General features: G+C 44.0%; 1 protein-coding gene, 1 long non-coding RNA gene and 1 pseudogene across 3 annotated transcripts; all 3 read right to left on the reverse strand.

Annotated features, from left to right (window-relative positions):
- Positions 1-186,793: 186,793 nt before the first annotated feature.
- Positions 186,794-202,822, reverse strand: LOC146785496 (lipase maturation factor 2-like; annotated as a pseudogene).
- A 42,929-nt stretch (positions 202,823-245,751) lies between these two features.
- Positions 245,752-816,919, reverse strand: PLEKHA2 (pleckstrin homology domain containing A2). 2 transcript variants are annotated; one of them, XM_085634580.1, is made up of 14 exons: positions 816,425-816,919; positions 708,633-708,855; positions 650,579-650,746; positions 536,620-536,783; positions 442,682-442,738; positions 404,691-404,739; positions 401,449-401,546; positions 391,546-391,671; positions 359,716-359,862; positions 338,987-339,055; positions 316,897-316,967; positions 277,095-277,158; positions 251,810-251,887; positions 245,752-246,521 (listed from the first exon to the last, which is right to left on the reverse strand). In XM_085634580.1, the coding sequence occupies exons 4-14, from the start codon at positions 536,758-536,760 to the stop codon at positions 246,159-246,161; spliced, it is 1,263 nt and encodes a 420-aa protein (XP_085490706.1). In that variant the 5' UTR covers positions 536,761-536,783; positions 650,579-650,746; positions 708,633-708,855; positions 816,425-816,919; the 3' UTR covers positions 245,752-246,158. The 2 variants fall into 2 exon arrangements, with proteins under 2 accessions (XP_085490706.1, XP_085490705.1); XM_085634579.1 differs by lacking the exon at positions 650,579-650,746.
- Positions 816,920-848,399: 31,480 nt separating this feature from the next.
- On the reverse strand, positions 848,400-998,933 carry LOC146785498 (uncharacterized). The gene is made up of 3 exons (XR_014970671.1): positions 998,690-998,933; positions 849,535-849,639; positions 848,400-848,480 (listed from the first exon to the last, which is right to left on the reverse strand). It is a non-coding gene; the product is annotated as an uncharacterized LOC146785498 (long non-coding RNA).
- Between the last annotated feature and the right edge of the window lie 154,500 nt (positions 998,934-1,153,433).

A 1,153,433-nucleotide genomic window follows, 5' to 3' on the forward strand; every position in this document is an offset into this window, starting at 1 on the left:
TTGACATTTAGACCACTGCTGGCTACACATGCCATGTTGGTATATGTGATTTAGTACATTGGCATGTACTCACTCACATGTCACTTGTGAGTTTGATGGACATGTACACAGAACAGAGTTGTGATAGACTTTCCAATGGGTACACATGTCAATGTGTGAAAGGGCAGATAAAATCCCAGTGATGTATGTGTTAATGAACAATGTGCATATTGGACTGTCTACTTTTCTTTGCTCAGGCACACACTTGTAGTTTACGCACAGACTGTGCTCATTGTGTTGTCGATGTGTGCCCTGTGCAACTTACAGCTGAAGGTGTGGTAGGTACAGCAGCTAGGTATGAGACAGTAGTGTTGCAGTTTCATACATATGCTGTTTGAAATACTCTCAGGGCTGATCATGCTAGATGTGGCCAAACTGGCCATATCCCTTTGTGCATTCTCATAGTCAGATATTGTTTTGTAGGTACTTGCTGTGTGAAATGGGACAAGTGTACGAGTAGTATAGCTGAAGGTGTCACTACATGTAAGGTGGTCTGCACTCGACTGTGATAACAGTCCTTGTTGGCGTTCTGTCAGTCAAAATGTAAGATGTAGTACACATCTCATGGTGTATTGCATTGACATGTGTCCCCTTTCATCTCAACTAGGAGGAGACCAAATCTGCATTGTCCCTACACAGTGCTGGCAGACATAGAGAATGAGAAGATCATCTGGAAATTCCGTCTGGATAGAGCCACCCTACAAACCCTATGTGCTATGTTGGAGCCCCACCTGCAGCCTCGCAGGACATATCTGGGTACTTTCACCACAACAATGATGGTGATGGCGGCCCTGCAGTTTTTTGCGACTCGATCAATCCAGAACACAGTGGCCAGCGCAGGTGGGGTGTCGCAACCGATTTTCAGCATGGTGCTACGGGATGTCCTGTCCGCCATGATGATATACAAGGACAGATATATACATTTCCTCAGGAGGCATGAGTTGGCGGATGTTAAGGGTGACTTTTATGCCCATGGGCACATCCCCCATGTTGTTGGTGCCATTGATTGCACACATGTTGGGCTGGTTCCACCACAGGCACGTGAGCACGTCTACAGGAATCGGAAACATTTCCATTCCATCATCTTGCAAGTGGTGTGCCAGGCGGATATGATCATCACGCACATGTGTGCCAAATTTCCAGGCTCGCCCACGACTCATCATGCAGAACAGCATCGTGCCCAGCTGATGGCTAATCTGCTTCCTGAGTGGACATGGATTGTGGGTGAGTATGCAGAGTCAATTAGTGTGCTGTGTGTGTGACATGCTGTCCTCTGCCACAGTTGTATTACAAAGTAGGTCTATTTATCTCACACCTAGGTGACTGCATATCCATTCCCAACTGTCCTTTGTTGCTGAGCCCACTGCGCAATCCCCAGACACCGGCTGAAGACCGCTACAACGATGCCCATGGGAGGACCCGTCGTGTGGTAGAGCGGACTTTTGGTCTCCTCAAGTCACGGTTTTGCTGCCTAGACAAGACCGGAGGTGCCCTCATGTACTCACCACAAAAGGTGTGCCAGATCGTTGTAGCATGCTGCATGCTCCACAACCTTGCCTTGCGCACGGAGATCCCCCTGCTCCTGGATGGTGATGAGCAGCTGAGGCCCCCGCCTGCTAACCAACCCATGTCCAGTGAGGAGGATAGTGGAGAGGAGGAAGGTGTTGACCTGCGGTGACAGCTCATCAACCGCTTCTTCACTCGAAGGTGAGTGACAATGAACAATGGATCTATTGTGTAATGATGTCGCTGTTGTTGGCAAGGTGTGTGTTAGCTTTGTGACTGCAGCCGGTTGTTGACTCAATGGTGGCTGACAATGTTTCTGGGACACGTGTGATCCAGTCTCTTGTACATTTTATGTGTTGTATTGTCTTCCCCCTCCCTATTGCTCCACCTCCAGAGTTGGCTAGCGCGGAGGTGTGTTAGCTGACTTATGATGAAGCATGACACAGCATGCTGTGTGTGAGGGCAGTTTTAGACACCTGGATATTTTCCCCCAGTGCCTATTAGATCACAGCGATCTGGTTTAGTAAGTCCCGCTTCCTTGTGTGAGTCTAGGTTGATATAGGAGGTCGAAGTGGGACATATACTCCTCCTACCCCCTTTTTTGTGTATGGTATGATTTAAATGCTGTCTGGTAGTGAGTTCCAGAGCTTGGCGACTTGCACTGAGAAAGCAGTGCATCCTACGGATTTCTTGCAGTAAGGTGATATGATAAGTGTTACAAGCCAGGAGCGACATGTCCTGATTTGTTTGTATTGTTTGAATTTATCTTATGGGTATATCAGTACTTTTACTTGGAGGCTCTGTGAACAATGCAAAGGGTCTTGAACATTGACTTTTTGCTATACGTTGCCAGTGACTGATTGTAAGACTGGAGTCATGTGTTCTCTTGGGTGAAGGCAGAGAAGAAATCGTACAGCAGTATTATTGTTGAGTTGTATTTTGTGTATTATGAATGCTGCTGCAAGGTATATACTGTTGGTATAGTCAAGCTTGGAGATTAGAACTATGAGGATGGCTTACACTTTCTGTTGGTATCCAAGGTATGGGAGGATGTAACATAGGGTTTTCACTGTGTAGAAGACACTCTGTTTTACGTTGTTAAAATGATGTATCAACTATAGGTCTGAATCCATGGTAACCCCTAGGTTTCCGACCTTTCTTTTTTTAAAATGTATTTTTATTTTCATTCTATGCAGGACATAAAGAAAAAGACAAACATGCGCAACAGGCGCTATTTTCAGCCACAGGTTTCTGACCTTTCTTGATCTTGTTAGAGGGACCTCAAATTCCTCCTGCCATATGGTGGCAGGCTGTTAATTTCTAGTCACTGTCCGTAGGTTAAAAGCTCTGTCTTTTGGGTATTTTTAGTTTTAGATGATGATGTGTTTATGGCCTGAAGGCAGTCATCAAAATGTTAAATTGTGGAAGTCTTTCAGACCATCTATTAAAACAAATTATTTGGGTTCCTTCTACATAGTTCTAACAGATGAGGTTAATTGATTTAGTCAGATTTGGTAAGGAGGTTAGGTAGATGTTGAATAGTAAAGGGGATATGATGGACCCCTGTGGGTTTCCAGTGTTGTGTGTGAGGGGCTGATATGGAAGGTTGTATCAATACCAGTTCGTTGTCATAGCTGAAAGGTCAATTTCACTAAACATTAGCTTACCTCCCTTCTCACTTTTCACATAGGGTGTGTCAAACACAAATTTGCTATGTGAAGATGTTGCACAACCTTACAGGATATTGAATCATGTTTTTCTTAAGCCAGCAACTTTCATGACATTTCCTATTCCTGATACATAAGTGGTTTCCACAACCCAAACCTACCAGTCATTCAGAAGCAATGTCCAAACAGGAAACTCTAGATTCCAGTATGGCGTGGTGCTTTGATTAGCCCATTGTGCTGGGGCAGATTTATCACAATTCAGGTATGACTTATATTTGACTGACATTGCTCTGGGCTATACTGGCCTGTTGTGAAGTATAGCCTAGTGAGATAATGTATCTGCTCTACGGATAGTTATTTTGTTTGCGGGAGCCAGATAGTATGTTAGGCTAATGTACCTGCTGCAGAGGAGAGCAAATAACCTAACTAGCATTAGTGTGAATCAGAAATGACCCACTGTAGCCAGCCATGTAACAAAGGGCTGCTGTATCAAATTAGTTTTCAAAATTGGCTTAATATCTAGATAATCCTGTCAGGGTCAACACACCGAGGATTTATCTCCTTGAACCAAATATTGTCGAAACCGTATACAGGACATCTGAGGCTGCAAGCATTTGTATGTAATTGACCTCTCTAGACTCCTTTGCACAACATCAAATAACATTTTCAGATTTGCATAAAGTGTAACTTAAGGTCTGTGTAATATGAATCTACTTTTTGAAATGTATTAACTCCTTTTAAATTCTGCTTTATCTAATTTATGGTAAAAACGGATACATTACTGTTATGAGGTCCTCTGTAAATAATTAACTAAGTGCATAATATTTGGTGAACATTTGGGGTAGTGTTTTTATTGGGAGAAGAGTGTGAACTCTGGGTAGTAGGAATTGTATTTAACTTCACATATTCCGGATTTGTCTTTCACAGAAATATGAGGAACATCTGTGATTTAGCCAAGGTTTGGTGCTTGCAGGACATTCTGGGTAAGAAAAATTGGGATCCACACAAACAACACCACCACAAACTTCCCTAGGTAACTTGTTTTCAGAAATGTCTGGACCTGAAAGGTTTCCCTGGGTGCCGACTGTGCCCTGGCCTAAATACCACATTGCTAGATTTTGTCTATTTGTAAGGCAAAATATTAATCTTTCCATGTGTCTTAGGGGTCTTGTGGAGCCTTTCCTTTCATTGGCGATAGCTCAGTCAAATAAGTGGGTTACTACTGTTATAGAGTGTAGGAATGCTGTGTGGTAGGACTCTTGTGGATTGCCGCACAATCCATTAGCTTGATCTGCTTTCACTCCTGTTTTGCTGTGTAAGATCAGTGCACACAATGTGCCACGCAATACATCAAAACAAAAAATCATACTTGGGACTTGTGGGAAGAATTTCCCTTGCATGCCAAATTTGATTTTGGAATACAAATGTTTGTGGTGTTTTTAGCAGAAACATTTTCTTTTCCGGTATAGTGGAAGACTGTTCAAATGCACTGTGAAAGTAGCGTGGTGGACACCAAAGGATTGTTGTCTGTCCTAAAGCAGTTAAAACCCACCAAAAGCATGAAGCCTGATGTTCTGACCAACAAGAATTGACCACAAGCTGCAGGGATATGATGGCCACATTGCATGAACCTGTTTGTTCTATGATCATAGATGACTTATATAGTTCCAGTGCACTCTCATCCAAGCAAGGTTATCCACATGTAGGGTGCCACATGTAGGGTCCTATGCAAGGAGTTAACTGCATGTGAAAGAGTAGCGAATGTCCATAATTCTAGAACTGGGGGTTTCTGTGGTACTCAAATGGAAAGTGCCATGCAAACACCATCAGAGAGGTTGTCACAGAGCAGCAACTCAGAGCATTAGAGTCAGTGCTGCTTTTAGTGTCCTCATCCAGACCACAGTCCTCAAATGGACCCATCCCAAGTTCACACAATCACCTACACTATACCATCCTACATGCTTTGCTGGTCGATGTCTAATGAAGGTCTCTTTATGTACAACAACTTTCGCACAACCTTCCTGTAACTATGAGGTGTGTATGTCAATTTCAGAGCCTGCTTCAAGTCTGTGAAGTTTTGATTGATGCTTCATATGAAATGTAATTGTACTATCCATCTCATGTCACAACCTTATAGTGAAATTCATTGCGGGACTTTTGCAACTTCCCCTGTAAAATGACATTTAAATTCACTTTAGTTTTCACCATTGTTGGATCCCTAAAATGTTTAAAACAAGTTCGTCACTGATTTACCAAAATAGTCTTGATGGATATGTTCCAAGCTCACTGTGAAGTTACTTTTAATTAGTGGTGAGTAAAATTAAAACTTCTCTTAGAAACTTGGTTGAAATTAGGAAACTCCCTACTTCATGAAGCAGAGCCTTCCAGATGTGATGATTTGCTGATGCAAAATGTCTGAGATAGGACATCACCCAGCAAAACATTTTTGAGTGTGGAGACTGTACATCTACCACCTCAGGTAAGAGGTGTGGGAGGGAGAGCTCTGAGCTGAGACTAGCTTATTTTTTTAAAAAAAGAACTTGCTAAGGTTTGCATGGTGCAACGCTCAAACAGTTTAGAAAAAACAAAAAGTTGGGAGTCCGCCTACTTTACAACTTTAAATCCTTCTTCTGTAAATCCCATTTAATTGATAGGGTTTAAAGTTAGATTGTACAAAGTTGATTGAGTGTGCTTTAATATGTACCTTAAAAAGTCCACATATCCCTTCACATAGAATCACACTGTGAGCAGTCTGCATATCGAAACCACAATATCGATGGCACTGAATATCGAGGACAGAATATCAATTCAAAAATATCTACAGGTAAGTATAGTTTTTCTATACCTTGCTCCACCTAAATGCACCTACGAAATGTATACATCTATAAAGTATGTAGATGTGGAGTTTCTCAGTCTTCGTTTAAAATTGATGGCATTTTCAACATGCGGCGCATTGGAATGCGCTAGGCTGTTGGGCTATTAGGCCTTTAGCCCCCTCTGAGCTACTGTGGGCTGGGTCTACAGGCCTGGAGGCCTGCCTCATCCTAAGGTTATCCGAGCTCTTCTGATAACATTGCTGTTTCGCACAAAGATTAGGAGAGAACTGTTAAAGATGGCCGCAGATAGGGAATTGTAATGGATAGGCCATGTAATGGGCCAACTAACTCTGCGGAGATCAAAGGGATCAAATTCAAACCGGAAGATGGCACAGAGAAAATATGGAGCTAGGTGAGCAAAGTAAACAAAAGAGAGAAATGTGAACAAAAGAAAGAGACAAATTGGAAGAGAGAGTTGGGCACGCATGCAGGGACAACCGGGAGAGAATGGGAAGTGGTGGATACAGTGAATGAAGCACAAAGATTGGTAAAACATGCAAAACAGGATGGGTGCCAAGAGACAGGGTGCACAGAGAGAGGAAGCACTGTAGAGGGAGTTCAGTGATACAGGCATAGAGAGGGGGGAGAGGTATTGCGGAGGGACGCAATCAAAAGGATACTGAGGGAGATGTGTACTATGGGACACAGACAGGGATATAGAAAAAGCGAACAAGCAGAACAAAAAATGTGGAGAACATCTCACAGAGAGAAGAGAATCTGGAAAATTGGACTCAGACAAGTATATATAATTGGAGAGACATGGGCAGCTAAAGACTTGAAAAAAGGGACGATGGGCAGGCAGAGATGGAAAAGAACTAGATGAACATAAAGATGGAGACTGGGTGAGATAGACACTGCCAGATGGAGAAATAAATGAGGGAGATGTGTACAGAGGGGCATGGGTTGAGACAGAAGACACATAATAGGTGAGTAGACACGAGACTCTGATAAATGGAGATAAACTGTGGAATTCAGTGAAGGGGGCTAGCCAGACTGGGCGGAGGCTCTGGAATGGGTAGAGGCTGGAAAGTCAGATGGGGCTAAACCTTTGTGGAGAGTAAAGGGATGGGTAGAGGCCTGGAAGTCATATGAAGGGACATCTCGCCGAAGAGTCGAGAATGGGTGGAGGCTGGGGAGTTAGATGAAGGAAGACCTCGGTGGAGAGTCGGGAATGGGTGGAGGCTGAGGAGACAGATGTGGCTAAATCTCGGCTGAGAGTCAAGGAGGTGGGTAGAGGCTGGGGAGTCAGATGCGGGAGACCTCAGCGGAGAGCTGGGAATGGGTGGAGGCTGGGGAGTCAGATGAGGGATACCTCGGCGGAGAGTTAAGAATGGGTAGAGCCTGGGTAGTCAGATGTAGCCAGACCTCGGCCGAAAGTTAAGGAGGTGGGTGGGGGTTGGGGAGTCAGATTAAGGGAGACCTTGGTAAAGAGTCGGATGAAGCAAGACCTCGGCAGAGAGGTAGAGGCTGAGGAATCAAATGAAGGAGTTGGGCATTTAGGTAGGGAGAGAGTCCAGGCTAACATTGCTAGTGGGAGTGAGAGGGCAAGGCATGTTGTGACTCATGGCACCACCAGAGGATGTAGTGTCAAGCAAAGGACGAGCTGCTGCAATGAAGATGTAGTCATAGGGAGAGGCTTGGGTAGAGGGAGAGCTTTGGGCGATATGAGAGAGGCAGTAAAGTAAGAAGATGTGATCAGTTTTGTGAGTGAGAAAAGAAATAGAGACTGTGGTGCCAGGGGAAGAATAATTGGAGGCTGGAGCAGAGGGCAAATGCAATAAGGAGAGGCAGGTGGCAAGATAGGCACAGACTGGATTTTCACTCAGTGCCAGCTTGGGTCCGTAACTGGCTTCACTGGCCACAGTGCTGGTTGTCATATTTGGGCCTGTGGTACAGGAAGGAAGAGCATGGTGGAGGAACCAGGTTTAAGCCCCCATACACAAGTACAAACACATACAGTGGGCGGACTCACTAGTGCAAAAGCCTTCCCATTGTGTGTGCTGCATGGCAGAAGTCTGATTTTCTCAACCCCTTTCCTGCCATCCTTTGTCTTCCCACCACATGTCTATCTACCATTCTTTTAATGCCCCAGCTTCTCGGTATTGGGTGCACAGCCCTGTGGTGTCTATGTGTCAGGAAGCAAACTGGTGAGTGGCTATGTAGGTGGCTTTCCAGAGACCGTGCTTTTGTACTATGTTCGCCTGTTTTGTGCACATGCCTGTGTGCTACTGTGTACCTGGTTGCTGGTGCTTGCTCAATGAAATTGCCTAAGCCTCTATATATGTGTGCATGTCTGTTACACTCACACTTCACCAATGTGCCAATGAATTGTGGTACATTGTGGTCAATATGTGCATTATTTTGGCATTGTGGAAACAGGGCAAATGAGTTCATCACCGTTAGATTGTGGGAAGTGTCAAATATGAGCAATGCTGAGTTAGTAGTGTATGCCAAAGGGCATTAGATGAGCAGCAAATGGTTAGTGTGTGTGGGTATTATGTTTTCTAAAGTACTGCCATTTGTCATGTTATATGTTCAATAAAGGCTTGTACCATTAGTATAGCATTGTAGTGCTTTCATAATATGTGTGCTCTTTCATACATTGTGAGATTTCCATCAATTTGTTATGACTATTTGGTTTGTGTTTGGTAGTGAGACCGGGTCAAATGGCTTAGTGATCTAATGAGTCCACTGTAGGGGTCTGTGTTTGACCTTATAGTCACAGTCCAAATCCCATCGGGTCCACTCAGCGTTTCATCCTTCTGTGGTCGATAAAATGAGTACCATTGAATTAGGTAGCAATAAAAATCTGTTACTCAGTTCTGGGTGAATGTTCGCTTTACAAATACATGTATTGTTGTGGTTAGTAGTGATTTCTTAAAGGTCTTGCATAGTAGAGTTTATTGTTAGTTATTGTGAAACTATAATTAGCTGATTCTACTAAAGTCCCTTCTAATGATCAGTGTCTGTGGTGGGCTGAAGGACTTTGGTGTTTTTCATTGAGCTGGTTGGCCAATTGTCTATTGGCCGGCCTAGGGAGATTGTTTTCTAGGCAGCGTCACTGGTCCTGGTATGATTTATGATGCAATGATGTGTGTGTGAAGGTGTTGTAAATTTAGGTTAAGATTACCTGAATGCATCTAAGACGTATGTTGGCGTGTTGCTTGGGTAGAGCTACTGAGCCGGCAGCACTTTAATAACTAGATGGCTGTGGTGTTCTGTAGTGCAGTCAGGGAGGATATATGTTGCTTTTGAGAAAAGCAGATAATTAGACTTATTTGTAGGGTGTTGTGTGGCGAGTATTGTTGGGAAAAATGAAATTTGTGTGTCATGGGAGGTAGGATCAAAGCAGGGGAGAGGGAGTAAAATAACTAAATTCAGTGTGTGTGCATGTGTATATGTGTAACCACACACTATCTCTGTGGAGACATGAACATCACTATAATCACACATTATCTCTGTGGGATTTATAATCACACACCATCTCTGTGGGGGCCTGTCCATTATTATTATCCCATGACTATAAACACATACTATCTTTGCAGGCATTTGAACATAACATAACAACACATTATCTCTACAGTGACATTAACATCACAAAAATCACACCTATCTCAGCAGGGACTATCATCACACACTAGCTCTGTGAGGAAGTGCACATACATATCAGTATCATTACATACTATCTCTATGGGGTCTTGAACATGACTCAAATCAAACACTGTCTCTTTAGTAATATGCCCATCACTTCAGTCACATACGATTTATTTTGCGGACTTGAACACGACTATAATGACACACTATCTTTGCACAGACCTGGGAATCACTATAATCATTTGCTATCTCTGTGGGAATTGAACATGACTGTCATCACACACTATGGGCCCGATTCACAGAACAAACTTAAGACTAAATCCTAAACTTAGTACCAATCTGGTATTCACAGAATGCACCTAGTACTTCTGGTATTCACAGAATGAACTTACTACTTTAGCGATTCACAAAATGAACTTAGGACTTTTGCTATTCACAGAATCCATTTACGACCACTAAACTTACGTCCGCACTCGGGCCGGAATTTCCGGACCCGGAGCGGAATTTCCGGACCCGGAGCGGGAAGTCCGCACGTGGGCCGGAAAGTCCGCTCCGAGGGCGGAATATCCGCTCCCGGGCCGGAAATCCCGCATCAGGGCCGGAAGTTCCGATTACGGGCCGGGAAATCCGGTTTGGTGGCCATTGATCATGTGAGCCAAGGGTGAACCTGTCCAAGTCCCTACCATCCCCCACCATGCATCAGCTGACACACTCCAGCCAATCCTAGCTCGGCAGCACGTATAACTGCAGAGCAGACACACACAAACCCTTTCAACATGTCACTGAATGTGTTTGTTGCACTGCCCCTTGCCATGCAGCAAAACCACTTGAGGAGGAGGAGGAGGAGAGCCAGAGCAGAGAGGATCTTCAGACAGAGGATCAACTTATTTGGAATGTCCAGTCAAGATATAAGGGCCAGGTACCGTTTCCCTCCAGAAATCATCTTGGATATGGTATGTGAGTGGGAGCAGGAACTTGACTCCGTGACCTGCTGCTCACATGCAATACCAGCATACCTCAAGATCCTATCAGCGCTCCATTTCTTCGCCACTGGCTCATTCCAAAGGGTCTCCAGTGACCATGTGGGCATATCCCAGGCGAGCCAGTCGCGGTGCCTGCATCAGGTACTGCGATGCATCACTGCAAGATCCCACCATCACATACATATGCCACCGACACTGGCCCTGAGACAAAGGGCAGCACGAGATTTCTTTCGCATTGCACAATTTCCACGTGTGCTGGGTGCAATTGACTGTACCCATGTGGCCCTTCAGCCACCCCGCCACATTGCACACATCTTCTGCAATAGACACCGATGGCATTCCATCAACGTGCAAGCTGTCTGTGATGCCAGAGGGAGGTTCATTGATGTGCATGCGGTGTTCCCCGGCAGTACCCATGACAGCTTCATATTCCGCATGTCACCTCTTGCCCGGCGGATAGCTGCGGAAGAATTTGGCAACATGTGGCTACTGGGTAAGTACCAAGCGTTAGAAAGGAATGTGTTTTTGAAATGTCTGAATGCCCCCCAAAATTAACCATAGTACTTTAAGAATCATAAAGCTAGATACAGGGCCCACCTGACAATGCATGTAATACAGTATAGATCATGTCCTGTGCAAGTCAAAGAGGGAAATCTAACCAACTGCCCTTTCCCCTCTACTCAGGTGACGCTGGGTATGCACTCACCCCACATCTCCTCACCCCTTACAGGCGTGCAGACACTGTACCACAGCGTAGGTACAATAGGGCACACATACGGACTCGAGCCATCATAGAGCGCACTTTTGGTCTGTTGAAGTCGCGATTCAGATGTCTCGACCGTACAGGGGGGGAGCTGCAGTACTCCCCAGAAGTAGTGTGCAAGATCATTTTAGCCTGTTGTGTCTTGCACAACATTGCCTTAACGCATGGCTTACAGATACCGCTGGAACCTCGGCTACCTATGAATCTGGGAAACCGGGCCATGGCACATAACCGAGGTCAGGGCATGCAAGTCCGTGAGCAGCTTGTTGCCACGTTCTTCACATGAGCAACCTGTAGTGGAATGGACCAAATGTGGATTGCTGTCTGTTGCCAATGATGAAACTTGGATATACACGACTGTGTCAATAAATTCCTTCCTGAGGCAACTTTGCAAGCCACACTAACTGCATGTTAATCACAGCTCTTGACAGTAGTCAAAACGTTGAGCCTGCATCAGCACATGTGCCCATGTCAGCGATCAGTGTAGTGGATGTCCCGAAAGAATCTATAGCCGCAGATGCAAGATGATACATGTACTGAGAGACACAGCCGGACCTCATGAGGATGGGTCTCTTAATCAGAAAAGGCCATAACCATAGCATTGTCGGCCCTGTGCCATCAACAGATGTGACTCCCCCACAAATGATGCGCCCACGACGTGAGTGATGCAATGGGTCAATCAGACACCATGGGGCAGATTAATGTGGGACTTGCGGCCCTTTCACGCTGCCGTTGCGTCACTTTTGTGACGCTGCGGTGGTGCAAAGCCAGCCCCATGCTGCGGGGAATGTACTATATGACGCATCTGAGAGATGCGTCATGTTGTAAAGGCCTGCGCCACATGTAGGCGTTCTGGCGCAGGGGGGGGCCTTCCGGGCGCAGAAACGCCTCCTAAAAATCTACAATATTTCACTCAGTCACTTTTAAGGCCATGCTGCGTCAAAACCCTGCGCCTGCTTGAAGCAGGCGTAAGGATTGACGCAGCATCATAGGGATAGGGCACCCCCGAGCCTTGCTGGAGCTGCGTTGTGCATGCGACGCAACTCCAGCAATGCGCCGCCATTCCAACGGGGGATGCGTCACGCATCTGCACATCCGAGCTGCACGGTGCACCGAAATGTCAATGCGGCGCATCTGTGTTGGCGCACGGGTGGGCAGATGCATCGCAACTCTTCTGACGCATCTCTGCTGATTAGCAGAGATGCGCCCGAAGCCGTAACTCTGCCCCCCTGTGTCTGTGATATATCCACACTTCTCAAACACAATGTTCCGGAACACATCACACAACTCTGCAAATGAGCACCTAATATGGACTACATGTACCATAATGCAAAGCATGAGAAACTGAAACAGAAACTGCAGACATGTCTTGAAATGGTCACTTCACCCTCTTGTCACATTTAAATAATTCTCACATGCACTGTCTTTTCTTTTTTATCCACAACAGAACAGCAGGATGGCAGTAGATGTGATTCCAGATTGTGGATGGATCTGGATGACTACAAAATGGCAGGCAACTACTTCCTGTGATGTATTTGCTGCCTCCCACTCCCTGTCAAACATTTCCTGTATGGAATTATATGTTCCGGGTCATTTTCGGAATTTGCGGCCAAAAAGCGGAAGCTCCGATTACGGAGCGTACGGCCCGTGTGCGGAAACGCCGATTACGGAGCGTACGGCCCGTGTGCGGACCTCCCGCTCCGGAACCGGAAACTGCGCTTACGGGCCGTAAACTCCGAAAATGACCCGGAACACATAATTTCATTCAGGAAATGTTTTACAGGAAGTGGGAGGCAGGAAATACATCACAGGAAATAGTTTGCAGCCATTTTGTGTTCATTCTGAGTCATCCTCTATCACAGACAGATCCTCTGACATCCTGCTGCTCTCATCCTACTTATTATCCCCATAATGGCTGACGGTTACGAAGACAAGGCACCCCCTTTCACTGAATGTGAGTTGGACATCTTGGCTGAGGGGGTGCTGGCCAAATTTTCTCAGCTATATGGGGACCCTGAACACCAGCTGAGCAATGCAGCCCGGGCCAGGCTGTGGGCCAACATCGCCGAGCGCTGCAGTGCAGTGGGAGTCCACACCAGGAGTGCGAGGGCATGCCGCAAGCGCTGGGAGGACCTAAAACGGTGGGCCCGGCACAAGGCTGAGGAGCTGGTGGGCCAGTCTTCCCAGCACCATGTGCATCGTCCTCGCCTATCCCCACTGTACAGGAGGGTCCTGCGATCAGCTTGGCCGACCCTCCATGCTCAGCTGGAGGAGCATGAGCAGCAGGGACATGGTAAGTGCATCATATGCTAAATGTGTCTGGGAGTATGATGTGAGTGAAACAGTGCTGTACCATTGTGTGTCCGATGCCTCCATTCACAGATTCCGTGTCCATGCAGCAGTAACCAAGCTTAAAAAGGCACACTGTGGCATATGGACTGTACAGGGCAGAGTGCATTTTGGGAGTTGGAGTCTCGCCATGACAAGTGGCTAAATGAGCCATATTTGTGCATTTGTACTGAAATCAGCTCTTCCCGCACCACTACAATTGGCACTAGGAAATCATGTGTGCATTGGATGAGCAATGGTACAGACACTGTCCTGTGTGCGCATGGCAGGCCAAAGGGTATTGGATGCTATGACTTGCATTGCATTTTTAGAGTGTGGGTTCCAATTGTGACAAAACATCATGTGCCATGGAGTCAAGACAGACTTTGACATCCTTTCATCACTCTTAAGCGCTTCTAAATTTACAAGGGGTGTTCACTGACAGACGTCTCAGCCTCAGTGGCCTGTTTCACATTTCACATGTACAGGTAGCTGTCACAAAATTCCCCCAGTGTTCAGCGGTGTACTGCATTACCATATCAGTCACCAAAGCCAATATGTGCCACTGGATTGTCAGTACATGTGTGGGGACAGCCAAAGGCTAGACTCACAATTTAGCTACAGAAATAGGCCAGAGCCTCAGTGCATGTGTGACCAACATTCGCCAATTGTCGTGTCCCATACAATGCTACAAAGCAGATGACACTTGTCCAGACCTTCAACAGCTGCGACTCCCTATGAATGGCCATAATCTGAGATTCGGGACTTCATGTTCTCCATTGGTGGACTGCTTGTGGAACCTGCACATGTAGCTGTGGCAGGACACACAGATCCCCAGAATGCCAGGTTGAGGGTTGGCCAATACAGTCGTGTAAGCCACACACATCCACGTGAGATGGCCATGTCAGACTCAATCCAGGAACTGACGGTGAACATACACGTAATGTCAGCTCATAGACACTGACAACTATTGAGTGTGATCAGAGGAAAATAAGTCTGACCTTGGCTCCTATGAATGTGTCTCGTCCTGCATGACACAAACATAACATTCGGATTTTGCTTACATTTCAGCAGGCACAGCTGGCGAAACAGAAGGGCAGCAGGACCTGGTCCGGAGCAAGAGGCCACCAGTGCGGCGGCGGCTACACCCACTTTCCACCAGCGAGGAAGAGGAGGATGAGGAGGGACCCTCAACATCAAGAGGCAAGGGGATTGCGCCCACCCGGACTGACAAGGGACACCCTGATGCTGGTGCCACATCCCGGGTGGAGGCTGCAGACATTGAATCGGGGGGGGGGGTGAACACGACACCTCGGACCATGAGGTGTTGGAGAGCTACTCTCCTCAGGAATCTTCACCTGTGGTCCCTGAAAAGGTGTCCTCGGGGCAGGCCAACAAACAATCTGGGCCTGCCATCAGCCCCTCCCTACCTCTAGAGTTCCCCATTCCATCGGGGGACCCAGCTGCATCCCCTGCAACGAGTCCCCCTCATCGTAGCCGCCAGCTCCCCAACATCATTGGCTCCGGACCTCAGGCACCACATCCCTCCATTTCCCCCAGGCCCCTCCGGTGTTGTTCCTCCTGTGGCTGTGCCAGTGGACTTGATGTGGATGTGTGAGGGTCAGCCAGACATGTCCGCTCGCATACAGCTACAAGTGTGTATGGAGGTACGCATGATGCGAGAGGACATGCTCCGATGTATGGCCACCCTCACCACCAGCATCAATTCACTGCCCGCAGCCATCTCGTCTGTTGTCTCCCCAATCCCTTCCCATACCACTGTCATTGTCTCCCCCTGTCCGTTGCCCCACACTGTTTCCCCCCGTACTCCTCGTGTGGCACGAACCCAAGTGGTGCCTGTTCCTGCACCCGCCAGACGTGTGCCTGCATCGGACTCAGAGGATCTGGACATTGTGGTCCTAGAGGATGACCAGAAGGACACTTGACTTTTGACGTGAACAACTATTTCATCTTCCCCTTGTAAATAGACTGTTTTCCCTGACACTCCCTGACGTGTTATATTTTTTTTGCCCCACCCCAATCCAGGTTCCCATCTCCCTCTGCATTAAGATCATCATTTGTTTTCCTTTCTCCCTTCCAAACGGACGGTTGTTCTTTTGTACCTTCTCAAAATACAATTCGGAATACTAATAACTTCCACTTGTTTTACTTAATTCTGAATGTCTGGTTCTGAATATGGACACATATTTGGTGGGTCATCTGCTATGCACATAATGGCTGGTTGCAACGATGGGTTACACTTGTAACTGTGTCACACACACACATACCTTCTCACATCTCCAGGCCACCTGCAACGTTACACAGGACATGATACACAACAGATTATTATTTTTGGTAGGTGTTTATTTGGTGCACACACAAACACGTGATCACATTGTCCCGGGTTCCTGTCACTGGTGAGTGCGACGCCGCAATTTGGGGGGGGGATGACCGCTCTGAGTGCTCAGGTCTGGCTCGCCGCCTACGTGGAGGTGGGTACTGTCCAAGGGACTGTCCAGGGTCATCCACATGTGCTGGGACAGATGGTGTATGCACACTTGATGGCTGTACAGGTGGTGGTGGTGGTTGTGCAGGTGGCGGGAGTGACTGTACAGGTGGTGGTGGTGGTGGTTGTGCAGGTGGCGGGAGTGACTGTACAGGTGGTGGTGGTTGTGCAGGTGGCGGGAGTGACTGTACAGGTGGTGGTGGTTGTGCAGGTGGCGGGAGTGACTGTACAGGTGGTGGTGGTTGTGCAGGTGGCGGGAGTGACTGTACAGGTGGTGGTTGGGCAGGTGGCGGGAGTGACTGTACAGGTGGTGGTGGTTGGGCAGGTGGCGGGAGTGACTGTACAGGTGGTGGTGGTTGGGCAGGTGGCGGGAGTGACTGTACAGGGGGTGGTGGTTGTGCAGGTGGCGGGAGTGACTGTACAGGTGGTGGTGGTTGTGCAGGTGGCAGGAGTGACTGTACAGGGGGTGGTGTTGGGAGTGCCAGTTCAGCCCGCTGGTGTGGATGTCTCCCTTTGCTGTGTTGGTGTGCAGTTGGTACAGGTGTGGGGATGTGCTGTCCTGTGGGCAGATATGATGGCTTCCCTCCCTGCGTTGACCGTGAAGGGAAAGGTTGGCTCACTCTCAATATGCCCTCCATCATCTTCATGGCCAAGGCATGGTGTCTTGCACTCTCTTCCCTCTGGATGGATAGCATGTCTCGCATATTTCTGGACATGTCCTGCCAAGTCCTATCCATCCTATCCAACACTTGGCTCAGCCTCTCCACCGCCTGAGGGAAGTGGACCATGTCCTGCAGGGAGTCCGACATGGTGGACAGGGTAGCCCCTATGGCACTAATGTCCTGCCTCACATCGCTCTGCTGTTGGAAGAAGTCCTGCTCCCACTGGTCATCACAGCCAGGTGCAGGCCCTCTCTGCAGCTGTCTGCCATGGATGGGATGTGCAGGTCCTACGGCAGGGGGCGGGGTGGGAGGTGGGAGCCTGTGGGCAGGTGAATGGTGCCCAGGGGATTCCAGCAGCACAACAGGGCTGGTACTACCCCCAGATGGTGGAGAGGATGGCAGGGATACACTGTCTAGGGAAGAGTGGGTAGGGGAACCACCATGTTGGTCCTGGACGTGAGGACTGTGAGGGAGTGATGTCTGTGTTGTGATGCGTGTGTGCTGTGGCTGGTTTGCTCGAGTCTGGGGACAGGCCATGGTATGCCTGGGAGGAGGCGGAGGGACGTTGCTTGGCAGAGGAGTTGATGCCCTGACCGATTTAGCCAGTCTGGCACGATATCGCGCATTGGCATCTTCATCGTCAGACATGTAGTCCTCATCATCCACCAAGCAGAGGTCCTCAGGATATTCTTCCTCCTCCTCCTGAGCAGTGCTTGCAGCCGACATCACAGCTTGGAGGATCAGGGGATTCTCCCCTCTGATTCCCCGTCGGCCCGCACTGGTCATAGGCCTGTCATCCTCGTCATCAGCATCCCCTGGAACAGAGGTTGCAACCGTATTAGGGATTGACCTGGTATGACATGTGGTGCAAAACAAGGGTTTGTATCAACTGTACTTTGCATCAACAGATGAGGATCATGTGACCTGTGTAGGGTACCACCACAAATGACAGCTCACACCATAGCACTGAGGTGTTACACAGATACAGCCAAACTCACCAGCTCCAGCCACAACTCTCTGTCCCTTGGTGTTCCCCCCTAGTGTCACCTGCTGGACCTGTCTCCTCACGGGCCTAGCTGTCCCTGAACCATCAGCTGTAGAGGGAAGTGACAACATTCTCAATTATCTGCATCACCAATTGTCAGACAGGCACATGACACTCCTGATTTGTATTTCACTTTGTACACAACTGCTGATTACATGCAGAGGGGAATCAGGATCTCTGACATGGCTTTGGAGTCGAAGCCAGTGACACACCTCATGCTAGAATTACCTGAAGGACGGCTGCGCGAGGGTTGGATGTCATACAGTCCCCGGGATGGTGCATGCTGCTGGGGTGTAATCCGGTCAGCAGCTGTGATGAGACATACAGGTCTATATTTTGCAACAAGAGATGGTAGCTCTGAGCCAACATGTCATTCTCAATGACCATTTGTGGGTAATCCAGAACTATGTGCAGCATGTTTAGCTCCTGATCTTTACATTTGGGCACCTGCTCACATGCAGCAGTTGCCAGCCGTTCCCTCCACACAGCAGTGACATCAATCAGATGACACATCAACAGACACCTCATGCTAGAATTACCTGAAGGACGGCTGCGCGAGGGTTGGATGTCATACAGTCCCCGGGATGGTGCATGCTGCTGGGGTGTAATCCGGTCAGCAGCTGTGATAAGACATACAGGTCTATATTTTGCAACAAGAGATGGTAGCTCTGAGCCAACATGTCATTCTCAATGACCATTTGTGGGTAATCCAGAACTATGTGCAGCATGTTTAGCTCCTGAACTTTACATTTGGGCACCTGCTCACATGCAGCAGTTGCCAGCCGTTCCCTCCACACAGCAGTGACATCAATCAGATGACACATCAACAGACACCTCATGCTAGAATTACCTGAAGGACGGCTGCGCGAGGGTTGGATGTCATACCGTCCCCGGGATGGTGCATGCTGCTGGGGTGTAATCCGGTCAGCAGCTGTGATGAGACATACAGGTCTATATTTTGCAACAAGAGATGGTAGCTCTGAGCCAACATGTCATTCTCAATGACCATTTGTGGGTAATCCAGAACTATGTGCAGCATGTTTAGCTCCTGATCTTAACATTTGGGCACCTGCTCACATGCAGCAGTTGCCAGCCGTTCCCTCCACACAGCAGTGACATCAATCAGATGACACATCAACAGACACCTCATGCTAGAATTACCTGAAGGACGGCTGCGCGAGGGGTGAACAGCTGCAGCCAGGATGTCATTGAGTGCCCGGGATGGTGCACGCTGCTGGGGTGTAATCCGGTCAGCATCTGTGATAAGACATACAGGTCTATATTTTGCTACAACAGATGGTAGTTCTGAGCCAACATGTCATTCTCAAAGACCATTTGTGGGTAATCCAGGACTATGTGCAGCATGTGTAGCTCCTGAACTTTCCATTTGGGCACCTGCTCACATCCAGCAGTTGCCAGCCGTTCCCTCCACACAGCAGTGACATCAATCAGATGACACATCAACAGACACACATGTATGAGAAGATTACTGATAGGAAGGGATAAATGACCCGGATTCCTCCCCATTACACTGCTATCACCTTTGCCATTCAGACTTACATATTTTCAGAGTCTCATGTTGTTTGTTGTCAAGTCAGAAAGGGTTTCATGTGTGAGATTTACAATAGTCAGGGACATGATGTTGCTCATTTGTGCTTCCCCACGCATGAAGTCACACATATTTGTATGAGAGAACACAGATGTCTTACGTCCATCCTTTGAGTGTCCTCTCTTTGCGTACTCTATTTCCCAGATCATGTTACTACTTAGCTGACGACGATTGGTGTCTTGTACAGCAGACATCCAAACCTCTTTTGTCAAACACTAACCTATACATGTGAATACAGTAGGAGAGGAGGCAAGCAGAATGTAACATTGCGGATAGGCTGAAAGGCTTTGATGCCTTCTGCCTGCACTGGATTAGCGTGTTGCTCTTCAGCCTAGTCATTTAGCAGGTGTAACTACATGAAGATTCACCTTAGCAGCCCCTACATTCATCTCAAAGGTACACTACTGGCATCAGTGTTGGCCTCAGCCATGCTATTTTCATCGTGGTGTTTCCTATCATTGAATTGCAAGCCGGTTGTGTTTTGGTCACTTCATATGACTCATGGTACTATTGAATGTCCATTCTGCACTCACTTGGCATACATTTTGTGTCATCCTTTCATTAGCCACCAGGGTATGATCTTGCATGGGTTCAAATGCCATATGTGAGCATATTGTGATGCAGGACAACAGTGTTGTAATACACATGCAACATACGGCGGACGTGAAAGGCACATTTCTTGAGCAGTCAGCCTGATATATTCTTGGGTTCCCCTCCCTTGGCCCAGCACCGGAACAGTGTGTGGGCCCTGAACAGATGTCACAGCCAACCTTTAGCAGAAGTCAGTGTGTGTCTTTGATTCTGGGAGGACCTCGTTGTACCTACAATGATAAGTGTGTTTTGCTACTTCACATTCCGGCAGCCACATGTGATGCACTCGATTTCTGGCACAAAGGATGAGCACAAGCAGTTGTGGGCACCAGCGTTGCATTAGTGTGTTATACGTAATATCATGATTGCTCCCACATTACTTCGAATGGGCCCACTACCTGGATGCAACCTATATCACAATGACATGTCTACGGATCCTGATGTGCGGTCCACTATCGTGTTTTGTTGATGGGCAACACAGAAGCCAGACAATGTAAGTGGTACATGACCAGCTGTGTGGACTGGGCATTTGATCTATATTGGAAACATTCAAAGTTGGACAGTGTATGCATTGTCAATACTAATGACCCTGGGATCTCACTTGTTCATCATTGCCATATTTCAGTCAATTACTTTGATTGATTACGTCTACAGACACCATTACAACATAGTGGGGACACCCTTTTGAGTAGTTGTGGCACTCGATAACAGGATTGGATTCCCAGGTCTGGGCCTGTTGCTGTAAAACATGTCATGTTCCGCAATTACGAAGGTTTGATGAGCCAAGACATGTAATATATTGTCTTCAGCTGTTCACAATTATAATTATCTAAAGGTGGATGTCCATTGACTACTCCAATAGTAATGCAGCTATTTGTACATCTCTGGTTGACTTTCATATGTGGGCACTACATGTCCCTCGGTCACTCCTGGCAATGTATGCATTTTGACCATCTCCTGGCCACTTTGACTTACCAGTCGGTGAGGGTGTACGGTGGCGATGCCTCCCAGTAGATGCAGGGACCTCCGCTACGGCAGTTGTCTGTGCTCTGGCTGAATGTGTCAATGGGTGAGAAGAGAGAAAACTAAACATCTGGAATATGTGCTTGTGGAACATTTCTGTGATTTCCCCATTTCTTCTGCATGCTAACAGTGTTTTGCAGTACTGCTGCTGACTGGGCAGGTAGGAGCAGTGGTGCATTGGGGTCGTAGTGGCGTGGCAGGGTGGGAAATGTACAACAGAATAGGTGTCTGACTTTTGGACCAGATGGTTCTCTCACCTTCTGCTTTGTGCTTTTAGCTTGCACGGGGTGATTTACTTCTTAGAGATTTAGTGGCATGTTTCCACGCCCCTTGTAATACATTAACACCGCAGTTGCGTCACTTCTGTGACACAGCGGTGGGGTAATACAGGTGACACATTTAGACTTATTCCCAATGTTATGCATCTATGGGGATGCCTCACGGTGTGCGGTCCTGCGCAACATTAAACATGCATCAGCTGTGATGTAGGCAGGGTGTGTGTTTATTTGGTTATGCCTCGTACAAGTGATGCATTGTAATCGCCGGCATTTCACGTAGTCACTTTTCATAGGGTGTTGCCATGCAAACTTAAACCAGCTTGAGGCACCTGTAATGAGTTGCCCTGAGCGTTAGGTGTAGGCGGCCATGGACATAGTTGGAGTTGCGTCACACTCGCAACACTACTCCAGCAAAGCATCCCCCTAATGCCATCAGTTGCGACACCCATCTGTCTATCCCAGCGCCACAGTGCACCGCATTGTCAATGTGACGCATCCGCGGTTGCACAAGAGTTGGATTGGGTGTGGCATTGTTACTGGCGCATCTCTGCTGTTATTTGTCAATTGCTACTTAGCGGGCTGGTGTATTAATGCAACTGGACAGTGGCCATGTTTTCAGAAGTAGAGGAGGGATTTGCCATTTCCATCCCTAAGGATTGTGGGACTTGTAGTGCTACATACAGAGGGTGACACAGGAGTCTCTGACTTACGGATTAATTAATACAATTTGGACTACTTCCTTATTCACACTGACAGTGCAACACAGACCTTCTATTCATGCACTTTAACTTTTCATCCCACTTACCTGGTACCACGTAGCGGACGTCACTGACAGGCAGCCCATGGACCAAGTGGGGGTGTATGGTCGTCAGGATGTCCTCCTCCTGTGTGGTGAGGCGGATGCGTGGTCCAGAGTGTGCGGCTGGGAGGATCCGTTGTAATTCCATCCTGGAGTATTTATCCTTTACCCTCGGCCGCTCATCCTGCCATTTTTTTTTAACGTCCTGGACAGTGCGCCTGTCCTCCCCCAATGCTGTGACAGCAGTGGCTAATTGCTGCCACAGGGCTGCCTTCTGGCTCCCACTGGTGCAGTAGGGTGAGAGTCCATAGAGGCGTTTGTGGTGCCTGACAATGAACTCCACACGCATGGTGGTCTCCTCTGCTGTAAAGTTCCTCTTTCTCTTCAGGAGCTCCATTTTCTTGGCCGGTCTCTGCTTGGAAATACAAACTGCGTGTGGCCAAACCGGTTCCTTCACTGTGTGCTGCTTTTAAATGTTTTTTGCTGCTGGTCAATCTGTGTTAATTGGCTTCAGCTGGATCATGGTGGGGGATGGTAGGCACTAGCAACATGATGGCTAACTGGAGCTGTTGGCTGGGATTGGCTGGAGTGCGTCAGCTGATGCATGGTGGGGGATGGTAGGGACTTGAACAGGTGTTTCCCCTTGGCTCAAATCATCATTGGCAACAGTAATGTAGTCTGGTCCCAATTCTGATGTTCCGGCCCGGAAGCGGGATTTCCGGCCCGAGGCCGGAGTTTCCGGCACGGGAGCGGGTATTCCGCCCTCAGAGCGGACTTTCCGGCCCGCATGCGGACTTCCCGCTCCGGGCCCGGAAACTCCGCTCCGGGGGCGGAAATTCCGGCCCGGGTGCGGACGTAAGTTTAGTGGTCGTAAATGGATTCTGTGAATAGCAAAAGTCCTAAGTTCATTTTGTGAATCGCTAAAGTAGTAAGTTCATTCTGTGAATACCAGAAGTACTAGGTGCATTCTGTGAATACCAGATTGGTACTAAGTTTAGGATTTAGTCTTAAGTTTGTTCTGTGAATCGGGCCCAAACACTGTGGGCACTTAAACAAATCTATTATCACACGCTATCTCTGAGGGGACCTGAGTTTTACTATAATCACAAACTATCCCTGCAAGGACTTGAACATGACTATCAGCAAGCACTTCCTCTGTGGGGGCTTGAACATGACTAATTGAACACTATTTCTGTGAAGACCTGCCAATGGACTCTGTATCTGTGAGTCCCTTTATGTGGACTTTCTTGCCTACATTTTTCTTGACACAGGACTGGAAAATAATCATGTAACCGTTCATTGGTTTTAAAAGTATTCAATTACAAATGACAATTTTGGAGTAAGTCCTCACAAGGTTAGTAACACATGTTCAGGTCCTCATAAGCATGGTTCTGTGCACATGATTAAATGAAGCTATATTTGCACATTTGAAGCAGCGGCTTGTTTCCGGGTTTTTTTCTAAACATTTTTCTGTTATTTTTATATTTTAAAAAGTTTGGAAAAGGTTAGTCCCCATAAGGCAGGTATCCACACATAGTCCCCACAAGGATGGTTACACATGTGCATGTGTGTGTCTATGTGTGGGTTTGTGTTATTGCCTGTGGGGACTTCATTGCTCGTTGGGGACCTGAACCCAAGTCCCCAAAAGGCCATGTCTTCTAAGAATTAAAACATGACTTTAGGAACATCTCTGTCAATTTTTACAACTTGCTTTGTGGGAATCTGTGATTCATATACTGTTTTTATATTTTTGCTCTGCTCTGCACCTGTAAGCAGGATATGCGTAGGTGCGGCCTAAATGGAACAATCGTGCTACAAAGCAGCGTGCTTGCGTGCAGACAGCCCGTGATGCAGAGCACGCATGCCCGCGGCATCCTCCCTGCTGCTCCATCTAGAAGGGATCCCTTGGAGAAGACGTGACCGCTGTGGAGCCCCGGTGTGGATCAAGATCACAGGGGACACAAACGCAAAGCACTATTTGAAGATGTATGCCTTGGAGCACTGCCTACAACGAGGTGAGAAGAGAGCGGTGAGTTGGCTGCCGGAGGTGGCGGAGAATGCCCTCGGCTGCACTGCATGCTGAGTATAGCCTAGAAAAAAGGCAGCTAGGGACATCACTAAAACCTGCTGGGACACTGCCTGCAATATTTGGGGGAGCCTCTATGCATCGGAAGGCAAATTGCCCAACGAGGGCCACGATCCAGAACACGGACATTGAGTGTAGGGAACGCCTGGCCTAGTGGGCGCAAACGAGACTTAGAACAGTGATGTGGAGGTGAAGCGTAAGGCAAGGACAGGACGCTGGCACTACATCATACTGCCCTCTGAAAACTGCCCCCCAATTGAGCTGCACTTGGCATGTGACCTCCGTTACCTGGCTGCTGTGACCGGCGGCACTGGTGGGTGATAAGCTGCAGCGTGGGCTGCACGCAGACACGCTTGTAGAGAGGCTGGTGGACACTGGGGCACTGTGTTGGTCGGGGCACTTCACCATCCCCACGGAGGGCTATAGTGGAGGGGGCCCATGCGGAGGGGCTGAGGGATATACTCGCAGGCCCCATAAGCAGCGAGGAGCCACCTGGCGCCCCCGCTTGCGTTGCTAGACCACGCTTGGCCAACCCCTACGACCAAGGTGCTGGAAAATTCGAATCCCCCTGTGGCCGCCCTGAGGACGCAACGAGCAACACGTGCTAGGAGAGAGAAACTGGGCAACATGGGCAAACCAGACCGCAATCAGCCCAAACTCCACTTTGAACAAACGAAAAAGCTGGTTGACACTGGTCCCAAGGACCAACAAGCTTCGCAACAAACAGAAGGAGGTGAGAGAGGAGTGGCGATGAGTGATGTGCAGGCCATGTTCTCGACCATACAGGCCGCACTTTCCAGCATTGATGGAAAAATATACTTTCTCACTTACAGGGTAGACCACATGTCTGAGCACCTAGACAAACACACGGAACGCATTGACATGGTGGAGCGCCGCATCTCAGACACAGAAGACGCTCACCAACAGTTGGAAGTGCACCAAGGGAAGGTGGAAAAGAGCTTGATAACACTACAAGCTAAAGCTGAAGATAGTGAAACGTGCTCCCGACGTGGTAACATTCGCTTCATGGGAATTGCAGAAACAACCAACACGGGGCCAATGGAACGCTATATTGAACAACTAGTCATATCTCTAATGGGTCGTGAGACATTCTCAGAGGTGTTTATTATAGAAAGAGCACATAGATCACTGGCTCCCCCGCCACCGACGGGGGCCAGGCCTCGCCCGATAATAGCCAAGTTACTAAATTACAGAAAGCGAGATGCGGTGCTCCGCAGGGCATGGGCACTGGGAAGCCTATCTCACGAGTATATGGACATAACTATTTACCCGGACTTCATACCTCTGGTTCAGGAGGGACGGAAGAAATTTGTGCCTGTAAAGAAAAAGCTCAGAGACCTAAATATACCATATGCAATGCTCTACCCAGCCCGCCTGTGAGTCACAAACGGCAGAAAAAACTCTATCTATAACGACCCAAAAGACGTGCTCAAGGTCCTGCAACAGAAAGTGCTCCAGGGCACACGCTGTAGATCACCGAGAGGCGGTACGGAAGAACAGTCTGCCACTTCAGATGTTAAATGAAGGGAGAAAAACGGAACACATGCCAGCCACAAAACTCCACTCCTTAAATTACAACCAGGAGATGCGAAAGATATGGCTACGGGGGCTCCGTGTCGTGGGCCCAGGGGTCAAAAAATGTGACAATGTACAAAGTTGCTATGTAGACAGAAGCACGGCTGTGACGAATACCCTGAATTGGGACTATGTACTGATGCTGATGTCACCATGATGGCAGGAAAAAATGGGTCCAACCACGGTCTACAGCTATATGCACCTACAGACTGCGTAGCGGTGCCAATTCAATATGTTTGAATATCTAGCGTATGCACTCTGATATAGTACTAATGGGCATGTTTGGTTTGTTTCTACGTAGTGTAAATTTGTTGCTCGGTATTGCCCTGCATGCTGCGGTGAGCAGTGGCCTAATAGATAAGATTGCGACTACCCATGTGATTTATATCATGGGCACTTGGACTGGTAGCTCCTGCCATACTGTGTGTACCACACCTAATTATTTTCTTGTTGGGGGGATGGGTGGGGGGGGAGTTGGGTTAGTTATAACCACACGGGACTTGGCTTCGCACACCAGGGTATAGCGAAGTGGGAAGAGGGAGTTGGGGAGATACTCAAAAAAGCCTGGTCGGCTATAGAATAGCAATTTCCGTTTACCTTGATATCGGCATGCACATAAATCGCTCTCGAACCCAGTTAAGACATGACATTGAGTACAGATAGTAGGAACAGACACACGAGACCCTTAACATTCATGACATGGAATGTCCGCGGCCTACACAACCCTCAGAAAATACCTGGATAGACAGTAGATTTCGCATGCCTTCAAGAGACACACCTAACAGACCTCACGGAGGGCAGAATAGGTGCAAGGTGGGCATCATACTGGATGGCATCATCATACCCCACATACGTTAGGGGAGTACTGATCCAAATTAGATGAGGGACACTCTTCCACCATATCCACTCTCTTAAAGATGATCAAGGGCATTATGTGATGGTTCACGGTAACTTTGGGGGCACTGCCTTAACAATTGTCTCAGCATACGGTCCTAACACTGACGACCCATCCTTTTTTATACAATTACTTGCCAAACTACGCACGTTTCCCCCCTCTCCTCTGGGGTGGGGACTTTAACACTTGCTTGGACCCGGCCCTGGATAGATCAACTGGGATTAAAAGATGCGGGATGCAAGCATCTAGGGCGCTGAAAGACGGTATGGAAGAGTGTGCTCTGCTAGATGTACGGAGACTACGACACCCTGCACATCCACTGCCCATAATTCGTGGTCCAGACTAGACTTCTGGCTGGCCAAGCAGGATGTTTGTACGTGGACAACCTCCATTGAACACAGGCCTAAAACGTTATCAGACAACGCACCGGTCAGGCTAGCACCAGACATCTCCACTCATACTACATGACAGTTCACATGGCGTCTTCAACAGAGCGCGCTACAAGACCAGGTGTTTAGATTTGACTTACGCCAAGCAATAGTGGAATACTTCGAGCACAATGCTGGTACTGTGGGAAGTGCGGAGACACTGTGGGAAGCATTCAAGGTAACTATCAGAGGCCACTGTATCGGGAAACAGGCAGGTATCCTAAAGGATATCCAACAGCAACTAACAAAGGTAGAAACAGAAATACGACAACTGGAGGTAGAATATGAGGCTACACAGGACACCCGACTACTGGCCAAAATTAGACAGAAAATAGATACTTACATGAATTCGCAAATGCTGAAATAAAATATCTATCGAGCAAGTACACAGCACGTAAATATGGAGAGGGTGGCAGACTGGGAAGGTCACTTTCACACAGGATTAGACCAATGCATGCTACAACCTAGATAACACAGCTCAGGAATAGGCAGGACCAGCCCGCATTCGATACCCCCTCCATACTGGATTGTTTTACAGAGTTTTATACCAGCCTGTAAACAGCGCAATCGACTGCCACGCCACCTGAAATTAATCAATATTTAGATGACATAGCGCTGGCATGGTTGTTGAACGAACATTGCAAATATTTCTGTCACCATATCACTGCAGAGATTAGGGAAGCTATAAACTCCCTCCCTAGTAACAAAGCGCCAGTTATGGACGGACTTCCCTGGAGATTTCTATAAAGAATTTAGAGACCTGTTGCTCCCGCATTTGGCAGAGATGTATGAGGAAGCCTATGAAAATGGTAAATTACCGGCCTCTGTACGGGAGGCGCTTTTGATTACACTCCTTAAGCCAGATAAGGATGTAGAGCGATGCAAATCTTACCGGCCATTATCACTGATAAACATAGATGCGAAAATTCTAGCTAAAATCGTTGCATCACGTATACAACTTCTGCTACGCAATTTAATATTGTCGGATCAGGAGGAGGAGCCTAGCGCGCAACCAAGATGGCCGCGTAGGCACAGGGCTCCCGAGGGCCTCCACAACTTCCCACATCTATCCTGAATTTATCCTGATTCTCTCGACGGGCTTCTACGGGCGAACCTACGTGGAGGTGATACCTGTGGTCCAAATTCGAATCGGACATCGGGAACCGGAATAGCATCGATTCCAAGTTGGCGGCCTACTCCGGACCTTGCCCCGGACTCGAGTTGGCATGGTGCCCGGGCAGAAAGTGAACAACAACGGCATGCGGGACTTGGACCAGTGCGCACCCCCTACTTTCACTTTCGGTTTCGGGTCTCCTCGCTGAAACTGAGGGGCCTTGGACTGTCAGCACAGATTTATAGTGGGACGACTGGGTATCCTGCCTGTTCTTGGACACTAGCCTGGACTACCTTTCGGGATCACCGAGGCTCCCTAGATTGGCTCTCCGGGGATTGCTAATCGTGTTGGTGGCCGACACCCTTGGTGACCCTCAGACAATGGCGGCTAGATTGGACGGAGGTAAGCAAAAATCCAAGACGACTAGGCGGGGAGCTCATACTCAAGCTAACAACATGGATCGCTATACCCAGTCGAGAGTTTCCCCTGGTGGCCCGCATAAGTCACTGGAGAGACTCCAGGATGGCCCGGGATCGTCGACGGAGTTAACATTGCAGGACGTCATGGGTGCCATCGATGGGATGAAAGTGGCGGTCGGCCAGCAATTCGATCCATTGGCCCATAAATTGGACGCGGTTTTGATCGACGTTAAACTAGTCAGAGCGGACCTTTCACAAACAAATGAAAAGGTCAAATCCTTGGGTCTGACGACATCGAGTCTGGTAACGGACGTGTCCGACCTGCAAGCCGAGGTCCGTAATCTGCGGACGTCCACTGCTTTGTCTGTCCGTCGACTGGAGGATTTTGAAAGTAGGGCTCGGTGGAATAATGTGCGCATAATTGGGGTGCCGGAGAAATCAGAGGTCCCTGCGGCTGACCTCTTCGTGGAAGACCTTGTGATCAACCATCTCGCACCCAAAGGCTTGAGCAAATTCTTTGCGGTTGAGCGGGCCCATAGTGTTCCGGGTGGTAAGCCCAAACCGGGCACTCCCCCACGGCCCATCATCGCCAGAATTTTTCATTTCAGAGACAGGGATGCTATACTGCAGGCCTCGAGGGTGAGTGAGCCGACGAAGTTCGAGAACACTCATATCAGTTTCTACCCGGACTTCACACAATTGGTCCAAAATCAGCGACAGGAGTTCATGGGTGTCAAACGGCGGCTGAGAGACATGGACCTGAAATATGCGATGCTCTTTCCGGCCAGGTTGCGTGTTGAATTTGAGGATCGGACGCACTTCTTTGATCGGCCGGAGGAGGTTGGAGATTGGCTTGATACCCTGCCTCAGCAACGACGTCGAGAGGGACAGACCGAAGGGAACGGAGTGGGCTTGGATGGACAGGAATAGACTTTTGGTTCCCGGTGACTGACTACTGTGATGACACTTCCATATTTTGGTTCGGTGTTTCTATTCAATGCCCGGGGATTTTGGGGTGCCCAGTGAGGCTCTTTCCTCCTCTAGGGTCTCTTTTTGTAGCGTAGTTAATGTTGGGGTGACAGGCACACTGCAAGTTGGGGGGGCTACATGGGCTCACGCAGGGGTGCAGGGTGGGGGGAGTTGTAACGGGAAGGTTGGGGGGGAGGGGGGGAGTTGGGGAATGTTTGAATGTTCTACAAGGCAACGTCACGCCATACGATTGGTGGTCGGGATCGTGTTCTTTGGGGGGGAGGGTTGTGCGCTGGGATGGGATGGGGGTAGGGGATTGAGAGTACTCTCGTGGATTGTGAATGGCTTGGGGGATAGGATTAAACGCGGAGTAGTGCTGCAGTTTTTGAAACGGCTGTCGCCAGATATTGTCTTTCTGCAGGAAACGCATCTAATTGGGAATTCTTGCCATGCTATGAATAGGAGGGGATATCGTCTCGTTGAGCACTCTGGTTTCACTTCTGGCTCACGCGGGGTGGGCATCCTGCTTAGAGCCTCTCTCCCGTTGGAGGTGGACGATGTGATCCATGATGATAGAGGGCGGTATGCTGCACTTGTAGGCCGATGGGAGGGCAGAACCATCTCGCTCGTTTCTGTTTATGTCCCACCAGGATTACAGACCGTAACTTTCGCTGATTTGGGGCGAATGGTCCTGGGACTCCCGGGGGGGGTTCTGGTGGTGGGGGGCGATTTTAACTCTGTCGTATCTGGCGGGGCGGATCGTCACCCTCCCAGGGATCTCCCGGGGGCACAGGCCTGGCTGAGTGAGTTTATAGATACCCTCGGACTGATAGACTGCTGGAGACTAATGCACCCGGGGCAGGCGCAATACACCTTTCACTCGGGAGCCCATGGGAGTTTGTCAAGACTTGATTATGTCCTTATGCCGGCGGCCCAAGCTGTGATGATTAGAGAAGTAAGACATCTGGCCCGGGGTATTTCCGATCACTCCCCACTACTGTTGCACATTGAGATCACCCACGGGGCTGAGGGGAGGGTGGCACCGATAAACCCCTGGTACCTGCGTGATCCTAAAATCCGGGCGGACCTGGTCAAGTCTATTGAGCGCTATTTCACTGAAAACGTGGGGTCAGTATCCTCTGCTGTCTCGTTATGGGAAGCCTTCAAAACAGTGCTCCGTGGGCAGGCTCTTTCTCTCATTTCCCACTCCAAGAAAAGCAAGACTGAAGAGGTGGTTCGCCTTGAAAACGACATAGCCAAGTTGGAGGGGGACGTGGAACTGGGTGTTACGAAAGATACGTTGCATGTTCTCAGGCATAAACAGCTTGACTATAGAGCGTTGGTTACTGACACAGCCAAAGCGATGAGTAGAGAGCAACAGGGGCGCTTATACGATGTAGGGGACAAGGCTGGTAAATTGATTGCATGGTTGGACAAGAAGGAGAGAGAGAGTCGAGTGGTGCCGGTTATTGAGAGAGCGGATGGCGTGCGTGTGACTGACCCTGTGGAAATTGTTGAATGTTTCGCGACTTATTTCCGTGACGTATATTCTCCAGTCTCGAATGGTCTTGAGGATGACTCTCAACTGTTGCTGAGAGATATAGTGTTGCCGTCTTTGTCAGAGGCGGATAGGGCACTGATGGATGCGACGTTGTTGCCTGACGAGATTGCTTTGGCCATTCGCTCGATCGCTTCTGGCAAGGCCATGGGTCCCAACGGCCTTCCCATTGAACTGTATAAACTGCGCCCAGACAAGATGGTGCCTCATCTCCGCGACATGTTTCTTGAGGCACGTGACGTGGGCTCCCTCCCCTATGATCAGCGTCTCGCTACCATAGTCGTGATTCACAAGGTGGGGAAGCCGCGGGATCAGTGTATTTCTTACAGGCCCATCTCTTTATTAAATGCTGAGCCTAAAATTCTTGCTAAGGTTTTAGCTAACCGTCTGGTTGGGGTCGTCGGCGACTTGATCCATCCGGACCAGTCCGGTTTCATACCCCACCATAATACGGCCCTGAACCTGAGGCGTCTTCATGGAGTGCTCGCAAGAGCGGAGTACATACGTGAACTGGCCGTTTTGGCGTCCTTGGATGCCACTCTGGCGTTCGATACCCTAGAATGGCCATATCTTTGGGCGGCGCTTGTGAAATTTGGTTTTGGCCCCGGGTTTATCGGTTGGGTGAGGTTGCTGTATGAGGTACCGTTGGCTCAGGTAGTCGTGAATGGCAGAGTGTCGGCGCCCTTCGGGTTGGGAAGAGGCACGCGGCAGGGTTGCCCGCTGTCACCCCTCCTTTTTGCACTTGCCTTGGAACCTCTGGCTGCCTGGTTACGATGGGAGCCCTCATTGCGCGGCATTAAGTGGACGCCTGAATTTGAGGACCGCATTTCTCTTTATGCGGACGACATTCTCCTGTACCTCACATCTCCCCGGCAGTCTTTGATAGTACTGGTAGATGTTCTGAACTCATTTGGTCGCAACTCCGGCTTGGTCATTAACTGGGCCAAGTCATGCGTCTATGTTCTCTCTGGGGACGCTCCTCTCCTTCCGCGTGGCTGCCCTATCCAGATTGCGCTGTCAGGGTTTAAATACCTGGGAGTGTTCATAACTTTGGACCCTGTGGCCCGCTATGAGCGGAACCTACTCCCCCCACTCCAACGACTGAGGGCCGACGTCTCGAGGTGGCAACGGCTTCTGCTTTCGCCGCTCGGGCGCGCGGCGTTGTTTAAAATGATGTCGCTGCCGCGATTCCTGTATGCACTGCAAAATACACTCGACGTCATACCGGCCCGCTATTTCCGTGAGGTGGAGAGCCTGCAGAGGCGGTTGTTCTGGGACGGGCGACCCCGAATCGCTCTCACAAAATTGACACTCCCTTGGTATGATGGAGGTATTGCACTCCCTGATATCAAGCGTTATTATTGGGCGTCCCAATTGGCGGCGGTGAACCACGGGATGTACAGGCCGGCCCTGAACCCGGCGTTCGAGATGGATAAAATGCTATTGCCTGGGGGGGACTATAATAGAGCACTCTATTCGAAGTCTCCTGGAGTGCAATTGACAGGCCCAACAAAGATAGCGGTACGGGTGTGGCATGCTGCTAATGCTGCGATGGGTTGGAAGGACCGCCTGACTCGAGCGACTCCACTGTATGCTTCGGAAAGGCTGGGCTGTTTGTGGAAAACCAAAGGGTTTGAGAAATGGGATATGATTGGCATATGTAAGGTGAGTGACCTCTGGGTGAAAGGGGAGTTTAAAACGTTTGAAATGCTGAAAGCGGAATATAAGCTAAACGATAGGGAGTATTTCCGATATGCCCAGGTCCGTCATGCGTTGTGCTCAGTTTTCCCTGATGCCACCGCTATCCCGGAACATTCCCCGCTGGAGGATAGGGTGCTCGATGGCTACGTGCCTGACAGCACAATCTCCTTGATCTATAAAAAGCTTATCAACGATCGGGCGGATCTGTTGACCCGCTTGAGGGAGATCTGGGTGGCTGACGGTTTGGAAATAGATGATGAGGACTGGGTCTCGGCAATAGCCTCCCCGCGGGAGGTGGCAATTCCGGCCCGCCTTCGGTTCGTACAACTAAAGATACTCCATCGAGTGTACGTCACTGGTCCCCGCCTGATGCGCATGGGTTTCTCCGTGGATGGGATGTGTAAGCGTGGCTGTGGTTCGCTGGGTACTTTCCTTCACGTTATATGGGAATGCCCTGAGGTGGCGCTCTTTTGGCGTCGGGTGCATGCGGTAATGGAGGAAGTCACTCACGCTGCGCTGCTTCCAGAGGCTAGGAGATGCCTGCTGAACGTGTGGGAGCCAAACGATTATAATGTGGCACAGACGCGGTGGGCGACTCTGGGAAATATGGTGGCCAAACGTAACATTGCCCAGTTATGGGGTTCCCAGAGGCTGCCCACGGTCTCGGTGTGGGAGGAGAATATGGATTGGTGCATGTTTAGGGAAAAGACGGTGTATGTAGCGAGAGGCAAGCCGCGGAAATGGACTGGGGTGTGGGGTCCGTGGAACGCTTATCGCGGAGACATCTGTGCCCCTTCACTGGCTGTTGTACTGGATGCCTGTAACGCCCTGAACGTCTCAGGATCGTTTAACAGACACGACAATGAGGACGCAACCACTTGTGAAGGGTTAGTTCTTTTAATGAAGGCAAATAACATACAAAGAACAAACAAAAGTTATAGTCACTGGAATCCTCCAGGCTAAGTACGTTACCAGCCCACAGCACGGATGGTCCTAACCGTCCTCTGCATATACGCCGATCCCGGCGTATGCCAACAGAGGGCAGAAATGAAATGGCCGACAATGCCAATCGGTAGGCTGTGAGGGGCACGAAGAGTGTTGGGGAGAATCGAGGAGTCAGGGAAACACCCAGCCGGGGTCTCTACCTGAAGGGAGCAGCCGCTCAACCTCTTCCTCAGACTGCACCGGGACGCGGAGTCACCTCCTGGTGATGCGTCACCGATACCCCAATCACAAGCAAGACGACTGAACCGAGAGCAGCCGCTCGATCGATCCTGTGGACTTCCGAGTCTGTAACGCGGCAAACACCTCCTGGTGTGCGTTACAGCTGGCAGTCCCTGTGTCTCTGGTCGGGCTGGGAGTTACGACTCCAACCAGCAAAAGCGCCACTGCGCTTGGACTCAGCCGAGTCAAAAAGCGAAGCTCAATGGTTGACCGGTAGAGCTTCCGGGTCCTTCACAGGTGACGATGGGGCAAGACACGGCCCAGGGAGTAACGACTCGACCTACCTCCGTTCTTGCCTTACTGGGGCACCACTCCGGAACACTGCTCTTCACAAAGCAGGTACGTCGGTGTAAACACAATATCCGACAGCCTTGTACCTCCCGGTTCCTCCCTTTATAGGGCGTGTTTTCCTTGAGTTATGTAACAGCTCTCCTGTTTACATAAGGGCGTGTTTCCCTTGAGTTATGTAACAGCTCTCCTGTTTACATAAGGGCGTGTTTCCCTTGAGTTATGTAACAGCTCTCCTGTTTACATAAGGGCGTGTTTCCCTTGAGTTATGTAACAGCTCTCCTGTTTACATAAGGGCGTGTTTCCCTTGAGTTATGTAACAGCTCTCCTGTTTACATAACCTCTCAACCGCTAAGCGTCCTGGGAGATGTAGTCCGTTTTCGCTGGTTACCGTTTTCCTCCCCTCGTATGACAGGAATTCTTGACAATGCCTCTTCGTCCCCCTAGCCGAGCATTCCTCGTCTGTTAAGTTACGAGTGTGTTACAGTTTGTTTTTTCCTCTGCTCCCGTGCCCCCCTCCCTTCTCTGCCGCTGATCATTGACTCCCTACCCCGGGGAGCGCGTCCTGCTATTTACAATGTCTATTGCCTTGTTTGTGTGTAATGTTTCTTGATTTTAAATTGAAAACTGAAACCGTATCTAGTATTGTCACTCAACTGTTGCTCCTGCCTTCATGGGGTGCGATGATGGACTGACGAGCTCCCCGGATTGACCAATTTGTATAACGGTGAATGATACGTCTCATGCTACTTAGCGGCCGGCCCAAAGGGTTGTAGGCCCATGTTTGTAACTCCTTGAAGTCCAATAAAGGTTTCTTTAAAAAAAATATATATATATTGTCGGATCAAGCCGGCTTTATCCCATCCAGATCCACCACACAAAACATACAAACCATATTCACAATGTATCATCACTTACACCCGGATCTGTCAGCTGCAGCGGCCTTGCTAGATGCTGCGAAGTCCTTTGATTCTGTTGAGTGGCCCTTTATGTTCACGGTGCTGCGTAGGATGGGCTTCCCTGAGCCATTTCTGCGTTGGATAGCGCTACTATACACCGAGCCCAGTGCGCGCATTAGAGTTAATAGCTACACTTCCGCCCCGATCATGATATACCGCGGAACGAGACAGGGATGCCCGCTGTCCCCGCTCCTTTTCACTATAGCTTTAGAACCCTTGGCGTGTAAAATCAGACAAAAACATGTAGAATCGGCTTTACAATTCCAGCTACGTCCAGTGACCATATCGCTATATGTGGACGACATGGTCCTTTATACGAGACACCCAGATCGTAACTTGAATCCATTAATAAGAGAATATATTAGATTTGAATGCTACTCAGGTCTTAGCATAAACTGGGATAAGTCTGTAGTCATACCGCTAACACCAAATACGCAGCTTCCGACCCTAGATTACCCTCTGCAGTGGCAGTCCGAGCTGGTGAAATATCTCGGTATATGGATACACCGGGACCCAGAGGTGGTTATACGGGAAAACTACGGCAAATTAAGGGACCAGATAGAGCGATGGATTAAACTACCACTTTCCATGGCGGACAGGATCGCTATACAAAAAATGGTGGTACTGCCACGGTTTTTATATCTGTCATGAATATACCGATTTGGCTCAAACAAACAGTATTTGCACAGTTGCGTACAGCCATGCTAAGACTGACATGGGCGGTGAAACAAGTGAGAGTGGGCTGGAAAGTCCTGACTAGACCATACCACCAAGGGGGTTTGGAGCATCAAATTTACAATTATACTTTTACTGCGCGCAGGCAAAACACACTCACTATTGGCTACACCCACAAGGTCATTTTCCATACATAGCAGTAGAGCATGAGAGTGTACTACCGACCCCCCGATCACTTTCGTCTCTGACCCAAGGAGGAACTCCCGAAAGGAGGCAATATACCCTGTACATTGCACATCGCAAGCATGGCATACACTGGCACAAAGAGCGCGGAAGCTTCCAACATACGCCCCAGCACTTCCAATCTCGTACCACCCACGAATATTGGTGGCACAGGAGAAGAAAATGTTGTCCCTACTTGGTGAGATGGGACTAACCACTATGGGCGCTATATTCCCACAAGGCCAATTCATAACACAAGACGATCCGTCACTTAGTGCGCACTGCTCGCCTTTGAAGATCTTTGCATACCTGAGATTGTGCATGGCGGTTAGGGAATTGTATCCCTCCTTTCCAGAAGAACCAAAAGCACTTAAAGCGCTACAAATCTTACTGACTGCACCCACACGTCAGTGATTGGTAACAAGGCTCTATGCTGCTGCCCAGACAGAACAATGGCAACCCCCAAATAGGTCACTTCAAAGATGGGAGGAGGCAGTGGGTAGCCCTCTGGCCTTAGAGGATTGGGATTATAGTTGCACTTTGTTGAGGTTGCTGACTCCAAACTGCAATTTGAGTATAATTCATTTTAAATTCACACATCAAATATACTAAACACCTGCGAAACTCCACAAATATGGCCTACGACCAGTCGACACCTGCCCCAGATGTGGCGCTCCCGGTGCGGACTTCTTGCACATGGCAAGGGCATGCCCACAGCTTCAGCCATACTGGTCAGACATAACCAACGCCCTTACACGTATGTACCCCACTAACATGCCTGCTGGGAACACACAGAATAAAATTGGTTAGAAAGCGGAACTTCCTAGCAGTGGCGTTACTGCTGGCCAAGCGCCGCATAGCGATACGTTGGGATAGTAAGCGCCCTCCACGATTCAAGGACTGTATTACAGATTTAGCATACTGCAAAGAGACACTGGAGGCATACGCAGAGGACCTGCCTCAGACCTCCAGACCTAAAGAATTCTGGGCACCCTGTGTACACTACCTTAGCTCTGAACAAGACACAGATTGAAAACTGTTGTCATGTTACAGGGGCGGGAATGGATGGGATCGCTTGTGATCTGTTGTGTAAATGGAACCAATGGAATGATATTGGAGAAATAAACTGTGGGAAACATGGCAGACAGTTTGGATCAATGACAGCAGGGTTGTGCTGCCCCGATGTATTTCTGTAACGAGTTGCCAAGATGTATGCCATACTGGACATTGAATGTTATGAAAGATGTACTCTACGGTTGCCGATTGCGATAGTCTGCTGATATTGTGTAACTATATGATTGTCTTATGCTGACCAAAATAAATTTAAAAAAAATAAAAAAACTGACTAATATCCACCACCCAAATTACTTTCATATTTCACCTTTCTAATTCACCACTAATCCTTTATGGGTTTCCAGAGTAACGTGCTACTTGCCCAAAGAAAAAAGCGCTGCAACACCCCATGAGGGGTAACAAGCGCTATATAAATACAAACCCTTTTTCCTCTTCTATCCTTCTGCTATTATTCCAAATCCAAATAACTGACTAACCTATCCACCACTTAAATTACTTTCAGATTTCACTATACTAATTCAACACTAATCCTTTATGGGTACCGGAGTAGGGTTCTACTCGCCAAAAAAGCGCTTCAACGCCTTGTCAGGGGTAGTAAGCGCTATATAAATGCAATTGCAAAGCAATGCAATTACGAGATGCTCGGGGATTGGATAAAAACGATGCTGCAGGAATGTTCTTAGTTACTTATACGAGCCATAGCTCGGAAATGTATTTTAATGTTTGTCTACTGCATAAATGGCAATAAAAAAATTTTGTCTTATCACAGTATATAAAGAAGTTGTCAGAGCCTCCTTGGCTTTATTCAATTGTAAAATGGTGCCTCAGATGTATATCAAGCTTAAGTGAAGAAGGTGCAGAGACACCAGGACCTATTTGATCCTAATTACTGGCTATTATTTCAAAGCCAAAACTGGGAAGGTGTGTAGGAGCCCACATTTGTATCTTGCATTGGGGCCCACAGTGCCCTTGCTACTATATTGGCATCCACACTTAGTACCATTGGGACTTTTTTTTTTTTATTTCTTTATTAAACAACCGTCAGCAGAGAACAAAGAATGCCATCATCAGGTACAGCAAATCACACTATTATCTTGCAAGGAATAGTACACATGAAGAAGCACAGCATATGAAGTGCGAAGACAACAACAGATCTACATGACACATATTAGGCATTTGATGACAATAAGGAAAACAGGCTATATCGCCCAGGGTATGATGGCATATGTAACAATACATTATCATGTTGCCCCCCCAGACATCACAAGAATAGCAAAAGTATCCCTGGATAATGTGTCAGGCATACAGGCTTAGGAATCAGCAGTGAGAGGATGTGCCAGCAGATATGACTTTAGCTGGCCCCAGAGATCCCGGGGTCGGGAAGAGCGAGGTAGTAAATCAGCATACGTGCTAATTTGTTCTTGCCAAAGGATCATATCGCCCAGCCATTCCTTAAATTTAGGCGCACGGCCACGGCCCAACCTGCAGGCCACGCGGCGTTTCGCCAGAACCAGGCTGAAGGAAATAAACTTTCTGTGTATGGTAGGGATGGGCGCAGTATAGCCTAGGAGTGCAGTGAGTGGGGATCTAGGAAGGGGTGCAGTGGTCATGGAATCAAGAGCATCGAACACCAGCTGCCAGTAGTCATGCACCCCAGGACACGCCCAGGCAAGGTGCAAAAAATCCGCCTGCCCCACCTGGCACATAGCGCAGCTGTTAGAGTCGCGTAACCCGTATCTGTGTAACCGCACAGGAGTGTGGTAGTAGCGTTGAAGATATCGGTAATGTATAATACGTAGCCTGCTGTTCGAGGAGACCTCCCCAATCTGTTTACAGCAATAGGTCCATTGCTCATCAGTGAGTTCTTGACCCAACTCCACTCCCCACTTGGCCCGGGAATCACAAGGCAAGTATTCATAATCAGAGTACAGAGAGTGGTAAAGGACAGACACCAAATGACTAGCATTCTTCGCCTGAAGCACCCGAAGCAGAGGCGGCAGGGTAGGAGGCTCGGAGGGGAACATGGAGAGGCACGCTCGTACTCCATGTCTCATTCGGGCATACAAAAATGTGTCCATGGTAGAGGGTGGAGGGTCATGACATAACTGCTGGAGAGTGCGAAATTTACCTTTAACAAAGAGGTCCCCCCAAGTGCGAATGTTCCGTGCACGTGTCATGTTTCTAAATATACCTTCTTGCAGCAGCGCCACATCGGGGTGATAAGTCAAAGGAAGTAGAGGGGAATAGAGATAGGGTGCAGACGTATGTGCTAGAATGTGAGCCCAGGCTGCATTTGTGCAATCAATGGAGTTAGGTTCTTTCTCATGAGGTGCCACTCTGGACAGTATAACACCATCCAACGGGATGGGATCTGATACCCAATGCTCAGTGGCTGCGTGAGGGGTGTATCGGGGGGTGGAACCAGTAGTGAGCATAGTGTGCCTGTGCACTAAGGTAGTACAGCTCAAAGTTTGGAATGTCCAAACCACCCTGATCGTACGGTCGGGCAAGCGTGTCCCATTGAATACGGGGTTGTTTGTCACCCCACACCAGTCTAGTCAGTTCCGACCGGAGGGTGCAGAAAAAATGGCGCCCAGGGTTATAAGGAATATTAAGGAATAAATAAAGAAATTTGGGTAATATGACCATTTTAATAAGGGATATGCGGCCCGCCATAGTTAGGGGCGGATTGCTATCCAACAGGTAATGCAACTAGCAATGTGGTCCATGGCGCATCCATAATTAAGGCGCATGAGTTCGTCATGGTTCAACGTTACCTTGATCCCAAGATATTTGACCTCGTCCTTGCACCACACTATTGGGTAGTCCATCTCAAAGGGGGTAGCAGCACTCGTCAAGGGAAAGAGTTGCGATTTGGACCAGTTTATGTTTATGCCGGAGAGGCCGCCGAATCGTACAAATTCACGCATAATCGGGTTCAAATTTTGACGGGGATCTTTTATATAAAGGGTGACGTCATCCGCATATAGGGATAAAAGGATAGGGCGTAACAGGCAACGAAGGCCTACATGTTGGTAGTGCTGTCTGATTCTCACCGCCAGCGGCTCCATAATAAGGGCAAAAAGGAGGGGGGAGAGGGGGCATCCCTGGCGGGTGCCACGGGATAGGGAAAAGGATGGTGAGGCTCGCCTGTTAATCAGTACTCTCGCTGTGGGTGATGTATACAGCAAGCGGATCCAGGAGAGGAAACCGACGGGTAGCCCCATACACTGAAGCACTGCGAATAAATAATCCCACTCCACAGAATCGAAGGCCTTGGAGGCATCTAAAAAAACTGCCGCCAGCTTGGGATCCACCGTCTGCAAGATGGAAAAGAGAGTACGGAGATTTAGGGACGTCGCCCTGCCTGGTATGAAACCCAACTGATCGAGAAGGACCAGTTTGTCTAGCAGGAGGCCCAAACGGTTCGCTAAGAGCTTAGCAAGAAACTTGGTGTCAGTGTTCAGCAACGACAGCGGTCTGTAGGACGCGCATTGGTCGGGAGGCTTACCTGGTTTTAACAACGAGGTGATGAGAGCTTTCCTCATGGAAGGCGGAAGGATTTGGGCCTCGCGGGCTTCAAGGAAGACTTCTTTCAACACGGGAAGCAGCTGTTCGAGATATACTTTATAAAAATCCACAGGTAGGCCGTCAGAGCCCGGGGCCTTGCCCGACTTCATCTGCATAATGGCCTCCCTGAACTCGTCGTCCTCAAAAGGCGCGGCCCGGAACTCACGTTGTGAGTCCCTCAACCATCCCAGAGCAATGTCTCCGAATAGAGGTGTGAAGTCTGGCGGAGAGGTGCGTTGCGTGGTATTTACGTTTTTGTAGAATGAGGTAAAAGTGTGTAGTATGTCTTGGCTATCCTTATGACGTACACCTTCCTCGTCCACCACCTCCAACACAAAGCTAGAGAAGCGAGGCTGTTTAATTTCTGAGGTTAGCACGCGGCCAGGCCGCTCCCTCTCCCCGCATTGGCGAGACGTGAAATATTTGCCACGGAATTTCACTTCTCGGTCCGCAGTGGCAACATAGTCAGACATTTTTTCTCTAAGTAGTGCTCTACGATCGCCGGAGCCCTCCCTCCAAATATCAGTCTCGAGCTGCCGGATCTCGACCTCCAGGCGTTGCAAGTTACGTCTAATGTCGCGGAGGACACCACAGCTCTTTGACATGCATATGTCGCAGGTGGTGACTTTAAAAGCCTCCCAAAGCATCGATAAAAGGTCCACGGAGCCCTTATTCCTGTCAAAAAAATCTTTGATTTCGTCCCCAAGTTCAGCCTGGAAGACAGTATCTAAAAGGAACTCCGTGAGGAGACGCCAGAAGCGGGGGGTGACTACCGCACTGGGCGGGACTATCTCAAGGCACACAGGGGCGTGATCAGTAATTGAGCCGAGACCACATAGTGTGACCAGAGGTGTAATATGTGCCCTCCCTCCCAGTGGGATGCATATACCTCCAGGCATCCACCAGCCCGTGTTCCTCTAGGATCCCCAACAACGTTTCACATGCCTTAGTGTTATGGTGAGGCTGAGGGCTGGAGCGATCCTCTGCTGGGTGTAGTGCTACGTTAAAATCCCCCCCCATATCACATGTGTGGATCCCATATCTAATATTCGGCCCCAGAGAGTAGAGAAATATTGTGGGTCATCATGGTTAGGGCTGTAGCTACATGCAAGGACAACTGACTGTGTGCATAAAGTACCCCACACTATACAACTGCGGCCAGAGACATCACAGTATGTGCCTCCTAGTATGAATGGGATATTCTTTTTGATCAGAATAACAGTACCTCTAGAGTAGGTGGAGTAAGAAGAGAAAGCCCGGGCAGAGGCCAATCGGGTGCCAAAACTTGAGGGCGAACGAGGGTCCATATGGGTCTCCTGAAGAAGTGCAATGTGCACCTGGTGCCGATCTAGATATGCCAAAATCTGTCGCCGCTTACGGGGATCACAGAGACCCCTAACATTCCAAGTAAGCAACTTTATGCCTAGGGCCTTAGGATGTATTGCCATAGGAAAGTGAGGAAAAGGGAAATGTCACATGAGCGACTGTAAAGCAATGTGATGCGTACCAGTGTGTTGGACAACATGACAAACTTGTACAATATGCATGACGGAAACAGTAAACAAAACCCCGCCCATCCCACCAACCCCCAACCCATAGCCACCCTCTCCCAACCCACCCAGCTGCAAAGAGAAGCGATGCAGGAGCAATAGAAAACAGTCATCAGCATTTGAACCCCAGCCCACCCACAACAGCACCCCAAACGTGCTGGTATACCACCACCCACCTGAAAAAAAAACCAAAAAAGGAAGAACTACATTGTCCCATGAAGACTGGCATGAAGCCATTGAACTGTAGTAAAAAAAAAACAAAAGAGCTAGCATGCAATGGGGAGCTCCCATAAGGGGGTGCGCCCGGTGGGCACGAACCCCCTCCATGTTCAACAACGCTATGTCACATACCTAAGAGGAAAGATGAGAAATGTGTCCTCTCACCAATGGGGAGACCATCGGCGTGGGAGGGAGGGGTGCCCGGTGAAAAGTAAGAGCACCTGCCCAATAAACATAAGTGTGGCTGCAGCATATACACCATTGAGAGTCATGTCAAACAGATCAACCCATAGCACTTATCTGAACAGGAACAGATGCCAGAAGCAGGAGAGTGATAAACATGGCATGCAAAGTGGCCCCATGCATGGTGACCACAAAACCACTGTGCACCTCGTAGGGTCAAAGCGCAAAAAAGAGCCAAGAGCGTCAGGTAAGCGAGAGGCCTCCAACATGTTGAAAGTTCAATTGCCGGCTGGTGAGGAGGGACGAGAGTCCTGATCGCGTCGAGGTGATCTTTTAGACAGCCTCTTCAAGAAGTCATCCGCTTGTTGTGGAGTTACACAAACGATGTATTTACTGTCATAGAAGATCCGGAGCTTTGCAGGGTAAAGGAGTGCATATTCAATATTCGCCTTCCGGAGCTTTTGCTTAGCGGGTAAAAATTTCCGACTCGCCTCCTGAACTGCGAGGGTGAAATCCGGGTAAACTGAAAAAGCATTGCCTTCAAATTGCAGGGGTTTCATTTTGCGAGCTTTTTGTAGTGCCACATCACGGTCTCTGTAATTCAACAGTCTGGCGATAATAGGGCGAGGAGGCGCACCCGGGGGTGGGCGCGGCCCCAAGGATCTGTGACCGCGCTCCACGACCAGATGGGGTGAGAAGGAGTCAGCGCCAAAGCAACCCTTCAGGAGGCGTTCAGCGTAGTCTTCCATACGGCGGGTATTGGTCGATTCGGGTATGCCAACGAGGCGGATGTTGTTGCGTCGGCCGCGCGCCTCAATGTCCTCGTTTTTAACCGCAATAACCTTCAGCAACTTATCCATAATCGTGACGTGGTCTTGAAGTTGAGTTGTGACGTCTTCCGTGTCGGAGATGCGACGTTTGGCCTCTTTGATTTGTCCGTCGTGCTTGTCAACTTTATGAACAAGAACATCAAGGCGATTATTCATGGAATCCATTTTCCCTAACAAGTCCGCCAAGCTGTTCTGCACAGCCAGGAGGAGCGACTTGACTTCGTCCCCGGAAGATTGCAAGGCGGTTGGACCAGAGGCCATATTGGATGGCTCAGAGTCGACAGAGGTCGAGCGTGTAGTAGTTTTCCTGTCAAATGTCAACCGAGGCTGACGGGTGTTAGTCTTCCCCATGTCCACGAGGCCAAAGTCGGGACCAAGGAGACCGCAGGATTTTGCTGGTCAGCCGCGCTACACGTCGCCCCCCTCGCACACCAAGCAAGACCCTGAAGGAAAGACGTCCAGCAGGTTGCACAGCACACCTCTCTGTGCCAAGCTGAGGTATGGGTGGCGTATATTCACGCAACTGCGCCTTCAGCAGTCAGCAGGGAGCCACGGTCAACATATTGTGTAAGATAAAGGCAAAGGCCAGAACAAAAACTGCACGCAGTGGAGCAACGGAGGCTGTGATGATGGCTGAGGGCCAGCGCAGTAGGATAGGCAGGTGAGATGATGGGGGGGCCCCCTGAACCAACAGTAGTGGGGATTCACAGTGGTATCCTAAGGGCTGGCAGCAGAATAATGCCCACAGGAATCAGAAGACACTGGAGGCCTTCCACCCGGTGAATACACCCCGCAAGACACGGCCCACCCTGCACCAACCAGCAGGAAGACACCATTAGAGTCCTGGTGCTAAGGCGCAGTCGAAGGAGCAATCACAAGCCGCCGGAGGCCCAAAAGAGTCCCAGCAGGGGAGGGGGGCCGATCCAGCCCCCCCCCCACCTCACAGCAGCAACAGGCGTAGAGTGCAGCAGCCGGCCCCCAGGTCGCGGTAATACAAGAAAAACGGTGCTGTGTGGGTATGACAGTCTATAGCGCCTCATGCAGCACAAATAAATCGTCAGCTGCAGTCTTCACAGGCGAGGAGGAGTGGAAGTAGTGTGCGCCGCATATGGAAATGGCGGGCTCCCGCTGCCGGAACAGCCAACACGTACCGCCAGAAGGGGATCGGAGCAGAGCCACCACACGCGCCGCTGCAAAGGGACACGCGGGGGGGGGTCAGAGCACTCCGCACGGCTCACCTCCATAATGCGGGAACAGTACAGCAAAGATGTAGGAGAAGGAGACGCAGGACGGTCCCGAGCTGCCCCCGCCAAAGCTCAATGCCCAGACGCCTCAGAGGCCGGAGTGGCCTAGCAACACGCGGAAGGCTGGGGAGTCGCGTAGCGCGGACAGCCCACCAGCAGCACCAGCACCAGTAAGGGCTCGAGGGCCTGAAGAATGGTCAGCGCCGCAGCTCACCAGGACACAAAGCAGAGGCATCGAAGTTGCACAAAGGAGCGTCGGAGGATCTCAGGCACCAGCAGCAGATTTCATCAGGGCATAAAGGGCAGGTATAAATACGGATTTATGCCGGATTTCTTTACCGGGCGTCCGGAGCCTCACAGGTGTGCGGCCATCTTGGCTGTACGCCACCTAGCGCCCCCTTAGTACCATTGGGACTTAGCTCTTCAGCTGAGGTGTGAAGTTTTGCTGTAAAACAACCAACCTAATGTTGGTGTCCACTTCAATATGCCCTTCCTGTGTATGTGAAACAGTTTATCTTTCTAGACTACACTAGTTGGACTTCAACATACTACAGTAGCATAGGCTGTGTTGAACCACCTGCCTTATGAGTGAGATCGTTTTCGAACTGGAAGTGTGGAGAGGATGTGGTGTTATGCCAGAGCTGTGGACTTGGAACTTGAGTCTTGACATTGGATCAATATCCTGTGATTCTGGGAAATCACTTAATCTCCCTTTGCCTAAAAATATGAACTTGACCTAACTAGTGCTCATTTAAGTGCTCCAAAGTGGAGCGAAACAGGCACAGCACTGGTGGGAATGAGGCATTAACAGATGTACCTGAGAAGTGGCATCTGTTGCCTTTCCATGAGATCGTTTGATCTGGTCAAGTCTACTAATGCTTCTGCTTGGTCTCAAGGTCTGTCAAGAGGTAACTGCAGCCTTGTCAAACATCAATACTACACCTACTGAGAAAATGAATTGCCTCTTTGTTCATATTTATCTTTTTTATTCTATAGAATAAAGAGAACACTGAGGCCCCATTGGATACGTTCAATCTGTTTGGGTTAAAAGGTGAAAAGGAAGAGCTATTTGTCTACTGCCCCACTGGTTTTATTTTTTTCACCACTCTGGATGACTGCAAATACCACAGCTGTAATAGGGCAATGTTTATTCTGTTGTGTAAACAACAAATCTGCCCGGAATGCAGGACTGGTAAATATTGCGTCAGCATAAATGAATAAGCAAGTGATTAAAGGCTGGTAATTGAAATATGTCCTGCTACAATCGATCTTCCATGATTTAATACTTTAGAGAGCAGCCCAAGACAACACATGAAGCTTTTACTTACTGTGCATGTACTGGTGCATGCAGAGATAAAGAAGGCTCATTCATAGGCATAGGCAGACACTAAACTTCCCAACTGGAAATTAATTCTATTTGCTCTTCTCTGAGAGTTTTCCAAAGGTAATCATGGCTGATTTTTTTTTTAAAACACTGTGACGTGGTCAACACTGTCCACATCAGAGAGCTTTTTTTATTGCAGGTGGGAGGGTGGTGTGGAGGCAACTTGGAGGGTCGCCATATGAGAGCAACAAAGACAACGGTACGGGTGCGGACAAAAAAGGACATAAAATGGCCATGTCATTGTGCTTTTTTAGGTCTCGCCTGAGCCAGTGCATGCGTTGCACTGGCGAGACATTTAGTGAGTGGGCTTTCAAAAGTCGACCGGGTGACATAGAGCATGCGGTTACGCGCACAATGATGAGCAGAGGCGCCATCTGGCTTTCCTCTCTCGTCATGGTGTGCGCACACCACTCGCCACAGCTGATTTCACTTTTGCCTCACTTTTGCCGTAGCACGCACCACTCGCGTGTTTTTTTAATTTACATTTTTGTTTAGCGCGCGTGTGCGCACACAACTCCCGGGCTTGTTTTTTTTTCTTACCAGCAGGCCATACATATTGTTGCAAAATCTGAAATGTCAGCCTGGCGATGACTGGTTTAGGCATAAATTGGACATCTGGCCCATTCCGTTTATCAACAACCCATTCCATTATCTTGTGCATTACATGACTGGCATTTTTTTCTCTCGAGTGAAATCATCACGTGCTTTCTCTTTTGGAATGTACCATTCTCTCAGCTTTTGTTCGCAGCTGCTGCCCGTCTGTCAGAGGTGGCGCAACTGCCATTCTTGTGGTTTGGGAGCGTGCAGGGCTTGTTTAGGCGAAATATGCAAAAAACAAGATCCTTAATCTAGGTATCCCGTTTAATGCAACGGAGAGAGGAATGGTTCGCATGCATGCGCGTCTTGGGATTGGACTCTATTGAGCTGCACAAGGTCACACATAACCTCCAGCTGATTTGGACAGGCCAGGGAAGTTGCTTGCACTTTTGCCTCACTTTTGCTGCAGCGCACGCGCGCACCACTCGCGTGTTTTGTAAAAAGAAATTCTGTTTAGAGTGCATGCATGCGCACACAACTCCCAGACTTGTTTGTTTTTCTTACCAGCAGGGCATACATATTGTTGCAAAAACTGAAAGGTCAGCATGGCGATGACTGGTTTATGCATAAATTGGACATCTGGTCCATTCCATTTATCAACAAGCCATTCCATTATCTCGTGCATTACATAACTGCCATGCATTCTCTCTCAAGTGAAATCATCGCGTGCTTTCGCTTTTGGAATGTACCATTCTCTCAGCTTTTGTTCACAGCTGCTGCCCGTCTGTCAGAGGTGGCGCAACCGCCATTCATGTGGTTTGGGAGCGTGCATGGCTTGTTTAGGCGAAATATGCACACAAAAAAACGAGATGTTTAATCTAGATATCCCGTTTAATGCAACGGAGAGAGGAAAGATCGCATGCGCGTGTGTCTTGGGATTGGACTCTATTGGGCTGCACAAGGTCACACATAACCTCCAGCTGATTCTTTGGACAGGCCAGGGAAGTCTGGGTGCTTTAACATTTCTTTTAAAGATGCGAAGGTTCTAGAAAGCCCTCTGTCAACATTTGCTATTTTCCAAATGGACGACAACTTTCCACTTCTGTTTATGTGAAAGCTGCTTTGGGAACTTGTATCGTCCAACGCTTTAAACTGAATTCAGCATTTTCAATGCATTACAAAATGTAATTACAACTATTACTAGCTCTGGTTTGACAGTACTGCCCAATTGTTACTAAAGGTTTAAAGTACAGATTAGAGAAGGTTTGGGGCGCCGCTCAGAGGAGTGTTTAATCTCACCTCAGGTGTATCATTCCATTTTCTTTAAAGTGATTCCATTAAAATGCTCAAGGGACTATTTTGCCAGTGAAAAGTACATTCTGTCATCACAGTATCATATTAATTTCTTTTTCTTGTATATGCAACCAATAAGAAACCAATCCTTTTTTGGCAAATTGTTTGGCTTTAATGTGCTAAACTGCATTTTTAAATGATTGTGCTTAGATGCATCATTACATCAATCCTTTTACTCATTCAACAATGCATGTATCCATCCATATTTTCAATCACCCGCAATCCACCATTTCACTCACACATCTATCCATCCATCCATCCATTTACATTTCACTCATTCATCCACCCTGTCACTCAGCCTTCCATGCATTCACTCATCCACCCGTCCACCCTTTCATCCAGCCTTCCATCTGTCCTCCCTTTTACTCATTCATTCAATCTTTCACTCATCCATCCTTACACCCATCCTTTCACTCACTCACTCACTCACTCACTCACTCACTCATCCATCCATCTATCATCCATTTATCAACCCATTCAACACATCCATCCATCCAGCCTTTCACCCATACTTCCAGCTACTCTTTCACTCATCATCCAACCTTTCATTCATTAATCCATCCATCTTTTTGCTCATCATCCATCCACCCTTTCACACATCCATCGACACTTTCACTCATCCATCCACCCTTTCACTCATCCGTCCTTACATCCATCCTTACACTCATTCATCCATGCATGTATCCATCCACCCCTTCAATAACCCACCCATCCACCATTTCACTCATCAATCCATCCTTTCACTCACTCACTTTCCAACCCTTTTAACCAGCTATGCAGAAATAAAAAATAACACAATTTTTTATTAAAAGCAACTTTACAGTTTTCATTAGGTGACAGTGAACACTTGGAAAATGCAGGCGTTGTCTAGAGTGAGGAGAATAAAAGAACTACTAGACCGAGGCAACCATTATGTCAATGGTGGGGAACAATTGCCTTTTCTTTTAATTAACATCCAAAAACACAGATTTAGAGCTTAGCTCCTACCTATTTATTTTTTATGTCACCAAAAAGGCAAAGCTAAACACACAGTTCCACGCCACAGAATTCAACTCCACACATTTCCAATCCACACCACATAATTCAACACATAACCACATAATTCAACTCAACACAATTACACTACACGCCACATACATCCATTCCACACCACAGAATTTCACATCATGCCACACAATTCAGAAGGACACCACATAATTGAGAGTCATCGTGCATAGCCAATAGGTCTCGCCTTTGGGACCTTTTAGGTGTTTAACCATGCAACAGTTGATGTTGTTGCACCAAGGATATTGTGCTGCATAACTAAATCCGTATAAGGTCCCAAAAGCGAGACCTATTGGCAATGCCAATGCTTGTTATGTTTACGATGGTAGGCTGGTGGGTCAGCAGGAAGCAATGTAGAAGGGAGAGGAGGTCAAGTGCAACATTACAATGGAGGATGTAGAGAGGCGCTGGAGGCAACATGTGCAACAGAGGGAGGTATTGAGGATGCGGAAGCATGCACAGGGACAATGGAGGGTGGGATAAAGGGGTTGGAGCACAGACACAATTGAAGGAGGGAGAAAGGGTAGGTAGGCACAAGCACTAACACAGTCATCAAGGGATGGAGAGAAGGTGGGGCCAAGCAACATGCAGGAGGAAGGGACTGGGAGGGAGAAAAAGTACATGAGGGATCCAACGGAAAAGGCCACACTCTACCAGTGTGCTTAAATCTAAATTTAAAAGCAGTGCCTAAGAGAATAAGCAGTGGAAGAACACAAGTAATGCGTTCATGCTCAGGTGCGGAACGCCACATGAAAAAGCAGAAATCCTACAGCAGCTGACCTAAAAGCAAGTGAGAGAAATAAGAAAGCCAACAATTGGTAAGTAGTAGACAGCCTACATCCCACTGATGTCTAAGAGGGACCTAAAAAAGGAGGGAGCACCAAAAGAGTTTTTCTAAAGTGACTGCAAGTGTAAATTGTGCTATTGCATAAAGTTCCCGTGTAAGGTAGTTTAAATTTCGACTGTTCTAAACCTTTGTTGCTTAAGGTGTATGGAAATGATGCATTGCAAAAGCATGGTGTTATTCATGAAACAGTCCTTCGTTGGTTAAATATGAAACAGTTGAGTTTTTGCTTCTCGTTCCCAATCCGGGTCCAAATGGCCCTAGCCTTCCCTAGCCACAATACCAACTCTAACATTGACATGATTTGCATCAAGAAACCCACATACAAATCCTCATGTCTGTCAAATATGTTTGGCCACAGTCTTCTTCATTCTGTGAAACATGCTGGCATTATTGGGCACCCAAACACATTGGCAACACGCATTGACAAAGCCACTTGTTTTTGCTGTCTTTATATTCATGGTTGTCATTAATGCACACATTAATGAGATCAAGGACATGCTTTGTGGTAGAACTAGTCCATAAGGTGGAGGCAGCCATTTATGAACTCTGCAAATCATTGTATACATAATATAAGTACTTTACCTTTAAGATGTTTTTCAGTGGTTTTCATCACATATTCAGTTCCACTTTGCAGATCAAATCTCCCATGTTTCACATTTTATTAAGTGACTCCTCTTTTCCGACTCAGGCTTAATTGTCTCCTTTGTCTGTGAGCATACTTCAAAGAATTCCATTTTGCTGTACACCAAAACTAGTTGTCTTTAATTAGCCATTATAAATAGAAATTAGGGTTTATTAACCATACTCCCAATTTGGTGGACTGGGCAAATATAATTAGTGTCAAGATCCCAAAATTGTTGCTTCTTATTTTTGTGCCCTTTGGAATAGCGCAATTTAGGCTTCATCGTTACACGTTAAAGAAATGCAATTATGTACTCACATTTGACATTATATTTACTGTGTGCCTTAACTTTATTAACATGTATCAACCATTTAAATGCATTAATGAAACGTCTTCATTGTAGAGACTAGAGACTTATTTACTTGTGCACTAAACTTTGGTTTAATACATGTGTGCATGTATAATCCCGTATTCAAAACAAATTTTAACTGCTAATTTATATTAGTCTGACTACAAGCTTCAGTTGAAATTGCATATTTTTCTTTATTTGCAGTGTGAAACTTTATGCTAAACACTTATTTCCTTTTCCCAAGGCTTCTACTGAAGTCTGATCATGCTCTCGAATTAGAGACCCTTAATAGATTACCCCATATTTGATTTATGTTTAGAAGAGAGAAGGGAAGTTTCTAGGACCGGTTTCTGGCATTTCAGCCGTCTTCAGCCAGGCTTGCTTGAATCCAGTGGCAAAGTGAGCAAGGGACTCACGTCTGAGCATACCCTGCCAACTTATGGCGAACAAAGCAAAAACCAAAGGAAATGATGGACGGAGTGTTGAACATTGCAAGCACTCACCCCCAGTCAACTGATCTGGGTTTAATCCATCACCGTTCTTTAGCCCACTCTGCCACCCCAGTTCAGACATGGCCATATGCAAATCAGTCTGACCCTGTACCTCATGGGAACAGTCCAGCCCGAACTGCCAAGCCATGTCTTCCCTGGACCGGAAACAAGCTTCCTAGGACCGGTTTCTGGCATTTCAGCCGTCTTCAGCCAGGCTTGCTTGAATCCAGTGGCAAAGTGAGCAAGGGACTCATGTCGGAGCATACCCTGCCAACTTATGGCGAACAAAGCAAAAACCAAAGGAAATGATGAACGGAGTGTTGAACATTGCAAGCACTCACCCCCAGTCAACTGATCTGGGTTTAATCCATCACCGTTCTTTAGCCCACTCTGCCACCCCAGTTCAGACATGGCCATATGCAAATCAGTCTGACCCTGTGCCTCATGGGAACAGTCCAGCCCGAACTTCCAAGCCATGTCTTCCCTGGACCGGAAACAAGCTTCCTAGGACCGGTTTCTGGCATTTCAGCCGTCTTCAGCCAGGCTTGCTTGAATACAGTGGCAAAGTGAGCAAGGGACTCACGTCTGAGCATACCCTGCTAACTTATGGCGAACAAAGCAAAAGCCAAAGGAAATGATGGACGGAGTGTTGAACATTGCAAGCACTCACCCCTTTGCCACTGGATTCAAGCAAGCCTGGCTGAAGACGGCTGAAATGCCAGAAACCGGCCCTAGGAAGCTTGTTTCTGGTCCAGGGAAGGCATGGCTTGGCAGTTTGGGCTGGACTGTTCCCATGAGGCACAGGCTCAGACTGATTTGCATATGGCCATGTCTGAACTGGGGTGGCAGAGTGGGCTAAAGAACGGTGATGGATTAAACCCAGATCAGTTGACTGGGGGTGAGTGCTTGCAATGTTCTAAATGGTAATTCTAATTTTTATAATCCTGAAGATGTCTTCTGGAGAATTCCAGAATTAGATATAAATCCGATAAAGAAATGGACGGATGTGGTGGTGCAAATGAACTCCCTTTGTATGGAAAAATGATTAAGGGCACTAAATGATAGAACCCAGTCTGATGGAGCTGGTGCATCAACTTTTAATAATGGTTTTAGTCAGAGTCGTATAGACTATATATTAATTAATTGCCAGTTTTGGAATGCGCTAAAGGACATGAAGGTTGTCCAACGTGCTGAGAGCGATCACAACCCATTGTCTGCAGTTTTTGAGATAGTGGTTGAAAAAGGGGTTTCTCAGCCCCCTAGGGAGCTGTCAATCTTAGACTTAGCCCCCACAAATGACATGAGGCGTCTAAAATGGGTAAACCTAGCAGCAAATCCGGAAACTTTAACCAGGATTTCATTAGATGTAGGCAAGGCGGCTTTAGAACTGGAAGAACTCTCATCAAATTTGGCACCCTCTGAGATGTTCATTGGATTACATGCTGATCTTTTTATTCTTCTTCGCTCTTACTTTTTAAAGTATGTAAAAACAAGGGTATCCATCAAACGAAGGGAAGTAAATGGTTTAATGGAGATTGTAGGGAGGCTCGTAGACTATTGGGACTAGCCATCAGGGAAGGTGACATCTTCAAGATCCGGCTCGCCAGGTCGAAATATAAGAAAGCCCTGGTTTGGGCAAAAAAATGTTGGGATGATAATAGGTGGCAGGACCTAAAAAGGGTTTGTGAAAATAATAATCAAAAAGTATTTTGGGATGTGGTAAAATGGGGTAGGGAGAGTTGCCCAAGAGAATTGGTAAATTATGTAAGCCAAGATCATTGGGTATTGCACTTCCAATCCCAATATGCAGGTGGCCCTGATGAGAGGGAGATACCCGAGCTTATCTACACTTATTATGATGAACCAGCTTTTAACGAAGATGATATTAATATCGCATTGGGTTCCCTGATGGGTGGTAAAGCGCCAGGTCCCGACGGGATCCCAGCTGATCTATTTCTCTCCAATAAAAGTATATGGATCCGTTATTTTCTGATTTTAATGAATGAAATAGCTAAAGGTTTGCCGATACCAGAGTCATGGAAGGGAGCTGAGATAATTCCAATATATAAAAAGGGTGACAAATCATTACCCGGGAATTATAGACCCATTAGTTTAATTGACACATCACAGAAGATCATGGGTCGGCTGGTCTTAAATAAAATCCAGGATTGGATCAGTACTAATGACATTTTATCTCCCTTCCAGGCCGGTTTTCGGGCATGTATTAGTACTATCGATCAAACCTTCCGTTTAACATTATTATACTGGAAGACGGTGGTCTTAGACAAAGGCAGCTTGTATGCTGCCTTTGTAGATTTAAAATCAGCTTTTGACCTTGTCTCTCGTAACAAATTATGGAGAGTTCTACAAGACCTAGGGATGCCCCATGCACTATTATCACTCATTGCCAGACTTCACCAGGATACATATGCAAAAATCAGATGGGGTGGTCAGGGCCAGGTTACCCCCCATTTGGCGTGGAAAGAGGAGTGAGACAAGGCTGTGTGATGGCCCCAACCTTGTTTTCCATCTTTATAAACGGGGTAGTAAAGTTCCTGGAAGACACTCCAACGGATGCACCAAAATTGGCGGGCGTAAGAATTCCAGTTCTTATGTTCGCCGATGATACGCTGTTATTAGCAAAAACACCGAGCGGCTTACAGCGTGCCCTATCTCTTTTTGAGGAATTTTGCCATCTCCGGAGCCTTGAAATAAATGTCTCTAAAACAAAATATATGACATTTAACGCTCATAGATCGTTCGGCGGAACAATGTTGCTAAACAAACGTCCGCTGGAGCAGGTAAAAGAATATACCTATCTTGGGGTTGTCATACAGAGGGACATGAAATGGGGCAAACAATAGGATATGGCTACACTAAAACATAGACAGTTAGCTGGAACACTATTAGCTGAGTTTTATGGCATCTTTTACGAAACCAGTTACTCCAGTTCTGACGATCTATAATATGAAAATCATTAGTGCTGTTCTTTATGGAGCAGAGCTCTGGGGCAATAAAAATCTGTCTAAATTGACCGTTGCAGAAAACTGTTTCTTACGAAAATGTATTAATCTCCCGCAAAGTACTCCCGTATTGCCCTTACTTAGCGATCTAGGAATGAAGGCATTGGCCGACAGTGCCAGATTGCGTCCTCTAATGTATTGGCGAAGAATTTGGACAACCCCGGAACTGTCCTCGTATGCTGAGGGTTTTATAGATTTAATTAGAGTTGACCAATTTAAAAAAATTAAATGGCTATCGAATCTTAGGTTGATGCTTGAAAACATTGGTATGGTCGATCTTTGGGAGAATCCAGAAAAAAAGCAGTTTCCTTCGAAAATGCAACTGAAGGAAAGGTATTGGGGTTGGGTAGAAGCCAGCACTTTCAGGAATAGTGATCCATCGACGTTGACAGGCCAATTTCTTATGGCCAAACCAAGTCGAAGGCTTGAAGCCTATTGGGACACAATCACAAAGCCTCTTGATAGAAAGCTTTTGTTTCAACTAAGAGCTGGCACACCACCCGTCAAGTCTTTCACAGCAAGCTGGGGGAATTCAGCTGAAATGTCTTGCCCACTTTGTTATGCACCTAGGGAGTGTCTGCCCCATTTATTATTTGTGTGTCCTGCTTACTCTATTCCTCGGCGTATTTGGCTGGTCCCTATATGCCGTCTTTTGGGCACTCGAAAAGTCGAGGTTGCTCTTAGACCGATATGCACTGAAACTTGGCTTCCTCTTCTTTTAGCTGTAGCCAAGTTTCTTGGTTGGGCACGGATAATACGATTGAAGGTGGTGGTGCCTCTCTAACCTATGCATGTTATTTTGATCTTGAATGCAAAATTGTTTTGCTCCCATTTTACACCCTGTCTTGTTGTTACCCTCCCCGCGAATGTAAATTGCCTTGCTATTACTTGCACTTTGTATTATAGACTGGTAATGAGCTTATGAATTTTATTCTTGTTGTTTTTATACTGTTTTACGGTCTTTTTAACAGAAGAATAATTACTTCCTATTAACTTTTCCTTATTGGCCTTTTATTGTGCTTTTATGACATATTGTCGAATAAAGCTTTTTATGATGATGAAAAAAAATAATGGTTCTTCTTTTTGTGAAAACAGGTGATTATTGTGGATCACGTTACAGGGGGATTTCCTTCCATTTTAAATGTACAAATTGGAAATGCGCTGGAATGATACCGCGCAAGATTCTCATCAGCAAAACATTGCTTAGTTAATGTTCAATGTTTTGTGTTTATCGAGATTAATGTTTGGATGAGCAGATCCAGCCAAGCAGTGAGTGGACCAACACACCCAGCTGCCCACACACATGATTTATTGTTGACAGACCACACACAAACCGAAAGTGCAACCATAGATTATCTGCTCAATCAGCACCCCCATCTTTCAGACACGATATACTGTCAGTAACGCAAAAGCAGAGTAAGCCAAAATGAAGCCCCCATCTCCTGCCAGAAAATGGTGAGAGGCCCTTTAGACTTCCATATTTTTTAGATATTCATAGACCTTAGGCGGAATGCCACCCCACCCCAGGGGACGGGAGCTCCCTGCACTGCGAGGGTCTGCATCACGCCCATGTGTCATGTATTAGCATCAGGTCCCATCATTGGACAGCCCACAAACATAAAAGAGGCAGATTTTAACAAGTGGCACAGAGCAACTACTTGGCCCACTGAACATCTCAGGTCTTTAGAATCTGCTAATCTATAGCAACACATCAAAGACTTAACATGGTGGCCCATCTCAAGCAACAACAAAAAAAAAGGTTCTACTCCACTCTCGGGTAGTTCCAGAGATGGCTTAAACATGGAACTCGGATGTCTGAGGTGCTTACTGGTGCCAAGATGGCTCATTGCAAAACACAAATGAGAGACTTCTACGAAGGTGTCAGTTGAGCCAACCACCCCCTTCAATAAAGCGCAACAATGGAGCACCCTATCCACTAATCACTCAGGAAAAATGATCACAGCAGGGTCAGGCACACTCCCAAAAATACACAAATTATTTTAAAATTCACATTTGACAGAAGAATGCAACATGCAGACATCAGCAAGTATGCAGATCACATATACCACAGGATGGAAAAAAACCTTCTTTGAATGGGTTCAAAGCAAAGACACTAGAGCAGAGGTGGGAAGGGGTCCAAAGACACTTCCATTCTAATGGTCTTCCAACCAGAGACTGCTGCAAGCAAGAGCTGAAAAAACAAATCCTGGAAATTCTACACAACTTACGAAATATCCTTCTGCCCCTCCAAAATGACATTCGGGCAGAGGTGATAAAGACCCAGAGGCATAGCAAGGATGCCAAGGGCTCAAATGGGAGCAAGGAAAATGGCTCTCAACTCCTCCAAATCTCCAGTTTGGAAATTTAAAGAAATACTACAGCTGGGGTTCAGTGGGCCCGTTATATCGCTTGGTCCCATGCTATTACACCTGCTGCACCACATATCCTACACTCCTGTAGGCCACCCCTGAACATGGCATGCAGGAATAACTTTATTGTCATTGAATTTGGGCTCAACCTAAAACTCAGTTACAAGCTACTTAAAACCAGACACCCTGAATGTGTGTGAACTTAAAAAAACACACCCATCTAAAGACAGCCCTAAAAGTGATCAGGTGACTACCGTTTCTCATGGCGAAGAGTGGCATTGTAACACATGCAAATAATGTTGTTTCTTTCTACAGTTGTGCATGCTATCTAATAAAGCCTCCACAATATTCCTAAAAGCCCTTCATGAAAACTGACAGTAACTCAAAACTTTTGATTATCAACTCCCCTTTCTTTAGAACAAATCTCTCCTTTTGCATCCTCTGCATGCTTCCTCTCTCTGAGTGCGGCCTGTTCTAAGCCACACGTCTGTTTTGCCTTAACCCGTATTATTGTATTGGTGCAGATTACCCACACCTCATTTTCAAACCACACCTCATTTTCAAGATCACAACCTCTCCTTTCGACTTGTGTTTTGGTAAATTTTGTTTTTTACGATGCTGCGCGTTGAAACGCCCTGATGACTGCTTCAGAGCGCTATAATACATGTGCATGGACACATTCATATCCTAACTTCTGCGGAATGTCAACACAAGATAACAAAGGCGGGCTGCTCCCTGCTCCGTCAGAAATCTAGACATCCCACAAGAGTCTGATGCCTGAGAAAGGCAGGTGGGGCTGGGCAGAGACACTCGTGTCAAACCCTGTCCGACATGGGACTGACTCGAACTTTCACCTGCTTAAAATGTATTTCAATCTGTATATGCGAGACATTTCCTAAATGTAACGCACGTTGCTTTTCAGGAAACCTATTCACAGCATGGCAGCAACATTTACAATAAATCATCAGAATTAAAGTGTTGCTCAGAATCCGTTGTTAATGATTCATTCTCTCTCCTACTTGCCCTAAAACTGAAGAAAACCTCACACACACCTCAGTGCACAAGAAAGTGTTACGCGTATAAATACATGTAACAAGTCATTACCTAACCATATTATCAGCTTGTTCTGACACAATGTACAGGCGTGCATAAAACTCCTACAAGCCAACAGTTTAACTACTCCAGTCACAGGTGCTTTAATAGGTCAAATTAAAATTTTAAAAAACAAACAGCAAGGAAAACAATCGCGAAAATGAACGTGATCGCGATAGGGAAAACAAAGAAGCCTGCAAGTGGTGCGCGCACGCGCGCCACAGCCAAGCATGTGATTTCAATTATCATGCCCGTGTATGGGCACGATAATTGAAATCACATGGCCTATTGGTGTCTATTACGCGCACCAAGCGCGTAATAGATACTAAAATGCCATGGGAGGAGCATTGCTCCTCCCGTGGCCTATTGGTGTCTATTACGCGCACCAAGCGCGTAATAGACACCAATAGGCCATGGGCGGAGCAATGCGCCTGCCTTTGGCCAATTGTGTGCGCAGTCTTTTATAAAAAGATGCACGAAAAGGCCAATGGGGTAGCACAAAAGGAATCGCACATGCACGAGCGTGTGCGATTCCTAGGTCAGTGCTGAATCCCTGTTTTTCACCTGCTAAATGTATTGCGCTGCGCAAGCACCGCTGCGCAGTGCAACGCTAGGCGCGAGACCTAAAAGGGGTCAGAATAGAGGGTTCTGGGTGGAAAAGGTGGCACCCCCCCCGATGTGGCCAACTCTGGGGTGAATTAGCCACTGGGGCCAGTAGCCCATTAGCTAATAGCACCCACACCCCTAACACCACAAAATAGAGGATTTAAAGGGGACCCCTGACACCAGATTCTCAGATCTGAATCGACTTGCAACCAAGGACAAAGAAGAGACCTGGGTCTGTGACTTCAGTGCCTGCACAAAGCAAAGGAACGATAACCTGCACCTGTGGCAACCTCCCTGGAACTGCATGACTGCAGCCCATCAGACCAGAGACCGTGTAGAGTCCTGCGGGACACGTTCTAGTGTTTGGCAGGCTACAATATTCCCAGCCACTTCCTTGAGGGCTGGGCACACTTGCACTTCCATCCATCCATTACGGGTGTCATGAGTGACGTGGCCCCGACAATAAAAGGGCCCCGGCGCATGTGCTCGTGGCCAGTTACTGCACCCAATCTCCTGGTGTTCGTGTCAGTCATTCACGTCATGTGGGCCTGAGGCCCGACACCACAGACCGGTTCCAAAGAAAAGAGGAACTCCTCTGAGACCCAATGGCAACTCCAGAACTCCCTTGGACTAGAGGTACTACTCCCCTTCAACCCGCAGGCACAGCAAATTCCTGGAACCAAAGAATTGCTGGTCATAGGGCCTGCCAAGGGATCGCCCAAAAGTAAATGGTCTAGTGCATTGTGGGAATAGTAGTCCTGGCCTCCAGCATGTTTCAGGCAACTATCGATTCCCCAGGACTCGGACGTCGAAGTAACCCAAGGCTGAGCGTGCTGCTGCTAAGGCTTGTTGGTGGCCAGTCCAGCTACCACTACCTCTGTTCTACACTGCACCTCGAGACAACATTGCAGCACTTTCAAACCGACAACTCAGTGGCCCCGTTAATCGAGATTGCGCACCTGTTTCCTCATCAACACAGTTCACGCCGTAAAATCAGCTAACTCGCAGCTCCTGCTTCAGCACTAGGGACAGCAAGAACAACTGTGCACTTGGGCCCTACAAGCCAGATAAAATTCAACTGACTAATGTGGCCCAGTCCTGGGACCCACATCATCTTGCCTCCCCCAGTGGGTGCCACTGGCCTCGACCTGCAAGTAACCAATTGTCACTAGTGTTTTTCCATTTTGACTGTAACGTTAAAGTTTTGCAGTAATAAAATGCACTGATTTATTTTTGCTTTAAAATTCCATACCTCTGGTTATACGCATCCGATTGTCTTCATTTTGGTGTTTACATTTATATAATTATCTGCTTTAATTTTATAACTTGGTGTTAGATTCCTTTCGAGTCATGTCAATTACTTATCACCCATGTTCGCACTCTGAAATGATTAACACATGTTCCTTTAGTAAAGCCTGAGTGTTCTGTGCCACTCTACCAGGACTGAACTAGGGATTTATTAATGTGAATCCAAAGGACATATTTGGAGTATTGTGAGAGTATTGTATAGTGAAGCCTAATTAGCCTCACTCCATAATACTCCACTTTCCAAATGTTGCCTGGTATTAGTCACCATGTTACCAATACTGACAATGAAACTAAGCTCCATCCAATGGCCTTGGTAAACTTAGAATGGGGATGTTTTACTGGCCCAAAGAAGGTGGTTGTGTCCCCTGCAATCCCAGTGGCGTGTCTGTTGGGAAATTATCTCAAGACTTATGCATGGGCAGAGGTTGAGAGGAAGGCTGGGTCTCCCTGAATGGGTGTGTGTTTCTGTCAGAGCACAGGCAGCACGTCATGGAAGTTATGGGAACTTGGATCCTGAAACAGTGGACCAAATTACGTAAAGCAAGAGAAAGAACAAGAAGTCTGCTAAGGCTAAGGCAGCTTCTAAGAAGTGCAAAAACAACAATTGATGGACAGAATGCAGAACAATGTCATACATTCACCCCAGTACAGAGATCTGGGCCTAAATCCATCGTTTTTTTGCTCACCATGCCATTCCAGTTTGAACCCAGCCATATGCAAATCAGTCTTGACCCTGTGCCCCATGGGAACAGTCCAGCCCGAACTGCCAAGCCAGGTCCTCCCTGGACTGGAAACAAGCATCTTAGGACCGGTTTCGGGCTTTCAGCCCTCGTCAGCCAGGATAGCTTGATTCCAGTGGCATGGAGAGCAAGGGACTCACGTCTGAGCATACCCTTCCCACTCGGGGTGACAAATGCAAAAACAACAATTGATGGACAGAATGCAGAACAATGTCATACATTCACCCCAGTACAGAGATCTGGGCCTAAATCCATCGTTTTTTTGCTCACCATGCCATTCCAGTTTGAACCCAGCCATATGCAAATCAGTCTTGACCCTGTGCCCCATGGGAACAGTCCAGCCCGAACTGCCAAGCCAGGTCCTCCCTGGACTGGAAACAAGCATCTTAGGACCGGTTTCGGGCTTTCAGCCCTCGTCAGCCAGGATAGCTTGATTCCAGTGGCATGGAGAGCAAGGGACTCACGTCTGAGCATACCCTTCCCACTCGGGGTGACAAATGCAAAAACAACAATTGATGGACAGAATGCAGAACAATGTCATACATTCACCCCAGTACAGAGATCTGGGCCTAAATCCATCGTTTTTTTGCTCACCATGCCATTCCAGTTTGAACCCAGCCATATGCAAATCAGTCTTGACCCTGTGCCCCATGGGAACAGTCCAGCCCGAACTGCCAAGCCAGGTCCTCCCTGGACTGGAAACAAGCATCTTAGGACCGGTTTCGGGCTTTCAGCCCTCGTCAGCCAGGATAGCTTGATTCCAGTGGCATGGAGAGCAAGGGACTCACGTCTGAGCATACCCTTCCCACTCGGGGTGACAAATGCAAAAACAACAATTGATGGACAGAATGCAGAACAATGTCATACATTCACCCCAGTACAGAGATCTGGGCCTAAATCCATCGTTTTTTTGCTCACCATGCCATTCCAGTTTGAACCCAGCCATATGCAAATCAGTCTTGACCCTGTGCCCCATGGGAACAGTCCAGCCCGAACTGCCAAGCCAGGTCCTCCCTGGACTGGAAACAAGCATCTTAGGACCGGTTTCGGGCTTTCAGCCCTCGTCAGCCAGGATAGCTTGATTCCAGTGGCATGGAGAGCAAGGGACTCACGTCTGAGCATACCCTTCCCACTCGGGGTGACAAATGCAAAAACAACAATTGATGGACAGAATGCAGAACAATGTCATACATTCACCCCAGTACAGAGATCTGGGCCTAAATCCATCGTTTTTTTGCTCACCATGCCATTCCAGTTTGAACCCAGCCATATGCAAATCAGTCTTGACCCTGTGCCCCATGGGAACAGTCCAGCCCGAACTGCCAAGCCAGGTCCTCCCTGGACTGGAAACAAGCATCTTAGGACCGGTTTCGGGCTTTCAGCCCTCGTCAGCCAGGATAGCTTGATTCCAGTGGCATGGAGAGCAAGGGACTCACGTCTGAGCATACCCTTCCCACTCGGGGTGACAAATGCAAAAACAACAAATGCCAGAAACCGGTCCTAGGAAGCTTGTTTCCGTTCCAGGGAAGACATGGCTTGGCAGTTCGGGCTGGACTGTTCCCATGAGGCACAGGGTCAGACTGATTTGCATATGGCCATGTCTGAACTGGGGTGGCAGAGTGGGCTAAAGAACAGTGATGGATTAAACCCAGATCAGTTGACTGGGGGTGAGTGTTTGCAATGTTCAACACTCCGTCCATCATTTCCTTTGGTTTTAGCTTCTAAGAAGTCACAGAACGAGGGAGAGGGTTCTCCTGAGGGAGATGCCCTGGTGCCTGAGGAGGTAACTGTAGCTGATAGAGTCCGGCCTGATCTGGCAGAGCTTTTAAGTGCAGGGGGACCCTCCAGAGAGGACCTATGCCAAGGGCAAAAGCAGTGCCCTACCCTTGAAGATCCTAGGCAGCAGGCTGCAAGGTAAGCATAGGGAGATGTCAGTGGAACCCACAGGGCCTACTAGGAGGGTAGGCTTCTGTACACTGAGACCAGGGACCACAAACCAGGGGCAGTCAGGAGAATGATGGTCCCCCCAAATGTACAGAGAGTTCATCCTTATCTTAATGCATGACATCACCCTAGCTGGACATCTGGACAAACATAAATCTGGGACAGTTTAGGTGCCCCTTTTTATTGGCCCCAGATGTCTAAAAAAGCGAATGAGTTTTGTTGCTCCTGTGTGACTTGTCAAGCCAGTGACAAGACAGACACACAAGCAAAGACTCCCTCAATTCCACTACCAGTGGTTGTGACTCCATTTGAGAGGGTAGTGATCGACATTGTTGATCCCCTTGACCCTCAAACCGCTTCTGGGAATAGATGTATCCTAGTGGTAGTGGCCCATGCCACTAGATGCTCAGAGGCAATTCCCCTGAGAACTGGTGTAAGGCAACCATAAATTAGGAGCCCAGGACTATAGAGATGTTAATTGAGGGCAGGGATCTAGTTGCCAGCTGACTTCCATAAATGACAGCTGAGAAGCGGATGCGCATATGAGTATGCACTGCATCACGCTGAATGCATTTTTATTGTTTTTACCTGCTTTTTTAATTGTTGTGTATTTAAATGTTTTAAACTGTAACATGTAAATTGTGGGTGAGCATTTTTAAGGGAGTCCTTTTCTTTTTTTTTTTTTTTAATTTTTTTTATTATTCATGACAGTTCATTTAAATTCATACATCACATACATATTTTGGCAGTGGAAAAGTAGCATTAATTGAAAGGATACAAAATTTTTAATACCTAAATAAATCCCGTATCTCCGACTTCAACCATTCTCTAAAAAATTTGTTAACGCTCCCCAAATTAATAAACCAATGCGTTTTTTCCTAGCTCCCCTCAATGCATATAAATTCCACTCAATTTCATAAATACGATACAGCTTGGATCTCCAAATTTCAAAAGTAGGAGCGTCTGGTGATAGCCATTCTGAAGCAATACATAAACGTGCCACAGTCATTGCAAGAAATAGAAAATACTTATGATCTAGTAAGTGACTATCCGTTTTATGACCAGTTCCCAGTAACATAAGTGTAGGCGAAATTTTAAAAGGACATGCTAGTAGCAACGATACAAATGATTCAATTCCCTTAAAAAAATAAGAGAGTTTTATACAATAAAAAAAAATATGCGCTATATCAGCGTCCGGATCCCCACAACGAAAACATTTTCCATCATATTTGTTTCCCCAACTTGCCATACGTTTAGGAGTATAATATAACCTAAAGAGCGTCTTATAGACTTGAGCTTTTAGATTAGCGGCAAGACAAATTTCTTTTGACAATTTTAAAGATTCAGATATATCAATTAGAGGGTCTCCCAAATGTTCTATCCAATACAAATTATATTTATGTAAATCATCATGTCTGTATTCCATCAAAGCCTGATAAAGTGAAGCAATCCTTTTTTGAAGGCGAATCCCTTCTAATATATTATTAGAAGATGCCGCTATCTGATTTTTAAAACAAAAGTCTCGAAGTTGGAGATATTTAAAAAATGAGGATTGAGAAAGCTGATATTTCTCTATCAGCTTAGCATATGTTAAAAATATTGCTTTATTGTCATATAGATCACCAATTTTGGAGATCCCCTTTTTGACCCAAATTTTCGCATTATTGTCCCAAAAAACTGAGGGGAGTATTTTATCCGCATCGAAAGGTGTGTAATATGAGATTCTACCAAAATTAATCAATTTCTTAATATTACACTCTAAACGCTGAGACCAATACCTTAAAGCGAGTATGCTTATAGTAGTGACCTTCCAGTTCCTTTAATAAGCACCCTTTAGCATGCTCTCCCAGCATTAAAAAAAAAATAGAAGGAGCTTCCGCATCATTTTTCGGTGGATCACCAGTCAAAATATAACTCATTTTCTGCAGAAAGCAGACATAATAGTAATATAAAAAATCAGGCAGGTTTCGTCCACCTCTTTCTTCTCGAAGTGTTAGCCATTTCATACCTCTTCGAACCTTACCAGGAGCCCAGAAGAATTTTGCACAAATAGTTTGTAATTGCTGTATCTGTTTATGAGAAAATTCAAGTGGAATACTACGAAATAGATATAATATCTTGGCAAGAACACTCATCTTAATGATATTTCCTCTACCAATTATTGATAGTTGAAGTCGGCTCCATCTATCTAATGATTGTTTGATTTGAAGTATAATTTCTTTCCAATTACTGTCAGTTATCTCTAACATTTGAGTTCTGATCTTAATGCCTAAATAAGTAACCTCTTCTGTTACACGCGGTTCGTTAAACTGTATGCTTTTTGTACATAGTATTTGGGTTTTAGCAGAGTTTAGTTTATACCCTGATATAGCTCCAAAAGTTCTAGCTAAAAGTTCAATCTCCACTATTGATTCCCTGGGATCAGTTGTCGTTATTGCAATGTCGTCTGCATATGCAAATACAGAATGAGGAATACCTGAAGCTACAAACGGTTTAATATGGAGCGAATTTTGTAAACTAATAATAAAAGGATGGATATACAGTGCAAAAAGTAAAGGTGACCAAGGGCACCCTTGTCGTGTCCCTCTGGTGATATTAATCTTATCGGATTTAAGACCCATAGCAGCAATTCTCGCATTAGGAGTTTTATATAAAACTTGAATTGCAGTTAGAATAGCTTTCCCAAATCCCATTCTTCGCATCACTTCCCATAAATAATCCCACTCTACCCGGTCAAAAGCTTTTTCCGCGTCGAGCAGTATCAATGCCAAGTCTCTCTTTTCAGCTTCTGCAATATCAAATAAGGTTATAACCTTATTAATATGAGAAACCGTTCCTCTTTTAGGTATGAAACCGTGTTGGGTAGTTGTGACTAATGACGAGATAACTTTGGATAAACGGTTCGAAATCATCTTTGAGTAAAGCTTACTGTCGCAATTAAGTAGGGATATTGGTCGATACGAGCCAGGTAGCTCTGGTGGTTTCCCCTTTTTACTAAACACTACTATGGATGCTTCATTCCATGTGTTTGGGGCAGTTCCCTTTTGTGCCATCCTAAATGTTTCTAGCATCACAGGCTTCATTGACTCAAAAAAGCATTTATAAACCTCCCCCGGGATGCAATCTGGACCGGCAGCTTTGCCATTCGGAATATTCTTAACTGCAATCTCTAGTTCTGCCATAGTAAAAGGGCTATCCAGGGCTTCTGCCTCTATTTCGGTTAATTGATTTATTATACAAACATCCGGAATTTGAACTACATTAGACTTTGATTGCTGAGTATAAAGGTCAGAGTAGAATTGATGAAAGATATCTAATATAGCCGTTGGTGATTCTTGTTCCATCCCGAATTGATCTTGTAGTTTGGGGATCAGTCGAGAAGTTGTTTTCATTTTTAATCTTAACGCTAATGAGCGACCTATAGATTCACCATATTCATGAATATGTCTTTTATTTATTAAGTATTTCCGAGCAATCTCTTCCGCCCAAACCCCAGTTATCATCGCCTTACATTGTGCAATTTTTGCTTCGGCTATAGTGATCTGTGATGCGTTGTCCGGTCTTTTTATTGCTTTAGCAAGCTCTACTTCTGCAGTCTTTAATGATTCATAAAGCTCCCCCATTTGAGACCGTAATTTATTTTGGTTATATAAACCAAAACTTATAGCTTCTCCTCTAAAACAAGCCTTGAAAGTGTCCCAAAGTATTGAAATGTGGGCGGTACCTAAATTAATTTTAAAAAATTCTGTCATCCATCCCCTCATATGAATTCTATATTGTTCGTCTAAGCACAGCTTCCTATCAAATGAGAAGCTCCTTATATCTCTATAGTCCCCTAAGATAGAGCATTCAAGTAATATGGGGGAATGATCCGAGGTGACTCTGGGGAAGGTTTGTATCTTAGTTTGATGTTGTATAGTTGAGGACGTAAAAAAGTAATCTAACCGAACAAATTTCTTATGAGGTGCAGAGTAGAAAGTGTATCCCGGGAGAGTAGAGTGCCATTTACTCCATATATCAATCAACCCATGATCAATTACTAAATCATATAGGGCCTTAAATACTCGTGGTTTGCGTCCATTATAGTGTTCTAGACCAGCCATTAGCTCGCAGGTGTTCAGATTAATATTGAGATCTCCACATAAAATTAACGGAGTTTTCCAATCGGCAAGTTCAATATTTAATTGTTGCAAAACTTCAGCCTCATCTAAATTGGAGCCGTAAATTGTACAAATGGTAAAAGCCATTCCAGATACTATAATTTCTGATAAAGCCCACCTACCCCATTTATCCGCTAATTTACGACTCACTGTGCAATATCCAGTTCAGAGGGCAAGATGGCGTCCGCAGAGGGCAAGATGGCGTCCGCACGACTGGTCGTGTAGGCAGGGTGAGCTGGTCTCTGCTGAAAACCACGGCTTAATGGTAGACAGCCTCGTTACCTGTCTGGATACTCGGAGAAGGCTGGCCCCGGTCTCGCTCACCTTTTGGTGAATGCAGCGAAGGCTACTTTCCCGTAGTTTTTTTTTTCTGAGGCATCGGTCTCAGGGGAGAGGATGTCCACGGCCGCGCTGGCAGAGCTGAACGACTGACCGGCTGTTGTTCCTCTTCTGTATCGCGGAGAGCTCCAGAGCACTGAGTACTGAGCCGAGCGGTTACACCTACACAGGTGCTGCGAATTGACGACTTGGCGCGTGGCCAGGGAGTACGGAGCAGACAGCCGGTGGAGAGCTGACGGCGTCCACCTCAGCGTTTGGTCGGGGAACAGAGAACAGACGACCGGAGGAGAGTTGTAATGGCCCCGAAACATACTCGGAAAGCCCGTTTGCAAGAACTTAAATCGGGACCCTCTATGGAGTTACAGTCTTCTAAGACAGGTGAGAAAGACCCTATAGTAAGCTCAAAATCCGGGGATGTGGTAAAACCCAAGCAGGCTATAGCTACTTTATTTTTAGCAGTGGAACAAAAAAAACGTAAAGATATGGAATCAAACGAGCTTCAAACAGGACTGACAATGCCTCAGAGTGAAGTTCTGACTGCCGCTAATGAGATAACCGAAGGTCTAATAGAGATTAACAACCCAATAACTCCATCTCGTGCTAGACTATCTTCAGAGGGTGAAAAAATTATTGAAATGATGATCCCAGCTGGTTCGTCTGAACTTGAATCCGGGGATTTTTATTCGGTTTCAGAGAATTCGATCTCCTCTTCTGAGCTGGCCATGCAGTGTGCAAAACAAATGACTTTTGAACATGAGTCTGAGTCCGATGCGGACGAAGTGAATGCTAGCGCCGAGTATGAGGAGGAGGATACTCCAGTTACAGTCAGGGATGCCTCTGAGGCATCTATGATGGAGGGTCCTATTGATACTCAAAATGCTCAGGATGTACAAGCCGGGGACATTACACTTGCTACAATTTATCAGACGATTCTGAGCCATATGGACAAAACGGCATTAGAGAGCCAAAAAATTCAAAATTCATGTCGTAAACTACAAGGGTCAATAAGAAGGCTGGTGAAAGTACAGTCAGATTTTGGAGAGCGCTTCACGGAGGCTGAAACTAGGATCTCTAATATTGAAGATGAACTGATTAAACAAAAATCGGTCACGGAGACTTTGAATAGCAATAAAGAGGATGTATTGTGGAAAATGGCCGAAATGGAAAATCGCTCTCTTCGGAATAATTTGAGATTAATGCAAATTCCGGAGGGTAATGAAGGGCAGGATCCGCGGAAATTCGTTATAGATCTTTTTCAGAAGGCGTTTCCAAAACTGAATAAATGGGACTGGGAGCGTGAAATCGAAAGGGCTCATAGATTTCCGTTCAAGATTCAATCACGCCCTGGGCAGAACCCACCCAGACCTAGGCCACTTCTTGTTGCTTTCAACAGCTTTCGAGCTAGAGAAGATATCTTTCAGCAAACTCGGCCTAATACTCAAGCGATGGCTGATGGATTCACTTTTTTCTTTACACCGGACTTTTCAAAGTACACAATGGACGTTCGATGGCAGCTGCGACAGTTAGTGGACTTATTTAAAAAAAAGGGCGCCCAGGCGTATGTTATGAACCCTGCCAAACTTAAAGTGATACATAAGGACAAATCAAGATTCTTTACTAATGTAAATTCAGCCAAGGAGTATTTACAAGCATTGAAGGATCCTTAATTTATGTATAATCATTGTAAATTTTTGTAACTCTCTGGTAATTCTAGTTGAACTAAAATGCCTAATATTTGGATAAGTGATCAGATAAGAAACCTATAGGGTACAGGGCAGGAAGGCCTTTGTAGCTTTTTCTTTTTCTTTTGGATTGCCGTGGGGTTTAGCAGCGATGGGATCACGCTCACATCCATCCATAGGACTGTGTCCTAAAGCCCGATTTCAGGGAAGGGAGGGTTGGCTCTTGCAGAGGTTGGGGGGTGGTTTGGGGTTTGGGAGGGGCAAGGGTCATTGGGTAAGGTGTAAGGTTTGGGAAGGGTTGGGGAGCAATGGTAAAAAAAAAACCAAGACAGTAACATGGGAGAGTGTTGGCGATGAAAAGGTTATGTTTGTTTCACTTGTTGATAGTCAAGGTGTAAAACTGTTCAATTACTGGCTCAGCAGTGTCAATGACTATCCTCTGATTTTGGGAAAAAAAAAAAAAAAAAAAAAAAGTCTGTATGAAACGTAGTATTAAGATCTGCTCATTTAATGTCTCAGGGCTTAACTGTAGCAATAAAAGACGCAGAATAGCTGCAGAAATACGATATATTCGTCCCGATATTGTATGTCTACAAGAGACACATTTATCTTGGGACAGAAGGACATTGGTAACAGATTTGGGCTATACGCTGATGGTTGCTTCTCAACAAACTAATAATACCAGAGGGGTCATGATTCTTTCTAAGGGAGTCCTTTTCAAGGGAATTATTTTACTCTCCTAGTGCGGGGGAACTTTTAAATAGAATAGCGTTTCCAAGGGAACGGAGAAGTGGTGTAAGCCAACCAGAGAGTAGGAGTCCAGGACCATAGAGACACTAATAGAGGGCAGCACTCTAGTTACTAGCTGACTTCCATAAATGTCCCCTGTGAAGCGGGCATACAGTGGCCGCACAAAAGGCAAGCCCGTCTGCGCCCATTTACACCCGTTTACGCAGGGCTAGGTCCCCTGGACCAATTCCCAAAAAGTTGTTGAGATACTCCGAAGATGGCCTACTCTCGTTCCGGCCCAAACCTCCCTCTAACTTTGCACCACACTAGTCTTTGAAGATGGGGTACCCCATTGTTCCCTCTGTAACCTTGCACTGGATGCGATGGAGGATAGCAGAAGCAATAATTGTAAAATCACGACATGGACCATTGGTTTTATCAATTGTAGATCCCTCCCATGTGACAAGTATGAGCTCTTTACACTAATAGAGGACAAACAGTTTGACGTTCTGTTTTTAACTGAGACTTGACTACATAACTGCTCCATCCCTGATATCAATCATGTGTTCCCCGAGGATACTACATCTGGAGGAGAGATCGCTCACAGAAAAAGGGTGGAGGCATTGCTATAATTCTCAAAGACATTTATGAATGCGTGTAGAGCCCTTTTGTCTCACCAGATTGTGAAAACTTGGACTTTACCATAAATCTCACCCTCTCACCCACCCTGCCCATGCACAATTTTTGAGAAATCCTACCGGATATAGCGGCAGGTTTCGCCATTGAAAAAGCTATTTTCACTTTGTTAGGGGACTTTAATATTCACTTTGAGGAAATTAACAACCCCCAAATTTATTTATTTTTTATAAGATCTAGAAAGTATGCTTTTAACAGTAAGGGTGGAAGGGCCTACTCCTGTTAAAGGCCACCTTTTAGACCCAGTGTTCAACAATGAGCCATATCTTACAGGTAAGAGAATCAGTCAAATGGTTTGGACCGATCATGCCCTTATATCAATAACTTCACAGGGTCCCCATTCAATGTTAGACACTGAGAACCCTCTGAGCAAAGGCAGAAGATGGTCTAAACTTAACAAAGAGACCTGGCTATCAGCACTTGCCAACACAAGACCTGTGTTAGCAAATGACCCTGCATCAGCAAATGCTACAGTAAATAATTAGATTAATCACTCCCCTGGATAATACTATCCCCATTTCTTCTCTAAAAAAGTCAGCAAAGATAAGTCTGCCCCATGGTTCAATGAGTATTTAGTCCTACTAAAAAAAGTGGGTCAAACGTTGGAGAGAAAATGGAGACTTTAATATGATAATGATGTAAAAGGTGCATTCACCCGGTTTTATCATCATGAGATAGAAAGGGCAGAAGCTGCATACTACGAACACATTGGTCAAGGCAGACAACATGCAGAGGGAGCTGTTTTGGATTGTAAAATCCCACAACAACCTCAAATCTGATTTTTTTGTCTAGACCCTCAGTGGAACGCTGCAATGAACTTGCAGCCTACTTTCATAACAACGTGTCTTCCATTCATAGTGAACTCCAAAAAGGCAGAGAAGTTCAAATCACTGAACCAGAGATACGGCATAAGGCAGAAGAAACAATCGGTCTCCATGGCTTCCCCCTAATTAACAAAGAAGCACTTTCGGCCCTGTTTGAGAAAGTGAAATCGGGTTCTCCTCTCAACCTAGCCCCATCCCACATTCTCTGGGAGGGTAGACAAGAAAGTTTTCCCTGCATCCATGAACTATTAAGCCTTTCATCACCACATGCCTAATCCCCCGGGAATGCAAACATGCTGCGGTCAAGCCGATTTCCTTGCAACCGGCCTTGGGAAAAGTTCTTGAAAAACATATCAATCAGGACCTAGACAAAAACTCACTCCTTGACCCTACCCAGAACAGATTTTGAACAGACATAGCATGGAATCGGCCCTACTGTTGGTAACGGAGGAGGTAAAACGAATTCTTGATATAGGTGGAACAGCAGCTATTATTCTCCTCAAACTAAGTGCGATGCTCAACACAGTCAGCCACGACACCTTAGACTCAAGTTGAGGAAAATAGGTGTATAGAATGATGCCCTAAAATGGCTCCAGTCCTTTTTAAAAGAAAGATCTTTCCAGATCTGGGATCCCCTGTGCTTTTTGGAAGTGCTCCCCTTAAATTGTGACATCCCGCAGGGGTCTGCAATCAGTCCCACACTCTTTAATATCTTTGTCCGACCACTAACCACTGACAGGGATCACTTTGTGTGTAGGGGATAGACATCACCAGCTAAATCATCCCGTTAAACTCCTTTTGCATAACAACCTCAATTGGATTTGTGACTGTCAATGGAAAGGATTCAGTTGCTGGCTTACTCCCATCTCCAATCTCCGTGTATGACAAGTGAACCCCGGCTGGGGTCCTTGAGTGTTAGAATCGAATATGGATGTTGATACTAGACAGGACACAGGTTGTGTGGACCTTACTACATCGTTTGAAGGCTGTCTCTAGGTTTGTTACCATTTTAGTCCTGAGGAAGACCCGTTACAATGCGTAGTTACTAACACATGATCATAGGGTCGAAACGTCGACGGCATAGTTTTATGTCCCATGTCAGCTAGCCTATGATACGTAATGAAGAAATAAGGATAACCTGAACTTTAAACTTTGGGCATCAGACACTATGGGCCCGATTCACATAGGTAAACTGAGATGAAAGTTTAACTTTACGACTTTTGGTATTCACAAAGTGCATTTACGAGAAGTAGTAAAGGTAAACTTTTGCCTCAGTTTAACCTAAGTTTTGATCTTAAGTTTAACTGAGACCAAAAATTAAGTTAAACTGAGACCAAAGTCTAACATTACTACTCACGAATGCCCACTGTGAATACTGAAAGTCTTAAAGTTAGATTTTCGTCTCAGTTTACCTTTGTGAATCGGCCCCCATAATTTTTTACTGTGTCAAGTTTTCTGTTTGTTACCACTGGGATTATTTCATTTTCACTGTGTATATGTTTTTGTGATTTTTTGTATATATTTGTTTTGTTATGCGCAACTTAATATAAACAACAAATGGAATGATGTGTATCATGCAAAGAAAGAGTTAGATATGTGACAAATAATATATTTAACAAAAAATTGCTTTTATGTTGTGTTGGTGGTTTCTTGGGTTCACCTTTCAGAAGTAAAGTATTATCTTTCCTCGAAGGGATCATTGTATGACCCTATGACATTGATGTTGAGTGGTTAACATTGTCCACAATTCTTGGTGAAGAATTGTGGCACCCGACAGAACTCTTTGTAGTTTATAATTGCAGACTGCAGGAGCAATGCAAACTGCTCGAGCTTGACTGTGCCCGCACCATGTATGACACAGTCAATGCACTATTTTTAATATATGTCAGGCACCCCTAAGGAAGGCCTCCTGAGACCATGAGGCAGGGTGCAATATATTAAAGATGATGACATATAAGTGCAAGCCTATATGTCCCTATAGTTGCGTTCCCCATTGGAAACTACCCTAAGTGTTAGTGGTCCACCATTGGCTAGCACCTGGGCATTCTCGAGATTGGCAGATCCATTATGATATTGCTAAAATTTGTCATGTTTGGTATCAAACAGCGTGCCTTTTCACCCCTGACACTGATCTTGTCTCCTGGGTTATGTGGCAGGCACCTAGGTGGCTACCTTTGAAGTTGCCCACCTGGTTGCCCCAGCTTCCCAGTGATTTGGCTAGCAAGCCTGTGCTTCCCGCATTTGCTTTCGCTAAGGCAGGATTCGAACAACCTACCAGGCAGTCTGATCACTCCCAGGAATCAGGAACAGAGGCTTGGACAGCATGGAGGTCACGCCCTCCTCTTCTCAAGCAGGTTAGTGAAGTGACACATCAAGGTGGTGAGCTTCAAAGGCTGTATCACCTCTGATATGTATCAGGGAAGACTCCCAGTAGAGGAAACAGATCTTCTCCTGCCCCAGGCACATTTTCACCCGGACAGGTGGAAAATTAGTTAGTCAAGGAGGTGTACACCCACAGAAGGCTAGCCACACCTCAAGGGTGAACAGCCAGGCCTATACACTAAAATTAGATTTCTGCCATCTTTAGAAGGGGCAGAATCAAGGGTTCTGGGTAGGAAAGGTGACCCACACCCCAGATGCGGTCACCTCAGGGGAGGACTAGCTGTAGGTACTAGCTTCCCAGTGACTACTTTCTCACACACCTCTAACTCCCTAAATCTAGAGTTTAGGCCCCCCCCCCCCTGACATCAGAACCTCAGTTCTGAACAACCTGCTTCAACGAGGACAGAAGAAGAGACCTGTGTCAGCAACAGCAAGACTTGCACAAAGCAAAAGAGGAATACCCTGCACCTGTGGCAATGCTCTTGGAACTGCCTGATTGAGACTTGTCCTAGGCTATATCTCGGTTCCCACAGACACAGGGATGCCTGTGGAAGCCTGAAGCACTCTAAGACTACACTGGACTAGTGGCACTGGTCCCCTGTAAACTGCAGGTAAAACAACGCTCTGGATCCGAAGAATCGCTGGCCATCGGACCCTCTGAGGAATTGCCCAAATCAAGATGGTTTAGTGCATTCTGGGAACTGTAGTCCTTCCTTTCACAAAGCTATAGGCAGCTACCACGTTCCCCTGGAGCACGGGTCGAAGTTACTTTCTGCTCTACATACCACTGCCCAGGCTTCTAGGTCGTCTGTTTGGCAACCAACTCCTTTAGTCGATGGTGCATCAAGAGGGAACTCCATTCAACCTTCCACCGACATTAGTTGGCCACGCCAATGTCTTTATGCATCTTTTTCCCCTATAGCACCATTTCCATGGGAAACGCAGCTCTCCCACGGTTCCTGTTCAGCACAAGTGACAGCCAGACCAATTCTGCAGCCGGGTTCCACAGGCCAGGTAAAATTGAACTGACTCGTGGCTTGGTCCTGGGACCCACATCTCCTTGACCCAGCAAGGGGACCACACAACTCAACCTACAAGTGACTGTCTGTCATTAGTTGTTTTTCTCATTGACCCCTATGGTAAAGTTTCATTGTATTATTCTGCACTGATTTTATATTGCTTCAAAAATCTATAACTCCGCTTATATATATGCCATTCTGTTCCATTGGTTGTCTGAATTAAGATAAAAATACGCTCATCTGATTGTCTTCATTTTAGTGTTTACATTTATATAATAATCTGCTTTCATTTTATAAATTGGTTTCAGATTTCTTTCGAGTCATGCAATTTCTTATCATCCATGTAGGTACTCTGAAATGTCTAACACATGTTCCTATAGTAAAGCCTGACTGCTCTTTGCTACACTACCAGGACAGAGCTAAGAATTTATTAGTGTGAATCCAAGGACCATCTTTGGGGGTTTGTGAAAGTATTACATGGTGAGGTCTAACTCCCACACCACATAATACTCCAGTTTCCTACAACCATGTTCTGCGGCATGCTCTCTTATATTAGGAGGAATGCAGGCTCATGTATGGCAGGGTTTTGTTTATTGCTTAAGACAATGCAGTCTCGTGCTTAGTTCGATTCAGTTTCATATTTAGAGGAATGATGCAGTCTCTTGTTTGGAGGGTCTAGAATGCATGCAGCCGCATGGTTAGAGGGTTGCAATCTAATGTTTGAAGGCATGTTGTCTCGTGGTTGAGAGAATGCTGTGCTGTGTTCTGGGGGACGCGGTTTATATTTTGCAGGATCCAGTCTCATGTCTGAAGCTTTGTTGTCTATTGCTGAAGACAATGAAGTTTCATGCTGGATCGATGCAGTCTCATATTTGGAAGGATGATGCAATCTCATGTTTGGAGGGTGCACAGTCCCATGTTTGAAGACATACAGTCTCATGTTTGAAGACATGCAGTCTCATGTTTGAAGACGTGCACTTTCATGTGTCTTGGCATGCTGCCTCATGGTTGTGGAAATATTGACTCATCTTTGGAGGGTTGCTGCCTCTTGATTGGGGGGGTCAGTCTCTAGCTTTGAAGGACAGAATTTTCCCATTGAAGATGTGCAGTCTCATGCTTGTAGTGATGCAGTCTCATGTCTGAAGATATGCAGTCTCATGCTTGAAGACATACCGTTGTGTTTGGAGAGGAGCATTCTCTTGCTTGTGGAGCAGGTTCATGCTTTGATAAATGCAGTCCTATGCTTAGATGGATTCACTCTCATGCTCGGATGGATGCACTGTCATGCCTGGATGGAAGCAGTTTCAAGCTTTGATGGAAGTAGGTTCATGTTTGGATGGACCATTATAGTAAATGGGGTAACCCAGTATAGTCAAAGGACCTGGGCATCAATCGATATAGAAAACAGTGGTCCTAGATAATCCTTACCTATACTCAACTCTATATAGTATAGTTCTGTACACAATTCATAGAGACTGTAGGCACATTAAGTAAAGAAGAAGATTTAAATCCTTAAAAAACTAATATAGTTTGAAACTATGTGGATGGGTAGGCCTAATACTGTAGGGACACCGATCCTGTTAGGTTGTCTTGCCGGATCCCTTCTGTACTAATATACTTGAATTGTTTTTTGATTCCCTTTGAATTCTACTTCCATTTTCTATTTTTACATGAGCACTTATTTTCACACTTTCCTTTCTTCTTTTGACAGTAACCGTGCATATCATTATATGTTGCATATTTTGCATATTATGCATATGTGGTTCAATTCTTTTGAATGAAATACCGAAAGTAAAATGAATAAATTGAATTTTACAAGTTAATCATTTGGAAGTGGCCCAGGTTTTTTAAGGATTTAAATCTTCTTTACTTAATGTGCCTACAGTCTCTATGAATTGTGTACAGAACTATACTATATAGAGTTGAGTATAGGTAAGGATTGTCTAGGACATGTTTGGATGGAAGCAGCCTCATGCTTGGATGGACGCAGTCTCATTCTTGGATGGATGCAGTCTCATGATTGAATGTTTGCAGTTTATGCTTGGATTGATGCAGTCTCATGCTTGGGTTTATGCGGTCTCATGCTTGGATGGATGCAGTTTCATGCTTGGATGTATGCAGGTACATGCTTGGATGGGTGCAGTCTCATGCTTAGATTTATGCAGTCTCATGCTTGGATGGATGCAGTCTCATGCTTGGATGGATGCAGTCTCATTCTTGTGGGGTGCAATCTACAGCATGGAGGGCTGAAATGTTGTAGAATAGATGTATTCTCCTGCTGGGAAGAATACAGTCTCTTGCTCGGAAGGATGAACTCTCTTGCTTTGGCCTTTCAAGCTCAAAGGGAGGTAGCCTCATGTTTTGAGACATGTCGTCTTGTAATGGAGATGTGCAGTCACTTGTTTGAAGGTATGCTATCTCATGCTTTAAAGGATGCTTTGAAGGATGCAGTCTCATGTTTGTTGGGATACAATCTCATGTTTGAATGAGAGCAGCGCAGTCTTAAGGTTAAAGGGAGGTAGTCTCATGTTTCAAGACATGGAGTTTCATATTTGAAAGCATGCTGTCTCGTTGTTAGGGGAATGCTGACTCATCTTTTGATAGTGTGCAATCTTATGGATGGAGGGAGTCTCTTGACTGGAAGTCTTGAATGGAGACAATGCAGTCTTATTCTTGGATGGATGAACTCTCTTGCTTTGGGTGTAGTCTCATGCTTGAAGGGGTGCAGTCTCGTGTTTGGAGGGATAGGTTTCTGTCTGTTGGGATGCAATCCGTTCTTTGAAGGGGCACCCTTTCAAGCTCAAAGGGAGGTAGCCTCATGTTTTGAGACATGTAGTCTTGTAATGGAGATGTGCAGTCACTTGTTTGAAGGTATGCTATCTCATGCTTTGAAGGATGCAGTCTCATGTTTGTTGGGATACAATCTCATGTTTGAATGAGAGCAGCGCAGTCTTAAGGTTAAAGGGAGGTAGTCTCATGTTTCAAGACATGGAGTTTCATATTTGAAAGCATGCTGTCTCGTTGTTAGGGGAATGCTGACTCATCTTTTGATAGTGTGCAATCTTATGGATGGAGGGAGTCTCTTGACTGGAAGTCTTGAATGGAGACAATGCAGTCTTATTCTTGGATGGATGCAGTCTCATGCTTGGGGGGTGCAATCTCGTGTTTGAATGGATGCAGACTCCAGCATAAAGGAATGCTGTCTCGTGTATGAAGACATGCAGTGTCCTGTTTAACGGTGCTCATGCTCGAAAGACTTCAGTCTCATGATTTGAGGGATGCAATTTCTTGCTTGAGAGGGTACAGTCTTCTGTTCGGAGGAGGCGAAGTCTCAAGCTTGAAGGGATACAGTCTTGAGTTTGGAGGTATGCTGTCTCATGTTGGATGGAGGTAGTCTCTTGCTAGAATGGGTGCAGTCCATTGTTTGGAGGGAAGCAGTCTCTTGTATGTAGGGAAGAAGTCTGTTGACTGCGGGGTATGGAGGGACTTAGTCGCGGAGGGCAACCAAAGGCCAGTCATGCACAGGCTTTAGGGATGACCATAGGGCATGTGGACATTGCATTCTGATCCGGTCGGCCCCTCCCCCCTTGATCCTTGCAGGCAGCAAAGATGGCGGATTCTTTCCTCCGTTCTTCATTCAAGGATTATAAATATAATGACGCAATAATAGTGTATAAAAAAGGACCATAAAAAGCATCAAATGGAAGTGGTTTCGTATTGAGTTTCCTAGTGGAGGAAACCAAGATTCATTCTAGAGCCCAAAAATGTTTACACTGGACCAGCACATATGTGCTCCTCACCACACCCTCTCACCCCTCAAAGAAATAAGGGAAAGGAAAGGGAAGGAAAGAAAGGGAGGGAGGGAAAGGAAAGGAAAGGAAAGGAAAGGAAAGGAAAGGAAAGGAAAGGAAAGGAAAGGAAAGGAAAGGAAAGGAAAGGAAAGAAAGGGGAAGGTGGAGGGAGAAAGGGAGGAGGAGGGGCAATAGAAGTGGGAGGGAAGGGAAATAGAAAGGATGGGAAGAGAAGAGAAGGGCAAAGGAGGGTGGGAAGTGATGGGATGGAAAGGGAAGGGAATGGAAGGGAAAGGGTGCAGTAGGGCGAGTGGGTGAATAGAAGGGGAGGGTGAGGAGATGGAAAAGGGAAGGGAAAATGTGGTGAAGGAAAAGGGAGAAGAATGAGGGATGGGGAAGGGAAGGAAAGGAAAGGGAAGGGGGAGGGAAAGGTAAGCATAGTGAAATGAAGTGAAGAAGAAGAGGTGGGCGAGTGGGAAGAAAACCAAGGGAACAAGAGGAAAGTGAAAGGAAGGGAAAGAGAGAAGGGTGAAGGCATGGGATGGGATGAAAAACAATGAGGGAAGGGGAGAGGAAAAGGGTAATACGGGAATGAAAGGGAAGGAAGGGAAGGATAGAAAGGGGAAAGCGAAGATGAGGGATAGGGAAGGGGATAGGGAAGGGGATGTGCAAGGGAAGGAAAGGAAAGGGTAGTGAATGTAATGGAAGGGAAGGGTGAGAGAAGGGAGGAAGAAAGAAGGGAATGGAAGGGTGAGAAGTGAAGGAGGAGGTGGGGTAGGATGTGAAGTGTAGGGGAGAGCAGGGGATTTGAAGGGACAGAAAGGGAAGAGTTGGTTGAAGGGAAGGGTCGGGGAAAGGGAAGGGAAGGAAAGGGAAGGGTCTGGAAGGTAAAGGGGAGGAAGAAAGAGGGAAGACGATGAGGGGTGGGGTGAGGTGGGGAAGGGAATGGAATGGGGTGGGATGGGGAAAAGAAGTGGATAGGGAAGGGAGAGGGAGAGGGAGTGAAGGGGAGGGTGAAGGAGAGAAGGCGAGGGTGAGGGGATGGAAAGGGGTAGGGAAGGGAAGGAATGGGGGAGGGAGAGGGGAAGGGGAAAGGGAAGGAGAAGGGAAGGAAAAGGAAAGGAAGGATGAAGGATGGAGAAGGGGAAGGGAAGCAAAGTGAAGGGAAGCGAAGAGGAAGAGGTGGGTGAGTGGGAGGAAAGCCAAGGGATCTAGAGTGAAGGGAAGGAGAGGAGGGGGAAGGGATGGGAAACAGTGAAAGGGAAAGGGAGATGGAAGGTAAAACCAGAGGATGAGAGATAGGTAAGGGTATAGTGAAGGGGATGGGCAAGGGAAGTGAATGTAATGTAAGGGAAGGATAAGAGAAGGGAGGAGGAAATAAGGGAATGTAAGGGTGTGAGGTGAAGGCTGGGGTGGGGTGGGGTTGGCAGTGGAGGGGAGATGAGAGGAGGGGATGGTAAGGGACTGTAGGCAAAGAGAAGGTTGAAGGGAAGGGTCAAGGAAGGGAAAGGAAGGGAAGGAAAGGAAAGATGGGAAAGGGAAAGAAAGGGGGAAGGTAGAAGGAAGGGAAGGAAAGGAAGGGTGAGGGATGGAGAGGGAAAAGTAAACAAATGGAAGGGAAGCAAAGAGGAAGAGGTGGGTGAGTGGGTGGAAAGCCAAAGGAACACAAGGGAAGGGAAAGGAAGGGAAGGAGAGGAGGGGGAAGGAAAGGGATGGGAAACAGTGAAGGGGAAGGGAGAGGGAAATGGAGAACAGAGGGTGAGGGATAGGTAAGGGGATAGGGAAGGTGATGGGCAAAGGAAGGAAAGGAAAGAGAAGTGAATGTAATAGCAGGGAAGGGAGGACAAAAGAAGGGAATGGAAGGGTGGGATGTGAAGGTGGGGGCGGGTGGGGTGGGGAGTAGAAGGGAGAGGAGGGGATGGGAAGGGAAGGGACAGAAAGGGAAGAGGAGGTTGAAGGGAAGGGTAAAGAAAGGGAAAGGAAGGGAAGGAAAGAAAATGTAAGAGGGAAGATGGTGAGGGGGTGGGGAAGGGAATGGGGTGGGGTGGGGAAGAGAAGAGAAGTGGATGGGGATGGAAAGGGAGATGGAGAGAAGGGGACGGGGAGGGAGAGAAGGGGAGGGTGAGGCGATGGGAAGGGGTAGGGAAGGGAAGTGCTGGGTAAGAAGAAGGGGAAGGGAAAGGGGAAGGGGAGAAGGGAAGGGATAGGGGAAGGGAAGGGAAGGAAAGAGAAGGGTGAGGGATGGGGATGGAAAGGGAAAGGGAAGCAAAGAGAAGGAGAGTAGGGGGAATGGAAGTGAAGGGATGGGAAACAGTGAAGTGGAAAAGGAAAGGGGAAACAGGGTAAGGAATAGGTAAGAGGGAAGGGAAGGGAAGGGGCTAGACAAGGGAAGGAAAGGGAACGGAATGTAATGGAAGGGAAGGTTGATAGAAAGGAAGAGAAAGAAGAGAATGGAAGGGTGGGAAGTGAAGGCAGGAGAGGGGTGGGGAGTGGATGTGAGAGGAGAGGAGGGGGGATTGGAAGGGAAGGGACAGAAAGGGAAGGAAAAGGGGTAGGAAGGGAAAGGGGGGGAAGGAGAGGGAAGAAGGTGATATGGTGGGGAAGGGAATGGGGTGGGTTTGAGTGGGGAAGAGAAGTGGAAGGGAGAGGGAGATGAGAACAGGAGGGTGAGGGAGAGAAGAGGAGGGTGAGGAGGTGGGAAAGGGGTAGGAAAGGGAAAGGATGCTGAAGGGGAAGGGAAAGGGGAGGGGGAAGGAAAGGGATGGGAAACAGTGAAGGGGAAAGGGAACGGGAAACATAGGCTGAGGTATGGGTAAGGGACAAGGGAAGTGAAGAAGAGATGGACAAAGAAAGAAAAGGAAAGGAAAGGGAAGGGAATGTAATGGAAGGGAAAGGTGAAAGAAGGGAAGGGGAAGCAAAGGGAAGGGGTGGGAAAACGGAGAAAGGAAAGGGAAAAAGGAAGACAAAGAGGAGGGAAAGGGGCAGTGGAAGGTAGAGGGAGAGGGGAGGGAAGGGGTAGGGAAGGGAAAGCATAGGAAGAGATAGAGAAGGGGAGGGTGAGGGGATGGGGAGGGAAGGGGTGAGAAAAAGGGAAGGGAAAGGGAAGGGGAAAGGGAAGGGAAGGGGAGGGGAGGGAGGGGAATAGAGGGGAGGGAAGGGGCTATAGGGGAGGGGGAGGGAAGGGAGGGGAACAGAAGGAAACAGAAGGGAAAGGGAGGGAATGGGACTGTAAATAAAGGGAAGGAGAGGAGAAGAGGGAATGGAAGGTGAAGGGGAGGAAGCGGAAGGAAGAAGGGACGAGGGGGAGTGGAGGGTAAGGGGATGGTGAAAGGAACATGATTGGGAAGGGGAAGGGGGAGGGATAGGGAGAGGCGAAGGGGAGGGGGCAAAGGGAAGGGTAGGGTGAGTGGAAGGGGAGGGGGATGGATGGGAAAAGGGGTAGGAAAGGAAAAGGAAGCAAGGGGAAGGGAAGGGAAAGGGGTGAAGGAGAAGGAGAGGGAAAGGGGAAGGCACGGGAAGGGAAGAAGGATTGACAGGTGGACGGAGAGGGAAAAGAGGAAGGGAAGGAAAGGAAAGGGAAGGAAGGGGAAGGAGGAGAAATGAGAAGGTAAGGGTAAAGCAGAAAGGAAAGGGTGAGGGGAAAGGAAAGGCAGGGAAGGGAAAGGACGGAGGGGATAAAGAGGGGTAATGGAAAGGGAGAGGGGAAGAAAAGGGAAGACAGGGAGAAAAGAGAAGACGGGGAGAGGTAGGGTTAGGAAGGGAAGGGGGTATGGGGAGGAAAAGGGAAAGGGTGAGAGGAAGGGTGAGGGGAAAGGTGATGCTGAGGGGGAGTGTGAGTAGAAATGGAAAGGGAGGGACAGAGTGGGGAAGGGAAGGGTAGAGTAAAATGGAAATGAGAGGACAACAGAAGGGAGAAAGAGGGGAAGGGAATGGAATGAAAGGGGAGGGAAGTGATGAGAAGGCAAGGATGAGGGATGGGAAAGGGAAGAGAACAGTGAAGGGAAGAGAGAAGGGGAGGGAGAGTGGAAGGGAAAGGAAGGGGAAGGGTAGAGAAGGGAAGAGAAAGGGAGAGAAGGAAAGGATGAGGGATGGGAGAGGGGAGGGGAAGGGAACAGTGAGGGGAAGAGGGAGGGGAAGGGAACAGTCAGGGGAAGAGTGAGGGGAAGAGTGAGGGGAGAGGATGGGAAGAGGATGGGATGGGGAGGAGAGAAGGGAGGGGAAGGGAAAGGATGGGAACAGAAGGGGAGAGGGATGGGAGGGGTAAGAGAAAGGTGATGACAGAAGGGAATGACTAGAAGAGGTAGGGAAGAAGGCAATAGAAGAAAAGGAAAATGGAAAGAAAGGAGGAGAAGGGGAGAGGAGAGATAGGAACATAAGAGAAGGAAAAACCAGAAAGGAATGGAAAGCAAGAGGGAAGGTAATAGAAAAGAAGAGAGAAGGGAAGTTGAGCTGAAGGAAAGGGAAGGGAATTGGAGTTTCAAGCCAGTTTCAAGTTTGTTTTCAGTTTGGTTTCAAGTTTGGATTTCAGCTCACTTTTCATTTGTTTTATTTACTCACCTAGTGCACTTACACCCACCCCTTCCCTTCCATTTTGTAGCCTGATAGGCCCCCTGTAGCTTTGTACTCTCACTGGCCTCTGAGCAGTGGTTCTCCCCATCCGGTATCCGTGAGTGCAATGCTGCAGCTGCCTGGTTACCAGTCTCTTAAACCAAGGACACGACACAATGGAGACTTTTCAATGCGTCATCATATGCCACCGGTTTATGGTTGATGCCATATGTTTAAGTATAATGGAAGGATAGGCACAGGGCTTTAAGTATGCCAGGTCACAACGGTACGGAGCACCTGCAGTTTTTTAAAGGAGGCCTCGAAACGGGTCTCTATCAGGCTCTGTTTAGTGCCCTGGCACAGGTGGTCCGTTTTCTCCAGACTGCAGTGACAGCAGGCACATCTGATGTGTGCGTGCTCACACTGCTCACTTCTCACTAGTGGAGAAGTTATGGCATGACGTCATGCAAGGTGAGCGTTGTAGGGGAAGGGAAATCCTATAAAGAGAGTCATTTTCTCTCTGGATTTCTCTTCCCTTTTTGAAACTCAGGAGCAACAACATTGTTGTGGTGTCACCAGGGCTTTAAGTGGAAGCTTTTTCAATATTATATACAAGCCATAGTTACTGCTTATTCATCTATGCAACTAACAACCATTGACAAAGCCAATAGTCCTGACTTGTAGGTAAGATGTTACTTGTATCATATATCTGGCTGCAATGACTGAAACAGCAAAATACAAGTCGGCAGCACACTATGCTAAGCACACACTTTTAGCTTACGTGTTTTTAAGCCACGCCCTTAATTACATTGACCACGCCCCTTTGAGAGACCCCCCAGTTTTTTCATCCCACTTAAAGCCCTTGATAGGCAAGACACGGGGTTGATTAAATTTCCAGAAGACAAACAACTGTTTAATCACGAAAAATGATTCCTCGAAGAACCTAAAAGGCGATCAGACCCTGCCTGACGTTCTTCCCCATCAGTGGCCTCTCCTTGTCTCTCTGCTGTGGCGGAGGCCTCCTCTCTGCACGTGCCCTTAACCTCGTGACCTCGTGACATCACATTGGCGGGCCTGTCATGTCATATGCGTTCCATTCACAGAATTCTGCTAATGGTGCTACTGGGAAGGCGTGGACCTTTTATATTTAATTAAAATGTGGAGTATTCTCAGTCTTCGTTTAAAATAAATAACATTTTCAACATTAGGCGCGTGGTGTGCGCAAGTCTGTTGGGCTAATAGGCCTTCAGCCCCCTTTGAGCTGCCGTGGGCTGGCTGGACTCACTAGCCAGAAGGCCTGCCTCATCATAAGTGTTCCGTTCTCTTCTCCTGAGCACATTGCTGTTTCACACAAAGATTAGGAGTGGACTATTAAAGGTGGCCGCAGATAGGGAAATGCAATGATAGGCATCGCAATGGGCCGTCTGACTGGGGAGATCAAAGGGGTACAATTGTACCCAGGAGATGGCACAGAGAAAATGTGAAGCTAGGTGAGCAAAGTAAGCAAAAGAGAGAAATGTGAACAAAAGAAAGAGACAAATTGGAAGAGAGAGTTGGGCACTCGTGGAGGTACAACCGGGAGAGAATGGGAAGTGTTGGATACAGTGAATGAAGCACAAAGATTGGTAAAACATACAAAACAGGATGGGTGCCAAGAGACAGGGGTGCACAGTAAGAGGAAGCACTGTAGAGGGAGTTCAGTGATACAGGCATAGAGTGGGGGAGAGGTATTGTGGAGGGGCGCAGTCTAAAGGAAACTGAGGGAGATGTGTACTGAGGGACACAGCGAGGGAGATGTGTACTAAGGGACACAGGCAGGGACATACAAAAAGTGAACAAGCACAAAAATGAAATGTGGAGAACATCTCACAGAGAGAACAGAATCTGGAAAATTGGAGTGACTTAGGAAGCTAAAACATGAAAAAGGGAAAGATGGAAGCAGGTAGAGATGGAAAAGAACTAGATGAACATAGAAATGGAGACCGGGTGAGAATAACAATGTCAGATGGAGAAATAAATGTGGAAGATGTGCACAGAGGGGCATGGTGGATACAGAAGCCGCAGAGAATAGGTGAGTGGACACGAGAATCTGATAAATGGGGATAACCTGTGGAATTCAGCAAACGGGTAGTCAGAGCCAGACTCAGCAGAGAGTCAAGGGGGTGGGTGGAAGCTGGACAGTCAGATGAAGGGAGACCTCGGCAGAGAGTCTGGAATGGGTGGAAGCTGGTTAGTCAGATGTTGTCAGACCTCAGCCAAGGGTCAAGGGGGTGGGTGGAGGCTAGGGATTCAGATGTGGTCAGACCTCTGTGGAGAGCAAGGGAGTGGGTAGAGGCTGGGGAGTCAAATAAAGGGAGACCTCGGTGAAGAGTTGGGATTGGGTGGAGGCTGGGAGTCGGATAAAGGGAGACTTCGGTGGAGAGTTGGGAGTGGGTGGAGGCTGGGGAGCGAGATGAAGGTAGACCTCGGTGGGAAGTTGGAATGGTTAGAGGCTTGAGAGTCAGATGAAGCATGACCTAGGCTGAGAGTCAAGGGGGTGGGTTGAGCCTGGGGAGTCAGATGAAGGGAGACCTCGGTGGAGAGTCAAGGGGGTGGGTGGAGGCAGGGGAGTCAGATGAAGCGAGACCTCGGCAAAGAGTCAAGGGGGTGGGTGGAGGCTGGGGAGTCAGATGAAGGGAGACCTTGGTGGGGAGCTGGAAATGGGTGGAGGCTGGAGATTCAGATGTGGCCAGACCTTGGCCAGACTTTGACCGAGAGTCAAGGGGATGGGTAGAGGTTGGGGAGTCAGATAAAGGGAGACCTCGGCGGAGAGCTGGGAATGGGTAGAGGCTGGGGAGTCAGATAAAGAGAGACCTCGGCGGAGAGGTAGAGGCTGTGGAATCAGATGAAGTAGTTGTGCGTTTAGGTAAGGAGAGAGTCCAGGCAGACATTGCTAGCAGGAGTGGGAGGGCAAGGCATGTTGACACTCATGGGACCGCCAGAGGCTGTAGTGTCAAGGTAAGGACGAGCTGTTGCGGTGAAGATGTGGTCATGGGGAGAGGCTGGGGTAGAGGGAAAGCTTTGGGTGGAATGAGAGATGCTGTAAAGTCAGAAGATATGATCAGTTTGGTGAGCGTGAAAGGAAATAGAGGCCATGGTGCCAGTGGGAGAATAATTAGAGGCTGGTGCAGAGGGAGAATGGAATGAGGAGAAGCAGGTGCCAAGAGTGGCACAGACTGGCTTTACACTCAGTGCTAGATTGATAGGCCAGCTCTGGTCAGTTCTAACTGGCTGCACTGGCCACAGTGCTGGCTGTCATATTTCGATCTGTAGTACATGAAGGAGGAGCACGGTGGAGGAATAAGGTTCAAACCCCCCATACACAAGTACAAACATATACAGTGGGCGGACTCACTAGTGCAAAAGCCTTCCCATTGTGTGTGCTGCATGGCAAAAGTCTGATTTTCTAAACCCTTTTCCCACCATCCTTTGTCTGCCCACCACATGTCTATCTACCCTTCTGTTAATCCCACAGCTTCTCGGTATTGGGTGCACTCCTCTGCCTGCACAGCCCTGGTTGTGCCTATGGGTCAGGAAACAAACTTGTGAGTGGCTAGGTAGGTGGCTTGCCAGAAACTGCGCATTTGTAGTATGTTTGCCAGTTTATGTGTACCTGCCAGTGTGTTACTGTGTACCTGTTTGCTGGTGTTTGCTCAATTAAATTGCCTGGCTGAAGAGGGGTGAAACCCTGAAACTTTCCTAGGATGTTTGTTTCCGGTCCAGGGAGGACCTGGCTTGGCAGTTCGGGCTGGACTGTTCCCATGAGGCGCAGGGTCAAGACTGATTTGCATATGGCCAGGTCTAAACTGGGGTGGCATGGTGAGAAAAAGAATGATGGATTTAACCCAGATCTCTTGAATGGGGGTGAATATTTTGATTTATTCTGCATTCCGTCCATCAATTGTGTGTCTTTTGCTTTCTCGCCCTAAGTGCGCCAGGTATGCACAGATGTGGGTCCTGGGCTCACTGTGCCACTGGAATCAAGCTATCCTGGCTGAAGAGTTGTGAAACCCCGAAACCGGTCCTAGGATGCTTGTTTCCGGTCCAGGGAGGACCTGGCTTGGCAGTTCGGCTGGACTGTTCCCATGAGGCACAGGGTCAATACTGATTTGCATATGGCTAGGTCTAAACTGGGGTGGCATGGTGAGCAAAAGAATAATGGATTTAACCCAGATCTCTTGACTGGGGGTGAATGTTTTGATTTGTTCTGCATTCCGTCCATCAATTGTGTGTCTTTTGCAATGAAATTGCCTAAGCCTGTGTATATGTGTGCATGTTTGATACACACACACACATCACTGATGTGTCAATGAATTGTGGTACATTGTGGTAAATATGTGCATTTTTTTGGCATTGTGGAAACGGGGTAAATTAGTTCATTACTGTTGGATTGTGGAAAGTGGGCAAATAAGTGCAATGCTGAGTTGGCAGGGTATGCCGGGGGCATTAGACTGAGCAGTAAAGGGTTATTGTGTGGGTATTATGTTTTCTAAAGTATTGTTATGTTGTCATGTTATCTGTTCTATATAGGCATGTACCACTAGTATGGTATTGTAGTGCGTTCATAATATATGTACCCTTTCGTATATTGATAGATTTCCTTCAATTGTTCATGGTTAATTGGTTCGTGTTTGGTAGTGAGACCAGGTTTAGTCACTTAGGGGCATATTATCAAGGACGGCGGTAAAATTATCACCGGTTTAGTGGCAGAAAACTGCCGCTAAAGCGGCAATAATGGGCTTGATAATATGCCTTGTAGAATTCCAATAGAAGTCCATGTTCTGGTGTGAACATGGGCTTCTATTGCAATTCTCCAGGGCATATTATCAAGCCCATTATCGCCGCTTTAGCTGCAGTTTTCTGCCGCTGAACCGGTGATAATTTTAACTCCCTCCTTGATAATATGCCCCTTAGTGATCTAATGCGTCATCTGTAGGGGTCAGTGTTTGACCTCATGGTCACAGGTTCATATTCCAGTGAGTCCACTCAGCCTTTCATTCTTCTGAGGTTGATAAAATGAGTACCATTGAGTTGGGTAACAATAAACATCAGTTACTGAGCGCCAAGAATACCCTTCTGGGTGATTGTGCGCTTTACAAATACACATGTTATGTTAAGTAAGGTTAGTAGTAATTTCTTAAAGGTCTTGTATAGTACAGTCTATTTTTCGTTAAAGTGAAAATAAAATGAGCTGATTCTACTAAAGTCCTGTCTGGTGCTCAGTGTCTGTGGTGTGCTGAAGGAGTATGGTGTTTCTCATTGAGCTGGGTGATCAGTTGCCCATTGGCCAGCCTAGGGAGATTGTTTTCTAGGCAGCGTCACTGGTCTGGTAAGAGTAATGATGCAATGATGTATGTGTGAGGGTGCTGAAAATGTAGGTTAAGATTATGTGACTGCCTCTAAGATGTCTGTTGGCGTTTTGCTTGGGTAGAGCTATTGAGCTGGCCGCACTTTGTTAACTAGATGGCTATGGTGTTCTGTTATGCAGTCAGGGAGGCTATCTGTGGTGTTTGAGAAAAGCAGCTAATTAGTCTAATGGTAAGGTGTTGTGTGGCGAGTATTGTTGGAAAAAATAAAAGTCATGTGGGATGGGAGGTAGGTTCAGAGAAGTAAAGCAGGCGAGAGAGAGAGTGAAAGAACTAAATTCAGTGTTTGTGCGTGTCTGTATGTGTAATCACACACTATCTCTGTGGGGACATGGACATTACTATAATCACACATTATCTCTGTCATGACTTGAACAGGACTATAATCACACACCATCTCTGTGGGGTCCTGTCATTACTATAATCGCATGACTATAATCACATACTATCTCTGCAGGCATTTGAACATGACTATAACAACACACTAACTCTATAGATACCTCAAAATCACGAAAATCACACCCTATCTTAGCTTGGACTATCCTCACACACAAGCTCTGTGAGGACATGAACATAAATATCAATTATCATCACATACCATCTGTATGGGGAACATGACTCTAAATCAAACACTGTCTCTTTAGGAACCTGAGCATCACTACAGTCACATACTATCTCTTTGGGGACTTGAACATGACTATAATGACACCAAACCAATGGACAAGCATTTAGGAAATTGGTAAAAACATGGCTCGGCTCTTTGTGTCAAAGCAATAGTTTTTCTCTAGCGCTAAGATGCCTCGGCATACATGCGCTTTACAAAACCTGCATTTTATTTCATTTAATTTCACTATCTCTGCATAGACCTACGTATCACTATAATCATTTGCTATCTCTGTGGGACTTGGACATGACAGTCATCACACACCATCACTGTGGGCACTTAAACACATTTTTTATCACACACTATCTCTCTGGGAACCTGAGCATCACTATAATCACACACTATCTCTGCAAGGACTTGAGCATGACTATCACCAGACCCTTCCTCTGTGGGGACTTGAACATAACTAATTAAACACTATTTCTGTGGCGACCTGAGCATGTGTATAATCTCACCCGATCTCTGTGGGGACTTAACATAACTTTGATCACACACTATCTCTGTGTTCTCGAGCATTAAGATAACCAAACGTCATCTTCAAGGGGACTTTCATTACACAGTCATAGGAAGCAGAAGCGCAGTGGTGCAGTTATAGAAAATAAAATCAGGAAATCTAACCATGGCTTTCCAATTATAGCTGCATTGCACGTTCTATGGATGGTCAATCAACTTGCCGATGTCTACTTTCCTTATATCTTAACATGTGTGAGCATTTGCAAATGGACTCTATCTGTGAGTCCCTTCATGTGGAAATTCTCGCCTACGTCTTTCTGATGAGAAATGCATTCTCATCAAAACCCATCAAAATTGTCTTTCTATATGAATATATATGAATAAACTATCATGCAATCTAGACACAGGACTGGAAAATAATCACTTTTTCTAAACATTTATCTGTAATTTTTATATTTTAAAAACTTTGGAAAAGGTTAGTCCCCATAAAGCAGGTATCTACGCATAGTCCACACAGGGATGTTCCCTCACAAGGATGGTAACATGTGTGTGTGTGTTTAGTATTGTACATGTATACAATAAAGTTTGAAAACATAAATAAAATGAGAAAATGTGTTACATATCTTTATTTTATAGAAACATTTAATTAATGATATTATTATAGACAAACATAAAGATAACACTTTTTAAAATTATATTTTTAAACACTAACAATATTAATAAAATAGCACTAACTATATCTACTACACATAACTGCAATTATTTACCACACCAGTCTAACCATACTGAGGAAAGATGTGGGACACTAAAGGGGGGACATTTACTATTCCAAAACCAGTCTAACCACATCAAGGAAGGTACTGGACACTAAAGGAGTGACTTTTACTATTCCCACTCCAGTCTAAGCATATTGAGGAAGGTGTTGGATACTAAAGGGGTGATATTTACTATTCCCACTCTAGTCTAGCCATATTGAGGAAAGGTGTTCCATACTAAAGGGTTGGAATTTACTGTTTCCACTCCAGTCTAACCATATAAGGAGAAGATGTTGGACAGTGAAGGGATGACAGTTACCATTCCCACTCCAGTTGAAACATGTTGAGGAAGGTGTTGGACACTAAAGAGGTGACTTTTACTATTCCTACTCCTATCTAACCATATTGATGAAGGTGTTGGACACTGAGGCCCCTATTTCGAGTCTGGCGGTCTCCCCTCTGCCCTATTATGAGATGTGTGGTGGGACCACTGCAGTCCTGCCAGACCCGCCGTTCCCTGGCAGTGTTGCAGCTGTGTAGAGGCATCCATAAACTTGGTGGGACCGCTGTGGGCTCACTTAGCATATTAGGAGTTTCCTCACCACCAGGCCGTTCCTCCTCCATGAAAACACTGGTGGAGAGGAAACAAAGGGGGTCCTACAGGGACTCCTGGTGCCTCTGTGCCTTGTGGATGCATACAGGAGGGAACAACATGTGCCTCCCTGTGTGCATGCACACCAGTTCCTGCACACATTGGACTTTTCAGTCAATGCCGTGCAGGAACTGTTTTTGACGTTCCCATTGCGATGCCCATTGTTAGAAGCACCTCCGTGGGAGCGCCCAAAAAACCCAGACAGGAGGAAACTCCTAATCTGGCCAGCGGTCTCACCAAGGGTTTGGTGGTGTGGAGGCAGGGCGGACCCAGCCCCGCACGGCCAAACTCGTAATTGGGCCCTAAAGTGGTATTGTTTACTATTGCCACTCTAGTCTAACTATATTGGGAAGGTGTTGGACACTAAAGGGGTGACATTTACTATTCCTGCTCCAGTTTAAACATATTGAGGGAGGTGTTGGACAGTAAAGGTGTCACATGTACTTTTCCCAATCCAGCCTAACCATATTGGGGGAAGGTGTTTGACACTAAAGGAGTCACATTTACTATTCCCACTCCAGTCTAACCATATTGGGGGAAGAGGTTAGACACTAAAGGGGTGACATTTATTATTCCCATTCTAGTCTGAACATATTGAATAATGTGGTGGACACTAAAGGGGTGACATGTACTATTCCCACCCCATTCTAACCATATTGGGGAAGGTGTTGGACACTAAAGGGGTGACATTTACCATTCCCACTTTAGTCTAACCACATCAGGGGAAGGTATTGGACACTAAGGGGGTGACATTTACTATTCCCACTCCAGTCTATCCACATCAGGGCAGGTGTTGGACACTTAAGGGGTGACATTTACTATTCCCAGGCAATCTAAACTGACTTGAATAAGGTGTTGGACAATAAAGGTGTGGCATTTACTATTCCCATTTTAATCTAAAACAACCGGAAGAAGGTGTGGGACACTAAAGGGGTGACATTTACTATTCCCATTCTAATATAAAGCAACTTGAAGAAGGTGTTGGACTGTAAAGGGTGGCATTTACTATTCCCAACGTCAGTCTAACCATATTAGCGGAAGATGTTGGACACTAAAAGGGTTACATTTACTATTCCCACTTCAGTCTAACCCTATTAGGGGAATAAGTTGGACATCAAAGGGGTGACATTTACTATTCCCAATCCAGTCTAACAATATTAAGGGATGATGTTAGACAATAAAGGAGTGACATTCACTATTCCCACTCCAGTCTACAAATATTGAGGAATGTGTTGGACAGCAAAGGGGTGACATTTACTATTCCCACTCCAGTCTAAACATATTGAGGAAGGTGTTGGACACTGAAGGGGTGCCATTCACTATTCTGACTCCAGTCTAACTATATTGGGGGAAGGTGTTGGATACTAAGTGGGTGACATTTATTATTCCCACTCCAGTCTAACCATATTGGGGAAGATTTTGGACACTAAAGGGGTGACATTTACTAGTCCCACCACAGTCTAACCATATTGGGGAAAGGTGTTGAGCAGAAAAGGGGTGACATTTACTATTCCCAGTCCAGCCTAACCATATTGGGGGAAGGTATTACACACCAAAGGGGTTGCTATTCCCACTTCAATTTAAGGCTACTTGAAGAAGATGTTAGACAGTAAAGAGTGAAAATTAACTATATACACTTTAATTAAAAAAAATTAAATTACGCAAATACGAAAATAAATTGTATATACACAATAAATACTCCATGCTCAAACACAATTCCTAGACTATAAAATACAATAATATTACATTTAAAACACACTATCAAAAACTACAGACTTGTATATACACATTTACATATCAAAATATTTAAAATATTTGATTAAAATTACTTATTAATATAAAATTAAAAAAATACTCATCCCTAAACTTTACACCATAAATATTGTAATAAAGCAACAATCCTAAATTAAAACACATACATTAAAAATATATTTTAAACCAATTTTGTATTATAAACATTAACACATATATACATTTAAAGGTGATTTTTCAGAAACAATGTACATTTAACAATTTTTTATATACAAATATTTTCCAAATTGTTAACTTTTTAAAAATATATTTTAAAAATTGTTATTTTGCAAAGTTTTTTAAAAAAATTACACATTTTTAAAAAAGTAGTCTACATTTTTATACCATTCATATATATTTATATTATTTTACTTATATTTTACTTTTAATATTAAATTAGATTATATTCCAGAAAAATATAACTTTTTCCACTTCTATAAAATATTCATTTCTACATGTTTTACTTTATTAAAATAATTGTATTATTACTTTGCAATTTATAGTAATATTTCTTATTTTTCGTTAAAAATTATGTTACACTTAATACCATTAATATATATATATATATTTTAATGTTAACTTTAAAAAAAGTAAACACATTAAATTATAATATTATATTATAAAAATATACAATATTGATTTGCATATCATTAACATTTTTGCCATACATTTTATTTTAAAATATATATTTTTTTATATTCCCCACACTTAACCCCTAAAAACTCAATAGAACTCAACTAAAAAAATACGAAACCATTATTTATATACATAAATCCAACTAAAATTGGAGATTCCAGCAGTTTCATAATGAATAAATGATACCTACTAAAAACGCAAATAAAAAAAATATCAAACATATATAACTAAGCACATTACAATAACTTCCATGGAAATGACCAATTACAAAGAATATTACATACGACATTTTCTACATCAATATTTTTTACAACGATATTAAAAATACTAAAAACGATATTATTACCTTTGGTATTTCTGTCGATGATATTTCTGTAATCCCAATGTTCTTGACACAATACTTTTGTTTCATGATGTTTGTTTTCCGATATTTTGTCTGAATACCGTTTAAAGAGGCTATGTATGTGGTTGCCACACTCCCGTTGACTGGTAGAATTTAATTTACAGGCACTGAGTACATGTAGTATGACTTTACTAGGGACTTACAAGTAAATTAAATGTACCAATTGAGTGTAAGCCCATTTGACCATGTTCAAAGGGCAAGGGAGAGAGCACAGGCACTTTGGCACTGATTAGCAGTGGTAAAGTGCACAGAGTACTAAAAGCCAACAAAAAAGGGCTGAGAAAACAGGAGATTGAAGGTCAAAAAGTTGGGGGAAAACCACACCAAGGATGTCAGGTCCAACACCACCACACACACACACGCGCACACACACAGGCGCACACACACACACATCATACAGTGTAGTGGCCATGTATTCTCTCATCTACACAGGTACATTCTGTTTCTTCTTCATTACATTTCCATCTTGAGTAGAGTCTACTGGCTGCTTGAGTTAGCATCCCATTTGTTCAATCCTTACATTTCTTGAAGTTCCAAAACACACCCTAGAACACAAACCACCTTGATCAAATTCCACATATTTCCTTTGTCAATTCAGTCATATCCTTGATTTCTTTCCTTTTCTTACAACTTGCAAAGGTTCTGAAAACCTCATAGCTATTTCTGTACAAAATACATCAACTCGACCCTCACCAATTTCTCCAAGTCGAATCAGTTAACCTTGCATTTCACAACTTGTTCCTCCACATCCTCTACTTCACCATTCCTTTACTCTTCTTTTCAGCTAGCATCCATGTCTGCCTTAGTTTGATGCACTCTTCCATGCTCCTCTTTAATTTGAAAGGACATGTATCAGTACTCTTATGAAATGTAGTGTGATAAGCCTATATACGATTTCCTATGATACTCTTTCACACATAGGTCAGCAAGCTATCCTTCAACGCCCTATTCATCCTTTTCATCTTTCTATTGCTTTGTAGATGGCATACATGAGATAACAACAACATGTGTCCTAAAGTCCAAACATAAAAGGTGATATTTTTCCACATCATTTCAGGACTTTTTACTGGGAGTATTCAGAATGAATTACAAAGACCACCAAGAAGTGGGTTATTGAGAAAGTTCACACTTTGGGCCAGATTAGGATGTCGGTCAGATCGCCACTGACAGGCAGTCAGTGGCAGTGCGATCAACCCTTTCGTCAAGCCTCCACTTTTCAATGCAGGCGGTTGGACCCACAGCAGGTGGAGTACAGACCGCCGCCTCCGACTGGATCAGTGATCCCGTTGGTGGTCGGAATCGCAAACCCTAATGGAGGCGGAGCCGAGGCAGGCACTGCCTTCGGGATTACGTTATCTCTTTCCGGTAGCCTTTTCATGTTGGATAGACCGCTATGAAAAGGCTGTCGGAAATGGATCTTGGGGGCCCCAAAAAGGGCATCCTTCCATCATGGCCACTATAAAGTGGCCCAAGGGACTCATGTGGTGCCCCCACGCACCTCAATGGTCCATGCGCCATGCACCACGTGGTGCATGGAGGTGCAGCAAGTGCTCTTTTACACACCAGCTTGCACTGCAGCCCTTTTCCTGGCCCACTGCACAAGCCACAGTGTAAAGGAGCACTTTACGACCACCAGCCCGGCGGTTGCATTGTGATTGGGTGGTTGGACCACCGCCTGCTTGTCGGCCGATCTCCTGACCGCCGTGATAGCGGGCAGCGATCTGCCTGCCCACTATCATAATCAGGGCTTTTGTGAAGTGCAACCAACTTCACCCAAGATTTGGTTTTGCTTTGTCCCCTTCAATTCATTTCCCGCATCCTGATGCTCCTTACAGTATGGGTGAGTCGTCAGCTGGGCCGTACTGTGAATCAAAACCGGCCCTGGCAAACTGCTCAGCCGGGCCTCCCTGGGATTGGGGGGGGGGGGGGTGCAGCCGAGCTGTTTGCTTGTGCCGGTTTCGGCTGATTTTGGTACAGGGGGCCGATATTGCCGACTCCCTGTAACAAAAACGGCCCACAGGGATCCAAAACTGGCCCCACCATGGCGGCCCACTGGGGAAACGCCCAGTGCCCGCTACGGCCAGTCTGGCCCTGGTCGTCAGCCTGCAGGGGATTGCGTTTCCTTACTTTTGCTTCATCACCTTTTTTCTCTGCTAGCAAAAGGGAAACACGAGGTACAAATGTACCGCAAGACAATAACAATAAATGACGGTTCATCTATGCACATTTGACCCTGTCGGGTAGGGCTTCTTTCCTTACCCAACCTTTTCTTAAAAACAGAAACTAGCTTTACGGATCACAGTCTGGAGGAGTTTAAAAACAATTTAGCAAAGTTGCAATGTGCAGTATTGTGCAATTTCGCCGTGCCCTACTTTCTACCTTTTGTTCAAGTTACACCACTGTTCTGTGCGATTTTCCGCTCATGAGCATGCAACACATTGTTAACTATGCCATCTATACATCGATGAAGACCTGGCCACCTGAAGTCTGCCCTCACTCTCCTTTTCAGAAGACTCATTCCTAAGTGTCCATTGGGCGTTAACTATGCAATCCTTTTGGAACAACACATGCCCTCACTCTTCTCATGGTGTTATAATCTGCCTACAACTTCAAAGCAACATCATAGTAAGGAAGTCATGTTCTTATTTGACCACCCAGACAGCACATGCCACACTACCTTACATTACATAGTATCTTTCTTCATGCAATTTTTGAATTCTTATTTTGATATGCACCCCTCTTGGGCATTCCCAACGATGTTCTCAAATTCTTGACCAGCTGAGAACAGCATTGGTGTCCTAGAAAGTCAGTTTTCCCATATTACTGTAGTGCCTGATAGATATTGCTTCTGGAATACATTTTCCTTTTTAATAAATTTCCATTTTTTTTAGTCTCTTTGGTTGTGAAGTTTAGTAAAGGGTCGTGATACATGCACACCACACACCCTGCATCCTACAGACTGCTGCAAATATGATACACCCGACCAATAGGCCACCTATTCTTTCTACACCAAGTAATTTAGCGTCACCATCTCTTAATACTGTCAATGAATGCAAATGCACCATTCACAGCTTTCTCCTATGTTTCCCTGCAAACACACAACCCTGACTCAACATCAGTTACAATATAGTTTTCTTGCATGGATCGAATGTTTTTATTGCTGAAGATTTTGCTATTTCTTCTTTCAGTTAGATAATTTCCTCGTAACAGCAACTCAATCATACAAATCCTTTAGATTTTTTCATGTTACAGAAACATTTGCCCTTGCCTACAAAAATCATGCAATATACCTGGCCTAGCAATCCTCCCAAAACAATAACAAATGCTATTCTAGTATATCTGCAGGATTTGGAGATTCTCTGGATCCTGTAGCCAAGCGATCCTTGGTATTATCGTTTCCTTAATATGATATGATGCCCAAGGTAATCACCCCCACACTCCTATCTCCACTTTCCCTCATTATTAAGCCACTGACCTTGAAGATATTCAATACTTCATGCATGGTTGCATTATGTTCATCCTCGTTTAAAAAGAACACTTGTGTATGTTTTCTTCAAAATAAATGCAATTTCTGACATGTTTGAATAGCTGGTGCCTCGCCCTCTGGAATCCTGCAGGAATGTGGGTATGACATGAATCTGAGTGCACCCGCTGGAGTCATGAAAGAGGTCAAGTGTTTCATCGAGCAGAGACATGTGGTGGTACCTTAATATTTCTATTGAACACAGCGGCCACGCTCACATTAACTGGCATCAGTTAATGTTGGGTAATAGATGCCAAGCTGTCCAAATGTAAGCATTCAGATCTCTGAAAACCACAGTCGTCTTAAGTTTTCAATTTGGTATCGTTCCAGAACACCAGAGCTATCCACTTAGATGCCTTCTCCTTTGTCTATGCCTTACTTGCATAACCGCCCCAATACTCACAACTTAACTGGTACATTGCACATGTTGTGTACATGTTGCCCTGCACTCTTCTCTAAAACAATCCTATGTACAAACCCATCCAGCACGCCCAACTGGATTTTCCTTGAGAATCTTGAAATACAATTCCTCTCTCAAGGTTTTTTTCTTTCCTCCATAAATTTGGCACATGACACTTACTCTGGATGGTCCAGATGCAATCTCATATTAAAATCTCGTTACTGTGAACAACACAATGGGGCATGGATGTTTACTGGCTACGTACACCATTCTCACTCGTTTCGAACCCTTGGACTTCAGAGTTGATTCAAAATATACCATCACCTTAGAAGCCTTATGCTCATAGACAATATATCAGCGTCCGACAACACCACATCCTGAAACTTACGAACCGTGGCGCCCCAAAAAGATCATAGCAGGAACCCGAATTGCAAACACGCACACATCCATGAATCTTATTTTCATATTGCAATAAGGGACATCTTGAACACCTGCCACCTCACACACCTGGCAAACTATTGGTTCATGTGTGCAATCCATTGGGTATGACACTGCTCCCTGGTAAGGAGAATGCCTCAATGCAGTCCAGGACAAAATAAGGAAATACATCTAATTATCACAGATTTCTTTGTTGATGACTACACCAATAGGAAGGCATGTGTTCTCACAGCCAGTTCTAGTCTCACAATTGTAATGAGTGAGCAATCACCTAATGTTTGTTCCTACTCATTGGTGGGTCTGGTGGGTCTCAGAGCCCATCATCTTTTGAGTTGGAGGCAGCCGCTCGGGGTGATTCTTCATCTTGGGCAATATTGATATGTTAATACGATTCATTCATATGTCGAGTTGCATTTGGAGACCGTCTTAATTTGGTTGTGTTTGGATCGCCTGAGCCTCGTGTTTTACTGAATAAACGTGGGCATTAGTCATATATTTGTAGGAACAATCCCTATGTTTGCCATCGTCTGACCTCCAAGCCAACTATCAGTAGGCTGGCAATTTGATTTGAACCATACTTTTGTGTTATACAGATATTTTAAACTTAAACGTCTCCATTGGAGCCACCTCAGAGGATTGTTGTTTCAAGAGCATTTCTAGTTGTCGCCTTGGCTGGCCTTGACCATCAAATCTGTTCTTTTGATATTTTGATCAGCACTACATTATCTTCTGCATTATTGTCCTGATGATGACTCTTAGTCATTGGGGTCGAAACACCGTTGACACTTGAAGCAGTGAATATGTGTCTTTTTGTACTAACTACATGAGTATATTAAATTCTACTAAGATCTCATAAAAGTCTTTATTTGTATGCTGCCTTTGTTTTTTAATGTATTTCACATGCTCTGTTCACGAGCACTGGTTCACGAGTGCCAAGTGTTCATTTTGTAATATTCACTGCACCCATCGTTGAATAATGCTGAGGCTGCTTTTACATTGCTTGGTACTTTGAGATATTCATATAAACTCAGTAATATATATGGTACTTCCTTTTTTTGTTCTTATTAAGTATGTTGAGACATTGTGGCAGATACCATTGATTACCCTAGTTTCAACTGGGTCAGAATCAGAATCAGAATAAATTTTTATTGTTTAGTTAATAAAAACCATAACAATATAACATTTATTAACAGTGCATAATACCAATAAAATCAGTTAAAAAGTATTATAAAACAAGTGCTTTATCATTAAGTTTTAAGCCGTTTCCTTGTACGAATAGTCGATATATCAGTGAATTTAGGCTGTTACCTGAAATTAGTTCTGAAGTGCCATCGTGCTAATAACTTAATGTTAAAACATACACGTTTGCAATTTGATTATGGGTAATGTAAATTATGTGCAAAAAAAAAAATTTAAGTTTAAAAGCATTTCTGAACAACAGCAGCAGGGTGAACGAACGCGTACATTGTTTGTTCAATGAGGCTTTCTTGTGGCTGAAAATAAGTCCTTAAGGTCTGATTAAGACGGATCAGTATCTCCTTCATGGTGTGGTGAAACGTTGGTGCTTTTTTGGACAGTTACCAAGTTTTTTAGCCGTTTATGTTCAGCAATCGTTAAAAATTTTGCTAGGCGGCAATTTAACTGAGTATTTTCTGAATTAAAACATGCTAGTACCGCTTGTCTCCTTGTTCGGATACCTATAGTGTTAAATACGTTTTTTAGGAGTTTCTGCCGGTCTTGGGCCATATTTTTGCATAGGCAGATTAAGTGTAAAATGTCACCTTGCTTGGCTTTGCACAGGCTACAGGAGTCTTGACCTATCCGCCGTTGCCATGGCGGAAGATGTTGGGCACAAGGCAGAACTCCCAGTCTGAACCTCATAAAGCTCAGTTTTGCTGCTTTAGAGTACCCCTGATTGAAATATGACTGTGGGGTCAGAGACTTATATGTGTTCAGAGTCATCCAGGCATGGGCTCTTTTAGAGAAGGTTGCCTTGTCTTCAATCAATGACGCTTGTTTAATGACCTTCCAGGCTAGTTTTTTAAAAGCGTAGTATCCAATTTGGGCGTCCCAGAGTTCCTGTAGTTTAGTGTATTCCAGGGCTGCCTGGAGATAAGCTCTTGCTTGGGACGTGTCTCTGTTTTGCAGTTCTTGCCACAGCAAATTGTTGAGCATGTGGGACCGAGAGCTTTTGATCTTAAACCAACAGATGATGTATGCTCCTTGTCTGGCAAGATCTTGTCGCAAAAGCCCGAACTCCAACCTAACCTGGGCTGGAGAGGTGTAGTTCGGAAGACAAAACATTTGTTTGTAGGCTTGAACCTGAAGGTTGTCTAATTGCTTAGCGTCTCTGCCCCGCATTGCTTCACTGCCATATGCAGTTGTGGGAAGAAGTTTCGCCTGGGCTACCCTTAGTAAGGGGGTCAGGAGCGGCCCCGTAAGTTTGTGCGCAAGATTTTTCAGAGTTATGGCCATTAGCAAGCCCTTTCTTTTTTCCTCCTTCATCTGGGATTTAAACAGGCCTCCTTTATCGATTATTACTCCTAAGTATCTATATTCGTCTGCCGCATCAATTTTTTTATTACCGAAGAACCAATTCCTCCGGCGTGTCATTTTGTTTTTTTGGATTGTTTCAACTGGGTCTACGGTTTCCCCTGTGGCCTTGTTTTGGTGGTACATCAATACGAAGGCATGAGTTCACACAGCCAGTTCTAGTCTCACAGGTGTAATGAGTGAGCAATCATGTAGTGTTTCGTCCTTCACACTGGTGGGTCTGGTGGATCTTAGAGCCCCTTCGCCCCAGAGGAATCCTCAAGTTAGTAACCCTCATAAAGATTACGGAGGAAGAGCATCTCCCGTGAACTCGCATCTCGAGCCAAAACTTGAGACGATTTCCTCTACAGGCAGACCTATTGGCAAAAGTCTTACATAAAGTAGTGGGTGCCTCTAAATTGCAACCTTTACTCATATAGTATACTTTTACATGTATCATAGCTTTGTTCACCCCTAAACCCAACAGCAAAAACAATGATGTTTTACTTAAACTTTCTAGTTGTTTACAATTAACGAAAAAGAATGTAAATGTTTCTCTGCAGGTGAATCTTCTGCAGAGCACTGAAGCAAAAGTTGTGTTCAAAGTTTGTATAACATTACTTCAACTAGAACCCAAGTGAAAACCAATTCACTTTCTGTGATTTCTTTTTGTTAAAAGAGTACTTTCAGCATCAACTAACTAGAAAGCAATAGTAACCATATGCAAGCCTCTAGCCGGCAGTGCCTCACCATGACCTTTGGGGCTACAGAAACTATTCAGACTCTCAATTTGTAATGCCTCCTGGTGGATTCTGTTTTTTAAAAAAAGGCAGATTCAATAAATGTGCTACTCGAGTCCGAAGGATTAATAAATTGTCATGGTTCCTGATGACATCTGGATTGTAGCAAAAACATCTGCTCTTCTATTTTTGAAACATTTCAAAAGCGAAGGACAGTTCAAACAAGTGAAAACTCGCACGGGAACAGTCGGAATTCCGACTTGGATGTGACTGTTCTTGGCTCAAGGCGCCTGCCAGCAATCCTGCTTCATAGCTTTAGGTATGTTTCAGCGTTTAGTCACAAGGGGAGTCCCAAAGGCCCAGTCAAAATGGGGTAAAAGGTGTTCTGTTTTCTCGAGGTTTTTGTGTGTGTGCTTGGGGGGAGGAGGGGCACGACCTCTTAAAACAAAGCAAATAAAGTCCCACTGCAGATCTATTTGCCGGCCATTTTTTTTAACAAGCATAAAGAAGTGCATAATCATATCCTGTAGACTCTGCATGGAAGTGTATAAGAACGGCATTGGATACGAGATGGTGTGTAGTTGCCAAGCTGATGGCCTTGTAACCTCTAAATCTAAGGTTAAATCTCGCCCTAGTCATATAAGCAAAAAATGCGCTGTTCCTGGCAAACAAGTTTATATACCTTTATCTAAATCTGGTAATATGTGCGATGGAAGCATGCCAAAACAAGTTGCATACAGTTTGCTGACTGTAGTGTCGCGAGTTAGTAATGACAGAACTCTTTTGGCTCCTGGTGGACTCCGTAGAGCTGTGACGTAAGTGTTTGAGCGGAATGCAATGAAGGCTGTTTAGAATGTTGAGTTTGCAGTTACAAGCAAATGAATAAAGACCTGTAATACTAAGCTCTGTGTGTGGCATAGTCATTGGTGGGCACCCAGGCTGGGGAGGACGCTACACTGACTAGTACCAGTCTGATACCTCTCCGTCAAATCTTTGATTTGGTCACTGGATCCTGTATACAATACTGTTCTATGTACATTGCCTCATGGCCAAGATGACCCTTCTTCAGTATCTTCCTAAAGCGCTCTGATGCTTTATAAACATCCATGCAGATCAAATGCTGTATATTAAAAATGCTGTTCAAATTTTTTGCAGAATTGAAGTCTGGATGCAGAATGATGGGAATAGGATTGGTGGCATGCAGAATAAGAGAGAATGATGGGAATTTTCGTTGGATAAAGGAAAGATGATGGGGTGCTACGGTTGTTCACACCCTATTGCTTGAATTTGGAGTTGTGGGTACTAGGATTGACCTAAAATATATTCATGTCCACGAACAGCATTTTTCATGAAAATACACCTACCATGCAGCCATGCTGTGTATTTAGTTCAGACGTAATAATGTGTAAGTAATAATAGTTCTAATATGTAAACTGCAGCTCAGCTAGAACATAGAACTCGATCAAACTGTGGTATTCAACCCATAAAAACGTTCTCTCTTCTCTATTACCATTATTCACCTTTTAATTAGGAGTGTGCAAAAATAAAATTCAACTGGAGGTGTTTTGTGAAGTTGACAACTCTGCAAATTAGAGAAGTTGCAAAGAATGACAAATTCTCTTGAAGTCAAAATTAGTTACAAAAAAACTATATGAAGGGGATTATTATTCTCCTCCTAAAAGTAGATTTTGATGAAGATAGCCACGTATTGGGATCTTATGCCGGTTCGCCTCCATTGAGGCAATCCGGGCAGGAGCCCTACCTGTTGGAGGGGTTGCAATAAGGAGGGAACATTGGTACATTTATTATGGGAATGCCCGATTTTATCTGCATACTGAACCAGAATCTCACATGAGATAGACCAGCTATTTAACACGCAGATACCTCGCTTCCCGGCGTATGTGGTTCTAGGCCTTCCTAATCCCATCACATATCCACTTAAAAGCATGAGGGGACGACAGATGGGGTTGGCTTTGGGGGCAGCACTCCAAAACATTCTGACGCACTGGGGTAACTCTACTGCTCCCACTCACGTGGGCTGGCTTCACAGGCTGTGGTATATTCTGGGCATGGAGCGTATCTCGGCGACTTTGAGCAACTCTGGGAACTTGTTTTGGGCGGTGTGGAAACCATTTCTAACACTACTAGCATCTGAGTTCAATGAAATTACCCAGCCTGAGTGTGTTACACTTGACTGACCTCGGAGGTGAAAGTCATCCTCCCGCAAACAATTGATTTTCCATCGAAACTATACCATGTATAACGATAGGACTAGCGGAGGGGGGGGGGGGGGGGGTGTTAATTATTATTTTTTAAATGTTAGTATTAAGATGCAAAAACGAGCTTCATTTTGTGAGAATGCCAAGAACTAAACCATTGACTGTAAGCAATTGAGTATATGAGCTGATGTTGATTGTGAAGCATTTATGAGCCACTGTCGATGATAATGTATTGCCTTCAATATGGATACTTCTAATAGACAGATTTAAACATAAAAGTAGATTTTGTGATGGTTTCTCCAGGAAAACATACTTTTTTTGCTGAACTTTTCAACTTTTGTTTTAAACTTCTTCAACATCATGACGTTGTCGAAAAGGGCATGGAATTGTCCTATCCATGTAAAGAATCTACATTGGGTAAAGGTAGACATGCATAATGTGGCCTACTTTTCTTATGCAATTGGGGCGATGGACACAATAAATATCTAATTGGGTTCTTGAACTCTCACCAAGCAGCTCTACAGTAACGTTGACGATTGGAACTTCATTCAGATGAAGAGCATTACTTACAGGCAAGTAATTAGATTGTGATGAAATGGCCTACCGTTTACGTGTTATGTGCCAGGCCACCGGCATCTCCTTTTTGAGAGTGAATGCTATGTGTATCTCTTGTTGGCTACTAAGTTACCCCTAGCAACAGGACGATTGAACAAGAGGCTACCTCTGCAGACCCAGATGTCAGTATGTATAACAAGTGACTGATAGTGGCCAAGTGTATGACTTGGTTTACTACAGTTTGGTTGGGGCAATCTCTATGGAGATTATTGAGAGATGCTGAGTTTTACATTTGGTGTTTCCAGTTTTCTTTCCCTCTGGAATCACTCCATGATAGATGTGTACCTCCATGACCAGTGAAGCTGAATAGAGACACTCTACTCTTCCCTGGACCACTGGAAAGCAATCTCATGTGGACTCCTTGCCTCCCAACACTTCAGAAAGACAGATGTGGCCTTATAGGCTAATGGCAACATGAAGCTGATTAATCCAAAAGAAGCACAAAAAAGGCAACAGTTGAACCACAAAATAGGAGTAGGGATCCTTAGTGTTTTGGGAGCTTCACCTGCAAGGCCCAGCAGTGATGACTGATAAGAGTGAAATAGAGAAACATCCTAGCTGCAACTAGGTACACATCACACATCGCCAAACCTGACTCTGCATCCAATAGGTTAGACTAACTTCTGTATAAAAGGCACTTCATCTCTAGGGACAGTTGGTGTAAAAATATGTATGTGAAGCACTGGCCGATTGCCACACCAGCTTCCATAAGGGTACTGTTTTCTTATTTCTGAATGAGATCATAAATGATTCAATTGTGGGATAAGCATTTCCTGTGTGCCATGTCTGAATGTGGATGATCCACCTGTTTTGAATCCCATGATAGTTAGTGGAAATGTCTTGTGTCTACTGGGTACTCAAAAAACTGTCTTGGTACTCTATGACTTGTGTCAGGTGGTTTTTGAGAAGTACAAATAAAATTATTCTCCAAAGACAAAGTGAAGATGTGGTAATTATCATGTTTCTTACAGACAGAAAAGAAACAAGGATCAAAAAGTATATACTGCATATATCCAATGCAAACTGTAAACATTTATTTGGTAAGTTTAACTTTATTTAATACATAAGATAGGTTCCTCTTTATCTACCTATGTAGGAGTGGAATTGTGTCTCTTTCTGTGGTCAGCAGTTTCACTTAGAGGGATAGGGAGGGAGGTGCATGCTTGCTGCGCCCACGATGGTCATCCTTCTGAAGGAGCTCCGGCTGTACTTGGAGAATCCACATTAGAATATGATCATATTCAGCCCTCCATGAAGGAAATGGCTCAGGGACCAGTGCCTTTCTGTGCAGCAGTAATGGAAGTCATTGAACTGAGGAGGTGGTGGATACTTCTTTTGGTGGAAGGATAAAGAGTCCATGCAGCTCTGGCGGCTGAGTTCGAGGCTCTTCATGATCAGGGCTGGACGTGCTCCTATTGTGTGAGGGTTGTAGGAAAAAGGAATCCAGTTGGTAAGTGTGTTATGGTGAAAGAAACACCAAGCAGGTTAGTTGAAAACTCAAATGGAGTTTATTAGAAATATGTAACATGCAGTAAAGAAGCCAATAATGTCCTCTCATCCGGATGCGCTACAACTGCCATATCCTGATTGAGCCTCAGGGGTGGAACCATAAGATTAACATTTTACACGTTCCACTACAACATTTTACATGCACCTTACATAGATGCAGGGCATAACAACATATCTCCCTTTTTCACAAAAAGAAACACAAATTCAACACAGCATCTAAAATAATAATAAAAGGAAAACAAACCCCCAAAAATTGAAACAGATAAACTATATATCACTTATGAACATGAACAAACCTGTCCTGAATCATTATGCACATGAACTTCATCATGTCTCAAACCCTATCTCAACTTCCATGGTACATATTTTTCATGAGTAGACCTACGTAGCCCCATGACAGCGGAAACCCTTTTGGGGACAGGTGATCTCACCTCAACCGCAAAAACGTGGCTTGATGACATGTCTATTTTCTCACCCAGCCCCTTCAGGGTATCACCCTGTACCTTCACAATTTTACCAACATTCCAACAATGTCCACCCTCCACCATTACAGCATTTCCATGCACGTTTTCACAATCAGCGGTTCTCCATAGCTGGCATCTCCTTTCTTCACAAAATAGCTTTCTTGACATGTAATACATCACCAGATTGAAATGTTAGCTGTTTGGTATACTTTTTGATGTCATACCTGTTTTTTATTTTATTCTATTCATTTCCTACCCTAATAACCATTGCTCTCCAATCCCCATTTTTCGTGAACTCATTTTGTACAAATTTAGATAAACAAGCAGGATAAAGTATCAAATTGGATTGATGTCTGCTAAGTAACTCAAATGGGAACATCTTGATGAAGGAATGTGACCTAGTATGATAAAACCACATTGATTTCATGGCTTCTTTTGTGTCATAACCATTGTTCTTGGCCCACTTTATACATTCAACCACAACTCTATTCATCCTTTCCACCAAACCATTCGTTTGTGGATAATTGAGCGAGCTCCTTAGATGTCTCACACCAGACTCTTTCAAGAACAAGTCCATGGCATGATTCACAAATTGAACTCCATTGCCGGAGATGATTGATTTTGGAGAACCTTACCTCATGAAAATATATTTTGAAAACCGCAACACATTACTAGCCGTGGGTGGAGAAAAAATGAACTTCAGGCCATTTGTTATGGTAGTCCATCAGCACTGCATAGAGCAAATGATAAGGCAGAAAATGTAAAGGTCCTACCATGTCAATTCCCACTTTCATCCAAGGCCTTTCATGAACAAGTATAGGTTATAAAGGAGGTGTCACAACCGTGAGCCATTTCTTGGCTCTGCTACACACCACACATTCTTTTACCACCATATCTACATCCCTGTCAGTAGAAGGACACCAGCAATGGGCCCTAACCCTTTTCTTTGTCATGGCTGACCCTAGATGTTCTTCGTGGGCATTGTTTGCCAACAAAGCACGAATAGTGTTGGGTGGCACACATTTTTCACATCTCATTTCCACACCATCTTCTATGGAAAGTTCTTCTGTAATCTTACAGAACGGTTGAATTTCAGAACACACGTTCCTTCCCTTAGGCCATCCATTTACAATGAACTCCTTGACCTTACCCAACACCGAACCTTCATCATTCGCCTTCTTTCAATCAACCTAAGCACATTCTTTAATTTCATCTGTATCCACTTGTGCTATAAAACAATCCTCTCTATTGTCTTCATGATCTACTATATCCTGATCACTGACAGGCAACCTCCACAGAAGATCTGCAATGCCATTCTCTTTACCCGAAATGTACTTAACATCAAAATCATACTCAAGTACATCATACACTCCAGAACATCCTGAATAAAACCCTCAAATCAATTTTCCTGCCTTTGTATGACACTGTAGATCGCTCTAGTGGAAGCAGCACCTGTCACCCCAAGTCTTGCAAAATAACTGAGACATAATCATTGTGATGCACTCTCCCAAATTGACCAAAGATGCAAGTTCTTGCCACCCACCACAACATTAATATATGGGTCTGTGCAATCATTCCAGTCTTTACTGACAATCTTGCCATCAGTGACAACCACAGTCATGTCCTGGAATTCCTTTACAATGTGTTGGTCTCCTGACTCATCATCATCCAAAACACTACTAACCTTCGACATTCTGTTTTGACCACTCTGGCACACCTTAGCAAAGTGCCCTACTTTGCCACACTTACAACATGACACCCTTTTCTTTCCCTGCAATGTGGGGGGTTACCGCACCTAAACATATGCTGGTACGCTTAAAAATACTTTTGTCTATGCTTTTGGTATCCCTACGTACAGAATGACTGTTGGGTACATCATTAACACTCTCTTTTTACAGTAGGCAGCACATTACGTTCTTTAAGGGATAACTGTGCTAATTCCACACTTTATTGACCTCTTTCAATGATGGATTGTCCATGGTTAGAAATTTTTGTTGAATCTGCTTATCTGAGCAGTGGCTAATAAACTGATCCTTAACCAATTGGTCATGGAATTCTCCAAATTGACATTGAGGACATAATTTCCTTAGTGCAGTAATGTAAGCATCTATGTTCTCATTCTGTATTTGTGATTGTTTGAAAAACGTATGGCGCAGGGCTAACAAACTGGGCTGGTTGTCAATTCTCAAAACTAATTTTTTTACCACCACTTGGTAATCATCTAACTCTTCTCCCTCGGTCTGCACTAGCTCTGATAGGTGCTTAAAAACTTCTCTAACTTCAAACCCCAGAGAATGTAGGAATAAGAATATCTTTTCTTTCTGGTCTAAAAGCGACGCCCAAATTGCCCCACGATACATTTCAAAAGCATCAAACCATTATTTCCCGGGAATACTAGGATAGCCAGGTGATTCTAAAAATGGAGTAGGAGGATTTACTGATTGCTTGACTCTATTTCCAGGATGCCTTTAATGATTTGTGCAAACTAGACTGTTGCAGGGATTCTGTGAATTCGTAGAGCTATGCTTGGGACCATAGAACCTTAGTAGGCAGGAACTGAGTTATCCTACCACCTTAGTACCTGTGAACCCTGAACCGACTAGCTATAGTGTCTCACTTGTCCTCCTACTCACTCACAGAGGAACAAGTGATTAGACACCCCAGAACATAACACTGCCGACCCTTTCAGGAATCGCAGTGACTGAGCACACCCATTCGCTCTCACACTCACACTTGTCCACAATAAGATCTGACAGACACAGGAGAAAAGTTTAAATATTTTATTTTAACTATTGTGGTCTAGTATGCGGTATATGTGCCACAATAAGTAAGAAGATGCCTAACACAAACACGGTCAGCATAGTAAGTAATCTATAAATCATAAAGGGAGCTGTCATTGTATAAGACAGTGCAAGCTAACCCCCTCCCCTTCTACAGAAGCAAAGTAATTATATATCAAAAGATCTCTGAGTGTTTGCAGCAGACCCTATACCTTAGCATGAACAGATGAAGGTTCTACATCTCAGGTGTAGTTGCGATCTCGTCTGTCTGTTTGCATCTCTGTGCATACCTATGTGGCCAGAGTATGTGTTCCCAAACAACAGCTGCATTTGTGTGTTTTGTCTATGCTAGAGCCTGACCAAACAGAATTACAAGGGGCAATGTTGTTTGACCTTGTCAACTGTGTTCAGACTAAATCCCAAGAAAGAACAGAAAGCAAAATCAACAGTAGGTTCTGTGAGAAAGTACGTTGTGGCACAAAGCAAAATACGTGTGCATATTAACATGTGCAAAGCAAAGTGAAGACTGCAGCGTGCTCATGCTAACTTAGGGAAAATGACAATGGACCTGCACAGGACATATGATGAGACACTGTGGACTTATGTTATACAGTTTCTGTATTTAACTTCACAGCGATCATACAAAGCAAAACATATAGACACTTAGAAGGTCTAATTTATTAGACTGATTAAAGATTAGTGTTAATGTGCCTATATATCTCTTTAATATTATCTCATGCATTATGATACAATATTAACCTGATGATTGACTTTTGGATTATGATAATTTTTTAAGCTTCCAATATTTTGCAGATTCCTAAAATGCATTTTAGATTATTAATGTATTTCATTTAATAGAAAAACAAGATGTTTCTTTTAATACGATGATGTATCATTATAACAGCATTGTATTATACTTCATGTGATTACTTTAAGGATTTTTAATCCGAAGAAATACTTTGATGATGATGATGACTGCACATGCAATATGCTATCTCAACCACCTAAATAAGAGTAGCACACTTAGTTACATAAGAGACAAGTGCCAATGACCAAAATTTGAAAAGATACCCCAGATAAATGCTCTGCATTAGACAACAAAGATGAATGTGTCACCGACGCAGGTTCCTGGTTGAACAACATTCTGCTGATAGATGGTAATGTCAAGTTATTCTCCCAATCCTACACATGTGTGGATATGTACACCAAATAAATTCCCATCATAGAACAAAATGCCAAATGCTGAAAGCATGCGGACCGCTGACTAGACTGCACAAGCATGATACAGATCAATTGGCAGATCTAAATGAGTCTAGAACAGCACTTTGTAGCATAGCCACAACCAAGATGGCAGCCTTGAGTCACTTAACCACTGGAGAGGAAACCTCTGCTGCTCTGTAGCTTGACTAAGATGGCGGCTTTACATTGTGTAACCAGTGGAGTGCAAACTATCATAGTGCTGGACTATCTAAAATGGCAGCATAATATACCAAAGAGCGTAAGGTTCTAAAAAGTGAATACTGGTGCGCACACCGCCACACCATAGACAGTATAGTAATCCAGATGGCAGCTTATGCGTAGCATAGCAACAATACTAGCATGTGTGCCCTAGAGTACATCTAACCCCCAAAAGATTGCGCAGTCTAGTGTTGAGAAAGGAGATCCCCTGCAACGAGTGTTCTGCAGCTGACCGAGGCCCCCGCAGGGGGCCACTAAAGAGGCCAGCCCTCTAGTATCATTGGGGCACCCCACACCCCCCTTAGGGGCAGGGACTCAGGGAGGAGTCCCGCCAGCATTGTCGCAGTGTGCTTGGGAGCGTCACTTCCTGGGTGCTAGGACTGGGGGAGGAGTATATAGGCCTCCCCCACCATCTTGGTGCTCTCTTTCGCGTGCCCGACACGCCATCTTGCCGTGCCCCCAGGATTCCAGGAGCTGTACTCTGGTGAGTGTGATCCCCCCCGAGGCCAAGCGGCAAATGCCCGGCCATTGCCGAGGTTGAGGCCGCCAGGGGAGGGAGGACAACTCCTAGGGGCAGCGGCACCTCTCCTCCAGTCGGGATCAGCACCCTGCAGTCCGGGAAGAGGGCAGGAGGGGGACGGAGGCCCAGAGCACCTCGCTGGCTCGGCGCGTGCTGGGTCCCCGCACAGCGTTGGCCCAGTGTGTCAGGATGGGGGAGCCCAGCAGATCACCTCCTTTCACTGCGCTCTGTCCGGGGAGCTGGCAACTAGGCCCCGGCCCGCTCTGGCCCTAGACTGCCGCCACTAGGCTCCGCCTCCCCTATGGAGAATGGTCTGGGCTTGGGGTCCGCGTGGGCCCCTCCCCCGCTGAGTCTGGACCCACCAGGCGGGTTCCTCGATGCATGGGTAGGGGTTTGCGTTGGGGCAGCGAATGTCGCAAGTCACGCCCCCCCTCTGCTGTGCTGTCCGTCAGGGGAGACCCAGCTTCATGGCGAAGGGGCGCGTAGGCATGTGGCTGCGTGGGGGGGCCGCTACGCTCCCTTTGTCTACAACCGGGAGTGCAGGCTCAGGGTCTCTCTGCGGGGGGGCTTGAGGCTGCATGCTTGGGGGGAGGACAGCGAAGCCCTGCTGCTCCCCCTGCGGGCTGCACTAGTCGCCGAGCCAGTGGCGGCCCTCCTCCCTTGTGGTCCCCCCCACAGGAGCTTACATCATGGCCAGGCTACACCGCCATTTCCGGCACAGGCATACGGGCATTGGGGCGGGCCCACCTGCACAGAGGCCGCGCGGCCCAAGCTGTCCGGTGAGTCAGCCACCGTGGCCCAATCTGTGCAACACCGGGGGCAGGTAGGCTCCGGCACAAGCATGCATCGACTCACTGGTTGCGGGAATTCTGTCGCCTGGGACAGGCACAGGCTTTTAATGCGGCGAGCCCTGGGTGTTCACTCGCGCTATTATAGGCACAGGGGTTGTTAGCTCCCCTGCATGTGGGGGGCAGTCATGCACAGCGGGAATGTGTAGGGGTGCGTCTGGCGGATGGTGATGCTGTGTTTGGGAGCTGCACTTTGCTGGCTGGCCGGCCGGCTCTGCTCGTGACCCACCTGCGGGTTGCGCTCCAACCTGGGAGCAGCGGCAGTAGTTCATGTTGGGGGTGTGCTGATTTGTGGCACCCCCCAGGGTCATGATTACGATCCTCACAGGGAAAAGGTAGGTGCAAGAGGCAGTGCTCAATGCTTAAGAGCGTTCGGTGTGTATTTTGAATGTGTTACCCTACTAGGCGCAGGGTCGGGAGCACGTCTCTTCCATGTCGCGCTGGGGAGATTGGCCAAGTGTCGGCCCACTGGTGCGCTGCATTCAGTACTGTTGTAGATAGGTTGGGTCACCCACGCTGGGTCCGATCCTGGTGGCATCTGTGCAGCCTGTACTATCCATAATCAGTAAGCTCAGGGCAAGGTTTCACTTCTGGAGGCCAGGTGCCATCACCCTAGGCTGGGGTGTTTTAGGAATACTGGCACGGTGACAGATCGGGGCCGGCCAAGGGTTTAGCGGGGACAGGTCTGTTTGCCAGAAGTTTAGTTAACCCAATTTAATGCCCCAGGGTGAGCAAGGGATTGCATCGGAACGTCACTTAGTGCAAGTTCCCAGAGTTATCAAACATGTTCATTTTCTTTTGGGTAGTAAACAACCGTTGCTTTTGACACCTAGAAGAGCAGAGACAGCGTGGGTCTTTAGAGGATCAGAGGCCAGCTGGTGCGGGGGTTGTTTGGTTTGCATTTCTGGTAATAGAGGGGTCTGGCAGCAGTTGATTGATATTTCGGCATGCGCTCGGGTTGAGGTACAATTCTGTGATTTCTGCCTCTTCTCCCCCCGGCTGCTGGTTTACTTATGGAGCAGTGTATTTGAGGTCGCAATGGAACATAGAGCCCTGTCTACACAAAAGGTAAACTCAGATCGACACGAAGCATCCTGTTAAGGCAATTGGTTGGGTACTTGCCAGGAAGGGGTCACGTTTAAATCTGTACAGCTGAACGACCTGGGGAACACTTCAGGTATACTAACCATGTGTCAGCTGGCAGTCAGGTTGCAGGCCAGCCTATCAATATGTGGTGTAACAGCATCAGGTGAGCCACCTTTATATTTGACTGGAATGTGCCTTTAAACTGCATATGGTGTGACTGTTTAGGATGGCGCTTCAAGTCGGGGGTATGGTGCTGAGGTATGTCACCCAGGGACTGTCAAGATGTGCTTCCATGGCCTACCAAGGCTAAATCCAGCATCAATTTTGCCTGTGCCAAATCTGACCAGGTGGTTTTGGGTGTGCGGCACCGTCACTTATTGTCTACACCGGTGTTGTGACAGTCTGCCACAAGTTGGCTCTGTCCGTCTAGTTTAGAGAAGACAACTACAACAGCTATTGATTAATTCCATACACACTGAAATCACTATTGCCTGCTGCTCAAGCCAACCTTATAGCTTTGGGGGCCAGGAATAGCTTGAAGTGTCACTCTTGCACAAGTGTCAGGATCAGTAGTTGTGAATTACTATGTTTGGCAGCACCGCAGGAGCAACATGGGTGCTGACTGAAGTGGCTGCAGGATGTGTGTCCTGGGATATAGTTGCACAACTGTCAGGGTTAGTAGTTGTGATTTTACTATGATTGGCAGGAGTAAGATGTGGCGCAAACTGAAGTGGCCGCCTGTCGTCAGTCTGGGCATACAGTTTTCCACCTATTAAGCACTCATGTTTGAATTCTCTGAGGTCATGGGGCACAGCTAGGTTGCTGTCAGGTCATCGGCAGAAGTACATACATCCTCCAGTTGCATATTGCCTGTCTTGTGTTCCTCAACTCCTCATCTCAGACATTTAAGGGTATGTCCATGGTTCATGGCGTGGCTAGTTATTGTTTTCATGACATAAAGACACCCATTGCCTACGGCCTCATGCTCCCAATTGCATTAGTCCTTGGGCAGGACGGACCATAGTGGGGACAGTCCCAACGTGTAACGATCATTGGGCTATGTTTAAAAAAATATTTAAACCTGGAACGCTGCCCACAGTCCAAAAGAGGTTTCCTCTAAGACTTCAACTCTTCCCCTCTAATGTGCATATGTTGGCCATTATCTGAGCACTAGTTTATGATGGGATTGCGACATAAAGGAGAAATTTACAGCCGGTTTGTCCTTTTGTTTGCACATGTTGGCTTATGGGTGGGGTCCATCAGCCGGGGGTGTGGAAGTCGCGCCGTCTGTGGGGTTACTATTAGCCAGGCCTACCAGTAACGGTCACTATGCTCCAACTAGTCAGAGCTATGAATTGTATGGCCTATAGAATACCGTACACAGATATGGTTGTGTAATTACTGATATCGATCAGCTCCTGCTCTCGGAAACCCATACACTAATGTGTTTGCACTCCGTTCTGCATTGGCTGATACACGCCTCCGGGTAGCTGCAGGAGACCACACCCCCCCACCGTAATGGCGACTCACCTCGGCAGTGCCGGCGTTCTCCTGCCCGCGCTCGTGAATGCCACGGTCTGCCGATTCGGAGCGCAACACGGGGTGAAAGTTGGGCAGCACACCTCGATAGTTCCAGTGCGCTGAGACCCGCGCTTACTACTGTCGCGGTTTGCCGATTTTGCCGATTTTCGAGCGCTGGACAAGCCAGAGGGAATCAATTGTGGAGGATATTGGAGCAGTTTTTTTTTTTTTTGCCTCTTTGCCTTGAGGAGCGGATCTGGATCTTGTGGCGATCGAAAAAACGGAGGTGAGGAAGAGATGTGAGTCGACCTGGTTTTATGCAGGCTGCTTAGGCTGGAGAGGCTGGAAGGATAACTTTCGACATACGGAGTGAGGGGGAGTGGAAGGGACTCTCTAAACCTTGTTGGGTAAAGAGAGGCTGCCCTCGCTGGGGCACGCTACCAAACTTTTCCGCTAGTGAAGAACATCCACAAGTTTGTGTCTTTCACCTATTTAATCGTGGTTTATGAATTTTTATCACCACTTTTGACTGTTGTTGCATTTTGCCCACCCGAACAATATTGATAAATTGGAAGAGTACTTTTCGAGCAAGAGCTCAATATTGATTTCCTTTACTCTCTGGGCATTTTACCTGTACACCCTTACCTGCGGACTTTGGGAGGTGAAGCTTGGCCGTCGGGTGCTTGTGGTCTTCCCTGCCACTCCCTTTCACCGCCGCTGCAGTTCCTGGTCGCAGCGCACGGGGAGCGGAGGCAGCTGACTACAGCCTTCAGAATTCCCAGCAGTGGCCCCGCCCCCAATCAAACACGCTTCCGCGCCCGGAGGTGCTAAAATCGGACAGGCTCCATCCGCGTCACGTGCGGGCGGGCAAAGGGTGGGCCGGGCAAAGGGTGGGCCGTCTGAGGCCGTCAGAGGCAGACTGTGGCAGGGCAGGGCCAGGACCCTATCGCTACTGTCCGGTAGAGGTACCCCTTGACTATTTGTGTTTATTAACTGGCTCCCCTTGAGTTGTCCATTCAAGCTGTGTTCGGTTGTTCAGAGGAAGCATTGACACTAGCCCATCACTGAGTAGTTATATTCTGTTTAATTGTTCGGTGAAGGTACTGTAGGGGGGGCCTTAATCAGGACTGATGGGGAAGAGGAAAGCCATGGGGGGGATGGTTGCCCACATTACTTCTACCTCTATCCAAAGTAAAAAAAAGAGGTTAAAGAAATCGACTAAATGTGCTGCAGCCAATCGTGTGTTGGACAGAATCGACACTGTTATCGAAGAGTGCGAGAGTATCTTAGAAAATGCCCCCAGTCCTAACACAGAGGAAGCCACCAAAAAAATTGCTGTTTCCCCTTCCAAGAGCCTAGTGATACCTGAGCTATTTCTTAAACATAAGAAAAGAGGGATAAAGCAGATAGTGGGGGACCCTTATGTGTCTGTAGATCTAAATGAAAGTAACAAGGGAGACGCTCTGGTCGAGGGCGAGAGCTGTTCTAAATTGATCCCAAATGTAATTTGCTCTAATAGATTTGCCCCTCTAGCCTCAATAAGTGTTAACCATGATGCTACCCCTTTTGTGCCCGGTCAGAACCATTCTAGCCCGGGTCATTGTTGTAGTTGTAATTCTTCCCTTACAATTGGAGACTTAGAAAGGGTCATTATGGAGCTTAGAGGGGAGGTCATGGGTATTAGGGGACTATTGAAGGACATCTTGGATCGCACCCAATATAAATATTCTGAAAATTTACATCATATAGTGGACGATCCTATATCTACTAACGAAAATGACCTTGCCCCTACTGGTGGGGGTCATTTGAACAACGCTCTAGCAGGTGTTGAGACTTGGAAACAGTTCCCTAGGGGGGACGTAACAGCTCCCAAGTCTATTTGCAAAGATTGTATTACCATCCCCAGCTGGAGAGGAGGTCACCAACAGGGCCCCAAGCCTGGAACATCGCATTCAGGGCTAATTGAGACCCCTAGACCCCCTGTAGACCGAGACCCAATGGCCCCTGGCCAGAGATCACCCAAAATTATTTTCATGACTAATGTTTCAAAGATTTCTTCCCTAGGCCCTTATGAGTCTAGCGACTCACTAACTAATAAATCAATCCATTGGATTCGTCATGTACGAGGGTGTCCTTCAATTATTAGGGAGGACATCGTGAAGGCTAAGAGATGTTCTATCCCAGATTCTAATTTTGATGCGATTGAGTGAACCTTGGTGGATGCCCTACTAGTTGAGAATCTGGCTGCATTGGAATATAGAACCTCTTCCCCTGACCATTCTAGAATCCAGTTCAGGCGACGGTTAGTGACTTCTCCTAATATCATCTCCTAAAACTTCTCCTAATATCATACCTAAAAGAGGAGTCCCACTCTTATCCTCCCTTGATAAAAATGATTGACTCCCTACGCTCCATCTAGACGAGAACACAATTAGTCTAAGTTCTACTGTCCAGGGCTCCTTCTCCTTACCTAATTTTAATCTTCCATCTTCCCAGACATTATCTGCCCAACCACCCATTCCACCCAATCCTGTTAGCTTATCTGCGACGAATGAACTAAAAATACTGTCCTGGAATATAGCAGGCCTTAAGAAGAATATGAATATTCCGGCTTGGGTTGAGTTTGTGAGTACGCATGACGTCTGTGTCTTCCAGGAGACATGGAGCATGGAAGTGCTCTCGATCCCAGGGTTTGCCACCTATTCCATCCCTGCAATTTCTAGTGGCAAGGGTAGACCCTCAGGTGGACTCCTAATATGGATTAACCTCGATCTGGGATGGTCTATTACTTCTAATGATAGTAATAATCATGATATCTTGTGGCTTTCTATCAAGGCCCCAAAAAAAGGTGAATTACTCAACCTCTTTAATGTCTACATCAGGGGAACAGTGAGTGGCAGGCCCTCGACCATCTTGAGTGAATTAGAACTCCTCTTAGCACACTGCCCTCCTTCCTCAAAAACCATCATAGCCGGGGACTTCAATTGTACATTTGAGCCCTTGGGTACTGAGGACCCCCTGAATTTAGATGAAGAAGACATAAGATGGGGAGTGCCTCCTCTTTCCTTGGCTCCAATCAAAAAATGGACTTGGATTGTCATGCAGGTTAACGCCCTCATACTGGAATATGGCTTAAGAGCCGTAAACGGAAGAATCTTGTCAGACCTCAAGGGGGCAAACACTTTTAACAAACTGTCATGTCCTTCCCGTATTGATTATATCTTGCTGGATCTATGTCTCTGGGAAAGCCTAGTCGATATGGAGGTTAGCTTTACAGTAGACAGCGATCACAATCCTTTGTCTCTAACCTTGCAGAACCGATGGGCCGCTTCGATAACTTCTGCATGTGACGCTGGCCACCTTTTTTCCAAAGAGGTAGTACCCTACAATTGTGGCAGGTGGCTAAGGTGGCCTAGAGTACTAGCTGACGAAAAGAAGATCTCCTCTATATCTTTAATATTGACCAAAAAAAACAGAGATCTTGAGGAAGCCATGGCCTCGATACAGACGAGAGACAAGATCCCTATAATTCACCAGGAAACTATTTCCAGGGTTGCGGAACAGTTTCTTGGCAGCATTAGCTCAGGAAAAAGGAGACCTGGAAAAAATACCGTTAACCCTTGGTTCACAGATCTCTGTAAAGAGAAAAGAAAAGCACTTATAGATGCGGTCAAGGATAAAAACAATAGCAGGGTCAAATTAGCAAGGAAGGATTATAACTCTTCCCTGACATTAGCTAAGCGTGCTTGGGAAGAGGATCATTGAAATGAGCTGAAAATAGTGGCTTTTAAGAGAAATTCTGCCTCCTTCTGGTCACTAATCAGCATTAAAAGTAGAGCAGGCACTGTCCCAATTCCAAACCACATTGACAGCCAGATTTGGTGGGACCACTTTGCAAACTTATATGCCGTTGACGCAGAGGGAGAGCGAGTGTCTAGTAGGGTTGTCCAGTATTTACTCAATCCGGACCATATAACTCCTTTTAGTAGGGAGGAGGTTTTAAGTGCTATCAATAGCATTGTCCCAGCTAAAGCCGCAGGACCTGATGGCTTCCCAGGTGATCTGTTCCGTTTGGAACCAGGTGGTTGGGCCAAATATATCCAACACCTGATTAATAGCTTGTTAGAAGGCGGCGAAGTTCCGCCATCCTGGAAACAAGCCGAAGTTATTCCCATTTTTAAGAAAGGTGACCGCCAAGTTCCTGCCAACTACAGGCCTATCAGCCTTGTAGATTGTATGCAAAAAGTGGTAGGACGTACTCTTCTTAACAGAATTCACCTTTGGATGGAGGAAGGGGAAATTTTATCCAAATGTCAAGCGGGTTTCAGGAAAGCTACTAGTACTATAGACCAAGTTTTCCGACTATTACTACTATATTGGAAAGTGGTTGTTATTGCAAAGGGGAGTTTATATCTCGCTTTTATCGACCTCAAGACGGCATTTGACCTAGTTCCACGCGCCAAGCTGTGGGCCATCTTGCAGGAATTGGGTTTACCCCCCTATATTTTATCCCTTTTAGTTCGCCTCCATGACGGTACCTCCGCAAGAATTAGATGGGGAGACCAATGTCAGACTGCTGAGAGTATCCCAGTGAAGAGAGGGGTCCGCCAGGGCTGTGTTCTGGCTCCCACACTTTTCTCGCTCTATGTGAATGGTGTGGTGGACTTTTTGAGCCACTTTCCAGCTGACGCACCAGCCCTGGCGGGGGAAAAAATAGCTACACTTCTCTTTGCTGGCGATACTCTCTTGATCTCCAAATCCCCCATGGGTCTCCAATTACTACTTACTCGTTTCCAGGAGTTTTGTACTCAAAGGGGCCTTATTATTAACATTACTAAAACAAAATGTATGGCCTTTAACCCTGGAAAACAGTTTAGACCGAAACTCATTCTTAATGGTTCTTATCTTGAGCAAGTTTATTGCTTTGATTACTTGGGGATGAGGCTATCGGACCAATTGTCATGGAGGCCACACTTGAATAAAATGCTACTAAGTCATAAAAGGGCAGCAGGGGCAATTGTAAGAGAACAACGTCTGTCTATTTCTAGATTAGTCTCCCTTGCACTGGTCGTTTACGAGGGCAAGGCAGTTAGTGCGGCAACTTATGGAGCAGAACTTTGGGGGTTCGAAAAAATAGATGAAATACAAAAGTCAGAGAATAAGTTTTTATGAGATATCCTCTCTGTCCCCCAATGTACTCCATTAACTCCCTTATTCCTCGATACAGGGAGGTGCAGGGTGAGCGATAATATTAGACTACGCCCCCTTTTATACTGGGCAAGATTAAGATCCACCCCAGAATTATCGCATTATGCGGCAGGTCTCAGTGAACTGATTTCTCTGGATATGGGTAAAAGGGTAAAATGGCTCACTGATCTGAAGGAACTCCTGGTCTCGTTGGGTTTAGCTGACGCATGGAGGAACCAAGCCCAGCCCTCCAAGGCAGAGTTAAAAAAGATCTACTGGAATTGGATACTCCAGCGTCACCTATCCTATCCGAGGCACGGGAAACTCACAGAAGAATTTTTATTGTTTAAACATGTTGGCCATCTGGAACCCTATCTTGATGTCATACGAGTCCCTATGGATAGAAAGCTGTATATACTTTTCCGGATTGGGTCACTGTATCTTAATGTTTCAGTTGCTCAGAGGGATCCAGCCAAAAATCTCTCCCCTAGTTGCCCGTGTTGCGAAGCTCCCCACGAAACAATAGCTCATTGCCTATTTGCATGCCCGGCCTATCAGCAGGCCAGGAAAAAATGGCTAAAACCTATTTGTGTTCAGCTAGGAACAAGGAATCATCTAGCTGCACTACGCATCTTGAGATCAGATGCGTCTAGGCCAGTAATTGTGTGCGGAGTTGCAAAATTCCTGGGTCGGGCTTGGATCATTCGCACGAAAGCCATTTCCAAAGCCACTAAATTAGCCAATGTTGCTATTGATTAAATTCTGAACCCACTTTTTAGTGTAAAGAGGTCTAAAGGAATAAATTGTGATTTTGAGACCCCTTGTTGATTGTAGTAAGTTGTTTTTAAAGGGAATTTTTATGAATTGCCATTTACTTTTATTGTTGTCATACCATGTACTCTTAAACATTTTATCTTTTTTAACGATTACAAAATTTGATGTATATAGTATTGACTGTACTGTATGAAAGCTTTTATGATAGGAATTATCAAACAAAGCGAACAAGAAAGAAAGAAAGATATCGATATGTCTCCCTCATCTTCATTGTTTGATTTTGCTCGCAAGAAAGTGTCAGTCATAGTCCTTTTAAATGTCACTCACAGTTACACTGATATGATGAAAATGGCACACATAGCAAGCTGAAACCTTGGCAGCTATGGATGGGGGCGACTAGCTCTTGGTTGGCTATGCAACTGAGCTAGAATTGTGGCTTATTTATCTGATGCAAATAGAAGCATTGACTAAGCCAAAAGATGGACTTGTTGTAGGGGTAGTGCTCCTTTTGTATTGAATATAGGGAGGCAATAACAGAGCGGCAAAATACCAGGGAAGGGCAAGGCACGGCCTTTTTCAGCGCGCTTGGGGGGTGCTGACGCATTTAGAACACTGCATCCTGAAGGCTTGAGGTCAGAAGTGCATTTACTTGTAATCAACAGCACATTCTGTAGTACTACCAGCCGCCCTGGGGCAAAAATTATTGGGAGCACCTATTTCGAACGGCTTTTAAGTGATACTGTTCAGTTCTTCCATGCCCACTTTGAGGACGGGCACAGACACACTAGTCCAACTTATGAACGTTTACATCCAATATGCGGGGACGGTGACGCGCTTTCAATACTGTAACACAGGAGCAGCTAGTTCTGCTGCCAATGGCACCTCCAGGAGCACAGGGTATGCCCACACCTCGATGCTGGGGTCTGTGCAGAGCATGTGGCGTGGTGCTGCTGGAAGGCGCGAGGGGCATGGGTGTGATGGATATGTAGAGCTAGGTTCGCCCAGGGACGCCGTGAGCGCTCCCACAGCGACTAGCAATGCACGCCCACTTGGGGCATCAGTTGGTCATTGTTTTTCTGCCACCACCCCCCTAGCACTCGTGCATGTTTGGGGGCTAAGGTGGGGTACTCCAGAGAGGCCCACCTTCTCTTTAGTTGGTCAGTTTCAAAGTACGCCCGAACTGTACTTCTCCCCTCAGTGGGCTTTAAACGGTGGATGGTTCTTCTTGGATGTGGCACGGCTGTGTTCGGCTGTCCTTTTGTTTGCCTATATTGATGTGCAGTTCTAACTTAGTATTATGCCCGGGTTGCAGGGATGGAATTAGCACGTTCTTTCAACTTCACCAGAGTCGCCGGTTTGCCCTCAGGGTGAATGTCTGGCTTGGAAGTGGCCCCATTGGCTAGTTCCTGTATGATGCCGATGTTGCCTGGCAATTTCTTAATTGGCACTAATGCTTTAGCCCTCGATTCCGTCCCATGAGTCCTCGTAGTGCCCCTACTAATTCGGACAATATTGATAAGTTTGAAATATGGCAGCTAGCACTGGGACGATCGCTGAACCTCTCGTGCGCCTTACAAATCGAGGTTCAGCATCATAGGTACTAGTGGAGAAATCCCGGCATACGGAATTTTGTGGACCACGTAGGCGAGAACTGGTTGATATGTCGCCGAGGTGCTGCGAAACGTTGAGACTGCATTGTGTAATTGGCTACACGGGCCGTTATGAGGAACATCTGCTGGCACCATATACAAACAGGTATCATGTACACTTGGTGGGCATTTCTAGCTTTGAAAGGAAGTTGAGACAACCCAGTAGAGTTTCAGTGCAAGGCCTCATTTGTGGGGTTTTCATTTGACCAGCCAGCCCTGGGAATTAGGCAGGCATACGATTCGCTATGATGTTGGTCAAACCTGGTAGAGCATATCTCCATAATTATTAGTGTAACGAGGAACAGCTTTACAAAGCAATGCAGTAGATTTCTTGTAGAAGTCTGGATGGACAGGCTTCAGGGAGAAGACCCTGTCCTTTCACCACTTGTGGGACAATCACTAATTCCGAGGAAGTAGGTGGGGAGCATACTAATCCCCCAGCGGGTGTAGCACAAGAGGATAGGTACACATGAATGTGTGATCTCATTACACCGTGTCTTAGCAGTCCAGGTCACACAACCGAGGGCAAAAGCAAGGTCTTGGCCCCTGATGGACTATGTTTAATTCTAGTGTGTGGAACTGGGGTCGCAATCTTATTGCGTCTGGCTATGTTGGGTCGATGCGGCTAAAATGTGCCCTCTGCAAACAAGGGCAGGTTACAGGCCACCTCGGTTAAGACATATTCATCCGCGCTTTAGCCAGGTGAGCAGGCGGGTTGTGGTAGTTGTCAGCGAATAAGTGGACTGCGGTGCAATAAAGTTTGGGAAACACGGCGGTAGAGCACAAATGACGACAAGGTGTTATAGACCATTGGGCATTCACAATATTTAGACATGGGCAGGTACTTTCACATATTGTCCCCCCCCCCCAGTTCCCACAGGCTCGCCTGCCCCTTGGGTTATCGTTTTATGGGCTAGAACCAGAGACTGGAAGGGACATCTTCTGCGACCTGGGTCCCAATCACGTTGATAGTCAAAGCTGGGATAGATGTATCATGAAGGGCATGGTTACTACTTAGGTTGTCCCAAAGTTGTGGGGTCAAACTAGGTTTGAGCAGTAAGTCTACAGTCCTTAGGAAGCTTTCAGCATTCTGTCAATCCAAGTAGGGCAGTTAGCGATACAGAATAGCGGCGAGTGGGTAACATACACCAGTTATTCAGCGACATCATGCCCTGGGGGCACGCACGCTTCACAAAAAACAGAGCTTCAACCAGAAGGGTGCCAAGTGGCAAAAAACAGTAAATAGGTTTAATATATGTGTGTCTCTGGCCTTACAGCTGAGTGGAGCCAGTCTCATTTAGAGGTGCGCCCAGGCGAAAATTGTGTACTTCGTAATGTTCGCATGACCAATGCAGTTTGTGGTATCTCCAAGCGGATCCACTGAAGGTTTACTGCAGCTAAACAGTAAACTGGGGATCTGGGATTCCGACACTTTTGGGGTTTGAAGCATCCAGGGTCAGAGAGGGACAATAGGTACTGTGCACCTGTGATCCGACGGCAGTTAAGAAAGCCTGGTGCGGTGCGTAAGTTGTCACTGCACAAATGGTTGAGGTGTCTCCAACAGGGGACACAAGACATATATTGTTTCAAACCAGATTTGACACCAGTAAGGTGTTCACCAGGGTTTACCAAACAAAGGGTTTGTGCAAGCGTCTGGTCAACGGGGCGAAGTAAGTGCACCCCAGAAACAAGGGTAGGTGACATGTTCCTGCAGTTCAGCTCAAATGCCCCGCCCGGTTAGCTAGATTAGCCTCGCTGGGTGGGGACGCTGCCAGCCATCATAGTGTGCTGTCGTCCCGTGAAATGGGGAAACAAGGTGTCAAGCACAAAAGGCTACTATGTAACAGAGCATTTGGCATGTCCATTGTTCAAAAAAAAATTTAAATTTAACGGAGCAGGTCATTTTCCACTGCTGGGGCTGCGCAGGGTGGGCAGTGTGAACCCCCCTGCCACCCCTTATCTGGGAGTATTCTAGGATGGGGGTAAAGTAGGATTTAGTCAATCCTTAATGTTAGGCACCATATTGTAGACAGTGCGCACTGCTTAAATCAGACAGATTCTCTAAGCTGGTATGCCTAGGGGGTCCCACCACAGAGGGAACTGAGCGGGCGAAATTCCCATAAGGAATAAAGGACACATGGCAAGGGCAGGAAGGCCCCCTTGCTCATTGTCACATACTTCTGGTTATGAACACTCCTGTCTAACTTGAGCTTGACCCTCCTGTGGAGCCTACCTGTTTTCTATATTCTTCCACGAGTGCTTGCTTTCTGTAAACAGGCTTTTAAATGTTGTTCTTATCTTGTTATATTTGATGTGCATTCAAAGACAGGGGTTAAATGCCAGGCTCTTTGTCCTGGGGGAGCTTGGTGTTTACTTTTCTTTCTCTGACTTCAATGTGAAAGGAAAGGCTTTTTTCTAGCACACAACAAAATGTAAATGTCTGTAAATGAACTGGGCAAATATTTCATAATATATCAGAATTAGAACAACACAAATGAAGCACCTTTTTGTAATTCTAAATTGTGCTGAAAACAAAAAATTTATATTTAATTTTTTCACATTTTTTGTTAATTTCGAGCATTAAACTTGTTGGGTATTTGTTTCCATTTTGATGCTTCATGGGGGCATGTGGTTTTAGTAATTTTATTACGGATTGGGTTGGCATGAGCTGGTGTTGGATGTTTTTGGGGACATGGAAGCACTTACTTAATCAGTTATTTGGTTGGTGATACCCTATTTTTCGGTCGAATGTGGGCAGCGCATGTGCTGCTCTGCGAGGCATTCTGTATTCCAGTATGGACTTGGAGCCCACCCACTACCCGTCCATATTTGTCATTGGCTTGTGCCATTGTCTTTCGTAAACTGCTGGTTTCTGATTCGTTAATAGGATTGTTAGTCTCTCCTTGATACCACCTTGTCTTCATTTGTAACCTACCATGAGGATTTCTGTTACACGGTATGTCTTTTTTAGTCTGTAAGCACTATTTTCTTTGATGAATTTTTCATACTGCAGGCACAACATGCTTTCCTGCAACCTTCAGCGTGCCATGCACGCTTTCAGTTTCCAAGCAGCCCACGACAACGGTGACTGATTCTTCAAAATGCAATAGGTCTTGCATTTACAAGCGTTTGAGCTATATGCATTGCAAATGACAATGCCTTCTATTTATGTTTTAATTATCAAAACAGATGAATAAAAGGCATTTTCATTTACAATGCCAACAACTTAAACTCTCGCAAATGCGAGACCTATTGCATTGCAAATGCTTGTTTAATATTTTTGGGGAGTTTTATATAACGCAAACTAATCCCAAAGGTATCAGAGTGCTTTACATGAGCACCAGTTGCGTTACAGACGGACATATTCATTTTATTAGACACGGGGAGATTAAGTGATTTGCCCAGATTCACAGGATGTTGAGCGTCCCTGCCAAGACTCACACCCAGTTCCCCAGCTCCGAGGTCCACCGCTCTAGCCGTGCTGCAAGCAATTTTGCTGCGCTGAGCTGCATCATTGTCTAAGTGCAGGAAAGCATTGTATTTACAAGAATATGGTGCTTTCCTGTACTCACCCCTGTTCCGACACACAAACAGCATCAGTGCACGCAAACACTCTTGCACCACGGTACACGGGTGCCTGTGTTGCAGGGATGATTGTAATTGTGCAGGAAAGGGCACCTTCCTGGACAAAATCAATCATTATTGGTATTTTGTTCTTTTTATTTGTGCTGCAGAATGCAGCACGTACAGAAATAGCAAAACACAAGGAGAAATACAAGTATTTCTCCTCTTTGTGCCACCCCTATGCCTCCCCTGGGGGATGCGTACGTTTTTGGGCTGCCTCCGATTTATGATTCCTTGTAAATCTGGGGCAGTGTCAAAACGCCATTGGTGTTGCTAGGAACGCCCACAGCAACACCCATTGCACGCCCCTTTAACACAAAAAACTCCCGCAAAGGGAACTCAAAGTGGCTTAGCGCTGCTTTGTAAATGTGGAACAGGACATAGTGCCATTGGAGCATCACAAAAAGTGACGATCCATTGGTGCAGGTGCCTTGTAAATGAGGCCCCTATTCTTTAACGCTAGAGCTTCACAAAGTAGCTGCTTTGTTGAGATAGGCATAGTATGGAACACATGGTGGCCATCATGGCCGACGGTCCTGCCTGGTGATCGAGTGCAATTTATTGCATGGTACTACATAAAAAAATCCACTGCCTTAGATATGTGCACAAGTCATGTTGAGGACTGCAATTAGAGTACTTGATCTTCCATCCACTGTATGCTTTTACCTTGACTAGGTGACTCACAGTAATATATGTGAAAATGGGTGGGAATCAGATGACTGTTATATTTTGTCACAGAGTGAAAGCATTCTTTGGACCCACTGCCACAAACTCAAAACTTGCCCCAGGCAAACTGCTCATGCTCTGTCACGAATCCTGGAGTTCGTGGTCTCTGGCTATCATGTCCAGTGTTGCTGGGACACAGTCACATTCCTCAGAGTCCACAATACAAGCTTGCTATGGCTGGCTTTGGAGTCTGTGCCAGAAGGTTCAGTGACAGCTGGTGAGGCAAAGGAGGGTGGAGTGACAAGATATTAACTATCAAGACCTCTGGAGCAAAGTAGAAAGAGTCAGAACATTCTAAAAGAGAAGGAACATTCTGTAAGGAGCTGAAAGGTTCCAAAAAACTGCCAGGTCTTTAAGCATCTCACAGTATTGCACTTAGCATGGCAAAAGCGGTTGGTGGGTTGATTGGTCACATTGTTCACACCATTTTGTTTGCCTACAGCTTTTTGATTTGCTCCTTCTGGTGCCTAAGTCCTATAGATTCTGAGCTCTGTTTGTTGTCATTCAGTAATCCCTTCTCCAATTTCAACATCTGTGGGTTGTCATGGCCTCTCCACTTTCAAACCCTGGTTAGCCATTCTACTGATACTCACAAGACATTGTATCCTATGGTATACAAGTATGTTTAGATTAAAGGTACCTTTTTTATAGGATTACAGGGATTACTAGTCAGTCCACTGCAGACAGAGGGTCCTTGCTTCACGCCTTCTACCAGACCAAGCTCCCTTATAGAGTTTTCCTTTTCTCTCTACCTCCCTTCCCCTCCCCCGTACAGTCACAGATTCTGGAGTTCATTGCAGATCTGATTTGCCTGAAAGGTGAAGGAGTGGGGTTACATTTAGAGTAACTGGCTTGAATTCTAGTTTAATCCTGAAAGGCTCATTCGATCAAGACATGGGCCTACTTAGTGAACACAGAGACAGATGCTGCAGAAAAGTGATAATGCTCCCGGAATTCATGGTGCACAGAAAGATTGCAATTAGATACTTTGATGAGGCTAAACTTTTTGGTAAGGTTTGACAACAATTGCTAAACCATTCCTTGAGTGGCAGAGTGAACAATGGCTTGTCTTTTGTCATCATCACTTCTAGATACATGTACGGGTACGCAGACATTTTGATGACAAATATAGTTCTCAGAAGCTGTAGCTCAAATAGCAAAACTGAGACATTCTTAGAACTCGGCTCATAAATCACCGTGGGTACTGTTATGTGATAACTAACATTAATCAATCCACCGTAGGCTAAGTCAAAGACAATACAACAGAAAACGCAGCAGAAGTGAAATCGTTCATATCAGATATGTGAATGTGCCAACCTAGACTTGATGCATAGGACAAAAGGTTTAGCAGAGAAAAGCCTGTTGAACCTCATAAGCAGAAGGCCCTATCTGGGATCCACAACCGTGGAGCACACAGAAGAAACTAGTGGACTCTGAAGACTGCATTCAATGAGACAATGTTCAATTTTTGGGAATGCCTGTAGGTGCTGAAGACTTAGATATGCTATTCTTCTTGTTACCACTGATTTCAGTTTAAATAATTTTCTAATATATAAAGTTTTAGATGATTCATTTTTAAGCTTCCGCTGTACTCCTGTGGATATGCTCCCTGCACCTTTTCTTGTCGGCCTAGGTTAGCAAACAACTTTCTGGCGAAACGTAACCAGATAGCATAAAAGTGGGAAACAGCCTTTACCACGAAGGCTTTTCTACGCGTTACGTTTACAACAGTACACTTACCTCGTAAACGTCTTCACAGCGCGTATTGCTTCCACGACCGTCTTTATCACGCAAGCAACGTCATCACGGAACGTCTTCTTCCTCATCCGAAAAAATGCGTCAGTCCTTTTTTAGTGTCGGCGAAGATGTGAGAAAAAGGCAAAAAAGAGAAGAAAGGGGGCTTGGGGGGGTCTCCCCCCAAAAAAGAAAAAGCGGGGTAAAGGAAATAACGAGGTAAAGGCAATGCGTAGAAAAAACATTCCGTTGTAACGCATGCGTGGTAAAGGCATGCGTTGCAACGGAATGCGTAGTAACGACATATATTCCATAAAAATGGCGTCTTATGCATGAACACCTTAAGAATTGCAACTTGTGGATATTATGGGTGTGTTGCATACAACGTAGGGCATGTGACTTTAAGAAAAGATATTTTATTTGGCAAAGCAAATGAATGTTCCATTTAGAATAGCTGTACTGTGTGCATAGTAACAGTTTCTACAGTGAGCGTATGAGTAAAATTGCCATGGATTATGAGCTGTTGCCAAAGGTTTCTGAAGCTACAATAGGATCTAAAACGACATGCTAAGTAGACTGGAGCACAAGGCACTGATGACATTCCTATCATAATAGATACGAGAAATCATGGATATTAGAGAAAAAATTGAAGGGATTATGTTTGATATTAGGATTATAGTCTGCATAATACTATTATTCCAGCTACTTGAAAAGGCAGTATAACGATACCCGTCAATAAAAAGGGACCCCATACAGCTACATCTGGTTTTGCAAATAACTTTAGCTCTCTTAGATAAATCTACACAAACTTTAAAAAAAAGAGGTGCTCTGTGTTTTAATTAAGGGGTTAAACATAGGTGTATGTGGACAGTTTATACCACGGGAGCTTCACTGTACAGAAACTATAAAAAATAGTGCCCTCTGTGTGGCTGAGATTCCTTTTTCTCCCATCGGCCCTTTTGGTATCGCGGAACCGGTACAACTCGATCTGATTGGTCAGGTGTAACTTGGAAGAAACTGTTGTGTGGCTTGGGAACTTGATCCTTGTGCCCCGACTTTTCTTTAACAATAGGATAACGGGGCAAGGTAGGGGTACACTGAACCCCAGGCACTTGTGGGGGGGACACAGAGGGACCTCAACTTGGGCCACTATACAGCAGGACTCCCACGTGTTGAAGAGCTTACATTTCGCCTACATTTTAGCTTCCCTTTTTTAACTTAGTATCTTAATCTAATGGTAGTTGGCATGTTGCCCCATAAAACAAGGAAGTGCCATGCACACATTTATTCCTGGTAGATACTGTCACCTGGTACTCTGCACAATTAGTTCTAGGGTCATACAATTAGAATGCGATGCCCTTGCTATATTTCTGTGCTCGTAGGAGACAACTCTTTCTCCCCAGACTAACTGAAGATGCTGTTCTGCAACTATGGCACAGTAAGATAAGGATGGTGTTATTATGTAAACAGCATCCATGCTGAATTCAGTGAGAGGACTTCGTGCCAAAGGTATCATGGACACTGCTGTGAGCTGTGAGTGAGATGCTGGCCCCGACCTTCATCCTGAGCAGGAAGATAGATGTGCAAAAGAAGTGTACAGGCCTGCACATTAGATGGGTTAATTCGCTAATGCACTGACGCCGGCTTCCAGACACATAATACCAAAGTATGGGGTTAGATCATTCCAACAGGTCTGGCAGAAGGGTACCACAGCTATGCTCTCTTTAGTCTAGAGGCACTAGTGAAAGATAGGAGTGACAATAGGAAAATTAACATGGACGCGCACAGCTACTCATGAGTGTCCCGGCGCGGTGCCTAGTGGGATGTGGAAAGTGAACTTCAAGAAAATAGATGTGTTTTCAGTTTCCTCTTAAAGGCCACTGGGTCCTGGATGGTACGCAGGGCAATAGGAAGGGCTTCCAGGCAACAGCCGCCTTCACCGCAAACGAGCTGCCCCCTAGCCTCTGAAACTTAAAGCAAGGGACCTGAGCAAAGCATAGAGACAAAGATTGCAGGGAACGCACAGGAACATTGAAAGAGAGATGTCTCTGCAGGTAAAGAGGGCCACAGCCGTGGAGAGCACGCTGGGCCAAAACTACTAATTTAAATTGAACTCTATCCACCATGGGGAGCCAGTGGAGAAAACGCAGCTGATGACGAACACTGTTCCTAGCTAAAATGCCCAATAGGAGTCTGGCTGCCGTATTTTGAACCACCTGTAACTTCTTCAACAGGTATCCCGGGATGCCAGCATAAAGGGCATTGGCATAATCCAGCCGTGACAAAATCAGTGCATACGTGACCGCTTTCCTCGCCACCTGAGGTAAAAGAGGGAAAAATCTTCTGAGAGTTTTAAGCAGGCCGAAACAGCAACCAGCCAGCTTCTTAATGTGTGTCGGAAAAGAGAGACATTCATCAAACCATACCCCCAAATTTTTAGCTGGCTTCCCTGACGAGGTAGGTAATGGGAACTCAGGAGGCCAGAGCTGCTCTCTAAAATTAGGGGGAAATTTACCAAATAGCAGGATCTCTGACTTTTCTTCATTGCACTTAAGCTGCGCTTCCGCCAGACATTCGAAGATAGAAGATAAGCACTGTTGAACCAATAGTACTGAGTCCGCATCTTTGTCCCAGGTAAAGAGCAGCTGGGTGTCCAGCGTAAGCCATCACCTTAGCCCCCAGCTCCTCCGCCAGATATATCAGAGGAGTGACATAGATATTGAAAAGAAGGGGGCTAAGGGAGGATCCCTAGGGGACTCCCGTTGTAACTGATTTAGGGGAGGAGGAGGATGGTGGGACCAAATCTGCTCCACCCGCCCCTCCAAAAAGGCCCAGAGCCAGCCCCACACGGCACCCGACAGACCAATCTTGGCCAAACGCGACAGGAGAAGCGAGTGCAGGACCGTATCGAACACCACCGAGAGTTCTAGCAAAATTAATGCAGCTCTCCCGTCGACGTCCAGACACTCACGGATGGCCTCCGACACCTCAACCAGCACTGATTCTGTACTGTGAGACGCCCGAAACCCTGATTGGGCTGTATGCAGGAGTGCCTCCCTTTCCGCGAAATCCATGAGCTGTTTATTAACCACCTTCTCACACACCTTAGCCAAAGCAGGAAGGAGGGAGATAGGCCAGTATTTCCCTGGACAAAGGGGGTCCAATGACAGCTTTTTTTTGGAGTGGCAGGATCTTAGCCTGCTTCCAAGCCTGTGGTACCACCGCTTTCTGGAGAGACATGTTAATGATGGTATTAACTTCTGTGTTTGCGACCCCTGCCACCGCTGCCAGTGACCTAGCAGGACAGGGGTCCGAGGGCGAACCAGACTTTAGACCCTTGAGAATTTTGAGGGATTCCAACGGGTCGACTGGCCTAAATACAGTCAAAGAATGAGCAGGGTCAGCAGATTGACAATCTAAAGATGCCTCAATTCTGATGTCACAGGGAGTGAATGCTGTCTGAATAGCCCGATCTTATCCCTAAAGCAGCAAGAGAGAGTGTTACATCAGGTAGGGGAAGATGACAACACACTAGCTTGGGCCAGAGGAGACGTGAAGCTCTGAACGATAACAAACATTTCTTTAGAGTTGTTGCTAGCTGATTCAATACAGGCTGAGTAGAATTGCCCTTTAGCCAGCGTAATAGCTGCATAGTATATTTTTTGCCTATCTCTGAGCTTCCGCTTGTCTGCCGGCCAGTAACCGCTCCTGCGCCAGGCCCGCTCAAGGGTCTTACAATCATGCTTCAAGGCTTTAAGGGCTGAGTTGAACCAAGGTTTGGACGGGTATTCCCTAGCCAACCTAGTGGGACGTTGTGGGACCACCGTTGCCACTGCGCACGAAACCCAACTAGTGAACCCAGCCAGGCGTTCCTCAAGCTCCCCTACCAAACTAGACCTTGAAGCTTCCAAGGCCATATTGAGTTCAAGTGGGTCAATTTTTCCAAAAGCTGGTATGTGGCATGAACGCGCTAAAGGCTCAGCGTTAGACACTTCCCACGAAAAGTAGGTTATTGAATGGTCCGACCAGGTGACAGGGCAAGGATCCCTTAATAAAATAGGGAAGTTGGTACAGATAGGGTCAAGTATATGTCCAGCTTGATGAGTGGGAAGGCTGTCATGCTGGTCAAGCTGAGCCAAATGTAAAGTACCCAGCAAGTCCTGTGCATCCTTAGTATCCGCTTGATTCAAATGAACATTAAGATCACCCAGGACCATATAGTGGACAAATCTGACCTCCCTGGTGATTACCGCATCTCCCCAAGCCTGGAGAAAAGGTCCCACTGGGCGGGGGGCCTGTAGATCAAAGAGCCTCCTAGGGTGAAATGGGCAGCGAGGTGAATACTGAAGTCAAGAGCCTCGCACCCACCCCACAAAGTGGCATCCCCCCTACGAAGATCCCACTTGTTTTTATAAATAATAGCAACACCACTCCCTCTCCCCTCCGGGTGATCAGCTCTAGAGATCTTGTAGCCCACTGGTGTGTCAAAAGTTACAATCGAGTCTGAAGAGGGATCCAGCCAGGTTTCAGTCAAGAACAGCAGATCGAGTGAGTTGTCCTCTAGAAGGTCGAAAACATCTGCATGATGTTTCCTAGAGAACGAGCATTAATCATAGCTGCCCGAATAGGAGGGACCCTAGACAACTGGCCAGGGGGATTACCATTGAAATCGAAACAAGTAGGCCCCAAGCGCATCTTAAACCCGCAGGATTTGCAGGCATGTTTTGGCACTTCAGCCACATCCCAGTTACTAAAATGGCAACGAGTAGTAGAATCAAGGTCCCATAAAGCGGCCGCAGTATAACTCCGTCTGGTCTCAGGAGACTCACGGACAGCATAGCTGGCGCTGGCCACTTCCGGGACGCTGACGGGCTTGCCTTCGGCGCGCCAGCGGCACACCAGCGGCACACCAGCGGCATGCGCGCATTGATCTCTCTAATAATAGCAGTTTATATTTTATTTACAAGGATAAAAGCTTTTCAATAAACAGTTGAAAATGCATTATTGTTTCTTTTCTTTGTAACACTTTGGGCATGCAAAAGTGAAAAATGAAAGAGTTACATGGGTTTCCACGACTTCCTTGGGAATTGGAGTAGTCATATTCAAGGTTACTGGCAACATCTAGTACTGTGGAAGGTTAGAAGTTTAGATGTGGTACTGTGAGCTAGCCAAAAAACAACATTCACTGATGATATTAGTAGACACAGTTTCAATATTGTGAAGTGATACAAAGACCTACTAATTTCATAGGAACAGTATAACAACAGAACTCAGCGCAGTCCTCTCCTTAAGTACCGCAGACAAGCATCTTTTCCATGGTGCCACAGTACCTTGCAAGTTTCACTGGTGAAGCTTGCACACTACTGCAGTATCATTGTGGCAAATCTCGACCACCAATATCGAAGAGTACTGTGGTGCAATGTTTAAAAAAAAGAACCAATATATGAAATGTAGGTTGTGGGTCTGTGGGTGGACGAAGGTCTGTGGAGGGTTGGGTGAAGGGTGGGGTTTGAGGCCAACCCCGCGGCCAATGCCCATGGCCTATGGCTGTGCACATCAGGGGAGTTGCCTGCTCATAGAGGGTTGGGCGCAGGGTTTGGCTAACAGCCTGACTACAAGACAAACTCCCTGCTGTGCACAGCCTTCCGCCATGTATAGCAAGGGTTTGGCCAGCCTCGAGGGGAGGTTGGATGAAGTGCCTGGCATTACCCATGACATACTTACCAAACCATCTGCATGGGGTCCATTACCCACCTCTCATCACCTTTTTTATCTTTTTTTTTTTTGTGTCTCGTCGTACTCATTAGCAATTTAAACAATGTTGTTCTTTAAATCTAATGAGTTACGTAATCAATGATGCCATATAACATGTCATGAGGGATGTAATATGCGTGGTCATAAGCAGTGCATGGTGGGGTGCAAGTTGTAGTTAGTTGACTAAACTATAACTGGTGAATTTCAGTGTTTTTTCATCTTGTCTCATTCCAACACCTAACTATAATGTCACTTTGATCTTTGTTTCTTCAGTGAACATCTAGCGTGATTTCAAAAGGTCCACAAACCTAGCTATAATGTCACTTTAATGTTTGATTGTTCCAGTAAATATCTGTTTTTTTTTAAATCATATTCTAAAGTGTGCCAGGGTTTAATCCTGTGTAGGCAACAAGCCCCTGCAGTGCACAAAGATTGTCTACCAAAATGTTGCTATTTTAGAATTATGGAGCTGTAAACCAAGTGAGAAGATGGGTACAATAAGTAAACAGGTGTGGAAAGGGATGCTGTACTTATGCAGATGTCTCTCTCTCGAACTATGTTTAGCCCCTTTCAAAATAAATTATGCCTCAAATTACTAAAACCCATACCTTTCCTCATATGTTTAACTTACTCTTTTCATACTTGAATTAACATCTCGGCTGATTTACTTGAGCCTGCTCCTTAGGAAAGGCTTTAGATTCAACAGCTTTCAACAAAATAGCATTCAGGAATGCCTTACTTTTGTTTTGAAAGCAAAATGTTAGCCATCTAGTTGTTTCTTAGAAGTATGTGGTGAAGCTGCAGTTGTGCACCAGGGAGTTAACTGACAAGCTGCTGCAGGTGTTGGAAGTAGGTTTCAGTCTGCATTTCAGAATGTTTTACAGACATGGATGAGGAAGATAATGGAGAACTCATAGAAAGTGGGTAATTATTTTAGCTTTCTAGAGCACATCCAAAAAGAACCCCCTCATTAATTTCCAAAGAAACTACTTTAAGTTTTACAGCTTTGATTCCATCAAGATGGCGTTCAGGTGTGCCACACCTTTGTCATAAATTCAGAATCTAATTGATCTAGTTGTTCACTAAATTCAGAATATTAGATTATTTTCACATATGCTTGTGGAAGATAGTGTCAACTTATAGAAAAGGTGCTGTCATTTTAGCTTCTGGAAAACTTTCCATAATCCCTATGAGAAAATCATGAGACAAAACAAGTTTGCTCTCAAACGTGCTTCATCACATCCCAGGAGAAGGCCAGCATTTTTCATTGGGTAAAATCACCTAAGAACTCACCAGATTTTCTAAAATGACTACAACACCACCAACAAGTGTTTTTATTGACACTGAAATATGTTATCAACCTTGATATGCATCCCTTTTTGTCACCCTCAAAAATAGGCTTTCACTACAATGAGCACGATTCACGAAGGCAATCTGAGACAAAAGTCTAACTTTACGACTTTTGGTATTCACAGAGGTAAATTACAAATCGTATCATTACTTCCGATGTCGGACCAGAATATCCCACCCGGGCTGTACTCTCTGCATCCGGCCATACACTCTGGCTCAAGCCGTACTTTCTGGCTCGGGCCGGACAAGTGTAATTATTGGGCCGGAGTACAATTGTTACAAAAAAGAGGTCATGAAAATCAGTGTGAGCATGAAAAAGGGGGTGGCCAGACACTACATCATATTCCGGAAAAGTTTGCTTCTTTGCATCATGGTACATGCAGTCCACAATTTGAGCTCCCCTCAGTGTTGATTGTGTCCAAATTGTGGACTGCATGTACCATGATGCAAAGGGGCAAACTTTTCTGGGATATGATGTAGTGTCCGGACACACCCTTTTCCCTGCCAAAGCTGATTTTCATGACCTCCTCTTCCATTTATCACACGTTCCTAATGTTCCTTTTTGTAAAACTTTTACTGTGGCCCATTGATTGCACTTCATCCGGCCCGAGCCAGAGAGTAAGGTCCGGGTGCGGGGATTCGGGCCTGACTGCATACGTAAAGATATGATTCATAAAAGACCTCTGTGAATACCAAAAGTCGTAAAGTTAGACCGTTGTCTCAGATTGCATTTGTGAATCGGGCCCAATGTATTTCCATGGGGACAATGTCCCCGAGTCCTGGAATGGCTGCCTCAATGCATTGTCTATGTTGTGACTAGTCAAAAATAGGGGGTCCCCTTGAGCCCCCCTTCAAGCCCCTGGGAATGAGGGATAGTTCATTTTCAGGACAAATGGACCATATCTCTGAGTCTGAGTCCTGTAATGTCTGCCACAACAAATTAATTATGTTGTGTCCAGCAATTCAGGATTGACTAGTTCCTCCTCTTCACTTGGCTTATCAGAGTATATCAGGACACCAATAGTACCAAAATGCCCCTTACTACGCCTTACCCTTCCTATCCCTACAGTCTAAAAGATTCTTACTAATCCTTACCACTATGCACCACTAAAGCCTAAACATTCCTTACACTAACTATTCCTAAACTCTGAAACTCCTTTACAACCCCTTACCCCTACCCAACCCTCAACCCCAAAAATACCTAACTACCCATTACCCCTACCCATCTGAAACTTAATACCACCATTTTGTAAGTGGCATAATTATGTGACTTACATATTACTATACTGAGAAATCAACACCAATAAGCAATAATCATTCTTGAATAGTTTCTTTATAATTTTCTTTATTCTTTTGGTGAGTCACTTTTTACAGCAATACAGCCAACGCGTGTTTCGTGCACATTCACGCTTCTTCTGGGTTCTCACAATTCTCTGCGTAGTTCAACGTAAGCAGACCCCAACAAGCATATGGTGCTTGCCCTGGGTGAACACAAGGGCACCCACCTTTAAATAATACAGGCCCTGAGGCCAATAGTGGCTCGAGAGGGGACCCCCCTCACATTAAAACAATACAAGGCCCTGGGGGATGGGGTCCCCAAAGCCTCTTTAAGTGTCAGTGATGGGGGCCATGCGGCCTCCCTCCCTTAGTTTTAAAAAATGGCCCTGAGGGATGGGGTCCGTAGGAACTAACAAGGTTTAGAGAGGGGTCCACACCAGTGTTTATTTCTCAATCCCCATGATGCGTTTCGGCCACAAAGGGCCTTGCTCACATTTATATATGTATATATTTATGTATCAAGGTCAAACTTCTTTACTATGAAAACTCTGCAACGCGTCTTCACCCACCTGGGATTTCCACACAAGGTCCAGGCTACTATCTCTCTTGTACTGTTTAAACGTAGGTGGTACATCTTTCTTTGTTCAAGCAGCAAAACTATGGAATTCAGTGTCCCCAAACATAAGATCCACGGATACCTATCTTATCTTCAGAAGAGTACTCAAGAGTTGGCTCCTTCCTACATAACCACCATACTCAAACACTAATGTACATCATATCCCGATGTATATAATCATTTATAATTTGATTATATTTATGTTTCTAGATATTGTACAAATATGTATAATAACTATGTTTTTTAAAATATATAGATATTCTTTAGGTTGCCTTAAAAATGTATATATTACTTATGGTTAAAAAAAATTATATATGCTGTGAAGTTCCTAAGGCTACTTCATGCAAAATCTAAACAAATTTATAAAAATAAAAGTAGTGACACTAGGGATAGAAAAATACAAAATTATTTATTACAATGTATATTTTTTAATAGGATTTTTTTTTAAACATATAGATCACAGAACCAAGGATGTAATACATTCTAACTATAATCATTCATCCAAACACTCATACTTCATTCTCTAATTATTATTGTTATGTGTATGATAGAATGTCAGCATCCTGAATTCATTAGATGTCTGACGCACATAAAAAGGGGAATGATTACAGCACTAAATCTCATGGATTTCTATATCTGAAGGGTGGTTTCCAAGATGTCTCAACGCGCGTTTCTGTGGTGAACTGCCTTCTTCAGGAGAGCCACCTCCAATGTACTTCTTCGAAATCAAAGATGATCAAAGATCTAACCAAGTTAGGCACTAGAATCACTGGTTGGCATATCTTGGATGTACAGTCCCCTGCAGTGTGCTCAATGCGATGATAAATACTCAAGGCAGGTCCCAAAGGAGTGTTAACTTTCAGGGATAAGGGTACGGATTATATCTTTTGAGTAGATGCAAAGAACATATATATAGAAGGACTGCTGATCCCTACGACCGCAGGACTAAAGAAAGATTTAAAAACAGGATGAATCTCGTAATAAATGTGAAGGGTACACCGGATGCGAGGTGATTTAAAAACGATGATATAGTCGTGTATTGCAAACGATGAAGGATCCGAGAGCGGACGTCCAAGCTTCTCCGCCCCTGTAGCCCGTCAAAGCGGACCTGCTAGTGCCGATATATATATATATATATATATATATATATATATATATATATATCTAACGTACTGGCAGTCGCCAGTAGTTATAGTTAGAACCTAGTTTCCATTGGAAAAGCGTTTTTTGATTTGCCAATAACTTTGGCGCAGTTTGAGGAATCTTCAGGAAATTTCAAAACTAATGGGGTGCTCCGGTCAGCTCCTGTCTTGAAAGGTTCGGGGTGATTCATCAAGTGGGGGCCGAGAAAAAAGGGGGGTCCGAAAACGTGTTTACCCCATGTTCATTTCCATAGGAAACTTTAGACACGGTTACAGCCTGAACTGCTGAACGGAATTACACCAAATTTGACAAAAGGGTAGCTCTTGGTTCAGAAAGCGCCTTTTTTTAAAAATGGTGTAAATCCATTCAGCAGTTTCTAAGAAATTCAAAAATAAAAAAATATCGATATCTGGGCGGAGCCTAACCACACATCTCATCGTGAGATCTGATTGGCTGTCAGCACTTCATCCTCGAATTGCTGGCAGCCATCTTGGGACCAATATACATGATAGCACCCTATTGAAATGCATTATAGTTAATAAAACATTTTGAGGGTCACCAAAAGGAGAACTATAAAGGGTGATAAAAGACTTTAGTTACATTAGAATTCATTTGTTGATGGTACCATACTAATTTTAGGAATTGTGGTGTGTTCTAAGGTGATTTTACCCTGTGAAAAACCTTCTGCTGGGATATCATGAATCATATTTGAGAGAAAACTATTTTCTCATGCTTGTCCCATAGAGGTCTGGAAGGTGCTCCAGAAGCTAAAATGAGAGCATATTTTCTGTAAATTCACATTATCTTTCTCAGTCATGTGAGAATGAAGTCTGACATTCTCAGTAAAACATGTACATCCGACAAGAGCAGAGACTGTCATTTGATTCCTTTGTGTTCTACTGCAGCGTCCCAGAGTGTTCTAAAGAACAACTAGAGTGCTAACAGCCTTACTTATGACAAAAGTATGGCACACCTGAAGCCATCTTGATTGGAATAAACTGTTAACACTTAAAACATGTAATTTAAAAAGGAACAAAATGATGGCGTTTATTTTGTCATAGAAATTATGGTTGGTGCTGTAGAAAGAAAAATTAGGACATGTTTCAAGTATGATCTCAAATATCTTCCTGTTATATTTCAACAGGAGCAGCCTGTCAGTTGATTCCTTTGTGTTCTACTGCAGCTTCCCAGAGTGTTCTAAAGAACAACTAGATCGCTAACAGTCTTACTTATGACACAATTATGGCACACCTGAATCCATCTTGATTGGAATAAACTGGTAACACTTAAAACATTTATTTAAAAAGGAACAAAATAATGGGGTTCATTTTGCCATAGAAATTATGGTTAGTGCTGCAGAAAGAAAAATTAGGGCATTTTTTAAGTGAGACTCAAATCCTCTTCTATTTAATTAAAAAATTCGGACATGCAGACTAAAACAATCACTTTCAATACCAGCAGTAGACTTCCAGTTAACTCCCTGGTGAGCAGTAGCTTTACTACAGTGATCTAATGAGCAACTAGAGTGATAACATTCTGAATCTATGGCAAATGTGTGACACATCTGAATTCCTTCATGATGGAATCAAAATAAAAAAGCTGAAAGCATTTCCTACTGAGGAGACTGCAGTAAATGAGGAAACTAGGAAACTTCATATCAAATAAGTCTCCTACGATGGCCACCAGAGAAAAAAGAGCCCAAATGTAGCACAAATATCAACCAGATGTAGTTCACGTATAGCCCAATGACAGAAGTGTGGAAAACACTTTTTATCCTTTCTTTTTTATTGCAGTTTTATATAGTGCAGGCTGGTCAGATATTGGAGTGCTTTACATGAGCATTGGTTACATCATACAAGGACAAACTCATTTTGGTTGTAGGCATGGAGAGATTTTGTGATTTGACCAGAATCACAGAATGTGGAGCTGAAGCAGAAACTCCAACTTGGTTCCCCAGTTGCAAAGTCTGCAGCTCTGGAAGTAACACCACATTCTCTCCCCCCTAAGCGTAACATTTAATCAAGTGGCCAACTGCATAAAAAAACATAAAGAGATTGTCGCTATTTGAGAACTCAGAAAATATTTCCTCATTTTAGTTTTTTAGAGCACCAGCCATAATTTCTATACAAATAAGACCCTCTCATTTCCATAATTTCTAAAGGAAATGCTTTAGGTATTACAATTTTGATTACATCAAGATGATGTCAGGCGTACCACACTTTTGTAATGGTGGTTAGTCAAAATATCGAATTTTAAATATCGACCAACATTAATATCGAGTTTTTAATATCGTAGGGACAGAATATCGAAGTCAAGAATATCGTTGACCAGAATATCGACCCCAAGGTAAGTAATATTGTTTTTTTTTATATCGAAGTAAGTAATATCGAAGTAAGTAATATTGTAAGCAAAAATATCGTTGTCAATAATATCGATTTTTTTTAGTGTTATGTATTTTAATATGAATTTTATATGTATGTTAAACATTTTTGTAATGTATTTTATTAAATTTAAAAATAAATGTTTAGAAATTAGTAATTTTGTTAAAGTAAATTTAGCGTTTTAGTATCAGAGCGGGTTGTGGCTTTATAGGGGAATAGGGTGGGAAGTAATTTAATTATAATGAATGAATTAATATGTTTTCTTTAATTGGTATTTATTATTAATTAATTGTTAATTAATTATTAATTGTTAATTATTTTTATTAATTAGTTAATTCTATTAGTTATAATTATTTTATTAATAATTTTAATTTATTGTCATTGTTAATTAATTTATTGTTAATTAATAATTAATTGGTGATTTATTTTTATTAAGTGATTAATTGATAATTAAATTATTATGTGATTTTTTATGTGTAGTGGGTTGTGGGTTTATAGGGGAATAGGGTGGGATGTAATTAAATTAAATTAATTAATGATATTGTTTTTTTATTGGTATTTATCATTAATTAATAGTTAATTAATTATTAATTGGTAATTAATTGTTATTACTTAGTTAAATATATTAAATATAATTAATTTATTAATTATTTTTATTTGTTGTTATTGCTAATTAATGTATTGTTAATAATTAATTGGTGAATAATTGTTATTTGGTAGTTAATATGTATTAACTAGTTAATTTATAACTATAATAATTATAAATAATGTATTATTAATTGTTATTAATTGATAGTTAAATTAATGGTGTTTTTTATGTATAGTGTGTTGTGTGTTAAAGGGGGAATAGTGTGGGATGTAATTTAATGTTATTTAGTTAAATATGTATTTTAATTTATTGGTATTTATTAATAATTATTTTGTAAATTAATTATTAATATGCTATTTTTTAATAACAAATTATTTAATTGATTATTATGTTCATTTAACCCCTACTCTCTCCAGCGCTTTCCCAACTGTTGCACTCTCTGGAGTTGGAATAGCAATTTTTATTTATTGTCATTGTTAATTAATTTATTGTTAATTAATAATTAATTGGTGATTTATTTTTATTAAGTGATTAATTGATAATTAAATTAATTATGTGCTTTTTTATGTGTAGTGGGTTGTGGGTTTGTAGGGGAATAGGGTGGGATGTAATTAAATTAAATTAATTAATGATATTGTTTTTTATTGGTATTTATTAATAATTATTTTGTAAATTAATTATTAATATGCTATTTTTTAATAACAAATTATTGAATTGATTATTATGTTCATTTAACCCCTACTCTATCCAGCGCTTTCCCAACTGTTGCACTCTCTGGAGTTGGAATAGCAATTTTTACCCCTACGCTATCGAACGCTTTCCCTACCGTTGCACTCACTGGAGTGGGAATAGTAATTTTTACCCCTACGCTATCCAGCGCTTTCCCTACTGTTGCACTCTCTGGAGTGGGAATAGTAATTTTTACCCCTACGCTATCCAGCGCTTTCCCTACTGTTTCACTTACTGGAGTGGGAATAGTAATTTTTACCCCTACGCTATCCAACACTTTCCCTACTGTTGCTCTCTCTGGAGTTGGAATGGTCATTTTTACCCCTACGCTATCCAACACTTTCCCTACTGTTACACTCCCTGGAGTGGAAATAGTAATTTTTAGCCCTACGCTATCCAACATTTTCCTTACTGTTGTTTTTGTTGGAGTAGTAGTTTTATTCTCTCTGATATTTAATATTTTTTGTATTATTTTAGCTAATGTAATATATAATTAATAATTAAAAATATTCAAATTAAATGTAATTTTTTTAATTTGTTATACGTAATTATTACATTTTTATTCATGTTATTGTTTTATGTGTATAGATGTATTGGTAATTTATAAAAAATGTTAATAATTTATAAGTTACTAAAATAATTATTAAAACTAATTATTAAGTAAGTATATATATTATATATTATATGTATATGTTTAATTAATGTTTTATTACATTATATATATTAATTATTAATTTTAAACATTATAAAATATATTTAATTATGTTTATTTTATTTATAAGTATTATTTGGTTTATTTTACATATTGTTTTAAACTAAAGAAAAAACAATATTAGTTAATAACGATATTTTTGACATCTATATTTTATTTTCGATATTTTTGTACTTACCATGTTGTAGATAGGATGTCGATATTCTTGACATCAATATTTTTGTCACGATATTTTTGTAGGTCGATTTTTTGACCTTCGATAATTTGTCAGTGATCCTTTTGTAATAAATATAGAATATTAGCAAGCTAGTTGTTCATTAGGATACTGTTGGGAGGCAGTGGTCAGGGGCATGGCCTCGGAAAATTGAAGGCAGGTAGGAGGGTGCAGAGGCAACAATTTGACCACACTGAGCAGGCAGGAAGGGCAATGGCAGCACAACATGGAGGGCAGTGGAAAGGGAGGGCATGGGCAACAAATCAACAATGCAGGACAGGCAAGAGAGGCTGTGGCAATATAATAGATCATTGAGGGCAGAAGGAAGAGGCAGTGGTAGTACAACCATACATGCCAACAGAAACGAATCAGGCAGGAAACGCCCAATGTTTTTAAGCCCTAAAGGGATTTATTTTATCTGTCTCTTATCTACAATCTCCTCCTTTTCTGTGCAAGTCAATGGGAAAAATCAATTCCACAGTTATTCTTTCAAAATCTCCCTCTTACCAAGTTTAAAATGTTGGCAAGCATGGTACATTGGATCATGGACGACAGGAAGAATTGGGGTAGGGACATGGACTTGGATAACAGAGGACAGGAGGGACATGGACAGGTGCACCTATCTGACCTTACAGGGCAAGCATCAGGGTTTGTAGCAGCACAATACACCACACAGCACTTGCGGGACGGCAGTGCAGCACAACCAACCATGGAAAGCAATAGGGAGGGGACAGGACCATGCACATGGACAACAGACAACAGAGGGGAAAGAGGCAATGGCAGCAAGCTGACCATACTTCACATACAGGAGTGAAAGCTGTAGCATAACGGACCATAGAGGGCAGGATGGAGGGATCAGGGGCATGACAATGGAACAGACAAGCCAGGAGGGAGGGAATAGGGGTCTGAACATGAAAAGGGAGGGCAGGGGGCAAGGGGGCAGGGCAGGGGCAGCAAGCTGACTATGGAGGTCAGGCAGGATGGGCACTTAAAGCACAGTACACCGTGGAGGGCAACAGTGAGACTACAATGGCATACACACAGACCATGGAGGGAAGGTGGGAGGGGGTCAGGGGCAGCTAGCTGATGACACAGGAGAGGTGGGAGGGGTCGTGGCAGCACAGAAGACCATGCATGGCAAGCAAGAGGGTTAGTCTGAGCACTATTTGGCCATGATAGGCAAGAAGGAGGGTGCGGGGGCATGAACAAAGGATCATGGAGTTTAGAAGGGAGGGGTAGGAGCTGGGCACAGACAAGAGAGTTCAGGGGAAGGAGCCTCACAACAGACCACGTGGGGCAGGCAAGAGGAGCAGTTGCAGCACAACAGACCAGGGAGGGCAGAAGGATGTGGCAGTAAAATGGACCATGAAGGACAGGAGGAAGGGGATAGGGGCATGGAACGTGGACAGGCAGGGTGGAGGTGGCAGGGAGAGGTTACAGTCATCTGACAATGCTAGGCAGGTAGGATGGAAGTGACAGCTCAACCGAAAACTCAAGAGTAGATAAGAGGGGCAGGTCCATGGAACATGGTGGGCAAAAAAGGTGGATCAGGGGCATGCACACAGATATCGGAGGGCAGGGGGAAGGAGAGTAGGGGCAGCAATCTCAGCACAGAGGCTAAGCAGGAGAGCAGTGATGGGCAGGAGGAGTAAACTGGGACATCATGCTTAATGGAGGACAGTGGCAGCACATCAGACCATGCATGACAGGAGGGAGGAGGCTAGTGCATGGATTAAGACAACAGAGGATAGTAGAAAGTGGATGGGGCAGCAAGCTCACTGTTCAGAGAAGGCAGGAAGGCCAGTGGCAGAACAACGCCACACATGGCTGTAATGAGGGAGCAGGGCCTTGGACTTGGACAATGGATAGCAAGGAGGAGGGGAGCCAGGAGCAGCAAGCTTGGGTGGGGGGCAGCACAATGCCAGGGCAGGCCCTGCTTCCAACCACCCACCATCCAGTGTGATAGGCATCTTACTTAACATAAAAAAAATAGAAATTTGCTACAAAAACAAAGCTTACAGGGACGTTATAATTAAACTCAGATTTCACTCATACAAAACCACTGAAATTCAGCAGTTATAGTTACCTGAGCTAACTATAACTTACGCCCCCACAATGCACTGCTTATGACCTCAGACATTACATCATTCATGACATGGTCAGTGACATCAATCAAGACATCACTTATGGCACCACAAATGAGTTGTGAATGGAATGAAAATATAATCACTAGAACTTTATTTAGGGATAGTATGTGTATGTTACCACCCCTTTTTATTTATTTTCTTTCGTGTAAGAACCTCTATAATATGCAACGTGCCTGGGTAAATATGGCCGATATCCTTTCACTTTAAAGTAATGTGTAGTCCATTGTTTATGTTGATGTTTGCAATCGTAGGTATGTTTATTATGAACAAGTCACGTTGGTGAACATACAGGTACGGTGGTCACGGGACAAGATATGCTGAAATTACATTGTGTGCATGTTAACACTTGATTTCTTTTCTTTATTGTATGAATTCCTGAATTTTCGCATTGTGGCCAGTCCAATATGGATGACAGCTTTTTGGTTTAATGTAATATGCAGTCCTTTGTTAATGTTGGCAACTGGAGCCATTTCTACATTTAAATAAGGAAGGTACAATGACATCTTGTATCATGATCAAGGTTCGGACTATCCGAAATGTGTGGATCACATCCTTTGTAGATTAAATACTTCCAAACTACAACCCAAGTGCTGATTTCCTTGTAAGAGTAAGAGGGGATTAAATATATAAATATATATATAGATACCGCTATTGCTTCTTTCTGTACCTCTCTTGCCTCTTTCTGACTTCTCTTGCCTCTCTCTGTACTTCTCTTGCCTCTTTCTGCACATCTCTTGCATCTTTCTGAACCTCTCTTGCCTCTTCCTGCAGCTCACTCTCTTCTTTCTGCACCTCTCTTGCCTCTTTTTGTACCTCTCTTACCTCCTTCTGCTCTTCTCTTGCCTCTTTCTGCACCTCTCTTGCCTCTTTCTGCACCTCTCTTGTCTCTTTCTGTACCTCTCTTGCCTCTTTCTGCACCTCTCTTGCCTCTTTCTGCAGGTCACTCTCTTCTTTCTGCACCTTTCTTGCCTCTTTCTGTCCCTCTCTTGCCTCTTTCTGTACCTTTCTTCTTCTTTCTGAACCTCTCTTCTCTCTTTCTGCACCTCTCTTGCCTCTTTCTGCTCTTCTCTTGCCTCTTGCTACACCTTACATGCCTCTTTCTGCTCCTTTCTCCCTCTTTCTTCACCTCTATTGCCTCTTTCTACACCTCTTACCTCTTTCTGCACTTCTCTTGCTTCTTTCTGCACTTGTCTTGTCTCTTTCTGTACCTATCTTGCCTCTTTCTGCACCTCTCTTGCCTCTTTCGGCACTTCTCTTGCTTTTTTCTGCATCTCACTCTCTTATTTCTGCACCTCTCTTGCCTCTTTCTTCACCTTGCTTGCCTCTTTCTGCACCTCTCTTCCTTCTTTCTGCAGCTCCCTCTCATCTTTATGCACTTATCTTTCTTTTTTCTGCACCTTTCTTCCTGTTTCTGCACCTCTCCTGCCTCTTTCTGCACCTTTATTCCTCTTTCTGTTCCTCTCTTGCCTCTTTCTGCACCTATCTTGCCTCCTTCTGCTCTTTCTTGACTCTTTCTGCACCTCACTTGCCTCTTTCTGCACCTTTCTTGCCTCTTTCTGCATGTCTCTTGCTTCTTTCCAAACCTTTCTTGCCTCTTTCTGCAGCCCACTCTCTTCTTTCTGCACCTCTCTTGCCTCTTTATGCACCTCTCTTCCCTCTTTCTGAAGCTCACTCTCTTCTATCAGCACCTCTCTTGCATCTTTATGCAGGTTTTTTCAGTGAATTTCTAAGGTTTTTTAAATGATAATTTCTAACTATGCCTACAGAGGTAGGACATGTGAAGAAAGAGGAAGAAAGGCACAGAAAGAAGCAAGAGAAATGCAGAAAGAGGCAACAGAAGTCCAGAAAGACAAAGAAAAGTGCAGGAAGAAGCAAGAGAAATGCAGAAAGAACCAACAGAGGTGCAGAAAAAGGCCTTGTTGCAAAGTCATCCTGTGCTCCCAACTTTTTACTGACTGCTACTGGTGGTAACTGACTCTGACTAACCAGGCCCGGAGCCAGTGCTATGCTGAAAGACACTTAGAATACAGTGAAAACGCCTACATACACTAGGGTACACTATGGGTTGGGGTACCCCTGTGATTGGCTTGACCACCCAACAAGGCTTTTTTGTTCAAATCTGCAGATTAGGGTGCAGATAATGAATTATGTGGTGTAGGAGAGTAGGATCTGCACTTATGTTGCCCCCACTTTTTTTTCTGATATTAACACTGGTTTCTGGCTATAGTCTGGCTGGGTCCCTGCTAATCAGGGCCCCAGTTTCTGTGTTCTCTCTAAACAACTTGGAGTGCATACTAGATGCACTAGTGATTGGATACTGTGGTACCTTATGAGCCCCTAGTATATGGTACTCTAGGTACAAAGGGCATAGGTACTTCACAGGCCTACCAGGGGCTGAAGCATGTATTATGCCACCCCTGGGAAGCAGACTAAATCTGATACCACAGGCCTGCTACTGCAGCCTGGGTGAGGTAGTGTTAGCACTCCTCACTGAGGTATAGGTTCCTATATCTCACCATACACACACATATAAACCTATCGGTCACCCCTAAGGCAGGCCCTATCAATCCTGAGGGCAGGGTGTTTGGTTTACAATGTGAGGGGGTGCCTCTGCATGAGCAGGATCCCTCTGCAGCTGGCAGAGTCTATTCTCTGTGGCTGTTTGTGGATGCGGTTAAACCATATACTCTTAAGTGCATTATAACCTACTGGTAAATGCTAACTTTGAAATGACTGCATCAAAACATGTCGTGTTTGGTGTCAAACAACTTGGAATCATACCCCCACACCAGTCACTGGTGTGGGAGTATGATCCCACCCTTCTAGAGGGGACGACATGTACCCACTGTGGAAACACGATAGAAATCTGAAAGAGCCCTGGCATCACAAAATGGATGCCACCAGCACAGACACTGGGCTGCCCTCCTGCTGCTGACTGAAACTCGCAGTGGAGGAGGCCCAACAATAGGCATCCTGTCACAGGGAGGTGTCACTACCTTCCAGACAGGATTTAGTGTATTGGGGCTGGGTGGGTGCACTCCTAGAGTGCTTTGAAGTCCTGCACTGGGGGAGCAGTAGGCTCCTCTGTGCATATGCCAGCTCAAACCAGTTCAGGGGCTACCTGTCCCTGCTCGTGCGCAAAACTGGACAAGAGGAAGTGGGTGTAACCACCCCCTACCCTGACCCTCCCAGAGGAGTGGTCATAAAGCTAGTCCCTCCCTTTCTTTTAGTATAAGATAGGGAACCCTTGCCATTGCATATCAGATATCCCTGGACAACGCTTTACAAGAAGAATCCTGGCCCTTCGACGTACGCTGCAGACATCATGGGACACTCCAAATCCAGCTTCTGGTCATCGTCGATGCCTCCTGGACCTCGTGGGCAAAGAGTCAAAACACCCTTGATCACCTGAAATCACCCGACTTCCGTGGGCATCCATCTTCCTGGCCCCGGGTCACTGGCAAGTGACTGTGAACATGGTCCCTTCTGCTTTCAGGTCATCTTCATCCTGAATCTCGCCTTGGATTCCACCGGACACTTCTTCAGTCTTCGCAAGCAGCAAATCTTCTTTGGCTTCCATAGAAAACAGCGACGCGACCCGACACAAAAAGACACCTATGCACCCGGCTTCCCTGGGTGAGGTAAGTCGTGAACTCCGGTGCACTAGTGTGTGTTGGCCCTCGAATTACTTACCTTGTAAGTGGCTTGCTTGTAGACTTCCTCGAAGTACCCTAAAACTTTAAAATTCCAACCGCGACTTGCTCCATTGAAATCAATAGGGAACCCGCGGCTGTGTTCTCACACTGCACGCGTCTCCCGTGGGTCTTTTACTTACCTGCCTTGGGTGGATTAGTGAAGCCCCAGCGATTCTACAGGCCCTAGGCCTTGTCCCTCTGCAAGTCGACATTCCTAAACCTCTTTTTTAGTATATGGTCTGGTACACCCCCAGGGCCCCAGCCATATTTGTGCTTAACTTATTGTGAAATGTTGATATTTGAACGTGTTCCTGACTTCTAATCTCATAAAGAGATTAGTAGAGTGTGTCTAGAAATAAATACATACATATTTGATATATATACCTGTGTGGTGTCCCTTCATTTGGTAATTGAAGAGATTATAAGGTAAAACAAGCTGCTTTCCTCAGAGACTTAGCCTAAAGGCTGTTCTCCACAGCTACCACTAGGATAGCTTTCTTTAAAAGTTTGTCTTTATCATAAGAGTCGAATTGGACTGGTGCAAGGTGGCCACTCTAACTAGTGACCAGCATATGCCAGGCCAACTTCTCACGTGTGGCTAATGCAGAAAATGCATAATTGTGCAAAAGTCGGTGCAGCTAAACAGTCACATCATTCCAGTGGCCCTGCTCATACCTCTGACTAGGTCCACAAGTGCTCCTCAGTGATTCCATCTTTTTTTGTGTCACTGAGTTCATAGTTGAGCTTCCATAGAAATGAGGAAGAAACCTGAGGTTACCACTCCACAACACAGACTACCATACCACATGATTACTCTCCATAACAAATAATCCCACTCTACATAATTTCTATACACTAAATACCACATACTTTCTATCCACATAATTTCACTGCAAATGCGAAACCTATTACATTGCAAACACTTCTTTAACTAGTAGTCACGTTTGCAGAGTGGTGGAGAAAGGGTGCTGGGCCTCCGACCAGCGCTCAGGAATTCCGCTGCTTAGGGCTTACAGGAGGTACCATTAGGGCTTCTTGGCCCCCAAAGTCCTGCAGGATTAAATTGAACTTCATCCCCTATCCCGTAGTCTGCCAGGAGGTGCATTTGCAGAGTGGTGGAGAAAGGGGGGCATGGCCTCCGAAGACGTCTTAGCAATCCCACTGTGTGTGACTTACTGGAGGTAACAAGAGGGGTATTTGGCCCCCAAGGACAACCTTGGGGGCCAACTACCCCTCCTATTACCTCCAGTAAGTCCCACACAGCAGAATTGCTAAATTCTCATAGCAGGCCACACCCCCTTTGCCCACCACTCTGCCAACACGCTCCCTGGTGCACTCATGGATGGGGATTGAAGTCCCCTTCACTGCTGGGGGTCCTTAGGGGCCAACTAGCCTACCTCTTACCTCCAGGAAGCCCCACACAGTGGGATTGCTGAGAGGTGGACAAAGGTCATGCCCCTTTTCCCCACCACTCTGCAAACGCGCCTCCTGGCGCGTTCTAAGTTGGGGTATTAAGTCCCCTTCATTCCTGAGGGTCCCTGGGGACCAACTAGCCCACCAGGTACCTCCAGTAAGCACCACACACCTGGATTGCTGAGAGTGGTCGGAGGCTATGCCCCCTTTTTACACCACTCCGCTCCTGGTGCGCTGCTGCTCGGGGGATGAAGTTTACTTGTGTCCCGAGGTCCTCAGGACACAAGAGGACCTCATCGCCCCACCACCAGTGCCCAAAGAGGCGCATTTGCAGAGTGATGTAAAAAGTGGCGCCTCTCTGCAATGCAGCTCTGTGCCACATACTGGAGGTACCTGGTGGGCTAGTTGGCCCCCAGGGACCCTCAGTATTCAAGGGGAATTAATTCCTCAACTTACAATGCGCCACGGGGTGCATTTGCAGAGTGGTGCAGGGAGGGGGCAGGGCCTTCGGCGAGATGCCTGCTTTGTTCTTCTTTTTTTTTTAAGAAGGGGACTGTGTGGTCCCCCTTCCTTTACCATTTTTGGGGCCGTGGGGACCCCATCCCACAGGGCCTGACCCCTATTTATAAAAATAAAACAAAATGGGAAGGGGGCCACGTCGCCCCCTCCCGAGGCCAATTTCGGCCCCAGGGACCCCATCCCTCGGGCCGGCCTTTCCTTTTTTTTTATTTTAGTTTTTTTTGCAGGGGAGGGGCTGCTTGGCCCCACTCCCAGGCCACTTCTGGCCCCGGGGACCCCATCCCCTGGGGTCTGGCCTCACCGTTGGGGACTGAGGGGGAGCCCCAATGCCCCCACGGTCCCACCGGCTCCCCGCTTCCTGCGGGAGCCGGCATTGCTTTTGCACAAGGGGAGCTGCTGACATGCAGCCCCCCTTGTGCATAGGCAATTCTGCTTTGGTTTTTGGTTTCCTGCTCTCGCTTCCAAAAACCAAAGCAGAGTTTGCTATGGCATGGTGAGAGGCGTGCTCCCGCCCTGCCATAGCAAACAGCAATGTCATTTGAGATGTCATCAGTGATGTCATCAGTGATGTCACTGACCATGTCATGAATGATGTAATATGTCACGTCATCAGCAGTGCATTGCGGGGGCGCGAGTTATAGTTAGCTGAACTGACTATGACGGGGGAATTTCTATGGTTTTGTACGAGTGAAATGTCCAACTAACTATAACGTCCCTGAAACCTATGGTTTTTTCAGTGAATTTCTAAAGTTTTTTAAATGCTAATTTATAACTATAACGTCGCCAGTAGGTAGTTATAGAGTTATAGTTATAGGAAAAGCGTTTTTTGATGTGCTCATAACTTTGGCGTTGTTTGACGAATCTTTATGAAATATTCCCCAAAAATTCATTTTTCAGATCAGCTCCTATCTTGAAAGTTTGGGGGTGATTCGTCAAGGAGGGGGGCTGAGAAAAAAGGGGGGTCCCAAGACGTGTTTTCTCCATGCAATTTCCATAGGAAACTTTAGACAAGGCTACAGGTCAAACCGCTGAACGGAATTATGCCAAATTTGGCAGGGAGAAAGGTCTTGGTCCAAAAAGCACGCTGGGGGACGGTGCCTACATACGGGGGCTGGGGGTACGCACCGTCCATACGGGGGTGGGGTCACACACCGTACCCCCAGCACCCCGTATGTACGCGCCGTACCCCCAGCCCCCCCATGTACGCGCCGTACCCTCGGTTCACGTATGTACAGCATGTACCCCCAGGTCCCTACACCCTGCCCGTGCCTGTACGCACCCTACCCGAGGCCCCTACACCAGCACCCTCACCTAGCCTTGTGCATGTACGAGTCGTACCAAGCCATAGCAAATGTGAGCACTGTTCAACAACATGGCCGATGTACGCAACTCACAGACGCAAAAAACACACGTACTGAACCAGGTCACTGCAAAACACCACAAGGAGAGTCAATTCGAATCGCACAACACCACAAAACACGTCCAACAAGCCCAAATACATCCAATACACTGACCTGCAACAGCCAAACAGGTAAACAGAGGCCCAAAACACAACCACTCCTTATAACACACCCACCCAAAGTTCAAACACAGCCACACCCACAAATGGACCAATAAAAAGGGCCCACACACACAAACCATGAGCCTTTGCAACAGACCCACTGCTGCCAGACCCCAAAGACAACCCACAGCACCATACTTGAACCTTTACTACACCTTACACTTGCACACCTTCACACAACCACCTTCACAAACACCCCTCATCACATTCACACACACATCTTCACAACCACACACACACACCCACAACCATCCACACCCACACCCCACACCATGCCCACAGACAGGAATCCAAAGTTCACAACAGCGGAGCTGGAGATCCTTGTCAACGAAATGATCAGAGTCGAGCCACAGCTCTTTGGAACATTGGTCAGACAGACCAGCATATCAGAAAAATCAGCCATGTGGCAGAGGATCGTCGACAGGGTGAATGCTGTTGCGTCCATCAGAAGGACCAGGCATGAATGCCAAGCCAGGTGGTACGATCTGCGGAGGACGGTCCGCCGCAAAATGACAGACGAATACAACCAGGGGAACATCACTGGAGCTGGCCCGCCCCGCAGACCGGTACACTACCATCCCTGGGAGGAGAAGGTGATGCGCTCGCTGCCGCCGGTGGGAGTAGGAGGAGTCGCCGAGCCTGGTGAGTACACAAACAACTCACCCCACATGGGGGGAACCGCATCAACAACCCAACTCACAATAATGCACGCAACTACCCCAAAGCCATCACCGGACACAACCACACTCCAAAAACATGCACATGCCACTAGCGGCTCCATGCCCCATGCACCAAGCAAGGCCATGCCAAGTCACAGGCCACATAAAACACCAACACAAGACAGGATGTCCGTGATGCCGGGAGGGGGGGCCTCCAAAATCACATTGTGCAACTCAGAAGCAGACACCAATGCCCTTAGCCCATATGGCCTAGGGCACAGCTATACAAACAGTGTGTCCCGACACTGTACTGTGTCGCCTGCAAATGGCAGCGGTGTTGCAGGATGACATGGGTATGAAGGCCCAATTTGCACATAACAGCAGCTAATGAAGAGGCATCACTGTGAAAGAGTGTCAGCACACACCGCCGCTGCAGCGCAGACTCACAGACACTCTGCCCAATGGGGTCCGGGAGATTCTAAACAAAGCCACATGAACAAGCCAATGGCCTTTGAAAGACCTGCAAAGTGTGTGTGCCCAGGAAGCTGGGCTGAGGTGACAGAGGGTGACAGACAGACGGAGGGAGAGGGAGAGAGAGGGAGGGAGACAGAGGGCGACAGAGGGAGACAGACAGAGGGAGGGAGAGGGAGAGAGAGGGAGGGAGACAGAGGGCGACAGAGGGCGACAGAGGGTGACAGACAGACGGAGGGAGAGGGAGAGAGAGGGAGGGAGACAGAGGGCGACAGAGGGAGACAGACAGAGGGAGGGAGAGGGAGAGAGAGGGAGGGAGACAGAGGGCGACAGAGGGAGACAGACAGAGGGAGGGAGAGGGAGAGAGAGGGAGGGAGACAGAGGGCGACAGAGGGAGACAGACAGAGGGAGGGAGAGGGAGAGGGAGAGAGAGGGAGGGAGACAGAGGGCGACAGAGGGAGGGAGAGGAAGAGAGAGGGAGGGAGACAGAGGGCGACAGAGGGAGACAGACAGAGGGAGGGAGAGGGAGAGGGAGAGAGAGGGAGGGAGACAGAGGGCGACAGAGGGAGACAGACAGAGGGAGGGAGAGGGAGAGAGAGGGAGGGAGACAGAGGGTGACAGAGGGAGACAGACAGTGGGAGGGAGAGGGAGAGAGAGGGAGGGAGACAGAGGGTGACAGAGGGAGACAGACAGAGGGAGGGAGAGGGAGAGAGAGGGAGGGAGACAGAGGGCGACAGAGGGCGACAAAGGGAGACAGACAGAGGGAGAGGGAGAGAGAAGGAGGGAGACAGAGGGCGACAGAGGGAGACAGACAGAGGGAGGGAGAGGGAGAGAGAAGGAGGGAGACAGAGGGCGACAGAGGGAGACAGACAGACGGAGGGAGAGGGAGAGAGAGGGAGGGAGACAGAGGGCGACAGAGGGAGACAGACAGAGGGAGGGAGAGGGAGAGAGAGGGAGGGAGACAGAGGGCGACAGAGGGAGACAGACAGAGGGAGGGAGAGGGAGAGAGAGGGAGGGAGACACAGGGCGACAGAGGGAGACAGACAGAGGGAGGGAGAGGGAGAGAGACAGAGGGAGACAGAGGGCGACAGACAGACAGAGGGAGAGGTAGAGAGAGGTAGGGAGACAGAGGGTGACAGAGGGAGACAGACAGAGGGAGGGAGAGGGAGAGAGAGGGAGGGAGACAGAGGGCGACAGAGGGAGACAGACAGACGGAGGGAGAGGGAGAGAGAGGGAGACAGACAGAGGGCAACAGAGGGAGACAGACAGACGGAGGAGGGTGACAGAGGGAGACAGACAGAGGGAGGAGGGTGACAGAGGGAGGGAGAGAGGGAGACAGAGGGAGACAAAATCACCCTTGGGTGGTGTGGGCATGTCCGCTCATCAGCAGGTGGACTGTGTGCATGTTGACAAGGTCTGGCAGTGTGTGAAACACCCCTCATTCGTTTGGAAAGCACTGGGCCATGTGTCAAACTGTGCACGAGTCGATCCTTGCTGCAGGCACAAACCTAACCTCACACCCAGTATACCCACTCACTGTGTTTGTTAGAACCCAGTCACAAATGCATAAGTTACCTACCTGCATTCTCCAATAGACATGACAAAGCACCATTTGGCCACGTACAGTGCAACACGTAAGTCGGTTCTGCAGCGCTCGCTACGCAAGCTTGCTACACTGCTCACTGCGTTCAAAACTGATGCAAAAACAAAGAGTGTGTCACACATAGGAAAAGTGTTGACAACTGTGGCCAAGGGACATACCCATGCACCATGCACAATGCACAGGGACTTGCCAAGTACAGACAAGGTAGATGACACTTGGCCCTGCTGTAGACAGCACAAGGCAAACCTGTGACCACTGTACACTCAAACACCAACTCCACATGCCACCTACCTACCACAGGAACTCACATTCACTGTCATGCCAGCAGGCACCATGAGGGGATAGACACATTACCTGGTAGACCCAATGACAAATCACAACACACCCAACAACATGCCCGGTCACACACACACCCCCCCTTACACAAGCACACACCCCCGGGGCAGCCAACGCAAATTGGCACTCCCACAATGGATATGTGACACAACAAGACCAATCCATAGCCAAATAAGCATCCCAACACTCATTAGACAGGCCAAATAACCAGGAGTACATATCAATCTGTCCCCCGCAACATACCCATCCACAAGTGCACTGTGAGAGGAATGCTAGACATATCCAACTACCCAGAGGAACTGTGCCAACTTGAATATGTATGAAACATGGATGACGCATGAAACACTATTAACATTGTCTCTCCCTCACACACAGGGCAACGTCATCGATCTCCCCCCAACACTGGGGGGGGAAGAATCACAGGACCAGGCTCGGCGTGACGATGATCCCACCGGCAGTGACGACTCTCACCACACCGTGGATGACCCCGACCAACCTGGCCCCTCTGGTGCCCAAGCACCTGCAGCACCTGCGTCAGGTACAACTGTGCCAACCACCACCCCTATCCTGCCACATCCCAGGATACACACAGGAGCCCTGCTCGCACACAACACAGCCAGTCTGACCAGGAGGGACAAGGTACCCCGGGCACCCAGGAGGAGGCAGGCGACCCCGCAAATGCCATCCCTCAGGGGTCCCGGAGACCCGATGTGCCCACAACGGCAGGCCAGGCTCAAGTGGGCAGGGGTGGTGGGAGTGGAGGACGGCGGAGGCGTGAACCTGACCAGACAGCTGAGGAACCGGTTATGACACACGTCCACAACATCCTGGACACATACCGGCGTGACACCAGGGGCATCAGCCAGGCCGTGGAGGCCCTCAATCAGATTAAGAACCTGCAGGCCAAGCAATATGCCAGTCAACAGCAACACCAAGGACGGATGGAGGCAAGACTGGCTGAGCTCGTGGCGGTGCAAACGGACATGACCTGTGTACTCCGTCAGATTGCCGAAAACATGGGCAACCCTCCCTGTGCCACCAGGCGTAGATCACCACCAGCCACAGGGAGGGATCAGGAGGAGGAGGATTCGTCCGACGGAGCATCCCAGACATCGTCACGGCCTGCTTCTGAGGGTCCCCGGAGGAAGGTGAGTCGTCCACGCAAAAGACCGTGAGAGTCAGCGGACCATCACCATCTCCCAGGTCACCTGGCCTGGCACCTGGACCTCTGGCGCAACAGCAGCACCTCATCCAATGACATTCTCTGCCACATGGACTTGCTGGTCACTGTCTGACCAATGTTGACAAAGACTGTGGCATGGACTCTGATGACTTCCAATGGCAAGGATCCCAACTCCCCCTGTGAACTTTGGATTACAGACACCCGGCGAGCACCACTTTACATCCCCCAAACACGTACCCCACCACTAATAAAAATCTTAGAAATCACGAGATGATTCCGTCATTTAGCATTATTCCATTACATGTGTGTGTTGGAAAGTCAAACCATGCCTGAGCTTTGTAGTAACTCCAACCATGCATACCCTGGGGTCTGAGTCTGGCACAGGACACACATGGGTCACAATGTATCATCCAATACAGACATGGAGCACCATACTCACCCGTGATGGGCCCAACCAGCTGAGGGGGTGCCTGCACAACTGTGCGGACAGACCTATTTCAAAGAGCAACAGTCATGTGCAGAGGTTAGGGATCAGGTGGAGTGTCCTGGGGTGGGAGTCCCAGGTATGTGTAGCCAGGTGGGAGAACTATGTCCTGCAAGCAGGAGTCAGGTGGATGTGGAGAATGGTGGCCAGGCCAAGGTTGGATGCATGGAGATGGCACAATGGGGTCTTGGATGACAGTGCCACGAGGTTGTGTTGGGGGCGTGGTCGTGGGCTGCATCCTGAGTGTGGGCGTGGATTGTGAAGGTCATCCTGCAGCTGACAGTGATCCATTGCAGCTATCTCTGTTGGACGGTGATGTGGCTGGGTCACCGGATGTTGAAGCAGAGCTGTGCAGATGCACCCTGGATGTGGACAAGTCTCATGGGAGTTGTAACGTACTTCTCCCTAGAGTGCAGGGTAGGATTAGACACGGATGTTGAAGTTGACCTGGGGGATGGTCTGTCTTGCCTTGAGGTGGATCGAACTGTGGATCTTGTGCATAATGCAGAGTGTGCTGAAGCCTGAGGTACAGATGCTGGTGATCAGCATAGCACATGTGAGCAAGCAATCCATGATGCACACCAGCTCGTGTGCGTGGACACTGTGTGCCTGTGCAGGGCCCTTGCGGGTGGGACACAAGCAGTTGACCCAGCTGTAAGGGGACAATCCGCAGATGAACACCTCAGTCGTGTACAAGTCCAGCATCAGGTGGCCAACGTGCAGCCATCTGCCAATGGATCCCATGCATTATTCAATGTGAGAACTGGCAAGGACTGCGTCTTTGGGGAGGGTGAGGAGCACCTGCCTGTCAATGGGACACCAGATGATGATGAGATGCAGTGCGCATGTCATAGTGTAGAGGGGGATCCTGGACACATTGTAGACTGATACGCTGAGACATGATACCTGTGCCATGTGTCCCACAACGACACCATACTACATGCAGAGGCCTGGAGAACCACTCACATGGCCATGTTGGGGTACAGAGCCGGTGGGGAGTAGGAGGGACATGACCTGGTTTGTGTGACAGAGCCTGGAAGGCGTGCCAGCGCTGTGTTGGAGTTGCACACTCATTATGCAAAGGTGTTGTGTGGGCGATGAGTGCATGCCTGAGTGCATGCAACAGATGTATTGGATGGACATTGCTTGGTGGGTGGCCTCAACACCATGGTGTAGCGTGACGTGGCACATGCAAGGACATGAAGCACGTGCAATGTGCACGTAGCATGTGCAGACAGTCCAGCCTTTCCCACCGCAACTGTGTCACACACAAGCAGATTACACCAAAATGAATGGGTGGAGGGAGGAAGGGGGGTGCGTCTTAGAGGCGTGTGTGTGAGGGCAAATATAGAAACTCTGTGTGCCCTTGCTGCAGGGCATGCAGCAGCAGGCGCCATGTCCTGAAAACCATGCCACAAGTTGCACAATAACACAAGCATGTCAGAAAGGACTACTGCAAAAGGTGTATGAGAAGGGAGGAGTGTCTGGTTCAACATGGCACACACACAGACAATGGATGCACATGCAGCAAAGTGGCCGTTGTGGGGACTGAGATGCCAAAATACCTACACAGCCATGTACATCATGCACAATTCATATCATAATCCCTGACAAACAGCTTGCATCTTGCTACTCTACACATAGACTCATATGCACAATCTGTGACAACTATGCCAGACATGCCGCATGCACAGTGGCAAGATACCTGTATTGACAGAGATGAGGGACACCTTTATTAGTCATGTTTGCCGGAAGGCAAATGCATCTATATTAACAGATGCACAGGTCATGTGGATGAACATGTGGAACCTACACTGGCACCCCCCTTTGCACCACAGATGCAGGAAACCCATAGAACTGGCACACAAGTGACGGGTTTGAGGCAAACACCCCCTGCTGCTCACGGAGAGGCTGCAATTCACCATTGAGCCACTAATGGGGATGTCCCACACTATGTCAACCCGGTGCATCCCGTATGTTTCCAAGGGCAGTGTTACACACATTGATGCCTTCATCACAATCCACAATCACAATACAGATGACTGTCACCAAGTGTGACTATCAAGTCAGGTGAATCCAGCTCCATGTCATGTGACCCATGGTGATTCTACATGTATGCTAAGTAACCAAACATGAACAGGAGCAGTGCACACACATTCCAAACAAATAGCACACCCAAAAAGCCGTGGTGCATCCCTTACCCTAAGGTGATTTTTCGACATGTCCGTGCATGTTGCGCTGATTCAGCACACATTGCTGTATTCATGAGAAATAGCAGGAGCACAACAATGCCACCAGCAGACAGCATGCGCAAATACCTGGGGATGAGAGACACACAAGAAGTGAGCCAAAAGAAGCACATCCGCATGCATGGGCATGTACTCGACACGTATAAGGTTGTCAACATGCTAGGTGAAAATAGTGTCTCAGGTAAGACATACTGTTATTACACCATCACTCGAGTGACACATCCAAACACACCTCTGACTCACTTGCCATACATGCAGATGGACCCACACATTGCAACACATGCCACACAAGGCTCAATGCGTGCACACTCAGACACTGCAACTCACCACTAAGCAAAGAAATTGCGTATGACCCGACTCCGGATGTCCTCTTCCTCCTCCTCCTCCTCAACATCACTTGCCCCATCACCAAGCCCCTCGTCCTCCACGGGTGGATGTTCCTGCTCATCCGGATCCAGGATGAGTGGCACAGCTTTCTCCACGGCCATGTTGTGCAGCATGCAGCACACGAAGAAGATTTTGCAGACCTTCACCGGTGCATATGGGAGTGCGCCGCCGGTCTTGTGGAGGCACCGGAATCGGTTCTTCAGGAGGCCAAAGGTCCTCTCTATCACTTGCCTGGTCTGCCCATGGGCGTTGTTGTACCGGTGATCGGCAGCCGTTCTGGGGTTGCGGAGAGGCGTGATCAGCCATGGCATGTTGGGATAGCCAGAGTCCCCTAAATGGAAATATCATGGACAGAAGTGGGTCAGGAGAAGCAGTGAGACGGAAAGATGACGCTAAATATAGGAGTAACAGAGTATACCCACCAACAAGACATGCTCGTTCGTTGCGCAGCTGCAGCATCATTTCAGGCACCCTGCTACGCCTCATGATGTAGGCATCGTGTGCTGATCCTGGAAAACGAGCACAGACATGGGAAATCACCATGTTAGCAAGACACACCAAAAGGGCAATAATCAAGTGGTAATGTTTCCTGTTTCTATAGGCTACCTCCTGTGCCTGTGGTGGTACCAAAGCCACATGTGTCCCATCAATAGACCCAATGACATGGGGCATCCCTCCCAGGGCATAGAAGTCACCCTTGACACCTGTCAACTGCTCAGGAGTTGGGAAATGAATGAACTCATCCAGGTGAACCAACATGGCCTCTAAAAAATCATGCAGGACACGGCTGAACATGGTCTAGGACATGCCACCAACATGAGCTATGGTCTCTTGAAACGTACCCGTGGCAAAGAAATGTAGGGCTGCCATCACCTTCATCTTGGGTGTCAGTGCAGTAGGATACCTGTGTAGCGGTTGGAGGTGTGGTGCCAGCCTTGCTGTCAAGTTCAGAATCAACCGTTGGGTGAAGCGGTAGCGGCGTATACAGTCACATTCCCTCAGGGCAGCCAAGTCTGGGATTGGTCGGGGAGAGGCGGAGCCCTGCAGTAATTTGGAAGGGACAACGAAGAGTGAGTACAGTACAACAACACTGTCAATGTACTGAGCACATGTTGAACAGCCAATACACATATGCTACATGCAGAGTCAGGTCTGTGCAATATATCCTGGACATGTATGCCAGGCAGGTGACACTCCTACCAAGAGCCAGCTACAAACGTGGATTCACAAGCTCACCATGGCATGAAACTAGCTGTGGGCCAGTGTAAGTGAACAGGCAAACGCATTACAGGAGTGACAGACATCCACATGTGTGCAGAAGAAGGATGTGTATCATACAGACAGGTTGCGGAACACTAGAGGCACAGGTCACATGTCCCTGAAAAAAGGACAGACCACACACCTTGCCATGAAGGGGTACATGTCAAAACTGATCACACATACATTGATACTACGCAGATATGTTCTTGTCTCGCAAGTCCATGTTTGATGCATACATACACACGTTACGTCTGATTCCACATGTGTCCTGGTGTGCATAATAGTGTGCCATGCCCATCCACACACATGCACATGTTGGATGCAGCAACTGCAGATGCATTTGACGGAACACCAACAGCAAGCTTATGGGAACACATGACACACACATGACATACTCACATCGTGCAACGCCGGTAGTCACATGTCAGGTGTCATTATCCGTGTACCTGGCATCAGGGGACAGTTGCAGGTGTTGGCGACTGTGCCATGCCAGTGACGCAGTGCTCAACAAGTCTGTACTACATGCACACATGTCAAAGGTGTGAAGGGGATGTGTGGCACATAGTGCACCTTGACACATGACATGTGTACACAGCTCATCACACATCTATTGGGTTCAAACATGAGGAGATTTGTGCCACATCACATCCTGACACACCTAGGCCCGAGACATGTAGGACTGCACTCACAATGACTTGATGTCCAGCCTCGGCCAAGTATGACAGCTCAATTCCTTTCTGTGTGCCACCTGTCCCAGTGTAAGGTGTGAAACGCACCATACACACGCTCTGAGGGCGTCTGTAGGGTCATTATCACTATGGTTGTGTTGCCGTACGTGTACGCCATAGTGATACGGTCCGTACACGCGTGTGTAGGGTCCGTACCACCATGGTTGTGTCGCCGTACGCGTACGCCATAGTGATACGGTTCGTACACGCGTGTGTAGGGTCTGTACCACTATGGTTGTGTCGCCGTACGCGTACGCCATAGTGATACGGTCCGTACAGGTGTGTGTAGGGTTCGTATCCCTATGGTAGTGCAGCCGTACGCGTACGCCCTAGGGATACGGTCTGTACACACGTGTGTAGGGGCCGTACCACTATGGCGTATGCGTACGGCAACACAACCATAGTGATACGGCCCCTACACACGCGTGTACGGACCGTATCCCTATGGCGTACGCCTACGGCGACACAAACATGGTGATACGGACCCTACAGACGCCTGTACGGACCGTATCCCTGGAGTAGTGGTACCCTAGGGGCGTGGAACGCACTGTACCTGTGTGTGTATAGTGAAATTACATAGGGGACACATGATGAACAATTATAAGGGCCTAAATGCATGCTGGTTGTCATGGAGACCCAGTTTCAAGTTCAAATTTTTTCATCAGGTGGCCAGCAGAAGTCGGTTGGAGACAATATACAGAGTTGCAAAGTGGTTGTTGACTTGACATCATGCTCATTTTTTAAACCATGCAAAGGCACCCACAGGGGTAGGTTTAAAGGGATTGGAGGAAACGTAGGATGCAAATGAGATTGACCAATCACTCTGTACTCCTGTAAATGAAACTGGCCAGCAAGGCAAATATAAGGCAGCCAGGCCCCATGAGAGAGCACTTGCCTGCACAACCTTTCATTCCACACCACTGCTGCTGCTCGTGATTCCTCTGGCACCATGTCCAGGTCTGTGGAGAGGGCCCAGCCATTCACCCAGGAGGAGAACCAGGCCATGCTGGATGTGATCCTCCCACAGTACCCTTGCCTGTATGGGAGACCAGGGGAGCAGGTGAGTGCTGACTCCATTAGCTTAGACTGTGCCCCTTTTTTGTGACTGTCACTTCTGCCATTGTGTTCAGGTGTGACAGACATGCAATGTTCTTTAGAGTGGATCCCAGGGGGGGGATGCCTCATGTCTCCCATGCAGAGCATGCTGTAGTGCATGTCTGCACTCCTCACTGGCATAGTGCTTACTGTGACAATCCCTGCATGGTGCATGCCACATTCAGCCTGGCTAATCCTCTTGGGAATGTTGTTTCTACAGTCCTGATGTGATTCTGTGGTCCCCCCAGTGTGACAGGTGACTGTACCCACAGATGTGTGTGAGTTGAGTGTACCTGTGGTGAGAGTGTCCAAATGATGTGTTCGTCCCCTGGACATTGGTGCTTGTGTAAGTCCCCTGTCATGTGGGTGAGTGTCTATGTGGAGTGTTGCACCCCAGCTGCATGAGGGATGCATATACCCTACCCATCTGATGTTTGCAGGGAGCAGTGCTGTATGTCTGACGTGCTGAGCCTGCCCCACACCTGTGACACCCCCCAGTCTAGTGGCACATGTTCAGAGTGATGTTTGTACCCGCAGTTGCCAATGGCAGGTGATTGTCCTGTGCCTGTGTGTGTCTGTGTACCCTGCTGAGGTTGCGTCAGTGGCCTGGGGCATGTGACTGCTTTGAGGTGCTGTACATAATCGTGGTGTAGCTTGTGATGCACAGTGTGAGCCGGGATCAGTGATTGTGTTGCACCCCTCATTCCACCTGTGTACTTTCAATGCCACGTAGTGCATTTGGCCGTCCCCAGAGGATGATGTCCCTATGACAAAGGTGCAATGAGTTTGCTGCATACTATGCCCTGTTCAAACCAGCCAAATTGTTCAAATGTGTGTCTCTGTGACATGGAGCAGGTGTATTGATGTTGTCTCACTTTGTCATCCTCACAGGTAGGTGTCTATGCCAAGGGGGAGATCTGGAAGCAAGCCGTCAGTGCCGTGAGGTCGGTGGAGGGTCGGAAGCGGCACCTGGCCCAGGTGAGGAAACGCTGGCAGGATATCCGGTGCTGGACCAGGAGGATCGCCCGGGTCCTGCTGGGGGACTCACTAGAGAGCCATAAGAACCGTGGGCGCCGGCGTCTGACCCACCAGATGAAGCGTGTCCTGGCGGTGGTCTTCCCTGACTTGGATAGGCGCTTAGCTGAGAAGCAGCAGCAGGAAGGGGGTAGGTACATGTGTGTTTGTTGTGTGTCACCAGCTATTGGAAGTGCGCAGTTGCATGGATACACTGCCAGGGTTCATATGTGCAGTACATATCCTGTTCCCCCAAGTCAACCGGTGCTGTTCTTCCTCCCTTCCCCTCCTTGACATGTGTTCCCTGATCTGTGTGTAGTCACTCTTGCACAAGGTTATCTAGGCTGCCAGTTAATCCAAGTGCCCAATGCTTGCAGCATCATGTGTGGGGGTGGTGTGTAACATGTGTTGGGTCCTTGCCTGTGCCCTGGCCAGTTCAGTCAATGTGGGGTCCATGTTAGTTGGCACTGATGCTGAGTCCCGACATAGGAATGTGTCTGAAAAGTGTACTGCCTTACAGCATGCATGACCAATGTTGTGCCCTCAGACATGATGTGCATGAGTGGGAGATATGCATAGTGCAGGGACGTTTGCTTCCGTTGCAGTCATATCCATCCAGGACCATGGAGGAGTGTGGCCACTACAGTCCCCTGGGGCACCTTTTCCTAGGTATCATGTGTGTCATCCAACAATGTGGACATTCTCTGTGTCTTCAGCATAGGTTGGGCTCTGTGGCATTGTACCCTGGCCTCATTTGTATTTACGTTAAGTGTGCTACATGTGTCCACTGTACAGGGTGACCCAATTTGGCTTGTGCATACTCACAGTGGCCGGTGCCTGTGTGTTTTGGTACAACTATCTGATGATGGTTGTTTGTCAATTATATGTGTGGAAAGGCGCACAAGGGTTAGTTCGTGTACATTCAGGATTCATTGAAGGGCATTTTAGTAATCCCCGAATAAGAGGTGTAAGTACTTCCTCTGTGTCACTCACATTGTCTCAGGTGGGGGGGGTTGTGCGGGCAAGGTCTACATGTCCAAACTGTATGTGTCCTTGCCAGGTCTGGCCTGTGTGTGATGATTGTCTGAACATACACTCAACATGCAGTGAGCTAGTCATGTTGGGCAGGGTTTAATGTATTTGCTAAGCAGCATGTGCCAAAAGTTAAAAGACATGGTTCCTGCTCATCCCTTTTTTGGCTACGGTGTGTGGTCCAGATGCAGTACTCGACTGTCCCCAGAGGCTAGCTCCTCTGTCTAATTTGATATCAGGTTCTTTTCTGTTGTGTCATGCTCTCCATTGTTTCTCAGTGGCATGGTGGGTCAACCAACTGTGTGGTGCAGGGCCTACATATGTGCGTAGTATTGTAGATGTTACTCATGTTGCTTTTCATGCTATGCACTCTGACCTATGTAGTTTTGACTTATGTGTCATATGTATACAGGTGTCTGATTATTTCCTGTCTCTTCACCTTGCCCACAGCATCGTCGGGGGAAACCGAGGGAGACACTGGCACGGACCTTGAGGAGTGATCCAGCAGCGGTGCCACCAGTGCTGGCGAGTCTGGCTCAGCGAGTGGCACGGAGGTGGAGGGGAGTGCGGCGGAAGACCTGTCCAGTCCCACCACCGACTATGACGCTGACGGGTCCGAGGCTGAGCTCCCAGAGGGGGCAGATGCTGCTCCCAGAGCTGAAAGCAGCACTCCATCTGTCGCCGCCCCCTCCATTCCCATCACCCGCCTCCCAGTTGCTCGGGTCCCTTCCCTCCGTGCTAGGCGCCAAGAGGTCTCCTTCGGGCCAGGCACCGCACCCCCTGCCCCTGCCTCCTCTGCTGCCGTCAATGCCGAGTCTGTGGACATTCTGCGGCAGTTGCAGGTTGGTCAGGAATCGATGCTTACTGTCCTCCATGGCCACACCACACTGCTGACACAGATGGTGTCGTACTTGGAGGGCATGTCAGCAGCGATGTCTGATCAACGGATGTTGCTGAGGTCCATAAACTCGTCACTGACTGCAGCAGTGGATCTCCAGCAGCGCTCCGTCCCCCCCTACCCCTGCACCATCCACACTTCCCACTCCCATGCCTGTCCCACGCACACCCAGACATCCCCATGCACGCACCCCACCAGACACAGGCAGCACACCACCAGGGAAGGCCAAGCGCACTCCTCCAGTCATGCACACACAGGGGGAAGTAGGCACACCCACTGGGTCTGGGGGCAAACGGCAGGCACGCAGCCACAGTGGGAGTCCGCAGTCCTCAAGACCCACTTCCTCCAAAACCACTCCCCTTAGCTCCCCTGCCCAACAGTCGGACAAGAAGTCCTTCATGGCCAGTCTGTCCCTCAGCCCCAGTGTGACACCACCCCGCAAGCGGTCGAGAGAGTCCCTGGGCAGGGGAGTTGAGTCCCCCCCCTGTCCACACCCTCCCCCAGTAGCGCTGCAACCCGTCCCTCTGAACCCCCCCCCCTCCTTGGGGCCTGTGGTTCATTCGGGTGCAGGGGAGACGCTGGGAGACCTTGCCACCGTATACAGCGCCTTCCTCACCACCACCTTTGGCGCTGCCCCACCCCCTGTGGTGGAGTCGTCCGTCCCTGCACCCACAACACCTACCCTTGCCCCTCCTGTCCCTGCGGTGCCTGGTCCTTCCCCCCCCCCATGATGCCCCCCCTTCTGTGGATGAAATGGAACAGTGACCTGTGCAGGCAAGCTAGGGGAGACACGTCCCTAAGTGCCCCCCACCAGGACTTTTCACATGGCCTGGCCTATGGGCCCTCTATATTCTGGACATTCATTTAGCAAATATTATTTCCTGCTGAATAAAGCATTTTGTTTTTCTTATGCACACTAATGCTTTCCTGGACTTGCTGTTGTTGGTGCTGCTCCATGATTTGGGGTGGTGATAATGTGTTAGGTGTCTGGGAAATGTTGTAGTGTGCTGCTCATGGGGTGGACCCTAGTATCTGTGTCCCATCACAAGGGCTCTGCAAATAATCCTTGGTCATGTGTGCTCTTACTGTATGGTGATTTTGTCCCAAGGTGTGTTTCTTCCTCTGTGGACCCTGACATCTTCCCTGCAGGCTGTTTCCCAATTGTTGTGCTGAGCTGTGTCTACATATCCTGGGTGTGTGATGGATCCCTTCAACTTTGGCCATGCATGCTCAGCAATGTCTCCACCTGCATCATTTGTGGCATCCTTGGTGGTCACTGTACTAGTGTATGGAGTATATTGACATGACTTCATGTGGACATGTTACCTTTTACGCCCTATGCATGTGTGTACTCCCAGCCTCGCACACATGTGTTACGTGTTCTGCAGGGTCTTTGGTCACCTGACTGACAATTGTGGGTATTGTATCTGTGGGTACTCCACCCTTTTCCTTCCATGGGAGGCAACAACTTGTTGGCTGCCCCAGCACCTGTACATTCCTATCAGTCCTGGAATGCGCGTGACAGTGTGTGTTCCCTTTGGGTCTCTTAGTTTAGTAGGGTGGCACATGAGTATACAGTCTTGTTGCATGCTCTCATTGTGTGTATTGTGCTGCCAGCACCAGGGGTGGGTATGCATGTGTCATTTGTCATCACACCCATATGTGGTGTGTCATGCAGTGGGGGATGGACATCCACACTCATGGGAGTGGGATACTGCTGTCAGTGATGTGTTGGCATGCCACTCTCAATATTGTCACACTTTGTGTATGCCTTCATGCACCCATGGTGTTTTGCTAATTGTAGGATGGTGTACACACCACCATGTCTCTGTCCACTGCTGGGGGGACTCTGCACCCACCCCTCCTATGTCTGGGCACTGCTGGGAGTGATAGGCACCCACCCCTCCTATGTCTGGGCACTGCTGGGAGTGATAGGCACCCACCCCTCCTATGTCTGGGCACTGCTGGGAGTGATAGGCACCCACCCCTCCTATGTCTGGGCACTGCTGGGAGGACTCTGCACCCACCCCTCCTATGTCTGGGTACTGCTGGGAGTGATAGGCACCCACCCCTCCTATGTCTGGGCACTGCTGGGAGTGATAGGCACCCACCCCTCCTATGTCTGGACACTGCTGGGAGGACTCTGCACCCACCCCTCCTATGTCTGGGCACTGCTGGGAGTGGTAGGCACCCACCCCTCCTATGTTTGGGCACTGCTGGGAGGACTCTGCACCCACCCCCTCCTATGTCTGGGCACTGCTGGGAGGACTCTGCACCCACCCCTCCTATGTCTGGGCACTGCTGGGAGGACTCTGCACCCACCCCTCCTATGTCTGGGCACTGCTGGGGGGACTCTGCACCCACCCCTCCTATGTCTGGGCACTGCTGGGAGGACTCTGCACCCACCCTCCTATGTCTGGGCACTGCTGGGAGTGATAGGCACCCACCCCTCCTATGTCTGGGCACTGCTGGGAGGACTCTGCACCCACCCCTCCTATGTCTGGGCACTGCTGGGAGTGATAGGCACCCACCCCTCCTATGTCTGGGCACTGCTGGGAGTGATAGGCACCCACCCCTCCTATGTCTGGGCACTGCTGGGAGGACTCTGCACCCACCCCTCCTATGTCTGGGCACTGCTGGGAGTGATAGGCACCCACCCCTCCTATGTCTGGGCACTGCTGGGAGTGATAGGCATCCACCCCTCCTATGTCTGGGCACTGCTGGGAGGACTCTGCACCCACCCCTCCTATGTCTGGGCACTGCTGGGAGTGATAGGCACCCACCCCTCCTATGTCTGGGCACTGCTGGGAGAACTCTGCACCCACCCCTCCTATGTCTGGGCACTGCTGGGGGGACTCTGCACCCACCCCTCCTATGTCTGGGCACTGCTGGGAGGACTCTGCACCCACCCCTCCTATGTCTGGGCACTGCTGGGAGTGATAGGCACTCACCCCTCCTATGTCTGGGCACTGCTGGGGGGGACTCTACACCCACCCCTCCTATGTCTGGGCTCTGCTGGGAGGACTCTGCACCCACCCCTCCTATGTCTGGGCACTGCTGGGAGTGATAGGCACCCACCCCTCCTATGTCTGGGAACTGCTGGGAGTGATAGGCACCCACCCCTCCTATGTCTGGGCACTGCTGGGAGGACTCTGCACCCACCCCTCCTATGTCTGGGCACTGCTGGGAGTGATAGGCACCCACCCCTCCTATGTCTGGGCACTGCTGGGAGTGATAGGCACCCACCCCTCCTATGTCTGGGCACTGCTGGGAGGACGCTGCACCCACCCCTCCTATGTCTGTGCACTGCTGGGAGGACTCTGCACCCACCCCTCCTATGTATGGGCACTGCTGGGGCTGATGGCCACACACCCCTATGTGTCTGTCCACTGGCGTGGTACGAGCCGTACCCACGTTCTACGGCCTGGGTATGGGCCCTACCCCTACGGCACCCCAACAATGGCGGGACGGCCCGTACCCATGCCTTTTGGACGTGGGTACGGGTCGTACCCCCATTGTTGGGGTGCCGTAGGGGTACGTTCCGTACCCATGCCTTTTGGATGTGGGTACGGGTCGTACCCCCATTGTTGGGGTGCCGTAGGGGTACGTACCGTACCCATGCCTTTAGGACGTGGGTACGGCTCGTACCAAGCGTACCCCTACATCACCACTGCAATGGTGGTACGGGCCGTGCCCATGCCTGTGGGACGTGGGTACGGGCCGTACCACCATTGTGGCGGTGACATAGAGGTACGGCCCATACCCAGGCCTTTAGGACGTGGGTACGAGTCGTACCCCCATTGTTGGGGTGCCGTAGGGGTACGTACCGTACCCATGCCTTTAGGACGTGGGTACGGCCCGTACCACGCGTACCCCTACATCACCACTGCAATGGTGGTACGGGCCGTACCCACGCTCTGGGGGCCTGGGTACGGGCCGTGCCACCATTGTGGCGGTGACATAGGGGTACGCGTGGTACGGGCCGTACCCACGCTCTTCAGGCGTGGGTACGGTTCGTACCCTTACGTCACCCCAACAATGGCGGTACGGCCCGTACCCACGCCTTAGGAGCGTGGGTACGGGTCATACCACGCCCACCCCTACGTCACCCCAACAATGGCGGTACGGCCCGTACCCACGCCTTAAGAGCGTGGGTACGGGTCGTACCACGCCCACCCCTACGTCACCCCAACAATGGCGGTACGGCCCGTACCCACGTCCCAAAGGCATGGGTACGAGCCGTATCGCCATTGTTGGGGTGACGTAGGGGTGGGCGTGGTACGACCTGTACCCACACTCTTAAGGCGTGGGTACGGTGCGTACCACAATTGTTGTGTTGCCGGTTCGCGTCCATGTCGACTTCTGTTGTGGCGGACGCAGGCCTTGGTGGAGACGCCCCCGCCCCCCGATGTAACCAGGCCCTGGGGTCAGGTATGTACAGGGCATGTATGATTTTTAACTTGGTTGGGGGTTATGTTTCCTGCCCCTGCCCCCCCGTTTGCCCATGGGTGTTGTTCTGACCTTCTGCGGCATCTGCGTCGGTTCCTGTACACCAGGTGGACTGCTATGTGGGCCGGGATGACACGTAGGTTGGGGTCCATGGCTGTCCGTCGCGTACAGGTGCTCCTTCTGCGCGTCGTCCTGATTTCCCGGCAGTTTTTGGCTGCCGTAAAATATTGTCCGTGCGGAGTGACGTGGGCACGAATCGTACTTGCTGGTTCGTGAAACGCTGCCTGACTCCGTCCGGACGTCACGTCCGCGGTGTCCCAGATCAGAATTGTGGGTATTTTTTGGTCGGTCGGTGGTTTTTACGATTCGTACGCAAATGGTGTTTGCGTACGAATCGTACTTGCATGTTTGTAAGGTAATTTTCCCGGGTACGAGTCGGACGGAGAAAACGCTCCATACGACGGTTCGTACCCGGGTTTTAACGGATCGGAATCGGCACCATAGTGTCAATATTATAATATACAAAGTCACACTATATGAGCTCAAAGGAGCCAGAAAAGGAACAGTGTTTCCTCTATTCTGTCTGATTCTGAATACAAGCTGCTGACATTACATATAAATGGCAAAAACAACCAATAACGCTTTTTCTAAATACAAATCTTTAAATATTCGCAAATAGCTAGGTATTATAAATATCTACTATGCCATAATCAAACAACTTACAACTTCGTGATATGTTTTGTTGTTGCAAAAGAAGAATCCACTGCTAGAAAACGGAACCTGCATCGCAGAATGGACACGCGTAAATAACTTGCAAAAACAAAACTAATGGATCAACAGGTGTGGTTTATATACTTTTTGGTTATTGAGTAGTCTATGGAAGGAACATGCGGCACCACCCATTTAGATGTCACATTTTACAGTTGACACATGCTCACGTTTTCACTGTTTAACTTGTGCATGTGTTGGGAAAAGTTAAAAAAAGTGAAGCGGTAAAGGTTTCGATTTTGATCCTCATACGTATAAGCTCCTTAATATGTACATACGTTGGAGAGCTTAAAAACTGTTACCCGGCAAACCGTGTCATTTCCTTTCTCGTGACTAAACACATCTATTAATTGCCATAATTCTAAATAGAAGACCATAAAAAAATATAATAGAAAAAAAAATACGTGCTAATATTTCTCATCACTATGGTTTTAAATTTAAAAAATGCTAGCATTTGTAAAGCGTACAGCTACCTCCAGAGAGGTGTCCCAGCACTCGGGGCGTTGGAAAGATTAAGCAAGGTATTGCCAACAGTGACATAGTGGTGGGCTAACGTGCCGCCAGAGCCGGGAATTGAACTGCCAATCACCACTGTGCACTGTCAAAGAAGAGCTGGCTGCTGGGCCTGGCGTCTGGCCAAGTCATGTGGCAAACCTGCTGCAGACACCAATCACCTGCACACTCTCACCCCACATTTTATGTATTAATTTGTTTTGAAAAGAATGTATGGTACTGCCATCCAATGAAGATTGCACAGTACTGCCATACAGTGGGGGTGTAGCTTGAGTGATACTGAAAGACCAACAGCAGTAAAATCACTCTCAGCCAATCAGAGGGCCCTGTTGTGTTTTTTACTGTATTGTGGGACTCCTGTAGGACCCCCACAGGGTCAAACTTCCAGATAAAGCACATTTTTAAGCCCTTCATGACTTCCTCTTTAAAGGCAAATTTCTCAAAAATGACAGAACAGATTTACACCAAATAATGAAAAGCACACTTTCTGAGTAAAGTTCTAACTTTTTACCAAATTGGATGTCATTTCATGCAGCCGTTATTTTTTCTGTATTGGTGAGCAAAGTTTCCATGGGAAATTACTGTCGGAAATCAGTTTTAGGGAGCCCCTGAAACTTTAAAACAGAGGACCTGATGTGGATGAACTTTTTTTGGAAAGTTTCTTGAACATTCATCAAATGTTGCCAAAGTTATTAGGAAAACAAAAACGCTCTTCCAATGTAAACTCTGATCTAATTAGAGCTACACAGTGGCAACTGTTAACGTATGTGTGTGTGTGTGTGTGTGTGATTGACAATTATGTATAATTATTATTTTCTTACTTTTTTAATTCTATAATAAAGTTAGTTTTAAGAAATACAATTGTAAACGTTTTTAAATTACTTTATTATTATTTAACACACATTTAATGTGCTGTAACATTTTAGTTTATCATTTCCAGGTCATAAAAATTAGTTTTTTATTAGTAAGTTTTATGTATGAATTACATCTACATTGCATCAAAGCAAATCTGGTTAATAAGAAATGTTTAACTTTTTAAAAATTATTTCACATTTATCTAATACATTAAAATATTGTATTTTTCTTTCATAGAATACACATAATTAAATTCCCCTATACTTTTCCATATGGAGATCACCACTGAGGGGAGTGGTGAAAAGTATGTCTACCAATAGGTATACATTTCCATTCAAAACTTGTGAATAGCAAAACAATGGAGAGTTAAACTAGTAATAAAGCTACATGGGGGTAAAAATGCACTTGTATTTTACCTATGCAAATTGGGCCCACAGTCTTTCTGTGAGCTTGATTCACTACCTGTGTCCCTCCTACATATACTATAAAGCAGTATATTTAATTGTGTGGAGATTTCTGCACAGAAAAGATGGGAGATAGAATTACTTTAGGCTCTTCAAAATGCAAATGTGTTAATTGGGCCCGAAGTGACAAGAAGAAATGTATGGTTTATGTGTATTTAGCGGTAAAAGCGGATTCTGCATTTGTTTTACAGTGAGCATGTGATATAATCTTGAACATCTGCAAAATGGTTTATTTAAAAAAAATACTCAGTTACGTGCTAGATTGACCAAGTTCTGGAAACGTATGATGGAGCATCTGGCACAATGCCCAGCGGTTTATGCCGAAATGTAGAATTATTTTGCACACTTTTATTGTATGCAAAATTATAAATAGGATTTGTGTGACTTAATTGAAATTTTTTATTGTAACCTTTAAAATATTAGTGGGAGGCCTAGAATAACATATTTTAGTTTCTGACACTGCTGTTACTGACTACGCATTTTAAACTGTCTCTTTCACAGCACTTTACAATTAAATCACTGCTCTGATATTCCACCTGTGTGAGTTTTCGAATTCCCACAGGGGGCAGTAAAACCTTCAACTTTGGGCTTTTGAGAAATTTGATTCGTGTTTAGGAGAAATAGTTCCCGTCAGGGCCTGGGCTGCTGTCCCCGCGCGCTCTTCCTGTCTTTACAAGCCGCATATCTCTCTCCGAGCTCTCTTTGCCGCGTGACTGCGCGGGTCTGTATGTTACCTCGAGTAATCCCGCGTCCATTTTCCGCAGCTCTGACTTGCAGGTGACTCGCAACCTGCGCATTCCTCTCTGTATTTATGAAGTGTGATATTACAACTCCTCTGTGCTTTGGGACATTTAGACACTTTGAATCAAGAATTTATCTGCATCTCAGGGCGCACTGAACCTACATTTACCTCATATTTTCATATTTTCACTGCACATGTGCTTCTAATTGAAACTTTTTTTTATCGTTAAGTCGTGGTGTGAAAGTAGTAAACGTGAATATATTTACCTGCCGCACACATTGCCTGCATTTAGGTTTGCCATCTTTCCACAAGAAAAATACTGGTCATTTGTAGTTTTATGAGTGTGCAAAGGCCTCGACCTGATACTAAGTAGGACTTTAAACAAAATGAAATGTAACATGACTTTTCTGTCTGTATTTACTTTATTCTTCACTTAGGGCAGGACACATTTAAAAATGTTTTCTGTTTATATTTGCTGATTGAAGTACTTACAGACAAGGGATAAAAATACTGGCTATAGGTGATTTTGAATATTTTTGTACCGGTGATGGCATTAGAAAACTGGCCAGGTGGCAACCCTACCTGCATTGCTTTTCTTTCCGCCACATGCCTCTTATACAGTATGTGGACTTAAGTCACCAGCTTCTGAATTATGTACTGAAAAACATGCAACAAAAAAATAGCACTAAGATGATAGACAGAATTTCAGAAATGCCCTCTCCTATTGCGCGTGCTACAGCCTGGGTTTGGATAGGATGTGCTGTTGTGCATCCAGGGGTAGGGGCTAGTGCAGGGCTATAAGTGCACTGCATATGTAATTAAGGGTGTGCTTTAAACTTATAAACTAAGGGGCTTATTTACTAGCCCCTTGTGCCGCCGGTGCGCCACTTTTTTTGATGCACCGGTGGCGCAGTGTGCTGGCCCATATTTACAAGGCCACACAAAGCCACCCTGTGTGGCTTTTCATAGCCTTGTAAATAAGGCCCCTTTTCACGCATCAATAGCTTTGCATGAAATGGATGTGCGATGGGTGTTGCTGTGGGTGTTCCATCACAACATCCGTGAATTCTGCTTCATTCACAGATTTACAACGTTTCATGAAACTGTGAATGCGTCAGAATCCTACACCTCCCCGGGGGAGGCGTAAGGAGGCACAAAACGAAGAAATACTTTTATATCTCCTTGAGTTTCCCTCTTTCCATGCGTGTTGCATTCTATAGCACGCGTAGGAAAGAGGAAAACGCCATCAATGATTGGTTTTGTGCACTCATCCCCACAACGTGGGCACCCTTGCACCACTGTGTAAGGATGCCTGCTTTGGAGCATGCCAGCCAAATTTGCGCCTGCACAGAGGAAAACACAGGTATGCATTGTAATGTTGCATGTACAACGCTTCCTTGTGCTTAAAATAACACACCTTAGCTCAGCAAAATGGTTTGTAGCTCCGTGCTGTGCCAGTTTGTTGTAAATGAGGCCCCAGATTTCTGTGATTCACATAGTGTGCCACCCCACTGGTTGTTTGGCGCCTCTCTGTGCTTTCCTTTATTGCATTCAAGGCCCAGATTTTTCAAGAAGTGATGCAGCGCAATGCAGCTTGACAAATTTCTGCGCTTCGTCAAATGGAGAGGACAGAAATGCACCATATTTACTAACATATGGTGCATTCCTGCTCTGTGTGCCGGTGACCTTCTGGCTGCCAAGCATCAACGCAGGCACCTTGCACAATAGTGCAAGAGTACCTGCGTTAAACCCAGCATTATTTTGGAGTAGGAAGGGGCACCTTCCTGCACAAAAACAATCCTTAGAGGTGTTTACATCTTTTTAAGTGTGATGCAAAATGCAGCACACTGAGAAAAAGGGGAAAACGAGGAGTTATAAAGAAAGGTCTCCTCATTGAGCCTTTATCAGAAACGCACACACTTTTGACCCATTTACTTTTCTTGGTAAATATGAAAATGCACCAAAATACATGTGTGAATGCGTAGGTCACCCACTCTCCACCAGTGTAATGCCTTCGTAGAGCAGAGTAAATGCAAAGCAGTGACTTGTGCTGCCTTGCATTACTCAAGATTTACGAAGCCACGCAGGGCCATGTAAGGTGGCCTTTCACGGCCTGGTAAATCTGACTTAAGGATTGTGTTGCCCTTGGTCGCCCTACATGACGCATGGGCAATGCACTCCTTTCATAAATCTGGGCCCTGATCTATAACACAACTGGCATAAACCTAAAACCAGCCAAGACTTCTGGCTTTATTAGGGGTTGTTAGCTGTTTTAAGATAAATGAATAACAATGATTTTGTTACAAATAACATTGAAAATGTTTCCATTCTGAAATTGTGAGTCTGTAAATTAAACATGACTAGGGCCTGTGAAAGGGATAGTGGTCAGTGTGTCTCAGTCACATGTTAGGCTCACTCTGTTAGACATGTACACCCTTTTTCTCGCCACATCTCATCCAACTGCATATCTTACACCTCATCTCTTACCTCTTCAGCAGCCTCTTTTCACTGTCTCCTGATAATGCTTCCTCGCATCTTTTTCACTGGACCCCCCCCAACCACAACACAGTCACGCGCCTGTAAGCTCTGCATTTTCTTTTACTTTTGCCTTGTCAATATTTTGAGAACTGTATTCCTCCTTTCTGCAGATTTGCACAGAATCACCATTGCAACTGGAATACATGATCATTGATGTGTAGAAAGGCCAAGGATTTGATGTCCATGTATTCTGAACACCTATTTGACCCATTGAGAGGCAATGCGAGAAACTCACACTGCCTGGAACTAAATTGCTGACATGGATTACCTTAAGGTTTTTTGCATTAATCGTTCAGCAATTGATCAGTGTTTTTGCCAGTAAATTTAAGGACATGAGTATAGGGCCCGAAAGGGACCCGTTTCAATGTCCGTTTTTAATTTCTATGGAGTCTGAGATCCAGGCATATCGGCCCAATTGAAGCCCTGGGATGGATCATGGGCAGTGAGAGGTCCCTCTCTATGCCAACCATTCAATATTAACAGCCATGGAGCCATATCATGATGAGCTTTTCTTGAGGGGCACAGAGCCAAGGGCGTATTTTATGTGCCTGTTGGGCGTAAAGTAAATTAGAACATTGGAATGTTGAGAGCTCCATTGAAAACAATGGACTGCGCCGGGCTCCTAATGGCCGGTAGAAGCCCGGAGCTTCGACTGTTAGAAATGGGGGTCTCTAGTTGGCAGAGGTAGTTAACTTTGTCCAAATATGGACCCTTGCTTCTAGTCAGGATAAGGGGGATACACATTTGAGATACCCCCTGCTCCCCCCCTGGGTAGCTTGGCACAAGCAGATAGACTTATCCCAAAGGCAATATGTAAAGTATTTGTACTCAAAATAATACAGTGATAATAACACCACAAAAGGACACTACTCCCTTTAGAAACATAAAGTATCTTTATCTAAACTCATCAATACCAAAACGACTAAAATCCAACATACAGGTAATAAGAATATGACTTTTCAAAGGTTTCAAGTAACTGGGTCCATAGAAAACTATGGATGCGTGATTCTACAGTAAGTACCTGTAGATGCTTCAAAATTCACAAGGCCAAACAGCCTCAGAGAGGGGAAGCATCGAAAACAAAGAGATGCGTCAGTTCCTAAGACCTAGGGGAAGCGATGCAACAGTTCTGTTGGACACAGGAGAAGTGATGCGTTGAATCCGGTCTGTAGAGGGAAGTGATACGTTGACTCCTAGACAATTCTGGTCAGTGGGTGATGCGTCTGGAAATTTTGCCGCACAGGTGCGATGAATGGAAATCCAGGATGCGTCAGCAATCGATGCAGCGGCATCAAGCGGCGGTGCATCAGTTTCTTTAGCTGCAATCCCTCTATGCATCGGTTCTTGCACCCACAACAGGCGCTGCGTCGGTTTTGGCAGCGACACGGCGATGCGTGGAGATTCTTCTTGCAAGGCGGTGCTGCGTCGGGAAAAACAACCGCAAGAAGAGTGAGGCATCGATTTCTTCAGTTCTTTTTTTCTTTCCGCTTCCAAACAGCAGGAACAAACTCCAGAGTCCCAGAACTGAAACAGGCACCCCCTGGCAGGTCAGAACACTCAGCAGCAGAGTTCAGGGGAGCTGGGGGTGAAGTCTTTGTGTCACTGAGACTTCAGAAAAGGAGGCCAGCACACACAGGCTCTTTGGGATTCTTCTTCAAGCAGGTTCAAGCAAAGTTACAGTCTTGTTCCTTTCCTTGGCAGAAACATCAACTGCAGGCCAACCCCACACAGCACACAGCAAAGGGGCAGCACTACTCCTTACAGTTCTTCAGTTATTCTCCTTGGCAAAGGTTCCTCTAGAATCCAGATGTTTCAGGTGTAATACTTATACCCCAAAATGTCTTTGTTCTCTTTGTGCAAGGTTCTCTGAGCCCAGTCCAAACCATTTCTGTCCTCACTGGTGCAGTATGACCACAGGCGGTGGAGACAGCATTGTACAAGGGAGACAAGCCATATTCAGGTGCAACGAAAACTCCTCCCACTACTCTAAATTCAGCCAAGGTCTATTCAGCTCAGCTCTGAGTCATCCAGGAAGGGCCAGGCACACCTCACCCCCCAGTGACTGTCTACATTGAATGCACATCCCCAGTCACTCCAAAACAAGACAGTCAATACACAAATAGGCAGAGGCACACAGAATGGTTAAAGAAGAAAATGCCTACTTTATAAAAGTGGCTTGTTCAAACACGCAATTTAAAAACCATCTATTAATGAATTCTGAGTTCAGAGAGCCTAAACTTTATTTCTCTATCTTGCCCCAATGGTAAGTTATACTAGTTAGAAGGTACAAAGTATTTCCTATTCTATCCTATGGGGCGGACAGCCTTTCAATAGTGAAAAAAAGAATTGGCAGTATCTGACGATCAGGACATGTCACACACACCAGTACATGTCCTACCTTTCACATACTCTGGACCCTGCCCAGGGGGATACCTTGGGCCTACCATATGAGTGCCTTACATGTAATAAAAAGGGAAGGTTAGGGCCTGGCAAGTGGGTGCTCTTGCCAAGTCGACTTGGCAGTTAACAAACTGCACACAGACACTGCAGTGGGAGGTCTGAGATACCTTTTCAGGGCTACTCAGGTGTGTGGCAAAATCAGTGCTGCAGGCGCACTAGTAGCATCTGATTTACAGGCCCTGGCACACTCAGTGCACTTTACTAGCGGCGTACCAGTTAATCAAATATGCCAATCAGGGAGAACCAATTGTAATAACAATTTACACAGGGAGCACTTGCACTTTGACACTGATCAGCAGTGGCAAAGTGCCCAAAGCATCTAAGCCAGCAAAAACGAAATCCATCACAGCATCAAAAATACAGGAGGTAGACACAAGAAGTTAGGGGAAATCACGGCAAAGATGCCAAGTCTAACACCGACATCCAAATGTTTTTTAACAGCTATTGCTGTGAACAAAAGGCCTCATTGAGCCAGGGGGAATTTCAATCCCCTCGGGCTCCGTGAGGCCTTTGTTTTACAAATTAGAACATTCTGCCCTCTAGGGGCGGAATGTTGGAATAGCCTTTGAGTCCTCCGTAAAGGGCTCTCCTGGCCATTAAAGGCCTGCTCCCTTATAACCCTTCAAAGCTGGAATGGGTTTTAAATGGCAGGCAGAGCCCTCTACGGCAGGCTCTAAGGCTATATTAAATTAACCCATTATTTCTCAGAGTTAGTGATTTATTTTTAAAGCTCCCTGTTTTCAGTTTTTGCAGATTTTTACAGATAAATACAGACAGAAACCCATTTATTTTCCTGTATGTAGTTATATGTAAATGTGGATAAAAACTGAAATTAGTCTCTGTTTTGAGTGATTCTAAATTCTGTCAGTCATGTCTGTTAGGTCATAAGCTGTGTAGATTTACAGGTAAGTGGTTAAAAAATAAAGAAAGTATTGTTATGAGGCTTTAACTCCAGTACATATGCAAAAGCTTGATACTTAAATGTTCATATTTTCATATATGTGCATTGATTTATCATCTGTCGGATTTCATATTATTGAAATCGGGCATACATTCAGATAAGAGTTTCCATTTATTGTTTAAATAAATGTGGAAATATACTATTTTTGCTTCATTTGTCTTACAAAACACGAAATAAAACTGTATAAATACAGATAAAGTTTGTAAAAAATACATATGTATAAATACAGACAAAAATTTCAAGAAAATAAATACCATAAAACCGGGAGCCCTATTTATTTTCATATAGTCTTGCTCAGAAACAGTGATCAAGGTTTGTCTCTTTCTGTTTATGAGCTGTACTGTCTAAAAATAAAGCACAAACTCTGAAAAATACTTGGTTAAAAATTAATTCACTTTACTCCCTCCAGGCACATAAAACCGGCTTTCAGCTCTGTGCTGCATCAGAAAAGCCCATCATAATACAGCCGCCGGCATCTCGCGCCAAGGCCTGATGGTGCGTCGGTATCGCGGGCTCCATTCATCATCAGTCTCAGTGGCCCTTTGACAGCTGGCACAATACCTGCATGAGGGAGCCCGTGACTCTGTGTTCATGACACAGGGAACCGGAGGAGACAGTGCGCATGTTAGTTTTAATTCTGCCTCCATCTGGAGATGAGATGGGCTATACTGATTTACCTAAAATAGTTTTTAATAAAAATAATACGGGCTGTGCCTGGTCATACTCCTCCTGTTTTATCTCTAGTACCCACTACTGATGTCAATTCTACTGCCTAATTTAAAATAGCATGTGATAAATATTAAGGAGCAGATTTACAAGCCCCTTGCGCCTCTTTGCGCCGCCAGGGCATCACTTTTTTTGACGCACCGGTGGTGCAAACAATGCGCCCTATTTACAACGTGACGCATCTAGGGAGATGCGTCACGTTGTAAAGCCCTGCGTCACATTATACATGCGTCAGGTATAATGTATGCAGCGGGGGTGTTCCCACGCAGGAAATCCTCGTAAAAGTGACGCAGTAAAATCTACAAGATTTCACCGTGTCACTTTTAGGACGCCACTGCATCAAAACCTTACGCCTGCTTCAAGCAGGCGTAAGGAGTGACGCAGAGTAGTGGGAATAGGCCACAAAATGCATTGCTGGGGTTGCGTCATGGTTGCGACACGACTCCAGCAATGCGTGACTTTTGCCCCAACAGATGCGTCAGAATTTCTGACACATCTATCAATCCTTCCGCCATGGTGCGCCGTATTCTAAATACGGCGCATCCAGGGTGGCGCAAGCATTTTTTAGTGTGGCGCAAGGAAAGTGACGCATCTCTATAGATGCGTCCCTTTCTTGTAAATCTGCCCCTAAAACTTTTGCAGTCCTCTATTCCCTTGAAGGTATTGAGTCTTTGATTTGAAAATAGGTTAAACAAGGTGACAGTATTAACGTTCTAACATGTTGGTGGGAGTACCCTGGATTGCCCTGCCCAACTACAAGAACAAGAATTTGGCAAAGCCACCAGTTTTGACATGTATGTGAATACAGGCAGGTACCCTAACACACAATATCCATGCACACCTTTGATACATTCATGCATATATTTTACAGTAGCACAGTCTTCTATGTAAATAAGCACTGCCATACAGTCAGTATGAGGAACCATATTTACTAACATTTTGCTCCAAGTTTGCGTCACAAAAGTGAAGTAAATCATAGCAAATAGTAATTAAAACTTGTTTTGCACTGGAAAATAGCTCTGAAGTAGCATAAAGTAGCACTATGTGCTACTTTGCATCAAAGGGGCATACCATGTTTTTTTCTGCAAATCTCAGTCTACTGAAAAAGGTAGATAGTGATTTGTGTAAATAATAACCTTCCTTGAAGCAGGCTTTAAAAGGCAAAATGTTTTCATTTCTCCTAACTTTTCCAACATTGCATGTGCTTTTTATTATAGGGCACCCATCCAATGTGGTAAAAGTTATTAACTATGTCTGAGCATAGATCATTTTGCTCTTGAAGGGTACACTTCCAGTACAAAACCTATACTAGATATGCAGACACACTTGCCTAATGGTGCAATGGTGTGTTCATGGCAGAAGGCAACCAAAAGGTGCACCAGCACAGCAGTGGAGGCTCCTTTATATGGGACACAAGGGCGGCGACCCCTCCCCCAAACCACCATATTACATCTTTCACATGAAAACAAACTCTACATATCATTACTATCATATTACAGCTTTTACGTGAAAACAAACAATATCACAGATCACTTGTTTACATATAAAAGCTGTAATATCACTTTACGTTCCCCTGGCTGTAGTGTGCATGTGTCAGGCTTGGGCTGTTACAGCCCGTCCTTTCACAGACGCAATACATATCTGACATGCTTCACTTACGTCAGGCAGTGCAGCGTATCAGATAGTGGTAATTTGGGACCTGTCTGTCATGTGCCCTTATATCCCATCAGAAGCTACCAAAATGGAAAAGGACAGCCTCCCCTCCTATCTGAGCTTCTGATTGGGCATAAGGTTATGAGCCTTGCTCTGGCAAACTGTTTGTGGAATCTGGGCAGTTAGTAATAGTGAAGTGCATGTCTAGGATTACCGCAGGTAAGTTTCACCTCGTGTATATGAATGAGGGCAGCCTATATTGTTTATTTGTTCCTGTGAGCCTGCACAGGTGTATGTGAGTGTTTGTATGCATGCCATTGTAAATAATTTTATTATTTTTATTAGCATACATAAAAAATTATTACCTTTGTGTCAATGCTACCCACGTCGCTATCACTCCCTTCTCCTTCACTCTGGCAGGGAAGTCCAGGTCCTAATGATCAGAACTTCCCAGGAAGTTAGAGAAAAGGTTTCAAACGTTCCACCTCCCTCCCACAACAATTTTCTCACAATGCATCACAGAGAACAGATAGTACCTGAGATAAGGGACCTCAGCGAAATCAGGGGCCGTAGTGGACTGTCGTGATAGGGGACGTGGCAATCCAGCTCAACATGAAAAGTCCAATTGCAGCCTCAACTATATTTAAAGATGTCCGATGGGAATGAGCTTTGAGTTTAAGAATGGTTCACTTAGCTTCTCCACAATGTTCTAGAAATAAAATAGAATATAATCTCAGTGTTGTTGGGGCATATATAGATAATTCGTGATGTGTGGCCCTGAATCCTTAGCTGCGACACCTTCATGATAAAGCATACATTGAGACAATAAAGCACATTGCGAGCCCGTGAGGCATGGATTAGAAATGGGCCCAGACAGAAAGGCTGACAAAAACAGTAGATCCGACTCAGGTCCCTAAAGTACAGGCTGGACATGGGTGGTAATATGATGTGAACATAAATACATGGAGTTCATTGTCCACCTCTAGGTGATAAGTCCTAGATGTAAAAGATGGCCAGGCAATAATGAAAGGGAAAACTAAATATAAGTCAAAGGGTAAGTATTTGGAGCTGGCCTAATGGCCTAATACTAATTAGATGCTGATGGAGAACTTGGTACAAAAGAAGCAAGTAGAAATGGCCAAACTGGGCTCATAATCAGCAGAAGCCTGTGACTATAGCACATAGCAGCACCTGGATACCCCCTGGGGTGATAGCCGGGCTATACAAATAATGATTGAGAAACATCTTTGCAGAAGAGGTTTTTCCACAGACAGCGTTTCAGTGTAAATCAATCAGATGCAAGCACTTGGCTCAGATTGCATAAATTCTGCCAGAATCCACTATATCCGCCAGAAGATAGCCACATTCAAGAAGATGGAAATAAAAGACAGTAAGACGGCATTCATATTTAACATAATGAAAATATTAGAATATGAAAAAATGTTGGGTAAGAATAATTCGGCGTAGACTGTGATTGATCAATCAGATACAGTGGTTCCTGAATGTTATGTTATGTTACTATAACTTATAGAGCACACATACACCAATCGGTTTCCTGACGCTTAGGTAACTATCCCAACGCGGCTTATGGTACTAGTACAAAATAAAGCAAAGGCAGCGGACCAAAGAAGCTGCACCTGACCCGTTGTTCCAAATAGTATCATTAAGCATACATAAGTACACATGTGTGCAAACACTACAAGCACCTGCTGCCTGGGTGCATAAACCAAGAGATGGTTACAAATTGCAAAATAAAACGTCGAGATGTACCTAAAATCAAAACTCTGATTCTTGTCTTCACTGTCTTTTTTCATTTTATTTTTTTATAAAGTTTCACGTATAAGCAGTAAAGACAGCCAACACATTTCATCCATGAGATGGACTTCTTTAGGGTGAATGTGAACACAGAAGAATCTCAGCCTATTAGACACATTGCGGTGCTAATTCAAATTAAACCCCTGCAGTGGTATACATCATAAGTATTCAAGATTTTAAGTCACAACAACTATTCAAATATTGTTGTTCACAATGCGGTCAAGTATTTGCTGCAGTGATAACAACCCAAGTGGAGTTGTACCAGCAAGGGAAAGAGAGAGGGGGCCAGTAAACTCTATAAGCCCTATATCAGGGTACTATTGATAGGATTGCTTGGGAGTGGTCCTGAGTTCCAAGGGCAGGGTGTTCCAGATGCGGGGGCAATGACTGAAAATCTGGCTCCATCTGTCCTTTTCCTATTGAATTGAGGGATTACTAGATAGTGTAAATGGGTCGATCTAAGATTTCTGATGGAAGAGTACTTGTGAATGTGAGATTTAATAAAAGCTGGACTTTTTATGTGAAAGGATTTAAATACTATACAACATGTTTTAAATGTGGATCTCTGGGCAAATGGGAGCCAGTGAAGATCTTTTGTCACTTGAGAAATGTGACAATGTCTGTGAAGTTGATGAATCAGCCGAGCTGCCTGGTTTTGAACCAGCTGGAGCCTCCGAGAGAGATAGTTGGGAAGGCCCAAATAGAGGGAATTGACATAGCCAGTTCTTGACATAGCCAAAGCTATTTTGACTTGGACCAAGGCATCAACAGTGAGAAATGTCTTTGTCTTCTTGATTCTACAGTGTTGGAAGAAGCAGAAGGATATCATTGAACCAGGTTGAGGTTTCAGGGAGTGATCCTCATCAATGATGAGACCAAGACTTTTTACCAACTTCTTTGGAGGGGGCAGAGTGTCCATCTTAGTAGGCCAAAAGGAAGGGCTCCAAAGACTGAGCTTATGTTTGGTGAGTACTATCTCTGTTCATATCAGAGTTTAGTTTCAAATTATTGCTGTCCAATCCCAGGTAAACAGCAGAGTGTCTTGGAAATGCAACTTGGAATTAGGGGTATTGTCAATTGTGCAGAGAAGTTGCATGTCGTCAGCATAATTATATATTTTAGCTTTCATGTTTTTGAGAGACTGAACCAAGGGGTGAATATATAAATTGAAAAGATGTGAGGAAAGAGAAAAGCCAAGAGATGATCCAGTTGATTGCCAAGCCCTGTAGTCCCACAACCCTGACAGTCAACTAAAAGGTTATGGTCAACCGTGTCAAAGGACGCTGAGAGATCGAGGAGTACAAGGGCTTGAGTGGTCTTTGAGTGGTCCTTGATCCTCCTCCAGCATAGTCATCCGCTTCTGAGAGGATAACTGCTTCTGTAGACTGAGGTGGGTGAAAGCCCGCTTGGCAGGGATCGAGGAAGTCTGAGACCCCAAGAAAGGAGCAAAGGTAACAAGCTATGCATGCCTCAAGTAGTTTTGCTATGTAGGGGAGTAGAGAAATCCGCCAGTAGTTTTTTTAAGTCGAGGGGATCCTCATCTACTTTCTTTTGTAAAGGAACTGCTATTTCCTATTTAAAGGAACTAGGAACTGTTCCTTGATTAAGGGACAGATTAAGGAGGATAGCGGTGGTTCAGGAAAAAGTGTAAATATTTTATTTTATTATATTTGGGGGAGACCAGTTAAACTTTTAGCAGTAGGTCCATTCGGCCCTCCTACTGATATCGGGTGAAGATGAAAAAGAGCATGTGTTTTGAGCACCAGGTAGCATAGTGTTGTGCAGGGAACTAAAAGGAATACTATTTTTAATAGTCTCAATCTTATTGATAAAAAAAGATTTGAGAGAGTCAAAGAGATATTGGGAGGGCGTGATAGGTAAGGTAATTCTATCAGGATTTGAAAGCTCTGAGGCGATTTTGAATAGATCTTTTGATTTGTTGGAGGAATTCAGAAATTTGCTAGAGAAAAGGGTAGCTTTAGCTTGCCTAATCAGCCGTTTGTACTCTTTAAGTTGTCTTACAAAGGTTTCCTTGACATCAGGAGAGTATTTATTTCACCATTTACGTTTGTATGCCGAAGCTCCACTTTGGCTGCTTTCAGCTCTTCTGAGAACCATTTGATGGTGTCATGGCGACTCATCAGTTTGGGTTTACGGAGGGGAGCATGAGTGTTGCTAGCCTCCACTAGCCAGTCTGTGATCGCTTCCTCATAATCGTCTATATCTCCTTAGGTGTTGAAATTTTGTTTTCCAACTGATTGCACAAAGCCTTCAGGTCTGCTCGTGACCAATTCCTGGATAGGGTACCAGGGCAGGTCGAGGGCTTATGAAAGGTAAGGTCTGACGATGAAAATGTAATCTGACCATACACAGGGAACAATTGTCAGGCTTCTCATGGGGACTTTGGTGGCCCAAATGTGGTCCACAGTATGGCCTTTAATATGTGTATGATTGAAATACCTGCTGTTCTAAGTTTAAACTGTTATGGGTATCAGTGAGGTTGGCTGCTTTTTGCCTGCCTTTGTCCTCATTTGCCCAATAATTAAAATCACCTATTAATAATATATTAGCTTGATCAATGATTAGAGAGGAGATAGACTCAGGTAGAGGTTAAAGAAAATGTTGCATAACATTTGGAAGTCTGTACAGAAGGGCACACGTCAAGGAGGAGGTGGAAGATTCAAGTTTGATCACAAGGATTCCTACTGAATGAAGATTTAGTGAAGTCAATTTAGTGAATGTAAAATGTTTCCTAATTACTGTGGCTGCGCCACCGCCCATTTTTCCTGCCACTCTGTTTGCTTGTAAGATATAATAATCAGTCACAAGAGCTGATAAAATAACTGGGTACGGCACATCTGTGATCCAGGTTTCGGTTAATAACAACATCTGGTGCTACTGTATCCAATAAATGGAATATTTCTATCTGGTGTTTGACCAGGGAATGTGTATTAAGGTAAATCACTGAAAGTTGGGTGGAGTTTGCATGGAGCCTAACCCTCTCCGTACCCCTCAACCCTAACATTGCCTTCTAATTGGCTCCCCCCTCTGGCCAAACGGGTTTCAGCTACCCTGCCAAGTGTCACAATGTGGTTTTCACTAAAGAGCAAATTCAGGGTACAATTACAACTGGTTACAATTTTAAAAAGAAGTGCAAAGTGCATTTTTTTTTTTAAAAAGCAGGAGGAGGAGGAGGAGTAGGTGTGCATAGACTAAAATGTTTCTGCGTTCTTCCTCATGACATTATTTGCACATCTCCTGCAGCTTGGGCAGCAGGCCTCAGCTTTGGTTCTAGTTTGTCCTCTGTTGTTTCCGATGTTGGCTCCTCTTTTTTCTGGCTTTTGAGTTTTTGTCTCCTAAGTTCTGTGCCATAGCTATGTTGGGTCGCTTTGGATTTTTTTGCTTGCTGAAATATGTCTGACCCATGATCGCTCTTAGAAGGCTGATTGTAGCCGCCATGAGGAGAAGCGACCACAGCACAGCAGGTGCAGTGTACTGGTGGACATAGTTCAGATAGCCTTAAGGGCAAATGACAAAGGTGCATCCATAGCTCACTTCAGACTCAGTCCCTTTAGCCATGAGACCATGTTAGACTAGCATTGCCTCAAGTTTGGCATCACCCAGGAACACAGTAAGATAGAATTCTTCCACATGCTGTCCCCTCCACCACAATCTGGGCAGCTCTCCTTTTTCGTTGGCTTCTGTGGACCAGTATTTGTAGAGCTGGGCTCTTATGTATGTAGGAGGTCGGCACCTGAAGGGATACATGGACTTCTCTGTCTGCAGCAGGTTTATCACATCTTTCGTCCCCTGCAGCAAGCGTTAGACAAAGTTGGTGATCTAGGGACTTTATGACCAGTGTCCCAAAGCAGCAAACCACATCTGTTAGGCTAGTCGATGCTGGTGAGGAGCCACAAATGGCAGCGGAGCACTAATGTTGCCCGATTTGTACATAAGTCTTCCAGTATTCATTGTCATAGCTTCCTTCTACTATGACCTCGGGATGGCCCCCTGTTCAAGGCGTTCTTCTGAAGAGCCCATAAGAGTTTGTCAACTGGTATTGGTCCCAGTGGCGGCTGCATCAATCAAAAAGTGGTGAGGCAGGGGGCGCTGGGGGAGCGCTGTAGAGGGTGCGGGGGCGGGGGCAGGAGGGTCTTTAAAATAATAGAAACATTTAATACAAGTTACACTTGCATGCTGCAGGCCGCCTCCCGCGTCGTGCCTCGGTGCTGGGTCTTCGGTGTCCCAGCAGACACTGGGACCACGTCACAGACTCCCTGTCCAATCCCCGCACTGCAGAGCAGAACGGGGATTAGCATGAGGGGGCTGAAAAGACGCTCTGCTCATGTCAGGGAGTCTGTGGGGTTTCTCTACCCTGGCTGTTCAATACAACCATGTTAGAGAAACCAAAATGTGCATGTGTGTTTTGGTCGGCCTTAGACGGCCGGCCAAACAGACATGTGCACTTAGAGAGTGCACATAGCACTCCTACTCTCCCCTTCCCCCTCCCATGCCCCGGCCTTGCCCCTCCTTGCACACGCAGGCTGAGCCAGCTGCTTAAAAATAAAACGATAATGAAATATTGTTTTTTTTGCTGCCAGCTCTTAGCCAGTGGGGCAACGCTCCTCCCCCATTGCGGAGGAGCTGCCCCAGATTGGTCCACCAAACTGTACATTTTGTGGATGCCAGGCCTTAGCTTCCCATTAGACTCAAACTCAATGTATGTAAAGAGAACCATCCAATGGTGAACACGCTCATAGCAGCTTCAGAAAGACAGTCTTCTGCAGATATATTCACAGCTTCCATAAGAAGAACCTGACACAGGCACACCTGTACGTAGCAGAGAGGATTTCCCAAAAAAGTGAGGGTGCCCCAATTCCCACGGAAGGCAGCATGACTGCATTTAGCCACTGCATAAACTCATGGTACATAAAGGCTAGCTTGGATTTGATGATCTGGTTTTCCCAGCTAGTATTCAGGCTAAAGTATTGAGCTCTCCCATGTAGCAATAAGCCATAGGCAGCAAGTTCCAGCAAAGCTTTTAAGAAAGACTGCAGGTTTGATGTCCATGAGCTGGAGGTTTTCTTCTGGCTGTGCCCCAACCGGAACCCCACATGGTCATTGTCCAGAAGTGAGAAGGAGAGGGCAATGGTTAGCACGTTAAAGAAGAAGTTGTTTCCTGTTATTATGATTAAGACCTGAAGCCAAACCTGGCAATAAAAGGAGAAGATCCTCAAGCAGTGGACAGGAGCAAAGAAGAGCAGAGGGATGGACATCTTCATCACATAGGTGGCAACAACTGAGAACTTCTGGAACCACAAAGAAAACTGATAAGCGCACCAGGCTGCCAGTGTTTGGATACGCTGTGTCTCATAGTGATAGGTCAGTAGTCCCATTCCCCACTAAGTGGGATAGTGACTTGTCAGTTTCACTACCCCTGGTACAAAAATGAGTTGAAAGAGAAGCCAGAGTGAGAGTCGAAAGGTTATGTTGTCGTGTGGCTGGGAACAGGTGGTGCGCCCCTTTACCAAGTGGAATGGTGTGATGAGTATTGCAAGGAAGCCAGTCTCAGACTGTCCTACTGGAAATACAGGATCACCTGCCCAACCTGGTTCAGTAATGAATGGAGCACCCACAGCAGCGGGAACACTCTTGCTCCATCAGCCTGGCACCCATAGAGAACAGCAACCATAGGAGGCAGATAAGCGCCATGCCCTGTTCCGTGTCCAGCCCCAAACTTGGGCACAGTAGCAGCAGAGTTGGATTCTCCTTCATCTGTTCCCTCAAGCTCTTGCCTGTGTACTTCAGCATCTTCCTGGTTGGCAGAATGCCTTCCAGCCCGTAAAGTTCATGGACCTGGACATAGACTGACCTGAAAACACACAAGAAGGTACCGTCTAGCATGGCTAAAAACATTCTCCAGGGAAGCTGCATGTTTACCATTGTATGGGTCGCTCTTCTGACACTGCAGGAGCCAGGGGCGCCAGGAAAGCAAGTTCTATGTTTGCTGGAAAGTCTATGCACCATGTGGGACCTGGGAAATCAAATAACTAGACAAATGTTTGCTCTTAGCCAGTGACTTAATGAGGGACAAAGCATAATGAAAGTGCAGGGTTACCACATGTTGTGTATATTGCTGCTGTCACATATGTAGCGAAGAAGTGTAGTTACCTATTGTGTGTCATAAATATACATTTAAATGTATTGCTGTTTCTGGGGGTAGCATCACAGGGGTATAACATTAATGGTAGCACAAAATAAGTGTTTACTAGCTGAAAAGCTGTTGGAGAGGCTAGTCTTGAGACAAAGAAGGATGATGATTTTGGTGTGTATATGGGTAGTTTAAGACAAAGCTGGAAATAATGTCTATGGGGGATACAATTTTTAAGGAGTAAAGGAGAGGACAAGTGGTAAATAGGATTGAATGAGAGAAAATGAATTGACGTACCTACTGCAAAGTTTTGTGTAGCATGCAGTCAATGGTTCTAATTCATGTGAATTCATTGGGTTGAAATGCAAATTGCAAAGATGTGTGGGTAGTGTGCTGCTCACAAGTTCTTATCTCATTCAAAAATGTAAGTGGGTCAATGCATCTCCTAAAAAATATTTGCAAAAACAGTACACATTTCCTCTGATCAACTCTTTTCTCATCTTTGTTGTTCCCTGTTCTCTTATTTCTTTCCTCGCCTTTATGTTGTTATTGCCCTTTTTCCATATTCTCTTCTCTTTCATGTTCCTTGTTGTGCCATTGTGCTCCCCTTTCCTCTAATTCCTTCTTGTTCTTTTCTTTCTCCTCTTCCCTTTCTTTCCACTCTCCCCCTTTACTTTTGTATTTCTTTTCTTCTCACCTCTCACCTTCCCATAGCTCATAACTTCTCTTGTTCCCTCTTTTACTTTTTCTCTCCTCTCCTCATCTTTCCCTCTTTTTTTACTCCCATCCTATTTCCATAGCCTCTCCTTGCTTTTGCTGGCCCTTTTCCCCTTTTGCTTTGCTCTTTCCTTTCTTCCCTTGTGCATTCTCCTTATGTTATTCTGTTCTCCTGTTGTTTGTTCTTTTCTCCTTTTTGCTGTCTTCACCTCTACCATTAAAACTCTCCACGTTTTGTTAATTTCCAATCTCACCGCTCTTCCTCTTTATTTGACCTTTATCTTTTTATCCATTCCTCTTCTTTCCTAATGCTTTCATTCTGCTGTCCACCTTCTCTATGTCATTTTTCTCTCCCCTTCCTTTACCATCTCTTCTTTCTATTTTTTCTTTTCTCTCCTAATTTATTCTTCCTCATTTTCTTTGTTTCCTTTCCTCTCTCACTTTTTCTCTTTTCTTTCCTGTTCATCTTTTTTCCCATTTCATTTCTCTCATCTTCTCTTTGTGCTCTCTTGCTTTCATCTCTTCTCTTTTCATGATTTCTTTCTTCATTTCTCCTTTCTTGCTCTCCTCTACAACTTCCTCTTGCCGCTACCTTTCTTTCTGCCTTCTTCCTTATTCTCTTATTCGCTCTCATGAATCCCTCTCCTCTGTTTTTTGCTTTCCTTTTTTCTCTCCTCACCACTGTCCTATCCTTGACCCTGCCCACTTTCCTCTTTACCTCTTGCTTACATACTCCATTGCTGTCTTACTTCCTCCAGTCACCTAATTTCTTAATTACTCCACTCCATTTTATTGTTTTTCCCCTTTCCGTACTTTCTTGCTCTCCTTCACTTTCTTGTTACCGCCACCCATTACTTACCATTTGCCTTTGGTGACTCCATACTCTTCCTTTCTTCTGGCTGCTTGAAAGCAAATCAAAACTCCTGAGCCATATAAACACTCACTGTACTCGATAGCGGCACATAACAGATAACCTCACTCCTTCCAACTCCTACTATGTCCACCAGTTTATCCCTACACTTCCCGATCTCTTCATACTTTCTAATCCTATCTCCTTGTTAGTTTCATCCCCTAAATTTGCTCCTAACACACTTCCCAGCTTTTTAATAAGGAGCCTCACAGCACATCCAGCCCCATACACCTGGATTCCTCGCATACCTGAAAATAATTAGTCCTCCAATCTTACTTTCCTGAAAGTGTGGATACATTGCAACATCTCAGACAGTTCCTGCTCAACATATAAAACCCTCTCTATTATACCACCCTCATGCTAGTCAGTCCATTACTCCTCTTCCTCATGCTGGCTCTTCTCATCCTCTCTCACATTTAACTATGCCCCTTACTCTCACCTCTTCACTCTTTTCTACTTTCACTCGGCTTATAACCCTCTTGTACCCTGTCTCTGCCCCCACACATCCCAATCCCCACACTACAAACTACCTATACATGGCTCAGAAGTTGGCATCAGAACTACCCATACAACAATATGCCCTACAGCATACCATTTTGTATAATCTCATCTCACATAACAATTTGATACTTCTGCATTTGGCTAATATACTCTCTACTGTGGATTCCAATCTTTCGCTTGCTCTCTTTTGCCTCTCCAACTCATACTGACTGTCGACACCTGCTCCCGACCACCACTTGTTCAACAACACACCACCACTTAAGATTAACCTCCAAATAAAACACATCAGCCTCTTCATCCGTGGTCCCTACTTTCCCTTCTCTTCTTAAATCACCACAATATTCCTCGGCATAAAACCCACAGCATATCATACAAACTCCACATTTAGAACACCACCTGCCTTTACACCTTGGCACATAACTCAACACTGCACAGACATGGTCAACAGCATTACTTGATACATCTCACCGTACACCACTAGGTCACTCTTGCCTTAGCTCACTTGAGCATACCACCAGCCCCAACACCATCAACCATCTTGTCACATGTGCTTAACTCATTTCAGTATACTAATCTACCACACCCTTTCAGTGGTCTTTTTACTGTTTATAGACCAATAGATAAAACACCTATGAAACAGAAGTTTTACATTGAGCAAATCTTGCCCAAGGACATAAGAGCACTGCACCAAAGACATGGACCGCGTTCCATTTTTTGGCACAGAGAGATTCTCTGAGATTTGAAACTACTTCCCCATGTTGCATGGTTGACAGCTTTCCTCATTAGGCAACCTGGCCATCAAGTTAGAAACATACATCTTCCCCATCTGAGGTCAATGAGATTAGTTAACTAAAACCGAAATCTGTTGTAATGACTATCCTATATGTGGACTAGAAAATTAGCTCATTCTCTTTGCTGTCTTGCTCATTTAAAATCAATAGCTTTACATAGGCCCAACCACTTTCTAAATTCATCAGCCACTACTGCAGAACGGGGGCAGAGTGAAACAGTGCTGTAGCACAATAAATATGGCTTTGTTCTGCTCTTCAACTTAGACCCAGCTTAGCAAATTTAATTGATGCTCTGTGTTGCATCAAGTCTTAATTAATTTGACCCATAAATGGTATTCATAGTACTGGTCAAAGCAGCAGAAAGAAGCCTGGTCACTGGCTGATATTGAATGTAGTACGGGAGCTAAAAAACTCCGCTCTTGTTGCGGGATTCTTTTCTTGCTTGCAACGAGATGCAGATTCCTTCACCATCTGTGTGCATGTATCCACCAGATATCATCAGGGTGAAGTTTATTGGAAAATAATTATGCATCTCTTATGCAAGACAGTCCTGCATGACTTGAACATGTTACCAATCCTAAACAATGATGCAGGGATTCTTCTAAAAAACGGAACTATACCTGGGACCATAGAACATCAGTATGTATGGACTAAGTCACCATACCATATCAGTACCTATGGGCCCACATCTGACTAGCTAATAGTGCCTCACTAGCTCTCCTAACTTTTCCAGAGAGACAAGTGATTTGGAACAAAGAACACAACACTCTAGACCAGTGTTTCCCAAACTGTGGTCCGCGGACCCCCAGGAGTCCGTGACACATTCCCAGGGCGTCCTCAGGCAGCAATTTTAAAAGCATAAGAAGGTTCCTTGTAGAATTAGCAGTTTTCCAGCAACAATAAAAGTGTCAAGATTACGTCAGTGATTAATGTACCTGCTGGAGAGAGATGAGAGTTTTGTCCAGTGGCAGCTTTGACTTATCTAATGTAGCACAGAGGGTTAATATGCCTACTGCAAAGAACATGTACCATGCATTTAAAAAAAGCATTTTATGTGCATAGGTTAGTGGGTACTGCTTTTGCCACAGAGATTGTGTTGTTACTGTGCCGTTCATAAGTGACAATCATAATCTAGCGCAGTGACCTATTAACTGTCATCAAAGACCTGCTTGCAAACTGCATGATACAAGTTAGAAACATCTGTGTTTTCTAAGTCTTTCATTATCCTGATGCTGCTAAAAAGGTTTATTTGGGTGGAAATACATTTTTATTGTTAAAGTCAATGCTAACCACTGCGTTATGTTCTGAATCCTGAGTTTGTGCTTCTCCATACCAAGCACTCTTTAAAAATGCCTACCAGTATGAATGACATGTGAATCCTACACCTTGTAGTCGCATTTGCCTTATGTAACATTTTCCATACACTGATTTACACATATGAATCATTGTGTCTATGGGGCAGATTTACAAGGAAAGTGACTCAGTGTGTGCGCAAGCCATTTGGCTGCGCCGCACTGAATCACTTTCAAAGCCCAGGGATGCAACATATTTACAAGAATATGTTGCATATCTGTGCTTCCCCCTGCGCTGGGGCGCAAACTGCTGCCATGCGCCTGCACAGGATCCCTTGCACCATGGTGCAAGGATGCATGCGTTGTGGGGAGATTGTTTATATGCAGGAAGGATTCCCTTCCTGCACATAAACAATCAGAAATTACGTCTCTCAACTTCTAAGTGTGCTGCATTAGCACATATAGAACTTGCAAAACGTCATTGTTTTACTGATTGTTTATGTGCAGGAAGGGACACCTTCCTGTACATAAACAATCACTAGAGGTGATTTCCTCTTTCTATGCGTGCTGCAGAATGCAACACGCATAGAAAGAGGAAGAAAAACGAGGAGAAATAAATACATTTCTCCCTGCTACGCCTCCCTATGCCTCCGGTGGGGAGGCGTAGCATTCAGACACATTTCCAGATTTACGATTTCTAGTAAATCTGGAAATGTGTCTGGTTTCATGGGTGTTGCGTGGAAACACCCACAGCAACCCCCATGCAACACCCCTTTCACGCAAAGTGCTGTGTGCAAATGGGCCTTATTTACAAGACCAGGAAAAGTCATGCAGGGTGGCTTTTACTGTCGTTGGAAATATGGGGCACTTTTTGTGACACACCCATGGCACAAGGGGCTTGTAAATCTGCCCCTATATGTGTGTGATGTAAAGTGCTCTGACATCCTACAATAGTATGATAGATGCTATAAAACAAATGAAATACATGTGACAGAGGGGCTATGGAGAGATGAGTGGCACTGTTGGAGGGTGATAATAATGGAATCATTGAAGAACCCCAACAAAGATTGTCATATCCTGGTGCACAGTAAGGTCATCATTTACTATTCTTTAAAAGCTGATACAATTCAATATATAATGATACATTTGTTGTAGAATGCACCATTGTTTCCTACATTTTCTTTGGGGGAGAGCCTCCCAAAGCCCCCTTTGTAGTGGTCAGGCTCACTCACTGCACTTGGTGTGCACTGTATGGGGACTGGTCTGAAAACATTTGCCAGGGCTGCTTTGGGTTTCCAGTCTGACCCTGGCAGGTGCCTTGTTCCGCGAAATAAAACAAACCATTTAAAAGTTAGTCACGGAGATGCAGCACTAACCTTCCCGTTTTTTGCAAATTCTTTCAATATAAAATGCTAAAATCCTTAGTAATTTGAGTATTTGTTTTGTGTGCACACATGGGTTTATTGTTTTCAAATTACTGTTTTAATGTTTGTAATTTAAATCATACAAATTGCTTGGGGGTCCCCGGCTTCCAGTGGTGACTCAATGGGGGCCCTCAGGAGTCAAAAGTTTGGGAACCACTGGTATAGTGGATGCACATTCTTTTCCACCTATTTTGCAACCGTTTTTACAAATGTTTATTCTTTATTTTACCTACAGCTAATAAACATTTGCACATTGCTGACATTTATAAATCTAGTAAATGCCAATGTGCATTAATTCTGTTTTGTTGTGAACCAGGCCTTATGCTTTTCCTGCTAGGATCCAGTATTTAAGTTTCTTAGATTACTAAAAGTCTTGGGGCCTGATGTACTGAAGCACAGGTCAGAAAAAGTGGTTGCAAATTGTGCACTGCTTTTTAGGTCGAGCCTTGCGGCCCGCATGTGCTGCTCTGTGAGGCATGCTGTATTCAATTCTATGGACTTTAGCCGCGCCTTCGCTGACAATTGGTTAAACTGTATGTCATTCCTAAAAGCTTTCTTCTCTATGGTTTCTTGTGGATATATGTCCCACCTTCTCATTTCTTACTCCTCCGCTGGAGTAATGGTCTATTACGGTATCCTTTCTCTGAAGGATTTTTACATAGTGTTTGTGTGCTTTTCACATCTTGTTCTGAACAGCTGAAGTGCTCTTCACATATGCGAACCCTTGCTCCTTCTCTTCGAGCTACAGCTGCGTCTTCCTCGCTCTTGCTTGTTGTTTTGTGCTTTATAACTACACAGTGCACCGCGCCTATGTCGAGGCATTTGTTCAGTTTCAGCTCCTGTCGCTGCTCACAGCTCATTTATTAAGGTATTTTGCACAGAGGCACGGGATATCGACCCGACGTCGAGACTTCTTTTTCCAATTCCCGAGTCAAGGCGCATTTCTTTGTTGCCAGTGTGTATCCCTTACTCAGCGTGTTGACCCCCTTTAGTTGCTTCATATGCAATTACTTTATTTTTTTGCTTTCCCTCAGCTTATGTATCAGCACGGCGCCCGCTTCATGGACACCGCACTTCATGCTTTGGACAAGCTGGAATGTTATATTTATTTGTATATGTTTGGTCACAATGCACGTCTTTGGTCCACTCTCAATAAATCCAACCGATTGCATGGATTTATCTGCCTCGCCTTACTGAGTTTGCCAGTGAAGCTCTACTTTTGTTTTTTCATCTTTCTATGAACACTGTTTTCCCTGGGTGGGGAATTGGACCATTACTGGGGGTACTGCAATACCTGGCTGATGCATGGAGTGGAAAATGTTTAATGCGATCCTTATCAGCTGTTTTCCTTTGCCATGAGTTTTAATGCACTACAACATCCTGCTAGCTTAATGTTCACTGCTCTTCTGCACATGCTTGAAGCTCTAAACTCCCTCATGCTGCATACAGGCGGTAATTCCCTCGCTTCTGAAACAAAAAGATGAGTTTTAAGCACTGCCTCAACAGTGTCGCAGAAATGAGGATGCATGCCCTCTGCCGCCCCACCCCACCTCACCTACAGAGTTTGATTTTTTTTTAAAGGAAGCATTTTGGTAACAAATGAAACGGGCGCTGTAACTGGTACAAAATGTACTTGGGACTCGTTCACAGAAAATAAGATGCAGAGAATTTAAAATCCACAAGCAAGAATGTTTTATTTATTTGTATATGTTTGGTCACAATGCACGTCTTTGGTCCACTAGCAATAAATCTAACCGATCGCATGGATTTCTCTGCCTCCCACTGTGTGGGCCTCCCTTCTAAAACTGATGAACCCCACAACCCACTCCTATCACCCTCATCACACTCAACTCACCCAGCCCACCTCCCTACAGTGTTCACTTCTCCTGTTCTGCTGCTGGCAACTGCCCCCCCTCTTCCTGTTATTCCCTCTCTTTCTGTCTTTGCATCGCTCCTCCTCACTTGCTGAAAACCGTGACTTCAAGAAATGTCTCTCACTCTTTCTTTCCTCTCCTTTCTGTTAATTGTACCTCTGTGAAATGGATCCAAAAAAGAAACATTTTTGCTGCAAATGTCTTTTTCTGCCATTTTCTATTCCAAAGTACATTCTCTGGCCTGGACGGAGCGGAAAAAAAAAGGTTCAAAATACGAAAAATAAATAAAAAAGTAAATAAAGCAAGACAGAGTGGTTGCAAAGTGGCCAGATTGGTTTTATTCATAAACACACACATTAGCACCACTTTACAGAGATTTCCAGTGAAGAGCTGCTTTTGTCTTTCATCTTTCTTTGAACAACAGTGTTTTCAACGTCTGGGGAAGTGCACCATTCCTGGACGTACTGCAATACCTGATTGATGTGAAGAGTGGAAAATGTTTAATGTGATACTCAGCTGTTTTCCTTATTTTTTTAGCTCATAAAATGTGTACCACGGCTCTGTGTTCAGGGATGTGGTATTTTTAACCCCTTCAGTGCCCATGACGAGCTGGACTCGTCATGGGCTGCGGTGGCGCTGTGCCCATGACGAGTCCAGCTCGTCATGAACTCCGCCCGCTAATGGAAGGCGCGGCACTGGGCGGGGAAAGGGGCGGGCATGCAAGGGGTTAAACCATATTGTTTACGTTTTGTTAGTATGTAAGCAGTGGTCATTGAAACGTGTCCCTTCCTGGCCCTGTAGTCATGCCCTTAAGCTTTCAGGCAATAATAATAATAAGTGTAAAAGTGTTAAGATAGCCATGTTGTTCCTGCTTACATTTCACATGCTTCAATTAATCTTGCATTCCCCATGAGTGTTTGCTTTTTCCAGGACGTTGTTACTTTTTTTTTTTTGGCAGCATTTTAATCTTGTCTCCTTTCACTCATAACCTGTTTCCCATTCTCTGGTTTGCCAGCGCCATGAAGCTATACGAATGGCAATAGCGCTATGCAAATATGATCATTTAACAGCAAATTACAAAAACAAAAGTAAAAAACATTGTCATTTTCAACGCAAAGAACTCTAACCTTCACAAATGTAAAACTGATTGCATTGCAAATGCTTGTTTGAGACCTGTTTCCGAATTTGTAATGCAAACTATGTACTAATATGTTATATCTCTAAATTTCCAGTTACCGTGAATCACAGAATGACCTTCGTAATAAACAATAATGAGGCAGCACCCTTGTGATTAGTTAGGAACTTTTTTTTTTTTAAAGCAGCTTTATAAAACAAAACGTTTTCCATTTGGAAAACCTTTGAGGGCAGCAGGCAGCAGTTATGAAATGTTTCTGTTTGGACACCTTTGAGCGGCGCAGGTAGCAAAATTCAAACAGCTGCCAGGGACCTACTTACTTCCTTGCACTAGTGCCCGTGCCTCACTGACTATGTAACCAGGGGCGGCTCCTCCGCTAAGGAGGAGGAGCATCTCCCGACTAATCTGAGAGCATAAGAAAGGAAAAATAAAATTATAATAACCCTGTTATTATCATTGTATTTTTCACTACAGGGCTAGGATAGGGCGGGGTGGGGCTTGGGTCACAAAGGGAGGAGTTGTTGCAATTTGCAGGTGACTCACCAGGCTGCATTACACAGCCTTGTGAGCAAGATGCCCAGGTTCCCATTCCCCGTTTGAGCGCCGAACCACAGTACTCAAACCAATCACAACACTGCATTACATCACCGTGATTGGATTAGGGGAGGGAGCCTGTGTGCTTCCTGCTTCTGCCAAAGCTGAGGCAAGGCGGCGTGGGAAGGGACCGAAGCGGAGGAGAGACGTAGGCCGGCAAAAGGTAAGTGTTTTTATTTTTATTTTTATCCCCAGGGACCACTGCCTGCTCTCCCAAGGTCACTTGACAACTTTCAAAGAAGAGGCAGGTGTCCAAACAATGTTCTCCCATGTACAGGTAATTGGTAGACTTCGTATGCTTTAATGGATCTTATCTTAGAGCTTTACGCTTTTAGTTGAGAAAAAGATTTGCCAGTGATATTCTTTGAATGGATCGGATAATGGAATGTCTTTTTAAGGAGAACCTCTAACGCTCTGCAACCTATTTAAGTTTAGGATAAATAGTTAACTTGCTACTTTTGTGTCACATATTTGCTAGTATTTACTGAGTTCGGACCATTTTATGTCACTGGGACAACACTCCGCCATAACCCCCGCATTTGCCCCACTCCCCACTTTCTATACCTGTATTCCTTGTCACAAATAAGCCAACGTCAACTTGTTCGTGTGGTGGTCATTGTTGGCCGCCGTTTATTAGGAATACATGCATATACATATTGCCTACTGTTGTACATCCTGCCATAAATCATTATTGCTGAGCTGTCATCTTGTGTCGTGCCTTGTTTGCATCTCGTTATACATTGCATTTGCGAAAATCATATGTACATTGCACAAATAGCAGATTAGACTGACAGGTCGTTACACAGGTCATTTGCCGGCTTGCATTGTCTCTTGGCCCTACTGGGTCGTTGCTTCGTTTGGTTTGATTTGCCCTCGCAGGGGTGTAGCTTCCGTCCCGGAGTTAGGCCACAAACCGCTACCTTGCCGATTCTTGTTGTGCCCTGCCATCCAGCGGGGGCTGGGCAGCGAGCGCCATCTCCGATAGCTACCCCCTTGTGGTAGGCCAACTCTCCCAGCCGTAAGGCAACCCAGAGTGAGTGATCCTATACACCGCACTTAGGCCAACTCACCCAGCCGTAAGGCATCCCAAGGTAAGTGGTCCTATTCCGGTGCACCGCCCTCCGGTGTGCCTCTGTACCAACCATTATCCCTGTACTTTCTCACCATCGTCCTGCTTGTTCCTCCTGACTGCGACATAGCTGCCCCTTAGGTGTGATTGGGTGGGACAACGGTTTTCCGGTGCTGCTCACCCGCTCCCCAACAGATAGGAGCATACCTGGGAGAGCAGTGCTTATATCCCCCCCAGTTTCTGGGCCGCCTTGTGCTTGGTCCCCCCCAATTGGGGGGTTTGTATTGCGCCTTGGCCCCCGTTGGCCGGGGGGGCCAGCGCCTCTCTGGCAGTCGCAGCAGCGGGGGGGCGAGAGCTCCCTGCTCCGTGGCGCAAAAAAACTGTTTTCGTCTGGGCGTTCAGCGTCTGTTATGGCGCCAGTCCTTTAGGCCCCCTTCGGCGGCCGCCTCTCCTCTAACCCCCGCATTTGCCCCACTCCCCGCTTTCCATACCTGTATTCCTTGTCATAAATAAGCCAACGTCAACTTGTTCTTGTGGTGGTCATTGTTGGCCGCAGTTTATTAGGAATACACGCATATACATATTGCCTACTGTTGTACATCCTGCCATAAATCCTTATTGCTGAGCTGTCATCCTGTGTCGTGCCTTGTTTGCATCTTGTTATACATTGCATTTGTGAAAATAATATGTACATTGCACAAATAGCAGATTAGACTGACAGTTCGTTACACAGGTCATTTGCAGGCTTGCATTGTCTCTTGGCCCTACTGGGTCGTTGCTTCGTTCGGTTGGATTTGCCCTTGCAGGGGTGTAGCTTCCGGCCCGGAGTTAGGCCACAACTCGCTACCTTGCCGATTCTTGTTATGTTCTGCCATCCAGCGGGGGCTGGGCAGCGAGCGCCGTCTCCGATAGCTACCCCCTTGTGGTAGGCCAACTCACCCAGCCGTAAGGCATCCCAGAGTGAGTGATCCTACACACTGCCCTTAGGCCAACTCACCCAGCCGTAAGGCATCCCAAGGTAAGTGGTCCTATTCCGGTGCACCGCCCTCCAGTGTGCCTCCGTACCAACCATTATCCCTGTAGTTTCTCGCCACACCGCCAGGGAGGCTTCAGTCTTCCTGCGGCTCCCCCCTCTGTCGGCTCTATCATTTGCAACCTGCCAATGCCATTGCGCCCCAAAGTTTGCTCCAGAATACACCCATGCCTTCTTTGGACAAGTGTACCCCATCTTTTGCGTAGAACTCCAGACGACCTGTGTGGATGAGGCCATACCTAACTGACTCAAACCCATTGGTTCTGTAGAATTTGCTCACGGTGAGGTTCAGTTTTTTCCTTGAGTTCTCAACTGCGCTCTGTGATTGAAACCCCACGCCATTCGTTCCTGCTGATCAGTGCTGACCATATGATGGTGGTGTCTCGAAACGCTCTGCCCGCCTCCGTCAGATCTCTTTGTATGTCTTGAAGCAGATCACGCCTCCCTCGTTTAGCCAGGTCGTTCCCCCCTAGGTGTATGACCAAGACGTCCAGGTGCCCGACTGCCTCTGTCCTCAGTTCAGCGAGCTTCGCCGGCAGCTGTTCCCATTTCCTTCCCGGTCGGCCACACCACCTTATGCAGGTGTCCGTCGGCCGTCTTTCTTGCCTGCACCCCTCCCGCCGCCACCAGGAGTGAATTCGAGTTATGAAAGAGTGGCCTACCACCCATGCCAAGCGTGGTCTCCGTCCTGCCGGAGAAATGATAACAAGTCACTAAATTGTTCGGCCGGGAGGGTGTTGTGACTTTCTTAAATCAGCTGGGGTCTTACGTATGTCCGGTAGGCCTTTGACCGCCATCTCCCTACCGCCCGTATCCCCGCCTCGGACATCCCATGCTGTGCGGCTGTCATGGCGGCCCCTATCCTGAATGAATGGGACCCGAACACTCATGGAGGCAGCCCTGCTTTGCTGAGTGTGAGGCGCATGATCGAGGTGAACTGGAATCTGCTGAGGTGAGTACCGTCCCTATGTTTGAACAGTGGACCTTCGCCGGCCGAGCGTATTGTCATGAAGGCGATCAAACAGCACACTGCACAGCACTTCCTGTCCTTGATGCACCGTAACCTTACCACTGCCCCTTTGCCGGCTTGGTCTGTCTTTGAACGCCTTAGTAGCAGCTCTATTTCCCCTGGTCTTGGTGTGACGTCCCCTGCCTGTAGGCAGCTTTCTGCCAGGCCTGCCCTTGTGGGTGCTACCAGTTTGCTCACGCAGAACGCCCCGAAGAATGTGGTGGAGAAGGCTGCCCTGAATAGTAGGTGCTTGAAACTGTCGTTTGTGATGCCTTGCAGTGCCCCCAACAAGGCCCTCCGTTTTGCGAAGTCTATCGGGCATCTGGTTTCCCTCCTTGCGCCCCCAGCTCGCCTCCACCCCTTCATCGCAGCCTTGGTGTAGTGTGTGGCCACGGGGTCCAACCCAGTCTCTAGCCTAGAGTAGTATGCCACGGCAGACAGGTGAGCTTGTGTTCATGACCTAGACTTCTGGGAGTTAAATGCCCACCGTATGAACTGTTCTGCTGCCCTGCGGGTGGCTCCTATTTCGCCCAGTGACTGGTTCCCCGCTACTCGCATCACAGTATTGATGTACATTCTGTATCTTCTAGCGGCTTCCGGGGTGAGGGCTTGGCTGACCAGTTCTGACAAGTCTATCCTGCCAGGTCCCACGGCAGGCCCGGGAAAGGGCCATTTCCTGCTCTGCGCCGGGCGCCAGTTACCTGAACTTCTCCATCCTTGCGCGGGACAGGGCATCTGTGACCTCGTTGTCCACCCCTGGCACGTGGCACGCCCGCAGGTCTATGTTGCCCTCCAGCTGTAACTTAACCAATCTGCGCATTATTCAGAGTGTATCCGGGCATCTGGCTGTGCCCCTATTAATTGCTTGCACCACCCCCTTGTTGTTGGACCATAGTGTTAGCTTCATGCTTTGCAGTTCACGTTTCCAGACCGTGAGTGCGACTATGATGGGAAATAGCTCCAGAAAGGTGATGTTTTTGGTCAAGCCTGCCTTGTGCCCGCTATCGGGCCACTCCCCTGCGCACCATTTCTTGCCCAGGATAGCCCCAAAACCTGTGCTGCCTGACACATCTGTGTAGAGCGCGATCTGTTTGCTGGTCACCCAGCCTTCCCTCCATATAAGTAAACGGTTGAAGTCTGCCAGGAACGTGTCCCACATTGCTAGTTCCTTCTTGACCTCTGCTCCTATCCTGATGTGGTGGTGCTTGTGGGTGAGCCCACCTGTCAGTTGGGTCAGCCGCCTGGTGAATGCCCTGCCAGCTGGGATTACCCTGGCCGCAAAGTTTAGTTTGCCAATCAGCCTCAATAGGTCCCTCAATGTTGCTTTGTCTCACCTGCGGAGGTTCCTGATTTCCCCCCTGAAATCCTCCACCTTCTCTGGAGGGAGCCTGGATGTGCCAGCGACAGAATCGAGCTCTATTCCCAGGAATGTGATGGTTGTCGCTGGGTCTATCGTTTTGTCGGCTGATTGTGGTACCCCTAGGTCCCCAGCCAACTTTACAAACGCTGCTAGGGTGTCGCCGCACTCGGGGAATGCTGCGGGGCCTGTGAGCAGAAAATCGTCCAGGTAGTGGAGTTCCCCCCCTAACGGGTGTCTTACGTGTAATGCCCATTCCAGAGAGGTGCTGAATAATTCAAAATAGGCACATGATACCGAGCACCCCATGGGCATAGCTTTGTCAAAGTAGAGTTTGCCCTCCCATTGGAACCCTAGTAGGTGAAAACTTGTGGGATGGACTGAGAGTAAGCGGAAGGCGGCCTCGGCGTCCGCCTTCGCTATGAGGGTCCCTGGGCCCGTTGCTTTGACTAAGTCAATGGCATCATCTATTGTGGAGTAAGACACTGAACACACCTCTGCGTTAATCCCGTCGTTGACGGAAGCTCCGTCAGGGAATGACAGGTGATGGATTAACCGATATTGCCCTTGTTCTTTCTTAGGGACTACCCCCACTGGGGAGAACACTAGTTCCTTGGCCATGTGATCCGGCAGGGGGCTCTCTATCCTACCCAGGGCCCTCTCTTTCTCTATTTTCTTTGTGATCACCCCCGGATGCAGCAACGCTGATTTCAGGTTCTTGCTGCTGCCTGGTGGGTGGTGGCCTGTAAATGGGATGGGAAAACCTTCTTTTAAACCGTGGACCAGGGTCTCGGCGTCGGTCCTGTTATGGTAACCGTTGGCTAGCTTGCGCAATAGGTGCGTATTAATGGGGGATCGTGCTAGCCTGTAGGTTTGTACACCCGTGGACCCCCCTGTGCCCCCTGTGCCTAGGTCACTGCTTCTGCTTCTCCTTCTTTATCCCACTTGTGGTCTCTCTTGCGCTTGCACCCAGCTGCTGGGTGCCCCCCCCCGCAGGATGAGCAGATGTGTTGGAACTTGCACGCTGCCCCATTAGTACATTCGTTGGCTTCGAACTTCCAGCAGATAGCTGGAGTTCCGCTACTGTGAGGTGCCTTCCACGAGCTAAATTGCTTGGTCTTATGAAATGGCCTCGCTTTTCCCTTGTGGATGGACCCTCGAAAGGACTGCTTGTTTCTACCCACCCATGCCTTGGCCTCCCTTGCCACCATCATCTTGTGTATGAAACCCGAAACATCCTCCTCGTTCCACTCTATCTCTGGGTGTGTCTGCATTTTTAGCCAGAACCCTCTATCATATTCCAGCCATGCCTCGCCTGGGAACTGCCTCTGCGCGTTGTGGATGTTGGACTCATATAGCCACAGGTCGGCTGCGCATAATCCGGAATGCGTCAAGCCAATTATCAAAGTTTCTCTCCTTACGCTCTTTTCTCCTTTCCCTTTTGTCTTCCTCCCTTTTATCGCTGGTGGTCAAGTCGAGCCCCTCTAACTGTATCTCCAGGAGTGAAAAAATATCAATGAACTCCTTCCTCCAAATCCTTTCCTTGACTGCCAGTGATATGAGGCTAGCTAGCCCTGTGGCCCTGGTAGTTAATGACGCCGGTCCCGGTGAGGGGTGTGTATATGCGTCGGGTGTCGCTGGCGTGGGAGATGGGATGGGTGCCGGCGGAGTACTCCCCCAAGCCACTGTGGGAGACCCAGTCTCGCTCTGCCCCCCCGTGACAATCCGATCCCCTAATCGCTGCCGGCACCCTATGAGGTGCCAAGGTAGCCCTGAGATTAAGGGTGGGCGTAGTGGGGCTATGTGAAGCAGCGCGTAGTGTGCGAGAAATGCACATGCGCAGGCGTCCCCGCATGCGCATTTGTCAGAAGAAGTTGGAAACCAGGAAGAGGGAGCCCCGGAGACGCCGCGCATCAGGTAAGTGTCTTTACTTTTATTTATTTTACATTCAGGGTATGTTTTAAAAGGAGGGCGGGCGGGAGGCGGGTGGTGGGCGGCAGGCAGCTACGCTTCGCCCTGGCATGTACGTAGCGCTGCCTGCTTCGCCTACTTCGAAAACTGCGTAGCAGGCAGCGCTACGTACACTACGTGGGCGAAGCGTAGTGTCACGCCCAGGGTTACCCGAGATCTCCTCCTCTGCCTGGGCCCCCAACCACTCTGGCCCTCCCATGTCACCTTGTGCCTGCGAGCCCGGTGACCCCGCCTGCATGCCTAACCCCTGCAGAAACATTGGTGCCATAGTCTTGAAACATTCATTGCACTGATATGCTCACCGCTAGTTGCCGTGTCTGTAGACTCCCTGCTCGGCCCCGCCACCGCTGTGCTGGCTACAGGTGGCTGGGTCTTCATTTGGGGGGCCTTCTTAGGTGCTGCTGCCTCTGCGAACTTGGCCGGTGCCCTCCTCTGTCGCTTGGCCACCGGTGCACTGGGCATGGTCTGATGCTGGTGACTTGGCCCCTCCCCTTCATCCTCCTGTAGGCGGGTGTGCAGCCAGTCGTGCCCGTGGACCTCCGAAGCCGCACGGATCCGCCGCAGCAGGTCGTCGAGGTCCTCCTGTTGCCTCTTGCCCCTTTTGCCATCCTTCTGTTCGTTGCAGCTGCTTATTCCTTGGCTTGCCTGTGTGCGGGGTGCTGCCGCAATTAAATGCACCAAAATCGCTGCTGTCTACCCCCTTGTGTGGGGCTGGACGTAGCTGGTTATTATGCGGGGTGCTGCCGCACCAAGACCCCCTGTTCACGCCTGGCTCCGTTCACAGCTGGGGTCAGTACTCTCCCGGTGCGCCGTCCTCGCGCAGTCTTTGCTGGGGGTTTCCCAGTGTGACTTGCCGTGTCCCTGCTTGAGGGCCTCCGGGTTCGCGCTTGCTTGTTGCACAGATCGTACACACTTGACCTCCGCTGTTGCCGTTAAATGCCCATTCCAGAGAGGTGCTGAATAATTCAAAATAGGCACATGATACCGCGCACCCCATGGGCATAGCTTTGTCAAAGTAGAGTTTGCCCTCCCATTGGAACCCTAGTAGGTGAAAACTTGTGGGATGGACTGAGAGTAAGCGGAAGGCGGCCTCGGCGTCCGCCTTCGCTATGAGGGTCCCTGGGCCTGTTGCTCTGACTAAGTCAATGGCATCATCTATTGTGGAGTAAGACACTGAACACACCTCTGCGTTAATCCCGTCGTTCACGGAAGCTCCGTCAGGGAATGACAGGTGATGGATTAACCGATATTGCTCTTTCTTAGGGACTACCCCCACTGGGGAGAAAACTAGTTCCTTGGCCATGTGATCCGGCAGGGGGCTCTCTATCCTACCCAGGGCCCTCTCTATCTCTATTTTCTTTGGGATCACCCCCGGATGCAGCAACGCTGATTTCAGGTTCTTGCTGCTGCCATGTGGGCGGTGGCCTGTAAATGGTATGGGAAAACCTTCTTTTAAACCGTGGACCAGGGTCTCGGCGTCGGGCCTGTTATGGTAACCGTTGGCTAGCTTGCGCAATAGGTGCGTATTAATGGGGGATCGTGCTAGCCTGTAGGTTTGTACACCCGTGGACCCCCCTGTGCCCCCTGTGCCTAGGTCACTGCTTCTGCTTCTCCTTCTTATCCCACTTGTGGTCTCTCTTGCGCTTGCACCCAGCTGCTGGGTGCCCCCCCCCCCCGCAGGATGAGCAGATGTGTTGGAACTTGCACGCTGCCCCATTAGTACATTCGTTGGCTTCGAACTTCCAGCCGATAGCTGGAGTTCCGCTACTGTGAGGTGCCTTCCACGAGCTAAATTGCTTGGTCTTATGAAATGGCCTCGCTTTTCCCTTGTGGATGGACCCTCGAAAGGACTGCTTGTTTCTACCCACCCATACCTTGGCCTCCCTTGCCACCATCATCTTGTGTATGAAACCCGAAACATCCTCCTCGTTCCACTCTATCTCTGGGTGTGTCTGCATTTTTAGCCAGAACCCTCTATCATGTTCCAGCCATGCCTCGCCTGGGAACTGCCTCTGCGCGTTGTGGATGTTGGACTCATATAGCCACAGGTCGGCTGCGCATGATCCGGAATGCGTCAAGCCAATTATCAAAGTTTCTCTCCTTACGCTCTTTTCTCCTTTCCCTTTTGTCTTCCTCCCTTTTATCGCAGGTGGTCAAGTCGAGCCCCTCTAACTGTATCTCCAAGAGTGAAAAAATATCAATGAACTCCTTCCTCCAAATCCTTTCCTTGACTGCCAGTGATATGAGGCTAGCTAGCCCTGTGGCCCTGGTAATTAATGACGCCGGGCCCGGTGAGGGGCGTGTATATGCGTCGGGTGTCGCTGGCGTGGGAGGTGGGATGGGTGCCGGCGGAGTACTCCCCCAAGCCACTGTGGGAGACCCAGTCTCGCTCTGCCCCCCCGTGACAATCCGATCCCCTAAGCGCTGCCGGCACCCGTGGCCTGGGTCTATGAGGTGCCAAGGTAGCCCCGAGATTAAGGGTGGGCATAGTGGGCGTAGTGGGGCTACATGAAGCAGTGCGTAGTGTGCCCAAATCTACGCACACTCCGCGCTCCACGTAGCCCCACTACGCGCCACCCGCCTCCCGCCCGCCCTCCTTTTAAAACATACCCGCCCTCCTTTTAAAACATACCCTGAATTTATAATAAATAAAAGTAAAGACACTTACCTGAAGCGCAGCATCTCCAGGGCTCCCTCTTCCTGGTTTCCAACTTCTTGCGAGAAATGCGCATGCGGGGACGCCCGCGCATGCGCATTTCTTGTGAGAAATGCGCATGCGTGGGCGTCCGCGCATGCGCATTTGTCAGAAGAAGTTGGAAACCAGGAAGAGAGAGCCCCGGAGACTCCGCGCATCAGGTAAGTGTCTTTACTTTTATTTATTTTACATTCAGGGTATGTTTTAAAAGGAGGGCGGGCGGGAGGCGGGTGGTGGGCGGCAGGCAGCTACGCTTCGCCCTGGCGTGTGCGTAGCGCTGCCTGCTACGCCTACTTTGAAAACTGCGAAGCAGGCAGCGCTACGTACACTACATGGGCGAAGCGTAGTGTCACGCCCAGGGTTACCCGAGATCTCTTCCTCTGCCTGGACCCCCAACCACTCTGGCCCTCCCATGTCACCTTGTGCCTGCGTGCCCGGTGACCCCGCCTGCATGCCTAACCCCTGCAGAAACATTGGTGCCATAGTCTTGAAACATTCATTGCACTGATATGTTCACCGCTAGTTGCCGTGTTTGTTGACTCCCTGCTCGGCCCCGCCACCGCTGTGCTGGCTACAGGTGGCTGGGTCTTCATTTGGGGGGCCTTTTTAGGTGCTGCTGCCTCTGCGAACTTGGCCGGCGCTCTCCTCTGTCGCTTGGCTGCTGGTGCACTGGGCATGTGCACTTCCCTTTAAGGAACCTCCAGGGGCACGCTCCATGCGCGCGCTCCCGGCGGAATTAGCGGAACTCGGCTTCCAGCGGGGTCTGCTAGCTAGTCGGCGAGGGGGAGAGCCAAGGTGAGCAGCCACCCCACACGCTTTGCCTGGTGAGTTGGAAAGGCTCGTAACAAAAACAGATCCCCACCGTGGCTTTTGTCCGGTTTCGGCCCAGTCGAGCTCCCGTTGAGGCCGCGAAGACCTCGAGGCCGGAGTTGGGTTCCCGGTATCGCGTTGCTGCAGCGTTGTTGGCGCCAGAGTTGGCTCCCGGTCTCTGGCTACCGTGTTGCAGATTGTCGTGGCGCTAAAGAGGCCGCGGAGGGCTCCCAGTCGTCCGCAGCCGCAGCGCTGGTTTCTTTTAGCGGCGAGGAGGCCAGGGTGAGCTCCCGGTCGTCCGCGGCGCTGTCCCGATTGCAGATGGCGGACACCTGGGGCTGGTGGCAGGCCCCTGTGGTTGGATGCTGCTCGTAGCAGCCCTTAATAGAGTCGGGGATGGTGCCGTTGCCTCGCTTGGTTGCCTTCCGGACCCCTGATTACCCTGCTCGCCGGCAGAGTTTCGCCGCTTCGTCCTTGTCCCCAACGATTTCCAACGGTTTTCCGGTGCTGCTCCCCCGCTCCCCAACAGATAAGAGCATACCTGGGGGAGCAGTGCTTATATCCCCCCCAGGTGCTTGGTCCCCCCAATTGGCCGGGGGGGGGCGGCGCCTCTCTGGCAGTCGCAGCGGGGGCGCTGGAGCTCCCTGCTCCGTGGCGCGAAAAAACTGGTGTCATCCGGGGGCTCAGCGTCGGTTATGGCGCCGGCCCTTTAGGCCCCCTTCGGCGGCGGCCTCTGCTCCTTCAGAGCACTGGAAAGCATGACGACAGGGCTGTCTTAAAAGCATTATAGTCCCCCTGGCAAAGCAGTGCACTGGGCCCTGCCTACACAACCACTCACAAGAATAAAATATTTAATGGAAAATGTATGTTAAATTCTGGTCTGCATGAGACCTCTATGCTTGTGGGGCCCCAGCAACTGTCTTGCATGCCCATGCGTTAAGACGGCACTGCATGACGATGGAAGGCATAGAGTAGAGGAGAGGCCACGGGAGGCTTAGGGTGAGCCTAGATGTGGCAGTCTTGATTCGCTGTAAGGTAGAGGTTGTACGTAACTGCCGGACTATTTGAAACAGTCATGTTTCAAGAGTCTCCAAACTAAATGTAAACAGGTCCCTATCGAATTTCACAGCTAAGGCTATTGAATTACTTAGAACCTTAAACCACCATGAATTTTCTGCCGAAATACATCTTTATGGATAGTTAATGAAACCATATCAATGTAAACGTATGTACATTTAAAACATCAAACAGTTAAAGTGTGCACATACTAGTTCCCTTTCAAAATCTATACATTCTTATGTAAATGGTACAGATTACTTGCACCATCTTTTAGTTTCATCACTATAACCTTTGTACATTTTACAATTCACTTATCAAGAGGTCATCATTGTAGCTGAAACAAAGAAGCATTGTGTCCATACAAGTTTTTAAGCCTAATCTCTACAAATAAATAGGTAGGTAAAGCTCAAATCCGATCACTAGTACAAGGACAGCAACATACGTTGGAAGCTACACTTTCACATTTGTAGCTGCAAAAACGGCATTTGCTAATAGGCAATCTTTTATACTTCCACATCGGTGTGTACTGAACAAGGTTGAAGAGCCCGAAATGTAGCCACATATATTCCAATTTTAGGGCCATATTTATGACAAGTCACCTATTTGTGCTGCAGTACAGGGAAAGAGCAAGAATGTGCTGTATTTAGAGAATACAGTACATTCCTGTATTTTCCCCTGCACTGGTGCCATTTTGCTTGCCTAGTACTAACGCAGGCACCCTTTCACCATGGTGCAACAGTGCATGTGTTGCATGCTGGATTGTTTTTGTGCAGTGTGGGGCACCTTCCTGGACAAAAACATTCCTGAGAGGCATATACAAAAATAATCCTGAAAGGCATATTCACAATACAGCACACATAGAAAGAGGAAGTAACAAGGACAAATAAAGACATTTCTCCTCGTTACGCCATTTCTGGGAAAGCGTTTTTTTGGCGCATTCACATGTTTACCAATTCTGGTAAATCAGGGTATACCCATGCAACACGCATGGAACGCCTCCCTTGTGCAGAGTAAGGCAACGCAGATATTTGCGCTAGGTTGCTTTACTCAAGATTTATGAAGCCACTCAGGGCCACGTAAGGTGGCCTTGAGTTGCTTCATAAATCTAATTTTCAGTTGCATGGTGCACGTGGCCCGGTTCAGTGACTAAGTATCGAGGGACATAATATAGAATGCACAAAATATCGACGCCAAAATATAGAAGGACAGAGTATCGACTCCCTATCTACAAACAGGTAAGTACTAAAATATTGATTCCAAAATATAGAATGTTAAATAAAATTTAGCTAAAATATCGAATTTTTTAAATGTATTAAAAATAATATTAAAGTAATTAAATATTAAAAACAATTAAATAAAACATACATAATATAAAAAAGCTTAAAATGTAAACATAATAAAAGTAATGTAAAAAAAGTAGAGCTTTTGTTGGATAGTGAGAGCGTAAAAATTACTATTCCCACTCCAGTGAATGCAACAGTAGGGAAAGCGTTGAATAGCGTAGGGGTAAAAATTACTATTCCCACTCCAGAGAGTGCAACAGTAGGGAAAGCGTTGGATAGCGGGAGGGTAAAAATTACTATTCCCACTCCAGTGAATGCTACAGTAGGGAAAACGCTGGATAGTGTAGGGGTAAAAATTAATATTCCCACTCCAAACAGTGTAATAGTATGGAAAGCGTTGGATAGCAGGAGGGTAAAAATTACTATTCCCACTCCAGTGAGTGCAACAGTAGGGAAAGAGTTGGATAGCGGGAGGGTAAAAAATACTATTCCCACTCCTGAGAGTGCAAAAGTAGGGAAAGTAATGATTGAATTTTAAAATAAGATTACCTTAATTATCAATACCAATAAAAAGTTAATTAAAAATAATTACCAATTAATAACAATTAATTACCATTGAAAAAAATCAATTAGCAATTAATAAAAATTAATTACCAATTAATACAAATTAATTACCAATTAATAAGTAATTATCAATACACATAAATAACAAAATTAATATTTACTTTATTACAATTAATTTACTTCCCACCTAATTCCCGTATAAACCCACAACCCACTCCCAATAATAAAAAATACAATTAACATTATTATCAATTAATCAATTAATAAAAATAATTTTGCAATAATAAAAATTAATTAGTAATTCATACAAATTATTTATCCATTAATACAAATTAATTACCAATTAATAATTAATTATCAATACACATAAATAAAAAAATAATTATTTACTTTATCACAATTAAATTACTTCCCACCCAATTCCCCTACAAACACACAACCACAACTAATAATAAAAAATACAATTAACATAATTATCAATTAATCAATTAATATAAATTAATTATCAATTAATAAAAATTAATTACCAATTAATAATTAATTATCAATCAATTAATTATCAAAACATATAAATATAATTAATATTTAATTAACCATAATTAAATTACTTCCCACCCTATTCCCCTATAATCTCACAACCTGCTACGGAATTAAATTACGCAAAAATTAAATTACATAACATTCATTAGTTTAAATAAATTAAACATACATTACAAAAATAATACATAATTTTAACACATATACTACCATACATAACACTAAAAAAAAATCGATATTATAGATATCTATATTTTAAAATTCGATATTAAGATAATCTATATTTTAAAATTCGATATTATGGAATTCTATATTTTTAAATTCTATATTATGGAAATCGATATTTCGTACCCCAATTTCGATATTCTGACCTATCTATATTTTGATAATTCGATATTCTGTCCACTCTATATTTTGACTTCGATATTCTGGGCAGTCGATATTTCTGAATCGATATTTAGGGTGTTCACCACGTACCACGTTACGTGGTGCAAACGCAATGCATCTGTGGTCATAAATATGGCCTTTAATTTCCATATCACTGGACTTAACAAAAAACCTTGAAGTGCCTCTTTATGCTTTTGCTTAACACAACTGCTGTGCTTGGGGGCGTGGCACAGCCGCGGCCTGTGCAGGTAAGAGTAGTGGGGCCGGGTTGGAGGGGAATTCGACAGACGCCAAGGAAGGAAAATTAAATAAATAATTAATTTTCCCCTGTCATTGTCTGTGAAATTCCCCCCGCACTTACCTGCACGGGTTGCGGCTGGCGTGGCCTACACGGTGAATATGGCAGCCGCAATTAGGTACAGCTTAGTGCGGCCATCGAATATCTGATATCATCCTCAGGCTACATTGCTGAGGAAGTGTCACCATTTAGGGGACTAGGGTCTGATAAGCATCACTACCACTGCAGGAAGTTTCATCGTCCCAAACACCTGTGGAGTTACTGAGTCAAGGGAGCATCCCCCAGGCTCTGTCAGGCGAGGCTCTGCGTGAGTGGGTTCCTGAAGATGTATGTGACGGTCGTAAGGAGGATTTGGCAGGGTGTGAATAAAGGGGTCCTGGGTCACGGGAAGCCCCGCTGACTTGGAGGTTTCCCTGCTGCTTTTCTGCCCGCTGGGAGATACACACGGGCCGACTGCAGAGGATGCAGGGCTGTACTGTCTATAGTGGTGAGGCTGGAGGAACAACTACATTGCACCTAGAACATGGGCCTGACAGACGCAAGTGAGGAGATCCATAAAAGTGCCAAGGACCGTCAGCACGATCAGTGGCAAAGAACCCTGCTGGGGCTCTGGGGATGATTATTGCGGGGCTGCGGTGGTGAAAATAACAGACTAGGCCCTATGAAAACCAAGACAACAGATTCAGTCATATAGGGGCGAGGGCCATAAGTGAGGATCTTGCCGATCCCCGGGGGAGCACAGTAGCAGCGACACGCCCCAACTTGGGTGGCGGCTACAGCATTGAGATAGGGAGGTGTCCCAGGGGTCCCCCTACCCGTATTGGTCCAGTAGAGGGAGAGCAAGATTCCATGGTGCGGTCTGACCTGGGCTACTAGCCTCGCTGACCCCCGTAGCGAAGCGAGTGAAAGAGGGGGTGGCATTTGAAATAGCGCCCTTTCTACATCATATGCATGGTTCTAACCTCCAGTTGGAGTAAACAGCTAGGTGTACTCTGTTGCACATAACACCAAGAGGGGAAAAGACATCCATGCAGGCCCCCTTGGGAACACATCAGCCATGGCTACAGAGCAGAACGCAAGTCTGGAATCCACAGCTTCATGATGTGGGGGGTGGCTGTCACCTACCCCTAGGTATAAGAACACAGCAACATAAAACTCTACTAGAACCCATTAGGGGGCTGCGCAGAGGGCAAGTGTGCCGGCAGTGGAAATGGCAGAACTAGCTTTTTTTTGGTTTGCGGTAGTGTGAGCCCTCCTCCATCCTGGTCTGCCCTCGTCTTGCCCGGTGTTCGCATCCTCAGTTGGAAGTTATGCAAGATTGAAGGTTCACTGAGCTGATGACCTGACTGCATGTGCAACCCCTCGGGAAAGTGGTAGAGGTTGGGCGGGTGAGTGACAGAGCTAAACGTGCGAGGAACCAAGATGCTCACCCAAGACCATCTGAGTTATATGACTAAAGACAAGGGACAGTCCAATGCCAAACAAAGCACCCTAGACAAGCATGCAAAACCTGGCAGGCCCTCGGTGCTGTCAAGAGCAGGTTACCATGAGCAACTGGTACCGGCCAACGCTGTCTTGTTGTTGGCTTTCACACAATCTTGAGATGTTCTTGATGCCAAGATAGGTGCTATGGGCTCGGAAGTCACATTGCACCATTAAGACCTACCCAGTGCATTGGAGCAGATCATCGAGGCCGATACCAGAGTTTTGGCAGTTAAAGATTCAGTCAAGATCCTACAGCATACAGTATCTAAGCTCACTTCTGTGACCAGGGAGCTGGCAGCACAAGTAGAAGATGCAGAGGGAAGGGCACGGTGCAACAATCTACGTTTCATTGGATTCCCTGAGGGGTGAGAGGGTGCCTTGATGGAGGGGTTCCTGGATCAATGGCTCCGAGAGTTACTGCGATTGGGAACACTCTCCCCCTGTTTTGAGCTCAAACTGGCCCATAGGGGACTGGTGCACCAACCCTCCCTCTCAGGTACCATGCCAAGACTAATTATTGCTAAACCCCTATATTGACAGGGACACCATCCTTAAACATGCCCGAGTCCATGAGAAAGTTTTGTACCAATCCCATACTGTTATGATTTTTCTGGCCTATACCAGGCTGGTCCAGCAACAGCATCAATCCTTTCAAGCCACCAATCAGCGCCTCCGGGAGTTAAATATCTGCTATATTCTTCATTACCCAGCAAAACTTAAAGTAATTATCAATCACAGACACTGTTCTTTGATTCCCCTAAGGAGGGGTTTCAGTGGGCAGATGTAAGGATTCATGTTAAACTTCACACCCCACCATGCCTGGACTCAGACTCCACCCAAGGCGACAGAAAGACCACAAGGACTCCGGCAAGTAGTCACCACAGATCCCGTTCATCCTGGAGGAGCTCTAGGAAGATGGCTGATGCTCCGGCGGCTGAGGTGGGGCCCTGACCTCTCAGACATAAGGCGCAGGCTCTCCTAAGTACTGGAATAACTGTACCCTCGTGAGGGCCTACCTCATACTTAACAGTGTATATTTCTACAGGCAGGAGGCCGCGCAGTAGGGCGAGTGGGTGTCCTCGCTCCCATAGATAGTTTGGTAATGTTGGGTAAGGGGATTCATTGGGACGGGCCGCAATGGGCTCCCAGTTGGGATCTATTGATGGCTCGACCCGAGAGAGATACTTCCAGTTCTCAAAGTATGGGGTGGGAAGTGTTTAATATTTGTTGTACTTGTGGTTATCATGTCAAGATGGTTTCATGGTTGTTCAAAGAATTATTGTTATTTTCATTATTATTTTTGCCTGTTTTTCTTTCTGTGTGCCGCCTGATGCTCACTTCCTCACACACCCAGCAGATAGACACCACAACACAACCCAAAAATGAGTGCCCCATTGCAGGTGAGCCAGACTGACCATCTCCAGATACTATCATGGAATGTTAATCGCCTGCTCGATAAGGTTAAGAGAGGAGAGGAGTGGTACTAAAACAGGCCAAACGGGTGGGGGCAGATATCCTACTCCTGCAGGAGACGCACCTCATTTGGGAACAAGGTCCTCTGCCTGACACACAGGTCTAACCCGTGGGTTCACACATGGTTCCAGGAGTGTCGGGGTTCAGATCAGGCAGCTGGTCTCCTTCCAGCTCAGTAAGACATGGACATACTAATATGGCAGATACACGGTGGTAGCGGGGACGCTTTATGGAGATTCTTCCACAGTACTGAGTGTGATGAAAGATGTATGAGGCCAAATCAAAACGACGCGGTCTTGATGTTAAACAACCTCGGCATTCAGTAGTACATAGGCTTCGGAGCACAATATTGGGCCCTGGCAGTTATTCTTTTACAAATTAAGCACTGGGAAGTAGTACCCTATTAGTAAAAGTGCAAATGTGGCACAGTTCTTTCTATATGTACTAACTGTATGACTAGAGCCATTTTATTTCCGTGTTAGAGGGTGTGGGGCCAATCATCAAATGTACGTAACAGTAGGTAAAAGATTACTATAGGAGTACTACTTTACATGCTCCAAAAGGCCTTTGTAAATGGGACCCTATGTTTAGGTTTTGGTTGACAGCATAGCTTTCGTCAAATCTTAAGTGGTCAACAAAAAAGAGCTTTCATATATACGACTGAGAGCGGTACTTAGGCTCTGCCCACATGTTGGCTACCTTAACTACAGCATTTGTGTGCTTCAACTCAAAAAGAGTGCTTGTGTTGCTCTGTGTGCTTTTTGAGAAAGCTTATGCCTAATGCAGCAGGACTGAGTTGGTTATGGTTGCAATCCAGTGATCAAGGCCATAGCCCTGATATGGTCATTATGAAACGTTACAATACAGACACTAGTCCAGTCGTATTGTAAAAAGCATATGTTAAAGTCAATACACATATAAGGGTGGATTGTTATGACTCTGTATTAAAGCCTACAGAGAAGAAATTTGTTAAGTGGAATCTTACCATTGCAGGTAATGGTTTTAGTGCTGCTTACTCCCTTCGACAAAATCCTTCTTGGGCCTGTTAGGAGAGACAATATTTTACTTTGCCATCTATAATTTTGTATACATTTTAAATGTTATGACTGTATTCCTGATGGTAGCCTTGCGAGAGAGGTGATGTTCTATATAGTAGGCCTGGGTTGCTTGTGGTGAAAAGCCAATAATTAAGGCTGTAGGCTTCATTGGTACACTTTGCAAAGTTATGGCCAATGCCATGGGTCTGATCTATTTATTATGAAATATTATTGCAAAGCAGTAGGTTTGGCTCATTCATTGTGAAAAACATGTATTAAAGCCAATTGGCCTTTAGCAGTGCATTATTATCAAACTGTGTTATAGTCTACATGAAATCTCGGAGATTACTATAGAATTCAAATATTTTGGTGTTGGTGACCCACTCAAGCAAACTGTGGGGACAAACGATCTGCACTGTGATAATTCTTGTTAGACCTTTTTGAGAGAGTTTTTATGCTGTTTTGCCAAATGTAATTTTGCATATATTTCTTATTTTAGAACTGTATGCAAGATGGTTGGCCATTTATGCACACTTCAGTAAGCATATGTTGGTTATGGTGGCAGGACAGTGGTAAAGGATGTAAGCCTTATTGGTTCATTCGGAAAAGTCATGTCAGATTTCATAAGCTTGATCTATTTATTATGATAAATTATGACAAAGTCAGTACATCTGACTTTTGTAGTGTGAAAAGTATGAATTAAAGGCAACAGTCTTTTAAGAGTGGATTATTTATTCCACTGTGCTAAAGCCTATAGGCAAGGGAAGTCTCTGAGCTGTGTTGGGTGAAAGGGAGAGAGCAGAAATTCACAATTTTTACAAAGATATTGCGCAGTCCTGCTCGCTCCTTGTGCTGTGCACTCTCTGCTGCCTTTCGCCAATGTATGTAGCCTTGCACCATGGCATCTCAGGATAGTTTTTGTGCAGGAAGGAGCAGAATGCAATACACATGCAAATAGAAAGCAAGGAGGAGAAATTAGGATATTCCTCTTCATTACGCCAGCCCCAGGTAGGCACATTATTTTGGCACACACCCATGTGTGCAAGTTTACACAAATATAAGTTTGTGTCAAAATGCATGGGTGGATGCACAGTAACAATGCTCCTTCCATGTAACACCTACCTGATCCACATTAATGCAAAGCAGAGCAAATGGGGTTTTGTGAGACTTTGTAAATCCAAAAAAGTAATTTGCCAGGGGGCTGTGCCAGAAAGTGATGAAGCCCTGACACAAGATCTTAGATAATCTGGGCCATCAATGGAATAAGAAGGGTGTACTAATGTTTTATACCTTTATCAGTATAATTCCTTTCAACCAAAAGTTATCACCCAATTTTAACTGTATCCAGGAATTGTGATATAACAATTGAATAATATAGGTGGAATGCCCATTTTCAATAAATTTGACCATTGTTGACTCTGGTCCCTACCATCAAAAAGAGTTATGAAGTTGCAAAGGCTGTATGTTATGACGGCAACCTTTAGAATGTCGACTACTTTAAGGCCAAGTTGAAATTATCAAGGTGATAAACTTGTGTCCTACATTATTACTAAGACAATTATGTGCTTTCATAATCTCTTAATACCCCATAACACTTCACATCACTGAATTCTTAAAATTCCAAACTACCTTTTAATGCTACTCTTCCCTGAACCCAAAAAACCCTTACTACCCCTTAATATTGCAATTCCTTGAATCCTAAAAGCCCCTAATTACCCCCTAATATTTCCAATCTCTGTACCCCGCCAATTCCTTGCTACCCCTTAACGCTCCCTTCCCTTAGCCCAAAAATCTCTTACTACCCGCACACATACCCTTCTTTGAACCCTAAAAAACACTTACTATCCCTTTAAGCTACCGTTCTTTGAAACCTAAGAACTCCTTATAATCCCTTAACTCTACCTTTCTCTGAATCCTAAAAATCCCATCATACCCCTTGATGCTGCCCTTCCATGGACCCTAAAATTCGCTCACTATCCTTTAACACTACACTTCCATGAACCTCAAAACCCCTTACTTCCTCACGACCCTGGACAGAGGAGACACTGCAGCCCTCATCCTTCTGGACCTCCCTGCAGCAATTGACATGGCCTGCTACCCCAGCCTCATCCTACGCCAACACAACATCAGAATCCACTCAAACTGATGAATCTGTTCCTTTAAAGGACCCAGTTTATACGCTTTGCATGGTACTCCTCTGACACCCAAAACGTCATCTGAGTAGTTCAGCAAGGATCCTCCTTGTGCCCGACCCTCTTTAACGTGTACATGATCCCTCTAGCCAGCATCATTCCCTCTCACCACATCAACATCCTCTCCTACGCCGATGACAAGCAACTTATTCTCTCCCCATGAACAAGACGCCCAGTTCCCAGATCACGTTCAATGCCTCCCACTCTGCGCTCACACCACACCACACTCAAAGGAGCTCTGCTGGCTCCACATACACAAACTAGCATAATTCAAACTCCTCACCTACAATTTTAATTCACTACATTACACAGGCCCTGCAGACCTTCACAATCACATCACAAACCTTACAGACACCTCTACTTGTCTGGTGGTCAAGCCTTCTCCTACATCACTCTTAAAGTGTGGGATGGCCAGCCACTACACATAAGAGCCTCCTCACTTCTAGAATTCTACCAGAAGCTGAAGACCTTTCTTACCTAGTAGTCCCACTAGGCCCTGGGTTTGTCTAGGCGCACATGTGCTCAGCATTAGGATACCCTCTCGGTGGATAGTGCGCTCTACAAATCTGCATACCATAACATGACATTTTTTCCATTATCTGAGCCCTAAATAGCCCTTATTACCCATTAGTACTAATCTTCACTGGACCCTAACAACCCCTTACTACCCTTTTATACTAGCCATCCCTGAAACATAAAAAATCCGAACTATCCCTTAATGCTACCCTTCACTGAATCCTCAAAACACTTACTAACCCTTATTGAAACCTTTCCTTAAACCCTAAAAATCCTTAGCTACCTCATAAAACTAGCAATCCCTGAACCCTACCAATCCCTTACTAACCTTAATGCTACCTTTCCCTGAATCCTACCATACCTTGGTGAGTCCCGTGCTCTCCATGCCACTGGAATCAAGCTATCCTGGCTGAAGAGGGGTGAAACCTCGAAACCGGTCCTAGGATGCTTGTTTCCAATCCAGGGAGGACCTGGCCTGGCAGTTCGGGCTGGACTGTTCCCATAGGGCACAGGGTCAAGACTGATTTGCATATGGCTGGGTCCAAACTGGAATGGCATGGTGAGCAAAAAAGTGATGGATTTAGGCCCAGATCTCTGTACTGGGGTGAATGTATGACATTTTTCTGCATTCTGTCCATCAATAGTTCTTTTTGCATTTGTCACCCCCTGTGGGACGGGTATGCTCAGACGTGAGTCCCGTGCTCTCCATGCCACTGAAATCATGCTATCCTGGCTGAAGAGGGGTGAAACCTCAAAACCGGTCCTAGGATGCTTGTTTCCAATCCAGGGAGGACCTGGCCTGGCAGTTCGGGCTGGACTGTTCCCATAGGGCACAGGGTCAAGACTGATTTGCATATGGCTGGGTCCAAACTGGTACGGCATGGTGAGCAAAAAAACGATGGATTTCGGCCCAGATCTCTGTACTGGGGTGAATGTATGACATTGTTCTGCATTCTGGCCATCAATAGTTCTTTTTGCATGATGGATCTGCAGCAACCAGCTAGGTTAGTATGTTACCAAGAGAACCACTGTCTGGTATAAAAGACATCTTGAACCAAGGTAAAACGTTGCTCTTTCTACCCAGGCTTGAAGTTCTTCTCTGATAGCGTATACGTAGCATTTTTATCTCAGCATTGAGGACGGCTGTTAGTCGATAGTTTGCCCTGTTAGTCTTGGTGCCTCTTTTATTGACTGGGTTTAATTTTGACACCTTAGGGGCATATCAGCAAGGGCCGGCGATAATTATCGCTCAGCGCGCTTATAGCGTGAGGATAATTATCGCCGGCTAACGCTGAATTTTATCGCTGAGATAGCGTGCTATCAGCAACGCTTATCTCAACAGCGATAAAATTCCAGACACAAGCTGCCAAATGTGCGATTATCACTGGAAAACCAGCGATAATCGCACAACATTTGGTGATAGCTTGTTGATAGGGCAGGGCAGACCATTGGATATCATGGCTAAGTCAGATGAAAAGCAGGCGTAAGGAAAGTAGTGATAACCGCGGTTAGCGCTACTTTTCTCATCGCTCTGCAGGTTAGCGTGAGGCTAGATAATAAGAGATATGTCGATTAGAGACATTTCTCACGTTCTTTTGGGAAGGAACACCCACTTTGCATCTCATTAGAGATGCAAAGCTGGGCGTTAAGGGAAAGGGCGCTAAGGCAAGGATTCATGCGATAGCGTGACCTTGATGATAAAGCGATAAAATTATCACCGCTTTTCAGCCGAAAACGGATGCAAAAGCGGCGATAATTTTATAGCGCCGCCCTGATGATATGCCTCTTAATGCGCAGCCCTCTAAAATATTTTTCTATATTGGCATATCTCTCTTAAACCGTGACAAAGAAAATATTCTCCAAACAAAGAGAAAACATGGTGCATAGTGCCATTTAGTTTTCACACAAGCTGCCTCTTTATTGATGAAGATGACAGGCGTGCCTTCAATAAATATATTCTCTAAATACATTTTGCTAAAGTGTGACCTTGGACATAGTAGGCCCTGTGACTTAATGCCCCCTCTGCACCCCCATCCTACCCTTTGTGAAGGCCCTACTTGCATTAGGGGATAGTAACAATGCAGCAGCATTCATTACACTGGACACATAAATAATGATACTGTTGGAATCATTCATAGGATGGGGTGCTGCCGTCATTGTTTTTTAAAAGTTTTTTACAATTCTCATTACATTTTTAAGTGTTACATCATGAGACTGCGTTATCAGATGAACAAACAACTACAAACCGTGCACAGTCTCACCTCAGCCCCTTTTCGCCCTTTGAGTCTGCCGCGACTCGGGTTACCACAGTATGTCTTCAGTCTCTACTGATAGCTTGATGAACACTAGCGGTTCCTCCCAGGCTGGCTCAGTCCTACTTTTTGCTGGTATTTGCCAACAATGCTCTTTTTCCCTTCCTGACTGGACTAGTCCTCCCCCATGTCCCAGCTGTCTCATATTTCCCCGAACCTTTTTGGGCAACCCCAGCCAATTTGGAAGGGTAACGGAAGGGCACAGGACCAATCTGCATATGGTGATTATCTGCCATTCTTGAACGTGCCTGGTCATGTTGTTCCCATATATTCAAATGGAGGGCAGGCAGAATTCTGCCACCAATTATGGTTCCCATTGAAGTCTTGAAGTGCAGAAACCAGTTCTAGGTGGGTGAAGCAAGGCTCAGAGGAGAAGTCATCCATCCATTGGGTTGATCCCAGAATATTGTGCACAAGAGCCAGTGGGATATACCCAAAACAATTCAGATAGAGGTGGACAGTAGATGATAGACTTGCTGGGGATCCTGAAGGAAGAAAGGGTACCCTCTAACTCTTATGGTCCTGACAGTGGGGGGAACTGGAAGGGCTTCTACAGGTGTTTGTGGGAAACAAAAGTACTGTGGTGGAAGGCCTTCACTGCTTAGGGGTGCAGGCAGAGTGACTTATAGATCTAGAAGATTGTGAATTGCTACTGCAAGAAGACCCTCATGTCTGGACACCCCAAAGGAGTGGTCGGGAAGGGATGTCCAGAGCCTCGAATCCAGTGCTGCTAACAGGAAGGAGCCGCAGTATCCACGCTATGGAAAATTGCTAAAAGACTGCACCCGAAAACTAATATGAAAAGAGCACACATGACCCATTCAAAACAGCCCACAAAGGCCAAAGATGTTCACTTCTGCAAGTCACTTCTGTGTGGTGCTGAAATTGACTGCAGAGGTGTCCCAGGGGTCAGGGCACTGCTGCATACAACAACATCCCAATTTGTCTCTCTCGATTTGCCCTGGGTTGCCCATGGCTTGTTGAGCCCCTCTGGGGAGAATGAGGAGGGGGGGGGAGGCAGCCAAAGTGAACCACATTAGGTGACATTAAAATCATCTTTGGAGTTGGAGTCACTGACATTGTTACCTTGGCTAGTAAGCTCCTAGGTCTGATCAACGCTGCAAGTGATCAGTGTAGAGTGAAGCTCGGGGGAGAAGTAAAGGCGTAAGGAAGAAAGCCAGCTCCCCATCATCACAAAAGGGAGAGTGATGCCATGGGCAACTGGATGAGACCACCTGGGCTGTGAGGGTCACACATGGTCCCAGGAGATTTCGCTGGCGCTCCTATTGGCCATCACCCACTTCTAAAAATAAATACCAGAAGGTTCTTTAAACCTCCCAAAAAATAAACGAAGAATGGAAATCTTGCCTTGCAGAAGTCCCATAAGAGAATGTTGCAGTGGACAGAAGTAGCCCCCGATACGACCATGGGGCTTTATGAATGTGCTTATTGTTTCGCGTGGTTATCCAGGAGCGACAGAAAATGGCCTAACAGTGTGTTGGTGCTGACAGGAGCCCCAAGGCCATTGGAAAACAAGTCTGAATCCATAAATCTCCTGGGGCCAAGAGGGAATGACCACTGAAGAAGTTTCTGTGTTTTGTAAGCACTCTCACTGCTGTGGCTTCAGTCCCCAGGTCTCTAGAGTGCACACATCTGTGTTTGTGGTGTCTCTGTGGTAGAAAAGTAGCTTTGTTCGAGACAGAAGTAGGACTCTCAAGGAAATATTGACTGTCTAGTGCTGCTTGTTGTTACAAAAAGTTAACATGGTAAGGATATTAAGAATGAATTGCGAATAGCGAAAGGCAAAATAAGCGCATGCTTCTGGTACCACCTTAAAATGTTTCAAATAACGTAAGTTATTATTGAAGGGCCTATGTTTTTGCCATTTTATTGTATGGTGGCATGCTCTCAAATACTGTAGGCCTGTCTTTGCCATTAATCCATCCCCCTTGTTTGTGTTAGGCACTTAGGGGTTATTGTGTTTCTAGGAGTTAGAGCCTTTTTGTGCACAAACCGCTAGATGTACCTCTGACATAGTGGGGTCTATTCTTCATTTAGAGGGTTATTAGGTAACTGTGAACCTTCCCTGTAGTTTGTGAGTCTGTTTTGAGGGGACCCCAACTGGGATTTGCACCAGCAATTTGTACGTTTTGCATTTATGGCGGGTCCACCTCTAAGGCGGAGGAGTGTGTAGTGTTTTGGGCCCTAGGCCCACATGCTACTAATGATGACACAGACACTGTGATTATGGTTAGTGAACTGGCCACGAGCACGGGCACCCGGCCCTTTTATTAATAGGGCACGTCACTCGTGACGCCTGTGATAGATGGGTGTCGGGTGCATGTGTGTCCAGCCCTCTAGGGAGTGGCTAGTAAGCTCAGTGCCTGCTGAGACACCAGAATGTGTCCAACAGGACACTATATTCCTCCCAAACTTTATTGAAAAACAAAACAAACACCAGTCCAACCTGTGGGGGTAAACAACAATCAAATAAACAACACAGGGTCCATCAACCTCTAGAATCGTGCAGCGGGAAGACAGCAGACCTGGGGCTGGTGACTTGGACTGCAGCAGGACTTCTTCGCTTGCACTCATAATTTAACCTAAGTGGCTCAGGACATGAATGCAGGCTTGGAGACATCAACCGCACTCTGGCAGCCTACCTGTGGAAACCTTTCCATTGATTTGAAGTCGCTCCACTTCACTGACTTTGAGGATGATGTGTGGTAGGTCATAACAGTTCATAAACAGGGTGCATCATGAGCGTGGTTGGAGTCAATAGTAAAAGTTGACAAATGTGTTGCCTGATCAACTGGAGCCTCCGTTTGATAACCTTGCTGCATCCTGGTGTCCATTAGTGGGGCAATGTCAAGTTCAACTCTCCTGTCATAGGGAGGCCCCTTGTCTGAGTTGCCACAGGACTGCGTGTAGGCTGCTCTGGGGCTGCGTGTGTGCCTATGTGAGGGCAGCGGCAAGACCACAGAGGAGCCAGTGCCTAGCTGCTCACACAACCTCAGGGGTAGATGGATCTTGGTTAAAGACATGCTGTCTCTGCCGTAATTCAGATGCAAGTCAGGGTAGTGGGTAGTCTCTGGTTCATCTTCCAGGTGCAGTAGCATGCACCTTCTTCCAAACAGGCCAACAGGGCCTATCAACCTCAATGGTCTTTGGACCATGCAGGCGAGACTTCCAGTCGTTCTTCTCTTTTCTCCCTTCTGGGTGCTGGGTGGCATCGAGCCACTTGTCTCATGTGTTTCCTCTTCAGGGAGCTTCTTGAAGCGCCTACTCCGGGTGTTCCCTCTTCTGGGAATGGCTTCCACAGGCAGTAGAGAGCTGGGGTGGTGGCAGCTTGCCACTTGGGGAGTGTGCAACTCTCCTTTCCTGTATTGGACCACTGTTGTCTCCATCTTGAGGCAGTGTGGGGGAGGACACTCTTCTCTTTCATGATGTGGCGTTGTGCTACATTCTCTTCTCCGTATTGCGGTGGACAATGCTGGTACAGTGTAGGTGTAGAGGCTCCCTCCTGCATTCGGGCCATGCTAGGCCTACCCGTTCCTCTCTTTTCTCCAGGGAGGGCTGGTGGCACTTGGAATTGTGCATAGACCTTAATGCAGGTGCCTGACAGGCAACCAGGTTTCTGTGTCTATGACAGTCTCTTGGAGGGTGCCCTCGCTCTTCTCACTTGTGGTGATGTTGGTACTTGCCACCAAGAGCGTACGATTATCTCCTTAACCTTTTTGGAGAAAGTCAGCCAGTTTGTCTTCTCTGCCCAGGTAGCTTGCAGATGCAGCAAGAGACCACTTGGCGTGTGCAGTGCTGAGTGTGTTGCAGGCTGACTGGCTGGTCCTTGCAGTGCTATCCCAGTAGTTAATTTCGCTGACTGAGGTGAGGTCACAGGACCATGAAGGCTCTTCATTGATCAGGGCAGCAGGGCATCTTTTACAGATCACTATTGTTCCATTGGTGCCGTTTATTTGAAGACCGCTGTGCTCCAATGCAGTTGCTTGGTTAGCCCATAGGTTGCACTACAGCTAATCTTCTCCAGGCACTGACTTGGTTCCACTATTTTGATTTTACCTGGACTCTCAGCAGTATCCTTGGGGGCTCCCTGCAGGGCACTGGAGGGGCTTGTACCATGCAATGGCTGGTTATGTGTGGTATTAGTCTCTGCCTCCTTGAAGTTGATTTTGTTCATGAGCGGTACCACCAAACGAACACTAGGTGGCACTGCAGCGTTTTTTGTCCACAGGCCCGGCCAGTCTTATTTCCGATTGCGGGCCTCAGCAGTTACAACAAAAGTCGCTGCTGGGTCCATCGCTGCTGGTACTTCCTTCCAGGGCATCTCCTCGCAGGAGCAAGATAGTAGGCTGCAGCTTACAAGTGGCTGTACAGGTATGGGAGCACAGACCTTTTCTCTGTGATGCTTCCTTTCTGTATAATCTTGTCTTGTGTCGCTCTGGCACATAGCGGTCTGCACATGACTCTTGGGAGCTAGTCTCGACAAGCCCATGTTATCTCTGGAGTCATCAGAGGGCCTCTACCTGAGCCGCGCCCCCTCGCTGTAGTCTTCTCAGGCCTCTGTGCGGCAGTAAACTGCCCGGTGGCCCGGTCGCTTAGAAGCCACTCTCCCATTGCTGTTCCCGCTCAGAGTTGGTGCCTCAAACCTTGAGGGCCCTTGGTGCTGGTTGCTGCAGCTTCCCTATTACCGCGGGTCATTCTCTCCTGCCAGGACCAGAAAGCATACGCGGGATGGTAATTTCCTGAAGGTGCGGCCTCTCTCTTTGGTCCTGCAGGCGGGGCCTCAACAGGCTAGCAGGGCATCAGCCACAGTCTGTAGATGTCTGTGGACAACTCTTACACCAGACGTGCACCTCCCAGGAGATGCCACTCTTGCCTAGGCTTTGCTGGGGGTCTACATGCACATTATGGGGAGGGCGCTGCTATCTCTTCACGCTCAATGTCAGATGGTGTGGGTACTCTGACCTGGTATCCATGGACTGAGCGCCTTGTTCTGCTTCGACATGTGCTGACCAGGCTGGTGGCAGGCTGCTTGCCTTCGCTGACACTCTAGGTGTGGGTGGGACACAGCCTGTATTTCTTTCTTTTGCTTTTTGGGGCAGGGTGCCTCTTCCCAACACACCTCGTGGTTCACTTCAGGCCAGGAGGGGAGCAGGGCCGCTAGCTTCTTCACTGCTCCATGAGGGGTGACCGGGCAATCCCTCCTCAAGCCCGTGACTGCCTCAGGCTCCATGCATCACACTCGCCGATGAATCTGCAGGGTCTCCAATCGCCAACAGACCATCTTGGCTGACCTCAGTGCCTTGCTGGAGATAAGCAGGCAGGTCTCACTTTCTTGAGAGAGTGGCATGCTGCTCCTTTCTCCACTTCACGCAGGGCAGACAGTGGCACATTGGGGTAGGTTATGGGTGCTTCACCAGGCGAAAGTTATGCGTGGGCCCTGCTGTACCTTGATGGGCCACGCCGCATTTGTCCTCGGCATCCAGCACGATGTTGGAGACTGTCCTCTCCTCCTGCTGGGCAAAGCTGGGTCACTCTCTTCTCGATTGTCGTGCTCACTTCATGCGTGTAGGCTGCAGTGGAGATCTCTGCCCCCTCAAACACAGGGTTCCCTTAGCAGGTGGCCCGGCATGGGGTCAGAACCAACGTCGCCAATGTAGTTGTGTGAGCCCTAGACCCACATGCTACTAATGATGACACAGACACTGTGAGTATGGTTAGTGAACTGGCTACGAGCAAGTGCACCCGGGCCCTTTTATTAACTGGGCCACGTCGCTCGTAATGCCTGGGATGGATGGGTGTCGGGTACATGTGTGTCCAGCCCTCTCGGGAGTGGCTAGTAAACTCAGTGCCTGTGCTGAGACACTGGAACATGTCCAGCAGGAGACTACAGCGCATTGCCCCATTGCTGCAACGCAGTGAAAGAAAGATCAAACTAAATAATAATAACTCGAGGTTATTATCATTATATGTGTTCCTTCTACGCAGCTTTGCAGGCGGGCTGCTCTGCTCTCAGAGCAGTGGAGGAGCGGTTTGCCCACTCCAAGTGCGCAATGGCTGTTTGGCAGGTCCTCTCAGGCCGGGCAAACAGTCAAGCGCACTTCGTATGTTCTCCATGCAGGCTGCATTACAGCCTGAGTGGACGAAAATGCCCAGGTCCCCATTCCCTGCCTGAGCACTGATCAACGGCGCTCAGACCAATCACAAAGCTGCATTGAAGCGTTGTGATTGGCTTAGGGGAGGGAGCCTGGCTGCTTCCAGTTTGGCTTTAGAAAGACTGAGATGACATGAGAGAGAGTGGGAGAGCAGCGAGGAGGTATGTTTTTTTCTCTCTTTTTTTTACAGTCCCCCCAATGCCACCCAAGGCCCGCCCTGCCACCTCCGATCCGTGCCGGCTTCTACTAGTTTGCACTTCAGTGAGTAGTTTGTATGTAAATACATAGTTTTCCTTTTTCAAAGTAAAATCATTGACTAGACATTACTTTATTAAATGCTGTTTGCTGAGTTCTGAGTCTCTAGCCCGTAGTCCACTCCCAGAGAAAGCCTTGGACTGCTCTGTCTCGCTACCCTGAGAGCCAAATGCCAATAGGTGTACTTAGTTCTTGACTTAGGGGGTCCACAGTATGGGGGCTCCTGGATACCAGAAGTGAAAGACCCCAGTAGTTACAATCAGAGATCATTATATTCTGACTGGACTGGAACTCTCACAATGCCATTTGTAAATATTACAGTAAGGGCATATTCAACTTCTCATGATCACACGGATGATAGATATAATTGCCTGAATAATAGTAAATGGTAAATTGCAGCAGTTAAAACCAAGATTAAATCCCATTTATAAAGTGCAGTATGAAAAATACTGACTTTTATTGTGCAGAAGGTTGAGACCACAGTGTCAAATGAAGCCCAAAGGGGCATTGCTTTGGAATGTATGTTCTTTTCAGCAGGGAGCGGTTTGGGGCACCAAAGGGAAATATTTTGAAGGATAATTAAGAGTGGGTCTGCAGGATGTACACATTTCACTTTGTATGCCTTGGGCTTATTCGACTCTGTTGTAACATTTCTATGATATGTACGTGATTCCTGGAGTCATCGTAAAAGACACGCAAATGAACTATGTTGAAATACATAATTTTCAGGAGATAAGTGGAAAAATTCTGAAGAGAAGATGTTTTGGAGAAAAAGTACAGGGACAAGCTTGGGCGAGTCTATGGAGAAAAACATGAGGGTATGAAAACAATGTATGCTGCACTATTTATTTATGTAAAGTTTTCTTTGAGGCATTCATATAACTTTTCAATCGCTCAAAAGCGCATTGTGGCAACAGAAATGCAATACATGAATGAGAACACTCAAGCGGTAGGACGTGGTACTGGAATCGTGTACCCTTTACTGATCTAGGACTATACTGCCTAAAACCCCACAAAATGCAGCGCAGAAACCAAAAGTAGTGCACTGCGTTGCGTGACAGGGAGAGAGTAGGAAATGACATTATCTACAGAGATATGACACTCTCCTCACTTTCTCAAGTACTACTGCAGAATCATGCTGCTTTGTGCCACACAAACTCCTTTGTACTATTTTGCAAGGGTGTCTGGATGAGTCTAGTATAGGTTTAGTATTGAAAGGAAACCGTTCCGCTACTCTATAGTATGCTTAGACCCAGATTTACCAAACTGTCACACAATGCATGACAGCAACCAGAGTTGCTGCGTTGTGTTGCGTGACAGGGAGAGAGCAGAAAAGAAGATTGATATCGACAGAGATATCGTACTATCCTGCTCTCTCCCTAGTGCTGGTGCACAATCAGCTGCCAAGCGCCACGCACAGAGGGTGCAAAACAGTGCAAAGGAGTCGATGTGAGTCCAACTTAGATTTTGTACTGGAAGGGGAGCCTTTCAGTAGCAAACGCCTAGACAAACTTTAAAACGTTTCCCTCTTCTAACATGTGCTGTACAGTGCAGCACACAATGACAATTGAAAAAGTTAGGAAAAATTATAATAGCATTTCTCCTGATTTTTTATTTTTAAATGTTGATGAAAAACCCTATCATACAAGGACATCAACCACTTAAACAACTGGATCAAGAACTGCACGGATTCCCCATCAAACCCAACAAGCATAGTAGGTCATACAAGCAGGTCAGCTGGAACACAGAAGACCTCTGAGATACCAAAAACCCACTGTAAACAGCTAGAAAGGAAATGAAGAGCCATCCACGACACCACAGAATGAACTATCTACATAGCTGCACTTAGATGCTATCACCAACTGCAAGGAGATCTTCTCGATCATTAAGGATTTCACCTCATCCTCAGCCACTGTCGCCAACATCGCTACCTCCCAGCAACTCTGCGACAACTTATACTTCTTCCACAGCAAAATCTCAAATATCTACAGAAGCTTCACACACCAACCCAACCCCAGAGAACTAGAGGCTAACCTTCCCACCACCAACCATGATGGCCACCTGCCCGAATGGACAACCCTCACCAGAAACACACTACAGCAGTCATGCCGACCATCCATTTGGGCCAAAATGGACCTAGGCCACCACCACATCTACAACCGAGGAGCATCTCCAATCAGCACCACCCTGACCCACATCATCAACACCGCCATCACATTTGCCACTTTCCCGGATGGATGAAACTTGCCAAACTGAACTCCCTCCTCAAGAAGCCCACAGCCGACCCAAATCAACTGAGCAACTTCAGACCCATTTCCCTGCTTCCCCATCCAGCCAAAGTGATTGAGAAGGCCATCAACAAGCAACTCACAACCCACCTCAAACTTCACCATCTTCTAGACAACACTCAATCAGGTTTCAGAAAGAGCCACAGCACCTGAAACAGCACTCATTGCAGCCACTGATGGTATTCTAATCATCCTGGACTGAGGAGAAACAGTAGCCCTCATCCTGCTTGACCTCTCTCTGACCTTCTACACTGTCTTTCATAACACTCTCATCAAAAGACTCCACGAGATTGGCATAAAAGGATCCACTCTCAAATAGATCTGTTCCTTCCTCACTGGAAGAACCCAAAGGGTCAGGCTGCCACCCTTCAAATCAGAGACCAACAAATTGATATGAGGAGTCCCACAGGGACTGCCCATCAGCCCCACCCTTTTCAATGTATACATGACACTGCTCTCTAACATCATCTGATTACAAGTCATCAGCGTTATCTCCTAAGCCGATGACACCCAACTCATCCTCTCCCTGATGGACAAAATAACCACTGCCAGAACCAACTTCACTAACTGCATGACCATAGTAGCAGACTGTATTCAAACCAACTACCTGCAGCTCAAGTCTTACAAGACGGAAGCACTGGTCTTCGGCAACAAAACCTCCCAATGGGACTCCATCTGGTGGCACTCAGAGCTAGGACCAACACCCACACCCACAGACCATGCAGGAAATCTAGGGATCATCTTAGACGACAATCTCAACATGACAGCTAATATTAACGCAGTGTGCACCTCCTGCTTCTACATCCTGAGTATGCTGTGAAAAATCTTCAAATGGTTGCTTCAGAACACCAGATGGACTGTAATGCATGCACTCATCACCAGCAGGCTAGACTATGGCAACACTCTATGACGAAATTTCCAAACAACTCCTACACCGACTCCATACCATCCATAACACCTCTGCAAGAGTCCCACTTAACCTCCCATGCTACACCCACATCACCCCCCACCAGACACCTACAATCTGCCTCACTCTCACATGCACACATGGCAAACATCCGCAAAAGTAGACCTTGAGGTCGCTCATTCTCCTACATTGCGCCCAAAACATGGAATGATCTCTCTTGATACATCAGAGCCTCCTCCTCACATTTTGAGTTCCACAAGAAGCAGAAGACCTGGCTCTTCATATAAGCACCTTCGGGGACCACAAACCTACACACCTGCCCAAGCGCCTGGATACCCTTTCGGGTGATTAGTGTGCTGCTTTCAAACATGAAGTAAAAACAATCCTAATTAACAATTTCCTGCCTTAAATGACCATTGGTCGTCTGTTTTCTACTTGTTTTTTTTTTATTTCTGGCCTAACAACTGTAATACCCAGTATGGTCTACCTTACCGTACCAAGTAATGTTTGTGCGCATCCTTGTACATTCTTATTAGCTCATTATGTTATCCTCTCTTACTCCCTCTACAATGTTCCAGTTTTACCTTGTTCTCCCCTTCCATTATTGTGAAGCGCTCGGATACCCTTCGGGGTCTTGTTCGTGCTATACAAAGCTTTTTAAATAAATAAATAAATAAATACACAAAGCAATGTACCATAACATAGCATTTTACTATCGTTAGTAGATAGGGTTTTGCCTCTAAAACCATGAGTGATTGCACGGGAACACCCATGTACCACCTGTGGAACACCAGCTTGATGCAGAGTAACGCAAAACACTGCTTTGGGCTGCTTTGCTTTACTCTGAGGGAACTTTCCAGGAGAAAAGAAGTTTGCATTTGATAGTAAATCCAATAAAAAATATTTTGTGCAGGTGACGCAAACCCAGCACAAAATGTCTGTAAAACTTTTCAAACAGTATTTGCTGTGTTCATGGTCGCAGTAAAGAACAATGTAATTTTTAGGACCCTCTGCTCCAGCAAAGATCCCTTTCCCCCCTTCCTGACTAATCTGTCCACAGCCTTTCACAATCATGCTTACCTACATGCACATTATAGAACATTTTCTGAAATCTTGACTAAGGGGGGGGGGGGGCAACATTAGCACGAGTCAAAACTAGACAAACTAATTTAGAGTCAAGCAGGGCTATATATTTTACAGCAGGTTTTGAATATTTTTAACCAACGGCCACCAGATTTCGAACAGGCTCCTGACATTCACATGTGCTTGCAGAAGTGGAGTTTGGCAAATAAGGGTCAAAGATTTCAAAGTTGAAAGCATATTATGTGTCATTTTGCAGCACACATACAAGGAGAAATACGCCTCTAAGGATTGTTTTTGTGTAGGAAGGTACCCCATCCTGTGCAACAATCCTTCCCACAAAGCAGGCATCCACACCATGGAGGAATGGTGCCTGCATTGGCATTAGGCATCCACAAGTGTGCCAGCACAGGGAGAGAGCTGAACAGTGCCATATCTTTATAAATATGGCACAGTTCAGCTCGATCCCCTCCAAACAATGCGAGGCAGCAACTTGCCTTGCTTCATTGCTTTGCAGTAAACATGAGTAAATCTGCTCCTGAGTATACATAAAATTGACCCCCCTGAACACATGAGATTTATTACTCTAAGGGGTATATTTACTAACATGTTGTGCCCAGTTTGCATCACAAAAGTGATGCAAATTGGCACAAAATGTTAATTTCAGATTTACTTTCCAGTGCAAAAAGTGCTTTGTACTGGAAAAAGTCAGCTGAAAGTAATGCAAAGCAGCACCTAGCGCAGCTTTTCATTAGTTTGCTTCAAGGATCATTCCTTCGATAGTACATGAGTGTTCCCTTGCAACCACTCATGGTTTTTGATGCTAAATTCTATCTACTACGAATAGTAGACAGGGTTTGCATAAAATATGAGGCCCTTTTGACATAGGTGCTATCATTGAGGAATGCTTTTATTTCTTCTTTCTTTTCCAATTTCGCATGTGTGCTGCACTGGTCAGCTGAAGACTGATTTGCATATAGCTGTGTCTGAACTGGGGTGGCTAAGTGAGCTAAAGAATGATGATGGATTCAACCCAGATCTGTGACTGAGGGTGAGTGTATGAAAAGTGTCAGCACTCCGGCCATCATCTCCTTGTGTTTACAGGTATCTACTCCCAGCACATTTTTCTCCTGGTTTAAAAGTGAAGATTCCATCACCGAGCCAGGCATAAAGCGTCAGGAATCTATTCCCTCAACATGTGGGAGAGCCAATCACTCTAATATGCCTAATTTGTGCTGCGTTTCTTATGTCTCGCTGCTCTTTGGGTCATTACTTTATTTACCTTGCAGATAGCTTGGTGTTCGACAATATGTCTTGACGATCAATTGCTTAAATCTTTTAGTTGTCCTTCTTGGTTGCTCACTCTTTATTGCACACCTCTGTCACTCTCTCCAGAGTTGTTATACGCCCTCCCACATTGTCCTGCTAGCTATCTAGCTTGGAAATATACTGTAAATCTGCATTAACTTTCTTTTGGCGCTAGCTAGAGTTGAAAGCACTGGATCCCTCGCATGTGAATGGGACTTTGAAGGAGCAGAATCCCTCTCTTTCGGCTTGAGTGTGATGGAACAAGGCTTGAATAAAGAGAAAATGTTAATTCTACCCTTTTCTTTCATGTTTAGTCTCATCCATAATAATACTCTGTCTGATTTCTACATAGTAGTGGCCTTTTCCTGTATGTATCTCTGTCTTTCAGATTAGGAATCAGTCCCACATCTTACATGTAATGTCTTTTTTGACTCTGCTAGCTGTGGATCTGGTGTTCTTCTCCACCAGAGATGTCTAGAGTTAGCATGAGCGCCATGCCTCACACTTCCATCCCATGAGCTGCTGTCCTACTCAGTGATGCTTCCTTCCTAATGAACAGGCCCCTTCCCTTCTATGTCCCACTTATGGCCTACCCCCAGTTACGTGCCATTCTTCTGCAGTCTCCAGTTACTGTCTTATTGTGTCAAACCCCCTCCGGCACAGTCGAGCTGTTAAGTCGCAGAGCCAGAGAGGTACCTCTCTCCAGCTTGGAGCTTGAGACAGCTGGTCTGCTATGCAATCTGTGGTCAGAACTACACCTGGTCTGCTGTCAGTTAAAGGACTTCTCTGCCCTTTCCAAAAATCACCCACTACTTCTAGAGTTAAATTTGATAAGGAAGAGGAGTGGGTCACCATGCCCAGGACGATGAGGCTCTTTAGAAGGACATCATAGATGGAACAAGGCCATGTGGGATTGCTCACTTATCCCACCGCATATTACTTGTTTTTTTCGCTTTATTGTTATTAAATTACATTTATTTCTCTACTCAAGGACATGGATATTTCCCATTTTTGATTGTAAGAATTGTGATACTATACCCATCCCAGTTGAATGGGACCTTTGTTACTTTAAAAAAAAGAGGTATTGCTTAGAACATACAAATGCTCCTTCAATGGATACATCTAGAAACAAAGTCACATTTAACAATTTGAGACTTGGGTCATTCCTTGAAGAGTTCAGGTGTGATGCAGTATTACTCGTGATGTCAATGACAATGTTATTTGTGATATCTTGTGTGATTATAATTTGTGTGCCCTTGAGTAGTTTAGAGGGTGTGTGGGCTGTGTAGCTCACATTCGCGGCTGGTGTCGGGGCAAAGTGGCAGGACCGAGGGATGTGGGGGGACAAAACAAAAAAACGTATCTGAATCCCGCTGCATTGCCGCTCTTCTGGCTGCACTGCAGGTACAGGCTTCCAGACTGCCCTGTGGTCAATCCTGATGCTGCTCTCACAGCATGAGAGCAGCGTCAAGATTTGCCTGAGCGCTGATGATTTGCACTCCCAGAGAGACTGGGAACATGTGCCTCCTCTCTCCAATATATTCAAGAAATAGAGAGAAAGGGTTATATTTCATAGGGAACACTCACAGTCCCCTTGAGATAAGTACAATAAACAAATGAAGGAGTATACCCCGAGGAGAAAAGAAATCAGCGGGATACGTAAAGGAGGAAAAAAAGGAAAAATTATTCATTTTTAAGAAGACCCCTCACTCACCAACCTATTTGGTGACATACTTCATCATTGGAGTCCCACCCAAGTAGCCGAATGCTACCCGGGTGTGCTTCAATGCCTGATTACAGCGGAGCAGGTTTTTTGCGCAACGATAGTGCAAGTAAGTGAGAAAGTGGGTTAAAAATGTCTTCCTAAAGTTTAATATGGAGCAATAAGACAAGATTAAAAACAAGGTGTGATACCTGAACAGGTTAAATTGACCTAAGGTATCTGTAAAAAGTGGTGGGCTACATGTTTCAACCTATCAAGGATATTACTAGGTTTTCTTCAGGACCTATGCAAGGCCCTGAGCGGTGTGCACATGCTAAGGTGCACACGTCCCTGGGTCACACATGAACCATACCGTGTACTTACGGTAAGACAACCTTTCAGCCTTCTGAAAGGTAAAAAGTTAGATACTAACTTCCGTCTCGCCCATGGAAACCGTGGGGGGGCGCTGGTTGTAGTCACACAGTCATCAAACCATACCGCTCGCCCTCCTACCTAGGGAGACACCCTGCACGAAAACCCAGCAATTTAGCCGGGGTGGAGAGAGCTTCAGTGCGCATGATAGTTTGGCCAGCCTGAGACGGCCGGCCAAGCCATCATGTGTACTGAGAACAGTGCACCTACCATTCACCCTGTGTCTGTCATTCCCCTGCCCCCAGGACTCCACGGCAAGGGGAAAAATAAAACAATAATAAACTTGATTTATTATTGTTTTATTGTTCAAGTTTTGCAGCTGAGCTGGCAGGGAGAGGGGGGGGGGCGCCGCTCCCCTGCCATAGCAGAGGAGCCGCTGCTGGTAGCACAACAGAACTGGTACATTTTAGTGGTTTTTAGTAAGCCTGGGCAAAGCACTACACTACGCTCGCGTAGTTTGCGTAGTGCTGCAGTCATTTTTTGATTGCTCGCGGTTCTCAACGTCAAGTTGGCGACCGCGAGCAAGCAAAATGACATCCCGGCGAGACTTTTTCCTTGTTCTCGATCAGCAACATCAAGTTGGCGATCGCGAGCATGGAAAATAAACCTCCCGGCGAGATTCCCAACGCGAGGAGGTCAGGTTTCTCATTGCGAGTGGTCGCGTATGCTCGCGACCGCTCGCGATGAGAAACTACCAGGTCGCGTTGAGAAAGCTGCCGCTCGAGTAAAAATCTACTCGAGCAGCAGAAAACTACAGCTCGCACTGTGCAAGATGCCATTTTCAATGATTGCACAGTGCCGGTTGCTTGTCCGCACTGTGCAATCATTGAAAACGACATCTGGCACAATGCAAACAAGGTACTACGCAGTTCGCGAAGTGCTACGCGTAGCTCGCGTAGTGCGAAGTGCACTTTGCGTAGCTTCGCGAAGTGCTACTTCGTGAACTACGCCCAAGTTTAGTTTTTAGCTTTTGGATTGTATCTGTTGTGTCCCTACAAAAGAAGTTTTTTGGGAGAATTTTAATGCATATTATGACTCATGCTATTTTGTGATGTGAGTAAGGAACCCTAACTTTCCCTTAACAGTTTTAGTCTTGAGTCAATTTATTTGGCTTGAGGATATGCCTAGTGGACACTGGTCATTGACCAAGAAATGTGCAGAATCTTCTTGCAAGCTGTGTCTGCATGGTATGTTCGCTGGCTATGCCCTACAAACCATTCTCCTGCCAGAAGAGCTGACAGGGCTTTGGACACACAGTGTAGTATTTCATCATCTTCTGCACTCATTCCTTATGCCCCGAAACCAACATTGTTGTGAACCCTCTGCCCTCAGATTACCCTCACGTTTCGAATGTAATGGAGCATTTGTCTGCTACTTGCAAATCATTTTTTTAATTCAGGAATCAGCATCCACAATCGAGATGAGTGCCTTCTAAATGTTTTAGAATCGTAACCCATCTTTTAGAATGACTAACCTTTGCGACCCACCTAGGTTTAATGGACATGAGGCAGGCGATTTTGTAATGTAGTTAAAGCCAGAAGCGGCCGGTGTCAAACCAAAATAGTGGGGTGGGGGGATGTGATGACATAACACACAGCAAAACACAAAAGCAAATAACTTACCTGCCGCATCGCTAATCTTCTGCTCCTCCCCGGCTACAGTCCACTTCAGGCACAGGCTCCCAGACTCCCCTGCAGTCAATCCAGATACTGCTCTCATGCGGCCGGCAGCATGAGAGAAGCATCAGGATTGGCCTGAGGGCACTCGATTTGTGCTCCCAAAGAGACTGGGAGCCTTTGCCTGCCGTCTCCAACCCGGCAACGCAGCTCGAGTTCGAGACAGCTCAGTGTGCATGTTGGTTTGGCCGTCCTAAGACGACCGGCCAAACTGACATGTGCACTGATAGCAGTGACCACCACTCCCCCTCTGTGACAGCCATCATGATGGCTTCGCCCCAAGACTCGGCCCTCAGAGGAAAAATAAAACAATAATAAACATGTTTTACTTTTCACGTTTTGAGGCTGCTGGCGGGGGGGGGGGCGATGCTCCTCGGCTGTAGCGGAGGGTACGCCGCTGGTTAAAGCATCATGTGGTAGCGAACTATAATTTACAAACAGCACAAAAGTGGGTTGTGGTTCTAAAAAATGTTGAAGTCATTGTCCTAGTTCAATCAGTGATGGATTCAGGAGTTTGAAATGTGACACGCGAGCCAAGCTGTGACATGTATCCATGACATTTCCATTTTTCTTTTTGTTGATTAAAAAATCAAAAAAAATAAACAATTTACTGCAACTCATGAAAGGTTCATAGAAGACAGTGGTCTTGGTCTTCAAGCAGGGTGTGACGGTACCTTTCAGCATTTCTTGGGCTACATATTGGCAAAACCCTTTTGGCTATTAATGACAACACAACTTTTGGGACTGTTTTATAACTTTGCCCCACTTAATTAATGTGCACAAAGCAAAATTCCATCTTATGTGCTTTTCCGTTTATTTGGAAAGGTTTTGTGAAAAACTCCTCCAGTGTATTGCACGTGTTTACTCACACACTATCGACAACACCACCGTTGAAAGCTTATGTTCTATCACCATTGACTTAATTAAGGATTTTTGGCCAGACTCTAAACTGAAGATAATTATCACAATTATCCCAGTGGGACCTGGCTGGATGCACTGCAACTAGCCCTTGCTCCAGTACTCCTGTGTTCTGTGTGAGCCAACAAAGCATTCACTTCAGAAGCGTCCGTGAGCATTGGGAAAAGTCTGTGTTGTGCTCTTACCAGTGGACACTTAGGGCCATATTTATCACTATATCACACAGCGCAGCAAGTGACCTTGCTGCACTGCGCTGCGTGATAGGGAAAGAATGCACTGTACTGAACATTGTACAGAGCATTCCTGCCTATTCCCTGTGCTGGTGCACAATGAGCTGCATAATGCCAACGCAGGCCCTCTTGCACAATGGTGCAAACGTATGCCTGCATTGTTAGCAGGATTGTTTTTGTGCAGGAAGGGACACTTTTCTGCACAGAAACAATCCTGTGAGGCATTTTTCTCTATTTGTGTGTGCTGCAGAATGCAGCACACATAGAAAGAGGAAACAACTAGGCAAAATAAAGATATTTCTCCTCGTTACGTCTCACCTGTAAGGCATAGCATTTTGATGCATTTCCAGGTCTACCACTTATAGTAAATCTGGGAATGTGCCACAATCCATGGGTGTTGCGTGAGAACACCCATGCATCACCCATGGAATGCCTCCCTGGAGCAAAGTAAAGCAACACAGCGATTAACGCTGCTCTGTGTTACTCTTGATTTATCAACCATGCAAGGGGGCCTTGCGTGGCTTGATAAATTGCATCTTAGGGGTTGCGTCGCTTTTGCACCACATTGCATGGTGCAAAAGTGACGCAACCCCTTGACAGATATGGCCCCTAGCATTTTGGCCGAGCTTTTCACAATGTGTTGCACTTAGCACCTCCTTTTCTGCTCTTTCAATATGCTCGTCTCCTGCCAAAGCCCAGCAGATTATGGATACAGGATCAGGCCGTCTGTCTCCGGCAGTAATTTCAGTAATTATATCACAGGTATGTGATGTTACCAGTCAAGACATAAATTATGTTATTTATTATTTCATCGGTGAGATAATGTGTGTTTGTCTTGAACACTACATTGGAGAAAATTACGGTGGTATTGTTCACCATAACTTGGGGAATTCAGTGTATTTTTCAATTTGGATCACACCCCTAGTGTCCCAATAACTGATGTTTTTTACACTGTCGTTGGACTTCCATAATGGACATTATTTTCTCATCTGAATAAAGGCCTATAACCTTCCTTCCAACATTCTGCTGCACATGACCTACGAAGAAGTCGCCATTTTAGGAAGTGTTTGCAAATATGTCAAGACTTGTGAATTTGATTTGATTTTGTAGAGTGTGACAATTACCGGAGGGCATAAAGGCGCTGGAGAAGTGTGGCTCAATGATTAGAGCGGCAGACCCTAATGCAGAGGTCTAGCCTGGGACCAGGGTTCAATTCCCCGCCTCGGCGGGTCTTGGGCTCAAAAATTCCACGGACCTGATAATTCTCACCTCGGTGCCTATTCCAATCATGGAGTCCCACTCTGCAACTCTGGGCAATAGCTTGCTTAATCTCCACAACGGCCCCCACAACGCTAAGGATGCCTGGCCTCCACCTTGGGGGTGCCCAGGACTGGATGCCTCACAGGGAAAGCCAGGATGGGTTCCACAGTGGTATTCGTACAAGCGCCTTGAGACCCTTGCGGGTGAGTAGTGCGCTATACAAGTATCAAATTTACATTTAGCCTGCCGTACAGAGCTTAACCCTATCTATAGACCCAGCAAAGGAAAAGAATGCTGCCTACAGAGCAAAGAGCCAGGTTTTGAGTGCTTTTCTGAAAGGCAACAGCTCAGGGATAGACCTCAGACTTTGCGGAAGAGAGTTCCAGAGTCTGCTTGCAGCAATCGAGAAAGCTCTATCTCCCCAGTTCTTCTCTCGGGTCTGAGGTTATAGTGTGCTCATTGAAGGTTTCTATGGGGAAATGCCAGGGAAACATATCTTAAATCCCAGCCGAATCATATGAAAACTCTCTAAAACCACCACACCAAAGAAAGCATTGGATGCGAGTAAAGTTTTGTCTTCATGCAAAAATGCATACCATTTTGTTCATACATTTTTGCTGTACTGTAAAGCAAACATTCCTACTGCATTTAAATGAGAAACTCTACTTTTTGATCGCCTTCAATAACTTTTCCTTCCCTTCAAAAATCTGAATGCGACTTGAACCAAAGAAACTAAGTTGACAGCACCTAAGTTACTTTTGAATTGATTTTGTCTTGCTGTTTAACATTTATAATGCAAAGGGCATTCATTTTAGTTAATCTATGTTCTACACCAGTCATGAAAAGAAATACCACCAAAGTTGGTAAAATAATAGGCAGGCGCCAGGAGTCCAATAAATTTAGACAATGTGAGTCATAATCAGTCAGAATATCAGTCCTACATCCAGTTCATGACTCCAAACCTTTCATAAGTTAGCTCAGAGGGCGAATGATGTGGAGAAGGATCAGTAAACTTCCAGGATGGGGGCTCCTTAAAAACTCCTTCTTGGGGTGGGCCAGACAGAAAGTGACACTTAAAGGCCAGCTAAGCTTGGACAGCATAGAGTGAGTTCCATGTCAAGTGCTTGTCTCTTGAGGGATACTGGGATGAGGGTGTGTGTACATATTGATATATGCACAGCTGCTATCTCACAATAGTGCACGAGGGATGATCAAGATAAATCCTCCTATAGCTCTGTGGCTGGCCTGAAGATCAGAGTAGGAAACTGGGTCCTTGACTGGACAATTCTATAAATCAGTCTGTTTCAGAAATGGTGCACCATCTTCCTTCTCATCATCACCATAATTGCACTACTGAACTACTGAATACCGAAGCTATGAATATTGTGCTATAAGAATAACATGGACATAATATTAAAGACCAAAATAACGAAAGGTAAGTCCAGATAGATGAAGTACAGATTTACCATTCCTAACTCCACATCTACATATCTTTAAGATATATATATATATATTCACTTTAAAAACCATAGGTTTCACACATGTTATAGTTAGCTGGACATTTCACTCGTAAAAAAACAATGAAATTCCCCCGTTATAGTTAGTTCAGATAACTATAACTCGCGCGCCCGCAATCCACTGCTGATGACGTCACATATTACATCACTCATGACATGGTCAGTGGCATCACTCATGACATCACTGATGACATCGTCCTTGTGATAGAGTGGCGGTCGCGCGAGTTATAGTTATCTGAACTAACTATAACGGGGGAATTTCATTGGTTTTTTTACGAGTGAAATGTCCAGCTAACTATAACATGTGTGAAACCTATGGTTTTTTAAGTGAATTTGCAAGGTTTTTTAAATGCTAATTCCTAACTATAACATGTGTGAAACTTATGGTTTTTTAAGTGAATTTGTACGTTTTTTTAACCCCTTGTGTGCCCATGACGAGCTGGACTCGTCATGGGCTGCGGTTGCGCTGTGCCCATGACGAGTCCAGCTCGTCATGAACCCCGCCCGCTAATGTAACGGCCGGCACAGGGCGGGGAAAGGGCGTGGCACACAAGGGGTTAAATGCTAAGTTATGTATTTATTAATTATTTTTTTTAAAGGTTTTTCACCGTGCGCGCATGGTGCGCGCACGGTGCGTTGCACGCGCCGTGCGCGCGCTTTGGGCACACGGTCCGCTGCGCGCACCGTGCACGCACTCCCCGAATTTTTTCAAAAATTATAAAATGTTTTTTCACCCTTGGGGGTCCTTCTGTGACCCCCTGACAAAGGCTAGGGGGTCAGGAACTCTCTTCCCTGCCCCCTTTTCACGTTTTCCACCTTTCCTTTTCAGTGCGACAGACAAAATTGTGGCCGACACTTCCTGATTTCGACCGATTCGAATGTTTACTGACATCTATCAACCAATCAGAATTTCGCTCGCGCATGGCACCGTGAACGCACAGTGCGCACACGGTGCGCGCGTATAGATATTTATATGGTTTTAAATGCTATTTCCTCAGGAAATACTGAACAGATTGACACCAGACCTGCAAAAGGCACTTCTCTGACCTGAGGACTACCTCTCTGCCAAATTTCAAGTAATTCTATTCAGCCGTTCGGGCTGTACCTTCGACTAAAGGTCCTATGGAAAATGCATGGGGAAAACGTGTTTTGGGATCCCCCTTTTTTCTCGGCCCCCCCTTGACGAATCACCCCGAGACTTTCAGGGTAGGAGCTGAGCGGAGCGCCCCATTAGTTTTGAAAATTTCGCGAGGATTCGTCAACCGGCGCCAAAGTTATTCAAAATAGAATTTTGAGATTTCCTATGGAAACACGATCCTAACTATAACTATCTACTGGCGACCGCCAGTAGATAATGTATATATTAAAATATTATATACAAACCAAAAATCGCTCTTTCTATGGAAAAGCAGACCTAACTATTACGACCTAGTGGCGATTGCCACTAGTTAATATATCTGTACATATACCTATATACCAATATAAAATAAATATATATATGTGTGTGTGTGTATCAAGGCACATACATGCGGTGCTAGGTATAGAAATTCTTTACTTACTTGCCTTTCGATATTTTGGATTCAATACTCCGTCCTGGATATTTATCTCCTTCGATATTCGAGCTTCAATATTCAGGGTGCACTGCATCACCATCAGAGTTATCACAATTGCTGCAGCCAGTGGTTTACCACCATTACATTTGTTATCAGTGTCTGTGCAACAACCACTATTACCATCATATTTACACCACCAGTAACACACTAGCTGCTTTCATCATATCTTGCAACTTTTTTCACCATTTATATATTCAAGAGTCCTAAACACTGCCACTGTGATAATTATTTCGACCATCACCACTCCCAATCATAAAAGCACTAGTCCCACAACTTTCACCATCACCATCAATACTAAATCATTGACCTTATAAAACAGCTCCATCCCCATTATCCAAACTAATGCAGTCACTATATAAACACCAGCTCCACATTATTTTTATATCACATCATCTCCACCATCCATTATAAACCAATCACTGTGATCATCATGTGCAACATCCTACAAATGTATACACTAATAAGTCAGCAGCGCCCCGATATTCACACCAGCCGTTATCATCATCACCCATGCCATGTTATTATCCACCATCAACATAAAGGCAACCCTTTATAAAATCATTGATACCATGAACTCTACCATCCAGGCTCATGCAGCCACTAGCCACATCATCAACTCCAAGAAAGACAGCATTTTCACTAACATGATCACTTTCAAATTGATTGCAGTCGATGCTTACTCACAAGAATGGTCATTTCAATGACTGTACACGTTGGGCCTAAATACCAGTGGCTCGATTAACTCTGACCCGCTCGTAAACCCCTGTTTATGCATAGGTCAGAATTAAGTGATTGTTTTTATTTAACGCATCGGACAGCCGCGGTCCGTGCAGGTAACAACGGTGGGGCGGTGGGCTGTGTAAGGGGGGATGTCAAGGGACGATGCAGAGGGAAAATTAAATAAATAATTAGTTTTCCCTCTGCATCGTCCCTTGGAATCTCCCCATACACGGCCCCACCGCCCCACGGCTCTTTCCTGGACCGACCGCGGCTGGCATCAGATAATTATCAGTTATTTTAAATAATACAACCTTCGTTAAATTTTGGCAGGTGAAATCTGCAGAAATGAAAGGGGGAAAAGCATGCAGTATTAGGTGATATTTATCGTACCCCATAAATAACGTATCCAGTGGGATCAATATTTATGAGTTGCGATAACTATATACTCGTAATCAGGCCTATAGAGTTTTCTCTGTTGAGTGCTGTTTATCTGGTAGCAAGCACACACAAAATGTAATCCCCTTCATTAGTATGGATTGTCTTCTAAAGTAGTATTTGATTTTATATTGGGTCCCATCATAGTTTTTGTCAGAAATATTTGAATACCAGGTGTGTGTGAGTAGAGTCCTTTAAACTTACCAGCCCCCAGACTCTGGGCCTACTTTAAAGTTTGACACATGAGGGACATCCACCAAAAAGCAGCTTATGTCACATTCACCCTATGTGGAGTACATAGACTGTAGACTTCTATACATTCTAATGTGGAGAGTGCCAAGGTACAGTGATTTCTCCAGAGGACCTGTGAGAAAGCATATCGTGTTAAAAAGGAAGTGGGGTGTATATGTACACATTGTAGGGTATTTTCTATTCAGATTTCTTTTGCTGCTTGCGGGTTGTAGCCCAAGGTAGAAAAACAGCACCACATTTAGAATACACAGACTTCAGGGGACCTAAGTATTCATATTATTAACACACGCGGCAGATGTATATATGGTATGCTTTGCGATTATCAAATAGAGAATCTTTTTAGATTTGACAGCCGCAAGCCCTCATGTAGAAATGTGTGTCTAACACAGTTTGCAATTCCCAGTGGGTCGCAAATAGACCTACCACATTAATATTCATGAGGTGGGTCTTGGTTAGCGACCCATTGAGAATCACAAAAATCACAGGGATGGTGGCCTGATGGGGTCAGCAGACCACCATGTCTATGATTGCTTTTCAATAAAGCAATGTTTTTTTTTTTTAAATGCTGCCCTTTTTTCCTAAAGAAAACAGGATGCGCTTCAAAAAGAAAAATGAAAAATTTTCTTTTCAATTTTTAGGAGTAGGCAGTGGTCTGTGGGACCACTACCTACTTTTAAAAAATGTTTTTACAAACATTCACAAAGGGGAAGGGGTCTCTTAGGGACCCCATCCCTTTTGGCGAATGGGTTACCACCTACTTGAAGTAGATGGTAAAATGCAAATGTTTTTAAGACCGCATTTCGGTCGCAAAACATTCACACATGCCACTGAAATTCGGTAATAGGTTACTGAATCGCAAATTGGGCCTTTGTACATTGAAAAAGGCCTTTTTTCGTTCGCAAGCGGACCAATTTTGCCAATTGGGCCTTTTGCGAACGAAAAAAAACCTTGTACATCTGGCCCATGATCGTAAATGCACTGGCTGCAGCTGGTAAGGCCACAAGAACTGAATGGTTTGTTCCATTTATTTGTAAACAGATTAAATACATAAGGCTTCAGCAAAAGAAAATAGGGAAGTGCAAAGGGGTCTGTACCGAAATATCTGATGCCACGTTCTTCAGATAAACTCAAACTGCAGGCTGGTAAAAACGTGTTTGCAATCTAAACAAAAAAGAAGGAAAGACAGCTCAAAGATTCAGCGCATTGCGATGTCAAGGCAGTGGCACAAGACATTCCGTTCTGTTGGGGTAGGCCAACACTGCCAAAGCGTTATTTCGCAGTCACTGAATGGCATGAATCTGGATTTTGCCCCTTTGGCAGTAACACCCCCGTCCTGAGGGTTCTGTCCTCTCCAGCCTGCAGATTCTACTGGGTTTAGAAAAGTCAATGCATTGGCTTTGGCTCCTAGCATGGGTCACACGTCAGAGGTCCGAATGTTTGTGTCATCCATACTGATCATGTAGGGTGTCTCTCTTCCACGCTGGGGCTCGGACACATGTCTCAGGCGTGTCCCCTGGGCTTTCACATCATCTGGGACTTTGGCCAGAGCCGCGGAGGCCCTTGAGTGCCCAGGACCGGCTTCCGCAGCCGGGTCCTTTTTATCTGCTTGAGGTACGGGTGTCCAAGGTTGCCAAGACATGGCCTCGGATGGGCCCTTGACAAAGCTCTTTTTTTCCTCCGGCTTTTTGGCAGTGGAGATTGATGGGTTTGAGGCACTTGGGCGATTTGAGTTTCCCCGTCTGTTCAAAGAGAGTGATCTGCTGAAGGGCGCAAACTCCTGCAAAGAAGCAGAGGAAACTAAGTACATTTGGAATGAACAGCAACATTTCCCTTCGACCCCTAGGAAACATGTGGAATCTTTAATGTTCATTTTTTCCATATAGTAAACATGGCATAATGTTATTACTCTAAGACACTTAGGGGGAGATTTACCAAGATTTTGCACCGTGTTTGCGTCATAAAAGTGACGCAAAACGGCGCAAAATCTTTTTTTCCTAATTTACTTTCCAGCGCTAAACTTCTTTAGCGCTGGAAATAACGTAACAGTAATGCGAAGCCGTGTATAACGCAGCTTCGCATTACTTTGTGCCATGCGGGAGGACCAAGGGTAGTGCATGGGCGTTCCCATGCAACCACCCAAGGTTTCCCACGCTAAACCCAATTTACTAAATACAGTAGATTGGGTTTAGCATGAGAAAACTGCACCCTTTTAAACTAGGCGCAAGAAAGAAATGCTTTAATTTCTCATGTGCAGCATACGTACAAAGTGGGAAAAGCTTTCCCTCGTGTCTCGGCATAGAATTTTGTACAGGAAGGATACTCTTCCTGTACCAAACCTATGCTAGACTCACACACACACCCTAGCACTATGGCACTAAGATGTGTGCGTGTGTAGTTTAAGTATGGTGTGTATGGAAAGAATAACTAAAGTCTTCCTAACTGCAACGTATCTGTAACCTTTGATTTTTTTCATGAAATTTATATGTTTTTTATGTTATTAATGAAAATGTGTTTCAAATTGTAGTACTGTGTATAATTTATTAAGGTATAGTTAATTGGAGTGTCGTACAGTAAAATGAAGGAGAGTGTCGTAGAGTCGAATGTCGTAGAGTTGAGTATTGTATAGTGGAATTGAGTGCAGTGTAGTAGAATGAAGTGGGGTAGAGTGGGAAACAGTGTAGTATAGTGGTGTAGAGTGGAGTTGTAAAGTGTACATTACTGTGTTGCACAGTGAAGCTGCATAGAGTGGAAGATTGAAAAGTGGCGTAAAGCAAGGTAAAATCTCATACAATGGAGTAGACTTCAGAAGAGTTACATAATGTAGTATAGAGTAAAGTATAATATAGTGTATTAGTGTTTCATAGAGTAGAGTGGCGTGGAGTGAATTATAGTGTAGTTGAGTAACGTATAATCACGTAAACTCTTATAAGTTGGAGTGGCAGCTTATACAGTAGAATGGAGGACTGTATTGTAGAGTATTGACAAGTGTTGTGTAGTGGAATAAAGTGTTGTACAATAGAGTGTACGGGCATTAATTGGACTGTAGAGTTAGACAGTGGAGTGTACATGAATAGAGTGAAGTAGAGTCTTGTTAAATGCCATAAAGTGCAGGATTGTATTATAGACTGCAGTTCTAGAGAGTGGAGCAGAGTGTCGTACCGTTGAGCAGCGTAGAGTGCAGCAGCATACACTATAGTGGCGTGAAGTAGATTGGCGTATAGTGGAGTAGCATATAATAGAATAGCGTACAGTGGAATACTGTACAGACTAATAGTGTAGAGTGGAGTGTAGTAGAGTGGATTGCCATAAAGTGGAATAGCAGACACTGGAGTGTCGTAGAGTAGAGGGCAATACACAGGAACAGCATACTGGGTAGTGAAGTACAGTGGAGTGGCGTACGCATAGAGTAGAGTGCCAAATACTGGAGTGGCATATAGTTGAACAGCATAGAGTGGAGTGACAAATAGTGGAATAGCTTATAGAGGAGTCGCGTACAGTGGAGCTCCATACAGTGGAGTGGTGTACTCTGCAGTGGTGTACACTGTAATAGCGTAGAGTTGAGTGGTGTATAATGCACTGCCGTACAGTGTAGTGAGTTCCAGATGTAGTTGAAATTTTGAAGGACTGGAGATAATGGTGAGTAGAGCAACGCAAGGAAGTGACATGCATTGCATTGCATTTCTGTACATGTACCAAGCAAAGCAGGACGATGTATGAATGCTTTGTGTAGTTTTCTAAATGTTACATAATTCTTGTGTTGCCTTTGCGACACTATGCGTAACACAAGGGTAACACAATAAAATCCCCAAATTGTCCCCTAGTTATATATTTTGCCGCGGTATACCTTGATAAGTTAGTGGTGTACTGGGGTACATACCGATAACAATGCATTGAATAATTGGCTAATGCCTGCCTTTACAAATTTAAAAGGAAGCCATAACTCTCTTAGTAGATTTATGGATTGTTGTGGCTTGGGGTCTTAAACATAGGTAAGTCGTCCGTTTTATTGTTGTTCCCCTCCTATAATTGGATTTAAAAAAAAAAAAAAATCTATATATTTTTGTAACCAGTTTACGCAGTACCACGGTAGTACCTAGCATGCACAGGGTTTATGGACACAAAATGTACCTTTGTTTTGTCATTCTTTTAAATACTGTGGTCATTTTTAGGTATTACTGCGGTAATGTGTAGACTTTTTTGACATTATTAAATATGTAAAATTGTGAAGACACTAGTACACTATATTCGTAAAAAAGTGTTTGTTACAGCGTTTTTTCAATTTTTTATGCACATTTTTATTCTAATATTTTTAAGGTACCGCAGAACTACATAGGTAGTACCTAGGGAGTGTCTCAGTACTCCATAATAGCAGTCTCTGGTGTGGTTGAGGAGGACAATTGGACCTTCCCTGACCTGCTGCAAGGGGAAGAGAATGATGTGTCAGTAAAGGCAGTCAAGTTTGCCTCTGACCTGAAACCTGCACAACTGGCTAAGTAAGTGTTTGCTCACTTTGCTAAGCTTTTCTCACTAATTTCATGACTGAAAACCACACTCTGTCCACAAAATAGACACTGTGATAATCTGCCTATGAAGAACAAGAAGTACAGAATGTCAGGAAAGATCCACAAATGTGTCAAGGCAGAGGTGACAGATGTGCTGGAGATTGGTGTTAATAGGCGCTCTTACAATTCATGGACCTGTCCAGTAGTACTGATCACGGTGTCCAATGTCCATTGTAACACCCAAGCTGATGAACAAGTTTAGGGCAGCAAAGTACCTTAGTAATTTTCATCTGATGAGTGACTACGGGTACTTTGCCTTGACACCCACTGAAATGCAATGTAGAATCTTCTCATCACTCATCAAAGAGGTTTTGTGGACCAATTCTGAATGGCGTACATGTTCAACAGCTCACAGTAAGACCATATGGATCAGTTGGAAACATTTGTGTTTAGTGTGCAGGGGAGCAAAGTGACCATGAAGGACAACAAGAGACAAGGCTGTCACCTCTCAGTTGCCTACCGTGGACATACGGTAGTTGATGGGTAGCCCTGCTGGTGCAATTCAAAGCAGTCTGGAACTACGCAGAGACCCATGTGAGATACTTCTAGGGATTCACATTGTTGAATCGTTGTGGTAACTATGGGAACCATAGACACCACTTTGACAGGCCTGATCACCAAGAAACAACTAAAAAAGTAATCTGGACTTTTTATGATCTGAAGGTTGCACTTTGCAATGCCCCTGTTCTAAAAGCTCCTATAATGCTACAATGCTGATGCATCTGGCTATATCCTCACACCTGGGTCTCTCTCTGCACTTGTGCTTCTCACCTGAGTTGCCTGCTATGTACAGCCTCCGAGATTAATGCTCAGAGGTCTTGCAACCGTCTTCATCCTGAGACTGCATCAACCTAGCTCTGCTTGCAAACCTATTCCTATTTTATGTGTGCTTTGAACATTCATTGTTACTTGAATTCCCTATACCTGTCTTGCTCCTGTAGCTTCTCTATACACTGATATGTGAAGGAATAGGTTCACTGTTCACGTTTCCTTATGCGTGTTGACATTTGTCCTATTTCCAGACTTCCTTGTTCTGCCTGCATGTGGTCAGTCCTATTCTAGTTAGCATTGTACGAACTGGCCGTAGTGGGCATCGCCATCGAGCATGTCCCCAGGAGGCTGGAAAGGTGAGGGCTAGTTTTGCAGCATTGGGGGCCGGTTTTGTAGCTGTGCTGCAATATCGCCCCCAATAACAAAAGCAGCAGCGCATCACATTTGTACCTCCCCCTTCCCTCCAGAGACGCTGGTCTGACAAAATTACAAGGGCTCCTTTGTGGTCCCAGTCCGGCCATGCTCTACCCTGTATTCCAAAGTTCCTTTTGTCTATTTGCATACTAATATTTTCTGCTCATCATTTTCTGACCTGCACCCACAGTTACTTAGCTTGGTTTGTTTGCTCTTTATATTTTCGGTCATGCCTTTTCAATTTCATACTTTTTAGAAGCCAGTCCTCCCTTCCTGAGTCCTGTTTCTATGTCGTTAATATTGCCCCATTCCCCATTTGTTAGAGATCAGTCCTACTTTTCTGTATTGCATTCCCCTTGTATTGTTTCCTATGTCCTCTCTGATGATCAAAACTTGTTACAACTAGAGGAGCCATTGTGTTGTGAGAGTTGGTGTTTCATGCACAGAGACTCACTTAGAACACTTCTCATATAAGGGCTTCTGGGTGTCTCCTAAAACTCAGTGAAAAATAAGTATTCCATGCCTTATTGTGATCTCTTTCTAGTTGCAGAAAACCCTTTATTCCTAGGAGCATGCAAAAATTATAATGTCTGTATGGTAGCTAGTCTATTGTTTTTCTGTTTTCTACTCTGCTACGTTTTATGCTATTGCCATTGCCAATGTATATGTACTGCATATGTGTTGCCTTCCTGTTTTTTTATTGTACAGGTGTTACCAGTTCTTATCCACCCTTTAGATCCCAATCCACACCATCCTCCTCCAATCTCCTGCCCTGTTCTTCTACTTCCAGGTCTCATTTACTCCCTTGTATATGCTGGACACCACCTGCGAAATAGAGTCGTACTCTTCTTCACCACAGTCCTACTTCTAGCTTTTCGTTGGTCCTGTTTGATGGTTTGATCATTCCTGGTAAAGTTTGGTAATCAACGAAAGAAGCACTACACGGGGACGTCCCTATTGAAGTCGTCTCTGAGATGGGGAGGCATTACAATATCTTTATAAAGAGATTTCTTTACGTGCATTTTAATCCTAAATCTTTTTATTCAGGTTGAGACAGGATGCCTGTCTACAGATATGAGACACCCTCATACAGTGGGCCAGCGATGTTAGGTGTCCCATGGCAAGGTGTGGTGCTCTAATCTCTTCTCCCCTTTTGGCAAATACAGTCATCTTTTCAACTGTTTATTGAGTGCCATTTGCAAAATAAGTTTGTATCACTCTGAAAGCTAATGAATATGATACATTGTAATTAGTCCACCAAGAGGCTATCAAAAACTGTCATTCTTAGATTTCATATGGCGAACGCTAATAAACATACTCTGTAACACATCTTCAGGGAGTGTACCGCCGCTGAGATTGCCTTTATCCAGCTGTGCATGTCTCCTGGGCTGTCTGCCTGCAAAATATGGAGAAGAACATCATTGTTAGACTTCTCTGAGATCCAGGTGTACATAACATCTCGCAAATTCTCACGCTTGGCACACTTTAATCCAGACCTGCTACAGGAGCTATTCCCTCACTTGATATAAGGCACACATACTATGTTTCCTCACTCCAAAGGTTCTCCAAGTGATGGGCACACATCATTATGCATTTGAATACTATTCTAGTACCACACAAGTCCAACCTTGTAGAAAGTACAGTGCATGAGGAATGAAAATACATGTTTGGCATGATTGTCTACACATCAGACAGTACCTATTCAAGCAATTTAAGGAAGGACTTTGCACACCAAAAACAAAGGGGCTGGCAGAAGTCATGAGTATGGAGCCATTCCCGCTGAACCCCTCCCATATGTTTAGGCTCATTGAAAGCATGTACAATCTCAGGATATTTTATTATTTTTATGGTCAGTGCCACTAAAAAGTAGAGGTGGGAAAAGATTTAAACTTCACTCACAAAGATGTAAACGTCAGGACACCTTAATTAATGTGAAGGTGGGCCTTGTTACACTTCACCTGAGGTGATGTGTAAGCAGACTGGCCAGACACAGGTCCATCTGGATGAGGCTACAGATGAACACCAGAAGATTTCCTGATGTCCAATCCAAACATGGCAGGACTTCCAAATGTAGGTAATTCCATAGAACAAGGCTGGGCTAGTAATAATGTTGTGAATTAGTTCTATTTTGGTGCCTGTGGTGGTTCCATTGTGTCATGATCCACACTTGGCTTTTCAACGGCATTGTGCATGTGAGTGCATGTCACGGAGGTACTGAACCCTCTGTGTCATTGTGTGCATTGAGTGCTGGGTGGGATGTGCTTTTCTGGTACTTTCAAATGGTTTCTTCCATGATTTTGTAGTGTAGTCTGTCCAGATTGAACTCGTAAATATTCATGGCTTTCGGTTCTATCATATACAAACTTTGCAACTTGCAACTGTGGTGAGAATTCTTGGCCTCTAAACATGTGCATGGGAATTCAAGAAAGAAAGAGGGTCTGATATGAAGTGGGAGGCCGTTCCACACTTTAGAAGGGATGTGAAAGAAAGCCCATCCTCTTGATCTGGCACTGTGTATGTGTGGAATGTGTGTGAGTAGGATCCTGCAGACTGGGGGTATCTGGGTGAATGGTGGAAGGAGATGCAACTGTTCAGGTAGGTGGGGCCTAAGTTGTGGAGCTGCGGTCCAGTTGCTTGCAGTGGCGTTTGATCCATCGGAGTTTCCTTGTGTACAAGCAGACCTGTGGCCGGTTGTATTTAAGGGGAACCAGGATGTTTGCGCATGCAATAATCCTGTTCAGGTTCTTGATGGCTGTCGGAAAATTGCTGGGGGGCTTTAGCCGGTGCGCGGAGAGGGCAAAAGCCCACTCCTTTTTTTTTTTTATGATTCTTTTTATTAAACATCATCGACATAACATACCACATCGACACATGTGCAGGAGACAATACATCTTCCAAGTTTCCGACTTGGGCCACAGAGAATCAAGTCACAATGAACAATATATGACCATTAGGAGCCCAGTCCTTTTTTTGTGATGCTTTACCAGCTGCAGCAGGCGGATCTAGTGATGGTAGGTCTGTGGTAGTGTAGGGAGTGTAAGCTGAAACCGATGAGAGGGTGGTCTGTCCAGGTCATAGTTGCTGGCCTGTAGACTGTGATGTTGCTGCTTGAGGAGAAAATTGGGTCTAATAGGCAAACAGTGTCTGGTGGTGTGGGTGGGTTCGGTTAATGTGGTGGGTGAGGCAGAGGTTTCTGAGGCTTTCTAGAAGAGCCATAGAGTTTGAGTCAGTGGCAGTCGCCTTGGTGAAAATTAAGATCTCTGAGGAGGATGAAGTTGCTTCCTTTGATGATGAAGGGTACGACAAAGTCTTGCTGGCAACATTGGTGCTACATACTGGTGGTCTGTATACGAGGGTTCCGTCTAGGGAGAAGATTTGATGCGTATCTTGAAAGTGAGATGTTCCATGTAGATTGGGGAGAGGATGTGGTCCATCGGCTAGACTGCTGACTTTGGTGCTGGGAACCAGGGTTCGAGCCTCAGGGTCACGTCCACATCCTGTGATTCTGGGCAAATCACGTAATCTCCCCGTGCCTGAATATGTCATGTAAATACGATGCTCATGTAAAGCGCTCCAATACCTTCGGGTCGAGTTCGCGCTATATAAATATACAAAAAAAAAAAAAAATAGGTGGTTGGGGTGTCCTTGGAGGTAGTGCAGCTGATGGTTTTGAATATGATGGCAACCCCACCTCCGGGCTCGTGCTGACGGCCCTTCAGGTGATCCTTTAGCCGTAGGGGATGGCTGTAGTGGTATCCAATGCAGAGGCTAAGTTTAGCAATGTTTCCATGAGGAAGAGTAGATCTAGAGTGTGGTTGTGCAGTAGATCCCATATCCCAGTAGCGTGTTTGGTGAGGAAGCAGGTTTTTAAGAAAATGCATGCAAGTGTCGCGTCTTATGTGGGTGGTGATTGGTCTATGTGAGCAGGTTTGTGCGAGCTAGAGGGGTGCTGGCTGCTGCTGGTGTGGGAGTGGTGGATGTAGGTTGTGAGAGAGTGCAGGAGAACTTCGCAGGAGGTGCATGTGAAAGTCTGTGTTGTGTGGTGAGACATGGCAGCAGGGCAATGAGATGCAGATCATCAGGTTTCCACAAGTGGTGTCCCAGTGGCTCTGATGTCAGAAGCCTGACACTGAAGGCCCAAAAGACTTGGGGCTGTCAGTGTATGTACCAACCGGCCTATTTAAAGTGCATGGTTTGATGTTGTTTCTTTCTCTTTGGGACAACCAGTAAAAGCGGTCCCAAATTGAAAAAAAGCAAAATTACCCCAACATCATGGAAGAAACTCCTAGGGTATTGGGGGGCTTTGTTGTACCTCAGAAGAGACCTTTGTCTTTTATGTGGTTGTCCACAACAGATGACCACTGCAGTTAGGTGGCCACACTGAACCCCTAATGTGTCCTTCAATGTTGGCTCTTTGGTGGATATTCTAAAGGCTCTCAGCATCTCTATTCTCCTGATCTACATAAGTCTCCCTTGATGTGGCCTCTCAGTGTTGTAGCAATCCCTAACAGATGAATCTATGCACATGCCTTCGAGCAGAGCCTCTACAGATTTGAAGACCTGTTTAATGCCCTTCGCCCTGGTAGTGATGGCAGAATGGAACACATTTATCAGTTGAGCAAAGCTCTTTCACCCTCTTGTCAGCTCCAGTTCCTCCTGTAATTGCTTCAGTGGACATTGTGTCTGGAGGCCTGGGGATGAAAGAAGTCTTTGCTCTTGTAGTTTGGCATTGCTGCACTACTTGATGTCACCATATTGGCACTCTGTTTGGATGGGTCCTCTTCAATGTGTGCCACATCATTCTAGATTGGGAAAGATTTCCTCCAATTCCATATAGCTCAAGCTTGTCTTTAATGATTCCAATCTGAGTGATGTAAACCAGGTGGAGCTCATTCTCTCCAGAACTTATTTGTGCAGGTTGCCCCAGACTCTCCTTGTGCCCAGCTGTGTCTTATGTCACTTCCGGTATCTAACTCATGTGCCCCATCATCACCTGGGCCAGATCCAATTTCCGTGCAACTGCAGGTCCAGTTATGCTACTTGTCACTCACTCTCTGTCCTTAGAACTGGTGCGTGGTTCTGCAAGTGCTGCTGTGCTCACCCTTCCTCTGAGGATCAAGGGGACATTGGGCTCCATTTTATCACCATCTGCATTGAAATATTGATGTCTGTAAAGGTAGCCTTGCGAGTGAGGGCTAAAAAACATATAGAATGGTAGATGGGTGACAGTGTAAAATGAGGATGTTTTTAACAGAGTGGTTTTGAATTACATCACATAAACAAACGAGCGAAACTCAATGTATCTATGATGTCAGTCGGAAACTCCCAGTTATTCACTTTTTATCCATCTGCTATGTTTTGTTATGTATGGCCTTTCCAAATTATCTGTCCATACTTTCAATAGCAGGGGCAAGGGAGTATTGGGTAAGTGATACATAACATGACAGCTCTTTCCCTCACAAATATTAAAAGATAATACCCGGTCTCATACCACCCACCTTTACCACTCTCTGCATTTACACCACCCACTGAAATTGAAAACTAACTTGGTCTCTTGCGACTCACCCACACCACCCACTCTTGTATCCTTCCTCTTATCTGCCCAAATATAAAAAATATAAATGACTTCCTGCCACCACGCCTCCACCCTCTTTGCCTTCCCTCAACCTCCATACGCAAAGCAGCATTCTCGTCTCTAACACTGGAAGAAGAGAGCTGGTGCTCAGCTGACAGCAGTTCTGTGAGAGCTAATGGGTAGCTTAATAATTTGTATCTTGCTAGCGCGACTCTGCAGAGACCTAAGCTGACAAAGGATTGTGGTGGTTGGTCCAGACAATATGAATCCTACCTCACATTCTTCCATCTGCTTTGGGTCTGTGGAGACCCGATGGGGGGGGGTGGGTGAAGGTGGGTGAGACCACCTGCTTCCATTATGCCTCCTTTCTCATGTCTCTAAAAACTAAGGCCCAGATGTACAAAGCCATTTAGCATTTCCTGATGGTTTAAATCGCTATTTCGGTGCTTTAACAGATGCTAAATCGCATTTTCAGATGTACAAAGGGCCAAAAACAGTCAGAATTTGTGATTTCTACACAGTAGAAATCGCAAATTGTGATCGTGATTTAGGAATCTCAAATAGGGATTACCTATTTGAGATTCCAAAAGCACATGCACAAGACATTTCCTAAATGCAAATTGGGCAATTAGAAAATGCAATTACCATCGACTTCAAGTCGATGGTAACCATGTGCAAAATAAAAAAGCATTAAAAATGCATTTTTTTATTGTGATATGAAGCACACAAATGCCCCTAGGCCATATGTGCACTGGGAAATGTAGGGTGCCTTCCAGGGGGGCTTTAAGTCCAGGGTCACCCTTGGCTTTTAATATTATTTTTCATTCTTATTATTATTTGTAAGGCGCAGCGAATGATCCCCAAGGGGATCTCTCGGCGCCTAGGTAGCAGGCAACATATTAAAGTGCTCATTAAAACAGCCAGGTTTTAAGCATTTCTTAAATTGCGATTTCCTATTAGGAAATCGCAATTTAGTAAATGCAAACCATTTCCTATTTCGCCCACAGGGGGGAATGTCTTGGCATTTGCTATTTGTGATTCCCTAATAGCGATTCCTAATCTGAAGGAATCGCTATTAGGGAATCGCAAATTTTCTACATATCCTTTTGCATTTCTTAAAAAGCAATTCCTACGGAGTCGCTGTTTAAGAAATGCAAACGGGAACCTTAGTACATCTGGACCTAAGGCCCATATGTAAGAAGCATTTTAGCATTTCTTAACAGACCAACGGCCACATGTATGAAACTCACAATTAGCGATTACCTATTAGCGATTTTTACCGAATCGGAAATAGGTAATCGCTAAATGTGATGTAACAAATCATATGGGAAATAGCGATGCTTAATAGCGATTTCTTAAAAATCGCAAGCACATTAGGGAATCGCTACTTGTAATTGCGACTCCATTCGTTCCTGCAAAAGGTCTTGCATTACCTAAATTGCCATTACCTATTTGGTAATCGCAAACTAGGTAATGCAAAGTCAAGGGTGCACGGGGACTTAAGGCCCCATGAAGTGCCCCCCAAAAAAACAGGTGCACATGTAAAGCATACACATATTCTGGTGCATGTGCAAGCCACATGGCATTTTGGAAAATGCTTTTTTTGCATTTTCCAAAATTGCACATGTTTACCATCAAAAGGAAATTGATAGTAATAGCGATTCCTAAATGCACAGTTTGCATTTAGGAAAGGCTTCTTACTTGTGCATTAGGGATTCGCAAATGGCGATTCCCTATTTTCATTCCCAATTTAGGTAATTGCTAAGTCTGATTACCTAAATTGCGAATCCCAAAGCCTTTCATACATTCAGAAAGGCCATTTTGCATTTGCAAACGGGCGATTTTGACGATTCGCACCATTTGCAAATGCAAAATACTTTGATACATGTGGCCCCAAACCGCAATTTCGAAACGCTATATAGGCTTTCCATATGTACAAAAGGTGAAATGGGTTTGCAAAATGCGATTTCTACCAAGTAGAAATTGCAATTTAGATTCCCAAAACAGGAAATTGCAAATATGGATTTCCTATTTGCGATTTCAAAAGCACATGTACAAAGCATTTCTTAAATGAGAAATGAGCATTTAGGAAATGCAATTACCACTGGATCCAATCTGATTATAACCATGTTCAATTTTTTTTAAAATGCACCCAAAATGCATTTTTTGCAGTGACATGTAGTGTGAACATGCCCAGAGGGCATGGGAGTGCTTTACATGAGCACCACTTACTTTTTAATGTTTTTAAGGGGAGCTAAGGGCCATAGGTATGAATGGTTTTGCATTTCTTAATTTGCAGTTTCCTATAAGGAAATTTTCTAATTAGGAAATGCAAAACAATTCGTATCTAAGGCCCTTAGGCCCATGCGAGGGAATGGGTTTGCATTTCCTAAATAGCGATTTCCTAATAGCAATTGCGACTCTGTAGGAATCGCTATTAGGAAATCGCTATTTTTGTGTATTTCATTTTGCATTTCCTAAATAGCGATTTCTTAGGATTCGCTATTTAGGAAATGCAAAATAGAAGTTTCATACATATGCACCCTGGTGAGGTGGCAGAAGGCAAGTGAAGAGGACAATTGCCCTGTGACATCACCATAGTGGGAAACATGTTTTGATACTTACTGCTGTTATTTTCTAACATTGAATAACTGGAATTAAGTCTAGTACTTCACACTAATTGCTCTTAACATTTAGAAGCAGCATTTTGGCAACCTTAGAGCTGTAAAACAATGACACACTATTTATGATACCATTCCAAGATGGCCATTCAGTAACCATCACACTAGGTGACCATCTTGGAATGGTATTATGGTGTGTCATTGTTATACCAATCCAAGTGGCAGACAAAATGCTTCTAAACATGCCAGTCATCTTGGAATGTTAAAGCAATGAAACACTACAGTTTTCACAATAAATATATGTCTTTTTCAAAACTTTTCATTGGAAACAGATTGGATTTATTATATATACGGTACCTTTTCCCAATGAACCAGTAAAGTGTGTATACTTATGCCGCCATCACTAACTCAGACCTAGTACAAAATTACAGTTGGCAAAACAAAATGCATCCCCTCATAAGAAGGTCTAAGAAGGATTAGCACAGTGTACCTTTTCTACCCTCACAGTTTGTTAGAGGGGGTAGAGGGTGACCTACTATGGGAATCTATGAGATTCCATGCAGGAAAAGACCTCTCTACAGCATTTAACACAGTGTAATAACAAACCAAACTTAAATGCTGAATAGATCCCCAATTTGTAAATTTTCCCTTGGGCGTTGTTTCTGAGATTCACAGACTTTATTGTCTAAATCAGGGGTACTCACAAACTTTCTCTTGGGGGCCAAATTTACAGTGTGGTTTGTGGCCGAGGGCCGCACCTTGGGGGCGGGGTCATTTGGGGAGGGGGCGGGGCTAGAGCAACAAAAATAAACTGTGACCATGAGGTGGAACACAGGTCCCTGCAGCGGACGCCTTCGTCCACTGAGCCACCGGACCCGGCATACACATATCTCTCTCTATCTCCCTCCCTCCCTCCTCCGTCTCCCTCCCTCCTCCGTCTCCCTCCCTCTCCCTCCGTCTCCCTCCCTCTCCCTCAGTATCCCTCCCTCTCCCTCCGTCTCCCTCCCTCCTCCATCTCCCTCCCTCCTTCATCTCCCTCCCTCCTCCGTCTCCCTTCCTCTCTCCTTCTATCCGTCTCTCTCCCTCTCCGTCTCCCTCCCCCCACTGTCTCCCTCCCCCTCTGTGTCCCTCCCTCCCTGTCTCCCCCCTCTCTCCCCCTCTGTCTCCCCCTCTCTGTCTCCCCCCTCTCTGTCTCCCCCTCTCTGTCTCCCCCTCTCTGTCTCCCCCCTCTGTCTCCCTCCATCACTGTCTCCCTCCCTCTATCTCCCCCTCTCTCTCTCCCTCCCTCTCCGTCTCCCTCTGTATCCCCCCTCTCTGTCTCCCCCCTCTGTCTCCCCCTCTCTGTCTCCCCCTCTCTGTCTCCCCCCTCTGTCTCCCTCCCTCCCTGTCTCCCTCTCTCCTTCCCTCTCTCTCTCCCTCCCTCTCTCCCCCTCTCTCTCTCTCCCTCTCCCTCTCCGTCTCCCTCCCTCCCTTCCCCTCTCCCCGTCTTCCCCTCTCTCCCTCCCTCTCCGTCTCCCTCCCTCTCCCCGTCTCCCTCCCTCTTAGTCATGGTTACCCTTTTCCTTTTACACTCATTATTCTGAAATTAGTGAGTGCTTTTGCATGAAAAGGTAAGGCCATGACTACAGGGCCCGGAAGGGACCTGTTTCAGTGCCCATTGCTTATATTCTTTCAAAACATAGGCAGTATGGTATAAAAAGACCACATTCGTAAACACACAGTTCACATTTGGAATGTTTTATTTCTCTCCACCCGGAGGCTGCACTTGTGTCAGAGAAAGACAACGTTTCCAGCAAAAATGTTATTCTTTTTTGGATCCATTTCACAGGAGAGCAAGTAAACGAAAGGAGGAAAGAGAGGGTAATACCCGTTTCTTGAAGTCTCGGTTTTCACTAACTGAGGAGCGAGACAGAATGAGAGGGAAGACTCGGAGGCTTAGATGCCGTCACCGTGGTGTGCGCGCACAGCTTAATTTATGGGGACTTGGGGAGGATGAAGAGGATTGCTTCCAGGCGCAGCCGTCTCCCTCGCTTAGAGTGAGGGGGCCCCTGGAGCGTGGGGGCCCCGCACCACGGGGGCTGTGTTATGCCCCTGGCAGCTGAAGCAGCTTCCCTTCCAGGGCACACACACAGCCCCACCCGAGCACTTCACAGGTCTTTAAGAGACCATTTGCATGATAACGAGGCTTTGTTGTATTTCACCTCTTAGCGCCCTAGCAGCTCCACTCTGACTATCACTTGAATCCCCGGGCCCCACAGAGCAGAGTCTGTGTTTGCTGACACTGTTAAACAAACACCGGTACGATGTCTGCAAGGTCCGCGGGCCGCCAAGAAAGGCTTGCCGGGCCGCTGGCGGCCTGCGGGCCGTACTATGAGTACCCCATGTCTAAATCCTTGTAAAGATCCATCTCTAGCCCTGACAATTAGGGCTCTGATGGTCTCTTTGACATCAGCACTTAAGAGAATGGATGTATGCAGGCACACACAAGAGTGCACCTGTAATACAAAGCATGCTTCACTATAGGGGGTGAGACCTCCCATTGGAAACAATGGTCCTCCTGCAGGATCAATATTATCAGTGTTGTATTCAAGGAAGCTCCCCTAAAACTCAGCAACGAATTCCATTTACCTCCAACTGAAGCCTAGAAATACACAGTTGTCACATTGCACTAGAGGTAGGGTTGGCACAGGTCTTTTTAAGCCTCTGGTTTCTCCTACAAACTAAAGGGTGGTGTTGGAAATCCACTACACCCTAGTTTCTGAACACTTTTTTGAGATTGTGGAGAAAGCAACAACGTTCTATAACTCAATTGACTATGACAAAGCAGAATGGACCTCTCTGCTGAATGGACAGATAACTGAGGTAGGACAGACTTAAGTTTTCCTATTTGTAGGCACTACATAACCGGTATTGGATGCCAGCAAAACTGAATAAAGCAGATCTCACTGTTAATGATTCTTGGTGGAAATGCAAGGCCCCAATCTGCGATTGGCGTATCTATACTTTGGTCTTGCCCCAACCTGACATACTATTGGTGGACTCTCCGCCGGTACTTATGTTTTTCATCCAACTGCCAAGCTTGCCCTGCTCCACAACACTTCAGACTTGTGAAGCCCATCATTGCACTAGTGAAGGTGGATGGCCGCAGAGCTCTCCACAGAAAGAATATGCATCCGCGGGCACTGGTGATCAGTTTTGGTGCCCACATATTTTGAATGGTACGTTGAGGTTCTTAGTCTGACCTGGCATTTATGCATAATTTGCAGACTGCATGAACAAGTCTGTATTGGATAGAGTGTGGGGCCCGTGCTTAGGGAGGACTACAATTAAGTAATAGGACCTATACAAACTGACATTGGTCTTATCCTACCGAATCTGAGGCGCTTCCACAACCCAATGCCCTTCCTCCTCATTTGGAAGCTTGCCTACACAGCCCCTTCCATATGCTTTAGTCCGGATGTCTCCGTGATTGCTATGCTTGTCTGTATGCCTGTCTGTGGATGGTTGCCATTCGGCGTGGACCATTGCCAATTGTAGGGGTTGAATATTTGTGTGAGACACCACTTTTTCCCTCCTCTTATAGTTAACTAATGCTCACAGGGTATTGATATGGGTGATGTATCATCACATTTTGCGAGAATGAATAAAGATATGTTAATAAAAAGTGCCTTTTGGCTTTTACATATGCTTTTCACAATAAATGTGTGAGCCCTACAGCTTTTTTTTTGTAGTTTGTCACAATGAACAGATCAAACCTACTTTTCCTGTAGATCTAATCTGTTATGTAGCCCTGATAAGTGGTTTGTCGCTTTAACTTACTCATCACTGCTCTATTGAACATAAACCCCACCCAAGGCAAGAAAGTGCAATGCAAGCATCTTTTTCTGCGGAAGCATACAACGCCTGCCCAATGAAAAGCTGTAGTTAAGGTTATCAACATGCGGTCGGAGCCAAAGCCCCTCTCTCAGCAGTGCTTGTTAAAGCTCTCCTTCTGTTCATCGCATAAGGTCGCTGACCCCGCTTTTGTGCCATATATAAGAAAAGGGGAACAACCTTTACAACGCAACTTTTACAACGCACTACCATTACAACGCATTTTTTACAACGCATAATCCATTACAACGCATGATATTACAACGCATGACACTACAACGCATTTTTAAAAACTACCTTTACAACGCATTCCATTACAACGCATACTACCATTACAACGCATACCATTACAACGCATAATATTACCCTATACTATCCAACACTTACCCTACTGATGCACCCCCTGGAGTTAGAATAGTAATTTTTACCCCTATACTATCCAACACTTACCCTACTGATGCACCCCCTGGAGTTAGAATAGTAATTTTTACCCCTATGCTATCCAACACTTACCCTACTGATGCACCCCCTGGAGTTAGAATAGTAATTTTTACCCCTATGCTATCCAACACTTACCCTACTGATGCACCCCCTGGAGTTAGAATAGTAATTTTTACCCCTATACTATCCAACACTTACCCTACTGATGCACCCCCTGGAGTTAGAATAGTAATTTGTACCCCTATACTATCCAACACTTACCCTACTGATGCACCCCCTGGAGTTAGAATAGTAATTTTTACCCCTATACTATCCAACACTTACCCTACTGATGCACCCCCTGGAGTTAGAATAGTAATTTTTACCCCTATACTATCCAACACTTACCCTACTGATGCACCCCCTGGAGTTAGAATAGTAATTTTTACCCCTATACTATCCAACACTTACCCTACTGATGCACCCCCTGGAGTTAGAATAGTAATTTTTGCCCCTATACTATCCAACACTTACCCTACTGTTGCACCCCCTGGAGTTAGAATAGTAATTTTTACCCCTATACTATCCAACACTTTCCCTACTGTTGCACCCCCTGGAGTTAGAATAGTAATTTTTACCCCTACACTATCCAACACTTACCCTACTGTTGCACCCCCTGGAGTTAGAATAGTAATTTTTACCCCTACACTATCCAACACTTACCCTACTGTTGCACCCCCTGGAGTTAGAATAGTAATTTTTACCCCTACACTATCCAACACTTACCCTACTGTTGCACCCCCTGGAGTTAGAATAGTAATTTTTACCCCTATACTATCTAATACTTACCTTAAATGTAATTTAATATTATGCGTTGTAATGGTATGCGTTGTAAAGGTAGTATGCGTTGTAATGGTAGTGCGTTGTAAAGGTATTTTTTAAAAATGCGTTGTAGTGTCATGCGTTGTAATGTCATGCGTTGTAATGGATTATGCGTTGTAAAAAATGCGTTGTAAGTGCATGCGTTGTAATAGTGTGCGTTGTAACGTCATACATCCATAAGAAAACACTGCAGTATAATATATTACCACCCTCTTCCAAGGTCAGAAATCGAGGCCCTTTCCATTAGGTAATAGTAACAGCACTAACTACAGGTCTCCGAAATATCACACGCTATATGAACCCCAAGTTGGAAATATATTATTATTTTAAGGGGTGCGAATATGCTTCCCTAAATATGTCTCCTGTTCAGCCCAAGCCTCTCTCTAGCATCTGTAGGTGCTGTGCTAGAATGGGTCTAATATTTTAGGGTCAGTTAGAAGAGGCATGGCAGATTCTGAAAAACAAGAGCGACGCTACCAGTGCCCCTCCGGATATTAGAAGCATCCACACCTGCCCTAATGGAATGTAATAAGCCATGAGAACATCTCGTAACCTGTGCAAAGCATCAGTAATTTGTGTAATAAAAGGCACTCGCCTGAGCAGCATGATGTGGGGGTGCCAATCTAGTGACAAAAGGCATCCTTATTGATTTTTGTGCTATTATGTTCATTTCTTTCATTATTTCCCATATTTTATTATTGAGCATAATTTATTAGTTACCATGTTTTAGAACGTGTGAACTCGGCCTAAGGGAGGCTGGGGGGGGGGGGGGGGTGCAAAAAGCTATAAAACATGTATGAGCAACGAATAATTAAAAGCATAAAATACGAGCAGTCTTGACATAGACATAACCTTGATGATATATTTAAATGTAAAGTTATTACAGATGCGTTTGGGTTAAAATTTGCAAGATACTGGAGAGAAGGATAAAAGCAGGCATTCGACAAGGCAGCATAGCATGCATTGGTACCGTAGAAGGGAAGTTAGGGGCTTCAAACATACCTTATGGGAAGGGCCACTGGAGGACCAAATTATGCGGCAGGGTTGAGTAAATTGCGCAGATACAAAACACAAATAAGGCTGCACTTTTTTTGACAGTATTACTTCTTTCTTTATCTGCACAGTATTAACACTGTTTGGGCAAAGGTTACAACTCATTAGCTCCAGATTAACACCCTAACACAGCAATATGCAATTTAAAAGTGACCAGTCAATATTTACGAAAGGATTTCCTATGCAGGTCAACACACATTGCTGCCTTTTTTAGTAACTATCCGTTTGAGCTACAAATAAAACAAATGTTAAAATCTGCAGACTATGGCCTTGATTTAGATCATGGCGGACAGGTTACTCAGTCACAAGGGTGACGGATATCCTGTCTGCCGAAATATAAATCCCATAGGACATAATAGGATTTATATTTCAGCGAACGGGATATCCGTCACGGTTGTGACGGCGCAATCCGTCCGCCATGATCTGAATCAGGCGTTTAGTAATAGATGATAGATTATGTGGCAAATGCTGCTAATCCATAATTATGCAGGAAAGCTGCGGCCAGCAGAATCACATATTTCAGTGGCCCTGCCTATAGGCCTGTGACCTGCTGCCCAATTGTCAGAAAAAAAACCATGGCTGTGGGGTGCAGCGCAACACAAACCATAACAGCAATTTACCACACATTTTAAAAGTCTGCGATCATGCTGCAGAAGCGCCCACACAGAAATCAGTACCTGTACCCCTAATTATGATTCTGCAGAAAATAGTACTGAAGAACCACTACTTGGCAGTGGGAGACAGCTTAAGAAATTTATTTTCATGTGAAAAATAGTTCTTATTCTAAAGTGTAATGTTCTTTTAGAAAAAGATATATTTACTAATGCATCTTTAATTACTTTTTTGGATTAAGACTGCAAATTGTTTTGTGAAAGAAGATGCTGTTACACCAATCTTAGGAAAGTATATTACTATGTTAAATTAATGTGAGCCGGAAAGTTTTTGCTATTTCTAGTTTTATGCGGGTGTGTAACTTGTATTTTTTTTGTAAACACATATTTATAAATACATCATTTGTACATCATCATTAACTCAAATATTCATTGGAAAAAGAAATTGAGGGACCTTGGGAGTTAGAAGAAGACTGCTTTCCTTTTTAGGTCTCGCCTGGCGACGCAGCGCGAAAGCGCTGTCGCCAGCGAGATCTATTGTTGCTGACTTGCCTCGGAAGGGAGAAAGGAGATGGGCACGCGCAGGGCGATTGGAGGTTGTGAACGCGCTTGTGAAAATGCACTAGCATCAAATGTATAAGATCTGCACGTGTACGGCTGGCACCTGGCGCCGCGTTAATTAGCCCCATGTGTGCTTCTTTAATTAACAAACACACGATAAATTCATGCTCGCTTTAGCTATGGGCTGTTGCAATATGCCTCCTCTGTATTTGTCTTTGTTGTTTTACTTACTTATGGTTGCTGCGTCCTGTTTGTTTGATCGACAAATTAAAAAATTTGCCAAATGCATACAAGAGTTTATGCACACGTTTTTTATTGCGCACGCGAGCTCCAAGAGCGGTGCGCCTTACATGTACAGCATGCCTCACCCCACTTACCAGCTCTTGTTGGGACTCTGCGCTGCTCCTCGGCTGGTCTCCGTCTTCAGCCGGTCACTGCAGCAACACGCGGTGCTCCCTTCTTGCTCACAGGAGCCCCGTCTGAAATCCTGCTTTGGCTGCACCATGCGGCATTCACGAAGGCGGGGTGGGCTCCGGCCGGACTTTCTCTACTGTCTACCTTCCTGGGCCGCACGAGCCGCGCAGCACTTATTCAAGTAAGTACGGCGAAGTCCGCAGGCGTCGCCACTGGGCACGAGCCCCAGGCCACGCCGATGTGCACGCTCACGGCGTGCATACAACACGCGCATGGTGCTCTTTCATTTTCCCTTGTTTGACAATAGCGATCGTGATGCAATCGCTTTCAGTGCCGCTTGTTTAGATTATCTCTTTGTCACACAATACACGTTGTGAGTACACCCTGTCATCTTTGCATGCTTCCGTGATAACAGTAAATTGCCATGCATGTATTTCGCCATTTATTCACAACGTTACTTTTGTCAAGTAGTCTAGGCCGTGAATATCAGTGAATTCCCAAATATTTTCTTGTTAGTTATCAGTCAGATGCCCTTTAGCGAATAACATTGGCTACACATAGTAACAGCGAAAAATGACTGAATTGCACTGCACGGGTCACTCCTGTGCAGTGAGATAATACAGTGCATCAGGGCGGTTACCGTGTGTGCAGTACTTCTGAGTACAGACTTGCATGAGGTGCTGAAGTACCGAGAGCTGCAGCTCACCCCTCCTGACCCCAGAACTGCACAGTAGAGAAGCCTGTGCCCTGGACAGTGGGTAGCGTTAATGTCCGGTCCGTGAGTGAGTCAGGAGATAATTTGGAGCTGGACGGGCGGGTCAGCCCGGAGCATCCATGAAGCTGAAACTACTGCCCTTGTGTCACGTGGTATTGTTAGCGCGCACTGTGTACAGCAGACATCTGAGACCCTGGTGATTTGACCCCTGAGGCACTGATGTTGCAGGTTGCAGCATTCCTTTCAGTTGCTGTTCTGCCGCCACCAGCAGCGGTCCGTGGAGGGAGTTCCGTGGGGCGGAAAGGCGGGGTGGGGGAGGGGGGGGTACTAAACACCGGAGTATGGATAATTGGAGGTAAGTAAACTAATTAAATAAATAAAACGAATTTCGTAGCGCGCGCTCCACCGCATTTTGTGATGCAGGGCGCGCTACGAAATTCGTTTTATTTATTTAATTGTTTACTTACCTCCAATTATCCATGTTCCGGTGTTTAGTACCCCCGACCCTGCCCCTCCTGCCTTTCTGCCCCACGGAACTCCCTCCACGGACCGCTGCTGGCCGCCACCCGGTCTCGAGACGGCAGGTCAGTATATGGGATCATTATTTGTGTCTGTTTATGGGCCTGTCGGTCTAGGTGGGTGTGCTAGGTTAAACTGATGTTTTTTTCCGCTAAAAAATAATTCCTGCAGCAAGCTTAATTGGACAGTGCGACATATGCAAAAATGTCTTCTTCAGCGCTGTGGTGCGGTTTTCACAGCAAGTCTATACTAAATGATGCAGCCGAGTTACTTACTGTTTTAATCAAGATGAACAATGGAGCCGCAACTGTTTTATATAATGGTCATCTTGGAAAGTGGTTTTGAGGAGTTTTGCATTCGTTTCAAGTAATTTTTAACCCTTCTCACTGCTCAATAGTTTGAAGTTTCTTCTTAATTTAGCTTTTTCGATGTCACTCTCAGTTTCACTCATTTGCAGTTGAATGCTACTCAGGAGTGCATTGAAACAATGGAAATATAAACATAACCAATCTGAAAACGTGATAGCGATGGTGCAAGTCAAGCTCTCGTACTGTTCCACGGACTCTTATCCTGTGTTAAAATGTGATTTTCCTGGCGCAGTCACGTTGCACGAATGGGTGTAATTCGTGATCATTTTTTAAATGTTTCCCTCGTCTTCATTGCTTGATTTTGCTCTGAAGAAAGTGTCACTCATAGGTGCTGAAATGCCACTCATAATTACACTCAAATGATGCAAATATCACACATAGCAATCTCAAACCTTGGCAGCTATGCATGATACATAGTCCTTTTCCCGCGCCCTCAAACCGTATCCTACTATAAATACAAGATTAGACTGATATAAGCAGGCAAACAATGAGCGTGCACGCGTTTCCCCAGGGCACAAGCCGGGACCTCCTTGAGGGCTCCCGTGCTCTTTGTGCACTCTCTGGTGCCCCCCCCGGTGCCAAACCATCACATGCATGTGCCTTGCTTCTTTTTCAAGCTTTGAACACACGCAGTAAGCAGAGAAGGGTGTGTTTTCTTGGGCAGCATCCCTTTCACACCTTGGACTGCAGTTCAGAAAGGCAATCAAGGCTGTGTATTACATTGGCTTTGAACTTCAGTGCTGCAAAGTAAGTGGGAAAGTGGATTTAGTACATTAAATCAGTGTGATCCCTGCCACTGACAGCTTCACGGGTGCTATTCCATGACAAATCAATACAGTCTCCTTATTTACACTCTCATCCGTTCCTGGTCGTACCGACAGCCAGTTTCAGTAGCTCTTTATTTTTCAATTTCTAACTTTTTTTTGTTTCTCTTGAGAATGGCATATAATGTATGCTGCAAACGGTCATTATTCATGATAATGTTTTTGTTCATGTGTATTGTGCAACTCTTTTCTTGGTTTTAAAGTCTCTGCTTGTTCAGTTTACTTCTTTCACTGGTGCCTGGTATATAAATTCCCCTGTTGAGGAAAAAAACGGTGTGTTCCATTCTGTAATGCAGAGGCCTCAACAATGCTGAAAATGGTACTGCCCTATTTTTTGGTACCAATAAAAAACAAGCATTTGCAATGCAATAGGTCTCGCATTTGTGAGAGTTTAAGCTATTGGCATTGTAAATAACAATGCATTTTATTTATGTTTTAAAAATCAACAAGTAAATAAAAGGCATTGTCATTTACAACGCCAATAGCTCAAACTCTAGTAAATGCGAGACCTATTGCATTGCAATGCTTGTTTCTTTAGTAAGTAAGGACTCTGTCTCTCTATATACAATTAAAGAACTCAATTAAAGATGCAAGTTTGGAATGTATGTAAGTTGTTCCTCCGCAACTTCCTCCACATTCCTTACATCTGTGATAGCAGCACCAATCATTGCTATGACTCATATCAAGTGAAAAACGTATTATTTCATCTTCAAGAGAATTTCTTTAAGAGAGAATTTCTCAGAGCCCACTTTGAAGTAACACTAACTCCTTACTCTTATCTGGTTGGTAAATATAGGAGGGTTAAAAAGAGAGAGGCAAAGTCTTTGCTTAACATGCTGAGGGCACCTTACCATATTTTTTATTTAAGCACACATCATCAGAAATCTTTTATTTGTTGAGTGCAAGTGACCAGGACAGACTTCTGTTCATGCTACATTTGATGTATGTGTTGCCTTAGGGGAAGAGTTATAGAATCTGCATACTCTAGTAGGAGCCAATTACATATGTGCTTCAGTGATGATTTTAATGTCAAAACCAAGGACTGTGGCTGTGCACCAGGAGATATTTGAAGGGAGGCATTCAATTTACATGCATTGTATTAGGTGTCATTATATGTTAGAAGATAATTGCACTCAGTTGATGTTTAGAATTAAAGACAGCTCAATCCTGAATGAACTAGTCTCGGGCTCTAGGAATGTCATTTTTTTTGTTCTTTTAACATGTTCACATGCAAATTCAGCAGTGAACTCCCTAAGGTTACTATCTTAACAGAATTAGCTGCATTTCAGGGTAGTACACGAGGGATACCAGAGTAAACCTAAAGGCACAACTTTCCCAGAGGATTCTTATAGTAAAAAGGGCATATTCATGAGAGGCTTGTGTCACGTTTGCACCATGCACAGTGGTAGGTGCATGACGCCAGCCTCTATGTCAGATTTATGAAGCCACGCAAAGCCACTTTGCGTGACTTTGAAAAGCGTAACAAATCTGGAGTATTGCAACGCTGTGTTGCATTACTCTGTGCAAGGGAGGCGTTCCAAGGGCATTGCGGTGGGTGTTCCCATGCAACTCCCATGGTTTTTTACGCATTCCCAGATTTACAAGGACTTGTAAACCTGGGAATGCACCAAAATTTTGCGTTTTCCCAGGTAAGGCGTAACAAGGAGAAATATCTTTATTTCTCCTAGTTTTTTCCTCTTTCTACGTGTGCTGCACATAGAAAGAGGTAAAAGCCTCTCGGGTTTGTTTTTATGAGGAAGACGCCCCTCCCAGCACAAAAACAATTCTGTATGCAACATAGGCAACCTTGCACCATGGCGCATGTGTGCCTACATTGGCACTAGGCTGCCAAAATGGCGCCAGCACAAGGAGAAAGGACAGGAATGCGCCGTGTTGGATAAATAACGCGCATTCCTGTCCTTTCCCAGTGACGCAGGGCAGCGCAGCAAAAGTGCCTGTGCCACTATTTTCCACAATATGCCCCTTAGTTTCCTGTAAATATTTTGCTACTAAATCAAGTACTGCCCCTGCTATGGAGTCGTACTTGTTACTTGCAGTCGCAAAGAGGGGAAGATGTCATATTTAGGATTGGTTTGTAAAAGATGGTAAAAGAAAAGAAAATACAGTAGGATGGCACATCGTAGATGAAGGAAATTTAGATGAGTTGAATGTTTACATGGAAGCAGAAGGCTGTGAAGCTTGAGGGAGAGTCGGTAGAGCAATTCAAAAGTCTGGATAACAGGGTCTGTTACGGCTCCGCAGGCTTCGCCAACAGGTGTGCTGGATCGGTTCCAAGTTATCACTTACGTTGTCCCTGCCCACATTGCTGTCGCAACCACCTGATGATCATTTTCGACTCAAAACATGGAGCCTGAGGGAGCATGTACATAAAAACTGCTGCATGTTTCTTCCTGTTTCAGCTCCACCTAGAAGGTGAGTGGTCCTGCCCATCGCTCTGGGGAACAGCTATCTTGATGAATGGCGGTCTGTCCTCTACTTATGATAAGATGTGAAGTTCTGATAGATGAAGTGAATGTGATGTGAACTGCCATTTTTTGTAGATGGACCTTTGAAATTAAAGTGATGTAGGGCGAGGATAGGCGGTTTCAAAGTTTGTCAAAGAGGGGCGGAATGTGGCATAGCGGCCAGAGCTGCCGACTTGGGAGCTGGGGATCCGGGTTCGAGTCTTGGTATCCACACAACATCCTGTGATTTTGGGCAAATCACTTAATCGCCCCGTGTACATGGACAGCACTCGGGTGATAAGCCGTGCTATATAAATCTACAAACAAACATGAGGTAAAGTACTTCCCGAGGCTTCTTATGCGATTGTGGTTTAGGACATTAGTGGACAAAAGGCATTCTCACCTCATGGTGCAATTATTAATCATGCTAGATTGTTTGGGTAATTTCAGACTGCTTTCAGTGCTTGGCAGGTTTTCATGTCACAAAAACAACCTTCCTATTGTTTTGATTATGTATGTTAATCCTCCCCTCCCTGTCCCAGTACACACAGAGTTAGGCAATTCCTGTCCTGCAGACAGGCAAAACCTTACTCACTTTCCAGTTTCTAGTACTTCCTCTGCCCTTTTTGCAATGTGTTGCCCCCTTGAGTGGGGGCCCTGAAGAAGGGCCATCCCTCCTTCCATCATGTAACATCTGAATCTGTGAGACTCAAGGCTGTTGTATTTCCACAAAAAAATCAAAGTGGGGGGAGAATGGACCACTTGTCCTGTGTAACCAGGGTCTTGTTCGTGTCGGTTCCATCATAAAAAACCCTCATATACGTACACAGGTAGGGATGGCGGTATATCTTGATTCTCCGCCTGAGCGTACTGTTACAGCATCATCATTGGGTTTTTGTTAGTATATATGCCGACCTCCACCTGGAAGAAGAACAACTGATTTGTCAGTAGCGTCCAGAAATAAAGCTAAAAAGAGGGTGTGACTGTGCTCAGGTGTGGTGAGGTTAAAATTCTCTACATCACTTTTTCACAAAACTTTTTATTGAAGAAGTAGTGATGTGGGAAATTAAAAATTGAGGGGTGCGTGTGTAGACCAAGTTACCAGTCTACCGCACTGTCATGGGTCAACATGTTTCAGCCTCCTGTTATAGTCTAGAGGCTTTCGTCAGGATTGGATTTAGTTGTAGGAACGCGTTGTGGCTCCTAATCTCGTGGTTATTTTACCACTCTTATTAAAGGAAGTCAGATCTGTAGTATCTGTACCTTATAATTACGCGATTTTCGCTTCCTCGGAGTACCGAATAGCACGTTCGGAAGCTTAATTAGATTCCAGCAAGTCACTGACTTGTTCTGGTTCTGTTCGCGGTACCCTGGGTGACATCATTGTATTTCCACCCCACATAATATAGGAGTGATGTAAGTAGGTACAAATGGAGAAGACATTAAATAATGCGAAAAAGCATACAAACTGCAGCATTACTCCTCATCTGTCCTACTGAATGTACTGTAATGAGGATATACTGAAGCTTCCAAATTAACTATAGCGAAGACATACACTGGTAATTCACTTCATGTTTCGTGCCTGAGCTTCACATGGCCTTTCAGACATTTACAGAACATACAAAGTAGATCCTTGCATGAGCCCACACCATTATCCTAAAATGCTAAACAAATCACACTACATAGGATGCCCAACCAGCTACCTTGAACATTCCATTCAATGGCACCCATCACTTCAGCTCAGAAAGCATTAACCTCCTTTGCTGGTTACCCAAAGATGACTTTCTTGCCCCCCTCACTTCCGAAGCCTTCCTCACTGCCATCCATATCCTTCCACTGAGGGCTTCTGTTGCTGATTCCGGAATCTTCTACACTGCAACAATTGCGACACAATGATCTTACCATGTGTGTAAAATTCTCAAACCTGACCATGCATTTCAACATGACCCGTCTGACATCCATATTATGATGTAACTCCCCTGGCGAGGATGTATGGGGATAAAACATTAGTAAGAGTATATCCTACTATGAATGAAACTTCTTGCACATAGTTTTAGAAACATTCTGTACTTGACTTGAGAAATAAGGCACCAAGAGGAACATGAAGCATAAGGGGTTTGCATTCTAAAGCACCAAATTCGCAAAGGTGACACATCAAAGACACCGTCAGAAGAATAAATACTTTGACGGAGCCAAGATTGCTTAAAATTAGCAGTGGATACCTACTCAGCCTGATTAGAATCTCAGATGCTATCATCAACCTCTTATACAGAGTCAAAAGGTCAAAAGCCTCCAGCAATGGTGTGATTGGCAGCTCCAACCTCTCAACATCTTCTCATGGCTGAGAACTACCCTGAGTCCAATTGATTGAACCTACAACGAAACCTTCCTTAAAGCAATCCAATAGAAAATCTAAAATCCCCAGAGAAGTCATCTGATAAGATGAAACTCTCTCTTGCCAAACACAAGGCCTAAAGGATGTGAAAATATTATCCTGACGAATGTCCAAGTCGGTGAATGCCATAGTGGAGAAACATAACAGGCTTTAAAAGTCCTGGATTCCAGCTTGAATGCTTGTGTGTGATGTGATCTTTTGGGTCAGTCACCAATTTCTCCAAACTTGAATCTCTTCCTTTAAACTCTTTGTGAATATGGTATTGTCACTGTCACCCTGTTCTCTACCACTGCCTCACACCAAACCTTTTGAAAGAAACTATGGGCCCTATTACGATGTTAGTCGGATGAGCGTCCGACTGACACCATAGCAGGATGGAATCTGCCCGACTATTAGTCGGCAGTTCCACCAGCATTATTAGAATGCGACGGCCCTATGGGCGGTTGGAAACATACATTTTTCTATTGCAGCTTGTGTGGAGGCCGTAAAAGTGCCGCAGCACAAGCTGCAATAGAAAAATGTATGTGTTTAAACATGCCTGCAACGTGTGGCAGCCACTGTGCCTGCCACACTGTGCAGGGATGTTTAGGGGGGCCCCATAGAAGATGGGCGGGGGGGCAAGGGGGCCCTGCTAGGGGCCCCCAAAGTCACTTTCTGCTTGCTTTTCATGGCGGGCGGACCGCCATGAAAGGACAGGCGGAAAGCAACATTGTAATCCCAGCAGCGGATTAAAATTCCGCCTGCTGCACTGCCGGGCTCCGTGAGCCTGTTGGAAGCCGAGCCGAATTCCCTTGCGGGTTTCCCTCCAACTGCCAGTATCATAATACGGCAGTTAGAAGGAAACCTGTGATGTCGGGAGGAAATCCTCCAACGAGCTGTCTGGTGGCTTTACCCCCATCATAATAAGGGCCTAAGACATCATCCTATAGATTACTGCACCAGATGCACTTAGTCAAAATAATCTAGTCGTCTGGGTATTCTTTCCTATTGGGATTTGAGGGCAACTCCTAGCCTGACTAGATGAGCTACTTTGTGCTGAAATCCCGCGGCTCTGTGAAGATCATCTTGCATTAGGTCTACAACTGGTATTTTACCATCTTCAATCAACAAGACGGATACTGACCCCTGTCTTGACATGACCTGCTATATTTATGATCTTGGAACACCATCTTAACTTTCTCATCAGGTTAGATCCCAAAATAGTTTTTTCTGCCAATAGTAAATCCAACAATTGCCTTTTGTGATGCAGTGCCTGTGCTTCCTTCCTGAACCTAGATGTGCCCACTTACTGTTTCCTCACTCATAAACGTTGAGTCTATTACTGAATCTAACTGCACGGCAGGCATCAGCCACATCTGTTGTCCCATCCTGCTCAAAATTTCAGTGCAGTTTTCTTCCACCTGCCCCTCCACAATCGGGACTTGGAAGTCTTTTGTTAAAGATCATTCCCAATATACAGCATTGACAACTGTGAACACTGTCAACATTATTCTCTATTGGCATAGATGTTAACCCTGCCAGATTGGGCAGCATGAAATCTACTTGGATCGACTCCAAAATACACGATTTGGCTTCTTCCACCTGTTACCTATTGGCTACAATATAATTGTTCTGCTCCTGGAAGAACACGGGCAGATCATATTTACTTTAATTATCTTCCTCCTCAACATCTTCTCCTGCTTCAGGCAAGTGGAGATCATAACTGACATTTGCCATGCTTTCCTTAAACCACTTTATAGTCTAGTAACAATGTTATCCGTTTGATTCCTCAACCTTTTACTAACGTTGCTGTCACCTCCTAGGTTTCTTTGAATCAGACACCATTGCCACAAGGCAGCTTTCAGCAGCAAATCATCAAATTCAGAAACATTTTTTGATAGTAGAGGAGAGCATCCTCTGTTCTTCTCTTCTCTTGAAGATGTCCTCCTGCTCTGGTCACCGAATGGCGAGACAAGAAGCGATGGGACATTGGACACTTCTCTCCTGGAATATCAGCCTTGGCTTGAATTACATGCATGGTTTCTTGCTGGCTTCACTTTCCTTCACTTATTAGCTTTATTTGTCTACTGCTTAGCAGATTTGTTGAGTCCACACCATCATCCCTATGTGTCTGAGAATTTGTTGCCTCCCCTGACTGTGATAGCCTGCCATCCTGATGCCCCCAGCCTCCCAGTCAGTAGCTACTGTTGGCCTTATCCTGCCTCATGCCTCTGCAAGTCATGCAGTGTTGCCAAACTCGATTGGACTGCCAACACAGCTGGCTATAAATCTTTGCTGTCCCGTGCTGACCAATGGTGAGTGTTCTTTAATTTCAATTGGACCCTATCAAATTGCGGGGTAATCAGATCTGCATGGACACACAGATGAAAACATGGTGGGCGCTTCCGCAAAATTCTCCTGGAAAGGGGCGTAGCTATGGAGGAGGAAAATGAAGGAGAAATTATATAATCTTTTATGACCGTGTCAGCACAGAGGAGTTGGAAGCAATGGGAATCCCAGCAAAACTCGCTCCACTAGAGGATAGAGAGGTACATTGGTGGAAAAATATACACTTTAGTGCCTGTGGTGTACCAGTCCTACTGATACCCACTTTACTCTGCTGGACAGAAAAATTGAAGAAAACCATTTTAAAATACTCACTGTTTAAAAACAATTATGGAAATACTCAAGCAAGAGAAAGCATGTGAATCGCAATTTATTTTTGGATGGTGTTTGTGGTATGACTTATTACCATACCGTACCCTAAACACTGGGCAGATCCCTGTAACATTGCTGGTCTGCTGTGAGAGTTAATTCATGCATAACATGATAGAAAAAAATAACTCTTAAATGAGTGATCTGATTTGCTTAGATGAGGTGTTTTGAACCTGTGTGCTCTGGGCTCTATCACCTCATTAACTACCTTCGTCAAGAAAGGATGGTAACCATTACTAAGTTCCAGTGGCATTCTTCCTCATTCGGTTTAACAATGTAAGTGACTCTGTTTTGGAGTATACACCAAGGTGCACTACCTTCCACCCTGTAAATACCACCCAAGGAAGCAAGCTACGTACCATCATGGTGGTCGTAGTAAGAACATACCCAATGATGAAGATTGACATTGGAACTGGGCGAAAGTTAATGACCTTTTTTAAGGAATTTCCTTAGCGAGGTGACAGAACCCAGAGGACATACACTTTACACAACTCATTCTCCAAAGTGGATCACTCATCTCACAATCTATCTAGGTGCCATGGTTGTAGTTAACAGCTTAGGAGGATGTCCCAGGGTCACTATAAAAAGAATAGAAAGAACCTCTCATCTTTACCTGTATGTAGAAGATCCTGGAACTTGTTATTATTTCGAATAGGTTGTCTCTCGTCAAAAGGTCCCTGTGGAAAGGGAAAAAGGGATCAATGAGAGAGTGAAACATCCACACAAAATCAGGTCATTTCAACCTATGACGGATTGTAGTGAAGGACTCCATATTTCAAAATGATTGTGCTATGTTTGCTGCCTGTTTGGCGAGGGCTAAAGAGAAATATTCAGCAAATGGGTAGGGATGCGGGGAAAATTCTATCTTTTATGTTCCCACTGAGGTGGAAAAAAAGTGAAACATGACACAAGACCTGATTTGCTTCACAAATCCCCAGTGCGGTTTTACCATAGTCCTGTCATTAACAACTATGAACATCTGTACGGTTTTCTGAAAAGCTTTAAATGTATAGGCACTGACAACTGTATAGGACAAATGACAGGATTTCACCCATGCATTACAGCAGTGGCAGCTGGTTATTTTAGGAGGGAGGGGGTGGATGGGACACACATGAACACATACACGCTCACACCCATGCAGGCTCATACACACACATCCATTCACAACACTCATTACCAAATATTCAAACATACATGCATGCACGCATAAGACATTTTTTTTTCTAAATCACATTTACCTGAAGCTCTTCCTCTGAGGTCCCAGGAGGGGTACTACTGCCTTCCCTCATTGGCTGACCTAAAGCAGCAGTCCCTACGTCAGCACAGAGTGGGATGGCCTGTGAGACTGCTGACCCCACCCCACTCTGTGACGAAGTGCCACTGATTGACACTCGACTCTGGCCACTTAAGGGCTTAAAACTGAAGCGCAAAGGTGTGAGGCAATGAATGACGCTACCCCTCATTACTGAGGGGGAGGGCCTCAAGCACCTTTGCTGAGCTGAGGAGGTCACGTCTACAGGAGCTGTGACATCCTCAGCCCAGCAAAGTTCAGCTCAGGCAGCCAGGAGCCTGCGCATTTTGCGCATGTCTAGCTCCTGGCTGCCTGACATGAAAGAAGAGTGTCTGTCAGGCTGAGCCTGACAGACACTCTTCTTGAGGGGCAAAAGGTGAGGGGCTATGGCACCTCAACTCCAATGGACCGGCTGCAGCTGCATTACAGTTTGGCCTACTCTTTTTGATGGATTCGATTTCTCCTGTACAACATTGTACAGACGACCACTAACTGATTGAAAACGTTCATGGCATGGCCTAATCCTGTTAATTTAGATTACTTGCCACAAACCTCTTTGCCAGTTCAAGCAGAGCTTAATTTGAGCCAGTGGTTGCCGGTGGGGGTCACCGGCACCCATTTTTGGGGACTGAAGTTATTTGCCCCTAACCTTATTTGACTCAGAGCAAGAGAGAGAAAAAATACAAAGGGGGGGGGAAATGAGGAAGATAAAAGCGTGGAAAAGCAGTGCCAAAGACAGAGAGGAAAAATAAAAACGAACCAGCAACGATTGAGATGAAGAGGCAGTGGGGGTCTGGTAGTGGTGTATTAAAGAGGAAGGAGGTGGAATCAAAAGTACGCAGCCTTGGTATTCGACACACACACCTTTGATAGCGCCTGCCATGGGCTTCTGAACAAAGGTTTGGGCCCTGGCACTTATAGTTGTACAAATTAAAGGCTGAGTTCAAGTAGTTACCTGATCAGGGGAGCTTTTTAGTGAACTGGCTAAGGGTGAACATAAGGGCTCATTTTCTGTTAATAAGAAATGGGTAAAATTGCCTGTCAGAGAACGAACAAGATATTTTGTCTTCCTCCTTTCGCATTCCATTTTCTTCTCTCTGGGCTATTCTTAAACAAGCATTTGTAATGCAACCGGTCTCGCCTTTGGGACCTTATATGATTTAGCTATGCAGCACATTAGCCGGGGTGCTGAAACATCTACTGTTCTTTAACATTAAGGGAAAGCAAGCCACAAACTGCGAGACACGCCAGATATGGGAAAACATGAAGAGAAATATTGCCTTTCAGCGGGAAAAGGTATAGTCCAAAGCTCTGTTTTTAATATAAAATCAGGGCTTTCGGTGGTCATATCACTGAAAATACAAGATTTGAAAAAAATATTATTGTATACGGGTGCTCGTGGAAGGCAATTTCTATAGAATGGAATCTAGAGAATGCTAAAGTGATTCTGGTATTTTACTGAACTCTGCTGGTTGTTTTCTATCAAGAAAGTTAAATAGAGGCAGTTGCCAGAAAAAGAAAAAAAGAAATTCCCTCAGCAGAAAGCAATTCTGGTATTTTACTGACCTCTGCTGGTCGTTTTCTATTAAGACAGTTAAATAGAGGCTGTTGAACAGAAAAAGAAAGTCCCTAAGCGGAAGCAAACAAGTCCTAGGGCTGATCTCCAGAGCCCACAAAGTACCTACACATATAAGTATATATTAAAGTATATAAGTATATACTAAAGTATATACAAGAGGTCTCGAATGCTCGACCTAAAAAGAGTTATAATTGATAGCTGCTTGATTAGTTACAGAATTACCTCTTTTAGGATTATCGAAATAAATACTATATATTTCAGAGAAACGAAATCTTTGACAAGTAGTTCAGTGCCTGGAATACTGCTGTAGAGATCAGGGGCGTAGCTTAAGGGGGGTGTTTGGGGTTTTACAACCCCCCCCCCCTTCATAAATGTATTCTCAAGAAAATAGTTGGGTACAGTTGCTTTAAGTCGGGTATGGTGAGGTGTTTGTCCTTGTGTGAAAGTTATTAAAATGTCTCAGTCTTGCTTAGATAGATTGGTAAGTTCAGACTGACTGGCACAGGGGAATCAAAGTTACCTACTGCTTTCACAAACCAATTAAAATATTTCTGGGCTTAATGAACTAGCTGTGGTGCTCCGGTGCGACTTAAATGTTACAGTTTTGAACCTGAACAGGGACCAGTCAACCGTTCATTCCTCTGAAATGCATAAAATGAGTACATTGGAGGGCAGTTAGATGGGCACCGACGATTAACCCGCAGTGGGACAAGTTACCGCTTGACAGAGAACTGTGGCTTCTAACCGGCGGCATGTTACTGCTCCCACATGATGCTACTCCTCTGAGTGAAGATAAGCTGACGTTTGAAATTTGGTGACGCCAAGAGCTGTAAATTAGTTTTATGAATTTAAAAAAAAAGTTGAGCTTCCCTGTTCCAATGCTGCAGACGTTATGTAAAGCTTTTTAATAAATACGTGAAAATATTGTCAATCAATTATTAGTAGTTTAAAAACCAGATAGAAATAGTTGACAGATACATATCATTTTTTATACTTTGAAAAATCTGTGTTGTTTGGTAAAAAGTTTATTTAGAACCTTTATACAACCAGTTAAAGCTTTTTATTTTTTTAAGTTGAAAAATGTATTGCGAGTTGTAAACTAGTTTAGATTCCATGCTATGTTAACTTTAGCAAATGTCATAGGGAGGCCAGCAACTACGCTCAGCGAGCTAAGTGCTTGCCAAAACCATCTGGTATGATCTGCAGGTCATGACTTTCAATACCAGCAAGGTCATCTCAGCCTTTCATCATTCTGAAGTCAATAAGTTCAGTATCCTTACATTACTAGTTACACCCCTTACAAACAGTGGAAGCTGTGGGAAAATATATTCTTAATGATATAATACTTAAGGATCACCCAAGATGGATGATGAGGGGAAATATTCAAAGGTGCCCCAAATAAAAGCTAAAAATGGAAAAGAAAGCGGCTATAGTGACTTTTTGTCACAAGGTGCCCTCCACAGAATTACACATAATCTACCAGACAATAAAACACACATTGGTCACCAGGGTAAACATCTGGGAGGCTGACATTTTCTGAATCACTTAAAAGACTTGGTCGTGTTTCTTTAAAGAAGAGGGTGACACCACACTGGAGGTTGAGGGTGCTGCAAAAGGTTGGTTTCAGATTCAAGGCATGTGTCTGACTAATATTTAACTCAAAAATGTCAATCAAAACGTTACAGAAAAGAAAGTTGGCAGCTTTAGCCGTGATGCCTGACATCACTGCAGGGGTATAAGTAACAAGGGAAGCCGGTAGAGGTAGCTAAGGACCATGGGTACAAACTTATTTTGTTAACAATAGTCCCTAGCTTATTTTAAGTTAGGAAGTCACAATTCTACATAGACTTCAATGAGACCTATGTGATTTCCTCCTGTGTCCAGCAGGACAGAGGAGCATTTAATCTTGAATATTCGAGAAAATACAAGCAAAAATTGAAAAGGCTGATGAAACAAGGGCACAGTCCTGTACCGAGTTTTCAACAGAGAGAAGAAAAAGAAGGGCCAAGAAGTTAGAGGCAATTAAAAATTGATAACAGGCAAACACATTTTGGAGCGATCATGGGGGCTTACAATACAATGAGCGACTTCAGGTAAGCTCTAACCAATAGTATCCACAGTACATTTAAACAATTGCCATAATGTGGAACTATTAAAACAAGTCGACGTAACGTTTCGATCCCAAGCTCCTATTATACAGGGATCATCATCAGGACTAAAGGATATGTCAACAGAGTAATGCCTGGTAGAATTATAACGCCTAGGTGGGAGGGGGGGGGAAATTTAGAAGCTGGCGAATCAAGGGAGTGATGCCCTTCTTGCTCCAGGTGAATACGGCTTAGTATGGGCAGTCACGTTGCGATATCGTTGGAATGGGAAGGCACGCTTAGGAGTCAGGGAAGCGCGTCTGGGTCTTGATGTAGGGTGACAGCTGGTTGTGCTGTCTGTGGTGTTCGTACCGCATCACGGGGAGACAAAAGGGGAAGACACGCTGTGGGATCAGGAAATGGAGGCGCGTCAAGGTCTTAAAGCAGGATATCAGCTGGTTACGATGTGCGTTATATTCGAACCGCGTGATCGGGAAGATAGAAGCGGCGCAAGTGTGTGAAACGGAGGACTGCTGAGATACGTCTAACTCCAGTAGGCAGCTGCGATGGCTGTCCGCGTTCTTGTTCGTGTCTTGCTGCCGCAATGGGGAGTCCAAGACAGTCGGCAATGCCGCAACGTGACTGCCCATACTAAGCCGTATTCACCTGGAGCAAGAAGGGCATCACTCCCTTGATTCACCAGCTTCTAAATTTCCCCCCCCCCCTCCCACCTAGGCGTTATAATTCTACCAGGCATTACTCTGTTGACATATCCTTTAGTCCTGATGATGATCCCTGTATAATAGGAGCTTGGGATCGAAACGTTACGTCGACTTGTTTTAATAGTTCCACATTATGGCAATTGTTTAAATGTACTGTGGATACTATTGGTTAGAGCTTACCTGAAGTCGCTCATTGTATTGTAAGCCCCCATGATCGCTCCAAAATGTGTTTGCCTGTTATCAATTTTTAATTGCCTCTAACTTCTTGGCCCTTCTTTTTCTTCTCTCTGTTGAAAACTCGGTACAGGACTGTGCCCTTGTTTCATCAGCCTTTTCAATTTTTGCTTGTATTTTCTCGAATATTCAAGATTAAATGCTCCTCTGTCCGGCTGGACACAGGAGGAAATCACATAGGTCTCATTGAAGTCTATGTAGAATTGTGACTTCCTAACTTAAAATAAGCTAGGGACTATTGTTAACAAAATGACATCACTGCAGGGGCATAACACAGGATCCTGTAGCCTCTGTGGCACAGGGGAGTCCCCAACCCTCCAGGAGGCCTCTAACCAGGGCCAGGCTGTCAGAATCTTCAGCGCACGCCGGTCCGGACTCGCGCAACGAAGGAAAACGCGCGAGGAACTACAATTCCCGATGGGCATTGCGGGAGGCGCGCTGCGTAACGCTCGCCACGCCCCTCACAGTGCGTCAAAAGGCGAAAGGTCGCCTCACACGGAGCCGATAATTCTTCGACCCCGGAGACGAGACGAGGTACCGCTGAGGAGACGAGACGTTAAATCAAGCTCAACACCCAGGTAGCGGCCCGTGTTATCCAGAGGTTCGCCGAGACCGAGGTAGGAGTACTGTGGCAGTGTTCCATTCGGGGCTCGACCCTTCCTAGTCGGAGACACGTTCTTCGAACAAACAGACATATCCTGAACCGCTCCTCTGTTGGAGAGACCGGTTGGTCTCATGCAGAGGAGCGAACGTGTAGGTTGCAAATTACGTGACTTACAGGGCGCGACTCGCTGTCAAAGTCCGACAGTGTACGAGCCCGAAATCGCACAGAGCTAGACGAGAGCGAGTGTGTGAAACGTGTTTATGAAAGCCATATCCGGAGCCTAGGAGTGCAGTAAAGCTTCTAGGAAAGTAGGCAAGGCGTGCTCCTGTCTCCCTGACTTCAGTGTCCTGGCAGTCGCTAGCGTTGTGCACCAGCACCACGCGGTAGCCAGGCTTCCTCTTTTGATTTCTTCTGCTTATCTCCTTAGACATATGAGAGAGTCTGGATAGAGGGGTGGTCACCACGCAGATGGCATGGAATGAGCTGGGATATGACAAGTGGGTATTGCGCAACAAAGAAGTTATATGGTGTATGTGCGTCTGTATGTCGATCCCTGTCATTTTCCCTACATGTGATTTTCCTTGTCGTTTATATTAGTGCCTGCAACTAAAAGACCACGGCCTGTAGCTCTCCCACATATGTCCGGGCCTACCTTATTTTCCTTTACAGGTGAGAGGGCAAGCTAGAGCTAACACACTCCGGTGAAAAAGGGTACTGCTTATGGTTCACGCTGAAAACGGAAACATAAAGTCCTATGCTGTGTTTTGTTGTCTCTTTTGCCTTCACAGATCTCCCTCCCTGCAGTCCCCACCCTTTCCTTCCCCCGCTCGATCACCCCAAAAGTCCGTGGTTTCACTAGCCGGACTTGGGGTCATCCAGAGGTGGGCCCCCATAGAGCATCAATACAACCCCGGGGACATCGGAACGAGGACTCTGACAGAATTATCGGCCTAAGAATTCTCTTATCCCCCTGGTTGTGTTGAACGCTGGCCATGACTACCTTAGACGACGTGATGGCTACGTTAGCGCAGATGCAGGTAGAATTAGCCGCCTCACGACAGGAAACAGCAGCATTGCACTCTCGTGTCGAGTATATGCAAAGAAACCCGTTTAGCATAGGCAGCCCGTCTTCCCCTACGTCTTTAGTGGTAGAAGTTCCGGCAGCCATTCCCTTGGCCCCCCCAGAGAGGTTCCATGGTGACAGGAAAAAGGTCCAGGTGTTCATGACTCAGGTATTGCTCCACTTTACTTGCAAACCCAAGATGTTTGTCACAAACCAAGCCAGGGTCGCGTTTCTCATATCCTATCTGGGGGGCGAAGCTGCCCAGTGGGCCGTCCCTATTGTAAGAAACGACGATCCCCTGCTCTACGACTGGGACGCGTTCCGCCTGGCCTTCGAGAAAACATTTGATCGACGAGCCGAGATGTTCTCGGCGGACAAAGACCTGTTGGTGCTGAAGCAAGGCTCTCTAGATCTGGTGAGCTACCTGAACAACTTTCGACGACTAGTGGCCGAAACAGATTGGCCGGAAGCCAAACAGTCTGTCATCTTTTACCATGGCCTCACTGAAGAACTGAAGGACGTCCTGGCACAAATTGAGCCTCAACCCAGCACTTGTGCGGCCCTCATCGAGTTAACACTGCGGTTGGACCATCGCTTGAGGGAGCGGAAAGGAGAGCAGACCCGCAAAGACAGGGGTACTCCATGGAGTGATCGTAACGTACCCCCGGAGAAGCCCCCTTCAAAAACCGAGCCTATGGAGATCGGAGCAGTGAGGGCCTCGCTAACCGTGAGCGAAAGAGATCATAGGCGCAAACAGGGATTGTGCCTATATTGTGGCAAGAAAGGCCACTTCATCAGAGAATGCCCCGTCAAAAGAGCATTTGGAAGGCCACGTCTCGGCCAGATGGCAGCAGTGGCAACGGATAAAGGGGAGGAAAACTGCCGTACCTGAAACCGGAAGGAGGGAAGGTTTCAGGGAAACATACCATCCCTTCAGTGGACTTTTCTTCCTTTAGGGAAAAAGAACATTTTTTTATAACCATGCAGATTGACATTAATAACGTGCTTCTACCGGTCCGAGCCATGGTTGATTCAGGAGCCACGGGCTGTTTTATGGATAAACAGGAGGCCAACAGACTAGGCGTACAGCTCCTTCTTAAAGCCTCCCCTGATCGGGTCTACGCGGTCGACGGAAAAGAATTGGAGTCCGGACCCATACGACATCACACCGCGGAGTACGAACTCACGTATGAGGGGTATCATCACGAATGGATATCGTTCAACGTCATCCACGCCCCGCAGTACGGGATCATCCTCGGACTCCCGTGGCTACAGAAACATGAACCCAGGATTCACTGGGCCTCGAAGACCCTCCAGCTGAGGTCAGCGTTTTGTCAATCACATTGTAACCGCGAACCGGTTCATCCGGCGGCGGTGCTAGCCGTCATGCATGGGATAGCCACTGCGGCCGAAAAGGAGACGACGCTACCGGAATGCTACCACTCCTTCCAAGAAGTCTTCAGCGACAGTAAGGTAGAAGAACTCCCTCCACACCGGGAATTTGACTGTCGGATCGATCTGGTACCCGGGGCGGTGATACCCTGCGGGCGAATATACGCTCTGACCATTCCTGAAAACCTGCACCTACGAGCATACCTTGACAAATACCTGGAACTCGGCTTTATTCGTCCGTCCAGATCCCCTGCGGCATCACCACTTTTCTTCATACCGAAGGCCAATGGGGAATTGAGGTGCTGCATCGACTTTCGAGCGATCAACGCTATCACGGTGAAAAACCGATACCCCCTCCCGTTGATTCCGGTTCTCTTGGAGCAGGTGAGAGCTGCAAGAATATACACCAAGTTGGATCTGAAAGGAGCGTATCACCTCGTGCGTATGCGCGAAGGTGACGAATGGAAGACGGCCTTCAAGACGCGGTATGGGCTGTTTGAGTACCTCGTTATGCCCTTTGGGCTCTGTAACGCCCCGGCCGCCTTTCAATTTTTCCTCAACGAGGTGTTGCGTGATTTTCTGGACATCTTCGTAGTCGTATACATTGACGACATTCTCATCTACTCCGGCACGGAAGAAGAACACATAACCCATGTACGAAGAGTACTACACGCATTGTCCGCAAACCGTTTGTTCTGTAAACTCACAAAATGTGAGTTTCATGTTACCACAGTAGAATTCCTGGGGGTAATGCTGACCCCTTCGGGACAAGTGATGGCCGAGAGGAAGGTGAAGGCAGTGAACGACTGGCCCCGTCCACATAACGTGAAAGACATACAAAGCCTAATAGGGTTTGCAAACTTTTACAGGCGATTTATACAACATTTTTCCAACACTGTCGCCCCCCTGACCAAGTTGACCCGTGTCAAGGTTCCCTTTGTTTGAACGACAGAAACACAGGAGGCATTCGACCGCTTGAAGCAAGCGTTTATCTCCGCTCCCATTCTGGTGCATGCCAAACCGGAGATGCCCTTTTTTGTTGAAGCTAACGCATCGGAAATAGCAGTGGGAGCGGTGCTGTCTCAGCGACATGAGAACACTGGATACCTGCACCCCATTGCCTTTATGTCCAGGAAGCTGAACTCCGCAGAGTTGAACTATACCATCGCGGAAAAAGAGCTCCTAGCGATCAAGGATGCCTTCATGGAATGGAGGCATTGGTTGATGGGGGCGGTACACCAGATAACGGTCTATACCGACCATCGTAACCTGCAATTCTTGAGAGCAGCTCGACATCTTACGCCGCGTCAGTTGCGCTGGACGTTGTTTTTCGCGGAGTTTAACTTCATCGTTACCTTCCGCCCGGGAGTGAATAATCGGAAGGCCGACGCCCTCACACGACAGGAAAACACACTTCAGAAAGAACAGGTAACGGAAGCATCCATCCTAGAACCGAGTCGAGTGGTGGGTATCGTGGCCACTGACGACTTTCTGAACAGCGTTCGGCGAGGGATCCGCACCTCAACTTGGAGAACCTGGTTGCGGTTCCACCCCGAATGGAGAATCCATCAGGGTCTCCCCATGAAAGGGAGACAGTTGCTTATACCCACAGGAACACTGAGGAAGATGGTCTTCGGGTGGTGTCACTCCTCTCCCTGTGCTGGCCATACAGGGCGCGCCAAGACTCTGGAAAAGGTGCTGAGGCAGTTCTGGTGGCCTTCGGTTCGGCCAAATATTCAGCAATGGGTACATGAATGTTCCGTCTGCGCCCAGATGAAATCGGATCACCGTCCAACACAGGGCCTGCTACATCCCCTGCCTACACCAGAGCGACCGTGGGAACGGATTTCGGTAGATTTCATCGTCGGTCTTCCTAAAGATCACGGAATGACAGCCATCATGGTGGTGGTCGACTATTACACAAAGATGGGGCACTTCGTAGCCTGCAAACAGGCACCTACAGCGGGGCAAACGGCCATTCTCCTGCTGACACACATCATTCGACTTCATGGACTTCCACAGGTCATAGTGTCGGACAGAGGGGCCCAATTTACCTCGGGATTTTGGAAAACGTGGTGTTCCAAACTCCAGGTCACCTCTTCCTTGTCAACAAGCTTCCACCCTCAGACGGATGGCCAAACCGAGAGACTAAATCAGACTCTAAAGCAATATCTCCGTTGTTATGTGAGCTCGGCTACAGATGCATGGGTGGAGTGGTTATGGGCAGCGGAGATAGCGTATAACAGTGCCACACACGCATCCACGAAATTCACTCCGTTCTTTAGTACTTATGGGTTCCATCCCAGGTTTACTCCCTTACTAATGCCCAACACTGACACACGACGCCCAGAACTGCGCGACAGGCTGAGGGTTATGCGAAGGGTGCTTGCGGTAGCTAGAGGAAATCTGTTGAAGGCAAAGGAACAGTACAAGCGGCAGGCGGATAAACGTCGGAGACCAGGGCCAGTGTATAGTCGGGGTGATTGGGTGTGGCTCTCAACACGCAACATCCGATTTAAGAGATATAGCGTGTTCAACCCCAGATACATAGGCCCTTATCGAGTGCTGGAACATGTGAACCCGGTGGCAGTAAAAGTGCACTTGCCTTCGCACTTTCGGATCCACCCTGTGTTCCATGTCTCCCTTCTGAAACCTGCCCGACAGCCTCAGTCCAGACATCCAGCCCCGGTCCAGGTCCTACATGAGCGTGAGTACGAGGTAAAGGCCGTTCTGGACGCAAAGACAGTGCGGGGCAAGTTGTGGTACTTGCTCTCATGGAAGGGGTACGGACCTGAAGACGACTCGTGGGAACCCGCCTCGGCGGTCCATGCACCCAGACTGATTGCACGGTTCCATAGGTTGCACCCAAGCAAGCCCAGCGGCCGGCGATGATCCTCGGAAGAGGGATGTGCTGTCAGAATCTTCAGCGCACGCCGGCCCGGACTTGCGCAACGAAGGAAAACGCGCGAGGAACTACAATTCCCGATGGGCATTGCGGGAGGCGCGCTGCGTAACGCTCGCCACGCCCCTCACAGTGCGTCAAAAGGCGAAAGGTCGCCTCACACGGAGTCGATAATTCTTCGACCCCGGAGACGAGACGAGGTACCGCTGAGGAGACGAGACGTTAAATCAAGCTCAACACCCAGGTAGCGGCCCGTGTTATCCAGAGGTTCACCGAGACCGAGGTAGGAGTACTGTGGCAGTGTTCCATTCGGGGCTCGGCCCTTCCTAGTCGGAGACACGTTCTTCGAACAAACAGACATATCCTGAACCGCCCCTCTGTTGGAGAGACCGGTTGGTCTCATGCAGAGGAGCGAACGTGTAGGTTGCAAATTACGTGACTTACAGGGCGCGACTCGCTGTCAAAGTCCGACAGTGTACGAGCCCGAAATCGCACAGAGCTAGACGAGAGCGAGTGTGTGAAACGTGTTTATGAAAGCCATATCCGGAAGCTAGGAGTGCAGTAAAGCTTCTAGGAAAGTAGGCAAGGCGTGCTCCTGCCTCCCTGACTTCAGTGTCCTGGCAGTCGCTAGCGTTGTGCACCAGCACCACGCGGTAGCCAGGCTTCCTCTTTTGATTTCTTCTGCTTATCTCCTTAGACATATGAGAGAGTCTGGATAGAGGGGTGGTCACCACGCAGATGGCATGGAATGAGCTGGGATATGACAAGTGGGTATTGCGCAACAAAGAAGTTATATGGTGTATGTGCGTCTGTATGTCGATCCCTGTCATTTTCCCTACGTGTGATTTTCCTTGTCGTTTATATTAGTGCCTGCAACTAAAAGACCACGGCCTGTAGCTCTCCCACATATGTCCGGGCCTACCTTATTTTCCTTTACAGGTGAGAGGGCAAGCTAGAGCTAACACACTCCGGTGAAAAAGGGTACTGCTTATGGTTCACGCTGAAAACGGAAACATAAAGTCTTATGCTGTGTTTTGTTGTCTCTTTTGCCTTCACAGATCTCCCTCCCTGCAGTCCCCACCCTTTCCTTCCCCCGCTCGATCACCCCAAAAGTCCGTGGTTTCACTAGCCGGACTTGGGGTCATCCAGAGGTGGGCCCCCATAGAGCATCAATACAACCCCGGGGACATCGGAACGAGGACTCTGACACAGACTGGCTGTAGCAGGCACCGGGCAGTTCCCTGTTAGGCCGAAGTGGTGGGGGCTTGTTGCTTGTCCCAGTCTGGCCCTTCCCCTAACCCTTCAAGGAGCCCCTTATTCAGCTGAAGATAAATTATTATGTCCAAGATATCAGAAACCCAGGGTCCCCTCCTTACATTCTGCAGGGGAGGGGCATCATTTCTTTTGTGTTACACCACTGCATCACTGTAACAAACTATTACCGTGTTAGTAGGAGGGAGGAGTAAAGGCATCTCCTTGCACTGTGCGGTGACGGCACAATGAATGCAGAGGTGCAGTCCCGGGGTTGGTCTTAGGAGGCATCCATAGATTGGCGTAGGGAAACACATTCACTTGAGTTGATTGACATGCTGCAATACAGGACGAGAGTCTGTCTTTCTTGGCAACAGCTCTTCCTTGTACATGAATAAAACATTAAGCCTAGCGTCAGCTTCTTTCCCTACCCTTTGACGCCAGATCACTCCAGACAAGCGGAACAAGTAAAGTAGACGCTAGTGAAGGCACAAGGGAAATCCTGGCTTATTCTCACTAGCTTGTGGTTGCATTTTCATGGCTGGTGGGGGTTACACATGTAAACAATAGATTGAAGTCCTCTATGTCTGCATAGGGAAGGCAACAGCCTGTAGGCTGTTAATGAGGCTAAAGGGTGAGGGCCAGGAGCACAGCACATCTATTTACAGCTCATTAGATGCAACCACAAAGTAGCTCCTTCTCCTGCCACGGATGGAGGGGATGGACAGCAGCCTCTCAGTGAGGTCCAAAATTATTTCAAATTCTCCCAGAATAATAACTTAGTAGGCAATGTGCAATACCAGTTTTGGTGATTTTAAGCCCCATGATATTAGTGGTTACTGATATCAAATTGAATGGTTCTCAATGTACCATCCTCATCAGGGTGAATAAATGACTTACCACTACTGAGATTCAGACCTTATGGGAATAAACATTTTCACCTGACCAGAGGAATTAAGACTCGCGCCGACCCATACCAAAGGAGAAGGTAACCTCAGAATATGCTTAAACGTAGATCTGTCATTTGGTAATAGTATCAAAGTGGCAATAAAAGATCAATTTTCATTTTATGCTGTTGCTAAGGATCCTCCCGTTGCTAAGCTGGTTCATCACATTGAGTTAACAGGAGCCTTGGAATTAATGACATTGGACTACTCAGGAGTGGCCCTTGCAGGTAAGAGCAGTGGGGCGGGGTGGAGGGACTCAACCGACAAAGACAAAGGGATAATTACTTATTTATTTAATTTCCCCCCATCGTAGTCTCTCAACTTTCCCCCCGCCCCGCTCCCCTGCTCTTACCTGTACGAGCCTCTCCTGGGACTACTGCTGTGCTGTCTATGCTAGAGTACTGAAGAAAGAGATATTGAAAATCCGAAGTCTGCAAAATCAAGCTGACAGACTCTATTTCAAATTAAAGAAACCATCTCACATCACACATAGACCCTTACAGAACTCCACTCTGCCAGTGGCTCAGCGAATTAAGTTGAACATTCTCTGCCCTGTCATCGAAGCTCAGAGGGGTCTTGGTAAAAAAATATCTTCAGTCGCTGTTCCTGAATTACATTCCTATCGCAAGCTCGGATCCAGCAATGCTAATCTGTTCATTCAGATTAGGTACCACCGAATGACACACAGTGGTAAATTGTAGGGAACCAAATTTGATCCATATCTGATTAACCCACCTAACCTAACAACTTTCAAACCCACTTGAAAACAAGCCTCTTCTAAGAAGCCTTCCCATCCATGTATGAAAACATCTGGACTTACGCCCTCAGTAAAGGGACAGGGACCCTCTGAAGACCCACAGAAGATCTAAATAGAAATGTGTCTTCATAATTTTAGTCCCTGTTTTCAGACCGGTTGGTAAAAATCAATCACCAAGATCTGCTGCAGACACTGCCATTAACGTCAAGAACTTGTACTCCTTCATAAACCAGTGTTTCATTAAACAATTCAAGAAATGTCGCTTTTGATCTACTGGTCACACACAATTGTCATCAGCCAGCGTGCAGCTTACTGAGGCGAGTTCATGGCAATCATATTTGGAAAGATAGTATTTCTGTAGTTTTATATTTTCTAATCCATTTATTGAAACTCTCTTTCAAAGCACAGGTCCCATATACCAGAGCCAAGGCACAGCGAAAAACTGTCTAATAAAAGAGTAAAAGGCATGTGTACTCAACCAACTCCACATAGCACTAGTAAAGTCGATTTTCCATCAGCAAATAATTCAGTTAAAAAACTAAATAAATAAATAACTACAAGGGCTCCCCCTGCAATAGGCAAATATGTCCATACATGGAAAGAGTGAAACAATGGAGAATAAATATAACTATTAAAATCTCTGTAAAAAGTGTCATCCTCCTATTCCAGCATCACGCCAGTCATCTAGCGGCCTTCTTATCCCGGGTCGCAGAGTAAAGCACCAAAATACAAGCTATGCCCACACCCTAAATCCTCCTGTTTAAACTCTGACTATCATCATTTGTAATTTGATTCAGGAAGGACAGGCAGCATCCACTCAAGAAAACATGTTCCCCTTGTGTTTGTGCACTGCTCTAAGTCTTGCAGGATGCCACAACACTGAGGCTGATCCCAGCTTCAGGTACTCCTTCCTCAGGTGGTGCAAGTCTCGTCCCCAGCCGTGGTCGGTAGTAGGAGTAACTGCAGGGCGGTGACGTGGGGAGGGGGAGGGGCAGGGTAAGTTAACATATAATTTAATAAAACGAATTTCATTGCGTGCACAGCATCCCCAAATGCGATGCTGTGGACGCAACTAAATTCGTTTTATTAATTTATATGTTAACTTACCTGTAAACCTCCGGAATCCATTGTTTACTACCCCCCACCCTGCCCCTCCCCCTGCCCACGTCACCGCCCTGCAGTTACTCCTTCTACCGACCGCGGCTGCTCGTCCCTACTTCCGTCTCTCCATATCATTAATGACTGTTCAACTCCTGTATGCAAGCGACTTTTTACTCTTCACTGTGATTATTACTACATCCATGTCTGCAATGCTGCCAGTTATGGCTATCATTGTTCCCTCCTTCATGGAAACCCCTTACAGCCCCAGAGTGGGTAGCTGGGATTCCTTGTGGATGCTCACTGGATTCTAATCACCACCACAATGAACCTAATTCTGCAGAAAGCCTTTAACCAGAGTCAGCAGAGTTTTACCTACCTGGGTAGTAGGGAATCCCACAATACGCAGGTTAACAAAGACAGGATTAAACTGATAACCGTTTAACAGAGCAGCAGTATTGGAATTAAAAACTTATCTGAAAGAACTAAGGGAGACAGACAAGCTCAAGCCATGAGAAGAGAGAATTGACTAAAAGTGATTGGAATTCAATTCTACAGCACTCTCAAGGGGTTTCAAAATGTCCTCTCCAAATGACAGCAAAGCAATGTCTTACACAGGACATACCTAATTCCTCAGAAATTGTCCAAAATGTACCCTAAAATTCCCTTAGTTTGCACTAATGAGGTATGTGCCATGCCAGAGGCTGATTTTTACCACGTGGTAGGGATGTGCCCAAGAATTGTTGGTTTTTTGGTAAAAGGAGTAAACTCACTGGGGTAGATCCTGGGCGGAACATCACCCTTAAAGCCAAAGAAATGCCTTCTGGGCCTCTCGCTTCGCTCCAAAAAGTAGCTGGAGAAGAGTTCCCTTAACCTGGCCCTAGTTGTGGCAAAGAGATATACAGCTCAAACCTGGAGGTCGTTTGGGGAGCCGGGGTACAACCAATGGCACGGAAGATTGGAGTACTGGGTGCACATAGAGGGAAAGTCGTGGACTCACGTGGGAGGAAATAATTGCGTCCTTTAGATTTGTCACCAATCACGAAATATGGCTCTGATTCTGAAAATCAGTGATGAACTGTAGGAGACCCACACCAATGGAATGCCCTAATCTCCCTTAAAAACTACTCACTGGCTTGCCACTGTGCTCAAAATCACATTTGTAAACTTTCTTATGCAGCAAGCCACAAAACCAAAATCACCCTATGCACCTATGAATCAGTACATGTATCTTATTTCAGCCCTCTGACTGGTTATAAGGATGTTATCTGTTAATTGATATGAGTGATAGGTTTTATGACTAAGAACTGTTAGTGAACTTGTTTGCTTTTGAAGGATGAAAACAGATCATGGAACAACTAAATTGGCTACGTAACTGACTGACCATTGATCTATCTCTTCTGTTTCAATGGTGCTAGTATGTACATTTACCACAGCTCTATAAAATATTGAAACTTAAATGTTTAGCCAATATTACGTCAAGAACGTCACTGGCACTCAAGATGAACTCGGCTTCTGGTTTTGGTGTGTTGGAAGGGAGGGATTCTTTGTTACTTAAACAAAGTTGGGATCAAAGAGTCTGATTTAGACTTAACAGGGGATCTCACATGTTCCCAGTACACAAGACTGTTTGTGTCCATCGCCTTAGGAACCTATAAAAAATCTTTCCTGGTTACATCCTGATTAGCGCTACCAAAGAGAGGATTTGGCCTAACTGCTATGGCGGTCGACCTCGAATCTGAGGAACCGGGTTCAAGTCTCGGCAATGATGCTGAACATCCTGTGATTCTGGGAAAAATCACTTAATCTCCCTGTGCCGAACAAAAATTAACTTGTCCTCATGTAACGCAACTGGTGCTCGTGTACAGAGCTCTTATATCCGATACCTTCGGGTCAAGTTCGCGCTATATAAAACTCCGTAAAAAAAAAAAAAATAGTCTAAGGAAAATGCACCCTGTCCTACAGATGGCATTGTTACCCAGGGGCACCATTGGAGACTACCAAGACTTCACAATAAGGGTGTTTCAATGGTATTTCTTTGTTAGCAAAGAATGATACTGACAAGGGAGTCCCTTCAACAAAACCATAGGCATAGAGGAACTGAAAGCACACACACTTTGACCTCGTGACATCACAGTAAGTGGCGACAGATGGCTTTTGTAAATGACAGCATGTCATTATCCGTTTTTTTAAGAATACTGAAAACATGAGATAGCTGCATGGCAATGAAAAGTGATTGAGAACAAGCTCAAATAAAAAGCTGCTATCAAATAACAAGTCTGTTCGATTAAATCAGAGTGGTTGCATAGAGGTCCGCAGGGGTGGAAAAACTCCTGCATGGGAGCCAAAGAGTAGGCTACACACATACACGCACAAACACACACACACACACAAAAGCAAAATGCAGCACACATAGAAAGAGCAGAACGCCATTAATGATTGTTTATATGCAGGAAGGTGTCCCTTCCGGCACATAAATATTCCTTAAATAATGGCGATTTGCTTCTTCTATGTGTGCTGCAGAATGCAGAAGTACCAAATGGCCTTTATTGATTGTTTGTATGCAGGAAGTGACACCTTCCTGCACATAAGCAATAATTCCCTGTAATGCAGACACCATTGCACTATGGCACATGGGTGTCTGTGTGGGCACTAGGCAGCTAGTTTTAGCGCCAGCACTAGGGAAAACACAGGGGTGAGCCGCATTGTTGTAAACACAGCACGTCCCTGGGATTTGGAAATGGTGGAGTTTGGTGCTGCACAGTTGGCCGCAGGTCCGCCCTCTGCCATTTCCTTGTAAATATGCCCCTTCACGTCTCCACCTCCTAAAAACGGGAGTTGCTGCCTGCTAGAACAGAATTTACATGTGTAAAGTTACTGCTAGTAACTCCAACACCGGGGCGGAGAGTTCCTAATGGTAAAGTATATGAAGAATATTAATCTTAAAATTATCAAAATATTTTAATAGAAAATAAAAATGTAAGTTTACTTTAAATAATTATTATTAACCGAACACTAAAAACAGCTCAATGTTACAGTGCCACAACACATCAAATTACATTTTAATTCATAATGAAATAAAACAAACGTTTGTTACATTTATAATTATTATTATGTAAAATATATATTTTTTTAAAACACCCTCGCTATCATTTTATATTTAATCATTATTTAGTAAATTTGAATAGAACTAATTTGCTAAATTGTAAACAAAAAATGTAATTATTCAAGCAATTTACATGTAATATAACTTTTAACACAAAAAAGCATATTAGCAATTTGTTGTACGGGAGCAGCATTAATGCAGTACTACTAAGCGTACTACAAAGTGCAGATTGTGAATAGATGAATAAGCCCCACAGAATGTTTTGCGCACACATACATACACACGTGTGCGCACACACACACACACACACACAGAGTTGTGGACATGCACACCTGCTGCTGCGCCTGCAGGAATGTCAATGGCTTCCCATTTGATAAGATAAGATAGACAGCACCAGGTCTCAACCTGCCCCTCTGCACTCACTGGATCCCGCATTTCAGAGTTGCCTCACAGCTATGCATGTCTTCTTTGTGTGGTTGACATGCTCTAATGATGGCAACAGGGAACATTCAGGGAACAGGCGTAGAAAATATTTCAGGTGTTTTTTTTATGATATTCAAATACATCACACTCCCATTCAAATCTATTGCTTGCTGGCTGCAGTTCGAAAAGGAATAGTCATTTTTGGAAGGGGTTCAGGTTTTCAATAAAAACGAACTAGAGGCCACCATGAAATTGCTGCAAGGGGATTTTTTCATTTATTGAAATGGGTTCAGTTGAAAACTCATGGAATTTTCACTTTCATGCTGAGGTTAGTGAGTAAGACTGATGGGTGATGAGAGATTGCTTTTGACTTCCGCACATTACCTTTAAAGATTTTGTGGAAAGAAGGAATATGTGGTGTGGCACTAAATTGGGGACTAAGAAATTCAAATAAAGTTAAGATCATCCTCGTCTCAACTACCACCTTCTTCACAGTCCCAGTACTGGATCTAATTCTAGCCTGGGCATGCTGGCAGGAAATTCTGACCGATCGGTGACCCTATATTTGCATCAACTGACTTGTACAAAATGCCCTGTCAGTACAGAGAGAGAACCAGGAGATTTAACTAGACTATCAAATGTGTTGGCATCCATGTACACCGCGACAAGGAACAGGTCCTGCGTCTTAACTACGTTCTGGTGATCAAACGCCTAACCACGCAGATTGAGAGTTGCAGCAGTCATCTGACCCTGTCCATGGCGGGCCACATCGCCATTGTCAAAATGGTGGTCGTCCCTCATTTTTTGTACTTATTTTTTAATATCCCTATCTCTATTACTAACTTGTTCTTTGCAATGTTGAAGAGCTTGTTGTTGAGGTTGATCTGGGCTGGCCGCAAACCAATAGTGGGGTGAGACACGCTCGTGCTTTTTTACGAGCGCAGTGGGTTGGAGTTCCCCATTTCTCTACTACATGGTGGCACAGTGTCACAATCCATACAACTGGTACCACAGAGATGCACAAATCTCCCATGACAGACCTAGCATACGACCAGGTTGGAGAGATCCCGCTGCATGGGCTAATGCCTCTTGCGGGCTCAATTTGGACCTTGTGTACATCCAAACTCACTTCACCACCTTCTGGGCATGGAAACAGCTCCTCAGACTCCTAGGGGAGAACCTCTTGCTCCCTCAATCCCTGCCTCTTGAGGATAATTGATGATTGTGCCCTACATTAGAAGCCCTTGTCAAAATTACACTTACAAAGCATGCACTGCGCACCCTTGGGGATCTGTTCCCAGACAGACATGTCCTCTCACATGATGATAGCACGCACTTTCCCGAGGCTACAACTAAGGACCACTTTGTTCTGTAGTGCTTACATAGCACACTGTGTGCTCAGCGAACCACTTATCCCCTCGCCCTGCTGAGTTCACTCCTCCAACCACATCGATAGAACAAGCAGATAGGGAACACTTAGTTTGTGCACTCTATCATGTCAGCTTGGCCTTGATCCCTATTAGAGATACCTAATTGAACCTAATTGATTTCTTTCAACCACAGACCTAAATTGATTCACTTTACATTCCTCAGACGCACCTCGACCACACCTAGGTTTTTGGCTAAACTGGATACCTCCAGGTCCTCCCACTGTCCTAGGTGCTGTACTACTGATGCTGACTTTGTCTACATGATGTGGACATGTACTCACATAGGTGAGTTCTGGATTGCTATCTTTGCCCAACTCTCCCTAATGGTGGGGTTTACGGTGACTCCAGATCCACTTCTTGCATATTGGGCTATGCGCATGATGTTTCCAAGGTGGCCAGTAGGTTTACTACAATGGCTCTTCTGCTAGTTAAACATGAGATAGCGTGCAGCTCCCCTCCTCTTTCCCACATGACTTTTGGCAACCACTCAGTGATTACTTAGAGGCCCGTGAACCACAGGGGACTGAATGATACAAATACCACATCGGCGTGGTGTGCCTCCCTGACATAAGTGCACCGACCGTTGTTGCCTGGTGAATACTCACATTCCTCCACCATGCTTATGGAGAGTTTTTCCTTTTTGCTTACCTGTTTTGTTTTTTTGTGATATGGGCTGTTCAGTACATGTTGCAGAGATGACAACATTATTGGGCAAGTGTTTCCGCAATTGTCAATTTTGTTTAAGTAAATACTTCTTTCCCACTCTGTGGGCTATGTATGTCATATGTTTATTAAAAATGATAAACAAAGCTTTAAAAAATAATAATAACCAGCCTGTCAGATGCCCTCTCTTAATCTAAAATGCAGTAATGCTGAGGTGGGGCAGTGTGGGGTGCTGTGGACTACATGTTCTTCATGTGTAGCAGGTATTCCACCTACACACTTTGTCCAGGGCCCTAGCCATTACAGAGATGCTAAAATCATCACCTTTGCAGTTTAACTGCTTCATCATGGAGGTCTCCTTCTAGCACTGGGCAACACCCGTGTATGACTGTGTGCCAACCTGTCATCCAAAATCTGGATTACCATACTAGGGACCATAACTGGATGGACCAAAGATGGTGTGCTGCTCCTGTTTTGCAAAGGGAAAGTCCAGAACTGGATACTGTGTTTAGAGTAGGAACAGAGGGTTAGTAATCCTACGTGTGTCATGATTAGTTAGAAATGAAGGAGTTGATTTGCAATGTGCTACAGATGTATGATTATACTAAAGGGCCTAAGGATGGAAGGGCATTCAGGGAGCACAGCACTGTTACCAGTATGTGATCATTCCAAAGATGGTAAATCTTGAAGAGCATATTTACTAAAAGTTCACACAACCCAGGGTAGCAAGCAAATTTGTGTGAACGGAAGAGAGCTGAGCAGCATCACATCTACTAAGATATGGCACTCTCCATCTCTCTACCTGTGCTGACACACTTGAGGCTGCCTAGCGCCAACCAAGGGCCCTTGCATCATGGCTTAAGGTTGCCTGAGCTACAGGCAGAATTTTTTTGTGGCAGGAAGGGATACCTTTCAGCACTTTAACAATCCAGAGAGACAAGTTCCTCTCTTTATGATTGATTCAGAATGCAGCACACGTAGAAAGAGAAAGTAACGAGGAGAAAAAAACATACTTCTCATTATTAAGCCTCTCTGTGATAGGCCCACCATTTTGGTGCATTCCCAGGATTATTAATTTGAGTAAATCTGTGTTTGTGTCAAATTTTATGAGTGGACGCATGGAAACACCCATGCCCAACCAAGGAACACCTTTCACAACAAAATGTAAAACAACAGAGCACAAGATTCTGCGTTGTGTTACATTTCTTTACAATGTCATGCAGGGTGGCGTAAATAGCCACTTGCGTGGCTTTGTAAATCCCATTTAAGTTCTCGCATTGCCTTGCGATGACTTGCGATATATCTGAGCCTGAATTTGCATGACCAGTGAGGTAATTAATTACCCAATAGAACTGATATTTCCAAGGAGAAACTAAAAATTGACCACCTTAACTTTACCTTAACATTAATTCAGTCAGCAATGGGTCTAAAGATAAGACCAGTAGACAAATGGAGAGAAAGAGGAAACCACCAGGGCACACCATCCTAGTTAACACAAATGTGCATAATTTAGCTTTCTGACGGACGCAGCTTACCTTGTTTAGCCTGATAAAGAGTGACAAAGAAAAGAGAGACTACAGCAGAATCTAAAAGAATTAGGAAAGTCAGCTCACCCACGATATATCATGGCATGCTTCATCATAGGTGACCTAATCACACCTGAGTAGGTAAATACCACTCTGGTGGACTCAACCTGTAGATGGAGGTCTTAGATAAGTGGTCTACTGGAATAGTGTAGAGATCCAGATAGCAATATCTCAAGGTTATACCCAAAAGATTTTTCCTTTACCATTCTGGCAACCTTCGATTTCATTAAAAACCAAACATCAGGGGTAAAAGCTAGAACTATTATTGTTTGGTTACACCTAAAACGTAGCCAACATGTTTCAGCCAGATTTACAGTCTGTTTGGTTTGAATAAACAATGTTACATCGCATGCGGTACAACGTATGCAATTACAAAGCGGTCGTTACAACGACCGCGCTGCTTCAACGCATACCATTACATTGCAAATCGTTTCTACGACTTGCTGTGGGAGGCACACTGGACTTAGGAATAGTATAATTTACTATTCCAACTCCAGCCTGCGCAACAGTAGGGAAGGTGTTGCTATAGTAAATTATACTATTCCTTAGTTTAGAGCGTCCCCTACAGCAAGTCGTAGAAACAACTTGCATTGTAATGGTTAGCGTTGTAACAACGTGCCCGTTGTAACGACCGTGTTGTAATTGCATGCGTTGTGATTGATTGATTGATTGATTGATTGGAGTACTTATAGAGCGCAACTATCACCCTACGGGCATCTTGGCGCTTGCATTGGGAACCCGTCCTGGTTTTTCCCTGTAAGATAACTCGTACTGGGCATCCCCAAGGTGAAAGCCAGGCATCCCGCCGCGGGGGGCCGTTGTGGAGATTAAGCAGGCTTGTTGCCCAGAGCTGCATAGTGTGAACTCGTGCTTAGAGTGGGCACCGAAACGAGAATTATCGAGTCCGTGGACAATTGGGTTCTGGACCCTGCCGCGTCGGGAATCGAACCCAGGTCCCGGGCCTGATCTCTGCTTCAGGGTATGCCTCCTCTAACCAGTGAGCTACACTTCTCCATGTTGTACCGCATGTGATGTAAACGCTGCTTCCCGTTCGGTTCTACCACCTTCTTCAAAGTTCTTATGTATTCATGTCTACTTAATCATACTTTCTGTGTACAACAATGAGGCTTAATGCTCTCATACCTGAAATGTTTTCCCCTTTGGGGACATCCTAATTAGGGTGGCTCAACATGTTTCGGCAGAGTGGGAGCAGTTCCTCTGTGGTCACACATTTGTCATAGGGAAAGCTGCTGCCACTGCGCCTATAACCATCCAGCTGCAGGCAGGGGAACAGCCCCTGCACTGTCAAGAGAAGCTTGAATCCATGAATAGCACAAGCACCAAAATGTGAAACTGTAAAATACCCCTGAAGTCTCTCTCTCTCTCTCTCTCTCTCTCTTTTTCCCACCTCCCTCCCTCTCTTTCTCTTGTTCTCTGTATTACCCCCAACAAGCAACCAAGCTATCCTTTTGTTTCTGGAATCTGTGAGGTTATGCACTGCTGCAGCAGGCACCCAGCCTTCAGATCAATCTCATTGTATCTGCAGGTGTCGCTCTAAGCTTCAGTGGTATGGGATCCATACGTCAAGCTATATATTGCCAACTTTCTAAAGCTTTTTAATGCCTGCCAAACTGTGTTCCTGTTAAGATGCACACTTGGGTGTTCGCACAGCCACTGTGTGAGTGCCACGCACATAGAGGCTGAGAGTGCATAGACACAAACCTACGAAAAATAAAGACAGCGATCAACCTCCTTGGGTTGATCTAGGCTTTAAACGTCTGTGGCTTATTGCCTAATGCCCATAGGACCTTACGTTAGAAGCACTGGACCCAGTCTCGTGTTGGTATTGGCAGCGCCAGGGCATGCCATCACATTTCTCATGAATGTACATCGAAAGATGGCGCCAGCCAGTCTGTTGATTGTACGCACAGAACGATCAAAGGATTGCTGACATGTTTTCAAAATGGTCTGATCTGTGATACGCTGGCTGGCTGTCACAACCTGGGAGCTTTAGTCTCGTGTGTGTTGCTTGATGCATTTATGACAGCAGAGCCCTTTCTCCCCACACCTCATCAGCACGTGACCCCGCAGCATGAGAGTACAATCTACGGTGTCCGTGCTTGGACAAATGTATCTCGTTAGCCATTACAGGTTTGCGTGAATACTATTATAAGAGCTTGCACCATGTGATATATTACTCTTCATCTTTGCGATCAAAAAAAGAAGAGGTTGGCAAATGGAGACCTAGACGAGGTATTTTACCATAGTATTTTGTAGGTGAGTTCTTTCTTGAGTTTATTTTTTTAATACAACCCCTATATATCCCCTGGGATGAACATTTGGAGTTTGTGCACTGTCAGAGCTGGCATAGTGCAGTCATTTGAAACCAATTTGCAGAGCTGCACAAGGGGCCTCATGCTTGAAGCATTCTAGGCCGCTCTGCTCAGAAGCTGTGCACCAAGGATGCCACTGGGCCTAGTGAAAGCAGGGGCTATAGGACCACTATCCTCTACCCTCTGGTCTGGGGGAGATAGACGGGCATTATTTGGCTGCATTGGCCCTGATGCCATTGTACCAGTTGCATCACTGATAGCTAAGACCCTACCTGTCCGCCTCTGCTGATGAAAGTCTGTTGTTTCGGGGAACAGCCATTACAACACGGTTTTTACCACGCAGTGCAGTCACATCGCATGCGTTACAACGCATGCGATGTTACAACGCTATGCCATTACAACGCAAGTCTTTACATCGACTTGCGCTAGATGGCGTGCTAACATTACAAATAGTGTAGTTTACTATCCCAACACCTTCCCTACTGTTAACGCATGCGATGTAACTGCACGCGTTGTAAAAACCCGCATTGTAATGTCATACATATGTTGTTTCTGTGCACAAAATAGAAGGGGAAATCTTTTTTCTTTTGCAGGAAAAGCAGCTCTTCTCATTTCCGCATGAATGTAAGAGAAACTTTACAGAGAAATATGACGGTGCTCATAATCGCTCTAGTGATATTTGCCATGCCTTTAGTCTCCTGGACTCATTTTCTTATCCAGACAGTTTACAATAAATTGGGTAAAATATGGAATGTTGCTCTGTGCAGAAAACTTGCACACAAGTACACACTTCATAGAATGAAAGGTGTGCTTCGTGTATTTAGTGTGCTTTTATGAGAAACATCTCGAATAAAGCTTGTACAACCGGTATTTAGTGTTGTGTAGATATTCTTTAAACTCCTTCAGTTTCAGATTTATAAATACGTGTTCGAGCTACAAGGGTCTGGAGGCCCATTTACCATCATGCGAAGGTGCTTCAGAACCATGAATAAAGATTTGTAGTACATTTCGTTTTTTTATGTCTGTGCCTAACTAGTAGGGAAATTAGAACTGAAGAAATTGGCTGTTCAAAAGAGATGACCATGCTTTGGATTCTTCTCGAAGGGGAATATTGCAGCCACACCCTGTGTCGCCAGCCTGATGCTATGTAGGGAAACAGGCATGGCTGTATGCTCTTCTTGCAATAAAATGCGTCTCAATTAATCAGTCTATCTTTGTTCTGCTTTAAAATGAATCTTCAATTTAAATTCTACGTGTGCACACACAACAGGACCTCTGGAAGGGCCTTGTTCCATTAACAAAAAGATCTGCGGGACAGTATGTCATGTTTAAAATAAATTATGTGTCTATCACTAGGAGTTATGTCAGGAGTAAAGTGTTTAACCTTAAAAAGTGATGAATTAACTTTCAGATTTTTCAGAATGGGGAATAATGCAACTCCTTTCTGTGTCACCATCTGCAGTCCTGCAGGAAATAGTGCAATCGAGACAGATGTCAAGTGAGCATATTTAATACTTTTAATAATGATGCTTAACTATTTGTTAAGTATACCTAGTTAAATAGCTGACTGTCAAGTGGGCTCCACTAGTGGGGCCTCCACTTACTACCAGTGCTCATTATATCTGTAAAACCTTTCTGCATATTTGCCCATCAACGCATACATTTAAATCGCGGTTTTGACAACGCAAGTCGTTACAACGACTTGCGCTAGATGGCGCTCTAGGACAAGGAATAGGACTTAGGAGTAGTATAATTTACTATTCCAACTCCAGTCTACGTACAGTAGGGAAGGTGTTGGATAGTAAATTATACTATTCCTTGCCCTAGAGCGCCATCTAGCGCAAGTCGTTGTAACGACTTGCGTTGTAAAAACCGCGATGTAATGGCATCGCGATGTAATCCCCGCGTTGTAAACGATGTTTCCCGAACTGGGCACAGTGCAAGTAAGCATGAACAGCTCACTCTTTCACGGTAAGATCATTTTGCTGAAATTAGGGTCCAAGTTGCACCAGTTGATCCCTATTGGAAGTAGCCCAGGACATATAAGCTTGTTATTTTACTAAGGGTATTGGTTGGACCTCTTCAGCCTTTTACCTCTGACACCTCTTACCTTCCGAATGTCACCAACACCGTACAGAGGTGCCAGCTCACTCTTATAGAGCAACACCACCAGCCTTGGTTGCGCACACAGGTGAGAAAAGTGTGCCCACATTCTTTTGCTGCGCACTGACAAAAATATTTCGAGGGCACATTGGGACTCATTTACAAGACCATTGCGCCGCCGGAGCGTGTGTTTTTGATGCACCGGCAGTGCGCCTGCCCACATCTACAAAGCCACGTAAAGCCACCCTGCATGACTTTTCATGGCCTTGTAAATATGGGCCCCTTTCACACATTACCCTGAGTGAAAGGGGTTTTCCAATGGTGTTGCTGTGGGTGTTCCCATGCAACATCCATGGAACCATTACCAGATTTACGAAGTTTTGCAAAGTTGGGAATGCGTCAGAATCATACGCCGAGGTGTAGGAGTGGCGCAGCAAGAAGAAATACTTTTATTTCTCCTAGTTTTTTACTCTTCTAATGCGTGCTGCATTCTGCAGCATGCATAGAAGGAGAAAAATGCCATCAATGTTTGTTTTTGTGCAGGAAGGTGTCCCTTTCCCGTATAGGTCATTTAATCATACATTTTATTTGTGCTTTACAGTTCTTGTCTACAGACAGCTTTCAGTTGTTTGTACAGTCTATTTTCAAAAATATTAATACACAAATACATACAAAACATACAGTGGTTATCATTGGTTGGCTTTCTTATAAATCTGCTTGCTTTGCATCCTTCTAATTCGATTTTTCCTTCCCCTTCTTGTCCTTGTCCCTCTCCAGGAGCATAGCTTTTTCACCATCCTTTTTATTTCAGCACTCCATGGGAGTGTATGTATTTTATTCCTCATTCGCTCGTTATATATCTCCCCTCAAATCCTCACCCCCTGCGCTTTCCACCCAGCTCATCTGTTGCTTTAATCAACCCTCCATGTAGATGTTTTTAAAATTCTATTCCCTCAACCCCCTTCAAGCTCCTCTGTTGTACCTCTGCTTTCCTACTCCTGAATGCAGGTTGCCCGGTCCCTCCACACACATTCCCCTCACCAGCTCCTTTATTTCTCCTCTTCCCCACACTTTTGTGCTGTTTAAAAAACAACTTTGTTTTGGAGGACTTTGTTTTGGAGGGTCTGGCAGCAGCAATTATCTCTTGGTCAGCTTCTTTCTAAAATGAAATTGCGCTAATATTTACGTTATTTGTATTAATTTATTGCTCTAAGATGGGACCCAATGTCTTGGAACAGTAAGTTAAAACAAAAACCTACAAAATGGCTGCTGCATCATTACGCATGCTCACACATGCAAGGTGACACTGGGGGTGCCATAGCATCATGGTATGTATGTGTGCATTCATGATGAATCTTGCACAAAAATGCGTCACTGCACATTATTATTAATGTATTTTCACAATTCTGATGAGATTCTGAAATATGGCATAAGCACGTTTTGCCATTTTTCTGATGCTGAACAGTCAAAAAATACTGTCAACACTAGCAAAAAAAGGGTACACCTATTGGCTTTGCCAGAGCATGTTTCTTTTTTTATATTGTCTAAGCCCCCACACCCTCCCTCAGCACTTTTTGCTGTTTCTGCTGATGCTGAATAGACAAATAGATATTGCCAAGGCATATAGGTCAGCACTGGCAAAGAAAGGTTAGACCTTTTGACTTTGCCCATGCATGTTTCTTTTCTGAGACTGTCTAACCCCCACCCCTTCCCCGCTTAGTTTTCATTGTGTGCTTTACAGTAAACCATTTCAGCAGCATTATGCGGAAGTGGCTTGCAGTCTCATGCGGGTCTACTGAGCACCGGAAGTTCATGAGCCACCCAACCATGGCCTGTGCAGGTAAGAGCCGTGGGGCGGTGTGGCCAGGTGAGGGCGGATTTCGACAGATGATGACGAGGGAAATTTAAATAAATACACCTGGCCCCACCGCTCTCACCTCCACAGGCCGCGACTGAAGACCTCTACTCTCTTCTGCTGTGTGGCTGCAGTGGGAGCCTGACACTGGGCAGTGCACCACTAGCCCAGGCAACCAAAGGATCCAGGCAGCCCCTGCTGCTCCCTGACACTGCCAGGGTCTGGGGAGGGTGGCATGGGCACACCACCCTGAAGGTGCCCGAGTTTACTTAAGGGAGCTCAGGGCAGGAATAGCATTTCAGTGTGTCCTGCAGACATCAGAGCTGCAGTCTTCTCCAGACTTGAGTCCAGAGAGAGGCGCAGAGTGATAGCCTGGGCTGTGGTTCCCTCCTGGGTGAAGGAGAGGGGTGATATTCTTGGAAAGACAACAGTTGAGCTTAGAAAGACCGCAGAAAATGACAGCACGTTCCAGTAAGGTGATGCTGACAGTCTTGTAAACATGCAATCCTGAATTAATTGGGACTGAAAGCCACAGCTTCAGTTTTCCATGATTGAGGGGAAGTAAAATATACACACTCATCTCCAAATTTAACAGGGCTCATCATGTCAGAGGAGAAATATTTAATTTGGCCATCTTTAATGCTTCGCCTCTTCGTTTTCCATAAGCAGAGTAATAATAAAAATAGAACATGTCTATGAATACAGTTTACAACCAATAGAAAATGTGACACAAGTATATACAGATGTAAATCCGGATGCAACCTGCTTGAAGCAAATAGGTCGTGTTGCCTTGCCACCAACACGACCTTTTTGCTTTTTTTCAGCAAGGAAACCAACCTCTCCAAATGAGTCTCCTTTCGATATTCATGTTTTCCAAAAGAACTGAAGAAAGACTTCCTATTGGGTGAGTTAGTCTTATCTTATTCAGCGCCTTGAAGCAGGCAGCGCTTTGAGAAAGTACTATGCAAATGCTCTCAACCCCAAAGAAGGATCATATTCTCTGAGGATTCCTAGACCGTCAACGCTCATCACATACAACCCATCAAATGTGGGGAGGAAGAGAGGCGTGAGCTGACGGGTGTGTTATTGAACCGGAGATGTTGTACCTAAAGATGGGCCTTACATAGTTATATTAACCTTTCAACCAATATGAAATATAAGGCCCTTGGTGGGTCACACAGTGAAGACATTGTACTTTCTGCACTGTGCCACAGCCTTAAAGCCCCTCCTTATGGGATTTGGAGAACACTCCGTGGTGGAACAAGAGAGGACAGGTTTAATTCTATTAATTCGATGCCAGTGAACACATGTGCGGCCCAATAAAACATGTTACTGGAAACACTTACACTACTGACCCTGGCATTCTCAAATCCACTGAATGTGCTATCTCTCCCCTAGGGGGAGAACTGTTGACCCTTGAACTTTGATCAAGACACTATGCCATAATTATTAGTTCCAGATTTTCCATCAACCAACTTGCAAAAGCATTTCTCACTTTCTTCCTCTCTTGCCCCCCTTTTCAATTTCTCCCAGGTCCTCACCCACGACCAGGATGTGGGCTAACGGGTAGAGCGGTCGACCTTGAAGCTGGCTAACCGGGTTTGTGTCTCGGCAGGGACACTCAACATCCTGTGATTCTGGGCAAATCACTTAATCTCCCCATGTCCGTCTGTAATGCAACTGGTACTCATGTAAAGCGCTCTGATACCTTCGCGTCGAGTTCATGCTATATACAACTCTGAGAAAAAAAAACTTGACTTAGCTACATGGGATGAGCAAACCTAGAGGAGAATGAGGAGGGTTTGACCTTGACATCCTCAGAGGGTCTCATAAACCTGGTCTTAGTAATACAGTGTTGAAGATCCATACATGAATGTCCAAGGTCCTTCACAAACTCCAGCAAAAACATAATTTGACCTTATCAACACTGGTGACTGCAGCACACAAATTTAGACTTTGCTCAGTGCCATGCTGTGGTGTTTTTTTTTGTCTCTCTGTCTCCCTGCATCACATTTCTAGACTCCAATATTGACTCACAACTGTTCTTTAGTGCCAATATATACCTTTCAAACCTGTAATAAACACCACCTTCACCCCTCTCAGAGTGGTAGTCTGTCCTGCTGATTGACATATCTATTTCCTCCAATAATTGGCGCATCATTCCCACCCTCGACATAGGCTCCAGATACGAGCTAATCATGCGAACGTCATCCGCTCCACTCTGTCCATACCATTAGGGGCTTACTATGAGCCCCCTGCGCCACCGGAGTGTCACTTTTTGTGACGCTCCGGCAGCTCAGATTACTAAGCCATATCTATGAGGCCACGCGAAGCCACTATGCGTTGCTTTGGATGGCCTCATAGATATGGAGTAAGGCAAAGCAGTGCAAAGTGATGCAGGTGAGAGGCGTTACATGGGCGTTGTGGTGGGTTTTCACGGATTTTAATGCTGCCCCCGATTTACAAGATCATGTAAACGTGAGGAAATGACAAATCCTTACGCCTCCTAAGGTGTAGCGTAACATGAGATTTCTGTATTTCTCCTCGTTTTTTCCTCTTTTCGATGTGTGCTGTATTCTACAACACACAAAGAAAGAGGAAAACACCTCTTAGGATTGGTTTTGTGCAGGAAGGTGCCCCTTTCTGCAAAAAAGACAATCCCGCTGACAACACAGGCATGTTTCCACCATGGTGCAAGGGTGCCTGCATTAGCACTAGGCAACCGAAACGGCACCAGCGAAGGGGAAGGGACAGGAATGCACCATTTGGCATAAATACGGTGCTTTCCGGCCATTTCACTTTGGCGTAGGGCAGCACAGCAAGATGACATGCTGCGCTGCCCTACACCAAATCTCCATAGATAAAGCCCTTCATTTACTTGCTATGTTCTATATAAAGCACCGCACAAATCAATTGTCTTTCTGTAAAATGCTTCCCTGCTTCCTGAACCTTGGACTGCGCTAAAAAAGTGTTATGCAAGATTTATCTGAGGGGCTGTGGGGCATTCAGGTCTCAATGTGAGGGGGATTCATGGCTCACACGGGGAGGGGTGCAAGATTTTCCTTGGAGAATATTCATGGCTTACTGAGGGGGGACCTAAAAACATGAAGGCTCAATAGAGAAAGACATAAAGAGTGATTTGGCATGGTTGAAAGAGGAATTGTGCATATGATGCAGGATGGGAAGAGTCTGCGGTGAGGCAGCATGGAGGGGGTGTACTGTGGTTGAAAATGGGACGAGCCACAGACAGTAAAAGACTTATGCGTATTATGAGCAAGGATATTTAAAGATGGAGCCTGGCCAGGATTAGGGCTGGTGAAGCCTGAGAGGGCTGGTATTTGTGCATTGTTTATTAAGGGGTTGGTCATTGTGCAGCATTAGAGGGACCTTAAATGGAGCAGCTTTAGGTGAATTGAGCAAGTGGCAGGATTGGAGTGATCTATGAGGTACAGCAGCAACGCTTAAGGCATCTAGGCTGCAAAGGCATGGGAGGACTATTGCTAGCAGTGACGGCTGACAGTCATGGACATGGGGGGGGGGAGGGAAAATGGGTAGTGGGTCAGTGCAAAATGTTATTACCTAAATTGATGCCGACATGCATTAGATTATCGTTTTAAAGGTAAAATGTTTAACTTTAAAATGATAATGTAATGCATGTCGGCGATTTAGGGAAAACATGCACAAACATAAAATACATGCAAGAAAACGGAAATAAAAGTCACTTACCTTGCTACACGTCCTTTCCAGTGCCAGTGTTCTTCTCTCCTCAGGCCCATCCAAGTCAGCTAACCAATCCTGGCGCTGGTCTCATGCTGTTAAACAGCATGAGAGAAACACCAGGATTGGATGGAGCACTCTCAAGAGCACTGGAGGCCTGCGCTTTCTCTAACCTAGTTGTAGACAGCTGGGTCATAGAGGTTTACAATATGCACGTCTGGCTGTCCATCGCAAGACAGCCGACCAAAGAGACATGCACACTTTAAACTAGTACACAGGCAGCCCACCTCTCCTCCCTGCTGCTGCTGGCACTCAGTAGGCCTCATCCCATCCTGTAACTTGGCTTGGGACGTGGGTTTGCAGAGTTATGAAAAAGAAAATGGGAATAATGTTTATTGCCTTTTTATTTTTCATCTAGGGGCTTTTTAATTAGTCGTGCGACACTCCTCTTCTTTAAAGGAGGAGCCGCCCCTGATTGACAGGGACAGTGCTGGGCAGATGTCAGATTGGGCTGTGTAGTAAGGGATTCTGAGGTATCAATGGGGTCCAGTAGAGTACAAAAAAGATCCATGGTTGCTTGCTGTTCATGTAATTATGATAATTTATAAATATAATGGTCTAATTTATTTTACAATGTTTCTTCTGAAATGACATAGATGTGCAAGAAATGGCAGAATGCAGTGCAAGGGCATTATCGAACATTAGTTCTTAAGGGTAGTCTTGACCAATGCTTAACTTGCAGACAAATAAATAAGTTCAAAAACCCCCAAACTCTTTTTAGGAGCCTGACGCTGGCACCGTCGAATGGCGGAGTTGCTGAATATTAATTAAGGCTGTCTAGTCTTGAGTCGGACCGGCCTACAGGACAATCAGTCAGTGCCTGATGACCTGATCTGACAGATCAGTGTGTGGGCATCATTGTAGCAGTTTGTGGGACTTTATTATGGCCAGGTGGCCAGTTTTTACTGTTGATTTATTAGATATTACCACAAACATTGCCTGCAGCAAATACATGCAGTATCCCATACCTTGCAAAATACCCATACAGTGTGTTTTTACAAGTTCAAAACTGAGCTGATTTGCTAATGTGGACCACTTTTTCAGCTATAGGATTTGCTTTTATTTTGATGCCCAGACCTACTTTTTATTCCAGTCCGACCATCCTTCTTCACCCACCCTACATTCCCTGTCTATTTATCTCACTCCTCCAGGTCATTTTCATCCTTGTTTCTCCCTTTGTCACTATTGTCCTTTCTCTTCCTCCTTCTTTCTCGATTTTCTTCCTTTCGTTTCCTTACTCCAAATCAAGATCTGACCATGAAAAATAAGCCCCAGTGCTGCCAAAAAGGAATGCTCTTGGCCATCTCTTAAAACAACCACCTGCACCTATTAAACTGCAAGATTTTTTCAAAGTATGTGTATTATCTGACTCAAGAGATGGCCAACATAGTTCTCGGAGACGACGGAGAGGCATCTGGAAGGACTCACAGACCAAGGTCTGTATTGGTGTAATACTAAAGAGATGCATAACGAATTCACTTCAGCAAATGACTGGTCATGCAGCGCCATCTAGCGTCAAGTCCTTTGAAGTTGTCAGTTTTTTGTTCTCCACTTGTCTCCATATGCTCGCTCTGTTTATGTAGTATCTATCGCTTCTACGTAGCTTATGTCATGAGGACATCAAACAAATCCATGCAGTATTCGTTTTATTTTGTTTAAACATGTAAAACACCGCAACCTTTTCTCTAAGAATGTATCTGAAAGTGGTCAAGTAGCTAGTAATTTTAATAATATAATATTGCACTATAACTTGGTAAGCTCAGTGACAGCAAGTGTCTGGTTTAGTACCTTTGGGCCAGATGTACGACCATGCCAATTTGTGACTCGCAAATTGCACTCAATTGCGAGTTGTATTTTGCGCTCGATTGCGAGTCGCAATTTTCGAGTCACAAAATGCCATGTACAACAGTGTCTGGGACTCTGTTTGCGATTCCCAAGCCCAATGGGGTCGCAAATTGCATGCATCATGAATGCAATTTGCGACCCCCTTGGGAATAGCTGGCCCTTCCAGGGATGGTGGCCTGCTGGGCTGAGCAGACCTCCATGTCTGGGACTGCTTTTAAATAAAGCAGTTTTTGTTTTTTAAATTCAGCCCGTTTTTCCTTAAAGGAAAGTGGGATGCATTTAAAAAAAAGAAAATGAAACGTTTTTGTTTAATTTTTTTAAGGGCAGGTAGAGGTCCCTGTACTGTCCATTAAAAAAGGAGTTTTACTGTCCACTAAAAAAGGAACTGGACCATTAGTGCCCTGGTGAATTGTATAGTCTTTGAAGCTTGCCAGCATCAACATGTTTCATGTTTGTAATTGTATAGATGTTTGTGTATTGTAAATATTGTCTAGATGTACATAAAGTATGTTTTCTTTGTCTACACCTTATGTACAAAATTAGACATGAAGGCAATTGTCTAGCTAGTCCTGCATAGGGTGAATGTGTTTTGGGAAAAGTAAACAAAAAACGTTTCTTATATTCAATTATAACCCAGGGATAAATAAAAAATCCAACTGGTGAAATTTTTTGGGGATCTATGATGTCAGAGGTAATTTGGTTTTTGCATATAGGATTCTGACCTCTGTACCCCTGAACCGAATCATTCCCCTGTCCTTTATCTATCTCTAGATATTAATCACCAAATGTGTAAATCTATATCTGGACAATACTGTAATAATATGTGATTTTATTAACAAGGTGAATCTGTTCTCATATTATACTTTCAGAACTCAGTTATAATGGAAAGAAGGCAGACTGATTTCAAATCATAAATGACTGAGCATCCCACTCTATGAAAAACAATCAATAAAACAACGTGAACGGGAGCTGCAGTCTTAAACTTTTTTCTTCCCAGCATACTTGGATAACAGAAAACACTGCTGAAAAATCTCTCATTCCCTCACCAGTCTCTCCCCTTCCAGCAATGAGTAGCACAAGGCTCCATTCCATCCCCGATCCTGTTCAACGCAAACATGGAGTCCCGCAGCTCTTTTCTGAAAAACTCTAACTTCTCCTACCATTGCACACTGATGACAGACAGCTGTCCGAAAGTCTCCTTCCATGAGGACTTTGCATTCCTGATGGTTTATTGAAAAAATGTAGTGATGGATGACGCGGCATCACCTCATCCACTGAAACCAGAATTGGTGCTGTTCTCGCTCCCCAAATGTGCAACACAAACATGGAGCTGGCTTAGCACACTAAACACTGGATAACTCTCATCCCTACTGAATGTATCAAATCATTCATCTTCATGTTGGACAAGAATCGCAATGTGCAAAGCTTATATCAATATACCAACTTAAGGTGCCCAGTTACCAATCAGGGTGTTTCCTTCAGTTTGAGCGGAAGAGCGTCAGCCCACTGGTTAAAATGCCCCAGAATTGAAAAATAAAATGGTAATAAAGTTGGTTTTATTTTTTCAATACAACCCCATCCTGACACTCGCATCAGGACATGGTCGGGCAGCTGCTGAGTGACAGTAGCATGGAGGAGGGTGGACTTCCTCTGCACTTTCCGAAGTGCGAATATCTTTTTGGCCGGCCGTCTTGCTACGACCAGCCAGACATGCACACTCTGAAACCTCTAACCCAGCAGTCTTAAGACAGATGGGTAAGTGCAGGGCTCCAGTGTCCTTGGGAGTGGCGCGTGAGGCTGCTCTCTCCAAACAGGGTGTACTCTCACAGCATGAGAGCAGCACCAGGATTGGTTAAGGTACTTCTCATGGGCTGGTGTGCAGGAGGAAGACATGCAGAGAGGAAGGGGTCAGAGTTGGACGCGTTACAGGTAACTGTTTTTTATTTTTGCCCGCCACACCAATCCCCGTAGATGCCAGCCGCCACTGCTTTCCTGATGTTTACGAACAAGTAGCTTGATCTCTAGTCTTGTGTAGATTAGTCTATAATGCCTTTCTTCCCAGAATAACCGAATTTTGATGTAACAATAACAACTAGAGCCAGCGCCTTGAGACCCTACGGGTATGTAGCGCGCTTTATAAGTGTCACTGATTGATTATTATTCACAAAACTCTCCAGTCAGGAACACCAAATTACCAAGCAGAGAAATTGATCCCCCCCAGACAGACAATGGGAACTGAGAAGCTCAGGCACCACATGCTTCGTACTAGCAGAAGAAAAAAAAACTCCTTCTCTGGAAGTGCACCTGGGTTAATGGCAGTGCTTAATTTGAGCCAGTGGTTGCTGGTGGGACTCACAGACACTCACAATGTGACATCGCCAGCTACAAACCATAGGAGTCGTGCACGTTTACAGTCCTGGGCTTTCCTTTAGCTAATCATTTTTTTAAGTGTGATAACCGAATGTTTTAGGTGCGTGGTTCAACTGTAAATGTTAAGATTAACATAATAGCTAAAAAAAAAACACAAGACAGGAAACTGATTTTGTAGTGGGTAAAAGCTAGCTCTTGTTATTTAGAATGAATTTAAGAATAGTCCTGGGTGAAACAAATTGCTAAATATCGAATTACAAAATATACCCTTTTCCCACAAATTCACTTGCAACAATTTGGGCAAAAGAAATGTGCCGTTATAAGTTTCTGCTTGGGAAGTACAGAAACATCAGTATTACGGTGAATCATGTGGTTCTTGGTTCTTCTTGACAGGAAATAGTGGGCCAATGGCGAACCATGAACCACACAAACTCCGTATGAAGCCCACTCTTTGTGGTTCGCTGCAGGATTGTGTAGTAATTCACTCAGGAGCAAGTTGTATTGAAGTAGATTTATTGATGTAGATAACTACACAGCTCTTGAACTGCCAACCACCTTCACCATCAGTCAGTCTCCTGCAGTTGAATTCACATTCCAACCATGACATCAGGAGCTGACATCACAAGCACACACTCAGCTGGGAGCAGGTGATGACTCAGACTTAACATTGAATATAACACATAACAGATTGCCAGTTGCCTTTGGTCTTTTTTTCATCTGCGGCAGAGGGAAGAGCGTATTAGTAAAAGTTTGTGGATGTATGCCATGAACCATCTCATACTTTTAGTACACACAATCATTATTAGGAAGGCAGAACTACAAAATGCTGTATTACATTATGATATCTAGGAATAAGCGATGACCAAGAATCAGTTTTGAGACTTTACTATGTGGCTTCTCATCTACTCTTATGGACTGTTTTTCAGACAATACGCAGAAGTTTTATCAGTTGGACAATGTCTGATATCTGCCAAAGACACCAAAACCATAAGGCGTCTGATATCGCTCTGTGGCATCTTTAAGCGCTTGTAGGCTGTAATATTATGTGAACAAATGCAGCAAGGACTTTCCTTCGAAACCTGCCACCAGTCACCAGGTCACCTGAACCTAAAATGGCGGCGGGAGCCCAACTAGCCCCACTACACACTTTGGGCTACAATGGGCTATAAATGTAGCCCAAAACAAAGAGGCAGTCCTGGACTGCGCCACCCTTCCAATCTGCCTGGGGGGCAAACCTCCCTGTGGTTGGCTACCCACCAAACCACCCATGCAATCGAGGAGTGCTGACATTTATTTTTCGTCCACTGAACAAAGAACATAATTCACTCAGTACAAGAATGGCCTTTTGACTTTGAAAATATTTTATACAAACCGGAAATGGCCAACATTTACTGTATACATAAGACAATAGAGCACTGCAGGAAACCATCATGTTTCAGTCCTTGGGCAAAGTGAAAGCTTAAATTTAGTTATAAAATCAAGTATAGTCCACGTGTGAAGTCTTTGGTAAATCTCATGGGGCAGGGAACCATAGATCTGGGCTCTGCCATAATTATAAATTCTGCAGTAACACCACGCTCTGTAATTTTCCCCCAATACTGTAGCTAATGGAATCCTAAAGGCTCAGCTGGCACTCCCCATTAGCTCGCCCCCTGGAGTTGCCAGTACCTCCAGTATCACTGACTGCAGGGATATGGAGTACAGGGCCTCACAACATGAACTTCATACAATAATGAGGCAACACTCCAAACAATAAGCCCTACAACTACCCACAGGTATGATTCCAATTGTAAACTTCACTCACTTATTCACAATTTTAATTATTCGCTTATTGTTCCTGCTTTTATAATTCCTGAACCATTAAAGTAATGTTTCTATTCATTGGATATACGAGATGATTTTCTACAAAAAGGGCACACTTAAAAAATCGCTTGAGTTTGCATACTTTAATGATCCATAATATCTTAATGTTGACAATGTATATCAGTCATTCTTAGTTTCAAGTAAACACGGTCATATGATCGAAGCTCATATTTCTGGGTTATTTTCATTATTCAACATTCTCACCCTCCCTTAGGCATGTCGGGATAAAGATCCCATCATCGGGGGAATATTGAAGAACTATATTGAACACTGTAAATTAGATAGTTGGATATAAATGCAATGTATACATTCTTCCTTTAGTTTACAGTGTTCAACAAGCTGGATGTCTACTCCCTTCATGGTGAGATGCAAGACAATAAAAATAAAGTGCGATTGGGGCATCTGCGTGAAGTTCTCGCACATGGTCCACAGAGCATGAAACAAACCACATTTTCCATTTCAAACAATTAGCAAGATGTGGGTTTGGTGAAAAACAAAATCTGGACCCATTCATAAACAAATGTGCACATCTTCGCAGGTAGGGCAGCGTTTATGACTTTTAGTGAGAACATAGTTTGACTTATGGAAAACCTTCTTCCCCTGCACTCCCATCAATTTTCCGGGTGCACTCTCCAGCTTTCCAGTTCCTACCCTTCACCAGGAGTAAATCTCCAACCATATCCAAGGTGGAAAGGCATCGAAGAGGACTTTGAGAATACCCACAAACTTATGGGTGTTCCTTAACGTTCCAGGGAAACCTCACCTTGGAACAACCGCTTCCCACCACCAGAGTAAGTTTTATCCATGCACAATAATACTCCAATGTGGGAGTAATAATTCACATGAGTAAAAGTATGTTATGTGTACACGGTCACCTTTTGTGAATCTCTTGTACTCCTAGGCTGAGCCATGTGTTTGCTTAAGCGGGACTTGCACGTCTAAAGTGATATTGGGCTCAGGTCCTCGGTGTCAAAGATAGGTCATTGACAGAGAAGAACACGGATAGGTAGTTAATGTGTATCCACATATGTGTTTATTCTTTCCTTACCCTTCTATTTGTCTAGAGTGCCTCTTTAGTTGACAACATGTTTGGAAGCATTTAAGAAACAACTTTGCAGTAAAACAGATTGTTACCCGGATTTCACCAGACATTCATGGGTCTTCTGTACATCTCTCAGCAGTATGGAACGCAAAGGTTCCCGGTCCTATGGAGTCAAAAAAGAAGACTGCTTAGTTACGTTTCTGCTAAAAATCACACTAAGGCAGAGTATGCCATGCTTCACAGAAGAAGACCACTAGTGGATGACTGGATTACTCACCGGTAATTTCAGTACTCTGATTCCCTCTTCCTCATCCTTTCTTTGCCAGGTGAAATGATTCTACAGCCTTTCTCACCCCAGTTACTTTAACTACAAAACATCCTCCACCTGTAGGCAATCCTCTACATCACTTGTTTTCTCTCTGAGCGGGACATAACTCGCCTGCTTACTGCCAATCCTCCTTTGAAAGTATTCAAGCATCCTCCAGAGTCTGTGAGCTAAGTTCTTTGGAAGAACTAAGATAAGTAAGACAGAACCAGATTGAAAGAAATACTTGTAAGCATTTGAGTCATTATCTCCTCAAACCTTAGCCTCATCACAGTCCTTGCTTTCACGTGAAGGTACACCAAAGCACCAACTTATTGGCTGACAGACAACGCATGTGTGACATCACTCTTGTTGAAGTAATGCCCCCTCCATCACCACACACTCAAAGCAAAAGACAAAACCTTAGATCCAAACTCAAGCAACCTTAGATTTACCCCTCCCCCCAGTTTGTAATGTTCCACAAGGGTTGAGAGAGGTTCACAAGTAACTACACTGAAGCTCTCTGCAGGTAGCCATTCATTGAGGAAGCTGTCCCTGAAAGTCACCCAGATGCTGGACCTTAGCCAAGTCATAGGCCAGCAGAATAATAATTGGAAGCCATCTAACCAAAGTGACAATTGAAGGCTTCAGACCATCCCTGGCAGAAGCAAAAACTCAAAAAAGGCTACCACATTCACAAAACTCTTCTACACAGTCAAAGTAAGAGATTATATCAGTGCTGATTTACAAGGAGTGCAAATGGATGCAGCCGGCCCATGTATGGAACAAAAAAGGCCAACACAATTTTGTTAAACTAGTATATTTTCAAGTATTGCCAAACACTGTTATACAAAAAATTTGAGATTGGCAATACGAAAAGCATGGGTTCTAGTGCTAGGTATAAAACCATCAGAGATATTGCTTGATGGGCCGATTATCAATGAGACTACAGATGAAAGCACACAGATGTGTACCCTGAGCACTCTGGCATTTCTGAAGAAGCAGAACACCTCATTCTCAAACCAACCATCAGACAGACAGTGGCCTCTAAGCATCCCTTTGACAAAAGCCCCCTGAATGTAGGGGACCACAGGCCTAAACACAATGACACTTTAGTGGATGATTTCAAAAGCACTCTGGAACATGCCATTCCAAATCCTATGCATTGAGAGAGTGATTGACTGTGATATGGGGATTTTAGAGATATTTACTGATAATGTAGCTAGTGGCACCAAAACATATAATCAATTGTTAGATCTAATCATTAAAAATGTATTTAAGGAAATTCCGTACTGACATACCAGCCATATACACATTCTAAAAAGTACAAAACCTGCAGGATTATGGGCTTGCGGGCATTGATAACTAAGGCACAGTTTGTGATACACAACTTATACCACCTGTTGAGAGTGACCATGACCTAATTTGTGGTACTCGAGAATTGTGGTTGACCAACTAGATAAGTGTCAAAATCTACACTCTGACAGTCCCAAACGATTTAATTTATTATCTTGCGTGGCATAGCTGTTGGGAATGCTAGGGGAAGCATACAACGAGAACCTTCAGACATTTTGGCTCGATATCCTTTATTAACTGGTGTTATTTTGCCATATTTTGTTGCAGTTGCAGAACTGGCTTCAAGGGAGCACAAAACCTGTTACTATCCAGCAGTCTTTCAGTGGAGGCTGGCATTTCCTGAGGATAGCTGGGGAAGGGGAGGGGGGGGGGGGCAAGTCATTTTTTTTAATAAAACATTAAATAAACTTACCTTCCTGCAACGAGGTGAAGTCCTCCATCGACTTCTCTCCTCAAGGCAGGCTCCCAAGCCAATCCTGGAGCTGCTCCCATGCGCGCCCAGATTGGAGGGAGCGACCTCAGTCGGCACTGCCGAGGGCACTGGATGCCTGCACTTACTCTCAACCCAGCTGTTTTAAGAAGTTTAAAGTACGCATGTCTGGCTGGCCGTTGCAAGTCAGCTGGCCAAAGAAACATGCGTACTTTAAACAAGTGCACATGGCAGCCCACCCTCATCCCTGCTGTCATTCAGCAGTCCTCGCCCTGTCCTGGCACTTTGTTCGGGATGGGGTGAAGTAAAATAAAATGGCCATTCATTAGCTTAATTTCAATTTTATTTTTCGTCCCTGAGGGCATTTCCGTGGGGCAACGTCCTCCGCTATACTGGAGGAGACGCCCCTGCAGTCTTTACAGGAGTGGTCAGCAGTGTGGCTGTATGGAAGTGAGAACACTGTTGCCTAGGGGGAGTAAAAGTTACTTGAGCTCTCCTGGGCAGCCACGGCCCATGCAGGTAAGAGCAGTGGGGCCGGATGTGGGCGGGGTTTCGACGGACGATGACGAGGGAAAATTAAATACATAATTAATTTTCCCTCGTCATTGTTCGTCGAAATCCCCCCCACCCGGCCCCACCGCTTTTACCTGCACGGGCCACGGTTGCTCTTCGAAATCCATATAAGCCAAGATGCCTGGTAAAATCATCCCTTTAGCGCTGTCTGGTAGAGAGGCTGGACCCAGGACTGAGGGCCATTTGGTGGAGGGGAGGAGTGTAGAGAAACTGGACAGCCTACTTCGATCTCAGTGGACTTTTTGGAAGCCCTGATTAGCCATATAAGAGACAAGGCCCTCTGACCGGATATGGTCCCCACAAACGTTCATAGTTTAGTTGTGGACCTAAGGCAGACCCTGCTGATGATACTCTTGAATAAAGTTTTTAGGAATGTGAGCTTAAAGCAGTGAGGGACTCTCTGCAACACCGACATAGAGCTTGTGTTTCAGTCCCTTTTTAAATTTCGGATTAATATGTGTTGTTGTTGACTGCTTTTACTTAATGTTATGTGAGACGTTGTATGAGTACATCTCAGGTGAAAATGAACCTTTAAGTATTCCCTCGGTATTTTGAGAGGCAGGTACAGACTTGCTCAGGTGTTGGAAGACAGGGAAAAAAAGATCAACAAAACCAGATTGTAGGGATGGTTCAGAGAAAATGTTATCAGAGCTGTTACACTTAATTCAATCATGTTTTAATCCCCTTTACTCATTGTGGAGTAAGCCAGAGTGCCACAGCATGTATTTTGCTGCTATCTATTTCAATTCTTCGTGGAAAGAAGTTTCAAAATTAGTCTCTTTGGCTGGTGACAACAGAAGAAAGCAAGATACGTCCTCCTTTACTTACAAAGGTGTTTGAGAGTATAAGAATAAACCAAGCTGTCCCTCAATAATAAACTTCTAATGGGTCGCGAAAAGCCTAATAAATCAGATGTTGCGATGAATCCAGAATATTGCAGAGCCCGAAGGACATCACTCACTAGGTATTCAAATGGCCGTAATCCATATTGGTTGTGCCATCTCAGTGATCACAATAACAAATTCACACGAGTTAGCATGTACCCCTCTCATACAATTCACAGAAAATGTTGGTGGTTTGTGGCTGTTAAATAAAAGTTACCATAAGTGGAAGAAGCTAAAAGATGTTTCTTGAAGTAGGATTAAGCTCTTTACAACAAAATTCATGATTGTAAAACTACATCCCCATATCACAGATACCTCCTTCCCTCAGAGCCCCTGTCTATATTTGCCTCACACTGTGTCCATTTCTAGAGGTGAAATGGACAGAGTGTATGTCTCTCCCTGCCTCTTTGCTTCTCTGTAAAATGGACCTGGTAACCTTGTTCTGGTGTTGAGTAGTATCTTTCTCGCAGGAGTATTCTCAGCGTGAGCATTATATTGCGTCATGGCTCTTGAGGGTTCTGTACGACGGAAGTCGCGAGTGCTCTGACGGCGGACAGCTACATTCTGTTGAGGAGACGGTCGTGAGCTGATGACGCTGGACTGTCTGTGGGATGATGTACTCCTTGTTTACACAATGATACACCCCAAGTTAACAACTATTCTTCGTGGTTACTATATGTTGGTATCTCCCTGAAACTGAGTCAGTCTCTCAGTCTCACTTTCGCATTCTGTTGTCTTACTTAGTGTCTGTTTTCCTCTGCTCATGTATTGTTTTGTCATTTTCCCCTGGGCCCAAGGCCTATTTCTCTCTGTCTTATGGTCTGTGTTTCCTGCAGCAGGGTTCACTACTTCCTATTTCAGTGGTTGTATCTTCTTGACCCAAGGCGTCTTTGCTGCACTGCTTCAATGTCCCAGAGTCTTTGTTGGTTTATCCATGCCCCTATGTCTATCTGTCCTTGTGCCTGTGTCTCCCTGTCTCAAGGTCTCTCTATTGCAAAGTCTATCTGACCCAGGATCACCCTGCCCTGTTCTCTCCCCTTACAATTGCCCCAGTATCTACTTTTACCATTAGATCCATATTACACCATCTGGGTCTTCCTGAAACAGTGTTTGCGCATCCCACTACCTTCCTGCTCCAGTGTCCTCCCATTCAAGTCACTTCCCAAAGTGGGCCCATGTTTACTAAGCCTTTGTGCCACTGAAAAGTGCTGTAAAATGACATAAAGGGATACACCGGTATTTTGAATTAGAGTCGTGGCCTTTTCTGAGGGCCAAAAGCCTATTTCGCTGCTTTTTGTAGCTTTGCATCAAGGAAGCAATACAAGGTTGGTGCTGGAAAACACCCATCGATTTTGACGCAAAGCCCAATCTACTAAAATAGCCAGACTGGGCTTTGAGTGAAAAGCTAACTCCTCCTTAATTCAGGTGCTAACAAGGAGAAATGAACATTTCTCAAAAAGCCCCACCCATTGCACATGGGCGACATGGCACAGCACACCTCAAATGAGGTTGACAGACATAGGAATTTGGACTGGAAGCATATGTTTTTAGTTATAATCCTCTGCAAGATGCCACACATTCATCTCTGCGAGGCTGTACTTCATGCATGGTAGCCTTTTAGAGCACCAGCGTAGGGGATAACAGCTGCAGCAGGTCAATCTTGGTAGATAGGGCCCTTGCACTTTGTCTTTCCCCTCACACAACACACTGAGTCATTCTCTGTCCCAGTGAATCTGTGTCCGAATCTCCATCTCCCAGTGTGTATGTCCCCCAGACAGTATAACTCTGTTGCTGTTCAAGTGCCAGTGTCTATCAGTGTCAGTGTGTATGGTTTTGTGTTGCTTGATCCCTGTCTAATTGTCCTAGGGTCTGTTTCTTCCTGTGTCCCCTTCTCAGCCTTTACCCGTGTAGTGAAACTCGGTTCTTTTGTCTCCAATGCTTATGGTGGCCAGATATCAGAGCCACCCTTTTTCTATGTCTCCTATCTCTGTGTCTCTGTGCAACTGTTTAAAAATGTTATGGAACAAGTGTATGTGTTTCCGTGTCCCAGTGTATCCCTGTTCAAGCATCTCCCTCTCCACAAGTCTTCCTAAGCCATTATCTCCCTGACCCTGCATATTTCTCTCCCCAAGTCTTCCTGTCCCAGTGTTGCTGTCCCAGCATCTACCTTTACTCATAACTTTCTATCCCAGTGTCTCCATGGTTCCATCATCTTGCGACATGTCTTCCTGTCCTAGCACCTCTCGGGTTTAGTGAGTCCCATTGGATGTACCACATAGGGCCGTATTTCAGAAAGTACCACGTGGGGCGCAACAGGTACGTCGACTGCATTTCAGAAGGGGCCACAGACGCTTGTGCGGCCCCTTCTGTAAAACTGAAAGTGCTGGCACACATGTAGCATCAGTGCTATCTCAAAAGGGTGATCCCTCATGTGCATGGGGGCATGGCCCTATGCAAATGAGTGATGCTAATGAGGGAATCTCTCTGCCTTATAGATGCAGGCGCAAAGGAAAAGAAGCTGTCAGGAGGTGCATTGAAAGTGTACCACAAAAAGGTGGCGCATTGTAAATGTGCCCCTTGAGGCAGTCCTCTCAAGGGCTAAAAGTGGGTACCATGGACCCCCCACACATCTTCTTGCAGGCAGGTGTAGTCACTTACTGCACCCACCTGCAAGGCGATCTCTAATCCCTTTTGAAAGTGCAGGCGGGTTGCTGCCTGCACTGTGAAACACTTGAATAAATCTTACTGAATTACATCCTTCCTGTGTGGACCTTCATCACTACACGGTTTTATAGCAGCCGCTCTGTATTTCACTTGAATGCGCAGCCCCAGGGCAGCACGAGTTTGCAGCTGCCCTGAGGGCAGCGCATTCAACATAACAGGGCACACTTTCCCTGTTTGTCGATGGGGCACCTGTTTGAAGGTGCGCTGTGGCACAACACAGGGAAAATGCACCCTTATCAAAATACCGGCCCTGATGCGCATGGACGTGTCTCACTCCCACAGTGTCGGTGCTTCCTTTTTCCATGACGGGTTATTCGCTGGCCATCATAATGTCTTTCACAAGGAAGTAAAATGAAAACTGTTCTGGAAAATAAAATCCAACATTTAACTAAATGTCTAAGAACAACATGTGCCCTCTGCAAATCTTTATTTTTCCATTTTGGCAGAAAAGCTGCGGGTCATTACTGCCGGCCAATGCCCTCATGTGAGAGTGGGTGGGTGATGAATGATTTAATACAAATCTCTCCTTGGATCCCCAGCAGTACAGGAAGCTGCCGATGTCCCCAGAGCTGTGCTGTTAAATCTGTTGACACTTTTAGATGTCATTTCTGAGGCGCCGCGGTGGCACAGCTGTACGCTGGTAAGGATCTTAGCCTGTCCAAGTAATGGCTCCCAGTCACTAACATTAGACGCTGGCAGAATTCCAAAATGCAGGGTAAGGGGGGCACAGGAATACAGCATGTGGAAATATAATTTCTGGACGGCATTCTCACCCCTGTACTAGGCATTTTTTAGGAAGCTACATATTAGATCGCAGAATTACTTGGTCCTATCCTTTGTGTCTTTCCCGACTTCCGGTCCCACTGTTGCTCACAGATACCACTTGTTTTCAGCAGAAGAAATTTGAGACAAGAAAAACAGCAGTATTTACCTGGTGCTAGTCTGCAACTCGTAAGATCATAAGGATGGGGGTGGGGTAAGTATGTACTGTGGAGAGTCCATTCTGAGGAACTTATAACCAGCCCTTAATGTTGGCCCCATTGGTTGAGTGTGAAAAGATGTGCAAGAAAAAATAATTTGGTCAAACTGAAATCATTGATGGCTCTAATGCCCTTTGATTACCTATTTTATTTCCCCCTGTCTGTGACAAACGTCACCAGTGTGCATTATATGATGTTTTCCTGGTTGTATGCGGTTTCTAGTGTGTATTCTGCTGTATTTGTTACATGTTGATATGAATATTGCTTTGTGTCATGTACCTATTGTTATTACTCGCAATTTTAATAATGCTGATTTAATGTTTGACAGTTTTTAAACATTCCCTCGGATATGCATACATTATATATCCCACTTACAACCCAAGACCGAGTGCATCTGAACTGGAGGGAATCTCAGGATATCGGTCACCATGGATGGAGGTCAGATGCTTGAGGCCTTGGAACAGAAAGGAGGAAAGGGGGCTAATGAAAAAGAAGCTTTGGTAAATAGTAGTGGCATAGGATAGTCAGGAGTAGAAGGTTATGACACTGGAGAAGAACCTCATGAGAGATAGAATGGAAGGGATGACTAAGTGCATGATGAGTGATCGGCTACTTTGTTCCCTTCAAGCCTGTAAATACTTTTGTGCGCTCGGCTGCTGGCTATAGGGCAGGCGGAGAGTTAGATCATTCACTTGCAAGGTTGGTAGTTCAGGGGTTTGAAACCTATTGGAAAATATGCTGTGGGGGAACTAAAATACACCTTTAAATAACTTTTTTACAGTACAATGTATGCTACAAGTATAAATCTTCTAGTATAGTGTGTGCCATGTTCTGTACTATACTAATGAAATGAATCCCTGAGAGTACATTGAAATAGAAATGACACTTACATTGGGATTTTCCTGACTGTACAGTATGGTAGTTGTCTCTGCACTGTGCACGTCTCACAGCCATTTCTAAAGAAATCTCTGCTCCAATTACTGATACCACATTTTGTGAAAACAGCAAAAATACAAGCCAACATGTATCGAAGTTCAAGACCATAATAAGGAATACCACAGGCCAGACATTTAGATATAACAGTAACTAGACCTGAACTTAGGGATTCAAAAATGTATACTGTGGTATATGCACATACAAGGAACTGCATTGATGCCAGTTCTAACCACAGTAAAGCACTCTTCACCGTTGTCAGAGAGTTCTCCAACCACTCAGCCATCAAAAACATCATCACCCCTTCCCAGGAACTTTGTGACACCCTGGGAGACTTCTTCCACCACAAGATCTCCACCATCTATGAAAACTTTGAACCCCAACCCAGCCCCTCTGACCTCCACAGCCTCCTCACGCCCACAGAAACAATCCCCAACCACTTACTCACTACCTGGGACCAGCTCACCATGCAGAACACTACAGCCATCATGAACTCTGTCCACTCAGGAGCACCCACGGATCCTTGTCCCCACCACATTTTCAAACTCTGGAACAAGAAGTTCAGCAACAAGCTCATTGCCTTTTTAATGAATCCATCACCATGGCCACCTTCCCCAAATATTGGAAACATGGAGAAGTCAAACCCCTACTCAAGACACCATCCGCAGCAACTCAAGAATGACCATCAAATCTCCCTGCTCCCCTTTCCGGGCAAAGTCCTCGTAAAAGCCATCAACCGCCACCTCAAGGAACACCTGTAGAACAACAATCTTCTTGTGGAAATGTGGATTTTCCTGATCAGTTATGTCCCCTATCTTGGACCCCAACGATTCTATGTGCATGTCACAAGTACATGTATGTTCCCTCCAGTTCCAGTTTCCAAGACGCAAACATATGTGTGTCTACCGTCGACATGTTCTCTGTCAGATCCGCCATCAATGGGCTGGATATTCAATTCCTAAGTATGAAAAGCCACCGACTTTATATGGCTAAGGTACTCCATTTTTACAGTTCAGGCAAGTAGGCCCGATTCTTTCCTCAAAGCCTTTCCCTGCTCTCTGTCTCTGACAGTTTCAGCTTGAGCTCGCATCTGTATCCATGAACTTTGTCCTACTCCCTGTGCAGCTAACGGTGCCTGCCTCGGCCAGTTTTCGCCTGCCTGCCAAGAAGCTGTATTTCACCTTCGAATTATCTAGTTTGCTCTTCAGCCGATGCATTCCTGTCTAGTGATTTAGGTAAACATTTCCTTTAGCTCACAGGCAAAGGACTCAGCCTTTCCGTCCTCCTGCAAGTGATTCATAGCCCTGTTGCCATGGAAAGTTTTCTGCCCCTCGCTTCTCATATAGACACTTAGACGCTTGTACACGCACATACAGTTAGTATAGAATAGATTCTGTCCGAGAGTCCTTCCTTGTGGATAACATAGTTCTCTAAACATAGGATGTTAGATATGATTTGGGATTAGGTTGACATGACCCCCTAGACTTCTCGTCTCCACATGTAGAGCTAAATGTCAAGTCCCCTTCACCCCCTAGTTGCACGTCAATCACACGTCATGCTGCTGCGCACGCATCCATGTTAAGTATTATCGTATAGATCCACCTATGTAAGATAATCAGAGCCAATCACGTTTCTTTTTGCTCCTTATTACGCCTAGTTTCAATTACGTATCACTATGTTAATTTATCTTATCAATTGTTACGCCTTTTTGCACTTGTTTCATTGTAAATGTATGACCTATAAAAGTTACTTCTTGTCAATAAAGTATTGTACTTCACTTCCTGAACCCTCGTGGTGACGGAACCTGAAGGCCGCGACTCGAGTCGGCCATTTTGGATGGAATAAAGCCCATTTAGAAAACCTCTTATACCACGGATTCTGCCTCTTGTTATTCTGAGCTATTTTACTTTATTTAAAGATTCCGTATGAAATTCAGTTTCGGTAAAAAGAATATTTACCACATAATGGCGCCCGAATAGGGACACTTTCTCATCTCACGCGCCGGCGGTGCGTTGCAGGCCCGGTCTCCTGCCACAGCTGGACGGACCATAAACGCGTACCAGCAGGATTTCCTGTAAGCTCCCTCCGGTCAAGCGGGGGCGACTGAGGCTGCGATCAACCCAGACGAGGCGGTGAGAAGTGCGAAGTATCCCGACCAGAGCCTAGCTGAGAGAGCAAGATCCGAGGTATACAGAAGCCCACCAGGTTTTTCGAAATCCCGATGTCCAGAGGGTCCGCTATCCGCAGTCATCGAGTCCTGTCCATTCTCTGAGGCCTTCCGTTTCAAGGAGCTACTCGGTGAGTACCATCGCCGAGGAGGCGTGTTGACGCGCACATAGGTTGTGCCGGTCAAGACGGATTTGGGTACACAAATCCGGTCTGCACTGTTTAGCAGTGTATATGTACTGTTTAGCAGTATATCAAGTATTCCGAAGTATTCAGTTATTGTCAAGAATTCAGCGTGGTGATTAGTTAGGCAGACTGTCATCATTGTCGGTTATTGTTAAAATGTTTAATGTTCAATGTTTAAAGTGTTCAAATGTCTTGCATATTGTGGTATGAATGATTGTTCTTTGTTCGCTGTTCATTATTGTGTTTTTCGTATTAAGTGAATTCAAGAGTAAGTATCAGATCAGTTGTCAATATGCCGCTCTTCTCGAAGTTAAGACAGATTACTACCAGAAAAGGGGTGCTTGAAGAAGCAGTTCCTATTCCTCCTAGGGACACTCCAGGGCATTTTATGTACCACAAGCATGGCTTAGATGCCATATTGTTTCTTGATCTATGGGTAGATTATACCAAGGGATTGCCAGAAAGTCAAAGGTGGCCCGCAGCGGGAACCTGGGATGCAGAGTGCATCATGAAAGTGGAGGAAGAGTTATGGAAAAGAAAGGTCAGACAGTCACAGAAAGACGCTGTTGAGTTATGGCGTAAAGAATCTCATAGACGTACAGAAAAAGCACGTAGACAAGAAGAGAGGAGTAAAGAAAGTTCAAATAAAGTTCAAGAAAATCTATTAATTGAGGAAGGTATCCGAGTGAAGTCAGAACAAGTAAATAGACAAAGAAATGCTCTTATGAATGGTATGTATCCCCTTCTAGCCGAAGGACTACCAAAGGCTGTTCCAGGGATGCCAAAAGACTTGCCACCCCCGTTATTTCCAATTAAGGTACATCAAAAAGGGCATCCCAGAACCGCAGAAGATGTTTTTCTTTCCTCATATCTAGACGACACAGCTCCCGAGTATGCTAACGCCACACTACATAGACCGTCTGGCGGAGGGGTTCAACGTCAGGATCAGGTATCCGACCCCGTGCAACAGCAAGTCCCGATACAAGCTTCGGCAAGCACATCTGTCCCCGCAGTCGATTCTACAGTGGTATCGACACCCATAGTTGCTGTATCACGTTCAACGAACCCATTCACACCCGACGCCCCAGATGGGGCCACGGGAGGTGCTAGCAATACCTTTACACCACCCAGAATAAATAAACTTGTCTTTCAAGAATCAGCGCATTCACGTACACCTAAATTCGTAAGTGAACGTACGCTTAAGGAACTCCTTGTAAATTGTAGATATGACCCGGTGGTTGGTAAAGAGGACGAAATGGTCCTGGCATCATTACGCATCAGGCGAGCCGCAGAGTATTTAGCAAGGTTACCAGGAATGACTACGCATCTAGATAACATATACCATTTTGTTCAAACAGGACGAGATCCAGGATGTATTAACAGAGCTATGGAATTCCAGAAAGTAGAGATACAGGGGGAACTGTTACGTTTCCTCATAAACAGTGTGATCAGAAATCAAGACCGTCCGGGGGTAGACCCGAATGCAATGCTTATTCTTACAAGATGGAGCCAGAATATATCAGAAGGGAGACACGATAAGCAAAATTGTATAATAGCCATGTGCCGAAAAATCCGTAGAGAAATAGAGCGTATTCATGAAGAAAGATAGGGGACATAACTGATCAGGAAAATCCACATTTCCACAAGATTGGGAACAGACGAGTTCGAGCAAGATGAAGTGTCCGAATCAGGGAATTCCGCAAGACAGTCAGAGACCATAGCCTATGTAGGCAGAGGAAGATCCTGTGATAATGCTAGATGTTTTTCTGATCCCATACACTCTGTATGCCCAAATAATAGCAGAACGTATCCGACGCCTGTAATAAATCTGAAGTCTCCTGAACATTTGTTTCAAGCCGCAGATAAAATACTACGAGAACGAAGGGGTTACCACCTCCTCGATTCCATGGATGAGCAAGAATTAGCCAGATCAGCTGTTCACTGGATTGACAGTCCTGAAAAATACGGTGATGAGACCGTAGCACACACGTTTTTTAATCTCAGTGCAGACGAACAACGTTTAGCTGGAATCTATATGATTCAGCAACTCCTTATATTATATAAGAGCCAACATGCTGACCCTGGTCCTTTACCTGATATATTAACGGAACTACTCACGAACAGATGGAGAGGTTCTAGTAACAAGCTAATTAAAGAGATATTAGTGTCACGTAAACAGTATGTCCTTTTTGTAAATCCGGATTCTCTCTCGCTGCCCCACAGAGAAAGAACGCCGTACTATATGGATAGACAAAATCCTTTACGAGAAGTGCACCCAATAAAAGGCGAAGACAATGAGTTTCACCGTGTATTTGTTTACACACCCATATCAAAAATGGAATTATTAGAAATGAAGAAAGTAGTACCTAGTCATGACAAAGACCCAGCGGGTTTCCACCGAGAAATTAAAGACATGTTACTAATGGGAGAGTACACCTTTCCTGATATTATGACGATATTAAAGGTGCTTTTGCCTGCTGGCATCTATGAAAAACTGAAAGAAAAAGAGTGGGAAGTGGGAGACCAAAAGATAGACTGGACAGCATTAGCAGAGGAAGAAAGGGCCCGAACTGCAGGTTCAGGGCTCGGGGATAAAGTTAAACTGTTACCAGGTTTACTAGTACAGGTACTGCCACGTCTATTAACTACAAAAAAGGAAGATTGGGGTGCAATCACAGCCTGCAAACAAAAGCAAGATGAAGACACAAGCGATTATTATGCTCGATTTGAAAAATGTTTTGGTATAAACAGTGGTATAAAAGCAAGTAGTGACTCATATCCACATTTATTTGTGACAAAATTAGTGGAAAATGCATTGCCTCCAGTGAAGAATAGAATATTGAAATTCGAGAGTACCTGGCAAAGTAACACTCCGTCACAAATGCTACAAATGTTACAGTATCATCACAATAGAATTAGGGATGAACAAGAACACGAGCATAGACGCATGAAGGATACAAAAATGAAAATGCTAGTTTCTCAGACAGTACCAGCAGAGGGTCACAAAAAGGGTGTGACACATTCTGGTGATTCTGCAGCTCCTGTAAAAGGAACCTGCAATTACTGTAAGCAACTAGGCCATTATGTACACGATTGTCCAGTCCTGAAACGTAATATAGCTACAGGTATTGCAAAAGAGAGACCACGATTAGTTAGACAAGATCAGAATGAACAAGGAGCTATGCAGCATGGACAGTCCATGCCAGTTCAGCAACAGTCCATGCCAGTTCAGCAACAGTCCATGCCAGCCTCACAACAGCCCATACAGTTTGTGCCAGCTGCACCACCGTTGCCTGCTACTGCCACACAAACCACAACACGACAAATGTATCAGACTGCACAATATGAATATCCTGAGTATCAGCGTTACGCATGAACAAGCCTAGAGAGGGAAGTTGACTTACCGCTCATCGAGATTCCTGTAGATCAAGAAGGACCGTATGTACATAGTGAATTGTTAGGTCAAGATAGAAAATTCTTACTCGATACAGGGGCAAGTCGAACAACTATAAAACGTAGTGAAGTTCCAGGGGCACCCCTCTCAGGCTCTCAAAATGTTTCCCTTGGTTTTTCAGGAAAACCTATTGTTAATGAAGTATCACAGCCTCTCCCACTTACGATAGGACCTTTGACACGAACTACAGATTTATTGCTTACTAAATCATGCCCAGAAAATCTGTTAGGAATTAAAACTCTGAAAGCACTAGGAGCCATAATATGTTGTTCTCCGGAAGGAGTAAGGTTGTTTCTACGTGATTTTAAAGGTCACTATGTGTCTAGGGACATGGATCCCCGACTACAGACTTTACCAGTACATCTATGGGCACAAGGCCCTACGGATGTTGGCTGCATGAACATTACACCATACCGAGTCACATTGAAAGCAGGAGTGGTACTACCACGAATGCGACAATACAAGTTACCGCATGATGCTGTAGTGGCTTTGCTGAAAATCATTGATGAGCTAATTGCCCAGGGAGTAGTTGTAGAAACAGACTCCAATGTATGTAATTCACCGATAATTCCGATTCTTAAACGAACTGATCCTACTGCCCCACCAGTATACCGATTGGTTATTGATTTGCGTGAACTAAACAAGTGCATTGTACCACAATTTCCTGTGGTCCCTGATATATCATCATTATTGACAGCAATTGATTCCGAAGCAACATTCTTTACTGTAATTGATCTCAAGAATGCCTTTTTCAGCGTCCCAATAGATCCGGAAAGCCAATATTTGTTCGGATTCAGTTTAAATGGGCGCAGCTTTAAATTCTCACGCGCTCCCCAAGGATTCACAGAAAGCCCCAGCATCTACAGCCAAGCACTGAAACGAGAACTTGACAGTATCCACATGCCAGTCAATACTGCACTGCTTCAATATGTCGATGATCTGCTGATCACTGCGAGAAGCGAACCTGAATGTGAAAAGGCTTCTCTGACAGTTTTACATTTTCTAGCCGACAAGGGGCACAAGGTGTCTCCTTCTAAGCTGCAATTCTGTGTCCAGCGAGTTATTTATCTTGGTCACTCGCTGTCCAAGGAGGGAAGGCAGCTTACACCAGATCGCATCCAGTTAATTGCTAACATGTCAATACCCCAGACACAAAAGGAAGTGCGGGCTTTTATAGGCCTCACTTCATATTGTAGGCAGTGGATCCCTCAGTACGCATTTCTAGCAAAACCACTCATTCAGTTAACCACACAGGAGGCAGCCACATCGACTGTTCTCCCTTGGACTCAGGAACATACACAAGCTTTTGAAAGCCTAAAGGAAGCTTTATGTCAAGCACCTGTTTTAGCAACACCATGTTATAGCAAACATTTTACACTCTTTGTTACAGAACGTGAAGGTACTGCCTTGTCAGTACTCACTCAGGATCAAGCAGGATCACGCAAGCCATGTGCTTATTTTTCCAGTACATTAGATCCCGTAGCTCAGGCTTTGCCTGCATGCCTGAAATCAGTGGCGGCGACAGCTTTAGCAATCAGACAAAGCGATGCCATAGTATTAGGACATCCATTGACAGTACAAGTACCACATGCAGTAGAGGTTCTTGTGAACCGAACACAAACACAACACTTGACCATAGCAAGACTTACCGGTTATGAACTGACATTGTTTCAACCACACATAGAGATCCGACGGTGTAATACATTGAATCCTGCTACACTATTACCTGTAATTGGAACAGACCCACTAGCTCATGATTGTGTTGAAATCATTGAAATAAAGACGAAACCTAGACAAGACTTGACAGACGTTCCATTGTTAGATCCAGACCTGACGTTGTATGTAGACGGATCGTGCATGAGAACAAGTACAGGAGATTTAGTGGCCGCGTATGCAGTCACAACAGACACTGAAGTTATTGAGACAAATTGTATAGATACTTTGTCAGCCCAAGCAGCAGAACTTATTGCTCTAACACAAGCCTGTATTCAAGCCACAAATAAGAAAGTTAATGTATACACTGACTCACGTTATGCATTCGGAGTTGTACACGACTTCGGCGTACTGTGGCGAGAGAGAGGTTATTTAACCTCCCATGGTGCCCACATTCAGCACGGACCCCTCATTCATGCCTTGTTAGACGCAATACATCTACCCACTGCTATATCGATTATGAAATGTAAAGCACACACGAAGGTTACTGATATCATTTCTCAAGGCAATGATTTAGCTGACAGAACAGCTAAACAGACTGCTCAGAATCGCACATTAGACATGACAAAGCCAATAGTTCAGACACCAACACAGTGTATGACAATTAAGGATCCCGCACTTGACGTAATTGACATACAGACACATGCTACTGCAGAAGAATTAAAGAAATGGACTGAACTAGGAGGGATCCAGACAGATCAGGGATGGATGACGAAGGAGAAATCTGTATGGTTTCTTCCTGACTCTATGGTCCAAGCCATTATAGCTACAATTCACAGCCCGGCGCATTTAGGAGAAAAAGCTATGCTAGATAGCATTCAACACATTTGGTTCAATAAACATTTACGAGCAGCAGCTAAACAAAAGGTCCGTACCTGTATGATATGTTGTCAGTTCAACCCGGGAAAAAGTGTTCCCGTAGAACAGGGTGGATTCCAGACTCCTGATCATCCTTTTGAAGTGCTCCAAATGGATTATATCCAGATGGAACGATGTCGAGGATTCAAATATGTTCTTGTAGTTGTCTGCGCTCTCTCCCGATGGACTGAGGCGTACCCAGTATCAGATTACACGGCCCCGACTACTGCCAAACAGTTAGTTCGAGAATTCTTCCCACGGTACGGGCTACCACGTGTTGTATATTCAGATAACGGCCAGCCTTTCTCATCCGAATTAATGAAACATGTCTCACTTTTGTTGGGATATCAGTGGAAGTTCCACTGTGTCCGACACCCCGAGGCAGCAGGTCTCGTGGAACGACATAATCAAATTTTGAAAATCAGATTGTCTAAAATATGTAAGGAGAAAGGTGTTGACTGGATAGTAGCCTTACCAGTTGCACTATTTTACATAAGAATGGTAGCACACTCTCGAACAGGGCTATCCCCGTATGAGGTGATCTTCGGAAGGCCACCAAATATGTGGGGGACGCCTGTACCACGTAAAATAACTGATGTTAATTGTAATATGCTGACAGATTACCTGGCTTCCTTGATGTCTGCACTACAATCTTGTCGTTCACAGGTAGCTGCAGCTTTTCCTGACAACACTGAGGTGAAACCCCATGACGTTGCTCCGGGGGATCTGGTGTTTGTGAGGAATTTCGATCGGAAAACCCAATTGGAGCCCAGGTGGAAAACACCGAAGCTAGTCCTGCTGACCACAAGAACAGCCGTGAAAGTGGAGGGCCGCAAAGGATGGATACATTCCAGCCATGTTAAGAAATTTCATGGACTATCCTCGGATATAGACACTGTGCCCTGCACTCCCTCACAGACTGATTCAAAACTTCCCTTTGTTGAAAGGAATGACTCTCAGAACTATAAATTAAAACTTAGGCCCAAACAGTCGAGCAATTTGATTGTTTAAGTCCTCTCCAAGGTGAAGCGGTTGAATTGTCTCTGACATGTATCCCTTGGACCTGAGTAGAGAAAATACCAGAGAAATGTTGAAACGACAGGCGTATTGTAAATCACTGCGTAGCTACTGTGTGAGGACATTATTAATTCTGTTTTTATTGAGTGTTTTAATAATCATTGCGAGTGTGATTTTGCACATATATCATCCTATTTCTAGACATGTTTATAATATTACTGCTGAACATTCTTTTAGTGACCTACCGCCACATGAATTATCTTATAGACTTGCGCTGCGCAATAACACCTTCATTAGTATGTTACATCATTCCCATCAGACTAGTAATGCCACCAATTGTTGGGTGTGTGGCCGACTCCCTCCCTATCAGAATAACAAAGGAGTTCTGCCTTTCTTTCCACATCCGTTCACACACAATGGCTCCTGTGGAGCATGGTTTAGTTTACTAAATTCCATAGACCCAGACACAGCAGTTTATCAACAACATTGGATATGGGGAAATCTGAATCTAATTTTATTCAAAGTCTGTCACCCTAATAAGGAGGGTCACCCCAGTAGAACAGGAACTGATTTAGAAAATGAAGTGTATAAATTAGGTAATTTTACGCCTAATCTCATGATTTTGAACGTCAAATCCGAAGTTGAATTAATTCTGCCCACTATGTCAGTATTTCCAGTTAAGGGTGAATTATGTGTGAGAAAAGTTGGTTCCATACACATGGGCCATAGCAAATGCGTTACTACAGTAGAATATAGTGATCAAGGGAAATCTTCATTTAGAGCTTCTCGCCATTCTTACTTTATATGTGGTCAGACGGCATATATGCGTCTGCCTCTAGATTGGGATGGTACCTGTTACATAGCATTCCTTTTGCCACCTGTTTTCCTAGCTCCCCCTGATTATTATCGAAATGTTCATTTAGTACACAAAAGAGAGCGTAGAGATCTCCCAGTTGTCGATTATACTGAGACGGCATGGGACAAGTATGTAGATTTCAATAAAGGTATCTTTCCCTATATAGGTACAATATCAAATAGTAAGCTGATACGCAGACTCACCAAGACTCTTGAAGCTGTAGTAAACGAGACTATAGCCGCCCTAGGCAATCTGACAGAGGAACAATCAGTGATGAGAATTGTTGTTCTCCAGAATCGTCTTGTCCTTGACGTCATCCTGGCCGATAGGGGCGGAGCTTGCAGGGTCATCGGATCCAGCTGCTGCATATTCATACCAGAAAATTTGCCATCTGTATATAAAGCTATAACACGCCTTCATAAGATTGTAAGCCAGATACACGAGAATCCAGGCACTTGGACGTGGTCCGGGTGGTTTTGGAGTGTGATATCAGCCTGGGGATGGAGAGTTCTATCTTTCCTAGGTATTGGCCTTTCTATGCTCTTCAGTTGTTGTTTATGCCTACAATGTGGACCAGCTATTTGTGGTCTGTGTGCCACATCATGCATTCCATATCAAAGTTCTCGTTCAAAATGCCGGAAAAGGAAGGAAGAAGAAATGATGCTCCATGAGCAAATCGATGGAATGATGAAGATTGATATCTCTTGAAGGGCAAGTAGGGGACAAGGAGGGAATGTGGAAATGTGGATTTTCCTGATCAGTTATGTCCCCTATCTTGGACCCCAACGATTCTATGTGCATGTCACAAGTACATGTATGTTCCCTCCAGTTCCAGTTTCCAAGACGCAAACATATGTGTGTCTACCGTCGACATGTTCTCTGTCAGATCCGCCATCAATGGGCTGGATATTCAATTCCTAAGTATGAAAAGCCACCGACTTTATATGGCTAAGGTACTCCATTTTTACAGTTCAGGCAAGTAGGCCCGATTCTTTCCTCAAAGCCTTTCCCTGCTCTCTGTCTCTGACAGTTTCAGCTTGAGCTCACATCTGTATCCATGAACTTTGTCCTACTCCCTGTGCAGCTAACGGTGCCTGCCTCGGCCAGTTTTCGCCTGCCTGCCAAGAAGCTGTATTTCACCTTCGAATTATCTAGTTTGCTCTTCAGCCGATGCATTCCTGTCTAGTGATTTAGGTAAACATTTCCTTTAGCTCACAGGCAAAGGACTCAGCCTTTCCGTCCTCCTGCAAGTGATTCATAGCCCTGTTGCCATGGAAAGTTTTCTGCCCCTCGCTTCTCATATAGACACTTAGACGCTTGTACACGCACATACAGTTAGTATAGAATAGATTCTGTCCGAGAGTCCTTCCTTGTGGATAACATAGTTCTCTAAACATAGGATGTTAGATATGATTTGGGATTAGGTTGACATGACCCCCTAGACTTCTCGTCTCCACATGTAGAGCTAAATGTCAAGTCCCCTTCACCCCCTAGTTGCACGTCAATCACACGTCATGCTGCTGCGCACGCATCCATGTTAAGTATTATCGTATAGATCCACCTATGTAAGATAATCAGAGCCAATCACGTTTCTTTTTGCTCCTTATTACGCCTAGTTTCAATTACGTATCACTATGTTAATTTATCTTATCAATTGTTACGCCTTTTTGCACTTGTTTCATTATAAATGTATGACCTATAAAAGTTACTTCTTGTCAATAAAGTATTGTACTTCACTTCCTGAACCCTCGTGGTGACGGAACCTGAAGGCCGCGACTCGAGTCGGCCATTTTGGATGGAATAAAGCCCATTTAGAAAACCTCTTATACCACGGATTCTGCCTCTTGTTATTCTGAGCTATTTTACTTTATTTAAAGATTCCGTATGAAATTCAGTTTCGGTAAAAAGAATATTTACCACATTACCAAATTTTTACCGAAATTCAGTTTCGGTAAAAAGAATATTTACCACATTACCACTCCCATTCTGGATTCCACACCATCCGCAGCACCAAAACCACCCTGATCGCTGAAATCAACGAAATCAGAAAACTACTTGACTGGCGAGAAACGGTGGCCTTGATCCTCCTCAACCTCTCAGCAGTGTTTGACACTGTATCCCTGATCAAGAGGCTTCATCAGATACGAATCCAAGGAGACATCCTTAAATGGATCACCGTATTCCTTACCAGAAGAGCCCAGAGAATCCCCCTACCACGTTCACCTTGGAACCCAAGAACACCATCTGATGCATCCGTCTAGTTTCGTCCCTCAGCCCCACACTGTTCGACAGCTGCATGACCGCCTTGGCCAACATCATCAGAACTCATGGTTTAAGCATCATACCCTACTCCGACGACACCCAGCTTATCCTCTGGCTATCAGAAGAACCCTAGACCACAAGGGCCAACTTCCGCAGCTGCATAAGCGTTCCTGACTGAATGAAAAGTAACTGCCTGAAACTCAACACAGACAAAACAAAAGTGCTGATTTTACAGAACAACAACCCCCCATGAAATGACTCCTGGTGGCCTCCCAAACTAGGGCCCTCACCCACTCCAGTAGACTATGCTTGCAACTGTGGCATTATCCAGGACAGCAAGCTCACCGGAAAAAGCCATCTCAACGCAGACTTATCCGCCTACTTCCTCACTCTTAGCATGCTCTATAAAATCTTCAAAGGCTCCCCGTCGAAACCAGACAAACTGTCACTCAAGCCCTAGTAACCAGCTGCCTGGACTACAGCGATGCACTCTACATAGAAATCACTAACCACCTTCTGAAGAGACTGCAGACCATACAGAACCTAGCTGCCAGACTCATCCTCGACCTCACCAAATGGACCCACATCACACCCCACCTTAAGCAGCTCGACTGGTTCTCTATTCAGAAGAGATGTAAATTCAAGATGCTTATCCACACCTTCAAACTCTTCACAATCAAGGAGCAGCTTACATCCACCACTACATGAACTTCCACCAATCCTCCAGATGCCTATGCTCCACCTCCCCCACATCTGCCGAAGCAATAGTGGAGGACACTTCTCCTACCTCACTGCTAAGTCCTCGATCGACCTCCCTCTTCACCTCCCCCTCACTTCTGGAATTAAAGAAAGGGCCCAAGACCTGGCTGTTCAACTGATCTCTCCTGAAGCAGCAAGGCCCTCAGCAGCTGGATACCCTTGCGTGTGATTAGCCATGCTAAATAAATCCTGTTTGATTAATTGATTGATACGTAGAGATTCTTGATGGTGATGAAACACACATTGGACCGCTGTAAATGTATCAGTCACAACAAAGTTGGCAGTGGTCCTGACAGTTCAAAAAAGGCAGTGATACCATCAAAGATAGAGATGTGGTCGCAAAAACTGTACTGCAGATGGATTGGCCATGTTGACAATGGCGACACAAGGTATATGAATAGAAATCTGATATGAAGCCAATGCTAAATACGCAAGCAGGAGAATGTAAGCAATGTATTATATTTATTTTGTTTTATTCATTTTTTATAGCATGAACATGACTCATGCGGGAATCAGAACGCTTTACAAATTTACAAAGAGCAGAACAATAATAACAATAATATCGTATTCAGCCAGTGAAATCATTTTACATTTTATATTGAGAACATGCCCGTCACAGTAAAGACCGCCCAACTACTATCCCTTTTTTAAACCTCCTTGTATCAGCTTAAGGATCAGGCCTTTGAAACAACCAGTAAGATTGTTGGAAGGTTAACTTAGAACTTACCTTTTCACATTTGAAGTAACTTATCGAATAGTCATCAAGGACAAAGTACCGACGTTTCCAATTCTTCCGCTGCCAATATAAAAATAAATTAATATTTTATGAATTAGCTACCTGCTCTTTGATTCACAACACATAGTTTTACTTTGAGGTGTCATGTTAGGCAAAGCTGCTTTTTCAATACATATTTACTCAAGTAATATTTTCAGGTCTATAGACCAAATCCTTATAATTTTTCAAAGTCCCTCCGCCCCTAACATATTGAACATGTTTCTCAATATATTGGGAGGTTTTTTACCAGAATGCAAAAGGACTTGGCTACTTAGTTTGAAGGAGAAGGTCAGTTCTATTGGGTGCTGACCCATGCTTAGTTACTCACTCAGAAGTAAAAGGCTGCTGACTGAAATTTAAAAAAAATGGTGAAACAAAGTTCTAATTCAGTGCCTATGTAGCTGTGACATTAGATGAGCACAGCTTGTTGGCAACATTCATGGACTGTGGTCTTAAAGGGTATATACACATATATTTTATAATAAAACATGCTACTTCTGTTTTTACATGTGCGGGATTTCACAACCATATTCTCCTACAATTATTTAGTTTTGGTTATTTAGATTGTCCTGCATTTTGGGAACTGATCAGGAAGTAACACCAGAAAATGACAGTAAGTGCTACCAGCAGATCATTTGCAGCAGCAAATGTGTCAACTAAAAGGTTGCAGTTTTCCTACTTTCCAACCACAACAAGTTTATAACCTAATATTTAAGCCTCCATCCATAGATTTACATAGTTGGTGATGGTGTAATCACTAACTCTTGACAAATATCTATCTATCTATCTATCTATCTATCTATCTATCTATCTATCTATCTATCTATCTATCTATCTATCTATCTATCTATCTATCTATCTATCTATCTATCTATCTATCGTTCTCTATCATCCGTCGGTCCACCCACCCAACTCTCCATCCATCCATCTGTCCGTCTGTCTATTAACATACACATGTGCTTAATGTCACATACATATTACTATCAACTACTAACCACAGTTATAGTAGCACACTGTACCATTGAATCGTCTTTAAGCGTGAATCATTTAACTTCTGCTGCTTAGAGTAGTAGGGACGTAAGTTATGGTTATGTTAAGGGCAGGGAATTCCATACCACATACTGTAAGGGACACCATTAGCAGAAACTGTTTGGTTCTCATAACAGTGTGAGAACCAGGCATGGCAGCATGAGGCCAATTAAATATGAAGGAAAAAATGTACTGACTCCTGTGAATGCATGATAACAAAATTCCTTTCCACAGCGAGCCAAAGGAGGAGCTTCCTCAGTCCACAAGGGAGATATGGCCTGCTGCATTTGAGGTGACTTACAAACTTTGCTTGTTATTCAAAAGGGAATTGATGAAGGTTGAGTGTGAGCTCATGAAGGTAGAAAAACACTTGCCACTGATCTCTAGTGAAAGGGCAATATTATTATCAAGGAGGAACCTGACATGTTTTGCTTTTTGAAAAGTCATTGGCGTGAAAATGAGTGGAGAACGGATATCTTAGCGGGCAGATTTTACTTTGATCCAAAAAACATGATTTATTTTGTTCAAATTACTAAATAGTTGTAGCAAGCTCTTTTGTATCAGTTTTTTGACTGCAATGAGACAAGAGCTGCAAGTCAGTAAAGATATTGGCATAGACGACATTTTGGTGAGAATTGCATGCCTTTCGCATACAATCATACAATTGTATATTAACCTTAATGTTCAATAATATGGAAAACAGAGGGTTCAAAGAACGAACCACTGAAAAGGACACAGTTACGCCCTGCCATACTTCGCAAGTAAGAAAAATCCCATCTGAAACATGCAGGCCCTGATCTGGTAAAACATCTATAGACCAATGTTCAGCTGCAGGAACAGCATCTGGAAGGGCCTGATCTCTCACAGTGATAAAAGCTGCAGAGAAACAAAGTTTGACTGAAAGTGCCCTTATCCACTCTTTTAAAGGCACTATTTTGGAAGGTAGACCAATACTTTGACACCGGCAGAATCCAGATTGTTTTGGTCGAAATACTGATTCAAGATGGAGAATGATTTTTTAGAGATTATGTGTAAGGTGTGAAAGGGTCAAAGGTTGGCAAGGATCAAGAGGTCCAGAGGCTTTTTTGATGTCTGGTTCTACTACACATTCTGTAAAGTTTTGCATTGTAGGGACAGAGAGGTCTGTATGAAACCATGCTGGAGATGGGTAGGAGGTAAGTTTGTGGTTGTTTGTTTCTCCAGTAGAAACATAGCTGTTTCAAAGGTCGGAGTTGGTTTTTAAAATGAATGAAGACTACTTTGCAAAGATTCATGAGTAGAAGAGGGAGCAAGCAAAAGGGCTATGACTGTGGTTTGGCAATCACCATCAATGACTGTTTTATTTACATGACTGTTTTCCTAAAATACTACTTTTTAACTTTGCACAAGGTTTGCCGAAGTAACTGCAACTACGACACCAGGAACTTGGAAAGGCATCACCCGAATGTGTGTGCAATGACACTAGGTCAGTCGGATTGATGAAGGAAAATTTGTTTAAGAGTGAACAGGATGGTTAATTGTCTTGTCTATGGTTTATTTAAATATACTTATACAGAGGCGGTGCCTTGTTTGCATCTGGATAGTACCAGCAAAACGTGTATCCACTGCAAAAAAAGTGTTACAGAATTTTTCACATTGTAATCGGCTGCAGTAGAGGAAGAACCTCCACCATTACACTATCTGGTTTGCCACTACTAGCTTTCTTTCTCTTCCTGGAGGTAACCTTTTCCCTTTCTGACACTCTCCTCTACCACTGCCTATTTAGCGTCCTCTTTATCCTCTCTTTCCGGTCCTTCTCTTGGTCATTACCTAACGTCTCGCTATCAGGCATGTCTCCATGCCCTATTGAGACATGCTTTTCTACACTCTCGTTTAACGCTTCTACTAATCTCTTTACCAGCAACATGGACCAACGCCATTCTTGAGGAGCTCATCCTCATCCCAGCATGGCTTTCAGGAATTTTGATCTGTATAAATTTGCCTTTGGGAAATATTTCCTGCAGTGGTCTTTGAGAAAGCAACCAGTTCAACTACATCTTTGTTCACTCCATCACTCTCCAAATTCGGAATCAGAAGTGATTGAAATAGTGGTAACAATGGGAACACAATAGAGGCGCTGGAATTTTTATTTTTAAAACCATGTCTGTAGAACCCTAGACATAACAGAAAGACTGCAATAGCTCGTCTGTTATTTGTGTTGCATTGCAGATGTAATAGGTCTACATTTGCGAACATAAAACTAGTCCTGCTATTAAAAATAACGTGATGCTTTCTATTAATTACTGCACACCATTATTTCAGCTCAAATGGTGATACACCTGAACATAATATACAACGTATTGCTTGAACCTATGCAACGACTTGGCTATAGCAGCTAATTTTCCTGGTTTTCTTCAGAGACAGCCCTATTTTATCCCAACTAAATTAGTCTCAATAAACAATTACAGTCAACATTAATAAAATCAACATTCAACGAATTACTACCTGGAAAAGAAGCCTTTGCTCAGTAAGCAACATTACCAGGAAGGGGTTTAGTTGATTCTTATGCACAAATGCACTTTGAGATAAACAAATTATATATTTGTTCAGTAAAAATTAAACAAACTAAAAAATAATTACAGGTTCTTCCATTTGCTATCATTCTTTCCCTTATTAAATCCTATAACTTTTACACAATATCCTTAACCCGTTCATATTGCAAATAAAGTAAAAGGTTCTATTGGCAATATAGTGGAATGGTGCACACCTGAAGAAAATGAACCCAGTCTCCTATAGTGCCCCTTTTAGGTGTAAACAGCTTTCCCTATACCAATATTTCTAATTATGTTAAACTAGTTTCAAGAAATGATACAGCGAAAATAATAAGAACATTTAGACACCATACTTTGAGCTAATCTGGGTAACCTAGTTAAAGTAGCATAATGAAGTAATCAATCAACTTCAGGTTTATGGAAAGAACTGCATGTTAATCTTGCAATCTAATATCCACAATTCCAAGTCAATGCAAAGTTCCCTTTTCACATTTCATTTTACTCTACCCTTCTGATTTAGGTCTTCCTTAGACAATATCATGTGGGAGTAATGCAGCTATGTGGACTTTTTCTTAGAATTTAATTTATAACCACATATTGGAGTACGTCATATTCCCAAGTCTCTTGACAGATCAAAGTCTTTTTTTTAAACTCTTGGCTTGCCATTCAACTTTAAAAGTCCAAACCCTGCAGTAAGATATGTGTCAAATGGAGTGAAATCATCTTTCATCAGAATATCACCTAGTGTTTGTGCGTGGTTGCACCCTGCCATAGTACCAGATATATTATGTAAAGCTTCCATTAAACTGGGGTTATTCCAGAATGGTAAAAAATCATAACGAGAATACATAAATGGCCATGTCACTCCCTTCATAGGAAACAGAGGACTACTGAAACCCCCATTAATATGGGCAAATATCTGATCCAAAAATAAAAGTTCAAAATACGAGTTACGCATAAAAATTATTGACCCTTGGGGGAATTAATATCAAATGTTTTAATGTGATATCTTTAGTGAATGCTTAGATAAGTATTACTATAATTTCCATTAAAGGCTGTCTTACTTGCACTAATAGACTTGCTATTCACAGATAACACTCTTCATTAATTTCTGTCATGTTTTATCTCTTATAAAAAAGTTTCAAACAGTTTGAGTCCTCACAATTCATATAACATCACATGCAATACAAAAATTAAACAACACTGAAAGTAAGCCTAATTTACCTCACAGAGGCAAACTGTATGTAATACATTTAATGTTTAAATGGTCCATAGCCGTTTATATGATTATATGCAAACCTGTTTAAGAATTAGGCATTGATACATTTTTTACGTTCCTGTTTGGCCCGGAGATCAGTTGTATGGATCCTCTGGCACCATGGACTTAATCAATATGCCAGCCTGAGACAGAGAACTTGATGGACTGCAACTACCCTACAATCCCTTGAGCATTACTTGAGTAAGAACATTTCTAGGTAACACTCAATTCCGTGAGATATCACAAGGCTAGTTAGTGAAACCCAAGCCCTCTTTCAGCATGGAAAGACACACTGAAGAACACTAAGAACCTTGAATATATTTTCAATATTAATTTAAAATCAAAATCCTATCCTAGTGCATACAATATGAATAGTAACTATTACAAACACAATCAAAATAGTGGCATTGGTACTTTTCAGGAAGTGAATAAGAAAAACTATTGTAACATTGTGATGATATCATAAAGCTTCTTTATAATGATATCTCCAACCCCACCTTACTCTTGGATAACTAAACTAAGCATCAAAAGTGGCTTACTTGCAAAGGTGTCTCACCCTGCAAACCTTTTCCAAACAATAGAACCAATGTTCAGTAAAGAATCTGCATCCACTTTTCTCTGGCCAGCCTTCGAATAGGCCTGCCGAGTGAAGGCTAGATGTGTCTTCCCTGGAGCCTTGCAAAGGAAGGTGACTACAGCTCTGTATGACGCTCATCCTTGAGTTGCTGGTAGAAAGTTCTACTCTATCTTTATCACACTCTGTTCTTAGTTTATACATTGTGTCTGAATATTGTTGAACATTTTCCAAATAAATGATTAGCAGTAAAGCCCTGGCAGCCATTCATTTAACTCTGTGAACTCTTGCCTATTGTTTAAAAACAATAATTGAGAAGTTAAGTTATCAGATTCTATGAAACCTTGTTCATGTTCATTATTTAAATAAATCACTGGAAAAGAAATTCACACCATACAGAAAACATAAACATATTCAAGGAGACAAAATCATCACATTGTATTGCATAACAGCATGAATAAATGTGCATGTATAAGTGAAACCTATGCCTAAATAAACAGTATATTTATTTTGAGACTGGAAATACTCAGAGAGATAATATATGATGATTATAACAAGGTAATATTTCATCCATGTTCAATCTCTTGGTCATGGAAGTAGTACTCATTTGCTGATTACAAAATAGTTATTTACTCATAATTCCTATTCATCATTATAACAAGTTTATGAATTTCACCATTTACACTATATAAAATCCTTCTTCAAGACAGCCAGGCCTAAAAAACTATATAAAAGATGCTCGCTGAGTGTGTGTTATGTATCCAATTCCAATTGAAAACAGTGATCACTAGTGTGCTTGGCCATTCACCAAAGTATAATTACCTCATGAAAATAGTATGTATGGCAATTTGAAAAACCTGCATTAAACATATGTATGATGAGTGGCTACAATTGTCCTAGTTGAGATTGATCAGAGATGGTCATCATGGACAGTGCTCTCCTCAATGAGTTGAATGAAGAGGCCTCATTACAGAATCATTCCCTCCATAGCTACGAAAACAAATTAAGCCATTAGAACACCTATTCAGTATGTATGCTACTAATTTCTTCTGCACCAGTGTCTTAGTATTCAAAACTCACTGCTTCCTGCCATTACAACCAATAAGTCATGACATGAACTATTATCTGGAGAGCATTTGTAAGACAACAAAAACTCACTAAGGATAAGCATGAGGAGACTGGCTGATCATAATCTGACCTCATGCACAGGTGCACCTCACTGGGTATTGTGGTTCAAATCTTAATGACTTGTGCTTGTTCTAGTATTCTAATGTATATAATTGTACAAAGGCATCTAATGCAGAATGCAGTGAGATAATATTTAAGATATGCAAGACATCACAGACATTTGCAAACTAAATATGTCTGGCTTTATTGTGCAACCACATGAAAAGACAGACATGCACCAATGTTATTTGCATGTGTTAGCATTTTAAATGCAAGAATTATTGGCTTTGACAATGCTAAATGTCACATGAGTGTGCAGTGCAAACCTGCAATGCCGCAGGCTATTACAGGATGTCCCAAGACTAAACAAGCATTAGTACAGTGAATAGGCCAAGCCTTTCAAAATCAAGCGCTGTCCTATTGGTGTTGCAAATGCGTGTTTGCATTGGCATTGGCACTCCCATGACCTTTAATTTTAATTTTCAACTTGCCAATCTAAAGTGCTATTGCCTACAGCAAACACAACATGTAAAGATGGTCACTGGTGCATCATGGCGCATGTGCGCAATATTATGTGTTTTCTAACATGGAGTACAACCATTTTAGTGCACAGAAAAGGGGACCCCTCTGCAATGGTGAAGGGTTCCTGAGGCAGTGAAGAAGACAACTATAATGTAAATACTCAGGCAACCATTCTGTAAACCTACTGACACATTATTCCATTATGAACAGAGCTCATCAACACATAAGTGTAAAACGTTATCAAAATATTTTACTGTCAATATATTTAAATTAGACAAACACATAACGTACATAAAATAACATACATTATGACTCTAAAACAATACACCCAATCGCCCACAACCATCATTACCTATACACATGCATGCAATACACTCACAAATCCAACAACTGGAATCCAATACACGTATAAATCAATATTGTCTTATTGTACAGATCCTAATAGATATAGAAGATAACCTCTAAAAAATATACTTTCATATCAATATAGAACACAAGATATAACACATGGCAACAAAATGTAGGAGCCAATTATCATATATAATTGATTTTTATGATACAGTTGGAGTGCTCAATGCATTTGGTGGAACATTTTCTATGAGCGTTTCGGCACAGTGGCCTTCATCAGGAGAGCCACGTTTAATTAGTTTGAAAAATACCTGCTTCCTGTTTATAGCGGTAAGTACATATGCAGGTCTATATGTCGAGGCTTGCAACTGTTTATCCTCAAATAATTGGATGGGGATGGTCCTGAAAAACAATTCACGTTTATAACACCTGGTCTTCGGGTACTTGTCGAGCAGAACTTGAAACAATGCCAGGTCGAAGGAAAAAAATTTGAATCGCCTATGATGTAGTGGGTCTGTGTCCCTGTCACCTGACAGCACTTAAAGGATCTTAAGTACTGCACGGCACACCTGGATGCAGCTATATGATACAAATGTGTGATGCTGCCGCATGTAATTCCGGTTGATCTCTTATCTTTCTGATCGAGAGATGCCCGTATGATAGAACGGAATTCTCCAAACGATCAGAAAAAATAAAATAATAATTTCAGAACAGCGTTTAAAAGCTGGGCCCTTAAAAAACATAAAGTAAGATTTATTTTTTAAATCAACCAGGGAGTAGGACAAGCAGGGGCAAAGGAGCACCAGTGAGCCTCAGATGAGTAGAAAGGGGGAGCAGGTAAAGAGAGCATAGGTGGGGATGAGTGTGCTCTTTAGTCACACAAACGCCCACCCCATCTGAGACACCATCTGACAAAAACAGGCACAGTATCTATTAAAGCAATGACAGGATTATTGCAAACGTCCTCGTCTCTGTTCCAACTGCACCCTTATATGCATATGAAATGGAGGTGTCACATACCTCATTCTATTTCGCTACAAATATGTCTTGTTTCTATGCAGGATAGGCCTGGCCTGGCATAGAACTTCAGCCATCTGCAGCAATACACTTAAAGCGTGTCAGACACATCAGAAAAATAATGATCACTACTTTGAGATCGTTTTTGAAAGACTTCAGTAAGACTAACAAAGGCAGTTTGTATCTGGTATGTGGCATTAAACCGTCTTTTGGCAACAATCTAAAAATTTAGACTGCCTAGCAGTCATTCCTATGTTCTCCACATGTCAGCACAGGTGCAGAAAACACTATTTGGCAAAATGGAGGAGAAATACACGCCCTTTTGTTGTTATTGCAAAGGGCCCTAAACCTAGCTAAGGTTCAAATAAGGCAAATGACGCATGAGGCCATGGTATACTGCAGAATCTGGTGGGCTGCCTTAGTGTATGTGCACATAATACAAACTTTATGTATGCATGTTGTGCATGGATAAAGCAAATTTATCATGTATGTACACACGCATAGATTTGCTCTGTCCCCAAAAACATTTGTATATTGAGCCCTGTTGGCATTATTAAATAAATACAGTGGTTAGAAAATGAAAGTACAACTAAGATTCTACCAAGCCCTAGTAGTAGATATATCTAACCTCGTGCAACAAACGTCACATACCAGTTTCACTTTGTCCTCATTTATTTTAGAAGAACATGCATTGTCTGTGCGCCAGGATCTGCAACAGCGCACGCCCAGATCTGTGATCACATATGTCTTTGTCTGTGAATGGCACACAATAGTTGTGTTAGCCAGTCAGTGTCTGTGTGCGCATGGGAGAATATAGTCATCACAAAAATGAACATGGAGTAGAATCAGTGTTATAACAATCCATTGTTTCCAGAGAGAGAACCACAATCTCAAACTGAAGTTGTTCTGAATATTGTGAAGTCATCTCAATTCATTAATTGAAACAAATCTCGAAGACACTTAACATTTCTAAAATCAACATGAAAAAATACAACACTAAATCCAGAATGTATAAGCAGATCCAAGATCTCGAAAATCGACTCAAGTCACTGTCCCAGGTCATTTGGGTGTACATCAAACCTCAAAATGACTATGTGTAGGGTAATTAACCTTATTTTCAGACATGATCAGTACCACCAGGGCCACAATCAAATTGTTTCTTAACCTTTATAGTGATGCTAACCTCCCAGCAATTACTAATAGAAACTGGTCAAAATTTACCCTTATTGACACAGTGGAGCTCACCAAAATAATACACAAATTAGACCCAGCCCCGTTTACAAGACAGGTATCCTCTCTTTTGCAATATTTGGAGCAATAATCTAAAATATTTTTTTTTGCATATGGTATGTTCCTGATGTGCCAAACTATGGCCATTCATAGGAAACCTCAGGTAGATGCTGAGGTCCCAGCAAACTTGTGATCAGTCAGTAACCTCTGATGGCAGAGTAAAACAATGATACGTAGGTTGATATTCAGCTGTCAATGTTAATCAAAGATAAAAGCCTTCTGCTCAATTATAAGTCAGGCTTGAGTCTCGGTTGGGACATTGAAATTGTTCTAATCAAGGTATTAGATGATGTGTACTACATACTGCCTTTTTATCATTCTTAATCCCTCCTATTTTGGCTCCAGTGGTCATGAAATACGGAGAAGGACCTTGGAATCAGACTAGCTTTTTGAGGAAAAGTATTTAAATAGCAATTATCCTTCCTGAACAAAATACACCAATTGGTAGTGAATGGTAAGGCCTCCTTAAAACAAATCAAAGTAGCATTGGGAACCAACAGGGTTCCATTCCTAGCCCCAAACTGTTCATTCGCTATAAGGAGCCGATGAGAACAATACCAGAGAATGTAGGCAGTTCACCAGCTTGCAGGATAACACTCAACTGGAGATTAGAACATAATTTACTGAAAATTGTAATTTCCTTCCTAATGCCTGGGCAAAATGCACATGTGGACAACCACACTTGTCCAAATACTCAACTGAATACTAAACCTGGGCAAAGCACTACGCTACGCTCGCGTAGTTTGGGCTACTTCGCACTACGCGAATTGCACGTAGCACAGTGCAAACAAGCGTAGCGTAGTGTTGCATAGTGCAGCGGTCATTTTTTGCTCGATCGCGGTCCTCAACGTCAAGTTGGCGACCACGAGCAAGCGAAATGACATCCCGGCGAGACTTTTTCCACGTTCGCGATCAGCAACATCAAGTTGCCGATCGCGAGCGTGGAAAATAAACCTCCCGGCGAGATTCTCAACGCGAGGAGATCATGTTTCTCATTGCGAGTGGTCGCATATGCTAGCGACCACTCGCGATGAGAAACTACCAGTCCGCGTTGAGAAAGCTGCTGCTCAAATAAAAATCTACTTGAGCAGCAGAAAACTACAGCTCGCACTGTGCAAGATGCCGTTTTCAATGATTGCACAGTGCCGGTTGCTTGTCCGCACTGTGCAATCATTGAAAATGACATCTTGCACAGTGCGAACAGGGTACTACGCAGTTCGCGAAGTGCTACGCATAGCTCGCGTAGTGCGAAGTGCACTTTGCGTAGCTTCGCGTAGTGCTACTTCGCGAACAACGCCCAGGGTTACTGAATACCTGTTTCTCACTCAAAAAATTAGGGTACACCTGACTTGGCCAAGAAAATTTACATGGAATTCTCTCCCGCTTAATCTACCAAGCCACAGTCTTCAATGTATGGTTTAAAGAAATTAAAAAACATCCTTTTGTACATCTTCCTCGTCTACAGTTACCTAATCTGTACTTAATTTGAACCTGGTGGATGCCGCTGGACTCCGCTGGCACTTACTTTAGGGGACCAGGAAATGTTATATTTTTCTCACATATTGCAGTCTAGATTGTCAAGGATAAAAAGTAAACAGTCCAATAACAAACATTGGCAATGTCAATAGATTTATAGATTTTGCTTTATTGTGCTGCACCCTGCATTCTCAAACACATAAGGTCAACCGTGTATTCACAGGGGCAGTGTCTCTTACCTCAGGTGTACTGAGAATACACAGATCAAAGAAAGAGCATCATCCTGCTCTGGCATGTGGGCGCATGAGCACAATCAAAAGTGCATGAGAAGAGGAACGAAGCCTTTAGGAGGGTTAAAGCTGAGAGCTAGGATACTCAGAGCAACTTCCAGCAAGTGCCTTGAGTACAATGCAAAGTGTCTAAAACTAAATCTGTTGTTAATTGGCATCCTCAGAGGATGACCAAGTTAGATTAGTCAGCAGTTTGCTAAAGTAAATTAAGTAACAGATGTTCCAACTGCATTTTGCACATCATGAAGATGACAGATGAGATATTTAGCTAAGTCAAGCAAGACTGCATTCTCATAATCTGAACAGGGTGACATAGCTACCTGGATCATCAAGCTTCTCCCAGCTACTAGGAGGCAAGGACAAATGTTCCTTGAAGCTTTTCAAAAGGAAGTAAAATGTACCAGCATTTCTGTTGGCACGTGGGTAGACGATAAGACAGCACTAACACCAACATTTTTGGTCAGGATAACACATGTAGGTGATGAGCCAAAAACCAGTGACTACCAAATAGAGATCCCCGTATAAAGACGATTTTGTAGAACCAATACATCAGTCTTATCTGCATGTAACTTCAAAAGGTTATTGGCCATCCCAAATGCAAGTCAAGGAATACATTTCAAAATGTTAAGGGGTAAGTCAAGAGTTACTGAGTTACTACTATTGTGTTGTATCAGGAATTATCAACAGCATACCTCATCCCCAGAGAACTCATAGCTACCCTACCCACCATCAACCAAGATGGCCACCTGACTGAATGGACAACCCTCACTAGAAATGACACAGCAGCAATCATGCAGACCATCCATTCAGAGGTCCCAATCAACCCATACCTCCACCACATCTACAACCTATGAGCATCACCAATCAGCCCCACCCAGATCCACATCATAAACACCTACATAATGTCTGTCACTTTCCCTTATGAATGGAAACTTGGAGAAATGAATTAAATTAAATGAAAATGAAAAAAGCATTTGTTAAGCACGTAGCTACCCTGGGGCATCCCAGCGCTATGGCAATAACTGAGAAAAACATCGCAGCACACTTAGGGAAAGAGCCAAGTTTTCAGTAGTTTCCAAAAGGCAAGATGGCTGGGTTCCCTCCGTAGACGGTGAGGGAGGCTGTTCAACAGCCTAGCGGCATTATAAGAGAATATGCGACCGCCACTTCTGGCCCTCTTAATCCTGGAAACAACGGCCAGAAGCAGATCGTCTGAGCGCAGCCGTCTATTCGCCGCATAAGGCTGGACCATGAAGTGGTTGATCACAGGTCCATTCCCTGTTAACATCTTGTGTGCAATGCACATGGCCTTAAAGTTAACTCTCTCCCGAACAGGGAGCCAGTGGAGTGACTTTAAGGCGGGTTTTGCAGATTGCCGATTCGAGGTCCACACAAGAATCCTCGCTGCACAGTTTTGCACCGTTTGGAATTTTGTGAAGGTCGAGGCCGGAGCTCCGAGGTAAATGGCGTTCCCGTAATCCAAGTGGGAAAGAATAAGTGCCGGTACCATAAGCTTTCTTGCTTGGATGGGGAGGAGTGGAAGCACTTTGCGAAGCATCCTTAGGATGCCGTAGCAGGAAGCTGCAACCTTCCGTGCCTGGACCACAAAGCTGAGGTCTTGGTCAAGCCAGATACCCAGACTCTTCATCTGGGTCTTAGGGGCAGGGACAGGTCCCATGCAGGTAGGCCACATAGCATCTGCCCTAAAGAGGGACGGATTACAAAAAAAGCATCAACTCGGTCTTGTCACCATTTAGTTTTAGGTATGAGTGATTCATCCACTTAGCTACCTCTTCTAGACAGGGACAAAGGCCGATAGAGGCAATATTCGAGTGGTTCAGAGCTATGAACAGTTGCGTGTCATCAGCAAAGGTCACTATATGAACCCCAAATGGGAGCACAATCTCTGCGAGCGGAGTCATACAAACATTAAAAAGGGACAGACTCAGGGACAACCCCTGAGGGACTCCGCAATGTAGAGGCATAGGTTTGAGGTGACATCACCCTAGAAAACCTGGAAGGATCTCTTTTCCAAGAATGATTGCAGCCATGTTAAGGCTACTCCAGTCACCCCCAAACGATGGACCAAAATTTGGTGGTTGACCGTGTCAAAGGCTGCGCTGAGGTCTAAGAGGATAATTGCTGTTGAACCTCCTGCGTCAAGAATCTTTTTAGACCCTTCGACAACTGCCAACAACACAGTTTCTGTTCCTTGACGCGGGCGAAAGCCGGTTTGGGAAGGATGGAGAAGGTTATGGGATTCCAGATATGTCGAAAGTTCAGCGTTGGCATGTGTCTCCTCTATCTTACTAATCCCTGGGAGGAGTGAGATGGGTTGAAAGATTCTCAGCAGATCCGGGTCAAGACTAGGTATTTTCAAAAGAGGCGTCACCATTTCTCTTTTCCACAGAGATGGGACCACTTCAGAGAAGATAGAGGCGTTGATCAAATCCAGGATGATCAGGGAAACTATTTCGAACACTTGTTTCAGGATACTAGGTGGAGCTGGGTCTACAGGGGACCCGTCTTCACGAGTGCCGAGATGGTTTGGATGACTCACAATCCATCATGGGAAATGCCTCCAAGGAGTATTCTCTGTAACGCAGATCAGTACTCTCTGAGTAGTGATTGTTGAGGATGTCCACAGGGGAGAATAATGAGTAGATTGCTTGAATCTTATTATGAAAGTAATCTGTGAGTTCCTTGCAACGTCGGCCAGTGGCATCAGGTCTATCTGTGGGCTTTAAATAATTTTATTCACTATGCGGAAAGTTTCGCGGGGAGTTGGGTGCAAAGGAAATTCTTTCCTCGTAATATGAGGCCTGGGCCAATTTAATCTCGCCTTTGTATGATTTTATGGCTTCCCTGTATTCTGATTTCTTGTTTAAAGAGAAATCCTTTCTCCAGGCTCTTTCGAGTCTCTTGCAGATCTGTTTTAGCGCCCAGAGCTTGGGGGAGTACCATGGCGTTCTGTTGGGTCCTACTTTCATTTGGGTCAATTTCTTTGGGAGAACCTGATCTAAAGTGCTTTCAATCCAGTTGTTAAATCTTTTGTTGGCAACAATTGTATCAATATCAGCGGACGGCTTCGTGTTTTCTAGCTCCAAAGCAGAATGCCCTCCCCAGGAAGCCCACAGCCGACTTGAATCAACTAAGAAAGTTCCAACCCATCTCTCTGCTCTCCTATACAGCAAAAGTTATTGAAAAGGCCATTAACAAGCAACCCACAACCCACTTTTAATTTCACTATCTTCTATACAACACACAATCAGGATTCTGAAAGAACCACAGCATGAAACAGCACTCATCGAGGCCACCAATGACATTCAAAACATCCTGGAATGAGGAGAAACAGCGGCCCTCTTCCTGCTCGACCTCTCATTGGACCTTGACACTGTCTCCCACAACACCCTTATCAGAAGACACCATGAAATTGGCATACAATGATCTGCTCTCAAATGGATCTGTTCCTTCCTCATGGGAAGAACCCAAAGGGTCAGACTCCCTCCCTTCACATCAGAGACCAACAAACTAATATGCGGTGTCCCAGAGGGATCACCCTACAGCACCACTCTTTAACCATTTATTTGACACCACTTGCTAACATCAACCGATCACAAGACATTACTGTCATCTGCAATGCTGATGACACCCAACTCATCCACTCCCTGATGGACTAGATTAACACCAGCAGAGCCAACTTCACTAACTGCATGACCATGGTAGCAGACTGGATGTGAACCAACTGCATGAAGCTAGACTCCAACATGACACAAGTACGCAACAAGAACTCCCCATGGCATTCCACCTGGTAGCTATCGATACTAGGACCAACCCCCACAGACCACGCAAGAAATATAGGGATCATCCTATGTGACAAGCTCAACATGACGGCTCAAGTCAACATATTGTGTACCTCCTGCTTCCACATCCTATGCATGTTGTGAAAGATCTTCAATTGGTTTCCTCCGAAAACCAGACAGGCTGTCATTCATAACCAGCAGGCTGGACTACGTCAACACTCAGAATCTCCAAACAACTCCTACACAGACTCTAGACCATCAAGAAGCAGCCACAAGGCTCATAAGCAAACTCCTACACCGCACCCACGACACACCCCTTCTCAGTAAGCTTCAGTGGCTCCCCAGTCACAAGCTCAGTAAATTTAAACTTTTTATGTGCACATACAAAGGCCTGCAAAACACAGGACCGTAATACCTGAACAGCCGCATACACTCACCAACCCACCAGACACTTACACTTTGCCTCACTCTCACTTGCACACACTGCCTGCATCCACAAAAGAAAAACTGGAGGTTGTTCATTCTCCTTCATCACAGCAAATACACAGAACAAACTCCCTCAACATATTAGAGCCTCCTCCGCTTTTCTTGAGTTCCACAAGAAGCTGAAGATCTGGTTCTTCATGTGAGCACCTTGGGACTACATACCTAAACACATTGCCCAAGCACCTGGATACCCTACCAGTGATTAGTGCACTATACAAATCAATACCACATAAGTTGAAATATAAAGATAAAAGAACAAACTAAGCTATTAAAGTAGTTAAATAAATGTTAAAGATTTTCACAAGTACACAGCAACTCTTAGTAAATCTGTGCTCAGATTTTTTTTTAATTACTTTATTCATGCCCAAATAAATACAAAACATAAAAAAATGTACACAATGAAAACATGTCCTCACTAGCACCACCGAACTAGAGATCTATGTCAGAAGGTCTCTTTGTGTTAAACGATATATACTCCTCCATATGGTTTTTGTTAATGAGTTCACATTGGGAAGTTGTTCCTATTGTTGTTGCACACGTTCTCAATGTAAAACATTTACCTCTTGCATTTCCCAGAGTTCACAATGTAAAACTTGACTCCCACGGAATTAAGGTGCAATAGTCCAAGGCTGACTTGTGAAGGTGTTATGTGCTAGAAACTCACCTCCGAGCAGCACACAAAAATATTTCACATTAAATAAATGTCCAACCAATACCTTTCTTTAACAAGCATTGAAAATGCAATAGGTCTTGCCTTTTATTAAGTTAAAGCTATTAAAGGCGAGACATCACAACAAACATAATAAGTATTAATTTATATTGTTCTAAACCAACTGCATGCTCTTGAACCGAAATAAGCACAAATAACGTTACCCCACTTCACATACGAGCTTACGGGGAATAAAATTAAGAGGCTTACTTCATTCTCCCGGGGCCAGTAGGTAATTGTTTCCGCGGGTCCATTTCTGCTCGGGTGCAAGCATAGGGCAACGCAATTAGGGTGATATTAAAAACTGTCGCCAGCCATGTGGGTGATCTTGAGATGGCGTCCATGGTGTTGCAGAAGCCGGTCTGAGTTCTGATGCTTCCCTGCCAATGTTGGTTGGAATACGTGGCTTTGAGGCAGGGAACTAGCCGGAGGAATCGGGCATGGGCTGCAGCCGCCGGTGCCAGCTGCTCGACCTCTGGTGCAGGCGGAACTCACCTTCTCCTCCGGCCGCCGCACAGATCTTGGTGTCCCTAGCTCCTCGCAGACCTAGATCGGCGCTCTCCGGTTCCACAGCGCCTCACACAGATGGAGGTCAGCTCTCTCCAGTGTGCCCCATACTCCCTGGATGGCCAGTCACAGTCCTGTGGCCACCACGCCTCCGCTGAGCTGTCCAGCATGGCGAGCATAAACAGAGGGGCTGGGAGAGCCTCTGGGGGGCCGACCCTCCCTGCGCTGCAGGGGCTGCTGCTGCTGTTGATGGGCTGTCACATTGTGCATGCACAAGAGGCGCTGCCTGTCCACATGGAGGCTGCAAACCTCCACTAACAATGGAAGGCAACACAAACGGCCGGGACGAGCGTGCCCTCAAATTCGTACCAATGTGCCCTGAAAGCGGGGGATCACCCCCCACATCGGGTTTTGCATCCGCCCAAGTTTTGTATCTTAAAAACGCATGTGGGTGGAATTGCAACAAAAGCTACTCTGCCAACGGCACTCCCTGCCCCAACTTACAAACTAGTATCGCGTAAAGGGGGAGCACTCCCTAGGAAAAAAATCACCCCACTGCGCTCGGGACGGTAGAGGGAGGGGGTAAAGTGACGGGTGGGGATATCAGAAAGGGAATGGGGGTGCAAACAGGAGGAGGGGAAGAGCCAGCGCAAGGCCCATCCGGACTGGGTCTAGCACTCATGAAATCACGGACATGCACACACGTGGGGTTGGCTTGTTTCAAGCTCAAACGGCTGAAACCAATATTTAGGGGATCAATGCATGAGACGCACTGGAGCCCTCGTAGGATGTAGTGTCTCCTTAGAAACTGGGACACACAGTCCTGGTGGGAACCTCTAGATCCCGACAGTAACTTCATGGCAGAGTCGAATCCCGGGTCCGCCTTGTGAATCATCCTGTGGCGGCCATGTTTATCCGACACAGGGGAGGTGAGGGACAGCGGGTGGGAAGATGTCATCGCAGGAGGGAGGTGCCACATTTCCAGTGGAGGCCCGTTGCCTACTTTGCATGCGCACAGCATGCGCGCGGTCTCGTCTGCTTCACGGCCGTATGAAGACTTTTCTTATCTGCTTGCTAAATAAACAAGCAGATAAGAAAAGTCTTCACGACAGCCGTGAATCAGGCTAGCCAGTCCGGGGGGGCCAGACCAAAAAGCCAAAGGGAGAGAACGAAAAACCCTCCTTTCCAATGGGAAGCCAGCTTTTACCATAAATGCTGATGCTACCCAATGGAAATGAGGGGCGGGGCTCGAGTCACCTTCTCGAAACTGACTTGTTGACTATAACTCTCGCAGGCGAGAAGTGCATGTGCGCTACAATGCGAGACGAGACCTAAAAACGACTTTAATGCTCACACAACTAAATACTATACACAAAATGACAAATCTTTACATGAGTTAAGACTGAATTATAAATTTGAACCCTTCCTTTAAGAGCCTCTTAGATTAACTAAAGTGCAAATCACGGACGTCAAAAAAATCCCACGGGCAGCTAAGATCACAACTATGGCATATGACATACATTTTCCCAAAGAACCAATCAGGCCTACGACCTTGATCATTGGCTTGTGACTGTAACTAATTTAGGCCTACTATTTTGAGCCTAATCTGTGCAATACAGGACTTATTTTTCAACGGAAGGATAAAATATCGGCTCCATGAAAATCTGTAGGGAGCAAGATTAGCAAGTGAGCAGAGTTAAAGACCCTCTCTCAGTTGTTCTTCTAAACGTTTGTTTGTGTTAATCATATACAGTGTGTTTGTTGACTAAACATGGTTCAGTTATTCCAACTGTTGGTCCTGAATTTTGCAGCATGAAAGAGACTTGTACCACCTTGTGGCAGAATTATAATCTACAGCTTACTAATTAGAAATATAATGCCAGATACTCTTAAAAATGCATAGGAAACTCCATACAGGAGGTCGTTGGTTGTATTAAGTGCCCTGATGTAAGCCACAACCTATGTACTCAGCAGGCTCACAATATATGGAGGTTGTATATTATCAGCCTGGCCCTCTGGCGAAGTGGGCACATGCTTCCTAGGAAAAATGTTGAGCACTGCCCCTTATTTTTACAAAATCAGCAATAGTTCTAATAACCATTCTCTAGCCATTCTAACAAATTCTGCAATTTATCTCTGATACGCTTTATTTCTAATTAATTGGGCCTTAACATAGGGAAGCAACTGCCCCCCTGACTGCTGTTAAAACTATAAAATACACTAGGAATCTGAGCCTCAGTGCAATTATACGTCCTGCAGTAGCAAAGGCTACACTCCAGACAACACTGGGAGGAGCCGCCCTGTAGAAAACAGATAGGTACAAAAATAAAATCAACACCTTGGCCCAATTCACATACTTCAGAATGGTTGCAGACGATAAGATCAGATGATCATAGAAAAAGTTAAATAATATTTTCATGACGTTATCGAATAACTTCAGAATGATTCTGGTTGCATCGAGTTGTATATAAAAAATAATGTCATTGGAAAACAAAGACCTGAGACATAATGACGAGTGCGATGTGAAGGAAGAAGAATTTACCGCACATTGAAAACACCAACACCCAGGTTTGAAGTATTTATCCGGTGTAGTATATTTCTTAGATTCCTCGGCCCTCATTGACGGGATTTTGACATAGGTGCATTCACGCCAAAGTGAAAGGGTGAGAATGCACTGTATTTATGCAATACAATGCAGTCCTCTTCTTTCTCCCTGCGCTGGCGCCATTTCGGCAGTATAGCACCTAAGTTTGGCACCCTTGAATCATCCTAAGAGGGGTTTTTCTCTTTCTACAGAAAGAAGAAAAATACAAGGAGAAATGAACATATTTCTCCTTGTTACGACTCACCTCGGGAGGCCTAAGGATTTGGCGCTTCCCCAGGTTTACATGATTTTGAAAATCTGGGGTAGCGTCAAAATCCATGGGTGTTGCTTGGAAGCACCCATTTCAATGCCTATGGAACACCTCCTGAGCGGATTTGCGCTGTGTCGCCTTACTTAATATTTATAGAGGCAACTCAAAGAATGCAAGGTGGCTTTGAATAGCTTCGTAGATCTGATTAAGATGCATGTACCACTTTACCTGGTGCAAAAGTGTCGCAAGGCTATCATAAATAACCCCCCAAGTTTTCACACTGAAAATGGTCAATTACATACAGAGTTCATGTTTATCGCTCTGATTGCCCCATGTATCACAATTTTTCACAGCGTATTTTACCGTCAAATTTTGAAAAACTGGACTTAGTAAAATATAGGAAGAAAATTGCAGGGGTGCATTTTTCATAGCAAAATTCAGCAATCCATGAATCCTCAAGCACCCATTTGTGCAGGATTCAGAATTTACCCTCCGGCTCCACATTTATAACCAGAGCTGAATCCTCTAGGAAAACTCAGCCTGTCAAAAAATTATAAATACATATGGGTGGACTGCTGTACAAATGTTTGTGACACAGCATAAGAAACACTCCCTAAATAAAATAAATATCTAAAGTTTATGTAAATAAACAATGAAAGTAGTACTTGATAATAGTCAGTCAAAAACATTGATTAACGCTGAGTGTTTTATGGATCAGCATGATTTTAAAATGTGTACTAATTTGATAACATCAGGGTAAGAACAATGTAATAACTAAAATAGTTTTAATGCTTGGTGTTTTAGCTCATTGTAACTTACCACATTGCCTTGCTTGACGCAGTATCCACTTTTGAGGATTGGGAGTCCCGCGACCGACCTATTGACTGGCATGGGAACATAACTCATAGAGCGTCTCAAGCTAGTATGAGGGACGGGATCGCTTCCTTCTTGGCCTTCCCCATCATTCTAAATAACAAAAAAAGAACAGACAGAAAACATAATTTATAGCTTTTCGAAGAAAATTAATTCTAATTGTTATTTATGTTTCTAATAGCATTTTTCTGCAAGCAACCGCTTTGTCTTTTACTAATGTGCTTTAAATTCGCGTCTGCCCTGGGGCAGTGCATAATCAGTAATAGGGCTCACTGTCCTAGTTCACACCTGGTACACTAATTCGAAGGTGAGCTGTGGCGCAAACAGGGACAGTGTGGTGCACTGCAGGATAAACAGGGACAGTGTCCCATATGGTTGTATGACAGAACCATGCATGCCTTTAAAACACATACATTTCCATGCAAATGCCTTTACCACACATGCCTCTACCACGCAAATCTTTTCCACATATGCCTTTACCACGCATGCTTTTACAACTAAAATGCAAGTATTTAGCAGGTAAGTTAAAAGCCTTATATATATATTCTTCAAACAGCTGTGGTGTACCAACCAGCACCAAAACGCTGGTGGTGCACAATACGGTGCTACCGCTAGCATCTTTTAAAATACAAAAAAACAACCTCCCCAGTAAGAGACAGCCTGCACGCAAAGATGGGAGAAGATTTCAGTTTTTATTGCATCAGGCAACTCCGGCCGTTCAAAAGAGACGCATTTCGGCATAAAATAAAACACAATATATTTAATGAACCCCATTCAGTACAGTTAACAAATTTAAAGGCGTAGAGAATGCTTAAAAAATACATATTTATCTATGTGCCCTTCCTACTATATACGGCACATGGTGGGGAAAAGGATGGAGCAGGGGCATGCACAAAGACATCGGAGGGCAGGGGGAAGGAGAATAGAGGCAGCAAGCTAAGCACAGAGGCTAAGCAGGAGGTCAATGATGGGGCATAGAATTGGGCAATGGAGGGCAGGAGGAGTGGACTGGTACACCCTGCTAAATGGAGGGCAGTGGCAGCACATCAAACCATGCATGGCAGGAGGGAGGAGGCTAGTCCATGGATTCAGACAACAGAGGATAGGGAGGAGGTAGATGGGGCAGCAAGCTAACTGTTCAGAGAAGGCAGGTATTAGGAACTTAATTGTTTTTAAAATGTGTGTCTGTGCCAACTACTTAAAATATGAACAAGTATGCAGCATAATCTCATTTTTATTCAGGAATAAGTGGACGTTTGTAACTGTGACTCCGGGCTCACTTGGCAGAAACACCCCCTGACCCTCCACCCCCATCGCAAAATATAATGCCAGTGAAAAGGGTAGGTGAACGCAGTGTTATATAGAATATAGCCCTGAGAGCACGATTGAAAATGAAAACTAGATATAGTGTATGGTATAAACTATGCACCAAAAAGTGTGATATAAGATGAACCGGGGCGTGAAATATAATATGCAATACATTGTGCTCAATGACAGATTCATTGGAGAGCGCGAGATAGCACAGGCAGTAGCGCGTGCTATGCGATATGCACCTTGGAGTGTAATATACACAGGGCAGTGTTGTGTAACCTAACTAGTCTCTAAAGTTGTAATATAAAATATTGCTGGGGAGTGTAACGTTGCATATGCACTGTGACAAAGATATGGGGCCATATGTAGGAAGCCTAATACCGGTCGGTAACGGCCGATTTTCGGTAAATATCCCGTTACCGACCGGTATTTAGGCTTTTGGTATGTAGGGGGCACATTTCAGGATTCGGTAATTTACCGAATCCTGAAATGAGATGTAGGGGGAGTGTGTCGTTGGTGTGGGGATTAGTTATTTACCACCAACTAAAAGTTGATGGTAAATGACGAATAGCTGTAAAAAAGCATTTTTGTGCACTTTGAAGTGTGCAATGTGGCAGACATACATGCCCTTAGGGCATGTATGTGCGCCACATGTGCACACATGGATGAATCAGGGGTGCAACAGGGTGTCAATGTGACACCCTGCCACCCATGATGATGCCTCCCCCATTACCGATTCGGTATTTACCGATTCGGTAATGGCAACTGGCTTCCCATTCATTCCTATGGGCCTCCAGGCCCATAGGAATGAATGGGAAGCCAGTTACCATTACCGAATCGGTAAATACCGATTCTAAAATACCGACATTTACCGATTCGGTAATATTTTACCTACATTACATTTACCGATTCATAAATACCGAATCGGTAAAATTCGGTATTTAAGAATCGGTAAATGTAATTTACCTACATATGGCCCATGGATCCCAGATTGTAATATGTATGGCATAGTGCTGTGCGTTATAACGTAGGCATCGAGGAAGGAACGTTAGATGGGGCAATATAACCCATGCTTTTCCCACAGAGGTGTGGAAGGTGATCTATAAGATAAACTGAGAGCATATTTTCTGCAAATTCACATTATCTTTCTCAGTCATGTGAGAATGAAGCCTGACATTCTCAGTAAATCATGTACATCCAACAAGGGCAGAGACTGCCAGTTGATTCCTTTGTGTTCTACTGCAGCTTTCCAGAGTGTTCTAAAGAACAACTAAAGTGCTAACAGTCCTACTTATAACAAACGTATTGCACACCTGAAGCCATCTTGATTGGAATAAAGTGGTAACTCTTAAAACATTTAATTTAAAAAGGAACAAAATGAGGGGGTTCATTTTGCCATAGAAAGTATTATTAGTGCTGCAGAAAGAAAAATTAGGGCACATTTTGAGTGACTTCTCACATCCTCTTCTATTTCATGAAAAAATTCTGACATGCAGACTGAAACATGCACTTTTAATACCAGCAGCAGACTTCCGTGGTGAGCAGTAGCTTTACTACAGAGATCTAATGAGCAACTAGAGTGCTGACATTCAACATTTATGGCAAATGTGTGACATATCTGAATACCTTCTTGATGGAATCAAAGTAAAAAACTGAAAGCATTTCCTACTGAGGAGACTGCAGTAAATGAGGAAATTAGGAAACTTCATAACAAATAAATCTCCCAAGATGGCTACCAGAGACAAAAGAGCCCAAATGCAGCACAAATATCACCCAGATGTAGCCCAATGACAGAAGTGTGCAAAACACTTTTTATTTGTTGTGTTTTTGCAGTTTTATATAGTGCAGACTTATCAGGTATTTGAGTGCTTTACATGAGCATTGGTTACATCACACAAGAACAAATTCATTTTGGTTTTAGACATGGGGAGATTAAGTGATTTGAGAAGAATCACAGAATGTCGAGCTGAAGCAGAAACTCCAACCTGGTTCCCCTGTTGCAAAGTCTGTAGCTCTGGAAGTAACACCACATCCTCTCCCCTAAGTGCAACATTTAATCAAGTGGTCAACTGGATAAAAAAACATAAAGATAACAAATAATTTAAAAGTGCTTTGTCGCTATTTGAAAACTCAGAAAATATGTCCTCATTTTAGTTTTTTAGAGCACTAACCATAATTTTGATGCAAATAGGACCCTCTCATATATGTAATTTCTAAAGGAAATGCTCTAGGTATTACAGTTTTGATTACATCAAGATGACGTCAGGCGTTCCACACTTTTGTAATAATTATAGAATGTTAGCAATCTAGTTGTTCATTAGAATACTGTTGAGAGGCAGAGGCCAGGGGCACGGACTCTCAAAATTTAAGGCAGGTAGGAGGGTGCAGAGGCAACAATTTGACCACACTGGGCAGGTAGGAAGGATAGTGGCAGCACAACAGACTATGGAGGGCAGTGGAAAGGGGGGCAGGGGCAACAAACTAACAATACAGGACTGGCAAGAGAGACTGTGGCAATATGATAGACCATTGTGGGCAGAAGGAAGAGGCAGTGGTAGTACAACCATACATGCCAACAGACCCGATTCAGCCAGGAAACGTCCAATGTTTTTAAGCTCAAATGGACTTTATTTTATCTGTCTCCTGTCTACAATCTCCTCTTTTTCAATGTAACTCAAAGGGGAAAATCAATACCCCAGTTTTTTTAAATCAAAATCTCCCTCTTACCAAGTTCAAAATGTTCGCAAGTATGGTACATTGGGTCATGGAAGACAGAAGGAATTGGGGTAGGGACATGGACTCGGATAACAGAGGACAGGAGGGACATGGAGAGGTGCAGCAAACTGACCCTATAGGGCGGGCATCAGGGTTTGCAGCAGCACAATACACTACACAGGGCATTCGGGACGGGAGTGCAGCACAACAATCCATAGAAAGCAATAGGGAGGGGACAGGACCATGCACATGGACAAGAGAGAACAGAGGGGAACGAGGCAATGGTAGCTAGCTGACCATAATGGACAGACAGGAGAGAAAGCTGCAGCATAACAGACCATAAAGGGCAGGGGGGACGGATCAGGGGCATTACAATGGAACAGACAAGCCAGGAGGGAGAGAATAGGGGTCTGCACATGGAAACAGAGGGCTGGGGGCAAGGGGGCAGGGCAGGAGCAGCAAGATGACCATGGAGGTCAGGCAGGATGGTCACTAGAAGCAAGACACACCATGGAGAGCAACAGTGAGACTATGATGGCATACACACAGACCATGGAGGGAAGGTGGTAGGGTGTCAGGGGCAGCTAGCTGACCACACAGGGAAGGTGGGAGGGGCCGTGGCAGCACAGACGGCCATGCATGGCAAGCGGGAGGGTTAGTGGCAGCACAATGGCTATGATGGGCAAGAAGGAGGGTGCAGGGGCATGCACAAAGGACCAATGAAGATAGAAGGGAGGGTCAGGAGCTGGGCACAGACAAGAGAGTTCAGGGGAAGGGACCTCACAACAGACCACGCTGGGCAGGCAGGAGGAGCAGTTGCAGCACAACAGACCAGGGAGGGCAGAAGGGTGTGGCAGTAAAATGACCATGCAGGACAGGAGGAAGGCGATAGGGGCATGGAATGTGGACAGGCAGGGTGGAGGTGGCAGGGACAGGTTACGTCATCTGACAATGCTAGGCAGGTGGGAGGGGAGTGGCAGCTCAGCAGAACACTCACAGTAGATAGGAGTGGCAGGTCCATGGAACATGGTGGGCAAAAATGATGGAGCAGGGGCATGCACAAAGACATCGGAGGGCAGGGGGAAGGAGAATAGGGGCAGCAAGCTAAGCACAGAGGCTAAGCAGGAGGTCAATGATGGGGCATAGAATTGGGCAATGGAGGGCAGGAGGAGTGGACTGGTACATCATGCTAAATGGAGGGCAGTGGCAGCACATCAGACCATGCATGGCATGAGGGAGGAGGCTAGTCCATGGATTCAGACAACAGAGGATAGGGAGGAGGTGGATGGGGCACTAAGCTAACTGTTCAGAGAAGGCAGGTATTAGGAACTTTATTGTTTTTAAAATGTGTGTCTGTGCGAACTACTTAAAATATGAACAAGTATGCCGCATAATCTCATTTTTATTCAGGAAGAAGACGACCTTTGTGACTGTGACTCCGGGCTCACTTGGCAGAAACACCCTCTGACCCTCCACCCCCCATCGCAAAGTATAATGCCCGTGAAAAGGGTAGGTGAATGCAGTGTTATATAGAACATAGTCCTGAGAGCACGATTGAAAATGAAAACTAGATATAGTGTATGGTATAAACTATGCACCAAAAAGTGTGATATAAGATGAACAGGGGCGTGAAATATAATATGCAATACATTGTGCGCAATGTCAGCATCATTGGAGAGCGCGAGATAGCACAGGCACTAGCGCGTACTATGCGATATGCACCTTGGAGTGTAATATGCACAGGGCAGTGTTGTGTAACCTAACTAGTCTCTAAAGTTGTAATATAAAATATGTGCTGGGGAGTGTAACGTTGCATATGCACGGTGACAAAGATATGGATCCCAGATTGTAATATGTATTGCATAGCGCTGTGCGTTATAACATAGGCATCGAGGAAGGAACGTTAGATGGGGCAATATAACCCGTGCAAAGGCAAATGTGGCATGACATATTCACGGGGTGGTGTTACAGAGCACATGGGCTAGAGAATGTCATAGCATACGCACTAGCTGGTGGAATACAACACAGAGGTGTGTGGCACTCGGCGGGCACTGGTGGGTGTAACACAGCATTGGGCTCAGCCAGGAGCGCGCTGTGACTCTCAAGTGAGGTTTGTCTCCTTTCTAGAGAGTAAAATAAAAAGTATTACACATCCGGCGGTGGATGTGTGTTTTATTAACCGTGAGGGGGGTTTCTTGCATAGTTTTGGTCGAATTTTTGTCGAATCCCCTTTGAATGGCTTGGTATGCGTGTGTATTAAATGTGCTCGTCAATAGCTACCCATGTTTGTATAAATAAACAACAAGGGTGTCTACTTGGAGAGTACCCACCAGCGGGGGCGCCGGGATTAGGCACGGTAGGACGTCAGACACGTCAGAGCTTCACTAGCGGTGTAAATACATTCCACGTGGATTCATTGTATGCATAGTCGCCTTTTAATGAATATCACGCAAATCGTCATGGTGATCGGTACGTACGGTTTGTCCAGCATGTCCTAGGTGTTTCTATAAATATATTAAAACACACAAAACAAACAAATGCCGGCCCGGGGCATGGGGTCAACGCAGCCCCCCTCCTAATGAATAAAAAAAAAAAGGCCACGCCCCGGGGGTTGGGGTCCCCGGGGCTGATTAAGGCTTCGGGAGGAGGGCCACGCGACCCCCTTCCAAATTTCTTTTTTTCAAAAAAAAAAAATTAGGGGGCAGGCCCTGGGGGATGGGGTCCCCAGGGCCAATAAATTAGAAAAAGAAGGGGGCCCACACAGCCCCCTTTCTTAAAAAAATAAATAAATAAAAGACCGGCATCGTGCCAGAGGCCATGCCCCCTCCTTGCAGCACTCTGAAAACACGCCCCCTGGCGAGTTGTAAGTTGGGGAATTAATTCCCCTTCAATAGTGAGGGTCCCTGAGGGCCAACTAGCCCAACAGGTATCTCCAGTATGCGCCAGGGAGCTGTGTTGCAGACAGGTGTTCTGAGGCCACGCCCCTTTTTACACCTCTCTGCAACGCAGCTCTGTGGCGCTTACTGGAGGTACCTAGTGGGCTAGTTTGACCCTAGGGTCCCTCAGGATTCAAGGGGACTTAAATCTCTCAACTTACAACGGCCACACGCACGTTTACACAGTGGTGAAGGGAGGGGACGGGGCCTGAGGTGACCTGTGCAAACATGCCCTGTGGCGCGTTTTAAGTTGGGGAAATAATTGCCCCAAAATCCTGAGGGCCCCTGGGGGCTAACTAGCCCACCAGGTGCTTCCAGTAAGCGCCACTGAGCTGCGTTGCAGAGAGGTGGTCCAGGCCGTGCCACTTTTTACACCTCTCTGCAATGGCGCTTACTGGACATACCTAGTGGGCTAGTTTGCCCCTAGGGACCCTCAGGATTCAAGGGGACTTAATCTCCCAACTTAAAATGGCCACAGGGCGTGTTTACACAGTGGGGAAGGGAGGGGACGGGTTCTGAGGTGACGTGTGTAAACACGCCCTATGGCGCGTTTTAAGTTGGGGAAATAATTCCCCTTCAATCCTGAGGGCCCCTGGGGGCTAACTAGCCCACCAGGTGCTTCCAGTAAGTGCCACTGAGCTTCGTTGCAGAGAGGTGGTCCAGGCCATGCCACTTTTTACACCTCTCTGCAACGAAGCTCTGTGGCACTTACTGGAGGTACCTAGTGGGCTAGTTAGGCCCTAGGGACCCTCAGGATTGAAAGGGAATTGATTGTATAACTGATTGATTAAGTGTATCTTAGTTAATACATGGCTTAGTGAGTAATGTTTACATATGTAAATATCTGTATCAGTCTCTCACTTTGTGTATAAGTGGCTGCATGGGTTGGTGAGTACCTACATGAGTGTCTATATAGGTTATTAGTTGGTTTTTTGAGTATCAGTATGAGTGTCTGAGTGTCTGTATGGTTTGGTGTGGGGTATTACGTAGTGCATAGGTGCATGAATGAGTGACTCACTGTTTGTATGTGTTGAAGACAGCATGTGTGCAGGACTGTATGGGTGGATGGGTGCATGGGTGTGTTAGTGAGTGAATGACTGTCTCAATAGTGTCTTTATGAGTAACTACATATGTTTTAAACTAGTATATGTGACTATTGGTGTATATAAGTGAGTATATGTGAGAGTGAGAGATTGGAAGAGTTCCTGTATGAATAAGTATGTGTTTCTATAAGTGATTGTTTAAAAGACTAAGTATGTGTAAGTTTCTGTAGAAGTAAGTGTGGCGGTGTGTGTATAACTGTATATGCAAGTAAATGGATGTTTGATTCTTTATTAGCATGAGTGACTATGTGTGTGAGTAACTCTATGGATGAGTGGCGTTGTGTAACAGGATGTATAGGTGTATGAGTACATATGATGAGTGAGTACATGTATGAGTGACTGTATAGGACTGTTGGTGAATGAGTGGATGTGTATGTGGATCTTAGAATTACTGAATAGGTTGTTGTAACTGGTATTGGTATGTCCATTGTTTTGAAAAGTTTAGTTTCTATTTTTGAATGTGTGTATCAAAGGTTATATTAGGGTGAGAGGAGGTCTGCCACTCTATCACAAGGATGATGTCATCAGTGATGCCATGAGGGATGTCACTGGCCCTGTCATGAGTGATGTAATATGTGACGTCATCATCAGTGCATTGCGGGCGCGTGAGTTATAGTTAGCTGAACTAACTATAACGGAGGAATTTCAATGGTTTTGTACGAGTGAAAAGTCCAGCTAACTATAACGCCCCTGAAACCTATGGTTTTTTCAGTGAATATATATATAGTTAAGACCAATTTTCCATAGGAAAAGCATTTTTAGGTCGAGCATTTAAGACCTTGTGACGGGGCGGAGAATGTAGCCGGGGCTGCAACGATTCCATGGAAACTATGTTCACTCGGAGACCTTGTGCCCCCTTCTCGCCCCTTAAAGCCACCAGCAGTACCCAGCGCATCAGACGAATGGTATCAATACCCTTCACAAACCGGGACACAAGAAATGGAACGAGGTACCTTTAATGCAGCATATCAGGACGACAAGACCCCGCCCCCTGCTGACGTTACGGAGGGAGGCTTTACAAAGTCAGAGGAATCCCGGAAGGCGGCGGACGGCGTTTCCCAGGAGGCAGAAGGCGAGTTGGAGTGGAGGCGAAAGGAGAATCGAGAGTGGGAGTGGAGAAGAAGAGAGAGCGTCATGTTGGAAGAGGAGACGAGAGGAGAGGATATCAGCAAGCCAGGAGGCCAACGACTTCTCGAGCCGCCCCGCCACGTTCCCACGGGAGGAGCGTGGCTAGAACAGGTACGGGGACGGGTAGCGGGCTGGGAGGGAAGAAGGATACCGCCTACGCTCTGAGCACCCGAGTCAGTGTATATACCGTGTGTGCCGACCATCCCCCTCCCCTCACTGAGCACTATTCCCTCGTCCACGAGTCGGAGCAAGAAAGCACTCACGCACGTGGTTTCCTTCTCCCCCCCGGTCCCTGTTGACAACCGTAACGGACGATTGTCCTAATCCTTGGTTTCTTTCCCCTTCCTTTCTGGGTAACACGTCGAGGACGTCCTGTAACTCCCGGGCCGGAACCCTCGAGGGAAGACAGTCCAGTCAAGCAGAGGGTGGTGACGCAACCAGCCCCTTCGCCTCAGCCTGGAGTCGTACAGAAGAAGCAAAACAGCATTCCCCTCTTCAACAACGTCTCGTCTTGCAGCCCGCCAAAAGAAAGTGTTGCATAAAATAAAACCCACTTTACCACATCCTGGTCTGGTAGTCGGCTCTGTCCCTGATACCCCGCCACAGACCTCTTGTACATAATTCAGTATATACATATACATGCCCCTCGGCATGGGACGACTCCTGGTGGCCAACCACACTGGGAGCAGCACCAACACTCAACGACCGCACACGCAACTTAGGTTTCATCCTCAACTCAACGCTCTCCATGACCAAGCAGGTTAACGCCATCTCCTCCTCCTGCTTCAACACCCTTGGCATGCTCCGCAAGATCTACAGGTTGATTCCCACCAAAACAAGAAGAACGGTCAACCAGGCTCTCGTCAGCAGCAGGCTAGACTACGGCAACGCAGGAGCCTCGGCAAAACTCCTGAAATGACTACAACGCATACAGAACATCTCCGCACACTTGATCTTCGACATCCCTCGCCGCAGCCACATCACACCCCACCTAAAAGACCTGCACTGGCTTTCCGTCAACAAGAGGATCACCTTCAAACTTCTCACCCACGCACATAAAGCACTCCACAACACCGAACCGACATACCTCAACAGCCAACTCACCTTCTACACCCCGAACCGCCAGCTCCACTCTGCCGACATCGTCTCCGCCACCGTACCCCGCATCCAAAGAGCGATCACCGGCGGCAGATCGTTATCCCACCTCACCGCCAAAACCTGGAACTCCCTCCCCATCCTCCTACGGCAGACCCAGAATCTACTCACCTTCAGGAGGCTACTCAAGACCTGGCTTTTCGAGCAGTAGCAGCACCCCTCGCCTCAGCGCCTTGAGACCCTCACAGGTGAGTAGCGCACTTTACAAATGCTATGATTGATTGATTGAATATGTGTATGTACTTTGTGGGCTCTGGAGATCAGCCCTAGGACTTGTCTGCTTCCTCTTAGGGACTTTTTTTTCAACTGCCTCTATTTAACTGTCTTGATAGAAAACGACCAGCAGTGGTCAGTAATATACCAGAATTCCTTTCTGCTGAGGGACTTTCTTTTTTAAATTTTTCTGGCAATTGCCTCTATTTGCGCGTGTAACAAGAGGGAGAGAGAGGACTAGTTAGCTAGTCCGAGTCCCCGAGGGTTTATATGTGATTAAACAAAGAGGACTAGCTTAAGTTGACCAAAGTGTTACAGTACTCAAATTAGTTCTGTCACGGGCACCTTGTTGGTGTATTCATGAAGCCCTCACCCACCAACCTAGTTGGTGGCATGCTTCATCATCGGGCCCACCCAGTGACACCTAGTATGTCCCGGGTGTGCTACAACGCCTGATTACAGCGGAGCTGGTATATTGCTGAGAGTGCAGTGAGGTTGGGTGAGTTGTGATTTAAAACGGCTTGGTGGTGGTCCCAGTACCCGAGGGTAAATTAAATTTTAATAACTGGGCCGTCACCAGCGGTTAAAAGTAAGGCTACAGGACGCGTGAGGGTGGCGAGTTACTGCCCCTTGCGTCCTTCAGATGGTCGACATGTTTCAGCCAGTGCCTTAGAGTGTTCTGGCTTTCCTCAGGACCGTTTTTTAAAAAAAAGGTGTGGTGAAATAAAACAGACTTAGTGTTGTGGTACAGACTATGTGATACACTCACTAAGGCGTTTTTCTATATGTGAGAGGGGGATTCCCTTCTCATGCATATGCTTTGGGTTATTAGCCAAGGCTTCCTGGAGGGAAGCGGTAAGGGGATGACCAGTCTTTCTGGTCAGTGCCTGCCTTGTACCTGTTGTCCCGCCGTCGTCCTCCTCTATTTAACTTTATTGATAGAAAAAGACCAGCAGAGGTCAGTAAAATACCAGAATCACTTTAGCATTCTCCAGATTCCAGTTCATAGAAGCTGTCTTTCATGACCACCCGTAGACAATAATAGTTTTTCCACATCTTGTATTTTCAGTGATATGACAACCGAAGGCCCTAATTTTATATTAAAAACAGAGCTTTGGACTATACCATTTCCCGCTAAAAGGCAATATTTCTCTCCATGTGTTACCATACCTGGCATGTCACGCAGTTTGGTGTTTACTTCCCCTCCATGTTAAAGAACTATAGATGTTTCAGCTCCCAGGCTAATGTGCTGCATAGCTAAATACATATAAGGTCCCAAAGGTGAGACCGATTGCATTGCAATTGCTTGTTTGCTTTGCTAATAACTTTTTCGCCATTTGATGAATCTTCACGAAATTATCTAAACTAATTTGTCAGTCACTTCAGCTGCTGCCTTGAAAGATTCAGGGTGATTTTTCAAGTGGGGGGGGGGCGAGAAAAAGGAGGGGGCAAAATGCATTTTCCCCATGTTAATTCCCATACAGATTTTAGGCATAACTCCAGCTTGAACCACTGAACAGAATTACACCAAATTTGACAGAATTTGTATATCTAGGGGTGCGGATTCTCCATGGATCCGACAGTCCCCCTGCTGTAATCTGATTGGCTGCCAAACATCAAGCAGGAAGTGTTGGCTGGCGTCTTGGAAGTCGGCTTCAGCTGAGTCTCACAAAAAAACAATACAAATCTAGAAAAGGGGCAGGGTAGGAATAACCTGAGTCCCAAGATGCGGTGGTAGGGTCCCACTGGCAGGGGGTTAAAAACATTTTTTTTCAATTGTTCAGTGAAAACACGAATGGATTTGCACTTGTTTTTAAAAGAGTCCCCAGGTGGGCCAGGTCCCAGGGTCATGTCTCCTTATTAAATGAATGGAGGGGAGGTGCAAGTGTCCCCCTCCATGGGCATGTTTATACCCCAGGGACCACCAACTCACCAGGGCTGATTTTAAAATTATGGCAGGGGGGCCACCCGGACCACCCCCTCCCCAGGCCTATAAAGAAAACGAATGGGGGGGCGCGGACTCCACCTCCCCAGAGGTTAGGCTCATTTTAATTTGGGGGGCCTTGTGGATGCCCCGGGCCCCTGTAACCATCACCTTCCCAGGTCTATAAAAAGTGAATAACTGCGGTTGTGCGACCCTTTCAAGCCCCTTGGACCACCACCTCCCAGGAGTTACAATTCAAATTAAAAAAGGGGTCTGCACAGACCCACGGACCAGGAGACCACCACCTCCCCAGGGATACAATAAACACTAAAGATGGAGGGTCGCATGGCCCTCCTCCTGGAGGTAATTATGTCTGAGACTCGAAGGATGGTGTCCCCAGGGCAGAAATTGGCACAGTAAGGGAGGCCACGTGGTCCCACTCCCACATTCAGTTAAGGCCGGACCCCTGGGGGTGGGGTCCCCGGTGCTGAAATTATCCTGGGGAGGGGGTCACATGGCCCCCCTTCCCCTATTAAAAACAGAGGGCAGAAAAACGACCTGTAATGGCAAAACAGCAGTAAAGGCACAACAGTGGACAAAAAAACTTTCTGGAAAGGCAACAGAGAGTAAAAGTGGGCAAAACAGAGGGTAATTCTATGGCTTTGTGCGAGTGTATCCATAACGTCCCTGGAACCTTTGTTTTATTCAGTGAAAATATATATATTACCTACTGGCGGTCGCCAGTAGGTAGTTATAGTTAGGACCACGTTTCCATAGGAAAACCTCAACATTCTATTTTGAATAACTTTGGCGCCGGTCGACGAATCCTCGCGAATTTTTCAAAATAGGTGGGGCGCTACGCTCCGCTCCTACCCTGAAAGTCTCGGGGGGATTCGTCAAGCGGGGGCTGAGATAAAAGGGGGGTCCCAAAACGCGTTTTTCCCATGCATTTTTCCATAGGACCTTTAGACAGGGCTACAGCCCGAACGGCTGAACAGAATTACTAGAAATTTGGCAGAGAGGTAGTCCTCAGGTCAAGGAAGTGCCTTTTGTAGGTTTGGTGTAAATCTGTTCAGTAGATTCTGAGAAAATAGCCTTTAAATCAATATATATATCTGAGCCAGCTTACGGTGCACTTGCGGTGCGCTTACGGTACGCGTACGGTGGCGTGCGCGAGCGTGATTCTGATTGGCCCTTAGATCTTAGTAAACATTCGAATCGGTCGAAACCAGGAAGCGGCGGCCGCCATTTTCTCTCTCGCACTCTGAGGGGGGAGCTGATAAACAAATGCCAAAAACATATTAAGGCGGCTGTTTAGACAGCGCCCATGCACATAACCATGTTAGTTGAGTCTTCAAAGATCCCCCAAGGCAAAAAAAAGGTAATTTTTAATTTTTTGAAAATTTCGCCGATTACGCTTACCGTACGCTTACCGTACGCGTACGGTAAAAAATTATAAAAAAAAAAATCCACACTCTCTCCACCCCGTGTGCAAATGGTGGCCGAGCACAGCATTTCCCAAAAAGATTACCTATCACAAGGAAGCGCATAATATGTCCTCCATGTGCGCACGGTGCGCGAAGCGCATCGTGCGTACATGGCCCATCTAGCGTAACGTGGGCACGCGGTGCGCGTAGCGCACCGCGTGCCCACCGTGCGTGCACGGCACTAACTGCGTAAAGTGGGCGCGCGGTGCGCGAAGCGCACCGCGTGCTCTCTGTGCGCGCACGGTGCGCGAAGCGCACCGTGTGCGCACGGAACGAACTGCGTTAAGTGGGCGCGCACGCCACGAATGGCGTAAAGTAACTTAGCATTTAAAAAACCGTACAAATTCACTGAAAAAACCATAGGTTTCACACACGTTATAGTTAGGAATTAGCATTTAAAAAACCTTGCAAATTCACTGAAAAAACCATAGGTTTCTCACATGTTATAGTTAGCGGAAATTTTACTGATAAAAAACCAATGAAATTCCCCCGTTATAGTTAGTGCAGGCAACTATAACTCACGCGACCGCAATCTTCTGCTGATGACATATGTGTCTTTATGAAAAAAAAATATTTGTAATATATGTATAGCTAAAAATGTATGGAAGAAGACATGGGCAAATAAGTGTCTAAATACAGTATTAGCATCAGCAGAGGATTGCGGTCGCGTGAGTTATAGTTGCCTGCACTAACTATAACGGGGGAATTTCATTGGTTTTTTATCAGTAAAATTTCCGCTAACTATAACATGTGTGAAACCTATGGTTTTTTCAGTGAATTTGCAAGGTTTTTTAAATGCTAATTCCTAACTATAACGTGTGTGAAGCCTATGGTTTTTTCAGTGATATATATATATATATATCCACAACACTTCACGCCACCAGAAACCGCTCTAAGGATGAGAATGCAGGCCCAGATTCAGTGCAAAAAATGGGTTTCTTCAAGGAATGCCCGCACCTCCGCCATTATGCGTTTCAGCCTCCTCCGAGGCCTTGATCACATGACACGTTTCAGAATAATTTTTTCTTTTTTAAAGTGACAGTGCAAACAATCTCACGTCAAAATGAATCATAGACATGGAAGGTACAATTCATTTGGCAGTTATGAACCTAGTTACTCGGAACATTTGCAGAATTGATCCCCACTGTGGGAGATACAATAAATATGTGCAAGGTGAGCAATATTATAAATATTCATGGAGTCATAAATATTTTAAAAGGAAGCATGACAAGAATAAATAGACAACTAATTTGGTTAAGATATTGTTACACAAACAGTACTAAAAACAATGGTGTAAAAATTACAAAAAAAAGGTCATATATAAATATATAAAATGTCTTATTAATTAGAGGCAATTAAGACCCTTCTAAAAAATCTGTCATAAAACCGCATAGTTGCATAATAGTAGATCTGTTCTTGCTTGCCCCAGTTATGCTTACAAACTAGATTACACACATGCTCTATTGGTTGACAATCTTAGATTCTAAAATCTGCGATATGTACGAGTGTATCCATAACGTCCCTGGAGCCTTTGTTTTATTTAGTGAATATATATATATATATATGTATATATATATATATATATATATATATATATATATATATATATATACACACACACACACACACACACACACACACACACATTTACTCTTATCTGGCATATAATTACATTTTGATTGGCAAGCCATGCGTGGTGAAGGCATATACATGGTAACATTTTGCATGGTATAGGCATGCATGGTAAAGGTATTAGTGTGGTAATGGATGTGTGGTAAAGGTATTGCGCGTGCCGACCTCTTTGTTAAGGATGTTTCCCTACCCTATTCCTAACAAGTTGCCACATGTATCAAAAATCCATTTTGCATTCACTAAATAGCAAATTTTAGGTAAGCGATTACCTAAAAGTGACTCCAACAGAGTTACAATTGCAATTAGGTAATCATAATTAGGTAACACTACTACATTTGTTCCTAAAGGCCCATAGGTGCGTATGTTTTTTCATTACATAATCTGCTATGATTTAATTGGTAATCGCAAATTAGGTAATGCAAAACCAAAGGTGCTCGGGGGTCTAAGGCACCCCAGAAGCATCCCCCCCAAAAATTCTTTTTTTGTGTATTTTCATAATGTGCACATGGTTACCATCGACTTGGAGTCAATGGTAGTAGTATTTCTTAAATGCACCATTTACATTTAAAAAATGCTTGGTACATGTGTTTAGAGAATCGCAAATTGCGATTCCCTATTTGTTGGGAAAATTTTAGGCAACGACAAAAAAATTTGATTACCTAAATTGCACTGCCAAAGCCTTTCATGCATCATTAAATGCTATTTTGCATTTGCAGACAGTACAATTTAGGAATTCGCACAGTTTGCAAATGCAAAATATGTTGATATGTGGCCTAAGACCCCTGCTGTTAATTTGATTACAATGTGAAAAATATACTAAACGACCTTATGCCACAGAGAAGAGTTCGATAACCATGGTTAGTCTACGACAAGTGCGTGCCTTTGACTCACTGGATCACAATGAAATGTATTTAAAGTGTGCTAGGCATCTGCACGCATCTCACAGGTGGCAGGCTCATATTCCAATAGATGAGGCAAGACACTGGGCTCAGGGCGCCATCTACTGGTAGCTTAGAAAAACAACAGGAGCATAACCCGTAAACCTCGTTGAGATAGGGTGATAATGTAAGAAACAACAACAACTCTCAACTGGTATCATTCAACACAGACAAATGTATCGCATGTAAAAAAACATTACAGAAGAGATAAGGAAGACTCAAAGAATGAATGATTTAGGAAAAAAATATACTGTATTAAATCAGATTAATTACATAAAGACATGTATACAATTAAATTAGAACAAATTGGAAACAAATATAACAGCACTGAACGCAAAATTAATATGGACAACCCGGACTTGTACTTGGTGCTCAAAGTGTATGTGACACGAAGACGGCGACGCAAGTGACAAGGTGAGATCAGCAGGAGACGGCGCAACGTAAAGTGAAAAGTGAAAAATGGAACAAAGATTACAGGGTTCTGAATTCAATTTTCAACAATGCAAAATAGTTTATACATTAATTTAAAGAACCATAAAGCCATCAGTTAAGCTGAAAGGTCGACGGCGTTTCGATCCGGAATAAAGTGGGATCATCATCAGGACTGGGTTGTAAAATTCTTCACAGTGCTGGGACTGTTTGAAGGGGACGGGGCACTGAGTCCGGTAAGAAGATGGGCGACGAAGTCAGTTGATCTATGTCGCCGAGGGTATACTCGTGGCGATGGAAGCGTGGTGACTAATAAGGTAGGCAACCGTTAGTAGGGATGTATTCGTATTGAGCAATTTAGGAAAAAGGTGTGGATCAATGCCCGTTTGATCCGGGTCCGGTAGAGGAATGGGCGATGAGAGCAGCAAATCTGTATAAACGAGATTTAACTCGTAGCCATGGATGCGTGATGACTCGTCAGGCTGGCAGCAGTTATTTTCGGGCAAAATAAATCAATGCCTTGGGGTCTACTGGTAGCAGCACAAATTACATTGTTTCTTATTTGGGGCGCAATTGAAGCAACCTATGAGGCAATAAATATTTCCTGAAATGCTGAAAATCCTTGCACTGTTCCTGAAACTTGGACCAAATTGTTTGGCTATGAGGTTCACGTTGATTCCTCTCAGTTACCAACTGCAGCTCCTCCAAGCTGAAACGAGATCTTCACTGAGCTATGGCAACAAGAGGGTCATTTTTTGATACCCAAAGGCAAATTAACACTTTTCTTGCCCCATTAGCAGCTCCACCTCCTGGGGCAAATGTCCTGAGTGCCTTACCCCGTCAGGGTGTACAGGGAATTAAAGGTAATTACGGGAAATATTGTGATTGTCCTCCCAAAAAACATTTTAAGCAAAAGAGCCAAAATAGTGCATTAAAGCAAACAAAGCTGTAGCTAGAGCCTAATGAAAATTGTAATTGCTGCCAATGCCCATTCTCCTGGCCTATTGAATCCTGATTGGTCGCACTCTGCTCGTCACACCAGCAAGTTGCCCCAAGGAACTATGGTCAATGAAGTGGCGACGGCGAGTACGCCTATGCCACAGTGTTTACGAAAAAGTATGTGTCGCATTAGCCATCCCTGGAAACGTGTTTCGAGGTAGTTGCCTCTCGTCAGCAGGGAGCAGGTAAGTGTATAGGGGTGCCGCGTGGACTGCCAAAAAGTAATTAAAACAGGTAGAGTACCTTTCATGGCGCGCAGGTGCAGGTCCAAGGCTCGTCAGCCCGTTGGCTCAAGGGAGCCGTAATAAATCAAATCCTGATTGGTCGCACTCTGCTCGTCACACCAGCAAGTTGCCCCAAGGAACTATGGTCAATGAAGTGGCAACGGCGAGTATGCCTATGCCACAGTGTTTACGAAAAAGGCCTATTGCTCTAAGCAGTAGTATACTTTAGGGGCACCGTGTCTGTGAATGACTTTCAGACATCGCAGCCTTTGTGTGGGCAGTCACCGGAAGTGACATCTCTACAAAAGAAAGTGACTATTAATGCGCATAGGCTAAAAACAAAGCAACACACTTCCAACCACACACCCACACAGTGAAGTGTGCTACCCATGTGGATAATTTAATATAATAGGAAACCCAATCTACCCTTGAGGGCTTGGGCAAATCAAATGAACGGGCAAAAAGCGCCTTCAAAGGATTTATTTGGAATGCTATGTTCTATTGCTTTTGATATATATTTTTAACTGCAAGAATTATTGATAAACTCGCCACAGAGATATTATTCAAATGTCTTTTATTAAGAAATATTTTTGTTACTTGTGAGGACATAAGAACTGTTAGTTGCAGTTCATAAATTGTAATCCTTCTAAAATAACACAGTGAGCTATAAATAACATGTGACTCCTACATCTTGTAACCCTCACTGTCTTATGTCACTGTGACATCCTGTACATTGATTTACACACATATAATTTATAGTCAATGTATAATGCGTACGTGTGATGTAAAGTGCTATGACACCCTACATTGAGACGAGTAGCACTGCAAAAGTAATAAAACAAACTAGTGGCATTTAAATTGTTATTTGTGTAAATAATGGGACAGAACAACACATCTGACATTCTTACAGCACAACACATGCAAATCTCTTATAAACAGGGACTAAAAAAGTCAAAAGCATGTCTCTCTTATGTACCTATGAAGTAATGAGCTGTGAGCCTTTAGTTCTCCTCCATTGCATTTAGGTTCAAGCCTCCACAAAGCTCCCAGCCAGGACATTCAAACAAAAGGAGGCCTAGTGGCCCCTTAACTTTAGCCTTTGTTTTTGTGCCAGCTGGAATTTAAAATAAGAAACCCCCCTTCCCGCCTGCACATTGCTGATTGGAAGGAAAGCAGACAACGTGCAGGCACAGCTGAAAGTGTCACGGTGTGTGAAACCTACACCGGGACAAATTCAGCATATTTTAGTGAGAGCCCAACTTCTTAGCATGGTGGACGGCATCCACCCTGTGAAAATACTGGGTATTTACATTTTCAGGATCAAAGTTAATTATGATTACACCAATAAACAAGGGAATTGTTTATTTTGTTAGAAACAAATGATAGACATATTATAAGCCACACTAGAACCTTCTTTCTGTTTTTTTGATCTATAAAAAAAGGGACTGCTGGTGTAACATGTGGCACAGCGAGCAAACGAATGATGGATTTAAACCCGATCTCTTGACTGGGGGTGAATGTTTGACTTGTTCCATATTCCGTCCATCATTTGTGTGTCTTTTGCTTTCTCGCCCTATGTGCACCGTGTATGCCCTAAAGTGAGTACCGGGCTCACTGTGCCACTGGATTGAAGCTAGCCTGGCTGATGGGGGTGATACCCCAAAACCGGTCCCAGGATGTTTGTTTCTGGTCCAGGGGTCCTGGGAGGACCTGGCTTGGCAGTTCTGGCAGGACATTTCCCATGAAGAGCAGGGTCAAGACTGATTTGCATATGGCTGGGTCTAAACTTGGGTGGCATGGTGAGCCAAGGAACGATGGATTTAACCCGGATCTCTTGACTGGAGGTGAATGTTTGATTTGTTCCTCAATCCCTCCATCATTTGTGTGTCTTTTACTTTCTGGTCTGATGAAGCACCACCAGTCGGGTAGGACAGGCCAAATCTGACTTTGGTATCATAGACATACATGTAAAAATAAGCCCTTAGAAGACTTAGAAGGTATGGTGCGCATGTATGGATTAAACAGAAAGAGGAAAAGAATTGGCTTCTGCGTACACTGCAATTTAAATGTTTGGCTGTAGATTGAAATGGTAGAAGTGAGATAATGTACGTGGGTACTTAGAGAAAAGAAGTGATCTGTTTTATGATTTGGTTGCTAAATCCGGAGTTTCAAATGGTATCAATTAAGATGTTTTGATACAAATAAATCTTAATTCAAAAGTAGTCACAACAATAAAAGATTAAAACATATTTTAAAAAGAACATTATTACAGTTATAATTAATTAAAAGTAGTGTGCAAAGTCGCAAGGTACAAGCAGCAGTCAGTCGCGTCTTGAGCTTCTTGATCTGAAAGCAGCCCTCAGGAAATTTGTGACTACAAAAAGAGTATAATTTGGCAAAAGCCGCAAATACATATGTGCAACAAGAGCTTGTCAAAATTTCAAAGCTTTTAAAAGGGGCCTTAGGAACAGTCTCCTGGGGTAGCGGCGAAAATTACATAAATGGACAAAGTGTAAGGTGTCCTGTGGAGACCTAGCATTGCAGCCACAGAGCCCTCTCATGTTTGCAGGGAAGAAACCAGACGGGGATGCCAGGAGATGATGGAGCTGACTGAATCTGAAACAGGTTACTAGCAATCTATCAGAAGCACTTGTGAGGGTAGATATGTAGTTCTCCATACTCTGCACTGATTTTAGCAAGACATGCCCTCTCGCAGCTGGTTTCATAAGCTCTATATTTTCGCGGTAAGCAGTGGCATGTTTAAAGAACAGCTCCTTTACTATACTCAGGTCCTGAGGCCTCACTGTGTCGCGCTTAAGAAAAATATCTGCCCTGCCTAAAGCCATAAAGGACTTCTTTACATACAGTAACTAAAGAATTTTAAGGGCATGATCTGGTGACAGTCTAAAATAATCGAGCGGTTAAACTCGGCATCTTCCCTAGGCCATATCTTCACCCAACACAACAATGGATTCACTGCCACCAAATCAACTAAGATGTTTTGGTATACTGTGTTGAAGGCCACTGAGACATCCAGGAGAACTAGAGCGCCGACATCACCTTTGCCCTTTAGTCAGCAGAGGGCATCCAATACGGATGGAATCACTAAACTGATGCTCTGCCCCGACTGAAACCTGGCTCAGAAAGTATCCAGAAGATAATTCTATTTGGCAAAATTTGGGAGCTGATTAAAAACAGTTCTTCCAGAAGCTTGCCAATAAATGGCAAGAGGGAGTTGTGGTGAAAGTTGATAAAACTATTTGGCTTCATTGAAAGTAATTGTCAAGAGAGTTTTGGCAATGGCTGTTTCCCAGGCCTGTGGAAAAATTCCTTGCAGTAATGAAGAGATTAAGGAGCTGAGCTTTACTTGATGCATAAAATAATTAAATAATTAATGAACTTAGGCAGACATAGATCTTATGGGGAACCAGTGGGAGACAGTATAAAGGTAGGCTTCTGAAAGTGGTCAAAAAGTATTAAGGTAAACAGTAGCCTGAGTGTCCGTTTGAACAGTGTGGAAATTGTTGGGAGTAGGCATTGTCCTGGCCTTTTTGTTATCAGGTACGGTTTGTATCTTCTCAGCAAAGAATGGAGTGATATTCTCATGAGGCTGCTGGGAGTGTTCCATGATAGTGAACACGGCCAGTGGTGATTGTAACTCCCACATAATATGAAAACTTTTTTTGTAGAGGCTGGGAGCTTGTTTAGTGCAATCTGAAAAGTATTTTTTTACTTTGCCCATCCTGTTGTTTTGTAAAGGTTGTTACCACAGAAGGCCTTTTTCCTATATTGCAATTTCTTGCCACCATATCTTTCTGCACATCAGTAAATTGAGGGTTCTTAATCCATCTAAGACTCGGTGGTGTATCAACTTGGGTGTTAAAATGGTGTTTCTGGGTTGACACTGACATGGGTTTATCTAAATTAGATTAAAGAGCATTGTTGAACCTTTGGAGCAGATGATCCAGCTTACTTCTTTACTTGGTGTGTTAAGGTTAGATCGAGCTTTTATCAGTGCTGGGCCTTCCGCCTGAAGGTGAAACTGTTGCCAGGTATGGGAAGGAGGGGAGTCTGATGCAAGATGTGGTTTCTTAGATAGGGGAAGAGTGATGTGGAAAGGGATACCAAAGTGATTAGTCCAGATAAATTGAATAGGCGCTCTGATATGGATGATACTGTCATTAGTAAATGCCATCTAACAGATATCCAGCGTCATGGGTCAGCTTAGCGCCCTGCAGCTTTAGACTGAAAACACTGAAGTCTTTCATAGAACTTCAGGGCAGCATTCTGGCATCTACTGCCACAGATTAAAGGCCCTAGTAGTAATTCTTTTTTGGAGAGCTAGAGTGAGAATATAATTTAGTGATACACATAAACTAACTAGTGTCCAGCTGAGAGGAACATGAGATTTTCCACTAAACATGCACAAACTAGTGCTTCAAAGTCGCAGTTGATTAGAATGGGTTGAGTCAAAACATCTAAAGACGTATGATGGACCAGAGCCACTCAGCCGTCGACCTTAAATTGTCTATCGTTCTTACAAACTTTGAGGTCTGGGGCTTATCAAAGAGGGTAGACCTATCTTTAGCTAACCACGCTTCCATACGAAACAGTAGATCAATCTTAAACTGGATGAAGAGGCCATACAAATGGAGTTTGTGCTTCGTGGCAGATCGGGCCGAGTTCTTTCTAGACATTGTTTTTCACATGGGAGTAAGAGGCAACCTTGCACAGGGGGTTCAAGTTAAAAAGGTTTTCAGCTTCTAGGGTCTGCACAACATTAAGCTGCAGCATAGTCAAGGTTGAAAATAGAGATAGACCTTCCATGCAAAGTGGTTGTAGATTCAGAGATGAAATGGACAGTGTTGCTTCTGAGGTGGTGATGTCTGGACAAGGATGGCCAGAGATAGGGTTGCCTTTGATGTGATGGGGTTTTTGTGGCACATCATCAGGAAAATAAATGAGCGGCTAGACCTCTAAATACCCAATGATGGCCGCCATAAAAACAGAACTACCATCCTTCACCTTGTGTCCAAATTCATGCAACCTCTGAAGTATTGGCACATCTACGTTCTGTCTTTAAATTTGTCTGGTGAGATATGAAAATTAAGCCCTGTGCGCCTATCAATAAACACAAAAATAGCACTGGTGGAGCTGCCGTCTGGATATACAAATGGGTAAGCAAAGGCTCTATACCAGCCTGAAATGTGATGCAGGCCAACATTGTTGGAAGTCTTGAAGAAGGATCATCAATCTGATTCATTTCATATTTTTATGAATCTGATCAACGTCAAACAGTAGTCCATTACATGTCTCACGCTAGCTTAGTGGTACAAAGTACTAGGGAGATACAGGGTCAACCCAACCATTTTACTTCATGAACGTCTTCAATTAAAAACTCATCCTTCTGAGATATAATGCAGAGTTTCCACTTGCACTAGTGGATGGAAGGACCCAAAGATGCATGTTTTACTGGTGGTCTTCGGCAAAATACCTTGCAAGGCATTGCTTTCCTACTTCTGGCTGTGACTGCTTGACAGGTAAATGTAAACACAAAAATACACACACCACATATGAGTTGCAAAGGCCTTTTGAACAACAGCCAGGATGAAAATAGCTCATAGGAACAGTACTATTCTCTTTCGCGAAAACTGTAGAAATTCTGTACAAATCTCATATCTGACTTACCTTGGGTGAGGAGACTGTTTATACTGTGAGTGGCAAGGGTACAAATGCCACCACAACCCAAGTTCTATAGGGTTATCCAATTCAAATACTTTATTCGACAATTAAGTCGTAAAAGTGACATATAACAATCACATACAAAATAGATCAACATATAATATCAATACATGATTACATTTATAAGTCAGCTTTAAAAATAGCAAATAAATAAAATAAAATAGTCAATACACTAGGATGCAACCATGAAACGACCCACAGAGTATAACAAGCCAATCAGGTGCCTAATTGAAAGTCACTTTAGCAGTAATCAATCTAGACCGAATTGCCCAGGCCCACTTTATATATTTTGACATTGCAATTGAAATAATGGGACTTGGGTCAGTAGACAAGATTCTCATTGCCACCTCATGCCTTCGGGTACCCATTAATCGGCAGACAGGTAGCACCCATTTCTTTCGCGGAATGGTATAGAGCGGACAAAAAAAAACAAAGTGACTCATAGATTCGTTCTTGTCACAACACTTTGGGCATCTATCTTCGGACCCTGCTACCCAATTGGAAGTGAATGATCGTAGCGGGAGAGTACCTATCCTAAACTGGAAAAAGAGTTTACGATCAGACGGTACTTCAATTAGGCCCCAATATGGTTCCAGTCTGCTATAAGCCTTAAATTCCAGAAATCTGCCGGTTAAAAGGGATGAACACCCCTTGATAAATAATTCCGAACCGATCATCTCCCAATATCTGATTTTCACAGACTCTTTTGAGGGGAACACCGCATTATAAGGATCATCCCATAGGTCTCTCAACCCCATGCAAAAAAGTAACAATTTTACAGACCTCAGCCAATCTATTTTATGGAAGGAATCCTTTTCTATGATTTCCTTTAGGCCCCGGGCATAATGGCTAAGTTCTTTAGTTGACCATATCCTACACCAATACAACAGAGGACGCAGGTAAGCTACATCCTGTAAAGATTTCAAGCCAAGATCCCAGAAGAGTGGTAGCAGGGGAGTACTTTGCGGGACGCCAACAACTTTCCGAATGAACTCGTTCTCCATGGCATTCAGTCGCTGTGGGTTTTTGCCATGCCCCCACAGCTCGGACCCATACAGAGACGAGCTACGAATCTTCATCGTGTAGATCCCTAAGAGTGGCTCCATTGGTTGAGACTGTGAAGTTTTAAATCGTTTCAATAGAATGCCAGTCTGTTGTTGGTATTTCAGTAATGAGAGATCTATATGGCTATTCCAACGCATGTTTTTCTGTAAAGTTACTCCCAAATATGTAAATGCATCAACCTGTACTAGGGAAGATCCGTTCATAAGAATTACACCTTTGAACGGTCTATAGATCCTATTAGGTCTAGGGCCATTAAGCAACATAAACTTGGTCTTCGTGACATTAATTTCTAGTCCACGCAATAGGCAAAACTCCTTGAAGCACCGCAAGGTAAGCTGGAGGCCACTCGGAGTTTTCGAAATCAGCAGAGTATCATCCGCAAACATGAGGACTGGGACGCGAGCTCCAGCCATAGCCGGAGCATCCGTGGGGACCCGGGAGAGGAACTCGGCCACCCCGTTGACGAAGAGCGAGAACAGGGTAGGTGCCAAGACACAGCCCTGCCGCACTCCTCTCTCCACGGGGAAGCAGTCCGTAACCTCTCCCGGCCCACCCCAACGTACCCAAGCGAAATTGTCCTCATGTAAGCGAATGACAAGTGCCAACAACTCCGGTGCCATCCCCAGTCCCTGAAGAACTTGCCACAGTTTGCCACGCGGGACTAGATCAAATGCCGCCCGCAGGTCGACAAACACTGCATACAGGACGCCTTTTTCTAATACCACTGTCCTCCAATACAATATCAAGAACCTGAAAACCTGGTCAATGGTGCTGGTCTTGGGATGGAAACCAGCCTGTAGAGGACTCAAGATATTTCCATCTTCCATCCAGGACTGGATTTTGCCCAAGACCAGCCGTCCCATGACTTTTTGTATAGCATCTATTAGGCTGATTGGCCTATAGTTGCTAGCCAAAGACTTGTCCCCTTTTTTGTATATCGGGACACTTTCAGCGCCTTTCCAAGATTGAGGAATGGCCATGCCCTGGGCAATAGCATTGGCCAGGTTAGTAATGTATGGGCGCCATCTCTGCCTGTCATGTACAAACACATCAGCAGGAATTGAATCCATGCCAGGTGCACGGCCCGGGGTCACAGTATCAAGCGCTCTATCAACCTCCTTACTACTAAAAGGTGGCTCCTTATAGAAGCCCCATTCTTGGTGAGATAAACTAGTATCATCTGTATCCTTTGCATATTGACACTTAAAAAACTCTATCCAAGAGTCCTGTGGAACACAATTATGTGGACTTTGAATTATTTCCCCCCTTTTCCACTTAAAAATATCCCAGAAGTTCTTCTGGTTCTTTCCACTGCATGCTACCTTGAGATCTTGCCACTCACTCTCTTCCCAATCCTTCTTAGCTTTTCACTGTACCCTCTTATAATTGCTACGAACTAATCTTATTTTATTCAAATCCTTTTGCTTAAGCGCAGCTCCTAGCTCTTCCCGAGCTTGTTTACAGGTGGCATTAAACCAGTTCTCCTGCTTTCTTTTGTTAACCCGTTTTGCAAATACTGGCCTACAGAAGTAAGTTTTAAGCTTAGCAAAAAGCATACTGTGTATATTTTCTACAGCTGAATAAGGTTGACTATTGTTACAGCCAACCCTCATTAATGTCAACGCCTCATCAAGATTGCTTTTTATGCTATCCACAAGGTCGGGGTGCTCTAAAACTTTTTCCCACTTAAGGTGACGTTCATCGTTTGATGACCGAATAGTCAGGCCTTTCATAACAATTGTCCCTACCGATCCTTCCCCCATGCCCGATCTAAAATAGGCTACTAATGGGTTGTGATCGCTTTCAATTCGAGGTTTGACCATCATATCCTCAAGACCATGCCACATCCCAAGATGGACCAAGATATAATCTATAGTGCTAGACCTAATGCCATTGTCATAGGTTTTACATCGCGCCCTGTCGGAAGGGGTCCTGTCATTTGTCGCCCTCAGTTGGTTGGTCAGGCAGAACCCCTTTAAGTTCAGGGCAGCCTCTGTCCATTTGCTTGCTATCATTATCTCGAGCTGCGGGATGCCCCATCTTAGGTCCTCCTCCTCCGTTAAGAACAAGTCATGATGGCCCAACGGTTCAAAAGTCGTATTAAAATCACCTGCTACAAGTGGGAACGCATCGGTAGATCTTGACTCGACAAGGGAGTTTAATGTTGATACCACCTCCGACTTTTTGCCACCTGGTAAACCTCTGGCATAGACATTATATATGTCTACGTGCAAGTTTGATGGAAAATTTAGCCTGATTCCTAAGATGTCATTATTCTGATTTGGGATAGGTTGGATTTTACACTTTATACATTGTTTAACCCATATAACCAAGCCTCCTATTGGCCGTCCCTTTGACCTTTTGACTGCTGGAACATGAAAATTCAGATAGCCTAGCCTAAATACAGGCTCTACCGACCATGTCTCTTGGAAGAGGCAGATATCATGGTCATCGATGAAATTTGACCATAGGGATGACGCTAATTTAGATCCTATACCCGCCACATTCCAGGATAAGAACTTTGTGCAACCCACCGTGTTAGGGGCCCTTTAGGTTGTCCTATATTTTCAGCCAAGGGTGTGGTAGCAAATATTCTTTGTACAGGCTCAAGGCATAAGCCTTGCTCCATATTCCTAGTAGTTTTTTCTGCGACAGACAGCGCATTTGCAGTGATGTTCCCACTAGAGTTTGCTGTTATAGACATCCCACCCAGTTTTTTCCCTTTTTCTATCTCAGGGACTACATGTTCCATTTCAGGGCTGGGGCATCCACTACTATACTTCTGTCAATCACAATCAGTCAGTCCGGACAATACATCAAATCGGTTGAAAGACCTGATGTCCCCCACTGGGTGACCCATTTGCATTTTTCTCCCTCCAGGTATCCCAGACAAAGACAGGGGGGCCGGTGCATAAAAATAAGACAATGGTACAGAACTGATTGGAGATGGAAAATCAACATCCTGGGACCATCCACAAATATGATCAACACAACATCTATCCCTAAAGTTAACGATGACACAATCCCCCTTGATTGTCTTAGGTTTTCTGCCCACCCAGTTTACCCTCCTTACATGCAATATTTCAGCTCGCATGTTGGCCGGCAAAGGCCGTTTAGTATTGAGCCAGAATGTACATTTGTTTTTTAAGGCCCAGTACGTTTCCCTAGTGCCAGTTGCCAGAGGTGGGACCCCAGTTAAAACAACCACATATGGGGCAGCCTCTGGGGGAAGATGTATATCAATCAGATCCGGAAGGGCCTGTCCCAGAGGTTGTGCCTGTGCGGGCTGCTCAACATTTCTTGCTGCAACAGGCATGATTCTATTGGGACCGCCGCAGGCTGGATGATTTTTCCCACTCTGCTGGTTATCGTTCTTCCCTGTACCATATTGCTCTTGAGAACCCAAAGAATTAGTTTTTGCAGCAGCATTGACTTGGTCATTCGTAGTAGATTTAGTCTTGCTACATTGGATTTGCTCATTGGTACATTCCAATTGTGGGTTCAGTCCCCTTCCACCACCCCGTTGCTGTGCCGTGGCCAATGAAAGTTCCATGCACACAAGTCTACTTTCAATGGACCCCAGCCTATCATAAATAGGAGCACATGCGTTTTTCAGGATAGTATCCAATTTTTTCCAAAACGCTTTGTCCCCCTGTTTCGCGAGGTCATCTCCCTCGGATAATGACAAATTTGCCCTTCCTTCGCTTGTAATAGTTTGGGGGCATAAGACGACATCTTTTCCTGGACCACTCACGGGACCAGAATTCGCATTTTTATCCACCACGGTCTGCTGGCCACCTCTACGTTTTTTTTTCCAAGTTAAGCCTGTATGCTGTTTGGCAGGACCCCCCTTGATGTTACTAGCAGAGCGGGTCCTAATAGTTGTTAAAGGCTTAGGTTGTAAAGCAATAGTACCTACTGGCGACCGTTCTGCCATTTCACCCAAGGTATCAGATAAAGGGGAGGTGAGTGATACAACATCGTTGTTACACTCCTCCCTCAAGGAAGAAGATGCCAGGCCTGTAGTTGCCTGCATGGCGGAGTTGTGGCACGGTGGAGATCTAGAATTGACGATAGTTCCCAAAGAAGACCTCTTATCACATAAAATGTCCAATGACAGCCTTTTTTCAGTTAGTTCTATGTCCTTTGCTAAAACCGATTGGACACGCACAAGGAAATTATCAAGTGTTCCCATTAGGGCTCCTCCGGTTGGCAACGAGGATGTCCCTTCTCTGTTTCCAGGCTTATTCATTATTCAACCTTAAGAGTTTGGACTCTGGAGTCAGTTGTTAGTCACGATCCCTCCTGCAAACTAATCCACACCACACCGACCTTACCCCACAGATGTTAATGAGTAGGCCTGGCCTCTGTCGGTCTCGGACGGGCTCAGACGGGCCCGCCCTTGGCCCGGGCTTCGCCCGGCACGCGCCCGCGCGCGTCCCGCGAAGCGGGGGCCGTGAGTTGGTTTGTAGCGTCTGGGCGTGGCGGGAAGAGAACACAGCTGATGGTAATTGCAGGGCTGCTGGTCCTCGCAGTCCCGTCGTTTGTACCTTCCCAGCGGTAGCGTGGAAAACCAGTATTCTCCTGAGGCAGGTGGAAAGTTCTGTCAGCACCAGGACTCTTAGGTATTCACAAGTTAGAGGATTCAAGCACTCTGACTCTCCTTCACGAACGGCTCCCGCGAAGCGGGGGCCGTGAGTTGTTTTGTAGCGTCTGGGCGTGGCGGGAAGAGAACACAGCTGATGGTAATTGCAGGGCTGCTGGTCCTCGCAGTACCGTCGTTTGTACCTTCCCAGCGGTAGCGTGGAAAACCAGTATTCTCCTGAGGCAGGTGGAAAGTTCTGTCAGCACCAGGACTCTTAGGTATTCACAAGTTAGAGGATTCAAGCACTCTGACTCTCCTTCACGAAGGGTTATCATGATACATGTGTTTTCAGTGGCGGCTGATAGGGACCGGGGGTGGCGGAGGGGACGGGGGGTTGAAAATATATATTTTTTAAAAACACTTACTTTTTCTGCCGTCTCCGCTTCTCTTCTCTTCCTCACTCCAGTCCAGAAGAAGATGGAAGCAAACAGGCTACCCAACCCAATAACAACATTGCAATGCAGCGTTGTGATTGGTCTGAGCACTGTGGGTCAGCACTCAAACAGGGCAGGGAGCATGTGCATGTTCCACACCAGGCTGTGCATTACTGCCTGGTGGGGAACATGCAAAGTGTGCATGACTGTTTGGCCGGCACAAGACAACCGGCCAAGCAGTCATGCGCACTTAGGGCCCGATTACAATTGGGAAGGCCCGTCAACTCCAGCTATGCGGTGGCGGTCCTTCCGCAATCGTACCGTGATTTATCCTCCGCCACATTACGATGGCGGAGGGAATTGCAATTGGACCGTGGCGGACGCAATGACCGTTGCAATGCTAAAAGCCAGGATCCTGATCGGGTGTGCGGGACAGCTGCATGCATGGCGGACAGTCCCGGTTTACACCAGGGTGGCGGATGGACTCCAGTCCATCCACCATCCTAATGACCCCCTTAGTGTGCACAAACTATTCCTTCCTGAGCTCCCAGCCCTGCAGCATCGAAAAATAAAGGATAATAACTTTGTTTTAATCATTTTATTTTTCCCTTTTTTCACTGCTCCTCTGCCTTAGTGGTGGAGCCGCTCCTATGCATTTTAGTGTTCCGTTGATAATACCCATAGATGATGATATCCATAAATCTTCAGTTTCAGGATGATTGTACACAATGGAATGAGGAAGACCAAGGACAGTAGGCTCGAATGGGGCGATTAGAGTGAGCGTTAATCCACATAGAATTCCTTGATTGAAACCATTAGCACAAACATCATGTGTTGATTTACATGTTGATTTTGGTTTATGATTTAATTACGGTTATTATTAAGGTATGACGTACTGTATAATAGTCATTGTGTTTAAGGATAATTAACCAACTTATTCATCTACACTTGCAATGCAGCAAAGTCTATTGATCATACAGAGCACCAGTCTTGTTAAAAGACAGTTGTAAAAGAAAATTCCTCAAAAAAGAGGCAAGACTCTCAGACCACATTTCCAATGGTATAACGTCCTTCTTTAGTGCATCACCAGTACTGGACATCATATTGAGACAGACACCTCCAGCTGTCTGGTCTATCAAAGACCAGAGTTAACATGTCGGACCTGTTGCCCAAGCAGCATCCCAGTTTTCGAGTGAGTGGTCCACTTCCATGACTGGTGGAGTTAACCCCATGAGAGAAATCAATGAAAAACTGGCAGACTTTCAGAACGGTGTAAGTATAATGTCTCTAACTTGCGTAAATATACCCTCAGCATGACAGGCAGACGACTGCACGTGAACTGACTATGTAACCCCACTTTGGCCGATATTTTCAGTACTTTTATTTATTTTCTGGCAGCATTGCTAGACACTGTGGTTTTTCGAATAAAATGATACCCCACAAAGTGGCTCCTTCCTTGGCCAATATAACAACTTTAGATGAGAAACCTTGCCCGCGTGGCAGAAGACCATGGTGGATATTTAACATTTGACTTAAGAGATGATGCAAATCTGGCAACATGCACCATGGAAATTCTACTGACAAAACTAGAAATCAGACTGAATGTGTTTCTATGCATCACCATTTATGATAAATAGAAGCAAGTCTGATAATACGTTATGCCGCAGAATAAGCCTCGCATCACACAATGTTCCAACACAACAGCCAATGTGTACTCAAACTACCTATTTTATCCTTTTATACACGTTTGTCATACCAGATTGATGGGAGTTTGGACCACAACTCCTCCAATTATCTCTGTCTTGTAAGCTATTTGTTGTTTTTTTTCTTGAGTTACATCGCAAGTTACTTCGGGCAATGGCAAACTTCCCCCTTTTGGTACCTGAAAAACAAAGAAACAACATGAGAACTCAAAATGTAAGTCCTTTCTGTTTTGACACATATGTTGTTAGTATGTAAATTAGAGGTAATGAACTGGATTTGTATAGTATCCTTTACAAAAAAAATGTATTGACATGTTTGAAGTAACAACCTAAGAAAGACAACAAAATCTGAATCTTATCTATAAAAAGTAAAGTAAAAAGAGTTTACGTCATGAGTGGGCTGAGTACTTTCCCACTGTGATGCAGACCAAGAATACTGAAAGTTGCATATTGTTATAAAGACGCCTGGAACAGGTAGATGAAGAATAAGCAACACTTTATTACGGCCTCCACTCAGGAACCTCTAACACGTCGCGCTCCAAGCCAAGCGACCAACGAACCCTTCCAGTCAGGCTGCTCTTGTCAACATTCCAAGGCAGCCTCTGGCTCAACTGTGGGAACATTCTAATGGGTGGGAAAAGGGAGGGGGCAGAGAGAGAGAGAGAGGGATCACACCCTTAACAACTCAGAGAGAAACTACTCTGTCATAGAGAGGGAAGCCCTGGTCTGCTTTGGGCGATTTAACATTTCAAGTTCTACCTGTGGGGGATAAAGATCACAGTTCGCACCAATCACAAGCCCCTCATCTACATGTTCAGTTCTAAGGGTTCAGCTAACAGTACACCCAGAGTAGCTAGATGGGTATTAGGCCTGGAAAGCTTTGTTTTTAAACTGGAATATGTCGCGGGCGACCTCAACACCACAGCTGACTTCCTTTCGAGGGCACCATTAGACCTGGTGGAAAACTTTGAAAGGTCTGAATTCCCCATCTTACAGGTTCACTCCTCCTCAATAAAACAAGATAAATCGATGGAGAGCATGACCCAAGATGCCACACTTACTTGTCTTAAAGAGTATACCCTTCAAGGATGGCCAGCTTCTCGTATGATATAAAGACGCCTGGAACAGGTAGGTGAAGTTTCAGTAACTCTTTATTTCGGCCTCCACTTAGGAACCTCTAACACGTCACGCTCACAGCAGAGCGACCAACCAACTCTGCCAGTCAGGCTGCTCTTGTCAACATTCCAAGACAGCCTCTGGCTCAACTGTAGGAACATTCCAAAGGGTGGAAAGAGGACGGGGGCAGAGAGAGGACGAGGGAGAGACCACAAGGGGTGCGAGGAAATACTATAATGCAAACCTAGTAGAGTCAGGGAATTATAACACATCTTCCCCCATAAAGCAATGTAAGAGAGAAGTGTCAACATTATTGCATAATAAAGTCTTTATGCCATTTGTTTGAAACAGTAGGTCTTCTGATACAGCTCCTGGCAGGGTCTCCAGGGCCCCCAGATGTCAGGGAGTTTTCATGAGTGGTGTCCTCTGGGTTCGGGCATTTAGCCAACTGATCCATGCTCCAGATTTGCCCATTCTCAAGGACCACAGTGTTGTTTTTGATCTTCACTATTATTTCGGGTTTATAGAACTTAGATTCGTGATCCCCTGTGAGTGTGGGCTTTTTCACTGCTACAGACCATTCCCAGTTTTTTGTTCCATGCTTTTGATCATACCGGTCTTTGTAGTTGGCTTGATGGGAAGCTATTTTGGGTTTGGCATTGTCATAAGAGTGTGCTGTTACCTCTCCTCCCGCGATCCAGTTGGGGAAGAATTTAGTACTGGGTTTTCTTCTTCTGAGTGATGAGAATGGTGATATGTCTGTGACCAGGTTGGGGGTAGTGTGATATACCCAGAGCATATTTTGAATAGAACGTTCAACAGGTAGGTGGTTGACACAAGCTGGCTGTATGTTTTCTTTTACCTGCTGTTTACTCTTTCGACTAAGCCGTTAGCTTGAGGACAGTACAGAGCCGTTTTCAGGTGGGTTATGGCTAGACTGGTTAGGAAGTTAGACATGGCTGACAAGGTGAATTGGACACCGTTGTCCGTGACCAGGGTGGCCGGAATGCTTTCAGTGACGAAAGTGTCTCGCAGACAGTTGATTAAGGATTCGGTTCTTATTTGGTGCACCATTTTAATGACTATCCAGTGTGAGTGAAAATCCACTTGTCGCCAGTGTTATAAAGACACTTGGAACAGGTAGGTGAAGAATAAGCAACACTTTATTACGGCCTCCACTCAGGAACCTCTAACACGTCGCGCTCCAAGCCAAGCTCACAGCAGAGCGACCAACCAACTCTGCCAGTCAGGCTGCTCTTGTCAACATTCCAAGGCAGCCTCTGGCTCAACTGTAGGATAATTCCAATGGGTGGAAAAAGGGAGGGGGGCAGAGAGAGAGAGAGGGAGAGACCACAGAAGGTATGTGGAATACTATAATACAAACCTAGTAAAGTAAGGGAATTGTAAAACATATCTATGTATCTATCTATCTATCTATCTATCTATCTATCTATCTATCTATCTATCTATCTATCTATCTATCTATCTATCTATCTACACACACACACACACACACAAAACAATTAGCTGCAAATCTAGCCTACCAGTCATGTAATGCTGACCACCCTTTGTTGTAGGTATGAAGCCCTTTCCCACAAAACAATCCTATATGTTTTCCTGTTTTGGCCTCCTAATTAGAATATCAATAATACCTGGTTAGCACTGCCGTTTCACCATACCATGACTTAAACTGTTCATGCAACTTGCCTGCTACTGTACCCTATACATGATATACGTAACAAGAGTGATGCTGGGCATTGTTTTGTGACCAACTTGGGGGGGGGGGGTCACAGGAAGAAGCCTGGTGTTGCATTGTAAACTATTAGTTTCCGTTCTCCTGCACAAGCAATGCATTTTCTCCCCTTCTCTTATACTGAGAATGGCTTTGTTATTGTGTTTTACACACAGCTGTCATTTTTGTTTTTATTTTGATTATTTGTTTATATAATACTACAATAGCTTTGCTGACAATACATGTATAAATTGAAGAAAGACAACACAGATAGCCATGACCATAACAAATGGGTTTTCAAGAGGTCTGAAAACCCCTAATAGACTTCTTAGAGCACAAAGCATAACATCATTGTCAAAAATTATTGGTCCTGTGATGTACAAGTGATCTCTCCAAGACGGCAAACCTACCTCTGAGGACGGTGGTGAAGTTCTGATGAGCATTTACTACAGCTGATGATAGCTGTTATAAATGGCACCACACCAAAAAAAGCCAGATACTGGACCCTCAAGGAATTTATGCACAGGGAAAAGAACTTCAGATTCAACTAAAGGAGTTGTGTGTCAAAATAATGAGGTCATAAATATCGACCTACAGAAATATGAACTGCTGAATATTGTTTAGAACTGTATTAAAATCATGATATATAGCTAAGTATTGATTTATTATTATTACCTTTAAGTGACTTTATCAACCATACAACCCCTGAGATCTACACACTTCATTTTCTACTACTTAATGCAAGATAATAAATAAGAACACTGTGCCTGCACCAATGTTGGGCTCTGTTTTAGCTGTCTCTTTTGCCAGACTGACATCTGTTTTTTCAATATAGACAGGTAGCCTTCACAGGCAAACTGTTAAACAGGTGTGAACTAGCTCAGTGTGGGGCAATGTGGGTCACTTCAATCAACTACTGGAGCTCAGGCTCTGCCCTCTCACCTATGAGATGAGGGCAGGGGCTTCATAAGGCTTTGCCAGTATGACCATGCAGTATACATGCACAGCTTGCGCGCTACTGGCCTACAGAATGCATACCTAAGGTAAGCCCATCTGAACCTGTCTTATCAGGTGCAAGGCAGGAAAATCTGAATCTCCTCCTGGACACCGCCAACACAGTCTGGAATGTTTGCTACAAAATCGCAAGAGAAGGTGCTAAGAAACTTCTGCTAAGAATCTTCTGCTATCGACCAACAGCTTAACACCCAACACTAAATTGATTGTTAGCACTTGCAGTGCTAATTCTAGTTTTAAACACTTCTCCCTTGAATCTACTTCCCATGATTTCCCCACCTCCACTCTAACCATTAAATGTGCCTTCTTTAAAGTGCATTTCTTCTGCAAGAACAATGTTAACATTTGGGAACTTTTCATGGATGAGAGGTTTGACATTTCGATAGCCACAGAAATGTGGCTAACTAATCACTCTGGTCGAGAGTACAACTATGGCAGGGAAGTTCAATATTACCCAGGGTGACTGCTTGCATTTCAAGCATAGTGGCCTAATAATAATGGCAAAATAGTTTTTTTCACATCACCAAGGTAGGTTAGCATTTTTGGAGCTGCAGAAAACATGAGGGTGCTTATATCTTACTCTCCCACTTATTCTGTGACCTACTGTCTCAGGCCTTCCCAAAGGCTCGATGTCTATCCTTCAGTGGATCACAATTCTGCGGTCCTCTTGGTGTTTTTGATCTCCTCCTTGGAAGCCAATTTCTTGATATCTGATTTGCTTGCACAGTCTACTGTGGCCAAAAGATGGCTCTTTAAAGCTCGTATGTCTCTGCCAAGAGCCGATTCCCGGGATAGGCCTGTGTTTCTACAACCGCGCTTTCAACCAGAAACTGGTTTCTTGATAACCACCCCTTCAATCCGCCCATGTAGACCCAGGGGTCCAGTTATTTCATGGGTAACACAAAAATCTAGTAATAAGATGTCTTTCTCTCTTTGCTGACAATCTAACTTCATGGCCCCCAAACATTTGGCTGTTTTACTATTGAGTTGTAGGAGATTATGTCTAACCCTGGGATGCCGGATGGAGTTGCAATGCGCAGCTTCAACTATTTTCCTCAACTTCATAATTCAAAGTTTTACAAACGAGGTCTTGGATATATAACCACACTTATTTTTGTCTCTGGAGATTATTTACATATGGTGCGAAGATCAAGAGAAACAAGACCCCATGGTTTCTCAATATGTGAAAATGAATTTCACATCAAAACTTTGCAAGATTGGTTTGAGCCGCACACATTTAAAAGTAAAAAAATCAATTCCACCAAGTGAGATTATTCACTCGCTTCTTTATTCTTTATGCTTTTTCTTCACAAGTAGCCAACGTGTTTCGTCCTATTAAAGGACTTCTTCAGGGCTCTTCAGTATTCCGTTACGCTATGAGATTATTCTCTCTTCTCAGGGTGGGTAGACTTAAGGTGCTCTTTCTGTGTTTTTTTTATAGTAGATCCTGGATAGAGCTGATATTGTATGGCATATTCCTTTAAAACGGTATATTTGTCAAGGTTGACCTTCCGCAGCGTATAACGGGCATACAACCGTCAAGACGGTGGAAAGAAGTGGAAGGAAAGACTCAGGAAGGGAAAGCGGACAAAAAAGGTTAGAATTGGGTAGGCACAGAGAAAGGGTCACCTTTGCAATTAGGATGTGGAATTGAAAAGTCCGGTTGTGTGCAGGGTGGTGCCTCCAGCCATGAGTGAAAGGGAAAAGCGTGTTAAAAATTCTCAGATAAGCTGTTTTTGATTGTTAGAATGCCAATAGCCAGAATAGAGAAACAAACTTCAACTCAACGCTGGCCTTAAGAATGGCAGCGACTGGGGAAACCATGGCCGCTGTACGTTACAACCATCACAAAATAAAGATACAGATGTGTTTAAGAAGACATGGCACCCAGTAAAGCTGTTGATGGATAAGGAGTGCAGGGAATTTACCGGCCTGACCAGGCTTGGAGGACTGGACCTGGTGGATTGTGGGTGTGACTCTTCTTAGTTTATATTTTTACTAATGGGTATGTTAAAATAAAAATGTTTCAAAACCAGTGTTTAATTTGTGCCGGTGTTAGCCGGCATGTATTTCTAAATATCTGGGCTTATTGACCAGAATCTGCCACATGGTGGCACCATCTGCCCTTTTTACAGTTGAGTACATTATCAAGTCAATAAACATATCATTATAATTGAAAATGTGCTAGTACAAGCACTCCCAGGCGATCCGTAACGATTGAGCTGACCTGGAATAATCCAAATTGTCACCCTTCTATGATTGCTGTGGTTAGAAAAGTAATGCTGGTACTGACATTTGGTAGCAGAGGCATGAGCTGTGTGCGGTGCTACCTGCAGTGGACACCTTCGAAATACATTGGGCCCTGGCTCTTATATTTTTACAAATTAAGCACACAATCTATGTGATTGCAAATGCCTGTGCTTTGGAAGCCCTCATATCTGGGGGATCCCTGGGCTATCATTATGTTGAATGTGTGGTAATGTGTGTATTAAGTCAAGCTAAATTGCCTTAATACGCACACCAAACAGCCGTCCGAATAGTGTTAATCTATAAACTACAACCACACATGGCAAAAGAAGTAGCGCTCTACACTCATTATTTAGCTTAACAATTGCTATGATTTTTTTCTCCATCCCAATAAAAAAGTAACCATAAGAATTTGTGATTGTCCTCTCTGTTCACTATCAGGGTTCCCTGATGTGTATTTTAATTAGAAACGCGATCCTTCGGAAAGTATATAGTATACCTAAACTCTGACTGCTAGGACTGTACCAGGGTTGTTGCAGACATTTATTTTCATAGTGCATAGCTACACTCTTTCATGAAGGTGCCTATAGTATGGGCATAAGAGTGCATGCTTATGAAATTGACATGAAGCACAATATGAAGTCCTGAACGCATCATCTGTAGAACCACTGATTCCAAGTTCCATGGCATAACTGCTCCAGCTGCACCTTGACGTTTCTAATCCCAGTCATTCCAGGATGTTGTAGACTTATGCCTGATTTTTTTAGGTCGAACCTGGGCAGTGCATGCGCTGCTCTGCAAGGCATGTTGTATTCGAGTATGGACTTGAAGCCGCGCCCACTCTCCGCCCATATTTTTCATTGGCTTGTTTCATTGTCCTTCGTAAACTTTGGCTTCTGAGTCGCTAATAGGCTTGTTAGTCCCTCCTTAGTACCGCCTTGTCTTCATATGTAACCTCCCATGAGGACTGTCTCTTTTACTTCTGTTGTTACACGGTACCTCTTATTTAGTCTGTAAGTGCCATTTTCTTTAATGAGTTTCTCCTACTGCAGGCAAGACATGCTTACCTGCAACATTCAGTGCACCATGCGCGCTTTCACTTTCCAAGCAGCTCGGGACAATGGCGGCCATTTCTTTGAAATGAAATAGGTCTCGCATTTACAAGAGTTTGAGCTATTGTCAATGTAAATGACAATGCCTTTTATTTATGTGTTAATTATCAAAACAGATAAATAAAAGGCATTGTCAATTACAATGTCAATACCTTAAACTCTCGCAAATGCAAGACCTATTGCATTGCAAATGCTTGTTTGTTAAATGATTTTACAAAGGCATTGTGCACAGAGTATAAAACCAGCAAGCAATTTTCCTTGCAAGATTGGTTTCTTGGCACAGGGCTGCCTTTAAAAGTTGGAGATACAAAAGGAAGCATGCTCTTGTTTTTCAAGCTGTGGGTTAGTGTGGCTTCAAAGTGCATAGAGAATCTGGTAATTCATTACGGTACTACACTCTTTTGCTCATCTTAGAGGGACCTCTAGTAATGACCTGAGGTACTGCACTTTCTCGGATGATTTAGGAAGGACTTCTAGAAATTACCCGAGGTACCACAGCCTTCCTTCTCAATTCCGAGTAATGTCTAGTAACAATTTCTGGTACTGCATCACTATGCTCCTGCAGTATAAGGAGCAAAAAGGATGAAGGAGAAGATAACTAAGTCCCCTTTGGGGAAGGGTGAAGAGAAGTGTAGTGGCATCTGTATAAAGAGTATGGCTTCACATACAAAAATAACTTTTGGTAAGTTTAGCAAATGTGGCAATTTGTTGATATTTTTACGAATAGAACAGTTTACTGAGAGAAAGTGAAACTACTGCATGTACTGAAGATTAACCTGTAGGATCCGGCTTACACGAGTCATAGTTTTGTTGTCAGGAGCCGTATTACACAAAGTACCCCGGGGATGCAACGGGCGTTTGCACCCACTGCGTGCATCCCCGGGGCACTTTGGCATTGTAGAAAGGGCTGCAGACGCTTGTGCAGCCCCTTCTGTAATAAAAAAAGCGCTGGCACACATACAATGTCAGCGCATTCTCAAGAGGGTCATTTGCATGGGGGCGTGGCCACATGCAAATGAGCGAGTCCCTGTGCCTCTGCGCCCACACTGCATTATAGATGTGAGCGCAGAGGCAAAGAAGCTGTCAGATAGCAGCCCTTTGGAGGGGGAAAAGGGGGGGTCCTATGGACCCTTCAGACATACCCTTACAGGTGGTTGCAATCACTCACTACTTCCACCTGCAGGGGGATCTCTAATCGCCCTTAAAAGTGCAGGCGGTTTGCCGCCTGCACAGTGAAACATGGAGCGGCTGCTTCGAAGCCATTTTGTTTTTCAGCGGAATGTGCTGCCCCCCCAAGGCAGCACGGCTTCACAGCAGCCCTGGGGTCAGCACATTCTATTTAATAGGACGCACTTTCCATGTTTGCACCCGGTGCACCTGTTTTAGCGTGTGTCGGGTGCAAACAGGGAAAGTGTGCTCTGTACATAATGGGGCCCCAGCTGTCTAAGTGTGAAAGAACTGAGTAACCTGAGGGACAGCAGTGCTGTGATAGCCTTGCAGTATCAGTATGACCTGTCGGAGGGCTTTGATGTCAGAATCATGAGCTTGTAAGTGATTGTGAAAACTCCAATGTGGACTGAATAACGAATGACGGTGCAAATCTGAATGTGCTCTAGGATTTAATGAGTGCTAGTGCACATGTTCCCATGCATCTACATCTTATAACTAATGGTGCAAATCTGGCCTGACTCTCAAGATCCTTGAGTGCAAGTCCGAACAAGGATAAGATAAGTGACGGTGCAAATCTGAATGAGCACTGTGGATACTGGGCGATGAGGCACATTTAAAGATTAACTAAGGATTATGGAATAACATGCAGATGCAATTAATAAGTGATGCTGCAAATGCCTTAATGATTACTGAGTGATGGGACAAATCTGAACATGTGGAATGGCTATGCTTGACATATGTCGAGCATTACTGAATTACTCTTATTTTTGCACAGACATAATGCTGAAAATCCTATATACATTGTGGGCTTTCATGTAAAATGGCACCGAGCCATGTTGGAAAAATTGCACTGACTTATTAGCAGTCATTTTTGACATTTTTGCAACACTGCTGAGACTGCCTGATGACACATCCTGTAAGACAGGTGCACAGTGATGGCCAGTGCAGGTCAGAGCCGTGAGGCGGGGGAGCTGACAGACAATGATGAGGGAAAATACAATTTGTAAAAAAAAAAAAACGTATTTTGCGCTTGTCGCATCGCCGACTCGGCAAGGACACGAGCGCAAGGTAAGTGGTTTTCTTTTTTTTCTTTTATTTTCGCTCGTTGTTATCTGTTAATTCCCCTCCCCACCCCCAAGCGCTCATACTTGCACCGGCCGTCACTGTTGGTGCAACCTGTCTACATCCATCCGTGCTTTTATTCATTAATTCATTCATGATTTCACCAGTTTTCCTGGGCGTCCATCAAGGCAATCACTGCCATTGATTCATTTTTTACTCATTCACCTATATTCATCCATTCACTTTGTCAGTTACTGATTCATTCATCAATACACTCACGGATCCATCCAACCATTGACTCATTATCACATTCACCCATTACTTAATTCACAACACTCCATTCAATGAAGAATGACGTGATAAACAGCAAGAGCGTAACATTTTATGTGTATACATTTGAAGTTCTAGGGACAAAAAACAATGCTTCCTGTGTAGAATGGGTATTACATACAATGAATCAAGTCTCATTGGGAACACAAGATTGGACTGGACATAGCATGTACCGTAATTCTGCTGGCTCTGTTCAGCGCTTCCACCCAGTCCTGGAGATCCTTCTGGTCACTGGCTTGCAGGAAGTACCTCTGGGATAAAGCATTGATAACTGGAACAAAAACAATGGAATAGTACACAGTTTTCAGCATCATAATAAATGTGAAACTACACAGTGGGGTAAATATTCATTCTTTCTCTCTTGCATCCTTTCCTTGCTTCGTTACTTATTCTATCCTTCCAATATTATTTTCTTTTTCCATTCATAAGAAAGGGGTAAACGTGACCCACATGGACAATGTCGCTCCCTGTTTTTTTGATCACTAGAATAGAGTGGTTCACACAGCTGTCTATCAGCGAGTTGCATGTCACTGCCACAAGAGGGCGCTTGAAGCACAGCACCACTGTAATCCAACTAGAGACGCCAATCGTGTGCAGCGAAGATGATAGTGCCACTAATTGCTGTGGCAGCCTCATTGACATGATCTGTGAGGGCGTCGCAAGACGGTAGGTGGCGATGCCACTGGGGTACGGAAGCCACCCACCGAGACTCAATAAATGCCATCAGAGACACGTGACCAATGACTTTCTGATGCCCAGTGCACTGTCAGACACAACTGACACGGTAGGGAGCATTTTAGGAAATAAAAGAGCTGCTTCGGTTTCCACTCTGTCTGTAAATGGGACGACAGAAAATATTTCTTGAATATTTTCTTATCTCGTTGTTCTATGTAATCACTTAACATAAATAATTCATAAACGTTTAATCCTTTAAAAATATATCTTTCTTATTGTTTATTTACTATTTAAAGTTCAACCTTTACACCCAAAGAGGACACCCGCCAAGAAACATTTGTCTTGCATTTTTGCAATCTATAATCTTAAAGTGGTTGGAACCCATCCTGCCCCATTCTATCCACGTTTTCAACTATTTTGTTAGTAATGCTCTTCTAATGTGCTAAAAAATGTTGGCGTTTGAATTCCGCCTGCCTTTTCAATGTGGAGACTCAGGACCCGATTCACGAAGGTACTTAGTGTAGTAAAGTTACGAGTTAAAAGCTCCAAACACATCAACACACCTGTTACTACAAGAGTGTGTGGAGGGTTAGTTATTTCAAAAAATAAAATCTAATTAAAATATTTTATTTGAAATGTAATTTTATCAAAAACAAAAATAATAAAAAACAATAATTTTGAAGTAATGCAATACATATGTAGCACCCAGGCTTCACATACACTTGACACACATGACACTGCAAGGATGAATGGGGTTCAGCAGGCAATGCTTATTCACAGTCATCAACACCTGAAATTCATTGCAGCTTATGCAGCCCACTGAGGTTCTATGGAGGCAAACTATGCGGCTCCCTGTCCTGATGATAAATAATGGTAACAACAAGGTCTGTCTCCTCCTCAGTGTAGTTTCTCTTTATTGTAAGTGGAGTAGGATGAATCTAAGGGGCCTATTTACAAGGAGTTAGCCCTGCCGCAATGTCATTTTGTTTTACGCAGCGGCTGCACAATCAGTGCTGCACACTGTTCCATATTTGCAAAGTGACGCATTGGACTCAATGCGTCAGTTTGTAGAGGCCTGTGTTACATTATACATGCTATCAAACATAAGGATCCACCCCTGGAGGAAGAGAGTGAAAAGAAACAGATAACCAGGGTTCAAAACACTAAGGTAGTGATGTGTGCGTATCCCACTTTCGATGCGAAACATGTTGACATATTAGGAGCAACCACACATTACGTAGGAAATCTCCGCACCACTTTTTTTACTAGTACCAGCCTCCCTTAAAATATTAAAGTTTTTTTGTCTTAAGAGGCCAGGTCCTTTTTAACACACATACTAACATTTACCTCAGACCCTCCCTTTGCATTACACATAGCACTTTATCATCAGTGCTCCCGCGTAGTCGCAGGTCGTAGCACGTCCCGTCCCGCAGCGGGGCGGGAAGACCCCAATGATGAAGCATGACACCATGGGCCATTCTTGGTGTGTGAGGGGTAATTAAACAACACAGTGTGTGTCCAACCATAGTGGGATACGCACACATCACTACCTTAGTGTTCTGAACCCAGGTTATCTGTTTCTTTTCACTCTCTTCCTCCAGGGGTGGATCCTTATGTTTGATAACTAATTCCATGTGGAGGATGTATCCACCTCCAGTGCCCATGTAGGGCTTTCCCTCTGCACTCCCTAATCCTGTTATTATAAGTCACATTATACATGCACCAGGTATAATGTATGCAGGGTAGACGTTCCTACATTGAAAGCCACGTAGAACTGAAGCAGTGAAATTTACAACTTTCACTGCGTTACTCTACGCCTTGACTGCATTGAAATCTTTGTGCCTTCTCAAACCAGGCATAAGGATTGACGCAGGGCTTTTAACATAGGACTCGCCTCTGTGTTCTGATGGATCGCTGCAGCTAAATCAGTCTTATGACCAACTCCAGCAATGCATCACTTTAGCGGCAAAAGATGCGTTAGAATTTCTGACGCATCCATGAATCCTTGCACCATGGAGCACTGTATTGTAAATACAGCGTATCCATGGTGTTGTTAGGGCATTTGTGGCAGGCGCAAGAAATCTGACACATCAATGCAGATGCGTCAGTTCTTGTAAATATGCCCCTTAGAGTCTAGAGGTCTATGTTGCTTCCTTTTAGTAAGGTAGTCATGGGGAGAGAGGAGTTAGGTAAGGGTGTTTGTTCCTTTTTTTTTTTGTTCATGGGTAATGTAAGCGAGTTGTATGAGATTTGGGGCCGATGTGTGGTGTTTCCATATACCCTTCCATTAGAAGTTCTCTGCCCCTGTGGTACAGAACTACACAAACAGGTGTAAAAAACTTTTTTAGTAACTTTACAGTCATAATTTCAGGAGTAGGAGACTCCATCCACTTTTTTGATATGGTGTAGACTCATAAGCCTAAACCTAGGTGGAAATTTCTGCACAGAATTGGTGAATACCATCATACGTGGAGATCTCCACCTGGATGTAGGTGTAAATCTCTGTGTGCAGAGATATCCGCATAAAGATTTCCGTTTGTCAATAGACCCCTCACGCTTTAAAGTTCTAAACAGCAATATTAGTACACAGAATAGATACAATGCCATGTTTCTTTAATTAAACCTATGATACGCATAGGTAAGCCCATTAGTCACACAAAGGGATTTGACTGGTGCATCACATGAACATTTATAAACAGACATGTGCCATGTGACATGATTCTCAGTACGGTTTACTTACCAAAGCAAAACTGCGCTTTTGGTTTCTGTTTTGCAGTAGCAACACCAACCTAAGGAAAAAAAAATCACAAATTAAGAAATAATGCTGAAAAAAAGTTAACAAAAATTGGAAATTGTCATTGAATATACATTTCTGTAGATCCTAATATGCTCCTCCCATCCCAAAAAGGGGCTTTCACTGAGGAAATGTGGTTCTGTGATCTGCACGAAATAAGTTTTTTTGATACCTGTTATTCTTTTGAGAAAAATCACAAGGTCCTAGTCCTAAAGTAGTGGGAAGGTACTTATGTGGGTGACTAATACAGATTTCAGAGCTTACACACACACACACACACACACACGCACACACACACACACACATACATAACTTGCCATACAGGGGTATTATCAAACAACCACATCTACAGACAGAAACAACACCACAATAGCCCCAGAGTATTACAAATCTCTTAGATTCACTGTTCAATGGGTTTGTGAACCCAACTTCCCATCCAATTGTCAAATCTCAATGAAAATATTATAATGTGAGCAAACAAGGGGAAAAGAGAGACAGTGGAAAATAAAATACATTTCTAACTATACACCTCAAGGATTAGAACAAGGAGTAAATATTCCCTGCTGCTATCATTGCTATAATGTCAATACTAAAATAAGAGTTGCTAACTGGACAGGAAAGCCCTAATCAGCTTTTCTATAAGGCCCTTCAAATCCATTGAATAAACTACCTGCTGTCTCTAGAGATTAATTAAAGAATACCAAAGCTTGTATTTGTGCAACGAAACATCTCCAATTCCTGGCTATCCAAGGCCAGATCAGGTCTTGAATACACCAATTTACAAATAAATGAATTTTTAAAATACACCAGGATATATGGTGCTTGGAAATTAGACAGTGGGGGTGGGAGGTCAAAACACAGAGTGACAATAAATATATTTTCTGTGTCAGGTGGATCCCAAAGAAGTGAAAATATTGAGATGTAGTGCACACCCAACACTTATCACGTGTTCCATATAGAAGACAAAAAGACAATAGTATTTTACCTGATCTGCTGTTTTTTATAAATACAACTTGTATTCTATGAAGTCATGGAAAAGGTGACTGAAGGAAATTGCATTTGTCGTGGCTTTGTAAATTTGAAAAATACCTGAAATTACTTTCACATGAATTTCCTTGCCGTTTCCACGATGAGCTAGCCTGGTGTTTTACTTAAACTGAGTTCCCATTTTTAGGGATCTCCACAATTTCCTTAAACATAACCAATAGCCTTTTAAGTGCCACAAAAAGACTTTACTGTGTTCTGAAACTTACTGTAAATGATATTTGAGTTAAAACAGGGACACTGGTGAAGGAAACATTGATTTGGGCAAGAATAACATCTGTATGATGTTAATCTGACTAATAAGGGTTAACATGCAGGACGTCAACAGCCAAGTCCTCCTCTAATGGAATCAAAAATGTTTCCCAGCATTTTTTAGAAATCTGTCAGAAAGGTTAGATGATTATTGAGTATTCAGTAATTCGATCTTGTTTGCAATGTTTAAGTTTTCACTTGCCTAGATTACCAGGTGTTTGAATGGTAAGATTTCAATGTCTGTAGGATTCTGCAAGATTAGAGGAATAGAAGGTCAGGCCATTGGCCATACTGTCAAGTCGTTGAACTGATCAACCTGATAAAAAATGGCGGATGGTGCTAAAGTCTCACCTTGTCAATAGTGTGGGTGGAAGATATATGATCCGGGTATCACAAAATACACTGAAATATTTAATAAGATGGCTGCTGGGATGGGAATGTCCCATGGATGACTCTAAGAGCGTGCACGCCATACCCAAGTAGTAATGCTCTGATTTTTTTTTGTTTACTCTTTTACTTTTGCCTCAGTGCCCACAACAATAATATGTGTGCGCTAAGAGCTCAAATGAATCATGAACTGAAACACTAGCAGACTCTCGTTGGAGGCGCTGTCCCTACCTGCTGGCTGTTTGCGAGGGCAGGCGGCTGTGTGACTCTTCTCATCTCGCCGCGCTGGTGGTGTGTGTGGCGCTAGTACCGAGACGGGTACACCTAGACTACATCCCCCAGGCTCCTTTGCCCTCTGCCTGTGATCCCGGAAGCGGCATTTCGCGCCCGAAGGCGCCTTAAAAACAACTCCGCCCTCGGCAGAGCGGGTTTCCTGAAACACTAGTAGACTCTCGTTGGAGGCGCTGTCCCTACCTGCTGGCTGTTTGCGAGGGCAGGCGGCTGTGTGACTCTTCTCCTCTCGCCGCGCTGGTGGTGTGTGTGGCGCTAGTACCGAGACTGGTACACCTAGACTACATCCCCCAGGCTCCTTTGCCCTCTGCCTGTGATCCCGGAAGCGGCATTTCGCGCCCGAAGGCGCCTTAAAAACAACTCCGCCCCCCGCATCGCGGGACCGCGCGCTGGCGGCGCCGGGAGAAGCCCGGGACAAGGGCGGGACCGTCTGTGGCCGTCCGGGGCCGTAGGAGGCCGGACCGGGCCACATCTCTTGGTTCAGTTAACCCACACTTTCATTTTTAATATTCCCTCTGGACTTTGACTGTTGTATTGGTTATGTGTACTTTGATGGCTTTACATACACTCACCGTATAAGGTCGGTTTGCATTGAGTTGGTCATTGTTGCATTGGAAAGATAGTCATCATGGGGAAACGCAAGGCCCTACTTGTCCAACCGGATATAAGGCAAAATAATAATTCTTTACCAACTTTGACAGCTATTGACCTTATGCTTCAAAAGACAATTGGGGTAGTTGCATCCGCCATTGAGAGCACCGAAAGGCGCCTGTCACTTCCCGCAGGCCTGCCTCCGCCCCTGTCTGTCAATAATGCATCTATTTATACTACTTTGTCCCAGGATTCCTTAATAGTACCATCATTTATTGGTCTCCCAGTAACAAGACCACGACAAGAATTAAGGGATAGTGTAACACCTCAGCAGCAGACTGCTGGTGACCTTTTGTCTACCCAACCTAGGCTTTCCTTGTCTCCGGCCATATTTTCCTCAATAGATCCGCCTACGTCCCCACCTTTGCACGAGAACCCTATAGTACAGATGGGACTAGATTCACCCTTAGGTCCAATTTCCACTACTAGTTCAGTGCTTAGTATTAGTGATGACGTGCCACAAATGACAACTAGAGGCCAGAAGGCGAAGAGCAAGCAAAATTATTGTAACAAGGAAGGGCCGCAAACAATTAATGTTACAAAGAAGCGACCTACTAAATCCTGCAAAGTTGTTGGCGAAACTAAGGTGGTACAAGGAAAAAGAAAAACGGGTAACAACAATACTTTAGCTGCCCCTTCCAATAGCTGTAAGAATAATCTGATATTAGGGGAGAACTTTTGGGGGAAAATGGAGGGCATGTTAACTACTCTAATTGCACCGCTCATGACAAAATTGACAAACATTGAATCTAGGGTCAATGACATGGAAATTCATGTAGCGGGAACTTCAAATACCCCAGTGGTTGACGCACCTTCTATTTTACCGACTGTGGCACCCCAAACATCCTCTCTAACCGTCCATGGCAATCCAGCGACAATATCAAAGAGGTTTGATGGTTCTACACAGAAGGAGGCCACTGGTATAAGTGACACTACTTCAGATGGTATAAACATCGTTGGACCCCCAATTCCAGCTCACAACGTAGACCCCACTATTGTAAGACCTGTTACAGACATTAATGAGACATCTTCTACAGCTAGCTTACCTACGTTGAACCTTCCTCCTGAGGCCTGTCCCTATACTGTGGTACTAGTAAATGTTCCATCCCTTCCTCCAAATGCCTTTGAACATTGGTCAACATTGAGGAACAAGGCCCTTCACTATTTATCTACTAAATTTGGGTCGAATACAGCTCTCTTCTCAAATTTTAAAATGATAAGAAGAGTTCGCTGGCTAGGTCCGTCAGCCAAATCCCTGAGAGGAGACTGTGTGATTATATCTTTCCGGTCCCCTTTGCTGGTCAACCATATACTTGAAAAATGTTACACCGGTCACTTAGTGGCTGATTATGTCAATATCGTCCCCCTTGACTTTTTCTATGCCCCTTTACAACGGGAAAGACTGAGGGGTCATGGCCCTCATTTGTATAACCTGGGGTACCCCCAAGGGGAAAGATACAATATATCAGCATTTAATCACTTTGATATTTTAAGTGGCCTAGATTGTAATGATTGACAGCAACCCCATTATTGCCAAAACATTCTAACTATTGTGGCAGAAGACAGCCGTGACCCTATGGATGATAATAAGGGAAATTTGGGGGCACCATGTAACTCATTAGACTCTGAGCATAATATAGGTGGGTCGGTAGATTTGGATGTAGGACCTGGGGAGGGAATTGAGAATGGACTTATACTTTCCTCGCCAGATTCCACCATGACTCGGCCTGTTTGTCCCCCCCGAGGATCCCTTCCTTGCAGCATTTGTTCTTGGAACATTGCTGGTGTTAAATCTAAAATTGGTAACCCACTTTGGCAAGACTTCATTAAATTGCAAGATATTATTTGCTTGCAAGAAACATGGAGCAAGGACCCGGTACACCTAAATGGGTTCAAAACATTTCACACCCCAGCGGTGGGTACCCAGCATGGCAGGGCCAAGGGGGGTTTGACGACCTATATCTCCAATAAGCTACATACTTTAAAGATTATGGAACCAGATATAGATTGTTATTTCCAGGCTTTAATAATAGTTTTGGATTTATCCTCTCCGATTGTATTGCTCAATTTATACAATAATATCCCCGCCAGGGAAGTCAATACTGTCTGTAAAAAGCTGGCCAATGTACTTCTCTCTCAGGAAAAAATCTTTGGTTTTAATTTGATTATACTGCTTGTGGGAGATTTCAATTGTACTTTATGTAACATGACGGCAGATAATAGATGTGGCTTAGGTAGTGAGGATGATGGTTTGAGCTTGTCCCATTTCAATCATTCAAGCCTGGGTGATCAATTGAATGAATTTATTGGTCAATTTGACTTGGCCTTCATAAACGAGGTGTGTTCAACACCATTTCCCCTTCCACCAACTTTTAATGGGCGAGGCTGTACTTCCACGATAGATTTTGCACTTATTACTAATAGGCATGCTCGTGCGATTGCTACCTTTGAGGTGTCCGATATTGCATTAAGCGACCACTTTCCTCTTTGTTTTTCGATTTTCATCCCAAAGTGGTCTGCTCCAAAATTTGCCTCTGATATAGATATATTATGGGAAAACCTTGCCATTGGTTCTACCAACGGCTTTACGCTTAAATGGGATAAGGTGGACCAATCTCATACGCTAAAAAAGGTGCTTACCAACTGCGCCTCTGATTTTATTACATGCCTAACAGAGGATGCTCCCCCAGATAATATATTGGCTTCTTTTCTGTCAATTCCAGATGCACCAAAGCGTACTCCCTCTTAAAGAAGGCACTTCACAAACAACCCAGGTGTTCAGAAGATGTCCGCAATCTGAGGCTGCAGTATAAACTCGCTATTAAAGATAGGAAAAAGGAGATAAGAAAGGATACATGGGAAGCTTTGCACCAGGCCTCGCTATGCAATGATAGTGCAAGCTTTTGGAAGATCATCAGAAACCCCCTATTCAGTTATTATTAGAAGTCGCAATCTCTGAGGTTGAGTGGATTGATCACTTTTCAAAAGTATACGAGGGGGACGGTACGTATTCCACCTCCTGTAACCCCTCTGATTATCCATCTTTGAGAGACATGCAGTTTTCTCTCCCCGAGGTTGAAAAAGCGATCCAAGCAAGTAAGGGGGGGAAGGCCCCCGGCCCAGACGGTGTGCCCATAGACGTATTTAAGGCAGTTATGTCATTGTGGGCACCCCTACTGGTTCAGGTGCTAAATGCTTGCTGTGCATCTAGCTTTTTATCCACTTGGGTGGAGTCCATAATTGTTCCTATCTACAAAAAAGGGGATCGTCATAAACCGGCCTGTTATAGACCTATTTCTCTTTTAGATTCATTTACAAAAATAGCGGGACGAATAATTCTGGACCGACTACTTCGATGGGCTGATGACAATTTTATCCTCTCTGACCTACAATACGGTTTCCGTACTGGATTAGGAACTGTGGAACAAGGCTTACATTTTCTGATGTTAACGGGGAAATATACCAGAGCCAGGAGGGAGAATCTGTTTGTAGCCTTTGTCGATCTTTCAGCCGCCTTTGATTGTGTGATTCATTCCAAACTGTGGATATTATTGGAACAACTTGGGGGTTGAAGATAACATTATTTATTTTCTTAAATGTTTTTATAGTGAGGCTTCTGCATCTGTACGTTACGGCCAAAACGGGGAATGCACCGGTAAAATCCCAATCAGGAGTGGGGTCAGACAAGGTTGTGTCCTGGCCCCTTTCCTTTTTAATTTGTATATAAATGGTTTGGAGAAAGTCCTGTGCAATACAAAATTTGATCCCCCCTATGTTGCTGGCCGTCCAATCCCGTTATTAATGTATGCGGATGACGCTGTATTGATGTCCCGCACTCAATTGGGACTACAGCGCGTGGTTGCTAGTTTTGCCCTCTTCATGTCAGAATTGGGCCTAAAAGTAAACATAGCAAAAACATTTATCATGCACTGTGGCAGAAATGTAAAATCAAAGAAGCCTATTTTTATTGAAGGACAACGGTTGGTCTTTACTCAACAATTTTCCTACCTTGGTATCTTATTTACGCAGAAGGATTCTTGGGGCAAGGCATTGGCTGTAAAAAAACAGGCGATGATTCATTCGACAGCTGCTCTTAGGTCCTTCTCGGGGAAACTAGGTACTCGACCCCCCGCAGAGCTAATTAAAATTTATAAAGCTAAATGTTTATCTGGCGCTATGTATGGTAGCGGAATATGGGGGATAGTGGACCCGATTCCGCTCCAGGTTGTTGAGAATACCTTTTTGAAATTTATCCTCGCGGTTCCCAATAGTTCCTCTAGTTATAATTGCCACACTGAACTGGGTCTCTCTTTTATATCCGACCTTATTAAGCTAGAACCCGTACTGTTATGGCACAGGGTATGGTCAAAAGAAGAACCTAAGCTTAATAGAGATATTTTGTCAGATGTTATTAAGTTAGATGGATACATGAGGATACCATGGCTCAGATATGTACGTAATTTTCTATCTGATATGGGTAAATTAGAGTATTTTTTAAATCCGCTTACTACCTCAGCTATTTCCAGAAAGGATCTTAAAAAAGAATGCCTGACACACCTAGAATCCTTAAGATGTGCTGTGGATGTTTTAAAACCAACCGTCCTTCAACATGAATTAGTTTTAACTACTTTTAATATTCAACCCTATTTGACTTATGTACCAAATAACTTTGACCGATTCTTACTCTGTCGTTTTAGATTTAATATCTTTCACAGATTGGTCAGCTTTCCCACAATCAACGACTGGTCTCATGATTTGTCCCCATGCCCCTGTGATGAAACCTCTCCTCAAAGCACCATGCATGTTGTATTATTTTGTCGTTATTATATCCATGATAGGCGAACTATATTATTGCCCTTCCTAAAGATGATTGGACATCGTCAATGTCGCCGTGCACTGCATGAGATCCAATGTTTGGATAACCACCTTTGTGTTGCAACAGTCACTTCTTATTTGAAAAAAGTGTTTTTTATTAGAAAAAGGATGATCTTATAATGTATTTTATTGAATACCTTTGGGCATCATGCTCTTCTTAACCCAAGTTTTTATGACTTTCATGTATTGCTGTATTTTATTTATGTACACTTTTATGATTGTTTTTGCTTACAATCGAATAAAGTTTTTCTGATCTGAATCATGAACTGCGAACCATAGAAGAGAAACTAAGTGTGATCTCTCTGTAATGGTAGGGGACGCCTTTTTACCTGTAACCGTGCAGAAATAGTTGTCTACTAGTCTCCTCCTGTAATTTGGTCTGCTAATCCAATACAACCAGGTTCTTAGCTGCATCCAATGAGGATGTTGCATGAGTGTACACACTGTGTGCATGTAGTGGAATGAGTACGTAGTCTGTGTATAAACGGCACAGAAGTGAAATGGGGAACAATAAACAAGATAGGTTACAACCCAGTAAATTGTAAGAAAGACCCAATGCATCGCATGAGAAACCTACTGCAAATGTCGAGAAATAGTGTGAAAGATAAGTGTACTTGTGTTCTTTCTTTTTGAGGATGGTCACCATCACCTACCCAGAGGTGGCATGCTTCATCATAGGGTACCTCCTCACACTGGTGACAGCTGCCACCAGTGTGGACTATGTGGTGGGTAATAGAATCTTTCCACCTCTAGTACAGAGATGTAGGGTAAGCTAATGATGGACCATAGACTTAGTTGGTGCACTCGTTCGGCATATCTAAATAAGAATGAGGGAAATAATTCAACCCTCATTAATGGTGGACATATTTCAGCCCAAAAAGTACAGTGTGTATGCGTGAGGGCCGACTATGGACACAGTGGAATCCATTTGGGAAAATGAGAAATGTATATTGCAGGGCTCTTTCTGTGTATTCCTGAAGCCTATGTGATGCACCAATTTTTAGAGTGTGGGGGGACAGGAGACAGTTGTTCCCTTTGAAGTGCAGAAATTGCCTTTACCCATATCCTGCTCTTTTATTCCCCTTGTGGTGTTACACCCTTCAGGTTGATAGAGTGAATGGCTCTCTTTCTTTTGTGTCCTTGTTTTGGGTTGTTTTGGGCCATAGATGCCAAGCCCCACCACTTCTAACTAATAACACTCAAAGGCAGATTGTGGCTGCTCTGTCTAGAAGGATTAAGCAAAGAAAGAAATAGAACCAGTTGAAGCCGTCTACAGAACTGTGCTTGCAGAACTCATAAATTATTTCTGAAAATGTAGTACAAAAATGTAGCTGATCCTGTAGCCCCCCCATCAGACTCCAAACTCACAGGCTTATTGAGCTGCTCCCCTCTACAAGTCACACTGGGGGTGGGCTTTTATCTCTTTTGGGAAGGGGGTTTTGTTTGGGTCTGTGATCGCTGCTACTGGGACTCAGGGGCGTAACACAGGCCCCGCATCCCCCGCAGTGCGAGGGCCCCCAAGCTCCAGGGGCCCCCCTCAGCACTGCACTTCGGCTGGAGAGCTCTTGATAGAGTCCGGAGGGGGCCGCTCCACGTACCTAGCATGCGGGCTCCCTCAAGTATCGTTGCGCCACTGCTGGTACTGCAACCATTCACAGCTTGATTGTGACTGCCCCGTAACCCCAGATAGGTGTTTGGAAGAAGGAGGGGCTAAGAGAGTGAAGAAACTGCAACTGAGTGGCTGCAGCATTGGTATTCCCTCCTCAAACTGACTACTTCCCACACAGATCAAGGTAATTAGTACCACTCGGGACTATGGCTGTGTAAGACCTTTGATTTAAACACACCAAACTGTTGTTAAGCCTCCTCAATAGGGATAAGGTCAAAGCTGGCAAAAGAGTACTCAAGGTCACAACCTAAAATCACAGGCAGATACAAAAATGGAATTAATCAAAACACAGCAAAGCATTGCCTTTCTATTTCCCTTAGTTTTTGGCATATTCTTGATACTGTAGCAGATTTATTGGTGTAGTGTTATATTGCGAAAAGAAAAAAAATACTTTTGTCTTTTTCAAGATATAGCATTGGCAGTTGCAAAGTACTGAGTGTTTAACACCACACCACTGCCCATAGTAGTAGTAGTAGTAGTAGTAGTAGTGATAAAAGTGTATTTCCGAAAATTGATTCCTTTAAACTTACAAATAGTAAGACAACATTAACCTACAGTTTTTTAAAATTGTTATTACCAAGTAAATGTCTCCTCATCATATTCTATACATCATAAGAATAGTTCATAAAATATAAAAAGTTTTAATGCCACAGCAAGGATAAAAAGGTTCGATCATGTGCAAAATAGCAACCAGTAACACAAAACTACTATCTCCTGATCTAAATGTAAGTCCACTCATTTTCCTTATAAGCCCTACCATAAATAGAAACTTGCAAACAGTGAAGCCAAGATTCTAAATGCCTCCAAGTATCTCTGAAAACCATGATACTTGCACAATGGTCGCATCCATTTCCGTCTATGCTTTATGTATGCTGGACAGAAGAATAGCACATGGTGTATGGTTTCATTTGCTGACAGGGAGCACATAGTGCAGACAGACGATTGGGCGGTGCTCCTGACTGCGCTCCTTTGTGCAACGAATGCCCCCACTTCAAGTGTATCATATCGAAATTTCAGATACAAAGATTTTGCTAATTGTTGGAGCGTGAGATCAAGAAAGGTTTCATAAGCTGGAAATTCCTTGGTTAGCAAGAATTGATTTCTCAGCCTACCAAGGGTGGAACAATGGAGCAGACTGATATGAATATGCTCCCAGTAGCGATTTTTTAGCTGAAGCTTAGTAGTAGCCCTCGACGAGGCAGAGTCTGACCAAAGTGATTCAAGGTCCAATCTTTGAAACCAATGACAGTCCTGCTTGAACACGGGGAGGATGTGATCCTTATCGAGGACAAACAATATCTCAACTGCCCTCCAATAAGGTCTCAGTTGCTCCATGGTCTAGATTCTCACCCAATATAGAAGGGGTCTAAGTCTAGCTACCTCTACCACTCTTTTTAAGTCGATGTCATAAAACATCGGCATTAAAAGGCTGCTCGTGGGAAGATGGAGTAATGAGTGAACAAACTTATTTTAGCTTGAAGTGAGAGAGTCAGTATTGGCATGCCCCAAATGTAGGCCCCATATAAGGCTGTGGATTGGGTTTTAAGCTTGTATAGCTCTACGGCCAGGAGTAAGGCCCTCAAAGCTTTTACCTGAAACCTCCTGTGTATTGCTGAGGCTTGGTGTTGGATCACAGCCCTTCTCTTCTCTATGTGTGGCATCCATGATAAACTGCTATTAAGCATTATGCCCATGTACTCAAATCTGGAAACACAACCAAGTTTTTCATTATCCAGGGACTAGGCGTCCCATAGTAACTGCTCGGACTGCTTTCTTCACTAGCCGGAGAGTCAAGTGCTATAGAGGTGTACTTGGTACTTAGTTTTTGTTTCCCAGAATAGGTCAGCCCCAGGACATCAGAGGCAAATGACCCAACTCCCTCAAGCGTGAACCAGTTACCCCTGTGCGCACTATGGCTCTTGAACCAGTTCCAACAAGCGCTGTTAAATAAAACACCAATCAGCCCTTTGAACATCATAAGTAGCCGGAAGCGCACTTACAAATATATATTCCATGTTGATTCATACTTTCTACATGAATTTACATTAATTGAAATTTTACTTTTTTCTTTATGAACTCCTGTGCACAGTTAGTGTAAGTGGGTCTGATACATTTAAGTAAATGTTTTATTTTTATTTATTTAACAATTTCTCCAGCACAACCGCACCAAAATTGTATCAGGAAGCTTTACGTGGAACCATAGAATACTAAAACAGACGGAAACACAACAGGAATACCTGTAAAATGTAAATAAAGAAGATGTTGTAGCTGAAGACAAAAATGAAGAGCTTGAAAAAAAATTCTGAAACATAGGCGGTTTGGTTCAGTATAGGCCTGGTAGGTGAACTTCGTTCCGTTCGCAGAGTTTGCGGAGTTTTCTGCACTCCACAGAGCTCACGGAGTGCAGAAAACTGTGCAGCAGAGTTTTTTCCCCGTTCGCGAACAGTAAGTTCGCGAGTGCGAGCTGCCGCTCAGGTAGAATTTCTACCCGAGCGGCAGGAATACCACTGCACTCCGCCACTCGCGGAACTTCGCGGAGTTTTTTTGTAACTTTGCGGAGTTGCGGGTAGCAAAACTCCGCGAACTACACCCACGCCTGGTTCAGTACTTGGCTTGATATTCAGAGGTGTTTCATTGGTTAGTTGACCATGTGTTAACAACTGAGTAAGTGCTAGGGAAGTCCTGCATTTGGTGTTTCTAAATGAAGACCATTCATACTTGTAAACCATGTTAAAGCACGTGAGCGGGAAATCAGGTAATCTAGATTAGGTGGTGTCTTTCATTGTGTAGCTCTCAAGGTGAGGCTTCAGATTTAAATCTGGTCCTTGCTTTATAGTTTAGCCTACTCAGGTCTCTTAAAATTGGGGAGGCATGCTTAAATCTTTGTGGAAGGGGATGTGTCTGACAATGGAATGGAATACAGCATTTGGCAGGGCAGGCGGGCTTGAGGGACTTGTACTAGTTTTGTATACCCAGAATTAAAGCAGGAAATAGTTCTTGGTTAGCTTTTTTCAGTTGAGTTGGGCGGAACTGGTTCTTGATTTTATCGAGCAAAAGAAGGTAACATTTGGAATGTTGGGCCAAGACAATGGTACCAAAACTTTTATCAGAAAGTTCAGAATGTTCTTTGCCAGGAGCAGGGTTCTCTGAAGAATCTGGCATGGATGCGGCCCTCCAGGACCGACTTTGGTGAACCCTGGCCTACAGTAAAACCCATGCGGTGGGTAGGTTAATTTACTGTAGTGATGCATTTGTTTGTTGTAATATATAAGAATTCATCTGTATTTTTCTGCGCTTTGGTGACTTATAGCATTAAAGAGATAATGTTTGTTCCCAAAAAGGTGAGTTTACTTTCCGATTAAAACAGATTTGAGAACTGTCAATGACAAAGTCATACCAATCTCCCTGAGCTATTTATATTTGAGGGGCAGAGACATTTACAAGCCGTATGTTAACTCTACGCAAATGTATTCCGATGCAAATAATTGCTTTTCAGCTATGATAGTCTCCTGCGTCAGGAGGCAGCTTTACATCAGTCAATATCTCCTGTTAGCGCCACCCAAAGCAGAACCAACTACTACCCATGAAAGTGGAGTGAGGATGTGGCGCAAGAGCTGCCGACTCCGTAGCTGGGAAACCAGGTTCGAGTCTCGGCAGTCGGCTCAATATCCTGTGATTCTGGGCACATCACTTAATCTCCCTGTAAATTAACGTGTCCTTAACTGGTGCTCATGAAAAACGGTGGTGGTGACAATTAAGTGCCCGTGCTGAGCACCGGATACCACCGGCTCAAATTAAGCACCGCACAGTAAAGTGCCAAAGTGGACCCTGTGCTGTCATTTACAATGTCAGTGTGTGACAAGGTAGCCATTGGCTTTGCTACAATGACATACAGATCTCTGAGTTGTGTTCTCAAGTGCCACCTCTCTAAGACTCCACTGTGATCAACGCTGCAAACCCACATAGCCATCCATGCATGTCTGATGGGTTGAGGGTTGGCTGCGATCCCTTCATACGTGCCCCTGTCACTCCAAGGGTCTCTCAGACCTGCATCAAATGCAACACTCAAGAGGTTTAGGGAACCCTCTGTGGGATGGGGAAAGCGAGGTGAGGCAGTGCATAATCGCCAAAATGGGCGAGCCGCCTCTGTATATCTTTTTGTTGTTCAGTATTCCTCTTCAGATCAGGAAGTTTAATTATGTAACATTTCAATATATTTGAGCAAGCACTCACAAGGCAGAAATAGTATAATTCCACACTTTAAAATATATATTACATTATAGGACATTTGCCTTTTGAAGTATTATTAAATATTTACTTAATTCTCACAGTGAGTTCCTTTCACTTTTAACTTGCAACAGTTATTTTATTCTAGCTTTTTTTATCAATTCATGTGATGATCACCGTTGCAAACCACTCCCACCATCCCGCTTACAACTGTGCAGTCACCTGCGGCCTCAATGCACAACGACTTTAATTGGAAACAAAAGTTCAGAGCTCTTTGCTGTTTGAGTGCCCGTTTTACTTCATATTCATTTGCATTTCTAGTGGGTTGCTTCTGAGCAGACACATCATAAAATAAGCCAACAGCGCACATCTTAAAATAGGCCGTTGAAGAAGGGCATGTGAGAGATGACTCATTTCAGAGTTTCACTTCTCTGCCATCTGGGGTATGTTTAAGGAAATGATGTGGACTGCACTCGGATGTCAGTTGCAGTTTCACTATCCTGTTCATGCTGTTGGGATTCAAGCAACGTTCATTTTAGTGAGGGCTGGGGCAACTAATAGGCTGAGTTCACTTTATCCTTTTATTTCCTATTTCTTTTCCCTGGATTGTGCTCTCCTTTCCAGGAAGGCAGTTAAGTGATATGGTGCTAATTCTTCAACAGTGTTTGGGCCTGGTGGTGGGTAGGCAGGATTTCTATACCCATGGAATATGATGATGATAAGTCTGAAAGACCTCATCAGCAACATTTGGTCGAATCAAATTTCCAAGCAGACCTTTGTGATTGGCTGGTCCTGATTGATGGGTGCTAGGGCAGGGCAGCCAGGGCACAGATGTTAATTCCACATTTGTAAAGCGCAAACCTATCACCCCTAAGGGTATCCAGGCACTGGGGGGCTTCGAGGAGATTAAGGGAGGTATTTCCCAGAGTCACATGATGCTGAGCTGAGCTGTGGCCGGTGCCAGGGATCGAACAGTGAGCCCGGCGCTGTAGAGCCAGCGCTCTGGCCGCTGCCCCATACCTCTGCCTCCCTGTTGTTTTCAGGGTGGGGATAAGCTGTAAATAGCATATGTTGGAGTTAGAGTGAGGTTAGGGTGCCCAGGGTGTCCTGGGTTTAAACCAGTCTGGATTGCTTGTGTTCCCGTTTAGACTAGGCATGGCCTGGTCCTTTGGAAAGACCAAGGCTAATCTGCATATGACTGATCTCTGGCGGAAGTGACGTAGTGGGTAAAAAGTAAAGAGCTGGTATGCACAGTGCTTAATTTGTAAAATATTAAGTCCAGGTGCTCAACTTTTTGTAGGAGGCCACACCCACTTTCCCTGGTTCCATCCACTTCCTTCAGTGGCTTCACCCACTTATTCAATTGGCTCCACTCACATCCTCAACTGGCACTGAAAGAGATGTAATTATCAATCTGAATTTCTACCTTGCCAATATGATGGCTGACTTGAAACATGTTGGTTTTCCAGCGTCTTGGAAAAGCTATCTTAAAAAAATCATGGCTACACCGCAAAAGAGACTGGATGTCATGACTTTTTGAACCAAACATAATGAACCTTTCTGACCATGAACGCCTGACTCTATGGTTATGCTGAAATGACTGTCTACTTCTGTTGTATTTTGTGTCTACCCAGGCTTGATTTTCAGTTAACACTCTAAACTGCCCCAGACCAGTCTAGTAGTAAAAGACAGTACCACACCTTACACACTTCTCAATACTTTTGTTCTGAGAATTTGGCGCAGTCACCATTGATATGTGTACATTTTGTTGCCAACAGACATATGACATGATAGAGTTCAGAGGATCAAGCCCAATATGAAGGCATCTATCACATGAAGAATATATTGGACACTGCTAGATGCACAATATGCACCTCTCTGTCAACGGCATGACCTGCAATTGATTTATGTAAATCATTCAATCCTGTAATATGCCCAATATAGGCATCTAAAACCTCTAATTATATGCATATATGAGGTCTCCAAAATGTGCATATAACATAGGCTCATGTACAATGCAATGTCAAAAATATGTCTAGAGTACACAATGCAGACCCTTATAATGCACAATATGTAATGCTGTGATATCTGAAAACGGCACTTCTCAGATGTGCAAATGACAACTGCGCAAATAATGGAGTTCTGTAAACTGCACGAGTCCGAAATGCCCATCTATGCAGGCTTCAGTTTGGACCACTCACCCTGTATTCACACAGGCCCTGTGCTCACCCTGCACTCATACAGACAGTGTTCACCCTGCAGTCTTGAAGGCGCACCGCTCTGCCTGCAGTCATACAGGCACAATGCTCAGCCTTCACTCAAAAAGGGACAGTCCTCACCCTTCACTCACAAAAGCACAGTCCTCACCCTTCACTCACAAAAGCACAGTCCTCACCCTGCAATCATAAATGCACAGTCCTCATCCTGCACTCATATAGGCTCACCGCTCAGGCTGCAGTCATAAAGCTGCACCGCTCCCCCTGCACTCATACAGGCACAGTACTCACCCTGCACTCATACAGGCACAGTGCTCACCCTGCACTCACACAGCCACACCGCTCAGCGTGCACACATACACGCACACCACTCACCCTGCACACACACATGCACACCACTCACCCTGCACACATACACGCACACCGCTCACCCTGAACTCATACAGGCACAGTGATCACCCTGCACTCATACAGGCACAGTGATCTCCCTGCACTCATACAGCTCACCATGCACTCATACAGGCACACTGCTCACCCTGCACTCATACAGGCACATCACTCACCCTGCACTCATACAGGCACATCACTCACCCTGCACTCCCATAGGCACATCACTCACCATGCACTCATATAGGCACATGAGTCGCTCTGCACTCTTATAGGCACAGTGCTCACCCTGCACTCATACAGCACGCCAGTCCCCCTGCACTCATACAGGCATGTCACTCACCCTGCACTCATACAGGCACACCACTCACCCTGACTTAAACAGGCCCAGTGCTCACCTGGCATTCAAAGAGGCACACCGCTCACCCTACACTCATACAGGCACACCACTCAGCCTGCATACAGGCACACCACTTAGCCTGCAGTCATACAAGCACATCACATACCCTGAACTCACACAGGCACACAAGTCAACCTGCACTCATACAGGCACACCACTCACCCTTCACAAATACAGGTAAACGAGTCAACCTGCAGTCATACAGGCACATCACTCACCCTGCACTCTTACAAGCATGAGTCAACCTGCAATCATACAGGCACACTGCTCACATACTATGCTATAGAATGACAGGCCATATCATACAACACTATAGAATGACAGGCCTTTGCATACCACACCACAATGCAACACACAATTAAAAAAACATTAACAGAGTCAATAGATCCCGCATACACGAGACCTATTGGCGTCAGTTCCTCTCAGCTAGCGGTGCTTTGACTAATAGAAGCTGAAAGACTTGTGACCATCTATGCAAGGGGGCTGCTGTGAGAGAACTAATGGTGCTCACATTCTCTGTCACATTTCGTTTTCTTTCCAATTCCTTTGTGGAAGAAGATTTTAAAATAAAATAAATGTATGAACTGACCTGTCAGGATGCTTTTTGAGGCTACCCCGTTTTTGTTGCCACACTTTGACCATCCCAATTTATGGCTTCGAGGAGTAACGTTTTTCAATTCCAACACTGATTAAACTGTTGTTACGTTGTTACGTTGTCCAGAGCGAGCAGCTTTTCGAGCTCTGCCTGTATTTATGTTTGACACTTTTGACAATGTGACCGCTGTCGGAATTTGGACAACTTTTGCACTTTGCAAAATTGTTCTCTTCGGTAGACAACGTTTTTGGTGGGAATAGTTTACATCTGAAATGTTGTTTGCCTGAAACATTCCTGGAACAAAACAACCTTATGTTACAGATATTTTCTCCTACAGTTTTTAATGTAAGCAGTGTATTTCTCCACAACTTGGTTCTGTTCTCTGGCACTTTTGTGGCTCTGGCGGGAGCACACTTTAGCAGCTAGGTGACCCCCCCACAGCCCCCGACCCTAAATGACAACCCTGCCCACCCCCACATAACTAATGCTCGTAAACAAAGCTCTTGATTGTCTCGGGTTCCCCTCCCTCACCTCAGGCCCCCAGTCCGTGCAATGGTTCTGTTCACTCGCTTAACTCACCATGAGCTCACCGCCTCCAGGTCCTTCCGCCTCTGTAGCCCCTCACTCAGCACTAGGGTCATGTAGTGCCCCCTACGTGCCACGGACATCGGCCACAGCACCTGTGCCTTCAGTTCCGGTAGTGTTTCAGTCTCTTTGGGAAGAGGACTGACTAGTCCTGGGGATCGGGGCCAGGGCCCCTCAGCATGGCTTTGCAGCTCGCAGTCCGTGCCTCAAAGTGGAGGAAATGAAAGTGAAAGTAGGCCGGCAGTATCAGGTGGGAGCCGCCGCCCCACCCCAGCTGCCATGGCGGCCCCAGAAAAAGGAGCAGAGCTCGGGCAGCCAAGACCTGATGAGGGCCTTAGAGTCCTGGAGAACATAGCCCAGCATGTGCCTCGGAAGGGCCCAGAACCGGGGATCAACGAGAGATCCAGTTGTGTCACCATCCTGATGGCACAACACTGCCTTGGGCCTCGAGGGTGAGTACATCTAAGCCAGGCTCACATATGCGCAGCTTCATACACTTTCACAGTGCTAAAAAACAAGTTTCAGGTTACGTGCTGCCTGAAGCTAAGCACCACGGAGCCTTTCATAAAAGCAATTGGGCTTTTCTTTTATTTACAATTAGTGAGGTAGCCACCCCGTGTAGTAGACCCTGCCCTAAGAAATAAGTGCCGGTGCTTAGCACCGGAAAGCACCGGCACAACTTAAGGACTGGGTATGCAGCAAGAACAACTGACAGAGGCTTAAGAACCGCACGTAGTGTACATGCAATAGTGAAAGATACCAGAAAGGTCTTGGATATAAATGCTTTTTTGGTCCACCTTTTTGCTTAGCTTTAAAAGTTATAGAGACTTTATAACAGAAAAGAGCATGAAGGGACATTTGAAGGCATGGTGACGAGTTGCATTCAGTGCCCTACTTTTACAATATGTACAAAAACGTGGCAGTAGCTGTTCTCAGGAACCCCACAAGTCCTCGTGCATCTGCAGACATGTACATTTATGGCGGAAACACGGTCTACTGCACATCCTGCTCACAAAGACAACAGACCACACTAAATAACGTCAAAAAACCGCCAGAACCGTAGCTGCCCTTCTGCCCTGCTCAGTCATCCTGTCCAATACAAGAGGTTACACAAATACTATAGGGTCAACAATGTTGCACTTGGCACACTGCTGCAACCGACAAATTTGGGGTTGGAGCACTGCAAAACATACAGGGACTACAGACGGTGAGAAACGCACTTTCAGCTCATATTACCTGCAGCTGCGGCCCGTGCAGGTAAGAACGGTGGGGCGATGGGGCTGGGTGGGGGAGGTTTCGACAGACGACGAAGGAAAATTAATTATTTATTTGATTTTCCCTCATGGTCGCCTGTCGAATCAACCTCCCCAACCCAGCCCACCGCCCCGCCACGGGCCACAGCAGGTTACCTGGCCTTACCCCACCTCAGAGAGGTGGGGTAAGGCCAGGGGGTAAAGCTGGGTGGAGTGGTAGGAGGGGGTTTCGCCCCAAAATTGTAAGAGTTGCACCTGTTGTGAATCCACACCTATTGTGTCCCTGTGTGCTTCTGTGCACAGATTCAAATAGCTGCAATCAGGTAAACACCTGGGTGTGCGTCTGGTAAATCCGCCAGGAAACTCAAGAGCACGTGCAGGGGAGAATTCGCAAGCCCCAGCCGGTGACACCAGCTCTGGTAATTTTAGTCTCCCTCCATCAGTAATCTTATAAAGCGCAACTACTCACCCGTGAGGGTCTCATGGTGCTGGGGGGGATGCGGGGGGGGGGATCAGGTGGGGGCTCTGTCTTTCAGTCGAAGAGCCAGGTCATGAGGTCCTTCCTCATGACTTGCATGAGTCATAAACGGGCCCACAATGGGTTGGGACCACACCAAGGCACTGATTATAAGTGGGTCGGATTTATCTTTTTACCTGAGAGATTTTGTGTACCGGTCAAATCTGAATTTGAATTGGTATGATGTAAAATGTTTTTATCTTTTTCTTTTTGCGAATAACTTTTATGGCTGCCACAATGATGCCAAATCAAATTTTGAATTAAACTGAAGTGGGCCGGATAATTTTTGAGCCGTGAACAAATCCCTGTTTGCAGATAGGATGATTTATGAGCGGTTTGGAACTTACCACACCCGGTGACTACTGGGAGCGATAAAGAGCACGTGCACACAATGTGCCCCAGGTACATATCAGCACGTAAAGTAATGCAATCAGTGCACTTCTCAACATGCATAACATGAAATAAGACCTGCTATGTTTAGAATGTGCACCAGCACAGCTGCCCGGGCTCCTGCAGCTGCTGGAACCAATTGACATGGGTACACTCAAGAGCCAACCAGAATCCATTAAGAAGTAATATTCTGTGCACCCAACACCATTTACAGACTAAGCAAAATAAATGATACATATGAAGTACTGTAGACCACATTGCAACATAGTCCCTCTGCACGGCTGCACCTGAACATCATTAGTGAATCAGGGTTCAGCAGCTGTTCAGCACATTGCTGCGGTTTACCAGGGAGCTGTGGTTGATACAGATTATCCCAAAAAATACGACCCTCCCTTAATGTATTTCAGAGCAATAAATGCAATACACCCTGAGGCAGCCTAGCATCAGTGACAAAGCAACCACAGAAATCCATCTACAGTTATGGATGAAAACACATACTTTGCACTTTGTGTATTTGAAAAAGGCCAGTGGTTTCAAGGTTGATGGTGATATTTCACATTTCTTTATGTTTTCAGCAGAAATTAAACATACACAGCAGTAGGGTTCAGACAAACTGGTCACATTATTTAAAGTGTCCCAAATCGAAATAGAAGTTCCACTAAGAAGAAGAATAAATTCCCATCAAAAGAAGTCATTCATTTTTAAGCTATCCAGATGGTAGCATTCACGACGAGAAACAGAGTTCACGTTTTTCATATAGGGCCAGATGTATCAAAGGGTTTTGCCCATTCTGTGTCTATGGGAAAATGTGTTGATACATATGGCCCATAATGTTTATTTAATTATTATATGGAACACCTTCATTATTCACTATTCGTGCATTCATAAAATGTAGCACACTTAGGGCCTAATTCAAAAAAAGTAAGGTTACACTTTTTTGTAAGTTTACAATTGTTTTGGATTTCCCAAAATTGCATTTTAAGAGTAAGTTTCCGTATGCGGTAAAAGATAGGCATATTTTGGAGTCTCCGCAGTCCTAAAGTTACTATTCGAAATGCAGTTTTGTGAATTCCATTACAAATGTAAACCTACATAAAAGTGCACATTTACGTTTGTAAATCAGGCGCGTATCTGGCACGGGACCATTGTTGTCAGCTGTGGTAAGTAAAAATGTTTTTCAATATATGTTGTGTGCGTGCTTGAGGTAAGAGTGCGTTTGCATGTGCATTTCACTGAAAGTGAGTGAGTCAGTGGCATGTAGTGAGTGATATTGTGTGAGATTGAGACCCATATTTACCATTCTAAGATGCAAGGTACAGCTGTACCCAAGTTGCTGCACCGTCTTCCATCAACCGGAAAGAGAAAAAATACACCATACGTACTGAGATACGGTGCACTTTTTTCTCCGCTTGCGTTGGCACACTTTGGCAGCCAAGCGCCAAAACACACACCCTTGCCATAGTGCAGGTGTGTGTGAGTTCTCTGAAGCATAGTCTTCGTAATGGAACAGGCCCCTTCCAGGACAAAAACTGTGATTTAACCCCTCGATGCGCATGACGGAGCGGTTCCGTCATGCGCGTCGGTTGCGCTGTGCGCATGACGGAACCACTCCGTCATGCGCCCGCCCGCGCACAGAACCTTCAGCACAGCGCGGAAATCCGCGCCGCGCTGAAGGGGTTAAGGTTTTCACCCTTTGTGTGTGTGCTCTACAGTGCAACACACAAGCAAAGTGGGAAAAACGAGGAGAAATGAAAACATTTCGCCTTGTTGCGTTTGCCTCAAGGAAGTATAAGATTTTGGTGCAAATTCCTATGTACCAATGTTTGTAGATAGGGAAATGAGTCAAAACCCATGGGTGGTTGCCCTGGAACTCCCAAACACCAATCATGGAAGGCCCCCAATTTGATGCTAGGTAATGAAAAGCAGCGCATAGCTCAACTTTGGATTACTTTGGGATGCTCTCAGGATTTACATTGGATACTAAATCCCACCTTAACACTGCTCTGGTTTGCTTTACAAAAGCACTGCAAACCGGGAACACAGCTTTAGTAAAGCTGGGCCTGAGTGTCAGTAAGTATGAGTGAGTGAGAATGAGTGACATTAAGAGTGAATGCAAGCAGCAGCGGTTGGTAGTGGGAGTAGCTGCCCGGGTAATTCAGGGCACCGGTGGAAAAAGACTGGAATATTTGAAGACATTTTTGGCATATGGACATTAGGGGCAAAATGCTGGTACTAGCACATTGTAGGTAATTGTTGGTATAAAGGGGACAACTTGGCATATGGGGAGTTGGAAGCTATTACAAAATGCTGGGCCTGACATACTGAGGTAATTTTTGACATAGAAGGTCACCTAGGGTATATGGACAGCATAAATTATAATATTATGGTACCGGCATATTTTCAGTCATTTTCAGGACAAAATGCTGGCCCAGGCACAATGGAGGTAATTATTGACATATCGGGGCACACATAACAACTATTGAAAAAAATGGAGTCAACTCCTGGGGCACATCAGGTTTCATTTGCTTGGCACAGCATGAAAAGATTTGAATAATAAGGAGCGCCTTTTCAGCACCTATAGGATTTTAGCAAATTTATGTGAAAACTGTGCTCCTTTTAACAAAACATTTTTCAGCATTTTCTCTGAAGGCAAGGGGAGAAACCCCCTATAAGAGGTCTGGCTTACTCACTTTGCTTGTTCACTACAATTCAGGGCCTAACAGCTATAGAGTGGTCGACCTCGAAGCTGAGGAACCGGGTTCGAGCCTTGGCAAGGACGCTCAACATCCTGTGATTCTTGGCAAATCACCTAATCTCCCTGTGCCCAACAAAAATGAATGTGTCCATCTGTAATGTAAATGGGGCTTATGTAAATCGCTCTGATACCTTTGGGTTGAATTTGCGCTATGTAAGACGCCAAAAACAAAAGTATTATGCCCGGACCTTTAAAAAATGAAGTCACCACCATAACATAGGTGGTATATAAAAAAGATGTATGTCTTTTTTATGCTCTTATAATAATCATGCAGTTATTATGGTACTTCAGCAATGTCAACTGTTGTGATGGTGGGGTCATGTTACATCCCTTCCTGGAAAAAATCAGGGTCAAGGTCACATGATGTCACTTCCGCTACCCCAGGCATTTTGGTGAATCAACGACCATGGTAGCTGGTCAAGCAGTACATAACTTATGTAAGGAGGTGGTGTAGGAGTCTCCAACCTTTTCAATACTGAGTGCTATTTTTGATCAGTGTAAAGCATCACGAGTTACTCCCAAATGAATATATGACGTTACAATGCAAACAAATGCAACACATGCTTTTACAATGCAGTTTTGAAATCGCAACTACCATTACATCGCATGATTTTACAACGCATGCCATTACAACGCATTTTTTAAAACTACCATTACAGCGCATTCCATTACAATGCATACCGTTACAACGCATACGATTACAACGCATAATACTTTTAGGGCAACAGTAGGGTAAGTGTTGGATAGTGTAGGGGTAAAAATTACTATTCCCACTCCAGTGGGAGCAACAGTAGGGAAAGTGTTGGATAGTGTAGGGGTAAAAATGACTATTTCCATCTACCCCAAAACCCATGCCCACCCTAAAACTAAAAGAATTCCATTATTTACCTTATAATGCGTTGTAATGGCATGCGTTGTAATGGTATGCGTTGTAATGGCATGTGTTGTAGTGATATGCGTTGTAATGGCATGCGTTGTTATGGCATGCGATGTAAAGACAGTTGCGTTGTAACAGTTGTATTGTAAAAGCAGTGTGATGTAATGACTGCATTGTAATGGATGTTTCCCCTACCAAATATATGGATTAAATAAAGGTACATAAAGAGACAGAGTGAGTAAAGAGAGGGCAGAAGCATGAAAAGAGAGAAAGGAAGCAGAGAAAGACCAGGCAGCAGGAGAGAAGGAAAGGAAGAAGGAAAGTAAGAAGCAATTGAATGAAAGACAACAAAGAAGGATGGAAGGAATCATAAATGAGGAACAGATAGAAGGAACAAAGGAGAGAAGAAAAAAGGATAAAGGGGAGACGAAAAGGAAAGAAGGAGATGTTGAACAAAGGAGTGAAGGAAGGAAAGCAGGAACAAAGCGATGAGAATAGGAAAAGAAACAAATGAAAAAATGAATGAAGAAAAGAGAGGAGAGAAGGAAAGCAAAGAAGGACACAAGTAGAAACTCGAAAGAAAGGGGAAAGAAATGAAGGAGCAAAGAGTAGAAGGAAAGGAAAGAAGCAACAAAGCAAAGAAAAGGGGAAAGAAGGCAAGACAGCGACAAGGACAGAAGAAGCGAACAATTGCACAAAAGGGAAGAAGAATAGGAATTCAGAAAAGGAGGTAAGAAGGAAAGAAGCAAAGAGAAACCGTGAGACTGCAAGCAAGGAAAAAAGGAGAGAACAAAACATCCATGGAAAGTGGCAAATAGAAAAAAGTTAAAACAGAAGGGGAGGGAGAGAGCAAATATACAGCCAGGTGAGAAAGAAAGAAAGACATTTAAATGTAGCGGTTCCTTAAGAATGTAGATTTGTATGTAGTCTAATAACCCTCAGGTTAATTAACTACCATTGACTGTAATGGAATAAACTTATGACTGAGATTCATGAGAAATAGCCATTAAAATGCGGTCATAACCACGTGTGACCATTACCACAAAGCCTTTACCACACATATGCCTTTAGCATGCATGCCTTTACCATAAATTTCGTTGTAAAGGAATATATGATAAAACATATGCGTGGTGGGTTTAGGATTAATGTTTAGGGTTGAGTTTTAGGTTTAGTTTTGAGGTTTTTATGCTAGGTTTTAGGTTTTTTTCCGGCTACTTTCCATGGCTTAGGGATGGTGTGGGTTAGTGGTTAGTGTTCCTGGGTTTTACAACTCAGGCATGTGTTTGTTTCCTTCATATAGATGTCTTTAGCCCTGTTTGACACTTAAAGCAAGAGTTTTGAGGCTTTGTTAGGGTAGGCAAGCACTATATAAATGTTACAATGAAGTACAAGGAACAACACAAAATGAGCACGTGTTAAATATGGCCCAGGTTATGTGTAACGTGTTTATTCGTGGAAAGAAGGGGCCAATTCCCCCGCACATTGAAGGGGGAGGGAGTCTTATAACGTGGGCAACGAGCTGCCCCAGCCCTTTAGAATAAGTGACAAGCGGGCAAACGTGCGTTGCGGTGCAGGGGGAAGGAAGAGGAGATCTGAGGTAGAGGGCTGTGTGGCAGGTTAGGCACTCACCGGCTCCCACTGCTGCCACTGCTCTTTCTGGGAAACAGGCACAGCGTTTCAGCAATTTGGAAAACCTTTCATTTTCCGACATATCCTGATCGTTGAAGATTGGCTCATGTGTGTGCTGCAGGACGCCCATTGGTTCCTGTTGGGCAAATCACAGTCAGCGTGTGTATGTGAAGTTTGTGACAGGACAGCCATCAGCTTTCACGGTGATGGTAATGACACATGCGTAGTATAGAGGCGTGGTGAAGGACCACGTGGTAATGAATATGCCTCTTCACTCCGCATACCATTATCCCGCATGCTGTCACAACACGGTCGTAACATTGTGACAACGCATACAATTACCCCGCAAGTCATTACAACCAATTGCGGAGGGGAGGCGCTGGATGTTGCAATAGTAAAATTTACTATTCCAACTGTCTGTGCGGACTGTAGGGAAGGTGTTGGATTTTAAATCCAACACCTTCTGCCCCCTCCGCAAATCGTTGTAACGACTTGCGGAGTAATGGTATGCGTTGTCACAACCGGGTCGTTGTTACGATCGCGTTGTGACAGCATGCGGGGTCACGGATGCGGGGTGAAGGTAGTTTACCCGTGGTAATTGATGTGTGGCTCCATCAAACAGCCAAGATTTATTGCCAGCAGATTATTACATTCATTGACAGAATATTTGTTCAGAGTGGTTTTCAAAGAGGTTTACAAAAAATGTGGGGCCTCATTTACAATATTTTGACGCACAACAGTGCAGCAAGATTTCCTGGTGCGCTGCAATGCATCAAAAGAAAAGTACAGGAATGTGCAATACCTACAAGATACTGTATCAAGTAAAAGTGCCTACAAGGGATATTATTTGAACATCGATTGTATTTCTTTAGATAATGTTTATGAATGCCCTCAGATTGGCATCCTGGCAAATGAATTGGAAACGAAAAATAATAAGGTAACTTGACGATGAATGAATCTTTAGAACAGAAGAAACAAAGTAGGGTGTATTTCCTTTTTTGTATGAGTTTACATTTTTTCAATAGATCAAAGGGTACAAAAATATCTCATAAATACATGGGTGATAGAGACTGAAGATTATACACTAATTAATCCTCATCACCGATGTAATAAAGCCCATTTTAAATTCAATCCTGATGAAAACAGCCTATACATTGGACATAGTTTTCATAAACATACAGGTTCATTAGTAGAATAGAAAAATGGGTGACGTGTCGACGTTTCTGTCTTTTGCGTGATTCATCTATTGGACCATCTTCAGGACACTGCAATTCCTATGAAGAATACAGAACTTTTGGTAAAATTTCAGTCAGTATTCTTATTGATGTTTATTGGCTGAAACAATTCAACTCTCTATTTGTTCAAAGCATATTTTCACCCGCGTGTTGTGAAAACAATCTCTGTATCGAGTGATTTCAAAATATATTAATTCTTTTAGAACGCCGCCCTCAATTGACGTGTCATTGCGGCGTATCATCCACGTCTGGCTACTCACAGTCAGACCGGAAGCATTCGGTTTGAATGTGGGCAACCAGACGATACCACATAATAACCCTTGTAGGCACTTTTACTTGATACAGTATATCACCCAAGCCCACAAGGGTATACAGGTTAACCCAATCTTTATTAAAGTATCAACAAGATACGGCGCATTCCTGTACTTTTCCCCTGTGCTGGTGCACAGTGGGGTGACATGTACCAACATATACACACTTGTGCAATGGTGTAATGGTGTCTGATTTGTAGAAGTGATTGTTTTTGTGCAGGAAGGGACATATTCCTGTACAAAAACAATCGCAAGAGGTGGTTTACTTTTTCTATGTGTGCTGGAGAATGCAGCACTCTGGGAAAAAGGAAAAACAAGGAGAAATAAGGGTATTTCTCTTTGTTGTGCCTCCCTTACATCTTCACAGGTTCGGTGTAGGAATCTGATGCATTCCCAGGTTTACAAAACCTTGTAAATCTGGGAATGTGTCAGGTTCCATGGCTGTTGCGTGGGAACACCCACAGCAACACCCATGGAACACCCCTGCTAGTTCAGAGCGTCTAGAGCGCGTCTCGTATTTCGCTGTTGGCTCTACCACTTACTATTGGCATTTAAACTGTCCCGTTTTGGTTTTAATTTGCTTTGTTCTTCCCCCTGGTTTTAACTGGGAGCCCCCTTACCTGCACTATAAAACTTTGGATTTCACCGCTGTTTGGCGGGCCCTTTTTCCCGGAGACGCTGGGGTATTGGCGGCCATATTGGGTGCGTGCTGGGTGCATATTGGGACGCCTGGCGGCGCCATCTTTGAGCTCGGGCGTTCTAGTCGTCACAAGGACGCTAGACGACTACATAAGGGGGGTAAATCTAGGCGGAGAGCCCTGCTAGTTCAGAGCGTCTAGAGCGCGTCTCGTATTTTGCTGTTGGCTCTACCACTTACTATTGGCTTTTAAATTGTCCCGTTTTGTATTTGATTTTAATTTGCTTTGTTCTTCCCCCTGGTTTTAACTGGGAGCCCCCTTACCTGCACTATAAAACTTTGGATTTCACCGCTGTTTGGCGGGCCCTTTTTCCCGGAGACGCTGGGGTATTGGCGGCCATATTGGGTGCGTGCTGGGTGCATATTGGGACGCCTGGTGGCGCCATCTTTGAGCTCGGACGTTCTAGTCGTCACAAGGACGCTAGACGTACACATAAGGGGGTCATGTTGACGCGCAGCGGTATCGCGCAGCGGGGTCGCCGGATTCCTGCCGGAGTTACGCCTGAGTTCAGCCCGTCTGCGCCCGTCCGCGCTGAGGCCGTGCTGCGGGACGGGCTGGTTAGAGATGACCGGGACTCGATGTGTCAGGTAAGGTGTTCGTATTCCTTGCAGGATATGCTCGCCTTAAAGCCTTCTTTACTAGCCTGTCATCATAGTTTTTCGCCCAATGGCTTCTTATGCTCTACGCTATGCCATACTTGTAAGGGGAGCTTACTGCCCTCCGGTCCTAATAACGATAGCATACACACTCTCACTGCCCCAACGAACGGGTCACAGCTAAGAAATGGTTTCCTAGTCAACGCTAGATCACTCATCAAAAACAATGTCGCCTTTAACGACTTTGTGACTGTTAGGAATCTTTCATGGGTGTTTGTAACAGAAACGTGGGCTTCGGATTCTTCTGGCCACGATTTACTGATGGCTATTCCAGAAGGCTATGCACTCCATAGACTCGATAGAGCTAGATGTAGAGGGGGGGGTTGGCAATCGTTTAAAAGACTTCCTTTACATGTAGTATCAAAGCCCTGTCTGATCATTCGGATTCTTTTGAGGTCTTGTATTTTAGTATTTCCTGTTCCCCTTCTGTGTCTTTTACAGGCATTCTTATCTATAGACCCCCTGGACCCAGATCTAACTTTAGTAGTGAACTTTTTAGAATCTTGGAACCCTATTTTGGTAAGCCTTTTCTTACCATACTTGGGGATCTAAATTTCCATTTAGATGATCTGGGATCTAATGATACGCTTTCCTTGGTGGACTCGCTGGGTGCGTGTGGCCTCACCCAATTGGTTACCAATCCAACTCATCGAGCCGGCCATTTCTTTAACGGGGTATTTTCCAACGACCCGAGATTGTCGGTTGGTCCCCCTCTACGTTTGGTCTGGTCTGACCATTTGGCAGTGCCCTTAAAATTTGCATCTTCCCCTGTAAGTGGGCTTAAGCTGAATGTTTACAATAGAGAACCCAAAAGGAGTTGTAGGAACATTACCAACGAATCCCTCGCTCCACTCATAGGGGGTACTTCTTATTCTCCCTCTATGGAAGTTGGGGAGGCTGCACAAGAGCTTGCTAACTCCATCACTAGAGCTGTAGATGTGCTAGCCCCCGCCTCTCTTCGGTATTCAGCAAGGCGTAATCCCTCAGCCCCTTGGTTCTCTGAGCCGTTAAGGCTCCTGAGGCAGAGCTGTAGGAGACAGGAGAGAAGATGGCGAAAGTTATGGGACCCTATCGAAGGTGAGGCACACAAACGCCTGTTGCGAGAATACAAGGCTAGGATAATAACGGAAAAGCAGGAGTTCTTTTCCAATCTTACCACATCCCTTACTTCATCTAGGGAACTTTTTAAAATTGTGGACTCCCTTTGTTCCCTTCAAGTGCCTGATCCAGTTGTAGGGTCACAGGAGCTCTGTAACAAAATCTCAGATTTCTTCCATAATAAAATCAAGGACATTTATCTTGCTTTGGAAGCTCAGAGGAGTATTCTGGGTTCTCATTCTTCCCTGGCCCTGGTAAATCTGGAATCTTGGACTAGTGAGCCCTCTAAGACCCTTTCCTCTTTTCCGCAGCTTTCTCTTGAGGAGCTGGATCTTTTGCTGAACAGAACAAAATCTGCTTCTCCTCTTGACCCTGTCCCCTGAAAGTGTTGAAAGCATGTCGGGATACCCTATTACCCCCCTTGTTGGAGGTGATGAATGGTGCCTTGACTCAGGGTGTCTTTCCGGTAGCCTGGAAGAAGGCGATAGTGAAGCCCCTGCTTAAAAAGCCCTCTCTGGACCCAGAAATGCTCAAAAACGTTTGCCCTATATCTTTGCTCCCTGCTCCTGCTAAAATGCTAGAATCCCACCTGAATTTCTATCTGTCGGCTTTCCTGGATTCCTCTGGATACTTGGCTGATTCCCAGCATGGATTCAGGAAGTGCCATAGTACCGAATCGGCACTTACTATGGTGGTGAACAACATCAGAACGAAGGTGGACCAAGGTCAGACCACTCTTTTGGTCCTTCTTGATCTTACGGCAGCATTTGATACCCTATCTCCCTCGACTTTAACATCACGTCTGAGGGAGTTAGGAATAACGGGCACTGCCTTGAGCCTCTTGTCCTCTTTTATAGATCTAAGAGAGCAGAGGGTTAAGCTTGGTGAGTTTCTCTCCCCTGCTAAATCCATGCAATGCGGGGTTCCACAGGGGTCGGCCTTGAGTCCGACCCTGTTTAACATCTATGTGGCCCCCCTTGCTAGGCTTGTGAAATCGCAGGGGATGGAGGTTGTGTCATACGCCGATGACACCCAAATCATGGTGTACCTGGCCCACTCGGCTAGTACTTCAGCGTTCAGCTTTAGGAACTGCATGCAAGCAGTTTCCGAATGGATGATTCAAAACTCTCTAAAGCTGAACGGTGATAAAACCGAGGTTTTGATCTTCGGTAACAATCAGGATTGCTGGTCCAGTGAGTGGTGGCCCCCATCTTTGGGACCTTGCTCTATTCCATCCCACTCTGCCAGGAACCTTGGCGTCATATTTGACACTTCATTGTCCATGACTCTCCAGGTTAACAGAACGGTGGCCACGTGCTGGGGGGTTATCAAGATTCTTAGGAGAATCGTTCATTATCTTTCCCCCCAGGCTCGTAAGCAGACGGTAGTTGCGTTAGTCGGTTCAAGATTGGACTACTGCAATACTTTGTATGCAGACATCAACAGGTGTCTTATCTATCGCCTCCAGGTTGTTCAAAATGCTGCGGCCCGATTTGTCTTAGCAGCACCTGTCCCTTCCTCGGCCTCTTTAGCCAGGAAAAGTCTGCATTAGCTTCCAATCCAGTATAGGATTTCGTTCAAACTTTTGATCCTGGTATTTGGAGCTTTAAGGGCCGTACCCTCTAACGCTTTGGGCTCTCTTTTAACCTGCTATATTCCACGCAGGTGTCTTCGCTCCTCTGAGATGAATCTCTTAGTGGTTTCCCGTTTTAAGAAAGTCAGATGGGGCAGTAGGGCCTTTTCCAACGTGGCCCCTCGGTTATGGAATGCCCTCCCCTTAGAGATTAAGACACAACCTTCACTAATCCTCTTTAAAAAAGCACTTAAAACGTGGTATTTTACTAAAGCCTACCAGTAAGTAAGTCTATTTGACTCAACTAGCTTTTTTTTGGGTTAGGCGCCTTGACGCCCATCGGGCTTAGTAGCGCGTTATAAGTCGGATTTCATTTCATTCATTTCATTTCTTTTACGCAGAGTAATGTGTGAAAGGGGGCCATATTTACTAGGTCATGAAAAGCCACGCCTGGGTGGCTTTATGTGGCCTTGTAAATATGGGCAGGCACACTGCGCCGCCGGTGCGTCAAAAAAGTGATGCTCCGGCGGCGCAATGGACCTGTAAATAAGTACCCTGGTTTGAGGCATTTATTTATTTTCAGGCTTCTTAGCAAGAAGCACACTTGTTTAGCTTTTAAGAGGGTAGGTTGTATGTTATGGTATGTTGATTTGTACAGCACACTAATCACCCGAGAGGGTATTCAGCTCCTCCATTCCAAGCCCAGCCACACAAAACCAAGCCCATGGTGATTTTAAGTACTGCATTTTCAGGCAGGGCAATACTTCCAAACTCCAGGAGTTGAGCTACTAGAAATCCTCGTGCAAGCACTGGTAGCTCGAAGTCGACGTGTTGGAGAATTCTGGGTTAATCAGAGCTCAGCAACTCATGAAATAACACCCAAGAATATGAGTGGCCAGCCAGTGATTAACTTATGTAAATAATTACTTTATTCTACATAAAACAGGCAAAAGATACTGCATACATCAATAGAGCAGAATACTTGGTGGAAATTCTAATGCAACAGGAACTAGACAGATCGCACCTCACAATCTAATAAGTGATTCAGCTTCTGCTTTTCATTGGCTCTGAGGGTAAGTTCAAGATCTCTGGGTGCAATCGCGTGCCAACACTCTGGGAGGCCACTCACACATTAAAAATGTAGATTAACAGACCATCACCCCTGTCCATCTGGGGAAGACAGTTTGACATGACAGTAGTCACATTCACTGGACGGGCAACAGATGGAGAGCCAATCCTGACCAAAGAGCCTCGTTCTGGGTCTATAACTCGTGATTGGTATGTGCGCTTAGTCCAAAAGAATAGCGTGAAATGGCAAAGCCAATGTCTAGCCTTGGCAGACTGGTGACGTGGTTATTTGTTTTTTTTTGCAAGTACATGCAACAAAAAAATAGTAATAATAACATTTTTTTTAACTATCTGCATCTTAAATATGGCCTCTGTAGGCTTGCAATAAAAATGTAAAATAAAAATAAAAATTCAGGAACACGGCTGTTTTGGTAGGGATGTTTTTAAATAACATGCTTTTCAGTTGTGCCACGCAATTAATTTTTTAATTTTTTTTAAAGAGTCGAGAATAAATCATCACATAACCAAGCACTCATATGTAACGCAGGTACAATGTTCCAATAACATAAACTTTAAAAGGGGTGTTGGCAAAGTAAATAGCTTAAATGTAAAGCTAATATAAAAAATAAAATTAAAAATAGGCACAATTTGAACTAGCTTTTTCAGTAAAAATAAAGGAACCACTTTTAATCGCAGAGTGAACGGAGCCACTGCATACAATTAGCTGAACATCAATTAAATGGAGCTACACACAAATTAAATATGTTAGAGGAGAATATAAGCGCATCACAAAATAGTCTCCTCAAATAAATAAAAAATGAATGGTAACAGGCCATTCTTAAGGGAAAGCCAAGTCAAAAAACTCTCCCTTTCAAGACAACGGCGTAAATCAATGGCTGAAGGTGAGTGTAAGAGAAAAGAGTTACAGACACTACAACACTCGAGGATAATAATCCCCATTCTATTAATACAAGTTGAAGCTGCTCTGATTAGCACTCACAGGCCACACACTTATGAAATGGAAAGTACATCAGCCTCTTTCATATCGGCAACTCCAGGTTTCGTGTACTTGGGAATGGTTCGGTCCTTGGTCCAAATGCGACAACTACATCTATATCGCCAGTCCAAATGCGACAACTACATCTATATCGCCAAAAATTGAGACTCATTGTAACATTTAGCGGTTAATGTTTCTGAGCCACAAATACAGCGGCGGCTCCTCCCCAGTGGAGGAGGAGCATCGCACCAATGCCTGGCTCAGAGCCAGCACCCTGTGCGACAATGTTTGTTGGCGCCCCCCACAGACTCCCTCACTACCACCCTTTCACAGTGCCCCCTCAAGTCTCCATAATCACTCTCTCTCACACGTATTTAATTAGTTGTATAGTACCTCCTATACCAGTGTAGGGTGTCAGAGCACTTTACATCACACACGCAACACACAGAGACAATCAATCACAGGTGTGTAAATCAGTGTATAGGAAATGTTACATAAGCCAGAAGACTACAAGGTGTAGGAGTCACATGTCATCCATATTGGTAGACATTTTAGTTTGAGTGCTTCGTCTGGAGAAGCACAGACTCAGAATTGAAAACATAACCCCATGGTTTGGGGTTACATTTAATAATAGGGATTTTGTATTCTTACCAAAATGAACCGTTTTTGAAACATTAGAATAATGAAAGACAGAGGAAAAATTATAATGCTCCAATCCATATCTTGTAGTTCGCATGCAGCTCTTTGACAGTTATTAGCTCACTGTTCCATGTTAGGGTTTTAACATCTACACTGCCAGTAACAAAAGGACCTCTCTGACAAAAGCACTGACTGATTTAAAATATATGCACTTTCTGATCTGCATGGTACACATCCTTGGCAGCAGGCATATAAACCCTCTGTGCTACCATACAATGAGTTAAAACTTCTATTAGACAAAACTCCTTGTCTCTCCAGGAAGAACATTAGTCACCATAGTTATCTTGACATTTTTATTGCTCTATGAGAATTGCCGGAGGCTAGCAATGCAGCAGCAGGTGCTTTTAAAGCTATAAAATACTTCCAAGAATGGCGCCCCCTTGAAGAGTCAGCACCCAGTGCGGTGGCACCGGTCGCACCGCCCTAGAGCCGGCCCTGGCCAGCAAATGAAAAATAAAACGATGTTCTAGCATTGTTTTATTTTTCATAAACCGACTCTGAGCCAGTGCTGTAGGGAATGGTGGGGCTGAGGCATGAGATGGGAGAGGAGGGAGGAGGAGTGCTAAGTGCGCATATGTGTTTGGCCGGCCGACTCAGGTCTGCCAAAACACACATGCGCACTTAGGTTTCTCCTGCCCTGCTGTATTGATCAGCCCAGCTGGAGGGAGAAACCCCACAGACTCCCTGGTCTAAGTGGATCGTCTTTCTAGCCTGCTCAGACCAATCCCCGCACTGTAACACGGGCATTGGATGGGAGTCTGTCCCAAGAATAGAGAAGGTGCAACGTGGGAGGCGGCTGATAACTTCAGGTAAGTTCTTTAAAAAAATATATATATTATTACTCAACCCTCTTGTAACCCCCCTGTGATCCACCCCAACCCCGCGTGACCCCTCCCACATTCCCTCCACCCGCTCACCACCCTTTGTTTGTGGCAGCCGCCACTGCACATATATCTGCCCTTTTGTGCACTTGATAGATTGGTGCTCCTGATCCCTGTGCATTGTGATTCATTGAACCTTTGAGTGATTTATGTCAGTGCATTGCAGGAACAGTGCTCCATTAGACAGTTGAGTTATTTCATGTCTTTGCATTGCAAGAACAGAGCCTCATTAGACTTTTGAGTGATTTATGTCTTTGCATTGCAAGAACAGTCCCCCATTGCACCTTTGAGTGATTTATATCTTTGCATTGCAAGAGCAGAGCCCCATTAGACCTTTGAGTGATTTATGTCTTTGCATTGTAAGAGCAGAGCCCCATTAGACCTTTGAGTGCTTTATGTCTTTGCATTGCAAGAACAGTGCCCCATTGGACCCCATTAGACCTTTGAGTGATTTATGTCTTTGCATTGCAAGAGCAGAGTCCCATTGGACCTTTGAGTGATTTATATCTTTGCATTGCAAGAACAGTGCCCCATTGCACATTTGAGTGATTTATGTCTTTACATTGCAAGAGCAGAGCCCCATTAGACCTTTGAGTGATGTATGTCTTTGCATTGCAAGAGCAGAGCCCCGTTAGACCTTTGAGTGATTTATGTCTTTGCATTGGAAGAACAGTGCCCCATTGCACCTTTGAGTGATTTATGTCTTTGCATTGCAAGAGCAGAGCTCCATTAGACCTTTGAGTGATTTATGTCTTTGCATTGCAAGAACAGTGCCCCATTGCACCTTTGAGTGATTTATATCTTTGCATTGCAAGAGCAGAGCCCCATTAGACCTTTGAGTGATTTATGTCTTTGCATTGTAAGAGCAGAGCCCCATTAGACCTTTGAGTGCTTTATGTCTTTGCATTGCAAGAACAGTGCCCCATTGGACCCCATTAGACCTTTGAGTGATTTATGTCTTTGCATTGCAAGAGCAGAGTCCCATTGGACCTTTGAGTGATTTATGTCTTTGCATTGGAAGAACAGTGCCCCATTGCACCTTTGAGTGATTTATGTCTTTGCATTGCAAGAGCAGAGCCCCGTTAGACCTTTGAGTGATTTATGTCTTTGCATTGGAAGAACAGTGCCCCATTGCACCTTTGAGTGATTTATGTCTTTGCATTGCAAGAGCAGAGCTCCATTAGACCTTTGAGTGATTTATGTCTTTGCATTGCAAGAACAGTGCCCCATTGCACCTTTGAGTGATTTATGTCTTTGCATTGCAAGAGCAGAGCCCCATTAGACCTTTGAGTGATTTATGTCTTTGCATTGCAAGAACAGTGCCCCATTAGACCTTTGAGTGATTGGCGCCTCTGCACCACAAGAACTGTGCATTATTGTGTGATTCAGGTCACTGTATCCCAAAAAGGTTCCCACTGTACCAATAAGACATCAGCACCCTTGCAGTCCACAAACAGTGATCCGATCAGAGATTTGTGCCCTCTAACTCCAAGCACTGTGCCACATTTTGCCACTGAGTGCTTGGTGACACTACACCATGAGATATGTTCCCTATTGTGTCATTGAGTGATTGATCGCTCACAATATAACACCTAAGGGAGCATGACTCTTACCAATGAGACTTCCTGCAACACTGTGCCTTACCCCTTCCTCTATGACTGGTCTGTGAGGATACTAATGTGACACCCACCACTCTCTTCTTTGTTTGGTGATGAGTGTCTTGAGATTTGCTCCTGTGTTAGGAAAGGAGGCAACCTCAATTTGTTCTAGTCATATCCTGGTCTCCTTCTGAGGAAATCCTTAATAACTGCTTTAACTCAACACTTCACCTGGGTAACCTGAACAAATGTTTAAGATATACTGCAGTCATCAAACCCAAAACTAATCTGCAACGTTTGGCCCCTGCAAAATCCCAGTTGATGCCATTTCAGTGGCTTAGCAAAAAGAAGCATGTCTTTCTGTCATATACACTTCCTCCCGCACCCGCGTTTTACTCTGGACCCCAAACGCCACTCTTGGCACATAAATCGACAACTACTCTCCCACAAAAGAGGACATACAATCCTTTCTGAAGCCACCCCAGTAAAATGCATCCCTTAATCCAAATGTGCTCATAAATGATATCCCTAAAAGGGTCTACAACTATCTCCAAAGATTCTATCCCTCTCCTCAAAATGTGTTGAATAACCCTCTCTTACTTTGCCAGCTACAAATGTCTCCCTTTTCTCCATCGATAAATCCTTTGAAAAGCTTGTATTCAAAAAGCTCTCTTCACTCTCAAAACAGTCCCTAAACCCATCAAGATGGGGTACCGCTAACGTTACTTTACCAAGAACATCCGTTGAATGCCCATCACTATTGTTACTCAACACTAATCTTCTCAAAAACCCTGTCACCTTCAACACCAGGAAACGCAATAACCTAATCATTATGATGGCCCATTTTGGCATAACTGGCTAAGCACTATAGAATTTCAACCTATAGCTATCTAACTAATCCTAATCAATCACACAGTCCTCTGCCTCATACAAGTCTACCACCCTAACAGTGGGCATCCCTAAAGCTCAGTCATTGGCACTCTCCTTTTCTTTCTGTAATCCACATCTCTCAATGGGATCATATGCTTCTGTGGCTTCTTGTACTACACATCTGTTGTAACATAAAAATCATCTTCTCCTTCACACCTCTCATCCCACTCACACCATCTGAAAAAAGACAGAAAACAAGATCCGGCGGGCGAGCATTCTCCTACATCCCTCCTAAAGTGAGGAATGACCTGCCGCTACACATAAGAGTTTCTTCGTAATTTCTTGAATTCTGCAAGAAGCTGAAAAACCAGGATTTTTGAGCAGTCCCACTAGGCCCTTGGTGTGGCTAGACTCACACCTTCACAAGACCATGATACCCTACCAAGTGCGCTCTACAAATCTGCCTAATATAACAAAATGACCAACTGCTGCACTTTCATGCACCACGTAATTGAAATGCTTCAAACTTAGTTTAAGTAAACTCAGGATAATAAAGATCCCAGCTCCACGCCACCACTCAACCACTCAGTCTCCATGTATTTTACTTCATGATGTCACTATCATATTCCCACCAACCAAATCCAAGTGTCTCCTTCTCCTTTGAAGCTAACATTCCTCATTAGCACCACCACCCGCTATGGCCTACTCAACGTATGCATGCTGGATAAACTCCTAAAACGTGGGATGAACATAAATTCCCTCCCTCTCCAGTGACTCAATTCTCGCCTTCATCCAGGGCTAAACAGGCAGTTCAACCTGTCCCTGCTGCCTCTAACAGTTTTGAACATCTCCTAGATGATCCAGTTATGCCCCCATAGTTAATAATGATACAGTCAAAGCACAACACAATCAAAAACATTCTCCGTAATCAAATGTTATCTTTCTACTATCAAAGGAATTTTTTTGAAGGCTGTTAAGGAAACCTTGATAACTCTTTCTATAGATAGTATATGACTGTAATAAGGAAACCGTCAAACCCATTTGCATAGATAGAGCATGATTTTAATAACGAAACAATGATAACTATGTCTACAAATACCGTACAGGTGTAATAAAGAAACCATGATAACCGTTTCTGTAGATAGTGTAAGATTGTACTAAGGGAAGCTTTGTAACCATTTGTATAAGGGCATGATAACAATAGGAACCCATAATAACCCTTTGTATGTATGGTGCACGATCATAATCCTTACCTTAGATATGTAGGTCAGCGGCAAAGATCCAACGGCTCCAGTTCCATCTGGCAGATTCTGCAAGAGAGTGGCATGCAGTTGAGAAACTCAACTATTACACAATAATTCCTATAGCAAAACTTTATCAGTAATTCTGTCATGTGTAATATGTAGTATGGTGCACCAACCAGGGCATCTCGCTGGCAATTGCAACACTTTGCTCAACTACCAACTACCCTCGACATTAGGATGTTGAACAGTGGTTGCTGTGGTGCTTAATGTTAAAAAGTATAGCTTCTGTGCAATAGTATTAAATCACATTAAACTGTTTTATGGTCTCATCAAAACAGTCACAAACCTTAGTGCTGAAAAGATGTATCTTAATGCCAAGAGGCTGAAAAATGTGTTGCCTGCAGAGCAGAACTTTACCCTAGAATGCCCTGGGTGAGCCTAAGTCTAATTCTTATTACAACATCCATACTGACAAACAGCCACACTCAATAATAATCTTATGAAATCCAATGTCACTTCTTGTGTGTTTCAAAGTAGAAGACAATACAAAGAGTGAATTAACAATTGCAAGCTATATCACATCAGAATAAGAAAGAAAAAGGGGAAAAAGGCCCTGGATAGTTGTGAATGTTGAGTTCATGCACATCCTAGGCTTGGACTTAGGTTTACATGTTTGGTTCTCTGCATTTGCATTTCTGCATTTATTTGTTTGGGGCAGTTGTGGAAGTTGAAGGCCAAGGATGGAGTATATCTAGACTAGGGTTTGGCCATATGTAAAGGAGTTAATATATGCATAGCTTAGCACACCACAGGGAGAAGCTTAAATTGGGCTCTAGTCCGTAGTGGCCTAGGGACTGCTCCTTACAGGTTTCACACTTGTAGGGGATGATAGGGAAAAGAATGAGAACCAAGGGACTGTGATTACATTGTTAGACAAATAAGAAGGAAATCCATTGTAGGATAAGGTAAGAGATACCTGGAGAGTCAAGACTACTTATTAGAATCAAGTTTTAAATGCTGTTGAATGGGGTTAACAAGTAGAGCATCATTACAGCAGAGAATTTCTATCAAAATATAAAACTGTTCCTCAATTACAAAAGATGAATATTCAGGTCTACCCTAAAATCAACAAAAAATATATTTAAAGTTACAAGCACTGAGTCAGTGGCTTATCAAGAGCATCTTGCAGGGTCCAACACCTTTTTACTTATTGACTTTGAAAAGGCTTTGACACCCTTGATTTGAACTTCCTGTGGAATACAATGAGACGCTTCGGGTTTGCGCTTCATATCGTATGTGTGGGCATTGGACGCTGACCCAACCGTTCAAGTATGGGTTAATGGCATACTGTCACTGACTTTCATGATACAGCCAGGCACCAGACAAGGGTTCTCTTTGTCGTCCCTCTTTTTCACCTAGGCGATATAGCCAATGCTCAAGTCCAGGGATTCCGATGGGGGGATGGTATTGAAGATCGGATAGCTCTGTATACCAAGAACATCTTGCGCTTCATCTCTGCCCCAGAGCCTACTTGTCCACTGCTACTTTATATGCTAAAACAGCATGGCTAGGCCTCTGGCCCTCTAGTCAACTGGTCTAAATTGATATTGGTTACCTTGAACTGGCCAATTATAGTTACGTCTTGGCACTCTCTGCCACGGGTCCGCAGAGTGAGCTTCCTTTACCTAGGCATATATATATTTCCCTGCTCCCAGGCCTCACTCGGTCACTTAACTTGACTCCTTTGGTCCGTAAAATGCAGAAAGATCTAGATACATGGGCCCGACTGCCAGTTAACCTACTGGGGAGGTTTGCTGTTTTTAAGATGATGATCTTACCACTGTTCTTGTATATTTTGCAGAACTTTCCCAACTCCCTGCCCAAAAAACTAGTTCACCGGAATACACTCTGCTGTGCACTCCTTCCTCTGGGCCGGCCAGGTGAGAAGTGTGTACATTCTACTTTTGATGGGGGGTTAGCGGTGACAAACGTTCAGCTCTATTCTAGGGCCTCACAGTTTGTGGTCCTCAATGACTGGCTCCATGGTGGGTGGTGCAACCCCAGAAATTGGGGCAAACTGATGTCTATCAGCTGGGACACCACTATGGACAGGTTGCATGGAACTCCCAGTACCTGCACCCTCCCTGACCTTACTAGAACTGTGTTGATAACATGGAGATTGGCATTGTGCTCGACGGGGTGGATGGGCAGGATCATGCTGCACATCCTCCTTTGGTGGAGGAATTGGTCATGCCACATAGCTAACTTGGCAGGTTTCGGCACATGGTACCTCATAAGCATCTCTGGGCTGGGGGATGGGTGGCAGGGTGCACATATGATATCCTTTCAAGATTTGCAGGCCAACTTTAATTTATACCGGTTCCAGTTCTTTAGGTTCTTACAGCTCCACCAGGCCTTGACCTCCCATTGAGGGCTTATTGGGAGAAGTGCATGAGTTTAGCCCTTCGGAGGCCAAACTGATCATAGGTCCTCCGGGGTAGGGCGGTGCTTCTAGTGTCTACCATTCCCTTTTTAACAATTCACAGCACTTATTTGCCCCTTTGAAGGCCTGCTAGGAATCGTTGGTTGCACAGCGAATGGAGGAGGCTCTTATGGCACCCAGAGAACTGGAGATATCGTATAGGTTCCGCATGATCCTCTGTTGCATCAGTATTGCACCTAAAGCAGGCGGATGTTTGCTGCTGTCCCACCCGCCAAACCTTCAACATGTCAAGTATGTGGTGTGTAAAGAGTTCAACTTCGTCCATGTGACTTGGTCTTGTCCGGTGACATTGTCCGATGAAAACTTGCACGCATACTGCACCACCCGATTGACTTTACTGCACACGTTGCTATTTTTAGCCTGAGAGAACATCTGGAGTGAATGCCTGCTGGTGGGTCTGGGGTCATTGATGGCAAAAAGGGACTTAGCTCGATTGTGGAACTCATCGATACCGCCCTCTATGGCGGTATGTCAAGCAGTCATGGACTGGTCCGTGAAATTGGAGGAGCCAATATACGCTGCCCGTGGGTGTCCTCATGACATAAAAAGATGTGGGGCAAATGGTGGGATTATTATGGGTTGCGGGGCACAATTGGGTGACTCCACATTGAATGATGATACACACTTGTGGTGGTTGTGCACTGCTGGGGGTTTTTGGGTTGCTTTGTTTTCCTGTGAAAATCAATAAGTTAGGTTTTAAAAAGAAAAAAGTTACAAGCATTGAAATGAAAGCAAGGATGCAGTGAGAATTATGTATCATCCTATAAAGTTGGAATAAAGAGCACTATATGAACTAAGGGTGAATAATGTCTGAATAACTCAAACTACTAATTCCACACTGTGTTGATTCATCATTTTTACAGTTTTTTTAACATAGGTTCAAGCTTTAAGCAACACCAAATACTGAAAAACCACAAGGCCATGTTGCCTCATTTCCAGTTGCTTAGAGCAGTATCCCTTGGGAAATGTCACTTCAGGGCAACTACAACATTTGTGGTTTCTCTGTGCCTGGAATTATTGGTTCAGCAATTTCTGGATCCTTTAATGCCAGACCGAGAGATACTGGACCTAACTAAACATTGATGTTGTTCTGTTGACATTTCATCTGCATTTGCTAAATGTGGTAGAAATCTTTACTTTTCCTTCTTTTGTCTTTTACTTTCTAATTATAGATGTATATAAATAACAGAGGAACAAGAATACATTATAATCTTGACAGAAATTTCCTCATAGAAAACATCATTCACTTTATGGATGATCCTTCCAAATTATCCTTGAAAACCCCCAGAAAACTACTTAATAAAGGTGCTTTAAGTGTGAATGAGGCAAAATTATTTGTTATTCAGCTGACTGATCATAAGTCTTTCAGAAGTTTTGGGAACAAATTAATGACAAATTACCAATATAATACCAATGCTCTAGCCTCTACGTTGTCTCAAGTTTATTTTGCATTCTTAGAAACTTGAGGGATATACTCAATTCCCAAATGGCTCCTATTACAGATCATGCCTAAAGCATTGCGATTATTACCAACTCAGATAGCCTATCAGATGTTACAAAAGGCCCACTTTCTGTTAATTCTAAAAGAGCATTTTTTGCCAAAGGTGCCAGTTTTACTTTTGTTCCATATTTCATATGAGCTGTGTCTTATATCTATTTAGATGATATCATTATAAATGATATGGCTGGGTGCCTCTTTATAATTGAGTGGGGCACCACGCACTGACTGCGAGACCTCTGGTGAGTGCCCTGCCTTGCCCCTTCATTGCCATAGTGCTTAACTATGCAGATAGGAATGCTGTTTTCCGAGCAACGCAAAATACAGAATCCTTGACATTCCAATCCTCCCTGTGATGATTTTTCGGAACTACACTCATAAAGTCCAAATGCAGCACTGCTGCCTTCAGGAAATTAAGCAACGATATTGGGTTTTTTCTTTAAAGGCAGGAGTGTTGCGTGCTTCGATAAGTCAGGAAAGGTACCAGAACCAAGAGAATTATTCCATATGTTCAGTAGCAACTGGGAGGCAGAATGGGCTACTTCCTTCCATAATTTGGAGGGACAAGCGTCCCCTGGGGCACCTGACCTGCACTTCAGCATCTCAGCCAATACCTCCTGCTGAGATATAGGGGCAAAACAGGATAAGAGAGGTTTCCTGGCACTACTCTGACTAACATCAGATTTGACTGTTTTTGCTCCGTCTATGAAAGAACTGTAGACCGTTCGATTTTTTTTGTCAAAAAAGTCAGAGAGCTCATCACAAAGAAATTGTGACGGCTGAGAATCAGTAGTTAGTTAGTTAGTTTGCGGGGATTAAGAAAGGAGTTAACCCACCTAAACAATTCTTTGCCAGGTTTATCCAAATTGTTAATCCTTGTGGCTATATACTCTTTTCTGGCCGCCTTAATTGCTCTGAGCAACTCTTTCAAAGAGGCTTTATATACCATTTTAGCAGCGGCTGCATAAATCACCCTCCATTGTCGCTCCAGACGTTTGCAATTACTTTTCAGAGACCTATGGGACTCTGAAAACCATGGAGCAGAAGGAGAGTTTCTCAGAGATTTGGACAATCTGGCTGGGGCAGTGGACTCAACAGCAGTCGAAATCCACTTGTGAAAAACCAGAGCATCAGTGTTAGGATCCTTAGAAAGAACAGGTTGGGTAGTCTGTAAAATAGGCCCCAAAAACTCCTCTGTCAAATATTTCCATGCATGCCAAATCGGTGGCTGGGAAATGCTTTGGCCTGTTACGAGGCCTAAAGCCTATACTTGGATTTTTTGACTCTCAAACATGGCAGCTGATCATACAAGCCTCTATCTTGGCCCGATTGGACTATTGTAATGTACTACTCTTAGGGTCCAATAAGTCTGTGATTAAAAGACTGCAGCATGTCCAGAACGCTGCGGCACGGGCTATCTTTGCACTCCCCAAATACTGTCATGTTTCCAACCTGGGTAGAGCGACTCTGGTCTGATATCTGGCAGGTCCTGAGGAAGGTGGTATCTACTTATACCTCAAGCCACCGAAACGCATCGACCAATGCTATTCAGATCTTGCTTCATGCAGTATCCTCAAATGGTCGAGGAGACCAAAAATATTCTTATGTCTCCCACTTTCCAGATATATGTAGTTATGAATGTGGTATGAATGCAGCTGAAGGGGTGTGTATGTATTAAAGTTTGTTGGAAGGTTGTTTGCTGTCTCTTTACCTGGGGTTATACGATGTTGACATATGATAATGTAATTATAGTGTAAAGACATATGTACATGCTTATTATATACATTTTATGTGTAAAATTGATAAAAGAAATGATAAAAATAATTTTGATAAAAGAAAGAAAATAAACAAACAATGTTAAGACTCACAACTATGTATATGTTCTTGCACTTTGTTGGTGCTTAAATTTTATGTTCAGCCCATACTGAATTTATGTTGCATCAGAAAAAAGAAATATAGGTCCTGAGGGAGTTCTCTTTTATTGGATCCAACCTCCTTTATCGCCTGCATTGGTTACCCCTTGAACAAAGAGTTCATTTTAAAGTGCTATGTATCATGCATAATATTCTCACAGGCATCGGCCCAGGAACCCTGAGTGATCTATGCATGTACTATGTACCCACACAAGCGTTGCGCTCGGCAGATTTGTCTCTCACCAGAATCCCACGAATACGGAGAGCTAGATCTGGTGGTAGATCTTTTAGGCGGTTGGCTCCCGCTCTATGGAACTCCCTCCCTCTTCATATTCGTTGCATTCCTGATCACCTGACCTTTAGAAGGCTGGTTAGGATCTGGCTCTTCCCCCAATTTTAATTTCTCTGCTTGCCACCTTACTCAGGGCTCTGCTTTAGCGCTGGGACGCCTCGTTGCTAGGGCAGCCATGCGCTATATAAATTTTTAAATTTTTAACTAACTTTAACTTAACTCCTGCAAGGGAAGATACCAGAGAAGGCCATTTCCTGGACCTATAAGCCCCTTATTAATAATGTGCCAGATAACCTAGAAGCCCTGAGGAGACGCTGGGAGACCACCCTGCGTGTCCTAGAAGACATAGATTGGGAGGCTGCTCTAGTGTACCCGAGGGAGGTGGCAGACATTTTTCAAGATCTGGCATCCCTGGCTCAGGTGTTATGGGCTAGAACTTAATGATACACGGGGGGGTGTCACAGACTCTATTCACACCCTGGGAAGAGGTTGGCCCAAACGTGCTTACACCTGTGAGGAGAAGGGAGGTAGTGCCCAGTGAGAGTCCAGTGCCATGCTAATAAACAGATGTATATCGAAGCAGCTGGAAATGCGAGATCTCAGCAATCAGATGAGAAATATGTACCTCTATATAACCCTGTATGTGTCAAACGTGATATTGCTAATAATACAAATGTATCAATAAGAACATATTTTTTTTAAGTTGCTGCACAGCATCTAGCACTTCTTTCTGTAAAAGTGTTCTGTGCTGATTTTCAAGCACTCTTAGAGAGGAATCATTCATAGTTAAAGATGGTAAAGATAAGGCTCAGTCCCTGTCTGCTGTAACTGATAAGGACACTTGAGGAAAATGTATACTGACAATGACCTGAAACAGCAATGCGCGCTTGTTCCACTTTCCAGCTCCTACATTTGAGACATTCTACAGGAATCAGGGAGTACAAGATGCTTTCCACCTAGAATAGGGGCAGTTTATAATTGATTATGATGTGGTATTAACCCGTTCCCCGCTCATGACGGAACCACTCCGTCATGAGCCACGGGTGCGCTGTGCTCATGACGGAGTGGTTTCGTCATGCTGCGGCCGTTGGCGGCCGCTCTTCCCACGCGGCGCTAATTCCCCGCCTGTGCGGGCGTTTAGTGCAGTGGGTGGAGTCATGACGGAACCACGCCGTCATGAGCACAGCTCACCCGTGACTCATGACGGCGTGGTTCCGTCATGAGCACAGCGGCGCCGTCAACCCCCCCAAACCCCCCCAGCGCTGCGGTGGAATTTGCGCCGCAGCGAAGGGGTTAATGAACCTCATCCCACTAAGTATTGGAGGACTATTAACAGCTCCTAACTCTCAAACACTGACAACTTCCTGGAGTTAAATCTCCCAAAAACTAAAATCTTGTGCTTTTGCAGTGGCAGATTTAAACCGCAATGTTGTATGGGGTCAAAACCTGAACTAATTGCTTCATATTATTCTCTGGGTCTGAAAGGTGCTCCTCCTAGGAATTGCCAGTAACATGCATACGCTTCCGAAAGAAAACACACTGCAGCACTCTGGGTCTTAAAAGGATTAATGCTGTCTTCCGAGAACTGATGTTACTGTCGTCTGGCTGGCATACCAAAACAATGTCACCCTAAGTGTTTGTTTTGGCAAACAGGTTGCTACGTGCCTGGATGTGCTTGGCTCTAATTGGTCCAGGACGTTCCTGCAAGCACACCAAATCCCCTGCACCCACGGGTTAAGATTCCTGCTGAAATTGGCCAAGGTGCTGCAGGAAGTGGATCACGCCTCTTTGCTGTATTTCCCTGAATACACATTCAAGAGGAATGCGCATTATCATATTTTTTTTGAATATGTAAGTAGAAGAATATAAACTGCACAACCTTTAGAAGGCTTCTGGGATCAAGAGGCACTCAACAGCAAATTTGATTGAACATTCTGTATAAAAAGCTGCACTAGTGATGCAGAGAATTAAATTACATTGACAGACTATTGGCCTACGGTTAAAGGAGATTTGCTCAATAAGGCTATTAGAGACGTATTTGTGAGGCCATTTAATTTCAAAGTTGGTGGTTATTTCTGCAATGTTGGCTGCATCAATCAATGGCCTTAGATGGGACTCAGTGTTCAAAGGAATTTGCCTGGGATTTCTATTAGTAAGAAGGCATTGAGCCGGAACTACTATAGGGCGCACTGTCTTTGCTTGTGCCACAGCCAGTGGTTAATTTGTAAAATATTACTTGCCACTGCTCTGATTAGGAGGCCACTGCAGCTTGCACCATCCATCGCCCTTGTCATCGCTGCCAAAACAACTACTAACCATCTCTCTCGCATGTAAATGCAACAGTTCAGATTATTTCAGGACCCCAAAGCTAAAGTAATGGCTGGGGAGGCAGGTATTAGAAATTTCAACATATATTGTATTCCTAAACAACCGTTGTTCTGCTCATCTCTAAATTAGATGAGCAGCGCCACCATGTGGTAGACTGTTCTAAGTATGGTGTTGGCAATTAGGAGCACCGGAAACCAATGAAGTGCCGGTGCTGAGCACCGTTATGCACCGGCTCAAATTAAGCACTGGCCAGAGCGCACCTTTAAACAGGTGCACCAGGGGCAAACAGAGGCAGGGTGCCCTAGTACAAATAATGTGCTTCCCCATACAGAGAGGCTTCTTCAAAGTCCCTCCATTGTTTCACAGTGCAGGAGGCAACCCGCCTGCACTTTGGGGAGGGATGAGAGAGCCGCCTTCAGGCGGGTGCAGTGAGTGACTCTTTCATGCCTGAATGGGGATATCTGTGGGGACCACGGGACCCCATTTTCCCCTTCTAGAGGGCTGCCCTCAGGGGAGGCACTGTCAGTGTGTCACATTTTTGTGGCGCACAGTGGAGCATGTTTGCCTCTGTGCCCATGTCCATGATGTGGCACTGGCACAGAGTCAATGCAATTCCCTCATTTGAATGCGGCCATGCCTCACATAGAAATGAGGAAACTCTCTCTAATGATAGTGCTTTGCTAGCTCTGCATGTGCAATATCACTATCAGAATTACAGTGGAGGCTGCACTAGCATATGCAGGCCCTTCTGTAATACCATGGTGCCCTGGGGGCAACAAAAGCAGAAACACACACGTGCTGCCCTCCCAAGGCACCATCTGTAATATGGCTACTGTTCTTCGAAGAAGGTGTCCAAACACTAAAGGAAGATTGTTTATGCTGGGTGGTATTAATTGTGTTTTCTCTAAAGTAGCAAGATTTTAAAATCTAAAAGATTAGAAATGAACTAAAACAAATGGATAAAATATCTAATATCCATATGGATGGATACTTTATTAATAAATACTCTGTTCTATAATAAATACAGTAGATGAGGAATAGCTAAATCGTTTGTAACTAGCTGTTTTTGTTTAACAAGGCAGGTATATATTTTATGGTTTGTGAGTTCAGCCCCATCAATATGTAACAGCAATTGGTTAAGTATTATTTTGAACCAATACATTGTATGAGTGTGTAATTGAACACAATTATCTTAACTCATGAACAGTGAGCTGTAGAAGGAATGTGCACATATTGAAAATAGTACTTAATTGATTAACATTTAGTTGTTATGGAGGCATGAGCATACTGAATTCCTAGAAAGAAATATCTTTGTTTGGTGTACTTGGTATGTGAGAAATTGGGTTTTTGGTTGACCGGGGTGTGAGCTCTGGTCAATCAGCAACCACAATCCTTGTCAGGGTGAGGCACAAGCCAACCCTAAATTCACCAGTGTTCCTCCCTCTGGTAGCTTGGCACAGATCAGTCAGGCTTACCTTAGAGGCAATATGTACAGCATCCGTGCAACACTTCAAACAGTAATGAAGTAAAACCATCACACCAAAAGTGCCACACACCAGGTTAGAAAAATAGAGGAAACGTTTATAAATACAACAAGATCAAAATGACCAAATTCCAATCAGTATAACTGGAGTTATGAATTTTTAAAGATTTTTGACTAAAATAGCACCAAAAAGCATAAAGCGCCAACCGGGGAAATCTGGCTGTCCTGGGCCAGGTCAAAGTCACACTTCCAGGCTGACCACAATGGAGCACAGGTCAGCTAGAGTCACCAGGTTAGGCCCGCTAAAGTTTACCTTTTCAAAGTCTGTTCCAAGACTCCCGCTATCATTGGAGGTGCTGCGAGGAGCAGAGAGAACTTCACGGCAGGCTGCAGGCATAGCTCAAAGAGCAGGCCAGGCGTCACGGACGGGCGTTGCTAAAGCTGCGTGTTGAAGGTCGCCGCGAGCGCTTCATGCTGCAGTGTGAAGAGTTGGGCTTACGGAGCTTCATGCTTATTGACGGTTTGAGCGTGGAGGTCTTAGTGCAAACAGGCCAATTTGTGGTTGCAAAGTCCCAAAAGCTTCATTTCACCTGCCTGAGCCACACCCAAAGGGCACCACTTGGAGGTTAGGAACTCACTTTAGCTGGGTACAGGAGCTGGTGCAGGATATTGAGGAGCCTTTTATAACCCTAAGTCTGAAATAAGGAAGCTAGGAGACTAACACTTGGATTAACTCTGGTAGCCATGGTTTTGAGATGAAGTTGCAGGTCCAGTTCTTCCTCCCCAGGCAAGAGGGCAGCAGGTCAACATAACAGGGCAGCAGTTACTTCAGAGCAAAAGTTCAGCAGAGTGGCAGTCCTTTCAGAAGCACAGCAGTTCTTCTTCCTGATAGACTATCCACAGGTCAAAAGTGCACTGAAGAGTTGGTGTCTGTGGTCCGGTATTTATACACAGTTGTGCCTTTGAAGTTTCAAGAGGTATGCCTTTGAAGTGCACAGGTGCCCTGAGTTTCTGGCTCCAGACTAGCTACAGGGGGTATACCTCTCTTTGTATGTAGACAGGGCACAGCCTATTCAAGTGTAAGTGAGGTTGGCCCAGCTCCTCCCCCCCATCCTGCCAGTGATGGGCCATCCAGTGACACCTTTGCTCCTTGTTCTGTGTGATTGTCTAGAAGGCAAACACAAAGCCCAAATGTTTTCTATGCCCAGTCATGTGACCCAGAGACAGGCTGCAGGCACCAAATGGCTAAAGCTAATGCAAGAAAATGCCAATGTTCTAAAAGTGGCATTTTCAGAATTGCAATTTAAAATCCGACTTGACCATAAGCTAGGACTTGGAATTTAGATTCCAATTTGTAAATTATACTTATAAGTGTAATAAGGTAAATCCGATGTTATCCTATGGGAAAGTTGGGTCTTGTAGTAGTGAAAAAGGAATTTAAGAGTTCTTAACTTCCAGGACATGAAAAACTTAAAGGTATATGTCCTGCTTTTTAAATACATAGCTCCCTACCCTCTGGCTGTCCAGGGCCTACCCTATGGGTGACTTATATGCATTAAAAATGGAAGTTTAAGCTTGGCCAAAGGTTACTTTGCAAGGTCGAGATGACAGTTTAAAACTGTGCACACAGGCCGCAATGGCAGGCCTTAGGCATGTTTAAAGGGCTAATTAAGTGGGTAGTACAATCAGTGTTGCAGTCCACTAGTAGCATTTACTTTATAGGCCCTGGGCACATGTAGTGCCACTTTACTAGGGACTTACAAGTAAAATTAAATATGCCAATTGGGTATAAGCCAATTTAACATGTTTTAAAGAGCGAGCACAAACACTTTAGCACTAGTTAGCAGTGGTAAAGTATGCAGAGTCCTAAGGCCAACAAAAATAAATTAAGCAAACCAAATAGGAGAAGGAAGGCAAAAAGTTTGGGGGTGACCCTGCAGAAAGGGACAAGTCCAAAATGGTAGATTAGCATAGTTTTATTTTCAATGGGCATAAGGACACGCAGTGCTCTAAAATGAAAAAAGCAAGATAAGAATATCTTACTGAACACATTCTTTTTGTGAAATGCAAATTCTTTTTTTTGATAAGCAAATTTTTATTTTCTTGTGAAAGAACAAACTCAAAAGGCACAGACAACAGTCCGATTGAACTGGCATCAAAATGACATATCACAGAATCTGTGACAATCAGTAGCAAAATCCCCCACCCCCTGCCCCGACCTCCCGCTCCCATCACCCGCACTCCCCCCTAGAACAGGCCCCCTAGCCATTTCCCCCATACTCTGCGAAACTTTTTGGGGACCCCAAGCCGTATACAACGTCTGTTCTTGTGCACCAGTCCACCCCCCTTCTCCATTTAGCACATTTGGGTGGGTCGATCTGCTTCCAGGCGGCTGCGATATCTCTTTTAGCCACTACCAGAGCAGTAGTTAAAACAATATTTTTCGTTGCGGGATCCGTCCAAACCATCCGTTATCCCCAGCAAAGCCAATTTGGGGTCATGGGGGACCTCCCACCCCAGGGCCTCAGTTAATTCAAGTTTAATCTCGCCCCAGTAGTTCCCCAGGCGCGGGCAAGTCCAGACCATATGGAAGAAGTCCACCGGGTCTACCCCACAGCGGGCGCATGAAGCATCCGGAGAAAGGCCCGCACGGTAGAGGCGCTCTGGGGTCAGGTAGGCAGCATGCAGGTAATAAAGCTGGATGAGCCGCAACCTAGCCGATGTGGTAATCGTCCTGGGTACCATAAGGGCGTCCATCCAATCAGCTTCGTCCAATGGTCCCACCCAAGTCTCCCACTGCTGCCTCAGTCCGTCCCAATCCACCGGGGTGTTATTGACCAGGGACCGATAAATATGGGAGACTCCTCCCCTCCCAAGACACCCCAGCATCACCTGAGCCTCAGGCGGGTTATGGTCGGGAATCCGTGAGTCTAGAGGGACGTGAGACTGGATCGCATGGCGCAGCTGGAGGTATTTATAGGATTGCGAAGGGTGCAAAGAAAACCGGTTCTGGAGCTCCTGGAAGGAACACATGCGGCTCCCCCGCCACAAGTCACCCAAACGAGAGATCCCCAGAAGATTCCATGCTCGAAACCCTTCTAACCCCGCTACCTCTCGCAGCCAAGTGCTGTGCCAAAGCGGTGTAACTAGGGTCAGTGTCCTCGACCAGTGGGTATGCCGTAAGGCGGCACGCCATGCCAAGAAGGGGGCCCGCATAACGTCTGGGAGCGACAGAGGGACCATCGCCCCGTAGAGCATGTTTTGAATGGAAGAGAACCCCGTGAGTTGCACCTCTAGCCTATAGGCCGGATCGTCCCATCCGCCCGAGAACCAATCATGAACCACCAGAAGCTGAGTTGCAAGATAATACAAGTAAAGGTTAGTCATGCTCAGGCCTCCGTCATATGAAGGAATCCGACAATGGTCCAGGGCTAGACGGGGTCTACCGCCCCCCCCCCCCAGAGAAACTTAGTCGCAGTCTTGTCCATATCCCGGAATCAGGAGCGGGAGAAGGAGCAGGGCGTGTTCTGTAGCATGTAGAGGAACTTGGGGAGGATCATCATCTTATAGATTGCAATCCTCCCCAATGGGTTCAATGGGAGCGACAGCCACTTTACCATGTCTGATCTGGTCTTATTGACCACGGGGGCCACATTGAGAGCCCAGCAGAGCTCCGGAAGAAGGGTGATCCAGATCCCCAAATATTTAAAGGAGAGTCTCTGGAGGGGAATATCAGACTGCCAGTCGAAACATTCCCTAGACGGGTGCAACAGAACCAGGACCGATTTTTGGGGGTTTAGGTGGAGACCAGACGCCTGACCGAACCGGCGAAGAATCTGGCGAACACGTGGACCCTAAACAGCCGGGTCTGAGAGATAGAGAAGGACGTCATCCGCGTACAGAGCAATCTTATCAGGGACCATACCCGGCCAGTCCCACCCATGGAGAGTAGGGTCCGATCGGATCAGAGCGGCTGTGAAATGCAAAATTACCAATTAAAAATGTGACGCTGAAAATGAATATTGTTGCAAAGTTATAAAAGAATAATTTGGCATACTAGTTTTCTTTTTAATGTTTTAGAGTGTTTAATGGAAATGAATCTGTGATAATGTTTTAAATGTATAATGATAATTTTAATTTGTTATTTTATGTGCAAAAAAGTAACACATTTTGTAAACTATACGCTAAATAAGTTTATTACTGCTCTACTTTGACTGCATGGTATTAGAAGGGTTGAACATGGTTGCACATTTAAGACCTTTTCAAGGAGATGAATGTAATTGTGAACTCAGTCACTGTAGGACACGGTAATCACCAAAAATACAGTACTATACAATACATTTGGAAATAATTGGCCTTTATCTCTGGTAGGAAAGAGTGCAACAGTTAGAATAAAGCAATCCAAACAAAACAACAAGATCCTATATACCTCAGGCGCACAAAACATTATTAAAGCACTTACTAGGTAAGGTACCTTAGGGTCGGTGTTAACCTAAGGGGCTGATTGCAGATGACTGATTAGGACTAGTCATTGGGGCAATCAACACTTAAACTGGGCTAGTTGATGCAAGGATTGATGAAGTGCAACAGATATTTAGGTAATCCCCTACACTGACTGAGATTATCACCTCAGTACACATGATAATCCTTGCGAAATTCAAGACTCCCAAATTGACTCCATTGAAGGAACCCTGACTTCCACTAGTCAACCCACATCTAAAAGGAAATGGAAGGAGGAGAAGGGTCAAGCCCTTCAGAAAGCCTCATGAAGGCAACCTGATAATCCTATACCTAATTATAACACCAGAACTGCAAACTTTTCAGTTGGCCAAGAGGGGAATATCGATAAATCTGATATGAAAGATTTGCAAGCCAAACTCACTGACAACTGTGCTACATTTTTCAAGAAATTAGATGTGATTTTTGTAAGGAAATTTATGATCAATTTAAAGCCGTCAATGATACAATCACTCTTCAAATCTGGAGCATTCAACAGCAGTTTGTCCTTTCTGTGCCTCCAGGCCTGTAAACTATCCCTCGAGAAAACCAATCTGGAGCAACTAATACTACAGGAAGAGTGCCCGAAATTAGCAAACCATGTTGGGGTCAATTTATGGCAGCAATTACTCAACACCTATTGGGAGGGTTGAACATGAAATAACTCTGCCATCAAATCCAAGTCCCAGCAGGGATAAAATAACCCTTGAAAGAAGTAAGGTCCAACTTCAATTGTCATCTGATGTCATAATTGTAGAGGGAATTCGTCTGCTAGCCGACAATACGAAAGGAGGCTGGTTAGACTTAAAACATAAGGTGGTTCGCTGGTAAAGAAAAAAATCACGATGACCTGTTGATTTGCCTGGGGGAATTCTCTCAGAAAGAAAGGTTGGAGTTGGTAACAAACCTAAACACTCAGATTGTGATTGTGTTGTTATTAACTTTAAAAGGCCAATGATGGTAAGAAATCTATTACAGCACTTGAACAACCTGGCTTAGTTACCAGGAACAGTTCAGGCACATCCGCTGGGATATTTTTACAGGCCACATCTCAAGAGCTTTTAATCTGGTTATGATTCTGAACTGGGTCCCTGTTTGGGGGTAGCAATCAGGCCATATACAATATTGAAACAAAAAAATGCTTTACACCGCTCGAAGCTGTGCAAGACATTGAATCTGAAGATCACTCCAAGGTTTACCATATCCCACTAACTCTACGTACATGTGATGCTAGAGGGGATTTCAGAGACCTGACTGAACTATCAGTCCCCTCCATTCATATAATTGAGTCCTCTTATTGGGGAGGTGGGGGTTAGACTCCTCTCATGGAATTTAGCAAGAGTTCACTATAAGCGACCGATTACGATGAGTGTTGGGAAGTCTCCAAACTCAGGTCGGAGGCTTGTCGACACTCATTGTCAGTTTCACTTCCAACCGCCTCATTACGATCTAAGCGGTTGGAACTGAAACTGCCTGGTCACTCCGGCTGGATTCTGATGGGCTCAAGAAGCCCGTCGGCCAGTTGGAGACTGGCCCGTAATCCTAATGGACGTGGTTTCTGCCGTTGGGATTACGATGCTCGATTTCCCACAGGCTTTCCATGCTGGGCTTTCTCAACATGGAAAGCCTGTCAGAAAGCGAGTTTGGGGGCCCCTAGCAGAGCCCACTTCTCCTTGCAGCCTCTGGTTGGGGGCCGAGGGGGCACCAATGGTTCCCCCCTGTTGATCCTTGCAACGTGTGGCAGGCACCTTGAGGTGATGCCATGGATTGCAGGGGTGAACACAATCTCCCATTTCTCTATGGGAGCTTGTGCTTCCGCCAGTTTACGCCCTTAGCACAAGCTCCCATTCAGAAATGGTAGTATGCGACTGCACCATGTCGATGTTGGTCAGAGGCAACTCTGACTGACATCGTAATAAGGCCCTAAATTGTTAAATGCTGATTAGTTGGCGTTATTGGGCGACTACCACCTAAAATGCGGTCAAGAGACTTTGATGATGATCTTTATTGTAACCTAGCAACTCCTTCCTCAGCAAGCTAGGTGATGGAGTGGAATGGTAGTCGTTATTTCTGTCAAACTTTATTACCTGGGAACATTTTCCAGTTGCAAGCTTTCAGCTCCCGACCTACACCAGCACTAGTCATTGTAACACCATTCACTTCATTTTAATTTCCATGGACCTTTGCCCCTTGCTTATTAACTTTAGACATATTGTAATTTTTGCCAGTGACCATAACCCCCTCCTTTTGCCTATCAATCTAAATCTGAGGTATGAATGTAGAACCAATGAAGTGAGGGTTACTGATGACACTATCATTAAGGGATTGAGCATTAAATGAGATAACATTGACCCACTTTTTTATTAGTGAGTTGATTACAAATAATATGGAAGCTTTAAGGGGATGTTTGTTGTTGGAGACAGACACAGGTACCATAGTAAATGATGTTGGCACATCATGCCAGTCTATATAACGAATGCTTTTAGTTAAGAAATCTGTGAACTCAATCCCTCTACATGGATGATTTAATTCAGCCTGACCTTCTGCACATAAGCAACTCAAGACAGCCCCTAAATCCCTTCCAAAAACTACTGAGGCCATTAAACATGCCCCCAGTAATATAAGGCTTGGAAAGATGATATTAGAACAGGCTGAGAACACCCTGAAGCTGCAGGAAGCGCTAAGGACAGCAAAAGATTCTGGGAAGTTATGAATCGTCACATTTTTACAGACTATGCTGCTTCAAAGGTTGGGTTTCATATTTCAGCTTTTGGGTAACTCGTTTTATCAAGGTGTTTGACTCAGTAATTTTAAACCATCAACCATTTAGGGAGGAAGGAAAACCTAATACCTGATCCTGTGGCTGCCATGCTTTGAGGAGATCGATTGACACCAAAGATGTTACGCTAGCCATCAGAAAGTGCGGCTTGAGGAAGGTCAAGGTCCGGATGGCATCCCAATGGACATTTTCAAAGAGAATGCTGTGCTGGGGTTGCCAATAATAATGGATGTATTGAACGTTGGTACAATCATTGGTTCCTGAAAAGAGGTAATTACAGTACCCATTTTCAAGAAGGGGCTAGAAATCAGCCAAGTTGTTATTGTCCAATTTTGTTACTGTATTCTACCACCAACGAGTCCTTCTTAGATTAGATAAGTGGGCTGAAAGAGACAACATTTTGTCTGATATCCAATTTGGATTTCCACCAGGTATTAGTACAGTAGAGCAATGTTTAAATCAGTCCCTTTTGATAGGGAAGTACATCAAAGCCAGGAGTAGCGCCACACACATGGCATTAATGGACCTCTCTTGTGATTTTGACACAGTGAGCCACTCCAAAATGTGGACCCTGATGGAAAATATGTGGGCAGAATGGGCACTCGTCATTTACTCAGGCCCTCACACAGGGGCACGTGTGTAAAGATACAATATGGACCTAATGGGGGAATGTTCTTCATCAATAAGTTCCAATCATGGATGACGGCAGAACTGTATCTTGGCCCTTTTTTTGCTTATAATTTATATTACTTGTTTGGACTGTTATCTCTCGCTTGAATGGAAGGACATGCCACAGGTTGGGATATGCCTCATCCCAATTCTCTTATATGCAGTAGGTGCAGTTCTCATTGCAAGAAACTGCAAACCGGCTGCAAATTTTGCTGGATTAATTTATTGCCTTCATGAATGATTTCCATTTAAAAGTAAACCTCACCAAATCATTTATCATAATCAGTGGCCCAAATCACAATAAAGCTAAGTCCTTTTTGATTGAGGGGCGGACCCAGTTGGCAAGGGGAAAAATTTGAATTGTTTAGATTTCACCTTTGCATCAGGTCAAAGCTGGGGCCATTTACTTAATTTAAGATCACAGCAATTTTCTAGGGTAATAGAAGCAGTTTTGGGCTTTGCATCATAGTTAGGACATAAGACTGTGAGAGAGAGCTATTACAGTTATACAAGAGTAACTGTACACCGGTGGTAATTTAAAAGGATAGAGTCCAGAAACTCTACAAAGGATAGAAGAGTATGCAGACTACTTTCTGTTCCTGAGGGCATTGCTATCTATATCTGTCATAATGCCAGGAGGATGAGATAAGAACTGCCTCTTTGATGTTATGGGTCAACATTTGGTGCATGCCTGAGGTAGGCTTTTCTAGATCAATTCTCAAGAACCGAATGGCCCTAGATAACATGGTCACGATCCCCTGGCTTACTTATGTGAAACCAGCTCCCTAAATGTTTGGAGTCCCCAAGTTTTTTCTTAAGTCGCAGTCTGTTGATGCGAACTCTAAAGAGCAATTGAAAACTTTTTTTTTAAAAACGGTCTCAAGGTACATAATGTATATGTGCAATCCATGCAGACGGTTGTTACGCACAATGCGTAGATAACCATGCTAATTTTGGAACTGTATTTTGTTTTAATATATAACCAGCAGAACAGATTATATCTTACACATTTATAAGTAAGCAACTTGCTCTTTCTCCTAGCCTTCCCTGGTGCCTGTTTTCTGAATCTCCCAAAATGTCCCTGTGATAACACGTCTCCCCAAAGAACTACTCACTTTATGCTTTTCTGCACTTTATATAGATCCCTACATACTTGTTTTTTTTTTTACAGATTTTGAGAGCTGCCAATTCCAGGCACTATAAGATAGACATTCTTGGTCTACAGCAATTAGAGTCTCTGGAAATTTGTCTTGCAGTGATTAATTAAAACCAAGGCACTTTAATTGTTAGGATAAGATACGGAGTCTATATTTAAATGAAATTTGTGACTGCAATATAATCATTATGTTTGACCACTTTAATTGATTGCTTTATGGAGTTGGGAACTATGGTTTGTGTTTGTCTAATTGTACATGTTCTTATGATAATATTACAACATAAACTGCTGAGTTATGTGCTTTGATGCAGTCAGCTTTTAATGGCTATTCAGTTGAAGAATAGTTTGATTCATTGTTGTGCCTGAGTTGCCTTGTAATTTTAAAGCATGCCTTAACCTTGTGTTCATGGACTTCGATTCACCAAAATGCCAGAGGTAGTGGAAGTGACATCATGTGCACTTTGGGCCCGATTCACAAAACTAACTTAAGACAAAATCCTAAACTTACTACTTTTGGTATTCACAGAATGCACTTACTACTTTTGGTATTCACAAAATGGATTTACGACTACTAACTTTACGTCCGCACTCGGGCCGGAGATTCCAGCCCGGAGGTGGGACTTCCGGCCCGGAGGTGGGACTTCCGGGCAGAGGTGGGGATTCCGGCCTGGAGGTGGGGATTTCGGCCATGGCTGAATCTCTGCCACCGGCTGGAATCCCCACCGCCGGGCCGGAATCCTCACCTCCGGGCCGGAAGTCCCACCTCCGGGCCGGAAGTCCCACCTCCGGGCCAGAATCTCCGGCCCAAGTGCAGACATAAAATTAGTAGTCGTAAGTCCATTCTGTGAATACCAAAAGTAGTAAGTGCCTTCTGTGAATACCAAAAGTAGTAAGTTTAGGATGTTGTCTTAAGTTAATCCCATATACAAACATACACGCTCACACATATACACGCTCTCTCACCCAAACTCACACTCACCCACATGCACGCACACAACATACATTAAAAACATTCTATTTTTCTTATCTAAGAGGCTAGTGAAGGTCCAGATCTTGCTTCTCTACATTTTATTACACTAATAGTGATAAATAAACTATTATTCACTATTAATGTAATAAAAATGAGCAGAAAACTAGGCTAGAGCCTGACTCTAATAATGCAAGACACCCCTGGGTTCTTGGCACTGATTTTGCTAGTGCTGAGTTTAAGGGTCGCAAAGGGAGTGCCAGGGGTAGCACAGGGCAAGCTAGGGGTCGCAGTTCCATGCTTGTGTTATATACATATTTATCTACAGTTTTTAAATTAATGCATATTGATTTACAAACTTTTATGGCTTATTAGCTAAATAAAGTAATATTGATTGACTGACTGACAAGATCCTATCAGGTCTTGTTGAGTTTACTAATGTTTCAAATTCCACACTCTACTTAATGATGTCTCAATGGCAGACAGAGCAATATAACACATCTCAGAGGTTAAGATACATCTACTCTTTATCCAAATTATTTGCAGGAATATAGGGCCTCATTTACAAATAGAATGGGTCTGCGTGGGCTGCAAAATTGCTTGCGGCACCACGCTGACCCATTCTAAAAGTTCAGGAATGTGCCGTATTTGCAGGAATATGGTGTGTTCCTGTACTTACCCCTGCGCTGGCGCTAGAAAAGCAGCATAGCACCAATGCAGGAACCCTTGCGCCATAGTGCAAGGGTGCCTGCATTGCGGGGATGATTTATTCTGCACAAAATCAATCAATGAAGGTGATGAAGGCGGCACACATAGAGGAAACAACAAGGAGAAATGGATATTTATCCTTGTTGTGCCCCGCTAACGCCACCCCTGGGATGGCATTTGAATCTGACGCATTCCCAGGTTTACGATTCCTTGTAAGTCTGGGAATGCTTCCAATTGCGTGGGTGTTGCATTGAAACACCCACAGCAACACCCATAGAACACCCCTTTCACGCAGTGTTCTGCGTGAAAGGGCACATATTTACAAGGCCATGAATAGCCACTAAAGTGGCTTTGTGTAGCCTTGTGAATATGCTGCGGCACATTGTGTCACTGTAGTGTCAAAAAAGTGACGCCCATAGTCTCAGGGAAGATAACTTCGTGGGCTGAAGTCAATACAGGGAATCTACACAAAATCCAATAGTCCACTATTCAAAAAATTCTATTGGCAGTAGAGAGGACTGGAGGAGCAAGATGGACCATCCAAAGTACGCATGTCAGTTCGGCCAGCTCTCTTGAGCCGGTCAAAGTGACATGCACACTTTGTAGCTCTCCACTCAGCTGTCTTAGACAACTGGGTTGAGACCAAGCACAGGCCTAAAGGGCCTTAAGGAACATCCAGCCAGGATGCACCGTCCAATCTGGCGCTGCTCTCATGCTGGTGAGAGAAGCGCCAGGATTGGTTAGTGGAACTTCTTGGAGGCTGGAGCCCACGGAGCCGACAGAGGAGGGACCATGGTGGGCATCGGACGTGCAGCAGACATGGCAAGTGGCATTATTTTTTATTATTTGCCACTCACTTTTCTTGCATGCACGCACGCACCCACCCACCACTTAGTTGCCCACCTGCCCCACCAGTGCATATACGTGTCAGCTGCCCCTGTAGACTGGCACCAAAGGCTGACACTCAAGGATGTTTTTAGACTTAGAATACCTTCGAAATGACAGCTCGCATTTTATTGAAGACTTTTGGTGCTGTGGAGTCACCAATAGAACAAGTGATACACAGAAAAAAAATGGATACAATTGCTTAGCATTAGGTGACAAAACGTGTAAACCAAATACTTAGAAATTGCATGTCATGTCAAAATGGTTTTAATGGCTCTCAATTTGCTTGACTGTGACCACAGGATAAAAGGCACCCTGGAGGTCTGATTTGAGGCGGATAGTGCTCCTCCATAGCAAAAGAAGAAAAGATACATACAGTCCGTGCACAGATTACCGGACTACAGAGCAGTCTAATTCAGTGTCTCCAGCATCCCTTCAATCCTGATGATGTTAATTCGGGTTTATCCTGGCATGAGGGGCTACAGACCCCCAAGACTCCTGGGCCTCTCTTTTTTTTGTTGGTTTTCCACACACCTCATAGTCAACTAGGCTTTTGCATCTGCATGCAAACTATTTTTCCAACCACCTAAAAAAAGATTCACACTTTTCCTACACCATTTACGCTGTCCTTTCGAAGTGCAGTAATTGTGAAAGGCTCATTGAAATTGTTTGCTAATACCCTTTACTTAGCAACTTTAATATTGTTAACCAATGTTTCATTGCCCACTGCAGTGACATTCCCGATGCAAAACTAATTTCCCCAGCCCTCGGTAGCACTTACAACTGTGTATAAAACAGAAATTCTTTCAGAATTATTGCCAATGTAAATGCAATCTTCACACATGAATAGTCTCATATCTGGATTTTATGAGTCAGGACCTTTGAATTCTGGGGGGGAGATTTCACTTTTTGCACTTCTGAGGTACACTCAAGTGCACAATAATCTATGTGAAGAAGGTTTTCAGCTACAGGATTTAATAGGTAGCAGGAGGACCTTTGATAGGCACATGCTTCCTAATGTCACAAAGCACAACTAAAATAGGATTAAAAAAAGGAGGGATTCAAAATATTTCTATTAATATAAGGTACTGAGAAAAGTAGAAAATGTCTCTCAGAAAAAAACAAGATGGCAGAAATGTATACTGTAGGAGCAGCGAAAGGAAAATAAATAATTTGTATAACTAAAGGATTTTAAAAATAAAATAGCTCATGTGCAAAAGTCACCGAGCAACAATGGAGAGAGCGCTTCTGTGCAGACATTTGCAACTCAACATTTTCTATCCAAAGACTAAAATGAGAGCCACATTGGAATGATAAAGTACTTTCCATTGAGCTCAGGCGAACATTCAGGACTTGGAAAAGAATAGAAATATAATGAGGAAACTCTCCCTCCCCCAATTTTATTATTTATCAACAGTTTTTTGATAGTGTGTTACACCTTGTGGTGTTAAAGCGCTTTACACAAAAACAATGCTATCTAATCAGAAAAGATGTCGAGGCTCTCCAGAACAGCAAATCCACAGATTAAATATGTCAGAGCAAGTACTTTGCAGCTGTTTATGATAGATACACAGGATAACAAAGAAAACCTTCACAAAAGTTGCCAGAAAGATCAACTTTTCAGACTCCTTACACACACATTTTAAAATTCCTATTGATAAAGACTCACAGCCAGAAACACCTTATAGACATTAACCTAAGTGATTTTGATAACAATCTGATCCATATTATATTGTTGCTTTCAGAAGAATAAATGGAAGACCCCTGCACAGTTTTCTTTATGACATGCTGGCTGTTGCCAGTTGTTTGAAATTGCGTTTCTGGTTGGCAGAGGTATGCACCCTGTCCAAGCAGGAACCACAATCCCAGTCAGGTTAAGTCATTAATACACTTTAAATTAGCCTGTGCTCACTCTCTGGTAGCTTGGCACAGAGCAGTCAGGCTTAAACTCAGAGGCAATGTGTAAAGTATTTGTGCAACACATCAAAAAGTAACACAGTGAAAACACCACAAAAAGACTCCACATCAGTTCAGATAAATAGAGCATAATTTTATGAATAAAACAAGACCAAAATGACAAAACGCCAATTAGTAGAAATCGAGACACAAATTTTCAAATATTAAATACAAAAATAGCTCTTAGAAGCAAATAGTGCTAAAAGAGTTAAATGGCCATGCTGGACCGGTACAAAGTCAGGAGTTCAGGCAGCCCACTATGAAGCGCAGGGAGCTAGATGACCCAAGTAGGGCCCGCTGAGCAAAAGTATCTAAATCCTTGTCGCAAGCATGAGAAGTGAGGTGCAGCCGAGTGATGATTTCGGTGACCCCCACACTGTTGGGATGTTGCACCGGATTTTCCACACAACTGCGGTGAAGCAACGGTTCCATAAGCGAAGCACTGGTTCCAAAGTGTGGCAGTTCCAAGTGTATTGCACTGGGTTGAGCTATGCTGGAGAGACAATGAGTTGATCTTCTCCATGCAGTGGCGGTGGTGCGTTGGTTCCAAAGCAGTGGTTCCAGAGGCAATGCGACGGTTTTGAGTGCGATGCACCAATCTGGGTCCTGCCACAGCGGTGATGCGTCGATCCTGATCTCGCGGAAGGAGTTGCATCAGTTCTGATCAGTGCAATAGCATTGATGCGCAGGTTCTGGCAGATGCAGCACTTTATACTCAATTCCAAGGTCCATGGACTGGATTGGCACCACTTGGCAGAGCAAGACTTGCAGCAAGCAGAATCCCGGTGCTGTTGGAAGGTTGAAATGAAATCTTTGATATCCCTGAGGCTTCAGAAACAGGAGGCAAGCAAACAAGCCTTTGGAGATGACTTAGATTCAGGGATGTAGAGATGCAGGTCCAGTCCTTTTCACTCCCATGCAAGAAGCAGAGGGCAACAAGCAAATGCAAATGCAACAAAGCAGTTCAGCAAAGTGGCAGTCCCTTCAGCAGTTACAGCAGTCCTCAGTTCCAGAAGTGTTCTGATGAGGTGGTGTGAGAGGTCCAGTTCTTAAACCAAAGTTGGGCCTTTGAAGTAGGGAAAAATACTAAGAAATGCTTTGAAGTACACAGGGTCCCTTTTTTGCCTGCATTGGCTTCAGACTCACTACAGGGGAGTATGCAACTTTTTGTGAGGGGACAGTACTCAGCCCTTTGAGGTGACAGCTTCTCCTTCCAATTCTGCTCAGCATGACCCATCAGCATGCAGATGGCCACTCAATCACACCTACCCTTCCTTTGTGTGTGGCTGTTTAGAGGGGATACAAGAAACCAGCTGTCACCTACCCCAGACGTGCATTCCAGAGACAGGCAGAAGGCACCAAATGGTTACAGTAAGAAAATGTTCACTTTCTAAAAGTGACAATTTCCAGAATGGCAATTTAAAAACCAACTTCACCATAAATTGTGTTTCTAAATTGTGATTCCAGAGACACCAAATTTGGTAGTCTGGTTTTTCCCAATTCGAAATTACACCTACAAAATGTTATAAGGAAATCCCAATGTTATCACATTAGAGAAATAGGCCTTGCAGTAGTGAAACCCAAATTTGAGTATTTCACTACAGGACATGTAAAACTCAAATGTACATGTCCTACTCTTTAAATACACTGAACCCTGCTCATGGGCTTTCCTGGGCCTACCTTAGGGATGCCTATATCTAATAAAAAGAAGGTTTGAGCCTGGCAAGTAGGTTAACTTGCCAGGTCGAAGTGGCAGTTTAAAACTGAAAACAGGCTCTGCAGTGGCAGGTCAGAGACATGTTTAATGGGCTATTTAAGTAGGAGGCACAATCAGTGCCACAGGCCTACTGGTAGCATTTGATTTACAGGCCATGGACATGTATATTGCTCTTTACTAGGGGCTTGCAAATTAATCAAATATGCCAATCGTGGATAAATCAATGATACCGTGTTTTAAGTAAATAGCACATGCACTTTAGCACTAGTTATCAGTGGCAGTGTGCCCAGATTTCGAAAGCCAGCAAAAACGAAGCCAGTCAAAAACAGGAGGTCAAAAGGCAAAAGGTCAGGGGAAACCACGCCAAGGATGCCATGCTAACACCAGTCATTCTGTAGACTAGAAGAATTCATACAATGTAAATAACTGTCCTCAGCTACGCATAATATTCTTCTGTACTAGCCCAAGGCGTTCCAACATTGGGTCACAAGGATATTTTTTTTCCACCGCATGGTTAGGAAAGAGCTTTAGGAACGGAAACGGCTCATGCACCAGTTAGTATGTGGTCTCCAGGGAGAGAAGTAGGTTACTGTACCAGAGGCGGCTTTGACGAAGGAAGTGGCGGGGGGGGCTTCCTTTTTTTCCTACAGATGGAACACGTTACCCACCTGTTAAGCAGCAACAAGAGTACATGATATATAGACCCTTTTTTACCCATCCCTCTTTTAGAGTGTGATTACAAGACCCCCCACCCCTAGCTTTTACCATGATGCAATAATATAACATCTACAGAAGTACGTCACATGGATTATCTTTTCTATGTTTTATGTTGTACTATCACTTGGTGTCTTGTTTCACAAGTGCTATTTTACGAGTGGTGTCACCCATTACAGGGTGTGGCATGTTCATGACACACTATTTGAGCACATAGGATAGACCATATGAGCACCCACAATATATGGGTGCGATATTTTGATAGTTGCATGCACAATCATGCTAATGCAACCTGCCAGCGTGGCTGACAGATCACTGTTTTTAATATATCTTTTTGCTTTCTAATTACAGGCACAGATTAATCACTAGAACCGTATGTATACAGTGCACATTAGGTGTGCATGGTTTGTGTCCTTATTACAGGATTCACTAGGAGTGGTACACATGGGGCTGGACCACATGGAGTCCTGATGATGAGCTTTAAGGAGACCAGCTCGAAACATGTTGACAAAAAACACATTACTGAGACAACCAGACTCATTAAGGTCAGGTTTCTTCTCAGTAAACGACCCCTAATTTTTAACCATACCAACTAGGGGCGGGAATGAAAGAGTGGCCAACTAGTTAGGTATTTTTAAATTTCCTTTCCACTCCACATCACTGCACTACACATAGTCTACAATAAAATGTGCTCCTACTTAATTCGGAAGTCGCAGCACGCCTCAATCCGTAGAGGATTGAGAGGAACCCCAATGATGAAGCATGCCACCTAGGGGCAACCCTGGTGGGTGAGGGGTCTTTAGAAAAAAAGTTTTTTTTCTAGACAAGGGATTACAATAAATTCTTGCTGTACCCTTTCTAAATCCCTAAGGACAGGTTTCCTTGATACACTCGATTTTTGTCTAACTACGTAACTGTCAGGAGGATAAACCTAGCCTCTACCTCTGCCTTCCTCTCTACTTTGGTAACTCACAAGGATATGGCCATGGCAGACTCCTAGGACTAGAAAAGATCAATGTAATTAGAATCTACTTAAATCGAAGAGGCTGACAAGGTTTGTGGATATCCTTAAAATCTGACATCACTCCTTCCCACATGAATCACCATTGGACACTGCCATGCGACCTTTCCCTGAACTGCATTTGACATTCCTTATGGAAAAGGAACAAGCAGAGGTCAAAATGAGTGTATTCTAAACAAGAGAAAGTCAAGGTAATGTTTAGTGTCAAAAAGTGCATGATCACAGGGAAATAACTTTAGTTGTAAAGTTGTGTTTTATTTGAGAAATGTTAAGTGAAACAATTGTTTCATTTCTGTCCTTCCTTGCCCTGCCATGAGATAACTTTTGTGAAGGCGGAAACTGCTGAATTGACTTTCTTTGCTATTCTAACAATGCAGCTCTCATTCAACTAAAAGTGGACGCAGTTGCCAACACCCAAACTACAGAAGGTAATTTTTTCTGATTACATTTGTAAAATACATTTATTGGGGCATATGTTCACTTTCCTCATGAAGATGAGCAATAAACAATTCATCTTAGGAAACAGGGCCCAGGAAACATGAAGATGGTCTCTACTGAGGAGGTACCCAGCAGATGAGGCAAGTCAGGCACACAGGGCCCAACCCCCAGATATAGTATTCGCCAATCTTCTGTGTGTCTTCAATCATAAACCGGTGAAGGTAAAGATTTCTTCCTTATTTGTATACCACTGATGCTCTCCAGTTCTACTTCCACTCTTTCCCCCGTTTGTTGGAGCAGATTATGTACAATGAACAATGAATGCATTAATTTATCTTTTATATTGTCTTTATCATCAAGTCTGAATTTACTTATTGTAGTACTTTTCAGGTAAACAGCAAGGGGTAATAAAAATATATTGTTGTTCTCTACCATACTGTTTATGTTAGAATCAGACAATAAATTGAAACACTTTAAAATTTAAATTAAATTAAGATTTCTGTGGCTAGACATCAGGACAAAATATTGTGTTTCCTTTTATTTGTACAGTGTGCTACTAACACAGGAGTGACAATTGGTCTATGTTGCTTTGGGGCAGCTGCTTGCATGAGGTCACATTTGAGAGTTTTATATAGTGCAAGCTAGACCCGAGGGTATCTGAGTGCTTTACAAGATGTGTAAACAGGTTCCAAACAGCGATAAGAGGGTTTGTACAAGTTGACATAGTATAGCCAGAGTGAATCTAACAGAACGTTATAGGTATATCAGAGATTAAAGGATAATACAGTATTATAGATCAGTGTCGTTAACAACAAATGTAGCTGTTGAATAGGTAAGGAGACCGTAACGAGTAACCCTGCATGGTGGGAGCATGGGTACGACAAATCAGATTGGTAGCAGGTGAAGTATTTGTTCCTCATTAAAGATTTGAGGTTCTGTTTGAAACAAGTATAGGAGGGATTACAACAGAGATCGTTAGAATGTGAGTTCCAAATCCTTGAGGCGTTTCCTGAGAATAAACGCTTCCTGAATGTTTACTTTTTAAGTTTAACCTCTTCGGTGCTCATGACGTCTCCCGGCTGTCATGCGTCACGATGGGCGTGTGCGGACGACAGCCGGGAGACGTCATGACCACGCCCGCGATCGGAATGTCCAGCACCGCGGGAGCGCTGCGGCGGAAATAGCGAAGAGGTTAAGCGGGATGAGGAGAATGGAGTTGGAGCTTCTCAGGGCCAGGCTTCTTCCGCTTTCAAAAGTTTGGTCTTCAGCTAATTCGGGTTAGCAGTGTGAAGGACTTTGTGGATGATACAAACTGTCTTGAAGATGCATCTTCTTTCTAAGGGAAGCCAATTGAGACTCTTGAGAGCAGGTGAGAAGTGGTGCACCGTTTGATTCCTGTTAGGAGTCTGGCGGCCGTATTTAGAGTTGTAGTTAGAGGTGCGAGTGGCTGGATTGCGGTGCCTGTGATGGATGTCCTATGTGGAAGCAGTCATGTGTGATACATAATGGCTGGAGATGTGTTCCTATCATGTCACAGCAGTCTTGTCACAGTGCTTGTGAGCACAGGTGGAGATTCTTTACGAGGTTCCTTTCAATTACAATAGGGCCCGTAATGGCAGTTACTGCCTCACTGTGGGTACACCTTCAGTCTGTTTTGTTTCTCCCTACAATTCCAGCTGCTGAATACTTCTGAAATCACCAGGTAGACCGCCAGTAAATAAGGATTTACAAAGTAAATCAGAATATAATCCCTGATTCAGGAGTGGCCTGTGCAAGTAAGAGCGATGAGGCGGGGTGGGGGGGAGACGACAGACGGCGACAAGGGAAAATAGAATTTAAAAAAAAGAAAAACACGTACCTTGCGCTCGCCGCATCGGTGAGGCGGCGAGCGCAAGGTAAGGTTTAAAAAAAAAATAATTGTTGACCCCCACCCCATCCCACCGCTCCTACCTGCACAGGCCTCTCCTGCCCTGATAGCTCTCTCTCTACCTTCACCTTCACCTTCCCTCCCTCTCTTTCTCTCTCTTGAAGCCTCACTCTGCCTGCTGCATTTATCTTCAAGGTGATGGGGAAAGTGGCAGAGACAGCCTTGAGTGACTCTGGGCCTTCCAAAACCGGCCTCTAAGGGCACCAGACAACCTGGGAAATGCTCGGCGGAGGCTCCCCCTACTGATGTGCAACATATTTACCGAGAAAGAGATCTGTCATTGAGGGAACTGCACAGCAGGCGCCATAGTAGATTTTAGAGTGCATTGCGGGTTTTTGTGCACACTGATACTCCATGTTAGGGCTGTGTTTAGCTCATACTCTGAGCACAAGAAGATCACTCCTGGCTCCTACAAGCTCCATATTCTGAATTTCCTGCTTAACTTTTTCTCTGCACTCGACTCTTTTCTATTACTTTCCTAATCCTATTCTCTTCTACACTAAATTATTCATCAGGCCACAGTGGCCTCCACAAAGGACAGATTTCGAGCACAAAGCGTCTCTATCTGCACAGGATGTGTTACAAATTAACACGGACAGCAGTTTGTCACAAACTAAACATTAAGTGCCATGTTCAAGTTGTTGCTCAGGTTACTAACAAAACAGCCATTGTACTCTGAAGCATCTCTCATTTAAAACAACACGCTGATGTAATGATAACTCCTGGTGTGCCTCTTGGCGATTGACACAATGGAGGTTTGAAATGTGAACACAAGACAAGACAAACACACCCTTCGAAGCACACACCATTGTAAATACTGCGGCCTGCTCTCTGCCTGAGGTACAGGGCCGCCGCAATGCCTCTATATAAAACACCGTGCAGCAAGGGCTCAATCTATAACATAAAATCAGTGCATGGGGCACAAAGTGTTTCTTAGGAGCCCTGCCACTTATCTCTTTTTTTAGAGCCTTTTAAAGGCATGAGGAAATGAGCAATTGCCCAGGGGCCCCACCTTCTAGAGAAGGCCACAGTAAAGTGATAACTGTGTGCATTAAACCAGTTGGTGACAGTTACATTAAACAATAACCTTTCTATCTCTCCTTACACCTCCTCAACCATAACCCCTTCTCTTTACCTCTGTTTTTCTCTCAACCTGTCTCTGCACTTCTTCTTTCACTTGCTCAACTCTTTCTACCTCACCTATATCTACCTTCTCTCTCTCTCTCTCTCTCTCTTTCTCTCTCTCTCTCTATGTACTTCTCTTCCCCACCTCCCTCTCTCTCACACCCTCCCCTTTCCTTCTAATTCTCTGTAACTACCTCCATATCTCTACCTTTTTTATTGCAAATGGGGGATTGGAGGACTAGCTAACGGTTATATGCTTTGTAATGTTTTAAACATTACTTTGCTAAAACAGGAGCAGTGAAGAGTGTCACCACACGAGGAACTCTTGTCCAAAAACACATAGCTTCCAATTTGCAACACATTCGTACTTCTTAAATCTTGCAATGGCAGTTGCTAGGTGTAGGAATCTGACTCTCTATAAAATGCACCAGAATACGTTACACTGTGCAGAGAGTCCAGGCAAGCCCCAAAGGAATTACAGAGGCACAAATTACACCTCAAATGCTCTCTTTTGTGGTAGTGTGAGAAAGCAGTTAGGCATACTAGAGTGTGGTGCTAAGTATTTATTACACACACAAAGGCAGTAAATGAGACACACACTCAATAAAGGAATCCAACACCAATTTATGAAAACAACACATGCTTTTATATACATTTAAATACCAATATCATTGGAATCGGGTAAGTACTTTTCGAGTTATGAACTTTTATATTTTTCAGAAATGGGCACAGTGCCTTTTCTGGATGGCAATGTTATCCTATGGAGGAAAAACATGTATTGCTTTCAGGCACTTGTGAGCGACCTTTGGAACTGTTCTTCCGGACTTAAGGCAAGTATGGGCAAGGTCCAAGGCCACATCAACAGGTCACCTCGTGGAGCTCTGGGACGTCCGGGTGCAGAGGTGTGTCACGGCGTCGGGTGTCCCATTCACTTCAATGGGAAAACAGTCCGGGTACAAAGAGGTTGCAAATCTAGGGAAACCTTGAGATCCAGGGGCGCACAGGGACATCCTTGGTTCAATTCTCTTCGGGCTGTGGGGCTCGTGTGCAGTGGTGTCTTTTGGTGTCGGAATCAGGTGCAGGAGTCTTGCATTTGCGGAGGTACCTGCAGAAAGAGGCTGTAGGAGGTGATGGAAGTCCAGTCTGGGCAAACTCAAGCATGGGCTTAGCTTTTGTGGGTCTGGGGACCCCATTGGCACTGTCACCTCTTTTGGACTCAGGCTCTGAAGCGCGGGTGCATTTGTGCTTTGAACCGTCAGGTAGCAGTGGTCACAGACTCACTTCTTTGTCTTTGCTTTTGGCAGTAGAGGCACATAGGACAGCTGGGCCCCTCCAAATGTGGGCCTCACTGTCCTTGAAGCCTCTCGATGTGCAGGTCGATCTTCCTCTGTGCTGATGTCCGGACTCAACACAACAAGCCTTGGCTGCTGCAAGGGGTCGGGTACTTGGGTATTGGTCCTGTGCATCTTCGGTTGGTCCTTATGTCCTCCCACTCGGTAGAGCTGCTGCATTGGGCTGGCCAGGGAGTGGCAACTCAGTGGTCTGCTTATTGCGTCTACTCCAAGGAAGTTTTTCAGTCAATAGGTGAAGCACTGGCAGCCCTCCCGGTTTATTGGAGGCTGAACAGTGGCTGGACGAGTCTGCTTCTTCCATGATTGTTGGGGGCAGCAGTCAGGCTGGCAGGCTTGGTGCCAAGTCAGTTGTTACTCCTCGGTTCTCATAATGGGACTCTTCTTTGTCCCCCATTCTCTTGATCTGTCGGAGCCTGAAGATCCGGTATCAGGAGTCTCTTAAATACTCAATTTAGGGCCATTAAAGAGAGTGAGGGGTAGTAGCCAATGGGCTGCTTACCCCTGGGGTCACTACCCCCCTGTATGACCACTTCCTCTGGGAAGTGAGCATATCCCTGTGAAAAGTCATGTCCTCCTCAGATTAGGCCACCTTAGGGGTGGTACTAGCCTGAGGTGGGCACGCCTACCTGACTAGCTAAGTTTCCCGCCTGTCCATGTGCCACAGGGCTCTGGACACAGAGAGTCAGCTTCCTGTCCTGTGAGGGAAGCCAGACTCACATTTCAAAGGCTGTAGCTTCTTTGAAGCTCCCCTGCCTTGGAATGTTAATCAGCAGGTCATCCTGTGTGAGGGGGGATATCATCCTCTTCCCAAGCAGGGTGTGTTTCTGATCTCCTGAGAGAAAATGCTCTCATCCTTGGGGTCAGACACTCGTCTCTGGTGGCAGGCTGGCAAAAAACAGTCAGCCAACACACCAGGGGTAGGTAGGTTTTCAGGGGGCACCTCTAAGTTGCCCTCTGTGTGCATCTGACATCAGTTTTGATTAATTAATATGAGATGTTGGATTCCAAACATCCCTACTCTCAGTGAAGCCATCATGTAACTGGGGAACTCTTTTTAACCAGTGTCCAGCACATGCTTTCAAAATGGCTTCTCAGATGACTTGCAAAACTAGTACTGGAATGTAACATCACAGGGGCTGACTGCTCATGCAGATATGTCCTCATATAAAATATAATACACCCTGTCTTAGAGTTCAAAGTCCTGCTTTAGGGGTGAATTACATATATTAGATGCAGTGAATTTGGCATGACACATGTATCATGTGTTTTCACTCATGGTTTGCACCATGTCAGGCGGCATGCAATGGCAGTCCGTGTGGAATTGGTATGTGAGTCCCTTAGGGTGTCATAAGATATGTTGTGGCTCTTAAGGACCATCTTTAGTACCTATGCCCCAGGCACTTGGAGTGCCTTTTACTAGGGACTTACAGGGGTACTAAATTCCTTAGGCAATTGAAGCACCTTGTTTTAGGGAAGGAGCGCTGGCCCTGAGATCTGTTTTGTAGGCCTCAGTGCACTGTCAAAGTCGAAATTCAGCATCTAGTAGCTAAAAAGGAGGCCCACAGTGGAGAGGGGGGGCAACTGCAACAACAGCCCAGTTCTCTAAACTAGGCACAGAGGCATGTTTCTCTGATGTCTTTTTTTAGCTTAGGACAAATTCCCTGCCCAAGCAGTCAACTATAACATATATCATAAAAAGGCAGTCATAGAGCTACAATTTCCACCACTGAATTAGCTCTTGGGTTGGTGCATTGGGTCTCATGTACTAGGAGACAGTTTACAAAAAAAGTCATCAATTTCATAAGAACTGTTTGAGACATGTCTCTGATTTTACAATGCAACCTATGTACGAAAAGGTTGCATTGCAAAATCTCCAGTCATGGGGGATGGGGGCAGAATTACCTGCTTGATGAATATTAATTAGGTAGATTGCTATTGACGTCATCCTGTGATTAGATTAGCTACAAACACAGCGATGGTGGTCTGCAGGGAACAGCAGACCACCATCAGTATGTCTGTATTCCCAAATGGCACACATTTTTAAAAAATTAGTCCATGTTCCCTAATGGAACCTGTACTGCTTAAAAAAAATCTCCTTTGGGAATACAAAGGTAGGAGCAGTCAGTGTTTTATGGACAATTGTCTGCTCCCTCGGAGGTCACTGACAGGACTCATGAAGAGGAAGGTGCCCAAAGAGGACACCTTCCCCTTTGTGAAACAGTTACCGTCTCCTTTGAGATGGTGCTTACTGATCAGCGGTCTGTGACTATTTATTTTGTATTTATTTTATTGTAAATGCTCAGTTATTAAAAACTGTTCCATACAGTTCCATACAAGCAAATCCTTCGCATAAAACTAATCGCAAAACACTTCTCATTTAACAATATTTCATTAGATTACATCAAAGGGTTTTGAATTATACATAAAAAATGAGGGCTAGAGTTTCTGGATATTCATGCTTTTGTCATAAAATATCGTCAGAGTAATTGTCTAATGATGGGCTTGTCAGGCTAACAATCCTTGTGTGAGGCAGGGAGAGAAAACTCAGGTGGAGCATTACATTTCTTCACCGTTCAGGCCAAGAATTTTACAAAGCGTGCAGTTAATCTATAGTCAGTGGCTTGCAGGGACTCGATCACAGCACTTTTGCAAATACAGAACCCTCTTGCTATGAAGTTGGATTTTACCCACTGTCTGCGTTCTATTTGAGGGCTGGACAAGTGCATGTTGTATGTTTGATTGACTCTCATTGGTAGTTGCATAACCTGCACCGCTTTCTGACATCCTGATTGCGCCAGTTCGGAGCCAGGTCAAGGGTCGTAAGGTCACCAAGCCGATACCCAATGAGCTGCCATTTATCTGTGGTGGACAGGCCAGCTGCCAGGGAGGGTTGCAGACACATTGCTCTATAGCTGTTGTTTTCGAGGTGAGCATGAGATTGCTTTGCTAACATGTTCTTATCCATGATGGAGGAGAGCCGCTGCTTGGCTTTGTTAGTTGCAGCTTTGAAGGTTGTGAGGGAAACTGATGGGGAACAAAGACCCCTTAGTTGTAGAGTTTTATTGACTGACAAGGTAGGCACAGGCTGGGGAGGATGAGCCTTGGTTGAAGATTTCTAACCATAGGAGCTGGTTCAGAGTGTCGGGCCTGATACACAGAAGTAATCTGAGACAAAATCCTGAACTTACTACTTTTGGTATTCACAGAAGGCATTTAGTAGTAGTAAAAGTAGTAGTAAATTTAGGATTTTGTTTTAAGTCTGTCTTAAGTCTGTCCTAAGTTTGTCTTAAATCTGTATTAAGTCTGTCTTAAGTCTGTCCTAAGTCAAATTTAAGACAAAATCCTAACATTACTACTACTAAATGATTTCTGTGAATACCAAAAGTAGTAGGTTTAGGATTTTGTCTCAGATTAGTTCTGTGAATTGGCCCCTCAGACTTTGAACTGCGGAGTTTGAGGCAGTTTTGTTCCCTGGCACATTTATTATGGCAGATAAACCCGAATTACAACCGTATTTGAGCCAGGCTGCACTTTTGTTTTTTTGAGACCAGATGCACTTTGTGGTAAACTGAAGGCTTTCCTTTATGTGCTTAAAACCGGGTTATCACGAAGAAGGGCATCCCTGCCACGCAGGGCTTCAGATCAATATGAAAGGGTTGTGATCAGTTCTGCCAATTAGTGGCATCGATTAGGGACAAACATGTAGTTTGCCAGTTTTCCAAAGGCGTTTTGGAGAGCTCCAACTCTATTGTTGAGGTATTTCATTTGGGGCAAGAATAAGCCACGATTGTCTATTTGAACGCCTAAATACATATGTGTTGTCTTTAGAAAATGAGGGGAATTAAAAACATTCCTCCTCGTACCACCTAAATCGAGGAAGCGTTGAACTTTGGCGCAAATCCTTGTTGACAATTCTTTGTAAATAGCAATTAGTGTCAAAACCCAAGGGTGGTTGCATGGGAATGCCCATGCACCACCCATGGAATGCCCCATTGACGCAAAGCAACACAAGGCAAAGCGTTGCACAACTTTGTGATACTTTGAGTTACTATCCAACACAAATGATGATTTGCATTGAATAGTATATTTTACCTGAACACTTTGTATCAGATTTGCGTTATAAATGTAACGCAAATACGACAAATAGAATTTACAGATCTGGGCGGAAGTGCGTACATGCTTAAAACAAAGTCCTATCTGAGTAGAATGGGTTGAGTGGTCAGATCACACATTTATTTATTTTCTTCTCTTTCTACCACTTCAATCGCCGCCTGCAGTCAATCAAAAAAAAAAGAAATGCAAGAAAAACTCATTATTTCTTTGCTCATCCTCAGAGACAATTTAGAATAATACCAGTTGCCATCTCCACCCAGGCTGTGCAATACAGCCAGTGGAGAACATACAAGAAGAGGGTTTGGCCAGCCCAAGATGCCCAGCCAAACCGTCATGGAAACTTAAGAGGGTGTCCACCACTCCTCCCCCTGCTCTGCAGGCAGCACAGCCCCACCCCGCCCGCACCTTTACAGAGCCAATAGGGAAAAATAAAATGATAATAACATTGTTAGTTTGTTATTTTTTCTGTGTAGCACGCTACGCCGCCTTACCGGAGGAGCCGCCGCATGCTCTAGAAAGTAGGATGAGGATAAAACTGGTTTGCTTACAATGCATTTCTTTTCTGTCTTTAGCTCTTTATATTTAATCCCTAAGCTAGCCTCACTTTGCTAGTTTCTGGCCAGCTTTAGGATACCTGGTCTCAGTGCTAGTCCGTTCCAAGTATTGGTGAACTTTGTACTGTGGCTGACTAATGGCAGCTATAAATACTTCCAGCAGCAGCACTAGATAAGCCTGGGAGATAGAAACAGCGCTGGGTGCATTAGTAGCTCGCTGTGCTTTGTAGTAGGAATTTGAATATATTTCAGATCAGGTCTTTCCCAAGAGAGCAGGAGTTGCGTGGGCTGGAGGTCTACGGGCTCGATCCAAAAAGATTTTGCTGCAACAAACTCTTGTAATACTGGCTTGATCCTAAATTCATGTGTAAGGCAGGATGAGTAGGAGACGTGAATAGCATCCCCTGTGGGCAAAATAAGTCAAAGCCACAAAAGGTTCGGATAGCACCACACGCAGGGGCATATTTACAAGCCCCTAACGCCACTGGAACTCCACTTTTTCTGACTCTCCAGTGTCGTTGCTCTCAAGCCCATATTTACAAGGTGGCGTTAAGCCACTTAATGTGGCTTGATGCCACCTTGTAAATATGCTCCTTTCCACATCAGTCCTCTCCAGCCAAGGGACGTGCAATGGGTGTTGCAGTGGGCGTGCCACCACAACACCCATTGATTTTTGGATGCTGCCCCAGATTTACAAGGCTGGGGCAGCGCCAAAAACTAAGTCCAGGTAAAAACTAGTCTTAGGATGACGAAATGAGGAGAAATTATTTATTTCTCCTCGTATTTTGCTCTTTCTATGTGTGCTGCATTCTGACGCACACTTACAAACAGCAAATCGCCTTTAAAGATTGTTTATGTACAGGAAGGTGTCCCTTCCTGCACATAAACAATCGCTCCTGCAGCGCAGGCACCCTTGCAACATGGTGCAAGGGGGCCTGCGCTGGTGCTAGGCAGCTTTTTTAGCGCCAGCGCTAGTGGAAACTGTAGTATCTTCATGTTATGTTTCTAATGTTCCCATTTACCTGTTTCCTCGCTGCTCAGCCAGTGTGAGTGTTCTGTATGGAAAGTGGAATGCTTGGGTGCCTGGTGTGAGTGTTGACAGTTGGAAGATGGGCTGAGCAGCTAGCAGGCTGCTCCTGGTGGGGCTGCTACCACTGTTCTTATGGACTTATTAAATATTATAACAAGAAACTCCTCGGCTTCGCTGCTATGTCACTTCTACGCATTGGACCATACCACTACAGAAACACAGGAGTGCGCAGTATTTTTGTAAATTCAGCGCATCCCTGCATTTTGAAAATGTCAGAGCGTGGCGTTGCCAAATTTGACATTAAGCCCCGCTACAACACTTTCTGGTACATATCCCCCATTGAGACTCTGGAGCAAATTCTGATATACTGGTTCCCAGTTTTTCCCTGATCCCTTTGCAAACACTTCTTAGTCATGGCCACACATCATTTTAAAAATCAGTAAATGAGGCTAGGGATCACGTAGTTAAATAAATCACATACTAGCTTAAAGTGGCAGTGTTCATTATATGAAGGGTAGCAGTAAGTGTGTGCTTGTTTGCTTGTGCGTGTGTTCTTGCTATGGTCTGGTGTAGCTATTGCCCTCAGTGGTCATTTTTTAGTTAGTCAAGATCTTTTTATATTACTAAAATTATATGTATAAGTTATCAGGGCTATCAGCCAGCCCTCTTCATCCATTGTGTCATTATTATTTCTCTTTTGCCCAGAACAGCACACAGCATGGGGTAATAGGTTGGCTAACTTCCTGAGAGTGATGTCATTATGCTTCCTAACAAGGCACACATACAAACATAATATTTACATTTTACGACCAAAAACTCTTTTTTATATTGATGAGAACCCAGAAGCTCCCAGACTACACAGTTTGCAAAAACCACGACAAAACAAATTAATCATTGACAATCTAAAGGTTTGTGGACAAAGCAAAACCTTTTGGCTTTGCCATTGGTTATTTATCTATGTTTGTTGGCTAATTCTATTTCCTGCGTTTGTCACCTTGGTCCAGACACCAGGTGGCCTAAGTTCTCAGGATTTGTGGTTTGGCTTTGGAGCAGTAGTGCATGGACTGCGGGTGGATATGGTAGCCACTTGCCTGTTTTCTACCGGGATCACCGGTATTTTAAGTTTTCCGGCCGGTACAAAAATAAGGAAAATCACCTAAAGCCGGTAATTTTAGCCCTTAGCTGTACATACTTCAACCAGCAAATAAAAATAGAAAACACTTTTAAATATGTTCTAGAGCTGAGTTAATGATCAATGACCAATGATTAAAGTAAACAAAGACAAAAGAGTCATGGCACAAATGAATACAGACGATTTGTTTAAAGTCCAATTTAGTATCATGACTAGGCCTTTGCAGACCCTTAAAACCTCTTGGAGGTAGCAACTGTACGGGTGGATGGACCATGCCCCATAGTGAATATGAAAGCCAGTGAGTACTTAGTTGGTGTGAAGTGTCTGTGTGGTTAGGGCGCAGTTTTTTTTACCATTGCTCACTCTCCTTTCTGCTTTACTTCCTCCCCTTGTGTGTTAAACCTCTCGTTTTATTTTCCTGTGGCGTTCTTCCAAGATACACACATCAGGTCTTCTTTTATTCGTATATGTCCTCCCTGTTTTTCTGTTTCCGCCTCTTGGTGCTTCTGATGTTTTTTAATCTAGGCTTCAGCTAACCTCATCCACCACAGTTCTTTGGGGAATGCTGCATTTTTGCAATTCCATCTACGTGAATGTCACTAAAAGATACATAATAATTTACATCTCTTGCTCTTACCTGAAATTCACTGTTGGTGGCCTTAATCTTCTTTTGCTTCTGTTGCTGTATTTGAAGCTGGTGAATGTTTTTGGGGGATTAGGGACTATTTAAACTTTGCCTTCCCAATTCCATTGTGAATAAGGTATTAATGTTGACCATTCCCAGACTGCATGTCACAAACTATGTTGCCTCTTAAATGGGCTTATATTTGGAGATTTGACAATGGCGTGAAATATTAGGTATTGTAAGCCGTGACATGAATGTTGTGACATCACTTGAATGTTGTCCCTGCATGTGGTAGAACGCATGCTCTTTTGGAGCGAACATCAGTCTTACAGTCTGGATCTTTTGGGGTAGAAAGGCTTGTGAATGCTGGACCTCAGTGTAGATTTGAAAAATTCTTAAGAGATAAACACCACACATTTGTTAATCTGTTTGAGGTCCTTGAAGGGCCAGGCAGTGGTACTTGCATATAATTTGAGACAGTTCCCCTGTAGTTATATTTACCATGTATCTTCTACTTCTATTTGTTGTAGGTTAGATACGGTTGGACAGAGATGTACTTGGACACGGGAGGATCTTGGATACGGTGAATGCTATGTTGTGTCTGCAGAAGATTGGAAGATCCCAAATATTATCACTCTCTCGACCTTAAAAATTGTATGGCTAATCTTTTTGGAAAATTGCTGCTTAAGCATTTGGTAAATATTTGCTAATGGGAAGGCCTTCTATCAGATGTGAAGCACGGTCTCAAAGAGGGATCCTCTGCTGTGGAACAGTGCACTAATCGGTACCTGCTGAGTAATGAATACCGCTTTTTGGAAGCTAGGAGTCTTCTATATCGGATTTATGAACCTCTGGTTGTCTTTCAATGAAATAGAAATATTTTTGTTGCATGCAACCATGATGACAAGGAGGTGGAAAAATCACTACCATTTTAATATACCCTCAATGAGCTACATCTGCTATTGAAAAGTAAGTTGCTCAACGGGTGGTCATATCAAGTTCCTAATGCACTCACATAGTATGCTTGGGACTTTCCGAAGACAAATGGTAGACTTTTCCCATTCTGCCTTATGCAGATGATGTTGTTTTATTACCTGTACCTCAATTGGCCAACGGGGTCTCATCAATGCTTTTGCACAGCATGCATTGTTCCAAAAACAAACCCAAATACGTTTAAGGTTCTAAATGCAGCTCATACACATTTATTTTAAGCCAATATGGATGAATGTGAATGTTATGGAGAAAGTTCATTCCTTAAATTTAATTGGTTAGAGATTTAATTCCAAATTAAGTTGGACAAAATGTCTTGAGAGGACTCTACACTGATAGTTCAAATACAAATGGCACACATGTTTATACTTACAAAATCGAATGGTGTGAAGGGTACATAAAACATTAACAGTTGCTTCCAGGTCCTCCAGAAATGGTTTGTGGGGAGCTTACCTTCAGGGGGAGAAATATATTTTTTATATCCACTATTAGGGCTCCCTCAGGTGAGTGACACCTTCATACTTGATGCTCATTGAGAATGGTCTAAAATATATCACTGGTGGTGCCTTTGCTTTTGAGGACATCCATTTGTCGTAATGTGAGTCCTGTTTTTAAGAGATTGAATTTGAAACTAGTTAGTACACGCAGGGCTTACTGTGTCTGAACAGTGGAAACTAGGTCTAATTGGCTCTGATGTTCTGTTGATGAACCAACTGGGAGATGCAAAAACTCAGGACCAAGTACAGTCCTGTAGTACTTGACTCTCAAGGTAGGGAAGCAAGCAGTCCAAGGCTTACTTAGGGAGGTGTTACAGATTGTCCAGCCAGTACCCTATCTTGAATGAAAAAGTCTTGGTTCTTCCCACAACACAGTACAACAGCAGCAAATCTGATATGATATCAGGAATATGCTAACAAATGTAGGAAATAGACAGGGATTTCTTCAAAGTGTTTGCCGTGATTCAGCTAATGTATATGGCTGTGGAAGATCAGTATGTGCTAATTGAAAGTCTCAGGTTGCTAGAGGCCTCAGGAGCAGCCGCGGTTGGTAGTAGGAGTTCCTGCAGGGCAGTGACGTGGGGAGGGGGAGGGGCAGGGTGGGGGTTAGTAAACTATGGATTACAGAGGATTACAGGTAAGTTAACATATAAATTAATAAAACGAATTTCGTTGCGTACACTGCATCTCATTTGGGGATGCAGTGCACACAACGAAATTCGTTTTATTAATTTATATGTTTACTTACCTGTAAACCTGCGTACTCCATAGTTTACTAATCCCCACCCTGCCCCTCCCCCTCCCCACGTCACCGCCCTGCAGGAACTCCTACTACCGACCGCGGCTGCTCAGGAGGGTGTTTTACCTAGATCGCCCGCCAGAGGACTGCATTTGAGGTGGACATACTGCCATTGAGGCCACGTGGTTGTGGCTTCCTCATCCACCTGTGCTTGCCTTCTCCCAGTTACCTTTGGCCTGGAGAAGTTGGAGTGCAGCAGCAGTGGTCATAGGCCTTTAAAAAATGAGATGAGAGTCCACTCCAGGTGTCACTTGAAAAGGGGATACATTTCAAATGTGAGGCAGGAGTATGATGCGGAATATATTTGTCTTTGAACCCTGTGCTTCACGATTCCACAACATGGTTGAAGGGTGTAATAGTCACAGGCGTGCACTTTTAAAAATGCTGTGCACAGTCTCCAGTAGAGCTGCAGTCATGGGTTGCAGCTTTAGTCCTTTCAGCATATTCTACTTTAGAAAGATTATAAATTTCCGTAGGGTTACTGGCAGGTTCCAAAGAAGTGTGACTTCCAACTCTGGGTATATGCAGTGTCATTCTACAAGGAAAAGATGTTGAACTCACCCAGGCCAATCTTGAGGCCATGTTGGGACAAACCGTTGAAACATGCTCAGTGAGCAGCGCCTCACTGCAAGCATTTGCAGAGTTGATCTCCCACTGGGCTTTGCAGAGCAGGTGTTGCTTGTTTAGCTTGTTTAGTCCTTCCTCTGGTCAGTTTCACTTCCTCCTAGCAGCTGGACTAGCATCTCCTCCAGGCAGTCTTCTTCTGCAGGAACACATCCAGCACTTCTCTCTCAGCAGCAAGGGATCCTCTTCTCAGGGCTGATCGTCATCACCTACAGAAGGATTTTGTCAACCCTCAGTGATGTCCCCTGAACTGCCAGGGAAGCTGGCTAGTAGAGACACCATGCATCAATCGATTTCTATGAAACCCTGGAGGGGTGTTACCTGGGCACCAATCAGTGAGGGGTTTCAACTCCACCCTTAGACTTTTTCTATAAAAACAAAGTGTGTACATTTTACAGGCATAATTCTGGGTCGGTTCGGATTCAGGCAGTTCTGCTCCTTTTGCTCATTAATTCCAGAGAGACAATATACAGTTTTTGTGTGTCAAAAAAAAAGGGGGGAGGTCAGGGCTTGGAGTCTTTGGTTCAGAGAAATCCAAAACATAGCTACAAAATGGGAGATGTATTTGCATTCTTCACCTATAAATGTGATGGGGGTAGCAGTTCAGGGGGAACACATGAGCAGGAAAAGACTCTTGGCACCTCAGGGGGAACTGTTGTTGCCTTTCCGCCAACACCCTAAATATTGTCTTATCATATATGTTTATGGAATGCACTGAAGGAGAACAGCAATACATATTGCTTCTCTGCCAGACTACCTTCATCCTCCATTTTGTACACCACACCCACACAGGAAATCCAAAATGGATTCTTCTCTGTCCACAGTCAGCCATGATGTACACACTCCTAACTCATTCAGTTACCTATGTTGTTTATACACTGATGTAACATCCCCACACAAATGCTAGAGGGAACTGGCAGACCAATATAGATGGAGTGGCCTGTAGGCATTTTTCTCTGCACATGGTATAGGTAAAAAGGCCTAGTCTGCCATATTACCACATACCTGCTACCACTGTCAGTCCGCTACAGCACAGTGAGGTGATGGTAGTACTGCTTAAATAAGGAAAGGGTACATGGGGTGCCCCTTCATATCAGAGAGTCCCGCTCCTAGTCACATTCATGACACATTGGGCCAACAGCATGATCGCTGTGTGCGGGAGACAAAAGAAAAAAAGTTTAAAACATCAGAGACGCGCTCCTTGGATACCTTTGGGGAGGAGTGCAAACTCTCAGAGCCATGTAGGGGAGATTACTATCCTAAAACTTATCACCCAAGATACAAGTACTCTTGAAGCTAAGATGATTGTACTAAGGCTTAGGCATCTATGAAGTGTGTTTATTATGATGGGCAGACCAGGCATCTACTGCAAGCCATGGATATTGTCCAAAATACAGATATCTCGTGGTTTTCAGTTTTAACGCCTGTAGACTGGCAGAGAGAAATCTGGATGAAGTGGAAGAATAGTCTGTCTGGTCACATAGACCACTGTGTCCTAAGGAAGAACCTGAACTTTACTTGACTTGGTTGAAAAGTCCAATTTGTGTAATATGTTATGCCATTTCAGAATGATTTGCCTTGCCTGACAATGGGAACAGTTCTTCAGTTGTTTAACCGGAGGACTGCGTTTGCGTATGTGACAATCAATCTTGGAAAACAACTGTGAACTTTTTATTCAATTATCCTTTTTATTCCACCATCAATTACACGTATAAGATTCCAATTTTGAATGCTCAACATTTTAGGGACTGAAGGACAGCGCATATCTACTATTAAACTCCTGCACTCCTCTTTCTGTTATGAAATAGGCGGTTACCGCCTCCAACAATGGAGACCAGAAGTTAGAAGAGGACACATTATACCATAGAAGGAGCCACTGAAATTATGAGCCAATGGAAGGCTAAGTTATGCAGCAGAGTTGACTAAATCATGCGGCTGCAAAACTAAATATGTGGCATGTTCTATTTAACTCACATTGGGCCATATGTCGGTAGCATCACATTTACCGATTCATAAATACCGAATTTTACCGATTCGGTATTTATGAATCGGTAAATAAGATGTAGGTAATAATTCGGTAAATTTTACCGAATCGGAAAAATTCGGTAATTATGAATCGGTATTTACCGATTCGGTAATGAGGCATACCTTCCCATTGATTCCTATGGGCCTGGAGGCCCATAGGAATCAATGGGAAGCCATTCACCATTACAGATTCGGTAAATACCGATTCGGTAATGGGGGGACCATATTCAAGGGTGGCAGGGTGTCACATTGACACCCTGTTGCACCCCTGAATTTTGAATGTGTGCACATGTGGCGCACATACATGCCCTAAGGGCATGTATGTCTGCCACATGGCACTCTTAAATCTGCAAAATATAACTTTTTGCAAGGTATTCGTTATTTATCACCAACCTGTATTTGGTGGTAAATAACGAATTCTTAATACTAATTTTCACTCTTTAGAGTGCTCCCTACATATGATTTCAGGATTCAGTATTTACCGAATCGGTATTTTACCGATTCGCTAATTTACCGAATCCTGAAATTATGCCTCCTACATCTCAAATAGCTAAATACCGGTCGGTAACGGGATGTTTACCGAATTTCGGCCGTTACTGACCGGTATTTAGCTACCTACATGAGGCCCATTATGTGATAAATGCAGTAAATGCTTCATTATGTGGGGTGAAAAGTGGGCGCAGAATATTATGAACAGTGGGCGCAGAATACTATGAATAGTGGGCGCAGAATCTTATAATTCCATTGGTCCTGCAATGGCGCTCTTTGCAGCTGTCTAAATGAGATCCGGTGATTTTGATGCCCTTGTTAAGGTTGACAGGTGTTGACTTGGCTATTTTTAATACAAATGTACACTTTGTGATCTAATTTTGGTTTGAAGACTGATGTAATAAAATGTGTGTGGTCTTGTATAGACTTCTGTGTGATACTGCTACAGCTACCTTTTTAGGTGTGCGTTTAAAAGAAGATTAACGACTATCACTTACTGATCTATTCACTTTTCGTTTAGCACACAGTCCCCAGGGACACAACAGCAGTGTGACAGGAGGGCAGGAGCAGATCAGCGAGCTGTGTGAAGCTGCTTTGAGTCTGAAGTTATTTGTGTTGGAGGGGTGCCAGGAAAGAGAAGGATCAAGGCGGGCTGGCTCTGGAGGCGTTATGACTGTATTTGTCATGCCTTTATTGTCTGTGTTGTTAAATTGTGTAAACTGTAATGTAATCTGCAACCCAGATGGTGGGAGCTGTAATGTCTGAGATCATCTCAGGACACTGCACAATATACTCTGGATATGGAGCACAAAACCCATGTTTTTTTGCTTTCAATTACTAGAATTAAGTGAATTCCGAGATTAAGTGAGAAATTTCTGGGAACCAATGCATAATCTCCCTTTCTAGTGCAAGTGAAGGCTTAGATTCTATTCAAAACATGGAGGCAAACATTAACCTCTTTATCACTCACTCATGTGCAAAAAAAACCTGAAAGGTTTTACTTCATTTCCACTAAAGAAAAACCATTCACTGATACAAACCATGTCCCTTTTGACACTTAGGGGCCGATTCCGATTTTGGTCGGAAGGTGTCGGCAGGATTAATTTCCGACCAAGCCATTCTGATGGGCTCGGTCGGAAAGGAATCTGACTAGGATTTCAGGATTGCGGACGACAGGCTCGGAGAGCCTGTCCGCCGTCTGGAAATCCCTCAGTACTCTCCCAGCTGCCTCTTTGCGACTGAGAGAGTACGATGGCAGTTTTTCACTGCCTTTTCGTGCCGGTCTTTCCAGCAAAAAAAGGCAGTCGGAAACTGTCTTTGGGGGCCCCCAGTAGGGCCCCCATGGGTGCGAGGCTGCCGAATGGCGGCCCTGGGGGCACCTATGATGCCCCTCTGTGGATCCCTGCACCCGGTGGCAGGCACCTTTGGGTGCCGGCCACAGGGTGCAGGGATGAACTGCACCCCTGCTTTTCACAATGCAGGTATGCATTTCGCTCGGAATGCATGCTTACATTGTGAAGTATACGAATGCGACCGAACCCTGCGACAGCAGGTCGGTCGGTTACGGCTCCTGACCAATGTCGGACGGACCTGAGTCCGTCCGACATCGGAATCAGCCCCTTACTGAGTTTCCTGGTAGGATGCCATTAAGCTATGCACTGTGTGACCCAGTCTTTCCGGCCCAAAATTAACCGCTGAATGGACAAAATATTGTTTTCAAAATTTTGTGGTGGAACAATAATGTGCCAAAAATATTGAAGGAGAGGATATAGAAAGTTAGACTTTCACTTTTTTAGATATATAATATTGTTTTTATATTTTAATATCATTGTATATAACATCTTTACTTTAATATAGTTGTATTAAATATAATTTTTAATTAATGTAGTATATATTAGGTAATAAACTATTTTTTGGGATGAGTATTATTTTATTGAGGATTTCATATCTTTTGTATATTCTTTTTTAGTTTATTGTGCAATAATTTTATTTTTAGATTTCAATAGTAATTTATAATTTAGTAGCGGGCTGTTGGGTTTGTAGGGGGATAGGGTAAAAGGCTATTTATATTATAAATCAGTGTTTTTATTTTATATTATTTTATGTAAAATACATATTTAATTGCTAATTATGTACATTATTTGAATAATTGTATTTGTAGTTATGTAATTATATTTTGTGATTTTGTAATGTATATGTTACTTTTTCTATAGTTTTATTACTAATGTCAGGGTTGCGTGGCCCTGTCCTGCTTCTGCGCAGCTACGTGAAGAAAGGGCTTGGTTTTGCCCCGTTAGCTGTGCGAAACCGCTCTAGGACTACATGTCCCATGAGGGTTAGCGGCAGCTCAGCATGCGTGCGCAGTCGCGGAAGGCTTCATAAAGCACTTCTGCCCTGGCGGCATTGCCGATTATTTTGTTTGCGGAGCCGACTTGTGTTGCAGGTGATTCCGTTCCAGTTCCCGCTCCTTATTCCCCTGCGGTAGCTGGCGCAGCCCTCCGGAGCAGCAACGTGGGTATCACGTTTCATTTAAAAGGACCGGTGAGATGTAACCGGTTAACGCGTTAATTCGGCAGGCTCATGCTGGTATGGTAAGGGTGCAGTGCACCATCACAGTTCCTGAACGGCCCATCTAGGCTTGAGACGTTTATGGAGGAAGCTTTTGGACTCAAGTAAAACCAAGATGTGCAGCAAAACTCGTGGGCGCGCATGAGCAATATTGTTTATTTGGCATAACATTTCAGTTATAGCACTTGGTGTTCCTCCTCGTTGGCGAGCCACACGTATGTCGGCTCTTGCGAGTAGCAGGAATACCGGTGCCTGGGCATATTAGGTGCCTACTCGTACACAGCAGGATCGTGTGGGTTAAACACGAATTGTTCACCTGTAGTGAACCAAGACTGCCTTTGCGTTATTTGTGACTCATTCATTTACCAGTGTGTGTGGAACTATATGGGCTCAAAGGATGAGAGATAACTAAACTGTGTTTTTATGGTTGTGTTTTCCTAGAAGGGGATTGTGGATGAAATGAGACGACCTCATACAACCTCTGCGACATGCTAACAGGTACAAATCTGGGTATGTAAAACGGAGAGGATGGGTTACACATAGAGAGGGGGCCCAGCTCACAGTGCATGTCTGAAACTAATGCTGTCATCTCCATTGTAGTGATACGTGTGTGTGTTCTTGATTAAGACGAGGCCTTGTCTTGTCGGCCTCTGGTTCTTGGGGTGAAGAGCGTGACTGACACCTATGGAACCACACATATCCTTATTTTTCTTTACAGGTGGTTACTCTTAGTACTTGCACTCACACAAGGGGTAGGGGCAGAGAGTGGTGGGGACAATAGAACGATAACGGCATTGTCTTTTATGTCTTTTGAGGTCTCCTTGCCCGCTGTTCCCTCCCTTTCCTTCCCACACTCGATCGCTTCACTGATCTGCGCTATATTAGTTCTCAGACTTGAAGCTATCGAGAGGTGGACCATAATGAGCATCGTTCCGATCTTGAGGAGTCGAGGAGTCTGACAACGAATTTATAATTTTGAAGTGGGTTGGGTTTGTAAAGCAATAGGGTGAGAAGCTATACAACTTATAAATGACTGCTTTTATTAATATTTTATGGTTAATTATTGTTTAATTGGTAATTAATTATGTAAGCTACTTAACTGATTAACATGTTTTTATTTGTTCTATTTTAATAATTGGTCATTCTTGTATTGAAAAGTAACCTTATAGGAATTTTATATTTATTATTTAATTTCATTACTATTGCAATGGTAATAATGTTTTGTATGCGTGTAACAAGAGGGAGAGAGAGGACTAGTTAGCTAGTCCGAGTCCCCGAGGGTTTATATGTGATTAAACAAAGAGGACTAGCTTAAGTTGACCAAAGTGTTACAGTACTCAAATTAGTTCTGTCACGGGCACCTTGTTGGTGTATTCATGAAGTCCTCACCCACCAACCTAGTTGGTGGCATGCTTCATCATCGGGCCCACCCAGTGACACCTAGTATGTCCCGGGTGTGCTACGACGACTGATTACAGTGGAGCTGGTATATTGCTGAGAGTGCAGTGAGGTTGGGTGAGTTGTGATTTAAAACGGCTTGGTGGTGGTCCCAGTACCCGAGGGTAAATTAAATATTAATAACTGGGCCGTCACCAGCGGTTAAAAGTAAGGCTACAGGACGCGTGAGGGTGGCGAGTTACTGCCCCCTGCGTCCTTCAGATGGTCGACATGTTTCAGCCAGTGCCTTAGAGTATTCTGGCTTTCCTCAGGACCGTTTTTTTAAAAAGGTGTGGTGAAATAAAACAGACTTAGTGTTGTGGTACAGACTATGTGATACACTCACTAAGGCGTTTTTCTATATGTGAGAGGGGGATTCCCTTCTCATGCATACCTGTACAAACAAACATTAAGAACAAGGACAAAACATTTACAGAGAGAGTCAGTAGTCAATTTAGACATATGGTCAACAATGCTTAGGTGGCCGGATCTATAGTGCAAGGTGAGAGGACTATAGTCGGCTAGGTGTGATGGTACTGGTGGTGCCATCAGAGTGAAAATACGCGACTAATTAGGAGCGTGGTGTGGCTAAAACACGGAAATCACACTGAAAGGAGTTGACTTAGTGTGGCAGGGCGCAAGAAAATTGTTCTTACGCTTTGGGTAATTAGCCAAGGCTTCCTGGAGGGAAGCGGTAAGGGGATGACCCTATGGGAGAAAAAGAGATAGGCTGTAGGGGTTAGGGACCTGTGAGGAAAGAAGCGCTTACCCAGTTTGTTGTTTGGAGGCTTGTCAGGTTTGTCATACTCACAGTCTTTCTGGTCAGTGCCTGCCTTGTACCTGTTGTCCCACCGTCGTCCTCCGGTAGAATGAGCCTGTCGGCGTGTGGGCTTTTTATACTATGGCTAACAAGGTAATGATGAGCACCTGTGAGAATAGTAAGGGTGGAAAGACTACCCCTTTGTGTTGTTGCTGCTCATGCTTGTGGTTTGCACACTAGTCTCTCGTGCATGCTCAGTATATCAGCGCGATTGCTATGTTGTTGCTCATGCTCATGATTTGCACACTAGTTTCTCGCACATGCTCAGTTTGAATGCGTGATTATAATGCAGGTGATTTGTACTCTAGTCTTTTGCATATGCTCAGTATGATAGCGCGATTGCATTAAGGTGCATGTAGCAACTAAAATATGCCGCCGTTGGTACGGGGAAAGGGGCAACACCCGTGTTAGGTGTGGCGTGGTCTTATCTGCGCAGGCGCGAAGGGATCAGCGTTGGCTATGTATGCGCTAATATTGGGGAAACATGCCTGTGGGACGCGCCGCCTCCCAGAGTGGTTCGGCCCGTTAATCACTGCTTAATGCGCATGCGCTGCTAGGCGCTGCGCGCTAAAGTTGACATGGCAGTATTAGGGGGGTTGAAGCATGTGCCCATGATTATGGCAGCCTAGTGGTACACACAAGGGGGAGCATGATCTATGTCTATGTACAGAGGGACTATGGCACGGGGGAATGACCACTGTACACAGGCGAGGTAATTGTGACTAGTAAGGTCTAGGGTGTGACTGAATTCCACGGTATGACGTCGTTGAGGCCATTGGTTTGGGTGGATAGGCGATATATCCAACGTTGTTCCTTGCTGAGTAATTTCTTCTCATTATCCACTGCCAGTTCTGGTAGTTGTTCGATGATGGTCCAGGTCAGGTCATTGTGGGTGTGTCCCTGGGTGATGAAATGACTGGTCAGTTTACTAATGTTCTTCTTGCACCTGATTGTGCTCCTGTGTTCTGTGACTCTAGTTCTTATTTTGCGGGCGGTCATACCGATGTATCGGAGGCCGCAGCTGCAGGTAAGTAGGTAGATCACGTTACGTGAATTACAGTTTGTGTGGCTGCGTTGAGTTCACACTTTGTCTGGTTCTAGTATCAATGTTTTCGTATGGCTGGTAAGATGGCACACGCTACAGTCATTGCATGGATAATGTCCAGAGATTTTAGGCAGGCCCCACGCATTCAGGATAGTGTTGGGCTCTCTATTGGTCAGGGGTCTGGGGCGGGTGCTCACGAGTTGGTCTTTTAGGTTGTTGCACCTCTTGTCAGCAAACCTAGGGGTTTCCCATTGTCGTTGTCCAGAGTTTAGGATTTTCCAGTTTCTGCGTATGAGCTTCGCCACCTCATTGGAGGCTGTGTTGAATGTGGTGACACACGTGATGGGTTGATCACTCTTGTCCTTGGGTACAGTTTCCAGGAGGGCCTCCCTATTTTGGTTCCTGGCTCTTTTCTTGGTTTTGTTAATGTTGAAGACTAGAGTACAAATCACCTGCATTATAATCACGCATTCAAACTGAGCATGTGCGAGAAACTAGTGTGCAAATCATGAGCATGAGCAACAACATAGCAATCGCGCTGATATACTGAGCATGCACGAGAGATTAGTGTGCAAACCACAAGCATGAGCAGCAACAACACAAAGGGGTAGTCTTTCCACCCTTACTATTCTCACAGGTGCTCATCATTACCTTGTTAGCCATAGTATAAAAAGCCCACACGCCGACAGGCTCATTCTACCGGAGGACGTATTCGATTCTGGAGATAACTAATGCCGGCACTGCCATTTTTAGGTCCGAGGCATCAAGGAAAGGTTTTAGTTTCCTCAGGTAGCTCAAGGTGAAACCTAGCAGTTCTAGCCATCGAGTTGATGGGGTCTCGCATATTCAGGTTGCTGTCTAGGATTATTTCAAGAGATTTGGCAGATTCCACTATGGTAGGTGTGCAGTTTAGTGCTGTGATCGACTTGGTCCATTCCCGGATGTCAGTGTTACTTTTAGGGGGGAAGATTAGAAGGAACTCCATTTTTTGTGCATTTAGTTTGAGCTGGTTGCAGGCAAGCCATTGAACAGTCAACTTTAGGGCCTCATTTAAAGAGTAGATCTCCTCTAGAGATGAGATTTTGATGTAGATCTGGGTATCATCGGCATACATGTGGAAGGAGATGTTGGCGTTACGTAGTAATTAAGCTAACGGTTCAAGGTAGAGATTGAAGAGGGTTGGGGAAAGAGTTGATGCTTGGGGACTCCGATCGTTATCGGGGAAGGAGCAGATAGATTACTGTTGACTAAGAATCTCTGGGTGCAGTTCCGGAGGAAGGATCTAAACCATTTGGGAACAGTTACCCTTACTCCCATCCTGAATTTGAGGCATTCAAGTAGTTTCTCGTGGCTGACTGTGTCAAATGTCGAGGATCAATCCAGTAGAATTATGAGACGTGTTTTGCCTTGGTCAAGGGCTTGGAGAGCATCATCCACAATATGGAGAATAGCAGTTTCCGTGCTGTGCCCAGGCCTGAATCCGGATTGGAATTCGTCTAGCAGATTAAAGTTGGTGATATGATGGCTCAGTTAAATTGGCACACATTTCTCCACAGCTTTCGCTAGAAGTGGGATAATGGCTATTGGTCTGAAATTGCCTGGAGTAGCAGGATTCAAAGTGTTCTTTTTTTAAGATGGGGACGACTTGACTGGCTTTTAGAGAATCAGGTATGGTACCTTGTAGTAGGGAAGCATTGATTATTGTATCCAAATGGGAATGATAAATCGGGAGGTCGCGGCCACGCAGCTGGAGTGGAGTGGGTCATTAAAGTGGTTATTTGGATTTAAGGAGGATAGAATTTTCAAGATGGAATGGTCATCATATACCTTGAAGTTGGACCAGTTCACTTGGTTTTTGGGTGTTGCCCGGGGGGGGGGGGGGGGGGAAGAGAGGAGAGATGGGACCCGGCAGGAAGAGGTCAGATGTTGGTGGTGAAATTAAGTTCTTTTCCTAGGGAGGTAATTTTGGATGTAAAGAAGGAGGAGAACTCACAGGTTATTAGGGATTTTGAGGTTTCTTTGGAAGTTTTAGACAGTTTGCTAGATTGGTGTTTGACCATTTCAAAGAGCTTACGAGGTCTGTTCTTAGCGTTTTCCAGTTCTGATCTAAAGAACTCTTTTTTTGATTTGAGGATGTTCCTATTGTAAGCATTTCTGGTCTGTCGGAGAAGTTTTAGTTTTAATCTAATTTAAACATTGTTAAATTATAGTTTGTTAATATTTTAAAGCATATACATAAAATATATGCATGCATTTTATTTACATTACTTGATACAATTATTTTATTTTATTTATATTATTATTTTCTCATTTCAAATGATAAATACATTACTTGCATGCTATATATATTCAAATTACAAGATTCCTACCCTTTTTGGGAGATCTTCTGTTCCACTGTATTTTTGACCTTATATTTTGGTAGTTTACATAACAGTATTTAACAAAGCAAGTATTTAGACTCAATATTTTTGTAGACGATAGTTTTGACACAATATTCTTGTGCCACAATATTTTGTCATACAACCACTGTCAAACTTATTTTAAGATCTCAAGAAGCCACTAATACAACATCACCTGGTATTAATATCACTTTCATGGCTACCAAGCAAAGCTCAATGTTTTTGTAATACAACATGCCTCATTTACAAAACTATTTACCTAGGCGCACCACAATACTTACCAAGCAAGTTCTCCCTCCAAGAACCTTGTTAAGAGAACAGCCTGAAAACTCTGATTCCTGTGTAAACAGGAGCAGGCACAGAAATTGTAAATAAAAAATGTGCAATAATTCTAACATTGTAGCAGTTTGTCACTGATATATTTTGGCAGGAAAAACCTGGCACATTATATCGAGGGAAAATGCCTGGAAAAGAAACTAATCATACAGATTTTGTTGCATCTCCATGTTTTGAGTTATTGACACGGCAGAAATACGTAGGAGGTAATTATGGCAACTGGTAAATATATCACCCTGTGGTACTTGTCTATACCTGGTGAGTCTCCCGCCCCCCCCACTCTTTTGCTCCGAGATTCACCGAACTCAGAATCAGACCCTAAAGTAATCTGTATCCCATACAGCAACTAAGTTTGGAAATCCTTAAGTGAAAGAAACAACAGACTCTCAAACAACGGGGCCTATCAGGATGGCGGGCGGACGTGACCCTAGCGGTGTTGGGACCGGCCACCAGTGGTGCGGCGGTCCCGCACCGGCAATTAGGATGCCTCCACCACGGTGGCGGTGGCATCCCCCATCCACCTCATTGTGGTGGGCGGTGCCCCCAGCACCACCCACCACAATGCTGTGGCTGTACATTGTGCATTTGCATGCAGAACGTGGCAGGCACAGTGCGGTGCCTGTCACGTTGTGTATGCAAATGCAGGTGGTACCATAGGTACCCCCCCCATGTGCACCCCCCACCCCCCAACATCCTGGGGGCCCGCAACAGGCCTCCAACTGCGAACACCGCATTTTGCCGCCACAGAAGGGCTGCTTCCCTCCTGCATGGTAATATGGATGGCGGTGTCTTGCAGACACCGCCACCATATTCAACTCTTTTCCGCCCGGTTGACTCGTCGACCGGGCGCAAAAGCGTCTGATGGTCTTCCCATCCGCCACGGTACCCCCTGCCATCATAATATGGCGGGGGGGAAATGGGAGGCGGGCGGTAGATAATGTCAGGCGGATCTCCACCGCCATGTGGGCGGTGGCGATCCGCCCAACATTATAATAGACCCCAATGTGTCTCAGGTGGTATCCTGACCATTTGAAACATGCTGCCTTCCGTGAGCCACCTGGAACCATCCTACACCATCTCACAGGAAAACATGTGAAATTGTCAGTTTGATGACAATTCACACACATGCCTTAGAGAAATCCCATCTGTAGCCTGACAGTTGACTCTCACTCTCTTTCATACTCTATCTCTCTCTAGCTCTCTCTCTCTGTAATACACTATAGCCACTCTACTACAGCATTTATGCCTATATTGATTCATCTTAAGTGAGCTAATGCTTAAGAAACAATTTCTATATGCCACCCAATGTAAATTGCACCAGTGCAGAGCAGGTGGCAGGTAATTTTGAACTGCTACCGCACATTTTTCTCTAGTTTGGAGTCAACATTTTAATGTAGGAACTCATACAAAATGTTTTGCACAAGTCAGTCATTTGTCATGTTTTGGGGCACAAGGCATCTTGGCCTGTCTTTGCTAACATGAACTGGCACAACGTCCCTGTCTAAGAGACAGAAGTCGCGTAAAAATAACTCATAAAAAACCCTTGTAATACAATTGATAAAACACACACATATAGCTCACTGTACAAGTACGGCACATGCATGGACTAATGGCTAATGCAAAAGCAAAAAAAAAACATGGAGTTCGCATAGGGGCAGGTGGAGACCCTAGATCCAGATTTCATGTGAAATTTGACAGTACATTTTCAATGTTGAAATTTAACTCCAAAATATTGTATCACTTCATTTAACATTCAGGGCCTTATTACGATGTCAGGTGGACTTAAGTCTGCCCGACACTGTCTCGGTCCTGGGACTAACCAACCTCCGGTCGGCAGTCCCGACTGCCTAATTAGGATGGGACCGAACGCTGTTTGTTCGCATTCCTACATTTCGCTATGGGAGCTTGCATTACGGCTGTAAACCCGCCATGATACATGCTCCCATAGGGAAATGGGAGGTGCTGTTCATCCCTGCACCCGGTGGCAGGGACCTTCGGGGTGCAGGGATCAACAGGGTGGCCCCCAACCAGAGGCTGCACACACAAGAGGGCCCTGCTGGGGGCCACAAACACGCATTCCGACATGGTTTCCATGTCGGACAGGCCAGCATGGAAATCATGCATCGTAATCCCAAGGGCAGAAAGGCCCGCCCTTTGGGATAAACAGCTGGTTCCAACTGGCCGACAGGCTCCTTGAGCCCATCGGAAGCCAGACGGAATGACCAGCCAGTTTAGTTTACAACTGCCAGCATTGTAATGCGGTGGTCGGAAAGTACACAGAGGGGCCGATTACGATGCAGCCCAGAAGGCTTCGACCTTCGGTCGGAGCCTTTCCAGGCCACATCCTTATCGGCCCCATAATGTTATTGAAAGAAGTGTATAATTTTTACCTTTGCTTTTTGCACTACTATTTTACAAGGATAGATTTTTCCTCATGGAATAAAAAAAAAGAAGCTGCTCAGAAGATAGAACATTAGAACACTGTTTGATCTCAGTTAATAGAAGGCCCTTTCATTCATTCGAACACCAGGTATTTGTCATTTCCATTACAGTAATCACATAAACCTTTTTCAGCACTTGTGTCAGCACATCTATATAAAAAGTTGCTCACCAAAACCCCCAAAGCCCCACCATTCAAGTGAAATGTAATTCCTAATCCAGATTTCTGGCTGGCTAAAGAAAACTGGTCCCAAAGTCGAAGCTACCATGTGCAGCTGACCTGGTTGGGCTGGTGGCTGGTGACTGGGGGCACTCTGGGAGAAGGCCACTCAAGCTGTCTTTTATGAATGCTTCAGTCATAACCTCACACCCCACCCAAACAAATTAAACACATCCTCTTCTCCATAGCGAACTGTCGTGAATCTTCTGCTCAGGCCTGGCAATAGGAAAAAATTCAGCCCATCGTGAAATAGCTTAACTTATGACAAGGGACACAGCACACAGTGCCATTCATTGGCATATGGTTAGGCGAACCTGGGCACTTGATGACTCTGATAAGCCTACAACAGCAGCTAGAAATATCTGGGAACAAATGGCGATGTCTATTCTATGATGATGTTCTTTTTTAAAGATATTTTATTAATTATTGAATAACAAAAAGAAATAATTACTAATCAGCAAACACATATATTGTATAGCTATAACAGTTACATGTTAGTGCATCAATAGTGCAAAAAGTTTGAGAACTGGACGGAGAAGTCATTGGTACCGTTCCTCACCTGGGGCTTGTCTCCAGCATAGTTATATTCTTTACATTAAAAGTGTCCCAATGAGCCCCTGGGGTGCACACTTTGATCTCAGAATAGGATCAGGAGACCTAAGGCACCCGGTCATCCAGGTAAGCACAGACAATTATTTCTCTTACGAACAATGTCAAGCCACTGTTTTGCCCAAATTTGCCTCTCGTCCTGATATGAGCATCATTATTGTTTCCTGGGCCCATTCCTTACCTGGCTTCCTGATTCCTGATTGCTTCCACACTTTGACCACTTTCATCACATCATGTTTATATTCTAAGACCTTCATGCAATTTCCATTTTTGGCAATTTGTCTTTTTGCTAGAATTAGTACAGGATATATCAAACTACCTGTAATTCTACTGGCTTTGGACATAGGGTATAAGCCTAACGTACATGTTTCAGGAACCTTTAGTATCCCTATCAGTTATTGTGTTGATATTTGCAACAATGTTATCCCAGTCTTATCACAACTCTTACCAGCGCCAGGGAATGTGACTGAAATCTGCTTCTTCCCGGTTACATCTGGGGCATTTTGTCTATGCAAAAAAATTGCTTTGCTTTTAGGAGTGAGCTAAACCCTTTGGATATAATAGAAGTGGATAAGTCAAAACTGGGAACTTCTAGATACTTCAGTGAACTACACAGTCCAGTCCTCTTTACTAAGAGCCTAATTATGAGTTTAGCGGTCCAATGGACCGCTAAACCCATGGTGGCGGTGCGGGCACAGCCACACTGGCGGTCGGGCCGCCCTTAGTTTAAGTTTAGTTTAGGAGTTTACGAGTTTGGTGGTCGGACCACCGAAGGACTGCTGCACTCGCTGGGGATCAGTGATCCCTCAGCAATGTTGCAGTGGTGTGAGGCCGTAAAATGCTGGTGGTGCTGCTGCGGCACCGCCAAGAATATTTCGAGTTTCCTCAAATCAACCCTTTTCATGCTGGTGAGCCCGCCATGAAAAGGGTGGCAGTGAGTCTACAGGGCCACCTGTTGTCTTAGGGCCAGGGGATGCATGCAGGGGGGTTCATATTGTGTCTCATTCGTGATGCATATTATTTGAAGCCGGGTGTGTTTGGGTGGTTCATTGTTTCCAAAGCATAAATAAATTGGTATATTAAATGTTATACATCCCTCAATGAGCCAGATAATATAAAAAGGCCCTTCCAGGACATTAAACTTCTCACCTATGTATTCTCTCAAGACTCACCCCCTCAAAAAGGCCGCCTATTGTCTTCAGTCCTTTTTCAGGTCTTTTCTTAATGCTTCTTCAGTCTCCTTTACTTTGGAAGGCTTGCATGGATGTCATAGAGAGGTCTGGAAGTATGGTGTTTGCATATGGGTTTTTTGGACTGCTTTAGTCCAACTGTATTTGCTAATATGTCTTCCTGCCCAGTTTATAGGCGACAGATGCATATTCCATAATTTGAAGGCTGAGGCTGAAATCAGGGTCAGTCTCTCTAAGCTCTCCCTCTCGCTTTCCAGCCATTTTGCAGCTCATTACAGCTGTGCTGCTAGATAGCTCCTTGTCTGGAAACACCAGCCCTCCCTCTGCCAATGGAAGGTGTAATTTGGCCTACGCCACCATAGAAGTGTTCCAGAAGGATGGCATTGATTTCTTTGGTATTTGGACAAAATATTAAGTTGTAAATATTGGGGAACAGAAATAGCAGAAAAAAAATATTGTAATACAAAAATATATCCATTACCCTATATATCCATAACCCTATATAAATAGTTCCATTCTAACGTGTCAAGCAATTTTTTAACATCTATTGAAAGAATTAAGGCATTCCGTTGATTATCCTTGGGTAGGACATATATCAGTTGATGCACGTTTACTCTATATTCTTGTTTGGTGTCAACCCTCTCTGATCTGTGTGTATCATGCTCCACAGTTTTTGTAGCAGCTCATTAGCTAGTATTTTGCTTAAAATCTTGTAATGTACATTAACCATGGAAAGAGGGCTGTATGCAGCATGATCAAGTTGATCTTTCCCCAGTTTAGATAATGCAATTATTATGGGCTCTCACCCTAGTTGGAAGTTCTTGTATAGCCTTGTAGTGTTGGACATTTGGAAGTCTGGTGCTAGATGGGCTACATACATAGCATAGATTTCTATGGGCACTTACTTAGAACCTGGGGGTTTCTACATTGCCATGGGCTTGATTGCTCTCCTACTTCCTGTGCTGTAATATTGCTGTCCTGTTCCTCTGATCTGACTGCTCAGCTCTCAATGTTGGTATCACTGCCTCTTCAATATATTGCAATTGCTGCTGGGGTTGTTCATGTTTTGGACAGTACATAATGCTTTATAGTAGTCAATAAAACCATGTTAATCTCCTCTTTAGTGTATACAATGTTTCCTTGCCGTGTACTGATTCTCAGTATGGGTGCACCTCTCATCTCCGGGCTCGCTCTCCGAGCTAATTGTTTGCCTCCCTCACCATTTTAATCACCTAGCCTCTTCACACATTCTTTGTCATCAAATTTTCTCAACCTTCCTATACTGTGCATCAGTTTCTCTGTCTCTGCGCCTTTAATATCTCGAATTTCAGGGGCAGGTGGGTCATATTTTTTACATGTCTCTTCGGATCTGCTCCCATCTAACCATTTCCAGTAATAGTAAGCCTAATTCCAGCCATTGGTCTAAGGCAACATCCATGTACTACAGTTTTAAATACCTCTCATTTTAACAATGTGGATAATGCAATGCCTTTTTTTTCTGAGATGTATGTACGTATTAGTTCTTTTATTGAATCACAAACAACTTGATCTTTTAGTGAGGATACCCTTCTTCACCTCAGGATTAAAGGAGGCTGCAGAGGAGAGAAGCGTTGTAGAAACGCTCCTTACCACATGATGTCCTAGCCACGCCTCAATGACATACTTGGACACAAAAAAGCAATGCCTGGCATATACTCCTTTATTTAAATTAAGAGTGATTTGTTGATGTTTTTAGTCTCTTTATTGAAGTTGGTGCTTGGGAACAAAATAACAGTATGTTCAGGAAATGCAGAGCAGATACGCGGAAGTAATACTTTGAAACACTTTATTGACTTGTATCATGAAATATAAAAGGATCCTGCTCTGTAATTATTAGTAACAGAATTATATAATAGATGTTAGATTTTTAACATTAATCTGTAGCTTGAGATAATGGGACCATGTTTTTTTTATTGTAAAGTTATTTATATCTTTTTCACAAACTATGTATTTGTATATATTTATACATATTTATATAACAGATATATATTTATACAATAGGCAATGTAATGTGGCAGTAAATAGAGAACACCACAACTAAGTATTTGTACGTGACTTAATTGGCAGAGCCATTATATCTTTTTGTCAACAAAGACAACTGAGCAATGAACCTCTTAAATGTGGGTGTCAGCCAATGGCTGACAACCGCACTACCTCCCCGGGTCGTCTGGCGGCCATTAGCTGACACTGGAGAGGAATATAAAGGTCACTCTGGTGCAGATCACCAGAGGCTTTTCTTTATTCAATTTTAAAACTCGGGCTGCTCGGAGTCTTTTTTATAATTTTAGTATATTGACGATCAACACTTCGCTCTTACACTAACTTGGAAGTAATATCAGCTGGATCGTTTTACTTTCACTGCATCAGTGCTCGGGTGATATCTCAGCCCCCCGGGCACTGATTGGGGTGGGAGAGGTATCGTTGGAAAGGGGAGAATCTCCCCTTTCCAATGATATCCCTGCCCAGTCGACCCCTGCCTTGGATATTCGGGGAGCGGCCCCTTGGACAAGGGCTTGTGCTTTCCCCACCCCTACCATACATCAGTCTTTCTGCCCCGGGGGGTGGGTGGGGACAATTACCCCCATCTGCCCTCCCGGGGTTGTCAGGAATCCCACTAGACACCAGGGCTTTATTAAAAAAAAAATTTAAGCAGTCTTCCTGCTGCCCCTGGGGCTGCATATGGGTTGATTACCCCAATCTACCCCACCCTGGGGGGCAGAACGCCCACTAGACACCAGGGACATAAAGAAAATAGTGATGGGTTTGCCGATCATGGCCATGTCTCCACCCCACCAAAAAAACATGCTGGCAACTTCTACCCCCGGGGTGGCAGAAAGTCCACTAGACACCAGGGCTTAATTAAAAAACAAAATGATATAGGGCTGGGGTCTGACCAGCATGGGCAGAGCCATGCCCCCACCCCAACAAAATATATAGTCTTTCTGTCCCCCCTGGGTTGAAGATGTGGCGATTACCCCAGTAATCAGAAAGAGTATAACAAAAATAGGGGTAGGGGTAGGGGCTGCCCGTCGTGGGCATGGTCATGCCTCCACCCCACCCAAAAAAAAAACATCCTGCCAGGCTTTCTGCCATCCTTGTGGGAAGATGGGGGTGATCACCCCCAATCTGCCCCAGGGGGGCAGAAATCCCACTAGACAATAGGTCTCATTTAAAAAATGGGCTGGGGTCTGACCATCATGGGCACAGCCATGCCCTCACCCCCAACAAAATATGCAGGCAGTCTTTCTGTCCCATTCAAGTTTGTAGATAGGAAGTACCCCTAGTTTGCCTCCCCCGCACCTGGCCATGCCACACCCCACCAAAAAACATGATGTCAGTCTTTGTGCTCGCCCTGGGTGGCAGATGGGGTGATTACACGCAATCTGCCCTGGCAGGGGCAGACAGACCACTAAACACCAGGGATATATAAAATAAATATATAGGAGTAGAGGATGCCCATCACGGGTGTGATCCTGTGCCCAGTTCACCAAAATACTAAGCTGGCAGTCCTTCTACCCCTCCCGGTGATTGCACCCAATCTGCCCTCACCGGGAGCAGAAAGCCCATTGGACACCAGAAACAAATAAATGAAAATATTGGGGTGGGGGCTGCCTACCATGGACATAGCTATGCCCCTACCCCATGGAAGAAAATGCCCTGACAGTCTTTCTGGGTGGTGGATGGGGATGATTATCCCAATCTGCACGACAGGGGGAAAGAGAGCCTACTAGACACCAGGGACTGCATTTATGCAGTATTTGTTTGGGGTGGGAATGGCCCTCTGGACATGAGTCTGTGGTTTCCCACACCCCTCTGCCCAATAGACTTTCTGCCCCCTTGGAAGTTAGATAGGGGTTGTCCCCCCTAATCCACCTCCCCTGAGGCCACCCGGGGGCCAGATAGCCCACTGAACACCAAAATAGGGGTGCAGGTGTTGCATTCTGGTATTGGTCATACCCCAACCATAAAAGGGACAAATCAGTATTTTTGCCGCCCACTCTCTTTGGGGCAGACAGGAAGTTTGCCCCCATTTATCTATGGGGAGCAAAAAGCCCACTGTATGACAGGAATATTTTTTAAATAAAATATTAGGATAAGTATGGCCCATCCTAACATCAGGCTTGTCAGTCTTTTTACTCCTATGCGTAGTGAAGAATCGAATCCCAATAACAAGTTAAAGACAATTTGATTCTTTTGGGTGTTGTTTTTACATACAGAGAGTATGAAAGCTGCCAATAATGTCCCACTTGCAATGGTGAATGGCTTCACTTTTTGGGCCTGGGTCGGCTGCCACCTGGAAAAACCTACTGAACCTAGTCAGTTCTGAAAACTAGACAACCAGTGGAGTCCGGTGTGGTGTACTTCGCATGGATCCCACAACATTGTCCTTCCCACAATGCCCTGCAAACCTCAAACTTTGACTAAAAACACGTATTTTCCTCACATTTCTGTGTGGAAAACATCTGGAATATGTGGACAGCCACAGATTTCCTGCTACCCTGAGTTCCCACATGTCTTTTGATAAGAACTGTACGCTACTTGTGTGGTTGGGCCAAGAGGTCACAACACAAAAGGCCCTAAAGAGCTACGTGGCGAGATCAGAGATAGGGGCAGCTGTGGGATTTGGGGCCGTGCTCAGCTGCCATTTATGAAAAACTACTAACTGCAGACAATTTTGAAAACTAGACAACCAGAGGATTTCTGGGTGGTGTTCCTTGTGTGGAACCCATGAGGTTTTCTTACCAACAATGCTCTGCAAACCCCAAACTTTGCTTGAAATAACACATTTCCTTACATTGGTGTGATGGAAACTTCTGGAATCCGCAGGAATACACAAAATTCCTACCACCAAGCATTGCCACACTTGTGCTGATAACAACCTGTGCCACTTGTGTGGTTGGGCCTAGTGCCCATGACAGGAATGGATCAAACCAAGGCCAATGGGAGTACCCTCACAAGGGCTCCCATTGACCTTGGTTTGATCCATTCCTGTTGCACACAAGTGGTGCAGCGTTTTCATCGGCACAAATGGGAGAACGCTGGGTGCTACGAATTTTGTGGATTCTTGTGGCTTCTGAAAGTTTCTATCACAGAAATGTAGGAAAAATGTGTGATTTCAGGGAATGCCTGGGTTCACTGGGCATTTTGGGTGAGAAAACATTGTGAGATCCATGCAAGGCACACCACGTCGTAGTCGACCACATGTTTAGTTTTCATAAATGTGCAGGTTTGGTAGGTTTCCTTAGAAGCCGGTTTAACTAGGCAAAAATCCACAGCTACCCACTTTACAAAAAAAGGGTTCCTGTCGTAGGCATCAGGCCTACACACACAGGTACCATTTTTATTGAGAGACCTGGGGGAATGCTGGGTAGAAAGGGATGTATGGCTCCCTGCAGATTCCAGAACTTTCCATCACAGAAATGTGAGGAAAATATATTTTTTTTAATCAAAGTTAAAGGTTTGCACAGGATTCTGATTAAAAAATATTGGTGAGAGTCACAAAAGTCAACCCACCCTAGATTCTCCTATGTGTCTTGGATTAAAAAATCTGCCGATTTGCTAGGCTCCATTGGTGCTGGCTGAGCTAGGGCCCAAAATTTTACAGCAACCCAACTTGCAAATATAATGTATTCATGTTGTGTTTTTGGGCTGTTTCCTTTTGCGGGCACTATGCCTACCCGAGAGCCACAAATTCCCTTCCATCCAGCATTCCACTAAGTCTCCCAATAAAAATGATAAATCACTTGTTTGAGTAGAGCCTCTTCCAGAACTTAACATCACAGAAATGTGAAAAGTCAAAGTTCGAGGTTTGCAAGGGATTCTGAGTAAAAAAAGGGTAAGAGCCACACAAGTCACCCACATTGGATTTCCCTTGGTGTCTAGTTTTTAAACATGCACTGGTTTTCTAGGTTTCCCTAGGTGACGGCTGAACTAGGGCCCAAAATCCACAGCTACCCTTATTGGGAAAAACAAGTCAATTTTGAGTGAAAAAATGTGATGCGTCCATGTTGTGCTTTGGCCCATTTTCTGTCGCTAGCACTATGCCTTCCCACACAAGTGAGGTACCATTTATATTGAAAGACATGTGGAAGCATAGAATAGTAGAGTATTTGTTACTACCAAATGCATTTCAATGCATTTGTGTCATTCAAATTGTAGAAGTGTGTAAGAAAGAAGACATTTTGAAAAACTTCCCTCTAAATCTTATGCTTGTACGGGTACCCACAATCTCAGTCATACAAATAACTACTGCTTCTAAACTTCACATATTAAGCCCATTCGAGAAATACATAGGTTTCCTTGGTATCCATTTGTCCCTCTACATGTTTCACCATATGAATTGGTCTATACTCTGTACACAATGAAAAACCACTGCATAGTGCAGCTCAGCTTCTGGCTCTGGGTGCTTTGGGTTCTTCGAGAACCTACAAACCCTGAATATCCCCGCTATAGTAGGTGCTACCGGATGAAATGGTATATTGGTTTTGTAAATCGCCAATTGTGACAAAAATTTACAGATTAAAATGTTGTCACAAAGGGCCATTTTCAATAATTCTTTATTTCAACAGTGACTTTATTTGGGAAAACCATGAGGGATCTACACATATGACCACTTGCTGAATTCAGAATTTTGTCTACTTTACAGAAAGTGATATCTTACCTGGATCACCCATTGGTTTCACACTAGTTGTAACCACAAACTGGAAGTAGGTTGAGAGATTAAAAAATAGGAACGATGGGCTACTTCTTTGAAAAAAGTCAACACTGTGATAAAAAATGATATTTATTTATTGAGTTTTGCATGTTCCTGAAAGTTGGGAACATGATGACTTTAACACAGCAAATCGTTCATTAATGCCATTTTTAGGAAAAAAACAGACACTTTTATCCAGAGCTCCTTCTTCCTATTTCTCCCCCAAACCTCAACATTTAGCTATATTTCGCCTATTCTGTCGGTCCCCTCCAGGGCAATGCGCAAACTCTGGGTACCTTTTGAGTCCCCAGGATGTCGGAAAAAAGGGACACACATTTGGTGTGGATACCTTATGTGGAATAAACGTATATAGAACCCTAACAGCAAACTACCTCAAATAGCCGAAAAAGGGCTCAGCACTGGGGTGGGGAGAGGCTTAGCTGTTAAGAGGTTAATGTACTTAAATTAATTGCAGAAAATGTTCACATAAAGTGATATTTTTTAAAATATTAGGTGCAAAGAATGTAATCTAGATTCCTGAGATCATCCTTGTTTCACAACAAAATTAATTATTTTTCCGTTTTACAACCTTTTGAAAATGTGATTGTGGCTGTGGTTTAGGATAACATGCACAATAAAAACTCTGATATTCTGGTATTTTGTATCAAGTATGTTTATCATATGAAAATCCCATACTTGTTTTTGAAGGCAAAATTAGTTTAGGTACTTAAAAAATGTGTTTAGTTACATAAAATTCATGTGAAATTTGTGGTATACTAAGTGTATTTTCTGAAAATGAATCTTGAGTTCTGGACCTTGAAAAAATCAGCATATTTATCGAAACAATTTGAACATAATTACCACTGTTTCAAATTATTTGCAGCTGATAGTCCATTGATTATTCATGCAGGTTAGTAGACACTTACAGTAGGTGTTATGACTTCATTTAGTCACAAAGGGCAACTTCTTGGCACTTAAGCAGTTATTAATAACCACACCTTAACACCTCCCAAACGATTAAGTAATTATTTAACTGAGTCCACCCAGGGCCTCAGGGTCATGGTGCTCACAGTCCTGAGACACTACAACTCCTTCCTTGTTAAATAAAAGGGAATAAATAACAACAGCATCATATTTCTTCAATAAGAGATCGAGGTGTTGGCAGAGTTCGGTCAGGCTGCATGGTATGAGGTAGTTGAACTGTACCCGGAGTGGACAACGAGGCTACAGCATCTAATGTCCCATCTGGGCTTTCATGTGGGGCAGCCTCATCTGGAATTACAGGGACTGATGATTGTCGAGACAAATGTCTGAAATCTCTTGTGATGGATTTACTGCGACATTGCCCTTTCATTATGTGCCACAACTTTCAGAGGTTCGATAGCAAACTGGGGATCTGTTTTCACTTCCATTTTTTGTTTGACAAGAACCCAGTCACCTTCATCGAGTCCGATCCCCTGAGTTCACCGACGTTGATCAGCTTATGTCTTCATCTGACGTTTTCGAGCAGCATCAGTAGCACAAACCTTTTGATCATTCCGGGTTTGTTCGGGTACCACTGTGGTAGTTTGGTTCTTATAGCTCACCCAAACATCAGGGTGGCAGGACTGTCACCAGTGGTGGGGTGAGAAGTCGAACGATAAGCATGGAGGGCAGTGATGGCTCGCAGAGGGAGTGGTGCAGTGCGGTTGGGCGTGGCGGGGGAGCGGCAGGGTGTGGGGGTAGTGGTCTCCGACATATGGTGGAACGGAGTAAAGTAAGTAAATAAATAAAACAATTTACCTTGCACGCGCTGCATCGCAAGTTGGCGATGCAGCACCCACAAGGTAAATTGTTTTATTTATTTATTTACTTACTTTACTCCGTTCCACCGTATGTCTGAGAACACTACCCCCCCCACCCTGCTCCTCCCCCACCCTGCCCACCACCCTGCAGAACTCCCTCTGCGAGCCACCACTGATGGGGGGGCTTGACACAAGGCCTGACTCAGCTCGATTCACTCCATTGATGGATCACTCATTTCATTAAACGTTCCACTATACCATTAGCCTGAAGCCACCAGAGTTTCATTTTTTGTTGATTGACATTGATTCTGGTCAGAAACTCCTTAAACTTCCTGCTTTTGAAAAGAGGACCATTGTCAAACTTGAGAATGGCTGGTATGCCCCAGACTGCAAATATGTTCCCCAGTGGCTCAATGACTTTGTCATGGGTTGTTAATGACATTTCCACTAGCAGTGGAAAACTGGAATACTCGTTAATGATCACCATAAGGTGATGGCCATTCGCTCAGGGCCAATAAGAAGTCTACAGCCAGTCTATCCCACGCGCATGTAGGAAGATCAGACTTAGTTAGTTGCTGCTCAGTCACTTTAGGGGAAAGTCAATTGCATAAGTGACACTCCTTTATTTCCTTCCCACCTCTCTTGTCCAATCAAGGGAACCACACTTGATATCTCAAGGCTCTTTTGGTGGCGACAATGCCATGATGCCCTTCGTGAGTGAGTACAATTACTTGCTGTCACAGACTCTCGTGTATGACAATCCTGGAGCCACTTAGCACAATGCCTTTTTTAGCGACAGACAGTTCATCTTCCACATTTCAATACTTTTGAAATTCAACATCGTCACCCAGAGGTCGCACACTCTGTCTCCATGACTGTACTGAAATAATGTTTTCAAGGGCAATCATGTCTTCATCTGCATTTGTAGTGGCAACAATCTGTCCAATAGATAAAGCTGCTAGCATTCTGGACCTTATAATGTAGTCAATGCCTTCCTCAGCAGTTTTCGATGTTTAGCTATGCCGCTGTAGTGGTACTTGTGAGAAATAATCTGCAGGGTTTTGGTTCGTGTTTGACCTATGCACAATTGTATAATTGTACTCTTGTAAATTCAAACCCAACCTCTCAATGCGAGGGGGCATATTGGCCTTTGGGTTTCTGAATATGGTGAGCAGTGCTTGGTGATATGTGACAATCATAAAGGGCTATCCGTAAAGAAACACATAAAAATATTAGCAGGCCCACATCACAGCCAGACTCTCTTTTTCCAGCTGGGAATAGGCATGTTCAGTGTTAAACAGTCTTTGGCTGGCATATGCCACAATGTGTCTTTGAGCATTTGGATGTCCATTATGATGAGCAAGGATTGATCCCAGCCCCACCGGCTCGCATCAACAGTAATCTCAGTGTGTAGTTTGGGATCACAATAGGCCATCTCAGTTGCATTTTCAATTGCATGCATTATTCTTTTGAAGCTTTGGTCGCATTCAGATGACCATCGGCACTAGACATTTTATTGATCAGGTCTTGCAAAGGGGCACTCAATGTAGCAAAATTACAAATGTACCTTGTACAAAAGCTGGCCATGGCTAAGAAAGACCATAACATGGTGACATCTGGTGGCTGACAGCGCGTGTACCTTATCTGTGTCAGGAGTCATTTCCCCATCACAAAATATGTGCCCAAAGAACTTGAGTTTTGATTTGTGAAATTCACATTTTTCGGCTTTTAACGTGAGACCTGCATTTGTAAGTAACACACTTATTTGAGCGCCTTATCATGCTCCTTCTGCGTTGACCGGGGAACAACCTTTACAACGCAACTTTTACAACGCACTACACTTACAACGCATTTTTTACAACGCATAATCCATTACAACGCATGACATTACAACGCATGACACTACAACGCATTTTTAAAAACTACCTTTACAACGCATTCCATTACAACGCATACTACCATTACAACGCATACCATTACAACGCATAATATTAAACTACACTATCCAACACTTTCCCTACTGTTGCACCCCCTGGAGTTAGAATAGTAATTTTTACCCCTATACTATCCAACACTTTCCCTACTGTTGCACCCCCTGGAGTTAGAATAGTAATTTTTACCCCTATACTATCCAACACTTTCTCTACTGTTGCACCCCCTGGAGTTAGAATAGTAATTTTTACCCCTATACTATCCAACACTTTCCCTACTGTTGCACCCCCTGGAGTTAGAATAGTAATTTTTACCCCTATACTATCCAACACTTTCCCTACTGTTGCACCCCCTGGAGTTAGAATAGTAATTTTTACCCCTATACTATCCAACACTTACCCTACTGTTGCACCCCCTGGAGTTAGAATAGTAATTTTTACCCCTATACTATCCAACACTTTCCCTACTGTTGCACCCCCTGGAGTTAGAATAGTAATTTTTACCCCTATACTATCCAACACTTACCCTACTGTTGCACCCCCTGGAGTTAGAATAGTAATTTTTACCCCTATACTATCCAACACTTTCCCTACTGTTGCACCCCCTGGAGTTAGAAAAGTAATTTTTACCCCTATACTATCTAATACTTACCTTAAATGCAATTTAGTATTATGCGTTGTAATGGTATGCGTTGTAATGGTAGTATGCGTTGTAATGGAATGCGTTGTAAAGGTAGTTTTTAAAAATGCGTTGTAGTGTCATGCGTTGTAATGTCATGCGTTGTAATGGATTGTGCGTTGTAAAAAATGCGTTGTAAGTGCATGCGTTGTAAAAGTGTGCGTTGTAACGACATACATCCGTGTTGACCCAAATACCAGTATATCATCACTGTAATTGAAAGCATACGTAACAGATTGAATCATTCTACGTATACCATTTTGGAATATTTCTGCAGCAGATAACACTCCAAAACGTAACCTTTTTTGTCTGAACAAACCAATATGATTTGAAAAAGTAGTAATGTACTTACAATTTTCTTCCAATTCGAGTTGATGGTATCCCTTGTTCAAGTCACACCAGGAGAAGACTTTGGCTCCATTCAGCTCCATGATCATTTCTGCAATGTGTAGACCAGGATATCTTTTCCTTTCAATTGCTTTGTTCGACTGGCGCATATCCATGCAAATATGCACTGCACCGCCACTGTCCTTTTTTGGCACTACCACTATGAGCAACACCAATTGTTTGGGACCAGTAGAGCGCTTGATAATGTTGTGTTTCAAAAGTGATCCTAGTTCTTTTTCTACCTCTTCTTGTAGGTGAAATGCTATTCTGTGGTGCTGAAGTGCAACAGGCTGGATGTCTTCATTAATATGAAGTAGCGCCTTCATTATCTTGTGCCTTCCTAGGCCATGAAATAGTGGCGGGATCAGATTCACAATTTCAGATTGCATATTTATGTAGTAATTGATAGAGATCAGTCCCATGTTAGCAGCAAAACTATGTAGACATGCACTGGATGAAGTACCTTGAAGAACGTGGATTAGGGCTGGCACAGACATCTTTTTATGCCGCAAGGTCGCTGTGGATGAACCTTCACTTTGCAACAGTTTGTAAGCAGACCATGTGTTTGACGCTTTAAGTCTTGGTACGTGTGACAGTCTGTTAAATTATTCAATGGACAATTGTTGATGCTCTGCTGTCCATTACAAAAGTTATGAGGTAACCACTGACTTTTAGTGTGATCTTGGGGAAATGTCCATATGAATTCTTTTGGTTGTCTCAAATGTTTTGTCATTCGTTTGTCTTCTTTGCAAGTGGCTCTTCTTTGCAAGTGGCAAGACCCACGTGTGTATGTCGTTTTCTTTTTTTATATAATCATTGTACAGTCACACTCTTCATTGACGCTCGATAGTGACGGCGAGGAACCCTTGCAAGATGAACTTGATGACAATTGACTTTGTTTAGCTTCCACCTGTCACAGTTGAGGTTGCTTCTTTCCTTTGTGGGTGTTGCGAGAATTTACTGGAACCTTCTGGCATCCATTATCTCAACTCGCCCTGTTGCAATGCAATTGGTTTCTCTTTTGCTTTGCAAACTGTTATGAAGTTGTTTTCCTTTCTTCAACCATTGCACATCTGTCAGATGACTGAACATTTACTTTCATGTGGAAATGAAAATCCACATCGTAAACACAGTTTTTCTTCTTTTGAGTATGTTGACTTACATGCATCTACAAAGTGCTTTTGTTTGCACTTCATAATTAACGCTAATTCACTTTTTGCTGTTCCAGCTTCCATGTCGGCAGCTTGCCGATCTCCTCCCTCCTCTGCTCCTGCAGCAAATAGTACTTTTTTTAAATTGAGCATCTCCCTAAACATACGTCTTGTGAACAAGTCTGTTAGACAGCCATCAATGACTCTGAGGTGCATGGTTTCTTCCTCATTAATTGCACTAAACTTACAGTGTTTGATAAGCACATCAAGTCCCTCAACAAACTTATCCATCATTTCACCAACTTGTTGTCTTGCTTGGTTTAAAATGTACCTCTCATATTCAACGTTTGGCATCAGATTGAACTTGGCTTCTAATGCATTGATCTGACGGTACACCATTGTCTCAGTCTGTGCGATTTTCTTTATTACATCTTTTACTCCATCACCAGCATGATTCTTTAAGTATTTAACGATTTTCTCATCATTTTCTTCTTCCAGAGCATCGAAGACGTAATCAAAAGTCTCGATCCTTGTGCTCCATCTGGTGTCAATATTCAGATTTTTGGTGGTATCAAATGGTGTTGGAGGTTTCAAAAATGCAGCAGTACCGAACTCCATGTCGCTTGTGGCAGTCGACAGAAAAATGTCACTATCCCGAAGGTGTATTCTGTGGCTTCTATGGGAGTGCCTTACCTGATTTTGAGGTCGCAAGTACGGTGAGTAGATTTTACTACTCCATACATGGTTGCTGCTGCCTTTTTGCACTATATTCGGTTGTCACTGCCTTTAGTGTCGTACCTGGCTGTCACTGCGTTTAGTATTTCCTTTGCATGAATGATGGCTCAGTATTGTGGCGCAGCCCTGTTTTCTTCTTCAGCATGGCTGAAAAGTCTAGGCGGGCTTTTCCAACTGTGCTTCTCTGCTAGGCCTTCAACTTCTCCACATGGCCTTTGTTTGGGCAGGAGTGGAGCTTTCACTCCACACACGCCAATTGCAGGCTCCTTTGCACCAGCTTGGGGTGTATTTGGCATGCATGAGCAGTTTGAGGTATCCTTGCTGTTGGACTTGCAGGGTCATACCTAAACTTTTTGCCTTTCTCCTAGCCATTTCTCTGACATGGTGTTAGGGGTTTTAGGCCTCTGGGCACTTTAGCACTGCTGTTCAGTGTAAAGTGCATGGGTTCTCTGTTTTACATATGGTAAGATTGGTCTACACTTGTTTGGCCTATTTAATTTACCTGTCAGTCCCTTGTAAAGTGGTATCTCATATACCCAGGACTGGTGGATTAAATGCTACTGGTGGGCTTGCAGCACTGATTGTGCCACCCACCAAAGTAGCCTTTCAAACCTATCTCAGGCCTCTGCCATTGCAGGGCCTGTGCGCGCAGTGTTACTGCCGCTGTGACGTGGCACCTAAAGTGTGTGCCATGTCTGTGACCCCCCCTTTTACTGCATGTCAGTCACCCCTAAGGTAGGCCCTAGCTAGCCCTATGGGCAGGGTGCATTGCAGGTAAAAGATAGGACTTGTACCTTAAGTGTGTGACATGTCCTGGGAGTGACAAACAGCCATTTTGGTTTCTCACTATTGTGGAGCTGCCCTTCCATAGGAATGCATTGGGGATTCCCTGATAAGTGTTTCAGTGGTAATTCCTGATATGAGAGGAGCAGCGTGGTCAAGTTTAGTATATTTGGAATTGTCATAATAAATGCTGCGCAATGCTGTGTGCAGATTTATTATAACTATTTTAGAAATGCCACTTTAAAAAGTTGGAATTTCTGTGTGCTATGTGTCTGCCTGCCTGATGTGAATTGCATGTCTGACTTTTGAGTGACAGGGGCTGGGAAGTGTGTGTGGCTCCAGGAGGGGCAGGGTGAGTCAGCACTAGGCTGAATGGGACATCTGCATTGGGAGTAGTGGGAGGAGTAATCCCCTGACCCTGAATAGGTCTGTGCGTAGCCTGTACAATGCTGGCACCGCCCCTGTGGGGCGTCTGATCACTGATCCCCCACCTGACAAAGGGGAAGAGGAGCCTGGTAAACAAAGTGCTCCAATTCCCCCCTGAACCAGTTGCATCTGGTTCCCCCAAGCCCTGCACTGTAGAAAAGGGGAAAATGAGTATAATTATAGGGGCTGTGACCCCATGTTTTTGTGCTGTTCCTTGACTTGCTGGGGGCCCAGGAGGAACTGCCACAAGGGCTTGCCTCCCTGCTGGAGGGCCCTGTATGCTGGCCTCCCTGGGTTCAGCTATGCCCCATGGACCTAGAACTTTGCCTTGGACTTTTGCCTCTAGTGCCTTCTGGGCACACTTTAATGGCCCTGAAAGAAGAGGGGCGTTTGGGCTTCACAGCACTGAGCTGCCTGTCTTTTCAGGGGAAATCCCCGTCGTAGGGATTCCCCCGTGATGCTGCCTGGAGCGGGTGCCCACCCCGCATTCTTTGCACACCGAGCTGGTGCCCACCCCACTTTTTGCTTTTATTTGATGGCGGGTACCCACCTCGCTTTGTGCTGTGGATGGGAGCAGATGCCCACCCCGCTTTTGTCCTTTATTGGAAATGGAAGCCTACCCCGTATTGCTGCCCCAAAAAGGTGCCACCGGCCGCTGAAGCATGACCAGGAAGTCAGGCGAGCTGCCTGACTCTGGGCGGAGCTGTGGCCGGAAGGAGGTAGTCCCGCCCGCGGCCTAGGGCCGTCCGGTGACTTGTGGGCTCCACCGTGCAGACCCGTGTTCCAGGAGAGGGACCGGTTGAAGAGCCAAGTTTCCCCCTGCAGCGAAGTAGAGGAGCACCAGAGGAGGAGTTCCCCGACAGCCCCCGTGAGTGGGGCTTCTCAGTTGTCCTTTGTGTGTGCCGATCAAGGCACAGTGCTGTCTCTTAGTTCTGAGCGGACGGGCAAGAGAGCGGGCCGCTCAGACGATGGGGGCCATTTGTTTTACGAAGTTCCGGAGTGGGGCTTGGGTGCATTTCGAGGCACATTGTCGGTGCCTGAGCGGTCCCACAGGACAGCGGGCCACTCCAACGATGGGCAAAGTATTTTCAGGGCCCCGGTGGGGTTCCAGAGGGCTCCGTGGTGCCCGTACCTTTGCTTTTGATTCATTTTTCTCAGCTGCCCTGCCTGATAGAGGGCAGCTGCAACGATAGGGGTAGTTTTTTTTAGAAAGCCCCTGAGCAGGGCCTCTTTATTTATTCCTCAGTTGCGCCGCCGTAGCGGGCAACTGCAATGTTAGCCACATTTGTTTTACTGAGTCCCAGTGGGGACCCACCCAGAGGGCACAGTGAGTGCCCATGCCCACATTTTTGTTTCACAGCTGCACAGCAATTAGTGGCAACTGCAACGTTTAGGTCAGCGCAATTGCGCACTTTTGGATTCTGCTGCATTGGCAGCACGCCCTGACATTATGGACATAGGGCCTTTGAGCCCTCTGAGAAGGCCAGTTGACCAGGGGGTCAGTAGGTTGGTAAGGCGCCAGGCACTAATGTGATTTATGTGCTAATATGCTAGATGTGTTTTATGCACCTCGATTTATGCCTCTAATGCAATTTAAGATTATGTGGTTATTTGCATACTGTGTTTATGTTTAGGAGGTTATTCTCTAATCTGTGGTTTATGCTTGTGAGGTTATTCTCTACTGTGATTTATGCCTCTAAAGTGATTTATGATTAGGAGGTTATGGTCTAATATGTTTAGGCTTATGAGGTTGGAGCATAATGTATTTTACGCCTGATGTGATACTGATTGCATAATGTGATTTATGTTGCAGGATATAATGCTGACTACAGTGTTTTACCAGTCATTACTGGTTATGTTCTATATTTACTATTTGTGCTTGTGAGGGTTTTGACAGTGGCCCAATTGGCCCTGTCATGTGTATATAATCCCCTGTAAATATTGGCTAGTGCCAGTTGGCACAGTGTATATTGTGTGATTACTATTCTAATGTGTTTATGATAATACAAAGGCTATTTTTATATATAACCTTGTGTGGAGTTCCTTTTGTGGTGTGCCTAGTGTATTGCTGCTGTGTGTGTGTTGCGCAAACGTTTTACACATTGCCTCTGGGATAAGTCTGACTGCTCATGCCAAGCTATCAAGGGAGTGAGCAGGGGTTATTTTCAGCGTGTAACTCCCTCGCCCTGACAAGAGGGGTGGTTTCTGCCTGGCTTTGGCGCAAGCCTTAGCCAATCAGAAATCCCATTTCTAACACTAGCAAACTCTCAGAGAAAGCAGTCCTGTTTCATTGGGGCACGTATCACCTACTCATCACCAGTTGTTGCGTCCTCCCCAACCCGGGAGCATGCACAAGAACACATCACACATGGAGCTCGTAACCAACGTCTTTATTCATCAGTATACAACATTCAAACTGAAACTTCTAATTATCTCAAAACTGTTAATAACCACACCGTAACACCTCTCAAATGATTAAGTAATTCTTTCATTATGACCAACCAGGGCCGTTGGGTCCAGTGCTCACAGTCCTAAAACACTACACCTGCCTTCTAATAAGATTTGGGTGTGGAATTATTGACCATTCCTTTTCTGCTAATAATAATAGTGTATAAATAGACAGAAGCCCTTCTTGTCCCTTTGTAATATCTCTCATCAAAGGAGAAAGCTTCGTTTGACAATGCTGAGGTCTCTGGAGTTCATTATGTGTGAATCGGTGTATCTGTTTCTGCAAATGCTATTATCTAAATTTGTACCTAATGCCGTCAGCAAATTCTTAACAGCTGCACTTAGGCACAAAGTAAGTCTCTCAAAACTTTAAGTGGTGCCGTGTACTACATTATGTAATCGCTGTCGCATTCCCATTTGGCATTTTTAGGTACTTTCATTATTGCATGATATTTTGATTTACTGTTACAAAACATGCTGCTTGCATAATCTCTCTTGCTCTTTGAAAGATTTGAGGTACAAGTGAATAAAGAAGACAAACTCTGTGGAAAGGGCAGAATGGGAAATTGAAAAGAAATGCATAAGGCTGAAGCGAATAAAAATGCTTTATACTGTTTGAAACATTATACTATGTCTTGACCAACTAACCTATGTAATCTGAACTGGCTGTAAAGCCAACAGCTTTTTAGGATTTTTTTGGGAATGTTGTGCTGTAAAAAAACATAATTTAGTCCTATTTTCTTCAACATTTTCTAAGGTGCAGAACCCCAACAGAATCTGGTGCGGGGGTTAAGTTCACTCTACAAACTGTGAACTATCAGATTATTTCATGATTGTACTTTCAGATCAGACTCTTAAAACATATTGCTATTTATTAATATTTATTTATAAAACTGTGCTACTTAATATACCGTTTGGCTAGATTTTATTCCAAATGTTCAAATGGGGAAAACTTTTTCCGTCCTTAATTTTGGTAGTGGGGGCGGCTGGTAGTATTCACTCATATGCTCTCTGCAGTTTGATCAAGGTGTTTAAGCCCAACTCATTTGAAGTTCATACAGCTAGGCTTATTCCTTCTGTTTGTGCCCTAAAGTCAATACAGAACCGGATGCTACCATCTGGTTTCGGTACTAGCACCACAAGAGAACACCAGTTACTATGAGATCGTACTATAACGCCTGACTTTAGCATCTGGGAAACCTCGTTCTGAAGGGCGATACAACGTCGCTTAAGGACCCTGCAGGGTTTTTGTTTAACTATGACTCCTTCTTGGGTTGGGATTGAATGTACAGCCAAATGCATCCTTCCGGGCTTGTCTGAAAATATATCCTTGAAGGAAAGAAGGAGGGTGTGTACTTCCTTTTCCTCACTGTCCGTCAAATCATTGTTAATGACGGTGGCATTGACAATATGGAAAAGGTTTTCTACAGTGGAGACACTATGGATTTTTCTGGGTGGAGGGCCTAGCCACTTCTTCAAGAGATTTATATGGTACATATGGGTCATACTTGGGGAAAGGCCCAGGATATATGTGGTCCTATCTTCCTCAGAACTTGAAAAGGACCTTGCCATTCCTTCTTCAACTTGTGAGTAGAGGAGGGAAGTAAAACCAAAGCCCAATCTCCACTACTGAGTTCTCTCCACCTTTTCTCCTTGTCGCAGAAGTATTTCTGTTTCCCTTGGGCTTTCTCTAAGGACTCATGGGCCAGGGTTCTCAGTTTATGGAGACATGCTTTTATTTGATTTGCGTAGTCTAACAAGGACTGGGCTTCATGGGCCCCATCCTTTTCCCAACTTTCGTTGGTTATCTCCAGAAGTGTACGGGGTTTCTGCCCAAAGAGGAGATCAAAAGGGGAAACCCCAGGGCTGCTGTGTACCTGGCTTCTGGGTACGTATAGAGCCAAAGTAGTAGTTGATCCCAGTTCCTCCCATCCCCGGTTAACATTTTCTTGAGGGTGAGCTTGAGACTGCCATTGTAGCGTTCGACAAGGCCGTCCGTCTGGGGGTGGTACACCAATGTTTTTATATGTCTTATGTTTAGTTGTCTACAGACCTGCTTCATTAATCTAGACACAAAGGGAGTCCCTTGATTTATGATGGTGTCACGGGGGAACTCCATCCTCGAGAAGACTTCTATTAGTCACTGTGCAATAGTGGTGGACATAGCCGAACGCAAGGGAAGGGCTTCTGGATATCTGGTAGAGTAGTCCACTATTACAAGAACATACTGGTAACCCCTGGTGGACTTGGGGAGGGGACCTATGAGGTCCATTCCAATTCTGTCAAAAGGCTTGCCAATAATGGGAAGGTGGTTTAATGGAACATTCAGAGGGGTATAGGGGTTTCTCTTTTGACAAATTGGGCACTCTTGGCAATATTTCCTTATCTGGGCGTTGACCCCTGCCCAGAAGAAGCTCTGCAATATAAACTGTGCCATTTTCTCTGCTCCACAATGACCCGCAAGGAGATGGATATGAGCAAAGAAAAGGATCTGGTCTCTGAACCTGGTTGGCACCAACAACTGGGGCTCCTCACTTTCCTTTGCTACCCGATATAAAAGGCCATTTTGCTCTATGAAGCAAGGATATGTTCGTCGTGGGGAGTTAAGTGTCTCTCTGCTGCTCTGCCATGCGTTGCTAAGGCTACTGTCATTCAATTGGGCAGTCCTAAAATGTGTGTGTATGGCCCAAGTTTTGGCGGTCATTAGGTCATTGTGGGGATTTCGAGGGCCAGGATTGTTCTTCAGGTTCCCTAACATAAGGCTAGAAAAACAGGAGTTATCTATGCCTATTATAAGGGGCTAAGGAAGGTAAGGCAGGACCCCTACGTCTGTAGGGGTTTCTATGCCTAGCTCGGTTCGGAGACTGACTCCGGCTACCGGATAGTCCCTTGTGTCACCATGTACACACCTGATACTAACAGACCTCCCAGGAAGTAGGTAAGACTGGGGAATGAGCTCCTTCCTTACTACTGAATGCCTACAACCCGAGTCTAAGAGGGCGGTTACTGGATGGCCATTCATGCTAAAACTCACATAAAAGACTGGACCCGTTTCTTGGGCATACGAAATGGACCGGGGCAGATAGCTCACATCCATCAGCTCTTCTTCTGTTTTCTCCTTTCTCCGTCTACAGAATTTGGTGATGTGCCCCCCACTCACCACACTCAAAACACTGGGGGCCAGAGGAAGTGAGGATATCTGGTCTCCCGTATCATGGTTTTAGGGGCTCAATTGGAGGCTTAGTCGATATTCTTTCTGCTTTCTCGGGTTGGGGTGTTTTTAGGCTTTCTCTGTGTTCTTTTACCATGTTTCGGCTCTGTGACCTGGCGTAAGATGTGGCCATCTCTATGGCATGTTCCAGAGTCAGACCCGCATGTTGGCGCAACCATCTTTGTGTCCCATAAGGTAGTGCCTCGAAGTATTGTTCGAGATAGATCTCATCCATGATCTCTTCGCGGGTAGACTCCAAGGGCTTGAACCACCAATCGGCGGCCTCCTTTAATTTATAAAATAGTGTTTTTGGGGTGTCACCTGGTACACCCCATTCTTGTCTGAACTTAAGGCGGTGTGCCTCATTGTCGACCCCCAAACGGTCCAATATAAACTGTTTTACATGGCCATAGGTAGCGGTACCATCCCTGTTGGCCATTTGGTATGCCGCCTGAGCCTCACCAGTGAGTAGAGGTGCCAGATAGAACGGCCATCGGTCTGCTGGCCAAGCGCTGGCCCTTGCGGCCCGTTCAAAATTCTGAAAGAAGGAGACTGGGTCGTCTCCCGGGACATACTTTTGCAGGGGAACCACTGTTCCTGGTAGAGCAGCCCCCCTCCCTTGACCTAAAGCTAACAGTAGCTGGGACTATTCTTCAGCCAGTTTGGTCAGGTTGTCCGCCTGGGTCTGGATTGCGGAGGTGAACACAGCCCGGTCCATCTCAGCTTGGTTGGCGTTCTTCTCTATGGCCCATTCCAGTTTACTTTGTCCCTCTCTCATTTGGGTAATAAGGTTTTCCATCTTCTATCAGAGGGAGGTTGCCCACATTCTCTACCTAATGTGTCGTTGAACCCTGAGGGGAAGTTTGTACCCCAAGGGCACTCTGCCCTTAAAGAAGAATGAAGGATGCCTGGCTTGTCGTTTGGATTGTCTTTATTAACAACAGTCAAAAGAAAATAATTTTTGTTTTGTGGATATTGATTCTGTCCTCCGTCGGTTCTTAGAAGGGCAGGCTGGGGTTCTTGGAGCTCTGCCCTCCTCCGTGACGTCGGGGAACGTACAAAAAGAAAACAAAGAAACCACCGGTCAGTGGAAGGTTCTATAGGCTTTACACTATAGGGAAGGGACCGTGAGGGACCACCGAGCACCGCCACCACATGAAATCTAGCAAGTATGGAAAGCAGTGTCCACTCTCAAAGCTTTACCCGTTCCCTCCCAGTGATTTGGAGAACCACTGTATCCAACGACGTACCTGATCCAGCCACGCTCCTCCTGGAGAGTGGGGAGGCGACGGGTGGGGTCGTTGGCCTCCTGGCGTAAGTCTGCTCCCCGAATCCTCCGGATGGGCTTCAGGACTTCTGGCTTTTCGGCAATCACTCCGCTGCTTCTCTGGCTTCCTCCTCTCTTCTTCCGCTTCACTCCCGGCTCCTCCGGCTTGCGCGCCCCTTTATCTGGGTTCTTCCTTTTTCTCATCGGTGTCCTCTCCCGATAAGAAGGTATAGGCTGACGTCACCCCCTCCTGGCTCCTCCTCCTACTGCACTTTCCAGGAAGAATTAAAGGAGCCCTCCATGTTCTGTACACGGAGCGGCAAAATGTCAGTGTCAGGACAGGTCAGCGGGTCCCGCTCCCCAGGGGTCTCCCGACATCACCTCTGCTGAAGTTAGTTTTTTTCTGATATCAGCACACGCGGTCAGATGCGGAACCTTAGTAATCTGATAGTGACAATGTACAGATCTCTTACATGAAATTTTATTAACAAGGACATGTAGAATCTGTTCCACAGAAAAGGGAGAAGGGTGGGTTACTGAGGAATTTGCAGTGAGATAGAGTATCCACCCAAGGTAAGTAACTTGTTCTTCTGATGAATACTTCTAACTGCAGACGACATCTTGTGAATAGTTACCAAATCAGTACCCCCCAGCTAGTGGGTCTGTGTAATGACTCATGACAGAAAATCTTGCAGGACAGAATGGGTAAAGTGTTCCTCCTGCATCACCTGGTTATCCATGCAGTAGTGCTCAGTAAACATATGAAGTGACATCCACCTGACGTCCACATTTTAGCCTGGCCAATATCCAGGACCTGCACACCACGCACCAGTGCAGTGGTTGCTACTTTTGCTCTAATAGCAGGAACACATAGGCTTCCGGAGAGTGTACCTTAGCCAACTCGTGGTAGATTTTAATGCACAGGACAACCATTTGCTTGCTTTCCAATATAAAACAACACAAAGCAGCACAACTAAAACCACCTTACATACATCCACCTATCAATCATGGAACATACTAAGTTTTGAACACTTAAAAACACAACGAACATCCAGTACAGATCTATACACAATAAATTCTGTTAAAAAACTATACAAATGACTAATGGAAGCTTTTGATATCGTAATACCACTAAGAACAATGCAACAGTACAAAAGAAAACAGGCACCTTGTAGAAACACAGAGATATAAGAGATAAAACAGAAAATTAGAAAGCTACAACGTACCTGGCTCAAAATAAACACCAATCAAGACAAACTTCCCTAAAGAAACTTAACAGATTTTACAAGTCACCAATCCAAAAAGCTAAGAAAATATACTATTCACACAGAATTCAAAATGCTAAATGTGCCCATTTACGAATTCTATAAAATTCTCATCGAATTTCATAAACCAAATTGCCTTGAAGGAGCTCATCCCATTACTCAAGATTTTGGAGACAAACTGGCTAATCATTACACAACTAAAGCAGACACGTTGGACTCCTATTTAAAACAATGAAGAAATATCAGCACCAACCCTCCAAAAGTAGGCTAAACCAGACTCCGCATTTCTTCCAATAAATATCACACAATTTTTTTATGGACCTGGTCAAAGCAAGCAGGCCTGCCGGCAGCCCTTCTGACCAGTGTCCACCACAAACCTTCAAGAACATTCTTCTAACTACCTCTTCTGCCACACCAGTAAGAAGAATCATCAATAATTCCTTAACTAAAGGAATATTCCCAGAAGTTCTAAAAAAAAGTCATACATAGGTCGATTACTAAAAAAAACCATAACTGTACCCGCTTAACCCCAACAACTACAGACCAATTAGAAATGGATCTTTCCTGGGCAAACTGATAGAAAGAGCAGCATTTGCCCAAATGTCACAATTCATTGAAGATAATGCCATACTTTCAGACTTCCAAACAGGATTCCATCCGGGAAGAGGCACAGAATCTGCCCTTGTTGCCATCTAGGATGACCTTAAGAACACAGTTGAACAGAATGGGGTTGCTGTACTACTTCTCTTGGACCTCTTGGCTGCCTTTGACACAATTGACTATGACACTCTAATATAAAGACACTACCAAGCCGGCATGGAGGGGACTGCTCTTGACTGGATCACATCCTACCTTCAAACTACAAACCTTCGAACTAACGTCAACCATACCCCCCTTTGTCATCCACACCATACTTCACAAAAGCAGGGCCCCTCAAGGCTCTATAATCGCACCAATGCTTTCCAACATCTACATGAAGTCATTACTGGCACTGATCAGTCATTTTCACCTCACAAGTTATAACTATGCCAATGACACACAAATACTCCTTAAACTGGAAAGCCCCAAAGACATTGGAAACTCACAAATTTTCAGTTGCTTCAGAGACAGGGATCACTGGATGACATGGAGCCATCTCAAATTGAAAGCTTCCAAAATGGAAATACTCAAATGTGGTGAATGGAAAAATGATGACCCACTCACTACATGGCCTGACAATCTGGGCACACTGCCTAAAGTATCAAAGGAAGTAAGAAACCTTGGAATTACCATGGACTACAAGCTATCAATGAATGCCCAAGTGGGCAAACAAACAAGATCAAGGTCCGTTACGATAAAAACTCTGTGGCGCATCTTCCTCACCTGCAATTTCCAAACAAGGTGGTCCAGGCTGCTATCTCTCTTGTTGTATCTAAACTCGAGTACGCCAATAGGCTCTACCATGGATCATCTTTAACAACTATGAAAAGACTACAACGGATTCAGAACTCTGCTGTCAGACTACTCTTACTTATAAAGCCACAAGCCCACATCTCCCCTGCTTTGAGGGCACTACATTTTTTACCAGTTGCCAGAAGATCCACATTCAAACTGCTGTGCATCACCTACAAAGCAATACATGGAACAGGACCGCTCTTCATCAGGAATAAAATCACAAAATACATTCTACAAAGGAACATCCACTCTGGATTGGCAGCTCGCCTCAAAATCCCACCATACAAGAAAAAAACCATAAGTGGCACATCCTTCTCTGTTCAAGCAGCCAAACTATGGAACTCTTTACCCCCCAATATAAGATCCACAAATAACTACCTTATCTTTGAAAGACTACTCAAGAGATGGCTCTACCCCCACATAACCATCATACTCAAACTTAAATATACAGCATATCCCTCTGTATATAGCATTTATTTGGACTATATATGTGTACCTAGCTATGTGCATTGCTTTGTAAAATCGTGCATAAAAAAGTATGTTTATAAATATATAGGTATTCGTTAGTTCTACTTAACAAATCTACATATTAATTACAGTTATATTATTCTATGTTTAACATGTTTATAGGTGACTGCATAAACAAGTAAATAGTTATCATAGCTATTTATCTACAATTGCTTCACTATTGAATTACAAAAAAAGATATATAAACAAATACATTAACTTAAAGTACAGCAACACTTGAAAGTCTGAGTTTATTAAATACTACTTAAATATACATGTATTACCTTCCTTACACATATATACCTTCCATGTACTTATGTATCTTTATATTCATTACTTTACTTCTAATTCAGCATTTCCAATGCACTACCCTTTACTCAACCTATACGTCTCTCAATATAACCTCTACCTCCACTCTTTGACTCATCTCAAACCTCATTGTACTACTCTCGCCAATGCACTACCATACTTCTCACCCATATATATACCTCTCTCAATATATATTTTACCTCTACTCGCTGCCTCATCCCTAACCCTATTCTACTACTATGATCCACAAAATAACCCTTTCTAGACTCTTCCCTCTTTTACCCCTCCTTGCATCAATCTCATACCTCTTTTACTATTCAGATCTCCTAAACAAGACTTTCTGAACCCTTCCCTCTGACTCTTCCCCCTCGACCTCCCCTTTACTCATCCCAAACTTCCTCCTACTGCTATGAGCTCCAAAAAAAACACTTTCTAGACCCTTCCCTCTTCTATCCCTCCACTATCCTTTTCAATCAAACTACAGACTAACATGTCCAAATTAATTTCATATTTTCCTTTACTAATTACCCACTAGTCCTGTTTGAGTTCCGGAGTAGCATGCTACCTGCCAAAAAGCATTTTGACACCTGATCAGGGGTAGTAAGCACTATATAAATGCAATTACAATTACAATCTGGAGATGGTCTGCTTTTGCACACCTTTCCCTTTGTTCGCCCCCAGAGAACCCCACAAAATGATGTCTGGCCACCAAGCAGTTCCTGCTACAATCAATGTAAAAGTTCAGAGCCCTCTTTGTGTCTATGTGATGAAGCGTCTGTTTCTCTTTGTATGGATGAGGAGGGGCTAAGAAAGCTGACAAGGTAATATATTGTAGTATGTGGAAAAGCTTAGCAGCTTAATGGGGTAATGCTGCTTTGCATCTTAGCAATATCTTGTCTGGAAAGAAGGTTTTATACGGTTCTGGACAGGGAGTGCTTGTAAATCACTCTCACAACAAACTGCTGTTATTGTTATGTTATGCAGATGTGTAGAGTACACTATCTCCTGGTCCCGAACAGGTGTGAGTCTAGCCACAACTAGGGCATAGTGGGACTACTCAAAAAGTCAGGTCTTTCAGCTTCTTGCGAAATTCCAAAAGTGAGGAGGAGGCTCTTATGTATAGTGGCAGGTCATACAACTCTTTAGGAGCGTTTTAGGAGAAGGCTCAACAGCCTGATCTGGTTTTCCATTTGTGTGGGATGTGTGCAAGTAGGGGTCCAGACAGCGGAGGTTTCTGGGAGGTTTGTGAAAGCAGATGCAATTGTTGAGGTATTCTGGGCCTCTGGTATGTAGTGTCTTTAAAGAGTGGGTGAGGATCTTTAATTGTCCTCCATGTGAATGGGGAGGAAGTGGAGCTCCATCAGTTGAGATGTGATGTGAGTGCGGCATGGAAAGTTGAGAGTGATTCTGGCCACAGAGTTCCGAATGTTCTGTAGTCTTCTGGTGATTTTTGTATTTTCTCGGCTTAGGAAGTGTTCCTGTAGTCCAGCTTGCTTGTAACCTACGTATGTATGACTGTTTTCCGGGTTCTGATTGGGAGCGATTTGAAAATCTTCCTCAGCATCTTCAGGGTATGGAAGCATGAGGTGCTGATAACATTGTCGAGTTTGCTGTCAATGACGATCCCAAAGTTCTTGGCAGGGGTGGTTGAGAGTATGTCAGTCCTTCCTCTGTTAGCCTCCCAGTGAAGTCCCACAGTGATATGCTCTTCCCAAAGATTACGATTCAGGTCTTGTCAGTGTTCAGCTTTAGGCAGTTGGCCTTCAGTCAGTGGGCAATTTCAGTCATGGAGGCATTGAATTGGATCCAGATACTGGGCGTCTTATCAGTGAGGAAGAGAATCAGTTATGTGTCGTCAGCATAGGAGAGGAAGCAGATGATGCTGTCTAGAGGGATCATGTATGTGTTGAAGAGGGCCAGTCTCAGGCAGGATACTTGCAAAACTCCACAGATGAGGTTGTGGCGTCTGAGGTGTACGGTGTCAGGTTGACTAACTGGGTCTTTCCAGTCAGGAAGGAGCAGATCCATTGGAGTACGCGTCCTTGGATTCCAATGTTATGTAGGCACTGAATGAGGATGGAATGGGAGTCTGTGTGAAATGCTGCAGAGAGTTCCAAGAGGATGAGGGCCACAATGTTTCCTCGGTCCAGACTCATGTGGGTGTCATCTGTGGTGGTGTTAAGGGTAGTTTCTGTGCTGTGGTTGGGTCCGAAACCCAACTGAGCAGTTTCGAGAAGTTGGTGGTCATTGAGGTATTTGTTGAGGTGTCTTGATGATTTTCTCTAAGACCTTGTCTGGGAATGGTAGCAGGAACATCGAACTGTGGTTTGCGAGTGTTGAAGGGTTTCCAGAGGGTTGCTTCGGCAAATGGGGGACAGTTGTGTGTTTCCAAGAATCTGGGAGGTCGCAGAAGAGATGGAGGCATTCACACTGCATGTGAGCACGGAGCTGATGGGTTACAGTACTCTGGAGTAGGCATGGTGGCAGCAGAGGTCCGATGAGGTTGAAGTTGCTGTAAATGGAGTGATTCTGTGGCTGAAGAATTGAGAGAGATTGAGAGAAACACTTTCTTCAATGTAAACAATTGAAGAGGACAGCTGTGCATTTGCTCAAATGAGATGCACAACAGGAACATGAGAACTAGATTGAGGTCCCACTGGCCCATCACAAATGGTGTTAACGGGTACATATGAGTCAGCCCTTTTGAAACACATCACAACAGGTGATTTGAATAAGGATAGCTGATCAGGAAACCATAGGAAGGCCGATAGAGCCAACAGCCTTTAACTATCACCGCAGCAAGGCCTTGCTCAGCTATGGATAAACAAAACAGTTGTATATCACACAACTGGGCTTGCAATGGATGGATATGTTGGAATGTACACTAAACAACAATCTTCTCCCATGTTCTTAGTGGAGGGGTGCCTGGTTGCAAAAATGACACTCAATACTTCGAAAGGGAGGTCAAAGGTCATCAACTGTTGCTGCTCAATTTCCAAGCATGGAGGTATAAGTTGTGCAGGCTCAGGTGCAGGTTCCAAAGGATCAGTCTCATGTTCTCCTGAAGGAGTAGCTGATCAGAGGACAAATGTTCATGGCCAAAAGTTCTGAATACCACACTCCCCTTTCCCTATCCAGAGCCCTTAAGATGACTTAGACTTGGCCGTTCCTGATCTTTTTGAGAATCGTAGGCAGGAGAGGTACAGGTGGGACACATACAGGAGTTCAGAGTTCAAATCCAGACGAAAGGCATCTCCAAACAAGAAGTGCCTAAGGAACTCCAATACACAAAGGTTTGGACAGTGCACATGCTCTGCAGTGGCAAAAAGATCAAGCCAGGGTTCTCCTCATTGTTGGAAGATGGCCTGTGCCACTTCTAAGTGTAGCCAGCATTTTGATCCACTAGGCATTTCTGGCTGAGTTCATACTCCCTCTCTTTATAGGTCCTGCCAGGTGCTGCATGGCCAGGGAATTGCTCTGATGATTCAATCAGTTCAAGAGGCACAGGGCCTCCTGGCACAGGATGCATGACCCCACTCAGCTTTACTTTTTGCAGTACCACATGACTGTGGCATTGTCTGTGAGAACCTTCACCTGGTACCTCTTGATGGGCAGGAGGAAGCCTTTTGCTGCAAATTGAATCAACTGCAACTTCAAAAGATTGATGTGGAGACGGGTTTCCAACAGAAACTAGAGAACTCTAATCTCCATCTTTCACAGATGACCACCCCAATCCTGCAACGATCTATCCATCATGACTTTAAGCCATGGGTGGATTAGGGAGAAGGGTCTGACACCTGCCCAACTGTAGTCCATCCGCCAACACTGCATATCTTTTGCACTCTTTTCTGACACCTGGTTAGAAGCTGAAATGTTTTCTTGGTGCTGAGTCGACTGAGACTTCAGATCCCATTGCAGAGCATGCATGTGCCACCATGGTCTAGAAGCAAGATGCAGGAGGTCAAGAGGCCAAGAAGCCTCAGGGTCACTCTCACTGAGACCCAGGCCAAGGGTTGAAACATCAGGATCACAGCCTGTATGGCCTGAACTCATTGAGGCGGAGGGAAGGCTCAGAAGAGCACCAAGTGAGAGATGGCACCAATGAAGAGGTGTTTCTGTGAAGGAACCAGCTGTGGCTTTGGCACATTCATGGAAAATCCCAGTGATGTCACCAGATTGGCAGTCACATGGAGGCGATCCACAACCATATGAAGCGATCCCCCCTTCAACAACTAGTCTTAGAGGTATGGGAAGACTGATGCTCCCAACCTCTAAAGATGGACAGTTACCATCACCATTACTTTTGTGAACACCTGAGGGAGAGCACTGAGAACTGAATGTGCTAATGGCATACATGAAACCACATGTAGCGCCTGTGGGACTGAAGGATGGAAATGTGGAAATAAGAGTACTGAAGATCCAAGGTCACCTTCCAGTCTCCTGGATCCAGGGCACTCATAACTATGGCCAGGGTGAGCTTTTTGAACTACTTGTTCCTGAAGAAAAAGTACAGACATCAAGGATGGGAGGAAGGCCTCTGTCCTTCTTCTGCAACACATATTAAAAAGAGTAACAACCAGTCTCAACTTCTGATGTGGGAACTCTCACTATTACTCCCTTGTCCAAAATAAATTCCCCTTGCAAAATAGGCAACTGGTCATTAGGAAGTCAATATTGTTTAGAAGGCATGTTTGGAGGGATTGAAAGGAAAGGGAGGGTGCATCCATTTTCAAAAATTTAGAGTACAAATCTGTCTAATGTGATGCTATGCCATCTGTGGCGGGAATAATTCATCTGACCACCTACTGGGTAACTGCATTGCTGAAGGCACCTTAAAAGTGGTTTTGCAGCAGAGAGGGAATTAAATAGTTAATTGCCCCTATTTATTTTATTTATTTATAATGTTTTATATAGAGCAAACATGACCAGTGAGGGTATCAGCGCGCTTTACAGGTGATATGAAGTTAGTAGCAAGTAAGAAACAAGAGAACTGTCACATACATTAGAGAAGTACACACTGAGCAAAATAGCAAATTGAGGAAAGTAGCCTTCATAGGACAAGTCAATAGGAAAATATACATAATCCAACAGACGAATAATAATAATGGGTGAATATTAAGAGTCAAAATGTGTGAACCTAGAGCAGAAATGTGTATATTAGCAGTGAATTCACTTCTTTTTTGAAGGATGCGGTAAAGGGGATCACTCTAATTTCCGGAGGCAGGGAGTTCCAAATTTTTGGGGCAATGCCCAAGAAGGCTCTGTTGCAAGCTTTCTTTTGTTGAATATCTGTGGTTTTAGCAACAAGGTGCTGGTGCTTCTAGAGGATCTGCATCCACCAGTTAATGCACATGTTTGTGCCCAGTAGCTTGGTGTGCTGTAGTGTATGGCCTTGTGAGTCATGAAAGCAATTTTTAGTTGCATTCTTCCCTCATATGGTAGCCAGTTCAAGGATTTTAGATCCATGGGGATGTGTTTGTTTCCTTTTGTTCTTGAGTTTGGCAGCAGCGTTAAGAGAGGCCCTTAGAGGTGCCAGTTTGGAACTAGGAAGGCCACAAAGGGTTGCACTTCTATAGTCCAACCTGGTAATAACTAGAGCTTTGACCGCTGATTTGAGGTCATCATAGGGGAGGAAGAGTTTTAATCTCCTTAAAATATTAATTTGATAATTTGCTCCTTTGGTGGCAGTACTGATGTGCTTCTTCATGTTCAGGTAGTTGTCAAGTGTTATTCCCAGAGATTGTGTGGAGTCTATAATGTGTGGTGATGAGTTAAAGGAACTGCTGTGTAGGTGGTACCAGTCTAACAGAGTGTGCTGTAGCTTTACTCTCCTTAAAGCTCTCCAGGGATGAGTCTGTGTTTTCTCAGAAGAGACAATGCCATCTAATTCCATTGAATGCGAAGGTCCATTAGAGTTTGTTGGGAAAACCAAGTAAAGTTAAATCCAAACATGCTCTGGAAGCACCATGCTAGTAAAGACTGGCCTACCAAAGCAGTCAGTAGTGTCCATACCAAAGAGATGACATATTTAGGTGTGTCTTGATCATCCTGTATAATCTGTTGTAGGTTGGTCTGAAGGTCATCTGGGACCGCTGGTAAGATGTCAGCCACCATGTCCCACAACACATGTGAATAGCATTACGGAGGCTACTGGAGTCAACAGATCTGACAGCGAGGCTGGTTGCGGAGAACATGTTTTCGTCATACACCTCCTTGCATTTTTGTCTATCAGAGTGGTCAGAAACGCATTAGGGTTAAGCCCGATGGTAGAGCCTTTGATTACCAGGAGTTGAGTTCTGCAAAAGAAAAGCTGGGCCTCCTTGTTTTGAGCTGCATAGTATGTAGTTGAAGGTCTAAAATCTTTGTTGCTCTCCCTATGACTACTGCAAATGAGGCATAGGGTTTGAAGGTACTCCAAAAGGGGCCTAAAATTTACTTGGAAAGCCTGGACCTTCTGCAATGTCTCAGATGAACCCATAAACACAGGTTGAATCGAGAATCAAAGTCAGGAACAGTCCCGAGGTTGAAGACCGAGTCTGCGACTTGGAAGGATCACTGACAGAATATCAAAGTCAAAAATATTGTGTGGACGGAATATTGTGTCAAAAATATTGAGGACCAAAATATTGAGAAGGTAAGTGCAAATAGGTAAGTATATATTTTCTATTCTTAACTCCACATCTACGTACCTTAAAGATATATAATTAAAATACATATATGTACCTTGACGATATATATATATTGTCAAGGTACATATATGTTGTATTATATGCAGTAAAACTTTGCCTACCTATAGAAACTTACCTTCACAATATTTATGTCCTCAATATTTCTGACACAAATCTTTAGTCCCACGAAATTATCAACGACCGGGAACTATCTCACTAGTAGAGGCCAGTGACTGAGTTTGCATACATCCTTTCTTCAAAGTTTTTCCACGTTCAATTTATTTTAACTTACCAACATGCAAGAAAAACAATAAATATCCCAGCATGTATGCAGCCCTGAGTATGCAACTCCAGAAAATATCTATACTGTCAAGGTGTAGACTTCCACAACACTGTAAAATCGTGCATTTGCACAACAACTAACACCAAAAACATATGAATGTAACAGCTGGAGAATATTTGAGTCTTCTCCAGACTCAGTCCGCCCACCTTATTATTAGAGTATGGTGGAGATGCAATGTCACCGAGTACCCTCTTCTCCAGACTCAGTCCGCCCACCTTATTAAGGGTAGGGGTAGGGAAACGTCAGGTGTACCTGATGTAGTAAACTTTATGCCTCAGGTCATCGGAGGCAAGCCATCCATTTGCCCACCCGATTTAAAGTGGGAGGTCAGATAGCTGTTTTTTTACTGTCAGTCATCGCCAGGTATATCCTGGTGGTGAGGGACAGTAAAAATGAAATAAATATTACCCACACACCATGGGCGAAAACTCCCAAGTTGTGGAAGTCATTAGTTTTTAATGCTTCAAAAACAAACTCATGGTTTGTTTGATGTAGCGTTTGCTGCCAATGTATAGAGATTTCCGCTCGCCCGGCGGACATCTTTAAATTTGGCAGGTGGAGTAAAGGTAGGCTGGTGGGCCTAAATCCTCCACCACTTTGTACGCCTTTATTCCATCAACCAAAATCCCTAAATCAGACAACACACAGTATATGTATCTGGTGCCTGGTGTGTGGGTCTATAAGAAGAAAATAACCTTGCCCAGCTGAGCCTGTAAGATCATAGAGACAGCTCTGCCACCTATGTCACTGGCGTACCTTTTCGTTTTCACATCTGTGCCTGTTTAAATAGCTCTAAAACCACTTTATGTAACTGTGACTTTATGTGGGATGTACATTAGGAAAATCAAAGGAAATGAAAGTAGAAATAAAGATAAAGGTATATGTTTTGTACTTTCTAAAAATGGAAATAGACATCTTAAATGTTATACGTATATTGTTTTGTATGTCAATTAAACCAATGGATTTTACAGAAATTGCATGTAGAAATGCTTTAAAATGCATTAGTGAGTGTACCCAAAAGTCCAAGGGACAATGTGGCTCACCTGGCAGACCCTGTACTACTGGAATATTTCGTAAGTGCCCCACGGATCTGCTTATAAAACCATTGGCATTTTAGTCAATATCTTGGACACACATGCACTGTAAAATGTACCATTAGAGTCATTTGTTCAAAATATTCTCAGGGCATGGGCGTACCCTACGCTACCCCAACCAAGTCTTCTGATAGGGGAAGGGAGAGAGCCACGCTCATTGGCTTTGTTTGATCACTATTCGCAGTTTGGGGTGAATTTACGCCCCTTCTGTTAAAGAAGTCATCAGTCGTCAATGAATGGGCCAACATCATCAAACAAGAATGTCAAACGACGAGACAATGCCAAAAAAGTCTCAAGTGATGCATGCTCAAAATTTTTGAAGTAGCCTTTTAGTTCCTAAATATGCTCGTAGTCCCATGAAAACAAATTTGTCTATATTAAAGGATTTATCAACTAATAATGGACATTAAATGAAGTGAGCTGTAGATGTAACTGTTGTGCACACATTGTCTTGCAATCAGTGAGAGACTGGGTGATGGTCTGCAAATAACTGTATCAATCCTTCCAGTCCAATTTATCCTATAGTACTGATCAACGTTTCCAAGCAAAGAGCGAAAAACCACGGCCTTTGTCTTCTAACGGCAAGATTGCTAATGAAGAACTTAGGGGAATATTATCAAGCACGGCGTTAAAATGATCGCCGCTTTAGCGGCAGAAAACCGCCACTAAAGCGGCGATAATGGGCTTGATAATATGCCGCAGAGAATTCCAATAGAAGCCCATGTTGACACCAGAACCTGGGCTTCTATGGGAATTCTCAAAGGTATATTATCAAGCCCATTATCGCCGCTTTAGCCGCAGTTTTCTGCTGCTAAAGCGGCAATAATTTTAACGTCGTGTCTTGATAATATGCCCCTTACTTTCCACAGGAAAGAATTTTACTTATGTCAACTTCACATGGGTTTGGGAAAAAAGGTGCGATTTGTTTCCGATGACCTGATAATACCTTGATCTACCACATTAAAAATCTTATGTTCAGGAAAGGGAATCTTGTAAGATACAGACTAGCAACATGAGCATCTGCTGCACAGCTGCTCGATAATGTGATTTTGAAGTTATAAGTAACAATATTACCTTTTCTACAGAAAGGTGTAAACAGCTCGCAACAAAGTGTAAAAACTATTTGTTACTATTTACCAACCTATCACACCATTTATTTGAATTAAAGAACTTCCTTTAGTGTTTTATCCAAAACAGTAGGACTGGTTGGTTAACAGTTACTAAACTAATTTAAAACTTTTACACACCAGAGCATTATTTGTTGTGTAATATATACATTGTTGAAATTAGTGTACAATCTGCAAGTCACACATTCAAATCCCAGCAGATATGCCTTTCTACCTCTGACTTGGTAACACAAATGCTATTTATACACCTTTAGATCTCATTTTCAAATGCCAGTCCAGACTCAGATTTTTTTTTACCCAAATTTGATGAATTGCTTTTCAGCTCGGTAGTAATTAAACTATTTACTAACTAGCACCTCATAGGTTCGAACCTGGATTGTAAGATTTCATTATTTCTAGTTGTTACACAATAAGCATGAAACGATGAAAAATAATGTGCTACTGGATGATAGGGCTGGGAAGCGTCCAATCGAAAAGTACAATATAATGCAGGTGAGCCTACAATTCCTGTATGAAAATCTGTCTCTAATTTTCTTAATACAAGGGTCTTGTGCCAACCCTAGTCGCTTGTACTAAAGAAATGACGTAGCCGCTCAAATGTAATAACTTATAAGGGATGAGTTTGAACATCACAATGCCTGCTGCAGAACTAGCAAATCAGGGGAAAGGCAGGCCCCTAAGCATAATAAAAGCTGCACTTCAAAAAATGAAAACAAACCTTTTTTTTCCTTCTTCTGCTCTTTTTTCCAGATGAACAGTGCTAAGCAGAAAGGAGGTATTTTCCAACACACTTTTGCTAATCATAGGAAAGATAGCCTCTCTCTGCATTTGGGTTGCCACCTGGCTTTTTATTACCAGCATGAACAATATTTTAATATCCCAACTGATAGAAAAATTATGAAAATCACCTAAAGCCGGTATTTTTTTCCCTTATCTGTATATCGTTAAAATAGTTATTATAAGTAGAAAGCACTTTAAAATGTGTCCCAGAGCTGCCTTAATGATCCCTGATTGATAATTTAAGTTAACAATGACAGAAGGGCTATGTTAAAAATGAGAACAGATGATTTTTTTAAAGTTCTATTCAAGTATTGTGTAGGCCTTTGCAGTAGCCGAAAATGGGAACAAATGGTGGGTAGATTTCTCTTGGAACAATCGCAACCCTACTTTGAATGTTTCTACAAATTGTGAACTACAGCGTTTTTTAAAATCTGATTCATATTCAAATGGTTCTGATATCTTTTTGCAACAAATATCTACAGCTTTTTTGGTGTGTTAAATTTTGTACTAGAGATTCTAATTGTAATCTCCATTGTAAGAAACATCCTATCCTATTTATGTTGTTTGTGGGAAGGTTTGTGGTGTGACCGTGCATTATAAGGAATAAAGAGCCCCCACCGTATATTATAAAGATACTGCATGTCACCTTGAAGTTCCATGACCTTCTAAAGCACCTCTCCTCTATATGGTCACGGAACCCATTGCTGAATTGCAAACATCCTTTCAATGTATAGCAGGGGGGTACTCTATGCCATACATTACACAGAGTGATGAAAATCACTTCACTTCAGTCTCAACTAGACAAGAAACACCAACAAACTCTGATATGAGGTAAAAAGGAGGACATTTAATGCACTCACTTAAAATAAAACTACCCTACTCCATAACACCAATAGAATGAGTATCAACTGAGTTTTGACCAGTCAGCACATTGATGCACAGCAAAACATTGAAAAGGAATAAAATATATTGATCTATTTTTCAACACATTTGGTTCTCCTCTCCTGCGGTCTTACCTGGGGGTTGTCCATGTACCATAGGAGAAAGTTGGCCTTGGTGTCCAGGATGAAGTACCTACGGAGAAACCTGCCACAGGCTTCATTGTCCTCTATGTCCAGGAACCCACAGATTCGGTTTTGCCGATCCACGTAAGGCATTCCTGTTTCCTTCTAGCATTACACTGTGGAAAAGAACGTGTCACCAAATTAGCATTGCCTTTTCCAAATTGCAGACTGTGTACATAGTAAATTAGGTTTAAATGGCTATATGTTAAGAATGCAAATTGCTCTTAGATCTGAAAATTGCCATATATTGTTTCACATGAAAACCAAAAACTCATCAGTAATGCTAACAATGGCATCAGGGCCAAATCTTGATCAGGATTGGGCACCAGCAAAATTGACTATTACTGCAGTTCACGCTTGCATTAGGGTTCTTAGCCTGTAATAATTTCAAACCCCTAACTTCACCCCAGCACCATCTTCAACGTTCATGATACAAACAAGCTCTCTCCCTCCAGTACCAGGCTGGCTGTCTCACACCGAGGAGTTCTTAACACTGGGCCTCCTATTGCTTCTCACTTTAACTACTGTTCCTGGTTATTTTATTCTGCCACTTCCACAGATTTATGCATACCCATGTCCATATACCATTTCCGTTAGAAATCTCCAGCTGAAGAGGGTGGAAGTGAGCATGCTCCACGAATGTGGCAGAAGAGCCAAGTGGCATTCAGGCCCCTTGGGATTCTCTGCCACTTAGCTCTTTGCATTGGGGTTTTTGGAGGGAGAATGGTTCTGCTGATGTGAAATTGAGGTTCCATCAGGGAGTCTTCTAGGTGGGCAAGCACTTCACATTGTGCTGTTTCTGTGTGGCAATGCCCTCTAGATGTTTTAAAGCATTAGGAATAACTATGATGCCAGCGATATGAAGCGGCTAGCAGAGACAAGATCCTCACCACTTTTGATTGGTGGTGAGCCAGCAGGAGGACATGCGTCTAGCTTCCTGTACGAAAGACATCAGGAAGAACACATTGCGGCAAACATTGCACTAGATAAGTTGCAGCACTGAGCTCTGTGGCAATGGAAGATGGAAGTCAGGAAGGGGCTTCTCGAAGGATAGACAACGGCTCTATGTGATTATTTCTCAGAATCAGCACTTCATGAAGAAGGCTCTAGATAGACAAAGCAAAGATCTTATTGGGGATCCTCGGCCAGTACAGGTCATACCTTAAAAGCAACATTCTTCCTGCTTCCCTCTTCTGGAATATCTGTTGAGGGACCAAATGCTCACTCCACAAGACCCTGCCTTAGTATCCATGACAGAATACTAATTAAAAGAGATTGGTACATAGGGCCGGACTGGGAACCAAAACCGGCCCTGGCAAAGTGCTCGGCTGGAATCCCCCCCCCCCCCTCCCCCTCCTCCCCTGCCCCTGGCTATGCTGCAAAAACGGCCCTGTATCAAAAACGGCCCCTAGGGGCCAAAAACCGGCCCCCACCACTGGGGGATTGCACGGTGCCCACTACGGCCAGTCCGGCCCTGTTGGTACAGACTGATTTGTTTCAAATCTGGTCGTACTAAGCATGAAGGTCAGAGGAATGAAGTAACAATAAATCAGATTTCCTCACTCAAAAACTGCAGAATTATTTCATGATTTCTTTAGATTCCGGTTACAAATGCAGAGACACAAGGAAAGTAACATTGGGAAATTCGAGACTAAAGTGGCTTCTATGAAACAAACTGTTGGAAAAGATTGTGGTGTTACAGTAGCAGTTTGCTGCTTTTACACTGCATGACAGGTTCTCTGATTCAGATGGAAAATACAACTGAGACAAGCATTGGTAAAGTCTATAGATCTCAGCTTGCCAGCCTGCAAACTCATGCATCAAAATGCTTACATGTGCATGTCTGCCAAAGTTGAAATGGGATTCCTGTTAAAGGAACCCCATTGAAAGATGGCTGTGATGCATCATGATACATGCACGCACTGTGACACATGCATCATGATGTATGCGCATATGTGTTTGATGACGTGTGAGTGGGTGTGAGCCACGATACACCTGTCATTTTGATTTTTTTTAATTCCCAAAATAGAGGACAACCACGTCAGAGCAGCAAATCTGAAAAAAAGAGAACAAATCAAATGTGTGCAAAGGCACATGATAAAGTAGGAGTGATCTAGAGGCAAATTGCAGCTGCGGGCCCTCCAAAATAAATAAATAATTGGGGAAATAGACGGGATTGGGAGGGGTAGGGAACCAATTGTAGAGCAGACGGGGAGGGGGGAAATTAAACACAGCTTAGTGGCTAGAATTGGGTGGAGCAACACTGCAGCTGGGTGGGTGATATTTAGAAATCAACAAGAAACTGAGCAGGTTTGGGGGTGAGATAACCAATGTATGAGCTTGGGGAGAATGTGAGAGGGAAAGCAGAATATGTGACAGAGAATAAAACATATTTAACCCCATGGAGTGCTGAAAGTAAAATAAAGAAAAATATACTTTTAACTAAACAGTGATATGATACAACTCGTCCAGTCAGAATAATGTAATACTGAAATGCTCCTGGATGAGGTAAGCAAAAGAACAGGGGGGAAAGTCATTAGCAGGAAAGTAAGCTAGATTAAAAATAAAACACATTCAATCATGAGCAAGGGGCTACCCCAAAACTCACTCTACGTTTATAGGAAACAATAGGTCTGGCCAGCAGAAAGCGACAACTGTCTGTAGACTAAAATGGGAAGATTCATAGAATGTAGTTGACTTACAATTACAAGTCACTGCACCTCTGGCAGAAGTAGATCATAAATGGGGGTGTTGGGAAGTGGTTACACACCTGAATTTGTCCATGCGACTTCAAAGGTCTGGAGTGGTGGGGTATCGCCTAATAGAGGTACTATCCCACAGGCCTTTTTCTATTTCTATTTTCAAGGATTTATATAGCGCATGTCTACCCAACGGGCTCCCAGCGCTGGTAAGGACCTTCACTCTGAATAAGAATATCTGTGTGTCCCTAGAATAGATGGGTTTTCAGTAGTTTCCTAAAGGAGATTTCTGATTCCTCCCATCTAATGCGGGAAGGGAGCTTGTTCCAGAGCTTGGGATCTAGAAATCTGAAGGAGCCTCCACCTCCCCTTGCCTTCTAATTCCTGGGAACCAGAGGAAAGCCTTGACCCTCAAAACGTAGGGCTCGTATGGGGGCATAGGGAGAGATTAGACGCTGGATTGGGAGGGGTCATTTTCTATGTACAGCTCGATGGACCAAGCAGAGGGACTTGAATTGTATTCTTTTTTGGACTGTCCACCAGTGAAGGTCTGCCAGAGCCGGAGCAGCTGAGGTGGGCTTTGGAATTCTGAAAAGTGTGCGTGTTGCTGCATTCGGTATTATTTTGTAGTCGTAGCTAGAGCGAATTTCTGTAGGCCAGGCGTGAGTTGGTGAGCCCCTGAACTACTAGTCTGCACAGGCTGATCGGAGTCTAGATACCCGGAGTAATTTATACAAAAAAACCAAAAAAAACTACAAATGTGTAATGGGCCAGATGCCTAAAATTGACATTCACACATGCACATTTTTTAAAAAAAATTGAGCACAGAGGCAACAGCGTTCTCCAACACAGTGCTGTGTATCAGGTCAATGGGATGTCAGCACAGTTATGGTAGCTCAGCCAATCATCATCCGGCGCAAGCTGCCTGGTGATTGCCTTTATTACAGTAAAAAGCTGGAACCATAAGCCAAGCAGGAATCGGAGAAGTGCCATCAAGGCAAGGTACAGAAGGCAACCACAGTGGGGCATGCTGCAATGTAAAACATCTGGATTGGCTGTGTCTGTGAGTCAACAAATGTGTGTTTTTTCGTGCAAAAACCTGTTTGTGTGTGGGTATATGTGTTTGTGCAATAGTCACTGTGTGTTGGGAGCCCCCTTACTATAATGCTGGCCGTGGCATAGTGGTAGCAATATTCAGCTAAAGCTGACATGATGAAGCTGACCCTTGGTATAATGTTGACCCTGGTATGATGGTGGTAATGCTTAGCATATTGTGAATTTGTGCTAAATCCCCAAGCTGTAGAACAACATTTTCTGTCTTGGGGATGTTCAAACTTAGACTGAAAAGCCAGGACGGTCATAATTCTTTGACCCAGCAAACACAGTCACTTTGCAAAACTTTCAGAAATGCAGCAGCCGCACTGCAGCAGCCCACGCACCCCACCCACCCACCACAATCGCATATGGTTCTTGGTGGGGCCCTGCGTCCTGCGGTTAGCATATCAAGGAAAAGCTTTGGGCAAAACTAAGTCGTTTTAGGCATTATGAAGTTCACACCTGTAAATGAGCGTGCATATGTGATTTGGGGCTACGGCTGCGCTTCCTGTTTGTTGGACGGGGCTTCGCACCTTGTGTCTTCTGGCATTTTTTTCATTATTCAACACCCTGCCTGGCGCTCCCATTAGGGCCTTCTCTGGAAGTCCATCCCTGGCAGCCTTTCCCTGCTCCCCACCCAGCCGCAAACCTATGCCGCAGGCACAAGAGGCAGCAGCATGCTTTTCCGTTATGGCTCCACGTGAACTAGGTACCTTCTCGTGGTGGCCGCCCTGCTCCCCCAGGACATGGGCATAGGGAGTGGGGGCATGTCCATCACAGTTGGAGGGAAGCTCGGTAGCGCTCCCCTTACTTCCTCCATCGTCAGGGGCCAGGCTACCTGTGTGCAGTTACCGGACTGCACATGATAAGCAGCCCTCACACATGTGTACACATGTTTGCACACGTGTTCACGTGTCACCAACAAAGTGTCCCTTACCCTTCCTGCGTCGCAGTTGCCTTATCTGAAAAGGCAACACTGGTGCAGTCTGTTGATCATATGAATCCCACGGCTGAGGCAACAGTTGTGAGGTTCACTCACAGTAAAAAGTCCAGAAACAGTTGATCCAATTCTCAAAAATCTGGGCAGATTTAAAGGGCATAACCCATTTTGCTACATTAGCCCAAATGGCAAATGGATTCTAGACTTTTAGGAGTCAACCCACAGACTACCCCGTGGGGTCATTAAAGGCGCTCTCCTATTTGAGACTGATCATAAGAAGAAGCCACAATCAGCAGCAACATGAACTAGAATACAAAACTTTGGAAATTGTGACTGTTACCAATTTGTATGGTTCTTACAGTCAGTTACTCACTCCTTGGTATCTTTCGCTGACTCTTTTTTAATGCACATTGAATTGATGAATAGGTGGCCCGTGGGTGCCTAATAAATCATCCTTAAAAAATAAATTAATATATCAGCTGTGCTGAACTCCTGGAAAATGATCACTGAGCTGGAGGTGGGCAAATCTTAGAGCATTCTTTAACTTGTGATACATTGAGTTATTTCCTTTTCTTCCCTTCCAGATCTCTACTCACAGAAATGTTTTCTATTAAAAGTGGCTTCTAAGCGGGGTAGTTTATCCAAGAAGTCATACACACACCATTAAACTAAGTGCCTATCGAACAGTGTTTATTAATGCATTGTTAATATGAATAATTGTTTAAAGTGAGAAAAAATCAATAATATAATTGAACCCACAAGAATTGTGGTTACACAAGCACATAGATTTATTCATGTGGCATACAAGTCATATTTGTTTCTTTTACATCCATCAGCAATATTTCAGAGATAGATTGGTCTTCAGTGGTAATGAAACCTAGAGTTTCTTTGGGAGAAGGGGGTTAACGTCAAAAACGGGCGGCGGATTTCCCCACTAGACGACCGTACTGGTGAGAACTATACCGATGTAACATATGATTACGTGTGCCGCCCGGCCTCCGGGATGTGGGCAGTACGACTGTGTATACTGCACGGATCAATGGTCACGGGGGATGGGAAACCTGCATTAATGACATTTGTCCTGAATGTTCTACGATATATTTGGTCCTGCAATAAAAATGGTTTGACAAAAAAAATGAAACCTAGAGTTTCTATAGTTCACGATTTCCATTGTATAAATGTGAAAACAGATGACACATTTTTGGGTCTAGCTAAATCTTTAGATCTTTCGCACACCTAGTGATTCTAAGCGGCTTTATCGGCTGCTTCATGAACTATATATGACTTTCATGCTTTATTGTAATTTTGTTTTATGATTGGGAGGATTGAATGTTGCCCAGTGTGTTAATCCACCAAAACGAAGACTTGTGTATTCAGTGACCCAGCCATGTTTCTGTCAGACTCAGGCACAATTTAAGGGGGACTGTGTGATTATAAACTTTGCCAACACAGAAGTCCTCCCAAAAATTTTGAATAACATCTTCCCACCCCAAAGGCGAAGCGGTTCTATAGTCCCGCTCACCCTAAAATTCTTCTATAGTGAGGCTCAGCTCCCTACCTTTTCTAACCCTACTAGAGTTAGGAGAGCGAATAACGCCCCAAACTGGGAAGGCGGTTTTAGACATAGATTCCCCAACGAGCGCCCTGGGCCTATATTTAACTTTGAGCACGGAAGATCTAACCACGCGCATGAGTCAAATTTGTGGCCTCCTATGCCACCAGACCCTGCCGTCAATGGTTGGGGCCCGGGTTGGATGGGCCAAGATCCCATTGGGCAAATCAATAGGTTCGTACCATGGGCGAGAAACGATTACTTTCCGATACGCCCAAATACCCCTTTACCTATGTGGAACATCGCAGCTATGGGTCAAGGTCAGGCAGCTACCCCTTTTGATTGGGGGGGCGGATTGGGGAATAGGTATGCTCCCTTAGCGGATCTAAACAACTGCGATTGACTTAAACCTTGCAATGTCCGAGCAAGTGAGTCCATAACTAGACCCGAAATAAACCTTAGCCAGTGTTACACCAATGACGGTCTCCGCCTGCTTACATTTTATGAAACACTTGAGAGTTATGTCCGGTTGGACAACCCTGGGCTATCATACCAGGGGGAGGGTTGCATAGCGTCAACCCTGAACATCGTTCCAACACAGAACGCACCTGAGGTAGCTCAGAACAAGGCGGTCAGATCCTTAAGCTTAGCTGAGGGGTGTTTGTTGGGGGAAAAAGAGCTGAGGTTACCTACCAACGCCTGTAAAATTATAACATGGAACATAGCTGGCTCATCTGCAAAACGACAGGACAAAGCATGTGTGAGCTTTATTTCTAAGCAACATATAATTGCCCTGCAAGAAACGTGGGACATATCGGCTAATTTCTGGTGGGATGGATTCACCTGCTTCTCTATCCCTGCAGTCCCTAGCCGCATGGGCAGAGCTAAAGGAGGTTTGGCCATTATGTTTTCTCTAGATCTGAAGGGCACCTATAGGCAGATAAATACAGATTCCGTAAACATCCTAATGGTTGAAAGGACGACTAGTATCAATTGCAGGACGATATATATTAATTTTTACAACTCTAGGAACAGCGAACACAGTGGGAGTAATGTCGCTAACCTAGATAATATCTTAAATAAAGTGTCTCAGAATATCTATTTAGTTTATGAGTTTATCCTATTAGGAGATTTTAATATTCATTTATGTAATCTGGGTTGTATGGGAAGAGGTGACAATGTAACTGAGGGGGGCGAGGAGGCCCCTCGGGGCCCCCACTTTGAACACTCTACAGAGGGGCTTGAGTTAGAAGAATTATTAGCAAACCATGACCTTTATGAACCCGATAAGGGCGTTAGGGCGCCAACCTACATTGGCAGTCACCATGGCTCAGTGATAGACTATATCTTTGTTTCACAAGGTATTTTAAACCGGTCTATGGTCTATTGTACAGTCATAATACCCTACAGTGACCACAACCCTGTACTACTTGAAGTGGCCTGGGGTGGCCAGATGGGAGCACCGCCAAAAGCACTTAAACCAGCACACCCCCTGAAACCCTGCGACCAAGACAGACGACTGAAATGGGCCAAAGTGATCCCGGATAATTTCTATGAAATAAATTTTCCAAAAATAAAGGACAAAGTGGCCATCTGTCAAAAATCGGGGGCGCAAGGTAAAGAAATTATAGAGGCTTTTGAGGAAATTTGTGGCCAGGTGGCTAAGGATCTTTTAGTCAAGCCAAAAAAAGGATTTTCTGGAACAAAACGTTGGTTTGATTCTGCTTGTTCAAAAGCGCACAGAGCATTGTTGACAGCGTTAAAAACCTCTCCCAGGGCTGGGGAGGATATTGTTAGATTAAGGAAACGCTATAAGGTTGCCATTAAGAACCGCAAAGAATCCCTTAAACGTGAAGCATGGGAAAATCTCCTCTCAGCTGCAGTACTGAAGGACAGTAAAAGATTCTGGGAGATCATTAGACAACCGTTATTTTCTGAAGACAATAATGCTCTTATGGACTGTGTGATCACCGACGACAAATGGCTAAACCACTTCAAAAATGTATATGAGGGTGGGTCCAAAGGAACTGCAGATGTTTCAGTACCTGCTATAGTGGCAGACCCGTTGGTCTTCAACCCCGAAGAAGTAGAAAAAGCCCTGATGGCCACAACAAGACATAAAGCTCCCGGCCCTGACGGTGTTCCCGCTGATTTTTTCATGTACTCTCCCAAATTGTGGTCGGCGGTATTGTCGAAAGTGTTTAACGCAGCCAACAACCATGTACCCAGTTCTTGGGCCACATCCACCATAGTCCCTATCTATAAAAATAAAGGCCAGCGAGATGATCCCGCCTCCTATAGGCCCATATCTCTTTTGGACTCAACGGTAAAAATATTAGGCAGAGTTCTTCTAGCCAGACTTAATGACAACGTTGAGAGCCGTGGAGGGTTGTCTGAACTACAATATGGATTCAGAGAAAAAAAGGGGACGATCGAACAATGTATAAACTTACATCTATTAATTTCTAAATATACAGTGGCAAAGGAGGGCTCCATGTTCCTTGCATTTATGGACCTCTCCTCTGCCTTTGATCTGGTGAATAGGTCGAAATTGTGGCAGTTATTGTTGGAGATGGGCATTGATGAGTCTTTGGTTGTGTTTATGGCTAAACTGCACCAGGAGCTTTTTGCAGCTGTCCGAGTAACAAATGATGGCAGACGTACCCCCCTGTTTAAATCCCTTAAGGGGGTGCGGCAAGGCTGTATTCTAGCCCCTGTATTATTCACCATCTACATCAACAGGCTGGGCAGTCACCTGCAGGGACAGGCAGCCGACGTTCCGCATGCAGGAGATGTCAAAATTCCAGCACTCCTGTATGCGGACGATGCAGTGCTGATAGCCCGCACTGGGGTAGGCCTACAGCATCTCCTGGACGCTTTTGGTAGCTTCATGGAGACGCTGGACCTTAAGGTCAATGCCTCTAAATCACACACGATGGTCATGGGGCGTGAATGCAACAAAAAAAGACACAAAACATTTTTTTGCAGGGGAGTCCCTGTCACCAACGTGTCCACATTTCCATATTTGGGGGTAATATTTGACCAGAAAGGAACTTGGGGCCCTCAGATAAGAGCAAAAAGATTGGCGGTAATAAGATCCTCCTCAGCGGTTTTGGGCTTTGCTGGGAAGCTAGGGGCTAGGCCCATGCAAGCCCTTCTGAAAATCTACAAGAGCAAACCAGTGGCCATAGCGGCCTATGGTTCCCAACTGTGGGGTTACGTAAACCTGGATCCAATTCAGAGAGCAGAAAATAGATTCATTAGATCCTTGCTCTCAGTCCCGCAATCCACCCCAACGTATTCCATCCATAAGGAGGTGGGTCTGCCCTATCTGTCTGATACCCTGAGCCTTGCTCCGCTAACTTTGTGGCTGAAATTGTGGACAAATGATGACCTACCTCTGAACCACAAGATTTTGCACGATGTCTTATCCTTGGATAAATACACCAGTATCCCTTGGTTGGCATATGTAGCTAAAACCCTTGCAGATCTGGGTCGCCCAGATCTTTTTTCATCTCCGGAAAATATTAGGAGACAGGACATAGTAACCATCAAAGAGTTATTTAGGGATAGGCAGGAAGCACGGAGGGAGGAACTCGAAGTGTTGAAACCCGCAGTAAGGGCACATAACCTCCTGGTTTGTACACCCTCACTCGCCCCCTACTTGAACTTTGTCACATTCCCATATCACAGGTTTTTATTATCAAAGTTCCGATTTAATTTGATACATTTTTATCTAGGTTCATTTAAGACCTGGCAGAAGCCTGAGCTGGCCCCACCGTGCTGCTGCGACAATTTTTCGGCGCAGGATACTCTGCACTTTGTTATGTTTTGTAGTATATACCATGAGCAGAGAAAGAAATATTTGTTGCCTATTTTGAAAAAAGCTGGTTTTGTCCAAGTAAGACCAGCCCTGCTCTTTCTACAACTACTACCTAACATACATGTTACTTTTTGTATGGCAAACTTTCTGGTAGCCGCAATGCGGGCGAAACCTGTTAGCCATAGCTTACTTTAAAACTTCTCTTGTTGTTTGAGCATGTTTACGTGATAGATTTGTATAGAAATATTTTATCCATGTCTAAAATGTTTCTTCTGTTTGTTTATTAGGTTTTTTTGTGTGGGAAATGTAAATAGATGTATAGTAGGCATTGCATTGCAAAGTAATTTTTTTGTTCTTTGTATGACTTGTAATAAGTTGAATAAAGATATTCTGACTGACTGACTGACTCAGGCACAGTCTACATGTCTGATCTTAGCATGGCTCTCACCCAGGACGTGCTTGGGCAGCTGGGCAGGAGAGGAACACACTGCCAGCTTCAATGATGTACAGCCTTTACATCCTAGTCTTTAGTCCTCAGGATGTTACCATGTATGCCATTACCAGGCGGGAATTTCCAGACAGACCTCTAGTTGTCACTTTACCATGCAGGTAACAGGTAAAGTTGTGTCATAGACTAGGCAACAGTTGCACAAAGAACAGTATTCCTAACTGGAATGGTACCAATCAAAAACTGTAATACTGTCCATGTAGTGGTAAAAGGCTTTGGTAATTTTTCAGCTTGGCTTGGAGGGCTCTAGTTAACCATATGCTTAAAGACTGTTGTAAAAATGATAAAAGGCTGTGTTACTTTCTAGCGTAGGGTGGATGGCACGGTGCTAATCCTATGTTCAAAAACTCTACTTAAAAGACAGACATCTGAGGTGAGCAGATTCGAGTGTCAGTGGGACTGTAGGGAGCTCCATCTAAAGAAGCCTTTCTCTAACTAAAACCTGAAAAATTCCCAGATTTCACTGCTTCTTTTTTTGCATAATTTATGCAACACTTTAAGCCTTAGTGTTATGGCCTAAAGTGTTGCATAATTTGAGTGAAATAAAGCATGTTTAATTTGGAAACCCCTACATTCTATATTATTCTACAATGTGCAGTGCCTCAATACCTTCAGCAGAGTTGTGGAAATAAACGTCCAAACCTCATAAACGTCCACACTACATAGAATTTATGTATACCACTTCACAACTATTGAACATGGGCATGTAGCCAGACATTCACTGGTCGATAATATATTGTCAAAAGCAGCTTTGCCCCTTCTCACAGGATTTATGGAACAGGCTTTGGCTTTAAGGCACTACCTCCTTTCAATCGTACCTCTGTAATCCACAACAGGGGCGCTCAGCCTTTACCTGGTTAAGCATGGAGCATTGCTTCCGTCCCAACTTTACTGATTTGTAAACAATGGGGCATATTTTCAAGGAGCTAACGCCAAATTATCGGCACTTTAGCGTAGCCAAAGTTGCGTTAAAATTACCGCCACATTCACAAGCTGGTGCCAACAGCCGATATCACCAGATTTCCAGCGATAGCATCCTCCAAAAACATTGCCATGGATGACCACGGCAGCTATCGCTAATGAGATGCATGGTAGGCGTACCCGAGCAAAAACTCACAACAACCCCACACCCCAACATTCTCAACAACCAGCCACATCGGCGATAAGATCACAAAACTTGCGATAAGGCGCATTAGCAGCAGGAATCTAACACCTGCTCTGACCTGGTGCAAAGTAGTACGACAACCAGCAACAGAAAAGGGAGCCCAGACCCCAGACACACATGAAGACCAACAGACACCATAGATCCACTGATCATGCAGCTCGGAGCCCCAACAGGGCCCCAACACCCACCGCCACCACACCCAGGACCGCAACTGCCCCCAGGAACACCCCCCCCCCGGAACGGACCACCACAGAGGCAGTGCGGACAAAGACAGCGGACCCCCAGGAAACGCACCAGCCTCACAGACCTAACACCTGACAATGTCATTGCCCACTACTGGCTCGCATCCTGACCATCACTGCCCAACAAGTTCACGGCACCAACACAGCAGACAACCAACATCCCACCCCAGACAAAGCTGCTGAATGTGCTGCACCTGTTGGCCTCTGGTACCTCCCAACCAACAACCACCAGTGTCGGAGGAGTCTCACAGCCAGCCACATCCAAGTCCCTCACACCTGTCCTGGATGTCATTATCAGCTTGATACCCCAGTGCCTATACGTCCACCACAATGCGCAGGAACAGCTGGAGACCAAGCAAGGACCATACGCCATAGCTGGATGCACACACGTGTTGGGAGCACACATGTCCTACTTGTGCCCCCTGGTGACACTGCACACAATTACCGCAACAGAAAGCACACGCATTCCATCAATGTGCAGGCAACATCCAAACACAGTGGAATCTCCACCAACGTCGTCGCTAACTACCCAGGCAGTATGCATTATTCATTCATCGTCCGACAGTCCATCATCAACCAGCACTTCCAGGATGGCACCAATGGAAATGCACAGCCCCTTGGCAAGTACCAAATGAACACCCCACACACCTCAACTCCACAACCATGCAAATCACAACTCTGGCAATGCACATGTCACAAACTCACATACAACATGCAAAACTAAGGTAACCTGGGCTAGCCGTGAACATGAGCCATCAACGTCATGGCACCTCAGCCACACAATAGCAGAATGTGGGGACAGGTGGGACCCAGACATGTGTGAAGGAGGCAAGTGAACCATGAATGGGTAAGTACACAATGCCAAGTGTGGCGGAGATGTGCTGGACAGACCGCAGTATGCAAAACACACCCATATCCATGGCGACATACACCGCTGGTGTATGGAGTGTAGTGGACAATGGACGCAACCATGTCACCCCAGTCAGTGGGGGAGTTCATGGAAATGTAGCCTAAATTGCCGGCACAAGCTCCAAGCCTGAGGTCATCGACCCTGGCAGTCTCCTCAGACCATCACAGCCTCTGCGACACAGGCCCGCTTTACTCCTTTCTCGTTGATGTACCCTACTACTGCCGCCGGCCTGCACTACATCCAAGTAGGTCACACATTTTAAGCTGAGTCTTGATTATGCAATGGCAGAGTACACACATCATAGCTGAGTCATATCTGTGTTCTCCCTTCTATGTGGGGCCACCAACTCCGTCCATAGCATTCGAACTACACCTGTCTGTGGTCCCTTGCTGACTACCGCCTTCGTCCTACACTGAGTCCGCGTAGGTCACACACTTGGAACTGAGTCTTGATCCATGTATGCCAGAGTTCATATCATTGCACGCAACGAGAGGTGTAAGAGGAAGACGCGGTTCAGTCCGAAGGAGACAATGATTATCGTTACGGAGGTGATCGAACACTGCCGACAACTGCTCTGGTGTCATTAACTCTGTGCATCGCGGGCCAATGACACATGCCTGTGTGCCCCTGCTGACTGCTGCCTCAGGCTGACACTGCGGTGAAGTTGGTCGCACATATGGAACTGTGTCTTGATTTCATGATGTCCAAGGCCATACATACATGGCAGCCTTACTTCACTGTACACCCTTCGATCAGGTGGCAGCAACTCTATGCATAGCATCCCAATGACACGTGGCTGTGGGCCCATGCAGCCAGCAGCCTCCGGCCTACACTGCGGTCAAGTAGGTCACACATTGGGAACTCAGTCTTGATTTATTCATGGCAGATGGTAAATCATTGCACTGGCCTCATCGCAGACTGCATCCCCTTTTAGCTCCAGGGCCACTAAGTCTGTTCCCCGACATTGATGGACACTTTCTGTTTAAACTTTGGTGGCGACTAAGTCAATGGACTGGGGGTTGTCTTTATCATCATGTCGGTGATACGGACTTTGTGGCAAAAATTAGGTTGTAGCATTTCACTCCTCAATTTACTGCTTCCGGCTGGCCTCTGCCCTCTGCATCATGCCCTGGAGGACACCTTCAACTGTCCCCCGCAAGCCTCTGCCACATCCACCTTGGACATCGACGAGGACCCGCTCAGCACTTCATGTGCCCCTATCTCAGTGCACCACAAGTCACCATTCCTTGTGGGTGTGCCTGTGGTGCCCGCAGTGCATCCGGGGCCACTACTTCTGTGCAACACAAGTCAGGGACCCTGTCTGCTGAGATATTGGATGGTCTCTGAAACGGTGGATTTTGGGTCGTCAACGCCATGTGTCTGTGGCCCTGTGCTGTCCGCTGCATCCGGCCTCAACTGCGTGCCACCAGGGCTTACACAACCGAGTCCTGACCGGACCGGACGTCGCATCAACACAGGAGGCACACTCCACCACCGACTGGGCCACCTCCAGTCGACAACTGCCAGAGTCGAAAGTGTCTTGCTGCCAGACTATCAGAGTTGATCACACCTGTCGTGGATGCCATCATCTGCCTGATACCCTGCTCTGCATTCTAGATGCCACTGACTCAGAGCACCACTACTAATGGACCGTTTCTGATTGAGTTGTGTGCTGTGGAGAGGTCACGCAGCAATGTCACCTCAGGCAGTGTGGGAGACCTGGCACGATGATGAGGAAGATGATGCAGGTGTAACACACCCCACTGCAGCTGCATCAGGTGTTTCCCGAAGTGACACAATCCTAGACATTTTCTTCACATGAGCAAGCTCAGCTCTAGTGCCCCAACATCAGTGCACTGCAACTCATGGACACTTCTGTGTGCATTTTGGGTGACTTCTGTACTTGCTCCGGCTACCACCATGATGCTCTGCGCTTGTCTCTGTAATGCTGGTGTTTTCAGTTTCCGTTTCCATAGTGTTGACTGTACAAGTTGTTGCCAGCACCAGCCACTCCGTGCGGGCTGGCTTACACTCACCTCACACCCATCCAGCACAGGCATCACTGTACATATGTCCCTGCCAATAAAGGATCCGGGCGCACATGCCTGTAGCCAGTTCCCCGAACTATCTCAGTGTGTCCGTGTGATCATGATGTATGCATGAGGGTCCCTGGGACTACAACATTACATTGTGCTGTGTACAGCGGGTGCAACCATGTTACCTCTGGCAGCAGGTAAGACCTTGGACATGCAGCTTTGTCGTCACCTGCTCAATGCGTGGGAGTAGTGGACTGGGCCATTGTACGGAGGTCCTGCATGGGAGTGTGTATGATGATTCCTGGACTCTGGGCGTGGTTCATTGCAGGAAGTATGCATGTGTCTCTATCGAGGTGTGGGTCTCCTTTGTGGGGTGTAGGTGGTCCCTGGTGGGACTTGAACATAGACCTGTGTGATCTAGTTTGGCTTCCATGTGCTCTGACCCCACCCGCACCTGTGCGGCCACCTCCTTTTGGCATTCTGACACCTTGCGTTGGAATGCGATGTGTGCAGAGGTGGAGTGTTGGGAGCCAGACGTGGAGGCGGCTGCTCCCTGCTGTGTGGTCTGTGCAGGGGTTGGTGTCTCCTCTATGTGGCTTGGCTGCACTGCTCCTGGGGGTGGGTCGCCTAGGATGTCCATGGGCTGTTGTAGGGCGTCGGTGTCGGATGTGTGGTGGTCCTCTCCAACATCACTGATAAGTAGTCTGGTCTGCTCTGCTGGAGGTGTTGTTTGTCCCTCTGCAATGTGAAGGGGATATGCATGTTGACATTGTGTTGACATGTGTGTTGGCGCATTCTTCTGGTTTAGAAGCAGTTTGTATGACGATGAACATTGTGACTGTTTGGGAGGTGCAGTATGTTTGATGCGGGACAGTGGACATTTGGACTACATGATGTAGGTGAGGTTGCACACGTATGTTTCCATCACGCAGTTTCCTGCTATGCTATATGTAATTGGCCTGTTTCTGTGCATGGGCGGACCCAGTTGTGTCCTCTGTTCTGCAGTGTCGGTGTTGGAATTTGTTCCACATTGTCGTGGGATGTGCTGTTATTGCTACGTGTTTGTGCTGCGGTTTGCCACAGGGATCAGGGACATGATCCAGGGTCATTGAGGTTGTGCAGTGTGCTACACATCGTCGTGCGTGTGTGCCATTGTGTCCATCTCCCCAGTCCCTGGTCGTTACTCAGCCGGTTGATGTTGTGTCAGTTCCTATCGAGCTGTGTGCGGACTCCCGACTCCTTGCGCCATCTACACCCTGATGACTGTGTACTCCATTTCCTCCAGCTCCTCCCGTGGCGCAGGACTCCCACCTCCTGTCGCTTTTGCTGCCTTCCTTTTGGCAGCGGGTTTGTACTTAGTTTGGCTTTTCACATCGTGCCAGCACCTCTTATCCTCCCCCATAGGCCTCCTCGACACTCCGACTGCATTCAAGTTTGTCATATTGTCATTCAGTGGATGGTGGTGTTCTGTCACCTCCGTGCCGCTGATCTTGTTTTCCTGCGGACTGTACCCCGTCTGCCCCTTCCTCTTCTCCTTGGCCTTCTCTGACCACAAGGTTCCTTGCTGGTGGTCTGTGAGGCTTGTGGGGCTCACGTTGGCCTCTGCACTCGGTCCGGGTGCATCCATGGTGCTCCGCAGTTACTTTTTTCCGCCCTTTTTTCCCCGTTGCTTTTATAGTGCATTTTCTCGCATGACGCATGGGATTTGCAGGCCTGTGGCTATTTTTTGCTGGTTTTTGTATTGCAATTGGCCTCATTACAACTTTTTGGGTGTTCGTGCTTTGCAGTTTTGCGGCATCGCGTTGACTTTATCGCGAATATTTGACGCGTTATCGTGGGACTATCGCATGATTCCGTTGGCTTGGGAATACCACGTTACCAAGGTGTTATTTTCCCATGATAGACTGCGATGTGAAGAGTTGCGTTAAGCTACTTTTGAGGTAGGTTTCACACGTTCTTGAGAATATCCCCCAGTGTGCCTTACAACTTTAAACATGCACAATTACACACAGTGATGCCATTTAATATGTCGAGTGATATAATATGTGAGGTGATAACCAGTGCATCTTATAGTTTGCTCAGCAAACTATGACTTGTAAACATGAGTGTTTTTTTATATAAACATTAGTTTTTATCTCATTACAGCACCTAACTATAATGTCACTTTAACCTTTGTTTTTCTTTTTTTAACTTAAGCTAACATCATATTCCCATAAAAACCTGTCAATACCAATGCAATTATGTGGTGAAGCCCTGTGTGGTATTGCAACATGTTGCAACGGTAAAATTATTGTAATACCCGCGGTGTAAAGGCAAGCATGGCAAAAGCATGCATGTGTCGCCTCACATTCTCTACAAGAGAAACAAAACCTTGACTGTTTCTCCATTTTAATTGTTCCTGAAAAGCTGACTAATTAATACTGCACACAAATAGATGGTGACAGCACATGTCCAGTGATTTAATAATATGTTACTACTGCACATGCAGAAAGAGATAAAGTGAGTGCACCTGTTATAGGTAAATCAAGAGTTTAGGAGCCAGTAGTTGAACGCCCATAACTTAATACACAGTGGGCAGGGCAAATGCTCCATGTCTCTCACACAAGAATCCAACCCTGCTCTGTGGAGAATAGGACACTTTACCCCACACACTTTTACTTCGCATGCCATTACCCCGCAGTTTTTACACCGCAAAATCTTTTACAACGCGGGACTTTACAATGCAATCCATTACAACGCAATCTACTATTCTAACTCCACGGGGCGTTACTTTGGGGAATGCGTTGTAATAGTTTGCGGTGTAAATTCCTGCATTGTAAATGATTTTGCGGTATAAAAAATGCGGGGTAATGTCATGCGGAGTAACGCATGCGGGGTAAAGGATGGTTCCCCTCTACGGATGCTCTTATAAAAATGTTCTGATGTGCAAAAAGGACAATTATAGCAAAGTTTCCTACTTGTTTTTGTAATCTGATTTCCTTAGAGAAAGCTCGAGCACATAGTAGAATGGGCTAAGCTGAAGTAGCCACACAAATATATTTTGGTCTTCAATTTGTAAATCATTTATAATAGTACACACGGAAAGAAAAAGGCATGAAATAATCATTTTTTAAGGGATTATAAACAGCGGATACATTACTTTACAGCCAACCAAATAAATCAATATTACTAGTTCAAAAGAAAACAAGGGTTTGTATTAACTCTTTTTCCTAACAAGATGTAAACTGAAAATGCTTTCTTTGTATTTTTTCCCGAATGAACACACAAGGCAAAGCTAATTACAGACCATCCATCTCATTCAAGAATAAGAGGCAGGCAAACAATGAATTAACGAGTTTGCTTATGTGTGGGTTTTTCATTTCCCCCACAAAAATCAAACACATAAAGAATTTAAATTAGTCTGAGTCACAAAGTGCTAAGTAAAGACTGCAAAAATCATCAGCAGGCCAAGGCAATATATATCACTCTTTAGTTCATCAATCATTTATCTGCCAAATGAGCATGATAAAATATTTACTGAATGATTCCCATTTGGTACATTGAAAATCAAATAAAAGCCAGCAAATTATTTGTCCTCTCTTGGCCCATGAAGTATGGAGATAGCCTCTGGGCCTGTGAAAGGGAGAAAACAGGCAAGGATCTAATTGACCCAGCTGATGGCTACTGCCCAGTACAGGTCAGTGTGGGTAGGTGTGACCCCCTCTTTTTTCTCGGACGTCATGGAGCACAACAATTTTGTTACAACCTTTTTTTTATTCATTATGTGTGTTTAGCAAAAATGGCAAGCAAATATTGCAATGGAAATAAGTGAATTGGCATAGGCAAATAATTAAAGAGTAAATGGAAATAAAAGTTATATAAAAACCGTCTATCTTATTTTTTTTAACGTTGTGTTAAAAATGTACTGTTGGGATGGAAACGGTCCCATGCAAGGCTCTTTAGAAAGTGCAACCCTGCCCTGAGTTTTCTACAGGGAGTTTCTAGATAATTTTGATTCCTGGCCTCAGTGCACAAGACAATCAAGCATGAATGCTGAAGTTCACTGCGACGTGGAATCTTACCCAGTGGTCCGGTGGGGCACACCATATGCACTCCATTTCCTAAATGTGACAACCGTCAGCCCCCCGGGTAGTGGAGGACTGACAGTGATGACAGCAACAGATTCGACTTGCAGCAGAGGTTTTATTTTTCCCCCGGAGTTTTATATTGCGCGAACTGGACCCGAAGGTGTCAGAACGCTTTACATATGCACAAGATACATTACACAAGGACACATTCATTTTTGTTAGGAACTGGGAGATTAAGTGATTTGCCCAAAATCGCAGGATGTACAGCGTCATTGCCAAGGCTCGAACCCGGTTCCCTAGATATGAGATAGGCCGCCCTAGCTGTTAGGACACATCCTCCCCCCTAGTTTTTTCCACCCTTTGCCTACAGAGAGGGAGTTGCTATTGGCCTTTCAAGTTTACGTGTTCTTGCCAGTACCTTAAACCTTATCCTTTGTTTCATATATATGGGACATGCATAGCACATTAAAGTTTACCCTATGTATGTGCTGTAGGATGTGAATGAAGAGTATGTGCAGTGCTTTGCGGTCCAAGAATCTATGCTGGATCACCTGTGTGCGGACGGTGGCTGGAGAGAGACTACCAGGCAGCAATGTGCTACAAAGGATTCCTCACATCCTGTGGACTAGACCAGACTCTAGGGTGTGGAGGACATGAGAATGATGGCCACTTTGAAGTACAAAGACAGACTTTGCCCCCTTCCTGATAATCTTTTGCAGAGGTGTTACCCTCAATAGGTTCAGAGGTAGATGACTGAGGAAGCCTCTCCCTCTTCTGTGCCTCCATTTTGGGTCCCTCTAACAGGGAGCACTCAGCCAACATTAGCGGACAAATACTGTGGTTTGATCTGTCTGGAAGGAATATGAAAAAGCCAGAAACTACCAAAAACCAAAACTTGGTGTAAGTGTGAGGCACTCACTCCCTGTCAGTGTGCCTGGATATTTCATTGATCAGTGCCAGTGGTCTCACAGCAGTGGAGATTGAGAAAGACGCCTGTGCTCCACGGTCGGGGGCACTGACTGCTAACTCTCCTTTGCTAGATTTGGAAACGGGAAAGCCGGGAGTTGTATAGCCTGCAATGCAGAGTTACCTTCACATCACCTTAAAGGATTGGACTCACATACAGTTGAGGATGGGTATTGGAGGTACCCGGGATTGAAGGGAAGGTGGCCTAGAAGAGGAGGGCCATGAGGATCCTGGTTTACAGGAAGTAGGGATGGCTGACCACTGCAGACCAAGGTGGGATCTGCGCCACCAGGCCATATTGTGACTCAGGACTACCTGTAGTGTGCTCTGGAGTGAGGCCACTCAATCCTCAAATCTGTGCTTGTGTGTGGGCAACATGACCTTCACACCATTTATGGAAGTGGGCAGTTGAAAAATGTCTATGGAAGACAGACTCAAAGAAGTGCCGTTGATGACATAGGGGGAGATTTACTAAGATTTCATGCCGTGTTTGCGTCAAAAGTGATGCAAAACGGTGCAAAATCTTTTTTTTCTAATTAACTTTCCAGCGCTAAACTTTTTGGGAGCTGAAAATACCGTAAAAGTAATGCGAAGCAGCGCATTGCGCTGCTTTGCATTACTTTGCGCCATGGGGGCAAACCAAGGGTAGTGCATGGGCGTTCCCATGCTCCAAGAATGTATGACCATGTTCACCAATTTTTCGTAACCAAAGACTAAGCAACTGAAATGGCTTGGAACTACAAGAAACACAACTGCAGTTTGTGTTGTTCATTGCAGGCCCTTCACAAGGATCTCTGCTGCAACCCGGGGTGGGCTCATCACTCAGTGGGCTTCAGTTTGAGTTCAAGAAAGATTGAGCGATGAAAATGTCCTTTCCGGCATCGAGGGTCAGCAAGCAGACAATTTGCAGAGCTGTGCCCAAAAAGCACTACCTCAACAGACATGAAGATGAGCTTCTGTGCACAGCTACATCATTCGAGTCTACAGCTAGATTGAGGAGGTCAGAGCAGACTCAGTGCTGTTATTCTCCACAACCTTTGTACAAGCATGCACCATAGCAGGAATGGTGCATCCTCTCAGCCGGCCACGTGGGCAAAATTAACACTGTGTCACAACCTTTCAAAATACTGTCTTCAAGCTAAGTTGCTGGGCACAATCATTTTAATGAACTGGAGCAGCTCCATGAGTGGTGTAAGGATACTGATAACTCAGTCTTAGCACTGACATATTAGCCTTCAGAGAGGAAAAAGGAGAATATATACATGTGGCTTAAATGTATCATGCATTGACTTTCTCTTACCGCTTGTAACAACTATAGATTAGCCTACAATTGTAAGTTACTTGTAGCAAAGTGCACTTTTTGGATGGTCACCCCCCCCCACATTTTGTTCCAATGCTGATGGTTATGACTCTGAAAGTGCACTGGAGCCTGCTGCCCAGGCCCTAATGCTAGTGCTCTCTTCTTAAAATGTATGTGTGTGAATTGGTGACCCCAATAGGCAAAGGTCTTTAACCCCCTTGTAAGCCCCTAGTATATGGTACCCTTAGTACCAAGGGCATGGGTATTAAAAGGTTCACCAGGGCCTGAAGCACTGTTTGTGCCGCCCTGAGTTGAGTGACTCAAGTAAACTACTGACAGCAGGCCTGCCATTGCAGACTGCAGGAGCAGTGTAAACTGCTCAAAGTCGGCTTTACCCTCACCATGTGTGGTAAAGTCAATGCACTATTTTTAATATATGCCAGTCACCCATAAAGTCCAAGAGGCAGGGTGCATTATATTAAAGGTGCTCACATGTAAGTGCATGCTTATATGCTCCTATAGTGGCCTTTACCATTAAAGGATACACTAACTGAAAGACGGTCTATAGGATAATATGGGCTGGCACCCGAGCTCCATTATGGTACTGCCTATACATGTTGTGTTTGGCATCAAACAATGTGCCCCATCACACTTGACACAAATCTAATGCCGAGGACCATGTGACATGTACCCAGGTGGCTAGCTTAGAGGTTGCTCACCTGGTTGCTCCAGCCTTTCCTGTGCTCTGGCTGACAGTCCGCATTTGCTACCGTGAGGACAGGAATCCGACCCCCTGCCAGGAGGTGTGAACTCTCCCAGGAGTCAGAAACAATGGCCTGGATGGGAAGGAGGTCACACCTCCCTCCCTGACATGCTAGCTAGTGAAGAGGCACAACAAGGCAGAGAGTTTCAAAGGCTTCACTGCCTATGATATCCAACCAGGCTGCCTCCCAAAGGAGGAAATAGCCCTCCTAATCTCCTCAGGCATATTTGCACCCAGGCAGGTAGGAAAATGAGGTTTTCAGGAGGTGTACACCCCCAGAAGGCCAGCCATACCTCTCGGGGGGGACACCTGGTCTGTACAGCTAAGGAATACTTCTGCCATTTTTAAACATGGTAGAATAGTGCGTTCTGGGAAGAAAAGGCGACCTACACCCCCGGATGTGGTCACCTCAGGGTTGGATTAGCCACTGGGGTTAGTAGCCCATTGGCCACTTGCACCCACACCGCTAGCACCCCTAAATCTAGCATTTAAGGGGTGGCACTGACACCAGAACAACAGTTCTGATCTGACTTGCAACAAGGACAAAAGAAGAGACTCGTGTCTGCAACAACAAGAGCTGCACAAACCAAAGGTGTGATACGCTTCACCTGTGATAAACCTCTTGGAACTGCATGAACGTGGTTCATCCTGGACCAAAGTTCAGATCCTGCAGACAGAACGACCTCTTTGAGAGCCAAATGCATCACCAGACTCGAGTGGACTAGTGGTACTAGTCCCCTGCAACAGCAGCTACAAATAGCTACTGGATCCAAAGAAATACTGGCCTTTGGGCCCACCAATTGATTGCCCAGCAGTAGCTGATCCAGTGCATTGTGGGAACTGTAGTCCTGACATTCATGAAGATTCAGGTGGCTACCGTGTTTCCCAGGACCTCTGGACGTCAAAATCACTTCCTGCTCCGCTTACTGCTGCCAAGGCCTGTTGGTCGTCAGTCCGGCACCAACTTCTTTTCTCGAGGCTGCATCTCCAGTGACCACCGCAAAACCTTCATGCAACATCAGCAGTGGCTTTGTTGTCGAATGTTTGCACCCTGTTTCCCACCAGCACAGTGTAAACTGTAAAACCAGCTTTCCTGCAGCTCCTGCTGCTTTAGCACAAAGGACAGCGCAGAGAACTCTGCATCCGGGCTTCTCAAGCCACGCAAAATTGAATTGTCCGTTATTGCTTGGTCCTGGGACCCGCATCACCTTTACCCTCCTGGGGATCCACGCAGCTCAACCTGCAAGTGACTGATTGTCACTACCACTTTTTCCCATTGACCACAATGCAAACGTTCTGCAGTTTAGAACTGCTCTGATTTATGTTTCTTCTAAAATCTCTAATTCTGGTTAGATGTATCTGATCTTGTTTATTTTGGTGTCTAAATTAGGATACAAATCAGTTTTATTCTGTATAAATTGGTGTATGGTTTCTTTTGAGTTGTGTCAATTACTTATGGTCCACGTTGGTGCAAAGAAATGCTTTAGACATATTCCCCTAGTAAAACCTCTTTGCCACTCTACCAGGGCTGAGTTAAGGATTTATTACTGTGGATCTACGGACGATCCTTGGGGTACTGTTAGAGTACCGCATGAAGAATCCTAACCTGTGAATCAAACAAAAGGGGGGAGACAGTGCTCATGTTCGCTGTGGCCGCCTATCTTATATGAATAACGAAAGAAAAGTCCATCCATACTTCAAAAATAACTATCCTTCCAGTAGTCTTGTTAATAGTTAAGGAAAATTATAAGTTTTCTTAAACTAACCCTCACTCACCAAACAGTCCGCTGCGGGACGGGGCGTGCTACAACGGACGAAGATGTGGGAGCACTTTCTGAGGTGTGGGCGATGCAGCGATGTGAGAGTGGAAGTGTCAAAGACTGGTGGATTAAAAAATACCTGGCTACGTGGAACCTATGTTTTATTAAATCCTGTAGCTGATATTGTTAAAAAGGGGGAAGTGGGAGAACCACACTGTGATGGCTGTGTGTCTCCCAGTCTACATGTTTCAAGCCTATCCCCTAAGGCTTTTCCTTAGGACCAAACTAAATGATTCCTTTTGTCACTCCTAAACAACCAAACTGGTCTTCTTAATTATTTTTAAGGAGAAGTAGAGATATTATCATGCAAATACAATACCTAGTAGGTATATTTCTTGAATGAAATATGGAAACATAGGATAATATCACATTGTTAACTTGTCAATAAAGTTATATTGAGAAAACACATCAACAAATTGTGGAATAAAAGTGATATATTTTTCACTTGTGCATGATTAATCCTTTTCATCAAATTGTTTGTGTCGTGCTGGCCTTTGAGAAAAATGAACAAAACAATACAAAACACGTAACATAAATCACACACTCTATGAGGTAGTTTTCTATTTGCTAAACAAACTGCTCCTTGTATACATACATTGAAAGGCTGAATTTCTCTGACTGATAGTGGGTAAATTGTCAATTTACATAAATAGGGAATTTGTAAAAAAATATGTTATGTATTGGTTTAACATACATGCTTTGTGCCTAATGTTGATCCCATGAGCTCTGCACAGGAGGGGAGAGGTGCTTGTAGTCACACACTGAAAGCAAAAGAAGGTTGCAAAATGATCGAGAAATCGGTTAGACCTTTAAAGGAATATTAATTGTAAAACCAATAAGCCTAACCAGCATCACCACATAATACGCCACCTTCCTAAGTTTCCAACTTCCCTCAATTCCCCCTGTGAATTGTGTGTAATTCTGCCCCCTACAATTACCTGTGTAGTATTTAGCTGTGTGATGTGATTAGTGGTTGCACAATGATTTTCTAAGTTCTATTTCATACCTTATTAACTTTTGAATAACTAACCCCATACCATCGCCCTGAGTAGGCCTTGAACTTCAAAAAGCGTTACCTTGAGGGTCAAATGTTATAGGGATTTAGGGCCATATGTAGGTAGCTAAATACCGGTCGGTAACGGCCTAAATTCGGTAAATATCACGTTACCGACCGGTATTTAGGCGATTGAGATGTAGGAGGCCAAAAAGCAGGATTCGGTAATTATGAATCGTAAATACCGATTCATCTTTACCGAATTCTAAATTACCGATTCGGAATTACCGAATTCTTATTTACCGAATCGGTAAATAGGAAATGGTAAAACGAGAAAAGAGATGTAGGTAAATTCGGTATTACCGAATTGCATGAAATTCGGTATTTAAGAGTCGGTATTTAACACTGAGTGAAAGCAGGTGGTAAGCAGCTACAGTGCATATAAGCAATCCCAAAATGCAACAGCGTGATCACCATGGCGGCTCTCTATGTGATTGCAAGGCGCCTACGTCTACAGGCAGCAGGAATGAGGATCTGGAGACGGGAGGAGCGCATTTACAGACAGCACATCACACTCTTCCAACAGACTGAGGCTGAGATACATGAAAGGTACAGGCTACACCCCCAAACCATCATGGACCTGATAAGGGACTTGCACCCACTCCTGGACCATCCAACAACAAGGGCGCACGCCATACCACCACATGTGCAGGTGCTGTGTAGCCTCCATCTACTCGCATCTGGCAGTTACCAGGGGGTGATAGCTGCGGTAGGCGGGGTATCCCAGAGTTGCCTGTCCCGTTTCTTCAGGAAGTTCCTGGATGCCATGATGCAGAGAATGCAACACTACATTAGCTTCCCAAACACACAGGCTGAACTGCTGAAAACCAAGACAGACTTCTACCAGATGGCACAGTTCCCGCATGTCATAGGTTGCATCGATGGCACACACATTCCAATCTGCCCACCAGCAGCCACTGAGTATATCTACAGGAACAGAAAGTCCACCCACTCCATAAATGTGCAGGTAATCTGCGATGCTGCCAATATAATTACTGACATCGTAGCCAAATTTCCTGGGAGCACCCACGACTCCTACATCTTCCAGAACAGTGGGATCTACACACGCCTGGTTGCGGGAGAATTTGGAGAAGGATACCTGCTAGGTAAATCACTGTGACACTCCCTTATACTTACCGCAGATGAATGTGTATTGAGGCATGTGACTAATGGTACTCTCTTACTCACCTAGGCGATAGTGCATATGCCATGCGGTCATTCATCCTCACTCCCTATCTACACCCATCAACCCTGAGTGAGAGACGATACAATGTGGCACACAAACCAACACGCAACGTGGAGGAGCGCACGTTTGGACTATTGAAAAGCAGGTTCCGCTGCCTCCACAAGAGCGGAGGCGCACGCCAGTACACACCCATCATCTGCTGCAAGATCATTGCTACTTGTGCAATGCTGCACAACCTTGCCACAAAGAAAGGTACAGAAGTGGAAATAACAGATTTTGAGGAGGGTGATGATGATTTTGCACAGCCAGAGCCCAACGCAGCAGGAGTGCCAGCAGCAACAGATGGGAGGGAGAGACGGGCAGAGATCACATGCAACTATTTCTAAGTAAGTAAGGAGACACAGCCAGTTGTTGGATGCAATGACGTAGTTTTAATTTGTGGGCACTACACCACAACACAAACAGCCAAACTGGGCTTTCAAATTGGTGACATCCATTGTAGGAAGTCATGGGTTACTTCACCCAACTCTGTCCTGGCAGTGTGGCCTGCATCAGCGTCTGTGGCCACGCACTACAGTGTGGGATGCCAATGACTGACTGTCCTCACTGACTGTGGGACCAGTGGCAGCCCCATGCCGTCTGCTGCTCCTCCGTGTGTCTGTGACAGGGGGGGTAATGCTGCTCCGACTAGTCGTGTCCTCGCTGTCCACAACATCCACAGCACCAGTATTGGCAGACTGGCTCGTCAGCAGCACCTCAAGAGCAGTGGTCACCTTAACCAGCCCCCTAGATACATCAGTGCTGCAGTGCGCAAGCCCCTCCTGCATGGCCACGGAGCGCCTGCAGAGCAGAGAAGTGGCAGTAGCTAGTCGGTTCACTGCCCTCGTATGGTGCTCCATTTTCTGCCTCTCCCTTCTCCATGTTGCTCTGTCCTCCTCCATTTTACTGCACAGCAGCATCACAGACTGGGACATGTCCCGCATGCCCGCAGCCATCTCCCTCATGCCCTCAGCCATTGAGGAAATGCCCCTGTCAATGTTGCTCATTTTATCATTGAGGCACTTCATTTGTCGTTGTACCGACTGTATTGCCTTGCCTTGTAGGTGCTGCACCTTCACCATGGTTGCCTCCAGCCCTCCGAAGACACCATGGCTCTCACCCTGTGGAGGCGGACTGCTCACACGAGCCCTGCGGCGGCGTCTGGCACCTGTGTGTTCTCCCTCAACGGTGGACAGCACCCCAGCATTGCTATCATCCAGTGGCACAGTGGTTGATTCATCCCCCCTCGAGTCTTCTGAGGAGGACTCGGACAAATGTAGTCTGGCAACAGCACGCCTCCTAGGTCTCACCACTGCAGGTGGTGTTGATGCTGGTGAGGCTAGCAGTAGTGGCGATGCTGGCTGTGGTGGCGTGGCTGGCTGTGGTGGTGAGGCTGGCTGTGGTGGTGAGGCTGGCTGTGGTGGTGAGGCTGGCATTGGTGGTGTTGTGTGCCCTGCACTCGTGGTGGCCTTCTCAGTGATGTGCTTCCGGGTTGCCCTCTCTCCCTTCTCCTGAGCAGTCCTGCGCGATGTGTCGCCTGTGGACAGAAACTTTACATTAGCTCAGTGTACCTGCAGCCCTGCATTGCTCACATCATAAAACATTACTGCAACACTATCTCATTGTCCTGTGACTGATTATCGCAGATGTGTGTCACATGCCTTGTTGTTCGGTGCGATTCCTGTCATGATAGGGGTTTCCCTGACTACATCACCCATAATGCATTGCTGGTCTGAACAAAAACCTGTACTGGAGTGGGAATCACATTGCCCAATTGGGAATTTGGGATAGGGGAAGGGGGGGCACAATGCTGCGCATGCTTCTTACCTTTTTTGGTAGCAGCTCTGGCTGAGCTGTCTGCATCACCAATCCCAACGACACTTTCAGGCTCTATCGTGGACTCCACGAGCTGCTCCAGGTCTGTCAGGGCAGGTGCCCTGTTCCTTCCTCCTCCTGTCTGGCTGGCCTGTTTTTTAAGATCAGCCATCTTCCTCTTGGTGATGATCCGGATGTCATACCACCGCTTCTTCAGCACATCAATGTCCCGGGGGGTCACTCCAATGGCATTTACCTGCGACTGGATTCCTTGCCAGATCCTTCTTTTTTCAGACTCTGCAACTTGCAGGGACTGCTTTCCAAAAAGCTTATTGTGCTGATTCACCACCTCCTCCACAAGTACCTGCAGTTCCTTCTGGCTGTATTTCATTTTCCTCTTCCTTTCACCTCCATCTGTGTCCTGGCCGGCCATTGTGCAGGATCAGTTAACAATGTTCAGGCACTGGCTCTGTTGCACTCCTCAGCACTCCCAGCCTCTTCAGAGGGTTCTGATTGTGTGCACCTGCCTGGGTGTGGCCACTTCCTGGTTGGGAGGGGTGTTGGTTGCACATGATTGGCTGATTCCTCAATTGAAGTGTTTTTGAAATTCCTAATCGGTAAATTCCGATTCGGTGAATACCGATTCGGTATATACCGATTCGGTAAATACCGATTCAGGAATACCAGTCGGTATTGTGGAATCGGTAACCATTTTCCGAATTTTACCGAATTGGTAATCTTTACCGAAAAATTAGGTACATAAGGAATACCGATTTCTAAATACTGATTCGGTAAAATTCGGTATTTAGGAATCGGTAAATTTCACTTACCTACATATGGCCCTTTGTTTGGTGCTAAGTTTTGGGATCAATAGTAAATTAAAACATCAGAACACAAGCAGTAAAAAGCTCACATTGTTATGATTTGAGCGCAGTAAACCTCGATTAACCTGGAACTCATGAAAAAGTTCTCTAAATGTACTCACTCCCACATCCCTTTCTTATGCAGTCTTCTGCAAGTAAAGCGCTTGCCTTTTTGTCAAATCGAAGTCCAAGGGCAAAGGAACCTTATTGAATGTCCCCCACGTTGCAATTCTCTTCTCTAGCTACAATCTAAAATATGGGTGATTAACACCTTGTTACACTAGTAAAAAGAGTGGCAATAGTAAGTACAAGCACAAATGTAGGTATGTTTGAAGATGTTTTTAAGAATAAGGCATGAAAATTGTACCCATCCCTGGCCTATACTATTGTTTCCTGAATAGCATTATACTATTATAATGCAAAAACATAAAAAAATAGCAACACATATTCGCTGAAATAAATGGTTAAAGTGAGATTATAGTTGAGTGTTAGACACGAGGTAATGCAAAAAAAGCAACCAAAAAACACTGAAAACGCCAGTTATAGTTTAGTAAACTATTTATTTATTTATTGAGTTTTATATAATGCAAACTAGACCCAAAGGTATCAGAGCACTTTACAGAGATGTCACATGACATACCTGTGGAGCAAATGAAAATACATGGTGACACTATATTAAAATTGAATCCAATATATGGTAGGATATGTGGACAAATAGTTCGGAGGTAGTGAAGGTAGGGTGTTAGATAATGGGCGAAGAAGTGGATGCACAGAGCTGGCACAGCAGCAATTACATAAGTTACATATGGAGTAAACACAAATAAATAGTAACAGTATATAAAAGAAGAATATAGAAGTCGTACAATATGCTCCCATTAGAATTAAAGCACTGTTTAATTAAATGCATTTTTTTGAAAATCAGTCTTTCCTGAATATTAAATTTTATTCTCAGATAGCCCCAAACAACTTTCACAAACACAGGAGCAATATTAATATAATATAATACATTCTTCATCAATTGTTAAGGTAAAGCATTAATTCTTGTTACACAATGCTTTAACCTAAAAATGTATACTTATTGTGTTGGGCTTCAAAAATATAGTTATTGTTCCCAGTTCACAGTCAAACACCGAAATGTGTGTATTTAACCATAAGTGATAGATACATTTGTTAAGTAGACATAAAGAATATCGATATATTTAGAAAACCATAGTTATTATACAGATTTGTACAAAGAAATACACATATCTAGATAAATACATATAATCAGATTATAAATGTTTCCATACACGGGGATATAATGTACATTATGGTTTCTACATCAGTGGTGTTCCCATCCCTCCTTAGATTGTATCATTGTGGGCTGTAAAAAGCAACATTTTATCTTTTTTTACTTTAAATGGGAGTTTAGCATAACTTGCGCCTCCATCCTGCACTGTTTATGACCTCTCATATTGCATTATTCATGACATGTTAAATCACATATTTGAGAACAGCAGTTGGAGAAGATGCTAGCTTCCTTTCCTTAAACTGGCCACTTTTAAGGCCTTTTTCAAGGCCCACAAGCCAAACAACGGGATTGGGCCTATAACCTTGCACAGCAGGCTCCAGTTTCACAATCCAGCTCATCTCTTTCTCCTCTTTTTGCATATTCCATACTCTTAGATTCAACCCAGTCAGAATGGGTAGACGGTCTAATTTATTTTAGGTGTTGAAACTTATGACCCCCGCTCATTGCCTTCACATTTCATCTGACATCATCTTTGTTTCCACACAAAAACTCAAATATTCTTTTTCTAATTTTTTTAGTTTTCTCTTCTACTGCTTAATTTGGTTACTAGCACCAGGAGCACCGTTAAATTGCAGTTTGGGCACTATAAAAACACAAAGTTCAAGTATGAGGGTCACATGTAGTGTTCATCCACATTAGGCACTTTACACAACCATATACAATCTCACGCACCAAAACAATATTAACAGACTTCCCACACAAACATCTATCCATCTTCTAACCCATAATGAAAACAAACATAGGCTCACAAATCTATCAACTAATACTTATGTGCGAGTATACACATTGGTGCAGACACACACAGTCATCCAGATATCCAATCACACACACACACAAACACAGTAACAGTAACCCACCCATGCATCCACCAGTCCACACACTAGTGATTCCACTCAACGAAACAGACATGCCCTGTTCCACAGCCTAATCCACCTATGTATCAACACACACACACAAATTCACACATCCATTCACCAATCAAGCCATTCAAATGAACTCACCCATCCATTCGTTCACCCTGTCATCCAGCCAAAAATTCCCCCTTACACTCAGCTGCTAAACTTTCCATGCAACCACACAAACATGCACATAATCCATCCGCCCACCTAACCATTATCCATCGACAAGCAGATACACACAGTCACACATGCATAAACTCATCCATCCGCAAACCAAATACATAAACGTACTCACCCATCCACCTACTAATTCATCCACACACATATTCAAACACACACACACACACACAGTCACTAATTCATTTGTTCAATCTTTAATGCACTTTCTGATATTATGCACCAAACCATTTTGCAATGGTTGTTCTTCATATGGAAGAGGAACAAGTTTATCGATATATCGCCTGGCTTAGAGACTTCTTCCTTTGTTCCTAGGTGGTTATTTTAATATGTGCTTGGAAATTTGCCTGCTTGCAAATATAGGCCTCCCTTAGGGAAATAGGAAGATTTGGTGGAGATATGTTACATCTAAAGGCTGCTGTGGTAAGAGCAGTAAGTCATAAATGTCAATCTGCCTTAAGTCTAGGAGCTTCTTACAGGCACTCACCTGTTAGAAAATAGGTTAATTTCCTCATAAAAAACATCAGATCCTGGCCTTTAAGCGGATCTTATAAGTTCCAACTTGTAGGTTGCATCTGAGAGTCTGGCAGGCCCAGGACAGAGTTAGTGACCTGTCAGGATCTGTACTGAATATGTGACTGACTGTCACAGCCTCAACTCCATGTGAGAGCAACCACCATCCTGGGACATGAGATTTCAGTGAATGGATTCGCTTCTCGTTCACCTCTCTTTTAAAGAACTGCTCATTGGTGCCCCTTGGCCAAAGGAAGGTGACAGGGAAAGGCTTACAGCAGTGCCCTGGGTAGTAGTCTCTCTAGAAGTGTTACTCAGTTAGCAGGCTTCTTTTGCTGTAGTATGGCAAATGTTGGAGCCCGTCATCGCACACAGCACTTTGTGGGGGGGACCACAGTCCCCGCCAGGCAACGCGGCAGGAGCCACCCACATTCCTTGTTCGCACCAGGTGGTGCATTTAAGCTGCTCAGGGCTCCCTCAGCACAGGAGCCCGTCATCGCACAAAGCACTTTTGGGGAGACTACAGCCCCCGCCAGGCAACGCAGCAGGAGCCACCCACGTTCCTTGTTAGCGCCAGGAGGCGCATTTAAGCTGCTTGGGGCTCCTGGGGCGCGCGACTCGTGCGGGCGTGCAAGGGCCAAGCCTGGGACAAGACCGGGCCAATGACGGGCCCATCTACGCCTGTCCACGGCCGATCAAGGCTGCTGGGTTGGGCCGGCTCTCTTGGCTGGTTATCTATGAGGGGGTTACAGTTTGTGGTACATAGCGTCCTAGGTGCACACCGCGGAGAAATTACTACAGCGACGTAGTTGGTTAGTGTATCTCTGGTTATCCGTAATCTTGGTGAATACTGTTTTGGGGCAGAGGCCATTTATTATTACATCATAACGGCAGAAGTCATTTGTACAAACTAACCATGGGGAAGAGAAAGACTGCGCAAACCGCCCATCTCAGTAGTAAGAGAACAACTACTGACTCCTTTTTGGCAAAAGCAGTTGGAGCCATCTCAAAGAGGATTGATAAAGCTGAGAGGAGACTCTCTATGGGCGCTGGTGGTCTCCCTGCACCTGTACCTCAGAAGTAACTTACATGTCAGAAGGAATCTCCAGGCTACTAATTCTGAGAGTTCACATGCCCCGGTCATATGTGTTATAATGGAAGAGGGGGAGAGGAAGGTGCTAGCTCTTCCGCAGCTATCAATAAAGAAGGGGCTGAGCTAGTTGTTTACCCGGCACCCAAAAGACTGCGCAAATCAAGAAAGAAAAATGAACCCATATGCAGAGTAGAAGCACCACCATTACAACCTTGTGTGACAGATATGGGGGATTTTTGGAACACTCTATAGAAATTTTTTACAGATGTTGTGACTGATTTAATACCTCAGCGGTGGGACAAATTGGATAAAGTGGTTACAGATACCAAGGAAACATTTAACAAAGTAGAGTATATGTTGAAATCGGTTCCCAAAATACCACCTCCTCCAATTGTGCAACCACAGGTAGCCTGTATTATAAATATAGATGGAGGGGCACATGAGAAGCTGCAGGTAGAGAATGGGTCACTCAATCTTGGGACGGACCCAGACAAGCTGCCCCAGGGTAATTTCATTCTCCATATGGGTAGTTTAACAAGGGGCGCCGGAGGTAGGGGAGACCAACACACTAAAGCAGGTGAGCAAGAGCAAGATAGGGCCTTTTGAAGTATTACAAACAGTGTAGGTCTGCCAATAATTGATCTGCCTCCTAAGTGCAGCCCATATTCTGTGGTCTTGGTGGGGGTCCAAGGTCTGGGTGTACACACAATGGAGAAACCACTGACAATCTGATTAATAAGGTAGCACGTTGTCTGGGGACACATAGCAGGTTTAACGTCTCAGACCTCACTAATATTTTGATGGCAAGAAAGGTTGCGTGGATTGGTTGTTTGAAAAAAACATCTGGGGGCGCTGTTGTGATAGTCCCTTTTAGATTTCCTGCATTGGTGCATAATGTCTTAAGACACTCTGCTGATTTTCCTTTCTATGCCTCAGAGATCAAACCTCTTCCTTTAGGTTTTTTTAATGGACCTACTTCAAATATCCCTGCAAATATTCCAACAAGGAAGCCTGCCTATGGTCAGGAGGGGAGGAGGGATTTTATATCCGAGGGTATAGTGACTTCACCGAATTGTTATGCCCCTCTGTGAGATCTAAATGGTTTGGATTGACTTGTTGAGGGCACAGAATATAGTCTATCGCACAACCCCAACTGATCCCAAAAATCAGGAAATTACACCTAGTGAACTCCATACTTGAGACATTGAAGTTCAACCTATCGATAGTATTGGCCCTTCTTGTCAGATTGACCCCCGGGGGGACAGATAGCTCCTGCAATATCATATAGTGACCTTTGTGGGGGAACTATTAGCCTGATATCCTGGAACGTGGCTGGTCTACCTCCCAAATTTGAAGACGAGAGAAGCATTAATTGTATCTCCTCATATAAGATCATATGCTTGCAGGAGACCTGGGAGAGGGAAAATAAGTTTTCCCTGGAAGGTTATAAGACCTTTTTTCTCCCAGCAGAAGGTTCATCCTCTGGCCGGGCTAGAGTGGGTCTAATTATTTTTATTGCACTTGACCTCGGTGCATCAATGAAATTGTTGAAGTGAAATTCTAGATACAGTTTACTCTAATAACCTTTTATAATGCAAAGAATAAGATTCAGGGCATCTCAAGCTTGATGGAGTTTTCTGGGCTGTTGGAATCACTACAGGGAGATGATTTTCCACAGTCAAATCTTGTTCTACTTGGTGATTTTAACTGTCATATGTGCCCCGAAATTGGTCAAAGATCAAGAGACACCCGCTTATGGCAAGCTTCAGAAGAATGACACATGGAGCATTCTCCAGATGGTCGTGAGTTAAATGCCCTTTTAAACATTTATGAAACCGCTTTAAATTGCAAAATGCACCTAGGCCCCCTAATAGTATTTATCCACCTTCTTATAAAGGAAGGGGACATGCCACAATTATTGATTTTATTTTGTTTCGGCATCTATGGGGCATATCATACATTGTGCAAGAATTTTGTATAGTCTCTTTAGTGATCATAATCCAGTGATCCTGGGGATATGGGCACAGGGCCCAATGGCAGTTCAGGATAAGAAGAGGGCAGGGGCTTTAATGACAACTGATCAGGGGAGGCGATTGAGGTGGTTGCAGGTGGACACTAACGCTCTTAATAGTTCAGATTTAAATTAAGACAAAAAGAGTTGATGAAGTGCCTCGAACCATCCCCTCTGACGAGGATGTAACTAGTTCCTTTGTCGTCATTGCACAGTCTGTGGCAGGCTTGTTAACTGTGCCGCCTGTTCCTTCTGGCTCGGAAGATGGTTTGACATTGAGTGCTCTAAGGCGCAAAGGAATCTAAAAGCAGCTCTGAAAGAGATCCAGCGTAATAAAGATAGGGTAGCTTCTTGTCGCAAAAACTATAAGAGTGTGCTAAAAGAGCATCGCTACAGAACAGGCCTGGGAAGATCTAGTGCAAGCTAGTGAAATAAAGGACAGCTCCCTTTTCTGGAAGGTCATCAATAGTCCTTGCTTCTCTGAACCAGACAAACTGAGTATGGTACATCATATATCCCTGGACCAATAGAAGGCACACTTCGAGACGGTCTATAATCATGGTGAAGGAGAACAATATATTTTTGATCAGATGCCCCTCCCAAGTGATGCACAGAATAGCTTCCTATCTGAAGAGGTTAAAAATGCCACAGAGGGATTGTCGTGTAATAAGGCCCAGGGTCCGGATGGGATCCCCCCTGACCTATTGCGGAGTAACATAGACTTCTGGGCCCAGATTTTGACCAGGGTTCTTAATGCAGCAGCACGGACGTCAATGCCTCAGCCATGGTCCTTCACTATCATTGTCTCCATCTACAAGAATGGTGACAGGGATAACCCACAGTGTTACCGTCCCATATTCCTGATAGATTCCACAGTTAAGATTATGGGTAGGGTTCTTTAAAATAGGTCATCAGAATGGGCAAATAGTAACCGGATTATTTCAGACACGCAATATGGGTTTAGATACTAGATGAGATAGGTGTCGAGCGTGCAATAATAAATGTTTTAATGTCACTATATGCTAACACATCAGCCGTAGTGTGTTTTACTCAGGAGGGAGGACTTACTGATAAATTTAGATGTTCAAGAGGTGTGCGTGAAGACTGCATTCTTGCCCCTTTCCTATTCACACTGTACATTAATGGGCTAGAATCCCATTTGATTTCATTACATGTTGACACCCCGAGAATAGGCATTCGACCAGTACCAGTCCTGTTATACGTGGATGACGCAGTGCTTATAGCACGAACACCCAGAGCATTGCAAGTGTTAATAGATGGATTTGTCTCCTCCAAGAATAAGTTGGATTCATCACCCAATTTTACTAAATCATTTGTTATGGCAATAGGGTGCTGGGGGACTCGTACAAAAACCTATAAGACAGGCACTGCTAATTTAGCCAATTTAGTTATTTGGGTGTGTTATTTAATGATAAATTAAATTGGAACAACCTGAAGGAGGAAAAGGCAAAAGCTATGAATAAAGCCCTGGGATCTATTGCAAATTATGCACATAGACCAGGTACATGGTCCCTGCAGGATGATTTTAAAATGATATCAGGCATTCTGTATTTCTAAAGCCACATATGGGATTGAGATCTGGGGTTATAAGGCAGTTGAAAAATGACAAACCACCTAAAATAAATTTTTAAGACAGATTCTGAAAGTGCCAAAGGGAACACCCCCATACGCTGTACACAAGGAACTGGGGCTCAAATATATCACAGACTTAGTTGCAGTTAAGCTCCTGCTCTGCTGGGTGAATGTATGGTCCAACGAAGAGGCTTCTTTTAACCAAGCAGTAATTGTGGATTGTCTTTCCATGGATCATGCATTGAAAATCCCTTGGCTAAGATACATCAAAGATCATTTAGTGCTCTTGGAAGACCAGATATATTAATGAATTATGGGACAGTAAAGAGGGTGGATAAAAAGTTAATCAAATATCTTTTCTTTAGAACAATCCCCGCTGAGCGTGAAGGTAATTAACTTACTAAGCTTACGGTAAGAGCTCACGCGTTAGTTAAATCAACGCCAGGTATGGAGCCTTACCTCTCAATTTTAACTAATCCTCATGAGCGTTTTTTAATTACCCGTTTTAGATTCAATATGTTTCACCACTTAGTTGCCTCTCCTCCAGGTTTTGTAGCATGTATTGAGGATAGGGAGCCCTGTGGCTGCTACAATAGGTCTCCACAGGATATTTTACATTTTGTCTTTTTATGTAAATATTTTTCCCATCCGAGACGACAATTTCTTAAACCCTATTTAAAAGAAATGGGCTTCAGGCAAGCATGTGTTGCCCTTTTGCACTTGCATCTATTGCAAACTGATCGTACAGTTTATGTTATTACGCATTTTTTAAGTGTGATTCTAAGATCTAGGAAATCCAGATTTGACTAAGATAGAGAGGGTTATCATGGATTTATGCATGAGCGATAGTGGAAGTAAATGCACAGGAAAGTTTTAAAGACTTGATGACTGTATTTATGCTATAGGAACCTACGTTATCATTTAATGCTGTTTTGATGTACTATTCATAGGTATTTTAATGATCATGACTGTTTAAATATTCAGGAGAATGATAGTGACCTTTGAATGATTATTGCATGATGAAATAATATGCCTTTTATTGAATCTGATTCTGTCAATAATGTACCCTCGCTTTTATGACAGAGTTACTGCCGAATAAAGTTTGTATAAAGTTAAAGTTGGTTACAATGGGAATCTAAACAAAAGGAAATGCAGTTTTGTGGTTAAGTCTGATGGCTTATAAAGCACAAATGAACCTTTTTAGGATTTTCAAGCACTAGAAAAGAGAACTGAGAACAACCAACTGCCAACGAAAGCGGCCATGCCCTGAAGAAGCTGCAGGAAGGATGCATGAGTATTTGGAGACCATGGTTCTAGGTGTGACGCAGAGCGAACGCTGCCGCAAACACCTTGAAGAGATGTGCTTGAGGCCACAAACCCACCAAGAGCAGGATTTCCTGACTTGGTACATCACGTGCAGGTCCTAGACGTTTAAAAAAAAACATATTTAACCAGATATAAGTACACGCTTGCTTGGGCGTTCCTTCATGCACGTGTGTGCATGTATATTTGTGCGAGCTTGCATGAGCATGTAATAGCGTGTACTGCTTGTGTAGAGATCTTTATATGATGCATACAATTTTGCAATGCCATTTCCCTCTTTGATCTAAATAGCTTTCATCCGATAGGGCTCACCTGGACCAGAAAGCTTGTATTTGCTCCTATCCGTGCAAAGCCACAGACCTCTTGTTATACCTAGCATGTCCTTTAATGTATCACTACTGATAAACCACAGATCTCATGTGTTCTCTAGCTTGCCTCTTACAATCCCATCACCAAAGGCAATAGGGTCAGATGTACAAAGCATGTTTACTGTCGTAAACACTCCAGCTAGGAGTCTGTGACAGGAAAAATGTTTTTGCATTGTACTAAATACAGTTTACGAGTCTGTAACTTTCTTTCCCCTCCTAAAATGGTTTTAGAAATCGATAATTGATTGTTATTAGGAAGGGGCATGTTGTAGGGGTCCCTTCCAAGTAGCCAATCTTATCCATATTTATAAATAGTTTAGGACTAAAATAGCAGTAGTAAACCCTTGAAAAGTTACTGACCCTTGAGATGGGTTGGTAACACATTCACAAAATGGAAGGCGCCCCCTTGGGACGCCTTCCCCTTTGTGAATGTTTATCAAATGTTTCTTGGGGAGTAAGCTGTGATCCATGAACTACTGGCAAAAAATCTTTTTTTTAAAGTAAACTTTTCTTCTTAAACGCAGTCCCATTTCCTCTAAGTATACTCGTCTGTATTTTAAAAAGGTGTATTTTATTGAACATCAATAACAGATACTGATAGTGGGTTGCGGACTCTTGTAATCCACCATCTCTGATTGTGGCCGATCGGATTGAGTTGCAATTTGCTATCTACCTAATAAACACTAATTAGCTACATCAGATTGCAACTCAATCTGCATCTGTTTTTTACAGTCTGACACAATGGCAGATAGGCTGGTTCACAAAAATACTTATTGGTCGCAAAAGTCCACATTTAATGTACTTCCACTGTAGACCTGTTTGTCTTTGCTGGTTTTATTCATCAGAGATCTCAAACAGGGTCATGTTTCCCAAGCTCTGTGAAAAGTGTTTCCCTTCATCTAGCTCTTCTGGAAATTGCTCCATGAAACCCTTTGGTCTGCTGTATGCTGGTTAAAGCAACCATCACCTCCTCTGGTGACTGATCCAAGGATACATCATATGTGTTAGGGGCAGATCCATGAATCCACTACCCGGATGAAGACTGCTTCGAACGCTTACTACTTCTGCAGGAGTATGCTGCAGGTACCCAGTACAGTACTACAAAGGAATCTGCTTCATACCCCCTCTCCTCTGCTGGAGGCTACGCAATGAATCCCATTCCTCTGTTGTAACTTGGTCCATTCATTCACCAACACATCAGCTGGAGATTGTTCAATGAACCTACTTCCTCAGCTAGAACCTGCTCCATTCCTTTACCCCCTCTGCTTGAGCCTCTCAGATAAACCCATCTCCTCTGTTGGAGTTTACTGCGTTCATTCAGCACCATTGAAACTCTGTTTGATGAATCAAATTTTTTCTCTTGGAGGTTGCTCAATTAATTCATCAACATTTCTGCTGGAGACTGATAACATTCATCTACAAAGCTGGATCTTGCTCTATTCATTCACCACCTTTGCTGGAATTGGTGCCATCCACAACATTTGTTTAAGAATGTTTGATGAAACCACTTTCTCTCCAAATGGTTACCGTAGCCATTCACCACTGCTGGAGGCTGTTCAATGAACAGCTTTCCATTTCCCAGAACTTCTCCAGGAAGCTGTTCGATAACCTACCTACATTCTCAGAACTTGACCGTCAATTCACCCGCCCTGCTGGAGGCTGTTTGAAAAACCCATTTAATCTAATGGAGCTTATCTCATTCATCAATTCATTCACCACCATCTTAATGTTAGACGATCAAAATGGATGCTTGGCTTGCCCCATTCAATCATTCATTTGATAGTTTTAAGGCTGGTGATTAAATCCACTTCTGGAAGTTTGTTCCAGTCATTCCCACATCAGTGTGAAGCTGTTGTACTGATTTATTAAAGAATTACTTTTTCCCACAAGCTCACCACCATGGAAGAAGACAACAGGCCTTCGCTGCTTCCTAAGAGTGAATGCTTGAGACAAGATATACAGTACAAAGAACAACTAAAAATCTAAGAAACAAACAGGTGCATATACTCATGATAAGCAACCGTATAAGCTAACTGGAATAACTTCTTTAATAGGTTTTTGAGTAGATCCAAATTCCATTATCCATTGCCGTGCTCTATCACAATAGTTTTCTTTCCACATTTCTCTTGTTATGGAATCAGGAAGCGGAACATTCCTGCACATTAACGTCCATAGTGGCTTGTAATGGGTCACCAAGCTGTTGTAAGTAGGTTGGAACATTCCCATCAGCTGCCCTCTACAGCAGGCAGTCCACCTTTTACACAAAACTGAACATGTTAAAGTTTTACCCAGTGTATCGTAGTGCTATTTTTAGTGTGTTATTCATTTACAAAAAAATGTTTGGAGTTCTGCTCTGTCCCTGTATTCATCTAGAAAAACTAACCATGACCAGAAAGCATCACCCTCACAGTATTGCTTGGTGGGTTGTGTGTGGGTACAGTCCAACTGGATTTCTGAATGTATTACAGATGACCTGTGCACACGTTATAGTATCAACAGTATGAGTTACTGCATGTAATGAACAAACAAAACTGTTTTAATTGTTTGTTCATTACATGCAGTAACTCATACTGTTGATACTATAACGTGTGCACAGGTCATCTGTATTTCTTTCTACTAGACTCCGGTCTACTTAGGGGGTTTAGGGTTATCCCCCCACCTGTAGCACCGTGCTGATTTGCTTTGCTTGATACTGAAGTCCACACGCGGAGGCGCCATCGCATCCCGAATTACTTTAAACCCCTTGCGAGATTTTGTCATTGGATTTCTGAATGTGTTGATGCATAGGCCAAAGTCCTTGCAACAGGGCATTAGAAATCCAACCCCTGCGGCTCTGGTTGGGAGGCCCCAGTTGGTGACACATTGTGTTGGATGGTAAACCTTGAGGCATGGGTCTCAGCATATTTTTTCATACATGAGACCAGCCCACCTCACCCACAATGTTTTCTCTGGGACAGTAGTGATTATGGTTAGCTGAAGGCTACTTTAAACAGTTCAATTTGCATTGGATCCTGAAGAGTAAGCAGCTAGGTTTAACTCTAAGGTGAGGACTTCATGTTTTGATTATCTGCAATCTTTCGGTAGAGTGAAGTTGGAAATTGTTTATATGAGGTCTTTTGTAGAGACATAGGGCCATATGTAGGTGGCATACACTTTACCGATTCTTAAATACCGAATTTTACCGATTCGGTATTTAAGAATCGGTAAAGTGTATGTAGGTAATAATTTGGTAAATGTTACCGATTCAGAGAAATTCGGTAATTACCGAATCGGTATTTACCGATTCGGTAATGAGGCATACCTTCCCATTGATTGAATCAATGGGAAGGTATGCCTCATTACCGAATCGGTAAATACCGATTCGGTAATGGGGGGAGCACATTCAAGGGTGGCAGGGTGTCACATTGACACCCTGTTGCACCCCTGATTCCTGCATGTGTGCACATGTGGCGGACATACATGCCCTAAGGGCATGTATGTCTGCCACATTGCACTCTTATTTCAGCAAAATATTGCTTTTTGCAATGTATTCAGTATTTATCACCAACCTATATTTGGTGGTAAATACCGAATTCTAATTCCTACACAACACTCATTAGAGTGTTTCCTACATCTCATTTCAGGATTCGGTATTTACCGAATCGGTAATTTTACCGATTCGGTAAATTACCGAATCATGAAATATGCCCCCTACATAGCAAATGCCTAAATACCGGTCGGTAACGGGATATTTACCGAAAATCGGCCGTTACCGACCGGTATTTGGCTTCCTACATATGGCCCTTAATGAGGTGCCTGTTTCTGAAAAATATTCCCCGCTAGTCCTTCCTGATTCGTCCAAAAAGGTTTGAATTTAATTCTTGCTTCAACCTACATCTTGTAGAGTGATTTCAGTGTAGGCTAAACATGATCTCATTTTCTGAGATTATGACTTTGGCCTTATTAACTGTTTGGTCGGTGTAGTGCCATCCCATCGGGTCAGCAGAGGGCTGTCCTCTGTTTGCTGGCTATGGACTGCTTTCAATATGTGGAGATCTACGCCTAGCTGGTGGGGATCTCTCTGTTGTGAAGGGGTCAACCAAGGCTTTATTCACATCAGTGAAAAGAAAAATGGAACATTGATCTAGGGAGAGAGATGTATGACAAGGTTTGGGGAATGATGGGTCTGCCTATCAAAGAGGTGTCTAGGAGTGCATGTTAAAATAATAACGTTCATGTACTTAAAGCTAGAGAAAATAACTCCTAAAGTATTCGGTAATATAAATTCAGACAGTGATTGAGAAGCAAAACATCCCAGGTGTGCTATGAGATGTTTTCGCTAATATGTTAATGCCAGGAATGTGGAGAAACTTGTTTAATGCACCCTCTTGGCAAACTTATTTGTTTAGAGATAACAAGTTCCCAAAGTTGAAGTTTGTTTTTTCTGAACAAAAAATAAATGTCCCAATGCACAGAGAGATTTTTCCATGCCTGTGAGAGCAACTTAATATTTTCCTTGCTCTTTTTCACCATGTCTCACATGATGGATACAGGCAGGGAAAATGAGCAACCATAGTGCTGCCTTTAATAGGGTTGGATGCAGTGGCGTAACAAAACCTTCGGGGGCCCCTCTGCAAGGTAAGGTGAGGGGGCCCCCATTACCCATTCCATAACTGCTTTGATGCTTCTGAGTATTTCATTTGTTTGCAGCTGGCCAGCACAAGGGAGCCCCCTTTGAGGTGAATGGTGAGGGCCCCCCTGCACCACAGGGGCTACAGGGGCCTCCGCTATGCCCCTGGTTGGCTAAGACATTATTTTGGGCTAATGGTACTGTGGTGGTTGGACCACTGGGTGAAAGGTTGCTTTCAATGAGGAAACCAGGGGTTTGGTGCACTGCTGCTTTATGGCATTCTTCCCACACTAATAAACACACAACAAGCCCACAGGTCCAAACTATAAATCTAGTAGATATGTGAGGTACATAAACCAAACACCAAAGAAAGCAGGGGAAAGTATCCCTTTTTAAGGACGGTTCCCCTCACACGCCAGAGGTGTCATGCTTCATCATAGGGGTGCCTCCTTGCTTCAAGAACCTAGTCTTGGCGCGGGCTATGACCCCATCTCTACGAGGGAGGACCTCAGGGATGTTTTCTCAATTTGAGCACATGGGTTGTCCTAAAAACCCTATGTGAGCGTGGTGTGTGAATAAATGTGATGTGCAGTGCTAACGTGGAAGTGGATGTGAATTAAAATTGCCTACAGAGCTAGCTATCACTAACCTTTATTCAGCTACCCTGTGACAGGATTAAAAACAATAAGCTGAGTAATGAGACTGTCGACATTAGAGACAGCTACATTAACAAAATCAACATGTTTCGGCCTTTGTTGACCAAATTGAGAAAACATCCCTGAGCTCCTCCCTCGTAGAGAGAGGGTCACAGACCGTGCCAAGACGTGAAGAAGCACCCCTTTGATGAAGCATGACACCTCTGGTGTGTGAGGGGAACCTTCCTTAAAAAGGGATACCTTCCCCCGCTTTCTTTGGGGTTTGGTTTATATACTCCACATATCTACTAGATTTATACTTTGGACTCGTGGGCTTGTTGTGTGTTTATTATTATGAGTGGGAAGTGTGCCCACACAGGTCCCTAAATCTCCTCCAGGCCCTCTTTTGTGTGTGACATTCTTCCCACACTGCCAAACCCTAAAGGAGCCACAAAGTCTTATGGCCAGGTTATAAACTCTCTGCAGCCTGTCTATAAATGTCTTTTCCAGCGTATATGCTACAGCAATTCACTCTTTTGATTCTTTCGAACATACTGCTAGGCCACCTGATTGGACAATAATAAGTTAGTTACTTTTAGTTAAGATTAGTTAATCTGGACATCGTACTAACAACCCAAAGGATTGACAATACACTTGGGACATTCCACTATGTCTAGAGTCGTTATGTGTTACAAAGGCTTTTGAAGATACTTCAGTTTAGTTTGGCATCTGTAAAATATTCTTTGGTGAGGTGAAGCACCTATTGTAATATATATTCTATTGATAGCATTGTACTTATCCCTTTCAGTTGAATTATTGGAGTTTTATCACTTCTAGTCAATGTGAGCATTGAGCTGAACTGATTTTGAGGCTGATGATGATATAGTAGGTCAGGCAGGTGGAGTTTGCTGCGGCTGCCGGGGATGCCAGGGGGGGGTGGGTGGGTGCTGGCGAGAGATTTCTCAGTTTGCCGCATGGAGAAGCGGGAGGTTGCTATTGCCGCCCGAGATGGTAGGTAAGAGCAGGGGGAGGCCACCGCCCCCAAAACTTTGCCCACCCTGGGCGGACACCCCCCTAGCTAAGTCACTGTGATTAGTGCTTGATTTCATCAAATTCGGGGGTTCAATTAAGGGACTTAAGCAATCAATGTTGCGAGCAAAATCCAGGCTGAGGGTGTTTCCAGGCTTGTGAGTTAGGCTACTCACTGTCTGTTTAAAATCCAAGCCCTCCATATTTTCTAGAAGTTCTGATTTTACTTTGCTATTGGGATGGTCGAGCCACATACTAAAATCTCATATCAAAAGGTGTTTCTTGGATAGAGATGGTAGGTATAATGCCAGCTCATGTAGATTATTGAGAACTGGTTATCTTAACTTTGTAATCAGTAAATTATAGATATGATGAAAGAGGTGTATGGGGTGTTACTGCACCTGTAGTTTATGCATTCAAAAGTGCAGCATTGCATTTCAGGCTTTCCAGTGCATCATAGGTCTTGACGGAACACTAAATATACACTACTGCCCCTCTTGAGTTCTGTATTTGTGTAAATTATTTTGAAATCTGATGGACTGTTTAAAGGAGGCTTTTGTGTTCTGTACAAATTGGGTTTCAGTCAAACCTACTAAATGAAATGTATCTTTGGTAAACAGATAATGTTTGCCATAGGTGAGATGTTTGACATGGTGAGTGTTGGTCAGTTGTCAAGCGAAACCTACAAGATGAGATACTCTTTTAGGCTGATTTAGTGCGGGATGAAGCTTTGTGAAGGGGCTATATTTGTTATTTCTTGAAGGACTGGAGGTAGTGCATGTAAAATTGTCTATGTGGGCATTCACTTCTGGTGTGTTAATAGTTGAGTGAGTCAATGACCTTCATATTGGTGGGTGGTTGTTAGGCAGTCTCAGTCAGAATATCCATATCAAGGACATTCACTATGTACTAGGTTGTAAGTTAGGTGGTGAGAGGAACGTCACCTGATATTAGATGTGGTGTTAATTTTCAGTTAGTTTCTTGAGATCATGAGTCTTTGTCAGTTTTGGGGCAATGCAAGATTTTCTTCAAAAGCGTCTTTGTGATTTGTTTAAATCATTAGAGGGTAGGTTGTGGAAATGTATATCGTGAGTATTTAGTGCATGTTAGATTTACCAGTTGCATCAATTCCAAGGCTTCCTTGTGTTTTTTTTTGTCATTTTGCAATGAAGAATTCTTTAAGAAGGATACCAGCAATGAGTGGAAAAAAGAGATCAGAACTGTTTGTATATGTTGGTGTGTATACACCCATACACACACTCATGTTTACTTATATTTGAAACGCGTCAGAGACAGCACGGTTGAAAATCACTGCAATAAAATAATCTGGCACCAGCTATACAGTGTGTCCGTGTTCCTGTTTGTGCATGATCGCACATGGGACTTACGCTTTGGATATATATATATATATATATATATATATATATATATGTGTGTGTGTGTGTGTGTGTGTGTGTGTGTTTGTGACTGTATGTGAGTGACTATGTGTGAGTGGGTGTCTGAATGGCTATATGAGTGAGTGACTGGGTGTGCAAGAAGCTGTATGGGTGAGCGAGTGGGTGTTTGGATAAGTGAGTTGGTGTGTGAGTGGCTGTATTGAAGAGTGAGTGTGTGAATAGCTGTATGGGTGAGCGAACAGATGTTGGAGTACCTGTATGGATATGTGAATGGGTATGTAAGTGGTTGTGTGGGTGTGTGAGTGAGTGTGTGAGTGCTTGTATGGGTGAGTGAGTGACTGTGTTGAGAGACTGTATGGGTGAGTGGCTGTATGGGTAAGTGACTGGTTGTATGAATAGCTGTATAGGTGACTGATTGGTTGTGTGAGTGACTTTAAGAGTGAGTGAGTGGGTGTGTGAGTGGCTGGAAGAGTGAGTGAGTTGGTGTGTGAGTGGCTGTATTGAAGAGTGAGTGTGTGAATAGCTGTATGGGTGAGCGAACAGATGTTGGAGTACCTGTATGGATATGTGAATGGGTATGTAAGTGGTTGTGTGGGTGTGTGAGTGAGTGTGTGAGTGCTTGTATGGGTGAGTGAGTGACTGTGTTGAGAGACTGTATGGGTGAGTGGCTGTATGGGTAAGTGACTGGTTGTATGAATAGCTGTATAGGTGACTGATTGGTTGTGTGAGTGACTTTAAGAGTGAGTGAGTGGGTGTGTGAGTGGCTGGAAGAGTGAATGAGTGGGTGTGTGAGTGGCTCTATGGATGAGTGAATAGTTGTGTGAGTACTTGTATGGATCTGTAAATGGGTATGTGAGTGGTTGTGTGGGTATATGAGAGGATGAGAGGTTGTATATATGTATAGGGGTATGAATGAGTGTGTGAGTGGTTCTATGGATGACGTCATTTGAGATGTCATGAGTGATGTCACTGACCATGTCAGGGGTGATGTTATTATGTGAGGTCATAGGCAGTGCATTGCAGGTCGTAAGTTATCGTTAGCTCAGGTAACTATAACTGCTGAATTTCATTGGTTTTGTATGAGTGAAATCTGAGCCTAATTATAACGTCCCTGTAACCTTCTTTAAGGATTTCAGATTGTTTTTCAACGTGAAGTAGGAGAGGAAACGCACTTGTTTTGCTCTCGCCAAGCCCAAGAAGTTATGAACATTTGTGCTTTACTGAAGTGGAGTTCCAGCTGGGGCACCTGCTATGTTTATATTTGTAAGTACTTCCAGTAGAGGATTAATATCTGTGAAATCCACACCGCAGCTAGACTGGAACCTAATTTTTTCCCAGAAGAGACCCCAGTTTTGCCAAAAAGTCTACCCAACTGGAATACTTTTATCTGGCAAAATTAGTAAGTGCTACCTCGTTGGGTAATTGTCTCATGTATATTCTACACTATAGCTGCATAAAGGACCACGGGATCGTGTCTCCAGTGACCTTGTGTGCATGCAATTTCGATAATATGATTGTTCCTAAAATGTCTTCATCCATAAATCTGTGATAACATGAATCCTCGTCAAGAGAAGCAGACAAGACAACAAAGTGGTGAATTTCAACCAAACAGGGGTACTTCCTCTTGACTAAATAAAAAAGTGCTTCTTTATTTTGGTCGAGATGTCCTCGCATTACTCTGCATCAATAATGCATCATGAAAATCAGCTGGAAATGTGCTTGCAGGCCTTTTGTCAAGCTGTCCATCAATGTGAGAAAAGGCAGGAAGAACTTTGCATACTGCTAAGTAAAATGGGGAGGCCCCAGGGACCCCATACCCCGGGTCCTGGCCAAGTCTCCCTGGGTGCCCTGGTCCCACCCAGGGCACCCAGTTTGCATGTTAGGGACTGTGGAGGGAGCCTCAAGGCCCCTGCGGTCCCAGCCAGCGCCCCGCCTCTTGCGGGAGCCGGCATTGCTCTCGCTCACACAAGGAGCTGCTGGAAATGCAGCTCCCTGTGTGCAAGAGCAATACTTTCATATCTTTTCCTGCCCGCATGACAGTGAGCATGGAAAGAGACAAAAATTCTGCTTTCAGCAAGTGGGAGCGGTTCGACAGCTCCCTCTTACTGGAAGAGGAGTGTTTACTCTTGCTTGAGGGGAGCTGTCAGCACCCACCAAGCAAAGCAAACAGCTATCGCAGAGGGTGGGTACCTCGGAAGATAGCAGGAACGGCCCTGGGGGGTGGCAGTCCCCGTGGCCATATATGGCTCCATGAGGGGGGCTGCATGGTTCCCTTCCTTTGTTCTGCATGGGCCGGCACCGAGGAGGTGGTAGACCCCGGGGCCATATGGCCTGGGCGAGGGGGCCGCTCCATGTTTACCTGTTGATTTTAACCCCGGGCGGTGGTGGTCACTGGGGCTTCTAAAAGTCCAAGGAGGGGGGTTTGTGCGGTCCCACCCAGTTTTTTAAAACTACCCTGGGGAGGTGGTGGTCCCCTGGGACCAGGGGTCTGCGTGGCCCAAGGTATATGTCCATGTAGGCCCGGGGAGACGGTGGTCCCTGGGACATAGAAATGCCATTAGAGGGTGGCCACACCCCCTATTAATTTTATAATGTATGCATGCCCCTGGGACTGCACTTTTTATTTTTTAATTGCCGCTGATTGGTAACTCTGTCGTAATTTTACAGCAAATTAGTTTTTTTTAAAGTTCTTTTTTGCACTGGTGGGGTTTGAGAGAGACCCCAGGACCAGGACCAGGGATAGAGGGTCAGGGTATTCCTACCCTTCCCCCATTTCCTTTTTTTAAAACGTTTTTTCTGGTACTCGGCTGAAGCTGAGTCCCAAATGGCTGTCAATACTTCCTGGTTAAAGTGTTGGCAGCTAATCAGATATCAGCTCGAGATCGGGAGGGTAAATTAAACCTGTTTAGATTACTTACAAATGGTATTGCAGATAAGATGTAACTTCTTGTTCCAGTTTTATAGTCTCCAATGGGTAGATTTCATATGTGCTGATAACTTATAGTCTTCCACACTAATTACCGTCTTTTAACTGAAGTGGGATTATGCTGCTTTTTAATTATATTTGGGGAAAACTTAACTTCAGAGGTAGGCTGGTCAATTCAAACAAAGGTTATCAGCAGTGCAATTGTACATGCTAACAGTAGCGTAGCAAAGATGCCATGGGTCCAGGTGCAAGCACGGAAAATGGCCAGTTTTTAGGTCGAGCCTAGACAGTGCTCATGCACTCTCCGCAAGACCTGTTGTAATTAGTATGCAGAGTGTAATCCGCCTGCTGCTTGTCATTGGTTCGCTCCTGCGTTGCTCTTATTTCCAGGCTCCATATCGTTGGCACTCCCGATACATCACTCCCGCTTTATGCCGAGGAGAACTGGCCAACTACAGTTTACTTACGCTGTAGGTGTTAATGTGTTTCATTTAGGGACTCCTTCAATTTCCTGCTAATTATATTTTATCACCATGGCGCCCGCTTCACGCTTTACTTTACTGTACACGGACGCCGCGCTTCATGTTTTAGCACAACGCCAGCTGTCATGTTTATATTTTTATCACCATGATGCCCGCTTCCCGGGCAGCCATGCGCATAACTTGTATGTGCATGGGCACCATCCTTTATGTTTCAGCACAGTGCCTGGTTTCATGTTTACAACACGGGAGCTGTGCTTTATGCTTCCACATGGAGCCCACATTTATGTTTACAAAGGCAATAAGTCTAAGTTTCACAAATGCGAGGCATATTGCATTGCACATTTTTATTAATTGGTGTTGGGGTAGTAAAATACAGCAATCATCAGGGTTTAATGGGCTCATCGAGGCTCTGGGCCTTGTTGCACTGTACCTGCTGCTCCAATGGTAGCTAGACCCCTGCATGCTTTACAAGATTTAGCAGACCAGGATCTGGCAGCAAATATATGGGGCATTTTTAACCTCCGCCTTTTGAATTCTCTCGCCTTTCTTTTTACAGTTTTGCTGGTTTTTAGATTAATTTTTTTACATATGTAGGTTTGTGTGTTTTTAAGTATGCTGCCTCGAGCATTCGTTTGGAATCCTTTTGGAGATATGAGGAAAGGCTACATTTTTAATGTAAGTGCAGTTGCTGGCCTTATGACTGGTTTAGCTGCCAGCATCATGTTTAATAAATTAAGTTTTGCTTCTAAAATGGACCATTCATAGGTCAGCTGACATTTTCACCGCTGCTCCAAGCAATCGAGTCGGCATCGAAATCATTCAAGTCATACAGTACAATAAATGACCAAGGATCAGTGGCACGCTTACTGCCTAGCTAGGTAGGTACTCATAAACTCTGAAAAGATCTGTGCAAAGGAGATAAAGCGAAATTGTTAACTAAGATACTTACTTTGTTAAAGCTTTTTGAACTCAGAATGTGGAACACTGAAAAAAGATAGAAATGTAAAGTGCCAAATCAAAAAAGCGGAATTTTCAACTTTATTAAGAGTAGTTATGTATGTTACACATGTTTTCCATTCCTCCATCTAATTAAGTAGCTGGCAAGTGGCCCATGTCATTTTGGACTCCTTCAGAAAATTCTAACTTCGCCTTCAGGGAACAGTGCAGTCAGATCTTTTAGTTTTGCTTTTGCTAAAAAATCACTATATATTTATTGTATTTATTTATTTACCAGCAGTAGCACAACATTACTACCAGAAATGTTTTTGTCATAGATTTAATATTGTAGATAGCGTCTTAAGCTTGTAGGTGGCTAAACAAACCCATGTTTAAAGTCCCTGATGAGTCTAGTGAGTCTAGTTCACTCTGCATAGTGAATACAGACCTATATATAGGTGCATGCAAAACACAGTCCCACCCCCCCACACATACACACACACGCACACACACACACGCTGTTTTACATTTCTGTATAGAGAGGCAAGACTTGAAGAATAGCAAAAGTGAGTTCCAGGGGATGGAACTAAGTAGATTGAAGGACAGGAAACATGATGAAAAGAGGGCAGTTAGGGTCAAGCCACAATATTCTGGCATAATTTGTAGGTGGTTATGTGGTAGGGTAGCAGTAAGCTTTTCAGGTGCTAATCCGTGAGTGGATTTAAATTCAAGTATTCTTAACTTGGGCTCTGTTTCTTGCTCAGAACCAGTCAGCCTACTGGCGATAGTAAAAGGAGTGTGTTTGCCTGGGAAAATTATAAAGTGGTCTGGGGACAAAGATCACAACTTTGTTCAATGAGGCAACGGAGTATTAAGGGACGCCTAGAAGCAGGCTATTCATTTAGTCGAGATTGCTGAGAAAAAGGGAATGCAAATCGCTTGGGTTAGAGGTACTGAGACAATACAAATATTTCTAGCAGATCAGCTAGTGCCCCCAATTCCTATAGTCGTGTGCCCCTAAACGACACATTATAGTGTGCCCTCCTACTGCACAGCACACAGTCCTCACATAAGACACAAATTCCTCTGCAGCTGTGAGGCACATTACCCAGTGCTCCTGAAGTTTATCACCCACTATCACTGGAGTAACGAACCTTGAGGGAGTCCCCTGCAAGGCATGTGGAGGGGCCCTCTCTGGACTCAATCAGGAGCTCTCAAGCCAGAGTACTGTGCTGAGGGCGCCCCCCGGAGCTTGGGGACCCCCTTGCACCGCGGGGGCTGCGGGTGCCTGTGTTACGCCACCACCCGCTATTCGCGAGACTCATGACCTAGTATTCCCCCTGGGTGTATCACAAGAGTGCACATCAACCTGTGCTCCTGTACTACAGTTCACTCTGTGTTCCCCAGATGTACATGATCTTGAGCCCCTTCTGCACATTATTCTGTGCTCACCTGATACACCTTACCCGGTGCCCGTTGCACAAGGTTATCTACAATGGTCTGTATTAATTTCCACGTGTCATTTGTTCTGTTGACATTGGCTGTCTATTTCTGCTGACCTTTGGGGAAATGGATGTGGGTTAGATGCATCCTTTGCTTCTGGCTGTTCCACATCTCAACCATCTCCGAGGAGGACTTTATGATTAATCCAGCAACTTCCATGGAGGCTGTTCTGTGCACCCAGCAGCCATGCTGACTACTATTTCAGGTGCTTAGTAACTCTGCTAGGGGCTGTTCCATATATCAGCCAAGACATCTGAAAGCTGATCAATGAATTCTATTCTAGACTTGCTTCCATCATCCAATGAATTATTCAATTTTCTCTAATGGAGCTTGTTGTGTGCACCCCCAACCAGTGCTCTTGCTTATTCAATGTACCCAGCAGACTGGGCCCAGGGCCGGACTGGGAACAGTGCCCTGCCCTGGCAAACTGCTCGGCCACACCCCCCACCCCCCGGAGGGAGGGGAGGTGTGGCCAAGCTGTTTGCTAGGGCCGGTTTCAGCCGATTTTGTTGCAGGGAGCTGATATTGCCGGCCCCCGGTAACAAAAACGGCCCCCAGGGACCTAAAACCGGCCCCCGCCCTGGCGGCCCACCGGGGAAACGCCGGGGCCCGCTATGGTCCGTTCGGCCCTCGCTGGGCCTACAAAGCAACCATTCAACAGTGAAAACCTTCTAACTCGCATCTGCTGCAGATCTTTTGATTGTAAAAGCAAAAATTTGAAAAGGGAACTGCTTGTGTGTGATGTGTAGATTGTCACGGTGGATCTTTCGCTTCTACTGCATTTAACAGTGTAATTTCTTTATTTTATTTTGTTTACACCCAAAGTCATAACTTTGAAGTTGACAGATGACTCGGAAAAAATACGTTTTGTAATAAATATCACAACTTTGCAGTTTCCCTCAGTAAATTCCGGCTAGTCACACCTGCCAAAATGTAAAGGTGACAAAGGCCGGTACAAAAAGATGAAACATGCATAATTCAATATGATTTCGCACGTAATGCCTCATTTTATATTTGAAAACTCAGAATAGGTGGTATTTGCCACACCTGGTAAATTCTTCACCGTGGAGAAATGGTATTTACTACTAATCATCATATATTATCCCTATTAACCACCTTTGGCAGTATATATGTTGATTCTTCCAGGTGTATGTTTTAAATACAAATGCACAATTGCCAATGTTGTTACAATATTTGTTTCAGTTCAATGTAATAATTCAGCTTGCTCAAATTATATTGATTCATGTTTGTTATAGCATAGCTTAATACCTTGATTTTCTAAGTATTATTTCTAAAGAGTCAGCAAGGTATCACAGAATCTGATTTTTTCATCTCTCTGTTATCCATTGAAAACAGTAAACAATGTTTCGCAGAATAAGGGTAAGTGAACGGCTTGAGGGGCTTCTATATTGAATGATTATTTTTGGAAACATTTAAAAACAGAGTATATAAACTGCATTGAATCACTGCTAAATAGAGGGGAACTTCAGTACAGGATTTAGAAGCAAAGGGTCACGAAGATGAGAGCTTTTGCTGCAAACACCTTTCCTTGTGCAAGGTTATAGAAACCCCACATTGAATCTTGCATAGGCTTATCTGCTTGTCTGAGCACAATACAGCCACTGTGGCACAAAGATAAAATACCAGCACTCTATCTATTTAACACTACTTCTCTTGTTCTAGAAAGGTATACAGATGTGGGCAAGGCCATTTAGCAAACTTAGGAAGGGGTCCTTTACGTGGGAAAATCAGCTTAGTTAGCCAAGGAAAGGGAGGCGTTGGGAAACCAATGCAGAAAAATCCCAAACTACAGTCATAATGTTACAGCATTTTTTGTTCTTCTGTTTGTTGACAAATATCATTATGTCAATCTTGTTATTTTTCATAGTAACTACTATTCATATTGTGTACACTTGGACAGTTGTATTATTTCAATAAAACATAGAAATACATTCAGAGTATGAATTCTTGAATATGTACATTCATGTTGAAATAGGTTTTTGGATCCACTAATAAGAGCTATTCTTAAGAATCTCACGGTACTGATTGTTACCTAATACACACCTTAACATATAATGCTCAGTGGGTTGCATGTGGTGGCAGTCCATTAGGTTCTCTGTCTCATGTTGGTACACTGACTAAACCTTTGGTGCGATAGAAAACTTTCTTAGACAGTGTTCCGAAAAGAATTAGAGAAAGCATTTCACGACATGCGGTAAATACCCCACCCTCTTCTGCCCAACTTGTCACGAGGACCCTAAATCTTAATAGAAGGCATGTTGAGCTACTAATTCCGTGTATTAAATACTGAGGAACTAAATTGAATTTTGGTCAGCTGGTATGCAGCACAGAGATTTCAGAGATATATATTTAGACTGGGCCCCTTCATTCATTGGTTATACTGATTTAATCCTTTTCAGGTGACATGAAGTGACACTTACTGTTTCCCCAACCTTCCTGCCAGTCTTACTGTTGCATTTTAAGCCCCTATCCTTGCCTTTTATCACAACATAATTTTTTTTCCATTTACTTATTTTTATAAGTGTTTTCTGTAGGTTTTTGAGCTTTATACAATATGTGAAACTAGATATGGACCATCCTGGTTACAGTGAATAGTAATACATTACAATGACGAAAGGGTTTACTTAGAAGTGGTAAAGAGCAGTGCTAAATGTAAGCTGGTTGTTGCAAGTGGGGCACACCGGTACTCATTTCTGGGGACCAGCACTTATATTTGCCCAATATACTTGATCAAGAGCAAGAGAGAGAGAACTCTACATAAAAGGGGGAAAGATTCAGGAATAGAGAGAATGAAAAATCAAGCCAAAGGGAGGAAGTAGGGATGAAAAAAACCTTGAAGATTGAGATAAAGTGGCAGGAAGCAAGAGTTGTCTGGTGGTGGACTGAAAAAGAATGAGGTAGACTCAAGACTGTGTCACCTGTATTTGGCACCTTGATCTTCAATAGCACCTGGGAAGTGTACAAAGTGAAACAGAAAAAATAGTTCAAGCTCTAATTGGGCAAAGAAGAGTTCTACAGCAGAATCTGAAGGACTACAAAAAAATTGACCATATACATGAAAAAATGACATTAATCAAATGCTCCAGTAACATCTTTACAAATTGAACATTTTGCCTATGTTCAAATGGCAGGGTAGATATCCTAATGACCAGTACATTAGTGCAGCATGTCTTAAATCAGGTAGTGAGGAATTTATCAGTAGAAGACCTGTTTATCAATTACTTCAGGATTTTCAAATCTAGAATATACTATTAGTAAAGATGTACTCTAATAAGGCTGGCAACAACCATCTACATATGATTAAATGTAATTAATTCTAGTATTGTTCTATTCTTACTGTATAACTGGAAAGAGAACGTTTTAACTACTTGAGTAATCGGGAGAATCTTACAGAGTGTTGGATCGAACATGAACCCTTAGGTCTTCATTATGGTTAAAGAGGGTAGTTTTCACTATATGTGGTAGAAGGAAGTAAGAAGCCACTCATATGATGTTGAACTGTAGACTGCCTGATAAAAATGTCCTCTGTTTTAGAAAACGATGAATTGCAATAATCACCGCCCCATCTGGGTTTAGGCTTGATTATGCACCTGTTTAGATCCATTTTAGTCTGGAGCTTCACATCAGCAGGATCCACACCAGATTTTCAGGATAGCCAGTTAATATGTAAACGAATTCCATTGAGATTGTTTGTTTGTAAAACGTGTTTTATGGTGAAATCCTGGATCAGGCTCTCCCAACCCTACAAAATGCTACCCTGAATTAAAGGATGAATACTAGGGCCAGCTCGTAACCTTTGCCACTATGAAAAAGGGCGCAACTTGTGAAATCTTTAGCCAGTTGAACATAATTGCTTTTACAGTCTACATTGGGTAACTTCGACTACAAATTTCAAAATCCAGCAGTGAGTCATGCTGACGTCTATACTGGCGAGGCTTGAATTTAGTGGTAAACAATTCTAGAGATTAGAGAAGACGCACAGGCATGTGAATCCTATCTATCACTAGTGACTAAAATAGATTCATTGGTATTTTGGATTGTTGCTACATGTTTTATTCCTGCGATTTCATAATCGCCTGCTAGAGCGTTTGTCACTCCTCTTCTAGAAAATATATTAACAGTGAGATAAGAGGAGGATCACTCTCTCACACCATGCTATTGCCTTTTTGGTGTATCACTTGGTCACATATTGCATGTGTCCATTGTAATGTATGAGGAACAAATTTACATTTAAAAAATAAAATAGATCTCACTTTTTGTAGCATTTAATTCTTCATGTAGAATATGGATTCTACACTCAAAGTGATTTTTTATCTCACTGCATCACATGAAACAATGACAATTTTTCATTTTTCATGATACATAAATACTGTTCATATCAAAGGCCCTTATTATTGCAGATTAAAGGGAAGTCAAAGCATCTACCCAAACCTGAAGCTGCACCCCAATAAATCGTTATCCAACAAGATCCGACCCTACAACGGCCATCTGTAGAAAAAAGATACAAAACTTCAGGAAGCAGGCTGACTCCATAGACGACAATTTGGAGACAAGAGATTAAAATAGAACAGGGGTACCACTGACCTCATTGCTGTTTGTCGCTTAGTAAAAGCAAAGGTCTGGTCCTTTCTCCTAACAAAGGGCACCCAATATCGGCCTCACTAATAAAGAAAGATGTTGGCACACACTGATGCAAAAGCGCCCCCTCTGCCCCCTTCAGGAATTAACTCACTCAGAATCAACTACACATCTGATTTATCCATAAATGGAGCAACAACATTCAAACACAATATTCTAAGGACCAACTATAAAACTCTCATATCTAACTGCTATTTTTGCTTCTCAAACAGAGCCATTAAAACCAATCTGATCTTCTTCACAAGACGCACAGCAAAATGGCAAAATGCTTTTTACTCCCTCATGGCAGTCAATGTCACACAGAACATCCCCTATGATCTCAAACTCCAAATATCACCCTCCCCCTCGCTGAAAGCTAAAAGTACCATCTGAATTTACAAAAAAGGCAAAATCCTTATTCAAGCAGTGGACGATGACCTACAAGCATTTGCCTCACTTTTTAGTGACCTAAAAGCCAACAAAACCCTCTAGTTACATGTCTCATACTCCGTCTCCTAACCATCACTATAAACCTACTAACTCCGACCAAATTAAACCCAACAACAATCGAAGCCCGACAGCCCCACAAAGACCCCAACTAGACCCTTCGACCAACTACTCTCTCAACTCAAGGAGCGACTACTCAACAAAAGGAAGTGCGTTAGTACCCTTGAAACATCCCCTGGCTCCTAACCATTATCTTAAACTGACTAACTCCAGCCAAAGAACTACACCCAATGGCAATCATAGCCCTGCAGTCTACAAAGCCCCACAGATACTCCAGCTAGACCCTCATACAAACAACTCTCTCAACTCGAGGATCAACTACTCAACAACAGGAAGTGGGTCATTGATCAAGAAACCTCTTCCAGGCAAAGAATAGGTGATAGAAACAAAAAGGCAGACAGCTCACTACAATTGGTAAACATTCACACAGAACAATACTGTAATTTGTCAGTGCCAACCACACTAACTCCCCAAAAACCAAATCAACGATAACTTTTAACTACTCAGAAAGACACAGAAGGGTCAAGAAGAAAGCCAACACACTTCTACTCACACTAGTGAAGATGTAAATAGCCACTAGCGAGCACACTGACTCTCCATCTAGCAGAAAACATTCCTACAACAGCAGACTCACAACTCCCTGAGACAACAAGCTTCAGAGACCCAGAGGAACAAACAATCACCACTAAGAAGAAGAGATAAACACCCTGCTAGTATACTATCAGGACATGCAGAAATCCTCACTCATCAAGATATACAACTTTAAAAACCATAGACACAACCCTTTTCAAGTCAATCTCAGCAACCTGATCCCGATTGCAACAAACACAATATCCACCACAGTAACTAACAGAAAAGCAACAAACTGAAATGCATGCTGCACAATTGCAATTCAGCTGCAAATCATGCAACTGATATAGCAGATGTGATCTTAGCGCATGACCTGGACATTCTTTTCTCAACTGAAACCTGGCTCAACCCAACAGCGGCTCCAATACTGGACCTTCTCGTTCACCTGGATTTTGTCATATTACGTCTAGACTGCACATTGAAGCCGGGGAGAGGTCTCGCTATAATTTACAGAAACTCACTAACCTTGAACACACTTTCACTAGAAGATACACCATAGTTTTGAACTCTTGGGAGCTGAAATCAAGCTTGAAAAGAAGCTGCTATCGAAAACACTCCTTTTATACCATCCACAGGGTAACAACACAGTCTTTGTACAACAACTTATGGAAAAAATCACAACCAATGCTACTTCACTCTTTAATATGATATTGTTAGGAGATTTTAACCTGCACTGGAATAATGACAAACACCCCACAGTGGCTGCACTCTGTAACCTGCTCCAGGATTTCAGCATGACTCAAGCGTTCAGTGGTCCACCCCATAACAACGCTGCCACACATGACCTCATCATCACTAAACTGGGATCAGTAAACATGCTAGACCACACCTCAACAGACTAGTCAGGTCACCTTCAAATTATTTTCCAAGTCCCTGCACAAGAAACTAAAATCAAGGGTCAAACAAGAAGGGAAAAAATGTGGGTGAGGGACTACAGTCACGTAAGCAGATCAGAACTGGTAGGTCAAGGTCAAACCTCCTTGGCACCTCGGACCGACCAAACATCGGTTCAAGAACTGACACACCTCTACAATAGCAGCATGGCTGACATAGATCAGAAGGCTCTCCATTACGTCTCAAAAGGCAAAAGAAAAAACCTGCAGTACCATGGTTCAACCAAAATATAAACAATGAAAGAAGACAACTAAGACATCTAGAACAACTTTGGAGAAAGGGCCCAAATATTACCCGCCTCAAACAGTTGAGAATGCACAGAATCTCATACAAAAAGGCTATCTTGAATGCCAAAACAACAGCAATCACATCTCAAATAGAAAGAGGGAAGAACAGGCCTAGAAAACTCTTTTGACATAATAAAACAACAATCAGAAAAACTTGCAGAACAAACAATTGCAAAGATCTCTACAGACACTTGTAACGGCTTCTCCACTTTCTTGAAAGATAAAATCGCAACTATTAGCAACTCTATTCCCCGCCAAGCTAGCAAACAACCTAGGGAATCCATCAATTTTTCTCCAACAGTACACAGCAAGAATACTGACCAACCCACCTAAACTGCTCATGAAAAAACTGAGCCTCTGGAACAGTTTCAGATCTCTGTCTGAGAGGGGAATCCAGATCTCTCCAACAAGGAACCCGCTTAGAATGCCTTAAGATGGGCCAAGTATCTCCCTTACTAAAAAAAACAGGCACCGACCAGAAAGAATTACACAACTTCCGACCAGTATCCAGTCTGCCTTTCCTGGCCTAATTGATATAAAAATGTGCCCACAGTCAACTATGCAAAAATATCAAGAATTTTGACCTATTAGACAAAAAACAATCAGGTTTCATGCCTGGACACAATACCGAGGTCATCATTCTCAACATCCCAAATGATATACAAACATCACTAGACCAAAATGAATCCTTTCTTCTAATACTTCTAGAATTATAAGCAGCGTTCGACACGGTCAGCCACAAACGCCTCAGAGATACTCTTGAACTCAGAATGGGCCTATCAGGAGCTGTTCTTAACTGGTTCATCACCTTTTGCAGAACTGATAACAAAAAGTCAAAATAGACACCACCCTTTCGGATGTAGCAGACATCGACAGGGGTGTTTCACAGGGTTCTACAATTTCATCAACGCTCTTCAATCTATGCATGGTACCACTCGCTGAAATCCATATACAATAAAAAATCTCATACCACATGTATGCATATGATTCTCAGCTCTACATCAAACACTCCTCTCTAGAGAATATCTGAAGACTGGAGGACACCCTGAGGAAAACACAGGACTGGCTGGCATAGAACCATCTAAAACGAAATCCACTGGAAAACCTAATTCATTCTTTTTGCCCTACCCCTTAGATCACAACAACCACAACCTTACTCTCTCAGCATCAAATCGCTAAACTGCACCCCAACCATCCCCATCTCCATAAAATCACTAGGCATCACACTGGATTCAAATCTAAACATGCAAACTCACATACAAAATGCAACCAGAAGCACTAACCTACATCTGTATCTTCTAAAAAAACTAAAACCCTTCATATCCCTAGGAGGCCTCAAAACAGCGGTGCAATCTATAGTGCTCTCAAGACTGGACTATGGGAATCCCACACTCATAAATCTACCTAAAGCCAGCCTAGCCCCAATGAAAGCTACAATAAATGCAGCAGCAAAAACCTTTAACATGCACACGTCGTTATGGTCACATTTGCCCATCACTCAGAATCCTCAATTGACTCCCAGTTAAAGCTAGGATCCAACTGAAGGTTGCATGCAAAACACACAAAGCTGTACATATCTGGTCCTAAATACATGGCAAATAGGATAAAGCAATCAGGAGGCGAAAGAGATTCTATAAGTGATAAATCATCATACTAGAACCACCCAGATTCAAAAAAAGGAAACTGCCTTGGTTTCACCAGATCTGCCCCAAAAATGTGGAACTCCTTACCACTCTTAATGAGAGTAATTACCTCAAACAGGCTTTTCAAGAAGAAAGTAAAAGCTGCATTACTAAAAAAACTTGTGTCATAAGAGAACTATTTTGAAACTGTAATTTCACCCTATTTGATATTGTATCCTATTGTTTTATACCTTTGCTCTTCGAATTCTATGTACAGTGTAGCTTAAGTGACAGGTGTCAGCTCTCATGTACAGTGCTCCGATACCATGTTGCCCATGTTTACGCTTTATGAAACACAATAAATAAATGTATTTGCCCAACTTAAATAACATTGGGACAGATGTACTAATATATGGGTCATATAAAATGGTGACTAAATGTGAGTCTACATTTTGTACCCAGTAACTGTCCCTGCACATGAACCATTTACTAATCCTGAATCATAGTGGGCCACAGACCAACTGCCTATTGGACATTACTTATGTAGGTCACAACTGAAACTAACTGCATTTAGCTATGATGACATGTTTTGTGGTCTGCAAGGGTCAGCAATTCACCAACCCCATGATTGATTTTCAAATTTGAAAACGTTATTCCTTAAAGGAAACATGGCAGCTTTTGAGAAAAAAAAGTTATATTTTGAAAAACTTCAGTGAGAGTTTCCATGGGTCCCCTGGACCAATGCATTCTCCCTCTGAAGCTGCCATCCAAATTCACAAAGGCTAAGGGCGCCTTTTCCTTTTGCAAATGAGTTGCCTGTTCAACTAAAAAGCATGGGACTTATCAATGGTTTGTAACTGGAATCCTAGTTGCAAACCTTTGATACAGAGAGTACTGATTGACAAGTTGGAAGGGATGTCTGCAAGATGCCCTTTCCAAATTGCAATCCATTATCCATTTCTAGACCAGTTTTAGGAGTCTGTAAACTTTTACTGACTCCTAAAATGGGTGTAGTACAAATTGGTCACAAACCCTTTAAGTTTGCAAATCTAAGTTATTGCAACTGCTGAAATGTTAGGTACATCTTGCCCATGGTACCTCAATTGCTTGATCTGTTAACATATTTCCATATTTGAAGACTATGACATTCACATTGCCCAGTACCTAACAGAGCAGTTATAAATACCTTCTGATGGTCCTTCATATCAAACGAATAAAAAATGAGCTTTTTATTTCCAAGGACCATCCTTGTGGAATTCACACCCATAGGAGCTCTACCCTTAACAAGCATTAACAACAACAGTAGGTCTTACTTACATTTTCAGTTCTAAGCCATTCTTGATGGTTTTGCCAATGCTTGAAAACTGAAGCAGCTTTTCTTTCAATCAGCAAGTTGGCCCTATCTAAGTCCACCATAACTTTTAGGAAGGAAATCAAGTTCAGCAGTCCTTCATTGGTGAAGTTTGGTAATTTTCATAGTTTTAAGCAGGTAAGTGATCATGTTCTCAACTGCAAAAAATCTATTTTACAGCAGTATATCCCGTTGACTCAACCTTCATGGTTCCTTGGATTAAGGAAAGCATGTTCTTTGAAAATATTTGATCCTTTCTGCAGAGCCCAAAATATGCAATATATCACCCAATTTTTCTCCGAAACCTTAGCAGTGGGGAGAATTTGTGTGTGTAGGATGTATTGAGCTTCCAATAAACACCCTCAAGAGAGAGGGACAGTGGCATAGGGAGCTTAACCCCTTGAGTGCCCCGCCCTTTCCCCCTCCAGTGCCGGGCCTTTCATTAGCGGGCGGGGTCCATGACGAGATAGTCTCGTCATGGGCACAGCGCAACCGCGCTCCATGATGAGACTATCTCGTCATGGGCATAGAAGGGGTTAAGCTTGGTCCCTCACAAATCCTCCCATAATAACTATCACATGACAACAAATGCAACGTTCCACAAAGTCAGTCCACGTCTACCAGTTAGAGATACAGGCTAAAATATGTCCTCTAACTTCACATTAGTGAACAGTTCACCGGGGCCCAGCTCTACGATGTTAACTTACATGGAAAAGGCAAATAGAACCTTGATGTTGACCTAGCTCTCCTGCAGGAGAAAGGGACACAGTACTCATAGGCATAAAAACAACATGAAATTCAGTAAGCTATGTCTAGCGCAATAACAGGGAACTCCACAAAAATATACTTGTATCATAAAAAGTGTGAATGACCTAGCTGTCAAACGTTACAGCTGAAAATTACTTAATAAAGGTGAAGAGAATTATTTTTTTTAATGGGCTTACTACTATTCAATAATGTCAGATTGCTCTTTGACAACGTCCTTTTCATGTATCTGTGGTTTGTAAAACTAAACAGAGGGGGCATTTGGGGGCTTTTAGATAGCCATATCCATTACTTAAGAGAAGTTAAAGCTTCTCGTGCTCTGGCCCCACCAAGGATTTGTCTATATTATAGGTTGACTATATGGGTTTAGCTCTAAATTGGAAAGCTAAAGTGAATAAGCCTACTTTAGTGATCACATGATCCAACCGTCACCTGTTATGTCTCCAAAAATAATCCTTCAAAATTCTCGGTCCCATTTTCTCCACATGTAAAACGAAATAATTATTTTGAATTTCTTTGATATCTCATTTTGGAAACTCAGTGGTGAGGGACTGTACCGCATAAAGCAACCAAATTCTAAACATCATCTTTTCCCAGTCAAATGGTCCTAGTTAGGACACCTCCAATGTAACCCGGTGGTCTGGATCCTTGAAAGCGGCTGTGGCTTGTTGTGTTGTAACCAGTGGGAGCTGGTTACAGAGACCCGAAAAGAATCAATCTAAATTTTCTCCAAATGACAGCAATTCTTCTCTTGAGTAGAAGAGTGATCTGTTGCAATTGACCTGTAATGTAATCCTGGAAAAATCTAATATCCCTTCCTCATTAGGAATACATCAGTGAAAGTACAGAACACTTTGGCCTTTGGGGAACCTCATGCCTGTAGCTAGGCCTCACAGCTTTGTTGTAACAAAGATGTTTGTGGAGCCTATCACTCTCCAATATACCACCACTCATTACACTTAAGTATGAGTTTTGAAGGAAACATATATTTATTATAGAATAAAATCTACTTTGTCATAAAACGGCAGTATGTGATTACAGGACAATTCAGACAAAGCACCTTTGTGGGCAGGTTAACATGGATATGTGGATGTTATGCGTATGGTGCATTATATCTGCTATGTGTGGCATTAAGCGCTTTGCTGTCTCTAGTGCTACACTCCTGAGAGATTTCCTACCCTGACAAACCCTGCTATATAGCGCGGAACCACTCACATCCGTAATTATCTTGTCTAAGTATGCTGACACAAATTGTACTTGGGAGGAGTGTTATTTATTTTAATGTTTCTCTCCCTCTTCTATCGCCAAGAGAGCTTCTTATCTCTGCTCGCATATCTCCTCTTGTTCTCATTGTCTGAGTCCCTTATTTATAGGCACCAACAATATGACTGTCACAGTAAGAATGATCGTGCTCTAAAAATGCAGTACAGTAAAATAACACTGCTGTAAAAAAAATTACAGAGCAGTAAAATGGCAGTGCACTTACAAATGCAGTGCCATAAAATGACAGTGCAGTACAAAACACAATAGTGGCCTCAATTACGGGTGTAAGACGCGATGATTATCGCACCCACAAACCCAAAACCAAGGAGCATATTTACAAGGGCACTGCACCACTGGAGTGTCACTGTTTATGACGCCCCAGTGGCACAATGCCCTACTCCATATTTACAAAGTGGTGTTAAGCCACTTTGCATGGCTTAATGCGCTTTGTAAACATTGTCCCCTTTCACGCAGGTATCTGCGTGAAAGGGACGTGCAATGGGTGTCGCTGTGGGCATTCCACCGCAAAATTCATTGTTTTTTTATGCTGCCCCAGATTTACACGGCTCTGTGAATCTGAGGCAGAGTCAAAAACTAACTCCACTGAAAAGCAGGCGTTAGAGTGGCGCAACGAGGAGAAGTACTTTTATTTCATCTCATTTTTGCTGGTAGAAGGTGCAAGTTGCCTTTAATTATTGTTTTTGTGCAGAAAGATGTCCCTTCCTGCGCATAAACAATCATCCCAGCAACACAGCCACCCTTGCACCATGGGGCAAGGGTGTCTCTTCCATCACTAATGAGTGTAGGCGCTCATATGTCATCATATCATACATGGGCCCTGTCACTCATCCTTCCACTCATACACAAGGCCGGACTGTGTGTTTCGGCTATCAGGCATTCACGGGGGAGGCTGGATGCGTGAGGGTCCGGCTTTATTCCTGGGGGCCAGTTTTGTAGCATTGCAGCAGTTTTAAAAGCACTGCAGAGTTCCTGTATATCCAGCAGTTTTCAGGCAACAATAAAAGTGTCAAGATAACACTGATAATTAATGTACCTTCTGGAGAGAGAGGGGAGTTTCATCTAGTGACAGTTTTGACTCATCTAAGGTAGCACAGAGGGTTAATATGCCTACTGCAAAGAACGTGTACCATGCATATCAAAGAAGAGCATTTAATATGCATAGCTCAGCGGGTTACTGCTTTTGTCACAGAGATTCTTTTGTTACTGTGCAGTTCATAAGTTACAATCATAATCTAGCACAGTGAGATATGAACTGCTATCAAAGATCTGCATGCAAACTGCACGGTACCTGTTATAAAAGTATGTTTTTTTCCCAGTCTTTTCTTATCATGATGTTGCTAAAAATGTTTTTTTTTGGTGGAAATAAACTCTTATTAATAAAGTCAACTCTAACCACTGTCTTATGTTCTGAATCCTAAATGTGTGCATCTCCAGACCTGGGTCCTGGGTCTGCATAGTTATTCTCCATTCTGGGAATTATAGTTGATAATGGTAAGGTTTAGGTGCAGAGATTCCAAGCCCCTGGTGTCACAGCTCCTAAACCTAGCTATCTCGCAATGAAGGCCCTACTATCATGCACCTTAACATTTCAAAAACACGTGAGAAACATTACAATAAAAATGTACGCCAGTCGACCTCTTAATAAATAACCTCCGAGCGGTGCACGATGGTGCAAGACAGGTCACTTAATTATTCCAGAGTAAATATCCCAAACTGCTCTCCCCTGTATCTAGGGTTACAACCTGTGTTTGTTTTTGTACATACCAGGCCTAGATTGTTAAGTCAAGGCTAGTAAAAATATTAGGAAAAGCATTTCTTCTCTTTTAAAACACAATCTTAAAACAGCAAACAGATAACAAAATCAGTTAAAAGTATTTGAGGGCAGTAGCACAGCGAAAGTTGAGAGGCCCCCCTGCAAGGTAACACAATTTGAGGGGCCCCCCTGCAAGGTGCATGGAGGGGCCGCCCCAACGCTCCCGACCCAGTCAGGAGCTCTCAGGCCAGCCCATGCTCCGTATTCGGAGGGGGCCCCCTGAAGCCCGTGCCCATACCCCCCCCCCCCCCCCCCCCCCACTGCAGGGCCTGCAGAGGCTATGGTTACGCCACTGTTTGAGAGCTCTGCAAACCGTTTCTGAAGGATTATTAGAGCAGAGGGCTAATTGCCATGTTACAAAAGAATCCTGATAATTTTGCAGAAATGGTCTGTTTAACCTGTCACTTCTTGCCCGTTCCAGCAAAATGTAAACAAATGGCTGGCATGTTTTTTTCATAAAAAAATTGGTAACCCTACCTGTCTCCCGTTTAACAATGTACACGCATTCCCGCTTATAGTGGAGAGGTATCCAAACAAGATCCAAGTCTCACTGGCTCTGTGATAGTTTTCAAGAAATGTGTTTACATGCAGTGAACCTGAATGCAAGTTGTATACTTCGTCAGGGGTTAACCTACAAATCTGGCATGGATCTCCTCCTTACCTATACGGGATAGCCTTGAGTGTCATCTAACATATGCTGTTCTGAATCCTATAAAGAAAGAGTTTTAGGTATGAGTACCTCTCCAGGTTAGGCCCAGTGCATCCACAAAATGAGTTAAGGCGGAAGCCTTATGCTGCCACCAAATAAAATGTAAATGTTGTAGACTTGTAAAGCGCACAGCTGCCCCAGCAACAGGGCGTCCCAGCGCTGTAGACCGCTGGGGAACCCATCCTGGCTATCCCTGTGAGATGGTCCCTTTCTGGGTATCTCCAAGGTGAAACCAGGCATCCCCGGCATCTGTGGGGGGCTGTTGTAGAGATGAGGCAAGCTTAATGCCCAGAGTTGCTGAGTGTGTTCCTGGTTAGAGTAGGTACCGAAGCGAGAATTAGAGTCCATTTTGACCCTGGTCCACGACCCTGCCACGTCGGGAATTGAACCCTGGTCCCTGGCCGATTCTCTGGTTACGGGTCTGCCGCCTCTAACCAGTGAGCCACACCTCTCCACAACAAGAAAGACTCTAAAACAACTTTTTTTTTTAATAGGGAGTGCGCAAGCAGCAAAATGCCATTTTGCTTGCAGCACTCCTACTCCATTCCCTCAAGCCCTATCCATAATACTGTTCACTATCCATTCAAACAACGGTTAAGTTTGCCATCAAAGATGTGGTGATGTGTGCCCCTTGGGAGCACAGATTTCTCATGTAGCACAGTACAGATAACATAATACAAGCAATGAACATGTTTTGCTGAATTAAAAGGAGTGGGCTGGTTAGTTTCAGTTCCCAGGGAGTGCCTTGGAATAGTAAAATTGTCATTCAGGGGGTGAAATTGGTGGACAATCCTGAATGCAATCTTAAAGTGAAGCTATTCCGGTTACACCTAAGGCTCTGGGAAAACAAAGGGGGGCGAGGCCAGGTAACTGCAGCAGGAGAGGTAATTTCTTCGGTTACACTCACGCCTTAATCATATCTGTGAAAGAGGCCTTTGTGCAGATAAAGAATGCACAACACTTGGTAATGGAGTGCAAATGCACGCGCATATTTATAGACCAGCCTGGCAGGGCCCTGGAGCGAAGGTTGCAGCACAGGTCTGAGAGACATGAAAACAGGTTTCAGTCCCAGCCCTGCCTGGTGCTCACAGGAAATAAGAGCAGCATGTTTAACCCCTCTGCTGCAGATTTCTCTTCCTGCTTTTCCATGATTTAACGGAAAGTGCCCTTCAACACGTTTTGGGGGTTTGAATTGCATACAACACAACATTTCAGAATCATTCTGCAATTATTTTTTTTTCCCAAGGTACCTTCTGACAGTTTTGGCCACCTTTAACTTCCAAAGTTTAACACTTTGCAGACGCCATATTTCTTCCCTCTTGCTAGTTCAAGTGGAAAGGAAACACCTGTTACTTTTTATTACTTTATGTTGAGTACTCACACCGAAGTATCCCCATGAGGGTTACATAATAACCCACATGTTTTTTAAACTGACTGAATGTTTCCTAGTTTTACCATCTCGCTTTTTTTATCCAGCAATCCAACCCCTTGTTTCAAACGTACTTCCTTTGTGTTGGAAAATCAAAGTTGACCTGCAACGTTGTTGGGGTACTGATGTTTATACTACCCCCATTACCTGTCTGCAATTTGCATTCACACAATAAATGACCTGTTCACACGGTGAATTCACAACTTGTATACCTAATATAGTTGTCAATTGCTTAAGACAATCTGTAGAGCCAGTGGTTATACCATCTGTACTTCTATAGGAACGAATCACCAGTAAAAAGAAAGTAAGAGGCTATCTAAGTAAACAGTGACCTGTGTCTCTAAACACCAATATGTGGTGAAAAAATTGTGGAAATGGAATGGTGGTGCCTCACGGTAGCAACACCAAGGAGGATAAAGCAGGAAGGTACTCGCCTGCTACCTCAAGATCTCATCATCAGCTACCACCACTCCGAGAAAGAAATGTGCAAAAGAATAAGGTGGGTGAAGACCCAGAAAGACAAAGTGCTAGGGTGTGTGATAAGAAATGCTGTGCAAAAGTAAGTGCACCAAATACAACCCCACAATTAGGACCTGGGGATCAGGAAATCACTCCCCATGTCCCTATTTACAAACTTGAGCTGGACCACACTCGCTGTCCACTTTTATTCTTTGCTGTGTGTCTGCTCTTTTAAAATGCCGACATGTTTCATTGCCACTGGATAAACTCGCGGCAATTTCTTCAGGGCGTGGGTAATTATCGTTCCACCCTGCACCAACACTTGTCTATTAAAAACGGGATATTGCCCATCATGGGCATACCTTTACCCTTGAGCACTTAGATGTGTAAGTATAATCACTCCTTCAAAGGCTCTTCCGGTCACCTCCTATCATGAATCGTGACCGAATGCGTGTCCGGTATCCACTCAGCCCCGCAATTTGCATTCACCTGCTACATTGGCAAAGAGTGAGGGCCAAATTGGACAAGAGAGTGAGCCCTGCCTTTCCTTGTTCCTTCTTCATCAATGGAATCTGCATCAGTCAGTGCCCTCACACTGACATTCCAGAGCTGCGTAGCATACATGGAATGATTACTCTGTAACAGTTGCCCTCCTTTCACCCCCCCCCCATGGGGGTTGTACTTCACAATATCAGTAGCGACTCGTACAGGTAAGAGCAGTGTGGTGGGGGCAGACAGCGGGTGGAGCAGGGTGGGGGGTGTGGTGGATTTCGACAGACGACGGGGTAAGTAATATTAAATAAATACATAAAACCACTTACTTTGCGCTTTCTGCATCACTGATGTGGCAATGCGACAAGCGTAAACGAAGTAGGTTTTAAAAAAAAAAAATTATATTACTTACTGCTTACCTCGTTGCTGCAGGGGGGACTTCAACCCCCAGACTGCCTTGCTTTTCATCGCGCCCGGAGGTGCCGTCACTCACCTTCGCCCCAGAGGCGCATAAAGGCACTCGCGGCTCCCGCTTCGCGGGGGTGTTCGATCTTTGGTACTGCGGGCTATATCAAGTGTACACCAACTTAACCCCTTCGCTGCCAGGCCTTTTCCCCTCCTGTGCCACGCCCTTTTTTGGCTATTTAGGGTAGTGCGCGCTGAGGCCCCTGTAACTTTTTGACCACATAAGGTATCCACGCCAAATTTGCATCCTTTTCTTCCAACGTCATGGGGATTCTAAAGGTACTCAGGGTTTTTGGATTCTCCTAGAGGGGTCACAGAAATGAGCCAAAATACAGCAACATTTTGGGTTTTTTCGGGAAAATTGGAAAAACGGGCTGCAAATGAAAGCATCTGGGTTTTTGCAAATGTTATCAAAAAAGGGTTTGTGGGGTTGAAATCACCATTTTCCCAGCTTTTCGGGGATACCAGACTTTTGTCAGAAACCCAACATTTTTACACAGTTTTGGCATTTTTCTGGGACATAGCCTAATTTTGCTATTTTTTGTGCTTTTGACCTCCTTCCAGTTAATGGCAGAAATGGGTACAAAAGCAATAATGGATCCTGGAAAGCTATACATTTTCGAGAAGAAGACAAAATTCTGAATTCAGCAAGGGGTCATTTGTGTAGATCCATCAAGGTTTTTTTATAGAAACTAACAGTTGAATATAGGATAAATTGAAAATTAGTTGAAAAAAAAGCCTTTCGTGTCAACGTTTTCACCTGTAACTTCTTCTAATTATGACATCTCTTTGAAAGCAATATACCATTACATCCGCTGGACATTACTGGTTGTGGGGACATATAGGACTTGTAGGTTCACCAAGAACCCGACGAACCCAGAGCCAAAAACTGAGCAGCAACTTGCAATGGTTTTTTATTATGTACCGGGTATATAGTAATTATTCTGTAAAAATGTGTACATGGAAAAATCGGTATGAAAGACACCTATGTATTTCTGAAATGGGAACAAAATATAGAGTTTAGAAACAGTAGATATTTGCACATTTCTGAAATTGAGAATACTCATACTAGCATGAGAATTATCAGTCATTTTTTAGAATGACTTCTTTTTTACACAATATCTTTCATTTGGAAGGCAGAAATACATCAAAAGTCAATAGATAATAACAGTTTCTTTACAAAACTGAATTACCCTAAGTCTCCCGATAAAAATGGTACCTCACATGTGTGGGTCGGCTTAGTGCCCGCGACAGGAAACAGCGCAAAACGCAACGTGGTCACACCTCAATTTCGCAGTGAAAATTTACCCTTTTTTGGCAAAATGTCTAGCTCTAGTTTTTGAACCTTAGCTCTGCGGGCACCTTGGGAAACCTAGCAAACCTATACATTTTTGAAAACTAGACACCCAGGGGAATCCAGGATGGGGTGACTTGACTGCCTCCCACCAGGGTCTGTTACCCAAAATCCCTTGCAAACCTAAAAAATTGTCAAAAAAACACATTTTCCCCACATTTCTGTGGTGAAAAGTTCCGGAATCTGCGTGGATCCACAAATTTCCACCCACCTTGCGTTCCCCAAAGTCTTACGAGAAAAACGGTACCTCACTTGTGTGGGTTGGCCTAGTGTCCGCGACAGGAAACGGCGCAAAACGCAACGTGGTCACACCTCAATTTCGCTGTGAAAAATGACCCTTTTTTGGCAAAATGTCTAGCTGTAGTTTTTGAACCCTAGCTCTGCGGGCACCTTGGGAAACCTAGCAAACCTATACATTTTTGAAAACTAGACACCCAGGGGAATCCAGGATGGGGTGACTTGACTGCCTCCCACCAGGGTCTGTTACCCAGAATCCCTTGCAAACCTAAAAAATTGACAAAAAAAACACATTTTCCCCACATTTCTGTGGTGGAAAGTTCCGGAATCTGCGTGGATCCACAAATTTCCACCCACCCCGCGTTCCCCAAAGTCTTACGAGAAAAACGGTACCTCACTTGTGTGGGTCGGCCTAGTGCCCGCGACAGGAAACGGCGCAAAACGCAATGTGGTCACACCTCAATTTCGCAGTGAAAAATGACCCTTTTTTGGCAAAATGTCTAGCTGTAGTTTTTGAACCTTAGCTCAGCGGGCACCTTGGGAAACCTAGCAAACCTATACATTTATGAAAACTAGACACCCAGGGGAATCCAGGATGGGGTGACTTGACTGCCTCCCACCAGGGTCTGTTACCCAGAATCCCTTGCAAACCTAAAAAATTGACAAAAAAAACAAATTTTCCCCATATTTCTGTGTTGGAAAGTTCCGGAATCTGCGTGGATCCACAAATTTCAACCCACCCCGCGTTCCCCAAAGTCTTACGAGAAAAATGGTACCTCACTTGTGTGGGTCGGCCTAGTGCCCACAACAGGAAACGGCGCAAAACGCAACGTGGTCACACCTCAATTTCGCAGTGAAAAATGACCCTTTTTTGGCAAAATGTCTAGCTGTAGTTTTTGAACCCTAGCTCTGCGGGCACCTTGGGAAACCTAGCAAACCTATACATTTTTTAAAACTAGACACCCGTGTGCTTCCAGGGAGGCATGGCTTCCGTGAATCCCCCAACGTTCCCTTACCCAGAATCCCCTGCAAACCTCAATTTTAGCTGAAAAAATCACATTTTTCAGACATTTTTGTGTGGGAAAGTTGAGGCATCACCGGATGTATGACGTTACAACGCACACTTTTACAACGCATGCACTTACAACGCATTTTTTACAACGCATAATCCATTACAACGCACTACACTTACAACGCATGACACTACAACGCATTTTTAAAAACTACCATTACAACGCATACCATTACAACGCATAATATTTAATTGCATTTAAGGTAAGTATTAGATAGTATAGGGGTAAAATTACTTTTCTAACTCCAGGGGGTGCAACAGTAGGGTAAGTGTTGGATAGTATAGGGGTAAAAATTACTATTCTAACTCCAGGGGGTGCAACAGTAGGGTAAGTGTTGGATAGTAAAGGGGTAAAAATTACTATTCTAACTCCAGGGGGTGCAACAGTAGGGTAAGTGTTGGATAGTATAGGGGTAAAAATTACTATTCTAACTCCAGGGGGTGCAACAGTAGGGTAAGTGTTGGATAGTATAGGGGTAAAAATTACTATTCTAACTCCAGGGGGTGCAACAGTAGGGTAAGTGTTGGATAGTATAGGGGTAAAAATTACTATTCTAACTCCAGGGGGTGCAACAGTAGGGTAAGTGTTGGATAGTATAGGGGTAAAAATTGCTATTCTAACTCCAGGGGGTGCAACAGTAGGGTAAGTGTTGGATAGTATAGGGGTAAAAATTACTATTCTAACTCCAGGGGGTGCAACAGTAGGGTAAGTGTTGGATAGTATAGGGGTAAAAATTACTATTCTAACTCCAGGGGGTGCAACAGTAGGGTAAGTGTTGGATAGTATAGGGGTAAAAATTACTATTCTAACTCCAGGGGGTGCAACAGTAGGGTAAGTGTTGGATAGTATAGGGGTAAAAATTGCTATTCTAACTCCAGGGGGTGCAACAGTAGGGTAAGTGTTGGATAGTATAGGGGTAAAAATTACTATTCTAACTCCAGGGGGTGCAACAGTAGAGTAAGTGTTGGATAGTATAGGGGTAAAAATTACTATTCTAACTCCAGGGGGTGCAACAGTAGGGTAAGTGTTGGATAGTGTAGTGTAATATTATGCGTTGTAATGGTAGGCGTTGTAATGGTATGCGTTGTAAAGGTAGTTTTTAAAAATGCGTTGTAGTGTCATGCGTTGTAATGTCATGCGTTGTAATGGATTATGCGTTGTAAAAAATGCGTTGTAAGTGTAGTGCGTTGTAACAGTTGCGTTGTAAAGGTTGTTCCCCGGCATCACCGGGCTGACACAAATTTCCTACCACCCAGCGTTCCTCCGGGTCTCCAGATAAAAACGGTGCCTCACTCGTGTGGGAGGTCCAAGTACCCGCGACAGGCAAGGCCCCAAAACGTATTGAGGCGACATGAAAATTGCCTACCTCAAAACGACCTGGTTTTGCAAGGGGGTCACCTGGGTTTTTGGCCGGTGCTCGGCGGCCACCTAGGGGAACCTACCAAAACCCACAAATTTCTGAAAACTAGACACCCGGGGGATTCCAGGGAGGTATTGTTTGTGTGGATCCCCCAACGTTTCCTTACCCAGAATGCCCTGCAAACCTCAAATTTAGCTGAAAAAATCACCTTTTTCACACATAACTGTCCCTCAATGTTGGAGGAGGAAGACGATTCACAGGGGTCAAACCACTTAGAGCACATACCATCAGGAACTTTCGTAGAAGGCCTGCTTTCTGTGTTTAATCTGAATTGTTTACAACAATCTGATAAGTCTGCCGTGGTTCCCACCCATGTAGGTAACGGTAGCTCTAGTATAATTGATCATATTTTTTTAAGTGCCTTATTAACTTTGACTGTACAGACTTTTAACGTTGTCTGTAATTGTTTTAGTGACCATAACCCCTTAATATTGGTTCTCCTCCTCTCTTCTGTCTTAAAAGGGGGGGCTGCGAACCATATTACTAATACAAATATCAGTACCAAAGACCAGGCGCGAAGGTTGAGGTGGGAAAAGATCACTCCAGAGAGCTTCCTGGAGAACCTGTATACCACCTGTGCTTTGGAGCTCCAAGTATGGATTGAACCAGCACTACAGGATAGAGTTACCTTAGATGCCTTTGATATCATTATTAAACAGGCGGGCTCTAATTTAGTGACTAAAACTAAAGTGAAGTCCCCAAAACTAAAAAGGTGGTTTGATGGTACTTGCTCAGCCGCCCATATGGAGTTAATGAAGGCTGATAAGCAAAAACCGAGAGACCTAATACTAACCAGGAGCTGCAGGAAGGCGTACAAATTAGCAGTTTATGAGAGGAAAAAACAACTAAGAGAGCATGCCTGGGAGGAGCTTGGCCAAGCTAGCGTCCAGTCTGATAGCTCTAGATTTTGGTCTGTAGTTAACAGTCCCCTTTTTTCAGATGTATCAAACTCCAGCAAGGATTGCATAATACCTGCAGAGAAATGGGTTCAGCACTTTGGCAATATTTATAGTAACACCAATCTAGCAGAAGCCGCGGGACACACAGTTCCCAGACTAGTTAGTTCCCCTCTCCATCTCAGAACAGATGAGGTCTATAAAGCCATCTCTTCAACATCGGGGGGGAAAGGACCCTGGCCCTGATGGGGTACCAGCTGACCTTTAGAAGGTAGACCCCAAACTCTGGGCCAAGATTTTAACACATGTTTTTAACGCCGCATGTGCTTACGGCTTCCCCCAGTCATGGGCAAAGGCAGTCATTGTCCCTATTTTTAAAAAGGGCCCCAGTGACGATCCGGCCTGTTATAGGCTAATTTCGCTTTTAGATTCTGCGTCTAAAATTATAGGTAAGATAGTTCTGGATCGCCTCACAGCCTGGCTTGATCACGCAAATGTTATTTCCAATCTCCAATATGGATTCAGGCAGGGGAAAGGGACACTAGATCAATGCCTGAATCTCCATTTGGTGATCGGGAAGTACACCATTGCCAAGGGAGGTGTTCTGCATCTGGCCTTCATGGATCTAACCTCAGCTTTTGACCTTGTCAATAGGTCTAAGCTGTGGTTGATCCTTCGTGATATAGAGCTAGATGCAGAACTGATCTCCTTCCTGCATACTGCACATACTAACACCACGGGCGCGGTACGGTTTAATGAAGACGGCAGCCTGACAGATTCTTGGCCAGTAGGAAGGGGGGTCCGGCAGGGGTGCATTTTGGCTCCCCTGCAATTTACCCTTTACATTAATAAATTGAGGGACACCTTAATATCATGCTGCAAGGACATACCTAGGGCCGGCACCAAAAGGGACTTGCAACAACTTCTAAATTGTTTTATAGATTTGATGAATTCACTCGATTTAATCACAAATTTTAAGAAATCCCATGCAATGTCCATAGGCCCTTGAAAGGCGGCCAAGGCTAAATTTTGTAATGGGGACGAATTAACTAAGGTACCCACGTTCCCATACTTAGGGGTACTCTTTGATGACCAAGGTACATGGTGTGCGCAATGAACACTTAAAAAGAACGTTCTAGCTAGAGCGACTGGGGCCACTCTGGACTTTGCAAAAAGACTAGGGTCAAAACCCCTCCCTGCCCTTTTGAAAGTCTATAAGGCAAAATGTATTCCCATGGCTACATATGGATGTGATATCTGGGGCTACAAGGACGTGAAGAGCATACAAGTGGCGGAGAATAATTTCATGAGCAAACTTCTTGGGGTTCCTGTAGCTACTCCTGTTTACTGTTTGCATGAAGAATTGGGGATGGGGTATATTTCGGACCAGATCGCAGTTGCCCCATTGTTGCGATGGCTCAGAATCTGGGCGCAACCTTCCCCAAATTGAAACCAACTCATAATCTCGGACTGTACGGCGCAAGAGAGAGCCCTACACATCCCTTGGCTGAAATACAAAAACGAAGAGACAAAATGCCTTGGTTGCCCAGAATTGTTTTTGACCCCGAGGCCCCTGGGCAAGACCGTGATCATAGACTTTAAACGGCAGTTTGTGGATAGGCGGTAATGCCTCAGGGAGGAGGCGGAGTTAGTTAAACCTTCGGTGAGAAGGTACGTTACTTACGCTTTGTTTTGACAAGATTCCGCTTAAATATGGTTCCCTGGCTGCTGGCGTTCCCGAGAGGATATTTAAAACCTGAATCATTAAAACCTTGCCCTTGTGATAACTTCTCGGAACAGGATACCTAGCACCTAATGTTCTTCTGTGCTTACTATCATTCTCTGCGCAGGCAGCACATTCTTCCTTTACTTAGCGACTGTGAGTTTGCCCAAGTGAGGCCAGCCCTGCTCTATCTACAAATGTTAGCCTCACCTATCGTTTGCTTTGGGGTCGCAAGCTTTTTAGTCGGGCCATTAGATATAGGACCAGACTATCGCTGTAATAGCAATCTTGTGTTGCTTGCTGGTTCAAATATGTCTTCTTTTTTTAACCAATACCCTGCATTTTTAAATGTGATATGAACTATGGACTCGGTTTACTATTCTAGCACAGTGCACTTTATATGATATAGTTCTTTAAAGGTTTTTTAATATGAATACTGTGACTGTAATGCGGGACGACTCTATTGTAATGTATTTTGATTGATTGTGTATTTTTATAATATTGTACGCTTTTATGACTCTTGGCTGTCGAATAAAGTACTTTTGACTGACTGACTGACTACTTATTCCGTCTGTTGACATCCCCCCCCCCCACCCAGGACGTCTCACTGCTCCTAACTGTGTGAGCTGCCTCTGCACAATATTGTGGACAGAAATATCGAAGAGCACAAAGATAGACTCCACAATACCTACTTCTAGCGGCGTAGCGTGGGTTGCCAGCGCCTGGGGCAAGGAAAGTATCTTTTAAAATTTTGCGCCCCTATAAAAATGTTGCGCCACTAAAAATGCCCCTAATAACTTTTCACCAGGGCAACCACACCTGTGCCACCCTTCCCCCGCCATGCTACACCACTGCCTACTTCCACTATTTTCCAAGATGATTCAAGCAGACTACCAAATCATACATCCAAGATAGAGCAGGCTTCAAAGAACACACTGATGATATACCATTTGACACAAAAGCACAAGTTTTGGCAGTGTGTGAATTTGTACCAATTTACACAAATACTCCTCAGAAAGAAGCCCTCAAATTCACCAGCTCATTCTAACTATGGCGAAGATCGGCTTCACCAAAAACTTTTTTTCTGTTCGATAGTGGCCCTTACCTTCAAACAAAAGGGTGATACTTTGCACCGCAGATAGCAATACTCTATATGGTAGAATATGACGAAACATTAATTTACCATAACAATAGTTAGGTAAACATGGTAACCACATGGTACCAATGATAGTTTTTGCACCTGGACCAGCCAAATGACTGAGCTAGAACAATTCACATAATGGCTTTACAACTGATCTCTGGACCTTAAATTCAATATGACAAGTGATTATAACAGAATCAATTTTCTGGATGTCTCAGTAATAATAGAGGATCGTTTTCTCATAACACTCCACCTGATAAGAACAGATTATTAAGGTTGTGGGAGATACCATCTCGGGAGTTTGAGACAATTTAACTTTCAGACAATCCTCAGTATCCGCAGGAACTGGATTTGAATGTTCAGAACACCTAAAAGAAAAGCTCATTGAGATGAATTATACAAATAAATTGCATGCATGTAAAAGAGCCTGGGTCACTCCTCATGAAAATCCACTCGAAAAAAAGACAGAAAGAAAGAAAGAATAAAATTATGGTATGTATCGCAACTTACAGATCCACCAAAAATCAGTTACACAAATCACTGCTCAAAACTGGAACTTTTTGCCCACTCTAAAGTATGCTCTTGCCCACCCACTTTAAAAAAAAAAAAAGAAATAATTATTTATGAAGCACCATATACTGGGAGTCTATATGGAGCAAATCTCAAAAACTCAAAAAACAATCAGAGGTCTTTGGACTCCAGAATCGATCCAAGAATACCACAAATGTGGCAAGTATTCAACATGTCCCCAAACAATAGAGGGGAACGAATTCATAGAAAAAAAAGATAACTCACAAAATATTATTCAGCTGGAAGACCAAAACGTAATACATGGAATTATTAGTCCCTGTGCTATACTTTATGAAAGAAACACGCTTTTGAAGGGAGCTCGAGTCTGGCTATTTTCTCAACGCCGTGAGGGCAACGGCAGTCTTCACCTGGCCCCGAAACGCACGGACAATCGACCTGCCAGCAGTCCAGCAAACCTCCCCTGAGTGCAACTACACTTCCCAGGTTCCCCTGAGCGGCGCAGCAGGTGACGTCAGTGGCAGGCGTCACCTGCCTACATCTTGGCTGCACGCCTCCCGCAGCGCGGGACGCTTTTGAAGGGAGCTCGAGTCTGGCTATTTTCTCAACGCCGTGAGGGCAACGGCAGTCTTCACCTGGCCCCGAAACGCACGGACAATCGACCTGCCAGCAGTCCAGCAAACCTCCCCTGAGTGCAACTACACTTCCCAGGTTCCCCTGAGCGGCGCAGCAGGTGACGTCAGTGGCAGGCGTCACCTGCCTACATCTTGGCTGCACGCCTCCCGCAGCGCGGGACGCTTTTGAAGGGAGCTCGAGTCTGGCTATTTTCTCAACGCCGTGAGGGCAACGGCAGTCTTCACCTGGCCCTGAAACGCACGGACAATCGACCTGCCAGCAGTCCAGCAAACCACCCCTGAGTGCAACTACACTTCCCAGGTTCCCCTGAGCGGCGCAGCAGGTGACGTCAGTGGCAGGCGTCACCTGCCTACATCTTGGCTGCACGCCTCCCGCAGCGCGGGACGCTTTTGAAGGGATCTCGAGTCTGGCTATTTTCTCAACGCCGTGAAGGCAACGGCAGTCTTCACCTGGCCCCGAAACGCACGGACAATCGACCTGCCAGCAGTCCAGCAAACCTCCCCTGAGTGCAACTACACTTCCCAGGTTCACCTGAGCGGCGCAGCAGGTGACGTCAGTGGCAGGCGTCACCTGCCTACATCTTGGCTGCACGCCTCCCGCAGCGCGGGACGCGCGCGGGCAGCGCCTGGGCGAAGCCCGGGCCAAGGGCGGGCCCGCCTGTGCCCGTGTGAGACCGGACCGGGCACCTTCTCGTGGCCTCGCTGTATCGTCTCTTATAGCTGCATCAGAGGACTCCTGAAGGTAATTTCTATTGTATCGAGTGAAATAGCCCCGGAGTCCAATCCCTAAGACTTATATTATAGCATTTTGTTTGAAAGCGGGTAAATAAGACGCTATTCCCTGCTGTCCCTTCTAACTAACAAGATCCCTAAGTATGGGTAAAAGGAAAGCATTGAGCAATGACCTACACGAGGGGAAGGACATTAAGAAGCCCAAAAAGCAAAAGCAAACACTCTTAACTTACTTGACTGGGGCTATGGGGGCAATAGAGAAACAAATCTCCACAGTGGAACAATCTTTAGCAGCAGGGTCACTGATGACTGGAGAACTCGGAGAGACGGTTGATCAAGCTGCGCCAATTCAAGACTCTGCTTCTAATGTGGATCACGTCATCGGATCTCTAGATAATGGCTGTATTCAACAAAATGTATGCGATATTACAGTACATAGCAATCACGGAGACACAATCCCCCCACAAACAAATAGGAAAAAAAAGATAGCTAGGAAACAGTCCGTAAAGATAGGAAAGGGCACAAGAGATATGGGTAAATCAAGTATACATAGTGAAAGGGATAGTATAGCAAGGAAAAGCGACCATGTTAACCATCATAGTACACCCACACCTCATACCCCCACAATAACTGCTACAACAACAAAGACTAGGAAACAACATACTAAGGGGATAGATTTAGAGACCATACTCCTATCTATAAAAAACTTAGACAGTTTTGTGAGAGGTGCCGTTGAGACTATGGGTGACAGACTGCATCGGATAGAGTCTCTCGTGGCCAAACTCCCAGTCAACAACGATAATAAGGCCATGTTATCCCCTAGTCCACAGCCTAAGCCAATCAATAGCAAGGCGGATGACATCAGGAATATACGAAGACCTCAGACTCAATTTGGTATCCCCAGTGCCACCATTAGAAATGAAATCAGTGGAGGAGGAGCCTAGCACTTGACCAAGATGGCCGCGTGAGCTCTGAGCTCCCGGGACCCACGCGCCCTCCGTCGACTATCCTGTCTTAAATCCTGTTTTCTATGCACGGCATCTCGCAGATGACTCATTGCTGAGGCGATTGATGCCACCCAGGCTCGGATCGCCCACCGGGAACCGGAGTTGTGCACGGTGGAAGATTGAGGCCTATCTCCGAGGGATGCCAGGGGCTGGCGTTGGCAGGATGCCCGGCCTCTAATTGAACAACAACGGCCTGGCGAGGTGTGTACTGGCGGAGGGAGAGCACCGTACTTTCACTTTCACTTTCTCGCCCTTTGTTTGCCTTGGCCCGGGAGTGTCTTCTGCTGCTTTACAACCCTTCGGACGCCTTGCGGCCTACTCTGACTGGTTATTGCAGATCTGGCTTCTCCTGTTCCCTCTGACTGAGAGAGGGTCGTCTCTTTGCACCGGGTTGCTCGGTGCCAGACATGTCGGGTAAAGCAGAGGTGGACAAGCTGAAACCCAAAGCTACCAGGCGGGGAGCCTATACCCAATCCAATAATATGGATCGCTATGCCCAGCAGAAGGGATCGCCTGGTGGCTCTGGCCAGCCGCTGGACGTACAGAAGGCTGCCTCATCCCCGACCTCGGACCCCTCGTTGCAGGATGTCATGGGTGCGCTCGAGGGGATGCAGGCCTCGATTGGGAGACAGTTTGATGCCCTGACGCATAAAGTGGATACCATCTTGGTGGATGTTAACCTGATCCGCGCGGATTTGGGCAAAACTAATGAGCGGGTTAAATCCCTTGATCTCAAGACCACAGGTCTCGCTGATGATGTCTCGGAACTTCAGACCGAAGTTCGTAAGCTGCGGGCCGAGAATGACCTCTCCGCCCGCCGGCTGGAGGACTTTGAGGGCCGGGCCAGGCGCAACAACGTGCGCATAATTGGGGTCCCGGAATCCTCGGACGAGGTCTCCGCAGATCTGCTCGTGGAGGACTTGGTGCTTAACCATCTGAAGCCTAAGGGCCTTGGGAAGTTTTTTGCTGTCGAGCGGGCTCACAGGGTTCCTGGCGGGAGGCCCAGGGCGGGAGCCCCTCCGAGACCGATTGTCGCCCGGCTTTTTCACTTCCGAGATCGGGACGCTCTCCTGCAAGCATCGCGGGTGATGGGCCCGGTCCCTTTCCAGAACACATCAGTGAGTTTCTATCCTGACTTCACCCAGCTGGTGCAAAAGCAAAGGCAGAGTTTCCTGGGGGTGAAGAGACGCCTCCGGGAGAGGGACCTGAAGTATGCTATGCTTTTCCCTGCCAGACTACGTGTGGTGTATGAGGACCGGACTTTCTTCTTTGAGTCGCCTGCTATGGCCGGAGACTGGTTGGACGCTTTGCCCCGACGACGGACTGGCGGGGATGCTGCCACAGACGTGGAGGGTGACCGAGATGGGCAGGACTGATGCCTTTGGAGCCGTACTGACTTGCTTGGATAATGACTTGAGCTGATTGCAGTAATACGGAGGGTTGCGGGAGGACAATGGGAGCTCTTCCTCCCTCAGGGTACTTTTTGTAGTTTTGTGTTATGGTAGGGCGACAGGCACACTGCAAGTTGGGGGGGCTTTGTAAGCTGCAGCAGGGGTGCAGGGTGGGGGGGAGAGTTGGGATTTTGGGGTTGTTGTTGGGGGGTTTGTTTTTGCAAGGCGTAGAAATGATTGTCAGGGTTACTCGATGGTGGCTCTTTGGGTGTGGGGTGGGCCTCGTTGTGTGTGGGGATCGGGGGTAGGGGCCTAAATATTATTAGCTGGAATGTGAATGGCTTGGGAGATCGTATTAAGCGGGGGATAGTCTTGCAGTTCTTGAAACGGTCTTTGCCGGATGTGGCCCTACTGCAGGAGACACACCTTATAGGAAATACTTGCTATGCTCTTAATAGAAAAGGTTACAAATTTATCGCCCACTCGGGATTCTCCTCGGGCTCCAGGGGTGTGGGCATCCTAGTTAGAGCTTCACTACCTTTCGAGGTGGACTCCACCATTGTTGATGATAGGGGGAGGTTTGTGGCGGTGGCGGGGAGGTGGGAGGGAAGAATGTTGGTTTTGGTTTCGGTCTATGTCCCTCCTGCCCTGCAGGCCTCCACGTTTGCAGATCTGGGAAGGGCCCTGTTGGACCTCCCGGAGGGTATGCTAGTGGTGGGGGGAGACTTTAATGCTGTTGGCTCTGGGCTGCTCGATAGGTACCCGCCCAGGGACACCGGGGGGGCTCAGAAGTGGCTTCCAGACTTTATAGATACACTCGGATTGGTAGACTGCTGGAGGCTCCGGCACCCCACACAGAGCCAATATACCTTCCACTCCGGGGCGCATGGTAGTCTCTCTCGGATAGACTACCTGCTCACTCTGGCTGCGCACGCCTCATTGGTAACTGAGGCTAGGCATATGGCGCGGGGCATATCTGATCATTCGCCAGTGTGGGTCCGGCTGGAGGTCGGCCGCGAGGGAGGGGGCAGGGTTGCTCCTATTAACCCCTGGTATTTTCGTGATCCCAAGATGCGTAGTGCGCTGTTGAAGACGGTTGACCGCTATTTTAAGGACAACCAGGGTTCCGTTGACTCGGCTGTGTCGTTGTGGGAAGCATTTAAGACCGTGTTGAGAGGGGAGGCCCTCTCCTTGGTAGTAGCCGCCAAGCGACGGAGAGATGGAGAGGTTATGCAGGTTGAGGAGGAGATCGCGGCTTTAGAGGTGGCCCTGGAGGGGGAGGTTACAGAGGCCTCACTGCATGATCTGAGCTTGAAGCAAGCGGAATATAGGGACCTGGTGACGAATGCCGCCAAGACCCTCAGTAGGGAACAGCAGGGTCGTTTGTACGATGTAGGCGATAAGGCCGGGAAACTCCTAGCGTGGCTGGACAAAAAAAGAACGTGTTAATAGGGTGGTGCCGGAGCTGACGAGAGAGGGGGGAGAGGTGGTTGTTGATCCCGAGGGTATAGTACAGTGTTTTCGGATTATTTCCGTATGGTTTATGCCTCGGTTTCGGATAGGCCAACTGAGGACTCGCTTGACCTCCTGCGTGACATCGCTCTGCCCTGCCTTTCTGATGTAGATAGAGAAGATCTCGATGGAGATATAACGGTTGATGAGGTGGCGGGTGCTATCCGCTCGCTGAACTCGGGCAAGGCCTCAGGCCCAAATGGTTTGCCGATCGACTTGTATAAGCTGTTCCCGGATAGGGTTGCCCCTCACCTGCGCGCCATGTTCGTGGAGGCGCGGGGGATGGGTTCCTCCCGTGGGACCAGCGATTGGCGACGATTGTTGTGATACATAAGGATGGTAAACCCCGGGACAAGTGTGCCTCCTATCGGCCAATATCACTCTTTAATGCTGAGCCGAAAATTCTGGCCAAAATTCTGGCGGGCCGCTTGGTCAGGGTGCTCGGAGACTTGATCCATCCGGACCAATCGGGTTTTATCCCGCACCGGAACACTGCGTTAAACCTTAGGCGTCTTCATGGCGTGATTGCCAGGGCGAGCACGCTGCAAGAGCCAGCCATTGTGGCGTCTCTTGATGCCACGATGGCTTTTGATACAGTGGAATGGACATATCTGTGGGCCGTGCTTGCCAAGTTCGGCTTTGGCCCTGGTTTCGTGAGCTGGGTGAGGTTGCTTTATGAGGGACCCCTTGCGAGTGTTGTGGTAAACGGGCAGGCGTCGACTCCGTTCCAGCTTGGGAGGGGCACCCGGCAGGGTTGCCCCCTGTCGCCTTTGTTGTTCGCCCTCGCCCTCGAACCGCTGGCGGCGTGGATACGCTGGCACCCGGATATACGTGGACTTAGATGGTCGCCCGATCACGAGGACCGTATTTCGCTCTATGCCGATGACATCCTGTTATATCTCGCCTCGCCCAAGAACTCGCTTATAGTGGTTTGTGACGTTTTGACGTCTTTTGGTAAGAACTCGGGTCTCGTCATCAATTGAAGTAAATCATATCTGTATGTCCTGAGCGGCGATGTTCCGCCTGTCCCGCGAACTTGCTCGATACAGATTGCCCAGCAGGGCTTCGTGTACCTGGGGATTTTTATCTCCACTGATCCTACTCTGCGTTATGAGAAGAACCTGCTACCTCCCCTGGCGCGTTTGCGGCGGGATGTTGCGGGCTGGCGGAGGATGCCGCTCTCCCTCCTCGGGCGCGCCGCCTTGTTCAAAATGATGTCGCTTCCACGGTTCCTCTATGCCTTGCAGAACACTCTTGATTGGGTACCGGCCAGTTACTTTCGGGAGGTCGAAAGCCTCCAACGATCGTTGTTGTGGGACGGGCGGCCGCGCATAGCGATTGCTAAGTTGACGCTTCCGTGGTACGACGGGGGTATTGCGCTTCCAGACATTCGGCGCTATTACTGGGCCACCCAGTTGAGCGCGGTTAATCATGGATTCTATGGTCCGGCTCTAAGCCCCGGCTACGCCATGGACCGATGGTTGCTGCGTGGCGGTAATTATCATAGGGCGTTGTACTCGCGGTCGCTGGACTCGTCCCTCACAGGGCCCACTGGGGTTGCGGTGCGGGTGTGGAAGTTGGCTACTGACTCACTGGGCTGGAAGGATAGGCTCACCCTTGCTACCCCGTTGTTTGATTCTGAAAAATTGGGGAAGCTTTGGCACACGAAAGGGTTCGAGAAGTGGGACTTGATCGGTATCTCCAGGGTGGGAGATTTGCTGATTAAGGGAAGGGTGAAGTCCTTTGAAGAGCTGCAGAAGGAGTATGAGTTGGGGAAATCCGAGTTCTTCCGCTATCTTCAGGTGCGTCATGCCCTGCGGTCAGTCCTCGTAGAAGGTGAGAGGGTGCCTGAGTCCTCTCCATTGGAGGACCGGATCCTCGATGGCCATATGCCAGAGAGTACGATCTCTCTTATCTATAAGAAATTGATCAATGTTCGGGCGGACCTGCTATTGGGGCTACGGGACCAATGGACTAGGGACGGACTTGAGCTGGACGACGAGGACTGGCAGTCTGCGGTCTCCTCTCCTAAGGAGGTCGCGATCCCGTCGCGTCTACGGCTGGTGCAGCTCAAAATACTCCACAGAGTCTATGTCACAGGGCCAAAGCTGGTTCATATGGGATTTTCTGAGGAGGGCTTATGTAGGAGGGGCTGTGGTATGGTGGTACCTTCCTGCATATCATTTGGGAATGTGGCGTCATCACGGAATTTTGGAGAAGAGTCCATGCGGTAATGGGGGAGGTGACGGGCATTGCTATGCAGCCGGAGGCGCGGTGTTGTCTCCTGAACGTTTGGGGGCCTACTGATCACGATGAAGCACAGACCCAGTGGGTGACACTGGGTAACATGGTGGCTAAGCGAGACATTGCGCGCCTGTGGGGCTCCGTGGGACCCCCACATTGGCTGCGTGGAAGGAAAACATGGACTGGAGTATGCTCAGAGAAAAGACGGTATATTGTGCTAGAGGGCGCCCTCGGAAGTGGCACGCCATCTGGGGGCGCTGGAACGACTATAGGGGGGGATATGCCTTGCCCCTGATCTGGATCCCCCCGAGGAGCAGCTCTCCCCTTAGTATTCTTTCCAGCTCTGTACATCTATTTGATTGTTAACTGTCTTCTTGGGTCTCTGCTTTTCCCCCTTTTTCCTCTTATCACAGCACTGTGACTGATAGACGAGGGGGGCCCGGTCTCCCCTGAGGGGCAATCACCAGTTGCATTCAGTCTTTTTCGCCTTGCTTGGGTTTGGGGTGTGTTTGCGTTTATTTAAAATAGAACCTTTTTGCTTCTCCTTTTATGCACTGTGGACGCTTTTTTGTACTGCTTTCTTGGAACTGCTGAACTTCCGGGTTGTCGGCTGAATAGCTGTGTCCCGGTTTTTTTAATTAATAACGGTTTTCAAAAAAAAGAAAAAAAGAAATGAAATCAGTAACCTTCCTAGTACATCTAAGACGCAACAAATCCATACTACTATTTGTAATTTACCTGTTGACAAATTAACATCATACGCCTCTAAACCATTATATGTAAAACCACCACCTCCCGCATACTTGGATCTCCCACCAGCCTGCACTCCATACACAGTGATTTTGGCAAATGTACCTCAACTAAGGCAGCAGGACCAAGAGACATGTGAATCTCTAAGAAACAAAGCACTTCCCTGGTTGGGGGACAGAGTGGGAGATACTAGAATTCTGTTCGAAGAGTTTAAGATGGTACGTAGGATAGGATGGATCGGCAGAACTAGGAAACCTTTTACTGGTGACTGTTTGGTATTGACCTTCCGTTCGCCTTGGCTAGTAGAAAAGATCTTGGGGAGGGCGAGTAGAAATACCTTTGAAACAGGGATTAACATTCTTCCCTTAGGTTTTTTCTATCGACCCCCCCCTGATAAAGCGAATCGGGCGAACCTGAGACACTGTCAGACCATGTCCAACCCAAATTACAGTGTTCCAGTATACAACCGTTTTAGCGCACTTACCTCATTAGAGGATCTGGATTGACTACCCCAAAAGATAACGGATGATTTAGTGGCTCCATCTGGAAATCCGGATATTAGCCAGATTAATTCACCCCAAAGGGCGACATCTGAACCAGAGTACCTATTAGAAGGTCGTGATAACAATTTATATAGATATGCGCAGAATAAATCAATTCCTGTAGAAATTCCCGCTATCAATTCAAATAGAACGGAACCTATGATTTTTAGTTTATCCAACCTAGCTTTATCAGGATTGGATTCCCAGTTATCATCAACACCGTGGAAAAAGGAAGGGCAGATTAACATCACTTTCTGGAACATAGCGGGCTTACATTCTAAACTTCATAACGATTTCTTCCTCGATTTTATTAAGAATATGGATATCCTTTGTCTCCAAGAGACCTGGTCTCAAAAAGAAGTTCACATTAATGGTTTTAAAACCTTTCATACTCCAGCCTGTCCTTCCAGTCACGGTAGATCAAAGGGAGGATTATGTATATTTGTCTCCAACTTGGTGATAGCGGAAAAAATCACGCTCGAAACATTTGACTTTTATTACCAAATCCTTACCCTTTCAACGGACAGGAAGGATGTTATAACACTTGTGAACTTCTACAATAACATCCCTAAAGAGAAAGAGACCGAAGTAATAGATCAAATTAGACAAATAATGTATAATATCCACATTCTTGCTTCAGGGAACTCCCAGATTGTTTGGGGAGGAGATTTTAATATTAATTTGTGCCCTAATAACAACAACCAACTATGTGGTTTGAGTGACGAGGATAACAGTAATGTAACCCACTTCTCTCACAACATCTTTGGTAGAGCATTGAATGAGACCATATTTATGCTTGACCTGTCCTTTGCCAATGAAATGGTAACCCCTTCAATTCCTTTTCTACCAACATATAATGGGAGAGGCGCTGGTTCGGTAATAGACTATATTCTGGTCTCAAACAATTCTGCCGGTAGGGTAAAACAATTTATAAAGCACAAGATTGCTATTAGTGACCATTTTCCACAAACAATAATGGTGACAGGTAAAAGCCCTAATTTGCACAATAAAAGCAATTTGAAAAAACGTCAATATACCTGTGCTAATTTGGCCATTGACAGCTTGAATGGTTACTCTTTGAAATGGGAACTTGCAGACCCTGATTCTGTTACATCTTCTGTAGTGGTTAGTGCACTAGATCATATTTTGATCACCTTAAATGAGAATTCCCCTCCTTCGCTGGTTCTAGAAAGCTTTAAACATATCTTGACAACAATAAAAAACTGTTTGTTCAGAGAGGCAAAAAGGGGAGATCAAAAGAAATTTAGATGGTTTGATACCAATTGCACGAAAGCCCATCGTGCATTAAAAAAAGCAATCCATAATAAGGAAAGGGATAAACAAGCGGTCCTACAAGCAAGAAAACTATATAATCAGGCTATTAAGAATAGAAAAAAGACAATGAAAAATTATTTATGGAATGATCTACACAGGGCCAGTACTCAAAAAGATAGCAAAGCATTCTGGAAGGTAATTAGATCACCATTTCTTTTACCTGATAATTCTCCCTCCGTAGAGGTCATGATAGACGAATCCCAATGGGTGAGCCATTTCACAAAAATCTTTGGCTCTCAGGAGGTGAATTCAATTATGAATAGCCCAATGCTCCCTCATTCCGAACACACTGTGGTCCATCCAATTGACATATCCTTTACATTAAAAGAAGTGTTGGCAGCATTGAATGAAAGTAAAGGTTCTAAGGCCCCTGGACCCGATGGGGTCCCTGTTGATATTTATAAACACAATACAGACCTGTGGGCGCCGCTATTAACACGTGTTCTTAATGCAACCTCTTCGCAGGGCCTAATTAAAAGTTGGACTGAATCAATCATGGTCCCTATCTATAAGAAAGGCAATAGACAGGATCCTTCCTGCTACAGACTTATTTCACTTTTAGATTCATTAGGGAAAGTAGCAGGAAGGATACTTCTCACGAGGCTGCAAACATGGGCCGCAGAAAAGAACATACTTTCCGACCTACAGTTTGGTTTCAGGGAAGGCCGGGGGACAATTGATCAGGGCCTTAATCTCGCTATCCTGATGGGTAAATACACGAAGGCGAGGAGAGGTAAACTACACCTAGCATTCGTGGATCTCTCCTCGGCCTTCGATTGCGTTTCCCACAGGAAATTATGGAGTATTCTAAAAGAAATGCAGGTAGAGGAACCTCTAATTGATTTTTTGAAAGCTTTGTATAGTAACGCCTCAGCGTGCGTCCGATTTGGTTCAATGGGCGAATGCACATCGCCATTTAGGGTACACAGAGGGGTGAGACAGGGGTGCGTCCTGGCTCCCTTTCTTTTTACTTTATATACTAATGGACTTGAGAAGGCATTACTGGAAGGAAGCCAGGACGTTCCCCAAGTGCATCAAAATTCGGCCACCAGACGCATACCAGCATTGCTTTATGCGGACGATGCCGTTATTTTAGCGAGGTTAATTAGTTAGCCAATCGGGAGGGATCTGAACGGTTGAATTAGATTTGAAATGAGGGTGGGACGCGAAGGTACACAACTATCATTCGAACCGCGAAGGCGATGGAATAGTTTCAGTATTTTGCGGCAGGTATGTGTATTGGCGCGATGTGCATTTCAAAATAGGGCTGAAACTAACTTGTTATTTTGTATTCGGGTAATCATAAGCACCAGATAATTGTACAAACATGCAAGAAATTAGACGTTTTGATCAGATAAGGGGAGATGGTTGAGTACAAAAGCATGTATAAGTACGTTTAAACATTTCAGCTACACAAGATGAATGTGCAAAGCGTTAAGAGAAGTGAAGGGATATAGTACCGTTGCACTGCCAAGAATTTCATGGGGAAATGTGTGGTATAGACACGGTTTTAAAAGATACGTTAGACGTTTAATGTGGAGGCATAGAGGGAGGAAGGAGTTAAGACATCTAATAGGGTAGAACAGTGGGAACAACAGGCTAGATGCCGAGAGAATTAGCATTCACATAGTTTACGTAGGAATTCACTATAGGAGAACATGATAGGGGTGGTATAATAATATGGCATTCTGGTAGATTGTACATGTGTTATCGCTGATGGATGATTTTAAGCTGAATAACAACAGTCAATATAGCAATGGTTATTTGTTTTATTGTCATTTACAGTGACCCCTGACGAAGGGCACTAGTTGCCCGAAATGCATTGGGTACTTTTAATAAAACACTGCCTTGGACGAATCATGCATCAGTTGTGTTTTCTGCAAGAGGTCCGGAGGGGCACAGCTATAGCATGGGAATCTCGGAAAATGGCATAATATTCCGCGTGTGGAGCAAAGGATAAAATCTATGTTGAAGAAAGGATGAAAAGATATATGGAATATAACGAACAATTTGATTAACGTGTAGGAGTAATTGACACAATCGCCAATTTGGCATAACGCTACTGTGCAACTGGTGGGGGCGAGATGTTGCCCCCTTCATAACTATTGTTTTTCTAGGTGTATTTTGGGCATAGCACCATCCAGTGTGCACGCATTTTTATGAACAGCATGGAGAAAGTGAAAAAATATGAAAAGCAGGAGTGCATCTCATTATTGTAACCGTTATTTTAGCGAGGACACCATTGGCTCTCCAGAAGGCATTGGAGTCCTACAATAGGTTTATGCAAGACATTGACTTGAAGATAAATGTCTCTAAGACTTACGTGATGAACTGCGGCAAGGGTAACAAAAAGGGAAAGGATATATACTTAAACAGGAGCAAATTGGCAACTACTCCCACTTATTCATACTTGGGGATTTTAATAGATGACAAGGGCTCCTGGACCCAAGCAATTACATCAAGAAAACTTCTTTTTATGAGAGCTACTTACGCCCTTGTTAATTTCTCACAAAAATTAGGAAAAAGAGCTCCTTTGGAATTAATCAAAATATATAACGCAAAATGCATAAGTGTAGTTACGTATGGGGCAGGGGTTTGGGGCCACTGCAACGTTTCTGAACTACGGAAAGTGGAAAATGCATTTTTTAGATATTTATTGGCCGTTCCGGGATCTACATCCACCTATGTCTGCCATGCGGAGTTAGGAGTCCCCTACCTAACGGATATCATAAAAATCCAACCCGCGATCCTCTGGCATCGTATTTGGAAATCAGACACTAACTATTTTAATCAGCTAGTGCTTCAGGATGCTCTCAAGTTAGACCATTCCCTTGATATAGAATGGATCAGATATGTGAGGGACTCCATGACAGACATTGGTAAACCTGAGTATTTTAGTAATCCACTTTCTATGTTAACCGTTCCAAGAAAAGATTTTAAGAAATGTTGTTTGAGCCACATGGAGAGGTTAAGATTTACGAGCGAAGCCCCAAAACTGACTGTCACCTATAATCTCATGATTTTATCTTCATTTGGCATGCAATTTTATCTACAAAATATTGAAAATGGATATGACAGATTTGTTCTTACCAGATTTCGGTTAAACATCTTCCATAGGCTGGTGACCTTTCCAACTGTTAATAATTGGTCAAAAAATCTACCAAACCGCCCATGTGATTCTGTTTCCGTTCAATCGACAATCCATGTTATCTTATTTTGTAAATTTTATAAAGACTTGAGAAAGCAATGATTAATTCCAATTTTAAAAATCTGGGGCCATCGTCAATGTCGTCCAGCATATATGGTTCTCCAATGTCTTGAGAACGAATGTATAAATTTAAATATTACTGTCTTTTAAAAAAAAATCATTAAATATCGTAATAGCATAGATTTAGATTCTTTCAATGCCGCTAATGCCTAAATACTACCGAAGACAGAGAAAGACGTTAATTATAGATGTTAAGACGGAGTATTGTACCTATTAGTTACCAAACGTTGTTTTGGGTATATCCCCCAATGCATCCTAATACTGCAGATGGGGGCTATCTTTTCTTTCTCTCCGTTTTAAAATGGCCTTAAACTTTTGTATGCGGTTTTGTATGTAAACTCATCGTAATGTACATATTGTTTTATATTACTTCTGAATCTATTTCTGCATACTATAGAATCAAATAGAGAGCTGAATGTATCTATTGATAAATTGAAAATGATATTTAACTTTGCCTCTTTTAAACATTGCCATTTTTGCACATATTCTAAATAGTATTGTTCATATGAGAATCCTCTTTTAATGTTTAAGTATTGAAATATAATATTGTACTTGCTTTTATGGACTGAAATTAATTTGCCGAATAAAGCTTATTTTGATTTGATTTGATTTGATGAAAGAAACACAAACCAGAAAGTGAGAAAAAGAATCAGTCGACCCAAGTCATGGATTAGATGCAACATGTGTACCCTTCCTAGGCAAAACATCTCATTGAGCCTAATCCGAGAGAAAATAAAATAAGATGGACTGTACTAGTAGTTGTACGAGGAGACCACAGAAGAGGAGGCCTACAGTGACTATTGGTGAGAAAGAAATGACTTGTCATCCTCAAACTCGACTCAATCAATCGTGGCCTGAATGAATTCTCTGAGATTCAGCAATTCCATTCTCTTGCTTAATCTTTCAAAGCCGCCCTCTCACCAAAGCCCAACCAGAGTATGTCAAATATAGTTTAACAGACTTTGCTCACCAAGCTACCGATAAGATTGTTATTCATACCGTCTAAACACAATGTCCATTATTGTTGCATGAGAAGACTATGTATAAAGAACACTCCACTCAGGTGCAATTCAGAAATTTTACCGCTCAAGGCACTAAAATGTACTAAAATGCTACCAATTACTCTAAAGACTTGATAGTCTGCACTTTAAACCACCAGAGCATTTTACCTCTATTACTTATATTATGTTGGAATGCAGCATCAAGAAACACTGTGCCCGCCCATTTCACAGGCTGGCAAGTTAGGAAAATATTTAAAGGACTGTTGTGACAAGACATTGGCAAACATCCGGCCAAAAATGTATATTTAGAGACTGAACCCACAACAAATAAATTCTACGTAATAACTTTCATACTGTCAACAGTAGAGTATTCAACTAGAATGACAAGGAGGCGATATGAGTAAAGAGCAAAGAAGGACTTATAAATATACTGGTTTTAGAATCCATCGGCAAGAGCACCCGTATCTAGCCGGTACAGTTGTCGCAAGAAGAACAGCTAGTCTCGAGAGTACGCTAACAACAAGATACCCTAAGATAAGTTACAGTTACTTATGAATTACCTTTTCTTACCATTTATCATTACGGAAACAACTATCAACAGCTATAAAGGACCATGTCACTGCCAGGTAAGCCTCCCTAGACATTTATGCACACATTATTGTGCTCTCAGTCACAGTGGCGTAAGAAAGGCCCCTGCAGTGCAGGGGGGCCCCGAGCTGCAGGGGACCCCCTGAGCACAGTACCCTGCATGAACGTTCCTGAGTGAATCCAATGCACCCCTTGCAGGGGGGCTCCTCAAGTTCTGTTACGCCACTGCTCTGTTCCCCTCTCTTTAAAACAGTCTGTTACTAATAATACTGTAACCTTTGCTATTCACAACTGTATATAATATGCAAAATCCTATATAGTAAAAAGAATGTTGGCCGCACATTGAGGACATTTTTATCAGACCTAGATTGAGCAATTCCTGCTTTACTGAACTCGCCATCGAGCCACACGCAAACAGGTCCTTTAAGGAGAAAAGATGAGCCCGAAACCACACTCAGCTACTAAAAAGAAGGGAGTGCTTAATTTGAGATGGTGGTTGCAGGTTGGGCCCACCAGCTCTTAATTTAAGGGACTGGCACTTAATCTTTCCACAACAGGCTTTGAGCCAGAGCAAGAGGGAGATAAACAGAAATGGGAGAAAGAACGAGGAAGAGAAAAATGGAAAAACAGTGACAAAGGGAGAAAGTACAGATAAAAAGTATCTGCAAGAATGAAGTAAAGAAGCTGGGAGTGTTTGGATGGAAGAGACATCAGGTGGAATTAAGACTGCACAGCCGGTTATTTGGCACCCACCCTTCGATAGCACCCTAGCGGGTTTCTTAGCAAAAGTAAGAGCACTGGCACTTACTATTTTACAAATAAACCACTGGGCGCAAGAAATATTTTCTCTGATCTAAGAAAGTGTGATACTCCAGTCAATCTGCTTCGAAACAGTATAGAATCCATGAAATAATTGCAGTTTCCATCTTTTGTAGCTAAACGACACCAGTACCTTTACCTGGAGACCCCCAAACCATTAAGGGTCTAAGGTGTCATTTTACTCTGAAGAGAAAGGACCCTTATAAAATGATCCATGCTCTAGAGCATCCCTCAACCATAAGATTATGAAAAGGGAGCTTACATCAAATGTGGTCCTCTCCACTGGAAAATGCACTTAAAACAGGGTTGAATAATCTATAACAAACAGAGGGGCATAGTATCAAGAAACGGCGTTAAAATTATCGCCGCTTTAGCAGCAGAAAACTGCCGCTAAAGCGGCGATAATGGCCTTGATAATATGCCCTTGAGAGTTCCCATAGAAGCCCACGTTCTGGTGTCAACATGGGCTTCAAGTGGAATTCACAAGGGCATATTATCAAGCCCATTATCGCTGCTTTAGCGGCAGTTTTATGAGGAAGAACTTCATATGATTCACAAACTCTGAGCTAGTGGCCCAACTCATGTATCTATGCGTATGGTAGCTGTTATACTCTCTATACTTATGATATGTGTTGTTGATCTACTTACTATGCTTTGTCAATGTATTTGCCCTAGAATGTTTAGATGTTGCTTAGCTACCTAGTTACGGAATGTTGGGATTTGAAGGGACTGAAGAGAGTGGTTGGAGTTAGAGGTGTCTGGCTCTGCTCTCCTGTCTGCTGTGTAGCTTTACTGCATTAAACCTTTAATCAACCTCCCTCGTCCACGAGCTGGTTACTACAGTAGCACAAATCTAGCAAAAAGGCAACAGAGCGCTGTACAGTGTCAAAGACAGTCAAAAGTAATGGAAAAGGTAGATGAGTTGTAAACGAATAATGCTTTGTGAAGTATTGTTATTTAAAGAACTGAGTCTTCAACTTGTTCATAAATTGGAGCAGCGTTGGGACATTCCCGATGGATATGAGGATGTTGTTCAAAATCTTGGGTGCATAGATGGAAAAGGTCTGCTGCCTTGTTTTTTCTTTTTTACACTTCTTAGTTTACAGTCTGATGATATCCTGTGGAATATCCCAGATGGATATGAGGATGTTGTTCCAAATCCTGGGTACATAGATGGAAAAGGCCTACTGCTTTGTTTTTTCTTTTTTACACTTCTTAGTTTACAGTCTGATGGTATCCTATGGGTGTGCCGAGAACCATCAGAGATGGCAAAATTATTTGCAAGATAAGATCCTGGTAATGAATGATAGCTTTGTGCTTGATGCAACTGGTTTTGAAGGTAGTGCAGACTGGCAAGGGGAGCCAAGGGAAGTCCATAAGGATGGCAGTGGCCTAATCCTATTCCTTAGGTCTTAGATGAGATGGGCTGCGGCATGTAGGATGCCCTTAAGGGGTGGCAGTGTGGAGTATAGGAGGCCATGGAGTAGGGTGTTACCACAACCCAGATGTGAGAGTACAAGGGCTTGAACAGCAGCTTTCAAGTTCAAGTCATTTTCTGGGAGAAACGTGTTTACTTTCTTTAGAAGAAATGAACTGGCACCAAGCTTCCTTTGTTTTTTTTGGCAATGTGTTCCTTGACGGTAAGGTTGGAGTCTAAGGTGAATCCAAGTGACTTGGCATTTGGTGAAAGGTGGGTTCAAAGCTGTTCAGGGTAATGTCATTGAACCAGGTTTGAGCTGTTTCCTGTTTGTTCTTGGCAAATAACAGGAATTCGGTCTTAGTTGGGTTGAGTAACATCATAGGCAACTTGAGCTTCACTCTTGCTTTCTATTTGACTGATGATTTTTCACTGTTAGCCATTTTTAATTCTATATATTGTACATAATTGATATAACTATGATGTGCAATTGGACATATAGTTTAGGCTACTACACTTGAAATGTAAAGGACATGAAGATAATTAATTCACACAGTCACCTATATCTGTCCATGTCACATCGCACAAGGAAACAGTGAAACGCGTCCCAGAATCACAATATTGGAGCTTGAAGAGCTTTTCAAAGGGCCAGACAGCTACTAATAAACGTATTGCAACCAACATCTACACCAGAAACCTGGTCATCTTTGTTGCAGAGAGGTAGTTAATGGGTTTCTCTCTAGACGCTGGAAAGACTTTCTACTACCTTTGACCTTAGCAGGGCGCTACCTCGGGTAGCCCACTTACCCACAAATTTAACAATCTTACTGTCCCCTAATTCTCCTGCTTCTGGATTCCATTCGGTTTGTGGGAGCAGCCAAGGATACAAACCACCTTTATCGATCATGGTCTGTTGGGCCAGGCAACTCCTCAGAGAGTTATCTTTACGATTATATAATTATATCCTAAGTTTGACCCTAAGCTCACAAAATAGAGCGTATTTGCTTTCAAATGGTTTACATATTCACACTCACCATGTAACGCACACCCACACACATTGTCTATTTGATCCTTGTGGTTTCACCCTTCCTGCTGGGTGTCTACCTTTCTGAGTTTGCAAAGTGCTTATCTTGATCAGATGCCCAAGCATCATGTCCCGAAATAGCAAAAAACAAGTTATCATAGATGTCTTTCCACCCATTCTGAGTTTAGGGTGTAACCCGGCACATTCAGCTTTCGTAAGATAACGTTTATTAGCTGTTAAATGTGTAACTTATTTCGCCATGTTTGCATTTACCTTTCTGCCCAGAAGCCAACATTTAACCCTTTGGCCCACATTGGCCTTCATTTTCTTTCCCCCAACTCAGATGCGTTCAATTACATGTGGGTCTGCGTATAGTAGGCACAACTAAGGTACATCCTTTGCAACACCATCAGAATCCGACCAGGCACCAATCAATTAAGTGACCTAAAACATGCGTTCCACAATCATCAGTCACCCCACAACACCACAAGTTTTCATAGTCCCCTTTAAGTGTTTGCCTCTTCCTCCTAAGTCCACACACCATATTAAATCATAATATATAACAGTTTGAAAATCCTCAAATCATTTTATCCCCTTACCTAAATTTCCTTCCTTGGTATTGAATCCGACTGTACATCGTCTTATAAGTATTGCCAAACTTATGGCTAAAAATGGCTCACACATTGTGCGCTTCTGGACAAACAAGCCATCAATAGCCATCCATATCCTGTTGCCACAGAGGCTTGCCAAAGAAAATGGTTGAGTCATTTCTGACAGATAGTTCTATAATCATGCAGACATGTGCTACAGAGGGGAAGGGTAGCGTTAGCTCAGTTATCTTCATGATCCTTGCTATAACAAAGCTTCTGCGCCTACTTGAAAAATATTCTGCAGCCCATCTTTGACACTGGTTAATTTTCATGGCCCCAAAGGCCTATTGTCTGATGAAAAGGCTGCAAGCTTTAAAGCCACAATGTCCCTTTCCTGGGTGCACCTGTTGATTGTTGGAGAATTCAATACCTGAGATGAAAGCACATTACTTCCTGCGATCCAGAGCTCATTACTTCCTGTTATCCCTTAGATGCTTGGATAATTCTGGCACGCTGGCCCTAAATCCACTACTGTCATAGCTCACCAATCATTTAGGCAACATTGTTTACTTCTGATGAATCCTCAGCTTAACCCTCTTCCTACCCATTGACCTAGTCCTATAGTCTTGCAGGACCATACCATCTGTCCTTCCACATCACATACTGCACATCATGACCAGAGCTTGGGATCAATTTACTAAGTTTGTTTTTGGCACAGATTGTTATGCCCCCACACACCACCTTGCACTTGCAGATCTTGACTCATGTGGTGGAATGCGCCCACAGAGCCATGTCAATACTGGTAGAAATGTGTACCCAAGGACCTCTGAGTCGGATGTAGCAGGTCATAAATCAGTCATAAACTGTAGTGTGACCACTAAATATGGTGTTATTGTAGTAAAAAAGAATTGCTACTGGTGTATTTCCTAAAATTGCACACCATACCAAACAATTTGAAGTGTCTTATTTCAGCAGTAGAAAATATTGACTTGCTAATTGCGATGACAAAAATAACAAATCGCTATCTACATTTATTTAGCATTTGCAAAGAAAATATTTGTTAAAACATAGCAAATTGCAAGTAAAAAAAAACATCAAGTGGAAGTAGGTGACAACCAACTGAAAACTATAAAAGAAGGCCCACAATGCATAACAAACTTTCACAATGACTACACACTATGCTATAGAGAGGAGGATGCATATTCTTTGGGACAAGAAGAGGAGGAGGAGGAGAGAGAAGATTTTCAGACAGAGGGTGACTCTATTTGATCAGATGAGGAGTTTTATGCCTGATATATGTGTAGCGAAGAGGTAACTCTCAGCTTGATTAAAGAGTTGCACCTTGTTCTATGGAGGCCTACACAACCCAGCAGAGCACATCCTACCCACATTCAGGTTTTGCATAGCTTACAACTTTCAGCATCTGGAAGCTATCAACACACAACTGCAGTTGCAGGAGAGATATCCCAGAGTGCCTGTCAAAGATTTTTAGGAATTTTCTAGATGCAATGTTGGGAAGAATTAATTCTCGTTTTTAATCTCCTAATAGTCCTGCAGCGATGAAAGTTACAAAAATCCACTTCTGTGCAATATATCATCTCTGTGCTACTTGACTTTGGTCTGAGAACCATGCTAGTCCTGGTGAATGTTTTGGCTTGGTGCTAAGACCAAGCTGTCCAACCGTTGAGTCCATCAGGGGTGGCTCCTCCGTTAAGGCAGAGGAACGTCGTCCCACTACTCTTCAGCAATTAAGAAAGGTAAAAATAAAATGATAATAACATAATGTTATTATTCTTTTATACTGTCCACCTGCTGCGGCAGCTTTGCGTAAGGGGGTAGGGTGGGGCTGCAGAGCAGGTGAAGAGTGGTTTGCACACTCCTCAGTGCACAATGACTGGTCGGCCCTCTCAGCCTGCATGGAGAACATGCCCACCCCTCCAGCTCCTGGCTGAGCGCAGTGTCACGGCGCTTAGATCAATCACAACGCTGCATTGCAGCACTGTGATTGGCTTAGGGGAGGAGCCTGGCCGTCTGCTTCCTGTTCCTGGAAACAGATTTTTTTGTTAAGATAGCAGCCGGCACCCTCCCTCCTCCCCAACCCCCTGTGAGCCCACCCCACCTCCCGAGAGCTGTGCCGGCCGCCCCTGGAGTCCATGCTCTTGCTTTGACTCATCCCGTGCTCTCTGAGCCCCCTGAGCTAGGCACATAGGGGCAAAGTCCTGCAAATCTGCCCTGCTTTAGGGTTCACTATACCACTGAGCCTCTCTCATAATTAGACAATCCCAAGTACACATAAGCCAATCATGCACATGCAGTCATGGTCACTCCATCGATAATCAAAGTAAGTAGTTGCATTAAAAAAATCAAAGCTAGCGAGATGTTTCAGACAGGAACCCTGCTTGTTGTCATTTCGATGTCAGACACTCACAATGCAATTTATAGTTTCTGGTTTATTTGCTAAACCCAAGTTCACCTAATATTTGTATGGGCTGGCAAATAGTATCTATTAACCTAGTGTGGAACAGAGAGATCCAGGCCAGTGATCACAGGTTATATTGTTTCTCCAAGGGCCACTAGAGCAAATCTGGGATGTCTTTAGAACAATTCTTCTGGCAGGTCTACACCTGATTGCTGATGGTAGGTAACCTTCCTCACTGAGGATAAGCTAATTTCAGCCACCCCATATCTGAGGAACCCTCAGATATGGGAAGGCTGAAATTAGCTTATCGCTGAATACGTCATTAGGGGTTAGCTGTTTCTTTAAGAGAGTCATTTTTTGTTGTGTTTCATCAAACAGGGAACCATGACGTACCAGGGGAGGCACTGAGACCATTTATGTCAGGCTCGATGTACCAAGGAATTCTTTAATCTATATTGCGGCACATTGATTCACTGGTAGGATTAACACCTAGTCTCTTCGGGCTCTCTTCATCACTTCGGCTTAGCTCTTTGGGGTAAAGCATAAGAACACTTGTATATAATAACCCAGTATCTAAACAAATCCTAGTGGCTCTGGATTGCTTTGTGTCCTGGATTTTGAGATTTCGATGATGATGTAAAGAGCCAGTCCTAGAGGTCCTGGGCAGATACCAGGATCCTATTTTCATTAGCAGTGGGTTTGCTTGTTTTAGATGGGCTATGAGAGATTGAGAATGATCATGATAAGATTCATGTCAAATCTATTGTTTCTTTGTTTCGCTGCATGCCAACAGACTCTCATATGTTCTTTTAGTCTCCAAGTTGTATGTTGTGGATTTACATTCAAATCAACAAGGTTTGCCCATCAAGGTGATGAGGTTATGGTCAAACTATCAGTGGTTTGCTTTGTTATTCTGTGTTATTGTTGGTAACCGTATTTGGGTATTAATGTCAAGATTGTCTGACCAAGAATGATTTATTTTGCTTCTGGCTGACCTAAAAACATCACTTCCAGAAGCACAGACTGTCTCTTTAGTGTGTGGCCTCTTGGTGTTTCTTCAAGTTGACACAGTCCCATTGTAGTTCATCATTGTCCTGGGACCTTAACACCATATCATGTCTGTGGTGCACTTCCATGTGCCCAGGACAGAGAATGAGCTGTTTCTTCTATTACCAGTAGTGGGTGCACCACATGGATATCAAAATGATCAGGTGGCACATCAGGGTTTTTTAGTTTGTTTTACAGGACTGTAAGGGCACCATATGCCCCTACATGGTCACTTCTGAGTGCTAAGCTGTCGCAATACAAGAGTTATTTTGCTTTGGTTCAGATGGTGCTGGTAGAAGATACAGACATCAAACATTGGGCTAAGTATAGAATGTTCAAGGAGGATATATTCACTGTGGTTGGTCATGGAAGAAAGATGACATTTCATTTAGTCAGTTTGCATTCTTAACTTGGGCCAGAGTGCTTTCCTATCTTATAAGCTCTGTGTTTCCAACATTGTCTCTCTCCAAATCTAGAGATTCTTTGATTGACATTTGTGATTTTATTGGACGTGTAATACCTTCATTCACTTGTGGAATGTATCCTGAACAGTCTCGCCCTATATGTAGCATATGGTGACCAAATAGCTGTACATATTATGCAGATGAGATGATAGTATAAAAGCGTTTAATTCCTTTTTGGAGCCACTGAAAGGCTCCATGGCCAGTTTTGCATAGTCCGAGATTTTGCTGGTCCTTGGAATAGGCTAAAAATGTCAACAATTAACAAAGGACTGCTTATTCACTCATAACTGTCCTCTGAAGTGACTTGACAACAACAGAAAAAAGGACTGATTTAGAGTTCGGCGGATGGGTTACTCTGTCACAAACATGATAGCTACAGTTCGGCGTATTATAAGTCCTATTGGATATAATGTTTGTATGTATGTATGGATACTTGTATAGCGCACGACTACCCGGAGGTCTCTCGGCGCTTGTACGAATACCACTGTGGAACCCATCCTGGCTTTTCCCTGTGAGGCGCCCACTCCTGGGCACCCCCAAGGTGAAGGCCAGGCATCCTTAGCGTTGTGGGGGCCGTTGTGGAGATTAAGCAAGCTATTGCCCAGAGTTGAAGAGTGGGACTCCATTATTAGAATGGCACCGAGGCGAGAATTATCAGGTCCGTGGAATTTTTGAGCCCAAGACCTGCCGAGGCGGGAATTGAACCCTGGTCCCAGGTTAGACCTCTGCATCAGGGTCCGCCACTCTAATCATTGAGCCACACTTCTCTCACTTGTAATAAGGCAGACAGGATGTCTGTCACGTCCTCCGAACTCTAAATCGGGCCCAAAGTGTGTTTTTGTTTGCCACAGTATTTCTACAATTCTAATTTTAGCATAGAAAATGTACAAGATATTAATGAAGAATTCTTCTGAATCCAAAGACCAGTTAATGATCTCAGCCATACCTACGTCTATAAGGAAGGCCCACATTACACATTTTCCCTTTTTTTATGTACGGTCAGCTCAAGCCCATCCGCTACCAACTAACAAAAATCAGAGAAAAAAATCAAAAGATATTTATGAAATATGCTGGCCCTTCATTCTCTTGTATGCTTTCAATGACATCCTGAGCTTTCCTACAATTAAATGACCTTCTACCTTTTCCATCTATCCTATTGCGATTATGGACTGTACCATTTTTACCACAATTTATTATGTAAATTACGTTCTGCTGACTATTACCAGCATGCTATAATCAAACCTATGTTAGAGACCCTATAAAGACCCTATTAAGTATTCATTTATTATTGGTCCATTAATAATCTACATCTGCCCTCAAAACCTAAAAATGCAGCTCATTGCCAAACCTTTTCTTGAACCTGTTCTTAACACGCATGTCTCACAGATACAGGGTGAAATCTTTTGCCCAGTACACCTTTATTGAACCCTTACCTCTCATGCACACATACATATCCCTAAGCTGTATTGGCCCACGTAACTCAACAACTGCACAAACTTCCACAAACCTAGCGGCACCTCCTCTCAGCTCCTATTCACACACACCTCCACATATGAGAAACCAGATCCGATGTTCGTGCCTTCCCCTATCTCACGCCTAAAGGCTGAAACAACCTGCTCTGTGCGTCAGAGCCACCTTCTCAGTTCTTGAAGTCCGCAAGAAACTGAAGAACTGGCACTTCACATACACCTGGCTCCGCCCATACAACTCCTGCTTCAGCGCCAAGATACCCGCCGGGGTGAGTCATGCTCTATACAAACACACATGACATAACATTTAACATAACATAACAAAACGTATCTGCTACAGCCTGTTGATCAGTGAGCAGGTTTCATTACAACCACTCATTAAGGATCCCTTCAAGATTTTAATGTTCACATCTTCCATCACAAGATAAATATCCAAGCATTTTCCATTGGAAAACTGTATCTCCGCCACCTATCTCAGAATATTGGTACATACCTAGCACCTCACTCGGTACCACCATATGATATACAATATCGGCTCCCATCACAAGGTCTCCCGGTGAGGAGCCAATATCACATGGTGCCAGGGAAAACTAGCTCCATACCACTCTAAATAGTGGTTTTCCAGCTCGTTTTCCGAGGCTTTGAACTGCCAACGTCCATGAAGGGGTGTGAAAACACCCCAGAACATGGGCACCAGCCTCAGCAAGCTTTTTTTGTTAGTGGGGGAGATGGGAGTTTGAGGGCGGGATGGGGTTCAACAGTGCCTCGTAGATACTTCTTGGGCAAGAGGCCCCCTGCCTTTCAAGTCCCCTCCCCCTCCTCACACAGTGAGATTGTTCTTCAAGTTGGCAGGTATGTTGGTACCTACTTTAACCAATAATTAACCCATATGGTGGATTCATCTGGCTCATGTGTAAATGATACTTTATACATCAATTGTTGCGGAATTACTGCCCTGTACTAAGATACTGGTTGGATTGTTGGGTTCGTGTCCCCAAGATACAGGAACCCTCTAATTGCTAGTGACAAAAGATAGAAACTATAATGTAATTGACAGTCACAATTGATGGGTGAAGAGACCTTGGAAACATCACAGAGTACATCTTTATCTCTGAGTATAGTAAAATATGGATTATTATTTAACTCTTGTCAAGACCAGTGAAATGCTCAATATAGACTTTGGGGACATATACATGTAACATGCCAATGCAGAGTATTGAAGAAATTACCCCAAACTCATAACCTGAATCATGCATGACCGGACTGTCACCCCAAAAATACAACTCACCATGGCAAGTGGGACCCCAAACAAAAGCAAAACACATCCAAGTGCCTCACAATATTCCTGGAAACTCCACTGCCCAGAGTTTTTCAGTTTTACATTAAATCCAATGCCACAATTCCAAATCAAGAGACAAAGCTTGTATTCTAAGCATTTGCACTGGATTCTAATACCAACAAGCAGACAACGTGGAAGGCCCTGCTTAGCACATCAAGGAAAGTAACAGGAATCCCACTGAAAGCAAGCACACAATAAAACGCCGAACCGTTATGGAACAAATACGTCTCAAGAGATCACAACATTTATATAGGTGGTTTGGTTCCACAATGATGCCCTTCCTTTTCAAGGCTCACTGAGTGTAGAGTGTAGTGCAGCCCATGGGAACAGCAAGGTTAGGCATGGACCTGCCCCCATGGTGCAACAAAGCCACAACCACAACAGTGTGCAAGCACTACCCAGATGCTCAGTCAGGCATGCAGTACCAGCAGGGATCTCTAGTACAGGCAAGTAGCAGGGACCATCCATCACTGGGTGAGGTCCCCTGCAAGGACATAACCAGAAGTTCAGGTAGGCTGATTGTTTTCACAGGATGTAAGCACCATGGGAAATAAAATAGGTGGAGTTTGATTGTTTCTCAAAGGGGTTGGAAAATGACAGCCTATAGAAAACGTATCAACAAGGCGACCAAGACAGTTCATAGGGTTGTCAGAGTGGATGTGGTCTACCAACCGAGGTGCTGCACCATTGACTCTGGAACCAAGGAGTATTTCTATGGCCTCTAACCTTTCCAAATCAATAAGATACTTCTGGTCTCTTCAGAACATGATGAATCAAGAATTCAATCCATCCTAGTCAAATCTTTCCCAACTCGAATCACAAAAGGGAGCATTAAATGTCTGGTCTGCTGACCTACATTGTTTAAGTAACAAAAGGTGAAAAACAGATTGCTAGTCTACTGTTGTGGATAAAGGAGTAACTAATGTAATCATGAGCTGCTTAATCAAATCCAGGCCAGCAAAGTGAACAAGCATTGGCAAAGGAAAAAGGCCAAGACTTGGCTTTGCCAGTGCTTGTGTTGCTATCATGAGCTGCCATTGCTGAAAAATAAGTATTTTAAAAGTATTTAAAGATCTCTGCCTGCGCATAATCACATATGGGCAGCCAAAACTGAGTGTTTTTGAAAAATGTTTTAATTGTTACTGTTCCTGGATGGGCAACACATTGAAATCTCGTGAAGAATGATAAAGTATTAAAAAAATTCTAAGATGGTCGCCTGTGCATCAGCACACAAGCGCATGTATGGGTAGGCTTCTTGAAAAATATTTTGTTATGTTTATGGCATGTCTCTAAATTACTGCATGGTGCAGGGAATATCAAACTTAGTATTCTTCATGGGATCATGGATACAATGAGTTCCCAATCAAAGGTGGAGCATGATCACATAAAGAGTCCAGTCCAAGACGGTGGTATTTCTGCTGGGAATGACATGAACTTCCCAGTCCCAGACATGGCACAATCTCTTCCACTGAGCTCAGTTCCTGTTTTAGGTATACTGAAAGGCGTTGCTTGGAAAATGTGGATACGTTGCGGTGCATTGCATTCCTCAATTTTTTGACCCACTCAACACCACTTTGCTTTACAGATTTGTTCCTGATTGTTCCCAGTGGATTTGGATCTTTCCTTATGAAGTTTTCATTTTCTCTAGCATAGTGCAGCATTTGCTTTTTTTGCTGTTATTTTCCCGCTTATCATTTCTGGAGAGCCTTCATTGTGGGTCATCTGACTTTGGGCTTATTATCCACCTGAGCTCTTTTTTATCCCACCTGATGTCAGGGGAGTTTAGTGCCATGCTGGTTATCAACAAAACAATCTACACCATCAATAGAGATCTACACAGATTGCCAAAGGAGTTTTTTTTCTTGTGGGTTTTACCTTCTTCTTGGCTGTGACTCTCTAAGGGAGGCACAATTCATCTTTTCACATATGTATTTCTGTGCAGGTTGTCACCATGGCTACTGGGAGGAGTTGACCTTTCCTCAGGCAGTCTCAAAGTCTTTCCACAGGCAGTCTCAAAGGGCACTCAATAGACCTACATCATATCTAGTCATTGATAGATAGCGAATTCGGAATATTTCTTTATACTTATTGCAAAAAACCTTTCCAAGATGGCTACTGTGCAAATGCAAGCACAGGTCTACTTGGAATGATTCTTGGCATACGGTATACTTATTTTACAATTCAAAGATGGCTCGCTGCCATTTTGGAATTGTAAAATAAAAACAGTCACAGGATGCAACACACATCGAGAGATGCAAGTCGTCCAATAGCAGTGTGCATAGATTTACCAGGTCGTGAATAACAAACAAAAATGAATTAAAAATAAGGAAACATGAAGAAAACTGTGTTCCACAAGCCTTAGCACTTATGTACACTTTTACATTTTTATGTGAGGTTGATGACCAAATGGTGCAGCAGGAAAATACTGTCACTCACAGAAGCTGTGACTTAAGTAGGCTGACTAATTTTGCAATGCTGTATGTGTGTGGGCGGAAGCAAAGTGTGAATAACAACTTAAGAGACAAGGTAATGAATTAGACTGCCCAAAAGCCACCATATGTATGTATATTATTCATTAATATTTTTTGACGAATCAGTAGTCTGGTCGGTTAGCTAAAGCTGTCTCCGAAGGCAGACCCAAGCAGAAGCTTTAAAGTAAAAGTGCTGTCCTGGGAAGACAAGAAGACCTTATCTATCAGGGCATATAACAGGGTAGTCCACAAACATATTTCTGCATATGCTTCGCATGTCAGTTTAATTTGATTTAGATGTGCCAGTGTTCTGCTTGTTTAGTTGGTAGTTATATTCACCACTAATAAGTGTCTCAAAGACCCTACCTCTAGGAATCTCATTGACATATTTGTCAGGCATTAAGTGCCAAGAGCATCCATTGGGTGAAGCACACAACCAGGCCTTGTTTTTTTGGTTGGATTCACCATCTGCACTAATGGGATGCATGACACAGCAGCATGCTTGTGCTTTGATACCAACAGGGACAGCGTGGTGGTAGCTCTAGTGTCTTGTGTTGTCCTGGATGGCCTGCCAATTTAGTAGCATTTTTACATCTGTTTTGAGTTGGTTGATGGATCAGACTTCATGATAGGGCAAGTCGCTCTTCATCGTGTAGAGACAAGGAGTTGCCTTCGAGCAATTTCCAGATTCCAGTGTGTAACTGAGATGGCCTCAGCTGCCTTTAATGTTATTAAGGATTGCTGGCATTATTTTTCACAAACAGTGTTAGCTTGTCGCTGCTAGTAGGAATTGCTAATTTACACAGGTGTTGCAAACATATCGGTAGCATCCTATTGTGTCTGCTCCTCGTGTTACCCTATACTCTATGCATTGCGCAATGTCAGATTGACGGCTACAAGAATATTGTCAGTAATCAAATGAGGGAGTTTACCCCAGACAAAGTGGATAAAACGAGACGCGCAAAAAGGAGAAAAGAGAAAAAAGGAAAGAATTATTCCTTTTTTAAAGGAGACTCCTCAATCACCAACCTAGTTGGTGACATGCTTCATCATTGGGGTCCCACCCGAGCAGCCGAATGCCACTCGGGTGTGCTTCGACACCTGATTACAGCGGAGCAGGTTTTTGGGTGAAAGTGGTGCAAGTGAGTGAAATGTAAAATAGTGGGTTCAAATTGTCTTTAGTGTCCCTAAATTTTAATATGGGGCAATAAGGGAAGGTTAAAAACGAAGTGTGATTCCTATGTAGGTTAAATTGGCCTAAGGTATCAGGGTATTAAAGGTGATGATAAAAGACATGGTCTACATGTTTCAGCATTTTGGAGACATTGCTAGGCTTTCTTCAGCACTTATATAGTGACCCGAGGGGTATGCACGCGCTAAGGTGCACCCATCCCTGAGTCACATGGGAACGATGCCGTGTACTTACGGTATGATTGCCTTTCAGAACTCTGTGAAAGGTAAAATGAATTGAAGACTAAATTCTGTCTTGCCCCATGGAAACTGTGAGGGGGCGCGTCGGTTGTAGTCAAACAGTTGTCAAACCATACTGCCCGCCTTACTACCTAGGGAAACGCCACACGGATACCCGAGGATACAAGAATATTGTACCACATAATTCTAGCAGCAAAAATAACAGCAACCCAAATATGAACAAGGTAAAAGTATATAGGTACATAGGGATTAACTATTCCTAACTCGACATCTACCTCGCTATCTTAAAGATATATAAATAATCAAGGTGTAATATATATGTTGAGATAAGAATAGTAAATGCATACTTACCTACATATTCTTGTCGATATATTTGATACAATATTTTTTTGTATTACGATGTTTAGTACTCGATATTCTAGTACTATACCTTTGAAACGCTGTGCTGATGTGACACTGCAAACAGGCTACTTACCATGTCTAGGTCTTATCTGCATGCAGTGGTGTATGTAGCTAGACATTTTGACGCCCATGGCGGTCCCTGCGGCAGCCGTATGTAAGGGGGGTTTGCTGGCGATTCCTGCGGCGGCCTCCCCGCGACAGCTGCAGGTAAGAAGGGGGGGGTAATATGTCACCACCCCCAAAAACCATGCCGCCCGGGGCAGACCGCCCCCCCACTTGATACACCACTGACTGCATGATTTCTGTACTTATCTCAAACTTCAGAAGTCATTGCCACCACAACATCATGAAATATTTCTCAAGCTACATCCAACACCATGAACAAAACATTATTTTGAACCTGCGGCAGCCGTATGTAAGGGGGGTTTGCTGGCGATTCCAGCGGCGGCCTCCCCGCGACAGCTGCAGGTAAGAAGGGGTGGGGGGGGAATATGTCACCACCCCCAAAAACCATGCCGCCCGGGGCAGACCGCCCCCCCACTTGATACACCACTGACTGCATGATTTCTGTACTTATCTCAAACTTCAGAAGTCATTGCCACCACAACATCATGAAATATTTCTCAAGCTACATCCAACACCATGAACAAAACATTATTTTGAACTTTTTACTTCTTGACTCTCGCTCTTTTTATGTGTACAAAGGTTTTCGAAGCTGACACATTGCAACACATAAAGAATGTTAATTTTCACTTTGATGGGTCTACCAGTATGGATTGAGAAACATTTAAAAATCGCACAAGATTGCCGAGCTCTGTTGCCGAACATCATCTATTTCGCTGCATTTCCTGGGATTACAGCAGCGTTTCCTCAACCGGTTTTAAGCAATCATTTGCAAAGTATGTACTGCGGAAGTATCTACATGGTCAGCAGATCTGACTGTCAAAGGGCACTACGTACACACAGAACGTTTGCATAGCTGCAAAAACACAGGGCACATTCATGTGCACCATTTTTGCGCCTTTGCAATGTAGACTGGAGCACACAGTATTCCAAGCCAACACAACATGGAACACATTTATTTCAGCTAATCCAGATGTTTGAAATGTGAAGTAGGAGACTACATTTGACACAAAATCATTTTGGGTCAGATTCATCAACCCTTTGCACTGGGGCAAAGTAGAAAAAAAGTGATGCAAACTGGCACAAAGTGTTGATAAAATATGTTCTTCCCAGTACAAAACGATTTTTTTTGTGTGCTGGAAAGCAGTGCTAAAAGTAACACAAGTAGGGCTTTGCTCTGCTGTCCCATAGGTGGCACTTGGGTATTCCCATGCTACCAACCGCGGTTTGTAACACTAATCCCTTTCTACTGAAATTGGTAGACAGGGGGTTTGCACCACAAAATAATGCATGCTTGAGGCAGGTGCTAACAAGGAGAAGCATTTTTATTTCTCCTAATATTTCTCTCATTGTATGTGTGCTGCACTGCACATCACACACCCAAAGTGAGAAAAGGGTTTTTAAGTTAATTTAAGATTAATATGTTGTGCTGGAAGGGTACCCTCACAGTACTAAACCTATGCTAGATATCATGAACACACATTTGCACTATGGTGGAAAATGTATGTGCCTGACTCTTGGCAGATTTTTATTGCACCAGTGGTGTGGAAAAAGCAGCAGCACCCTATCTTAGTAGATATGTCTCCAGGATGCTCTCTTTTGCATTAGAAACACTGGGTCACCAACTAAGAATGGCTGAGGCCTTGCATGTGCTGGCATAGGCTTGCAGAGTCTTTGTTCCTGCACCAGCAGTTCTGAATGGCTTTGAGGGTATCAATCAGAGGAAATCATGTTGAATTGTTTGGAATACGTTCTCTTACAGGCCCTCCTAGCATTGCAACAGGGGATGTATTGGTGCTAATATACAGGGCATTACAACAATCTCATAGAAATGTGTACATGGCCCTTTCTACGTTGTTATTGTCTATTTCTGCAATTCAAATCACTTTGTTGAGATTTCACATGAACCTCTCTACTTCTTCATTTGATTGGGGCCACTGGGATGTAATCTTCCTGCTTACAGAGTTGAAACAGGCTGCCATTTCTTGACCTTGGAAGGGCAGTCGATTGTCTGTTTTGACTTGTAATGGGAGACCACGCGTGGCAAATAACTTTCGAGTTTTGATATTATTTCTTCAGCTGATGAGGATTGTACTAATTCTACCTCTGAATACTTGTTGCAGTTGTCTATGACAAGGAGGCATTGACCACCGGGTAGAGTGGAAAAGTCAGTGTTCAGTTGGGCCCACAGTAATGTGGGAGCATCCTCGGATATTATTGGCTCTGGTGGGTTTGGCTGCCGCACCACTTGGCTTGACAGGAACATAGGATCAGTCTCTTCAACATGGGAGTCTTACCAAACCAAACCTTTTGTCTGAGTCTCATTTTTGTCTTGACAACTGCTCGGTGGGTAAGATGGATGGCCTGCATGAGTTGTAGTACTAATCAAACATGGATGGCTAGGCATTTTCCCTGAGAATTAGGCCATCCTCTGCTAGCAACGGCTCACAGCAGATGTTATGTATTGCTTGGATTTGCCTTTGGGCTTCGGGTCTCCAACTTGCGTGCTGCTTCATGACCAGCCACCAATTATTTTGTTCACTAGCCTTTCGTATGCATTGGAAACAATTATCTTCCAGGGAGGCTTCGCAAATTTTAATCACTGTAAGTGGCTTGGGTCATGAGCAGTCAATCACCATATGGATATATACCTCTACCTCCTTGACCATTTCATCAGCAGTCACAGGCCTATGGTGGTGGGGTAGATACTCAGTGGAATTCTCCTGCCCAGACCGCAAACAAGTATCCTTGGAGTTTCAGGGTCCACTTTTCAATATGCAGTAGTGGTTTAGACTTGGACCATTGAAACAGTGGTAACAAGGGTTTGTGCCCCACAACACAATGGCTTCCTGCTCTATCTGGGAGTACCTTTGCTGCCTGCTTGTGAGTGCACAGTTGGCATAGGAAACAGAAGCCCACTCATAATTGTGTTGCTTTTGCATTAGGATGTCTCCCAACCCGGTGGGCCTAGCAATAATCACCTTTCTTTGGTTTAGTGGGGTCTCAATATTTCATGAAGGTCTCTGCCAACAGGACTCCTTTTTTTCCTTGAATGATCACTATTGGTTTGATTTCCATACCCAAGAGGAATCTGTCTTGAGGAGACTGTGCAGCAGCTGTGTCAATGTTGTGAGGTTTGGTTACCAAAGTAGGTAACTATATCTAGGAAGCTTCTCACTTCCAAAACATGGTTGGTGGGTGTGGTGTTTGGATATCGTCCACCTTCTTGGGGCCTGGCAATACACATTTTTCTGAGAAGAGGTATCAGAGGAATACAGTGCTGTTTGTGAGGAATTCAGACTTCTCTTTGTGGAAAGTCAGGCTGCTTTTTCCTATTCTGTCAAATAAAGCTTTCAATAGATCCAGGTGTTGTTCAATGGAATTGACAGAAACTAAAATGCAGTCAGTGACATGCAACACTTCACGTATGCCGATCAGCACTTCCTGGATGCAGTTTTTAAACAGTTTTGAAGCAAAGGAGATACCAAAGTTCAACCAGCAGTAATGCTATAGTCCTGCTTGTCTCAACCACATTGTGATGTGCCTCTTTGCTGAGCTTTCTGTGGTGGTAACAACCCTACTGGTCAAATTTCGAGAACCACTTGGCTCCAATAATTTCTGTTATGATGTTGTCAACTGCATGGAGTAGGTTGCACTCCCTTTTTTTGGATTTATTTTGCATCAGCATGTTGACACACATGTGGATAGTTCCGTATTGCTCAGTTTACAGGCTATGACAATAGGAGATTCCCTTGAGGTCAGACTATCGACCTGCTATGCCCTGTGGTTATGGAGAGCTACTGGGTGGAGTGTGGAGTTAATGTGGAGCTTGACATGCTTTCCTTCACAAACACTACCCTACGGACTGCTATGGGGAGTGCCGTGAAGTACTAGAGTAATCTAGGAATGGTTACCATCTTGATCAATGCTATTCGGTCCATAACTGACAGGGGCAGCGTCACCCAGAATAGAACTAGCGGTCTCAATGAGGCCATCACTGCTATGATATTCTCGTCCAGGAGTTGTTGTGGTGTGCGATAAATACAGACACCCAGATACCTTATCATGTCTGACACCCACTGCAGTGAGCACCCTCTGTGCTAACCAGTGCTAAAGAGCTAGGGAGCTCTCCCAAAACACAGTAAAATTGGCTTACACCTGATAGGCATCTTTAATTTATTCATAAGTCCCTAGTAAAGTGGTATACCATATACCCAGAGCCGTTAAATTAAGTGCTACTAGTGGAGCTGAAGTACTCATTGTGCCATGCATTCAAGTAGCCTTTTAAAACATGTGGCAGGCCTGCCAGTTTAGCCTGTGTGCAGTTTTAATCTGACTATTCAACCTGACAGAATACATCACGTAACTGTCCTACAATTCACTTTTTAAAACATATAAGTCACCCCTAGGGTAGGCCCTAAACAGCCCCTAGGGCTGGGTGCAGTTTATTTAAAACATTGGATATGTACTTGGATGTTTTACATGTCCTGGTAGTGAAAGGTTCCTAAATTCGTTTTTCACTACTCTGGCTTTAATCAGAAGCCTGGGAGAGTGCATTACTGCCACTGGATGGATGTGGGCATGATTTAAATTGCTTTAATGTCTGATGAAAACCCTTTTTTAAACAAACTCAGGATCATACTTATCAAAAACCGAGGCCCATAATCCAATCAGTTTTGATAAGTATTACAAGAGTCTGCAGATTAAATTCCTAATAGTTCTTTATGTCAATTTAAAGAAACTAGGGGGCATATTTACAAGGCCCTAGCACCACTGGAGCATAGGTTTTTTGACGTATATAGGACGTTTATTCGCATGCGGTTACCACGCATTCCATAACAACACAGTCATTACAACAACTGGGTTGTTATTTCGCATACTGTTACAACGCAAAGTCGGAACAATGACTTCCTTTTAGGGGGCACTGGATGGAATAGTGTAATTTACTATTCCAACTCCAGTCTGTGCGGACACTAGGGAAGGTGTTGGATTTTAAATCCAACACCTTCTGCCCCCAATGCAAGTCGTTGTTTTGACTTGCGTTGTAACAGTATGTGAAATAACAATGCGGTCATTGTAACGACCGCGTTGTTATGGCATGCGTTGTTTAGCATGCGAACTAAACGCTGTTTACCTTTTTTGATGCTCCGGTGGCTCTGTGTGCTAGCCTATATTTACGAGGCCACGCAAACCCACTCTGTGTGGCTTTTGATGACCTTGTACATACTCATCACTTTGCGTGAAAGGGATGAGCAATGGGTGTTGCTGTGGGCGTTCCACCACAACACCCATTGCTTTTTGACATAGCCCCAGATTTACAAGGATGTGTAAACCTGAGGCAGCACCAAAAATGAACGCCATTAAAAAGCAGGCATTAAAGTGGCACAACAAGGAGATATGCTTTTATTTCACCTTGTTTTTTTGCTCTTTGTATGTGTGCTGAATTCTGCAGCACACATAGAAGAAGCAAATCACCTTTAATGATTGTTTATGTGCAGGCAGGTGCCCCTTCCTGTACATAACCAATCATCCCTGCAATGCAGGCACCCTTGCACCATGGCACAAGGGTGTCTGCGTTGGCGCTGGGAAGCTTTTTAGCACTGGTGCAAAGGAAAACACAGGGGTGCGCCATATTCTTGTGAATACAGTGCATCTCTGCGTTTTTTTAAATGACGCAGTGCGGCGCTGCTAAATTGCTTGCGTCATTTCTCTGAAAATATGCTGCTATGTGTTATCAGAACGCGCTTTACTATCGAAAAGGGCAACTGCAGTATTTACAGGTGGGTAGCACTTAAAACGTGCTTCTGTAGAGTCCTGCTAATTACATATTTTCCTTTTGCACATTATGCACTTAAGCCACATGGGTATAAAGAACTTCCTATGGGATAACCCGTTATGTCAGAAAATAATTGGGCATTCATAATAAGCAGTTTCCAGCCTTTAATGCGCTCTAAGGACGCTTTCCAGAGGACCAGGGAGGGAGACTTTTACTTGTCTAGATGATGACCACTGAATTGGTTCCCGCCACAAGCCGACCATGCTCAAGCAGGCATCAGCTCGCCCATCACTCCCCTGCAAGTAAATGTATGTCAGCGTAAAGAGGATGGATGTATCTCTCTCTATTCATGCTACTGTGCCTCCCTTGAATGTTTGTCAAGAAATGATGTCCTTCCCAGGACCTCAAAAAGATGAACAAAAGGTCATCTATGGGAACTGGGGCAGATAATCTGTATAGCTCAAAAAAATAAGATGGAAGTATTCAAAACCAGGTCGAGTTTTTATTGAGCTAGTGTAGCTAGGCACAGCACAATCTCTGCATGAACCTTTGCTCAGTGCTTTTAACCGTGTTTCATTAGTGGGATTCCAGAAACAGAAATATTAAATTCAAATGAGAAACCAATGGTCTCCTGAATAATGCAATTATTTGCATATCTACTCTCACTGCTGAACAGACTGCATAGACCAAGTTAACTCAAACAACATGCCTCACTATTAAGTACACCTCATCGCCTGAGAACAACATTACAAAGGGATTTTTCATCTTACCCAATGGACACTTGTAAGCAGCAGATGGGTGTCAGAATCCCCCTCCTCCGTACCCATGGACCATTGCACTCGCCAAATGCTAGATTGTGAACCGTAGCGTTTTGGGTCTTAAGGTCTTGCTGTGTTCCTGTGTGTACCTGGCTCTACACCGCGACACATAGATGACACCTGAGATACAAAATCATCGTTTTACAGCAGAATCATTGATCTTGTCCATTAATTATTCTTGACAATAGTGCTCAGGATTGTAATCAATCCAGCATGTAAATATTATTTCAGGGGCTCATCACAAATACCCTACAGTAATCCTTGATGCAGAACAGTGCACTTTGCCACAATGTAGATAAAATCCAAAGTGAACAAATTTTGATTGTTCTACTAGCAGGCCCTCCTTGCTTTGGGGAAAGTGGTAGGTCAGAATATTGATAACAAAAATATCATCCAGAATTAGTGTGACCTAAATTTTGTTGAAAAAGTTATTGCTCCTTTGGCTGTAAATGTTCTATTACTAGCTTCACCAGGGTGGTAAAATTGTATGGTAAGTATCAAGCGAGAGAGAGAGGAAAAAGCATGTGCTAAGTCACTTCCCCTGTTGAGTATGCAAAGATCAATGGGAACTAGCTACAGAGTAGAAGCTCCATGTGTATGTTTGTAAATGGAAAAACATGTGTTTTTTGTTTAGGAAGACTCTCACCCACCATGGTAAAATTGTATACCATATTTAGGACACAATACTGTTATTTAGGCCATGATATTCTGCTGCCGTACCCAGGGGAGACCTATGGGTGTCATGGACCTGTCACATTTTCTTTCAAGCTTCAAACCAATTCAGTGGCTCACAATATGAACCAGACTCAATCATAGGCATGAAGTCATTTTGAGCCAGTGATGTTGCAATTGTAATACTCTATGGCAGTGTATATAGGCAGCCGAGAAATATTGCTAAAAAAATTGCAAACAGTCTAAAATCGGATCAATTGCTTCTTCTTTGAACTAAAAAAACAGGCCTGTGCTAGCAACAGAATTAAGGTGGCTCTCCACGAAAGATCAAAGTGATTAAGAGGCTCGGGTCCAGCCTATCTGACTCAGCTCGCAGATCCCTATAGGAGGCTAGAGTGTTATGTTCGCTGTGTGGTCATTCATCCGTTTAAAAGGAAAACATGTATGAGTAAGTGCATAAAATCTGCTTGAGGTCAAAAATGAAATACATTTGCAGAAGACCTGAAAAAGCTCACACATCGGCAGATTTTAAACACTAGTATTCTAGGCATATTTGCTGAGTATTTAAACTGTAGGAGCAGGTCTTAAAGCCTCTATTCCATGGTTGCGCCTGACATTTTTGATGGGTGGTCTTCAATAATGTTTTTCATCTTCAGAGGCGTTCCAAGTGCAGTGCTTAATTTGTTAATAAAAAGAATCCATGAGTTCAGGGCCTCGAAGTTTGTCAAAGGAGCTTGCTGCGGCATTCGAGAATGTTGGGGTTGCTGAATCTCAAATTTGACTAGTCTTGATTCCACATCAAGGTCCACATTTATTAAGCCTTTGTGTTGTCCTTACCCAGATATGATTTCATGTCCATTTAATTTCTTACCGATGTGCACATCGCAGTGCGCCTGAGCTGAGAGACATGCAAGGCATGTCCTCTTATGCCGATTAGCAACATGGAGGACCGGGGCAGTGGCTGGCTGGGCGCTCCAAAGTATGCATGTCAGTTTGGCCGATTGTCTTGTGATAGCCATCCTGACATGCACACTTAGAAGCTCTCCATCAAAAGCTGTCTTAGACAGCTGGGTGGAGAGCGAGCACAGCCCTGCATGGCCTGAAGGAGCATGTGGCCAACCCGCTGCATCCAATCCTGGCACTTCTCCCCAATGCTGGATAATAGCATGAGAGCAGCGTCTGAATTGGTTAGGGGAGCTTCACAGCAGAATGCAGATTCAGAACAACAAGGAGGATGTGCAGCAGTGAGTAAGTACCATTTTTGTTTATTTTATTTATTTTAAATGTTAGTGAATTTGTTTTATTTTGGGCTTTTGGAGGGAGCGGTTGTTTTATTATGGGCTTTTAGAGGGAGGGGGTGTTTTATTCTGGGCTTTTGGAGTGAGGAAAATTTTATTTTGGGTTTTTGGAGGGAGGGAGTGTTCGATTTTGTTTTTTTTGGGAAGCTGTGGGGCACCTCACTCTCACCACCACTTTCAACTGTTACTAGCCACCGCTGTCCTTACCTCACTCAAATGCAACGCAAAGGCTTCAGAAAGATTTACAAAATAATGCAAAGGGCGCATTTGTGCCGCCTTACATGACTTTGTAAAGAAATGTAATGCAACGTAGAGGCTTGTGCTGCGTTACGTTAAATTTCAAGTTCATATGCGTTACTTCAGTGGAGTGTGGGCATTCCTGTGCATCCATTCATGGATTTGACCAAATTCAAGATTTGGAAAGGTTTGTGAACCTGGCATTGCATCAAATCGGTATTCCTTCCAGAGGATGGCATAATGAGGAGAAAAATATATTTTCTCTTTGTTAACTCCTCTTTCTATGCATGAATATTGTGCATCATGCACAGAAAGAGGAAAATACTTTTTTGGATTGTTTTGTGCAGGTATTCCTTTCTGCAAAAAAAACAATCCTGCCAATAATTCAGGCACTCTTGCAGCATGGCACGAGAGTGCCTGCGTTGATGCTAGGCAGCACACAGTGCATCAGCACTAGGAGAGAGCAGAAGTGTGCCGTATAGATTTGTAGATATGGCACATTTCGCCTCTCTTCATTTCATATAACGCAGTACAGCAGCTTTGCTTGCTGCCCAACGTTACGCGCAACATTCGTAAATAGGCCCTAGGCCTCTTTCTTCCCACATTCTGCACTTTGGGTTCTTTTTCATCCCTGCTGTCTCCCTTTGCCTCTATGTACCCTTCTTGCTCCTTCTCCTGATTCCCCCTTCGACCGCCTTTCTCTCGTTTGCTCTGGGTTAAAGTCTGTGCTAGCAACAGAATTAAGGTGGCTCTCCACGAAAGATCAAAGTGATTAAGGGGCTCGGGTTCAGCCTATGTGACTCAGCTCGCAGATCCCTATAGGAGGCTAGAGTGTTATGTTCGCTGTGTGGTCATTCATCCGTTTAAAAGGAAAACATGTATGAGTAAGTGCCTAAAATCTGCTTGAGGTCAAAAATTAAATACATCCGCAGAAGACCTGAAAAAGCTCACTCATCTGCAGATTGTAACACTAGTATTCTAGGCACATTTGCTGAGTATTTAAACTGTAGGAGCAGGTCTTAAAGCCTCTATTCCATGGTTGCACCTGAAATGTTTGATGGGTGCTCTTCAATAATGTTTTTCATCTTCAGAGGCGTTCCAAGTGCAGTGCTTAATTTGTTAATAAAAAGAATCCATGAGTTCAGGGCCTCGAAGTTTGTCAAAGGAGCTTGCTGCGGCATTCAAGAATGTTGGGGTTGCTGAATCTCAAATTTGACTAGTCTTGATTCCACATCAAGGTCCACATTTATTAAGCCTTTGTGTTGTCCTTACCCAGATATGATTTCATGTCTTACCGATGTGCACACCGCAGTGCGCCGGAGCTGAGAGACATGCAAGGCATGTCCTCTTATGCCGATTAGCAACATGGAGGACCGGGGCAGTGGCTGGCTGGGCGCTCCAAAGTATGCATGTCAGTTTGGCCGATTGTCTTGTGATAGCCATCCTGACATGCACACTTAGAAGCTCTCCATCAAAAGCTGTCTTAGACAGCTGGGTGGAGAGCGAGCACAGCCCTGCATGGCCTGAAGGAGCATGTGGCCAACCCGCTGCATCCAATCCTGGCACTTCTCCCCAATGCTGGATAATAGCATGAGAGCAGCGTCTGAATTGGTTAGGGGAGCTTCACAGCAGAATGCCGATTCAGAACAACAAGGAGGATGTGCAGCAGTGAGTAAGTACCATTTTTGTTTATTTTATTTATTTTAAATGTTAGTGAATTTGTTTTATTTTGGGCTTTTGGAGGGAGCGGTTGTTTTATTATGGGCTTTTAGAGGGAGGGGGTGTTTTATTCTGGGCTTTTGGAGTGAGGGAAATTTTATTTTGGGTTTTTGGAGGGAGGGAGTGTTTGATTTTGTTTTTTTTGGGAAGCTGTGGGGCACCTCACTCTCACCACCACTTTCAAATGTTACTAGCCACCGCTGTCCTTACCTCACTCAAATGCAACGCAACGACTTCAGAAAGATTTACAAAATAATGCAAAGGGCGCATTTGTGCCGCCTTACATGACTTTGTAAAGAAATGTAATGCAACGTAGAGGCTTGTGCTGCGTTACGTTAAATTTCAAGTTCATATGCGTTACTTCAGTGGAGTGTGGGCATTCCTGTGCATCCATTCATGGATTTGACCAAATTCAAGATTTGCAAAGGTTTGTAAACCTGGCATTGCATCAAATCGGTATTTCTTCCAGAGGATGGCATAATGAGGAGAAAAATATGTTTTATCCTTGTTAATTCCTCTTTCTATGCATGAATATTGTGCATCATGCACAGAAAGAGGAAAATACTTTTTTGGATTGTTTTTGTGCAGGTATTCCTTTCTGCAAAAAAAACAATCCTGCCAATAATTCAGGCACTCTTGCAGCATGGCACGAGAGTGCCTGCGTTGATGCTAGGCAGCACACAGTGCATCAGCACTAGGAGAGAGCAGAAGTGTGCCGTATATATTTGTAGATATGGCACATTTCGCCTCTCTTCATTTCATATAACGCAGTACAGCAGCTTTGCTTGCTGCCCAACGTTACGCGCAACATTCGTAAATAGGCCCTAGGCCTCTTTCTTCCCACATTCTGCACTTTGGGTTCTTTTTCATCCCTGCAGTCTCCCTTTGCCTCTATGGGCCACATGCATCAACGAGAAACCTGGTCGCAAACTGGCAGATTAGCAGAATCTGCCCCTTTGCGACCGGTATTTTTGCATTTGGGAAAAATCGCAATTTAAGGATTCTCTAAATTGCGATTCCTTAAATTGCTATTGCATTTAAGGAATCCCAAATTGAGATTCCTTAAATGCAATGCATTAAAGTTAAAAAATTAGCGATTTCGCTAATAGGGGGAGCAAATTACCATGAAGTTGAACTTCATGGTAATTTGCAAAAACTTTGAAAAATGCACTTTTGTGCATTTTTCAAAGTTTCATGTTGCGCACACACATGCCCTTAGAGCATGTGTGTGTGCAACATATGTGCACAGATCAATTTCAGGGGTGCAATAGGGTGTCATTTTGACACTCTTGCACCCTTGAAATTGCATGAGCAATTTGCGAGTACCTACTGGTACTCGCAATTTGCTCATGCAATCTCCAATTCATTCCTATGGGCCTGGAGGCCCATAGGAATGATTGGGACGGCATTCCTTAATTGCCACTCGCAATTTGCGAGTCGCAATTAAGGAATGTGTAGGAATCGCTATTTTTATAGCGATTCCTACATGCATAGGCTTTTGCAATTCCTTAATTGCGATTCCTTAAAAATTGCAATTAAGGAATCGCAAAAGTCTTTGTTGATGCATGTGCCAGTAAGTACCCTTCTTGCTCCTTCTCCTGCTTCCCCCATCGAACGCCTTTCTCTCGTTTGCTCTGGGTCAAAGTCTGCTGATAAAAATTAAGTCTCATGTCATACAAATGAGTGCCGGCGCCCATCACACATAAACACCTTTGCAAATTAAGCAAAGTCCAAGTGCATTGTAGAACAAAAGAAAATCAAATCAGGTAACAAACTGCCAAAGATTATGCCAATTTAGTACAAGGACAGACTTTCACTGCAGGACTGAGCAAGGATATTGACTGTAATTGACGAACGTGTAGCAGCAACGACCTCCATGCTTTAGGACCAAGCACGCTGGTGAATGTCATGTCACTCATTTTGTTTCGCGTATTTTTAACAAGTTCGTAATTTTGACTTGGTTATAGAGCCTTATTGCTCATATAGTGGTTTTGCGGCGCTAACACATAGACCAAAAAAAAATCCAAGAGCACAGATGAAACAACATGAAAGCAACCACCCTGCCTGAAACCTTAAAAAATCACTTCCGTTGCTGATGTAAATTCAGGAAGTAGACTAAGGTTCTGAATAAAAGCTGACCGTGAAATTTCGATACATATGCAAACCTGATGAAATTTACACGAGGAATACCTGGTAAAAACGGGAAACTGTTAATTTGTTGCAGAAATTTCGCCTTTTTCTGAGGAAACCTGTGAATGAGAAATACCTAACACACGTCATTTAGGGTCGCCAGGAGTCACACCTGCGACCCCTGACTTGCCCTTTGCTACCCCTAGCACTACCTTTACGACCCCTGGCTTCAGATGTGGCAAATTTAGTGCCAGAAACACAGGGGCAGGTGGGGCTCCAGTCCTTTTCTGTCAATTCTTTATTATACTAACAGTAAATAAATAAAATATATTGTTCACTAATAGTGTAATAAAAATGGAGTACAATAAGCTGTAATATGCCTTTCTATGGCGGCTGAGGTAAGTAAAAAATGCTTTTAAATTTATGTTGTGTGCTTGCTTGCGGGTGAGAGTGTGTTTATGTGTGAGCGAGTGTATATGTGTGAAGTTGTGTGTATCTGTAAGTATGTGTGTGTGAGTGTGAAAGTGGAGGTCAAAGGACATGTGATGTCACTTCCGCTACCCTTGGCATCTCAGTGAATTGACGTCCATACTAACACACCTGGGAAATACTGCAAAACATGGCATCGATATTTGTGAGATGTGGAAAAAACATGCCTTCATCCGGCCCACTTGTAAACAGGGTCTGCGACCAGTGCTTGATTTGAAAAAGAATTAGGCCTGGGCAAAAATTCCGTTCCGCTCGCGGAAATTGCGATAATTTGACATTTTCGCGTTCCGCGAAGAGCGCGAAAATGTCAACATTTCCGCAATCCGCATGTTACTGGAAATCTTTTTCTTTCTCGCGCTGCAAAAAAATACAATCTCGTGTGCGCGCGATCGTCTTACCTGAATCCCCGCGTTCGCCGACAAGTTTTCCCAATCCGGTCGCGTTCTCCACGAGATGTTGGATTGTTGGTAGCCATTGCGCTGTCTCGCGACAGTTCGCGCCCGCATTAACGTCATTCATCGCGCGATCACGTCATTCATCGCGCGATCACGTCTTTCTTCTCGCGATCATGCACCGCTAGATAAGTGAAAACAAGATGGCTGCGCCCGTGAGCAACCGCATGGGTAAGTTGGCGAGCCGCGATCACGCAGAAAATACCGCGAACGGGCGGGAAAAAAACTTCCTCGTCTTCGCGATATTTCTGCATGTTTGCAGAGATTTTTAACATTTTCGCGATAGTTTGCGAAAGTGAATTTCGCAAATTCTGCCCACCCCTAAAAAGAATACGTTCTGTGGCTAAAATGTTGCTCAGAAACTCAGGGCCAGGACTATTGAATGTCAGTGACAAATACCAAGGAGGCTGCTTAGTTTTGATTCCACCTCATGCCTCTTCAAACCACCACCAAGCGCCGCATACCCCTTTAACCCACTCCAGTAGTAGTTTTTTTAAATCTCTGCTCTCTTCCTTTATCACTGATTTCAGTCTTTCTCTACCTCCTTCTCCCCACCTTTGGTATTTTCTCCATCTTGCTCTGTTTCTAAGTTCTTTATTAAGTGCTGATCCCCAAAAATGAGTTCCGGTGGATTCCACCTGCAACCACCAGCTCAAATTAAGCACTATTTTAAACTGAAAAACGTAGTGCACACACCAAATCATGCTTGCTAAGGTTTATTACAGGAACAGAACCGTCCTGTAAAAGGAAAGGAAATGAAATGTATTGGTTTAAGCAGTCATCATTATCATGTAATACGAATGATAACAGTCAAGGCAAAGTGAAACAGCCTCAGAGTGAAAGAAGAGCGCGACACTTTAGAGATATGTATGTGTCAGCAACAGCGAGCTAGGACTGTATGGGTTTAAGATCACACTTCCTCGCCTTAAGGTATTATGGTCCTACAGTTGGATTAACTAAACTATATAGTCGAATGAATTTACTGGCTCAAGTGATTATCCTTGATTATATGGTTGGCTTAACATAACTCTACAGTCATGCTGACTTAACACTATTATTATATTAACTCAGCTCCAAAGCAGAGCTCACTTAATCATCACAGATCAAACTAACCAGAGCGTACACGAGTAAAGGAAAATAAATAAAAGTAGGCAACATTAAATGAATTTCAACATGAATGTGGTCAGGTTATCTTGAGAGTATACTTTTTGCAGTTTTTCTTCCAGCATCGCTTTGTTTAATTGATTTTGACAGGAAGACATATAGCACTTTTTACTCACATGGTTACTTTTTTATTATGTTTATTTTCTCAGCCCTTTTATTCTCACTTTCCTCAAAATTTGGTAATTTCTTTTTTAAATATCTGTCGCTTTGACTGAACACGTTTCCTTTACTCTAACTACTCTTGAATGTCTTTTATTCGCCCCCTCACTTGTTTTTCATCACTCCTTATCTATCTTCTGAACGCTCAAGAAAATATACTTGTATAAACCATTCTACTGTGCGGTACTATCCACTTTCTAAGCGAACCCTTTTAAATGCAATTTGAGGAGCTCTTGGACCTCAAAAATCAAATTTGCAATGTTGTCATTGTCCTATAATGAACATACCTAAGAACATCAGATTAAAGTTTAGTCTCATTGGGGAAGATAGTATATTACTGGTGGCTAAAATGCAGGACCGAGGGAGATTTGCATATGGCTGGGTCTAATCTGAGGCGGCATGGTGGGATTCTTTTTTTCCGGATTGTGACTCTGAGTAATTACCAGTGAGTGAGATTAATTCAAGCATGTCATTCAACATTTTTTGTTTACTTCAGTGCAATGCCCTAAGTGCAACGGGTATGCCCATAAATGGGTCCCTTGCTCAATGTGCTACTAGAACCAAGATCCCAACTGAAGAGCCCCAAGTAGGGAGAAACAGTCTTGGGTTGTTTGTGCTCCGGTTCAGAGAGGAACTGGCTTGGGAGTTCAGGCAGGACAGCTCATAACGGAGCAGGACCAAAGGTGATTTGCATATGGCTGGATCTAATCCGAAGTGAACTAGAGCAAAACCGGTCTTGGGTTGCTTATGTTCCAATTCAAAAAGGACCTCGTTTGGAAGTTGGGGCTGGACTGTTCCTATTGGAGCTGGACCAAGTATGATTTGCTTATGCCTAGGTCCAATCTGAGGTGGCATGGTGGGCAAAAGCGATGGATTGGAATGTGTCCCTAAGTAATTACCAGTGCCTGAGATTAATTCAAGGATTCCATTCATCACTTTTTTCTTTACTTTAGAATGCATGTGTGCCATTGCTTGGCGGGTGCAAAGAAACAGCCAAATAAGTTAAAGATGTTCTTTAGAGGCTGCCAAAAATATTTGATTGAATTCAAAATAGGTGAAATACACCCATTTTTTAGGTCGAGTATCAGCGCGCATGCGCTGTCTGCAAGACCTATAGCATTCAATAAAACCACTTTATTCCCGCCTGCTGCTTACTATCCGTTGACCTCCGTATCGCTCTTCTATGCTGGCGGCTAACTGGTTCCAATAGCCAACACATGAGTTCTGTTGAAGGCTAAGGAGCATCGGTCAAGTACAGTTTCCTTACACCTTCACTGTTCATCTGTTCTTGGGGGGACTCTTTCTCCTGCTGCCCTTCACCCCAGATTGGAACCATTGAAATGTGTCTTTTGCTTCATTATTACAATCGCATTTGCCATTGAAACGTGTGTTTTGCTTCATTATCACAATTGTATCTATTGTGTGCAGTAAAAAAGGTGAAGTTACAGCCAGCCGTGCTTCGTAGTAAGCAACGACTATAAGAACTATAAGGGTATGATATGTATTTCACTGGTCCCTGTGAAATATGGAAAATATTTCAGAGATCAGAGTGAAATATGGTTGCATTATAATAGAGACAGCCCCAAAGCACTCTGCAGAGCTTTCACATTGCCATCATTTAAGCAACATTAAGTTCCTTAAAGGTACAAAAACAGTACATATTGCTAGCTTCACATTGCAGAGAGCAGTTTAAACTCTCTCTCTCTTCTATAGAAATAATGTGCTTTTAAAAAAAGTAAAGGGTGCCTTTTTTCTAAAATTCCGTATTTTGAACTATATAATTGCATAGTTTCTCTTCTTTTTGCTACAGATAACCAAACAGCATAGTCCATTATTTATGAACTGCTTTCAATAAACATTTACATGTTTGAAAAAAAGAAACACAGTTCATAGATTAACTGATTTAAAATAAATATGTAATATTAAACTATATAACTGGTAATATGTGTAATGTGGCTATATACTGGCATCTCAGGGATCTGGTGACAATTACAAACTACTCAGCCTTCCACAATGAGGTTTATTGAGGTTTAGTAACAGAACCCCTCAATGCCATAGTGGGCTGCATTACAGAATGAACTGTTAAGTATTTTCTCTATATACAAACAATGCCTGTATCCAAATAAACTCAATTAGAACTCCACGTGTTTCTCTCATAACTTCTTTGTAATTCCAAACAAAACATGCTGTTTGTAGGACATGTGTTTTGAATGATTAATCCCCCCTGGTTTTTTGGTTTTTACTGCCCAGTTTTGGACTTTTACTGTGAGTGAGTCTCACCAGATAAGATTCACTCACAATAAATTCGGGGGCAATGGAACAGAGAGCGGTAACAGACACAGTCTGCCTTTTAAGATAAGGCTACTGTGGCACACTAGGGTAGGAGGCCCTGGGTTCTTTATATGGAAACACACGAGTACACGTGTAGATGTATGTGGGCAAAGTGTGTGAGACTACCAACTAGCTCATCCTGGTATCTGCGGTAAGATAGCTTGTCACAGAAGGGACCCTTCAGGGATTGGTACTGACCTGGTTAAGGCCTAATAATGTGAGTGGGCATTCAAAGTATAAATCTGTAATGTCTACTAAAAAGTCTCTGTGATTTACTAATTTACACATTATGAGTGAAACCTGCACCAATAAACAGTTTTGCATTACATAGCTTTGGGGATACAGCACAGGTACCAATCCGTAGGTAAGAAAGTACCTAAAGTTCAGACCAAAAGTCACTTTTTGATATCTGTACTTTCTATGCGCTTGCAGAATTGTAATGGCTCAGTTCCTAATCAGATTCCAGGCCTTTGTCTCCCCTACTGGAAAAATTATTTCTCTTTTATCTAGCGGTTGAATAAAAGGCCTCCCAAACAATAAGGCCCTTTGCCACTGCTTGGCCTTGCTACTAGGAAAGAAAGCAACGAAAGCTACAACCGCTAATTACATTTCATACTGAACCTGGCCTGAGAAGGTTCACTCTCACAGAAACAAAAGAGGAAAGCCAGACCTCTGGAGCCAAACACAAGAGGGGCTCCACTTTTAGATTTTGGAGAGAAGAAATACAGCAGATGTTACAGTTGGGGGGAGGGTTGGAGGCTCTCAGTGAAGGTCTTTCCAAAGACCACTTCATACTGCCATGTTGAAATGTCCCAGAATGCTGTGCAGGATGGGTAGGTCTGGGAGGGAATGATGATGTGGCACCCTAGGATTTGTCAGCGAGCCTACCTTCTAGAACTATCCACCCCCACTTAAGAAACGCTGCAGAAAGGAGACTGTAGTTAACTTTCTGGACATGGGAGCAACAATGCTGAATAAATGTGCAGCTAGAAGCAGAAGCCATCTGACACCACTGCAAGGATGGATTTAAGGACTTTTGGACTCTAGCTGGCATCCACACTCTAGGAGTGTTTCTCCAGATCCAGTGGTGATGGCTCCATTATGCCCTCTGAAGGACAGCACATGGATGGACATTCTTTGTGGGACCATGATAGGTTCACCATCATGAAGGGGGCTACTGACATGCAGGTGCCCTGCAAGATGACAAAGCCATGGATCCTGGGCAGTGTGGCAGGGTGAGTACTCTGCTGGTGTGCTGCACAGAGGCCTCTGAGGAGGTCGCCAGGCAAAGGCAGGTACCAGAAGCCTAGACAGAGGAGAACTTCAGCAACACAAGAATTGTAAAAATCCAGCTCTAAACCAAGAAGCAAATTTAGAGGCTATGAGGCCTGAAAGATCCACTCCTGGTGGATACAGCTCACTGCCATGACCACAACAATGCCTCCAAATAGCATACCTTTTGCGCCAGTAACCGCATCCCCTGCGGCCCAATGCATGGGTAGCTTTCGTGGGGGGACCACATCTCCCAAGGACAGAAACAATAAGACAAGCACCACCCCACTCCGGCAGCACGGTGTTCATCCCACTGCAAAGCTGCCTGCCCACAAGGACATGGGCAGAAGAAATGGAATGCCGGCTCCTGTACTGGCACAAGAGCAGAGTGAGCTCCCTGTACTGCCCGAGCCATTTCCTGTGTGCTCTATCAAAGGTGCAGGGATGTCCAGCACCCTAAAAAGTGAAAAACGCAACATGAGGCTGCATTAAAATAGAGAAAAAGAAAAGTCTTTCAAAATGGAGAAGCTGCTTATAAAAAATGTAAACATCGGGAGTTGGAGTATATTGTACTCTGTGGAGTCGCAGGAAGGGCAGGGGAAGCCTCAACACTTTAGAGAACGGTTTAGGGTCTGCCAGAGGTGCAGAAGCCCCCTGAAATGGCTCCCCTGTCAAGCCGCCTTAAGTCTCCCAGAGGGTTGTACTGATGCCCTCAGGAGATGTTTTGTGTTAATTCACGGTTTCCTGTCACTTGTGCTTTTGCACAAAAGCACTAGAGTGTGGAGGCCCGAATTGGTTGGTCCTAACACTATTGCGGCAGTATGTTAAAGGAGGTTAATAATAATACTGGCAATGAAATGTTATATGCTTTAATGAATAATGAGGGTTATTGGAGGATTGTAACATCCATAATGATTTTAATGTATGGTGACACCCTGACAAAGCCAGTTGGCTTGACTTTTTCATAATGACACCCACCTTTTTTTGTCTAAAAAAGTGTGTTGGTGTGTGATCATAGGGTTCAGGGCTTTCTGGATGTGTGAACTGTTCTAATGGTGTAACCAAAGTTATTTCCATGTGCCCATTTTTGGAAAAGTTGTAATAATTCAGTAGTGTGCGTAATAAAGTCATTTTCCTTTTTATGATGAAAAGGACTGACTGGACTGACTGGACAATGATTTATTGTGTGTTGTTCTAATGTACCACTGAGCTAGTCAAGTTCTACAATGGGGTATCTGGTTTCCAGCCAAGCGAAGGCTGAAAACATATTACCTGTGAAGGACTCACATCCTTCGTAACAACCCAGTTTCAAATGATGTGTAAAAATTTAACCTATGCTGCCTTATCTAAAATTGGAGTATCAAAAAATGAAACATCTGTGTATAAGGAAAAAAAGAATATTCTAAAAGAGCTGAAGTTTACGGTCTTTGTTAAGCTCATATTCTACAGCATTAATTTTGGATATCCACATTGCTTCATTATTCTGAGATTCAATTCTTAATTACCTCCTTCTATAGTTCTACTCACATCAATAATACACAAAATATGATCCTCACTAGCTCTGACGTTTTGTACAATGTTGTGAATGTATATGCATTGGATATTGAATATCTTTATTCTTGATAGCATGTAAATGTTAATTCTAATGATCTTTAAAGAATTCAATGTTGTGTCCATAGTAAACTTGAATCATGATCAAATTCCACATTTGAAGAACCACAGGATCATTTCTGGTCACTATGATTCTCTTTTTTTTAAGTTTGTGGTTTGTTGTAGGTGGCATGTGGAATTACATGTAACAAAATGTCTCTCTACCAGCATTTCCACAGTGCAATATCAACTGATCCCAAAGACCTATTGAACCCATGGTATCTGACATAACCTTTCCTGATGAAACAGTCAGGTCCATAACCTTTATCATTTACTCATCATAATAATCAAATCATGCCTACTGTATTACACCTAAACTAACAATCATCAGGCACACAAAGCTAAAATTACAATTGTTTGCAGAATTAATTTGTAAAATAATAAACAACCCATCTGAAAAGGACCTAACAAGGATTTCACATTGTAAATCTTCATCTTCAAGTGCTTTTCAAAGAGGGTAATCAACACTAAAATGGTACTCTGGGAATCCATATAGCAAAATATCTGTCTGCATCCTTTAACTCAGTATAATGAAAATACACCAGTAAATGACCATTAGTTTTAGCAAACATTTTTCAAAATAAAGTGGTCAGCCTTATTGCCTTTGTCATAACTTTTAATTATAAGCTTATCATACGTATGGCATCCTATATAAATTTTCCCGAAGAACCAATTTTATCATTGGATTGTCGCAATACTAACTCAGGTCTACTGAATTCGGCATAAGCTATTCCGACTAGGCAACTATCAATAAGCAGTCACAATATGACAAATATTACACAGAATTACAGTTAACAAAGCAATATATACATCTTCCTAAAATGGCATATCAACAATTGACAAAGTGTAGACCTTGTACCCTTAGGGGGTGTCCAAGGGGTTAGCACCCCCACAGAAATACTCAGAAATACCTAGTCGCCCAAGCAGCTGCGAAAGCTGAGAAAGCTTCATGTTCTATGACGAGTAATTCCTCTCTGTATCGGTCAAAGAACGTGAGGCAAAAGTCACAATTTTTTCTACTCTGCTATGCATTTGTGCCAGGACAGCGCCAATGCCCACTGCACTGGCATCCAGGGTAAGTACAGCCCTTAATCCTGATTGAAATGGTACCAACATTACTGCTTGGTCTATGTTTTCGTTAATTATTGTGAAGACCTTCTGCTGCTATTCTTCCCAAACAAACTTCTTGCCTTTCTGTAACAATTCCCTTGGTGTTTTTGTTTTCTGGGAAAAATCCTGCACAAATTTGGAGAAACACTTCACTAAGCCCATAAAAGACTTTAATGTATCTCTATTATTAAGCGCTTCCACATTGACAATTGAACTCACCAAATTGTGCTTTACTTTTATTCCTTCACTGGTGATTAGGCAACCTAAATACTCCATCTCTTGCATTCCAAATGCACATTTTTCTCTCTGCAAGGTTAACCCTGCTTCACCCATCTGTGACAACACTCCTCACAAGGTTTTCTTGTGTTCCTCTTCATCTTCCCCTAAGACCAAAATGTCATCTTGAAAAAACACAACCTTAGTGAGACCTGTTAAAATTTGAGTTATAAGTTGCTGGAAAACATGCGCAGCTAAGCATAAGCCAAAAGGAGGTCTATTAAATTGAAATGTCTCCTCAGATTTTATAAAGGATATAAAATGTTTAGACTGTGGCTAAAACTTCACCCGATGATATGCACTTTTCAAATCCAGTTTTGCAAAATAATTTCCCCTTGACAACATCATGATAATTTCGTTTATGTTGGGAAGAGGAAAATTATACATTATTACATTCTCATTGAAACTGTGCGAATCCACACAGATCCATCTGATGTCTTGGTGATGACCACCGGTGACAGCTATTCTGTTCCCTCCACTACCCCTATGTCTTTATCATCCAGGAGTTGTTGAATTAAAAAAAAAAAAATTGGCGTATCCATCAGATGCTTACCTGAACTCTTGCTGCAGTAGGAATTCTTCTCACAACATTTTTGACAGGAACTGCACTTTCCCTTACTTTGATCTCATGCATCTAACCTTTTGCCTCCCCCAATCTGTTCTCAAACAGCCATGTATTTTGGCTTAAAATGCTCTCTCTTCAAGTTACTCTCGTCAATAACCATGACATGATTCTCCGCTCTGGGATCGACCTTGATATGTAAGTCTTTTTGATGTGCCCATCCTAGAATGGGGGGACTATCCAGAGCAATGTATATTTTCCCAATTGTCTGTCTTCCTGCAAATTTAATAATGCCTATCATACAACCAATTGACCCAATTTCTGCTCCTTCATACCCTTACAATGCACATCTGAAATGAATTCCTGCCCATGCCATGTTGCATCGTAGATCCTCTTTGGTATAATGGGGTATAAGGAGCGTGTATCCACCATCAAAGTTGCAATTTTTCCATTGACCTCAAAGTCTGCTGTTGGATGATTTCTCTTTTTTCCTGTTGGCTCCCATAATCTTCCTACTTGATTACTAACACAGGGTGGTTAGACTCCTCCTCTTCCACCAGAAATATTTTTTTAATGAGGGTTTTGCACATGTGTGCAAAATGTCCTTTCTTGCCACACTTGTGACATTATTTTCCTTGTGCAAAACATTTTTTGAATACGCTAGATGGAAAGTATTGCCACACCTGTGACAAACCCTAGATATATTCTTTCCAGAAGTATTAGAAAATTTCTTACCCTTTTTACTTTTATTTTTTGCTGACAGTACCACCCACCCTTTGAGCTTTACTTTTCACCACATTGACCGAGGCATAATCAACACTGCATCACAGCCACATCTGAAACTTTTTCTTGTGTAAGATTCCCCATCTCCCTCAAACTCTTCCACCACTTTAGCACTAGTTATTGCTTTCTTCAGAGTGGGATAACTTGCAGGCCACAGCCTTTCCTGTGCCTTCTTACTATTGCTTACCACAATCAGCCAATCCCTTATCATCTCGTCAGTCATTCGCCCAATCTGACATTAGGCAGAAAGTACACAAATTAATCTATAATTTCACTGCATCGCCACATTTTCTTGGTTATCAAACCTTGTTCTTAGTTTCAAAACATCATCTTTATACACAGCTTCTAAATCTTCCCTTGACGCTGAAAAATACTTGAATATGTGTTCTTCTTTTCCTAATGCTCCCACCAATATTGCATTCTTCCTTTGAGCTCTATGGGTGGATCAACTGCTATCATTAAAAATGGTGGTGGTATGGTTATTGCATTGCTGGCATTCATTGTGCTTCCTCTGCATATATGTTTTGAGAAAAAAAACTAAACACACTCCTAATGCTTGCCTTTGTGGATAAATCCTAGTTGTAGTTCAACTTGTGATGTGATTTGAAACTGTTTTCCCCTTATCCACCAGCAGGTTTAAAAGCATCAACTAAATCCTCTACTTGTTTGCTGGCTTGTCATTCATGCATAAACCAAGGAGAGGCAACGCTCTCTAATTCCAGCCCCCAAAACTCCGGTCTGATTCACTACTCCATCTCACGGAAGAAAGACATATGGCTTTAGAGCTCCTCACCAATGTATTTTCCCAGTGCTAACAGGTAACCTTTGTGCAGTGTGTTGTCTGCGTGCACTACTGCTCCAAACCTAGTGCCTTTCTTACATGTGTGAGGTTCTCATCGTGCTATGTCTTAGTTGCATGCACAGCTGCTTCAGGCCTCGGTACCCTACTGTCTATTGCGCATTCTGGTTCTGGTCTCATGCACTCCCTGTCGCACTGACTCAAGTAAACAGGATGCTTTGTTTTATATGTATACACAACCAGCGGTGTATTCTATAATGAGTTTACACACCTCACAACATCTTTAATTCAAATAACATAGCATCTTCAGAATGGCAGATACAGCGCGGTGTATGCCTCACGCCATCTTCACTGTTGCCAAGATCGCAGAGCCACCATTTCCTGACACGTAACTACGTTTTTCCTCTGGACTGCCCCTGATCCCATATGCTCTTGAATCACAGCACGGAGCATGGGACTGAAGTGAATACTTCAGACGTGACTCTCATCTGTGTACAACCAACACGCATGCCCACATCCTGCAGTCGTGTAGGTTTTTTAAGTGCGTCTCCAACTCCTGAACACTTTCAGATGCCTGACATAGTTAATTACCACCACAACTGGCGTGGTATAAAAGATGCCACTACGATTAGACAAATGTTCCAGTAAGTTTATTTGCTCAGAGAACAGAGACACCCAGCTCCATCACAGCAAGGCACAGTTTCAACTGACAATCCCTGCATTCAAAACCTGGAACCCCACTATGTCATTTATGGGATGCTCTCAAATCACATCACTCTCAGCCTGGCAGAGATTGGCTATGCACAATATGACACATGCCTCTCAAAGCTCTTCTTCTGTTGATCATATGCTAAATAGCAACAACAGACCTGTCATGCGGGACCTAAAAATTATCTTGATGTTGGCTATTGTTTTTCGGTCCAGAAGTTCAGCAATACGAAATGCTACCTAGAGAAAACTCTTAGCCTTCTGGATACTCTCACTGGTCCAGGCTATTAAGGCAAACTAGAGTCCATTACGTATGAGTAAATTATTAGGGAAAATTCTGTCTTACATTTTTATTGACTGTATAACAGACCACAGAGACTCTAGGGGCTGGGTTATACAGATTTCAGTAAAAGAAATTACACAGGTAAGTACCCGGACAGCCAGCCTGACTTAGCAATTTTAATCAGTTTATTGAACATGTATGTATGGTCGATCCATGAATTATATGGCTACGTACATGAGTGTAAGCAGAACTTAAAAGATTTAGGGCCTGATGTGAGTCCAGCGGAGCGAAATTACCACATAGAAATTTGTTTTGCCTTATTCAGATATGGTAGATTTTTCCACACATGGTTTTACAGGTCGTGGGAGAACCATCTTCGATTTTTCCAGTCAGTAATTCTGGCTTCAAAAATCTCATGAGGCTTTGGCTGCAGCATCAGCCATCACCCAACCTTAAAAAATCTACACCCAATAGAAAAAGCTTAACCTTCTCTCCTTTACCTCCCTACTCCACCCACAGGCCCGCACATACAGTTACCACCTGCTCAGAGCAAGTTGTAAATAATGTATATAGTAAAACCACATAGAATGGCATATTTGCTCGAGTGTTTTTTACCAGAAATATCAGTCCCACATTGCAAGGCTTCATTCCATGGGGTTTTACTTGTAAACGCATGGTAGAGGTGAGAAACTGCTGCATGGGAATTGAAAAATTGCATGGAATTTTACCCTTGTCCCACTACTGTGGAACTTTTAATCAGGGCTTTTCTCTTGTCAAGAAGATGGAAATGTATGATGTTTACATCTAAGCAACTAGCATTTTGCGCAAAATAGTATCCGAAAGCAGAGAAGAAGGTGCAATTACTACAGCTCTTGCAATGTGCACATGTTTGTAATTGTACAGTTTGCAAGTATACCAGCAATTGTCTTAGTTTCTCAGGCAAATATTAGTACATATTTACATACCTATATATTTTTGTAAATAATCGTGTAACCAAGAGATATGGAGCAGTATCAACAGTCTGGATTGTGCTGAAGAGAATAAAAATATTAGATTGGTCTGCAATGAAATGAAATGAGTTAGGGAGTGAGCACAACTGCAAAAAGGTGGAAAGCGCAAGATGTAGAAATTATTATAGCTAATTTTTAATGGTTTGAGTTTTCTGGCTATAAAGAAAAATTGCAGTAGATACTGTAGTATTACTTTACAGCAAAAAATGTAACGTGTCACTGGAAATCGTGTATTTATATTGCTTTTCTTAAGTTGTGATGCTGGTATTGAAACACAATCATGGGCTGCGCCTCAAACTGAAGAGTCTATGAAAGAATTGGATAAAGGTGGGCCAATAAGTGGTTTGTGTGTACAACAAACCTATGGATATTGAGAGACGGTCTAATCCAATTCTTTTAGGTTTCTGCATTGTGAGCCAAAACTCAAGAGATAGTCTTGCATCTCAAGTAGAGGTTCCCCTTAAATATCAAATCAAAAAGATCGTTTGATCTTAATTTCTTGGACAAACTATTGTTACTACAAAGATTTTGTGGACAAAAATATTGAAGACTAGTATATAGTTTTTTTTGCATTTTACAATAATATGGAAGTTTAAAATATAGTTTACTTTAATACTGTTTTTATTTATATTGCATATTGAATCATATTATGAGTATATTTTATGTTTAATGTTATTGTGGAGTTTATAAAATTGTTTTAAAACAATATTATAGTAATGTATAATTTGTTTGGGTTGTTGTGTTTGTGGATTATCAAATGGCTTGTGCTTTTTCACATTATATAGTAATTACTTTTTCATTGATTGTTTTGATTTTTTTATTTGTTTGTTTAAATATTGCCTACATTGTGTATTTAATTTTAATTTTATGGAAACGTCTGGGGGTTTGTCTAGGTAGACTATATTATAAATTTTACTAGCTAATTTTGATGTTTTTTTAACTTATTTATTTGTTTACATGTATAATAAAGTTTTACTTTATTTGATAAATTTTATTTTGAGGTTGTGCGGTTTGGTTATTAAAGTGAAATACATTTAAAGTGAACATAATTGAGTCATTCACTAATTCTGCTTACTTTCACATTATTTATCAATATTTTATATTTTTTGATTTCATACAAATGTCACATATATGTTTCTGTAAACTATCTTATAGGGTATTTGTTTACGCATAGTACTATTCTCTGGGGTTTGATGTATTGTTATTTTTAAAGTGTATATTAATTATTATTACTCGATTAATATTTTGTATTTCCAAAGAATATTAAACTTGAACCCTACCACAATATGTGCATTTTCCCCAATGTTTCCCAGGCTGGAGGAAGTATAGTAAAACCAACCTCCCCCACCACCAATGTATCCTCTTCCCCAATGTTTGAAAGATTGGAGTTAGAAAAATAAATATGTCCCCACCCCCATGCATGCCCTTTCCCCATTGTATATTATATTGGAGTTAGAATAATAAATATGCCCCCATGTATGCATTTTCCCCAGTGTTTGATAGACTGGAGCTAGAGTATTAAATAGGCTCTCCATATGAGTACTTCCCCAATGTTTTTTAGATTGGCGTTATAATATAAAATCTGGCCCACCTCCAAACTGGCATAGGTGCTTTCCTTAATGTTTTTTATTTCAGGATAGCATTGTAAACTTGACCATCCTAATGTATGTACTTTCCCCAATGTTTGTCTACCACCCTATGTATTCACTTTTTTCAATTTGTTTTTAGAAGGAAGCTAGAATATCAAATAAGATATCTTCCAAAGTATGCATTACTCCCAGTGTCTGATTGATTGGAGATAGAATAGCAAATGTCGCTCCATCAATTCATGGAATTTCCACAATGTTTGTTAGAATAGTAAATCTGCCCCATCGTTATAGAGGGCATGCACGTTTCTCATTGTTTACAATACTGGAGTTTGAATAGTAAATCTGTCACCCTCCCTCCAATGTATGCAACTTCCCCAATGTTTCTTAGAGTGGATTTGGAATAATAAATTTTCCGCTCACAATGTATGCACTTTCCCCAATGTTTGCTGGAATGGAGTTAGAATAGTAAATCTGAACATCACAATGTGTGCATTTTCCCCAGTGACTGTCATACTCGAGTTACAAAATTAAATCTGACACCCCCAATGTTTTCACTTTCCTCAATGTTTATTATAATGAAGCTCGAATAGTAAATCTGACTTTTCCTATGTATGCAGACCCTAAGACCCTTTCCAAAGGTTAACTGATGATCTTTCAGTTGCCAATTGCTGCATTCAGGTGAGAGGCTGGTACTAAAGAGATGCAACCTTGCTCACACAATATTAATTGGGGTTTAAATGATAAAATAACAAAATAATACTAACAAAGATCATAGTGCATTATTCCCATAATTAGGCCTTGGTGGACTTTTCAATTCCGCTGGCAGAATCAGAGGAGTTTTGAAAATTCCATGCTACTCTTGTAACACGGAATTACTGATAAATTGAAATGTTGCCGTTCCGCCCGCAGAATAAAAATTATGCAGTGCATATGCCACTTGGCGTCCATACATACTCTGCAGTGAGTGAAAGTTTTAATCACCGCAGAGCATGCGAGGGTGCCGAGTGGTATTTGGTGGCGCTTTCTTCTTAGACAAAAAGCATCCATTTTTGAATGTGAGGATGCATTTTGCATTAAGAGAATAGCACCAAATGCCCACTGCACCCATAGTGGAACTTCATGGAATCTAGCTGAATTTTAATGTTATTCCGCAGAACCAAATTCTACGAATTCTACCCAACCCTGTCCATAATCTGACTTTTCTTACTGCACAGTTTTCTCAACCCTGCAGCATAATTTGACTATACATTGCTGCATACTTCCAGTGGCTTGGAGTACAACAAAGTGGAGTAAATATTCCCTTCTATGATAGGCTGCGCAGTACGCAGCGGCGGCTCCTCCGCTAAGGCAGAGAAGCGTCACCCCACTGCTCTCAGGGCAGTCCAAGAAGCAAAAATAAAATGATAATAACGCAGCGTTATTATCATTTTATTTTTTCTTCTGCATTGGCTCAGTTGGTTATGTGCAGGCAGAGCTGAGCTCCGTGACGCCAGAGCACTGCAGGAGGAGGAGTGGTGAGCACACTCTGTAAGTGCGCATGACACTTTGGCCGGCCCAAGCCTCATGCGCACTTTGCACGTTCTCCTCCCAGGCTACTTTATAGCCTGGGTGGAGAACAAGCTCAGGCTTCCATTGGCTGTCTGAGCGCCGAATAATGCCGGTCAGACCTATCACAATGTTATCAAGGGTGCTTCCTGCTGTCGGACTCAAGATAAAGAGGACGTAGGAAAGGCGGCGGCTGGCTGGAGATGAAAAGGACGAAGGAGAGGTGGTGGCTGTCTGGCTGTAGCCAGGTAAGTGTGGTTTTAAAAAAATATCTTTTTCATCCCCCGCCTCACCACTCCTGTCCGATAGCAGCCGCTACTGGCAGTATATGCAGCAATAGCTTATAAATAGGTAAAACTTAATGTACTAACACACAATGGAATTCTTAGAAAAACCAGAAAAGTACTGCAATGTTTTTATTTTGCAACAGATATAACTCGTATGAAGAATAGAAACACTTTTTTCAGGTTTTTTTTGGGAAAACCATTTGTATGGATTAAGTTATGTGTGATTTTAGAAATGAGGCAACAGCATTTCATAACACTGATGTTTCTTGAAGGAGTGCGTTGAACAATAAATCATTCAGATGAACTTGTGTCGCAAGAGAGTTACACAACGAGTAATGTAAGACGCTTATTCAACATTAAATTAATTAATTCTAAATTGATGCAATAGGGCTTCTGATGCAAGATTGTCACTGCAAATACCGCAGGAGGTCTTAAGGAAATCACTAAAGAAGGAACAGAAACAACAGTACACAAAATGATACAATTGCAAATGATCTGTACAAATTCTATGGAGAAGTATCACTTTAAGTACCAACATATTAAACCTACTGTATGTGACTGAATGTGAAATGAATTTCACTCAGTAAATGACCTTATATAAATTAAATGGGAGACGTGTATGCTAGCTATAATGATCTAGTAATAACACAGCTAACGAGTGCAATTTGCAAAACACTACACCCCCTATCAAGACAAAACATTAATTTGTCAGTACTTCTGTAATATCTACTTGTTATTTTATAATCAAAACTTAAAAATTGTCATTGTGATGCCTTGCATATCGTACAAGTTGACTGAGGATTACTTTGTTCCGATTATACAGACGGAAATACAATGTTTTTGTGTTATGTGAGCCAGGGCCGGCTTTAGGGCGGTGCGACCGGTGCCACCGCACCGGGTGTTGGCTTCCTGGGGGCGCTGTGTTTGAAAGTTTATTATGCTTTTGAAGCACCTGCTGCAGCGTTTCTTTCCCCCAGCAATTACCAGGCCGCACATAAATGTCAAGATAACTCCTGTGATTTAATTATCTTCCTGGAGAGAGATGAGCATTTTGTATAGTTGAGGTTTTGACTTCGGTGAAGTTAGTGGAGAGGGTTAATATGCCTGCTGCAAAGAACGTGTACCAAGTAGATTACAGAGTGCCTATGATGTAAACAGATCAGCAGGTTACTGCTTTCAAAAGAGGCATTCTTTTGTTACTTGCAATTTATAACTTAAAGTCCTAATATAGAATAGTGAGCTATTAACTGTCATCCCAGAACTGCATACACACTGCAAAGTATACATTATTAGAACATTGATTAATGTTGCAAAAAGAGTTAATTTGTCTAGAAATCGATTCTTATTATTAAAGAAAACTACCAACTATGGGGCATGTTATAAAGGATCGGCGTTGAAATTATCGCCGCTTTAGCGGCAGAAAACTGCCGCTAAAGCGGCGATAATGGGCTTGATAATATGCCGCAGAGAATTCCCATAGAAGCCCATGTTCACACCAGAACATGGGCTTCTATTGGAATTCTCAAGGACATATTATCAAGCCCATTATCGCCGCTTTAGCTTCAGTTTTCTGCCGATAAAGCAGTGATAATTTTAACGCGGACCTTGATAATATGCCCCTATGCTGTTTCTTTCTTGTCTCTGAGTTTGTGCTTCTCCACACCAAGCACTCTTAAACTATACTGCCTACCAGTATGGATGACATGTGATTCCTTCACTTTTAGGGGCATATTAGCAAGGGCTAGGTGATATAATTATCGCCGCTTTAGCATCCGTTTTCGGGCGATAAGCGGCGATAATTATATCGCAATATCTTCAAGGACACGCTAGTGCGTGTTTCTTTGATGTAGAAACTGTTTTTTCACAGCCTCACATCGCTAATGAGATGCAAAGAAGGCGTGGCCTTGAAAACAACACATGAAAATATCGCGAAGGCAGCTTCGCGATATTAACAAGGCGATGCAGCGATAAAAAAAATCACGCTACCTCGGCCTTAACGTTGGAATTTAACGGCTGTTAAATTCCAGTTCAAGGCATACTAATAATGGTAGGTGGATTATGCTGATATGACCACAGGGTCGTAGCAGCAATGTTATCGCTGTTTTACATGGAACATTGCTGGAAAACCAGCGATGTTCCATGGTAAACACCATTATCGCTGAAATATTATCGCCATAGCGCTATGTATTGTTAATATAGTGTTATCATGATGATAATTTTCAGCGATAGCCGGCGATAATATTTCTACCACTATGTGGGGCCAGTTAATATGCCCCTTAGTCCTTTGGCTTATGTAACATTTTCTATACACTGATTTACACAGGTATGATTGATTGTCTCTGTGTAATGTGTGTGTGATGCAAAGTTCTCGGACACCCTACACTGGTATGAGTGGTGCTATATAACTAATTCAATGCATCTGAGAGAGAGTGGTTATGGAGACATGGGGGCATATAATCAAGGACGGCGTTAAAAATTATCGCCGGTTTAATATGCCCTAGAGAATTCCAATAGAAGTCCATGTTCTGGTGTGAGCATGGGCTTCTATTGGAATTCTCCAGGGCATATTATCAAGCCCATTATCGCTAAACCGTCAATAATTTTAACTCCGTCCTTGATAATATGCCCGGGTCACAGTTAAAGGGTGCTAGTGAGAGAATCCATGGTGGAGGTGGTTATTGGGGGGGCACTGACAAACACTGTCGCACAGGGCGCCTCCCAGCACTAAAGCCAGCCCTGATGTGAGCTGGCTACCGGTTCTGGTGCATTGAACACTCCAGTGACACCTGCACATACTGCTCAAAGAACACTTACCAACTTCCTGCACATACTGCCTTGGTGAAAAACAGACTTCGAAGACAAAGATACATAAATTTGATTGTTTTGTGTATAGGAGGCAGGTAGTACCATAAGCCCCTAAGAAAAAGGCCACTTTGCAGCCTAAAGCACGTATTAGCAGGGAATATAAAAATACTGTGAGAAACTGTGTTGAATGGTAGGGAGTATACTACTATGAGAAACTGAGTTTGATGTAAATAATAAAGAAGATGTCTTTTGAATATATATATTTTTTAAGTGTCTTTTAGTAATTAATCAAAGCAAAAATCTTTTTGGGAGCTCCAGTGAGGAGTTGATTTTTTGGTGACCTCTTTTAGTGTTGTTTTAGATATTTGTTAGCGGTTGTTATTACTGATTAACACGCCAACACATCAGATGTATTTTGCTTGTGTGCACTGAATTGGGAGGTACTGAGTATCAATTTGGAAGCAGTCTTGCTAAAAGGATATATACATTGCAATGCAAAGGTTGCAGTTGCTAATTATTACACAAAACATTGTATTGACTACTCCCATTGACTTACCAAAAGTCTAGTAAAAAGTTACATTGACCTTTTTCAAATTTGAAAAGGGAGAAACAATAGACGCTGAGAAAGCCCCTAGCTCGTCTAACACTTAAGGCAAGAGGAGCAAAGGGAAATTTCCACTTAGGCTCTATTTATGAACTGAGCAGAACAGAATTCCTGTATGGAATTCCACTCCACTTAATCATGCGGCAAAATGATCTTTCTTAATTTTATCGATTTGTAACAACAGAATGAAATAAAGAGACCTTTTAAACAACAGCGTTAAAAACATTATGTGGTTAAAAAAAGTCCTGGGGGTTTAATGCTGGGCGCAGTTATTAACAGGACAAATTTTGTTACTGGTGTTTGGTAGGTGAAGCAGTAGAAGTTAAATTCTAAGATCCTGGCTACATCAGGCCTAAATACTACAGGATGGAGGATATACTAGAGTTTGCAGAAAAGAGATTTGCAAATGTTCTTAGCATTTTATAGAGAGCCTGAGTCTCCAGTGGGCAAAACTCGGAAGACGACAAATTCCTCTACTTTGAATCTGTTTGATTCAAATCGGTGCATGCATAAAGAGCTCCATTTTTCCAGTCCTCACTTTTTACAAATCATTTTACTAAGTTGCCGACAACCCCATGTACTAAGCCAAAGATGCAAATAGAGGAGGGCATTCCAACAAATAATTAGGGTAAATCGAGCCAGAGCCGAGCCAAGGACTCTAAGAGACCATGCATGAGCCAAACAATGACAACATTTGGCATGGACATCGTGTAACAAATATAATCTAAAACATGAAGTGTCTCTTCAAAATTCATAAAAGTGTGTTTCTTTAACATGCAGAAGTGTTTCACCTTAGTATATCAGATAATATCACTGCACAGACAGACATTTATTAAAAGTGATAGCTTTTAAATGTGAACATAGTAACATTAGTGGCTCAATCCCCAATGGTAATGCCATTCGTTAACTAAGAGGCAAGTCAGTAGTCATGTAAACCCTAAACATGGCTTGGATTCCTTTATATAAATAAGCACTATTATAGTCTATATAATCAAATATGAGAGATGCTTATATAGCGCACATCCTGAACTCAAGTATTTAAAAGTGCTCTCATATGTAATAATAAAGAAATAAGAGGCTCTCTGAAAGGAAATGTTTGGCTAGGAACATACAATTTGAATGAGTAGGGAAGCCAGTATTGATTCAAGGTTATCTAGTTTCACATTTTGAAATTCTGCCACCAGATATATATCTCTGTCTCCCCTGCTTTACATCAAAAGCCACTGCTTTGTCTGTTGTTCTTGGTGCACAATGAGAAAAAACAACACAGTTATAGCAGACCCAAATTAGGGCCCTCAGATCCAATTAACAAGCCAAGAATGCATTTATTTGGGAGGTGACACACCCCAAAAACCTCCCCAAAGCTACCCCACTGTGAGGCTGCATAACAGGGTTTCTACCATACAAAAACGCGGTCCAGATAAGGCACTTCTAGGACATTGTGGGAGGCAAGGCCTTCTTATCCACTTTGCCAAATCAAAAATAACATCTTTTGGCCTTGTCAAAGCTGGTCCTTCCTCATTTCTGGCTACAGCCTGACTGGAATCTGTGGATGTGGTTATAACTTTCTTAGAATCACCGTGAAAAACAAAATAAATTAGTTGTTTCAGCCCAAAGGTGATGACATTTTCCATCACTATCAGTACAAGTATAGAGATGTTTCAAAGAAGGTACCAAAGATGGTGGGGGAGCCATAATGTGAACAAAATGGCAGTCTCTACGGATGCACTTGATTGGTTTATGAAAACTAGCCACAAATTAGACAAGAAAGAAGCATAAATAGTGAGAATGGCATCAGGCATAAGCTACACCATGTCTGATGAAGTGGCTTGCCTTGAACTTGCCCTCTTGCCTTGAGAGGCCTTAACAATCAAGATCTGACTATGCAAGCACTTTGACCTTAAATAAACAAGTTCCAACCAGCATGGATGGGTTATTGAAAATTAGCCTTTTGGATACAAGCTTTTTGCCTCAACTTCAAATGATCTAGTGTAAGGCTATGATCAATAAGGCTGCTGAGATTTGGGCACTTAATAGAAATTCTATTGCTTTGGTAAATAATCACTCTTGGTATGCGTAAATCTGATTTTGTTCAAAAGCACCAGTATAAACAGACATGACAGAATTACATTCTCCCATCGCAAGAAGGAAGTTAATGAGCTTTCGACTGGACCAGACTTTGGTCTGGCAGCACAAGCACATCCTGCAATCTCATTAGTGATATTCAATGCATCTTGTCAACGGGCAACAACATAATCACCAAACTGTCCCATGGAAAATTAACTAATTGCAATGGTGTTCTCCCTTAATGAGATACCTTGCCAAAAAAACCTGAAAACATGTCATCCATTGGAATGAGATGTACCAAATGCAAGACTGATTCAAAACATACCTGTGTAGTTAGAAAGTAAACGGGAAACATATGAAAACAGAAGAAATTACATTTAGTCCCAAGAGCTACACAAGCAACAATATCACCAGCCCACACTAACTGCAAACATCCCTTGTCTTAACGACAAGGAGACCTGTAGAGATTATCAAGTCAACCAGCAGGGCCTGAGGTTGAGGCACACCACACGAAGATGTAACACGTCAGGACAGTACCACATATGTATTACCACTGACATTAGTCCCAGTGGCTGCAAGCCAAAACTAGGAATACTGGCAGAAAGATCCATGTGCATGCCTACAAGATACATGATTTCACCAAATTTGGAAGCACAGTCTTGCAAAAGAGAGGTGGTCATATGGGAAGCTGCTCTATTATTCTGACAAACTTTAGACAACTCTCACATAAATCCAAATGGGAGGTCATCTATAGGTAATTTTGCACTCATGCACAACACAGTATGACAGTGCCATAGCTCAAGATCAAAAACTGGCAGATAGGACTGTTCATCAATTGACATTTGCTAAAAACAGAAATTTTGACAACAGTAACTGGGACTCCAAGCCAAACTTACAGCGGAAAGAAGTGGTAGCATCCGAACTTACAAGGGAACAGATCATTGGAGTTCCCAAGGCTGACTCAGATGTATAGAAAAAAACAGACAGAGGGGCCAAAACATTTTTATTTCCATACCAGGAGAAGAGATTCACCAGGGTGGGCACATCCACTTTATCACTGGTAGAGGTCACACTGAAACCCCTTGCAGTGCCAAAGTGTAGCTGAGCAGGATGACTACATGGAACATTTCAGGTTTAGCATGAGTGTGTCACCTTACAAACACATAGTGCACAGCTACCTGGTAGACTGTGCATAGTTCCGTTTATATTTGTGTTTCATGAAAGTGGAATTCTGATGGTATAGAGATGAGAACTAATGTTTGAAAACTAAAACCCTCTGAAATTTGTCAGTTATAGTTTGGTAAACTAGCTATAACATGCGCTCCCGTCCTGAACTGCTTATGACCTCATATATTACATCACTCATGACAAGTTAAATGGCATCATTGATGACATCACTTATGGCATCTCATCTAGCTTCTGAATGGTGGTAATGCCCTGCACCATGGTCTCTCAGACTCCAGCCTGGCACCCCTTAAAGTCCTAAAATGCAGCAGCACTTCTCATCCAGGACCCGAAGAAATATGATCACATCAACCCCAAATATAAAAAATAAAAAAACAAGTCTGCAGGCCTTTTTCATATATGCACCCAGTATTTAGGCATCATCCCTTTATCCCTCAAGACCACCTCAATGCTGCTCCAATTTAGGAAAGAGTTGAAGCCTGAATACATCACAATGTATTAGCAGTTCACAATCCAGTTGACTGTCCTATCACTTGTTGACTTTATGCTTGTCTTTGACCCTATTCAGCACTCCACTGCCTTTTGTCTTGTTGCGATTCAGATATACCACTTACATACGTACCTATTAAAAACACATATTCAATGACCTTTGAAGATTGTGCATAATAACATACTGGTCTCTAAGATGTCCAACGAGCTGGAGAATCTCAAGATAACAAAGGATGAGTAATCCAAGTAGCATACCTCCTCATTGTTTATATTAAAGGGGATTTATTTCAGCACTGTGTTCACCTCGTTATAGAGTCTTGCACGTGCATATATGATATTCACGGTGTACTTGTAATACATCCTAGCCCTACTGCTTCTCACCCTCTCTGCACAATCCCCTATTTCCTTCCTTATCGAGAACTTGTGAGTCACAAATCTTTCTTCCTGCTTTGCATAGAACTGTTCCCTCTTTTAATCATCATGTATCTCTCAAACAGCCTGCTTTACCCCACTGCAATCTATTGCTCATCTAAAAGGCTTTAATGGGTCCCACAAAGCACACTTTGATCATGGTCATACCTTGTAAATGTAATCTGCATTGACATATTTCCTGTGAGCCCTTTCATCACTGCGGCTTACACTACATTCTTAAAAGGCATGTTAATGTGTCCTCACTCTGGTATTGCTAATTGTTATGAAGTATGCAGACACAATCTTAACACACAACCTCGGCCTTCACTTTCTTGTTGAACCCCAATTCCCACTTGCTTCGACAGACAATTTAAATATTCTTATACCAAAGGGACATATTACAGAAAGACAGACCCAATTAAACTGAAGGAAGGCTTGCATGGAGGTCCAACCAATCTTTCTTCATTGACGCATTCACTTAACTAATACCCACAAAGTGTATATCACCTATTCTGAAAACACCTACTTTGTTAACGTTTTCACTGAAGCAGCCACACTAATCCAGAGAAGGAATGAGAAACATTCAGTGCCTTATGACTGAACATATTGAGCACCGCACCTACTTAATGTAACATCATGATCCCATCTGTGACCATGAAGGAACCCTCGTTGTAGACCCACTTATTGTACTTAACTGCAATGATCAGACAAACACTTTTTTCACTTTATACTGATCAACACAAAGTCATGATAACTTAAATATCTTGAAAATATCTCACATGAAGCAGCTACACAGCCACTTTCCTCTAACTCAAGGTGAACAATATAACTGATTGTGACTGCACTATCGCAATGAAGACCATGGATAAAAGTGATCAACTAAAATACAAGAAATTTAAAAATTGTGCCCATCAGTACATTCAGAAACTGAAAACAAGCAAAAGGATTTCACAAAAACCTACAAATTCGAGACACCTGAAATCCAGGTTTTAATTAATGAATTAGAACCACAAACTCTTAATTAGGAGCAGAACAGTACATTAGTACATCCCTAAAATCAATGGTAATTAATCAATTCAAGAGCATTATTTGTTCAAATCAAGCACTGTGCAACCATATTTAATGGCCCTATGATTGGCCAGTCTGAAATGGAGGCCATTTTGCCTTCTTCTTCCCTTCAGAAAATCCAAGCAATCAAATGTGTCATTCCTCTAAACCTTCCATCATTCAATTTTCCACAAATCTACCCTCTGCATTTCTTCACTCCGACTCTGTTCTTTGATAAACTCTCCTTGTATTCAATGAAAAGTCTGTGCCAATTTCAATAAGATGCCAGCTCTGCTCTGCATACCTTGACAAAATACTAAATGCTTCCCTCCTCACTGAAATGTGAACAAGTCCCACCACTGATTAAGAAACGTATTCTAGACCTCACATTCAGAAGTCGAGACCAGTCAGCAAACTGCCTTTCTTAGGAAACCATTTCAAAAAGTTAATTTTCTACCAGCTTTACTCACACTGCCAAAAAAGACACTCTAAGGTGTTTCAAATTTGACTTTCACATTCAACACAAGATTTATTAATCTAGCACTCTAATACAGGAAAGGCACTCCTGGTTTGTCTACCTAAATCCACCTTATTATCAGCAAAATGTTATGTAGCAAGCCAAAAAAAGTACTCAAAATACTCCATGCCACCTTGCTTTACACTAGCTCCATCTGGAAACAAGAATCACATAACATATGCTCAGTATCGTACAAAGCCATTGTTCTTCAACATCTTTTGCTATCAGTGGCTGGAGGTTCATGCGGGACCAGAAGCCAGTCACCCCTTCCTTTGGAGATACATTTAATCACGAAGAGCTACACCAAAAAGGAATCTTTCCTATTCTATTCTCCTAGGATCTGAAATGCTCTACCAAAAATCTAGAATGGTTTACTGACATTGAACTTGCTCCATCACCCACTATAATTGTGAATATCCTTAAGCCATACTTTTTCAAGCCTTATCTGACCCATGATATCAAACTGTAATCTTCAGGGTCTGCCAATTCTGCTTTAATATTGTTTCTTATTGCTCTATGTGCAACAGTCCATTGGCTTCTGATGAGAACATTTCTCTACAAATAGCAGTACAAATAAATTCATACAAAGGTGACAGAATATATATTTTTTTATTGTAACATTTTACTTATTTTTTCCATAAAGAGGAGGGAAAGAGGACAACAGGAGTCGCCTACATCCATTGGCCGGCGAGGAATAAACATTTAAAGAAGCGACAAGAAGTAGAAGAAAAAAAATGAGGAGACCAATAACAAAGTGTAATAGAATATGCACGTACATAATGCTTCGGTTCTTGTTATGCCCATTTATGACACAACTATTTGTCAGTGGAAGCTTTTGATGTAAGACGGAGAATTTGTCAATATACTGGGCAGGTAAGTTCACAGTAGGTATCAGAGAGGTGTTTGATACATGATGCCCACATTTTCTCAAAGGTAGGTAGAGTGTGGGATATAACGGCTGTCAGTTTTTCCATGCTTAATAGGTCCCAGAGTTTTTGCATCCAGTCTGTGTACGTTGGTAGGGTGTCCGTGCCCCATCTAGACAATAAAACGTGTTTCGCTGCACAGAGTGCTAAAGTAATGGCTTTCCCCCTGTTAGAGTGTAATGGATATGTCTGAATATTGGGGAGGCCTAGCAAAACATACCTAGGGAAGCGAGGTATCTCAGTACGAAACTTTTGATCAATATTCGTTAAGACATCTGCCCAATAGTGCTGAAGTTTGGGCAATGCCATAGCAGGTGGACAAGTGTGCCAGACTGATTGCAGTGACGCCCGTCCGTCTTTCCCTATCTCCCATTGGGCCAGACGGGCTGGAGTACAATACCAGTAGTGGACTAGTTTTAGTAATGTTTCTTTGCCTGAAGCACTGGTGCGTGACATGCATGCTCGGTATAAGATGTCCACCCACTCTTTGTCCGCGAAGGTACGTTCACATTCTGTCTCCCACCTTCTCCTTATCGGTGTGTATGATAGATTGGTGGTAATGTTGAGGAATGCATACATGTCCGATAGTAATCGATGGTCTTCCTTCCTAGAGAAAGGTGACGGAATTTTGAAGAACACCTCCAACATTGGGCTGAAGTGTATGAGGCTCCTTCATCCTACTCAGTGGGCCCTTGACCATAATTACTGCTACTACCAGCTTTGAATCCAATCAGATGACAAATGTTCTAACTCACAAAATATGTTCCGTAGCAATTATCTCATCTTTGCTTATTCTTTATTTTTTTTACAAAACATTTTAGAGACATTTACAGTAAGCATATGATAGTTATTTGTTATTTAGTTCAGATTTCAGTAGTTCCCTAAATACTAAGGCCCAGATTAACAAAATCTGAGTAGGGTTTGAGTTAATTTTGTAACGCAGACCAGACGCAAAATGCTTTTTGGTATTTAAAAAGCAACACAAATGGCTGTAAAAAAGAAAGGAAACGGCAATACAGCTTAATGTGCTCCTTTGTGTTAAATTGTGTCAGGGAGATGTTCCGTAGGTGGTGGATAGGTGTTCCAGTCCATCCACCCATGGTTTTTGAAGCAGATCTACAAAGACGTGTATGCATGGATTTGCATCAAAATTGTGTGCCTGCTTTAAGCTGGCGTAATGAGGCGAAATATATTTATTTCTGTTTGTTATTTCCTATTTGCATATCTGCTGTATTCTGCAGCACTCGTACAAGGAGGAAATAACCCCCTTTAAGCATAGTTTTTGTGCATGAGGGAGTACATTTTCTCTGAACTCAATGTAGGCAACCTTGCACTTGCATTGGTGCTAGGTAGCACAAAGTGCACCAGTGCATCAACTTTGCTTGCTTCCTTGCATTGAATGAACTCTTGGCAAATTTGAGCCTGAGTATAACATTTCAAGAAGGAACCGAGTACACTTCATGGTGCACTCCGTAGCCTTTGTTGAAGGATCAGATGGGTGACCAATAGGCAGAGGTTTCTAGCTAGGGTGTGGAGGCAGTTTTCTGCACATATTCTATTCTGTGTGTCAGTGTGTCTCAGTGTGTCTGCCTGAGTAGAAGTGTATGTGTGTGTGTGGTTTGGGGGTTGTCAGCGGTGTGACTGTTTAGGGTGCTGATGGAGTCTAGGAGTGTGTCCAGGCTTATAATTGATAATCTTGCTATTTGCTCATTAGGGATAAGATTGCAGAACAAGAGAGGAGCAGATTCACAGAAGTGGTGGGCGGGTGCTATGCATATTAAGGAGCTGTATATATTGGGGGAGTGCATACAAATAAATGATGGTGGGATGGAAAAATTCCTTTTGGCTACTGTGTCCAAATACACTGCATTGGCCTTGATTGCCTGCAGTTGGGACAATTACCTCACACAGTGCAAACATCTTGGAAGCTAAAAATTTTAACTCACAGGCAAAAGGAAACAGGCCAGAACACTGGACAGACACTGGACCAAGGAAGAATCAGCCCATGTAAATAGTAGATCCCGACAAGGGGAAAAGGTATAAATCCCTTCACAAGGAGTCTCCCTAGAGCAGGGGTACCAGCAAACATTTTATCAGGTGCCAAAAAGTTTGGTCTTTTTGTGTGACCGAGGGCCGCACTGATGCCAGCAGATTTGTGGGAGTGGTTGGGGCCTAACATGGGTGTAGGGGTAGCAAAGCATGTACATCTAGTAGCTGAACTGAAATGCCCAATGTGGAACCAGAAAACCTGACCAAATTGTGCGATCCTGAGCAATTGTTTTATTCCAATTTTCCTCCTTTTTCTTCATATGATCTCTAAATACATGACTTTAGCATGTGTGCTGTACAAAACCTGCTTCTGTGTTTGGATGTAATCACTAGTGGCATTATCAGGGTGGGCGGGAGGGGGGGCAGGGGAGCATGAACGTTTCTTAAGTCATGTTTGAAAACTATCAATAAAAAAAAAGACTTCTGCATATATATTTCAATAAATCAATCAATCATAGCATTTGTAAAGCGCACTACATACCCGTAAGGGTCTCAAGGCGCTAGGGGGGGGATGCTGCTACTGTTCGAAGAGCCAGGTCTTGCTTTCAGAATGTGTATAAACTGTCTACACTTGCAAAAAAAAACACACAACATGAAAATATTTCCGAAACCACATCTAAAAGAAGTGGCCCATGCTGTCCTCTAAGCCAAGTATGCCAGCTTTACTTGAACATCCTATCTCAAAGACAAAGGTTAATGTTTCTTTTATGCTAAAAAATAGAATAGCCACTGCAAGATTGGGTGTCACAATGAGAAACCAACTGCCACTGTGTGAGGGTACTGCATTTAAAATTAAATAAATAATTTTGATACATTATAGGTTTAAAGAAAGTGCTAAGAGTTGCACAGATCTCTAGTTTAAGAAGTCCTGTATGACTCAGCAAGAAGCTCAGAATTCTTCTTCGACCTCCAATATCTCCAACGAACAGTCTTTCAATTGAATATATCATTGGACATGTACAACGTATGTTGAAGGGCTGTCGATTGAAAACTCTTCTTTGCCAGCACATTCAACATCAGTAACAACCATTTTGCATAGTGGACTTCACGTTTTTCAAACAAACTATTTCCTGCATCTTTTGGGAGTATATATTGGCATTCAATATGTTAGGTACCAATAATCTGGGTCATCAAATGGTTGTGGATCATCTGTTGTCCCACCATTCTATCTCATATGCAGCTGTCTGACAGAAACAATAGCATGGTGATCATTTACATGTTTGATTACCTTGCCAGCCTTGCAGCAAAATACCTAGTTTCAAGAATCCAAATAATTAAAAAACCAATGTCCTCAAAAGGCTAGGTGATAGTTAGTGTCTATCATTTAAACTGCTAGAGATAAATATGCAGATCCTGATGCTCTGACCCACTAAGCATTTAAAACACTTTAACCACTAGAGAAAAAAGAGAGGGTTCGTCCCCAGATTTAGAGATATCAATATTATATATTAGAGCTTTGAATGTAGAAAAACACCAGTAAATTATGCTGATTGTCAATATGAATAATCGTTTTAAAGCAACTCTTATTAAGTTTTAGAACAGAAACTGAACATTCACGCATTATATCAGCTCTGAGGGATATACTAGAACACATGATCCTATATTACCAAAAACGTTAATTCTTCAGATCTTTGGATATACAGCTCAAAGTACTCCATCTAAAACTAACCCAGACTACAAATGCCCCAAAGAAATGGGTTTCTGAGCCTGAAGAAATCCCTGTTTCTGCCAAATTGGACTTGAATTAAGATCAGTTCTCTTTGTAATAAACAGTTTGACAATAATCAGTCATCTAGATTCTGCTAAGTAGAACATCAACATGTAGAAATCTGAAACTCATGCCTAAAACTCAAACAGCCAAATTCCAAATATGGGACTGTAGTGCTGAATATCGACATGAAGACTATGTACAACGATATCGAGGAGACAATGTAGAGGAACAAAATATCAAAAGTAAAACACATATAGCAAAGTACAGATTTTTTATTCCTCACTCCACAATTACATATCTTGAAGATACATGTACCACATAGGTACATATAAGCGGAGTTAGGTATAGAAAATCTAGACTTATTTACCTGTCAATATTTTTTTTCCAGATATTTTGTCCTTGAGTTTTAGGGGTCTATTGAGAGTGGTGCTGGGACCAGCTGCCAGTGGTGCGGCGGTCCCGCTGTGCCAATTAGGATGCGACCGCCACCATGGCGGTCGCATCCTGTATACTTAACATTGTGGCGGGCGGTGCTGTATTCATCACCCGCCACAATGTTAAAAGGGCATGTTGTGCATTTGCATACACAACGTGACAGGCACAGCGTGGTGCCTGCCACCTTGTGCATGCAAATGTGGGGGGGTACCCCCAAGTGCAGCCACCCACCCCCCCAACCACCTGGGGGCCCGCAACGGGCCCCCAAAGGCATTCCCCGAAATCCTTTCCATGGCGGAGTCTCCGCCATGGAAAGGTATGAGACCGCCATCATCGTAATATGGATGGCAGTGCCTGGAAGGCACCGCCACCATATTGCAGGTCTTTTCTTCCCGGTAGGCAATCAGGCGGATTGCCTACTGGCGGAAAACTGGCGTACGGTCTTTCCGTCCGCCTGGGTCCCCACCGCCTTCGTAATATGGCGGAGGGGAAATGTTAGGCGGGCGGACGGAAATGGCGGGCAGATCGCCACCACCATTCGGGCGGTAGCGATCTGCCCGCCATCCTAATAGACCCCTTAGTATCATTAATACTCTGACTTCAATATTTACGATGAATATCCAAAATGGCTTATATGACTAATCAGCTATGAGAGTATTTATAGATTGTACGAATAATAAATCTTACACCTCTTCTCTCTTGAGAGAAAGTTCAGTCTTGACACATGATTTATCTTTTAACTGTCCTTACAGGCTGGGTATCTGCATGTACCATTAGATTTTTAATTAGACAGAGGACTAGATCAAATATGTCATGTGTACAGTGTAAGGTATAATTTTGCACCACATTGGACTGATCTAGTGAAATCATTCAATGTAAATTTCTTTATTGACTCAAAGTTGGTCAAGTTTCACTTTGCTGAAAAATCTGTTAATTCACTACAAGTACTCTCAACAACTTCACACGAATATCAGGTCTTCCTTTTCTGACCAACGAGACATAATAAATATGGCTTCAGAAAGGAATGCTGTACAGAATCAGCCTTAATTTGGTGATGAGTAATGATGTATGTGTATTTGGCAATAGTAACTCTTCTCTACTTATTCTACTTGATCTCCTGCCTATTTTTGACATGGTTAATCACAAAATAGTTACAGGTAATTAAAGAAGACATGAACGTTAGCAGAAAAGTCATAATCTGGTTTACTTCATATCTCTAAATCATAAAGTATCACAATCCTATGTTAAAACCTATTTAACAAGCATTGGCAAAGCCTATGCAAAATCTATTGGCCTCGTCAATTGTTTTTTAAATATTGCACAGCAGTTGATCTGTTGTGCAACATGGCTTAAAGTTAAAAAAAAAACAGAAAGTGCTATCACGAGGTCAATGCTGCTGTGGCATAGTGCTTTTTAACTGCATTATAGCACTTTATCTAACTTTAAGTCATGTGGCACAGCAGCCTAAATGCCGTGCAACATGTAAAAAATCATTGACAAAGGCAAAAGATTTCGCATAGGCAAAACCTTTGTATAACAAATTTTGACAAAATCAATAGATTTTGCAGAGGCGAAACCTATTGGCTTTGCCAGTGCTGTTTTTTTTCTAGTAGGCTGTCGTGTCTGGGCTATGAGCCACTCTTAGCGCAGTCCAGCACTGACAGCGCCCACATATACCGTAGAAGGCGCTGAGGAAGTTGTGTGTCCTTGCCTGATTCCTGAACTCTGTCCTTATTTACTTTGCAGTTACACTAAATTGCGTTTTCCTACAAGAACCAACTGGCTGTGAACAGCCGTCTGTGTGTTCCGCATCAATCACTTCCACGTTTTGACAAGCAGGCTGCGGGCTGGAGTCATGGGACTGCTTGCTTGTTGCTGGCAACAATGGAAGCTGTCGGTGTGAAATAGTTAAGATGGCTCAGTGAGTTGGAGATGTGCTGTAGAGATCTGTTTGTACAGTACAGGCACCATTGTTAATCCTGGGGGACTGTCATCCACATAAAATTGATAAAGTAGTAGTCTTGACTTGGGTGGGACTACATTTCCAAGGCAGTCCTGATTGTTGATAAACATGTTAATCTAAATGACGACTCTTTGTATAAATGTTTACATGGACATAGTGAGAACAGTAAATAATGCCCTGTTGATGGAATTAAGTTCATATTACCAACCCTTGGTGTCACTGCACCATACAACACAAACATAATGGCCATGTTATAGGGAACATGCCGCCTGTAGCGAACACTTCTTGGCATGTTGCAGAAACGCTTATTATAACGCCATGTTTCTGTTTAGAGTGCTTAACTTGTCCCTGTGTTGTTCAAGCTCTTACCGATTACAGAAAAACTGTTCTCCTTTCATTCACATCAAAATTACATAAGGACTGAGAAGAATCTGCTGGAACTCAAATATTTTACTCTCAAAGCAAGCATGCCAAACTGTGAAACAGGTGCTCCACCGACTGAGCTATCTCATCAGCGCAGCTTCAATGCACTATGCATGGGGTGTGAAGTGTCACTGAAAGCACTCCTGGATATTGATTGAGATAAATACATGTCTCCATATATCAATCACCTTTCTACAACCCCTTTGAAACATCCCTTCTGTATTAATCATACGCTTGGACTGCTGACCTTTGTTTTGTCTGAGGTCAGAGGTGAACATTAGAGGCTCCTATACTCTTCCAATGTACCAGCTGCCAAAAAAACAGGCAAAACAGTGAAGATCTGATTGTTAAGGAGCTACAAATGAGAGAGAAAAAAATGTCCGTGTTGAGATGTTAACATTTGTTTTGTGTTAGTTTTGGAACTTGTCGTCGTCCACACAGTTACTGAGATAGCTCTATGGCTCTATGGATAAATGGACTGAAACTTGTCGTCGTCCACACAGTTACTGAGATAGCTCTATAGCTCTATGGATAAATGGACTGAAACTTGCCGTCGTCCACACAGTTACTGAGATAGCTCTATGGCTCTATGGATAAATGGACTGGCCTACTGCATAAACATCTGTGCTACCAGCAGGTTTCAAGTTCTAAGCCTAGATACACCTAGCGTTTGACCGTAAATGGGCTGATGAAAGGAGTGCTTTTGAATTAGGTAATTGTAACACCTGCTGTGAACAGCGCCAATACGTCTCACCACCGTTACAGCAGGGCTGTGTAAACGTTCTCTTGTTATATATCTCAAATTACAGGCAATAGATGCTCCATTTAAGTAATTATTATTATAATCCAAACATTACATAGAGTGTGGGGCTTGTTTTTGGCAAAGGCACTGCGTGAAGAGCTTTGGTCACATAGCCTACGAGATGTTTCACTGGCAATGGCGTGAAGAGAGCAAAGAGAGTACCTGCAGGAGCATGCAGAGAAAGGACACGGGCAACCGAATGCAGTACTTAGTCCAGGCTACACGGCACGATGAAAACTGGAAACCCAGGAGGAAGAAAGAGGCAGCGAGGAGGCACTGACCAATAAGAAACAAGGAAAGGAGAGTGATATGGTATAACTTTAGAGACATCCAATGGTGAGTAAAGTACCATGGGAGCCACTTGGGAGTCAGACAATGGCTAGTAAAGGTAAGTAATGGGTGGGCTCTGCACCTCTTTTAATATTCAATACAAGAAGGTTATGCAAGCGCTGTGCAGGCAAAACTTAAAAAGGACGCAAAAAGTGTGAGTATGACCAACAGAGTTTTGCCTGCACAGCGCTTGGGACTCCCCACAAGGTCTATCGAGCATAGGTTTGAAATACCTTTGTGTTGTGTAGGTTAGCTGGGAGCTGTATCCAAAGACCATTTCGGATCCTCCGATCAACCCTAGCTGATTAGATTATTTAATACCTCACCAACAGAACTCTGAAGGTATAACTAGGCAACTCTCACACTAGCCCAGTTCTTTCTCCCAAGGCGTTCCTCAAGGTTTTATTCAGCTCTAATCCCATGTATTCTTTCCTCTGAACATCTTGGAGACATAGTCATATGCTCAGGCATTTCTTATAAAAAATATACTGACTAAACTCAGTGATATCTAAAATTTCAAAACCTGACAGCAATTCTCACCTATTAAAAACTATTAAAAAAATATTAAGGACTGGATAACATTGCAACATTTGTTATGTAACCTGTTTGAAACCGTATTTCTATGAATCTCTCCTCCAGAAGCCATCATCCTAGTTCAGTCTTAACTGTACTCTTGCAACATTCCAAAATGTAACCTTGAAATAATTGTCTGCATTAGGTCATTCAGCTTCATTCTCTACAAATAATTGAATCACCAATTGCACATAAACATGACACCGGCACATGATTTTAACAAAGACTACTAGGTGGCATCATACCTCATATCCCAAAACGAGAGCTCAAGACTAGAGTGTAGTCCTTGGTTCTACCAATGTTTAATTATGGCAACTGTTACATCTTACTGGCATTCCAAAAGTAGAGTTAACACCATTAAGGTGGCTGCTGAACCTCTCATTTTAGAACCAATGACTTTAATGAAACATCATACCTTGATCCAATCTTTCTTGTTACACTTCCAAACTATAAAACTCTCTTTCTCCTTCTCTGAACACAATCGCATTACACTGTTCTTTTTTCAACTCAAAAAATATTAACAACTAAATTCACATAAGCACAAATACTGTACAACTTCTACAAACATACTATACACTTTAATCAAGTAATGGCTAAAAACATGCCTACCGAACTTGTACTCGTACTGATTCCGAGACAATTTGGTTTATGCAATAACTCTCTTTCAAACTACTATTTTGTATATTTATTAGAATTTGATATTGTATCTTTCGCTATCTTATATTTTCTAATATCTAACCCATTGGTCAAATAATAACATTTTATATATACTTGCAATGCAAAATTTCTAACAATCTAATGTTAACAATTAAATTTTTCTTTCCAGCATCATTACGTGCTCTTTGTTATCTTTCGCACATGGTAAAGCTCTCTGAAACATACAGATAATTTTTACACTATGTAAAACTACGTAAATATAATGATCAATATACCCACAGTGTTTACCGTTGATATGTTTGTCTCATCCCAGTTTATGAACTAACTTCTTGTTTTGTTATTTGATATTATCTTCCTACTAAGTAGAAGACAACTGGAGTGCTAATCTGCACAAAGAAGGATTCTGCTATTTAGCTTTTTATAACCTCAGGTAATGTGCTTGATGAATCCACAGTCACAAACGTAGATTAAAGTACGTTTATTTAAGACATCAGAGTCCCCTAACTATGCTTGTTCCTACACTTGTCAAACTGCCACCGTCATCAACATTCTAAAGCCAGCTTCATATCAACATTCCACTTGGCGAAGGAACTATATATTACAGGTAAGGAGAGTGGGAAGTTCTAGGAAGGATATAGACAAGGTTAAAACATATCAATTCATCTTAGATTACAACACATCTCCTGTTATCAAACATTTAAAGAAGATTATTCTTAGGATATCTAGTACATTGTATAATATGATTGCCAACTCAGTGGTTGGCAACGTCTGATCCACCTTGGGTTTGTGCTTTCAGTAGATGCAATGCAGTTACAATTTTTTTGCCAGTCTTAGGAATTAGAGCCTCTGGACACGTAGCTGTTCTGTCCATACTCCAAGTACATCCATCCTCCAGAATGACAGAATTTTGTTTAATAGATTTTATCCTCACTGGTTTGGAGAATGACATGAATTTAGGGTGCACAGAGCAAGGTCTCTTCACAACAATCAATTGTCATATATGCCAATCACACTGCAGAGCTTCCCACTTGTCATCATACTATTTTTTATTTTTGCTGTGATGCTTTTCCAATTTACTTTTGACCTTAATTCTGTCAACCCAAACAGGAATTAGGTGTTAGCTCTGAATTAGGATTCCTTCCTTTCCAAGAAACAAAAGAGATTTACCAAATACAGCTTTGTGGGATGGTTGCTGAGACCACAGCATTTTTGTTCACTGATTTGTCCACAGATTTTCCCATTGTATGGGCCAATTGTATGGACTCCTTCACTATTTTATTAACTCTCGCTAATGGTCTGTTTGCTTTTGGACAATGTAGAGATGTTTTATTGTGACAAATAGACAATTTATTTAGGAATTGTGTCATTTCTTCCAAGGTGAATTGTACCCCATTATCAGTCACCATGGTACTGGGAACATCTGGAACTGGGACAAATACTCAATCAAGGTGAAGGTGTTAATGTTGTTTACTGCTTTAGTAGTGACCCAATGAGAACGATAATCTACCATTACAAACATGTATTTGTTTACCTTAGGTAGATTTATGGACCCTATGATGTCTAAACCTAGTTTATCCAATGGTTTGGATGGTACTTCCACAGGGAAAAAATATCCTTCCGATTGACCTTGGATTTGTCACTAGAGCTGCATGCCATACAGTCCCACACTTTATTTTCCCCCATAGCATCCATATAGGTGAACCAGTAATCGATTCTGATATTGCTCATTCCTAAATGACATTTAGGGGCAATTTCAATAATGTGGCCATGCATATTATCTGGTGGTACAATTTTGTTGGACCTCAAAATCAAATTCCCTATGATTGGAAAATGATCCTTCACATTCCTTTTTTTTTTTTAAATGTATTTATTGATTTTTACAGCAGCAAATAAATCGTTGACCGAGCACCATAAGTCCAACAAATAATTAAGTAAATAAATAATAAACAGAAAAGAGCATCACTTTGACATAATTAACATAATTAAACAGATTATGATTTTAAGATTAAATCCAATTATAGATAGGGGCCCAGATCTTTAAACCAAAAGCTTTCCTTTTCTTCCCCTTTAGACAGTACACAGCTCTCTCTAATTGATAAATGTTTAACAATTTAGATTGCCATTGAAAAAAGGAGGGAGGATCAGCATCTAACCAATGAGAAGTTATACAATATCTAAAAATAGACATAGATATGAATAGAAAACCTTCTTCAGCACGTGTATGCAGCCTATCTGAGTATGATTGAATACCAAGTGTTACAAGTTCGGCAGAGAGTACTACTGATGAGTCCATGATATTATTTAAAAACTTTTGAACTTCAAAAATGAATTGAGTTAAATTAGGACAGAGAAAAAACATATGAATAGAATTCGCACCTACAAATCCACAACGGCTGCATTTATCACCTCTATTAGCTTTCCACTTCAATAATTTGAAGTGGAAAGCTAATAGAGGTGATAATAGGGGTATAATATAAGTCAAATACACTCATACAAAATTGACTTTTTAAAGATCCATTACATAAGACTTGATCGGACAATGCCAATGCGTCAGATAATATCTTCTACGTTGGCGGACAATCTGACACCTAAGTACAGAGCTGTATTTGATAATGTCAAACCGGTTGGTGAGCCAACAGCAGAATGAATTATCTGTGTTTTTACAATATTTAATTTATAACCAGAATATAAACCAAATTCACAAGCTATTTCTATAATCTTAGGGAATGCCAAGTTGATATCCGATGTGACGATCGCCACATCGTCGGCGTAGGCTAGAATTTTATATGCTATTTGATGAATTATAACCGGGGGAACGCTATCTTCATTTATAAGTTTTTGTAAATATGGATCTATATATAACGCAAAGAGCAGGGGAGAGCAGGGACACTCTAGCCTGGTCCCCCTAGTTATTGATAATGTAGTAGAAGTATCAGAAGCTATTCTATTATCGCTTTGGGTTCATTATATAAAGATTTAAGGGCCGTTATAAATTCCACAGGAAAGCCCTTCCATACAAAATATGCCAAAGGAATCCCCAGTCAACCCTATCAAACGCCTTCTCGGCGTCCAGTAGGGCCACGCCGACCGGGATCCCACGGCCTGCGACCAGTCCAGAAGAGAAATAATTCTTCTTATATGATCCGTTGTGTCCCTTTTTTTATAAAGCCATGTTGAGATTTAACTACTAAATTGGACATCAAATCTTTTAACCTATTAGCTAAAATTTTAGAAAAAATCTTGCTATCAGATGGTAATAAAGAAATTGGTCTGTGTGACCCAAGATCCATAGAATCCTTACCTTTTTTTTTATACAACTATAGTTGCTAATGACCATGAAGGAGACCGACCATGCATAGCTTCTTGGAAGATTTTTAGCAACTCTGATTTCAAAGTATTACGAAACGTACGATAAAATTCCAGGGGAATGTTGTCTGGACCCATTGCTTTACCGGAGGCTAGACCAAGAATGGCCCCTTCTATCTCTGCCCAAGTGATTGGGGCAGATAACACTATTCTTTGATCATCGGTAAGGGAGGAGGAACCATCTACATTTAAAAGATAGCTGGACGCATCACTTCTTACACTAGAACCATCATTAGATTTATTATACAGGGATTGATAAAATCCTGAAATGCCTTCAGTATGCCAAAACTTGACTCTTGCCTTACACCATCTTTATCAGTGATTTTGATTATTTCATTAATAGCTGCCTTCTGCTTCAATCTTTGAGCTAATATTCTGCCCGTCTGTTCACTTAATTCATAACAATCTCTTTTGAATAATTTATACTTCACTGCTGCCTGCTCTGCCAAAAAAGAATAGATCGCTGATCGCTCAGAAGACAAAGCTTTTTGAGCATCCTGTACATCAAGACCAGATCTGATACAAGAAGCTAATTTTACTTCTGCCTGAGTTATTTTGTCCAAGGCGATCTTAAATTTGGCTTGTTTTTTTTAGACGATATTGTCGGTAGCTCAGGGTCTCACCTCTAATAATTGTTTAAAAGTGTCCCAAACTATCTGAATCGAAGAAGTATTATTATTGTTCAAAAAAAATTATTTTATAATCATGTCCATGTGGGCTAAATAATCCTGATCTAACAATACATTTCTTTGAAATGACCATTGTTTCTTATTAAAGTGCTCCATAAGAGGAAGTGATAGTTCTAGTACAATAGGGTTGTGATCGGATCCTTCACATTCCAGTGCAGTTGGAGTTTCTCTTGTAACTCTTTACATTTGTCAGGCCAACCATTAATTCATGTATCTTTCCCGGAAACTAAATTCTCATCATTCTTGTGACTATATTCCCACTCTTTCTTATGAATGGCAGAGACCTCTAATGAAAGAACAGTAATTCCCTTAACTTCTCCTTCCACAGGCATATGGGACAATCAGTTACTTGTTTATCATCCCAGGAACATATTCTATACTAAAATAGTGCCTTTGCAACCCAAATACCCATATGGATATTGGAGGGGTGGCCTGCTCAATATATTTGGTGGAGAACATGGGAATCAGACATTTGTGAATTGTTCTAAGGGGGAAAAGTAGACCCTATGGGTAACATTTAATTGTGATTTATGGTCCAATAGCATGCCAATGCTTCTTTTTCGATGGTGGAGTAGTTTAATTCGGCGTCCTTGATGCAAAAGCTCAAAACATTTCTTTACCATCAGTTATTAGGGATAAGGTGGCTCCTAATCCATTTTTACTAGCATCAGTGGTTAACACTGTTTTCAATTTTACATCAAAGTTTCCTGAGTGTGGAGCATTAACAAATGCTTTCTTTTTTTTAAAAAAATGCTTGGCATTTCTCAGTCCACTCAAAATGAATTCCTTTCTTAAATATATTTCTCAAAGAATGGACCTGGCCTGCAAAGTTTTTTTATACATTTGGCCATATATTCCACTAGCCCTAGGAAAGACTTGAGGTCTTCCTTGCATGTGGGAGATGGTGCCAATCTAACTGAATCTACCACACAGTTTTTTGATTTGATACCGGCTTCAGACACGGTGTGTCCCAACTATTCTCCCAACTTGACACCAATCTTACACTTCTCAATTCTTTTTTTTTTTTTTTTTTGAAACCGTTTATTGCAATCTCAAGTATATACAAGTATGGGCCTACAACCTTCCGGCCGGCCGCTAGAATGACAGGAGCATATGACATACGTACAAAAAGGCACTTGGCGTTGCAGAGAAGCTAAATCAGGAGGTATCAACGTCGTGGGCCACATCACTCTGACCCCACAATACGGTTTCATTTTATACAAACAACACGAAAAACCACACCCGCAAGGCAACCCGCAATCGAAAGTAACAGCACGTGCTCCTCATATGGGGGACCCCAACCATCCACAGGAATCTAAAGAGGGGAAGGAGAACAGATCAAGGACTGGGGGAGCCCTGTGCCCGGAGCTGGGGGAAGGGGTCAACTAGGGGGACGGGGCTGGTGAGGCAGCAGGCAGCAGTGGTGGCGCGCAGATACCCCCGCGGTAGGCGTTCCAGGGGCCCCATACTTTCACCCATGCCCCAGGCTTACCCCTCGCCACATACACCACCTTTTCTCGGAACATGCACCAATCCATGTGTTCTTTCCAGGCCGACACCGCCGGGGGCCTCTGGGATCCCCACAGTTGAGCAATGTCACGCTTAGCTATCATATATCCCAGAGTCACCCATCGCGTCTGCGGGACCGAGTAATCAGTTGGTTCCCACACATTCAGCAAGCATCTCCTCGCTTCAGGCAACAGCGCGACATGCGTAACCACTCGCAGGACCTCATGCACACCACGCCAGAATCGCTCCACCTTCGGGCATTCCCACAAAATATGCAAAAAAGTCACCAAAGCACCACACCCACGCTTACACAACCCATCCTCAGCATAGCCCATACGCAGAAGCCTTGGGCCCGTCATGTAAACCCGGTGGAGTATTTTAAGCTGGACGAAGCGAAGGCGAGCCGGGATGGCCACCTCCTTCGGACAGGCCACCTCGGAAATCCAGTCCTCGTCGTCCAACTCCAGCCCATCGGCAACCCAAGCCTCGCGGAGGCCAGTCAGCAAGCCCGAGCGGTCATTAATCAATTTTTTGTAAATGAGGGAGATCGTGCTGTCCGGAACGTGGCCATCCAGCACTCTATCCTCCAGGGGGGAAGACTCCGGGATGGAGGCGACATCTGGGAAGACGGAGCCCAGTGCGTGACGGACCTGCAAGTACCGAAAGTATTCACTGCCCTGCAGCTGAAACTCCGTCTGCAGCGTCTCGAATGTTTTAAATCCCCCCCTCGTCCAGAGATCCCCCACTTTACTGATGCCTATCGTGTCCCACTTCTCGAAGCCCTTCGAGGTCCACAGGGAGCCCAACCTCTCAGACGCATACAACGGCAACGCCCGGGTCAAACGGTCCTTCCACCCCATAGCTGCGTTAGCCGCGTGCCATACTCGCACCATGACACGCGTAGGTCCCGTCAAGCGGGGATCGGGCGCGCCAGAGTAGAGCGCTCGATTGTAGTCGCCACCGGGCAGGAGCATCTTGTCCATTTCAAATGCCGGGTTTAAGGCGGGCCCATAGAGGCCGTGATTAATTGCAGCTAGCTGGGAGGCCCAGTAATACCGCTTAATATCCGGGAGGGCAATCCCCCCGTCGTACCACGGGAGCGTCAACTTCGCCAGGGCTATACGCGGCCTCCCGTCCCAGAACAGGCGGCGCTGTAGACTCTCCACCTCACGGAAGTAGCGCGCCGGGACTAAGTCCATAGTATTCTGGAGAGCGTACAGGAAGCGCGGCAGCGACATCATCTTAAACAATGCCGCCCGGCCGAGCGGCGAAAGCGGCAGGCGCCGCCAGCGCGCGACGTCCTCCTTCAAGCGCTGGAGGGGGGGAAGCAAATTCCGCTCGTAGCGGGCCTCCGGGTCCAGCGTAATATAGACACCCAGGTACCGAAACCCCTGAGAGGCAATCTGGATCGGACAGCCCCGCGGGAGGACGGGAGCCTCCCCGGAAAGCACATACACACATGATTTAGCCCAGTTGATGACAAGGCCTGAGTTACGGTCGAAGGAGCGCAGAACATCAACCAGGACAATCAGTGATTTGCGCGGGGAGGCTAGGTACAAAAGGATATCGTCAGCGTAGAGGGACACGCGGTCCTCATACTCGGGGGTCCAACGGAGACCACGGATGGAAGGGTGCCACCGCAGCCACTCCGCCAGGGGTTCCAAGGCCAGTGCAAACAGGAGCGGCGACAAGGGGCAGCCCTGTCGCGTGCACCGTCCCAGCGCGAATGGGACCGAGACTCGTCCATTCACCACCACCTGCGCCAATGGGCCCGAATACAACAATTTGACCCAGCTGATGAACCCCGGGCCAAATCCAAATTTCGCCAGCATCGCCCAGATGTATGGCCATTCGAGCGTGTCAAACGCCATGGTGGCGTCTAAGGACGCCAATATGGCCGGCTCCCGCACAAACGGGACACGCGCGAGCACCCCGTGCAAGCGCCCCAGATTAAGGGCCGTGTTGCGATGGGGAATAAAGCCGGACTGGTCTTGGTGGACCAGGTCGCCCACCACGCCGACCAGCCGGTTGGCGAGCACCTTGGCGAGGATTTTGGGCTCCGCATTCAAGAGCGAGATAGGCCGATAGGATGTAACCCGGTCTCGGGGTCTCCCCTCCTTGTGGATCACCACGATTGTAGCCAGACGCTGGTCCGGCGGGAGGGAGCCCCGCGAGTGGGCCGCCAGGAACATCGCGCGGAGGTGGGGTGCCAGTACATCCGGTCGCAGCTTATACAACTCGATAGGGATGCCGTTCGGGCCCATGGCCCTGCCGGATGCGACCGAGCGTATGGCGAGGGCAATTTCGTCGGAGGAGGGAGCGGCATCTAACGACTCCCTGTCCTCCACCGAGAGGGAAGGCAACGCGATATCTCGAAGCAGGGCATGGGAATCCTCCTCCGAGCAGGGAGAAACCGGGGAATACACCTCGCGGAAATAATCCGCGAAGCAAGAGACAATGTCTTCTGGCTCGGTGACACGTACACCATCCATCCTCTCAATCAGCGGGACCACACGACTCGCTCTCTCCTTTTTATCCAACCACGCAATCAGTTTACCAGCCTTATCACCCACATCATACAGTCGCCCCTGTTGCTCTCTACTGAGGCCCCTGGCCTCCTCCGTGACGAGGGCCCTGTAGGCCGCCTGCTTAAGGTGTAGAACATGTAGTGCAGCATCCGTCACCCCACTCCCTAGATCACCCTCCAATTCAGCAATTTCGGCCTCCACCCGGGTCACCTCCTCCTGCTCGCGCCTCCGGGCATGGGAGATAAAGGAGAGGGCCTCCCCTCTAAGAACTGTCTTGAAGGCCTCCCACAGGGAGATAGCCGAAGGGACAGACCCCACATTCTCATCAAAATACCGCTGCAAGGATTTAATCAAGTCAGCGCGAATAGTGGGGTCGCGCAGGTACCAGGCATTGATTGGAGCTACCCTGCCCTCCCCCCTCGGGAAGACATCAAAGTGCAACAGGAGCGGGGAGTGATCTGAAATACCCCGCGCCAGATGGCGCACCTCCCCTACTCTCCCAGCATAGGCCGCAGGGACAAGGACATGATCAAGCTGCGAGAGGCTACCATGGGCACCCGAATGGAAGGTGTACTGCAGATGCGTGGGATGTTTTAAACGCCAGCAGTCCACCAATCCCAGTGTATCTAAAAGGCCGGACAGCCACGCCTGTGCCCGGGGGAGGTCCCTAGGGGGGTAACGATCCATGGTCCCAGAAGCCACCGCATTGAAGTCCCCCCCAACCACCAGAAGCCCCCCCGGAAGGTCAAGGAGGAGGCGCCCCAGGTCCGCAAAAGTGGTAGACTGTAACCCGGTGGGACGTACACTGATACAAAGACAACTACTTTGCCCTCCATTCTCCCCACCAAGACAGTGTAGCGTCCCCTCTCATCATGGCGCACCTCGTCTATTTCCAACGGGAGCGAGTTCTTAACCATGATGCCCACCCCCCGCGAGCCCGACGTGAAGCCCGAGTGGGCCACCAAACGATAGCCACGCCGATTCATGGCACAAAAAGAATTACCAATAAGGTGTGTCTCCTGCAGAAAGACCACATCTGGCGAAATTCGTTTCAGATACTGCAGGACCACACCTCGCTTAATCCTATCCCCCAGTCCATTAACGTTCCAAGACAACAAAGTCAGGTCCCTACCCCCCATCGCATACAGAAGCCATCATTCGCCCCCCGGGGAGCACCTCAAAAACACCAATACAGTAAAGGGTTTGCCTTGCGGTAAAAACGAACAACACCCCACCCCAACCCACCCGTCCCAACAGAACTCCCCCCTCCCTGCACCCCTGCATGAGCCCAGACAGCCCCCCCAAAGTGCAGTGTGCCTGTCGCCCCATAAATGATAAAACTAACTAGTCCCCCAGAGGAGGAGGGAAAGCCCCCAAGAGACCCCGTACGACCTCCACAGGAGGGGAACTTACACGAACAGTCAACGGTGACGATAATGTTGTCCAAAGAGAGGCCTACTATTAGTCCCTCAGTCCTGATCCGGCGAGCCCTCCCCACCAACCGCGCCCCCCCCACCCCCCGGCCCCGATCCCCGGGCAAAGTGTCCAACCAGTCCCCGGCCGCCTCGGGACGATCAAAAAAGTGCGTGCGGCCATCCACCTCCACCCTCAACTTAGCTGGAAAAAGCATCGCATACTTGAGGTTCAGGTCCCGTAGGCGACGTTTGACTCCGAGAAAACTCAGTCTCTGCTTTTGGACCGCCGGAGTGAAATCAGGATAGAAGTTTACGTCCATATTGTCGAGTCTGACCGGTCCTTGTAGCCTAGAAGTCTGCAGGATAGCGTCTCTGTCCCGAAAGTTGAAAATCCGGGCGATGAGAGGCCTCGGAGGGGCTCCGGCCTTAGGTCTTCCTCCGGGGACCCTGTGGGCACGTTCCACCGCAAAGAGTTTACTCAGCCCCCGGGGCTGGAGATGGGTGAGAATCAGGTCCTCCACAAACAGATCCGCCGCCTCCTCCTCACGTCCCTCCGGCACCCCGATAATGCGGACATTGTTCCTCCGGGCCCGACCCTCGGAATCCTCCAGTCGACGATCCATCAGGGCGCTCGCCTGGCCAAGCCGGCGCACCTCCTTTTGGAGGGCCGCCACGTCCGTTGTGAGGCCCGAGGTAGTGTGGGCCAAAGAATCGACCCGGTCATTCGTCTTGGATAGATCGGCCCTCACCAGGCCCACATCCACGAGGACCGAGTCAATCTTCTGCGCCAGTGTGTCAAAGCGCTGGTCCACCGAGGCCTTCATCTCGGCGATAGCGCCCATGACGTCTCGGAGGGTCAGATCCGCGGGCAGAGCAGGAGCATCAGTCGGGCCTGCAGGGGACCTACGCGGCGCCTCTGGAGATCCCTTCTGGAGGGTGTAGCGGTCCATGTTGTTGGACTGATGGGCTGCGCCACGGCGGGTCGATTTCACCTTTGCCCGGTCGCCATCTTGCTTTGTGGACATGGTTTCAGTCCCCAAATCGTGCCAATCACCTCGAAAAGGGCCGACAAACCAGGTCACGGGCTCCGGGGGGGGCGACCACAGTTCCGCAGGACGGATCACAGCCGGCGGGCCGGCAGGGCACCCCAACGAGGCCACACCACCGCACACCGCCCCGCAACCCAACCTCGCCTAGGCAGCAAGGAGGGTGCAAAAGCGAAAGTGAAAGTGCGGGGTACGCGAGTCGCCCAGCCCTGCCCGCCGCTGTTGTTCACTTTGTCTCCGGATCGCCCCACAACTCCAATCCGGGGGGCCGGCGTGGAGAGGGCCGCAAACCTCAATCTGTGCTCCCGCCGGTGTCCGAGGTCCAATTTGGAAACGGAAAACGGGTGTCACCTCAGCTCGGGCTCACAAACACAGTCCCCTCATCTAGAACAGGATATTGTCAGGATTTATGCAGGAGGTCGCGGAGGTCCTCGGGAGCCTCGCACCTACGCGGCCATCTTGGTTGCGCGCTAGCCACTTCTCAATTCTTATTGTGACTCCAGCCTTAATTAAATGACACAAGACCTCCTTGAGTGTGGTATTGTGTTCGTAATTTTCATCAATTAGTATTTTGTCTTGGAACCAAAGGACTTTTTGAGTCCCTCATAATATATGCAGCATAATGCGTTGAAAGACCGCCGCTGCCAATGCCAAGCAGAATGGCATTCTGCAGAATTGGTAAGCCCTGAAAGGAGTTAGGAATGATGTGAGAGCTTTAGAGTCAGGGCGGGGAGCTACCTGATGATAGGCAGACGAAAGATGCAAAACACTAAAGTAACTAGCATTGTGGCTGAGACTCAGTATTTTATTATTATTAGGCAGGGGGTGTCATCTACCCATATATTTGCAGTCAAGTATCTAAGATCAACACACACTCGTATACTTTCCCCCCTTCCTTTGAGGCAATCACAATTGGGGACAGACATTCTGAACATTCATTCTTTTCAATTACTCATAGACCTTACAGATTATCAAGTTCTTTTCTAAATGGTTCTCCCATAACCAAGGAGATTAAATGTGCCTTGTGTACCACTAGCCCAGTGTTAGGTTTCAATTTATTTTATGAAGAATATATTTGAATAAACCTAAGTCCTCTGCAAACACTTCTGGGAATTCCTTACATGCACCCATTCCTTTGATAGATCTATTTATTAGAACGTGTTTCTCTATATTAGGGTCTTGCTTCATCCCTAAGTCTTTCTGTTGCTTCCAACCTAAAAGATTGGACCCTTGTTTGTTAATATACACCTTTCCTAGTGTGGATCTACCCTTGAAGGTTTTGTGCATTATCAACATACCTGCCAAAGGTATATGATCTTTATTGTACCCTCCTGGGTTGATATCAGGAGGTTACTTCAGGAGGGTAGATCTTCCGGTGGATCCCCACCGAGACCAGGAAAACAGTCACCCAGGCCCTCGTCACCAGTCGACTGGACTACGGCAACGCCCTCTACGCCGGTACCACCGCCAAGCTCCAGAAGAGACTCCAGCGGATCCAGAACGCCTCGGCGAGACTCATCCTCGATGTCCCCAGACGAACTCACATCTCCAGACACCTGAGAGACCTGCACTGGCTCCCGATCAACAAAAGAATCACCTTCCGGCTCCTCACCCACGCACACAAAGCCCTACACAACCAAGGCCCGACCTACCTCAACAGCCGCCTCAACTTCTACGCTCCCAAACGCCACCTCCGCTCGACCAGTCTCGCCCTCGCAGCCGTCCCCCGCATCCACAGAGCGACAACAGGAGGTAGATCCTTCTCCCACCTGGCCGCCAAGACTTGGAACGCCCTCCCCACCGAACTACGCCTGACCCAAGACCACCTCTCCTTCAGGAAGAAGCTCAAGACCTGGTTGTTCGAGCAGTAGCGGACTCCCCCCCCCCCCCCAGCGCCTTGAGACCCTCCGGGTGAGTAGTGCGCTTTATAAATGCCTTTGATTGATTGATTGACTGTGTATTCTTTACCATCATATTTTTCTTTGAATGTTAATACATCAATTAAAATATACAGGAAACATGAATCTGCAAAAACCTTGAAAGGAACACCATCAAGGTCTACAATACAAGTGGGTTATACTATCTCTGAATTAGTATTCATATTAGAAACTTGGAAGATTATTTTTTTCCCTTCACAATCCTCATCATTAATCATGTGAACAACCGTGTTTCCTGTTTCTTTGCAAACCTTCCCAAAATGTCCGTTTTAATTGCACTTCCTGCATGTCACTCCTCTTACTGGACATTTGGGGTTATTGGCTAAATAAAGCCCATTACTGCACCTCTACCATTTCAATATTTCACACTCACACTTCAGTCTATGTACATTCATTCCACTCACTTCACAGACTTAATCTTTTCTGATATGTTATTCATGCAACTAGATTTGATCTCATTGGTTTCAAGAGATTCTTTCATTTCTTTCATGCAAAATGCCATATGTGCAATGCTTTTGACTATACTTATGGCCTGAGGTAGATCTGGATATTTGGTCCATACTTTTTTTTGCATTTTGATCTCAATAGTACATCTAACCAATTGATTTCTTATAAGAGACTCAGTTAGTGCTCTAAAATCACATGTAGTAGACATCCCCCTCAAAGCAGCAATATAATTTACCACTTTCTCAATGATACTTTGTGATCTAGAAAAAACTTATGCCTTGCTGAGAACCACATTAATTTATTCCCAAAAACTGTTCTTTTCAATTTTCTCAGTGTCGCTTGGTATGCATACTACTACACACCACCATGTGCTTCTCTCTCATCCACATCTTCCTCAACAGTGAATTAAAGAAGAACATTAAATATTCTTCTTGCATGAATTCCTACATTATGCAAGAGAGATTATGGGGCTTACATATTGGGGAGAACATGTCGGCCCCTATGGCAATTATATAAAATTCCAATATATTCATCTATCTTTTCTACGGTATTAGTGGTTCCCCAACTTCAGTTAGGAAAGGGGGTGGTTGGGACATATTAAATGAAGCCATGTTCCTAAATAACACTGAAATGCTGCCATGAATAAATTTAGGTTTAAATACGAGTACAACAGTAGTAACACCATACAAATACTTGCCTTTACCTTCTATTCACATACAATAAAAAATGTATATTAATGTTGTCTGAATACACTCCTAGGATATTTGAGATGATTACAGTCATAGGGAACCACGTAATAAACTTGCATTGTGGAGAAATGTCAGTTATCAAAAGCCAGAAAGGAAAGTTATCTCAAATTCCTGAAATCCTAGTGTGACACATCGAAATAAGTTAAAGGCTAAGAGGCTAACCTTATCAGTTAATGGCCATAATAAAAAAAAACTAGGGAGAGATATGATGCATCCCCTCTTTTCAACCTTGAAATAGTAGCCAAAGGACTGTGAAAAGGGGATTTCAATTAATCTCGCTGAGAGGCAAGATCATGCCTCTCCCTCGTCACAGCATGACACCAAGCTTCCCTGCTTCTACTGATGCCGGAACTTCCTGTCTTCCCTCCGGATGGTGTGCCAAATGGCTCGGACAGCTACAATGAAAGGCATTTTATGCAATGCCTGATGCTAGAACTGTCTTTCCTTTCCTCTGAAAGATGTGCCCAGCACTCCCCAGTGATGAATGAAGGAGAAGTCATGCACGGAGGAAACGTGCAATGCCAGAACTATCCTGCCTTTCCTCAGAAAGGTGTGTCAACAGTTCCTCCTCTTTCTGCGACGATAACACCTCCTCAGCTCCTCACGTAGCCTCCTCCCAATCAGCTGTGGCTGCGTGCACACATTTAACGATCAGGGTCAAATGAGTCCTGTTCAATTTTGGGCCCACTGCAATGTCTCCAAGCAGATTACCCCTCAACCAGCTCTTTGCACGGACCACCAGGGTTGGCTGCCTTTCAATGCACGACTCACACCAAAACTCCAAGAAGTGCCTCAGATGGATTCCTCTATGCAATGCTGCACTTCAGCATTTCATATAAAGAGCTGACACAAGAAAGTTTAACGAAGGTAACAGCAGAGATTATACGTCAAAGTTGAGGACTCTGAGCTGTCCACTGCACAGCGACCCCATCCTCATCGCCAAATTTGACAAATCCACAATGACTAATGTAGATGAAAGTAGGTTTATTTAAGAAAACAGAGTCCCCTAACTATGCTTATTCCTTCACTTGTCAAACTACCACCGTCATTAATGTTCTAAAGCTAGCTTCATATCAACATTCCATTTGGAAGAAGGAACAATACTTTATAGGTAAGGAGGGGGATTCTAGGAGATGAACATACCAATTTGTCTTAGATTACAACAGTACTCCATTATAAATATGAAATTATAATAGGCTCAAGTCACAGAGATTTTACTGTGAATGGGTGTGACTGAATCTTGATATATGTATGACTTACTTGAATTTCCAGGATGAAGTGATACCTACTTATGGGTGAAAGATTTGCAATCCTTGTCTCATGTTCAAGAACAATGGCAAGTCCTAACATTATAAAATTGCCTGTTTCATTGTTAGACTGCTTACATTAAAAGAATATTATCAAAATGAAGGGCAAGTGAATTAATACTATTATTTAATCTCCTAGGCAAGGAAAAATGGATTGGTTGTAATTTTAAGTGATGTGGTGTAACTGATGTAATATTTACATCATTTACAACTCATCACAATTACAATGAAGTAAGACGTGTCTATTAATGCTGACATGTTGGTGCTATTGATTACAAATCTATTTTATCTAATGCCTCAACTGGGGACAATCCAGTATTTATAACAACACTACCAAATAATTAATTTAGCAGTCAATATAACTGTGGGTGCAGATTATAACTGAAATAACAGTCCAAATTTATATTGCAACTCTAGTGCTAATTTTCAATATCCCAAAGCCCTTGCACTCTTTGAAGGTTTCACTAAATCAAAAATCTTAACGGGTCAGAGAAGATTAAATTCCCTACACACAAAGAGTGTTCTCGTATTGAGGGCATTTTAGTTTTTAGAAAATAAACCTCTCTACTATATCCACCATGTCCATTCTTTTCTTGTCCTTATAATCATCCACTCCCATAAGACCCAAAATTAGATTGGAAATGAACACTGATTTCTGTTATCGATGAGGACAAATGAAACTATTAAAAGTGAATAGATAATGTTCACAATAATGATCTGTTCAGTACATCAATTATTATTAATTCAGATTGTACCACAGCAAATATCTATGGTGTCTTATTGTATTTAACGGCTCATATTAATGAAGAATGAAACAAAAAGATTCATGAACTTGAAATTCAAGCAGCTGAAAATGAAAGATTATTTGTTTCTTCTCAATTTTACATGTCTCAATGAATTGCAGAATTAATGTTAAGGCTTACTGGGCAGTTATGAGATTTTATGTTCAGTGGAAACCTTTCTTTAAAACATCTAATCCAAATATCTATATATTAAGAAACAACCATACAATAGAAAGATAAAAGATTCTGTACAACATCTAATTTGGTGGTTGTGTTATACTGTATTGCATTGTGATTCTACAATTACCCCAGAACAGCGAACGATTTTCTTCAGAAAATACTAATAATACTAATAATACTAATACTAATACTAATACTTCAATGCTAGAAAATGGTATCTCTTTCAAGGAAAGGTGTGCCAAAGTTCCAGATGCCTCACTAGCCCTGTCATTCTGCCTTTCTTTTAATTATGGGATGTGTAATGAATTATCTATACTAATGTATTGGTACTATTCATAAGTTTGTTTTTATTTGTTATTGTTGGTTACCTTAATCATGACATTTAATAAAAATGAACACAAATACAAACATATAAATAATTATTGCAAAATTAATCATCAAAACTTGTCTTAGACTATTGTATGTCATATATAATATTTCTTTGTGCACAGTTATAATATGTAATTAAAGGTATGTGTTAAAACACACTTACCAATGTAGAGTAAACAATTTCCAGTGAAGATCTGAAACACCACGAAATGCAATGGATCCAGGAACAACAGCTGGTGAATCTGAGAATCAGGAACTCCCAATAACAGTCTTCATAAATGGTTTGAGCTGGACAGCAAACACTAGCCCCAGATCATTTTGCACAAAGAGGTACATAGCCAATTGATCTGTTTACTGGATGTACATACTTTGCAAGATGGCTTGACCTGTCAATCAGAGAATTTAAGTACATTGATTAAATGATGCAACAACAAAATGAACACTTGCAATATAACTATTTTAACGTTAGAACATTTTTGTGCCCGCACTTTCAGATGTAAAAGAGGATTAGGATATTTATTCACTCTCAAAATGTATTGAATCTTTCCAGATTCCAAAGTATCCGACACATCTTACATGTTCTAGGTAAGACTACAGAAAAACATTTGGAAATTTATTTTGAACAAGCAAAGTGTCATTTTAAATGTTTTCCTTTGTATCAAGTAATCCACAGATCTAGATCCATAGGATTAGATGCTTCGGAGTGGATTAGTAGAGTATGCTAGACAATATATGCATTTGGAAAACCTATATCTGCAGCTTTTTCGTCAATAAAGCAGACTAAATGTTCATGGGGTTTGGGATGCAGAATATATATTACATGGTCTAACGAGAAAACATCCAAAAGGCACTATTTACTAACATTCTTGTCACGCTGACTTCTCCATTTGTGATGTTTGCAGATTCTAAGTGACTCCAATAGTGCCTAGTTGTTGAGCAATATTGATTTTCACATGAAATGTGCATTAAAAGATGTGAGAATTCCAGCCAGATCAGCAGAACGAAGTCCATACTCTTCAATACAGTAACATTGGAATGCAGTTGGATTAGCTACAGGGTGCACACATGCCAAGCTCTGGGCCGTTTATTATTTATGTTGATCTGTGAGATGAACATGAAGTATTGTTTGTGGAGCCTGTTTATTGCATATTCTGTCTGTGCATATACCCTTCCTTTAGCCCTGTTCAGTGTGGTGCTAATATAACTTTACTCGCTTTAGCACAAGCTTATACATCACCTCAAGGTTTCACTTGGTGGCAACTGCCTTATCAAATCTGTGCAGCTGATAATAATATATTCAAAATGTGGGCAATTGTTGTTCGTACACATTATTTTCTATTATTTTTACACCTAGCTGTAACTCAAGCTCACCTGCAGCACAGCATAAATCGTATTTGTACTCAGGTATTTTTGTCCCTGGTATTAGCACTTCTGTGTAAATACTTACTACTATTTGCTTACTGCCCCTTATGTCGACTGGCATGTAGGGCAGCAACAAAGGACCTTCACTACTGTCTGTTTTGGGCAGGTTTCTGTATCTTGCCTAGCTGTGCTTCAGGGTCTTCATTTCTGTTTTCGCAATGTAAGTGACCCGTATTTATTTACATACTGGAAAGAGCAGGAGATGGCACAATACTGATATTTATTGTTCCCACTATTTACAGAGTGTGGTGTTTACTGCAGGTCTACATGGGACACTGGTGTGTGCTTTGTGATTGTTCTGGATAATACAATACAAGTAGTAGACTTAGAAACTGAGTTTCTCTACTGAAGTGGATCAGTATTCCTTTTCTACGGCAATCATAGCTGGACCCAGTTTTACTAACATTTTTAAATGTGGCTATGCCACTTTTTTGTCGCAGCCATGACACAAAATGTTAGTTGGTATTTGCTAAGCCACGCAATGGCTGACTTACGTCGTCTTACGTGACTTGGTAAAGAAGATATTACGCAACCCCGCCCCTTCAGCTGCATTGCATTACACTGCACATAGGAGGCACTGCATGGGCGAAGCAAGGGTATTCCCATGCACCCACCCAGATTTATTAAAGCTAGAAAACCTGGGAATGCGTCAAAATGCTAAGCCTTCCTCAGTGAAGTGCAACAAGGATAACCATCTTTATTTCTCCTTGTTACTTCCTCTTTCTATTTGTGAAACATTCTGCATCACACACAGAAAGAGGAACTTGTCTTACAAGATTGTTTTTGTGCAGGAAGGTATCCCTTCCTGCCCAAAAACACTCCTGCCCATAACACCGGCATTCTTGAAGCATGGCGCAAGGGTGCCTGCATTGGCGCAAGGCAGCCACAAGTACACCAGCACTAGGAGGGAGCTGAAGAGTACCATATCTTAGTGGATGTGGCACTTTTCAGCTCTCTCCTGTTCATGCAACGTAGTGCATCAACGTTGCTTGATGGACTGCATGAACATTTGATAAATATGCTCCTTGACACGTAATATCCTTAGTGTATCTTATATGGCTCTGTCATTGCGCCAGATGATGAAAGGTGTGGTCCTACGTTTTAGTAGCAGGTCAATATGTTTTTTGTATCTCGCTTTCTTTTCTACTAGCCTGATCTTAATTGGCAAAAAGTATTTTTTCAGAAGTATTGCAGTGTTTGGTAGAAGGGTATTTATTATTGCCATTCATATAGGGCACACTCCATCACAGGCTCTTGTCTTATTTTCAGAGTAAAGTTTGCTTCTTTTGGTATGTGATTTTCAAGAGTAGAGTATAAGACTGGAGAAGTTTACCACGCCATGTCATTTGGAATGCCCACTGTCCAGCAGAGGTTGCTCAGGATATGCTGTTTTAATAATATTATATCCACATTTGTAAAGCGCGAACAATCACCCGTAAGGGTCTCTAGGTGCTGGGGGCCGTCAGGAAGATTAATCAAGCTATTGCCCAGAGTCACATGGTGCTGGGTTAATCTATCACCAGCGCCGGGAATCGAACCGTGATCCCCAGATTCCGGAGCCAGTCGCCCTGGCCGCGGCACCACACCTTTTCATGGTGGTGTGCACTGGTGTGTACTAAGATAGCCAGTTGTAGGTACTATCAAGGCAATGTTGGATATTTGTTAGATTTCTGTGTAATGCGTTCCTTGGATGATGTTGTGTGTCAAATAATGCTGAGAATGCTGTTGGGATCATACTTAGATTTAAATATAAGGCATATTTGCCCTGTGATGGATGTGTATGAGGTTTTTAATCTAATATGTTCTGTTCAATGTTTTATGTGGGGGGTCTTAATACTGAGAAGTGCTGCTGTGATACACAAGTCTACTGTATAGCATACATGAACTCTGTTGAGTGTAGGAAGAATTTAGTCTCATATTTGTCACAGAATGCTTATGACTGTTGTTTTTCAGAAGAAGGTGCGTTTGTGACATGAGTGATAGGCAGATCTTTAGAAACTGGACCAAGATGGGGGTATGAAAAGTGTTAATGTGTTTTAGGGGTTATTTGTGAGTGTTATGCTTCTCTTGGTAAGTGCTGTTGGGAGATTCAATATTGCTGGTGACTGGCAGGTGTGGGCTGTGTTAGATTCATGTGTTTTGTTCTATTGGTGTGTTCTGTTGGATGTTTAGATGATCTGCCACAAATTACCCTTGTTATTTATTACTTTGCATCGTTGATATAGTTAATATAAAGTTGTGAAAAAGTGAGAGAAATGTAATTAGATACAGTGTCAGCAATCACCTATCTTGAAGGATATTGTGTGATGTGGGAAGTTGCAACCATTTCCTGCCACATGTTACAAAGTTATGGAAACAAATGTCAACAAACCTTAATATTTAGGGAAATAATTCTCTCTCAAAAAGGTCTTTCCCAAAGTATCCTTTGCAAGTGTTGCCAGAAAACTTTACAATCTTTGTGAAAGAAATGTAAATATCAGCAGCTCCTAATCATGTTGTTATGTTAGACATAAATATTTTTTACGAAATGTGACATATTGGGATTTATTGTTTGCATTGTATTACAACTTTATGTAACAAATTAATTTGAAAAGCAGTCTGTTCATGTCTGGTATTGCAGAAAGACATGTTTATATGTTTAGTAACACTTCTCGCTAGGTAAGAGTGCTTCTGTACTAGTCTCATTTGGTAGGTAAAATTATCTTTCCATTATCCTTATTGGAGGATGGAAGATTTATAGGACTGTAGGAAATACTAAATGGAAGGGGTGCTCTGCTGAAGAGCAATCTTTAAATAGGCAACTGAGTAGTGTAAATCTTTAGTTTTCAAAATAAAAGTGAAGTGAGTCAGATACATGAAATATGTGAAGGAGGTAAACAACAGCAGAAGGCAAATCCAGACATGGTGCTACATTTCTATAAATTAAGTGCTTTTCAATGTGGATTACAGGAATGTAGAGAACACACTATTGTGTAGAGTGCATTAATGAAGCCTTGACAAGAGCGATATTAAGAACTTAGGGTCTGATTTAGAGTTTGGTAGAGAGGCTACTCTATCACAAAAACGGAGGAGTACCCTACCAACCAGAATGTCAACGGAATACGGCAAGTATGGGCCGTAGGAGGAAGCACACTACACTGTCCATCCTATTTAGGCTGGATGTACTAATGTCTTTTTTCCTGTCCATTGGGACAGGAAAAAAACAAAATGAAAAACACACCTTAGGGATGGGGTGGGCTTGGCCATGAAACATAATGGATGTCCTCTGCTGAGCGCCGGCCCGAGCTTGAACATCCATCATGACACTGGGCGGCAGGGGTCACCTGGTGGATGAGAAACCCAGCATTGAGCACTGGGCTTACCTGGGCCTGCTGGAAGAAGCAGTAGCTCCTGTGGGCTGGCGGGGGCCTTGGTACCAGGTGGGAAAAGTGACGCCAGGGCAGCCACCTCAAGAGGGTGAAACGAGGGGCAAATGGACAGAAATAGAGGCGAGGATGCCGACAAAGGAGACATGGACCTATCGTTGCCGCAGAACCCAACATGTCACGCACTCACCAGGTTATTGCTGCGGGCCCGAGGAACACGTGGAGGCCTGGTTGCCTTTACCCCATACAAAGAAATGCGAGCTGCAGATAGCCAGTTCGGGGAACTGAAGGTAAAAAAGCCCCATGCATAAGGCTGGCCCCGGGGTGCCGAACATACAGCAGGACGCCCTTAGGGACCATACAAGAGATTGCTGGTGGCCATGTTGCAGAGGTCTGGGAGAGGCCCTAGTGTGAAAATTGTTGAAGCTCCTCTTTGCGAGCACTGCGGGACCAGGAGAGGACCGGTCAAAGCAGTTTGGGGAGTTGTGGATCAAGGACCCAGGAGACCTGAGCCATTTGCTACGCAGTTGGGTGCGGATTGGGCCCAGCATAATTGTGAACAATTAGAATAAAATAAACATTTCTACCATGGCTAAAATGTTAACTCAAAATCTAACACCCCTAGAACCTGTTTTCATGCACTAAGCTAGGAGAGAATCAAAAGTAGAATAACTTGCAACTAGATTTTCTAAGGAAGAACGATTACGTTGCATACCTTGCTTATAGCACAAAGCTATAATTATCAGGAGTCAGGTAGGCCATGTTCCCTGTGAAAGGCAAACACTTGTTCAGCATCAGGGATTCAGCACATTTAGGCTCCTGACTTGAAACATCAGGGGGATGTACACAACTATTAAAAGATACAAGGTGCACTCCAATTTGAGGCGTATGGGTGTACACATCGCTATGCAGCTTGAGACACACTTGACACACAAGGAAGGACTGAAACTGCAAACTAAATGGTGAGGTCTCTTAATAGCCACAGGATGCTCTTTCTTTGCTAGAAGGCTTTGATTTGGATTAGCTCAGTGGGCCTCCTTGACATTATCAACACGTTGGTGAACAACAATGAACAACAATGAATTGTACGTCTTTGTACAGGGGTATGCTAAGTTGGCAAATCACTCATATTAGGCAGTATGCATGCACCAAAAAGCTCAACTGGCTTCTATGCATCCCTATCCCCAGTTTTGGCAACATGACCGAACATACCAGTAATGCTAGGGGCAACTTTAATGGGATTCTCAACAGAAATCTGGACTGCTCACATCTCCCCCTTCTTGCAGCACCAATACATATGACAGTCAAAGCACTGAGGGAATAGCTACACTATTGGGAGTTGACTGATGTGTGGCGACACAAGTGGCCTCAGGTCTGGGAACATGCATATTACTCAACGATGCATGACATACATGTCCACTTAGAGTTCTTACCCAAGCCAACCTACTCCTTGGGGTACGCATAGCCGAGTATCTAGGCAGCACCATATCTGATAATAACCCTCTGTTAGTCCACATTGACTGGGGGAAGAACATTACGCCAATCCCTATGAGGAAATTACAAAGTGCTATACTTAAGGACTCGGCTTTCAGAGAGACGCGCAGGGAGACAATAGACTCTTTTTATAAGGGACAACAAGGACGTATCCATCCCTTAGTCCACCATATGGGAGGCACTTAAGGTTTTAATCCGAAAGCACTGCATTCAGTCCTCCGTAGGGGGTAAGAAATATCTGAGCCGACAGCAGGACACTCTGGATACATGCATCTGAATCTTGGAGAACACAGTTGACGTGAATGAGGCTACCCCAAACTCCATACACAACGCCAGGAAAGAACATTTGGCAATGATGGAGACACAGCATGGCCTGGTGTATGACGCCTTTATGGTCCGACAACATGTGGATGGGAATAATTCATGGAATCTCCTTACCAGGTTGGTAAACCCTGGTTAGTAAACCCGGGGAGGAGGAGCACTATACTCACCCACACAGTAGACATAGAAGGAGCCCTGCAACAATATCAGTCAAATGTAAAAGCATTTTATCCATACTACTGCACATGATTATATGCCAATATCGACTCAAGAAGTGAATTGCACATTGGCTCTTATCTGGAGCCAGTTTGTTTCCTTACAGTTCTACATCTGGCCTTAACTGAATTGGGCAACCGATTTTTCTCCAAGAGGTCAGGGACACTATCTCCCTACGAGCTTGGGGGAAGGTTTTGGGAACAGATGGATTGCCTCTCAAATTCTATACCACTTCAATATATCAATTAGCGACAAAGCTTGTTGAACTCCATAATGATTCCGCCTACCACACAAGAGGCACTGGTAACTGCTCCCCACAAGCCTTGCAAACACCCAGAGCAACTCTCTTCCTATAGCCCTCTCTCTAGCATAAAAGTTGACTACAAGATATTAGGCAGGGCCAGCTTTAGCGCTGGTGGCGCCCTGTGCAACAATGTTTGTTGGCGCCCCCCAATGGCCACATCTGTCAGGGATTCCCTCACCACTACTCTTCAACTGTGCCCCTCAAGTCTCCATAACTACCCTCTCACAGATGCATTAATTAAGTTTTATAGCACCACTCATACCAGTGTAGGGTGTCAGAGCCTTTTACATCACACATATTACACAGAGACAATCAATCCAGTGGCGTAGCTAGCCCTTTGGCTGACTATGGTGGTCACTGCATTTGCCACCACGCAGTGGGCAATTGAAGAGTGGGGGGAATTGCCGCTCCGAGATGGCAGGTAAGAGTGGGGGAAGGCCTCTGCCATCACAACTCATACCTCCTGAGGCGGACCGCCCGCCTTCCCCCTTGCTTCGCCACTGAATCAATTATACACGTGTAAATCAGTGTATGGGAAACGTTACATAAGACAGACGACCACAATAGGAGTCATGTCATCCATACTTGTAGGCAGTATAGTTTAGGAATGCTTGGTCTGGTGAAGCACAAACTTTAGAATATACAATATAACCCTGTGGTTGGGGTTCTCTTTAATAATAAGAATTGCTTTCTGCCCAAATGAACCCATTTTACAACATTAGGATAATGAAAGACTGGGAATAAAGTCATAGCGCTCTAACCTATACCATGCAGTTTTCATGCAGCTCTTTGATGACAGTTAATTATTCACTGTTCTACATTAGGATTTTAGCTTATAAACTGAGAGTAACAATAGGATCCCTCTGAAAAAAGCACTAACCTACTGACTTATTTAGATTGTATGCACTTTGTGATCTGCATCCTACATGTTTGCAGCAGGCATTTTATCCCTCTGTGCTACCTTACAATGAATCAAAACTCCCATTAGACAAAGCTCCTGATCACTCTATCCAGAAAGAACATTAATCACTGGAGATAGCATGACATGTTTATTGTTCCCTGAAAATTGCTGGAGGCAAAGAATGCAGCAGCAGGTGCTTTTAAAACAATAATATATGCTGCACCGCCACAGAGCAGGCCCTGCCTACAATTTACTTTCAATTCACAAACTGAAAGCGAATTACACAAAATGTTGCTGGCGTAGAATGTCTCTAGTAATCAAGGCGGTAAGAAGACATACTGATGGTGCGAGTAGCGAGGGGAGCTCAGCACTATGTGCCTAGGTCAATTAAATGAAATCTCCGAAACCATTTATTTTATTTTCTAATTCATAAGCAAAGTAAATATTTTACTGCAGCGCATGTGTGGGCATAAAAGCGTGCCTCCTGATCTGTTTAACACTGTTACTTCTCTGCTATTTCTACGAAGATTCAACAGTGCAGGCTTTTAGGCAATGCAACTGGCGTTGATTTCAGAGGACAGATGGCGCCCCCTTGACCTCGGCACCGGGTGCGGTGGTACCGCTCACACCGCCCAAAAGCCGGCACTGATCTTCGGCGACATATTGGGACTGCAGGTAAATTGGAGTAAGTTTATATGGGACTCTAACTCAGAGTTCCTGCCTTGGTTGGAATCCACTACCTTCAAATACTTGGGAGTATCATTGAGGGAACATTGAGCAGACAGTAAGAGCCTTCTGGTCTCAGGTCACCTTTTGGCATGTTCTGCCATTGTCATCATTGGGCAGAAAAACGGTTACCAAAATGGTCGTGTTGCCCAGACTGTTTTATTACTATAGGACATTACTGTGCATCCTCCCTCGTACACACTTCAGAGGGATGGACAGTCTCCTCACAGACCTGATGTGGAACAGAGGCCATCCCAGGGTAGCCCTGGCCACACTGAAACAGCAAGTTGACCAGAGGGGAAGAGGGCACCTGACTTTGAGCTGTGTTATCTTTTGACACAGATCCAGTGGCTCTTGCAGTGGCTAGTTAGGTTTAAGTAACCAACAGGAGATAGGTGACACGGATGGAGCAACAGTGATTTTCCGGATACCTGGATTGGTGTTATGACCCTCACGACCATGCAATACATAAGTTCGGCTGCTCAGAGTAGCTCAACAGAGCCATTGGCAGATCCTTTGATCCTGCACCAGAGGGCTGACATATTGCTATAAACCCCCAACATCCAACTTTCTCTGCTGTTTGCAAGTACATCCATTCTGAGTAGGATGACAGCGGCCGGATGGTCCCAATGCAGCTGAACACTGGTTGGCCACCTCTTTGAGAATGGGGTGCTCTCGCCCTTTGACTCGATATGAGACGGATCTGAGCTCTCTCCAGGAGAATTCCTACCATATTGCGCACTACTACCACAAATGCATGACCTTTGCCATGTCACCACCACAGAATCAAAAACACACATACATGCCTACATTTGTTAGCATGGGCACGGGGGCAAAGTTTAATTACATGGTTATTTAAACCATTGACACCTCTACATGACCCTCCTCTGCTTTAACAAAGCATAAACAGCAGGGGCAAGGAGATATAGGACACCAGCTGGATGAAAAATCATGAGGTAAGACTCTGTAATACCCTCGGAAGGTATACCGGAACACCAGATTGCAACAAATTCAGTACTTTCAACTTTACAGTGCGTATCTATCCCCTTACATTCTTAATAAATTATGCCCCAGCACCACTGATATTTTATACTCGCTGTAGAGTGGCTGTCGCAGACCATATGATGTGGAGCCACCCAGTAGTGGCACTATTTTGGCATGTGGTGCACACAATTATGAGGAAGGCCATGTGGCGGGACTAGTACTACTGGGGCCTTGACCTGAGCGGGGGAAAGCGGGGGAAAGCGGCCAAGATGTTGGTTGACCTGTTATTAATACTATCAAAATGCTCCATCACATTGTAATGGAAATCCCCCACTCTGAGTGACTCAATGGGTAACAGCTGTCTATCGATTTGCAGCCAATGAAAGCACAGCCATGCATAGAGGGGAGGCACAAGGCATCTGAAAGTTCCCAATAGCCAGAGACTTGGATGATATGTGTGCAGCACTAGCAGATTACAGAGGGGATGACGTGAGGCAACCCTGACCCCTGTCAGATGCCAAACCAGCTTCTTCTATCTGCGCGTTACAAACACATATTCAATAACCTAGCCCACTTAAAACAAAAAACTTTGGAAAGTTTGACAGCTGGCAGTCATGGTTGATGGTTTTGTCCATCAAACTTTTCCTACTTGTTAGTGGACAACTCTAAATTTGGTGGGCGGAGGTACCTCAGGATGGCGGAGGTGTTGTCCTATGCCATCCATATGGAGTAAACCCTGTCTACCAACCTCTAAATCAGGTTCTTAGTTAAATACAATGTTTCAAAGAAAATATATCTGCAGTCTATCTTGGAGTAAAATGAGGAATTTGGTGTTATTCAGCTCCTGTGTCACATTACAACACATAGACTCTACTTCAATCACTTCAAATTAATTACCACACACTTCTACTGCAGAATACACATTATAACCTATGCTCATTAATGCACACTCTGCAGTACTCCATGCACCAGGTATCACAGACCTCATAACCTACTACAAGCTTGACGCCCTCTTTATCACAGAATCTTTGTTCACCCCCTCATCCTCAAACATCCTAAGTGGCCATATCATGTACACTGCAAACATAGAAAGGGAGGAGGACTCGCTGTCATCCATAACTCCTCTTGGTCCTGCTCCATAGAAAAGCGACACTCAAATCCATGGAGCTACTAAAATGCAACTTCCCACTCTCTGTAACAGAGACCACCACATTCCATCTCATGTATAGGCCTTCTGGGGAGAACAAGTACTCATTCATGGGTTTTCAGATCTCCTCGCCACCTCATCCATCTAACACACCCACACCACACTGGGGTGAATTCAACTACCCAGACAATACAGGCTAATGAAAAACACAATAAATGCTCTCCTCAGCCTCATTTACACACTTAGGGCCTCATGTAAGTAAATAAATTTTACCGGTTCTTAAATACCGAGCCGTACCGAATCGGTAAATTAGAATCGGTAAGTTACATGTAGGTAAAAATTCGGTAACAGTTACCGATTCGGTAACAGTCGGTAAATACGAATCGGAATTCACCGATTCGGTAAATACCGAGGTGATAATTACCGAATCGGAAAATACCGAGGTGGTATCTACCGAATCGGAAAATACCGAGGTGGTATCTACCGAATCGGAAAATACCGAATCGGTACGTACGGATTCGGTAAATAACATCACATGACTTGACGAAACAGCTAATCCTGTGCAACGACAGCCCACCCAACCAGGAACTGCCCACACCCAGGCAGGTGTACACAATTAGCCGAAGTGGCCACACCCAGGCAGGTGTACATAATTAGCCGACCCTGGAGAGGCTCGGAGTGCAGAGGAGAGGCAGGGAGCAGTTGCATGTGCGAGCGGGAAACGAACAGCATGTCCAGCCAGAGCACACAGAAAGACGGAGGGGAAAGGAGGAGGAAGCTCAAATTCAGCCCCAAGGAACTCCAGGTGCTGGTGGAGGAGGTGGTGAAGCAGCACCAGAAGCTGTTTGGGAGGCAATCCCTGCAAGTGCCTGAGGCCGAAAAGCGCAACATATGGCTGGCCATCCAGGCGCAGGTCAATGCTGTGGGAGTGACCCACAGGGAAATTGAGGTCCTCAAAAAGCGCTGGTATGACCTGAGGATTGTGACCAAGAGGAAGATGGGCGACATCCAGAAGGAGGCCAGCCAGACCGGAGGTGGAACCAACAGGGCACCTGCCCTCACCGAACTGGAGGAGCTGGTGGCGGCCACACTCGAGCAAGAGAGCGTCGTGGGTCTTGGGGACGCCGACAGCTCTGCCAGAGCCGCAACACACCAAGGTAAGACGAAAGCACAGCAATGTAGCCGCCCCTACCCCTATCCCACATCCCCCATAGTGAAACGAGAATCACACTGCAGTCCACACGTGTCAGTGCAGACAGGCAATGCATTCCGGGAGATGTAGTCAGGGCAACACTAACCATGACGTAAATGTCACAGGGCAACAAGGCATGTCACGCACTCGAGGCACAAGGAGACAGAGGACAGATTGGAATGTGAAATGATTTATTGTGACGCATGCAATGCAGCCCTTCGGGGACACTGAGCCAATGTTGTTTTCTGTCCACAGATGTGACATCATGCAGTACAGGGCATGCTGCAGGGGAGACGGCACACCGCCCACAAAAATTACCGCTAGCCAGCACGAGTGCAGACCAGGGAGCAGGCCCACTTGCAGCCGCACCACCTACGCAGCCAGCCTCGCCGCACACAGAGCCAGCATCACCTCACCGAGAGCCAGCATCACCACCACCAGAGCCAGCATCGCCACTCATGTTCGATTCACCGGCCACATCTCCGCTTGCAGGTGTGAGAATGAGGAGGCGTCCAGCAGCCAGGCTACGAGCCTTAGACACCTCGTCAGACGACAGCATGGGCCCAGAAGACCGCACCGGGCCCCAGGAAGGGAGCCATCCCACTGTGCCCCACACCTCACAGGCAGCACAGACGGGAGCAAGAGGGCGCCGCAGGTCGCGTGTCCAGAGTCCACCAGCACCCACTGATGGCCATGGTGTCCTTTTGGGGCTCGAGGGCCAAATGTTGAAGCAACAGCGCCTGCAATCAAAGGCAGTAATGTCAGTCCAGAGGCACATGCGGGTGATGAGGACAAGCTTAGTCAACATGGACATAAACATTGGCGGCATGGCTGCGGGCATTCGGGACATGTCCCAGTCAATCCAGCAGTTGTGCAGCAAATTAGATGCTGACATCGAAGCACGGCGCCGGGAACGCCAGAGAAGGGACACTACCAGCAGGGCACTCAACCGTCTGGCAACTGCGACTTCCCTACTTTGCCGGCGCTCTGTGACGATGCAGGAGGGCCTAACACAGTGCTGCAGCGACCTGTCACGGGGGATGGTGCAGGTGACAAGTGCACTAGGGGTGCTATTGACAAGTCAGGCGTCGACAACTTCTGCAGGGGATGCTGCGGAGAGCATCGACACCAGCAGCAGCATCACACCCCCCGTCCCAGAAGCACGCAGGAGCAGCAGGCGGCTTGGGGTTGGCTCTAGTGAGGATGCACAGGCCGTGCAACCCACCACTGCAGCGCGTATGCGCAAACATTGATGTGGCCCTGCTTATCCACTTGCCATTGGGTGACGTAACCCTGGACATACTCATTGTATAGATGGCATATTGCCAGATTGGCCTGTTCATGTGTTCATGGCGTGGTGCCACATTAAACTACGTCATGACTTCTCACGACTCGCTGTGTCCCCTCACTTACTCAGAAATAGTTGCATGTGATCTCTGCCCGTCTCTCTCTCCCATCGATTGCAGTTGGCACTCTAGCTGCGCTGCCCTCTGGCTGGCCTGACTCATCCTCGTTGTCCTCAAAATATGTTAGTTCCACATCTGTACCTTTTTTCGTGGCAAGGTTGTGCAGCATTGCACAAGTGGCAATTATCTTGCAGCAGGTGATGGGTTTGTACTGGCGTGCGCCTCCGCTCTTGTGGAGGCAGCGGAACCTGCTCTTCAGCAGTCCAAACGTGCGCTCCACCACATTGCGTGTAGATTTGTGGGCCACGTTGTATCGTCTCTCACTCTGGGTTGCTGGGTGTAGGTAGGGAGTGAGGATGAATGAACGGCATGCATATGCACTGTCGCCTGGATGAGTAAAAGGGAACCATCAGTTACATGCCTCTATACACTCTGATTTGCAGGTTTCAAGGGGCGTCACTGTTACTTACCCAGCAGGTATCCCTCTCCGAATTCTCCGGCTCTCAGTCGTGTGTAGATCCCACTATTCTGGAAGATGTAAGAGTCGTGGGTGCTCCCAGGAAACTTTGCAACAATATCTGTGATGATGTTCCCTGCATCACAGATCACCTGCACATTGATGGAGTGGGTGGACTTCCTGTTCCTGTAGATGTGCTCTGTGTCAGCTGGAGGACAGATTGGGATGTGTGTACCATCAATACAGCCGATGACATGGGGGAACTGTGCCATGTGATAAAAGTCTGTTTTTGTTTTCTGCAGTGCAGCCTGTGTGTTAGGGAAGCTTATGTAGTGGTGCATTCTCTGCATCATGGCATCCAGGAACTTCCTGAAGAAACGTGACAGGCAACTCTGGGATACCCCACCCACCGCAGCTATCACCACCTGATAACTGCCGGATGCCAACAGATGTAGGCTGCAGAGCACCTGCACATGTGGGGGTATGGCGTGCGCCCTTCTTATTGGCTGGTCCAGGAGTGGGTGAAGGTCCCTGATTAAGTCCATGATGGTTTCGGGGTGTAGCCTGTACCTCTCATGTATCTCTGCATCAGTCAGCTGGAATAGTGTGATGCGCTGTCTGTAGATTTGTTCCTGGAAATGTGGATTTTCCTGATCAGTTATGTCCCCTATCTTGGACCCCAACGGTTCTATATGCATGTTACAAATACATGTATGTTCCCTCCAGTTCCAGTTTCTAAGAACGCAAATATATGTGTGTCTACCGTCGACATGTTCTCTGTCAGATCCGCCATCAATGGGCTGGATATTCGATTCCTAAGTATGAAAGGCCACCGACTTTATATGGCTAAGTTACTCCATTTTTACAGTTCAGGCAAGTAGGCCCGATTCTGTCCTCAAAGCCTTTCATTGCTCTCTGTCTCTGACAGCTTCAGCTTGAGCTCGCATCTGTATCCATGAACTTTGTCCTACTCCCTGTGCAGCTAACGGTGCCTGCCTCGGCCAGTTTTCGCCTGCCTGCCAAGAAGCTGTATTTCACCTTCGAATTATCTATTTTGCTCCTCAGCCGATGCATTCCTGTCTAGTAGTTTAAGTAAACATTCTTCCAGCTACCAAGCAAAGGACTCAGCCTTTCCGTCCTCCTGCAAGTGATTCATAGCCCTGCTGCCATGGAAAATTTTCTGCCTCTCGCATCTCATATAGACACTTAGGCGTTTGTGCACGCACACAGTCAGTATAGACTAGATTCTGTCCGAGAGTCCTTCCTTGTGGATAACATAGTTCTTTAAACATAGGATGTTAGATATGATTTGGGATTAGGTTGACTTGACCCCCCAGACTTCTCGTCTCCACATGTAGAGCTAAATGTCAAGTCCCTTCACCCCCTAGTTGCACGTCACTCACACGTCATGCTGCTGCGCGCGCATCTATGCCAAGTATTATCTTATAGATCCACCTATGTCTGATAATCCTAACCAATCATGTTTCTTTTATTCCTTATTACGCCTAGTTTCGATTACGTACCTGTTATGTCACTTTTCTTATCAAATGTTACGCCTTCTACATTCGTTTCATTGTAATGTACTTATTATAAAAATGCATGTCTGTCAATAAAGTATTGTACTTCACTTCCTGAACCCTCGTGGTGACGGAACCTGAAGGCCGCGACTCGAGTCGGCCATTTTGAGTGGAATAAAGCCCATTTAGAAAACCTCTTATACCACGGATTCTGCCTCTTGTTATTTTGAGCTATTTTACTTTATTTTAAGATTCCGTATGAAATTCAGTCCGGTAAAGAAGATTTTATTTACCACATAATGGCGCCCGAATAGGGACACTTTCTCATCTCACGCGCCGGCGGTGCGTTGCAGGCCCGGTCTCCTGCCACAGCTGGACGGACCATAAACGCGTACCAGCAGGATTTCCTGTAAGCTCCCTCCGGTCAAGCGGGGGCGACTGAGGCTGCGATCAACCCAGACGAGGCGGTGAGAAGTGCGAAGTATCCCAACCAGAGCCTAGCTGAGAGAGCAAGATCCGAGGTATACAGAGGCCCACCAGATATTTCGAAATCCCGATGTCCAGAGGGTCCGCTGTCCGCAGTCATCGAGTCCTGTCCATTCTCTGAGGCCTTCCGTTTCAAGGAGCTACTCGGTGAGTACCATCGCCGGGGAGGCGTGTTGACGCGCACATAGGTTGTGCCGGTCAAGACGGATTTGGGTACACAAATCCGGTCTGCACTGTTTAGCAGTGTATATGTACTGTTTAGCAGTATATCAAGTATTCCGAAGTATGCAGTTATTGTCAAGAATTCAGCGTGGTGATTAGTTAGGCAGACTGTCATCATTGTCGGTCATTGTTAAATGTTTAATGTTTAATGTTTTCAGAAATGTCTTGCATATTGTGGTATGAATGATTGTTCATTGTACACTGTTCATTATTGGGGTTTTTTCGTATTAAGTAAGTTCAAGAGTAAGTATCAGATCAGTTGTCAATATGCCGCTCTTCTCGAAGTTAAGACAGATTACTACCAGAAAAGGGGTGCTTGAAGAAGCAGTTCCTATTCCTCCTAGGGACACTCCAGGGCATTTTATGTACCATAAGCATGGCTTAGATGCCATATTGTTTCTTGATCTATGGGTAGATTATACCAAGGGATTGCCGGAAAGTCAAAGGTGGCCCGTAGCGGGAACCTGGGATGCAGAATGCATCATGAAAGTGGAGGAAGAGTTATGGAAAAGAAAGGTCAGACAATCACAGAAAGACGCTGTTGAGTTATGGCGTAAAGAATCTCATAGACGAACAGAAAAAGCACGTAGACAAGAAGAGAGGAGTAAAGAAAGTTCAAATAAAGTTCAAGAAAATCTATTAATTAAGGAAGGTATCCGAGTGAAATCAGAACAAGTAAATAGACAAAGAAATGCTCTTATGAATGGTATGTATCCCCTTCTAGCCGAAGGACTACCTAAGGCTGCTCCAGAGATGCCAAAAGACTTGCCACCCCCATTATTTCCAATTAAGGTACATCCAAAAGGGCATCCCAGAACCGCAGAAGATGTCTTTCTTTCCTCATATCTAGACGACGCAGCTCCCGAGTATGCTAACGCCGCACCACATAGACCGTCTGGTGTAGGGGTTCAACGTCAGGATCAGGTATCTGTCCCCGTGCAACAGCAAGTCCCGACACAAGCTTCGGCAAGCACATCTGTTTCCGCATCTGTCTCCGCAGTCGACTCTACAGAGGTATCGACACCCATAGTTGCTGTGTCACGTTCAACGAACCCATTCACACCCGACGCCCCAGATGGGGCCACGGGAGGTGCTAGCATTACCTTTACACCACCTAGAATAAATAAACTTGTCTTTCAAGAGTCAGCACATTCACGTACACCTAAATTCGTAAGTGAACGTACGCTTAAGGAACTCCTTGTAAATTGTAGATATGACCCGGTAGTTGGTAAAGAGGACGAAATGGTCCTGGCATCATTACGTATCAGGCGAGCCGCAGAGTATTTAGCAAGGTTACCAGGAATGACTACGCATCTAGATAACATATATCATTTTGTTCAAACAGGACGAGATCCAGGATGTATTAACAGAGCTATGGAATTCCAGAAAGTAGAAATACAGGGGGAACTGTTACGTTTCCTCATAAACTGTGTGATCAGAAATCAAGACCGCCCGGGGGTAGACCCGAATGCAATGCTTATTCTTACAAGATGGAGTCAGAATATATCAGAAGGGAGACACGATAAGCAAAATTGTATAATAGCCATGTGCCGAAAAATCCGTAAAGAAATAGAGCGTATTCATGAAGAAAGATTGGGAACAGACGAGTTTGAGCAAGATGAAGTGTCCGAATCAGGGAATTCCGCAAGACAGTCAGAGACCATAGCCTATGTAGGCAGAGGAGGATCCTGTGATAATGCTAGATGTTTTTCTGATCCCATACACTCAGTATGCCCAAATAATAGCAGAACGTATCCGACGCCTATAATAAATCTGAAGTCTCCTGAACATTCGTTTCAAGCCGCAGATAAAATACTACGAGAACGAAGGGGTTACCACCTCCTCGATTCCATGGATGAGCAAGAATTAGCCAGATCAGCCGTTCACTGGATTGACAGTCCTGAAAAATACGGTGATGAGACCGTAGCACACACGTTTTTTAATCTCAGTACAGATGAACAACGTTTAGCTGGAATCTATATGATTCAGCAACTCCTCATATTATATAAGAGCCAACATGCTGACCCTGGTCCTTTACCTGATATATTAACGGAACTACTCACGAACAGATGGAGAGGTTCTAGTAACAAGCTAATTAAAGAGATATTAGTGTCACGTAAGCAGTATGTCCTTTTTGTAAGTCCGGATTCTCTCTCGCTGCCCCGCAGAGAAAGAGCGCCGTACTATATGGATAGACAAAATCCCCTACGAGAAGTGCACCCAATAAAAGGCGAAGACAATGAGTTTCACCGTGTATTTGTTTACACACCCATATCAAAAATGGAATTATTAGAAATGAAAAAAGTAGTACCTAGTCATGACAAAGACCCAGCGGGTTTCCACCGAGAAATTAAAGACATGTTACTGATGGGAGAGTACACCTTTCCTGATATTATGACGATATTAAAGGTGCTTTTGCCTGCTGGCATTTATGAAAAACTGAAAGAAAAAGAGTGGGAAGTGGGTGACCAAAAGATAGACTGGACAGCATTAGCAGAGGAAGAAAGGGGCCGAACTGCAGGTTCAGGGCTCGGGGATAAAGTTAAACTGTTACCAGGTTTACTAGTACAGGTACTGCCACGTTTATTAACTACAAAAAAGGAAGATTGGGGTGCAATCACAGCCTGCAAACAAAAGCAAGATGAAGACACAAGCGATTATTATGCTCGATTTGAAAAATGTTTTGGTATAAATAGTGGTATAAAAGCAAGTAGTGACTCATATCCACATTTATTTGTGACAAAATTAGTGGAAAATGCATTGCCTCCAGTAAAGAATAGAATATTGAAATTCGAGAGTACCTGGCAAAGTAACACTCCGTCGCAAATGCTACAAATGTTACAGTATCATCACAATAGAATTAGGGATGAACAAGAACACGAGCATAGACGCATGAAGGATACAAAAATGAAAATGCTAGTTTCTCAGACCGTACCAGCAGATGGTCACAAAAAGGGTGTGACACATTCTGGTGATTCTGCAGTTCCTGTAAAGGGAACCTGCAATTACTGTAAACAACTGGGCCATTATGTACACGATTGTCCAGTCCTGAAACGTAATATAGCTACAGGTATTGCAAAGGAGAGACCACGATTAGTTAGACAAGATCAGAATGAACAAGGAGCTATGCAGCATGGACAGTCCATGCCAGTTCAACAACAGTCCATGCCAGCCTCACAGCAACCCATACAGTTTGTGCCAGCTGCACCACCGTTGCCTGCTACTGCCACACAAACCACAACACGACAAATGTATCAGACTGCACAGTATGAATACCCTGAGTATCAGCGTTACGCATGAACCAGCCTAGAGAGGGAAGTTGACTTACCGCTTATCGAGATTCCTGTAGATCAAGAAGGACCTTATGTACATAGTGAATTATTAGGTCAAGATAGAAAATTCTTACTCGATACAGGGGCAAGTCGAACAACCATAAAACGTAGTGAAGTTCCAGGGGCACCCCTCTCAGGCTCTCAAAATGTTTCCCTTGGTTTTTCAGGAAAACCTATTGTTAATGAAGTATCACAGCCTCTACCACTTACGATAGGACCTTTGACACGAACTACAGATTTATTGCTTACTAAATCATGCCCAGAAAATCTGTTAGGAATTAAAACTCTGAAAGCACTAGGAGCCATAATATGTTGTTCTCCGGAAGGAGTAAGGTTGTTTTTACGTGATTTTAAAGGTCACTATGTGTCTAGAGACATGGATCCCCGACTACAGACTTTACCAGTACATCTATGGGCACAAGGCCCTACGGATGTTGGCTGCATGAACATTACACCCTATCGAGTCACACTGAAAGCAGGAGTGGTACTACCACGAATGCGACAATACAAGTTACCGCATGATGCTGTAGTGGCTTTGCTGAAAATCATTGATGAGCTGATTGCCCAGGGAGTAGTTGTAGAAACAGACTCCAATGTATGTAATTCACCGATAATTCCGATTCTTAAACGAACTGATCCTACTGCCCCACCAGTGTACCGATTGGTTATTGATTTGCGTGAACTAAACAAGTGCATTGTACCACAATTCCCTGTGGTCCCTGATATATCATCATTGTTGACAGCAATTGATTCCGAAGCGACATTCTTTACTGTAATCGATCTCAAGAATGCCTTTTTCAGCGTCCCAATAGATCCGGAAAGCCAATACTTGTTCGGATTCAGTTTAAATGGGCGCAGCTTTAAATTCTCACGCGCTCCCCAAGGATTCACAGAAAGCCCCAGCATCTACAGCCAAGCACTGAAACGAGAACTTGACAGTATCCACATGCCAGTCAATACTGCACTGCTTCAATATGTCGATGATCTGCTGATCACAGCGAGAAGCGAGCCAGAATGTGAAAAAGCTTCTCTGACAGTTTTACATTTCCTAGCCGACAAGGGGCACAAGGTGTCTCCTTCTAAGCTGCAATTCTGTGTCCAGCGAGTTATTTATCTTGGTCACTCGCTGTCCAAGGAGGGAAGGCAGCTTACACCAGATCGCATCCAGTTAATTGCTAACATGTCAATACCCCAGACACAAAAGGAGGTGCGGGCTTTCATAGGCCTCACTTCATATTGTAGGCAGTGGATCCCTCAGTACGCATTTCTAGCAAAACCACTCATTCAGTTAACCACACAGGAGGCAGCCACATCGACTGTTCTCCCTTGGACTCAGGATCATACACAAGCTTTTGAAAGCCTAAAGGAAGCTTTATGTCAAGCACCTGTTTTAGCAACACCATGTTATAGCAAACATTTTACACTCTTTGTTACAGAACGCGAAGGTACTGCCTTGTCAGTACTCACTCAGGATCAAGCAGGATCACGCAAGCCATGTGCTTATTTTTCCAGTACATTAGATCCCGTAGCTCAGGCTTTGCCTGCATGCCTGAAATCAGTGGCAGCGACAGCTTTAGCAATCAGACAAAGCGATGCCATAGTATTAGGACACCCATTGACAGTACAAGTACCACATGCAGTAGAGGTTCTTGTGAACCGAACACAAACACAACACTTGACCATAGCAAGACTTACCGGTTATGAACTGACATTGTTTCAACCACACATAGAGATCCGACGGTGTAATACATTGAATCCTGCTACACTATTACCTGTAATTGGAACAGACCCACTAGCTCATGATTGTGTTGAAATCATTGAAATAAAGACGAAACCTAGACAAGACTTGACAGACGTTCCATTGTTAGATCCAGACCTGACGTTGTATGTAGACGGATCGTGCATGAGAACAAATACAGGAGATTTAGTGACCGCGTATGCAGTCACAACAGACACTGAAGTTATTGAGACAAATTGTATAGATACTTTGTCAGCCCAAGCAGCAGAACTTATTGCTCTAACACAAGCCTGTATTCAAGCCACAAATAAGAAAGTTAATGTATACACTGACTCACGTTATGCATTCGGAGTTGTACACGACTTCGGCGTGCTATGGCGAGAGAGAGGTTATTTAACCTCCCATGGTGCCCACATTCAGCACGGACCCCTCATTCATGCTTTGTTAGACGCAATACATCTACCCACTGCTATATCGATTATGAAATGTAAAGCACACACGAAGGTTACTGATACCATTTCTCAAGGCAATGATTTAGCTGACAGAACAGCTAAACAGACTGCTCAGAATCGCACATTAGACATGACAAAGCCAATAGTTCAGACACCAACACAGTGTATGACAATTAAGGATCCCGCACTTGACGTAATTGACATACAGACACATGCCACAGCAGAAGAAATAAAGAAGTGGACTGAACTAGGAGGGATCCAGACAGATCATGGATGGATGACGAAGGAGAAATCTGTATGGTTTCTCCCTGATTCCATGGTTCAAGCCATTATAGCTACAGTTCACAGTCCAGCACATTTAGGAGAGAAGGCTATGCTAGACAGCATTCAGCACATTTGGTTCAACAAACATTTACGAGCAGCAGCTAAACAAAAAGTTCGTACCTGTATGATATGTTGTCAGTTTAATCCAGGAAAGAGTGTTCCCGTAGAGCAGGGTGGATTTCAGCCTCCTGACCATCCTTTTGAAGTCCTCCAGATGGATTATATTCAGATGGAACGTTGTCGAGGATTCAAATATGTTCTCGTAGTTGTCTGCGCTCTCTCCCGTTGGACAGAGGCGTATCCCGTATCAGATTACACTGCCCCGACTACTGCCAAGCAGCTAGTTCGAGAATTCTTCCCACGGTACGGTTTACCACGTGTTGTATATTCAGATAACGGCCAGCCTTTCTCATCCGAATTAATGAAACATGTCTCGCTTTTGTTGGGATATCAGTGGAAATTCCACTGTGTCCGACACCCCGAGGCAGCAGGTCTCGTGGAACGACATAATCAACTTTTAAAAATCAGACTGTCTAAAATATGTCAGGAAAAAGGTGTGGACTGGATAGTAGCTTTACCAGTTGCGCTATTTTACATGAGGATGGTAGCACACTCTCGAACAGGGCTATCACCTTATGAGGTGATCTTTGGTAGACCACCGAATATGTGGGGGACGCCTATACCCCGTAAAATAACTGATGTTGACTGTAATATGCTGACAGATTACCTGGCTTCCTTGATGTCTGCACTACAATCTTGTCGTTCACAGGTAGTCGCAGCTTTTCCCGACAACACCGAGGTGAAACCTCATGATGTAATTCCCGGCGATTATGTTCTCGTCAGGAATTTTGATCGGAAAACCCAACTGGAGCCAAGGTGGAGGCTTCCTGAGTTGGTCCTGCTGACAACCAGAACAGCTGTGAAGATCGAAGGGAGAAAAGGCTGGGTGCATTCCAGCCATATAAAGAAATTTCATGGACTTCCTCCTGACACAAACAGTACTCCTCGTGTGTCTTCCCCCATTGACTCAAAGCTACCTTTGGCTGAAGCCAGTAGCACCGAACTCTATAAGCAGAAACTCAGGTCCAGATCCAAACTGTCGGACGATTTGATTGTTTAAGTCCTCTCCAAGGTGAAGCGGTTGAATCTGTCCCGACATGTATCCCTTAGGTCTGAATGATGTAGAGTCCAGAATCATAATAAAACGACATGCTTATTGTAAATTACTGCGTAGCCACTGTATTGTGACTTTATTAATTTTGTTTTCCTTGAGTTTTTTAATAGTTACTGCAAGCATATTGTTGCATATGTATTATCCTGTTTCTAAACGTGCTTTCAATATAACTGATGAACATTCTTTTAGTGAATTACCCCCACATGAGTTGTCCTATAGACTTGCGCTGCGCAACAACACCTTCATTAGTATGTTACATCATTCCCATCAGACTAGTAATGCCACCAATTGTTGGGTGTGTGGCCGACTCCCTCCCTATCAGAATAACAAAGGAGTTCTGCCTTTCTTTCCACATCCGTTCACACACAATGGCTCCTGTGGAGCATGGTTTAGTTTATTAAATTCCATAGACCCAGACACAGCAGTTTATCAACAACATTGGATATGGGGAAATCTGAATCTAGTTTTATTCAAAGTCTGTCACCCTAATAAGGAGGGTCACCCCAGTAGAACAGGAACTGATTTAGAAAATGAAGTGTATAAATTAGGTAATTTTACGCCTAATCTTATGATTTTGAATGTCAAAACCGAAGTTGAACTAATTCTGCCCACTATGTCAGTATTTCCAGTTAAGGGTGAATTATGTGTAAGAAAAGTTGGTTCCATACACATGGGCCATAGCCAATGCGTTACTACAGTAGAATATAGTGATCAAGGTAAATCTTCATTTAGAGCTTCTCGCCATTCTTACTTTATATGTGGTCAGACTGCATATATGCGTCTGCCTCTAGATTGGGATGGTACCTGTTACATAGCATTCCTTTTGCCACCTGTTTTTCTAGCTCCCCCTGATTATTATCGAAATGTTCATTTAGTACACAATAGAGAGCGAAGAGATCTCCCAGTTGTCGATTATACTGAGACGGCATGGGACAAGTATGTAGATTTCAATAAAGGTATCTTTCCCTATATAGGTACAATATCAAATAGTAAGCTGATACGCAGACTAACCAAGACTCTTGAAGCTGTAGTAAACGAGACTATAGCCGCCCTAGGCAATCTGACAGAAGAACAATCAGTGATGAGAATTGTTGTTCTCCAGAATCGTCTTGTCCTTGACGTCATCCTGGCCGATAGGGGCGGAGCTTGCAGGGTCATCAGATCCAGCTGCTGCATATTTATACCAGAAAATTCGCCATCTGTATATAAAGCTATAACACGCCTTCATAAGATTGTGAGCCAGATACACGAGAATCCAGGCACTTGGACGTGGTCCGGGTGGTTTTGGAGTGTGATATCAGCCTGGGGATGGAGAGTTCTATCCTTCCTAGGTATTGGCCTTCTTATGCTTTTCAGTTGTTGTTTATGCCTGCAATGTGGACCAGCGATTTGTGGTCTGTGTGCCACATCATGCATTCCATATCACAGTTCTCGTTCAAAACACCGGAAGAAGAAGGAAGAAGAAATGATGCTCCATGAGCAAATCGATGGAATGATGAAGATTGATATCTCTTAAAGGGCAAGTAGGGGACAAGGAGGGAATGTGGAAATGTGGATTTTCCTGATCAGTTATGTCCCCTATCTTGGACCCCAACGGTTCTATATGCATGTTACAAATACATGTATGTTCCCTCCAGTTCCAGTTTCTAAGAACGCAAATATATGTGTGTCTACCGTCGACATGTTCTCTGTCAGATCCGCCATCAATGGGCTGGATATTCGATTCCTAAGTATGAAAGGCCACCGACTTTATATGGCTAAGTTACTCCATTTTTACAGTTCAGGCAAGTAGGCCCGATTCTGTCCTCAAAGCCTTTCATTGCTCTCTGTCTCTGACAGCTTCAGCTTGAGCTCGCATCTGTATCCATGAACTTTGTCCTACTCCCTGTGCAGCTAACGGTGCCTGCCTCGGCCAGTTTTCGCCTGCCTGCCAAGAAGCTGTATTTCACCTTCGAATTATCTATTTTGCTCCTCAGCCGATGCATTCCTGTCTAGTAGTTTAAGTAAACATTCTTCCAGCTACCAAGCAAAGGACTCAGCCTTTCCGTCCTCCTGCAAGTGATTCATAGCCCTGCTGCCATGGAAAATTTTCTGCCTCTCGCATCTCATATAGACACTTAGGCGTTTGTGCACGCACACAGTCAGTATAGACTAGATTCTGTCCGAGAGTCCTTCCTTGTGGATAACATAGTTCTTTAAACATAGGATGTTAGATATGATTTGGGATTAGGTTGACTTGACCCCCCAGACTTCTCGTCTCCACATGTAGAGCTAAATGTCAAGTCCCTTCACCCCCTAGTTGCACGTCACTCACACGTCATGCTGCTGCGCGCGCATCTATGCCAAGTATTATCTTATAGATCCACCTATGTCTGATAATCCTAACCAATCATGTTTCTTTTATTCCTTATTACGCCTAGTTTCGATTACGTACCTGTTATGTCACTTTTCTTATCAAATGTTACGCCTTCTACATTCGTTTCATTGTAATGTACTTATTATAAAAATGCATGTCTGTCAATAAAGTATTGTACTTCACTTCCTGAACCCTCGTGGTGACGGAACCTGAAGGCCGCGACTCGAGTCGGCCATTTTGAGTGGAATAAAGCCCATTTAGAAAACCTCTTATACCACGGATTCTGCCTCTTGTTATTTTGAGCTATTTTACTTTATTTTAAGATTCCGTATGAAATTCAGTCCGGTAAAGAAGATTTTATTTACCACAGCCACACCCTCAGTCCTGCTGCCTGTAGACGTAGGCGCCTTGCAATGACGTACATGGCGGCCATGTTGTCCACGCTGTTGCATTTTGGGATTGCTTATGTGCATTGTTGATGGTTACCACCTGCTTTCCATCCGTGTTAATTACCGACTCTTATTTACCGATTTTCCTGGATTTCTTAATTACCGACTGCTCCTACATGTCATTTTAAATTTTTACCACTTCATATTTACCACTTCATATTTACCGATTCGTTAATAATGTATTCGGTAAATATGAATCGGTATTTTAGAATTCGGTAACTATGAATCGGTATTTACCGCCTCATATTTACCGAAAAGTGGTTTTTGGACTCCTACATCTCACTTGTCTGAATACCGGTCGGTAACGGCATATTTACCGAAAATCGGCCGTTACAGACCGGTATTTGGCTACCTACATGAGGCCCTTAATGTGGTACAGCACATCACCCAACCAACAAACACCAAAAGCTACGTCCTCTACCTCACCTTTTTAATATCGCCAGCAGTCCACTGCAAACCACCCTTACTCAAGGACTGGACTGATCATTTTGCTATCCCTATCTCCCTGCTCAGCATCCTTCCAACAAAGTCCAAACTAAAACAGAAGACCTTCAGATACTTCAAAGATGTATTCATCAACAATCTAATGCATGAACTCAAGTTTCACCATGTCAACTCCTTGTCCAATGCCAACATCCTTCTAAACATCTTCACCACTTTTATGAACAACTATGTGAACATCCACGCTCCACAGAAACATGCAAATAGCCAGCTCCCTGGTACTCTAAAGACCTCACTGAAAATAAATGCTCTATCTGCAGATAGGAAAGAAAATAAAAACCCAGATGACATAATTATATTAATAGTCTTCAGCCCAACACACCAACAGCTCATTACATCAGCCAAAAAAAGTACTATACCAGCACCATCAATAAAGCAACCAGCAGAAGCAGAACACTTTTCAAGACAATCAAGCAATGCATCAAACTCCAGCCTGACCCACCTATCCTACTCCAATCTCTTCTTCAGTGAAAAAAAAGATTATCCAATAACACATCAACAACAAGCCTGCTTCGTCTCTAATACACACCACTTCTTGTAGAATCCCGTCATTGTCATCCTTCAAAGCATTATCTCTCACATATCTCGCCAACATAATCAAGTGGCTGAAAGGCACTTTCAGTGACAAAGATGTCTCATCCTCATCCATCATCAAAGCTTTCTTTGGAAAAGCTTCTTCAATCCTATTCTCTACTGTCAATGCCTCCCTCTCTCAAGTCATCTTCTTAGAAGCTCTCAAAGCAGGCCGGATCCTCCCAATCCAAAAGAGGTCTACATTACACAGTGATGAGCTAGCCAACCTATAGCCCATCACTCACCTACCCTTCATTGGAAAGAGCATTGAAAAATCAGTCTACACTCAACCCCAAGAGCTCATCAATGCTAACCATTTACTGCTTGATTATCAATAAGACTGAAGAGCATGCTTTAGAGTGGGAACCACTATCTTACACCTCATAGGTGATGTCCTCCTGAACACAGATGAAGATGACCCCTCCTCCTATATTGCTGGACTTCTCAGCTGATTTTGGATTTCACACAGTTAACCATTCAATCCTAATACACACCCTGGAGTCTGGATGGAATTCAATGATAATGTTATTCAGTGGTTCTCCTCCTACCCTTCCAATCAACAACAGTTTGTTTACATGGGCACCTTCAAGTTCTAAATGTTTGGTATCACCTGCGGAGTCATCCATGGTTCCATATTGTTTCCTCTTCCTCTCATCTTCAACCTCTAAATAGAGCCCCTTGGGGCACAACTCAACGATTACATCAAGATTCACCAATTTGCAGATGACACATAATTCTACCTTGAAGTCTTTGCTTCAGACCTCCAATGCCTCAAACACTGGCTGCACCTCATCCAGACCTGAGTGTCCAGCACCTCCTTGTAGCTCAACCTAACCAAGACAAATTTCCTGCCATTTGCCAAAAAAAAGTATGAAATAGTCCAAACTTGTCTCATTTACATCAAACTTGATGACTTAGAACCCAGCTTTCACTGGATGCCAAGCCACCTGGATTCACCTTGGACACCAGCCTCACTCTCAAGAAACACATTGCAAAAAAAGACAGCTTGCTACCAGCGCTATCATCTAAAAGAAGGGAAATAGTTTCAACCAAAAAGATGTTTCATAACTGCTGTTTAGACCCTTGTACTCTTGAATGTGGATGGTGGTAACACCCTGCTCGATGACCTCCCAGACTCCACACTGGTACCTCTTAAGGGATTCCTGCATCCTGCAACATATCTCATCCAGAATTGGAATAAATATGATGATATCAGCCCCTGTCTTGATGGAATTCCACTGGCTGCCCTTGCCAACCCTCACATTTTCAAAATCATCTGCAACATTCACAAAGCCATCATGACCAGCATTCCCCCTTGTCTTGCGGACAATATCACCATCTCCGGTGGCTCTCTGGATGCCGACAGCCAGGCCACCATCAGACTGGAGATTAAGAAGTGTAGAAAAGAAAAAGAGACAGCAGATGTTTTCCATCTAATCAACTGGGATCTGGAACAACATCTGCATATTCATAAAGATGTCCCAGTGCTTCACAAATTTGGGAAAGATTTGAAGATACACTTCTTTAAAAAACACTACATCCCAATGCAGTGATTATCGAATACGTTAGGTACCTCCCTTGTCACTCTGTGATTTTATGCTTGCCTTTGACTCTGTACAGTGCTCCACTGCCTTTTTGGCTAGATTCACACTACACAAATACCACATGCATACATAAATACATACACAACATGTTTTTGAAGTTCATCAAGCATTGAACATTTAACAAAAATACTGCCTCATTCACAAACCAATCTGCACACCTAACTTGAACTTAGGTGTGCAAATAGTGTATTTTCTAAGCATACATTCATTTTTTGCATTGACAAAGGTGAACATTTACAATCCTATTTCTGAACTGGACTCATAGAAAGTTACTATGACCCAAATAATTGCGCAGAGCGATTTCTAAGAAATGTAGATAGGTACTGAGTTCCCGGGAGATATAGGTGAGGTCCATCCAAATCTCTGTAATCTTATAATTGTTCTGTTTTGATCAGAATAAGAAACCTCTTTGGTATTATGACCTCATTGCTCACTTCTTGTGGTGTAAACTCTAAACAAAGTCAGTGTCTCGAGTTCTAATCCTGTGTTAGCAGCAACGTTTTGGTTCCAGTGCATTCATTTATTATGGTGTACCCACAAATGTGTACTAGAAAGAGTTAAGAGTACAGGCACCAGCCTGGCAGTATGAAGATAAGTTCTGGCATTTGTGAACTACTAAGATCAGGGTACGTAGAAATGTTGGTTGGTATGTCAATGTAATAGCCAAACACTGACACATTTCAGTTACATGGACAACATTACGGCAGAAGAATGGATTAAAGACAGTAAGCAACTCATATTTATTAAAAAGTTCATCGCCTGAATAGAAAGAAAAAGCAGCAAAACATTACTTAAAATAATTCACATCTTTATAAACAGATGCTTGCTTACTGGAAATGTACACTCCATTTTACTATGAGGGGGTCCTATAATTTGTAGGTGCACTTTATGACTGAAAGGCCATTTCAGTGGGCCCTGGTGCGGGTATGTGGTTTGCACCCTCCTGGGCACAGGTTAAAACATTGGAGGCCCAAAATGGAGAGTATCTTTGAAAAGCAGATCAAGATGGCACTGGTGTCCCCTGGGGCCTGCTGGACCGCATTGAGAAGGTTCAAGAGCAGTGGCCCTGCTGCCAAGGAACCTGGACTTTCTCTTGCTACCCATGAAGAACTAAACTTTTGGGACAATAAGAACAGCATGCTCAAGATCACAGTGTATGTGTACAATTAAGTAGGCGCAAAGCCAGTTTGAATCATTCCGCCCAGAGTGCAGCTGTTTGGGGCCGTCAACGGACCAGGATTCCACACTGCACTAAGGTGAGTAATCTCTACATCCTAATGGCGGACTATGCTGGAGTATTTGCTGTGTTGGTAAAGCTAGTGGAGATGTACACAAATACTTGAGTGGAGCCTAAAAGGCTCAGATCAGTGAGTGCACTGGAAAGGACTAAGACAAAATGGGGAAGCACTGGGTGCATCTAATGAAGTAAAAGTAATGTAAAGGCATTTAATATAGGGAAATGTACCTAATATTATAATATTGGATTTTTTTAAACACAACTGTTTGAACAAGCCGCATTAACAGGTATTTGTTATTATATTTATTATTCTTTGAAGATACTTTGTAAGGTTTTGATAGTAGACCATCCAGCAATCAGTTCTTCCATTTTTTCGAAATGTAAATAGCATCTTACATATTCCTGCAACATATAACCTCTTTACTTTACTGTTTCCTCAGCATCCACATAATACCCTCAATATATAAAATCTTATAGCATTTTCTAAATATATCCCTGAATTTCTACAGAGATTTTTCTTATGTAATATTTGTCTTCACAAATTCCCTTGATTAGGTCGAACACATTGATTTCTGGAATCTTACTCTTTAAACAGTTCTGCCGCAAGTATTGTGTTCCTTCTCAACATTCATATACGTTTTTCAAATGTATAACATCTCATATCTTTACTGAAGAAATGCCTGATTTACTACATAGGTTTCTCCATGCGTAGTTTCTGCCTTCATAAAATCCCTTGTGCATGCTGATTTAATTTTCTTGAAAGGTTAGCATGGACTACATAACTACCGATTTTATTTGTTCCCTTTTGTACTGCTGATCTGCTTAGGAAGCTTACAACAAAACACCATCCAGTTTCTGACGCAAATACAGATCTTCAATCTAGCTGGGCCAAGCTTCCATCACCTCACATCTACGACTGAAGCCCTTACTCTTCTGTATCCATATCTAGACCGCCTTGAATCAGGAGCCCTACATAATATTATGAAGGCCCATCGAAAAGCTAGCTTGGTTTTGGTATTACTTTTTATATGATCAGTCGCATATCATACTGGACAATTTCAAGGCTGCTTCCCAAAGACACCAAAACTACACTCAAACTCATCAGGGTTATGATTGGTGAGAAAAATTGAGGATCTCGGCTGAATCAAGCTGGAACATCCATAAAAGCATGAGAAGCTAAAAAATTGATTTAGAAAGTGCCTGGACCGTAGTCGGCCACTCTGAAACAAGACGTATGTTCAATTCAGATTACGCATGTTGTGAATTGCTACATTAACATGCACCTGGAGGCCAGACAAAGGGATTACACTGGAAAGGTGTCCACCCTAAATAACCCATACAGAAGAAATGCACCCTTACTTTTCCTCTGCCCTTGTATAAGTAGTGAAATGGTAATTTTTAAAGTAGGTTCTCTGTAACGACCAGATTAGAGTGATATCTCCACTGTAAATTGACAAATGATCTATGTGCAGTTAACTTCAGTCTCAACTTTTATAGGTAAACAAAAACGTGATGCAAGGAATGCTCGAATTTATCTTAGCTACTGGTAAATTCTTTCAGGCCATATCCCGTCCCATCGTATATTTGCCCAACATGCCACCTCAGGTTATAGGGGCAGCCTAGAAAAGGAGAAATTAGGTTACTAGATCAACAGAGTGAATATCTGGTCGGTGACTCCTTAGAAAAGCCACATTCCAAAGTATTCTGGGATTTTATAATGATTTTGTAATAGTTTGTGAATAGTATAAAATGTGAAGGTTGTAATTGTTCCTCATTTCTTCTGAACTTCTGAATTTGTTTTCCAATGCATCAGAAAATAGCACATATATTCTTAATGTTTTATTATTTCTTATCTAGCATGTGTACTTTAATCAAATGCTCTTATGTTCAATATGCTCTTTTGATGGCTCTAATAATCCAAACTAAAATGCATAATGATGATGATGTGATCAGTGTAGCATTCCTCATTGCAATCATCACTGCAAACATCATTATTAGATATTTGAAACGTATGCTCATCCTTATATACTCAGACACTATGCATGTATGTATGTGGGTATTCATATTGGGAGACCCTAGCAAATGGAAGGGAGCAGTATACAGGATCGCTGGCTAAAAAAAGATCCACAGTGACGTACATAGTGGAGGGAACGGGTGTTACTCGAGTCATGGAGGTTCCTATAGTCATTGAATTGAAAGGAGCTTTCTTACGTGTGCAGAAGTAGTGTTCTTGGAACAGGCGAGTCTTCAGCTTTTCTTAATTACTCAAATGAAATATTACTTTATCCTTCATTGTTTCCTTGAGATCCATGAGGTCATTTTACCATCATTCCCTGTCCTTTTGCAAGCCTCCTATACTATACAAACAGCCCCATAGCTGACATTTACTTCTTATATTCCTGTATTTAACCTCACAATTCGAAACAAGATTTGAATCTCCAAACCAAGATCTATTTACTGTCCACCATGTTATTCCATGTTGGGATATAATTTGCTCCAATACAAAACTATTTACATCCTGATTTAGTTATGGGGATCTCCTTGCACCAGACACTTACCCAGAATCTGCACAAGAAATAAAAAGCAGGCCAGCATCCATGTGAACCTAACATCAGATTTTTCCTGTTTCCTTCAAGCCAACTACCATGTCTTCTAAGAGGCAGGAGTTCCACCTCCTGCCTTTCAGGAGTTTGCAACCTGGGCCTCAAAGGATCCACTTAGGTAAGAGGACTTTGCTTTCATGAACTGATTTTGGGAAAAGCGAAAGCCGCCACGCTCAAAAGCAGGCACTATATCATTGCAGTAAAGCCATATACTCCAAATGTTTCTGAAATAAATCTTGCTGAAATCTGCCTCGTGATCTAATACCTCGGTTGCATTTGTTTTTGGAAATATCACCTTAGCATTTTACATCATTCAGTGGTCAATTTGTAGACAGTTCAGCATTCACCCGAGCCTTTTACACACTAAAATAAGCGCACTTTGCACATTATAAAATAAAGTAACAATGATTTATGAATGCAGGGTTCTGCAGGATGTGCACTTTGCTCTACAGGTGGAAGGAGCAACGGGGAGAGGATGTGGCCTAACGGCTAGAGCGGTTGACGCAAAGCTGGAAAACCTGGTTTGAGTTTGGGCAGGGATGCTCAATTGCATGTGATTCTGGACAAATCACTTCGGGCCAGATGTACGACCATTCCATTTTGCGACTCGCAAAATGGAATATACAGCAGTGTTTCAGACACTGTTTGCGATTCCCAATGGGGTCACGAATGACCTGCCTTATTAATATTCATGAACCAGGTCACAATTTGTGACCCCATTTGGAATGGCCAGCACTCACAGGGATGGTGGCCTGCTGAGGTCAGTAGACCACTGTGTCTGTGACTGCTTTTTAAATAAAGTAGTTTTTTTTAAATGCAGGCCATTTTCCTTAATGGAAAACGGGACGCATTTAAAAAAGAAAAATTAAATGTTCTGTTTCATTTTTGTAAGAGTAGGCAGTGGTCCGTGGGACCACTGCCCGTTCTTGAAAAATATTTGCGCTGCCTATCACAAAGAGGAAGGGCTCACCTGGAGCCCCCTTCATGTATGCAAGTCGCTTACCACCTACTTGAAGTAGGTGGTAAATTGCGAGTGTTTTGCGATCACAAAACAATCTTACATAGAAGTGTGACCCGCTATTAGGAAGGGACGCCCTTGGCATGCCCTTTCCTAATAGTGAGTCGCAAACCTTATTTTGTGAGTCGGTAATAGATTACCGACTCGCAAAATAGGATTTGTACATTGCATAGACCTATTTAGCGGTCCCGATTTCCCATTTGCGACTACTAAAAAAGATCATACATCTGGCCCTAACTATCCCTGTGCCTAACAAAAATGAGTGTGTCGGTCTGTAATGCAACTAGTGCTCAAGTACAGCACTTTGATACCCTCTGGTCGAGTTTGCCTATATAAAACTAAAAAACAAAATGGTGACAGTGATGGTGCTTGGAACACAGGGACAGTGCTTAATATAAGCCACCAGCACTTACTTTTAGGCGCTGGCACTTATTTTTCCATGCCAGATATTTCCAGAGAGCAAGAGAGGGTAAACAAAAAATTGGAAAGACGGAGGATGACAAAAACAGAAAAACCATCACAAAGAGAGAAAGTAGGAACTTGTAGTGAGATAAAGGGGCTGTGAGTGTCTGGTAGTCAATGAAAGAGGCATGAGGCGGATTCTGGACTAGGCAGCCTTGGTATTCGGTGCATCAGCATTTAACTGCACAGAATCAGGAGCTTCGGGCCCCGCACTCTTTCTTTTTCAAATTAGGCACTGCACAGGGAGTCACAAAGCCCAAGAGCCTGAGGTTGTGGGGTTCTGCGTTCTGGGTGAGGTGCTGGAGCTATGAGGCTAGGGGACAAGTAGTCTATAGAGTTAGGACTCTGTGGGACTCTGGGGCTTTGTGTACCCAGGGCTCTCTTGATGCATGGAAGGGCAACCTTTGGACGCTAGTAATATGGACTCTGAGGCTCACGGACTAGGCAGCTAATGCACTTGGGGGCTGGTTCCCTCTGCGGCTCTGTGCCTGTATTTCTTTCTAGTTCAGGGCTTCTAAAGCAGCTGGACTCAGAAGCTTGGAAGACCTGCCACTTGGGACCTCTCAGACTCAGTTGCTGTAGGGCGTAGAACCTATGAGGTTCAGAGGTGCTTAAGCACCAGGACCCTCAAACTCTTGGACTGCGAGTATTGAAGGCTTGTGGATTGTTTACAGGTCTAAAACACAGCTTTACAATGGTAGTAACATATATTTACTTTCAGGATTTCATATTGTTTTTACGAAGACTAGTTGGCAATGCATTAAAGATATAGAATTTGTAAATACAAAAACAATTTCCTGAGCCACAGTCATGTGTGTATCACAATAATTGAATCACACAGTGGTTTTCTTCAAGTATTCATCCTTGGTCTTTTATTCCGTATCTTGTAATATTTGCTTGTGCTTCAGTTCTTCATCAAAGCTACCGACAGTCACAATTTATGCCAACACGTGTTTCGTCTTATTGGCAATAACCAAAGACTTTGTCAGGGCATGATTGTGGCTCAGGAAATTGTTTTTGTATTTAGTTATATAAATGTGGATGTGTTTCACATTGATTTGACAGCGCTGGGTAGTCGTTGTATTCAGTTTCCTTTGAGCACTATCTGAGGAATTTGTATTCATAAGTACATTTTCACATAACCAGTTGACTTGACATATAGAATTTGTGTTCTGTTGAAATCGGTGCAGTTGAAGTAAAGTATTACTAATAAAAATATAAATAAATGTTTTGTATGAACTTGAAACCTCATCATTTTCAAACACTTTAACCAAAGGTCACACAATCCACAGTATTTCACAATCTGCCCCATGCTGTATGTAGCGTTCTACGCAGCTCGGATACTCACCAATGACTAAGTCACACACGGAGCTTTATTCTTCTGTATGTTAGCGCAAACTCAATGTTCTAAACCTGCAATCACTCCACTCAGCTCTAATGCCTAAGTCACGGTTCTATGGAGTCCATCAGGAGCCACAAGGGTTCCATCATTGCAAACTCACACCACACTACATCTCTCCCTCTGTTAAATAAAAAACTAAAATGTTTACAACTATATACACAATTATATCTCTGCAATGAGTCTTTGTGGTGCTTTGATCACATGTCCCGACCGTGTCTTTCGGAAACTGGGAACAGGCCAATGTCCATGACCGGAGTTGGTGATGGAGGAACAGCAAGTCAGGGGGACTTCACTGGTCTTTTCAGACCCAGTCTCTACATCGACATCAGTGCCTGACGAGTGATTGGCCACACGTCAGAAATGTGAGGAATCTAGCATAATGCACTTCCCAGGATGTTGGGCAGTCACGAGGTGTCCTTTGCTGGTCAACACATAAAATGGTTCAGCATTGAAAGGAGCATCGCCTTTCGTTTTCTATGCTGATGAACAAGCACTCGATCTCTTCTGGTGACCGTCACGTTTTTTGCATGTCGAAGCTTGTCGGCATTGGCCTCCATCTTCCTTTTACCCTCCAAGACTTTCATGCAGGTTTCTTCCTCAGTATTTGAGCTTCGGTTGGTCCATTGAGGTTACTTGGTCATCATGGCTTTCTCAAACATCAAGGTTGCAGGGCTTTCCCCTGTGGTCGAATGAAGGATTGAATGGTATGCTCGCAGAGTCAAATTTATGACAGTTTTAAGATCGAGATTTTCTAGTACAGCACGCTGAACAGCTTTCCTAAGAGTGCTTATGAAATGTTCGACAAGGCCTTTGGGCTGCAGCCAAAGAGGTGTGCTCTTCTGATGCTTCACATTAAGATGACTGAGAAAGTCTCTGAACTCTCGACTGTTGAAAGGTGGGCCGTTGCCAGATTTTAAGATCGCAGGCACACCACATATTGAGAAGATGCCATCTAATCTCTCAATGGCTCTTCCTTGAGTGACAGATGAGAGATCTTCTATTGATGGAAAAAAGGAGTATTAATCAGCGATCACCGTGAGGTGATGTCCGTTGTCAAGAGGACTGAAAAAGTCAACAGCAATTAATTCCCATGCATGTGTTGCCAACTCCGACATGTTTAAGGTGTGTTGAGTGGATTTAGATGACAAGCAATTGCATAGATGATGGGCCTTCAATTTTCTTTCAACTTTCTTGTCAAGATGTGGAAACCAGACTTGGTCTCGGAGAGCTCGTTTGGCTCAACAATTCCATGATGTCCTTTTCGGGCCACTTCAAATATTTGTTGTAGCAGATTCTCTGGAGTGAAAATACTCAAACTTCTTGAAAAAATGCCTTCCTGGGTAATGGACAGTTCTTCTTTAACATTTTTAGATTTCTGGTATTTACTGTCACTGGCAAGACTTCGAGAGTGCTGGTACCACAACTGATGTGTAATGATGTCTTTCAGTTTTAGCATTACACTATCTTGACTCATGGCAGTGACAATCTGTTCCAATAAAATGGCAGTTGGGGTACTTGATTTTGCAATGTAATTTACGTATACTTTAGCCATCTTCGAAGGATTGCCAGGGCACTATAGACGCACTTGTGAGAAGTAGTCAGCATGATTTCCCTGGACGATGCACCATGATGAAGTTTTATTTTTGCAATCGCAGAACCCAATGATCAGTGTGAGGAGGCATTGCCAAAGATGGTCAACAATGCTTGATGATCTGTTACAAGCGTGTAGGGCTTCCCATACAATAATACATGGAAATGTTCACAAGGCCACTGCTAAACTTTCATTCTCGGGTTATGAATAAACACATTCAGTTTGGGACAAACTTTTGCTTGCATATGCTACAATACGTCTTCTAACATTTGGGTGTCCGCATGCTGTGCAAGGATGGCACCTACCCCGACAGGGCTAGCATCAGCGACAACCTCAGTATGAAATTCTGGATCAAAGTATGCCATTTCAGTAGTATTCTCATAGCTTGTTTGATTTTCTGAAAGCTTTGCTCGCATTCATGTAACCAGTGAAAAGAAACATTTTTTTTCGTCATGTCTCTTACTGGCAAAAGTCTTGGATGTATCTAAAGTAATAGCTGGCCATGGCAAGGAGTGAATGTAACATGGAAACATCTTGTGGGGGACTGGCAGTTGACAGCACTTGCACTTTAGCACTTTAGCTGGATTGGGTGTCATGCTGCCATCAGACAAGATAATGGCCAAAGTATTTTAACTTTGTCTTATGGAATTCACATTTATCAGCATTCAAAGTTAAGCCTGCATCAAAGAGCAAATTACATACTTGCGTGAGAGCTTTATCATGCTCCAGCTGTGTTGCTCTAAAAACAATATGACATCATGATATGTTGAATAACATCTCGAAGCTGCTCGCCAGCTGATGACACACCAAAGCTTAGTCTTTTGTAACAGAACGGACCAATATGTGTAGAAAAGGTTGTAATGCAGCTGTGATTCTCCTTAAGTTCCAACTGATGATATCCTTTAATCAGATCAAGGTGAGAGAATACTTTGACACCATTTAATTACATTATCATGTTTGCAATATGTGGACCTGGATGTTCTCTTTTGATTGACCTGTTCACTTGACCCATATCCACGTAGATGTATACAGCTCCTTCACCTTCCTTTTTGGGTGCTACCAATATGGGAGAAACCCATAGAGTTGGACCAGTGGAACGCTGAATGATATTATGTTTGAGTAAGGATTCAAGTTCTTTTTCAACATATTCCTGTAAGTTAAAGGCAATTTGACTGTGTCTTTCAACAATAGGACGGATGTCCTCAATAATGTGTAATTGAACTTTTATTTTTCCCAACCCATGAAACAACAAAGGGAATTGTATTACTATTTTGTGTTGAGCATTCATGTTATAGTTCACTGATATCAGTCCCATACCAGCAGTTGTGCTGAAACTGAGTAAATAGGAGCTTGACGCCAGACCTTGAAGTACATGAATGGGTGCTTGTACTTTTGTTTTCTTGTGTTTCATTGTTGCTGCAAATGCACGTTGACTTTTTAGAGGTGTTGATGCAGCCCACATATACACTTTCGTTTTCAATGACGTAAGTAGGGGCAATGGAGACAGTTCATTATATTTCTCCTCAGGCATAATGTTTATCAACGCACCACTGTTGATAATGAAAGGTATTGAACAACCATTGACTTTTAGTGTGATTTTTGGACAATGTTTGAATGACTTTGGTGCTTTGTCGTATTGACTTTTCTTGACCAGTATCTTTCCTCACATACTGCCAGTCCAACATGTGCACGTTTCTCTGAGGTAAACATCAACATTGCACCACCATCTTCTTCACTTTCATTTGACATTGATATTGAAGAACTGTTTAATAAAGATTTAGATGACGATACACTTCGTTTGGTGTCGATTTGCCTCAGCTGATGTGGTCGCTTGGCCTTGTGGGTGTGCCTCGAGCGTCGCTTCTGGAATGTTTAGGAGACCATTTTGAATTCGCGTCAATGCAAAACGGTTCTACTTTCCACAGCCTTTGCAGATTTGCCCCATGGTGGGACATTTACCATCATGTGGACACAAAAATCCACACCTGAAGCAAAACTTCTTTTTCTGAGAAGAAATCACTTTGTGTCCCTCGGCCTAGTGTTTTGGCTTGCTTTCCACTTTCATGACTGACTCACTCTGGGCACTTCCAGCCTCCATGTCAGCTGCTTGTCAATCAGTGCGCTCTACAGCTCTGGCAGATATAAGAACGCTCGATTCAGACTAAGAGTTTCTCTCAGCATTCGTCGTCTAAACGAATATGACAAGCATCCGTCAATCACTCTAAAGCGTATAGCTTCCTTATTATTAACTTCATTGAACTTACAGTGTTTGATGAGCATATCCAGTCTCTCAAGAAATTTTTTGATGATCTCATCAACTTTCTGTCGTTTTTGATACAAGGTGTACCTTTTGGAATCTACATTCAGCTTTGGATTGAACTTGAGATTCTTGAGAGACTTGATAATGTTCTTGCTATCTGCTTCCTCAATTGCATCAAGGAAATCATCAAAAGTATCTATCCAGGCAGTTCATCCGTCACCAATATTCAGCTTTTGGAGGTATCGAATGGTGGTGGTGGTTTCAAGAAGGCATCGGCATTGTAACCAGATATGAGAGTTGCTGACATGAATGGTGGAATTTTCTCCGACATTGTCTGCTTCATCTATACCATCTCTAAGGCTCTATGACATGGTGGCCTAAGTGTAATCTTGGACAGACTGTGGAATCTTGGAGTCCTATGCTTTCAGGCAACTTTTGGAGTTGTTCTGAGCCACCACTCAGCAGCTTTGGTGGTGTTCCGCTTCAGGTATGGACAGCTCCGCAAGCGTAACCTTGGGTGCTTCCTCTGGGGCCACTTCCCCCAGTGCCATGGTACAATGACTCTCTTTGCTCAGTACTGGTAAGTAGATGACCGTTTCTTGTATTTGAATTTCTTTTCTTGTAAGTGTGTCTTTGTACTGTCTGTTTGATATCTGCCTCGCATCACTTCTGTTTGCAGTGTTATCCTGCAATTTGCTGTCACTATTTGCTCCTCTTTCAAAACCTGGTTGTATCTGCCTATAGCATTATCATTCTGTATGATGTATTGCTTTTAGTTGCATAGTAGCGCAGTAGCTCTCTTTTCGGCCTGTCCAGCAGGTTTTCGGCCAACGATGTATAGATGTCTTAGTAATACTTTAGTTATTATCAAATGCTTTACACGGACTGGTGTTGCACTTTTGCTACACATATGCCAAACATAGATTCTGCATTTTGACGGAGGCACTCGTGGCATGCACAAGCAGTTTGCGGGACTGCTGCAAACTCTCTGGGACAGCAATGCTGAACTTTGGGTTATTTATCCCTTATCTCATTTCAGTTGTAGCGTCCTACCCAGCCTGGGTACTAACTATGCCGGTGAACAAACAGCATATCGAGTTTTTTATTTCAACCTACCATAATATCAAGTTTTAAATATCGTAGGTCAAGAATATCGACTGCAAGAATATCGCGGTACAGAATATAGACAGTAAGGTACGAAATATCATTTTTTTAATATCGAAGACAGTAATATCATTTGTAAAAATATCTTTGTTAATAATATTGATGTTTATATTAGTGTTCTGTATTTTAGTATGTGTGTTAAAAGTATGTGAGGTAATATTTTGGTATGTGTAGTTTTTTTTTACTGTATGTGTTACATTTTTTGCAGTAAATATTTTTATGTAAATTAATGTTTGCATAATTTAGTTCTGTAGCGGGTTGTGGGTTTATAGGGGAACAGGGTGGGAAGTAATTTAATTTTAATGAAGTCATTATTAATGTTTATTTATTAGTATTTACAATTAATTTATTATTAATTAATTATACATTGGTAATAAATATTAATTAATTAATAGATAATTATATCAATTGTGTATGTTTTTTAGGAGCGGGTTGTGTGGTTATAGGGGAATAGCGTGGGAAATAATTTAATTATAATGAAGTTATTATTGTTTATTTATTAGGATTTATAATAATTATTAATTGGTTTTAATTATTATTAATTAATTAATGGATAATTATATAAATTGTGTACCTTTTTATAGGCGCTGGTTGTGGGTTTATTGGGGAATAGGGTAGAAAGTAATTTTATTATAATAAAGTAATTATGAATAATTATGTATCAGTATTTATAATTTATTTATTACTAATTAATTATCAATTGGTTATTAATTGATATTATTCAATTATTAGATGCATGTATTGATTGTGGTATTTTTTTTAAGCGGGTTGTGGGTTTATAGGGGAGTAAGGTCGGAAGTAATTTAATTTTAATAAATAAATTATTAATATTTATTTATTAGTAGTTATAAACAATTTATTATTCATTAATTTAAAAAATTGGTTATTAATTATTCTTAATTAATTTATGGATAATTATATTATTTGTCTTTTTTTAGGAGCGGGTTGTTGGTTTATAGTGGAAAAGGGTACTGTAACCCTCTGCTATCCAACACTTTCCCTACTGTTGCACTCACTGGAATGGGTATATTAATTTTTACCCCTACGCTATCCAACACTTTCTCTACTGTTGCACTCACTGGAGTGGGAATAGTAATTTTTACCCCTACGCTATCCAACACTTTCCTACTGTTGCACTCACTGAAGTGGGAATAGTAATTTTTACCCTTACACTATCCAACACTTTCCCTACTGTTGCACTCTCTGGAGTAGGAATAGTCATTTTATCCCCTCCGCTATCCAATATTTTCTCTACTGTTTTAGTTAATGTATTGTAAAATGTATTTTAAAAAGATTAAAAATCGTGTAATAATTTAATTAGTTATATATATATTTTTATTTTTATTCATATTATTGGTGTATGTGTATATATATGTATGTATAATTCTTAATATGTTTTTAACAATTTATAAGTTATTAAAATAATTATTTATAAATATTATTAAGTATATACATATTATATTTTATACATATATATGTTTAATTGATTTTTACATTATGGTGCCGATTCCGATCCCGTAAAACCCAGGTACAAATGGTCGTACGGAGTGTTTTCTCCGTACGACTCGTACCCGGGAATTCCACCGTACAAACCAGCAAGTACGATTCGTACAGAAATACCATTTCCGTACGAATCTTAAAAAACACCGTACGGCTAAAAAATACATACAATTCCGATCCTGGACAGCACGTACATGACGTCCGCACGGAGTCAGGCAGCGTTTTACGGACCAGCAAGTACGATTCATACCTACAGCACTCCGCACGGCTATATTTTTACGGGAGCCAAAAGCGCCGGAAAAGCTAAGTACGCTGCGATGCACGAGGAGAAGGGGGCCCGCTACGCGACGTACACGCCATCACCCACATCGTATGTGTCATCATGTACGGTGCGTACCCCAACATTGCATATGTATGGCCCGTACCCCCCACCCCCGTATGTATGGCGCGTACCCCCCACCCCTGTATGTACGGCGCGTACCCCCCACCCCCATATGTACGGCGCGTACCCCCCACCCGCGTATGTTTGCACCGTACCCCAGGCATACCCCCACCCGCGTATGTCCGCACCGTACATACGCGAGGATTGGGGTACGCCTGGGGTACGGTGCGCACATACGTGGGTGGGGGGTACGTGCTGTACATATGGGGGGTGGGGGGTACGTGCCATACATACGGGGGGTGGGGGATATGCGCCATACATACAGGGGTGGGGGTACGGTGCAGACGTACGCGGGAGGGGTGGGAGGCAGGGGGGGGCGTACGACTCGTACCCCGGGCACAAGTGTACTCGGGGAGGGTTCGTACAAAGTTCGCTCCGTACGGAGCCTTTTCCATGCGCTTGTGTTTTTGGATGGGCGGTACGGATCGTACTTGCGCGCTCGGACTTCAGTTTTACGAGTTGTATGTAAAACTGTCTGGGGTCGTCTCGTAGACTGTTCCCGAGGCGATTCGTATGTATTTTTCACGTACGAATCGTACTTCGCCGTTTGTACGGGACTTGTACGATTCGTACGTAAAAAAATACGGATACGAGTCGTACGGGAAAAAAAAAACAGGATCGGAATCAACCCCTATATGTATTACTTATTATTTTAAATATTTTAAAATATTTTTAACTTTGTCTTTTAGTTATATGTGTTATTTACATATATATATATATATATACATTAAAAAAATGATATTTTTAACAACGATATTTTTAACAACAATATTTTTTATCAATATTTTTGTACTTGCCATTATGTATATAAGACTTCGATATTCTGGAGATCGATATTCTTGCGTCGATATTTCTGTAGCTCAATATTTTGACTGTCGATATTCTGTCAGTGATACGACTATGCCATTGATCTCAAATCCTCCATATTGAATTTCATATCAAGCAAAATAGAACCTACTTATTCCCGCCTGGGGGCTATCGAACTTAAATGAAACAATTTGTCCCCCTCCTCACACCCTACCACAGCAAACCAGGGCATCACCCAACCTTGCTTACTTGGAGAAAAGACCCAGGGCACCTCTACCCATAACTGAAGGCTGCCAAACCCTGGAACCGGCTGGCTCTAACCTCTCTCTAACAACTTCTTCATACACCCACTCTAGAGTTGTAAAAGAGACCCAGAAGGAGATGGGGCTCTCAGTTAAGCCAGGTTTAGATGGACCTGCAAGAAATAGGCCAAGAGATGATCTTTCAAAACCTATAGATAATACCGATATTTATCCACAACTTCCACCTGAATGCACCCGCTATGTCCTTGAATTGAAAAACATCCCAACTATCTCTACCTCAGTTCATGAGAACACTATGACCAGAAATCCTGATGGTCAGGAGAATCCCTAGTTAAGCCCTGGTAGAAAAGAGTCACAGAGGGGACTGTGTGATTGTTAATTTCAGAACACCTTTTGAATTTAAAATCTCTTTAAGACTCCCTTGCAAACCAAACCCATTCAGCATGGACCATCCAGGTATTGCCTCTAGGCTACTTTTATTGCTCTACTGTCTTGAGCAAGGCAAAGAGTGCCGTAGCCACTGAGCGCCAAATCCCAATTAGTCATTGGTACAATATACCCATAAGAAATGTATTTGAATCGCTGGCCGAAATTGAAGACATCGATTGATGCCTCTGAACCAAAAATCAGTATCTTTGCAGGATACATCCCACCATTTGGCCAAAATGGATTAACACTCTTCACATAATCCCTAGCCTGAATGAGGACCTTGCATTGGTGCCCCACCCCTGCCGGATGCAATCTCCCTGGAAACCCATAAATTATCCTTGATCGAGAACGTCTACAGCATCGCTTCGTGGAACATCGCTGTAGCACGCACAAAAATTGTGAACCCAGATTGGAATAATTTTATAAATACCATGAAGTAATATACTGTCAAGAAATTGGATGACATCAGACTTTTATATTGATGGGTATCAGGTTTTTCTTTCAATCTGCAACCCCATCTGGGGCAGGCAGAGCAAGTGGGAGACAGGCTAGCTTTTTTTCCGTTAAAGTCACTGATGTTAAAACCACAAAATTTTGGACCTCTCCTCATTTCCTTGTCTCCCTTCTATCTTTCCCCGCTGAATTTGACATTTTACTATGAATTTTTATTACAACATTTTAAATTATTCAGTTTGGGACACCATTGATTAACTTGAGGAACTCTTACAGGAATTTTATTATAAAAACCAAATGCACTGTCCACATTATTTGTGCTGGGGATTTTAATATTTTGACTTGTACATTTTCAGATTCAAGGGTCTGTGGTTTTAGCAACACTCAATCCGACAATGCTATACATTTTTCCCACTCTGTTTATGGTGAGGCACTAAATGAATTACTGTCAAAATACAAATTAGCTATCGCAAATGACTGCTGTGGTTTAGAAAATGCACACACTCCAACCTTTATTAGGATCCAAGTAGGAAGCACAATAGACTACATCCTTCTGTCATCAAAGTTAGCATCTCACCTAATTGATTTTGTGGTATCTCCTAGCTGTGCGAACAATTACAACCCTCTCTATAATAAATAGGATTGCCTTATTAAAAAAAAACAGAAATTAAGGGGCATGATAACATTGAGCTTACCAGAAACAAAGTTTTAAAATTAAAATGGGAGAAAATTGACCCTGCCACATTTAACCAAACTATTATTGAGGATTCTATGGTGTCTGTCATGACTAGCTTAGCTGATGATCTATGATCTGCTGTGATCCAATCGGAATTTGATAAAATCTTCAGGTCCATTTCGACAAAACTCACGTCCTCCGCCCCCTTACATGTTAAGCCACCGTCTCATTGGTTTAACGCAGCATATTCAACTGTCCATAGGAACCTGATTGTTGCACTTAAGGAACGCCAACGGGCAGCGCGTGAGGTTAAGCAGGCCAGGGAAAACTCTAAACATGTTCTTCTTGCGGAAAGAAAATATGAGATCAGAAACAAAGCTTGGGATGATTTGAAATTGGCTGGGGAATTGGGGGACTGCTCAAAATTCTGGGATGTAGTCAATAGGCCTTTCTTTAGGGACTCAGATGCTCCCAGCATTGACTTCATAATGCCGGTGGAAGCATGGGTATCACATTTCACTAAAATCTTCTCTCCAGGAGATACTCCCACACCATCAGAGCGTGAACATACCCTGGATTTGTAGACTCTTTGTGCTCTTCAAAACCTCTTTGAAGTGCATGAGGAAATAAGAGGCTTAAAAAGGGTATCCCAGGAAAAGCCCCAGGACTGGATGGGGTCCCAGCAGACATACTTAAATCCCGCATTGACCTATGGGCCCCCATTGTTCACAAATGTGTTCAAATCAATAGGCCAAGGGCCCATCCCTGAGTCCTGGAAGACTGCCACTGTAGTACCCGTATTTAAAAAAGGGGACTAGTCCCAGCTGACTTGTAATTGGCCGATCTCATTAATAGACGTTAGTGCCAAGATTTTGGGTAGTATCCTATTGTTCCGCCTCGAAGAATGAGCCCTGGCAAATAACGTCCTTTCAGAAATTCAATTGGGCTTCAGGCCTGGCATAGGGGCAATTGAACAATGCCTAAATCTTTAATAGTAGGTAAGTATGGCAAGGCAAAAAGGGCTCTGTGCACTTGTCGTTTATTGACCTATCAAGTGTGTTTGACCTTGTAAACTACTCTAAATTGCGAGAATTAATGGGTAATATGAGAGTGTACCAGCTCAATCCCCAGTCAAGATCAGATTATGACCTGTGCCACATGATGTATATTATCTACAAAGAAGAAGGGACATAATTTAAATAATCCTTTTACCATTCAACATTATAACTACCGACTGTGCCTAAATAATTCTATAGGCCTTGACAGAACATTACTATCAAGACCCCAGATAATTGGGCATTTAGATGGTATCTGAACGCATGGGACTGCAACTGCAGCTTTTGCACCCTATATCAAGACCGGGTAAAGCGTCCGAAAATACAATAGACATAATCCAACTGAATTACAGCCACCTTAATTTGTCATGAGGAACTCGGAATGCCTTACCTGGAAGCCTTGATCGGGCTATCCCCTGTATTACTTTGGATCAGATTTTGGAGTACACCCGAAGCTGGCCTATTCAGAATCTGCATTTCCAACTGCCTGTCACTTGATGGGGCTGATCAAATCCCTTTGATCTTATACTTGAAGGATTTGCTCAATCGTTTGGGTTTTTAGACCTGTATGAAAACCCCCTCTCAATCAGGCCAGATTTCAAATTGCGTATCAAAGTATGATACATGGAACACTGTATGAACAAGCGCCTTAAACTGGCCCAGGAAAAATAAACAATTTTTAACTATGTCGAAGTGTCAACAACATTCGGTATGGCGCCCTACTTACAGTGGATTATGAATCCTACGCATCGCAATTAGCCATTGGCTCTTTCTTTTCAGGCTACGCACATTGCACTTTAAACTTGCCTTTCCTGCGGATGGAAATGGAAGTCTGTATTTACCACAGGAGTAATTTTTTGTTCTATGATTGTGTGTTACACATCTCAGTTTTGATATCTGCTTTGGCATTTTGTGTTTATCAAAAGTAACTTTGTTTTTTAGTTGTTTTTTGTGCTATATTGTTCTTTGTTTATGTGTCGTGTGTTTTTAAATTTTATTCGGACACATATGAGCTGATGTTTATTGTATTATGCTACTTTTTTGATCTTTGGGCTTTTTTTGGCTGCAGTCGAAAAAAACTTGTTTGACTTGATTACTGCTCACATGGTTCTTAGTATAACACATCTTCATTCTTCTGCATGTAACCGCAAACTCAGCATTCTAAACCTGTATTCACTTCGATCCGCTCTAACACCTACGTCACAGTTCTACAGAGTCCATCAGGTCCACAAGGGCTCCGTCATTTGAAACTCACAAGACACTGCATTGTAGTTTCAGCATATCCCAGTTTGAACTATGTTTTCAGGTTTATAGTACAACATTAGCTACACTACATACATCAGGCTATTAGGGGCCACGATTGGTCAGCTTTAAGGACATGGAGCACATTGCTGGTCTCCTTGTATGCCTATGAAAAACCAGTTAAGGGAGCGGAATTGCAACTCTGTGGTGAAATGTGGTGTTTCCTTCAGATATAAAGAACAAGCCATGGCGTATCCCTCTTCTGGCCCTAGGACTTGAACGTTGCCATGGAATTAGTCGCTCACACATTGCTAGTTGTATTTGGGACCTAGTCAGATCTGTCCTTCATTCCTGTCCTCTGATCAGCTAGTGGTTTAGCAAGGCTATCATAGTCCCTAATTTAAGCAAGGGAAATTGGTCCCTCTGCTCCTTGGTTGAGTAGTAAATAACAGCCATAATTGAAGTTCACTGGGCCCTCAACAACTTGAGACCTGAATCCACTGCACATGCTGCAATATTGATCGCTATGCCCCTGCTATCAGCACTGACGCGTGTTCTGCCAAACCCTTGCCCTGCTCTTCAGGCAGGGCCAGCTGGGCCACAAAGAAGACACCAGGGTGCCGATTACGATCCGGTAAAAACCGGGTACGAACCGTCAGTCGGAGCGTATTCTCTGTCCGACTCGTACTCGGTTGTAAAACATTACAAACATGGAATTACGATTCGCACGGAAACACCATTTCCGTACGAATCGTAAAAAACACCGACCGACGAAAATATGCATACGAATGTGATCCGGGAATGCTGCGACGTGATGTCGGGACGCTTCCAGGCAGCGTTTCACGACCCAGGAAGTACGATTCGAACCGACAGCAGTCCGGACGGCAATATTTTTACGGCACCCAAAAAGTGCCGGAAATGCGAAGTACGGTGCGAAACTACCAGAGTAGGTGGCCCGGTAAGCGCCGTACCCCCCCCCCAGCCCCCGCATGTACGCGCCGTACCCCCCCCAGCCCCCGCATGTACGCGCCGTACCCCCCCCAGCCCCCGCATGTACGCGTCGAACCCCCCCGTGTATGTACACCCGAGTGCGTGTCGAACTGTACGTGTCGAACCCCCATGTATGTACACCCGAGTACGTGTCGAACCCCCCGTGTATGTACACCCGAGTACGTGTCGAACTGTACGTGTCGAACCCCCGTGTATGTACACCCGAGTACGTGTCGAACCCCCCCCGTGTATGTACACCCGAGTACGTGTCGAACCCCCCCGTGTATGTACACCCGAGAACGTGTCGAACTGTACGTGTCGAACCCCCCGTGTATGTACACCCGAGTACGTTCGAGTTGTACCCCCACCCGTGTAGGTACGCGCTGGGGGTACGCACCGTACATACACGGGTGGGGGTACGACTCGAACGTACTCGGGTGTACATACACGGGGGGTTCGACACGTACTCGGGTGTACATACACGGGGGGTTCGACGCGTACTCGGGTGTACATACACGGGGGGGTTCGACACGTACAGTTCGACACGTACTCGGGTGTACATACACGGGGGGGTTCGACACGTACTCGGGTGTACATACACGGGGGGGTTCGACGCGTACTCGGGTGTACATACACGGGGGGGTTCGACACGTACAGTTCGACACGTACTCGGGTGTACATACACGAGGGGGTTCGACGCGTACTCGGGTGTACATACACGGGGGGTTCGACGCGTACTCGGGTGTACATACACGGGGGGTTCGACACGTACATGCGGGGGCTGGGGGGGTACGGCGCGTACATGCGGGGGCTGGGGGGGGGGTACGGCGTGTACATGCGGGGGCTGGGGGGGGGTACGGCATGTACCGGGCACCTGTTTGGACGTCTCCATGGTTGTTATAGGAGTTCGGTGCGGACTGTCTTTTAACCATACGGTTGTACATTCGGACGCCCGGGACGGATCGTGATTCCCCGGTCGGACTTCGCTTTTCACGTTTGTACGGTAAATCGTCCGAGGACGTGTCGGACACTTTTTCCGACCAGAGGACGTGTGGGGAATTATTCCCAATGCGACTCGTATGGGCTTTTTACCATGCGAATCGTGATTGCCAGTTTGTACGGCACTTGTACGATTCGTACGGTAAAAAGACCGGATACGAGTCGTACGGGAATGTTTTTTACCGGATCGTAATTGGCACCCAGGTAGGCAGATGCCCAAGGAGATGCTTTTAGGGAACTACTGGGAACAACAACTACCCAGCTAGGCAAACAGCCCTGAGAGAACACCCAAACTTTCCCTGTAGAAACATATATATTTAGACCCCAGATATTCTTATAGTGATGGTGTGACTCACTCGCTCCACTCACGCAGTACACATAGGCATAAGACAAAATGATGGGGCCCTCCTACAGAATGCTGTGAGGGGCCCTTGATACTCCAATATCTCAAAGATATTTATAGGCCTTGTGTTCAATCAGAGGCTGCCATGAGGGAGGTGCCACTGTGCACTGTAGGGACCGTCATTACCATACGCCTCTGACAATGCACTGGAGAGCTGGTATAAACACATTTTCCAAGGCTGAAGGTTTGAATATCCAAGAAATTGAATGTTGGAGAGCAAGGATTCTATCCACAAGGCGTGTGCAAATGCATTTCTTTTTGCAGCAGCTTCAACACTAAATTCTCCAGACCCTTCTAACTCCTGCAACATGTACAAAATGTTTACATGTGGGCACTAGACACACTGGACACAGTTTCCTATTGTCATCTCTTTAAAGCGTAATAGAAGAAATAAGTCATGTTTCCTGAAATAGTTCTCTTTCATGTTGATAGTAAATAAATATTCTGAGCCTGATTCTCAAAGGTAACTTACACTTTTGAGTAATTTATACTTTTCAGTAAGTTCAATACTTTTGTTTATTCACAAAATCCCAGTGTAAGTTACAACTAAAAAAACAATAGCCAATCCAGCAGCACACATGGCCAACTAACTCTACTATATCACCCTCCCATAGAAAATAATTGAAAGAAACTAAAGTAAAACTCCATAGGAAATATGTGTTGAATTGCATTCAAATATTTAAAATATTTAAAACAGTTGAAAATATAAATAACTATAATTCAATATTACATTTAAAATAAATATATACAATGAATTTAGATTAATTGTAAATATAAAATATTCTGAATGTTTACTTTTGAGCTAAATAAATCTTTTTAACTTTTCCTATAGTTTACCATATAGTTTAATTTAATTTAACATTATTTCATACAGGGTTTTATTTTAATTCCCTACCTCCATTATTCTCTATGAGAGGCTGTTGCCGTCAGAGGTTGGCCATGTGTGGTGCTTGACTTATTACTGTTTTTATACTAGCAATTTAGAAACTTACACTTAGTCTTTCTGAATGAGCAAAAAGTAGTAAGGCCTGATTCACAAAGCTAACTTACACTTTTGAGATATTTACACTTTTGAGAAAGTATATTGTTACATTCATTTTTATATTCAAAACAGGGTATTAAAATAGTTCATCATTAAATAATAAATATGTACATTCTCTACACATTTAACATTACATTATATTTATTTTTAACTGTTTTGAATAGTTTAATTTAATTTAACATTATATACTGTCTGGTTTTATTTGAATTCTCTACCTCCATTATTTTATATGGGAGGATGTTGCAGTCCCAGTGGCTGGCCATGTGCAGTGCTGGAATTACTATTGTTTTTTTAGTAGCAATTTACACACTGAGGCCCTCATTTATGGGATTTTGGTGTAGGGACACCTTCCTGCACAAAAATAGTCCTAAAAGGAGCTTTCCTCTTTCTATGTGTACTGCAAAATGCAGCACACACAGAAAAAGGAATAACCAAGGCGAAATAAATGTATTTCTCCTTGTTACGCCTCACCTCGGGAGACGTACAGATATGGCACTTTCCCAGGTGTACATGGTCTTGTATAGCTGGGGCAGTATCACCCTCCCATAGAAAATAATTGAAAGAAACTAAAGTAAAACTCCATAGGAAATATGTGTTGAATTACATTCAAATATTTAAAATATTTAAAACAGTTGAAAATATAAATAACTATAATTCAATATTACATTTAAAATAAATATATACATTGAGTATAGATTAATATTAAATATAAAATATTCTGAATGTTTACTTTTGAACTAAATAAATCTTTTTAACTTTTCCTATAGTTTACCATATAGTTTAATTTAATTTAACATTATTTCATACAGGGGTTTATTTTTATTCCCTACCTCCATTATTTTCTATGAGAGGCTGTTGCCGTCAGAGGTTGGCCATGTGTGGTGCTTGACTTATTACTGTTTTTATAGTAGTAATTTAGAAACTTACACTCAGTCTTTCTGAATGAGCAAAAAGTAGTAAGGCCTGATTCACAAAGCTAACTTACACTTTTGAGATATTTACACTTTTGAGTAAGTATATTGTTACATTCATCATCATCATCAAATTTACTTTATTCGGTTTATAAACAAACCATAAAAGCATACTAAAAAAAAGACATGTATGTCAATAAAAATTTAAAACCTTGATTAACATATAAAAACATTAAAAGCATAGCAAAGGCCACAGCAACAAAATCAATTAAATATATTTTTCCTAAAACATTTAGGCAATTCAGGTGTTGCTAATTTTCCTTAAAATTTTTACAGCCGCAGAGAGAAAACTAGAGACATTAAAAATTTCTCACACATTCGACAATAACTGCAGGTACAGTAGTGCTGGCTTGGCTTGCACAAAGCCCTTATTAACTAAGATTGGCAAGATAAAACGATTCCTGATACCAGTAAGGTGTTTGCAGAAGAAAATAAAGTGCATGGTGTCCTGACCTGAAAAATCATCACATGTGCAGGCGCCTAGGTCTTCCACTCTCTTCCATCCTGGCGATTTTCCACAAAAAAAGTGGAATTGATTTAATCTAAATCTAACCAGTAGGAATCGGTGGTTTGGGTTCGTGACCAAATCTAAGTATGGTTCCATGGTCACTGTGGTCTTCAGCAATTGGTGTGCCCTTACAGTCGGTTTTACCAGCTCTCTCTCTTCTCTGGCCATAGTGGCTATTCGCAAATATGTTTCTTTAACCCACTTAACATCTCCCCTCACCAATTTTTCGGGGAAGTTGTATAAGTCAGGTCTGCCCAATCTCATTGACATGTTATAGACATATTTGAGCCAGTGAATACGGGACCCATAATCAAGGGCCAGGCAATCTTTCAGAATTGCGCGATTTAGCCCTAAATCAGGGTCTAGCCAGGTTACAATCCATTTTAACAGGGGGGCCATAGCAATTAAATCTTCGACAAAACTAACCCCACATTCTTGATGAACAATGTAACTGGCTGTCGATTGCGGAACAGATAATATGTTCCTGAGGAACTTATCTTCAACCACCTGGATTGCCTTCACATTCCTAATGCCCCACAGGTCAGCCCCGTACATTGCAAGGGAGATACATTTTGCTCTATAACTTTTTAGGAGGGCCTTCATAGGTCTAGCTAAGGTTTTCGTGCAAAGCCTAAGACCACCAATGTGGCTCTAGTTAAGACATTCCTTTTAGCAAAAATTTGAGTTCCCCACGAGCCCTGGTCATCAAATAACACTCCTAAATACGGGAACGTGGAAACCCTAGTTATTATGTTCCCTTCACAATAAAAGGTTTTAACCCTCGAAGTCTTACAGCCAGTTACCATTACATGAGATTTTGAAAAATTTACAGTAAGGTCCAAAGATCTCATGAAGGCTGCAAACAGGTTTAAAAGTGACTGAAGGGCAACAGCAGTTCTGGCTAGCAGGGCAGCGTCATCCGCATAAAGAAGCGCCGGGATCAAACATTTCCCGGCTCGAGGAATATCTTTACACTCTGCAATTAAGGCGGAATCAAGGTTGTTGATATAGAGCATGAAAAGTAGGGGGGCCAAAATGCACCCCTGCCTAACGCCATTGGTAATGTTAATGCCTTTAGTACAGTTGCCCAACTGGTCGTACCTCACGGTGGCTCATAAGTCCCTATGTAGATCTGCAAGGAAGTATACAATATTTTTATCAACTCCTAGATTTAAGAGCATGGTCCAGAGTTTGGACCTATTCACTCGGTCAAAGGCCGATGATAGGTCCATGAATGCTAAGTAAAGTGCACCCTTCTTGGCAGTAGTATATTTTCCGATCAAAAGATGTAAATTTAAACATTGATCTATCGTACCCATACCCTTTCTAAAGCCATACTGTAGGGCTGAAAGGGTATCTGTTTCCTCAAGCCATCCCGTGAGTTGTCCTAACACGACCCTACCGAGCACCTTAACTGCAGAGTCGATGAGGGATATCGGGCGATAACAACTAGGATCCCTCTATTACCCTTTTTGAAGATGGGTATTATCACGGACTCCGACCATGTACTTGGCAGACCTAGCTGAAAGGCATTAACAAAAACATTATATAATATTTTTGACCAGATCTTAATGTCTGCTTTAAACAGGTCTGCCGGGACGCCGTCCGGTCCGGGGGCCTTGTTGCTCGTCATCTGAGTTATTGCTACAGACACCTCTGACTCAGTAAAAGACAGGGCGTATTTCTCCACATTAAAGTCAGGGTTAATGCTAGTGACTACCCTTTCATAGACTGATTTAAAGTGATTTAGCCACGCCTGTTCCTGGATACCACAGTCAAGTTCACTGTTACTGGATTGCTGAAAAAAGGACTTGTTCACCACTGCCCAAAATTTTGCGCTATTATTAACTACATCAACGGAGAGGAGCTCATCCCAGGCATCCTCCCTAATCTCCTTTTTTCGATTCTTCAACGCCAATTTATATGTTTTCCTTAATCCAGCTATGGCTATTTTATCTGATGGAGTGGATTTCAAAGCGGCCAACAGGTTCCGATGTGCTACAGAGCAGTTATGATCGAACCACCTTTCCCCTGCCCTATGTTGACCCTGACCTTGAAATGTTCGTTTGAGATCCCTGTCAACTTGGGCACAAATTTTGGAGAATGCCCCCATGACTTTCTCGTCCACATTGCCCTCTCCCAGACAAATGGCCAGTTTATCTCCAACCTCGGCCCATAAGTTAGCGTAAAACTCCCTTGGTACTACCCGGCACCATTTCAGGCGACGAGCTTGGTTCGTGGGGCATATCTCTATGTTACCCACTGTTCTGTTAGATTTATCCGTTTTCTTTAAGTCATCTACCATAGTAAGTGTGATGGGATTATGGTCACTAAAAATGGACCAGGAAACACAATACCCACTTACCCTGTTAGCCAATACAGCACCAATAAGAATAAAATCGATAGTAGATCCTGTTCTCTTGCCTTTAAATGTAGGGACTGACAATTCTCCCGCTGGGTAAATCAAATCATGATCTACCACCAATTCCTCAAGATAAAGACCTTGAGGAGAATGCTCAAAGGGTGTATTCTCTTGACTCATTGGTCCCAGGCTATCCCAAACGTAGCAATTCTCTTTACAACAATGGACATTGAAGTCACCTAGCACGAGGACAGAATAACTATTTCGGTTTTCTCTGCTATATGACATCAAAAAATCACGCAGGCTAACTAAGTGTTCATATGTGAAGGATTTTTCAAAAGAATTATAAAAATTAACAATAAGCCAAACACCTGCATCCCTAGTTGAAATTTGGACAGCCCGACAATATGGTGTACCGGTCTCCACTCTAGTGTGAGTGCCCTTGATTTTTAAAGAGATCAGGGTCAATAACCCGCCCTTAGCCCACCCCATAGGAGAGGGAATTGCTGGGGACCAATAAGCTGTATAGCCGTCCAGATGGAACATGTTTTTGGTGTCCCAGGTTTCCTGCAGCCCGATAATATCACACTCCCTTAGGGAGTCCTTCCACCTAACATCATCTGACTTGTTATTTAATCCCGCAATATTCCAGCTGAGTATCCTTGTCCCCACATGAATCTTCCTTGTCTGGGTGCTTGTTACTGAGAGCGTGTTGTTAATAGGTAACCCATTAGCCAAATTTACCTTTGTAGATATAGTGGAGCCCAGTCAATCTATTTCCCCAAGGTTGCTCAGTGTCTCAAATCGATTATATGTAGGGACAATGAACTAATTTGGGCCCTGGATTGAAGTTCTGCCATTCAACTGTTTTCTGTGTCTTTCTATTGGGGCAGTATTTCGATAAAAGAACCCTAGAGGTAGGATATTAATGCCTGCACCCCTTAGATTCCTTGTCCCTGCTCTCTCAAGAATGAGATTAACAAGATATGGTGAGGCAAAATTTAATACCACGCAATCCCCATTGTTCTGTTTCTCTGAATCACCAATCCACGGTATTCTCCGTGTCATTTTAAAATCTCTAAACAGACAACTGCCAAGCCCAGTAAGATTGTCTAGGTGATGAAGGGCTTTATTACATTCATTTTTATATTCAAAACAGGGTATTAAAATAGTTCATCATTAAATAATAAATATGTACACTCTCTACACATTTAACATTACATTATATTTATTTTAACTTTTGAATAGTTTAATTTAATTTAACATTATATACTGTCTGGTTTTATTTGAATTCTCTACCTCCATTATTTTATATGGGAGGATGTTGCAGTCCCAGTGGCTGGCCATGCGCAGTGCTGGAATTACTATTGGTTTTTTTGTAGCAATTTACACACTGAGGCCCTCATTTATGGGATTTTGGTGTAGGGACACGTTCCTGCACAAAAATAATCCTAAAAGGAGCTTTCCTCTTTCTATTTGTACTGCAAAATGCAGCACACACAGAAAAAGGAAAAACCAAGGCGAAATAAATGTATTTCTCCTTGTTACGCCTCACCTTGGGAGACGTACAGATATGGCACCTTCCCAGGTTTACATGGTTTTGTAAATCTGGGGCAGTATCAAAATCCATGGGTCTTGCATTGGAAAACCCACTGCAACGCCCATGGAACGCCTCCCGGCACAGAGTAAGGCGACGCAGTGATTTACGCTGGGTTGCCTTACGCTAGATTTATAAGGCCACTTAAGCCACACAGGGTGGCTTTGTGTGGCTTTCATAAATCCGATTGAGAGCCCTGCGGCATGCAAGTACCACTTTACATGGTGCATAGTGACGCAGGGCTCTCATAAAATAAGCCCTCTGATTTTGTTAATAAGCAAAAAGAAATAAACTTACTCAAAAGTGAAAATTACTCAAAAATGTAAATTAGCTTGGTGAATCATGCCCATTGAGTTTTTATACTGCGTTTCATACCACAGTTATGCCATTTGAAAGTGCTCTTATTAGAAGGCTTTTCTACATTCCAATTTAATGATGTTCCACTGAAAGAACTGGAAAAGAATGGAAGCTGATTTGGCCCCACTGGGATTCGAACAAAAAAAATAGAGATTGCAACAGAGAAGAGCAGAGCCAGTCCTCAATTTACTGGGCCATCTTATTGACTTGATTTTCAGAACTTGTAGGCTGGACAGCATAAGACAAAACTGTAAGAGTGGATGAAATACATGGCTGAATCAGTGATCTCTGGAGACATGGATGGATACATAAGAGTGTGAATACATATGAGTGAAAGAATGGAGGAACATTTGGGGATGTGTGACAGTTTGAGGATGATGAAGGAAAGAGAGTATGAAGGTGGGTGGATGGGTGGCTGGTTGGATATATGGATGGATTGATGGATTAATGTATTGGGTAGGTTAGTTTATGATTGGATAAATGGGATGATGAGCTAATAGGTGGATGCATGGATTGAAGAATGAGACTTGGATGGATTGACTATCCGTGGTGTATCTTTTCAGAAAAATAACTATTCTGCATCGAAGATTGTATAGACAGAAAGCCAGAGTCAAAGGGCCATGTATTACGTACATATTATGATATATATCTCTGTTCATATTCTTAACAATGTTGCATGAAACAACGCTTTATTTTTCTTTGTTCTCTGCTTGTTTTTTCACCCATATATTTAAAAATAAGGCGCACAGCAGAGGTGAAAAGGGGAATAACGACACCAGCGTCATCCATTGGTTCTTCAGAGCACTGGCGTAACGAAAATTGAGGGGGCCTCCCTGCAAGGTACGTGGAGGGGACCCTCTGGGCTCAATCAGGAGCTCTCTGGTCAGAGTGCTGTGCTGAGAGGGGGCCCCTGGAGCTTGGGGCCCCCCTGGCTCCGCAGGGCCTGCGGGGGCCTGTGTTACGCTCCTGCTTCAGAGGTGTTTGGGTCTCTGATCATAAGAACGCATATGGGTGGCCCAGCCTTCAGAGCACTTCGTCTGAGTTTCTGGCGGGCTCCAACTGTTCTGCTGTTTGTGGCAGGTACTGCTACCTCACGGGGCAGCCCGGGGGAGATCGCGAGATCAAGCTGCCAGAGTAAAACCAGACGTTGCTGAGATGGGAACCTATGACTCACACCCTCTGCCTCCACAGAGGGAACCTGATGACACTTTTCTGGCAGCAGCAGCGATGTGAGTGGGAAGCAGGACGCACCAATTCAAGCCATGACTGCATTGATCATGCTGCATAAGGGCACATCGCCAGGCGCCAGTGCATCATCATGCCAACACATGTACACTACACTCACAACGACCAAAGTTCATGTTGGTGTAGGCGCAAAGTTCGTCCCCAGGTATCACTTTGTGTCTTCCTCACAGATTCATAATGTTCCCTAGAAACATGCAAACTTCTCTGAAATGCCGTGGGCTGACACCAAAACATGACATTCATCTCAACAAGTCAATGCTTGAAAGAGGTTTGTCCAGAGAAGCCAGTGGCTGAAGGGGGCTGACCCAAAGCCCATCTGTGTGTAATGTATATTCTGTTGAAATAAACTCTCGCCAACAGAAAAAGCTATTACGCTGCAGGACATAAACACTTCCTGTAATAGACAGGAAGTGCTTATTTAACCACCGTTTTGGAGCGGCACAGTGGCGTAACGAAACTTGAGGGGGGCCCCCTGCACGGTCCATGGAGGACCTCCCCTCCGGACTCAACCAGGTGCCCTTAGGCCAGGGTACTGTGCTGAGGCCCCCCCGCACCGTGGGGCTGCGGGGGCCTGTGTTAGGGCACTGGAGTGGCTGTAGTTGTTCTGTGGTTCACACCACTAATGTCTCTTGCTTGCAATTGTGGGGAAACAGGAAAAGCAGCTGGTGTGAAAGGGACCGCATGAGAATGTTGAGAGGGCTAAACTTAGCAAATACATAACAAAAAACTCAAATGCTCACTGTATTCTCACCATCCCACCACCTATTATTTTGCATTCCCTACTTCAAACATACCTAGAGCCATTTATTAAATAAGATATACATATATATGTATCTATTCACTGGATAAAATGTTATAACAACATTACAGTTAGGTGTGATAAAAGATCTGTTTTTATTTTTTTTTAAACCTTCGAAATTCACTGAAAAACTAAAGGTTTAAGTAACCTTATAATTAGGTGAATTTGTCAGTGATAAAAATACCTTTCTGAGCTTTAAAAATACACAAAGATTAATCAGTTATAGTTAGCAGTACTAACTATAACGTGTGCCCTAACATGCACTGTTTATCATCTCACATATAACATCACTCATGACATGTTCTCTGATATAATTTATAGCCTCACTGATCACAGCTCAAACGACTTTATTGGCCTGCCCCCGTAAATGCAGCCAACCCCCAGCCTGGGCTGTTGCTTTTTTATAAAGGGGAAGGGGGCCGCATGGCCCCCCTCCCCAAGCCTTGCGAGGCCCTGGGGACCCTATCTCCCAGGGCTACTCCTCTAAATAAAGGGGTGGGGGAGTGCATGGCCCCCCCTCCCCAGGCTGATTTTGGCCCCAGGGATCCCATCCCCTGGGGTCCAGTATTATTATCAGGGGGAGGGGGCATGTGGCCCCATTTCCCAAGCAAATTTCGGCCCGGGTACCCTATCACCCATAACCCGGCATGCTTGTTTGGGGGAAGGGGGCATGCAGCCCCACTCTGTGGTCCCATTTCGGGCTCCCCAGGGCCTGCCATGGCTCGGGAAGAGGGGACGCGTGGCCTCCCTCCCCATAAACAATGTTTTCGGCCAATGGGCAAATGAATGAGTGAGTGGGTGATGTAATGATCGTGTGACTGTCCAAGCGAATAAGAGAATGAGCAAGTGAGTAGGTAAGTGAAACAGTGGTTGAAAGGGTTAATGGCAAAGTGAATGAGTGATTTAATGAGTGGGAAGTAGCTGAAAGGGGGACTGAGTGAGTATGCGAGTGAAGCAGTGAGTGACTGGATGGCAAGTAGTGAATTAGTGAGTGAATGAGAAAGTGAGCAACTCAATTAAATGATTATGCAAGTGAGCACGTGAATGAAGGACTGAGCAAATGAGAAAGCACATGATAGTGTCTTGGGAGTGAGTGTACTAGTGGGTGAAAAAGCAAGTGAGTGAGTAGAGCATGAGTAAAGCATGAAGTAATTGAATGAACAAGTGACAACCATGAGATTGAAGTGGTGACTGAGGAAATGAGTGTTTGTGTACGTGATCAAGTGAGTGAATGAGAAGCTGAGTGAGTTAGTGTAGAAGTATTAGTGATTAATGAAATCAGTGAGTAAAATAAGCAGCCTGCAGAAGAGAGGAGAGGCAGTGTACTGTACCACAGTGAATCTCTTAGCCAGGCAACTTCGACCCCAAACACAAAATATGATGCAGGGTATTCTTCAAAGGAGAAGAATAAAAAAAAATTGCTTAGAAACACGATCTCTTTATTCATTACGTCACATCTTGTTTTGGATTGGAAACTTTTGGTAAATAAATTCTGCAGCACAGTTCTAAGCAGCCCTAAAAAAAACACACATATAAAATTATATAGTACTAGTATTAAAATATAATGTAGTCACTGTACTGTATGTCTATGTCGATGCATGTTAATAAAAAGAAATATATAAAAAATATATATGTATAATGTAGTGAAATTTAGGGGTGAATAATCTGCGTAATAACGCAAAATTTCTGACAGATTAACACGTGATTAAGTAAAATGAAAATCTGGCAGTAGCACTATGTTTTAGTCTGAAATGCATTCTTTCGTCCATTTTGGACAGAAGGACATATTTCTCTTTTAAAAAATGTGCAAAAACTACAAGTGCTGCAAACAACAGCTGCTTGAGTTTTGGTTGATCACGTAGTTCTGCTAGAATTTTGGTGTAAATATTGCTTTATTATGCGATGTGACATAATGATGTAATTTCAACTATTTTGTGTAACAAGTATAACACTGGGGGCCATATTTCCAAGGGCATTGCGCCACCAGAGCATCATTTTTTGTGACGCTCCAGTGGCGCTGTGCCCTGCTCAACATTTCCAAGGCAGCGCCAAGTCCCTTTGCGTGGCTTAACGCCGCCTTGTAAATATGGTTCTCCTCGATGCAGTTTTCTGTGGCAAAGCAGTGTGCAATGGGTATTCCTGAGGGTGTTCCCACGCAACACCCATTGCTTTTTGACACTGCTCCAGTTTACAAGCATCTGTAAATCTGAGGCAGCTCCAAAATCGTACGCCTCCCCAGGGAAGGCTTAAGAGTGGTGCAACGAGGAGAAATACTTTTATTTCTCCTCGTTTGTTGCTCTTTCCATGTGTGCTACATTTCGCAGCACACATAGAAGGAGCAAAACACCATTGATTATTCTTTTTGTGCAGGAAGGTGTCCCTTCCTGCACAACAACAATCATCCCTGCAAAGCAGGCACCCTTGCACCATGGTGTAAGGTTGCTTGCACTGTTACTAGGGTGCTTTTTTGCACCGGTGCAGGGGTGAGTATAGGAATGCACCATATTGTAGATGCAGTGCATTTCTGTACTTAGAAAATTACGCAGCTAGGAGCAGCAAAATGGCTGTGGCACTGCACTGCGCCATTTTCTTGTAAATATGCCCCAAAATTACACAAGATTAGTCAGCGTAGAGGGAATTTTGTCCAAGGCCAAAAAAGTTACACTTTCCTAAAAAATGTTCTTCTGTGCTGAGCTTGGGCTGGTCACTGTCAGGTGCTGATTCTAAGTGATGGGTTACAGTATTGTAATATTGCATGTGGAGAACAATATTGCACCACACAATTGTACCGAAGTACGATATTTCCACCCATGCCTCACAGAGGTTGGATGAATGATAAGCTGTGGAATCTGACTTTGGTGCCCCATTAGTGCACATTTTCTTTCTTTCGGACTCCGTTTCCCATGCACATGCACATTTCATTTGTAGGAAAAGTCACATGAGAAAACATTCCAGACTGTAAAATTACCACACATCTTTTAAAATAAGGGCGCAAAGGGCAAATAGCCTTTTGCGAATGGTGATGGTTTTTCCTCAAAGCTCGAAATAAGGGCCTGTATCCAAACGGAAGAAGGCCCACAGGCCCAATTACCTCGACCAGTCCACTGTCTAGAAATAATGTTAAACACATAAGATGATGGACGGAATGTTGCACATTGGCAAAACATTCACCCCCCCCCAGTAGAAATAATGTTAGCAGTCTCATGAGTACTCCATGATAAGGCAGAAACTCTAACTCCGGACGTTAAAAAAGAAGGAAGGGAATGGAAAAATTCAGAGTAGCTTAAGGACCTGTCAAATAAGGGACTGATATTTGCAATCGGGTAAGGGCAGGACGATTGACTGGACACACAGATGGTTATTATATTAAATAAGCATTTGTAATGCAATAGGTCTCATATTTACGCTATACCTATTGCATTGCAAACGGTAGTCATCACGGACAACGGGAGGGGACTGGAGGGAGAAGGCATGGACAACGGGCGGGCGGGGGCGAGAAGGCACCGACAACGGTAGTGCGGGCGGGGGAGAAGGGAGAGAGCACGGACAACGGGAGTGGGAGGTGTAGAGAAGGCAGTAGGAGAACCTCATTAAAGAAAATAGTGCTCACAGTCTAAATAACACATATCGTGTAACACTCAAAGTAAAGGGGCCAGTTGCCATGGGACTAACAAGCCTCTTTTGAAATTTAGAAGCCAGCATTTAGGACGGACAATGACACAAGCCAAAAGCAAACATGGGTGGAGAGTGGGCGGGGCTTCTATTCGCTACTCGTCTACAATAAGTCTCGCAGAGCAGCGCATGCGCGCTGGCTCAGGCTCGACCTAAAAATTGAGTTAAGGCAAGAGGAAGCCTTTGCCACACTACTTGCTGCACAAGTATGTAGGTGTCGGGAAGGTGCTATTGTGAAGCACTGCTTCTGTTTTTGTTACAGGAGGCCGATAATGCAGCCCCCACCCTTCCAGCCCACCGAGAAAATGCCCGATGCCCACTGTGGCGAGTCCGGCCGTTAGTCAGCCCAATGGCACTTTTAGGCACTGGCACTTATTTTTCCGCTTCAGACATTGACCAAGTGCGTAAAACAGACAAAGTGGGAGGAAGAAGAAAGCCAAAGACAGGTAAACGGTTGCAAAGGAAGAAAGGTGGAACCTGCATGAGAGAGGTAAAGGGGAGCGAGTGCCTGGTAGTGGAATAAAGAGAGACGAGGTGGAGCGCCAACATTTAATAGCACCGGCCATGGGTTTCTGAGCAGAGGTGTCACTCAGTCTTTTACAAATCATGCACTGGTGTAGTTATCAGTAATGCAGGAGGTGTAAAGTCACTAGGGCCCAAACATTAAGGGGGGGTGGGGTGTACCTTAAATCATTGCTGTCTCTTACTACAATACAACCAAGGTGGCAGAGGGGCCCATTTTCATTTCTTGCACTAAGGCCCATGGTATTCTATCTACACAACTGAATCGAGTGCTATATACATCTGTGTTTGTAAAATTTAAATCACTTAATAGTTTTCTTGCTTAAAATAATCAAATAAATGTTTATGAAGCCTTTAGGCTGAGTTTGTGCAGATCCGTTGTCTATCTTGGTCGGTTCAGTACCAACATACCCCTGTTCCACCTCAAAACCTTGCATGCCTCTTACGCCCATGCACATAATTCATGCTATCCAGTGCTTTAAAAGGGGAAAAATAAGTGCAGGTACTCATTAAAATGAGCTAGAGGTGTGGCGAGTGGGCAGGTCTAGGGGCGGAGCTAAGGGCAAGTCATGATGATACTAAGGGCCTGATTACGAGTCTGGAGGACCGGTCATTCCTTCACAAATATGACAGATATCCCGTCTGCCGTATTATGAGTTTGATTATATTCCATTGGATATAACCCGTAATACTGTTGACAGGATATCTGTCATATTTGTGATGGAGTAACCCGTCCGCCAGACTCGCAATCAGGCCTTTAATGACTTCTATAATAGTTGCAGGACATACCAAAACACGAGAAATGTGTTTATTCAAACAAAATAGACTAACTCATTACACAAAATGAAAGCCAAATGTGATAAGTTATCATTTGCTTGTTTTGTAATAGTTGCACCTTCTTAATGCCATACTGATAAGTGCTGTTGTTTGGCACTTTATTATATATTTTTGAGCACAGGAGTAGTCAGTAAATGAAACTCCCCCCACTTCGAACTAAAGCTGTTATGGCACCAAGCAAATGAAGCACCTCATCACGACCCTCACCAGAAGAGATCTCTTGTCTCTTCCATCAATCTATCCATTCATCCTTTCATCCTACAATTTACCTGCTGATGTCCACCATTTAATCTTTACATTTTGTCATCTGTCAGTCTTTCATCCATCATTCAGTGTTTCACCATACCATCTGTCCACACCTCTATATACAAACCTCTCTATCCATCTCCAAACCTATCCATCCATCCCTTCACTCATCATCTCTTTATCCACCCTTTCACTCATCCATCAATCCTTTTGCTCATCTATCCATCAACCCTTTCACTCCTTCATTCCATCCAACCTTTAACTCCATCCGTCCTCCCTTTCACTCATCCATCCATCCACCCCTCCACCTATCCTACCTCCCTTTCATTCTTCCATCCATTCTTTCACTTATCCACCCATCTGTCCTTTTTATCAATCTATCCATCCACCCATCTACCCTCTCTTTTACTCATCCTTACATTCATTCATTCATCCATTCATCCATAGGTCCACCCTTTTACTCACCCAGCCATCTTTTCACATGCACACCCATCCATCCTCTTTTTCACTCATCCATCCATTCTTTCAATCATCCTTTCATTCATTCATCCATCCATCTGTAGGTCCACCCTTTCACTCACCCATCCATCCTTTCACTCGCACACCCATCTATCCTTTCACTCACTCACTCACCAATCCTCCCTTTTATGTTATTTATGAAACTTTGTCACTGAGCAGACATGCACACACAAAGCTCCACTCATTTTCTTTAAATACCTCCTAAGATTGTCTTGATTCGCTCCCTCTTTCTCTCGCTTTTCTCCCACAAAAAACAGGCATACACATGCAGGTAAACACACAGACATAAGCAGACACACAAAATACTCAGGTATGATTAAAGCCATGTTAAACTCCTTACCTCCCATGGATTTCTAAATTGGCGCTGTCAGCTGACTGCCTTGTTTCCTGTGTTTGCACAAATGCATAGGATAGTGTGAATGTGATTGACCGCGCAGGGCCTGAATGGACCCTGCTCTGTCAAACACAGAATGATGGTGAGCACCTGGACATTATGCACATGAGCCTTGCTGAATAGCTCAGCTGGGGCTCAGATCAGGGCTACAGAAGCAGGCAATGGCTGCCAGAGACAGGTTTCATATAATAGCCACCATGATCTCTAAAAATACGAAGCTGAACATTCGGTTCACCAAATTTGTCACCAGAGCGGCCAAATCACTGGCCAACTACAGGGCCGCAAACCTCCCTGCCTCTGGCCGTACCGTCACGTCGCCCCAAAATGAACTCATGAACATTTGATCACCCTGTATAGTTTATTTGACCATTGTTTTTTACTTAATACTAGCTGCTTTTATTTCCTCATATGGATTGAAAATGTATGTCTACGCCTTCTTCTCGAGCTTTTTTAAGTAATGCAACGATCGTCCTGTCAACCAAGGTTTTGAACTTTTTACGCAATCAGTTATTGGCCGTACATTTTAACTACACCTCACTTTTGTAGTAAGATTAACGCAGCTTTTTAGCACTAATTGTGTCTTTGAAAAAAAAATCCTTGTATACATGAATTATGTGATTTTGAATTGTTGTGGTTTTAAGTAATCAAAAAAATGTTTTTTTAAATGAAATTGAGACAGGTTCCACTCCTGCTCACCAGTAGGCCTGGGCTAAAATTTCGTTCCGTTCGCGGAAATTGCGATAATTTGACATTTTCGCGTTCCGCGGAGAGCGCGAAAATGTCAAAATTTCCGCTTTCCGCAGCTTGGCAATAATTTGTTTCTTGCTCGCGCTGTAAAATAATACATTCTTGCGCACGCGCGATCGCCTTACCTGAATCCCTGCGTTCGCCGACAAGTTTTCTTGATCTGGTCGCATTCTCCATGAGATGTTGTATTGTTTTTAGCCATTTGCGCTGTCTCGCGACAGTTCGCGCCCGCAGTGACGTCATGCGTCGCGCGATCACGTCTTTCTTCTCGCGATCATGCACCGCGAGACAACTCAAAACAAGATGGCCGCGCCCGCGAGCAACCAGATGGGTAAGTTGGCGACCCGCAACCATGCAGAAAGTCTCGCGAACATGCGGGAAAAAAACTTCCGCATCTTCGCGATATTTCCGCTTGTTTGCGATAATTTTAAACATTTTCGCGATAATTTGCGAAAGTGGATTTCGCAAATTCCGCCCACCCCTACTCACCAGCACTCACAGCCAATAATAAATACCCGTACTCTCATTGGCAGTAGAGAAGTGCCGTACTCAGAGAGATAAAACTAAGAAGTGCTGGTACTTAAAAGCGAACACCGGTCCCATTTAAAGCACTACACACCAATTCTTATGTCAAGCATAACATCCGTATCGCGCAGGTGGGGATTTCTATTCATACGTTTTAACAAGGCAAGGAAAAGCGAGCCATTCGATAACACAGAGGTGAAACATGAAACCCAAATATGTGTTGAGAGACAGGAAGCACCCACCACCAGTTCAGTAGCCTTAAGTAAACTGTGGCTTAGCTTTCACTGTCAAAGTACCAAGCTAATAAGCTCAAGTCATTTAAATATTTGACAGTATATAAACAGGTTGCAATATGCAAAACTTCGCTCAACCACCCATGTCTTTCACCCCACAACACCTGCAGGCTTTCAACCCCTCCAGGCACTAATGCAAACTACGCACCAACTGAAATTCCTATATATAAAGCTTCGAAACATATATAACCCCAAGAGGGTAGATGCATACACAGTCTAGGTGTCAAGGAAGATGCATACAGTTTATAAAAAAGCACTGACCTAGAACTGAAGTTTGTGAAAAAATAAGAGTTGAATTCGTAAAAAAGGTAGAAGGCAACATGTATGTTTTGCACGGTTTTTTATAAATACATCATGCATTTAACGTACATATAGAATATAAAGAAATGATAGTGGCAAACAACCGGGTGATTAAGTGCATTTTTCAGCTGTGATATAGTTTCCCACGTAGTCCTACGGAAGCACATTCTGTAAGGCTGAACATGACACCGAGTAGCCACAGCACAAGGCGAGGCATATGTCTACTCTATATAGACTTGAAAGAATGAATAACAATATGTCTTGGAGACAGCTGCCCTGCCAAGCCAGAAACAAAAAACGCACTGTACAGTGTCCCTCAGGATTTGCAAAATCATAGCAACACCGTGACAATCGCTTGCTGCATGTTTTCTTTGCTAAAAGAAGCAGTAGGGAGCCACCGGCGCCCTTGCACAGCACCATTGAAATGTAACAAAAAAAGTGGCAAATGGGTACAGGAGAGGCCAGCCCGCGAATTTCTAAAGCCAAGCACGTCAGCAGCAGCCCTTAAATACTTTTCAGAGGGCACATGAAGCCCACCACGTACCACGTACTGCGATAAACAACACAGGACTAAATGGTGCCCATACTACACCCAGCCTCAGGACAAGAGGCTGTTGCATGTTTACACAGTGGCATGGCAAGCTGTAAACTACCAATAAATGCCCTGTCCCTACAACTCATTCACAGCGCTAGGGCAGAGACCCTTCATGCAGTGTCATTTCTTCTTTGTGTAGGTGACAGAAGAAATATAAAAAAGGGCTTGCACACAATAATAAGCAATGTATCTGAGCAATAGGGGGCTTATTTACAAGCCTCTTGCGCCGCTGGTGCATCAGTTTTTTTGACACACCAGGGTCGCAAACTGCTGCCCCATATTTCCAAGGAGACGTAAAGCCACCCTGCGTGGCTTTTCGTGTCCTTGTAAATAAGGCCCCTTTACACGCAACACTTTGCGTGAAAGGGGGTTCCATGGGTGATGCTGCGGGTGTTTCCACGCAACACCAATGGAACCTGCCACATTTCCAGATTTACGAGGAATCGTAAACCTAGAAATGCGTCTTGAATGCTACGCCTCCCAGGGTAGGCATAGGGAGGCGCAACGAGGAAAAATGTTTTAATTTCTCCTCATTTCTTTCCTCTTTCTATGCGTGGTGCATTCTGCGGAACACAAAGAACGTGGAAATAACCTCTTGTGATTGTTTATGTGTAGGGAGGTGTCTTCCTTCACTCTAACAATCATTTATTAAAAAGGAAGTTTTGCAACTTCTATGTGTGCTAATGCAACACGCATAGAAGTTTCAAAGCACCATTTCAGATTGTTGATGTGCAGGAAGGGACACCTTCCTGCTCATAAACAGTCATCCCCATGATGCAGGCATCCTTGCCCCATGGTGCAAGGGTGCCTGCGTCGTCGCATGACAGCTAATTGTTCACTAGCGCAGGGGGGAGCAGAGGGATCAGTTATATCGTTGTAGATATGACGCATCTCTGTGCTTCAGAATTAACGTATCGCGGCACAGCCCAATGGCTTGCGGCACAGCGCTGCGTTAATTCTTTGTAAATAAAGCTCCCAACCTCCAACCTGGGCGCAGGTGACATAAATGTTTTCCTTTTATAAAACAGCAGTGAAGAAGCACCAGATGTGTTGTAGAATTCTCCAACTCATTAACAAATCCACACCCTATTCATGGGGCGATGCTCTCTTTCTGCACAGGAACCAATCCAGGAACAACAGCAGCCCCTGTGCAGGCGCCAGCTACATGTTTTCTTAGTTCAAGGAAGCATGAGGGAGCAGGCACAACTCTAGCTGGTGGGAGGCATCGAAGTACAAGGCACAGTTCATTACAACACCACTGATCTGTGTTGCTTTTTGAGTCTTGACGTAAATTTAAAAGAAACCCTGGTGCAGTTTGAAAACATAGCAAAATGTTTTCTGTATGCAGTGAGATAAAAAAAAATCAACCTGTGATGATTCAGTGTACGTTTGACCTGTAAAATAGTCCCTTGGTATTACAAAGCAGGGCCTCCATGAGGGGCGGAATGATACACCAAGCCGCCAATTGCATCCACCAAGCAGACAATATCATAGCATGAGACAGAAGTACCTCTGTGGGCGGGGGCACAGCACGGGTAGCAACAGATCAGCAGTAAAGCCACTATTATGCCAAACCTAGAAATAGGCATAGCACATTGTAAAGAACACTGCCCACCCAAACACCAGTCTAACACATGGGGTCATACATGATTTCATTTTTGTAAGGCTACAGAACTGGGTAGGCTGTATCGCACTGCAGCCAACAAACACACTCCCTCTCGACTTAGCTAGATCCAAGGCACAGACAACAATAGCAGAATATATACATATTTACTTTTTACCAGATGGCTGATAGGAGATACCTGAGCCACGCACAAAACAACATTACACAATAAACCCAATATATCAGGCCTAGCACAGTAACATCAACCTCTCGATGCCCTTCAAGAGGCAGCACCAATGGAATGCCAACTGAAATCAATAATCACATGCTGAAACATTAAAAATATGTGTGAAATCATTGAAGATGAGAAGTCAATAATGTACCCCAACTAGAATCCCAGCTCCCTTTTTCACCAACCCAGGTGCACCCCACCAACCGACTCAGCAGTTCATGGAAGTAGCCAAACAGCACTCTGGTTCTCCAATAGCTGAGGATAACATATGGCCAAAATGCAATCTGAACCCCTGCCTACAGTATATTTTGTACAGAGTTAGGCAGGAATCTGCTTTAGTGTTTGGTGTTATTTCATTCTCTTTACATTTTTTAATACAATTTCACTGGCTGATGCTACTTCCTGGGTTATTATTCGTGTCAAGGATATGTGGCACCACTTTCTGTGATGCCATCACAGATGTTAATGAGTTCTCACTCCTATGATTGTTCAAAACCTGAGAGCTCTGGCATTAGTGCAGGTTGAAGAGGTTCTGAAGGGCCATGACCTGCCTTCATTGATACAGCCCAGCCTAGGGCGGAACTTCCTGTTACTCCTAGGCTGATGATCCACCGCTGTGGTCACCGCAGGCACATGCAGTGAGACCCCTGGTCAATCTTTGGACCTTTCAGTGTAGGCATTGGACTGGCCAATGTGCCGCAATGCGAGCTATGGCCATCTCAAGATGCAAATATAGGACGTGATGGGGCCAGCAAGATATTTTACTCAATTTTGCAGCATCTGAGGTCTATTCTGGCCCTTCTGTCAATCTCAGCATCTGGGTAAGGCTGCATCAAAAAGTGAAACATGGAAAAAGAACATTATTTTGAGTTTTAAAAAAGTTATTACCCCATTTAACAAATATGTGTATTTCTTTTCTTTTTTTTTGTTGCTGTTGCTGACTCTAGTCTGATTCAGCTTATAAAGATGTATTATGGGTATTGGTTTCTGGACATATTCTGTTTTGGGTGGCTATTTCTTGTTTACTGACCTTTTAGTATATGATTTTAGGGTTAACAGGTTGAGGCCTCATGCCTTCCTCAACTGCTTACACACTTCTATGCCCATAGATGTGCCCCGTTCCTGGTGACTGGAGCAACGTGTCTCGTGTGTTATGGCTAATTTGAATTGGGGCATTTTGAGATTCCTTATGGTGCTCTGCTTTGACACAATATTTACACTTTACCTATTATACATGTTTTATGTTATATGTTTATTTTATTGTAGTTAGCTTTCAAACAGGAAAAAACACTGGCAAAATAAAGCATTGTGTTACTAGCCTCGGCAGTGAATAGCCCCTCTTTTTAAGCAGCTGTGCCCACGCGATAAAGCAAAATGCTGTCCCTCACTGTGCAAGAAGGCCAGTGGCTGAAATGGGCAGAGCCACTGCTGTAAGACCTGGTGGAAGCAAAATGTTAATGATAAATGAACAGACCTGTGAATAAAGACTGACCCCAAGCGCGTGCGTGTGTGTGTGTGTGTGCGTGCGTGCATTCGTGCGTGTGTGTGTGTGCGTGTGTGCGTGCATGCGTGCGTGCGTGTGTGTATATATATATATATATATCTTTTCTGATAGTTTTCAGTATATAAGGCTGGCGAGGCTGTATCTAAGCCAGGCTCAAACATGTTCTCAAGATTCCTTGCAGTGGTGAATTTCCAAGGTGCGCAATCTGTTGGTTCTCAACTTTGAAGAGCAAATGGTGATTCCTCAGGACTGTTCAGACATATAACCCCCCAGATGGCTTTTGTGAAGACTTTTCTCCATGGTATGGAGCAGTCAACGCTTACTGGGCAGCCTATGGGGATATGTCTGTTTCTACTGGTGTCTGAGAGCCTGCCTTCGATACTTTTGAAGTTGTATTGAAATAAATGACCAAATACTTCCAAAGGCAGCTTGAACATGGACGCAAGGCTTACTTCGAAGGGGGTGGTACATTTGAAATTGTATGATACAGTAATTACAAGCTGTAAATTAATGTGAAATTAGAAGTATAGTTTAGCAAAAAAGGCTCTCGGCTTACAGAAAATGTAGGGCAGTTCTAATTAGCCCCAGCACAGAATATTAGAATGTCCTAGTAGCTTTTTGGGAGAGTTATGACTTCCAAAATCACTCTAGCGCTTCGACAATTATGGCATGTGGGACCAAAATCTATCCAGAGTGAACAGTTAAGGGGTATATACACTGATCTTGAACTGAAATGCCTCTAAATGGACTTTGTTGTCCCCAGACACCCTGAAGGCTTCCTAGCCCACTGCGAGCAGGTGTGATACTCCAGTGAACAAATCGATAAAATGTATCACCATATCTAGATCTGTCATTCGTTTGTCTTGGGTTCTCCTGCAGCGTTGGGTGCCAGTGAGACTTGCCATCTGCTACACGGTGCTGCGCTCACTTTCAATATCCTGGGAAGTCTACTTGAGAAGAAACTGAAAATTATTCTGCAAATGTCGCACAGGCAGAATTCTGCTGGTCGCAGTAGCGGCTGGCAACATTAACGTCTGGTAGGGCGCAATGTACAAAAAACTCACCAGATGTATGTTGCTGGCCACAGGGTCCGGTCGCCATCTCTCTCTTCTTCTGGAGCTCTCAGGCTGAAAGAGAGGGACTTCCTCCCTTGTGCCACGCGAATCCAACCAATCTGGTTGGAGCAGGCTAACCAAGCGTTCATTTTGAGGCTGGGGGCCCGAGGCTGCAATCCCTCAGCTGCTTCTCAGCCTTCGGATTGCAGGCTCTGAAGTCGGTAGGTCGGATTGGTCGGCTGTAGACAGCCGCCCAGTCTTTCATGCTCAATGGCAGGGGGCTGACGTAATAGTACAATTGCACTACTCAGCTTTGCCCCCTGCGCTCACGCTGCCGCAGCGCAAGCCTGCCACACATGATAAAATGGTGTTTTTTACCATTGTATGAATGTGTGTGCCTGCTGCGCTGGCAGCAGGCAGGGCGACGCTCCTCAGCCATAACAGAGGAGCCGTCGCTGGCTGGTCGCCTTGTCAACTGTTGCACATGGAAAATGCCTCACAAATGGCAAAGTTCACCAAAACCTAACTTAATTTTATAGTGTAATGTTCAAACACAGTTGCTTCCCTGCAGAAGTCAATTTATAAATAAGTCAGTGACTCTTGTTTTGGAAGAGAGAAGTAGAGGGGGATGTAGGGGATTAATAGGGTATAGTGGCCTGAGGAGGCCATAGAAGACAGTTAAAAAAAATAACACATGCATTTTGTGATTCATGCAGACCTCAGCTCTCTGCGTGCCTCATACCCCTAAGAGTTGTGTGGCGAGATATCAAGGACAAAAATATCACAGACCTAAATATTGAGAATGTAAGGCATATAAGTAAGAATGGAGGTACTATTCTTTTTTTTTTTTTATAAACACATTTTATTGTTTTTTCCAGTTTATACAGTAATAAAACAGCCTACAGGCCATTAGGACAATATGTGTCACAGTGACAATCTATGAAGAACATCAGAAATCGTATCACTTTAAACTATAATGCACCAGCCATATCCCCCAGACGCTCTTATGGACATATATATATATCAGCTCCTCAAGTTTGGCACACCAGTCCATCGCCACTCTCCAACTCGCCAGGGGTGGGGGCAGGGGGAGTGCCAGTGTTTACCAATATTTCTTTTGGTGAGTAATGTTCCGATGCCCGGTAGAGTATGATCTCCTTGTGGTGATGTCATGGCATTAGGTCATATGTGGAACTTTGTTAGGTCATTTAGAGTGTTGATAGATTCTGTGTGTTCAATGTTCTTTACTGTCAGTTGGTTTCCTGGTCTGGTGATGCAAGGGACGGCTCTCTGTGTCCGAGAATAAATCTACATTACAATCACCGTGTTCAAGTCATCATTTCATTGGCGACAGAAGGATGGGATTTCGCTCCACAAGCTACCACCATACAACGAGGTGCCAATTCTGACTCGCTTACGCTTGAATACAGTGTGCTCTCATCTCGTGAGATTGAACTTCTACTGTGAGTAAGTTCGTTTTGCTTTAATTTTACTCTCACGACACGTCTTCATTATTCTGGACGCGGACTTTTTGACTTTTAAATGGAATGGGAGCAGAGCCTTTAAACAGAACGAAAGCAGAGAGCCGTGCCCTTTTGAACTCTGCTCCGAGTTTTTTTTTCTTTCCGCTCATTTAACTAGACTCGCTTTGTGCACACTGTTTAAAAGCCTGTAATATTTAAAGATACAGTTCGATCGGCAGTAACATTTTATTTTTAATTGTCGCGCTTGTATTGCTCGAGCTCGAGCACAGTTTGAAAACGCTCACGCGGCTCACCTTCGTCAATGTTCTGTCATTCTTCGTCTACCGAACTTCTGCTGCTCTGAATTCTTCGGTAAGAACGCACAGAACGTCTTGACGTAATAGCACTGTGGAACGCATCATCAAGGAAGCCTCACATTCACGCTGATGCGCACAGCGTATGCGCGTCAGTTTCACTGCTCTACAGCACTGTGGAACGCATCGTAATTGTCTTCATCAAGGAAGCCTCACATTCACGCTGATGCGCACAGCGTATGCGCGTCAGTTTCACTGCTCTACAGCTCAACAACCGAGCGTCAGTTTCATTTTTTTTTGTTGTTTGTTTTATTTGTTAACGCTGATACGCACAGCAGGAGCGTGTCAATCTCAAAGAGGATCACGAGTTGCATATCGCCCTGATGTGCACAGCAAGCACGTTTTGGCACAAATAAACCAAGAGTTTTAATTTTGCATCGCGCTGATGCGCACAGCTTTGTCTGATATTATTAAGAACTTTACATGACAGTGTTCAAGTGTTTGCGCTCTATCTCGTCAAACAAATTACATTATAAATAAAGTATCGTAACAGTTACAGTTCCAATATTGCAATTATTTTTTTTTCTCTTCCTTTTTCTTCTTCACTTATTTTTTTTTTACACTTTGCAGCATGCAGAGTGTTACTCCTCCGGCACCATTTTTACAAGAACCAGGTGATCCTCCACTTGAATGGAAACTATGGATTAGATCTTTTAAAGCTTATCTTGGTGCAATTGATGGTCAGATGTACAGACCAGAAAGGAAGAAAAATTTAATGTACTATCACTTGGGGGTAGAAGGTCAAAATGTGTTTGATCATCTTCCTGACTTTGAGGCACCTGAAGGGGAAGATCCTGATGATTTTGATATTGCAGTTATGCAATTGGATAAGTACTTTGCGAAAACAAAAAATATAGTTGTTTATAGATACAATTTTTTCATTAGAGCGCAAAAACGAAAGCTTGAATACTTTTATAACTGCTTTGAAAGTTCTTGCTGCAAAATGTGAGTTTGACAATTTTACTTCGCAGTTGATAAGGGATCAACTTGTGGCTAGGTGCTATTGTAAAAAAGTCCAACAGAAATTGCTCACTTGTAAAGATCCCACTTTAGATGAAGCAGTAGATATCGCTAAAAGCATCGAAAGGTCAATGGACGATGCGAAACAACTTGAGTCTGCATTATCGAATTCAACTATTTCTGGAGCAATCAACTCTAAGCCTTCATCTTTTGGTTCATCGTCTGGTTCTTCATGGAATGCTCCAAGAAGACCCATTACATTTAGAGGTGGAAGAGGTTTTACACCTAACAGGGCTGGAAGAATGTTCACACCTAATAGACAAAATAATTATAACATAAGCTGTTATAGATGTGGATCATCCATGCATGTGTCATCTTTTAAGAATTGTCCTGCACTCAATCGTCAATGTACTAAGTGTGGGAAAATGGGACATTTTGCAAATGTTTGCATGGGAGGTAGAAGAGGCAATGTGAGATGTGTAGTTAATGATCCTGTAGGGGTATCTAATGATTTTGACAGTCAATTCAGTGATGAAGTTACTAATCAAGAATATCTTGTGGTTGTTAAAAATTGCACGAACAATTGTGTTACACTAGATATTCCTGATCCAGAGGTTGATGTCATCATTGACAGCAATCACATTCAACTTTTTGTTGACACTGGTGCTCGCATCACCATAGTGTCGCAAGAAAAATACCTTGTGTATTGGTCCAACAAGAATCTATTACCTCCCGACATACTCACGGTTGCCTTTGAGGGCAGTAAAATTGACCTCCTGGGTTATTTTTGGGCAAGTATTAGTGTTTTCGACTCAACTATCAATGGTAAGGTTTATGTAGCCAAACGAGGCATCAATGTCCTTGGTCTTTTACATCAAGCAGAATTTGGTCTCACTATTAAACCTGGTCTACCAAATCCAGTTTTCATTGACAAGCAAAGTCACGCTAATCTTAGTACTAGTATTGGCTCTACGGTTGTCCCTCAATTAAGTACCTCTTGGGAAAAGAAATATTCAAAGATTTTTGAGGATAGGTTAGGCAAAATTACAAATTTCCAACATTTTATCAAAGTTAAGGATGGTTCGTTACCAATTAAACATAAACTTCGCAATGTTCCTTTAAGCATTAGAAGTGATCTCTCAAAACATTTGCAATCTCTGTGTGAGCAAGGCATAATAGAGAAGGTTGAGTCCACACTTTGGCTTTCTCTCATAGTTTTGGCTAAAAAGAGATCTGGGGATCTGAGGATGTGTGTTGACTTGAGGAGTCTCAACTGAGCTATTTGGGTTGATAGTTTTCCTCTTACGCGTATTGAAGATCTTATCGCCAAAGTAGGGAAGTCTTCTTGGTTCACCAAACTTGATCTCAAAGCGGCTTATCACCAAGTTGAGTTGCATCCTCAGTCCCGACATCTGACAGCGTTTGTTACTCCTGATGGGGTTTTTCAATTTTGTCGTCTTCCTTTTGGTCTTGCTTCAGCTGCGGCAATATTTCAGAGATTAATGACAGAAATGTTTAGTGATGACCCCAATGTAGTGGTTTTTCAAGACGATATCCTTATTTTTTCGGAAAATGAAGTTGAACATGATGCTGTGATTGATAGAGTGTTCAATGTTTTGTCGAATAGAGGTGTTACTTTGCAAAAGAGTAAATGCATTTTCAAAGTAAGGGAAATTGAGTACTTGGGACATGTCATCTCAGAACAAGGAATCAGACCCAGACCAGGCCTTATTAAAAGTATAATTGAGGCTCCCTCTCCACAAAACAAAGAACAACTAATGTCATTTCTAGGCCTTTGCGAATTCTACTCCAAATTTATGAAAGATTTTGCCAAAACCACTGAATGTTTTAGGGCATTACTTAAGAAGGGTGCAGATTTTATATGGTCTGAAGAGTGCCAAAAAGGTTTTCAAGCTATTAAAGATCACATTGTCAAGGCACCTGCCTTGCAGGCATTCAAGGAAGGAAATCAAACTGTCATCACGGTTGATGCTTCTGACTATGGTTTAGGAGCGATTCTCTCACAGTATGCTTGTGGGAGAGAATATACAGTTGGTTTTGCTTCCAGGACTCTCCGTCCGGTTGAACGGAAGTACTCTGTGATTGAAAAGGAGCTTCTAGCCTGTGTGTGGAGTGTGGAAAAATTTAAGCAATATGTTTGGGGTAGATCTTTTATTTTAAAAACTGACCATAGACCCCTTGTAGATATTCTCTCTGGCAAAAATGTCAAACGTACCACTGCACGCATAGCACGCCTGTCAACAAAACTCATTGAATACACTTTCAGTGTAGAATACATTCCTGGAGGAAAAAATTGTAGAGCTGACTGTCTGTCGAGACTTCCTATTTCAGACCCGGATGATCAAGATTGGGAAAGTGAAGTTGAGGAATGTTTTGTAGCTCTTATTAGTCAGGAGAATTTATCCTTTGCAGAGGAGGATTGGATTATACAAATTGACAAAGATCCGGTTTTAAAAGAGGTTGCATCTTTAATAAGGAAAGGGTGGCCGAAAGAGAAGTGTTTATCACCTGAACTTCAAATGTTCTGGAAAATCAGTAGTGAACTTTCTGTAGAAGGTGGTAAAATAATTAGGGGTGACAAACTCATTCCTCCCAGTATTTATCGTGAGAAAATTGTTTTGGCCGCGCATTCTGGTCACCTTGGGTCAACTATCACTAAAAGAAAAGTCAGGAATGATTTCTGGTGGCCCAGGATGGACATTCAAATAGACACATTGGTTAGAAATTGTTCATGTTGCAATACCAGCGACAAAGTGTTAGTACTTGAGGGTACTGTTGAGTCTCCTGTGGTTCCTCCAAGTAGAGCGTGGCAAAAAATTGGAATGGATTTTCTTGGTCCGTTTCATGTTCTTCCCTCTACTTCAAGGTATTTTTTAGTAATTATTGATCATCTCTCCAGGTGGGTTGAAGTTGAGCCCATCTCTGCACCAAATTCGAAAAGTGTTATTAATTGTTTGAACAACATTTTTGCTAGAGAAGGCTGTCCGGAAGAAATTCTTACGGACAATGGGGTGCAATTTGTGTCACATGAAATGACCACTTTCTTAAATTCCTGTGGCATAAAACATACTAGAACTCCTTTATATCATCCACAGAGTAATGGTAAAACAGAAAGATTTAATAGAGTTGTGGTAGAATGTGTACAAGCAGCGTTCAGATCTAGATCTTGTGTTTTTAAAGCTGTTAAAGATCTTGTGTGGTCGTATCGCACATCACCTCATGTTACTACAAACTTCTCACCGTTTGAACTTATGCGAGGAAGAAAAGCATCTAGCCAAGTATATCCTTTCTGGATGGTCAAATCTTATCATCAGGGTTGTGATTTGAAATGTTTATGGGAATCTGCATGGAAAACTTCGAGTGACGTTTCATCTAAATGTTGTCATTCTTCAAGTAAAAAGGAGCCGCATAGATTATCAATTGGAGATTGGGTTAGAGTCAAAAATCCAGTTTCGGTAAGAAAAGGATTTACTTAATTTCTAGAGTCACAACAAATTATTGATGTACGTAAGAATGCTGTGAAATTGTCAAATGGTAATTGGTGGAGTACTTCTCGCATAGCGAAAGATCCATCTTTCTCTTCTAACTTTAGCAAATGTAATCAAAATGTTTCAGGAGGGGATAGTGTTAGGAAAAGCACTAGAATTTGTTCTAGACCTCGTAATTTGCAGGATTATGTATAATTGTCAGTAATTGTTTTTTTTGTTGTTGTCTGAAGAAAAAGTTGTTTTATTTAAGGGGGGAAGTGTGGTGATGTCATGGCATTAGGTCATATGTGGAACTTTGTTAGGTCATTTAGAGTGTTGATAGATTCTGTGTGTTCAATGTTCTTTACTGTCAGTTGGTTTCCTGGTCTGGTGATGCAAGGGACGGCTCTCTGTGTCCGAGAATAAATCTACATTACAATCACCGTGTTCAAGTCATCATTTCACTCCTCTTGAAACCTCACACGGTCCTATACAATACCAAGCAAGGCCACTCTTGGGGAGGGCTCCACGGACTCCCCAGTCACCTGTGTAGGTGTGGTAAACACCCCCCGCCTCTAGTACCTTGTGATGACAGGATAATCCCATGTCATGTGGTAAAAGTGAGTCTCTTCCCTCTGGCAACGGCTGCATGTTGGTCGGCCGGCTTGTTAGCTCGCCATAATCTTAAGGGTGTAAAATAGGCCAAAGGAGGTAACTGAGTTGGATGAGTTGGAGTCTGGAAGGAATCACCAAGACCCTGGGGAACATGCACATGTCTCTCCAGTCTGGCTCATGGCAAGGTCCCTGTCATTGCTCTCAGTGTAGTTTCAAATCTGTGAAGGGGTTTGGTGAGTTAAAGACTTGGGTTTTGTATACCCGGGAGACACCTTCCTTGCCCATGGGACCTATTAGGAGTTGTAGATTTACTATTCTTAACTTCACAACCACCTAACTTGAAGATATATATATTGTCAAGGTACAAATATGTGGCACTAATTATAGCAGTGTTGGACAGATCCATAGGGCAATCAGGCAGTGCCCGATGGACTGTTCCCGGAGGTCAGTGTGTGGGCCAGTTTTTTGGCTGTTTGTGGGCCTGTTTTAAAATCTGCTAGGCTGTTCTTTAGTCATCCATGACTTGCAAAACCCTTATACAGCGTTTCTTTACAAGTTCAAAACTGCCACAATTTATAAATATGGACTACCTTTTAGCTTTCCAATCAACTAATGTCTCTCTGCATGCCATCATCCCAATGTTTCTGTGACTGTATCTGACTGCACAAGGTTTGACTGACAGTCCCACACTGTTACACCTCTCTTGAGTGGCCTCTCGAGACGTGATTTGTAGATGAGGCACACAAGGGGCCCTGGATAAACCTGGAGTTGCCAAATTCAATTGTCAATCATGAAGATTAATTTAAACTTTTAAAGTGGATGATATATTAAATATAACTTTGGTCTGTGGAAGGGACCAGGTTTGTGGAGTGTTTTCGTCAACCCTGTTCTCTTCACATCACTCTCTTCCAATGTATCTTTGTTAGATTTGTACTTTCTTTTTGTACTCATAGCTTTCTGAAACACTCAATCTGCATTTCTCACATCTCTTCTCTTTCCTCTTCAGCGCCCTTTCTTTACTTTCTCCTGCACATACTTCCTTGATTCTCCTTCACTTCACCAATTAGACACTTTTCATTTGGTGACTGGGCCTATTTTCTGTACCAGTCCGACCCTGAAGTATTGTTAACATATAATTACCTATATAAAGTCACCTACACAATGCTTTGGACCTCAATATTTTTGCCACAATATTTTGCCCAAATGATATTCTGTAGTCGATTTTCGGGTGAAATACCACCACAAGGTAAGGAGGAAGTGCCTGGCTCTGGGATCACAGCTAATAGCTACCCAGTGTCCAAATGCTGATATGAAAGGGAGAGCTATACATAGGGGGCCCCATTTATGTTTTTTTGCCGTAGGGCAGAGCAACAGGCCTTGCTGCTGCGCTGCCCTATGGCAAAAGAAAAGGGCAGGAATGCACCATACCTATTTGACACGGGCGCTCCTGTCCTTTTCCCCTGCGCCGGCACACATTGGGCTGCTGTGCGCCAACGCAGACACCTTTGCACCATGGTGCAAGGGTGTCTGCGTTGCAGGGATGATGATCTTTGTGCAGAAAGGGAAACCTTCCTGCACAAAAACAATCACAATTCCTCTTTCTATGTGTGCTGCAGAATGCAGCACACATAGAAAGAGGAAAGACGGGGAGAAATAAAGATATTTCTCCTCGTTGTGCCTCCCTTGCGCCTACACTGGGAGGCGTAAGTTTTAGGCGCTGCTTCAGACTTACGATTTGTCATAAACCTGAGGCAGTATCAAAAAGCCATGGATGTTGCATGGGAACGCCCCCAGCAACACCCATGGAACACCCCTTTCACACAGTTTTCTTTGTGATAGCGGCACATATTTTTAAGGCCATGAAAAGCCATGTAATGTGGCTTTACGTGGCCTTACAAATATGCCAGAGGCACATTGCACCTCCAGAAGGTAAAAAAAAGTGACGTTCCGGCAGCGCAGTAGTGCCGGTTATGCTTCATAAATGAAGTCCAGAATTCCAAAAGGGTATTTCTGTCTATTATAAAAATAACCTCTAGAAATAAGCATTGACAAAGTCAATCATTTTGACTTTTGCATAGTAAAAGGTGGTTCTCCGGTTACATGGATACACATATGCAGAGGGGAGAGAAGCGAGGGCGACAGAAGGTGGGTGGAGATGCTTTGGTAAGATAGACACAATTAAACTGCAGCACATTTAGAGCATACTACCATTGTTTCTAACTATTTTTAGTTTGGCAAATAAGTTGTTTTATGAACAGAAAATTGAAGTGATCTTCTCAGGGTGTATTTAATGCCTGTGGAGTGTTAAGCTGTATCACAAAAAAAAAGAATAACAGGGATCTAACAGCCACGGTCGCAAGCTGTGGCAGTGTGCCAAACAACTTTAACAGAGCAGGTGTTATTCAGAATTGTTTTCACCATCAGGAAACCACAAATGAAAGGGTACCTGAAGAAATAATGAAGCTGCACTGCTATATTTCACTTATATGTTCAAAGGTCAGATCAGGTAACCATGCAGGATACAGAGACATATAATAACACATAGAGGACACTACTTCTAATGAGAGCACCAGTATAATCTGAAGGAACATCAAAATAATATTAGCTTTTATATAGTCCCAGATGATCTTTATCATTTTGCAGTTTTATACATAACAGGTATTATTACTTAACTCATGTTATCATCCTATGAAGGACAAAGACAGAGACATCTCTGCAGGATCTAACTTTAACCTGCAGTTTACACATATATCTCCAGCACGGTTAGCACCCTCTGGTAAATTTCTGCTGGTCAAAGCTGTTGGAATTTAATGGGACCCAGTATTTACAGAAATATGTGGATTTCTGTGTAGTATGCAACAAAAGCTTCATGTTATTTCCCATTAAAGGAACATGCTCTGAATAGCTTCTATTTATTGCAGCAAATAAAATCCAAACTCTGGGGTGACGGATTGTATCTGATTTCCCTCCATCGCTTTCGTAATCAAGCCCTCAGTCATAGCTGCCAGATCTAACTTGAAGGGTACACAGAGATCTCAAACACAGTACCCTTCCCCATGCACTATCCCTCACCAGCAAATGAGAACAAAGTAACAAGATTATAGGGGATGAACCAAACACAGCCTAAGACTGCCATGGGCAGGGTTATGAGACACTGGATGGGGCACTTGCCGCTACAGACGCGGACAAACTGGTGATGCAAAGGAAGAGTATGAGACAAGAAGGCAGCTAGAGAGCCAGTGGTGTTGCTGGGGTGCGGCTCGTGTCCCATCTGAATATATCCTGCCCAAACCCTCCCTTGTGCCCCATCACCGGCGACAGCTGCAGCCAGCAAAATGGAACAGTGATGTTATCCCTGTTTACATTTCACATTTGACTTACTCTTGCCTTCCTTCAGAGTATTTGCATTTTCCAGGATGTTGTGTTTCTGTCGTTTTTTCATGCAATGTATAGTGAGAAAAAAGTTACTCCTATGCATCCGGGCGAGGGTGAGTGGACCATGACTGGCAGCTGTGGAGTTCAGGCTGAACGCAGTGCACATTTCTCACAGTGCCTGTCAGTTGGTCGTAAAGGGGTTTAGAAAACATGCTCATCCAATGCTTGGTCTCTCTTTAGAGTGCAGAGAGCAATAGTCAGGTGTGTCAACTGTTACTTGATTATATGCAAAAGTGTGTGAAAGAGGTACACTGCTGTGAAAATACTGTCAGTGAGTAGGTTAAATAACAATGCAGAGCATACAGGTGAGTGGGTGGACTGTGTGGGGGTACCTGCTGAAGTGAAGGAGAATCAAGCACGTATGTACAGAAGAGAAGTGAAAAGAAGGTCCTGAAGAGGAAAGAGATGAGTTGGAAGAAATGCAGATTGAGTGTTTCAGAAAGCTGTGAGTAGAAAAACAGAGTGAATATCTAACAATGAGACTCCAGAAGAGAGTGGTGTGAAGAGAAGAACTGGGGTGACGGAGATGCTCCAAAAATCGTGTCCCTTCCACAGACTATAGTAGTGTTTAATAGACTGTCTACTTAAAAAAGTTTAAATTAATCTTCATGATCGCCAGTTGTATGTGGCAGCGCCAGTTTATTCCGCGGCCCCTTGTGTGCCCCACCTAAAAATCACATCTCGAGATGCCACTCAAGAGAGGCGTAACAGTGTGGGACTGTCAGTCAAGCCTGGTACAGTCAGAGACAGTCACAGACAATTTGGGATAATTACTTGCAGAGAGAGAGGAGGGGAAAAGGGAAGGTCTTAGACTGCCAGTGGTATGGTAGCAGAAGAACAAAGTCTGGGACATGTGACAAGAAGGGGTATACACAGAATACAGAGAAGAGACAGGAGCAGGAGAAAGAGATAGACACATCTTGGAACTGCAGTGACAGATACAGTCTAAATATTCAGGGGAGAAGAAACTTTCAGGGAAAGAGAGAGAGTGAAAGTGAGACGTATGTAAGCAGACACAGTCAGGGGCAATTAGAGAAGCCGGTAGTGAATTAAAGACAGTTAGCAGCTCAAGAAAGGTTATAAAGAAAGGTAGCTCAGATAAAGATAACAAGGCACAGTTTGAAACAGCAAAGTGAGTAGAGGCAGATTAGTGCTATAGACCTGATGCAGGAAGTACAGTGGTAGCCTTACATGGTGCAGAGATCCCTAGACTGTAGAGAAGAATTGGAAACCATACACAATCCTGGATATATAAAAACATAGATGCTTCAATGTGACAACAACTGTTTAGGATTGAAGAGGCTTTAAGGGAGCCCAGACAGAAGACTGCGCTCACATCTAAAATACCATGAAACTAGTGCTCCGAATACCATAAGCCCACTTAATTCTGGTCAGTTTATTTCCTACTGCTTTATTCTCTACTACCAATAGTAGTCGGGTGTCAATCAGCAACTTCCTCTTTAAATAAACAGCCACCGACATGTACACAATAGCAAGAAGTCTAGGCTATGCCTCATCTTATCCGAATTCTCACTCTACCACTTGTTGTTCCAGAATGGGCTAGTACTCGAAGCACCAGCTGCACCTGGTTGCATTTCAATTTGCCATTGTACCATTTCATCTGGGACCCATATTGTCACCCTGTTCAACACCTACCTACAAAGGTACTGTTCTACCATTAGACATTGCGGACTTGTTATGAGCGAGCGAGCTCCTGCTTTGTAGAGCAAGCTCACTTGTCAAAAGTAAATGCATTAAGGTTGCAGTGTTTGCTTCCTTTTAAGTTACTGCTTTATGGCCCGCGCTGTTGTCCCGCATCGGTTGCCCAGTCTTCGTTGGGTATCTGATGCCATACGTCAGGCTGTGTGTGGGCTCCTTATTTATTACCTTTGTACTTCATGAAAGAGATACTGTACTTAGCTCAGCGTGGCTCCCGAAATGTATGCAACAGGTACTCAACATAAAGTCCGATTAAAATTCTTAATACTCTAGTGAGCTTGGTGCCACATAGACATAGCTAAAGCATGTTCCTACCAGACGCCCTCTAGGGTGCCTACATTTTGTAAGTAACATTTAAATGTCCCATTATTAGCTCCCAATCCTGGTCCCATCAGCATTAACAGAATGCCGGTAATAAACCCATAATGGAAAAAGGAGACTTGATCACCGAGAAGATTAAACGTGATCAAAATCAGGATGCTAATTGTGTCACAGAGACTTGACCCAATCAACTTTCTTTTAGAGAACTCAAATATGTTTTGATTTTCTGGGAAAATATTTAGGCTCTCATTACAAACAGGAGTGTGCACAAGGCTCAGAATTAGGAATTGGGCGATAGTTATCACACCCTCACAGCTTTCCCCCAATTGCTCCAGTATATCAAACCTGATTAAATTAATCAGAGGGAAAAGCCCTAAAAAATCAAAACGTGTATAATTTGGTGTGTTGGATACAGATTCAGCATTTTCTGCCTCATTAGCAAGTTGACCTTTTGGAGTAGGAGCTATTAATCCCATCTGGCAAATATTTCACCCTGGGGAAATGGTATTAACTAGGTGTGGGGAATACCCCACTCTGTTTCAGCTAACTAGTAATGAAACCCTTGATAGCATATTTCATTTGTAAGATTCCAGAGTAAACTGAGTAAATTGGTCTGTCGTCCTGACAGACATCCCGTCCCCCAAATTTAACGATATCTGCAGCACCGTGGATATCTCTTAACTTTGGCATGAACGACCGCAACAGCTGTTCCATCCAAGTTGTAAAAGTTTGATGGATGGCTCTATCCAACTTTTGTAAAGTTTTGCTTTTTTTAAACACGAACAAAAGGGGGAAGCAAAGGTTTTGTAAGTGAAACTAATGACCATGGAAGGTTTCTATGATAGTGTGGGGGAAAATTATTTTGTTTTATGTTTACTGACCCTCACTGCTAAGTTTTACCTTGCAATGATGGACAGTGAAAAAAATCCACCTGATCATCAACACTAAATTGGTCAAATAGCTAAATGGACAGAGAACTCCATCACAAACACAACTGAGTACCCTGTCTGCCACATCCTTCTCTGCCAGCCTCATTTAGAGACTGGCGGCCCTTATGTTTTCCATCCTCTGAGCCCCTGTTATCTCTGTTGACTGAAAACTTCTTTCGATAGAGTACGGTCCATCAGGGGAAGAACATTACACCTCCTGCCTTATTTAGGGTGGTTGGTATAAGGTCTTTTTTTCCTGTCTGGCACCACCAGGAAAACCCTGGTGGTGAAGGACAGAAAAAAATATAATAACCCCCACACCCTGGACAAAAACTCCCAGGTTGTGGGGGACATTCCTTTTTGTGTTTTTCAGAAACAAATTCCTGCTTTGGAAGTTTATTTGTGAAAAGCAAAAAAATGTAAAAAGTTTGATGAACGGCTTTCAAACCCGACAGCAATAGTCCTCCAAATTTTCTTTTTTTGTCATTGAAAAGAACCACCATGATAGCTGTTCCTTCAATGTACAGACATGAATACTGGGCCAATGGTCATCTCTAGATTTGACAGATGGTAGTTTGTCAGTATGGTGGAGGTAATGTCCTCTGCCACCCAGACAGACGTAAACACTAAACAGGCCCTAGTTTCCTTGTTCTATATTCCAAACATGGATTGTTTGTGAGACAACATTTCAAAAAGCTCATACTTTCAAAGGGTGAATCATGTTTGAAAGATTTATTTTAGACCAAAGGCTCCCACAGATTTCTTCCTTGGTTTCAGTACTGAGCCATCTTCAAACTAGACATGAATCATAATTTCACTGTTAATTTCTTTAAAAAAGTAATTTCAATTTGAACCTTTTATTAGAGTTCCACAACCTTCTCAAAATGTGCTTGAGACCTTTAGGATGCAATTTCCAGGTCAGAAGAAAGAAAAAGTATTTGCACAGGGTAGGGGTTGATCTGCAGTTCATGTCCACAGCTTAGAGGGTTGGTTCTGCAGCATATGCAGACTATGAAGCATATGTACAGAGAAGAGGAATCATTCTACATCTCAGCTCCACAGGTCAGGGAGCGGTCCTGGCAAAATGGGTTACTTGTGCGCATGTCAGTCAATACACAATTCAAGGGGTATGTCTAAGTTATGTTCACGAATTGGTGGAGCAGGGGTTCTACATCATATCATACACCCACCAAGGTGGGTTTTTATGCAGCTCTTTTCAACAGTCCAAGTGCACGTTCTGCAGCCCATGTAACTGCTTGCAGCAGTATGAAATGACTACTGCCTGATGACCAGGACATTTTATTTGGAGTCAAAGACAAGAAATGTCAATGTTTATTTTGTCTACTACACAAGTAGGCACAACCCTAAACGGCACAAATGCCGCGGCTGCCAGCTTACCATGTCACAATATGGATCTCTGAAAGAGGATAATCTGTCACTAAAGCAAGAGTTGCATATATGATTCACTAATGCAAAGCCTTTACAAGAAGGAGGTGGGCTCTAAGGAAAAGAAGTGAGGTCAAAGATCAACTTTTATTACTGCCAGTGGTTTTAGTATAAAAATGTGTGCATCTGCCACATTAAACAATCTGAGCTACTTATAATACTCCCAGTAGGTTCGCTTATTATAAACAAATACTTGGAGAAGCATTGTAGCAAGATTGGTGATTTATTTCTCTCTAAACAAAAAAGCACACAAAAAGTATTGCAACTTGAAAAATAAACATTTACTAAACCACTCTGCAACGCTGCCATTTCTCAGAGGCATCATTTAGCATAATGTGCTTGATGCACGCCAATAATTAAAAAATATTATTGAAACAATTAATAATGTGGAATCGGTTTCAAACCATTTTGGGCAACATGAAAATAAATCTGGGTCCAGAAGTTAAATGCACAAAAGTGCACCCACTGGTTTATGCCCTTGAATTGGGGCAGATGTACCTTCAGGAATGAGGCCAGGAAATCATACTCCTAGCAAACCTTTTGTATTCGATTTTTGCATGTGCAGATTCTGAACATTCTCTAATGCGAAAATCTTCATAATAATTGCAAATTTTCTTTCTCCACATTCTCCTTTTTTCCATCCCTTAAAAAGGTTTAACTCTTGCCTTTGTCAGGAGTATTTATTTTAGGAGTTTTATATAGCGCTAGCCAGACCCGAAGGTATCGGAGCGCTTTACAGCATGAATCACTCATAGGATACATTAAGCAATTGAGTATATACAATGTCTCAAGACGCATTGCATAATATCGTCGTGGAGTGCAAAATGTCATTCGTAAAGTCAGCTATCATAGTAGAATGTACAGGGAACACATGACGCCTCGCTTAGGTCGTCGTAGAGAACCCAGTGACTCACGAGGGGATCGACCGTTGAGGGGGGGGTGGGAGGTAGTCATGCGGAGAATGAGGTAGAGGTCATTGATGACAAAGTGTCCATGTGCTACTGTGGCTTGTCTTCGGCGACTAGTTTGTACCTATCCATTTTGGAGAGATCGGTTGAGGAGGAGGTCCTTGAGCTGCCTTTTGAATTTTATGTAGGAGGGGTTAGTCCTGATATGGACTGGAAGGGAGTTCAACATTTTCGGTGCACTTCCTGCGAAGGATCGAGATGCGTTTTTTTGTCTGTGAGATTTCGGGGGGATAAGGAGTAGAGTGTTCGTACTCCTTAGGCTTCTTGACTGACCGGCCTTCTGGAGTTTAGCAGCCAGGTAAGCGGGTTTCCCTGTGTGCAGCACTTTGTGCGTGAGGTAGGCGGTTCTGAAGTTGGCACGCATTTCAACTGGGAGCCATTTTAGCTCTCTGAGTGCAGGCGAGATGTGATCATATTTCTTTACTCTGGTGACCATTCTGGCTGCTGCGTTCAGAGTTGATCTGTGTGGAGCAAGATGGGATTTTGCTGCTCCTGTGAGGGTAATATGTGCCCTGGCATAATCAAAGAGGGTATTATCACACCTCTAGTATAATAAAAATGGTGCTATAATTTGTCAATTCACTGCATGGCAACAAAGGAAAAAGTAGATATTTTTACAGAACAAGTAGATTTCTGAACCAACCTGTCCCTTGGACAAGTAGATGTTTTATACAATTCCTATAGAGTTGTTGGGAAGTATGTACCCAGGTCAGTGACTGCATGACTCCACAGGCCGGGAAAATATTGCTACAGCACATATAATGTAGTAGAGTATGAAGGAAAAAGTGCTACATACCAACACAGAAAAGGATAGTGTTGTACAATGTGAATTAAAGCTATCCTGAATACTTGAAAGGATTCTCAGTGGGTTTAGACACATCTTAAATCAAATACCATCAAATACCATTCTTATAGCCCGGACACCACATATAGAACCCTATATCCAAACCTCACTGGCATGCCACAGCCAAGGTGTATTCCTAGGTCTGAGATATATGAACTGCATACCTGCCTAAACCGCACATGTCATCCTTTCAGATCTATAGTGGCTGCTTGTCTGACCCTGCCAGCCTGCCCCAGCTACATATTTTATCATAATGGTAATGACAACAAATTCCACCTACTCTTTCTAACCTCTTGACTGCCTGTCCTCTTAACTCATTTGTCACAAAAATGACACATCTCCATTGAAACCTACCAGCTCTCCATTGTCCTAGTTAGCAACTCCCTCTTCCTTTCTTTGAAAAATATGCCTTTGTGGTCATTGTGTGTGTGTTTTTTTAAAGGTTGTATTAAGCATGAACTTGGCCTGAGGGCATCAGGGTGCTTTACGAAAGGAAATTACATATTTGTTTGCCAGAGGGAGCTCAAGTGATCTGAGTAGAATCATAGGATGTTGAGCTAAGGCTATGATGTGAACCTGGTTCCAGGGTTGGCAGCTCTAGCCACTAGGCCACATCTCCTCATATTTGCTCTTATCTTTGTGGCTCACAAGCAGACCATAGGAACAATAAACACAACTCAAGAAACACTTGACCATGAGATAAATGCAAAGCATGCATGTGGAGGAAGAATGACGAGATATAGTTATTGAGAGTGGGTGATTAATGCAAATGACTTCTATTGTGTTCTCCCAAACATGCTGGAGAGAATGGGGAAGAGCTCTGAGACCTGCATATTCCACTGCATTCTTAAGGTACTTGGAATATGTATCACAACACTGGCCAGGCCACTGTTTTGCTAAGGTCTAGACAACAGGGGCATCACCATAGCAGGCATCCCAATAGCTAAGAGTCAGAGCACTCACAGCATAAGGCAGACTGCCGTGGGTTAATCATATACAAGGATCTTTCCATTAGCATCCTGGGAAGGGTTTCGTCATCAAACTCTAATGGCCTTCACTTTCTATAGCTTCTTCTTACTCTTTCTCCAATGCTCAGCTAGCAGATAAAATATCTAATAATGAGAGGATCAAGGAACTGCCCTCCAAGTCAAACACTTGATTATTGACATTTATCATTTTTTTATGTGATGTCAAGCTTAGGTTTTGCGCTGGAAGGGTATACGTCCAGGACACAATCTATGTTTTGCCAAAGTGCAACACTTTAACACTTTGAATATGTCCTGTATGGTGCAGCACACATGCAAAGATGGAAAGGTTTGTAGAAAATATATATTTCCTCTAATTTTACACCTGCCTTGAGAAGGTGTAATTTCCTGATGTAAATTGCTTTCTACCAGAGTTAATAAATAGGGATTAGCATCAAAATCCATGGTGAGTCCATGTACAACCCATGGTATGCTTCCTTGACACAAAGTAGTGCATAGTGTTACTTTCTGTTACTTTAGGGCTACTGTCCAATGAAATTCAGGATTTGCGCTGTAAAGTAAGCCTCAAACAGCGCTTCTCACCAGATTTGCATCACTTTTGTGATGCAAACCAGGTGCAAAGTGTTAGTAAATCAGTCTCATAAACGTAACGGTGTCATAATAATAGAACTGTATTGCTACCCACAGGAGCCCTTTTTAGCAACATTCGAATAACGATAGACTGAGGGGAAAAAAGGAATAAGGTTCTAAACGTATGTCTTTCAATTTGCATGCATCCCTTCAATGCCAGTTCATAGCTCAATGTGCTAGTTTAGGATTTTTACTTGTGAACTCTAAGTAACAAAAAATATCTCAATGACAAAGGCAGCAACCCACTGAGCTATCTGTGATCCCCTTATCACACATTGTGCTTAGCAGCTTGACCATTAATCCTCTATGCTACTATATCATGAGTCAAAACTGTGACTAGACAAATCGCATATCTGTCCCTCAAGTGTATTAACCACCGGAGTTATCATGCCGTTGTAATTATTCTATGAAAAATTCTATGCACCCAAGATATCTGCAGGCTGTTCCTAGCTGGGTTCAGTCTATCAAGCAGAGGCTGCCCCCTTGACCTTGGCACCCACTGCGAACATACCAACCGGTCGCACTGCTCTAAAGCCAGCACTGGCAAATAGCACAACCTAAGTGACTAACCAAAGCCTGCATGAAAAGTATCTCCAGACCGTGACCCACCCAAAGGTCTGAAGATATTTGCAGCTTTGATGGCTAGAACTGACCCGAGAACATGATGATCATCACGTGGTTGAACACTGCACCATCCCTCCACAATGAATTGCCCCTTCGCCACAGATCCTAGGGAATATGTATTTGGTTGAGGTCCATCCCTTCTACGCTGGAGTTGTAGCATTTTCTAGCAAAACGTTACAGTCCTGGAGTTATTGCAAATAGAAGTTGTGGAAGACCCTGATGCTAAATGCCACTTTGCTTTCCCTACTGGCAAACCAGTGGGTCCAGTTCACCTGCATACTGAAAATCTTCACCATGACAGGCCAATTTCTAGATATGGGCTTGTGATTTTTGGTAGTCCTGTGGGACATATATTTGGTACTAGTCTTGCTCCAGCAACCTTTGTACAGCTGCTTTGAGCTGTGTTTCTTTGAGCAGGTTAGACCCTACCAGATCTCCAGCTGCAAGGTGTCCTGTTCTTGGACCCTGATTACTGGATCCTATGTAGTCAATTTAACTGGACATGGTGAACTTGCCCTTTGACATCTTACAATATCACAACAGATTTGGCTGGGACTGGTTTTCATTTTTGGTAGTGGAGTTTTGAGCTGCAGAGGTATCTGAACTGTCTTTGCTGGATTCTTAGTCACCTGGGTTCGAATCCACTGAGTTGCCAAGCCTTCACATAGAGGTGTCGACATACAACTAGATCGTATTAGCGTGCTGCTGAATCAAAATTCTTAATTCACTTTTGGAACAGGAGTATGTTGTGTCATGGGGAATAAAGCCCCTTTTGTCCCCAAAACCTTTGATGATATCCCTACAGAATGGGTTGAGGGACCTATTTGCAGGTGCGCAGACAGAAGTTCGGACATCTGGGAGCGCAGAATGAGGTGAAGTTTGGGAAAGTCAGGATGACTTGAGACATGGAGGAGGAAAGAATAGCTGCAGGGCAACATGGGGAAAATATAAAACACACAATTCCTTTATTCTCTTCCTATTTCTCCCCTCCTGTACCCGCCCCGCACGACCACGTTTGTTTTTGGGTGGACTGTAGGTCAGACACGTAGGAGGGTGGAGTAAATGGGGGAGTCAAAGGAGCTTAATCTGAGGCCCACCAGCACTGATCATTGTGAACCAGCACTTATTTTTCCTCATACTTTATTTACATAGAGCGAGAGAGGGAAAGCACGCAAAGGGGAGAGAAGAAGGAAGAGGACGAGGGAAAAACCCTCACAAAGGGAGAAAGCAGGGACCTGGAAGAATGAGATAAAGAGGCAGGGAGTGTCTGGTAGTGGATTAAAGAGGCATGAAGTGGATTAAAGACAGTGCAGCCTTGCTATTGGGTGCACTGACATTTAATACCACTGGCTCTGGCTTCCAAGCACAGCTTTGGGCACTGGCACTCATTCTTTTACAAATAAAGCGCTGAGAGAAGTATTCAAACATACTGGAGGAAGTAGGTGCAAATTCGGACTTCCTGGAGCAGAGGAGGTGAAGAAAGAAGAAAGTAATAGCGGGGTGGATCAGACTGGTGAAAGTTGCCTGCGGGCAGGAGGGGGTGTGATTGGAGGGACACATGGGGCAAGACAGGGTGTGGCAGCTCAAGTACATGAGAGTATATTTGGGGATGTTTGAACAGAGGCCTGCGGGCTAATTGAAGCATCGAACATGTGAAAAGAAACCTGGGATGGTGGTGGTGGATGAGAGAAAGCTCTGTCCGACTAATGAACTGGGATAGAAATCTGTGAGAAGGTGGAGGTCAATAGTGCCAGCATGGAAGGGTGGCTTGGAAGAGATCAAACACGCAGTGCCAGGCTGGAGTCAGTGACATGCTAAGGGTTGCAAAGAATACCATTAGACAAGGGTGGAATATAGGTGGGTAACTGATGGTAGGACTGAGGCCCATCGGTGGTTGTCTGCATCCCCAGAATTAGATACCCCTGTTTAGCTGTTAAACGTTGCAGTCACTTCGGCCACACCATTCATATTGCCAGCAATGGTAAGAGAAATGTATTTCTCTCCAAACTTCAGACAGAATGCAGCAGAGAAGCAGCTTTTGTCACAGAAAGGGGAACTTCAGCTAAATATGGAGTTTTGTGTGGAAAGTTTCTAGCCACATGATCTCTCCGAGACTGATTACTCAGCGCTCTGCAGTCGTGCAGCCATTTAAAATTAATTCTGAAAGTATGGTGGTGCAAAGCAGCAGGGTTATATACTTTTCAGGTGTCTACCAATCGGCCCTTAAAAGAAAACTATGTGGGGCATATGTGGGACCTTACTTAATTTAACTTGCTTTTAATTTCACAAATTAGTTTTTTTTTGTTTAAATTTGTTTATTAAGATTTTCACATTTCCTGGTACCAGTTGTTATTGCACCATTGACAAGTCATAACATACTTTTATGAGGATTTGGTTAGCAGTATTTTTCTCAATGCATTTAGTGGTCTTATCATACATCAATACAACTTGGATAAGGCAACTTACATCAGCCCGGGGGTCATCTTCCAGTGTTTCTCAGCATATTTTGCTATGTCATGCAATGTCTTGTTGGGCATGTAGCCTGGGGGTTTGGGTTGGTGTTTCGCCCTCACTTCTACCCATCCGGATCCGGAAATGTATTCCTTGGCGGATGGTTTTAGTTTTGAAAATGCCAAGGGGGGAAAACAAACCTGTGAACTGTGGGGGTAAACCGGGTGTAAGGGAGGAATGGAAGCGATCGGAGTGTGCATTGTGGTGTGCAGTGATGTGCCTGGCTGTTATTTCTCACCACGGTATCATCACGTGTGCAGGAGGGGGATGGAGGGCAGTCAACAGGGCCACAGAGGGGTGCATCTGATCCATCTTGGACATTAATTTGGTGATGAGTGTCTCATGGCTATACCGGCGAGGCTGATATCCGTGCTATGGGAGATAGAGATAGGCACTGGGATTGGAGTTGTGAGGCCTCAGGTGTTGCTGCCGTTGTCGTTTACTGTGTAAATTGAAATAGCAGGTGTGCCCATTCCATGAAGATGGGATGTTTGCATGTCCCTTTCACTTCCTCATCCCTAAGTGCCTCCTCCTCTGCTGCGCCCCATTTTTTCATAGCACCTATCCATGCCTCTACTGGGGGTCCCGCTGAGGCTCTTCCAATGCATGGCTATTCCCCTCTTCGCTAGAAGGAGTTTAATTTCACAAATTAGTTAAAGGTGTTTGGTTCTTAATACAAGAAATGAATGTGTCTCCACTTCCTGTGAGGGTTTTTGAGTTTGGACTGCTGTTTACATTAACTGTGCCACTAAGCACAGGGCTATTGCTTTTATGTGACATTCTAATCCTCCTTTCATAACTGTTCTTATTGTTTTTATGTTTTTATTGATTATTTATTCTTGCGGGTCACTGTTTACTGATGCTGTAACTGTCATTTGAGGATTTTTGTCTAATTTATGTTTTCTAAAGCGTTATTATACTTTTATGGTCTAATAAGACCTAATAAAGTTTATTGAAATGTGAGTTTGGACCAGAGTCCAGTGGAAATACCTTTGGAGACTGAAAGTCCTGTGGGACCTGTCGTTCAATACCAAATGCAAGAGCACCCCCGCATTACCCACGCTTCCCTGCCACCCAACTTCCCTGGGATTAGATGGTGTCTGAGGGCAAGTGGAGAGCAGCACAAGTTGTGGGAGCACGGGTTCGAATGTTTGTGTGGGCACAGGCTCACAGGCACAGGTCTCCATGGTTGCCTGCTAATCATTTAAGTATGAGGTATGTTTGAGCCAATGTCATCAGTAGTTTCCTGCCAGTACCTCTGATGCACAGGGCAACAGAGACAGTCTACAGAGGGCAAAAACATTATAAAGAAAGAAAACTGCCTAAAAATAGGGGTGAATTTGCATGAATGTTGCCCACAGGGAATTCTGATCAAGTATAGACTGTTGTTAGGGAGAGTGGATATTATTATAGCTTTAGGGTAATGCAGAGGCAAGTGTGTGGGCTAGTCCCTTCTTTGTCTCAATTCTCTTCTGCAACGAAGCGCAATTGACAGGAGAACTAGATAAATGAAGTGGCCCAAGAATTGCTTAGATACAGAGCAGCACCCAAATCATGGTTGATGTGACAGAATTGGGGACCACGGAGGGACAACTGGACATTCTCCATATCCCTCGGCCTAGCTCCAAGGATGATATGGCAGCTAAAGTACCCTGGTGTAACTGGGTACTGATTGTCTAAGGGGAGGCGAGGGGAGGTAATATGCTATCTGAGGACCTATGCGAATTTCCCAGCAGCATCACATGGAGAGCTAGATTAAAACTTACCCTCCCACTGGTAAAATTCTGAATGAGCCCTGTGGAAGACGTTGATGCTGAATCATTGAAGACTGTATTTAGGGATCCTGGGCATGGCAGTAGATGGTATGCCACTACATGATGGAGCAACATTTATGTCGATGTAGCCTTAAAGAATGTGTATTTTGCATGCAATCTTTATTTCTGGGCTAGAATGTTAAGCCTATTTTGTTGGGTAGCTCATAAGAGACCTCCAAATATAACACTTGGGCCAAAATAAAACTTGAGGTCGAGATGGTACAAATTGTCTCATTTCATTATTTTAAAGACACACCTTTGAGTTTGGTTGCCTTGGTAGCTGCATGCTAAAGCATAGGAATGGGTAAGAAAGTGGAATCCGTAGAGTCACACTTCCCTATGCCTTTCTCGAGGGGTAAGCTATTTAGGCCATAAGACAAGGATATGGTACAAAAGGTATTAGATAAAAGAAAACCTGCATATGTTTTTTAAAGGGTGTACCAAGCATGGTTCATAGAAAGTTGAGGTAACTCCTGCAGGGTCTCATCTTCCAGGTGGAATGCAGAAAGTATAAGGGTGCAGACTTCATCAACAGCAGTCACCTTTCTTTAGATGCAATGACACAACACAGGTGACAATTCTGGGATGCCAATCTCACATTTGCATTTCCGAGGCAGAATTTAGGATTGTTAACACCACTGGCGTATTTTAGGAACTGACCCGAATGACGTCTGTGGATTACCTGGGATATTGGACAGAATCCCCTCCTCTTCACCAAATCAGGAGTAGAGCCAACGGCATGTCCCAAAGAAGCAGAGTTAAGAGAGGTGTTGGTCAATGGAACAGATGGTAATGTTGGTTCTCCCCCACAGAGGTGGGATCTAGCTCTGCTGGACAATTGTTTGGTGCAAAAAACATAGGGATGTTTCTGCTTCATTCTCATTCTAAAAAGGTTGAACACATGAACACCTGTGATTCTTTCAAAGAAGACATTCTTGGGCACATCGCTCTCCTGGTCAAGTCAGGAGACTTTCCACATTAGGCAACGTATTAAGTACATAATGTCACATACCTATTCTGCATAAAACACACAATAGGTGGTGGGAGAAATGCCTGCAAATAGCCTAGCCAGTGGTGATTGTTTGGTCAATTGTTCCATTGCATCGCTTTTCGACTACTGTGCTCCTCCGGACAAAAGCCTGCTTTATGGAAACCAGTACTGACCATGCTCCTCATGGAAACAGTCCATCCAGAATGCCAGGCAGGGCCCCCTCCAGATGAGACCACCAGCAACCCCAGATCGGTCACTGCCTTGTTAGGTCTTGCCAGTGAGTTGTAGCTTTAATGCTATTGCACAGTGAGCAAGGGAACCATGTCTGGGCATGCCCTTGAATTCTTAGTGCATTAAATGAAACACACAAAAGGTGACTGAAGGACTGCTTGCTGAAACCGGTCTTGGGTTACTTGTGTTCTGGTTCAGAGAGGACCTAGCTTGGCAGTTTGGGGTGGACTGTTCATACTGGAGCAGACCCAAGGCAAAATTCCATATGGCTGGGTCTAAGCTGAGGTGACATATTGGGTTTAAGAACAATGAGGTGAAATGCCACGCTACACAGTTTTAAGGCTATTCACAGGCATTCCTCCCTTCAACTTTTGTGTGTTTGACCTGCCTATTTTTCCTCATTACTAGAAGTAGGTCAAATTCTCTGTGTGAGAACAGCATACCTAGTTGGCATCCTTCCTCAAGACTTGAGTCAGCAACACTGTTCACAAAACCGTTGGATCCTTTAACTAGATTCTGGCATAGAAAGAAGAGAATTATACAGCTGTATGTATTGGTATGTATATAGTGCAAACCTACATAGGCCGCAACAGAGTGCTGGGACATTATATGGGGTGGGGTTTGGGACACAAGATACAAGACCATGTACATCAAGTGGGGATTTCACAAATACATTTTATATTTTTTAAGCACAAGGAGAATACATTATTTGACTAAGCTCCAAGGTCTAGATTCAAACCTGGGTCTCCAGGTTCTAAAGTCTGCAGTGCTACCCTCTAAGCCACATCTTCTCTAGCTTGCTGTCTTCGCAGGTGTTTGATCTACGATGCCCTAGCTACAGAGTCACAGAGAGCTTGTGGGCAGTGATTCAACACCATGGCCTGTCACTGGTTGTGAAACAATTTCACCTGGAAAATTCACAGGAGCTGTTTAATCCCTCTATTTTTGAAGAATGTAAATGAACTACAAAATGAAAATTATTGAATTATGGAGTTCAGTATGGAGTGCAATACATTCATACTCGTACTTCTCCAAATAACAATATTGCACAGTTTCATCTTTCTCAAAAATCCCCCAGAAACCGTCAGCTGACCATTTTTACTGATCTTGCAAACATTGATCCTGGGGATTGCTCCAGATGACAAACTCTGAGGCAGCTTGAGACCTGCCAAGGAAAGAAGAGTGTAAGCTCTCGAATATGACCTTGGTTTATGAACACTGTAGTTTATCTTTACACCAATCAAAAAACCCAGGTCCAGCAAATGGTGGGACGCTAGAGAGACTGGCCTCTTGGGATGTAGCAGAACAGTGTCACAATGTAAATGATTATAAACTGGTTTATATCTTATCTTAGGATAGTTTTTGGACTACATTAAACCAAGAAAGAGCCCTAGGTTTACATAGGTTTGTCACTGGCTAAAGACAGTCAAGCCAGGAAAGACAGTATTGATCCTGACTTCAGCCAGGCAAAACTTCAGTATTTCAGGATGATCAGTCCAAATACAATGACCCTTTAGTCAGGAACAATTCTTAAAAACTCTGACAGTGCAATTTTACTAACTTTGGGGAATTTCACAGCGGTGTTTGTTTCCAAGAAACTTGGAGCTAGATGTACAAACTCCTTTTGCAGTAACAAATCCCCTGATTTACCTCATGGCATGGTTTGCAGCTGCTGAAGGACTCATCAACGTGTTCAAAACTCCTTTTACGAGGGAAAACAGTCTTTCCAAAGCAAAAAGGGCTTCTTTGTCCCTTTCCAAACTGCAAATAGCAGAGAGTGTGAAAAAGGCTTCCCCTTCTGTCAGACCGTTCAGGAGGCCAAGAAGCAGGAAGAAGCTACTGGGCCACAACTGTGGGGATTTTACTTACACTGTCCTGAGGCCTGTCTTACTATGGCTCTGCAGACTTGGCCAAGCACAACCTGTCCGCACTTGACTCTCAGTGGTAGTGAGTCAACTGGTCACAGGCTTTCCATGGCAGTTAGTGAGTGGATACTCAGGCTCAAGAATCAATACCACCCCATTGACCCCTCCGAGAAGCACAATAAGATCAATGTCCAGCCCACTGCTTCTCTTTGTAGAAAAGACAATTACTGAATTACGCATAAGACGTAAAAGTCCACCACACATTCATTAATGCATGAATAATTGATTCACATGTGAGATGCTATGGCTTTCAGTGCCTCTGCCAACTAATCCAATTACCCCTCCATCTGTCCCTTTGTAAGTTTCCCCTTTTTTTGAGTTCCCTGCCTCCTTCCACTTCAGAATCCCAGGCAAGGTCTATAAAGTAGCACGTGCTCTAGTCCTCTCTTGATTGTAGCACTCAGTCTCTTGGAGCGAGTTCCACTCAGTCTCTCCCCAGGTGATAGACGCAGCACGGGTCCATGTTCAGCCCTCCTACAGTAGTGGGATCTCAGCGGTCAGAGGGAGCTCCAGGCAGCACACAGCAGTCTTCCGGAGATTTGCTGACAGTGCTGCGTGCCGATTGGAGGGTAGAGGCAGGAGCAAAGTCTTGTCAGTGGCCCTTTTCTGGGTGACTAGCTGTGAATCTCGGGTCACTCTGACATTCCAGTGAGTTCTTGACTCACAGCACAGCTCACTCCAACACTCCAGAGCACTTGCGACTTCTACTTGAGTGCTATGGGCACACGATTGTTGGTGCCTGATCGTTAGCATGGCGGCCGCCAGAAGCTGTCTTCGGCTGGAGTGCCTCAAGGAGACAACCTTGATTCTTCACAAGGCACCCATAAGGCACTCTCTGGTCGCTTGGCCTTCTGGACTGGTCCTAGCCGAATGGCACAGTGTGGTAGTGCCATGGTCATGCACTCCACTTGTGGAGCACACGGGCCACCAGCAGGCACTTATCACAGCTTCGGTCAGGCTTACCACTTGGGCACACAGCCCCAGGAGCCTTGGTAGCTATGACGGAGGTATGTGGTGACAATTGCATTACCCGCTAGAAGTACCACAGTTCTGTCAGCACAGCTGTTTAGTGAGGCTCTGTCAAACACACCCCATGTAAGGGTCAATAACTGCAGTCCTTTACATCGTCTGTACCTCCTGCAGGGTTGACACTTCCTTCCATTTAAAGGGAGAATGTCTTGACACCCAGGACAGGCCTGTAATTCCTCTTTCAGATCAGACTCCAGATGATTTTCCCTCGTCCCTAGGGAGATGCCTGTCAGTGTAAAACCAACCTGCACAGCAGTCCCTAGTATTTTTTGAGATAGCCCCCCCCCTTGGTAGAAGAGACTATAATAACAAACAACGATGGGTGTTGGGCTCCCATCTTTGTACCAATAGCGCAGATCGGGGATGAGTAGTACAAGGCTGCTTCCACGGAACAGGTTTGGGTCTGTTCCCCTTTCATGTGTAATGGCCAGGCCACCTTCCAGACCTGGCCTTTCTCTGTAATGCTAATCTGACCAGTAGGACAGCCTGCAAATGAAGTGCCCACCACAGAAGTACAAAGAGGTGCGAGAAAGCTGAGACAAGATTCAGTGTTAGGGCCGGACTGGGAACCAAAACCGACCCTGGCAAAGTGCTCGGCCGCCCCCCCCCCCCCCCACCCCCGGGCTTGGGGGTGCCGCCGAGCTCTTTGCCAGTGCCGGTTTTCGACCGATTTTGCAGCTAAGCAAACCGGCCCCCACCTGTGCGGCACACCGGGGAATTGCCCGGTGCCCGCTACGGCCAGTCCGGCCCTGTTCTGTGTTCCTTCAAACAACTCCTTTCCCTAACAACAGATACTGCAGGCATCACCCTTACACCACCAGCCATCTACCAAACACCAGCTGCAGTCAAAGTCCTTTACAGCTGAATGTATCAGCAGGGTGCCTTGACACTTCTAAAGAAAACCTGTCTCCTCTTTCCTCACTAAAGCATCTTGTGTACCCCTCTCCCATCTTTCTTTCCTCACTATAGCATCTGGTGTACCCCTCTCCCATCTAGGAGATGCCGGCAAAACCCATACGCTGTCTGGGGTAAGCAACCTCTTCTCCATCTTTACTCTAGTCCAGGCTGTGGGCTTCCATAACGGAACTCGCAGGCCTGTATCACTCGTGCATAGCACACTATTAATCCTAACACACACGCACATGCACAATGCATGGGATGTCGGCGTACATGAGCCGGGCTCACAGGGAGCAGCGGTTCTTTTTCGAAGAATGGGCCTGTAAGTGCACATTCATGTCTCACAGGTAAAAAGGCCTTTTCTTATAATTCAGAAACACGATATTCTGCAAACACTGTGCTCTATGAATGACAGGGTCGACAGTCCCTGGCATAATGAGGGCACACTTGGGGCCCGATGACGAGTTTGATGGTGCGGCGGCAGGCCCGCCCTGCTGCCACACTGCCAAACCTGTGTGAACAGTGAACAATCGCCTTACCACATCTAAGAGCTATAGTAATCAGGCGTACATGGAAAAAATGTACTCACCTACTTTGAATAATAGCATAATGAAAGTATTTCCAACCACAGAATATAATGGCAGCTTGTCATATCTTCTCACAGCAGAGAAAGAGACGACCTTTGCTAAGGTCTGACAGCCTAGGCACTGTGATGTTTATAAGCCATTACCAAATGGTGGCCTGGTACTCTTTCAAGGTTATTTATTGATTGCCTCAGGCACATAGGTATTGAAAAGTCTTGGAAAGGCACCTTCATAAAACCAATTCACACAACTAATGGCTAGCATTTGTGCCCAGCAATATCTCTCTGAATCACGCTGAAGATATATTTCCAGGTTGATTCTGCTTCGTTGAAAATAAAATAATCTCCTCTTTGAGGGTCAACTTCGATTCACTATCTGTAGGGTGCTCATTTCACTTCCAAGAACAAATTTTGGAAAGTTTTTTAGAAAATACACAAAGAAAGTGCAAATGTTGGTATTGATTGGTCTTTGATCAAATGGGTAGAAATAGGCTCCGGCCTAAAATGTGGGCATGGAATATCCATGGCATCTTCTTATAGTCAGCAGCCGAATTACATTTGGCTATGTGGACACGATTACATTTAGAGAATTAAAAGGCATACAAAAAGCAAACCGTGATCAGCCTATATTTGTATGTATTGTGGCTTTTTTTATTTTTAATATACAAAATTGGATCATCCTTTATTTTGAAGGAAACTTGGTGCTCTTTCTCCTTGAATCGTTGTCTTTCCTTATCCAGTGGTAATTTACGTTTAGGATTTTGTTTCAATTTCACAATTTTTGTTAAAAAAGTAATTCAGGCAGTGCATAGATACGCTAGAAGCACGGAGTTGTTTATAAGCCTAGAGAAAGTGGAAACAGTGAAGTTGAGATACGGTCCTGTCAAATATAATTGTCACTTGCAGAACAAAAATCTAAAGGTTGCAGGAGAACATTAACAACTCAAAAACCAAAGGAAATGATGGACGGAGTGTTGAACATTGCAAGCACTCACCCCCAGTCAACTGATCTGGGTTCAATCCATCACCGTTCTTTAGCCCACTCTGCCACCCCAGTTCAGACATGGCCATATGCAAATCAGTCTGACCCTGTGCCTCATGGGAACAGTCCAGCCCGAACTGCCAAGCATTAACAACTCACATTCCTACTGCTCTCCAAGCGATATGTGGGAACTAGCCCCAATAATACAAGGTTTCAAAGCGTATAATTGAGGACACCTGTTATTACAATTATGTTATTCATAAAAAAGCTTTTGACTTCTCTCTGTGAGCGAAGATTACCTGTGTAAGGGGCCTCCTGTTGGTTCTATGAAGCATTACTTTGAGGTTTGATGGAGAATGCTAAAAAACTCAGATTTAAAGCTGTGAAAATCTGTGGTTACCTTTTGGTGAGTTGTTCAATATTTAAGGCTTGTATAACAATGCGTGGACAGTCCAGTAACAGAATGTCGAGGCCTTAATATTGCCTGACAAAACAAATTATGTCCCAAATAACGATTACAGAACAGAACTTCTACACCTAATGGAGTGATATTTATATAAATGAAAGTTAGTCCAAGATGGTTATGCCAGTCGATAATTTTGATCTGGATATTTCTAACATACAACTAACACTAGGCCTAAGCAATATGTCAAGCAAAAAAAACAATATATGAAATTATGTAATATGCTAAAAACATGTTTGTAGAGCATATTATCCTAGGTGTAGAAGGTTTTGCTAAACAAATATTGAAATTGAGAAAGTATACTAAGACCTTGCAAGACCATGTTGAAGGACGAATGACCAAAATAAGATGCAGAGCGACACGTCATTGAAAACATTTAAGCACCATCAGGTTGATGAAGCAGTTGTCAATTCAATTTCAATTTATTTTATTATGTTTTGGCACTCCAAAGAGGTCCACATAAAACAAGATACACAAATACAAATACACATTCTCAAAGTAAAATTGACAGCTGCAACATTTTCCACAGAACAAGATAATCAGCGACACATACCTCCATATTTCATCAATAAATAGCTAAAAAACCTTTAAAAAAGTTAAAAATATTGAAGCAAAACATTTCATTTGGAGGAATATATAAGGCCTGCAAAAAAGAATTCACATTGAGGATACCCAATTGCAAGCATATTGATCTTAACCACTTCGAACTAAGTGGACGCAATGCAGGACATATAAACAGTACATGAGAACGATCCTGAGCAGACATATTACAAAGATTACATGTGGGAGAGGACCCATGCCATTTTGCCAAAAGAGTATTTAGGGGCAGCAAGTCCTGCCTTAGGAGGAACCAAAATCTCCGAACACCATGTGGTAGGTTCCAAGTGACATAGGGTTGGGCATTCTTCATTGTGTATGTGTTAGCAAGGAGATCACCTCCCCTCTTTACTAGCATGGGCTTCTTATCCAACGTGAAGCAAAGAGCCCAAGAAGCCTGTTTCAAAAGAGATTTTAGCTGGGAAGGAGAAATGGTAAAAAGGGTACTCTCTTCCAATTCAAGAAGTGCCACAGCCTTTCTAAAATTCTTAACAATTTGGGAGTACTCTCTTAAGCTACCCAGCAATTCCCCCTTGAGAAGGGATCTCAAAGTCCCCGTTTCTCCTCTAGCCAGGCTGACAACCCATCGTACTAGAGCGGACAGTTGTCTTCAATTTCATACTAAAGGACAAAATATACTTTGATCATGACGTTAAAATGAAGATTTTGGAACACTTGGTCAGTGGTCTTGGTATCATAGTTAAGTTCTACCCTTTTAGGTCACTTGCTGGCAGGAATACTTCAACTTTATTAATCTACAATTAATACACTGGTTTGTGTTACTGCAGTTAGATCAAGTTACAATGTGAATCATGGCCAGATACTGAAATGGTCTCAACAACTTGAGGGGGCTGTCCCTCAATCAATCAATCAATCAGCAGAATTTGTATAGCGCGCTACTCACCCGTAAGGGTCTCAAGGCGCTGAGGGGGGGGGGGCTAGATTGCAGAAGAATCATTACTCTATGGTTTTCAAGTTTATCCTTGACACCACCAAAAATGTGCTTTATTTGTGATGAGAGAGTTGTGGATTTGCTGTTATATTTATTTACCTTTGCAGGACCAACGGATTTAAATTAGAGGATAAAAAACCCATTACAAATACAGGAGGTAAGCATTCCCAAGCTGTCCCCCCCCCCCCACCCCTGATTCTAGAATAACATCCTTTCATACATCAGACATGCTCCATTCCCTTTGCATTTAGAAAATAATTATATATCTATCTTCCTGAGACATTTTGTGTCTCATTGATAAGGTGGCGTCTAGCTCTTACCATCCCCTTGTGTCCAGCACTGAAGAGAATCTACCACATCGCTTCTCTCCCAACTTGATTTACACTCTCTCTGGGTGTACTGAGTGCTACAGCTCCTCCAGTGAATTAGCCATATATAAAAAACAAACAACATCATCATAAATACATACAAGTGTTACCACGTTAGACCAAGTAGCGTACAAACATCCGTTTCCTCAAAATGGATACAGGGAAGCACCCAATTATGTGGCAGGGTTGACTAAATTATGCAGCAAGAAAAAGTAAACTATGCAGCATCATTCAGCAAATGTTTTATAGTAATGCTTCATTGTTTTTACTTTTTTACACATTGTCATGCTGTCTGTCTAAAGGTTTCACCTCATTAGCACCAGTTTAGCAACCAAATACAGAAATAAGTAACTGAAAGATGGCCAGTCAGCCTTTGCAAACGGCCTTTCACTGAACATGAACATATGTCGCAAAGTTTTTAGTCACTTTTGATCCGACTGAGCTAGAAACAATTTTTTTGTTAAAATTTGCAGATTATGCAACAGAAGATGGATTATGTGTCGAATGTGTCAAGTACATAATTATGCCAAAAAAACACATGGCCACAGAACTATATACTTTTAGTGGCTCTGCCTATGACCTAAAGTTAGAATACTTAACAAACCCCTCTTCAATATCTGCTGGGGGAAATTGCTGCTCGCTGTTATCTAGTTTTGGTAGTAGATTGAGATTCTTTAAAAGTTGGTATGCAAATGACGTGGCGGTAATATTTGCACCATTACATCCCTGCAGAAAAGCCACAGAAGTCAAAAGTAGCCCACGCGGGACACCACTTCTGCTTTGATATTTGGTGTTTAAAAACATGGGTTTATTCCTCACTTCCACATATATTGCATACCTGCTCACTGAATGCCACCTCACTAAAACTTTTTCTAAAGGTATTCATTAACTCCCCGCAAGCCTCCTTCCTATCAAGCTTCACAAATGGCCCTGTGGCTCATGCCGCTTCCAGCTGTCAGGGGAAAAAAACGAATTAGTCCTCTGAAGCAATCCTGCTCCTCATTTTTTATGTACAATGTACACTTTAACGTACACGTGTTCATCCGTAGTCAAAGAGAAGCCGTGTGTCGCGTTTCAATAAATTCCATTATTATAGCCTTATAGCCCGCCGTAGCGGGCTGAACCGGCTGTTAAAGGCCCGCTGCAACGTTAAAGGCCCGAGCCGAAGGCGAGGGACTTTAACAAAGCAGAGGGACTTTAAAAGCCGGTATAGCCCTGCTACGAAGGGCTATAAGGCTATTAGAACATTCTGCCACTAGAGGGCAGAATGTTCTAGCAAATTAAACAAAGCCTTCAGGGAGCGGGATGGGATTGAAATCCCCTCAGGCTCCCTGAAGCCTTTGTTCACAGCCAGAGCAAAGACACACTGGAATGTTGGAGCTCCGGGCTTATACCAGCCATTATAAGCCCGGAGCGCTCCATTGTTTTCAATGGAGCTCCCAACATTCCAATGTTCTAATATAGTTTAGGTTGCATACAGCTTGTTGTGCTGCCTGATGACGTCAACTGGGTGCCGAGGTATTTTGTTGTACGAGATGCTATTCACTCAATCATATTACATAATGTATTGAAAAAAATTGGGGTATTAATAAATTAAATATTGTTCTGGAATTTTTAAAGTCGCAGGTTAGTCCTAGCGGGCCGAAAGGGAGGTGGGGGGGGGACAGTCTGTTGCACCAGTTGTGGTTAGTAAAAAAAATAGCAAATAATAGATTTCACGTCACTGGCTGGCAACTATACTGGTACCTTGGCTAGCAACATTGTAAGATGATCCTGTGTCAACGAAGGTATACGTACACCTGGAAATTGCGGTAGGCCACTTGATTTTCAATAGTGTCTATGCACGCCCTAAATTATGTCAGTCCCTTCTATTGCAACCTTAGCACACTGAAGTAGCTGAAAAGAGGCAAGTGCCTATATAAATTGGTACATACAGTACCTCAATGGGGGGATGATCATGGGACTAGTCAAAAAAGTCTCTCGGGATGCAGGTAATAGGCTGTCACTAAAATTCGGAGATATGTTTGGGAGGAAGCATCCTTGGAACATCCCTCTCATAAACCCCAGCAACTTCCCATTGTGACACTCACACATCAGAGCACCATTAAGCACTTGGAAGGTGCAAGCTTTTAGAAGCAGGTGTCTATAATTAGCCCATTGAGATCATGGTATGGTATGGTATGGTATGGTATGCAGTGCTTAGTTTGTAAAAAAAAAAAAAGAAGAAGTGCCAGGGCCCTCTTCAGGAGGCCATGGCAACTTTCACCACACATTGTCACTGTCAGCACTACCAATGGCAGTACCTACACAACTCCTAACCATCACACTGTGTGTGACAATTCAGACTGTTCAAGGCCCCCAAAGCTATAAGAATGGCTTGGGATGAAGGTATTAGTTCTTTACACTGTATATTGAATTAGTAAACAACTGTTTCTGCATTTATTTTTAAATTACACAAACAGCACCACCATGTGGCAGCTGTCATAAGTGCCAATGCCAGCACAGGAAACCACTGGCTCAAATTAAGCACTGATGTTATGGCATGTGCACTTGTGGAGCGCACTATCACCCTGAAGGATAGCCTGGCGGCGTGCAGGTGTGTGTGCCTAGTTGAGTCTAGTGTGGGGGTTAATTAAAATACGAGGTCTTCAGCTGCTTGCGGACCTCAAGAAGAGAGGAAGAGGATCCGATGTGAAGTGAGAGGACATTACACGCTTTAGGAGAGATGTGCAAGGAGGCCCGGCCTCCGGATCTGTTTCAGTGCATTCGTGGGATGTGTGCGCATAGGAGTCCGGCAGAGCGGAGGTGTATGGTGGGTTGCTGGAAGGAGATATGAACGTTCATGAAGGCAGAGCCTCTATTGTACAGGGCCCCAAATGTGTGAGTGAGGAGTTTGAACTGTACACATTTGTGTATGGGAGCCAGTGAAGTTCCCTGAGGTGTGGGTTGAGCAATGTGATGTTTATCACCTGACGGTACCAACTACAGAAGCATAAAAACATAATGTGAAAAAAACTGGTTATTGTGGTTATTATTAACAGCCGCATGGTGGTTCCGCAACATTATTTTTCCTGGCCATGCACCCAGCTGAAACCCTGCCAACTCTTCATGGGTGCTGTGGTACCAACGCTGGAGTTTTTCCTCTGAGTCAGGTCAAAAGAAGTAAGGATTAAAAAAATGATGTAGCCCTTCACAATACACTTCTGCCATTTTTTTATTTGAAATTGAACATTTAAGAGCACTCCGAACAACACGTGGTACTATTAGCCCATTTAGTGGTACTAAATATACCGCCATCGGAAGGATGAAAGGGGGAGTCAGCCTTCACGGAATTCGGATTCCTAATCTACAGATTAGAGAAACACTGTCTAGCATTAATTTATTGAGCCATATGTGGAATAATTATCTTCAGGGTAGGATGGAAAGGCACCTTCTTTCCAGGTCAACAGGCCCACTCCCATAGGGCGAACATAAGTGAGCATATCTCACTGCACTGAACACTGAACACACTGACATTCGACACTTACGCTCCCCTATATCAAGAATGTGCCGTGGGCCACGGAGGTGTGACAGCGTCCAAAATGTACCATAAAAAAGCAATCAATGAGTCGTAAAATGTGACACTAGAGAATGCGCTAAAATGCGCACATCCATATTGTAAAGCGCGTTCCCACAGTTTCACTGAGAATCCGAAGCAGGGAGTGGGGCTGAACAGGTGTGAGCTGCACACATGCTGCTGCCTGTCACGCGCCGGAGTGGGGCAGTGGGTGGATATGGGCCCCATCAAACCCCACCACGATAATGAATGGGCAGAGGCCGGAGACAGGTGCACGCACAGCCACCACCCGCAGCCCACTCCCAGCCACCTCACCCACTCTGTCTTGTAGTCGTCTGGTTCCGCCTGTCCTGCCCCCTCCCCGGCGTCCCCGCTGAGAACAAATCCTTTCCATGCACAGCGCAGCTACCACTTTTTGTAAATTACATTTCGGAATTTCGGACACGGCCACACTAAAGACTTCACTTGAAACGATGGTATGAACTAACTGTGTGTGGGGGTGGCAGGGTGGGGGGGGGGGGCAGAGGCTGATAAAACCACGCCCATTCCCACACACACTTATCCGTGGCCGGAGAACTTGAAACGGGCCGGAGAAAGTGGAACAATTCTACATATTCACAGAAATATTATCAAGCCAGACGGAATCCACAAAATAAGTTAATAAAGTTACCTGTGAGTGAGAAGAGATTGTCGGGGGCGTGTGAAGGGCGCGCCCTAGGGTCCCGGTGCAGTCGGTGCCCTTGCACAGGTACGGACTGTCATCCCCACTGTCACGATGTGATGGCTACTCCCCTGAAAAAAGTACCACCTGCTTCAGCACATCTCGCTCAAGCTCCTCAGCTCGTCCGCTTTTCTAAACGCATCTCTTTTTTTCCGGGTCCATTACGTTTTCAGATGAGCAAACCCAGCCCCGGATGTGAGTGCAATAATAGGAGAAGTGAACGTCTCAGGCTGGCACTGTGCGGGAGGTGGCAGCACAGGAACACAGTGGAACCGGTGACGGGGTAAAGGGGTCTGTGAAACAAGTCTGCATGCCAACCAGAAAGTGCCCACCCCCGATCAATCACTCACTGAAAACTGCGCAGAGACCGGCCAACTGTCTGTATCAGAAGACAGATAACAAGCACAGTGCCTGCTGCCCTGGCCCGCCACCCTTCTGGGTCCTAGCGCTGTGATGTTGTGGCATTTGCTTCTGCACCTCCTCCCTCGGTAACGCCCTCGTTTTACAACCTGCTATTAACAGCGTCAGGTTAAAACATTTTGCGAACCCCAGTACATCGTTTATGTTTTTTAGCCCGCCCCATACGTCTTTGCAGCGTAAAGTACAAACAAAGGGAGTGACACAATGGAATAAAAGGTGCACATCTTTTAATGTGAGTATTTTACTACTTTTTTAAACTTGCTCCCTGGTGATCAGTGTCACGTTTACTACAGTTTCACACTGTGGGGTAGCTGGAAAAAGCATTCTCCCTCGGAGTGAGACTGTTAGACTGTTTATTGTGTGAGTGTATCTCCGGAAGGCAGTTTAAAATTAAGATAAAAAAAATCGGACCGTAGGAAAGAGATGTAAAATATTCGGGCCTCTGCAAAGTCCTAACTATACGGTGAATAAATCAGTCAAGATAAGGCACTAATATCTGAGTGTAAGATTTCTCTGCATACTGCACTTTATACGTTTAGTTAAAGACTGAATCAGATCATTGAGATTGAGTGGTTCATTCAGAGGTGTAACAAAGGCCCCTGCTGCCCAACCCTTCATTGGCCCCCAACCCTTCAAGGGGCTCCCATTCAGCCCAAAGTCAATGAATATATGTGGGACATGTAAGACCTGTGGGTCCCTCATTACATTCTGAAAAGGGGAGCATCATTTTGCGTTACTCCACTGGGGCTTATGTCAAATAATGACTTGTATAGGGTTTGTGCTCCGACATTCCAATAACTGTCTTTCTGTTTCTCGCTTTTCAATTTAGAACATTATACAATTCGTGCCTGAGCGGCAGGCAAGGGTCGATAACAAGGGAAAGGGCCTTTAATAACAGGTATAGCCAAAGATTGAAGGGCAATAAGGCTATTAGATCATTCCACCCACTAAGGCTAGAAAGTTCATCAGTGATGTCATTTGAGATGTCATCAGTGATGTCATCAGTGATGTCACTGACCATGTCATGAATGATGTAATATGTGACATCATCAGCAGTGGATTGCGGGCGCGCGAGTTATAGTTAGTAGAACTAACTATAACGGAGGAATTTCAATGGTTTTGTATGAGTGAAATGTCCTGCTAACTATAACACCCCTGAAACCTAGGTTTTTTTCAGTGAATTTCTAAGGTTTTTTAAATGCTAATTCCTAACTATAACATGTCTGAAACCTATGTTTTTTCAGTGAATTTCAAAGTTTTTTAAAATGCTAATTCCTAACTATAATATGTCTGAAACCTATGTTTTTTTCTGTGAATTTCAAAGGTTTTGTAAATGACAATTTAAATTACATTATAATTACATTATACATTACATTACAAAATATACTTTCTCAGAATGAATTACTTTAGTTTAAATACTTTGCAAATAGGTAATAGACTTTTAAGTACAGTAGTTACAGTTGTTGCAATGAGCAACACAATTTCAGACACAATGCAACATTGAGCTCAATGTGAATTTCTAGTTAAATGGAATTAGTTACTTTATGGATTACTTTTCTAACCACAGGACTGGATCCTAAATTCAGTCCTTGGACATCTCCTGTAAACAGTTGAGTAAAAGTGTTTTGGTTACAGTAGTTATTTTTAAGGAATATTATTGTATTTTAAAAGTTGACACAGAAATTTTTTCACATAGAATCACCAATGTTATCCTATGGCAGAAAATTCACTTAGCAGGTAAGTAGTGTTATCGTTACTTTTTCTTACTCAGTGGTGGATCCTGGATCCAGCACTGGTGCATCTCCTGTAAACAGTTGAAAGAATGCGTTTAAGTAATACAGGCGATTTTTTTGGGAATATTTTTAGTTTGTGAAAATAGACACTTGGAAACTTTTCAGGTGAAAACCAGACAATAGATTCCTATGGAAGGAAATACAAGTTACTGGTAAGTATGGTTAGAATTACTTTTCAGGATCAGTGCCGGGCTAAAAGATGCAGCACTGGGTTCTCTCCTGATAACAGGTGAGTAAATCGGAATTCGTTGTTCGGATGATTTTAGGTGAATATTTAAAAGTTCCAAAACTCCACACTTAGAACAATTTTCCAAGTGAAACCAGTCAATGTTAGCCCATGGAAGGAAATTAAAGTTACTGGTAAGTATGGTTAGAATTACTTTCCAGGATCAGTACTGGGCTCAAAGATGCAGCACTGAGGTCTCTCCTGATAACAGGTGAGTAAATCGGAATTCGTAGTAAATCCAGTAAGCGCCACAGAGCTGCGTAGCAGAGAGATGTAAAAAGGGGCACGGCCTGCACCACCTCTCTGCAACGCAGCGCAGTGGCGCTTCCTGGAAGCACCTGGTGGGCTACTTGGCCCCCATGGTCCCTCAGGTTTGAAGTGGAATTTTTCCCCAACTTAAAACGCGCCACAGGGAGTGCATGCATACATCACGTATGGCCCCGACCCCTCCTTTCACCACTGTGTATATGTGTCCTGTCACCGTTCTAAGTTGAGAGATTAAGTCCCCTTCAATCGTAAGGGTCCCTAGGGTCAAACTAGCCCACCAGGTACCTCCAGTAAGCGCCACAGAGCTGCGTTGCAGAGAGGTGTAAAAAGGGGCGTGGCCTCTGAACACCTGTCTGCAACGCAGCTCCCTGGCGCATACTGGAGATACTGGAGATACTGGTTGGGCTATTTGGCCCTCAGGGACCCTCAGTATAGAAAGATAATTAATTCCCCAACTTAAAACGCGCCACAGGGCACGTTTGCACAGTGGTGAAGGAAGGGGTTGTGGCCTGAGGTGATATGTCTGCAAACACACCCTGTGGCGCGTTTTCAGTTAGAGAATTAATTCCTCCTCAATCATGTGGGTCCCTGGGGGCCAACTAGACCACCAGGAACCTCCAGTATGCGCAAGGAGGCTGCGTTGCAGAGAGGTGTTTAGAGGCCACTCCCCTTTTTACATCACTCTGCAATGCAGCTCCGTGGCGCTTACTGGAGGTACCTGGTGGGCTAGTTGGCCCCAGGGACCCTCAGTATTGACAAGGAATTAATTCCCCAACTTAAACCGCGCCACATGGCGTGCTTGCACACATGTGTACTCAGGCCCCGCCCCTCCCTTCACCACTGTGCAAACGCGCCCCATGGCGCGTTTTAAGTTGGCGGATTAACTCCCCTTAAATATATATATATATTACCTACTGGTGGTCGCCAGTAGGGAGTTATAGTTAGGACCTATTTTCTATAGGAAATCTGCAACATTCTATTCCCAATAACTTTGGCGCCGGTTGACGAATCTTTGCAAAATTTTCAAAACTTTTGGCCAGCTCCAATCCATTCCTATCCTGAAAGTCTCAGGGTGATTCGTCAAGCGAGGGCCGAGAAAAAAGAGGGTTCCAAAACGTGTTTTCCCCATGCAGTTTTCCATAGGAACCTTTATTCGCAGCTAAAGCCCGAACTGCTGAACGGAATAATACCAAATTTGGCAAAAAGGTAGCCCTTGGTTCAGAGTTGTTCCCTTTGGTTAAATGGTTTAAATCCATTCAGTAGTTGCTGAGAAAATCAAAAGTAAAATCACATATATATCTGGGCAGAGCCTAACCACACATCTCATTGTGAGATCTGATTGGCTGTCAGCACTTCATTCAAGAAGTGTTGGCAGCCATCTTGGGACCAATATACATGATAGCACCTCATTAAAAACCATTGAAGTTAATAGAAGGTTTTAAGACTTTAGTTACATTATAAATAATTTGTTGATGGTACCATACTCATTTTAGGAATTGTGATGTGTTCTAAGGTGATTTTACCATGTGAAAAAGCCTTCTGCTGGGATATCATGAATCATGTTTGAGGGATAACTATTTTCTCATGCTTTTCCCACAGAGGTTTGGAAGGTGATCTATAAGCTAAACTGAGAGCATTTTTTTCGGTAAATTCACATTATCTTTCTCAGTCATGTGAGAATGAAGTCTGACATTCTCAGTAAAACATGTGCATCCAACAAGGGCAGAGACTGTCAGTTGATTCCTTTGTGTTCTACTGCAGCTTCCCAGAGCGTTCTAAAGAACAACTAGAGCGCTAACGGTCTTACTTATGATAAAAGTATGGCACACCTGAAGCCATCTTGATTGGAATAAAGTAGTAACACTTAAAACATTTAATTTGCAAAGGAACAAAATGAGGGGGTTCATTTTGCCATAGAAATTATGATTAGTGCTGCAGAAAGAAAAATTAGGGCACATTGTGAGTGACTTCTCAAATCCTCTTCTATTTCATTAAAAAATTCTGACATGTAGACTGAAACATGCACTTTTAATACCAGCAGCAGACTTCCGTGGTGAGCAGTATCTTTACTACAGTGATCTAATGAGCAACTAGAGTGCTAACATTCAGAATGTATGGCAAATGTGTGACATATCTGAATACCTTCTTGATGGAATCAAAGTAAAAAACTCAAAGCAATTCCTACTGAGGAGTCTGCAGTAAATGAGGAAATGAGGAAACTTCATAACAAATAAATCTCCTAAGATGGCCACCAGAGATAAATGCAGCACAAATATCACCCAGATGTAGCCCACATGTAGCCCAATGACAGAAGTGTGCACAACACTTTTTATTTTTTGTGTTTTTGCAGTTTTATATAGTGCAGACTTGTCAGGTATTGGAGTGCTTCACATGAGCATTGGTTACATCACACAAGAACAAATTTATTTTGGTTGTAGACATGGGGAGATTAAATTATTTGACCAGAATCACAGAATGTCGAGCTGAAGCAGAAACTCCAACCTGGTTCCCCAGTTGCAAAGTCTGCAGCTCTGGAAGTAACACCACATCCTCTCCCCTAAGTGCAACATTTATTCAAGTGGTCAAAATTGAAGGCAGGTAGGAGGATGCAGAGGCAACAATTTGACCACACTGGGCAGGCAGAAAGGGCAGTGGCAGCACAACAGACTATGGAGGGTGGTGGAAAGGGGGGCAGGGGCAACAAACCAACAATACAGGACTGGCAAGAGGGGCTGTGGCAATATAATAGACCATTGTGGGCAGAAGGAAGAGGCAGTGGTAGTACTACCATACACGCCAACAGACCCGATTCTGCCAGGAAACGTCCAATGTTTTTAAGCTCAAATGGGCTTTATTTGATCTGTCTCCTTTCTACAATCTCCTCTTTTTCAATGTAACTCAAAGGGGAATATCAATACCCCAGTTTTTTTTCAAAATCTCCCTCTTACCAAGCTCAAAATGTTCGCAAGTATGGTACATTGGATCATGGAAGGCAGGAGGAATTGGGGTAGGGACATGGACTCGGATAACAGAGGACAGGAGGGACATGGAGAGGTGCACCAAACTGACCCTAAAGGGCAGGCATCAGGTTTTGCAGCAGCACAATACACCACACTGGGCATGCGGGATGGGAGTGCCGCACATCAATCCAAAGAAAGCAATAGGGAGGGGACAGGACCATGCACGTGGACAACATAGAACAGAGGGGAAAGAGGCAATGGTAGCTAGCTCACCATAATGGACAGACAGGAGAGAAAGCTGCAGCATAACAGACCATAAAGGGCAAGAGGGACGGATCAGGGGCATTACAATGGAACAGACAAGCCAGGAGGGAGGGAATAGGGGTCTGCACAAGGAAACAGAGGGCTGGGGGCAAGGAGGCAGGGCAGGAGCAGCAAGATGACCATGGAGGCCAGGCAGGATGGGTACTAGAAGCAAGACACACCATGGAGAGCAACAGTGAGACTATGATGGCATACCCACAGACCATGGAGGGAAGGTGGGAGGGGGTCAGGGGCAGCTAGCTGACCACACAGGGAAGGTGGGAGGGGCTGTGGCAGCACAGAAGACCATGCATGGCAAGCGGGAGGGTTAGTGGCAGCACAATGGCTATGATGGGCAAGAAGGTGGGTGCAGGGGCATGCACAAAGGACCATGGAGGATAGAAGGGAGGGCCAGGACCTGGGTACAGACAAGATAGTTCAGGGGAAGGGGCCTCACAACAGACCACGTGGGACAAGCAGGAGGAGCAGTTACAGCACAACAGACCAGGAAGGGCAGAAGGGTGTGGCAGTAAAATGGACCATGGAGGACAGGAGGAAGGGGATAGGGGCATGGAATGTGGACAGGCAGGCTGGAGGTGGCAGGGACAGGTTACAGTCATCTGACAATGCTAGGCAGGTGGGAGGGGAGTGGCAGCTCAACAAAACACTCAGAGTAGATAGGAGTGGCAGGTCCATGGAACATGGTGGGCAAAAAGGATGGAGCAGGGGCATGCACTAAGACATTGGAGGGCAGGGGGAAGGAGAATAGGGGCAGCAAGCTAAGCACAGAGGCTAAGCCGGAGGTCAATGATGGGGCATAGAATTGGGCAATGGAGGGCAGGAGGAGTGGACTGGTACATCATGCTAAATGGAGGGCAGTGGCAGCACATCAGACCATGCATGGCAGGAGGGAGGAGGCTAGTCCATGGATTCAGACAACAGAGGATAGGAAGGAGGCGGATGGGGCAGCAAGCTAACTTTTCAGAGAAGACGGGAAGGCCAGTGGCAGAACAACGGCCACACAGGGCTGTAATAAGGGAGCAGGGACATGGACATGGACAATGGATGGCTAGGAGGAGGGAAGGCAGGAGCAGCAAGCTTGGGTGGGGGCAGCACAATGCCAGGCCCTGCTTCCAACCCCCCACCATCCATTGTGATATGCATCTTACTTAACATTAAAAAAAAACTAGAAATTTGCTGAAAAAAACAAAGATTACAGGGACTGTATAGTTAGACTCGGATTTCACTCATACACAACCAGTGAAATTCAGCAGGTATAGTTACATGAGCTAACTATAACTTATGCCCCCACAATGTACTGCTAATGACCTCAGACATTACATCATTCATGACATGGTCAGTTACATCACTCATCACATCACTCATGACATCTCTAATGAGCTGTGAATGGAATGAAACTATAATCGCTAGAACTTTACTTAGGGATAGTGTGTGTATATTAACACCCCTTTTTTTCCTTTTCCTTCGTGTAAGAACCATTATAATACGCAACGTGCCCAGATTAATATGGCTGATAGTCTTTCACTTTAAAGTAATATGTAGTCCATTGTTTATGTTGATGTTTGCAATTCTAAGTATGTTTATTATGAATAAGTCACGTTGACAAACATACAGGTATGGCGGTCACGGGGCAAAGTATGCTGAAATGACATTGTGTGCATATTAACACTTGTCTTTTTTTTATTATATCAATTCCTGAATTTTCACATCGTGACCAGGCCAATATGGCTGCCAGCTTTTTGGATTAAAGTAATGCACTGCTGATGACGTCACATATTACATCACTCGTCATCACTGATGACATCTCAAATGACATCACTGATGACATCATCTATGTGATCATCTGATGCACCTCCTCACACCCTAAAATACAGACTACCATTCTCGAAACCATAGACACACCAATACTAGTACAGCTACAATATTCTGTGCGCTATGCATGCAGACCTCTAATCAGCTACATAGCTTTGATACAATCTTTTAAATACTCAGTTAGTACCTATGCAGTCTAGGAATCCTTCTGTCTGAACCATGCACTTCTCCATTCACCCATCCAGCACAATCTACGTATCCTATCACTCCACCAATACCTAAGCACTTATAAATTCAGCACGCACTTTCTTTGCAACACTGAAATTACACCAGGTATTAGTCGCATACTTAAGGAATGGCGTAGTCAAAAACACAAGTGCAGGTACAATATTTTGTACACTATGCATGCACACCTCTAACCAGCTACAAACTATTGATACACTCTTCTAAATACCCAATTAGTACCTATGCAGTGTAGCAATCCTCCTGTCTGTCCCATGCATTTCTCCAATCAACCATCCAGCATTATCTACTTATCCTATTAGTCCACCAATACCTAAGCACTTATAAATTCACTATACACTCTGTTTGTAATACTGTAATTATTCTAGTTACTAGTCATGAACTTATGGAACGGCCTAGCTACTAACACAAGTACATCTATAATATTTTGTGCACTATCCAAGCAGACATCTAACTAGCTACATAATATTGATACACTCTTCTAAATACCCAGTTAGTACTCATGCAGTGTAGGAATCATCCAGTCTGTCCCATGCACTTCTTTAATCACTTATCTACCACTATCTACTTATCCTATCACTCCACCAATACGTAAGCACTTTTAAATTAAGAGTCCACTCTATTTGCAGCACTGTCATCATTCCAGTTACTAGTGGTATTCTTATAAAGTGACCTAGGCACCAACACAATTACACATAAAATATTCTGTGCATAATCCCTACAAATCTCTAAGCAGATACATACTATTGGTCCACTCCGTTAAATACTGAAGTAGTACCCATGCAGCGTAGGATACCTCCTGTCAGTCTCATGCAATTCTTCAAACACCCATCGAGCACTATGTTCTTATTGTATCAGTCTGCCAATACCTAAGCACTTATGGGGCAGATTTACAAGCACCCTGAGCCACCAGTATCTCACTTTTTGTAACGTAGTGATGGCGCCAGGCACTCCTTCATATGTACAAGGAGAGGAAAAGCCACCCTGCATGGTTTTTCCTCTCCGTGTAAATACGACCCCTTCAGACACAGAACTTTGCGTTGAAGGAGCGTCCCATAGGTGTTGCTGTGGGTGTGCCCACGCAACACCCATAGAACAAGACACATCTCCAGATTTATGAGAAATCATAAATCTGGAGATGTGTGTGAATGCTGCACCATTCTAGAGTTGGTGTAGCAAGGCGCAACAAGGAGAATTGTTTTCATTTCTCCTCATTTTTTCCTCTTTCAATGCATGCTGCATTCCACAGCATACATGCCTTTACTGATTGTGTCCCTTCCTGCACAAAAACAATCTCCACACGACACAGACATCCTTGCATCATGGTGCAAGGGTGCCTGTGTCACCGCATGGCTGCAGTTTGTGCAGCAGTGAAGAGGGAAGCACAGAGTTGCAACATATTGATGTACATATGTCACATCCCTGTGCTTCCGAAGTGCCGCAGTGCAGCTAAAGAGCTTGCAGTATCACGCTGCAGTACTTCCTCATAAATCTTCACCTATAAATTCACCATACACTACTAATGCATTCTTGCAGTCAATCATGTTGTATACATATTCAACCAAACTTTCACACATTACCTTGCAATTATAGTTCTTTCTTTAACCAGATAAGGTAGTTCTGATAAGAACTTTTTTTTTCTTCTTTTTTCTTTTGTATTTTTTTAAATTTTTTTGAACAATTTTGTATTTTTGTTTTTTTTTTCAAAAAATGAACAAAAAAAGAACGAATAAAACAGGAAACATTTGGAATTACTTATCATTCCAAAAACAAAAAAACAAAAAAATTAAAAACGATGGTTGCGTTGCGCAGCACAAACTGCATCCACCGACTGCTTAGCGAAGCATATAAGTTTCTTACACTTCACGCAGTGTTGCTCGAGAAAGGCGAATTCTGGCCTAATGTCCATTGCAGGTGTTCCTGAGGACGCTCCAGATGTACTTGCCACAGCAGGTGAGGGGTTCAAAGCAGCTCGCCTCATTTCCTCCCGAGCAAGATTGAGAGGATGTGTGGTCCGGAGATGCTTGTACATAGAAGCAGTGCCACAAGAGTATTTTCTTTCACTGCCTCTTGATAGGACTCGGTCACAAATTTTGCACGTCACCTTTCTCGCATTTACTTTCTTCTCTCCAGGTGGAAAAGTGAAGAATTTCCATACGACAGATTCCGGCCTCTGTGGACGTGGTGCCTCCTGCAAGAATTCTTCTTCAGACGATACTTCCTACTGCTGCTGCTGTCCAGATGCCATTTTGTTTGATATTTTTAGAAAAACACCAAAAAAACCAAGCAAAAATGGTTCTTGTAGGAAAAGAGAAGTCTCTCTAAAGATGCTCCAACAAGAATTATTAAAATGGGTGGGGTCCTTCAATAGTTACAGTGGGAAACGTTATGAACCAATTAAATCTTTTTTTTTAGGTCATATGGGATCCACGCACTCTGCGCTCACGAAGCACGCACCCGACGCGACTTCGCGAAAATATATTTAAAATTAATATAAGTTTATTATAAGTACAAATATATTATTTTTATGAATATCTTAGATAGTCTCTTGCCCTAATATGTATATTAAACACACATACATATCATTTTAGAACATAAAAAAATTTTGCGGGAGTCGTGCACCCAGCGCGCCCCAGCACGTATATGACATCACGCGGGACCCACAACCACACAAGCATCGCGTACCGTAATGCGCATGTGTCGCGAATGCACGGGAGCTGGAGTCATGGACTGGTCGCATACCAATCACGCACATCACGTAATATTAAATGTATATGATGTAACTGAAAAACACGCAGCCATTGCACACCGTACGCGGATCCTTCATGACGTTTCTAAAATGGCGGCTAGAATCCGTGCACCCACCGTGATGTGTAGGCTTTGGGTGCGCGACTCTGAAAAAAATTTGGAAAATTAAAAAAGATATATATATAAAAATATATTAAAATAAAAGAATAAAACAAAAAAATTAAACAATATTTCAGTTTAATTTTTTTGTGTGCAATTTTAGAGAAATATATTATGTTATTTAATGAATAAAATATTTATAAATAAACAGTTAAAAAACTGTAGAAAATCAGTAGAAAAAAATTGGTATAACTACTATTACACTTAAAAATTTGCATTTAAAAAAGCTTTGAAATTCACTGAAAAACACCATAGGTTTGAGAGACATTATAGTTAGAAATTAGCATTTAAAAAAGCTTTGAAATTCACTGAAAAAAACCATAGGTTTCAGAGACGTTATAGTTAGAAATTAGCATTTAAAAAACCTTAGAAATTCACAGAAAAAAACATAGGTTTCAGGGGTGTTATTGTTAGCTGGACATTTCACTTGTACAAAACCATAGAAATTCCTCCGTTATAGTTTGTTCTGCTAACTATAACTCGCGCGCCCCCAATGCACTGCTGATTATGTCACATATTACATCCTTCATGACATGGTCAGTGACATCACTGATGACATCACTGATGACATCTCAAATGACATCTCTGATGAAATCATCCACGTGACAATCTGATACACCTCATCATACACTAGTATAACCTTTCATCACTCACTGTAAAATATTTGAAACCATTGACACACCAATACCCACTCACTGATTCCTAAGTCTACACACACAACTACCCATTCAACAACAGAATCACTCATACATGCTTATATATACTAATTAATAGAACACTATCAAATGCACTTATACACATATATAGACATTGACACATCAGCAGTCATCTTAGTCGGTTATGCAGTCATCCTACTCACTCATGAAAACAATTAATCACACTTACATTTACTCACTTACACAATTATACACACAACACCTCATTTATTCAAACACACAGTAACTCATAGTCAATATGTTAAAAAATTACCATTACAGTTATACACTCATTCATATAGTTACTCTCACAATCACTGACTCTTATATATACTTATTTGTATACACCAACTCTCACATATAATGCCTTTTATTTTTTTACTTTGTTTAAGATTTACAACTAAAACATATATTCGCTCACCAACACTCAAATAAATACACTCAGTCATCCAAACAACTGTTTCCACATGCACTCTTAAACCTATACACCTAGTCAATCAACCATTCACCCATCTATGCATAGTTACACACACACCATCCAACCACAAACAAACTCAGTGTCCCATACAAATACTCACCCAACTAATCAATAACTAATATACACACTCATGTAGTTAGTGACCAACTGATGCAGTATGTTATACAACAACAGAGACAGTGATGCACACATTCACATAGTTTAGTTACTAATCCATATATTAAGTGAGACACTTTTAATTACTCACTTAAACAGACAGTCAAACAGCTACTAAATCCTCCATCCAGACAGTTATATATCCACTCAATCTTCAATACAGATTGGTATATATATATATAATATAATACATATTTAAATTTCAAACTAAACCACATTCACTGGATGATGTCATCAGTGATGTCATCAGTGATGTCATTTGAGATGTCATCAGTGATGTCATCAGTGATGTCACTGACCATGTCATGAATGAAGTAATATGTGACATCATCAGCAGTGCATTGCGGGCGCGCAAGTTATAGTTAGCAGAACTAACTATAACGGAGGAATTTCTATGGTTTTGTACGAGTGAAATGTCCCGCTAACTATAACACCCCTGAAACCTATGTTTTTTTCTGTGAATATATATACATCTCAAATGCCTTGCGAAACAAGGACGACAACTCCATGTCTTACACCAACCACAAATTGGGTGAGCAAGCCTGCTGTGCAGGCGAAACGTGTCCAACAGCAACAGCCAACAAACACATTTGCGGTTGGTGTAAGAGGTGGCGTCGTCGTCCTTGAGAGGTCCCACGAGGCGACGCGCCCTCTGATTTGGAGCAGCGGCGGGTCAATCTCTAGCGAGTGACTCTTGATATATATATATATATATATTTTTTCTTTATTCCCACATAGGCATCTAGCTTCACCTCGCGCACCATTTCTTTTCTATTTTATCATGATAGCACTTTTTAAATAATATAACTATATAAACAATATACTTTTGTATAAGTTTTATTTATTTAATCTATTTAAACGTGCATACTAGTCTTACATTTTAGATCTCAGCAAATTTTGCACAATATTTGCACTTTGTACTTTACAGCAACTTTTGCACATCCATACATACGCACATTTCATATATTGGGATTAACCTTATGGGATATCACTTTTTAGATGGACTGATATAGGATTTTATTAACACAATTTTCACCTGCAGTTTTTATTCGTCCTATAAATATATTTATGAATGGATAGCTTTTACAATATTTCCCTAATATTATCTGGACGTATTGCATCAGACAGGTGACCAATCCTTACAAGTTGCATTCATGCAGTAATATAAAATTGCCCCGATCTGTTTGCTCTGTCCACCAATCTCATACGGCATCCAGAACTTATTAAGTCAACAGCATTCCTGCTTTTCTTACATCATGTATATATTATTTTATAGGATGTGTGTCAAGTATTTAATTTACATATTGATTTACAATAAGCATATTACTTTGATCTGTAACTGTTTTAGCACACACAATATGAGTTTTTTTTCTGCAGGGGAACAAATTGTGTAATACAGTATATCTTTTATGTCTACTCATCATGTGACACGGGTGCTATCACTTTAAAAATGCCTCTCGCAAAGCCAGCCTCATGTGATCAAGGCCGTTTTACCGGCCGAAACGCGTCATGGCAGGCAGAAGGGAGTAAACAATAAAAAAAGTTATTCACCGACGAAGAGGAGTTCGTGCATTCATTCTCACTACGCGCTGGAAGTTTGTGAATGCTTTGAAGTCAATATATGTATGTATATATATATAGATTTATATATATATATATTTATATATATATCTCTATATATATATTACCAGGTGGCAGTCACAACTGGGAAGTTGCAGTTAGTGCCACGTTTCCATAGGAAATGGATCTTATCGGTTTACTTATAACGTTGGCGCCGTGTAACAAATCTTCACAAAACTTTCCCAAACTGTAACAGATATTTTGGGGTGACCCATCAAGCAGGGATTGAGAAAAAGGGGGGTCCCAAAACACGTTTGTCTCATGCGATTTTCCATATGTAAATTGAACAGCGATACTACAAAAATGGGTGAACGGAATTACACCAAATTTGACAAAAGGCTAAATCTGGTCCAGAAAGCGTACTTTTTGTAATTTAGTGTAATCTGTTCAATCGTATTTGAGAAATTATGGTCCAAAATGTATGTACATTGCACGCCGCAGAGGATCTGCAAAGCTGACAGATCAAAAGATGAGACATGATTGGCTGCCACCCCATGAGGAAAGATGTGGGAACTGTCATTTTAGGACTCAGGGGCTCAGTCCCATGTCCTGCAAAAAGAAGAAAATAAACCATACTAGGGGCAGGGTAGAGATTTTCTTCCCCACCTTTTGGCCTGGTGGGGGCCGCCCGTGGGCCTCCACTATGAGGCGTTGGGGGGACCCTCAGGTGCCTCCTAAACATCCACACCCTGTGTGCCAGGCACCACATGGTACCATGTGGTGCCTGGCACACGGGGCATGGATGTTTCAAAACATCCCCTTTTCCACTGCGGCTTGCACTGTGACCCTTTTCTGGGCCGTAGCACAATGGGCCGCAGCACAATTTCTGATCACGCTTGTCCGACCTCGATCATAATTAGGCCCTAAGTATTGTAACACTTGTGGCTTTTAAAACACATACACTATTTACACCTACAACCAAAAATTAACATTTACACCTTATAGTATATCATCCTGCCACATTACATTTACACCCATTTACCCACTTTCATTCTACATCTGTTTCAAGTACCACACTCCACGCTAGGCCACTGCACTCTGTGCTAGTCCACTCTACACTCCTCCACTGTATGCAATTGCACTCTACACCACACCACTCTATGTCACACCACTCTATGCTAATCCACTGTACACCACTCCATTCTACCGCACTCCACTCTACACCACTGCACTCTATGCTATTACACTCTACGCCACTCCCATCCAGTTTATGCCACTCCACTGTACGCCACTTAACTATACCTCACTACACTCCTTGTCACTCCACTGTATGCTATTCCACTGTACACCATTCCACTACACACTACTCCACTGTATGCCTCTTCCATATACCCCACTCCACTCTACACTACAACACTCTATGCTATTCCTCTGTACTTCACTCAACTCTACTCCACTCCACTCTACGCCACTCCATTTTGCATCATTCTAGTCTACGCCACTCCACTGTACAGTACTCCTTTCTACAGTATTCCACCCTACGCCACACCACTGTACGGCATTCCACTCTATGTATTCCATTGTAGGAAACTCCTGACTACACCACTGCACTGTACACTATTTCACTTTATGCCATTCCATTGTAGCCACTCGACTCTAAGCCACTTCAGCCTACACTACGCCACTCTACGGCAATCCACTCAACGCTATTCCACTGTATGCAAATCCACTTTACGCCGACCCAATCTATGCTATTCCGGCCTACCCTACCCCACTCTACTGTATGCTACTCCAGTCTACACTATTCTACTGTATGCTACTCCATTGTACGTCAGTCCACTCTATGCTATTCCACTGTATGAAACTCCACTGTACAGTGTTCCACTCAACGCTACGTCAGTGTATGCTATTCTACTCTACCCCACTCAAATACACTCTTCTCCAGTCTATGGCCACCCCACTGTATGCCATTTCACTGTACGCTACTCGACTTAAAGCTATTTGACTCTACGCTACCACACTAACAAACAGACAGCAAAATCACCATCAGAGGTACCCTTGCCTACCATCCTCCAGGACCACAACCAGACTTCTGCTTTTTTATCACTGACTTCATCGCCCCCTCACCATGGACTCCAACAACTAAATTTTCCTTGGCGACCTCAACTTCCATTTTGATGACCACAATGACATCAACACTACCAATCTTCATGACAGCATGAACAACATCTGACTCGTCCAAAACCCCACGAACACCGCAAGCTACACACTAGACCCCTTCTTCACCTCCAGGTACCACAACAGGTACAGCCACACCACACCTGGACCGACCACTCCACCGTCCACTTCAAAATCACCTGTGTCCCCAGTCTGCCCAACACCCCCACCACAACTGGAGCAAAGTCTCAAAGGACACATGGTTCAACACCATCAACACCCCCACCACATCTCCTCCAACAACCTAGACCAGAACATCAGAAACAGCAAGAATTAGATCACCAACTGCGCCAACGGTGTTACTCCCTTTGGCAACAACAACCATAGAAGGTCCACCAAGCAGGCTAGGTGGTAAACTGAAGACCCCTGAACCACTAAACAACACTGTAAACAACTAGATAGGAGATGGCACACGAGCAAGGTCACGACCGACAAGACTTCCTTCAAGACTGCCCTCACCCTCTACTACAGACAGCTGAGTGAATTGAAGAAAAAGGCCTTTGCCTCACACATCAAATCAAGCTCCAATAACAGCAAAGACCTCTTCAATACCGTCAAAAAATTCTCCAACCCTTCAGCTGCAACAAACAATATTATCTCTTTACAGGAACTCTGAAACAATCTTGCTAACGTCTTTCACTACAAGATCTCCAACATCTATAGAATCGTCAAACCCAAACCCAAGGACACCGACTTTTTCAAGAGACACACAACCCCGCTACCACCACAGACATCCAGCTAACTGAATGGAGCAAGCTCGCCCTACAGGACACTGCCTCCATCATGAACACAGTCCACTCAACAATGGCATAACTAGGCCTTAGGCCAACCGTGGGTGCCCCTTCGTTTGCCTTCCGCGGCGGCAGAATCTAAGTGCAGGAGGTGCCGGCCACCTCCCCCTGCGCCCCCTTTGGTATACCACTGCCACTTAGAGGCCCTAACCAACCCTTGCCCTCACCAACCTAGGCGAAGGCAGAATCAGCCACATACTCACCATCTTGTTCAACACCTCAATCGCTAAGGCCACCTTCCCCGATACTGGAAACTTTGCAGAAGTTAGTGCCCTACTAAATAAACCATTGTGTGACCCCAGCGAACTCAACAACTATCAACTGATATCCCTGCTCCCGTTCCTAGGCAAAGTACTAGAAAAAGCCATCAACCAACAACTCTCCTCACACCTAAACCAGAACCTCCTACTTGACTCCTCCCAATCCTGGTCCTGCAAAACCCACAGCACCAAGATAGCCCTCATCACGGCTACCGATGGCATCCAAGCCCTACTCGAACAAGAAGAGACTGCGGCTAGACCTCTTGGCTGCCTTTGATATGGTGTCCCACCACACACTCATCACAAGGCTGCAGAACATGGGCATCTGAGATGGATCTCCTCTTTCCTCACTGGGAGAATGCAAAAAGTCCACCTCCCCACCCTTTCCCTCTGAATCCAATGAAATCATCTGTGGAGTAACCCAAGGATTCTTGCTCAGACCCACCCTCTTCAACACTTATATGACACCTCTGGCCAGCATTGCCAAAACCCATGGACTCAACATCATATCCGATACCGACAACACACAACTCATCCTCTCCCTTTCCTAAGACCATCCACAACTGCATGACAGGTGATGATAACTGGATGAAGGACACCTGCCTGAAGTTTAACTCAGACAAGACAGAGGCACTGATTTTAGAAATACAAGCTCCCCATCGGATGCATCTTGGTGACCCTTAGAACTCAGACCTACTCCTACCACCACTGACCACGCTAGGAACCTAGGCATCATTCTGGGCAGCAAGATATTCATGATGACACAGGCCAACTATGTCTCCTCCTCCGGATGCATCATAAGATATTCAAATTGCTACCCCAAAGCTCAAGACTCACCATCACCTAGGCACTCATCTCCTGCTGACTGGACTATGGCAACGCTCACAATGCAGGGACCGCAGCTCACCTCCGATGACGACTACAAACCATACAGAGTGTCACAGCCAGACTCCGCCTGGATCTTCCTAGACAAACCCACATTGTCCCCTACCTCAGGGAACTCCACTGGCTCTCTGTACAGAAAATATGCCAGTTCAAGCTCCTGACCCATGCATACTAGGCCCTACACAGCTGTAGACCTGCCTACTTCAAACTCCGCCTGACCTTCCATCAGCTCACCAGACACCTCCTCTAGGCTTTCTCTAACCCTCACACCCGCATCTAACTTAGCAGATGCAAAGGGCGCTCTTTTTCCTACCTAGCAGCAAAGACATGGAATGAGCTAACTTTTCATCTACGGTCCTCCCCATCTCTTTCAGAGTTCCGAAAGTCCCTGAAAACCTGGCTATTCGGCGAATCAACTGGACCCTGCCAGCTTCTGGATACCCTCATAGGTGACAAGAAGAGCTCTTCAAATCTAATGATTGATCGATTGACACTGTATGCCACTCCACTCTATGGCACAACACTCTACGCCATGGCACTCTACTCCACAATATTCTATGATGCAACACTCTATGTCAAAACAGTGTATGACACTGAACTCTATGCCACTCCAATTTATGCCACTCAAGTGTACTCCGCTCTGTGACCCTCTCCTTCACTCTGTGACACTCTATGCCCCTCCACTCTACAAAACTCTACTGCACTCTGTGCTATTCCACTGTACAACACTGAACTCCATCTATGTCACTATACAATACTGTAGCCCACTCTATGCCACTCTACGACACTCCACACAACTACCTCTATGACACTCAATCACAATTTACTCCACTCTACTCTATAACATACTATTCCACTCTACTCCACTGTACCCTATGCTATTCTACTGTATCCCACTCCACTGTACACCACTCCACTCTACAACACTCCACTCTACAACACTCCACTCCACGCTATTGCACTCTACGCCACTCCAATCTACATCAATGTACTCTATGCTATTCCAATGTGTGCAAATCCACTCTATGCTATTCCATTCTACTTCACTTTACTATACACCACTCCATTGTATGTCCCTGCACTGTACACTTCACTCTCCACTATTCCACTCTATGCCACGCCACTGTATGCTACTCCACTCTATGCTATTCTGCTGTATGCTGCTCCACTCTACGCTATTCCACTGTATGTCACTCCAGTTTATGCTATTCCACTCTAACCTACTCCAGTGTACACCACTCCAAACTAGGCCACTCCACTGTATACCACTCCACTGTTCACTACTCAACTCTACGCTATTCTACTCTACACTGCTATAGTGTATGCCTATTCACTATACGCCACAACATTCTATGCCATGACAATCTATGCCACGATACTCTATGATATAACACGCATTACACAACAATGTACAATACTGCACTCAACGTCGCTCCATTTTATGCCACTGCAGTGTACTCCACTCTACGACATTCCTCTCCACTCTACAACACTCTACGCCCCTCCACTCTACCAACTCTACTGCACTCTATGCCATTCCACTCTACAACACTGTACTCCAGTCTATGTCACTGTACAACACTGAAGTCCACTCTTTGCCACACTACCACACTGTACTCTACTCCACTCTACTTAACCACCTCTATGACACTCTACCACAGTTTACTCCATTCTACTATATAACACAGTATTCCACTCTACTCCAGTGTACTCTACTACCCCACTTTACACCACTCTACTCAATGGCACTATATGCCATTTAACTCTACAACACTCTATGCAGCTCCACTGTACCACAAGCTACTGTGTTCTGACTCACTCCACTCTACAACACTGTACTGCACTCTGTGCTATTCCACTGTACAACACTGAACTCCATCTATGTCACTATACAATACTGTAGCCCACTCTATGCCACTCTACGACACTCCACACAACTACCTCTATGACACTCAATCACAATTTACTCCACTCTACTCTATAACATACTATTCCACTCTACTCCACTGTACCCTATGCTATTCTACTGTATCCCACTCCACTGTACACCACTCCACTCTACAACACTCCACTCTACAACACTCCACTCCACGCTATTGCACTCTACGCCACTCCAATCTACATCAATGTACTCTATGCTATTCCAATGTGTGCAAATCCACTCTATGCTATTCCATTCTACTTCACTTTACTATACACCACTCCATTGTATGTCCCTGCACTGTACACTTCACTCTCCACTATTCCACTCTATGCCACGCCACTGTATGCTACTCCACTCTATGCTATTCTGCTGTATGCTGCTCCACTCTACGCTATTCCACTGTATGTCACTCCAGTTTATGCTATTCCACTCTAACCTACTCCAGTGTACACCACTCCAAACTAGGCCACTCCACTGTATACCACTCCACTGTTCACTACTCAACTCTACGCTATTCTACTCTACACTGCTATAGTGTATGCCTATTCACTATACGCCACAACATTCTATGCCATGACAATCTATGCCACGATACTCTATGATATAACACGCATTACACAACAATGTACAATACTGCACTCAACGTCGCTCCATTTTATGCCACTGCAGTGTACTCCACTCTACGACATTCCTCTCCACTCTACAACACTCTACGCCCCTCCACTCTACCAAATCTACTGCACTCTATGCCATTCCACTCTACAACACTGTACTCCAGTCTATGTCACTGTACAACACTGAAGTCCACTCTTTGCCACACTACCACACTGTACTCTACTCCACTCTACTTAACCACCTCTATGACACTCTACCACAGTTTACTCCATTCTACTATATAACACAGTATTCCACTCTACTCCAGTGTACTCTACTACCCCACTTTACACCACTCTACTCAATGGCACTATATGCCATTTAACTCTACAACACTCTATGCAGCTCCACTGTACCACAAGCTACTGTGTTCTGACTCACTCCACTCTACAACACTGTACTCCTCTCTATACCACTCTACTCTTCTGCACTCTACAACAGTTTCCCACACTCTATGATATGTCATACCATTCTCTAGACATGCCACTCCACTCTATGCCACTTTACTCCAGTGTATGCTACGCCACTCATGTCTATTCCACTCCATGGCACTGTACTGTGCAAAACCCCACTCCACTCCACTCTGTAATACTTTACTCCCCTGAATGCTACGCTACGCTACTCCACTCAACTCTACTATATGACATTTTACCCCACTCTACTCCATTATATGAAACTCCACTCTGCCCCACTCTACTCTACAACACTTTACTCTACTCTATGCAAATCCACTCTTTAACATGGTACTGCACCCTGTGCCCATACACCCCACTGTACACTGTAGAACATTCTATGAGACTTTTACAACAGTCAACAGAACAGCACTCCACTCTATTGTACGAGCCCCCACTCTAAATAGGACACTTTACTCCACTCTACATTACACCCCTCACCCTCTCTAAACCACTACATTTGTTTGAAACATATTTTAAAATAAATAAATATCTTTTTAGTTTAATATAACAACCAAATGTTAAAGCTACTTTATAGTTATGAAGACTTTATTTATTCGTCCTATGGAAACCCAACATCACAATACAAATATTAGAAATTCTAAACTTATAGTTATAATTTAAATTCAGAATTTACGCACCGCCTTCAATTTACTGTACTTCGGGCACCTCCGTACACAGTCTTGTTGCATCATTCACCATATTACATTAACTAAAAGTCACCACTCTATAATGCACCGTGTTCTCACAAACCACAACATTTGAGATGTCATAAGTGTTGTTATGAATGCTGTCATTTCACATCGTATAAATTATGTAATATGCACGGGTATAACTAGTGCATGGAGAAGGGGCGAGTTATAGTTAATGAAGTGTGGGAAATGATGGGACAAGACTCTGCTCTATGCCACTCCACACTAATCTATTTGACTCTACACCACTCCACTTTACACCATGCTACTGTACACCAATGCACTCTATGCAACTCCACTGTATGCCACTAGACCCTACTCCACTGTATGCTACTACACTCTACGTTATTCCACTCTATGATACTAAACTGTACATCACTGTACTCTATGACAATCACTATACCCCGCTCAACTGTATGTCACTCCACTCCATGCCATTCCATTCTATGCCACAACACTCTACTCTATTCCACTCTCCGCCACTCCACTCTATGCCACTTCATTCTACACCACTGTACGCTAGGCTATTCGACTCCACCACTCCACTCTACGCCACTCCACTCTCTGCTATTCCACTTTATGCCACTCACCTCTATGCTATTCCTCTGTTCACCACTTGACTCTATGCCACTCTAGGACCCTCCACTCTACGCTATTCCACTCTACAGCACTTCACTCTATGCTATTCCAGTCTATACCATTCAACTCTATGATATTTCACTTTACACCACTTCACTCTATGCCATTCTACTCTATGCTATTCTGCTCTATGCCACTCCGCTGTATGCCACCCAGTGTACATGACTCCACTGAACACTACTCCACTGTACGCCACTCCACTCTATGCTATTTCACTCTACATCAATTGACTCTACGCCACTGTACCTATTCACTCTATACTATGCTATTCTATGTAACTCCACTTTACACCACTCTACTCTATGCTATTCTACTCTACACTACTTGACTCTGCACCACTGTACACCACTTTAGTCCACTCTATTCTGCGCTATGTAACTACACTGTATGCACCTCTAATGTATACCACTCAACTCTATGCCACTCCACTCTCTACTATTGCATTGTATGTCACTCAACACTACACCGCTCTACGGCGCTCCACTCTATAATATTTCACTCTAAGCCATTCCATTCTATGCCACGTCACTGTATGCCACTCCACTCTACAATACTCCACTCTAATCCACTCCACTGTACATCACTCCACATTGTACGGCACTGTACTCTATGACACTCAACTTAGCAACACTCCAATCGATGACAGTACACTCTAAAATTTGAAACACTTTTTGATTAAAAAATAAAAACCATGAAATGAATAAAAAAAACAAAGGTTATACCTTTGTTATAGTTAGGACACTTTATTTGTTTTTCCTACACAAAAAAAAAACTAAATTACCCAGACATTAGAAATTCTAAATTCATACTTATACCTTAAATTTATAATTTATAAACCACTTTTAAATTACTATAACTTTATTTATTCTTTTTATACAAACCAAACTTAAAGTACACAAACATTAGAAATGTGAAATTTATCATTTACATGCACCTTCAAATTATTTTAACTCATTCACATCCATACAAGAGCTGTCATGAATGCTATTGTGTCAGGTGGTAGATGTGATGTATAATGAAAGGGTATAATTAGTTAGGCCCAGGCAGTAAACTCCGCTCCGCTCGTGGAGTTTGTGGAATTTGGGCACTCCACGCTCCGCGGAGGAGCCTGGAGTTCCTCCTTCCTTGGCGCTCAAGATTTGTCTTTGGGCCTCTAGCAAGTTCGCACAATACTTTGTGTTCGCTTGGATGGTTTCCGACCGCGATGGCGCCAATATAGTGCCTATCGCGAATGCACCACTCGAGCAGATTTTGTGCTAGAGAAGGAGCTGAGAGGCTTTTCGGGTGGATTTTGTTCTCTTGGTGGATCTTGGAGTAGTTTGTTTTTTGTGAGAGAAGCCTTATTTCCCTTTTTTTCCTACTGGTAGGAAGTGCCCCAGGGACGAAAGCTTCTTGTTCATGTCCAGAAGGCTCTTTCAGTGCATTGCGTATCTCCTGGTCACTTTCAATTGGATTTGGAGCTGGGAGGATCACTCTCCTTGTCTGCTGCATATATATCATTGCATTTAAGGACTTTGTATTTGAGATTTCACAAGTAAGGTAAAAAACTGTTGTATAAGGGTGTTGTTTGTTTGATTGTGGGCATGCACCAGGATTTAGTTGCACTTTTATTCGATTTTTTTAAATTTATTTTGGTGGGTGGCCAGCAGTTTCAGTAGGGGCCTAGTTATTTTTTGCATGTACTTGTTCTTCTTGTGTAAAGGAAAACTGTTAATACATTTAACTCCATGTTTTTTTTTTATATATTTGCAATATTCATTAAATTAACTATGTGGGCTAGCATGCCAATGGTACTTCCAGCCAGTAGGCCCAGTACTAGTCATGGGTGCATGAAACAACTATTTCTGTGGTGTCTGTTGAATTGAAACATCATTTAAGCCATGGATGGCATTGGATTAAAATACGAAATTTGTGGTTTTTTGGGAGCATTTCACGTTTTATTCTGAAAACAGTGTATTGTTGGGGTAATATATTTGATGCATTTGGAGAATGTGTGTTGTTGTAAAATGTTTTTGCCCCAGCTAATTTTTGTTTTTGGCATTGCTGAATTAATGCTGTTTTCTCCAGTGTTACCATGCCTTCTTTTTCTGGCCAATGTGTGAGGGTGTTTGCTATCAGGCACATTTGTCTTTGTTGCCCATGCCATGTGACCAGGCGCCATTTTTTTGTATAGTCAGTGTACATAGGCCTGTATGTGTTCTTTGTTTTCCATGCCGCATGCTTGTTGTTTGACCATGTGGCTGGTGGCCATTTTGTGTGGGCAGCCAGTGTGCTTCTGCCACAGTCCAGCATGTGTTCTTTGTTTTGCATGCTTCCTGCTTGTTATTTGACCATGTGGCTGGTGGCCATTTTGTGTAGTCAGCCAGTGTGCTTTTGCCATAGGCCTGCATGTCGTATTTGCTGTGGCTAAGCCTCCTTGCTGGTTGTTGTTTTACCATGTGGCTGGCAGCTATTTTGTATAGCCAGCCAGTGTGCTTTTGCCTTAGGGCTGCATGTCTTCTTTGTTGTGACTATGCCTCCTTGCTGGTTGTTGTTTTACCATGTGACTGGCAGCCATTTGTTATAGTCAGCCAGTGTACTTTTGCCTTAGGTCTGCATGTCTTCTTTGTTCCCCATGCCTCCTTGCTCATTGTTGTTGTTTGACCATTTGGCACTATCTGACAGCCATTTTGTGCATCAAACCAGTGTGCCTTTGTCATAGACCTGCATGGATGGATGAGATAACAGTTGAATAATATGCTTGAGGATCACTGTAGTATGTATATTAAGAATATGATTTTGAGGAACCGTGCTTATATATTAGATGGATTTATTTATTTATTTTTAATTGTACACCTCCAATAGGTTTCTTCTCATCCTCCTATATAAACATGAGCAATTATTATTATTATTATTTTTTAATTATAATGTTTATTTTATCCTTTCAATTTTTATTTTTTTTTGTAATTATTTATTTAATTCTTTATTTAATTTCCTTATTTTTAATTTTCTTATTTATGCTTTGTAAATGCTCTCTGTTTAATATTTTTATTTTTATTTTGTTAATTGTAATTTTTTTTTGCATCTTAATTGTTGTATTCAAATTTATTTAATTAAACTTTTTGGTTCATTTTGTTAATTTTTTTCTCCATTTTGCCTCAGTTGATCCATCCATCCATCCATCCATACACCATAGGCACACACCAGCCTTCTGTTTTTTTAGGTATATAATTCCATTTCCTTCTGGACACTCTGGCTGCAGTGCACGTAGACACATCAACATCATTAATTTGTGTAATGATGATTATTCTATTTCCCCCTGGGTCACATTGCCTGCTTTTGGCGTACAATAACCTCCATTATTTTAAAGATAACTATTCCATTTAACCATGCAGTTCCCTCAGTGCCAGAGGGGTCTCCTTTAAAATATATGGACATAAAGGAAAGAGCTTTATCATTCTGTATATTGTGTGTTATACTGATGGGGAATAACATTTTGTGGTATGGTGGTGTAGTTTGACTTTAAGGTGGTTATTATATTACCTAATTAAACAACCACACTAATATTGCTTTTGTCTGTACTAATTCAAACTGCAAACAATGTCCCGTTTCACACTAAATGTTTTTCTTGCTTGTTTGCTTTTAGGTGCACAAGAAAAGAGACATCACCCAAGGTACTGCCAAACAGAAGGCCTCTGCAGTCAAAAGTCAGTCCTCCAATCTCTTCAGCGGTGACACTGACGAGCAGTGACACTGAATTTGATGTGTCCCTTTGACAAATTAGTACCCAATCGATTCGGGAAACAGAGCAAAGTGGACAGCAGTCGGAGCCATCAATAGTACATCTTCCTGATACTGGAACAGAACAGGAGGATGAGCTTCCTTTTGAGCAAGAACCTTCTCCTTTAGAATCTTTGGCTCCCAGATCTCCAGCAATGAAAGGAAGGGTACTACTCCACCATCTTCTCCAAGCACCACTTCTGATGATGATGCTAGAGACATGGAGTGGACCCTGGCAGAGTCCAGGAGACGCCAGGAACGTAGTGGAAAAATAAAAGTTTCTTAAAGACTTATGGAATGGGATGATGAGGAGGATGACAGTGAGTAGGCAGTCACTGTGGAAGGTGTCACAGAGGAGTCCAACATTGCTATTCAATCTGTTCCAAGGGATGTAGTGCAGGTAGCACCGCCAGCTCCCATATTGCAAAGCCCCAGCAGAGACCTGCACTAGTAACCACTACCTCAGTAGAAGTAGGCACTACCACCTACACACTCCTACAAGCAGATAAACAGGCTGCGTATAAACTAGTCAACTGTGTAAAGTAAAAGTAAAACACAAATAAACTACTTCAGGCATACAATTTGATGTAATATATTAATTTCGCCCTTTATTATTTTTATTTTTACAAACCAACCCACCCTCTCCACCCACAACAGGTACACCCCCCTCCCCAAACAAATTGACCCAACCACCAGTGTTCCAAAAATGTCAAACAAATAAAAGAACCCAGTCCCAACTCCCTTATAGACCCTCTCCACCACAATGTGACTCTCACCAAAACAAAACATTAATAAAGGACCAGAAGAGGGCTTTGTCCATTTGGGTCTGAAGCTGGTCTAGGCTCTGCTCCATCTTGATGAGCTGGCTCTCTATAGTGTCCCATCGCAGCAATGGCCTGCTGTCAGAACGGGAGGGCTAAGAAAGCAAACGCAAGGAGATGATGGACAGAGCGCTGAAACTTTTCAGACACTCACCCCCAGTCACTTTTAGATCTGGGTTGAATTCATCATCGTTCTTTAGCTCGTTTCGTCACCCCAGTTCAGACCCAGCCAAATGCAAATCAGGCTTGACCTTATTCCTCATGGGAACAGTCCAGCCTGAACTGCCAAGCCAGGTCTTCCCTGGACCAGAAACAAGCATCATGGGACTGGTTTCAGAGTAACACCCCTCATCAGCCAGGTTAGCTTGGATCCAATGGCAAAGTGAGCAAGGGACCCGCATCTAGGCATACCCTGCCTACTTAGGGTGAGAGTGGGAGGGGTCAGCAGAAGTTGCTGTCCGCTGGGGTTGGCACCGGCCATGGTATGGCCAGGAGGCTGGAGGCTGAGGGGGACTGGCTGCATCGGGGGCCTGGCTGAGAGGGAGGTATTTTTGCCACTTCTTCTTCCAGGACCACCAGCTGCCAGTATTCCTGCTGGTTATGGTCCAGTCTACACCGCTGCAGACGGGCTGATATCTCCTGCCTGTTGGGTACTACGGGTGAACCAGCAGGAGTAGCTATATTTAAGCCTGGACGAAGTTCGCGGAGTTGCACTACGCGGAACTCCGCGAAGTGGCAAAAAACTCTGCCGTGCTATGCGGAGCTCTGCAAGCGGCGGAGTTCTATAGAAAAATGCTGTTCGCGGTGATTGCACAGTGTGGATGATTGTCCGCACTGTGCAATCATCGCGAACAGCAACTTGCACAGCACAAGCAGTCCCTTCTTTCCATTTTCTGCCGCTCGAGTAGATTTTTACTCAAGCGGCAGCTTTCTCAACGTGAATAAGCAGTTTCTCATCACGAGCGGTCGCGAGCATACGCGACCACTCACAATGAGAAACCTGACCACCCCGCGTTGAGAAATCTCGCCGGGATGTTTATTTTCCACGCTCGCGCTCGCCAAATTGATGTTGACGATCGCAAACGAGGAAATATTCTCGCCAGGAGGATGATTTTCCTCGCTCGTGGTCGCCGATTTGACATTAACGATCGTGAGCGAGGAAGAAAACTGCTCCACGAAGCAGAGTTTTTTGGAACTCCACTCCGTGAAGCGAAGCGGAGTTTTCAGAACTCCGAGAGCTCCACATAATGCGGAGTGCGGGAAACTGCACAAACTGCGCGAGCGGAGCGTAGTTCACCCCCCGGGTTAGCTATCTTGAGAAAAACAAAAAGAAAAAAGACAAATTGTAAATAATGCTCTGTGTATTTTTTTTTTTAATTAGTGGGTAGCACAGTAGCAGTACATTGCTGGTCCCCTAGGGACATTGGAATTTGTTGTGATTATGATTAGGAGAGTTACAAGGCCAATTTTATGTTTTACCCACATGTGCCTCGCATTGATTGTGGAGCAGAGAAGTATTAACGCAGAATAAGACTAAAACTGGATTAAAAACACTGTGATTTTTTTCTTTCTTTTAAAGGCTTTTCAATTAACTAAACAGACACTTAGAGTGGAAAAATAAATTACCTCTCCTTAATGAGTAAGGCATTATGCACTATGGAGTACAAGTGCTAAATTGATGGAGCCAGGCTCATTGCTAGCCAGTGCATTGGGTATTTTGCTACTGTCTACAGCTGGGGTAGCTGTGGTTGAGAATTATCTATTTTTAGTTCCAATAGCCATGCCCTTCTCCAAATGCCTTTCTCGTTCTACCCCGACTCCAAAGAGGTAGATATATAATAAATAAGATACTACGTCAGCCACCTCACGTATGAAATATGGATATTATCCTGTCTGCCGTAAGTAAACATTGGGGAAAATGATGCACTGCACTACAGGGAAAGGAACAGGATATATAGATTATGTTTGCATGATTTTCACAGCGTATTCCATACACCAAACTTGACATCAAATCATACAGTTATTCCCACTTAACTCACTGACCTTGCCCACCACCACATAGTATTTCCAACAAATTCATTCACTGGGCAGTAAGGAAAGGAAACTTGACCTACTTTACTGCAGGGCAGGGTAGAGGAATTAGGCGGGCAGTGTAGAGCATTTGTTATGCATATAGCCTTTTACATCACGGTAATTACAATGACCGCGTTGTTACATCGCAGTACCATTACAAAGCAAGTCCTTACAATGACTTGCTCTCGGGGGCACGCTGGACTTAGGAATAGTATATTTACTATTCCAACTCCAGTGTGTGCAACAGTAGAGAAGGTGTTGGAATAGTAAGTTATACCATTCCTTAGTTTAGAGACCCCCTAGAGCAAGTCATTGTAATGACTTGCGTTGTAATGGTACTGCGATGTAACAACTCGATTGTTGCAACGACTGCATTGTAATCGCATGCATTGTAACACATACGGTGTGATGGCTGTTTCCCATTTTTTATAGAATAGAGGGGTTACTGTCACTGCACTGATCATTGATTCATCATCTTTGGCTTATTCAGTGACAGTACAAGTCGACATAAGTCAAATGGGAAAAATCTGAACAGTTGTAAAATAAATCTGTTAAGGAAAACCATGAAATATATTTTGGAATCAATTCACATGGCTATATAATCAAATGTGGCACATGCCAAGAATTAAGTTTTCAATTTTTTGGTAGGCTGGGATGGAAGAACTTAGGAAAGAATAAAGGAGGTAGTAGTAAGAGGTGACTATTTGGCCAAAGGGAAAGACACCTTGTGTATTCGGTTTGCAATGCTGCATTAATTGAAGCAGACATACATTGCACAGCCAACACTGCAGTTACAAATTGAAGTTCGGTTTGCAATGCATTGAAACCTTTGTAAATGCTGCATTAACTGAAGCAGACACACATTGCACAGCCAACACTGCAGTCACTCAATCAATCAAAAATACTTTATTTGATTTTTTGTCACATAAAAAATCATAAAAGCATACATGTACATTCATAAAAGTTGCCAACTTATTCAAATCCAATTTTTAAAACGTATTCAGAATTTCTGTTAAAATATTCATACACTTATAAAATATCTCTCACATTTCTTTGTTTTTTAGAAGTGAATAAGCCAAGAATATGAAAAAAAACGTTATAAAAATTTCCCATTAGTTTACAATTATTCGTGCAAAAGATAAAGGAAGATAGAGGAAGATTAAACCCTCATATTTACATTATAGATTCTTAGCAATCTTCAAGAAAAGACGTTACAATACCATCCTGCTCTTACAATCAGAGGTGTCTAAATCAAATTGTTTCCTACACTTGATTTTGTTCTTCAAAAATAAGGCAACATTGCTTGTTAGACATTCATTATCTAAGAATTGGAGGGCAATAAAAGCTGGGCGGCATTGTCGCAAGCCCCATATTTTTAAAATGGGTTTTATCCACTTTTTTCTTAGATCCTGCTAAAATTCGCAAAACAACACGTATCGTCGATTGTGTAGACAAATTGTCACACGGGCAGTTCATTACATTTTTAGACCAGTCATTGACCATTGGAAAACTTACCAACCTATGGAAAACATTTAGTCTGAAGCGGGTAAGAACGAATCTGTCATACCCTTTTAAGGTGTATTGAAGGTATGGTTGGATGTTAAAAAGGACAGTTATCAATAGATTTGGTTGGACTGTAGATTTTGATGCCTCATTCGCAAATCTAATGCTCTCCATATACTGCATACACTGTTTTTTAAATTCTTTTCCAGGGATGGCACAAATTGTCTGGGGGTTATAATAATATTCCGGTTTTCCAAGATCGATCATAAAATCACTTATATATCTCATCCATCCTATCTCAAGGGTATGTTCTAGCTTTAGGCTATCTTGCAATGCCAGCTGATTAAATGTGTTATACTGTGATTTCCAAATCCGGTGCCATAGGACAACCGGTTACACCTTTATAATATCTGTAATGTATGGCAAGCCTAGTTCGGTGTGACATATAAAAGTAGATGCAGCTCTAGGCACTGCCAATAAATATCTAAAAAACGCATTTTCCACTTTCTGTATTTCAGATACGTTTCGGTGGCCCCATAGCCCTTTCCCGTATATTGCTACAGATTTACATTTTGCATTGTAGATCCTAATTAGTTCAGTTGGGGGCCTCTTACCCAATTTTTGGGAGAAATTTACAAGAGCTGTGGTGGTTTTTGCAAACAGAAGCTTCCCAATATTTATAGCTTGGCCCCAAGAGCCCTTGTCGTCAATTAATAACCCTAAATAGGGATAAGTAGAAGTAGTCGCCAGCTTCCTCCCATTTAGAAAGATATCCTTCTGCTTCTTGCTACCCCTGCCACAATTCATTACATAGGTTTTTGATACGTTTATTTGTAAACCTAGTTTCTTCATAAATACATTATAAGATTCTAGTGCTCGTGCTGCAGTCACAAATTGAAGTAAGCGAAGTAGGTGAGCAGCATGCTCCTCTCCATGAGAAGAGCTGCCTTGCTTATTCATCCAAGCAATCCAAATATCCATTCATCCTTTTATTCTAATTCACCCATAGCCACCATGATTTAGGCTTTACTTTCTCTCATCCAGTCTTTCACCAAAATTTCCGAACCATTATTTGTCCATTCAATATCAATACCCACTCTTTCTTTTAACCATTCTTTCACTCACCCATCCCTTTACCCACCCATGCACCCTTACATGCACCCACCCTTCACTCATATTATATATCATTTTTAACCATCCTTTCTTTTGACCTTCCATTCTTTCCCATTTCCCTCAAGCTATCAATGCTCATTATGTGTGCTTTTACTGAGTTGCAGATAGAAGAGGCCATAATAAATCAACCACCACTGCAGCTGGTAAAGCTGGGAGGTTGAAGGTGACGAGTTGATGATGCCCTGGGACTAGCTAGTGAGTATAATAGTAATTGTCAAGAAGCAAGCGATTATGTCACTTACCAGTGCCCCAGCTTCTCCTCATTTAACTGACTCTCCTCCTGCAGTGGTACTTGAGCCAGAGTCACTGGTGGTTGTGTGGCTAGAATAAAACATTATACATATTTTAAATTCCAGATATGCCTCCCCTTAACAAATACAACCCCAATACATCACTACAGTTTGGTTAGCACTCCAGTATCTTCTAACAAAAATATCACTCTGGGCATTTGGTTGGTTCATCACAATTTTAGACAAGCCAGGTAGTGAAGCCAACCAAAAACATTTGATAATAGAGTGGCAGACCTATAACCTATGATGATCATGATAACTTAGTCATTGAAACACAATGAAGGGGTGAATAATGGTCAATGAAAGATATATGGTGTTGGTTGGCAAAATGCAATGGGACCTCATACTTTCACATCTATGCTATACTGTCATGGAAACAGCTGGTATATGGTATAAATGAATTGCACAACACACAACATTGGGTGTGGGGGAGGCGGTCCATGACCACGGCTACTCTCTCATTAACTCAACTGTTGAAGCATGAGCAGGGCATGAGCAGGAAAAAGAATGCCTTCTCAACAAGCTTATTTGGGCTTGCAATCTTCACAATGGACAGTAGAGTACCAAAAATGTGTTCTCAGTCTTACTATACTACAACATATACTGGAAAGAGAGAAAGAGTATTACCATCAAAGCAGAAGATAAGTGAACTAGAGACTAGCACAGACCAAAAAAAGTCAGCTACCAAAAAAAAAAAAACATGTACTAACGGAATAAAAGATAATGCAGGGATAACAAGAATGAAATAAAAATTGAATAGGGGTGTTGGTAAAAAAAGAGATAGTATGAAAAAAAAAACAAGACAAAATTTAAAAGTACCATAATGGGCAGAGGAAAAAAGAGCTAACTGATTGTGCTTTGCATGGGTGGGTTCATATCCCGTCCTCGTTGTCACGTGAAAGGAAGACAGCAGGTAAGGGTGTCAGAGCAGCTTTATTTCTCACCAGCAACACCATCCTCCAGGCAGCAACTCCCATCCTGGAACCCAGCACCAACATTTCAATACCTCAAGATTCTACCCTAAGCCCACAACAATCAGAAAACCCAACATTAGGGAAATGATAATAGTAAATAATAGGACTTACTGGGGTTAGCAGAGCCCTCGGTAGCGACCCTGGTGGTTGGCGCCTCCTGCTGACCAGCTTCTCCTGGACCCGCCTCCGCAGCGTCCCTCTTCTTGCCCAAGGGTGCTGATGTAAGAAATGGGAAAGTAAAAAAAATAGATTAATGATTCAGTTAATCCCCACAAAATTATTATGAGAAGCAAACACATTCACATTGTACTCTCTAAAACAGATTGCCTATAGTACTAGTTTTGAGTCTATCGACTATCGTAGAGTTGCCCATACTAATCCAAAAATACCTATTCCAAATTTCCTTAACAAAAACTTTATTTGGAACTAAGGCATTGCAGTGAATGATCTTTGATTCTATTCTCAGTCAGTATCTCTTTTTCGGTTTCGCCTGTACAGCACTTGCGCTGTGCTTGAAAAATCTATTGTTTTTAATTATAAACTTAAGAGGGACTCACATCCTGCCTCCTCTCATTCCTGGCTTCTCTTTCATTCCTATGCGGCCAATTACCTTTCCTCCATTTCTATTGCCTGTAGCATATTTTCCTGCATGTGTTGATACTTGTTCCTCGTCTGCCTCTCTTATCAGTTTCCCGCTGAAAATTGTTTGTTAACATCTGCTTTGGTGGAACTATATTTTCATAAAGTTTTGCCTCTTACTCATGCAGCATTTTTATATAACAATTTATCACCCGGAGAGATTAAGTGATTTGCATAGAATCACAGGGTGTTACGTGGTGCCCCTGAGACTCAAACCGGGATCCCCAGCTCTCGAGTCAGCAGGTCTGACAGCTGCCCCATATCCTCTCCACTCCTGTGTCAGGAAGGTCTTTCCTTCTCCCGGACGATGATTGATGAAAACAGCTCTTTATTCATTGCATAGGTGAAACCGATGCATTACCAATGCTTGTTTGCAGTGCACAGATGATTACTGCATATCTCTGTGAAATAGCTTGAAACTGTACAAACTACATAAACAAAGTCACAGAAAACACTAACTCACTGATTTTACTGATTTACTATAGTGACAGGAGGACAGAAGGATCTGCAATGGCTTCTTAATTAATCAGCCAAAGCAAGCGCCAATGATGAATACGATTAGGTAGCGCTGAGCACCTGCCTAGCAGAAACATAATAATAATATTCTGAACATAAACTAAATGTAACTTACCTTACCTCTGAGTGTGAACTGCTATTTGGAAAACTTTTTTAACATTATAGAACACAAACACACCAAATAATTAAGGCTATTATGAGTTTGGCGGTGCTGCGCCGGCTCTCGATCAACACAGCACCACCAAAGCCGCGCAAGGACCGCCCGCACTTTTACGAGCTGAACTCGTGTAAAGCGGACAGTCCTTTGCCTTTTCTATGGCGGTGCCTGAAAAACAGTCTCCACAATGGGAACGGCAAAGAAAGTTCCAGCATGGCATCGGCGGTGACGTTGATGCAGTGCTGGAACTTTAGGGAAATACAGACAGGAGAGCACATGTTGTGTCCCCCTGAATGTATCCCCATGCCGGGAGGCATGTAGGCCCTGTGAGGCCCCCTTTGTTCCGGGCTCCCGGCATGAAATGGCTGGCAGTGCTGGAACTCGTAATATGCTCAGCCGGGCTGCTCCAGTCCTGCCGAGCATCTTCTATTGTGCCACAGCTCTGCCACCGCCAGGGATTGATTGTTCCCTGGCACAGATGGTGGTCCTCTGCCGCTACGACTTTTAAAGTCGTAATGCAGCAGATGGACCTCCGCCAGCATGAGTGCGGTGTTCACTCGTAATCAGCCCCTAAAACTCAAGAGCCTTGGAATCTCAACATCAAGAATATCCACCAAATGGTGCAACAGCTGCTGGACAGTGTGCTGAACCTAGCTGGTGTGCCAGCCGCATAGGAGCATCCTCCCCCAGCGCAGTCGACGCTCCAGAAGGGTGTATCCACAACTGGGCCTGCTGCCAGCATGGAGGGGAGGTGGCACTGTACAAAGATAACTAGTGCTGCCACCTCCTCCTCAGTAAAAATCGCCCTGGGTTGCACACCTGGGTGGCAGCACCTCCCACAATGTAGATGACCCTTCTCTGCCATGGCACTGGGTGGAGTAAAGATTAGGAAAGAAAATGGAAAAAGAAGAAAACAAAACAAGAAATAAGGAAGTAAGGGGGAAAATAAACAAAATACAAAAAGCCACAAAAAAAGACGTAAAATGCACAGACACAAAGGCATACACTAATACAATACATAACAATGAGGGGTAGATTAATTAGGAGGGTGGAGGATTACAAAGATTAAAGAGGAATTGAAAATTAGGACAAGCACCATAAACAGAGTTGAAAACAAGATGGCCGCACCCATGCAACCCGTGTGGTGCAGCAATTTCTGTGCGATTACGAACGCAAGGACATACTCTGCATTGCGTTTGCCAGGAAAATGCAACACGAACGGGTTGTGCCAGAAAACTCAGCCTGCCCGAGAACTCCATGTAACGCGGCAGAGTTTGTTAGCCACTCCATGTAGTTCCATGTAGCTCGAATCCACAAACTCTGCCCAGGCCTATAAGCAGTGCATGTAAAAATAGTCTAGTTTGTATAGAAAGAAAAAATAAAGTCTGTCTAACTATAACAAAGTTTTAACTTTTGTTGTTTTCATTTATTTATATATATACAAAAACCTCAGCAATTTACTGAAAAAGACAAAGGTTAAAGTGACGGAATAGTTAGGTGAAAATGGCAGTTAAAATATAACATTTTTAAATTGAAAAAATACTGAAATTCATCAGCTTTTGTTTACTGACTTATTGAACTTTTTAACGTAACGTAAGCTCTTATTACCATACCCAAACGCCCGTGGGTGGCCAAACACTAGACGTGCACAGCCTTCATTTTTCCCAGTTCCTCAGGAGTCCCTCAAGAGTCCCTAGTCCCCCTCATATTGACCCTCCCCAATTTATTTTTTTAGTTTTGTCCCTCCCTTCCCTCTGGGACACCCCCACAAGGGCCTGTTGGTCAGAGTGCACCTCCCATCTGCATTAAATGGCATTTTTAAAAACATTTTCAGGAGATGGGGACCGAGTGCTGTGTACTGTAATGGTGGCCACAATATTTCTTCTGAAGTTCCGGTCTGCCAGTCATGGAGTTCACTCCCATAGGACTGATCTATGTCTTGCTGGAGCAAAATGAACGAAGGGAGAAAGAGCCTGATTGGCCAATCACAACACTTTATTTATTACATTTCCAGTCCTGCAGGGCCCCCGGGGACCCCTGGAAGACAAACAATCTGGAAATGTCTATTTTGTAATATTCATGTCTCAAAAACGGCTGAACAGTTTACACCAAATCACAAAACAACTGTTTTCTGAGAAAAGTTCTAGCTTTGTGTCAAATTTGATGCAATTCCATTTTGGCCACTTTGTCTGTAGCACTGTCTAATATATATATATATATTCACTGAAAAAAAAACCAAAGGTTACAGGGACATTATAGTTAGGCTGACATTTCACCCATACAAAACTGGAGAAATTCAGCAGTTATAGTTAGCTGAGCTAACTATAACTCATGCCCCCGCAATGCAGTGCTAATGACCTCACATATTAAATCACTCATGACATGGTTAGTGACATTTCTGATGACATCACTGATGATAACTCAAATAACGTCACTGATGATTCAAAGGTTTCTTATTTCTAATTCCTAACTTTAACATCACTGTAACCTTTGGATTTTTTTGTGAATTTCTACGGTTTTTCAACATTTATTTCCTAACCATAACGTCCCTATAACCTTTGATTTTCAATGAATTTCTATGTTTTCTAAATTATATTTGTTAACTGTAACCTATAACCTTTGAGAGTGAGTGTGCACTGTGGTGGCAATGACCTTGGCATATTAACTGGAGTAGGACTGGAAATCCTAATGAAGGATACTTTTGCTGGTTTGATTATGCTTTTCCCTCACATTGTCTTGGTGTACTCTAATATATGCCAAAGACAGAAATGGAAGTGGTCTAATCAGTTTTGTCCACTGATTGACAAAGGCAGGAAACATGTGAATAAACTGTTTCCGCTTTCCCCTAGGAGCATAACATGGGATCTATCTACAACAACAACCTGTGTTTTAACATGCATGGAATCCATAGACTGAAGGAGGTCACTCTACAGATGAAGGAAACAGGGTGTTTCTAAGCAACCTGAACTCTGCATACAGTCTTATCTGTAAATGTCTTACACACACTCTCAACGCAAAGGCTCTTGTCAGAGCCACTGAAGAACCCAACATTTTGTTCCTATTCTTGTTAAATATATTATTTTTAATTTTTGAAATTTACGACGACATTGCGGTCACTTCGCAAACTCGCAAAACAAAAGCAGACATTCAATAACTACAGCCACATTAAAAAATGTGAACTTAAATATTTCAATCTTATTATCACAATACACATATTACTAACTACATCACTGCTTAAAAACATGTTTGTACACATATTTTTCTTGTCAGTTTTTTGAAAAACTGGATTTGAACCCAACTTTCTGTCTTCGCGAAGATGCCGAGAGTCGCTATGCCTGCGGTAACTGTGACGATCAAGACTTTTTTAAGAGGCGTCAAACACATATATGCACACATTTTACAGTATTTCAGACTCTAGTTTTCTTTTTACTGCACGGTTTAAAGTCATATGTTTGTGGGGAGCTTGATTAAAAACAATGTTTTAAACCGATTTTTTGTTTTCACGATGATGCTAAGCACCGCAATGATATCGTAGCCGCGATTACCGCAAATACATAATGAAATGACAAAACAAAAGCAGTCATTCAATAGCCACCACCACATACAAAATGTTTAACTTCAAAATAGATTATAATCAACAAACTAAATACATTACTATCTAAAAGACTCTATCATAACATGTATAAATCCCTTAATATCTCTATAACACAGTGTATAAATCTTTCAGTGGAACTGCATACACCACTGTATCAGTAAGCCTCTCATTCACTGTATAAGGATTTCAGTGGCTCTGTGAGAAAGTACATCAGTCTATCTATGGTTCTGTAACGAACTTCATGACTGTCTCAATGCATCTATGACTGTGTGCATCAGTGTCTCAATGGGTCTGTGATTGGTTGCATGACTCTCCGTCAATATGTGAGTAGGTGCATTTGAAAGTAAGTATATGACTGTCTGACTGGATCTGTGAGTGAACACATGAGTGTCTAAGTGGGTGTCTGAGTGGGTGCATGACTGTCTGAGTGGGTCTGTGAGTGAGTACATGAGTCTCCTAGTGGGACAATGACTAGAAGCATGAGTTTCTGAGAGGTTATGTGAGTGGGTGCATGGGTCTCTGAGGTGGTGTGTTTGTGACTGTATGGGCGTGGGAGTATCTGAGTGAGTCTGTGAGTGGGTGTATGAGTGTCTGAGTGGATCTATGAGTGGGTATATGAGTGTCTCAATGGGTCTGTCAGTGGATGTGTGAGTGTCTCAGTGGGTCAGTGAGTACATATGTGAGTGTGTGAGCAAGTCTGTAAGTGGCTGCATGAGTACCTGAATGGGTGAGTGGGCATTTGAGTCTCTGAGTATATCAGTGACTGGGTGCATAAGTCTCAGAGTGGGTTTGTGAATGGGTGTGAGTGACTGTATGGGTGTGTGAGTATCTGAGTGGGTCTGTGAGTGGGTATATGGGTCTCTGAATGTATCTGTGAAAGCAGTGTATGAGTGTCTCAATGGATCTGTGAGTGAGAGCATAAGTCTCTAAGTAGGTGAGTGAATGGGTGCATGCATGAGTATCTGAGTGGGTCTGTGACTGGGAAGGTGAGTGTCTGGGTGGGTCTGTGAGTGGATGTGTAAGTCTTTGAGTGGGTGAATACATGGGTCCATGTATATCTGAGTGAGTCTGTGAGTGCGTGTGTGAGTCTGATTGTATGAGTGAGTGTTGAGTGCATTAGTCTCTAAGAGGGTCTGTGGCTGAGTGTGTGAATGACTGTATGGGAGTGTTAGTGGGTGTATTAGTGTCTGAGTAGATCTATGAATGAGTGTGTGAGTGTCTCAGTGGGTCTGTCAGTGGGTGATTGAGTGTCTCAGTGGGTCTGTGAGTACACACGTGAGTGTGTGAGTGAGTCTGTAAGTGGGTGCATGAGTTCCTGAATGGGTATGTGAGTGGGTACATAAGTATCTGACTGGGTATGTGACTGATTTATAAGTGTGTGAGTGGGTATCTGAATGGGTATATAAGTGTCTGAGTGAGTTTGCGTGTATGTACATGAGTCTTTGACAGTGACTGGCGAAGGTGTACAAATATATATATTTTTATATTTTATACCAATATTCCCCGGTGTTGCCCTGATATCTGAGACATCCCCGTCAATACCCAGAGCGATAAAAAAATCAATTTTGGACAAATAACTCCACCCTGACTCCTTATGTTAGCTTTGACAGAAATGTTCAGCCCTGGGAATCTTTCCTGATTGATAAAATGGGGGCCGCAACTTTCTGTTCAGGTTGCGTCCAGCCAATCAGAGCTTCTCCACTGGTGCGCCCATTCACAATTTAGAGCAATGTCACTGCAAAATAACCGTGACCACCGCGAAATAGCAGCCAAATATCCGCAAGCAGAGATATCACTATATTGTTAGGTGTTAATTTCTCCAAAACTACTGAACAGATTTCCACCAAATAACAAAAAGCACAATCTGCATACCAAAATCTACTTTTCTGCCAAATCTGGTGTAATTCCGTCCAGGGGTTCGGGCTGTAGGTTCGACAACGTTTTCCTACGGGAATTAACATTATAAACACACCCTTATTTTGCACCCTATTTCTTGGTCCCTGCTGCACAGATTACCCCCAATCTTTCCATAACACACGGAACCTACTTTGACACGTTTTGGGGAAAATTTCATGAAGATTGGTCAAACGATGCCAAAGTTATAGGCCAGTAAAAAAATGCTTTCCAATGGAAACTAGGTCCTAACTATAACTACCTACTGGCGAGCACCAGTAGGTTTTATATTTATAAATATTCACTGAAAAAACCATAGGTTTCACACATGTTATAGTTAGCTGTACATTTTACTCGTAAAAAACCAATGAAATTCCACGTTATAGTTAGATCAGGTAACTATAACTCGCGCGACCGCCACTCTATCACAAGGATGATGTCATCAGTAATGTCATGAGTGATGCCACTGACCATGTCATGAGTGATGTATTATGTGACGTCATCAGCAGTGGATTGCGGGCGCGCAAGTTATAGTTACCTGATCTAACTATAACGTGGAATTTCATTGGTTTTTTACGAGTAAAATGTACAGCTAACTATAACATGTGTGAAACCTATGGTTTTTTCAGTGAATTTGCAAGGTTTTTTAAATGTTAATTCCTAACTATAACGTGTGTGAAACCTATGGTTTTTTCAGTGAATTTGTATGGTTTTTTAAATGCTAAGTTATGTATTTATTTTTAATTTTTGCGCGCACGGTGCGCTTCACGCACCGTGCGCCCACGTGGCGCATTTTGTACCGTGCACGCCTCGCCATTTTTTACAAAATATCAATAGTTTTTTTCCCTCTTGGGGGTCCTTAGATTTATATATTAAATGTGATTGTTAAAGCTTACCGTACGCGCACCCCGCGATTTTTTAAAAAAAATTATTAAATTCATTTTTCATACTTTTTGGTCCTTCGTGAACCCCCTGACGAACGCTAGGGGGTCTGCAACTCTCTTCATGGCCCCCTTTTCGTGTTATCAACCTTTTTTTCTCAGTGCGAGAGACAGAAAATGGCGGCCGATACTTCCTGGTTTCGACCGATTCGAATGTTTACTTTGATCTAACAACCAATCAGAAACGCGCTCGTGCACGGCACCGTACGCGTACGGTAAGCTTACCGTAAGCGCACGGTAAGCGCACAGAGCGCTGCCACAGATATATATATTGATTTAAATGCTATTTTCTCAGGAACTACTGAACAGATTTACACCAGACCTACAAAAGGCACTTCCTTGACCTTATGGCTACCTCTCTGCCAAATTACAAGTAATTCTGTTCAGCCGTTCGGGCTGTAGCTGTGTCTAAAGGTCCTATGGAAAAATGCATGGGGAAAACGCGTTTTGGGACCCCCCTTTTTTCTCAGCCCCCGCTTGACGAATCCCCCCGAGACTTTCAGGGTAGGAGCGGAGTGTAGCGCCCCATTAGTTTTGAAAATTTCGCGAGGATTCGTCGACCGGCGCCAAAGTTATTCCAAATAGAATGTTGCGGATTTCCTATGGAAACAGGGTCCTAACTATAACTACCTACTGGCGACCGCCAGTAGGTAATATATATATATATATATATATATATATATATATATATATATATATATATATATATATATATATATATATATATATATATATATATATGGTGAGAAAGGCTATCCGGCGCAATGCGTCTGCTGCTTTTTTAAGTTGGTCCGCCAATCTGGAATAAATGTAACTTTAAATCAGCTACCTGAAGTTCTATTCCATTTCTTATTGGAACCGGAGGATGGGATATATACACATACGGTGTAAAACCTGAAAAAAACAACAAAACCATAACTTAGCATTTAAAAAAACGTACAAATTCACTGAAAAAACCATAGGTTTCACACATGTTATAGTTACGAATTAGCATTTAAAAAACCTTGCAAATTCACTTAAAAACCATAGGTTTCACACGTTATAGTTAGCTGGACATTTCACTCGTAAAAAACCAATGAAATTCCCCCGTTATAGTTACTGCAGGCAACTATAACTCACGCGACCGTAATCCTCTGCTGATGACGTCAGATATTACATCACTGATGACATATGTGTCTTTCTGAAAAATAAATATTTGTAATATATGTATAGCTAAAGATTAATGGAAGAAGACATGGGTAAATAAGTGCCTAAATACAGTGATGTAATATCTGACGTCATCAGCAGAGGATTGCGGTCACGTGAGTTATAGTTGCCTGCAGTAACTATAACGGGGGAATTTCATTGGTTTTTTACGAGTGAAATGTCCAGCTAACTATAACATGTGTGAAACCTATGGTTTTTTAAGTGAATTTGCAAGGTTTTTTAAATGCTAATTCGTAACTATAACGTGTGTGAAACCTATGGTTTTTTCAGTGAATATATATATATATATTCACTGAAAAAACCATAGGTTTCAGGAGCATTATAGTTAGCTGGACATTTCCCTCGTACAAAACCCTAGAAATTCCCCTGTTATAGTTAATTCAGCTAACTATAACTCGCGCCCCCGCAATGCACTGCTGATGATGTCACATATTACATCACTTATGACATGGTCAGTGACATCACTGATGACATCACTGATGACATCACTGATGACATCACTGATGACATCATCCATGTGATAAATTAGTGCATCTTCTCACACCCTAATATAACCTTTGATACACCGACTCAAAATTTCAGACAGCCATTTTGAAAACCATAGATACTCCAATACCAATAACTACATACCCACTCATTGACTCTTAGGTCTACATACACCTCCACTCACTCACCTGTACAGTCACTCATACTTACAGTCACTCCGTACCAGACTATCATATGCATTTATACACCTATATAGACACTCACACACCACCAATCATCCATTGAGGTACTGACACACCTAGTCAGTTGTGCAAGTAATGAAACACAGTCCAATTTACTCACCTATACAGTTAAACACACTCAAGTTCACTTACTCATAAAAATACTAACAAATTCTGACACTCTTATACAATTACTAACACAAGCACACACACATTCATATAGCCACTCCCGCAATCACACACTCTCATATATAGATAGTTATATACTCTTACACACATATACACTGCGTTTCACATATGTAGTTACTGACACATGTACAACTGAGATATACATTCAATCACTAACACACTCATATATACACTCACCCAACCATACAGTCCATCACAGTTGCACTCTTAAAATCATGCACCCAGAGAATCACCCACTCACACATCTATGCACAGAGTCACACACATCCTACCCACACAAACACTCAGGCACCCATACAGATACTCAGACAACCAATCAATAACCCATATAGACACTCATATAGCTATTCACAAAACCATGCAGCCACTTATACACCAACACACAGACACATACAGACATTCACACAGTTTAGTCACTAGTCTGCAGTAAGATACATTTAATGACTCACTTATAGAGTCAGTTACGCACCTAGAAATTCACCCATTCACACACTTATACACCCACTCATTCTTCCATAGGCCTTTCACTATAAATATATAAAACATAATTAAACTTTTCAGAAAAACACACATTCACTGGATGATGTCATCAGTGATGTCATCAGTGATGCCATTTGAGATGTCATCAGAGATGTCATCAGTGATGTCAATGATCATGTCAAGAGTGATGTAATATGTGACGTCATCAGCAGTGCATTGCGGGGGTGTGAGTTATAGTTAGCTGAACTAACTATAACAAGGGAATTTCTAGGGTTTTGTACGAGGGAAATGTCCAGCTAACTATAACGCCCCTGAAACCTATGGTTTTTTCAGTGAATTTCTAAGGTTTTTTAAATGCCAATTCCTAACTATAATGCCCCTGAAACCTTTGGTTTTTTCAGTGAATTTCAAAGGTTTTTTAAATGCCAATTCCTAACTATAACGTGCATGAAACCTATGGTTTTCTCAGTGAATTTCAAATGCTAATTCCTATCTATAACTTATCTCTAAAGATATCATGTTTAATGATTTTGATTGGATTTCTATATTTTTCAAATTCAGTGTGTCAATTTCATTAATTATGTTTTTTTTAAAATACTTTTTTATCACCATTTTTTAAACTTATTTTTTCAATTAATTCTTTTAAAAATTAAAAAATATTATTTGAATTTAATGGTTTTTTCAAACATATTTTTTTATATTTTTCAAAATATATTTGTAACTATATGTTCAAACTTTATTTGATATATATTTTTTCCATGTTTTTGGATCCACGCACCCTATGCGCACCGTTCTCGATCCCTACGCGGTAGCATCCGCGCATGGTATGCGTTGAGTACGTGTTTAGTACACGATTGCAATGCGACCGGTACACGACTCCCAGCCTATACACGACACGTTCGATGTACGTAACGCGACGTTTACGCGCTTCCGCTATGCGTCATCTGCGTCTATGACACGGTAGGTGCGCGGATCCCGCGAAATATTTATCATTTAAAAAAACATATATATGTATTTCATGTGAATATTAATTGAAGACAAACTCTGAACTAGTCTTAAAAGTAATATATTTGTACATCTAATCCTATATTTCTTTTTAATTCAATTTCGCGTATGCGCGCTGGGTGCGTGCTGCGTATGCGCACAGTGCGCGGATCCATTGTGACCTGCAAAAAAAGAGATTTGATTGGTTCATTACACTTCCTATTCTAACTATTGAAAGACCTTCAATTGTTCTTCTTTGACCTTCTTTGGAGGAGCATCTCTTTGCAGAGAAGAAGATTTTTTTAGGCTAAGTTTACACTTAGCTCTAACATTTTTCTACCAAAAATGGCTTCAGGGCAGCAGGCATTACCTCATACATCTCATACATACATCTCAGGCATTACCTCATACATCTGAGGATGAATTTTTGGAGGAGACAACACGCACACCACATTTTTCTTCAGTGGTGTGGAAATGTTTTACTTTTCCCAAGGGGCAAACAAAGACCAATGCCACATTGGTCACGTGCAAGATTTGCAAAAGAGTGCTGTCGCGAGGGGATCCTAACAAGAAATACTCGTGCAGCGCGGCGAGTATGATGAAGCACCTAAGGACCCTTCATCCGAACAATCTTGCATGAGAAGAGTGCAAACGGATGAGAAACACTCCTGCTCCTGCGCCTTCCACCTCATCGCACCCGAGCACTTCAAGAGTGCATCCATCAGACTAAAACCTCGACATCCGTCCTCAATTTCAATATTTAAAAGTGCTCTGCACTAAGTGCAATGCGACTACGTGTTACAGTGAGCAGTCGATCGATCTGATCTGCCGCCGGCAAGAAAGTCACATTTGCTAGTTTATTTTGTTTTTTGTTTTATTGTTCCCTGAAGTTCATTGTTTGGTTCCTCCTGTTTTGTTTTTTGGGTTTTTTTTGCAGAAAAACCAAAAAAAAATTAAAAATTGTTCAGAAAACCACCCAAAAAATATAAAAGAAGAAAAAAGAAAACAAAAAAGTTCTTGTAAGAACTATCTTTCCTGGTTTAAAAAAAGAGCTAAATTTCTTTGTTAGTGTGTGAAAGTTTAGATGAATGTATGTGTAGTACGTAATTGAGTGAATGTATGCATTAGTAGCATATGGTGAATGTATAAGTGCAGAACTATGAGGAAGCGCTGCAGCATCACACAGTAACCTCTTTAACTACAGTGTGCTGTAGTACTTCCGAAGCACAGGGATGCAACATATGTACATAAATATGTTGCAAATCTATGCTTCTCTCTGCACGACTGCTTAAACTGCAGCCATGTGGTGACACAGGCACCCTTGCACCATAGTGCAAGGATATCTGTGTCATGAGCTGTTTGCTTTTGTGCAGGAAGACACACCTTCCTACACAAAAACAATCAGTAAAGGCATTTTTCTCCTTCAATGTATGCTGAGCATTGTAGCATGCATTGAAGATATAAAAATGTGGAGAAATGAAAACAATTCTCCTTGTTGTGCTTTCCTACTCCAATTTTAGAATGGTGCAGCATTCACACACATATTGAAATTTATGATTTCTGACAAATCTAGACATGTCTTGTTCTTTGAGTATTCAGTGCAATCATGCACAACAACACTTATAGAACACCCTTTCAACGCAAACTGGTGTGCATAATGAGGTTGTATTTACATGGAGTATAAATAGTGCACAGAGTGCATTTTCCTCTCTTTGTAAATATGAAAGAGTGTCTTGCGCAATAACTATGCTACAAAAAGTGACATTTTTCCAGTTTTTAAATTCCTTGCGAATGATAGAAGGTAAGCACAGAGTTTTGTCTGCAAAGATGTTCAAAGAAGAATGATTGAAATAATTGCGGTCCTTCAATAGCTACAATGGGAAACATTATGAACCCCTCAAATTTCTTTTTTTGCAGGTCACATGATATCTGATTATGGTCAGATTTCAAAACTACATAGGTATAAACAGAGTGTTTTTAGAAACGTGTTTCCACTTTGTAGCTTCTTGCAGACCTCCTCATTCTGCATATTGAGACTTAGTTAAACTTACCTTCACAGTAGTAGCAATAAAAAACTTGTATACATTTTTTTCAGATTTTCATTGCAATCTAAATTCATATAAATTGCTTATTTTTAAATTTGGATCTGTGAAAGAAAAGAAATAAAAAATAATAACATGTAATAATACATTTTTTACAACACAGCATAATTTCCACAAAGTAATTTGTTTGCCTTTTTTGCTGTTCTCAGAATATATTGAAGTTCACTAAAAATAGTGATTTCAATCGTACTCATCACTTAACAGCGAGCAAAAAAAAAACAATCAGAAAGATTGTTAAAAAAACAACAACATGCTATTCTCAGCAAAATACCACAAGATACAAATCACAGATATATCAAATGCTTACGGCTAACAACATTTTATAAGTTTAGCTTACAAAAACTGTAAATGTTGTCGCTTTAAAATATTCACTGAATCTAAGGATGAATTTTTGGAGGACGCACCACGTCCACAACGTTTTTCTTCAGTGGTGTGGACATTTTTTACTTTTCCCGAGGGGCAAACAAAGATCAATGCCACCTTGGTCACGTGCAAGATTTGCAAAAGAGTTCTGTTGCAAGGGGATCCTAACAAGAAATACTCGTACGGCACGGCAAGTATGATGAAACACCTAAGGACCCTTCATCCAAACAATCTTGCACGAGAAGAGTGCAAACGGATGAGAAACACTCCTGTTCTGTATCTGTAAAAAAGAATCACAAATAAATGTATATTAATAACTTTCAAATGTATACTATTCCATTACTGTACAGACAAATTTTATATAAAAACTGACTAAGAAACTATAGCCCTGAACCACAAGTGTGACCATGGTTAAAACACTACAGGCATAGTGCATACTACTTTGAAGCAGTTCATTCCCTAAAGCCTACATCACTAAAAGACTACATGCTAACTGACTGAATGATTACAGTACTATAAGGAGACACACTAGGTGAGTGACAGGGTGTTTGCTAGAAGTGTATGAATACTGAGTGGGGAATTTGAAGCTGTGAAAGACAACTGTGTAGGTGGTTAGAGGCCTGCATGCATAGTGAATAGGCATTTGAAGCAGTCTATGTGCTAAGGCCTGGCTCACTGCATGAGTACTTGGGAACTGGCGGAATGATTAGAGTACAGCAAAGAGAGTGCCTGGGTGAATTTATAAGTGGTTGGCTTTTGGCACAGTGAATGGATTAGTACTTGGTACTGAATGGGTCACTAGAGGAGTGCAAAGGGAGTGACAGGATGTTTGCTGGACTGTATGGATACTGACTAGGGAATTGAAGATGTGAAAGACAAGTGTATAGTATGTTAGAAGACTGCATGCATACTGCATAGACATTTGAAGCAGTCTATGTGGTAATGTATGGTTCACAACATGAGTACTTGGAAACTGACTAAATCATCAGACTACTGCTAGGACAGTGCCTGGGTAAAACTTCTAAATGTTCAGTTCTGGCCCAGTGAAGAGAATAGTACATGGTACTGCACTTTAGTGTCAAACCCTGACTCATTTTATCAATGCATAAGCAAAGAATAGCTTCTAAAGCTACTACAACTTGCCAACATGACCAATTTTAAAACAGTTACAAATGCTTCTATCACAATCCTTACCCAAATGTACACAGACTCACAGTGTGATTTTAGACAAGCAACACTATCCTGGGAGTTTACCAAAACACATTCACTAGTCTAGAAGAGATAAGGGTACTGCACACAATCTACATATTTAAGTACAGCACATTAGTGTCAAAGCATGACTCATTTTATTAATGCATAAGCAAAGACTGGTTTCTAAAGCTACTAAAACGTGACAACATGACCGGTTTTAAAACAGTTATCTGTCAGCAAATACACGATGTTACCAAATGCTTCTATCACAATCCTTACCCAAATGCACACAGAATCACAGTGTGATTTTAGACAAGCATCACTATCCTAGAAGTTTACCAAAACTCATTCACTAGTCTAGAAGAGGTAAGGGTACTGCACACAATCTACACATTTAAGTACAGCACATTAGTGTCAAAGCATGACTCATTTAATCAACGCATAAGCAAAGAGTGGCTTCTAATGATACTAAAACTTGACAACATGACAGGTTTTAAAAGAGTTATCTGCCAGAAAATGCACGATGTTACCAAATGCTTCTCTCACAGTGGTTCCCAAATGCACACAGACTCACAGTGTGATTCTAGACAACAACTACTATACCTAGGAGTTTACCAAAAATCATTCACTACTGTGGAAGTGATAACGGAACTGCACACAATCTACATATTTCAGAACTGCACTTTTGTGTCAAAGCCTGACTCATTTAATCAAAGCATAAGCAAAAACTGGCTTCTAATGCTACTAAAACTTGACAACAAGACAGGTTTTAAAACAATTATCTGTCAGCAAATAGACGGTGTTACCAAATGCTTCTCTCACAGTGGTTCCCAAATGCACACAAACTCACAGTGTGAATCTAGACAAGCAACATTATCCTAGCAGCTTACCAAAACTCATTCACTACTGTGCAAGGGGTAAAGAGACTACACACAATCTACATATTAATGTACAGCACATTAGTGTCAAAGCATAAATCATTTTATCAATGCATAAGCAAAGACTGGCTTCTAATGCTACTAAAACTTGACAACATGACAGGTTTTAAAAGAGTTATCTGTCACCAAATACACAATGTTACCAAATGCTTCTCTCACAGTGGTTCCCAAATGCACACAGACTCACAGTGTGATTCTAGACAACAACCACTATACCTAGGAGTTTACCAAAAATCATTCACTACTGTGGAAGTGGTAAGGGAACTGCACACAATCTACATATTTCAGGACTGCACTTTTGTGTCAAAGCCTAACTCATTTAATCAACGCATAAGAAAAGACTGGCTTCTAATGCTACTAAAACTTGACAACATGACAGGTTTTAAAAAAGTTATCTGTCAGAAAATACACAATGTTACCAAATGCTTCTCTCACAGTGGTTCCCAAATGCACACAGACTCACAGTGTGATTCTAGACAAGCACCAGTATCCCTAGGAGTTTACCAAAACGCATTCACTACACTGGAAGTGGTAAGGGAACTGCACACAATCTACATATTTCAGGACTACACTTTTGTGTCAAAGCCTGACTCATTTAATCAAAGCATAAGCAAAAACTGCCTTCTAATGCTACTAAAACTTGACAACAAGACAGGTTTTAAAACAGTTATCTGTCAGCAAATACACGATGTTACCACATACTTCTCTCACAGTGGTTCCCAAATGCACACAGACTCACTGTGTGATTCTAGACAAGCAACACTATCCCTAGCAGCTTACCAAAACTCATTCACTACTGTGCAAGGAGTAAGGAGACTACACACAATCTACATATTAAAGTACCGCACATTAGTGTCAAAGCATGACTTATTTTATCAATGCATAAGCAAAGACTGGCTTCTAATGCTACTAAAACTTGACAACATGACAGGTTTTAAAACAGTTATCTGTCAGCAAATACATGATGTTACCAAATGCTTCTCTCACAGTGGTTCCCAAATGCACACATACTCACTGTGTGATTCTCGACAAACAACACTATCCCTTGCACTATACCAAAACTGATTTATTCATGTAGAAGGAGTACTACATTTTAGTATAGAAACATAACTCATTGCACAAATTCATAAACAATGACTGGTTTCTAATTCATATAAAAACAGCACAGTTATCTGTTTGCAAACACATGAAAAACACAAATGCTTATCACAGAATGGTTTCTCCATGCACACACACCGTCAATAAGATTGTAGAGAAAAAAAGTACTCCCTACACTTTAGCAGGAGAAATACATTAGTCTGATTAAAATCAAAATAGTCTACATACATCCCCTCACAATTAAATAACTCACCTTTCAAGTTGTTTTGTAGATTAAGAAGTTTATCAGTCACACACCAGATATCAGTCACACACCAGATTTTCTTTTACAGAATCTCTGCACTGCGCACCTCTCAGCAAAAACAAAGAATGGAAAATTTCCCTTTCATTTTCCACACATATACATGTAAACATCAAATCACAATCCTTCACACATAAATTAAAAAGCAAACGCACATTTCTATTGGTTAAACATTTCAACCCTTCCCAAATTAAATACATTTCAACCCTTCCCCCAATCTGCCTTCTGCCTGTTGCCATAGAAACAGGTCACGGAACACTGCAGTGAGCACACAGGTCACAAGTTCAGCACACAATGTTGCTAAACAAGACAGCAAGTGTGCTTGACTTTTCAATATATCATCTTATCATATATAATGTTCCTTACAATCAGTTTTTGTTAACCAATAAGAATCATGCCTTTAAAAAACAGAAATATACACCCTACCTTTCAGTGTAGAAAGTTGTCATACAACCAATGATTTCTTGTCTTTTTTCAATTTCTTTTTCCTTGGATCCGCGCACCCAACGTGAAAGGATCCGTGCACCAAACGCGATAGGATGCGCGCACCGTGCGCGCATTTCACCGTTTTTCTTTTTTTTTTAAAAGGGGGCCCCAGGGGGTCCTTCTGGGACCCCCTAAGCACCTCTACAGGGTCAGAGTATTTCCACTCTGCCCCCTTTATATGTTTTACACACTTATTTCCCTTGCATCTTCAGCCTCACTTCTACCGAGGCAGAAAATGGACACCAACAGTTCCTGGTTTCGAATGTAGACAGACACTCGACAGCCAATTAGCATTCAGTGCGCGATCAGGAGGGTGCGCGCTCGGTTCGAGGAGGGTGCGCTTACACTGCGGGTAGGGTGCGCGGATCCTCCCCGGCCATAGATATATATGTACTTTTAACTCTAATTTTCTCAGGAACTACTGAACGGATTCACACCATTTATGCAAAAGGCATGAGTCTGAACTGAGGACTACCTCTTTGCCAAATTTGGTGTCATTCCGTTCAGCGGTTTGAGCTGCGACAACAGATCCTATGGGAAATTGCATGGGAAAAACGTGTTTTGGGACCTCCCTTTTTTCTCGACCCTCGCTTGACGAATCACCACGAAACTTTCAGGGTAGGAGCGGAGCAGAGCTGGCCAAAAGTTTGGAAAATTTTGCGAGGATTTATTAACCGGCGCCAGACTTATTGGGAATAGAATGTTGCGGATTTCCTATGGAAAATAGGTCCTAACTATAACTCTACTGGCGACCGCCAGTAGATAATATATATATATATATATATATATATATATATATATATATATATATATATATATATATATATATATATATCTTCACCGAAAAAACCATAGGTTTCAGGGGTGTTATAGTTAGCTGAACTTTTCACTTGTACAAAACCATTGAAATTCCCCCGTTATAGTTAGTTCAGCTAACTATAACTCGCACGCCCGCAATGCACTGCTGATGACGTCACATATTACATCACTCATGACATGGTCAGTGACATCACTCATGACATCACTGATGACATCTCAAATGACATCACTGATGACATCACTGATGACATCCTCCAGTGAATGTGTGTTTTTCTGAAAATTAAATATGTTTTATATATGTATATCTCAAGGTCGATGGCATAATAAATGGGTATATAAGTGTCTAAATGGATGATTTGTTTTTGAAAAATTGATTGTGTAACTGACTGATTCAGTGTATCATAGTGAATACATGGCTTAGTGAGTAATGTTTAAATATGTAAATATCTGTATCAGTCTCTCACTTTGGGCCATATGTAGGTAGCCTAATACCGGTCGGTAACGGCCAATTTTTGGTAAATATACCGTTACCGACCGGTATTTAGGCTTTTGCTATGTAGGGGGAACATTTCAGGATTCGGTAATTTACCGATTCGATAAAATTACCGAATCGGTAATTTTACCGATTCTGTAAATACCGAATCCTGAAATGAGATGTAGGTGACACTCAAATGAGTGATGTGTAGGGAAAATAATTCGGTATTTAGCACCAAATATATGTTGGTGCTAAATACCGAATTCATTGCAAAAAGCAATATTTTGCTGGACTACCAGTGCCATGTGGCAGACATACATGCCCTTAGGGCATGTATGTGCGCCACATGTGCACACATGCAGGAATCAGGGGTGCAACAGGGTGTCAATGTGACACCCTGCCACCCTTGAATGTGCTCCCCCCATTACCGAATCGGTATTTACCGATTCGGTAATGAGGCATACCTTCCCATTGATTCAATCAATGGGAAGGTATGCTTCTTTACCGAATCGGTAAATACCGATTCGGTAATTACCGAATTTCTCCGATTCGGTAATATTTACCGAATGATTACCTACATACGAGTTACCACTTCTTAAATACCGAATCGGTAAAGTTCGGTATTTAAGAAGTGGTAACTTGTATGCTACCTACATATGGCCCTTTGTGTATAAGTGGCTGCATGGGTTGGTGAGTAGCTACATGGGTGTCTATATAGGTTATTAGTTGGTTTTTTGAGTATCAGTCTGAGTGTCTGCATGGTTCGGTGGGGGGTATTACGTAGTGCATAGGTGCATGAATGAGTGACTCACTGTTTGTATGTGTTGAACACAGCATGTGTGCAGGACTGTATGGGTGGATGAGTGTGTGTATGGGTGTGTTAGTGAGTGAATGACTGTCTCAATAGTGTCTTTATGAGTAACTACATATGTTTTAAACTAGTATATGTGACTATTGGTGTATATATGTGAGTATATGTGAGAGTGAGAGATTGAAAGAGTTCCTGTATGAATAAGTATGTGTTTCTATAAGTAATTGTTTAAAAGACTAAGTATGTGTGAGTTTCCGTAGAAGTAAGTGTGGTGGTGTGTATATAACTGTATATGCAAGTAAATGTATGTTTGATTCTTTATTAGCATGAGTGACTCTGTGTGTGAGTAACTCTATGGATGGGTGGCATTGTGTAACAGGATGTATAGGTGTATGAGTACATATGATGAGTGAGTACATGTATGAGTGACTGTATAGGACTGTTGGTGAATGAGTGGATGTGTATGTGGATCTTAGAATTACTGAAGAGGTTGTTGTAACTGGTATTGGTATGTCCATTGTTTTGAAAATTTTAGTCTCTATTTTTGAATGTGTGTATGAAAGGTTATATTAGGGTGAGAGGAGGTCTGCCACTCTATCACAAGGATGATGTCATCAGTGATGTCATCAGTGACGTCATTTGAGATGTCATCAGTGATTTCATGAGTGATGTCACTGACCATGTCATGAGTGATGTAATATATGACGTCATCAGCAGTGAGTTGCGGGTGCGCGAGTTATAGTTAGCTGAACTAACTATAACGGGGGAATTTCAATGGTTTTGTACAAGTGAAAAGTCCAGCTAACTATAACACCCCTGAAACCTATGGTTTTTTCAGTGAATTTCTGAGGTTTTTTAAATGCTAATTTCTAACTATGCCTACAGAGATAGGACATGTGAAGAAAGAAGAAACAATGCACAGAAAGAAACAAAAGAAGTGCAGAAAGAAGCAACAGAAGTCCTCAAATACGAAGATAAGTGCAGGAAGAAGGATAACGTGCAGAAAGAACAAAAAGAAGAGCAGAAAGAAGCCTTTTTGCAAAATCATCCTGTACCCTCAACTTTTTCAGACGGATACTGGTGGTAACTGAGTCTGACTAACCAGTCCTAGAGCCAGTGCTATGTTAAAAGACACTTAGAATACAGTGAAAACACCTACATACACTAGGGAACATTATGCGTTGGGGTCCCCCTGTGATTAGCAGGACCTCCTCTGTAAGCCCCTAGTATATGATAGGGCATGGGCATTAAAACTACCTCTTAAAACAGGCCACAGGGCGTTTTTGCACACGTTAACTCAGGCCCCGTCCCCTCCCTTCACCACTGTGTAAACACGCCCTGTGTCCGTTTTTAGTTGGGAGATTAAGTTCATTTGAATCCTGAGGGTCCCTAGGGTCCAACTAGCCCACTAGGTACCTCCCGTAAGTGCCACAGAGCTGCGTTGCAGAGAGGTGTAACAAGTGGCACGGCCTGGACCACCTCTCTGCAATGCAGCTCAGTGGCGCTTACTGGAAGCACTTGGTGAGCTAGTTAGCCCCCAGGGGCCCTCAGTATTGAAGGGAAATTATATCCCCAATTTAAAACGTGCCATAGTGCGTGTTTGCACACGTCACCTCAGGCCCCGTCCCCTCCCTTCACCACTGTGTAAACGCGCCCTGTGGCTGTTCTAAGTTGAGAGATTAAGTCCCCTTGAATCCTAAGGGTTCCTAGGGTCAAACTAGACCACTAGGTACCTCCAGTAAGCGCCACAGAGCTGCGTTGCAGAGAGGTGTAAAAAGGGGCTTGGCCTCAGAACACCTGTCTGCAGCGCAGCTCCCTGGCGCATACTGGAGATGCCTGTTGGGGGCGCGTTTGCAGAGTGCTGCACGGAGGGGGCATGGCCTCCGGCACGATGCCAGTCTTTTATTTATTTTAATTTTTTAAGAAGGGGGGCTGTGTGGTTCCCCTTCTTATTCTAATTTATTGGCCCTGATGACCCCATCCCCCAGGGCCTGTCTCCTAATTATATTTTTTTGACCCCAATCCCCAGGGCCGGCCACTGTTTTTTATTATTTTTAAAAAATATATATTTATAGACACACCTAGGACATGCTGGACAAACCGTACGTACCTATCACCATGACGATTTGCGTGATATTCATTAAAAGGCGACTATGCATGCAATGAATCCACGTGGAATGTATTTACACCACTAGAGAAGCTCTGACATGTCTGATGCCCTACCGTGCCTAATCCCGGTAGACACCCTTGTCGTTTATTTATACAAACATGGGTAGCTATTGACGGGCACATTTTATACACATGCACACCAAGCCATTCAAAGGGGATTCGACAAAAATTCGATCAAAACTATGCAAGAAACCCCCCTCACGGTTAATAAAACACACATCCACTGCCGGATGTGTAATACTTTTTATTTTACTCTCTGGAAAGGGGACGAACATCACTTGAGAGTCACAGCGCGCTCCTGACAGAGCCCAATGCTGTGTTACACCCACCATAGCCTGCCGAGTACCACACACCTCTGTGTTGTATTCCACTAGCTAGTGCATATGCTATGACACTCTCTAGCCCATGTGCACTGTAAACCACCCCGTGAATATGTCATGCCACACTTGTCTTCGCACGGGTTATATTGCCCCATCTAACGTGCCTTCCTCGATGCCTATGTTATAACGCACAGTGCTATGCCATACATATTACAATCTGGGATCCATATCTTTGTCACAGTGCATATGCAACATTACACTCCCCAGCACATATTTTATATTACAACTTTAGAGACTAGTTAGGTTACACAACACTGCCCTGTGCATATTACACTCCAAGGCGCATATCGCATAGCACGCGCTAGTGCCTGTGCTATCTCGCGCTCTCCAATGAATCTGTCATTGCGCACAATGTATTGCATATTATATTTCACTCCCGGTTCATCTTATATCACACTTTTTGGTGCATAGTTTATACCATACACTATATCTAGTTTTCATTTTCAATCGTGCTCTCAGGACTAAGTTCTATATACCACTGTGTTCACCTACCCTTTTCACGGGCATTACATTTTGCGATAGGGGGTGGAGGGTCAGGGGGTGTTTCTGCCAAGTGAGCCCGGAGTCACAGTCACAAACGTCCTCTTCTTCCTGAATAAAAGTGAGATTATGCTGCATACTTGTTCATATTTTAAGTAGTTCGCACAGACACAATGTTTTAAAAACAATAAAGTTCCTAATACCCGCCTTCTCTGAACAGTTAGCTTGCTGCCCCATCCCCCTCCTCCCTATCCTCTGTTGTGTGAATCCATGGACTAGCCTCCTCCCTCCTGCCATGCATAGTCTGATGTGCTGCCACTGCCCTCAATTTAGTATGATGTACCAGTCCACTCCTCCTGCCCTCCATTGCCCAATTCTATGCCCCATCATTGACCTCCTGCTTAAACTCTGTGCATAGCTTGCTGCCCCTATTCTCCTTCCCCCTGCCCTCCGATGTCTTTGTGCATGCCCCTGCTCCATCCTTTTTGCCCACCATGTCCCATGGACCTGCCACTCCTATCTACTCTGAGTGTTCTGTTGAGCTGCCACTCCCCTCCCACCTGCCTAGCATTGTCAGATGACTGTAACCTGTCCCTGCCACCTCCAACCTGCCTGTCCACATGCCATGCCCCTATCCTCTTCCTCCTGTCCTACATGGTCCATTGTACTGCCACACCCTTCTGCCCTCCCTGGTCTGTTGTGCTGCAACTGCTCCTCCTGCCTGCCCCGTGTGGTCTGTTGTGAGGCCCCTTCCCCTGAACTTTCTTGTCTGTGCACAGGTCCTGACCCTCCCTTCTATCCTCCATCGTCCTTTGTGCATGCCCCTGCACCCTCCTTCTTGCCCATCATAGCCATTGTGCTCCAAGGCTATCTTGCTGCTCCTGCCCTGCCCCCTTGCCCCCAGCCCTCTGTTTACATGTGCAGACCCCTACTCCCTCCCTCCTGGCTTGTCTGTTCCATTGTAATGCCCCTGATCCATCCCTCCTGCCCTTTATGGTCTGTTATGCTGCAGCTTTCTCTCCTGTCTGTCCATTATGGTCAGCTAGCTACCATTGCCTCTTGCCCCTCTGTTCTCTGTTGTCCATGTGCATGGTCCTGTCCCCTCCCTCTTGCTTTCTATGGATTGTTGTGCTGCACTCCCGTCCTGCATGCCCTGTGTGGTGTATTGTGCTGCTGCAAACCCTGATGCCTGCCCTGCAGGGTCAGTTTGGTGCACCTCTCCATGTCCCTCCTGTCCTCTGTTATCCAAGTCCATGTCCCTATCCCATTTCCTTCCATGATCCAATGTACCACACTTGCGAACATTTTGAACTTGGTAAGAGGGAGATTTTGAAAAAAAACTGAGGTATTGATTTTCCCCTTTGAGTTACATTGAAAAAGAGGATATTGTAGACAGGAGACAGATCAAATAAAGCCCATTTGAGCTTAAAAACATTGGACGTTTCCTGGCTGAATCGGGTCTGTTGGCATGTATGGTTGTACTACCATTGCCTCTTCCTTCTGCCCACAATGGTCTATTACATTGCCACAGCCTCTCTTGCAAGTCCTGTATTGTTGGTTTGTTGCCCCTGCCCCCCTTTCCACTGCCCTCCATAGTCTGTTGTGCTTTCACTGCCCTTCCTGCCTGCTCAGTGTGGTTAAATTGTTGCCTTTGCACCCTCCTACCTGCCTTCAATTTTCAGAGTCCGTGCCCCTGGCCTCTGCCTCTCAACAGTATCCTAATGAACAACTAGATTGCTAACATTCTATATTTATTACAAAAGTGTGGAACGCCTGACATCATCTTGATGTAATCAAAACTGTAATACCTAGAGCATTTCCTTTGGAAATTACATATATGAGAGGGTCTTATTGGCATCAAAATTATGGTTAGTGCTCTAAAAGACTAAAATAAGGACATATTTTCTGAGTTTTCAAATAGCGACAAAGCACTTTTAAATTATTTGTTATCTTTATGTTTTTTTATCCAGTTGACCACTTGATTAAATGTTGCACTTAGGGGAGAGGATGTGGTGTTACTTCCAGAACTGCAGACTTTGCAACTGGGGAACCAGGTTGAAGTTTCTGATTCAGCTCGACATTCTGTGATTCTGGTCAAATCACTTAGTCTCCCCATGTCTACAACCAAAATGAATTTGTTCTTGTGTGATGTAACCAATGCTCATGTAAAGCACTCCAATACCTGACAAGTCTGCACTATATAACACTGCAAAACCACAACATAATAAGTGTTTTGCACACTTCTGTCATTGGGCTATATTTGGGCTACATCTGGGTGATTTTGGGCTACATTTGGGCTCTTTTGTCTCCGGTGGCCATCTTGGGAGATTTATTTGTTATGAAGTTTCATAATTTCCTCATGTACTGCAGTCTCCTCAGTAGGAAATGCTTTCAGTTTTTTACTTTGATTCCATCATGAAGGTATTCAGATATGTCACACATTTGCCATAAATTCTGAATGTTAGCACTCTAGTTGCTCATTAGATCACTGTAGTAAAACTACTGTTCACAATGGAAGTCTGCTCCTGGTATTAAAAGTGCATGTTTCAGTCTGCATGTCAGAATTTTTTAATGAAATAGAAGAGGATTTGAGAAGTCACTCAAAATGTGCCCTCATTTTCTTTCTTCAGCATTAATCATAATTTCTATGGCAAAATGAACCCCCTCATTGTGTTCCTTTTTAAATGAAATGTTTTAAGTGTTACCAGTTGATTCCAATCAAGATGGCTTCAGGTGTGCCATAACTTTGTCATAATGAAGACAGTAAGCGCTCTAGTTGTTTTTAAGAACATTCTGGGACATTCTGTCATTGGGCTATACTTGGGCTACATCTGGGTGATATTTGGGCTACATTTGGGCTCTTTTGTCTCTGGTGGCCATCTTGGGAGACTTATTTGTTATGAAGTTTCCTAATTTCCTCATTTACTGCAGTCTCCTCAGTAGGAAATACTTTCAGTTTTTTACTTTGATTCCATCAAGAAGTCATTCAGATGTGTCACACATTTGCCATAAATTCAGAATGTTAGCACTCTTTTTGCTCATTAGATCACTGTAGTAAAGCTACTGCTCACCAGGGAAAACTGCTGCTGGTATTGAAAGTGCATGTTTCAGTCTGCATGTCAGAATTTTTTAATGAAATAGAAGAGGATTTGAGAAGTCACTCAAAATGTGCCCTAATTTTTCTTTCTGCAGCACTAATCATACTTTTTATGGAAAAATGAACCCCCTCATTTTGTTCCTTTTTAAATTAAATGTTTTAAGAGTTACCACTTTAATCCAAGCAAGATGGCTTCAGGTGTGCCATACATTTATCATAAGTAGGACGGTTAGCGCTCTAGTAGTTCTTTGGAACACTCTGGGAAGCTGCAGTAAAACACAAAGGAATCAACTGACAGTCTCTGCCCTTGTTGGATGTACATGTTTTACTGAGAATGTGACTTCATTCTCACATGACTGAGAAAGATAATGTGAATTTACAGTAAATAGCTCTCAGTTTAGCTTATAGATCACCTTCCAAACCTCTGTGGTAAAATCATGAGAACATATTTTTCTCTCAATCATGATATCCCAGCAGAAGGCTTTTTCACATGGTGAAATCACCTTAGAACATACCACAATTCCTAAAATGAGTATGGTACCAACAACAAATGATTTATAATGTAACTAAAGTCTTAAAACCTTCTATTAACTGCAATGCTTTTTAATGAGGTGCTGTCATGTATATAGGTCCCAAGATGGCTGCCAACACTTCTTGGATGAAGTGCTGACAGCCAATCAGATCTCAGGATGAGATGTGTGGTTAGGCTCCGCCCACATATATATATGCTTTTAAATGCTATTTTCTCAGGAAATATTGAACAGATTTACACCAGACCTGCAAAAGGCACTTCCTTGACCTTATGGCTACCTCTCTGCCAAATTTCAAGTAATTCTGTTCAGCCGTTCGGGCTGTAGCTGTGTCTAAAGGTCCTATGGAAAAATGCATGGGGAAAACGCGTTTTGGGACCCCCCTTTTTTCTCGGCCCCTGCTTGACGAATCTCCCAGGGTTTGCAGCAGCACAATACACCACACAGGGCATGCAGGACGGGAGTGCAGCACAACAATCCATAGAAAGCAAGAGGGAGGGGACAGGACCATGCACATGGACAACAGAGAACAGAGGGGCAAGAGGCAATGGTAGCTAGCTGACCATAATGGACAGACAGGAGAGAAGGCTGCAGCATAACAGACCATAAAGGGCAGGAGGGACGGATCAGGGGCATTACAATGGAACAGACAAGCCAGGAGGGAGGGAGTAGGGGTCTGCACATGTAAACAGAGGGCTGGGGGCAAGGGGGCAGGGCAGGAGCAGCAAGATGGCCATGGAGGTCAGGCAGGATGGGCACTAGAAGCAAGACACAACATGAAGAGCAACAGTGAGACTGTGATGGCATACACACAGACCATGGAGGGAAGGTGGGAGGGGGTCAGGGGCAGCTAACTGACCACACTGGGAAGGTGGGAGGGGCCATGGCAGCACAGAAGACCATGCATGGCAAGTGGGAGGGTTAGTGGCAGCACAATGGCTATGATGGGCAAGAAGGAGGGTGCAGGGGCATGCACAAAGGACGATGGAGGATAGAAGGGAGGGTCAGGACCTGTGCACAGACAAGAAAGTTCAGGGGAAGGGGCCTCACAACAGACCACACGGGGCAGGCAGGAGGAGCAGTTGCAGCACAACAGACCAGGGAGGGCAGAAGGGTGTGGCAGTACAATGGACCATGTAGGACAGGAGGAAGAGGATAGAGGCATGGCATGTGGACAGGCAGGGTGGAGGTCGCAGGGACAGGTTACAGTCATCTGACAATGCTAGGCAGGTGGGAGGGGAGTGGCAGCTCAACAGAACACTCAGAGTAGATAGGAGTGGCAGGTCCATGGGACATGGTGGGCAAAAAGGATGGAGCAGGGGCATGCACAAAGACATCGGAGGGCAGGGGGAAGGAGAATAGGGGCAGCAAGCTAAGCACAGAGTTTAAGCAGGAGGTCAATGATGGGGCATAGAATTGGGCAATGGAGGGCAGGAGGAGTGGACTGGTACATCATACTAAATTGAGGGCAGTGGCAGCACATCAGACCATGCATGGCAGGAGGGAGGAGGCTAGTCCATGGATTCACACAACAGAGGATAGGGAGGAGGGGGATGGGGCAGCAAGCTAACTGTTCAGAGAAGGCGGGTATTAGAAACTTTATTGTTTTTAAAACATTTTGTCTGTGCAAACTACTTAAAATATGAACAAGTATGCAGCATAATCTCACTTTTATTCAGGAAGAAGAAGACGTTAGTGACTGTGACTCCGGGCTCACTTGGCAAAAACACCCCCTGACCCTCCACCCCCTATCGCAAAATGTAATGCCCGTGAAAAGGGTAGGTGAACACAGTGTTATATAGAACATAGTCCTGAGAGCACGATTGAAAATGAAAACTAGATATAGTGTATGGTATAAACTATGCACCAAAAAGTGTGATATAAGATGAACCAGGCGTGAAATATAATATGCAATACATTGTGCGCAATGACAGATTCATTGGAGAGCGCGAGATAGCACAGGCACTAGCGCGTGCTATGCGATATGCGCCTTAGAGTGTAATATGCACAGGGCAGTGTTGTGTAACCTAACTAGTCTCTAAAGTTGTAATATAAAATATGTGCTGGGGAGTGTAACGTTGCATATGCACTGTGACAAAGATATGGATCCCAAATTGTAATATGTATGGCATAGCACTGTGCGTTATAACATAGGCATCGAGGAAGGCACGTTAGATGGGGCAATATAACCCGTGCGAAGACTAGGGTGGCATGACATTTTCACGGGGTGGTGTTACAGTGCACATGGGCTAGAGAGTGTCATAGCATATGCACTAGCTAGTGGAATACAATACAGAGGTGTGTGGCACTCGGCAGGCAATGGTGGGTGTAACACAGCATTGGGCTCTGTCAGGAGCGCGCTGTGACTCGCAAGTGATGTTCGTCCCCTTTCCAGACAGTAAAATAAAAAGTATTACACATCCGGCAGTGGATGTGTGTTTTATTAACTGTGAGGGGGGTTTCTTGCATATTTTTGGTCGAATTTTTGTCGAATCCCCTTTGAATGGCTTGGTGTGCATGTGTATTAAATGTGCCCGTCAATAGCTACCCATGTTTGTATAAATAAACGACAAGGGTGTCTACCGGGATTAGGCACGGTAGAGCATCAGACATGTCAGAGCTTCACTAGTGGTGTAAATACATTCCACGTGGATTAATTGCATGCATAGTCGCCTTTTAATGAATATCACGCAAATCGTCATGGTGATAGGTACGTACGGTTTGTCCAGCATGTCCTAGGTGTGTCTATAAATATATATTTTTTAAAAATAATAAAAAACAGTGGCCGGCCCTGGGGATTGGGGTCAAAAAAATATAATTAGGAGACAGGCCCTGGGGGATGGGGTCATCAGGGCCAATAAATTAGAATAAGAAGGGGAACCACACAGCCCCCCTTCTTAAAAAAATAAAATAAATAAAAGACTGGCATCGTGCCGGAGGCCATGCCCCCTCCATGCAGCACTCTGCAAACGCGCCCCCATCAGGCATCTCCAGTATGCGCCAGGGAGCTGCGCTGCAGACAGGTGTTCTGAGGCCAAGCCCCTTTTTACACCTCTCTGCAACGCAGCTCTGTGGCGCTTACTGGAGGTACCTAGTGGTCTAGTGTGACCCTAGGGACCCTTAGGATTCAAGGGGACTTAATCTCTCAACTTAGAACAGCCACAGGGCGCGTTTACACAGTGGTGAAGGGAGGGGACGGGGCCTGAGGTGACGTGTGCAAACACGCACCATGGCACGTTTTAAATTGGGGATATAATTTCCCTTCAATACTGAGGGCCCCTGGGGGCTAACTAGCCCACCAAGTGCTTCCAGTAAGCGCCACTGAGCTGCATTGCAGAGAGGTGGTCCAGGCCGTGCCACTTTTTACACCTCTCTGCAACGCAGCTCTGTGGCACTTACTGGAGGTACCTAGTGGGCTAGTTGGACCCTAGGGACCCTCAGGACTCAAATGAACTTAATCTCCCAACTAAAAACGGACACAGGGCGTGTTTACACAATGGTGAAAGGAGGGGACGGGGCCTGAGTTAACGTGTGCAAAAACGCCCTGTGGCCTGTTTTAAGAGGTAGTTTTAATCCCCATGCCCTATTATATACTAGGGGCTTATAGAGGAGGTAAGGCTAATCACAGGGGGACCCCAACGCATAATGTTCCCTAGTGTATGTAGGTGTTTTCACTGTATTCTAAGTGTCTTTTAACATAGCACTGGCTCTAGGACTGGTTAGTCAGACTCAGTTACCACCAGTATCCGTCTGAAAAAGTTGAGGGTACAGGATGATTTTGCAACAAGGCTTCTATCTGCTCTTCTTTTTGTTCTTTCTGCACGTTATCCTTCTTCCTGCACTTATCTTCGTATTTGAGGACTTCTGTTGCTTCTTTCTGCACTTCTTTTGTTTCTTTCTGTGCATTTTTTCTTCTTTCTTCACATGTCCTATCTCTGTAGGCATAGTTAGAAATTAGCATTTAAAAAACCTTTGAAATTAACAGAAAAAACCATAGGTTTCAGGCACGTTATAGTTAGGAATTAGCATTTAAAAAACCTCAGAAATTCACTGAAAAAACCATAGGTTTCAGGGGTGTTATAGTTAGCTGGACTTTTCACTTGTACAAAACCATTGAAATTCCCCCGTTATAGTTAGTTCAGCTAACTATAACTTGCGCGCCCGCAATGCACTGCTGATGACGTCACATATTACATCACTCATGACATGGTCAGCGACATCACTCATGACATCACTGATGACATCTCAAATGACATCACTGATGACATCACTGATGACATCATCCTTGTGATAGAGTGGCAGACCTCCTCTCACCCTAATATAACCTTTGATACACACATTCAAAAATAGAGACTAAAATTTTCAAAACAATGGACATACCAATACCAGTTACAATAACCTCTTCAGTAATTCTAAGATCCACATACACATCCACTCATTCACCAACAGTCCAATACAGTCACTCATACATGTACTCACTCATCATATGTACTCATACACCTATACATCCTGTTACACAATGCCACTCATCCATAGAGTTACTCACACACATAGTCACTCATGCTAATAAAGAATCAAACATACATTTACTTGCATATACAGTTATACACACACCACCACACTTACTTCTACGGAAACTTACACATACTTAGTCTTTTAAACAATCACTTATAGAAACACATACTTATTCATACAGGAACTCTTTCAATCTCTCACTCTCACATATACTCACATATATACACCAATAGTCACATATACTAGTTTAAAACATATGTAGTTACTCATAAAGACACTATTGAGACAGTCATTCACTCACTAACACACCCATACACACACTCATCCACCCATACAGTCCTGCACACATACTGTGTTCAACACATACAAACAGTGAGTCACTCATTCATGCACCTATGCACTACATAATACCCCCACCGAACCATGCAGACACTCAGACTGATACTCAAAAAACCAACTAATAACCTATATAGACACCCATGTAGCTACTCACCAACCCATGCAGCCACTTATACACAAAGTGAGAGACTGATACAGATATTTACATATTTAAACATTACTCACTAAGCCATGTATTCACTATGATACACTTAATCAGTCAGTTACACAATCAATTTTTCAAAAACAAATCATCCATTTAGACACTTATATACCCATTTATTCTTCCATCGACCTTGAGATATACATATATAAAACATATTTAATTTTCAGAATAACACACATTCACTGGATGATGTCATCAGTGATGTCATCAGTGATGTCATTTGAGATGTCATCAGTGATGTCATGAGTGATGTCGCTGACCATGTCATGAGTGATGTAATATGTGACGTCATCAGCAGTGCATTGCGGGCGCGCAAGTTATAGTTAGCTGAACTAACTATAACGGGGGAATTTCAATGGTTTTGTACAAGTGAAAAGTCCAGCTAACTATAACACCCCTGAAACCTATGGTTTTTTCAGTGAATATATATATATATATATATATATATATATATATATATATATATATATATAACCTACTGGCGGTCGCCAGTAGGTAGTCATAGTTAGGACCCTGTTTCCATAGGAAATCCGCAACATTCTATTTGGAATAACTTTGGCGCCGGTCGACGAATCCTCGCGAAATTTTCTAAATAGGTGGGGCGCTACGGTCCGCTCCTACCCTGAAAGTCTCAGGGGGATTCGTCAAGCGTGGGCTGAGAAAAAAGGGGGGTCCCAAAATGCGTTTTTCCCATGCATTTTTCCATAGGACCTTTCGACACAGCTACAGCCCGAACGGCTGAACAGAGTTACTTGAAATTTGGCAGAGAGGTAGTCTTCAGGTCAAGGAAGTGCCTTTTGTAGGTCTTGTGTAAATCTGTTCAATAGTTCCTGAGAAAATAGCATTTAAATCAATATATATATCTGAGCCAGCTTACGGTGCGCTTACCGTGCGCTTACGGTAAGCTTACCGTACGCGTACGGTGACGTGCGCGAGCGCGATTCTGATTGGCTGTTAGATCTTAGTAAACATTCGAATCGGTCGAAACCAGGAAGTGTCGGCCGCCATTTTCTCACTCGCACTCTGAGGGGGGGACGAAAAACAAAGGCAAAAAACATGTAAAGGGGCTGTTTAGACAGCTCTTAACCACCTAACCTTGATGAAGGGGTCCCCAACGAACCCCCAAGGCCAAAAAGTCCATAATTTTTTTTATCGAAAAATCGCCGATTACGCTTACCGCACGCGTACGGTAAAAAAAATTAAAAAAAAAAAAATTATCCATACTCTCCCCACCCCATGTGCCAATGGTTCCCTGAAAGGCAACATGTGTGCATGGCATATTAGTAAAATGAAATATAAATGTTTAAAAAAAAAAAATTAACCATACTCTCCCCACCCCGTGTGCAAATGGTGCACGAAGGGCACCATTTGTGCATTGCATATGTATGCAATTGAAATGTAAAAGTTTACCTTGCACAACGAAGCGCATAATATGCCCTCCATGTGCGCACGGTGCGCGAAGCGCATCGTGCGTACATGGCCCATCGAGCGTAACGTGGGCACGCGGTGCACCGTGCGCGCACGGAACGAACTGCGTTAAGTGGGCGCGCATGCCACGAATGGCGTAAAGTAACTTAGCATTTAAAAAACCGTACAAATTCACTGAAAAAACCATAGGTTTCACACACGTTATAGTTAGGAATTAGCATTTAAAAAACCTTGCAAATTCACTGAAAAAACCATAGGTTTCACACAAGTTATAGTTAGCGGACATTTTACTGATAAAAAACCATTGAAATTCCCCCGTTATAGTTAGTGCAGGCAACTATAACTCACGCAACCGCAATCCTCTGCTGATGACTTATGTGTCTTTATGAAAAAAAAATATTTGTAATATATGTATAGCTAAAAATTTATGGAAGAAGACATGGGTAAATAAGTGTCTAAATACAGTATTAGCATCAGCAGAGGATTGCGGTCGCGTGAGTTATAGTTGCCTGCACTAACTATAACGGGGGAATTTCAATGGTTTTTTATCAGTAAAATGTCCGCTAACTATAACTTGTGTGAAACCTATGGTTTTTTCAGTGAATATATATATATATATATATATATATATTACCTACTGGCAGTCGCCAGTAGGTAGTTTTAGTTAGGACCTATTATCCATAGGAAAATCGTAACATTCTTTTCCAAATAACTTTGGCGTCGGTTGATGAATCTTCGCTACATTTTTAATACTTGCGGGGCGCACTAGTCAGCTCCTATCTTAAAAGTTTCGGGGTGATTCGGCAAGCGGGGGCCGAGAAAAAAGGGGGGTCCCAAAACGTATTTTCTCCATGTTAATTCCCATAGGAAACTTTAAACACGGCTACAGCCCGAACTGCTGAACATAATTACACCAAATTTGGAGAAAAGATAGCCCTTGGTTCAGAAAGATCCCTTTTTGTTAAATGGTGTAAATCCGTTCAGTAGTTCTTGAGAAATTTGAAAAAGAAAAAGTTTCAATATCTGGGCGGAGCCTAATGACACATCTCATCGTGAGAGCTGAATGGCTGTCAGCACTTCATCCTGGAATTGCTGGCAGCCATCCTGGGACCAATATACATGATAGTACCCCATTGAAATGCTTTGTAGTGAATCGAAGATTTTGAGGGTTACCAAAAGGAGAACTGTAAAGGGTGATAACAGACTTTAGTTACATTATAATTCATTTGTTGATGATACCATACTAATTTCAGGAATTGTGGTGTGTTCTAAGGTGATTTTACCCTGTGAAAAACCTTCTGCTGGGATATCATGAATCATGTTTGGGAGAAAACTGAAGATAAAATGAGAGCATATTTTCTGTAAATTCACATTATCTTTCTCTGTCATGTGAGAATGAAGTCTGTCATTCTCAGTAAATCATGTACATCCAACAAGGGCAGAGACTGTCAGTTGATTCCTTTGTGTTCTACTGCAGCTTCCCAGAGTGTTCTAAAGAACAACTGGAGTGCTAACAGCCTTACTTATGACAAAAGTATGGCACACCTGAAGCCATCTTGATTGGAATAAACTGGTAACACTTAAAACATTTAATTTAAAAAGGAATAAAATCATGGGGCTCATTTTGTCATAGACAGTATGGTTAGTGCTATAGAAAAGAAAAATTAGGACATGTTTTAAGTGTGATCTCAAATATCTTCCTGTTATATTTCAACAGGATCAGCATGTCAGTTAATGCCTTTGTGTTCTACTGCAGCTTCCCAGAGTGTTCTAAAGAACAACTATAGCGCTAACAGTCTTACTTATGACAAAAGTATGGCACACCTGAAGCTATCTTGATTGGGATAAACTGGTAACACTTAAAACATTTAATTTAAAAAGGGAAACAATGATGGGGTTCATTTTGTCATAGAAATTATGGTTAGTGCTGTAGAAAAAAGAAGGACAAGTTTCAAGTGTGATATCAAATATCTTCCTGTTATATTTCAACAGGAGCAGCCTGTCAGTTGATGGCTTTGTGTTCTACTGCAGCTTCCCAGAGTGTTCTAAAGAACAACTATAGCGCTAACAGTCTTACTTATGACAAAATTATGGCACACCTAAAGCCATCTTGATTGGAATAAACTGGTAACTCTTAAAACATTTAATTTAAAAAGGAACAAAATGAGGGGGTTCATTTTGTCATAGAAATTATGGTTAGTGCTGTAGAAAGAAAAATTAGGACATGTTTTAAGTGAGATATCAAATATCTTCCTGTTATATTTCAACAGGAGCAGCCTGTCAGTTAATGCCTTTGTGTTCTACTGCAGCTTCCCAGAGTGTTCTAAAGAACAACTATAACGATAACAGTCTTACTTATGACAAAATTATGGCACACCTGAAGCCATCTTGATTGGAATAAACTGGTAACTCTTAAAACATTCAATTTAAAAAGGAACAAAATGAGGGGCTTCATTTTGCCATAGAAATTATGGTTAGTGCTGCAGAAAGAAAATGTAGGGCATGTTTTAAGTGAGATCTCAAATCCTCTTCTATTTCATTAGAAAATTATGACATGCAGACTGAAACAATCACTTTCAATACCAGCAGTAGATTTCCAGTTAACTCCCTGGTGAGCAGTAGCTTTACTACAGTGATCTAATGAACAACTAGAGTGCTAACATTCTGAATCTATGGCAAATGTGTGACACATCTGAATGCCTTCTTGATGGAATCAAAGTAAAAAACTGAAAGCATTTCCTACTGAGCAGACTGCAGTAAATGATGAAATTAGGAAACTTCATAATAAATAAGTCTCCCAAGATGCCAACCAGAGAGAAAAGAGCCCAAATGTAGCACAAATATCACCCAGATGTAGCCCACATATAGCCCAATGACAGAAGTGTACAAAACACTTTTTATTTTTAGTTTTTCTGCAGTTTTATATAGTGTAGACTGTTCAGGTATTGGAGCGTTACATCTTACTAGGACCCCTTATTCCGTATTTTGCACGAAGTACATGATATTGATCTTGTGAAACATTGAACTTTACGATTCTGTTAACCTGAAGTTGCTCTGAACCGGGCTTTGTAACACCCGTTTTTACCTACTGGTTTTAATTAATTCTCACTGTATTGTATTAGGAAAGAGAATTTACTGTTTTTATGTACACTTTTATGATCTATGTTTCTAAATTAGTTCGAATAAAGTTTAATGAAGTCTATGGCAGGATGGAGGTGAGGATTATGCATATCTTTCCTCACTTTATTTGCATAGCAGTTCAAATCAAATCAAATCAAATCAAATCAAATCAAGCTTTTATTCGGTTGAAAAAAACAGCCATAAAGCGCAAAATATTTTCAATTTTTAAAAGAAAAAAGACGCAACCAACATATTAAAAATATCAAACTACATGCAAATTAATTTTGATACAATACATTTCTGTCAATCTTCCCCCCTATCACTCACTTTTAAAATATCTAGCCTAACAGCGAAATTTCAGCATGGAATATATGAAAGTGCCAGTGCAGTCGTGTAAACTTAGCAATCAACAATTTTATACCAAAGAATTAATGTGAATTTGCAGCCGTTAGAGACATAAGCAGGTAAACATTGATTTTATGGTGAAAAGAATAGCTAAAATAACTACAAATTCTGCCTGCGTCTAACAGCTAATTTAAAAAATATAGCTGTCGGCTTGGCAAATGAGTCAGCGTCCAAGAATTGAAGGGCAAGAAAAGCAGGACGACACCTACCCAAACCCCAGATTTTTAAGATCGGGATAAGCCACTGTTTCCTCAGATCCTTGTAAAATTTACAGAACAGAATTGTATGTATCGTGGTTTGAGTGGAGATCTCATCACAAGGGCAAGGTTGGAGAGATTTTTCCCATGTGTTAGATTTAGGGAAAGTGACCAAATGGTGGAAAATGTTTAGTCTAAATTTTGTTAAAAGAAATCTCTCATAGTCAGTGAAATTAAAAGTTAGGTAGGGCTGAATTGCCAGAGTTGTTTGAACCATTAAAGAATGTTGCACAGTAGGTTTGGGGAGCTCGCTAGTCAACCTTAGAGATTCTAGGTGTGCCAGACATAGCTTTTTAAATTGTTTTCTCGGGATTTCAGCTATTGAGGAAGGAGAATTAAAAAACTGTGGGATACCCAGGTCGCCAAGGAATCTCTTTATGTAAGAGATCCATCCAATCTTATATGCTCTATCTAAGGAAATACAAACCTCTATGAACCCTTGGAAAAAAGTAGTGACATTAGATGACCAAATGCGATGCCATAGTAATAAGGGTTGGATCCTAATCAGGTCTGTTAGATATGGCAAACCTACTTCCAAATGACAAGCATAAGCCGACGTAGTCCGCGGGACAGCCAGAAGAAATCTTAGAAAACTATTTTCCACCCTTTGGACCTCCTCAACCTTGGCAAATCCCCAAACACCAGCCCCGTATATTACACTGCCTATATATTTTGCCCTATAAATCTCTAACAGTTCTGACGTAGGTCGTCTGCCTAATTTGGTTGCAAAATTAACCAAGACAGCAGTTGTTCTTGCAAAAAGAAGTTTCCTAGACTCAATTGCATTTTTCCATGAGCATTTATGGTCGAATACAATGCCCAAGTATGGATATGTGATGGTACTCTCCAATTTTTGATTGTCAATGCAAAAGGTCATCTTGTTCCTTTTCCTTGACCCGACAGACATTATGATTTTTTTTTAATGTTAATCTTCAGGTCAAGATCGGCCATGAAGGTGTGGTATTTCACAACGGAGCGCTGTAATTCCAGTGGGGTGCGTGCTAAAATTACGTCGTCGTCCGTGTAGAGTAGAGCCATTATAGGACGGTTATTTATAGTGGGGAGGTCCTGAGCCCCTATTAACGTGGCTTTTTCCAGGCCATTAGTGTATAAATTAAACAAAAACGGGGCCAGGATGCATCCCTGCCTTACACTGCGCTCCACTCTGAACGACTTTGTTACCTCGCCCCCCAAACCATATCTCACACAAGCTGTAGCATCTGAATATAGTTCACGCAAAAAGATTATGAGGGGCTCCTCTATTCCCATATCCGCTAAGATGTTCCACAGCTTAACATGGTTGACGTAATCAAAAGCTGCTGAAAGATCAACGTATGCTAAATACAGGGCCCCCCCCTTTTGCATTAACATATTTACCTATTAATAGGGATAAATTAAAGGCTTGCTCTGTTGTACCCAGGCCCTCACGAAACCCAAATTGAAGATCTGAAAGAATTTTATTATCAGATGCCCATTGCTGGAGCCGCTCTAAAATAACACGACCAGCCACTTTCCCCAGCGAATCTAGCAGGGAAATAGGTCGGTAACAAGATGGCATATGACGGTCCCCTTTTTTAAAAATAGGGACGAGAATGGATTGGGACCAAGAATCAATAGGACCCAATGCACAAGATGCTCGAAGGACCCTGGTTAAAATTGGAAGCCATAGGTCCATAAGAACTTTAAAAAAGTCAATTGGGACCCCATCGGGGCCCGGCGCTTTACCCTTTTTACTAGCCATTAGGGCAAGCTCCACCTCCTCGTAAGAGATATTAATTGGCAAGGGGAAAGCTGTTGTTTTTGACCTAAATGGAGTTGAAAGTGTAGCGGTTGGAGGAAGGCTGAATATCCACTCAAAATAGTCAACTCATGTCTGTTCATCAATCGCAACCTCGACACTGGGTTTAAGCGTTGTTTCTGTTAAAAAAGGGGACTTCAAGACCTTCCAAAAGGCGGCACTGTCCCTAAAAGTGCATGATTTGTGCAGTTGTTCCCAAAGATCTTTTTTCAAGTTGTTCTTCCTGGACTTTAGGGCCTGTTTATAATTTTTTCTGAAAGCTGCAATCTCCTTTCTGTTTCTATCCTTTTTATGGAGAGCTGCTTTCAGGATCTGGTAGGCTTTTGTGCAGGAGGAATCGAACCAGCCCCTCATATTGGTTTAGCCATTCTTCAGGTTTACAAGTAAAATTTCCTTTATTGCTGCCAGCAATAGTGCGAAATTTTCCAGAATTCCCTCGTTAGAAGTAGCTGGGTCAAGGCAATTGGTAATCACTGGTCTCATTTTTACGACCAGGGATGCTGTAACACTCATCGGGTTCACTTTTTCCCACCTTAGTGAGTATCCATTTAGTCTGTCTAATGTTAAATTATTTTGGCTTAAGGTCGCCTTAATATTAAACCTCTCATGTTTCATGGGGGTTTTTAAAGTGAGACTAATTGGATAATGGTCACTAATAGCGATATCATGCGTTTTACAAGTAGATATATCTTTACCCGCTGCCATGGATAAAAAAATAAAATCAATTGTGGTTGGCCTGCCTCTTCCGATGAAAGTTGGTACAACGGGAATGGGAGGATTCACCATATCGTTAACGAGGGCAAGATCCGAGCCACACAAAATTTAGTTCAGAGAGTGCCCAGCTGGAGAATGAGTAAAAAGAGTTACCGGGTCGCCATTTTCATCCACCATTCCACAAACTATGTTTTCACTCTGGGTGCATAGATTTTGATTGAAATCCCCACCCCATATTAAAACTAACTCCTTGTGAGTCTTTGTGGATAGTTCCTGAAGGCAAAGGCATATTTCCTTAGATACCTTTGTTAAACCGTCCGCAGTGAGATTATTGTAAAAATTCACAATTACTAGGGCTTTAGTATTATTCAAGTGAAGAATGAGGATTTGAAAATTAGCGTCCATTTTAATGGGGACTATTCTCATAAATCGAAGAGTGTTGGATACGAAAACGGTCAAACCACCCTTTGCCCTACCAGAAGAAGAAGGTAATGCTGGGGAAAAGAAGGTTTTAAAACCCTCAACGTGTATTTCTAAAGAAGCCCATGTTTCCTGAAAGCACAAGATACCAAAGCCGCGTATGAAAGCCAGCCAGATATCATTCGCGACCTTGGTACGGAGACAGCAACATTCCAGAAAAGTATTTTAAGGAATGGGTCATCCTTTTGTGTCGCAGGTTTCAGATCCATTCCCGGGAATACCTCGTGGTGGGAGATCTGGATAATAGGCGAGGAGAGTTCTTCAGACACGTCACCACCCTAAATCAGGTTATCTGTATATAGACCAAGGGTAGGTGAGGTGCTTGTGGACTTTGGTGTCGGACCCTCCAACTGAAGTCAGTCCACTCTTTCCAATTCGGAAAGCTGATCAAAATAATTAAAGGTCGGGATATTATATCGTGATCTGTTCACTTCTATCTGATCCGAGTTTGGTAAATCCCTAAATTGTGTAGATGACAAAGAAAGGGAAAATTGGGGATAAAAAAAACTCAGATCCCTAGCTTGAATATCAGTGTTACCGCAATAAGGGGGACAGTTGCGGATATGGTGAACCACTCGCCTGTCCCTAAAATTTATGACAATGCAATCCCCTGTCATATCCTTTCTTCTGCGACCCAGCCAACTCACCCTTCTTACAAAAAGTATTTCCCCGGATATATTGGGCGGAAGCGGCCTATTCATATTTAGCCAGTAGGCGGCTTTATTTCTTAACGCGGGGAAAGTTTCTGAATTTTCTTGTGGTAACTCTGGAACGCCAACTAAAACTATAGTATATGGGGTTGATTGTGGGGGTAGGTCGATATGTGGCAGTGGCCTCTTCGAAATAGCTGTCAGGGAACGGTCCCTGGGGACACCATGAGTGTTAATCATCCGTCCTACAGGTTCAGTATCCCTGCTTAAGTCGCCCACCCCCTTTTCCGTAGGTTCAGCCGCCCCCGGGGCCACCGGAGGACGCTTAACCCTATTTTCAGTATTCTTCGGTGTGTGAGATACTGTATGCCTGAGGGCAGATGGTAACTGTCTATTATTATCAACACCAGTTTTTTGGGGCTTAGTGCTTAGTTGTGGAAGAGTTGTCTTCAGGTATACACTATCGGCCAGTTGCCCTGGGCTGATGGAGATATTTTTCATTACTTTTTCCATGTTGTCTATTTTTTCGCCTATGCGTTTTACCCTTTCCAAGAGTGGTACCATTAGGGACTTCATGAGGTGCTCGATGTTATCAAAAAAAACCTCGCTAGATGGAAGAGAGAATGATGGAGTAGCTGATTGTTCAACTGTTAAAATATGTGTACCATTTTCAGGAATTAAAGTAGATACAGACTTAGATAAATTGTTGTCAACATTTCTCCCTTTCGTTGCATTAGAGTTAGAAGCATCTTTCTTGAGTTTATTACCACCTAAGGTACCTTTAGAATTTTTAGCATTTTTAAAACTTTTTACATTTTGGCCAACCCTATTAGTTTGTTTTAAACTGCTCCTAGCCTTCTGCCCTCTAGTTGTCACCCTCGGAGTGTTAGTATCTACACATAACAGGGAGGGAGAGACCAAAATTGGGGTTGTAAGTAACTCTCGGGGGATATTTGCAGAGAGATCCTCTGCCTGAACTGAAGAATCAGGAACAGGTTCATTAAGAGAGTGGTGCCGATCACGATCCTGTAAAAACCGGGTATGAACCGTCGGACGGAGCATATTCTCCGTCCGACGCGTACCCGGTCGTCAAAACTTACAAACATGGAATTACGATTCGCACGGAAACTCCATTTCCGTACGATTCGTACAAAACCCCGACCGACGAAAATAAACATACAAATGCGATCCGGGAAAGCGCCGACGTGACGTCGGGACGCACGCAGCCTGCCATTCACAAACCAGGAATTACGATTCGCACCGACGTCATCCCGCACGGTGAATATTTTCGGCTGCCAAAAACTGCCGGGAAATCAGGACGACGCGAACAAGGAGTATCTGCACGCGACGGACAGACAATGACCCGAACCTACGTGTCATCCCGGCCCTCATAGCAGTCGACCTACTCTACAGGTTCGGACGCAGTCGCCGCAGAAGGTCAGAACAACAAAGGGAGGGGGGAAAGTGGGGGGGCAGGACCAGGGGCAGGCCACAAAACCCCCACCAAAGTCACACAGCACACATGCCCTGGACATACCTGACCCCCAGGCCCTGGTCACTACGAGGGGGTGGGGGCGTGTCCAGCAAAGCCAGCGTCCGCCACAACGGAAGTGCTTGACGACGCGAACCGGCAACACAACAATACAGGTACGTCCCGTACCCACGCCTTAAGAGCGTGGGTACGAGTCATACCCCGCCCACACCTACGTCATCCCAACAATGGCGGGAAGGCTGTACCCACATGGCAAAGGCCTGGGTACGGCCCGCACAAGCATCACATAGCGTGGGGACGGATATGTACGGACCGTACCCCCACCCCCGTATGCATGGAGCGTACCCCCCCAACAGTGTAAGTACGACCCGTACCCTCACCCGCGGACGTATGGAGCGTACCCCCCACTCCAACAGTGTAAGTACGAACACTACCCTCACCCGCGTATGTATGGAGCGTACCCCCCACCCCAACAGTGTAAGTACGACCCGTAACCCCACCCGCGGACGTATGGAGCGTACCCCCCACCCCAACAGTGTAAGTACGACCCGTACCCTCACCCGCGGACGTATGGAGCGTACCCCCAGCCCAACAGTGTAAGTACGACCCGAACCCTCACCCGCGTACGTATGGAGCGTACCCCCACCCCAACAGTGTAAGTACGACCCGTACACTCACCCGCGGACGTATGGAGCGCACCCCCCACCCCAACTGTGTAAGTACGACCCGTACCCTCACCCGCGGACGTATGGAGCATACCCCCATGCCAATAGTGTATGTACGGACCGTACCCCCACCCCGTATGCATGGAGCGTACCCCCCACCCCAACAGTGTAAGTATGAACCGTACCCCACCTGCGTACGTATGGAGTGTACCCCCCACCCAAACAGTGTAAGTACGACCCGTAACCCCACCCGCGGACATATGGAGCGTACCCCCCACCCCAACAGTGTAAGTACGACCCGTACCCTCACCCGCGTACGTATGGAGCGTACCCCCACCCCAACAGTGTAAGTATGACCCGTACCCTCACCCGCAGACGTATGGAGCGTACCCCCCATGCCAATAGTGTACGTACGGACCTTACCCCCACCCCGTATGCATGGAGCGTACCCCCCACCCCGACAGTGTAAGTACGACCCGTACCCTCACCCGCGTACGTATGGAGCGTACCCCCATGCCAATAGTGTACGTACGGACCGTACCCCCACCCCGTATGCATGGAGCGTACCCCCCACCCCAACAGTGTAAGTACGACCCGTAACCCCACCCGCGTATGCATGGAGCGAACCCACACACGTGTATGTTCTAAGCGTACATATTGTTAAATAGGAGGGGTGTGTGCAGAGTCCTCCCAGCAGTGCCCAGAGACAGGAGGGGTGTGTGCCTATCACTCCCAGCAGTGCCCAGAGACAGGAGGGGTGTGTGCCTATCACTCCCAGCAGTGCCCAGAGACAGGAGGGATGTGTGCAGAGTCCTCCCAGCAGTGCCCAGAGACAGGAGGGGTGTGTGCCTATCCCTCCCAGCAGTGCCCAGAGACAGGAGGGGTGTGTGCCTATCACTCCCAGCAGTGCCCAGACACAGGAGGGGTGTGTGCCTATCACTCCCAGCAGTGCCCAGACACAGGAGGGGTGGGTGCAGAGTCCTCCCAGCAGTGCCCAGACACAGGAGGGGTGTGTGCAGAGTCCTCCCAGCAGTGCCCAGACACAGGAGGGGTGGGTGCCTAACACTACCAGCATTGCCCAGAGACAGGAGGGGTGGGTGCAGAGTCCTCCCAGCAGTGCCCAGACACAGGAGGGGTGGGTGCAGAGTCCTCCCAGCAGTGCCCAGAGACAGGAGGGGTGTGTGCAGAGTCCTCCCAGCAGTGCCCAGACACAGGAGGGGTGGGTGCAGAGTCCTCCCAGTAGTGCCCAGAGACAGGAGGGGTGCGTGCCTATCACTCCCAGCAGTGCCCAGACACAGGAGGGGTGTGTGCAGAGTCCTCCCAGCAGTGCCCAGACACAGGAGGGGTGGGTGCCTAACACTACCAGCAGTGCCCAGAGACAGGAGGGGTGGGTGCAGAGTCCTCCCAGCAGTGCCCAGACACAGGAGGGGTGTGTGCAGAGTCCTCCCAGCAGTGCCCACACACAGGAGGGGTGGGTGCAGAGTCCTCCCAGCAGTGCCCAGAGACAGGAGGGGTGTGTGCCTATCACTCCCAGCAGTGCCCAGAGACAGGAGGGGTGTGTGCAGAGTCCGCCCAGCAGTGCCCAGAGACAGGAGGGGTGTGTGCAGAGTCCTCCCAGCAGTGCCCAGACACAGGAGGGGTGGGTGCCTAACACTCCCAGCAGTGCCCATGGAACGCAAAGGGTGGAGTAGCCACAGATACCATGCCACCAAATGTCAGTCAGGTGCACAATGACCCTGCAGTACATGTACCACATGTGTGCGAGGCTGGGAGTATACGCATGCATAGCGCCGAAAAGAAAACATGTCCACATGAAGTCATGTCAATAGTCCACATACACAAGTACAATGACTACCAAGGATGCCACGAATGATGCAGGTGGAGACATCGCTCAGCATGCATGTGCAAAGTTGAAGGAGTCCGTCACACACCCAGCTAATGTACACACAGCTCAGCGCTAAATATTGGGAACACCCTGCAGGGAAGATGTCAGGGTACACAGAGGAAGGAATACACCTTGGGACAATTTCACCATGCAGTAACTGCTTACATGAACAGAGAAACCTAGCTAACACCATGTGATGGCACACAGATACCAGGGTCCCCCTATGACCAGCACACTACTACATTTCCCACACACCCAACACATGATTACCACCCAAAATCATGTAGCAGCCCCACCAATAGCAACATCAGAAAAGCAGTAGTGTTCAAAGGAAACAAAAATGGCTTTAATCAGCATGATCTTAAATAGTGTGTTCGTAGAAAGTTCAATATTTACAAAGCCCATAGGGCATTCCATGAGTCACAGCTGGACGGGGGACACAGTGGGACGCGTGTCCCCTAGCTTGCCTGCACAGTCAGACTCCTTCGTCTTCCACAGCGGGGAGGGCATCATGTTGGGGGGAAGGACCAGGCACCGCAGGGTCAGGAGGGCGAAGGGTAGGCGTCGTGGGTGCAGGGATGGAGGACTCCACCACAGGGGGTGGGGCAGGGCCAAAGGCGGAGGCCAGGATCTCGCTGCACACCTTAGCAAGGTCCTCCAGCGTCTCCCCTGCACCCGAAGGAACCACAGGCCCCAAGGAGGGGGGGGGGGGCGGAGGGATGGGTCGCAGCGCCACTGGGGGAGGGTGTGGACAGGGGGGGGACTCAACCACCCTGACCGGGGACTCCCTTGACCGCTTGCGGGTTGGTGTCACAGTGGGGATCAGGGACAGAGCGGCCATGAAGGAGTCCTTGCCGGATATGTGGCCAGGAGAGCTGAGGGGAGGGGATTTGGAGGGAGTGGATTGGGTGGAATGCGGACTCCCACTCTGGCTGCGTGTCTTACGTTTGCCCCCCGACCCAGTGGGTGTGCCTACCTCACCCTGTGTGTGCGTGCCAGGAGGTGTGCGTATGACCTTCCCTGCTGGTGTGGTGCCTGTGTCTGTTGTGGTGGGTGCATGCTGACGTCTGGGTGTACGTGGGACAGGCATGGGAGTGGGAAGTGTGGATGGGGCAGGGGTAGGGGGTGGGACGTAGTGCTGCAGGAGACCCACTGCTGCAGTCAGTGTCGAGTCTATGGACCTCAGCAACTGGCGTTGGTCAGCCTGCGACGAAAAAATGCCCTCCAAGTATGCCTCCATGTTGTGCAGCACTTGGCTGTGGCCATGGAGGACATTAAGGATCGCAGCCTGACCAACCTGCAACTGCCGCTGGATGTCCACAGACTCGGCATTGGCGGCAGCAGTGGACACAGGGGCAGGGGGTGCGGTGCCTGGCAGGAAGGAGACATGTGGTGACCGTGGACGTTGGGAAGGGACACGAGCAAGTGGGAGGCGGCTGATGGCAATGGAGGGGGCGGGGTGCGATGTTGTGCCGCTGTCAGCTGGTGGTGCAGCCTCCGCCCACTCGGAGAGATCATCCTCGGACCCGTCCGCTTCATATTCGGTGGTGCCAGTGGACAGGTCCTCGGCCTCACTTTCCTCCGCCTCTGTACCACTCAATGTGCCAGCCACGATGTCAACGCTGGCACTGGTGCTCGGTCCCTCCGCTCCGTCTGTGCTCATGTCTCCCTCCGTGTCCCCCGACGATGCTGTGGGCAAGGTGAAGAGACAGCAATTAATCACACACCTGTATACATATGTCACATGAGTCCAATCTACATAGATTACAGTGCATAGCCTGCAAAGAAAGTTAAGTAACATCTACAAAACAAGGTACAGATGTAGCGCATGCAACACACAGTTGGTTGACCCACCATGCCACAGAAAATCCATGGAGAGCATGACACAATAGCAAATGACATGAAATGGAGTTTGACATAGGAGCCAGGCCCCGGGGACAATCCAGCACTGCATCTGCACCACACAGCGTTGCCGACAATAGGGATGAGGAGGGACCAAATCCATGAGCTTGAGGCACATGCTGCATAGGTAATACTGAAAACATGCCCAACATGACTGGCTCACTGCACCTTGAGTGTATGTCCAGACAAACATCACACACTGGCCAGACCTAGCAAGGAGAATTCTGGTTTTGACATGTAGGCTTTGCCCGCACCAACCACCCCCTACATGACACAATTTGTTGAGACACAGGTGGCACTTACATCTCTTAGTCTGGGTGAAATACACAGGGGATGCATAAATGCAAGATTGGACGCCAAATACCCGAGGTGCGCCTGTCCAAATAATCATGTACAAATGGCCATCATCAGATGATTGTAACAAGACACACGGGCACTGGCCACAGTGACTATGAACAAGGAAAATCAGGTCAGGCTGTACAGTGGACACTTGTACTACATTTCACGTCAATATACATGGTGCCAGGGGACAATGGCACCGAGCACAACCTATGCTGTAGACACTGAGAGTGTCCACGTTTTGTGATGACACACATGACACCTATGAAAATATGCCCCAGGGGACAGTAGTGGCAACACAACTCCATGGTCCTGAATGGGAATGACTGCAACACACGCCACCATCCCTGCACTATGCGTATCGCACACTCATGCACATCATGTCACAGGCCACAACATAGGACATGCGCGCTGTAAGGCATGACACTTGTGAGACTAACTCCCATGTCTGGACTCTGCATCAGTGCCAACTGACATGGAACCCACATGTACTGAACTGGACAGGGCACAGGCAAGGTCCCCAAACCTGTTACACACCACCCCCACACATGATGCTACAGGCATAGTTCACGTGGAGAAAGCGCCAGCCTACATTACCTTGGGAAGGAGTGACTACACACAGACCAGGGAACACATTGCAAGGAGGGGAAGAGAGGCAGGAGAGCACAGCTATACTGTGGGTAACTGGATCTGCACAGCACCTTTAAACCCTGGCTGTGTATCCATGCAACTGTGCACTTACAAATGCTGGTGAAACACAACAAGCACACATGTACCTACCCCGTTCCTGCTGCTGCTTCTCCTGTAAGCGCCTGTCCAAGTCTGGAAAGACCACCGCCAGCACACGCTTGTGGATGTGGGTCAGACGGCGGCGCCCGCGGTTCTTATGGGTCTCAGGTGAGTCCCCCAGCAGGACCCGTGCGATCCTCCGCGTCCAGCACCGGATATCCTGCCAGCGTTTCCTCACCTGGGACAGGCGCCGCTTCCGACCATCCGCACTCCTCACGGCGCTGACGGCGGTCAGCCATATCTGCTCCTTGGCAGAGGCACCTACCTGTGAGGATGAACAAGTGACACTACATCAATACACCTGGCACATGTCACAGGGACACATATTAGAACACATTTGCTGTTTACAACAAGGCATAGTATGCATCCAACGCATTGCACCTTTGTCATAGGGACATGATCCTCTGGGGAAGGGCAAAAGCAGTACGTGCCATTGAAAGGACACAGGTGGAATGAGGGCAACTACACAATCAATGCTCCAGGCTCACACTGTGCATCACAAGCTACACCAGGATAATGTGCAGCACCTCTAAGCAGTCACATGCCACAGGCCACTGACGCTACCGCAGCAGAGTACACAGACACACACAGGCACAGGACATTCACCTGCCATTGCCAAATGCAGCGACATACCTCACTCTGCACATGTGCCACTAGACTGGGGGGGGGGGCTCACAGGTGTGTGGCTGGCTCTGCAGGTCAGACACACAGCACTGCTCCCTGCTCACATCACATGGCCAGGGTATATCCATCCCTCATGCAGCTGGGGTGCTACACTCCACATATGCACCCACCCACATGACAGGGGACTTACACACACACCGATGTCCAGGGTACGAACACATCATGTGGACACTCTCAGCACAGGTACACAGAACTAACACACATCTGTGGGTACAGTCACCTGTCACACTGGTGTGAGCACAGAATCACATGAGGACTGTAGAGGCTACATTCCCAGGAGGACAAGACATGCAGAATGTGGCATGCACCATGCAGTGATTGTCACAGTAAACACAATGCAAGTGAGGACGGCAGACATGCACCACAGCATGCTCTGGCTGGGAGACATCAGGCATTCCCCCCCCCGGGCCCCCCCTACAGTACATAGCATGTGTGCCACACCTGGACACAATGCCAGAAGTCACACTCACAAAAAAGGGACACAGTCTGTGCTGGTGGACTCTGCACTCACCTGATACCCTGGTCGCCCATACAGCATGGGGTACTGTGGGAGGATCACATCCAGCAAAGCCAGGTTCTCCTCCAGGGTGAAGGGCTGTGACCTCTCCACAGACCTTGACATGGTTCCAGGGAATCAGTAGCAGCAGCTGGGTCATGGAATACAAAGATGTGCAGGCAAGTGCTCCCTCATGGGACCTGGCTGCCTTATATCTGCCTTGCTGGCCTGTTTCATGCACAGGAGTACAGAGTGATTGGTCACTCACATTTGCATCCTATGTTTCCTCCAATCCCTTCAAACCTAGCACAGTCAGTGGGTTCTTATTGTGTTTTTTTCTTCAGCATGATGTCAACCCCACAAACACATTGCAACAAAGTAGATTCATTCCAACTGACTTCTGCTGTGCACCTTCCAGAACAAATTCGAACTTAAAACTTGGTCTCCATGACAACCAGCATGCATGTAGGCCTTTATGCTTGTCCCTCATGTGTCCCCTATGTAATTTGGAGCTTCACACACAGGTACGGTGCGTTCCGGGGCCCTAGGGCACCCCAAATGCATATCAACGGCCCGTACAGGCGTGTGTATGCTCCGTACCACTATGGGTGTTCTCGCGTATGCGTACTCATGGTGGTATGGAGCGTACACACGCCTGTACGCTCACTATCACTATGAGTACGCATATGCGAGAACACCTAGTGATAGTGAACGTACGCACGCGTGTACGGTCCGTACCACTATGGGTGTGCTCGCATATGCGTACCCATAGTGATAGTGAGCGTACAGGCGTGTGTACGGTCCGTACCACCATGAGTATGCATACGCGAACACACCCATAGTGTTTCGGACCGTACACGCGTGCGTACGCTCACTATCACTATGAGTACGCATACGCGAGAACACCCATAGTGATAGTGAACGTACAGGCGTGTGTACGGTCCGTACCACCATGAGTACGCATACGCGAGCACACCCATAGTGGTACGGACCGTACACGTGTGCGTACACTCACTATCACTATGAGTACGCATACGCGAGAACACCCATAGTGATAGTGAACGTACGCACGCGTGTACGGTCCGTACCACTATGGGTGTTCTTGCGTATGCGTACTCATGGTGGTACGGACCGTACGCATGCCTGTACGCTCACCATCACTATGGGTACACATACGGCAGCACTCCCATAGTGATACAGGAACGTACACAGGCCCTCTTTGCGAAAGTACGGTGGTTTTCACACATCACAGTGGTGACAGGCAGCACACTGGAAGGAATAGGGCTGACATACTTGTCCATGGATGGACATCAAGGCATTGTCTGGGCAGTACTACATGTGTGGGGCACAGTCTTGAAAGGCTGTGATGTGGCACATTAATCCTGAGTCGAGAAGGCACCAGATGTATGATGAGATGTGTACACATGTAATGTGTGACGGTGCAATGTGTGCCAGGCATGCCCTTGACTCCTTTGACATGTGTGCATATCGTACTGCACACTTGGGATGAGCGTCACTGGCATGGCACGGACAACAACACACGGAAGTGTCCCCTAAGGCCCGGTACAGGGGTTACCACACCTGACATGTCACTACCCACGGTGCACGATGTGACTATGTCATGTATGTGTGGGGGATTCCCATTAGCTTGAGCTCCCTCAAAAGCAGCAGCTGTTGCAGCAACCAACATGTGTCTGTGTGTAGATTGACATGGCACACTGTTCCGCACACCATGCCACATGTGGTATCGGATGTGAGGTGCGTATGTATGCATGGGACACGGAGTAGCATAACAAGGACATGTCTGCATCCTCTCTATGAATATGTGGTGAGTCATCACATGTACACCTTCATGGCAAGGTGTCTGGGCTGTCCTAGTGTAATGTCATGTGACCTGTGGCTCTAGTGTTCCGCTACCAGTCTCTGCAATCGACGTCCTACTTCTGCAGATGTGTTGATGTATGTCACTCCTGTCTTGCGTCTGGCTGTTCACTTACACTGGGACACAGCTAATCCCATGCCATGGCATGTGGAGGTTCACAATCTCCGTGTGTAGCTGGGTCTTGGTAGGAGTGTCACCTGGCAGCCATACGTATCCAGGGCATGTGGCACATACCTGACTCCGTATGTAGCATATGTGTATTGACAGATTAACATGTGCTCAGTACAAATAAATTGTTGTTGTGGTGCACTCACTCTTCCTTGTCACTTCCAAATTACTGCAGAGCGCCGCCTCTTCCCCGACCAATTCCGGACTTGGCTGCCATGCGGGAGAATGACTGTATCCGGTGCTACCGCTTCCCCCAATGGTTGATTCTGGAGTTGACGGCGAGACTGGCACCACACCTGCAACCGCTGCACAGGTATCCTACGGCACTGACACCCAAGCTGAAGGTAATGGCAGCCCTACATTTTCTTGCCACGGGTACCTTTCAAAATACCATAGCTCATGTTGGTGGCATGTCCGAGAGCATGTTCTGCCGTGTGCTGCATGATTTCTTAGAGGCCATGTTGCTTCACCTGGATGACTTCATCCATTTCCCAACCCCTGAGATGTTGACTGGGGTCAAGCGTGGATTCTATGCCCTGGGAGGGATGCCCCATGTCATTGGGTCCATAGATGGGACACATGTGGCTTTGGTACCACCACAGGCACAGGAGGTAGCGTACAGGAATCGCAAGCACTACCACTCCATCAATGCCCTTGTATTGTGTCTATCCAACATGGTGATTTCACATGTCTGTGCTCGTTTTCCAGGATCAGCACACGATGCCTACATCATGAGGCGTAGCAGGGTGCCTGAAATGATGACGCAGCTGCGCAACGAACGAGCATGTGTTGTTGGTGGGTACACTCTGTCTGTCCTGTATTTTGCGTAGACTTCCAGCACGACCGCTTCTCCTGTCCTACTTATGTCCATGTGCTTTCCATGTAGGGGACGCTGGCTATCCAAACATGCCATGGCTGATCACACCTCTCCGCAACCCCATCACGCCAGCCCAGCTCCGCTACAACACCGCCCATGGCCGGACAAGGCGAGTGATAGAGAGGACATTTGGCCTCCTGAAGAGCCGATTCCGATGCCTCCACAAGACCGGTGGCGCCCTCCCATATGCCCCGGCGAAGGTCTGCAAAATCTTCATGGTCTGCTGCATGCTGCACAACATGGCAGTTGAGAAAGCTGTGCCACTCATCCTGGATCAAGATGATCAGGACCATCCACCCGTGGAGGACGAAGGGCTTGGCAATGGGGCTAGTGATGTGGAGGATGTGGAGCCGCAAGAGGACATCCGGACTCGGCTCATACGTGACTTCTTTGCTTAGTGGTGAGTACCAGTGTCTGAGTGTGCACGCATTGGTCCCCGTGTGGCATGTTTTGCGATGTGTGTGTCCATCTGCATGTATGCCACGTGAGTCAGAGGTGTGTGTGGATGTGTCACTGGAGTGATGGTGCCAGTGATGAGTGTATTTCCCCAGTCATAATTGTGACCTAGCATGTTGTCATCCATACATGTGTCGAGTACATGCACATGCAAGTGGCTGTGCTTTTTGTGGCTGACTTCTTGTGTGTCTCTCTTCCCCAGGTACTTGCGCATGCCGTCTGCTGGTTGCATTGTTGTGGCACTGCTATTCCTCATGGACACGTCATCGTGTGCTGACTCAGCGTTACACGCACGGACAAGTTTGGAAGTCTCCTTAGGGTAAGGGATGCATCAGGGGTGTATTGGGTGTGGCAGTTGTTCACGATGTATGCACACTGCCCCTGTCGATGTTTGGTTCCTCTGCAGACATGTCGCATCACCATGGTACACATGACATGCAGCTGGGTACACCTGAATAGATGGTCCGACTTGTTGACAGTCATCAGTGATGGGATTGTGGAATGTGATGATGGCATCAATGTGTGTTACACTGCCCTCGGACACATACGGTTTGCATTGGCTTGACATGGTGTGGGACTTCCACATCAGCGGTTCTATGGTGTATGGCAGGCTCTCCGTGAGCAGCTGGGGGTGTTTAGCTGTTAGCCGACACTTGTGTGCCAGTTCCATGGATATCACGCATTTGTGGTGCAGAAGGGGGGTGCCAGTGTTGGACCCACATGTTACTCCACATGACCTGTTCATGTGTACTCCGAGTTGCCTCTGCAATCCCGAATACATGACTAATAAAGGTGTCCCTATGCCTCCAAGGTGCCTCTTCTCAGTCAATGCTGGTGTGTTGCCATGGGGCATACGGCATGTCTGGCATGGTTTACCGTGATAGTGGCTATGTGTCTATGTGTAGAGTAGCAAGATGCAAGCTGTTTGTGTGTGATTAGACTGTGTATTGTGCATGATGTCCATGACTGTGTGGGTATTGTGACATGTGCCATCCCCATGCATCCAACGTTGGCCAGGCCACCATTCTCCGCATCCACCTGACTCAAGCTTGCAGGACATGGTTCTGCCACCTGTCCACACATACCTGGGTGCCCCCCAGGACACTCCACATGATCCCTGACCTCTGCGCATGGCTGTAGCTGTACTCAATATGTCTGTCGGCACGGTTGTGCGGCCACCCCCTCAGCTGGTTGGGCCCATCACGGGTGTGTATGGTGCTCCATGTCTGTCTTGCCTAATACACTGTGACCCGTGTGTCCTGTGCCAGACTCAGGCCCCAGGGTGTGGATGGTTGAAGTCAAATGAGAACTCAGGCATGGTTAGACTTTACAAGACACATGTAAGGTAATAATGCAACCAGTAGGCATCTTCTCTTCATGGTGTGACTTTTTATTTTAGTGCGGGGGGGGGTTTGACATGAGGGGCTTTCCGGGTGTGTGGAATCCAAAGTTCACTAGGGGAGTTGGTGTCCTTGCCATTTGAAATCCTCAGAGTCCATGCCACAGTCTTTGTCAACATTGGTCAGACAGTGACCAGCAAGGCCATGTGGCAGAGAATGTCTTTTGATGCTGTGCTGCTGTTGGTCCAGTGGGCCAGGTGCCAGGCCAGGTGTCCTGGGAGATGGTGCTGTAGCGCCGACCCTCACGGTCTTTTCCGTGGATGACCCGCCCTCCTGCGGGGACCCTCAGAAGCAGGCCATGACGATGTTTGGGATACTCCATCGGATGTTTCCTCCTCCTCCTCCTGATCCCTCCCTGTGGGTGGTGATGTTCTACGCCTGCTGGCACAGGGAGGGTTGCCCATGTTGTCGGCCATCCGACGGAGTGTACTGTGAATTCCCGTGAACACCGTCACGAGCTCAGCCTGTCTGTCCTCCATCCGCCGTTGGTGTTGCTGTAGACAGGCATGTTGCTCCGCATGTTGCTGGGCCTGCTGGGTCTTGATCTCCTCGAGGATGGACACAACCTGGGCCATGCCCGTGGTGTCCTGCCGGTATGTGTCCAGGATGTTTCGGACATGGGAATATACTGGTTCCCCAGCCAACTGGTCAGGCTGGCGCCTCCGCCGTCCTCCACTCCCACCACCCCTGCCCACTTGCACCTGGCATGCCCTTGTGGGCACATCGGGTCTCCGGGACCCCTGAGGGGTGGCATTGGCGTTGTCGCCTGCCTCCTCCTGGGTGCCCGGGACACCGTGTCCCTCCTGGCCAGCCTGGCTGCTTTGTGGTGGTGGGGCAGGGATCCTGGGTGTCTCCTGGGATGTGGCAGGAGTGGGGGTGGTGGTTGGCCCGGTTGTACCTGACGCAGGTGCTGCAGGTCGTTGGACACCAGAGGGGCCAGGTTGGTCGGGGTCGGGTTCGTCCACAGAGTGGTGAGAGTCGTCGCTGCCGGTGGCTCCTTCATCCCGCCGAGCCGGGTCCTGTGAGTCTTCCCCCCCGAGTGTTGGGGGGTGATCCACGACGTTGACCTGTGTGTGAGAGAGACAATGTTAATTTTGTTCCATGCAACATCCATGTTTCATTCGTTTCAAAGTTGGAACATTTCCTCTGGGAATTTGGTTATGTCTTGCATTCCACTCACAGTGCACTTGTGCATGGGTATGTCCCTTGGGCACAGCTTTGGCGACTTTACCTATGTGTGGCACAGTCTTACTTGCTGCGTCAAGTGTGACTGCAGTCAGCAGTGGAGTGGGCAGGTGTGGCGAGCCGTGCATTGGCGCCTTCCGTGTAGCACTGTATGTGGGCACATGAAGTTGTTCCACACACTTATATGATGCAGGTAGCTGTCGTTGTGCTCGTGCACAGGTTGTGACATGGCCCTGTGTTTTGCCATGGAGGAGAGGGGGGGTGCTGGCACTGGCCACCCTTGTCTACATGCACGCAGTCCACCTGCTGACGAGCAGAAATTCACACGCCCCACAAGGCTGATTTGCTCTCCCTGTGTCTCCCTCCCTCTCTGTCCCCCTCTCCCTCCCTCTGTGTGTCAGCCTCCTCCCTCTGTCCGTCTCCCTGTGTCTCCCTCCCTCTCTGTCCCCCTCTCCCTCCCTCTGTGTGTCAGCCTCCTCCCTCTGTGCGTCTCCCTGTGTCTCCCTCCCTCTCTGTCCCCCTCTCCCTCCCTCTGTGTGTCAGCCTCCTCCCTCTGTCCGTCTCCCTGTGTCTCCCTCCCTCTCTGTCCCCCTCTCCCTCCCTCTGTGTGTCGGCCTCCTCCCTCTGTCCGTCTCCCTGTGTCTCCCTCCCTCTCTGTCCCCCTCTCCCTCCCTCTGTGTGTCAGCCTCCTCCCTCTGTCCGTCTCCCTGTGTCTCCCTCCCTCTCTGTCCCCCTCTCCCTCCCTCTGTGTGTCAGCCTCCTCCCTCTGTCCGTCTCCCTGTGTCTCCCTCCCTCTCTGTCCCCCTCTCCCTCCCTCTGTGTGTCAGCCTCCTCCCTCTGTCCGTCTCCCTGTGTCTCCCTCCCTCTCTGTCCCCCTCTCCCTCCCTCTGTGTGTCGGCCTCCTCCCTCTGTCCGTCTCCCTGTGTCTCCCTCCCTCTCTGTCCCCCTCTCCCTCCCTCTGTGTGTCAGCCTCCTCCCTCTGTCCGTCTCCCTGTGTCTCCCTCCCTCTCTGTCCCCCTCTCCCTCCCTCTGTGTGTCAGCCTCCTCCCTCTGTCCGTCTCCCTGGGTCTCCCTCCCTCTCTGATCCACTCACCTTCCCTCTGTGTGTCACCCTCTGTCACCTCAGCCCAGCTTACTGTGCACACACTGTTAGCAGATCTTTGAATGGCCCTTGGCTTGTTGATGTGAGTTTGTTTCTGATCTCCAGGCACCCATTGGGTGTAGTGTGTGTGTGTCTGCACTGCTGCTGTGGTGGTGTGTGCTGCCACTCTTTCACAGTGTTGGCTGTTCATTGGCTGCTGTCATGTGCAAGAACGTGCCGTCACCCCCATGTGTTGATGCAAGGCGTCCGCCATTTGCTGGCAAGTCATTCCTGTGTTGGGACACACTGTTTGTCTGGCTGTGACCTAGGCCATATGGGCAGGGGGCATTGTTGTCTGCTTCTGAGTTGTACTATGTGATTTTACCGTGTCATGTGTTGGTGTCTTCTGTGGCCTGTGACTTGACATTGTCCAGCTGGGTGCATGGGGCATGGTGGCGCCAGTGACATGTGCGTGTTCATGGAGTGTGGTTGAGTCATGCGATAGCTTGGGGTGGTTGCGTGCCTGTTTGTGAGTTTGGTTGTGGATGACGTTCCCCCCATGTGAGGTGAGTTGTTTGTGTACTCACCCGGCTCTCGGAGTCCATCTACTCCGTCCACTGCCACCACCGGCAGTATGGCCATCACCCTCTCCTCCCAGGGATGGTAGTGTACGGGTCTGCGGGCCGGCCCTCCTCCAGTGACGTTGGCCTGGTTGTGTTCATCGGTCATCTTGGCTCGGACCCTCCTCCGCAGATCGTACCACCTGGCTTGGCATTCCTGCTTGTTCCTTCTGGTGTCCGCAACAGCATTCACAGCATCGACGATGGTCTGCCACATGGCTGTTTTTGCTGAAGTGCTGGTCTGTCTGACCAATGTTCCAAAGAGGTGTGGCTCGACTCTGAGGATTTCATCGACAAGGACCTCCAACTCTCGGCTAGTGAACTTTGGATTCTTGTTAGTGGGCATGGTGAGGGGTGTGGGTGTGGATGGTGGGGGGGGGGATGGTTGTGGGTGTGTGGGTGTGGTTGTGCAGGTGTGTGTGTGAATGTGATGAGGGGGTGTTTGTGAAGGTGTGTGTGTGAAGGTGTGCAAGTGTAAGGTGTGGTATAGCTTCCAGTATGGTGCTGTAGGTTGTCTGTGGGGTCTGGCAGCAGTGAGTCTGTTGCAAAGGCTTATGGTTTGTGTGTGTGGGCCATTTTTATTGGTCCATTGGTGGGTGTGGCTGTGTTTGAACTTTGGGTGGGTGTGTTATAAGGAGTGGTTGTTTTGGGCCTCTGTTTTGGTTTTTGGCAGTTGCAGGTCAGTGAATGTGTTGTTTTAGTGGTTGTTGGACATGTTTTGTGGCTTTGTGCCATTCGAATGGTGTATTCTTGTGTCATTTTGGTTTGTCCTGGTTGTGTACGTGCGTTTTTTGCGTGTGTACGGTGTCTACATGGGCCATTTTGTTGTACAGTGCTGTCCTTGTGTGTGGCTTGGTACGACTCGTACATGCGCGATGTTGTGTGAAGGTGGTGATGTTGGGGCCTGGGGTGCGCTCCGTACTTAGAATGTTGGGGTGGGGGTACGCTCCATGCATACGCGGGTGGGGGTACGACTCTAAGGTACACGGGTGTACATACACGGGGGTACGACACGTGCACGGGTGTACATACAGGGGGGGTACGACTCTAACGTAAACGGGTGTACATACATGGGGGTACGACACGTACACGGGTGTACATACACGGGGGGTATGACACGAACGTACACGGGGGGGTACGACACGTACACGGGTGTACATACATGGGGGTATGACACGTACATGGTGTACATACATGGGGGGTACGACGCGTACACGGGTGTACATACAGGGGGGGGTACAACACGTACACGGGTGTACATACAGGGGGGTACGACACGAACGTACACGGGGGTATGAAACGTACACGGGTGTACATACAGGGGGGGTACGACACGAACGTACACGGGTGTAAATACCGGGGGTACGACACGAACGTACACGGGGGGGGGTACGACACGTACACGGGTGTACATTCAGAGGGGGGTACGACACGTACACGGGTGTACACACACGGGGGGTACGACACGTACACGGGTGTACATACACGGGGGGTACGACACGTACACGGGTGTACATACACGGGTGGGGGTGTACATACACGGGGGGGTACGACTCTAACGTACACGGGTGTACATACCCGGGGGTACTACTCTAACGTACACGGGTGTACAGGGAAACACCCATTACAACGAATCTGTTTTCACGCACTGCCATCGCAACGCGACTTTCACATCGCAGGAGGCTTGACATCGCATGCTTTTACAACGCATGCTAGTAATGCGCATAGACATTAACATCGCTAGCATTTACATCGGACAACGCATACACGCTTTAAGAAGGCATGCTAGTAATGCGCATAGGCATTTACTGAACTGCAGCGTAAGCTAACTAAAGGCCTTCACAGGAAAAACCCCGCCATTTCCAAGACAGCTAAGAGCAAACACAGAGCCAGGCCCCAGCTCTCACCTCTGGGCCCCGGTGCCACTGCACCTGTTGCCTCAATCGTACCTGCGGCAGGGGTGACATCGTTTCGTCCTTGCACTGCTTAATGTACACCAGCGGTTCAGTGTAGCTAATCTGACGCACAACTGTAAGGGCCATCCTGTGTAACTCAGCGCACGGCCCACCGCATAACCAAACCACCCCCCAGCAGAGTAGATTGAGGGGGCCTCACGCGCAGACAGGCCCAGTCAGGAGCCCTCAGGCCAGGGGCCCGCCGCTCGTGCAGAGTGTCGTAGAGGGCGCCCTGGAGCTCGGGGGCCATTGGTACGCCACCGGGGGTTATCTAACAAAGGTCGAGTGGTCGCCCGTGTGACGCTGCACGACCTTGTGCTGCGCGTGTTGCCTTTTATAAACAGAATGAAGCTTTACCTGGCTTCGAACCCTATGAGAGACCTCACAAAACCCTAGTAATTCCCAAAGTGTTGATTTTAAATGTAGATGCCATCTCAGATAATTAATGTCTTGAAAGACAATAGGACGGATTAACACTTTTGACTGGCTCCACTGCATGTCCTTGGAGACAGTGCTTGGTGCAAACACCTTTCACCACTGGATAAGGAAATAGCATAACGTGTGCATTTGTAAGGCACACACTCCCTTCAGGCTTACTATGCCGGCGTTATATGAAAATACAGACGGGATATGAAAATACATTCCTGCACACTTTACGGACGGGAAATAATAAAACGGCGGTATGAAGATTTTTAATAAAACGGCGATATTAAAATTTTTACAAATTACAGACGGGAAATGTACATTCCTGCCGACGTGGGTGTTCGCCGCGTGATTGTCATATTGCCCACTATGGATACTAATACATGTGCGTTAGTAGACGAGATGCAAATGTACATTACAGAGCATTCATCAGTATTTACACGGTGTTATCAGTGTAAGGTGTTCCACAAGGCACACACATGTACGCATTATGCTCGGGATACATTTAAATTACAGCACAGACAGGCGTTATAATACCATTCATCTGTATTTAGATGGTGTTATTAGTGTAAGGCACACACATGTACATTACAAGGATGAATGTGTGGTGGATGAATGAGGGATGGGTGGATGTGTATGCGATGTAATGACGTGCGATTTGATCGTTGGCGATGTCAGCTACTTGCCTATAGGCATCAAAGCATTCGCGTAGCACCAACGTGCGATGTAAAAGATGGCGATGTATTGGACTTTGCGATGTATTGAGCACGTGGTTAAAGCACGCGATGGAAGGGTGCGCGAAGTATCGACATACATCCGGGTGTACATGCACGGGGGGTACGACACGTACACGGCTGTACATACCAGGGGGTATGACACGAATGTACACGGGTGTAAATACGGGGGGGTACGACACGAACGTACACGGGGGGTACGACACGTACAAGTGTGTACATACACGGGTGGGGGTGTACATACACGGGGGGTACAACTCGAACGTACGGGGGCTGGGGGGAGTGTTGGGCGCATATGCGGGCACATGTCTCCATGGTTGCTATGGGAGTTCGGTGCAGACGGTGTTTTTTCCATACGGTTGTAACATCGGACGCACGGGATGGATGGTGATTCCGCGGTCGGACTTCACTTTTCACATTTGTACGGTGATTCGTCCGAGGACGTGTCGGACACATTTTCCGACACGAGGACGTGTGGGGAATAATTCCCAATGCGATTCGTATGGTCTTTTTCCCATGCGAATCGTAATTGGCAGTTTGTACGGCACTTGTACGATTCGTACGGTAAAAAGACCGGATATGAGTCGTACGGGGAAAATTTTTACCGGATCGTAATCGGCACCGTAGTAGGGGTCAATGAGAGCCTGGTTGGAGATGACAACAATTCTGAAGAAGCGTTGCCTAAAATAGGGACAGTGTCCTGAGTTATAGGAGTAGGGTGAAGACCTGGAAGGGCGACAAAAGATGGCGCCAGAATCGAGTCCTGAGAATTATTGGTAAGGAATGACGTATTGGCCAAAAGCGGGGGGGGGCAGGGTGCCAGCAGGAAGGGAGAGGCGTCGCTCTGTATTTTCGATAGCGTTAACCACCACCCCAATAGTTTTCTGCAACATGCGATCAATTGCTGTCAAGCTAGGGAGTGGTTGGTTTAAAACTTCTTTTTGCTTTGAAGCATGTGCGGGTAGCGCTGGATTTATCCTCCCCATTTTTCCCATCTGTGGAGACACAAACAAAAATGAATCCACAAAGTCACAAGGTCACAAAGCCAAGAGGAGTGGCCCGTCCCGGCCTGACCCGGCCACTAACGGCCACAAACGGTCCCGCCCTTGTCCCGGGCTTCTCCCAGCGCGCGACCGCGTTGCGGGTGAGTTAGTTGTATAAGTACCAGTAGCAGGCAGCAGGGGCGGGAAGAGGACGCAGCTGGTATGAAATTGCAGGGCTGCTGGTTCTCGCAATCCCGTCCACCAAGTCCTCCCGCTAATCACACACAGTGATTTCCTATAGCAGCTCCAAGGCGTGTGCTCGGAGAGATGCAGACAGCAGGGTTTGGGACACAGTGAACTCCCTCGGGGAACGGCCCCCGCGAAGCGGGGGCCGTGAGATGTTATAAAGCCTCAGGCGGCAGGGGCGGGAAGAGGACGCAGCTGGTTGAAATTGCAGGGCTGCTGGTCCTCGCAGTCCCGTCCACCGAGTCCTCCCGCTAATCACACACAGCGATTTCCTATAGCAGCTCCAAGGCGTGTGCTCGGAGAGATGCAGACAGCAGGGTTTGGGACACAGTGAACTCCCTCGGCGAACGGCTCCCGCAAAGCGGGGGCCGTGAGATGTTATAAAGCCTCAGGTGGCAGGGGCGGGAAGAGGACGCAGCTGGTTGAAATTGCAGGGCTGCTGGTACTCGCAGTCCCGTCCACCAAGTCCTCCCGCTAATCACACACAGCGATTTCCTATAGCAGCTCCAAGGCATGTGCTCGGAGAGATGCAGACAGCAGGGTTTGGGACACAGTGAACTCCCTCGTCGAACGGCACCCCATAGCAGTTTAAAGAAAACTTAACAAAACAATCATTGAACAAAAGACTACACAACCCATGAACCATTACGGGGGTAGTCTCCAAGGCAAATATAGTCCAATCATATCACAGTCCATTGTATATAATATCGTGACATCCCTTCCGCTTCCTCTTTCTTCACTGCTCGTCAGTTAAGTGCATTCCTTACATTCTTGGCTTAATCTGACGTTGTTGCTGTTTGTATAGCGTTTTTTGTGCACGGTAATAGCATTATTGCCTTGGTATTGTTTCATATTCCCTGCACAGCAGGCTCTTGCCCAGAAGCGTTTTCCCCCTCGCAGTTTCTCCCGCTGTGTGCTCTGCGCGCGGTGAAATCCTGTCAGGCACGTCTGGTCCGAGCGAGGCTGCTCCGTCGAGCGCTCCCGCTGGTCTTTATGCGCGTTTGGGAATCCGGTCACTCCTTTAGTGTCCGTTTGATTCCCGACCAACCCTCGCCTAATTTTGACACCGCTACAGGGTGATTTCCCCACACGGCCACGTTAGTGACCAGCGCCCCCCTGGTGGTGGTAATTGGTATTGCGCCTCAGTCTAATCTTATAACAGCTTCGGGGAAAGCCCAGCTGTTGGAGCACCGGCGAGGGGGCTGCCTTAAGGATTTTAAGGGCATTTGTTCTGTGCTCACACCCTCTGCTATCATGTCTTCTACAGAAGACCATTTTTACTCCTCCTACCAGGAAGTGGAGGAGGAATGGCCCCCCAACTTCTCCCTCCAGCAGTGGACCAAGCCCTCTCTTTGGCTATTTCTAGGGCACTGGCTCCTCTTAGGGATCAGGTTGATAAGCTGGCGAAAAGCATCCCTGGTGTGTTCAGTGACCCAGATCTGGTGGGTCCCAGTAGCTCCCAGATGGGGAATAAAAGGGCCGTTAAGCATAACGCGGGGCACTTGGAAGGATTTGATAAACTTACGGACACCTTCCCTTAGAGGTAGAGGTTGTATCGGAGGACGATTTCTCCTCCGATGAGGATAAGGACTCGAGGCATCCAGAGTCCCACTCCTCTCAGTCCCGGGTTGGGGAGGGGGTCCACTCGGACATGTTCAAGCCTACCCAAATTTACCATCCTTGGTCGGCAGAGTGGACCCCTGACACAAAAGTGGGAGAGTATGTGGTGGGGAAAATCCATCAAACCCTTGAAAGGGAGGTCAGGAAAAGGATGAGGGGAGAATGCCCCAGGCCTCACTGAAGGGGAAGGTGGCCTGAAATTGATGAGAAACTATGTACATTTTTCTCCAAGTATATGAGGGATCCCAAGAAAGGAATTGATAGGTCTTGGACGTGGTAGGGCCCTTGACCCAAATTATTCAATTGGCGGAGCGTTCAAAAGAGTCAGGATCCCCTTTGTCCATGGATATTGTGGCTGGTTGGGCGCACTACCCTAAACCCTAAAACACTACCCCCTTCACTACCCAAACACCACTGCACTACCCTAAACCCTAATACACTAGAACCCAGCACGACTCCCTACAGTACACAAACACCACCGCACTACCCTAAACCCTAAAACACTACCCCTACACTACACAAACACCACTGCACTACCCTAGACCTTAAAACACTACCCCCAGCACTACCCCCTACACTACACAAACACCACTGCACTACCCTAAACCCTAAAACACTACCCCAGCACTACCCCTACACTACCCAAACACCACTGCACTACCATAAACCCTAAAACACTACTCCCATCACAACCCCCTACACCACACAAACACCACTGCACTACCCTAAACCCTAAAACACTACCCCAACATGACTCCCTACACTACCCAAACACCTGCACTACCCTAAATCCTAAATCTACCCCCAGCACGACCGCCTAAACTACCCAAACACCACTGCACTACCCTAAACCGTAAAAGACTACCCCCAGCACGACCCCTACACTACACAAACACCACTGCACTACCCTAAACCCTAGAAAAAAAAACACACCATGCCCAATCTCCCTTCCCTCTCACTCCTCATGGTTCCTCTCTCCTCGTGGTTCCTGCTTCACGTTGTCTCTGAGGGACGGTGCATGCCGTTGTGAGGAAACGGAACAGCCTCTGTTTCCTTATAACAACGTGGATCGTCTACATGTTTTTTAGATCACATGGTCATTTACCATACATACCTTTTCAACAAAATGTGTTGTTAAGGCATGCGTGGTAAATGACCATGCGTGCTAAAAAAATGTGTAGTAATGACTTCGCGATGTACAATAAATGCGTGGTAATGCATGCGTTGTAATGGTATCGCGAAGTAAAAAAGTCATTGTAACGGCTGTTTACCTATCAAAGCTGGCCCCTGTTCTTCAGTGAGACGTTTATTTGAATAATTAGGAGGAAGGAATGTGGTTCTTTTTACCGAAAAGTGCATTCCCAGCTGTTGTATTGTGAAAGTGTCCGCGTGGCCTGGTTTCACTTCCGATGAGAAAGTGGAAGAGTCTGTTTGGATCTAAAGGAGATCTGTTGTTGGACGGGGCCGGCGCGACATGTCATCAGAAAACATAGCTAATGGAAAGCGTCCTCCCTGAAGTGTGGAGCAATGCCATGAGAGGTCAACCAGTGTGCATCCCACCGCAGTATGACCGTACCGCGTGACCCATGTGCCGCCTCCAGGGTACGGGAGGCAGAAGCGGCATCGCAGGTCCTCTTGAAGACCGTTGTAGCACTAATTCTATATTTTGGTACTAGGGCATTTTAACTTTGTTGTTCCTGCCAGATACAAAGAGAAGATCCTGTGTTATTCAGTGCCCTCGTTACCTTTTTTGTGGGTTGTGGTGCTTGTCACTTCGCTGCCCCGCCGGTGCACGCGACTGGGCACCCCACCTCGTGTGCCATCTGCAGGGCCTCTGCCCTCGGATCACTGGTTTCGGTTTCAGGAGTGGCAACGTAAACAGTTGCTCCCAAAGGACTAGCCTGAACACTTAGGTGAATATCTATGCAAAGAAAAGGCATGAAACACACCCAATCAGTGGAGCCCTCTATTGACCAGCACCTAAGCTGCTATCCCTTCTATATTTATATCCCTATGTGGTTACTAGGGGTATGTGTGCACGCTGAATCGCACCCACTGATACAATGCAAGTCCAAACGGACCTAACAGATGTGGGGAATGAATTGTATTATTATCCTTCCCGTTTTTTCGATGTGTGGTGCACCTGTGCTTTTGTTTTAAAACTTAGGTGAATATCCCCTGCACCAGCATTCCACAGAAATTCTTTCCTAGCTCTGCCAAGTCAACGAGGACTTCATAATAGCACGGCTCTGCTCGTGACACCGTATGACGTCATTGGAGCCATAAGAGGACCTCGTCGGCGTGCTGACGTCAGTTCCACCCATTTTTTCTGTGCCACCGAGGCAAACAGGCGGACCGAGACGTTTTCACATGTATACATAGTATAATAAATATATATATATTCACTGAAAAAACCATAGGTTTCAGGCACGTTATAGTTAGAAATTAGCATATAAAAAACCTTTGAAATTCACTGAAAAAACCATAGGTTTCAGGGGCGTTATAGTTAGTTGGACGTTTTGTTCGTACAAAACCATAGAAATTCCCCCGTTATAGTTAGATCAGCTAACTATAACTCGTGTGCCCGTAATGCACTGTTGATGACATCACATATTACATCACTCATGACATGGTCAGTGACATCACTCATGACATCACTGATGACATCATCCAGTGAATGTCTCTTTTTCTGAAAATTAAATATGTTTTATATATGTATATCTCAAGGTCTCAATGGGTATATAAGTGTCTAAATGGATGATTATTTTTTTGTAAAATTGATTGTATAACTGACTGATTAAGTGTATCTTAGTGAATACATGGGCTAGTGAGTAGTGTTTAAATATGTAAATATCTGTATCAGTCTCTCACTTTGTGTATAAGTGGCTGCATGGGTTGGGGAGTAGCTACATGAGTGTCTATATGGGTTATTAGTTGTTTTTTTCAGTATCAGTATGAGTGTCTGTATGGTTCGGTGGGGGTATTACTTAGTGCATAGATGCATGAATGAGTGACTCACTGTTTGTATGTGTTGAAGAAAGCATGTGAGCAGGACTGTATAGGTGGATGATTGTGTGTATGGGTGTGTTAGTGAGTGAATGACTGTCTCAATAGCGTCTTTATGACTAACTACATATGTTTTAAACTAGTATATGTGAGTATTGGTGTAGATAAGTGAGTATACGTGAGAGTGAGAGATTGGAAGAGTTCCTGTACAAATAAGTAGCTGTTTCTATAAGTGATTGTTTAAGAGAGTAAGTATGTGTACGTTTCTGTAGAAGTAAGTGTGGTAGTGTGTGTATAACTGTATATGCAAGTAAATGGATGTTTGATACTTTGTTTGCATGTGTGACTATGTGTGTGAGTAACTCTATGGATGAGTGGCGGTGTGTAACAGGATGTATAGGTGTATGAGTACATATGATGAGTGAGTACATGTAAGAGTGACTGTATAGGGACTGTTGGTGAATGAGTGGATGTGTGTGTAGATCTTGAAATTACTGAATAGGTGTGTTGTAACTGGTACTGGTATGGTCATTGTTTTGAAAATGTTAGTTTGTATATTTGAGTGTGTGTATCAAAGGTTATATTAGGGTGAGAGGAGGTCTGCCATGCTATCATAAGGATGATGTAATCAGTGATGTCATCAGTGATGTCATTTGAGATGTCATCAGTGATGTCATCAGTGATGTCACTGACCATGTCATGAGTGATGTAATATGTGATGTCATCAGCAGTGCATTGCGGGTGCGTGAGTTATAAGTAGCTGAACTAACTATAACGGGGGAATTTCTATGGTTTTGTTCGAGTGAAATGTCCAACTAACTATAACGCCCCTGAAACCTCTGTTTTTTTCATTGAAAATATATATATGTTTGAGAGGCCGCCCTGAAGGGTTGAAGACTCCTTGAACGGAGATTCGTGTGTGGATTCAAATTAGGAGTACGACCCACGCACTACAGTTTTTCCCACTGTGGTAACGCTAATGAAGTGAAATGAAGCGGCGGTGATGGAAGGGCTTCGGTTGGGATGAGCTCCTGCACGATCGTTCCGGGGCCAGGTCCTTTGACGAGGAGGTCATGTCATAATTGCACCCTGCTGGCAAATATCATTTAAAACGTGACTGTGTTCCATCTGGATTTAATGATTACTAAATGCAGCGGAAAGTGAAGAAATGCAATTTTACAATCTGTGCATTCATTTAAGAACTGTCGGAAAGAATGCCATCACTTACGTGATGTTTCTGCTGCATTGTGGGAGACGTAGACTGAACAGTCACGTGAGTCACGACTATCTTTAAAACCACACGCACGTATGCACTTTGTGAACTGCCTCTTTCCCGTGATCAAGGCGCAGGGGCCGAAACATGTAGGGTTATGGGAGGCATTGTGCTGGTTTTCCACGATTAAAGGACTGCTGGTCAGGATTTGGGCCTCTGTTTGTTTTGTTCACATGCCGTGAATGGTGGGCCCCTCCGTATCCGCTGTTTGAGAGGCCGCCCTGAAGGGTTGAAGACTCCTTGAACGGAGATTTGTGTGTGGAGATATATATATATATATATATATATATATATATATATATATATATATATATATATATATATATATATAAGTCCAATACTCACTCCGAGTTTTAATGAGCCCGACACACACTTGGGAAGGCAACTGAATTTATTTACAAAGCAATCTTGTGAATCGCAGGTTTGCATGAATACAGAAACGCTGTGGCAGACGCGTTTCAGCCGGTAAGGCTTTCATCAGTGCCTGGTTTCTGAGTCAGTTCTTGCACCAGGAGCTCGTTAATATCACGTGGAGGTAAGATAGCCACACCCACGATGGTAACAGCTCCTCCTCTGTTTCACTGCGATGTTCCCAAGCGCTGGCCCGTGGTCCGGTGCATGATGGTGAATGGAGTCCAGATGAGGTTACCCCTACAGTGAAGGGTTGCACCAAACACCCAGTGGCGTCCCACGAATGGCATCCAGACCTCGCTCGGCATCAGCCACGAGTCCGAAAAGATCAAGTCAGTGAAAACAAATATGTTGTTTCCCCCGTAGAAACATCTACAGCCTCTCTCCCCGTGCAGAGAGTAAATCCTTGTGGTGATACAGCCGCCTGGGGGGGGTGACGCGTTTGTACTAGAATACACTGTCCATTTTGTTGCTGGCTGAACGCGTCACTCCAGACCGAGAGGGGGTGTCGGTAGACCAGAGCCTGCTACTGGTCAACACATAAGTCCAATACTCACTCCGAGTTTGAATGAGCCCGACACACACTTGGGAAGGCAACTGAATTTATTTACAAAGCAATCTTGTGAAGCGCAGGTTTGCATGAATACAGAAACGCTGTGGCAGACGCGTTTCAGCCGGTAAGGCTTTCAAGTGTGTGTCGGGCTCATATATATATATATATATATATATATATATATATATATATATATATATAAAACAATGGGAAGCTATTACATCTCTAAAAAATGATGGCTCACTAGTCATTAAACCCTCAGACAAGGTCGGAAACGTAGTGATATTCGACAAGGCAGCTTATCTCCTTATTGATTCAGATAGTTATGCAACTATCACAAGGGGAGAGTACAATGTCAGCCTTGAAGCATTTTCCAAAATAATATGAAGCTGGTGAGACAAAGGGGTTTTGGCAGAAGAAGAATATTAAAAAAAAGGTGGATCATCCGATGCTACCAACTTTTTACCATATACGGATAATCCATTAGAATTGCGACAATCCACCAGTACGCCCAATAGTTTCCTTAAACGGGAGTCTTCTGGAAAAGACATCGATAAATGTAGATTTTATTTTGTTCTCTTTTGTCAGAGATTTAAGCTCCTACATTCAGGAAACAACAGATGTTAGAAGGACTGTACAAAATATACAGAGGGAGGAAGATTTCATCCTGATCACAATCAACAGTACAAGTCTAGACACATGTAAAATACATCATCATGGTTTATTGGCACAGGAATTATTTTTAAAAGGCAGGTCACTCAAGTACCAAGAACATAATGTCAAGTTGTTAGAAATGGTCTCCTTCATGCCTTAACAACAATATTTTCTTATTTGCAGGACAGCTATACCTCCAAACACAGGGAACCGTCATGGGCACATGCTTCGCCCCCTGTTATGCAAATCTTTTCATAGACTATTGGGAGAAGCACGTAGCCTGGGCGGAGCCCAATGAAAAATGGGTGGAAAAGGTTGCCCTATGGGCCAAGTAAATTGGTGACCTTTTTATTATCTGGCGAGGCAGCAAGGAGGAAGCAGAAAACTATTTTGCAATCGTCAATGAGAATGAATTTAATCTAATGTTTACGAGTCAGATGAGTAAAATAGAAGTACCAGTTTTAGACCTATTGGTCTTTGTAAAGGATGGCAAACAGTGCACCAAGCTATATAAAAAGCGAACAGCTGGCAATATAATTCTACATGTGCAAAACCTGCGCAATCTAGTGAATAGCCTCCTGTATGGAGAGCATCTGTGGTTGTAATGCAATTGTTCCCTTCTCAATGATTTCAGGGAAGCAAAAAGAGAGGCGTGCAGCAGATTTGATGAGAGGGGATACTCTAAAAATGTTTTGAGGGAAGCAGTTCACAAAGTTCACAAATTCCAAGAGAAGAATAGACAGGATTTATTAACTCCCAAAAATAAGAAAATGGGTGAGGAGACCATTACAAGAATGATATTAAACTTTTGAGAGGAGTCTAGGCAAATCCGAGGGCTCGTTCACAAACACCGGGCCATATTATAGGCGGACACTGTCCTAGGAAAAGGGTTATCAGAGAGACCTGATTAAACTATAGAAAAAGCACATCATTAAAAGATCTGTTAGTACACAGCCATTACAGCGAAAAACCTATGACAATATAAAAAGTAACAGGGTTTTTTTCCCATGTGCTCGGCATGTAGAAGTAGTATGAAGATGAAGGGCTTTGAGATTCCAGGAAAAAAGGAGCGGAGGAAGATAGGAAAAATTCTGAATTGTAACTCGAATTTAGTTATATATTGCCTGGTATGCCCATGTGATAAGAAATGCACTGGGAGTTCTGTCCACCCTGCTAAGAAGTGGATATTGGAGCACGCCCAAGCAAAATTGAACAAAGATGAGACATATGCAGTATCAAGGCATTTTGCTGAAGTACATCAAAGCAGAAGTGATCTACTGCGATTCTTCTGCATTGATAAAATGCCACATAAAGAAAGAGAAGGTGACAGAGTGAGATCCCGCAGGCAACTGGAATCCTGATATATAGTTCAGCTAAGGACCCGTGCGCCATGGGTTCTTAACAATGAAGAGAAGCTATTGACCCATATTGGTTAAATAGGAGACAAGAGGGAATTCTAGGTGACACATCCGATAAGGAATTATGACAAAATAGAATGTAGGGCAGAACAGCTCCACCCACAAACCCTTTGGGATCCATAGAAAAAACCCTTCAGTCTGAGGGAGGATAAAATGAGTGGGAAGTTAAATTGATATAGTATAACTCCGCTTTTTTTTGGGATGAACAGAATTTTTGTTGCTAACATGATTAGCATCCCCCTCTTTTTAATTACACACTTTTTTCAGCTTATGCAAGCCCACCCAGGGCCAAATTATATATATGTGTTGTGAGAAAATTAATTAAATATTATGGAAGAAATATGGGATGTAATTGACATATTGGCCATATATTATGAAGGTATATGCTGTTTCATGATCTGAACCAAACACAGTCAAACGATAATTAATTGATGTTATTTTGGAAATGTCTAAGCCCATTCAAGGGCGAGTTTGTTGTAATTTATACATTTTGGGATTCACCCCATAATAAGATATTGTTTCAGATGTACAATGAATCATGGAGGAAATGAATGCATTTATTCTATTTAAGTCCATTTTCGATCTATTGTTAAGACAAAATAGAAATAGAGATATTACTAAATGGCTGCAATATTAATCATGATTTTGTGTAGGGTGTATTGGTAGCCGATCATCTATGTCTATGTAAATGAAGCTGCCCAATGACATTCATACGTGATAAAATGCAGAATGGGAGAAAAGTTAACTGACATTGAGGACGGTCAGGAGGCTGAAATGCGTGTGTCGGTTTTGTTGCAAGTTAAATAAAACTTGATAACCAGCTTATGAGTGCGCGATGTTCCTTTGGAAAAAATAACTATATATATCTAATAATCTTGATCCATTCAAGCGCGCATTCAACCTTCCGGTGCTCAGAAGCAGGAAACGGCACCTCCAAACAATGTTTTCAAGATCTTTTATTTATTTATTCAACCATGTGCAACAGCAGCGTGTAATAGCCTACTCGTTTCAGCCGTAGCCTTCAACAGGGCCATAGAGATGTATGTGCAGAGTACCCCACATCTCAACAAAAACTTTATTTACACAGATTTTGCGACAAGACCTTACTTTTCTTTTATATCCTTAAATGTAAGTACACAGATATACTGTCCATTCATTGATTTTTACACACCAATTTTCTCATTTAATACATTTCTAACTAAATACATATTAGAAGAGGAAATGGTAAAGTACCACTATCTAAACTCGATTTAGCATTTCAAGATTGGTTAAAGATCAAATGTATCTAACCAATCCTAATTCATGACTAACTTGTATCAATCACATAGTCTCCTAATCCACACATAAAAAACAATAACAGTGTGAGCCAATAGCCCAGTAGCAGCAATTCTTAGAAATCTGTAAAGTGCATTATGCTAATTGTAATACTGATATTCCTATATGGGAAAACTTTCATCAAGTACATATTATTCAGAATATAAAATATCATTGCATACTAATATAGATACATAGCGAATCATATACATATATATATCGATTCATATGGCAATTTAATAAAGATTGTAAAGTGCCTTGTGCTCATTTCCCAATCGTTTTCCAATCTAGAAAACCCTAATAAAGTACATGATACTTATAAGTCATCATTGCACAGTATTAAAAACCAAATTACAAATTTTCAATGTTTGAGTTTTAAATTTTAGATTTTAAAGTGCTATAGATTAAATCATTATTGCACAGCTTAAAGCTGGATTTAGAAACTTGATTAATAAATTACAATGTGCTCTCCATACGGTAGATGTTCCTAATTTTTTTTCATTTGATTCTCTTTTAAACTATTATATATTTTAAACAGATTATTATTACACAGTGACAAGCTACATTTTAAAGTGCCATGTGTTCTTCATACGGTAGTTGTTCCCAATCTTAATAAAGTGCTAATGATTACATGCCACATATTGTAGTTATAGCCACTTACAAAGATTTTAAAGTGCAATGTGCCCATTATGATGATGCAGTTTCTATATACTTGATGAATGTTTCCGTGCAAATTATTGCTCAAATCTTCATTCCACAATGTTGATATCAAACCATGTGCTATTTAGACCAGTTCCTTCCAAACAGTCCTACCGATATTATGCCTCACACTATACCATCATAAATAGCAAACGTATAAAGGTTGAAAAGTGCAATGTGCATCTTTTTATAACCAAATTTCTTTAAAACAGCAGAAGGAGAGCATCATATAGTACATTTTACATTGCACCATACTAAAATCAAAACTCAATTTGCTACCCAGACTGGTTCACTAACAAAATGCCGCTGATCTTACCTATATTATATAATTCAGGGTTAGCTGGAGAGATTGATAAAAGTGTATTCAAGCAACTCTTTAAAACGTTATCTTGTGCCTTATCTTAGACATATCTCCTGCTTGTAAACTATCATCTCCCACTAGTAACTCAAACTTCTTGTTTCTCCAAAAAGAAACATTGACATTATCTTAAACAATCATAAATCAAAAAAGACTCACATATCGTAGGAATGCTGCATTCAGAGAACTCCCTCCACATTATCTCAGTGAGAAAGGACAAGCATAAATATGTCATATAGGAGATGTAATGTCCTATAGATGTATATATAGTTCAGCATCCGTATTTAAGCCACATTGATTTTCAGTTCCAAGGGAGAGAATCCATCTTGGTTCCGCCCTCCATAATCTCAATTCTCTATCACCCCTCTCAGTTTTGGTGATATCTGTTGGACTCCATAATATACAATTGTGTTAACATCGCCATTATGGAGTTCCCAGATGTGGTTTGTGATTACATAGGTGAAGTCTTTCTTTGTAATGGCTCAAATGTGCTGTAGCACCCGAAGCTTCAACTCGTTGATGGTACTACCTATATATATCATTCCACATTCACGCTCCAATGCATAAACTATATGAGAGCTTTCACAATATATGTGTTCTTTGATCTTCTTCACTCTTCCATCAACCAATTTCACTTCCATTCTATAATCACCCCATTTGCAAGGTTTGCATTTGATGCACTTATAGAATCCAGATCTGCTCAGTAATGTCCAGTTGCTTGATTGATCTCGAGTTGACATGTAGCTGCTGACTAGATGATCTCCTAATGATTACATCTTATGATAAATTATACTAGGTTGATTCCGTACCCCATTCTTTAGATCTTCATCTTGTTTCAGAATCCTCCAATTTTCACTAATCAGTGTTTTTACTTCATTTTCTTAGTTACTGAAATCCCTGATATATCTGTTTGCACACTCTTTGATTGGATCTGTTTCCTTTCTCTTTTTGGGTACTAAGAGATCATTCCTATTTTTTCTTTTGTTCTCCTATACGCATCCGTCAATACTGAGATTGGATATCCATGTCTCATAAATCTGAATGTCATTTCTGCTGCTTGTTTATCAAAATCCTTCTCCTCTGAGCAATTTCTTTTGACTCTAAAGTATTGACCATAAGGTGTACTTTACTTTAAAGCTTTCGGATGTGCGCTGGTAGCAAAAAGTTAATTGTTTCCACTCGTAGTTTTCCTGTATACCTTCATGCATATCATTTCAGTTGCTACATACAGCTTGATATCAAGAAAGGTTAAGTCCATTTTGGTGATCACATATGTAAATTTGAAGCCCAGGGGATTCTCATTTAAAGATTCTAAAAAAATCGATCAATTCTGCTTGTTTGACTTCCATTAACACAAAAAGATCATCGATGTAACGCAGCTGTAATATCACTTTGTTTAATTTATCTGAAGGTTTTCCTGCTCCAACTGTTTCAGTTTCCCAGTAACCCATTGCAAGATTGGCATACTTTGGGGCGAAAGAAGACCCCATGGCTGTTCCTTGTTTTTATACGTAATATTTTCCATCAAATACAAAAATGTTGTTCGTCAAGCAAAACTTCATTATATCCAACAGTATTTCTGTATGTTCCAATAGACTGAGCAATCTTGATCTCAAAAAGTTTTTGATAGCTGCCAATCCATCCATATATATATATATATACATATATATATATAAAACACTGGAAAACTAAAGGTTAAAGTAATGTTATAGTTAGGTGAATTTATCAGTGACAACATTAATGTTTTGAACTAAGAAAAACACATAAATTCACAAGTTATAGTTAGCAGTGCGAACTACAACTTGTGCCACCCCCATGTACTTCTTATGACCCCATCTATTACATCAGTCATGACATGTTGTATGACCTCATTTATGACATAATTGGATGATCCGTCCACTGGGGGCTGAGAAAAAGGGGGATCGCAAAACATAGTATCTCCATGCATTTTCCATAGATTTCATTAGACAAGGCTACAGCAAAAACTGCTAAATGAAATTACACCAATTCTACAGGAAGCTAGACTGTGGTCCGCAGCTTGTGCTTTTTGTGATTTGGTGTAAAACTGTTCAGTAGTATATTTTAGATATTAGGGGTCAAAAACAATTGTCTTTTTTGGCAGTTGGGCACGCGAGTCTCCAGCGAGAGTGGAAAATAAAAAAATGGAGCCCTGTGACTCACGACTCCATGCAATATTGCCCCAGAGGGGGAGTGTTGCTGTTTAGTGCCAACAGTAGGCTGGGCTGAACCATCAGTATAGACAATGAAGTCATACTGGTCAAGAGACAAAACATCACTGGGCACAGGATATTCTTGTTCATATTGGAGGAATTCTTGTGTTTGAAGTGTAGGGTCAAAGACATAGGGCCTGATGTAGATCTTGGTAGATGGATTACTCCATCACAACGATGACGGATATCCCATCTGCCAAAATATAAATCCCATTATATCCTATTGGACTTATTGTGATGGAGTAACCCATCCGCCAAGATCTAAATCAGGCCCATAGTCTACATCAGTAGCTGTTAAGGAGTTGAACCACTATATCCATCTAGGATGTAAGACATTCACTTTAGGAACACTAGCCTTTGTGACAGCCTCTAAGGCTGGGATGGCAGTAACCACAATTATTATAATAATTTAGTTTGTCCTTAGAGGCTACTTCATCAAAATGTTCGAAACTGTAGTGAGTATGATTACAGACTCAACTGTAGTGAGTATGGCTTCACAAAAGTATGTACAGGTTGACCAAAAACACTGGTCACCTTTCTTTGCAACACAATGTTGTGACTGAGCTCAGCGCGTGGTAAAATCAAGTCTATTAATGCATCTCTCCTTTTCTTTTTTTTCAATCCAGTTTCAAGACTAATGCTGGACGTTCTGTGCAGTGAGGTCGAAGTGGGAGTATCAAGGAAGCTGGCAAGACAGAGTCCTGGAAGCTGGGAAACAGGTAAGTGGCAGGCAAAGAGGCTGAGCAAAGGGGCGGAGTGTGAACAGTCTTTAAATGAGACTGCTTTAGAACATTTATAAAGGTCACATTCTAAATGTTTGTAATAAGGAACAGGTGCAGATAATTAACTTGATGAGGCTGCCTTCAGGAAGGTGCTTTAGAATGTTCACTAAGGTCACATTCTAATTGCTTATAGCAAGGAACAGGTACAGGGTATTAATTTAATGACGGCTGTCTTCCAGATGGTTCACGTTGAGGCCATCTTTGCCAGTTGCTTGATGCTTATTGTGGTGTATTTTTTTAATGTTTCTGTGGCGCCTGAAACCTGACCTTGCATATGCATGATAAAACACTTGTAAAAACTATTAAGCCTTTTCAAACAAACCAGGGAACTCCAGCTGCAGCTAGCTATTACCAACAACATGTAATATGGTCAAAAGTCAGGATTTAAGACGTTTGTTCATTCATAAGTGTTGGAAGGAATGATATGAATCATGCTGGGATATTGTGATACTCAAGAGAGGTGAGTTGTGGCAGGAAACCTGACAGCTGTACTGTGTGCATTTTATACTGCAAATGTGTGTGTGTGCCATTGTTTAAATATCTGTAGTCTAAGACTAGATGATATCAATGGTCTGATTTTGCTACTGGAAACAAAGGATTGTTCATTGGTGAAATACAAGGCTCAATTCTGCCTTGGTATTCTTGCTGTGTGAGAATTTCTCTAACTGGGCATTAGGTTCATGCTTAATCTGGTATTGTGGTTGCACTTGTGGGCTGGACCATATAGGTATTATGTGGTAAGGTGAATCTTTATCCCTGCGTACATTGTTGCATTATATTGCTAAAGCTTCAACAAGAGCCCACTACTTGGCATGCTCTTGTTTAACTGTTTCAGGAATGAGGACAGAGAACAACAGTATTATTACATCTTCCCCTTATGAAACTTTCCGAACAAATTCAGGTGGCCAATTCCTTTCAGCCAAGAGAATGTCATAAGTAAGTGTTACATTTTCCCTCAAAATTACTTTAATGGTACGAGGTGTATCACCCTCAATTTGGATGTCCAAAACAAATAATCTGTCTGGAGAACTAGCCCGCTCATCTGGTGTTTCCACTTAAATTCAATCATTAGTTGCTCTCGCCACCTACACTTTTGAAGAGTCTGGCGAACTATTGTGACCTCTGCAACACTGTCTGGCAGTGTCACTGCCCGTTACTTGGTCCAAAGAAGTGTCATGAATATGTGTGGCATATTTAATGGAAATACCTGCCACTTTCTTATTTTGAATTGAGGCTTTTGTTGTAGAAGTTTCTCTTCTTTTTTATGATGATGTCAGATGAGTGTTGGGAGTACTTTCTCGGTTTCATGTACTCCTCCAGTCTGCGCTCTGATTAACCTCCTCTGTCTGAGCATTTATCGGGTGTGTCCTGAAGGAAACTAGAAGGACGAATATCAGTATACTAATACCTATCAGGCTGTTGAAGTGTCTCATGGTTATAGAGGTTATAGCACTTCTCAGTGGTCTCTGGTTGGGGAGATCCATATTGAGACTTTGTTTTTTATTTATTTTTTTGTTTATCCCAGTGTTTTTTAAAGGACTCAAATGCCTGTTTTGGTTTATTTGGTCTGGCCCCCAAATTATCTCAACCTTTAGATAAATTGGTTTCAGTAATAATTTTGGGTAATTTGTGCTCTTGATCCACAAACAGAACCTGCGCAAGGCATTGGTGTACTGCCAATGCTGCTGCTTCACCTTTAATGTTACTTAAAATAATTGAAGCTACTGTGGCATTGTTGCCAATAAGTTTCATCCCCAGCTCCAGAGCAGCAGCAGCCCCGTATTCATTTTGAATCTGTTTTAGTAGGCCAGGGAAAATAGCTATAGATGCTGGCCCATGTGTTATTGTATATATTGCAGCACAAACTGTGCCACATGTGGCACATTCATCTACCGGGAGAATCATCCCTAGTGGTAGGCACAGTGTGAGAATTCTGTGTTTATCTTGGGGACCCATATAGGGAAATACTGCTTCACGCTGGTTTGTTTTTGTGCAATCCAGAACGGAATCTCCTTCTGTCTGGTGGGAATTTTACCCATAATTGAGTTTAAAGTCACTGGACTAATCACAGGCATGGCCATATGTGGCTGTGCAGCTTAAAAATAGCTCACACAGGTTATTGTTCCCATAACGAATTGTGTTAGACGTCTGTATATTCTGACTAGACCTAAGTATAGAGCAAGAAGCTCTACAGCTGTTAACTGGCCTTATGTTTGGTATAGCTGGCTAAGACTGGTCAGGTTGCTCTCCTATTGCTGAGGGGACCTAGTTTCACATTATTTAATACATGTGGTAGGGCACCTTGAAACCAATTTGTATGTTCCTGCCATGTTAATGGTATTTTTACATCTTCGTAAGCTCTGTATTGGCCTGGTGTTGCAGCTGCAGGGTATGTATGAAATGTTTGAAATTTTGGTAATTACTAATTGGTTGTCAATTATTGTTAATTAATTAATTGGGAATTAATTATGCTAATTGTGTCATTTGTTTAGGAGCGAGTTATGGGGTTTATAGGGGTAAAGGGTGGGAAGTAACTTATTTTTAATTAATTAATAATTATATGTTAATTAATGCTAATTAATTAAAATTTAAATAAGGTAATTGTGTAATTAATTTTAGATGTGAGTTGTGGGTGTATAGTGGTAAAGGGTGTGAAGTAATTTATTTTTAATTAAAATTATTAAGTAGTTGTTAGTTGATATTAATTTATTATTTTAAAATTAATTATGGAAATGGTGTAATGATTTTTAGGTGTGGGTTATGGGGTTTATAGTGGTAGAGGGTGGAAAGTAAATTATGTTTAATTAATTAATAGTTGATCATAATATTAATTCATCAATTGATAATTAATTAGGGTAATTGTTTATGTTTTTGTATGTGAGTTTTGTTTTTATAGGTGTGACGTTTGTGGAATAAATTAATTTGTATTTGTTTTAATTTGTTTTATAATTAATAATATTTCTTCAATTGATAGTTAATTATGTTAATTATTAAGGTACTTTTTTAAATTTAGATATGTGTTGTGAGTTGTGCGGTGTTCTAAGTTAGAAAATAAAAAAGATAACATTTATGTAATAATTAATGTTTTTGATTATAAATAATTTCTAATTAAAAATAGTTATTGGTTTGTATATTATTTTTACATTAATTTAATATAATATTGATAGGTATTTGTCATATCTATTTAACATCATAATATGTTTCTATGTTTTATATTTTTTAAATACTTTTATATATTTTTCATTTTTTTATATTTTTTATATTTTGTGTTGGTGATATTTTATTTGTTTTTAATTTTAAAATGATTGGAGTGGGAATATTAATTTTTTAGCCCTCTGCTATCCAACATTTTCCTACTGTTGCACTCACTGGAGTGGAAATAGTAATTTTTACCACTCCACTCTCCAACACTTTCCCTACTGTTGCACTCACTGGATTGGAGATCGTAATTGTTACCCCTCTGCAATCCAACACTTTCCCTACTGTTGCACTCACTGGAGTGGGAATAGTAATTTTTACCCCTACGCTATCCAACACTTTCCTTAGTGTTTTAAAGTAAATATATATATATATATATATATATATATATATATATATATAGATATATTTACTACTGGCGGTTGCCAGTAGATTGTTATAGTTAGGAGCTATTTTCCATAGGAAATCCGCAACATTCTATTCCCAATAAGTCTGGCGCCGGTTGATGAATCCTCGCGAAATTTTCCAAACTGTTGGCCAGCTCTGCTCCACTCCTACCCTGAAAGTTCCGTGGTGATTCATCAAGCGGGGGCCAAGAAAAAAGGGGGGTCCCAAAACGCGTTTTCCCCATGCAATTTCCCATAGGATCTGTTGTCGCAGCTAATGCCCGAACCGCTGAACGGAATGACACCAAATTTGGCAAAGAGGTAGTCCTCAGTTCAGACTCGTGCCTTTTGCATAAATGGTGTGAATCTGTTCAGTAGTTCCTGAGAAAATTAGGGTAAAAAACTTAGTGATATCTATGGCCGGGGAGGATCTGCGCACCCTACACGCACCGTAAGCGCACCCTCCCCGTACCGAGCTCACACCCTGACGATCACGTGCTGAATGCTAATTGGCTGTTGAGTGTCTGTCTACATTTGAAACCAGGAACTGTTGGCGGCAATTTTCTGCCTCGGTAGAAGCGAGGCTGAAGAAGCAAGGGAAATAAGTGTGTAAAACATATAAAGGGGGCAGTGTGGAAATACTCTGACTCTCTAGATCTGCTTAAGGGGTCCCAGAAAGACCCCCTTGGGCCCCCTTTTTAAAAAAAAAAAACGGCGAAATGCGCGCAGGGTGCGCGCATCCTAACGCGTTGGGTGCACAGATTCTCTCGCGTTGGGTGCGCGGATCCAAGGGAAAAAAAATTGACATTTTTTGGGAGATAAACATAAAGCTTAAGTGTTTTGTTCTTGAGTGGCTCTAAAAAGAGCCGTTGTGTTCATTGAGAGTTTTTGGTACTTATAAGTAAGTACCTATACAGAGTCTAAAGTTGTTGAGGAAGACTCTGTTTCCTTCATCAGTAAAGTGTACTCCATCTCTCCTATACATCTCTTGCATATGAAAGCGCAGATTGTTATTGTAAATGGACCCCATTCTATAGTCTCGGAGAAAAGCAGAAACAGATTTATTCCCATGTTTTCTAGCTTTCTCAATTTGTGGACAAAAATGATCAGACCAGTTCCATTTCTGCCTTTGGCATATGTTAGAATTAGGCCTGGGCAAAAATTTCGTTCCGTTCGCGGAAATTGCGATAATTTGACATTTTTGCGTTCCGCGGAGAGCGCGAAAATGTCAAAAATTCCGGTTTCCGCAGCTTGGCGATAATTTGTTTCTTGCTCGCGCTGTAAAATGATACATTCTCGCGCGCGCGCGATCGCCTTACCTGAATCCCTGCGTTCGCCGACAAGTTTTCTTGATCCGGTCGCGTTCTCCATGAGATGTTGTATTGTTTTTAGCCATTTGCGCTGTCTCGCGACAGTTCGCGCCCGCAGTGACGTCATGCGTCGCGCGATCACGTCTTTCTTCTCGCGATCATGCACCGCGAGAACAACTCAAAACAAGATGGCCGCGCCCGCAAGCAACCACATGGGTAAGTTGGCGACCCGCAACCATGCAGAAAATCTCGCGAACATGCCGGAAAAAAACTTCCGCATCTTCGCGATATTTCTGCTTGTTTGCGATAATTTTAAACATTCTCGCGATAATTTGCGAAGGTTAATTCCGCAAATTCCGCCCACCCCTAGTTAGAATACACAAAGGCAGTTTTGGGGAAAAGTGAAATCAGTTCTGCAAAGGTGTCCTTCATAAGCATTTCCAGACCTATCCCAGTCAAAGTGCCTAGGTCATTGCCACCACAGTGCACTATTATGAGGTCAGGGTGTTGGATATGCATGAAGGAGTTCACCAATGGCATCAATTGGTGCCACTTTAACCCTCTCTGTCCAATCCATTTAATGTCTACATTTGGCAAACCTAGGTCTTTGTGAATGCCTTTGTTTTCTGCATACCTTTGGCTCCAGAAAATATAGTTGTGGCCCACAATCCACACTCTAAGCATCTTGAAAGGAGGTCTGGATGCACTCAGATGGTCTCTGTAAATGAAATGGCAGTTTGGAAAGTAAGATTTTCTAAAATGGTGGCTAAGATGCAGTTTTGAAAAAAGACAAGAAATCATTGGTTGTTTGACAACCTTCTACACTGAAAGGTAGGGTGTATATTTCTGTTTTTTAAACGCATGATTCTTATTGGTTAACAAAAACTGATTGTAAGGAACATTATATATGATAAGCTGATATGTTGAAAAGTCAAGCACACTTGCTGTCTTGATTAGCAACATTGTGTGCTGGACTTGTGACCTGTGTGCTCAGTACAGTGTTCCCTGACCTGTTTCTCTGGTAACGGGCAGAAGGCAGATTGAGGGAAGGGTTCAAATTTATGTCATTTGGAAAGGGTTGAAATGGTTAACCAATAGAAATGTGTGTTTGCTTTTGAATTTATGTGGGAAGGAATGTGTTTTGATGTTTACATGTATATGTGTGGAAAATGAGAGGGAAACTTTGCCATTCTTTGGTTTTGCTGAGAGGTGCACAGTGCAGAGATTCTGAATAAGAAAATCTGGTGTGTGACTGATATCTGGTGTGTGACTGATATACTTCTTAATCTACAAAACAACTTGAAAGGTGAGTTATTTAATTGTGAGGGGATGTATGTAGACTATTTTGATTTTAATCAGACTAATGTATTTCTCCTGCTAAAAATTGTAGGGAGTACTTTTTTTGTCTACAATCTTATTGACAGTGTGTGTGCATGTAGAAACAATTCTGTGATAAGCATTTGTGTTTTTCATGTGTTTGCAGACAGATAACTGTGCTTTTTCTTTATATTTTGGTAGAATTAGACGCCAGTCATTGTTTATGAATTTGTGAAATGAGTTATGTTTCTACACTAAAATGTAGTACTCCTTCTAGATGAAGAAATGTGTTTTGGTATAGTGCAAGGGATAGTGTTGTTTGTCTAGAATCACACAGTGAGTCTGTGTGCATTTGGGAACCACTGTGAGAGAAGCATTTGGTAACATCATGTATTTTCTGACAGATAACTCTTTTAAAACCTGTCATGTTGTCAAGTTTTAGTAGCTTTAGAAGGTAGTTTTTGCTTATGCTTTGATTAAATGAGTCAGGCTTTGGCTCTAAAGTGCAGTTCTGAAATATGTAGTTTGTCTGCATTCCCCTCACCTCTTCCACCGTAGTGAATGAGATTTGGTAAAAACCTAGGGATAGTGGTGCTTGTCTAGAATTACACCATGAGTGTGTGTGCTTTTGGGAACTACTGTGAGAGAAGCATTTGGTAACATCATGTATTTTCTGACAGATAACTCTTTTAAAACCTGTCATGTTGTCAAGTTTTAGGAGGATTAGAAGCCAGTCTTTGCTTATGCATTGATAAAATGAGTCATGCTTTGACACTAATGTGCTGTACTTTAAAATGTAGATTGTGTGTAGTCTCCTTACCCCTTGCTTAGTAGTGAATGAGTTTTGATCACATGCTAGGGATAGTGTTGCTTGTCTAGAATCACACTGTGAGTATGTGTGCATTTGGGAACCACTGTGAGAGAAGCATTTGGTAACAACGTGTATTTGCTGACAGATAACTGTTTTAAAACCTGTCTTGTTGTCAAGTTTTAGTAGCATTAGAAGGCAGTTTTTGCTTATGCTTTGATTAAATGAGTCAGGCTTTGACACAAAAGTGCAGTCCTGAAATATGTAGAATGTGTGCAGTTCCCTAACCACTTCCACTGTAGTGAATGAGTTTTGGTAAACTCCTAGGGATAGTGGTGCTTGTCTAGAATCACACTGTGAGTCTGTGTGCATTTGGGAACCACTGTGAGAGAAGCATTTGGTAACATCATGTATTTTCTGACAGATAACTCTTTTAAAACCTGTCATGTTGTCAAGTTTTAGTAGCATTAGAAGCTTGTCTTTGCTTATGCGTTGATTAAATGAGTTAGGCTTTGACACAAAAGTGCAGTCCTGAAATATGTAGATTGTGTGCAGTTCCCTTACCCCTTCCACAGTAGTGAATGAGTTTTGGTAAGCTGCTAGGGATAGTGTTGCTTGTCTAGAATCACACTGTGAGTCTGTGTGCATTTGGGAACCACTGTGAGAGAAGCATTTGGTAACATTGTGTATTTGCTGACAGATAACTGTGTTAAAACCTGTCTTGTTGTCACAAGTCCGGGTCACCCCCTTGCTCCCACCGCCTCCTGCTCCTGCCTACGCCAGACAGCCTCCTTGCCAGCCTCCTTGCCGCCGCCACCGTCGCCCCCCCAGCCCCCCGAGCGGCCCAGCCACAGCTGAGCCGCCCGCTCGCCACTTTTTCCCGCTCCGGGCGCCCTGCGGCCCCGCCCACCACCGGCCCATTGGCCGCCCCGCTCGCCCAGCCCAGCTGACCCGCCCTCCCGTCCCCTTCTTATGACGCCCCAAGAGCGACTGCGCAGCGGACGCGCGCAGCAGGAGCACCGATTGAGCACCGAAGGTGCGCCAAAGGTAAGCCCGTCTGCGCCCGTCCGCGCCTGGCCCGCGCCCAGCGCCAGGACCCCTGGCCACCGCAGACCCCAGCCCACCCGCCGGACGTACGACGCCGCCACCCTCAACGCACTCAACGCCGGCCGAAGCCCAGGATGCTACCGAGCCACCCCGAGACGCACCCACGGACCCTTCTGCTGCAACTCCTGCAAGTTCACCTGCATCCGGACCTGCACTACTCCAGCACCAACCAAGACCAAGACGAGCAACAGCAGCAGCCACCTGAAATGCATCCTGCTCAACACCCGCTCCGTCCACAGACACGCCGTCGAGCTCTGGAACCTGCTCGACACCACAGCCCCAGACGTCGCCTTCCTCACGGAAACCTGGATGAACGCCTCCTCAATGCCCGACATTGCCATCGCCATCCCAGACGGCTACAAGATCATCCGATGGGACCGCATCAACCACACCGGAGGAGGCATCGCCATCATCCACAGGAACACCATCCGCATCACGACCAACACCGACGACACCCTCGCACCCGCCGAGCACCTGCACTTCCAGGTCCACATCAACCCCAAGACCACCCTCAGAGGCACCCTCATCTACAGACCCCCGGGACCACGCTCACAATTCAGCGAAGACATCCCCGACTTCATCAGCCCGCACGCCTTCCCCTCCGCTGACTACATCCTCCTCGGGGACCTCAACTTCCACCTGGAGAACAACAACGACTGCAACACCACCACCCTGCTGGACAACCTCGCCAACCTTGGACTCAAGCAGCTGGTCACCACCCCCACCCCCTACGCCGGACACACACTCGACCCCGTCTTCTCATCCAGCAAGGACATCGCCTTCAGCCACGCCACCGGACTCCACTGGACGGACCACAGCTGCGTCCACTTCAGCTTCAGAAGGACCACGATCCACCACCACCAGCAACAGGTTGCACGCAGAAGCTGGAACAAGATCACAGCCGACCAGCTCGCGACCGCCCTGAGCAAGAACCCACCCACCAGCGCAACGAACCCCAGCCAAGCGGCCACCAACCTCACGAAGTGGATCAGCGACTGCGCAGATGACCTCGCCCCTTTGAAGACCCCGACTAGCAGACCCGGTAGCAAGAAAGCCCCATGGTTCACCGACGAACTCAAGAGCTCCAAGAAGAACTGCCGAGCCCTCAAGAGAACCTGGCGCAGAGACCCAACACCGGACAACATGACTGCCCTCAAGCTCGCCACCCGAAAACACCACCAACTCATCCACGCCACCAAGAAAACCGCATTCAAGGAACGACTGGACAACAACGCACACAACAGCAAGGAACTCTTCAACATCGTCAAAGAGCTCTCCAACCCCAACGCCAGTAACAACGACATCACCCCTTCACAAGACCTCTGCCACTCCCTCGACTCCTACCTCCACAACAAGATCGCGGACATACACAACAGCTTCAGCACTCAACCGACGCACGCCACGACCGAACCACCGCCCCCCACCACCACCCTCCGCGCCTGGACCCCGATCAGCACCGAAGACACCGTCCGCACGATGAACTCCATCCACTCCGGATCTTCTACCGACCCCTGCCCTCACCACGTCTTCAACAAGGCCGACGCTGTCATCGCACCCCACCTGCGGGACATCATCAACACCTCCTTCGACACCGCTACCTTCCTGGAGAGCTGGAAGCACGCCGAACTCAGTGCTCTACTAAAGAAGCCATCAGCCGACCCCACCGACCTCAAGAACTACCGCCCCATCTCGCTGCTCCCGTTTCCTGCAAAAGTCATCGAGAAGACCGTCAACAAGCAGCTGGCCGCCTTCCTCGAGACGAACGGATCCCTCGACCTCTCGCAGTCTGGCTTCTGGGCCAACCACAGCACCGAGACCGCCCTGATCGCAGCCACCGATGACATCCGAGCTCTGCTTGACAACGGAGAAACAGCGGCCCTCATCCTCCTAGACCTCTCCGCGGCCTTCGACACTGTCTGCCACCGTACACTAGTGCAGCGACTCAGCAACGTCGGAATCCAGGAGAAGGCACTGGAGTGGATCATCTCCTTCCTCGCCGGAAGTACACAGAGAGTCCGCCTCCCCCCGTTCAGATCTGAAGCCACTGAAGTCATCTGCGGCGTTCCTCAAGGCTCCTCGCTCAGTCCAACCCTCTTCAACGTGTACATGAGCCCCCTCGCAGACATCGCACGCCAGCACAACCTCAACATCATCTCCTATGCCGACGACACCCAGCTGATTCTCTCCCTCACCAACGACCCCGCCACCGCCAGAGCCAACCTCCACGAAGGGATGAAAGAGGTAGCCGAATGGATGAAGAACAGCCGCCTGAAACTGAACTCGGACAAGACGGAAGTCCTCATCCTGGGATCCTCACCCTCCGCCTGGGACGACTCCTGGTGGCCCCCCGCCCTAGGCAGCGCACCCAAACCAACAGACCACGCACGCAACCTGGGCTTCATTCTGGACTCCACCCTCTCCATGACCAGACAAGTCAACGCCGTCTCCTCGTCGTGCTTCAACATCCTGCGCATGCTACGAAAGATCTTCCAGTGGATCCCCACAGAGACCAGGAAGACGGTCACCCAGGCCCTCGTCACCAGCCGTCTGGACTACGGCAACTCCCTCTACGCCGGAACCACCGCCAAACTCCAGAAAAGACTTCAGCGGATCCAGAACGCCTCAGCACGACTCATCCTGGACATCCCCCGTCACAGCCACATCTCCGAACACCCGAGAGACCTGCACTGGCTCCCCGTCACCAAGAGAATCACCTTCCGTCTCCTCACCCACGCACACAAAGCCCTACACAACCAAGGCCCAGGATACCTCAACAGCCGCCTCAACTTCTATGCTCCCAAACGCCAGCTTCGATCGACCGGCCACGCCCTTGCCACCGTCCCCCGCATCCGAAGAGCCACCACAGGGGGACGGTCCTTCTCCTTCCTCGCCGCCAGGACGTGGAACTCCCTCCTGACCCACCTCCGCCTGACCCAGGACCACCTCGCCTTCAGGAAGCAACTCAAGACCTGGCTGTTCGAGCAGTAGCGGACCCCCCTCCCCTAGCGCCTTGAGACCCTCTGGGTGAGTAGTGCGCTATATAAATGCTTTGATTGATTGATTGATTGATTGAAGTTTCAGTAGCATTAGAAGGCAGTTTTTGCTTATGCTTTGATTAAATGAGTCAGGTTTGACACAAATGTGCAGTCCTGAAATATGTAGAATGTGTGCAGTTCCCTAACCACTTCCACTGTAGTGAATGAGTTTTGGTAAACTCCTAGGGATAGTGGTGATTGTCTAGAATCACACTGTGAGTCTGTGTGCATTTGGGAACCACTGTGAGAGAAGCATTTGGTAACATCATGTATTTTCTGACAGATAACTCTTTTAAAACCTGTCATGTTGTCAAGTTTTAGTGGCATTAGAAGCCAGTCTTTGCTTATGCGTTGATTAAATGAGTCAGGCTTTGACACAAAAGTGCAGTCCTGAAATATGTAGATTGTGTGCAGTTCCCTTACAACTTCCACAGTAGTGAATTAGTTTTGGTAAACTCCTAGGGATAGTGGTTGTTGTCTAGAATCACACTGTGAGTCTGTGTGCATTTGGGAACCACTGTTAAAGAAGCATTTGGTAACATCGTGTATTTGCTGACAGATAACTGTTTTAAAACCTGTCTTGTTGTCAAGTTTTAGTAGCATTAGAAGGCAGTTTTTGATTATGCTTTGATTAAATGAGTCAGGCTTCGACACAAAAGTGCAGTCCTGAAATATGTAGATTGTGTGCAGTTCCCATACCACTTCCACAGTAGTGAATGAATTTTGGTAAACTCCTAGAGATAGTGGTTGTTGTCTAGAATCACACTGTGAGTCTGTGTGCATTTGTGTAACCACTGTGAGAGAAGCATTTGAGTAGTTCATTTCTTTGAATATGCATAACTGATTAAAAAATTTCCTGTTGTCAAGTTTAGGTAGAATTAAAATGTAGTCATTCCTTATGTATTCACCGAGGAACTGTCCTTGCAATACTTTAAACATTCAGTTAATATTCAAGCAGTAATGGAGTGAGGCAAGCCTTTGCACATGCATTGATTCAAATGCTTATCTACTATGTATGCAGTTCTCTAACCATCTACATAGTTCTTGTTCATACCTTTAATTCCACAGTCAGTATCCAAACACTTCAAGTAAACACCCTGTCACTCCCCATGTACTCCTCTAGTGACCCATTCAGCACCATGTACTAATCCATTAACAGCACGAAAATCCATACACTTATACATTCTCCCAGGCACTCTGTTTGCAGTACTGTAATCATTCAGTCAGTGTCTAAGTACTCATGGTGTGAGCCAGGCCTTTCAACATGGACTGGTTTAAATCCTATACACTATACATACAGGCTTCTAGTCACCTACACACTTGTCTTTCACTTCTTCAATTAACTAGACAGTATCTATATATTTCAAGAAACATCTTGTCAGTCATCTTGCACTAATTCAGTGACTGATTCAGTACCATGTACTATTCTCTTCACTGTGCCAGAACTGAAAATTTAAAAGTTTTACCCAGGCAATGTCCTAGCAGTAGTCTGATGATTTAGTCAGTTTCCAAGTACTCATGTTGTGAACTATGCATTACCACATAGACTGCTTCAAATGTCTGTGCAGTATGCATGCAGTCTTCTAACATACTATACACTTGTCTTTAACAGCTTCAACTCCACAGTCAGTATCCATGTACTTCCAGCAAACATTCTGTCACTCACCTTGCACTGTTCCAGTGACCCATTCAGCACCATGTAGCAATGCATTCAGTGCGCCAAAACTGAAACACTTATAAATTCACCCAGGCACTCTTCTTGCAATAGTATAATCTTTCAGTCAGTACCCAAGTACTAATGGAGTGAGACAGGCCTTTGCACATAGTTTGATTCAAACGTGTTTCCACTATGCATGGAGGCCTGTAACTACCAACACAATTGTCTTTCACACCTTCAATTCCCCAGTCAGTATATATACCCTCCAGCAAACACCCTGTCACTCCCCTTGCGCTTCTCTAGTGACCTATTCAGTACATGTCCCAATCCATTCACTGTGCCAAAACCCAAACACTTATAAATTCACCCATGCACTCTCCTTGCTGTACTGTAATCATTCAGTCAGTATCCAAGTACTCATGCAGCGACACAGGCCTTAGCGCATAGACTGCTTCAAACGCCTATTGACTATGCATGCTGTCCTCTAACCACCTACACAGTTGTTTTTCACACCTTCAATTCCCCAGTCAGTATTCATTCACTTCCAGCAAACACCCTGTCACTCCTTTTGTGCTCCTCTATTGACCCATTTAGCACCATGTACTAATCCATTCACTGTGCTAAAACCGAAACACTTATACCTTCACCAAGGCACTCTCCTTGCAGTACTGTTATCATTGAGTCAGTGCCCAAGTATTCATGCACTGAGCCAGGCCTTGGCACATGGACTGCTTCAAACGCCTATCCACTATGAATGCAGTCCTCTAACCACCTACATACTTGTTTTTCATACCTTCAATTCCCCAGTCAGTATATATACACTCCAGCAAACACCCTGTTACTCCCCTTGCACTCCTCTAGTGACCCATTCAGTACCATGTACTAATCCATTCACTGCGCCAAAACCCAAACACTTATAAATTCACCTATGCACTCTCCTTGCAGTACTGTAATCATTCAGTCAGTACCCAAGTACTCATGCAGCGAGCCAGGCCATAGCACATGGACTGCTTCAAACCCCTATCCACTATGCATGCAGTCTTCTAACCACCTACACACTTGTCTTTCACACCTTCAATTCCCTAGTCAGTATCCATACAGTCGAGCAAACATCCTGGCACTCCCTTTGCACTCCTCTAGTGGCCCATTCAGTACCAAGTACAAATCCATTCACTGTGCTAAAACCCAAACACTTATAAATTCACCCAGGCACTCTCCTTGCTGTACTCTAATCATTCAGTCAGTACCCAAGTACTCATGCAGTGAGCCAGACCTTAGCACATGGACTGCTTCAAATGCCTATCCAGTATGCATGCAGTCCTCTAACCACCTACACAGTTGTCTTTCACACCTTCAATTCCCCAGTCAGTATTCATACACTCTAGCAAACACCCTGTTACTCACCCAGTGTGTCTCCTTATAGTACTGTAATCATTCAGTCAGTTAGCATGTAGTCTTTTAGTGAGGTAGGCTTTAGGGCATGAACTGCTTCAAAGTAGCATGCACTATGCATGTAGTGTTTTAACCATTGTCACACTTGTGGTTCAGGCCTATAGTTTCTTAGTCAGTTTTTATATAAAATGTGTTTGTACAGTAATGGAATGGTATAAATTTGAAAGTTATTAATATACATTCATTTGTGATTCTTTTTTACAGACACTGTTTTTCAACGTTAAAATAGAGAAATCATGCCAGAAAAAAAAGAAAAAGAAAAGAACAGAGACAGGAGGATTATTTGAAGACACATCAACCACAAGTATTGAATGTACAAGATAATGTGGCTAAAAGGAAAAAATCTTTTGGTAAGATCACAAAGCAATTTATTAAAAATGTTTGTAGGAGCAAACAGAATGTAGATAATGCTGAAACTACTGAGAATTCTTCAAGTAAGAAACAAATTCAAAATAAGAGGAAAAGTAAAAAAGCTAATTGTCAGTCAAAGGAGATAAAGTATGGTAAAAGAAGGCAAAATCAGTATAAGGAATTACGCAAAAAAATATTTTACAAGAGAGTAGTACATAATTTGCTGAAAGATGTGAAGAAATATAAAACGAGAGCTTTATTTTATAAAAAGAAGAAGCATATTGAAAACATTGAGGAAAAGGCTTTTGAAGTAAAAAGGAAACTGTTTATTTTAGTATTAAACAGAATTCGATCACTAGATAAACCAATCTACGTATTGAAGGCCAAAAGTAGGAGGAAAAGAGTTATTAATAAAAACAAAATTTGTGATTTTTTTTGGGAGAATGGAAACACAGTTCCAGTTCAGAGCCTTTTTTTAACGAAGAGAGTTATTCACTGTTCGAAAAATTATTGTATGCAGTTGACACCAGTGGTAGAGGTTATGAGGTTAGCGACGGTTGCCAAATTGAGTAAGAGAAAATGGTTGAAAGAAATGCAAAAGAAGTGATAGCTGATGAAGTTTTAGGGAGACGTGCTAAAAACCCTGTGTACACTTGGGAATGCAGTAGTGTTTGCAGTCTACGTCAGGAATCTATTGAAAAATTGTGTAGTTTTTTACGAGCCTATACTAAAAAAAGTGTAAAACAAAAGATTAAGCTGTTGCAAGGCCTAGACCCTTGCAGGGTGAGAAAACATACTGGTTTGCAAGCTCATTCTCTGGCTTGTCTTTCTAGGAAAGTTTGTCAAAGTGTTTTTCACCATTTCAGAATGCTGGCAGTACATCATACTCAAATGCGGAAGTTAGTGAGAAGGTTGTATTATGCAAAAAGTCCAGCACTAAAGTTAAGTGAGTTGAACAGTGCTCTTTTGCGTGGGTCAGTATCAGATGTGAAGCAGGTCTGTGATGATATTGAGTTTTGTTACTTTGGTCCTCAGCAAGAGAGTGAGGAAACTGGCACATTAGTAGAACAAAATGTTGAAGACAATGTACCACCCGTAATTACAGACAAATTTGAGGATGAAATCACAAAGTTTAAGGTAATTTCAGGTGAAAGACCAAATGTTTCTTGTATTTGTTGTCGGCGAAGTCACTATCAAAATCACACTAGGGGTGTCAATCTGTATTTAAAAAGTGAAATAGAAGATTATGATAAGTGGATGGAATTTGCAACTTATTTGTTGGTAGAGGATTGTTTTGATTTGGGATCTGAGCAGCGTATTTGCAAATATTGTTATAACAAATTAGATGAGAATAAAATGCCTGCTAGAGCTGTTCATAATAATCTAGAGTTGGTTGCTATTCCTCCAGAGCTGATAGATTTAAATACGTATGAGTCTATTCACATACAATGTGTTCACCCGTTTCAGGCTATTGTTCGTATGGAGCACAAAACAGGTAAATTACCTCCATCAGAGTTGCAAAGAGGATTGAAAGGAAGAGTTGTGTATTTACTGTTAGATTTAAGGAAAAATATTGAAACTATTGGTGTAGACCATGCAGAAAATGAGCCACTAGTCGTTCTAGTTAATGGTGTTCCTACTAAGAATAAGAAAATTTGGCAAGAGTTAGTGGATGTTAGAAAAGTGCAAAAGGCATCATTGTATCTGTTAAAAAATAATGAGTACTATAGAAATGTGTTTGTAGCAGAGGAAGAAATAGATTTAGCAGAAGATACTGAAACATTAAGTGGACAAATAGAAAAAGTGGACATGTCCAGATATGAAGAAATCTATGAACATTACAGTGTACATCCACTTCATTCCAAAGAGGTGATGAGGAATACAATTGAGTTGTTTCAAATGAAAAAAACAACAGGAAGTCCCATGAGTGTATGGGAAGAGAGCTTGGAAGCTCGTTGTTTCCCACGGATCGTACTTGCGCGCTCGGACTTGAGTTTTCACATTTGTACGTAAAATCGTCCGGGGACGTGTCGGACACATTTTCCGACCCGAGGATGTGTGGGGGAATTTTCCCAATACGATTCGTATGGACTTTTTCCCATACGAATCGTACTTGCCAGTTTGTACGGTACTTGTACGATTCGTATGAAAAAAAATCCGGATACGATTCATACGGGGAAATTTTTTCCAGGATCAGAATCGGCCCCTAAGTGTAATGAACCAATCAAATCTCATTTTTTGCAGGTCACATGGGATCCGCGCACCCTGCGCATAGGCAGCACGCACTCAGCGGGCATCCGCGAAATTGATTTAAAAAAAATTATAGGATTAGATGTAAAAATATAATAGTTTTAAGACTAGTTTAGAGTTTGTCTTCAATTAATATTCACATGAAATACATATATATATGTTTTTTTAAATGTTAAATATTTCGTGGGATCCGCGCACCTGCCGCGTCATAGACGCCGATGACGCATCGCGGAAGTGTGTAAACGTCGCGTTACGTACATCGAACGTGTCGCGTATAGGCTGGGAGTCGCGTACCACTCGCATTGCCATCGCGCACTAAACACGTACCCAACGCATACCATGTGCGGATGCTAACGCGTAGGGATCGAGAACGATGCACATTTGGTGCGCAGATTCAAAAACATGGAAAAAAATATATAACATAAAGTTAAAGAAATATTTTTAAAAATATAAAAAATATGTTTGAAAAAACCAATAAAAACAAATAATGTTTTTTAAGTTTTTAAAAGAACTAATAAAAAAAAAATTAAAAAATGGTGATAAAAAAGAATTTCAAAAAAACATAATTAATGTCATTAACACACTGAATTTGACAAATATAGAAATCCAATGAAAATCATTAAACATGATATCTTTAGATATAAGTTATAGATAGGAATTAGCATTTAAAAAACCTTTGAAATTCACTGAAAAAACCAAAGGTTTCAGGGGCGTTATAGTTAGGAATTGGCATTTAAAAAACCTTAGATATTCACTAAAAAAAACATAGATTTCAGGGGCGTTAAAGTTAGCTGGACATTTCCCTCGTACAAAACCCTAGAAATTCCCCTGTTATAGTTAGTTCAGCTAACTATCACTCGCGCCCCCTGCAATGCACTACTGATGACGTCACATATTACATCACTCATGACATGGTCAGTGAGATCACTGATGACATCACTGATGACATCTCAAATGACATCACTGATGACATCACTGATGACGTTGTCCATGTGATAAATTATTGCATCTTCTCACACCCTAATATACCCTTTGATACACCGACTCAAAATTTCAGACGGCCATTTTGAAAACCATAGATACTCCAATACCAATAACTACACACCCACCCATTGACTCTTAGGTCTACATACATATCCACTCACTCACCTGTACAGTCACTCATACTTACAGTCACTCTGTACAGGACTATCATATGCATTTATACACCTATATAGACACTCACACACCACCAATCATCCATTGAGGTACTGACACACCTAGTCAGTTGTGCAAGTAATGAAGCACAGTCCAATTTACTCACCTATACAGTTAAACACACTCAAGTTCACTTACTTATAAAAATACTAACAAATTCTGACGCTCCTATACATTTAGTGATACAAGCACACACTCATCCATACAGCCACTCCCAAAATCACACACTCTCACATATAGATAGTTATATACTCTTACACACATATACACTGCGTTTCACATATGTAGTTACTGACACATGTACAACTGAGATATACATTCAATCACTAACACACCCTTACATACAGTCACCCAACCATACAGTCCATCACAGATGCACTCTTAAAACCATACACCCACTGAATCACCCACTCACACATCTATGCACAGAGTCACACACACCCTACCCACACAAACACTCAGGCACACATACAGATACTCAGACAACCAATCAATAACCCATATAGACACTCATATAGCTATTCACAAAACCATGCAGCCACTTATACACCAACACACAGACACATACAGACATTCACACAGTTTAGTCACTAGTCTGCAGTAAGATACATTTAATGACTCACTTATAGAGTCAGTTACGCACCTAGAAATTCACCCATTCACACACTTATACACCCACTCATTCTTCCATAGGCCTTTCACTATAAATATATAAAACATAATTAAACTTTTCAGAAAAACACACATTCACTGGATGATGTCATCAGTGATGTCATCAGTGATGCCATTTGAGATGTCATCAGAGATGTCATCAGTGATGTCAATGATCATGTCAAGAGTGATGTAATATGTGACGTCATCAGCAGTGCATTGCGGGGGTGTGAGTTATAGTTAGCTGAACTAACTATAACAAGGGAATTTCTAGGGTTTTGTATGAGGGAAATGTCCAGCTAACTATAACGCCCCTGAAACCTATGGTTTTTTCAGTGAATTTCTAAGGTTTTTTAAATGCCAATTCCTAACTATAATGCCCCTGAAACCTTTGGTTTTTTCAGTGAATTTCAAAGGTTTTTTAAATGCCAATTCCTAACTATAACGTGCATGAAACCTATGGTTTTCTTAGTGAATTTCAAATGCTAATTCCTATCTATAACTTATCTCTAAAGATATCATGTTTAATGATTTTGATTGGATTTCTATATTTTTCAAATTCAGTGTGTCAATTTCATTAATTATGTTTTTTTTAAAATACTTTTTTATCACCATTTTTTAAACTTATTTTTTCAATTAATTCTTTTAAAAATTAAAAAATATTATTTGAATTTAATGGTTTTTTCAAACATATTTTTTTATATTTTTCAAAATATATTTGTAACTATATGTTCAAACTTTATTTGATATATATTTTTTCCATGTTTTTGGATCCACGCACCCTATGCGCACCGTTCTCGATCCCTACGCGGTAGCATCCGCGCATGGTATGCGTTGAGTATGTGTTTAGTGCACGATTGCAATGCGACCGGTACACGACTCCCAGCCTATACACGACACGTTCGATGTACGTAACGCGACGTTTACGCGCTTCCGCTATGCGTCATCTGCGTCTATGACACGGTAGGTGCGCGGATCCCGCGAAATATTTATCATTTAAAAAAACATATATATGTATTTCATGTGAATATTAATTGAAGACAAACTCTGAACTAGTCTTAAAAGTAATATATTTGTACATCTAATCCTATATTTCTTTTTAATTCAATTTCGCGTATGCGCGCTGGGTGCGTGCTGCGTATGCGCACGGTGCGCGGATCCATTGTGACCTGCAAAAAAAGAGATTTGATTGGTTCATGACACTTCCTATTCTAACTATTGAAAGACCTTCAATTGTTCTTCTTTGACCTTCTGCAAAGCCATAATAATAATCGACAAAGCCAGGCAAAAACAATCCCCGCCAGGCAAAAACAATCCCCGCTGCGGGGATTGTTTTTGCCTGGCTTTGTCGATTATTTGTGCCTGTTTTTGTTTAACTTCATTTTTCCCTTGTTTTGTCGAATATTTGTGCCTGTTTAGCTTAATTTCATTTTGCCCGTGTTTTGACTCTCCTTCCTTGTTGCCCGCCTACCTCGCCGCCCTCCGCCCTCCCTTCCCGCCACCGCCGCTTGTCCCCGCCCCTTTTTTCTCTTCTGTAACCCTCCCCGCTCCCGCCTCCCAGCTGCTCCGCCCACCCGCGCACTTGGCCTTAAATGGCGACCGTGCGACGCAGGTGAGTGTGACCCACTTGTGGGACACCCCCGCGCCGCACGGCCACCAGCTGCTGCATGTGCCCCTTGCCTGCCCTCTGCCTCGCTGCTGCCTCGTTTGCCGGTTGCCGGCTGCCTCCGCTGCGGGGATTGTTTTTGCCTAGTTTTGTCGATTATTTGTGCCTGTTTTTGTTTAACTTCATTTTTCCCTTGTTTTGTCGAATATTTGTGCCTGTTTAGCTTAATTTCATTTTGCCCGTGTTTTGACTCTCCTTCCTTGTTGCCCGCCTACCTCGCCGCCCTCCGCCCTCCCTTCCCGCCACCGCCGCTTGTCCCCGCCCCTTTTTTCTCTTCTGTAACCCTCCCCGCTCCCGCCTCCCAGCTGCTCCGCCCACCCGCGCACTTCGCCTTAAATGGCGACCGTGCGAACGCGCAGCGGTCACGCGCAGCGGGCGCGCCGATTGTGCGCCGAAGGCGCGCCAAAGGTAAGCCCGTCTGCACCCGTCCGCGACCGGATCGCGACCAGCGCCAGGACCCCTGGACCTCGAAGACCCCGACCGACCCGCAGGACGTACTCAGCCGCCACCCTCAGCGCACTCAACACCGGCCGACGCCCAGAGTGCCACCAAGCCACACCACGACGCACCCACGGACCCTTCAGCTGCCACACCTGCAAGTTCTCCTGCATCCGGACCTGCCTCGCACCAACACCCGCCAAGTCAAACACCAGCAGCACCCACCTCAAGTGCATCCTGCTCAACACCCGCTCCGTCCACAGACACGCCATCGAACTCTGGAACCTCCTAGACGCCACAGCCCCTGACGTTGCCTTCCTCACGGAGACCTGGATGAACACCTCTTCAGCTCCCGACATCGCCATCGCTATCCCAGAGGGCTACAAGATCGTCCGGAGGGACCGAAACGCCAACCAGATGGGAGGAGGCATCGCCATCGTCCACAGGAGCACCATCCGTCTCACGACCAGCACCGAAAACACCCTGACCAGCGCCGAACACCTGCATTTCCAGATCCACACCAACCCGAACACCACCCTCAGAGGCACCCTGATCTACCGACCCCCTGGACCACGCACACAATTCAGCGAGGACATCGCCGACTTCGTCAGCCCGCATGCCCTCCCCTCCGCTGACTACATCCTCCTGGGAGACCTCAACTTCCATCTAGAGAACAACAACGACCGCAACACCAGCACCCTGCTCGACAACCTCGCCAACCTGGGACTCAAGCAACTGGTGTCCACCCCCACCCACCTCGCCGGACACACACTCGACGCAGTCTTCTCTTCCAGCACAGACATCGACTTCAGCCACGCCACTGAGCTTCAATGGACGGACCACAGCTGCGTCCACTTCACCTTCAAGAGAACGACGACCCACCACCACCAGCAACAGGCCGCCCGCAGAAGCTGGAACAAGATCACAGCACACCAGCTCGCCACCTCCCTGAGCCAGCACCCTCCTGCCAGCTCAGCGAACCCCAGCCAGGCCGCCGACAACCTCACGAAATGGATCAGCAACTGCGCGGACGAACTCGCCCCACTGAGGACCCCGCCTAGCAGACCCGGCAGCAAGAAGGCCCCATGGTTCACCGATGAACTCAAGAGCTCCAAGAAGAACTGCCGAGCCCTCGAGAAAGTCTGGAGAAGGGAACCGACACCGGACAACTGGACCTCCTTCAAACTTGCCACCCGGAAACACCACCAGCTGATCCGCGCCGCCAAGAAAACAGCATTCAAGGACCGGTTGGACAACAACGCACACAACTGCAAGGAACTCTTCAACATCGTGAAAGAGCTTTCCAACCCCAGCGCAGGTAACAACGACATCACCCCATCGCAAGACCTCTGCAACTCCCTCGCTTCATACTTCCACAACAAGATCGCGGACATACACAACAGCTTCAACAACCAACCAACGCACACCATGACCGAACAACCACCCCCCACCACCACCCTCCACGCCTGGACCCCGATCAGCACCGAAGACACCATCCGCACGATGAACTCCATCCACTCCGGATCACCGACCGACCCCTGCCCTCACCACGTCTTCAACAAGGCCGACGCGGTCATCGCACCCCACCTGCGAGACATCATCAACACATCCTTCGACACCGCCACCTTCCCTGAGAGCTGGAAGCACGCCGAACTCAGCGCTCTACTCAAGAAACCCACAGCGGACCCCACCGAACTCAAGAACTACCGCCCCATCTCGCTCCTCCCGTTTCCAGCCAAAGTCATCGAGAAGACCGTCAACAAGCAGATGGCCGCCTTCCTCGAGACGAACGGATCCCTCGACCCCTCACAGTCCGGCTTCCGAGCCAACCACAGCACCGAGACCGCCCTCATCGCCGCCACCGATGACATCCGAGCCCTGATGGACAATGGAGAAACAGCGGCCCTCATCCTCCTAGACCTCTCCGCGGCATTCGACACGGTCTGCCACCGCACCCTAGTACGGCGCCTCAGCAACATCGGAATCCAGGACAAGGCGCTGGAATGGATCATCTCCTTCCTCGACGGAAGAACACAGAGAGTCCGCCTACCACCGTACAAGTCAGAGGCCTCCGAAGTCATCTGCGGCGTCCCCCAAGGATCATCTCTGAGCCCCACCCTCTTCAACGTCTACATGAGCCCCCTCGCGGCCATCGTACGCAAACACAACCTCAGCATAATCTCCTACGCCGACGACACCCAGCTGATCCTCTCCCTGACCAACGACCCCGCCGCTGCCAGAGCCAACCTGCACGAAGGGATGAAAGAGGTAGCCGAGTGGATGACGACCAGCCGCCTGAAACTGAACTCGGACAAGACGGAGGTCCTCATCCTGGGCTCCTCACCCTCCGCCTGGGACGACTCCTGGTGGCCTCCCGCCCTGGGCACCGCACCCAAACCGACAGACCATGCACGAAACCTGGGCTTCATCCTGGACTCCTCCCTCTCCATGACCAGGCAAGCCAACAACGTCTCCTCGGCGTGCTTCAACATCCTACGCATGCTACGGAAGATCTTCTGGTGGATCCCCACCGAGACCAGGAAGACCGTCACCCAGGCCCTCGTCACCAGTCGACTGGACTACGGCAACGCCCTCTACGCCGGTACCACCGCCAAGCTCCAGAAGAGACTCCAGCGGATCCAGAACGCCTCAGCCAGACTCATCCTCGACATCCCACGAACCAGCCACATCTCCGGACATCTGAGAGACCTTCACTGGCTCCCCGTCAACAAAAGAATCACCTTCCGCCTCCTCACCCACGCACACAAAGCCCTACACGACCAAGGCCCGAGCTACCTCAACAGCCGAGTCAACTTCTACGCTCCCAAACGCCACCTCCGATCAGCCAACCACGCCCTCGCCGCCGTCCCCCGCATCCGAAGAGCGACTACAGGAGGAAGGTCCTTCTCCTACCTGGCCGCCAAGACCTGGAACTCCCTCCCTCCCGACCTGCGCCTGACCCAAGACCACCTCTCCTTCAGGAAGAAGCTGAAGACCTGGCTGTTCGAGCAGTAGCGGCACCCCCCCCCGCGCCTTGAGAGCCTACGGGTATGTAGCGCGCTTTATAAGTGTCACTGATTGATTGATTGATTGATTGAGGAGCATCTCTTTGCAGAGAAGAAGATTTTTTTAGGCTAAGTTTACACTTAGCTCTAACATTTTTCTACCAAAAATGGCTTCAGGGCAGCAGGCATTACCTCATACATCTCATACATACATCTCAGGCATTACCTCATACATCTGAGGATGAATTTTTGGAGGAGACAACACGCACACCACATTTTTCTTCAGTGGTGTGGAAATGTTTTACTTTTCCCAAGGGGCAAACAAAGACCAATGCCACATTGGTCACGTGCAAGATTTGCAAAAGAGTGCTGTCGCGAGGGGATCCTAACAAGAAATACTCGTGCAGCGCGGCGAGTATAATGAAGCACCTAAGGACCCTTCATCCGAACAATCTTGCATGAGAAGAGTGCAAACGGATGAGAAACACTCCTGCTCCTGCGCCTTCCACCTCATCGCACCCGAGCACTTCAAGAGTGCATCCATCAGACTAAAACCTCGACATCCGTCCTCAATTTCAATATTTAAAAGTGCTCTGCACTAAGTGCAATGCGACTACGTGTTACAGTGAGCAGTCGATCGATCTGATCTGCCGCCGGCAAGAAAGTCACATTTGCTAGTTTATTTTGTTTTTTGTTTTATTGTTCCCTGAAGTTCATTGTTTGGTTCCTCCTGTTTTGTTTTTTGGGTTTTTTTTTCAGAAAAACCAAAAAAAAATTTAAAATTGTTCAGAAAACCACCCAAAAAATATAAAAGAAGAAAAAAGAAAACAAAAAAGTTCTTGTAAGAACTATCTTTCCTGATTTAAAAAAAGAGCTAAATTTCTTTGTTAGTGTGTGAAAGTTTAGATGAATGTATGTGTAGTACGTAATTGAGTGAATGAATGCATTAGTAGCATATGGTGAATGTATAAGTGCAGAACTATGAGGAAGCGCTGCAGCATCACACAGTAACCTCTTTAACTACAGTGTGCTGTAGTACTTCCGAAGCACAGGGATGCAACATATGTACATAAATATGTTGCAAATCTATGCTTCTCTCTGCACGACTGCTTAAACTGCAGCCATGTGGTGACACAGGCACCCTTGCACCATAGTGCAAGGATATCTGTGTCATGAGCTGTTTGCTTTTGTGCAGGAAGACACACCTTCCTACACAAAAACAATCAGTAAAGGCATTTTTCTCCTTCAATGTATGCTGAGCATTGTAGCATGCATTGAAGATATAAAAATGTGGAGAAATGAAAACAATTCTCCTTGTTGTGCTTTCCTACTCCAATTTTAGAATGGTGCAGCATTCACACACATATTGAAATTTATGATTTCTGACAAATCTAGACATGTCTTGTTCTTTGAGTATTCAGTGCAATCATGCACAACAACACTTATAGAACACCCTTTCAACGCAAACTGGTGTGCATAATGAGGTTGTATTTACATGGAGTATAAATAGTGCACAGAGTGCCTTTTCCTCTCTTTGTAAATATGAAAGAGTGTCTTGCGCAATAACTATGCTACAAAAAGTGACATTTTTCCAGTTTTTAAATTCCTTGCGAATGATAGAAGGTAAGCACAGAGTTTTGTCTGCAAAGATGTTCAAAGAAGAATGATTGAAATAATTGCGGTCCTTCAATAGCTACAATGGGAAACATTATGAACCCCTCAAATCTCTTTTTTTGCAGGTCACATGATATCTGATTATGGTCAGATTTCAAAACTACATAGGTATAAACAGAGTGTTTTTAGAAACGTGTTTCCACTTTGTAGCTTCTTGCAGACCTCCTCATTCTGCATATTGAGACTTAGTTAAACTTACCTTCACAGTAGTAGCAATAAAAAACTTGTATACATTTTTTTCAGATTTACATTGCAATCTAAATTCATATAAATTGCTTATTTTTAAATTTGGATCTGTGAAAGAAAAGGAAATAATAACATGTAATAATACATTTTTTACAACACAGCATAATTTCCACAAAGTAATTTGTTTGCCTTTTTTGCTGTTCTCAGAATATATTGAAGTTCACTAAAAATAGTGATTTCAATCGTACTCATCACTTAACAGCGAGCAAAAAAAAAACAATCAGAAAGATTGTTAAAAAAACAACAACATGCTATTCTCAGCAAAATACCACAAGATACAAATCACAGATATATCAAATGCTTACGGCTAACAACATTTTATAAGTTTAGCTTACAAAAACTGTAAATGTTGTCGCTTTAAAATATTCACTGAATCTAAGGATGAATTTTTGGAGGACGCACCACGTCCACAACGTTTTTCTTCAGTGGTGTGGACATTTTTTACTTTTCCCGAGGGGCAAACAAAGATCAATGCCACCTTGGTCACGTGCAAGATTTGCAAAAGAGTTCTGTTGCAAGGGGATCCTAACAAGAAATACTCGTACGGCACGGCAAGTATGATGAAACACCTAAGGACCCTTCATCCAAACAATCTTGCACGAGAAGAGTGCAAACGGATGAGAAACACTCCTGTTCTGTATCTGTAAAAAAGAATCACAAATAAATGTATATTAATAGCTTTCAAATGTATACTATTCCATTACTGTACAGACACATTTTATATAAAAACTGACTAAGAAACTATAGCCCTGAACCACAAGTGTGACCATGGTTAAAACACTACATGCATAGTGCATACTACTTTGAAGCAGTTCATGCCCTAAAGCCTACATCACTAAAAGACTACATGCTAACTGACTGAATGATTACAGTTCTATAAGGAGACACACTAGGTGAGTGACAGGGTGTTTGCTAGAAGTGTATGAATACTGAGTGGGGAATTTGAAGCTGTGAAAGACAACTGTGTAGGTGGTTAGAGGCCTGCATGCATAGTGAATAGGCATTTGAAGCAGTCTATGTGCTAAGGCCTGGCTCACTGCATGAGTACTTGGGAACTGGCGGAATGATTAGAGTACAGCAAAGAGAGTGCCTGGGTGAATTTATAAGTGGTTGGCTTTTGGCACAGTGAATGGATTAGTACTTGGTACTGAATGGGTCACAAGAGGAGTGCAAAGGGAGTGACAGGATGTTTGCTGGACTGTATGGATACTGACTAGGGAATTGAAGATGTGAAAGACAAGTGTATAGTATGTTAGAAGACTGCATGCATACTGCATAGACATTTGAAGCAGTCTATGTGGTAATGTATGGTTCACAACATGAGTACTTGGAAACTGACTAAATCATCAGACTACTGCTAGGACAGTGCCTGGGTAAAACTTCTAAATGTTCAGTTCTGGCCCAGTGAAGAGAATAGTACATGGTACTGCACTTTAGTGTCAAACCCTGACTCATTTTATCAATGCATAAGCAAAGAATAGCTTCTAAAGCTACTACAACTTGCCAACATGACCAATTTTAAAACAGTTACAAATGCTTCTATCACAATCCTTACCCAAATGTACACAGACTCACAGTGTGATTTTAGACAAGCAACACTATCCTGGGAGTTTACCAAAACACATTCACTAGTCTAGAAGAGATAAGGGTACTGCACACAATCTACATATTTAAGTACAGCACATTAGTGTCAAAGCATGACTCATTTTATTAATGCATAAGCAAAGACTGGTTTCTAAAGCTACTAAAACGTGACAACATGACCGGTTTTAAAACAGTTATCTGTCAGCAAATACACGATGTTACCAAATGCTTCTATCACAATCCTTACCCAAATGCACACAGAATCACAGTGTGATTTTAGACAAGCACCACTATCCTAGAAGTTTACCAAAACTCATTCACTAGTCTAGAAGAGGTAAGGGTACTGCACACAATCTACACATTTAAGTACAGCACATTAGTGTCAAAGCATGACTCATTTAATCAAGGCATAAGCAAAGACTGGCTTCTAATGATACTAAAACTTGACAACATGACAGGTTTTAAAAGAGTTATCTGCCAGAAAATGCACGATGTTACCAAATGCTTCTCTCACAGTGGTTCCCAAATGCACACAGACTCACAGTGTGATTCTAGACAACAACTACGATACCTAGGAGTTTACCAAAAATCATTCACTACTGTGGAAGTGATAACGGAACTGCACACAATCTACATATTTCAGGACTGCACTTTTGTGTCAAAGCCTGACTCATTTAATCAAAGCATAAGCAAAAACTGGCTTCTAATGCTACTAAAACTTGACAACAAGACAGGTTTTAAAACAATTATCTGTCAGCAAATAGACGGTGTTACCAAATGCTTCTCTCACAGTGGTTCCCAAATGCACACAAACTCACAGTGTGAATCTAGACAAGCAACATTATCCTAGCAGCTTACCAAAACTCATTCACTACTGTGCAAGGGGTAAAGAGACTACACACAATCTACATATTAATGTACAGCACATTAGTGTCAAAGCATAAATCATTTTATCAATGCATAAGCAAAGACTGGCTTCTAATGCTACTAAAACTTGACAACATGACAGGTTTTAAAAGAGTTATCTGTCACCAAATACACAATGTTACCAAATGCTTCTCTCACAGTGGTTCCCAAATGCACACAGACTCACAGTGTGATTCTAGACAACAACCACTATACCTAGGAGTTTACCAAAAATCATTCACTACTGTGGAAGTGGTAAGGGAACTGCACACAATCTACATATTTCAGGACTGCACTTTTGTGTCAAAGCCTAACTCATTTAATCAACGCATAAGAAAAGACTGGCTTCTAATGCTACTAAAACTTGACAACATGACAGGTTTTAAAAAAGTTATCTGTCAGAAAATACACAATGTTACCAAATGCTTCTCTCACAGTGGTTCCCAAATGCACACAGACTCACAGTGTGATTCTAGACAAGCACCAGTATCCCTAGGAGTTTACCAAAACGCATTCACTACACTGGAAGTGGTAAGGGAACTGCACACAATCTACATATTTCAGGACTACACTTTTGTGTCAAAGCCTGACTCATTTAATCAAAGCATAAGCAAAAACTGCCTTCTAATGCTACTAAAACTTGACAACAAGACAGGTTTTAAAACAGTTATCTGTCAGCAAATACACGATGTTACCACATACTTCTCTCACAGTGGTTCCCAAATGCACACAGACTCACTGTGTGATTCTAGACAAGCAACACTATCCCTAGCAGCTTACCAAAACTCATTCACTACTGTGCAAGGAGTAAGGAGACTACACACAATCTACATATTAAAGTACCGCACATTAGTGTCAAAGCATGACTTATTTTATCAATGCATAAGCAAAGACTGGCTTCTAATGCTACTAAAACTTGACAACATGACAGGTTTTAAAACAGTTATCTGTCAGCAAATACATGATGTTACCAAATGCTTCTCTCACAGTGGTTCCCAAATGCACACATACTCACTGTGTGATTCTCGACAAACAACACTATCCCTTGCACTATACCAAAACTGATTTATTCATGTAGAAGGAGTACTACATTTTAGTATAGAAACATAACTCATTGCACAAATTCATAAACAATGACTGGTTTCTAATTCATATAAAAACAGCACAGTTATCTGTTTGCAAACACATGAAAAACACAAATGCTTATCACAGAATGGTTTCTCCATGCACACACACCGTCAATAAGATTGTAGAGAAAAAAAGTACTCCCTACACTTTAGCAGGAGAAATACATTAGTCTGATTAAAATCAAAATAGTCTACATACATCCCCTCACAATTAAATAACTCACCTTTCAAGTTGTTTTGTAGATTAAGAAGTTTATCAGTCACACACCAGATATCAGTCACACACCAGATTTTCTTTTACAGAATCTCTGCACTGCGCACCTCTCAGCAAAAACAAAGAATGGAAAATTTCCCTTTCATTTTCCACACATATACATGTAAACATCAAATCACAATCCTTCACACATAAATTAAAAAGCAAACGCACATTTCTATTGGTTAAACATTTCAACCCTTTCCAAATTAAATACATTTCAACCCTTCCCCCAATCTGCCTTCTGCCTGTTGCCATAGAAACAGGTCACGGAACACTGCAGTGAGCACACAGGTCACAAGTTCAGCACACAATGTTGCTAAACAAGACAGCAAGTGTGCTTGACTTTTCAATATATCATCTTATCATATATAATGTTCCTTACAATCAGTTTTTGTTAACCAATAAGAATCATGCCTTTAAAAAACAGAAATATACACCCTACCTTTCAGTGTAGAAAGTTGTCATACAACCAATGATTTCTTGTCTTTTTTCAATTTCTTTTTCCTTGGATCCGCGCACCCAACGTGAAAGGATCCGTGCACCAAACGCGATAGGATGCGCGCACCGTGCGCGCATTTCACCGTTTTTCTTTTTTTTTTAAAAGGGGGCCCCAGGGGGTCCTTCTGGGACCCCCTAAGCACCTCTACAGGGTCAGAGTATTTCCACTCTGCCCCCTTTATATGTTTTACACACTTATTTCCCTTGCATCTTCAGCCTCACTTCTACCGAGGCAGAAAATGGACACCAACAGTTCCTGGTTTCGAATGTAGACAGACACTCGACAGCCAATTAGCATTCAGTGCGCGATCGGGAGGGTGCGCGCTCGGTTCGAGGAGGGTGCGCTTACACTGCGGGTAGGGTGCGCGGATCCTCCCCGGCCATAGATATATATGTACTTTTAACTCTAATTTTCTCAGGAACTACTGAATGGATTCACACCATTTATGCAAAAGGCATGAGTCTGAACTGAGGACTACCTCTTTGCCAAATTTGGTGTCATTCCGTTCAGCGGTTTGAGCTGCGACAACAGATCCTATGGGAAATTGCATGGGAAAAACGTGTTTTGGGACCTCCCTTTTTTCTCGACCCTCGCTTGACGAATCACCACGAAACTTTCAGGGTAGGAGCGGAGCAGAGCTGGCCAAAAGTTTGGAAAATTTTGCGAGGATTTATCAACCGGCGCCAGACTTATTGGGAATAGAATGTTGCGGATTTCCTATGGAAAATAGGTCCTAACTATAACTATCTACTGGCGACCGCCAGTAGATAATATATATATATATATATATATATATATATATATATATATATATCTCTTCACCGAAAAAACCATAGGTTTCAGGGGTGTTATAGTTAGCTGAACTTTTCACTTGTACAAAACCATTGAAATTCCCCCGTTATAGTTAGTTCAGCTAACTATAACTCGCGCGCCCGCAATGCACTGCTGATGACGTCACATATTACATCACTCATGACATGGTCAGTGACATCACTCATGACATCACTGATGACATCTCAAATGACATCACTGATGACATCACTGATGACATCATCCAGTGAATGTGTGTTTTTCTGAAAATTAAATATGTTTTATATATGTATATCTCAAGGTCGATGGCAGAATAAATGGGTATATAAGTGTCTAAATGGATGATTTGTTTTTGAAAAATTGATTGTGTAACTGACTGATTAAGTGTATCATAGTGAATACATGGCTTAGTGAGTAATGTTTAAATATGTAAATATCTGTATCAGTCTCTCACTTTGGGCCATATGTAGGTAGCCTAATACCGGTCGGTAACGGCCAATTTTCGGTAAATATACCGTTACCGACCGGTATTTAGGCTTTTGCTATGTAGGGGGAACATTTCAGGATTCGGTAATTTACCGATTCGGTAAAATTACCGAATCGGTAATTTTACCGATTCTGTAAATACCGAATCCTGAAATGAGATGTAGGTGACACTCAAATGAGTGATGTGTAGGGAAAATAATTCGGTATTTAGCACCAAATATATGTTGGTGCTAAATACCGAATTCATTGCAAAAAGCAATAATTTGATGGACTACCAGTGCCATGTGGCAGACATACATGCCTTAGGGCATGTATGTGCGCCACATGTGCACACATGCAGGAATCAGGGGTGCAACAGGGTGTCAATGTGACACCCTGCCACCCTTGAATGTGCTCCCCCCATTACTGAATCGGTATTTACCGATTCGGTAATGAGGCATACCTTCCCATTGATTCAATCAATGGGAAGGTATGCTTCTTTACCGAATCGGTAAATACCGATTCGGTAATTACCGAATTTCTCCGATTCGGTAATATTTACCAAATGATTACCTACATACGAGTTACCACTTCTTAAATACCGAATCGGTAAAGTTCGGTATTTAAGAAGTGGTAACTTGTATGCTACCTACATATGGCCCTTTGTGTATAAGTGGCTGCATGGGTGGTGAGTAGCTACATGGTTGTCTATATAGGTTATTAGTTGGTTTTTTGAGTATCAGTCTGAGTGTCTGCATGGTTCGGTGGGGGGTATTACGTAGTGCATAGGTGCATGAATGAGTGACTCACTGTTTGTATGTGTTGAACACAGCATGTGTGCAGGACTGTATGGGTGGATGAGTGTGTGTATGGGTGTGTTAGTGAGTGAATGACTGTCTCAATAGTGTCTTTATGAGTAACTACATATGTTTTAAACTAGTATATGTGACTATTGGTGTATATATGTGAGTATATGTGAGAGTGAGAGATTGAAAGAGTTCCTGTATGAATAAGTATGTGTTTCTATAAGTAATTGTTTAAAAGACTAAGTATGTGTGAGTTTCCGTAGAAGTAAGTGTGGTGGTGTGTATATAACTGTATATGCAAGTAAATGTATGTTTGATTCTTTATTAGCATGAGTGACTCTGTGTGTGAGTAACTCTATGGATGAGTGGCATTGTGTAACAGGATGTATAGGTGTATGAGTACATATGATGAGTGAGTACATGTATGAGTGACTGTATAGGACTGTTGGTGAATGAGTGGATGTGTATGTGGATCTTAGAATTACTGAAGAGGTTGTTGTAACTGGTATTGGTATGTCCATTGTTTTGAAAATTTTAGTCTCTATTTTTGAATGTGTGTATGAAAGGTTATATTAGGGTGAGAGGAGGTCTGCCACTCTATCACAAGGATGATGTCATCAGTGATGTCATCAGTGACGTCATTTGAGATGTCATCAGTGATTTCATGAGTGATGTCACTGACCATGTCATGAGTGATGTAATATATGACGTCATCAGCAGTGCATTGCGGGTGCGCGAGTTATAGTTAGCTGAACTAACTATAACAGGGAAATTTCAATGGTTTTGTACGAGTGAAAAGTCCAGCTAACTATAACACCCCTGAAACCTATGGTTTTTCCAGTGAATTTCAAAGGTTTTTTAAATGCTAATTCCTAACTATAACGTGCCTGAAACCTATGGGTTTTTTCAGTGAATTTCAAAGGTTTTTTAAATGCTAATTTCTAACTGTGCCTACAGAGATAGGACATGTGAAGAAAGAAGAAAAAACGCACAGAAAGAAAAAAAAGAAATGCAGAAAGAAGCAACAGAAGTCCTCAAAGACGGAGAACAGTGCAGGAAGAAGGATAACATGCAGAAAGAACAAATAGAAGAGCAGAAAGAAGCCTTGTTGCAAAATCATCCTGTACCCTCAACTTTTTCAGATGGATACTGGTGGTAACTGAGTCTGACTAACCAGTCCTAGAGCCAGTGCTATGTTAAAAGACACTCAGAATACAGTGAAAACACCTACATACACTAGTGAACACTATGCGTTGGGGTCCCCCTGTGATTAGCATGACCTCCTCTGTAAGCTCCTAGTATATAATAGGACAGGGGATTAAAACTACCTCTTAAAACGCGCCACAGGGCGTGTTTGCACATGTCACCTCAGGCCCCGTCCCCGCCCTTCCCCACTGTGTAAACACGCCCTGTGGCCGTTTTAAATTGGGAGACTAAGTCCCCTTGAATCCTGAGGGTCCCTAGGGTCCAACTAGACCACTAGGTACCTCCAGTAAGCGCCACAGAGCTGTGTTGTAGAGAGATGTAAAAAGGGGCACGGCCTGCACCACCTCTCTGCAACGCAGAGCAGTGGCGCTTACTGGAAGCACCTGGAGGGCTAGTTGGCCCCCAGGGTCCCTCAGGATTGAAAGGGAATTATTTCCCCAACTTAAAATGCACCACAGGGCGTGTTTGCACACGTCACCTCAGGCCCTGTCCCCTCCCTTCACCACTGTGTAAACGTGCCCTGTGGCCGTTCTGAGTTGAGAGATTAAGTCCCCTTGAATCCTAAGGGTCCCTAGGGTCAAACTAGCCCACTAGGTACCTCCAGTAAGCACCACAGAGCTGCGTTGCATAGAGGTGTAAAAAGGGGCATGGCCTCAGAACACCTGTCTGCAACGCAGCTCCCTGGCGCATACTGGAGATACCTGTTGGGCTAGTTGGCCATCAGGGACCCTCAGTATTGAAGGGAAATTAATTCCCCAACTTACAACTGGCCAGGGGGCGCGTTTGCAGAGTGCTGCAAGGAGGGGGAGTGGCCTCCGGCGCGATGCCGGTCCTTTATTTATTTTATTTTTTTAAGAAGGAGGGCTGTGTGGCTCGCCTTCTTTTTCTAATTTATTGGCCCTGGGGACCCCATCCCCCAGGGCCTGCACCCTAATTTTTTTGGTTGAAAAAAATAAATTTGGAAGGGGGCCGCGTGGCCCCCCTCCCAAGGCCTTAATCGGCCCCGGGGACCCCAACCCCCGGGTCATGGCCTTTTTTTTTTATTCTTTAGGAGGGGGGCTGCGTTGCCCCCCTCCTCAGGCCAATTATGGCCCCGGGGACCCCATCCCCCGGGGCCGGCCTTTGTTTTTTATTATTTAAAAAATATATATATTTATAGAAACACCTAGGACATGTTGGACAAACCGTATGTACCTATCACCATGACGATTCGCGTGATATTCATTAAAAGGCGACTATGCATACAATGAATCCACGTGGAATGTATTTACACCGCTAGTGAAGCTCTGACGTGTCTGATGCCCTACCGTGCCTAATCCCGGCGCCCACACCGGTGGGTACTCTCCAAGTAGACACCCTTGTCATTTATTTATACAAACATGGGTAGCTATTGACGGGCACATTTAATACACACGCACACCAAGCCATTCAAAGGGGATTCGACAAAAATTCAACCAATCTATGCAAGAAACCCCCCTCATGGTTAATAAAACACACATCCACCGCCGGATGTATAATACTTTTTATTTTACTCTCTGGAAAGGAGACGAACCTCACTTGAGAGTCACTGTGTGCTCCTGGCTGAGCCCAATGCTGTGTTACACCCACCAGTTCCCGCCAAGTGCCACACACCTCTGTGTTGTATTCCACCAGATAGTGAGTATGCTATGACACTCTCTAGCCCATGTGCACTGTAACACCACCCTGTGAATATGTCATGCCACACATGCCTTCGCACGGGTTATATTGCCCCATCTAACGTACCTTCCTCGATGCCTATGTTATAACGCACAGCGCTATGCCATACATATTACAATCTGGGATCCATATCTTTGTCACAGTGCATATGCAACGTTACACTCCCCAGCACATATTTTATATTACAACTTTAGAGACTAGTTAGGTTACACAACACTGCCCTGTGCATATTACACTCCAAGGCGCATATCGAATAGCACATGCTAGTGCCTGTGCTATCTCGCGCTCTCTAATGAATCTGTCATTGCGCACAATGTATTGCATATTATATTTCACGCCCCAGTTCATCTTATATAACACTTTTTGGTGCATAGTTTATACCATCTACTATATCTAGTGTTCATTTTCAATCGTGCTCTGAGGACTATGTTCTATATAACACTGCGTCCACCTACCCTTTTCACGGGTATTACATTTTGCCATGGGGGTGGAAGGTCAGGGGGTGTTTCTGCCAAGTGAGCCCGGAGTCACAGTCCCAAACATCCTCTTCTTCCTGAATAAAAGTGAGATTATGCTGCATACTTGTTCATATTTTAAGTAGTTCGCACAGACACACATTTTAAAAACAATAAAGTTCCTAATACACACCTTCTCTAAACAGTTACCTTGCTGCCCCATCCACCACCTCCCTATCCTCTGTTGTCTGAATCCATGGACTAGCCTCCTCCCTCCTGCCATGCATGGTCTGATGTGCTGCCACTGCCCTCCATTTAGCATGATGTACCAGTCCACTCCTACTTCCCTCCATTACCCAATTCTATGGACCATCATTGACCTCCTGCTTAGCCTTTGTGCTTAGCCTGCTGCCCCTATTCTCCTTCCCCCTGCCCTCCGATGTCTTTGTGCATGCCCCTGCTCCATCCTTTTTGCCCACCATGTTCCATGGACCTGCCACTCCTATTTACTCTGAGTGTTCTGTTGAGCTGCCACTCCCCTCCCACCTGCCTAGCATTGTCAGATGACTGTAACCTGTCCCTGCCACCTCCACCCTGCCTGTCCAGATGCCATGCCCCTATCCCCTTCCTCCTGCCCTCCATGGTCCATTTTACTGCCACACCCTTCTGCCCTCCCTGGTCTGTTGTGCTGCAACTGCTCCTCCTGCCTGTCCCACGTGGTCTGTTGTGAGGCCCCTTCCCCTGAACTCTCTTGTCTGTGCCCAGGTCCTGACCCTCCCTTCTATCCTCCATGGTCCTTTGTGCATGTCCCTGCACCCTCCTTCGTGCCCATCATAGCCATTGTGCTGCCACTAACCCTCCCGCTTGCCATGCATGGTCTTCTGTGCTGCCATGGCCCCTCCCACCTTCCCTGTGTGGTCAGCTAGCTGCCCCTGACCCCCTCCCACCTTCCCTCCATGGTCTGTGTGCATGCCATCATAGTCTCACTGTTGCTTTCCAGGGTGTGTCTTGTTTCTAGTGCCCATCTTGCCTGACCTCCATGGTCATCTTGCTGCTCCTGCCCTTGCCCCCAGCCCTCTGTTTCCATGTGCAGACCCCTATTCCCTCCCTCCTGGCTTGTCTGTTCCATTGTAATGCCCCTGATCCGTCCCTCCTGCCCTTTATGGTCTGTTATGCTGCAGCTTTCTCTCCTGTCTGTCCATTATGGTCAGCTAGCTACCATTGCCTCTTTCCCCTCTGTTCTCTGTTGTCCATGTGCATGGTCCTGTCCCCTCCCTATGTCCCCTCCCTATTGCTTTCTATGGATTGTTGTGCTGCACTCCTGTCCTGCATGCCCTGTGTGGTGTTTTGTGCTGCTGCAAACCCTGATGCCTGCCCTGTAGGGTCAGTTTGGTACACCTCTCCATGTCCCTCCTGTCCTCTGTTATCTGAGTCCATGTCCCCAACCCAATTCCTCCTGCCTACCATGATCCAATGTACCATACTTGCGAACATTTTGAACTTGGTAAGAGGGAGATTTTGAAAAAAAACTGGGCTATTGATTTTCCCCTTTGATTTACATTGAAAAAGAGGAGATAGGAGACAGATCAAATAAAGCCCATTTGAGCTTAAAAACATTGGACGTTTCCTGGCTGAAACGGGTCTGTTGGCATGTATGGTTGTACTACCACTGCCTCTTCCTTCTGCCCACAATGATCTATTATATTGCCACAGCCTCTCTTGCCAGTCCTGTATTGTTGGTTTGTTGCCCCTGCCCCCCTTTCCACTGCCATCCATAGTCTGTTGTGCTGCCACTGCCCTTCCTGCCTGCCCAGTGTGGTCAAATTGTTGCCTCTGCACTCTCCTACCTGCCTTCAATTTTCAGAGTCCGTGCCCCTGGCCTCTGCTTCTCAACAGTATCCCAATGAACAACAAGATTGCTAACATTCTATATTTATTACAAAAGTGTGGAACGCCTGACGTCATATTGATGTAATCAAAACTGCAATACCTAGAGTATTTCCTTTAGAAATTACATATATGAGAGGGTCTTATTTGCATCAAAATTATGGTTAGTGCTCTAAAAAACTAAAATGAGGACATATTTTCTGAGTTTTCAAATAGCGACAAAGAACTTTTAAGTTATTTGTAATCTTTATTTTTTTTATCCAGTTGACCACTTGATTAAATGTTGCACTTAGGGGAGAGGATGTGGTGTTACTTCCAGAGCTGCAGACTTTGCAACTGGGGAACCAGGTTGGAGTTTCTGCTTCAGCTCAACATTCTGTGATTCTGGTCAAATCACTTAATCTCCCCATGTCTACAACCAAAATGAATTTGATCTTGTGTGATGTAACCAATGCTCATGTAAAGCACTCCAATACCTGCCAAGTCTGCACGATATAAAACTTCAAATTCACAAAAAATAAGTGTTTTGCATACTTCTGTTATTGGGGTACATGTGGGCTACATCTGGGTGATATTTGTGCTGCATTTGGGCTCTTTTGTCTCTGGTGGCCATATTGGGAGATTTATTTATTATGAAGTTTCCTAATTTCCTCATTTACTGCAGTCTCCTCAGTAGGAAATGCTTTCAGTTTTTTACTTTGATTCAATCAAGAAGGTATTCAGATATGTCACACATTTGCCATAAATTCTGAATGTTAGCACTCTAGTTGCTCATTAGATCACTGTAGTAAAGCTACTGCTCACCACGGAAGTCTGCTGCTGGTATTAAAAGTGCATGTTTCAGTCTGCATATCAGAATTTTTTAATGAAATAGAAGAGGATTTGAGAAGTCACTCACATTGTGCCCTAATTTTTCTTTCTTCAGCACTAATCATAATTTCTATGGCAAAATGAACTCCCTCATTGTGTTCCTTTTTAAATTAAATGTTTTAAGTGTTACCAGTTTATTCCAATCAAGATGGCTTCAGGTGTGCCATACATTTGTCATAAGTAAGACAGTAAGCGCTCTAGTTGTTCTTAAGAACACTCTGGGACATTCTGTCATTGGGCATACTTGGGCTACATCTGGGTGATATTTGGGCTACATTTGGGCTCTTTTGTCTCTGGTGGCCATTTTGGGAGATTTATTTGTTATGAAGTTTCCTAATTTCCTCATTTACTGCAGTCTCCTCAGTAGGAAATACTTTCAGTTTTTTACATTGGATCCATCAAGAAGGCATTCAGATGTGTCACACATTTGCGATAAATTGTGAACGTTAGCACTCTAGTTGCTCATTGTGTTCCTTTTTAAATTAAAATGTTTTAAGAGTTACCACTTTATTCCAATCAAGATGGCTTCAGGAGTGCAATACGTTTGTCATAAGTAGGACTGTTAGCGTTCTAGTTGTTGTTAGAACACTCTGGGAAGCTGCAGTAGAACACAAAGGAATCAACTGACAGTCTCTGCCTTTGTTGAATGTACATGTTTTACTGAGAATGTCAGACTTCATTCTCACATGACTGAGAAAGATAATGTGAATTTACAGAAAATATGCTCTCAGTTTAGCTTATAGATCAACTTCCAAACCTCTGTGGGAAAAGCATGAGGAAATAGTTTTGTCTCAAACATGATTCATGATATCACAGCAGAAGGCTTTTTCACATGGTAAAATCACCTTAGAACACACCACAATTCCTAAAATGAGTATGGCACCATCAACAGATGATTTATAATGTAACTAAAGTCTTAATACATTCTATTAATGCAATGCTTTTTAATGAGGTGCTATCATGTATATAGGTTCCAAGATGGCTGCCAACACTTCTTGGATGAAGTACTGACAGCCAATCAGATCTCACGATGAGATGTGTGGTTAGGCTCCACCCAGATATATCTATCTTTTTAACTCTAATTTTCTCAGGAACTACTGAACGGATTTACACCATTTAAGCAAAAGGCACGAGTCTGAACTGAGGACTACCTCTTTGCCAAATTTGGTGTAATTCCGTTCTGCATTTCGGGCTGCAGGTGCGTCAACAGGTCCTATTAGAAAATGCATGGGGAAAACGTGTTTTGGGACCCCCCTTTTTTCTTGGCCCCCGCTTGACGAATCACTGTGAAATTTTCAGGATAGGAGTGGACCGGAGCTGACCAAAAGTTTTGAAAATTTCGTGAAGATTCGTCAATCGGCGCCAACGTTATTCCAAATAGAATGTTGCGGATTTCCTATGGAAAATAGGTCCTAACTATAACTACCTACTGGCGACTGCCAGTAGGTAATATATATATATATATATATATATATATATATATATATATATATATATATATATATATAAGAAGTTTTTCCGCTGAACGCCGCACGCCTGCAACTTAGTGTCGGTGCCTGCCGTGGTAGCGGCAACCACAATTATGAGTACGGTTCGATCCACAATAGGAAAGAGGCGGCACTCCGTCCTGGTGTTCAAGGTATATTTAATCGCTCACAAACAACAACGCGTTTCAGCCGCAAAACGGCCTTTGTCAAGTTGCCTGTGCTTTCCACAATGCCAATTTTTAAAACAAACAACGTCATGATAAACATAGAAGAAATACTCCGTGAATCCCAAGTATAATTCCTCAATTCTGAAATAAATTAGATGGTAATTTTTAAACATCATAATCTTGGATTGTGGAGAAATGCAAAGCAAAAGGAAATCAAAATTGATAGAAAATCAATAACAGTTGATGCTTTTTTCATGTGCTTTGAGTGAAAACGTTTCATGAAAATAGAAGAGAGACGGAGGCACATCATAACGACATTATTTTCTCTCAAACAATCCTGCATGAATTTTTGCCCAAAAATAAAGGACTAATCAATTATATGATAACCATTTCATAATTCGTATTAAAATGCAAGGTAGCATAATACTGTAAAGATTTCTCCATACAAGACAGCAATGCAAAATAGCATAATACTGTAAAGATTTCTCCATTCAAGATAGCATTGAGGACACGCTGAATTGCTAATTGCAAAATAGTGGGGTGTGTAATTCAAGAAAGAGAGGACTAGTATGCGGGGAAGGTATCGGTTGTATATATACTTCTTTTCATATCAGGTCTCATTGTTGATCCGTGAGAAGACAAATGTGAATACAAAGTCCATTAACCCAAAATTGGGATATAGAGGGAATACAAGGAATCACCCTGAAATTTAGGACAAGTGCCCAAGGATCTACTGTCACAGAGACCAATTGCGGTCACAATGAGCATATCAGAAAATTCTTAAAATATATATCAACCACAGATCAATATCCGTACCAACCTAACCACGTGACTAGTCACAATCATGTGCGTATATCTCCCAAAATTAATATAAAATGTGAAAAATTATATATAAATCAATGTATATACAAGGTACAATATATCTTATTGTATCTATAATTGTAGTCACTGAACAAATGTGATGGAAAGAAGGAAAAAATGCACAAAGGACATATGATGGGTTGCAGAAAGTCTAGTTTAGATTAATGACCAATGCGTGTATTGAGTTCCTCTTCCCTGTTCAATCCATACGGGGCCCTGGTGTTTAGGTCAATTATGTATCTTGATTCCAAGATACGTAGATGTTTCTCTCTGTCCCCTCCACGTATATGCTTCAGTACTTTGTCTATTCCACAGAACTTCAGAAGTGTATTGTTACTATTGTGTGCAATATGAAAATGTCTGGCTATGGGATAGTTAAAATCTAGATTGGTTATAGCCCTTAAGTGTTCAAGGATGCGTTTTTTTAGTTGGAGTTTGGTGCTACCAACGTAGCGCATATTGCACGGACATTCCAAAAGATATACCACGTGATCTGAAGTACAAGTGATAAATTTCCTAATGGGTTTCTCCTTGCCGTCTTGCGTAATGTAGCTTCTGCAGCTAACAGAATTCTTACAACCTTTGCAGGATTTGCATTTATGGAAGCCATCCCTGGCATGTGGCCAGGTTTGATTAGGTTCCATAGGCTGGTAACTTCTTACCAATTTGTCCCTGAGTGATGGGGGTCGCCTATAGGTCATTGATGGAGCTTGTCCCACTTTATCTCCAATCACTGGATCGGCCTTTATGAGACCCCAGTGCTGAGTCAAAAGGGATTTTAATTTCCCAGATTTCACGCTGTATGTGGTTTTCATACGAGGATCATCCATAGTTTCCTCTTTGCTCATTTGTTTTTCACCAAAGAGAACCTCACTATGTTTGGTAGTTGCCAATTTGTCAGTAGCTTGTTTCAGAATTTTGTCTTTATATCCCCGTTGCTTGAATCTCGTTATCATAGTGTTTTTTTCCCTATTGAACCCTTCATCTGTGTTGCAGTTTCTACGGGCTCTTAGGATCTCTCCATAAGGGATACTACTGATTAACGAGGGGGGATGATGACTACGGGCATGTAATAATGCATTCCCTGATGTTTCCTTACTGAAAAGAGCAGTAGTGAGTCTGTTATTGATGTTATCAATGGTTATTCTTACATCCAAGAAATCACATGAGGTTTCACTGATGGAATGAGTGAAACTTAGATTTAAATCATTTGCGGATAGTGCCTCAATAAACTCCTTGGCTAGGTCTACACCTCCGTCCCAGATGATAAAAAGGTCGTCTATGTACCTTAGCCATAAGGGAACATGGTTTGTGAATTTCTCAAATGTCTCGCTCCAGACCACCTGCTCCTCCCACCACCCCAGGAAAAGATTAGCCAGGCTAGGGGCAAAGCAAGTGCCCATGGCAGTACCTGTTCTTTGTCTATACAGTGTGGTGTCTTATATAAAGATATTTTCCTGTAAACAGAAAAGCATCATCTCCCTTAACATTAAGGAATGATTCAACATCTCCAAAGGTTGGCGTTGCAGGTAGTACATGCAAGCTTGGACTCCCTTCAATTGATCAATACATGTATATAATGAACATACATCAAGGGAGATCATAACAAAGCCCTCCTCCCACCTGACATCATGAATACGTTTCAGAAAGGCAGTGGTGTCTTTGCAATAAGATCTAAGATCTCTAACGAATGCAGCTAGAAAATGGTCCAAGAATATTGATGTATTTTCAAGTAGGCCATCATTAGAAGACACAATAGGCCTTCCCGGTGGTTTTTTCAGGCTTTTATGTACCTTCGGCAGTAGATATAAACATGGTACCTTTGGATTGTCCTTTTTGAGAAATTTATATTCGTCGTCATCCAGGAGATCCTGTTGCCACCAGATCATGAGAAGATTGTGATATCTTATTACTGTTTCATCATAGTACTTCCAGCTGATGATTTCATAACAATCTTTGTCATTTAGCTGGCGCAAGGCCTCATTTTTGTAATCCTCGGTGTTCATTAGGACAACATTTCCACCTTTGTCTGAAGGTTTAATGGTTATGGTGGGATCTTGCAGCAGAATCTTTAATGCTAGTCTTTGACCTTTGGTGAGATTGTCCCGGATGCGATAGTCCTGATTGTCCCTCATTTTCGTAAGTTCATGCATCAGTACTGAGTGGAAGGATTCGATGTTATCGTGTGCAGTATTAGGATTAAATTTGGATTTCCATCTAAATCCGCTCCTGCGTTTGGTATCTTTCGAGAATCCCAACGATTGTAATCGGACTCCGTCTGATTCGTCACTAGGAGATGGATTGTTGGTCTCCAGGGCATGAAGTTCCAAGATGTCGCCAATATCATTCATTGTAAAGTTTGCGAATGACTGTTGTATGCCAATTATATTGGTTGTACGTTCCTTGTTCCGTTTGGCTAAGAGATGTAATTTCATAAGTTTTAGTTTGCGTATATACAAGAAGAGATCAATTCTGGTGTCTACATAGTTCCAATCACTCGTGGGACAAAAGGAGAGACCCAATTTGAGAAGTGTTTCTTCGTCAGATGTTAAAGTGCGTGCTGATAGGTTGATAATGGTTTTCTCATAGGTATCCATGTAAGCTGTGTTCTTATACCAGAATTTTTTGCGACCACCCCTTCTTGTTATTCTTATTTTCTGGTTTTTGGTCTTCCTCTTGCCCTTCCACGGCCTCTTCCTCTTCTCTCTCCCTCGAGGGGGCTCGCTTGGTCCTTCTGTTGCTTGAGGATTTGGAACTCGTGTAAAAAAGTGAGTGGTCTTGTTCCCAAAGGGGTTGGGGTAGTTTGATGTTCAATGTCCGAGCTTAATTCGGAGCTCGTGTCTGTTGACACCGTATCCGGTTTTTCTCTCAAGAGAAGTTGTCTATCTTTTTCCACCCAATCAAACCGTTTGGCATACGTTAAAATTCTGCCCTCGGCATAGTCTTTTTTGTCTCGAAGAAATTTTCGATGTTTTTTGACTTTGATGCTATCCTCATAGATTTTCAATCGTCCCTCCAATGCCTCCAGAAACTCTATCACTAGTTTCTCTTCCTTGTATTTGTCAATTTCAATCCTCAGAACAGATAGTTCTTGTCTGGTTTTATCCAAGTCAATTTTGGCATACTTGATTAACATCTCCAACATGCCTTTGCATGTTTTAGCCATAAAGGAAGCCCATTCCTCCAATAATTCTTGGTTAGGATTCTCATAGGTAGGTATAATTGTGATACGCAGACCTCTAGGTGCACGTCCTACTTCAACATAGTTCGTCAGAGAGGTGACCTCCCACCATTTGTTTAATTCTCGTTTACGTAGTTTTTCCAAAAGATTGAGATTTTGTTTTAAGGTGGGCTCCGTAGCATTTGCAATGATTCCAGTATTTGATGTCGTGATATTGGAAGCTACATTCTCGTCAAACAGGGAGAGAGCTACAGCTAGACGTTCTGTTTCCCAAATGTCCATACTTGAGTGCGATATTATACCTGTAACGGTAGGACGACGTCACAGTCTGAATATTGGCTACGACGTGACAATGCTCCAGGATAATTCACGGAGAAATGGATGTTACGGATGGGTGTAAGAGAGCGAGCAGTAAGATAAGGAGAGGTGAACGAAAACCCACAAGCCCTCCGACTGGTGTGAAGACGCACTGCCCCCCCACACAATCACCACCGCTGCTACTCACCACCACAAGCCGATACCATCAACAGTCTCATCTGCTGGTTAGAAATCCACTCTGGAGCGGCTGGGGCGGCTGCAATGAATTTACGAAGAAGTTTTTCCGCTGAACGCCGCACGCCTGCAACTTAGTGTCGGTGCCTGCCGTGGTAGCGGCAACCACAATTACCAGTACGGTTCGATCCACAATAGGAAAGAGGCGGCACTCCGTCCTGGTGTTCAAGGTATATTTAATCGCTCACAAACAATAACGCGTTTCAGCCGCAAAATTTCAGAATTGATGAATTATACTTGGCATTCACGGAGTATTTCTTCTATGTTTATCATGACGTTGTTTGTTTTAAAAATTGGCATTGTGGAACACACAGGCAACTTGACAAAGGCCGTTTTGCGGCTGAAACGCGTTGTTGTTTGTGAGCGATTAAATATACCTTGAACACCAGGACGGAGTGCCGCCTCTTTCCTATTGTGGATCGAACCGTACTCATATATAGATATGTATATGTATATATATATGTATATATATATATATATATATATATATATATATATATATATATATATATAATATTTTATACACCTATGTTTACATTTTTTTAATGAAATGCATTTGTTATATTTCTTAAAATGTATATTAAACCTACTTTATTTTTTCAAGTGAATTATATTATTTAATATTTATAATAATATTTTTTATAAATATATTAAAATCGATATTTTGTACAACTATAGTTTTTACATAAATATCTTTTTTTTGTTGATATTTTTGTACTTACCATTATAAATATAGGATGTCGATATTTTTGACATCTATATTTATAACTCGACATTTGTGTATGGGGATATCAGTGAACCAGATAGGAACCAGATAGGAATCATCAGGACTGCATCTCAGTCACAGCATCCAGGATAATCCATACAAGTGCTTCTATGGTGCATAAAGCTCAGAGGTGATTTATTCTGTAAAACCATCATAGTAATCGCACTGTGTCAGAGGTGCAGTGCTGATGTGTTTGTTTGTCCATGCGACTCCCTGCTGTCCACAGCCGGATAATTAAAAAACATGAGTATTATGTTCAATGTTACTTGCGTTGGACGGAGTGTACTAAGCAACTAGGGAACTTGATAATGTGCTTACTAAGAAATATGCTGCCTTCAGAGCCATTTCTAAGTATGCTATCATGTACTTGGAAAGCATGTTAAAAGTCACCGTTCAGAAAAGATATCAAGTTTAAACTAACTAAAATGGCAATTTGTGCTTGGGCCCTGCTAAACCTTACAACAAGACAGGAGAGGATATTTTGGGTGAGGGCGGCCTTCTTTGAACATAGTCAGTAGGAGATTTATGAGAAGTATAGACTGAGTAGTGGGGTAATTTTGCATTTAATTGCTGAGTTCCATCCTCAGCTACAAACCCCAACAGTCAGAAGCAATGCAATTCCACCACACGTGTAGGTATTGTGTTGAAAACACCTTATAGTTTCTAGCCATTATCAGGGAGTCATAGTAGTGGCAAGGGGGGTGTCACAAAATGCATTTTCTAGATTTTTGCATAGGCTTCTGGACATCATGGTTGGCAAAGTGAGCTAATATGGCCTTTATTCCAAGCACTCCCCAAGATAAACAATACACAAAACTAATGTTTTATTAGGTACCACAGTTTAATAACATTATTGGTTGCATTGACTTCACACACATTGCCATATGACCTCCCCAATGCAAATTCATTTATTGAAAGAAGCAGGAAAAGCACCCATTCACTCAATGTACAGGTAATGTGTGATGCCTCATACATCATAACTGACCTTGTGGCCAAATTCCCTGGCAGCAAAAATGACTCCTTTATGTTCCGCTACAGTTGAATGAATAACCGTCTGTCTCAGGGTGAATGGCGATGCCTTTTTACTGGATGTACGTCGTTACAACGCACACTTTTACAACGAATGCACTTACAACGCATTTTTTACAACGCAACATCCACTACAACGCATTCCATTACATCGCAGGACACTACAACGCATTTTTAAAAACTACCTTTACAACGCATTCCATTACATCGCATACTACCTTTACAACGCATACCATTGCAACGCATAATATTACATTGCATTTAAGGTAAGTGTTGGATAGTATAGGGGTAAAAATTACTATTCTAACTCCAGGGGGTGCAACAGTAGGGTAAGTGTTGGATAGTATAGGGGTAAAAATTACTATTCTTACTCCAGGGGGTGCAACAGTAGGGTAAGTGTTGGATAGTATAGGGGTAAAAATTACTATTCTAACTCCAGGGGGTGCAACAGTAGGGCAAGTGTTGGATAGTATAGGGGTAAAAATTACTATTCTAACTCCAGGGGGTGCAACAGTAGGGTAAGTGTTGGATAGTATAGGGGTAAAAATTACTATTCTAACTCCAGGGGGTGCAACAGTAGGGTAAGTGTTGGATAGTATAGGGGTAAAAATTACTATTCTAACTCCAGGGGGTGCAACAGTAGGGTAAGTGTTGGATAGTATAGGGGTAAAAATTACTATTCTAACTCCAGGGGGTGCAACAGTAGGGCAAGTGTTGGATAGTATAGGGGTAAAAATTACTATTCTAACTCCAGGGGGTGCAACAGTAGGGTAAGTGTTGGATAGTATAGGGGTAAAAATTACTATTCTAACTCCAGGGGGTGCAACAGTAGGGCAAGTGTTGGATAGTATAGGGGTAAAAATTACTATTCTAACTCCAGGGGGTGCAACAGTAGGGTAAGTGTTGGATAGTATAGGGGTAAAAATTACTATTCTAACTCCAGGGGGTGCAACAGTAGGGTAAGTGTTGGATAGTATAGGGGTAAAAATTACTATTCTAACTCCAGGGGGTGCAACAGTAGGGTAAGTGTTGGATAGTGTAGGGGTTTTAATATAATATTATGCGTTGTAATGGTATGCGTGTAAAGGTAGTATGCGATGTAATGGAATGCGTTGTAAAGGTAGTTTTTAAAAATGCGTTGTAGTGTCCTGCGATGTAATGGAATGCGTTGTAGTGGATGTTGCGTTGTAAAAAATGCGTTGTAAGTGTAGTGCGTTGTAAAAGTTGCGTTGTAAAGGTTGTTCCCCCTTTTTACTTGGTAAGAAGGTTACAAACTCAGGGGCATATTTACAAAATAAGTGACAGAGCACTGTGTTAGCTTTGTTGACTTAGCGCTACGCTCCGCCACTTCTGAAAAGCAGGGCTGCACTAGACTATGGTGCAGCCCTGTGTTTCTGCCTTTGCTGGCACTAAATTTAGCAGTCTAGTGCCAGCGCAGGTGCCCCTTCCCCATAGTGCAAGGGTGCCTGAGTTAAGGGGAAGAATTGTTTATGTGCAGGAAGGGACACCTTCCTGCACATAAACAATCAATGTTTTTTTTGGTTTTTATGTGTGCTGCACAATGCAGCACACATAGAAACTGCAAAAACAAGGAGAAATAAAGCATTTCTCCTCGTTTTGCCCCAATTTATGCCACCCTTGTAAATATGGGGCAGCATCAAAATCAATGGGTGTTTGCCTGCCCCTTTCACGCTAAGTATAGCATGAAAGGGTGCCTTATTTACAAGGCAGCGTTAAGCCACATTAAGTGACTTAACGCTGCCTTGTAAATAAGGCGAAGCCCATATCGCCACAGGAACGTCACTAAAAGTGATGTTCCTGTGGGCGATAAGGGCTTGTAAATATGCCCCTTAATTTGTACAGTATTCAAAAGTATGTTTGTCAAATAATGTAATAGTTTCTCCTACTCTTAGTATTTGGGGAGACAGTGCATATGCCTTGCGTTCTTGGATACTGACTCCCTACTTGCATCAGAGAACCAGAAGTGAAGGCAGTACAACAGGGCACATAAAACAACACAATCAATAATTAAACGCATGTATCGAATACTCAAATTACATTTTAGACCCACAAGACCTGTAGAGCACTACTTTACAGGACAGAGACCTGTTGCAAAATCATTGCCACATGTGCCATCCTCCACAACATAACCACGAGGAAGGGTCTTCACAATGTCAAAATAGAACCAGAATCAGACTCAAATGACAAGTTACCATCCTTTCAGAATCAGCAGGATGGGACACGCACAACAGAGGGATCACGCATGATGCACAGAGATCACAAACAACTATTTTTAAGGTAAGAATGATGCCACTAACTAATAAATAGCCAACATACATGATTCTAATGTTTTGCAATACTGTAAGATAAGCTTTTATTCAGGTTGTAACAAAGTATTGTTATGTATCATCAACTATATCCTTATAGGATGTCATTGTTTAAGCAAAGCAACAAACTTTGAAAAAACAAACATAACAAACTAGTTTCATACATCTGAGTGTATGCAAAAGTCACTTTTTGCGACTTCTTGTGTTGGTCGTCTTCTCAACAAGACTTGACAGTGGAATTGAGGATATATCTGTTCCAGATGTGTGTCCGCATGTTTGCCTTGTACAGTCTCCATCTGGCATAGATATGACACTGAGGCTAGATCCATTTTCACTTTCTGATGGTGGTAAAATGTTAGGGACAGACAGGATATGTGTCTAAATGTTCTCCAGAGCTGTGGTCACTTGGATCAGCCCATGAGCTACATCTTGGCGGCAATACCCCAAGTCATTTAAGATGTTCACAGTTCTCCTGGCAAGAGTGGTGGTGGCTTCTACTATTCGATTGATTGATTTTGTAAATGCGTCATAGCTTGCCATGTGTTGTGTGTGCCTGCCGCTTTGCATACGGTGCTCCTTCTCCTCTGCAGCAATCCAAAGTTCTTGACCTTTCTGCAATTGCACATTGAACGTGAAATACATTGCAGATGCCTATTCGCTGTTTTCAGTAGTTTGGCTTGCAGGTGCTGTACTGTAGAGATTGAATTCTGAAGGCCACCAAACAATTGACAACTGTCTGACATATCATCAGATACATTATCATTGTGAACTTTTTGTTGTTGGACTCTTCATTTTCTGTGTATCCTGTGCACAGAAGTTTTGTTTCTGCCTTGTGTTTATTCCACATCACCTTCCTCAAAGTCTGGTATATGTGCCATGTTTGCTCTCCTAAGAGTCGGCGTAGGAGTTGTAGGAGTAGCAATTGTGCTACCCCCAATTTTCCCTTGTGTGTCAGTTGCTTCATTGGCCTCAATGATTTCAGATGCGTCCTGGATGTTATCTGTGGAACTTTATTTAGATAGTTATTGTAACTAAATGGTTACTAAGTTTGCATAATATTGTTGAAAATGTGATTTATATATTTTTGATTATATTTAGATATGTGTAGTTTATTAATCAACACCCAGTGCGCCACATAACTTAGTTGTACTCCAACTACCATAATGCATTGCCAAATTACAGCAAACATCTAAATGGAGTTTTGGTAGCTAAGATGTTGCACTTAAAGAGTAATAAACAATATGTTATAAAAAATGTATACAAAAAATTGACTTACCTTGGCTGGAGCCTGCAGGATTGGAGATATCAATGTCTTACATTCCCACCACACTTTCAGGTTCAAGTGTCCTTTCAATAAGTGATTCCATTGAAGTTGGAGGAGGATGTTTGGAGGCAACACCACCCATGCCACGAGTCTCAGTCAGCCTGCTGTCCGCCTTCTCTTTAGTACGGGATCTTAGGTCATACCAGTGTTTCCTTATTTCAGATATGGTCCTCTGGGTGACATCAAGAGCGTTCACTTTTCCAAGATGCTGTTCCAAATTTAGTTTTCTGGGCCTCATGTACAGAAAATGATGCTTTGCCAAACAGCTGGTCCATGTGTGCCACACATTCCTCTGTCAACAGCTCCAGCTCCTTATAAGAAAATGTGACTTTCTGCTTCCTACTGCCAAGATCCTTATCCCCATCATCCTTTGACATGGTGTTGTAGGGAAATATGAATATCACTGCAAGTAGTATCATAGGAACAGACCTTCCTTTCAGTAGCTTCCTACACTTCTGAGTTGTGGCCACACCCTGTATTGGTAAACTTCCCGGTTCTTACATCATCATTCTGAACCAAAATGCAACTTTTCCTGAATGTGATTTACTATTTGGAAATCGCATCAGTGCCATTCCCAAACAGGAAATTTCCTAATAGTGATTGCGAATTTGTAGGATTCTCTAATAGTGGAATAATCTCCTAAATACACTTCAGTTTGTAATTTCCAAATAGAGATTCCAATTAAATTTCTATTTGGAAATCTCAAACAATAACGTTCGAACATATGGCCCTATTTGATTAGTTATCAATTGTGAGAAGTTGGCCTGATATATGCTGTCCAAAAATTATAGTGGACACCTTGTATCAGTCCAAACAACCCCTTATGGCGGTAGCTATGGAGAGCAGCCTTCAGGCTATGTCTTGAAGGAATGTAAAGCAACTTGTTTTACCAGTCTATAATCTCTTGAATGATCAAATGAAAGGACAACCACACCAGGTATATATTTATAAATATATGTATTTAAGATAAAACACACCCCTCTAGTCTCATTATGAGACTGGAGTTCGAAGTACTTAATTTGCAAGTTAGCAATCAACAGTAATATCACAAATACACGTTTCGGCCCTAGGGGCGTACCAAACCATATACCAATAAAGTGGTATAAGAACCACGACCGGACTAGACACTAGGCGTAGAGCCTCTAGAATCGCTGGGATCCCAAGGAACCACCCAAGGTAGTGACATAGGGGACCCACGGGGACCGTGTGCAGTGTGTAAACACGACCGCAGCATCCCGTTAGCTTCTATGGGAAATTTAAAGATTAGGGACACTTAAAATCGAGTTCGGACGAAACCCTTTTGGACTTAGGAAATTCTAGCGCTAGCACCCACGGGAGCACCGGGGGAACACGTGTTACCTCACCCAGGGAAGCCGGATGCATAGGTGTCTTTTGGTGTTGGGTCGCGTCGTCGATTTCAATGGCAGCTGGCGAAGAAGTGCTGCCGCCGTGAAGAGGAGAAGTGTCTGAAGCAATCCAAGCCTGGATCTAGGATGGAAGAAACCTGAAAGCAGAGGGGACAGAGTCTGGGTCACTTGCCAGTGACCAGGGGCACGATGGACCAATGCCCACAGATGTCGAGTGCTTCAGGTGAGTTGATGGGTGTCTTGACTCTTCAGCCACGAGGTCCAGGAGGTGCTGATGACAACCAGGAGCTGGATTCGAGCTTCCCCACAAAGTCTGTTGAGTGCTGCGATGTCGGCGACCAGATTGGACCCAACAAACCTTGGCAACGGCAAGTTACTGGAAATCAGAGAAAGGAATGCGGTGCAGACAAGCAAGGTCTGAGGGACTCACCCAGCCAGGGTAAGTTGGGGCATGTCTGGAGCAACCAGAAAAGCCCAAATAGAAGAGGAGTTGCCTTCGTGGGGACATACTAGCCAATAGGCTAGCAATCACGAAGGAGCCTCAAGCGGTCGCACTTGAAACTGGCCCACGGGTCACTCATGGAGTGGAGGCCAGAAATCTTTGGTGCAGGAGGTGCTCAAGGCTGGGGCACTCGGAGCCCAAAGCACAACTTCAAGGAATACCAGGAAGATAGTGTTGCTGCAAAATTTCACGGTGTCCAGGAGTCACTGTTCCACGTCACCCACGATAGCCACGGGCCTCAGCTTTGCTGTGGACTCAGGGTAGCCTCGGGGAAGTTTGCAAATTCACCTCAGGTGATGCAAAGACCTCGGCGTCCGGCGGGAACGTCAGCGATGCACACCGGTCAGTTGCTTCTTTGGTGCCTGCCAAGCAGGGGAGTCACTCCTTGACCCCAAGGGAGATTTCTTCAGTCTTCTAGTCAAAGTAGAACATCGAAGGTCCAAAATATATGTTGCAGATTTTCGTCCAGGGTAATCTAAAGTCGCAAGGATTGGATTCCCATACTTATACAAAGTTTGGGGGTTGGACATACTCTAGGGGACCCACCTATGGGAGGGTTTGGAAAGAGGGGTGGTTACACCCATTTCCTTTGTCCAGTTTTGCACCAGAGCAGGGGCAGGTAGCCCCTGCAACCGGTTTGAACTGGACTATGCACAGGGACACCAGTGTGCCCCCAGTGCAGGACTTCAAAGCACCAGAGAGTGCTCCCGCCCAGCCCCAATACACATCTGCCTGTCTGGGGAGGTGATTACACCTCCCTGGGACAGGAAACCTATTGTCCAGGCCTCCCCTGCAGGAGTTTCGGTCAGCAGCAGGAGACCAGACCCGTGTCTGTGGCAGAGGCATCCATTTTGTGATGTCATGGCTTTAGAAAGTCCTAACGGGTTGGACCAGTGTGAACATGTCTCTCCCTCTAGAAGGGTGGAATGCTACCCCCGCCGCCAGAGCTGGCGGGGGTGGGGGGTAGTATTCCAAAGCGTTTGACACCAAACACAACATGTTTCCGTGCAGCCATCCCAAAGTTAGCATTTACCGTGAGGTTATAATGCACTTAAGAGTATATGGTCAGGCTGCACCACAAACAGCATCAGAGGAGGTACTCTGAATGCTGCAGAGGGGCTCTGCTCATACAGGGGCACCCTCTCACATAAAAACCAAGCACTCTGCCTTCAGGATTGTTAAGGCCTGCCATAGGAGTGACTTATAGGTTTTATATGTGTGTGCAACGGCAGTGATATAGGTAGCCTATACCACTGTAAGGGGTGCAAGCACACCCTTACCCAGGCTGCAGTAGCAAACCTGTGGTGCCATTTTGGAGTGCTTCCCAGGGGTGGCATAATACATGCTTCAGCCCCTGGAAGGCCTCTGAGGTACCTATACCCTAGGAACATAATATACCATATACTAGGGGCTTATAAGGCACTCCAGAATCCAATTATAAATGTACCTAATGTACATGGAAACCATTTTAGAGAGGAAGCAGCTAGGCTGGGGTCCTGATTAGCAGGGCCACAGCCAGACTAAGGTCGAAAAAAAGTGAAACGCCAGCAAAAAGTGGGGGGATCCCTGGTGAAGCAGATCCTACTCTCCTACACCCCCCCCCCCCCAACGCAGGGACATTAAACTAACCTTGACTAGTTGAGTCTTCATGTTCTAAGTGGAAATACCTAGAGAGTCCATCTGCATTGGCGTGGTTACTGCCAGGTCTTTGTTCCACTGTAAAGTCCATCCCCTTTAGGGAAATGGACCACCTAAGCAGTTTGGGGTTTTCACCCTTCATTTGTTTTAGCCATAAGAGGGGCTTATGGTCTGTCTGAACAAGGAAGTGAGTACCAAACAAGTATGGCCTCAACTTCTTCAGAGCCCAAACCACAGCAAATGCCTCCCTCTCAATGGCTGACCAACGTTTCTCTCTAGGGGTCAGCCTTCTGCTTATGAAAGCTACTGGCTGACCCTGACCTTCATCATTCAATTGTGACAGTACAGCCCCTACCCCCATTTCAGATGCATCTGTTTGGACAATGAACTTCTTGGAGTAGTCAGGACTTTGCAGCATGGGAGCAGTGCACATGGCCTACTTCAGGTCATCAAATGCCTTTTGACAGCTAGCTGTCTACTGAACCTTTTTGGGCATCTTTTTAGAAGTTAAGTCATTCAGGGGTGTTACTATTGATCCAGACCCCTTGACAAATCTCCTATAGTACCCAGTCAGGCCTAAGAAGGCTCTCACCTGAGTCTGGGTAGTTGGAGCAATCCATTCCATTATGGTCTGGATTTTGCTCTGCAAAGGTTGAACCTGGCCTCCACCTACAAGGTGGCCCAGGTACATAACCTGACTCTGCCCTATCTGTCACTTAGTAGCCTTGATAGTGTCATGCCCGAGGTCCGACACGGAAGACGGTCCAGTATATAAATACCCTAAACGCTCTCGAACGCGCTTAGCGTTCTAGCTTTGAGCTCTGTTTCCGTCCCTTGCTCTCGTTGCCTGACTTCCGTCTTGTTATTTCCTGTTTCCGGAGTTCGTGTTTGGCGTCTTGAGCGTTTCGCAGGGAAAGCCTGCGTCTCTGGTGTTCTCGGTGGAGACGCTCCTCAGCCAGTTCCGTTGACTTCCAGACCTGGCACGGTGTTCGTGCCTCCTTGTTTCCCGGTGTTTCGTCCACCTCCCTGCTGAGGCGTGAGTGTCACCAGTCCCCTTCGTGTTGCCGCGGATTCCCAGTCCGCCTCCGCATCCTGATGGGTCTCCTTGCTCCCATTATTTCCCCCTACTACCCGCTCCTCTGCTGAGTATAGGACAGACCCAGCCCTGTATATTTTGTTTCTTATTCCTTACAAACCCCTTCAATTCCTCGATAGTCCCGTTCTATCGTTACTTGTCTCTGTGGGTTGGAACGCCTCCCTGGCGCTTGGCCAGAAGTTTGGGGCGTTACCTCAAGCGTATTCTATACTGCTTCTCCGCTGTATGACCTCCCTGATCACCACATAGTGTCGTGAAATTTCCCCACTGGGCAGAAGGGGAGAGAAACTCGAAGTTTGTTGGGGATGCTAGCGTGGACCACTGTGCCCGTAACTTCAGTACAACAGAAGCACGGTAACAGCGCTGTGCGCTGCCTTTTCTTTACCTTAAGTATGTAAATACAGTTTGGGGAGTAATCAGTGTTGTTTTGTTCCTTTGACAGCTCTCTGCCTACACCCTATATGAACACCTCTTTTAAACATGCATAATGGACCCTAGTTGGAGAACCTGTGATTCTATTGTAGATTGGTGGGGTGAGTTATTCGTTTGAGGAGATCCATATGTTTTCAGTGGGGGGTTGTTATCTAAATCATCTGTTTTCTGTGGTATAGGAACCTCCGGCCTGAAACCTCAAGATCTACACTATTTCAGATTGGATGTGACAGACCATTGGTATGTGGGATTCCAGGGTTAGTTATGTCTAGATATATAGAGGTGACATTGTGACCACTGAAGATAACCCAGCCTTTATATTACAGCAGAGTAGAGCCTCATCCTTGATCCATCTTCAGCCACGCCACAGAAGTTTCCCCCACCTTCCCTTGTTTTGTTTCCCTGTTTTCCCCTGGCGTGTCATCCGATACTCTAGTGTTTGATAGAGTCGGAAGGCCGTAGGGGAGGACTGAGACATACTCTTCAAGTTCCTGACGCTCCTGCAGAAAACCCTGAGATCCCTTACAGATAGTTAGGCCTGCTTTTTGCAGGGCCACCAAAACATTTCTCAGGTGGACCAGGTGATCCCCCAGGTGGAGCTAAAGACAGCAATATGATCTAGATATGCTGCACTAAAGTCTGCCAGGCCTGTAAGGACTTGATTCACCAACCTTTGGAAAGTGGCAGGTGCATTCTTCAAACCAAAGGGCATTACCACAAATTGATAGTGCCCACTAGGGGTAGAAAATGCTGTCTTTGGCTTTGCATCATCAGCTAGTCTGATCTGCCAGTAGCCAGCTGTCAGGTCAAATGTGCTTAGAAACTTGGCTGAGGCCAAAGTATCTATTAGCTCACCTGCCCTGGGGATGGGATGGGCATCAGTCCTAGTGACTGCATTGAGACCCCTGTAGTCTTCATAAAGCCTAATTTCTCTCTTTCCGTCTGTGGTATGTGGTTTAGGTACCAGGACTACTGGACTAGCTAAAGGGCTAAGTGAGGGTTCAATCACACCCAAATCCAACATATTTTGGACTTCTGTCCTTATACAGTCCCTGACATGGTCAGGTTGCCTGTAGATCTTATTCTTCACATGTAGACTGTCCCCCGTGTCCACTTTATGAGTGCACCAGGTGGTCTGACTTGGAGTCAGAGAAAACATATGTCTAAACTGGCTGAGAAGGTTTCTGCAGTCAGTTTGCTGCTCTGCTGGGCAGTGAGGCTGCCTGCCAAGGCTACACCGTCAACTGACCCATCAACAGGGTTCTGAGAAAGCAGGTCAGGGAGTGGGTCACTCTCTTCCTCCTGTCCTTCCTCAGTAGCCATGAGCAAGCCCATGTCTTGCCTGTCAACAAATGGTTTAAGTCTGTTGACATGAAGTACCCTGTGGGGGCTGCTGGTGCCACAGGCTCCAACACCCATACTTTCTGTCCTGGCTGGTAAACAGTCAGTACAACCTTTTGGTCATGCCAAGCTTTTTGCAGTTCCTGGCTAGCCTCAAGGTTTTTGTTTGCCTTTTTCATGTACTCAGCCATCCTGGAGCGGAGACCAAGTACAATAGTCCACTATGTCTTGCTTTGGGGGCTTGAAAGGTAACTCCCATCCTTCCTTCACCAAACACAATGGACCCCTGACAGGGTGTCCAAACAAAAGCTCAAAAGGGCTGTAGCCAACCCCCTTTTGAGGCAGCTGCCTGTATGCAAATAAAAGGCAGGGCAAGAGTAGGTCCCATTTTTGCCTAAGCTTCTCTGGGAGTCCTTTAATCATGCCCTTTAAGGTTTTGTTGAATCTTTCAACTAAACCATTGCATTGTGGGTGATAGGTTGTGGTGAACATGTAATTCACTCCACACTCCTTCCACATAGCAGTCAAGTAACTAGACATGAAGTTTGCACCTCTGTCAGATACTACCTCCTTAGGAAAGCCTACTCTTTCGAATACACTAAAGAAAGCTCTTGCGACAACAGGTGCTGTAGTGGTCCTTAGGGGAAATGCTTCTGGGTTCCTAGTGGCATGATCCACAACCACCAGTATAAACCTGTGCCCAGATGCTGTTTGGGGATCCATGGGACCAACAATGTCAATCCCTACCCTTTCAAAGGGCACCCCCAGCGCAGGTAGTGGTATCAGGGGGGCCTTTGTAGTGCCACCTGCCTTGCCACTGGCTTGGCAGGTCACACAGGAGCGACAAAACTCCTTAGTGTCTTCAGACATGTGGGGCCAGTGAAAGTGAGGGACAATTCTGTCCCAAGTCTTGTTCTGGCCCAGGTGTCCTGCTAGGGGAATATCATGGGCTAGTGTCACCAGGAAGCCCCTAAACTTCAGAGGTATAACCAACCTCCTGGATGCACCAGGCTTGGGTTCTCTATTCTTTGAGTAAAGGAGTCCATCATCCCAATAAACTTTATGGGTGCCACTAGCATTCCCAGCAGCCTCATCAGCAGTTTGCTTTCTGAGGGGTTCAAGAGAGGGGTAGGTTTTCTACTCCTGGCTCAGATCAGACCTGGAAGTGCCCCCTGTCCCCAAGAACTCCACCTGATCAGGTTCAAGCTCCTCTGGGACAGTTCCTTCTTCAGGCTCAAGATCATCTCCCTGAGGAGACTGATCAGCATTCTGAGTCAGGCGGGAAGGCTCTGCCTAAACTCTACTGCTCCTCCTCTTGTGAGGCACCTGGTCCATTATTCCAGAATCCAGGGCCTGTCCAGCTTTAGACATTTTGGTTTGTGACCTAGTCACAGCAAAGACATGAACAGGGATCCCTAACATTTCTGCATGTGTCCTGAGCTCCACTTCAGGCCAAGCTGAAGTCTTTAGATCATTGGCAAGCAAGCCCTGTACTGGTAGGTCTGCACTTACCACAACCTTCTTAAGGCCAGTTACCCCTCCCCAGGAGAAGTTAACAACTGCCAGAGAATGGTCTGTTCTGACATTGCTAGCATTGGTCACTTGGTACATTTCACCAAGTATAATCTGTCCAGGATCCACAAGATCTTTTGTCACCATTGTGACACTTGCTCATGTGTCCCTGAATGCCCAAGCCTCTACTCCATTTATCAAAGGCTGTTGTCTGTATTTGCCCAGATTACTGGGACTCACAAAGGGGGACATATCCATGCCCCCATCACAGACAAGCACAGCCTGAGTTGGAACTCTGACTAGGCCAGAGTCCATCTCAGAACCCAGGGTCAACCCTACTACACCCTTATTCTGGACATTGCCACCACCTATTGTAGCTGTACTAGGGGGAACAGTTGCCTTAGGGGCAATGGTGGCTGGAGTAGATTCTTTGGACTTGGTGCAGTCACTGGTCTAGTGAGTTCTCTGTTTATAGATTTTGCACCAAGGTTTCTTTTGGCCTTTTCCCTTGTTTGACTGTGACTCCCCATTAGAAGAAGATTTTTGGGGCCCTTGAGAAGACTTCTGGTCTTTACCCTTGTACCCACCCTTGTCAGAGTTCTTAGAATCCTGCTTCTTTGGGTCACAACCTTGGTTCTGTACCTTCTGCCTCACCCTGGTTCTGACCAATTTGTCTGCCTTCTTTCCCAAATCTTGGGGAGAGGTCAGATCAGAGTCTACCGGGTAATGGTGCAACAGCTGATTTTGACAGTTATTAAGAATCTGCTCCCTCATTATCAGATTGTAAAATCCTATGAAGTCACACACTTTACTGCCCAATAACCAACCTTCCAGAGCCTTAGCAGCACAGTCAACAAAGTCAACCCAGTCTTGATTTTGTGCTTTTTGGGTTTCTCTGAACTTTAACCTGTATTGCTCAGTGGTTAGGCCAAACCCATCTATTAGTGCACTTTTCAAGACCTAGTAATCATCAGCATCCTCTTCTCTTACAGTGAGGAGCTTATCTCTACCTGTGACTGCAAAGTAGAGCCATAAGATTGCTGCCCATTGACCTTGAGGAACCTTCTGTACTTTACAGGCCCTCTCCAAGGCAGTTATCCATTTGTGGATGTGATCCCCACTCTGGTAGGGAGGGACAATCTTACATAGGTTTCTATGGTCATAAGACCTCTCCGTATCTCTAGGGAAATTGCTGCCACCAAGGGACTATAGTCCCTCCTTTTTACTAGCTCTGTAGAGCTCTAGGGCTTCCCTATCTAAGGCCATCTGCTGCTTTCTGAAGTTGAACTTGTCTTGCTCATACTTCAGCAGTCTCTCTCTCCTCGGAGGTTTCCCCCCTCTGTGAGAAGAAACAAAGGTCCCTACAGAAGAGTTAGACTGAACAGATCCCCTTGAGAGAGATCTATCCCTTCTAGTCCTACTTTCAACTCTTCCTGGAGGAACAAAGGAGGGAGCATGGTTGTCATCCTCCTCATCCTCATCCAGGGGAGCTGGGATCACCAGATCCTGATCATTGTCATCGGTCTGGTCAGCATTAGAGGTAGGGTCAGGGGAGTTTCCACCCCCAGGCCCACCCTCAGCTGCTGCCCCACCCACTCTGCCTATCCCACCAGAACCACTAGGTCTTGGGAGATCATCCAGCTTGAGTATCTTTATGAGATGCTGGGTGGTTGGGCTTTTGCCTGTCTTCAGCTTCCTAATGGAACATAAGGCCCTAAGCTGTGCAAAGGAGAGATCCTCATATCTATAGAGGTGAAGCTCGCTGGCTTCTGGCAGGGACTCACTGGTTCCTGGCTGATTAGACATTACTAATGTGGTGTGGTGTATTGCACTACCTACACTAGTGTGGCCTACTAAACTCTCTTGAGTTTTAGAAAGGGTGTGCTATCCCTTAACACACAACTCTAAGTTCAGTAGAACTTACTGTATACTAAACTTGATATTATATGTACCTAAGGTACCTTTAGTGGTTTTCAGTTGATCAATTCAATTGAGATTATCTGGTAAAACAATAGCAATGTGAGAAGTTGGCCTGATATATGCTGTCCACTAATTATAGTGGGCACCTTGTATCAGTCCAATCAACCCCTTATGGTGAATAGGTTAAAGACAAAGTTTACTGAAAGCTATCCTAGTGGTAGCTATGGAGAGTAGCCTTCAGGCTAAGTCTTGAAGGAATGTAAAGCAGCTTGTTTTACCAGTCTATAATCTCTTGAATGATCAAATGAAAGGACAACCACACCAGGTATATATTTAAAATATATGTATTTAAGATAAAACACACCCCTCTAGCCTCTTTATGAGACTGGAGTTCGAAGTACTTAATTTACAAGTCAGCAATCAACAGTAATAGCACAAATACACGTTTGGGCCCTAGGGGCGTACCAAACCATATACCAATAAAGTGGTATAGGAACCACGACTGAACTAGACACTAGGCCTAGAGCCTGTAGAATCGCTGGGACCCCAAGGAACCACCCAAGGTAGTGACACAGGGGACCCACGGGGACCGTATGCAGTTTGTAAACACAACCGCAGGTTCCAGTTAGCTTCTAGAGGCAATGTCGCGGTTGGAAATTTAAAGATTAGGGACACTTAGAATCGAGTTAGGACCAAACCCTTTTGGACTTAGGTGCATAGGTGTCTTTTGGTGTTGGGTCGCGTCGTCGATTTCAATGGCAGCTGACGAAGAAGTGCTGCCGCCGTGAAGAGAAGTGTCCGAAGCGATCCAAGCCTGGATCTAAGGCAGAAGGAACCTGAAATCAGAGGGGACAGAGTCTGGGTCACTTGCCAGTGACCAGGGGCACGATGGCCCAATGCCCACAGATGTCGTGTGCTTCAGGTGAGTTGATGGGTGTCTTGACTCTTCAGCCACGAGGTCCAGGAGGTGCCAATGACAACCAGGAGCTGGATTTGAGCTGTCCCACAAAGTCTGTTTAGTGCTGCGGTGTCGGCTACCAGATTGGACCCAACAAGCCTTGGCAAAGGCAAGTTACTGGAAACCAGAGAAAGGACTGCGGTGCAGACCAGCAAGGTCGGAGGGACTCACCCAGCGAAGGTAAGTTGGGGCACATCTAGAGCAACCAGGAAAGCCCAATTAGAAGAGGAGTTACTTTCATGGGGACCTACTAGCCAATGGGCTAGCAATCGCGAAGGAGCCTCAAGCGGTCGCACTTGAAACTGGCCCCTGGGGTCACTCATGGAGTGGAGGCCAGAAATCTTTGGTGCAGGAGGTGCTCAAGGCTGGGTCTACTCGGAGACCAAAGCAAAACTTCAAGGAAGACCAGGAAGATAGTGTTGCTGCAAAAGTTCACGGTGTCCAGGGGTCACTGTTCCATGTCACCCACGATAGCCACGGGCCTCAGCTTTGCTGTGGACTCAGGGTAGCCTCGGGGAAGTCTGTAAATCCTCCTCTGGTGATGCAAAGACTTCGGCATCCGGCGAGAGCTTCAGCGATGCAGACCGATCAGTTGCTTTTTTGGTGCCTGCCAAGCAGGGGAGTCACTCCTTAACCCCAAGGGAGATTTCTTCAGTCTTCTAGTCAAAGTAGAACATCGAAGGTCCAGGATATATGTTGCAGAGTTTCATCCAGGGTAATCTAAAGTCGGAAGCACTGGGTTCCCATACTTATACAAAGTTTGGGGGTTGGACATACTCTGAGGACCCACCTATGGGAGGGTTTGGAAAGGGGGTAGTTACACCCATTTCCTTTGTCCAGTTTTGCACCAGAGCAGGGGCAGGTAACCCCTGCAACCAGTTTGAACTGGACTATGCACAGGGACACCAAGTGTGCCCCCAGTGCAGGACGTCAAAGCACCAGAGAGTGCTCCCGCCCAGCCCCAATACACATCTGCCTGTCTGGGGAGGTGGTTACACGTCCCTGGGACAGGAAACCTATTGTCCAGGCCTCCCCCAGCAGCAGGAGGCCAGACCCGTGTCTGTGGCAGAGGCATCCATTTTGTGATGCCAGGGCTTTAGAAAGTCCTAACGGGTTGGACCAGTGTGAACATGTCTCTCCCTCTAGAAGGGTGGAATGCTACCCCCACCACCAGAACTGGCGGGGGGGGGTAGTATTCCAAAGCGTTTGACACCAAACACGACATGTTTCCGTGCAGCCATCCCAAAGTTTGCATTTACCGCAAGGTTATAATGCACTTAATAGTATATGGTCAGGCTGCACCACAAACAGCATCAGAGGAGGTACTCCGAACGCTGCAGAGGGGCTCTGCTCATGCAGGGGCACCCTCTCACATACAAAACCAAGCACTCTGCCTTCAGGATTGCTAAGGCCCGCCATAGGAGTGACTTATAGGTTTTATGTGTGTGTCCAATGGTAGTGATATAGGTAGCCTATACCACTGTAAGGGGTGCAGTAGCAGACCTGTGGTGCCATTTTGGAGTACTTCCCAGGAGTGGCATAATGCATGCTTCAGCTCCTGATAGGCCTCTGAGGTACCTATGCCCTAGGTACAGAGCATACCATATACTAGGGGCTTATAAGGCACTCTATAATCTAGTTATAAGTGTACCTAATGTACATGGAAACCATTTTAGAGAGAAAGCAGCTAGGCTGGGGTCTTGATTAGCAGGGCCACAGCCAGACTAAGGTCGAAAAACAGTGAAACACCAGCAAAAAGTGGGGGTACCCATGTGAAACAGATCCTACTCTTCTACATCAATGTCTATGTTTTGGTAGCAGTAACCCAATAAATATGTACATGTGACTACTGTGCTGACTTTTTAAGTACATGTTCCATAATGCACTATAATGGTACATTTGTGCCTAACTTGGAGAACAACCATCTGTTGTATGCTGCAGTTCTATGCGGGCTTGGACATAGATGTGAGATCTGAGAGGTAACAATAGTAAAGAATTCACACTTACTTTATAAAGTTCCAAATGGCCTCAGGCTCTGTGGTGGTCTCAATCATGGTTTCCAGTGCAGTGGGTGGGAGTACAGTTGGGGAGCCACCTCCTGTTGTCCGTGTTTCTGACAGTCATACCACCTCCTACGGATCTCATCTATGTGACTATGGGACTGTCATTGAAGCCCTTACAAACAGTACCTCATGATCCTCAGAGCACTCCTTAGTCAGGATCTCCAGCTCCTATTCAGAACATTTTAAGTTTATTTTCCTTCCTCCTGGATCCTTGTCTCTTGTTTGGCTGGCCATTGGTGCAGTTGGATTTTCTTTGGAGGTTTGAGAGGTGTGCTGGAAATGGCAGCTGCACTCTACCTCCACTCCACATCCACACAGTCTGGTCTCCAGGCAGGTACGTGAGCCACTTCCTGGTTCAGAGGTGATTACCCATGACCAGAAAGTATTTTTTCACTATCTGCAGTCGATATTTGCGACTCCAGTCGCAATGTTGGAAATCACTATTACACTTCTGGCCGACCACCTGGCCCACTTAGCCTTCCATAGCAGGCAAAATATTGAATGACACCCTGTTCTGCATAACTACTATCCTCGTTGTGGTAAATAAATCTATGATATTTCCTAGGGCAGCTGTGGTGTCATCAGACAAGTTCTCAATCAACTTTGCCAACTGCTGTATCCTATGGCAACCTTGAGCTACCCCTAATGTTGGTCTTATTACCCCTAGGCCTATCAGAATGTTCATAATCGAATTGGCCATTCTCCGGTGCATCATCATTTCATGACTTGCACCAGGTCTCCTTTCAGGCAAATGTTGAACTTGGAAAATCCTGGGTTTAACAAAGAATAGGTAACAACTTCCATATCATCCTGTGGCAGATGAAAGTAATGTGATTTTCCACACACAAAATACGTCCCTTAATAACCAATTACCTCTGGAAACAACATCTCAACTGTTCCCACCTTCTTACTGGAAGTGTGTAATGTATGTAACGTTGGCAGGTGCTGTTCTCCATGGATATATTTCTATTCAGAGGTGTTGTTACTGTTAGCTGTATCAAGGAATCAATCAGATTGTATTTCTTCACTTCTTTCTCTGATAATTTTGAGAAACACTTGCAAGGGAGGTCCGTGGTAAAAGGGTGACTCAGATGTACAATAGCGCTATTTCTTCCTGTTCTATTCTCAACTTGGGAATCTCATGTTTGTTCTGTAGTGCCTCCAACACCCCCAGGCTAACGTTACCAAATCCTATCCTAGGAAATCTGTCACACTATTTTATTTGTGTTATTCTTCTGGTTTGGTGTCCCTTGTTATATGAGAGTTGATATTTCGTTGTTTACGCCGTGCCCTTCTTTTTTATGTTTGAAAAGCTTTAGTAAAGAAATGGTTAATACAAAGAGATATCAGCAGTAATCAGAGATAGAAACAAGAATACAAATACATTGGTTAAACTAATATCATATAAGAAAAATAAAAGCATTTTGTGAGATTTTATAAGAGGGGGAATAAAAGGAGAAGAGGGGAGGGGAGGCAACAAAGGCATAGAAAGGGGGGAAAGGAAAGATGAAGCGCTTAACACTACAATATAAAAATGTAAAATATATTGTATCAATAATTGCTATGGGGAAGCAATGAGTACAATTTCAGTATAACAGGAAAATTATGAGAATATAAGAAAAAAGAAGGAGCCTATAAAAGGGAGATAAAAATCAAATGTGTAGTCTCATTCAAGGGAGTTTGAAGTTTTCCGAGTTGACATTAGATAGATTCTTCAGGGCTAACTGGTCCAAGTATGAAGTAAGAGGTAACCAGAAGAGATCTCTATTGTGGGGTAAATTGGAGGAGGAAGCAAAGGCTACATCAAGTCTGTGGAAATGACATAAAGAATTCCACCAATTACGTATAGAGATGTTCACAAGAGACTTCCAGTTAGAAGAAATGTGCTGAAAGGCAAGAGCAAGCATGAGGTCAAAAAGGCCATGAGAATGTGAAGGAAGGTTGATAGAATCAGAGAGGCTACCAAGAAAGAGGTATGGAATACGAAACTGATATAGGAAATATACGAGAAATATACATCGAAATCTTCTCCCAGAACCGAGAGACCACAGGACAAAGAAAAAGAAGATGAAGAAGATCAGCGTTAGGAGAGCCACAAGTCCAACAATTAGAATCAGGAGAGGCAGAGAATCGTGTTAAAGAAAGAGGAGAAAGACAAAGTCTATGATACAGATAAAATAGAGATTGAGTAAGAGATGCAGAACAAGAGAATTTCAAAGATCTGGACCAAAGTTTATCCCACAGGGCAACAGACCAGACACATCCCAGGTCCGCTCCCCAAGAAAGTCCCAATTTAGATTTGACACGATCCGGATTAGGGGACGAAAATAATTTATAAATGAGAGAAGCCTTAGGGAGGGTAAAAAGGAGTTTAAGAAGAGGAGAAATTTGGGGAGCAGAAGAAGATAGGGAAGGAAGAGAGTAGAAAATATCGAGAATCCCTTCCATAAAAGTAATACATTTCTGCATAAAGGAACGAGGGCAATGAAAGGAAATCTGAAATTGAGGGAAAGAAGAAGGTGACATTCCGTCAAAAAGCTGGTGAACCCATATGATACCTTTCAGTCTCCAAGAGCTCCAAACAATAGGTCTATTATGTAAAAGGATAAGTGAGTTATACCAGATAGGGGTATGCAGAAAAGATTCACGAGTAACAGGGGCCGGACTGACGAGGGGTTTTAAAAGAGAAGAGGTATATTTAAATAGGGGAAATAAAGTATGAGGAGCTTTAGTAGAGAAACAAACAACTTCACTAAAGGAGAAGGGTAACAGCAGCGTTTGTTCAATGAGAAGCCAAAGAGGAGTAAAAGTAGAGAGGGGAGATGCGAGCCATCGTGAAGCCTGAGGATCTATGATAGAGGCGAAAGTCAGGGAAATTAACTCCACCATTGGATTTGGGCCTTCGAAGAAGAGCTAAAGAAATTCTAGACTTCTTGTTATTCCAAAGAAATTTTGACAGACATGAGTCAATACGTTTGAAGTAGATTGCAGGAATATGAACGGGTAGTATAGAAAATGTATATATTAGAATAGGGGCTATCATCATTTTGATCTAATCTAATCGTCCCCACCAAGAAAGAAAAAGAGGATTCCAAGTAGAGAATAGTTGTTCGATTCGAGACAAAACTGCAGACACATTTAGTTTGATAGAAGAGAGAATAGAATTAGAGAACCAGATACCTAAATATTTAATCTTTGAGCTGTTCCAAGCAAACCCAGTAGATGAAAAAAGATGGGGAAGACAAAATTTAGTGAGGGGAAGAATTTCAGTCTTATCTGAGTTGATTTTGTATCCTGAAACTTGCGAGAATGAATCAAATTCAGATAGTAAAGGGGGAATGGATGTTTCTGAGTCAGAAATGAATAAAAGAATGTCATCTGCATACGCGGAGAGTTTCAATTGATTATTGCCATAAGGAAAGCCGGAAACGGAATCATTGTTACGGATAGAGGATAAAAAGGATTCAAGGGCTAGAACAAAGAGAAGTGGAGATAAGGGACAACCTTGGCGAACACCCCGTTGGAGAGAAAAATATGAAGAAACTTGTCCATTTACTAGAACCGAGGCTTTAGGAGCAGAATACAGCAGAGAAATAAGAGAAATAAAATTAGGACCAAAACCATGCCAACGTAGTGAAACGAACAAGAAAGACCAATCAACTCTGTCAAATGCCTTCTCTGCGTCAACAGAGATAGCAGCCAGAGGAGTAGAAAAGGATGAGACTTTATTTAGAACATTAAGGAATAAACGAGAATTATCAGAAGTGAGGCGGCCTTTGACAAATCCAGATTGTTCTTTACCAATGAGATGGGGCATAAAGGGATCTAAGCGCAAAGCAAGTGTTTTGGCAAATAATTTATAATCCACATTAACTAAAGAGATCGGACGATAATTCTTACAAAACTGGGGGTCGCGACCATCCTTAGGAATGAGGCAGATGGTAGCCTCCTGGATAGAGCCCTCCGCCTTACCAGATACATAAAACGATTGAAAAAGAGTTAAAAGTTTGGGAAGTAGAAGATCAGAGAAATGTATATAAAATTCAACAGAGAAGCCATCTGGACCTGGTGACTTACTTTTGGATAGGGTGGTCAAAGCCACGGACATTTCGTGTAATGAGAGGTCAGCTTCAAGATCAGGAAAATTAAGATGAGAGGTAGAGGGATTAGGAAGCTTCTCAAAATAGGCTTGAATCAAAGAAGGAGATGGAGTAGATTCTGGTGTATAAAGAGTACGGTAAAAACAGAAATTGGTCAAGTATGTCCTGATCTTTATGCAGCAAGGTGTTATCAGTGGAGTGAATTGCTTCAATGAAGGAATGTTCTTTGCGGGATTTAAGGTAGTTAGCTAAGAGTTTCCCTGCTTTATTGCGACCACCATGATATCGAGCGCTACTCCGAAGAAGTATTGATGAAACATTATCAGCAGTGGTTTTATTAAATTCCAATTTAGCGCGGATGAGATCCGGAGAAATAGAAGTACTTGAGGAAGTATAAAATTTATGTTCCAGAGACTTAATATTAGCCAGTGCGGATTTTCGTTTCAAAAGAAAAAGTTTCTTCTTCCTGGAAACAAATTCAATAATGAACCCACGCGCCGAAGCTTTAAAGGAATCCCAGAGAAGATGGGATGGAATATTGGGATCATCATTGTATGAAAAGAATTCATTAACAAAAGAACGAAAAGAAGAAGAGAAATTATGTTCAGTAAGAAGAGAATTATTAAAGCGCCAACGAGACGACTTGGGGTGCGGGGGGAATAAGTCAAGATCTGTTACGATAGGGGCATGGTCCGAAATGACTATAGGTTCAATAGAAGAAGACAGTAAATTTTGAGATAAAGATTGAGAAAGAAAAATGTAATCAAGGCAAGAGAAAGATGCATGAGGGGGAGAGAAAAAGGAGTAATCTATGGTGTCAGGGTGAGAGAGCCTCCAAGAGTCAGTGAGATTTGCTTGAGAAATAGTGTCCAGGAACTGTTTGTGAGGCTTGTGAGGTAGGAAACGAACAGTTGATTTACGATCAAGAAACGGATCCACAATCTGGTTACAATCACCACCTAAAATAAAAAGGTCATCTTTATATTGAATACATTTGCTTGTAATTAAGGGCCAAAAGGAAGAATCTAGCTGTGTAGGACCATAAACATTAAAAACAGTTGGAGGAATAGAGTTAATTAGTAACCTAGTTATGATCCATCTACCTTCAGCATCAGTTTCTTGCAATAAAACTTTACACTTTAGCTTCTTTTGACATAGAATGGCAACACCATTTTTCCTACCGGTAGAAGACAAAAATAAGACCGTACCCACCCAGCCTCTTTTTAACTTGAGAGACTCAGGTTCAGTTAGGTGGGTCTCTTGTAAAAGAACTATATCAGGATTATATGAAGCTAGGTGGGAAAGGATTCTCTGCCGTTTAATGGGGCTAATAAAACCTTTTACATTCCAGGAGATTACTCTGAATTTAAAAACTGCAAAAAAGTAATAGACTCAAAAACTGCAGCAATAGTTAGAGATGAAAAAATGTCAACAAGTGAAGGAAAAAGGGAGTGAAAAAACAAAAAGAGGGAGGAATCAGAAGAGAAGCTGAAGGAATACAAAGCATAAAGATTTGAAATTGTACAGATAAGAAAATAGGGTAATAGCGCAATCAAAGAAAGAGTAAATGTAAGCAACAAGGTCATGGGAAAGAAAGGGAGGAGAGAAGGAAGAACAGAGGAAAAAAGCACAAGAGGAGACAGTACATATCCAACAAGGATGACTGAAAAAGACATACCTGAGGGGGACATAAAAGAGACGACGAGGCTATGGCGACACTCAACAAGGGAAACCTCCCAAAGTCAGGAGTCCAAGTCGCACCAGGACGAAGGACTTAAAGGGAGAACCAAATGGGATGTAAAAAGCATACCAATCGATCTGAATGAAAAGAATTACAAGAATTAAAAGGCAGTTAGGGTGAAGGAAAAAGCATAAAAGCACATATAAAAATATATATCACAATTAAACAACTGGAAAAATCAGAGAGTTGAAACAAAAACAAAAAGAGGTATGTAAGGAGAACAACTAGAGGAAGAAGAAATATTATAAGAAACCTTACTTAAATTTTTCAAAATATATCACTATAACAATAAAAATAAATACAGAAAAATATTATCCGAAAAAACCTGTAAGAAAAAAGAAAGTTAAACAGTCAGCCACAAGCAGAAGTGGAAATATCCATGCCATTGTTGGTCTGAATATGAATAGAGTTCTTAAGTTCAGCAGGGTCTTGAAAAGTCCAAGTTCGGTTTTGGTAAGTAACTTTAAAGATACACGGATGAAATAAGCCGTATCTGGCACCTAGAGAACGAAGAGGAGTGCGGAGGTTCAAGAACTCTTTCCTTCTTGACGCAGTGGCATTAGAAACATCCTGGGAGAGAAACACTCTTTGACCCAACCAGGAGACTTGACGTTTGGATCTCGCTGCAGAAAGAACTGAAAGGAGGTCTGTAAATTTGAAGAAGAGAATGATGACTCCTCGTGTCTTTGTTGAAGTAGATGTGCGAGGACCAAGCCTATGAGCTTGTTGAATAGTAAGCGAAGTGGAGGAGGCCTATCCAAGAGTTTCGGAAGAAAGGAGGAGAAGAACGAGACAGGATCGTCACCTTCCAGGGATTCCAGCAGACCATAAATGCGTAGGTTGTTCCTTCTATTTCTGTTTTCCAAATCCTCTGTATGTCGTTGGAGAGCAAGAACAGATTTTTCCAAAGAGGAGATACGTTGAGAATTAACTTGGATCTCTGAAACCTGCTGCTCCATAGAGGTCACCCTGGTTTCCATAGTCGACCATTTCTCCTCCAGAAGTTGCATTTTGGAGTTGGTTTCTTCTACAAAGGAACGTAATGCGCGTATCTCCTCTAAAAGTAGTTCCATTGAGATAGGAGATGATGTTTTATCCGGAGGAGGAGAGTCGTGCTTCAACCGTTTAGTTGATGTGGTAGGAGGAGAAGATTTGTTTGATTTTGACTGTGATGGAGAAGGGCGATTGGAAGGAACACCCGCCATTTGGTCTGCTGTAGAAGAAGAGTCTGATGGGGAAAAGGAAAATGATGGCGTGGATGCACTCTTCTAGGGAACAAAAACGAACTTTGGGTTACGTAATTTGCCCATAGAAACCTGAGAGGTCAAATGCTAAAATGTGAAAAATGCAGGAGACCATAGAAATATAAGTTCCACTCAGAAAACTGCCAAGCAACCAGTATGAGGTGAACAGATCTCTGTCAGAAGAGTTGACAAGAACAGTCTTTGTGATAAATTATGGCACAAATAGTTAATTCATAGGCATCCAGAAAAAGAAAAAACTCCTCAAAGCTGGCACAGAATATGTTTAAAAGGGACCAGTGGTATGAGACAGTCAGAAGCACCAAAGCTGGTACATTGAGGCAAAGTAAAGCAGCGTGTTCCTTACTGTAGCTGACTATCCAAGGTAAAGGAAGGAAACATGCAGGCAGCAGTTGAAAAGAATAAAAGAACGCTGGACTTGACACAAAGGCCGCAGGATATGGTGATTAATATGGTGATAAATACATTGAGAAGATAAAATCACTGACGCGCGTATTAGCGTCGCGCAGCATCTCATCAACACAAAATGGCGGATATTCTGAGGAGATAAAGTCAGCGAGTAAAAACTCGTTCATAAATCATCAAAAAAAGTTCATGGTCGTGCTCACCAGATGCGCGCCGAGTTCCGACGACAGGAACCATCAAGAGGTCAAACACAGAGGCGCGAAAACGGGAACGGCATGCCGAGAATCGTCCCGATGCGGCCGTCATGTCGGCGCCGAAACCACGCCCCTACGCCGTGCCCTTCTATTATCTCCCTGGTGTATTTTCACTGATATGTTATACTGTCCTATACCAGAAAGTGCTGCCTGTATAAAGACACAACTCACAGCTCTTGTTAAAGAGACTAAACTATATGTCATAATCTCTTCAGTGTTTAAAAGGAGATGTGTGCAAACATAGCACTTAGAGATATTTAGGACTTCAATATACTATGTCAATAATGCAATATAATTATTCTCTTTATAGTTCAGTCCCAACGCAGTCCATTCCTGTGCTGTCCTAACAATATAGAGGTATTTATATGGTATTTTAGAGTCATTCAAAGTTCCTTCTCTGCCATCAATCTCTGGAGTCTTTATAGGGTAACCCAACCCAGTTGCTATTATTGCTGGCAAAAGGGTGCACAAGACTGCCACTGCCCAGAGGCCCTTACTGGCACGTCTTGCCGAAGTCTCAGCTATTAAGGACTCAGAGGTCACCAGTCCTTTTTTTCATGTATACTTGTTGTGGTCTGACTGGATCAGTGGTTGCAGACTTGGCTTCTTAAATCTCAAGTTATAGCCCATTTGTGCGGCTAAAGGAGCAGGTAGCTCTTCCTTTCTGGTTGTTGGTCTATTGTTGCAGTTCCAGTTAAACAGTGCACCCAAGTCACCTGGAAGATCCTGCGATACCTGGTGGTGGCGATAATGCAGTACCTCTGTTCATTTCTTGCAGTACTGTGGCAGCAGTTCATCAATCATCAGTGATGGTAACGGGGACTCATAGTGGGAACTTACATTAATAATTCAATCAGAGTACATCTGATTGTCAGCAAAGTCAAGGGACGGGCATGATTTCAAGACAATCAGGCGGTTCAGAAGATGCACAATCAGTTTGTGTGCAATTTCTCATTTTAACACTTGCTTTTTCGGCACCTTTCCTCTGCACCCAATAAGGCTGGGTGATAGGCACAATGAAGCTTCTGTATCACCTCCAAACCTCTGCAGAAGCCTTGAATCGCTTGGGAAACAAAGCCAAGCCATTTGTCCAAGTTGAGTCCATTCTTTAAAGAGACATTTGCTAACAGCTAACACAGGGAGAAGTGTGGTGCAGCGGCCATGGTGGGTGACTCCGGAGCACAGGGCTCACGGTTCAATTGCCAGCTGCAGCTCAACCCAGCACCATGTGACTCTGGGCAATAGGTCGCTTTTTCTTCCCGATGGCCCACTTAGCCTTGAGACCCTTAGGGGTGATTAGTTCACGCTTTACAAATACCGGGTTATTATTATTATTATTTTTCTTTTACACAGTCTCTCCGTTTGGGACGGCCATGTTAGTTCTTAAAGCAAATAGAGTCATTACTAACATATTTTCACATGTTAGTCCACCTATACCCCTCCTCTGTTTGCACACATCCACTTTGGGGTCTATAGTGTACCTCATTTGGTGCTAACTGTCTCTAAATATTCTGCAGAATTAGAGCAATCCCTACCTATATCACTTATGTTGAAGCTGTGGGACACTAACAACCTGAAACTCAAAATATGGAAATGTTTTTTCTATGACACTAGAGCAATTGCCTAATAAGTACATGCATTATACATGTATAGCCAATGTGTCAGTTTCACTAGGAACGTTTTAAATGGCAATAACAGAGCAGGTCAAAGGAGGGGGTGAAATTATATGAGCTATGAATGCTATATTCCGTGTACATCAAGTAATATTTTAGCATGATGAAATGTATTCCAGTGCAATCAAGTATTTTCAACAATGGGTAACGAAGTAGCAGCATTCAAGGTGGTATGTCCATTTATGAACATTAAGGGGATGACAAAGTAAAGCAACAATTTGGGAACAGCACATTAATCAAGTGTACAATTTTTCGTTGTTTTAAACCAGATATGTAGTACATCAGGAACCTGTCAAACTGAATGAGGTTGAGATGAAACTCAGACATATGCAACAAAGGCATAAAGGAAAATTAGAAACAATCACCAAACCCTCCTCTTATCGTTGTGTGTAACATAGAATGTACATTGTTGAACAACGTTTGGAAATCCACTCATAATCTATGTAAATATTTGTCACTGTTCCTGTACCCGAAAACACATGAAATGATGTGGGCAATGTATGTAATATAGCCTTATAGCCCGCCGTAGCGGGCTATACCAGCTATTAAAGGCCTGCTGCAGCATTAAAGGCCCGAGCCGAAGGGGAGGGACTTTAACAAAGCAGCAGGACTTTAATTGCGGTATAGCCCTGCTACGAAGGGCTATAAGGCTATTAGAACATTCTGCTACTAGAGGGCAGAACGTTCTAACAAATAAAACAAAGCCTTCAGGGAGCGTGAGGGGATTGAAATCCCCTCGCGCTCCCTGAAGCCTTTGTTCACAGCCAGAGCTGTGAACAAAGAAGCATTGGAATGTTGGAGCTCCGGGCTTATACCAGCCATTATAAGCCCGGAGCGCTCCATTGTTTTCAATGAAGCTTCCAACATTCCAATGTTCTAATAATTTGTGATGTACATTAATATCTAAACAGTTGCTTCATGATAGAACAATGTATTTGTTTCCTGGAACAAATTAAATAATAAAAGGTGCAATTATATAGCCTTGCTTTTCGTGAAAATTGAATTCTTCTTAAAAGGGAATCAGCATAAATGGCCAGCGCATCATAGGAGCATGTATCATTATTTTAATCTCTTAATTTGGGGAAAAATCGGAACAAATAAATAAACAAGAACACTATGTAATAGAGCACATCCTTTTGAGCTTAACAAATAATTCCAAGTGCCTGTACTGGTAAGTGCCACTTGGAAGGTAAATGTTATCACTACCCTTGTCACTTGCCTGGTGTCCCACCCACAGAATTCCCTCTCTTTGACACTGCTCCAGCCCTCTTCACATGCTACAGACATTCATTGTGTTCTCCAAAACCGGCGTTTTTTTCCATTAAAATCTTTCACGTACATTGATCAGAAATCCTGAATATTGCCTACCTTAATCTTACCCTCATATAAATGTTGGTTTTAGCAGAGTATGGTGTGAAACATGTCCTGCACAACTTTACACTGTGTGCCTTTACCTCAGTGCACTTCATGTGCCACACACCTGTTTGACGAGTAGGAAGCAAACATAAACTGTTTTATTCTATATTGTAGTGAACTTCCCAAAAGAATCATAATTAAAGGCACATTTTCTAACTAAATTATAGAGATCTTCTGTTTTATACGTCCGTAGTTGACCTTCAGCACTTAAAAAGAGCCATTACATAAATTATAACTCAAAAGACTAGAGGAAAACATATCTGACACATGTATAGTGCAAGTATTGCTGGGACTCGTGGAATATGTCTTATGAATGTCCTTCTGTATCTTGCTTGCTTAGCTAGATTATTTTACCACTCTCCCACCCTCACTTGGAAGAGCTTCATTCGCTCTCATGTACTTTCTTCTTTCTACTGCTAACCGTGCCTGCTGACTGAATTGTGGCAGTGAGACTAAAGGGATAGAAGCGTCTCTAGTGCACGATGATACTGTATACAATCAATCAATCAGTAATCTTATAAAGCGCAACCACTCACCAGTGAGGGTCTCAAGGTGCTGAGTAGAGGGTGCAGGGGTCTGAGGTTCGGACGAAGAACCAGGTCTTTAGGTCGTTCCTGAATTGCGGCAGCAATGGTGATTGCTTGAGCTGCAGAGGCAGCGAGTTCCAGGTCTTCTCAGGGAGGTAGAAGAAGGATCTTGCTCCAGCCGTGGTCTTTCGGATCTGTGGAATGGTGGCCGGGGCCAGTTGGGTAGAGTGGAGATGTCTGGTGGGAGTGTAGAAGGAGAGGCGATGGTTAAGGTATGCAGGTCTGGCGTCTACACTTCCACCTTTCTGCAAGCATGATTTTGCAAAACTCAGATGTTCTCTTAAGAGAGAAATAGGTGGGGCAGAGGATGCGGGCTACCAGTCTTGGCAGTATTCCTAGAGTCTGTGGTTGTTGTGTGGTTAGGCTCTTACGTACTGCAAGAACAGAGAGCAGGAAGGGTGACCGGCAGCTCATTCTTTTAACCCTTACCATCATGTCTAGTAGAAGGTGGGATATCTTCCGTCATCAGGGGTACCACACCAGTTGTTGAAGTATCACTTGGCTGCAGTACCACACTGGCATTAACATGAGGTATCGATAACAATTTCTTTTTTTAACTACGCCTAGTAATTGAGCCACATGCTGAGGATCACATGTGACATGCATCATTCCATTCACCCCACAAAGCTTCAAAGTTCAGCAGGAAAAAGTAAAATAGGACAAACATCAGAAAATAATCTGAAACATTGGCCCTGTGCAAATAAACACAACTAAATTGTTCATTTTTAACAGTTTCAACAATAATGCAAGCACATTATATATACCTTAATTGTCTCATTATCCTCGAGACAAAACCAGCAGTCCTTCTCATTCAAGAGGTCATACAAGGAGTACGCTTCAGGCATGTTTGCACATTTGTGTCATCTTTCAAATCTTGTGTTAGCATGTTAATTATTTTATTTGCAATTGAGGTACTTGGCCATTAAGGTCGTGAATGGCTTTCCTTTGCGTTTTGTATTTGAGCTATAGGCTTTTTGAAGGTGAGGCAATATTTAAGGGCGGTTCCATTTATGCAACCTGGCTGCAGTTAAATGAAACACATCAGAAAACCAGTGATACTTATCGGGCATGTTCTGGTCTCTAAGGTTACCTTCTAACAAAACGCAGAGAATCGAATGTAGTGGTTATAGAGACCATGGAAAATAGTCTCTTTGGCTGCCGAGTCAAGCGTGAGAAATAAAATTGCAACCAGCTGGTTTTAGGACCACAAAGGCGTTGGCCAGGGTAAACTTTCACACTGCAGAGCCATTAGCAATGTAGCATGTCTATGAAGTTAAACAGAAATGCATTTCTAGCATGACCCTCACTCCTCTGAGCCCCAATGCAGGTACATGTATTTGTCTTTCTGTGTTCATTAATGAGGGTAAGCAAATATTGCGTTATCCTGAAGGGAACAACGTCCCCACTTTGCACTCCATCTTTTATTAGTAATCACACTGTAGCCAGTTTTATAAGTTATAGTTAATCATTTATTCAGTTTGAGTCTTCATATTAGTAGTGTTGGTCCATCACACTACAATTATTATTCATATGCATTTTTTAAGAATCCCAATGCATTTCGGGACTAGCCCTTCGTCAGGGAAATACCCCTTTGCGACCAGTCCATGTCAAGTATGAATTCAAAGTTGCACACCCTACGGAGTACCAGGATGTTTTTTAAAGTTAATGTGCTTTGTGACACTCTTGTCAATCCGCTTCTCCACAATTAGGTCATGTAGTGGTCAGCCTGGGGATGCATTCCCTATTAGTCCCTAGGTCTTTACCAGGGTTTTGCCCCCCCCCAACTCCAAGGCCTATCATCAACTATGTTGTTACCAATCTTACCCCAGCTTGAACAGCTGCCTAGGAAGTTTCAGGGCCATGTGTGGTTACTGCAGGTGAGTCAACAAAGTTTGGGGTCCGGCAGACTACCACAGCCATGATCTGCTCAAGGCAGAGCATGAGGATATCTCAGGTAACCCAGAAGGAAACCTTCCTATAGAGCGCTCCGGAGGTAACTCGCGATTTTAGAGTCACCCAGGACCACTCTTGGCCTATATTTGAGAGAGCCCTTCCGGTTCCTGAAACAACAATGGGTTAAGTGAACCAACCTCCCTTCCACTTTATTAACAGGTGTGAATGACAGGAGGATCCTGGGACAGGTAGTTTTGGGTGAACTATCAGGATTCAAATCAGTGTGCTGCATGGAGGCACCTGTAATCCTAGTGATTTCCTGATAGAGAGAAAGAAAATGTGAGTTGTGACTGTGAGAATGGTGTGGAGGAGTGAAAGGGATGGAGAGCAGGGCAAAACCATACACAAAATGCCCTATAACATTATCTCAACTAATGAGAAAAGGGAAGCGTTATCTATCGATGGGCCATCCATGGATATGTCTTTTTTTTCAGTTTAAAAAGCTTTATTGAAAAATAACAAGATATACAAAAGACCAGCAATACAAAATTAAGAATATTAAAATAGAAGCGTAACGGAAGAATTGGCTAGTACTTTTGAGAGAAACAAAAAGCTGTTTTAAATTTGATAGGGAATAAGGTAGGAGGGAGTTGAGGGAGGGAGAAAAGGGGAGGTAAGAAGGAACAGTTGCTTACACATTGGTATAATAAAGTAATGCATAGTACAGAAGAATGTGAGTGAACTCTTAATTAACTAATACGTACAATAAGCCAACAAAGGCAAAAAGGCGAAGAACAGAGAAAGTAAACATTCAAGGAGGTTTAAAATTTTCAGAATTTAAACGAGATTTATCTGTTAAGACTAGCTGATCTAAATAAGTAGTAAGGGGTAATCAAAAAAGATCTCTATTAAGCATTGGCTTACAGGAGGAGGCGAAAGCAGTGTCAAGTCGATGAAAATGGCAGAGACTATTTCACCAGTGTTGTGTAGAGAGTTTTGTGAGAGTTTTCCAGTTGACAGAAATATGTTGGAAAGCTAGAGCAAGCACAAAGTCAAAGAGACCATGACTATTGGAGGGAAGATCTAAAGAATCAGAGAGGCTTCCAGAGAAATGGAAATGTTAAACAGGCGAGAAATATAGGACCAGACTTTCCCCCAACAGCTAGAAACCGAAGAGCAAAGGAAGAGAAGGTTTATAAGATTAGCATTAGAAGAACCACAGGTCCAACAATTAGAGTCAGTAGAGTGTGAAAATCGAGCCAGAGAAGCAGGGGTGAGATAAAGTTTATGGTAAAGGAAAAACATAGATTGGGTAAGAGAAGCAGAGCGAGACATTTTCAGAGAACGGGACCATAGTTTATCCCAGAAGATGATAGTCCATTCACATCCCAGACTAGATTCCCAAGAGAGTTCCAATTTGGATTTTGCACGTTTTGGATTAGGAGCTGAGAAGTATCTATAGATGAGCTAAGCTTTGGGTAGGGAAAGAAGGATCTTAAGAAGAGAATTTTGAACAACAGGAATAGGCGAAGAAGGAAGAGAGTAGTAAGTGTCAAGGATAGCTGCCATAAGAATAGTGATTTTTTGTAAAAAGGAGCGGGGGCAATGGAATAAGTCTTGAAATTGGGGAAAGGAACATGGAGATAATCCATCGAAAAGATTTTTGACCCATATTATATCCTTTAACCTCCAAGCTTTCCAAAAGACGGTTCTGTTGTTAATGAGAATAAGGGAGTTATGCCAAATTGGAGATTCTAAAAAGGATTTTCTAGAAATGGGATTAGATTGCACCAGAGGTTTCAAAGGAGAACAAGTGTGTTTAAATAAGGGGAGAGAGGTGTAAGTGGTTTTAGAAGAGAAAGACATAACTTCCCTTCAAGAGAAAGGCAATAATAAGGGTTGTTCAATGGATAGCCAAAGGGGAGTGAAAGCAGAAGGTTCAGAAAGGAGCCATTTTGAGGCCTGAGGGAGGGAAAATGACTTATGATAGAGGCGAAAGTCAGAAAAGTTCACACCTTCATTAGAATTTGACTTGCGCAGAGGGGATAAGGAAATCCTGGCTTTCTTATTCTTTCAAAGAAACTTAGAAAGACAAGAGTCAATACGTTTAAAATAATAGACAAGAATATGGATGGGGATCATGGAAAATGTATAAATCAAAATAGGGGTAATCATCATTTTGATTGAATCTAACCGGCCCCACCAAGAAAGAAAAAGGGGGTTCCAAGAGGAGAATAGTTTGTCAATTCGGGATAAGACTGCAGACATATTTAATTTAATAGAAGAAACAATGGAGTTGGAAAACCACATACCTAAATATTTAATCTTTTAACTATTCCAGGCAAAGCCAGTGGAAGAAAAAGAATGGGAAGACAAAATTTAGTAAGGGGGAGAATTTCTGTTTTGTCTGAAATGATTTTATAACCAGAAACAAGGGAAAAGGAAGCAAATTTGTGTAATAAAGGGGGAATAGGAGTTCGGGCGCAGAAATAAAGAGTATGATATCATCCGCATAAGCGGAAAGTTTTAAATGATGATCACCATAACAAAACCCAGAAATTGAGTCATTATTGAGAATAGAGGATAGGAAGGGTTCAAGAGCTAAGATGAAGAGGAGAGGGAAAAGAGGGCAGCCTTGGCAAACTCACGTTGAAGAGAAAAATAAGATGAGACACAACCATTAACTAATACCGAGGCTCTGGGGGCAGAGTATAATAAAGAGATAAGTGAAATCAATTTGGGACCAAAACCATGCCATTTCAATAAAGCAAATAAGAAGGACCAATCAACTCTGTCAAAGGCTTTTTCAGCATCAACAGAAATGGGCGCTAAAGATGTGGAAAGGGAGGAAAGTTTATTTAAAACATTGAGAAAAAGACGAGAATTGTCTGAAGTAAGCCTACCTTTGACAAAACCACATTGCTCCTTACCAATCAAGTGAGGCATAAGAGGATCTAGGCGTAAAGCAAGTGGTTTAGCAAATAGTTTATAATGAACATTGACCAGGGAGATCGGACAATAATTCTTACAATACATGGGGTCTCGACCTTCTTTATGTATGAGGCAAATTGTGGCTTCCTGAAAAGTACCTTCTGTCTTACCAGCTAGAAAAAATAAATGGAAAAGATGTAAGAGTTTGGGGAGCAGTAAATTAGAAAAATGCAAATAAAATTCAACAGAAAAACCATCCGGACCGAGGCAGTGGAGAAATCTGTTTCAAGATCAGAAAGGTTAAGATGAGAATTGGAAGGAGTTGGAAGTTTATTGAAATACGCTTGGACAAGAGAAGAGGAAGGAGACTCTTGGGTATAAAGATCCTTAAAAAAAAGTTTAAATTCATTGAGGATGTCTTGATCTTTATGCAAGAGAGAGCCATTTGGAGAATAAATAGAATCAATTAGAGTACGGTCTTTACGTGTTTTGAGGTAATTCGCTAAAAGCTAACCTGCTTTATTATGCTCACCGTAGTACCGGGCGCTACTACGGAGGAGTATTGAGGAAGCATTATCAGTAGTAGTTTTATTGAATGCTAATTTAGCACGTATAAATTCTGGTGAGACCAAATCCATGGTGAAAATATAGAATTTATGTTCTAAAATCTTAATATATGCCATGGCAGCTTTCCGTTGTTCGAGGAAACGTTTCTTTTTTTGGAGACAAAGTCTATAATAAAGCCTCTTGCAGTTGCTTTAAAGGAATCCCATAAGATATAGGGGGAGGAATTGGGGTCAATGTTAAGGTAAAAAAATTCACTAGCAAAAGTGTGAAAAGAAGAAGAGAAAAGAGGGCCCAGAAGAAGAGAATTATTAAAGCGCCAGCAGGAGGACCTGGGATGCGGAGGGAGCAAATCAAGATCTGTGGCAATTGGGGCATTGTCAGAGATGACGATAGGCTCAATAGAGGAGGATAGTAGATTTTGAGATAAAGACTGAGAGAAAAATATATAATCTATGCGGGATAGGGAAGCATGAGGAGGAGAGAAGAAAGAAAAGTCAAGAGTATCAGGGTGGGAAAGCCTCCAAGAGTCTACAAGGTGTGTTTGAGAGATAGTATTAAGAAAATGTTTATGAGTCTTTTGAGGAACGAACTTGAGATTGACCGTCGAGAAATGGGTCTACAACTCGATTGCAATCGCCTCCTAATATAAAGAGATCATCCCTAAATTGAATACATTTCTGTGTAATCAGAGGCCGAAAGGAACAATCAGGATGTGTAGGGCCGTAAATATTGAAAACAGTTAAAGAAACATTATTAATTAACAATTTAGCTAACAGCCATCTACCTTCTGTGTCGATTTCTTGCGATATAACTTTACAATTCAATTTCTTATGGCATAAAATTATAACACCATTTTTCTTATTGGTAGAAGGGGTGAATAAAACTGAACCCACCCAGCCTCTTTTTAATTTTAACGCCTCAATTTCTGTAAGGTGAGTCTCTTGTAAGAGAACCAAATCAAGGTTATAAGAGGCAAGATGGGAAAGTATTCTCTGTCTTTTAATTGGATTATTAAAACCTTTCACATTCCAGGAGATAACTCTGAATGTAAAACCATTAAAGATACATAAAGAACAACATATGCAGTAGTAAGAAAGTGAAACAAGAAACAAATAAGAATAAGGGAAAGAAAACAAAGGAAGGAAAAAGTGAAGTCGATTAGAAGAATAGAGGGGAAGAGTGAGGAAAGGGGGGAAGAAAAGGAGAGGAGAAAGAGTAGAGACAAGAAGAGACAGTACATGTCAAGTGACGACTGTAATACGTACCTTATGGGGTTCAAACGAAAGGATGAGGCAGCAACGAACAACAAAAACAGCACACCTGACAAGGGGCAACGCACCACACCAGAACATCAAGTAATGAACGATAACATGAATGGGAACATGATGAGGAGGATTGTAACTGCAAGGAGCCTGTAAAAGGAAACAAAAGTTAAGCAAAATAAGGCTAGAAAAAGGAAAAGAAAAACAACGTATATCAACAAATATAAACTATCACTATAACTTCAATGCAATAATTGGCAGAGAGCGAGCACAGGAGTCAGGATCCAGAGGGAGAGGGGGCAGTCTCCATCGAAGTAGCAAAACGGGCGTGAATAAATCTTCTGAGGTCAGCTGGATCTTCAAAAGTGGAGGTCTTGTTGAGGAAAGTGACTTTAAATATGCAGGGATGAAACACGTCATATCTAGCACCCAAGGAGCGAAGAGGGGGACGTCTTTTAGCCGTAGTTGAAGAGACATCCTGTGAAATAAAAACTTTGGTGCCATGCCAAGATAGATTTTTTTGGGATTTAGCAGCATTCAGTACTTGGAGGAAGTCAGTGAATTGTAAAAATAAGATAATTATTCCACGGTGATTAGTAGGCGCAGATGATGAAGAAAGACGAGGGCCCAGTCTATGCGCCCATTGTAGATTGAGCTTGGTAGTAGAAGGGAGACCCAGAAATTTTGGCACAAAAGAGGTGAAAAAAGTGACAGGGTCGTCAGATTCAAGGCCCTCAGGGAGACCATAAATGCATAAGTTATCACGACGATTTCTATTTTCCAAATCTTCAGTCGCTTGTCGAAGCTGCAGACTTCCTTCTCCAGAAGAGAGATTTTAGAAGATGAATCTTGTACAACGCTGAGTTATTGTTCCACCGCAGCTACGCGGGATTCCATGGAGGTCCATTTATTGTCCATTGCTTGTAGTCGACCATTAGTTTCCTCAATAAAAGGTTGGAGAGTGCAAATCTCTTCCAGAACCATGTCTAAGGAAAGCGGTGATACAGACTTAGGTGGAGATAGAGGATCTTGCTTGAGCCTCTTGCCAGTAGTCGAAGGTAAAGGTGCTTTAGATGCCATCGTTGTGCAGAACTCTGCAGTGTCGGAACTATCCCTGTAAGATGGAGTCTCAGCTAAGCAGGAGAATCTGTTCGACGTGATGATGTTGGGTCCAGAAGTAGTAGGAGCATTCAGCTTTGATTTCTGAGTGTGACGCAGCGTACGTTTGCTCCTACCCATGTAATATCGTGAGACAAGCACTGGGAGGCATTGACATCAGTGAGAATAAAGGCACAGTGATCCGCAACAAAAACAGCAAGAGTGAGAAAAAAAAACTGAGGCCCACCAGAATTAAATTAGAAGAACTTGCAATAAAATGCAGGAAGGAAGCAAGAAATATGGAAAAGCAGTGGTATCTCATGAAAAAATCGTGAGGAAAAAAAGCGGCGTCAAAACACACAAAATGGCGGTTGCCAGATCGCAAATAGAGTCACCAGCAAGCTTCACTTACTTCCTCACAAAGAAGACTTTCAGACTGTCCACAGAAGTGATGTTAATCCAAGTCAGGGGAAAGCGTTCGCTCCTATCATAAGGAGATAGAGTGATGAGCAGTGGGAAGCACAGGCACCACGCAGCTGGATAGTTGAAGTGACTAACACTGAATGGCAAAAACAACGAAATGCATGGACTTGCACTCCAAAAATAATAGTCCTGAGAAGGAAATGTCCAAAACATGACAGAAGTGAAGAGAAATAACAGTTTGGGAAGATAGATGAAGAATTCTGAGGGAAAAACCAGCAGGGTGAGAGACAAAATGACGGTCTCTAAGAAGCAGGAAGGGTCGCCTGCATAATTCTCTCTCTTCTTTGCAGATTTAAAATGTGAAAATTGCACCCTCTAGAGGCGCCGACGTTCCGATTTAAGAATCCTCCATTATTTCATGTAAAGGACTGCTGAATCCGCTCCGATAATCAAGCAAGGTCCGGAGAGACGCGGAGCTCCAGCGTCAAGTGGCCATCCTGGCTGCGTTGCGCATGCACCTTATCCATGGATATTTCTAATAATAGGCCAGAGGCCCAGTCATGTGGTCATGTTGTAGTAAGGTTTATGGATGGTTTTAATAGTTCGGTGGGTCTGACAACCGCAATAGCGTAGGGTTTTATGAAATTATGAGAAATAAAGGGCCTGATTTATACTTTGGGGGATGCCGTCTGCTGTACTGCAATGATATTGTATCCTATGGCATTTGGATGCATGCCGTTTGTGACAGGGTATTATTACATTCCCCTTTGTATATTGTTTCCCCTGGTATTATTTCTCACATATCATACCTTATTGTATTTATTTGGAGACACCCTCCTTCCTGATGCCCTATCACCCCACCCCATTCCTTCTTCCCGGTTGGTACTGCCCGAACGTTGTGGCTGCATGTTCCTGTAGCTGCTTTTGCAGGTGGAAATAGTGGAGACCGAAATATATATCTTAACTTACTTTCGTCGGATCTTCTTTATAACAGGTGTCCCATCTGCCAAAGTATAAATCAAGCCCAATGTTTGATTCTTTATTTCATTTTTTAATTTTATTATTATTCACTGGTGTCAGTATTATTCAGATTATTAAAATCAATATATTGTACAATATTTTATTATGAATACTCAAAATCATTACTTTTATCATGTGGTGACTGATTTGATGGTAGGGGTCAAAATAATGCAGGTCCTTATTATTACCTGTGAGATCCCTGGCAAGTCTGTGGTGTTCTAGAAACACCTTTTCAAAGTTTGCAGCCCAAACGGAGGGGTGTGAAATACTTACCCATAAAGAAGGCTATATCTATGTCTCTGGGAGGTAGGCATAGCTAGTCAGGTGTACCCCAAAAATAGGGAGATGCAATACTTCAAAGCAGACATGCTCACAAACACACACACACACTCACCTCCTCTGTAGCACTAAAATTGGAACCTGAGAAGTGGTGGCTGGTATTTGAAGGCGGGGGCGGGTCGCAGGGGGAATGAATACAAAATTAAAATACGGGGCGGGGTGGGGAATGTATTAAAAATTAAAATACTCACTTACAAAAACGTACCTGTCTGCCGCTGCCGCCCGCCGAGGTAGACCCCATGGCATGTTTGTGCTCCCCCTGGTAAACAAGTTAAGCTCCTTGCCTAGCATCCTGCAACCCTTAATAAATGGGTTCAAGTTACATTAAATAAAATAAAAACAGCTCATAGGTCAGGAGAAGGGGCCAAGTCACAAAGCACACTTAATGAAATCTCATCCTAGCAATCAGACCTTTCTTCTCCCTCTCCCAAACTAAAAGCAAAATGCACACCAACTGAGGAAGCAACTTACCATGCACCCAACAGGAGGAAGCTGAAAGGGAAATCCCACCCGCTTATGACAATACATGACATTGAATAACTGTCATGGCCGCTGCGCTGCACAGCGAAAATGAAATAGAAGCTAAATCCTCTCTGAGAACACCAGTATCACAGGGAACGGCAACAGTGGCGTAACGAAAGTTGAAGGGGCCCCCCTGCAAGGTACACAGAGGGGCCCCGCTCCGGATTTAATCCAGAGCTCTGCAGTGTGAGTACAGTGCTGAGGGGGCCCCCTGCCGCTTGGGGGCCCCCACACTGCGGGGGATGCCGGGGCCTGTGTTACGCCCCTGAACGGCAGAGTAACATCTTAATGGGATCTATAGTCAAAACTATACAGAAACTGTTCCAGAAGTCACTGAACCCCGGGGCAACCTTCTCCAAATCAGCAATGTGGCCAGGTTGCGCCCTATACTATACTGGGCAAGGATTAGAAGATCCCCTGAACTCCACCACTATGCTTCCGCCCTGGATGAGATACTAAACCTGGGAGCTGATCATAAGATCCCCTGGGTAATGAATTTGAAAAAACAACTACAGGAAATTGGCTTGGTTGAATTTTGGGTGAGCCAGGCCCCTCCCTCTAAACCAATGATAAAAAAAATCTATTGGGATTGGGTCATGGCTGAAACCCTAAGAAAACAGGTTGGTGTGCTTAGTGTGAACTTCCTGGACATGAAACCAGCTCCTAGTCTGGAGCCCTTTCTGGATTTTATCGAACTGCCTGAAGATAGAACATTATATCTCAAATTGCGATATGGCACACTTCCACTCCACGATTTTCAAACCAGTTGGAGTAAGGCAATTACGTCCTTAAAGGGCTGCCCAGGCTGTGCCTCGCCCACAGAGTCTATTGGCCACTTCATGTTTGCCTGTCAGGCCTACAGGCAACCTAGATTAAGGTGGCTAAAACCTGTCTGTAAAAATTTGGGTATAAGGTCTGCCAAGGAGGCACTGCGTATTCTGACTTCTGATACATCTGTTCTAAGTGTAACCTGTGGGACTGCCAAATACTTGGGTTGGGCTTGGAGGTTAAGACGCAGGTTAATCAAGGCGCAACATCCACAAGTAACTCATCCCCATCCTTGATTTGGCAGCCGATTACTATTTACATTACTAATTATAGGGGATATCTGATTATGATATGTGTATATATATGCAGTTTTATCTCTTTTTTATCCTTTTTTTAATCACATATGGATTGAAACCGTTTGTTGTAGTATGTCTTTCTTAATTGTTTTAAAAATATGCTGTACAGAACTTTTATGATATACTTTTATATGTCGAATAAAGTATTACAACAACAACAAATCAAATGCCCTGTTCGACTTTATGAGAAGCAGCCAAGAGATCATCAACCAATCCTGATAGAAAACCAAAGCAGCGAAAAAACTGAAATAGGGGGAGAGAGCTAATAACCTGAAACAATGCTCCTGATGCCAGCTACACCTGTGAGTAAGGATATTAACACAAAGAGCAGCACCACGATACGCAGCTCAAGGATCTCATCAAGAGCAAACTCACAAAGCCAGGAACAGCCAAAATCTGTCCAGGAAGCGGAAGGGAACTCCCAGAAAACAAGGTTACCAACAACATGAGTGACACATCAGTACCTGACTACAAAGGGGGAGTAGCATAATTTTTGTTCCATCCTATATATTTTGCTAGGCCAAATATATATTTGCTTTTGGCCTTATGTACTCATGTGGCACAATTATACAGATGAGATGTGGTGCACCAAAGGTATAGAAAACTGCATTCTTTGTGTAATTTGATAAATATATGTGTGCATATTTACTTTTTACCTTTTCGGAGACATCTGGATTGCTGTTTCTTTAGGTTTAGATTGTAAGGTGGTGCGCTAAAATGCATTTAACGCAGTACATTCGCCAGGGATTAGTGAGAATGAATCTTTATCAATTGTTTCTAGATTGTCATGTGTGCCTAAAAATTACATGTATTGGATGTTGCACCAAATATAGGAAAACAGTACAATATATCTTGATTCATTATTAAAGACTTTATTAATTGGATTTTATGTAAGTTGTACAACTAATATGTTTTAATTTTTTTTAAGTTAGCGTGATTGTGGGCCTTAAGCTTGCAGTCAAGACCGTTAATATTAACGTGCAAGTTGTTTGTCTGCATTATTTTCTTCTTGCAGATGCAGACCAAAGGCATTCATTAATAAAAGGCACATTGTATATAAGAGATAGTGAGGGGAGGAAGAGCTGGTAAAGTCAAATGCTTTTAATTGAAGGAACAAAGGGAGTGATACCAGTTGGTACTATCAGACGAAAGGAGGAACACAAGGATGCCATGGCAGTGGAGACTGAAATATAGGAGTCGTGTTCAAGGCACCAAGTTCTTTTCTGGAAACTGAAAAACATATTATGATGCAGTTGAGGTCATGTTTTCTCAAATGTTCTTTACACATTTTAATTAATGAACCCACCTTGGGTTTAATCATATTCCCCTTATACTTGAGAGGTACAGACCTCTCTTGACATCTCTAATTGTGTGGCTTCATGCTGTACAGGACTCCTTACTTATCAAACTTCTACAAATATTCGGATGCTGACATCTTTCTTGATACTTGGCTTTAACTGTGTTTTCCCTATCCATAGATTAGTGTATGGTTTATTAGATGCTGTAAATGTTTCCCATGTATGAGGAGAAATATTGGAATTTTTTGTCAGCCATCAAGTTCTTTTTCTCATATTTCGTATTGCTGCTACTGAGATACTTATACATTCTTTGTTGTTGAGAACCAGTATTGTTAGACGTTTTGGTCTACCTTTGATAATTCTCTACTTTTACAGTATGTTCTTGAGAATGATTTTGATTAGTCTGGCTTTGAGTTTGTATTAAACCTTTTAACTTCAAGTTACTGATTCTGACTTATATTGTGTAGTCTTAATGATCACACTGTATCTTAAGTTGTTAACCCCTCTTCCTCTCCACAGCTACTACACAGGTCTATTGACTGGAGTTCAAATTGAAGAAATAGCCCAGAGCGTTCTCAGATGGTAGCATATTGAGGATGGTTAGTACCTGAAGTAGACGGGTTAGAAAACTATAACTTTAGATTAGTCTAAATACAATTTCAGTCCCTAGTGCCCATGTTTTGACTTGGAGAATCAGTGTCGAGATTGTGCCAGTAGTTCGAGAGCAAATTGTAAGAGTGAAGCAGTGAGCATCAGTAGGGTTGCTTAGCTTGCAGTGGCAATTGTGTTGTGTCTTGTGCAGATTGTGTGTAGATGATTTTGTGAGTGTAGAATTATTATTGAGGAGTTGTTATCAGGTGTCAGGTTGTCAGTAGTATTAAACAATGAATGCCACTAACCTCAATGCCGGCCAGCAGAGACAACGGCGTGAAGATAGTTCTCTTCCTCCCTCTGGGCACGACCATACACAGAGGAACAAACAACACCTCTGTGCGAGCGGGTACCCCGGGGGAAAATGGAAAGGGAAAAAATAGTAAACTCTGTGGTCTCAGGTATAGCATCCTGAAGGCGCCGTCTGCGATTAGACACGATTCTTCAAGACTGACTACAAAGGGAATAAACAACAAGGAAACAAACATTAGGTGGAGGGAAGTTATACACCCAGTCATGCGTCACTCCCCCTTAATGAATACCAAGGGACCCATCACTCACTTTTTAGAAAACCACAAGTCTCAGGAGGATGAAGGACTGAGGATGATGGAAACTGCATGAGTTTTCCTTAGGAGAAGGTGATGGAAAAAAGAACCACCGATCCCTAAGCTCCTGGAAAGGGAAGAGGCTTGTTGAGTCACAACACCTCCTAGTAATCGGTCTAGTGGAGGGAGGCAAGCTCATGAGCGGCTGCTGCAACGAGTCTGTCGATAATCCCTCAATCTCCTGCACTCACTGCAATAGCCAGAGGCATCAGACAGAGGTGTCCCCTTTTGCCCCTCCTTTTGCTATCAAACCCCAAATTGCTAAAGTACGCCAACACTATCGGGATCACACCCTTATATATACAAATAGGCAAGTTCTCACTTCCTTATACACCGATGACCTCACCCTATACCTTCGCTATCCGGAAGATAGCCTCCACCCTATCCTGTGGCTGTTTATCCTCTTCGGTCATCTCTCTGGGGTTAATAATAATTGGGGGAAGTCCCAGCTGTTCCCTCTCACGGATGCCACTCCGCGGTACATCCCAGACTACCCTCTCATGTGGTGTGAAGACACAGTTAAGTACCTCGGTATAGTCATCACTCGTAACCGTAATGATTTGATGACAGCTAACTATGGGCGCGTCCTTGACCTCATCACCGATAAGATAACAAGATGGATCTCCTTGACCATCTCCTTAGCTGGGCAAACCTCATTGATTTAGATGGTCATCCTGCCTAAACTTCTCCACCTATTCACTAACATCCCCTACGCTCCTAGTCGACATTTCTTCAAAACCCTAAAGACTCAACACATACGTCTCACATGGGGAGGAAAACACGCTAGATTGCAATGGGACACTCTCATGCACCCATTTGAGGCTGGGGGCTTTGAAATCCTGGATTTGGAGCTATATTTTAGCTGTGCCCAGGCTCATTTCGTGTCATACTGGATGAACCCCCCTTACATGCTGCACCTCGCAGTTGAAGAAGGCCATATGCTCTCAACCCCCTGCTCTGCATTTATCAGCACACCTGCCATCCCTCGCCGCTTGGCCTCCACTACAGTGCAGTGCACCGTTAGCGCTTGGCAGGACTTGGCCTGCCACCTCCACGCACCTTTTCTATACTCCCCCTGCTCCCCCTCCAGGGAAGACTGGATCTACTCGTCACACGAGAGGGTGGCTGCTGCGGGCTCCTCCAAAAACTGTCCATTCGAACCTAGGGTGAAATGATATATCAAGGGAACATTCTGCACCAGCGAGGAATTCTTTGGCACTACCCCACCCATCCCCCTGGAGCGTTTTTTCTATCTCAGGTTGTGGCAAGATGTGAAAGCCCTCACCCCATGCTTCCCGCAGGAGCCCCCATCTTAGTCCCACTACATGCCCTCCTTCAACAAACTACTCCCACGCATGTGGTCTCGTTGTTATACCGCACCACCCAGCAAGACAGCACACACACTCCCCCTCTGGCTCGTTCCCTTTGGGAGGAAGAGCTAGGCTACCCCATAACTGACGAACAGTGGTACTTTTGCTGCCAACAGACTGGTAAAATATCTGCCACCAGCAGACTGCGTATCATACACTATAAACATATTCATCAACTCTACTACACACTTGCACATTTACAGCACCTACATCTCCGTGACACTGAATGCTGTGACCACTGTGGCTGTGAGGGGGTGGATTTTAGGCACTTAGCTTGGACTTGTCGTGTTCTGCGGTGCTTGCCGTATCCCAGCAAACGCACACACAGAAGAGCCGGGAGACTCACTTCCGGTTGGAAGTCGAATCCCGGTCTAGTCTTCCGCAACAGCGAGGGTCGCAGAAACACTTCCGGGGGAAACGCTTAAATCTCGCGTTTCCCGCCGGCTCTGTGCTTCGGATTCTCGCCTGGATTCTCCGGTGTCGTGAGTGCTGTCCCCGAGCTGAGCAGCGTCTAGGAACCTGGTGTCATCCACGCTGAGGCGGAACCGGATCACCCTCCTCGCCGCCGGAGCACACCTCGAGGTATTGAACCTCCCCGTTTCCTGAGTCTTTTGTTTCCTTAGCGCAGGAGCGCTTGGGGAATTACTTTACTTCCATAGCGCAGGAGCGCTCGTGGGAGTACTTTGTTTCCTCAGCGCAGGAGCGCTTGGGGGAGTACTTTGTTTCCTCAGCGCAGGAGCGCTTGGGGGAGTACTTTGTTTCCTTAGCGCAGGAGCGCTTGGGGAATTACTTTGCTTCCATAGCGCAGGAGCGCTCGTGGGAGTACTTTGTTTCCTTAGCGCAGGAGCACTTGGGGGTTTCCGTTAATTCCATAGCGCAGGAGCGCTGGTGGAATTACTTGCTTTCCTTTGCGCAGTGGCGCTTCAATAGGGAATAACTCCACAGAGCTGGAGCTTGTTCTCAATCCAACCGTTGCCTTTCAGGGATGCCACTGTTTTAGCTTGTCTAATTGTTCAGCAAGATTGCGCAGGAGCGCCATTGCTCATGATTATTGACTCTTTCTTTTGGCACGTTGCGCAGGAGCGCTTTTCTTTGGTTTTACTGAGGTATCCATGTTCTGGAGCACCTCGCCTGGAGTAGCCTTCTTTGGAGGTGCGCTGATTCTGGGTGCCGTGATCCACAGACGCATTGGTGAGTCCCCGGAAGGAATAATTCTGTGTGTGTGTTTTAGGGGTTGCTTTAGACCAGGAGTTGGGGTTCTCTACTGATCTGGTCCTTCCTGTTTTCCTTAGGGCACCGAGATCCCCACACACCTAGCCACTACGTCCTTTCTGGCTCCCTTCCCTGCGTCCATCTCATCCCTGCTGGGTTCCTACTGTCCACGAGGGTCAGGTGGGTACAGGGACGGGCGCTCTTGTCGTCTCTGCGGAATTGCTTCACAAGCAGCGGTAAGTCTTGTGTGGCATCTGACAGGACTGCCCTCCCATACAGAGCTATCGGACGTGCTGGTGGCGCTTGACCAAATGACTGGACTACACATTCTCGATGATCCCCTGGTAACGCTTCTGGGCCACACTGCGACACTAGCTGCCTCGGTGTGGCGCTACATCTCCCTGGTGCTCCTTCTCGCAAAGAGATGGATCGCCTGCCGATGGGGCAGGGGATGGACTCCCAAATTTAAAGAATGGATGCAGGACCTCCTATATTGTCAGGAATAATTGCACACGTATGCTGACCTTCCGCCACACTCCTCCCGCCCACGCGACATTTGGTCCTCCCTTCAATCATATCTCCTAGAACACCCTGCTGCGGAGGACGCTGGTACTGAGCCACGCACTGAATGGACTGGAGATAGCGCATGAGAAACACCTCTTAGCCCCCTATGTATAGGCCTGCTCAGAGGTCTTTGTCCAAGACAACTGGATACTCGGGACTATGGTCGTCTCCCTCATTAGACTAAAAATATATGTAACGATGTTCAAATGATCTACCTGAAATATCATTATAATGAAGTGGTATTGTTTATTTCTGAATTTGTTTCCTATAACAAAACTCGAATAAAGAAATTTACAAAAAAAAGAAAAAACAATTACGACACATCCCTGTGCTCACCCCTGTGCCGGTGCTAAAAAAGCTGCCTTGCGCTAACACAGGCCCCCATTGCGCCATGGTGCAAGGGTGCCTGCGTTGCATTACAGGGATGATTGTTTATGTGCAGACACACCATCATGCACATAAATAATCTTTAATGGCAATTAGCTCCTTCTAAGTGTGTGCAGAATGCAGCACACATAGAAACAGCAAAAAACAAGGAGAAATAAAAGTATTTCTCCTCGTTGTACCACTCTAATGCCTCCTTTTGAATGAAGTTAGTTTTTGCCGCTGCCTCACATTTACACATCCTTGTAAATCTGGGGCAGTGTCAAAAAGCAATGGGTATTGCGTGGGTACACCCACAGCAACATCCATTGCATGCCCCTTTGACACAGAAAACAGTGTGAAAGGGTACGATATTTACAATGTGGTGTTAAACCATTAAACGTGGCTAAGCGCCGTATTGTGACTATGGAACAGGACATTGCTCCACCGGAGCATTATAAAAAGTGATGCTCTGGTGGCGCAAGGCCCTTGTAAATATGACCCTGGGTGTGGACCTTTAAGGTTGTTCCCGAGTTTCCTAGATCTGGGTTCAATCACCTGGGAGCCACCTTTAAATATGCTTAGCAATAGGTCCTGAAGTAAAGGTAGTATCTAAAGTGTCTAAGGTACATCCTTACCTTAATGTTCTCGAATTGGAAGACTTTTTTAAAGTTCTTAATGCTACATCAAATGAGGGTAAAAATACAGAAATGAGTCAGGGAACACTTTAGTTTACTTTGAAAGTAAACTTGGTGAATGTGGGAAGGTTGGAATTGGAACTGGATGAAACGATAAGTGGTTGTCTTGCATTGGATTGAATAGAAACGTATCAGCAGAGTGAATTTTTGTTCATGAGTAAGGATGTTACTAGGAGGGCAAGACAAGCACATGATAAATTATCTGAATTAGCTCATAAATATGAGGTAGATCTGGAGCTGATAAAGGCCTACAGACTCGCTTTAAGTTATCAGGACATAGAACATTTTAGAAACCAAGTATGAAGATGTAAACTTGGGAATTCATCCAGAGCATCCGATTTTGGAGTGAATTAGAGAAATGGGAAGTTAAATGGTCAAAAAGAACAACTCCCAAGAAAATGACAGGAAAGCCACCTCCTCCTGGAGGAGGGGGGATGAGATTTCCTTCATGGGAGCTACCTAGTGGAGGTTACATATATGTCCCTTGGAGTAGGAGTGATCTTGTGTCATTTACAAATTACTTACCTAAATTGAGAGAGAAGCCTGTGGAGTGGTACAAACAAGTTGATTGGTTTGTGAAAATCTGAAAGGTTTTGTCGACTGATTTGAATACCTTGTTTGACAATATGGTCCCAAGTGATTTGTGGATGGCGTGTATAATAGCAATAGATTGGCCAGAGAAAGAGCTGACAAGAGACACTCTGACTAATGGTGCTTCAGCTATAGTGATGAGGAAGTATGTTCAGGTGATCACGTGGTTAAAGTCTAAGGTGCCACCACAAGATATTGACTGGGTTAAGATTGATAGAACGACCCAAGAACCCAATGACACGATTCATGGATACTATGAGAGATTGTTACAGGCATTCAAACAGTATAGTGGAATGGAAACAATGGAGCCTAAATATATGGGGCATTTTGTATTCAGGTTTCTGACAGGATTGAGGCCTGAAATTAGTATGATGATTCATTTGATTTGTTGACAAAATAAGTCGGTCGACGAGATTTAGCAATATGCTAAATACTGCAATGATGAGATTGAGATGAGGCAGAAAAAGTTAAAGGAGAAGATGATGCTGGTACAAATGATGGCTGCTCAGAGAGGAATTAAAAATCCACCATTTGTACGGAATGCCCCTCCAATGCAGGGAGTGTAGTATCACCAGGTAGCTCCGGCAATGCAGGGTGGAAGTGGATTTCAGTCGCAGGGTAGAGGTCGTGGTGTCCCTATTGATCCGACTACTGGAATAGATGTAGCGTCATTGAAGAGGTACAATTCATGCCACTACTGCGATAGGTTGAGGCATTGGAAGAGAGAATGTCATCTAAATCCTTAAAAAGACTTTGGAGCCTTTGGATATGCCCTGTAATTCTGCCCTGGTCCAGTTTATTGACAACCTGCTGGTGCGTCAAATACACAGAAGCATGAAAGAATAACAGTATTGCATTGCTCAACCACTTGGCTGAGAATGGAAACAAGGTGTTCCCAAATAAGTTGCAGTACTGATTGAGAGAAGTCATATATCTTGGTCATCTCAATGAGAAGGATGCGAGAAGGGTGTCACAAGAGAGAATCTCGGTGATCATGCAAATGAATCCGCCAACAACCCAGAAAGAAGGCAGGATGTTCTCAGGAATGGGGGACTACTGTCGACAGTGGATACTCAACTTTTCCCTAGAGGCCAAGCCTTTACAAAGGCTGACACACAAGGATGTGTCAGATCTGGTGCCTTGAGGCAATGATTGCTTGTTTGCATTCCTAAATTTGAGAGAAAGTCTCTGTCACGCCCCAGCACTAGGAATGCCTGATTACAAAAAAGCGTTTTCACTTTTCGACAGTGAGGGACAGGGCGGTGCTCTTTCAGTGCTAACACAGAACCACGGAGTTGTCGAATACCAGCTGCCTATTTCTCAGTCACGCTAGTTCCAGTGGCTGCAGCACTTTCTGGCTGCCTTAAAGAGGTGGCGGTGACAGGTGTCAGCATCGAAAGGTGTGGGAATGGGTCACCCTTTGACTGTATGTTCCTTATTCTGTCGAACTTTTGTTAACTCGAACAAGGACACAGCACCCCATGAATAGCTGCCTGACCCGGTATAAGCAAACCATACTGGTGGCCGAGAATATATCCCTAAAGAGGTGTTCTGTTTTGAATCCTACCACCTTGTTACCCCTTCCTGAGAATGACAATGATGATGGGAAGTGGAGCATAACTGTCTCGTTACTGAATTATGAACTAAGTTGAGACCATATATACAAGATGAACCACTACCTGAATCTGATTACATACTGTTTGTGGAGGGCTTGTGTTTACGAGATCACAAAGGAAATTTGAGAGCTGCTTATGCAGTCTGTACTGTTTCAGGAGTAGTGGAAGCTGCTTGGCTTCAAGGAGTTGTCACAGGACAAGTAGCAGAATTGATTGCTCTTACTTGAGCACGCCATGTTTCAGATCGATTACAGGTGACTATATTTACAGATAGTCCGTACGGCTTTGGTTTGGTGCATGATTTTGGACAGTTATGGTCCCATAGGGGATTTATGACATCATCGGGATCCCCCATATGTAACGGTGATCAGGTGAGAAAAATGTTAAGAGGCCTTACAATTGCCAGTGAAAGTTGCATTCATCAAATGTTCTGGGCACTGCAAGGGAAATGACTATGTGACAGTCTACAACAGATATGCAGATGAAGTCTCAAGGTACTGTGCTTACAATGCTTATACATTTAATGGAGAGTATGTAAATGAAGGAACAGATGAGACCAATTACAACCTTTTGCTCACAGCAGCTGATATGTGGGATGAAGTTAAGAGGTTGCAGAATGATGTGTCAGAACAGCAGGGTTGGTAAATGCAGGTTGTGTTAATAGAGATAAGGATGACATATCGGTTTCCGGAGATGACAGACCTGTGTTGCCAAATAGTTTGTTGCCACAATGGCTAGAAATTACCATGGTCCGAGTCACGTAGAAAGGGGTTCCATGGAAATTGTGCCTGTGTGTAACGGGCTGAGATATGTGTTGGTTGTTGTGTGTACATTTTTACGATAGGCTGAGGCATATCCCACAAGAAGGAATGATAGTCTCACAGTAGCAAAGTTGTTGTTAGAGAGTTGACACTGAGGGAATTGGACTGAGGCATGCACTTCAATAATGAAGTCCTGAAGATGCAATGTGCTGTCTTGCAACTTGAACAGAGACTGCATTGTAGTTACCGACCTGAGGCTTCAGGTCTGGTGGAGCAAGTCAATGGTATGAGAAATCAAAACTTGCCAAAGTGTGCGCTTCCACGTCTTTGAAATGTCCGGATGCTTTGTCGTTGGTGTTGATGAGTCTGCGCCGCACACCTAATCATAGGACAGTCTCCCCAGGAGATTATCATGGGGAGGGTAATGAGATTGCCAGCTGTACCCACAAATGCTCTGGTAAACATTACTGATGATCTGATCTTAGATTACTTCAAAGGATTGGCTGACGTGGTATGTTGCATGTCTCATCAGGTTGAAGCTGCTACAGCCCTGCAGCGTCAGGAGCAGTACAAAGACCTAAGACCCGGAGACTGGGTAGTGGAGAAGAAGCACAGTTGGGAGTTGTGCTTGGAGCCTCGTTGGCGTAGACCTTACAGAGTCATATTCGTAACTACAACTGCTGTGAAGTGTGGACGTTTCCTCAACTGGATCTATGCTGCCCATACTCGTAGGGTTTCATGTCCCCTTGATGAAATAACAGCACCTCTTCCAGAAGAGCCAGTGGTGGTCGAGAGATCATGGGAGCATGTTACTTAAGCTGTAGGGGAACAGTCAGAAACTGAAATTGCACTTGATCGGCCTGAGGATGGGTCTGGAGAGTTGAATGATGAAAATGGGAAAGGGGGCCTAATCTAGTGGTCATGACAGAGATAGACTTGGACCTTAATGAAGGGCTTAATGCTAGAGAACCGTGAGGGGCAGCAGAAGAATTGTGGCCAAGAAGGCCGGAGAGATGGAAGGGAGACTGGTCCTGCAGGCAGAAAGTGATCTCCAGATTTCCCAGAGGACATAAAGGGCTCAGACCTGAGCGAAGGAGGAGAGAAGGCAACACTCAGGAGGTCAAAGTGAGCAAGAGTACCCTGTTGAAGGTACTCATCTCCAGAATGGATATACTTTCTTGCAAATGACAGTGAGATTAAGTTCTGGGAATTTTGGGATCACTGTCAAAGTTCAATTGAAACTTTGGGTACTATTTCTCCAGTTTGATCTAACCTTTGAACTTCCTTTGTTGACAAGACTGAGTGCCTTAAGACATCTAAACTTAGATGTGGCAGAATTTTCCTTTTTGGATGCAAATGAGATTCCTGTGCTAGTTGATGAACTGAAAAATGTCATAATGGGACTAACAGTGAATGAGTTCGAACCGGTTATTAACAAAGACATTTCATAGATTTCATAGGGTGTAAAAAGAAGATTCATAAAGACTTTGTACATAGTTTCATTGCACAATTATTCGAATTTCGTTTTGCTGTTTGCACAGGTCGAAACTGCCAGAGGAGTCTATGCAGCTACTACGCTCCACCCAAGGTTTAGATTCCAACGAAGAAATGGAAGCCGATCCCAAGACTAGTAGGTGTAGATACATCATAGTAGGCACACTATTGGCTTTAGTTGTAGTATTAGTTATAGTACTTATAGGGTCATAGTCAGCTACTGATAGCACAGTAGAATCTAACTCTACTGTTGCCGCTACCACACCACATTCTTCTGATAGTAACATACAGTTGTGGGGCGTTAAAAATTACACACAGATGTATCAAGAGGGGACTATACCTTGAATGTTTCTTTTAGAATGCTTTATGAGTATATAGATGCGATGAATGCTAGGAATTGCTATGTTTGCACTCAGTTACCTGCTTCTGCGTCAGAGGGAGTTACTTATCACCATCTCCCTCTGACATATGGGATTTCTTGTAGCCTCCTATGAAGTATATTTCATGGAGAAGGTATTTATTAATATATATATTTTTTAAATATGACACAGTTCTTCCACAACTTCCCCTCAAGAAACATTTGAATAAAAATCCTTATTTTAAAGGTGTAGAGCCTGCAGGCAAATATTTTGCATCACTTAAGCCTTCAGACACTGCCTATGCACACAGATATAATTTGACTTGTTTAATGTCAGATGTGGAAAATACATTTCAGAATTTGTGAAGGATGGATGGGGAGACTTAAAGTCCCAAACTGACACTGATAGAATCTTAAAAATCATTAGTGGAGTACTGAAGAAATTAAACATCAGGAAAAAGTAAATTTACCCACTTTAGTTTTAGATTGGAAACATAAGGGAAAGTTGGGTATGCATGCTGATCAGAGTTACATCTGTTTCTAGGGGAGAGTGAATGTGGACATACTTTTGAAGCGAGAGGAAAGAATTCTAGTTACCCAGAGGGACAGGATCCTGTGATACCTGGAGTCTATTTTATTTGTGGATAGAAGGCATATTTTAAATTGCCCTATGGTTGTCATGGTACTGTCAGTTCTCACCTGTTGATTCTGTGGGAGCAATACGAAAAACACAGTGCCAAGTCCCAACTTTCTCAAATCACCACGAACACCCAACAATGTCAAAGTATGTTGTGGTTAGAGAGGGGAAGAGGAGAAGGGTAGTGAAACAACACCTGTCCCAGATAGCCACTTCAGTCAGGTAATTATGGTTCTGGTAATGTCTGTGTATTCTCTGTGTGTAGAGAAAGCAAAACAGTGTCAGACAGTATCAGTGAAAGTATGACATTCTATTGATAATAACTATAGTCTGGAATAGATTCTGTAGCTTAACTATCTGTGTAACTCCCCTCTTCCATAATCAAGGAATTGACTGAATGGCCAGATTATGCAAACAATATATTGAGACAAAAACAAAAGAGGGTGGTTATCCTTAGTGCTCAACAGTGATATTTCCATAAACACTAATAAAAGTAAGGCAAAAGCCTACCTAAAAGCATTATGTGTCATGCTTAATAAGCCCCAGAAAAGAAAGGAGTTAATGTTGATTTCACAAGGAAATAAATTTCCCTTAAGGGAAAAAAAAGACAAAATAAAACAAAATATATGCAGGGCTAACAAGCCTAATTACCAAGGCTTCATGAACAGTATACTAATGTATGTTTCCTTTTTCTGAGCTTAGTTATAGGACAAGGCTAGAACAAGAGGCAACTGCGGAACCCCCCAATTATGAGAGTACCAGCTGCTACAGGTTTTAACAATGATACATGAAAGACTGGGTGCATTTTTAATGTGGGAGGAAGTTCCAGTTTCATAGTAACAGGATTTCTCTTTACTGATTTTGTAAGGTCCAATATAGCGTGGTTTAAACTTATGAGTACCCTTGACTACAAGATTCTGTGTAGACAACCATTGTCCCTAACTGAATACATAGGACCTGAGCGACGATGAAGATCTGCATTTCTCTTGTACACAGCCTTAGCCCTATTGAGATTATCCTGAGCATTTGTCTGTACGTCGTATATGTGGTCTATCAGGTCTTGAGCAGCAGGGGCTAGAAGAAATACCAGGAGAGGGTAAAAGCAAGAAACATGGATGGAAACCATAATTACAAAAAAGGAGAAACACCAATAGAAGAATGCAGGCCATTGTTTAAAGCAAACTCTGCTGCCCATAGAAATGCATCCCAATCTGAACAGTAATGCAGCAACTGACATCTCAAATACTGTTCAAGACTTTGAGTCACTCGCTCCGTCTGACCATCCGTTTATGGGTGATGGTCAGATGAGAGTCGAATATCCATGTGTTGCAAAGTGCCAAATCCCTTCCAGAATTTAGATACAAACTGAGGGCCCCTATCTGACACCACAGTAAAGCGGAGACCAAGCAAACACACTATTTGCTGTAGAAACACTATGGACAATAGAAGAAGGTAAAGGTTTCATAGGGATGAAATGGGACATTGTGGTCAACATATCTACCTTTACAAAAATGACTGTGTATCCCTGCTTAGTTTTTGGCAATTCCATGATAAAATCCATAGAAATGGAATGCCAAGGACTTGGAGGTGTGGGCATTGGTGCCAATAAACCGGCAGGAGCCTGATCACTGCTTTTGCTTTGAGCACACACATGGCATTTTGACATATATTACTTAGCATCTGCTGCCATTGTTGGCCACCAAAATTCTCTTCTAAGAAGACCAAGCGTTTTCTTGTACCCTGGATGCCCCGTAGGTATGTGTGTACGGCACATATGTAATGCATGGCATTACAGAGGTACTGTGGGAATAACTAGACCCCCCTTGTATGTAGAGAAGGTTCTGCACTCTCACTCCTTTATGTTTTTGCGCAGGGTTTTCTACTTCATAAGTTTACTGTACCTGTAATATCTCTTTTGTATATTGTTCTTCAGAATATAAGAATAACCCTGGGCGCAGTGGGCGTAGTGGGGCTACGCGGAGCATCACGGAGTGTGCCCAAATGTACGCGCACCCGCACACTCCACGTAGCACCACTACGCGCCGCCCGCCTCCCTCCAGCCCTCATTTTAAAATTACTTAGAATGTTAAAAATAAAGAAAATTACTTACCTGAGCTGCGGGGGCCCGCGCATGCGCATTTGTGAGGAAGAAGCTAGCGATGAATCAGGAAGATGGAGCCCCGGGACGCGGCAGCTCAGGTAAGTAATTTTCTTTATTTTTAACTTTCTAAGTAATTTTAAAATGAGGGCGGGAGGGAGGCGGGTGGCGGGCAACTCTGCTCCGCCGTGGCGTGTGCATAGTGTGCCTGCTACGCCTACTTTGCAAAGTGCGAAGTAGGCAGCACTACGCACACTCCGCGGGTGGAGCGGAGCACTGCGCCCACCCTTATATAAAAATCCTAATATATGCTCCCTTCACATAATAGGATGATCACTAGGGATGTCCTGATTTTCATAGCTTAACCATGACAAGGCATCAGCTTTCCTGTGTTTCCTTCATGCTTGGAATTGAATCACAAAATCAAATTCACCGAAGTACTGAGTCCAACACAGTTATCTCATAGATAGTGCTCTTACTGATTTTAAGAACCGTAAATTTCTGTGGTCAGTAAGAACGGTGACAGTATGCAAGGCTCCCAACAGGTACTGGCACCAATCCTCATACGCCTTCTTGATGGCAAAAAGTTCTCTGTCACCAACTGAGAGCCTCATTACGATGTTGGGTGGAAACTTTCCGCCCGACACCATCTTGGTATCAGAAACCGACAGACTCGTGGCCAGCGGTTCCTCCCGACCGATTATGATACAACCTAACACTGTTCAGTCAGAGTCCCATTGATGTCTATGGGAGCCCGTGTTCCAACCGACAACACAGGCTCCTATGGGGAAATGGGGTGTGTTTGTAAAACACTGCACCCTGTGGCAGGCACCCAATGGTGCCTGCCACACAGTACAGGGTTTTATAGGGGGGCCTTAGGTACCCTGTCCGCCCCCGAGTGGAGGCTGCAGGATGATGGGGCCCTGTTAGGGGCCCCCAAAAGTCACTTTCTGACAGCCTTTTTGTGTCAGACAGGCTGACTCTGAAAGGCTGTTAGAAATAGAGATGGTAATCGGTCAGTCGGAAACATTGTCCGTAGAGCTACACAATGCGGTTCCAACCAACATGACTTTTACGGGAGCCAGTCGGAACCGATTTGGAAGGATCACGAGGTTTACAATCTGACCACGAACATCGTAATCGGTACGGCGGATTGTAAACTGACTGAGTTGGTCAGAAGGGTTCCGAAGCGGTCTAGGACATTCAGACTGGCAGGTGGAGACTTTCCGCCTGACATCGTAATGAGGACCTGAATAATTTTGTTACACGGGACTCAGTTTATGGGAGTAAAAAGGCAACAGGGTGTAAACACCCTAACCTTTTGACTTGTTGTGACAAGATACCTCCAGTTGCTACTTGAGAGGCATCAGCTTCCACTATGAATTGCTGTAATGGATCTGGGTGTCGGAGCTCTGGTAAATGCCTGTTTTAACTCTTGAAATGCTTCCTCTGCCTCACTTGTCCAGTGCAAAAATAGACCCTTTGCCTAACAATTTGGTTGAAAGGTTGTTAATAAAACATCGATAAAAGTGGGCAAAACCTAAAAAGGTATGCACTTCTTTCACAGATTGAGGTGATTGCCAATAAGTTATGGCTGCTACTTTTTATGGGTCCATGCTCACCCCTTCAGAAGATAATATGAAACCCAAAGAGGTAACATTGGATGTATGGAACTCATTTGTTTAACTTCACATATAGATTGTTGTCTCTTAATTTCTCCAGAACAGACTTGACATGCTTTGTATGCTCTCCCACAGAAGAAAAATAAACGAGGATATAATTGATGCAAGCAATAGTCCACACATCCAACAGCTCTCTCAAAACCTCATTAATTAAAAATTGAAAGGCTGCAGGTGTGTTACATAAGCCAAAGGGCATAACTAAATATTCGTTTAGCCCAAATTTTGTGTGAAATGCTGTTTTTCACTCATCGCCTTCTTGGCCCCTCACCAAATGATATGCTTCACGAACATCAAGTTTAGTGAAGATTTTCACGTCTTTTACCTGATCTAGTAAAGACTGGATTAAAGGTAATGGATTTCTGTTTTTATGGTAAAGTCATTGAGTGCTCGATAGTCTATACAGCATCTTAAACCACCCACTTGTTTAGGGATAAAACGAAGGAGAGGAGGCAGGAGAGCGAGAAGGTCGAAAGAACCCAATTCTTAACATTTCATCCAATTATTCTCTTAGGTAAAGATTTCCCTTCTCTGTTAATGCAAATATTCGACTGCATGGAGTTTGTGCTCCTACATTCATATCTATAGGACAATCATACGGCCTGTGAGGTTGAAGAGAGGATGCTTTTTCTTTACCAAAATCTTCTGCTAACCACCTTCTGGATAACAGGAGGGCAGTCAAGGTACCACAGATTCAGTAAGTGCTGCTACCTCTTTTTGGTTGTCCTTTCTCCTAAAACAATGGGTTGTACAAAAATTGGACTGAATGATAAGGAGGGGCTAATCCAATCAATATCAGGGTTCTGTTTAACCAACCATGGAATTCCCAAAATAGCTTGAAATTGTGTTAAATTTAAAGCCTTGAGTTACATGTTTAAGATCAAGTCTGGCACTGCCCCTCAATATCTACAAGATTTAGTCCACCCGTACCGACCTCCACATCTGTTAAGCTCCACTACTCAGGGGAAATTCTTGGTTCCCAGGGTCAAACTTTCACGGATGGGTGGTCGCTCAATTGCCTGTCTCGGTCCAACCTTATGGAACTCTCTCGCCATATCGCTCCGGAATGATACAATATATGTGAACTTCCGTAAATGATTAAAAACCTGGCTGTTCAATCAATAATTTCTGATTCTCTTGTTTCTTCAGGCTGGTGCTGGGAAACCCTTTTTGGGTAGCTGTGCTCCTTACTATAACATAACATAACATAACAATTGTAGTGACTGTATTAGATCAAAACTCACTATTTCTATATGGGAGTCATGTATGGTAAGAAACAGGTCTCCAGTGGCATGTTTTATGGGACCGTATTTTATAACGCTTCCATCAATGGGTCTCACTTCATCAATGTCTTGTTTAGTCACAAATGGGAAATTCATACGCTTGGCCTACTGGATATCCATGAAATTCCCTGTAGCCCCAGAGACTACCATAACCTGAACTTCTGCTGTCTGCTCCCCCACGTAAGGTGGTAGGCCACAAACAAATGGTGATGAGTCAGCAGGAAGTTTTCCTGAATCAATATTTGTGAGACCCTTAACCCAGAATTAGCTGAAGTCCTTGTCTCAACAGGCTCCGGGCTTAGTCGTATCCTGACTTCTTTCGCCTTTAGGGTATCACCGAACAGTCGCACAAATAATGTCCTTGCTTTCCACAGTATAGACACAGTTTTTTCTCTCTATGCATCTCTGTCGCTCTTCTTCACTTATAGGACCTCTAATGCTTCCTATCTCCATAGGCTCTGGCTCTTCATTGAATTTTTCCCTATCTGATTTTTTCTCTTCAAACAACAGCATTTTATTATCTGAGCTTCGTCATTCCTTGCGTCTTTCACTCAATCTATGGTCTAATTTAACTACTAGATCAATTAGAGCACCACAAGGAGGATCATCAAATTGTGATAACATGTCTTTTAACTCATCTCTGAGTCCCCAATAAAGGAGGGCACTATGTTTGGTCGCTGGCCACCCTGATTCTGCCATTAGTCTGTTAAAACTTGATGTGTATGTCATTAAAGCCTTAGCACCTTGTTTACGATTTAGGAGCTCAGATTGCATGAATGAATGTCTATCTAATAGTCTTCTCAATTAATTTTTAAATGCAATATAATCATAAAGTAGTGCGTCGTTGTGCTTGACCAAAGTAAGATAATACGAATGCTATTTTAGCCTGTTCTGTGTGAAAGTATGCCGCTTTGCACATAAAATGCAACTGACATTGATTCATAAAGTAAGCAAATTTCATGGGGTCCCCTGTAAATCATTCAGGAGTTCAGAAGGGGCCAAGGGTATAACCAGAGGATAGGTGTCTTGGATGTCAGGAGGACCTCCCCCAAATGCGGAATCCATAGTGAATAGACTCCTGGTGGCCCCGGTGGTGGGCCCTGAAGCACTAGTAGGTATATTGCTCTGCTGTATAGCGTCTACCCTAAGTGTAAGGGCTTGTGTCTCTTTTTGTAGGTTCCCTATCTTATGTGCTAGGTCTGCCAGGGCTATCTGATGTTTTTCCATATTGCTCAGGCAAAAAGTAAACGTGGGCTTCGGGTTCTGTCAGTTCTCACCTGTTGTTTCAGCGGGAGCAATATGAAAAGCACGGTGCCAAGTCCCAACTTCCCCACACCACCACGAACACCCAACAATGTCAAAATATGTTGTGGTAAGAGAAGCAACACCTGTCTCATGTAGCCAATTTAGGCAGGTAAATATGGTTCCAGGTAATGTCTGTGTATTCTGTGTGTGTAAAGAAAGCAAAAACAGTATCAGCGGTAGTATGGCCTTCTAGTGATAACAACTATAGTCTGGTATAGATTCTGCAGCTTAACTACCTGTGTAACTCTTCTCTTCCGTAATCAAGGAATTGACTATATGCCCATATTATGCACACAATCTATAGAGAGAAAACAAAATAGGGGCAGGTATGCTTAGTATTTAAAATAACAGTGACATTTTCATAAACACTAATATAAGTAAGGCAGAAGCCTACCTAAAAGCATTATCTGTCATGCTTAATAAGCTCCTGAAAAGAAAAGAGTTTATGTTGATTCCACATTGGAAGTAAAACTTCCCTTGAGGTAAAAACAAGACAAACTAGCAAAAAATATATGCAGGGCTAACACGCCTAAATACCAAGGCTTCATAAACAGTATACTAATGTATATTTCTTTTCTTCTCTGCTTAATTATAGGACAAGGCTACCTAAGAAGAAACTGCGGACTCCCCAATTATGAGAGCCAACATCAGATAAGTATTATGACATAATAGAAGAGAGTGCAATAGTGCATTACTGCCACGAAGTTAGCGATACTTTAATTTTCCTTCTTCTTTGTTGTATTGCAGGTATGGAGATTTTGAGGTGACTCCAGGAGAACGAAAAAGACTGGGAACTACTGCCGCAGAAAAAAATTCACTGTGAAGTGTAATACTAGTATGCATCGATGCATTGCAAAAGAGGGAGACTGAGTTGGTTCATCAAGGGGGTTGAGAAATGAGAATAAAATCAAAGATCACTCATTGCAATGTATTAGTTCCAAATGTAGTTTTTCTTAAATAAATTTGTAATAGGGATTTTAGGATTAGTATGGCTAACTCAACGATAGTCGATACTAGTACTGTAGGCGATCTGAGTTAGATAAGTAAAATGTTACTACATTTGCCTGTCATAATAATTTTGTGAAGATTAACTGTAGCACTAATCTATTTATTTATGTTTATGGAAGAGCTGGAGAGGAGGCGACGACCACCAGCGCCACTGCTAAGGGCTCTGCTCAGTCCAGTAAGTCCTATTATTTATTATTATTTCCCTAACTTTTACTCTGCCCACTATTATACTAATTTACAAAAAAAAATTTAACTTTCTCCTTTTGTTCCCAACTCCCCTATCCAATTTTTTTTCAATTCCTGTTATCCAGGCGTTATCTTTTATTTTCTTGTTTCATGGTTTTGTTTTTGTTAGTTGACTTTTTCCTGTCTGTACTTGTCTATAGTTTTCTTCTGCTTTGTTGTTGATCTTTCCCCCTCTTCCCTAATTATCTTATGGTATGGTAAGACTAAGAACAGATTTTTGGTACTCTATTGTCTACTGTGAAGATTGCAGGCCCAAGTAAGCTATTACTATAAATAATATTCACCATGTATGTTTTATAAGTAGACTTTCTTTTTCTTGCTCATGCTCTATCAGTTAAGAAGAGATTGGCAATGGTCAGGAACTACCCAATCCCAAATGTTGTGCTGTGTAAATCATTTAAACAGTATACCAGCAGTTCCCATGACAGTGCAGCATGGCTGGAAAGTATGAGATCCCATTGCATCAACCAACACGATAAGTCTTTCCTTGACCATTATTATTCCATCCCTTCATTGCACTTCAATGACTCAGAGTCATCATCATCATAGGCTATAGCTCTGCCCCTCCATTATGAAATATTTTTGATTGGCTTGACTACCTGACTTTTCTAACATTGTGAACCAACAAAAGGCCCAGAGTGACATTTTTGATAGAAGATACGCAGTGCTAACCGAACTGTAGTGATGTATTACACTTGTATTGTTTTATTAAAAAAATTAAGGGGGTAACATATCTAGCATCTAAAAATGTTATAATGTTTTTTTCTAGCCGCACCAAATGCCGCCGGCTCAAGTGTTGCTGCAGGAGGAGAAGGAGATTCAGTTAGAGGTGGCGAAGCGGCAGCAGGGATGAGTGGTGGTAAGCCACTAGCTTTGTAGTGACTTTTGATTGTGAACCCCCCCACACTTTACCAGCTATGGCGGTGGTTTAGTTATGGCCTCTTCTATCTGCAACTCAGCGAAAGCTCACATAATGTACTCTAAAAATGATGGCTTGATGGATACGGAAAAGAACAGATGGTTAAATAAAAGGATGGGTGAAATGGTATATGAGTGAAAAGGAAAGGATGTGTGGGTGTGTGAAAGGATGTGTGAGGAGGTATTAGATAAATTAATGGATGGGTCAAAGTATGATTGAAAGAAGGGGTGGATACTGAATTGATGGATTATGGTCTGGAAATTTTGGTGCAAGACTGGATGAGAGAAATAAAGCTTAAATCATGGTGGCTATGGGTTAATTTAGTAGGCAGAATGAAAGGATGATTGAATAATTGCTTGGATGAATAAACAAGGGAGCTTTTCTGGAGATGGGCATGCTGCTCATCTTCTTCGCTTACTTTGTTTTATGGGTATCAAAGATATGGTTCAAAGTGGGTGCTATTTTAATTTGTGTTCTACTCCCTTGACTCACTGTATTATTTAAGTGAGGCAGTTATGTATCCCACCCATTATCATTCATCACCCTCCTTCTTGCCCATGGAATTTCACCACCCATGACCGAAGTGCAGTATTGTTCAATTTGTGATTGCAGTGTCAGCTTTGCAATGTGCGTCTGCTTCAGTTAATGCAACATTTTTAAAGTTTTCAATGCATTTCAAACCGAACACACAAGGTGTGTTTTCCTTCACCCAATCAGTCACCTCTTAGTACTTCACTCCTTTATTCTTTCCTAAGTTCTTTCATCCCAGCCTACCAAAAAATTGAAAAATCCATTCTTCGCATGTGGAGTGATTCCAAAATTGATTTCATGGTTTCCCATAACAGATTTATTTTATGCCCCTTCAGATTTTTCCATTTAATCGATGATCAGTGACACCCCTCTATTCTAAAGCAAAAGCTCTACCTACCCCCCTAATCCCTTTACCTTATCCTGAAGTAGAGTAGGTCAAGTTTCCTTTCCTTACTGCCCAGCAAATGAATTTGTTGGAAATAATTTGTGGTGGTGGGCTAACCAGTTAGTAAAGTAGAACTAAGTGCCTGATTTTATTTCAAGTTTGGCTTAAGGGATACTCTATGACTAACGTGCTAAATGCAATCTATATAGCCTGTTCCTTTCCATGTAGTGCAGTGCATTGTTTTCCCCACCATCTTACGGTAGAAAACATAATAATATCCACATTTTATACGTGACTTGTGTGATGTAGTATCTTATATATAATTCATCTCCCTCTTTGGAGTCAGGGTAAAGAGTTAAAGGCGTTTGGAGAAGAGCAGGGTCATTGGAATTAAAGAAAGTTAATTGTCAACTACAGCTGCACTAGCTGCAGACAGTAGTAAAGTACCCAAAGCATTGGCCAGCATGCCTCCATTAATTTAGCACAACAACTTGTAATCCATAGTGCATAATGCCTTACTCATTAACTCGAAAAGCCGTTAAAAGAAAAAAGTCATATCACTGTTTTTTAATCTGGTGTTATTCTGCCTTAATTCTTTTCTGCCAGACAGTCAGTGCTTTTCATGTGAGGCATGTGTGGTAAAAAATTAAATTGGCCCTGTGAATCTCCTAATTATAATCATATCAAAATCCAATGGGCCTAGGAGAACAGCAATATACTGTTTCTGTGCCACCTACTACTTAATTTTAAACAAGTGTTTGCACAGAGTATTTTTTGCAATGTGTCTTTTTTCATTTTGTTTTTCTGGATATAGCCACTCGTGCTGGTCCAGCACCACCCACCAGGCAGAAGATAGTGCCCCAGCTGATGTGGCAGAGGCTGGAGACCATCCAGTCTGAAAACCGGAGGCTGGTGGCTCTGCATGATAAAGAGTCTGAAGTATCTGCCTCTGACCTGTGCTCCAGTTCAGCAAGCCAGCCCCAGCCTCCAGCCTCCCGGCCATTACATCACAGGTGCTGCCGCCAGCTGTCAGGGGTCCTGATTGCCACAGCTGACACCCCCTCCCACTCAGACAGGCAATTTCAGGTTCACGTTTTGCAGCTTTTCGACTGCATTGAAACCCTGCTAGAGAGCAGAGAGCAGAGCCTGGACCAGCTCCAGGCACGTATGGGCAATGCCCTCTTCTAAGCCTGTTTTTTCATTTTTATTTGGTGGGAGGGAATTGTTGTGGGTGAAGAGGGTGGGAAGAAAGTTGGGACTGGGTGTTTTTTTCTTGGACATTGGTTGGGGATGGGTCAATTTGTTTGAGGAGAGGGGTGGGTCTATTGTGGGTGGTGAGGGTGTTTTTTTGTAAAATATTAAAGGGTAAAATTATTTTACCGGTCTTTATGCCTGAAGTAGTTGATTTGTGTTTTACCTTTACTTTGAACTGCTGCCTTTTTGCACAGCCTGTTTTTTCAATCTGTTTATAAAAGTGTATATCAGTTAGTTATAGTTAGGTGTATACCCTTGTCTTATTACCCTCTATAACCATCTTGACCATTAGTGGGGATGCTGCCATGACCTATATTGCCTATAATAACTGAGATACACAATTACTTATCTGCAGTAGCTGTTAGTAGCGTACTTAACTAGTTCACTTCACTCCATAGTTCTCTTACTTGAATATAGATGAAGCAATAACAGGTAAGGCATCTCATCTTCACGAGTGAGGTCCCAATCCCACCCAGGTGAGATCAAACTGTAGGATTAACCGGAAGGATTATCCATCGAAAGCAACTGAATGAAAATGAAAACATTGAGTTAGTGGGTAATATATGATATGATAGCTTTACAAAGAGTTGAGACCAGACTACTACATGATGGCAGAACAAAGAATACATGATAGTGATAAAATAACAAAACATAGCAATAGTAACTTCTTCTGAACAATGGGGAGCCAGTATTTATTTCAAATTAAATGTACAAACTCCTTGAGTCATGAAAAGTGAACTCAAAGTCTGGAGTGGACAAGGTTAAGTATTTCCGTTGGACTAGGCCTGAATGATGATGCAGACAACTGATGTTCTACTTTATGTAAAATATGGATCACCTTAATGTGTGGGTAGGTAAATGGTGCCACTGTGGGCTATTGTTTAGGTAATACAAGATCCTGCAGTAAGTTGTTGTTGCTGTCACCACATCCTCCCCACCAAGTGTGTGATCCAATTTATGGTGTAAATTAAGTCACACTCTTCAATAAATTACACAACCCAGGGGAAAGGTTAGGGGTTTGATGAATGGATGGGAAAGGGGAGTTGGGGAAAGGTGTGACAAAGACAAACACTACATAAGGACAATATTAATCTGGGCGATGAGCAGCACATCATCATCATCAATCTGTTGTGGAAGGAAATTAAGGAATGAGAATGATAGAGTACAGTTAAATGCATTGCAAACAGTCCTTCTGCCCCAGAGACCCAAGTTACCAGATAGCTAAATGTTCTGTCCTCTAGGTTTGAAAAAATATAATTATGGAGGAGTAAAACCACCCAGTTCTAAAAATACGATTGTTAAAAGAAAAATTATACTGTATTTCAAAATTGGGTGGTGCATCTGCATTCTCCTCAGGAATGTACATAACTCTTGGGTGCTTATCTGAACTTGCCCGGTAGGTAAGCAGGAGTGTTGAGTTCAGCTTCCACCTTTCGTTTGTGCAGGAGATGAGAAGGCCTGCGGATTGTAAAACATAAACTGTATTGCAGAGTCAAGGAAACGGACAGAATGAAGGTAAGCTTCACTAGGGTTGAAAAAAGAAGACACAGAGACAGAGAAAAAAACAAGTGGACTTGGAGTGTCACTTTTGCCACCAGTGCAATACACACACTCAGCAGCATTTTCCAAATCAACGCGCCTCTCTCCATTCCACATAACTGAGTATTAGGCCTTAGAGTCATGATTTTCCCTTTGAAGTCGATAACTTATTTCTTCTAGCTGTTGATGAGTTAGTTCCACCATGAGTTCTTCCATCCTCCTCCTGACACTGAGTAACTCATCCCAGTCCTGACCAGAGCAACATAGATGTGTAGTGCCATTGTCCATGGAAACAAATCCAGTTCTGAGACCTCTGGGTCACAACCATTCAGACACCTTGCTGTTAAATTCACCCAAGATGTTTTCAACTGTATGTGATTTCTCCATGGGGAACATGGCCACTTTTGCATGCTGCTGAGTGCTCTAAAAGCTTTCTTCAGTGCCAAGACCTGTAGATATCTTTAGCTTTACTCCCGCAAAAGAGATCCAATGCATAAGTAATCAGTCGCCTGACAACTGGTCCACATGTCTGTCATCAGGTGGATAGTGTGAACAATACTTAACTGCCAAGCTTGTCCAACTAGTTGCAGCACATCGTGATGCAGCTCTGGAACAGCAACTCTGGTAAAATAGGTCTGCCTTGGAACCTTCCGTTTGAGGCAAATGGCTGACACAACTTCTAAAAATCCCACTCCGTCCACAAAAGAAAAAGGGAGGAGGTCTATCGCTAACATTTTTGCTAGCTTCTGATTGCACAAGCGTGCCTTTGGGTGGTTGCGGTCGAAGGGCCCCTCCGGCCTAAACATGCCTATAATAGTAGCCTGTATTTTTTTCTTCTTTTCTGGGGCCACTGATGCAGGCGACTATTGAGAAGTAGGTGGTGGTAGACTCAGTGCGCGTCGTGGTGGAGCAGTCACTGTATGCTGTGGTGTCTCCATCTGACTCTGAGTCTTGTGCCATTGTGAAGTCGCTGAGGCAGGTGATTCTGCTGGTGCACTGCTTGGGACAGGGCTACTTTGCATAAGGATGTCACCCTCTTCTTCCTCATCATCACCTCCCACCGTGATTGGACTTGCAGGTGATGCTCGCCAGCACGCCTCACTTTCACCAACACCACCACATTCAGCAATGTTTTACAGGTGCTCCTCCCATCGGATTGCGCGTGATGGTTTTTTCATATGGGTCACTTCACCTCCAGTACCATAATGGGAACCAGGCTGACCTAGACGTGCACTCATGTGGCAAATAATGCATATTGCAATGTTCTCCTCATCTTTGCTAATTGTAAAAAAGTTCCAAACTGGGGAGGAACACTTTTTTACTGGGCCACTGACAACATCTGAATAAGAACTGGAGGTAGGTATGTATGTCATCAATTGTCTCTCTGCAGTGCATTCTCTACTGAGGTAGTGGGTAGTGTAGGTCTCAGTTGGGGCTTTGAAAATATGGGAGCTGGTGGTGCTACCTGCGCTACATCCATCGGAGCAGGAGCAATGTTGTACTTCTCGGTGTCACCTTCCACAATGACTAGCTTGTCATAATCATCCTCCTCATCATCCCCTTCCATAATTGTAAGGCTTTCAGGAACTTTTCTTTTCCCTCGCCTCTCCTGGCATCTACCGGACTCTGGCGGGGTCCACGCCACGTCCCTGCCATCATCATCAGAAAAGGTGCTTGAAGAAGATGGTGGAGCAGTACTGTTCCTTTTCCTTAATGGACATCTGGGAGCCAATGATTCTAAAAGAGGAGGTTCTTGCTGGGCAGGATACTCGACCTCCAGTTCTGCTTCAACATATGGAAGATGTAATATAGCTGGCTGTGGCTGCTGTCCACCCTGCTCTATTTCCTGAAATTATAGGGTACTATTTTGAAAAAAGGGGAAATCCTGCTTGTCCACCTCATCATGATTGCAGTAGCTGCCTCACTAACATATATGGTCTTCGGCTTAGGTTTAAGTGGTGCTGTTATGTTTCATACAGGTGCCCAATATAGGCTCAGGTAGCAACCCGACCTTTCACATATATTTCCCCTGTCATTACACTACAAATCGGTTCTTGGTACCCACATTTTACCTAGTTATAGTAATGCCTAAATGACATGGGGTTTTTTGAAAACTAGCCTCATTCATTATGCATGAGGATTCTTGGGATCACAGCAGGACACCATCTCCTACATAATAACTATGTATAAGGGTCATTCCATCCGTCATCCTAGTCTGAAATGACACAGCAAGATATATCACCTGGAGGCACCACATTGGATATATAAACATCATATCTTTGCTGAGGCAGGAGAGGAGAAAAGGACTTCCATGCTGACACACTGATGCGAGACTCTGAGGTTCCGGCTCACAGACACTCCACCTTGCAGGGTGTCCATCTCGAGACCAAGACGGGGTCCCACAGTCTCTCACTTCAGGTAATGGGGTTGACTTTATCCTAGTGGGATTCTTGGCTTTTACACCTACATACATGCAAGGTACACTTAGGTACATCTAGTTAGGGTTGCATTGTAGGAGTACTCATGTTATTGTGATGTATTTTTATACTTGCCTATATTCATGGTTTTAGCACTATGGTAGAAATCTACCATCCTTTTACTCTGTTGGTATTTACATCCTTTATATCTGTTTCTGTCTTATGGTTGTTTCAGCACACCAATTTTACATTAGAATGCCGCTGGTTCAATAAATAAATGCTTCTTGAAAAACGTCCCAGCCATTTATTCTGTGTATCTCTCTGAGACAAAGTGAGCACGAGTGACTGAGCGAAAAGTATTTCACTGTTTCCACGATTCTGAGGGATCAGGGTTGTCATGTTCGATAGTTGCCAAGAACTATTCTCTCCTTGGTAAGAGGGGTTTCGATTGGCACACAGGCTAACATACCCGGTGGAAGTGTCTAGAATCAGTTCGGACACCAATCCTACAGTGTATGCTGTCTAAACGCGCAGATCCTATATAGGTTCATAGGAACTACACGATATGTCGCCACCAACATGGTTTGGTACTTATTTAACAGTCAAATATGAGTAGTTCAGTCTCAGAGACCCCAACTCACATTTCCCCAGAGACGTCTGGAGTGGGAAGGGAACTATCCGACCACATCTGAGTAGGCATTTCCTATGTACTGGCTGTAGGTTTATCAAGCTTTAAGGACAAATTGTTCCTATTGTGCATAAAACCTTATCTCAGTTTCCTTGAAACTCTTCCTTGAAAAGTATTGTATTTAAGATGCAGGCTCACACGAAGGTAGATTTGAAAGAAATAGCTTTATTCTCCAATAAAGATCCCATCCAACCAGTCTCCCAGAACAGCTCCAACTGCTACAGTTCAGATCACAACAATGACCTCCCAACCTTCTACAATGTCATACAATTCTAATTATGTCACGCATGGTAACAAACTCTTGCATTCTAATCATGTCACACATGGTAACTACAATACTTAGAAATAGGAAGATACCACACATCTCCCTTTCCTCAAATTAGATAAATAAATAGTAAAAAAACAACGGAAAACTGTATAGTCCAAACAAAAAAAACAAAAAAATGAAGAGAATACAAAAGTATTAAACATATTCCTTGAGATAACTAGGAGGTTCTGAAACTCTCGACGAGCGCCGGAGATCCAAACCAGGAGCAGCTTGATTCTTCCTAGATGACATTTTGGAAAATTTGCAACCAAGATCAAGATTCTCCTTCTCCATGTTCATGAGTCCATTTTTTAACACCACAACTCTATTGAGGTTCCACACTCGATGATCTGGAGTTTTCACTGCATTTCTGAAAACTTTAATAACAGCCATGGGTTTAAACTATTTGAGATTTGCATTCCCAACTTGCCCAGGTTTTTTGACCGCCACTACATCACCAACATTGACTTTTAACAATTTAACAAAATTCCTCGTATCAAAATGTATCTTTCTTTGAAGAACCTAACAATCTTCCCTTTTATTGAGAACATCTTCATTGCACACATTTTCTTTATATACAACAAGAGGGGGGACGGAGGGCCTTTTTCCACTCAGCTAGGAGTGGGAAGGTCCAGCATAAAAGGGAGGCCCCAACGACCGTGTTCAAAAGTGGGTTTATGCTGTTCCTCTGGGACAGGTGTTGGTAGAGTCCCGAGTGACTGGATCCCACTATTCCCTGGATGGGTCATAGCTGGGAATCCATATGTTGGATTGTAATGCCCTCACACACACCCTTTCAGGTGTCATGCTTCATCATCTGGGCTGCTCCTCGTTGGGTCGGCGGTGCAATACCCAACGGGCTCCCTAAAATATGGGGCACTTTATCGGAGATCTTTTATCCAACAGCCGTTTGGTGAGGTGCTGGTGTGGGGCCAGAACTGTGTAGATTTGGTGCAGTGATTAAAATAGGATTGGGAGTACCTAGAAGGACAAGCTTTATTCTGGAGGTCTCCTACCCTAAGTAAAAACAGTGAACAAGGCACTCACCCGAGTATTATGTCTCGCATGGGGGTGTCCTTGTTAGAGCATGTGGGTCAACATGTTTCTCGCTGTAAGTTCAGTCAACTTGCGATTCTTCAGGACCAAGGTAAGTGAACTATCTATATCTAGGGTCGGTGGCATACAATATTGCTCACAAGATTAATGTCTAGTACTAAATGTACCTTTTTACAACCTGGATCTACCTGTTGTGGGAGACAAAAGTGTAGAGGTATTATTCATGATGATGTAGTGCATCATAAGCATAGACATGGTCTCATCGTGACTCTAAAACCTAATATTTACATACATGAAGTGAACGCAAATGCGTCTAGAGGACATTTAAAAGACAATAGGTTTAAAAACGAGTGGTGAGTCTCCACAGTGAGCTATAGTGATTATTGGCCCCTGTGGAAAAACAACTTGTAGCACAAACACATTGGTCTGGACTCACCCATTTAGTATGGTCCTGTTCTGCTCGATTTTCCCGGCCTTCTTGTGAGGAAAAGATGATTAAATGTGACTTCAGTCTCTTACCATTCAAGTCTAAGGGTTAGAGTAGTGAATGGAGCCTATTTACTAGGCACTTCGACATGATTCTGTGCTCTTCCCCATAGATCAGGGCTCGCACACATAGCCTAGGGGATAGATTCGTTAGTATTAGGGATAACCTGTCCTGTAGTGAGGGTATTTCACGGAGCTGTGCTGAATTCAGGCCTGGTAGGCCTCAAACGGGAGAGACTCCATCTTTCTTTCTGCTCCGGCAGCTTGGGATGCTTCTAGGTCAAACGTAATGTTTTAGTTATGAGGTGTTATTCGCTTGGAGAGAACCGGTTCAGGCCGTCCCTTATCGAAGGATTGTATTTTTCTTCATGCCGAAGACACTACATCAGGCCGGCCGGCTGAGAACGTGTCCTTGGTACGGGGAGGTACAAGAATTTGGTGGGCGGCAGGTTACGGGCCGGAATTTTCCATGAGGAAACGCACCTCTATATTAGTGAAAGTCTGAGGCAGTTACATGTTCAGTCCGTAGGCGGCATCTAGCCGTTAGCAGTAAAGCTACTACTTATTCCAGGGAAGACAGACGCCATCTTGAAGACGGAGAAGAACCGAGAGACAGATGCTTTCCTAGCAGAATAGCCAGAGAGGAGAGAGTAGCCGATAAGGAAGAGGTCCCAGTGACTCGGAGAAGGGTGATTCCAGGCGAGCCGAGGCACAGACGAGAAGGGAACCTAGATGACCACTGAGTGCAGGCTACATACTACTAAGGTGATGTCGACCCTTTCTTATTAGAGTGTACAACTTAATCTTTCACTTTTCTTTGCAGGTTATGTGTTATATCGTAATGTTATGTGATTGTGTATGTAATGAGTAATAAAGTATCCAGTTTGTAGTGAACCGACATGTGCTGCGTGTTCTTGTATAAGAGGGTAGCCTATTCTTCTAGTCAGCTGCGGCTACATGAACAGATGTTAACCCTGATCAGGTAAGTGGTAACTGAATAAGGGAAAGAGGAGCCCCTCGAACCTGAGAACAGGCTATGCTCGAACTGGCAATCCTTGTGTGATCTGATGAATAGTGAGACTGATTCCCTTTTTGTATGTTATGGTGATCATAGGATGAACTGTCGTATGAGACTGCCATCTAGGTAGAGAGGTCTGGGTTCGTATGGGACCGCGAGGCCGCCACTTGTGATACTGTCGTATGGGCAGAGAGGTCTGGATTCGTAGGGGATCGCGAGGCCGCCGATTGTGCTGAGACTGCCGTCTGGGTAGAGAGGTCTGGGTTCGTATGGGACCGCGAGGCCGCCACTTGTGATACTGTCGTATGGGCAGAGAGGTCTGGATCCGGATGGGATCGCGAGGCCGCCACTTGTGATACTGTTGTATGGGCAGAGAGGTCTGGATCCGTATGGGATCGCGAGGCCGCCGATTGTGCTGAGACTGCCGTCTGGGTAGAGAGGTCTGGGTTCGTATGGGACCGCGAGGCCGCCACTTGTGATACTGTCGTATGGGCAGAGAGGTCTGGATCTGTATGGGATCGCGAGGCCGCCGATTGTGCTGAGACTGCCGTCTGGGTAGAGAGGTCTGGGTTCGTATGGGACCGCGAGGCCGCCACTTGTGATACTGTCGTATGGGCAGAGAGGTCTGGATCCGTATGGGATCGCGAGGCCGCCGATTGTAAGATAAGAGGTCTTGGTATGTATAGTAGGAATTCCCTGTCCTTAGGTGATAGATATATGTGGTTGCACTATTGTAAATAGGTTCTAGGGAGGGGGTAACGTTCTGGCTGGGTTAGTGAGGCTCTGATGAGCGGGTTCTATCTGATCCGAAAACCCAAGCAGAACATTTGGCGTCACGAACCGTTTACGAAACCTGTGTGCGTTGTGGTTGTATCGTGTTTGCTTTCGGTGCGTGCGTGGTTTCGTTTGTGTATTATTTCTATATAATTGTGAGTGTAGTTTTCTTTTCTCTTTCTTCTTTTTCTTTTTCTCTTTTTCTTTCTTTTCCGAGATGTTTTCTAGAAAATCGAAATCTACTTTTAAGTTGCCCGTTGATATTCCCGGCTGGGATTCAACGCCTTATGAAGCCTTAGCCCGTGAGTGGGCTGATTCTACTGGTTTGAGTGAGAATTGGAATTCTTTTTTGGAGCTGGCGGAGCCGGCTAATGTGATTACTTGTTTACAGAAGGCGCCGGTATCTAAGGGTGATGAGCTTCCCGTTTTGGGACGCAGAGGTTGGATTGTTCTGTCTGCGTACAGAATTCTGCATGAGAGGTTGTTGAAGTTACAGAACTTGCATAAGGATTTGGAATCGAACTTTGTTGAGATTCAGAATGCTCATACTTTGTTGCGGTGTCAAAATAAGTTGCTTGCTGATAAACTTGAGACGTACCAAACTATTGCCGAGAGGGCGGCTGTGCGAATTGCTCGTTATAAATACAAGAATCGGCGTGGTCGGGTTTCGACGCGAAAGGTGCGTCTGGTCGTTGCGAAAGCCGGACTGGATTGGAATCCTGATGAATGGGATGGTAATATCTGGAACTCGAGTGATTCTCCTTCCTCGGGTGAGGAGTCTGCCAAGCGCGAGTCCTCTCGCTCCGGCCGTGCTTGTAAATCTGCTTCTTGCGCCTCTGATGGTGCACCCCGTGATTGCGCTCGTCCTTCGAGCGGGGTCGATGCTTCTTCCACTGATTGTTCCTCTACGTGTACTGGTCGAGCTCCTTGTGATGCTCGTCCCGCGGTCTCGGTGCATCCAGTTTTTCGGCGGAAGGTGCAGCAGGCTCCCGGTGCTCCGAATGGTATTGCTTTAGACTCTTTGGAGGATTTTACTCAACAAGAAATTAGTGATATTTTGCAGCGATTTCGGCAGCGAGCTGGTGAGACCTTACTCACATGGATGGTGCGCCTTTATGAACTGGGCGCTGCTGGCATTATGTTGGATGCTGGCGATTGTTTGAAGTTTTGTTCCTTGAGTTCGGATTCTACTGTACAGGATCATTTTCGTAACTTTAATGCTGGTGGTCAAATTTCTTTGCTTCAATTGGCGACTGAGGGTTGTAATCAAAAATATCCTACTGAGTCTGACTGGCCTATGAATGACAAACCGTGGTATACTTTGCGCGATGCTGCGCAACGTCTCAAAGAGGAGGTGATGAAAACGGCGATTTTTCTAAATACTGCCGACAGGTTGCTTGATGGTTTCTTGACATCTTCTGTGCGGAATCGTATTATTCGTTCTTCCCCTGTTGCTTATAAGCAGGTCATGATGACTTTATTGATTAATCAGACTGGTAACATGTTATCTGTGGTGCTGGAATCGGTACGCCAACTCGGTGAGTTGGGTGAGTGGTTTAAACCTGAACGGCAGTCCCGGCCTGACACTCGTACTCCTGGTGACAATAAACTTACTAGACGTGATATGTTTTTTGGTCTTATGGCCGATGGTGTGCGGAAGGAGGACATTGATGGTGAGACTACTTCTCGTTTGTGGGAAATGTTTCGCAAACGTGGCTTGGATCGAAAGGAGGGTGCCCGGCGTGTTCGGACAACTGAGTGTGATCGTGGTTTTTCTGGCGGTAGCGGTGATGACGACCGCCGTGGGCGCTCTGATCGTCGTGATGATCGACGTTATGTACGTGATTTGTCCCCCCGTCGTGTGAGAGACAGGGAGAGAGAGGGGGAAAGAGAGAGGGGGAGAGATGATTATGTTAACAGCAGACGTAGAGATGATAGGGATCAATCCCCTGAGTTGAGAAGGAGAGAGGATCCACACATATTGGCCGATCGAAACCCGCAGTACAATGCAGAGAACAGTAATCCATTTCGCAATGGAGATGGATATGAACAGGAGGTATCGATACCTGGGAAACGTGAGAGTCTTTATCCTGATTTATCCTGGTACACAGAACACAGTAAAAAGGACTAGGAAATAGGTCAAGCTCCAGTACACAGATGGGCTCACAGAGATAATAGACCCTATGTAGATATTGATATTTATTGGAGACATCGTAATATCCAAAGGGCCCGAGCATTGGTAGATACAGGAGCGGAGGCCACTCTTATTCATGGAAAATCAAAGAAGTTTAAAGGTCAGCCTTTTACAATTACCGGATTAGGTGGAAAGGAAACTCCCGCAGTTCAAACTTTACTTGAAATGAGAATAGGTAGAATTCCTAGAAAAGAATACTCTGTATTAGTGGTGCCACTCTTAGAATTCATAATTGGAATTGATATTTTGAAAGGAATGACTTTGCACTTAGATGATGGATGTTACCAATTTGGAACTAAACATTATATATCGTCCAGGCCTGTACGGGTTGGTCGTTTAAGAATGCCCCCCATAAAAGTTCCCCAGGCGACAAAAGTGGTTAGTCAGAAGCAGTATCGTATTCCAGGTGGTCATGAAGAGATTAGTACCACTATTCAGGAGTTGGTGGATGCAGGAGTTATAACCCCAGTTACTTCTGCTTGGAATAATCCTGTTTGGCCTGTACGTAAGAGTGATAATTCTTGGCGCATGACTGTTGATTATCGAGAATTGAATAGACACACACCCTCTTTGACTGTTGCAGTACCGGATGTTATTACCCTAATTGAAAGAATCCAAAAACATCCAGGTACATGGTATGCGTCCATTGATATTGCTAATGCTTTCTTTTCGATTCCGATTGCCCCTGAGTGCCAGGAACAATTCAGTTTTACGTGGAACGGGCGTCAAATGACGTTTAGAAGTCTTCCCCAGGGCTATGTGCATAGTCCTACGATATGTCACCGGCTGGTGGCAGAGCATTTGGCTGAGGTACCGGTTCATCCGCAAATTCAGATATGTCACTATATTGATGATATTTTGATCCAAGGCGAATCACAAGAGGAAGTTCAGACCCAATTGGATAGAGTCATTGAGTGCTTGCGTGAGAAAGGTTGGGAAATCAACCCGAATAAATTACAAGGTCCGTCCCAGGCTGTGAAATTTTTGGGTATTAATTGGCATGAAGGGCACTGAGAAGTGATCCCTCAGGTTAAACAGAAAATTCTTGATTTTGCAGTTCCGAGAAATAGGAAAGAAGCCCAAAGCTTCATTGGGTTGTTTGGTTTTTGGCGCCAGCATATTCCTCATTTGAGTCAAATATTGGCCCCTTTGTACCAGGTCACTCGTAAAAAGAATGCATTTGAATGGGGTAAACCACAGCAAGATGCGTTCAGTCTGGCAAAAGAAGCAATTCAGCATGCTCTGGATTTATGGCCTGTATGTGATGGTGATGTGGATTTGAATGTGTCTGTACAAGGCCTTTATGTGAATTGGAGTTTGTGGCAGAAACAAGGCAAGAGTAGAGTACCGTTAGGTTTCTGGACTAAAAAGTTACCTGATGCTGGTGAGCGTTATACACCTTTTCAGAAACAGTTACTTGCATGTTATTGGGCTCTGGTGGATACCGAGCAATTGACTTTGGGACATGATATAGTTTTGCGACCTGAAATTCCTATCATGCAGTGGGTTATGAGTTCGCCGAAAACTCACCGAATTGGACACGCTCAAGAGGCGAGTGTGATTAAATGGAAATGGTATATACAAGACAGGGCACGTGTGGGACAAAAAGGAGTTGCATCTTTGCATGAGCAGGTGGCACGGGCGCCATCAACTGAGACTGAGAGTGAATGTTCCGTACCTTTAGTACAGGAGTCTCCTGTTAAGTGGGGTAGACCTTTTGATGATTTGTCCGCAGAGGACAGAAACCATGTCTGGTTTACGGATGGTTCAGCAAGGTTCATAGGGACGAAACGGCATTGGAAGGCAGTGTCCTATAATCCGATCACACAAAAATTGCTGAGTACAACTGGTGAGGGTAAGAGCAGTCAATTTGCTGAACTCTATGCTGTTTATCAAGTTCTGAAACAAGAGTTACCTGGCACATGTCATATTTTTACCGATTCTTGGTCTACTGCCAATGGACTGGCAGTTTGGTTACCGACTTGGCATTCCCATAGTTGGAAAATCCATTCAAAAGAACTGTGGGGAAAAGAATTATGGCAGGAGATTTGGGAAATGCTCCCACAGAGTACTGTTACAATCTTCCATGTGGATGCTCATACCCCGATAGACTCTCTTGACAAATTCTTTCATAATATTGCAGATGAGAAATCTAAAATTGCTGAGGCAGTGGTGGACACGCAAGATTCTGATATTGCGGGATTGGCGAAATGGGCCCACCAGAAAGCAGGACACTTTGGAGAGAAAGCCACTAGCAGGTGGGCTGCTGATCGAGGAATTTATATTCCCCTAGATTTAATCAAAAATGTTATTCTACATTGTCCCATTTGTCAGCCTCTCAGGCAGCGCAAAGTGCCCCAAATTGTTAAAGGTCATTTACATCGCGGGAAATTGCCCGCTCAAATTTGGCAGATTGATTACATTGGTCCACTTCCTATGAGTAGGAATTGTCAATATGTTTGCACCATTGTTGATACATACAGTGGCCTGTTGGTGGCCCTTCCCTGTAAGCAAGCTACCCAATTGAATACTATTAAAACATTGGAATTGATTATGATGTATTATGGTGTGCCATTCCAAATTCAATCTGATAATGCATCCCATTTTCGTGGAAGATTGGTACAGGAATTCTGTGTGGAAAACAATATTGAATGGGTGTTTCATATACCATATTATCCACAGGCCTCGGGTCTTGTGGAGAGGTTGAATGGCCTGCTGAAAGACCAATTGTGCAAATTAACAGATGACAAGTATAAGAATTGGCGAGACTTTTTGCCTCAAGCGTTATTGATTTTAAATAACCGTCCTTTTCTAAATGCTGAATCCCCACTTATGCGTTTGTTTCCTCCGAATGTTGATGCTAAGCCCAATGAAATCAGAGAGACTGTGATGTACTGGGAGATTACTCCCGGAGCTTTGGCTCCATGTAGAGCGACCCCAGGGTCGGCAGGTTTAGACTTGCATGCCATGGATGACACCGTTATAAAAAGTAAGGATCGAGTCATCATTGAAACGGGTGTTGGTGTTCATATACCAACTGGAAATTTCGGATTAATCGCCCCTAGATCGGGGCTGGCTGTAAAAGGCATTCAGGTGCTTGGAGGAATCATTGATAGTGATTATCAGGGAGAGATTAAGGTGCTCCTGCTGAATAGCAGTGAGGTTGACTTACTGATACATCAAACTGACCGAGTGGCTCAATTGCTAATAATGCCTGTCTTCAATGGTGAGATGACAAAAGGCACTGCCCCAACGTTGCTAACTGTACGAGGCCAGAAAGGTTTTGGCTCCACAGATAATCCTGGGGCCAGAGTTGGGTGCAGTCGCCTAAGAATCCCCCTAAACAAGCAGAAGTCATTGCAACCGGTCAAGACAACACCATTTTAGTTATGAGACCAGGGAAAGATAGCTGGGAAGCAGTCCCGGCTGACAAATGTTACTTACGAGAATTAATAATGCCTGTATTTGATTCTCTTTCAGATCATTCTTTGGACTGTTGCTGCAGGATGTGTCGGCGTTGGACTCCTTTTGGGCTGGTACGACGAGAGAGGAGGGATCCCATCAACCCGGGCTGAGTTGAGAACCCGAGTGTCGCGTTCCTTCGCTGCGTGGGATTCGTCGCCGAACTTTTGGATTACATTGGCCAAGCAAGTGACTAAAGCCCCTCATTTCTGCTTGACACCGATGAGATCGGTGACGGACATTCTGGCAACTTGTTTAGTTGCTGTCCCTGCTTCATTGGAGACTTTGACTCATATTTTTAATATATCAAATGCTCGCCACAATGTTCTTCTGGGCGATTTCGCTGCCCATGAGTATTGCCCCTTGTGTACTGTACTGTCAGACCCGATACCGCCCATCCAGTCCCAAATAGTTACCTATAATATCACACAGGGTGATTTATGTTTTTTCCTTACTTGTGATCCTAGGGTGATTTCTGAATGTATGCGTTTAAAATTGAAAGGTGCCACTTCATTCACCGCTCATGAACGAACTTTGTGCCTTCAAAGGACACCGAAAACATGTACTTCTGTTCAGAATAACATGACTTGCAAGAGTATGGTAGTTACCCCCAGTCACTATCGCACGATGTTACTGCCTGCCGGATGGCTTTTCTCATGTGGTAATACTTCCTGGCCATATATCCCCGCAAATATTTCTGGAGGCCCTTGTGCCATTACTAGACTGAGCTTACTAATGTTTTCATCACATCCGAAGGCCAACTCTCGTGTGATTCGAGATACAGTGAGGTTACAGGAGGATCGTGACTCATCTTTGCATTTATATTCCAAGTCTGAATACCTTAGCCTGGCTATTTCAATTGTTGGTGTTCCTGCTTTGGCAGTTTATAATGCCAAATCTATTGGGAAAATGGCCTGCTGGATGGTAAAATCCATCAATCATACTTCTACAGTCCTGTCTGACATGCTATTAGACGCCCAGGGTGAACGAAGGGCTATCTTGCAAAATCGAGCGGCCAATGATTATCTTTTGCTTAAACATGGACACGATTGTTCTGATTTTGAGGGTCTTTGTTGTTTTAACTTGTCGGATCATACAAAATCCATTCAAGCTCACATTGATAAATTACATGACTTGACAGAAGAAGTTAGAAAACACATTGACCAGGGCTGGTTTGAATGGCTCTTTAATTGGTTACCTGATTTACATATGTTACGTCAAATATTAGGAGGTATTCTGATTACTATCGGCATTTTTATTTCTATCTGTTGCTTTATTCAGTGTATTCCTTCACTACTTCACTTCTGCACACCTGGTACTAGACATAGATCAGTTAGTCTTGTTTCATATTATTCTTCCACAGATATTAGTTCCGTTTAATGAATGTATAATAGACTGAAGTCAAGGGTGAAATGTTCTGCTCGATTTTCCCGGCCTTCTTGTGAGGAAAAGATTATTAAATGTGACTTCAGTCTCTTACCATTCAAGTCTAAGGGTTAGAGTAGTGAATGGAGCCTATTTACTAGGCACTTCGACATGATTCTGTGCTCTTCCCCAGAGATCAGGGCTCGCACACATAGCCTAGGGGATAGATTCGTTAGTATTAGGGATAACCTGTCCTGTAGTGAGGGTATTTCACGGAGCTGTGCTGAATTCAGGCCTGGTAGGCCTCAAACGGGAGAGACTCCATCTTTCTTTCTGCTCCGGCAGCTTGGGATGCTTCTAGGTCAAACGTAATGTTTTAGTTATGAGGTGTTATTCGCTTGGAGAGAACCGGTTCAGGCCGTCCCTTATCGAAGGATTGTATTTTTCTTCATGCCGAAGACACTACATCAGGCCGGCCGGCTGGGAACGTGTCCTTGGTACGGGGAGGTACAAGAATTTGGTGGGCGGCAGGTTACGGGCCGGAATTTTCCATGAGGAAACGCACCTCTATATTAGTGAAAGTCTGAGGCAGTTACATGTTCAGTCCGTAGGCGGCATCTAGCCGTTAGCAGTAAAGCTACTACTTATTCCAGGGAAGACAGACGCCATCTTGAAGGTGGAGAAGAACCGAGAGACAGATGCTTTCCTAGCAGAATAGCCAGAGAGGAGAGAGTAGCCGATAAGGAAGAGGTCCCAGTGACTCGGAGAAGGGTGATTCCAGGCGAGCCGAGGCACAGACGAGAAGGGAACCTAGATGACCACTGAGTGCAGGCTACATACTACTAAGGTGATGTCGACCCTTTCTTATTAGAGTGTACAACTTAATCTTTCACTTTTCTTTGCAGGTTATGTGTTATATCGTAATGTTATGTGATTGTGTATGTAATGAGTAATAAAGTATCCAGTTTGTAGTGAACCGACATGTGCTGCGTGTTCTTGTATAAGAGGGTAGCCTATTCTTCTAGTCAGCTGCGGCTACATGAACAGATGTTAACCCTGATCAGGTAAGTGGTAACTGAATAAGGGAAGGAGGAGCCCCTCGAACCTGAGAACAGGCTATGCTCGAACTGGCAATCCTTGTGTGATCTGATGAATAGTGAGACTGATTCCCTTTTTGTATGTTATGGTGATCATAGGATGAACTGTCGTATGAGACTGCCGTCTAGGTAGAGAGGTCTGGGTTCGTATGGGACCGCGAGGCCGCCACTTGTGATACTGTCGTATGGGCAGAGAGGTCTGGATTCGTAGGGGATCGCGAGGCCGCCGATTGTGCTGAGACTGCCGTCTGGGTAGAGAGGCCTGGGTTCGTATGGGACCGCGAGGCCACCACTTGTGATACTGTCGTATGGGCAGAGAGGTCTGGATCCGGATGGGATCGCGAGGCCGCCACTTGTGATACTGTCGTATGGGCAGAGAGGTCTGGATCCGTATGGGATCGCGAGGCCGCCGATTGTGCTGAGACTGCCGTCTGGGTAGAGAGGTCTGGGTTCGTATGGGACCGCGAGGCCGCCACTTGTGATACTGTCGTATGGGCAGAGAGGTCTGGATCCGTATGGGATCGCGAGGCCGCCGATTGTGCTGAGACTGCCGTCTGGGTAGAGAGGTCTGGGTTCGTATGGGACCGCGAGGCCGCCACTTGTGATACTGTCGTATGGGCAGAGAGGTCTGTATCCATATGGGATCGCGAGGCCGCCGATTGTAAGATAAGAGGTCTTGGTATGTATAGTAGGAATTCCCTGTCCTTAGGTGATAGATATATGTGGTTGCACTATTGGAAATAGGTTCTAGGGAGGGGGTAACGTTCTGGCTGGGTTAGTGAGGCTCTGATGAGCGGGTTCTATCTGATCCGAAAACCCAAGCAGAACAGGTCCCCAGGTATCAACAGTACCCGATGGATTCACGCACAAGGCTTTGCTCCTATGTGTGATGGACTGGTAAGGGGAAAGAAAACAATGTATGTACAGCATAACAACTGTCTCTGTGCTACTGTGATCGACATCTCATCCAACTTTCATAATCAGTCCTCAAACTGACAAAAGGCCCGTGATCCTGTTGACATGATATAGGAGCGATGGTGGAGTCCTAGGCCTATCTGTATCAATGTGGTTGCTTGTCATATGTTTGACACATATCATAAGTGTTCAATTAGGTAAGGTGCTGCTTGCCATGGTATCATTTTGGTATTCTCAATGTTATTGGGTTAAGAAGTGGTTTGATCAATCAAGGTTCCCTTTCACAACCTACGTGGTTAATATCAGAAGTTGTGCTTGTATCGAACATTGTGGGTCAAGTTCCTATGAAAAAAGCCAGAGTCATTGTGGTGCGTGGCTATTCACTGCCCATGTTTCCAAAACAGATTGGATGTAAATTTGTCATCGCGGAGTCCCGTAAGGTTGGAATGTGAACTCCCGCATAATTGCGTACATACAGAGCTTGTAGGAAGTGGTTAGAGTAGCTCCTGATTATCAATCTGATCTATAATGGTTGTACCGTTAATTTCTGCCTTTCTATGTAGTACCCATATCCATAGTAGAGACACTCATGTAACGGTGTAGTCATTAGAAAATTAATCCAATTCTAATATCAATGCCCATGGTAGCGCGCTCGGTTAAGGCGACATTGTACCCGTGTTAGGCTTGAGAAGACTAGAACGAGCCCAGGCAAGTCGGGTGGTGGTCGGAAACGTGGCTGGTTTGCATCAGTGTCAGGCAGAAAGGCTTTAACGCCTGCGTGTGGAACGAGTTGCTACGGGGCGGAAAGGTCATGCCCCGCTTACACAGCCGATTGCCGGGAGTAAGTACCTAGAATCTATCAAAGACTACCACAAACTAAGCTGCCCACATAACGCAAGTTAGTCGCGTGATTTGCAACAGTCAAGCCCCAGCCCCATCGCTGCTTAGTACTCACAGTTGTGGCTTTATGCGCATACTTCTCGACCTGCCCAATCCACCGGGTCCGGGAGGTGGCTAGATCACCATTCACTCAGGATTTTAACCCATCTCAGCTGTCACGTGACCAATCGAGTGATTCCCTTGGTGTATTTCCGGTCCGGGGACGGCGGTCATTTCTAAGTGGTGTATGTACGTGCTTCTAAAGGGGAAATCATTATATAATGTGACATCCGTCCAGATGAAATGTGTATTTCAAAGCCGGTGTGAATGTAGAAGGCTTCTACAGTATTGTCACCCACTAAATATGTGTTAATGCATATTCCTCTGTATTGTGGAAATGTGGATTTTCCTGATCAGTTATGTCCCCTATCTTGGACCCCAACGGTTCTATATGCATGTTACAAGTACATGTATGTTCCCTCCAGTTCCAGTTTCTAAGACGCAAACATATGTGTGTCTACCGTCGACATGTTCTCTGTCAGATCCGCCATCACAGGGCTGGATATTCGATTCCTAAGTATGAAAGGCCACCGACTTTATATGGCTAAGTTACTTCATTTTTACAGTTCAGGCAAGTAGGCCCGATTCTGTCCTCAAGCCTTTCCCTGCTCTCTGTCTCTGACAGCTTCAGCTTGAGCTCGCATCTGTATCCATGAACTTTGTCCTACTCCCTGTGCAGCTAACGGTGCCTGCCTCGGCCAGTTTTCGCCTGTCTGCCAAGAAGTTGTATTTCACCTTCGAATTATCTATTTTGCTCTTCAGCCGATGCATTCCTGTCTAGTGATTTAGGTAAACATTTCCTTTAGCTCACAAGCAAAGGACTCAGCCTTTCCGTCCTCCTGCAAGTGATTCATAGCCCTGTTGCCATGGAAAGTTTTCTATCCCTCGCATCTCATATAGACACTTAGACGCTTGTACACGCACACAGTCAGTATAGAATAGATTCTGTCCGAGAGTCTCTTCCTTGTGGATAACATAGTTCTTTAAACATAGGATGTTAGATATGATTTGGGATTAGGTTGACTTGACCCCCAGACTTCTCGTCTCCACATGTAGAGCTAAATGTCAAGTCCCCTTCACCCCCTAGTTGCACGTCAATTACACGTCATGCTGCTGCGCGCGCATCTATGCCAAGTATTATCTTATAGATCCACCTATGTCTGATAATCCTAACCAATCATGTTTCTTTTATTCCTTATTACGCCTAGTTTCGATTATGTCACTGTCACGTCACTTTTCTTATCAAATGTTACGCCTTCTACATTCGTTTCATTGTAATGCATTTATTATAAAAATACATGTCTGTCAATAAAATATTGTACTTCACTTCCTGAACCCTCGTGGTGACGGAACCTGAAGGCCGCGACTCGAGTCGGCCATTTTGAATGGAATAAAGCCCATTAGAAAACCTCTTATACCACGGATTCTGCCTCTTGTTATTTTGAGCTATTTTACTTTATTTAAGATCCCGTATGAAATTCAGTCCGGTATTTTTATTTACCACATAATGGCGCCCGAATAGGGACACTTTCTCATCTCACGCGCCGGCGGTGCGTTGCAGGCCCGGTCTCCTGCCACAGCTGGACGGACCATAAACGCGTACCAACAGGATTTCCTGTAAGCTCCCTCCGGTCAAGCGGGGGCGACTGAGGCTGCGATCAACCCAGACGAGGCGGTGAGAAGTGCGAAGTATCCCGACCAGAGCCTAGCTGAGAGAGCAAGATCCGAGGTATACTGAGGCCCACCAGGTTTTCCGAAATCCCGATGTCCAGAGGGTCCGATGTCCGCAGTTATCGAGTCCTGTCCATTCTCTGAGGCCTTCCGTTTCAAGGAGCTACTCGGTGAGTACCATCGCCGGGGAGGCGTGTTGACGCGCACATAGGTTGTGCCGGTCAAGACGGATTTGGGTACACAAATCCGGTCTGCACTGTTTAGCAGTGTATATGTACTGTTTAGCAGTATATCAAGTATTCCGAAGTATTCAGTTATTGTCAAGAATTCAGCGTGGTGATTAGTTAGGCAGACTGTCATCATTGTCGATCATTGTTATAATGTTTAATGTTTAATGTTTAAAGTATTCAGAAATGTCTTGCATATTGTGGTATGAATGACTGTTCATTGTTCACTGTTCATTTATTGTGTTTTTCGTATTAAGAAAATTCAAGAGTAAGTATCAGATCAGTTGTAAATATGCCGCTCTTCTCGAAGTTAAGACAGATTACTACTAGAAAAGGGGTGCTTGAAGAAGCAGTTCCTATTCCTCCTAGGGACACTCCAGGGCATTTTATGTACCATAAACATGGCTTAGATGCCATATTGTTTCTTGATCTATGGGTAGATTATACCAAGGGATTGCCGGAAAGTCAAAGGTGGCCCGTAGCGGGAACCTGGGATGCAGAGTGCATCATGAAAGTGGAGGAAGAGTTATGGAAAAGAAAGGTCAGACAGTCACAGAAAGACGCTGTTGAGTTATGGCGTAAAGAATCTCATAGACGAACAGAAAAAGCACGTAGACAAGAAGAGAGGAGTAAAGAAAGTTCAAATAAAGTTGAAGAAAATCTATTAATTAAGGAAGGTATCCGAGTGAAATCAGAACAAGTAAATAGACAAAGAAATGCTCTTATGAATGGTATGTATCCCCTTCTAGCCGAAGGACTACCTAAGGCTGCTCCAGAGATGCCAAAAGACTTGCCACCCCCATTATTTCCAATTAAGGTACATCCAAAAGGGCATCCCAGAACCGCAGAAGATGTTTTTCTTTCCTCATATCTAGACGACGCAACTCCCGAGTATGCTAACGCCGCACCACATAGACCGTCTGGTGGAGGGGTTCAACGTCAGGATCAGGTATCTGTCCCCGTGCAACAGCAAGTCCCGATACAAGCTTCGGCAAGCACATCTGTTTCCGCATCTGTCTCCGCAGTCGATCCTATAGGGGTATCGACACCCATAGTTGCTGTGTCACGTTCAACGAATCCATTCACACCCGACGCCCCAGATGGGGCCACGGGAGGTGCTAGCAGTACCTTTACACCACCCAGAATAAATAAACTTGTTTTTCAAGAGTCAGCGCATTCACGTACACCTAAATTCGTAAGTGAACGTACGCTTAAGGAACTCCTTGTAAATTGTAGATATGACCCAGTGGTTGGTAAAGAGGACGAAATGGTCCTGGCATCATTACGTATCAGGCGAGCCGCAGAGTATTTAGCGAGGTTACCAGGGATGATTACGCATCTAGATAACATATATCATTTTGTTCAAACAGGACGAGATCCAGGATGTATTAACAGAGCTATGGAATTCCAGAAAGTAGAGATACAGGGGGAACTGTTACGTTTCCTCATAAACTGTGTAATCAGAAATCAAGATCGTCCAGGGGTAGACCCGAATGCAATGCTTATTCTTACAAGATGGAGTCAGAATATATCAGAAGGGAGACACGATAAGCAAAATTGTATAATAGCCATGTGCCGAAAAATACGTAAAGAAATAGAGCGTATTCATGAAGAAAGATTGGGAACAGACGAGTTTGAGCAAGATGAAGTGTCCGAATCAGGGAATTCCGCAAGACAGTCAGAGACCATAGCCTATGTAGGCAGAGGAAGACCCTGTGAAAATACTAGATGTTTTTCTGATCCCATACACTCTGTATGTCCAAATAATAGCAGAACGTATCCGACGCCTGTAATAAATCTGAAATCTCCTGAACATTCGTTTCAAGCCGCAGATAAAATACTACGAGAACGAAGAGGTTACCACCTCCTCGATTCCATGGATGAGCAAGAATTAGCCAGATCAGCCGTTCACTGGATTGACAGTCCTGAAAAATACGGTGATGAGACCGTAGCACACACGTTTTTTAATCTCAGTACAGATGAACAACGTTTAGCTGGAATATATATGATTCAACAACTCCTCATATTATATAAGAGCCAACATGCTGACCCTGGTCCTTTACCTGATATATTAACGGAACTACTCACGAACAGATGGAGAGGTTCTAGTAACAAGCTAATTAAAGAGATATTAGTGTCACGTAAGCAGTATGTCCTTTTTGTAAGTCCGGATCCTCTCTCGCTGCCCCGCAGAGAAAGAGCGCCGTACTATATGGATAGACAAAATCCCCTACGAGAAGTGCACCCAATAAAAGGCGAAGACAATGAGTTTCACCGTGTATTTGTTTACACACCCATATCAAAAATGGAATTATTAGAAATGAAAAAAGTAGTACCTAGTCATGACAAAGACCCAGCGGGTTTCCACCGAGAAATTAAAGACATGTTACTGATGGGAGAGTACACCTTTCCTGATATTATGACGATATTAAAGGTGCTTTTGCCTGCTGGCATTTATGAAAAACTGAAAGAAAAAGAGTGGGAAGTAGGAGACCAAAAGATAGACTGGACAGCATTAGCAGAGGAAGAAAGGGGCCGAGCTGCAGGTTCAGGGCTCGGGGATAAAGTTAAACTGTTACCAGGTTTACTAGTACAGGTACTGCCACGTTTATTAACTACAAAAAAGGAAGATTGGGGTGCAATCACAGCCTGTAAACAAAAGCAAGATGAAGACACAAGCGATTATTATGCTCGATTTGAAAAATGTTTTGGTATAAATAGTGGTATAAAAGCAAGTAGTGACTCATATCCACATTTATTTGTGACAAAATTAGTGGAAAATGCATTGCCTCCAGTAAAGAATAGAATATTGAAATTCGAGAGTACCTGGCAAAGTAACACTCCGTCGCAAATGCTACAAATGTTACAGTATCATCACAATAGAATTAGGGATGAACAAGAACACGAGCATAGACGCATGAAGGATACAAAAATGAAAATGCTAGTTTCTCAGACAGTACCAGCAGATGGTCACAAAAAGGGTGTGACACATTCTGGTGATTCTGCAGTTCCTGTAAAAGGAACCTGCAATTACTGTAAACAACTAGGCCATTATGTACATGATTGTCCAGTCCTGAAACGTAATATAGCTACAGGTATTGCAAAAGAGAGACCACGATTAGTTAGACAAGATCAGAATGAACAAGGAGCTATGCAGCATGGACAGTCCATGCCAGTTCAGCAACAGTCCATGCCAGCCTCACAGCAACCCATACAGTTTGTGCCAGCTGCACCACTGTTGCCTGCTACTGCCACACAAACCACAACACGACAAATGTATCAGACTGCACAGTATGAATACCCTGAGTATCAGCGTTACGCATGAACAAGCCTAGAGAGGGAAGTTGACTTACCGCTTATCGAGATTCCTGTAGATCAAGAAGGACCTTATGTACATAGTGAATTATTAGGTCAAGATAGAAAATTCTTACTCGATACAGGGGCAAGTCGAACAACCATAAAACGTAGTGAAGTTCCAGGGGCACCCCTCTCAGGCTCTCAAAATGTTTCCCTTGGTTTTTCGGGAAAACCTATTGTTAATGAAGTATCACAGCCTCTACCACTTACGATAGGACCTTTGACACGAACTGGTGAGTAGACAAAATATCGGAAATGTAATATCGATATACAGAAATATCGAAGTCAAAATATCGATGGAACAATATATCTCTGTCAACAATATCGATGTAAAAAATGTCGAGATTGTGATGTGTAGTAAAATATCGAGGTATAGTATATCGAAAGACATAATATCGTGTAGTAAAAATATCGAAAAAGTATAGTATTAAGTCACTTTGTGATTTGTAAAAAATTATTGTTTAGAAGTGTCAGCAAATGTTTATTTAAGTGTATTAAAAATAACAATTTTCTTTCTATTAATATAATTTTTTAAATTTTGATATATAATTTTAGGAGCGGGATGTTGGGTTTATAGGGGATAAGGGTGGGGAGTGTTTTAAAAAAATATATTTGAAATAAAATATTTTAATAAATTTTTGTAGAATTTAAATTTAAATTTTGAACAAAATTCAATTATTTAAAATTTAATTGTGAAAAAAAAAATTTTTAGTGGGATGTTGTGTATATAGGGGTTAAGGGTGGGGAGTATTTTGGAAATAAATATTATATTTAATATTTTAGGATATAATTATTTAACTATTATTAATATAATTTTTTAAATTTGGATATATAATTTTAGGAGCGGGATGTTGGGTTTATAGGGGATAAGGGTGGGGAGTGTTTTAAAAATATATATTAGAAATAAAATATTTTAATAAATATTTGTATAATTTGAATTTAAATTTTGAACAAAATAGTAATATTTAAATTTTAATAATGAAAAAAAATATTGTTAGTGGGATGTTGTGTATATAGGGGTTAAGGGTGGGGAGTGTTTTGGAAATAAATATTAAATTTAATATTTTAGGATATAAATTTAGAAATATTATATTTAAAAAAAAATAAAAAAATTCAAATGTGTTTTTAAATTTTAAATGTGAAAATTGTAATAATAAAATAAATGTAATCAGTGGGATTTTGGGGTTATAGGGGATAAGGGTGGGGAGTGTATTAGATATATATTTAATATTTAATATTTAATTAAAAAAAAAAAATTCTAATTTGGTATGAAAATTTAAAATTAAAAATTTTAGTAATAAAATTTAATAATTTATGATATAAATTTTGAAATATTATATTTAGAAATAAAAACATTTCAAATTAGTTTTAAAATTTTACATGTGAAAATTGTAATAAGAAAATAAATGTAATACGTGGGATTTTGGGGTTAAAGGGGATAAGGCTGGGGAGTGTTTTAGATATATATTTATTATTTAATATTGAATTCAAAAAAATTTACATTTAAAATTTTGTATTAAAATTTACAATTAAACATTTTATTAATAAAATACATTTAATAAGTGGGATTTTGGGGTTATAGGGGATAAGGGTGGGGAGTGTTTTTGAGAAATATTTAATATTTTATAAAAAAAAAATAGAAATTTAATTTTTGAGTTTAAAAATTAAAATTAAATAAATTACTAATACAATAAATTTCATAAGTGGGAATTGGGGGTTATAGGGGATAAGGGTGGGGAGTGCATTCAAAATATATGTAATATTTTATTTTTGAAAAATATAATGCAAAGTTCTAATTTCTTAATAAAAGTAAATTTTAATATTTTTAATAATAAAAAAAATTTCATAAGTGGTATTTTGGGGTTATAGGGGATAAGGGTGGGGAGTGTTTTATAAATATATCAAAATTTTATTATTCATAAAAAATTATTTCCATTTAGAAATGTTATTTTAATTAACATTTAACAATTTTAAGAAGATAATTCATTTAATAAGAGTGATGTAGGATTTATAGGGGATAAGGGTGGGTAGTGTTTACAAATTAGTAATTGTTTGAAAAAATCTAACATATATAGTAATCCTAATTCAATATAGATTGGAGTGGGAATAGTAAATTATTTATGGTCACTGTCCAGCACCTACTGTAATTTTTTATAGACTGGAGTGGGAATAGTAAATTATTTATGGTCACTGTCCAGCACCTACTCAAATGTATTATAGACTGGAGTGGGAATAGTAAATTATTTATGGTCAGTGTCCAGCACCTACTCTAATTTATTATAGACTGGAGTGGGAATAGTAAATTAGTTATGGTCAGTGTCCAGCACATACTCTAATTTATTGTAGACTGGAGTGGGAATAGTAAATTTTTTATGGTTAGTGTCCAGCACCTACTCTAATTTATTATAGACTGGAGTGGGAATAGTAAATTAATTATGGTCAGTGTCCAGCACATACTCTAATTTATTATAGACTGGAGTGGGAATAGTAAATTAGTTATGGTCAGTGTACAGCACCTACTCTAATTTATTATAGACTGGAGTGGGAATAGTAAATTAGTTATGGTTAGTGTCCAGCACCTACTCTAATTTATTATAGACTGGAGTGGGAATAGTAAATTATTTATGGTCACTGTCCAGCACCTACTGTAATTTTTTATAGACTGGAGTGGGAATAGTAAATTATTTATGGTCACTGTCCAGCACCTACTCTAATTTATTATAGACTGGAGTGGGAATAGTAAATTATTTATGGTCACTGTCCAGCACCTACTGTAATTTTTTATAGACTGGAGTGGGAATAGTAAATTATTTATGGTCACTGTCCAGCACCTACTCTAATTTATTATAGACTGGAGTGGGAATAGTAAATTATTTATGGTCACTGTCCAGCACCTACTGTAATTTTTTATAGACTGGAGTGGGAATAGTAAATTATTTATGGTCACTGTCCAGCACCTACTCTAATTTATTATAGACTGGAGTGGGAATAGTAAATTAGTTATGGTCAGTGTCCAGCACCTACTCTAATTTATTATAGACTGGAGTGGGAATAGTAAATTATTTATGGTCACTGTCCAGCACCTACTCTAATTTTTTATAGACTGGAGTGGGAATAGTAAATTAGTTATGGTCAGTGTCCAGCACATACTCTAATTTATTGTAGACTGGAGTGGGAATAGTAAATTTTTTATGGTTAGTGTCCAGCACCTACTCTAATTTATTATAGACTGGAGTGGGAATAGTAAATTAATTATGGTCAGTGTCCAGCACATACTCTAATTTATTATAGACTGGAGTGGGAATAGTAAATTAGTTATGGTCAGTGTACAGCACCTACTCTAATTTATTATAGACTGGAGTGGGAATAGTAAATTAGTTATGGTTAGTGTCCAGCACCTACTCTAATTTATTATAGACTGGAGTGGGAATAGTAAATTATTTATGGTCACTGTCCAGCACCTACTGTAATTTTTTATAGACTGGAGTGGGAATAGTAAATTATTTATGGTCACTGTCCAGCACCTACTCTAATTTATTATAGACTGGAGTGGGAATAGTAAATTATTTATGGTCACTGTCCAGCACCTACTGTAATTTTTTATAGACTGGAGTGGGAATAGTAAATTATTTATGGTCACTGTCCAGCACCTACTCTAATTTATTATAGACTGGAGTGGGAATAGTAAATTATTTATGGTCACTGTCCAGCACCTACTGTAATTTTTTATAGACTGGAGTGGGAATAGTAAATTATTTATGGTCACTGTCCAGCACCTACTCTAATTTATTATAGACTGGAGTGGGAATAGTAAATTAGTTATGGTCAGTGTCCAGCACCTACTCAAATTTATTATAGACTGGAGTGGGAATAGTAAATTATTTATGGTCACTGTCCAGCACCTACTCTAATTTTTTATAGACTGGAGTGGGAATAGTAAATTATTTATGGTCAGTGTCCAGCACATACTCTAATTTATTATAGACTGGAGTGGGAATAGTAAATTTTTTATGGTTAGTGTCCAGCACCTACTCTATTTTATTATAGACTGGAGTGGGAATAGTAAATTATTGATGGTCACTGTCCAGCACCTACTCTAATTTTTTATAGACTGGAGTGGGAATAGTAAATTATTTATGGTCAGTGTCCAGCACCTACTCTAATTTATTATAGACTGGAGTGGGAATAGTAAATTATTTATGGTTAGTGTCCAGCACCTACTCTAATTTATTATAGACTGGAGTGGGAATAGTAAATTATTTATGGTCACTGTCCAGCACCTACTCTAATTTTTTATATACTGGAGTGGGAATAGTAAATTATTTATGGTTAGTGTCCAGCACCTACTCTAATTTATTATAGACTGGAGTGGGAATAGTAAATTATTTATGGTCAGTGTCAAGCATCTACTTTTATTTATTATAGAGTGGAGTGGGAATAGTAAATTGTTTATGGTCAGTGTCCAGCAACTACTCTAATCTGTCTGGTATTTAATTTAATTAAATTACATTGATATAGTAGTTATAAAAATATATTTAAGTGAATATTATTTGTATTGTATGTTTATATATTGGATTTGTAGTAATTAATTCTATATTTATAGTTTAGGATAATATATACATGTAACCTTTTAATTTGATATGTTTGGAATATTTAATATTATTATTAGGAAAAATATATGAATATTTTGTATTGGAATAATGGGTAATGGCATTCTGTAATTTTATAATATTGATTGATTTGTAATTTTTTATAAAATAATTATTCTATATGTTAAATATTCATAATAGAAGATTAATATTAATAATCAGAGAAACACAATTCATAAGACAAGAACATGGTTTTTATTGTAGTTTTTTAAATTTGTTATTGTTTATTCATTTGAGTAAGATCATTCAGAAATAGTATTATTTACATTGTAATTACATTCAAACATATTGAATATAGGTCAGAACAAATTTTATGTACATTAAGTATATTTTCAAACATTTTTAAGTAAATTATAAAGATTATTAATAATGTTGTACAATGTAGTGTTTTAAATTAAAATTAACATAGCAATAGGTTTTGTAAATCTTTATACAAAACTTTTAACAAATATTTTCATATATAAACATTTTAATATTTGTAGTACAAACATGTTATACCTGTTTTATTAATATTAATATGTAAAATATTAATATTAATTATTTTTACAATGTTTTCGAAACAAACATCTTTTTAACATAAATAAAATTTTAGCATTTATGCACAAAAAAAATTTAACAATTTTTCATACATTGTTCTGTAGTATTATCTTTTTAGAAATTATAATAATAAATATTTTAAATTTTAAAATATTTATTAATATAATTTTACAAATTAGGAACATTTGTTGACAATTTGTAGGTAAATTAAAAAAATAGGTATATTTTTACTAAATAATATAAAATATTTGTGTGTGAATTTACTGTTTTACCTGATTTATTTAGGGCTTTTTAGTATAGTTAAATGTTTTATTATGTTTTGGACACTCTATTTTGTAACCGGGTAATGTTGTTTTGGGTCATTTGGTTTGAAGGGAAGCTCGCGGTTGGGAGTTACTTCGCGTCGTGAAAGGTAAGGTTTGTTTTATGTGTTTTAGATGGTTTTAAATTTACTTTTGAGCCTAGTTAGATAATGTTTAGTGTAGCTGTACATATATTAGTTATATTTGGAAATGTTATGTGTTAGAGTTGCGTGTTGTGTTTTTACGTGTTTTTAACGATGTGTAGGCATGTTTCGAAAGTTAGGTTTAAGGTGTTTAATGTATATTTAGAAGTGTTTTAAATCTAGTATTATTGTTAGTACGTGTTTATGTGTTGTTTTATGTGGGTGGGAATGTCAGTTGCTTTGTTTTTACTATTTCTTTTCTAGGTTATTCGTTTCGGATGGACTCTTTTTTTTTTTTAAAGAAGTGTGTGTTCGTTTTATTGAACAATATGGTTTTTACACTACTTTAAATGTTTCGGTTTTCATGGATCGTTTTTTAATATTTTTAGCTATTTTCGGGTTTTTCATGGATTTTCGAAGGATATTTGGTGAATGGCTTATGGATTTAATCGCCAGTTGTATTTTTGCATTTTTTTTTGGGAACCATTTTTTTAATGTTTGGATTGTGTAAGCAGGAAATGGATTTTTCAGACTTTGGAATAAACGTGGTAAGTTAATTTATTATTATTTCTTGTGGGTGGGTATTGTTTAATATTATTGTTCATTTTTATTTTATTACAAATATTATTAATGTGTGTTAATATATTTTTGACAATATGTATAAATATGTTACACACAGTAATTATTTTTGTAATAAGATACATATATTTTATGTGTTTGATATTATTGAAAATGGGTAATTAGTCATTTATTTGTATTTGTACTTTAAAGAAGTGTTTTAGCTATGATGTTTAGGTATTCTAGGCCTTTGGTAGTAGGGTACAATTTTACTTGTTGCTCTAGATATTTATACATTTGTTTAGTTTGTTTTGAGGTTTTTGGAGTTAGCTGAGTTATGGATTGTTCCATTCGGAACTCTTGATAACTCTGTTCTTTTTGTAGGCATGATATAAATCTTTCTAGTGTTGGTTTTGTTCTGCCTGTTGATTGTAGGAAGGCGTTATGCCATCCTTCAACTGCGTTATTAGTTTTGGATTCTCCATTTAAGGTGCTTCTGTATACGTTCCACCAGGGAATTAAGAATTTAGGGTTTCTTCTGTGGCCAGATCTATGTAGTCTGCCGACCCATGTATCTTCGAAATAGTCCAATAGTGAACTTAGTTTTTCTTCATTTTGTTTGTAGAAGGCGCTGTCTATTAAAATGTTGTAATGTTCTGTTACGTCTGTGTCAGGTACATAAGCTAGTGCTATGAGTTTTTTTATTTGATATGCAAAAGATGAATTAGTTGCATATTCAATGCTTAGGGCTGATTTTTGCATGTGTCTCCATAGGCATTGATTAAAATGATAGTAACAGCCTTGTATGGAGGTATGGGGGTGTGTTTTTAATATAGAATTAATCATTGCATGTTCAAAATCTAGGATTATTTTTTGTGGGGAAAAGTCATTTGTTTTTTGTTTTATTATATTTAATAGTTCAGTGTATGTGGAGTTATGTTTGTTTGGTAATAATGTGTAAATTAATGGTATATTGCAATTGTGATATATGACATGTATTGTATATAGTTGGAAAAATGGTTTGGGACATATGGTAAAAGTCCCATCCATCATCCAGTTATGTGATTCTTGTAGTTTACAGAGATTTTTAGCTGTTCCAAATATTATTATTCTTTTGTCATTGTTTTTATTATCAAAAATGACAAATGGTTCTTTGTTGAAAGTTATACTTTGTTCTGGACTTAGAATAACTTCACTGTATGTGTGAGGAATTGGGGTTGAAGTAGTAGTGGTTTTTTTAGTACGTGCAATAGTTCTTTTGAGTGAAGTTACAGATGGCATTTGTGTAGTAGCAGTTTTAGGAATTTTGGGAAGCTGCTCTTTTAAAATTACACTGGTAGGTTTTTGAGAACTTGTGCTAGCTTCCTTTATAGTTTCTAAAGCAGATCTGACTTCGATTTCAGTAATGTTTGGTGGGTGGTTATGTTCTCTAGTGTATAGTACTGTTGTTTGTCGTGTTGTAGCACGCCCATAGCACTTATTAGAGTAGTATTTAGTGCATTTCCAGTTAACTTTTAAACCATACACTTTTTCCTGTGTGTAAGTGTACCCCATATAGCATAGTAACATTTTTCCCTTCTGGCTTGTTATGAATTCAGCTCCTTCAGTCATTTTGATGTAGCTTTATCTATGAAAAATATATATTATAGTTATTATATATGATGTTATATTAATTTTCAGTAGAAAAAAACAAGATTTAGTTACTATATACTTACAACGTTGGTTTTGATGTGTTTGAGTAGAATGCTCCTGATTCTTTATTTGTGGGATTTTCCTCTAGTATTTTCTTTGTCTGGAAAAGAAAAGGAAATGTGTTGTAATAATTGTTTCTATATTTTTATAGGGAATGGTTAGGGGATTTGCAATTGGGATTTAATTAGGGTGGTATTTTAATCTATTAGTTGATTTTTGGTTGTGAAATACTTACTTTTTAGTTGTATCTTTTTTGGTGCTGTTCTGTATTTTCTTAGTTTCTTTTGGAGTTTCCTGTAGTGAAAACATGAAATAGAAAGAAGACATTAATTTATTTATAGTGTATGTATATTGTAATTACAATTTATTCTATTTGAGTCTTCATGAGAATAATATAGTTAACTTACTTTTGATAGTTTTAAACATTTCCTGTATGTTGATTTTCTTATATCTGTAGTTGCAATCCAGTCGATTTTCCTCTTCATTCAATTTCGTTTTTTTGGTTTTGGACTGTGAATGAAGTTGAACTTCTTTTTATAGTGCTTTGGATGTTGTAATATGTGTTTTATTGGTCAGTTTGAATTCGGAGTGTTTTTATTGGTTAGTTCGAATTTTTTTTTTTTTTTTCTGGTAGTTAGTTTCCTAATAAGGAAAACGCTAATTAGTGGTTTTGTGGTGTATTATTCTATATGTATTTTTCTAAACATTATATTATGTATTGGATGCATGAATTGATAAAGTATAATTTAATAATATAGTTGTTTAATGTAGGAATGTTGTTAATAATGTTTTAGTAAAGAGTTAATTATTTAAATCCATTTTTAAATGTAGTAAATATATAATTGTTTAATAATAATTTTGTGTAGAGATAAAAGACATTATTTGGTGTTTATGTAGTTTGATTTTAGGTTTTCATTAAATGTTATATAGTCGATATTAGTAAAATGGAGATATTTTAGTGGTCGATATTTTAGTTTACGATATTTTGTTATGAAGTATATGTATATTATTGAGCATCGATATTTTAGGATTTCGATATTTGTGTTGCCGATATTTTGTGTACCTATATTTATGTAGTTCGAAATTGTGTGTTCGATATTTTTGTAATGTTTTAAATAAGTATATGATGTCGATAATAATGTGATCGATTATTTTGTATCGATATATTTGTAGGTCGATTTTTTGTCTTTCGATATTGTGTCAGTGATTCACACGAACTACAGACTTATTACTTACTAAATCATGCCCAGAAAATCTGTTAGGAATTAAAACTCTGAAAGCACTAGGAGCCATAATATGTTGTTCTCCGGAAGGAGTAAGGTTGTTTTTGCGTGATTTTAAAGGTCACTATGTGTCTAGAGACATGGATCCCCGACTACAGACTTTACCAGTACATCTATGGGCACAAGGCCCTACGGATGTTGGCTGCATGAACATTACACCCTATCGAGTTACATTGAAAGCAGGAGTGGTACTACCACGAATGCGACAATACAAGTTACCGCATGATGCTGTAGTGGCTTTGCTGAAAATCATTGATGAGCTGATTGCCCAGGGAGTAGTTGTAGAAACAGACTCCAATGTATGTAATTCACCGATAATTCCGATTCTTAAACGAACTGATCCTACTGCTCCGCCAGTATACCGATTGGTTATTGATTTGCGTGAACTAAACAAGTGTATTGTACCACAATTCCCTGTGGTCCCTGATATATCATCATTGTTGACAGCAATTGATTCCGAAGCAACATTCTTTACTGTAATTGATCTCAAGAATGCCTTTTTCAGCGTCCCAATAGATCCGGAAAGCCAATACTTGTTCGGATTCAGTTTAAATGGGCGCAGCTTTAAATTCTCACGCGCTCCCCAAGGATTCACAGAAAGCCCCAGCATCTACAGCCAAGCATTGAAACGAGAACTTGACAGTATCCACATGCCAGTCAATACTGCACTGCTTCAATATGTCGATGATCTGCTGATCACCGCGAGAAGCGAGTCAGAATGTGAAAAAGCTTCTCTGACAGTTTTACATTTCCTAGCCGACAAGGGGCACAAGGTGTCCCCTTCTAAGCTGCAATTCTGTGTTCAGCGAGTTATTTATCTTGGTCACTCGCTGTCCAAGGAGGGAAGGCAGCTTACACCAGATCGCATCCAGTTAATTGCTAACATGTCAATACCCCAGACACAAAAGGAGGTGCGAGCTTTCATAGGCCTCACTTCATATTGTAGGCAGTGGATCCCTCAGTACGCATTTCTAGCAAAACCACTCATTCAGTTAACCACACAGGAGGCAGCCACATCGACTGTTCTCCCTTGGACTCAGGAACATACACAAGCTTTTGAAAGCCTAAAGGAAGCTTTATGTCAAGCACCTGTTTTAGCAACACCATGTTATAGCAAACATTTTACACTCTTTGTTACAGAACGCGAAGGTACTGCCTTGTCAGTACTCACTCAGGATCAAGCAGGATCACGCAAGCCATGTGCTTATTTTTCCAGTACATTAGATCCCGTAGCTCAGGCTTTGCCTGCATGCCTGAAATCAGTGGCAGCGACAGCTTTAGCAATCAGACAAAGCGATGCCATAGTATTAGGACACCCATTGACAGTTCAAGTACCACATGCAGTAGAGGTTCTTGTGAACCGAACACAAACACAACACTTGACCATAGCAAGACTTACCGGTTATGAACTGACATTGTTTCAGCCACACATAGAGATCCGACGGTGTAATACATTGAATCCTGCTACACTATTACCTGTAATTGGAACAGACCCACTAGCTCATGATTGTGTTGAAATCATTGAAATAAAGACAAAACCTAGACAAGACTTGACAGACGTTCCATTGTTAGATCCAGACCTGACGTTGTATGTAGACGGATCATGCATGAGAGCAAGTACAGGAGATTTAGTGGCCGCGTATGCAGTCACAACAGACACTGAAGTTATTGAGACAAATTGTATAGATACTTTGTCAGCCCAAGCAGCAGAACTTATTGCCCTAACACAAGCCTGTATTCAAGCCACATATAAGAAAGTTAATATATACACTGACTCACGTTATGCATTCGGAGTTGTACACGACTTCGGCGTGCTGTGGCGAGAGAGAGGTTATTTAACCTCCCATGGTGCCCACATTCAGCACGGACCCCTCATTCATGCTTTGTTAGACGCAATACATCTACCCACTGCTATATCGATTATGAAATGTAAAGCACACACGAAGGTTACTGATATCATTTCTCAAGGCAATGATTTAGCTGACAGAACAGCTAAACAGACTGCTCAGAATCGCACATTAGACATGACAAAGCCAATAGTTCAGACACCAACACAGTGTATGACAATTAAGGATCCCACACTTGACGTAATTGACATACAGACACATGCCACAGCAGAAGAAATAAAGAAGTGGACTGAACTAGGAGGGATCCAGACAGATCAAGGATGGATGACGAAGGAGAAATCTGTATGGTTTCTCCCTGATTCCATGGTTCAAGCCATTATAGCTACAGTTCACAGTCCAGCACATTTAGGAGAGAAGGCTATGCTAGACAGCATTCAGCACATTTGGTTCAATAAACATTTACGAGCAGCAGCTAAACAAAAAGTTCGTACCTGTATGATATGTTGTCAGTTTAATCCAGGAAAGAGTGTTCCCGTAGAGCAGGGTGGATTTCAGCCTCCTGACCATCCTTTTGAAGTCCTCCAGATGGATTATATTCAGATGGAACGTTGTCGAGGATTCAAATATGTTCTCGTAGTTGTCTGCGCTCTCTCCCGTTGGACAGAGGCGTATCCCGTATCAGATTACACTGCCCCGACTACTGCCAAGCAGCTAGTTCGAGAATTCTTCCCACGGTACGGTTTACCACGTGTTGTATATTCAGATAACGGTCAGCCTTTCTCATCCGAATTAATGAAACATGTCTCACTCTTGTTGGGATATCAGTGGAAATTCCACTGTGTCCGACACCCCGAGGCAGCAGGTCTCGTAGAAAGACATAACCAGACACTGAAAATCAGACTGTCCAAAATATGTAGAGAGAAAGGTGTCGACTGGATAGTAGCATTACCAGTTGCACTCTTTTACATGAGAATGGTAGCACACTCTAGAACAGGGCTATCCCCGTATGAGGTGATCTTCGGTAGACCGCCGAATATGTGGGGGACGCCTATACCACGCAAAATAACTGACATTGACTGTAACATGCTGACAGATTACTTGGCTTCCTTGATGTCTGCACTACAATCTTCTCGTTCACAGGTAGCTGCAGCCTTTCCCGACAACACTGAGGCGAAACCCCATGACGTTGTTCCGGGTAATCTTGTCTTTGTGAGAAATTTCGACAGGAAAAATCAACTGGAGCCCAGGTGGAAAGCACCCAAGTTGGTCCTGTTGACCACAAGAACAGCCGTGAAGATCGAGGGACGCAAAGGGTGGATTCATTCAAGTCACATAAAAAAATTTCATGGACTACCTTCAGATATAGACACTGTGCCCTGCACTCCCTCACAGACTGATTCAAAACTTCCTTTTGTTGAACAGAATGACTCTCAGTGCTATAAATTAAAGCTTAGGCCCAAACAGTCGAGCAATTTGATTGTTTAAGTCCTCTCCAAGGTGAAGCGGTTGAATTGTCTCCGACATGTATCCCTTGGACCTGAGTAGAGAAAATACCCGAGAAATGTTGAAACGACAGGCGTATTGTAAATCACTGCGTAGCTACTGTATGAGGACATTATTAATTTTGTTTTTATTGAGTATTTTAGTAATTATTACGAGTGTGATTTTGCACATATTTCATCCTATCTCTAGACATGTTTATAATGTTGCTGCAGAACATTCTTTTAGTGACCTACCGCCACATGAATTATCTTATAGACTTGCGCTGCGCAATAACACCTTCATTAGTATGTTACATCATTCCCATCAGACTAGTAATGCGACCAATTGTTGGGTGTGTGGCCGACTTCCTCCCTATCAGAATAACAAAGGAGTTCTGCCTTTCTTTCCACATCCATTCACACACAATGGCTCCTGTGGAGCATGGTTTAGTTTATTAAATTCCATAGACCCAGACACAGCAGTTTATCAACAACATTGGATATGGGGAAATCTGAATCTAGTTTTATTCAAAGTCTGTCACCCCAATAAGGAGAGATCTCCCAGTTGTCGATTATACTGAGACGGCATGGGACAAGTATGTAGATTTCAATAAAGGTATCTTTCCCTATATAGGTACCATATCAAATAGTAAGCTGATACGCAGACTCACCAAGACTCTTGAAGCTGTAGTAAACGAGACTATAGCCGCCCTAGGCAATCTGACAGAGGAACAATCAGTGATGAGAATTGTTGTTCTCCAGAATCGTCTTGTCCTTGACGTCATCCTGGCCGATAGGGGCGGAGCTTGCAGGGTCATCGGATCCAGCTGCTGCATATTCATACCAGAAAATTCGCCATCTGTATATAAAGCTATAACACGCCTTCATAAGATTCTAAGCCAGATACACGAAAATCCAGGCACTTGGACGTGGTCCGGGTGGTTTTGGAGTGTGATATCAGCCTGGGGATGGAGAGTTTTATCCTTCCTAGGTATTGGCCTTCTTATGCTCTTCAGTTGTTGTTTATGCCTGCAAAGTGGACCAGCGATTTGTGGTCTGTGTGCCACATCATGCATTCCATATCACAGGTCTCGTTCAGAATGCCGGAAGGAAGAAGAAATGATGCTCCATGAGCAAATCAATGGAATGATGAAGATTGATGTCTCGTGAAGGGCAAGAAGGGGACAAGGAGGGAATGTGGAAATGTGGATTTTCCTGATCAGTTATGTCCCCTATCTTGGACCCCAACGGTTCTATATGCATGTTACAAGTACATGTATGTTCCCTCCAGTTCCAGTTTCTAAGACGCAAACATATGTGTGTCTACCGTCGACATGTTCTCTGTCAGATCCGCCATCACAGGGCTGGATATTCGATTCCTAAGTATGAAAGGCCACCGACTTTATATGGCTAAGTTACTTCATTTTTACAGTTCAGGCAAGTAGGCCCGATTCTGTCCTCAAGCCTTTCCCTGCTCTCTGTCTCTGACAGCTTCAGCTTGAGCTCGCATCTGTATCCATGAACTTTGTCCTACTCCCTGTGCAGCTAACGGTGCCTGCCTCGGCCAGTTTTCGCCTGTCTGCCAAGAAGTTGTATTTCACCTTCGAATTATCTATTTTGCTCTTCAGCCGATGCATTCCTGTCTAGTGATTTAGGTAAACATTTCCTTTAGCTCACAAGCAAAGGACTCAGCCTTTCCGTCCTCCTGCAAGTGATTCATAGCCCTGTTGCCATGGAAAGTTTTCTATCCCTCGCATCTCATATAGACACTTAGACGCTTGTACACGCACACAGTCAGTATAGAATAGATTCTGTCCGAGAGTCTCTTCCTTGTGGATAACATAGTTCTTTAAACATAGGATGTTAGATATGATTTGGGATTAGGTTGACTTGACCCCCAGACTTCTCGTCTCCACATGTAGAGCTAAATGTCAAGTCCCCTTCACCCCCTAGTTGCACGTCAATTACACGTCATGCTGCTGCGCGCGCATCTATGCCAAGTATTATCTTATAGATCCACCTATGTCTGATAATCCTAACCAATCATGTTTCTTTTATTCCTTATTACGCCTAGTTTCGATTATGTCACTGTCACGTCACTTTTCTTATCAAATGTTACGCCTTCTACATTCGTTTCATTGTAATGCATTTATTATAAAAATACATGTCTGTCAATAAAATATTGTACTTCACTTCCTGAACCCTCGTGGTGACGGAACCTGAAGGCCGCGACTCGAGTCGGCCATTTTGAATGGAATAAAGCCCATTAGAAAACCTCTTATACCACGGATTCTGCCTCTTGTTATTTTGAGCTATTTTACTTTATTTAAGATCCCGTATGAAATTCAGTCCGGTATTTTTATTTACCACAGTATAGTGGTTGGATGCTTATTAAAAGGTAAAATACGGCGGACATTTTGAGGTGGAGTATGAGCCTCATAGTGACACAATTGGGTTCACAGGCGCAGGCAATGAGCCCCCATGGGTACACAGGGTGGCAGGTTATATTGGGGGGAATTCATTGGTGCACCAGGTGTTTGACTGTGTGTTGAATGTTCAAACATGTTCTAGCTCTCGTGTGTACATGTTTAGGTTTGTATAGCGCTCCAGGGTATGTCCTCATTGAGCCTTTTATCATGTGTTGACAATCGGTGTATCCATCTTTGTTCTCTGGCAAATAGATTGCTCTTAGATATGTTGGGGGATGCTTCTAGGATTACCCATCTCATGGAGTCTGGTGAGTGTGTTTTTTCAAGGTAGTGTGCACACATCTTTGTGTTATTTTTGTGGCAGCGAAAGCTGCTACGATGTTCTGAGACACGTAATTTGATAGGGCGTGTTGTCATACCCACATAGTAGAGGTCACATGGGCATGTGAGTAAATATATGCAATTGGCAGTGTTGCAATTTGTGTGGGAACGCATTTCCCATACGAAGGTGTCATTCAGTGTGATGGTCTTATGGGCAGAGGTGAACGCGGAGGAAGTATATGAGCCACTGGGATAATGACCTGTGACTGCTGGCAATTGCCACAGTGTGCCCTGTTTGTTGGTGGCCTTCGACTTAGGTCTATTGTGAATAAGCATGTCTTTAAGGTTTCTTGAACGCTTAAATGCAAAGCGTGGTTGGTCGAGGTTCAGGGACCCTGTGTTAAGTATGTTCCAATGTTTTTTCAGCACTCTGGTGAGCTGGTTTGAAGCTGGTGTAAAGGTCGTGACACAGGTGAGCTTCTCTGTCTCATTTTTCTCTTTGTGCTCTAACAGGCTTTCCCTGTTGTTATGACGCGCTCTTTTTCTGGAAAGGGCAATGTTCCTCGGGGGGTAGTTTCTTGCATTGAGGTTCTTTGCAAGGGCCGCTGATTCAGCTTTGTAATCATCCACTGAGCTACAATTCCTTCGTACCCTTAAAAACTGACCAAATGGTAGGTTTTCCTTGAGTGATTTAGGATGATGGCTACTGAAGAGTAGGAGGCTGTTGCGGTCAGTGCTTTTTCTGTACATGGTTGTAGTCAGTTGACCCCCCTCAATTTTGATAGTGAGGTCTAGGAATGGTATCTGGGTGGGAGATGCAGAGATGGTGAAATTCAAGTAAGGATTAAGGTTGTTAATCCACTCGAAAAAGTTGTTATACGTCTCACTGTTCCCCTTCCAGAAAATCAGGATGTTGTCGATGAAGCGCTTCCATAATCGGATGTTATCTCGGTATGGGTTAGACTCATGATGGATATGTCGTCTTTCAAAAGCTGCCATGTAGAGGCAGGCCACACTAGGCATAAAGGTACTTCCCATGGAAGTACCGTGTGTCTGGTGGTAGAGCTGCCCCTTGAACTCGAAGAAGTTCTCCGTCAAGGCCAGTGCGGCGCACCCCATGATGAAGCTCGGGGTGTGGGTGACTCCCAAGTGGCCACATTGAGATCCTCCTCAATCACATCTAGAGTGGCCCTTTGTGGGATGTTGGTGTACAGGGCTTCCACATCTAGTGTGATGAGGAAGTCGATCTCGTCAGATTGTGGGAATTGGGCAAGTAAGCGTAGTACATCCGTTGTGTCCTGGGGGTAGGAGGGTACAAGTTTCACCAACGGTAGTAAAAAATGATCACAAAATTGTGACAGTGGTTCCAGAACAGAATCAATTTCCAATACAAATGGTATACCCGGCACGGGACTCACTCCCTTGTGAATTTTGGTTAAATTGTAGAAATAGGGGGTCCTAGGGTCTTTCTTAATGAGAAAGGAGGCCTCCTTCTTACTCAGCCAACCTTGGCTTTCTGCCGAATCCACTATACCTGTGATGGTTCTAGTTAGTCTCTCAGTGGGGTTCTTGTTGATCGGGGTGTATAATTTTCGGTCACTCAATTGTCTGAGGCACTCTGTGTCATAGTCAGACGTCGCCATTATCACTGTGGCCCCGCCCTTGTTGGCCTGTTTTATTGTGATCGATGGATCATTGGCTAATGATTCTATAGCCTGTGTCTCTTTTTTGGAAAGGTTGTTGAATGGTGTAGTGGTAGTCAATGCTTTAACATCTTTAAGAACAGCCTGCTCGTAGGTTAATACCTCATTCGGTATCATCCCATTGTGGGGAGTAAAAGTGGACGGGTTGTGTAGTCCAGAATCAAACTCCTCCTGGCTATCTTTGCCATCAAAGAATGCTTTCAGTCGTACCTTACGGAAGAACTGATGTAGTTCACATGTTTGTCTGAAGTAATCCACCTTGGGTGTGGGGACAAAGCCCAGACCTTTCTGGAGGACCTCCTCTTCCGCTTCGGTCAGTGTCCTGTCCTGGGTGACAGGTTGACCACTAGGTTTTTTTCTTGGTGTTGGTGGTGTGGCTCCTGGTTTCGTAGACCCGCTGTTGGGGCTCCTCCCATTGTACCCTCTTTTTCTGCTGATTCCCTCTTCTTCGCCCTCTCCCTCTGCCCCAACCTCTGCCTAAAAAAGGCTGGCTCATGCCTAGGGCTGCAAATTGGGGTGGGCCTGGTGGGAACATGGGGTATTGCCAAAAGGCAGGCCCCTGATAGTGGGTGGTGGATAGGTGTTGTAGCCTTGTCTTCCTCTCCTTCCCCTGTGTTGATTGGGCCTCCAGTTTTCAACACTGGAATCGCTGTTGCTGGAGGAACCTCTCCTGGTGGAATTTGAGCTAGAGTCAGATAGGTAACCCGTTCCTGGTAGTACAAAGTCCGCCTTAAGGTATGGTATACCTTCTCTTTGTCGAAGCGTTTGATATCTTTTTGGAGTTTTACGACCTTCTGCTTCATTAGATACTCCTTATGTTCTGCAATCTCATTGTTTAATTTCTTTACCCTTGCTCAAACCATACTCATTGACCCAACTTGGCTCAAGATACGTGTTGGGAATTCTTCTGCGGAAAAGAAAAAATTGCGTTTTCGCTGTAGTGGAATGAGGTGTTCTTCTATACTCTTCAATTTTTTAAAGAATTTCACATCTCCAATCCAGCGACAGAGATTTAGCAAGTGTAATGGTCTCTTTGAGAACCCTATTAAACCTCTCTACCATCCCGTTGGCTTCGGGATGATAGAGAGAAATGTTTTTTGTGCAGAATGCCACAAGATATTACAAATTCTTTCATTTCCTTAGAAACAAATTGGACACCATTGTCCGATAAAATTGACTTAGGCATACCCTCTCTTGCAAATAACTTTTTTAAACATTTGATAATGTTTGTCGAATGAATATTAGATAAGAAAAATACCTCTGGCCACCGAGAGTACATGTCAATTATGACCAACAGATAGACTTGAAAACCCGAAATGTTAAAAGGTCCTAAAATGTCAAGAGCAATATCATTCCATGGAGATTTAGGTCGACACCTCACAATCATTGGTTGCACCCTAGGCACTTTAGATTTGTCACTTAGACTGCACATGACACGGATTTCCCTCTCTATGAATTTATCCATAACTGGCCACCAGTAAGACTAACGTAACCTCTCTTTGGTCTTGGTGATCCCAGGATAGCTAACATGGGCTAAATCTATCAATTATTTTCGGAGATTCTCTGGAGGAATGAGTTTCAAACCACGAAACAAAATATCTCTATCAACAGAAAGTTCATCCCTTACACACCAGAAAGGTTTAGTCGCATCAGAGCCACCTTTTGCACTTGTCCAGTTACCCTGAATCAAAGTCATTACTTCTTTGAGAGTAATATCTTGAGCTACCATATTAGACCATTTCTCTTCTGAAATGTGATTAGGCTCAACTGCACACACCCACTCACCACTCTCATCAGCGTCCTCATTTTCGCCAGAATCATCTGAAATTAATCTTGAAAAAACATCAGCGATCATATTCTCTGCACCGGGAATATACTTAAGGGTAAAAGAATACTCTTGAAGACCAATTATCCATTTGGTTATGCGACTAGATATCATATTCAAGCCTTTTTTTCAAAGATCTCCACTAAAGGCTTGTGGTCTGTTCCTATTTCGAAATCAATGCCCCACAAAAATTTCTTACATTTTTTCAAAGCCCAGAAAACAGCTAAAAATTCACACTCCACAACGGAATACCTTGTCTCAGGCTCTCTCAAGCTACGGGAAAGAAACATAATGGTCCTCATTCCATGTGGACCAATCTGTTGCAAAACAGTACCAAGGCCTTTCATGCTCGCATCAGTAGTTAGTATTGATTTGAGATAAGTATAAAAACTCTGTAAGAACGGGGCATTGGATAGCTTTTCCTTAATGATCGAAAATTCCTCCTGACATGAATTAGACCAGAAAAAACTAGCTCTTTTCTTTAAAAGTGATCTCATATTTGAGGTCAACTCTGCAAATCTTTTAATACATTTTGCATAATATTCGATCATGCCAAGAAAACTCATAAGCTCTTCTTTAGAAGTAGGCAAAGACAAATTACGAATGATTCCAACTGTGGGGCAGATTTACAAGCCCCGTGCGCCACTTTTGCACCGCCGTTGCCTCACTTTTGTGACACAGCGGCGGTGCAAAGCTAGCACCATGCTGCGACAGATTTACAACGTGACGCATCTAGGGAGATGCGTCACATTGTAAAGCCCTGCGCCAGAAGTAGGCGTTCCTGCGCGGGGGGGGGGCGTTCCGTCGCAGGAACGCCTCCTAAAAGTGGCTGAGTGAAATCTACAAGATTTCACTCAGTCACTTTTAGGCACATGCTGCGTCAAAACCCTGCGCCTGCCTGAAGCAGGCGTAAGGATTGACGCAGCATTCACAAGATAGGGCCCCCCCAGAGCATTGCTGGAGCTGCGTCGCACTTGTGACGTAATTCCAGCAATGCGCCACTTTTACGGCACAGATGCGTCACGCATCTGTGCCGTTTTTGCCCCATGGTGCGCCACATTGTAAATGCGGCGCATCCATGGTGGCGGAGCTGTAGCGCACAATAACTGGCGCATCCCTGCTGATATGCAAGGATGCGCCAGTTATTGTAAATATGCCCCTAAGTCTTCTTTTGGCCTAACACCATTACCAGAAATGTTATGTCCAAGGTAGTTCAATGAATCTGATCTGAATTTGCATTTTTTGATTTTAACAGTTAAATTACCACTACTCAATTTTGTAAGAACAGCTTTAAGACGAGAATCATGCTGCTCCATATCATCACCAAAAACAAGTATTTCATCTTAATAAATGCACATACCATCAACACCCCTGAGCAAACTTTCCATCACCTATTGAAAAACCGAAGATGCAGAAACCAGCCCAAAAGGCATTCTGATGAAGCGGAAAGTACCAAAGAGAGTAATAAATGCCGTGAGGTCCCTGCAAGATGGTTCAAGCTCAATCTGGTGGTACGCTGACGTCAGGTCGATGGTGCTAAAAACCTTCGCCCCACCCAATAAGACCAACAATTCATTATTATTAGGAAGGGGATACTTGTCCACCACTACATTTTTGTTTAATTGGCGCAAGTCTATACATAGACGCAAATCACCATTAGCTTTCCTAGCAGCGACCACCAGAGAAAGCCATTCGGTTCCTTCCACTTCTTCAATTATCCCATTCGTTTTGAGTTTATTTATCTCCTTCTCCATCTCATCCTTAACAGATAAAGGAACCCCTCTGACCTTGCAAGAAATAGGAACAGAAATGTTTTTGAGTTTAATCCTATGCTGATAGCCCTTCAGACAACCTAGACCGTCACTAAATACCTTGGGAAATTCCACCTTCAAGTTTCTTGTAAACTCACAGTCGTCAACTTTTTCTACAATGCACACCGTGTCCCTTAATAAAATCTGCGGATCAGAATTGGGATCCAAGTAAACACCCAGGTCACCCTGATGTATCCAATTTATTAAACTGTCTCCTTTTTTTGACACATAAATTTTCCCTGAAATTATCCTACCTCGGTACTCAATCAAACCCCAAAAATAACCATGCAACTTTATTGGTTCTCCACCATGAGCTAAAGGAGTGATGTCAGGTTTGAACAATTTTACTTTATGCTTTAACTTATTCATATATAAATCATTTGACACAATGGTTATTTTTGCACCTGAGTCAAATAAAACACGAGTGGAAGCACCCTCAACCAGAATTTCGTCAAACGGGCACGACTTCTTAATACAAACACTATCAATTTCAGAAACAATCTGACCACACTCAAAGTCATCGGAACTCGCATTCACACTTTCATCATCGTAAATATCTACCCTCTTGACCCTTGAAGGGGGCTTAGTTTTACATACCGATGGATAATGACCCTTTTGTTTTTACATTTGCTACTAATGTTACCGAGTGCCGGACGTCTTTTATCATTGGCTAGATGACCACTTTTATCACACCTGTAACATCTCAAAGAGACTGAAGTATTACCTAACTTTCCCTTGTTATTAACAAACTTCTCCCTGTCTTTTGTTTTGGGAACAGATTTCTTGTCATTTACACTTTGTACCTTAACATCACTCACTTTGTCTTTGTTGATGATAGCCACACATTTCAACAAATCCTCCATTCTTTTGGCTACAGCTACAACCTCATCCAAAGTGAGCACATCTCTAAGCCATAGCTCTTCTCTAACTTTATCCATGTTGCAGCCCAACATAAATTGATCTCATATGTGTTCATCAGTTAAACCTTCAAATTTACATGATGAAGCTAACTTCCTCAAATCAGTTAAGTAACTCTCAACAGTTTCTTCCTCACGTTGCATTATCTTACCAAAATGGTACCTTTCTAGAATTGTACTAATTCTAGGAAGGTAGTGTTTATCCAATTTACATATACTAATCTCATAATCATTTAAACCCTCTGCTTCAACTGTAGATAACTCAGGTAAATGATCAAAAACATCCTGGCCTTCTGAACCCAAGCAGTGAAGTAACAAAGATGTTTTCCTTTCAGCGCTTAATGATGCACCACATTCTCTCGCATACCTTTCGAAAACTTTCTTCTATTTTTTCCAATTTATTGGTGGTTTACCCAGGGAAGCTAAAAAAAAATGGAGTTGCAGTTACATTTTGCATTGCACCAAATATAAAAGCACAATCAGAATACAAGAAATATGATTATAATGTCTAATCCGTAAATAAAATAATATTTCTTATGTCTGAGAATATTATTCACAGATTATACAGAATTCTATCGTAAGTAAATTTGTGAAAGCATGCAAATCTTCATACTAAGGTGAGAAATTATGTAACTCGTTGTTTTACTTTAGTGTTTATATTCAAGCTGACATTCAAAATATATCAACACCATTTAAGAGTGTGCATCAAAGTGATTGAAAACGACACGCCCAGCAACATTATTTCAAAATATAAGCGTGCGTATCGCCGTGAGAGTAAAGCAACACCCAGTTATTGTGAGACTCGAACTTCAGCGTGCGTATCGCTGTTCTTTCAAAGTATATGCGTGCGTATCGCTGTGGAAATAAAGTAATACGCAGTTATAGTGAGATTCTAACTTCAGCGTGCGTATTGCTGTGAAATGTAAATGACATGCAGGAATATTCTTATTCTGACTTTAGCGTGCGCATTGCTGATCTCAAATGAACACACAAGTGTTGTTTTAATGATGAAGCGCAAATACCATTGTATTTCAATCCAGGAGAAATGACGATTTTTATAATGACAACAATCACATAGGCAACCAGGAGCACGAAAGCAAAAGGCGTCAGAACAGCATGAATCAGTAAGCAAATCCACGTAGCTAGGCAACCAGGCGCACAGAAGGAAAGACGTCAGCAAAGCGTGAATCAGTCAGCGCTGCCTACGTGCTGCTATGTCAGCGCTGAATAAGTGCTGCTTCTCCGTGATCCTTCACTGTGACGCTTGAAACCTTGGAAGCTTGGAAGCTTGAAAAGGAACGCTGAGTGAGTAAATCCAGTTACTTGTATACTTTTACACTTCAACTCGTTGCGCATTATCACAAACTCTACCGCTATTAAAATTATGTCAAATCCGACAAAGTCAAGTGAGAAAAGAGTCACTCAACACTCCAACGAAAGTGGCACACACCGATTGCTCCCAGCCCCAATATCATTTAAATTACTGAAGCGAGCATTGTGTGTCGATTAATCCACACTTATTAAATAGAAGGTTTAAAGATAAATAGCGGAGGTACATTAAACTGTGCATACAAGATAGAAAGCAAGCACGCAATAATTGAGGGTCCAAAGGAAATAGACCACGATTTGTAAACACAAAGTCTCACCACCGGCTTGAAATTGAAAGGTGTTAGGATCTTCTTCTTGGAGTATCCTGCCGACTACGCCAGTATTGTATTTAAGATGCAGGCTCACATGAAGGTAGATTTGAAAGAAATAGCTTTATTCTCCAATAAAGATCCCATCCAACCAGTCTCCCAGAACAGCTCCAACTGCTACAGTTCAGATCACAACAATGACCTCCCAACCTTCTACAATGTCATACAATTCTAATTATGCCACGCATGGTAACCAAAACTCTTGCATTCTAATCATGTCACACATGGTAACTACAATACTAAGAAATAGGAAGATACCACAAAAAACATTGTCAACAATGGCTGAAGAAGACGTCGCTGCGCCAGCACAACGTGCAGCCGCAGTGAGGTAGAAAGAACAGGAAGGGGAAATTAACATTTCATTAACATTTCAGAAAATGTTAGAACTGCCCTTACTTTCAAAGTAGCAGGCTATGGAGTCACAGCTAGGGGTTGGACAGTCACTTTCGTGTTTGAGGCTCACGAACTGTATAGAACAAAGGTATTCTATTCATGGGTTAATTTCCCAGAAGCAGATGCACAATCAAATACATTTCATTCTTACACCAGATGAATACTGTCCGTATGAGGACACTGAAGTTCCGCTCACCTACCAGGAGCACATAAACTGGTTTAAAGGCGCCCTCCCCCACACAAAAGACAAAGTAAGACTCCGTCAGCTCGGAAGAGATGGAGCCACTTGGCTAGTCTTAGCGGCTTACACACTGCATCCAGACATTGACTCAAGGCCAGTGGCAAGTCCACTTCATGAAGAAATAGTAAAACGTTACAGAAACCTGATACCGTTAATTATGAGAACACTCACACTTCAGCCAACAAGAGCTACACAAACAGGACCAATTCAGGGAGCTACAACTAAAATTACACCACAAACGCTACACGCAGTAACGGGTAAAATGGCCACTAGATGTGAGCAAATGCCATTCTGGAAAGCTAAAAAAATTACACAGCTAGAGGCAATATTTCCACACAAAAGCCCTCAAGAAAAACACAAAATGCTAACAATCTTTGTGCCAATGGGGGTAGCTCCCCAGATAGAGGATTGTACCACTTGGGGAACAGTTTTTGTTGCCATATATGCCAGAACTCATGGTATCCCGTCATTAGCAGTAATACCAGATGTACTAAGAAAAATACAGAATAAGTATGGAGCAGAACCTGCTCTGAACTTAGTGTTGAAATTGTTCGGAAGTTTTTTCCAGGTATCAGCTATTATAATAATAATATTAATATCACTTATAAAGTGCCTGGTTACACCTTTTGGTGCGTCCCCGCGTTAAGACTAACTATCTGGAGGAGGAGAAAGGATATAGGACCTAAAGCTGGAAAATCCAGGTTTTCAATTTTTTACAGAAGAGAGTCTCTGATGGTTCAGCTCGGAGAAAGAGAGGACTGCATTCCAGTTTTTGGCTGCCAAATAACTGAACAACCTGATTCCTGGAGAACTGTGATAATAGTTTCTATTTTTAAAAAAAGGAGACCGGTCGGACCCTAAATGTTAGCCCATATCTTTAATTGATAGTACCTGTAAGTTAATGGGCAGAGTAATACTAGAGCGTTTGGAGGCCTGGGTAACAGATAGCGGGAAGTTCTCAGATATTCAATATGGCTTCAGGAGAGGCTTGGGTATGGTTGAACAATGCCTCAATCTGCACCTGGTCATAGTAAATATACTCTAGCCAAGCCTGGATCTCTTTATCTTGGGTTCATGGACTTGACGTCTGCTTTTGACTGGATGCAGAGAGGAAGGCTTTGGGAAAAGATGTCGAATATGGGCATTGAACCATCCATTGTGCATTTTTTAGCAGCCATGCACCAAGATGTGATGGGGAGAGTCCGATATGGAGCAGGTGGCGACCTTACGGCCCGATAAAAATGAATTGCGGGGTTCGCCAAGGTTGTGTTCTCGCACCTCTTTTATTTTGCCTGTATATAAATTGTCTAGAAAGCTATATCAAACAGGGGAATGTGGATGCTCCCCTGATAGGCCGCAGGCTGTTACCTGCATTGCTATATGCAGACCACGTTGTCTTAATGTCCAGGACTGGGGTGGGGCTGCAGAGGCTTTTATCCAGGTTTAATGATTTTATTAATGACCTTGGCCTGAAGACTAATGTGGGGAAATCTTATACTATGGTGGTGGGTAAATCCCCCACCAACTTAAAAACGTGTTTTATAAGTAATGAAAAATTGTCATACGTGCCCTTCTCTTATTTGGGAATTCTCTTTGACCAAAAAAGTACATGGCATCATCTAGTAGAATCAAGGACTAGTGGTTTTAATCAAAATCTGTAGGCAATTTTTAGATTTACTAAAAAATTAGGCTCACAACCCATTAACGCAATTATTAATATTTATAAAGCCGCCTGCACATGCGCTGTCATTTTGAATGGCGCTGGAGCCTGGGCTTTTGGTGATGCAGAGGGTGTACAAAGAGCTGAGAATATGTTTATGAAATGTCTGTTGACAGTCCCTAAAAGTACTGCAGCCACTATTTGCCATAGTGAACTTGGCTTGATTCCCTTGGCCTTTCTTATAAAATTGGCCCCGATATTACTGTGGAATAACATCTGGGCAAAGGAAGAAGCAGTCCTAAAACGTGCTGTCATTTTAGATTGTTTAAAAATGGAGTGCATGAAAAAAATACCCTGGCCTAGCTATATAAAAGACCAGTAAGAGACCATGGGGTTGGCTGACTGTTTTTACAATCCAAGGAGTTTTGCCAAGATACCAAAAGTAAAGCTGAAAAGAGATTTTTTAACATACTCTCACTTGATCAGAGGAAATCTGGAGACGGCAAAAAAGGGGGTTTTTAGAACACTCACTGTTAGTGTGTACTCCAGACATTGAGCCTTACCTTTCTTTCCACTTCCCACATGCCAAATTGATAAATCTCATAAGGTTCAGGTTTGGCATCTCATACTTTTTGGTCTCATATCCACGCAATGTATATTGTGATGCCAAACTGGACCTATGCCCATGTGACTCAGAATCAGTCCAGAGCACCGTACATTTTATGTTTTTTTGTAAACTTTATACCAATCCAAGGCGTTCCTTTTTAATACCCCTTTAAAAAAATGTAATATAAGAAAGTGTAGTGCAGCGTTATATCGCCTCCAGCTTTTAAAAGATTAATTTACCTGTCTAATGATTTACAGGTACATCTCTTCGGGTGTTAGGCTATGGGACATTGTTGGGAAATGATTTTATGATCCAATTTATATCTTGTGCTCAGGTTTTAAGATGCCTTTCTGTGGAATTAACTGTTTATGATATTGATATTTTGATAACTGTAACTGCTACTGTCATGGATTTATTATTAGATGTCTGCATTTTTATTTGTAATCTTGTCTGAGATGCTTTTATGATGCACTCTTTTATGGCTGGTATACAGCAGAATAAAGACTTATGACTGACAACTGAACAACCGTGCACCCATTCTTGCTTTTTGGACTTTGGAAACTTTGACCAGATAAGTCCCGGTCGATCTAAGAGGTTGTGCAGGATTAATGGGGGCGAGTAGATTATGAAGATAACTCGGACCATTGCCATGCAAGCTACAATGACTAATGCATAAGTCTTTAAAAAGGATTCTTTTCTTAACCAGCAGCCAATGCAAGTCATCCAGAACCTTCCCCATGGAAGTTCTCCTGGGAAGATTCAGAACTAAGCGGGCTGCCGCATTCTGAATACATTGCAGCCTATGCAGGAATTTTTTTGTTGCTCCTGGATAGAGAGCATTTCCGTAATCCAATTGAGATGTTACCAGGGCGTGGACCAGGGTTTTCCTGGCTGGGGTGGGGAGGATGACCAGAGTTTTCCTTAACATTTTAAGGATTCCAAAGCACTTCCCTGTAACCTTTCTAGTGTGTGCCTCAAAAGAAAGAGTAGAGTCCAACCAAACTCCTAGGTTTGTAACCTGTTTTTTTGGAGTAGGAGTAGGACCCAGAGTCTGTGGCCACCATGCTGATGACCAAATGGAGGGGGATTTCCCCACCACTAAGATCTCTATTTTACTACCATTTAGTTTAAGGCAGTTATTTGCCATCCAGGAAGCCAAGTCCTGCAGACAAGAAGAGAACTTGGTGGCTGCTTCGTCAGAGTGATGGGACAAAGAGACAACAAGTTGCGTGTCAGCCGCATATGACACAATTGTGACACCCTGCTTTACCACAATCTCCGCCAAGGGTGCGATATAGAGATTAAAAAGAGATGGGCTCAAAACTGAGTCTTGTGGAACCCCTTGCGACAGAGCTATGCTTTTGGAGATATGTGGGCTTTGTGCAACTTGGAAGCTCCGATACAGCAGAAAGGAAGCCATCAATTTTAGCGCAGCTCCATCCAGCCCTCCTGATCTGAGATGTTGTAAAAGCAGTTTTTGGGATACCGTATCAAAAGCCGCACTAAGGTCCAACAGGACCAAGGCAACAGTCTGACCTTCATCCACACGTCTCAATATTGTTCTTCGTGGCCAGTAAATTGTGCTGGTTAATATGGGCCACTACTTGTGCGTTCACCACCTTTTCTGCTATTTTAGAGAAATAAGGCAGAAGCGAGATAGGGTGCAAGTTCTCCAGCTGACTTGAGTCTACTTGAGTCTACTTCAGGCTTTTTCTTTAACCACGCCATCATAAAAGGAAAGATCAAGAAGCTGCCGTATCTAAGCCAATATTATCTCTAAGCCTTCCCTCATAATCTTAGGTGTAACTGGATCTGTGGGGGAGCCGGATTTAATACTTAAAGCTACCCCTTTTAAATCTTCTAATAAGGGTGGATAAAATTCAGAGAGGGAGTTAGCCCCAGCCACAGAAATCCTCTCAGTTTGGCAAAGTGTGTGCCTCAAAAGAAAGACTAGAGTCCAACCAAACTCGTAGATTTTTAACCTTTTTTTGGGGGGGTAGGAGTAGGACCCCAGTTTGTGGGATACCATATCAAAGGCCGCACTAAGGTCCAACAGGACCAAGGCAAGTCTGACCTTCATCCACACGTCTGCATATTGTCTCCGTGCCCAGGAGCAGTTCTGACTCCGTAGAGTAAATAGCTCTAAAGCCAGATTGTACGGGGTGAAGTAAATTGTGCTGGTTAATATGGGCTACTACATCCCATTACGAGCCTCATCCGGAAAGGTATCATATATTTTTTTTACCTTCACTGCAAAAAAAATCTGCAAGTTGGTTACACGGCTCGAATGAGCTGGTAGCAGGAGCCTCAGTTCTCTCAAGCGAGGACAGGTCTTTAAGGAGGGTAAATAATTCTCTGGAAGAGTTATCCGCCTGCTCTATTCTATCAATATAGTAGGCAGCGCACGTTTTTTTTTTATAAGGGAGTGGTAGAGCTTTAAGTTCAACTTGTAGGTAGTCTTGTGATCTGAGAAATCTATCCTCCATATGCGTTCTAAGCGTTTACAAGACTTTTTTGCTGTTCTTAGGGCTTCATTAAACCATGGTGCTGATTTATTCCATCTGCGGGGGAGGCTAGAGGTCCATGGAGCCACTACATCCAGTGCTTCCGTAATCCACTTATACTGAGCTGCATGCCACGTTAATATCCTTTCCCAGGAGAGGACGACTGGAGGGCATGAATAAAGCTCATCGAGTTAAGTCTAGACCATCTCCTGTGTGGGATGCTTGATCCTATTGCAGCTACAGGGGTAATTTTAGCAAGAGGAATAGAGAAGCCAACAAGATGGTGGTTATTTCCCGGGACTGCAATCGAGGATTCAATTTCTAAATCTATGCAGTAGACCTGGTTGGTGTGTTGGGAGAGTGGATTTAATTATTAGCTGCAGGGCGGCTAATTCCTGACATAGAGATTGAGCTTCACAGTTAGTGTGGTCGTCAAAGTGTAAGTTAAAATCACCTAAAACAATCAGATTGTTGTGCTGGTTGCACCATTTGCTCCGCTAAGCTAGAGATAAAATTAGAAGCGGAACCCAGCGGTCGGTAGATCAGAAAGCCCTTGACTGTGTGGTTATCAGCTGCCGTTCTCGAAAAGAACTAGAAAAACAGAACAAAAAGTTCAAGCTGAGGCTTACTCAACCAGATACCTTAATAGCTCCTAATAAGAAATAAAACAAAAGAGGAGGGTTTTTTTGAATTTCCTGATTATTTGACGGAAATAATTTTAATTAGTTTCACATAACCAAATTGATTTAGCGCTGAGACCAATGCTTCATTGCGCTCAGATAAGATCATGAATACAAACTCTACAAAACTAGTGATACACCAACACATAAATAATGCTCCCCTCGGTGAATCAAACAATCATACCAACACTCTTCAAGCACTCATGGCCATTATCCTCATGCATACACCAAAACAAACAAACCCTGTAAAAAACTAGGTCCTTGTAGCGACCTTTCTTTGACTTTATAGATTGATTACATCTCAATTTTCAATCTCAAAAAACATTTTGTTTTTTCGTTAAACACCATGAATTGATCAAATTCTTTTGAGAAACACAAGGCAAACAAAAATATCTTGAGAAGCGGTACAAAACAAGGACCAGACTGGTCGACGCGTTTCGAACCACTGAATATAGGGTTCTCCTCAGGACCAACCAATTTCTGAAATGAATAATAAAAAACGTTTTAGGATATAAAACTTTAACATCAGAGTACCTACGAAGCACCATTGTGGCCAAACATCACCCACCTTGGAATATCAGAAACTATCTGCCTGAAATCGATCCAAGTTGTTTCCAATGAAAAGGCACCTAAACAAAAAATCAACTGCATTATAGTTTTTTACGTAGCTGAAAACGGACAAAACGTATAGCACAGGACACACAGCAGACTTGGGATAAAAATAAAAATCCTAACTTAACTTACTGGATCAGGGGAACGTGTCCTCTTTTCCGGCTACCACTAGTTAGATGTTGGCTTTTCTAAAGTGAAGGAGAAACGGGCTCCGATTATTAACATCATCAACCTTAAAAAAGCTAGGAAGGCCTGAACCTAAACCAGCATCGGGACTTGCAACACTTACTTGGATAAGTAAATCTGTAAATTGCGGATGATATTCCCGCGCCGGTATCTAAAGTTGAAAAAGTAGTAAAAAACCGGTATCAGTCATCGTCGAACCCGCTGGGGCATACGTGCTCACAAACTCACGTATTAAATACGGTCCTATTACTTAGTGTACCAGCCAGCTTACCGGGAGTGCACCTTTCGTCCGTCTGTCTCTCTGCGTGTCAAACCATGAGTGAAAAGCACATTGCATCATGGGAACTTGTGATGGTTAAAGACTGCAAGACACATAGAGGTTGCTGGTATATGTAGTCCGAACTTCTTTGCGGGAGTATGCTTAAACAGGTAGCAGTATGTTTTCACAACCTCCGCCTGGTAGCTCCTGGGAAATGTGGTTCAAATTTATAAAGTTGTGTGTTGAAAAAATGTATGTGAACATGTTGATGCATATCAAACAGATGAAGGCATCCTAGAATGGGGCTGCAAAAAATGTTCGGCAATGTCCATGAACTGTCGACCAAAGTTAACAGAAAAGCCGTACGTAGTTTCATATTTAAAGACAGCAGGGCCCACAGACGCAACGGTGGTGACAACAAGACGATGTTGTCTGTCAGATTAAGAAATTGGTCTGAATATCTCCGCCACTTCATTGAGGCCATTGATCGCCGTATTGAATTTCATAATTAATAATGCCTCACGTTGGCTTAATTGGCCTTCCAAGTCTCCTCCTCGCGGGTCTCTTTCAATCTTGGACAGGACCGTCCATTTCAAATCGTCCTCGCTATGTGTATTATTAACCCAGTGATATACTAATGGGGCATTCTCCACTCGTCGTCTAATTCTGGATTTGTGCTGGGTGATACGTTGACGTACCTCCTGGGTTGTCTTTCCAATATACAACTTTGGGCAAGGACAGATTATTGCATAGACAACATTTCTAGTTTTGCAATTACTAAATGTGTTATGCTTCCAGTGTATGTTGTTGAAAGAAAAGACATCACCCTCAACGGTCTGCTCACAGCATATACATGTACCACATTTGTGGTGACCCACAATTGGCGGTAAACTGAGCATGCTCCTTAATGTGCGCTGTTCTTCTTTAGGTAGGGCAGCACGAACTATATAGTTGGCTACACTTTTCTCCTTTTTGTAGGCAAACATTGGAGGGGTGGAAAATTCATCATGGAGGTCCTTTATCAAATGCCAATTGCCTAGAATTAGTTTACGAAGTTGGTGACTGTTAGGGCAGAATGTTGTTACACAGACCGGTCTGTTGCCCTTATTTCTAATTCTTTGCTCCAGCAATGTCTCTCTTGGTGTCCACCAAGCTCTCTTCAAAGAGTGTTTTAGTAATCTCTTCGGATATCCCCTTTCAAGGAGGCGGTCTTTTAATTTGTTGGCATGCATGAAGTATTCCTCTTTTTTGGAACAGTTCCTGCGGATCCGCAGGAACTGACCATAAGGTAGATTTTGTCGCAGACTGCGAGGATGGTTGCTCGTATAATGTAGTGCCTTATTCCGATCTGTCTGTTTTCGAAAAAGTGTTGTTTCAAGCTGTCCATCCGAAGCTACTACCTTGACGTCCAGAAATGTGATTGATTCATTTGACGAGACACTGCTAAATTTGATGTCATTTGTCCTTCCATTAAGCCACCCAATAAACTCGTTCAGTAATTGCTGTGTGCCGGTCCAAATTAGGAAAATATCGTCGATATATCGCATGTAGTTGGATATGTTTGCTACAAACGGGTTGTTGTTATATATGAAATTGTTTTCATATAGACCCATAAATAGGACAGCCAACTCAGGAGCGAAAGGACAACCCATAGCCACGCCTCTTGTTTGGTAAAAAAACTGTGAGTCAAAAACAAAGTAATTTTTGGATAATGCAAACTTGGCCAGAGACAGAAGGAAATCCGTTGGAACTTGTACCGGTCTTTCTCTTTGACTTAAAAACCACTCCAAGGCCTCCAAAGCTTGATCCTGGGGAATTTGGGTATAGAGTGAGACCACATCCATTGAAACCATCAGTTGTTCACTTTTGTTAAACTGCACGGATGTTATCCTGTTAAGAAAGGCAGTAGTGTCTTTCAAATGGGCCGGTACTTGGTCTATAAATGGTTTCAAGAAAAAATCAATATACTGAGCCACTGGCTCAATAAGTGAATCACAGCCAGATACTATAGGCCGTCCTGGGGGATCAAGTTCATTTTTGTGAAGTTTAGGCAAGGCATAAAAGACCGGTATCCTCGGATTCATATTTTTAAGAAAAGAGCGTTCTTTAGGGCCCACGAATCCTTGTAAAAAACCTTCCTCGATAATATTGAAGAGTTGGTCTTGTAGTTCCTTAGTTGGGTCTTTTTTAATTTTCCGATAGCAGGACACATCTTCCAACTGACGGAGTACTTCCTTCTTATATTTGTTGACATCCCAGAGGACAATTGCCCCACCTTTGTCCGCCTGTTTCACCACAATGGATCTGTCATTTTGCAGGTTGAATAGGGCATCTTTCTCCTTTTTAGCTAAGTTATACTTGACAAAGCTTTTTTTACTCTCCATTGCCTGAATACCTGATAGGATGGTTCTTTCAAAAGTTGCAATTTCTTTAGGGACCTTTGGTCCTGTTGGACAAAACGTGGATTTCCTCGAAAAGAAGGCAGCTTCGCTTTTGTCTATGTTGGCTGTATCCAAAGTACATTTTAAGGATAGTTTGTAGACAATGGCTATTCCTCCTCCATGCTTAATCAGGCGATCCAATCTCAGGATGCTGTAATCCTGCGGCAGGGCATCCAGTATCTCAGGGGCAGAGTTCTCATTCAACCAAGTTTCCGTGAGAAATAAGGCATTGAGTTGATTGTCTAGAATACAATTGTAGATTTCAATCTTATGTTTGTTAAGGCATCTACAATTAATGAGAATTAATTTTAATGTATGCTTTTCCCCAAGACCTGCCTTAGGTACAGTTGTTTTATATGGGCAGTGAGTGCACTTCAAAGGCACTACCTCCATAAATAGACTGTGCCTACATGAGTTTAGAAGTGGAGGACCTAGTTCTTTTAACTGCTCAGCTGAATATTTCAGGAGCTGATTTATCCTAGAACAAACAGGGGTTCTGGCCCCTGGCCCCAAGCCCCGGCCGGGCGCATACGGACTTGCCTTTGGCATGCACGCTGCGCGCATCTGCTCCGGCATGCGTCTAAAATAGACAGAGAGACGCTGAAACTAGCCTGCCAACTTCCCCTTGAACAACTAGCCCAGCGGAAGTGAGGAAAAAGCCTAGTCCTGCCCTCTGCTCAAACGGCAATGCAGCCGCAGCGGAACTAGGGCCAAAGAGGAAATGCAGTTAAGTGAGGCAAATAACGAGATTCAAACTCAAAGTTGCACTAAGTTTAATTAATAAAAAGCGATTCAAACGCAGTTAAAGCCAATTAGTACTTGTCCAAGAAAACGTTCCCCCCTTCGCAGAGAGTCATACGCTTCCAGACCCTGCCACTGTCTGCTATGCTGCGGGTCCGCTCCAGCAAGCATCTAAAACAGGCCGAGAGCAGCCGAAACTAGCCTGCCAACTTCCTCGTGAACAACTAACACAGTGGAAGTGAGGGAGAAGCCAGTCCCACCCTCCGCTCAAATGGCAATGCAGCCGTGGTGGAACAGGGCGATACATACAATGAGGGCCAAAGAGGAAATACAGGTAAGTGGGGCAAACAACAAGATTCAAACACAAAGTTGTGCTAAGTTTAATTACTAAAAAGCGATTCAAACGCAGTTAAAACCAATTAGTAGTTGTCCAAGAAAACATCCCCCCCTTCGCAGAGAATCAGAAGCTTGCAGACCCTGCCACTCTCTGCTATGCTATTATATTAGCTAACATTAAAGGGGATGCAACAGCAGTGGCAATACACCAACGCCTGAGGGATTTCACTCCTTTACAACAAGAACGTGAATTACCTAAATTTATCATAGACACCTATGCTGAACTAGATAGAGATAGTTTGGGAGCTAAAGCAACAAAACCTCAACTCGTGGGTTGTCCTGAAAAGGATAACACCAAGCAAGCACCTGATTCTTCCAAGAAGAAATGGGAGAATAACAATAAAAAACAAAAGAATAGAGAGAATAGATCTCAATCCAGGAGTGGGTTTCAACAGGAGCCCTCCAAAAGGAGATACAACCTTAGGAATAGAGATAACATAAAAAAAAACCTGACAGGTATCAGGATACTGATAGACGTTCCTCTCGTTCCTTTCAAGGTTCCCCAAGAAACTCCGAGAGATAAGGACGGTCAGAACACAGACAAGAAGAGCATACAACGTTCAGAGACACGCAGCACGCTCAAAAGCTTTACTTCCAAAAAAGAAGAAAAGCCAAAATCAAAACATCAATTTAAAAAGAAGAATGTAGCAGGTCTTAAAATTTGACATGCCTAGAATTCTGAGGACTCAACTTCTGAACAGGGAATGGGCTCTGAAGATGCTAGACAGCGCAGCAGAAGTAACAATAGCTCGCCAGAACTTAATGGAATTTCTGGTGACAGCGGAGTTGAATGAGCATATCATTGTGGAAACACATGATATGAGGGTAAGTGTCCCACATATGTTACATGCGATAACACTTCAAATGGAGGGGAACAAATCCAGAAAAATTAAAGGTCTCTTTTGGGAGAACCTGACTTACGGCTATGACATCCTTTTAGCTGAAAAAGATTGGCCGCCTGAAATTGTTATGGATTGCCCAAAGGGAGAAGCGGTAATTTTACTTGCTTTTTCTGGCCTCGTTACAATATACTTAAAACATACATATGCACAAGAGTGGGCGGTAGCACTTGCTCCAGCATTATATTGCAGCCAGGTTTGATGAGATGCTGAGTCACCTCACCATATAATCACAGTAAAAACTTGTCCAGCTCCACAGACACAGAACCCAATAAAACAAGAAGCAAAACTACAGGTCAGGGTGATCTTAGATCAACTGGAATACCAAGGTGTAATAGAAACTTGCACCTCCTCAATGAGTAATCCTTTGTTTCCTGTAATGAAACCCAATAATTCATACCGTCTAATTTTAGACTACAGACATCTGAACACATGCAGTTAAACATTTGCAGTACAGAATGCACACAGTGCCGCATTAATGAATAACATTGTGCGGAAAAAATACAAAACAACACTAGATATCTCAAATGGATTTTTCTGCCAAAATAAAGCGTCTGAGAGCAGGTATTTTGCAGCAATCTCAGCGCTAGGTTCCCAGCGTCAATTTTGTCAACTCCCCCAAGGGTATAAGAATAGCCCTGGGTTGTTTTCCGCTAGGGTAACAGAGTTACTTTAGAATTTGGATGAAGAGGCATTGTCCTATGTAGATGATATTTATCTGATGGATGATGATTTAAAGGATCACTTGATGAGGGTGAGCTACATAATTTTGGGGTTCGCTCTGAGGGCTACAAATTCAACTTTAAAAATTCAAAAATAGCCCACCTCAATGTCCTATTTTTGGGATACAAGCTTTCAAGTGAAGGTAAAAGCCTGGCAGCCAACTTTTTAGAAAAGTGTGTGCTGCTCCAACCTCCTAAATCTCTGAAGAATTTACAATCCATTTTGGGATTTAAAAATGTTGGCAGAACATAGATTTTGGATTATGCAGAAAAGGTAAAACCTTTCTACGACTTAATCAGACCTGATTTTTAGTTAGGCATTGGACACAGAAACACACAGATATCCTTCGTTCCCTACAAGCTGACATGATAGATTCAAAACACTTGCAGACACGCGTAAATGCCCGCAACCTGGTGATCTGTGTTATAGCGGGTTAATCTGGGTACATTAACCTACCCTTCAATTAAGGAGAAACAGTACCCATAGCATACAAATCACACTTGTACACAAACGCTGAAATGCACTTTGCGTCTACAGAAAAAATGCTGACAGCAGTACAGACTGCTGTAGTGAGAGAAAGAGCACTGGCTCAGGGGAAACAAAATAATTGTCGTAACTCCAGTACCAGCCTTTAGAGGCTGTTTCAAAGGCGAGCCTTCCTAATGCTAAAGCCTTACATCCAAGACGGATACAATGGGCTAATTCTCTCACTGCAACGGATGTCGAATACAGATATGACCCTAGTCTAAAAACACAAGCATTCCTTCAATATGAACAAGAATATCCTCTCTCAAATGAAATAATGCCTCAAGATCAGTATGAATATATAATTTACACTGACGGATCTGCTCAGCCCGCCATAGGAAGTAAACAGCAATACAGTGCCGCGTGTGCCATAGTGAAGGGTCATATGCAGGAAGGCAAGTTACATTCTAGCAGTATGAAGACACAGTCTCTAAGAGACTATACGGCACAGCTGGCAGAACTAAAAGCCCAGTTACTGGCACTAATAAATATGGATCAAGAATTTCCCACACGAATATCTTTACTACTGGGGTCAAAATGGGTTTAAAGACTCAAAAGGTGGCACAATTAAGCACAAAATGCTATGGGAACAGGTAGGTGAGTTGAAAAATGAACTACCAAGAGCTCAGGTGTTACACACACTGAGTCATCAACGTTATGACGTTCACGTTGAAGGGAATTCATTGGCTGATGGAGCTGCGAAGGGGGCAGTGCGAACTGCTGCAGTAGCTGCAATCACTCGTTCAAAAATGAGAATAGACGGACAGATAATGGTAGCGTACATTGCTTCAGGCAAAAACAGCACAGCCTTACCGAAAGGCTTTCCAGTCAAGTACTCCTACAAGTTAGATGCAAATAAAATTCCTTATACTCATATTTCAGGAGTGGGGGATAGAGTAATACCAAACATGGATCGCAGATTGGGTTTAATTCTAGCTGCAAATGAGGGTCTAGGTTCTGCACACGCAGGGATTACCACAACGGTTTCATTAATGCAGCAGCGCTATTGGTGGCCAGGGTTAACTAAACAGACAAATAATTTTGTCCTAAATTGCGACATCTGCCAGCAGATGTAGGATTCCACCATAGCACGTCCAGAACAGACACCATAACTTATATCACACAGACCACTCGCATGTGTCTAATTGGACCACTGCGGCCCCCTACAATCGGATGGGGTTCACAAGCAAATCTTTGTGGCAGTGAATTCATGCTCTAGATTCCTACAGGTACGGCCTCAGCGTTTGGCTGACGCTCGAACTGTTATACAAGATTTGTGAGTCTTCATAGGGACATAAGCAGTTGGCACATTACATTCTGACCGTGGCCCCACGTTTAGCTCTAGGGCTTACAAAGAAGCCATGGGAAGTTTTGGTGTAGCATTGTGGTACTCCTCTCTGTACCATCCCGAGGGAAATTTGGTTGTGGAGAGGAAAAACCAAGACTTAAAGCAATCTTTAACAGCAAGAGTATTAGGTTTGGCGGTAGTTGGGTCAATCACTAAAATTAGGTACAACGAGCCCTCAATAATATGCCAAGAAGTTCCCTAGGAGGTGTCACTCCTTATGAGGTCCTATTTGGGATGAGAATGTGGTTACCTGACCTCGATTGTGGAAGCACAGTGACGATTGAAAAACCATATGACATCAATAAACGTTTGGCTGTTTCACAGGATCTGAATGAGTCCTGGGCACTACTAAGCAATGTGCAAGTAGAACGCACTGCCACTGGGGAAGTCATATCAGTCAGGGCAAGACCTGCCCGGATCCCAAAAGTTGGGGATTTGGTCAGAGAAAACACTGTGGACAAAAAAGAATTTAGGCCATCATACAGAAAACCTGTACCTGTCCTGACTGTCGAAGGAACAAAAACAGTAATTCTTCTGCCTCTTGCCTGCAAAAAAGAAAAGAGATTTGTCTCAATTGATCTGATCAAACCATGCTATATGGCTGATACTGAATAGTAGGCCTCGTGGGCTCCTGGGTAGCGGATGCTCCCCTCTCGTTACCATACAGGAAGTTCCGACAGAAAGACTCATAACATTTGAAGAGTCACCAATACCAAGTAATGGAATTTCTAACAATGGAATGGAACTCGTTCCTGTTGAAACAGAACATCACAACACAAATGAAAGACAAATATATATTCGGCCTAACACCAATGTCTACATCAATATGCCTCTACAAGAGACGTCTGCCAGTTCAACAAAACTTGCTGAGCTACCAAAGATAGATCGGACTACATTTGGTTTCTTCATCGATTTTGATTCCTTTTCTCTTGATCCCAGTGAACCTGAGACAACACAAGCTCCAGTTTCCCATAAGCAACAAAGTCTTGATTTCTACACTTTTCTGAAAAAGACTTACTTAGTATCACCTTGGCTCCAGCTCTGGATAATGACTGGAATATTGTTTTTCCTGTTCTGGATTGGCGTAGTGACTGTTTTTTTGCTAACTCATGAATGAATGGATATTATCTTCCAGAACGCTCTACAGCTTCCAAAGTGAACTCGGTCCTGAAACCTCATACATCATCTCATCGTGAACAAAGAGACCTGTCCTACGTGAACATTACAGCTATTCCAATTCCTGATGGTATAGTTTGGGACAAGGTTGATTATGGTGTATTTGGCCCCAATGAACTTTTGAAAATTCCACATTTATTTAAAAATTTTCTAAACAATATCATACCTCCATTACATTTTCTGATGATTGAGATTTTGAATCTGTAAATAATATGTTGTCTGATTTGGAAAAATCTGCGGCATTTTTAAACACTGAAATATTAGAGGACACATCTGACTTTGATACCATGTACTGTTACCAATATTATGATCATCACTATTTACACACAGTATCCCATGTACTGTTTTCACATACCACCAATGGGAACATTGCCCAATTCCACCACAAGTTAGTTCAAAAATGTCTGAAAATATGTTTTCCTATTTTTGAGGGTTTAACACTTTATACTGACCTCATATTACTATAAGGTTGCACCTACAGCTTCACGGAAAAATATGCTAACTAACACCAAACAGACCTATTCTGCATTCTTTATTGCCCAACTGTCTGAACAGGGTTTTGACTTATGGAAAGACACAATAGACATTAAATCAGTCTGGGGTTCAAAGGACTGGCAGGTTCACAGGACAGAAGCACTATTTTACGCTTGCCTAATCCCACAGCAAATCGTCTTTCTAAACGACACTGTGCAACAGACTTCTTGTCTTGGACTAGCCAAGAAGAAAGACTTGAACACACCTCGGATTCCCTCACCTACACACTTTGAGGGGTGGCAAAATTATACAACACAGGGTGGAGATACACTTGATGACATCATCCACACAGTTTCAAACAATTCATCAGACCCCGACTGGAATGGATGGTTATTTTGGCTTACAGACACAAATAGATGTCAATCAAGATTCAGGGGTACAACCAAAGGGTTTAGTATCCATAGGCCAGACCAACGCTATGTACAAAGAGAACATCCGGGGGTAGTGACATCATACAGTGTTAGGAAGTTATGCCTCTATTGGCTAGAAACTTCAACACTGTCCCAGGTGAAACAGCACTTACCCTTACTCTCAGATGAAGTGGATCTAAGGGATTTTTTATTAGGTCCCCCAAAACCCCATCAGAAATGTTTCTTATATGCTGTCTATAATGAAATCTGGAAGATCTCTCAACAAGAAGCCGCAGAGAGACTTTGTGAAATAGATAGAAATAACTTAGAAAATGTGTTAGCTGTAGTTGACAATGGTATGACTACATTAACATCCAGGATTTATTCACTGGGCAACATCGTATGTTCTGCTATTGATATAGTAGAACAGTACTTGTCCATACTATAACACGGACAATATCAACTACGTTCTATTAAGTTATTAAGCTGGATGCTGCAATCATTGCGCGCTGGTTTTGTGCCTTGTCGATTTATCAACAGTACGTCCTATTTTCTGCATAGAATCTAACTGAGAAGCAGATAAGAATGGCACAAAGGGGAGCAAAATATACAATGCAGCGGATTGAAAAACTGGATCAATTACGTTTTGCTGTGGCATAGTCACCATCCACAGAATGGTTAACCCATGGCCATATAACATTACCGGTCACAACTTTCCAGTTTCAGTATTGCCTAGAACAGCAAAAGACAGGCAGATATGAAGCGATGGGTAGGGAATTCATCAAGGAATCTTAGGAATTACCATATAGATTTTTGTGCAGGAGTGGAGACATGGAAGTGTTTCTTAGCGTTACTAACTGCAAGAACGCTTTAAGTGGATCTCTCATATACCAGGATATCATGATTCACGGGGCCTGTAATGGTTCAGTTGCTAACTTATCCTGTCTCTTGAAAGGGACCCCAGCTGCTGTGATTAATCGGGTGTTCAAGTTGCTTTCAAATGGGCGTTACTTGATGCTGATGATCAAGGTTGTTGTGGCATGCTCCGTGGCATCGCATATCTTGTCACTGTAAGCTCCAGGGTTACTTGCTGTATACAAGTATTGTTTCCACCGACCCACACAGTCAGGGAAGTGCCATTATGGCCTTCATTGAATGTTTTATTTATACGGTTTGATACTCTGAGCAGAATGAAAGCCATGCTTTTACAGAAAACCGTGCCCTTAACCTCCGCCTAGAATTATGATTTTCAGGTTGCAATATCCTCAGCTGAGATATTGGCACTGGTACAAACAAACATCCCTTTCCATTTTACAGAAATGGTACAACGTACCTTTAACATGTCTGATACGACGGGTATAGTACACCTATTTAAGACCATAGGTTCGGGACTGTTAAGCACCTTTCAGACAATCTTTGGAGTTATTCCCAACTTTATACACTCCGTGTTTGGAAGCATTTTTGGAGGGCTTCCGCTGATCCAGTTCCTAATTTACGCAATGGACATCCCAGTCACCAAGTAGATGGAAAAAATGCTCTTGGAGCGCCAATATCGTGATCGCATGGTACTCCATCTGACAGTGGTCCTCAAAATGGTTTAAGGAATAGGGGAAATAAATATAGTACAGAATCAAAACTATATTAAGAATGTCCAGCCGGACATCCAGTTTAATTATTCAATGAAGAAACAAACAATAATCAACAGCAAAACATATGTGGGACACAGTCCTGTATCCGTTGGGAGAAGAAGACATATACAAAACAAACAGACATTACAGGCAAGGCAAAGGGAGCTTAATTACGAAATCCAGTGTTTAAGCTTTTTCCATACAGACACTGCACTTTTTTACATAATAGATTAATGTGCATGCTGTATAGATTGGGGTCGACGACGTTTCGATCCTATTACAGAGATACAAGGATCATCATCAGGACGAAAAATTGGACAAGCCTGGTATTGAAGGAATTGCCGTAGAGAGTAGACGTGGTGAATAACCGGAATAAAAACTCACGTCTATTGGTACAATAAGGTCTGGTGGTCTGCTGGCGGGTACGGATGTGACCGCAACGGTTGCTGTTAGAGTATGGAAACGGGCAGTATAAGTATCTTGCTCCGATCCGAGAACTTTCAAAGCGGTCCGCGCATCCGGGGTAAACAAGCAATTGCGATAGAATTGCAAGGAAGAGTGATCCGTGGGTATGCACGTGATCAAGTGGCGTCCTCAGTTAACGATGAACGAGTGACATCGTTACTGCCCGTTTCCATACTCTAACAGCAACCGTTGCGGTCACATCCGCACCCGCCAGCAGACCACCAGACCTTATTGTACCAATAGACGCGAGTTTTTATTCCGGTTATTCACCACGTCTACTCTCTACGGCAATTCCTTCAATACCAGGTTTGTCCAATTTTTCGTCCTGATGATGATCCTTGTATCTCTGTAATAGGATCGAAACGTCGTCGACCCCAATCTATACAGCATGCACATTAATCTATTATGTAAAAAAGTGCAGTGTCTGTATGGAAAAAGCTTAAACACTGGATTTCGTAATTAAGCTCCCTTTGCCTTGCCTGTAATGTCTGTTTGTTTTGTATATGTCTTCTTCTCCCAACGGATACAGGACTGTGTCCCACATATGTTTTGCTGTTGATTATTGTTTGTTTCTTCATTGAATAATTAAACTGGATGTCCGGCTAGACATTCTTAATATAGTTTCGATTCTGTACTATATTTATTTCCCCTATTCCTTAAACCATTTTGAGGACCACTGTTGTTTGAAATTAACAATTACCCAAGGTCCTCAACTACCTATTGGGTCCCCTTGTTTTGTAAAAATATGGTACTCCATCTGGGCACACCTCACCTTCGGGAACTAAGCAACTCTTGGTTCCTATCATTTCGACCAGTCTGGATTGACTGTGTTCTGCCTGTCCTCCACTGCCTATTCTGCTGACAAGAATGCGTGTTGGATCTCTGTCTAACACTACCATAGGTTGCGCCACCGGACGTGGATGCTCTACTGGACCCGTTAAAGGCCCATGTACTGCAGTGTCCTCAGTGTCTTCCCATGTTGATGTCGGCAGTCTTTGAGCCAACACGGGATGCTTCAGCTCCTGTTGGAACAGAGACAGGCTCCTCTACAGGCACACCAGTCATGGAGACTAAACAGGATTCCCCAGCATGGGCAGTGGGCACTGCAGAAGATCGCCTGTGCTCAAATTACCTGATCTGTGAGGATGAGGAGTGGGTGTTAAGTTTCATACAGGTGCCCAATTTAGGCTTAGGTAGCAACCTGACCTTTCACCTATATTTTCCCTGCCATTACACTATATAACGGTTCTTGGTACTGACCTTTTACCTAGTTACGGTAATGCCTAAATGACATGGGGTTTTCTCTGAAAACTAGTCTCATTCATTATGTATGAGGATTATTGGAATCACAGCAGGACACCATCTCCTGCATAATAATTATGTATAAGGATCATTCCTTCCATCATCCTAGTCTGACATGACACAGCAACGTGTATCCCCTGGGGGTACCACGTTGGCTATACAAACACCATATCTTTGCTGAGGCAGAAGAGGAGAAAAGTACTTCCATGTTGACACACTGATTAGAGACGCTGAGGTTCCTGCCAGCAGATACTCCAGCTCGCAGTGGTCTGACATCCCTTTCCGGGTGTCCATCTCGAGACCAAGACGGGGTCCCACAGTCTCTCACTTCAGGTAATGGGGTTGACTTTATCCTAGAGGAATTCCTGGCCTTTACACCTACATACATGCTAGGTACACTTAGGTACAACTAGTTAGGGTCACATCGTAGGAGTACGCATTTCATTGTCATGTATTTCTATACTTGCCTATATTCATGGTTTTAGCACTATGATAGAAATCTACCATCCTTTTACTCTGTTGCTGCTTATGATAATTTATATCTGTTTCTGTCTTATGGTTGTTTCAGCGCACCTATTTTACATTAGAATGATGCTGGTTCAACAAGTGCTTATTGAAAAACGTCCCCACTGTTTAGTCTGTGTATCTCTCTGAGACAAAGTGAGAACGAGTGACTGATTGAAAAGTATCGCACTGTTTCCACAATTCTGAGGGATCAAGGTTGTCATGTTCGATAGTTGCCAAGAACTATTCTCTCCTTGCTAAGAGGGGTTTCTAGTGGCACTGTGAGCTAGCTGGTATACAGGCTAACATACCCAGTGTTCCGTCCGGACACCAATCCTACAGTGTATGTTGTCTAAATGCGCAGATCCTATATAGGTTTATAGGAACTACACGACAGTGCTGTTGATGCAGGAGTGCTGCTCCCAGCTTGCTCCCCGGAGGCCGATGCGGCAGGCAAATGACGTTGTCCGAACAAGTTTTTGGCCAACACGTCACTGATGGAAAGCTGCTTCTTCTCACTCACCACTTTCTTGGTAGCAAATTTCTTTGGGGCCATCTTAAAGTTCTCAGTTGGCAGTGGCACTAAGCTGCACAAGTGGAAGAGATTGGAGGACTGTCTTTTGACATCACTGTACAGTTCTTCTGCTTGGCAGTACTGCGGGTGATGTCTCTTCTTCTCTTGTACACCTAATAGCAAACAAGCAGAACAAATATTTAATGAAATGTGGCATTGTTGCAATTTTAGTACAGAAAAAGGCACTATTAGTTTGGTTGGTTACTTCGATAATATTCCTTAAAAGTCAAACAACACCACCATACCATAAAATTTAATTGTACCATAAGGATAACACATAATATGCAGATAGAGCTCTTTCCTTTATGTCCATATATTCTAAAAGAAACACCTGCCGCTCTCAGGGAATTTCACGGGTAAATGGAATAATAATCTTTTAAAAAATGGAAGTTAGTGTGTGCCTATAGCAAGAATGTGGTCAAGGGGGAAATGGAATAATCATTAAAAAATGAATGATGCCGATGTGTTTACAGTGCACCGCAGACAGGGTGTCCAGGAGTAAATTGAATTATACCTAAAAATAAAACCTGAATGCTGTTGCGCAGCTGTGCGCCTATGGTGTATGGATGGATGGATGGGTGGATGGATGGATCAATGGATCGACTGAGGCAAAATGGAAAAAAACAATAAACATAAACCACTTTTAATTTAAAAAATATGAAAATTAACAGAAAATGTACAAAATGAAAACAAAAAATAAAAAAACATGTAAAAGATAAATATAAAAATTAAAATAAAAACCCAATCAATAATTTGCCGATGTTTGTATGGGAGGATGAGAAGAGACCTATTGTGAGGCAAGAAGGTGCTAAACACAAATTGTTTTAAAAGATGCATGTAAAGGAAAAGTAAAGTAAAGTGAAATGGTTTATATTGCTCGGAAATACCAGAAGGTGTCTTAGCACTGGCAGTGACCACTCAGGTAAAGACCTGTAGGCAAGACTAACTTCTACAACTGAATGAAAGATTCAGTAAAAATGCCAGGTCTTCAATTGCTTCCTGAATAGTAACAGGCTGGATTGGCAGCGTAGTGTTAAAGGTAAAGAGTTCCAGAAAATTCCCGCACAGTAGGAGAACATCCTTCCACCCCTTCTTTTCTTTATTCTGAGAACGACATGTAATATGTCAGCACTGTTCATCAAAATCATATTCTTAATATACATACTACAATGATCCTCAAACATACTATTAAACTGATATCGCATCCCTCCATGCAAGCCTGTGGCAAAGGCACACTGGCTAAATGCACTAAATGGCTGCCAGTCAGTGCCACATAGTCAAACAACATCAGCAAGCAAGGGGAACAAATAACACACGCAAGCCTATGGCAAAGGCACACTGGCTACATGCACAAGATAGCTGCCTGCCACATGACCAAACTACAACAGCCAGCAGGGAGGCATTGGGAACAAAGAATACAAGCAAGCCTATGGTAAAGGCACACTAGCTGGATGTACACAATGGCTGCCAGCCACGTGGCCAAATAACAACAGCAAAGAAGGAGGCATGGGGAAAAATGAGAACACTTCCATGCCTATAGACACAGACTCCAGAAAATGGCCTCGGCTACATGGCATGTAGAACAAAAACAAATCAATGGTTGCCCATGGCAAACATATACACACACTGGACAGATAAAGGAGGCATGGAAACACTGAAGAAAACACTACCATTAATTCAGCAATGTAAAAAACAAAAATTAACTGAGCTACAATTTTTTTTACAAAAACACACATCCTCCCAAGGCATCAAATATCACCCCACATTTACACTTTTTGTACACGAAACAGAGTGGGAAGTACAAAAAAAAACCACCACATTTTTTATTTAATTGAATGCCTTCTCAGCCCTAAGTGATGTTTGAAAACCTCAGCAGCAGTTGTTTCATGCACCCATGACTAACACTGGCCTAGGTCTACCGGATGGCCCCTTGGCAGACTTAGCCACATAATAAAATAAATAAATATTGCAAATTTAACAAATATGGAGAAAATGTACTGAACGGTGTAATATTGTTCCTTTGCAAAAGAAGAAAAATTAAATGCAAAAATATAACTAAGCCCCTACTGAAAATGCAGGCCATCCACCACTATAACTTTGAAAAATCAAATAAAAGAACTAATGAAAAATGGTACATACCCTCTATCAAACAAACAACACCCTTATACAAGAGTTTTCGAACTCACTTCTCAAATCTCAAATACAAAGTCCTTAAATCCAATGGTATATGTGCAGCAGACAAGGAGAGTGATCCTTCCAGCTCCAAATCCAAATGAAAGGTGACCAGGAGCTGGACAAAGCTCTAGGAGGAGCCCACTGGACAGGAACAGGAAGTTGGAATCTCTGGGGCACTTCCTTCTTGTTGGGAAAAAAAGTTTTAAAAAAGGCTTCTCACTCAAAAAAACAACTCAAAACTTCTTTAGCTGCTTCTCGAGCACAAAAGCATCTTAAGTGGTACGTTCACAATCGCAATTGACACTACATTGGTGCATGCATGGCTGGAAGTGGTGCAAGCGGGAGCAAAGTCTTGTGTATGCTCGCTAGTGGACTGAGAATATTGTGGCTCTCTTGAGCGAGTGCCAAAACAAATCTTGTGCGCGCGAATGGGAATAAAAACTCCGCTTTGCGCCCGGAAAGTGCGGAGTGCCTGAATTCTGCAAACTCCATGAGTGGAGCAGAGTTTACCACCCCAGGTCTAGAAAAGAGACTAGCCAAGTAGCCAAAGCAAAGGAAAATGGACCATGAGCTAAGTCTCAGACAGCTGGATAGCAAAGCCATGCAAGTGGAGTCCAGCATTAATGGTGGCAGTGTACCTGCAGTGTCCACTGGAGAAGGGAAGGTTCACATCCCAAATGATTTGGTGCCTAGTTATGTGGTGGTGGTTGACGTAGATATGTGGTTCTCAGCCTATGAGGTGGATATACGGGTGCACAAGGTTCCGGAGGAGTATTGGGGCGGTAGTTTGTGGAGGCACATGCCCACAGTGGTGAGGGACATATTCCTGACACTAGACCTGGAGGACCAGACACACTACACTCCCATGACGGCCATACTTATCAATAAGTTTGTGTTAACCCCTGAGAGTTACAGACAGATATTCAGGAATAGCCACAAGCTTCTGACACGGACCTTAGTGGATTTCCTAGGTTATTCCAGCAAGGAACTGAAGGGCTCGGTGAGGGGCATCTAGGTAGATGATTTTGATGAGCTCTCCAACCAAATTATGAGGGAGCACATGCTTGACATTTGTTTTACCCAGCTGTGTCAACACCTGGCTGATAGCAAGCTGACTGACCCCAGGAAGCTTGCTGAGGAGGCAGATATCTTTGTCAGCATCAGAGTATCAAAAATGGTAACTGAAGGGTGGTGCCGGTTCCCCCCTTGCGGAGGGAGGGGGGAGGTCAATGGAGACCCAGACATGTCTCAAGTTAAGGGGGAAAGTAAGGGTTCCCATGTCCTTTCTAAGAAGGAGGGAGGTTCTGGTGGGTGGTGGCCCAGATCGCCACATTTCAAACCCTGCTGATTTGATTGTTCCCAGCTAGGACATAAGCAGGGGGACTCTGTCTGTCCAAAGAAACCACCCACTGGTGGGAACTCTACAGGAGTGGCCCATGTGGCCTTAGGGGGGAAGTAGTCCCCAGGGGCAGGAGATACGGTGTTCAGACAAAATTTTGAGTAAAAAATGTGGAGATGCAGAAATATTGAGTTTTTAACATTGTGATACACAAATATCGGGATGCAGGAATATTGTTGACATGAATATCGATTTTCTAAGGTAAGTAAATTTGATGTCAGAAATGTCTAGTTTGTTAATATTGTTTACAAAATATGTATGTTGTTAATATCGATGTTAAAAATATCTATCAGGCACATGCATCAAAGCAAAAACCGGTCGCAAACGGGCAGATTCTCAGAATCTGCCCCTTTGCGACCGGTATTTTTGCATTTGGGATGCATCATCCCAAATGCAAAAATCGCAATTTAAGTAATCTCTAAATTGCGATTACTTAAATCGCGATTGCATTTAAGGAATCTCAAATTGAGATTCCTTAAATGCAATGCATTAAAGTAAAAATATTAGCGATTTCCCTAATAGGGGGAGCAAATTACCATGAAGTTGAACTTCATGGTAATTTGCAAAAACGTTGAAAAATGCACTAAAGTGCATTTTTCAAAGTTCCATTTTACACACACACATGCCCTTGGGGCATGTGTGTGTGCAAGATGTACTCATATGCAGATTTCAGGGATGCAACAGGGTGTCTTTTTGACACCCTGGCACCCTTGAAATTGCATGAGCAATTTGCGATTCTCTAATTGAGAATCGCAAATTGAGAAAGTCTTCCCATTCATTCCTATGGGTCTCTAGGCCCATAGGAATAAATGGGGAAGTATTCCTTAATTGCGACTCGCAATTTGCGAGTCGCAATTAAGGAATGTTTAGAAATCGCTATTTTGTAAGCGATTTCTACATGCATAGCATTTTGCTATTCCTTATTAGCGAATCCTTATTTTTCGCTAATAAGGAATTGCAAATGGCATTGTTGATGCATGTGCCAGTATGTTGTTAATATTGTTTACAAAAATATTGTTATTATTAATATCACTTTTAAATTATTTTTATGTATTTTAGTATATGTTTTAATTTTATATGTTATACATTTGTTTGTATAGTTAGTGTTAATGTTTTTTTTAATATAGTTTGTAAATTGCTAGCTGTTTTTTAAATTAATTACATTTTTTATTGTAGTTTTTTTAGTCTCGTAGTGGGTCATGGGTTTTGTAGGGTATAGGTGGGAAGTAATTTAATTATAATTAATTAATACATAATTTTTAATCATTAATTGTTTAATTGATAATTAAATATATAAATTGTGTAACTAATTTATTTTTTAAGTTAAGTTTTAAGTGTGGGTTGTGGGTTTGTAGGGGTAAAGGGCGAGAAGTACATAAATTATAATTAATTCATCATTATGTTTTTAGTATTATTAATTATAAAATGTATAATTAATTATGTACATTGTGTAATTAATGTAATTTTTATTTTATGTTTTATGTGCGGGTTGTGGAGTTTATAGGGGTACAGGGTGGGAAGTAAATGAATTATAATTATTTCATAATTCCTTTAAATTATTATTAATTATTTAATTGATAAGTAATTATCTAAATTGCGTAAGTAGGATTTTTTTAAATTATATGTCAGATGTGAGTTGTTGTGTTTTTAGGGTTACAGGGTGGTAAGTTAATTAAGAAATAATGTATTGCTAATTATTTACTAATTTTAAATTAATTATTTAATTGATAATTACGTTAATTGTGAACTTATCATATTTGTTAAGTTATATTTTAGGTATGTGTTGTTTAGTTTGTAGATGAATGGAGGGGAATTTACTTAAATAATCATAAATAAAATAAAATGTATTCATTTGTTTAAAGAAGAAGTTATTATTTAATATGTTAATTGTGTTATACTTTGTTTATTTCTATTACATTTTCCTTGTTGGCTGTTATGTTTGTGGGAATATAGTGTGGTATTTTAATTATATTAATAATATTTGTGTTAATTGATAATTATTAAATCATTTAATATTTATTTTTAAAATTTTTGTTAAATTTAAGACATTTAACCTTTTACATTTCAAGTTATACATTTTTGGATATTTAATATAGTTTTGAAAATATGCTATTTGCTTGAAGTGAAGTACTCTCTCTGTACTACGCTTTCCCTACTGTTACACACACTGGAGTGAGAATAGTAAATGTTACCCCTCCTGAGTCCAACGCTTACCCTCCGTTGCATCGACTGGTATGGAAATAGTAAATTTGACCTCTCCTGAGTCCAACACTTTCCCTGCTGTTGCACAGACTGGAGTGGGAATAGAAAATGTAATCCCTCCTGAGTCCAAGGCTTTCCCTACTGTTGCACCAACTGGTGTGGGAATGGTTAATTTAACCTTTCCTGAGTCCAATACTTTCTCTACTGTTGGACACAGTGGAATGGGAATAGTTAATGTTACCCCTCCTGAGTCCTGTGCTTTCCCTACTGTTGCACATACTGGAGTGGGAATAGTATATGTATAATTATTGGAGTTTAATCATAATCCACAGAAGAGAAGAAGGGTTCTTCTGGGATCAGTTCAGTGACTCAGGAATGTATAGATAACGGGATCCAACTCAGTACAGTGAGTCATAGAAGTGACAACTGCCACTGCAGTAGTGGGCTATTTTCCACGTGCTATCACCTAAGCAGGTGAGTCCTGCAGTTCTGTAGGGTAACCCCCAAACATTGTTCCTTCCTCCTCTTTTTTTGCTGAATTCGCTTTTGCTGGCCTTAGGACTCTGGTCACTTTACCACTGCTGACCAGTTGGAAAGTGCATGTGCTCTCTACTTAAACATGGTAACATTGTTTTGTCCACAATTGGCTCTTAAATTTACTTATAAGTCCCTAGTAAAGTGCACTATATGTGCAAAGGGCCTGTAAAATAAATGTGACTAGTGGGCCTGCTGCATTGATTGTGCCACCCTTTAAACATGTCTCAGTCCTGCCATTGCCGAGCATGCATGTGCTGATTTAAACTGCCAGGTTGACCTGGCAAGTTAACCCTCTTGCAAGGCCCAAACCTTCCTTTTTAATACATGTAAGTCACCCGTAAGGTAGGCCCTGGACAGCTGCAAAGGCAGGGTGCAGTGAATTTTTAAAAAGTTGGACATTAACTTTTTAGTTTTACATGTCATGGTAGTGAAAAGCTCTTAAATTAGTTTTTTGCTACTGCAAGGCCTATCTCTCCAATAGGTTAACACTGGGGTTACCACATTACATTTTATAAATGTATTTATCAATTGGGAAAAGATTGACTTTTCGAGTTTGGTGTCTCTGGACTCACAATTAAAATCTCAATTAACGTTAAAGTTGGATTTTAAGTTGCAAATCTGAAAATGCCACTTTTAGAAAGTCGCCATTTTCTTACTTTGACCATTCTGTGGCTTCTGTCAGTCTCTGAATACATTTTTGGGTGCATGACAGCTGAGATTTGTGCATTTACTCCAGAAAGCCACACACAAAGGGTGCTTAGGTGTGACTGATGGGCCATCAACATCCTGATGGGTCATCCGGGGCAGGATGGAAGGGAGGCGCTGACACTTGCACCTGAATGGGCTGTGCTTGCCCTACAGAAAGAGCTGCCTACCCCCTGTAGTGAAACTGGAGCCAGGGCAGAAAGGGCAGGGACTCTGTGCACTTCAAAGAACACTCTTTGAATATTCCCTCACTTCAAAGGCACAACTGGCTATAAGTCCTTGACCCCTGACACCACCAACTCAGTACACTTCTAGACCTGGTGATTCTCTGCCAGGAAGAAGGACTGCTGTGCTGCTGAATGACTACAACTCTGCTGGACTGCTGCTCTGGAAAAACTGCTTTTCTGCTGTGCTGACCTGCTGCTGTCTACTGCCCACTCTGCCTGGGTGAGAATGACTGGACCTACACCACTTGAACCCAGAGTGACCATTTACAATATAGAAAGAGGTCCCCATATTGCCAATAAAGTAAACACCACCAAGCAAGCTTGGGCAAGTACCTTGTAGCCTACTACACTATTTACATAAAAGACCCACTAAAATCAACTTTGCACAAGGACTCACCCTCACCAGGTTGGGATCCGGATCCTCAAAACATGCAAGTCTGTCATGCAAGAGGGATAGAGAAGCTAATACTTAAAAGCAAAACAGATGGCTCCTGGACCAAATGGCCTGCCAAATGCTCTCTACAAAACCAACTTGGTGAGCTAGGTGAACTTCCTTGCCCCCTGTACCATTATTGCTTTGCCTACAATCCAATTCTTGACTCCTGGAGAGGCGCAATTATTAATCTGATACACAAAGGTGGTAGAAAAAGTGATCCAGCCAATCACCACCTGATTGCCTTATAAGATAATGAGGCAAAATACTATGCGGTCTCTTACTACCTGATCTGATCAGCTGGGCGGACGAGGCGTAGATAATCAGATACAATCAGACTGGTTTTCGGCCAGGACAGGGCGCAGTGACTAATCTGACAGTCTTAGCCTTGACTATAAAAAACACCCAGAAAATCAAAAGCCCCCTGCATGTCTGGTTTGTGGATCAAAAGCTGCCGAAGGACTGAAAAGGATACAATGGAAATACCTGAGGAGTGCTCCGCTCTAACCCTTCAGAAACCTTCTCATGATTGCATTCCAGTGCATGATTAGTTAGGACTCATTACTAGATATATGAATTTTTAGGGTTGCATAAATAACATAGTTTAGAATTTTTGTGTCAAGAAACAAATTTTAATAAGTAATTTTTAGAATTAATTTACATGTTGCTACTCTTAAAAATCATATGAGTAGGCCATGCTTAGGATTGTTTATTTCTCTTCATAATAATCACTGACCCCACTATTATTTACTTACTAGGAATTGATTTTTTATTTTTATTATGTTTGAATATTAATAATGAGTGTATACTAAATGAAAATGGTCTTAATGCATTGAAAACTTTTGTTTAGGCTGCACAATTCATAGACTAGACAAATGAACTTTTGACATGTGTCCTTCAAATGTTGCTTTAACTGTTCCTGCCTAATGTTGCAATTCAACTATGACTGTAGCCTTATTCCTTATGTGTGTGAATTGGTGAGACTTAAACTATGTACAGACCACATGGCCTGCAATATTGTTAATTTCCTGTGTTGACAAACTTGTGAAAATGGACAAGACAGTTGTTTCTCAGGAGATGCACGGGAAAAAATGTTGGAGTATCAAAAAGTTGTGTCTTAATTATCAAATATGCAACCACAGGACAAACTGAACACTCTAGGGTGATAACTGATCAACAGAAGCGTCATAAAGTCTATCAAAGGAGAGACACCAAAGAAGGGGCACTTTTACTCAGAGCACAAAGAGAGACTACTGCTACATGATCTGATTAGCTGGGCAGACGAAGCGCACATAATCCCATACAATTAGACTGTTTTTTTCCAAGAATGGGCACAGTGACTCTCCTGACAGTCTTAACCTTTCTATAAAAAACACCCAGAAACTCAAAAGCCCCCTGCATGCCTGTTTTGTGGATCTGAAGGCCGCCTTTGACTGTGTCAACAGAACAAAGCTCTGGTCTATAAATACTGTTTGGGGGACATCATTGAAACTACTGAAGGCAATCCAACTCCTATTTACGAACACTTGGACTCATAAGATCCCGACAACAACTGGCCTCAAACAGGGATGTGTGCTCACTCCAGTGCTATTCAATCTCTTCCTGGTGGACCTCACACAAGATCTGGACCTCACGACTACCCATGTGCCCAAACTCAGCATAAAACAAATAACAAGCATGTTATTCACAGACGATATTGTTCTCAGCAAAACCAAGATAGGTCTACAGAGGCTGCTGCATAAATTAAGCTGCTATACTCGACAAATAAGTTACAAATTAATCTTAACAAAACAAAAGTGTTATCATTCAGCAAAAAAAGTAAGACACCCAGACCATGGCATTTAAATGATCATAACTTAGCTGAAATAAATTGCAAGTGTCTGGGAGTTATAATTGACACAAAAGGAACCTTCCTACGACATAGGGAACAAATAAAATCAAAAGCTGAGTCCCAATTAGCTGCCTTACAGTCCTTACAGAAAAGTTGGGAGTTCACTCACTCCTTTCAATATTAAATTTCATGAAAACAACAGTTCTGCCAACCCTTGTCTTCGGCTGTGAAACGCTTTGTGGTTGTGACTCAAAATGACTGGAAGCACTAAACCTTATCACCTTCTGGCAGCTTTTTTGTTTACCCAGCAATGCATTCTCAGCCCAAATCAGGTTAGAGTCTGGGCTTGTTAAGGAAAGGTACGCAAGACAAGGTGCCTTCGTCAAATTCTGTCACAAACTGAGAACAAAGTGATACCAAAGGGGATGATGGACAGAGCGCTTGAGCAAATCAAACACTCACCCCCAGTCAACTGATCTGGGTTTAATCCATCATCATTCTTTAGCTCACTCCACCACCCCAGTTCAGACATGGCCATATGCAAATCCGTCTGACCCTGTGCCTCATGGGAACAGTCCAGCCCGAACTGCCAAGCCATGTCTTCCCTGGACTGGAAACAAGCATCCTGGGACCGGTTTCGGGTTCATAACCCTCATCAGGCAGGCTACCTTGAATCCAATACCAAAGTGAGCAAGGGACCCACTGAGAACAGCTAAGGATAGCACACAAGACCAAAAGCTATGGACAGAATTATTAAACATCACGGGAGATTGCCCACATAGGGACCACCTATTGGATTCCATCGAGAATTTACAAATTAATAGGCTGTGGGAGATTCCAGCGTCGTTTCATGTTTTAAAGAAACACATCACCAGAAGCATGCATGATCTGTCCTTATTAGAAGATAAAAATACCTTTTCAAAGTGAGCCCATTCACAGATCGTCATGCACTCCTACAAAACCTTAGCACAGCAGGCATACTCAGGCCCCAGTTACTCCTCCTACATGAAAATAAATTTAATGCATCTGCACCTGGGAGATTTACCAACACTAGAATTTTTCCCAAAATGGCTTGTAAGAGGAATCAGAACAGTGGAATGTTGGGAGCTCCATTGAAGACAATGGCAGCAGCGGCCTATATGAACTGCTATGGGCCAGCTGCTCTCAACATTTGTGAGGTATGTCCTAATACACACCATCTGCCTTTCTTTTTCCCCTGTCTTGCGAAAATATATTATATAGGCAGAGGAAAGCGAAAGGCAGAGGCTGGACAGGAGGACACATGCAGCCTTCACCCTTCCCTCGTCCTGTAGCTCAGTGTCACTAGGGCTGCAGATGGAGGGGGGATGAACACTGCTCAGCTCCTGAGTCTCCCTTGCTTGCCCGAACTACAAAAAGCATTTAGCCAAGCCAGGGAAAATCAGGGGCTGATTTCAGCCCCCCTTCACAGCTCTTGCAGTGAATGTTCAACAGCTAACAGCCGTGGGCCCTGCGCTTGCTGTTAGCTGTAGAACATTCACAGCAAGAGCTGTGAAACAAAGGCTTTGGAGCCCAAGGGGTATTTCAAACCCCTGGGGCTCTGAGATTTCTTTGTGTTTTTTTATTAGAAAAGGGCCTTTAACAGTGGAGCAGGCCTTTATTGGCTGGTATAGCCCACAACGATGTGCTATAAAGCTATATTAGAACCTTGGAATGGTGAGCGCTATAATGAAGACAGTGGAGCAGCAGCTGCCTATATAAACTAATATAGGCCCGCTGCTCTTAGCATCACAATGTTTTAATACACAGATTTTGCCTCCTCTATTCGCTGTCTCTCCAAAATAAATGGATTGGGCAAGGAGAAGCGAAAGGCAGAGGGTGCACTGCAGGACACATTGGAGCTTCTCCCCTCCCTAAGATCACAGAATCACTTGAGCCTCGGAAGGAGGGAGGGGGGAATGCTGCTCAGCTTCTGGGTCTCCCTGGCTGGGTTGAACGAGAAAAAGCAGTTCAGCTGAGCCCAAAGAGAACCTGAAGCTGAATTCAGCCCTCTTTCACAGCTTTTGTTGTGAAAGTTCAACAGCTAACAGCCACGGCCCTGTGCGTGGCTGTTAGCCGTTGAACAATCACTGCCACAACTGTGAATCAAAGGCTTTGGTGTCTAGGGGATTTCAACACCCTTAAGCTCTGAGAGGCCTTTGTTTTTATAATTAGGACATTCGCCCTCAAGGGGCTGAATGTTCTAAAAGCCTTATAGCCCGCCGTAGTGGGCTATACCGGCCATTAAAGGCCTGCTCCCTTGTTGAAGGCCGTTGCCTTTGGCTCGGGACCTAAATGCTGGAGCAGGCATTTAATGGCTGGTATAGTCCACTGTGGCAGACTATAAGGCTTTAATAACAACTCCTGCTGAGGCTGTAACCAAGCCCTATCTGTCCAGCATTCCTGATGAGCATCAATACATCTTGCACCACTGTTTCAAAACACTAGGGGCCTCATGCACAATAGAATGGCACAGCCCGCTGCTGCAAGCAATTTTGCAGCGTGCACTGTGTCATTCTAAAAGTACAAGAATACGGTGCATTCCTGCACTGACCCCTGTGTCCACACTAATAAACCAGCCTAGCACCAACGCAGGCACCCTTGCGCCATATTGTAAGGGTGCCTGCGTTGCTGGTATGATTGATATTGTGCTGGTAGGGACACCTTTCTGCACAAACTGAACCAATGGCGGTGATTTACTCCTACGAATGCAGCACACATAGAAAGAGGAAAAAACTAGTAAAGAAGTAAGGATATTTCATATCATTGCGCCTCCCTAACGACACCCCTAGGGTGGCATTAGAATCTGATGTATTCCCAGGTTTATGATTCCTCATAAATCTGGGAATGCTTCAGATTTCATGGGTGTTGCATGGCAACACCCACGCAACACCAAAGGAACGCCTCTTTCACTCAGTGTCTGCGTGAAAGGGGCTCATATTTGTAAGGCCATGAAAAGCCACGTAAAGAGACCTTGCGTGGACTTGTAAATAGGCTGCGGCACATTGCTCCACTGGAGCATCAAAAAAGTGCCGCTCTGGCGATTTAAAAGTGCCGCCCTGGCCTCGTAAATGTGGCCCTTTGAGTGAGAACAGGCCGACAAGCTATAATAGCATGTTTCGAAGGAGGAAACATAAGTCTAAAAGTGCAAACAATTAGGGGGCAGATTTACAAGCCCCTTGCGAGACATTTACTCCGCCGTTGCATCACTTCTGTGACGCAGCGGCGGCGTAAACCATACGCTACATTAAACCTGCGTCAGGTTTAATGTATGCAGGGTGGGCGTTCCGTCGGAAAAAGCCTCGGAAAAGTGACTCAGTGAAAACTACAAGATTTCACTGAGTCACTTTTCCGACGCTGCTGCGTCAAAACCCTGCGCCTGCTTGAAGCAGGCGTAAGGCATGACGCAGCATGTTCGGTATGGGCAGCCCCTGAGCATTGCTGGAGTTGCGTCGTGCTTGCGACACGACTGCAGCAATGCGCCGCCCTTATGCCATCAGATGCGTCACGCATCTGTTTATCCTTGCACCATGATGCGCTGCATTGTAAATGCGGCGCATCTGTGGTGGCGCAAGGGTAAACTTGCGTGACGCACCTTTCCTGGCGCATCCCTGCTGATTTGCAAGGATGCGCCAGGAAACATAAATCTGCCCCTAGGTTTCTAACACAAGTCGTGAAAAATCTGTATAAAAACATCTAGATCATGAGCCTTGCGCCTGCTCTGTAAAATAGCCGGTTTTGTCCAGGAACATGATTATTTTAACTATGTGATTCATAGGCGAGTTTTACTGTAATTTACGAACCTCGTGCCCATTGAGCAACATTGCCAGTGATAACCCGCACATTTACTTACAAGACTTTTATGAGGCTCTGTTCTTTTTAATGTAACTTCAATGATGAATTTTATTGTACAGTTTATGCAATGGTTTTCAGTAACTAAGCATAAATAAACACATTTGAAATTTGAAACATGTGACCTGCAAATTTCACACCCATCTCTGGGAGAGTCCCTCCAATCCACGAGCTATCTTGTAATGTGACCGCACGAGCGACGGATTTCACACTTATCTCTGCAGCAGTGCTATTAGCGCTCTGAAATATTTTAAGAGCAGAGATCAGAAAGGGAGAGAGGAGACTGTGAGACTTCCTGCTTTGTTGCTGCCTCTGACATACCATTCTGGCTGGTTAGGAGTCAGTCATATATCAGGAGAGTCCGACTCAAGTTTTTGTTCTTCTGAGGTCAATAAAATTAGTACCATTCCTTTATATAGTGATAATAATATGCTATTCTGATACCCCTGTCTGCGCCCCTGAAAGGTATCCAGAAAACAAGGGCTCTGGATCAGCCTTCCACATTGTGAGGTCGATGAAACAGGACTCTATATAATAAATGATCGAAATTGGTAATAATAATGTATTCAATAATTAGAATGTGTATTTGGTTGTATGCTTTACACACTTATGGTCCCTGCCAAGCTGTGTCCCGGGGAAACAGATGCTATTTATATAATAGAGGGTGATGCTAATGTCTGTCGATTGTGGCCAGGTTACAAGGTAGAGTGGAATGCACCTCTCTCAAAATGATCTAGAATTAGAGAGTAACCAAGTGGCATGAGTGCTGTAGTTCCACTTGAAGGTGTCTATACCATGGGGGGCAGGGCATGGGGGTGACACCAACCCAGTTGTAGAGGTTTTAGCCTGTGCCCCAGTGGTTTTTACTTTTGAAGAGGTTACTCGGGGCATTATGGCCTTGTCATGTAACAAGGCTCTAGGGCCTCATGGATTTCCACCGGATTTGTTAAAGGCTGATGTGAAGGTTTGAGGTCCACTCTTGAACCAGGTGTTGAATGTAGCTGCCCGGGAGGGGGCATTGCCCTCTTGGTCGACAGATGCAATTGTCCCAAGGGCCGGACTGGCCATAGCCGGCACCGGCAATTCCCCAGTCGGCCGGAAGGGTGGGGGCAGGTGTTGAATCCCTGGGGGCTGGTTTTGTTACAGGTGTCCTGCTTTGCAGCAATTCTGCAATATCAGCCGCCTGTAACAAAAGCAGCAGCAGTAGTGGTGCTTCCCACTCACACCCTCCCAAACCCCCTCGCCCTTGGGGGCCAGTTGAGCTGATTGCCAGGGCTGGTTTCAGTTCCCAGTCCGGCCGTGATTGTCCCAGTTTTTAAGAAGGACGACAACTACAATCCCCAAAGCTACTGCCCCATATCTTTAATAGATGCAGTGGTAAAGGTCTTGAGGCGGGTAATTTTAAACAGGCTGTGGGAATGAGCAGGGTGGAATAACATTATGAGTGATGTCCAATATAGTTTCAGGTCGGGGAGGTCCACCTCTGATCAACGTTCGAACCTCCATCTCATTACCAACAGGTACATGGTTGCCTGTACTGAATCTCAGCATTTAGCATTTTTGGACCATCCGCATCGTGTTGCACTTGCTCATTTCCCACTAGCAGCTTGTGTCTTGACAAAGCTAGACCTGTCTGAAGAGCTCTACTGATAGCGAAACACGTTTTAGAAGATGCTTTTATTAATTTCAGGTTGTCTTGATTGGTATTTTACCAATCTGAAGTTGTTATACTAAACCTGGGGTGGTTAAAGGCTTTTGGCATTTTACAACTTGGCATGGGCAGCACTGTGCTAGTCCTATGCTTAAAGACTTTGCTGTAGAAATGGCAAAATACTTTGTCCCTTTCTATCTCGACGTGGATGGCACTGTGCTAATACTATGCTTAGAGACTGTGATAGAAAAGCAGACATTTGAGGTGAGCAGATCTAGAGTGTCGCTGGTGTTGATGGTGCGTTGTTTGTGTAAACACACACACACACACACACACACACACACACACACACACACCCCAACACACACACAAACACACACACACGCACCACAGCCGCAAGCACACACAACCGCAATCACACACAACCCTGCAACACCAGTGACACTCTAAATTTGCTCACCTCAAATGTCTGCTTTTCTATCCTATCAAAGTTTTTGAGCATAGAATTAGAACAGTGCCATTCACACTGGGATAGAAACGGATACAGTCTTTTGCCAGTTCTACAGTAAAGTCTTTAAGCATAGGATTAGCACAGTGCCATCTATGCCGAGCTGTAAAATGACAAAAGCCTTTTACCAATCCAGGAACGGTATTACAGCTTTGGATTAGTAAAATATCATCAACCTGGAATGCATTAAAGCAACCCCTAACATGTTTTGTACTATCAGTATAGCTCTTCAGAGAGATTTAACTATGTCCAGACACAAGGGATCACCCAGTATAAGTCAAAACAATACCCTTTTAGGCGTAGAGTGCTGCATAAATTATGAAAAGAACTCTGGGTAGTTCCTAAGTTAAAGTGGAGAGCATCTCCAGTGTGGAGCACCCTACACTGCCCGTGACACTCTAAATTTGCTCCCTTCAAATGTCTGGCTTGTTATGAAAGTTTCTAAGCACAGGATTAGCACAGTGCCATCCATGTTGGGAAATGGACAAAGTCTTATGTCATTTCTACAGCAAAGTATTTCTGCAAACAATTAGCTCCACCATCAAGTGAGGCCCTCCTGAGCCCCTGCACTTTCGAGTGTTGGTGTTCAAGGCCCTCCACCCGCAGGCTATACCTGTGCCTCATTCCTGGTGGTTCAGTGGACCTCTCACTCTTCCTCTCGCTCCATTTATCTGCTTGCCTTTTCCTTTCACCTTTGTTTTTCACCCTTTTATTGTCACGCTCTGTCACTTTCAATCCTCCTTTTCACTTTTACTCTGTTTTCACTCTACTCTTCATTCTGTGCACCTCTCTCCTGCCTTTCCCTGCCACTGCTGCCCTCCGTGGCCCCTCCCCCAGCGCGCCAGCCCATGCCAGTTTCCCCTCCCTGCTCCCGCCTCTCAGCTGTCCAGCCCTGCACGACCCCTACTTAATGGCGGCCGCTGCGGGGACAGGTGAGCAAGAGCACTGACTTTTTGTCAGTGAAATTGCTCTCCCACCCTAGCAGCTCCACCATCAAGTGAGGCCCTCCTGAGTGCCTGCACTCTCGAGTGTTGGTGTACGAGGCCCTCCTCCACCCGCACGCTATACCTGCCCCTCATCCCTGGTGGTCCAGTGGACCTCTCACTCTTTCTCTCGCTCCGTTTTTCTGTTTGCCTTTTCCTTTCACCTCTTTCCTTTCACCTTCGTTTTTCACCCTTTTACTGTCACTCTCTTTCTATCACTTTCCATCCTCCTATTCACTTTTACTTTGTTTTCACTCTACTCTTAATTCTGTGCACCTCTCTCCCACTTTTCCCTGCCGCTGCTGCCCCCTCGGCACCTCGCCCCCAGCGTGACAAGCCCAAGCCAGTTTCCCCTTCCCGCTCTTACCTCCCAGCTGTCCAGCCCTCCCCGACCCCTACTTAATGGTGGCCACGGCGCTGGCGCGGCGAAGGCACAACAAAGGCAAGCCCGTCTATGCCCATACGTGACCCAAACGCGACCAGCGCCAGGAACCGTGGACCTCCGAACCACCAACGCTACAACCCAGAGGCACTCTACGCACTCAATCCAGGTTGCAAAAAGAACTGCAAGCTAGCATCACAAGCCGACACCCACGGACCCTTCAGCTGTCACCGCTGCAGCCACTCCTGCAGCACCGCAAGACAACGGAACCAGCACAACCCACCCGCAACAACACAACCGCACCAAAGACCCTGCAATGCATCCTCCTCAACGCCCAATCCCTGCACAAACACGCCACCAAAATCTGGGACTCCTGCACAGCACCACCCCAGACGTCGCATTCCTTACTGACACCTGGACTAACATTACCTCGGGCCCTGACATCGCCATTGCCATTCCCCAAGGATACAAGATCTCCCTGAAGGACCACCCCACCCACCCTGGGGGGTAATTGCCCTTGTCCACAAATCCACCCTCCAACTGCGCACACTTTCCGACGAGCCCACAGACCTGATGGAACGCCTACAGTTCAAGATACAGGCCAGCCCTACCACCACCCTCCGGGAAACCCTCATCTACCAATCCCCCGGACCCTGCGGAGCATTCACCAACTCTGTTACGGACAGCATCACCCCGCAGGCCATCGCATCCACCAACTACACCTTGCTGGGAGACCTCAACTTCCACCTTGACAACCAACAAGACCCCAACACCACATCCCTCCTGGTCAACCTCCACAACATAGGACTCCGCCAGATCATGACGGAGCCCACGCACTCAGCAGGACACACCCTCGACCCCATCTTCACCAAAGGAAACTCCATCACTTTCAGCCACACCACTGAACTCCCATGGACAGACCATCGCTGCATCCATTTCACTTTCAGAACATTCACCATCCACAGAACTCAGCACCTGCTCCCATGCAGAAATTGGACTAAAATCACTGATGACCAGCTCACTACCTCACTCGGCAACTACACCCCAACCATCACGGACAACGACGACCCCAACATCGCAGCCCGAACCTTGCACAGATGGATCTCCAAATCCGCCAACACCATAGCCCCCCTCAAGAAGGACAGCAACACACATGCCAGCAAAGCCAACTAGTTCACCACCGAACTCCCAGAATCCAGGTGCACATTCCGTCGCCTCGGAAAGGCCTGGAGGAACTCCAAATCTACAGAAGCCCACAACAACTTCAGAGCCACCACCAACGCATACCACCAACTCATCAGAAATACAAGAAATAAAGTGATCCAAGACAGAATCTCCACACACGCGCACAACAGCAAAGAACTCTTCAGCATCATCAAGGAGTTCACCCAACCCATCAGCGAGTCCACAGACATCCCTCCCTCACAAGACCTCTGCGACGAACTCAGCACCTTCTTCCACCACAAAATCAAGAACATTTACGACAATTTTGACGAGGACAGCCAACACACTGAACCCTCACCAACCACCCCCGACACCTTGAAGCCAACGATTGACAGCTGGACAGCCCTCTCCACAGAAGACACACTGAAGACGATGAAGTCAATCCACTCCGGGCCCCCACAGACCCCTACCCCCACCACATCTTCAACAGAGCCACCGACACCATCTCCTCATGCTTCGCAGACACCATCAACCTCTCCCTCGCAAATGCATCCTTCCCCTACGGGTGGAAGCACGCTGAGATTAACCCCCTCCTGAAGAAACCCTCGGCGCACCCCACCGACCTCAAGAACTACAGACCCATCGCCCTACTCCCATTCCCAGTGAAAGTAATCGAGAAAACCATCAACAACCAACTCGCCACCTTCATCGAAGAGCACAACATCCTTGACTCCTCCCAATCTGGCTTCAGTAAGAACCACAGCGCAAAAACCACCCTCCTCGCCGCAACAGATGACATCGGCTTCCTCCTGGACAGAGGAGAGACAGTAGCCCTCATCATCCTCAACCTTTCTGCTGCCTTCGACACAGTCTGTCACTGCACCATAATACGCAGACTTCACGATGCAGGGATCTGGGACAAGGCCCTCGACTGGATCCGCTCATTCTTCTCTGGCAGAACGCAGCAGGTCAGACTCCCTCCCTTCCTCTCAGACCTCACACAGACCACCTGTGGAGTCCCCCAAGGATCCTCCCTCAGCCACACGTTGTTCAACATCTACATGGATCCACTCTCCCCCATCTCGTCAGAACCCATGGACTCAACATTGTTTCATATGCAGACGACACCCAACTCATCCTCTCCCTATCCAATCAACCCAACGCGGCAAAACACAACTTTCAAGAAGGCATGGAAGCAGTCGCCAAATGGATGAAGAGCAGCTGTCTACAACTCAACACGGACAAAACAGAAGTACTCATCATGGGCCCACACCCCAACTCCTGGAACGACACCTGGTGGCTCCCGCCCTCAGAAGCTTGCCCACACTCACAGACCACGCACACAACCTCAGAATCATCCTGGACTATGAACTCATAATGGACCGCCAGATCCAGTCTGTCGCATTCTCCTGCTTCCACACCCTCCGCCTCCTATGCAAGACCTTTAAATGGATCCCCTCAAACACAGAAAGACCGCCACACACACCCTCATCACCAGCAGACTTGACTACGGTAATGGACTCTACACCGGAATCAACAAAAAGCTCACCCGCAAACTTCAAAACATTAAAAATGCCGCCGCCAGACTAATCCTCAACCTGCCACTACACTGCCACATCACCCTGCACCTGCGCACACTACACTGGCTCCCCATCAAGGCAAGAATCACCTTCAAGATTCTCACCCAGGCACACAAAGCCCTCCACAACACCGAACCAGCATACCTGAATAGCCGACTCACATTCCACGTACCGCAAAGGACCCTACGATCAGCCCAGCTCTCCCACACCGTGGTCCCTCGCACCAGGAAGTCCAGATCGGGAGGTCGCTCCTTCCCCTTCCTCTCAGCCAGAGCCTGGAACGCCCTCCCACTCCACCTCAGACAGACATCACTCCCCAACTTCATGAGGGACCTCAAGACAGGTCTCTTTCATAGACCTCCTCCTTGATGGACAGGACCCTGCGTCTCTCCCCCCCCCCTCCCCCCAGAGCCTTGAGACCCTTATGGATGAGTAGTCAAGCTCAACAAACCCATGATTAATTGACTGATTGATTGGAGTGGTAAAAAGCTTTTGTCATTTTACAGCTTGGCATGGATGGAACTCTGTTAATCCCATGTTTAAAGCAGACATATGCGTTTCAGCCCCTTGGCCTTTGTCAATGACATTGACATAGGCCAAGGGACCGAAACGCGTCTGTTGTTGCTTTGTTGTTTGTGGCTTCATAAAAATCTTTAAAGAAATATTCACTGGAGTGTGCAACAAATTGCTTTGTTTGAGGATTGTTCGTTAGTCTGCCATCACGTGTTGCGGCACCCGCCACGTTGCGAGTGGCAGCATTGGCTGGAACCACAGGAAATGCATATATATATATTCCTGCTTGCAAATTTAGAGGCTTTCGAGGGCACAAAAGGAGAAGTTGAAAAAATGCAGGAGCACTAATTATGAAGCTGATTTCATGCGCAATGCAATTGTAAAATAAACAGGAATATTTGCAGCTTTACCAATGAACTGAAATGCCAAGAAGTACGCTGCTGGATTGAAATAATGAATTTTAAACTTTGCATTGTGCATCCCATATAAGCAACACAACCAAGAACTACTGAATAAAAAGGTGGTTTGATGACGTATTATCACGAGGTCAGTTTTGAAAGGAGAAAACACACCTGTGATCAAGGCCCCAGAGTGAGTTGAAACACGTAAGGGATGAAATGGCAACTGCTGTATGATACTCCGATAAAGTATAAAAGCACCTTTAATGATCCAAATGGGTTGTTGGCGTCTTCTTGTTTAAGAAGAAGGTGCTGGATTTAAAAATGGGTTTCTTCGTGCCCTTTACGCCGACCTGTCCTGCCAGGGTCTCGGGACCCCTGTCACGAAGACTTACGGGCTGGATGTATCTATATATTTCAATCCGAGAGGATTTTCTGCAGTCTTTCCCCCCAGCTACCGCAACAAAAGTCCACACGGATTTCAGAGAATGGCGGACCCGAGTCGCGTCGGAATACGCCAGCACTGGAGTGAAGGTAGGATGAACTTGAAATCTGCTGGGTGAGGAGTAGAGCGGGGACCGGGATTAAGGGAACCAAAAGACTATAAAACACGTAATTGTCTGTTCCCCAGTAACTAGTCTCATATCCAAAATACTTATTAAAACCACAAATATGTCGGCCTATGCGCTCTGTGATCGAGAGGCTGCTGCTCTCGAAAAGTTTGATGACACACCTAGTCCCAGCCTAAACTCGGTTACCCAGAATGCACCAACTTGTCATACCGTCACCAGCCTCGAGGAGAAAATGCGAAATTTGGAGAAACTCATGAAAAGTGAACAGAGCAAATGGTGGGAGGGTAAATCCCTCCAAAGATACTCAGATGTTGGAAGGATCCCGCGTGGTCTAAGAATCCTAATAGCGCTGAACTACTAGACCCCGGATCCTAAAATGATGAAAGAGTGGGCGGAAACTAATTTGGAATCCTCCCGAAAATGAGTAATGATTCTAGTTAAATATGCAGAGGTTGCAGTGGCGGATGGTGACATTTGAAAGTGGTGAGGCGTAAAATGTTCGGCATACTTCAGCATAGCGAGCGAGCGTAGCGAGCGAGCCCGAACAACCTAAGGGGTGCTCGGGGGGTTTCTCCCCCCGAGAAAATTTTGAAAAAAAGAGTGGAAAAATGGTGCATTTGCAAGCAAATTTGAGAAAGCAGAAAGGTTATTAAAGCAATGAAGAAAGTGCAGTTATTACAGTAATAAAGAGATCATGTCATATAACATAGGTAGCTGCTTATTCAGTATAACCACAGAGCTTCATAACAGACTTTGAGATATAATGCATTTCTGAGTACCTCACAGGTGTTTTTTATTTAACAAACAACTAAACAGGTGGTAGGAAACTAGCAGCATTGAACATACATATGTTTACTTTTTGTATCTAAACTCAGCACGTCTGTCTTTTAGAGCAGCAAACTTTTCAATTACTTGAACGTTAAAATCAGAGATATTTTGAACTAACTTGCTCTCTATAGAAAGCATTGCCAAAGCATTCAGTCTTTCCTGAAGCATGGTGTTTCTTAGGAATGTCTTAATCCTCTTTAAGGCGGAAAAAGATCGTTCTGCCTCTGCTGTTGTCATAGGAGTGGTTATGACAATTTTAAGTAAAGTCACTGTCTCTGTAAATGTCTTTTCCATATTTAGTTTATAAATTAAAGTCAGCAAAGCCCTGGCATCTCTGGCATTTCGGTACACAGGCATTGAGTACAGTACAGTCAGCTCACTTTTGAGGTCCTCTTGGTTGAGCATGGGATAAGCTTCCACAGCCTCATGCAGAGCATGCTGAGGGAAGGATTCACCATATTTTGCAAAGTTTTGACTTTCCAATAATGCGGCACTCACCAAATGTTTTGTGAAAGCAAACCGTTCTTGTGCATGCACAATTACAATGTCACATATCTCCTTTGCATTTCGGACCAGAGTGGTGATGTTTTTCCTGTGGTTTCCAAAAATTGAAGCCTCTGGCAGTTTGCTGTCTAAATTGTCAACCTCATTTCTCACTATGCTTATGCGCTCGACAAACATAGCGGTATTTCTTTTCACAGAGACAGTATCGATCTCTCGTGCTTGTAACTGATTGTATAAATTTTCGACAGCTGACATTATGTCTTGAAATAAAAACAGAAAGAACTGAAACTCTCTATCTTCTAGTGTTCTAGCAAAGCCACGGGCTTCACTTTGAGTTTTGAAATCAAAGCTGTCATTGACTTCTATATTATGAAAACATTTCACAAGGTCCTCCCTATATTGATATATTAGTTGCACTGTACGTATGTTAAAGTTCCAACGAGTTGAGGATCCCCTTGGAACCCTTTTGTCCACAATCTCCTGAAGTGCTTCCGTTCTTTTTGGGGAACGTGAGAAGAATGCTGCCATGCCTCCTACATCCAGAAAGAAAATTCGTGTCTCGGAGATCTTTGATACTGCCTGCTGCATAATAAGATTAAGTTGGTGGGCGTAACAGTGCACGTAATGAGCATAAGGGTACACATCTCTAATTCTTTTCTGTACTCCACCAAGGCTTCCACTCATTACGGACGCACCATCATAGCTTTGTGCAATCATTTTTTTTTTTTGGTGCACCTCTGGAAAAATGAAGTTGAGTTGACGCAGTATAGCTGCAGTAATGGTTTCTGCAGTAGAGTCTCTTAAATGAGTGAAGCCATAGAACCTCTCCACAACATTATTGTCATTGTCCAGGTACCGAAAGACTAATACGGACTGTGTTTGTGTGGCCACATCAGTGGTGTCATCAGCCTGAATAGCCACAAAGTCTGTGTTTTGCAACTCTTGGACAATATGGCTTCTCAGAATTTCGAGCATACACTCAAGTAGTTCATTTTGGATAGTTTTAGAGGTGCCCTTAAAGACTGTAGCTGTTGCTAAATGTACTTCCATTTCTTTGTCTATGCTTGCTATTAAATCCACAAGGCCTTTGAATATTCCTGGATTTGTGGAATCTTCTGATTCATCATGGCCTCGCAATGCCAGTTCGAAAGCACCACAGAAACGAATGCAATCAATTAATTTTGATAGTATGTGCCTATTCCTATCAACTGTTTCATTGTGTTTCTGTATTGTTTGGCGGTATGCACTGCTTATGTGCTGCTCAATCGGTGTGTCTCCCAACATTCCCAGTCTTGTTACGTTTTCCATATGCTTTTTTGTGTGTGCATTGTGGAAATATGAATTTTTATGGTCAATTGTGTCCCCTATCTTAGACCCCAACGGCTCCATGTACATGCTATAAGTACATGTATGTTCCCTCCAGTTCCAGCTATGAAGACGCAAATACATGTGCGTCCAACGTCAACATGCCCTCTTTCAGATCCGCCATGAATGGGTCGAATATTCCATTCCTTAGTATGAAAAGCCACCGACTTTATGTGGTTCACTTTTCTAGTTTTGTAGTTAAGGCGAGTAGGCCCTGAATTCTGCCATCAAGCCTTTTTCTGTTTCTGCCTCTGAAATGCTCCAGCTTGGACCTGCATCCGTGTCCATGAACTTTGTCTTACTCCCTGCGCGGCTAACGGTGCCTGACGCGGCCTGTTGCCTGCCAAAAACTGTATTCAGCCTTCAAGTTATCTGCTCCGCTCCTCATCCAATGCATTCCTGTCTAGTAGTTTAGGTAAACATCCCTCCAGCTACCGAGCAAAAGGCTCGGCCTCGCTGTCTTTTTTGTAAGTAATTCATAGCCCCTGTTACTATGGAAGATTCCTGCCCCCTCGCATCGCATGTAGACACATAGACGCTTGTACACGCACTAACAGTCAGTATAGAATAGGATCTGTCCGAGAAGACCTTTCCTTCCAGATAATATAGTTCCTTAAACACAAGATATCAGATATGATTCAGGACTAGGTTGTCCTGACACCCCAGACTTCTGTCTCCACATGTAGAGCCAAATGTCAATTCCCCTTCGCCCTCTAGTTGCACGTCAATCACACGTCATGCGGCTGCGCGCGCATCTCTGTCAAATATTGCTGCTGACACTGCAGGATTCTCTTATGGATCCACCCACTTGTGACATCATTTTTAATGACGTTTCTAGTATACGCCTGTATTTACGCCTATTTTCATTACTTATGTGTATTCTTATCTGTATTATCAGCTGTTACGCCTCCTGCATCTGTCCTAATGCAATGCTTTCCATATAAATATTGTTACTTGTCAATAATATATTGCTGATCCCTTCCTGAACCTTCGTGGTGATGGAATATGGTTGCCTAGTTCGAACTATAATTCCTTTGTAAGGAATAAAGCCCTTTTCAGAACCTCTAATACCACGGATTCTGCCTCTTATTTTGACTGAGTTATTCTTACTAGACTTTACCGCATAAAAAAATAGTACAGGTAATTTAAATATTTACCACATAAATTGGCGCCCGAACAGGGACACTTTCTCATCTCACGCGCCGGAGGTGCGTTGCAGGCCCAGTCTCCTGCCACAGCCGGACGGACAACAACGCGTACCCGCAGGATTTCCTGTATCTCCCTCCGACCAAGCGGGGGTGACTGAGGCTGCGATCAACACCCAGACGAGGCGGTGAGAAGTGCGAAGTATCCCGACCAGAGCCTAGCTGAGAGAGCAAGATCCGAGGTATACAGAGGCCCACCAGGTTCCGAAGTTCCGAGTCGAGTCGAGTCGAGTCCAGTCCGGTCCAGTTCAGTTCAGTTCCGAGGCCTTCCGTTCCGTGCTACCCGGTGAGTACCGTTGCTGGGGAGGCAGTTAGACGTGCACATTAATTTGTGCCGGTCCTGACGGGTTTGGGTACACAGATCCGGTCTGCACTGTTTTAGCAGTGTATCTGTACTGTTTAGCAGTATATCCAGTATGTTCATGTATATAATTCAGTATTATCTAGTATTAGTATTATGTCAGTAACTAGTTTTCTTCTAATTATCATTGTTCGTTAAAAGTTAAATGTTAAATGTTAAATGTTTTACTGTGTCCAAAAATTGTGGTATGAATGAGTGTTCTATATTGTGTTTATCGTATTAATTGTGTTCAAGTCCAGTTCGAGTAAGAACCAAGTAACAAGGTTTGAAGATGCCGTTCTTTTCAAAATTAAGACAGATCAAAACTAGAAAAGGAGTACTCGAAGAAGCTGTTCCCATTCCACCTAGGGACACTCCAGGGTATTTTATGTATCATAAACATGGCCTAGATGCCGTATTATATCTTGTCTTATGGGTGGACTACACCAAGGATCTAGCAGAAAGTCAGAGGTGGCCCGCAGCTGGGACATGGGATGCAGATTGCATCATGAGAGTAGAAGAAGAATTATGGAAAAAGAAAGCCAGACAGTCACAGAAAGATGCTATTGAGTTATGGCGTAAAGAATCGCATAGGCGCACAGAGAAAGCGCTCAGACTGGAATAGAATTAGGGAAGAACAAGAACATGAACAAAGACGTATGAAGGACACGAAAATGAAAATGCTTGTTGCTCAGTCAGTTCCAGCTGACGGTCATAAAAAGGGTATGACACAGTCTAATGATTCAGTAGGTCCTGTTAGAGGGACATGCAACTATTGTAAACAGCCAGGTCATTATATACACGATTGCGCAGTTCTGAAACATAATATCTCTACGGGTATAACGAAAGAGAGACCACGTCCGCCTAGACAGGATCAGATCCAACAACAAGTACCTCAGAATATACAGCCTATGCCAGCTGTACAACAGACCGTACCACAACCACAACAACAACTACAACAACAGCCACAGCCTATTGCTGCAACACAAAACACGACACAACAGATGTACCAGTATGCACAAAATGACTACCCAGAGTATCAGCGCTACACATGAAATAGCCTAGAGAGGGAAGTTGGCTTACCCCTTATTGAGGTTCCAGTAGATCAAGAAGGTCCTTATGTACAAAGTCAGTTATTAGGGAAAGATAGAAAGTTTCTACTCGATACAGGGGCAAGCAGAACCACTATCCGTCACAGCGAAGTCCCAGGGGTACCCCTCTCAGGCTCACAAAATATTTCCCTTGGTTTTTCAGGAAAGCCTACTGTTAACGAAGTATCGCAACCACTTTCATTTACAGTTGGTCCATTAACACGGACTACAGATCTATTACTTACGAAATCATGTCCAGAAAACTTGTTAGGTATAAAAACATTGAAGGCTCTAGGAGCTGTAATATGTTGTTCTCCGGAAGGAGTACGACTATTTTTGCGTGACTTTAAAGGTCACTACGTGTCTAGAGACATGGATCACCGGTTACAGAATCTACCTGCACATTTATGGGCACAAGGCCCCACTGATGTAGGTTGTATGCACATTACACCATATCGAGTCACACTCAAAACAGGAGTAGTACTACCACGAATGCGACAATACAAATTACCGCCAGATGCTGTTGTGGCTTTACTGCAAATCATTGACGAGCTCATCGCACAAGGAGTGGTTGTAGAAACCGACTCCAATATATGTAATTCCCCGATAATTCCGATTCTTAAACGAACCGATCCAAAAGCACCACCAGTATATCGATTAGTTATTGATCTGCGAGAATTAAATAAATGCATTGTACCACAATACCCCGTGGTCCCAGATATCTCTTCATTATTAACGGCCATAGATTCAGAAGCAACGTTCTTTACTGTAATTGATCTCAAGAACGCTTTCTTTAGCGTCCCAATCGATCCGGAAAGCCAATATTTGTTCGGATTCAGTTTAAATGGACGAAGTTTTAAATTCACACGCGCACCTCAAGGATTCACAGAAAGCCCCAGCATCTATAGCCAAGCACTGAAAAGAGAACTTGACAGTATTCACATGCCAGCTAACACTGCCCTGCTTCAATACGTCGATGATCTGCTGATCACCGCACGAAGCAAACCTGAATGTGAAAAAGCATCACTGACGGTTTTACATTTCTTAGCCGACAAGGGGCACAAAGTGTCCCCTTCGAAACTACAATTCTGTGTCCAGCAAGTTGTGTACCTAGGGCACTTGCTGTCCAAATGGGGGAGACAGCTCACACCTGATCGCATCCAGTTAATTGTAAACATGCCACCACCCAAGACACAAAAGGAGGTACGGGCCTTCATAGGCCTCACTTCGTACTGTAGGCAGTGGATTCCCCAATATGCATTTTTAGCTAAACCACTCATTCAGTTAACAACACAGGAGGCAGCGACACCGACTGTCCTCCCTTGGACTCAGGAACATATACAAGCTTTTGAAAGCTTAAAGAAAGCTTTATGCCAAGCACCTGTTTTAGCAACGCCATGTTACAGCAAACGTTTTACACTTTTTGTTACAGAACGTGAAGGTACTGCTTTGTCAGTACTCACGCAGGAACAAGCAGGATCACATAAGCCATGTGCTTATTTTTCTAGTACATTAGATCCCGTAGCTCAGGCTCTTCCTGCGTGCCTGAAATCAGTCGCAGCAACAGCTTTAGCAATCAGACAAAGCGACGCCATAGTGTTAGGACATCAATTGACAGTACAAGTACCACACGCAGTAGAGGTTCTCCTGAACCGGACTCAAACACAACACTTGACTATAGCAAGACTGACGGGTTACGAATTAACATTATTCCAGCCACACATAGAAATCAGACGCTGTAGTACATTAAATCCTGCCACACTTTTGCCATTAAATGGAACAGACCCATTAACACATGATTGTATTGAAGTCATTACTATTACAATGAAACCCAGACAAGACTTGACAGATATTCCATTATCAGATCCAGACCTGACATTGTATGTAGATGGTTCATGCATGAGAACAAATACAGGAGAATTAGTGGCCGCTTATGCAGTCACAACAGACACTGAAATTATTGAAACAAATTGTATCGATACCTTGTCAGCTCAAGCAGCAGAGCTCATCGCTCTGACACAAGCCTGTATTCAAGCCAAAAATAAGAAAGTCAACATATACACAGATTCACGTTATGCATTCGGAGTCGTCCATGACTTCGGCGTGCTGTGGCGAGAGAGAGGTTATTTAACTTCTCACGGTGCCCATATCCAGCACGGTCCCCTTATTCAAGCTCTGTTAGATGCAATACATCTGCCTACTGCAATATCGATTATGAAGTGTAAAGCCCATACAAAAGTGACTGACATTATTTCTCAGGGTAATGACCTAGCTGACAGAACAGCTAAACAGACTGCTCAGAATCAGACTCGTCTAATTGACACGACAAAGACAATAGTTCCGACACCAACACACTGCATGACAGTTAAGGATCCCGCCCTTGATGTAATTGACATACAGACACATGCTACACCAGAAGAAATAAAGAAATGGACTGAATTAGGAGGGATCCAAACGGATCAAGGATGGATGACGAAGGGAAAATCTATATGGTTTCTCCCCGACTCAATGGTTCAGGTCATCATTAACACAATACATAGTCCAGCGCACCTAGGAGAGAAAGCTATGCTAGACAGTATTCAACACATTTGGTTTAATAAACACTTACGAGCAGCAGCTAAACAGAAAGTACGTACCTGTATGATTTGTTGTCAGTTCAATCCAGGAAAAGGCGTACCTGTAGACCAGGGTGGATTTCAACCCCCCGATCACCCTTTTGAAGTCCTCCAGATGGATTATATCCAGATGGAACGTTGTCGAGGATTCAAATATGTCCTCGTAGTTGTATGCGCTCTTTCCCGGTGGACAGAGGCGTATCCCGTCTCAGATTACACTGCCCCGACCACTGCCAAGCAGTTAGTTCGAGAATTCTTCCCACGGTATGGTTTGCCCCGTATCGTGTACTCAGATAATGGCCAGCCGTTCTCATCCAAACTAATGAAAAATGTTTCACTTCTGTTAGGCTACCAATGGAAATTCCACTGTGTCCGACATCCCGAGGCAGCAGGTCTCGTGGAACGACATAATCAAACTCTGAAAATTAGACTGTCCAAAGTATGTAGAGAAAAAGGTGTCGACTGGATAGTAGCTTTACCAGTTGCGCTCTTTTACATGAGAATGGTAGCACATTCTCGAACAGGGCTATCCCCGTATGAGGTGATCTTCGGTAGACCACCAAATATGTGGGGGACGCCTATACCTCGTAAAATTACTGATGTTGACTGTAATATGCTGACAGATTACCTGGCTTCCTTGATGTGTGCACTACAATCTTGTCGTTCACAGGTAGCTGCAGCTTTTCCCGACAACACTGAGGTGAAGCCCCACGACGTGGTTCCGGGGGACCTCGTGTTTGTGAGGAATTTTGACAGGAGGAGCCAGCTGGAGCCTCGGTGGCAGTCGCCGAAGCTCGTCTTGTTGGCCACAAGGACAGCCGTGAAGATTGAGGGACGTAAAGGGTGGTTGCACTCGAGCCACATCAAAAATTTTTATGGACTACCGTCCGACGTGAACCCTCAGCCCTGCATTCCCTCACAGACTGATTCAAAATTACCCCTGGTTGAACAAACCAAGAGTGAAACCTATAAACTGAAACTAAGGTCTAGCAAGTCAGACAATTTGATTGTTTAAGTCCTCTCCAAGGTGAATCGGTTGAATTTGTCTCTGACATGTATCCTCTAGACCGAAATAGAGAGAAAAATGGACAGAAACAGCTCAGGACACATGCGTACTGTAAATCACTTCGTAGTCACTGCATAGTGACATTGTTAATTATGTTTTTTCTAAGTCTTCTGATTATTATCTCCGGTATATTATTACACATGTATTACCCTATCTCCAAGCATGTTTTCAATGCTACTGCCGAACATTCTTTTAGTGAATTACCCCCACATGAGTTGTCCTATAGATTTGCGCTGCGCAACAACACATTCATTAGTATATTACATCATTCTCATCAGACCAGCAATGCTACAAATTGTTGGATATGTGGCCGACTCCCTCCCTATCAGAAATACAAAGGAGTTCTGCCCCTCTTTCCGTATCCATTCACACACAATGGCTCCTGTGGAGCATGGTTTAGTTTGATTAATTCCCTAGATTCAAATACAGTAGTTTACCAAGACAATTGGGTATGGGGAAACCTGAACCTAGTTTTACTTAAAGTCTGCTACCCTAACAAGGAGGGACTTCCCAAAAGAACAGGAACTGATCTAGAAAATGAAGTATATGGATTAGGTAACTTTACACTTAATCTTATGATCCTGAATATTGAATCCGAAGCTACACCGATCTTGCCCGCTATGTCAGTATTTCCAGTTAGAGGCGAATTATGTGTAAGAAAGAATGGTTCAATACACATGGGCCATAGTAAATGTACCACTGTAATAGAATTCAGTGATAAAGGCAAATCTACATTTAGAGCTTCCCGTCACTCCTACTTCATCTGTGGTCACACCGCATACATACGCCTGCCCCTAGATTGGGATGGTACCTGTTACATTGCATTCCTTCTGCCACCTGTTTTCCTAGCCCCGCCTGATTATCATAGGAACACCCATTTAGTACACAATAGACAGCAGAGAGACCTCCCGATTGTCGACTACACTGAAACAGCATGGGAGAAATACACAGATTTCAATAAATGTTTCTTTCCCTACATAGGTACAGTCACCAATAGTAAGCTGATACGTAGATTAACTAGAACCCTTGAAGCAGTAGTGAATGAAACTACTTCCGCTTTGGGCAACTTAACAGAGGAGCAGTCTGCGATGCGGATCGTTGTTCTCCAAAATCGTCTTGTCCTTGACGTCATTCTGGCCGATAGGGGCGGAGCTTGTAGGGTCATCGGATCAAGTTGCTGTGTTTTCATACCAGAAAACGCACCGTCAGTATATAAAGCCATAACTCGACTTCATAAGATCGTAAGCCAGATACACCAGAATCCAGGCACCTGGACTTGGTCCGGTTGGTTCTGGAGCGTGTTGTCAGCCTGGGGATGGAGGTTCCTATCCTTCCTAGGTATTGGCTTTCTCATACTATTCAGTTGCTGCTTGTGTCTACAATGTGGGCCAGCGATTTGTGGTCTGTGTGCCACATCGTGTATCCCGCCTTCAAATTTTCATTCAAGATCCCGGAAGAAGAAAGAAGAACAAATGATGCTATATGAACAGATTGATGGATTGATGAAGATGGATATTTCATGAGGGTCCGTAGGGGACAAGGAGGGAATGTGGAAATATGAATTTTTATGGTCAATTGTGTCCCCTATCTTAGACCCCCACGGCTCCATGTACATGCTATAAGTACATGTATGTTCCCTCCAGTTCCAGCTATGAAGACGCAAATACATGTGCGTCCAACGTCAACATGCCCTCTTTCAGATCCGCCATGAATGGGTCGAATATTCCATTCCTAAGTATGAAAGGCCACCGACTTTATGTGGTTCACTTTTCTAGTTTTGTAGTTAAGGCGAGTAGGCCCTGAATTCTGCCATCAAGCCTTTTTCTGTTTCTGCCTCTGAAATGCTCCAGCTTGGACCTGCATCCGTGTCCATGAACTTTGTCTTACTCCCTGCGCGGCTAATGGTGCCTGACGCGGCCTGTTGCCTGCCAAAAACTGTATTCAGCCTTCAAGTTATCTGCTCCGCTCCTCATCCAATGCATTCCTGTCTAGTAGTTTAGGTAAACATCCCTCCAGCTACCGAGCAAAAGGCTCGGCCTCGCTGTCTTTTTTGTAAGTAATTCATAGCCCCTGTTACTATGGAAGATTCCTGCCCCCTCGCATCGCATGTAGACACATAGACGCTTGTACACGCACTAACAGTCAGTATAGAATAGGATCTGTCCGAGAAGACCTTTCCTTCCAGATAATATAGTTCCTTAAACACAAGATATCAGATATGATTCAGGACTAGGTTGTCCTGACACCCCAGACTTCTGTCTCCACATGTAGAGCCAAATGTCAATTCCCCTTCGCCCTCTAGTTGCACGTCAATCACACGTCATGCGGCTGCGCGCGCATCTCTGTCAAATATTTCTGCTGACACTGCAGGATTCTCTTATGGATCCACCCACTTGTGACATCATTTTTAATGACGTTTCTAGTATACGCCTGTATTTACGCCTATTTTCATTACGTATGTGTATTCTTATCTGTATTATCAGCTGTTACGCCTCCTGCATCTGTCCTAATGCAATGCTTTCCATATAAATATTGTTACTTGTCAATAATATATTGCTGATCCCTTCCTGAACCTTCGTGGTGATGGAATATGGTTGCCTAGTTCGAACTATAATTCCTTTGTAAGGAATAAAGCCCTTTTCAGAACCTCTAATACCACGGATTCTGCCTCTTATTTTGACTGAGTTATTCTTACTAGACTTTACCGCATAAAAAAATAGTACAGGTAATTTAAATATTTACCACAGCATGCTTCTTGATTTTTTCAGACAGATGCTTCAAGTCTATCACTCCTTCTCTTGTCCAAGGAAAATCACCAGTAAACAGCAAGCAGGGGAAGCAGAACAGTTTGTTTCTTGTCGGACACCCTGTAAGCCATTCAGCTTTTGTGTACCAGGTGTTTGAGAATGTACGTGTGTAAGATTTTCCTCTGTCCTGGGTAACTTGTTGTAGTTGTAGGTCTGGCCGATCAGGTCCTAATCTCTTTATCTGTAGTTTGTCTTCTAGTTGCCGTGCATGGAATGACCGTGTAATTAATTGTTCTACCGTATTCATCATGTCGATGTTGTCCTTACCAATATGAAAGAAGCCTGTCAATAGTCAAAGTACAACGTATAAGATTTGGTGCATTAATTGCAAATTACAGTATAAATACATCTACCTTGTGCATTTTCGCAATAGATCTCCAATCCAACAGCTCCCCTTTGCGCACCAGGACTACTAAAAATACAGCCTTACCGCTGCTCGCTGCCTCTGTGTGCCATAGTGGTTGCTGAAGGCACTGAAACAGACACTGTTTGAGGGCCTTGAAGAAGGCAAGGAATAGATTGTGCCTTTCACAACCGTTATAGCCCAAACCACAGGGCTAAGGCTCAGTATTAGTAAATTCCATCCACTGAGGGAGGGTACAATGTACAGAATGTGCACCCACCCCAACCACCATGTAGAGTGACCAGAAACATAGCCCTAACTCCAATCTAAATAAAAATATCATCAGTTTCCTTACCTTTAACACTGGTGTTTGCTGGGTCGTAGCTGGGATGAAAGAGCAGCAAAGGAGGTTGGGGCCTCTTGTTCTTTGTCCAAAAATTAGGTAAAGGTTCCAGTTGCAACTTGTCAGGCTTTACCAGGTGCTGAAAATAAAAATATAACAATTTATTTTTGAAAGATTAGGGTAATCAAACAAAGACTGGGGGGAAAAAACATAACGCTACAATTTTTACCTTGCAGTTTGCATGCAGCTTAGATGACAGTTCATAGCTCACTGTTGTATGTTAGGATTTTTACTTACAAACTTCAATTAACAAAATGATCTCTCTGACAAATGCAGTGACTCACTGACCTCATGTGCATTTTGTGACCTGCATCAGGTACATGAACTCCCCTGAAGCCTAATGCTAACACTGGGGGTTTCCAGCTCAGAGGGGAATAAACAGACTGAAAAGGTCAGTGACAGTGATGATGGGCCAGTGCAGCAGTGGGAAAGTGTCTGCTGTGCGGGAAGAATTAGAAACAATTGGGGCTAATACCCCAATAGTAGGCCCATTTTTAAATATTTCGTCTGCCTTGCAAAGGTGGTCGAGCATTTAAAAAACATGATGTTGGTGGGGCAGCTTTCTTTAAAAATCTGCCCACCTCTATGTGTACAGCACAGCACTTACTATCAAAAGAGTGGCTGGTGGTTCTTGAGCATCGGCATGATGTTAGGCATGTTTTCAGGTTTAAAGGAATGTGGCTGAGTCAATGGAGGCATTGAGGATTTGCGTTAGTGCTTCGTTTATTGGTAGCGTGGTGGGAGGTAGCATACTACCTATTCAGCTCTAAGATTTCATATACCAATCATTCTAAAATCACGACACAGACTATGCCTTAAAAAATCATTCGAATTTTTCAGAAAAGGCTGTATTCATTTGATATAATCTATCCTTTGCTTTACATACACATCGCTATAATGTACTTCGTGTGAAGAGGACGGTGGCCTGCTGGGACCTCGAGCCTGCCTGCTACAGAGTCAGTCGGGGGTGTGAAGGGATTGTTGGGGGAATCCAATAATCAGTCAGTTTAAAGACGGGTCCTGAAATTAATATGATCTGCGCATTGGTGAATATGAAGTGGGAGCTTATTCCACAAAAGGGGAGCCAGGTAAGAGAAGGATCTGCCTTTCGAGCGAGATTTCTTGATACGTGGAATCGACAGCAGGGCTTTATCACAAGATCTCAAAACTACCAGGATGATTGTGAACAAACTTTACAGAAAGGTAGCTAGGCGCATTGCCCTGCAAAGAGTTGCGAGTCAGAAATGTTTCTTTACTGATTTACTTTTTCGGCTTTTTCATTTAGGAAAATGCTATATAGAAACATTTTCGTTTTGACTTTTGCATATGTCTGGTGATTGCTCATTCGTCATTCCATTGAAATCCTTGTTAAATAAATCCAGAGGTGCCGGCGTGAGTTTAAGGTTTCCCTGAAAGATCAAAAACAATACCCGACATTGAAGCAATGGAAAGCTACAGGCAGCTTTAATGAAACTATATGTGGACCGTCAGTGCTTGGGGGTGGCCATGATATGTGATAAGCTCATAAAATATACACAATTCTGTCTGCCAGAGACCAAAGAAAAGGCAGGCTGACCGTCTTCAATGCACCCCCAGCTATGCAATTGTCATCGGGGTGCGGCAGGCCACCTCCAAAGATGTTTAAATTCCAGTTCTGTTCCACCAGTTGTGGGATAGGCACGGACAGAAAAGACCAACCGAATTAGCCACTCGACAGGCAGTGGTGACAGTCGAAGCAGCCGGAGGCCATGAACGGAAGGTTTTGTTGGGCAGAGCTGAAGTGCCCCTCATTGGTGAGCAACAGGCGAGGTGACAACAGGCGAGGTGACCACCTGCGAGGTGACCACCTGCGAGGTGACAACAGGCGAGGTGACAACCTGCGAGGTGACAACAGGCGAGGTGACAACAGGCGAGGTGACAACAGGCGAGGTGTTAAACCCGCGCCATACTGTAGCGCCTCCTTATAGAAGGGAATTGACCCCTTCAAGGCTCGGTGTTTAGAAAGTTCCACTGGTACCTGAGGTGGCGGCGGGGGCTGTGACACGTGCAGACGGGTTGAGCGCTTGTCTGTGGGAAAGGTTTGAGCGGTAGCGCTATACTTTGCATACTGTGCTGCCTCCTCCCTTCACCGCCCCTGTAAACAGTAGATGAGAGGATCAGGCACGCTTAGAAAAATAACCCACGCTCCCGTTTTAACCAGGCACGGAGGCATCTGAAAACCGGCACTGGCAAAGGCAATAGGTCCAGTACTGGCCGCCACCTTTGTATTTGCTAATGCGTGTTTTGTATTGGCATGGTTTTTTTGCAAGACGCTTAACATTGTTGGGGTACCTGCCAGGCACTCGTCAAACAAATTGGCTAAAAGTAAAAATCTTTTTGGTCTCTAAAAATCCACATTACCATCGGAGAGGAAGTAACCTAACATCTAGAGATAGGCATTGCCCCGCGCTGTGTATGATGGAAGAAATATGTGAATGAGACAGTAATAGACCAATGGATGAAGAGGGCTCGATGAAATCCCCGATAATGAGTATATACGTCAGACCTAAAATAATGCGAGCGTGCGCGGTAGTAGTGGCCAGTGGCCCTACAAAAATATATAATAAAGGCAGTATTTGTCAGTACTAGGGAGGCAGAGGTGGTATTCATTTTTTATATAAAATAAATGTATTGACGGCGCTCTGTCGGGATTCGTTCTGAGCGGTGTCGGGAGACAAAAACACGCGTATTTTTGTTCTTAAAAAACTAAGCCTTTTTCTTCTCTGCTTTCCCCGTTGTTCATATTTTTCATCTTTCTCTTCCACCTACTTTCCCTCTATTGTGATCGTCTCTCCTTGTTCGGAGCCCAAAGTAAAGTCTGACAATTACCTAAGGACGAAACTTACAATGAGGCCTCAGGCCAATTCGAATCCCCGGAAAGGACAGCCCTCTCTTCGTTACTAGTCTTCGGACAGAAGACTCAGTGTGGTAAAACATACAGGTTCACTATCTAATCACTATTTCATCTTACCTTTCTGCCAGGCCCGCCACCGCCAGATGGTGGTGAATAACGAACGTAACGTCGACGACTGCGACAGTGCGACTTGTGACTGACTCGACTCCGTGTCCGTGAGTGACTCCAGTCATGTGGCAGCATTGGCACGAGGCGGGGACGAGCGACACGTGCCAACTGCGTGCCGAGGAGTCAGCGAGCGTATCAGCGTACGCCTCGGGAAATCAGGCCAATCATACAAGTGCGGCCACCACCCACGCGCGGCACCCTGCAGGCTGCGCGCCGTGCGCGGTGTCTTAGCCTATCATGGCGCTGCATCAGCAGCGCACTTCAACAGGATTGGGCAAAGAGCAGGGTTACTCCCTGCCCATAATGGGACCCGGGGGCTGCGGTCCCTCGCCTCGCCACACCCACACTGCCTCAGAATGAGTCGCTAGGGGAGGAGGGGGGAGGAGGGAAGGTCAAGGTATTGTGTGCGTGTGCGCATGTTCGGGCCAGTCATGACTAGCCCAAAAATTGACATGCGCATACTGCTGCTGCTGCCTGCTGCACTATTCGCGCTGACAGCCCCGCCCCCAGTGCCGTCCACATTGAGTCGGGCATATCCCGATTCCCGGAGTGCGTGCGGCGCCGTGCGCGAGTCAGTGGCAGGCTCAGCACAGTGCGTGTGATCGAAATTCCAAATATGCATGAATGATGACTTGTGCAAGTTGTGCTTAGTGGGGCAACGCCCCAACGCCCCCAATGGACGGACCGCCACTGAGAGGTTGACCATCTAAAACTACAGGAACAAATCGAACAACTAAATGACGAAATAACTAATTTAAACCAAAGCCAAGATGAAACAAAACTACGTGATGAAATGACTAAAAGACTGCGGAAAGAAGAGGAAAAAATAAGGGAACGTAAGACATATAAATTCCACAGGGATAAGGCCGATTATGAATGCGGCTGCATCTTCACCTTTGCCAGGAAATACAACTCCCTGAAAGTATCCAGAGACACCGGAACACAGGCTGCTTAGACCAAACCCATTACCAGCACAAACAGGGGAGCGCAAATAGATTCCTCTACCTCTGAATTAAGCTCCGCGATGGAAAGTGAGATGGTACTTGGATCCAAAAATTTCAGAGGCTTGCAAGTACCAGCTAAACTGTCACTTGAGCAAGAAGTGGGTTTTTTATGTGAAGAACGAAGACAAACGCTGTGCCCAAGACCATAACAAAGACATGGAAAAACAACTCAACCAGACGAAGGGAGAGGAGACGCACTAACAGTCGGCGAACAAAGGAGACCAAACACAAGGTGATAGAAGCGCAAACAAAAGACCCAGTAACATCAAATAATACAGTGGTCAATTTTTCCAATACTAAGTTGAATGACACAGAAAAAAAAATACTCACTCTTGGCTTATCTTACTTCCAAGAAAAAGGTTCAACTATGCATCAACGAGAGCTGACATATTCAAGGGAATACACAAACTTAAATTGAAGAAATTTCACTTGCTGAATAAGAGACCAGAGCAAAGAAGACATGAGGAGGACGTAATTGACACCCAACAAACATCACCTCCGTTCAACCATACTGTTACTGACATTCCAATACTAAGAGATCTAGAAGAATTAGCCCAAGCAAACTTACAAATCAACAGCATTTCTGCTCCTGCAATCGTGATTTACGAAGCTGATACCAACATTAACAGACAGCCCACAGGGATTACGCAATTCAAACCAAAATCAACATTTACCCCGATAGCAATCAGAGACTCAATTGACATCTTCCACGAGCAGGTCATTGCCGGTATAAAACTACTCAACCACAAAGTGAGAAACACAGTCAGAAACAAATACAATAAACAGGAAAAACAGTACCACCAACTCATGGAAAACTAAAGAAAAACCCACAACTAATAAGAAACACCGACAAAGGTGGCAACCTGGTAATCTGGGGGGAGTCAGATTATGTTGAAGAAGCGACGAGGCAACTATAAGAAAGCAATTGTTATCGCAAAAGCGATACTTTGTCCTTGAAAACAACATATAATGTATTTTACAACAAACTTCTGGTATGGAAGAGCGCAGGCTTAATATCAGCGAATGAATATAAATTCCTTAAAAATGAAACACCAATAATTCCAGTAATTTACTTCATCCCCAAGCTGCACAAGAATAGGCCTGGGCGAAAATTTCGTTCCGTTCGCGGAAATTGCGATAATTTGACATATTAGCGTTCCGCGGAGAGCGCGAAAATGTAAAAATTTCCGGTTTCCGCAGCTTGGCGATAATTTGTTTCTTGCTCGCGCTGTAAAATAATACATTCTCGCGCGCGCGCGATCTCCTTACCTGAATCCCTGCGTTCGCCGACAAGTTTTCTTGATCCGGTCGCGTTCTCCATGAGATGTTGTATTGTTTTTAGCCATTTGCGCTGTCTCGCGACAGTTCGCGCCCGCAGTGACGTCATACGTCGCGCGATCACGTCTTTCTTCTCGCGATCATGCACCGCAAGACAACTCAAAACAAGATGGCCGCGCCCGCAAGCAACCACATGGGCAAGTTGGCGACCCGCAACCATGCAGAAAATCTTGCGAACATGCGGGAAAAAAACTTCCGCATCTTCGCGATATTTCCGCTTGTTTGTGATAATTTTAAACATTTTTGCGATAATTTTCGAAAGTTAATTTCGCAAATTCCGCCCACCCCTACACAAGAACCCCCTCAAACCACCTGGTAGACCTTTAATATCAGCAAGTAACAGCCTATATATTTATTATTTTCTGCAGGGGTATGTTCAAAGTCTTCCATCATATCTAAAAGATACCGGCGATTTCTTACTAAAAATTGATGATTTTATTTGGCAAGAGTGATTTATGTTAATGACAATGGACATTACAGCACTATATACCAGTATCAATCATAAAGATGGGATCAGGGCAGTGCAACATTACCTTAGAAGAAGACCTGCAAAACAAGAACAGCACAGCAAAATGTTGATCAATATGATTGAATTCTGTCTAAATAATAACATTTTTGTATTTCAAAGTGCTTTATACCAACAACTACGCGGAGTGGCTATGGGGGCCAGCTTCTCCCCCAGCTACGCCTGTCTCCACATGGGCTGGTGGGAGGAGCTTGTCCTACAGAAAAATCATGGAAATGTATTACAAAAATATGTAAAACTCTGGTTGAGATACATCGACAACCTGTTTTTAATCTGGCAAGGGACAGTGCAAGAGGCAAAAAACGTTGTCGATAATCTTAACATAAATTATCTTAATTTGTAATTCACTGCGCAGATCAGCTCTGAAAAGGTAACATTTTTAGATGTTGAGGTGTATATTAAAGAAGGAAAAATGGAGACCAGGGTACATAGAAAATCTATAGCTGGAAACTCAGTACTATACGCCTCTAGTGCCCACCCTCAACACCTAATCCAGAGCATCTCCTATGGTGAGATGATAAGGCTTAACCGTATATGCAGTAATCCTCAAGATCAACATAAAGCACAGCAAGACAGCAAAGCCAGGTTTCTAGAGAGGGGCTACTCGAGAAAGTGCATTGAGATGGCAATCCTGAAAAGTATGAAAACATCTAAGGCAGAGCTACTTACACCTAAGCAATCACAAGCCCCTACTTCAACCCTAGCCACTAGCAAAAACAAACCGCACAAAAAAGGAGAGACTTTCAGGTTAATTCTGGGGTACAACAACCACGCAAAAGAGATATATCAGATTATCAAAAGAAATTGGCCTATCGTAATAAATGACCCCACAATAGGCCACCTGCTACCCAGAAAACCAGCAATAACATGCAGCAGAGTACCATCAATGAAAGACGAGTTGGTACAAAATAACCAAATTGACAAAGCTCAGGGAAACTGACTGTCAAACAGAAAAGGATTCATGAAGTGCAGAACATGCAAAGCATGTCAATTTGGTACCATCACAATATCGTATTCAACTCCATTTTGCACACAAGAAAAGATAATTGACAAAGCTTTAACCTGTGAGACCGATCATGTGGTGTATGTTCTCGAGTGCCCCTGTGGCTTTGAGATACGTCGGCAGTACCAAGGTACAGGGGCACAAAAGAATATGGCAGCACATACAAGCCATTAAGAACTCAGATCAAACATACCCAGTGGCTCGACATTTTAGGGAAAAACACCAATCAGATCCACACAACCTAAGATATTATCTGATTGAAACCATACCCAACAACGAAAGGGGCGGTAACAGGGAAAAAGCTTTATGCAGGCTGGAAACCAAATACATCTTAGAGTTAGACTCTAAACATCCTGGGGGTCTGAACATTACTGAGGACCTTCACACATGTTTCTAAGCTATTTGAAGCACAGTAAGTAACCAGTAACAAGTCACAGTTCAGGTATCATACCACAATCGCAAACTTTCGAACAAAAACATAATTAAAGATGCATCAGCAGCAAAGCCTAAAGTTCACGATATCAAAAACTATTTTTGTTTATATTCATATTGATCGGTTTTAACCCTCCTTTTGACACAATCTTTTTGCACTAAGAGGTTCATCTAGCACTGCACTTTAAAAAAAAATATCAGTATTGCACTTTATTACCTAAAGTCAACACAGCTGCTCTGGAAACATGTATTGCCATTCTCTGTACTGGAAGAATGAATAGTGGGAACACTCAAAAAGAACTAGCTAGACTTTTGATTAAGTCATAAACTGCTTTTTTGCACATTTGACAAATTTTTTAATATAATTCGCACTTTTAAGAATCCATTGTTTTAGCATTATGTACCCATATGAATTTCATGATGATATTTAAAATCGTATTTTCAAAAGGTATTTATACCATGATGTAAACTTTTCATGCTGCTAATGCCATTTGCACAATGTGAACATATAAAAATAAATTAATCTGTTTTTCCAAAAAGTATGCAAATATATATGTTAAACATTTCTTTTTTGTACATAAGAGAATTAAGCAGCATATGTTTGTACTTAGGTTTTATGAACTTACCGGCACTTTCACTTTAAATTTGGTGCAAAAAAAGACATAAAAATCACGTGGTTAACAGAGAGCGCGTCATGTGATCAAGGCCCTTCGGGGCTGAAATGAGTTATCGCTACCATGTAACTTGTGGTTAATAAAAATTACCAAAACTCTCATTTTTGGTCCATGCTCCATCTTTTGGAAGATTCCGAAGTGCCGGTGGTTGGTGGAGTGCCTGCGATATACATATATATATATATATATATATACACTCCAATCGCCAATTTTTCCGAAGAGCAAATGGGGCCGACACATGCTCGGAGTTGTCACATGCTTTTATTTCAAATTCAAGCACTCCAAATAGATGAATGAAACGCAAGGCAGACGCGTTTCAGCCTGTCGGCTTTCCTCAGTGCCACGTTCCATCAAGTGAATGTAGTAACACTTAAAAAACCATAGGTTTCACGCATGTGATAGTTAGGTGGACATTTCACTCGTAAAAAACCAATGAAATTCCCCTGTTATAGTTAGTTCAGATAACTATAACTTGCGCGCTCGCAATCCACTGCTGATGACTTCACATATTACATCACTCATAACATGGTCAGTGGCATCACTCATGACATCACTGATGACATCATCCTTGTGATAGAGTGGCGGTCGCGCGAGTTATAGTTATCTGAACTAACTATAACGGGGGAATTTCATTGGTTTTTTACGATTGAAATGTCCACCTAACTATAACATGTGTGAAACCTATGGTTTTTTACGTGAATTTGTACGTTTTTTTTAAATGCTAAGTTATATATGTATTATTATATTTTTTTTTTTAAGGTTTTTCACCGTGCGCGCACCGTGCACGCACCCCGCGATTTAAAAAAAAAAAAAATAATGTTATTTTCACCCTTCGGGGTCCTTCAGGGACCCCCTGACAAAGGCTAGGGGGTCAGGAACTCTCTACCCTGCCCCCTTTTCACGTTCGCCACCTCTCTTTTTCAGTGTCACACCCAAAACAAACAAAATGGCGGCCGACATTTCCTGATTTCGACCGATTTGAACGTTGACTGACATGTAACCACCAATCAGAATTACGCTCGCGCACGTAAGGGTGCGCGCACGGTGCGCGGCTATAGATATTTACGTACTTTTAACTGCAATTTTCTCAGGAACTACTGAACAGATTGACTCCATATATGCAAAAGGCACATGCCTGACCTGAGGACTACCTCTCTGCCAAATTTCAAGTAATTCTGTTCAGCCGTTCGGGCTCAACCTTCGACTAAAGGACCGATGGGAAAATGCATGGAGAAAACGTGTTTTGGGACCCCCCTTTTTTCTCGGCCCCCGCTTGACGAATCACCCCGAGACTTTCAGAGTAGGAGCTGAGCGGAGCGCCCCATTAGTTTTGAAAATTTCGCGAGGATTCATCAACCGGCGCCAAAGTTATTCAAAATAGAATTTTGAGATTTCCTATGGAAACACGGTCCTAACTATAACTATCTACTGGTGACCACCAGTAGATAATATATATATATATATATATATATATATATATATATATATATATTATCTACTGGCGGTCGCCAGTAGATAGTTATAGTTAGGACCGTGTTTCCATAGGAAATCTCAAAATTCTATTCTACGGTGACGTGCGCGAGCGCAATTCTGATTGGTTGTTAGATTTCAGTAAACATTCGAATCGGTCGAAATCAGGAAGTATCGTCCGCCATTTTGTCTCTCGCAGTCTGAGGCAGTGAAAAACAAAGGTGGAGAACGTGAAAAGGGGGTAGGGTGGACAGTTCCTGACCCCCTAGCCTTTGTCAGGGGGTCACTGAAGGACCCCCAAGGGTGAAAAAAACATAATTTTTTTTTATTATGAAAAACCGCGGGGTGCGCGCACGGTGAAAAACCTGGAAAAAAATATTAATAAATACATACCTTAGCATTTAAAAAACTGTACAAAATTCACTTAAAAAACCATAGGTTTCACACACGTTATAGTTAGGAATTAGCATTTAAAAACCTTGCCAATTCACTTAAAAAACCATATTTTTCACACATGTTATAGTTAGCTGGACATTTCCCTCGTAAAAAACCAATGAAATTCCCCCGTTATAGTTAATGCAGGCAACTATAACTCACGCGACCGCAATCCTCTGCTGATGACGTCAGATATTACATCACTGATTACATATGTGTCTTTCTGAAAAATAAATATTTGTAATATATGTATAGCTAAAGATTAATGGAAGAAGACATGGGTAAATAGGTGTCTAAATACAGTGATGTAATATCTGACGTCATCAGCAGAGGATTGCGGTCGCGTGAGTTATAGTTGCCTGCACTAACTATAACGGGGGAATTTCATTGGTTTTTTACGAGGGAAATGTCCAGCTAACTATAACATGTGTGAAACCTATGGTTTTTTAAGTGAATATATATATATATATATATATATATATATATATATATATATATATATATATATATATATATATATATATATATATATATATATATATCTTACCTACTGGCAGTCGCCAGTAGGTAGATATAGTTAGAACCTATTTTCCATAGGAAATCCGCAACATTCTATTTGGCATAACGTTGACGCCGATTGACGAATCTTCGTGAAATTTTGGCCAGCTCCGGTCCGCTCCTATCCTGAAAATTTCACGGTGATTCGTCAAGCGGGGGCCGAGAAAAAAGGGGGGTCCCAAAACACGTTTTCCCCATGCATTTTCCAATAGGACCTGTTGACGCAGCTACAGCCCGAACTGCTGAACAGAATTACACCAAATTTAGCAAAGAGGTAGTCCTCAGTTCAGACTTGTGCCTTTTGCTTAATCCGTTCAGTAGTTCCTGAGAAAATGAGAGTTAAAAAGATAGATATATCTATGGCCTCGGAGGATCCGTGCACCCTCCCCGCACCGTCCCGCGCACAAGCTGAATGCTAATTGGCTGCCAACACTCTAAATCAGGTAGAGTTGGCAGCCATCTTGTGCCTCGGTAGTACTGAGGCACAAGAAAACCCCCCAAAAAAGGTGCAAAACACGACAAGGGGGCAGGGTAGAAACACCCTGACCCCCTAGGCCTGCTCAGGGAGTCCCACAAGGACCCCCAAGGCCTAAAACATTTTTTTTTTCTTTTTAAAAAATCATGGGATGCGCTGTGGAAACAAATTCGAAGTGCGACCTCCCGCGCTTCGTTTTTATTTAGCCCCTGGGGGGGCCAAGTCCCGGGGGCAATATGTATATTATAATGGGGGACCCCCGGGGACCACCACCCCCCGGGGCTTATCTGAATTATGGGGGGGCTCTCATCCCCCCCAGCCCCGGGGACCGCCACCCCCCAGGGATTTATTATACATGGGTGGGGGGGCTCAAAGGTCCCCCCAATCCCCGGGGACCGCCACCCCGTGCCAATGATGGCCCTGGGGACCGCCACCCCCCAGGGCCAGCTCCTGCAGTGTCCCGGGGGGCCCACCCCCGGGACACTGCTGTTTGCAATGGCAGGGCGGGAGCCTCACGGCTCCCACCCTGCCATTGCAAACTGCTTTGCTTCATTGAAGGGAGAGCAGGGAAACCTGCTCTCGCTTAAATGAAGCAAAGCAGATTGCTTTTCCACATGGGGAGCAGCATGTTAGCTGCTCCCCATGTGGAAAACCAATGCCGGCTCCTGCAGGAGGCGGGGAGCCGTCTGGGACCGTGGGGGGATTGGGGACCCCCCCATGGTCCCCAACGAGGTGGCCAGGCCCGCTCCTAAAATGTTTTTTTTTTAAAATGGGGTCCCCGGGGCCAAAAGGGGCCACAGGAAGGGGGCAAGGCAGCCCCTCTCCAAAAAATTGAGATGTCATCAGTGATGTCGCTGACCATGTCATGAATGATGTAATATGTGACATCATCAGCAGTGGATTGCGGGTGTGCGAGATGTAGTTAGTACAACTAACTATATCGGAGGAATTTCAATGGTTTTGTTCGAGTGAAATGTCCAGCTAACTATAACACCCCTAAAACCTATTGTTTTTTCAGTGAATTTCTAAGGTTTTTTTAAATGCTAATTCCTAACTATATCAGGCCTGAAACCTATGTTTTTTTCAGTGAATATATATATAAAAAAAAAAAAATATATATATATATATATATATATATATAAATATATTCACTGAAAAAACCATAGGTTTCAGGGGCGTTATAGTTAGCTGGACTTTTCACTCATACAAAACCATTCAAATTCCCCCGTTATAGTTAGTTCAGCTAACTATAACTCGCGTGCCCGCAATGCACTGCTGATGACGTCACATATTACATCACTCATGACATGGTCAGTGACATCACTCATGACATCACTGATGACATCTCAAATGACATCACTGATGACATCACTGATGAAATCATCCAGTGAATGTGTGTTTTTCTGAAAATTACATATTTTTTATATAAGTATATCTCAAGGTCGATGGAAGAATAAATGGGTATATAAGTGTCTAAATGGATGATTTGTTTTTGAAAAATTGATTGTATAACTGACTGATTCAGTGTATCTTAGTGAATACATGGCTTAGTGAGTAATGTTTAAATATGTAAATATCTGTATCAGTCTCTCACTTTGTGTATAAGTGGCTGCATGGGTTGGTGAGTAGCTACATGAGTGTCTATATAGGTTATTAGTTGTTTTTTTGAGTATCAGTATGAGTGTCTGAGTGTCTGTATGGTTCGGTGGGGAGTATTACGTAGTGCATAGGTGCATGAATGAGTGACTCACTGTTTGTATGTGTTGAAGACAGCATGTGTGCAGGACTGTATGGGTGGATGAGTGTGTGCATGGGTGTGTTAGTGAGTGAATGACTGTCTCAATAGTGTCTTTATGAGTAACTACATATGTTTTAAACTAGTATAGGTGACTATTGGCGTATATAAGTGAGCATATGTGAGAGTGAGAGATTGGAAGAGTTCCTGTATGAATAAGTATGTGTTTCTATAAGTGATTGTTTAAAAGACTAAGTATGTGTAAGTTTCTGTAGAAGTAAGTGTGGCGGTGTGTGTAAAACTGTATATGCAAGTAAATGGATGTTTGATTCTTTATTAGCATGAGTGACTATGTGTGTGAGTAACTCTATGGATGAGTGGCGTTGTGTAACAGGATGTATAGGTGTATGAGTACATATGTTGAGTGAGTACATGTATGAGTGACTGTATAGGACTATTGGTGAATGAGTGGATGTGTATGTGGATCTTAGAATTACTGAATAGGCTGTTGTAAATGGTATTGGTATGTCCATTGTTTTGAAAATGTTAGTTTCTATTTTTGAATGTGTGTATCAAAAGTTATATTAGGGGGAGAGGAGGTCTGCCACTCTATCACAAGGATTATGTCATCAGTGATGTCATCAGTGATGTCATTTGAGATGTCATCAGTGATGTGATGAGGGATGTCACTGACCATGTCATGAGTGATGTAATGTGTGACGTCATCAGCAGTGCATTGCGGGCGCGTAAGTTATAGTTAGCTGAACTAACTATAACGGGGGAATTCCAATGGTTTTGTATGAGTGAAAAGTCCAGCTAACTATAACGCCCCTGAAACCTATGGTTTTTTCAGTGAATTTTTAAAGATTTTTAAATGCTAATTTCTAACTAAGCCCACAGAGATAGGACATGTGAAGAAAGAAGAAAAAACGCAGAGAAAAAAATAAAGGAAATGCAGAAGGAAGCAACAGAAGTCCTCAAAGACGAAGTAAAGTGCAGGAAGAAGGATAACGTGCAGAAAGAACAAACAGAAGAGCAGAAAGAAGCCTTGTTGCAAAATCATCCTGTACCCTCAACTTTTTCAGACGGATACTGGTGGTAACTGAGTCTGACTAGCCAGTCCTAGAGCCAGTGCTATGTTAAAAGACACTCAGAATACAATAAAAACACCTACATACACTAGTGAACACTATGCGTTGGGGTCCCCCTGTGATTAGCATGACCTCCTCTGTAAGCTCCTAGTATATAATAGGACAGGGGATTAAAACTACCTCTTAAAACGCGCCACAGGGCGTGTTTGCACATGTCACCTCAGGCCCCGTCCCCGCCCTTCCCCACTGTGTAAACACGCCCTGTGGCCGTTTTAAATTGGGAGACTAAGTCCCCTTGAATCCTGAGGGTCCCTAGGGTCCAACTAGACCACTAGGTACCTCCAGTAAGCGCCACAGAGCTGCGTTGCAGAGAGATGTAAAAAGGGGCACGGCCTAGACCATCTCTCTGCAACGCAGCGCAGTGGCACTTACTGGAAGCATCTGGTGGGCTAGTTGGCCCCCAGGGTCCCTCAGGATTGAAGGGGAATTATTTCCCCAACTTAAAACGCGCCACAGGGCGTGTTTGCACACGTTAACTCAGGCCCCGTCCCCTCCCTTCACCACTGTGTAAACACGCCCTGTGGCCGTTTTTAGTTGGGAGATTAAGTTCATTTAAATCCTGAGGGTCCCTAGGGTCCAACTAGCCCACTAGGTACCTCCAGTAAGCGCCACAGAGCTGCGTTGCAGAGAGTTGTAAAAAGTGGCACGGCCTGGACCACCTCTCTGCAACGCAGCTCAGTGGCGCTTACTGGAAGCACCTGGTGGGCTAGTTAGCCCCCAGAGGACCTCAGGATTGAAAGGGACTTATTTCCCCAACTTAAAACGTGCCATAGGAAGTGTTTGCACACGTCACCTCAGGCCCCGTCCCCTCCCTTCCCCACTGTGTAAACACGCCCTGTGTCCTTTTTTTAAGTTGGGAGATTAAGTCCCCTTGAATCCTGAGGGTCCCTAGGGGCAAAATAGGCCACTAGGTATGTCCAGTAAGCGCCATAGCAGAGAGGTGTAAAAATGGGCACGGCCTGCACCACCTCTCTGCAACGCAGAGCAGTGGCGCTTACTGGAAGCACCTGGTGGGCTAGTTGGCCCCCAGGGTCCCTCAGGATTGAAAGGGAATTATTTCCTCAACTTAAAACGTGCCACAGGGTGTGTTTGCACACGTCACCTCAGGCCCCGTCCCCTCCCTTCACCACTGTGTAAACGCGCCCTGTGGCCGTTCTAAGTTGTGAGAGTAAGTCCCCTTGAATCCTAAGGGTCCCTAGGGTCAAACTAGCCCACTAGGTACCTCCAGTAAGCTCCACAGAGCTGCGTTGCATAGAGGTGTAAAAAGGGGCGTGGCCTCAGAACACCTGTCTGCAACGCAGCTCCCTGGCGCATACTGGAGATACCTGTTGGGCTAGTTGGCCCTCAGGGACCCTCAGTATTGAAGGGGAATTAATTCCCAACTTACAACTGGCCAGGGGGCGCGTTTGCAGAGTGCTGCAAGGAGGGGGCGTGGCCTCCGGCGCGATGCCGGCCTTTTATTTATTTTATTTTATTAAGACGGAGGGCTGTGTGGCCCCCCTTCTTTTTCTAATTTATTGGCCCTGGGGACCCCATCCCCAGGGCCTGCACCCTAATTTTTTTTGTTGAAAAAAATAAATTTGGCCCTTCCAAGGACTTAATCGGCCCCGGGGACCCCAGCCACCGGGTCATGGCCTTTTTAAAAAAAAAAATCTTTAGGAGGGGGCTGCGTTGCCCCCCTCCTCAGGCCACTTATGGCCCCGGGGACCCCGTCCCCCAGGGCCGGCCTTTGTTTTTTATTATTTTTAAAAATATATATATTTATTGAAACACCTAGGACATGCTGGACAAACCGTATGTACCTATCACCATGACGATTTGCGTGATATTCATTAAAATGCGACTATGCATACAATGAATCCACATGGAATGTATTTACACCGCTAGTGAAGCTCTGACGTGTCTGACGCCCTACCGTGCATAATCCCGGCGTCCCCGCCGGTGTTTACTCTCCAAGTAGACACCCTTGTCGTTTATTTATACAAACATGGGTAGCTATTAACAGGCACATTTAATACACACGCACACCAAGTCATTCAAAGGGGATTCGACAAAAATTCGACCAAACTATGCAAGAATCCCCCCTCACGGTTAATAAAACACACATCCACCGCCGGATGTGTAATACTTTTTATTTTACTCTCTGGAAAGGAGACGAACCTCACTTGAGAGTCACAGCGTGCTCCTGGCTGAGCCCAATGCTGTGTTACACCCACCAGTGCCCGCCGAGTGCCACACACCTCTGTGTTATATTCCACCAGCTAGTGCATATGCTATGACACTCTCTAGCCCATGTGCACTGTAACACCACCCCGTGAATATGTCATGCCACACTTGCCTTCGCACGGATTATATTGCCCCATCTAACGTGCCTTCCTCGATGCCTATGTTATGACGCATAGCGCTATGCCATACATATTAAAATCTGGGATCCATATCTTTGTCATAGTGCATATGCAACATTACACTCCCCAGCACATATTTTATATTACAACTTTAGAGACTAGTTAGGTTACACAACACTGCGCTGTGCATATTACACTTCAAGGCGCATATCCCATAGCACACGCTAGTGCCTGTGCCATCTCGCGCTCTCCAATGAATCTGTCATTGCGCACAATGTATTGCATATTATATTTCACGCCCGGTTCATCTTATATCACACTTTTTGGAGCATAGTTTATACCATATACTATATCTAGTTTTCATTTTCTTTTTTTTTTTTTTTTTTTTTTTTAAAAACCTTTATTTCGGTAGATGCACAATACACAGCGTCTGCCTACAACCCCTCAGGGCCGGCCGCTATGACATTGGAGAACATAGAACAGTAATGTCAGGATAAGAAAAGGTTTAATTTTATGGTTTTATCGAGTACAACGTAGTGTACATCGAAAGGAGTCGAAGCTAATCACTGACCAGGAGAGACATCACCGTTCACGGAGCACCCAGAAGGAAGCGTTGTATAGGAAGGCATTGGTAAGGAGACAGGTGGCCACCATCCAGGGACTAAAGGCATACACTATACCACAGAATGATAAAACACAATAAGCTCCTTACTAACACTGAACCCCGACCCCGAAGAAACAAAGAAACATAAAAGAAAAGGAAACCAAAGAGGAAGGGAGAAAGAAAGAGAAAGAGGGCCATAGAGACGAAAAAGACATAGAACACATCCCATCCCCCCACCCTGCATACCAGCGGAAGGCCATGGCCCACCCCCCCCCAATAGGCATGCCTGTCGCCCCAAATGAACCCCAAGTAGGAAAGAGAGTCCGGAGAGTGGGAAATAACCTCCCAGTCTCCGACTCCCAGAGAAGGCAGGAGGAGGAAATGTTACATACTCCCGGTCACCGCAGCCCATTAAGCATCCCCCACCCTGATAATCATCAGCACAACTGAAGAAGCAAGCAAAGCGGCAGGTGGGGAGACTCCATTCCAAATATGCGAGCAAGGCAAATAATTAGCAGCCTCATCCTAGTCCCCGCCCGCCAATACGTACAGCAAACTAAAGAAAATCGCCCAGCCCCGGCCCGATCCTGAGCGGCCCCACAGATCCACCCCCGCGGTAAACAGTAGCAATTTACACACATGCGGCACAACCGATACATAAGCAAATATTCTAGTCCGGGTCATGCCAGGCGGTCAAGCAGGATCATCAAGGGAGGCGACATCAACCCTGGCCTGAACGCGGAGACCCCACCAAACATGGCCGCCGCTGGGAGTGTACCTCAGGCAGAACAAAGGAGCAAGATGGCCGCTCACGGCAAAGAAGACGCAGAGGGAGAAGAAGCGAGAGTTCCCAGTCATAGACCATCACCACATCGATAGTGACAAACACAGTTTTCCCCACCGAACGGCACACACTCCGGCGATGTTGAGGCGGACACGGCAACACCCGCAGAGGCAGAGTCTCAGTTTGTAAAGTGGAAGGGAGCTTTGTATCTGCAACTTGGGCATTAGAAAAACCCTCGACACTGTAACCAGGGAGAGGACGATCCATAGTATCCCCCTGCCGCCAATTTGTATCCGCCTCGAAGGGAATGAGAGGCATTGGGGGGTCAGACAACCGCAGTAGTTCCCTGGATGGCATAGCAACATCGATCTTCCACTCCAGTTCTCGAGTGCGTTGGCACCATGTCGTCCGCAAGTCCCCCAGGGCTAGAAGGATATCACCATAGGTCAGGTCTGCTCCCTGCTGCAGCATGCCGACTGTATGTAAAGGCGCCATCGGGACACCCTCCAGCTCGATAGCAGGCAGTGAAACCTGCGGCAGGGACATGGCGGCCTCCGCCCCTCCGGCGAAGCAGACCGACACCGACGCCATTGCCGCCGCCAGCCCGCCTCGGAGGGGCGAGGGCGACTCCATAGGACGGAGGAACAATAGTGAGGGCAAGAGGAGTTGCTGCTCGCTATACGGGGCTCACACGATGGGAGAGCCCTCGGCTGTACTGCAATGTGGGTGGTGGGCGCTCTCAAACGGTCACCGCTCTGACCGCTGGTAGGAGGACAAAGGAAGATTCGCCAGCCCGGACCCAATCGTACAGGAGTTCTCTCCGCCGCGAAGAAGGCTCCGCCAGGCCGCCCACTCCACGTCCGGTCACATTTCCCCCGGCGCCGGTCCAGCCCCAGGTCGTCTCACCGTACGTGATAAGCGGTGTCCGGCGGTGGTGGTCGGGCCAGAATGCGTGGGCAAAGTCCAAAGTCGGCAAACTCTATGAATCCTCGATCAAAAAGGCCGGCGGGAACATCGGAGGAATGCGGAAAGTATCAGCGCATTCGTGGGTACATTTGCTCGTGCCGTAGGGAGGATTAAAAATCAGGATGTCATGTAAACAGCAGACGGGCTGCGGAGCCGGGAGCTCAGACGTCCTGTCCGTCCGCCATCTTGGCTCCTCCCTAGTTTTCATTTTCAATCGTGCTCTCAGGACTATGTTCTATATGACACTGCGTCCACCTACCCTTTTCCTGGGCATTACATTTTGCGATGGGGGCTGAAGGGTCAGGGGGTGTTTCTGCCAAGTGAGCCCGGAGTCACAGTCACAAACGTCCTCTTCTTCCTGAATAAAAGTGAGATTATGCTGCATACTTGTTCATATTTTAAGTAGTTCGCACAGACACACATTTTAAAAACAATAAAGTTCCTAATACCCACCTTCTCTGAACAGTTGGCTTGCTGCCCCATCCACCTCCTCCCTATCCTCTGTTGTCTGAATCCATGGACTAGCCTCCTCCCTCCTGCCATGCATGGTCTGATGTGCTGCCACTGCCCTCCATTTAGCATGATGTACCAGTCCACTCCTCCTGCCCTCCATTGCCCAATTCCATGGCCCATCATTGACCTCCTGCTTAGCTTCTGTGCTTAGCTTGCTGCCCCTATTCTCCTTCCCCCTGCTCTCCGATGTCTTTGTCCATGCCCCTGCTCCATCCTTTTTGCCCACCATGTTCCATGGACCTGCCACTCCTATCTACTCTGAGTGTTCTGTTGAGCTGCCACTCCCCTCCCACCTGCCTATCATTGTCAGATGACTGTAACCTGTCCCTGCCACCTCCACCCTGCCTGTCCACATGCCATGC

The sequence above is a fragment of the Triturus cristatus genome, chromosome 11 (genome assembly GCF_964204655.1).
Source record: "Triturus cristatus chromosome 11, aTriCri1.1, whole genome shotgun sequence".
NCBI lineage: Eukaryota > Metazoa > Chordata > Amphibia > Caudata > Salamandridae > Triturus > Triturus cristatus.

What these genes read in the sequence shown, in the direction of transcription:
- PLEKHA2 (XM_085634579.1), bottom strand. Translation starts at nt 536,760, where the DNA reads ATGCCTTACGTGGATCGGCAAAACCGAATCTGTGGGTTCCTGGACATA. An exon ending in ACAGAGCCAGCAGAATTACG is followed by an intron (nt 391,672 to 401,448) that starts GTACATGCTATG and finishes TTTGTTTTTCAG; the next exon opens with GTACCAAAAGGGGGAAGTTT. An exon ending in GCGTCAAGCAAGGCAATGTG is followed by an intron (nt 339,056 to 359,715) that starts GTAAGTTACAAT and finishes TTATATTGGCAG; the next exon opens with CGGAAGAATTGGAAACGTCG.